General features: G+C 35.6%; 1 protein-coding gene across 1 annotated transcript; it reads left to right on the top strand.

Moving 5' to 3' along the window:
• Positions 1-537,891: 537,891 nt before the first annotated feature.
• Positions 537,892-1,148,314, top strand: GPC5 (glypican 5). The gene is made up of 9 exons (XM_088051284.1): positions 537,892-538,107; positions 539,797-539,884; positions 570,684-570,845; positions 656,291-656,985; positions 674,086-674,219; positions 678,106-678,231; positions 754,892-755,012; positions 871,246-871,408; positions 1,148,157-1,148,314. The coding sequence occupies exons 1-9, from the start codon at positions 537,892-537,894 to the stop codon at positions 1,148,312-1,148,314; spliced, it is 1,863 nt and encodes a 620-aa protein (XP_087907410.1).
• Positions 1,148,315-1,153,433: the final 5,119 nt, after the last annotated feature.

Here is a 1,153,433-nt window from a genome sequence, read left to right as displayed (position 1 = left end):
AAATTAAATTAAATGGACACTACCATAAGTGTTTAAACATTTAAAATACTAAATAATTGCATATATTTGTATTTGTTTTCCGTATATTTTCATTTCTTTTTGTTTTACCTGTCACATTTTTCCAATGATCAGTACTAATAACCATATTTTTGTGTTCTAATCAGAACTAGAAGTTAACCAAAATAACTTTTTTGTTAAGTGATAAGGATTCTTAATAAAAAAAGATAAATTTGAGCGCATTGGTTGCATATATTTTAGTGGTTTTTTGAAAAAAATATTTTAAAATTTAAAGGACTTGCATGAGTCTGTTTTTCAACTATTTTTCATTAATTCTGGCACATGTTTACCTTTCAGGATGTGATCTTTTACATCTTCCTGTGCTAATTTTTAGTCATGAAAAAAAATGGGGAAGACAACAGAGTGGGGAAAAACCAAATCTTTGTCCATTTTTTTTCCTGCTCATTGAAATAAATTGCAACTAGACACATGAAAAATTCAGATAAAATGAGGCATTTTACAGAGAGGATGTTATTTTTTTTTTTCTTCATAAAGAGAGGTTTGTTGTTCTTTCTCTTTCTTCAGAAAGAGAGGTACTAAAAAAGAGAATTATGGTCTTGGGTGATTTCTGATCTTCAAGCGAAGACACCATCTATGCCTCAGTAATTTAAAAACCATAACTTGATAATCACAAATCAAAAGTGAGATACAGAGTTGTTAAGATGTATGATATTGTAATTGCTAAGTTTCACCAAACAAGTGTAAAGTTTCAGAAAAAAAAATTAATTATATATTTTCCTTAAAAAATAAATTACATGGAAAATGTGATCTAAAGTAACCAGGTGTAATTCACCAAAGAAAGATGTGTGTCATATACAAAAAGGGTTATAAGTTCAATTATTGCATTGTATTTTTATATTATGATTACAAGAGAATTTATGGAGCTACCTAAAATTATTTTTACACTTACAAGAGCTGCGCAGCTGAACTTGTTGTTTCTTATATCCATGGGGAAGATTTTGGTAGCAGGAATAGTGAGTGTTCCACAACATGAAACAGAGATACTTGATTGGGTCAACAAAGCAAACGTGCTTCCATTGGAAAGGTTCTGTAACCAGGCGAATTAACCCTGTTCTTCTACAATTTCCTGTACAGGATAATTAGAGCTCATTCACGGCTAGCCTAGATATCTGTGCTCCTCATGATTCAGAGGAGAAATGTTAATTAATGTAACTGTGTTTTAAAATGTGTGGTGATTTAGCTAATTAAAGGACTTCCAGTATCTATACCTTTGAAAATCAGCTCTTAAATCAAAAAAGAATATTATACCATTGTCCAGAAAGTATTTTATGAGTTTTTATAGCTCTTACAATAGAATGTTTTTACATGTAACTTGTTGAATATACTTACATTGTATTTTAAAATGTCTGAAACTCCTAAGGTTTCCATAAAGTGTTCAATGTATTTAATTCCAAGCTATAAATGTATTATAATTGCTATACTTAAGCTTAAGGGAAATCTTGAACACAGCCATTAAGATAGCACTGTCATAGGTTTGGTAAGCGTTCAAGACCAAAAAACAGCCCAAAAATAGAGTTGCATTCAGCCTGTGTATTTTGAATGCTATATTTCAGCTTTGAGAAAAGGTTATAAAGAAGATTCCAGGCACCCAGGAACCCTGGGAAAAAACCTGCCTTGCTAAGCAGTGAAAGGATGACAGCAGTTGTTTTGTTTTCTTTGATCTCTGTAGTCATGAAACAAATATGTTTTTTACTTCCAAAATATTATGTGAAGAAACAACTTATTAAATAACTCACTGAATTGAGAAAGAAATGTTCTCTCCTCTCCTTTGTTCTCCTTCCTCACCACAGTGGGGTCATCACAGAGTATCTTTTCCTCTTCTATAAGCAGTTGAGATCTGACAGGCCAACAGAAAACAGTACAAAGGAAATTATAATGATCATAAAGAAAAACAACTTCCTAGACCTGACAAGTAGAAATTCAGCACTTAGTGAAAAAAAAGCAAAACAATTACTCTGACTGGCCAAAGCACGCAACCTTGAGGACTCCAAACAGACTAAAATGTCATAGGACAGAGTGCATACTCAGACACTTTGGAATAATGTAATTCACATCTTGTTCCCTGCTTTGAGACATACAGCTCAAGAATGCAGCTGTGCTGTCTCCTAGTGAGCCACTGTCCAAAAGCACACTAAAAGAATGACAAAATTGAGTATCTCATAATAGTTCTCTAAAGGTCCATATGCTTCACAAGATACCATCCTGTACTCTTTCTTACGGTTCTTGGCCATCTTACCTCTCTAAAAATGTTTCCAAAAATGCAAATAAAATGTCACCAGCTTAGGTTCCAAGTGATCCTAAATGTTCATGATGTTCTTTCCACAAATGGAAGCTAAAAAAAAAACCAAAAAAATCTTTCTAGATAGGTAGAAAAGACTACACTGACTACATTGATATAATCAGTAATTTCTCTCTTTTGATTTTCATCCTCCTTATTCACATTCCTGAAGAAAAAATCTGACTTTTTTTTCTTTTTTAATTAAGAAAAAAAAGTAAACTGGGGAAGGAAATAGAGTAGGGGTATAGTTGATTATTGGTGAAAAGAGATGTGGAGAAGGGGAGTGATTTTCAATTTTATAGGGAAAGAAGCATCTTGGACCTAAAGGAAAAAAAAAAAAAGAGGCTGGAGTAAACAGAATTTCTCCCTTCTGAACTCCGGTAGTAGTTACGTCAAAGTGGTAACTGTTCCATTTTCATATTCTTCAAATTCCTTTGCCTAAATTGTCTGTCAACATTCACTTTTAAGTTTTAATTATAACAAATGTGAATTCATCTTTGTAAGTAAGACACATTCTAAGTTTATGCATATAGAACTATAATATTCAAATTAAATTTTAAAGGAATCTTACCTTCCTGCATAAATCCAGATTAAATGATAAATCAGCTTAATCTACTCAACAAGTATATTTTTCTCTTTAACCTGCACTTGGAAACACACAGTTTTTAGATCTTCAATGAATCTCATAATTTTGTTTCCAATAGACCTACCATCTAACTTACTCTAAATGTGGAGGTGAAGATTTTGCAAAGAAATCTTTCATCCAGAAAAATTAGGGCCAAATGAAGAGTGTATAGTGATGTTTGAGATTAGGCAATGCAAATTTCCTAAATTTTAATGTAGGTAAACCAGTTTCTATTCTGTGCTGTTTACTTCTAGAAACAACAGAAAAAAATAGTGATTGGTGTGATTGTGGACTGCAGATATTTCACCTTTATTTCTCAACTGACTCTGACTCTGCTCCCCACAATGAATGGCTATGTCATCCAGGGCCAGATTATTGAGGAATTAAACAATTTACACCATAGGGTGTGATGCATCTCAACTCTGTTCTTTTTGCTCACTTCACAGTCACTCCTTCCCTTAGGAGAGTAATTACTTTTATTGTTTCTCTCTGTCTTCTTTCCCCTCAACATCCTCTACATGACACTGGTACTAATGACCTTTTACATCACAGGCAGTCTACTTGACATGTGCTGCCCTGGAGGAACTGACCTGAGCCTGGATAGGTAAAAACCTAGAGACATTTTTCACAACTTACATTGACTTCTGTCCATTTCTCTTAAAAGTGTCACCTCTCCTAATACAAAAAATATTACCCTTAACATACAAACAATGCATTATCTCACTCATGGCATTATTCTGGGTTCTGAGTATCACATTTTAAGATGCCTAATTCTTCCTGCTTACAATATAAAGATTTTGAATTCTCCATCCAGATCTGAGACTTCTACCCATCAAAATGAAACAGAAATTTTTACAATGGTCAGAAATACTTTCAAACCTGGGAGGGTTTGAGAATCTCCTTCCTAATTTAAGAGTTAAAGGTAAAAAGACAGAATGTTATCTTACATAAAATGCAAATGTTGTTTAGTGTACAAAACAAAACCACAAAGGAATTTCATATATGCAAAAGTGAGAAAAAGAGATGTTGCAAGGATTAACAGAGGGATTATTTGAAAACAACAACCAGAGTCTGAGAAAGCTTAAAAAATAATATGAAAACTTTTATCAACTACTGTAAGTTTATCTATTAAATGCTGTATTAAAAAAAATGTAAAGACAATCGACAAATGGCAATGACTTATAAATTCTGCTTATGAAAATAAAATTTAGAATATAAAAACAACCAAAAAATATCACTTCATCCATATTGAAAATGTTTGTATGTTTACATAATATTTAGTTACTGGCGCTGTATTTTTATTCTTTCTATTATGGGGACTAAATTCCATTTTTGTATCAGAAGGGGAAAACAGATGATATAAATACTTAAGAACAAAGTACAGCATCAGAAAAACATGCCAAAATCAAATCAACAGAAAGGCACATAAACACTTGAAGGCAGATTGTTTCTCTTATGAATTGAATCTCACAGACAAGAAAAAACCTTCACAAAATAATTAAACATCAGCCAAATGCTCTGCTTTTCTCAAGACTGATGTCGAACAACACTACAGTTATGAATAGTCTGCTGAAGGCCACACTTTGATTCCAGCAGGCTTCTCCCACTTCTGTTAGCCTCATGCCCCACAACATAAATGGCTTTTGCTGTCCCCACTCTGAGTCTACAGGGCTGTTGTGTCTGTCTGCTTGGTGGGGACCCTGAGCCAGCAGCAGCTCCTAATGGCTAGTGACAGTCACAGGAGCGTGGGGAAAGAAAACTATTTTCAAGGACTTTCAACAGTCTCCAAACAGCCAAGGCCACTCCAAAGCTCCAAGAGAGATGTGGAGGCCTGCCCTGTCCCTGCTACCACAGGTGTTTAGCACTTGCTATACTTGGTGATCAGAATCACGTGATAAACTGCAGAACTACATCATAAAATAGTTATGCATCTCTGAACAACTCTTACCTGTAAATAATCATGGGATTTGTTATCACAAACATTCTTAGATGTTTTGTACCTCCCATGAGAAACAGGGGCTACACTGAAATTTGTTTCTTATCCTCTGAAATCTGACACTGGTGCTGTCAGAAAGAAGTCATTCACTTCTAAAGGCATAACACTGTTACAGACTGTTATTTCTACTCATAGAAAAGAATAAAATTAATGTCCTGACATCTGATTTTATAAAGGCTCAGTTTTTTGTGAGGTTATGGTGCCTTTCTGTGCCCCTTATTTCTCCTAATAATTAAGATCCCTTGCTTTGAAAATGCAGAGGGGAAAAAAAAAAACCAGGGCAAGAGAGCTGCAAGGATACAGAAATTGATGCCATGGCTTGTGAAATGAATTCTCCTTTCAACACCTCTTCAGGATGAACTGCTCACATACAATATGAGCCAAAAAGCCCACAGAGATTGTGATGCCAGATCAAATAATCTCCTTGCTTCAGAACCTTAGCTGAATACTGCTATTTTTATCTGGTGCTGACATGCTAGAAATGGGAGTGGGGGGCTGGGGGAGAGGGGTGAAGTGTTCTTTAGATTCAGCCATTAGATTTATGAATAAGATTTTTTTTTCTTTCCTTGGATTAGGTATCTGATGTTGGCAATTTCTAAGATATGTGTGTCCTAAGTAAACTCTTGTCATGAATATAACCTGTTATGACTGATACCTTTATTTTCAGTATCATCTGACAAACCTACAACCAGTATGATGAAATAAGAGCTCACTCTAGCAATAGTTAGAGGAACATATTTTTGTTCATATGGTGAAAAAGACTGGAGATTCACTATGTCCATTCCAAGAACTTCCTTTTAATTTTATGGTAAAATACTTAGACCTAAATTCTTGAAGACACTAAGGGCGATGACAACACTTACCAGTCGAGTGTCTAAGGGGCAGGCTAATGACCCAGACTTCAGCTAAGGACTTAAATTCTCCTTGCAATATAAGGGAAGCATATGAAATAAATAAAGGTATAAATTAATAAAATCTCAGCATAATGACGAAACAAAGAGTGCAATAAAGTGGAAAGAGAAATCTGTAATCATTACAAATATAGATCACAACTAGCAATTTGATTTTCACATGCATTCACACTGCATGATTTTTGATACTTCATTTGGTCACTTCTGTTAGGAATAGAATTTGCCATGCAGGCAATACAAATCTGTCTGACAATTTAGGTAAATTAAGTTCCCCATCCAAACATAACACACAAAGAGTCTTACATGCTTTTTTGGCTCTTGATGTGAAATACTGACGGAATTCTCAAAGCAGGTGGGAAGTTCGCTTGTGAAACCCCAAGGTTAAGAGTAGAGGGAAGAAGCATGACAGGCTGTATTCCTAGGCATTAAAGTCAATTTATGTATCTAAATTTTAGTTTCAGAAGACCACTTTGTTTTCCCGTGTTCTAAGAGAGGGCTTTCAATTTTCCCAGATTTCTAGTGAGTTTAGCTAGTCAACTGAACTGTATGCTTAAATATGCAAGAAAACATTCTTTTGAAGACAGGAAAGTCTTCAAAAGTATTCAAGTTATTAGGATATAAAATAAGTCTCTGCATTTGTGAGTTGTACAGTAGGTGATTAGGATTTTATTCTAATATAGTTTATAGAAGTATTTTTACTTCAATATTCTATTGCAAGCGTAGGAGGTCTAACAAGAGATGTACTAGATACACTTGAAATAATTTCATGGGCTTCTACCTACAATTCTCACACATAGTAAGTAAGAGCTCTGAAAAGAAGGCTTAGGCAATAGACAGTTATGAAGCAGGTCACCCACCCAGTAGGACAGTGTGGTCCCTTTCCTTCCCTCTCAACCTGCCCTTTATTTCCCTTAACTCTGCTCAAGGGATAACCCTCAGTGGCAGCCCTAGTGAGTGTGTCTTGTCATAATGGCTGCATCCAGATCAAAGTAAATTCAGGAGAGACTGCTATAAGTGCAGTATCCATGGGCTAATTTGGACAATGCACTCATCCAGTTGTGGTGCTGGTTGAGATCTGACTCAAACCAAGTTTAGAACAAACTAATATTTGTAGTCAGCATGCAAATATGGCAATAAAGTCATTGTCTTACTTCATACATATTGAACAGCCAAGGGCCCATTGAGGTCCCCTGCACAGTAGGATCTTTCCTTGAGAAGTCATGCATCCCAAGGTTAGTCCTTGAGGTTGAGAAGATCCTTATCATGTCACTCAGTAAGTAAATTTGGAATAAGTACACTGACATTTTGAAATTTAGCTAAGTGATTATAGGGGTCAATTGTGCACACATTATCCTTCAGACATAAAGCATTGAACAAATCTGGGACTAAATATGCATCCAGATGCACCCAAACTCACCTCTGAGAAGGATAGAATATAGAATATAATGTGTGCTTTTGTGAGTCTCATGGCTCAACAGGCTCCCTGAAAATTTTGCCTGACCGTGTCCTCTATGCAGTAAATAACCTAGTGCATTTGGCCATTATCACCAACACTTTACTATCAAACTTTTTTTAATTGCTGCTTTATATCAATAAACATGTTGCAACTTCTCTGGAGTCACTTCATGAACAGCACTGCTACTTTTGTAACAATTACTTTGTAAGCTGGAGAGAAAGAAAGACAAAAAGAGTGCTGGTTGCTCTTCCAATGCAAAAACTGATGTGTCAAACTTCAGAATTAGAGGATGACTGGAAAAGAAACTTCAGTCTTCTGTGTATTCCCCCCTTGATGTGTCAGAATACATAAATTCTCTCAGTATCTTTGTATTGGTACTGTACAAGTAATGAGTAATTGCTGTTTCAAGCTGTAGCCTCTGCTTTTCTGAGCATGCCTGCAAGAAATTTTCAGTACTCTAGAGATCTGACCTCCTGATTTAATAATTCTGGTTCAGCCCTTCTGAGGCTGAATCTTGTCCAAGAGCTCCAAAATGTTTGTGGGTAGATCAGTTTCATTTCTTATATGGCTTCATACACAAAATTATGAAGGAATATAAAAGGTAAAGAATGTAATAGATAAGTGATAGGTGTAAGAACATCAATAATCTTTAAATTAGGGATTTAGATATCAAAAGAAGGAAGGAGAAGGAACACATAATTTAAAAAAAGTATCACACATTTTAGATAAAACTGATTGCATTTCACACTGGGCAGATTTGTGACCCTCTAGTTTCTGAATTATTTACTTAAGATATAATTATTGTAGCAAGCTCTGTATACTATTTAAAACATCACTTGTCTTAATTAAGCTATTCACATTCAACCTGCCATCTGTACTCCAGTCCCCATCAGTTCCATCTGTGTGGAAGCATCAGATATCTCAGGAGCTTTCTCTGTAGAAGCACTGGTTTAACTCTCAGAGGAGCACCCATATTTATAGAAACAATCTCCCATCCAATAAACTATTTTACATATTCCATAGATAATTTGCTACTGTCTGTGGAAATAGACACAGCTTGAGACAAAAATGGGCTTCACAACAAAATATTTAAAATAAATTTTCTGTCCTGTACTTCAATTACAGACTTTCCTCCTCCTGCTGACAAGATATGTCACAATGCCCTTACTTCATAGTGAGATGGATCTTCAGAATTCTTGGCAGGTCACACAGTCTACTCTGTCATGAAAACATAAAGCTGTGGCTGCAACCAAAGATGTTAAGTGCTGTCCCTCAAAGGGGAGAAATAGCCACCATATTATTTACAGAAATACCGTCTTGTGTGTTGCCCTCAGAATCACTGAATACTTTCTACATAAACTACCCTGTTTACTTTTCCCAGAATATGATATAAAGTTGAATACAGACAGCCTCAGAGGCTACATTCTTTCCTACTCAGTCCTGGATTTGTGAGTTGGTCAGATCTGTTCAGGGTTAAATTATTCTTCATCTTCTTTTCATCAGTCCTTGAGAGTAGCCTGATAGACATTACTATTTTTTTTTTTACACTGGAAGTAGCTAAAAGGCAACAGGTTATGCATGCAATTCTTAATTGTTTGTCTCTTTTAAAATGTGCTGAAAGGCATATTTAATTGCTAAAGAAGTCTGATACTTGAACACCACAAAGCACATATGGCAAACAGTACACAGCAGAAAGTATGTTTGATTTGTGATGCTGATTAAATTGATATAGAAAGCCTGCTGGGATCCCTTCCAGCCTGTGAGATGTACCTGACATCATGCTGTGGTTGTTATACTTCATTTGCTGTGATAAGTTTAGTTTTCAAATGACAGTAAGAAGAAATACTGGAGCGAGGGAACACACAAAATAATAAATTCAATTATTTTAAAGGCAGATTCACTGCATCTAGCATTTGCAGCCGAGATCAGTGCTCAGTCTAAGAATGCTTAGTTAGTAGAATTCAGCTTCCTGGTCTTTCTAGATTATTTGAGGCTTGATCATGGCATTCTACCACAACACCTTTGACAAGTCACACTTGGAGAATTGGATACAGGAGGGATTATAAATGTAAAGTGGAAGAAATAGTACAGAAGAAAACAGAACCGTGCAGAAAGAACAGTTTATTGGATTCTTCCCTCTGACATATTCTGAATCAATAAATACATCAAAGTAAGGCATCAACTAAACCAGTCTGTTTGACAAGATCACAGTTTTTAAAGTTGATGTTTTATTGTGTTGCTTCCATATTGTCTGGCATTCAGCTGAGAGTTAAAATCAGTGCTTCTGCAGAGAAAGCCCCCAAAATGTCTAATGCTTCTGCACAGAAGGAACTGGTAAGGAAAGACTTCAGTATAGATGGCATGTTGCAACCTCCAGACCCTTCTTGTGGAGACAAATACCTGCAAAAGGCGTGCACAGGTTGATGATCTGTTGATGAAAACCAAGACCAAGACCCACTATCAGTGTCAGAAGGGAGAGTTGGTTTGTGGAATGTTACAGGAATTTGTTTCTGACAAAACAATTGGCCCTAATAATATCCACCCAAAGGTATTAACAGAGCTGGCTGATGTCACTGTTTTTCCCAATATTTGAGAACTTGTGGAGCTCTTTAAGAGAAGTAGTGGAGATCAAGAGACTTCCTAGAAGAGTGGATGTAGCTGGTTGACCGCTGGCTTAGATGGTCAACAAGGCTAATGTCTGCCTTATCTTACAAGAAAGGCATGAAGGAGGGTTCAAGAAATTATAGGCTCATTGCTCTTACTTCAGTTCCTGTGAAAGTGATGGAACAAATCCTCCTGTGAGCTATCACATGTCAAATGAAGCACATGACTGGGAAAACTAGCTTGGACTAACTGACAGCAAATTGTTCTTGACAAAGCTAACCACCTTTTATGATAAAGTAACCCACTCAGTTGATATAGGGCAACTGGTGGACATTGCCTACTGTATCTTCTCCAAGGCTTTTGATACTGTAATCCAGAGACTTCTAGAGAAACTGATGTATTTGAGTTTAGATAAGTGGTCTGTGGGGTGAGTGGGGACATGGCTGACAGGCAGCACCCTGAGGTGGTGGCAAACCGCTCCTATTCAAACCAGCAGCCTGTCATATGTGGGGTCCCCCAGAGACTAAAACTGGACACAACACTGTCCATTATCTTCATAAGTGACCTGGATAATGGGATCAAGCATATCCTTTTGGAGTTTGTGGATGATGCATAAATGAGTGGGAAGTGGGCACTTCGGAAGGCAGAGCCACCCTGCAGGAAGACCTGAATAGACCTGAAAAGTGGGCTAACAAAAGCCTTGTGAGGGTCAACAAGTGTAAGGCCTCACACCCAAAAAAGCTATCCAAAATTGTAGCACAGGCTGGGATCTACCGAGTTCTGGAACAGCTCTGTGGAAAGAGATCTGGATGGTTCCAATGGGTATCAAGCTCAATATGAGCAAAGAGTGTGCAGCTGCTGTGGCAAAGAAAGGCACCAGGGTGCTGGGGTGCATCAACAACAGCATCACTAGCAGAGATAAAAAAAGCTATTATTCCCCTCAGTGATTGTCAGGTCATATGTGAAATTCTGTGCTCAGTTTTGGTCCCTTCAATAAAACAGGTGAGAACAGGCTGAAGTCCATAGAAGCTTCACAAAGTTGATCAAACAACCTGCAATATGAGGAAAAGCTCAAAGAACTGGGTTTGTTCAGCCTTGAGAAAAGAAAGCTTAGGAGAGTCTGTATCATTATGCACCCCTATTTACAGGGTGGCTACAAAAAAGATGGAGACATCTTTTTCTCAGGAAGCAACCTGGAAATGGGTACAAGTTACTTGTGGTGAGATTTTGATTGGACAAAAGCTCACAATTTTTTTACAGTGAGAACAATCATCCGTTGGGCTAATCCCCCCAGGGAGATTAATGTAGATTCTGCAAGAATAAGATTTTTTAAGATTCATCTGGACAGATTGCTGCCCTCTTGTCTAGACCATGTTATTGCCAGGAAAATTTGGACCAGATGGTGCATGAGGTCCTTTCCAACCTGATATTTTATTATTCTATGGTAGAGATATTGGGGTGCATTTCTGATGACATTAGATATTATGCTTAAACTATTGATCTCTAGATCTCACTGACTGCATTTGGAGCTTATATATACACATAGCTGGTATGATTATGCCTACAGTTACTCTTCAGTATTCAGTGTCTACAGCCTAAAATCACATACTTCTTGAACTTAAATACAGTTGCCTGAAGACATCTTAGATTCTATCAGCCATCTATGACACTGAAACAGATGGCTGTCAGATATGATGTGACCAGTGGGAAAGCCAGACACTTCTGCAGTAGCAGTTAGAGGCCAGGTGACCCTAAAAACATCTCAAATTTCTTTAAATAGCTAAGTTTAATCAGCCATGAATCAAGGGCAATGTGTGTGTTTGTGAATGACTAACAGTGGGAACAGTTGGGTAACTGATGAATATTGTGTAACAGTTCTAATTATATGCATATAGATGAGTAAAGCCTAGGTACATAAAACATTTTCAGTCTCATTATTTACAGACAGCCTAGACTTAGAGGAACTTTGCAATATTTTTTAGTAAGAGCTATCTCTCTCTGACTCTGCACACCAATTATACTCTTGCAGTACTGACCTCAAAGAAACCATCGTTCTGTTCATATCTGTGAGTTATAGTCTCACGAGAAGGAAGAAGAAAAACTGAGGAACTCTTATTCCTAAACGCATACATGATGTGTATGTTAAGTAGAGAAATATTCTGCCAAACTTTACTGTGTTAGAGTGAACCCAACAGCTCTTTAAATGACAGAAATGTACAACTGGCAGGTGAATACCACATCACAGGACTGCCTGCTGCAATATTAAATTCTGATGAATCCAGGTTATATCCTATTACTAGAATATATGTACTGTTATCATTTATTTTCTTCTTAAATCTTTAATATTTCAAAACTTTAAGCAAAAGAGCTTATTTAAGGCAACTTGACAGGTAATTTTCTACAATTTGCATCACTAAAATCATATGATATCCTGAGCTGGAAGAGACGTATAGGGATCATTGAGTCCAAGGCCCTGATCTTTGCAGGACTACCTAAAATCAGACCATATGACTAATACACCTAGATGCTCCTTGAACTCTGACACACCATGACCACTTCCTTTGGGGAGCCTGTTCCAGTGCCCCACCACCATTTCAGGGAAGAGGCTTTTTCCTAATGTCCAGTCTGAGCTACCCTGACACAGCTCACCAGAGAGGAGATCAACTCTCTGCTCCACTGCCTGTCTTAGAAAAGTTTTAGACGGTGATGAGGTCACTCCTCAGCCTTCTCCTCACCAAGCTAAACAAGTCAAGGGACTTCAGTTGTTACTTATGTCTTGCCCTCAGGACCTGTCACCATCTTGGCTGCCCTCCTCTGGACACACTATGAGACAATGTCCTTCTTATTTTGAGACGCCCAAAACTGCACACAATACACAATGTCAGGCCATACCAGCACAGAGGAGAGCAACTGGTGATGCTGTGCTTCATGTATACCAGGACACAGTTCACCCTTTTAGTTGCCAGGGCACAGTGTTGGTAAACTTGCCATCAACTCAATCGCACAGATCGTTTTCTGTGGGGCTCTTCTCAAGCTCATCATCCCTCAGTTTATATTTATAACTAGGATTACCCCATCCTAGGTGGGGAATCATAGCTGGTATAAAAGTTTGGATTGGAAGGTCATCTAGTCCAATCCCGCTGCAATGAGCAGAATCTGGTACTTGCATTTGTTAAAGTTCGTATGATTGGTGAATTTACAGCTCTCAGGTCTACTCAGATCTCTCTGTGAGGCCTCTGTATCCTTGAGGGAATCCATCACTCCTTCTTAGTTTAGTTTCATAAGCAAATTTCCTTCCTGTACTTTTGATTCCTACACCTAGCTCAATTATAAAAACATTAGAGTACTGGCCTGTCCTGGTTTAGGGCAAATTTGGGAAGAAACATCTGAATCGGGTCCCTCTAAAAAGCAAATTCAAGTGACCCCTCCCCCATCTGGTTCAGGAAAAAAGATTTCCTTGGAGAAAAGTGGGAAAAACTGTTTATTTAACAAGCAAAGTATTCACAAGAATAAAGAAATGTATAATATTACATAACAAAACTTCCCACTGTCATGAAGAGATGGCAAAATTCAGACAGTCCTTTTCGTGAGGGGTTGCTTGGCTCGCTCATTCTCTTATCAGTCCCACCAATGCTGGAAAATGCCACATCCTGGGCCCAGGTGAGCTCCCAGTTTTTTTCTGGGTTTTCAGTCCAGTGCAGGTTTGAACAGTTCCAAGGGAAAAAAAACAAAACAGTCTGGGGAACTTCTCTACCTCAGCTAGCTAAAAACTAACTAACAAAAAAGGAGAGCTCTGTCCTGCTGTCTGTCCGTGCTGCAGAGAGCGCAGGCTGGAGCAGCCTGCGGGGCAGCGAGTGCCGCTTGTGAAAACAAACTGCGGCTTCTTCTTTCCTCCTTTGCTCTCAGAACCAGTCTTAGAGGTGCAGAACTCAACATCCAGCATAAACAGAACAACTGGGGACACAAACTTCATAAAGTCACCCTAGGATATGGCCCAAGACAATAACCAATAACCTCTTCGTCCATGAGTTCTCTGATCATAAACAAATCTGAGAGGGTTCCTTTACTCATTGTCTTCCTTAATCATGCTCCATAAAGTTATCTTTGACATGCTTTAGGAGTTTCCTGAAGCTGTTTTCTTTATGATACCCCTAGGTGATATCTGGGAAGTTAAAATCACCCATAAGGACAAGGTAGATGATCTAGAGATATTCCTTAATTCCTTGACAAAATATTCAGAGCTAATTAAACAGAATAAAACCATGATACTTTTGAGATATTATTTGCAAAACTGCATTTATACTGTGTTAATATTGTCACAGACATTACAGATTACAAGAAAATGTTTGTAGTTCAGACTTTACAAGAATATTTTTATGTGAAAACAAGTGTGAGTCTCCCTTTCCTAGGACAGTTAGATTTAGGTAATATATAATTTATATTGACATCTCTGATCAAACTTTATATTCAAACAGTAATAACACCACACTAAATTGGACCAATTATCTATTTAATTAATGGTTATTGTGATCTTCATCACTGATTTTGTATTATTTTTTTCACTTTATTCACTGACTCCTTCCCACCAGAATTTTCCCTGGGTTTTTGTCAAAGGTGGCTTTTATACGCTTTTTTTCTTTTCTTTTCTTTTCTTTTCTTTTCTTTTCTTTTCTTTTCTTTTCTTTTCTTTTCTTTTCTTTTCTTTTCTTTTCTTTTCTTTTCTTTTCTTTTCTTTTCTTTTCTTTTCTTTTCTTTTCTTTTCTTTTCTTTTCTTTTCTTTTCTTTTCTTTTCTTTTCTTTTCTTATTTTTTTATTTTTTTATTTGGGGGGTAGTTTTAAAACTCTTCCTAGCCTGTTCTTAAAAGTGATAAACAAGTAAGGCAAAAGTTGGTAACAGGTCAGATAAAAAATGGACCATCTGAAAAGGCAGCAGTTAACAATCACAGTCCTAGTCATCTTAATCTTATTTTATATTAGTTTTGATGACTTAAAAAACCTCTCTTTTTCATGTATTTAACTTCAGCAATTCAAAAGGGTCTTATTTGCAATTTTGTCCAAAGATCTCTGTACCAGAACAATTTTGATTCAAAAAGATCAGTACTTGACCACTAATTCTTTGCAAAACTACATTTTACTTGTTCTGCTACCTTCTGTGATTTTAATTATTCGGTACAATAGAAATACAAAATAGTTAACACAACTTTGGGCAAGAGGCATATCAGAACACAGAGCAATAGAAAAGAGAAAAACAAAGCAAGACAAAGAACCCTTCAGTTGTAAAACCCTGCGAGTAGTAGTGGGAAAATGGAAAACATGTCTCACACTAGAGACACAGATATAGATATAGATATAGATATAGATATAGATATAGATATAGATATAGATATAGATATAGATATAGATATAGATAGATGATATAGATTTAGATATGCACACACCTATGTATATGTATAAAATTAAAATTCTACAGCTCTTTAAAGAAGTTTGTATCTGTACAGCTGTTCTTTTGCTAATTTTGGAAAAACACTTTTGGTTTTACATTTCTACTTATGACCACTGCATAACCTTAGGAATTAATTACGTTGTAGCACTGAAAATTGTATCAAAATATTTGTTATTTCTCTTTTCTCATCTTATTAATTTTTTTCAAAAGTTTTCAGTGTTTCTGAGGAAGGCATTATTAACATGACTTATTAGCTGAAAACTTAAAATAAAAAGATTTTCAATATTTTGTCTTCATGTTTATGTAGTCACTTAAAATATTCCTAATGAGGTCAACAAAAAATAGTCTCCAGGCACTCTAAGCTGCTACTTTCTGGACTCTCAGTCGTAATTGCCAGGTAATTTGCATTTGACCTGTACCTCCAAGTCAGAATGTTAATGCGTTTTGCAAGGTGAATTCAAACCTGTCATTAATTAGGGTGCCAAACAGGAAGAGTTATATTTTATCTGGAATATAACCTCAGCATTTCTGAATAATGGAATTAATGTGCAGGATCATAAAATATGCATTGGTAAGCACTTCCTCCATTATAGAATAATAATGAATTGATGTTTGAAAAATTGAAGAATTTCTGTTGCATCAACTCTTGGTTTTTACTTTTACTTTGGAAAGAGATGTACATATATATAAATGTGACTATACAAATAGCTACATATTACAAACATGCTAGGAACAAAAAAAAAATGCAGATGGACTGAAATTCTGTTGTCTCAGAATGATAATTTTTATTTTCCGTAATTCATGTTCATCCCTCATTCATGTGTATCCAAAAATATCAGTGCCTGGAATTGCAACAGAAAGTAGTAAAAAAATGTTTGCCCAAAAAGTCAAAAAGAAATTGAATGACATTTTAGTACCTAAGGAATTTAATTCATTTATTTTTAAGTATATTGCTATGTATCCATTGCATAGCTTGACAACAAATTTACAAAAAAATTAAGAGCATAAATTATCATAACTAATCAAATGCCTGCAACTCATGGGCCTACAATTTAAGTGTAATCCAGTAACTGGGTAATCCATTTTTTCAAGATCCTGCCATCTGTCTAGACTTTCACTCAGGGTCTTTCTTCCAGTGATTATCAGGTCCATGCAGGATTTATGAATAGTTAAGTCTCCACTTAACTAAGTACTTTTTTTTACTCTGCATCCTGACCCAATACAGAACTTAACTGGTGATTTTCCCTTACTTTAAAGAATTTATCCTGTCATTATTTGTAAAGTAATTGTCATACCCCAAAGTAAAAGATGGGTTTAGTCAGCATAAATTGTTTCTGGGAAAGGATGGTGTTTTGTCCAGAAATTTTCTGTTAAATGGATTTATGTGTTTTGTGAATACTGCTATTTTTTTAGGATTTAAAGGAAATAGCTAAACAAGAAAATTAATTAACAAATACCAACATAAAGTTCCTCTTGCTTGGCAGCCCTGTAAAGCTCAATTTTTTTCAATGTACACATAGGTTTTTTTATTGTTTGACTGATCAAAAATGGCTTCGCTGGGCCACTGCCACATGCAACAACACTATAAGGAGAAAGAGATCTTATAAACTAGCAGAGGGAGTCGTAAAATTTGGCACACATAGATGGGAGAGAGCGTTGTAGACCTACAACATGAAGCAAGGGGTTGTCCCAGTCTAAAGTGGAGTTTGGGGTTTTTTTAAGAGATGTATCATATCACTGAAATATGACTTTTTTTTCCATTTCCATTTTTTTTCCTCTGGCTTCCTTCCTTTGAAGTCTTTGACTGATAGTTCCCTTGTAGAACCATCTTTGTCCTTCCCAGGACCTGTGGAAGGTTGAGGAACTCCATTCAGGAACGATGATTAAAATAGAAGTTTAAGAACCAATAGGTCCCCTGTAAAGAAATAATATAGCCTTCTCCTCTGACAGCAGATCATCCCCATGCAGCCACTGCAGTCATAGAGATGGGTTGAATCTCCCCCTTTCAAAGATGCAGTTAACCTTAAAAGGTATAAACTCTTTGGGAATACATTTGAGCATTTTTGTCTTCCAGTGTTTCTAAGGATTTCAAATATGTCCTGTTATCCTAAATTTGACTGTCTCTAAAATAAATAAAATCCATTTTAAATTACAGAAATTTATTTTAAAAACAAAAGAGATAATAAAACCCTTTAAAAGGTTTAATATAAATAGATCCAATGCTTTTGGGGCATAGTCTTTAGTAACACTGTAAAGACCTTGAAAAACATGAAAAAGAAGAAACAGCTAACAATTACACTTCTTTTTGACAACACTGTAATCTCAACTAATTTTACCAGTGAAGTATCACTACTCTACAAATGCCCCCCTTCCAAAGTCTCTTGACTTTGACCTTAATGCTTCATATATTGGATCAAAGACTCATTGTATTAACAAGTCCTTTGAGGAAAGATCAGCTTCTAAAAATATCTATTTTTAGGTCGACATTCTATTAAATGAGTTTACATCAAATACTGGCATTTCATAGAGATAGAATTTGGTACTTGTAATAGCTAATTCTCTGAGATATTTTCGTTTTAATTTTCATGTAATTTTGTATAGATGGGAAAAAAGGAAATAATTTCCCTGAAATTATTTTATTTGTTTTCCTAAACTATTGAATTAGATTGCTGAATTAAAGTGTGAATTCCAGCTGTTCCAAATATCTTCTTTTTTCTCATGAGTTCTTTACATAAAGTATATTCAGATCCCTTTTTAGATAGTCTGTGGAATTCATCCATTAACTGAAAAAATATTAAGTTCAGAATTCTGAAGTGGAAAGGGCAGGGGAGCTGGACCAGGAGCCAAAAGTCTTAAATGAGGAACAAATTATTAGTTTTCTAGTTCGGGAGATTTTCAAGTTCAATTTATATTATATAATCCTATATAGGTCTGAATATTAAAAGCGTGTTATGTCTCCATGTATAACTGACTCAGCACGAGTCACTGATTTTTAATCATATGTATTTCTAAGGCTTCTTATCTGCCTAAGGAATGATGGCTTCTAAATGAAGTTGAGATTGTCACGGTTGATTTCCCTGAACTCAAAGGTAAATTTTTCCCAGCTATCTATCAAAGATTATATATTGAAAAGTGGTTATTACATACAAAGGGGAAATACGCCATTAGCTTCTATACAGCACAGTGCAACACATGCATGTGGTGTTGTGTGGTTTTGTCCCTCAAAGTCTAACCTCCCACATCAAGATACAACCATTTTCTTTTTGAATTAGTAGTTTGAGCCAGAAATAGCAATCAAATTATTATGGTAACTGAAGCAGTGACAACACTGAAAAGGAACAGATAATTTTTTCCATCTGTTCATCAGGATATTAATACAAGTAAGAGCATCATAGCACATGGATATTTCACAGCTCAAATTTATTAATTGGACACATAAACAAACCTGCCATTCTAAAGAATTTTGGTATGTATAATCTATTGGTCTTCAACCTTAAACTGAAGTGACTAAATACATTTATATGAATACAAATTCCATGGAAATTTCCTTTAGAAATATGTATGCAAAATATGTAAGAACAAAGTAAATATCTAGGAGCTGATTATTACTTTTTCCCTGGTACTATATGAAGCATTAAAGGCTGAACTACCACTGTGCTCACTGTCTTTGTGACTCTCTGATGTAGTAAAAATCTCAGGTGTCTTAAGAGAAAGATCATGTATATGATAGTCCAGAATGTAAATCTGGCTGCAGAGCATTAAACTTCTGTTGTTGTCATCTAGTGGACTTAGAGATGACTGCTAGAACATTCAAACCATCACTGCACTGATATACAGAGCAAAGAATTAAAATGATACCTTATTTTCTTGACACACATAATATTTCAATGAACAGAAGCTGAGCACAAAAGAGAATTTGGTCTTCCGTATAAAATAAATTTGCAACACTATGCATTGTATATTAATAGTTTTATTTTTCCCTCAGATCCTAGAGTTAATGTAATCAGACACAGCTACCAAAAAATCATCTGTGGATAGAAAGTTTTGATTTGTTTAGATGCAGCATTCCTAAAACATTTCCTCAAAGGCTGCAGCAGAGTAACTAGTCTGCTTGACATTACTAATTCTGTCGTTTACCACAAGAGAGAGTATAAATTTCAGCTGGAAGAGATTGCAACCAATGTTTTTATCCATGCCATGCCTTTAGGAAATTGAGGAAAATTGTTCATGCCAGAAGGCTCAAGGCTTGTTTTTCACATCATATAGTCAGTGTTATTTGGCTGAATATCTGTTTTGTTGGATTTGAAGGGAGCCTAAGTAACTAATTTAAGGACCCACTGTCTAGTATAGATTAAAACAAATGCCCTCCAAATGTTGAAAAGCTATCACAGCTGTGTTGTCCCTAGTCAGCCAAGGTTTATTTAATGTAAAAAATAGAAATGTCTATTACAGCTAAATAGCCAATGCAGAGAAACAGACAGTCTCAAGAAAGCATTTATCAAATTTTTAAGGAAAAGTACTGTAGGAGTAAAAAAGTTCCAAACTGGAGTACCTATTTCTCACCATTGGCAATGAAAAGACCAAACAGAGGGTAGCTCTTATCTGGATCTTTAATGTCTGAAAGTCTAAATTAGAGCAGATAATTAAACCTTGCTCAGAGATGCCAGAGATTCTTTTAAGTTTCTGGTGTAATACTACATGATGCTGAAACTTCTTTTCTGCATTTGCTTCCTTCCTGCTCTATAGTCACATGAAAATTTCATATTTTTCTGCTAGAAACATTTCAAAAAGCCTCAGTCTAGAAAAGAATTGATATTATTAAATTTGAGATCTAGGGAGATTTATACAAATTTATAAGGCAACAATTATAATTTTTTATTAAAGCAACCAGAAGTAGGAAATAGCAAATGCAAAATATTATTGTGGTCTCAAATTCATTTCCAGAGGTTTTCATGAATGCTAAAACCTAAGGTTGATGCAAACAGGCATTGTATCACATGGAAGGGGGAGATTTTCTCAACCCCTAGCATGAAGAGATTTCTTCAACCATTTAATGTTTGATTTGTCTGCCAACACCCCAGGAAAACCAAGACCCTTGTGCCTGACCACTCTGTCAAGTGTCCTACTATGGGGACACTTCACTGAACAGTCCTAGTTAATTGGGGGATTGTTTGAGTGATTTGTTCAGGGACACACACCAGCAGCATAAGGGAAACTCCTCAATGGGTCTTCCCACTGTATTTGAATATATCACCAAGGATTGTCAGCAATAGTATCTGATGGCAGAAACATATTCAAAGCAATACACAGACAAGCACTAATACCCAGTGAAAGTGCTCAGCATGGATAAAGTGTGGTTCTTATCCAATAGGTGTCTCTAGGGGGGGAAAAGACAGGTTCAGCCCATCAACTGAACCCAGCCCTTACAATGGAGCCTTTAATTTTTCCACATTTTCAACTTACTTTTATACTATTTCTTTATGTTTAGGTGGACCTTGAGTCACTCTAGCCATGCATACCTTTTTTGCCAATTGGTATAAAATTCTCTCGTTTCAGTTTTAAAGATAGGGTCAAAAACATGCATTGGGCATGCCCAGTGAGGTGTGGTCATGCCTTGCATGTGGGTAACTTTGGGATAAATTGCATTAATATTAGAATTAAGTTATGTGAACCAAGTTCATCTCAAGAGAGTAATTCCACCACAATTGCCACCTCAGAAGCAGAAAATCTTCTTTCTCTCCTGGTTAACAGGTGCTATGCAGTTCATCTGCTGAAGAGTACCTTTGACTTCCACTCCTTGAAAGGTTTTCAACAGAGCCTGGCCAAGGTATCCCCACTCTTCTCCAGCATTTGTTTCATCCCCCTTGGCAGGTGCTCATAGTTGCACATCATGTGTATGAAGAATCACCATGGAATAGGCTTTGAGCATGGCAACCGTGTTCCATCCAGGGAGTAACAACTTCATTTCTCTCTATAATTCCTGGACCACTGGAATCTTCTGTTAGGGAATGCTTATTTTACCCCCAACCATTTTTCCACACAGACATTAGACAAATTCTTGAAAGAAGATTTTATTAAACAAAAAGATAGGAGATTAGTTCCAGTTCAACCAAGTCTTAAAATCCACATTGCTTAATTTATCAGAAATATATATCATCTGTAGCATCAATATTCTAAGAACACCTCTTACTCTCATGAACTTCAGCTTTAATACACTGCACACTGCATCACTCAATACAATATAAATATTGTATCAATGGCAATCATAATTAAGAGAAAGGAATAACCTCTAGGACATTTTGATATTTCAGATTGTGGGTTGCATTTGGCTAGCTGCCAGAGCCCTACAAAGCTGGCTTCTCTCTACCCTTCTTCAGTAAGATGGTGAGGAAAATGAGATGCAAAATTCATTTATCAAGATAAAGAAACAGTGTTTACTCATCAATTGTCATCACAGGCAAACAAGAGTTGACTTAAGGAGAAGTAATTTAATTTAGTGCCACTTAAAAACGTAGAAGGATGGTAAGGAAAAAAAAACCAAAACACCAAAACTCAAAACTATTTTGCTTTTCAGCTGCCCTTCTTCACTCATTTAGTTTCCTACACTTTTTCTCCCTACTGTGTGGCAAAGAGTGATGGCAGATAGTTAATAATATTAAATAGTTAATAATATTTCTTCTGTGATGCTCCTTCATTCTCACACTTTTCTCTGCTCTGTGGGGCCTGTCCCATGGGTTATAGTTCTTTCAAGTTCTGCTCCATCATGGAGCCCTTTACCCCTCCTCCTGCTCCTTCTCTGACATTGGTGATCGCAGGGTTTTGCACTTTACTCTCTCACAACCACTGCATACTGGTTATTACTTTTTTTTAAGCATGCTTGGTGGGTTCAGCCATGTCCTGAGGTATGTCCATTGGAGCTGACTGGAGCCTGCTGTGTCCAATTTGGGGCAGCTCTGACGCCTCCTTGCAGAGGCCATCCCTGCAGCTCACTAACTACCAAAATCTTGATGCCTATACCCAATAAACAGCTTTATAAAAGACACTAAGAAATCTTGTTTCAGTTAAAGAGAACATGCTGGGGTTATTTTATTGGCATAACTAGCATTACAACACTAGTATTCATCTTTTAAAGTGTTACTTTTTGGGGCTCTATACCTGAAAAACACAGTGATCAATCTGGCAGTCACAGAGGATCTCTCCAGATATATGTCTAATATCTTCAAAAGGCAATCAGTTGGCTGCATACTGTAGGTGTAATAGAAATGCTTATTGTGTGGTGGATAGAAAATGGTGAGCAGCAGAGACTGAAACCAATTTAGCAAATGAGCTATATTTGAAGCCTGGCTGGCTGTCATTCAAGTCATTGATTCTTCAGAAGGAAACTTCAATCAATATGGCTAATGGAGAAAGTGCAATTACCTAAAGCAGAGTTTTCACATTTCTAATCTCTCCTGCATAGAAATGGTGCAAGTTTGAGCTATGCAGGCAAAAATTCTTCTCTTAAGGAAGCAATAGATGGATAATATTCAGGACTGGTGGCATTTGAGGTTAACATTACTTTTATCTATCTCTATATAATATTGTCTGCTGGTGCATTATAACCAAAATAAAGAAGACATATTTATTTGTGCCCTGACTTTTGTTTTCCATTTTACTCTGAAAAGAAAGAAGGAGTAGTATAAGGCATGGGAACGATTTCTTCCAATGCCAGCTATCTTAAAATAATTGGTACCTCTTTTAAGCAAGCCATCCATTGGTTAGACTTGGTAACCTTAAAGGTTCTTTCCAACCTAAATGAGTCTATGGTTCAGTGATCTAGTTTCCTTCTACAGCTAGTGGAAGGGAACAATGTTTTCTGAATTCTTCCTGTTAGAAGAGACTGGCAGTCTAAAATAGGTAGTATGGCTAGCTTTCACAGTGTCTCTTCACCCTTTTATATGTTGACTCAGGTTCCAGAGAGACTACTGGAGTGTAAATGCACTGTGAAGTTTGACAGCCTATTTAAAATGTGGTACTAAAATCTTGTCATTTATCTACTTAATTTCTTTTAGACAGAATATCAAGAAAAACTAATGCTTCTTTAAAGTGAAATAATTTTAACCCTCTTCAAATTTAGTTTCATTTCATTTTCTTTCTCTCAATTCTACAAGGTTTAAGCAGTACTCATTAAAAATTTGCTTTTTTTTTTCCTATAATATTCCTTATCAGTGATGTATCAGTTCATATAATCTTGCTGGATTTCAGTACAGCTTTCAATACTGTCTTTCACAGAATCCTGGACAAAATGTCCAGCCCACAGCTGTATAAACACATCATATAACGGGTGAGCAAGTGGCTCATGCATTGGGCACAAGATTTAGTGAATGGGGTGACCTTATATTGGTGACCTGTCACTATGGGGGTTCCACAGGGCTCCACCCTCAGCCTTGTGGTCTTCAACACCTTCATAAATGAGTTGGATGCAGGACTGGAAGGGATACTAAGGAAGTTTGCAGATGATAAAAATTGGAAGGAGCTGTTTAGTCCCTGGAAGAGGGGGAGACCCTGCAGAGAGACCTTGACAAACTAGAATGCTGGACAATCACTAGCTGTATGAAGTTCAACAAGGGCAAGTGCCAGATTCCGGACCTGGGATGGAGTAATCTTGGATGTATGTACACACTGGGGAATGCTCAAAAGCACACTAGAGATGCTGAAAAGCAGTGTCAGGGAAAGGGATATGGGGTTTTGGGTTGACAGCATATTGGAGAGATCACAGTGAGCTCTGGTAGCCAGGAGGTCCAGCTGTGTCCTGGGGTGCATCAGGCACAGCATCACCAGCTGGGCAAGGGCTGGGATTGTCCAGCTCTGCTCTGCACTGAGGCGAGCTCACCTTGGGTCTTGAGTGCATTTTTGGGTGCCACAATATGAGAAAGATGTTAGGCTAGCAGAGAATGCTTGAAGGAAGGCTCCAAAGATGGTGAAGGGCCTGGAGGGGAAGCTGTATGAGGAGAAGCTGAGATCACTTGGTCTGTTCAGACTGGAGAAGAGGAGACTGAGGGGAGATCTCTTTGTAGCTACATCTTTCTCACAAGAGGAAGAAGAGGGGCAGGCACTCTTCTCTCAGGTGACCAGTGGCAGGGACCTGACAGAACGGCCTGAAGCTGTGTCAGGGGAGGTTTAGGTTGGATATTACAAAAAGGTTCTTCACCCAGAGGATGGTTGGGCACTGGAACAGGCTCCCCAGGGCAATGGTCACAGCACCAGACTAGCAGAGTTCAAACAGCATTTGGACAACACCCTCAGGCATGTAGTGTGATTCTTCTGATGATCCTGTGCAGGGTCAGTGGTTTGACTTGATCCTTGTGGAATCTTCTAACTCAAGATATTGTATGATTCTCTGGTTCTATGACTCTGATATTTCAGGTAGAAGCTCATAAATCTGAGCAAGTTGTTATATTATGAGAAGTGTCATTCAGACATGTATGGATTTAGATGAACTTACACGGGTAAGTAAAAGCATCAAAAGACTGCAATATTAAAACAAAGCTACTCCTCAGGCAATAATTTTGCCTGATAAATGGTGCCTTGGGGCTAGTTTATACAGATTACTTATATTTTGTACTTTCAGGCTTATTTGTGGGGATATGACAAAGTAGATTCATGGGGAGATTTGGATGCTACTAGAGTATTTTAAATTTTACAAAATTTGAGCCCAAAATTTTAACTATGAAAGACAGAAATTTTCTCTCCATTCAGAATCTTTTCTCCTTGCAGTCCAAAACTTCTCCAGAACTCTCGTTTATCAATATGAAGAGAAATTTATTCAGTCTCACAAGTTATTCTTCACAGAGAAAACATAGGTTTCTCTAAGAGACCTTCTCTTAGGCTGAAGCTGTGGGATGAAAAAAAAAAATAATTGTATTTATATACACACCCTTCTTTAGTCTGGGTAGGGGCAGTCTGTTTTCCTTCTTTCTGGGACAGGCCTTCCATGAGACGTCTTTTCTGTTTTCCTGGAGAAAAAAAAAGAACATTAATAGAAATTTCATTTGATTTTTATTGCTTGACATGTTTAGTAGTTATTAAACTAATCAAAGATAGTGTTATTAATTTATTTCTTTTAGTGCTTTCAGCAAAGAAAGAAATTAAAATGCAAATATATATGTATATTTATATATTGACCTGTATTTTAATGTCCCTGGATTCAGCTGTAGTTACTGGTGCTACAACTGTGTCAGGACAAGATATTATGCTAAATAAACTTCTAGACTTGGCAAGTTGTTTGTTCTTAGTTGTCTTTATTATTCCTAAAATGTTTCTCAAACTATGCATATATATATGTTAGCATATCATATATATATATATTGCATATAAAATCTCAGTACCAGAAGCTCAAGACAAAATTAACCTACCCTGCTATTCTGACTCTGACAGTATGATATGATTGGAGAAAATGTAGAAAACCACAACAAATAAATTGTAATTCTTTCCTCAGGATCCTCCAGAATCCTCTTCTCTCTTCATTAATAGACAGATTAGGACTTAAAACAGATTTTACGTCTGTATATTCTAATATACCAGCTTCTATTGGTTCAGTCTTCCTTGAATATTTCTAGACATTTTCTACATACTTTTTTTTCCCTCAGCAGTGAGTTGTACAATTTAAACACAAAGGAAAAAAAAAATATATGAATAAAGATCAGCTGGAGCAAGAAAAATATTCTTCAAACAGTCTAAAGATCAAAAAGTCTGTGGTGACACTCTTAAGTGGTCTGGACAAAAGTATTTCTTAGAAATGTCACATAAAAAAACTACTGCATTAATCAGAGAAAGAAAGCATACCCTAAGGCAGAAGGACTTGTTCCATAAAAATTTTATTCTCTCTCATAAAATATTTAAAATACACTTGAAGAATAATATTTAGGGTTAGTCACTAAAGAAAAATGAAATTACTACTTAGGCATATGTGATTAATAATTTAGACCTGATATTCAGGATGAGACTAGAGTTAAAAGTTTGATATAAACCACAAATATTTACAATAGTGTTCATCACTTTCTGTTTGTACTCTTCAATTGTTTTTAACAGGTAGTATTGTCAGCAAAGGAAAAGTAAATTATTTTTTTGATACAGATTTGAAATGGCATGTTTAAAATATCATTGTAGCAATTAAGAAAGCTCTTAGACACACCTTATATTAATTATCAATGGATGCCTAATAAAATTAGTGAGCTATTTCCAAGTTATCATGAAAAAAACAAGGGTCTTCAAAGGTGGATGGGTCAGATGTATGAATTATAATTTTATTTTAAATGAAATGGTGTTGCAAGACATTTGGGATATGAAAACAGCTTTCATAATGGACCAATATGAAGTAATTTTTTTTGTCATATGAAATGATATCACCTATTTTGACTGTGTGTGCATAATTAATATTTGTGATCTGACATAGTCTCTGCATTTACCTGGCTTCACCTACCATTTAACTTTTGAATATGTATTAATAATGAATATTCAGTCTTTCCATGCTAAATTAAAAATGCACTGATATAACAATTCTAGTTCACATCTACTGGAGTCAGGGATATTTTAATACTAAAAATTAATCACATGTCAATAAAAATAGTTTTTAAAATGTGTTACTATTGTGCCCAGCACCTTGAATTCACTGCTCCAGAAATGCCTGGTAACTGTTTGCCAGTGATTTGTAGTTAGTTCAAGTAACCTTATTTCCTTTTCTTTTTTCCTTTATCTTGCATAATCAGTTCCATCTCTAAGTATCACAAACCAGACTCTATTATTTAAAATTTATATATATATATATATATATATATATATGTATAAAAATTTATATTTATTTATTTATATTTATTTTTATATATATATATAAATTATTTTTAATTTTATAACTGTGAATAAAAAATTGTTATACCTTTTTCTGTAAGTAATTTTCTTAAAGAAAACTCTGACATACCCCCAGCCCCCAGAAACTTTGTTATATTATGAATGTTGTCCTTAAAAACTGGGCTCCTAGATATTAGAAATGTCAGTCCATGAAACATTTCACATGTTTTTTACAGATTTTTTTGTCATTTTGTTAACTGGAAGATATTTATTCAAGTTTCTGTTTATTACTTTGTGGAGTAAGTTATAATCCAAAATAAAGCATGAACTGAAAACATGCATTAAAATTAAAAATTAATATTTTATATTTTTTAAAAAAATGAGATGTGTAAGTATAATCTGAATATTTGTCAACTATACTTTATATGAAACGTTACATAAAGAACTTATGAAAAAAGAGCATTTTCTCTAGGAATTTTTTCCTTTAAAAACATACAGAACCAGCTTTGAATTCCACATGCAAATGCATCAAAATGCAAAGCTCTTATTTTAATATTAAAGATCATTCCTGTATCTCTTTGGCAAGACAATCTTTTCCTCTGGTTCCTAAGCTGAATTATTTCTTTTTTCTGAATTCTTGAACTATCTCCTCAGTCCTTGAGTCTGCCCTCAGTCCTTGAGTCTGCTCATAATTTCCATTATTTTCTTAACTCGAAAACAGCTTCAACATTCTTTAATTCGGTTTTCACTGCACCTCTCTCACACAGATGAGTAGTTTAGCAAAGACTGGAAGCATTTATTCTATTATTATGTCTGATATCCAGCAAGAAACCCTGATCAAGAGTCAGGCTGCAAGTATTCTAGACACAGTGAAAAAACCACACCGAAATAGCTAGAGTCCTTACCCTGGAGATATTCAAACTGTGTACTGTCAGTCATTACCTTCTTCCCAGTGTAGGAGAAATAGATTTTCCATCTCTAGTGAAAAAAATACAGCAAAAATCTTTGCCTTCATAGAAGCTAGTGATTTATTCTAGTTGGATAATTAGTCCCAAGAGTCATGATCAGAAATTGAAAAAATTCCTGTGTCATATAAGTGTATTAATTTAGGAAACTTGCAGTAGTTGTAAAAAATTACCTGTCTTCTCATATAAGTTGCTTTCCCACTCTTTACCTCAATGACTGATGACAATTAAAAATAACCTAAACTAATCTTTATTCCTACTTTATTTGTCTTTAAATAAAAAGAAGGCAGGTCTTGTCATATGCATTCAGTATCAAAAATTCCTTTTAATTTAATCAAAAACTCTAATTTGGACCTGGAAAACTTACAGAAAATCCTTGCATGAAGGGTTTGAGGTCCTTATGGGAAAGGAAATGGCAAATAATTGCATCTTGAGCATTTATTATTTACTAGACCATTATAAGCATAACAAACTGAGAAAAAGGGCCAGACCTGTCCTTTTGCATGTGAGTGCCTAAGCCAGAACTTCATGAGTAATTTATAGGCATACCCTAAACTTTCCTTTTTGGTTAAAATTATTGCATCATTAGAAAATTGCTGCACTGGAGAAAAAGGGTTCTGCTTTCCTGATTTATTTCTGGTCTAAGTTACTCCTGGATACTTGATTGCTCAGTGGCTGGGTTTGTGCATCCATTTATCTGGAATGATTCTTTTTAATGAAATTCTGTTGTCCTGAGATGTGGAGGATTCATCATTAAAACCTATAAACACCGTCTTGATCTCAGGAAAGTATTCTAACTCTTTATCTCCTATACAAAAAAAGATCACTGTCACTACAACCAAAATGCAGTCTGAAAAAAAAATTAAAAGTGTCATACAGAGGACAGCTGTCTTCCCACAAATTCTAGAACATAGCAGATCTTATGCAAGAAAGAATTTAATATACTCTTAGTCCACAGTTCCTCTATGCATAGGTACTGAAGCAAGATACAGACAGCTGACTGAAGACCTAGTCAAGACTCCTGGAGACACAGCAAAGGGGTATTTAGATTCCTAAGCCTGCATGTAAATTAACTTTACACATCAATAACTGATTGCACATCACAAAAAAGAGGAAAAATAGAAGTAACTTTTAAAGAATTCCTTTGAGATTCAGCCACAATTGAAAACACCAGCAACCAACTGCTGCTGCATTTATGTATGCTGGAGATTGTGTAAATGCTGTATTCACAGAAAATCAAGAATATTAACTGAGAAAATAAAGCAAAAATTACCTGAAGTTCACTTTCTATTGCAGTGTCTCTTTTATAGACTCAGATTGTGAAATGGCTAATCAGAGCATGACAATGTGACAAATTGTATAAAATTTTATGGCTTGGTTTGAGAAAATTTTCAACTTCAGACCTACGCAAGGTTTTCAAACATTGAGCATTTATCTTACGATTTTTTGCAAGGTAGTGAGTTTAATGATTGAAATGGTTGAGCTATTCAAATTCAGTTAAGACATGGATGCTGTAGTACTCTGTGACTTCATTATGAAAGAAAAAAACCAACAAAATAAATTTTATTTTTCTTTCCATGCTGTGATACCACTTCAGAAAAAAAATTAAAACTGAGAAAAAGTTACATGTGAGACTTGAAAAAACATCTACCATAGCGTAATTCTGCTGGCAGGTACACATACCTTCTTTCTGTGAAAACTTTCAAGTTAAGAAAGTGGTGTATTTTCATAAGACACTTTCTGTGCAAAGACAAAAAAAATAGGAAAAGCTTTTTCAACAGTAGTGTTTAAGTTCCCTTTCTACAGAAATGAGCATGCTTTCTTGCTTTTTGTTATCTGATATCTGTAAATCTTGTGCAAAGAGCAGTTTTAAAACAGCAGTATCGTCATCTAATAAAACTCAGGACTCTATTTTTTTTTTAATCAGTAAAAGTCTCAGCTCTTTAAGCTACTTTAATTGAATTGATTTACCAGGCCCATTTTTTGTCTAACACTATAGAATGTGTCCTATATGCCTTTAGTTCCTTTTGTTATTTTCTCCTTTGAATTATCAATAAAAAATCATGCCTTCTTTCTCCTTCTACTTATTTTACAAAATATTTTTACATATTTCTATCTAGAACTGTTTGGCACATTTATTTTGATGACTTATTCACTTTTTGGTCTTTCTGACTACATGGACACTGTATTTTTTAAGGTCAAGAAAGGATTAGAAATAAATTTTATTTTCATTTTAGCATTAAAACTTCTTACTTAAACCATATATGTTAGTTTTCCGTTGTTGAAAACAGACAAATGAAGGACTGTTTCTTTGTAACTATCAGTGACAGCAAAATCAACCCCTTAAATGAAAGTGACTGAATTGATTAAAATATCAGAAGGTGATACACAGAGCCTTACACTTCTAAACTGCAGTTAATATGGCCCTAAATGCATTTGAATCTCTGTGCTTAAGTTATATTGCTCTCAGTCACATATTTCATTACAACTGAAAATTTCTGATAAAACTAAATTCTTCTTACGACTAGTGATAAGCCCATAAATCCAAGCTCTCCTACTGATAATGGTGGAAGGTTACTATTTTATCCTTCTTTATGATTAACCTTTTTTTCTTTAAAACTAAAGGTATGTCTCCAGAGACTGGAGGACAGCTGTGATAACAGAATGGAGGGGAAGAGTGTTTCACTTTTGATTCTGCAATAGCTTGTGTCTAGTGCTCAAACGTGCAAGTTGCAGTATCTGATATTCCACCCTAGCAGGAGACTCTACTGCTTCTCAAAGGTCTCTTTGATACTGACAGGGAACCATTGCCACAGTTCAGTTCAATAGCAGCCATGATATAGTGGGAACAATTTCAGTGATTGTTAACATATGAATATCTCTAGAAGTTAGCAATGGTTTATGTAATATCAGCTGTTAAACAATGAAGACCTAAACAATATTAATTAGAGACTAATAAATTTCACCTATCCCTAATTGAAAATGCTTTATCCTATGTTCAATTAAAGACCTGTAATGATGACATATAATTTCCACATTATCTCACTGTTCTTCTGTTAGCAAATTATTCACAGATAAGCTGTGATAACAGTGCAAGATTAAACTGTTTTGGAAAGGAATTAAGCTGAAGTTTTGTCTGTCTATAAATGTTTGTGCCTTCCTGTTATATCACCTGAAGCTACATTAGAAGTAAGAATGAGGCCAAAAAACTGTGTGATCTTGACACAAATAACCTACCAGTTGAAACATATTTTTTAGCTTTCCATAGTTGCTTATCTTATGTTTTTGTAAACTAAATAAACAAACAAACAAAAATTGTAATAGCACTGTTGTTGAAAGGACTGCATAATATATCCCTGCTTAATGGGTGTTCATAATATTTTGCTGACAATCATCAGTGAAGAGTAAAGCTTCATAACATCCACATCAATATCTTACCATTTGTTCTCCCCGTGTCTGATCATTAAAGACAACAGAAAAGCAGCAAGGGTGCAGTGGTTTGGTTTGCGGGTTTTGTAGCTGTTTTATTCAGCTTTCAGTCACAAATATCAAGAGTCTGTGATCAAAAACTTATTAACTTTCTTGGTTTGTGATTAAAGTGCTCTTTCATGTGGCAATATTCCCTTATGCCTGTCACTGCTGTTGTATTTATATACTACAGAAAAATTATTAAAATTCATGTCTAAGTGCTTTAACTTTGGTAAGTCTGACCTGGAAAACTACAGTGTAAGATTAAGTTTTCTCTTGCCATCTTTGTCTTGCTGCTTGAACAATTGATATTTTCTTCCTTTCTCATATGACTTTGCTGTCAACATTATTCCTCCTGAGAAAGTCCTCTATAAAAATAAGCAAAAAATATATTCAAAGAGTAGGTCAGAACTTTTGCGTCTATCAGAATCTTTTCTTCAGTCTCTCCTCATTCTCATTGTTCTACAATGATGGGGTTTTTTTTTTGTGTGGAAGAAAGCTTTGTTCGTCTCATCACAGTTGAAGTCAATTTGTCTTAATGTTTGTTTTTGTTAACAGTTTTCTCTAGAAGACTAGCTTTAGTATATACATGAAAACCTGAGTGGAGGTCTTCTTTTAGATTTTAGAGCCCTCAAATTTCATGCATGTTAGACAGAAATGCAGAGGCCAAAACTTTTCAACAAATGATAGCTTGCAGTGCAGAAATCCTTTATATCCTTCTAAATATAAGTGGCTGAGAATGCAAAGATCTCATTCTTATAAAAGTTAATTGTACTTGCCCTGAACCTCTGGGAAGTGTGATGTACATGTTCAAGTACATTTTTAAGAATACAAAGACACATTTTATTGGCATTTACAGCTATTATAAATTTGATAGATGAAATTTTATTAAGCCAACAGCATTCATTTGTACACATGCATTTGACAGTTTCAAGTTTCCATGTACTTCCCTCCTTATGTTTTTTCAGATGTTATTTTTCAGAAGTAAGGTGTAATTTTTTAGTTATCTTTTCTACTGGCTCTGATCAGGAAGGAGTTAACTTTCTTTACAGCAGACCATATAGTGCTGTGTTTCGGATCTTTGGAATATTGCTAACACATCAGTGTTTTGGTCGCTGATAAAGAACTCCTGTAGTGTCAAAGTTTTCATTTTCCCTCCCTGCAACTCTGTTTCCTGAGTGAACAGACGGAGGGTGTGTTTTCATTTCAGCCAGGACAGAGATGATTTTCTCACAATTACCATGAAGGGAGAGGAACCTGGAGGCGTGTGGGCATATATAGGGTGTCATTCTCTACCATGTCCCTTTCTCACCAGAAGAGGTTGGCAGGAAGGGAAGGGACTGCTTGGACTTTTATTTCCAGCTGGTTTTAAACCACAACACGACAATCTAGAAGCTGGTAGAGGAGACAGATGGGACAGTTGACACAAATGGGACAAAGCAACAGTCCCTATCACAAGATGTGATATTTAGCAATAAAAACTGTATATAAAGGAAGGTCGTTGTCTTCCAAAGGGGAAATTACTTAGAGTGTCTGGGCATCACTTTGCTTGTGGGAGGAGCTGAGCGATTTTTAGGGATTTTTTTGTATTACTCGTTTGGTTTTTGTGGGTTTTTTTCCTTCTTCCCTCCACTTAGTAATCTGTATTTATCTTGATCCATAAGCTTTTCTGCTTTTGCTTTTTCTATTCTCTCCACCACCTCTCCATCATCCTGATAGTGAGGAGAGAGAGCAAGAAGTTGTGTGACTGCTCAGTTGCTGACTGTGGTCAACTCAGCCAACTTCCAAAATCAGTTTGTTCATTCAGTGGTTGATAGGTTAGTTGAATCTCTGCTCTTTAGCGCTGTAATTATTATATGAAACCCCTCCATTCTTGTCCCCCTAGGGAGATGTGTCTGCCCTACACAGACCACGGGGTTGGGGGTTGGATTCTGTAATATATTCAGCATGAACTTGTGTATTTAGATAAAGGAGGCTCAATCTTGCGGGACATGGTCCTGGGTTTATAGTACGTGAATTGCCCGGGGCAAGAGAGAGAAAGAGGTGTCTTGGGTGCTCTCTCTTAAACTAGGGGGAGGAGGAGGTGAGGAAATACAGCCAATGGGATAGGGAGAAAGGAAGGGAAGCCAGGAAGGGACTAACATTATACAAAACCGAGGGTGAGTTTATCCTCAGGGACATACCATATATCTTAATGCACTGCAACACTTTAGGAACTGATTTCAAAGGCTGCCATCACTACCCAAAGAATGCACTGAAAATTGATTTAATCAAAATAATTGAAATTAAAAAAAAAGTAAAAATACAGAGAAGTGAGAGAAGAAATAAAACAACCCCATAGTTATGATTTAGTCTGTCTATAGTGTTGATGCCAGAAACAGAATTTGGGTAATTTAACGATTTTTTTTGCTCTTAACAAAAAAAGATAAAATCAAGATATCAAGTAATTTTAAAACAGAGCAAAGAGTTTCTGTAACACTCCCAGTATTTCTTAAGGGTTCTGTCTTTTCTCCATGAAGAAATTACTTTGTTGATAAACTAAACTAGTTTGTGTCTCAAAAGGAACATCAGTGTCTGCATTCAAGCCAGAGATATCCAGAGGTCCCATTCATCCAAGCCATTCTATGATTCTATTATATAATTAAAATAGAAGATACAGATAAATTTTTAGCATAAAGATCTTAACATTTATCACAATATTATAATGTATTTCCATGACATTTATTCAAAGTTTTGTCTTTTAAATACATTTACTGAGACAACCTGCAGCTTTGGAATTTGGAACTATTACTAAACTAGCTGAGAACAGGAATTGAGAATTCAGATTTAAGGTGTTAAAAATTTTCTTAAGTGACTCTAAGTTTTTTAAATATTTGGGGATGATCTTAAGAAGCATGACAATGCAGGTTAAAGAATTAATAGCTATTTAGTGTCATACGGTTATTATAAGCACATATATATTACTTATATCCTGACTGACTCCATAATGTGCTTAATATTCTGGCTGCTCTGCTGAAGTCATATATATGTCTGCAGTGTTGAGGTCCAATTAAAATAAAGGACCTCATGACACAAACATGAAAAATGCCTGAAGTTAGCTGATCACATTTAGAATTAACAAAGTGATACAACTTCTAAATTAATCTATTAAATGTAAAGCATCTGCTTGTGTTGGGCTGAGCCATTCAGTAACAGATTTGCTTCCATTCATCTTTGTCAAAGTGAGCTGCTTTTGCTTGCAGACCTTAGAGAGCTACCCCCATTTTTCCAGCTGTGGTAACATTAGTGATTTAACCAGGATCCAGGTAACTCTTTACCTAGAGCCTTTTGTTTTCTCCTCAGGATTCAGCTTTTTTCCGAAGCTATTTTTAATTCAAACAGCTGTTTAGTCACAAAAAGAGCAGTGTCAGGCACAGAATAACAAGCTGTGCATAGAGACAGAAGCTCAGCCACAGCACCAGGCTAACTTGCCTTCAAGGCTTTCCAGTTGGAGCTGACAAGCACCTGGCTAGTGACAGGCTGGTCTGTAACACTGCATGAGCTCGCTTGTTTCTGTTTGCAAATTGCCATGTAAACATGGGTAAAGTAAAACACAGCAAATTGTTGCTGCATCTTGTCTGTCAGATTCAGTCTCTCTGTGGATTTGCTGTGCTGATAAGTAAACCCAAGCTTTTAAGATTCTTACAAAACAGATAATTGCTCAGTCCTAAAACACTCTTCCCCCTCTTCTTCAAAATGGCAGCACCCTCAGATATCAGAATTCCAAACCCAAAAATTACATTTGCTTTCGTAATTGCTAAAACTTCAGTCATAATACTATTTCATTTTAGATGGTACAAAGATACATGGGAATGGATTCAAATTAAAAGAGAATAGGTTTAGATTAGATATTAGGAAAAAAATCTTTGCTGTTTAAGTAGTGAGGCACTGGAACAGGTTGCCTGAGAAGTTCTGTATGTCCCATCCCCGGAGGTCTTCAAGGCCAGACTGGATGAAGCTCTCAGCAACCTGGTCTAGTACAAGGCATCTCTTCCCATGGCAGGAGAGCTGGAATGAGATGTTGTTTAAAGTCCCTTCCAACCCAAACCATTCTATGATTTTATAAGACAAAACCTCCCTGTTTGCAATTTCTGGTTTTCTGTGATACATAGAAATGTTAAGTCCTATATGTCACTCGCGATTCTGGTCCTGATTCAGTGAAGTTCCTAAATATACAAATTTTGTGCTTTACCCAAATTAGGTATTTGTATAATTTTTGATATTTTCTATATGCATTATAGAGCAGAAGTGCAACTAACAGTTGTACAGAAAAGAGTGCTCATGGGCAGCAGCATTCATGATGTGAAGCTCACATACAGGTGGCAAAGCTATGCTTTCCTATCCTTACCCTACTCCACCCCTTGCTGAAAATTAATGTAGCTTGAATTGTTTCCTATAAGAGACTAAATTCCTTCAAACTGTTTCTGAAACGTAGTCTTTGCTAATTGTTCTTCATCTAAATACCCTACTTTAAGTACCAGCTTGTGCAATTAATTGTTTACCACAGCAAGTAAAGATAAGGATTTTGCCTCAAGCAGGTCATGGAGAAGAAAAGCTTAAATAAATTTAATTTCTAAAGAGGAAAGTAACTTACTTTTACAACTTCTGTTGCAGATAAAGACACAATCATGACAAAAAACAGTAAATACCTCTGAATACAAGAAACAGAATTTCAAGCATGAGCCTTGACATTTATCACAGTATTAAAATATATTTTCATCTAATTTATTTAAACTTCTGTCTTAGAAAGACACTCATCAAAACACCTTTCAATACTGAATAGAGGCATTTTTGTGTGCTGTGAGCTTCAGATATAGCTGACAGAAAAGTCATGAACCAATAGAGTTTTTGAATTCCTACGTATTCATGAAACCGCGCAAATACTTGAAAACTATACACTGAAGTTAATAAAGAGTAAATTAACACCAACATCATGTATCTGTGATACATATCGTATTTATTCAGATAGTAGTTACTGCAAAATAAATAATAAGTATGTAAAATCCTGACAAAGAATAAGTCTCCTCTGGGAAGAGCGTGAAGCTAAACATAATTTATAAAAATTGCTCTTTTCTCTCCCTGTTCTAGAAAAAAGGCGAGGTAACTAGATTGTATTCTCCAGTTATTTAGAAAAGTTGTATTTGGGATTATGAGAAAGATCATGATAAAAAGATTTGTCAGACACTTTCCTATAACTCAGTGAGAAACAGAAAGTAGCACAGCACTTGTTTATACATTTTCTTTCTCTCTGCATGTCATTTTTTCATGGAACATTAATTTTCCTATCTTGGTTTTTATTTAGACTACCCACCTGGCAATGCATAAATTTATGCTTTTAGCTGAATGTCACATTAACACTACACTAAACAAGTTTTAGAGTTTTATGCTTTAGCAGTTTTTCACACAGTTTAATACTAATATTCCAAATGTTGCCATGTTCTGCTCCATAATTCTTAGTCTTCATATGTGCAGGTGTGTCCACTAGAAACAAGCACCTTGTCTCAGTCACTGACCTCTTCATTCTGCTTTTTGTTCTGGCTACACTGGGGTGCATGAAACCTTGAATTCACATAAGGACTTTATACAGAATTGTCTATCATCCTCAAAGGAAGATAAAAGCAAATTTTACCTAGGTGAATTATTCTTAAATCTACCATACATTGTAAGGTTAATTCATTCATTTTTTTTCCTACCCAATGTTCATTAGTTTTTCCTATCATTAGCATATTTAGGTGATAATGCTTTTAGGCTTATTAGAAATCGGTACTTGTATTCCTTCTGTGTGCAGCTGGGTTCATTTTGATATTCAAAGCAACAAATTATGTTAATTTCTTCAGTAACTTATCCCACTCAAATTCATTTTACTGTTCCGTGTTCTTAACAGCAGGAGTGTGATCGCTCAGTTAGCAGAGGCCAGGAAACAGTAGTGTTATTTGAGTGCAAATGGTAATTCCTTTTTCCTGTTTTATTTAATTTCATTTGGTTTGGATTTGTGGCTAAAGGCAAGCAACATTCTATTTTACTTACCAAGAAACCAGCTGATATATAGAAATAACCGTTTTTGAAAATATTTAACGTCTTTTGTTTGCTGTAAACAAAGCAGTTGACACTAAGGATGCTATTGATACTTATATTGCATCGCCTTCAAAAGTGGGCATATTGTACCCATGCAAACACCCACTGAACTAACTAAGGTCATGCCATTAAAATTGACAACATTGAATTCATTTTTTATTGTATCTCTCTTTCCTTTTAAGTGTTCCATCATTACCAATACATTTGATATTCCCTGTGTAACAATGATCATTACTAATTCATTCAGAACTGTCATGGAAATTTCCACCAAAATCTCACCATAATTCCTATTTATGAAAACATTTAAGCCCTATCCTTAGATAAGGACATCTGATGTTATCTATGAATTGGAGTTAAACAGGTTAGCTACAAAATGTCAATTGTTTTGTGATTTCTGAAAAAATGACAGACACCAAAATCTTCAGACTACAACCATGAAGTAATAGAAGTGTGATTTTTCTGCAGTCTTCCAGATTTTTCATACTTTAACTGAGATAGATAATTTTTTAGTCTTTGATTGTAATAATTTCTGGTTTTATAGGAGACAAAAAGAGACCAGTACATTTATATTTACAACACAGGCAATGATAATTTTTAAATTTGTTTGTATTATATTTGTGTAATAATAAGCTGGAACTGGTAAATTGAAATGTATGGAGTTGCAGTGAAGATTTTTTACCACATTTCCTGATTTCTGTTGTTGGCAGGAAGGATTATATCATTCACTGTAACCTTGGATTGGATTTTATTAGTATTTTATTCAGTAGGCTCTTATTTTGTAAATAGCTGCACTGTTAAGAACATCTGGCCTTAAACAGATCCAAAATTACATCATAGAATGTGAAACCACATTTCAGATTAAAAAACTGAGCCTTTATAGCACAGCCCTAGAGCAGCTACTATGAAGAAAATCTTTTCCAGCCAAAACCATCACAGTAAGTACAATAAGTAAGTTGTACAATAATGGTTCTTTTCTATGGTAATTTGTGGTCCAAACAGGCTGACATTATTTTGCACTGGTTCAACATATGTGTGCTATGCTATCACTGAAAATAACTTACACATTAGTGAAAATGCACGTTCGAATATGTTGAGTGATAAAAGATGGTCGAACCTGTGAATTACACATCCTGGGCAAGGCTCCCGTGTATGCAGGTATGCAGGTATGGATAAAAGTGATCTTAACACTTCCAAGTATGTAAAAACTCCAGCTGCTATTCTTGAAATATTTCTCTTTCCAGTACCATGTTTTTTGCTAGCCCCAGGCATCTCAACAGACACCAGATATTAAATGAAGATGCCTGAATTTTACTCTTAGAGTGGCATTTATTTGCAAAGAGATAGGTATCTAATGTAATTCAGTTTCTGTAAGATATTCCTCCTGGCCTTGAGCAGTAGCAAGATGACAGTGGGTCATCTCATATATTCTGTGTCATTTTCATAGCCTCGTGTTCTTGTCTCAGATATTCTGGGGCATCTGCCTGTATTTAAGTAACTTCATAGAGGTCTAGATTTCCACGGACAAAACTAAAATTATGAAGGTGAATTTGAATAACTCGCCCCCATTAAACTCTCACCTATATGCTCCTGTATTTAGATACCTGCAACCTGAAGCTGACCTGTGCTATTGAGTCTGGATTTAAAATTATTCAATTCTGGTTTTTTCATTGATTTGAGCTGTATTTGAAAAATACAAGTGACGTTATTTCTGAGTCTAGGACTTAGTAGTTTAGATCCTATTCAGTGGTACCCAGCTCTTTTAAAAGCACCTCTTTATGATTTTGGACTCCCTTTTGGCAAGCTAGGTAAGTATGTGAAATAATCAAGTAGGGTAAAATCTCTAATATTGGTACTTCTTAAATAAACTCCAGTAATCCAAAGGATAATAAGTATACTTATTAGAAGAGTATAATAAACTCTTCTTAAATAAACTCTAGTAATCCAAAGCCACCATGGGTTAATCTTGTCACTGTAACAGAAGACAGAAGACAGATACCTGATTCTGTGACAGCTCATTGTTCCAAAATGCTCTCCAAACCTTTTGTGGCAGCATTGCTTTGCATCAAATCCAAAAGCAATCAGCTGTGACACCATGTAGGTATATTTGCTTTTTGTAAGGAGAAAAGGGAAGAAGGTACAGATCTCCTGATCCCAGAATTAATCACTGGATGTGCAGTAACCTTTGGAAACCCTTTGGTTCAGAGTATTGACAGGTTCTTTCTCTGTCACAAGAAGACCAGTTTGAGTAAGCAAGACAGACCTTGCTATTCCAGCTGACATGGATCTCATAAAATCCATTCTCACCGGACTTACTGGTATGGTATTTTTTAATTTTATTTACCATTCTCATTTCAGGTAATTTATTTTTTCTCTTCCCCAATGCCACCATTGTGTTTGTATGAGTGTATATGCTCTACAGCTTCTTGGAAGAGGAAATTGTCTTCTAGCTCCTTAGTCTCGATATATCATATTTCTTTTCTTTGAAAAGTCTAGGGGCATATACTAAGGCAAAGTGAATCCAATTACTGCCACAACCTGCTCATTTTTTTTCTTGCCTACATGCATCTTCAAAACATTATGCATGTATTTCAGGCATTTGTAATTTATTAGAATAGCACTATTATTTGTAGTACCAGTCTGAACTTGTCTTTGAATTTGTAACAGGAGGGCAGCTGTTAGGAGTAAATAGATTTTTACATTGTATTAGATTTATTTTTTTGCCTTCAGTGATAGAGTCTTTTGTCCTTAGAACCTAGTTTAAGACAGCTACAGTATTCTTCACAAAAAAAAAAAATTATTAGGAATACAATTAATTTGTATGTTAGAACACCAGAAAATACATTTGGCAATTAATATCTAATTTTTTATTGCATCACATACATTAATCAAAAATCATTGTAATGATCTCTAGTTATGAAAATGCTGTAACCACATTTAATTTATTTGACACTTTGAGATCATTACTTAAAAAAATTAACTAGAAGTCTGTTGCCTAAATATTCTTTATTTCTTTATTTGTTTTTATTTAATATTTCTTTATAGTAGGAATGAAAACATTCTTTCTTCCCTGCTCTTCAGGAAATTTTTGTGTGTTTTTGACATTTTTCAGTCATATTATCATGACTTCTCCACAATTCCGTTCTATTAAAGTCACTTTGTTCTTGCAATTTATTTAGTACAAACTTTTTTCCATGTCAGCTGTTATTAATGAAAAGACCAGCTCTAATTTCAGTTCCAAATTTCTAGATGCTTGTCATTTTTAAGAAGCAGTTTCCATTTCCTTGATAAACCTTCAATATTTGTTCCAAGATTAAGGTTTTCAGTATTTTGAGTAAAATCAATATTGCTGTTTTGATTGCATTATTTATTACATATATAGGATATGTAATAAATACCTAGAGAAATATATGACTAAAGAGTCAGTATGTATCTAGCTATAATTACTGAAAAGAGGCTTTGGTAACTTTTCCTAACAAATCTTTTGTATAGTTCAAGGCAAAGGGACCTATCAATGTTATTTTAATTATCTAAATACCATGATATCTAAAGAAAACATGCCCAGTATTTTCTTCCTTTTAAATACTTTATATCAATTTTGAATACAGTAAGAAGATGATTTACAACCAAAATATGTGTTGTCTGAATATAATTTAGTATTGAAAGAGTATTTTTTTTCTTATTGAGTGCTGTAAAATTTTCAACATGAAAAGAAATATATGATCACATTAAAAAATAACAAAAAAAATTCAACCAAACAAACATTTAAAAAATTCTCTGGAAATATTCTAAATAACTTTATTTTGAAACATCCTTTCCAACTCAAACTGTGATGTCAGTGTTGTATGTGAACAAAATGGTTAAATGACTGAAATCAAGAGAACATTTCAATCATACATACTCATTTCTTGGAAGAATTAAGTTAAAAAGATTTTTTTTTCCTCTATTTTATTAACTGTGAAGCAGGCCTTTAGCTGAGATGAAAGAATCAGATACGTGCCATGAAATTAAAACAGCATAGTTAGAAACCAAAAAATCCCAACCAACCTATCAACCTTTTTCACATTAAGACGTAGGTTGTGGCATTCATTCTTATTTACAGTTAGTTGCCAAAAGAAACCAATGATCCACGTGAAGGTCATGTTGAAATAAGGTGCTTGAACTGGCATCATAGATTTTTTTAAGTTAATGATTTTTTAGAGAATAAACCAGGTGCTGTTTTATATTAGCCTTGTAGAGAAAATTAGCAAAATTCTGATAAAGTTTAGCTTTCAATGCAATATGTAAAATAACCCCCTTCAGGGAAACAAAGGCAGAGCTACGAGCCTGTTTCAAGAGTGAATAATTTTTCAATATTCTAGGCTAGATACATGGGCAAAGTAATATTAAAACTCAGTAGTGTGTTATTAAAAAAAAAGAAAAGAAAAAAGAAAGTATGATAAATAAGGGAAAGTTTTCAAGTTTTATAGAATTCAATCTTATTTACATGCAAAAATTTATAGGAAAATTACTATTTCAAGTCAGCTTTTATTGGGCATAGTTAACTTGGATATTCAAGCTCATGGCCACTAAAAATTTCAGGATTTTTTATTTTTTTTAATAACATTGGAAAAATAAACCAGCACATATTTTTGGCTGTAGTAAGAAGTGTATTCTTGACAATAACTATTTTGTAGTTAAATTTATTGTTTCACAGTTGTTTATTTTATGTTTTATTAATATAAGAAGAAAAACTATCCTATTGCAAACAGTGTAAGCCACTAAGCAATAGGTAATCTTAACATTTTGGACATTAATTTCTTTTTTCTTGAGAGATGATCTAATTTGCTTAGCTGAATATGAGATTACAACACGTGATACTGCAGCCCTTTCTCTGTTTTATAATTGTCTAACAAAACCCTTCAGAAAATAAAATATTAAAAACTTCAAAGCATTAGGGTGGATTGAAATGGATTTGAATGTTAATCAAGCTGATCTCAAAAGATACATTTTTTTTTTCCCATTTCTTAATATCAAGATAATAAAAGATCTTTCAGTGTCTAAAAATTGGATATTCAGCTGTTTTACACTTGAAGTTTTGTATTATGTGATGAAGTATCTATAGTGGATTGAACTTGGTTGGCTGCCACCTGCCCACCAAACACCTTTATAACTCCCTCTACATAAACAGGACAAAAGTCTTAAGGATTACAATAAGGAATGGAATGTCTGTAGTGATAGTACAAGAAGTAATGGGTACAAATTGAAAGAGGGGACATATTTTTAGAATAACAGGAAGAAATTCATTACTGTGAGGGTGCTGAGATATTCAAATGGTTGCCCAGGGAGGTTGTGGATGCCCCCAACACTGGTAGTGTTCAAGGCCAGGTTGGATAACGCCTTGAGCAACCAGGTCTAGTAGAGTGTGTCCTTGTCACTAGAAAACATAATTCTTCACCTCAGAAACACAGATCTCTTGTAGACTCTCAAAGAAGAAACAGCATTTGTAATATCTGGAAGATAGAACTTAGTCTTAAATAAGAAATAAAATTTAAAATAAATTACGTCTTCCTCTTTTTCTGCACTTTATAACTTACAACACTTGTTTCCTTATATCTTTATATTGTGACATGGTTTTGGTAATGCTGCAGACATTTAACATGCATTGGATGTAACAGTCTCTATTGTTACAAAGCAGAAACTGCAAACCACAACAAAACCATTAATGCAAAGTCTGGATCAAGTGGCAACAATAAATCATCTTCAAAAACATTTTTGTCATTTCTGTTCTTCAGTTTTCATTAAGGCCATTGAAATTTTAAGTACAATCTTTTGCAAGTGATATTTGTCTTTTGCCAAGTTTTGGCTTTTGAAGGTGATCAGACTTCCTGGAAATGCTAAACTGTGCTATAGCTGAATTGACTGTTTTTTGAATATGAATGGAAATCACAGACTTTATACACTTATTAGATTCTCCTTTGCTTAGATATGGAATATGATTGAAAAGTTTAATTTGCTCAGTTTCTTTACTTTATCATTAGATAAGAATGTAAATTGTAATGGAGTTTTCCATGGGAAGACCTAAACAGTGTCATAATAATAGTGAATGTACTGCACTTTTTCATGAGCAAATCGATTATCATGGACTCATTGATTCAGAGAAAGGTTTGGATTGGAAGACACTTTAAAGGTCATCCAGTTCCAACGCCTTTGCCATGAGAGGGAAGACTTACACTAGACCAAGTTACACAAAGCCCCATCCAGCCTGATCTTGAACACTTCCACGGATGGGGCATCCACAACTTCTACAGGAAACTTCTTCCAGTGCCTCTCCACGTTCATCATAATGTATTTCTTCCTTATATCTAATATAAACTACTCTCAGTTTAGAGCCATTCCCCCTTGTTCTTTCACTACATACCCTTGTAAAAAAACCCTCTCCAGCCTTCTTTTATGTACTGGAAGGGTGCTTCTCCTCTCCAGCTTGAGTAACTTTCTCCATAGTAGAGGCATTTCCAACCTGTGATCAAATTCGTGGCCCTCTTCTAGACTCATTCCAACAGGTCAATGCCTTGCTTGCATAGGGGGCTCAAGATTTGGATGCAGCATTCCATAATGCAAGTCTACTTTGGAGAAGTTTAAGCAACATCTTTTAGTAAAGGACGCATAGTGTATGGTGGTTCTCATTATGAACCGAACACTTATGAAGAGAATACCCATAGTGTAACTATGACAATAGAATATTTTTTCTGAACATAACTGTGTTTTCAGTCAGTGCATTGCTTTCAGCTGGGAGAAGAGCTGGAAAATGCAGCAATAGTGACACGTCACTTGTAAGACTGAACAAAAAAGAAGTGTTGATATAAGGGAACTTGGTGCCTGTTTGAGGTTTTTTCTTGACTTCATGAAAGTTAGAGACAAAAACAAACAAAAATGTGTTTGAATATTTTGTGTAGTATATTTAAATTCATTGAAAGAAAAACTGTGACATAATTAGTACATAGAGAGAATGCTGATTTTGAACACATTTATGACATCTTTTTCCCAATATACTTGTTTCTCAGACTTGCTTTTGATAAATATTGTAAAAATTTAGCTATATATTGATTCATTAAGTATTACTATTTTAATGAGTTTTGTTATTTTTGAGTTTTTGTAAAATTTTTTCACGAGAAACTTCCTCAGCCTATACACATATTTTCCTTATTCATTCATTGTAGAAAGCGGGATGACTGAAACCAAATGTGTAAGGAAGAATAAAAAGGAAAAAAACTTACTATATAATTTGCTTCCAAAAAAACAAAACAAAAAAAAAAAACAACAAAAAATAGAAGCCTGATTATTAAATACTTGATTGCAGTTTTAAACTTTCCAATAACATGCACGGAACATTCTCAATTATACACATATTATTGTATCTAGCAATATCACTAATTATTTGTGAAGAAAAAATTCTATCAGAAATCATGACTGAAATATTGAAATTCAAGAATCCTGTTTATGAAACTGGAAAAAATTAAAAGAGAAAAATGTCTTTTTGCTCTTTCCTACTCTGAGAAATTGTCATAATTATATTCCTGTTGAAGGAGACAGGTTTTGGTCATCATAAATACTTGAAAAACTCTTCATGGTAACTTCCTGCATTTTCAAGATACATTTAAGTTTTCAGTTACTTTCCAAATATCTGGGCAGTTAAGATAAATGTCTAAATCTTAGTTGTTAAAAATTATAATTCATTATTTTTCTCTGATGATAATATGCTATTAGTTTGGCATAGGTATATAGAAATTTCACAATCCAAACACTTAAAATGGGAACTTAACATACATCCTTCCATATAGATATATATTATTTAATTATGTTTTCACTTGTCAAGTATTTGTCAAATTTTAATGGTTTATAGCTAACACATTTTCTTATATCTGTTAAACAGTTATTACAAATCAGAAACTCAGTAAATTCTTCATCTTTTCAGAGAATGATGAGTTCAAAGAGATGAGATATTCTAGAATTTAATAAATGCCACCCCTTCTCTAATTTTTTAGGGACCTATACAGTATTCTGAAAGAAACTGTCCTCCCCTATATTCCAAAGGAGAGAAAATAATACCTAGATAATTGACATAATTTTCCATTCCTGTCAGGGACTTTTCAGAAAATTGAACAAGTGAAATAATTCATAATTAAAGGTCAAATGCTATATGATATCTAAGGTCTCTAACTGCCTCAGACAATTCCATTTCATTTTCAGGTTTCATCCCAATTTTTTGTGTATGTGATTTAACAAGAATAGCAGTATCCCTGTAGTAAGGTTTTTCTTGGATGATATTTTAAAAAATCTCATTCTAAAATATGACAGGAAAAATGTCATCAAAGATTAGATGTCAAATTTCTCTTAGTGGTTACACAAAATATATTGTCTCACTCCAGTTCTATTTAAATCAATCAATAATAGATCATATATCAGCAAATATAAAGATGTGTATTTTTCATTTTTGTTTTCCTATATGCAAATTAAATATTTGGCCCAAAAAGCCAGTGTTGCTTTCTACTCTTCTTCATTAATCTCAAATAGCTTTTACTCATATTTTACTTGTGTTACCACTCTTAAAATATTCTGAACTCCGGATTTAAAGAGTTGGCTTGCAGCACCCTTTATGTCAATTATTGAATATGGGTTTCCATGGAACCAGGAATGGAAGATTCATAAACTCAAATGAACAGACAAAGGTCTGGATTCAGTTCAAATCACTAGCCTATTACAGAAAAATTGGCTGCTGCTCCCATAGTGCTGAATTCATCGACATCAGTGCTCAGTACAATCGATGTGTCTTAAGTAGAGTCGAGGTCAGTCTCTCAAAGGAAGATAAGTGATTTTTGTCTTCCAAATGACACATCTGGGAATGCTTGGACACCCGGAGTATGGTGCTTTGTAAGACTTAAAGGTCAAATTGGAGGTAACTAGAAAATGTAACTGATGGTAGGCAGTGCTTGAATCGCTGGTTGAGGCTGAGCCGAGTTTTGGGTTGATTAGCAGCCATTTCAGCAGACAAGACTTGGCTAATTGTTAGCACTTCACTTTCAAATCCAAGACACTAGCACAATTATCTGGTCTATGAGGCCTTCTGCTCTGCACTGATGAGGTCACACCCAGATTCACAGAGACGATTAAGTGAAGGCTAAGGGTGTTGGTACTGTTTAACATAGAGAAGAGAGGACTTGGAGGAGTGAGATCTCATTGATATATATAAATACCTGAATTATCTTTGTTAAGGGTCTGGCCGATGAGTCAGCAAGTTTGCAGATGACACTAAACTGTGAGGAGTGGCTGAATACGATTCCTGAAAAGGTCAAATGAATCAGAAATGTATGCTATATCCTCTTTCACATATCTTCAGGACCTTTGCTGGTAAGAGCCATACCTTGATAGTCACAGGGACAATTATGTGATATAGGAATCCCAGCAAAGGCTCCTGTTCACTGAGAATAAGTTCACATGGTTTAGACAATGCTGTTGGTGAAGGATTTATTTATCTGTTAAAGAGTAATCTTCATTGCAAAGCTGGTATTGTGCTAACACTAATCAGCTTAAACAACATGTGCATGTCCAAGATGAAATTGAAATGTATCTCAAAATTAGAAAATAAACAGTTCCGAGTAGAAAGTAAGAGCCGTTAATAGCACAACAGTTCATATATTAATGGCTGGTTATTTGCAAATCTGGAATGTGAAGTCACTTAAAAAGAAATAAAACTCCCAATAGAGCTACAAACTGTAACTTTATGTTTAATAAACACCTATAATCAAGGTAAGAGAGGGATATGAGTTGTGATGGAAGACAGAACATAGGAGACTCTCCAAACAATATCTGTTCAATCCTAGCCACTAATGTCAAACGGAACATTAAAAATTTGAAAGCAAAAACTATTGAAGTACGAGGAATTATACCTACAGCTGAGCATTTGCTAGGATGCACTTAGAATTATTTGACTTGTAGTCTTTTGTTTCCCGTTGTTAGCTAATTGCTGACCTTCCCTCTGGTTAAATTACCCTTTTTACCTTTCCGTTAAGACTGTCTAGCTTTCTGGACAACACCATGCATCTAGATGAAACTAATACAGAAAAACATAGACTCCCATCTATGATCAAAGTCAAATCCTGTTTTTGAGAATATTAAATGTCATATTTCAGGATAAATTTAGAAAAACTCATGTCTGGAATATATTTGTTGCCAAGGTGAAAAGATGGTAAACACACATCTCTTTTTTGTAAGGAACATCCCTGATTTCTGAGGGAACCAATTTCTCAGCCTTTGTTGGAGCAGCACATTAATCATTTGATTAATGAATTAATGAGTAGCAAAATTTTATTACATATTTTTGAGCTAAGAATTCAAATTGATGAAACTAATTCTTTAACAAAAAAGCTAACCATAATTCTCCAAAAGCAGAGTCAAACATAAATGTTTTTCTTTCTTTTGTTCTTCATGCCATCCATGCTTCCAATACATATCCAATAGCAAAAGTTAGTTAAGAAAATGTTTTAGAGTACTAAGATGATCAGAACTCAGGATGTGGTACACAAAACTATTTTTGACATTAGAACTTCAGAATCATCATGAAAAGTTCTCAAAATAACTTGCTTAGTTTAACATAGCAGGCAAAAATAGAAAAAAAAATAGTAACCCAGTCTACTCACCCTCAGTGCCACATAACTGAGCTACCCTTCAGTATGCCATAAATATGTACTTGTAAATCAGTGTCAGTTAGTTGCACTATTAGCAGATATTTTTAATCTGGCTCACTGAGTGGGGTTACTGAAGCATATGACTAGAAATATTTTCATCAGATTTACTCCCATATGCCACTAATTTCTTCAGTCTACAAGCACGTCACATAGTTTCTGGTTATGCTGATTTATCCATTTTTGCTAAAATTCTATCCATGTGTCTAGTGGCATTACACACTGAAGTGAAAATATTTCTTCTAGAGACATTCCTGGCTTAATGTACCAAAAAACATACTAAATTTTCATAACACTAGCACTTCATGAATATTATGAAAACTAATTAATTATAGCTCATAGATTAGTTTTATTTCTTAAAAGTGATTATTATTCTTATCTTCTCCTGGTTAAGGACTCCCTTACAAAATAGCCAATTACTTCAGTTAAATCTCAAGGTAAAAATCTCACTTTAAATTATAATATTTTTTGAGAATTTTAATTAGTAAATACCAATATAATTTGTATAAAATATAGGAATTAGGAAAGCAATCAAACTGCAAATGAAAGGGTTTAGTCTCCACCAGTATTTCTGCATTAGTATGCCAAGACTTTAAAAATAATATACCCATGTCTTACATGAATTTAACAATATAAAATATTTACACAAGGGGAATTAATAAATATTTACTTATTTGTGGTTCAGACAAGATAAAGGAGCAGAACAACTAATGAACTGCTTTACTTAATAATACAGTGCATTTTTCAGACAAAGAGAAATCACACAGTAAAAGCCCTCCAGTTTGTCTTCAGACAAACAGATATATAAATGAGGTGAATAAATTTAGAATTGAAACAAACATTATAGAAATTTCTGCAGTGATATTCAAGAATAAATTTGATAGTGACAAGCACCAGCTTTCAGTCAACCAGGTATTGTTAACATGATACCACAGAGGACAAGGACGGGGACTCTCTGAGTTCTGTGCTTATGTGGATGATGCTCCTGTTTCAAACACATTTCCTGAAGAACTTTTGAGAATTTTTTAAGCAGCATGTGTCTGAGGTTTTCAATAATAAAAAAAGACAATTATGTTCCCATGAAGAAATTAACATTTGTTTATGTATGACAGTTTTAGACCTAGTTCAAAGAGGAGAAGAAGACAAATAAATGTAATGTTAGAACCTCTTAGAGTTTTAACTACAATTAAAAAGAAATAGTTGAAAATTTGTTAAGGAATAGGATTAACTTCTGACTTTACCCCACAATATAAGTAGTAAACTGAGAAAAGAAGGACAGGCTCTTAGATGAGGTTTGTTCTTCCAATCACACATTAACTTTCCCAAGGGAAAAGAGCTGATGTTTCAGGTACAGTTCCTTTCACTAATCATGCATTTTGAGAAGGTGGGGACATAAATAATCTTTTTTCTCAGCATGCTACAATCCATTGAATCAAAACCTGAACTACTACCATGCACTCCCATTAAGACTTTTCTAAGTTTTTTTTCTTGAAGAGTAGCAAAAGAAGTATTCTCTTCTCATTACCAGCGGTCAATTGATTAAGCCACTTTCCTAGATTTAGGAGAAATGAGTCACTTTTACTTAATAAGAATCTACCTGGATAGAATACAGAACACTGGTTAAAAATCCATGAAAATGTGAATAGATGCTGCCATCTCTCTGGTTGCACCTCTGCATTTGACTGTTTGTTCATGATAGTCTAATTTATGATAATCTAATTTATGATAGTGCCTTGAGTGAGAGAGAAGCTATCACTTTCATAACAGTTTCTGAGAATATAGTAAAAGGTAGTTAGTACAAATATGGATAATGTGACATTCCACTTGCCATGTGGCACTTGTAAAACCTTTATTTTTTCTTATTGAGAAAGAGAGGAAATAATATTGTCTCACCTGTGCTAATATGATATTGTGTCAAGTTGTAGTTGCTTAGGATGGTGAGATCCTTTATTTCAACATTAAAGAAAATCCTCATCTTTAAAAGGCAGAAATGCAGAATTGCCTCTTGGATACTAGATATTAAGGCACTATTTAAAACATTCTTGATAATACAGTATGGTTTTACATTCAGTTGTATTTTAAAGTATGTAACTGACAGAACTCTAACTTGGAGTACTAAGGAAATACCTTCTGTAAAGCACTTCTATTGCAAACTCGGATCTATGAATATGAATTGCTTGATGCCAAATTTTAGGTTTAATATGTTTCTCTTTTTCTCTGTTAAAACAAATCATACTTTTGGTGGGTTTGTTCATTTATGAAAGAAAAAAATTAATGACAGGAAAAGGAAAGTAAATGAACAGATTTTTAAGCAGTTGTATGGTTTAGGTTTATTTTTTCTCCTGATTCCAACACATGGACAAACTGCTGTCAGCAAGTGCCAAGCTGCCTGATCATGGGTCTGACTAGCTGTTACATTTTTCGTCTGACATGGTAGGCATCTTCTTGCATCAACTTCAGATGTCAGCAGCAATGAGGACCCTTGCTTTTTCTGGAACTATAAAGTTGGAAAAGACCATCTGTTCAGCCTTCTGTTATCTGAACTCCTCCCTAGAAATAGTTTTCAAGAATATATTAAGATCTGCAAAGAAAGAGATAAAGTGTAAGATGTTGGTAAGAAAATTTTAACCCTTTCCTTTCACTGCACGAAATTTATGTTTTGTTAGAGATGCTTCAGCAATGAAAACTAAAAGGAAATTTTTGTAGTTCACAGCAATTTGGTTTATGGCATTGAATTATTCAGCAATAAAATTTTACCTTATAATAAAATGTTTTCTGTACAGTTTTAAATGTTATTGTGATATGTCCAATAGTTAAGAGACTTTTGATATTCTGTTCCCATATGAAGTTTGGAAAGTATATATTCAGCAGTAATCTGTGCCAGAATAAGAAGTCTACTAGAACACTCCCAAAATAGCATGAAATAGCATGAATATATATTTCATATAGATGAAATATAGTTTATGTAGAGTTTTATTTGGAATAAGGAATGAATATGAATTTAATTAAAATTACTCTGTACAAAGCATTTTCTTTTCCTTCTTAAAAAAAAAGATCTACTCTACAACTGCTTAAAGTTAAGCATATATACACAGTTTTTTATTCACACTTCGTGGGCTGTATTCCTTGTTACCAAATTCAGCAATGACAGCACAACATAGAAGTTTTCTAGCAGTGTACAGAACACTGGGGTCCCAATTATGGATGGTGCCAAAAACGAAGTTAATTTTGAAAGCCAGCAAGAGTTCTATTTAGTAAGAGTTGCAATTAGTATAAAAACAACTTTATTTTAATTTTCATTATTTATACAGACAGAAATCTGATACCTATCTTGTTTCAAAAGCTTCACATCAAACAAAAATGAAGTCTGTGGGAACATTTCCATTGTCTTGAACTGCGGATCAGGATTTCCCTTCATTAGCCACTCACTGCTTGGGAAGCATGAAATATCATAGGCTGTATAACTATCAGGTTTTTCAATATGTTCATACTGCAATGCTTTCTAACACTGACACTTTTTTCCTCTTTTCTTTCTTATGAAAGCTCTTATTACTTGGAAAAAGAGAAAAAAGTGTAATTGCATTTTCCATAGAACAGAATTAGTTTGAAATGCACTGTCACAACCATTCATCTTGTAAACATTATGCTCATGTGATAGAAGCTTTTAAAAAATCATACAACAGCTCAGTGTTATATGGAGCATCTACTGCTTTCCTTTGTTCTTCAAACTCAAACAAGGCAGCTGGAAATGTTTTTATGGTTTCATTAAGAAGACATGTGACTGGTAGTGTGCCAGCACAGTTTTATTCTCATTTGTCGACAGATTATTAGAAGCTATAATCAAAAAAAAACCCCACATTTTTTTCAGTTCCTGGCTTTTTATACTACTTTAATACAGCTTTGCAAAGCACACCTTGTAAACTTTATTAAAAAAGCTACAAATGACAATTTGAAAGTAATCCCTATTTAGTTTCCCAAATAAGGTCATAAACAAGTTTAATGACTTGAAAAAATGAAGATTTTTGAGTGATTTTAATTCCAGTATTATCATCTTTCTGAAAAAAATTACCCATAAAACCCCCTCAATTAGCTTCAACATTGAAATTAATATGAAGCTAGGCTTTCATTAAGAAAAGAGCAGATATTAATTTAGAAATTAGACTTTATTTATAATTAGCTAAATCATATAGAACAATAAAACCCCGTTATTATTGTTATTGGTTTTTTTATTTTATTAAAAGCTTCTCAGAACCCAAGAGGCCTCTTTCTAACTCTCTAGTCCCAGATTGAACAAATGGAACCCAAACAAAATTTTCCCAGAATCTTTTTAAACCCAAACACTTGGATGAAACCCAAACACTTGGACACCCTTGCATGTTTCCCTTCAGTAGAGCAATGTAAGGATGGAAGTCAGATTCTTAACTCCACCACCTCTGGGCTATGCAGGATGAGGGATAACCATTTATTATTTTTTAAGGGTTTCTTTATGAGAGTTCAAGCCCACTGTGATCTGATAAGAAGCAAAACCTGTATGTGGCCCTTAAAGTTTGATTCTATATTCTGAAACTTCATTGGATGCTCAGGAATCTGCAGTCTTACTGACAGTCATGGGAGAAAATGCCTGTCTCTGCTGGCCTGTCTGGACTGTTACTCCACTGATCCCACATGCAAACAATATGGGTACAGGTACAGCTAATAAAAAGCGCTTCATTTTACTTGTGCAACTACATACATTTTTCTGCTTCTCTTAGGCTGGAATTCTCAATATTTATACTCAATATTCTCCTCCAAAGCTTAGCATAATTGATCTGCCCCATGATGACATCTCTCTTCTTTATCTTCTCTGTTTTGGGAAAAAATTTAGATCTTTCAATAAAGAAGATGCATTTCTATTGCTGTGTAAAGATCTAGGTTTCTAAGCTGGGAATCAGCATTAGTATTTACCTTTTTGGTATCTGTTGCACTATATTTCTCTTCAAGAAGCTGTGAAATTCTCTTTCCTCTCTGCAGTGGCTGTTACATACTCTTCAATGAGGGAATGCATCATTTCCTGAATTTTACTTTTTATTTCATGCTACACATTAAAATATGCAAAAAAAAAAAAATAAATAGATATCATATGTAGAGGGCTTTTTTTTTTCTTTATTGACTGTAGACAGTCCAGATATAAGAGAAATCAAACACTTTTAAATGTAATGACTTGCACATGAAAAATTCTCAACATGTTTCAAATAAACTCAAGGGATGTTCATAATATATATACCTCATTGCAGATACACCTATTGATCATTTAATTTTGTAAAAATAGTCAAATAAGATATATGATCAAAATAATGGAGTACATTGTGAATTCTGAATCATCAGAATGCATTTTCTATGTTCTTTATACAATAACATTTGAAATAGGAAATTTTTCTTACCAACTACTTTGAACACCTAGAGATAATATGCAAGTGATGGTGGCTATGGGTATGGATTTTGAAAAGGCAATGAGGTCAAAATAGATCCATTTTTTCGTTTGGGAAGGCGTCAAGTACATCTAATTTTGGATGTGCAAAGGTCTCTGTTATTCAAGCAGAAGGATTTCAGAGACCATACTTCTGGCTATCATGTTCCTTTTCTTGAATTTGGTTAAATATGTTGCAATCAAAGTTGATCAAATCTAATAATTCTTCCTTGTTATAGAATCACTCCATTTGATGACTATATCACTCTCAGTCTCACAGCCTGAAGTCTTCTGCCAGTCAGTTACGTGCTAAGGAAACATTTCAAAAACTGTTGTCAAAATTATGAAGAAAAATAACACACAATTTCACCATGTAAAGGAGAAAATAATCTATCTCTTGGAGGAATTTACTATCTCAACATGTTTAGCAAACTTTTAATTAAAGAGTAAGATTTATTATCTTTGCAAACAAAACAATGAGTGCAGTGGGGTCTAACAATTATCTTATCAGTTTTAATTATCCCAGTGCCTCACACTTATCTTTTCCTGTCACTGACATATCATTCTTGAATTATACAGATCAACAGAAATGGTATGCCTTTTTATACTGTTGTTACTCTCAGCTACAGCCAACGTTTGTTTCCTTGGTAATAAGTATCTTTACACTACCAACATTTTTTCCTAAAAGTATGTTCCTAATTTTTCTTTAAATTCAAAATCCCAGCTAACTTTCCCCAAATACTGTAAAATTTATTCCATTAAATTGGTCCTAGGCTTTATTTTGACTTAAATGAGATTAAATTTTTAAAGAGCTTTCTGTTTCACTGGAACAGTTTGAACTTGTGAAGTAAATACCTTGAGTCACAAAAACCCACTGCATTCCATTGCAGGCACATAAATAAAACTAAACTAAATAAAACTACTAAACCTCAACCATGTGAAGTCTGGCCTGTCTGGCCTCCATCTCCAGAGACCTTCAGTTTTCTTTCTCCTTGGAGATATCATATTTGATAGAATGAACATAAAAATGAAATTTAATTATCGTTTTGAACAAGTTTTACAAAAACAAAAATTTACTGTGTTTGCAGGTTTTTATGAGAGGATGGCTTGCTGTCCCCAAAATGTGTAGTAGTGACAGGAAGAAACTGTCTAGTTTGTGTATTTGTAGTCGCAAAATACAATGTTTTTCTGTTCAGAGATGGCTTTTCAGCGCTGGCATTTAGCCCGGGACATGGTGGCGAATTTACCAGGGAACTGGAAGGTCGCTGGGGAGTGTTCGGATTAGCAGCCAATAAAAAATAAGACCATCAATGCTTTTTAGAAGAGAAACTTAATATGGACAGAAGACAGTAAAAAAGGTAACTGTTGCTTTAGGCAAGAACTGTGTGCTTCTCCAATCTTCCATTTTGTTGTTTAATTTAGCAAATGAAAAAACAAAAAGAAAATATATAAACCTTACTTTATTTCTGGAAAAAAAAATATATTAATTATATAAGCCCATTTGACAGGTATTTATTACTTTAAATGTCAAGACTCAGATCAGGAATTTTCAAGGAAAAGAGGGAATAGAAACCTGTAAGATGTTGCACAGGAGAAATGACATCAACAGTATGTTTTCTGCATTCTGAATACAAACTTAAAATGTCTACAATGGTAATGTCTACTACAATGTCGAATGGGCAAAATGATTATGAGGATTACAGCTTTATCCTGACATTACTATCATATTGTTTCCTGATGTATAATCCTTTAGAGGTCTGTAACATTTTAGTGTCAGAAATGTGACTTAATTCTTCTGTTTTCACCTGCGATATTATGTCTGATGTGTCACTGAATCAGTGCTTTTAGTGATACTTCATGCAGAAACATCAGAATGAATAATATAATCAATACCACTCCAGGTGAGTGTTCATCCATAGACAAGAGTATTGGGTTTTACTTTGTGTTCAGTCTTCAGCTGTTTATTGACTTGCTTTAAGGTTTAGTGGGAAGTCAGTGACTTAGGGAATACATAAAAAACACAGCTGTGATGGTACACTTTTCCTATGCCTGTGGAAAGACTGAAAAAGAAACGTGAGTATGTGGAAGCTTTTAACTGCTTTTTAGAAAGTATATCCCATAATGAGGCATGTTGTAAAATAAGCCACATGCAAATTGTTACACTTACGAAACAAACCTAGTTACTATTACATATTGAAACCAAGTTCAGACAATTTAGTTACAATCTGATATTCATAATTGTATGTCTTTTAATAAGCCCAGGATGTCTGAGATCAGGAAGAGTTTGACAAGTTGTTGGCAAATGTGAAGTAAGCCCAGAATAGTGCAGGATATTTATTGTAACTGCTTCATGCCTGGATTAAAAAATTGCAGTTATTATGGAATAAGAAGCAAGCTCTGTGTAAAATTATGGCCAAAAATTTGATGTTTTAAAATTGAATGTCATTGTTTACAGTGGTATGATATACAGTTTAGGAAATTGTATTCGTTGGCCTTCCTCTTTAGAAAGAGAACATGTAATAAGAGTGGTGGAAATTTGCCACTTGTAATGGCAGTATAAAAGATTTTGTTGAGTCTTTTTTTAATCTGATCTGTGTTTGCAGACTCTGTTTAGATACCTCAACTTTTGTGTAGTGATAATACAGGAATGGTAATTTTGTAATTATAGTCATCAGTGTCCCACGTGTCAGTAACCACATTTATATAATTATGGCAGAGCACATAGAAAATGACATGCTGTTTTCCATAAAAAAATAATTTTGGGTACGTCATAGAGCATTTTTGTTTTAATTACATGTGTTTTTCTACCATATGTCTTCCTTTTCTTCCTTCATTGAAATAATCTTATGTACTATTTTTCTTTTCTGCAGTCTTATGGTTACAACTTGAATAGTTCCATCTGATTTGGTGGGACTGATGAGTTCAAATCGTAAATGTGGAACATAAACTTTCAACATAAGGCAAAAGCCATTATTTCTGTAAGATAACAAAAAGAGAGCATGCAATACTTGGCATCCCAGATCTGCATGTATTTCCTTTTTCCACTTGTCAAGTAGTCAGTGAGAACCAATTAAGGCCAGTATTTCTTCAGGGTAAAAAAAATATTTTTTTGCTCAACTACTCAAAAGTGATATAACTCTCCATTTTCACTTGTCTTTCTGCTCTTGCTGTTTTATATTTCAAATTCCCTTATAACTCAGTCTTCTCTTTACCTGTTTTGTTTTTGTTTTTTGAAGTTTTTTTAATTTTGCTTTTGAGTGTTTTTTACCAAGGAAAAGTACCAAATTTTAATCTTAATTCTTATTACTTTATTTCTGTTATTTCACTAAATTTTATATAATTTATTCTAATATATACACACAGAAATAGAAGCTTAAAATGCTACAGTGAGAACATAGTTGTAAAAAAAGATAAGATGACTGTGCATCTTTTTGTAGAAGATCTGTCACTTAGAGTGATTGTACATCTTGTGTTTTAAGGACAAAATTCTTATTTAATTCATTTGTCACAGTAAGGGAAAACTTCAATCAATCAATCCTTCACATGGCAGCACTAAGATTGTAACAGATTATTAAATCCAGCTCTTATTTTATAGTATTCAGCTAAAAAGAGGGTTTGTTAATAAGAAATGCAAGGTAAAATACATTTTTTTGTTTTTTTGGACAAGACCCAATAGCATATCTTTAAGAAAGAGCATTTAAGTTAAATATTTTTCCAGCTGAAATGTGACATTAGTCTAAACTTTTGTATTTCCTACCTGCAACCTTAAAATAATGAAAGAGAATGAGAAGAAAAAAAAATCCAGAAAAATTACAATGGAGGTGCACTTCTTTCCTGGAGATATTGGGTGAGTAGTGAAGGCATCTTTTTTCATTGACTATAGGTTCATTTTTCATAGCTAACAACTCTTTTATGAGGGCTATAAGGAAAGTGCATTCCAGTCTCACTAATTTATAAATAGAGAACTCAGTTCTTACAGAGATTCGCTGCTTGTGGTGTGCTCTTAGCTACTGAAGAGATGAAGGTGAGCTTCAGAGACGTGTGTAGAACTAGACAAGGTGGTTCTTTTGAGCTTAGATACAGGCCAGCATGACTTTCAAAAGAGAACTAAAGAGGAAGACACCTGCAAAAAAAGAAGAACCACTGTGCTAGTATTACTTTCAGAACTTTTACTAAAATTTTTTGATGGATGAAGAACATAAGATGGAGGTAAGAATCTAGAAATTGCTGAGCGCATAACATTATTACACACTCCTCTGGTATTTCTTCAAAATGGAACATGAACTGTCTTTGATGAAAGCTATGACAAACACTATTATCTCATCTCAATAAATGGTAGTATGAATTTCTTTAAAACCTTTTGTACTGGAAGATTTGAAATTCTTTTAAAATCTTGTAAAAAATTTCCTCAGAAAGAAAGGAAATAGCAAGAAAGAGATCTGAATTCTAAGAGAAATGTAGGTAGAATCATCCCATATTTGTCATATAAAGTTGAAATTTAAAATGAAAAAAATCATAAATCTCACCATAGCTATCTGTCAGGGTGTAGTTTGCACCCTGAATTCAATTGATCAAAGTGTAGCCATAATGATCATGAACATAATAATTATAATTATATCACCAAAAGCTATCTACTTTAATTTGTTAAAATTTTATTTTCACTTCTTTAAAAAAATAAAACTGGCTTTAGCATTAGATTTCTCTGGAAGATTTCATAAGCTGCATTTACTACACTTGTACCGATTCCCTCATGTTACAGAAACAGTGTCAAATAAACATTCTGTAGAAGTTCAGCACTGGTTAAGTGGTCTTCCTCTGACCAAAGATTCCCTGTAAAACTATCAACAACCTGAAGAGCACAGCTTATGCTGAATATTTATGCTAAGGGACTTGCCCTAAAATTGGCAACGGTTATCACCTCAGCTCCTTTTTAACAAGTACTTTGAAGTAAAGACAGTGAGTAATTAGAAAACAAAAGCAGAACAAACACAGGGAGAAAAGAACTGTAAGGATACTATGAATGCTAATAAACCATAAAAGAATCATTTGGATATGTAAAAATGTCTTTTTTACTTAATACAAGTAACCATCAGGTAACAACTGGTAGTTGTAATATCATAACAGTTTTTTGAGAAAAATGAGATGGCAAATTGTATAATCTTTTTTTTATGATTATCACAACATTATTTGTTCAATAATTTAAATTCCATTGGCATGAAAACATAGAGTTTTTATTTGCTCATATCAAATTCTGATGTGAATTTTAACAAATACAAATCCTGTAACTCAGTAAACTTCTGGATCTTCATGCTCTCATTTAGAAAAATTTCTTGACATAAAATCTTATAGGTAAAAGAATATCCATATTTGAAATGAAAGAAAACTTGAATATAGAGATTTAAAGCACCCATTTTGGTGTCCCACAGTGTAAAAAAAAAGTATGTTAGTCTGTTTAAGACTTTTCTGTGTCTAAAGTGAGATTCTTTATTTGTATTGAGATTAAAAGAATTTGGACCAAGAATTTGCAGTTACTGTTAAATTCTCACTTTCATAATTTCAGGGTTTTGGTGTTAAAAAATCTGTTAGAGCATGCAAATAAGGGAGAAAGCTGAAAAATGTATTCATCTATAGAATCATAGAATAATTTAGGTTGGAAGTGACTTGCAGAGGTCATCAAGTGCAAAATCCTGCTCATAGCAGGTTGAACTAGACCAGGTTGTTTGAGGACCTTTCTGGTCAAGCCTTTAACACCTGTGAGGTTGCACTATCTTTTAAATTACTTGCTGTAGTGTTTTACCATCCCCACAGTGATTTTCTTTTCCCCCTTAATCATGATTTCCCAAATTCTGACTTCTGTCCATTGTCTTTCATCCTATCACTATGTACTCTCACGAAGAAGAGTTTCGGTCCATTTCTTTATATACTTACACTAGGGAATTGAAGAAAATACTGAATTGTCTCTTTAATTTTTCCTCTTAAGGCTCAACAAACCCAGGCCTCTCAGTTTGTCCTCATGATAAGCCTGCAGTTCCCAACATCTTCTTTCTTTCTTTTTCTGAAATTAAACTGAAATGGTAATTGAGATCCTTCTGTCATCAGGTAACTAAACACCAAGGACTTTTGGAGAGGACAGAGGCCTCAAAGCATCATCAGCCACCTTCTATAGCATCCCTTGTAGTCTCTCTGGACTCAAGCACATTCAGTTATAAGTGCTCCCTAACCCTATCTTCCTTCACTGTGGCAATATTTCATTCCCAATAAACACAATTGTGTCAAAAAAAGGCCTGAGAGCAAGTTTTATGGAAAAAAGAAAGGCAAAGAAGTCATCAAGTATGTTGGATTCTTTGATACTAGGTTTCCCGCCCTGTTGAACAGTAGGCCTCAATATTTTTTAGATTTTCTTTTTCTGCCAGTGCTTTTTCTGCCAAGTTCTTTCAATTGTCTTTTCTGTAGTTCCAGCTTCAGCTAATGGCTGGATTCTTGAGAGTCTTTCCCAACATCTTGTTCGTTAACCTGCTTCCTCACAGTTATCTCTGTCTTTTCCTCAAGTCATTTTAAAGTCCTTCTCACTAGAATTAGAGAGCTTGCTAGCAAAAACGCTCTTTTCCCGGTTTTTCAGATGGACAATGTAGAAGTTCTCATTCTTGAGAAATAATGAAGCCCTATGACATCACCTGCGCAGCAAAATGTTGAGCTACATGGTACACGGTGCATGCAGTCTTAAATAGCTGAGTCCTTCTCTCTCACTGGAAGGACTGATGAGAACATTGTCTTGACCTCTACACCCAGAGCTAACCACTTCAGTTTCTTTTTCTTTTTCTCTTTCTCTTTTTCTTTTTCTTCTTCTTTTTCTCTTTCTCTTTTTCTTTTCTCTTTTCTATTTTTTTCTTTCCTCTGTTTCTGTCTATCTGACATTTTTTGTTTGACGGGTTTTTTTGACAATGGGGGTCAACAGCAGCCCTTTTCACTCATCAAAGCAAATTTTTATTATTCACAGACTCATAGAGAAGGCTTAATTAGTAAATCTAAGCAGATACTTTTTCAGAAATATGATGAATCTCAAATTGGAACTATGTATTCATAGTTTCACAGGTATTTAGAACTATGTTTGAAATTTAGGGTTGCAAATATAAAATGACAATAAAAAGGAGATAAAACTTTTTCAGGAATATATTTCACCTAAAAACTTTGCTGTGATTTGTTAAAAGAAGACACCAGTTTTCTGTAAGGATTCAAAAGATGATTTTTTAAGGTTTTGATTTTCTTCTTTTAGTATCATTTTTTCTCTCTGTTTCATGAGGAAATTAATGAATTTAAAATCATGGAAAACAATTTTATCTCCTCTTTATTACTCTGAGTCTTGCATGTCTAGAACTGCTAGCATTAACTCTTCAACTTGCCTTAGAATTCTGACCTATTCTGCTTTTTATTACATGGAGAAAAAGCCCCAAGCTTTCATCCAGTGTATATTTTGAATCATAACAGTAGTTTGTGATCTAGCAATAAGTGACAAATTTCAGCAATATATATTCAAAATTTTAATAGGTATTTTTATTTCTGTGAGTGGGGAAGATAAAATATGGTAATAGGAAAACGTCTAGATTAAATTAGAATTTAATGAATAGCATTGGTTTAGCTCCAGTTATAAGGCCAGGTTCAGCTTGCATAACTTCATGAATAGCCTGAGACAAGAAATTTTTACCTGATTCTTAACCACATGTTCATATTGGCTCTGAAAGGAAGGGTATGTATTATGTTGATGGCTCTCTGCACTTGTTTTCAGAGGCAGAAGGAAACAAAATCCAGGCTATGTGAATAATTAGGAAAAAATAGGCAGCTTTATGATAGTTTTATTTTTTACCTCAGTCCCACACAGTCTTTCACATTGATTTCTTACATTCTTATCCTGAAGCAGAAAAGACCATGCTCAAAAATCTTATCAGCCTAACAATGTGAAAGGGATTCTGTACAAACAAACATATAAAAACACAAAAGGAAGGAAGAATCATAGGGTGGCAGCAGCCTCACAGAATGACAGGTAACCCATTATCAAAATAATTAATTTGAAGTAATACAGGGACAGAATACTTTTTTAATGGTACCAAAATTTGACTTACTTGCAAACTTGTTTTCTTTCTGCTTTCCTCTATCTACACTTACACTCTTGATAAGGAGTCCTTCTGGTAGACTTTGATAAGTTGAACCATATGGAGTTGCCATTTTCCTGTATGATCAGAGAATGATAGAAGGGTTTGAATAGAAGGCACATTTAAAGGTAATCTAGTCCAAGCTCTCTGCAATAAAAAGGGACATCTTCAACTAGATCAGGTTGCTCAGAGCACTGTTCAATCAGACCTTGAATGTTTTCAGACACAAAGTGTCTACCCCCTCTTCAGGTAACCTGTTCCAGGGTTTTACCCATCTCATTGTTTCATGATCATTTTCTGATGTAGAAATGTGGAAGAAGAGTTCCTATATGTTTTCAGACTGGTTTTTAGAAAAATATTTGCTTCTCAACTTGAATCCAACATGTCAAATCTCACAAACAAGAGCACAATATAAAGGGAAATATGCTGTACCACTTGATAGATCAAATACGGAGGTCCCTTTATTCTCAATAATTAAGCAACATTGGGATGCAATTGTCTCATCCTGTTAGTTAGACTGTTCAAATAAAGCAAATTATCCCACTGTCCAATGGCTAAATTGGGGGTACTGATTTTGGAGAACATCTAGACAACTTAGCTATAAAGCCATATAATGTAGAAGTGTTGAATTATACAAAATGGATTCACACTCTGATATAATATTTTAAAGTGTTTTCAAAAGAGAAATCAAACTTTGGAGTAATATACATCAGCATCTTAACTTGCAACACTGTGCTTCCACAACATGGATATTATTCATAACATAAAAATCTTTAAAAAAATTTAATACTGTGTTGATTACCCCCAAATGAATGTTTGCTAGTGACTCAGAGCATAGATGTTACTTATAGTCAGTATTATGTCAATAAATTATGGTAATATTCTTTTCACACTAATTCTTTTCAACTATTTGTGTAAATTTTAGGGAAATAATTTTAAATAAAATGGCACTTTTCCTGACAATTCAGAAGGCTAGCCAGCAACATAATTAGCTGATTAATTATTGTTTTCTTTGTGAAAGAAGTCACCTTTGAGATGAATTTGCTCAAACATGAAAAGCTGTATATTTGACATACACTTTTGTTCCCTGCTGGTGGAGTGCCAAGGAATCTATTTTGGTCTTGTTTCACCAGCCTACTTTAATCACTATGAAAATCACTCAAAGGATCAACCAATGCCTAGCTGACATAGGACAAATGCCTTGAAACTTTACATAGAAAATTACAGCTGAAACACTACGAATAATATGGTTTTATATTCCTTGTGTTGCTGTAATATTTATGATTATCTCCTTATTCTCTTTTCCCCATCTAAAACTTAATTCTTTTCTTCACTGTCTTTGATGGTTTTATGGTATCTTCTTCATGTTGATTATCCCTCTCTCTCTCTCTCCCCCTCTCTCTGGGAGAAAGGAGTAATCTGTACGTCTCATCCAGGTAGTAAAAGAGTTCAAGTCTTGGAAAGCTGCAGATGTTCATGCTGTCAGGTTTCAGTCCAGCGGCAGAAACTACAAACCAAGCCAGGCCGGCCGGCTCCGTTTCTCTTCCCCCCCCCCCGCCCCTCGGCCTTGTCCGGCCTGGAGATGGCGGAGGAGGCCGAGACAGAGCCTTCTATATCTCTTCAGAAGCCGGAAACCAAAGAAATCAAGAGAGCCCTGGCTTTACATCTTAAGGTGGTGTTCACAAGTTGATCTCACTTCTCAATGGTCAAAACTGCTGTAAATTCTTAGAAATGACTAATAATTGGTCACAAGAAAAGACTCCCATCAGCCTTTCGCAGCTTCAACTTCCTCCCAGCTCCCGAAGCTATCTTAAAGGTAAAGTTACCTCATGACAATTTCCATGTCATATTCCTCACTTAATCTCCAGGTCAAGGTGCCTTTGGTTAAAGTACTAACAAGATCAAACTAAACTGGTAAAGTATATATTTTTAAAATTTATATTTAATTTTAATCAATTTTGAAGTTCCTGGTATTAGGTAATCTTTTTTCTCTTGTCAATCAAATACACATCCTCACACACACACAAAAAAACCCCAAGCAAACATGAAAACCCAGAACAAAACACCAAAATTCCCCCAACCCAACTCTTTTCTACCCAATGCCTCATGAATCTTTGAACACATAAAGACTTATACATTATGAATTTATGCATGTATTACATCTATATTGATACTCTGGCCTAATGTCAGGACCAGTGACAAAATCTCTCTTCAGCAACAGTCTGTAGCTTGTTCATAGCAGCAATTTTATTAAGAGATAAAGTATCCTACTCTGGTGGAAGCTAAGTAAAGCCTGAGTATATTTTATGAATATATATCATCCACAATAAAAGCTTGAAGCGTAACAAATCAGTCACTAATTAGTCTAGAGTGGAATAGATTATTTACAATCAAAATATCAGAGCAAGCTCATCTAAATATATTTTCAGCCTTACTGATAAGAAGAGCTGAGTTTCATGAGATCTCATAGGAAAGTCCAGGTCTGTTCCTTGCACAGCATAATAGATTTAGACAATGTTTACCTCAAAATCTGCAAACTGTAGTGGTCACTCATCCCATGCTGGGGCACACCTTAATTAATGAGCAAAAAGGATTTTCTTAATCAGCATTAGAAAATAATAATTTAATTTTGATAAAATTAAAATAAAATATTTTTTTTTTTTTTATTCAGACTTTCATAGAAGAATGTTCTATAAAAGATCCAGCAAGATCAAAGCATTTTCCCTCTCCTATAACATCTGCGTGGGATTATATGGTAGGAAAAATCCTAAAGTGCTTCATTGGATTCTAACCTAGTACAATAAGATTCTACATCAATAAATGCCTGTCATATAGACCAAAATTTTCCTGCATCTCTTTTTTTATTTCTCTGCTACTAGGATGTAAAATTATTGTGTAGTTTCCCAGGCTACATTTACAGTTACCTTCTTGACATTCTTCAGTGATCTGGAGGGATTGGATCCTCAGGTAGCCTGTGTTGGTCACCAGGAAATACACCGAGTTTGCAATCGTGGCAGGCAGGACAAAGAGCAAGGGATGCCGAAGAAAGCCTTCAACTTGATAAAAGCGCTTAGTCGTATTAAAGGTTCATTCTAAGGTCAGATCTTGAAATTGTTGTGCCAAGAACTCTCAGTAACTTTGTTACCGAGATAATTTATTGCTCTGCTCACAAAATTTAGAATGACTATGAACAGGCTATATTGAGAAAGAAATGTAGACATAAAATGGGGAGAAAAGTCTTCCATCTGAAAACATCCCCAAATTTAGTTATCACAGGACTTAATCTGATCTGTTTGGCAGGAAATTACTTATTTTCACCCAACTTCTCAATGAGAAAGACAGTATTATCCAGACTTTCTTGATTGCTCTGAGCAGGAGTGTGCATCTGTCTTCTTTCACCTCCAGCTCATAAAAAGGATGGGATGGACAGCTTCTATATTTTTATGCATTAATTTATTTCAATAGAACAAGAGTTCAGGTGACCTCATTTCTCCTTCGATTAACTTATCAGCGTGGCATTTTTTCTTATGACACTTTTAATCTATGTCATTTGTTCATTTGTGACTATAAATAAGATTATCTTAAAATAATGCTTCTTGACTTTCAGCATGGCCATTAAATACCCACTTCACACACCGAGAAACTCAATAAAACTTTGCATTGTTATATTTAGGGCATTGAGCTGCTAACAAATCAATTTCTAAAAGAACAGCAATATAATTTCTTTACATACATATGTTTTCATTATCAGATTTCCCTCTTAGGTCAGTGAGAGAACTATATTTTGTTTATGTTCTACTTTTAATATTCCTTTTACATATATATATAAATTATGATCCAATAAATTTTTACATGAAATTCTAGATTTATCTAAATAATTTTATTAAAATATTGATTTGGCTATTTGAAATCTCAAACACTTCAGTACTTTTAATATATGAGCTATTTTAAAATCTTAGTGAAAAGAAGCAGTCATATAGCTCCCACTTTCAAAATCTATGTTTAGCAAGTCAAGAAATGGGGCTTTTGGGGGCTTTTAGTTCCTGTTTTGGTTGAATGAAACTCCTCTAATACAAACACTCTAATGTTAATAGGGAACTTTCCAAACATTTTACTTTGGTTTTCCCCCTTAAGACATTTATAAATAGCAAATACTACATATTGAAAAACGTATTCTATTGTTATCAATGAAATCTTGGTAGGGGAAAAAAACCCTGTTTAATAGTGTATAGAGACAAAAAATCCCCAAGAAGTCTCAGAGAAAAATCAGGAACTGTATCTTGAAAATGCAGTAAAAAGAAGTATTTTCTCATTTTTACATGTGAAAAGAATATAATGTTATACTAAGGTCTATCATAGGAATTCTGTTTTCCACCTGTCAATATTGAATATCATTACATGCAAGAAAATATGAAGCATAAGATATTGACATTTTTTATGTGTGATAAATTTTAATTCTTTACTGTGCAATTGGATGGAATGTTTTTGATGCAGCATGAAAGATAAAGCAGTAGTTGTCAAAAGTTTAAATTGTACAAGTCTGCAACACCTCAAATGTCTGTTGTAAGACCCATTAGATATAGTGTTTCCTTAAGGCTTAAACAAATGTTAGGTTATGTTGTTTGCTGGCCAGAAAGAACGTTTTATCGACCAGTTAGAAAAGCGACTGATGAGATCACATGAGTTATGAAGCATCATGAAGCATTGTGTGGAGCCCTTGACCGTTAGTGACACTAAAAGAGCATAAATAAATAAATAAAATCAGACAGAAAATAAAATAAATCCAGCAAGAGGAAATAGCATTGTTCCAACAGTCAACCACCAAAATAAAGCAAGACAAGTCTTGGAAACAAATCAAAACTGATGTAGGAAAAATGAGAAACATAAATACATTGAATGAAACATTCATAAGTTTGTTTGAACACACAAGGGAGCCCTGTGAGGTTTATAATTCATTTCAGTGAGGGTAGAATTAAAATTAGAGACAGGCTTTTAGATGTACTAAGACATTCCATTTGCTAACTGCCAGAACTTAAGCACCATACTGATGTTAAAAGTAACTGCTCTCCTTTCCTGTCTGAGCTTCCTTTAGAAACTTAGAGGCAACATCTTTCCTGCTTTAGACATCTGAGATGAATAGACAAGTATCAGAGTAGTTACCAGAAGCGTTGCCTAGGTTTCTTTTACAGTAAATAAAGTAGTAAAATAAAGTAAGTAAAATAAAAACAAACAATCAACCAACCAAATGAAGAAACAAACAAAATCAACCAAAAAAACCCGACAAAACAAAGAAAAAACCCAAAACCAATCAACAAGCCAAACAAAAAAAACCCGCCAAAAACCCCAACTGTCAAGCATTTGGAGAGTAGTCAAGATACAGTAATCAGACATCCAAGAGATACAGTTAAGTCTGAGCTTACACTTCTCTGAAGTATGTGGTCTAACTAAAGGTGACACACTGGGCATCTCCACCCTTCCACTCTTAAAATTTCACTCAAAAGATATGTAGACACACCAGTGTAGTTGAGTCTTTTCAAAATTATTACATTTAGGAGTAACGGAGTGAAGCTGACCCTGAAAAAGTAGAGAAGAGAGGGGTTGATTTAGTGCTGATTTTTTTACCTACTTCTACTTGAAGCAGTGATTAAATATTTAACAGGCAATAAATTGTTTGTTTTGCCCAAATTAGTTTATTTTTTTCCCTAGATAATAATTAATAGCAATCTTCTTGTGTTTATATCCACCTTTGCTTTACCATTCTTGTTCTTACTATTTTCTACCCCAATCCTGTTGAAAGATAAGAGTGAGCAAGTGGTTGCATAGAAACTCAGATTTCATCAAGGCTAACCCATCATAAACAAGTATAAAAATACCATTGTTGTTTTTCACAGATATATTCATTGAAAAGCAGGAAAAATATATTTAATAATTTATTTTTATCTTCTCCCTTACAAACAGATTATCTCTGAGTTTATTCAGTTCATTAACAGATTGTGGCAAAGAAATGACAGATTTAATTTTGTTACTTTCCCTCATTTTCATAGTATTTTTTTCAATTTAACACCTCTTATTTTTAATACATTTAATTGAACTTAAATATTTACAAAACAAATCAGGTGATTTAAGACATGGAAAAACAATTTGTTTCTCTTTAGAGCTAATGTTTTACAGTTACAGCAAATACCTTACTCTTAACCCATCCAAAAAACCCCAAGTAAACTTCACATTTTTTTCCACTATCTATATGCCTGCCACTTAGTCAATACCTTTTTCTAAAAGATTTCAGAATTCATAAGAACAGTCTTGTTGAACATGTGGAATTTAGTAAATAATATGAATGTCATATGTTGATTAATATACTATGCACAAAATTAATTTACTTTTTCTGTTGAGCAACGTTGTCCTTTATTAGCAGTGAGCAGTCAGAGCAAAAAAAACCACAGTTACTTGTTTAAAGTGTACAATGTTGTAAATTATATTAGATTCAGCTCTTTTGTTTCACATTGGGGCAGAAATATGAAAAGATAGTGACTACATTAAACAGTTTCGGTTTGAATTAATCGAGGAGTCCTTCAGTATATCATAGTCTAATGAATATTTGGTATACCTCAGCGGTCTAAAGAGTGAACAATATGTCTCAGTTATGTTGTAAAGAGAAAAACAGTAATCCAGACAGACTTTTTCCCTAAAACTTGATTTTATGTTGTCTTTTCACTTAGCCACCACAGCTAAATTTTAAAATTATCTTCTATATTAAAGGTATCTTAAATATAAGTACATGCATCTAGATATGCATTATAATTTTTTAAAGGTTGTCTATGAAGGTCAAAAGTAACATACAGGATACCCAAGAGAGGGGAAAAAATCAAGCTGTGAAAAGCATAAAGTTTTATATGCATACAGATTCCAATATATGCTATCTTCAGGCAAAGTTATGGAGAGGAAATCAGATAAGCAACTCACTACCCTACTATAGACCTTTTGATTAGGATCATATTAAGATAAACCTAAGATGGTTTTACAGTTATTTGAGTTAGGTTTGCTCCCATCTGTCCAGTTCCACAGGTAGAGAATCTGGATATTGTTTGAATGTTCACGTCAGCATATCTGACAGGATATATCTTGGGTCCTGTAAATAACTTCATAAGAAGGAAACTGTTCACTTCTCCATTTAAAAGCATTTTATTTCCTAAAAGTCTCTTTCTAAAATAATCAATGGTCAGGTGGGGCAGTATGGAATCCTCTGAGCTTCTGTTTTTCCCTAGTTTTCCTATATACTACTTGAACTTGCCAAAAGCAGCTGTCTTGTCCACAAGATCTACCACACCTCATGTGTACAGACCAGAAAAGAAGATGTGAAAATTTCCTGAAAAAGCTTTTGCTTTCTTGGGTATGTCAGGGTAAATAGCAGCCTTTTAGTTGACATTTATTTTTTGCAGCACATTTTTTGTTCATTGAAAGAGAAAAAATTGATACAATATGGCTATGATGACCAACCATAACGCAAACCCAAACATACATTTGGAAAAGACAAAGTTTACAGTTCTCATCAATTAGAAATGGGCTTATACTAAATAGATAACTTAATCCTCAGAACCTAATTTATCTAGCTGTAATGTAGATGACTTGAAAATACTTCCATTAGTCTCTTTTTCAAGAATTATATGCAAGGAAAATGTATGAAACTGAAGTGAGTCAGTACTACACTCCTAAACAGGTCAGGTTCTCAAATTGTGCTACATAATTTCTTCTCTTTCATGTTATCTATTCTTCAGGCATTTATTTTATTCTGTGAGCTTTGCCTCACCTTTTCCTTGATCACTGTAGCAATAAAAAATTGTTTTCCTCTCACACTAGAAAATGAGTAGTATTTGGATATTAGATGAGAAGAAAGTTCTAATGAATGTTTGCTGAGAGCTCCTGTCCTACTCTTTGCAGAAAGTGGGTTAATTACTTCCACTTATGCTGGATTCCTTACCAGGTGAAAGCAAGCTGTGTCCACATTCCTACATTTTGGGAATAGAGCTAACACTTCCTTTCTCCATGGTGCCTTGCTTTGCTTCCCATCCATATTGCTGATGAAGTACATCCAGGACAGCAGCTGGCACTTTTATTCAGGGCTTACTAATTTCTCATCAACCACCACTTCCCATTTTTTATTTTTTTTTTGCACAGGCCATATCACACCACTCTAAGGGAGATTAGCTTCTGTTCCACCTGTTTACCCCTTGAGACCACACCTCAGTGTTCAATCGACCCCTACAGCTCTCACCTCCCAGCATTTCAGCAACCACTTGACCAATCCTTCCTCTCTTTGCAGTTTGTGAGAGACTGGAAAGATTGATATCTTGTGACATTTTGTGTGTGAGGAAAGGATCAGGTTGTTCTGGTGAGGAAGTGTCCTGCTCCACACCCTCATCCCTAGAGCCTGTATCCCAGCGCAACAATTCCAGAGGTAATGCTCCTCACCTGTCCCAGGAGCTCCTATCCCAGCTCCTGAGCGGCCAAATGACCAGAAATCCCACCTGGGGGAAGGGCTGAGGGGTATTTAGGTCTGAGCATGAGATAAGTATACGTTTTGATCCTTTCTACCCTGGGGATTTCTCTTAGCCTAACACTGCTGGAACCCAGGATTTGGTAGCTACATGTGTCCTTAGCTGTATATTTGCTGACTTTTTTCTTCTTTGAATTACTTCTTGGGATTTTTGAGTAACTTAAAATCAAATGGGCTTAAAGTTTGCCAAATTAATGCTTTGAGAAATGTTTTATGTTGAGTGAGTTTTCCAAAGCTGATTTTCTAAAGTTGCCAGCAAAGCCTTTTTTGTTGCTTTGATCTCTAGAGAATATCTTGGTGTTTCTCCTGTGCCTCTTACTCAGAGTATGTAAACAGCCATAAGCCCTGTTAGAAGTCTCATTGAGTTTTTTTGGGTCTTACGTGTAATGCCAGCAGGATACAGGAGCAGGGGCTGAGGTATCACTGAAGCCTCTCACACTCCATGGCAGGAGCTATACTCCCACAGCCACATGCCTTGGTCAGCCTTGGATACAGCCCTATTTGCCTTCTCCTCTCCTCACTCTGCTTTAGTAACTGGGATTAAGCTGCTTATGCTGGAAGGCAATAAAGCCCCCTCATCATCACTGGAGGAGGAAGAAGACTGTGCATCCCCACACAAGACCTCTGGTTCTCAGTGGGAACATTTCAATTTGGGTTTTTTTTCCAATTACCCTTCTCTTCCTCCAGTTTCTGTACTTTTTTTCCGTGAAAAAACAGCATAAAAAGGAAAAAAGGAACAAGTCAACAACCATGCCTCCTATTAGGGAATCAGGGAGTTTTTATTTCTTATCCTATCCTTACTTTGTTGCCTAAACATTTTGCCAAGTCTCATCCCCACACATTCATAATTTAGAATTTGGGCTTTAACAACAAACCTGACCAAAGCCTGCCACAAGGACATCCCTTGCTGCACCAAGCCTTTATTGAGGGCAGTTCTGCAGTTGAGGGCAGTAACTGCTGCAGTTACAAATCACTGTCCTTAACACCCACAGAACTCCTATTACAGTTTGCCCTAAGATATTGGTATCCCATTGCTGATGGTAAAATTCACTACTGATTTAAAAGATTTAAAGGAACTTTTTTTGACCGAGATGTCACAGGGAGTAAGGTTAGGTGAATCTGCCTTGGTCGTCCCATCCATACAGCGCTGGTTGCTGGGTTGTGAGATTTTCTGTACGTTTCTGTGAGGTAGTAGGATTGCCTACTCTGCAATGTTCTTGATCACTTTTGGGTCCATGTTCTTACTATTATTATTGTTATTAGGTAAAAGTGGAAATGTGTTTCCTACACTTTATTTTTGTATCCTAGGGGGTGATTCTTTCGGCTGAGCTTTAAATCTCAAATAGTCTTTAGTTCAAAAGAATTGGGGTTACTTACTAAATGCACCATCTGTAAGTAGAGAGCTACAACACATTGCTTTCCCCTGAGCATAGTTTGGATTCTTATTTGCTGAATTTGAAAGTGCTTCCCTTATAACCCTCTGGCTGACTGTAGCTAATGAAACAAACTAGGAAAATAAAAAAGCTCTTTTTTTATGCTAGAATTTTGCTGCAGCTGTGAGAGGTATCATCTGGTTAATGATACTAACTGAACTACAGCATTTTAAAAATCAGGGTGAAAAGTGTATTGTTCAAGCCTGCACATTCTTACTGCTGAAATATCCAACTTTTCAGATGCCACATCTTGCAGTACTTATCAGTTAATAAAAATTGTTAATGTATATAAAGATAGAACTAGAAATGGGAAATAAACCGAGGTAATCAATGACAGAATTAAAAGAACAGAAACTAAGTGGAAACAAAATGAAAACAAAGTGATAAATATATAATAAAAACCCTGTCTGAATATAATTGGATTTGATGGACAGTTGGATTGTTACTATATTTCAATAATAAATATTTAAATATTTTTTCTGTATTATATTGATTTATATGTAAAATGTGCTAACATAAATATTCAAGACTCTCTTTCCTTTAACCTAGATTTATCATTTTCAGCTGCTGAGGGAGAAATTACTCTTTCCTCAGTTATTCGGCTGTAGTCAGTTTGAGAGAAATCAAGAATATCTGTTACAATTATGTCACTGTTAACAATCAGCTGGGTACAACTGTAACATATTTCTAAAAGTACTAAACTATAATACAGAAAAGTAATTTAATTTTTTTTCTATTCTGATCAAATAATGAGATCTTATAAAATAAATTTTATGTAATAAATATTTTCTAAATATTATCAATCGCATGTATTGTAGTAACACAGAGGTTTAAAAATCCCTTACACTTAGTAGTCCCAAAGGTAAATTTTTTTGTTCACTTCTAGAAGCATATGCCTTACCTTTTTTTCAAAAGCTTATTTTTGGAATAATGGCTAACCTACTTAATAAAAGCTGTATATTATACATATAAAATCATGACATGGGTAACACATTCCTTTAAATAATTCTCTTCAAAATTATTAGATTAGGAATGAAGTGCAGTAAACCAGGATACATGACTAACACCTAAAGTTCTAGAGAGTTAATTTTATTTTTTCTGAATACATTTCCTTATTTCAAAGATGTTAATAATGATTATAGTCATATTTGAAAAGCAAACAAAATGTTATAAAAAATATGCACAATATAGTGTACATAAAAGTAATGGCTTTTGTAATATTTGAAAACCAAACTGTTAGCAATAAATAAAAAAAATACATAATTTAGTGTATATGGAAGTGTGATATTGCTATCATCATCAGAGTAACAAATCAGACAGCTTCCTTCCTTAGTCTAAAACTGAGCTACATGTTTCAGTGATGAAAAATTATGTTGAATTTATTACAAAATTGAATGTGCTCTGTGGTATTCTTTGATTGTGCTTCATTGTGCAGTTGTAATGAAATTTAATTATGACAATAATTCAATTGCTGGTAAATTCTTAGATGACAGCAGGTCAGCTAGAAGGAATTGGAAATTTTCAATTCAGCAGTTGCATAGTTAAATCAAGTTTAAAAGAGAAACAAAGAGGGACTGATGAAATAATTAGTAAATTGAAGCATAAATATTACTTACAGAATAAATTTATTTTCTGGAATAAATTAGCATTTTCTTACAAATATAATAATTTGGCCTAGACATTGTATTTTAAATTTTTTTGTATAAGATTAATATCAGTCTTATTTTTGCCCTGGGTATTGTTTTACCCTGGGTGCTGTTTGGAAACCTGTGAAAAGTGCCTACAGCACTTTGAACCAATTACAGAACTGCCCCAGCTGGGGAAGAGAATTTGCTCTGTTTCACAGATGAGACTTAATGTAGGATGCTAATGGCTACAGAGAAACTAACTTGATTTATAATCCCCAATTAAATCTCCCTCTGTAGCAGTTAATTAACAGCAAGGCAACTGCAAATTATTCTCATTCTAACTTATAGAAATCATACACAGAATAAAAAAAACAATAATTATTTAAAAAACTGTACATGGGATATACTGTTGGATTACATTGTACAGTTTTATGGAAAGAAAGAACTTATTTAAGATGAATTTTATGTTGTCCTGAAAATAATTGGTGAATTTACAGGTGTATAGGAATATACCTATTGATAATTCTGTGTGATTTTTAGTTTCTAGATATGAATTCTGAAGCATACATGCATTGTTGGACCCATCCATTCTATTACAATGCTACAGATTTTTATAAAACAAACAAGCAAATAAGAGTTTACAAATATTATTTTAAAATAAGGTTTTTAGTAAAAAGTCCAAAAGTTTCCCAGTAAACTTGCACAATTTTGGGAGATCCCTATATGCTTAATAACAGCAGCTTTTAGTCTGGACTACATTACTATTTTGGGTATTTGTAATGAATACTGAATATTATTATTGAAGTTTAGGACAAAGCCATTCTCTTAAATTCAGGCTATTGTCTCCCTTTATACATATACACAAAAGGAAAGTATTCAGTGATGAATTGCACATTTGACTTAAATATCTGCCCTTTTAATATTATCTCTTCCTTATCACTTCAGCTCAGACTATCACTGGTATCTGGAAAACAGGCTAATCTAATGATTTATGTTAAATACCTGCTCTAAAATAATGAAACTCTTGATGATAAAATGAAATGGTAGACAAGTTTTGTGATACATAGACTTTTCCACCATAGTTTATTATGTATTTTTCTTACAATTGAAGAAAGCACTTTTGTAATGAAATATTTCTTTGCCACCTAATTGTTAGTGGATGTTTATTTGGTCTTTTTTTAATGTTGTATGACTTCAAATAAGATATAGTTTTACAGCAATTAATAAATCTATGAAATCATAAAAAAATAGATATAACTAATTAGAACAATATATTTGATCAAAAGTTAAGTCTGTTAGATGAAACTGGATTAAATACAACACACATTTAACAAAGATAGATCGTGTCCAGTTTAACTACTACATTCTTAGAATAATTGATTTATTTTGCAGTAGTAAAATGTTCTTGATCTAATCTTTGTAGACATTGATAAAGACCTTGGTACACTGCCACATTACTAGGAAAGCTGTGGAATGTAAAGATTTTTTTTTAAAAAAAAAGTAAATTGCTCAAAGAGGAAGATGCAGTTGATAATGATGAAAGGTGACCACAAGTTTCTTTGTTCAGGAAGAGGTTCCTCAACAGCCTTATTTAATATTTTCACCTATGATTTTTAGTAAAATAAGGCTTTAAAAGTTATTAAAATTGCTGGCAGACAATAAGGAAGCAGTAATACTTTGGATGATTGGAATGATATTGAGAATCTAATTTATTAAGTGGGATTGCGTTTTTATCCAGAAATGTAGGTCACACACTTTGGCATCAAAAGAAGTGCTTCTGATACCATATGGAACCTCTTCATTTAAGAAAGAGAAGAAAAATTGAAGAATGTAGTTATATGTGTAAATATTGCAGGGGATGCCTATAGGTAATGGTATGACATGGTTGGGAAAACAGCGAAGACATCCTCAGAGTGTATCAGGTAAGAAATCTATACTGAACAGAGTTTTAGCCATCAATCTAGCCAACCCTACTGGTCTGTTCACCAAAGAATAGAAAATTGTTGTATTCTTAGAAATCGCTGTGCACTTGTGTGTCAGGAAAATCTGTGAAAATGAAGTTCCCTCCATGAAGCATTGAGATATAGCAAGATCCATGTATGTACGTAATTTGCAATAGTTTTTATTTGCATCAGCTAGCATATAAAATAAAAATCAATGGATATCTTTGATTAAGAGTATTTATGGGAAATAATTATGTTCTGAGGCTTTGTGGAAGTTACAGTATCTATATCATATCTAAGACCTTATTAAGATTTACAATCATTTAGTGGTTTAGTGGTCAAGAGCACTTGATTTTTTTTTTTTATCAGTTTAATGACTGAATGTAACACAATGGCTTTTCAATGTATTGGGGCATTTTACATAATTTTTTTCTTGTAACAATCAAATTTTTTTCAGATGACCTTTAAAGGAGCCAACTTTCTTTTTAGAGACTTTTTCTGCCTCCTGTGGTTGAGAAGTCCCTCATTTAGTATAACTACGATTATCAAGCAAATTCAATTTTTTTCCTTGATTAAATGAATAGAAATTATATAGAAATACAGAGAATAATTCATTATCGTTGTTAATTGGAACATCATAGAAAGTGAACTGTTTAGAACCCATTTCTGTTCTAGTCTTTGAATTCTGATTCCTTTTTCTCTATAGCTCTTCCTATTCTTAACTTATTATAGCATGCATTTTGATTTTCTTCATTATAGACAGTAACAAAATCTTACAGTTTTGTAGACAATTGATAGATGACATAAAACATTTCCTATTATAGATAAATGTTGTATATTTTAGCACATTTACATGTATAAATATATTATATTTCTCTGCCTCTAAATAACACCTTCCCTTGTGACATTGTAAGATTCTTCTTTACCCAAGGCATTGCAATCTGTGTCTTCTCCTATCTTATTTATGGTGTGAAAATCTTCAGAATTGAGGTAATATGTCAGGTTTGACCCATTAAAATTTACCATATACAGTAATTGTTTCTGTAGCAAAATTCCAATCTTCCTTCCTCAGGCATCCCTTTAAATTTTCTTCTTAGTCTACATCTTCCTAGATTATTTTACCCTGTAATACAACTAGCATTACCTGGAGCTAAAAAAATCAGTGATTCCCAATCTATGATGAAATACATAATTTTGAAATTGTTTGCTTTTTACTATGTGTATTCATAGATGAGTAAGTAAGATTTGGTTGTAAGAAATATATATTTATAAAAAATGGGCAATAATAAAATCTATCCTCTGATGTTTGTACATGAAATTATAGGTGGTGTCATTTCCAGACTGCTTATTTGTTCATTTTGTCACAGCTTGGACCTCAAATGCAGTTTAATATGGAGCCTGAAGCTTATTTGCTTTTGAGTTCTTTGAATTGCCAGTAATGTTTCAGAGACGAAACTCCCTATAAAACCCAATTTGGCTGCATTATTTGATTTTTAGTGATTTCTTAGGGGTTTTTTTAAATTATTATTTCAATAGAGAACAACTGTGATTTCCAACATCTGGAAATAGTTGCTTGTTTAGTTTTGTACCTGGTGCACATTCCCTGCCTCCTTGGAGATGCCTACACTCCATGCCAATGGAAGGATGCAACTCAGTGGTGCAATCTTGTCTCAGATTATTTTGTGAGAAAGAAATGGAGAAAAACTCATCGCGGAGGATCTGCTTCATTTTGTTTCATCTGTGTCTCTGTCCCTTACCCCAGAGCTATGTCACAGCCCTGCCCTTAGCCAGCCACATCTCTGCTGATCCTGACCTTGGTCTCCACTTTCTACCTTGACTTCTGAAATGAGCAGCCATAAAATTGTTCTAGTTAGATGGGAAAAGTTACTGAGGATAAAGAAAAATACTGACAGCTTTCTCAGGATGCTGGGCTGCCTTGGGGATTCCCCTGCCCTCCCAGAGGGGCTGTAAACCCCTGCCACTTCCCTTATAGAACATGCAGGTCTTGCTGCTCCTAAACCATTTAGTTTGGTTATATTTGGTTAAGAATTGCTCTCATGCTAAATGAATATTGCAGCGGGAAGGATGAAATAATGTAGTTTAAGAATTTATCATTGCCTTCCAGGCATATCAATATAAATGAACTGGGTACCCCAAGACTTTCCTGTACTGTTATTGTTATTTTGCATGTGGGTTGATTATAACTGCTATTAAATAATCACATTCACAATGTATAACTTAAAAGTAGTTAACAAACAGGTCATAAAATAATTCTTTCATTAAATTGTTTTTCAAAATCAACAACTATTAAGTGATTAACATTGAGTCAGCTGCATCTAATAGTGGTTGATTTCTAGGAGAGATACAGGATGCTTCTTTCAATTAATCAGCTCAAGCTATTGGGTCTTTTCTTACATTTTGTTTCATTACTTTTTATATTTAAATTTCATTGATCATTTCTTATTAGATGAATAATTTTTATTATACTGAAATTGAAATGGTAGATAACTTGTCCTCTGAGTTAAATGCAAATAATCTGATCTATGCTTTTGTCATCCTTCAACTTAATTGCTAGGCTAAAGGTTTCTGCTAGTTGGCAGGTTTAATAGTGAATGTCCTGCCAGCTCTCATTTTTCAGCACACTGCCTGTGTTTTCAGCTCTGCAAAGTGAAAGGGTTGTTTTTTTTAAATTAGTTCATGCTGAAAAAAAATAAAAATCACAACTTCCTATTGTCTGTTGCTGACTTCCTTCCTGACCCTCCAATAAAAAATAATTTCCTTGTAAAACCTGATATAACCAACTGGATTTGGATGATTAGAAAATTTACTGAAGGAGTAAAACAATAGAAGAGCAAAAAACTCAATGGACTAAAGAGAAAGTTTTCACTTTTCTTTTTACAACCTGTTACCTTTTCATAAGTGATAGCCACTGATGTACTTTTTTTTTTTTTTTTGTGAAATGTGACCCCCCCCACCCAAACATAAAAATTCTGTTATACTGCCACAGGGGAATAGTACCTGCCTAAGACCAAATCTCAATGCATCATATAGTTACCTTAAAGACTCATTAATATAAATAAGATGTAAAAATTATATTTATATATAACTCATTTTCATTTTCATAAGTGTTCTAGTGCCATGGTGAATTTTTCTTGACTGGCTCAGACTGCACTTCCTCTATATTGATGGCTGATGTTACAAATCACCTGGTGCTGCCATGTTTCTCAGCAATGGAAATTACTGCCAGCAGACATCACAGTTATATTTGCCATGTATTCTTTATTCTTTCATGTCAAAATGAGAATCTATTCCCCATGGCCACTTTCATATCATTTTTCATGAAGAGAAAGAATACTTGCATTTGTTCTAATGTTCTTTTAAAATAATTGGTCTGGAATTGCAGCTTATGAACCAATTTTCAAATTCCAGTAAGTATATGAGATGAACAGGTCTTTTTGAGGCCAAACGCATTTATCACATCAGTGGTTTAATACAAAATCCTTTAGTCTTCTGGCTGATCACTTAGTCTGCAAGAGGATGTGCTGATGGAAGCAGCAGAAGGAGAAGCTGAAATGTGGTCATGAAGCAAAGACATTTATATCACTATGCATGTCAGATATGTGGGGGGGTAGGGGGAAAGGTGCCATAATGTGATTCTATAAATAGTGCGGAGAGTGGAATAATAGACACTACACTCCAATGCCCTGCTGACAGAAATTATATGGGAAGCTGGGACAGACGGTAACTTTTACATAAGATAGATTAACCAAGGGAGATAAGAATGAATTTTCATAAACGTAATGTTTCTCTCAAGGCATGAAAGAGAACTGGAAAATAACCAGTCTGCAGAAAGGAGAAATAGAAGTCACAAAGAGGTAATGAATGAAAGAGAATGCCACTTTTACTTTGAAAAACAGGAAAAAAAAATACATTATTTAAATATTCAAGGAAGAGAAAGAATAAAAATTATGTTCTCCGAGTCTTAAACTGAATAAATTTCACCCAGACTACACAAATAATACTATATGATACCAAAGTTACAGGTTTTACATATTTAAAGTGGCAAAATAAATCAGCCTCACCTCTGCACCTCATTAGATCATTGAACAGCTCCTCCTCAAAGACATGTCTAAACATGGGAGGCAGGGAGGTTTTCTGTAACAAAGTGGAGAAACTAACAGGATAAAGACTCCGAGCCTCTTTGTATTGCATAATTCTACGGACTCATGTCAGAAATCCCATACAGCAAAAACATGGGTAAGCCTTTAGTTTGTGACATGTAGTAATCAACTTTTTTTTATTGCATCAGAGCTGGTTAAATAAAAAAAGGCGTGATTACATCCCCTGCTGGAAATATATGAAATTTGACCTAACACGATTTCCATGTGGGTACTAAAGCGAATAGGCTAGACTAGAGGAATTTTCCATTATACTATCTTTGAAGAATGCAGTAAGTATAGAATATCCTAGGAATTAAAGGAAAAAAAACCACTTACAGAAAGGACCTAGACCAAATTTTCAACACTATACTTGTAAAAACAATAGTAGCATTTGGCTTGCAAAGTTGTAATTTTTAATAAATAAAACCACAGGAATTCAGACTTTATAAAACACACCCCAAAATCTATTTCTTGAACCAACATCTCTGTCATTTAAATGTATTTAAACAACTTGTGAAACTTATTTTGAAAAGATTTCTCAAACCAAGCATAGCTAAAATCTGATTAAAAATTGAAATGCAGTTGAGTGACAAAATACTATACTCAGTATATATTCCACTGAACATAGAAGCTTTATGTAGCTCCAGCAAAGAGAGAGATACATTTACCTATGACATGGGTTTAAGGCCATATCCTACATTTCCCAACCCTCCTATAGAGTTGGGCTGTATAGACACATGTCCAAAGAGATTTTTAGAGACTATAAATAAAGCAAACAAATGGAAACACAATTCTTTATTATTAATTATGCTTTTATTATAATTAATGATAAAAATTCATAAATAATACAGGGAAGAGAAACACACTGTTGTTTGGTGGGATGTCCAATACTGCTTTTAGACATGGAAGTATTGTATTGCTGATTGTAATGTGTTTCATCTCAAGTGATAGTATTGAGTTCTCCTAAATAGATTCACAGTGGCAATATTCAATATAGAGTATCTCTCTTTGTATTTTGATTGTCATGCATTCCAAACATCTGAAAATAATTGCTCTGAAGTATGGCAAAAATAACATTTTATTATCAATACTGCCAAAAGTAAGCCTTGAAGCCTAAATATTTTTCTAAATTTTAATTCTGTCATTAAATTGACAAAATAGTAATGTGATTTAAAATATTGATGAATATTGTGGTTTCATACATCTATGATTTTAATCAGTGTGTTATGTTTTTTATATCTGTATTCTCATACAAAGCTGGTAGTTCACTTGAAAAGGAATTATGGCCTGGTGTAATCACAAGGTTTTAAGATTTGAATCCCTGAAAAGCATTGACTTTAAGAAAATCTTTTAATTTGTGCGATATAGATACATTGCAACTCTGAAGGTCCTTCTCTAGTTTAAGTCTGAATTTGAAAACCATAGTCTATGTTAAGTTCCTGAACAGACATTAACATCTCCTACTAATTATCCCTTAGATAAAGCAAATAAATGCTACAGGTGTAGATCTTATGTTACTCTACTTAATAATTTCTATTCTTAGGTCTATGCCTACCCTGCAAGAGGAACAGACACTTTTTAGAGAAAAAATGGTCCTTTTCTCATTAAGTGAATAGACCAAAAAAGGTAAAAATATTCATGATAGAAAAAATGGCATGAAGCATTGCAGAGGAAGTGTGGGATAAATTCTTGTGCAGTTGGAACAGAAGTCCCTGCAATATAAAAAAGTAAGGGGAGAAAATTTATTTTAGAATGCATTTAACTTCTATGTGATTTAGAAGCTTTGGTTTTCACCAGTCTATTAATTTCCTTAAAGTGCTGCTATTGTGATTACTCATTTTTGATCGATAGAAGTATCATGCTTTACACAAGTAATTTTCATCCATTATGTTTATTTCCAGAAAAAAACAGTAAAATATTATGCTTCCAGTATTAATAATATTACCTAATTTATTTTAGTGGCACTTTTATGCAAATGCATCTGTGTAAATAAAATGACCATATCACCCAAAGTAGGAAAACTATTCTCTTTTTTAATCCCCAATGTCTACAGAGTACTGCCATCTCAAAATTGTTGGTAATTTCTCTCTTGATAAGTTAATGCTGGCTGATTTTCATGGTAACATCCTGTTTAACAGTGACCAGCTCTGCATTTGCACTTCCTTCTCTTGGCATTTGCTTGAGTGAAAAGAGATAAAGGTCTTACCTCAGAGTTTTATGGATGCAAAACTGCTGCTCTGGTATTTAAGTACTTGAAAGACTGTTTTGCCACAAATTATTTAATTCTATGTCTCTTCCCTGGACTAAATTATTTTTTAAAATTCAAATAATGTAAAGTAACTCCCTAATTCCACTCTTTTATCTCCCCCCAATATTGTTTTAAGTAGCCTTAATGTATTGCACCATTTTGGAGGCTGTTATATTATTTTTCCATATAAATTCTCTACAAATCTGTCATTTATCTGAGCAGTGCTACACACCTCAGAAATATTTTAGTATTGTGAAAATCAGAACGGAGTTTTTTTATCCAATTGCTTTTTGCTCACAGAAACTGCTGTAGTTCTCTCTACAGACTGAAACCTTTATAAGAGATCAGTGTCAAAAATATAACAAGCTCAGCTAACATTCTACCTTCAAATGTCACAGTAATTTACAGACAAATATATAGACCTGTTTAAGAGTTTCCTTCTTCAATCTTGTCATGGGCTTAATGACATAAGAACAATGGACAATCTTCCAAAATGTATAAAATTTATTACAACATTCTCTTAAATCTCTAAAAGCAAAATCAAATCAATATTACATAGCATATAAAGTTCCATCACCCATGTCTCAGCTATATCTGAAGTAATCACAATTAACTTTTTCTATTGTTTCTAACACAGATATTTTAGAAACGTCAGATTCATTTAAATGTATGCCCTGGAGGGAAAAGGGGTTAATTTGCTCTATAAGGGTCTCTGTCTTCCCATTACCTATAAAGTAGTCTGACAGTCTCATTCTCTCTCTACAAAGTGAGACCAATGAGTCATTTGTTTACATGATACTCATCCGTCAAAACTTCTGGCAAGACAAAAATGTTATTTGGCTTTAGTCAAACAAATTATGCAATTAATAGTAATTAATAGTCCTGCCATGGCTTACATCCTTCTTTTAAACAAAATAATGCCTTTGAAATCACTTGGTGTGAACAGGAGTTGTCATGCTACCTTCCTTTTTCCTGCTCAGTCATTTGTTACGGTATGCTTAAAAGGATGCATTAAAGGCTGCAAACAAATTTGGCTCCCTTGTAAGTTATGGGCAATTATCAAAGGAACTGAACAGGAAGATGCTGAACAAAAAGGGGAGAGAACCTCACTTGGAGTTTCTTGTGTGGTTCTGTTGCAAAAAGACTTTTTACCCTTGTGAGCTGTAATTCAGTGATGTGACATCAAGGCTTTTAGTCCCACAAGTCACTGACTCATCATAACAGCTGTTTGCCAAGCTGCTGTCATGAATCTGACTGTGGGAAGTTACTGGCAAAGAATTTATAACTCATTTGGAAAAATTTCAGCCCCACACCTTTTCATTATATTACTGGATGAACTCTTATTTCCTTGGTGTAAACACAGAATTAGACTTGCTGGCTCAGGCTTCTAATTTGCTGAACTGATGTAAAACAACAGCTATGTGTTACTGACCACTTGTTTGCTTTGATTGTTGGCTTTTTTTCCTCTCTTTAAATCAGAAGGAAAGATGAAACTCCATGTTATGATCAGAGAAAATATATATTAGTTATATTAGCGTAATATATGCTAATATAGCATAAGCATATTAACGTAGGAGTGACTGTAACAGGATTGATGTGATTTTATAACTATGCTGTTGAAACAGTCCAAGAAATATTTGTCAATTCCAAATTTGGACAGGTGGTGAGAAAAGATAACTGATGATGTTTAAAAAAGACAGGATCAGAAAGATCTCCCTGAATGAAAATTAGCTATTTAAGTATATTGCTTTCTATTTATCTTGAGGAATGAAAAAGTAGATTATATTGTATCATCTGCACTGCTGTGTCCTCCCCATATGCAGTTTGCTTTATTGGTGTTCAGGGTGTATTTTCAACTCGCATTCAGCCTGATATCTACTGTAATCCCTAGGTCCTTTTCAAGAAGGACATTGTTCATCCAGTTAATTTTCATTTTTTCCCTGTACCATGCACATAGTCCTTGTTTTCTTGATTCTTATGATAATGTAACATCTCCGAAAATATATGTCTGCTCTATGTCTCACTTGAGTGTCTTTGCCCTTAGCTATGTGTTTTTCCTCTTTTCAGCATAGTATCATATTTAATCTTAAAAAAAAAATAAATATGGACACAATTATAGTAGTTATAAAATATATAGTTATAATAATTGACAGTAATAGTAAATATTCTGATCAATTCTCTGTCTACACTTTGCCACTAGTATCATACTGCAGATTTCTCCTAGTCATAATTAATATTGCTTTGGTGGACTGGATGACTTTAATCCCAAAGTTAATGTCAGTGCTATCTGTATTGCCCATTTGTTGCTTCATCTATGAGACAATAGCCTCCAAGTAAAATATTTCATTCTCATCTTTCTTTCCTGATGAATTACTTCTTCCATTGACTATCTCCATTCCAATAAAGGAAAAGATCTTTCTAATATCCTTACATAATTTTTAAAAATTTCTTCCTTGAACTAAAATCCAAATTCTCCAACAAGTTTCAAATTTTTCTTTTTTTCACTTATAAGATTAAAACATGTTTCAGATTTTAGCATTGTGAATAGTAACAGAAATACTCTTTAGATGTATTCTCTAAAGTCAGTATAGATGAGGCAATGGCTAATTAGCAGGCACTGTTTCATGTAGGTAGTCCACTTTTTTCAGATAAACATAAACTACATGTCATAATAATACCTGAAAAATATTATCCTAAATTAATTAACTTTCAACTAGCCATGAACTGAATGGGCATGAGAGTCTGCAGCTGCTGCCTTTTTCCTGTTTTCCAGTATAGATGTAGGCACTGAAATCAGCCTGTCTCAGTAACAGACAAATGCAAAAAGGTCTTTTAGCAGAAGTCTGCAGAATTGCTGTTGTACCTGACCCTACTTAACACTAGTTGCAGAGTGCTTCCAATGGCCTGTAATAATCTAAATGTCTGAAGTACAAATGAGTCAAACCACAAGCCAGTATTCTCCACAAAATAGGTGACTCAGAAATGAGGCCTGAAGTTTGCCAAAGCAGAAAGTTTGCGACCTGACATGATGATCCTTGGGAGTGAGCTGTGCCTCACAGATGTCAGAAAAATTGCCCAAGAGTCTTTGTAGATATGGGAATTCCATCTTGATCCCAAATTTGATTTTACAATTGAGCTGATCCTCAGGACATGGTGACTAAATGCTTTAAAGATGCTTTGCAGCAGGCTGCAGTTCAGACTTATAGCTGTCAATGACCTTTATTTGCTGAGTACCCGTGCCAGCTATGGCTTTAACCTGCAGTACAGGGATTCCTTAACCTGTTACCAGAAAGAAGGTACTTCTTTGCTTTAATGTGATGTAATGTTTTTCTCATGTGTTCTCACCCGTGGTTCCTATTATAAATTGTAACTGTGAGGCTGTTCTCTGAGAGGTGACTAAAGTTAAAAACATTGTTTAAACACACTTGTCATTTGTCAGTGATTAACACTGGATTTACCAACATAAGTAAAGGATGTCTCTTTTAATGATTTCTTTAATATCTTTCTGATCATTCAGACTTGTTAAGAAGCTTTATTCTATTTTTTTTAGCTAAACTGTTGAAAATCAGTGTCTTGGAAGAAGAGTTTATTGTACTTTTAATGAAGTTTGCAAGGGAAAAATTGTGATCACCCATGTTTAGTTACCATGACTTTATATAACGATTTCATCATAGAAGTAACTGTGCTTTAAGGAAGATGTTTTAAATCCTCTGAGGAGATTGGTTAAGGAGAGGAAAGAAGTAGGAAACCAGCCAACTTCATTCCTCAGAGAAAAGCTAAACCCTTCAACAGGATGATAAAGGCATATAAAAGACTGTAGGTCTGTTAGAAGCATCAGGTGGGAATAAATGAGGTTACAAAAGACATGGTTTTGCAAAGAAACTATTTTTTTTACACATGGAGTGGAGATGATCTATGGGCATCTCATTGTAAATGCACACATTTCTTCAGCATCCTATGGTCATTTGCTATCAGTGAAAGAGATTCAGGCACTCATCCTGTACAGTTTCACAGTAAGCAGAAAAAAAAATCCAGCTCAGATAACTCACGTCATGAGTGTGAAATATGACCTACATTGTAGACACTCCAAAAGCTTCAACTTCAAGTGTCAAACTTGCTGGAAAATAATTTTTAAAAACACATGTTTTCATAGTCAATTTATAAGATAACTATTATTTTTTTGTATGTGAAAGAGTTCAAAGAAAGCTTGTTGATTTCAAACAAATTTTTCTGTGTTTTGCTCCATAACATTGAGCTTTCATAGGTTTTTTTGCTTTTCATTAGAGAATGAATCTGTAGCTAGAAGCTGATTTAGAGCTGGTTTTTAAAGACTAGATTTGGTTTTACATGGATGATTTTACCTTTTTTCCTGTGCTTTGTGAGTTAACCCTGCTTATAACCTGGCATAATCTCAATTACATCCTGAAAGGCAAACAGATACTATGCTGCTTCTGAAGCATTTTAAATAGCTTAGCTACCTTTTAAGGGTTCAGATGCATCAGGAGAGAAATAAAGTAAGAGAATTTGTGGTGAGTAGATAATGACTATGTTTTGGTGTAAGCCGGTTTTCATGCTGTCCTGGAAACATTATGACTTAAGTACTTTCATAATGGAAATTTGAAAGTTCATGAACTCTGCTATTGTAAATGTAGAGAGAGTCTAGAGGCCTTTAAAGTTAGGCCTGCCAATGAACAGGGAATTTCAAGGCAGAATGAAGTATTTTTTAACTAAGGAACCCCAAACCTTTCAAATGTAAGCACACAAATAATATGGTGAGAGTCTGAACTATGTCTCCTATAGTAAAATACTACACCAGTAAATGAAACCATATTAACTTAGTTGAGGCTATTTTAAAATTCATTTATTAGTAAATCAGAGGCTATGAGGTGTTATATTTCTACCAAAAAACAAAAACAAACCAAAAAAACTGTGGAGAGAAGAAAAAACAGACTGTATTGTAATTTTAACCAGGCAACATGAATTTTTTTTATGTCAAAGAAACAATATTAGCTATTTTTTGTAGCAACATTATAGAATGTTTTATTTATGTTAACATAAGTAAAAGTAAAATTTCCTTTCAAATTGAATCCTTACAGTAGTATAAAATAGAGTGCAAAACTAAACAGAAGGATTTGAAATAAAAAAACACCAGAGTCCTTCACACTTCAACTGTTTTTGTCATAGAATTGTGTCTGCTTTGTTCTACAAGTTCTAGGTAACTAAAATTGCAAAATTATTAAAATACTAAGATTGTGGGGGGTTTTCTGATAAATTTTCTTTCTAAAAATAATTTTAAGATAAAACTATGTTTTCCACCACCTACATCATGGCACTCTAAAACAAGGTCAGCTTTTCTCCTCTCTTCCAAAAAAGCAAACGTTTACAGTCTCCTTTATTGACTCACTTCCAAGCTTATAATCTTTGTTTGCTACTAAAACAAGACAACTGTGTTTTTCTGAAAGACTCACACTGTGAGCAGGTGTTGATCCTGCTGGGGAAAGAATTAAATATGATTTATGACAGTCAGGCATACGAGCTGTTTTTACTTTATCTTGTTGATAGAAGGCAATAGCAACTTTCCTTACAAGGAATCCTAACAACTGGTTTGATAGCCCTCAAGGAGAAATTCTTTGGATCAATCAAATATCAGAACTTTATTTCCATGGATTTAATGTTGTACAAGAGTTTGTTACCCAGGGTGAGATCTGCTAAAGTAGTCTGTGTAAAGAATCTCTTGGGAACAACTCGTGGGAAATGGTAGGTATAGTCTGGGTATGGAAAGGAGAATATAGGTAGAGGAATTTAGCTGCACATTACACAGGAGTGAGCTTAAGGCAACTTCAGGTTAAGATAGCTGTAGCAGTCTTTGCCTTCTGATTAATTTTCTTTGACTGAAGGACCCAAATTTTGTTCAGCATCCAACCTTGTGGACAGACTTATTCTTAGCAGAGAGGTCTCAGGTATGCTACATTCTACAACTGACACAGCTTCACTTAGCATTCGGTACACCTGTCTTGGTTTCTGCATTGTGTAGAGCTTAGATGAAAGTAAGTTGACTGCTCTTTGAAATGTTTAGTAGAGGATTTAATACACAGTGATCTTATTCTGATGTCAGCTCAGTTTTTTAGTTGCTCTCAAAATTTTCTTGGATGCTTTGAACCTTCTGATTGAGTAAATCTTGGCTGTAATAGCCAGGCTTTTGCATGCTATATATAAATATTTTATTATGTAAAAGAAACCCAAACCACAAATTAAGGAAGTAGCACATAGATATTTCCAAATTTTAACTATATCATTTACCAGAGCTATGAAACAGAAACTCTTGTTATGAACTTGTAGAAGTTTACTGTCATGTGTGAAATGGAGTCTGCTTCTGCATTAACCCTTATGTTCCTCTGAGTGTACTAAAATATCTCATAAACTTGGTTTACAAGAGACAGTATGGAACTTGTCAACTTGTTTATGGTGAAAGGTGCAGTTTCTGAGGAATAAGGTGACAGCAAAAGATCTACACAGAAAGCTGATAAATTTGACCTTTGCCTCATTAATATTCTTGAAGTGAATATATAGTAAGGTCCCTTGAATAGCATTATATTTTAAATTGATACAATAAAGTGATTACAAGGAGAAAACAATTTAGACATTTCTTGACTGGTGATTTTAAATTCTCAGTCTTGTGTTTCAATAAAATGGACTTCTGCTGTGTCCTTGAAATAGGAATTTCCTAATGAAATAAAGAAAAAAGATACACCAGTATGGTAGTTTCGCTCCTGCTGAGAAAAATAATATTTATCTCAGCTAAACAAGATAGATTTGGATTTTTTTTCATGTTAAAACATTCATTATAGTATGTTAATATTCTTTGTTAATATATTATTTATTTATAATAGTTCTTTTAGCATAATTATAAATTGTCTTATACTTCATTTAATTTAGCCAATAATTACAAGCCTGCTTCCTAATAAAAAATTGCTCTAATTTTTTTTTTTTATTATATGTCACAACTGTCAATTGTAATGTAAAATATATAGCAAAATATATCAGTGATTCTTTGGATAAAACATGACTGCATGATTAATGTATAAAAAGTGCATAGCATAGACCATAAAATAAATGTTGTATCTGCTATACATAACTGAACAAGAAAAATCTATTTATATTTTCATATCTATTTTTTAGAATTAAAGCACTTAAATTCAACCGTATGTCAACATACACATACACACAGTCACATACATATACATATACATATACATATACATATACATATACATATACATATACATATATTACTTTGCCTGAACATAATGAACTAAATTTTTTCATTCATATTTCCATTTATTGTCTTAGGACAAGTAAAAGAACAACCAAAACTTTCTTTTGCTAGTTCTAAAAGTTGCACAGATGTTATCCAGAGAGGTTTATAAGAGAGTTCCTCTCTAGCAAGACATTTCTTTGCTTAAAGCTTTACTTAGGCTTCTACATCTCTTCTAGTAATTCCCTTTTGTTTGCTCACTTTTAGCCTTATTCCCTTCAGTCTGCAATTACATTTAAAGTACTGTTACTTTTGAAGAATCATATGTGAACTGAGATGAAGTTTATCTTAACACAAATGTTGGCATTTTCAATTTAAAATTATTTGGCCAAATGAGGTACCATTTCAGTTTCAGGATACCAGTTAAATAGTTAGTGCTTATATTGCTCAGCACTTGTATAAGTTTTTGTGCCTGTTTGTAGGTGTACTTACCTAGGAAATGGATGTAAATATTCTTGCTCAGTTGAAAAAGCTCTGGAAAACCTAATTTCCTCCCACTCTTCAGGGAATGTTGGAAAATTTATCTTTAGTGTAATGAATTTAAGAGGATTAAACTATGCTATTCTATTATTATTACTTTGTTTGCAATGCACTGTAGGTTTAGGACTCTCTTCAGCACATAGACTCTGCAAGGCAATGAATAGTATTGCGCAGGTGTCAATTTTCATCCTCTGACAAGCCTCTAACCAGTGTGTTGTCTTTAAAAACATATACCAAATAAAGGGAATTTGAGTTCATACTTGGCAAGAAATTGATGGTTGGCATATATTCTGTATGAATTCTCTTCATTTTAGAAGGCTGAACATATAGCTCCTGATGGCATAGGGGAATTTATTTCACTCCATCTGCAGGATTTGCTATGACTTGTTTTGTTAGTGTATTTTCTTATTTTTGGCAATTTAATGTGGAAATTTAAAAGTTCTAAATATAAATTTTTGCCTCGAACTTATCCTACTGCCTCAATTTTTAATATTATATTTATTCTCAAAATCTTTGATTTTCAAAAAAATTTTGTTATTGATTAAATCTAATAGAATAAATTTGTTTCCAAATTTTCTAAGAGATATCTTGATTGTTACTTTTACGTTATATTTTAGTGTTGCTGCCCTGTCAGAAATCTCTAGGACACTGCATCCAGGTATGAAAATGAACTAAGGAAAATTTTAATTTTATGTAAGTACAAAAAAAACTTTTTTCAACCAATGTATTTGATTCACAATAAAAAAAAAAATAAGAATTTATGGAATTCACTTTTTTTGGTACAAAAGAGATATGTAGTTTATCTGTCATTTTTAAAGTAAATTAAAAAAGAGAAAAAAGTATAGGAGATATGTATATATGTAGTCTCACCGCAGAAATACATATTCTCATTTCAATGGAGTAAGTTTTAAAGCTGAAAAAACATTATAGCTGATGCATCTTTTGTGAAATTTTTAGGCTTCTTGATATTTTAGTATTCCAGGAAACTGAGATGATTTTTATATATACATACATACATGACATATGGATACTCTCACACAGTTCATCAGATGTATATACAACTGTCATAAATAACATCTGTAGACTGTAAAGCTATTAAAGTCTTTAAAGAGCACAACTCTTTAATGTCACTAATATAATTACAAGGACTAGTAGAAATTAGCTATTTGGTCTCATTTCCCCTTAAACCAAGTCACCTGGTATATAGGATTTTCTTTTCTCTTTTGTTTTATAGGACATATGGAGAGCATTCTCACCATTTGGTACTTTGACTCTACCACTCAAAAGTAGCCAGAGAAGATGAGGCAGTTCAGTATCTGTAGAAATGCTTTGACTGGCAAGATATGACTGCTGCTAATAGTTGTGCATAAAATACAATTGTTTAAACCTACTACAGTCCTCCCAGTGATAATGGGGTTCAGTAGATGCATCTCCTGAGGCTCTTAACTATCTGATTTCATAGTGATTAATATAATGAATTTCTGAAGTCTTTAACAACATTACCCACTGAGATTTTTTTATTAAGTAGACCCATTTTATGCTCTGGTCTATTTTGATTCATATTAGGCTGTTGTTTTGGGGTTTTGTTTTCTTGGTTTTTTGTGTTTGTTTGGTTGGTTTTTTCTTTTTTTTAAAATCTAAAACAAGAAATCAGCAGTGCTAGGAAAACAATGTCTATCTTATATTCAAGTATATTTTCCCATGTCTCTTAAAATCTTGTGAGGAAAAAAAAAAGTACGAGATGGGATCAAAGGGATCAGAACAAAACTTCTCTCAAAATTCAGCTAGTTATTAGGTAGCAGAGTACAGTGATATACCCTAATTGTCCCAAATCCTGAATTCACTGCTATAGAGGAATACTATAGGGTCTTTAGAAGAAGGACATTTTAGAAAATAGCAGAATAACATAGCAAAGAGTTACAGATGTTTACAGTTGGAAGGCTTGCTGAAAATAATGCCTCTTTTTGAAAAAGCATTCCCGTGGGAACTTGCTTCACTGCTGTTTAACCATAAAATTAACATCTCATCACATCATTTGGAAGTGTTATAGCATATACACTTTACTGCTGTCTCCCATTTCCAGATGGAGTATGGCTGTGAACAGTTATTACTGGAAGACATATAATGATGTCTTGAAAGAAATTTAATGAAAGTTCAAGCTGAGTAGATGGCTAATGTTGTTGACTATATGGTGCTAGACGTGAAATATGCATTAGCTTAATTATTATGTATACTAAGCCTTAATAGATTCAGTTTGATGCTATCTGTATTCTACTTTATGTGGAAAATCAAATGAAAATGCATAGTTTGAACTCTATAATGCATGACACTTCATTTTCACTAACATAACGCAGTTTCAGTAATCTTTAAGGATTTTGTAATTATTTATAAAAGAAACACAGAAAATGCTATCCAAAATGAATATGCATAGGCAGATCATGAGGCTTGTTCTGGAGGAACTCAGGAAGACAGAAAAGTCGACAAACATCTTGGGGGACATTTTTCAACTACTAGGAAAATAATCAGTACTTTGTCAGTACTGCTGAGAAATGGAAAGAAAAGCAAACAGTTTGTCAGGAATATCAGATAATGTTTCATTGTATAAACCAGTATCTTCAGCCTTATGTCAGGAATAAACTGAGCTGATAAACATGGAAGTAATCTCTAGATTAAGAACATGTAGAAACCTATATTATTCACATTGGAGAGGGAGGAAATTAAAAACAACTATTTCATTGTATCTTTAGGACTGGAACAAGGAACAGTGAATGAAATTGAGGATGGCAAACTCAAGAAAAAAAATAGGAAATTTTTTCTCTTTTTTTTATGCTGTCATTTCTGTCTCATAACTTAAACAGTGGTCAATATCGTATGTTTGTCATCCTCTGAACACTATGTATATACAGAATTCCTCACTAATCTCAGGAAAATAATCTGAAATAATCTCACTTGTATCATATACACTACATTTACATAGGTGTGTTTTTTTGGTTTTTTTTTTTCAAAGAACCTTAATGCCACTAATAATCTGCTTTATGCAGATACATAGAAATGGGGAAAATTAATCCCAGAGAGGCTTTGGAGCAAAGAAATTTTAAAAGCTGGGCATATTTTACCTTATCACCCATTGTACCTTTCAGCACTGAAACAGAAAATGTCTTTTAAAAATACAGAAAAATAACAGTAGAATTAAGTTACAGACATAAAACCCCAGATTCCTTCACATGAATTCAGTAATTTATATGATTTATTAATTAGATAATGATTGATCAAGATTCACATTGAACTCAATGGAAAGAGATAAGCATTCCCAATGTCATTTTATAATGGTGGATGTTTCCCTCTGACTTCATTAATATCTGAAGGAAAGCTGCAAAATACAGTTAAGTTTTCAAAATTAATTTGAGTGAACTCAGACTTTAGATTTTTCTGACAAATCTGGCCTATTCTTTTTCAGTAAGCCTGATTACTGACACATTTTACACTTCAGTGGTTTAAAGCAAAACACAGTGTGGGGTTTTTTCACTTTTTTTCCATCCTTGATGAATGTTACAGCAGATTTCCAAATCTCCTAGATACCTATATATCAAACCGCACAGATAAGGGAAATATCATTCCAATGTGTAATTTACTTCCTAATGAGCAGAATTTTTGCATTAGTACAGGAAATTATGTAGAAATGTTTCCTTCAATTGTCTTGAAAGTTATCTTAAGAGTACAGAACTGGGGCAGCTACAAAGCATGATTAAATCAGATCATCGAATAGAATACAACTTCTGTTCACTTTTTTGAACTACTTTGGCACATTGCTTACTATTTTGTTTTTTAATTTTTTTTAGATGAGGGTTGTGTGAAAAAAAGGTGCTATTTGGAGCTAAGTTTACATGAGAGTCTTGTGAGGCTGTAAGCACCAGTAAAAAAAAAAGTATAGTCTCTCATCTCAAGCTGTACGAGAAGACAAGTTTTGTAGAATAAACAGACCTTAAAATTACTTCATATTTGTTTATGCAAATCAGATAGAGAAGTCTTCCTTGAAAGTTTTGACAAATTTGTAATTGTTTAACACTTTCAATCAGAAGAATAGAGTAAGTACAATAATGCTTTACACCCACTCTTTGAATAGTGGTATTTAAATAGTAGTATAAATAAATGTTTGTGTTTCCTTATATGCTTCTATTTGATTAGTAAATTGGTCCTTTGTTTAAAAAAAATCGAGAGGAGAAAATGTATTTAAATATACTATAGTTCGGGGTTTTTTTCTGTTGAGGGATTTTTTTCCTTAGATTTTCTGAAAATAATAATTGCGCTGTTAGTACCAAGGGACGATGTTATTGGCATGGTAAAATAATACACATGCATGGAACTTATGCAATTCAGTCCTTTCTTTTTTGTTGTTTGTTTGTTTTTTCACTTCTTCTAGTGGCTTTGTACCAATTGCAGACTTCTCTTGCATTTCAAATCTTCAAGTGCAGAATCCTGGTGGAAATACATGCTATACTAGTTTAAGTCTTTTTTGCCTTGCTTTTGTCAGAAATGTATTTGGGCTTATTTCAGCTGTACTTTTAGAAGTATAATATATTACAATAGGACATTGAAAATTTTATTAAAGATGGGTCTTTCTGGATGTCATTCCTAATATGCCTCACCCTGACTCTCTGACAGAGGTCACTTTTCAATAGAAGGCAAGTATGTCAGCTTTTAAAAGCAAATGCACAGAGAAGATAATCTTAATAAAATAGTTACATTCTAAGGTTCAGTGAATATCAACTGGTGTCTTATATAGTTGTTTTACCAGGGAGTATAAATAAAAGATGCAAATGAAATGTAGGTAAAATTTGCACAGTTTGTGATATATTGTAATTGTACTTCCATTTGAGCTGGATTCTGAGGAAAACAGTGTATTAGATTCTAGAAAATTAATGTTATTTAAAAAAAATGAAAGTAACTGAAGAGAACAACACTGCATTATGAAAGGATGATTCTCAAATTTATATGAAAGTGATATGTTACTACAGTTTTCAGTTTGAAGAAACTAGCACTCCATATAGCAATATACTTCACTGAAGCAAAATTACTACATATTAAAGCATTCTGTTTCTTTTTTTAAAAAAAATAAGTCCCTTCATAAAGTTAGTTACTTCCAAGTAGTTGTTAAATTACTGGCTATTTAACCCTAGGGGTTATTTCAAGTCCTGCTAGGTATAGTTCATCTAGATTACTGAGAATTGGCATCAATAATCAATTTTCTAGGCTCTTTCACTTTCTTTTACAGTTTTTTCACTTTTTTTTTTCCCCTTCTTGGAGTGATTTTTTTTAGAGCATTATGACTTTATAATAGTGTTGTCTATTGAGAAAATTGTATTTGTGAAAATATTTGAGATGAATACTGGTGGGATTTTATATATAAAGAACTCATCACAGAGTCTTTAGTGAGGGCAGAAAAGTTGTATTTATTAGCTGTAGTTGCTGGATATCACAACTTCCAAGTCTTCTTCTCTGGCATTCTTTTTTAATTTGGATCACAGCATCTTGTCTGTGAGTATACTGCTCTCTCTAAATACTTAATAAAGAGTACCAACATTGTCAATAAAGGGTTTTTCTCAGTATGTACCAGCTGCCACGAGATCCTTTTTGGTTCTTGGAAGTATTTTTATGTTGCTTCCAAGTCTAAATGCAAGTAGTTCTGAAAATACTATGCACAGTGTTGCAAGTTTCAAATGGTAGAATCCTTTTCCAGGGAAGAAGTCAGTTTGATGGGTTTTTCACTCTGTCAGTTGTCTCTGCATCTTATTGTTTTCCCTGCTTTATATATAATTTTATTAATTCATTAGAAATGCCATGTTCAGGCAGTTGTCTCATAATCCATTTGGTCCAGGTTATCTTAGATAAAACTGGTCTCTCTTCTTGTAAAAGGAAGGGAGGTAACTTATTTTGACTAGAATAACAATTTTCTAACAATGACAAATCAAAGCATAATAAGTAAATAAGTAAATGAACAAATAAATAAGCAGGCAAACCCCAAAGTGCAAATAACCAGCTAAATCGGCATTCTCTAAGCTTTTTCTAGGGAAATGTTCTAATAAAACACAGCTCACATCAGGATTACCTGTAACCTATAGGAGTGACCAAAGCACATAGTCCTTGCTACATCACCTTAACTTCTCTCTTCTTTGCAAGAGACAGCGTGCACTTTTTTTTTTTCTTATGTACAAAGAGGATCATTAAAATAAATACAGAAGTGAGGAAAGGGAAACATGGAAATACCACTGATACAGACAATTTTAGTGTTGGAACATGAGGCTGCTGTAGGCTGTTTTAGCTTGCAGTGAACTTTTAATAAAGCATAATTAAATAGTAGTAGTGGTGGTAGTGATCAACTGTGAAATGGGCTATTTGAATTTTAAAAAAAACAAACAACAAGAAACCAATTCTTTCTACCTGGGTTCTGGAGCAGATGGTTGCTTCTAGAATGGATAAGGGATTTTAAGGTGATCTCATAGTTTTTATATCTCCTCTTAAGAACCCCCAAAATTATGTGCAATAGTTCCAGTTTGAAGGTTTTTTTCATTAAAAAGGAAAAATGGGAATATGAAAATAACTGAACTTAATAAATTAATTGTACAATCATTTTGTACAGAGGGGATTACACTGTGTGCTTTAAATTGAAACAATAATTTTTCTGCTTTTTGTTGTGGTATAAAAGTAGATTTATCTCTTGTTTAGAATCTGCATTGTCTACACCATTGATCATTGCCTTTACTGTCTTCTTTTTCATAGAAAATAAGGAGAGAACAGAAATATATAAACATGCAAATTGTGAATAAGTTTCTTATGTTTATATTGGCATTAAATTATATCTTACTACTTATATGAAATTATTTTATTCTGCTCAGAAACATTTTACACAATAAGACAAACTCATGGACACTTCAAGAATCTGGTTTAGTTATTAGTAGAGGGAGAGGAAGAGGTGAGAGGAAAATGTCACAGATGTGGAATACATTGTCTCTAAAGTTAAAATTTGGGGGTCTTTTTTCAGAATTAAAAAGATAAGTCAGATATTAAAAAAATAAGTCTTTTTATCTCTGCCTCAGTCAAGTCATACTAAAAGCACATTAAATTGAAAACTGAGATTGCTAAGGTGATTCATATGCTAAATAGTCAAATTGAAGATCCCCAGCAGAATCCTTCTATGTTTAAAAGAAGCATGCTTTTATGTGTGGATGTGACATATTTTTAATGTACTTTCATGTAATACTTTAATTCTAACAAATGTGTAATATCTAACACTACTTTTATTCTAATGCTTTTTCTTGTGTTTCAAGTCTTCATCTCATATCTAATAACTTCAGGCAAAATCCCTGTATCAGTTCAGAGAAGCTCCTATCAAAATCTTCAATTAATTTTTTTTTTCAAATCACTTTTATTCAAACAAAATTTGTAATCCCTTATCTGACTGTTTTCAAAAGTGAAAAACAAAAAGAGGGCACAAAGTAATAGTTAAAGGCCCAGTGATATCTGAGGTATCCTTCAGTGTCAGATACTTAGTGAAGACCTAACGGATAGGAAACCAAACCTATAAGAGTCTGTTGAGGTCTTGGGGAGGCAGCTGAACAACAGATGGGAGGCTTAGGGATCTAATGGCATTGAATTGAGTCAATTCAGTTATGTGTAAATAAACACTTGGTACATGTAGAAAATGTCAGTAGCTTCACTGTAGTAGCCCTGAAAATGTTAAAGAAAATTAAAGAGGTTTTTTAAGTACAACATGCTTTCAGTTCCCCCTCTGTACAGCCTCAGTAAATTAAGATCTTATCACTGTGTGCATTCTTTTTAAATATAAATGTAATTTCAGTTCATGTATTATATCTTTCATACATATGATCCCTGTACTTATGTAAAATAAGTGAGTAGGGAGCTGCTCTGTTCTCAGAATAAACCACCTATATTAATATGCAGAATGAATATCTAACAATTAAATAGAACCAGAACAATACTAAATTGATTCTTGATGTAATTCTGAGAATCATTCTGGTTTTTGATGTATTATATCATTATAATATATATAATGCATATTATATCTTTATATGCATATTTATAATATTATATATTGTATCTTTATTATATTCTGGAAAACAAAAATATTCTAGTAACTCAAAGTGCATATGGAATAAGTTTCCTTTACTTCCTTTAAAACATTACAAGAATGTATTGCCAGAAAGATGTCAGTGGAACTGTGGAGACTTTCAAATAAATTTTGAGGAGAATCTGTGTTATGGGACAAACAAATTTCTGCTATAAGGGTACTTTGAATGAAAAATCTGGTGGAATGGGCACACTGTTGAGTAAGTAGTAAATCATCAGGACTAGGTAGTAGTCATGTACTGAAGGTGTGATGGTAATGCCATTAAAAGCAAACCATATTGAAGCAGATATACAATTTCTTATGCAACTTATGGGCCCTTGCATATTGTATTACCACTCATGTGATTTTTTTATTTTAGATTTACTTCACATTTTGTTTGTCATAAAACATAAGGCATTAGTGACCTTCTTACATGCGTAATAGGAGCTGTCAGTACATATGTGATACACATTCAGCAACCCTTCATTTTACCTATGCAGTTTTAAACAAAATAAAAAGCATAAATCCTAGTATAGTTTTCATCCCAGTTCCCTCCATTCTTAGAAATTTTACCACAAATTCTGTTGATCACCACCCCTATTCTCAGCTGTTATTCTCTAATCAGTGTTTCTAAGCAGTCTTTTTCTTTCTGGAAGGATAAAAATAGGTGAACATAAACCACATTATCAACCAAAAATCTTACCTGAGTAGAATAACATTAGGGAACTGATATTACTTACTATTTCTTTTTGCAAGAATTTTTATGGCACAGTAATATGACATTCTTCCCTTTCAAGTCAACTAAGAATTAATATTAAGATATTTTCTGGATCATTAAATACAGCTGTACCATATACATCCAAGGAATGGACATGCAGTTTGATTTTGGACCCAAGGGACAGCAAAACATATTTTAACTATAATTTATCATTCATCAGGTACCTTATGCTCATTAATCAGGATTTACTGCCTAGTCAAAACATAAAACTATGTATATAAAGCTGTTGCAAGATACCTTCAGGTTCCATGCTTTTCCTCTTGAAATAATTAAATATTTTTTTTTCCTGATGATCATGACAGATAACTTTTTTTCTGCATTGTTGTACATTTTTATTCTGTCAAATGGATAAAATATTATTCTAGTCAGTGTTAGAGATAGCATGACAAAACAATTCAGTATTTTTACAGATAAAGAACAAGAATTAAAATAGCAATGTTTGAACAAAACTGTAAACCAAGACTGTTGTTTCAATATCTCATTCCTTTTTCAGTCAATGTCATTGCAGGAATTCCATTAGGCATTTTTCTTTCCTGAAATTGCTTGAGTAAGTTAGTTCTATTTAAAATCTGTAAGAAATATGCTGATTTTTAACACTTTTGCTGCTTAGCACTAAGTGGTTTTGATTTTTAAAAGTAAAAATTGGCAAGTGAGTCACACATATGTCCTGACTGCATGCAAATTGACTTTGAAAGAAGGATATTATGCCTTCAGAGAAAGTAGAAAGTTTCTCAGAATGTTTTGAGGATTTTTTTTTTTCAGAAAGATCTCTATTACCTCCATTTTGGTTAGGAAAAATTCTGATTAGTGTCCCTCTGCACACCATCTGATCATTTCAATAAGTTAATGAAGACCTTCTGACACCATATAGTTGTTCATTCTTCCAGAAATGCTGCCATTGTTGGTGTTGAGTGAAAATTACAGATAAATATAGATATAAACCAAAATAATTCTCCCTAAATGGTGTGCAACTGAAAGAGTACACTCTTTATATATCATTGTGTGCCAGAAGAGTGCATTTGTAGAGTCTGTTTATATTCAAAATATGTAATATATACTTAAATAGTTTTACATCCCCATTTTTATGGTAACCTGATTCCAGTATTAATTTTACATGAAAGATTGCACACAGTTCCCAGGGAAATATTTTGGAAAATAAATATTTTGCACTCATGGGAAGAACTGAACAGAGAATATTGAAGATAACTTGGTAGGCCACCTCATAGAATCACTGGAATCCTGCCTGCATTGTTCATAGCTTCTCATTAGTATGTGGTCTGAAGAGTTGTAGGGACACTGGCTTCTTGGTGTAAATGGGGAGGTGGGTGTATCATTTTCCACAGAACATTCAACTATTTACAGTTTTGAGTTAGAAAAGCAACAGAATGAAAGAAAGTTTAGGGTGAAGTCCAATGTCAAAATCCTTTATGAAACAAAGTTACTATGACTATTTGCCAAAACATTCTCATGTGAAACTACTCATTTCACTTTCTCAGTATCTCTACAAAACTACTCAGAATGTCCCTTCTCCTTGCGGGGTCTGTTAGGCATATGAAGTTATCAATGCTCTTAAACCTTTCAAATAGCATGGATATGATGATGGCCACCACACATAAGTCCTTTGAGAACATGAGTATTTAGCTGGTCAGAACAGAGATAGATTAATACATGCTAAGCAAAGAAGAGAAACATAAATACTGAGAAGCTGCTTATGAGGGAAATCCAACATATTTTCTATTGGCTAAGGCAATGGTGCAATAGGGAAAAATACTGATAATTAATTGGCTAGTTCATAATAAGCCTATACAGATGGTCACATGAACACCTAAAATGAGGGGATGTGATCCCAGATGTGCTGTTGTGATGAAACAATAAAGAACTGTCTTCTCCAAACAGCTTAATTAAAACTGAAACCTTGAAAATAGATCATAAAAATCTCAAATTTCTTCTAGATTTTCTGAGGCAAAGCACTACACATTTTGAAACTGATTCATACGAAAAGCAGAATTTTTACCTTCAGTTGAAAAAAGGAACTTTGATAATACATTTGGAGAGTCTACTGAAAAATACCAAGACGGTGAAATTTTTTTTCATTTAAGTGTTTCAAGACTCAGTGTTTATTTGAGCTCACAGCACACACAATTAGAAGTATGCAGTTTAAAATTCTATAAGTCTTTGTATACACTAATCAGAGTCTGGATAACCAGATTGTTGATCAACAATCAACAAAAATCCCATGCCAAAGCATCCAAACCCCACTAGATAGGAGATAAAACCTCTTATTCAGCCTATTACATTTCTTAATATATTTTTTCTTACCAGCACCAGTAAAAGACACCATTCTATTTATTTTTCAGGTGAGTAAGAGAAGCACCACTTCTTCAGTCACAAAAGAAGTTTTTGCATGTTTTGTCCTTGTTGAGTAAAGTCAACTTTAAAATTATCAGAATCTTCGATACCAGCCAAGTTTCATTCCCTGCACAATTGAAGAGAAGAATTTAGTTCCTCTTGTACATGCACAAGTCCAGCATGATGGTGACCTAAACCAGGTAATAATCAAAAACTAAGTCCAGGAAGAATGAGCATAAGTTATTTAAAGAAAAGGAGAAAGTTGCTGGCTCTTTGGTTTAACCATTTTGCCCTAAGGTTAAAAGTAAAGTAGTCCTGAGCTCTAGTCTTTGTTACCAGAGGAAGTCACAGAGTATATACTGAAGAGTGTGTTCACACAAAGTAAAATCTTTGGAGTCCATTCAAGAGTCTCTGGCAGGCATGACTGAGTTTAGAATTTGTCAGTAAACTTCACTTTTGTGCAGAATTTTCCAACTATCAGTAATATAGTTCCAGCATATATTATACACCCCTTTCTCTGACTTCATTTTTAACATGTTATTAAAAACTTTTGATGATGGGCATAATTTACTGCTTCAATTTCCAGAGAACATGAAGAAATGCTGCAGTAGTATTCTTTCCCTTTTGTATTACATTATTTGCCTCCATTTCACTTGATGAATATCATGACTCGGAAAAAACCTATTTTCCTTCTCCGTAAGAAGATAGATTCTGTCTAAGAGATTTAACTCAAAACAGATATGTTTACCATTATAGAAATAATACAAGAGGATTTATGTTTTTCGTGCTCTGTGGAATAAGCAGTCTTGCTGAAGTAAAAAATCTGAACAGTCCTGAGAACCATTTTTATAAACCACTCCTTTTTGTGCTAAGCGAAAATGTCTAAATGTTTCATAATTGCATAAGAAGTTAATGCACTCGGGGGAGTAAAACCACAACCCCAAAAACCCACTGAAAATGGTTTCACTTGCTGTATAAGTACTATTTTAAAAGACATGTATTTTAAAAGATAAATTTATTGCCTCTGTGCAGTTCCACAAAAAATTAACTAAATAAATGCAAAACATCTTTAGCTCTTTTGGTGTTTCTGCATCTCTTAGACAACCAAACACAACAGTCTCAGCCTTCAGACTTCATACATATATTTTTTTTCTCTTTTAAATAAGATAAATCAATCATCAAAAAGTAAACCTTGTTTCCTTCTGTAGGGAGTGTTTCATAAACATGGAGATTGAATAAAGTCTTGTCAAGACAGGACTGTATGACACAGATATTTTAAGGAATACATAACATTTACACAAAATTGTTCCCATGTTGCCATCAAATGGCCACTTGTATCATTTTTTACATCACTTAAAAGCAGGTGAAAAGCAACACTGTGAACATACTTTGTAGATTAATTTATCATTATGTCCTGTGATTTAGCTGTTATAATTTCCCTATGGAAATAAGAAAACCGCAAATTAAACAATGTGCACGTAGATGGTTTTTTTTCTTCCAAGCAGACAATTTTTTATTAATAGCCACTCATGATGTTATTTTGCATAATTTGTATTCTGAATAGTCCAGGAGTGAAAGAAGAAATTAATGAAGAGGCGACTTCTGTTTTCATACTGAATGGCACTGCCAGAACACATTTCAGGAGCAAAATAAAATAACAGTGAAATTGGGTGTGCAACTTTCCTGAGAGACTACCAGGAGAGAATGTGATACTGTGCCAGTAATTCCCTTAAGTAAGCAGGTTAACTTCTATTTTACAGTCTTATTTCATTAATGACCACTTTTCCAAAGTCAAGAAAAAAGGCAGTTGATTTTTTTAATGTTGTTTCTGTAGTTCATATAATTAGGAGTTACAGAATCTTAACATTCAATATATAGTGAAGAGAAACATTGTTATAGGGGGCAGGAAAAAGCCCCACAATACCAAAATCAAATTTACTCATATACAAGGACAAATTTTAAAGAGACAGAAACAGATACTTATAATGCTGCTTAATAATTTCATTTTAAATTATTTATATGCTGTTCTCTTGTGTTTCTTATGGTAGCATTACAAGTCTTACCAATATTTTCCAAGGCTTCTGAGAAAAATCGAAAAATATACTATATTATAATAAATAATTTCAAGTTAAAATCAACTGGGGTGTTTTATTTGTTTATTGTGAGTTTTATCCAAAATATATTTAAAAATTAGGTGAATTTCATGCAGACATCAAAGGACACAAAAATAGATATAGATAGATATATATGTCTAGGGTGTCTGGAGAAGAGGAAATTTTTATTTATTACCTAGCTTGAGAAGAGAAGGTCTATAGAAAAGAAGTCCTGGGATGCATGACTTCAGAGAAGATCCCCGATTTAACATGTTGTCAACACAAATGAAGTAGCCTTGGGATCATTTCAGGAAAACATTATGCAACGATAGATTTAATATTGCTGGAGGAATTTAGAGTTCTCCAAGTTACCCATGCATTTTGTGATGAGATGTTCTCACCTGCAAATATCAAACAAGAAGCATTGGTAGTTGGTACCTCTGCAAAATGGAAGCATCCCGTCATCCATTCAGCATAATTCATGTACATCCAGAATTGTAAAAATGTCACTGATTTCTGAATATAAAATGCAAATCTTTTTAAAAACATGACTCAAGAAGGTCCATAAACATACATAGCCATATATTTATAAATAAAAATAGAAGTACAGCTGAAAAAGCAAACACTCTAAAGCTCAAGAAGATTGCTTCTCTTCTGCTCTCGTGTTTTATTCATTTGAAGCATAGTCACATATCAGTGACAGTATGGCTAACTTAATTTAATCTTTGATTGTGGAATCAGCTGCATTTTGTGAGCAAGATATTCGCAATAAAACAGGCTATGGTGCTTTGCCAAAGCAGAGTGTCTGATTTCTTACATTTAGAAGAGACAAATATAAGCCTCAGTTCTCATTTGGACCATGAGAATTATTAAGCTTTTTCACTTATTATTTGATCTAGCACATTCTTCCATCACTACAGAATGCAATATTCTAAAAGCAGTACCCATCGTTCACATGAACTTACACAGGACTACAGTATGCTTCAAGAAAAAGAAGATGCTTCCCTGCTGTGGAAATGAAAGGGTTTCTTTCCATCTCTCTGTTGTGCTTCTAAACTGAAGAAAAGCAAATATTAAACTGATCATTTAAACTAAGATAAGCACTATTCAACAGACTCTTCACTAAAGTTAGTAAGAAAACTGCACGTTTTTTTACTGTACTCTATGTTGGAAGACCAGTAAACATAGGCTTAGAAAATAGTAAGTGTTTGTCCTCTCTTCGCTGGCATTTTAAAAACATGTCTTAAACAAGATTTAAAAACCTCTCTCTGGAAAATCTACCCTGTGGGCTGTGCTGCCCACAATGTCACAAAACCCTTTCTTGCTTTAAGATAGCAAAAGGGCAACTTAAGCAAAACCATTGTAAAGCTTGGCAAATTTTTGCTTTCTCATACATGAAATTTGAAATAAAAATTGTTAAACAGACATCTGTCATGCTGTTTGTAAGGATATAGAAATTTGATTGGAAAAAAATACCTTCCCTCATGCTTTTTTCCAGTATCCTGTGTTATTAACATATCAGAATGATTTAAAAGAAAAAAAAGTCTTGTTCATTTTTTTCACAGTATATGTTGCTTTTTCTTACATTGTTTTCTACATGCACTTTTCATACAAACTAATAAGAGGTTTTGCCACCAATTTTCAGAAAACTGATCTGGTATGGTTTGCAAATTCATTGTTTATAGAATTTAAAATAGATTGCATTTTTTGAACTGGAATTCCTAAAATGAAATCGCAGTAATCCGTGCTGTCATAAAAAACATCTCAAGACTTAAAAAGGTAGGAAAATAAAAAGAAAAAGGTCTCAGAGAATTTCAGCTGAAATCTCTTTAAGATGGATGCTCAGATAGATTCTGCATTTTGATGTGCCATGTTTCTGAAATCTGACTAAAGAACACGAAGATATAAATTATATCTATATATATGCACATGAGCTAACTTTAAGGGACGGTAGCAGAAATAACTAGAATGTATATCAGAGCCCAAAATGAGAGCCATCTGAATTTTCTACTTATTTGTTTTGGTGTTCTTTTCTTTTTTTTTCTTTTTTTTTTTCTTTAAACATGGATTATTACAAAACCAAAGAAAAGCAAATCAGAGTTCATGCAAATGTGCATCTAAGTTGGAGTTTAAACAGCCTTCTATCTACTGGGAGATCTTCTATAGAGGATGAAAATAACTACTTTTATCCCATTTTCTCAAAGAGATAAGGCTGATGCCATCATCCTCCATGCAATCTGCCTGCCCTTACCTGCAGTACCCATTAGCAAACTTGACTAAAGCAAGGCTCTATGGTTATATTCTTTGTAAAAATGAGAAAGAAGTTAAAAATGAGAAGAAAGAGTGCACATGAGTGCACATAAAATGACTGATCAAATGAAAAGCTTTAGAATGAGGTCATGTGTTAGAAATCAGAGAATCCAAAGAGGAAAAAAGACTTCACAAATGGTACAAGTTCAGTAGAGCTGTGCACAGTATTAAGGAACAAAACCAGCCAATGACAGAGCCAGAATTAGACTTCATTGGGTTGAAAACCTAAGAAGACAACTTTTGAAAGTCAGTGTTAAGTTCTTACTCACTAGAGTGGTGAAAAAATAAACCCATTCCACCCTCTGAAAAAATTTTATCGTTGATAGAAATAATTACTTACCTTATTAAAAAAATGTTTAAAATATTTATAATTTTAGTACTCCTTTGCAGAAAATTGTCTTCAAATTATTTTTGATCTTCCAAAATCTGGAATTACAAAAATGGAGTGTAAAATTTAATATCAGTTTTTACTTTTTTTTCACCCTGATTTTAGGATATGGTCATGACAGGATGAATGGATGGAGTTGTTCTGAAATTACTAATCAAATATTATTTGAATTACCTTTTTTTCTGCCTTCTATACTCACACTTATCAGAAAAAAATTATGAGAGGGTCAGTATTTTTTTAATTCACCCTCATCCTGGCAAGGTAATGATCACATGTGCAATGCAAGTTCTTCTGACTTTACAAACATGCAATTTTTTGCATACCTGCAATCTAAGTTGGAATTTAAAACTTTGTAGAGGTTGTCAAACAGACAGTTACGGTTATGAAATTTACACACCCAAATTGTACTTGCTGTTCCTCTCGAGGTCTTCAAAGACAGCTATTTATTTTCCCTGATTCTACAAAAGAGTTAAATATTTCCCATTCTAATTTGTTTTGGAGCTGGATTTGGTGATGCCACACATACTGTTCATAGTGCAAGAGGAAAACAAGTCACAGAAATATGCTGGGGGATGTATTTCATAAATCAAAGGATGTTAGATTCTGCTGGGAACAGATCTCACTATTCCCAAGGGAAGAGATGCCGCTGGATATTATTAATTCATAGGTCTAGTTTTAAAATGTTGAAGAAGACAAATTTATTTAAGTCTTTCTGATTTAAACATCCAGTTCTTTCTTATATCTGACCCAAAAAAATTCACTCTTGGAGACAAATAATAGGAAATGTACAAACTAATCTCCATAGTGATATTTAGCTGTCAAAATAATGTTATTCCCGAGTCATTCCTCTCTCTAGGTAATCAAAGTTTAGAATGTTATGATTTATGTTGTTTTCCTTTGCCTCATTTTGCCCCAATTAAAATGTAATAAGACTGTTATGTCTTATCGTCTCAAAGATTAGTTTTTTATACCTTTTCCATTTTTCTTAAATATTTTTTTCTTTATTAAATGATTCATGATCATCCTACGTGATCTTTTTGTTTATGGAAAATACCTTGACTTTGTTTCATAAGTAGGTAAAAGGGAAAAATTCCTCTGTTACCTCATGCCTGAACACAATGGTCACTGTTTGATAGGAACAGGGAAAATGCTAAAAAAGGAAAGCTATGTCACTGGTTCATCTGCTGTTTACCTGTTTAGACTGACGATATTATGCTACTGCACCTCAAATTGGTTGTGCTCAGTGTGTTCTGTGCTTAGTCCCCCTTGAAAGTATCTGGTGAAATTTCAGAATCTGTAGATTGTTGTTTCCAACAATGAGTGAGATTCTCACTACATACATGTACGTCTTTCTCACTATACACATAGCATAAATATGAAAAAAAAAAAATACAAAATAAGGTAAAGCTCTAAGCAGAGGTATACAAATTTATTTTATTTTAGATTTGAGAACAGATACTTTACTTCATAGTTTACATACCTTTCAGAAAAACTGCTGACATCTTACTTCTAGTATCAAAAGGCATAGGTTAATCAATCTTAAGATATTTACAAATAAAATATTACTTCAAAATTTGTGTGCTAGTTGCTTAAAAGTTGCTTGGAAGATATTTTCATAGGATAATTTTTGTTCACTCTTAAATAGGAAACCAAGGTTAGATAAGTTATCCTTTGGAACTGCTTTTGTGTTAAGGCCATCTAAGGTGACCACTTCAGATTTAAATACTTAACCTTTGTACACCTAATATTAAACTAGATTATTTCCTTCCTTAGACTACAAGGATAGAATAAAAAATGCCAGAAAATTAATGCAGGGTAGCATTTAAAAATGCAGTGATAAATAATCTTAATATACGTTATTTTATGCTATTTATGCACTATTATATGCTATTTATACACTATTTTATGCTGTTTTAACTTCAGCAAAATACATAGCAAGTACATTTATGTGTTCCTCAGTATACTAATAGCTACTGTGATCTCCTGATTTAATGGGGGCAGGAGAATAAGCACTACTGATAGTGTGATTCCAGTAGCTAGGGCTTTATTTTTTCACCAATTGGAAGACCAAAAATTAAAGATTAAACAGTTATTCACTTTAGGTGCCCACAGAGTATTGCTTGTTACACTGTGAAAAATGTCACAAACATGAGTGTGTTCCACAACTCTGAAAATTATAGGAATTGTTTTCTCACAGACATGTTAAATCATAAAATTATGAGAAATAGCGAATTGGAATGAAGGTAATTGGTAATATATGGCCATTTTCTATGTCTCCATTCTCCATATTTTAAATTTTCAAGTATTGCATTAGTTGCAAATGAAGACAAATTTTATAATTATACAATCCTTGATTCAATATTTCTGTGTTTGTTTGGCTGGGGTTTTTTGCCTAGAATTACAGAACTTTAAAATTTCCTTCATGTGAGTTATTCTCTTCAGAGTCTTGAGACTTATATCTTAGAAGAAACCAAATTGGACTGTGAAAATCCTTATTTCCACTGGGATTTTTATTTTTAGAATTTTTTTTGCTTTCCCTCCATCTGCCTTTGAGCAATTTTCTGTGCTTCAAGCATGAACAAGCAATATTAATCCAATTCCTAGTTTCCGTAAGGCACATTAAGTTAGATGAAATGCACCTCAGATCACCTCTTTAGGAACTATGCCTTTGTTTAACTGTTTCATCTTCTCACTGCCATCAAATCTTTTCAAAACCAAGAGCTGTATGCTATGAAAAATATTAATGTGTCTGAAGTGGATGTGGAGATGAGAAGGAAAAACAAACATGTAGGCATCATATTGTTTTGTTTTTTTGGCAAGGAAGGTTCTACTCTGATTTTCAAACTAGCAATCAGTCAAAACCATCACATTTTAGGACTGTAATTCAGTCACTGTTCAATTTACTCACCAGGTAAGGTACAACAGCAGTACAGTTAGTACTTGCTTTCAAAAAACACTTCAAAGACTATGAAGAAAAAAAGACAAACAATCAGTTTCTCCTTTCCCCTTTCCTACCTTTCAGTCAGCTGCAGCAGAAAGAAATAAGAGTGTTGGCCTTTTTCTCCTGCCCATTCATAGAGCAAGGTTCTGTACTCAGGAGGAGAATCAAGGTTGACCAAATAATTTCTTACTTTACCTTGTTCCTCTTAACTTTCTGTTACAATCTTGTTCCTTTGATATTTTGCATTAAGTTTTATTTACAGGTAGCAAATACTGTGTAAAAATAGCTTCAGATGCTCTATTCTAAACGAAAGTAACCCTTCAACATAGTTGTTTTTCTTAGCTGCTACTAATTATTTCTTATTGCTGTATATTAATATTTATAGATATTTACATGTTTTATATACATCTATATGCTGTATATATATAGATTATATATATATATATACTGTTTTAGACTTATAAATTCAAAACAGAAGGGACTAATCTGTAGGTCATTACAACAGAGCAGTTGTTGTGGTACTACTGTTTATCACTTTTGTTTCATTTTTGCTATTAAGCTGAATACTCTTTCTTATTATTTCCATCTTTAAATCACAATGTGTTTAATGTGTTACTAGGTTTTGCACATATGTGGGGAAAAAGCCAAACAAAGCCACAACAATATCTAATTGGAAAAAGCCCAAGATCCAATATCAGTCTGTTATCTGGATATAGCTTTCCATATGCAGAGATTCTCTTCCCTTTCTCTCCTGGAAAAATAATATGCAGAAAGATACCCTTACAAAAGGAATTGCACTGGGGTTTTTATTTGTTTGCTTGCTTCTTCTTTTCCTTACCAGTTCCCCTAAGGACAATTTCATGTCTTTCTGTTCCCATCCTATATGACTCTTCCTGCAGAAAGTTGCAATAATAAACGGGAATAATTATCTGTAGATCAAAGAGTTTTTCTGCTGATATCTCTTCACTGAGATATCAAGCAGTTTTATTGCTAATTTTAAATAATTTGATATGATTTTTAACAGTAAAAACAGGTCATTTGTTTAGCATATACAAAATGGAACTTCTCATGTAGCAGGAACAGATTGCCCTGTAGGACCAGGGCAGCGATTGTTCCTCTGTACTCAGCACTGGTGAGGGCTGAATACCGTTCTGGGCCCTTCACTAGGGGGAAGACATTGAGGTGCTGGAGTATGTCCAGTGAAAGGCAATGAAATTGGTGGAGATACTAGAGAACAAACCTTATGAGGAGCTACTGAGGTAACAGGGTTGTTTAACACAAAGAAAAGGAGGCTCAGGGGGACCTTATCATTCTCTACAACCACCCAAAAAGAGGTTGTAGCAAAGGTGTGGGTTGTGGGTTGGTCTCTTCTGCCAAGTAACAAACAATAGAACAAGAGGAAATGGCCTCATGTTACACCAGGGGAGGTTTAGATTCGATATCAGAAAAAATTCTTCACTGCAACGGGTGCAAAGCACTGGAACAGGCTGCCCAGAGAAGTGGTTGAGTCACCATGCCAGGAAATAATTAATAGAAGTGTAGATGTGGCACTTAGAAGCATGGTTTATTTGTGTCAGTGGGATGTTTATGGTTGGACTCAATGATCTTAAGGGTCTTTTCCAATCTAATTCCAATCCAATTATTTCCAACCTATATGCTAGCCAGGATTTTTAATTAAATACTCACATGAGTTTCTTTCATAATTTTATTTTCTTACATGCAAATAATAGAAAATATTTATAAAAGATATTTAAATATTTTTTCCTATTATCACAGTGCATTTCTTCAAAATGCTGATGCTAAAATCTCTGCACTTTAAATACCAGAGAATATGAATATTCTTTAAATATTCTTTAAATATTCTGCCCTTTGTGATAAATATAACATTGGATAAAAATTCGTGAAAGAGAATAAAGAATTATATGTTATATTTGTAATACTGTAAAGATGCAAAATGTAAAATAATCCAGAGATACCTTCCCTGGGCAGTAACGACCGGCAGCAACGCTTATCAACACAAAATAAAAAGCAGGACACAAGCAATCAAACCAGACAATGAGAGTGGCTCCGTCGAGATATCCATCTCCTCCGCACCCAAACTGGCCACTCCATTCTGGGAAATGCAATCGGAGGACACTCAGAGCCTCTCACATGTGAAAGGACTCTGCTCCACTGACCATTGACTCAGCTCAACGGATCTGGGAAGTCTATTCAAACTCTTTTGTTGGATGGTGCTTACTCCGGATTTTGCCCCAGGATACGAAAACCCCTATAAGAACCCCGGACTGCAGTGCCTACTTCGTGGATTTGGGTAAATCTGTACCTCTGGGTATAGACGTCTCCCTGTCCACCCAGCGCTGCGCTGATTTATTTTATTGTGTTTTTTTCTCTCGTTGTTTGTGATTGAAATTGTTTTATAATAAATCGCTTTTTATATTAACCCTATTTTGCCATTGCATTTATAACACCTTTAAATACCAGAGAAATGAAAATTCTCAGTTTTTAAGAATTGCAGTAAAAGAAACACAGACAAAAAAAGTATTCATGTTTTTCTTTTTTACAAGAATCTAATTATATTTCTACCACAATATTCAATGAACTAGGGTATGGTTTAATTTTTTTAGTGGAATTTTCAGTAAATTGATGGTACAAACATTAGAAAACCTATCTTCATCATACATTTTACAGATACTATTTTCTGCACCCTAATTATTTCAATATTATTTCAAAAATAAAAACATATAAGAGAACAGTTTAAGAAGAACTGTTTGTTTCCAGAAATCAAATTCTATACTCTTGTCATGGTTCCATGAGAAAAGAGTGCCAATATATGTGTAACCAAACTCTGTATTCTACATTCCTCTACATCATTCCTGGCGAACTGTTAATGGTGTGTCATTTGAAACAGCCCCTCATTGCATACTCAGATCCTGCATGGCAATGTTTCCTCACTTTCACAACGACCCAGCCATAATAACTCCCTCCAGGGGAGCACCAAAACAGTTACACCCATCCTCAGGGACAAATGGGCCATCGTGAACTGAATAAATAGGCAGCTAAAACCACCAGGAACTCCAAAAATATCCTATAACTCGTAGGAATTGATAATTCCATGATGAAACTCCCTGCCCTGGTGGAAGCACCACCTGAATCTGACCACTGTTAATGGACATCCAGACAAGAACCAGGCTTTTCCACAGGGCAAACACTTTCAACAAGGTCACAATCATTACTTCAATGGGACTGCAAACACCAGGTGTCAGGTGTTTGCACCTTGACTTTGTTGATTTAAGCCAGTGTTTCTGTACTATTGCTTTTATTGTAATTTTCCTAAAAAAGTTATGAGTAAGTGCATCCCTCAAATACAAAGGCAGCTTCTGGGCTGTATAGTAAAGAGTCAATTTTTCTCTCTGGATCAAATGTCATGATCAGCCTGCAGTACTAGAATATCTTATTTTAAAGAATTAATCTTCCCAACATTCATGTACAGAAAATATAAATTAGACATACCCCATTCTGATGTTTTCTCTGTCTCCTCTGATAGCCAAAGGAAAAGCTATTTTTACATTATCAAACAGTATTGCTCAGTAGATTAGAGTTGGGCATCCAACACCCACATCATCTGCCTTCTGGAGGAGAGGCAAAGGACTCCTTAGGACTACCTCCAGCAAGACAGTGGACTGTACTGGTTGAAGAGATTCTAATTCGAACTCCTGTAACACATCTTGCACTTCAGTTTTATATGAGAGACATTTTGTCAGCTTTACTCTGTGAATCACAGCATAGTGGAAGGGCATAAATAGGAGATTAATTTTTAAAATGCATTTCTGAAATAAGCTAACGTGCTAATGTGAATGCAATTGGTGTCAACCAAACCATGGTTTCAGGTAAATGATTGATTCAGGACCCACTAGGCACAAAAAGTGGAATTTCATTTTAAAGCAACTTCAATATTGTGCTGAAGAAACCATAAGGGAATTAACATGCCTACTTTTTTACCTGATTTTCATAGTTTCAATTTGAGAAGTGTTCCAAATGCTGGCAGAATATTTTTATAATAGAAAATTAGAGGTATACATGATATTGTGCTAATGATACCTATTCAGAAATTGACAGGGTTTTTCCACATAATTTTAAGTTTAATGTTAATAATACAGTGTTTAATTCTATGCATACAAATGGTTAATTTAGTAATAAAAGAGAAGGAAGAAGGCAATAATTTAAACTGCTGAGAATGGAATTGGCTTCTGTGTTCATGGTATTATGATATCTTGTCAAGCCACAAAATGTCAGGTTTTGGTAGCTGTGAATCAAGAGTATTAAAAAAAAAAAACAACTTTGAATGTACATCTCAGAGAATAAGCAAAAACTCACCAGTGGGTAACTTACTGGAGTTTGGAAGAACAGACAGGGATTAAGTTCTAAATTTTTTTTTTCTTATTGTATTATCCATTACTAGAGTATTTCAGCTACCTATACTTCCCTCCATGTGGTTGGTTTCAGATCTATACAAGTCAGTGTCAGAGCTCCCACTGGAGAGTTAGAATCAGCTTAATAAAGAATAGAAACACTTTTTGAGAAATTCTACCTCTATGAGTAATTGCAATGTTTGATGATTTTCTGCAGTTATTTGATAGATATGAGATGTTTGCATCAATTTGAACTCAGAAAATATATTTTTGAAATAATAGAAGATTATATCTGATCTGTACATCTTACTGCTAAAAAAAGAGTACATCAAATTCACTCTGGCACAGAAGATTTCATACATTCTAAGACCAACAACAGTCAACTAGGTGAACAATACCTTATCGCTAAATATGAACTGTTTCCTGTTTTAATTCTAAAAAGCTAGAAGAGTTTTCTGTAGTCAAAACCATATTGCATTCAATTAACAAAAATTATCCAGCAGGAACAATAAAAATTGGTATATAATTTTTCATTTGCATTAACTTCTATTTTATAGAATTAGTTAATTAATAGTCTATTATATATATTATAAAGCATATACAAGTATACGCCTTAATTTTTTTTTATATATATGGCAATCGCATAATCCTTATGTTAAGCACTTGGTAAAATGTCTGCACTATTTTCTGTATTAAATATTTCTCTGAAAAGCTAAAAATTGTAATACTATTGTCTCTGGGTAGGGACTGAAACTTTGAAAAAATTACTGACAATTATGAACTTTAAGGATATTTTGTTGTTGCTTTTCACCTACGATAAACTAATTTTTGATATGCATTAATACTTTCATGGTTCTGTACAAGACTAGAGGAGGTTGATTTTTTTGTTTGCTTTCAGAGCAGCAGATACCACTAAATGCAACTGTTAATAATCATTCCCATGTCTTCAAACATCTAACAGCATCACAACCAAATCACTCTGTGACATAAAATTAAACATTTTTAAGTGGTCAGGATTACTGTCAGGGATGGATACCAAGTTCTGTTCGACACAAACACACTCCTGTGCTCATGTCTCTTCTGGATTAAAAAAATCCCAACACTATCCAATCCAGTTGTGACTAGCAGCGTGACTCAGAGGACTAGGACACTCACTGGTCCAACTGGTCTAGGTGTCAAAGTCCTAGCTGCCAGACTGGCTTAATGTTTAATGATTCTACCTTGGACTCAGTCCTCAGCCTTTGGTACAGTGTTACAATTATATGTTTCTTTTAACCTCTGTAGGATTATTTTTCTTTGTTTCAATTTTCCATTTATTGCTTTGAAAGCAACTATTGCAACAAACAAAATTGCTTTCAAATAACTTTTCTTTGCATTGCTTTTAATTTTCCCTTATTGCTTTCAAAGCAAGATGTGTTATATAAGCTGGCACAGGCCTCTTTGATGAGTTTAGCCAAAGCCAAGCTGTCTGACCTTCTCTACATCCAAGGTCAATTAATGGTCACTGCTTGGGTCATTATCACCTTCTGGCCTCCTGCCTTAAATGCCTTACAAGGACATAAAGCCCTTTAGAGTTTACGTCTATTTCTCTTGTTTCTTTTCAGGAAAGGAATCATTTCTTTGCTTTGAGTTTTCAGTAAGTTTCCCACATAAGAATTATGTGAGCTTTTATTGTTTTCCCAGAGCGTGCAATATTCATCTATTGAGATGGAGCTGGGCAGACATGGACAAGATCTTACATACCTGAGTGGTTCTTTTGGGTGGGTTTCACATCAGAATATATTAATGGTTATTCTGATAGAAAATACTTTCAAACACTTGCAGAAAATAGATTTTGATGAAAAAGGCAAATGAATATAGAAATAATTAATATATTATTAATATATTAATATAATATAATATTAGAATATAAGAATAATATATAAGAAGAATAATATATAATATAAGAATATAAGAAATACTACTGTCTTTGTATTTCAGTCAAAAAAGTTCTGCAAACTCAATCATTAACTGATTAAAATTTATAAAAAACTAACACTCCAAATCCAACATTTCCCCTCAAAAACCCTACCTTTTTGCTGATTCTTGTCTAATGAATAAGCTCTTTGAGAACACACTGTCTTAAAAATTGGATTGCTTGTGTGGACAATAATTACTTTCTTTTATGTTCATCATAGTATCAAAGGATAATTCAAACTGGGACATGAGGACTTTAGAGTCCAGGCACCTGGTCCAAGTATGGCCATTTGAGAGGTCAGACCAAAATGCTCAAGGCTTTGTCCATGCTGGACTTGAAGATCTATATAGAGACTGCAGAACTTCTCAGGGAAACATGGTCCAGTCTCCTAAATGGGATAACACTTTTCTCCTTATAGCCAGTCTGAACTTCTCTGGTTCATTACATTGAATTAATTGAATATATTGAATATATTGAATTAATTGAATAATTAGTCTCAGACCCATTATTCAATGTCCATACCATTTTGCTGACCATTTGCTGAATTTTCCTATTTTTTGATGTCTTTTTTTTTATTATGAACCCCAAAGTGGATATAGGAGCTAGATGAGGAGTGCTGAGTAAAGGGGGACAATCGCTTCCCTTGATCTACTGATTGTGTCCCCATAAACACATCTCAGGATCCTGCTGGCCATCTTTGCTGTCTGGGCATACTGCTGGCTGATGTTCAGCTTTTGTCCACTCCCCAGCTGTCATTTCTCAACTTCTACCACTGCTCAGGGAATTTTTCATCCCAAAGGCAGGGCTTTGCTTTTGTCCTTGTTGAATTTATGGATGCCCTTGTAAGCTCATTCCCCAGACTTTTCTGTTACTCTCATGATAGTGCTATCCTCAAGAATATCTATTGGTTTCTGTGATTATTAATTTGAATCTGCCGTTCTGTTATATATGACTTAATACCAATATTCTTTGAAATGAGGCACTGTGCTTGTAAAATTTAAGTAAAGGTTTTTGACTCTGTTGAACGTACATATCTTGATCTGTCCTAAAAAGATATTTATCATTTGTTTTACATCATCCTTACCACTGACCTCCAGAACCTGGATTTTTTCACTTTTAGTTCTCTCTGTGCACTCTGCAACTTAGCTCAGAGATTCCTGTTATGATTACTTCTTCATGGTACAGCTTGTCACAGTTTCCAAGAAGAGCAAGAAGGAAGACCTTGATTATTAACAGTCCTGTCAGTCTCACTTCAGTCTCTGATAAAATTTTGGAAATGGTTATTTTGGGAGTTATTAAAAACCACTTGCGAGACACTGCAGTCATTGGTCATAGCCAGCATGGATTAACAAGAGTTAACCATTAAGTTGGTTCTGCTTAATCAACCTAATTCCCTTTTAAAATAAGATCCTTCAACTACTTAACCAAGGCAAGCCAGATGTGGAATTTTTTAATTTTTTTTTTTAATTTTAGCAAAACATTTGATACTGTCTCTCATATTCTCTTCAGGACTGATGTCCAACATACAGCTAGACATATCCCTAATACATTTGATGAGCAATTGGCTAATACATCTGGATCTTACATTGGGATAGTGGCTGTCATAAGTGGGGTGCTGCAAGGTTTAATTTATAAGCCCAGACGTCTTCAATATTTTTATAAATATTCTGGATGTAGGAATTGCATGTTAGTTTTGCCAGCAATATAAAATTAGGAGGTGCAATGAACTCCCGCAAGGGTAGAGGCTTTTCAGAGAGATCTGGATAGACTACACATCTTCAATCACCAACTATCTGAAACTGAATAAGAAAAAGTGACAGATGCTACACTTAAATTGTATAATCCTTGTTGTACTTATAAATGGGAAGATGAGAACTTGGAAAGAATCTCTCTGGAAGCAGACCTGGGAGTTTGGGTTTATTTTAGGTACTCCTGCATGGAGCAGAGAGTTGTGTTTGATGATCCCTACTGATCCCTTCCAATTTGAGATATTAGATGGTTCTATGAATCTTTGACTTTTGTATCATTGAATTAAGTATCTATTGTTTCTGTGCTTACAGCTATGGAGTTTGTTTCTCTGAGACTCCCATTCAAAGTTTCCCTGTCTTGACATCAGCACATTTGTCAGATACACTTGTGGTTTAGTTTCAAGATCATTAAAAGATTATATAAAATAATTTCCTTAGTCAGTCAGTTGTGGAACTTTGTTCCTCAAATGATCACTTCCTATAACTAGGAAAACTTATATTTCTCTAGAGTGTTTCTTATGTATCGTGTTAATCGAGAGTGCTGAATAGAGCATATTTGTAATAAACTTCTGAACAGTTACTTGAAATATCTTTTCAGAAATTCAGGAGTGAATGGTACTGCAAATGAAAAATATGAGTAGAGTGCAAATACCATATTAAAAACAATCCCATTACTTGGAACATATTCTTTTGTTTGTTTCTGTGTACAATATTCAGCATAGATTTTTATAGTCAGGCAATTATTAATAACTTTAAAATAGCACCAGCAATTTATTTTGCATATTGTTTCATGATAACATTTTAAAGTACTAAAAGCCAAATATTTTAGGATCCATGAAATCATGAAGTCTAGAAAACTTCCTTATTAATACTAGTAGTAATAAAAAGCTGCAAATTTTGATGAATTGTTCCTGCATTGAAGAGGCATCTATTTAAATTTGCACTGAGTGCAGCCATGCTTTAGCTGTCATAACCAGTTTGTTACCCACGTTCAGTAGATACTTCCTTTTACACTGTTCTCAAAAAATACCAGCTCAGATTCATTGAGATAAATGGAAATTATTTTGTTGAAATTTTTCTCTTAATTAAATAATTTATAATAAAGACACTATATGTTCTATGAGGGATTAAAATGAAAAAATAAAGTATAATGTATGATGCTGACTCAAAGACAAGCTACCATAACAAATTGAGAAAGGCATCCAGTGATAAGCCCCAATAATCAATCTTAAGTATTTTGGTGGTCTGTTAATACAACTTGTGGTAGTGCCTGTGATCAAATGGCATTTAGCTTTTCTTGGCAGTCTTTCATTAGTCCTTTGTTACCTTTTAAAAAGTGCCAATCTAAGATTCGCCATCTTATTTTGAAAAACAGATGTAATGGCTGTTTTAATGCACCCATGATCTGGGAGATGTAAAAGCAGAGATCAAATTTGTAAGAGATGCCCTTTTTCCAATGAAATATATTGTGTCATGACTTCCTCTGGGATATGCAGATTTACTGTTATCTTAAAACTCTTCCTGGGAGCTGGACAGAAAAGTCAAATACAGCTTGACCTTTACCAACTTGTGAACACTTTCCATGGGGTACTTGAGTCAGTTAATAAATTATTTAAACCACTCTGGGAAGTACTATGGATGCATTTGCTGCGCTCCTCTACTGTCTTTAGCTCACCATTGAACTTGAGCTCCAGACATAACAGATTAAGGTAATATAGGCCTCCCAGCTATGACTTCTGTCTTCTGTGTGTCTACATGATTGATAGGAAAGGTATTGAAAGTTAGGCACATTAAATGTCTTTACACCTGTGTCTCTGAGACAGAAGAAGATACTGATTATAAGCCTCTGATTTCCTAGGCAGCTGCTCTAACAGTAAGGGATTCTTGCAAAGGGAGTAACACCATTTCTTCTATAGTCAGAGATTCCTAAACTTCTTTCCAGCTGAACATAATTTGCAATGTACTTTACAGAACCAGGTGAAGACATGATTATACAAACACTCAATAAACTGTAGCCATAATGGCTAGTTAGCCATTCTATGATTCTAACCCCCTGGTTAGATTATTGTCATGCAGGAAACTGGCAGAAAAGTAGCTTTTTAATAAAGAATATGTTAGGGCTTTTTTTAATCTAAATGTGTGTTATTCCAAATTATTCAGGCACTTTTAAGTTTGAAGGAAGCAGAAAAGTACTGAGGGTTGACTGGGCATGTCAAGCATGGAAGATAAATAGAAGGAATTAGTTCTGCATATCACCTTGAGAACCAAGAGAGTGGCTGATGGAAAGGGTTTAAAGGTCAGAGTACAGCACATGTAAACAGACTTCTTTGTGGTGAAAAGTCAGCTCTGGTCAAGTCTTGTTACACTGTGACTTTATTTATTTGTTATAGATGTTGAGTAATTTATGTCCTAAAATTATATTTGATTATGAAGGCAATATTTACCAAGGAACTTGGAGGACTGACAGACATAAGCAACAAATGAAAAATCTGGCAATCAGCGAAATGTAAATAAGCACAAATATTAAGGAATTTCTCAAGAAACATCTACAAAAAATGAAATCTTTTGGGATGCTACAGAAGAAAATGTCTTAAAATATGTTTTTGTGTATACAGATATAAATGTATACACATAAGTATACATTTCCAACTGATACACTACTATGGCTCAAGTAATAAAATAAAGCAGGAAATTATAAATGCTATAGAACTACATTTTGATTTGAAATATTAAACTACCTCTACAGGCTACTGCTTTAAAATACATAATGCTCAAACACTCAAGGAGTAAATGGAAGAAATATATGAAAAATAACTTCCTATATATACCCTATATAACATCCTATATAACATCCATGTTGTCACATATCATGAAAATATTAGTCTTCTTTATTTTGAAATCTTTTGTTCTTGAGGAAGGAGACAGAAACTAAGTTGTGGGAAAGGCTTATAAACAAAGTGAAGCTCCTTAAAGCTATGTGCATTACTTAAATGACTACTTGTACATTTGAAATTACTGAAGAAAATATTTTTAAAAATAGATGAATAGCTTTAATTTGCTGTTTTGGAAGAAGTACTGATGTGAAGTGTCTGTGAAATAAAACACCAGAATCTTCAGCTATAGATTTTCTTCATTAGAATTTCAATATAGGGAAGAGATCCTATTAGATACGACATTTACTTCTGTCTATAATTCTAATTTTTTCTTAATTGAATCAGCTTATAGAAAGTAGTTTTAAAAAATGCAAGAAAGAGAAGAAAAAGAGGAAATCCAGAGATTTTTTTTCATTGCTCTTGTTGCAGATATTTTTAAGAAGTTATACTCTTAGCCTCATGTAATCAAAAGAATATTAATACGGCTTAAAAGATATGAATGGTACAATATTTTTAATAAAGCAGTTTCTAACGATGGAAAAATTATCCTAATAAGATACTTTCTTCAGTTAATAAGTATGAATAAGTACTCTGATGTGCTCACATATTTTAACGACCCCTAGCATTTATTTGTGGTGAACCACAATACGTAATTCTACCTCTTCAGCTACTTAGGTATATTGTCCACAATTCAAGTTTCAGTCACACTTCATCTTTATTAATAAAGCAATCTAAATATTTAGTCATATAGGCTAAAGAAAAAAATCTAGAGTTCTTCCACAGTCAGTGAAGAATTAGGTTTTTAAAAGGCTGTTTCATCCTAAGGTTTTTATTCAGTTATCTTAAGAGGTAAAATATCTTCTTCATGTTCAACTCTCTCTACTGAATGGAAAGGTGGAATTAAATGGTTGCATTTGCATGCCTCAAAGAGATAAAGATGAATTGCATCCTTAACCTCTTGGACTCTAACAAATGGTTCTCATCTGTTTGTTTCAAATAATTTTTGTACTGTATACTTTGTATTACCTCCAAACTCATAAATTTAAGGTAATTTTTTAACAGGTTGAGCAGTATTTGCATAAATAATAGAATATTATTATTTACTATGTGTATTACTGCTCCTTTCTACTTTTCTCCATCTGTACTTTTTCCATTGTACTTATTCCTATTTTCACTAGTATTTATGAATAACTCCATTATTAGCTATTTAATTATATCATTAAGAATTGAATGAGACAATATTCTGTTGCCTAATCTAGCAGATTTTAATGGCATTAATTTAAGGTTTATTAACTAGTGTTTTTACAACATTATAGACAGATTCTTCCTTATCTTGGTACATGAACAATAAAACATCTTATTTTGTGGTTATTTTGTGTCTACAGGAGTTAATTATGAAAATGTTATGAGTATAGCAAACATAATGCTTATTTTAGGATTTCCCATATCATCTGTTAACAACTCATCAGGTAATCATCACTGAGTTATACAATATGTAAAGGAATTTTACAATTCCATTACTTTTCTCTGGAGAAAAAGATAAATTCTTACTGTTACCAAGGCAGACCAAACTACATGAAATGGTGTAAAATCACTGAGCTATCATGATGTAACTAATTCTATATCCTATATGTGGTGTTCAAGATTTTATTAAAATGAGACTGAGTTGTTACAGAGCAGATATAGCTTGAAAATTAGTGATGAGCATATAGGTGCTTGCAGATTTATCTTGTTCTTGATTCTATGAATAAAATCAGTGTCACATACAGTACAAGATACTCTTTTTAATGCACATGGTTTCCAATTCAGTAAATGCTGTTAATTAAAATGTAAGTGTTCATTGTGCACAGTGTATAAAAGGGAGAAAGGAACTTATTAACTTGAACTATTACATCTGAGGTAATAGGCCTTTGAATCCTTAAGCAGCTTTTATCTGATCAAAGCACATTTCTAGTATATTGTTTTCTGTATCCAGAGACTGAGTCTTATAAGAACCCCAGAAGTATTTTTTCCCTAAAAGTACAACCCAATAATGATTCTAGGTCTTGGTTTAACTTTGCCAAAGAGATGTTTTCTTCTTTAAGAAAAAAATATTAGTATGGACTTTTTCTTCATCCAATATCAATGCCTGAAACCTGGTTATTTTCCATGTGCTGAACTTCTCATCAGCTAATTTAGGTTGACATTCAGTAATGGTTGTATGCAGATGTGAAATACAGTCAAAATTTAGTTAGCTCCAGTCACTCATTCTTTCCAGTAGCTGGATCTACACCTTACTCTCTTCTGGTAGCAGGATTTAAACCTTCAAACTCCCTGGCCACTCAGCTGTCTTCTTCTACCTGCTGGCTTGTGTGACTGTGAATTGTCTAGTAGCTCATATGCCCAGGCTGAAAATGGAGAGGTCACACCTGTAGATGATAGAATTAGTTTATTACAAAGCCGAGTTAGACTATGGTGATAAGGTGTGAGGCTTAGTCCAGCAAGGAGTTAGGAAGTCAGCTATGCAATGAGAATAGTTCATAAAATTGTACAAAATAGTGCAAAAAAAGTAAAATCTAAACAAATCAGTATTGTCAAAATTCTACACTTGCCCTTTTGTCTATTACAGCAATACTGACACTTACCATAGAGATTAATGGACAAAAGGCTCATCATTATCAGAGCCAAAATATATATAGAAAGTCTTTTAAGTATCAACTCAAATTCTTTTGTGTTATGCTTCTTCTTCCTAAGTCATTTTGAGTGCTAAATGTAATGGAAACAGTTTCTTGTAAGCCATAAACTGGTGATTGTCACTGAGTTCTCAGCATCTTGGTTTGCTCAAAGGGGAGAATGTAGGGCCAGGGAAGGTCCCCATCCCTTAATCTTAGGTACATGTGGGCTTGTAATTATGCACTCAGTGATTATGGTCTGCTTAGCTCTCTGAGGTTCACAGCTAAACTCTGAAAGTCCAGAATTTTCCTGGGATTCTGTAGTGCAAAGCCTTTAGTTTTTATTAATAAATTAAGAAAAATTACCTGATTTAGTGGGTGATAGTGTTTGGTTTTCTTTTAAGAAGTTTGCCATCAGAATATTAACTTTATATAACTCATGAAGGACAGAATGGCCTAGGTGAGAAATCTATAGACCTTAAAAACTTTAAAATCTTTATAGAAGTTTTTTTTCACCTTTTTAAAAGTAAAAAATATTCTGTGTTGAGAAAAGTACTTGGGAATATACATCATTGTCCATAGTTCCGAGAAGTCAAATCCCTCTGGTAGTAAAGCCCTCAGGATTTGGCAGGTTAGCACAGCTGATATACAGGGCACTGTTAAGAGTTCAGTTTAACAGTGGGAGAATTGTATGATTCAACCTGAGAAGAGATGGAGGCAAAAAGACTGATATTTGAGAAGTATAATCAGAGAAACTGGGAAGTGGGAAGAATTGCAGCCAGACCATAACTGTGATCTCTCTAAAGTTTAAGAATCTTTTGTGTACAGAAAATCACACAGACTGACAGGTCCTCAGGGATTAATGTACCAAATTAAATTTGCCTTTTTTTAAACAAAAATATTTCAGCCCTTTCTTCAAGTCTGGACATCTAAATGTCAGCATGGTGCTAAATGTTCTCTTCATATTACAAAGTGAATTGGAGCTCTTTAAAGGAGCTGCTAGACTTTTAGTTTGGTTTGACAGAATAATTATATCCTTAAATGAACTAATAGGACTTTAACTAAATTTGATTCTGAGTGGTTACTCGTTAGTTCACAGCCCCCAGCTACCCAAGGCACATTTTTACGATTTAGCAATTAATTCATTAGTATCAGTACTATTCTTGCATCATCTTTCAAAGAAATTCTCATTCCATTTACACAAAATCACAAAATAAAGGTTACTTAGATTTGCAAGCAATGAAACAAGAGCACACTGTGCCATTCACCTATTCAGGTCCCTGGTGCAGCACAATTTACTGTATTTCATTATTTGATCCTGCTCATATTAGAGAATTTATTTTATGGGGAAAAAACTCCAAAAGCACATGAAACACCTCCCTTTTTTTTTTTTTTTTTTTTGATTACCATGATGTCAGATGCACTACAGACCTTCTTGGATTCCTAATATGACCAACAAAAACAGAAGCTACCCTCATTTTGATTTTTATTTTCTTCTTCAGTGTTTAAACTCTCTGCTGAGAGCTCTCAAAAATTTTGCTTCTCCTAGAAGGTGCCTTCTGTTTAGTGATCATTCTTGCTTAACATTTGTGCAAGCGACAAGATTTGCTTTGCTTCTGCTTCTAGCTGATAGTGCATGACAAATGAGAACTTCACAAATCTTTTGCTTAAAGACTTTTTGGGAAATATCTACTGTTCTCCTCTTCCTTCTGTCATCTACACTCAATCTTCCCTAAGCTAAAACAAAGCAATGTTTCCCAGGTATGTGTTTTTATTCATATACATTTCATTTAAGATTTATATATTATTATGAACTTATATTAGACACAATTTTTTGTTATCTTCTGCTTTTCCCACAGAACTTTGAGATGCGTGGGGCAAGCTTTTTTCATGATATTTTTGTAATTTAAGGTCAGAATAATTTTATAGAAAAAAATTAAAAAGTGATTTTCTCCCATTTTGAATGACTATGTAAAACATGATTTCACAGATTACATGATAACAGTTGATTATTTCATTTTAAATTTTAATGCAATGATGAACTAATCCACTAATCCTTACTGAAGGCAATGGTAGGAACCTTCACTGCTACATCAGAACAGCAGTTCAGCTGGCACTCACAATATATCAGAAACATATACTCCTACAAACAAATACAATGATTTACTGATTTCTGAATCTTCAAATGCCTAGCACTGGTACTTCTATTTATATCAAAATTAATTATAGAGTACAAATCTTAATTATTTGAATAGGAACTCTTAATCCAGCACAATATTATGCATAACGTTTATAGAACATTCTAACTGGATAATTTTCTGAAGAATTCCACATTATGTTCAAGAATATTTAAATGCCAGAAAAAGTAAGGCATGTGAAAAGCTCCCTGCAATACTGACAAAAATAAAATGCAACATTTTATGGTGAATTTTCAAGGAAATGTTCTGCATTTGATTATTTTGGGTTTCAAAAATCTCATTGAAGTTATCTGCTACTGAGAAAGGAAAGATTGGCACAGAATCAATAAATATTCAGAGAATGTAAAGACTTCAACAGTATTCTATAAAGAAAACATTTGGGCTGCTTAGCATTTGCATGCTTTGAATATCCATTTAAAACAGGGAATTAGAATCAAAATGCAGTTTTAAAAACTTACACCTTTTCTGGGGTTCTAGGGTTTGACTGTTGAGATAGTGGGTACTCAGCTCATTGGTAAATAAGATCTCAGGAAAGAAGAGGGTCTTTGCCTGTAAGATCCTCATTGTGAGAGATGCCAGAAATCAGTAGCATGACATTTTCAGCCTCCAGTATCTCCAGGCATAATTTGCAGAAAATAGACTGTCCCAAACTACTACATTTAACACAGCCTACCTTAAACAAGGGGGACACAATGCAGCATATCATCATTCTATGGGATGCAGGTGTAGACAGGGAAAGGAAAAGAAAGGGAAGGGTCAGACACGTATATCAGTCTTATGTCTGACTTATTCACTGACATGGTGGTTTTGGGGTGCTGGTTAAGGCTGTGTTATGTTCAGCCTGAGGTAGGGATTTAGATCAATAAAGTTGAGCTTATGTAAGGTTGCCTCGCCTAATATTCATAACAATTTAGCAGCTCCTAGGATGAGAATTCTTATACAAACTTAATGTCTGCAGCCTATTTTTATTGCATTTCGTCTGGTCAATTTCATCTGAATTACTAATTCATGCAAATAATAGAACTTTAGAATGTAAAGTTCCAGTATCCATTTTGATTCTACAGTTTAGAGGACAGCATCCGTAATTTAGCTTTATACAGGTAACAAGATAGCTGATATTAGTTTTTTCTCTAAAGGCTTCATTGAGAAGAAAAGTATTACTCCTTTTAAATCCACATAAATAATCTGTATAAGGATTACTCACCTAAGATATGGAAAAGTGGTAAAGAAATGAGGACTGCTTATACAGAAATTTGAAAAAGACCTAATGTATCATCAAATCCCTGACTTCACTGCAATATAGACTTCTCCCTTGAGATCTGGGGTACAGTGCTTCTATTATATATCCATATAGCTACGGATGAAGTTGCAAAACAATCCTTAAGTTCCTATACTGTGTGCCTTACCAGTTGTGAATATGGTCTCTCCAGAATTGCCATGCCAGAGCAGGCAGAATCCTAAAAGAAGGCTGTAAGCCCATTGAAAGCCCATGCTGGAGCAGATTCCTGGTAGGGACCTGAAGTTCTGTGGAGAGAGGATCCCTTGCTGGAGCAGGTTTCGTGGTAAGACTTGTAACCCTGTGGGGAACCCATGCTGGAGCAGGCTAGCAGACTGTTCTTGAAGGACTGCACCTCATAAAAGAGTGATGCATATTGGAGCAGTTCATGGAGAACTGCTGGCTGTAGATTGGACTCACATTGAACAGGTTTGTGGAAGACTGTCTCCTGTGGAAGGATCCCCACTCTCGAGCAGGGGAATGACTCTTCTCCCTGGGGAGCAGCAGGAACAAGAAGTGATGGACTGACCATAACCCCCATTTCCTGTTTCTCTGTGCTGCTAGGAAAGAGGAGGTAGAGTTTGAGAAGGAGGAAGGAGCAAAGGGAAGATGTTTTTAAGGCTTATTTTGCTTCTCATTATCCTGCTCTAATTTTGTTAGTGATTAATTCAATTAATATCCCAAATTTAAGTCTGCTTTGCCCATGATAGTATTTGGTGAGTGATCTCTCCCTGTCCTTGTCTCAGCCCATGAACCCTTTGCTACATTTTCTCTCCCCTGTACATTTGTAGAGATGAGTGAGGGGCTTTGGTGGGTGCTGAGCATCTAGGCAGGATACTCCCACTACACATGACATAATATTTTTGAATCATTACATTAATATAATTTGACATTCCAAAAGCACTTTCTTTTAGCAAAACAGTGATAACAAAAATACCACAGAATTAAAGGCAGATAGTATGTCCTCTTAGAAAATTCTTGTTTAAAAAAAGATTTGTTAAAAAAATATTTGAATCCTATTCTTACACAACACTGTAAGTTAAAAAAAACCTTTGAAACAGTTATTTGACAACTTGTTTTCTAAAATACTAGATTTTACAATATTACCCCCTACTACTCCAGTTACACACCATTTCATAGATTAGTAGAAACCAAAAGTAGTTACAATCAAAATAAAACACCTTCTCCTGACTAAGCTGATGTTATTGACATTTCACTGCCACTGGATTAAATCAGTTCATAACCATTGTCATTAGATTAATTCTGTTCTTAAAGAGATGTCCCAACAAAAATTGCACTTGAATTATTAAATGGCTTTCTTTTCTCTTTCTCCATTGGAAATGCACACCACACGATGCAGATATAGAATCTGTAAAACTTAAAATAACCTGTGCAACTTTAAGAATGCTGTCACATGAAGTGTTACAGAATTTTATTCAAATTTTGGTGGGATTTCCTTGGACTTGTCTGCCAGAGGGTCTGTGAGTTACAAAGATCTTTTACCCCCATTATCCATCCTGTGATGAATCCACAGACAACATTCAATACTCTAAACTGTGTTTGCATATGTAAGGCTTATCAGTTCAAACAGGACTTCAACACTGAATATATTTTTGAGGTCATAACCTTATCATATTCTGAATATTACCAAACCAAAAGATATGAACGCTTTATCTCTTTTGAAGATGACTTAGCACAAAAAATGATTCATGGCCATATAAGTAAAATATGTAAAACAAGGTGGACAAGAATCGTTTGTTCACAGGAATTGTTCTCTGTGTTTAAACACAATAGTAAGGAAACATCAGAAGGAGGCATAAGATGGGACAAAGAACACAGTTTTTTTTCCCTCACACATACAAGGTGTAGTTAGACAAGGGAAGTTCTTTCACAGAAGTTTACATTATTCAAAGAAATGTTGTGTTACCTTATGAAAAAGAAAAGAGTTTTGGGTTACATCTGCAATTATCCAAATTAAAAATTTTTGAAGGATGAAGATTATTAGAGTATGTGCTTTCCCCTTCCTTATACCCTTTATGATAGATTGACATTTGGCTTCTATCAGAGGTAAGATGTTGATCTAACCCAGTACTTTTGACCTTATGTTCAAGAAGAAAAGTACAGGCCAAGAACTGGAAATATCCCAGATATTATTATGATCTGAAGACCTCTGCAGAGTGTTAGAGGAGAACACTTGCTGAACAGGCTAGGGGTCTGACTGTCAATGAAAGCAAGAGCTATGAAATTTTAGGTTTTACATAAAATGAGTTTCAGGAGATTTCTCTAAACAGAAATGGCTTAAAATTTACTTCCTTCATATAGGGCAAAAATAAATGAAGTATTAAAATACTATATTACTGTATAAAGATTTTATTTGAAAATGTATTATTTCTGACTGAAGATTGAATTGAATGAAAGCTCTCTAAAAAAAACATTTGACATATATACTATCAAAATTAATTTTCTCCATGTACTTCAGAAAAAAGCTAATCTAAATCTAATTCTAGTTTTCATGCTTGTATCTTCTGGAGTTTCAGTTTTGTTTTTTTTTAAATCTACAAAGATTGATTCAGCATTTTCTGAAAACTTGTAATCACGAGTGTGCTTTTCAGTCCTGGAAAATTCCTCTTATGTGAAAAAATCTTTTTAAGATTGGAATTAATTACCCATTTTAAGATTTGAAAATTCTTCCTGTTATTCCATGTTATTGTTCCATTTCTCTTTCTATACTGGGAACTGAAGTTCCTGAGACAAGTTTCAATTCTCTAAGAATGAAAGAAATTATTTATTTTTATTAAGAAATTATTTCTTTTCTGCAAAATACAGTTCAACAGAAATAAAAACTTATCTATAATCTAAATTATATTTGAACTGGACATTACTATTATATCTGTCATTTGATTAAATAGTAAAATTTTATCTAGCAGACAGTCTGAATTTCATTTTCTCCATCCCTCCTTCTATCCCTATTTACCTTCCTGCCTTCCTCCTGCCCACCCTCCCTTCCTTTTGCTGTACATCCCCCAATTCCATCCTTAGCTCTTTTCTGGAGAACCAAACAGCTGATATTGGTAGGAATAATTGTGAGTCTGTGTAAAAAAAATACTTTTTAGGAATTCTTAATATCATGGTCCCTCTTCTTTTTCAGTTCAGTCAAAGCAAAAAAAAAGTTTCAAGTGCTAGGGACATTTATCAAGACAATCTGAAGCTGATGTATTTTTATATCCTTTTCTGTTTGAGCTCAGCCAAGGAATAGGATTTGCTCTGAAAATAGTAAAGCCCAATAAATCAAGCTAGACTCTTTTTCAATGTATTTCAGTATTTAATCCACTATCACCAAGCTTATACACCATTAAATTTTCTCCCCATTGACTGTTCCAACAGGAGAATTTGCACAAAGCACAGAGCATAAATTTTATATTATTGATATTCTCCAGAAGATTATAAGTCCAATGTTTTGCAACCTGATAAAAAAATGGAGTTCACAGAGAAAATGTTTCCTGCAAAGAATACAAAAACTACCAATGTAATAATTGTAAGCACCAAAATAATTATTATAATTGTTTCATAATTTAAAAGCCATCATTAGAAAATCTGAGGGTGTATTCATGTATTCATGTGAGAGATAGAAATTCATTGTTGTTTTCAACAACACGGGGAAAAATAATAAATTTTCATGAACAAATATATAAATATATATAAACTATATATATATATATATATATATATAAAACAAAATAGGTACAACTTTGAAAAGGCTTTGGCATCTTTGCAGGACATAAAGCTGAATCCAAGAGACCATTTACAAAAAAATTCTAATATACTGTGATAGAACTGATCACAAAACTTTTTTATGAAAACTGTATTTTAAAACACTGTTACTAGCAGTCCCAACTAATGGTACCATGCACAGTTTGGCTTGAAAAGGTGTAAAGGGTCCTGAGAAGTGGTTACAATTAGATTGACCATATGCTGCCATCCATTAAAAACAGCCAAACCTATGTCCCAGACAGCAACCTGCATCAACCCATACATGCAGAATTGTGAAGTCACAACTAATTAACTGCAGGATTTTTCTGTTGTCTTTGTTATTTATGATATATCTCTCATAGGATGCAATGATTCTCATGCTCATGAGGAACAGAAGTGTATTTTCATGCATTCTTTTAATTTGTGTCAGAACAAGACTTCTAATTTTATTTTTTATTTTATTTTTTTTCACAAGCAGCTGTTTCTTTGCATTCCATGAGGAAAGAAGCTAAACTCAGGAACAATCAGATTATAGAATGTTTCACATTTTAATTTGCTTCTTTCATGATCCTGAAGCCCAAAATGTTAACTAGACTTTAGCTTCTGTTGCTAAGGCAATGGGGGAAAAAATCAGTGATGTTCAATTTGGTGTCCTAATAAAAATACCCTTGGGCCTTCCAGTAAATTTATTATGGTTTTGAGACAGCTACACGTTGCAACTGATGTTAAGAGAGTTCTAGTAAAAATCTTATAAAAAGTAGTTTACACCAGGGATACATGTAGATGCCCATCTTGTTTGTTCTATTTTATGCAATGGTACATTTTTTAATATTTAAACACATAGTTGGACTGGTTCCTTAAAAGCTTTTAAAACTTGTCTTCTGTTATTTTTACTGTTACAGTGTAAGTGCATTACTGTCTTCCACTACTCAAATATAAGATTTACTCATGATGAATATTTTGATCTTTCAAAAGACAAATCCCCTGTATTATTGTTCTCCCTAAGGTTTAAAATTCTGTATAGTCACTATATATTTTTTCTCAGTAGTTAAAATGGGTAGTGCAGTTATGTTAGTATTTAAGTAAAGTATCCTGTTTTTTGACAGAAATAATTAGCATGTCAATGTGATAATTAATAATTAAAATTCAAATTGTCATATTTAATGCCTTGCATGTATTTGTAATTGTCATTGACTCTTTCAGGACCTTAATTTTAATTAAAAATAAACAATGAAAGTATGTAGTGTTTTCAGATAAAATATTAATTAGTTTGTTGTGAATTACAATGTCCAGTGGGAAATAAGGAATTTGCTAAGCTGCCTTAATTGCTCTACAAAATGTCTGTAAAAAAATTAAGCTTCATGAAAGTCATTCCAGTTATTTGGCAAAAACCAGCACTACTGGTTTATTCAGTGCAGCAATTTTTAGCAGTCTAGCAAAAAGTAATGGGATCATTAAAACTAAATTCTCCTCCCCTGTCTGAACAATAGAGCACTTTTTATCTATTCTGCTCTTCTTCCTTGCAGAGAGCTCTTATTGCTGGCAGTGGTGTTTTTACACATGCAGGAAGATCAGAGTGGCCCTGTGAATCTGTTCTCTTCACATGAAAGAGGAAAATTTAGACAGAAGATTCTAACAAAAGATGAGGACTGCATTTTTCTTTTAGACACTGAATGGAATGCCAGCTGATACCTGTTGGAATTCACATAAAGATCGAGAATAAACAGCTGGGACTATATGTCCTTAATTTCCATGACAAAAAAAAATTCATTTTTGTCTCTCTCGCAGGTTTTTAACATAGCCCAGTGTTGTAATAACTTAAGGGTTGCCTGATTCTACTTTTCCTAGATGCTTTGTGATGCCATGCCCTTGGCTCAGCTTATTACCATGAAAAACGAAGCCAGGCTGGACCCCAGGACAGAAAATACTGTCCTAATTTCTCAGACAATGTGACTGTGTCTAAACTTATATCTATGAGACATTTCTCTGATCAAGGGACACCACTGACAAACTTCAAAACGTATGAGACATGGAAGCACATATTTATCTGAATTTTTTAAATTGCAGTCAGTAAAGATATTGGGAGTTATTCATGCAAGATAACTGGGTGTCTAATTGAAGTGTTCAGAATTTCTCTCATATACTCTGCTCCAGTTTGGTGTAAGCACTCAGTATGAGGTCTGTCATAATATGGTGTTCAAAATATCTCACTTTCCTGTAATTCAGAACATGTGCTTCTTTTATTCAGAATATACAGACTGGTTTTCTGTGGGACAGAATTAGGTCTTCTCTCTGGTGTCCATCCAACCTGAAATATTTTTTACTATTTCTGTTATTTACAGTTTTCTCTATTGACTTTTTAATACGCTTGCCATGACAATTATTTGTTTCACCATTTTTTCTCTCTCTCTCAAACCCCCTCAAAACTCCAAAAACTATAACCACCATAAACCTCATCTAAGCCACAAAAAAAAAAAAAATACACAAAAAGGCAGTCCTCTGAAAAAGCATAGACATATTTATAGATTTTAATCTTACAGAGATTAATATAAAGTAATTCACATTAACAGAAAATGCATGAAAGGAGGAACAGAATTTCAGCATAGGATGATGTCTCTAGCATTCTCTATGCAAATCAGAAGGAAAATCCATACACTTACAATTATTTCCTATATATTCTCTCAAAAAAAGTAGAGTTTGCATGGACATATTTCAAACAAGTGTCTATTTAAGTGAGCTGGAATGTCAGTTTAAAATATTTGCAAAGACAAGGCTTGCTGATATGTAATTTTAGTTGCATTGATGGCCAATGTTTCAGCAATTGGATCCCACTCCTTAACTCATATTGAGCTACTTAAGTAGAAAATTTTAATCTTCTCCTTGAATCCGGATTCCATCCATGAAGTGTGATACCATCATCACTCTGTTACTTAATGGATACTTAGAAGGCTGGATGAAAATTCTGACTAATGAATCTAAGCAGCAAGTTATATAGACAAGGTGAATGAAATATGACTTTTTTTCTTTGCTTCTCCCTTTTTTATGGCAATCCTGAAATAGAGTGTGATCATATAATTAAGGACTATATTATAAAGCATGTGCACAAGAACCCTGAACTAACATTTCATCTGACATTAATGCTAGTATTTCCTACTTGTACATGCTTAACAATTTGCCACTCTCAGAGAATCTGAGTAAGTGCACTAAGATATATGAAGCAATTCTGTGGATCATGACAAAGCCATTTGGATCTTCCCTTATTGAATTCAATTCACAGCTAGGTCCCAAAGGCCAGATACCTAACCAAAGACCCAAAGCAGCTTACCTGGGATAAGGACACATAGATAATATGTATACACAATAATTTGTTGACAGTGCAAATAAAACATTAAGAATCTGACCATGTCATTAGGAATACAGTTGTTACAATACTAACACATACCGTCTCCAGTAGTTTATCACTGCTACTTCCCAATAATAATAATTTAAACTTGTATGTGCAAGCTTTGCAGTTTATGTCCCCATTTCTGCTATTTTACCCTTGTGCTGCTCTGAGTCTTGGTGTTGGAAGGGTTGCAGCAAATTTTCAATATGACAAATTCTTTATCAAGGGACTTAGAATACTAACAGTGGAGAATTCTACCTGCCCCTAGGATTCAGCGAGGACTACTTTAAGACATTTTCAAATACACAGTATGCCTTCCTCTTTCTTCATATACGATCTTTTTTTCTTCTTTTTCATCCCCATAACCTCTTCACCCGTCACTTTAAGTTGTTTTCCTTTGATGGCAAATAACTGGTGATCCATGACCTGCACGAAGCCCTGGGCTTCCTGGCTTCATCCTGTGCCTGCATTTTAAAGATTGCTGTCATGTATTATATTCTGTTGTCATATATCATTCTGCACTGAGTGACTACTGGATAGTACTATGAGTGAAAGTTATGGTGATAATGGTTTAACAAAACTGAACAAAGCTAAAAAACAACAAAAATAAATAATTTAACAGTCATCTGTATGTGGTACTGTTGCTGCTAACTAATCTAAAGCAAAAGCTCTGGCAGATCAAGACATGTCCATACAAAACAAGCCTCACAAATCCTAGTCCCAAGCCCATGCAGTGTTAATGAAAAGCCTGAGGTCTGTTACTGGGAATGGAAGTACAATAATTACAGATCTACAATGTTACGGTGTACATTGGTGCCACATTTCCATTTAAAGATTAAACTTTTTTTCCAAGGAAAGGTCCTTTTAGAAATTGTACTTCTACTTAAAGAAGCAAACATTTTATCAGAGAAATGACAGAATTGCATTTATTTGACAATTTTGTTTTGAAAAATCTTTAAAGAAATTGAAAACAAACAAAAATCCAGCAAATGGAGACTTCGCTGTTCAAGTGTAACTACTACAGAAAATTCATGGTTTATCCCAGACAATACTGCAATGATTTGCCCAATTACATTTACTGAAAGCTCTCAAAAATAATTTATTTAGATATCTGGATTGGGGAAGGAGAGAGGGAGTGATGATAAGAACTAAACTTATATTTGCAGGGTTTATGAAATTTGTCAGAGTCTCAAAACTTAATGTGACTTTAAATAATTCAGCAAATTCCAGACATTTCAGATTATCAAGAAGAAGTATTTTTCTTAATTCTGGTGGAGGGGGCTTTACTTTTGCACAGTATAAAGTTTTTACCACACTGTATAAAATTGCATTTGAAAGAGGTTTTATTATCTGGGTATCTGTTTTGATAAGTATTTTCAACAGCTATGTAACTACAGTGGATAAATGCACAATGCAAATAGCTCTTTAATGATGTGTTATTAGGTCTTCATTCGAAAATTTTTGCAGTGATAGTGTTTTAGTAATGTTCTGGTTTAGGGCAAATTTTGGAGGTAACTTCCAAAGGGGTCCCACTAGAGGACAGATAGGTCCCTCTAGAAGCAGAAAAATGTATATTGCCTTCCTTGTATAACTTGTCTCATTGATGGTCTAATGCTTTCTGAAAATTCCCCATGCTTTATTTTAAGAAAAACAAACTAAAAACTAAAACAACAAACAGAAGAAGAAAAAAAACCCAAAAGAAACCACACCAGAAAAACCACCAACAGAGAAATGACAGTCTCTTACAGCTATAGCTAGTCTGTATATAAAAGTTCAGTGGTATCACAAATTTATTTATCCTGAAAGAGGAAGTAGTTGGTTGAGGTTGAGATTTCTTGATCCTTAGAGATCCTTAGAGACACAACTGGACAAGGCATAATTATCCTTCTGTAACTAGACCTGCTCTGGGAGGGAAGTTGGACTAACTGATCATCTAGATCCCCTGAGGTCTGTTTAAAACAGACATTTTATGCTGAGCATAGGTTTCTAGTGTGATATAGGATCATTAAGGTTGGAAAAGATCTCCAAGATCAACAAGTTCAACCTTAATATGAGAACTTCTGAGTTATTCAAGACATCCACACACAGAGAGTAGACATGGTAAATCGCTTCCAGGAAACATAAATCATTCTGTAGTGTAAACAAACAAAAGAAGGCTTTACAATGGAGGCAGAAACTTAGTGTTTTCTGACGTTGAGATTTCAGTAAAAAAAATTGTAAGTTTTTGGGAAGCTATGTGTGGGGAAATTTCAATTTGCCAATCTGTAACTCCAGATAATAATTATGCTTTGGGTGATAATATATCTTCTCCAAATGTTGTGCTTTCTGCTTAAGATGGCAGCATTCATCCTTTAAAGAGCAGATGACACAGATTTATTCTTCTCAGGATCCCACAGAGAAAAACTAATATTTTTTAAGACCCTAAACTAATAGATAGAAGTAAACAGAACATCTTGTTAATATATTCTAGATATTCTGATGAACCCTCACACAACTATATTTTTAATCTATATAAGTACTACAGTAAGATATTATTATGTAATAACTATGTAAGCCACTAAACTAAGTAAACCACTTCAGTAAGATATTCTCAGAAGGTTGTGTATTTCAGTATTACTATCCACCAAATTGGTCTATCATGGCTAAAAGCAGCAGAAAGTAAAACGTCAAACCTACATGATCAAGCCTTTGTCTTGGAGGAAAGACAAGTACTAAATGACCCAGAACTGCACTTAGGAGAAGCCAGTAGTACCTCACAAGCAGAACAAGGACAATAAAAAAGAAAATAAATTTTTAAATATCAATATTGAAATCTACCCACTGTTTTTCTGGGTTTCTCTTAAGGGATATGTTTTGGTTTTTTTGCTGTAATAATCTGCTTAGCTGCTTTTTAAAGAAAGTTTTGTGGTGTTTACTTTTATTCTTCATACTTAACAGTCTCAGTATATCTGAAATATTTAGATGCCATCATATCACCTCTTAAGAACATAAGGTAACACTTTCTCCTCAGTCACACTTTCTGTAGAAACCCTCATGTTATCCCTCATTCAGCAAAATGCAGTGACTCTGGGGAACCTCTAAGCTGTGACAATAAAACACAGCTAAAGGGGAGATTAAGCAGAATATCTTTTTTGCCTTGGATATAAAAATCCTCTCACAATCTGAACAGAAACCAGTGCTAGAGCCCAGGGACATATAAATGCATTATATACACCTGCCTGGAGACCAGCACCTTATACCTGGTATGTTTCTTTCTATTATAGGTACCTCTTTACCAGAAAGGTAATCAATACTTGGAAATATTTCAGAAGGTGTGTGAAGAATTGACACATGGGCATAAGTCTTAAATAAATTAAATATATAATGTTTGTCTTGAAGATTTTTAAGAGAAATAAATAGTGGTACTGAAGACAATGAAAATATCTTTACCATGTGAAAAGAAATTAAAAATAAATAAATTGATAAATTTTAAAAGTTGTCATATAAAAGATTTTTCATAGTGAGATATAAAATAGCTTTGCAAGAGAACTAGAGAAAATGTCAGTGCCTTGCACACTTTAAATATCAAAATAAAAATTATATTGTCAAGCATCCTGCTTTTGCAGGGATTTGCATCCAAAAAATGCAGCATCTGTCTGCAAAAGCTTTTTATAAATCTGTAGTCCCATTTGCACTCCCATTTAAAATAGCCTTAGCACTAGATTCAGCTGTACATCTATTTTTCAAATATTTTATTATGCTAAATGTGTATTTCATGGCTCTGCTTATAACTTACAGCAGATGGGAAAGATTTTTTTTCTCTGGCCTTCATACACAATATTTTTCACTTTCACATGAAACATTAGGTAGCAATCACAGAAAAAGACAGTGTGCATAGCAGAATGCATCGGTTTTTTCACTGTTGTTCAAATCTGGAATTTTCCTTATTGTTGTCTTACTCAAGTACTCAGTGTTTACATGATTTTGGCACCAGAAGAAATTCTCAACACATTAATTTTTGAGAAAGTGCTAGGGATTATTATTCTTTCTCCTTTGGCACAGAGACCATCAAATTTCATACTGCTGAAAGTAAAATAGTTGCAACACACTTGATGTTTCTTGCTCCCTTTTCCTAAAACTTTACAGTTGTGTTAGTTTTTGTTCCACTGTATATATATATATTTTTTTTTTTTCCTCCATTTCAGACACTGCAAAGTACTTTGTGAGCTATAGTTTGTGAGTTTTTACAGTTGATACTTTACACACACTTCAGATAAAATTTTGGGTGCTTGGGTGTATGTGGTTACAATGGACAAAATTCAGTGAAAAGTTGACACCTTATTCTATTTGAAAATACCTTCTGACCAAATGATTATTTTTATTTTTCAGTGCAATAGTTCTGCAAGCTTTTACTAAATACTCTTTGTCTGGAGCTCTCTAAGATTTTTTTTTGCTTTGTTTCTTTTCCCTTAACATTCCCTCCACTCGAGCACATGGATCTATGCACAAATCTCTGATTCCATTTATTTAAATGTTTCCAATTTTAAAAAGCCCAAAACATATAAGCCTGTCATTGCTTCATTTTGGATTTTCTCACATAAGTATTTGAGATACTGGCTTTGTCACATCTCTATAATTATTCTTCCTTTTCCATCTTCTTTGATAGTTTTCAATCTGGTTTCCAACCTACCAGCTATGAACACTTCTCAATTCCTTCATATAATATAGTTTTCCTTTTGGTTGCCATACATTTTGTTAATTTTCTTTGGGCTTTTTTTTTTCCCATTACATTTAATTTTATTTGTGACACAATTCTAAAATATACTTATGTTGATGATTTTCTTTCCTGTTTCTGCTTCAGTCTATTAAGCTATCCCTGCATGCAGATGGCTGTGTCATTGCTTGTGTTTCAGTAGTTCGACTTTAGGACCAAATTTCTTGAGCAAGGAAGGACAACATCTAGAAGTTTTTCCTAGACTAGTTATCCAATCAGCTGAGCTGAAACCATACTCCCAACATGGGCAAGGGATGGACCAGAGGGAAAAGTAACTTACAAAGTGTCTCAGGGCACCATGTTGTTCAGAGAGCTGAACTATCAAGTGACATCGGGGAAGAGACACATTTTACCTTGGAGCTTCTCTTGGAGGAGAGTCAAATCCAGCTACCTGAGTCAAGGCTGACACAGCTCCATGTTCCCTGCACCAACAATAATTAACTTGAGCCGGCATTCCCAGCAGGCACACACAAACTCACATCTACAGTAGATGTGCACACATAAACACATCCAGCCGCAAAGATCACACAAAGCACTCACATGAACACAGTATCAGTGGTCTCAACTTGTGCCTGTTTTCTATCAGGTATCCATTAGTACAAGATTTATCCGTATGTGCAGCATGGATTGCCTCCACAAGCTGGAATCAGACACTAGTTATCACATGGACATATGAGAGTACCTGAGACCACAATCCCACTCCAGATCCCCTTTGCTAACACACATGTGCACTAAGAACCTACATACACACACACACACCCCTGTGCTGACATACCATAGTTTCCTCAGGAGTTGTCCTTGAACCATGGTCCATGCAGCAGGTGGTCCTAGATCTTTATTCTCCCCATCTGCCTCCCCCTAAATGCAAACATGCACAGACTCCATAGTCCCTCCAGCAGCTGGCTTTGGTCCCATACACGGCCAGCTCTTCCTGTAGTCCTGCTCTTAGAAACATCTCTCCATCTCCTAGGCCACTTCACCAGCTGGCCGGGTAGTCTAACTTGATCTAGCTAGTGATCACACTGTTGGCAAATCTTTAAACATCAACCTCTTCCAGTTTTTTGGAAGAGGTACCATCATATAGATATGATGATTGACATTTTTCAACATTACAGCTCTCAGCACTTTAAGTTTATAAGATCAGTTATTGTCATTTTCCACACTGAACAGTTTCCATTTCTCTTTCTACCTTTTTTATTTCTTTCTTGAAAGTGTTTCAGAGATAGGACATAAAAATTAGATATGGGAGTCTAAGGCAAAAAATGAGACTAAAGATTTAGCTATATACATAAGAACTAATCTGACATTCACCAAATTAAAAAAAAAAAAAAATAACACTTTGCAAAACAAGCTCAAACACCATGCATTTTTTTTTCTTCTCCATTCTGTATTTCTTTTGTTTTCTTCTTTGCTAACATGAAAAGAAGTAAACTGTAGGCCTTACTTTACCAAAGCCATATACAGAATACAGTTCTTTAGATATTATGAACAATATCTAAGCATTCTTTTATGTTCTGAGTTTTAAACTGGATAAATTTTCTCAGCCCATAGAAGTGAATTCATTCCACAAAAATTAAAGAAAGCAAGAATGTAAGACATGTAAGAATGGTTTTTAAAACCATAGTTTTGAATATATTAAGACTTAAGTAAACTGATAAGATGTTATAAAGAAGAATTTCTGGAAAGTAAAAGGTATTCTTTAGACTTTGCTTTATAACAATGGAAGCCAGCTAAGACAATTTAATTTCTGAAAAAATAAATTAATACATGGAAAGCGTGTGCCATAATTTTAACTGGCTTCTGCAGCCTTTATGTTCATTTCTTGGTTTCCAAGTGTAAGAGATAAAACAGAAGAAATATTAAAGGAGACATTCACCCTACTGAAATGGATACTGAAAAAAAGGGGAAGAAGGTGCGGGAAGGGAAGGTGCGGGAAGGTGCGGGAAGGTGCGGGAAGGTGCGGGAAGGTGCGGGAAGGGAAGGTGCGGGAAGGTGCGGGAAGGTGCGGGAAGGGAAGGGAAGGGAAGGGAAGGGAAGGGAAGGGAAGGGAAGGGAAGGGAAGGGAAGGGAAGGGAAGGGAAGGGAAGGGAAGGGAAGGGAAGGGAAGGGAAGGGAAGGGAAGGGAAGGGAAGGGAAGGGAAGGGAAGGGAAGGGAAGGGAAGGGAAGGGAAGGGAAGGGAAGGGAAGGGGAGGGAAGGGAGGGGAAGGGAAGGGAAGGGAAGGGATAGAAAAATTACTTGCAAAGTATAAGATGTCACCATTAAATCTTTTGATAACAATTTTATAAATATAAAAAGAGAAAGTAGGGTTATTTCCACATTTCTAAAAGCAACTTCTATGACTTTTCACTATTTTAGAGCCTAAAAATTAAAACATGTTTTTCATAGGTAATTTCTTGTCTACAGTAAGAACCAGGCAAAACCAGAACACCTCAATTTCTTATTAGATCTATATAGTGAATGTGTATCTATTTTCACTAATGTAAAATTTGAAGTATAGTCTATAACTTTTCTGGAGATTAAAAGCTGCACAATTGGCATACTGTCCTATAAATCTACCTTCAGTAATAGTGCTAAAGAAAGTTTCTGTAAAGATTATAGTCTTTTCTCACAAGCCAGCATGCATTAACATGTGTTAAAATGTGAATAAAAAGTAAAAAAAATATGCTCCAGCAGCATGAATTCCTTCATCATAAGACGATAAGGCCAAAAAAGATTTCTCTTTCACCATGGATATTACACTCATTCTAGAAAACTTAGTTATATTTCTAATTTTTCTTCCAAAAAAAAATTAGAATTTAATTAATATGGGGTTTATATCTGCAGCTATCAGCTTCATCATGTTAGTTTGGGGTTTTTATGTTTATATTTATCATTGAATTTCAGAAAATCAGAGATGATTCTGAATTAGAATGGGCCCATAAACATCACCAAAATACAACTCCTGCCCCTACACAGCACAATCCCCAAAAGTCACACCATGTGCCTGAGAGAAGTACCCAAACTCTTCTTGAACCCTGTCAGACTGATGCTGTGACCACTTCCCTGGGGAGCCTGTTCCAGTGCCCAGCCACCCTTTGAGTGAAAAATCTTTTCCTAGTATCCAACCTATACCACCCCTGACAGAGCTTCCTGACAGGCCATTCTCTCAGGTCCTGTCACTGGTGACCACAGAGAAAAGATCAGTGCCTGCCCCTCCATTTCCCCTCAGAAGGAAGCTGGAGATTGCAATTAGGTCTCCCCTCAGCCTCTTTTCCAGGCTTAACAGACCAAGTGACCTCAGCCAGTTCTCATTTGGCTTCCCTTCAAGGCCCTGCATCATCTTTGTTTTTCCTCCTTTGAACACTCTCAAATAGTTACATGTATATTTTGGCACCCAAAACTGCCCCCAGCACTTGAGGTGAGGCTGTCCCTGTGCAGAGCAGAGCAGGACAATCCCCTCCCTTGCCTGGCTGGCCATGCTGTGCCTGATGCCCCCCTGGACAGGGTTGGCCCTCCTGACTGCCAGGGTACTGCTGGCTCATGTTCAATTTGCCATCAACCAGGACCCACAGGTTCTGTTTCCAAAGCACTGAATGTTCCACTGTAATGTGGACTGTTACCAAAATGTAAGAAATTGGGAGATCTTAGAAAAGTAATAGTGGCAAAGGATTGCCATAGAGGTTGGAAATTTGTAAACAGAATTATAGCTTAGGACGTTCAGGCATTGGAGGAAGATCCAGACACAGTAGTTGTAAATCTGTAGCATAGTGCTTTGATATTCCTTTTAATAGTGTAACAGAAGATATAAAGAAGGACATGGTTTATATAAAGATATAAAGCTGTGTTTATTTACTCCAATTTTATTTTAAAATTACTTATATTTTGTCTTTAATAGGATTAATATAAACTCCTAACAAACTCTTCTATTAACTGATTTTGGGGAATCTTTCCTTGGAATGATGAAATAATTCTTCAAGCTTAATAAATAAAAAAGTATTCAAACATTGACATAAAAGGCATTGACATGCTATGGGGGAAAAAAGGATTTGTATGATTGTCTATACACTGAGAAGTTCAAAAATATTTTTTTCTCGTGAAAATTCTTTCATTATATTTCTGAAGCAATATGTGTTTTCAGAAGATACCTTTTTGCACATTGTGTTGATGCATAAATATATGAAACCTCTCTTTCTGATACAATCTTATCTGAAATTCTTTGAGATGACATAACAGCACTAGTTTGAACCCATAGAAATAGCAAACAGCTTCCAGCAAGTGCAAAGCAGTAAGCTGATTATTATAATCATGTCTTAGGGTTTCAGGAGAAGCTATGCAGTCTGTTGTCTGATATGATGTCTTTTGAAACACTTGCTACTTAGACCGGCCCATCCACATAACATGTGAACAACTATGACTGTCCATCACATCACATTATTAACTATTGTGTTCTATTAGTATTGTTCAATCACATCAGATTATCGCTGCGTTACACCATGATGATATTAAGGCTTTTAACATACTGCTAAGAAATAACATTTTTTAAAGAATAAAGCACAGCAAATAAATGTTTCTTGAGCTTGCCATAAGAACCAGTACTGGAAATATATCCACATTTTTTTATTATTATTATTTTATTTACTTTTTTTTTTTTCTTTTTCATTGACTTTATTGTATATGTAAGCAGGATCTGAAATCTTTTGGGGTTAGAATATATTTTTGTTTTAGAAATAGCAAGTAGATAAATATTTCCTTTAGCCTCATAGATTGTGGAAAACTTATTGAGGAATACTGCAGCAGAACCAGTTCCCACTTTCTTAAAAGGGACTTTGCAAAGTTCTTTGCAAAGATAAATACTAAAACATTAGGTGAAAAAAAACCCAATCCAAAAAAAAAAAAACCCCAAAACATAAAAAGAGCATAATAGGTACAACATTCAAAGAATGAGGTATCTATGGAAATATACAGATATAGAGGGGGAAAATGCCCCCTCCCCCCAAAAACAAAAAATCCAAAAAACCCCAAACACTGTCAAGAACAAATCCAGGAAATTGATACAGAATCAACATTCATTAAGAACTGAAGCATCTCTTACTTTTCAAAAATAAATTGATGAAAATTCTAAAACTTAAAAGAGAAATTTCTATAAATATTTTATTATCTTGCATATATAATAGAGAATGGTGTTTTCCTACAATGACAAATTTGACAAATTTGAAAAAATATAGTGCTGTGTGTTAAATCTGAATTTTTTCCTAAAGTAATTTTTTCAGAACTGTCATCAACTCTAATAAATCCTCTGGATTCTATGAAAGTCTATAAAGTATCTCACTGAAGTCTTGTTCATGGATATGTTAAAGAGTTTTCAGTATCACTGAAACGCTTTGCATTTTGAAAATGTTGACTCATAGATTAGGCAGAAGAACTCACACAAAATGCACAAAGAATTTAAATATAAGGAAAAGTTACATTTGATGAAGATTCAATGGAAAATTGTCCAGGACCTGTTTTTTCAATCATTTTATCATTCTGTCTCCCACAAGTTCCACTTGCAGACAGATGAGAGAAATGAAGTGCATTCATCATACAGGTAATTCTTTCACTATTTTGATGCTCACAAATGTGAAGAATTTCATTCAAAGCACTGCATCCCTCTCGGAAACAGAAAAGAAACACTATTTTCCATATTTCCACTTAGTTATACCTTGCTCACAGAATCCTGTGTTATTTTTAAGACAGGTTATGGTGATTCTTAATTCACATTTTAAAAACCCCAAAACAACAAACAAAACAAAACCAAAAAACCAAAACCATCTTCATTAAACTGAAAGTTTCTGTTCATTTCAGATTCAGTAAAACAACACTTTAGATGAGGTTAATAATCAACTTTCAGTCTTTGAAAGGAAACAAGTTCCTTTATATGACAGAAATTTTTTTGTATGACATAATGGGTTTAGAAAATAATGTAATTGCACAGTTCTTGTTCTTTGTGAGTACCAGTCTCAGTCCGGATCTGGAGACCAGAGAAAGCGACACCAGTAAATTTGAACACTTCTTGGCTGCTTTTTGCTTCCTAATAACAGACCCATAATTTAGAAAATACCCACTAATTACATAATGCTGATCAAAGATTCTTAGTTATTTTCTTCTTTCCTTTAATCAGTTTGGCTGCATAGGAATAGTCCTATGACTCATGTTTTACCTAGAGAAATCCAAAAGAACACTGAGAAGAAATGTAGTCTAGAGAAAACTAATAAAGGATAAGATTTACCTTACCCAACTTCGTCTCTAAGTCCCATTCTGGACAGACAGTTCCAGTGGGTTCCAACTGGACAAATCTTATGACATAGCTGAATGCTGTGGCTGACATAGTGGCACCTCTGGGAAAATGTATTTGAGAAAGGGAAAAATGCTGCCCCAGGAGGGAAAGGTGAGTGAAAAATTTAAATGCAAACAAACAGAAAGAAACCAACAAACAGCCTGAAAGAAATAGCTCTTCAGACATCAAGGTGAGAATTGAAGTTAGGGACGGAAGTGCTAGTGTTGGCCATGGAGAGGGCCGCATTAGCATGGATGTCCACACTGCAGACCATGTAGGTTCCCACACTAAAGCAGGTGGATGCTTCCTAAAGGAATTGTGGATGAAGGAGAAGACACTTGCTTGGGCAGGAAAAAAAAGTATTGGGAGGAAGGAGAAGTAGTTGAAATGTTGTGAACTGACCACAACACTATTTCACATCAGCCCTGTGCTGTTCAGGCTAAGGATAGGTAGAGAAGTCAGCAGGGAAGGTTTAAAACTGAGTTGGAGGAAAAAGGGATGGGTTTGGGAAAAGTGTTTAAATTCTTTTATTTCTTTCTCACAATCCAACTAATTTATTTAATTTATTTGGCAATAAATTGAATTTATTTTCCCCAAGTCAACTGTTTTGCCTATTACAGTAATTGGTAAGTGATCTCAATGTCTGTGTCTTGACCCTTAGGATTTTACATTTATTTTCTCTCTCTGTCCTGTTGTGGAGAGAGGGTGAGAAAGCAGCTGGGTAGCAGTATGGAAGCCAGACAAGGTCAACCCAGCACTGTTATTCAAAGAATTTTTTGTTCGTACCTCTTCATCAAGTAAGCTCTAAATATTGTTATCTTACAGAGAGCTGGTTTTAGATAAAAGTTTAATGTTTTAGTTAAAGAATAATAAATAAATGTCCTTCAAACACCTTTGAAGAGTTTATGGCAAAATAAACCAATTTTCTCTTAATTTACCTTTTTATTGATAATCCTATTTCTCAGTTCGATCTAGTTTTTATGTCTTTTATATAGACTATTGTTGTGATTTCTGGGAGAGATGTTGTGATCTCTGGGGGAGATGGGTGTTTCTTTGTTTATGTTGTTTGGGTCTTGGTGTGTTTTGTTTATTCATTTGTTTTCTCCTGTCAGCTCTCTTCTTGACATGTAGACTTCTATAACCCTATAAGTTATAAGTATATAATAACCCTCAAAGTTATCTTCCTAAAAATTGCATTAATTCCTCATCAAACCAATTTTCTGCAATATTTAATTGATAGAGCTGTTTTAGTTTAGTTTTTTTTTTTTTCCATTTGTGCTACTTTTGTCTGAGGTATGTAGATTTAATTTTTTTCACAACAGCTAGCATAAGGCAATGTTATGGATTTGTGCTGAAAACAGTGTTAATAATGCAAAGATGTTTTTCTTAGTGCTGAGCAGCACTTACACAGAGACAAGGCACTTTCTGTGTCTCACATGGCCTCACCAGTGGAGAGGCTGGGGGTGCACAGAAAACTGGGAGGCAACACAGCTGGAACAGCTGACCCCCGACTGACCAAAGGGATATTTCACACTGTATGGTATTGTGCTCAGCATATAAAGCTAGGGAAGAAGAGGGAAGATCTTTGGAGTGATGGTGAGTGATGGTGTTTGTCTTCCCAACCGTTACGTGTTATACATCCCTGCTTTTCTGGAGATAGCAAAATACCTGCCTGCCTACAGTGATAAAATAAAAGGCAATCAGCTGAAAACTGTAGGTCATTTTCACTGTGAGAGAAGGATGATCTGTCTTAACTTGGTATCAGCTTTGAACTTTGAAGTGCTGGTCACAAGGCAGAGCCAGGCCATTATCAGAGTTGAAATCAATTTTATCTCTAAAATATACTTCGTAAAATCATGGTAGAACTGAAACTATTTACCACAGAAACAGGCCTGGAAGAACACATGTGTGAAGTTAAAACAATCTGAGAAATTATGATCTGGAGAGTCATTGGTACATGATAGTGATCTTACTGTTCTGCAGAAGAAATTATGAATTCAGTCACAATTTTTACATTTCCAATACCATCTATATATCATCTATCAGTGAACGGCTACACAGTGTTTACTGGTGCTGATTATTTTCTATTCTGTTTGTTTGATTGTTTTTTCTTTAATTTTAATGTTTTCCCTGTAATTGCATACCTCTTACTTAAAGCACTTAAAAAGAACAAGTACTTAAAAAAACCCCAACCTATCAATATATGGATCCCTAGTGGTAGAAAGCATATTAATAAAGGTGTGAGCAGATGTCAAGCTAAAGTGGAATGGTTAATCATGCTAATTGCTCATTTACCTAATTTCTACAAAAATATATCTTAACATGAATATCACTCATGACTCTGCACATTTCTGGCAGAAGTTCAGGTAGTCTTGAATTTCCATATTAAACTTACGAACCTATGCCAGACTCCCCTCCACTTTTATTTTTTTCTAACACAAAAAGAGCAAAAGGGTGATAAATTGACAGTGATGTTCTTCACCTTAGTTTTATCCTAATTCCTCTCCTGTTGTATCCAGCAACCCTGCAATTCTCTAAACACAGTCATGCAAGTGTAAACCGTTGCTGAATGAATATGGATTTACTCAAATAAACCTATATTGATTTAATATAAGGTTCTACAAGAAAAAAATGCAGTCAAGAAATGATAGGAAAAACTGATGTTAATAAATAAGAATAGAAGGACAATTTACATGTTTTTATGCTTCTACAACTTCATTACATACACCTTTAACTATCCCTGTGTTTCCTTAAATGCTAATCGTACTTCTACAGAGATAGCCTTTATAAATTGTCTTGTTATTTTATAATAAAGGTTGATTTTTATATTAAATTTACTGTGAGATTTCTGTTGGGTTTTGTTGTTACTGTCACTAGTACAGCATGTTGACCTTCGTAGAAGTGAAGGAACAGGGACATGAACAAAAGAATCATAAATGAATACTGGCATTGTGCAGCACTGATGTGGAAACTGGAAAAAAGCAAGTAAAATGTCTGCTCTCAACTCTTATTTCTGCTAGAGATGCCTGATGTTCTATAAACTTTTTTGATTTACATGGAATCTCATTTTGATCAATGTCATTAGGCTTATGTTCAGTAGTCCATGGCAGAAGCCATGAGGTAGGAAGTACTCTTTCATTTTATTAATAACAATAATAACAAAAGAATAGTATTTCTGGTCTTCTTCCATTCATGGCTAGAAATTCTGCAATAACAGCCTTTCTATCAAGTATTTTATCATTTCTGGATCTTGGTTGCAGATATAATCCTTAACAGGAAATTAAAAGCAAAGGCAAAGAATTAAGAATCTCCAGACTGCCCAGTGATTCAGAATAAATTTAAACCTTGGTTCAATCTTAATTTACCCTGTCTCCTTCTATTATATCCAGTATTTAAAAGAAACTTTATTGCATCCTTTCAATATTTAAATATTACAGTAGAGTCATTCAGGAAAGGATTAATTTCTTTTATCTTGAGTAGCCTCAGAGGTAGTCATCTTGGTTGTGTCTTCAGTCAATGGAAAAAGCTAGAAACCAAGAAGATATTGATCTTATTCTATGTTCTGGGTCACTCTCTAATCTAATTTATGATTGATCTAAATTAGATGAGCTGAATCTTGGATCATTGTTTGCTGTTACATGCAGTTAACATTTAGCTATATGTAAGTCTGCAATCTCAGACTTTGAAAACTAATTTCTTATTTTTTTCTTATGCATCTACATTCAAGAATTTAGCTTGGGTGTTCAGGATTCTGGAATCCATCCTAAGATTTTCTAGGGTTTTGAATAAAATTGTACTCTAGAACATGAATGGGTAACTATATCTGAAAATCTCTCCTCTAAAATTCTGACTTGAAAGCTCTTTCTATGATGTCAGCATAAGCACAACAGTTAAAGGTTGTGTGGTCATTGAGATGCACATACCCCATAAAAAGACAACAGATACCTCTTAAAATAAATTATTTTTTACAAAAACTTAAGGACAGCCATTACAAATGCTGTTTTGCATCATTGTCAGAGTCGAAGGAAATAGTTATTCAAAGTAAAAGCATAAGAATAACAAATACGGCAAGCTGACTTGCAAAAAACCCCACTTCTACCACAGCAAGTAAAATGCCACCAGTCCTGCAAAAGAACTTGTACCGGTCTTAGCAGCTGCCAAGCAATGTACTTGTCCTGAAGTGAGTTAGACACTCTTGATACTCTGTGGTCTTCACTATGTCTCCTTTATCTCACAAGGGTGTTTGCAATTGCATCACAGAGATGTTTCTGAAGATGACAAGGATTTGGGTTCTAAAGGCTATGTATAGTTTCTGGACATAAAAAGGGAAATTTCGGTAGGAAGTTGGAAGTATTTCACATTTTTTTTTTATTGTGTAAACAGGTCATTAGTCTAAGCCAGGTATAGCTGGATCTGATGAGGAGAGATATGCACTTTTAAAAGCCCTGCATAGGCATTTGAGACAAATAGGGTAACTATCTTCCTGTTAACCACTAAGTCACTAGATCTTCCTGTTCACATTGGAATTTTTTCTTTACATGTATTTAAAAGTACAGTGTTTTATTTAGGTACTTATTTTCAAATATCATTATAAAAATACCATGTAGAAATACATAGGAATATCTTTGGCAGTGGTAGTATTACATGTTGTAAAAAAAAAAATAAAATTAAAATCTTAGTTACTAAGGTAGCATATATGTAGAGTGAATACCATTCTGTGGGAATCCTGACTCCTGTGAGAGGAAGGCCCTTGGTCAGCTCATGGGCCTGGTTGGTTTTGTATAAAGGGAAAGTAGGTCTGATTTTCTTATGAGTATAATCCTGAACGCTGACTGTTCAAAATGGAAAAACTCTGATTTAATTTTCTTTCCATAAGAATCATAAGATACAAAGCATTGAATCTGTCTTGTCCCAACACAGATTCAAGCTAGAGACATAGTATCTGTCTATCTAGATGTGGAATCTGGACAACCATCAGGATTCCCCTGAGGTCTTGAAAGTATACATTAAGATTTTAATACTTCAATGACAAGTACTCAAATTCTACTACTTTGGCTATTTAAATTACCTAAGAGACATAGAAGTTGAAATTGTTGGGCATTAACTGCATATACACATCATCACTAAAAAAGAATCAAATTAATTAAAAAGAAAAAAGGCTTGGAAATATCTTTCTATTATAACTTGGAATCTAAAGGTGTTCTAATTCCTTGCTAATAGGTTCCATAAATAAGACTAGTGCTTTATCATTTCAGGGTTAAAATTGCCTAGGAAAGGACACTATGCATACAAAATTAAAATGGCCTGACTGAATTAAAATATAATGCAAGAGAGAGCCCTGCTGGCCAAGCTTAATAAATACAATTCCTATTTTAGTAGCCTAAATAAATAATTTACCTTAAAATAAATAGGTGAAAGGCACATTCTGGAATATTTGCCTTCAATTTAAATGGTTCACTGAGAAATCCAAAAACATATTACTCCGTGTAGCTGCTTCATTACCCCATTGCCCCTGGTAGTGGTGCTGTGATGTAACATCCTCCTTAGTGGAATAAATGGGCTATGAAATGTTTTACCACAAGAAAGCAGGGAAGCCCCCTCACTCCCTTCTTCTGGGTGCTCTAAAAATGTGAGAATAAATATGAATTTCTAAGTTGCTAATCACTCTGTATTGCATACCCAGGAAGTTTTAGTTAAACAGAAGCAAGAATTATGCAGAAAAAAAAAAATAGAAGGATGAAAAGGAAATCCTTTTCTGCTTCATATGGGCAGGAAGGAATATAAAAATATTTATGCAGCTTAACTAAACATCTGAACTATAGCTTTCTGAAATATACTTCTGTCATGTGTGGGTGGTGGTGGGGGTTGCAGGTGTTTCAGCAGATTTTACATGTACTTAAATTTTTCTGTATAAAAGCAAGTAAAATTCCGCTACAGTTGGATTTATATAAAGCTGTATTAAGCAGACCAGCATCAGCTCAAAATGAAGGTCAGCATAAGCAGTATACAATGCTGGAAAGACTTAATTACTGGAAGAAAAGAAGAAACCAAAAAAAAATTATTGTCTCAATTTACTTTATAGTTTAGCAGATATATTAATCTCAGTCGTCAGCTTACGAACCAATCCCTACAAGAGAAAAAATTGAGACTGGAGTAGAAGCAAAATTATTTCTTTATGCCTGTATATTTTTTTAGAGAAAATTTTTCCTAACCTTCCATTCAAAGCATCAGTGATAGCCCAGTGAAAAGCAGGTGCAGCACTAAATATTTTTTATATGGAATATTAATTTCCTAAACTAACTCATTCAGTAGTTTAATCTAGGTATCTCATGCAATACAAGGCACTGTAAGAAATCCACAGTACCTGCATGTGGTTGGCAGACTTGACACAGAACCTACAGCAGACCCACCACCATCTGGAGCACCAGGTGGAGGTCATAGAAAATACGTTACAGCCTCCCAAATGGCACTAAAAATCTTTGATTAAGGTTTAAGATACCTGTGCACAAAGGTGTCTAAGCTCTTGTTACAATTCAGGGGGGAGCTAAGGGAAGAATCAGTTACCTAAATGTAAACAACCCCATTAAAGTTGCCTCAGGGAAACCTGTCTGGCCTGTGACTTAGTTTGTTGGATGAGGATCTCCCTGGATCATACCTGTTTGCCTTCTGTAGATATCCTAGACAGCCTGCAACACCTCAAATAACTACGTTATTTGAAGTCTAGAAGTCTACACTAGACTAGAAGTCCACTAGAAGTCTACACGTAGGGAAGAGGACCAAGCTCCCACTCAGTACTGACAGTAAAGACGAGAGTGCAATCTAGCTCTTCAGGCAAGACACATTTACATCTGGATTGGAGAATATCTCTGAGAATAAACAACTATATTGGCTGAATTGCCCCTAATTATAATCTAATTTAGATGAGTTAAGTGGCTGGTTAAGTAACCTTTTGCTGTTTGTTCATTAGGATAAAAAATTAAAAGTTCATACTGATTGTAGTTCTTTGCTGGGAAAATGTAAGACAAGAGGTGTACAAGGCAATTCTTTGAAATGTTCATTTTGCAAAAAGATTAAGTAAACCAGACAGAATAAAAATAAAAATATAAATTAAATTAATTTCACTTATGGTTTACAGATGCAGACCTCTAGTTGTTTTTAATGGATGAGTTGGGTCCTGCTAAGACTATACATTTTAGATGTATATGACTTTGTACATAAAACAAGGAATCTAGAGTGTGAATAAAGATGAACACATACTTGAGGGCAAAACAGGAAATGTGGCCTGTACAGCCACTCTATACATCTTGTACCACAAACCCAAATAACAGGTTATGTGATGCTATGGCAAAAATTTAAATAGGAGATTAACTGTGGTCCTAAACAACATATACAGGAGCTAAAAAATATCATTAGTATTTACAAATACACTCACTAGAAGTACATAAAACCACCTTCTGTATTTTAGCAAGCTATCATTGGATGCAATCCAATTACTCACTGCACAGATGCTGTGCAGGTACACAGTGCACCCATGACAACTGCGTTGCCACTGTTGCTGACAGGCTGTGTATTCATAAATTCATGGGAAAAATGCTGGCATTTTCATCTCTTCTTTTCATCCTTCTTCATTTCTGTATCTTTTGAAATAATGTGACCTAAAAAAGAGAAGAGCAAATGGATTATGTATTTTTAATATATAAAATGGCATAATGATGTTCTAACTAGCAATTCCCAATGTCCAGTTTCTTATTTGATTTTTATTATGCAATGAGCTAATATTTTCACAAAAGTATCCACAGTAAATTCAAGGTCTTTCTTTTCAGTTACAGTGGTCAATTCTGAGCCCACTGTTACTTTATAAGAGATATAAATAAAGTAACAGGAAATTCAAAAGCTAGGTCAGATCATGTCATTAATACAAAGCTTATTTCTACATATGAATGAACACCTAAGGAAGACCCAACTTAAAGCTTCTCAGCTGTGTAAGCAAAAGTGAATTTACAATAGGCTGGATAGATGAGAAGTGTTACATGAAATTTGAGTTATGGTAAGGTGAAAGTGAGAAGCATCCATCCCTGCAACCACTTCAGGATGGAGAGCCTAATTCTCACTAGAGCTGTTCATCCTTCTGCTGTGCAGGCAGGAGAATACTGACAGCCATCAAAGTCCAATGTATTGGTTTTCCCCACCCTGATATATTACTATAGCTTAGTAGCAGGAACTTCCATCTGCTTCCTCCTTTTTGTCTGCTTTATTCTCAGTCTCTTCCAACTGCTTCAAGCACTTGCAGCCACCACCAGCTGAGCACACCTTCTGTGCAGGAGCAGCATGACTGCACACCAAATGAAAAGCATGGCCAGTGACCCACAGGGCTGGCTGGCTGAGGGAGTACTTTGAGCTCACTCACCAGTTGATCCCTAAAAGTAGTGGGAAAAGGAACTTGTGCAGGCAGGACAAGAAGGTATTGCAGCTTGCCATATAACTTCAAGATACAAATGAAGTGCACTGTAATACCCAAGGTGGGACTGACAAGCTGAATAGGATAGAGCAAATCAGTCCCACATCTACCACAAATAAGTAAATCCATGGTTAAGTGAGATTTAATCAAATGTTATGCAAAACTTTTGGGAAGTTCAGGGTTCACTCCAGTTCTCAACCCTTAGTGCTATTCTTTGGTGATATCAGACCTAGAAATTATTTTTTGATTGCTTGTTTTGTGTGCTTTTCTTCACACTCCTAAATCATCTATCACTTCCTATAGAATCCTTCATGTTATACAACACTGAATACTTCTACACATTTTGAGCATACCCAGCAGTCAGCCATCACATCATGCTCCCCAGAGCATGCTGCAGCTTACAGAATTACAGCTGACCTTATTCAAATAGATTCAGTGTTCCTTGCTTGTCATGTTTATGACCAGGTCAATCTTGATGCCACTTTTGTGATCTGAATGATAACATTTCCCACTGACTACAGTGCATCTGCTTTTTATCACATGCTCTTAAAACTTCTTGGAATCTCTACCTGCATCAGCATTGCCTTCAAACTAGATATGTGGAATAATTTATTTTTTTTTTTTATGATAAGGGTGGTGAAACACTGGATCAAGTTTCCCACAGAGGTTGTAGATGCCAAATGCTGGAAACATTCAAGGTCAGGTTGGACAGGGCTCTGAGGAACGTATTCTAGTTGCAAATGGCTCCGCTCATTGCAGGGTGGGGGGAGAATTAGATGACTTTTAAAGGTCACTTCCAACTCATCTGTTATGATACTGAGATGCCTTGTATGAGGGGAGAGTCCTTCATGGCCTAAGTGTTGTACCTGATCATCATTGCTTTGTCCAAGATAAAATACTTTCTTTTCATTTAGACATCTTACTGGAAAATCTCAAATGAAAAATTAATTCCTTTCCTTCTAACTAGCGTAGCTCATTAATCAATATGTCGAGGCCATTAAGTTTAAATGGAACTTTTGAAGAATACCCAAAAGTATGTTGTCCTAATTAAATGAGTTGCTCAAAGCTTGACTCCAAGAATCATCTCGTGATTTAATGGGAAAGATGGGGAAAATATAAAGGTATGTCCATATACTGTGCAAAAAGAAGTTCTGGGTGGGAAAGGAGGCAAGTTTTGTGGTTTTGCTATCTTCTAGTCCAGCTTAATATCTCTTTCAGGTTACCCCAGTCTTTGAAGAATTTTTTCCTTTACATATTCAACTGAAATCCATAGAAGCAAGAGACTCAACAGAGTGACAAATTGTTTCTAGTTCATTAAAAATTTTGATAAAATATTCTCATTATTTTCCAGTTCCTATCAACTCACTGTTATACAGGCATGAATATTTTAGAAAATTGAGGAAATCACTGAAAAAAACCATAAAGCTCAGTAAAGAAAGAGAAAGCATGTAACTTCTTTGAATGTCCCCATCTTGTAGTCAGTCAGGTATCTAGTGAACACTTCTGAGATAACAACCAATGTAATTTCATTGTTAGTGCACACGAAGGTGTTATTTCTTAACAATTGCATGTCCCTTACTCTTTTTTTTTCTTTTATATCATTCAGTAGTAATTTTTCTGCTTCAAGAATTTGTGTCTGAATTATCTTCAATATTGTATGAAAACTTGCTTCTTAAATTTGTTATTTTCTCGTTCCTGTTCAGGTTTGATGTTTCTTTTCATCATACATGCCTATGCATTTTAGTGGGGCAGTCAAGTGTTCTGACACCGATGAATAATTTAGCATTCTCAATATACCTCTCCTGCATAATTCTGAAGCCTGCTTTTTGCATCGCTGTACAGCCTTCTCTGTTTCTGTCATACCTTTTTGCTTCATAAAATACAAAGTGCGTAGCAGAAAATTCAGCCCCGTAAATCTGACTTTTTGCCATAGTAGAGCCCCAGGCATTGTGGGAGCTCTGTTCTCTACATCCTGTCCTCCCCCTTTGGGCCCCAGGAGGAGAAATGGAGAGTGTGAGGGGAGAGATACAACCCCAGAACTCCATGCAAGGCCTGTCTGAGGAGTCCATGCTCAGCATGGGCGTGCTGCTCCTCAAGGACCTGCAAGCATCACAGGTCAGCTGTGACTCAGATCCCTGCATGAGTAATGCTGTAAATCAACCAAACGGTTATTGAAGATACACAGGCATAATGAAAATTTTCTGGAAAGCCTAAATGTTCTTTTAGATAAATATAGATGACTGTCTACAATGAAAAATCAGACTATTTTAGCAACACAAGGGAGATATAGGCAGTAGAGAACAGGAAAAAAGACTTTACTTTAAAATAAAAAAAAAAACTAAACAGAGATTTAAGTTATAATTCCAATGCCCTCAATTCTTTGAGGAAAGGAAAGGAGAGGAGAGAGGAAAGGAGAGGAGAGAGGAAAGGAGAGGAGAGAGGAAAGGAGAGGGAGAGGGACAGGGAGAGAGATTAAAAAGAAAGCCACAAATTCTGGTCTCACATGCTTGTAAACAAATCCCTGTGAAGTCAATGAAAACTATGAAAAGATACAGACACAGAGCTTGGGACCTTGCTGTTTTATGGCATAGTTGTGAAAACTGGGAATTAAATATTTTAAATATAGAACTTCTGTGTTATTCCCTACATGTGTCTCACTGAACCTTAATGGAGCCTTCCAGCTGATCAGGAATAGTCACTCAGTACTAAGTGGGAGTATCTGAGTTACCTGCTCAGGGCTGGATTCTATACTGTGGGATCTTGAGATCAAGGCTTAGCAAATCACAAATGATGCTGGGCACCTGTGAAAGGAGAAAGCACACCTGGGGTGCTTAAAAATGAGGAATGGTATTCGTATTTTCTAGTTTAGGTCATTTGAATGTCTGAGTGAATGAATGAATGAATCTCAGTCTTCTTGTCTGAATTACCAAATAGATGTAGGTAAGAATCTTCCAGAAGTAATTAATCTTGTTTTTCTCAGAAACTGGTTATAGGATAGAATATTGAAGATAATCTGTCTCATTTCTTTGACCTAGAGGGAACATACTTTATAGATGTGAGTATATATATATATATATATATATGTCCACATTAGCTACCATAAAAATGGCATTTTTATATGAGAGATTGTCTCATGGAAACATAGAAACAATAGTTTTGGTTAGAGAGGACATTTAAAGGTCACCTAGTCCAATCTCCCTGCAGTGTGCAAGGATATCTTCTAATCCAGGGTGCTTAGAGGTCTGTCCAACAAGACTTTGAATGTTTCTAGGGATGGGACATCTCCCACTTCTCTGGGAAACCTGTTCCAGTATTTTACCTCAGTACAAAAATTTTCTTCCTTATTTCTAGTCTGAATCCATCCTTTCCTAGTTTAAATCCATTACTTCTGTAAAATGTCCCTCTCTGGCTTTCTTTTAGATCCCCTCTAGACACTGGAATACTGTTTGAAGGTCTCTGTAGTCTTCTCTTCTTCAGTCTCAACTACCCCAAGTCTCTCAGCCTGTCTTCGTAAGAGAGGTGTTCTAGCCCTCTGATCATCCTCATGGTTGCACTTGAGTAGGTACCTGTTCTTCTTGTGCTGCACACTCCAGATCTGAATGGAGAATTCCAGGTGGGGTTTCAGAGGAGCAGAGTAGGGAGAGGATCATCTCTCTCGACCTTCTGGCCATGCTGCTTTTCACTCAGCCCAGGATACAATTGCTTTCCCAGGCTTCACGTGCACATCATTGGGCCATATGGAGTTTTTCAATGACTGGTTCTCCCAAGTACTTCCACTCAGTGTTTCTCTCGATCTGTTCATCCCCCATCCCATATTGGGAACAGGAGTTAACCCACCCCAGGTGCACTTGGCCCCACTGAATTTCATAAGGTTGCCAGGGGCCCAGTTCTTGAGTTTGTCCAGGTCCCTCTGGAAGATACCACATCTGTTTAACAACAGTACCATTCAGCTTTTGTCATCTGGTGGTACATTCAATCCCACTCATTCCATCCTGCTCTTAATTTGGGTATTCACACAAAAAACTTCGCCTTACAAGACTGTGATTCCACAGGCAATAATACTGGTGTTAAGTTCAGGAATGTGCACACAACCCTTTAAGATGACAGTGTTTTTGCATACCATGGACCTGCTATCTGATAATTGTATCTTGGCCAGCATACCCCCTTTTACAGTGTGTAGTCATCCTTGTGTCATTACAACTGTACACACAGGAGCTTGCCTGCAACAAGGGTAGAACCTCTGGTTTTCATTTAAACAAATACATGCAGAAACAGTTTGGTGAGAGGTACCTTAATAGCTGTTGCAGTCAGCAACCTCAGGATCTCATCCAGAGAAGCCGCAGGGTTCTGGGGACTAGCATCAAACACCAACGAGATGGGCTACTGTCCATGAAACCATTTATTCAGCATGGCAACAAACTCAGGTCCAGAACAGAGAGCCCCGAACAAAGGCTGAACAGGGGTTTTTTGAGGGACAGAACTCCCAAGGGTCTCCACCCTTGAGGGTGGAGTTCAGGGTCAGGGACCACTAGAAACACAGCAAGGGAGAAACCCCCCCCCCCAGGGACTCAAACCCAATCAGAGCACCTGGGCCGCCCTTCACAAGGGGTTTAGGGTGGGACTATGTAACTCTTTTGCCTCCCCCGAGGCACGTCGCCACAAATAGCACCAAACTGATACCATGTCTCGCATAATTTTTGCCTCTTGCCTGATCCACAGCTGTAGAATGAGATGATGACTAGCAGCAGTGGTGTAACATGGCAATAAGTGAGGTTGTAACACAGTTACATAACACTTTATCACTTTAGAGAATATGGTTAATAGATTGTTCATAAATTTTCAGCTTTACTGTAGCTACCAACACCATTAAGCTGTGTAGATTATTCAGATTCTCTCAGCTGCTTGTCTTTCTTTTTCTTCAGGATCTTGAGCATCCACTGCATCGTAAGTCTGTACCTCAGCTACATTCAGAAAACTTTTCTTTACTGTCAGTATGTTTAAATCAGCAGAGACCAATAAACCTTCACAGCCACTAAAATTACGTTTTATCTAAATAAGCACAGGTAATCAAGCTGCCTCTTATCTAATGAAACCTTGTCCAGAATATTGACCTTTTAAATGGTAGTAGCACTTCAATTTTTTCACTCAGTGTAGTGGCTGCTTTTGCTTTGAAACACTGTTTTTGATCTCTTTACAACCAATGTATCTAGCAGCTTCCCTCCAGTTGTCATTCAGAGAAGTGTTCTGGTTTTTTGGTCTTAAATTCAATGAACCAAATTTTTCATGCTATAAAATAAAAACTCTAGAAATATTTGCTACAGATTATTTTGCTGAGCACATAGAGAAGTAAAAGATGCTTAATGTCATGTTTTATAGCTGGTGCCTTTATAGCCTATGCTTTTTTATAATATGCAACGTTTACTGTTGCACTTTTCTACTTCAATATCCAGCAAAGAAATTAACTGAAAATATTACAGACATACCATAGTTGATGAGAACAATAAAGCAGTGAACTGTGTAAGTAATTTCTGAGCTGTGAAGAGATTTAGCTGTAACTTTTGAAGGTTTTGTTTGCTTGTTTGCCTGCTTTAAATTGAAGAACCATTAGTATACCCAGACAGAGCATCTATGTTGATCATTAAAATAAATCAAAATTTTTAAAACACATTTTAGCACTAATGTTCTCCATACAATAACTTTGCATAGGATTATATATATCATATAACCAGGCTTTTCTGGCATTTCTGCACTTCTGCTTCTATTTTGTTCTGCCATTTGGCCTCATTCACAGAAGGGAAAAACTACTTCACTGCACATAGCAAGACATCTGCATAAAGGAAATTTTCTTTCTAATATTGGATATAAGACTAAAGTACTTGAATATCATAAAACAGGGAACTATTCTGGCTCAGCTGTATTTTTCATTTAATGAAAAATTTTCTACAGTGTTCCTTTGCTTCCCATTTTTGGGGCAAACCTCCAGAAAAGGATCTGTAAGTGCATCCTTACATTTAGGTTTCCTTTACGAGTCCTCTGACACTAACAAAAAGATCTTTGCATAATCACATAAATGCCCACAAGTGATTGCATGACCATAATCCCCTTTGACAGTAATCTTCTTTCACATTAATACTTGCTTAAGTATATTCTTGTCTTACTTTAATAAACTATGTGTGTAAACAAATTATCTGCTTGCAAAGAAGTGATTTTCAAATTTTGTTTAATGTGATGATTATTATTTTACTCTCTGTGGACATTATTATTGTTTCTCCATAATCAGACTCACTTGTGTCTTTTGTGATTACTGACATTTTAAACAGACACAATAAAAGTTTTTTTGTTTCACTGATTTTATGTATGTAATTTGCATTGGATCATTTGATACATTTTAAAAATTTGATATATTTAAAAAAAATGTAACAAGTTGTTTAAAAAACCACAGGCGCTCCAGAAATGTTATCAGCAAACACTAGCAATTTCTACAGGAATATGTGTAGATAAGGGATCTTCTCTCTACACCTACCTGCCAGTTTTACTTTTTAATCCAAGAATCTTTGCTGGTTTAGTTACAGAATCATATGATGATGTATTAAGTGACATAATTCAATACCTCTACTTGGAAGAACTGCTTTCCTTTTAAGACATGGTGCAGAAGAAGTCACAGTGACATTTCTAGATGACTAACATATATAAACATGTTCAGAATACGGTTTTATCTTACTACAAGGAATCCAAGACTGATAGGGAAATTTGGCTCCAGTCTCTCTCTGCACCATGAACAAGTGGAGATCTGCTCTCTAACTCAGTTGTTTCATAACTAGTGCTTCTTTAGAAGGAAGCTTTAATCTGTCTGTATTTTTAAGTCTCTGATTTGAAGTTTTTACAGTTCGCTAATTTTTATTGTCTTACCCTCATACCCTTTCTATCCCAGTAATCAAAGAGCAGATTTCAGAATTGTACTTTTCCTAAAATTTTTTATTAAGTTTTCCAAAACTTCCCAGCTCTTAATACTACCTCTAGCTATTTCTAATATTAATTTTTCATAGCTCTACAGATTTTGGAGGACTTTCTTTAAATAGAGACATCCATGTCTAAAACCATGCTTTCTTCACACAAGAGTAGCCAGAGGATATATATTCACACCTAGGCAATGATGAGGTTTTAGTTGACCTTAAATAAAATTAGTCCAGGTAACTGGTTTATTTGAAAATGTTAATAATTGAGCATCACTTGCAATGACATTACACAAGGCACAAAAATGAGACCTCTTGTATTTACTGGCTTCCTTAAAGATTTTTTTAAATCCATGGTTAAATGAAGCTTTTATTACTTATTTATCTGTCCATCTGTTTATCATCTGTTTCACAGCATTTTTTTTTAAATGACTGATCTATTTCTGTAACATTTGAGAAGAGTGAAACTCTCTAAGACTATTTATTTTGTGTTTCATCAGCCAGGTCTCTGAGAAAGGCTTAAGCTCATCAATTTTCTGTTCTGTTTGGCCTGTTAGCAGCCAAAAAATAACAAATGGATCAACATGTACCCCTTCTTATGTAACTGGTAATTAAGAAGTGAATGAGTGAGTCTGAGTGATCCTTGGAAGTACATGCAAGGTCAGAGAGAAAAAATGTAGGGAAGGGTGGGAAGTACTTCAAGGGAAAATACAGATACAGGATGCATGTCAGGGGATCTGCATTTGTTCTGTCATTGAAGCATAGTTCAGCAAGCTATAGGAAATCAAGCTGCACCTTTTTCACTGCTCAGAAAACAATTTCATCAGTCTTGTTAGAAATAAATGCTAGAGAAACTGTTCATCCTGTTCCTTGTCTGATTTGCCAGTCTACAATGACCTCTGCCAGAGTACCATTGTGTGCCTTGTTCCATACTGCATTTATATTGATTTCCACTCACAGCACCCCTGCTCATTTCTAAGTTCTCTATAAAGCCTATGTCCCTTTCTTCACTTTCCAGACAAGGCTAACTGAAGGCATTCATTCCTATGGAATAAACAATAACTGAATTACACTGTGTCCTGGAAAATAAGAGGTATTTTGATTTTGCTTCTTTCTATCTTGATTGTAATCTCTTATACTAAGAACATTCACTCATTTAGTCCTTGTTTATGTGACACTAAGTAATTAGAGGCACAATATATTTAAGTGACAACAACAGCCGGCTCTAGTTAAAAGGGAATGATCATAAAAGCACTGCTGTATGTTGCATTTAAAATTCTGTAAAATATAGCAATCTTTAAAACAATTCATTTTTAAAATATGTGCCCAATGGCACTCTTTCAATATCATTTATTACATTAGACTGTTCGTGAGTGGTATTGCTTAATCAAGAAGAAAACCACTGTACAGGATTATGAGCTTCACTATATCCCCATTGGAACATGCATGTTAAAGAAAGGAGCAATTTAAAGAAAAGGGGATTTTATTTAATGACATGGCAGAAAGTTAATAAGCTGTAGTTAAAATATAAATGCCTGTTTCTGTATTAATATAGAAGCCTCACTACCTCACATGTTATATTACTACTAATTCCCATACTTCAGTGAAAGAATGTTTTTTGTTGTTTTTAATCTTGTCACTGTAATGAGCCCATTTCTTTTATGTTATTTCACCCTACAGACAACACTGCTGCGGGAGTATAGCAGTGAGTAGGAGGTTTCAGTAAATAGGTCACAGCAATTATCTCACAACTTTCCTTTCAATCTCCTATGACTTTAGGACATTAGGTGTAGACATGGTGATGAAAATATCTTTGTCCAGCTCAGCAACATGCTGTGAGAGGCAGTTTGTGGAATAAGTTCCTGAAAAAGGCAGCAGCATGAGAAAGTGTAAAAATATAACATGAGGGACAGAAAGAAAATGTCTTTGACATTAAAGCAGTATGAAAGGGTAAGACCTGATTTTCTTTGCAGTTGCTACTCTAAATCAAGGAAAATAGTATAAAAGCTGTAGAGTTAACATTAGTTTCTCTGAGAAGATATGCAAAGCTTAAGCTTTCAAACACATCTGCTCTTTTTTCTAGAGCAATAAAATACAAAATAAACCATGTGATGAGGCAAAAGATAGTTCTGGAAGCAAAGGCACAAAAATTAATTATTCTTTAAGATTTGACCTTATTGGTAATGCATTTAATAAGTTGATTGCTAGTGAAAATTGCAGGTCAGTGTACAGTGTGAACACTGGAATCAGTTATCTTTTACTTTTTTAATTATTGAAACAGACACCTGTGAATTGTGACACATAAAAAGATGTTTTAGAATTAAAAATTAAAGAATTATGTTTGCTTTTTTCATAACTGCGATGAGAGCTGCAAGTTAATGATTTTTTATGGACAGAAATAAGCATTGAGCAATTAAATCAACAACTGAAACTGATCAATCAGCCAAGTTCCAGTGTTATCTATATATGAAACCTGTAAAGAATTCTGAAACCTCAGACATTACATTTATGACACCTAAACCATTAGAAATAGCTGTATCTCTTTCACTGTCTTGATATACATGTAGTTAAATGTGCTTGGGTTGCTGTGATTTTTTTGGGGGGAGGGGGACTTATTTTTTCTTTGTTTAGCAATCTTGGTGAAGAGATAAATATATAAAACAAAACTGAAGGCTTTTGTTGGGCAGCTCTCTGTGATCTGCAACTGATAATTTCACCTATTTCCAAAAATATCAATAAAAAAGAACCGGTTAAAATTCAAAACACCAAAACAAAATCAAAGGGAAAGAATGAAGAAAAAACATTCACCATATTTTAAATGATTAAGGAACAAAAAAAATGGCTTACCCTAAGGCTTGATATTTGTATTTGACATGCTTATTGTTCAAAATTTTATTAACCTATTTCAGGTCCCCCCATTCAATTTAAATATATATATATACATATTATTGGTTTTTCAATATACTTTCTGAAAAAAACCTCCTGGTCTGATTGGAAAAATTTGAGAATATACCTAAAACTCTCTTATCTCAGTATGAACTGCCTCATGTCTCACTGTTAAAGAGCACAAATTCTAAAAATTTGGTATTCTGTAATTTTTTGCTATTTTTTACCTGTTTTGAATGCTAGCTCAAGTTGTCATTAGACATATTCTTGCTGAGCAAATGTAGCTGCAACAAATAAACTTGGAATGACTATCCCATTAAAGCTGTTGCAATTTGTTAATTGAGTTTTAAGATCTAATCTTTACTTGGGTTGTTATTTTTATTTTTAAAAAGACAATTCAAAAAACATTAGTTGTGCAAAGTTATGACAGCCACATAAAAGACATGTTATCTTTGGGAAGGCCTGGGGACTTTGGAGCTTGAAGTCCAAGTCTGTTATCTGGTAACTGCATACTGAAGTGCTGACTGAAAGTATGAGATTGTCCTGATCAATTGATCTATTGATTGATTAAAAAAAAAACAAACAGGAAAATATAGATGAAAAGTACAGGACTCATGAAGATTTAAATCCAGCTGTACAGGCAGTATGAATAACCTGTGTGGTGAGATGAATGAATTGCCTTCTCTAATAATGACTGTTCATATTTATACATATTCTTTACACTGGATATCAGTGTGCAAAGAAAAGAATTTAGACAATAATATTCTTCTGGAACATACAGCCAAAACTAGGCATCTTTAGGACATTATTCTTGCTTGTGTGATTGTTTATTTGTTTATATGTTGCCTATCAACATATAACAGTGCTTTTCAACTGTTTATTAAAGGAAGACTCATGCTATAAGTAAAGAAGTAGAGCAGCAACAGGTATTAAATTCTTATTGCATTGGAGCACTATCTATTTACCTATGCATCCATTATTCCTGTCTGATGTCAAAATCCCAAAACTTTTGAGACCTTACAAACATAAAAAATAAAAAATGCCAGTCTCATGACTTTAAGTGTTTGGTGCTGACTAATACCCTATCAAAGATCTACAAACTGGGTTTTTAGGTCCTTTTCCCCCTGTGGGCTAAATAACACCCCACCAAGATCAAAAGTGCCTTTGAAATCCTACATTTAAAGACAAGGCATAAATGTGTTAGATGATCTAGGGCACAATAATGAGCATGAAGAGAAAAAAAAAAGTAGTACATTTCTCCCCATCTGGTGCATCAGATGTACTAATACACTGCTGAAATGTGGATGAAACCTTGGAATAAAGTGATAGTATATTCTGTAAGTCTTTCAATAGTGCAATGTAAACATGATTATAAATACCACGAATATTGCAGACAACCAATTATAGACAACAGGGATAGAGTCCCATCTCAGAGGTGTAAGTATTTTTATGCTGTGTCATGTCATGTTCTGAATGGATATCCTTTATTTTCACAAACTAAATGAGGATGACTATTAGACTTCTTGGTATTTTTCTCTAGAATGAGGCTGTAGCTGCCCAGGAAAGGATTCATTATCACTGTGCCATTTCAGCAGAATATTGGCCAAAGATTATTTAAAACCTCCTCATTTAACCTCCTCATTTAACCTCCTCTGTGAGATATCTTGGATGGCTAAGACCTATGCTTATGTGTCTCAGAAGTCTAACTCAAAGTGATATCCTTTTTTTTCCATAATAGATTATCTGTCAGGAAGCAGAAGACTTGTATTCAAGGTCCAGCTCAGAAACAAGGGGCTTAAACCAGCATCTAACATACTCAAAGGAAACAACTGTAAGCAGAGAAGGCATGTGGATAGCAAGTTTCCTCTCTTTGTTGAAAGCTGGGACACTGTCTAGCAGAGGGAAGAGAAAGCTCAAGGGAGTCTTTATCACTCTACAACTCCCTGAAAAGAGGTTGTAGCCAGGTGGGGTTTGGCCTCTTTTGCCAGGTGACCAGCAACAGGACAAGAGGACATAGCCTCAAACTGCACCAGGGAAGGTCCAGGTGGAATATCAGAAGGAATTTTTTCACTGAAATGGTTTTCAGATATTGGAATAAACATCACTGAGAGATGTTGGAGTCACCATCCCTGGAGGCATCCGAGAGACGACTAGATGTGGTACTTAGTGTTCTGATGTGGCTGATAAATATGATCCATCAAAGGTAGGACCAGATGATCTTGGAGATGTTTTCCAACCGTAGTGAGCCGTGATTCTAGCTCGGCAAGCTCCTAGGTCAGGAAGATCTATATCTCACTGAGAAATTATTAAAAAAGAAGGATTACTCAATTTCTACTAATAACTGCATTTTAAGAAAAATGGCTCTAGACATATTCTGCCTTCTGGAAAAACATACATTTTATCACCATTAATTTTCATATATATGTGTGTATATATATTTATATATATATGTGTGTGTGTGTGTGTGTGTGTGTGTGTGTGTGTATATGTATATGTATGTATATATGTATATATACACACACACACATAGCTTAGAACACAGAAAAAAATATTGTTCTAAGCCTCTAAAATACCAGTATTTTAACATTAGATGATCTAATGAGTGTCCAACAAAAGCCTTAGACCATTTCAGAATTTTTCATTATATCACAGACAAATAAGATTAAGGACTGGTGTTCTAGTGCAAGTTCAGTAACATTCACTAGTAGGAGATGAGAAATGAATAGCCATGTAGTAACTTGTTGGTGAGTTTTGCTGTTGGTGAGTGTTAGCTAAGAGATATTATTCTGCTTTTATTTATCAGATATTGTAGTACTGACAGCCACAGTTCTCTTGCTTTGACCAGGTAGAGCCAAACCGCAGGATTCTTAAGACTTTACATTTTTAAACACTTATGTCTTGAAAGATTAATATTATTTTCATGATCAAGTTCATTTTTGCCTTTAGCATGATGCGATTTGATGAGTCAGCATTCAGTGTCTGACTTAAATTAATGATTAACACTATATAAAATTTGTTGAATGTGTTAACTTTTCAGTTATAATTGGAATTAATAAAAATTAACAGTCCTATTTGCTATAAATCAAAATTACCATACAGAAAAACATACATCCAGCTATTTTTTTTTTTTTTTGATGAATTAACTATATTTTTATGGAAAACTGTTTCACAGTAGAAACATAACTGCATAATGTGATAAGAAAGATTGTAAAATTGCACAGCAATGACTTACAACAGTTTTCAAAATTACTTGTCCTTATGAAAGTCAAACCCATAATGTAATATACAGAATGTAATAAGAAATAATATGATTGGCCTTAAACCATTTTTATACCTTTAATTTAAAGTAATGCATATTATAGTCTTAGTAAAATAGTTAAAGAAGTCTCTTAAATACAATAAAATGTTACCCTGCATGTGCAAAAAGAAAACACTGGTCAGCATAAGGCTTGCAGAATTAAAAAAATAAAAACAAGCAAGCAAACAAGAGGCAAAACCCCACAACAGCAAATTACCTAAAATATTGTAAGTACAGAAACAATTAATGTCAGTAAACATATACTTGTAAGATTTTAATTTCCAGTTGTTCAAAATTATTGATTATATAAATTCTACTTGTTTTTCTGTTTGTTTCATATTTTTCACAGTGAGCAAATACTGAAAATTTGGCCTCATCTTCACAGTAGGTCAAGCAAGGACATTATCTTATAGATGTGTCATAATGACGAATTAATTAAAACTTGAGAAGTGTTCATATTATGCTAATGAACTCTGCTGCCAAAGCTAAAAATAAACAATTTCAGAAATAGCCATTTAAAAATCTTTAGAGTGGCAATTATTTAATTACAGGGCACCTTTGAAGAAATGAACGATAATGCAAGTGACTGTAAGTATTTCTCCAGTTATGCAACTTCAAAACAGCAGCTAAAAACAGCATTCGAAGTGTAGAGCTTTAGGTGACATAGATCAAGGCAGTTCCGTGGAGTTAAGTTCAGTGACAACTGTTTGTGATAATTATGCATTAACTTTTAATTGTTTACTTGCAGTAACTGTGTTTGACATTTGAGATGTCACTCAGCTTTCTGTTAAATTTATCATTAAAAATATCATGAAAGTGTCATGGACTAAGCTCTTAATATATTGTTACACATAAAAGCTCTGACATTAACTTCAGAAAGGTCCCAGTAGGGCTGAAAGTGTAAAATGCATTAAATAAGCACAATGCTCAGATATTATGATAATCCAGTCCTAATGGATTATTGATGATGTTTTACACTGTTAATTTCTATTTGCTGCAGAAGGGACCAAAATGATGACCTGCACTGTCCTTAACTAAAAGTATTTAGGCCAGATTGTAAGAAAAAACTTGGTTGTATTTAACTGCTTCAATACAGCTTTTGTGATTATGAAGACAGCTGGTAACTGTCTACCTAAATTCAGCAGATTCTTTGCTTTTTGATCTGAATTTTTTCTCTAGAGCTTTTGTAGCAGTAGATATAACTTCCCCTATCAGAGTAGTCAGATTATTTACTCTTGAAACAAGACCCACTGGAATTAGAAAATAGGCTGACAATATCTTAATGTCCTGAGGGACACAGCTGACAAGCAATGCTCTAAAACCACTCTGAATTTACAGACTTCACAGAGATGTCAAAACCAAGAAAAAGACAAGAGTTTAAGCCTCTTTCATATAAGAAACTAGAGGTAGAGGTGCTCTCTTTTTGTATAATATCCTACCAAATAGCTTGGGTTGATTTAGGTACACACGGTTCAGACAGGTTTTCAGCGCTTAAGCTCTTGGCCCAGCCTTCTGACCTGGTCAGAAGTGAAAAGGTGCTCTGTTCTAGTGAAATTGAGCTGCAGTAAATAGAAGACATGGCCAGGAGAAAGAGGAAACCCTCATATACAGTGCCGACATTTCCACACTTACTGTGTTGCTTCTTGCACAATGTTTGACAATGAGCTTTAAACACAATTGAATCGATACTTTTGTATTGCAGCAGTATTTTCCTCTATTAGTGAGCTATAAAAACCAGAGATGTCGAAAGGAACCAGGCAGATAATAAATTCACAAGTTAAAGCTCAGACAACTGAGCCATTTATGCAATTCCAAACAAACCAGCACATTTCTACACCATGGAAATATAACAGTTCTTTGTAATGTAGATAGATAGGATCAAAACAAAGTGTATTGGAATTCTTGAAGCTGCTAGAAGAGTCATTACAAATTTCCGAATTATTTGAACTGTTAGTGAAATTAAGGATTCCATTCCAGAGAGAAAAGAGGATTTATGTTTCACACCTTTCAATTGCTAAGCTCTAGTTATTACTACAGTAGATTCCTGGCCTTCCAGTGTCAAAAGAAAACTGAGATAAACTGTCTGTAATAGAAACTAATAGTCCCTGAGACTCATTAGGAAACATCTGTTAAATAAATGTATTGAACTCAAAGATTTTACTCCAGTTTTTAGAATGCATGTCAGAGAAGAACAGAGATAGGGTATTTTGAGTGATAGGAATTATGCCTGTTGATTACTCGTTTTTTAGGGGTGATTGCATTTTCTTGGGGTCAGCAAGCAAACAGTGTAGAACTGATAATGTATGTATCTCTCAATAACTGTTTTTTTTTATTTTCAACAATTTCAAAAAATTGTCAAAACATGAAATAGTTATTTAAGGTTTGCCACTTGGCTAATAGACTGTCTGTCTCAACCACAGTTAATACAACATCATAAAAATGAGGCAGGCAGGCAGGCAGGCAGGAAGGAAGGAAGGGGCGGAAGGAAGGGGCGGAAGGAAGGGGCGGAAGGGGCGGAAGGGGCGGAAGGAGGGAAGGAGGGGGGGGAAGGGGGGGAAGGGGGGGAGGGGGCGGAAGGAAGGAAGGGGGGGAAGGAAGGAAGGGGCGGAAGGAAGGAAGGAAGGGGCGGAAGGGGCGGAAGGGGCGGAAGGAAGGAAGGAAGGGGCGGAAGGAAGGGGCGGAAGGAAGGGGCGGAAGGGGCGGAAGGGGCGGAAGGGGCGGAAGGAAGGAAGGGGCGGAAGGAAGGAAGGGGCGAAAGGAAGGAAGGAAGGGGCGGAAGGAAGGAAGGGGCGGAAGGAAGGAAGGAAGGGGCGGAAGGAAGGGGCGGAAGGAAGGGGCGGAAGGGGCGGAAGGGGCGGAAGGGGCGAAAGGGGCGGAAGGAAGGAAGGGGCGGAAGGGGAGGAAGGAAGGAAGGAAGGGGCCGAGGGAAGGGGCGGAAGGAAGGTACGAAGGAAGGGGCGGAAGGGGCGGAAGGGGCGGAAGGGGGGGAAGGGGCGGAAGGAAGGGGCGGAAGGAAGGAAGGGGCGGAAGGAAGGAAGGGGCGGAAGGAAGGAAGGAAGGGGCGGAAGGGGCGGAAGGGGCGGAAGGAAGGAAGGGGCGGAAGGAAGGAAGGGGGGGAAGGAAGGAAGAAAGGGGCGAAAGGAAGGTGCGGAAGGAAGGGCGGAAGGAAGGGGGGGAAGGAAGGGGCGGAAGGAAGGGGCGGAAGGGGCGGAAGGGGCGGAAGGGGCGGAAGGAAGGGAGGGAGGGAGGGAGGGAGGGAGGGAGGGAGGGAGGGAGGGAGGGAGGGAGGGAGGGAGGAAGGGAGGTCGGTTTTAAAAAAATAAAGTCAACTTCAAAGACCTTAATTTGACTTACCTGCTAGAAAAATGCTGAGACTGCCCTGTCAGCATTGATAACTATCTGGGATTCCCCAGATGTGTAACTTTTCTTTTGCAAGCTGACTCAGCTTGAAATGGAAACTGAAATGACTTTTGAGGATCACAATAATGGCATTGAAGTCTGAGGGTGTCTTCACCTAATGCCCAATATTTCATTGTTTAGAGTAAAGAAATAAAGAGGAATATGGTATCTTCTCTACCTTTACCACATCTATATTCTTTAATCTGTATGTAAAGAGGGTAGTATTTTGTTGTTTTATATGTAATCTTGTTATGATAATAATAAAAGATGTAATTGAAAAGGGAGTAAAAGTAATATGTCATTATAACCATTAAATACATGATAATATCATAATCAGTTTCTTTATATGCCATAAAGAAAAGTTTTTTTAATTTAAATTATTTTACTTGTAATATATTAAACCTTATTTATTCTTCTTACTCCAAAAAGAGCAAAATCTTTAAATGAACTGCAGATCTCAAAATGACCCTCACTTCAAATGGCAGTTACAGTTAACTCTTCTCTTTCTTGTGTATCATCTATGACTAATGTACTTGCCATAAATGCATATTTTTAATCTGAATATCAGATTAAGTGAATTCTTTGATCCTGGGATTGAAGAAAAAAATTCTGTTTTCTTCTTACTGATTATGACAAAAATTCAAGGAGATTTTTTTCCACTTTTGCTAGAAAAGAATCCTGTGAAAATGGCTTAACTCTTCTTTTTTGAATTTAGGAAAAAATCGGAATTTATCATGATAAATAGCTCAATACACAAAAATTCAGCCTTACTGAGACAACAATCCAAATAATTCTGCTTTCTAGGAATAATTTATCTATTTCCCCCTCATGCTCAAATATTTGTCATATTGAAATGAAATAAGATTAAGAGAATTGGAGAGAAAAGACAATACATTGAACATAATAGACAGCAAACTGAAGAGAGATGGAAAACTATGGGAAATGGTAGACTCTTTTAGGGAGAAAAAACTCTTGTAAACTGAAGACTCATCTCTCCAGTTATATTTCCCAAAACCCTTTCAGGATCTCAGTCTTTCTCCTTCTCCTACCCCTAAAGTCTAAATATTAATACTATTTTGATGATAAATTTGTTTGATGTTCCAAACACAATAACAAAATGAAGTGGTGCAACTCAATTTTGTCTATGTTCCTTAGAAGTCTTGAGTTCATTATGCTTTCTGTATTCACATACAATCTACCTTAATATTCAACAATGTCTCATACGTGTCTCATTAAACCTCTCTTTTGCACACCAAATTTCAGAGAAGGTATGAACTGACTTATGGAAAAAAAAAGAATTAAGTTGGACAGGACGCTCTCAATACTTTCACTCAGTATTTTTACTTGGTATATTCACTCATTTTACTTTTTCTTTAGAAATGTTAAAGATTCCATAGCTCAAACATTCCTGGTTATATACTGAGATCCATTGTGTTTAAATGACCAATTTTGTGTCAAACCCAGAGAATCTTACAGTGCATTCTCGCTCTCACTGTGCTGTGTGTGCATTTTATGGGCAAAAATAGAGTTTCATATCTACTTTTGCCTGCATTCAGAACATTCTTTAGTGTCTTGGTCAGTGTGGTCTTGTATTTTCCCTGAAGAACTTGGACACTACAACTAGACCTGAAAATACAGAAGGATCTCATCTCCTTTAGAACTGAATCATCAAAACAAATAAACACAAACCCCCAGAATAATAATAAATCTTTTCTGGCTTGAAATAATTAAACAATCCTTTCAAAATCTTCTCATTTCGGTTTCTTGCCACAATATCTGATTTCTGTACAAATATAGGGAAAATTAAAATAAAGTGTTAATAAGATCTTTAGAGAAAGACCCTAAAACAACCTTCCCTGTCTAATTAATTATATTCTCTATTAAAGTCTGTAATGGATTTGTGCAACCTGAACAGAGAAATTGCAAAATTCAGGAATGAGCATATCTGCCTGAATGAATTTGAGTCAAGGAAGTTCTTAGTCCCTTAAAAACCTGACAGTGCTGTGTGGTTGTTTCTTAATTAGTAGTTCAGCCTTGATAGTGAAGATACATAAGAAATTATATTTAGATTCAAAAGCTGCCATTTATTCCGACTGTATGTTAGACATTGCAGTTTTCATTGTAAGTGTTTTTGGTAACAGTTTTGTTGAAATAAACACTGCTGAAAAAAATAATTGAAACATGAAATAACAGAAAGAACATTGGTGACTAATGTTTCAAGGTCTCTCAAATTGAGAAACTAAGCAATATGCAGCACTGGGGATGGCCTTCCAAAGTGGGAGATAATTCATAACCCAGTAGGCAGGAATGCTAGCCCTTTCTTCCTAGCCCTGCTGGAAAATCATCCTCCTTGCAGGACATTTGCAAATGAATTCACTCTGTCTTTGAAAATATACACTTGAGCAGAGTATGAATGCTGAGCAAATTATTTGGTAGTTGGAATAAAAAATGTCTCAAACATAGCTGAAGACTCCACAAAAGTGTTGTTAAAATGAAAAAGAAGCAGTTTGTAAAAATAAAAACCTTAAATGACAGAAGTCCTCTAAAGATCTAGTGTTTTAAATTCCTCCAACAGTCACACCATTTGTCTCAAGTATATCAGAGAAACAGAGATGTTGAAGGCGTTTTAGAATTTAAATTGAGATTTTTCAGCTAGTATCTATGTGCCACAAATATAGTCAATGTTTCAGATTATGTTTTCATACTTCTTCAGTTTGGAAGAAGAAAGTGCACAAACTATCTTTCTGATAATTTTCATAGAATTTTTAAGCCTTTCCTAGCATGAATATCTTTCTCATAAAAATTTGTTCACACATAACCATTTTTTTTCAGTTCAAATACAGTATCTGCACCTTATGTTGCTTTCCAGATTTATAGATGTTAGACATTGCTAACTAATAGCACTAGATGTAATGGAAAATAAGTAAATTTGCTCTTAAAGATGGTCAAACATAAAAGTTTTTGTGACTTTAAAGTTCCATATTACACCCCCATGTTTCAAGCTGAAACAAATTTGTAAATCTGAACATTCAGGAATCTATTTAATTTAGTAACTTAAGTCTATTTAATTGTCAGTCCACTATATTACCTTAAAAAAATTTTTGTACAAGATTTCCTCTGGTAAAAGACAAATGTTTAATGCAGTTAGGGTATATTTTCAGCTTGATTAACACATCTCATAATCCTTAAACCAAATTAGTCTAGAGTACCTAAAGTTCTGCCTCTAGATATTCCCCATAAGCCTTCAATTGCTTTATAGCTGGGGCAAGGCTGTTAACAAGCTTTTATGTTTGAAGTGTAAATTAAGGAGAATTTCAGAGTCAATGTCCAAAGTAGTGTCAATGTTCTGCCTCCTGCAAATGCTGAGTACTTGACAAACCTTAGTTTTTCACAGAAATACTAAGTCAGGCACCTGGAGTTTGATTTTGTACAAGGCTACATATATTGGAGTGTTGAGTGAGCTTTGAAAGTGGTCTGCTACCTTATTTTTGAAGTTATTTGGGCATAAAAAAAACAGGCTGTGATCCAAATTTAAGCTTCTTGCTCCTGAGGTTATTTATACATTTAATCATAGGATCATAAAAACAGGGCAGGATAGGATTACCGAAGGTCAGCCATTTTCTGTCAGGATCAACTCTAATAAAAAAATCAAATCTAGTCACTCTTGACAGGTATTTACTGAAGATATGTTTAAAAACCTCTAGTTATGTAAATTCATCAGCTATGAAGGCAATGTATAATTTAGAAATCGTTTCAATTTGTTCCAAAGTACCGGAAATAGTGCCAGTGTACTTGAGCTTTTGGTCCTCAGCTGATCTGCTCTGAGTTTCTGAGGTCTATTCTAGAATGCAGTTCTTTTAGGAGGAGAGAAAACCAAGCCTCTCCCTTCATATACATATGAAGCTTATGTATAACTATGGTTCACAAGTCATTTCCCTGCATAAACCTCTCTAGTGTACACTGGTCATGCCAAGTCATCCTCTTCCAGGCCATGATTGTTTGCTGGCACTTTGGTATCTTGGCTTAGAAACAAAATGTTGTATGTGTGAGACAACTAAAACAATATAATTATGTTAGCTACATTATGAAGAATGTAGCCTTAAAAGAATAATACTTTGTTCTTTTGAACAAAACTATTGTAAAGTGTTTCAGCTAAAAGAAAGCCTTAGAGGACTAAGAAAGCAGACACATCTGTTATAAAATCTTTTGAGCTACTCCAAACTGAGTCTAGGGAGAAGGGATGAAGTTAAAACTATGTGATTCGTCCTATCCATCTAAAAGGACAGCATCCCATTGGGGCATTTCTTTGCCTTTTTAATCACTACACAGAATTAAACTCTCCCTTCCCACTTGATGAGATCTCCCATAGTCGGGCCATGAGCAGGAGCAAACAGGGGCGATACATCTGATGGATGGATCTCTGAACAAATAGGTACAAACTTAGATGTACTGAGATTATACACTAAGTAGTGTGTCATGGACAATACCAAATGCTAGATATAAATACCTGGGTTTCTGTGGGTCTTCTAGAAGGGAAACAGGGACTTCTCCCTGAAGCATGTTATTAGAACATTGAAGTGTAACCACTATAATTTAATACTTATTATTCTGTAATTCTTTTAAATTTTAAACCCAGTATTATGACAGCTAGTTCATTATCATCTTCTATGGTTGAAAAAAATTAGGATGTATATTAAAACTGTTAACTTTTTTCACTTTGGTCACATTTTCCCTAAACTCTATTACTCCAGCTCTGTACAATTCTAAGTCCTGATAAGAGTTGTGTTACAAACCTTCCAGCTTAAAGAGAGACATCACTGCAGTACAGACTGAAGAAAATTAGGTCCCCTGAGTCTTTGTCTCTTCATTATCCATACTGCTTAATTTTTAATTTACTCACAAGCTCTCTTCTCACAAAAAAATTATAGTTCCCTCTAAGACAAACTTGGATGTAATTCTGCTGTGTAGTTCACACCAGAGGCTACTTCCAAAAGGAAATTTCAAAGTCTACGTGATACTGACTTTTGCCTGCTGTAGGTAATGCTACGCTTCATAAATTGTGCAGCCTGTAACATCCCCATTAACACTGTCATGTCCTATCACAAGACACACTATATAGATTTTGAATTGAATGCTATAAATACACCATTATATTTAACTAAATTAAATTCCTCATATTGTTAGATAAACTTTATACTGGGTCAAAATCCCATTATGCACATATAAGAAAAGCAAGTAATTAGGTCCTAGGGCTGAAAACACACTACATGGAGGGGAAAGTGGACTACCCAAGTTCTAGGCAGTGCAAATATCATCACTCTGCTGTTGAGGGTCGGTCTCCCCGGAAAAATACAGGCATGAGCAATCCTGCAGCACTAAACTTTAAAGCAAGAAGCTGCTCCCTGGAGATCTCTTCAGTAGCATAGATTAATCTAGTAGATCCAGGATGCCTGCACTTATATTGCTTGTATTTCAACTATTCTGTAGAATCCACACATGACAATAATAGTTTGCATATAATAATGATAATAATTTACACAACATAAATATATATAGCAATAGTAGTAGGTCTTTTGGATTGTAAGTTTATATTTTTTCCTAATAGATAGGGTCTATGCTCATCATAAAACAATCAACAAAACACTATAATAACTTTTGTTTCTTACCTTGATGTAAGCATCTTCAAAATTTGTGGAGTATTCATTGGGCTTTCCACAGGCCAGTCTTGCCTTCTACTTCATGATAAAGTGAAGAAGAAACCATTACCCAGAGAATAACCCCTCAACATGACAGTACTCTAACTTTACAATGAGAAAAATGAAAAAAATTATGAATCAGACTAAGTTTCAGGACAAAGCTAAGCTAACAGAGGTCATAGATCAAATCTATTTATCTTTCCACTTTAATACAACTCCACAAACTTCAGAGAGGAAGTGCAAAGTTGCTGTCCAACGAGGAGTATCATGTATAATGAAATTTATAACATTTAATATGTTTGTTCCACAACAGAATTTCAAAGATCTAGAAAGGCAAAGAGGCAAAAAGAAACCATGCACAAACACTAAGCCAACGGTTCACATCAGACAAAACTGTTCATATTACAAAGACTTTCGGGTTTAAATAAAGTTTAAATAATAATGTATGAACAATAAAATTCAGCTATTAGTTGTGTTAGTAGCCTAGTATATGAAAGACTGGAGGAAGGTGTCAGGGACTGAAAAATTAATTTCTTGAGACATCTTGGGATGCATGGAATATCTGGTAAGGGCAGGTCAGGCCTTTTGGTCTTCCCTCCAGGCCCACATTGTCTGTCTATCATGGCAGGCTGGAGGTGGCCCCCCAGTGTTGCCTAATCCAGCCCCTGAGTGGCCAAGTGTCAGAAGTCCCACCTGGGACAAAGTCCCATGATGGGCCAGGGATTTAAGAAGGCTGACCATGAAGCAAGCTTATTTTCATCTTGGAGTTTTTTTTATCTGTTGCTAGAACCCAGGATTTTGTAGCTATGCGTAATCTTTCTACATATTTCCTTTCTTGCTTGCTTGCTTGCTTGCTTGCTTGCTTTCTTGCTTTCTTGCTTGCTTTCTTGCTTGCTTTCTTGCTTTCTTTTTCTTGCTTTCTTTCTTTCTTGCTTGCTTTCTTGCTTGCTTTCTTGCTTTCTTGCTTGCTTGCTTTCTTTCTCTCTTTCTCTCGTTCTCTCTTTCTCTCTCTCTTTCTCTTTCTCCCTTTCTTTCTCCCTTTCTTCTTCTTCTCCTTTTAACTCTCTTTTCATATAACATCATGTTGAGTGGGTTTAAAGGTTACTAAGTTGAATGGGCTAAGTCTATGATGTGATTAGTGTTTTATGTTGTGCTAAATCTTTTGCCAAAATTCCTTGATTTTTTTTATGGTTTCCCAGTAAACTTTTGTGTGATTTTCACCTCTTGCAAATATCTGGTTGGTATTCCTCCCATGTGTCTACCCAGAGCAAAAGAACCTTGGTTTAGCCCCATATGTGAAGTTTCCAGGGCGTTACAGAAGGTGATAGTGTCTCTTTGGAAACATCCTTAAGATGCCATTGATGGTAGCTTCCCCTAGATAAAAAGATGAGCCAAGAAAGATTTACAGTAGTTGCAAAATCTGTTTGTACTGTTTCTTATGTATACCTTTTTCATAAATATTACACTTAATACTACATTGGCCTTCTAAATATTACAGTGGGAATTTTTTTTTTTTTTTTTTTTTTTTAATCCTTATACTAACCTTTATGTTCCTATTCTGTTTTTATCACAGTTTCTAGTACTGGATGTCTTTAGGTTTATATGGAAAATCTTAGAATAAAGATCACAGTCTACTGTATTCCAGGATGAAAGATCAATGGGCTTTCTGAAGGCAAGTTAAAATATCAGAAAGGATGTATTCAGGATAATGAGAAATTTCTGCCACAGTTCATATTTACTGATATTTGCAATTTGAGCCTGATGCTGAAAGTCATATGCACACCAATAATCTTTATTTTGTGTGTTATCCATCAGCTTCAATATCAGTAGATACTGAAGCTTTAGTTTTATTCATCTCTATAAAGACTAAGGAATCAGCTTTATAAACCTAATGGTAAGTCACAGAAAATATCACTACTTCTTGGCCAGAGGTGCTCAGAAAGCTGCACGTGAAGATTTTTGGAAGTGTGATTCAGAACTGTGAGGCAGCTCCACATACACACTGAGATGTCTGTGATCTAGGTGTCTTGCTGAGCCAGATGCTTAAATCCCCATTGGAGATAACAGAGAGCTAGTGGGTGGATGTAGTCATTCAAAGTTAGAGAACTACCCAGTAGACCAAATCCATGTATTTATCTCAGAATTAACTGAATAGCTCTCTGGCCTCCATTTGATTGTAGTTACAAACCAAATAAAATATGAAGCACAATATTGGTTTTAAGAGAGGATGAGAGGAGGTACCTAGTGTATTTTCCTCAATAATCATGGAATAAAATAACGTACTATTTCTACATTACTGACATTCTTCTTTTGCTGCCAATATTCAGATCAAATATCTTCAGCAAAAGTGAAAGGTTTTTGCAAATACCTCCTCACTTGTTGCACTTCCTATTTAGGAAAGAAACCAGACAGAAGTAAAACATATTCAACCTTGGATCTATGCTACACAACCAATATTAATCTTATTTAACTTTGAAAATGTAATAAAGCAAAATGTCTGTGGGTGTCTCTTCCAAGTAGTAGGCAGTAGTTAGGCTGCCATCACCATTCATCTTTTCTTAATTACCTAGACTGTGGTTGCTTTGCATTTCAACATTTAATGTGGTTTTGCATAATTTTCACATAGTGCCAGCAAGGTCAGAGCAAATTCTTATTCTTTAGTACTCTGTGTCACAGACCAGACAATGTCTCAGGAGTTTCCTGCTCTTGCTGTATCAAGTCCTTCATCACTATTAGCTCACATGTGTTTCAGGAAACCTTCAGAGAACATGTGAGTGAAGAACTGGGAAACATAAAAAATAATACTAAAACGAAATTCCACTTGTTTATTTAAGAGAACTTTCAATTAGAATAAAGCTTTAAAGGTTGAGTGTTATGAAAGGTGAAGGACTTCCTGGTCCCTGGGTATTTCTGACTTCAATCCTTTTTTTAATGGGTACAATATAAGATTGGAAGAGTAAAGGTAGTGGAATCCTAATGCTGAACCAAAGAATGAAAAATTTTTTAAAAAAATCGAAGTCTGTTTTGTTAAATGGGAACAGTCTTAAATATATAAAATATGTATTTTTTTAAGATGCTTTCCTGAAAAGAAAATACATTACTTAAGGTTTATTGTCATTTCTATAGTGACAAATACTTGCATGGCTTGTTCTTAGATTTTTTTCATTTTTTTCCCTCACAGAGAGAAATGATTCATTACTTAGATAATGTCATGGAAATAATAATTTTGTGTGCTATCATTTTTGTTGGGTTTGGGTTTTTTTTGGGGGGAGGGGAGTTTGATGGGTTTTTTGGGGTGTTTGTTTGCTTGTTTGTTTCCTTTTTTGTCATGGAGTGGTTTTGTTATTTCCCCCCTTGCTCCTCACCCCCAGCATTTTGGTAATCACGGAGGAATGTTAATTGTGTATGACAGAGTACTGAATGAACTCTTGTATAAAGGGAGTATATAATTTCTTGTCCTTAGCAAGGAGATACAGCCGTGGTGCTGATACAGGTAATTAGCTGCCTCTTACAGCTGATATAAGGTGCATTCACTGATGCCTGGCTGCTCTGTGCTACATGAACAGACAGGTCCTATTTGAACAAGGCAGAAATGTTGTATTAATATACAGTATAAACAGTCTAGAATTCTACTCATATTTAACAGGGCAAATAGCTTTGTGTTTGAAGAGTTATTATAAGATCTGAGAAGCCAGAAGTCTTTTCCAGAGTGACTCCTGTTGAATTTGTCATATGAGCAGGCATAACTGATGTCCTTTATATTACTGAATACAAATGGTTTGACATTTTTTTTAATTTGTAGAAGGTAAATAAAAGTATTACTGGCAGTTAAATGTAATGTTTGCATCATATTTTTTATGTGTTGTAGCACCTGTGGAAGCACAATGTGTTAAAGGCTAGAAATCTGAAATTTGATAGGGACATTCCTTGGCCTGTGAAAACCTGTTTGAATTTGGCAAAGTGAGTTTGAAGCAATCCTCTCTATATGAAAACTGTATTTTCGTGGGCAACTGAATGATGACAAATGTAATGACCCATCAACATTTTATCTCCCTTATGCTACTGTATGAATACTCTTAGTGGAAGTTTTCAATTTGTGATTGTCCTGCTGCTATCAAACTGGAGCAGTAAAAGAAAACTATGTTAAGATAGAGGAATGTATAGTTTGCTTTCCAGATGGCAGAGAGACATGATGAAATTTTTCAAATGAGTGTTGTTATCCCAGAGTTAGCAGGTATTTATTATTGAGTAGTGCATTGATATGGCAATCATTTGATATGGCAATCAGAAGGTAATTTCTCATACTGTGAAAGTGGTATGGAAAATATAAGAGCTTTCTCTGGTGAAAGCAGCAGTCAGGCAGGACTGGAAATCCATCTGTACAATGTCCTGAGCAAATCAGAAGCATACAGAGACATATACAGAAGGAAAGCCATTTGTGCAGTCATAGTAGTGCCTATTGCAAAAGTATAATTCATAAATGTATTGTACCATCGCAGAAAAGCAATAGCACATCATTGTCTTCTTCAGATAAACCAGTACCTTCCATGAAAATACTTCAATATTGTTTGATTTGTTGGTTTTGTTGGTTCTTTTTTCCTAAGTTAATTAAATTCTATGAAATTAGCAAACAAGTAATATCAATCGATAAACTAAAGTATATCAGGCAAAGGAGAGAAGTAATTATACTCTGGATATTGTTCAGCAATCATATTGAGTTTTTAGTGGGTAGACAAACTGCTCTGGGTGCATGTGCAAATGAATATATTTGCTGTTTCATTCCATACAATGGAATGTATTTTATTTCATAGAATATTGCCTGCAGTTTCTTCAAATAACAGTATAGTAGAAATCAAGTAAAGACTAAGAGAGAATTAGAAGTGCTGTTAATAAAATACAGTCTAATATCAAAATATTCCTATTAAAAATAAAATTAAAAATAGGAAATAGTTTCTTTGGTTTTCTTATTACAGGACTGGAATATATAATTTTGCGGTCTGCTTACAGTTTGTTCTGACTTGATTACATGCCTATAAAATTACATTATTGGTTATGGATAAAATTTCAGCTGCCTCCACAAAGTTCTTATTAAAATCTGTGTCAATAGTAACAGCCATGTGTTTCATTCTACTTCATACTTCATATTTATATGTTTATATGATTATAAGAACACTTGAACAGGGCCTGCACAAGTGATTTTTAATCTCTAACTCTCATTATGCACTTCCCAGGCCAATTCACTAGACAGCCAATCAAATTTTTGTTCAGTGGAAAGCAGATTTTAATAATCTAATGCATCCAGACTTATACCCTCTGCATTATTATTCAGTCAGGTACAGGACAAAAGGACAGAACATCCTGCTAACAAATTATATCCCTTGCTCTGAGTAGTGGTATACTTGTATTTAAAAACTAAGCTTTCACAGTTCTTGCAAGAAGAATATATTTCTTACAGAATCCCCAGCTTTTATCATGTCTAAGTCTTTATGTGGATGTCATTTAAGTACAGCTATTCTATGTACAATCTTCAATTCTTATTTTTCTATTAGACAAGTGTTTTCTGAAAAATGTTAGAGGCATTTAAGAAGTGAAGCCTAGTTCCAAATATCTTCAAAAAACATGTATTTGATTGTTGTAAATGAATCTTCAGATACAATAAAGAAAAATACATGCATAGAAAGAGGTATAAGATATCCTTGATATCAAGATGAGGCTTAAAACCTGGGATGCTGGAAGAATATTGGGATGCAATGGAAGCTCCAAGAAAGAATGTTTTGAAGGCATATTTCTTTTTGTTTCCCTTTCCTTTTATGTATATACATTTTTGAGTACTGAGAGTTGCCTATGAGTGCTAAGTAAATACTGAGGAAACTGAAGGAGTGTGGAATTACTTAAAAAATCCTAAATGCTGAGTTGATGTTTTCTAGATAAAAAACTTTGTATAGAAGGGTACTTGAACTGTAATTGCTTCCTCAAAATTTTACTACTTGCATTTTATTTACAAGAATATTCAGAAATAATCCCCTAAAAAATACAAATTTCAAAGTTGCTGTCATTTGTTTCAGTAGTACTACTACTGAGCTAAGGAAGGAAGACCTTTTATACAAGTGTGTGTCATGAGAGCACATTCTTCTTATTTTATGACTTGCACAAAGTTAGACAGGAGTACAAATTCAGCAGCTTGTTTGTAGGCAAAACCAGACAACATGAAGTAGACATGGGACCATCCTTTCATAGAACAGTTTCCATTCATCCATGGCTCTGAGATTCTCTCCCCATATGACCATTTGCTCTCAGGGTTTAGCCTGAAACTGGAGATGGAGTTGTGTACTGAGCTTTAACACACAACGTGCAAGCTCTCTGATCTGGGCAAATGCCCAGTAGGCACCAAACCACAAACCCGTTTCCAGAAAAAAATGCATGCTCATTTTCAGCTGTTAATTAAGATGGAACTCATTTTGAGAGAGGCTCCTGCAAGTTGGATTTTCTGTCATATATCCAAACTTCACTCTGAATCAGTCAAAAGTTTTTAAAATCTTGTAACATAATATCATTGCTGTACCATTGGATTATTGTACAGGCTGTCACATGTGGGTGGCTGTCAACGAGCTGCATTTCATTACTTTACGCCTTAGATTTTCAGTGAGCCATTATGAGTCATTAAGTGATCAGAGTCATTTGTGCAGAACTGCAGCTTCTACACTTTTCATCTCACTGTCTATTTTTGCACATGGGATATGTTTCCATATTTGTGTTAAATATAAATCTATATAAATATATATATATACATTTATGTAAACACCTCACAGTAAGCCATTGAATATATTAATATAGACTAATGCAGAGTTTGTAATGGCAAGGAACTTCAATCTATGAGAAACAGGTGATAGTAAAAATTGTCTCTTGCCTTGCACGTAGAACTGATGACAGGGAACTGTGTTTTTTGACATAATTGCTTTGCTTTACTGATGCTAATGAATATAGTATAACTCAGCCATCCATATGGATTTTATGTAGTCCTGTAAGTGTCCTTGAGCATGGGAGTGAATCCTAGCTCTGCGTGAAAGCCAGGGAAGGCAGTCAATGTTGTAAATGCTCAGCACTTCATGCAGATCTCTGCAGAACTGAGCCAAAACTGAATATACCCCAGAGCACTGACAATAAAATTGCTCTGGTTCAAATGTATTTAGTCATGTCACCCTAAGGAGAAGTAACAGCCAAACACGTGAATATATGTGTATGTTTGTAAACTTTTGTAAAGCTGATGTTTAGAACAATGCTAAAACACTTTTGAAAAATCAGTACACGAAAAATACAGGAGTTCATATACTTTCATCAAATGGTACTGCTGAAAAAAAAAGGCTTTAAGTTAGACCTTGAAGTGTGTGAATAACTTACATAACCTTTTTTTCTAAGTCAAATGAACTAAAATCATTATGCTGTTGTTTAATTACCAAATGACAAGCATTTCAACTGCTAGGTACTGACCAGAAATTTATCCGTGAAGTAAATGTAAGGGCTAATTTATTTTCAAAACAGAATTAAATGTAAATTCCTTTTTCTAGACATGATCTATTTAATCCTGGCAAAAAAACTCCATTTTGTTAAGTTCCAGAGCATTACAGAAATGTAACATTTCCATCTTACATTTTAGCAGAGACTGGAAAGCAGTGTTCTAAACTCACTAACACATTTCTCTCTCCTGTCTTTATGAGAATGTCAGAATCAAAACTGGAGCAAGACAAAGACAGTATGAAGAAGACTGTTATGTGAATAGTAGTAGATGCTTTATTTGAAATATATAAGCACTTAAGCACAGGATATAGTGCTGAAATGTTGCTTCAAGGCTCATTCCTATTGACTATTTTTGCAGTCTAAAACATTTCCTTTTTAAAAAATAAAGGAAATTTTACATCAAAGTCAAGGTGACTGTTTACCAAGACACCTTTCTGGTTGCATTGTCATTGCAAGAGGAAATAGGATCTGTGTTCAGGATCCAGGACCCATCCTGCTGAGAATCTAAAGGTTTATCAATGTAAGCATCGGGCTGGAACACAAACAAATGAGGTTTATTTTGTCAGACTGGCCTCTCAGTATGTCTTGCACAAGGTTGTTTTTAGCTCCCTCCATCAGCTCTTAATCTTAGCAAAGCACTAGCAAAAATCCTTCATCAGGGTTAGGGGCAGGTATTTTATGCACACAGAAGTTAATCCCAAAACATCTATTCTAATACATTCTTCTGCCATCCTTATTCATTGTTGGAAATAGAGAAGCAATATACCATCAATAATAATTATTATGCTTAAGCTTTATTGGAACAGTACCAAAATTTCCAGATGATCTTCACTTTCTAAACAGCCCTACTGATTTCCCAGTGTACTGGAATAACATTTGTGCATGATTTATGTGCCAGATCTTCAGCTGGTCTAAAGCAATGCAATTTTACTAAATCCAGTGGATGTATGTTGTTGTACAACAGGGGACCTGAACACTGTTCTGTTCTTCAAAAAAAATCCCTAACTTATTATTGAGTTTATATGAAACCAATGAAACTACTTGCAGAACAAAGTGAACTGTGGGTGATATCAGCTGATCCAAAAAACAGAAAAACTCCTTAATAATTAATAAAAATATGTTTGTCTTACAAATGCTTTACAGATTCTCAATGCAAATACCCATATGACTACTTTTCTGTGGTATCTAGATTCATGTTATTTTAAATTAGAGAAAGCTTTGAATGTCACTTGAGGATGCAATTTAAAAAAATATTGCCAAGAAGAAAACTAGAAATGGCTCTTTATCTGGTGTTTATTTTCATAGAAATTCACAGCACCAATCAGTCACTGAACTTCACACTTACTTTAACCTAAGGCAGAAATGTAAAAAGATGAATAATATTTGCCACAAAACAAAATTTAAAACTCCTTACCAAACAGCACTCTGCCATAAGTAAGTGAATATCCTCCTAGAACATAATATTAATCCCTCAAGTAGAATCATTAATCACAGAATCATAGAATGGTTTGGGTTGAAAGTGACCTTAAAGATCATCTATTTCCAATCCCCTGTCCAGTGCCATGGGCACTGGAATAACATTTGTGCATGATTTATGTGCCAGATTATTGATGCTATCTCTGATGCAGGGAGCACGACGCCTGTGGAAATTACAGGCCACATAGCTTTCTCAGTCTTGCCTGGGAAAGTGGCCTGGGAAATCATAAGGAGGAATTAAAACAATCCTCAGAGACAGAAAACAGCCTTGCAGGTGCTGTTTGTCTGTTCCTTGTTTTCTTGCAAGAGAAAGTCAAGGGGTGGTGTACCCCACTGACCAATGATGGTGATGTGTTAGTTTACTAACCAATAAGAGTTTTCTTTTCTGTACTTTTCACGTATCAGTCTATAAAAAAGACCTGAGGAAATAAATCGGGAGAAACTCCTCCAGTTCGACTCCACGAGAGAGTTTGTGTCGTTCTTCTCGCCGTTCCCAATAAAGCGACACCAGATCTTCAGCTGGTCTAAAGCGATGCAATTTTACTAAATCCAGTGGATGTATGTTCCACTAAATCAGGTTGCTCAAAGACCCATCCGCCTGGCTATGATCACGTCCTGGGATGAAGCATCCACAGCTTCTCTGGGCAACCTGTCTCAGTGCCTCACCTCACAGTGAAGACCTTCTTCTTAAAATGCAATCTAAACCTATTGCTTTCTGTTTAAAGCCATTCCTACTTGTTTATCACCACATGCCCTGTAAAAAGTCCCTCTCCAGCTTTCTTATAGGCCCCCTTCAGGCACTGGAAGACTGATAAAATGTCCACCTGGAGTCTTCACCATGCTAAACAGCCTCCTCTCAATCTCAATTCATAGGAGAGGTGGCTCAGCCCTGTGATCATTTCCATGTCTTCTCTGGATACACTCCAGCAGGTCCAAGTCTTTCCTAAGTCATGGTCCCCAGAGCTGGATGCAGCACTCCAGGTGAGGTGTAACAGGAGCATAGGGTGAAAATTTCCTACTTCCACCTGCTAACCATGTTTCACACACTTTACAGACACGGATTGGAGAAAATCATCTTAACATATGTGCAATAAATTTTGGGTTATGACAGGTTTTTTAATTCCTAGTATTTTACTTATTTGAAAGTTTTCCTGTGTGTCATGAGGGTCAATATGTGTTGACCTTGGTAAGAGCATGAAAGTCACCAGGATAAAGCTATGTAAATCATTGTTGCTCTGACTTGGATCTAGAAAGAAAAGCTCTTGAAGCCACTGTATGTTACTCAATGCTGTCATTTACCTGTAGGGTTTCATCGTTCAGAATGAACATTCCCAGACCATTTCAATACAAACTATTTGATAGATGAACAACAATTTTTTTAACTGCTACATCTGAATCTATGAGAATATATTTGTCCCCCTCTTAAAGGTAAAAGATGGAGAAGCAAGCCCATGTCAAAGGAGGAAAATCACCACCCTGAAGTCCACAGTGTTTTGAAAATCTGTAGTATAATACATTAACTTTTACCTTCAATTAACTGCTAGTTCTAGTGTGCTTTATTGTCACTCAAGGTCAATACTTTAATTTAAAATTCATTAATTATAATTTCACCTCATCAAAAGTTATTACCTAATTATCATTTAATTGTCCATTACTGTTACCTAGCTTAAAAAGGCTGTTGAGTTGAAGCCTTTACGTAAAGTTGAATTTAATTATTTTTTTTAATACATTTTGTTTTCAAAGATTGTGACAACAATAGCTAATAAATGGTAAGCAAAAAAGTGTGGTAAGATAGGTTTATGGGGAGCCAAGCTCTGCCTCAAACTATTTTTTTATATCCCAGGACAGAAATTCTAATTTAAGCATCTAAAATATAGCTTAAGCTTTAGTCTTGAATGGATATGTAATAGTCAGATGAGACCCTCTCTGCAGAAAGCTGACGGATGAATTGGTACAGATGTGGTTTCATCTGTACTGCACCTTGGATGATTAGTGATAGAAAATGCAGATATATACCAGCCTAAAATCCATGATCTAGTATGTTGAACTTGTTTGGAGGGGGTTTTTCACCACACCTGACTCTATCTGTCACGATTGGAGTTAAAATGCCTATGGGAAACAGACTCCTTTTTTTCAGAGGGTTGGTCTGTCAGAGTTCTAATTTGTAATTCTTCTTTTGAGACTGTCAGAGGCCCTTTTTTCAGCTCAAAAGTTTAATTACTACATTTGCAAGGGTCATCACTCAGTCACTGCAGGGAAGATGAATAGTGCAGTACTATTAAATAAAGGATACTTTCTAGAGCTATTTTAAAAAGCAGTTATGACAAAAGTACCACTGTTCTTTAGGATGATAACTTGATGTCTCATCTAAATTTCTACTGTCACTTAGAACAAAATGACCTTCTGTCTATTCCATGGACTTAGCTTTTATAATGTTCTATAGCTCACAGATATTGCTAACTTCAGCTTTGCTGATTTCTGAAATTTTATAATAATAAATTAAATTGTGAATTTCTCAATGTTTTCACTACATCCAGCTAATTAGAGGGTAGAAATAGAATATTCAAAGACTTATTCGTACATAGATTCAAATCAAACATGATCTGTTGGGCAGGTTCAAAACCTTTTTGTGCTTTCCCTCTGTGGACATTTAGATGTTCAAAGAAACAATAGTACACATACAAAGGATTGTATTTCACCTCAAATATTTATCAGAAGTTCTCTTCTGGTGTTTTTCTTCCCTTGTCTAGCCAAAGAACAGCAATAGCAAAGAGTCATGTATATTTGTAACTAACCCAAATTCTCTCAATTCTAACAATAGCTGAGAACTTAAATTACTTATTTGTCAATTAGTTACAAAAGTCAAGAAATATTTATTTCTATATTGTTGTCACTTAACTTGTTTCTTTATTTAAAGTATTTATTTTGACAGTTTATCTTATCACTTAAACAAAGCAGCTACCTGAAAGATCAAACCATAGGAAACAACTTTGTGTCAGGTGTTTACTGAAAAATTCAGTGCTTACATTAGGCAATGATGATGTGTTTATTTCATGACCCCAAATCCATAAAACTTTTCCCCAACACCCGTACAAATAAGATAATCCATGCACATGCTATAAATTTTAACACAATCCCTCAATAAACTAAAATATCATGATTTTGTTAAACATAATATTTTCTTCATAAGCCATTTCTTCTTCATTTTCTCAGCTTCAAGGAATTTAGTCATTTTTGACTTCTTGATATATAATGTTTACACTCTTTAAATTAATCATTTTTAATTGATGATTATCTAAGGACTAAGACGTTCATTACAAATCATATAATATAATGGAAACTGTACTGTCACTGACAGTCATTTCTACCAACATCAGGAAAAAAAATTACTTTTTCCTGGAAATTTACCTTCAAAGAAACTGATTTAAAATGTATTAAATTTACATAATTTATATCTGGAAATTTAAAAATATCTGCAAAATAATACATTATATTGATTATTTGATAAAATTATTTACCTTTTAAAAATATTTATCCTCCCTGACCCCTCTTCCCCCTCCCTGTGGTGATTCACTGTGATCACTCTTCTAGGTAGTCTGTGAGAAACACAATTTTAAATTTTCATGTCTCTCACTCTCTCTTTCTTTCTTCTCAAAACCACTATGTTTCTCAATATTTTTAAAAACTGCTCTTGAATAATTATATGATCTGCATTTAATGAATATCACAGTGAATTCTTCTCTTAGTGTCGGACTACTTTTCTTTAATTAGTGCAGCTGTACCATCTTGGAGGAAGGATTTACAGAAAAAAGCACCCCAACACTTAATTATATTGGAAATACAACCAGTCATTTTAATGATGAAAAGAGTCTTAAATTCTACCTAAACAATCACAGTTTAAGCATCTATCTCTTAACTGTGATTTCATGACTTGTCGTTTTAAGTATACTCTGATATAGCCAATACCTAGAGTCAGTGCTAACAGGTTTTTCTGTTTGATTATGTTTACCCTGTGAATATTAGTGAAATTTTATGGTTCAGTTTAGCTTGATCCGTAAGTTAATGCAATCAAGTGTATAATTTTGTTACTTATATCACAAAGTATCGGCCCTCATTTAAAGCTGAACACAGCATATATATCTGAAAATTTGATTAGTTACTTCACTGCTTGCATTCTAGGATTTTAACAAAAACAGAGTTGTTGCATTTAATTGAAATTTGTTTAGGCTTCCTGTACAAGGGGACTTAGCTAGAAATACAAATAGTTTCTCTTCCAGTTAAAATATAACAAAACCAAACAACCCAAAACCTAAACCCACAGGATGCATAATCTCCTTGCAATGATGAAAGGCATAGACTAGAAGTCAAGTAAAAGACCAAGATTTTGTTAGGTATTTGATTAAGTTTGGTATTTCACAATCATTGGAGAGTGTATGTCAAGTAAAGGTAAAGATAAAAATACTTGTTGGCAATGTAGCTGGTTTGACACCTGTGTAGAAGCCCAATGAGAAGGAGTTGTCTTAAAGGGACGGTTGGAAAGGCTGATCATTTTAGAGAGTCTCTTTGTTTACCTATTTTAGGCTCAAATGAATGACAGTCATATTATACTTACTGTATCTCACATTCTCCTATTCCAAAACTTAATTCTTCTGCAGGTGGGAGCGTGGGAGGAACTTAATGATCCCTGGTAGTTTACTGGTAGTAAGCACAGAAGGAGCCACAAGAGACTAAGATGACATCCAAAATTATGTTTGTTTGGTTCTGTTTTTTTTTTTACAAAGAATGAAAATAAAAACAAGTAACTAAAATAAAATTGCTTCACTTCCTTTAATTTACCTTTGAGAGATAGTTGGAGAAACTGTAGAGACCACTTAAGATTCTTTCTGTAAGTTATCACATTTCCTTAGCAATGTACATGAAGACGAATTGAAATTATCAACTTTTAAAGACCCAGCTATAAGTTTGTAGAGGCAGAATTAGATACAGACAAAGGGATTCTTCAGAGCATTTTGTGTCTTTAGTTACTCCTGTAGAGATCTACATCATCCTGCAGGCCCTCATCCCCTGCAAAACATTTTCTCTCCAAATAATACATAATTTAGTAAAGTACTAAGTCAGAGGTGCTTCGTGATCCATCTTTGATATGAACATGGCAAGGGAGCCTTGGAATTCAGTTTGTGTAACAACCTACAATATTAGTAGTGAAAGATGCACATGATATGCGTTCTGTTGAATTATAGGTCACACATATCAAGAGCTAACATCCTTCTTCAGTTGAAATTTGGAGATATTTAAATTCAAAAGGGAAGGGATAAAAGAAAAGATATATAGAGTATCCAAAGTAAAATGGTAATACTAAACCAGGTTTTCACCAAGGCTCATCATACCTAAACTGTTTAAGTGAATTAAAAGAAATAGCTGCCATACTCTTGTCTCAGGAATCAGTGGGGAACAGACCTTGAAGAATAACTGCAATTAGACGCAAACAATGAAGGGGGAAACAAAGTTTGAAGTAAATAGATTATATTTCAAGGAGTCCACAGGACTAAATAAAAGAAAAACAGGGAAATTCCACTGGATTCTGATAATCTATGTTACATCATTGCAAGCTGTCTCTTCTGTCTGTTCCAAACAATTCTTCAAAGCCATTATTTAGGTATAGTTTAAGAGACAGTGGAGCCAAAATCCTTATCCAGAAGGCTGCATCAAATACACTGTCACTACCACCCCATGCAGGCTTTCAAATATATTTTTAAATGTACCCTGAAGCACTCCAAACCATTCTAAATGACATGCAACATACATCTGCAATTTCACATTAAAAGGAATTCTATCCTTTGGATGAAGAAAAAACCCTCTTTATTATTTCAGACTGTGAACACACAAAAGCAGGGTTTGCAGAACAGCACAGGGCTCAGAGGAGATTCAAGTGCTGCTCAACACAAAGATTTTAGATTGCTTTAGCTTCAGCTCTACTTGTCCTGGAACTTATGATAATTCACTATCTTTGTTTAAGTTCTCAAAGTACAAATATAATACAATACATAAATATAAAATACTACAAAAGATATGAGATACACATACAACAATAATAATAAAAAGTCCCTCAATAATACCTTGAGTTAGACATTTAATGATTTCTCCTTGGAAGCATGGTTAAATCTTTCTCGCTTCCTTTCATATATCTTCCCTGGAAATAAAGCAGGCTTCTGACAAAAGAGGCCATTTTTAAGGCTAGGTTAGCAGTAGGACACCCTTACAGCCTGGTTATTGTTCACTCAGAGAGGTAGAATAGGTAGGATTGCCATTGCTTAGTGACTGCCATGCTCACTAAGGCAAGTCTAATTTAAGGTGTCTGTAATGTGAATGCCTACTTCTCCCTTAGCCATTCTGGGCTGCAGAAGCAGACATTTCCAAGGAATAATGGATCCGTTCTGAGCATAGTCTTTAGAATAAGATGAAGTGCTCATTACCTTCTGTCCATGAAAAGTGAAACCCCACTCAGACACTGTAAAGCCAAAGGCTGAACATCTGAATCACAGTATGGACATTGGTTGGCAAAATGGTAAAAGTCTGCTCAGAACAGTTTTATAATTTTAGGTACTCAGGATCTGGCACCTTACATTTTTCCAGATAAAATTCTCCATTTAAAAACCCCCTAAACTAACCTGTACAGCCTAGGGAAGGTCAGCAAAATACATTCAACTCCTCTCAAACATTTTTGACAAACCTTTGTCTTATATTTACATATGACAGGAAAAAAGCAATAATCTGATAAGCCCATTCTCTTGTCATTTCTTTCAACACCATTGTAATATTTTCTTTCTTATCAAGTGAAATTATACTGAAATATAAATGGTTACATTTATTACAATCCTAGAAAATCCAAGAAATCTTCTGTCAACATTTACTGCATGAATACAAATTGAACCTATTTTCCACTACATCAGAAGGATAAGTTTTTATTAAGATAAATTTTAAAAGAGAAAAAAAGTGAAAATATACTCAAGCTATGATATAAAATCCCCACAGTCTTCTATACAGTTAGTGAAACTTTCCAGTGCATCATGTGAACACTATGGACATTATTTGTCTAATCTATCTGCCATTCCCACATCACTTTTGTTAGAAACATTAAAATAAATTAAGAATGTAGAGTATGTTAGGATAAGTATTTTGAAGGTTTTCCTACTTATTTTCATTTTATTTTGTTAATGAGAGTAATGAAAATCCAAAATATCTCAGAGAAATACTGTACCTTCTATGAAACAAATACAACTTATCAGGAAGGTATAGCTTGAAAAATGTTTTATTTACTTCTATTTGCTTGTATGAGACACAAGTAAAAATGTAGGTAAGAATGACTCTCACTTAGTTCAGGTACAGAAAACTTGAGTGGAAATAGCCAGTATATAATTAATGGATACATGGTATGTTATTGCACAGGTGGCACAGGTTATATTTTACATATAGCTTATTTGGTTTAATCTGAAGATGTTGCATACAGGATGTTTAAACCTTTCTTTAGCTTTCACTAAACCATTCTGGAAATTGTCTTCTTTGACAAAAGATGTCCTTTCAAGCTATGTTTCAAATAAAAACTGTTTCATTTTTTGTTTGAATACTAAGCTGCAGTCTCACAGAATTTAATGAGATCACTTCTGTGGGAAGGTACTACTCAGATCATGTACAGCCTGAAAATCTGGTTTTACAATTTGTGGTTCTTTATCCTAATGTATTTCGATAATAACCACAATCTACAAAAGGTGAATAACTGGAACTTTCCAGAGGATTAGTGATGAGTATTTTCCATTAAGTGCTTAATTTCAAGTATTGTGCCAACCTTGCACTACATCAAGTGCATCAAGTATCATTCAGTGTCTCTATGGATTACAGAAAATGAATTTTCTTGCTTTTCAGATCTGTAAGACATGGTAAGTATTTGAATAACCAACATCGTCTTCAGTTTTATCATAGTTGTTTCAGTGCAGAGGAGAATGTGGATGCCAAAACATGAAGAAGAAAAAGTGCATCTGTGATTTATAAAATTACCTCTCCACAGACTAATACATCGTTGATACCAAATAATTCCTGAAGTGTAGTAGCAGCATGAACTGTAGTGTTTAGTTGTAACTATCATCCTGCAGATACCAGAGAAAGAAAAAAGCTGTGTTTTTGGTGATTTCAGACATATAACAAAAGGGATAAAACTAATAATTTAAAAGACCTTCCAATCTCAAGCTGTTCTAAAACATAAGAAAGAAGAACAAGTTTAAGAAAGAGGAAAAAGTTGAGTAACTGTGAAATGTTATGAATTCTTTTGAATCTGTCTCACTGTAAGAAGCTTCTGAGAAATATGTTAATTAAAAAGTTAAGGAAAGACACTCTTTTATTCATTAAGTGACAATTGAGTATCTCTGTTTGTTAGGTATAAAGGCTTGTAACAGATTGCTTGCCATGTTGCTGTCCTCCTACTTCAAGGGCAGTTGCATTAAAGGATTCTAGCTCAGATTGTATTTTATGGTTTGCCTCAAACTGGGTGGCATTAAAATTCAAGTATTGTCACACTGTATCGGAGCATCCAGGGTCGGTTGTCCTAACCCTGACTGTAGCAAGTTCACAGACTTCATACTGAAAAGTTTCTGAAGGAAACTTCTGATGTGCTATACAGAGAGAAATGTTTCCTTATTTTTTCTCTAATTAGTGGCTGACCTATGATCTGAAGCTTGGAGGTTTTGTTTCCCTGTGTGCATGTGCTCGCACACAACTGTATGTATGTGTGCATGTGCGTATATGTAGATGTAGTATGATGGGATAAATGGTACCTTATTACCCCTCTAAATATTATTTTTTAATCAGATGGTAAGGGAGTAGCTGGATTGCTAAAAGAAGAAGGGAAGGGCAGAACTATGATTTTTTTCTCACACTGTCGTCTTTTCGCAAAGGGAACATGAGAAAGGCAAGTTGTTATTTCAGCTGTCTAGATAAGGCTACCTTAAGAAGGTCATCTGTGGAGACCATTGATACATGTACGTGACAGTAGTCAGAGCAAGGTGCAACCTGAGAAATAGAATAATTCGACTTAGTGCCAATAGTCTCAGCCTGTAGAAAACGTTGCTATCCCCTTTGCAAGTATGTAGTCTGTTGTTTTGGAATGCACTACATACAAGACATTAGTCAAGGCAGACTCTATACTTTGCTCTGTCAAAGCCCAGTGGTCACTGGAACAAAAGAAGTAGAGCAAAAAACTCACTTGACACACAATTTTGTTGTAAATGATATATTAGATTTATATTAAAAATATCAGCTAGATGTTTAATTAAGACCTCCTGATAGCTATTAAAGCCAAGAATGTAGTTTGGATAAATGAAGGGAAAGTATGTCTACAAAAGCTAAACAGTATAAAAATAGAAGTGCTGCTCAGAACCTTTTGAAAATACTTTCTTCTAGCAGATGGCTTAGTACATGTTTTGTGTCATGATAGTTCTACAAATTTTCACTTTCTTTTTTATAATTGTTTATCTTTCTTATCTAATAACTTCTCTTATCTATTAACATAGAAATGGATAATTTCTATAGTTTTCTTTGATTTATATAATCTTCATTCTTCTCATTCTCCATCTTTGTAACTGCTTAATTTCAGATAACTTTTACTGCATTTATTGCATCCCAGTATTTTATGGAAACAGTCTCACTATCTTCACTTTTTCTGTTGGATATACTTCATCTGGATCTTTTGACAATCACATTTCCTCTCAAATCTGATTTCTATTGCAATTAATAATGTGATCTACGTATCTTCTTCTTTATTTGCCACAAGAGATAAGTTGCCATCTTATAGCTGAAATTAATTTGATATTTGTCCGTGTCAGTGTATCCTTGCATGTTGCCATACTTCAGTATCTTCAAGGTCAGTTGCTGCTTCCTATATGATATTCCAGTCCTTCTCCATGTTAACATTTCCTCCCAACTTTGATGGTCTTTTTTCATACAGATTTGTTTATTGACAACAGTATGAGCCTCCCCTCCAGCTGAATTCCCCTGCACATTTAAATAAAAACCTAAAAATTTTCTGCAATGTAAGTATAAAACCTTATCTCATTATAAGCTAAAATGTTTATTTCTGAAATGCAAAGCATCTGACACACGTAATTAAAAATACTAAACATTTCAAAGCTGTTCTGATATATGAGTAGTCAAAGAGCTTAGAAGTCTTGTAAATTAATTTTTCACTATGATCATCTACATTTTTTTAAGGTTCTTCATTTTTAATCTCAGCAAGAAGTCTTGAATTTAATATACTTGAGATTCTCTTTGCAACTGTCTTTTCAAATGCAATAGCATCTGAACATGTCTTAACAAACATTTTTTAAGTCCTTGATTAAGCTTTCACTTGATAAGTTCAAAGACTTGTAGCATACAAAACCAAAACTCTATGTAAATATCATTCAGTCAGCCATATTCTTTACTCCCCTGTGACAGCTGTGAAATGAAATTCCTATTACCTTTTTCAGCTGGGTTGAACTGAGAAATCCCAAAAGACTGAAGCAAACACATATTTTACAGTATATGCATGATAAGCATTTTGCCTCCAGGATACCTGCCATTTGACTAAAAAATTTATTAGATTTGCATTCTGCATATATAATCATTATAATATCTCCTATCAATAAATTAAAATATAACAGTTATGATAGTAAAGGAGTAAAATACCGTTTCAAAGTCAGTTTATTTTCATATTTCTCTTGCCAAGAACTACTCATTAATTAATCTTGAGGAAAAAACCCTAAAGGCAAATAAATCTATAGACAGGACTGTGTGGGTTTTTTGGATTTGGGGTTTTTTTAAAAAAATTCATACTTGGTAATGTGCTTTCCCTGTACTCTGTGATAGCTTCCCCTATTCATAGCAGAAAATAAAATAAAATTGATGCTTGAATTACTGTATGCTCTACTGACAGTTTCCACAAGACAATGGACATCTTTGTTAAATTCCTACATGGACAATTCAATTTCTGGATGGTCTAGGCAGTTTTATTTCAAGTACTCACTTCTTTTACTATTGGCTGGAGTTTAATTTCCTTTTCTAAACAGTAAATTATCTTGGATACTAAAGACATGTTGCTAAGATTTAATGATATGAGATACATTACATGTCATCTCACTGGAGAGAAATAAAATGAAAACATAACTCACGGTTCCAGGTTGTGACCGAGTGACAAAGGCCCCTCTATGGTGCTCAGTGAGGCATTCTGGAGAATTAGCCTATCAAAATTCCAGTTACAGAAAAGAGTCCAGTATTACTCAGTTCTAAAGAGAAACATTTTAAAATCAAGAACTTAACTGATCCCTTTTTTAATACGTGAGTCCATTAGAATGCATTTGTTGATTTACCACCAAGTTGAAACAAAATTTTTTTTAAATATTCAATTTGGCAATATTTTTCAATATAAATATGCAAGTTTTGTTTGCACCTGTTTTCTCTGCAGCACTGAATATTTTGAAATAAAAGTCTTCATAAATGCTAGCAAATATGATCACTTATGGAAAGTGGAACATTTGGCGAGATGCTTTCTGACTGTACCATTCCAGAAAGGAAACTCCATGTCATATTTATGGTAGAATAAGGGAAATTAACTAGATTAAGTACAATAACAAAGAAAGTAGGAAACAAAAGATATGACATGAATGCTTTCTGTCTTTTGTCTAATTGTGGACTCCACTCACACGATTCTGTTACATTGCCTGACTTCTTCTCTGGGCTTCCCAGTGGCTGGGGCGAAGTTATCTGTGCCTGAGCAAGCCAGCCTGTGGCCCAGGGTCAGGGCACCAGGTGGAGGAACTACGGGAGGAGTTGAGCAGGCTGTGTAGCAACAGGAGCTTGGCAGAGTCTTCACAGACACCCAAGAACTTGAACAGCTCAGTGCAAAGAGAGTAAGGATAGCAAGAGGCTATGCTTGATCAAGCGGAAGAATGATACTCCGAGGATGGATGTTCTTGGAAGCTTTTGATTTCTTGCACCAGGAGACAAGTGGAGGGGAAAATTCCAGACAGGGCTGAATCTATCCTGCAAATTAACAGCTACTGGTACAGCTGATGGTGCAGGTATCACTTCAGAATGTATAAGCATGGATTCCTCTTAGAAGCATAAGGAGTGCTAGTGAGAGACAGGATATGCTTTTCACATTGAGGTAAAGGGAGCTTTGCTAATGGGATCAGGGCAAACTTTAAACTAAACATATGAGGGATCAGAGTGAGCAGTGAGGATAACAGTCAGAGGAGCTTGATATAGGAAATAAGTCAAGGCAAGGGACTGTGAGCAGACTCAAAATAACTTGATGAAGTCTCTGTATGACAGGTTCTTATGGAGACTTGAAATCTCCTGTAGGAAATCAACAAAACCAAGAAAACCCTGAATTGTCCTGAAACCAGCAAATCAGCACAATTAGGCTGTTGTCCCCACTGCAAAACCCACTAAGTTGATTAAGCAGAAAAAAAATACCTTAAATTTCCAGGATGCCCTATAAACTAAGACAGTTTATGATCTAAAAGGTGATTTCACTTGTGTGCCACTCCCTGGGTACAGTTCTGGGGATCCCCCAGCTGGTGAGGTAATGAAAATAAATTTTCTTGTTGCAATTCATCTGTGGTTTCAAGGTTTTTCCTGCAACCTGCCTGTGCCAGCTCACATACCTAGGAAGTTAAATACAGGATCATAGTAAGACATTTCAAGAAATATTTGAGAAAAGCTCTGCCAACAGGGTATGAAAAAACTCTTAAGTGCTTCAAAATCAGGAAATCTTCCAATGAGTGGGTGCAGTCACTAGATGAGGTGTAATAGGAATATCCTAGGAAGGTAAATCCAGACCAAAAGGATTACATTCTTTCTTTCACAATATTGTGGAATATTCTCATACTGAAGGCATTATTTATATGGATGAACCAGATGGATAATTCCAAATCAAATCTAGGTAGCAGGGGCTTTAGTATAAATTAATAGAATTAACTTGGATGAATGCCATTTACCTAAGTAAGGCACTGAAAGGACTAAAATATGAATGTCAACATCCTATCTATTTAAACCAGCCTCGGCAGAAAGGGAAAATTATTGCATTTAATAGCACATATTTGAAAAAGGGCTTTATCTGTGAAGGAGAAACTACAGGAGGTCAAACTGCATTTGATTAAAGATCAAATTCATAGACATATAACTATATGCAATGTATAAAGGGGTAAAAAACTACAAATATTTTGTGTCAGATATTCTTGCCTCAAACACCTATGGGAGCTTTTAAAGAAATCAAGTCGCGTATTTATCCATGTCATCTAGTCATAAAGCAGTCAAATTTCAAAAGCCTGACAATGGTCTTCATCTCCAAAGGCTTTTAAAGAAAAACAAAATGAGGCAAAGAGGAGGTTATGTAGAAAGATGATCACTCAGTACTTTATAGTAAATAGAAGGTTTGAACAAAAGGAAACTTTTCACTCTCAATGAAATTTACATATGTTGCTATTTGAGAACAGTGTGGCTCAGTATATTTGTAAATATTCTAGAAAACAATGAATAATAAGACCACTAAGTTTGCTGGTAATGTTGAGTTGGTCAAGATATATGATTAGAGAGAACTTTAAACAAAAATCCCACTATATTGACACAGTGCACAGTGAAAATGAAATCCAATGTCAGTGAATACAAAAAACAATGGAGGAAAATGTTCCAACTACACAGATAAAATATTGTCAGCCAAATGAATTAATATCACTTAAGGAAAGAGATAAATTTATTTAATGGGTGTCTAAATAAAAATATAAAATGAAAGATACGAAGGTCTTTCTTCATATTCAACATAATTAAATTGTAAAATTTAATTGTCTGTATAGAGAGCAAAACTATAATGGAATTAAAACAAGACCAGAAGCCACAGGGGGCAGATTTATTAGGGGACTTCAACAACAGTAAGTCCAAATGAAATCTATATGCAAAAAAATCCTTAGAACAATAATTTCCAAATGTAATGACAGTAGAAACATCATTCTTCACTTATTTTTATACTGTTCATCCTAAGCATATGCTAATAACCTTCGGATTTTATCAATTTTGCATTACAAGAGGAATAATCCATTTTAAGTTTTGAACAAGCTCATACATTGTCTCTATGAGATAGCTTTAACAAAATAATCTTGACTGATATTTTTTTATTTTTATTAATTTACATAAAATCATTTTTCGTTTCTGAGGTTGCCTGAAATTTATTCAATCTCTAAATTAACTTGATGAGAATTACCATTTAAAATTAGTTTAGAAACAAAATTTAGAACTTTCATTTAGCATATTGTAGGTAATCTTTTTAAATAGAAAAACTATTTTGTTGTTATTTTTCATTAATTTTCATTAAACAATAACAGAAAGCTAATTTTTAATCTTAGTCCCAGACTTCCCACTTTCCCAGTGTACCCCAGAGTGTATGTTTGCACAAATTGTATTCATCTATGCATGATTGGAAAGAATTTGTTTTAATAAATATTTATGTCTTCCTGTTTTAAATGGAAGATATATGGCCAAAACCATGACACCTAAAGACTCTACACACTGAAATACTAAAAGCTATTTCTGCTCATGCTGCTCAGAATCCTCAGTTAACAATTTATCTCTTTAAGTCAAGGAAAAGCAAAACATATAGCTTGTACCTAGAAGCAAAGAAAAACTGTTTTACATAATGCACAATTTTAATGCAAAATGAATTTTGAGGTGAATATTTTTTACATAGCTGTTCAGAACCACTCAATCACCTGGGAACATCAGAAGGTATTATTGAGCTCAACTCATCTTTCCATGTGAAATTCTGACTAAACTGTGTTTTATATATCTCAGTCTTTTTAGATTAAAATCAAATTATACCTCTAACAATGCTCATCATTATCTGCCTGTTCTGGAGTGTAAGAATTTATTTCTGTAGACTTTTAATGCATTTTGCCAGTAGGAACAAAAGCATCCAGAGATGTCCAAACAAATGCACTTATAAATCTCACAATTATTCCATTTTATGGCATTTCATCCTGTACTGCATGTATCAAACTCTTCTTGCCTCTGGTTTATATTAAGGATTGGTTAGGGGTTTTTTTGGTGGCTGAACCCAGTAGAGAGTTCACTGTTCATCCAAGCTAACTGTCCGCTGAATTTTCTCAACTTTCTCTCCAGTTCAGTTTTCCAATGGAAATTCCAAAAGCAAGCTGAATTTTACTCTCCTGAAATCCAGGGCTGTGGCTATACTATTGATTTTTCTCTCTTCCAGGATTTTAATCTCCCTAAACTCATGGTAATACTGCTGCCAAGGCTGCCTTCAGCCTTCATATCTGTAGTGGGATATTCTTTCTTTGTAACAGATCCAACAGAGTATCACAACTATTTGACCCATCAAGCAACAGCATAAAGGAATCAATATTTTAGAGGAATATGAACTTGCCTGTTGACATGAACTTGGCTGTACATCTGATGAGGTTCTAACCCAATATATTCTCATAGAACTTACTTTCTTAACCTGACTTGATCACATAGTTATATCAACCACAATACTGCTTTTAATCTCCTGTAAAAAGATCTATCTATAAAAAAAAAAAAAAAAAACCTTTTTAATATTATTATCTTTCAAATCATGTGTAAGTGTGTTTATGGGGACAAATCATGAGCTGGCTGACAGTGACTCTGAGACAGCTAAGTGATCCAGCTCACTTTAATGTCATACTTAGTTTAAAAGCTTCTTTTAAGGTAAATTGGCAAATATTTTTAGTCTACAGGAAAATATGTCCTAGTAAACTAGTCCAGATCAATCTCCAAATCTCCAGAACAATACTAAACTCAATTTTTTCTTATTGTTTTACTGTTTTAAATTATTTAAAAGGCTACTCCATTTACTAACCACTCCAAGGAAATTTAAAATCCCTCATTAAATTCTTCCACAATATTATCATTCTTATCACCTTGAACCAGACTCCCACTAGTCTGTCATGCAATCCCTTAAGGGTTATCTAATTTAATCATCTTTCAGAATTTTAGAATTATTTATATCAACTACACTACAGAAACTGTTGCTAAAATTATTCTCAACAGTAAATCTAAGTTCATCTTTTGTATAATTTAGTGGCTGGAGAGTAGAATTGCAAAAGTTGTGTTTTTCAGGACCTGCCTCAGATGTGTATCCAATTAAGATACTACTGTGCTCTGCAATTTATTTATTTGTTTGTTTGTTTGCTTGTTTGTTTGTTTGTTTATTTTATTTGTCACTTTATTTGGGTTTTAGCACTTATTTTACTCCACTGGAATTTACCTTATTCTTTTGTGGAAGATTTGGTCTTCTTATTACTGGTAATTCCCTGAAGAAATTATGCACACTCATCTAGATTGTTTATCACTGCTTAAATGGAAAGAGAGACCTCTGGGAAAAACAGGGTTCCTTCCCTTGCTTGAAAACTTTAAAATATTAAAGCTAATATGAAGTCAATTGCTACTTCTGACAATGCTCATTTTCTTTCAAGAGTTACCTTGTTTGATACAACTTTTTCAAGGGAAGGAAAAGAATTACAGATAGAAGAAAAGAAACACAGATGTAAAAAAGGAAAAGAATTACAGATTCTGTAACTTTGTTTTATACGTAGCTGAGACTGAAATTGCCTTTTAAAAAAGAAATATCTTTGACATCATAATTCCTTAAATGTGTCAATAAATGCAAATATATGCAAACCAAAAGAATAAAAATAATGACCTTCAAACACTTCAAACAGAGTATCAGTGATACATAAAATTAATAGATTTGCAATTTGACTGCTGTTTATATTTATATATGTGGTGAGAACATATGAGATTTTACAGCAAAATTTTGCCTCTGACAAAAAAATATTCTTATGTTCCTGGACTACTCCTGTAAGATTGCACATAACTACATATTTTTCAAGTACAAAACTAAGCTTTGATATACTTGCATCATTTTCAATGTAATTATGATTATCAATAATGTAATTCTGAATATTTTCACTCATATCCTGATGTAGAAGAACTTATTTTTTTTAAATGGGGGAAAAATGCAGATACATATGCAAAAAAAAGGACAGAAAAAATAAAACACATGCTGCTACTTTCACTGTAACATATAGATTACTTTTACCCCTTCTCACAATCTCTTTCCACCTTTTCTTTTCCACTCTCTCATAGGATTTAGGAAATAGCAAAAATAAATTTTAATAGCAATGAAAACAACTGTTTAATCAGCAATTTTCTTTCTTTTTTCCATTTCTTTGTAATACTTTTAAAATTATATAGTTATCAAATTTTATTAAATTAAATTCAGTCTTAGCATTTCTTAATTTTTGGTAAGTAGCTCTTTTCGTAGGAAGTTGAAGAAGGAATTTCTGGGTAGAGTAGATTTGTTTGAAGCTGGTGTCTTTATTTATTTAACTGTCCCATTTTGGATCACCTCCAAGTTCTAATCTCAAATATCCACTTATCTACAGCATGTCTTTACCAGGACTCTCTTTTAAGGGAAAAAAACCTTGAAATGTGACACCTTGGAAAAAAAAATATAAAAACTTAACTGCAGGAAATTATCTGGGGAAGCTTTAATAGCAAGATGACAGTGAATACATTGCATAAAGCACAGATGGTGAGAACTTACCCTGATGTCTTCATTGCCCACTCATTCACTTTGTTTGCCTAATTGCAGAATCAGAAGATAAAGCCCTGAGTCACATTTTGAAGAGAAGAATAGTGATTGTAAAAATAGTGTGACAGTTTTTATCTTTGTGTCAACCATCTGCATCTTCTGTACCATTATTCCACAATGTTTTTTAACAGATCAATATATGCATCAAATTCCTAACTGAAAGATTTTATAGGGATATTTTATATAAAATGTGCAAGCACATAGAACGTCTATGCATTTCTTTATATATTCATATTAAATATGAGTGTATATACACACATCCACTCACACACATGGATAGGGGGGCTTTTTAAGAAGCTTTCATCTAAATTTTCACAAATTTCTACCCATCTAGGCTTCAGTTTAAGGAATAGGACAAGGACTGTTATCCTATGGTTTTGGCTGAGGTAGAGTTAATTTTCTTCATTGTGGCTCATATGGGGCTGTGTTTTGGATTTGTGCTGGGAACAGTGTTGATCATACAGAGATGTCTTTGTTATTGCTGGGCAGGGCTTGCACAGAGCCAAGGACTTCTCTGCTTTTCGTATTGCCATGGTGACAAGGATGTTGGGGAAATTGGGAGGAGACGCAGCCAGAAGAGATGACCCCAGCTAACACATGTCCATATGACATCATGCCCAGTATATAAATCTGGAAGAATTATATGAAATATAGTAGTGAAATATATAGTGAAGAAAGAAAAAAGAGAGGGGGGGACATTTGGACTGATTCTGTTCAGCTTCCCAAGTCACAGTTACCCATGATGGAGCCCTGCTCTCCTGGAGATGGCTGAGCACCTGCCTGCCCATGGGAACCAGAGAATTAATTCCTTGGTTTTGCTTTTCTGGCATGTAGCTCTTTCCTTACCTATTAAGCTGGTTTTATCTCATTCCCACAAGTTCTCTTGCTTTTACCCTTCTGATTTGCTCTCTGAGCCCATTGCGGGGGACGGAGCAAGTGGCTGTGGCTGAGGTTAAGCCATGGCATGTCTTTAAAAAACTAAACTTATATGTTCTACTCTTCCCAGAACCTGTCAGTGCTAAGGGGAGATAGGAGAATTACTGCAAATAACTGAAAAACATTGAATATTCAGGGAAGGTATGTGATTTTTTTACAAAAAAACTCCTTTCATTCACAGAAGAATCTGATATTTGTATGACACTGAAGATTCCATAAACACAAGTGCACACAAATAAATCAGACTATTTTAAGTTATGGTCTTGGAAAGGACTTAAAAACATGATGACAAATATGTTTGATCACTTCACATGCTGGCTTAGGAATATTCTGAATGATGAATACTAGAGGAATCAAATTACTCTGCATTTCTCAGAAATAGTGATCAAGCTACTTCCCTTCTCTCCTAATATTTACTTTCCTTCCCAAGCTATAGGTGGATGTATAACAAATAGTACAAACCTTTTTGTTAAATATGTTGTGTATTTTCTGAAAGGACTCCTCTATACTATTCATTCTTTAACTCAGGTCCTCAGACTCATACACAGAACACAGACACATGGATGCATATGTACCTATGCACATTGTTTGTCCTTAATGACATAATCAATATGTACATTAAAAAGCATCTATAATATTTTTTTTTTAAACTTATAAAATGGACAATATAGACAGACTTCTTTCAGATTCTGGGATATAATAAGGAACTGATTTTCTAAATTTATAGTTGATATTCATCTTTATTTGGGTATTTTATCTTTAAACCTCTAGCTAAATTACAAATTTAATGTGAACAAAGAGCTGGAAATACTTTCAAAAAAGGAGCAGTTAGCCTTTATATCAATAACATATAGAAAAGATTCATTTTCTGAAAGTATCTTGCAGAGGAACAGAAGGTGATGGGATGACTAGCTTGGATGAAGACCCCTGCTCTGTAGATAAATTTACTGTGCCACATGAGTTTCAGCCCATTTCTCCTGAGTACATTAACAGAATTTACAAAGGCAACTTAACTAGTGAAATTTTCAGCCTGATGTATAATAATTATATGCAGAAATCTTCTTTGAGTGGTGTATCTTCATGTAATATTACATTGTCATAAGTAACTGAAGAACTGCAAGGGAATTGCAAATAACAAATTATTTTCCACATGGCCTAATATGTTCAAGAGCAAAGTGCTGGCAATTAATTGTTGTTCATTTAGTTGACACACATTAAGAAAAATAATAACATGGATAGCTACATCTTTACTGTGTACAAGTTTACTCTTTTACTCTAGCTGCCTTAATTTTTTTTTTCTTTTTAATTTGTTTGTTTGTTTTTGTGGTTACTTAGCCATTTAGATAATATTCCCTTCAGCAGATCAGAGAATAGATGGCTGGCTGAAAGTTTCTCAAGTCTGATATGTAATGTGACAGCAGTATTAAAGTTATTTCTTGAGTTACTCAGTTAAATTCCCATAATAAAACAAAATTGCTCATAATGGAAAAAAAAAAAATTAGGACATATAGTCAGTATGATCTTAGGAAGATAAATATATTGACCAGTAAATGAATTACAATACATTCATAATTTTCCACAGTGACCTGGATTCATTCCATCCTCATTTTCAAAACTTCATTGAGGGAGGAAAGTGAATTTCTGTTATACTTTCTCAGTTTAACAATCCTTGAGTGCCAAAGCTAGATGATTCCCAGATGAAACAATACAGGGAAATGCAGTTCAGGAGAGCACCCAGTGTACTGCAACCCCTATGCAGAATTTAGCCATGGGAGCACTATATTTAGCATGCATCACAATTCCTAAAAATAGTATGGCTTGGACTGCTGGTCCTCACATCAACTCTTTCACTCTCTGGGTCCACTCTAGTGGTGCTCCTAATGTAACATAACATAACGTAACTATTTGCTAACGTATGCACAGCCTCTCCTCAGAGTTTTGAAGACAGTCCTCTCTTCCCACTGGAGTTAGCTGGGAAGGGTGGCTGCCTTCAGAGTTTTTTCCTATCTTGGTAAGATCTGTTACCCTTCAAGTGGTTGCACTCATTATGGGCAGGTGGGCTGAGGTTATGTGTCAGTTATAAGTGCTTCAAGTGAAATGTCTTGTAGACGCGTCTGTTTCCTCACATAGACCCGCGTCCTGCGAGACCCTTTCTTAAAATGAAATCACCTACTCACATCCTTTGACCTTAAAGTTTCACAAGCACATTCTGCAATGTTTCTGCAAACAGCTCAGTATTAAGAAAATTGGTATTAGTGTCAGAGAAATGTACTACCCTACCAAGTAGAAAACCTATATAGGCTGACCATTACAATTATATTTTACAAACTAATCCAATTTTTATATTTCTTCAAGAGTAAATAGCACCAAATAGCAACATTATCAGTATTTTTCTTCAATAAATTAATTGAAAGTGGAAGGAAAATACTTGGCAAGAATTTGAAGTAATCTGCAATTAAAATATTGCATGAATATTAAAAAAATTAAATTATCAGTGATGTTAAAAAAATAGAATGAAAATTAAAATAATTTCTCTGTGTGATTAAACTTCAGTATAAACTAATATAAGTTATCAGAACTGATCAATAAATGAGCCTGCTTTGTTTAGCCAAGCCTTCATTTTTTATGTTAATACTTTCTGAAATGCTTAAGGTGCAAGTAACAAGAAATTAATGGAGACAGGTTTTTGTTGAGTCATTTGGGATTTTTTGTCTTGGGTCATATTTTTTGGGGTGTATGTGTTTTGTTGTTTGGGTTTTCTTTCATCTGAAAGGATTTATTTTATTTTTTGAAAGCATATTTTATTTTTTACAGGCTCTAGATGAAACTCTTAGAACAAAAAACTAGGGTAGGAAATCATCCAAATCTTATACAGATTGTATAGAGTTCTTATATAAAAATATTAAATGCATAGTCAAAATATCATTTTTGTTATGCTGTACAATTCTCTGCACAAATATCACCTGAATATTAATTTTTCTCACTCATAATGTTACTTATGCAAGTGAACTTTCAAATATTATATATTCAACTGGGAATGCCTCTGAAAGTACAACTCTCATAGTCTCTCCAGCCAATACGATCTTTGCTACTTTCCTTGGATTTCATTTTTATCTATAATTCATTAATTCGTGAAGGTCAAAAGTCCTTCAGCTAGTATGAAAAACTCAAGAGTTTAAAATCCCACAGCAGAAAAACGAAAAAAAAAAATACTTAAATATCTTTAACTTTCAATTTCTTCTGCCTTTTAGAAGGTTGATCAGTCCCTATGTGACAGTAATAATAATGATGACTTCTTGAAGAGTAGATGTCCTCAATTATGCAGTATAAATTGAAGGTAAAAACAAAAGTCTATTAGTATGCATCCTTGTATTTCTTTGCTCCTTCACAGTTTCCTCATAACAATGCACTTTCTCCTCTACTTATTACAAAGTACTATTCCCTTAACTACTCCAGAGTCTTTCTAATAGTAATACATTAATCTCAAAAGCACCTGGATTGTGGTATTTGAATAGCTGAAGGGAATTTTTATTTCCCTTTAGTTTTTTTGTCCTAAACAAAAACAGGATAATAAATTAAAAATGTGAATGTCACAAGTATTGAAAAATTATTCAAAAGCATCACCTGGAGTAAAACAAAAATTGCCATCTGCATGCGATTTGAAAACCTTGTTCTTTTGTTATAATGTATTTGGTTTTGGTTTTTTTTTTAATTTTAGGTAATTGTGATTAAAACATAGTAGTAATTATAATTTAGCAATATTGATAAATTTCTGGACACATCCATGCAACAAACTCATTCCTATCTATTGTTCAGTCATGGTCCAGTGTAAAATGGGGAACCAATCTCCAGTAAGAGAATTTGGATGCTAAAGCCATGAGAAAAGAAGCACAGAACTCAGTTTTATATAGTCTCAAATTAATTTATAAGCGATATGAGTCCAAGAGCTGGTTAGTGATTTCTATGTTTTGAAGTGCACAGAGTTCACATTAGTGAAAAATTATGGCTTCATCCCCCTGGGTCAATTTCACACCTCTATAAGGGATACAGAGTATCCCCATATTTAGAGCTAATAAGCATTTGTTAGTTCATAAGTACAGCTCCAAAACAACACAAATATAAAGCTGTTAGCAGTAGTCTGACAACTTCCTTCCTTCCTTCCTTCCTTCCTTCCGCCACTTCCTTCCTTCCGCCACTTCCTTCTTTCCTTCCTTCCTTCCTTCCGCCACTTCCTTCCTTCCTTCCTTCCTTCCTTCCTTCCGCCACTTCCGCCACTTCCGCCACTTCCGCCACTTCCGCCACTTCCGCCACTTCCGCCACTTCCGCCACTTCCTTCCGCCACTTCCTTCCTTCCTTCCTTCCTTCCTTCCTTCCTTCCTTCCTTCCTTCCTTCCTTCCTTCCTTCCGCCACTTCCTTCCTTCCTTCCTCCCTTCCTTCCTTCCTTCCTTCCTTCCTTCCTTCCTTCCTTCCTTCCTTCCTTCCTTCCTTCCTTCCTTCCTTCCTTCCTTCCTTCCTTCCTTCCTTCCTTCCTTCCTTCCTTCCTTCCTTCCTTCCGCCACTTCCTTCCGCCACTTCCTTCCGCCACTTCCTTCCGCCACTTCCTTCCGCCACTTCCTTCCTTCTGCCACTTCCTTCCTTCCTTCCGCCACTTCCTTCCGCCCCTTCCTTCCTTCCTTCCTTCCGCCACTTCCTTCTGCCACTTCCTTCCGCCACTTCCTTCCGCCACTTCCTTCCGCCACTTCCTTCCGCCACTTCCTTCCTTCCTTCCTTCCTTCCGCCACTTCCTTCCTTCCTTCCTTCCTTCCTTCCTTCCTTCCTTCCTTCCTTCCGCCACTTCCTTCCGCCACTTCCTTCCGCCACTTCCTTCCGCCACTTCCTTCCGCCACTTCCTTCCGCCACTTCCTTCCTTCCGCCACTTCCTTCCGCCACTTCCTTCCTTCCGCCACTTCCTTCCTTCCTTCCGCCACTTCCTTCCTTCCTTCCGCCACTTCCGCCACTTCCTTCCGCCACTTCCGCCACTTCCTTCCGCCACTTCCGCCACTTCCTTCCGCCACTTCCTTCCTTCCTTCCTTCCTTCCTTCCTTCCTTCCTTCCTTCCTTCCTTCCTTCCTTCCTTCCTTCCTTCCTTCCTTCCTTCCTTCCGCCACTTCCTTCCTTCCGCCACTTCCTTCCTTCCGCCACTTCCTTCCTTCCTTCCGCCACTTCCTTCCTTCCGCCACTTCCTTCCTTCCTTCCTTCCTTCCTTCCTTCCTTCCTTCCTTCCTTCCTTCCTTCCTTCCTTCCGCCACTTCCTTCCGCCACTTCCTTCCTTCCGCCACTTCCTTCCTTCCTTCCTTCCTTCCTTCCGCCACTTCCTTCCTTCCTTCCGCCACTTCCTTCCTTCCTTCCTTCCTTCCTTCCTTCCTTCCTTCCTTCCTTCCTTCCTTCCTTCCTTCCGCCACTTCCTTCCTTCCTTCCTTCCTTCCTTCCTTCCGCCACTTCCTTCCGCCACTTCCGCCACTTCCGCCACTTCCGCCACTTCCGCCACTTCCGCCACTTCCTTCCGCCACTTCCTTCCTTCCGCCACTTCCTTCCTTCCGCCACTTCCTTCCTTCCTTCCGCCACTTCCTTCCGCCACTTCCTTCTGCCACTTCCTTCCGCCACTTCCTTCCGCCACTTCCTTCCGCCACTTCCTTCCGCCACTTCCTTCCGCCACTTCCTTCCGCCACTTCCTTCCTTCCGCCACTTCCTTCCTTCCTTCCTTCCGCCACTTCCTTCCTTCCTTCCTTCCTTCCTTCCTTCCTTCCTTCCTTCCTTCCTTCCTTCCTTCCTTCCTTCCTTCCTTCCTTCCTTCCTTCCTTCCTTCCTTCCTTCCTTCCTTCCTTCCTTCCTTCCGCCACTTCCTTCCTTCCTTCCTTCCGCCACTTCCTTCCTTCCTTCCTTCCTTCCTTCCTTCCTTCCTTCCGCCACTTCCTTCCTTCCTTCCTTCCTTCCGCCACTTCCTTCCTTCCTTCCTTCCGCCACTTCCTTCCTTCCTTCCTTCCGCCACTTCCTTCCTTCCTTCCTTCCTTCCTTCCTTCCTTCCTTCCTTCCTTCCTTCCTTCCTTCCTTCCTTCCTTCCTTCCTTCCTTCCTTCCTTCCTTCCTTCCGCCACTTCCTTCCGCCACTTCCTTCCTTCCTTCCTTCCTTCCTTCCGCCACTTCCTTCCTTCCGCCACTTCCTTCCTTCCGCCACTTCCTTCCTTCCGCCACTTCCTTCCTTCCGCCACTTCCTTCCTTCCTTCCTTCCTTCCTTCCTTCCTTCCTTCCTTCCTTCCTTCCTTCCTTCCTTCCTTCCGCCACTTCCTTCCTTCCGCCACTTCCTTCCTTCCGCCACTTCCTTCCGCCACTTCCTTCCTTCCTTCCTTCCTTCCTTCCTTCCTTCCTTCCTTCCTTCCTTCCTTCCTTCCTTCCTTCCTTCCGCCACTTCCTTCCTTCCTTCCTTCCGCCACTTCCTTCCTTCCTTCCTTCCGCCACTTCCTTCCTTCCTTCCTTCCTTCCTTCCTTCCTTCCTTCCTTCCTTCCTTCCGCCACTTCCTTCCTTCCTTCCTTCCTTCCTTCCTTCCTTCCTTCCTTCCTTCCTTCCTTCCTTCCTTCCGCCACTTCCTTCCTTCCGCCACTTCCGCCACTTCCTTCCGCCACTTCCTTCCTTCCGCCACTTCCTTCCTTCCGCCACTTCCGCCACTTCCTTCCTTCCTTCCTTCCTTCCTTCCTTCCTTCCGCCACTTCCTTCCTTCCGCCACTTCCGCCACTTCCTTCCGCCACTTCCGCCACTTCCTTCCGCCACTTCCGCCACTTCCTTCCGCCACTTCCTTCCGCCACTTCCTTCCTTCCTTCCTTCCTTCCTTCCTTCCTTCCTTCCTTCCTTCCGCCACTTCCTTCCTTCCGCCACTTCCTTCCTTCCGCCACTTCCTTCCTTCCTTCCTTCCTTCCTTCCTTCCTTCCTTCCTTCCTTCCTTCCTTCCTTCCTTCCTTCCTTCCTTCCGCCACTTCCTTCCTTCCTTCCTTCCTTCCTTCCTTCCTTCCTTCCTTCCTTCCTTCCTTCCTTCCTTCCTTCCTTCCTTCCTTCCTTCCTTCCTTCCTTCCTTCCTTCCTTCCTTCCTTCCTTCCTTCCTTCCTTCCTTCCTTCCTTCCTTCCTTCCTTCCTTCCTTCCTTCCTTCCTTCCTTCCTTCCTTCCTTCCTTCCTTCCTTCCTTCCTTCCTTCCTTCCTTCCTTCCTTCCTTCCCTCCTTCCTTCCGCCACTTCCTTCCGCCACTTCCTTCCTTCCTTCCTTCCTTCCTTCCTTCCTTCCTTCCTTCCTTCCTTCCTTCCTTCCTTCCTTCCTTCCTTCCTTCCTTCCTTCCTTCCTTCCTTCCTTCCTTCCTTCCTTCCTTCCTTCCTTCCTTCCTTCCTTCCGCCACTTCCTTCCTTCCGCCACTTCCTTCCTTCCGCCACTTCCTTCCTTCCGCCACTTCCTTCCTTCCGCCACTTCCGCCACTTCCTTCCGCCACTTCCGCCACTTCCTTCCGCCACTTCCGCCACTTCCTTCCGCCACTTCCTTCCTTCCTTCCTTCCTTCCTTCCTTCCTTCCGCCACTTCCTTCCTTCCTTCCTTCCTTCCTTCCTTCCGCCACTTCCTTCCTTCCTTCCTTCCTTCCTTCCTTCCGCCACTTCCTTCCTTCCTTCCTTCCTTCCTTCCTTCCTTCCTTCCTTCCTTCCTTCCTTCCTTCCTTCCTTCCTTCCTTCCTTCCTTCCTTCCTTCCTTCCTTCCTTCCTTCCTTCCTTCCTTCCTTCCGCCACTTCCTTCCGCCACTTCCTTCCGCCACTTCCTTCCTTCCTTCCGCCACTTCCTTCCTTCCGCCACTTCCTTCCTTCCGCCACTTCCTTCCGCCACTTCCTTCCTTCCTTCCTTCCTTCCTTCCTTCCTTCCTTCCTTCCTTCCTTCCTTCCTTCCTTCCTTCCTTCCTTCCTTCCTTCCTTCCTTCCTTCCTTCCTTCCTTCCTCCCTTCCTCCCTTCCTCCCTTCCTCCCTTCCTTCCCCACAGAGCTGAGTAGGCACACTCTAGGTCTCATTTACCTGAGCAGGTTGTACACCTTTAGAATAGAAAACGATGACTGATCTAGGCCAAAATTCAGTACATAAGGCTTAAACAGGGAGTGAGTCCAATGAAGGCCACAAAGGGAATCAGGGGACTGAGGCATCTTTCATTTGAGAATAGATGGAAAGGGCTGTGACTGTTCAGTTTGAAGAAGAGAGAAAAACAGAAAGACAGTCTCTTCTCAATGGTGCCCTGAGACAGTCTGTGTAAATTAAAACACATGCTATTCTGTCTGAACATAAGAAAACATTTGCTTGCTGTAAGGGTGGGTGAACCCTGGAACAGGTTTCTTAGGGAAGTTCTGGTGTCTATCTGTGGTGGTATCTAAAACCTGACTGAACAATGTCCTGGGAAATTTTCTTGTAGATGAAGATACCCTTTTTTTGGGTAGAGAGTGGCTGAAACCATCCCCAGAGGTGTTTTGTGACTCCAGCCGTTCTGTTATTCAGTGATTTGGCTTTTCAGCTTTCCTTTTCAGCCACCCCACTACTTGCCTCAATGCTCTTTTCCTCATCTCAAGCAGGTAGCGTAAGCTTGGTGGACACACATGCATGTCACCTCTAATGAGCTCACACTTCTGAGTGAGATTAAAATAACACTCTGGGATGAGTGGGTCACTATTTATATGGTCCACATTATCTGCCTGGGTTTTTGCATTTGCAGCTGTGGAGCAGGTCAGCTTCATGAGGAGGGGTGCGCTAGAATTATTTCTATGCTAAACAGTTTTTTCTGATCACTTGTTAACATAAAATCAAGTATCTTAAAAACTTCCTGTTAGGCTAGGCAACACATCTGGGAAAAGATTCATCTTTTCTTAAACACAGAGTTCTTAGAGTTAGATAATCAAGTTTTGGTCGTTCTCGTAGGTTGACTTTAAAGTGAATGAATGCAGTTAGTTCTGTAGGGTAAAAATTGTGAATCTCAGGATCGTACATCAAAGTAATGGTTTTGACTTAACATTGTGAACAAGCTATACATAAATATCTTGCACTGCATTTTTTAAACTCTGATAGGAAATTATTCTTGTTCTCACCCAAATGAGGCTGCATAATCACAAAAAAAAAAAAGGAAGTAACACTAAATAATATTTAAAGAAAATTTTTGTTTTTTACCAGAGTTAAAATATGAATACATCTATCAGTATTAGCCATTATTTGGTTATAAATTCACAAGTAAGTTTCTTCTCTGTGTCATCTTTATTCATAATTTTGTTTGGTTATTTTCTGTTTGTCTTTTTTTTAAATTGGATTTTACTTTTCGTTGTTTTTTGGGGGTGTTGGTTGGTTGATTGGTTGATTGGTTGGGCTTTTTCAGGCATGTTGAAATGCCACTACTGAAAAATCTGAATCTTGATTTAAGGAAATTACTTATTCAAGTAGCTTCACTTGTTTGAAATTCTGTAGGTTAAGAAAAAAATAGTTATATGGGTAATGAGTTCAAGATATGTCATGAAACAGGGATGAGGTGAAGTGAGTACTGAAAATAATTAAATTTCCACTGTTATGTTTGGTATGGAGTAGTAGTAAAGCAATTAAAACCTAGAATCAAATTGCCTTACTTAGGCCTTACCATCACCTTAATTGATATTTAATCATATTTAATCATAGATGAATTATGAAGTATTGCCTTTTGAAGGTTAAGCAAAACAAAATCTGTCCAATTAGTTCAAGTGTATTAATTTTTTTATCAGGAAATCTTAGAAAGAAGACAATTATCTGAACAGTACTGTGTTACTGTTAAAAAAAGTAAAAGCCAAGAAAAGAAACACTGTTGCAATGACTGTATCTATCTATAAGTAACATAAATCTTTATTGCCTTTAGGATTTTTTGCTAAATAGGAAGTTAAAGAAAGTTCCAAGTAAAACACTGAATTGAAATACATTGACAAGGTTTGTTTCAACAACCAGAGCCCTGGCTCCCCAATCCCAAATACATACTACTTACAAATTAAACAGATATACTTCTTTCACAGCATGAAGTCCAATATTCAGACATGAGCAGTGCTTATCTGCTTCAAAATATGAAGCACAATGTTCTTTTTATTAGACAAAAAAACTACCTACAATTAACCAATTGGAAATGTAATTTTAATATTCATGTAGAGATGGGTAGACATACATACGGAGTACTGTCAAAAGTTAACATGCTTATTCAGGTAGTGGATACTTGACTTTTTTTGCCTTCTTTAGACTGAGGAATCAGGAATGCTACTAGTTTCTAAAACAGGTGTGTGAATTTTTGTCACCTGCAACTATTTGGATAAATTATACTTTAATTTTTAAAAACTAAATTTTAAAGTTCACATCCAGTGGAGCTTTTACTACAATGTGTACAAGTAAATCAGGCAAAAAAGCAATAAGCTCTCACATGACCTTTTTAACTGAAAAGCCATTTCTCTTTTTGTTTTTTCTTCTATTTATGAACCTTTCATCCTTTTCTACATGTGGTCTCACTTCAGTAGGATGACTTTTAGTTTTTAAACACACATCTAGACCTACCACAATGAACCAAACATTTATAGGAGACTGGAAAGACAAAATGAAACAAGAACAAGATAATTTGAAAAGAAAAAAAAAAAAAAAGAAATAAAAAAGCCACTGCTATATTAAGCACTGTCTAAAGGTAGATAACAATCAGACTGAACTGTATTTACAGTGGCAAACGTGAGAGATATACAGGCCACTGCTTCATTTTCTCTCACATCCAATTCTTCTCGTAAATTAGTTTCATTAGAAGAGATGCACTACTAGGGAAATCAAAGATGTAAAAGGACTGCTAGGTCACCTCATTTGAAGAGAGTGTATGCATGTTAAACACAAGCAGTGCCTGATTAATTCTAGCACCTGTATTTTCATCTATTACATTTTACAAAAATTCACAAGTATGGATGTTTCTTATGGAGAGGGAAAAAAATGTCACTCTGGTATTTATTTTTCTTCTGTTAATATTTCTTTTACCACAATAGAAAACCCCTTTTTTTCCTCTTCTTCAAGATTCCAGCTCTTCAGAGAGCAATGGTGGAAAGACCTCCTTCTCCTTTTTAAGTGTTCTATGGCTTGTCTCAGACTTTTGTGTGGTTCATCCCCCATCTCTATTTTTATCACTTTCATGAAGAATTAGAATAACCAGTTTAATTTTGAAAGTGCTAAATGTTCCCATTTGAAATCTAATTGCAGTCCATCTGGCCTTAGTTAAAGCAACTGCTAAATCGAAGATATTAAGTAGAACATAATTACATATTACGTTTCAAAATTTGAAAATTAGAAAGTAACTTGATTGAACAAACTGTATTGCAACACTATATATCACAGAGAATATGCATTTATTCCAAAACTAACTGCTAACTAGGATAATTTATATAATCATTATCATGTGCTTCCTCTCTTTGAATTTTTCTCTTTGACATTTTTACATTAAGACATCATTAAGTTTTGTATTTTAATGTAATTTTTTTCATTTAAATTACCCACAGATACTCATTATGGTTATGAGTATGCATGGCTTTTGGCACTAATATATCTCTGAAAACACATTGTTTATAATTCCAGATCCTCAGTTTTATAATTTAAAATCTTAACTCCTCTCTGAAAACTGGACTAATATGGTTTGTTTGTCTTCAGCAAAACTATTTTGGTTTAGAGAAGCTGGGGAATTTTGCTCTTTCTTATTGCTCCTTCCATTCTCATAGCCTTCAATTCAGTCAAATATGTATTTCCTATACCTGCTCTAGAGCTTACCATTTTCCTTTCCAGCTGTGAATGAGTATGGATATGTTCTAACATCAACACGTGTGACATGACGTTGACATTGCATGCTTTTCCTTTTCATTACTACTGATACCAGCTTTTCCCTTCTGCACCCCTCCAGTTGTGTCTTCAGTTGTCCTGTCCTTTGTTGTCTCTTGCCAGTGCAGACTGTTGCTTGGTTTAAACTTCCTCTTTCTCATCATTAACTGCTGTCATCTTACTTCTTCGGTCCTTTTTGCATGCAAGACTGCATGCTTGGCCCTTGCTCATCCTTCTGCTGGCCATCTTTTTTCCCACTTTTAAACAGTGGGAACTGGGGACAAGAAACAATGGAACCAGTCAGGTTTTCTCTCATGCAAAAAGCTACAACACTCTAGGCACTGATCACAGCAGACTGATAATAGGAGACCATGACCACACCTGACATACTGTTCTATTTTCATTAAGAAATTCCAGATAAGTGAATTTTCACAGTCACAGTATTTTTAATAATATTAAGGTCTAATCCTCACACATATCTCTACAGTTTGGAATTTAATGCCCAACTGTGTCTGCAGTGATACTTATATCAGTTAAACAACAAAAGAAAAAGGAAAAAATTATTTAGGGACATTCAAGCTTGTTGTTATCACTTTAAAGAAATGAAGCAAATACATATGAGAAACTGCACCACTCCCTGAAGCAGTGTGCCTTAAATATATCCCATAAAACTGAAAACATCACCAAATCTCTTCATACTACATCAAGTTTAACAAATTGTATGTTTACCAAAGGATCTGAAGACATGGCAATTCACAAATACATATTTCACATAAACTAGTTTGTAAGAGAATTTCTCAATAGTAGGTGCTCTTTATTTTCCTTTCTCTAGCAGAGGGGTTGACTAGAACAAGTATATGCAATATTTAATGTTTAAAGAGTGCTAGGAATGTCTATTTCTTTTTTGTAAAATGAATTTTTTCATCTTGAAAATAAAACAGTATGTTCACCGTTTGACTTAGCATAAGGCATTAACTGCTAATCTGATAACATACATAAAAGTCAAGGATTGATAAAGTATCTCATAAAGTATATGGATATCAGCATAATGAAAGAAGCATACATAGTATAATATTTTCATCAGAATTTTTAGGAAGAACACTACAGACATGAAGTGACCAATGATATGAAATAAGGGTACTTAAGGCATCAGGAGTATAAATGCTTGGCTTTGGTGGACTGCTGATGAATTTAATGTTATGCTTCTGCTGTCAAAGAGAGAAAAGCCCTAAAGCCTGCTTAGCTATGCATAATGATCCGCTTTTGACTGCAAATTTTTGCTGTTACTGAGGAAATCTGTGGTTCCAGAATCACATTTCAACATGGAGTTTTTCTTTTTGTTATAAAAAACAGATATTCTTCAAAGGAGTACCATTTATTTTAAGTTGCACATACTGGGATGCGTTGGATTTGGCTGGGGTAGAGTTAAGACTGGGCGTGAGCTGGAGGCTGGGAGGAAACAGCCGGAACAGATTTCCCCAACTGACCAAAGGGAAATTCTGTATCTGCTGTGTCATGCTCAGTATATAAAGCTGGGAGATGAAGGAAGAAAGGTGGACATTTGGAGTTTGTCTCCTCAAGAATCCATTGTGCATAACGGAGCTCTGCCTTCCTGGGAATTGCTGAATAACTGTCTGCTAAAGAGAAGTGGTGAATTAATTCCTTATTTTGGTTTTTTTGCATGCATAGCTCTCATCTTTATCTCTGACCATGAATTTTCTCACTTTTAATCTCCAGAATCTCCACCTAATCCCATGGGTGAAATAATGAGTGATCTGCTGCATGGATCTTAGTTGCAAGCTCAGCTTAAACCACTACAAAAGGGGTTGAACCAGGTTTTCTGCTTTCTTCAAGACAGCAATTGCTCAATTTTTGCAGTATCTCCTTGCAGACATTTTTCTATTTGTTTCCACTGAATGACATGTAATTACTTCCAGCAAAGTTTCGATAAAAGTTTGAGACACCTAAAATTATTGGGTTTTTATATGGAGTCACAGGTTAGAAATATATCAAGATCAGGAATGTGTCTGTTGACAGGTAGGTATCTGAATTTGAAGATCCAATTACACATGGAAACTAACAGCTCAGATACTTACCTAAAGATGGGTTTGTGCTATTTGACATCACAGACTCATAGAATGATTTGAGTTGTGAGACCTTAAACATAATGTAGTTCTAACCTGCCCTGCTATGGCCAGGGACACCTTCCATTGGTTGCCAGAGTGGGCCTAGAAAAGATACTTTGGCAGATATTCCTGAGAAATGATCATGCTCTCCTGCAATGGCAAACAGAATCTGAGCCTGCACAGATTAAACACACATTTTAAAAACACATATCATAATTTATGCACTATTTATTCAAATGGAGACTGCCAAAATGGGAAAAACAAGTGTTTTCCTTTGAGCTTTTAAACTGTTTAGGAAAAAAAAACAAACTAAGAGCTCCAAACCAGTCAGCTTCTTAATTCAAGTCAGAATTAAAATATGGAGATTTAATACTGCCTTTTTTATTTTCCTATATCAGAAAGCAAAAGCAAAAATGAATCCCAAACCAATGAAAAATGAAAGTTCAGAGATATTAAATATAAAGATATACAATAGAATGAAAGAATGAGTTCTCAGCAAGTGTCTTACTTATAAACGTCTCTTTTTTTATTTTTTTATTAAAGGATAAAAGAAAAATCAGACAGAAATTATGCAGTCACACACTAGCTTATTTCATTCTAATGTAGCTGTGGACAAAAGACAAAGGAGTATGCCTGATAAGACCACTGAATACAACAGTAAATCCTAAATAGAAACTAGGCCACATGAAATAGGAACCTTTGAGGAAAATATTTTGTGGAATGGTTTAAATGTCTCTCAAGCCTCTTTAATTACAAGAATGAGCAAGTGATGGAAGAGCCATCCCTGTTTCATGGTTGCAGCATGAATGGGGCGAATTGCCACTCTATCAATGGATATTCTTTTTTACCCTAGCTTCCTGAAAGTTGAGTATGTTTAGCTACTAGAATGTATAGGTTTTAAAATATTAAAGTACTGCTAGGATATTTTAGGAGTGGAGCCAAAATAGAGAATTTGTTAATACCTTTCTTGATCTATTTTTTTTCCTCCTTACTGCATAAAGAAATCACACTCAGAATAAAACTACTGGAGAGAAAGACATTTAGCCTTCATTACCACCTCATCAGTTCAGTCAGAAGGAAAACAAACATGATAATGTGGGGTGTTAGTTTTCCTCTCCTTTGCAATTAATACAAATGTGTCTTTTTAAAATCTCGATTGCCTAGGGTATTCCAATCAGAATTAACATTAGGCAAAATTACTTAATGCAACTTGAAAATGAAAGACAGAAAACACTGTTAAAAAGAAGTAGCAGAGCTTGTTCACAAAGAGTATTGGAAAGAGATTGCATGTGAAAAAGAGGGAAATTTTGTCACAATAAATATGTTCTCCAAATTTGCCTAAATTAGCTTTCAGTTCTTATACTTACTCCAATAGTAATTCAGATTTATCTTCAACTTGACTGTAATTGAGAACAGCAGGGCAAAGTCCCCTAATGCAAACAAAACCAACCATGGAAAGAGCACTCAAGAAAATCTCCTAATAAGTAGCACAGAGCATTCAGGGGTAAAGAAGTGATATCTAGTGCATTTTCCTGCACTCACCAATTCAAAGTGCTACATTTATACCACTCCCTAAGTGGGTAGAAACTATTATGTCTGAGCATTTGGTTACCTAAGATGATGCCAAAACCAAGTTTAGAGTTAACTTAAAAATCAATAAAATATCAGTGTGAGTAAATTATAGAGCTGATGTGCTTAAGCTGTGTCTCTCCTCTTTGCAGACACTGTTGCTGATGATCGGTATCAGCTTCACACTTGTGTGAATGACTGAGGAGCTCCCCTAGGAAAGCATATTACCATCCAAATGTTTTAGCCAACAAAGAGAAAAACCAGCAAATAGGAAAGGAATTTTATATATGGCTATGCAAAGTATATTTCCTTGAATACCCATATCTTGCATAGATTGATTATGAATGTTTGGGATGAACAAAATCTCTCCCAGAAGTACAGTCCTCATGTAGATATTCACAGGAGAAAATTGTGGACTGAATCAACAGAAAGGCAGAGGCTTAGTAGTGATCTTCTCTCTGTTTAGGCAGAATAAAAACAAAAATTAAATGTAGAAAAACAATAATTAAATGAGAATTTATTTACTTGGAAAAAGAAAGAAGGTACAACTAGGGAGAAAATATTAACCAAATCTTTCAGTAAAGGTGCAATGAACCTTTGCTACCTAAAGATTTTTAGTCAAATTTGGTTCCAAACATCAATGGTACAGATAAAGGAAATATAAAACACGCTTCCTATATTGTCACTTAGTGAGAGAGCGTTGAAGCACAGAATGCTCATTTTGAATGACTAGACAACAGGAACAAAGATATTTCTTTCCTATTTGAGGCTAGATAGTGTAAGAAAAAAATGTAATTTGAAATACAAGCAAGTTTCAATCAAATTCTATTTTCATCCACATTAAGAAAATTGTTTGAGGGAAAAAATATATAATTTTCATTATGAAATTGAGCTCTTCATCTCAGATGTGGCTAGCTCTTCAAACGTGACTAAAAGAAGATGGACAAGGGACAACCAATGCTAATAATTCATATTTTGAGTTATTTCTGAACTATGTAATTAATGGTTTAACGAAGGAATTTATCAGCATCATTCAGATGTGCTGCTTGATGTGCCCTACCAAATTTTGCATAACGTTCAGCTGCTAGTCCAGAAAGCACAGATTTTCCTTTAAGTCTTATGCTTTGCCTCCCAATCCAGTTCAAGTATCTCTTATATTGTGTATCAATGGCACTAGACAGTGCTCAAGAAGGTGAATAAATCCCCAAGTGTTTTTGCTACCAATTAGGGACAGAAAGGCATGGACAACCAAGATTATTATGGCTGACATGTACAATCATTATTAGAATAAAAGCACTTTAAGTGCTTCAGAAAGTAGAAAACTGACCTTTTCACAAATGATAAGTCTCATGGCAGAAGAGCCTCTATCGTTGCGCAGAGTGCTTCTGTAAGTCAGCATTTTAATTACCTGAATGATTTACATTTCCAGTTTACTTGCCTGCTCTCAACAGCCAACTCATCTTTCATCTTATGTGTGCAATCACAAGCAGTGTGAAATGTTATTAAAATGCTTAGGCATAATTGATAGAGTCAAGTTCCCAGCATGCTTAAATTACTTTAATCAGGACATTCTTTCTAAATTTATTTTTAAAATCCTGCCCTAAAGGTTTTCTAAAGCCTGGCCTCCAAACCCAAGATAGTTGCGGTTTCTTATGAAAGACACTGCCTAATTCTATCAACCAATGTAAGAAACTAGTGCAGAAAAAGAATCTCAGTACAGAGGCAGGGAATACAATGCAAAAGAAACATCTGGGTAGGAGGAGAGAAAATTATACTCTTGCAAGAAAGCAAATGCAGAACTAAACTCTGTGCAATATCCCTATTTTATTGCAACTGAGGAAGTTGGGATAAGTGCCTCCTTAGTAGTGATTCTAGAGAAGTAATCCTGCTTTACCTTTTGCATAAATGTCCCTTTCCAGTCAAATGTAGAACTGGAACACAGACTTTTCTGATTACCTAAGGATGAAGATGGAAAATAATCTTAGCTTTCTTCAACTACTTAAAAACTATTTTCCCTAATATTAATTAAAATAAAGCTGATTTTTCTTCCAAGGTGATGCTTATTTTATGGGTGTATAAAGTGGCCATATAACTAAAGGCTTTAATCTTCACACCTTGTTCTGAGAAGCCTTTTTCTTTTAGGCAAAACTAAGCTCCTGTTCCAAACAGCTTAATTTCTAATTACTCCATCCTGAGTAAGAGGCTGCTTTATTCTTATCAGCAGAATTTTATTAAAAGAGAATATGCAATCTTCAGCAGACAAGATACATTATCTGAACTCTACCTTCATCACCTAATCAATGTCAATTTATAGAAAATTGTGCATCTCTAAGGTACTGAGTTTTCTGTTGAAAAGACTATATTGCAAAGGGATGACACCTACATCATCAAGAGCAGAATGTTATTAGAATTATAAGCTGCCAGGCACCACAAAAAACATTGCTGGCTGAAGCTATAACATTTGTCATGTGAAGTCACACAATGTAACAGGATCTAGTGATATGATTAAAGGATAACCGTAGTCCTGTCCCTTTTTAAGCAAAATAATTCAATTCCTAGGTAGGCAAATGAGGCTAAATAGCTAATAACCTATGTCCTGAGATTATTGCAAGGAAATATAGTTCGTGACTGTCTTCAATTCTTATGAATAAGCACCAAAAATTGGTTTGATAATTGATATTTGAAACTATTTCTGAGCTTAAATTATGTATTTAGAATTTTCTTTTGAATTACCCACTCTTAAAATAGTCAGTCATCTTGTTAAACTTATAAACACTTATTTTAGTAGAATCAGTGTTTATAACATTACTTTAAGAAAAGGGAATTCAGTCTCTCTTCACTGAACAATTCTGGTTATAAAGGGGTCAGATTATCCATCTGTGTGTCATCTCTTCAAGCTGATACCTTCTCACCTTTTTTTTTCGTGAAGGGCACAGTTTTCTTGAAATTAATTACACTAGTAGTGCCGTGCTTCTCATAGGTAATTGCTTACTTCATATATTGCAACATAAAACCTTAAACCATAAGGCTGATTCTCTCCCTCTTATATAAAATATAAATATATAAGATATAAATTTTGCCTCATGTTCTGTTCTTACCATTGTAGAGACAGTATTTGATGTGCTAATAATACAGACAGCAGACACCAAGGGCCTTGTTGGGAACAGCTTCTATATTTTACTGAGAAAATAAACTCCTCAACTTCTACTGTCAGTATCTCTCATTCTGGGAATGACTTAATCACAGGAACTCAGACTGAAGTACTAACACTTTGGTGGCAAAACTGTAACTTCAGTGAATCTAGGAATTTATCTTCTTTTACTTATTTTTGCTTTCCAAATGATATTCTTAAAAATCAGATAATTCAGGGTATAGTGCAAGGAACATTATATACAAGGGACTGTTGTTAATGGGAAGCCTTAAGGGGAATAACATGGATGGGGGTGTCTAGGGCATGGGAAAAAGCCTGGAAGGGCAGTTGTATATGCTGTTTTATCCTAAAACCAGCAAAAATGTCCCTGGCTTGTTTATTTACTAGTAGAGACATAGCCTGGAATTAGCTTTAATTCTTGGTTCTCCAGATTTAAGATATTACTACTGCCAAAGGTTTTTGCAATGCATTTTGTTATCTACTTAGAAAAACATATAATTAAAGCAATAAATTTAATTATTATGCTCTCTAGACCAGCTAACATTCCATTCTGAAAAAAATCTAAGTTTTTTCACTATGTTAAGGTCTCCCATTTTCAAGAATTTTCTCAGGTCAATTTACCCCTACTTGCAGATTTTCTTCTCATTTCTGTTGTTGCTTAACCCTAGCTGGCAACTGAGCACCACACAGTTACTCACTCCCTCCCTTCTAGTAGTATGAAGGACAGAATTGAAGGTAAAAATGTGAGAACTTGCATGCTGAGATAAAAGGCAGTTTGATATTTAAAAGCAAAATCCATGCGGTCAGGTGGAGCAAAACAATTGGTTTATTATTGGGGGATTTTTTGTGATGAGTAAACTAAAAACATTAATAATCAAACGTGAGATATATATGTTTTTTTTCCTCTATTAAGTATTTTTATTTGTTTTTAATTATGCAGGTACTAAACCTATCTCTATAAGTGTACAAACTTATAAACTTATAGGCTCCAAGCAAAAAAGATACAAGATAAACAAACATAAATTACATCATAATTACTTAGTGCATCTAAATTATTAGGATACAACCACATCAGTACGGTCCAGTTCTAAACATAACATGCATCCTGTTTGTGCTATTGCTTGTGAGAACAGGTATAGCTAAAAGACAGAAACTGCAAATATTGTGGGATTTGGTTTATTTCAGTTGTTTTTAACTAGTGTGTGAACAAGTTTATAATAAAGTCTTAACCAATAATCCCTTTAATCAGCTGAGAATAGCAACAGGTGTAAATTTTTTTTGTAATTTTCCAACAACTTGCCACTACTTTGCTTTTAAGTGACATAAAATGTTATTACAATTTATGCCTGCAGTCTGCTTCTTGGTATTCCTCAGTGTTTAATATCCCTGTTTTCTCTAATAGGTCTCCTTCCATATAAAGGTTTTTTTCTTTTTTTTTTTGTTCTCAAATGCACTGTATCTTTTGGTCCAATTCCTGTGCTTCTATTTTTTCTGACATTTTCTCTTCAGCTAAATAATTGCTTTACTGTGAGTCTTATCAGGCATTAAAGAAGAAAGAGAAGGTTTTATTTCTGGAGATAAATATTTAGTTTTCTTTGTAATCTAATAGCTCCCTATTACATGGATTTTTCATGATTTGATCACAACTAGCCAAATCCAATAGTGACTCTGAGGAAAAGACCTATAATTACATATAAGCTGATATGTTATGGAATACATAGAATTCTAAAGCATTATTGTTGTCCTCAAGGCACTGTTATTGAAGGTGAGTTGCATCTGTAACTGTAAAATAAATATGCAATTATTACACTAGTTAATGCAACTTGCCATATAAGTTCTCCTTCTTAAAATTATCAGTGTGAAATGGAATGATTTTTGTTTAGAGCAGAAAGGCATGAAGGCTATCCAAGGATAGCTTAACTATCACAGGAAGTTTATTTCAGGTTAATTGAATCTAACTCTTTTTGACCTCGATTTTCGCCAGGTGAAGATTCTTTCTGGTATTAAGACACCTAAATCCAATTATCTACCTGTGGGTCAGGAATTTTTTCCTTGGGAAAAAAATAAAATAAAAAAAAATTAAAGATGTTTCTGCTCTTAAGGGAGAAATATGAGGTCTTCTGGAAGAAAATGTCTATCCACAGAATCTCAGGTATGAGAAAAGAGTCTATTTATATAAAAATTCAATACGTATTACTACTGCCAAGTATCCTACACCTCCTACTTTGTGATCACAGTGTCTAATAATTTTCCCAGATTAGCTCTATGAATAAAGAACCCATTTTTTAAAAATAGTTTTCTTTTGTACTTTTCAAAATGTAGCATGTATATCTTCTTTCATCATGAGTAATTACACATTCAGAAGCAAGTATGGCTCTAATATTTTAATGGAAAAACTTGAGGATATTCACTTAACTGCTACTTTGCAGATCCCTGTTTTAGGTAAAAAAAACCTGCAGAAACATAGTACATTAAAAGTTCAGGTACTCATACATATCTAAAGTAGCATGGCAGCATTAATACTTATTTATGTATATTTATCATTTTTGTGCATAAACAAATACTCCAACTCTCTTGGTCAAAGCCAAGTAAGAAAAGTAAGAAAAAAGTTACATGCTCTAAATATATCCAATGGCTGGCTGCTTAAAGATCTCTTAGAGGATATGGATGAAGTAATTCCTTTCTCCTCTGGGGAAGGAACATGAACCACCTGTCATCACTAAAAACAGATAAAAAAGGCTGTCTGGGATGACAGAGGTAAGAATATTCTCAATTCCATGCAGCTGAACAGAAATATTTGAATTCTATGTTGCTGGAATAACTCACTGTACTCTATACAACTGCACCTTGGATAATGGACTGCTGAGTTACAGGATATATTTCAGTTACTTTAAAAACTAAATTATTTCTAATAATTTGGTACTGCAGGAAATGGAAGCTGGAAAGTTCCCTAATCACAAGCCCATATAGGGACACTACATGCACTGTCTGCTCAGCAGAGGCAAATTACAGCCCAGGTATTGATGTTGTGAAGAGAAGTACAGTCCTGGACTCACAGTAGAAGCCCCAGGAGCTGGGGATACACAGTGTGGAGGAAGGCACAGGATGGTGGGCAACAGGGACAAGGTTGGCACTGGACATCCCATCTTGTGTAAGAAACACAGTCATGATAGGTAAAGGAAATAAAGCACAGGATCTGAGCTAGTTTTTGCCATGAGAGAACAACAGAAAAGGCTCTGGCATACATAAAATACACCACATTGTATTGTAAAATTGCATGTAGCTTGCAGACCAAGAACAAGGTTTAAATTTTATCAAATCTATAAAAAAACAAAAACCACAAAGTGGAATCCTGAAAGGTAGAAAGGGAAATAGCTGATGAAAACATTATGCTCCTTTCAAGCAAAGAGGGATGTTGATGACTCCCCACATACACACCAAAGAGATTGCATTGGTCCTAACACCCAGAGAGACAGTGGAAGAGTGACCATGGCAAGAATGCTGGATACTGGGATAGTGTGTGTTGCACTGCACTGTCTTTTTTTCACTGTGTTTGGTAAAGACACTGCCTATGTTCTTTGAATAAGAAGTGCAGACAATTGGACCCACAGTAGGGTTCGGTGGTTTTAAAGGTCTTTTTCAAACTCAGAGATGCTATGATTCTGGAATTTGAACAGAACTAATCAACAAAAAGTATTTTGAGAAAAGGGGATACTCATTGCAAATTTAGTTTTAAGCATATTGCTGATTTTTCAATTTTATTTTCTCCTAGTAAGGGGGAAAATACTGTGGAAAATGTATTCAGGTAGGCATCATACTTAACAATGGAAAGAGATGGCATTTGAAAGCAAATAGAAAATATCCCTTTCATTTATATGCTGGTATTTTACAGAGTTGTATTTCTCTTGAAACTAGATTGATTGCATAGACTTCAGATATTAGAGTTTCTCTTTAAAGGAAATGAACAAATGATTTATCTATGCCATGTACAGAAAACAGTTCTGAACCTTTTTAGAAATCATATTTTCGAAGTGTTAAAGCAATTGCTAGAAAAAGAAAGAATTTACATCCCATGGATCAGTTTATGCTATCAAAACCATAATATTTAACATTCTCATCTGAAAGCCATGGTTTCTTTAGATAAAGGACTTTTTCTATCACCAGAATTACACATAGTTCTAATTTAGACTTTGAAGAACTCTCATGTTGCTCTCTCTTTTTGGGTGGGTATTAGGTACCATATGATTTTTCTTTAAAAAATGCAGTCTGAAGGATTCTATTTTCTCCTGAAAAACTAATGTGGAGTCTGAGACAATAAGGAAGTAAGTAAAGAAGTTGTGGAAATAACTTCAGTCATCCACCATTCTGTGTCAGTAACATTTCAGTTGATACTGGAAAAAATATAGAATGCTACAAAGTATTAAAACTAACAGGAAATAAGAGTACAAGCTGGTAGTTACTTCCAGCAGAGTTCAATACCTTAATCATACTCAATAATATTTTGTTTTGAAGATAACATCGATGGAAGAAAAATAACTAATTATTTGAGATAATTGCTGCCCAGCATGTGTAAAGCTTCCACAATTTGGACCTGCATATTTATTCAGAACTTAAAGAATATGTCAGTTCTATAAATATTTAATTAAATTTATCACATTAGTGATAAAGTATTTTGAAACTTGGAAAAGTTATCATGGGGACTGAACTTCTGAAAAGAAGGTATTACACTGTGTCTGATTTAATAAGTAATGCTTATCTTACTGGTAAAAAAATGGAATAATGAGACTCTTCCAACGGGGTTTGATTATCTGGACAAAATAAGTATGCTATTTGCAGACATCACTTTGATTAATTCTGCAAGTACATGTCTTTGGGAAGGAGTTAGTTCATTGTGGAGACTAATTTTTTTTTTTTTTTTTCTTTTGGACAGTGCTTGACACAGAGCAGAATTCAGGTTGCTGAAGCCTTTGAGTGCTATCCTGTATGTTTTCGTGGTTTCTCGGGAGCAGGAATGACACCCTTTTCTACATAGCCCAAGATATTTTTTTTTTTACTAAGTCCTTTGAGTTTCAATCTGTTTGCCTTATCTATAGTGTTCTGTCATTGCTTCTGTGATTCTGTGAATGCTCCAGTTTCAATCCACCACAGCTCCATCCATTGTTAGAAGCAGGGAAACTTTGGCCACTCTAAGAATGTAGAGTAAGTAGCCATTTAAGAGATAGTGTAGAAATATGAATCATCTATGTGTGGCCTAAAAGACTCACCACCTTTTCTCCCAAGGATCTTATCAAATACCATTCTAATGAAATTCTAAATGAATTCTAATTCTAATTTTATTCTAATGAAAGGCATGGGAAAAAAAAAAAAAAAAAAAAAAGAAGACAAAATTTTTGTTCCTGGGAGAAAATGACCTGCATCCATGCCTCCTAAAATATCTCCCCAAACAGAAGGATCATGTCTTTATCTACTAACATGTCTTTGGCATGTTACTGGTAGGTCAATATTGCAGGCTTCCTTTTGTTCTGTGCCACATCTGCCAGCCCCACAAGGATATTTTTAATTGCTTCTTCGTATGATTTCAATAGCTGAATCTAATTCCTGGTCTCCACAGGGACCCTGACATTTTAATAATAGTTTGCATGAAGTTACATATGCAGTGGAGTTTGGTTCTAGATCTGGAACAGAAAAAATATCTGTGACTGAAGACATTACAATCTCTTCTACCACATATTGTACTGAGAAGAGAAAATGTCTGTGGTCTGATGAAACCATTGTTAGGCTTGCAAGATACATACTTTTGCATATTAAAAAATCATAGCTATTCTTCTATGTCCTAACATAGAATATAAAAACAGAGTCCAGAGATGTGAAAATCTGCTATTACTAGGCAAAAAAATCCCCATATATTACAAAAGGTATGTGTACTTTTGATAAATGTAAGATAACTTGGAACACCAGGAAAAAAAGTGACATTTTTCTATCTTATTCAGAGTCCTGGGATTCTGAATTCAACCCTTTGATATTTAACTAACTTGCAGGGCACATGCTTTTTGGAAAACAGTGTATGGATTCTGTATAAAAGGCAATCCAATATTTGGATTTTATTTCCAATACTACTTCAGTTAACATTTACAAAGGTTTAGCCTCTAGGAAATATTTAGCACATTATTTAGTATGGAATTTTTTTTTTTTTTTAAACACTGGTCAAAATCATATACTCATTTTTGAAGATTCAGGTTCTAAATCCCCATTTTTTTAGTGTCAAATACAGTAATTCTTTTAGACATGTTATATGCTTCAATGTAAGCATTCAACTAAATATTTAGTGTAGTAAAAGTTCAACATTTAGTAATCATAGGAGTAAATCCCACTTCTGGTTTTTTTCTACCCCATTTTTATTCTTTTAAATACAGGAAATCTGCCTCTTTTATTGAAAAAAGTCTTAGTCAAACACATGCAAAATTTCTTTTACATGTATTTGCTGATGTGTTTCTTACTAAGTATTTTAAGTGCCTAATAGACAGTTTCTTATGGTCTTTTTCTCTTTTATTGCAGAAGGCAACTATACATTGCAAAACTCATTATACAGGTCTTTAAAAAAGTAATTAACATTTTTACTTCTCTACGGCAATTATAGTATATTTTTCTGTCATATGCATGTCCTGCATGTATAAGTCATATTAAACATCTCTGTTGTATTTCTGAGTTGGGATTGCTTTAATGAATGTTCACAATCAGGTTTTTATTGAAATCATTCCCTCCTTTGGCTATTTTAGGAGGAATTCATTTCATAATAATGGCATTAAACTTAGAATAATCTGTATATATTTTATGACTGATCTATCCAGTATTTTCAAGTCATTTGTGCCTACTGTATAATTTAAACTACAAAAAACTCCAAAAACCAGAGGCTCTTTTAATATTATTTTTAAAAATATAAAAGGTTTTATATAGCTCCAAAAAGCAATGCAATTAGCTAGTTAGAGTTGACTTACAGTTAAAAAATGTGAAAATGGCATCTAATTAATACTCTTCAGTATTTCAGATATATTATAAAGGCATTCAGATACATTAATAATCACCGTGAGCTTTAAATATATATGGAAAATCAGACAATTTTTAAAAGGAAGGTCTTGAAAGTCCTACATTAATATTAAGATAACTAGGAAAAAATCCCCAAAACCAGCAAAAAAACCCATCTTCACTGCATCATTAAAATGACATATAAAGACTCAAAAATCAAGGAAGAGACATTTATTGCCATAACTGAGAGAACTTGATAAAAAATATTTAGCAAAAAAAAAATTAAATAAACTGGAATTTTAATTGGAATATCTTGAATTTCACTTAGAAAATAACCATGATTGCAGTTGTGGGAGCATCGGTATACTTTACTGAATTATACAATGCAATGTGATACAATGGAATAACACAGCTCTAGGAGTAAAGCAGTAGGTAAAGAGAAGAAAACAGAGAAACATGGAGTCAGGAGGAGAATATAGGGTGGAAGATGATAATGGAGATAGATATGAATACAGAGGTCTAAGGGTCTCAGATTTCCTAAGAATATGCAAAACAGAGGCTAGTCAAAAAAATTAATTAGTAGGAAGAAAATGTACACGTGAAGCATCTGGTATTTTTGCACAGCTGCTCCAGGGTCCTTTTGCTGATTAGAAGAAAAACACAAACAGCAGGTAGGTTGTTTCAATTTTGACTACATTGCCACTGAAAAAATGGGAACATGTTTTTCTCCATTACCTAGCATCATTTATAGTTTGCTTCCACAGCTGGTGACTGAGAATTATTTCTGTACTGTTTCTCTCAGCTTCCCTCTGATCTTTTATGATTTGTATTCTACTATCCTACTCTCTTGGATGCATCAAGAAATGCCATATTGAAACAAAGGACAAAATTAATACTAGCAAGGTGAGTAATATCACTTGTTCACAGAAACTCATGAAAACCACCCCATTCTCCCTTGGCTTTGTTGTATTGTTTTGAAAAAAAATATTTTCTTTTTTATAGGACAGGATGTCTCATTACATACGACATGCACTTCTCTGCCTTTCAGCACTACATGGATGAGTGGCTAAATAATCCATTCTGCAACTTAAAATTGGTTACTTTCCTCTCACACCCTTCTGGTTTCTTGCAAAGGACACGTTAGGATCTTTTGGAGGTGGAACTTTTGTCTGTCTCTTGAATGGATCTGATCCATGTAGAATAATCAGAACAAATTAGCTAAATAACAATTTAGCATTACCTTAGGTTAAATGTGAGAAGCCATATAAATTAAATATGCAAAGGGTTTTTTTAATTCTCAGTGTCTTCAACTGAGAGACCTAGACAGTCATTTAGTAGCTGAGCAAGATGATACAGCATGTAAAAGTACCTAATATGTACTAACTTGTTAGAGGTTATTTTGCCCATTTCTGTACAAGGTATAAGAAGTAATGCAAGCTGAAAAGACAAGATTATTTTCTTATTCTGACTTTATTTGAGCATTACAGCAGTGATTACACACAGAAATTAATGCATTTTTATGTGCAGCTCTGTAGCTTGCTAAGTTCAAGCACATGATAAAATGGAGACAGAAGTCATACTGAGTCACTTCACCATAAAAATGTGTCATGATACTGGAGTAACTTTGAAGATACTGACTCATCGAGAATTAAGTGGCAACCATAAGCCCACATTTCCCAGTATTTATAATGTTCAGTAGCATCTCTGTTTGTTGATTTGTTCTTATGATGAAAGCTTCATAGAAGGATTATTTATTGCCTCTGTGTTCTGCGCTGTTATCCTCTTTGCTCTTCAAACCTTGCCAGGCCAATTAATATTCCTTATCGCTGAAGAGGGTAGTTCTTTTTATCCCTGAATAAATGTAGTTTTACAGCAGCTCCCAACACACCAATTATTCCAGAATACCAGTATGATTCCATTATATTATGGATAAGTGCAGACTTTGCTCTACTTATCAAACTCAAGACTCTCAGAATATGTTATATAAAGCATTAATATTTCTGCCTCCATTTTTCTAGCTTATCCTTTTTGAGAAAAATGATTTGTCGACATGGCTGAAGGCAAATATCTTAAATCTAAATATCTATTGTAATGATTTTTTTGTTTTTCACAAGTGATTGTAATTTTCTATTTACACTTAATTGTGTGGTGGTGAAAAGTAATTACCTAAGTAATTCAAATCATGCACAGGAATGGATACCCAGCTTCACACAGGTGATGTTCAACCCAGTGACCTGGATTTTCAGTGGATGTCACATGGGTCTTCTAAATCTGTTCTAAAATAGATGTGTATTAATATTTCATTGCTGCCTTTCTTCTCTAACCACTTCAGCTATATTATAAAGCTCCAGTGTAGTGCTCCGTATGGCACCATATTAGATTAAAAACGTACCCCATTTCTCCAGGTCCTACGACTCTGAACACCTTCTCTAACACCAAAATATCTTGTCTCCTGTCAGAAGTGATGAGAACTGAGATTGCTTAGCACTTTCACACAGCAGTAATACTGAGTACGGAAAAAAACTGAAAATTAGATTATATTTTGATACCTTTTAAAATATTTGAACCAATAATTCAGTTTGTGAATTGATAGAAAATGGAGATAAAATGCCCTTCTGAGATGGGCACAGCAGTTCATTTTATAGAATCTGTCATGTGGGGATTTTAGGCACCATTTTATTAGTCTTATTTGTACTCTTCTCAGAAGGTTGCTTTAGAGCATTACTTAGAAATAGCAGAGCATTCACCTTAAAATGAGAACATCTCAAGTGAAAACCATACTTAACTTGTGTATGAAAACAGTCTGATCTACAATTTTCTCATTGTGAAAGTTCATATAACTTATGTAATTAATTATTAAAATTCACATTTTTCAGAAATCTTAGAAAACATTTTTTATTCATTGAGGTATAATTCAATATATATTTCAGTGCTGTTTCTTATAAAACAAATCACTGAAAAAGGTCAGACTAAGATTCACTGCCCATTTTTCTAGTTCAAAAATATTTCAAAGTAATTTACTCTTGTGACTTTTTGCTTACCCCTAAGTTTTAGATATAATTAACTATCTTAAAAAAAAAAATAAAATAAATCCTTTCAGGTTATTTCCTAAGTTTTGTCACTTGTAATGACCAGATAAGAGGATGATAGACCTGGCTGTGCAGTAAAATGCATTTAGTTTTGAGAGTTCTCTGGTTTATGCAAAAACATTTTGAGACCACAGTTCTATATATTTAAAACAGCATTTAAAATAAACAAAACAAAGAAACAAACAAGAGAAAACACTACAGAAAACAGACTTGTTTACATATATCTTTCTTCACATCATCGTAATTTTACTCATTAAGTTTCTCTGTGTGTGTGTGTCTTGATGGAAACTGCAGAAAGAAGCTTTCCTCATAAAAGTCATAAAACATAGGATCCATCTCCATGAATTTTAGCATATAAATTCAGGCCACTAAGTATACTGATTCATCATATATTGATGAATACATATTGATTTATAATAAATGGAGAGACCTCTGTCCTTCCATTTGCAAAATGAAAGGAATTCCTTTTTCCTTGATTGTCTTTCTCACTCCATTTAATAAAGTGGGCTATTTGATATTACCTCATGAGAAGAAAAAAATAATTTTAAAAACAAAGCATTAACCTTGCTTTTGTTTTGTCATTAAAGGTTTTTTAGAATTTCCTTCTGAAATAAACAATTTGACAGATTGTCTTTCTTTATGTGCATTTATATTTTGTTATCTTTTTTGAAAGTATGTCATGAAGACTACTCAGAGCCTTGACAGACCAAGTTAAAAATAAAATCATAATGTTTTCACACATTTTCTTTATCTGTAGCTGATTTGATGTATATGTCTCTGTGTAATATATGAACAATTTCAAACATATATATTCACTTTTGGCCTCTCTCTTTCTCCTGAAATAACTTGTATTCTATTTATTTGAAACTGTTCCAGAGATATCTACAGGATTTCTGATAGTACATCTAAATCAGAGAGAGTCACCCTTTATAATTTTGATCTTGAATGTGGAACAACTTGTTTTACAGCAGAACATTTCTCTGACTTCTATCATGTCTTTATAATGCTATAAATTACAATGTGGGTTTGTTTTTTAATTTTTGTGTTCTTGCTCAAGACACATATCTAAAGGTTCATGCTGCAGAATGGCAGCAACAGTGTGAGCTTTTTATTCAGAAGGAAGTCTCAATGCCACTTAAAAACATGTGGATGTTAAAAAAAAGGAAACTTCTGTCAGTAGCCATAAATAGAATTCTAGATATCTTGCTCTGTATCACAGCTGCATTGTTGTATTCCATGGTTAGGGGCAGAGGTTCATGTGGGTCACATTGCAGACTGGCATAAAGAAGTAGCCAAAATCTTCATGGTTCAGGCTGGAGCAGAGAAGAATGACTTAAATAAAGAGAGGACAGTTAAAATCATTGATGGGGCTAGGGGTTTGCTTTGAAATTTGAAGAGGATGCTCTTTTTGGAAAACTTGTATGTTATGAAATCATATAAGTAGGAGGGGAAGAGAGATGAAAGTGACAAACTGGGAAAACAAAGCTTTTCCAGTATCTTCCATTAAAGAAACAGAACACAGGCAGAATTCTATTTCAATGTCATCATGTACTTAAGATTCCTGGTAGTGTTTTGCATTTTCTGTATTTTCTAAATTCTCAACATTGTCACTGAGTGGTCGGAATTAGGAGACATTCAAATATTTAATTGAATTAATTGTTTAAGAATGAAAATACAGCAGCAACATATATGATTAGGTGGTGTTTTGCAAGGAAGAAAATGCATTATGTCCCAGTGAGGATATTAAAGGCTGAATCATGGTCTAGTTTAATGGCAGTCTGTATTGTTTCCATGGCTGTTAAATTCTTTTTTGAGGAGTCTCAGTTTTAGAGATGAGCTGACTTTTCAGAAAGTAAATAATCTATTTGGAATACATGTGGTAGATTTTTTCAATTTCTTGTTCTTTGAAGACAAAAATCAGGACAGAGGGAAGAAGTTCCAAGTAGATGAGAATGCCTGTGCAGAAAGATAAATACCTTAACTATGTTTTGAGTCATACTTCGAAGGAAAACCATATGGGATGAATCAAAATTTTTGAGAAAACTGAGTACATAGGGACTGCACTTTATGTAGTCCTTCTTAGTCATTTACCAGTGTTGTTGCCTTTTAAAATGTTGTCAGGTACTTAGATCTTTGTTCTGGGCTAAAATGGCTAATCCTAACTGGCCTGAAGTTTAATAGTTCAACATTAGGTCTCAGAATAAAATATCATGTACACAATGCTTCATTTTACAGATGTACATATATATCCAGTGTATACAAATAAAGTATGTAAAGCAGAAATATTTCAGAAATTTATTGAAAAAAGGGGGGAAAAAAAACAATGACTACAGGAGAAATGCCTGTGTCAAAAATATAACTATATGACCTGGAAAGGGCAATCAGATTTTATTAATTTGTGGCAATTAGGCATAACCTGTGATAATGAGAAATTTTAATCAGAAACTGAATTTGTTTGTTAATTATGAATCATCAGATTTTTTTTATATTTCAACGAAAGCTTTTACATTGTCTTCCATTTGCAAGACTAATGTTAAATACTGTACAGGTTAATAACTGTCAAGTATGCTCTATATTAAGCAATACTGAATAGAAATTGTTTTTATATTCAGAACAGAAATCAGCTACATTGTTTATAGCCTTCTTTTTGCTCTTACATGCCTACATGGTACTCAGAGTAGCCATTATAATGCCTTTTGCATTTGTGAGGGTAAGAAAATAAATATCTTATAATGCCATAATGCAGAGTAAAGTGACCTTGTCTACAGACACATGAAATGGAAAATGCTGGAATAGGCAGCAGGCAGGCTTTTTTCTCGGACTGGTTGCTGCTTGAATACTGTTAACACCCAGTAATTTAATTCTGACAAGTGCTACCGTCATCCTTAGGGTGGAAGTTAGAGTGTAACTGCAGTAGCGAGAAAACTTACTGATATGTAGAAAACTTCTTGTTACTCTTTTGTCTTTTCTCTCTTCCATTATGAACCAAGAAGTTATTTTAAAAGTGTGCAGGTTCCCAGCTTTTATGCAAAGGTCCTTTGACAGGTCCTGTCACAGTTCAGAACTATCTCAAGTTCCCACAGCAGCAATCTACACCAGACTTGTCTCTTCATACAATTGATTGTAGTAGCGAGAAACGTGTGAATGTGAAACAGCAAACATTGGAATAGATTTTTTTCTATATAAAAAAGAGGCCAAGTGCTCACGTGAAAGAGAAATAATTATATTTTTTTCATCTACTATTAAAAATATATGACAACTAAAAGTTGATAGTAATCTCTCTACACAGGAGTCCAAATTTCATAGCTGTAGTCTGTATTTTACCCATTGTTGCCCATGCAAAGGGGGAGTGAGTAATAAGTAGTGTTCTCACAAGTAAAGTCACTCGATAGGTTCATTCAAGAACACAAAAAATAGAATCATATGGTTAATGCATAAAATCATTTTGGGGCAAAGTTAAATTGTATAGATAATTTAACTGTGCTTCTCTATGCCTTAATATTTTTTTTAATTTTTAAGCACTCTTTTGAATAGTTTAGTTTGTGGATGATTGTAATATATTCCAATAAGAGACTACAGAGAGAGCTAATAGATTTTTTTTATTTTTTTTAAATAAATTTTTCATATTGTTTGATACAGGCTTTTATATTTAAATCTTCTGGAGTAAAGATTTTCTTTTTCAGGATTTTTTTTTTTTTACTTTCTGTATTTCCACTTAGAACACAGACAATTGCAGACATTTGGTTTAGTTTCTTTTTCCTCCAGAGCTTTTTTTGTTTTGTTTATCTCTACCCATTATTTCTTCACTTGAAAATGTTTTTACTCCTGTGGGCTTCTGTAACAACAAGCCTAGAGCCTGGATGTAGAACACTTAACCTCTGATACTGACCTTTCACACACAGGATGAAATTCTTGTAAGAACTCTTTTCTAACTGGAATTGTCAGTCAGGCAGAGTTATAATTTATGCTGAAAAAAAAAAAAAAGGAAAAAATCAGTCTACTTTTTTTTTCTTGACTAAAGCAGGCTGCTGTGTTTATCTCAGTGGGATTTAATACCACTGAGATTGCAAGTCTTAAAATTTGTGCACCACATACCAAGAGACCACTTAGGGAATAATTTTCTTTTTAAAAAATTAAAAGCTATATCTAGAATGTAATCAAAGGATGGATCCATTTAAGAATTGTAAGGTCTTGCTCTTACTGGACATACATGATAAACATGGAAGCTATTTGCAATCAGACAAATGGTTATATGTCTGCTACTATAATAATACAGCTTAAACATCTCTGTATTGATTGTATAGCCTATTCACTAAATAAAATATGGGGGTTTGTGGCTGAGTCTGGGAAGGGAATACTTCTTTCTCCTCAGCTGTAGGGAATAGAATCCCTGTAAATAAAACAGAACAAGTTTTATTCTGTGAAAAAGGTCAGGGTTCAGATTTTGTGCCTGAGGCTCTTTCTTCTAGGCCAAGGTGACCTCACCCAGACTACATATAGGAGAAAATTTCTAGCCTTTCCTGAACTCAGTAATTTATCTTTGTGCTGGCAGCCTGCTGTCCAGCACAAGCCTGAACTGTACTTCCCCACAGTTAAGAACACCCACAACCACAGGCACGTGGCTTGGGATGAATGCTCTGACTTTTCTAGGTTTTACATCAGGTATTATTGATCAGACTGTGAATGGACCCCACCCTCCTAACAAAGCACAGCTGCTAGTAGCAGAGCACTGGTTCATGTTAATGTTTATTCAACATCTGAGGGAAAAAAAAAGATAATAAACTTCAAAAAGATTCACACAGCAGGGAGGAAGCCTTGAGTAATGTTGCTGTGATTCCCTCTGCAATGAAAGGATTTTCTCCTTCAGGGAAATTTGGTAGTACATCACAGAGGATTAAGACACAGCCTTTACTAAAGTCCATTTCTAAAATTTGCTTCCTAGTATGATGTACTAGGCTATAATATGCTATGAAAAAAACACTGTTAAAATAATCCTCAACACTGATTTCCTTTGGTAACTGAGAATAAGGCAGTGCAAGATAGCTGCTGCTGCCAAATGAAAAATATTGCTCAGAAATATGGCCTCTTTTAAAGGAATATTTAGGGTCTTGGCATTGACATTATCATCCATGGCTGAGAAAAGAGCACCATATTTTCCAAATGCAGTGAACAGACCCTTCAGGTAAGGATCACTGGGTAACAGCAGGATAAGGAATCACAAAACACTGCAGGTTTCAAACCAAGGGGTGTCTTGGGAAGCATTTGAAAGATCATTTCTCTGTCAAAGAGAAGCTTATTATTTTCTCCACAATGTTATTCCATCTTTAAAGTTAATATATATTAGCTTTACTTTTAGGTGAGACATTTAAATTGTCTTAGAAGAACTTTTCCCAAACAAAATTACTACTATTCTGAAAAGAACTTTTCCCAAACAAAATTACTACTATTCTGAAAAGAGTACAGAATTCTAAATAGACAATAAGGTAGAATGTCACATTTTCTTACCCGCTTTGAAATATATTTGGGTCCTTGAAAAATGTAAGAGTTTCAAAGAGCCAAAACCCGTATCTTTTTGGTGGATATGTCACAGCTTTGCTTGCAACTAATGAGAACAATGAAATGAAGATTATTATAAACAGCCACACTGAGAAGTTTAAACACAGTTTGAACATTACTGACATGACTCTATGACTCATTTTATAATGTAGTGCCCAAGGCTGTTTAATTAAATTCTCAAGTGGCAGTAGTAGTGTTCTCCAATGATATCAAAATAATTGCTGCCAATCTAAATTAGTTTAAAATCTGAGAGTCAATCAAAAAATCTTGTCAGGGAGGTCAAGATTGAAAAATGCAATTTTGTTTGCAAGATACGTCACAGTTCTGAATCTTCCCTTAAAGCAAATACATACTTTTCTTTCTTAATTGGCTATGTGAATAGTATTTTTACCTTTTTGTTTGTTTGTTGAGGGTGAAGGGAGGTGATGGTGGTGTTTTGAACATATGTAGATTAAGATTCCCAGGAGCAACTGATAAGAAAAGTAGGCAACCAAGATTGCATCATATAAATATAGGAAACAACAGACACAAAAGACATGGACTGGTGTTTTACCAATTATAAAATTTTAACATTTAAAGACAGATAAACTTTGAAAAAGGGATAGTCTTAAAGATAACCAGGAAAGGCTAAATTAAAACATAATTATCATATTACAACTTTTGCTTACTCGGTAGACAAAAAAAAAATCTACATTATCCATATGCCAGCTGAATGCTTATTTCCAGCCTACAAGGTGTAATATTAGCACCTCCTTCAATTTTGTAAAATATGTTTTGTATATTTGTATATATGCTGTGTTACAAATGTGTTTGGTTTAAAATCTACTTTTCTACATGTTCCCATAGACAAGACTTAGCCTGTCCACCAGCTAGAGACTTTAGAAACTCACCAGCACTTTGAATATCAATCAACAATTGAGTGAGTTTTGAAAATCTGCATTTTTGATTTTTCACCTACAGTGGCAATTAGGTGCTTTATCCATCTACTGTTGGAGGTCTTGTTCCTTATACTTATCCATTAATTTGTACTAAAGTCCTTTTTAATATTACAATTTAATTTCATGATCAGTCAAATGCTGTGAATAGATCATCTATGTTTAAATATGTATATGGATATATTTCTTCTCCAAGAGGCACTAAATGCTAATGTTACTTCGACAACCAATATATAAGGAGCACTAAATATCTCTGGCCCTTAAGGTGACTGCAAAAAGAAAGTCTTATTTTGAATCACAGTCTCTCTTTTTGTCCCCAGCCTTTGTTTCTTTTTTGAGTGTTATTTTCAGGTACAATATTTACTCTTCACAATCTAACAACATGTTGTGATCTCTGCATAATAGTATGATAAAGTGCATTGCAGATTCTGATTTATTTAAGAAAACTCAAGATCGCTTTAGCGAGCTATTGCTGTGACTTTGCTACTCCTGTTCTGCCTTAAAATTACTCAAGAAAGATTTTGTGGTCCATTATGCTAAATCAATAGCTTTTAAAATGTGAGTTAACAATCCACACACTGTATTTTCTTCTCCAAGCAGGACCAGTATATCCAAATATCCCATCATAGACCTCCTCAGATTTGGATTCCCACAGATTTCAATATTATTATTCATTATCTGTTTTAAACTGCTTAGTAGAATTGTTCTTGCCATGCTCAGCTTGAGAGAATAATACACTTTCATACTGTGTAAAACCTTTCCGTATAATAGCTGAAAAGATTTTTTTCTTGTGAGGAATATGAAGAATTTTGGGTTGATTGCCAGTGAAATGCAGAAAATACACACATATAGCCATTTGCTTTTTAGGGGGCTGGAGTCAGGGGATTAAGCATCTGTGAAATCAATTGCATGCTTGGTATCTCTACAATGTATCATTCATTGCCCTTGATTCTTCTGTTTCATTAGATTTCCGGATTTTTCACCTCATAGTAGGGATATGAAGCATTTCAACAGCAGTAGGAAAAAGATTTAGTATCTGCATTATTTTGAATTCACTCTCTAAATTGATTCAAGTTAGAATAATTTCAACATAGTCAAATCAAAGTACTTTAAAATTCTCCCAAGGGGTGAGGGGGCAGGAAGGAGGGTGGTGTAGGAGAGTGAGAGGGGGAGGAAAGTAAAATGTGAACATCCAAAGAAAATTTTCTGAATGAGTTCTGAGTCAGAATCCAACACCTAAATCCAAATTCTACATCAAACAGTGGTATATAACTTTCTTCAGCCAAGTATTGATGCTGAGTAGAAAAGTTTACCTAGATCCTTGTTAGCAGGAACTTAATTATTATTGTTTTTCTCTTCAGGGTTCATCTCAAAATGGAAGCTTCTGCTTGAAATAAAGAAATGAAGAAATCACATATGTGAGTCTGAGACTACTTACCATAAATAATCCAAATTCATATCCTTATATAAGTTCTATCTCTCCAGCAAAATACAGGAAAATTATTTCTATTTAGTAGAAAAATATAATTAAAACATATTTAAATTTTAAGCATAATAACACTTTCATATCCCTATATCTTTGAAAATCTTAAAAATTAGTAAATCAATAATGGATAATGAGTATATGCTTAGGATTTTGAATCTGCAATATATCCTAGTCAGGTAGCTAAACACCAGGCCATTAAAGTTTATTCTTTATTTAAAAAATAAGCTTTTATACAAACTTTTAGTTGTCATCCATATTTTAAAAGAAATATAGTATAACTCCCTCTTTCATATAATGTAGTAACATTTGTGTGACCTTTCTTTCTGGGTTACATTATATAATGCATTTTAAAATATTATTTTCCAGCTAAATGGAATAACACCAGATATATAGGGTACTAAACTGTTTAGAGAATTCCTTACTACCCCTTAGAGGATGAGAGAGCAGGTGGTTGGCAATTCTGGTCCCTTTATAATTCTGCTTTATTCCACAGTATTACTGCACTAGACTTTCATTTTTTTACCCCACTACTGCCAACTTCTCCATTCTTTAAAAAGAAGAATGTGCAATATGTACCTGTGTTATCCTCTATTTGCACAGTAATTTACTACTAGTCCCTGACATGTATTCGCTTCCTGTTATGGATGCATTTGTTTAGTTTCTAGGAAACAGTTTTCATTTCTTTTAGTCTTCTACAATGATGACAGTATTGTTTTTGCTCTTTAAACTATTTTTAGTCAAGCTTCTGTTTTTAAAGCTCTTTTCTTACTTGTAAGTCACCTGTTTATGGAATAAAGGATAATACAGTATGAATGCTTTGATTTGTTAGGGAGCAATGCAGTGAAACAAAGGATTACATTTCAAAGTCATGTTCTCTTTTACATTTTTCTGTGCAGTCTTTCACTATCTTTATATTTATATAGCAATCAGTTGATTGAACTCCCCTAGGTTTTCTACTGCAACTCAAGGACTTTGAAAATCAGAGATACATGAGATGATTCTTCTCATCTGACTATATACACATAAAACCTAGGGAGCTTAGAGAAATACTTTAAACTGTGCAAATCACTCTAGGTTTTCCATTTAATCTTCTGAGAAGGAAAAGGCTTCTGTGCAGAAGTATCATCCTGGACATTTATTTTTGGGATGAAACCAAAATAAACCCATTTAGAGGTATGCTTTTTCTCCCCATGCCAAGAAGACAATCTGGCATCTCTAGCTCAAAAGCAAATGTCTAACAGGGTATCTCAAGGAACTGAATTACTTTTCAAGTTATTAAAGCTTTATGCCTGTGATTTTTAATTCTTTGGCTTATTTTTTTTAAGCTTTAGTTAAATTTTAGATAAAATGTTTGTAGCTGCAGTTGATACATATTATGTGCTTCTAAGGGTTCCATATGTAGCCTTTGAGACTAAAACTGTTTAAAAATGTCAGAACATCTTAATTAACAGTTTCATTTTTAAAAGCCCGTTCAAAAGAAAAAAAAATTGAAAGATTGGTATATTTCTCTTTTTGTTTTCAATTAATTACTTAATCTGTCATTAAAAAAACTATTTTTTGATGTCCAGTTTTCTTTGGTTCTAATTGGCATTTTTAATATGTTCTTTAGAAGCATGAAATGCATGAAATAATAACACATATAACTTGATAAAAGCAGAATCTGATTGAAGGATGATTAGTGAAGATCCAGTTGTTGATCTATGTCTGAAAAGTACTTTCTGTACACCCATGTATTTGATGCACACCCTTGTAATCCTTGTACCAAGGAATCAGAATGTTAAGCACAATAATTTAGGTGACTGATACCAGTCTAACTGTAGATCTTCATTAATTTATCCTAGATACCCTTAATCAATTATTCTTGATCTGCTTTTGGATCTCATCACCTCTCCACTATCCTTTGCAATAGGATGGCATGGTGAAATTATGTAAACTGTTTATTTTGCTCACTGTCTTTTCCTGGTTTTCCTGAAGTTTCTGAAGGAGAAATTTAATCCCAGTCAGAATGGCCTTTTCATTAAAAAAAAAAAAAATTAAAAAAATAAAAAAGTAAAATCAGGATATGTCTTTAAAGCAGCTTTCTTTGCGTTTCAGAACTGTGTCAAGAAAAACAAGGTTAAGTGGATGGTATATAACAGAAGTAACAAATTGCTGAGTTATGGGAGAAAGTGAGGTGGATGAAAAAAAGAAGGGACCAAAAAATAATACAAAATTTAAGGCTAATAATGGCTACCATATTAATCAGTTAACTATAGATTAGAACACAAATAAAATTATTAGCCAATGAATAAATGTTTGTGTATCTTGATTAAGATGTTTCATTACTATGTATAATTAATTGGCTTTTTCTTACATGAGATTTCTTTTTTGTGCCATAAGGATTCAGACTTACACATTGCCTATCATTTTTTTCAGTGTGTTGCTTGGAGAGGATAATAATTCTCTTGTGTTTAAGAACGGGTTCATTTTAGCGTGTTTTTTAAAGGGAAGAAATATACAGTGAGACTTACGAGAAGTACTGAATGTGTGGGCAGCAAATTAGGAATGAAAGACCTAGAATTGGCTCTTTAATCAACAAACTAAGACTAACATTTTAAGATAAAAGTGATATCTTCTGACTCGCTGTCTGACTGGTGATATTCAAACTCATTATTCAACAAAGAAAGTACAAAGAACATTAATATCTAAGGTGTTTTAATTTATATGTCATAAATAATTTCAACAAGTCCTTGAGTTATTTTTTTAGTCATAATACTTTCATCTATGTCCATTAAATCTATAAGAAAGCAAGAACTCACCATACTTGCTTGAGTAGTTTCACTGACTTCATGACTTCTAATATAAGGAAATTGAAAAACTCAGCAAACTTAAGGGCTAAACTCTTTATTTAGGCAATTTGCCAGAGATGACTAATTTATATCCTGTCCACAGGAAACAGGGTGGAAATGTAAGTAAAGGAATAGCAGAGGTAAAAATTTTAAATACTATGTTATAAGTGAACACCTGCCTGTAAATTAAAAGTGTTTAAAGATTCAGATTCAATTTTCCTCTTCTGTTATGAAAAAATGTTTCTTTATGCCTGAGTATAAAGTTGAGAAAACAAGAGCAGTTCTATATTGCTTTACAACTGAAAATATGTGTGTGTATATATATAAATACAGTGAAAAACAAAGAAAAAAACCTGATTACTGTGACAAGAGTGCTTAGAAAACAGACAAGCCAGATTGCCTTTAGACTTCAAAAACTGTCTACTAAATTCATTCATTAACAGCACACTTCATGACAGTGCTTACTTATTGCACATTAACAATCAATATTTTTTAAAGTTTATTACATTGTCTTCAAAAAAGCCTCAACACAAAGTGCACAACGTGTCTTCAATAGCTTAATTCTGAATTACCTGTGTGAGTGCAACTCTATACTGAGATGCCTCTGCTGGATGTTGTTTGTTGTCATCTTTGGTGAGAATAAGGTGACCAGCCTTGAGAGCTATTGACAGGATGAGTCAGATGTGTATTGTTTTATCTTGTTTCTTCTGCAGTTTTCCTCACTTGTGCCTGCTGTCTTCATGGTATTTGCTGCTACCGTTCCCCATCCTACCCTCAGGAGGGAAATCATCTCCTCCCGATGCTGCTTTGAGGGTGAAGGATATCTTTCAAGTTATCATGGTAGACTTGGTTGGAAGTCCTGTGGCTTTGTAGACCCTTGTGATTATATTGTCCTCTGCAACTTTGTCTTACTTGGATGCCTCTTATATGCAACTTCTCTTTTCCCCTTTGGTGGTCACAACATTTTCATATTAGGTAAATTGCTGAATTGTCTGGCTCACAGTGTCATGTCCTGACAATGCTACAAAAATGCTTACATTCTGTTCTTGCTTACATTGTTTCAGTGTGCTTATATTCAAGTTAAAATTAATTGCATGGTGATCAACACATTTATAATTCCTAGATGTCACAGTCTTCTATTTTGGTTCCAAGTAGCTGTAAAACACTCTATGCCTGCTGTGGAACATACAGCCTTCTTAAACAAAAGAGCACCCTCTGCATTCTAGCTATCCAAGCTGCATAAAGCTTTTCTGGAGAATGAGTTCCAGACAGTATCTCTCTAAACAGGGTTGTTAGAAACCTCCAGCTTCTGGTCTTCCATGTTTAGCAAGAACTATTGTCTTGGTTTAGAACACAGGTATCTGATAGGGAGGGCAGGAGCCCCTCTCAGAACAAAAATGTAGGCACCCCCCTCCCCTAATTATTATAATTCTGAAATAAAAGAGCTCTCAGGCAGAGATCTGGGGATAGGAATAACAGTTCTTTACTAGTATAACAGGCAAACAAACAACAATAACTACAGCAATAACAAGAACACAGAACCAGGGACCCCGTGACAGCTTTCTCGGCTGAGACGGATGGAGGAGAGGCTTTGTTTTCACAAACCCCTCGGGCAGTCAGTCCCGGTGCTCCTGCAGGGCTCCGAGGAACAGTCGGCTGGAAACAGCAGGGATGAGCTGAGATCCTGGGCTGGTGGATGAGGTGTATCAGCAGGGATGAGCTGAGATCCTGGGCCGGTGGATGAGGTGTATCAGCAGGGATGAGCTGAGATCCTGGGCTGGTGGATGAGGTGTATCAGCAGCTCTGTGGCGGTGCCTGGCACTGCCACACGTCCCGGCAGGACAGGGGGTGCGAGGCCACCAACAAAGAGGGGAGAAGGAGAAGCAGCAGCTCCGTCTGGGTGATGGCGAAATTCCCTTCTCTCCACCGCAGCAGCTCCGAGAGAGCGTGTCCTGCTCTCCAGCCCAAGGAACCAGCCAGCCCCAGCTGCCCCCCGCTCTCACCCTCTCCTGCTCCCCTTCCCCCCGAGCCCAGCCAAATACCCTGTGCTTCTCAAGCACACAACAAGTACCAGCAGTCAGGTTTTCCCCACAACTAATGAGCAAAAAATTACATAGGTGAGAAGGAACAAAAGGAAGGACACCCAACCCCCAACAACTATTTATACCTACTTCTTCTTTACAAAGATTGTTTCTAGGATTTTGTCTAGACCATAGTGTAAATTTGGCGGAACAAACATACTGATCAGATGTGTACAGTTCAGATGTGCTGAGGACTTTTGTGCCTTTTTTTTCTTGCCACAAAACCTTAAATCTTGCTGGGTTGCTAAAATAAATCATCTTTGTCTATGCTATTTGGAACTGCCTCCTGTTCCTCCTAAATAAAAAGCTGATTATAACATTAGGGACACTTCAGCATTGAAAGCCACGGAGATTAATGTCTGCACTGAAAAGCCTTGGCTAAGAAAAGGTAAGTGCTGAATGAAAGAGATGTGGCTGTTTGCAAAGAGAAAGAGATTTAAATGGAACTCAGAAGAACTGGAAGTACACATTAACTGTGATGGAACAGAATACTACTGACAATTTTTCTTTTAGTTCTTTTGGCACACAAAATCCATAAATCCTAATCAGAAAGCCACGTTTTATAGGTTGCCTATCCACAGTAAGTAGGTGCAAAGTGGCAACATCAGCTAAACTCTTTCCTTTATAATTTAATGGAAAAAGACATGGAATTCCATCTTGTAAGTCATCTGTAGAACCTTTTATATAACCGAGTTTTGTCCATATTATCAATTGCAACTAAATCAAGTGTTTGTCTTTTTTTTTTTTTTTTCTCGTTTAATAAAGAATTGCAAAATTATTCTGATTTCTCCAAACATGCTGGAGAATTATTTAAGTGTTTGCAATCAGTGTTATGTTTTTGGTATCTGATGACCACTTACATTTAGTTGTTTCCACTTCTATCTTCTTTGTCGCATTTAGGTGGAAAATAAATAATCAAAAGTGCATGAAAAATGCTGTATCCACAATAGGAAGTAATTTTGCAGCAAAGGACAGGTTTTCCATCTCAAAATACCACTGGTAAAGTGCCTACATTGACAATATACGAAGTATTTTGTAAACAATATGGCTTTTATTTCCTCCAGGTTAGTTTTACTCAGTTCCACTGGATAAATGTCCCCACAATGTTGCTGATATGAAGATGTCCAAAAGAAGAAATCATTGGTTCAAACACTTAAATCTGCCCCAGCACTGTAAGTGGGGCCAATCTGAGACCAGAGCTCCTGTTGTGGTTAACTTCAAAAAATAATCAAATACTTGTTAATGAATATCCCTTTCAAACTGAATCAATGCTCAGGGATAGCCAGAGGATTCACTCTGAAACCTCCTTACTGCTCTTGGCAAACACACTAAAGTGGGCACAGACATTTAACAGAAATCTGCACTTTTATTTTAAAAACTTTTGTCTACAAATGTAAGGTAGTGCACTTAAAAATATAACAAACCATGTTAACACATATTAAAAAAGCCCAATCATTCCTCCAAACACACATTATTTATAGGAATAATATTCTTAAGGAGCAAAGGGATGTGAAAGTGTTTGAAGAAAAAAAAAATGTGCAATTGAAACAAATATTTACAAATAATCTTTTTTCAACTTTCCATCAGCTTTCTGTTCATATTTACTATTGTTCGGTTCAGTTTTCAGTTGTTGTTTTTTTTTAATAAGTGTAATGTTATTGCTTTTGACATACAAATGGCTAATTTAACTTCTGATAGTTTAAAGCAAGTTCATACCTTTCTTCTTTTTTATTTCTTTTTTTTTATTTTATGGTAGTTTCTTTTATCTAGGAAATTATTGGGGCTATCTTAAGACTCCTGCTTAACTTTGTCTGCTTTGACCTATGATGATTAGTACACATATCAGTCACTTAGTCAAACGTTGTAACTCTGCCCTGAAAGATTAAGTGAATTTCCACTGTAGAATACATTTCTCTTCAACTAGAGACAGGTTTTATTGTGCTAAAGACACAGATGCACATTTCATTATGCAGTTTCTCAATACTACTAATAAAATGACATTAGAAAGGCATCAATTACTTAAATATAGCACAGAACATACAGAGTACATTTACAACAGAACTAATTTTGTCCCTCCTAAATTGCTTTTTGGATCTGAATTAGCTTTTTATATAAGTAGCAATACAGTAGAATTATTACAATGGTAATCTATAAATAATAAATCATGCTGCAGCACCAAATAAATCCTTAAATGCAAAATTTTATTCAATAAAAATAGAGGAAAAGTTTTGTTTCCATGGTTTTCTTAAAAAATTAATGTAAAAAGTAATGTACATTATAGTGACAGGGATAATGCAACTATTAAAGCTATAGATGCACTTGAAAAAATAGTTAAAATGTAAGCTTTCTGAAAGTATGTGTAAAATGCTTTACTGTATTTAGTTATATTCTTTTCATTGTTTCCTTTTTTTTATTGGTTTCATCCTTTTATTTTTTTTTTTTTTTCTTGCTCCACAAGATTTATATTACTGGAATGATCTTCTGATATGTAATATTATGTTCATGAGGTATTTCAACTTAAGACTAGAAAATATTACGTTGCTAGTAATTTTAATGCCTCTGCAAATGATGATGATTTAATCTAAACCCATGTATTTTTAGGAAAAAAAAATATGCTTTAGAAAAAAATAGACCTTTAAATACTTATATCTAGGATTCTTCCTGTGCTGAATTGTGTTATGACTCTAGCATTCCTACTGTCCTTTCCATGTGCTGACACCACTAACTTGCTGCCTCTAAATGTGAGGGGAAACCTACCAAATCGTTTCACTGAAGATTTGAATGTAAAGCACATGATCTCAAAGGAATGGAGCTGTTTCATGACAAAACGTCATATTTCCTCTGGAAGAAAATAAGATTAAATAAATACACTCTTATGTCTTCCTCTGTGCAGTGTAAGGCCGTTTAAAGATAATCAAAATTAACATTTACCTGTAATTCTGTAATAAATCCACTGAAGACTCTTTTGTTGGAAGCGGGTTGTTTTGGGGTTTTTAACCAGTTCTTCTGATAATGACACTGAGGAATCATTCTTCCACTGGTTTTTGCCAGTGTCATGCTAGGTTTAACCTTGTTTAACCTTTTGTCATATTTTATTGCATCAGCCCAGCTGCTACTTCCTGCCAGGTTGTACTGTTGTAGGTGTAAATCCATCTTCATACTGTTAGGGAAATGCATCCCACCTAACTGAAGCCATGCAAAATGTTGACAGTCAGTTTAAACTCTCATCAAAGTCATTGCTGAAAGAGGGAATGAACTAAGCATCTATAATTCAGGCTGCTTAGCAATATATATCTCTGATGGAAGACAGGAGTCAGCCTTTGGAATAACATTCTCTGCAGTCTATCAAGGGAACCAAGATGATCATATCAGATAAAATTCCCAGCTTTTACAAGATTAAAATAAATGAGTTGGATTTGACTCTATTCTAAAGCAATCATAACTTTCTCTATTTCTTGTTCTACTTCTTCCTATGCCTCTTCATTCTTTATTGTTTTCATTCTTAAATCTCTCTCTGCCCTTTTGCTGCCTCAGTCTCTTCCCTTCATCAGCTTTCTCAATTTTCACCATTCAAACAGATGATTAACAAATGCTGGTTTTTCTTTCCAGCACAATGTCTTCCTTCTCTGACCCTTGAAAAGTTTTCCAACTGCCATAACAGCTAGTTCAGTTTTTCCTTGTAATTTCATAATATGAAATAATTTTGATAATCTATTTATTGCAATTCTATAGTTCTTCCTTCTAGAATGCATTTAGTTCTTCATTACATTGCCATTGAAACTGAAAAACGTTATGTGTTTCTGGTCTCAGGAGCTCTTCAATTTGACTTAGTGACCTGAATAAAATTTTAATATACTGAAGATAAGTATGCAAAAACTATATGTTTGTTGAATGGCATTTTCTCCGCAACATTTTTAGAATAAATGGTGGCATAAATGTGTTGACAGCAGCTAATCTCAGAGGATGAAGTATGCATTCCTAATAAGCTCTTTACTCATGTTAAAGGAGAGTGAATGACAGGCAGTGCAAGATCCTATCTAAAAGGCAAAATACATTGCAGTGCATAATAATGCACATAACTGGTCTGCTCACTTATGAGCTGTGGATAAATGCAAGAAATCACTACAATAATATGCCTGAAGACAGAACACTCATTCTCGTTGTGTGGGTGAGTGTGCTGTAGAGATCAATTAGATCACGTAACTCCTGCAGACAATAAGAATAGCAGTAATAAAACCTAAAGCAAAGAACATATTGCACAGTGTGCTGACAAGGTCAAATTGATAGTAATGATGTGTGGTGGCAGCACTGCAATAAGGTTGTCTTATACTCTATGCATCTGATATTGGCTTTCATTACCAATATCCTGGAGTACAGTCAGAAGCTTACTAAAATGATAGTGATTACCCAAAGGGCAAAAGCAAATAAGACAGGCATTCCAGTTCTTGTGCACCCTGCAAAATGCATGAAGGCAGAAAAAATTGTACCTCATGCTAGATCTACAATGCATGCTACCACTGGGATCAAATTGAGTTTATACTGCTTTTTGTCCATTTTTGAGCTGATGTGGTGCTTTAAAGCATGAATGTGTTTAGTGAATTTATTAAGCTAGACTGTTGGAGACCATGATAGCTCTCTTCAGTACAAGTCTTCAAGTATGTAGACTAAATCAGCCTATAAGACATACCATACACAAGATGTACTGTTGTTCTGGAAGCCTCATGTTAATGCTGGATAAGCACTTAAAAACTTGGGTTTGGGCCTGGTTCAAATAAACCCCAAATACTTGGATGAGTGTCTAGTATTTTTGCAATACAGCATCTTCGTAGCTTTTTAAAAAACAAAACCAAACCAAAACTAATCCTATGCTTCACATGAGGTAAAATGCCTTCTACCACTCCCTGAAATTCTTCTCCCCTTACAAAAGAAGTAATTTAAACACAAGGAGCTTTAGTCTCTACTGAATAAGACATGCTCATAGACAGAAAGGTTAATGAAAAACAGTGTCCTTTGGAATGGTATATCAAACATTTCAAAGAAATGCATCTGGAAAGTTACTTCTGGTCATATCTGATGTCGTCACAGCTCATGCAAAATGTGAGTGGCTGAATAAAATTAAGCAGACAATTTTTCCATGAGGTATTTCTCTGGCTCATTTAATCATTTAGGTGAATAGTAGGTTTTGTGATGTGGTCATGTGAAATATTCTTGTCCACAGGAAAAAACAACAACAAAAAAAATTTAACCCTGAAAATATTGAGGTGATATTCAAAGCAGAGGTGAACACTCAGAAAATAGGAATTTGTGAGCTTGACTGCTCTTGACTTTCCTTCTCATTTCAACATTAAAATTGCAGAAAATAACAGCTGTTCTTTCCCTAATGCATGACATTTTCTGGGTGTTATGATTCTTCTCTCTTGTGGTGTTAACTATTCAAGGAACCAAGGTTGGCATAACAGGACTTCAGTGAAGTATGTTAGTCAGGCCTACCCACATACTCTGGATCTGTTTGTGCACTTGACACTGCTTTGAATTTTTGCCTGACACAGTTGAGAGGATTTTTGTGGCTGTGACTTCTTGTACAACTGTGTCATGCTGGGGGAAAAACATCTGTGAGGAAAGGATTGGGTGTTAACTATGATTCAGACATGGTGGACGTGGGTGGGAACAGCAAGGGAACAGTGCCCCTGCCATTTGGATTGCCCAGATGAGTCAACACAGGTGCTCAGTTATTGCAGAAGGAAACTCATAGGATCACAGGATGGCTTGGGTGGGAAGGCACCACCTTCAAGATCATCTAGTTCCAACTCCCCTGCCATTTAAAAAGGTTGTTGACAGACCCATCCAACCTGGCCCTGAACACTTCCTGTGCCTGTTCCAGTGCCTCACCAGACTCACAGTAAAGAATTCCTTTTTCATATTTAATCTAGGTATTAACCTCTTACAGTTTAAGGCCATGAACTGTTCTACTGCCACTATATGCCCCTGTAAAAAGCCCCTCTCTGGCTTTCTTGCAGTCCAGTTTTTGTGTGTTTCAAACACTAATTTAATGTTTTAAATATAGGCTTCTGTGTAGCAGATGCATTATTCATACAGACTAGAGGCTTCTGGAGAGCTGGTCTTTAAATCATGGCAGGCATATGCCACTCCACCCTTAACAGCCTCTTACTATGCAGCACTGCCATGGCTGTAGCTAATGCCATCTCCTGCGATCATACTCCTAGTTCCTTGTTCCTGTCAATCTCCTGTCCCTCACTTCCTTCAAAAAATCATTTTTTTAAAATGTGTTGGCCCTCTCTTCTGTCATTACTCAACTGAAGAATTGTATTATGTTTGGAGAATCATTACTGGGTATAAACACTCAGGAAAACGATCTCATTGTCATTATGTTACATGTTTTGCCTTAAACATGTTTGATATGCTTTCTGAATACTGATTGAGTTTTTAATTTATATTATACACTTTTTCCTCCCAAAAGCTGAATTTCTCACAGGACTTCTTGGGGGAAAAAAAATATAATCTTAGAAAATGTCACAGTAACTTGTCCTTGTAAATAACTACCTAAGAATTCACTTTCATGCTTGCAAATGTTCAGAAAAGTGATATAAGTTAATAACCCTTCTGAAAAACTATCCAAACTCATAAGCACCTAAAAACAGCTTTTAAAAAAAAATCTTAGCATCAATTTTTCAATTTCTTTTTAACCTATGCATGACTTTTGCAAAAAATTACATGTACTGAACTTCAGTTACTTGACATAATATTTTCTTTCTTTTCATTATATTCTTCCTTTTCAGATTAACTCTAAACAGCTTACATTACATTACTTACATAGATACAACATTTTGGAAGTTTGCTAATATCAGTTTATTGTTAACAGAAAATTATCCTAATGCCTTCTGTTACATGCATTATGCATCTTTGATCAAACAAAGAGCCTAAAGATTTGTTGGTGCTTCAGTTATTCCATACACTCTCCTTGTAACAGCAGGTATGATTATGACTAATGCAGCCTGCATCAGGATGACTTCCCTAATATGCTGAGATTAAAAAGGAAAAACAAAAACACATTCATTATGTTGCAGCTCTGAGTTTTTGTGCTGAATAGGAAAACATATACGTGTAAGCAGTATTACAATGGTTGTAATTACTTCTGCAGTAAGAAATGTATTACAATTTACTGCTCTTTATCAGCTGGAAAACCCTTCCTTTTGAAACACTGCATGTGCTTTCATAAAGAACAGAACAAGAGAGACTCCTGCTGGTTCCACCTCTGCAGAAATTAACACGTTTTCACTAACTTTCTTTCTTTCCTATTCTTTATGTCCTTACATTACTCTTTTCTTCCATGGTACCAAAAGGCTCTGAAGCTGAGTGAATGCACTGGACAGTCCTGCAGCTCAGAAGAGTGGACTATTTTTTGGTTTTTTTTAATTTCTGAGACAAATAAGTAGAAGGAAGAAGGACAGAAATTAAGGATACTCACATACAATCATATATAGTAGTTTATGTGGTTCTATTATGTCTATAGCAAATTATGAACAGACTTATTCAGTATGTGCTGCTCTTAGTGGAGAAAATTATTATTTGGTGCAAACATTTATGTATGTACATATCTCTTATACAATATAAACAAATCAAACCATCAAGATCACAATTCACAAAATTGTTTCATTAAGCTTAGTTCCATTCTCAAGCAAAATTTTAAATTATTGTGACAAAGTATTATGAGTATTTATCACATACTGTTGTTTTCCTCACAGGATGTTTGCTTTGTTCTGTGCACAGGAGGATAACCACTGCTTACAGAAGGCAGAAATTGCAACTGAGTGATCCCTCACCCTCCTCCTGCAATATGTCCCTACATACTACATAAACCTGTACTGGAAGGAAGTTTGAACTTTAATTTTTATAGTGCTCACCTCTGTATCTAAGGGTTAGATATTTAAAAGGATTTAAGGGCTGGGCAGACAAAGGTGTTTAATATCCAAGTCCCAGCTGAGGTAGTGAGAACAACACACTGTGCAGAAATACTGGTGTGTCTTTGAGGACTACAGCTCAGGATTGTGAGTGTCCACTAGCATAGCCTATACTGCACCACAGGGACTGCACAAAGATGTCTATGAATGCTTCAAACCCAGGCTGGTATTTTGAAATAAAGGAGAAAAGTCCCATTAAAAGATAATAGCTGCACTCCACAAAATACTGAAAGTGACAGCCCACCTGAGCCACCTCACAAGGATAAATGACTTCAGCAAATCTTGCTTTTGGAGGTAGTAACTGTTTCTGTCCATTGCTGGTTTTTGTACACTAGAAGGAGATACTTTAATTCCAAAATTAACATTGTCAAACCTTTTGCCCTTCAACTCTAGAAGTACCAACCTTTACTGGTAATAATTTTTTTGGGTGCTTAAGTATCTGCATCAAATTATGGTATTTTGTCAACAATGAACAGGCCTTTCCCAATCTCTGCAACCACTGGAATTTAATATTAAGGGTTTTCCCTCTTATGTCATCTAGGATTAAGAATGGATTTTCTCTGAGACGGTTAACCTTACAGAAAATATAAATGGAAAAACAGTAACATTTTCTTTTATTGAATAAATTAGCAGCTATAAACTCTTCTGGGAAATGGAACATTCTTATTAGAAATCCTTCTCTTTAAGGGGACTTGAATGCACCTATTAAGAGCCCTCCTGGCTCTCACTGGTTTCAGATTACAGTTGCCAAGATGAGACATTTTGGAAATAAATTTTATGTACTTTATCTTGAAAAATGTTCATGTACTTCATTAAAGCAAAGGGAGAAATGTCAGTAATTTTTCCAGTATCAGAGCACATATTTAGAAAAGATTTTAAGATAGAATCCTTTTTTCAGAATTTTTCAAAAACTTTCATGAGTCTGAGTCATCCTCTCTCCCTCCCTGTCTCTCTCACTTCCCCCCCACCCTTTATCTTTGATGTCTTTCCTACCTTCTTCTAGGAATAATAAAGTACTTCACTAACACATGAAGTGCAAGAAGGCAGCAGTGAAAAAGGAAAGGTGATACAAAACCATGCAATTAGAGTTGGCACTGAAGTGCAATGTAAATGGCATGGTGTAATAAGCACAGCACAAGGCATGCTGCTGTCAGGTGAGGAAAGGCCCAGGCAGTCCTGAGGTCACAGGCTTTAGCTCAACATGATGTATTCCAGCTGGGAGATGGGAAAGCACCCCCAGGCTCCTCTGCTGGGGGCTTAGAGCACATGCCTCCTGTCAGAATGTACCTGCCACATCAGACCCTTCCTGGAGAGGAAGCTGCAAGCCTAGAGAGAAGCTCAAGGCAGGTGGTCCAGCTCCCCAGAGGGAGAGCAGCCCACGACACTGCACCACACACGGCCCAGCTGAGGCTAACCTGCTCACTTCTGCCATCATGGAGGGTACCAAAGCAGGGGAGGATAAATAGGAAGAGCCTACCACTATAGACATAGTCTGTACAAGGGAAAGAAGCTTTGTCTCTCCTGCAGCTCATTTATCTGAAGTGACAGGAGGCCAATTTTGTTTCAAGATGCTGTTGCTGATTGCGTTTAATCTGTATCAGTGAGCCAGATACAGAATATAGTTTTGCTTTGTGGGTACAACTGCATGACAACTTGCTACAATATATGCTTTCTGGATAACTATTGGTTGTTCTATTATTCATTATCATCAACTTTTTTAGCAATCAGTTAAAGTGCTAACTCACACTGCATCTGTGGGCTAGACTAATTTTCAGCTACTCAATACCAGTAAATTATTTAAAGCACCATGGAGGACTTGTGTTTTCTTATTGCTTGACAATTTGCAATACACGAGCCAAGGACTGAGTAAGGCTGGGAACTTCCACAGCAAAAGTGGATGATTGCAAGCATTTTCCTCTGAAGTTTGAAACAGCAGGGTATAAGGGTACTTGCAGTAGACAGCTGTCACCTGCTCAAGTACATTTATGTTGCCTCGCTCTGGTGACACTGGAGGTGTAAATAGATTCAGAGAACTCATGTTTTTATTTAGGTTTTTGATAGTGTGCTATTTAAAGCTTCAGCTTAGCCTTCAAAGCAGAGATGAATTTAAATTATTTTACTGCCTAAAGACTTAGGTGGGACATTGATGTGTTAAGTTGAAAACACAGATCCAGGCTGGAAGAGAGATTCTTGTTGCTCTAAGAAGTCAGGGGCAGGGACAGGACAGTAGCAGGACAGAAACTCTCTTTGGTTCCTTTCACATCATTAAAATAGGACATGAAGAGAGATTCCAGGTATAGTTATTTCACTCTTCATTTCATAGAGGCAGTTTAATCTCTTCTATACTACGATGGAAAGGTTTTAGTGATATCAATATTACCATAGCTACTTCAGAATTTGAAGCAGTAAAGTGATACTCTATGAGGATGTAGCAAGGAGCATGCTCGACTTTTCTGAGCCAGGTGTTAATTCAGAGATAAGCAGAATTTACCTGTAAGTAAAAAATCATTAATCTTAAAGTTTCAAAATCTCTGCTTACCCTTACTCAACCCATGAAGTTTTCTGCAGCTGGGAAATGTAAACAGGTTCATTAGAAAAAAAAAAATAAAAATCATGAAACTAAGCTGATTTGCAAAGTTTATTAATATTGTATTTTTAAATTTATCACCACATTTGCAAACAGATGGTCTTGTAATGCTTTTTTACTTTTGCATGGTTGAGATAACAGCAAGAACTATTACCAGTTGCTATAGCTGTCTAAATGTAAATATAAAGCAGAGCTAGGTCTCATATAAATGGGAACTATTGTTTGTGACCCAGAAACTTTTAAAAATATACCCAAAAACATAAATATTTTTCTATTTCTGTTGTTAGGCCTGATCTTGAAGTTGTTATTCAGAGCAAAAAGATCCTTTTCTCTACTCAGACTGGATGTAGCCAATATCTAGTATGATGCTGAGTGTGTTTATTAATCTTTGTCTTCCTCTGCATTATCACTTTGGACTCATTAAAACTAGCAATCTGGCTGTTATTTAGATAATAAATGTTATTGCCAAAGAAAATGCAATGATGTATTTATTTCTTTGTTTGACCCAGAGGGATTGGCACAAGTTTTCAAATTAATGGTTTTAAAATAAGTTATAGCATCCCTTAGGTCACCATAAACTTAACACTCCTTTGTTTATGTTGAGAATATAACAATTGCAGATTTTTTTGCTGATGAGCATCATGTTGTATAATAAATATATGGAAGTGCTGGTGGAGCACACTTTCTCTTCAGCATATTTGCATGCAGAGGACATTCCCTAAACATACTCATTAAACTTTTTTAAGAAAGAAAAAAAATGCAAGTTGATTCAAGATTAAATGATTTTGTAATAATTTTGATTTACAATTTCTGAACAAAAAATAATAGTTCAAACCAATGGTTTTAGTGCAGATGAATAATACATAATTATTAAAAAAATTAGATTGTCCTGCCTCCGATAATAACATATTTGTCCAAAAATAGTACAACTGACACTGTTAGGGCAACTTGCAGGGAACAGAACTATTAAGCTGACTCAGTGATATAATCTAATCCAAATGTATTTTGCTTAAGTGATGGTCTTCAAATATTTTTATCCTGAAGCAAATATTCAAACTACATAAAGAATTTATTTTTAATCATTACTTCTCATTCTGATCACCAAATACTGCATATTTCATTCATGCATGGAAATCTTAGTGATATTGATGTGTTTTATATTTAGGAGGGTCTGTATTACCTTTTGCATCTGCATACCCACAACAAATCTTCTCAAATAAACCTGTAGTGATGTCTTATTATCTATCTATCTATCTATCTATCTATCTATCTATCTATCTATCTATCTATCTATCTATCTATCTATCTATCTATCTATCTATCTATCTATCTATCTATCTATTTATCTATCTATCTATCTATCTGTCTGTCTGTCTGTCTATCTGTCTATCTATCTATTATTATTATCTGTTACATTTAAAACACAGCATTAGGGATTCTGAAGGCAGTAAGAGAAGACGAAATCCGTGAACTTTGATAAAACTCAGACTTCACAAAAGCAGAAATAGGCTTGAATTTGGTTTTTGAAGAGTCATCACAAACTAAATGCTAGGTTTCAGTATGTGAGTGTAAGGGCACAAAAACAATAATAAAAAAAATAATAGTTATGGTTTCAGAGTGATTGTTTCTAATTTTAAACTTAAATTTTGTTTGAAAGAAAAAAAAAACCTTTTTGTATGAGGAAAAAAAAGAAAAAAAGAAAAAACCTCACAAACCTAAAACCCAGATTTTCTTTTTATTATTTGCCTGATTTGTTCAGTGTAACTTATAAAACTAGGAGATTAAAAAAAAAAGGAAACAAAATAGAAAGAAGAAGCTTTTTTTTTTTGGTGCTCATTACACTGTATTTGTGTGCAGAGTGTTTAAAAAGGCTGCTTGCATCCTGTTTCAGGCAAAGAGCTGTTTGATAAATGAGTTTAATACACTGATGTTTACCTCAGAGAAGATTCTGTCTATATTTCAGAGAGTTTTTTGTGCATAAACTCTGTTTACCACATTTTCTAATATATAATGTGGTCAGCATTTGTACTGTGGAAAAAACTAAAACATTTCCCATTAGTCTTTACAAAGAATCATTTATTAATTACAGAAACTAAATGTAACTAAAATAAATGCAGCTAAAGACTTCATGCATTGAGAAATACCATTAAACTTTTATTTATAGGTTGTTTCAGGAAACTGATGTACATATATATGCAGATGACAGCACATCCTGGCCACCAACATATTAATCCAGTTCTCATTTCACAGGAAACCTGAGTAAGTGGGGGTTGGTTTGTTTTATGAGGGTTTAGTTTGGTTTGTGGTGGTTTAATTTTGTGGTGTTTTTTTAAATAATATAAGGCCAAATTCCTTCAAAGAAAGAACTTTTTATTACAGAGAAGCTACTGTTTTTCTGATGTGCATGCTATAATTTCAAGGGATGGTCTAATGACATTGACATCTGAGAGTGATTGAATGAATGAGCAGACTTGGAATTTGTCCAAATCATGTTTCTCCAGAATTACCTATCACATCCAATACTAGTGCCATCCATTATACTCTACTTCATTGCATCTTCACACCACAGTTTGCAACAGAAATATGTTCCACAGAATCTGCATTTTGTGATTTTCCTTTACTAAAGACATTACTGTTTTATACAGTTTCTGATCATATATACTGAGTGTAAAGTCCATCACATCTTACTCCATGTTTTTCAGTTTTTCTGCAGTGGTTTAGTCATGGCTATGAAAAAATAATAATAATAATAAAAAAGCCATATTACCAGTAATTCTTACGTAAAAATTAAGAAGCATATTGCAACAAAATCAGAATATTAACATGCATGCCTTTATGCAAGCTAACATGTGACAGATGTTGTTTTTGAAATTAATGTTAAGTGGACTATAGAATTAGAGATTATAAAAAGAACTGGACATTGTATATATTTATATACTTAAAACTTTATAAAACATTAAAAAATACATTTGTAAAACATAGATGACTTAGTGTACTTATTTTTAGGAGCTCTGTGATTTAATATTTTAATAGTTGTTGGCTTTCATGCATTTCAATCAATAGCATATTCAATATTTTTTCAATAATGAACATTTTTTTTTAATTGTCTATACATTAAGAAATTCATTGATATAAGACTGACTGTGGTTTAAATAGTAATGGAGTTTAATATTGAAAAGTATAACTTTATTGATGCTTTTATTGACAGATTTATTAAATCATGGTGTGTGATTCTTGGGCTGTCCTGTGGAAGGCCAGGAGCTGGACTTGGTTATCCTGATGGCTCCCTTACAACTCCATGTACTCTGACTCCATGAAGCTGTGAGAAAGACAAGGCACAGTGTGCTCACACAGTGACTGACTCAGTCCCCACGGGCAAAGAGAGGGTCACAAGTGATGCCATGGCTCTGCTGGACTGCCAGGGATGCCAAGCTGGGTCGTCTGGCAGCAACAATCAGTGACACAAATGATGCTTGAAGGTGAATAAGAGCCACACCAGCCCTTTGCTCCATTGATGGCACTGTGGTTTGATACAGGCAGGACCTTTATGGATAATATGGGAGGCATCCTGCCTACACTGCTGACATTTGCCAAAGGACAGGGGGCAGGGTGCCAAGAATGAGTACAAGCTCATTCTTGGAGGAGAATACATTCAGAGCAGCCCTGAGGAGAAGGACTTGGAAGTCTTGGTGGGTGAAAAACTTGACGTGAGCCTTCAATGTGCACTTGGAGCCCAGAAAGACAAATCATCTAGGTGGCACCAGAGGAAGTGTGACCCACAGGTCAAGGGCAGCAGTTCTCCACATCTACACCTCTCCTGTGAGATATCACCTGGTATCCTTCTGGTGCCTAAAGAGATTCTGCGAGAGAGCTGGACTGGAACTTTTCACAAGATCGTGTAGTGATAGGATGGGGGTGGCGAGGCACTGGAACAGGTTGCCCAGAGATGTTGTGGATGTCCCATCCCTGGAAGTGTTCAAGGTCAGGCTGAATGGGGCTTTGAGCATCCTGGTCTAGTGGAAGGTGTTTCTTTCAGTGGCAGGAAGGCTGGAACTATGTTTTTTTAAGTCCTTTCTAAACCTCTAATTCTCTGATTAATTGAATAACCTAGCACATGTTAGAATCTTTGATCTTAATTTTATAGAAATGTTTAACAGCAACAAATTGCTAGTTGATTATGTAAGAAAAACTTCAAGAGGCAAAAAATAGTCAGGTATCAATATTAAAAAATTAACCTAATTTTCTGGTAACTGAAAATTACTATGTTCAATTCAGAAACTATGAATCCACAATACTGTAGGAAATTATTCACATTAAAAGTTTTCCTGTTTAGAAGTAGGATTGCAAGGAATTTGATCTCCTGTGATACATTTAATAGCTTGATCCTGAAAATGCAGAATTCAGTAATTCCACTAAATGTAATGAAAATGCAAATATAAGTTACTTGCCTGAATATATGATCTCTGAATTGGCTCTGAACATCTCAATTTTCAGAGAAGAGTGTGTTCATTTATGTATTTGACATGTTCTAATCGGGGACATGCTACTAAATCTCTGTGAATCCCATTGAAAATTGAGATGTGGAAAATAAGGTATTTAAAGCTTTTATTCATAATACTACCATAGTTATTATGATGAGTAAATGGCTTAAGCTATTGGACCTTTTCTATGAATAGATATAATGCTACTTTGTCCCTTAGTTGGCATGAGCCTTCAATGTGCACTTAGAGCCTAGAACGACAATCATCTCCTAGGTGAAAGAGGAGAGGAAAAATTACTTGTCTGAGGTTTTTTAAAGAATAAGTTATTATGTTTACCAGGAATATGTTTTCACATAGTGCAAATGATTCTGTACTGAAAGTACCTCTTTTATTTATTTCTTGATTCATACAGGGCACAAAATTTGGCATATTTTGAGATAGTTCACCATCTTTCATTATAAATCTATAAACTTTGAAGACAAATACTATGATAATGGCAAATCAATAGTCTTCTAAAGATAAGACAAAGAATTCCTGTGGACTTCTTCACTAGTCTATGACTCCTGTGAATAAATAATTAGTATTAGTATTTAGTACTCTTAGTAATTAATACTAATATTACTAATTACTAATACTTAGTAATACTAATACTATTAGTAATTAGTATTGAGGAACTGGAAGAGGGAGGGTTATATATATTTTTTTTATATTTGGAATTAAGCTCTTACAGGGCTGCCTACCAAATTGCTCAGTTCAACTCATAAAATATTCTGCTGGACATTTTATCATATTGCTTTAAATTCCTTTTTCTGGTATCAGATTAATTTATTTTGAAACCTCTCAATAATAATGATTCTATAGCAGCTGATGTAATTTTCTGCCATAAATACTACCTAGTTTTAAACACTCTTGGTGACTCATATGTATTGGATATTGGGCCACAAGCCTCAACAGAAATGAAGTTACTACTGTTTATTCATGCAGGTCTGGTAAAGAAAATTACAATCCTCAAAAGCATAGAATATATAAATGCTGTAGTAAAATTTTCAGATATATTGTCTGCATTTCAACTTTTATTCCTTATTCTATTTTCATTACTTCCGTTTGGTTAATGCAGCCCTATCGATGTTGCTTCAAAAATCTCATCTGTTGTTTACATTGTCTCAAGAAGATTACATTTATTTTTATTTCATTTATGTGTCTTTATTCCCTTCCTTCAAATATTTATTTACTCACTATTTATTCCCTTGAAGTATCCTACATATTTTCATCTTTCTGTTGAATGACATAGGTCAAATTAAACTTACTCTAGAAATATTAATTTTCCTCTGACAGCAATACATTGGCCTTGGGTGAGTCACTGAAGTACAGGTTCCAACTGTAGTTCTATTATTTATTTAAAATTAACTTCACCCCACATGTCTTTCCAAATCAAAAACAAAAATTCCATGGTAGTAAACCTTGATGAAGATGCACAGGAAGACAGTGCTTCTTCATACTCTTTTCCCTTGCATTTTTAATAATTCAGCTCTGTAGCTGACTTCATCTCTTGACACTACTGTTTTAGTCAATAGGTAGACTACAAGAATGCTTCTGGGAATATTAGAAAATACTGCTAAAACGCAGATTTTTAACTCAGTAACATGAATATTCAATACAGAACCGCAATCCCAAGAGTTTACTTACTAGTTTAGTCAGTGATTTGCAGGACTTGCATAACCAAAAAAATTAATTTAGCTCTGAGTTATTTATTTTCCCTGGATAAAAAAGGTGGAGTAGACTGGTCATCACAGGAAACAAGGGTAATCCAAGAGTTCCTGACTGTGTTATACTAATTTATTGAGACAAAACCTGTCCTCATCACAACTTAAATATGTATTATATATACACTTATTTGTGAGAACATAGAAGGGAACATTAGATTTATGATTTTCTGGAATTTTCTCCTGAATTTCATAACAATAAAATAAATTTAAATAAATATAAATAAATAAATAAATAAATAAATAAATAAATAAATTAATTAATTAATTAATTAATTAATTTGAAAATGGGAGAAATAGGATCTCAATCTCTGCAAAACACTCACCACAGGAAGTAGTTCACTAGATAGGTTACCAGGTGGTTTTTATATTTGCAAAACCAAAGAGACAGAAAATTTGTTTTTTTTCTAGAAAAGGAGCTGCAAAGGAGAGAATTTACCTTGGAAAAGAATTTATTTTGGACAAGGCCCTCAAGATCAGGGCTACAATATATTGAACATTTTTATATTTTCAGAAGACTGTGGGATCTTAAAAATCATGTACTTAGAGTGTCAGTGGAGACAACATATAATGATTCAGTTGGATTTATTTGAATGTGTTTATGCAGTTCTGTTTTCAGAGGCATTACTGATTAAAAATGTGCATTTATCTCTAAGAGATATTTCTTTTGCTGCTCTTTAGTATTAATAAATTAATTATTACTTTATTGTGATTATATACATACACCTATATAATACATACATGATTATATGTACATATAAATGTACATATATAATACATACATGATTATTACCTTATCATGTATATATTCAAATGTGTAAGTAAAGTAGCCACATGAAGACATGAATCATTTGTCACAAAAATGATCCTAGAAAAGATAAAATGTTAAAAAGAAGCTTTGAGAAATACGTATGTGAGGAGACAAATGAAAAAAAATTCCTTTGTAACCTACTCTGTTTAGTTCTGAAACACTGTAGAAAGTTTTCTATCCAGTTGGTAAGCTATCCACATTCCAAAAGTGACCATATTTTTCAAGGGAAAAACACCTTCAGGTAGTTATTGTGCTAAACAAATCTGTCAGTAAGGCTCTCACTTCTTTATTAATTAGAATTCTGTTATGTCAAAAAGAAAGACTGTAATGTTCCAGAGAAATTTTTGTGACAGAAAATTGACTATAACACAAAACATGTATTGCAGGACCTAAGAAGATTTATTTTCAGATGGCTTGAGGAATTAGGAGCTACATATAAGTTGCTTAACCACTGCATGTCCCATGAGCATATGGTGGGTTGAAATGGCGTCTGCTATTTTTAAGAAAAAAGAATGATTTGCATGCGCGTAAGCATTAACAGTAAAGAGAGGAAATTAACACAAGAAATGTATAACTTGGCAGCAAAATTAAATGCCTTGATTATTATGATTAATTCTGATGTTAGAAATATTCCATTCACCAAAATTCAAAACCAGGAATATTGTATAGGAATTTTTTCAGCATGGATTAATTTTAGCTGGCTCTTTGACAGCACAAAATGCTTTCACTATATCCCTGGACACTTTCCATAGGCTTATTTCTGCATTTGCTTTCCAGCGTACACTTTCCAACTTCGACCTACCCACTGAGGCAAGGACCATGTCCATTCCTCTCTTGTACTCTGACTACCCTCACCCATCATAGGTGTCCACATGACATTCTCATGTATATCTTTCATCCATGCTTCAATGCCAGTACTACAGTCCCACTAAAATAATAATAATACCAAGAAAAAAAAAATAATTGGAGGACTGAATAATAAAAGAAAAGCATCCTATAATTTATGCTACTATGATCAAACTTCCACCATCTGTGCCATTCAATAGAACAACTTTGATAGTCCAACTGAAATAAAAGCAGTTTAACTGAAAAAACTTTGTAGCTTTTTTCTAAAAAATCCTTTTTCTCTTCGATTCTGCTGCATTTCTTCTATATTTTTTTCTTTCTCTTCCTGGATTTCTCAGCCTCCTTTGGAATGAATTCTTTTGGAATCCTCCCTCGTGGGGAGCCCTGCTTATCTCAGTTCTTATGATTTGAAGAAAACTCCTGAGCTCATTAGAATCTTGTTTCTCGTGTTTATTAGAAGGTCATCACAAAACTTGACAGGTCTCTCCAGGCTGGTTACACAAGGTTAATCTTTGCAATCTGTTACATTTCTTTCTTCTGATGATACAAACAAGGCCTTGTGGCACACTTCGTGTCTGATGCACAAAATGACCCCGAACTACGCAGTTCTTTTATCTTTATACCTATTTTTACCCAATTAACAGTAGACACGTATATTATTTTTCTTAATGACCTAATGACCCATCACCTCTGTGCTGCACTGCGGCATTCTCTATCCAATCACTTACTATTACCCAAAAACCTCTAGGAGAAGAACATGAAGAAGAAAGAAGAAGGGACAAGAGACAACACCCTAAATCCTCCATCTTGTCTCCTGTTCTCTAAACTAACTTTTTCGCCCAACAACTTAAGAAAACTTTCTAATCTACATACACTTTAAGTTTTTTTTATCTAACTTTAACAGTTGTTTTCATGTATCACCATGAAAACATGCCCATAAATTTCATGTTACATGAAATTCAGTGTTTTTCTGGATCTTAGAACTAAGTACGAGAAACAAGGGCACATACTCTGTATCCCAGATGCCAACACCATGCCAATACTACAGTCCCACTAAAATAATAATACCAAGAAAAAAAAAATAATTGGAGGACTAAGTAAAAAAAGAAAAGCATCCTATAATTTATGCTACTGTGATCAAACTTCCACCATCTGTGCCATTCAGTAGAACAACTTTGATAGTCCAACTGAAATAAAAACAGTTTAACTGAAAAAACTTTTTCTAAATTCTTTTACTGAAATGCAAACTTTTAAATTTTAAAATTACCAACTAAACAATTTAATAAATAAACAGGACTCTTTCACGTAACCTGAATATCACTTCACCCCCCAGAAAATGCCTAAAATATAGTCTACGTTACTTTAACTTTCCAACAAACTTATTTAATGTTCATTATCTTTTCTGTTCTGCTTTTAAAATCCCAAGCCACTTGATTCATCATAAAATAAATTTTTGAAGCAAGAGAGGAAACAAAGTAGGCAAGAACTTTATTTAACACTGGATAATTTTTTTAAGAAAGTTTTATATTGCTTGTTAAAGTAAGATGAGAAGTTTTCTATTAACTAGGCTGGGAAGCCTTAGGGGCCAGTGAAAGCTTTTTAATTGCATATTTAATTAGAAATGTGTTAGAGAGCTGGTGTTCAGCTTTTCTGAAGCTCATGGCTCCTGACAAAATGTCTGCTTTTAAGCCATTTTGTCTCTTGAAATGTTTTCTAAAAAGTGGGTTAAACAGAAGAAGCTTTAATTTTGCCTATTTTCACTTCAAAGGGATTTTACTGTTTTATCAATCCTACTGTAAAACCAAGGTGAAATGACATCTTCAAAAGTAAGCATTTTCAGGTAAAATAAATCTCCTAAAAGAGCAAACTTTAAAGATTCTAACAATTTGTTTCTCTGCCTAGCCCACCAGAATGATGGAAGATGACAGAAGGAAAGAAGAGGAGGATTATGTCCGGCTACTACAGTGCATTTTGCAGAAGCAAACCAACAGCCAGTAGCCAGTGTCTGGAGGTGAAGCGAAATAAATTCATAAATATTATCTTTATATCCTGGGTAGAATGATGTTGACAGCGCTGCCTGCAGTTGTCAGGATGCACAGCATTTGCTCTATAGCTGGACAAAATATGACAAGCCCAGTATGTCTTATGCCCCGTGCCTGGTCACAGCGTCTTTTCCAAAAAAGTTTTCTGACAGAAGTTTGCTTGGAATTTAGGTTGCCTCAAAAGTTCTACCTTCCCCTGAGGTAATTTAATGGATAAAAGAGGGCAGCCCCAACAAAAGCTGACAGCACTTCAACCCTTAGCATTGCAGGTATGAATACACATTAGTTATGGCTGGATAAAAATGCTTCTGAAACAAAGGCTATACCAGTAAAGTAAGCTGCTGACTTTTTAATGAAACACAGTATTTGAATAAGCATAGTCTCTTAGAGACAGAATGGAATGCTTTTTTTGTTGTTTTACATGACAAGCCCTGTTTTTTAAATAATTTGCATTAAATAGAAAAGTTAGAAATACACTGAAATTCCTTGATTAAAGCTGTGATCTTGTACAATAAAGGGTAAATATATGCTGAGAAACAACTCAGTAATTAAATACCATGTATTTAGACATAGACAGTACATCTAAATGAATAGACTGTAGAAATGCCTTTTGATACACACAAAAGAGAAATTTACCAAACTCGACATAATATATAAATGGCCATGGAAGTGCTAATGCATTGCTGTCCTTATATCACCTTCACTCAACAGCACAGCCAGAGATTTGGGCCTCCCTAGATTATCCTACTCACATAACTTAATTTATGCCTTTCATGGTTAGTAAAATACAGCAAGTACCTTGTACAGACCCTGTATAAAGACCAGAATTGGAATTTTCCTATTTTTTGACTGACTTGGATCCATATGTCATGGTAGTCCATGTATTTGATGACAGAACATGGCAAATGTACTTGAAGAGTAGAAATAAAGTTTTCTAGAAGTAACTTGATTTGAAGAAATACACTTGAATATCACCCAAGACTAGCTCTTATGAGGCACTGTCATTTAATTTCTCTCATCCATGATTAATTATCGTTATCCAAAATGTGATCTGTTTAGAATTACTTCAACTTTACACTTAAATGCTCAAAGACTGACCTTTGACTGTAATAATATTTCCAATTTTCTCCTGCTCTGCAACCTCACTTTTTTTCATTTCATATTTTATTCATTAATTTATTTATTAATTCATTTATTTATTTATAAATGGGGGAACTCTTTAGTATCTGTTCACACACTCATTCCAGTAGCATAGGCTAAGCAAATGCTTCAGACTTGGGTATGGAAAAGAGAAGAGTAATTCTGGTTAACAAATATGTTCATGCAATAACCAGAAGTGACATCACTATTATTATTAGGTGCAAAAACAATACTTACAATTTAATCATTACCTATTCAAATGAAAGTTACAGATTTGACACAGTTTTATGAAATTAAAGGAGGGTGAGTTTATTCACACCTTTTGTTATGAAACCAGTGTTGAATACATTGATTAATTTGCCCTCTGTTCTTAAGATTAATACAGACATAATTTGGTCTTGTCACTTGCTAGACAAATCTGTAACTCAAAGGTGTCAGGTGAGATGAGTGTCATTATCATCAGTACTCCAACAATGATCAGCTCTGTGTTTCCACATCAAAACTAAGTAGAGCTGATTCTTTAGTAACTCTGTGTTTGGCATAGACAGAGAGAGGAAGCTGGCTTCTTTAGCCTAAATCCTGTTAAATACTGATGTGGTCTGGCAAGAAATATTCTTTGAAGTCATGGCTGCATCTTCTGTTGAAAACACCTGCCAAAGTAATTCCAAGGTTAGGGACAATCCTAAACTCTTATTGTTGATATTGGGTGCACAGACAGCCACAACAGCTGAGAAAAACCTGAATGCCTAGTGGGCAAGAGTGACTCGGTTTTTGCCATAATATCTTTCTTTCCTCTCTCAAGTTCCCAGGCAATGCTAAGCTTCTCTAATGCAGTCTGTGTTAGATGACCCCTCTAATTATGTTTGCATATGTGGGGATCATTATATACTAGATATCACACAAAGACAAATTGAAAGAAGGCTCAGGTGATTATGTTTGGCTTAGAGTTTTCTGAGAGAAAGAAATTTGTCTTAGCGGCCCTTCAATCCAGGGACATCCAGTGCTTCTACTGAAAACCCATTTGCAAAAATCCCAAAAGACTGAAAAGGCAAGTGCAATAAAGCTGAAGCTATCATTTGTCACTACCATTTTCTTTAAAAGCTGTAGTGAATTAGTTATCCTGCAAAAAAAGGAAAAAAATCCATTGGGTATTTTGTGTACCACAGCAGCAGATTTAAGAATTAAACTCAGTGTTTTTATCTCAAATATTTTTAATCTAGATTGACATTTTAGAGATTAACAATGGAGAATGAGATACAGTTGAAAGCACTATGAATAAATGATAATGTTTTACTCATTTCATATTAGTTCCACATTCTTAAGCTTTTTAGTAACCAAATTAGTTAACACGTCTCTGCAGATACGTTTAATTCATAAAACTTAAAATAAGAAATGTCTTAAATGAAGCAGGGCTGAAAAGCAGTCTGGCTACTTGCCATATTGGTTTGAAATACTGACGTACTTTATCCAGTGTTGTAACATTCCCTTTCACCAGTAACAATTGAAAAAAATGGTGTCCTTACTGAAAAGCATTCTTCTTTCAAATACACACTTATTTATTTCCAAGATAAAAACTCATAACTGGTGGAGAAAAAAACAACCTAAGGGATTGTAACATGTCATTTAAGGCTTCTCAGATGAAGTAATTCTCTTTCGTTTAGAAAGAAATACTGTTCCTATCTTGGATGAAATCCTCAGGCAAAGTCTGTGAAATACTTTCCATGGTTTGTTCATCAGGTTTAAGAAAATCCCATTTACATATGTTGGCATAACCCCTTCAATTTATCAAACAGTCTGAAACCATTGTTTTCTTCTTTAAGTTTTTCCAAACTGTTCTGGATAAATTTAGGTTTCTTTATTTTATTTATATTTCCTTTTTTTTTTTTTTTTTCTTTTTTCTTGCTGTCTGTGAAGAGAGATGAAGAGTTGTGATTTCCAATTTTTTTTTATTTTTTTTTTTCCTGTACCCATAAGACCACTCCAGAGTTTCTGGAGCACATTTCTACTTTTAAGAAGTTTTGAGGAAGAGATAGTTTGTTTGAATGCTTGCTTATTACTCAAGGAATGATTTATTAGCAACAGCAAATAAAAGACACTAAGGGCTTAGCAGGTTTGTAGCTGGATGGAGTCTACAGAGAATTACAGGACATCAAAAAAAGTGCAAAGAGAACTAAAAAATAGATATGGAAGGCAGGAAAGTCTGAAAGGCTTCAGAATAGGAGATGAAGCAGTGTAAAATGTCACTACACTGCATTTGTGAACAATGGTTTTGACTTTCAATGACAATTTCTGTATTTTTCCTTTATTTTATTTTGTTTTTTGACAGCACAGAACTTTTGCCTCACAAAGAGAAAGGCAGTCTGCTTCATTGAATCTGAGAGAACTCAGCAAGATTAGGAAGGCTTTCCTTTTCCAAGAACAGATGATAGTCTACAATGAAGCAAGGCACCCGCTCCTACCTAATAGTGCCTCTACCTTCCCGTTTTGCACAGACTGACAGCTTGTGATATGTAAGGCAGCAGTATTTCCACCATCAAGAGATCAGCAGGAGTCCTGCAAGATAGATACTATCAATCAGTTGATCATGAGTCAGTAAGTGCCAGGGATATCTCTTTGCACAAAGGCCAGCTCTGCTTTCTTGCAAAACAGCTCCAGGAGTCAACAGGAGCTCAGTGGCATTCCTCTTACCCATTACAGAGTTCATTGGAATTGCTGGAGAAATAACAGCAAGGTGAGCACGTATGTCTGTGTGTGTGCATGTCTGTGTGTGCAGGTAGCTCTATGCAGAGATCTGTGCTTCAGGTATCTTGAGATGGCTGGTTGGGATTTTTTCCAGTTAGCTTCCTTGAGATCAAAACAGCTGTGTTATGATCCAAGTGGCCTCTTTAACCATATCCCCTATGTCTCAAAATCACCTCTGAATTCAGGAGATATTTGCTAGCAGGAAATCTGAGGAGCCAGTGATTTGCTTTTCTTTGTCAGTGTGCAGTTTATCAGTGTTGGATTCTTACAGTGTTGGATTGAGACAAGAAGATGCAAATACATGAGTTTTCATTAATTTTGCATCTTGCCTGTTTTAAAAGAGAAACTACCTAATGCACAATAGACAATTTACAAAATGTAAATAGTTTATTAAGTTTGGCTGCAACATTTATGGTTCGAATAAGGTATTACTGTTTTGCCATATTAATTTCTTCCATCTCTCCCTCTGGAGGTCTTGTATTTTATAATGATGTCTCTAAATTTCAAATTCATTAATTTTTTTCATCTATAGAGTCCCATTTTCACGATCCAGTCTCATGGATTATCAGTCAGCAATTTATAGTCAGCAATTATGTTCTTTGCCTAGTGGATAATTTGTATAAATAGATTGCTTTAAATTATAAATATATATATTTAGGTAGGAGCTAGGACTCTCTAATAGTTTGGTGTTGTTTTTCTTTTTATTTCCTGGTGTGTTATTTAAACCCTAGAAAACTAATTTTAAAACTTAGGAAAATGTTGGCTAAATACACAGAGACTGATACTTGAGGTAGCATTCTAGTGCTTCATTTATCTACTATAGTTCGAAAATGAATGAGAATTGCACTTACATATAAAATATGGAAGACAAATATCATATGAATTGATTACTTTAATCCAAATCTTAATCTTTTAAGATGATTTTATTGCTCTTTCACTTGCTAATTCTCTCTCCTAGTTTGTCTTATCATGCCATTCCAAAGAATTAAATCAAAATTATCCCCAAACTGTAAATGCTAATTATTTCTTTGAGTGCAAAGTGTTTCTGGAGGGTTTCTTGATGAAGAAGCAGATGCTTGTTATGAAAAATAAATACTGTCTATTCTTGTAGGAAATTCGGAAACAACATCTAAAGCCTTGGGATATCTTTTTCCTGAGCAGCCAAGAACTGCCACAGAAAATCTGTGCCCCCTTGATTTGCCCCAAAGTAAGAAGAGACAACACAAAGGAACCGTGACCCTAAAACACATTTGTTATGGAAGTATTTGAGCCTTAAAATGTACCTGAAAGGGAAACACCCTTTCCTCCTGTGACTGAAATTTCAAGATAACTGATGCCCAAGCATCTTATCAGGACAAAGGATATTACAAAAGGACACATCAAATTAATAATCTTCATTTTAGTAGCACTACACAGGGTACTGAATCACACTATGAAACATTACACTTCAGGACTTTGATCCTGCCTAGGACTCCACACAGAGAGTAAGAAAAAAGTATAATTGTACTTGAAAAGGAATAAAAGTGATTGCTTATGCAAATCAAGCCTTTAAAATTTCCTACTGTGACAAGCCTAGAAGCTGTGATATATTTAGGAGCAAATTAATAGTGACATGGTCTTCAGACTCATCTGAATGCACAGTGGGAAGCAACATCAATCACTTTTCTTACTTCTTTTCACTCTCTCAGTTGATTCCAAAACATGCATCTAATCCATTTATATTATAATTAATTCTGGCCTTCCCTTAAATGTTACCCTTTTCTACTTGATGTCCTCTGACTTCCACAAATGTATATTAAGATGCATCAGAGAATAATATTTTGATTGCAAAAGAGACCACAGGTATCTTCATAGAGTCCCATGAACAAGTCTATGGGAAAGAATATTTGTGATGTTACCTTAGATAAATCCTAGTATCACAGAATGATAAAATAGGTTGAAAGAGACATTAAAGATCATCTAGATTAAATCACCTATTGTTGGAAGGGACACCACGCATGAGATCAGACTGCTCAATGACCCATCCAACCTGTTCTTGAGCACTTCCAGGGATGTGACATCAACAGCTTCTCTGAGCAATCTAGTCCGGTGCTTCATCACTCTCACAGTGATGAAGTTCTTCCAATATCCAGCCAAAATCTACTTTCATTCATTTTAATCCACTGTCTCTTGTCCTGTTACTAGAGGAGTTTGTAAAATGTCTTTCTCCATCTTTCTTATATGCCCCCATTAAATACTGAAAGACTTTAGAGAAATCCAGGTAGATGACATTTGTGCTTCTTCCCCTGTCTGATTCGATGGACGAGGGAAAAGGAAAGGGAATATAATCTTGTTCCTCATATTATTTCTGTGTTGGGAGGTAGATCTATGAATTCTATAAATTAGAATTGGGTAGTACCTTGCAGCCCAACAAAGAACTTATGCCTAATTAATAGAGATAGCAAATTAATTGTGCAGGAAGTTTGTGTGTTTGGGATTTTTATTTATTTAATTAATTGGCATATCAGCTAACAAGTCACAGAAGAAGCACCAAATCTTAGAAGTTTAAGCTTATCCATCAAGACCTATTAGATACTCTCTACACTGTCATAGTTTTCCTCATCTGAACAGCTGAACAGCTTTTACATTCTCAGCATCACTGTGGTCTGCTTCTAACTAAAGGACTAAAGTCTCTCCTCATTTTCTCTGCTGATGAGAAGAGTACTCAGGGAATGAAAATGTGTAGATTTCAACGTTATCAAGACTGATAGGATAAAAAGCTTCAACACTACCAACTGCTGTATTTCTGAATGGTATTTCTGTGCAGAAATTTACTTCAGAGACCTAAAAGGAGGTTCTCTACTCAGTGGATCCCAAACAAACTCAGACAGAAGATATTTGTCTAGATATCCACTTAGCTCTATCAAAGTTTTCAGCAGAAGCTTTCTCCAATGTCAAAAAAGGCTGCAAAGGTCATTGGGAGGGTGGGAGTAGTTTACTCATCTAAAATCACACAGAATTTAAATCTAGATGCTCAAAAGCTATTTTAGTCTTAATCATCAATGCAAAGATGCTTTAAAATCACTGAAAGTTACTTGCAAAATTATGAGAAATTACATAATTGCTTAGATGTTTAGACTACTCACCAAATCTACTGATAAATCTTAGTTCTCTGGAACTAAGAACGCTATTACAGGGTTTTGGGATGTATTCTTTATTAAATCTCTGAATAAAATTCACCTGTTTTGAAATATTCTTTTAAGAACTTTTGGATTAAAATATTTATTTGGTTTCTGTGTCCCTAATCCATATTAAAAACATTTTTCTGTACTCTTTTTAAAAGATATGCAAAATTAAAGGATTTCTATTTACTGTACCATTCATAGTGTATAAATCCTGAGTAAAATGTTATTGTTCTTATTGACTTGTATTTTGATTTAAAGCTTAAGGCATACGCTGGTAATTATTTCATTATATCAAGTGCAATGTCAAAGCATTTTCTAAGTTGAAATGTGAATATTATGCAAAACCCATATTAACCTTTATTAAAATTCAGCTATGTTAACAGCAGTATTTGGACACTCTCTAAGAATTTCACTTCTAATCAGGGCTTAATGTATTCAGAAAGACTGGTCTGCAGTGCATGCATTCAAGACTATTGTACTATGGATTCAATCATCTTTTGTATGTCCAGAAGAGATGAAATTCAATAAAACAGGATAATACTTTCCTAATCTAGAATGGGTTGTCATTTAAAAACCAAAAGGTAAATAAAATTCAGACTTAATGAATTCCACGATTATTTTCGATGTTCCTCAACAAATACAAAGTTACTGTAGAGTATTCAATATTTAAAGATGCTGGTTGTTTGGTGCAAGTGTCTGAGAAACCTCACTCCCTACCCCAAAGTCCATCATGAAAGATGCTTAGAACCTTGAAGAAGCAAGCCAAAAACAATTACCTAATATAAAATTTGTCAGACTGCCTACCAGGGATGATGGGGAGTAAGATTTATTTTTATGCTGTGGAAAGTGTGTTTTGTGCTTTGCAGACAGAATCAAGAAAAACTATTTGCCCTGAGGATCTTGCAGACTCCTTACAAAAAGCTTTCAGTGTTGCCCCTTCTGTGTAAGCCCTGAAGAGCAAAGATCTTTGAACATTAGAGAAGAGAAAATATATAAACTATGTCTTCAAAAAGGTCAAGAACAGAAGTTGATATTGTAAATGCTAGAAACCCCTCCTGTTCCATGCTGGTAAAGGAAATTGAACACAGAGGGCAAGAAATATAGAATCTGATATAAATCACAGAAAGATAAATAAAAATACCCCATTGATTTCTCTGAGCTTTGTAAAAAGGCTACAGTTACCTGTTTAATCAGTGTGTAATTTTTCTATTAGTGCCTCTGGGAAACTGGAAGTAGTTCCACATCTATCAGTAGACAACTTCTTCTGACTGATGAATTTTTTTCTCAGTGCTTCAGAAGTAAAACAGAATAATTCTGTCATCTGTCTTTACAAAATAACGTTTGGTGTCTTTACCATCTTTCCAAAAGAAATGGGAAGCTCTTAAAGAGACAAGAATATAGAGGTTTTCACATAAATTTCTTTAATTTACATTGCTAATGCCTAAGAAGACAACTTCAACATTCCTGAACACATATGAAAATATACTCACATTTTGTCTATATTAAGAAAGGTTAATACCTGTGAAACTGCTGAGTATTTTACTTTGCTCTAGTACATCTATTTAAAAAAAGCAAGGGCTCTTCTGAACTTTGAATTTTTGAATTAAATCTTTTATACTTCTATATTTTACTTCTATACTTTTCCACAGTTACATCATCATATATTTTTTACCATACATACTTTATTATATTTTTAAAATACTGTTCTATCTATCAGTTTCTTCACTATTTGGCCTGAGTAAAAGATGTCTAAGATTAGGTATACAAGGTATGTCTCCTCGCAGTTTGATACTGCCACATTTGAGAGGGAAAAGTAGAGACAACTCACATTATTTCAATCTGGATGTAATTTTCATCACAACAGTCTGAACAATTAGAGAAAGGATGTCTCCTTTTACCCCTTCTGAATCTGAAATTAATAAATTTAAATACTTCTATTGTTTTCCCCTAAATAAAACCTCAACAGTTAAGTTCTATATCCTTGTAAATATCTCGTGATCAATACTTTTTGATTCAGTGTAGGAACAAAAAAAATGGTGTGAAACTTAAAGCTAAAATTCAAGGGGAAATATTTTACATCTAGATTCATATTGTTCTTCCACTAAACAGTGTTCAGGACAAAGAGAGGGAGTACCTGATTTCTATCTTAAGGCACATTATGTCAGATCACAAAGCTTATGGCATTGTCCTGTACCTCTCTTTTGTTCCTTTTAACCTTTTGAAGCTGAAGAACTGACATTCAGTTTTACATTAGAAGAAAGTAATGGAGAATGGCTGATTCCAATAGCCTTGAATATTTTATCCTGCTACTCTGCAATACTCAGATGTTAATAATGATGGTAAGGAGTTACCAATCAGTTAAGTAGAAGAAAAGAAATCCTCAAGCCATAAGAACTTTCCTACAGGAGAGATTTTACATCATTATTTTTGAAATATGACCTTCTCAGCAGGTCATAATTTTGCTTCAAATTAAAACTAATATACTGTCAAAAGCAGTCTCTCAGTTACTGAGCATAGCAATTGCATTCCATGGACAAAAAGGGAGCTTACAAAATAATGTTGGAAACTTTATACCACAATGAAATTCAGATATCCTTGAATCCTAAATAATAATAAATATCACCTATGCACTAGCAATGAATATTAAATGCATATTCATTTTGCTTTAAGACTTGAAAATAAGATGTAAAATTAAATAAAATAGAATTTTCGCATATTAGGAACATTTTTTACTCTTCTGCCTACTTCTATAAATTAGTAGAATAAATAGTGAAATAAAAGCATCCATACTGTTCATAGGCTAGCAGTTATTTGCCGCTATAAAGTTATTTGCTTTGTTCCTTTTGGCAGATGATTTAACTTATATTGTGTTACATTTATGGCATTAAGCTAAATCCTGAATCATAAGTTAATTGGGGCCTTACAAGAAGAAAAGGGAAGACAATACAACGGGAAGAAAAGTGGGATATTCTAGAGGTTGTGACTGAATCTCCCATCTTCAGTGATAGTGGATTTTTAGAGTAGAAGAAAAACAGCTCAGGGTAATGAAAAGAACTCTTCATGATTCTGCAGTGATGGATTACTCCAGAGTGAGTGAGTAAACATTTCTGAGAGGTGAACAAACTACTTTCCATCCTCTTTATTTCATCTTGTATGATTTGGTTCTTTTCTCTAGGAAGAGAACACTTCTGTAAGTATTCTTGAACATAGGTAATCATATCTTCAATCTGTGAGGACGACCTCATGTTCATCTTGCAAAAAACGTACTCATATGAGTACATGACACACCTAACGGCATTCATCCAGCTTCCGAGGCATTTATCCCACACACAGTCACACAAACTGCACACCGAAATTATATTTTGAACAAATGCATATAGCTTTTGCCTGCAGCCCCCAGAGGCATAGCCTTAGACTAAAAAAGATACATGGAAAAGACCAAAACCTTCCTGGCTGGCTGAGCCTTAACTGCTAGGCACTATAGATCAGTGTATCTGCTCTCTTGCTCTCATTTTTATAATATTATACTTGTATCTTTATGATTACTCACCAAAGAAAAAAGGCATAAGACCATTTTTTAGTGCACAAGACGAGTCTTTTAACTGCCAAGGGGTTTTCTTGGAGGATGTTAAAAAGTGACATGAGGGTAGAATCAAGCTGTTACTCTTCCCAGGAGAATATTTTTACCAAGAATCACACAGCAGTATCTCATCTATCTTTGTTTTGCATTGACAGCCACTGCAGCTGCTGGGCACTGAACTCAGTGCTGCCTGCTGTGCATACATCTATGAATATTAGTTCCAGAAAGATTATTTTGAAACAAATTTCCTGATTTCCTCCACTTACTATGCTACGTATCACAGAAATGGTTTATTCTTTAAAAAAAATCAAGAAAACATTCCAGAAGAATGTCTAATTTGGTACTGTACTCAGCACTGGTGAGGTCACACTCTGAATCCTGTGTCCAGTTCCAGGCCCCTCACTTCAATAATGACATTGAGGTGCCGGAACAAGTCCAGAGAAGGGCTGGTGACTGGTCTGCAAGAGTAAGTCTGATGAGGAACAGCTGTGGGAGCTGCAGGTGTTAAGTCTGGAGAAGAGGAGGCTCAGGGGATCTGTTATCACCCTTGTCAGTTTCCAGAAAGGAGGTGGTAGCAAGGTGGGGGGCAGCTTCTTGTCCCAGGAAATTACCAACTGAACAAGAGGACATAGCCTCAAGCTGCACCAGGAGGGTATCAGGCTGGACATCAGGAAGATTTTTGTCACTGAATGTGTAGTTAAGCATTGGAATGGGTTGCTGTGGAAAGTGGTAGAAGAGCCACGATCCTAGGAAGCGTTCAAGAAACAATTAGATGTAGCACTTGGTGCTCAAGTTTAGTTGACATGTTGGTGTTTGGTCAAAGACCAAGACCTTGGAGGCCTTTTCCAATTTTAATTATTCTATGACTCTATGGTCAATTTTTATAAGGGTAACAGTCAGTAGCAAATTGCAGCATCTGAAGTCACTGTAGAAGTAGTTTGTGCTATCTAAGGATAAATTCGTACTACATAGTATTCTGAGGCATGCTGAACCAGGCTGTGAGGTGACTCTGGCTTTAGATGGCACAATCAGACCTTGGCAGAAATTTTTGGAAGCTGAATTATCTGCACCACCTATGCTTGACTGCCAACCAAGAGCAGGAGCAAGAGCAGCACCCAAAAGCACCTGGCACTAAATCTCTGTGAGATTGCACTCACAGAGAAGTGCCTTTACACCAGCTGCGGTGTACCCCAATGAGAGCTGTGGTCCAATGGGGCAAGAGCCACCGCTCCTCTATGACACAGTCGGCTGAGAAATGAAAACGGAGGATATGAGTAAAAGGTTCACTGTCACAGTGCAAGGAAGCCACCTGAAGAGCTTCTAGGCTATTTCAATATACACACATAAATGTGTGTATATTAAACACACATGTATAAATAGCTGTGTAAATATATATAAATTTATACATATATATGTGTGTGTGTATATGTATATGTACATATAGTATTTATTTATATATATAAAATATTTGGAAAGATAAATAAAGAATGAAAAGTTGGCTGATTATATAGAGTTATTCAAGGAAGTAAGAACACACCAGATTATGAAGGATGCTATATTGTAAGACACCAAGATAGAAGATGAAGTTGACTGAAGATTATTACAAAACATAGCACACACATAGAAATTATTCCACCTTCATATGTTGAAATCTGAGCTTGTAAATGACCATCAGTACTCAGAATCAAGACAGAGTCTCATAAAAATACCATCTCAGTGCTTGGCAGAAGTCAAAAAACCCCAACTGAAGTGTAAAGAATTATTAGGAAGGAATTGAGGAATATATATTCATTACACAAATATGAATATATACATTACAGCACTGTGAAGTTCTTCTCCACTCAGCCATGAAAAGGATACAGGAGAACCCCAAGTGTTTCAAAAGGATACAAATGCTAATCTAACCAAAGGGTTAAATATATAACCCTTTGGTGAATAATAATATATAAAAATGTGCAGAGTGAGAGTTTTTAAGAGCATAAACAAGAACAAATTGTTCTCTGACTTTTCCCATGTAAATTCTAGGATGATGGAATGAAGTGTGTGTGAGTACTATATAAAATATTAAATTGTCTAGACAAAAATGCTTTTTTATATTTTGAGTTCCTTACTGAACAGAGACTTTAGTCCTTCCTATATTGAGCCTCATTTGCTTAGAAAAAAGGGTAATTTACCCATGAAAATATAAGTTGAGATTTTTTATTAAATTAATGCATTAAGGAAAAGCATATATATTGCAGGTTTCTTTAGCAATCATCAAATTTTAGTATTGAGATAATTTTGGCTCCTGATATCAGAGACAACATATTATTTAAGCCCACAAACGACAAGGTTCTGAAAGGGCCTGCATTACATCATGTCCCTTAAATGAAAAAGGATATCAATGCATATAGTCCTGAAATGGTGCAGAAAGTCTGGTAGTCATCACTGGGTATATTTATACCTGCCAATTTATTTTTTATTTAATATTAATAATTTTCGGTGTATACAATACTGTAGAATACTGTGCCCTTAATGACATCCACAGTAGTCTTCACATTTGTGGAGCAAATAAAATAACCCTTTTTTTTAAAAAAAAAGTATTGTTTTCCTAGTTGAGACCTCAGATCCAGCAGCACAGCTATTCCAAAATATTTAACCATACCTAGGCTTACATTTCAATGCTCAATCAGTTTGAAAAACTAAGTCTGTACTGTGACTCTCTAGACTTCTTAAAAATATGATCTCTTGGGAAGCTCAGATTCTTCAGGTAATCAAAATTCTGCTTATCTTTATGTCTAAAGGTACCCTGAAATTGACAGTAATGATTTACTGCTTTCTAGCTCAAGCCTGTCTTTCACAAGAATCCCCAAAGATTTTTATTCCTTCTTTTAATTTTTTACTTTTTTCACTTTGAAGGTCAGAGGTTTGGAAGGACCACAGGCAAGAGGGTGGCAAAAGAATACATTTATTGGACAAGCACCATAAAAACCCCCCAAAACTTAACTACTATTTTCCTGAAGAAGGAGGCCAGAAAAGTTATCAACACCCTTTAAATAAGGATTTAGTGCTTAGGACATTCATCCAGTACAAGAACTTGTACTTGATTTATTTCTCTTCTCTGTGAGGAGACTTAAAACCAGGGTTTCTATTTTTGTGCTTTACATTTCAAATACTTAATCAGCCCTCGAAGCTGAAAGCAAACTCCAGATGGCCCAGAGGAAAGTCGTAAGCACTAAATTACAGCCCTTGTTCTCTCGCTTTTTCTGTATCCTATCTTGTCTTCTCCAACACAGTCCAGAGCTGCTTTAGACCAAGTAGCAAAACTTCCTACAGTGCAGATGGAGCTCCTCACACTCTCATGCCTCAGCCTAATCCAGAGTTACCTGGCTCCATAAGTCCATCCCACTGCTCCAAATGTAAAAAAATGGCAGGACCCAAGACCTACAGTCATTGGGCAGTGCAGTGTTTCAATACTCACCTGTCTTAGACTAAGAGAGTCTTAAGATATTCCTCTTGCATAAACTATTTTAGCTTAAACTGTGAAAAAACTATTGCAACAGTCAGGGAACTAATATTTAAATATTAAAAATTTTTCAAGCTGCCTTTCTCATGATCTTTGTTTTTTATGTGAAGTGGCCTACTGAAAAGTAGTTCTGGTTAAGGTTTTCTTTATTGACCTTTCAATGTCCTAAAAAATGCACATGGTTCCAGAATACTCATCAGGTCCTCTGCTACACAAACAAATGTAATTTAATTACCTTATTTTGTAGTCTAAGATTAAAGGTTAGTGACAATAAATGTCAATATAAAAGAACATTTAGATACTTAACAAACATGTAAGTTAATTAACTATTAGTTCCCTTCTTAAGAAATTGCTTCTCAAAATCTGTTACCAACAGTTAACAGCTGGTATATTAGCTAATGGGGAGAAACATTTCCAAGGACAAAGATAATACAAAAACAGGAGCTAACTTTAGTAGAGATTATTTATTTATATATTTATTTTCAGAAATCTGCTGATATTGTACAAGGTAGCTCATATTCTAAAATATGTAAAATAAAAGAATTTGGCAGCAAGCAATATTGCAATATATCTGTTAGAATAATTAAAATTTTTGGTTACAAAGGTACAAATCATTTTATTAAATTTAAGATGATCTCTTGTTGCAAATGTTACTATTTAAATTTATTGCATAATCTTGCACATTAATCTGATTCCAATAAGAATATTCTACTCTTTCACACACACAGAAAAATTGTTTTCTTGAATAACAAATGATATTAGTAATAATGCAGACATAGTCAAAAAGGTAAACTTATTATCACTGTATGTTTTATCAAATGGAAAATGAAGTTAACTAGAATTTGGTATCCTGAATCCACAGTTTGGTGCATCTTAGTGATTATAAAAAAGTGCATTTTAAAAATTATTTCATAAGAATCTGTTTTCAGTGTTCACATGAAAAAGATGATAAAATGGAAGTAAACACTGATGTTCTCTTTAAAATTTGTTTATGATTTTGCTTTTCAATTTTAACATTTTTTATTTAAGAAATAAAATAAATATAATTGAATTATAATTATTTGTAGTGGTTTAGATTTGTCAATTCCATTTCCCGGCCAATGCACCAAATAAATGTTGTGGGTTTAAAGCAGTAACTAAAAAAATCACTAGAAAACTTACTTATTTCTAATCCATATCTATGAGATATGGATTAGAACAAGAGCAAAACAGGCTTAAAACATAAAAGGAATAAAAGAAAGTTTATTAACAAAACTACAAGATAAATAAATGCCAAAAAATAGAGATATTAAAAAAGTTCTCATCCTATGACATTAAAGAAGTAAAATAAAGTACGGTTTTGGTTTGTTTAAGAATGCACACATTCATATAAAAAAATAAATAAAGCTTCAATTACCATTTTACTTCATCTTTTAAAAAGGGGAGAAGAATTTTCAAATGTGAAAAGTCTAAGAAGCAATTTGAAAGTAGTCTTGTTTTCCCAAAGTGAACAACTACAGCTTTTGAGAAATAATGTCTTGTTTTGCATGTTTTTATCTACAGGGTGGAAACAAAATGATAGCAATCCCTAGAAGATTTATTTCAGGTTTATAATATGGCTGCATAATTTTGTTATGTCCAAGAAACTTAATAGAGTTACAACAACCTTGGAACTGACATTTTGTTTTCATCAGTGTTTGGATTTTCCAGGGGAAAAAAAAATTAAAGGATAGCAAATACTATTATATTAACAATAAATATTTGATCTGTATATTTTTGGATCATACACCTGTATAGTTTTAGACAGAATACCCAAAGTACACGTGAACATACTGATTTCATTATATAACATCATATATGCTTTATTTCATAGAATAGAAATACGGAATGGTTCAGGTTGGAAGGGCCCTTAAAGATCATCAAGTTCCAACCCCCTGTCGTGGACAGGGACACCTTCCACCAGACCAGGTTGCTCAAAGGCCAAAGGAATCTGACCTTGAACACTTCCATGGATGGAACATCCACCAATTCTTTGGACAACCTGTTCCAATGTCTCACACACCTCGCACTAAAGAATTTCTTCCTGTCATCTAATCTAAACCTACTCTGTTTCTTTTTATTCATTGGAAGTCTGATTATGGAATGACAGTATAACATTTAAGTTTCACCAGAAGTGTTTGTGGTTTGCAGTTATTGTTTTTAAAAAATTTAGAATGACAAGCATCATACTATCAATAATACTATAATAAATATAATTCAATCAGGCTATATTCATAAATTCAAGTGAATGTGATAGGTAGAATGCTGAGTCAAAGCAGCTTGAGACTAAATAAACCAAAAAATTCCTTAATAAAGCAAAGAATAGAAATATTTCCGTGTCTTAATTTTTGTTTCCAACACAGATTTAAAAATCAGTTTTATTTTCTTTCGCAGCGTGTCCTGAAACACAATACAGATTTTCAGTATTGCTTGTAAAATATTTTCATGGTGTATCTCCATAATCATAACCCCAAAAAAATGAAAACATTGTGATGGAGAGAGAAGGTCTAGGTGACTCAATTTATTCTAGATTTCACAACTGATGATTTTTTTTTTATTATTTTCAAATCACAATTGGTTTTTTTTTTCTGGTACGTTTCTTGACATAAGCAAATTACAAAAGAATGCCTTAAAAATAAAAGTCTGGATACATTGATTAGTTCTAGAAATAAATATAAGATGCTCAAAATTAAATCTGACAAAAATGAATTAAGTATTTCACCCTGTTCATATCTTAACATCTTTGAAAGCAGCAGAAATTGTGATAAGCACTAAAGCCTAGGGAGAAGAAGGAGAAAGGGTGGAACATTCTGAGAGATGACATTTGTCATCCCAAGTAACTGTTATTCATGATGAAGCCCAGCTTTTTGGGAGAACACTTGCCTGCCCATGGCAATGGTGGATGAATTCCTTGCTTTGTTTTGTGCATGTAGTTTTTGTTTTACCTGATAAGCTGTCTTTATCTCAACCCACAAGTTTTCTTACTTTTACCCTTCTGATTTTCTCCCCATCCCATTTTCTCCCCATCCCACCAGGGGAGAGTGAGTGGGCAGCTGTGTGGGGCTGAGTTGCCTACTGGGGTTAAATGATGAAATTCCCTCTCTTTGAGAATGTGAAGTATTTTCATAGATTATCTTCTTTAGAATTGATTTAGACAAAATAGAAGAAAAATAAATGCAATATTAATAGATATGCAAGATACAAAGGCAAATATTTCTTAGGACAGTATTCACTACTGTATAAAACATACCAAGTTACAAATTGCTTTACTATTTAGTGATGAAAAATTCAGAGAAACAATCCCAAGGTTAGTATTCCATAAACAACATGACTGCCAATTTAACAGAGTGCTGTGATGACTCCTAGCTCCATTGGCTGTTAGTAAAAATTCTAATTTCCCTTCAGAGATAATTAAGAAGATAATTTCATATTCCATTGAAATTAAATTGGAGACCATGTGAAAAGACCTGAGAATAAGGAAGTTTATTTTATTGGATTTTATCTTTATAATGGAAATTTTTTATCTGTTCTCACTCAATAGTAATACATTGAACTTGTATTAACTATTAGCATCTTGGAATATTGTATTATAGGATCTATATGTATGAGGTCATCTATATGTGCAAAGGAAAACAACAACAACAAAAAAATATAAGAATTATTTTTCCAAGAAGGGTAAATTAGGATTTTGAACTCCAGATGGTAATATTCACTGGGTTAGATGTTAATTTCTCTACTATATGGTCTTACGAGTAATCATAATACAATTTAGTCCTATTTTCTGTAAATTTTCTAATTTTTTCTCTGGATATCTCTATAACTTTGACAACAAAATTGCAGTGATTATTTGGAACCAAAAAAATATCCTTTGCACAGATGGAATCAGCATTGTTTTATTTGTTTTCAAACTCCTAGCAGTGAAGAGTTTCATCTATGTATTTTGAGTGTGCAATTTGAATTTAATGCTTTGAACAGGCCATTTCAGGGTTAGAGCTGAACAACTTAATAGAAATTAAAGGATTTGGGTATATTCACTTTAGTTTAGTTGTAATTCTACTCAAATGTGCAAAACAATGCCCGGCTGTATTTGAGGTTTTGTGTTGGGTTTTTTTTTAAACATCTGCATTTTCTTTCTCCATCTCCACTGTTTTACCTCAATAAACAGAGTATATCTGTGGGTTAGATCTTTTGCCATTAAACAATACAGCCAGCAAAGCCTACCTCAATTTCAACATAGATTAAAATTATATCATCCCTTATATCCATTATATCATCTCTTTCTAAATAAGAATTAATGATATCCATCCTGTGAGAGGAATGTTACATCGGGGTCTTTTTACTCAGCATGGTGTAGAACTAAGCAGCTATGTCTCAATATGCACAAAAAGGTTGAAATGAATATCATTCATTCAAAGATTATGTTGGTATTACCTCTAATATCTGCAATAACACCCCAAAAGTTGGAGAATGAGTTATAAATAGAAATGATCCATTTGGAACTTATGGTCACACCAAAAAAAAAAGAAAAAATTGTTTTCTGCTTCAGAAAGTGAAAATTTGATGCCTTTAATGAGAAATACAGATCAGGATATCTTTCACACTTCTACCAATGCCAAAAGTATAGCTGTGCATAGGCACATCCTGTGGTAATAACTCACATTGAGAGAGGTACCTAGAACATTGTGTTCCATTTTGGGGGCCTCACTGCAAGAAAACATTGAGTGAGTCCAGAGAAGGATGACAAAGCTGACAAAGGGTCTAGATAAAAAGTTTTATGAGGAGCAGGTTAGGGATCTGGAATTATTTATCCTGGAGAAAAGATTCTGGAAAGAAGGGAAGACCTCATTGCTCTTTATAAATAACTGAAAGGTGGTTGTAGCAAGATAGGAGGTTTGTGTCCTTTTCCAGGTGAGTTGAGATGAGATGAGATGAGATGAGATGAGATGAGATGAGATGAGATGAGATGAGATGATGAGATGATAAGAAATGGTCTCAAGTTATTCCAGGTCTAGATTGATATGTTGAGAAAAAGTCTTCACTGAAAGTATGGCAAAGCATTGGATCAGGCTTTCCAGAGAAGTGGTGGAATAAACAAACCTGAAAATGTTCAAAAATCATAGATGTGATGCTTAGAGATATGGTTTAGTGATGGACCAGACAGTGCTAAGTTTATGGTTTTATTTAATGAACTTAAAGGTCTTTTCCAATCTAAATTATTCTGTTATTCCCTTTTCTGAGCTATGCTGAAAGTGAAAAAATGCAAACATGGATGTCCACTTGAAAAGCATTTTTCATAGTGGGGAAAGGCACTAATTTCTGAATTACATACCCTGAATGTTTTTTTTTATATTTTTTTAATTTTTTTTTTATGAGAATTGTTTTTTAATGTCATGTCTGGGCATTCCTCAAGCTGATCAGAGCTATGATTTCATCCTCTGAGAGCAGAAAAGACTTCCGACTCTGGTATTTCTTGGATTATCAGAAAAAGTAATACAGTGTTATTATCAGTATTTTCTCAGGTTTAGCTTTTAGGAAGTTTATATATAATTTGACCATGTTTATGAGTTTGCACCTTAATGACAAGCCTTGTTTTCTAATTATGAGTGGGGACAAGGTCAATGCCATCACCACTGACAGCTCTTTACAGTTTTGCAATTCACCAGTGTAGGATTTTACAAAAAACATTATTTTTCTGAAGTGGAAATAATTCCAGTATTTCAATGAACAGTAGTATATGTAAATTCTACTACTTTTGCATAACTTATGTTTACATTTTATCTTCTGTTCCTAACATGAGAGAAATTGCAACAGAACAAGAAGAATAACAGAGAACATTATCTCATAAATATCATTACATTTTTATCTTCTCTCTGCTGTATAAAAGACAGTTGCAAAGTTATTTAATGACATATATGTAGAAATAGTACAATAAAAAAATCAGTCTGATGGTTATAAAGTTAACAAAGTAATTTTAAACTGACATAAAAAAATTCCTTGTTTATTCTCCAGCAACAATCAAAGTATTGAATATCAACTGCAGTGAACTGATATGAAACTGAAATTGATAAGTAGCACCATTTTAATAGAATACTTTTATAATCTGCTTTCTGAATGCACTAAGGGCTCAGAAAAATAGAAATTTATGAGGATGCCTAAATAGTACCTACTGACACACACCCTACAGAGTCAATTAGCACAATAGTATGCCATTTTTTTCAGAACAGGTTAGAAGATTGACAAGATAATATATATTTAAATATAAAATTCCAAATAAAAAATTACTGAGAAAAATGTTTAGGACTTAATATCTGAGATAGGGGAATAGAATGGTTAAGCATGCTTTGAAAATGTCTTTATCATTTCAATTCTGCGGTCGTCTCAGAAGTATTGAAATCTGTTCTAACATTTTCAATTCTTTCTGGTTTTTTGCTTCAACTTAAGCATACCTGTTACTTCCTAACTCTTGTTTTGGTCTCTATTTTTCTTATTACAGTAATTTATCTTCTTTTTATTTTTGAGAGCAGTCATGTCAGTTTTTACCAGTTTTTCATCCTGAGCTAGATACTTTAAAAGTATTAAATTCTATGCGTAGTTACTTTTAACATCAGTAGTGGTGTGGAGATTGATTTATGCCATTTTAAAGCACACATATAATTAATTTGATGCACTCCAATTAGCTGTGTAGGAGTGCAGTGTCACTTGTGCTCGCTTGATTGTGTCACTTGTGTCAATGTTTTCAAGCTTAAGGGCATTAAGAAGTCTTTGTCTACTATAAAAGGTTTTAAACACCTTCTACCATAATAAATGAGTCTTTCTACCTGCCTTTGGTATGAATGTTTACTATTGGTGTCAAGGGTGACATCTACACCTGTCTTCAAATCACAGGGCCAAGGCCACAGCTCCATTTCATATAGCCGGGGGAAGCTGCTGGCCTTTGAGGCACCTCATAGTCAGACCAAAGTGCTGTGACCTGTCACTCACTCAGGACTAGTGTGTGTTGGAGAACAGAGTTTATTCTTTTTAGCTGATGCAATGAGGGCTTGTCTGGTTGGCTCATTTTCTTCTGCCAAAAGTCTATGCAGCTAAAAATAATTCCAAATTCATGGAACTACTTTGAATTTTTGTTCCTTGTTGTTTTAACAGTAACAAAAGCATTAATTTTTCTCTTTCTTGCCTTGTATTCTTTAATTTCTAAGCTGTATGGAGAAGGACACTCATTCTCATTATGTAAGACAAACCCCAATGCCTGCATAGTACTGACAAGTGCAAGATCTACATGCTTGCACTCTGTTAGTTAAAAAGTACAGAGACTGAGAGAGGCTGGTCTGTGTGTCCTGTGTGCTAACACTGAAGGCTAGGTTTTTGGTTATACCACAGTAATTTGGAAGGAGTTTCATTCTTTCAGTGAAAACCTTTTTATACTGTTTTCTTCTGTTTGCATTGCAAATTAGAACTTACTGACAAGCAGTGTGAGAAATTCAATTAATATATTATATGGATTGAATAAAATCCTGTCGTTTCTAAGAGTATTTAGTAGCTGATGTTCTGCAAGAGACAAGAAACAATGGCTCATAATAGAAAAGTAAGAGAAAAAGAATTAATGCAAACAAAAGGCTTTCTATGGGTGTAGAATTAGTGCTTAGAAGCAGTGATTCTTCAGAATCTTCTGATGCAGTATGATGAGGCCAAAGTGTCATTTCATCCACTGATTTCATAGTCACTATGAGGCTCTGCAAATCTCTGTCCTAGGCAACATTTTGCGATTGTCCTAAGACGTGATCTGGACCAGCTTGCTCTGTTTATGATCCCATTCTCAGTTTTTTGAGCTTTTAAAATTTATCTATATATTTATATTTATTTATTTATTTATTTATTTATTTATTTATTTATTTATTTTAGTGACTGCAAGGACTTGAACAAAAACAATCTTATTTCTTTCTAATCGTATTGGTAGTAACAGAATTTTTACGTAATATTAAGTGAAATATGTTGGGGACTCAGATAAGAGAAGACAGACCTCTAGGTGGTCCCCTTAAATTTGTTTTGTATCATAGCTAGAAGCAAGAAGATAAAAGCCCTCATCATCCACCCATGTTCTCAGAATAAATACTTCTAAATACATTGGGAGACAAAAAATATGTATTGGTAGAATTGGTAAAAATGCAGTGTATAAGAAAAGGAAAAAATAAGATTCTGACAAGCTTGAAACTTGCACATCATATTGTGTGGAGATTCACACAAGTAGCCTAACAATTGTATACTAAACTTGCACAGGTGAAGATATTAAATGCAACTTAATCTGAGAAGTCCTAGTCTTGAAAGCATACAGAAAAGGCAGTGTAAAAACTTAGAATACTTGTACAAACCTCGTTTTTCAGTTAATTTGTATTTGTTTGGCTTTTGTTTAGTAATATAAAACACGTGTAAATACCTGAGGATAATTACATTGTTCATTGTTATTTTCCTGCCTTGCTGCACTTTTTAACTCTTCTTCTGAACTTCATTCTTGACCCTAAGGAGAGCTCTGAAACCTAGATGCATATTATCTTTGGGAACTCTCACATAGGAATCAATTGATATAACAACTTTAGAATTAGGTCCTTGGTTTCTGTCGAAGTACTGGGAAGGATGTCTGTAACAGGCACCTACCAAGACATCCACCCTGCTGTCCTTCCCCCTATCTTCACCCACAGGTACTCAACCTTGTTGTCATCTTCATTGTCATTATCATTTATTTCAATACAATGAAAATGTGTGCCTAAGATGCCACTTTAAATTGCAGTCTCCTTTATTAGTCTTCTTTATTCTTTATTTAATACTATAATATTAGTACTATTTATTCCCCCTGTCTTTGTGAATATTCAGATTTCATTGCTCAATTCATGCTGGCCTTTTTGGCCAATGAACAATTAAAGCTGTCAGAGGTTTCCAGAGTAGTAAAAAACCACAATAGTCACTCATATTCAAGACAAGCACTCAACTAACATTCCGAATTTGATTTGTTTTGAGGCTGAAGGTAATGCAAAGAAGAAAAGTTTGTATTATAGCAACAACCACATGAATCTTAACGTGTATGCACGTCTTCTAAAAATCATATACTGTGCAAATTCTACAATATAATAAGAGCTAGATAACCTTAAAATGCTGAAGTTTACCTTTCTCATCTCTTAGGGCATTATTTCCCAAGGAAATTATTACATAGAAGATGTATATTTATAAGGTTCTGAATTCATTTATCAGAATTTAAATATGAGCACAATGTAGTAATTCCACATAATGCTAAATTACTTTTTAAAACAATCTCTATGTGACTACACTATAATGATGTTTAAATTTTTAATTGCTAATAAGAGTGTCTTAAGGAGGTATAAATACAGGGACATAAATTGGTTGGCTGAATAAAATCACCTGCAGATATTTTTCTACATTTGCTCACTACCAAATCAGGAAACACATTTAAGTCAAAATTCCAGTAAAACCAGCAAATCCTCCTTCACAATTTAGAAAACTTATTGTAAGCAGTGAAACATATCACCCAATTTGATATTGGTTTTGAAAGCATATTGATACATATAGACAAACTACACACATCCTCATGGCAATACACCTATGTTAGTCTCTGCAAACAGAGAAAATTGACTGAAAGGAAAGCATTCAGTAATTCAGGCACAGAAATCACTACCAAGTAGCAACTGGAAATTATGTGTTTGTTTGGAAACTGCTGAGAATACTGCTTTGTTTCAACTGAAGAGAAAAATAAAGTACTCAGTGAAATAGCAAGACCTTTTTCTTCTTAGGTGTGATTGATCTTGCTTTGAAGAAACAGCATCAGGGAACACTAAGTACAGTTCTTCAGCCTCAAAAATATCTCCCACAAATATTAGAAGACATCCTAAGATTAGCTAGATAACATTAGACAATTCAGATGGAGTTATTAGGCTACGGGTGCATAGATTTAAACTCAGATTAACAGTAATGAAATATGCCTACTAAGAATAATGGTCCTTTCAGAAAAGAGTACATCTAATCAACTGTGTTATGCACCACTGAGTTTTTGTTCAAGGGGCTTGCTGTTTAATAGCTGTTTGGTGGCATTTGGAACTGGATGCAGTTATTAAACAATGTAAAAAGCTAATTTGTTTCTTGGCAGGAGGAGTTAGCCCTTTTGCTCTCACTCAAATTCAGATAAAATGACCCACAAGTAAAATAACTGCAGAGAAGGAAGGGATATGCATGTGATAATGAAGAAACTGACAGCCTATTATTTGCAATCCTGCAATCTTCTGCTGGAAAATTAAATTGAAAAGAAATGTAGATGTATTCCCGAGTACTCTGAATCTGAAATAACTCTGAACAAAATATGGAGAATGGAGAAAAAATAAAGAATATTTTCTGTAATAAATGTTTGTTTTGCTTATTTTTCATTTGTCTAATGACTGTATACTACAATGTAGCACATGATAGTACATCCTAAGATATTGTAATAGCATAAAAACTATAGAATGGCAAGATGTCCCTGGCCTGGCACTTTTATTCAAGAAAACCCTTCCTGAAATTAGTTTAGAATTATAAAAAAACAGTATTCATAAGAAGCATGCAACTGGTTCATTAATGAGTCCTTTCCACAGTTATGAGGGTTTTTTTAATTTTTGCTTGTTTTCACAGTATCAGGGAAATCCAACATACAGATGCAATGTAATCAAAAAAACAATTAGCTTTTGCTATAGATTCAGAAATAATGGAATCATTTCCAGTAGCTTCTTTATAAAATATCAGCAGAAATATAATTACTGCAGACGTCTATGGAGATCTGCTCACCTAGACTCTAAGGTGGTGTACAAAGACAATTTAGAAAGTTAGGCTAAGCATTCCATAACTGCCATGCCACAGTCATTTATTGCACCCATTTTTGGGAAATTTGAGATCCATATGACCAAACAGGGACAGATAAACAAGCAAATGCACATCATTCTAATGTGGATATGAGCACACAGCGTCTATTAATTTATATTGTGTATAAAAAATTGAAAATACCTAGCTCAGATTTTGCTATCCACATCCTGTTAGATGACTTCCAGACACAATGATTGAGTACATCTGATCCTGCTGTAGGCCAGGTCAAAGATGGAGAGTTGAAGTTGCCTCTGAAAACTCTCATATTTGATTTTGTTTTTTGAAATACATTAACAAAATTCATGGAATAGTAAATCTGTTTTTCTATCTGTGTATACTTAATTAAAGTGAGTCCATCTGATCTCTCTGTGTATGCCAGCCAGTTTAAAGCCCATACTGACAGGATCAATCTGTCTTTATTGTAGATCCCCTGAGAGTACAGGACTGAAATTATGTGGAAGGGTTCAGGGCTCTATTGTTGTATAAATGTGGATGGTCATAGAAGCTTCAGTTAAACTCCAAACAAGTTAATCATTCAGACACTGAGGTTTGCCCCTTGTTTCTAGGTATATATTTGCAAACTAAATGGGGACAGTTTGATTCTAGCACTGGTATGAAATTTTTATACTATTAAATTATTAGCATTGTCCTTGATCCTGTTTTAGCCTGTCCTAACTTGCAGTCTTGAACAAATGCTCTGGGGTAAGACAAACTCTGCACATAACAGTTTATTCTCAGTAGATAATTTGCTTATGTCCACCCTGTTTGATCCACATGGAAACAAGATGTGCCATGCAACTTGTTTTCAAGGTCAGAGAACCACTTCTAATCTACATTTTTTAATTAGTATAGGTGTATTCTGTATGAATAACATAGTACCTGGTTAACTTTGGATCTTTTCAACTACTTCTCTCAAAAGGCAATATGGACAAGACTGTATCAATTTATACTGTATCCTGTGTAGTCCTCTACCACTATCCCAGGAGTCATTACGCTATGGCTCAGCTTTCCCTTCCTGCAGACGCTCCAGACTAACATACTCCCACAACTGTACTTACATATGCCCTGGAACAAACCCATAGCCAAGTATCATGAAGACATTCAGACTTGGGCTCAGAGTTAGAGGATAGCTACAAGCCTTTGTTTTGCATAACTGTCTACTCATGCTCAGTTACCATTCTTCTACCTTGAATTGTTTCAAAGGTATGGTCTGCCACCTCAGTATGCTTCCCAATTATTGTGATGAGCACCACAAAGGATTTGAGTCAGTGATTCTTTTCCCCCATATTTCAGGACTCATATTTTAACTTTATTTTTCCTCCGAAATGTAAATGAGCACTCAAAATATCAAGATTACATAAAATTAAAAGTTTCAGAAAAATTCTATTCAACAATATCATTCATTTCCATTTCATGTTTTTTGGAATTAAGGAAAAATTAGTATGAGATAGGGAATATTTCAGTCTTGAAGGAACTGCATGGAGAAATTCCATGCATCCATTTCCTTTCATGTGTCACACACTTTAGTCACAGTGTATCTAAGATACTATGGCATTATGCATGTATTCTCATCTGCATAAATCCATATGAACCCATATGGGAAATAAATTCAGTGTGATAATCTTCTACTGTTATTAGTTTAGTTGATAGGGTTTACAGCATGGTATTTTCTTCCCAACTTTTTAAATGGATATCTCCAAGTAAAATTCTGTCTGAGACAGATGTGGCACAAAGGAGGTGATTCCACAAGATGGCTTTTAGCAATCACCAATTAAGTCCTGATAGCAAAAAATGGAAGAACTGCAGACTCACAAAGGTCTGAATTAATTTCTGTCAATGCCTCAGACATTTTTTAATGAAAAACTGAAGTTGAAAAACCCGTTGAGGAACAAGAGCTTATGGGATTTATTTACAAGCATGTTTTAGAGGCAGATATTAGAAAGTCTGGGCTAGTTTGAAAGGACTCTTAAAGCATCCCATGTAGATAAGGGAAAACAGCATCCATTCTGTGGCACAAAATCATTTCACATATATCCTATTCTAAATTTTCTCAGTCCTTTTCAGTCTTATATAGTGCTTTGAGAAAATGTTTGGAATATTGTAAGATGAAAGGGGTAGAATGGTAAATAGTTCACATCTTTTAGTTGTTCTGTTCTTACGGGAAATACAATTTATGTCATTGTAAAGTATTCAACTCAAGACTTATACATACAAGATTTACCATACAATAAAGCATGGCATTACTAAACATATCACTTCCATTTCAATACAAAAGGAATTAAACATAATTAACCTGGAGAATACTTTTCTCACATTTTCAGCAAACTTTTCCTGAAATATGTTTTCTCTAGAATTTCCATCTGAGTTTCTGTTCTTTATGAAGTACAAACAGTGAATAAACAGTTTTAGCCACTTCAGATTCTAAGGAATATTAAATTTTATATCACTTTACATAGAAAATCTGTTATTTTTAAAAACACTAAAAACTCGGAAAATAGTTTCAAATTCTTGAAGGAAACAATATTAATATGAAATCCTCTGAATGCTTCAGAATATTTACAACAGTAAATTCCTTTCATAATTATTTCAAAGTATCAAGAGAGATTTTGACAGTGAATTATGTTGTTTGTCATACTGCTACTTATCACAACAAATGAAGTTAAATTTGGAGAAAGTCAAACACAACCTTTTTATTCTCATCAACCTGTCACTTGCTGCAGTACCTACCATAGTTTTATTTTAGCACTGTTCTGTGAATTCACATAATGTGCTAATTAAGATGTTAAGTGGGTTAGGCAATGTTAAGATTCTGATATGTTTAGTAAGAATTCAATGTCAACAAAATGCAAAAGGATTTATAATAATTTTTAACTGTCACTTCTAATATTTTATTATTTCTGTTTAGGGATGTTTCTGCCAAACTACAATTTCAAATGCAAGAGAATGTATTATCTGATGAAAGTCACGTTAATTTAACAGATTACTTGAAGAAGAAATTTGGCACAAGATATTTATGCTGAATTCTGGGTACACTCAGCAGTCACTCTCTTAGGGATTTGATCTATGTTTTTTCCCAGAAATGAAATAAATAAATGAGCTTTCTGAAGAACTTAATTAGAATCCACCTGGAAAGAGAGAATTTTTTTCCTCTAAAACAATATTTCAGCCTTTCTTATCAGGCGGCAGCTAACACTCCCAGTTAAAAATACTGGTCCTGGATCTACTTCAGTCAAAGTTATATTTTCATACCAAGCACAGTCCAGTAGCAATCCTATTATAACTCTATTTTTCTTTTCTGGGTCATGCCCAAAATTAACCACAGACATGGCATCTTAGGGCGCCGACACTGAATCCCATACACATAGTATTTAACTGTCAGCTCACTGTCAGGATCACTTTGTAATGTCTTAAAGAGCTCTCTTCAAAATAAATGTGCTGCAGAAAAGCCCAGTCCTCAGCAGTGTGGGTGGAAACACACTTGTCCTTTGGGTTTGGGGTAAGCACCAATCCCCCTTTTTTTAGCAATATCATCATAACTGGAGGATTCTGCCACCCCTGAGACATACATAGTGTCACGGTATTCCAGTACATATCTCCCCCACCCTAAGGGAAGACTCAAAAGTATTTTTTTTCACTTGGCTTTATATCATGAGCAATTTTTTATTTTATAGAGACAGTTGAAAATAGGATTTTTTTCTGGTGGCAAGTTACAGCTAGAATCTAGACTGAAAAAACAAAGATGTTGGAACACAGTACAAAGTCTAGGTGAACTAGGTCAAGAAGCTTAGATTTTTTTTCTTTCATCAGGTCTTCAGTAATTTCCTGCTTCTTTGTGAATATTTTTTTTTTCATAATGTAAAATTATTGATATTTTCTGTTTGTTTTTCAAGACAAGTCTATCTTATTAATGACTGTATAGCACAAGTATTCTCTTTTCAAATTTTCCTGAATTAAGGTGAAACTGTTAGCAAAGTAATAGACCATAATTTTTTTAAAAAGTGTTTGAATCTTCAGTCTCACAGTTTTGACAGTCCTGTTATCAGGATTTAAGTGATGGCTGCTAGAAGCCAAAATACTTGATTTAGAATAATGTAGATTAAGTAATAATAGAAGCCAGGAATACGTAGAATGCTGTTTTAAATAAGTCTTCAGAATTCAAAGGCACCTAAAAAGTTGTTGCTAATGGATTATTTTTTTCATACTGAAAACAATTTCACACCTGTTCACTTGTCTTGAGATGATGTCATATTTTGATAGTGTTCTTTCCCAAATTAATTTTGCCCTCATATCTGCTTCCCCTTTATTCCAATGAAATCACATTGGATATTGATTAATAAAAGCCACTAAGGAATTTATATTCTAAATAAATGACTTGTTTGTGGGAGCTTTTACCAAGACAAAACGTTAAACCATTTTAAATTTGTCAGACTCAAGGGGTAAACCTAATATTGTGTTCCATTTTAGGTGACTGGTCATGTAATAGGTTCCCTATCACTGTAATTAAGCATTTTTAAATTGTTCATAGAAATAATCTACTTGAGGATTTCACTTTCAGTTTGTAGTCATGGTGCTGAAAATTACTGAAATGCAATAGACTAAGAGGTTGGCAGGAGTAAGGATAAATCTTTGCTCAGGCATCTTTTAGAAAAGACAAAATTGCATGATTCTCTGAACAATTAAGTAAAACAACCATACAGGATAAAAGGTTTTAATTTCTATTACATAAATATACTTATTATTGTATCTATCCTACATTCTAAAAGATGGTTATGAGACTCATTATTCCTGGAAGAGCTTTTAAACAGGAAAAATTAATGACTTTTACAAACAACATTCACTTTTCTACATTCCTGTCCATCACCCTCTTTTAAAATGGTGAAAGTAAGTAAACTATATTTTGCAATTTTTTTTGCCCTGTAAGGTGTTCTGCTACATCTAGAAAGCTGTTTCAGGGAGCTGTCAATATGAGTGTGTTCTACTTTCACACAGACTGGGCAGAAAAGCTATATCCACAGAAGGAGAAGATACTAATAATGTATGTAAGAGAACCTGAGAGGATACATAGGCAAAATTCTCAGAGATTATAGAAGTAATTTTACATTTATGCTACAGAAAAGCTTATTTAATTATTACAGTTGTTTGTTTTTCTTTGTTCAGTATTTATACTGGAGCAAGTGTAGTGACAGGCATGTTATGTACAGATCATGTTATTTTACTTACAATACTTTTTCCTTTAGTAGAAGTCCTCTGTAGTATCGGTATAGTAACATACTACATTCATTTAATCTAAACTGATATTTTTGATGAAAATTTATTTAAGATTTCCTTAATATATTAGCTCATTGAGTCTTTTTTTAAGGTGAATATTTCCTTCTTTAAAAAAAAAAATACATAAAGACAAAATAAGAACTGGCAATGTAGGAAGACCTCTGCCTACTGAAAGAACAGAAAAAAATATATGTAATGCTTTAATCTGTCATGATGTTTCTTTCCAGACCGCTTCTTCCTACATGTAATTGAACACGCTAAGCAAAACCACCTTCACGAAGCATAGGTGTCCCAAAAAGAAAAAAAACATGGGGATGAAATGATTCTTGTCTTTATTCATATACTACAGATCAAATTAATTAATTAAGAATTAATTTTGGGTTGTCCAATAACCTAATCACAGTGGTCCCTCCTGATTTGTTGGGTTAGGAGTACACAAAAGTAAAGCTGTTTAACAGATGTCCTGGCTTTGTATAAAAGAAACTATCCACCATATATTTCTAACAATGTCAAGAAAATCTGGGAAATGTCTGGGCCATATGTTTGATGTTGCATATCAGGCAAGAATTGACTTTCTAGATAGAAATGTTCAAACCAAGAGCCTTAGCAATGTCCTTTTCATTTGCTTTACTTGCTCTGTGTTCAGTATACAATAAGCACACCAGGGGATTGAGAGCTGATGTCATGTGAGAGGCAGTAATAGCTCTCATTACATCTCATTACATCTGCCACTGCAAGTAAAAATGCAGATTCAGCTGACAAACCATCTAAATTTGGCTGAAGGATGGAAAACAACTTGGCGGATCAGAAATCAAAAATACTACAAACCTTTGTTTAGTTACTCCATCTTTACACAAGTACTGAGCTGAATTCAGGAAACTACATTGCAGAAAATCATAAAATAGCAAGTCAGGCCTATATATTTTGAGAAAAGAATAAAATCTCTTAAAATATACACATAATCAAAGACAGGTGAATGTTTCACAGAAATTCAACTTCTTTTTTTTTTTAATTGCCTTTGCCACTGTCATGTCAAGTAATTTATTTTTTTTAAAGCAGTTTGTAGAATAGCAGTTTCAAAGACCTACTGGGAAGAGTCAGGCTGATGGACAGTCATTATAAAGACCCTTATTTCAGCTTGGCAAAAAGGTAATTACATGGCTTCCAAATGTTCCCAAATGAACAAAATGGACTCAGGTGAATGAAGCCCACCTTATTTTAGGGCAATATTATATCCATTTAAATGGAGACTACTGATTTTTCATACTGAGAAGTCTATAGACTTTCACTATATATCTACACTCTGACTATCTCATATTCAGTAATTTGTTGTCCTGAATGTCCAAGAATGGTGCTTAAGGGGTTAAGGGATGACAGAGCTACTTCTCTCTCTGAGAGAAATATTTCTTAATTCATGCATAGAATATTAACATGTCTTTCATTTCTGTCTGCCCTTCTTTACACCTAGCAAAGAGAATGCATTAACACAAAGCATGCCAATTTACAGATGGTATTATTTAAAATGACCAGAAGGACTAAACACATGTAAACTATGTGTCAGGTTTTAACTGTAAGCAAAAACCATCCTACAACATGGCCAGGAAACCATCCCATCTCAGACATCCAGAGAAGGGAGGAACCCTGAAAAGTGAGCAGCTTAAGAGACAGATGAAGTTGTGGAAACAACACAAATGGAAAGGCCTTAGACATGCCTTAGACATTGGTAGTGTTGTGTCACTATGTTTGAAAGATATTCCTGTTAAAAATCAAGCTATAGCATAAGAGTATGTTAATGGTGCACAGAAATCTAAACCACCTAAGACTATCTAAGAGTGGTAAGGAAGGTTGAACCTATAGAAAAAGATTCTTTTATTGACACAAAATTTTCAAGAGGCAAAGAGTTCAACAGTTTTTCTGTAAGGGTCCTTCAAACAAAGGGGAAATAGAATAAACTGTGAGCATACCTCCCATGTAATGGGAGATGGCACTTATTTTCCAATTTATTTTCCAATTCTGTGCATATTCTTTTCAATAAAATATAATAATAATTTTTATTCTTAACTACATAGAAAATCTAGCACATATTTTGGGGTTTTTCAGAGGGGCTGGAGGAGTGCAGAGTTGACAGAGCCATGGCTAGAAGACACAGGACCACTGTAAGAGGTGGGCAGTGATAGCTGCTGGTGGAAGAAGGACCTTCTGGTAGAAGAAACAATGCACATGTGTACAACTGGCAAAAATTAGTCTTGGTAAAAGGTTTTCAACACATTAAAATGTAAATGAAGGTCACTGCAGGAAGGGCAAGTCAACTAGATGGTTGATTACTAGGAGAAAGATTACAAAACCATTAATATTATATACTAAGGATTAATTATTATTACCCATCTTATTTATTTGTACCCTTATTAGTTTTTTTATATCCCTTGAAAAAATAATTATTTTTTAAAATTTAATTCATGCCTACACATGGAAAACTTAGATACTGAGTCCCAAAAGCTTAATAAAATTATCCCAGGTCTGCTTGAGATTTTTTTTAGAAGGAAGCCCTTAAATATCATTTCAGCTTTTGTTGCTGTCTGTCAGTTTTTGCCAGGAGGATTACACAATCTTTTTTAGAAAAACGATTATATCAAATTACAAAATTAATCCAATTATCAGATTGATAATATTATTTTTTTAATTAATCCTTAGGCTCCATAGGAAAAATTTGGATTGTAGTAGCTCTGCTTAGATATCAGTCCTCAGAATAAAAAAGTATTTTAGGAAAGTTCCAGCCACATGACAGATGGAACATGAACAGAGTCACTTAAAAGTTATAGTGAGTTCTGCTACTAGGGTGTAAAGGTAGCCTGCCTGAATTATGTGTTGATAGGGTCAGAAAACTACTTTATTCCCCACACTGAACTTTCCTACAAAGGACTTAATATTAATAAAATTAGCATTAATTAAGATCAATAATTTAATAATAATTAATATTAAATTAATATTAATTAAAGTAAAACATCATTTAAAGAAATAATATATCTGCTGCTAAACACACAGAGACAGTATTGCATACAAATGTGGAACACTGTTCAACAATTCCTGTTGAAATGTTTGAAATGTTTGAAAAAACTGTTCTGAATAGTGGTCACAGAAGAGAGAGTTTCAACCTAGTTGAGAGCCGATAGCTTAGAACTTAAGTTAATATTTTTAAGATTCCAGGATTAAATGCTGAAGAACCACTTGATAGGTTAGAGGTTACTTGCTTGTGATTGTTTAACCATAGATGTTGCTGAAGCTATCAAAGGCTTCTAATAAGGCAGAAAAATCAGTCTGTATCAGGTATGGTGATATTAAGAGGTTAGAGAGTAGAAATCATTTCAAAAAGAAAAATACAACACACAAAAAAACCAAAAAAAACCCAAACAAACAAACCAAGGATCAAAAACTGTTTTTTAAGAAGAGATTGAATTTCTCCTTGCAATTTTTAAGATGATGGTTTCATTCATTTCTCTAACTGATAGTCCTTCAAAAGCTGCTTAAGAAAATTGGAGGTCACTTTTCCTACCTTAATAATTTTCCAGAAGAATATCTCATAATTAAAAAGAAGTCTTAGCATTTCAGATATTTTGGGTAAGAAATTGCATATTTGAAAAATAAATATGAATATAAATACAATTATAAATATATATATATATATATATATATAAAATCAATAAATGCTCTCAGTGGATGTTTTGTTTCCTTGAAAGCCCTAGTTCAAAATTCAAGACTCAAAATAATTTTTAGAAGACAAATTTAAAAAAATATGTAACTGGAGGAATACACCAGTTATGCTCCAAATAAAGAGAGAGTATATATATATATACTTATATATAGATATGGTAAATCAGTATTAAAAGCTTTTTTCATCTAAAATTATATTTTGAGGGTTTAATATTTATATACTTTTATGCTTCAAAGGAACAGATTCATGTCTGCTACATCTCTTTTAAAAATTTATCTGCAGTCCTCACATTATGGTTCTCATTAAGTGTTTTTTCAGGTCTCAAAACTTTACTTGAAATTAAATCTTCATATTTCTCTTCCAGTACTTTTTATCAAGCATCATTATGACTTTGATCCATGAAGCATAATAAACTTAATATTCCCAAAAGGGGAAATGTAAAATATGAATCTAAATTGCTAGCATGATGAATATCTATGAATATATAAACATTTAAAACTACAATGATGTTATAGGGAAAAATATATTTCCCTAGAGTTTATGTTCAAATAAGGAAGACTGGACAAAAGAGTTATCTCACAGAAAAGATAGGAATTGTGAACAGCATTTGAATTAAATAGTTTCCCTAATCTACAGGAACCTAATAAAGCCTCTTGATGAAGCCAAATGCCAAGACAATCTCTTCTGTGCAAAGTCTGTAAGAAGTTTAGACTGGAAATAAGTGAAAGGATCTTCTTTCCTTTAGGAAGAATCCCTGTCCTTTTCATACAGCTATCCTCCTGTGCACATTTTAGTGGGCAGCTTTTGTCTTATCATTTTCTCCAGACCTCCATGACTTTAGAGGTCAAGCTGAAACACTTGCTAAATTAATTAGTACCATACAAAAATGTTCCGGTCATAGCAAGTAGTAGCGTAACACTCACCATTTAACGTAATATTTGGGGTAAAAAGTAAAGAGCATCCTTTCCTTCTCTACCCCATCTCTGCTTCTAGCTCTTTGTTCTCATCCTTCTGTGCTTAATGTAGCTCTAGCTAAAAGGATTTTTGTGCATATTTACCTCTCCCCATAGATTCTTTTCACTCTACTTTCATTGACACATAATCTGGAGCTGCCTGATATACTTGTTTTTTAATTCATCTAAGTAAAGAGCAGCCTGGGTTTCTATCAGCACACCAAGTCCAAGATGAATCCTTATAAAACTGGGAAATAAGTTTTCAAAATTTTCTTACATTCTCAAAGACATGCTTGATCCTACTGAAATGAAAAATAATAAAAAAACCACAATTTAAATTGCTTTAATTTGGATACAAGATTTATTTAAGATACAGTCAGAAATTATTTGCATCACTGAATTTTAAAAATCATGCCTCTGACACTTGTGACTTAAATTACTTTTACCAGTCTGAAAATTCTTGCTTCAACAAGTATTTTCTATTGTTACTTATGGATGCTAGCTTTGGAGCAGGCTGCAGGCCCCATGGCCTCTCAGTCCTGCCTGAGAAGCTGGCCTGGGAAATTCATAGGAGGATTTCAAAACAATCCTCAGAGACAGAAAACAACTGCCAGGTGCTGTTTGTCTGTCCTCTTGTTTTCCTTGCAAGAGAAAGTCAGGGGGTGTTGTGCCCCACTGACCAATGATGGTGATGTGGTGATTACTAACCAATAAGAGTTTCCTTTCTGTACTTTCCACGTATCTGTCTATAAAACAGGCCTGAAGCAAAAACTAGAGAATTCTCCTGTTCTGACTCTTTTGAGAGTCTATGTCGTTCTTTTTGCTGTTCCTAATTAGAACGACAGTTACTTACTGTAATCTTTGGGAAGTTTTAATTCCTTCCCCCTATGCTACTACCTAGCATGGTATTTTGCAGGTACTTCATATGATGGTTAATTCATACATAGTTTCAAAGTAAAACACAACCATAAATCGTAGAGTCACAGAATATTCTGGTTTGGAAGGGACTCAAAAGGATCATCAAGTCCAGCTCCCCAAAAATCAGACAATGTGCCTGATGGCATTGTCCAAATGCTTCTTGAGCTCTATCAGGCTGGTGCTGTGATCACTTCCCTGGGGATCCTGTTCCAGTGCCCAGCCACCCTCTGGGGGAAGAACCTTTCCCTAATATCCAACCCAAACATCTGACACAGCTTCAGTCCATTCCCTTGCATCCTATCACTGCTCACCAGGGAGAAGAGATCAGTGCCTGCCCCTCCTTGTCCTTCAAGAGGAAGTTGTAAGCTGCAACGAGATCTCCCCTCAGTCTCCTTTTCTCCAAGAGGAAGGATCCAAGCGACCTCAGATGCTCCTTGTAAGGTTAAATGCATGAAGAAAATAGGTGGCTGACATGTCAAAACTGATATAAGTTCTATCCATTAAAAATGCAAGTCAGTAAACATTAAGAGGCAATCTAACACTTTTACATTATTAAACTATTTTGCATATTTATACATAGGCATGATTTGCATGCAAGATGAATGTGGACTAATATACATGTAGCAGAGGCACAGCTACTGACCCAGAGTGGAAATTAATGAGAAATGCTGTAAAGTTCCCTTTCTAGCGACAGTTCTTTCCTGAGGGGTGACAGACACTCATTCCACATGATAGAAAATGTTGTGATAATGCATGATCCCCAAAAAATCCAGGCCTGTCTACTTCTGGTCCTGCTTGGCTAATTTATTACAAAATTCTTTAAAAAGCTAACAAGAAACAGTCATTTTGATTTAATAACTATGATTTTTTTAATCTTCTTTATGACAAAGTTTAGAAACAGAAACAACCCTAAGTCCTTTACTAGAATTACAGCTAGTCTCAATGAATTTATAAAGAGAAAAATAGAACACAATTTGAAAAAAAACAAAAAAAAACCAAACCCATAAATTTAAAAGGAACCTTAGAAAGAATATATTTAGCGCATCAATAAGAGTACATGGGTACTGACAATTGTCATTATGTAAAACTGATTTTTTCTTCTGATTTTTCTTCTCATATGCCTGTAAATGTAGCTTTAAAAATTCTTAATATTCAATCAAGTAATGTATTTGGGAAATTTATAAAAATCAAATACTTTTAAAAACTTTAAAACAATTATGAAAATTGTCAAAAATTATTGAACTTAATTCTGCGAAGTTAACTAGCTTTGAGATGCCTTTACGTATGAAAAGCAGATGTTGAAAGTATCCAGGTAACCTGTATCAGATATTAAAGAAAATTTCATACATAATCACATATGTAATGCCAAACTTATTGAGAACGATTACAGAACTTCTAGTGCTAAAAACCTTCAGATATCTTTTTTTATCTCCGGATTTTTAATTGATTTATAAGTGTCAAGAGTAGTAATTATTAGTTGCTAAGCATAGTGAGTCACGTGCAGAAATCAGTTTTTTTACATCTCTAGCCACTCATTCAGGGCAGGGGATGGTTGTGTATGTCTGGCTGTTAAGTTTACAGAAATATTTCACACCTTGGGTAAAGTGGGGTAGGTGGGGTTATTAGTTTTCATATTATGTAATGGAACAAGACCGCTTTTACTAGGCTTAATGATTGCTCTTTTTAGGATTCTTTTAACCATAATGACTTTTTGGTTCAGTAAGATGTGTTTCACTAAAAGAGCCTGTGTCCTATAATTTTTATCAAACCTGTCATTCTCTTGTCAGACAGGCACAAACAGTCCTCCATAAATTACATCTTAAGTCACTATGTTTTATTTAGAGCTTATAGTTCTATACACACTTCCATGTAATTTAAGGGCAACTGAATCTATTAAACTGAAAAGTCTTCACAAAATTATGAGGATTTTCTTTATTATTCTTCCCAGGCAGTTTTTAAAGAACTTCAGTAGAATTTTTGTTGGGTTTTTTTTAATTTATTTTTCCCCCTCTTGGTTTTTTTTTCTCTCCTGAAAGAACAGAACTCTCTTACTGTAGAAGGCACAAAGTAAACAGCAGCTTATTGCATTAGATATCGCTTCTACCTGGAAATGACAATTACATTTGCTCAGGAGAGGTGGAGAGGATTGCTGGAATATTATGAACAGTCATGTAAGAGTTATCATAGTCAGGACAAAATAACCTGTCATTTTCCTTAATTCAATTTTGTTACCACCAGCTGTTCAGTAGAACCTACAGACTGGGCCTTAGGGATATCATTTTCACCTGTGATATTTTTATTCCAGGTGATTTGTAGCAATCATTTAAACTCACTTCTCTTATGTCAGACAGTGGATTATAAAAAGCACTTTGTTGCTTTCATATTGGAATAGTTGTGATATCTATTGGTAATATTTATTTTTCTCCTTTTTCTCCTTTTTCTCAGAAAACTTACACCTGTGTTCACAATCTTTCATAGGCAGAGCAGGGTTCTGAACGCTGCCTTTCCTGTTCAATTAATGGCACAGAACTCAATAGCTGTACCTATGTGTGATCTCAGCATCTACATGTGTGCTATTAGTGGAGACCACCAATGCACCCAATGTAGTCCAGCCTCATAACAGACACATCTCTAAGCTCCTCTGAGCTGGATTCCCAGCCTCATAAGGAGATATATTTTAGATATTGTAGGCAAGACTCAGTTCTCAAAAAATTGATTTCTTACACATTTTGCGTACCTTATCGCATCCTATCTGGTCTCCAGCTGCCACCAAGAAAGCCACAGGTCTTCCCCAAGTTCTGTATTTTATCTTTCAAATGTCTGCAGGTGCCTCAGAACTATTAGGGCATCAATAATGATACTAGACAGATATGCTTAGACAGGTGAATCCCTCATGAAGCTATCTGGATATGAACTCTATTATTCTGGCTGAAAATCTCATTCCCATGCTCACACTGTTTTCAAAGAGATATTAGAGCATAAGGAGTCAAGCCATACTTTTTCCAAGCACAGGCTGACAACACCTGTGTTCTGATGACAGATAGTAGTGAAGGCTTATGGAAAACTACAGGAAAAAACTATATGATGGAGAGGGTACTGAAGTACTACTGGTAGAGCTCATCTTAATCTTCTTTACAAGACATTTTTAAGGTGCAGATAAGTCAAATGTCTCTGACAGTGACTGTAGTGATCCAGAATTAATGTCTGGGCTTGGGTTAGAAAATACCTTGAAGTGCATTCCTGCCTTTCATTCATATGCTGCTCTAACTGTAGACAAAAGAACAGCAGAAACAAAGATTACGGATTTGGGTTTGTTTAGGGTATTCTTTTCTTTTTGTTTTTATTCCAAAAAAAAACAAAAACAAAAAACCAAAAAACTTCATCAGGTATTTGCCACTCCTGAATAACATATCAATTAGCTCATCTCTGAACTTCTATAAAAATGTGGATAAAAATGATCAAATTTTACGATAAATATATGGAAATTAAATTTTACCATTATGCATCTATAAAATTAAGGTAAAATCTACTACAAATTCTTACAATTTTTGACAATTAGTGGAGGTCGGTCTTAAAAAAATCCAGAAGTTCAACAACAGATCTAATCATAGATTTTTGCATATATCACTCCTGAAAAAAGGAGTAGTTATTCACCCAGTACTTACAGGTGAGATTTTCTTTTCTTGTTTCAAACAAATAATCAGAACATATATGAGCACAACAAGCATAATTTATTTCCTCATGAGAAAGGACTACAAGTCTGCAGATAATCCCTTTTCTTAATTCAGGCTGGTATCAAGACTTCACAAATGATGTAAAACTTATTTGGCCTCTTAGAGACTATCAGCTAAAATATCAGCTAAAGAAATTTCTTTCTTCTCCTTGCCTCAGGGGAACCCAGCCCAGTTTTAAACACAATTGCAGTAAAAAACACCAGCTACAACACAAAATATTTTATCTTTAAACATGTATAAATTCAGGTTCCTTTTATTTGTTTCTGCTCTGGCTTGTAGGGAAAAAACTACTCTTTTTTCCTAGAAAACCATTTATGATTAAACATGGGAAATACTTATGAAGGACTAAAGACTTTTTAATTTGAACATGGTTTCACCATAGAAAAAGATAAGGACAAATTTTTAACGTAAGTGCTCACCTAAATAGGGAATCAAGAAATGAACATCAGTTTAGTCAGAGACCTGTCTGAACTCTTGATCCAGTAACTGTGTCTGGGCTTCAAAATCACAATTTTAAAAGTTTCAATGGTTGTTATAGAGCCATCAAGCCACCCTAATCACATCTACTTAAAGAATTAGTAAATTTGTAAGAGTGTGAGTTGAGATTCCTATAATATTCTCACTACCACTACTGATTTTCTATAGCAGGAGAACAATCATCTTCCTTCTCTTATGGAGAATCTCTCCTTTTTATGAAGCACTTTAGCCAACCTCTCAAAAAATTTAATTTTGTTTCAATATAGTACCCTCATTTTTCACTCAGAAAATGAATCAATACAATCCTGCCTTCACCACTGTAAACTGGGGAGAGGGGTCTTGTTCTTTAATCACTTCTAGCCCAAAGTGCTTGACAGCGATCCATTTTATCTTTTTGCTTAGTATTAACTACTCTAACAGAAAATATGCCTTTTTGCTACACTTTTTTCAGAACCTTCTCTCTGAGAGGAAGCATTATCAGTTAAAAGTGTAATTCCCAGTAACACAGATAGCACTAAAATCCCTGTAGCAGTATATAGTGTTAAATGGATTCAAGTTCCAACAAATCCTTTGCCTTCATTTTGGCCTTGGTCTTGTAAGGGTATCTCCCTAGCCTGAAAGTGAGCAAAGCAACTTTTAAGTAATTACAGAAATACAATGAAGGGTTTATCGCATCCTGTGAATCTATATAAAGTTGTCATGCCTGTCAATGAGGGGAGGGGAGGGGGGAAGAAAGACAGAAAGACAGACAGAAAGAAAGAAAGACAGAAAGAAAGACAGAAAGACAGAAAGACAGAAAGAAAGACAGAAAGAAAGACAGAAAGAAAGACAGAAAGACAGAAAGAAAGAAAGAAAGAAAGAAAGAAAGAAAGAAAGAAAGAAAGAAAGAAAGAAAGAAAGAAAGAAAGAAAGAAAGAAAGAAAGAACATTTTTTATTTTTCATTTTAATTTCTGTACTAATCTTTCCCACTTGTAGATTGTTTAAATTTTTAAGAGTCTGCAGCTTAATATTACTTTTTATGTTCCAATCCAAATTGGCATCTGTTGTCTTTTTATCTCTCTTCAGACTTCTCTGGGTTACATTTCAGCGTTTTCTATAATCAAAGCTGAAATCTCCTGGAAAATGTTGCAATGCATTCTATTAAAAACCAGTGACAATTAAATATTAGTGTTTGGAGATTCCTGCTTTGCCAAAAGCATTTGGATAAACATGATTTCTTTCCCTTCTAAGTTTTCACTTGTTCTTGCTTTTCCATATGCACTTGTCTGCTCTTTCTCTAGCTTGTAGAACTATACACCTCACCACCAGGATTAGGGTTGCTTTTTAGTTCTTCAGTATTTGTCCCATAGAGATACTGGCTCCACAGCAGGGTAAGACACAGATCCTTGCAGACTCTGCACCTTAGCTTCTGTCGAAGAAAATTTGAACACATTTTCCAGAAGATTACAATCATATGTTAAAAAAGACACTTCATTTTTTTTTTCAGGCTACTCTGTAAGTTGCTTGAAATATACCATGATATATTGACCCTGTGTCCTTGTCTTCTTCCTGGACATTATTTTACCCTTTTCTCTCTAGATGACTGTAAAAGATACCAGTTTAGCTGTCAAGAATTTCTATATTTTTTTCTTTTAGATCCAGCCTATTTTTACTATTCTGACTCACTCTTCCCTTTCTGTCTCACCTCTAATAATTTTATTTTTGGAGGGCTTTCCATAATATTGCCTTTTCCAGAAACATTAAAAGCAGCTCACATAAACAAAGATACAGTAAGACCTTTTAAGGCATTGATAAAACTTAATAGAGGATATTTTACGTATTTAAAAAACTCTTTTAAAGTAAAAATACAGTATTCATGATGTGAAAAAGTTTTGAAATCTGACTTCCATCTGCACAACAGATACCCATGTGAAATCTTCATCAGTGGGTGATTTCCCTGGGTTCCAGACCAGTCAATACATCTTCACTGTTGCCAAGGAAGAAAGTGTAGTAACAATAAACTTTCTGATGGCCGAACACTGATAAGAAAGGTAAAGAGCAAAAGAACAAAATAGTCAAAATGAATGAATTTGAACAAATTTTCACTCTTCAAACAGAATTAATTCTAGAAGATCAAGTACAAAGCAATAATATTTAAGAACAGGTAATCCCAGCTAATGGAGTTTATATTCTGGAAATACCTAAATTAGCCATACAATAAACTGTTAGGTCAATGCCATACCCACATGATTAAATGTCATTTTAAAGCACGGAGAAAGAGCACTGATTTTATCATTATATGCATCACTGATGTGATAGTACAGAAAAAGTCTTCTGAGGTTGCCATTTTTTGATAAATATCAGTCATTCTCTCTAGCTTCTTAGTAACTGGGAATTAATAAGAAATTTCCTTGTATAGTTCCAATGCATCTGTGACCAGAAAAAAATGCTAAAGCTTTTGCTCAGAAGTGGAAAACATAATAGTGAATATACCAAACCAAAAGGGAAGCACAAGCAACTACTTGTTTGATTATATAATGAACAGGAGAAACCCTGGGTTTTTTGTGTGGGCAAATGCATAGTCCTTTTTATTGTACATATATGGTAAAGGAGACTTTAATGGTTCCAAGCTTCTTTTGGGAGAGCAGTGAGATATCTCTATGGATGTTCTGAGTCAACTCCTCTGATACTGAATATTATGAGAAACCATAGAAATTTAGCCTGAGGAATTATCAAGAGGGCAAGGCAGACAACCTTCAAAATAATCCCCTGACAGCTCTTCACATCAAAGAGTATGAAATTAGACCATGAAGTTCTGAGTCATAGAATCACAGAATCACAGAATAAGCTGAGTTGGAAGGGACCTTCAAGAATTATTGAAGTCCAGCTCCTGGCCCTGCACAGCAACTTCTCCAGGAATCACTCCATGTGCCTGAGAGCATTGTCCAAATCCTTCTTGAGCTCTGTCAGGCTTTGTGCCATAACCATTTCCCTGGGGACCCTGTTCCAGTGCCCAATCACCCTCTGGGTAAAGAATTTTCTTTTAATATCTAGTCTAAACCTCCCCTGACACAGCTTCAGGCCATTCCCTCAAGTCCTGTCACTGGTCACCAGAGAAGAGATCAGTGTCTGTCCTTCCTTTTCCTCTCAAGAGGAAGCTGGAGATTGCAATGAGGTTTCCACTCAGCCTCCTTTTTTCCAGTCTGAACAGACCAAGTGACCTCAGCCTCTTGTCATACAACTTTTCCTCAAGGCCCTTCACCATGTTTGCTGCCCTCCTTTGGATGCTCTCTAATAGTTTAATGTCTTTCTTATGTTGTGACACCCAAAACTGCACACAGAGCTCAAGGTGAGGCTGCCCCAGCTCAGAGTAGAACAGGATAATCCCCTTTCCTTGCCCGGCTGGTGATGCTGTGCCTGATGCCCCCCAGGACAGGGTTGGCTCTCCTGGATGCTGGGACACTGCTGCTTCACACTCAACTTTCCATTGACCAGGACTCCCAGGTCCCTTTCAGCATCACTTCTTTCCAGTGTCTCATTCCTCAGTGTGTACAACCAGGGTTGCTCCATCCCAGGTTCAGAATCTGGCACTTTCCCTTGTTGTACTTCATATGGTTGGTGACTGCCCTGTCTTCCAATTTGCCAAGGTCTCTCTGCAGGATGGTGTGAATACTTACTGAGAGTGAGGACTTAATCATGTTTTGCCTGTGCTGAGTTTGGATTGTTGGGTGGAGGGAATTAAAAATATACAGTGTTTCAGTCTACTTTAATCTACTCCTTTCATGACAAGTTTTCCATCTTTTCTCTATATTCTCTGAAGTATCTCCAACTAAGACATATTATCTACATGTTTCTATACTTCCAGGTGCATATTGTTTTAATATTAGTTTGATCTTTGTATTTCTTTCTCATTTACATATTGCACTGTGATTTTTACTCTTAGTTTACCATATTTTTGTTAATCTAGTTTGTCTATTAGCCTGAATGCTTTACATACTTGCTCCCATTCTTGTCACCTTCCATTTCTCTTGCTTTCACCATCTCTCTAACATGTCAGCTCTTGTTCTATGCAAAACAAAATAAAACAATGATTGTATTATGTGCCCAGGAAACATGTTAATATGTTTTTTCTTTAAGTAATTTTGCACAGAACTTTGGTGTTTTTCAAAAATGTAGAAAACTTCGTATTTCTAAGAGAAGTCAGCATATGATCATGTGGGAAGAACTTATCTACTACCTGTAAAGATGGAGTTGTCTGTAGCCACTATTATGGGTGAACAATGGAAGATGAAAAATGCACTTATTCCTGTTCTTTATTGCCACAACATCACAAGCAGATATAAGGCCCACAAGTCAGACAACAATTCTGGACATATCTGTTTGATGTATGTGTAAAAAATGGAAATTGGAAGTTAGAGGTAATAACTAGCAGTTTTAGTGCAAAAGTGGCATTGTAAGAAGAATATCACGGATGAACAAAAATCAACATTTATAACTCACCTCACAGTCACCTGCATACAAAGCTGAACTATCCTCCTTGTTTGTGTCCCATTCAGCATTACACGAAGAGGAAGCAGAGCAGGGACCTGCTTAGAGGAATCCTACAGGATAGGGCTCTAGAAGTCCAAGAGACTTGATCAATATTTAAGCACCAGTTCCTCCAGGTTCAATCCCATGATGATGAAATCAGGAAAAGGTGGTGAGATGAGCATGGACCACCAGCAAATATCAAAAAGAAGAAAGAAATTTATGGGATGTGGAAAAAGGGACAGGCCCCATGGGAGTACTATAGGAACATCATCAAGGTATGCAGAAATGCAATGGAGAAGGTCATGGCCCACTTGGAATTGACTCTGGCAAAGGACACCAAGGGAAACAAGAAAGGTTTCTACAAGACAATCATCACTATAAGATTAGGGAAAATGTGGGGCTGCTGCTGAAGCACATGGGTGACCAGGACAGAAAAGGAGGACACATAGAAGGCAGAAGTATTGAATGTGATCTTTGTCTCAGTCTTTACTGCTGAGTTCAGCCCTCAGGAGTCCCAGATCTCAGAAGTAAGGGAAGAAGGTTGGAGAAAGGAACCCCTTGGTCATAGGGGGTTGGGTTACAGGTTAGCTGGGCAGACTAAGCATCCATAAATCCATGGGCCCTGATGGGATGCTCCCATGGCTGCTGAAGGACCTGAGGGCTGACCTACTAGAGAACAGCTCTCCAGAGGAAATCCTGTGAGTCTTGGTGAGTGACAAGTTGGCAACTAGCCAGAAGTGTGGCCTTGTGGCCAGGAGAGCCTGGGATAAATTAGAAAGAGTGTGGCTGGCAAGTCCAGGGAGATGATCTTGCTCCTATACTCAGCTCAGCCCGAATGAGGCCATTTCTAGAGTGCTGTGTCCAGTTCTGGGCTCCTCAGTACAAGGGAGACAAAGGAGGTATGGGAGAGGATCCACTGGAGACTATAAAGATGATGAGAGGTCTGGAACATCTCTTAGGAGGAGAGACTGAGGGAGCTCGGCTTGTTTATTCTAAAGAAGAGAAGACTGAGAGGGGATCTTATCAATCACATAAATATCTCAAAGGGGTGTTCCAAGAACATTCTTTTCAATGATGCCCAGAGACAGGATGAGGAGCAATTGCCACAATCTCAAACAGAAGAAGTTTCACCTCAACACAAGGAAGAACTTCTTTACAAGGAGGATGGCAAAGCATTGGAACAGGCTGCCCAGGGAGGGAATAGAGTCTCCTTCCCTGGACATTCAAAACCCACCTGAGCACTGTGCACCCTGCTCTAGAAGACCCTGCCTTGGCAGAGGGGGCTTAAGTGTGTGAGGTCCAGAAGTGCCTTCCAACCCTAACAACTCTGTGCTCATGTGATTCTGTTAATATCCTAATTCAGAAGTTTAAACATTAATTTTACCTTTTGTTTTGGGCGTGTGCTCAATCCCTTTTGAAATTAGCAGCACATTAGAATTTGGTTACTGTGTTTTGTTTAATAAAGATGAATTTAAGAATGTGTATAAAAGATGTGAGTAAACTGAAGTCCAAGACTGATTCAACAATTCTCTTAGTGTTTGAAGAGTTTCACTATTAAAAATGGTAGACATTATTCTGATAATGGTAGACTGTGCGCATGTCCCAATTGTCTCTATGTAAAGTCAAAAATAAAAAAAATCATCTGAATGCTCTGAAGTGAAAAACTGTCAAAGCAGAAGAGATTGGGCAAAGGGAAAATAAAAAAAAAATATTGAAATAGAAGCAAAGGGAGACTGTAAAAGGAAACTGCAATGACAAGGCTGCCACTACATAAATCAGTGGAGACTGACTGAGATCTATGACATAACTGTATATAAGGAAAATACAGAATAAAAATGTATTTTTTCATAGAACTATTTTTTCCTTCCTTTTGTTTTTTCCTTTTTTTTCCCTTATTTTTTGACTACACAAGTTCATATTACTCTCTTAAAGTGGGAAGTGTGGCTTACTCTCTGACAGACTAAGAAAAATTTAAAGAAAATATTTTATAACTTTCCATCTGAAAATATGGAACATCCCTAAGTTTGAACAACATGCAAAAGCTGGGTTCCCAAGTTAAATACATTTGGAAAGGCATTGAAGTATTGTTCCTGAATACTTGTGTGACTTGCACATGTACCTCAGTATTGCTGAGTTTAAATTTGAGACCCTGATTAAATGTAATTCCCAGTTTTGCATGTATCAAGTGAGTATGATGTTTCAAATTATTACTACTGCTTTCAAAAGCGCTAATAATTATGAGGGATTTTTCCAACTTTCCTGCTGTAAACCAAAACTGAGAAATAGAGGGAATAAAACTTTCTTTAAAATCAAGAAAAACAACAAAAACCAAAAATAAAGAAAATAAAATCCCTCAATGTCATGATTTTTCTCTTCCCCTCCTATAAGTTTGATTTCTGAAAATACTCTGGCAAAATTTCTCTAGTAGAATTACTGAGAGACGATGAATTTTGGTGGGAAGCTTTTTTTGCAAGAATTCAATTTTAAACAAATATAGTCAAATTTAGTAAAAAAAAAAGGGATCATAGTTAAATATCTATGAGCACTGTCACATATGTCAGAAACTATTTATCTTCCCATCATAACTATGAAACAAAACCTAAGCTTTGAATCATGACAATCAATGGAAAAGAGGTAAAACACCAAGTGCGTAATCAATCCCCAAAGTTATGCTGTGACTTTAGATGTGTTACATAAGGAGAAAGGACCTGGAAAGTAATTAAATTTATTACTTCTTGTGAATTCTTAGTGCAAATCGGCTCTAAACCTTTCTCTAGATGCGGGCTATACCTTTATTCTGGTTTTCATTTAGGTTAGGTTTGGTTTGGTTTGGTTTTTTCCTAGTTGGTTAACACATACATCAGGTACAATTTTGAATGTTTCAGCTAATTAGAAATGCCTAAGGATACAACCTAAAATAAGAAAATGTGCACTGTGGGGCAAAGATGCCTGGTTTTACTGCCCTTCTAACTGTATGTTTTATATATTTGCGAAAGTAGCTTAAAACTGCAGCAGTAGAACTGTGATAATAAAAACTTTAGGGCTTACAAAATGTCATAAAAAGCTCATGGACTATTTCTAGAAAAGTCATGAATTATTTATGAAGCAACTTTCAGAACTAGCTTTTCTGTTCTGCTTCCATTTATATGTCTCAGGGTCATCAATTTCAGTTTACTTTACATATGAAAGATAATCTTTCATGTTTTCACTAGAAAGTAATAAAATTTGGACAAAGTTTCAAATAAAAAGACAGCCATTTATGATATATGAGTAAGATATGGTTATTAATTAAACATAGACATTTAAAAAGAACAAACTTTTAAGTGTCCACAGCTTCAAGACAGCTTAAATTTTGTGAGAGTTTAAATGATTCATCCCTGTTTCATCTGAAAATTAAAGTTGAATAAACAACTTGCAGCTAATATTTTTTTCTTAGCAAAATAATACTCTTATTTGAAAATTCAGTACAATTTTTTGGGTTCTACAGTGGGTTGATCTTGGTGGGATTCCAGGTGTCCACCAAGCTTCTCTATCTCTCCTCCTCCTCAGTAGGACAAAGGAGAAAAAAATCCTTCAGACAAACACAGCTTAATGAAGAAAATAAAAAGCAGTGCTGAGAAGCAAAAGAGAAAGAGACTAATTCTCTTTTTCTCCAGTCACTTCCTGGCTGGGTGTCAATATGCATAGAAGTTGCTCCAGAACACAGATATCTTAATGACAAATGCCTTGCTGAAAAATGCCCATTCCACTCCTTCTTTCTGTTAATGTTTCATGCTGGGCACGATGCTGTCTGGTAAGGAGCACCTCTCTGGTCAGCTTGGGTCAGTTGTTCCAGCTGTGCTCCCTCTCAGCCCTGCTCACCCTCAGCCTTCAGGCCACTGGAGGGCAAGTTAGAAGAGACAGCACTGATGTTGTTATGTGCAACACTGCTCAGCAGTTGCCAAAACACTGGAGTGTTACCAACATTGTTCTAGTTACAAACACAAAGCACAGCAGAATAAGGGCTGCTACGAGGAAAGTTAATTCCTTCCCAAACAGGCTCAATACAGTTTCCTGGTAAGAGAAATAAAAGATTGCGTTCTAGCAACCTCCACCATATCAGCACATGAATAAAAAGGGCAAAGTTTCTGTGGACTAAAATGCTACTACCTCACATACTGATGGACAGATCAACCACACTCCATCCTCACAGCCTAGAAATATCTTCAAAAATATTTATTCTTCTCTATCAGAACTTTGGCACCAACAAGTGCAGAGACATTTCCATCAGACACAGACCAAAGAGTGAAAACTGATCTAGAAGGTGTATTCATCACTGAAATGTTAACATTTGCATGTATGAGGCAGTTTTCAAGTTGTGGCTTTGAACCATCTCAGGGAAGTTAATGAAGGAGGACAATGGAACCCTGAATTGGAGGAGAAACTCCCTCTTAGTGTTTGTGAACTGAAAGGGAAAACTGGTCAACTTTGTAGTGGGAGGGGTAGGAGGGTTTTTATTTGCATTTTTTGTGCAGACAGTGTATCTCAGATCATCTGTCTAGATTCCCCTTTACAGAACATGGGGAGCAATTGCAACTTCTACAGCACAACTCATCTCACTTTGGGGAGATCAGCTAAATTTGATCAGATGAACTATGCAACAGATGCTCATATTTCTCTCAGTTGAACAGAAATGGAGCTATGGGCAGAAATATCAACTGTAGATTCAAGCCGAGTAAGATGAATCCTGCCTGGAGTCTTTGCCTCCAGAATATTCACAAACTCATAAGTTGTCTTTTAAGATTGGATCAAAATTCTCAACTAATAATCGTCAGCAATTGTAGAAATTGTAGCATTTTGTAATGAATCATCAGTTGCTGACTACTGTTGAGTCACTGCACATATAAACAACATACTGTTTACCACTTCTGGAAAGACCAATTCTTGATATCTATTCAAATAATAAAAAACTTTGGTAACAAAACAATGAAGATAAATCACTGACTAATCCAAATTTTATGGGGTAAAACTCCTGGTGTGAGTTGGCTAAGCTAATATCATTGGCCAAAATATTTTTTAGGACTCAAATCATTTTCACCTATCTGTCACAACAAGAAAATATCAGATTATACAGCACTGAACAAAATGTAGAAAGAAGCTGAATTTTCTAGCTTAAACATTCTCTGCTTTGATGATGCAGTTTTTGCCATCATCTAGCTAGGTATTCTAAAGCTTTTATCAGAAATGGAGGGGTAAAGAGAGGAGAGAAGGAGGGAGAAGCAGTGAGAAGTTAAAAACGTATTGCTAAGCTTAATGTAGTCACCTTTCCTGCTTACCACAGGATAGAATTTCTCCAACTAAATATGTATTCTTTAACATAAATAATAAATAATTATTTTCTTCTTAACACAAAAAGCAAACTAGACCTGGAATGAATCAAAGACTATCACATGTTGAAAGGGAACTGCTTCTTGCAGTGGGGCTGCTCTCCAGCCTGTCATTCCCCAGTTTGTAGGTACAACCAGGATTACTCTGACCAAGGTGCAGAATCTGGCATTTTCTCTTGTTAAATTTCAGGTGGTCATAGAATAATAGAATCATAGAATCACAGAATCAAAGAATGGTTTGGGCTGGAAGGGAACTTAAAAGTCATCTAATTCCAACCACCCTGCTATGGGTAGGGATGTCGTCCACTAGATTATATCATTGCTCAACTCCCTAGTCTATCCTGATCTCTCTGTAAGGCTTCTTTACCCTTGAGGGAATCCATAGCTCCTCCTAATTTAGTATCATCAGCAATCTTCCTTAATATGCATTTGACTCCAGCCTCCAGATCATTTACAAAGGAAAGAAAAATAAAAAGGAATGAAATGAATGATAATAAAAAATTTCTTGGTAAGTGTTATTTTTTAAATGCTGTGAAAATCAAAAGTTTTATTCTTTCAGTTGAAGAAAACAAAACAATGAAGTTAATTTTTTTTTACGGCTGGTGTCAATTTAATTTAATAAATTATTAAATAAATAATTTTATTTAATTTAATTTGATTTAATAGCATCAAGTTAATTTCTTCAGTTATTTCTGCAGTAATTTGACTATATATACTATTTCAAATCAAAAGTAAGCCTTTACTAATACTCTTTTTTTAATACTGTGAAGGATGTTGTAGTGGTTTAGATTCACCAATTTTTTGTTTCCTGGCCAACGCACCAAATAATGTGGTGGATTTCAGTGCTGGCCAAAAATCACCAGTGTACTTACTCATTCCTTGCTCTGAGATATGGATAAGAGGAAGGCCAAAACAGATTCAAACCTTAAAAGGTATAAAGAAACTTTATTAATAGTACTAAAATAATAAGGAGAATCAGAATAAAACCTTCAAAACACTTTTCCTTCCCCTGCCCCACTTCTTTCCTTTCCCGACTGACAACATATAGACAGAACCTGTTAAATCAGTTACTAACTATACAATAGTCTTTCATCAGTTCTTGTAGGGACAGGAGTTTTCTCTTGCCATGCCATGGAGACTTCTCCACAAGAAACAGTTCTCTCATGGCTTTTCATTTCCATGAATAGCAGCTGCCCGGGGAAAAGTTTTGCAATCATAAATTCCTCCCATTTTCACACCCCTCCTACAGCTGTGTCCATGGGCCATGAACTCATGGGGTATTATTTTAAGGATGAGTTGTCCAAAGGCCAAGATGATCCATCTCTGTGATCATCTTTATCTCTGTGAACAGAGGTTTGCTTCTTCTTTCCCTGGGTTCAAAGAGTCTTCATCACTCTCATCTGTCTCTGTTCAAGCTTCTCATGGGATCACAGCTAATCCAACATCTGCTTGGCTTCATCAATGGATGCCTCTGCTCACATCTACAGTTTGAACACTCCATTCCCCCCATACTTTTTCATTAATTAAAGGGGATATTTTAATGTATCATTGTACATGTCCATGGCCTTATCAAAATAGTTTTCAGCCCAACACTAATTCTCATTCACCTTCTGTCTAGGGTTTGACTCTTCCTTTACTGACCTCAGTGTCTTCACGTTGTCCTCTACGTGTCCTCACTTTGTCCTTTTCTCTCACCCGAGGGGAGAATCGTGGTCTGCAGGTCTCATCTGTGCATTTAAAGGGTTAAATTTTGCCAAGCCTGAAGAAGGTCATGGGCAGTGGCCATGGCAGTCATGGTGTTGGATTTCAGGCTGCACTGGGCCCTTCCCTCTGCCTGTAGCCGCTGGGAGGGAGGGGGTGCTGGTCCTGGGGCCCGGCAGACCCCGACTCAGTGAGGGCAGGGATGGGGGGGTTTAGTCAGCAAGATGTCAGCAGCCATGGCCCAGCCCAGCCTGGGGCCGGGGGTCTGCAGCCTCCATCCCCTGCCCGGGAGCTGCTGGGGTCCAGCTTGGCCTCCCCCACGCCAGGCAGGCCATGAGGGACCAGGGCCGGCCTCACCAGGGCTCCGCTACCTTCTGAGGTCAGAAGCAAAGACAGTGATTTCCCAGGCCTTGCTGTTTTTACAATGTGGATCTCACAGAGGTGGATACAACTTCTAAATGGTTCAATCAGTTGTCTAACTCAGAGCTAGCCAGCTATTGTTTATTCCTAGGCACAGAGGAAGCTCCCAGCAGCTTCTCTCAGAAAAATCACTTCTGTGGGTGATTTCTTACTTCCCCAAATGACAATCTATGCAAAACCAGCACAAATGTGACAAAGGTTCTGTTTCTGACTGAGGTTACCTTCCTATATTGAAGTCTTTACTCCTGAAATGAGAGAATCAAGTGCCATACAGAGAAGGTAAGTCTCTTCTCCAGGAACTTAGTCCAGCATGAGCATTCAGTTCTCAAGAAAAAAAAAAAAAAAAAAAAAGCTGAAAAAATTGCTTGAACCGTGCAGTAAAACTTCTTTCTTTTACTCTTTGAAATGATTTTTCCACTTGGAAGCTTTTAGGTAAGCAAAAAACTTCCAGAAATAGCATCACTGTAAGTAATAACTTACTTATATACCCACAAGAAGAGTTAACTACCATACTGCTAAATGATGATGCCTGCTATAATGACAGTTTCAAAGAACATTTCAAATAGTGTTAAACTGCAAGTTCAGGAAGTGTCCTTCCAGCCTGATGCATAAAAGCTATTGTCTGGTCAAAGACATAGAATACTGCATGCACATACTACAGTATTCCATGGGTCTTTATTAAAGTATTGATCCACCTCCTTCATAGATAATAGGTAGAAATACATCCAAAATTTAGTATGGAGATACAAACATGATAATAATGAACTGAGTTACATTTTGTTTTTATATCTCCGTTCAGAATTGGGGTGACTGTGATGTTAAATTGTACCCCCATTCATCTGCCTAGCCCAGAAATAGGTTTTGTATCTCTAAAACTTCATCTGAGACTAAAAGTGAGTGGAGAAGAACCACTGAGTCTATTATCAGAAACTGTACTTGCTCCCCCACATCCCAGGACAGAGTTTTGGCTACAGCACAGAGAGATAACGAGAGAGAGAGAGAGATCGCCTTTGAAGCAGAGAGGTCTTCCTGGACTGTTTTCTTTCCCTTTTCTTGGAATGGTTTGAACCTGCTCTGGACTGGGGACTTGGAGGAGCACTGGGAGCTTGCACCCATGGACTACCAGGGGCCTAGGCTGGGCAGCGGCATTTTCCAGCGCCAGAGGGACTGATAACAGAACGAACATCCACAGGAAAGAGACCCTCTGAATTTTGTCATCTCATCAGAGCAGTGAGAGGTTTTGTAATTTGGTATTGTTCATTTTTGTGCTGGGTAGTACTTTGCCTGTTAAATAAACAGGTTTTTTCCACTTCTCTCAGAAAAATCTCTTTCCAAAGTGGTTGAGGTGGCGAAGGGGACACATGGGTGTGCTTCCTGGAGGGGGCCCCATTGGAGGTTTTCTCCCAAATTTTCCCTAAACCAGGACAAAATTGCAAACTGTTTTTATCCTTCCACACTGATGAATTACTAGAGCATACTACAACAAATACAACTAGAAAAATTCTAGAAGATGATCTATTTAACTTGTTTTCACATTTTAATTCCCTTTCAGGGTATGGAAACCTTAATATCAGGTGATAAGTCTACACCGTTTTGAAGTTCATATAATACAAGGTCTGTAAACTGTACTTTGGTCTAATGCTCTATTTGATGTCCACTGCAACTACAGAGTCTGAAATCCATAAACTGCACAGGTTTGCTCTGTAATGCTGCAACACCCTGCAATTACTTCAGACTGTTTCATCAATGACTGCACATCAGTTCTTCACAATACTTCTTTTTTAAATCCTGGCAGGCACATGGAAGTTTGTTTTCAATATAGCAGTTTAGGCTGCAGACATTTTCCAAAAATCTGCATATTCAATCACTATTTCTTCACTCTTAGATATGCTGCCAAAATATGTCTAAGACATCACTATAGAATTCTAATGACACTGTCAACCTGTTGTATATAACTGACAGTTTTAACCTTTATGTTTTGAAAAACGTTCAATAGTTTTTCCCATAACACTTCCCCAAAATAACTTGTTTTATATTTATGGATGATGGGCTTCAACCAGCCTCCTGCATGCCAGGTTATTCAAAGCTGCAATATAACACACAGTTAAATAGACAATTATATGACATAGATTTCACCATCTGGCAAAGGAGAATGATGTGTTTTAGATGCTCTAAAATTATTTTTCATCCAAGAATATTTCATTAGATAGCTGTTTATACAGCCATGACACTCTTCATTATATGGAAGTGTGTCAAAATAATAGTAAAGTTCAAGCCACACATGCTTTCCTCACATCTATATAGCTATGTACAAAGATATTTGGTGATGATTTCAAAATACTTAATCTTTGTGGCAACTTAGTCCTATGAATACTCTAGCTACATTTAAATAACAAGGAGCTGAAATATGTAAGTTCAAGTTACAGGGAAAGCTTACAAGGGTGCAGCACAATTTCATATTCAGAGTAGTGATTAATATGTAGACCTCGGGTAGGAGATGATCCAGACATCCTTGTACAATTTCTTTAATACATGCCAGCTCTTCACTAACTCAGAATTTTTTCTACTGGACTTCACTCTCTTTACTTGTCTTCTGGTATCGTTCTTAGTTGGTAAGAATTAAAAAGGTAAGATGGTTTGAAATTTTTGTTAAGTCAGGGTTCTTGGGTCACATAAATAAAGTAACCTCTTGAATTTCAACAGAGCAGTATCAGTTTAGTTCTGTCACTCACTTACTGAAGGACTGTATCTATTTACAAGCTTATTTTAATTTGCATTACCATAAACAAGGCTTTGCTTAGAAATCCAAAACTAGAAACATGTTCTCAGTGTTTTTTATTAGCCTTACATGCTTTACTACAGTATGCTTTGGGGAATTACAGACTGCAAAATTAGAATATGATAAATTGCTGGAAATATTTTTAAGTGGTTTTAGATTAAAACACATTGGTATACAAGAAAAACAGTGATACCAAAGAATCCAGGGATAGTTCTCAAAAAAAATGCACATTAACAAAGAGATACCTGTTAGGAGTGGACAAAATGAAACTTGTCACTTTCAAAGGGTCTAGTGAAAACCTCAGTCAGTGAGTGTTCATGTCCTCTTATAGGTAACTTTTCCTTAAATCTGGATGACAGTTCTTAAAAACTGTGAAAAACTTTTTTAAAGGTGAATTTTTTAAAAAGAATACCTTGATCTAGTCTCTTACTTCATAAGAACCTGTTTTAAGCTCTACAATAAAGAAAGCCAACAGATTAGTGAAGTTACCCTGCTGCTCCCTTGTCTTGACACTGCCAGAAGGTAGCTCTTCTCTCACTAACTTTGCAACATACTTCTAACTCTGACTAACCAGAGAGGAGGCTGAAACAAAACAATAAAAAAGGAACCTTATAATGGGGGAAGGAAGGTAAGCTTCAGGCAAAAAGGCTTGAGTGGACAGTTGCTTTTGTTTCAGGAACCTGGTGTTCTGGTGAGCCATTGGTGCTTGAACAGCTCATGACTGACTGTGCACAGGAGAAGCCAAGTCATTTGAACTATGAGTTGACCATCTAAAGAGGAATTCTGAACACAGATATGCTCAACTGCTTGAGAGCAGTGCAGGGATCCCTTCAGCTCACCAAATCTGTACACTGTAAACAAATCGTACGGAAAGCATGCAAACATGCAATGGATTCTTATTGACACCTCTAACCTTGTCAATTTTTTCAGCTGGCAGATGGATTAAGCCAATCGGTGTATTTTACTGGAGCCAAATACTGTGGGGGCAAGAGCAGGTAACTGAATATATAAAATCAATCCTTACTGGAATTGTTGAATTATCAGGATAATAACCTACACTAACATTTCTGTGTCAAATTATGTGGTAAGTGAAAAGTGAAAGCAGGTATATTTCAATTTTATCCCCTTTCTGCCAGCATGCATATCTTATTTCTGCTAAACAATCTATAGAATATTTTCTGGTTGTCTACAGAAAGCTTAAGATATTTTTATGTATCATTAAATAATCTAACAACCTATTTCCACATGTAATGGGGAGATCATATGGGCTCAGTTAAAACTCATATTATTACCTACTTCAGCTCTTCCAGGTATTAGGACTGAATCTGTTATCCTTTTGGCTTTTTTTTCATCAGGCATTTGACATGCTCAAGTGTATGAATGTAATCAGCTAGATGCTGGTCATTTTTTGACAGGACATGAATAGTATTTTCTTAACTAAAGAAGCTACAGTTAGAAGTCATAGACTGTGCTTTAAACACAGGATAGTATGGTTTCAGCTGCACTATTTTACACTATTTTAGTTTAGACTAATTGTTTTTCTGTAGTCTGGAACCTTTAAAAAGAAAGTTCTCATTTCCCATGCAGAGGTAACTAGCAAGAGTTTCAGTATTCGGTCCTCAAACCAAAATTATATTTCAAACTGTGAGTTTTTGCTAATAGACTTGTCAAAATTTATGTGATGCAGAATAAGAGAAGATATTGTGTACAAACCTGAATTCCTTCTTCTGGCAAAAGGTCTTATGAACCTAATGAAAATATCTGAGGGAAAAATGCAGTGATGGACTTTTTTAGCTAGAATATCATGGATTGATAAATATAAATCACAAAACTATTATTCACAGCATGTCTACTTTCTATTGATAGAACTAATCTCATTTGGGCAGGAGGGTGGGGCTGGAAGAGGGTAGAGCAATGGCCTAGCTTCATATTTGTGAGCAAGCCAGAACCTGTCCAGAGCTTGCTTTCTTTGGCTGAAGCATGGCTTTGCCTAGTAACTACTGTTATTAGAGTGTGTTTCTTCACTCACTTTCAACTATTTTATCCAGCTCAGCACAAGCTTTAAGACCCTAGAGGGCCCTAAAACTTCTAAAATCTTTTGCAAAAATAAATGCCTCAAACCAAACAACACCTCAACAAGGTAAGTTATTTGAAGTTGGTTTCTCTCAAAGAGAATTTCAGCTCTTAAGGTGAGCCAACATTTTAGAAACATCTTATATATCCATCATCAAATTCAAACTAATAAGTTCTCTAACATATCTGTAAAACCAGGATAAATTAACTCCTGTTTCTGATCTTCTGATCTCAGAGACTTTCAAATATTTTTCTTGACATTTGTTTCACCTTTTTTCATTTTGCTGAAATATGATTTTTTTTTTTTTTGCTTACCTAGAATAGACACAATTGTTTTCATAGTGTATGTTTCAGAATCAGTTCCTATTAGTGTGGGTTTTGTTTTTTCTCAGCATCATTGAAAACGTCAGAATTTATTTGGGATAATATTAGTCAACTAATGCTTCAAGAGCATAAAAGGGAAAAAGCAGTTCTTTTTGTTGATGAATTTTCTTCCTCCTGAGGAGGAAATTAAGTAGAAATATTTAGGGAGGAAATTTGTTCTGTCTTTTTCATGGTGATATAAGGATACAAAGCAATATTACTGAAAATAAGAAATATATTCCGCCTGAAATGCAAGCACAGGATAATCTGAACTACAAGAAAGCATTGAAGAACATTTTTCTGCACAGGAGGTCAAAGAGACAAAGGCACTGCATGCTTTAACAGATCCATGCAAGAAAACCCCTCATCCGTTCCTTTGTGAAGAAGCCATCACCTTCAGTGTATATACAGGCAATCAGATGTAATTCAGGAAGTGGAAAGCTTATTTTTCTCTGGCAAAGCAACTCTGTCATACAAGAGTAATGGTTTTATTCTTCTAAAGTCAAAGAGGACTCAGCCTTGCTCAGATAATAATGAAATGCTTTTTTTAACCCACTCTATTTACTTTGGCAAAGGCAATTAACATTTTCCAAACGTGGACTGCCTCATCATAGGTCAAAGAAGGTCCACACATATAAGACAACATCTTTGCAAAGACTGGAATAATCTCATCCACCTAGCTGAAAGAAGATTTTGAAATTAATGTCTTCATTCATATTAATTTTAATGTGTTTTAGTAAATAGGGTTTCATTTTTGTTTTGTGGAAAGCTGAATTAAGAAAAATGATATATTTTAAACAAAAGGAAAAAATTAAAAGCTTGCATTTCTCTTCCTCAAAGTAGAATAACCTACCCTTCAATCACATTTGTAGGTTTATAAAAAGTGTTCTGGATAATTCCAAGAAAAAACATGTTTTGTAAGATATCAGTATTGCACTAAAATACAGAAAAGTAAAGCAAGTGAGCCCCCTTGTGTCCTGATCCTCATCTAATAAATCTGCCATTCAGAGGTTCTAATAAAATACCTTGGTAATAATTACATTTTCTGTAAACAAGTATGACAGATAGTAAACAATCTTAAATGCTCAAAAAAATCAATATATAGATTTTTGGCATAAGTTAGCGTATCTTGGATTTAATCATGGATTAAATACAAATATATGGTTTTCTTCAGTCTCTAAAACTGAGAGTGCTATCTCAGATAATTCATGGTCTAAAAAGTCTCATTGATTTTTTTAACTGAAAATGAAATTGATCATTCGACTTTCAGAATATTTTTATGACAAATATAGTAATTTCTAGTTGTATTTTTAAACTGCGTTCTTGAGTTTGTATGCTGAAATATCGCTTGTTAAAAATTTCCAAATATAAATTTCTGACTTTTGTAGAAAAAATTGTGCATGAAATTTTTCTGATGCCATAATAGTCATGGTCACTAAAAAAAAAATCCTCTTTAAAAAGTACTTATTAACTAAAAAAAATAAAAAATATAGAATTATATGACAACCAGTGTGATAAAGCTGACTGTCTAACAAAACTGCTCTATTTTTTGTTTTGGGGGTATGGTTTTGGGTTTTGTTTGTTTGTTTGTCTGTTTGTTTGCTTGTTTTAATGTAACTGAAGAGAGTTTGCTGTAGAGAAACAGATAATCCATAAGCACTCAGACAACCTTGGGCAGAAAGCAAGATCTCTGGAAGAGAATGAAGGGAAAGAGAGAGGAAAAAGATTAGAAAAAGACTGTCAGGCCCTCAAGATGAATTCATATGCAAAAAGGAAGGGAATTAATGACTTTACAAGATGAGGAACTGGCTTATACATAAAGAAGCAACTATCATCCTATCTCACTTAGGAGGAAAATTATAAAAGCCTGGTGGCAGTGAGAGATCAATGACTTAGCAGCGCTAGTTAAAGATACAGCTGCTCTAGATTCCTCAGCAATGTGATTTTCTCATGAGGGAATAGGGGCACAAGGGGAATCAGCCACTCTGCTCTTAGCTAAAATGGTTTTTCTCCACTTGTCTTTTCTCTGTGGTTTTGCTATAATTAATTCTCTACAGACACAGGTACAGCAAGCCAGAGGTGATAGATACCTTTTGTAAAGCACAGGTCTCTTCTCACGAAGGTTCCACTTAGCATTAACTATCCCCTCCACACAACTGGAAAAATTTGGGGTATTTTCAAAAGTAAAACACTCTAATAATTCATGGGGCACTAGTAAAAGAAACAAGCAAATACCCCAATATTTGGTTCCCAAAGCAATCATGCCTTAGGACTCTTTTTCATATTTATATAAACATTCTGATGAGAAGCTTGGCTGATGTAGCCACACACACCTATACAAAGAAACATACATATCTCAAACAGGCAGATCAGCTGTTGTATCATGTTATCACCAAAGTACCCAAATTGCACCTGTAATCATCTTATAACTCAGTAGAAAAAGCTTGGAAGTGTAAGGCTAGATGAAAACAGAAAGAATGACCTCTGGATTAAGACATAAACTGAAGTTGCTACTCTGGGAGAAGGGGGAATTTCTTCAAAATTGTTTTCAAGAGATTTTTCTTCATTAATGCCAGGAGCTATGCCAGGCTGAGGTTGCAGTCCTTGTAAGCACCCTGGCTGTGCCCAGCTGTGGACTTGGTGACACCAGCTCTATGGTGGATCTTCTGCTCTTGCAATTCTCAGAACCTCATTATGGCATCAGCAAAACACCTCTCCTGTGAGACAGGGACTTATCACTAGTCCAATTAATATATTAAAGGTCTGAGAGTCCACAAAATCTAATTATTACAGAAAGGCTCATTAATCATCTTGCATCTTTTAAAGAGAAAATCCTTAGATTCTACCATTTTTTCCTTAGTACTGCGCTTCCTAGTCCAGTACTTCTTGGGGGCATTTTATGCTGACCATTTCAGCCTTCCTCAGGCAGGCCAAGGGTCCCTGCAATGAGTGAGGCAAATGCAGAGAGTATAGTCTCATGACCACGGTTCAGTTTGGGACTCTGAAGGTACATTTCTTTTCCCTCCCTGCCTCTTCCCTTGGGGTACCCCTTGGGGGAGTGCAGTAAGTGCTCCTTCACCCAGTGACACAGCAGGCAGATTTTCTCCCTGTTTGTCTAATGGCAAGAGATTGTTTGTCCTCCTTAAACTTCAGATGTTTTTATGCATGATATGCATACCTTTGTTCCTAAGAGTCACTCCTTGCTTTTTTTCCTGTAACTCATGTCCTCAGGACTACAGTTGCATTTGTACGTGTGTGACCATACTGGATCAGCCCAATAAACTTTCTCCATAAGTGACCCCTTGAGAACTCCTATGAAGAGCAATATCTAGACAAACATATAATGCAGTTCCCACTACTCTGGCAGTCTAAGATTGTTTTCAGCTTCTGAACACCATCCATGGATAGAGGATTGTCTTAGACCTGTTTTATCTTCTTTATAGTGACCAACATTTGATCAGCCCTTGAATACTTGTCTTGAATCTTGAAAGCTTGAATTTGCAATTCCCCTTGGCAGTGTTCCACAGGCTGTGGACAGGTACTATCCTTCAATGTTTTTCTAGTTCTTGTCTAGAAAAGACAAATTATCTTTTACCCAGACTCTTCATGATGCTCATTTTTCAGTACTTTGCCACATGCTTCCAAAACTGGGTCAGACTTTAAAATATTTAAGTAGATAGAAACTCTAGATATTTAGAAATTGTTGTGCATGTAAATGATGCCACAGAAATCCCTCCAGATGACTTACTGTATCTTGATATGTCTAAACACTTATAAAAATCTGCCCAAAATTGGGAAAAACTATGAAAAGCAAAAACATACCTCACTTCTAATAGCAGTACATCCTGCTTTAAGCTATTATAATGAAAAGGACTTGCATCAGGCTGACTGATTTCACAATGTGACTGAATGGTTACTAGGATCAGAAAGACAATTCTCAGAGAATAATGACAATATTTCTGAGCTTCCTTTAACTGTGGAGGCATGTTGTGTCCCCATATAATTTATGTTACTTGATTTGAACCTGAAATAGAATCATGAACACTAGGTTATACTATGCCTTGGCCCTCATCCCCTGTCCTTCCAATTATAAGTTACCCAGGAATTCTAATGACTGTGGGGCCATTACAAAATACAACTGATAGTGTTGTTTTGGGGATTAAGTGTTGTTTCCTTTTTTTTTAATTTAGTCTGGTTAAATATTTAGAGCTACACATTGCCAATGCTGTGCCAAGGCAGAAAATCTAATGAAACTTTCTTTTCAGGAGTTTTAATGGTTCTGCAGCCAGCATGTAACACTCCCAGAGGCATCACATGTCTAGAATCTGTCTTTTATTGTTTTATAGTACTTTGTATGCCCTTTTTATGACTTTAAATTAAGAATGATCTGATATGACCATTCCTTGTTTCCACAAGGAGTATAATGTCCCAAATACTACATTTTAAGTTCCATGCACGTTACCTGCACAAGTCTCATTAACCTTTCTTACTGGTAATTTTTTTTGTTCTCCACTTTTAAGCTTCTAATACCATGACAAAATACTAATATTATTGCTAGTAACAGACTTTAGTAATTGTCACAGAATTTCACATTACCTAAATAATTGTGCACTCTGGTAGGCCATCTGAACTGCATTATTCTCTGTATCACATAGATAGCTAAACCAAATTTTTAAAATCTCTTTCAGGGAAACATTATATAGAGAATACAACTGTTTATTTTCCTTAATTAGTTTTACAATCTTAATTGCACTACATTTTGAAATAAAATAATATATACAAGCTGATAACGTGTCAGTCATTAAGAATGTTTATAACCAAGTAGAGCAAATCCTATGCTATTTTATTTTATCAGAAATTAAATTGACAGGGTTTTTTTAAAGCAGTCACTAATTAAGCAGTGATAATATTTTCTCTCCCCTCTTTCCTCTTCTCCATAAGATAAGCAGTTCTTACTGGCCAAGGCATTTGACCTTTATTCACTATGTTCTGTCCTAAATAACAGAAACAATAGAAACTAAAACAGAAGCTAAAGACATCTGTAATGGATGAATGAATTGATGGACATTTAGGCATGCAGAAAACCTGTTGGATCCTTGTGTTCAAAGAATATGAGCAATAGCACAATGTCTAGATGACAGCCACTGACAAGCAGATTATGCAGGGGTCAATAGTGAGGCCTGTTTTTTTGACATCTTTATCAGTAAACTGAACCATGATAGCAGTGCAACTGCAAAAGAACTCTCTTGGGCACTAAACTGGGTGGAGTGACTGATAAAATACGTGGTAAAGTATCAATTCAGAATGATCTCAGAAAGTAGAGGGCTGGATCAATGGGAACATCACAAGATTTAAGAATGATGGAATCACAGAATCATGTGTTTTGGAAGGGATCTCTTGAGATTATCCAGTCCAGCTCCCCAGTTCAGTCAGAGTCAGACTGAGTATGTTTTCTGAGAGTCCTCCTTCTCCAGGCTCAACAGCACCAGCTTTCAGGCTCTTCTCATATGAAAGATGTTCCAGTTCCTTACCACAAAGACTTTATGCTGGACTAACTTCAGTAAGTCTATGTCTTTCTCATACTCAGCAGTTCAGAACTGAACATGGTACTCCAGTACTTAGTAGAAAGTGCTCAGTAGAAAAAGATTGCCCCTTAGTAGAAAAGGATTGCCTCTCCTGAACTGATGGTAGCACTCTTCTTAATGCAGTCCAGGACACTTTTGACCTTTTTTGCTATAAGAATGGATTTCTGCTGTCTACCAGAACCCTAAAGTTCTCTGAAGGGCTGAGAAATGCTTTCCAGACACCTGGCACTCTGACAATCCTGGCGTCTGAAGTTATTCAACCCAGGAAAAGAACTTTGCTTTTCCCTTTGCTGAACTTCATAAGATTCCTCTCATCCCATTTCTCCAGCCTGTCTAAGCTCCTCTGCATGTCAACACAGCCATGCTTCAGCTATTCTTCAGAGGTTTGTGTAATCTGTGAGAACTTGCTGAGGTCTTGCTCTGTGTCAGCATCCTGATCATTAAGGAATTGAAGCATTGTTGTCAGTATCAACCCCTAGGCTATACTACTAGTCACTTGCCTCCAGCTGGACTTCATGATTCTGATCAATACTAAGTAGATCTGGTTATTTTCCAATGGACCTCTGTGTACTTATGTAACTCAAGTTGTCTGCTTATATTTGAGGGTGTTGTGGGAAACAGTGAAAAATGTTTTACCAGTCAAGATAAACTTCATCCAAAGCTGAATTTGATCTACATTCAAGAGGCCTTTGTTTTTTTCCAAAAGACACATGTTCCATTCTCCTTAGAATTCTGGTTCTTTTATTGCCTTAAGTTTCTCAAACAAAAGTCAAGGAACTTCGATCAGTAGGTAATGGAGAAACTTTTGAACAAGACATTCTCTTATCTACAAAAGTTTATCAGAATTTGAATATTGGTATTACAATAGAAAAGTATATGCACCACATCTTAAGGAAAAAATAGACCTTTACTGTTATTTATATTTGTGAACTTATCAGCAATTCAGGGTGTTTACAATCACATTTATATAAAAGAAGAATACAAGTACACTTCTTTCTCTTCCTGTTCATCCAGATATAGGTAACTTTCCAAAGGTCCAGCTCACTAAATTTCAGCAGTGACCCCCAAATTCTGTCTTCAGTTCAGGAATATGCATGGGATGAGATTCCTCTGTAGACAGGAGCTAAACTGATTCCTGCAGATGCTGTATGCAGTGTGTAACTCATGTAGAATTCACAGTTGCAGGATGTGAACTCTAAAAGTATGTTTGAGTTCAAGTAAGGACAAATAGACAAATTAATGTAAGAAAAAGGCAAGTAGATAGAGACAATGGGAAAAATGGAATATCTTGCTCAAGAAAGCAAGAAAACTCTGGCTTCTACAAATTGAAAAGTTCTATGATGTGTAGGATCAGTCTGTACATCTTCTGTTGGTTAAAATATTTCTCTAAAAATCCACTACCATCTCCAGTAATATCGCTAATGCTTTGTATTTTAATCTTACCTACATCATGGTTTATTGTTGTTATGTTTAATAGAAGAAAATAAAAAAAGAAGGGACAAGAGCAGTTCAGTAGGAGTACTCAAATACTACAGGTTAAGAATGTATATAAACAATGCATGCAATATGAGCCTTTCTCATGTTTAAAGCAAAAATATTTATTTGTTCAAAAGCTAATATAAGTGAAAAATTTTGTAATATCAAAATTCTCCATCATAGATAGATGGTACTTCCTTTTATTTACTTTTTTTAACATGGAAGTATTTCATTTGACTTTAAATTAATATGGTTGTTACTGCAGCTCAAATCAGAAATTGATTATATCACCTCTGTTCAAAGTAAAAGTGTTTTCAAAGGACTAGTTCCACAGATGGCTGAACTCAGAGTGGTTTGTACTGCTGTCTTGTAGAAATTTTGAAAATAATCATTATTTCTTATTAGTATTTTGTGACAACATTTTACACTGCCTTCAAAATAAAAACTTTGGTTGTCAGGAAGTGATTTGATTTCATTTTCCAATTCTTGTCCACATAATATTCCAATAGAATAGTCCTCTTTTGAAAAAAAAAAGTCTCCATTTTTATACTGTGAAGTGCAAGATCATATGCTAATTAAGGGCATATATTCTGTTATTTAAAGAGAAAACTAAGAATGATCAATGTATTATGTTCTGTCAGCCATTAGCTGATACCTGAAATCAGCACACATCTGTATGGATTGATAAAAGAAGTTAAATCATTAAGCTGCAAGCAATACAAGGCTGCTTATAAAAAGATTGATAAATCAATGAAAAATAAAACTTGAATGTGAAAAGACAAGGAAAAAAAAACTATATTCTTTCCTACCTTACCAGTGGTAGTGTTAGTAAAGGTAATGAATATGTTTGTTATTTACAGTTAAGCCTACTTATGTCATTTCAACTTGTTAAAATGGTAATGTTTTTAATATTCCTTACTGATGGTAATACTTACGCAGAAAGAATAATAGTAGTCTATTCAAACTTTGATTCAAAGTATTATTAGTGAGAAATAATTAGGCTGGTTACGCCTTTTTTGTCTCAATGATTTCTTTATACTTTGATGTAACAGCTACTTTCATCATAATTATTATCATTGCAAATTTTCATTATTCATAAACTATGAAATAATAAGAAGGCTTCATTATACCGCCAATGCAAAATTGTTCACTTTAGTTACCAATCCATAAGTGAATCAATCTTGGAGAATTCAAACTTCATGATAGATATTCCTACACAGAATATGAAAACCAAAGTAGCATTTGTTGTGTTGTCTTTCTATTATTTGTATTTTATTCAAAAATAATAAAATGCAGGAATATTTTTGTAAAACAAAGCAGATTTATATTTATACATAATTCAGTGTTCTTTTTAATGGTCAGTTTCAACAAAAAAATAGCTCAGCATTTATGATAAGTAAAGCTTAAGGAGTATATTTTCTGCCAATTAGAGTGGTCATCAGAAGCATATGCTTCATGACTAAAGTTAATAAAAAAAGTAATTCTTAAAAATACTCCAGTAATAGCTGAGCTTTCTAACTCTATATGGGAACCTCCACATCTAAATTTATGTGTGAATAAACATGAAATAAACTAGACTTAAAGGATAATGTCTGGGAGATACTAGTCCATTTTAGTCCTGAAATCAGGTGTTCACTATAGTTACTCTTTGTTCTAATGGTGGGTGATGGGAAATAAAATTATAATTAAGCAAATACTGATACACAGTCTACTTACTTGAACTTACACTGTTTAACATTCTTTAATTCTCTCTAACATTTCCAGGTGTGAAGTATGTTTTTGGTTGAAAATGAATGCATTTGGGCTCCTGTCTCTTAGAATTAGTTTTTATTGTATTCTAGGATGCAGCTCACTACTCTACAAGTGTAACTTATATGGTTTTCCTTGACCTAGTAGGTCACCCATATTTTCTCCTAAGAGTCAAAACATGAGAAAGAAATTGAAAGACAATGTGAAATGGAATGTTACATGGGATTTTCATCTTAAGTATTTTTCGTTTAGTCTCAATGAGAGACACAAACTGCATTTCTTACTAAACAGATTCTAAATAAAAAAAAAAAATTATTTGAGAAAGAGCCCTCAATGGAGAAAATATAAGAACACCTGTTTGTCATGTGAATTCTTCATCTACTAAGTTAGGAACAGAATTTTTTTTCTGTTCTCACTTCATGGTACATTCAATTCTGAATGTTCATCTACAGAATAATCATGGGGAGTCCTCAGTCTTGATGATCTTTTCAGCCTAAACACGGAGAGTACAAGCATAACCTTAAATTCTCCTTTTTCCCCATACTCAGGAGAAAGGAGCAATTTAACCAGACCTTGCACTTCATGCTCACATTGATACTGGAGAATGAAAGGAATTGATGTATACACTGTTTTTTTTCAAAGTGGAGAGCAAATGGTTCCTTTCTCTGAAAGAGTGGTTATTAAATGTCCCTGATCATAAAAAGATTCAAGGTAAATTTTCCCAAGTAATTTAAGTGCCTAACCTTTCAGGAGAGGTAGGATTTCAAGGAAACCTGCATACTTAGCATTTTTTCTTGACTACCTCTACTCAACCTAATATCCAGTATGCACTTTGGACAGGAAACTCTCCTTATATGCTGAATAACATACACACAGGCAACAGCATCTAGATTTTGGATTTCAGCTTTGAGGTGTAGAAAATGAAGCACCAATTTGTCTTGATGATATCAACTTTCCATTTTGGATGGCCAGTTATAACTTTTTAGCCAAATTTATATGAATACATTAAAGAAAACAAAGTTTACAGCTGCTGCAATTTTATTTATGATTTTTATCAAATCAGTGAATGAAATTGGGGGAAAAAAAAAAGAAAACAAAATGACATCTTAAGTTAAGATTTTTCACTTCTAGTTGCCTAATCACTTAGTGCAGTAAATTATGTAAATAATTTCCCCTGAAACAGACATACTGGTTTTCAATTTAAATGACATAAAGTGAAACAGCTTTATATTATTCAAAATGCTGTCTCTTTTTTTTTCTTATTTATTTGGAATAAATTTTGTTAGAGGAAAAAACCACAATAGTCTGTGTCTCAGCAGTTTTCTTTTGCTTTTGAGCATTTCTAGTTTCTAGCAGTTAAATAAGCAAAGTCAAAATTATTTATGTTTCTGAGTCTCACATAATTATTCTGTAACAGTTAATTGATCTATTTCTTGAGGGGAAAAGGTGCAAAGAATCAAAAATAAAATAAATGAAAGCAAACAAAAAAAAACCCTTTCTGTTGGGTTATTTTAATAGAGTAATTCTAGGAAATTCTATCCCTTTTTCTTTACTTGACTTTATTGTGTTTGCCCCATATGTCACCTTTTCAAAATAAAGGGAAATATTTTCTTCCCCATTTGCTCGGTCTGCTAGGAGAATAGCCAAAGCTTTTTTTTTCAAGTTTAACAGTGTAACTTATACAGTCTTGGCGTAAGGCTTTGATTCTTTGTTTGATTCTTTGTCAGTTGTTTTCTGCATTGTTTAATGTCACTAGGAAAAAAAGAGGAAACTTTAATCACCCACTGAGATAGATTTCTATCCAGCTGGATCTCAGATTGACCAGAGGCATTGCCTATCAAAGACAAGCAAAAAAATATTGTCCTGGAACTGTCAAAAATCTTCACATTTACAATCGAACCTTAAGGGAGAAACCTTTTTCTCTCTGTTTTTAAAAATGTTTTCCTCTGGCCTTTCTTGTTAATATATGTTCTCTGATCATAGTTGACTTTGAAAATTGATCCATAAGAAAAAGGAAAAGATTCCTTTTTCAGTAGGCTAGGAGCAGTTTGCTGTAACCCAGTTTACACTTTTACCATTGAAGAAATTGCTGGGAGAAAAATGTAAGTTTGTAATTTGGGTATTCTGCTCCCAAATTGCAAACTTACATTTAGATCATTTAGAAAGAAAGCTCATGCAATGGTGTGATACAATACCAGCTGATAATGAACGAACAGAAATTTCTTGTTGGATGTATACTATGTGGTATGATGGAGACAGAAAAATAAAACAGATGACAGCCCCGTCTTGATTTAGCACTGCTGATGGCAAACATGAAGCACATTTTCCTGTTTTGGATTCCCCAGTATAAGAAAAGTATGGAACTACCAGAGAAAGTCCATTGAAAAGCCATAAAGCTTACTAAGGGACTGAAAACACCTCCTGGTGTGTTGGGATGCTTCAGCATGGAGAAGGATCAGGAGGAATGCCATCAATGTGTACAAATACCTGAGGAAAGAGGCAGGCTCTTTGCAGTGATGCCCAGTAACAGCACCAGAGGCAATGGGAACAAACTCAAAACCAGGAATTTCCATATGAACATCAGAAATCACTTTTTCACTGAGATGGTGACTGAGCACTGGAGCAGATGGCCCACAGAGGTTCTGGAGTCTCCATCCTTGGAGATATTCAAAAGCTGTCTGGACATGGTCCTGGGCAATCACCTCTAAGTATGTGCTTCTGTGCATTGATATTTACCTCTCTTACACCACCACCAGCACTTAGATGGAACTGACCCAGCTGAAACATAGCCCACCAAAAAAGGAAAAGCAAAAACCAAAACCAAAACAAAAGAATAAAAAATTATTAAAAAAAAAAAAAAGAACAAAGGTTTTTGGGTTTTTTCTGCTGTATCTGATTCAGCTATCATGCAGCCACAGAAATATCAGTGCCGAAAGAAAGAGACCAGGGCTAAAAGAGAAGAGGAAAGCACCAGCTCTTGGCAGCATGGGTGGTAACCAGCTGTGAGACAACACAGCTAGCTTTTTTGTAGCCACAGTGGGACCTACCAGGAAGCCCTATCCTTTAGCACCCAGCTACTCCTGTTGTAAGTGTGCTGTACAATGAGCATGTAATAAGCCAGGAACAGAGAATAAAACCATCCATAACCATATGAAAGAGTTTTATTACATTCCCAGACCCTAAAGTATTGTAGAGTCGGACGTAGAGACATCCCAGTACATACAGTCAGCTTCATTTAGCAAGGGTTATTAGTTCTGCCTCAGTCCCAGCTTTGCAGGGCTCAGAAAGCTTCTTGCAGAGCAACTCAACTGTTTCTCCTAAGCTCCAGAGTCAGAAGGGCTCATTACTTGGGACACTGGAAAAGTACACAGAGATAGTTCTTGCCTGGCACTGTGACTGACCTAGGAAGCTTTATCAAGACTTGGTGCTCTGGAGACCTAGGCCAAGAGCAGCTGACACTGAACCAGAGCTAATAAACTGTGCAACTTTGAAACTGCTGGTGCATTTGGATATGTTTCTGCCATCCTCCTCCACACTTATTGCAGGAGCACAGTGGAGCGGTATCAGTGCCTTTTAGACCTGAGCTATCTGTGGAAGTAATAAACTTCTGAGACATAATATATGTATAATGCAGCTCTGCAGGAGGACATCTAACTCCCCCAAGAGCTTACCTATTGTTTGTTAACTGTTAGATAACACAAAGAAGATGAGCTGTCACCCAGAGTTTTTTTGACACCATGGGGTTAACACTGGTGTGGCATCTTCCAGATGTCAATAAACATCTCATTATTGAATGAGATTTGACCAGGTAAGCTGCATTTCTGACAAACAACCATTCACTTTACAACTGTAAAAGTCACATCAGACTTCCACAAAGCAGAAGGCTTCTATATATTTTCCTGGAAATGTGTGGATTTTCTTCCACATGTGGGAATGCCTATTTCACAGTTATTTCCCAAGGGATTAAGTGAAGGAACCAGTGTACATTATTGTCATTTCAGTGGTAAGTTACATTTGATTCCTAATCAATAGAATTTCTTTTGCTAGCTTTAATATAGGTACCGTGATATACTACACTATTTTATGTTATACAGTAATGTAATAGTAATAGTAATAACGTAATAGTAATAGTAGTTACTTCAACTTTATACTGTGTAGTAAGAAATTATGATCCAAATCTTTCATCCATTATCTTTCATCTGTTCATTTGTCTTAATAAATACCTTATATTTTATAAATATGCTATTTGCCATCATTAAAACCTGTGCGACAAAGTTTCAAACTTAAACCATTGATAGTCTGAGGCTAAGATAGATCCAGCCTCCCCTAGACTTTACCCTCTGTTAAGAGTTTTAGAAAGCAAAGGATTATCCTTGGCATGTCACGATTCAGTGGCAGTTTATTATTAAATTCTGTTCAAAGCTCCTACTCCACCAATGACAGGCTCCCTTCTAAAATAGGCCTTTATCATGCCTGTCCTGGAGTGTTTCTTTCCATGTTACCCACATTACCATTAGCTTTCTCCCAGAGCAAGAAAAATAGGCAGATAGAACAACAGTTAAAAGAAGGAAGAAGTTTCAGGAGAAGAAGTAAGGAAAAAAAATGTAGCAAAAGAAGTTGAGCTGCCAAATAATTGTATGCTGAGTGAGAAACTCTGAAACTGGCATCTGACAGAAGCACGAATATGCTAAAAGACCTTACTGGATGAATCTGAGAGAAGCTAATCCCATATAATTCCAATATTTCCACTAATGCAAAAAGTCCTGATAAGGCGATAATGTAATTAACAGCTATTATTAATTTCATGCCTTATTTTTATTTTGTCTAAATACTTTTTATTAGAAGTTACTTACTTACCTCATATAATCCTCTTTTCTTGGTTCTCAGAGGCTTGGTTTTTTCACTTTGGTTTCCCCTAATCTTTCTAATTACTTTTCAACTGTCTTCGGTTTTATCTTAGAAATACTCAGCTGTGGGCATTTTAACTTTTTACTTTTTTATTCTATATTTTCCAATACCAATTTATTTTTTCTATTCTTTCTCTCCAGACACTTTTTCTGTTGATATGTCACATCTTTTGTCGTAGCCTTTCTTCAATCTCTAGCTTAGAATGTATTTTCTCCTACTCCTTTTCATTTTTGAAAAGATTCAGGAATGAACTAGAATGACTAGAGAAAAGAATTTAGCAGTACAGATGAAAGAACTAGGTGTGAAAGCTGACACAGACCTCTAAAGTTAGACAGTTCCCCTAAAACCAGGAGACAAAAGTATATCTCAGCATTCACTGTGCTGCATTAAAAAAAAAATTAATAAAATAATTAAAAATCCTATGATCCTATTTATGTGTAGGTCCTTAAGAACTGAAAGCAGCAACCTCCCTAGACTAGCCAGTAAGAGAGTATGAACAAAAAGAAGTTATGTGAAAATGTCCATACCGCCAGGGTTTTTTTCCACTGCTCCTGAAACAGAGTGACAGCCAGACTCCTTAGAGTATGTCAGTGTTGTATCTGAAGAAGTATTATCTTCTCTTCTGCACTCAGGATTTGTCACCACAGAAGTCAGCTGATATGCACTAGCATGTAGCCAAGGTAAGCAAAAAAGTGATCTAAATTTCAAGAGTTTAATTCAAGCAGAAGTGACTTAAGGTAAACCCAAATTTCAGATGGAAAATGTATCAAGCATGTAAGTGAAAGCAAATGGGAGTGACCTTTGCATTCAAATATCTCAGAGGCATTTTTTGAGGAGCTAGTAGCCCTGCCAAAAATGTTCCCGCTGCTCTCTATGAGTTTTTAAGACAGACGAAATAAGAGTCAGTCTGTCAAATACATAGAAAAAGACTACAAGAAACAAGTTTATTCTGTATATATGAGTTTGTATGAAAAAGAAATCTGGTATTTGAGAATCCTTTGACCTAGAAGACAAAAGCAGAGAAAAATTCTGTGGCCACATATCAATAATGAGCTTCCTTGTCTCTGAGAGGAGTTGCTTCTATCTTAAACTTTGGAGTTGGTTCCATCAGCAGGGTGGAAGTAGTTGGTGAGTGGTGCATCCATAGAACTATTTACTGAGAGAGGATATGAACAACTAATGCAACAGGAAGACTAGGTACATGACCATGCACTGGATTACACAGCACGAGATCGGACTTCTGGGGTGATAGAAAATATCACTGGATGGGAGCACACACGGATCAAGAACTCAGGGCACTGCTGGAGAACCATTTCATTCCAGGAAGATGCTTTTCTAGGGAAATAACTTCCAGATAGCATCAAATAATGCATCCCCAGTAGAATACATTGTCTGCCATTAGGTTATTGTAAACTTCTGATTTTAGGTATCAAGCAAAGAAGCAAGCCTAACTTAAAATTTCTAAATAAAAATTCCTTGTCCTGCATAAATATTTGATTAAACTGGGTTTGTTATATAATTGTCCATTTTCAAATACTGTGCAGTAAAACAACTAAATAAGAATCAACAGTAAGTTCAGATAACAAGCATCGTTTCTATTTTATTAACGATAACAAAAATATAAGGAAGTAGGAATATATAGATAACAAAAATTATAGCCCATAGTCTAGATACCTGAACCAATTGAAAATAAGTTCAAAGGAAAAAAAAAAAATACCTATAGTAATTAATTTACACTGTTATGGTCAAGTTAGATAAAGTTCTCCGCCAGGCTAAAACAGTGCCAGTGAGACTTACAAGGTGCTTAAGATGATGTGAAATAATGTCAGGGTCAATGGTATCTGGAGAAGATGTTAAATTGAGTAAAATGAGCCATGAAAGGACAGTGTTAACAGCCTGAAGATGAAGAACATGGCAAGTGTTTTCAAGGGCAATGTTGACAGAGCATTCCCATTTTAAATTAGCACTATTGTCAGGAGATAGTAGATATGGAAGAGAATCTGTTTTGCGATTTTTTTTTCTTTGAGCACCTCTGCAGGAAGAATAATCAGTTCTCCTCTGATAAGTCTTGAAATTATTAAATAGCTTATAACACTTAAATTTCAAAAGTGAATGTGCCTGTAACTATAATCTCTAAGGTATTACCCCCACTAATAGGAAAATAAAAATTAAAAAATTGCAAAATAAAGATAGATAAAATAGTGATAAAAAACTGTAATATTACATAGTAGAAATATTTTCTGCTAAATATAAAATAATAAATAAAGTAGAAAAACCTTTCTCCATTCTTGAAATAGCTTAAAATAAATATTACTGAGTGCTGTTTCAAGGGGAAAAAAAAGTTTTGTGTTAGAAATGTAAAAGGTGTCATAGAAAATACATGGTTTAGCACTAACACCTTTTCTGAGTGGTGAAAAATTTATATGTGTTACAATCTATGTTCTCATAGAAAAGAAAATATTAAAATCTGGTGTGTAGGTTTTACTTGTCACTGTTGACAGCAACATGAATGATGTTTTCACAAAAAAACCACAATAACTACCAAGATTCTTACACAGTAGTTGGTGAGAATTTCCTTGGTTTCCATTGATTTAGACACTAAAAATCATTAGTGACTTTGAAAATCCTTATCATTATCTTTATTTGGATAATTGAAAATAAATATCTAGAAAAAATGTCATCCAGAACTCAATCAACACACTTAAGTCAGAAAACCTCAGTTTTTTTTTAGTTACATTCTCACAGTGTTTTGAAGAAAATGCAGGGTTGAATTTATTTTGAAATAAAGCAAATTACAGTTCCTTGAAAGAATGTTTTAATATTAGTGTCATAGTAACCAAATCTTAGTCAAAACACCAGAAAAATTAGAAAATATTGTATGAGACAGTTGATAGTAGTAGAACAAAAATAGATATTTTAAGGATTCATACTCAGTAATCTGAAAATAAAGAGAGTGCTGGGGAATGGGGGAGTTGTGGTAATTTTTAACGTTTTTATCTACCTTTCTGCCTCTGCATGCTTTTTCCCTACTCCAGCATGGGCTCTCCACAAACCACTGTTCTTTCAGGGTACGTCCTCCTGCTCCAGTCTGGAGTCATCCCCATGCTGCACTGTGCTCCTGTTCATGGGTTGCAGCGGCATACCTACTCCACAGAAGTCCCACAGAGAAATCCCTGCTTCTCCATTTGTTTATGGGTAAGGATACAATCACTATGTTTGTACTCTTTTTTATATTGTTATTTCACACCCATATGCCAATTTGAGGCTTTTTATTTTTTTCCATAGCCTACTTATTTGGTATGAAGGTAATGTGCACGTAAACCCAAAGCAAGAAGCACTGACACTGAAATGAAGAAAATTAAATCTTTATAATTCTGTTAGCACATATGAAGGGAAACCCTGAGGAAGCAAGGACCTTCAGTTCCTTCTCCTGTGGTATCTACAAACAATGGAAATAAAAACAATAACCTTTGAAATTTAGTGTAAATAACTATTTGACATAATAATAGATTTATATTATATTATACACTTTCCACACATAAGTGCTTTATATAACTCATACCTTGGGACATAATAAGTATGCTTTTGCCAGATAAATAGCAGTGTTTGCTTTCATTAATGATGACAGGGTTCAGAGGACACTCATACATTGTTTAGACAATAACAGTGTTTAATGTAGTTATCACTGAATTCTCAGTCTTGCAAACTTTTATTCAAATACTTAATTTTTCTAGTGAAAAGCATGTTTTTATACCAAACTGGCTGCATGATAAGGCCTGCCATACCAATTTTAACATACAATAAATAAAAATTAGTAAAGAATACGTATGGTTAGTTACTGGACTTTCTCTGAATCCTTAACAAGTAACTGTGAGATTAGAACAAGTGTATGTATTTTCTCCAGCAGCAATGTTCTTTGTGAGAAAACTTAATAATATTTTTGCTTCATAAAGTTTTAATAATTGTAATTTTATTATTTTATTATCTTTCTTTCTTTAATGTCAGGATAATTTTATAGATTGTCATGCTTTTTGTTCTTTTTAATTAAAGTACATCTCAGCTGATATTCTCAGTGTCTTCTAGAAAACCAGTAGACTAAGAAAAACATCTGGGTTTATAATAGAAATGTTGACAAATCATTAAATAAAAAGATGCTGTTGGGAATCTCTATTTTTCTTTTAGACTTCCTCAGTCCTTTGACAAGGAGCTTAACAATAGGAAATAAATCTAAAATGCATTAATTTATATTTGAATAGAGAATTTGATATCAAGACTGAAAAGGAAACAAATTAAACCAAAAGATAAAATCACATCATGGCAACGGGTTTTCTGTCCTTTCTACTTTTATTGCATATATTGAGATACAAAATACCTCGGGAGGCAGAAATTTATTATCCAAACCTTCCCTGAATCATGAAGAGCCAGTAAAGATCTAATACTAGAACAGAATGATTAGAAGTCAGAAAGGTCTGAAGAATTTTGTTATTTCCTATTGGTTGCAGTCTCCCTGACTATCCCTTTCTTGATAATTTTTGAGTATAATTTTGAACACTGATTCATAAAGCAATGATTTGCCTTACTTTTTGCTGTGCTTACACTTGTGGTCTTCCAGCTCAATAGTGCATCCCCACTCAAGGTCTGTGTCACCCGTTACTATTCAATATTATACATCATATACATAATTATCTGTATAAATAATATACAATATAATATAAAATTATTCCCAGATAAAGCTCAAGTTGGAGTTCCTGACTGTGTGCATGCTAAATGCACGAAGCACTAAATTTTCCTGTGTAGCTGTATGAAATATCAGACCACAAGACAGAACAAAGTTTTAATAATTAATTAATTAAGAACAAAAACCAGCTAAGTAGTAGGAATAGGATGTAAGCATTCTACCAAGAATTTATTTAATTCTATTGCATGTATAAAAGGAAACCTTGAAAACCGTGCTAGTGTGCAATTTGAAGGCATCATCTCTATTACTGGAAAAGAGGGTGCTATGATTTTTTGACTGAGTCAATAGAATTTCACTGACCTGAGGGATCATCATCTCATTCATCTGAACGCTTTGAAAAAACAATGTATTTACCAAATGAGTTTTTCTTCCTACATAATGATGACAGCAGGATTATAATTTTACACACATGGGAGCTGTATTACAGTTTATACCTTTCTTGCAAACATGCATACCCTTTACCATTATTCATCTTAAATTTAGTAATTATTTAAAGTCCAAACTCCTGAAATTTGAAGTCAAGTTAAAATCTTCTATATTCATTTATTTATTTATAATGTAATTTTGCAAAAGAAATCCTAAGAAGAAAAAGAGCTTCCATGTTTCCCAGTATCAACAACTGAAAGAAGAAATATCAGAAATTGAGTGCTTCTTATATTCTTGCAATTTGATATTTTCAGTCTTATTGTGTAATGTATCTCGATGACAAAATTAAAACATTTTGGAAAAGCAAAAATTATGGCCATGAGTTATCAGAATATTTTTAATTTTTGGGGGGTTTTTTTTAGCATAGTTTGGTGTGTGCAGTATAAATTTCACCTGATTCGTATGTATTACTGGGCATTGTTGGCATTACTCTTTAATTAATCTTGGTTCTATCCTTAAAATACATTAGAAATTAAAGATTTCCTCTGATTCTTTAATGAAGGTTTGATTTTAATTATATTCACTTACTATGTAAATTAGGTCTAAATTACTCCGTTTATTAATAACATATCTGGATATGCAAAATAAATGTCATTTAAATTTCATTAAACATGCTTGCAGTTTTGAGCTTTTCAGAAATGCATATTTAATTATGTCACAAATTAACAGATTGCTTTACTTGGTACAACAATGTTTCTTGTTAGCTGATTTAAACGTTTACAAATGTGGTACAGATGTGGACACTTTTCTTCTCTCACAACTAATAGGAGAAAAAATCTATGAAGTTAATTTTCATTTCAAAATGCAAATTAGGCTACACTGATTTCCCCATTGAATTGCAATCTGTAATCATATTAAATTTATACTATGTTCCTTCATGCTTTTCTGAACTATATTTTCTGATGCAAACTTGTTTCTAATGTGTGAATCAACAGTTTCTAACAATGTTTCTAATTATTTTGACTTTTAATTATCAAATATTTAGGATTTAACTTTTTCAGACCTTCAGAACGTTTGAGTTGCATTTCAAGAATTGAAAATAAGGGCAGATTATGAGTCAATGATGCAATACATACAATTCAAAATGAAAAGTTAACAAATGTAATCTTCTGTTTCCTTATTGCAATAAAGGAAAGATGAGGGGGTAGTAAATCTTCCTATTTCTATTGTAGTTTCTTTTTAAAAATCTGAACCCCGTTGATAAATATGAAGTATAACTTCCAGCTATATTCCCATTTTCAAAAACCAGAAAAGATGGTCAGAGATGTTAAGAAATTTGTTTAATGCTTTTAGGGAAACTAGTGGCAGAACAGGAAATAAAATCCTTAAGTTCTTTAACTGTTAGGTTATACAAATATTTGGCTAAAACAGGAAAACTTCCCTCTGGTATATGCAGACAAGGCTGCCCTTTACATATTTGAATCTGTACCAGAAATAAACCTTGATATTTTGTATATTTTTTTTTAAGCTTTATTCTGTCTATAATGGGGAAGGTCTTAATCCTGCAAAGATTTTCACAAGGTTTTACACTGCATGAAGTACTGCAGGGAAGTCACTGGAGCAGCTCACAAAGAGTAAAGCTCAGCATATGTAAATTTTCTATAAACAAAGCCATTGTTTCTGTATCCCAATCTTCTATGTGCTGCAAACTGTTTCTATGTTGCTTTTTAAAAAAATATTTCCAGAAATTAGTTATATTATAGCGAAATGATAATTAATATTAAATAATTTCATTTAATTAGAAATGGAAATTAGGTGTCTGTTATACATATCTGCCTTAAATCAAATGAGTTCATCCTGATAAGTAGTATTAGACCACATGACTAAGGAAGGCAGAATCAGGAGACAAAATGAAATTCTGCTGAAATTTTATTTCCACTTTCAAAACAATTGGAAGAAGCCTTACAAAGCCTTTATATCTCCATTACTAATATCAGTGTAGAACTGATAAGAATTATTCAGCTATTATTATAGAGCAGGGAAGTGGCAGATAAAGCAGCTTTTCTCCTATCTCACAAAGTATGTTCCAGACCTCAAATCCTCTCATTTCTAAAAACTCTCTTGTTCCCTGATGTATATATGTGATTCTGTATAGATAAAGGGCATGTCTGCCTAAAGCTCAGAGTGTCAAACAGATATTTAGTCTGCCTGCTTTTCCAGCTAAGTTGACCCTGGTAATTCCCCATTTTAGCTAGAAATTAATTATGTCACCCAGGCATGATCAGACTTACTTGTTCTGAGGAGATTGACCCCTGCCTCTTGAAGAGAACAGTGCTGAAACTCTGGGCAATCACCTATTTTGTGAATTGCGTTTTGGAAAAATAGTCTCATGGTAGAAGTCTGCAACGTGGGAAAACCCAAGTTTTCCAGCTAAGTTTCAGAGTGAAGACACAGCATAATGGTGACCTGGAAATGCCAACAGCACTCCCCTGAATGCAATTTATATCAGATGAACAGTGAATTAAAGAAAAATATTTTGAGGAGTCATGATTTATCTGTGTACTAGTTCTATCTTTTTTCCTTTTTCTTACCTTTTTTTTTTTTTTTTTTTTTTATATATATATTTGGATACAGCAAGGCTTTGATTCAGTGTCAGATAAAAAACCAGCCCAGAATAGAATTTTTTGGTTTCCAGAAGGAATGCTTCAAAGACCTAGATCATTATGTGGTGGAGGGGACATAGTCCTGCTTTTATGTTGCTTTATTACATTGCTCTCTTTGGTGTCCCTCTTCAGAACAGGACTCATTCCCTACATGCCTACATGACCATTCTGCAGTATCAATTTCCCAGCAGTCAATGCAGATTGGATGACTAAGGAACAATTATTCTCTGCTTTTAGATGTACCTTCTCCCTTCCTTGGATTTTACAGGGGATTAAGGTGGGATTTTTTCAGGTATTGAATCACCACCATTTGGGAACACATCCAACATTTTAGTTAGATGCTAAACTTTAGTTAGTAATCAAGGACAATGATTACTTTCACTAGTCATGTAAAATTGGATTCCAAGACTTCTTGCAGCTACAGCAATATAGATCTTATTCTGTGCTTACAGCAGAAGATATACAGGTTTAACTCAAATTAGATTTTAAATAGAATCTTGCAGTAATTACAGCAGGAAAAATTGCTGCTGCACTTAAGTGCTTAAGTACTGCTGTATTTAAGCAACTAAAGAGTAATTGGGAGATCTATAAAAGGACAGAAGAGAATCAGAACTACTGGAGTAGTTTTTTCAGATCTTTAGTTTTCACATTATTAAATGAAGTAAAACTAAACTTCAAAGGGTTGCCCAATTAATTAATTAATGTTTAAAATTAATGTCATTTTAGAATTATCTTTGTAATATTTAATTTTTCCTGTTCTTCTATGTTTTTAGCTACTATTTTAACTATTAACTGCATCACACTGAAAATTCTTGGTGGAAAATTCCTATGTAGAAATAATCTAAATGTCAATAACCTATATTTCTATCTTTATATCTGTTTCGTGTGGTTGATATTGTTATGAATTTTAGCTGCCAGATGACAACATGCTCAGAAATAGCTGCTATACTTTTCAAACTGGAGATTTACATTAATAAGTCATTGCTTAACATCTTTCTCTTTCATTTTTGTTCTTGTCAGTTCTATTGTCATTAGGGAAATTTCAGATTAAAAAAATAAGAAACAAATCTAAACAAATGTATCTATCTTAAAAAGTGTGAAATGACTCCACCTAAAAATTCTATACAAGAATTTCAAAGGAAATCAGGGTGGTTTATTTAGATTTTAGCACATTGAAAACTTATTTTTGAACAATCAAACTGGATAAAACTTCTAAGAAATTCAAGGAGCCATGACTTAATGTACAGTTTTAGATTCTACACCTAAAAGTAAATTTCAAGCCACCAGTTAGAAAAAGTGTTGTGGCACAGCTCATTATTAAGCAGGTTGTCAGGTCCTAATACTAGTAATTTTTTACAGATGTTAGTTTTGAAATATGTAATGTCAAAGCTGATTTTTTTATTATTATGATAATTATTTTCAAAAATGTGTGGCTATTGTTCCTGTGAAATTTTCATCAGTTATTTTCTGTTTTACTTTTTGTAGTGTAAGCTGTTTTACTTATTTCTTAAAGGTGAGCTCGGAAAGATGTTCCACGTACAGGAGATGCTGGTGGCAGCCAGCTGCAATCCAGGAGAGCTCAAAGGCCTTCACTTAGGACCACTGTTTATAAGGTCACAAGATAATTGTCTTTAGTCATCTGTCAATTTCCATCCTGGCTGTAACCCAAGATGGTAATTGCTGGAATTTTTCAAAAGTCTAGTAGCAATAATACTGTTCCTCTCTGGCTATGACTCAGTAAAGCAATGTTCCAGGGCTATCAGGGGATGACTGATTCTGTCTCATCCCCTTCCTTGGTTAAGCAACAGAGGCTCCTGGTACACAGAGTGTTTCTGATAATCTCAAGGGGAAGAGAATCACCTGGGAGTCATTTATCAAAGCCAAGACTAACGAGAATTTCTGACACTGTACAACAGTCTGTATTGGGTGAGGTGGGGATGCACCACCAAAGTGCTTTAAATTACATTTTTTTGGACAGGATATCAACATAATTATATTCCATTGGGAACTGATAATCAGAATCGACACAACTGAAATGCCCTCTGTAGAATAAAAGACAGTTACTGTTTTCACTTCTGAAATTAATCTTCAGTGTTAGACCCATAATGGCACATGCCCTAAATCACTGACACAGATCCTCTCCACAGACTTACCATTTTCAAGTGTTAGATGAGAGCAGGATGAGAATAGATTTCCTTAAAAGGATGGCATAGACATCATGTCTTCTGGATACGAGAATATCAGTTCTGGAAGGACAAAGCTGTGACCTAATAACAACATTAGAAGGAATCAGGGAGGAAAACTCATTTATAAAATATGGCTCAAAATGGGTAACCCCAAAAGGGAGTCTGTAGGACAGATCTTTGGCTTTGTAATTTCATTCATAACAGTCACACAATAAGAGTACAAGAAATCTGTGTGCCTTGAATTACCAGTTCATGTAATTACTCTTACACAGGTCCCAGAAACTATGGCATAAGGGAAAACAACAGAGTCTGAACCAGGAGCTGAATGCAGTTGACTCCACTTGTTCTACAGGAGTAGGATATAAAAGGACCTTAACTGACCCCTCAAAAGAATATCAATAATTTAAAATGTATGTTTAGATGGAGGGGATGGGCGGTTTTGTTTATTCACTTGTATGTTTGTTTTTGTGTCCAGTTCTGCCCTAGTTACTGCTCTAGCACTTTGAGCACTTTTGTTGCAAGTAGTTTGGTCCAAAGATTTTTCATTTACACATGTAGATTCACAGCTAATTGGAAGTGGTCACTTATTACTTCCCCAGCACAGCAGCAAGTTTTACAACCACACCAGGAATACCATTGTCCAATATTACTGGGTGTCCAAGCTACATTCTTCATTTCCTTTACAACATTTATTTCCACTCCTTAGTGTTTTTCTCTTCATTCTAACAGAAGAGCTCAGTTATCTCAAGGAACTGGTGCTGGAATATAGAATCATTTGTTTTCAAATGGCCTTCTTCTGTTCAGTGATCTGTGTGAAAATAACCAGTGGCGGAAATTCAATTCCTGCAGCACAATTGCTCCACAAAAAGTGCAACTATCATCAATTTTATCAGAGGGATTAGGCAAACCCTTAGAGACAGTGTTAACACTGAGATATCTTTCTGTCAAGCACCTTGCATTCTTTCTTCTTTGTGTTACTCTCTAAATACATAAAGCACTACAGCCATGAATGCTGCCAATTTGTCAAACTACAAAAGCAGTACAATACCTTTCTAATTATTATATATCTGATATTAATTATCAGATAACCCCTAATCAACATTTCCATGCAAGGAACTGAGAAAGAACATAGAATGCCACACAGTCCACTTCTTTGTTTTTGTTACTAGAATTACTTTAGTATTATTTCTTGGGACATCAGCTGTTCCAAAGATCTAACCCAGACCCCTCCTCCAGTGCCAGTTATGTCCTCAGGAGCAGTGCAGCTGCTCCATCCCTTGGTGGCACTTGAACAGGCTGTTTCAATAGGCTGTTGTTCCAGCAGGTGGTTTTCAGCTTCCTCCAAGACACTGGGCCCTGCTACTGGAGTTGCTCAGTCACCTACTCTGAGAGGTTTTTTTGATATCATTGTCCAAAGACCTTCTCCACACATTTGGCTGCTTAGCAACGTGATTCTTTGGAAGAGTCTGAAGCCTTCTATAACTCCGTGCCATATCCATCAACTTGCATGTGGATTCCTTGGATATCTTAGATATTTTAAATATCATTCAAAATAACCAGTTTTAAGTAGATAGCCTCTCAAATGACTCCTCATTTTCATTTGAAGATTTTGTGAAAGTTGTTTTTATTTGGTGCGTTCTTTTCTTATGTCTCTGCTTTTATGTTAAAGTGAGTTTTTTGCTGTGGGGTTCAACTTGGTTTTGTTCCTAAACATGAAACAAAAGCTCTTGAAGGTCTGGATAAGAATGGATACTGTTCTGATAATATAATGTCAAAATTCCAGCAGTAATCCTTGTCTTTACATTTTTCTTTACACTTAGTTTTTAATTGGTCCACACAACTCCTGAAGGCTTGTATTACCTAATCTAAAAATGTATTAACAGTTCAAAGTATATTTTCTTTCACTGATGAAATATGTATCTTGAAGGCAGTTTATCTTATACAGGCTTAAAGATTTGTAGATTTTTGTTGATAGGTTGCAGAGCATAAAACATGCATGAAAAACTACTGCAACGTGACTTCTGAACTATTCTGTCAAAACACTTTATCACTCAGCTACTGGGACTTGTTTTGCTGCAGTGAATTAGTGCCTCTTTTCTCTCTTCATCTTAGTCTCTTGATGTGAAAGGGTGAATGTTGCCTCTCTAGTTATCACCAAAGAAAGGATAGAAAGCCTAGCACACAGTGTGAGACACATCAGGGTGACAAGTGCTATTTCAGCATCATTAAAAGGAGGTAATTTTCAGTTGTTGAAGTGCAGAGTAGAACAATTCAGTAGCTGGATAGCACAAGATAACCACATGCATTTGACTTGTGTTCTTGCCAATTTCTGACCTTAGTAGCTGTGTTTCATAGACACAGTCATCTAGATATCATTCATTACCTATCTATCTAACATGAGCTGGGGGGCAGGGGATGTTATTATTTTTTTCATGATTCACAGGCAGACATTATTTTCCATGCTTCTGTGAATCTAAATGAAAGTCAGATATCAGAAACTACATTGTCCAAGGTTAATTTATCTTAAATATTTTTCTCATTTATGCTACTGCAAACTAAGTACTGTTACACTATTGAATATAAAGTATTTTGGGTTTTGTAGCATGATTACAAGAAAGTACATGAGTTAATAGGGTTGGAAAAATACAGCAAGAATATTACAAGTCCTTCTGACAGAATTATCTACCTTCTGTGATTCCAATTTTTAGGAACTTTGAAGAACCCAGGAAGAATGTAATAACTTCTCTCTGTGTAGAAGTCTTGGAGATCCAAATCTATAATAACTTTCTTTGTGAAATTCTCATTGAAGTCAATGTAGTTTTGAACCCTTATCAAAAGCAAGATTAAACTTCATTGCCTCTCAATATTTTCTATTTTATAATAATTTCCTTTATATTTATTCAACAGAAGTACTGAAAGTACTGAATTTAGACATTATAAGGAAAAGACAAGTTAAAATGTTTGGTACCTGCAAACGTTTGGTAAATGCAAATATCTTTACATCTAAGTATCAGGACCCTTGCTTAGATGCCTAGAAATAGTCAGAAGAGTTGCTCAGAGCACTTCCCACAAACTGAAGCATTACAGCTATGGTGGGATGAGAGATTTAGGGAGCACACCTTGACACCACTTGGTAACAAGGAGTCATGTCCTTGGATTTACACCTGTCAGGGAAGAAAAACACTCCCAATGTCAGCACAGGAGATATTTTAAACACAGTTGTTTCCATTTACAAGGAAATATTTCAAACCTTTAATGTGATCAAAATTATGGGAATGCTACTTAACCCCTGTATCATTGTTTTCTCAAATAGAAGGCAGTGTTTTAGAAATCTGCTGCCTCCAATGCTATTACACTCTATTATGTGACCTCAACAGGACATGTTAACATAATAACTCTTCCAGTAACCTAGAAAGACCACATATTGAAATTTTTTTGTGGAAAATCTATAACTAAAATGCTCCATGAATTGATTTATATTGCCTCCTAACACCCTATAAATTGATTAGGCTAGGTTATTTGTTCCTTCCTTACTGTGGTGCATTAAGCAACTTCTATTTAGGATTAGTTATGGTTTTTTCTTCCTCTTCTGGGAGGAGGGATATTTTAACTGATTTTTTAAAGCTTCATAGGAAGGCTCAGTGTACACCTTTAACAAGGTCACACATGTGGACCTTAGAAGTGATAAGTGTCCTCATAGCTGTCCTCACCCTTGATTATTAGCACAGGTCATGTCATACTTTTAGCCCATGAAGACTAGCATATTCTAGATTAAGAAAGGGGCAAGTTTGGGGCTATATGTTAGATCTAATTCTAACAAACATTTGAATTCCCTCCCTTATTTGGGGAGGGAAAGAAGATGTGTGCATGATGTATGTGTGTGAGTTGAATGGATATGTGCTTGCAATGCCATTTGGCCCCATAATCAAAGATCATTTCCTAGATCATTTAACTAGAATAAATTTAAATTTTGAGCACCACATTATACATTATAAAATATAAATTTATTCATCTTAAAAGGGAAGAGAGTTGTGGCATAATTTGTGATAAATTTCTATTCAAAATCATTTATAATGAAAGACAATGAGCAGAAAGATCTAAACTGCACCAGTGGTATTATTCCTAAAAAAAAGCTATTAAATCATTTTGTCTCTTTGTTCTCTTAGGCATTTGTTTGCAAACAGAGGCTGATTTCTATGAATGTATTCACAATACATTTACCGAAGAGCTGAAATGCACAAGACACTTAATGCACACAATATATTTACTGAGCAGGTGAAATAGTACAATTTATGTCATGATTAGCATATTTTAACACATATGACTGCTGATTTGTATTAAAAATAGTCAAGTATGCACTACAATGAAAAGAATATCTGAATTACAGAGGAATTTCTTTGTAGCAATGGTTTAGTGCTTTTCTAATTTAACAAAATGCTGGTACAAATGCAAATGTACTGATTATTGTATTATGTACTGTGTATTATGGGGTGTTCTGTGAAAGCCATGCCCTTCTGCCCACCAGTGAAACCTGTGCTCCTGTGATCCTGTTTCCAGTTTATGATGAATTTGAGGTATCACTGCTTTCAGAATTTAGGGGGTGATTTAAAAATTTATTGTAGAATAAATAAAGACATTTTCTGACTATATCCTTTTGTGATAATCTCTTTCCGCTCTAATTGTCATTAAACTTGAAGTAAAAAATGCTGGGTTGAACTCAAAAAAGGGAATTGAACATGAAAGGATGACAGTTTCTCATTTTTACTTCATAAAACTGATATTTGATGCCTCATTCTCTAAGGAGCTATGCTTGTACATCTTCAGCTAAAATATTGCTGACTATTTAAAAAAAATATTTTTTGAGTCAGCTTTAATTTTAATCCACTAATTGGCATGAATCAATTGAAAGGTATGGGCTTTTTCACAGCATATCTTAGCCAAAGCACATTCTTAGTAAATCTGTTTATGTTGCATTTCCCTGTAATGAAAACATTGCAAAAAAATGGGATAAAAGCTGACATATTTTAGGTTATTTACTATAAAATTCTGTATGATTTGATACCAAGACTATTTTTCACAAATTTTATGGATACATTTAGAAAATAGATTTAAAGTAAAATGCCTATTACTAATATAATAGTAGAGGAATGTTTATTCCTGTTCTAAACAGAATGCTGTTTTACAAACCATTGCTTGCCTAGCAAATAAAATTACCCCTGTATTACTTTCTCAATATTTCAAATAATTTTCTGGGATGGTTTCACTAAGTAGGGAATTTTACAGCAAGGAGTACCTCCAGTCGGTATACATAGGAAGAGAATCACTGTTTTCAGGGCCTGAATTTCCGCAACTCATTTGCATTTAAGCTGATGAGCAAGTTCAGCAGGGATTTAGGACCAAGGGGATTAACTATGACTGCTAATATGCATCTTCCTGCTAAACTTTGTTTACTTTTCTACGAGGTTTGTTAAGAAGCCTGAGTCTGCACTAATCCTTCTGTATCTACTTTTGACAATCCTTGACAGGGAAAGGATGAATATGAACATTATAATTGGTGTCACCTGCACCATCCCCCTCCATTGATAACGATCTGTTGCTTCTCTTCTACACTGTAGGGGAAATTGCTGAAAAACTTGAGTATATACTAAGGAAGTTAAATGCTTTATAACCTGCATCATTTTTCTGGTTTAGACACCAGATTGTTCTGGCTATTTTTCTAGTTTGATAAGATTTGTAAATTAAGGTATTTTTAATAAGACTGCAACAAATTTAAGAAGGACTGTAGATTTTGACTGAAAAAGACAAAAATAAAAAATAATTTAGCAAGTCTTTCCAAACTGTGAGCTATTATATTATCTGTATCCAGGAAGAATTTTTATCTTCCTTACGTATACTGTTTTCAAAGCAAATTCTTCACTCTGTTTTCCTAGAAAGCATTTTCTTTATATGTAAAAAAGTATACAGAAAAAGACAATACATTTTTTCTTGAATATAAAAAATGTACATATCTTTTCATTTGTTGTGACAATTTTTTACCAATAGAAAAATTTTGCAAGTAGATATTACACAATAAAAGTGAGGCAGAAGATAAAATGAGGGCTCTCCAAAAGAGATGCTGGGACAGAATGTAATGAGAAAGGCTTGTCTTCCGTAGGAAATAGGAGTAGTAACAGTTTTGAGATGTATTATATTTTACACTGAACTATGAATTAGAGAAAGTATCACTCTGCTCAAGGAAAACCCACAGAGATCCAAGGAAGTACCAAGGCTGAATAAAGTTTGAACCATAAAACCAACATATTTCTCTCCAGAATAGGCAATCTGGGAAACAGACTACTACAGAGACTAAATAAATGTTAATAAGTTATATATTAGGGGAAAAAAAACTGTGGATCCAGAATATCTATGCATGTGTCCGCATGAGTAGGATGTGAGAATTTCTGTAAAGATCTGAAGCCTTGACAAGTCTTTATAAAACTACATCAAACAACAGAGTGTAGAATCAAAAGGAATTCAGACAATTCCAAATTCAGTTATTTTCCTGCAGACAGGATGCCATATGGCCAATTCCATAACATAACCTACTTTATTTTTAAAGCTGTTAACTTTCCCAATTTTTGCCCTTCCAGCACTGTGTTTGAAAGGCTTTTCTAAAAACTTATTCTTTTTACTATTATAGATGTCTTTTTTATCATCTAACATTTGTTGTCATGTTTAGTTGATTGGGTTAATTCACAGGCAAATCAATCAGAAATGAAATGGCAATAGATGAAACAGTGATAGATAAATGTTTTAAAACCCTCATCAATTTCACAGTTAATGTAACACATTTGAAGTAGGAGACCAAGGAGGTGATAGGAAGTAAGGTGTCAACTGCTGGTTGGTTTTACGTGTGGAGAAAGCCCAAGAACTTGACCTGGGCTTACATGATGGTGGCTTAAGCTGCCTTTGGTGGCTTAAACTAAAAATCTCATTTATAAAGAAAATAAATAGGTAAAACAAAAGGTAGAGGGAAGAAATGGCTTCAGACATGAACCTAACACTTCATCTATGGCTCAGTATGAGGCAGATCCCTTGTACCTATGAGACAAGCCCCCAAGGCATGGCTTGCACAAACATTTATAAAAATATTCATAGACCCTCACCTGTGCTTCACAAGTTACACAGCAACTCACAAAGCTGTTGACAGATGCATTTAATCTAGCAGAGTATCAAAAAATCCAATATTCATCCATTTGTGGATTCCACAAGTAGTTGACGGGTGTCCCTGTTAGAGCAACACTTTTACCCCTTCTTTCTAAGAAAACTGAAAGAATGTTCAGGGCTAATCATATATTCTATCCATATATATCTTGTACAGAATAAATTTGTTAATTGTTTTAGGAATTCAAATGGATGTGTTTATGTTGGTGCTCATACACTTCTTTTTTTTACTCCTAGACCAAGCAAAATATTAAACAAATTACTAAATACTTACAATAACTTCAGGTCTTAGTTGGATCATATTAGGAACATTAAGATTATGGTGATGGGAGGGGAGAGCTGGTCCAAACAGAGCTCTGACAATGGTATGAACTATGATCTAAATCACGGTTTCATTTTCCCTTTTGTTTCTCCTGCGGATTTTTATATATTATTCCTTACTTTTTGGCATGTGTACCTCAAATCAAATTTTATTGCTCTATTAAATTAATACTGGATTTCATCTTTGGAAAATATTCAATCTTTACATTACTTTTTCTTAGTTGCCTCTTATAAGCACTTCACCTCTTTACTACCATTCCCACATTCATCAATAAACATGGAAACTGCATCCTCAGTATTTCTGCTGTGTTCTCAGAAACTCAACAAACCTTTTTATCTTTTTGTGCAAGTCTCCCCATTATTTGTGTATTACAATTATGAAAAATGAACAAACAGGTGTCTGCGCCTTCAGAAAGCAAAAACAAAACCATAAAAACCCAGAAACACTATTCACCAGTATTCTCTAATGAGGATTTAAGTTCTCATTTTTAATGGGACAAGAGATGCATACAAAGATGAAATGCATGATAAATAGGTAACAATTAACCTTTTTAATCTAAGAAAAATTTATTATATATCTTAAAGTACAACAAATTTCTCGAATCATCCACAAAAAGTTACTTTTAATTTATTCAGTAGGATGCCATGGTTAATAAAAACAAAATTATTTTTTAATATCCTACAGCTTTGAGATATGCCTGAAGCCTTCATACAGATATTCACCTGATAATATAAAGTTCATGGTTTATTCAACCACAGCAGCTGTTGTAAACCCTAGGTTGTCATTTATTTTTCAGCTCTAGAAAAAGATTTATAATCTGATTTTAAATGCAACAGATATTTAGCCCTCAGATCCATAGCAGAAAAAATCACATTGATACTACTAGATCCAGAAAAAGAGGGGGGGAAATATTGTCACAATAATAAATAAACAAAATGAAATTGACTTTATTCCTTTTTTTCTTTTTAATCACCCCTTCTGAAATCTTCAGTAAAAAGATGAAAAAAAAAAATTTAAAAATACATTGAGATATTACCAAGAGAATTTATTTTATTTATTGTTGCAAGGTACTGATGAATATATTTAATGAGGATTTTCTTTGTTCCTCTAACAAATTGAGAGATTTGGTCAAAAGCACAGCGATTTAGAATGCATATTGACATTCATCACAAAAATATGAGTATTTCCATATTTAAAATATATTTTTCATGTTTTGATTAAGAATTAAACCTCCATCATCTTCTCTGATGTATTCGGAAAATTGTAAACATACTTTAAGGAGTAAAAAACACTCTCTAAAAACTGTTTCAAGAGGACAGACTTTCTTAAATGCAGTAGGACAAACTGAACAGGAGAAAAAAAGATGCCTTTTCTGAAATAATGAATGTTTGGACATGACTAATGTTATAGATAATAGTTTGGAACCAACAACAAAGGTAGCATACTATGAGCAGTCATTACAGAACTCATGTAAATCCATCACTGCACTGCACAACACATATATTATCATTTTTTGGAGTCTTGGCACTATGGTGTTAAAAGATCAGATATGCCAATTTAAAAATATTAAAAGCCCTCATATATTTATTAACCAATTTATTGCATTAAGACATTCTGATGAGTCTAAGTATGTGAAAATGATAACAGGCACTGACGATTCCTTTTCACAAGAGGCCTCCTGACAGACTAGCAAACAGATGGAAACAGCAGGACTCTTACACACTGCTCTTTACATTACACATGTGGAAGCTGCCATCCCAGTGACACTAAAGTAGGGCCATCTTCCAACTCCCCAGAGTCCTGCCCATGTCCCAGCCCAGCCTTAAACTGATCATGTCCCCAAGGAGGTGACCAAAACTCAGGGCTGCGACTGCCCCAGTGTACCCTGGCTTCTTTGCTCCTCCCTGGGGAGTGGGACAGGCCCTGGTTCCTGCCCTGATACCCCACAGGGACACCTCAATGTTCCCAATACCCAGAAAGAAGTCAGCATACAAGGCACCTGATAGACTAATAATTACTTTGACAGGAGGCTATCTGTATTTTAAACTACAGATTTTAATTACAGGATTCATAAACCTCCAAACCAAAACTGAGTCCAGAGTCTTTACGTTTGTATTTAAAAAGGGAAAATGCCTAGAAAGTCATCATATAAAAAATTACCCAAAATATGCTTTTTGCTTACATGGATACACTACTGTAGCAAAGTTGCATGAACACTAACTGGCACATTTTGTTTGGGTTCAGGAGCAAAAAAAACATGCATAAAATATCAGTATTTTCACATGAACAAGAAAAACATGCTTAAATATCCTTTCCATATCTACTACATGCTACAAATGTATACTTTTTATTCCTAATCACTCACTCTAAGCTAAACCTCAGATCCATCCAATTGAGTGACTCACCTGTTGCTTCAGGCCAACAGAAATTTAGCGCACACCAAAACCCACTCTTCAGATGTGCACAGTCACACTTAATCATCTTCCTGTGCATTCCTAGAAGTGCTGTGGTTTAATTAATATTCACTGTCTGAATATGTTTGGCTGCTGTGAAAAAGTAGCTCAATAAACAAAGTTACTAGATTTTTATTAATTTTCAAGAGGTAGAAGTTCAATAAGTTGAAAGAGTAGTGCACAGCATTCATCATAATTTCTCACCATGACTCCAAATTGGATGCTTGCATTTAAACTTTTAAAAAGCTATTTAAGACCTCTGGGTAAACAGTCCACTTTCCAAAGTCACTAAAGATTCTAATGACATTGCAGTAGTATGAAATTCAGATCGCTATCCTGGGAGCTTGGACACAGATATACAAGAAAAAGTCATAGAATGCACTCATTAAAAACTAGACTGTGACCTTCCTTTAACAGTTTGAAATAAATATTTTCAGAAAGTTATTGTACTATTTTATCAGCCATGAATGAATTAAGCACTCAGGTTCTGACTCCTCAGGTCAGTCAATGACGAAACTTATGACCATTTTAGCTACAGTTTTTTCTTCATCCAAGTAATAAATATATATTAAACTTGCTGATTAAGACAAGAATGTAACACCATTAGATTCACTCATTGGCTTCAGCTACTTCACAAGGGTTTGCAACAAAATTACTTTTTCACCCTCATTTGGATAAATTAAGCAGATTGTTTTACTGTCTACCTATATAAAGCAGGTTTCTTTGTGTCTAGAAATTCTTATAATTCTTTACAGAATCTACATGTATTTTCAGTCATTTTCACATGTGCAGCCACTATATATTCACCAAGAGCAGCGGTGGTGATAATGACACCTTCCTATGCTTTTTCTCCATTATCTATTTGCACATTTATGTGGTTTAGAGCACCTGAACAAGACATCTTTTTGAAGGATTTATTGACAATGTTCACAACCCAAGAAACATCTTTCTGTTTTGTAAATTTGATCACCATTTTTAGACAGGATCTTAAAAATTGTAGGCAACTTTCTACATTAAATCTCACCTTTAGAAGACTGGATTAAGTAGACCTAATTTCAGCCTCACTCTGAACCTCTGAATGAAGCCACTAGATGAGTTACAGGGAACTGAGATATACTACAGAGGAAGCACAAGTACTCATCTAAGCATATAGCAGGAAGTAGTACATTTTTGCTCTATGAAATAGAGCAAATATATAATAAGTCATGTTCCAAAGATCAGTTTGGCAAAAACATTAGGGTTGGGCTACATCCCATATCCTTACGTCAGAGAAGTCTGTGTTTGATAGTTACCTATTCTGTGTTCTCCTGTACAGAATAACAAAAGAAGCAACGATCAAATCAGCCACACTCTTCAGTAAAAAGATGCTAAGATTCACTTTCTGATTGATTGTACTCTTATCATCCTCCCAAAACAGCTGGCTTTAGAGGTTCTTCACGTCTGAAATCAATATAAAAGCTTAGTGCACATAAGTATTAGCTCTTATCTCCTGCTTTCCTGGCTGATTATATGAGAGTATTGTCAAGGCATCTTTTCTAGTGTCTTAATCAGCACATATGTGCAGCTGATTTTAGTGCTATCTTTGCCATTTTTTAACTTGGGATGGCTGTTCTTGTTCTCCTTTTTTCACATGTTTTTCTAACTCATTCTGAGTTGTCCTCTATTGCACACATGATTTCTCATTTTCTGATGAGTAAAGGCATACACCTTTTATATACATTTATGTATATTTTATATACATTTTATATCACTTTCCTTCCTGATTTTTTTAAATATCAAAAAATGTTTCAAGATCCTAGTTCTTTTTTTTTTTATTCCTTTGGATCTACAGATTCACTAATATTTTTGGAGCAGGATGGTAACCAACAACAACAACAATAATTTATTTTTTTTTCCAGAATTGTCATTTCCTGACCAGAAGTTATTAACAAATGCAAAGAAAATTTAAAAACTAAGCTGGCCTTTACATATCCATGATGGCTTTTTCCCTGAAGCACCAATGTATTTTTGCTGTAGTGGATTTAAATTGATTAATTTCTATGTCATGATATATGTTAATGAGGACATAATTCTGTTCTTTGACATCTCTAAGTTCTCACTGTCTTTTCCAAATTTGAAGTCTTTTCTTGTTATCAGTAGGTTTTCTTACTTTTTGCTGTCCTTTTGTTCTGTATGACCACCACTATCAGACACAGGAGAAACTTCTGGCATCTTCTCAGAAAAGCCACCCTTTTACCAAAACCTTACCATCAAGATCCAATACCCTCTGTAGGAAAAACAGACAGATTAACTAGAATGTTAACTTAGGTCTATCATTTAAATGTCTGAATTTAGATTTGCTAACATTTGGTCAACACAATAACTTTTATATGAAAATTGCAATGATAATAGAATTGCTGGTGGCAAAACCAAATAATACTGATATTTTCTTCTAAATTGCATGAAGGAAAATGTACATTGTCGTTGCATAGAAATTCACTTTCATAATTTTTATTAAAAATATACTATTAGAATAATGATTCTCATAACCTGTAATAAACTATACTTAACAATTAAACTTGCCATAATTTTTTTTAAATCTTTCTGGAAAATTTAATATTCTGGTTCCTTGCATCCTCCTCCTACAATTTTCCATGCCTAGGATTAACTCACCACCAATCTCTCTTCCTAGGTGAAGTAAGTAGTTCTTTCTAGGGTGAAAAGAAAGCATAATACAAAGGACAAGATACTCGAGAATTGACTCAAGAAGAGGAACGGATGTGGAACAAAACTACAGCATCTGTATCCTTTCACCTCCCAGTATCCTACAGAACACTGTAGCCTGAAAAGCCCGCACATATCCCTTGTGCCAGATTTTTGCAAGTTCATTGCATGCCTTCAGTTTCGTATTATATCAACTTAATTCTGATAGGCTAAAAGATACTCATATTTTTTCAAGCACTTTTAAAAGATAAAAAGCATCTACACATTAAGAATTGTAACCTAAGGCCAGAAGGGTTAAAAGAAGCCCCAGGACCAAACACTGTGTACACAGATATGACAAATCTCTGCTAGACTGTGTTAGCCCTGCAGGGTAGGTTGCACTAAACCAATCACTTCCTGGTAGTGAAATCAGGATTGCCTCAAGTCGTATCCAAGTTCCTTCTTCCCTTAGGAAATCAAATTATATAAACACTAAATGGCAAAGAAGCCAACCAAGTATTGCCTTCTGTTATCACTACATTGAATCGAGCAACAGTGACTTTCACAAAAGTCAAAAAGTGCTGGCCATGACTAATGAGCAGGAGGGAGGATACACACTCCTCCAGGTAAGACACAATAGAAAAAATCTTAATATTAGTAAATTTAATTCCTTTAGACTTTGCAAATCCACCTAAACTCCAGATTATAGACATTGTAGACGTCGTATTTGGTCAGCTAAATGCATCTTCAGATTTCATTCCCTATGTTGACTAGGAATTTTATTTACTTGCATTCATTTGGGCATTTAGTGCCTGTTCATACAGTCTGAAGAAAAAAAGATGCAGAGATATGTCTGGGAAATACAAAATAGTACCAACAGAAGACATGGCTGTTCTGAATATAAGGTAAGAGAACAGTCAGGAGGATCTCCTGGGGCCCATCACAGGGTATTGGATGCCTGTGTTTGGGCAAGTTAATTAAGTCACTGACTTCCATTCACTACAAGACCTTAGATTTATAATTTGAATATAAATACTTGTGTATAATCTTCTTAATTTGGAGCCAAATCCCACTCTGGGCATCTGTACTCTGAAGTCCTTTTGAAATCTTTCATGCTTGTTGCATTTGCATAAGCCTAGATGCCTAGACTAATTTCAGACATCTAAGGTATCCAGGATATCCACACAACACCAGCAAATAGAGTGCCTGAACAAAGTCAATCAGTTTTTGGGATGCAGATAAACAAGGATGAGCAAAATAGCATCACAAACTTTATTGCATCCATTAGCAGAAAAAGATCTTACAAAAAGTGCCATAGGAACTATACTAATAACACCTGGCAGGATTCACCTGAGCTTTGGGCTGTTATGTTCAGTCAATGAATATAATACCAGGCGACTGTCATATATCTGTAACATTTCTTTATAACAATGACACTATGCTAATTGAATTCTAATTGACTAAATTATAAGCTATATGCCTAATACCCCTCTGGGAGTTCTATTCAATACAACTTCTTTTTATTTTCTTCCTGGAATTGTAAAAAAATTATTTTGCATATGTTATTTATTCAGCTGCAGGTATCACATTACGGTAGGTTGAATTTCAGTAACACACTACATTATTTCTATGTGATCTTTATGTACCTCAAAGGGATGCTGTAAAACATAATTAATGTGTTTGAATTATTTGGAAAATTTTAAATTGAAACCAGTGGAGAAAACTAAAAAACTTAAGACACAATTGAGAAAAATTATTGAATCATAGAATATCCTGAGTTGGAAGGGACCAACAAGGGTCATAAAGTCCTGATTCTGGTCCTGCAAAGGACACCCCAAGAGTAACACCATGTGTCTGAGACCGTTGTCTAAATGAACTCTGTCAGGCTGGTGCTGTGACCCCTTCCTTGGGGAGCCTGTTCCAGTACCCAACCATCCTCTAAGTGAAGAATTTTTTTTTAATATCCAACCTAAACCTCCCCTGACACAATTTCAGGCCATTCCCTCAGGTCCTGTCATTGGACACAACAGAGAATAGAACATTGTTTGCCCCTCTGCTCTCCCTCATGAGGAAGCTGTAGGCTACTCTTATTCAGGCTGAGCAAACCAACATCAGGGGAAATGGTCTTTAGGTGCATCAGGGGAGGTTCAGATTAGATACTGGAAAAATAATAACTTGCTGAAAGTGTGTTTAGGTATCAGAATAAGTTCCCAAGGGAGGTGGTGGAGTCACCAACTCCAAAAGCATTCAAGAAGTGTCTGGATGCAGCACTTGAGGATATGGCTTAGGGATGACTATGGTGGTGCTGGGTTGACGGTTGCACTAGAGGATCTTGAAGGAGTCTTCCAAACTTGATGATTCTGTGATAAGACATAAGACTAGCATAAATACAGTAGAGTTGATTGGTCCTATTGTAAATAAATAGTCTTACCCTAAATATTTGTAACTATCCTAGCAGACACTTGTGAAATAAAAAAATAATATTTTCATTCCATTAGAATTAAATGCAGAAAAAACATTCTCAGTTTAAACAGAGGATGTCCATAGGATGATTTCCATCAGATTAAGCAGACTGGTTTTAAGAAACTAGTGTAAATTCCATTTGCAACAAAGGCCCATGGTATACTACTTCTTAGTAAGAGTGTTATGCTTTTGGCCATGTGCTTATGTAACTGACAATACTAATAAATAACAAAACTTTTCAATACTAACAAATAATTATTTTTTAAATTAAAATTTAAGTTTCAAAATTTGAACTTTAGCAATATTTAATACAAATGGTGGAGAGGTGATAACATTACCAGGCTAAAATAAGACTGTCAAAATCAACACAAGATAATGAGCAGTGAGGGATTTAAGTGTATAACTACAAAGCCTCAACTCCTTGTGAGGTTTCAGAATATATAATCCTTAAGAACAAGAATGAAGTGAGATAACATTGTGGTAAAAAATTTCATTTTTCCCTGACTATTCAAATTACAGGAAGAAATCCTTTTTCTTGTAATCCCTTATAATCAGGGGAGATCTCATTGCTTTTTACAGCTACTCCGCAGGAGGTTATAGCCAGGTGGAGGCTGATCTCTTCTACCATGCCTGCAGTGAGAGGTCTGGAAGAAATGGCCTTAAACTGAGCCAGGGGATATTCAGATTAGATAGTAGAAAAAATATATTTTAATGTAATGGTGGTCAGGCATTAGAATAGATGGCCCAGGGAGTTGATGGAGTCACTATCCCTGGAGGTGTTCAAAAGATGTCTGGACACAGATGATGTCACTTAGCGAGTTAGGAGTTGATGTGTGGACTTGATTTTAAAGTCTCTTCCAATCTTGATGCCATGATTCTAAGTGAAAGTAATAGAAGAAAACAATGGGAACTCTCACAGGAAAAATGAAATTGTCTCATATAACTTGATCTAGTCCTCTCTGTGTATTCAGCCTTTACAGAAAGAAGAAAACATCTCATTGCTGTAAAATCTCTGAAGGAAAATCAAAATTAAGCACAATCAATACTTGATTATGTAACTGCTTTCATTAAAAATTTCACAGATACTATGTATTACAAGTATATATATTTACAAATAATTAATATAGAAGAAAATTTGTGCTACCATGGAGACATTAATAACATCAAGTATTTCCTAAATACTTCACATCACTGAATTAAAAATGTACTGTTTTATTTTAGGGTCATTTATTATTTAAACAAAAAACAACCAAACAAAAAGAAACCAAAAAACACAAAACAAACCAGAAAACAAAACACAGCCTTCTTGATTTAAACTTACTGGTACTCTCAAAAGGAAATTCACTTTTCCCTAACCATCTTGGAAGCCATTCATGTAACTGACAAAGTTATTGCTAGATTGTTGTAGCTAGCTCTAAGACAACTTCTTTCACAGTCATCTTAAAAGCAGGTTTCCATGGCTTCCATTTCCTCAAAAATGAAAGCAGCAAGTCAAATAGCATTCAAAGACCACTCTCTCTCAAAAATAATTGCTAACATGGAAAATTACTTTGAGTACTTCTAAACTTCATACTGTCAATAAATCCACAAGTTTTCTCACATTTAAGTTTATATTTATTGCTTTTTTTTCCTCTGTAGGCTTACACGAAATGTCAAGAAAAATCAATGTGACAAAATCAACTTGAATGTAAAGATGAACAATTTCCATTGCCATAAAAAAAGCCATGAATACATACATACTTGAGAGGAGATTTTGGCTCACTGGATATAAAAAAAACTCCAACATTATGAATTTTCATGGACAATGAAAATAAAGCAGTAGCAGCTCACTCTTTTTCCATATTCTACTCATTAAGGTGATATGCTAAATTAGAGTGCAGGACCGTGATGAAATTAGCATTTCCCAGTAAATACCTTAAACAATTCCCTAAGCATCTGTTGCTTCTCTGCGCTAGATATCTAAAGAACATAAGCATTTTGTCTGAAACAGTGAAGTAATTTTATTATTTGTATGGCCAAGTACTCAGAAGTCAAGAAGTGAAGTCTGTTTACTGTGTCACTGACTCCATATGAGAATGGCTGAAATGGAAGAGTGCATTGGCAGATGTTATTATACAGGATTGATGAGGGAATTCAGAGGAAAGAAAGGACCGTTCAATTGCATTTAGAAGGCAAAGAGCATAGAACATTGCCCATGAAGCTAGTCAGAATGGTTCAGATGAAAAAGTTGTCTGCTATGTATTACTTCTGCTCATAATAGATGCATTCTGCTATGGCATGTATTTTTAGTACTCCCAGACACAACACAAATAACATAACTTTAAGATGTGCCTTAATTTCTGTACAACTCTGACATTTCATCTACCTGTTTGAAATATTTAAGTATGGATCTGTTTACAGAGCTTCAGTGTCCTTTTCCACAATATTATTCTTCTGCTCTATAATTAACCTTTTGTTTAGCAATAGCAATTAAAATTAAATTAGCATGCTGAACTATATATTTCATGCTAAGCCTACAGCTGTTGACTTCATTTTAATTTTAATATAGGCAAGGTTCTGAAATAGATTTTCCTCCATATCATCTTATTAAAATAATTATAGGCATCTTTTAACAGGTACAATCTTAATGAACATAAGCTAACTTTAATTTTAACATCTGATCTTGCCACTAATATATTACAGATGCTATGCCTGACCAGGAAACATCAAATATTTAAGGAATTATATGGAATACAATTTTAATTACATCCTACATACTGTTATGGTATTAATTGATTCTGTTTATTAAAATCTGTTAAATAAGCTGTTTGGCCTTTTTCAAATCCCTTATGATTTCTTGTTGTTCTTTGTTTTTCACTTACAGCCTTCTTGATACTTACCTTTTCCACAGAACTCTTTGTATGTTGGTTATTAAAGCTCTCCCATAACAATCCAGCACATTTATCTGCTGAGAATTCTGTTCTGCTGGATTAGATAATAGTTCTTATCTCTTACAGAAGTCTTTGGCTCAAATTTATTTCATTTTATGTCACCTCAGATATGATTCACAGCTTCTTCCCACCAGAGTAATTTGTTTCTACACACATGTTTTTATCCCATTCTACTCTTGTGACTATAATATCTGATTTGAATGAGCCCATTAATCTATATTCAACTTCTTAAAATATAAATTTATGTTCCATCCACAGGTGGATATTATAATCTCTTCAAACATTGGTCTGGCTGTCATATAGTAGGAAACAAAGAAATACATGGGTTTCCTGCCAATTCCAAGGTAAATATTCCTTAAATGGAACTTTCTTCTGTTGTGCAATAATGTTGTCTGCCTTTCAGTTCTACAAGTCTATCCAAATCATCCCCCAGTTAGTTACTTTATTCTTCTTGCCATGATAAATTGCTTATATTTCAGCTTCTTGCTTAGTCGAACCTTCATTAAGAAAAGCTTAGATTAGACCTCAACTACTGACTTAAAGCATGGAATTAAACTGTAAGAAATAGATTTTGAGAGGGTGGCCCATCTCACACTGGAAATCTGGAATAGGTCATTTTCTATTTCTCCCATTCAATACAAAGGAACAATACATATTACCTTAATTACCTGAAAGAATTCTGCTTTGGCTACTTTCACAGCAGCATTTATCTGCAAGAAATGTCTCCACTGTGTAATAGGTTGACCATTGCCAGCTGTGAAGCATCCATTCTTGCTTGCTGTCTTCTCCCCATAAATCCAATGGAATGGGAGAGGGGTAGGAACCTACCTATTTTGCAATAGTCAAAACCTATGTGTTACAACACTTTAAGTCAGAAATCCAAAACATAGCACCACAATGACTACTCAAAAAAACACAAACAAACAAACAAACAAGCAAAACAAACACATAAACAAAACAAAAAATTTTTGGCTTATATCTTCAGTCACTATAGTCTGACCTGTAAAGAGTGGAGGGAAATATTGCCCTATGAAATTAATTTCTGTGTCTGGGAAGAAAGAAATGAACAGCTTTTGTCTTAACTATTTCATGTTGTATACCCTCTTACACGCAGATCATCTTTGCTTGTGCACTTTCTCCTGCTAGTAAAAACTGGATTTAAACAGAGTAGCTAGCTAGTTTTCTCATCTCCTCGACTCTTCTTTCCACCAAACATTACAAAGGTAGGAATAACCAGCCAGATGTCATACTGAAAGCCAAGCAAGTCTTTATTACTTCAAATATAAACAGCCATTATAGACTTCCTTTTTAACTGAATGTGTTTTCCATATAAACAGAGCTAAAACTTAGGTATAATTTTATAATTTAGTTATAAATATTAGAAATTAAACGAAGACATAAGAGATTACTATATTTTAAACTTTTTGTGCATGTGCTTTCTCTCTCTCACTCTCTATTATGTACGTTCCTATCAAGGTGCTAACTAAAGTACCTCTTCTTCAGAAAATAAATCCAAAGCACTCAAAAACTCTATTTTTTCCACATTTTTATTTTTGAGAACAAATATACCCTACTTTGGAGGTAGTAGTGCTAATTGCATGAAATCAAACTGAGCTCTGTAATTTCTTTTTCTAGTTCTTCAAATCCTTAATGGTCCTCATGACCAGCCAAAACAAAACAAAACAAAACAACACAAACTAGGAAATAAAAATGCCTTTCCAGAAGGTTTTCCATCTCTGTGAAAATTTCATATCTACCTTCTTTGGTTCTAAGTTACCCTGTTTTTCTTAAAATCATTTCAATATCTATATTACTACCTGCCTTATTTTTAGACATTTCATTGTCTAGTGCAGTGTAGTTTGTTCTGATACAACCAGAATAATAAAAAAGTTAATTGCTTAAGAAAGGAAAAGAAGACCCTGCATGCAGTAGGCATGGATTTCACCTGCCTTATACTCAAGCTATTCACCCTCTCTAATCACTGGGAAGAGGTAAATATGTTCAAAGAATAATTCACCTGTCCTATCTTAGCTTTTTTTACTCCCAAAGGATGACAATTTCTCTCTTTTGAATGTAAAGGTTGATTGGAATGACCAAATAACTTTTAGACAGTTGGTCAGAACAGAGAGCTCTTGGGCTTAAGAGTACACCTTCCAGTATGCTCAATCTGTTCTCAGAATTCATACCCTTTAGAACAGGACTGTGATGGTGTCATGAGGTGACTTTGCCTTTAAGGTAGTTGTGAGAGCTAAGGAAGTTCAAGTTGCTGGGGGCTGAAAGGAGTCTCTTCTCCTGACCAATTATTGGTCATTACTGGGAATTGACAGCAATTTTAACCATTGAAAAGGGAGATCAACTTGTGAACCCTACCTTAAGATGTAAAGTCGGGGGACTTAGGCTCTCTTTGTTTCCTGGCTGTGAAGGGCGGCAGAGCTCCAGGCCTCCCGTTCCCTGCCCAGGCCATGCGGCCGGGCGGGGACTGGGCTGGGCCCAGCGTCTCCCAGCTGGGAGATGCGGGCCCTGCGGAAGGTTTTCCCCGGGCTCTGGCCGGGCCGGGCTGAGCCGATCTCTGGCTCGGCTGCAGGTTTTTGCTGTAACTAAATTCACTAGAAACTGCCGAGTGAAGAAGGAGAGAGGTTCTGGACCTGCAGCGGGCTGGGGCGGCAACTACACTCTCCAGAGCAGCCGTGAGGAACTTTCCATCACAGACTGCTCCAGCTCCTACACCGGCCGAGGCCACAGAACTACCTACAACAGCCTGGGCAAGATTTTAACTCTTTCATTTCCCAGATGAGACTTGCGGATTAATCTTTTTATCCAGAGAGAAAAAAAGAAAGTGATCAACATGAAAAGAGACTTTATAAACTACCAGTGACAGGAAAGAAAAGAAGCTTCAGAAAAGGTACAGAATAAGGAGATGCTTTAATTTAGCTGAAATATCTTTCTGTTAAAACTATGGAGATGGACAATGAAGTCCTGAAAAGAACTCCTTTAATTCATGATAGAGTATACAGGGAGAAATGGAGTGTTCAAAGTGTAAATTTTGAGTAAAAAGTAGAGTAATTGTGATACAGTGAAGTGCTAGAAGATTTTGAAGCCTTGGGGGGCAATGAGAAAACTGCTTTCTAGTGAAGCTCACAGAAACAGATGAAGAAGACTTTTTGCCTTTAAATAACTCATCCTTAAAATGCCATCCCTAGACTCATGGCCCATACACACCTCAGTGATGTGAAAATGGGAGGAGTAGGCTCTGATAACAGCAGTTCTGAGAAACTAACATCAGAGCAATGGAAAACTAACAAAAATAGTTTTCTTGTGAGGAACTCCATAAATTAACAGGAAGAAACTTCTGTTTCTCTACAAAGACTGGTGAAAAGACTGTAGCAAGAATTGGGGCTGTTTTACCCACCAAAGTTCCAAAGTTTTTGTCTCTGTTGTCATGTGAACAAGGGAATAGTGGGTAGATAAGAGATGAAAAGGGTTTTCTGGAAGTTTATTCTGGTGTTCTTATTATTGTAGTTTGTCAATAAACTTTCTTTATTCCTTTTAAGTTTTATGCCTGTTTTGCTCTTGTTCTAATCCATATCTCACAGCAAAAAATAAGTAATTTTTTTGTTAGTTACTGGTTTAAAACCACAACAGATGGATATCTCAACTCCTTCTTCTAAAGGGTGACTCATTTCTTCCAAACACTGCAGGAACATAGAAAATTTTAATTCTATGCCTTATTCTTTCCCCTTCATTTATTTATTTATACATTTATTTATTTATCACAGAAAGATACATACATAGTGATCTTTGAGTAAATATATAATCTACCATTAAAACAAGAAATTGAACCTGGAAATCACACTATAATTACTTAACGAAAAGTAAAATTATCTTGCCAATATGAATCTGAATAGATTTACAAAATAATCTTGTAATGACATAACAGGGTGCTCTACTGGATAAGGTAGGTTCAACCAACCATACTCCAACCAGGAAACTGGATTGCAGGTTCTGGAACTGTAAGTCCAAGTGCTTCTTTAACTGCGGCACATTTTGTTCTAAACAGATCACTAGTCCAGAACAAAGCACAAATCTGAATGTGAAAAAGACTGTGCTGGATGCTTCTGTACTCATTCCTATTGCTTGAGTCTCCACTTGGCTCTTTTCACTGTGTCATCAAAAGCCTGTTTTATTAGTGTCTGAGAAATCAGGACAGATCTGAGTTGGCAGACAAGGCTTGCAAAGGAAAGGGATGTAGATATTACAGTAGAAGCAGACCTATTATGCTGCACTAGTTGTAAAATGTTTTTGGCACACTAAGATTCTCATATTAAAAATCTCTCTGCTTTGCACCAATAAATGTTTACATGGTCAGTCTAGCTAGCAGGCTTGGCATGAAGCAGTTTTGGATCAGAAAGATATGTACAGAAAGATACTTAAATCTCATGCAAGTCCTCATATGGACCCAGACAGCAGATATTTTTTTTAATATTTAACACATAGAGGCAACTTGATTATGTCTTCATTGACTAGCAGTTTATCCATTTTCATCTAAAGCACACATCAGAAAGTCTGATTCCTTTTGAAGACAAGCACAATAACCATTCTGCCAAATCTTGAGTGACAGCCAAGCTGGCCAGGATCAGTTTCTGAGCAGTTTTTCCTAATAAAAAAAACAAAATAATTTAAAACGACTGAAGCCTCCACCTAGACATCCAGGAAATTTCCAACAAGATTATGAAGTCATGTTAATATAGAAAAACTATTTGGGAATTACAGCTCACAAATAAAACACTTAAAGAAACTGGTCCAGTTCCTGGTTGAGCATGTTTTTGAAAAGCCTACCCTCCCTCAGACAGACCATTACTTTCTAGACATCACAGGATTTACACATAAGTCGCTGAAAATAATGAACATACACCTTCAAATACTTCATGCTACCACTTTTGGTTAATCAATTTGTTAATACATATTAGATGGCATCCTTAAGCTAAACTGATGACTACAGAGATTAACTATTATTTAGAATTCTGCAGTGATCCTGTAGCTCCAGTGACTCAATAAAATTATTCATTATTTAAATTAGAATGACAAACTAAAGTCAGTCTAGGATACCAAGAGCTGTAAAGACTAGGAGGACAAAATCCTATTGTTGTCCAGTTCTCATCATCCTGGTACATTAATGCCAGTAACAGATAACTCTGCATAGATTGCCAGATTTATACCAGCTAAGATTTTTTATTTCCTTTTTCTGCCTTCACTGGTATGGGTTGGTGGTTTGGATAGATTTGAGGTCACTACCTACTTGTGCCTTGTTTACTTTCTGAAGATGAGCTGCACAGTACAATGAAATTATGCTGATAGATAGAAAAGTGACACCAGGAAGCCCTTGGGGGACTTCTTTGTCATGTCACCCAGATTTAATTAGTCAAAACTAGAAGATGGGGAAAAAAATAAAGCTTAGCTGACATTGATTGCCATTAATGTATTTCTAAAGACTATAATTCCCTGTGACATGGTACTGAAAATATAAGAAGTCATCTTATACTTGATTATAAATCAATTTTAGGAAAAAAAATATCTTTTTCTATGTAATTAACTGAATAATGAAAAATAATCACTTCCAGAGTGAAAGTGTTTTTGCAGCTCTCTCAGGCTCTTTTTGTTTTGCGCTATACAATACCATTTTTTCCTTTTTTTTTATGATCTATGTGCTATACACAATATCTACAGAAAAAGTTGTTTGACTGATTTTCTTTTTCACTCATGTGGAAAAAAGATGACACTAAGAACTTTGTTCCAGTTCAAAACGTTTGAATTTTTGGTTTCATGTAACAGCCTGATTAAATTCAACCATTAGCACTGAAATTCAGGATAGATAATTTTTTTGTAATTATAGCTATACACAAAAAGAATAAAATAAAATCCTTATACAGCCATGGCCTCGTAGCTGACTATGCTATTCAGGGAGAAGATCCTAAAAGTACATTTGATTCTCTGAAAGATGTCTAGGGTTCAGTAGTAACAAAAAATTCAGCTGAATAATAAAATTTATTAGGAAAAAATTACAGATAGCAAAGGAAAGAAATGCAACTGCAAATTAATATTGTATATGGATCTATAAGCTTTTTACAGGTCTTTGTACAGTTCTTTTCTCCTTTTGTTTGAAAATGGATGTAATTAAATAAATCTTCAGAGAGGAGGAAAGGTATCATCAACAAGGATCTGAAGGAACTTGGAACTAAGGATCTACAAATTTGAAATGCAAAAAAGCAGAGCATGAAAGAGAGAGAGAGAAAGAGAGGATATTGAATATGTGAAGTCATGAACATCACAAAGAAGATGAACAGAGTGTCTGTCCATTGTGTTCATTTTTCAAAAACTAGAGGTACATTTCACCTGGCTTTTCAACATTTCTACATCATGATCTCATGCAGAATTTAAGAAAAAAAAAAAAGAAAAAGTACAAGGAAAATGGACTTAATTTATAACTTTTATACTCTAGTCAGCAGTAAATTTCACAATAGTGTTACTGGCCTAGTAAATAATGAAATTGTCATATGTGAAAACTGTACCTCTTGAGTTCATTCAAACACCTCTGAAAGTCTGACCTCTTTGTAGGAGCCGAGGAAATCCAGATCAGAGATTTCAAAAAGTGCAGGGAATATGAAGATCTCATACATTAGAATTAAGTTTTGGTAAGAACTCTCTGCAAGATCTTTCTTCTATATAATCTCTTCCTCCATTTCAGAAGGAAATCACATTGTTCTCTTTCTGTCAAACATTGTGAACATAACAAATTTTCATATTACATGATTTGATGTAAGGTGCCAGAAAGCTAGGACATACTAGAGGAATACAGTATAGGAAGGACACTCTGAAAGATTAAATTCTGGAAGATATCTCCTAGTATTTTAAGTGTTTTTCCTGCAAAAGCTATTTTTCCTTTTACTATTCCTTCATAAGCAGTACTAAGTGTCATGATTATGGCTCCCAGCTCAGTCTTCCATGCTCCTGAGCCAGATACTGAGAGAATTCAGGTTACTTACATCACAATAATGTAACAGTTTAATTTTCCAATGCTAAAATAGCATTTCAAGAATATGATATGTTTCATGTTATATGAATAGTGTAAGAGCCATGAAGCCTTTTAAGAACTACTACATTTCATTTAAGTTTTTTCAATGTAGAAGAATTAATGAAATAAAACTAACTCATTTAAGTCATTAAACTGAATGGTTTCTGTCCATAAGCTATAGTAGTTGCTGGATGGATAATGCAGTAACAGCCATTCTCATGGTTTCAAAACAGTGAAACGTTCTCCAGAAGGACTCTATTAGAGGAACTCCCTTATCACATTCAAGCACTAGGGAGTTTTACTTGTCAGAGTAAATTGTCTGTTCTGTCTATCCCATGGATTTTACACATAAATAATAAATTTTTTTAAAAGCCAAATGGACATTTAATATAATATTGTTATAAAACATATCCTTCTCAGTTTTCAACATAACTTTTTTTTTAATTCTTATGAGGATTGGTCCTTGTAGCTAAGTTAGATATTACTCTTTTACTTAGATATTCCCTTCACTGCCTTACAGCTTTTTCTAAAGACACTGACTGAATTATTATGAATTGTATGTAAAGGTGTGTAAAATCATTTACAAAATGTGGTGCATCAACTTTATTAAAAATTATACCTGTATGCTCACAGGAGTTTGTCCTTTTCTGTCTCTCTGCTATCTAGAAAATAATTTCTGTTATTTTTAAAATCTATGTGAGCTTAGTGGATTTGTAATCAGATAATACTGGCTTGAAATTTGCTAAAGTAGGTGGCCATGTTGTAAGCTTTCCTTGCAAATTTTGCTGGTACTTGTCCATTCAGAGTGGCAGCCCCAGAAGCTTGTTTGTGTGTTCAGATTCCAGGCTGTCCTCCCTATTTAAAAAGGAAAGCAAGTCAGAGATTTAGACATGTGCATAGCACAGACTCCTTTTGATTTGATGTACTTTTTGAAGCTAAATATGTAATTGGGAGGAATGAGCCGTGTGTTAGTTTAATTAAATTTATTGATCAGTCCTGTAGGCTATGTTATGCAGTTTTGAAGTTCTGCATGTGGGTAAATTTTCTTAGTGACTGAATGAAGAAATGCTATTTTACTGTTCTTTCCCACATTCTTCTTAGATTTAAACAATTTAGGCTGGTAACTTCAGTTTTGGATAATCCAAGGGTTTGTTTCTTCTGACAAATAAACTATGATCAAACCTGGAATACTGATCAGACCCACAGAGCATTTACAAACTGGATTAGTCCATTGGTCTGTTACAAGATGCTCAAATGTCTCTTCTGTATCCAAGCAGGGCATATTCAGGAGTAAATTCATCCCACTCATTGTTTCAGAAAAAAATGGCTTGCAGAAATCTGATCCAGTGTTGATTGCCTCTACCCTCAGCAGATCTCCAATAATACTCAAAAATGTTTTGTTGTTGCAAACAGCATGTTTGTCTTAATGCCACTGCCAGATAGAGCTGTTTAGTAATTGAATCCCTTCTTGAGTTCAAGCATGGATTTCAACTCACTTAAATTTAGGTTACTATGTTTCTATCATACTCTGCAAAAATCTGTTAAGTACAATAGATAGAATTTGGGCAGATTTATTATACACTTAGATGCACTACTTTTATCTGATATTTTGTTATCTGAATATCCCTCTAGAGTCATGATTGTATTGTTATGGGGATTATTTCCATTTCCTAAACATGGGAGTCTAACACTCTACAAAATACTTGAAGCTTTTCAAATCACCTGCCTGACGGCAACTGACATAATGTGGGACCTGTAGGAAACTAGTGCCTGCAGGTGGGCACAGCTCAGTGGTGCTCAGAGGCAGGGAGAGCAGGGCTCCAGCATCACTGGGACAGGAGCTGATGGCCCCAGGAGGGAGTGACATGGAAAAAAATCTAGAAAACAGTTGTATGATCCTGGTATCAAGATAAGAGATTATCACATCTACTGATCAGTGAAAAGTCAAAGAGATTTGCTAAAGAAAATTTAGACATGCCTAGACTCAGATGATAAAATTTTAAGATGCATGTAGCCAAGACTTCCTACACATTTATTTTTCAAAATAATTAAAAGCACTAAAAACATTCAGACACACCTAAAAGTATATTCCAGACAAATCTACCAGGAAGCTCTGTTATATTAATCAGTATCTTACTCAATGACAGACCCACAGTATCAGTGGTTTTGTATTAAAACATTATCCAAATTCTTAACACACCCTTGAAGTACTGAAAAAATTATTGTGGTACAGCCCCCAAAAAATTTTTGTTCATATACCCACAGGCAATGTAGAGTTAAGCAAGAAGCAGTGAATTGCAAATATTACTGAAATATCCATTATGCAGATCTAAAGATAATTTAGAGAATACATCAAATTAATTTGAAAAGATGCAGAAGGAATTTCCGAAACACATATGAAGGGATTCACTTAATTCTAGATTCAACACTTAAGTGCTAGCATATGGCTTAAAAATTTGTGTGACATATACAAGTGCTGACTGTCTGAGATGAAGTAATTTTTTATTCTTCATTAATTTCAAACAGCTTGAATTCCTCAGCAGAAGGGGGACAATAAAAATCACTTTTTACATGTCATTGGTAAAAGGCAGTCCAGAAATAACACTGGTATGGTGATGGTGGTGGCCACCTCACAAACAAGAGAGACAAGACAGAGAAGTGTAATGCCTTCTTTGTTTTGTTCTTCAACACTTATGAAGGAATAAAGGGCTCTCAGTGCCCTGAGCTGAAGGACCAGAATGACAAACTCCCAAGTGCTCCCTGAAGTTGTGCAGGAACTGCTTCTCAAGCTGGATTCCTGTAAGTTAAGGGTCCTGGTAGGATTCATGCAAGAGTATATCCAACAAGCTGGCTGATGTCATTTTGAAGCCTCTCTATGACTTCTGAACAGCCTTGGGAATCTGAAGAGGTTCCAGTTGACTGGAAGCTGCCTAACATTGTCCCAGTTTTCAAGAATGGGAAGGATGATGCTGGAAACTAAAGGCCTGTCTGTCTCATTTCAGTTTCTGGTAAAATGATGGAGACAATTTTTCTGAGAGTTATTGTAAAAAACCTGAACAACAACACAGTCATCAGAGCATCTTCATGATGGGAAAATCCTGCTTGTTGAGCTTAATTTTCTTTTCACAACAAAGTAACCCACCCAGTTGATAAGAGAAACCATTTGATGTAATCTTTTAGGATTTCAATAAAGCTTTCCTTCTCTCACAGTATCCTTCTGTCAAAATGTCCAGTAAACAGCTGCATAAACACATCATGTGCTGGGTGAGAAACTGGTTTGCAAGTTGGACTGAAGGTGTCACAGTGAATGGGATGATACCTGACTGGTGACCTGTCACTAGTGGGGCTCCACACCTTCGTAAATTATTTGGATGTAGGACTTGGAGAAACACTAAGTTTACGGATGGCACTAAAATCTGAAGAATTGTGAACTCCTTTGCCTTGAAGGCAAAGAAGCCCTGCAGAGACATCAAGACAAATTAGATGGCTGGGCAATCATCAACCCTATGAAGTTTAAGAAAGGAAATCTCCACGTACTGCACTTGGGACAGAGCACCATCAGAGCACCGTTGGATGTATGCACAGACTAGTTAACGGGCTCTGGAGAGCAGTGCCACAAAGAACAGCCTGGGGTTCCTGGGTGTTGACAAGTCAAATATGACTCAGCAATTCTCTGGCAGGCAGGAGGGCAACGGTGTCCTGGGGGACATCAGGCACAGCATTGCCAGCCGTGCAAGGGAGGGGACTGTCCCAATCTGCTATGCACTGGGGCAGCCTCACCTCAAGTATTTTGTGCAGTTCAAGACACCACAATATAAAAAAGACAATAAGGTATTAAGCAATATCCAAAGGACGGCCAAAAAAAAGGGGTGAAAGTCCTCGAAGGAAAGTTGTATGATGAGTGGCTGAGGTCACTTGGTCTGCTCAGCCTGGGGAAGAGGCAACTGAGGGGAAACCTCATTGAAGTCTACAACTTCCTTCTGAGGAGAAAAGGAGGGACAGACACTGGTCTCTGTGGTGAGCAGTGAAAGGATCCAAGAGAATGGCCTGAAGTTGTGACAGGGGAGGTTTAGGTCAGATATTAGAAAAAGGTTTTTCACCCAGAGGGTGGTTGGGCACTGGAACAGGCTCCCCAAGGCAGTGGTCACAGCACCAGCCTGACAGAGTTCAACAAGTGTTTGGACAATGCTCCCAGACACATGGTGTGACTCCTGGAGATGGTTCTATGCAGGGCCGAGTTGGACTTTGATGATCCTTGCATTTCCCTCCTAATTCAGATAGTTTATGATTCTTTGAGTTACAACTTAACATTCCTTTTACCTTTCAGTGTGTACATGAAGAGTTTGTCACTATCCAAAAAATAGATACCATTAAAAATTATAACTTTTTTCACGCCCAGCCGTATTGTGGTGGTAGTGAGTTAGCTGCTAGCTAGACAAAAAGAAAACTGAGAAAGCTTACTTTAAAAATTTGAACTTTAGAATTATTGACTTCAATATGAACTATTATAGAAGCCATCATTACTGTAGCTTATTTCTAGCTACAGTGCTATGACTTTTCTTTTGTAAAATATTAGTCTAAATCTTAAAATTGAACATTTTCTGCCCCTTTTTCTGGTTGGGTTCGTACAGTTCCTATTAATTTTTTTCTACTGGTTCTAGTACACCTTATGTGGATATAAGACTGTATGTGTAATACTTTTTTTCTTTTTATTCACTATTGCTCCTTTATGTTATTTGAAGTCATTCTGACCTCTCAAAAAAGACTCAGAAAGCAGAACTTGAAGAACTTATTATAAGTAATGTCTATTTGAGGAAAAAAAAAAGAACATGTCATTTTGGCAGAAGCAGTGTGTATTTCTGAAGCACTATGTATTTCTGTTAATGTGTCACAGCAAGAGAACAGTCTCTTCTCAGGGATAACAGGGGAAGGGAACTGTATTTTGCCTTAGAGCTTTCTTTTCTGTTGATCTGTTAAAAATGCACAGGTTCATAAATATGTAAGATTATATATATTTGCAGGAATGAACCTTCAAAAAATACAGCTATAGTGCTTCCTTTAGGACTTACTCAATGAGTTAGAAACTATTTCAAAGAATTATTCTAACTGAGCTCCAGTTTTTGCCCAGGTGAGGACAAGTGTGTGGGATCTAAATATGTGGTTATTAGACTCAATCGGAATCTGCCCTTTCCTATTATTAACTCTTCATTTCAGTGAAATCATCAAATATAACCTCAACTTTTTTTCCTAAAATTAATGTTATATTATTAAATCTCATGTTTTTGTAAAAAGGAAAAGTAAATAAAGCAACAACCTTCACTTAGACCTTGGGTGCACTATGGGTATTTCATATAGTCTTGCCTTCCTCCTGTGTCTTTCTTTCATCAACTTAAATGTAGTCCTGTGACTTTATCAGATTGCCAAGCGATATATTTTTATACCCCAGAAAAATTCTTCTCAGAAACAGCATGAAGTTTAGCTGAGAGAGGTTCAGAGTCTATTACCTTTTTGACAAAGCCTTTTTTGATCTGCTTAAACTCACTCCTCTAAGTCTCTGTCCTAAGAGTAAGGTCTGCAACTAAAAAACCATTTGCTGAAATTATTAACTCTCACTTCTGCCTGCCTGTAAATCTTTTTATGGCACTAGCATTGATCAACATGTCAATAAGTATTTTTCCCTACTATCATTTGTACTCTAGTTGCTAATAATGGTATGTGAAAAGACATTACAGAACAGAAGTGGATTCTTTCATATCTAGTCATATGAGATTTCTCATCAGTTTGAACCCCAAATATATGAGGAGTGAAACCTTACGTAGAAATCATTCAGCTGGACAGTACAGTGTGTCATTTTTAGTAGCATTTTTAGTTGGCACACATTAACAACTGTGAGTGGGATAGGTGGGGTGTGGTCTAGCATAGATACAAGATACTAGCACAGACACAAATAAATTCAAAAATTTTCTGGATCTAAACACAGCTAAATCTTTTTTTGTTTTCTTTTCCTATAAAAGTGTGGATAAATTTTACACTCATGTCTTGAATCTGACCTCTGAAATTGATTCTTGAAATCTGAGTGGAGCTTAACAGGGATCTTGCTCTAACCTGGCTTCTTTTTCATAAGCTAATAGAAAAAAAATCAATACAGTAGTTGTTTGCCCTGCTTTTGCAGGATTTAAAATATATTTCTTTCAGGACATTTATGTATTTCCAGGTGATAGTTTTTTCAGTGATGACATTTTAGAGATATGAGGGTCTCTCAAAAGGTAGACTGGAGTTGTAGATCTGAAATTCACTGTCACAAAAATAGTTTGGCAACTGTCTCTGGTCTTGACCAACATCTAAGAAGACATTTAAACTAATATATTTTATATCTTGTAACTATTTAATACAATCCATTTATAGATTTAAGTATACAAAGTATGTTAATATGATAAGCAGTCCTCTCTTCCACACCTTGATAATACACAGTATTCAAGTTATATTAGAAATTTGTTGTAGTCCAGTCAATTATCAGGACTATTAACAACAATTTTTATCTGTGATCAGATTGGGAGTTAGACCTACTTTCAAAAGGCTAACTGACATTTACAGTGGAGTGATAATGTCACTTCTGAAAGATAAGAAGTGGCAGTGAATAATCTCTCAAGAAAGCTGCCAGAGCTTATATTCAGGCTTAGCTGTAGAAAGGAATTTTTAATGTGTACACCATACTACATGAATTTTCAAATCTAGACAATATTCAACAAAACTGTACATGAGACAATTTTTTTTTCTATTTTTTTAATACAGATGAAGCAGCAGTTTTAAGGAGCTGATAAGATACAGATTAATCTAGAACTAAGATCAAGGTGAATTTAGAATTTAATTCTAAACCCTTGGTGCACCAAGTGTAGAACAAAATACTGCTTAATTTCTGTTCAAGTTTATCTGATGAAAAGAGTAATTTCAGACTAAAAAGGGCAAAAAAATTATTCCTTGCATTCCCTAATGTAGAAAATAAAAATCTTAGAGAACAAATTGCAAACTATCTTTACAGGGCACAGTGACCCAGAAATCACTGAATGTCACTCTATTTTCTTCTCTTAATCACCATGGACCACTTTGTGCAGAGGCAATGTAGCAGAATCTTCTCATTTGCCAGTGCCTGATCTTAAACACAGGTTTTTAAATGCATTTCTGGACTCTGCAGAATATACCTAAACATCAAAATCTCCCAGGGATTTTGTAAACCAGGTGAAAATCAACCAGCTTTTTAAATGTTTCCTTAAAGAGGAACTGTATTTGTGGGAATGTCTATCTTTACTTTTAAACTGTCAGTTTGGGCAGTTTATTATACTGTATGATATTAAAGTGGACTGGTTTCCTGATACATAACACTGTCATTCCTTCCATAGTGTCAAAAAAAAATCACTGAGCATAATAGATCTTTTGAATTCCGCTAACACCCTCAACATTTCCCTTAAGTTTGAGTTTTTTTAAATTCAGAACAAAATTTCCTAGTCGGCAGCAAACAGCCAACACCTGGCCTAACACCAAATTGCTAGTCTGGCTGTGAATTAAATCATGCTAACAGGTTCCTTCCTATGCCCACAACAAAGATATCTTCAGATTCAGCACATTCTCTTTGAGGTTTCTTCGTGACCTTCTGCCTCCATTAGGTTTCAGTGCTTTCAGAAATATCATCACCACTGCAGTTACATATGTTGTGGTCTGCCATTTGTCTGCATCCACAAAGATAATTTTCATATCCTATTTCCTATTTACATGACATCTTAAAATATTCATTAGGTTTTGTACTGTCTTGCAGGAAAAACTTCCTGAATATGTCATGTAACTAGAACTGGAAATGCTCCCTCTGCAGCTGAATTTATGCTATTGAGAGAACTGTGGCTATAAGTTTTTGACTTACTAACAACTTTGAAGTCCCCTGTAAGAGCATTTATGTAGAGATGTGCCACAATATGAACATGAAAAAGACCAAGTTCAAGAAAACACAAACATTTTACTACAATATGTTTGTTAGAATGTGATTATTTTCTTTTGCATCATCATTACTTAATGTGTTATTGCACAGGTATGTGAGTTCATGAAATTCCATAGGTTCTTTATTTAATTAAATTATTTTGGTGCACCTACTGGAACAAATAGACAAATAGACTTATGATTGTATACATTTTAAGTATGAAATGCTCTCCATGCAAATGGAGTAAAACCCAATTGACTAAAGAGATGCTGATAAATCATCATGCACAGTGAAATGGGTTATTCAGCTCTCTGTGGGAGGTAATCTTAGAATACTGCTCCATGTTAAAGCAAAGCTTTTTCAGATACAGGAACTTGCATAGCCCTTAGTGACAGCAAAACCCCATTAAAGTTCTCTGTCTAAGGTAATTTCTTTTCACTAATGAAGTGAAAATTTCACTAATTGGGTGATTTCACCCCCAATCAACTGGGACATTTCTAAAAGGTTTGAAGAAAAAGAAATTAAGATTTCAAACCAGATACAGTACTTGTACTAAGTAAGCAATTTTAATGTCTGGACTACAGTGATGCTAGCTTCACAATAGTTTTAAAATTAAGTTTTTTGGATCTTTCAGAAATTAATCTCCGAATTTTTCTTTTGTGACATCTGAAGGATTTTTTTATGACAAGTTCCAACTTCTTGTAAGGCATAGATGATTTGCAGAATATTCATATAGAATTGATGAAATAAATTAGCTGTCTACAGGACAGAAAAAATATAAAGCTTTAAAATATTTTCACAAATGTTCCATAACAATCAGAAAAAAACATGGAAAAAAAGACAAGCATATTGGTGGTTTTTAATTTTACTTAAAGCAGATGATTAGTGGATGCTTTTTAAAAGAAAAAGACATGAAAAAAACACTGTTACAACAACTACAACACTGATAAATTATAAAATCTACATGAAAAGCAGTCATATCATAGATATTAGTGTCAGAATAGGAACACAAACATAGGTGCAAATTTTAGCTTTTTAAATTCTTGGTCAGAAAGTCTAGTCTGGGATACATTTCAGTTCCAGTCTGAGACAGACAAAGTCAAGTATTTTTAGTCACATATACTTAATACTCCCCACACTTGGAGTCTTCACTCAAGCAGATTTTTAGGCAGGTTTTTTTGTTTGTTTTTTGGGGTTTTTTTTGTAGATTGTAGGTATAGAATTTGATTTGTTCCTATCTACATAATTCCTTACAGGGTATGGGTACAGATCTGAGTACAGAAACATGGTATATTTTGTATCACAGAAACCAATACCACTGGCTCCAGAAGTCTCCAGCTCAAATTCAGAGTGTCTGCTAAGCTAAAGGTGGATACAGGTAAAATTGTGCAATGAGCACACATAGAAGCTTACACACATGCCTTGGTTTTACAGATTTATGGAAATTTTTGTAAATCTATTCTCTCAGTGAAGTTAAAGGTGACACTGGAGGGAAACAACTTGATCTGCTTCCTTCATAATCTGGAAACATGTTCCAAATGTTTTTCACCAATGCACAGAATTTGCTGCCACTTTAAAACATATTTTAAAGCAAACAAAATAATTTAAGGAAATAGCACTGAACAAAAATACTTACCAAGCTGCTACTCATGCATACCTACAACTCCTTTGCACTAGTGAAACAGAAGATTTCATCCAGCTTTTACTGTATTACACCTTAATATGCCCTCTCACCTTCCTAAAACATTATTAAAAGTGCCTGCCAGCAGATCCATCTCTTTCAGACTGAAGCACACTCATCCTGAACAAGCCAGCTGATTGATTATGGTGATCTGCCACTGACTGAGAGTAGTTGCTACCTCTCAAGTCATTATTTTTTATTTACAGTGCTGTTTGAATTTTATTTTTGCATTCTTTATTAGCCACAAATTGATTCTTCAAGTTAAAAAGAGAAGAAAAAAAAAAGGAAATAAGGGGCAGAGCATGAGTTAAGAAACATCTTCTGTTTCTCTGTATAGAATATATGGAAGGAAATGCATGCATGGTGCAACAGTAATTGTAGTATTCTTGTTTAGGCATTCATCGAATTCAAGGAACATCAGTCTTCAAGCTACCTAAAATATTACATAGAAAAGTGGAACATGCAAACTGAAAACTAGTCAGTGATGGGTCTGGGAGCCTGTAGCTCACTCCAGCTGACATGTCCTGGTAAGGGAATGCACAGATCTTCCAGCGTCATCCTCCACATTCCCTGCAGCTCTGCCTACAGTGTGCACTGATAAACACAGTGCGTTACACAGATTATGGATAGAGCTTCTAGGGGCTATTGCTGTGAGAGCATTCACAATACAATTCTAAAACTATATCCACATGTTCATTAGGAAGAAAAAAAAAGAATATTTGTTGGCAATCAGAATGAGACCTAAAGGTATTCTGTCCCTGAAGGAACACTACAGGAACATGGAGAGGGATTCTTCACAAGCTCATGTAATAGGACAAGAGGGATTGTCTTCAAACTGAGAGTGGTTAGATTTAGGTTAGATATTAGGGAAAAAAATCCTTACTTTGAGGGTGATGAGGCACTGGAACAGGTTTCCCAAAGAAGTTGTAGATGCCCCATAATAAAGACAAAATCTCTTTAAGCATTTCAGTTCCAAGGATATACTTTAAAATCAATGGAAAAAGATATCCATAAAATCTAGAGAGGAACTCTTCAGGGAATTCAAAACTGCATTCAAAATTTTCTGACTCTTTCATTTTTCAAGTTAAAATTTGGTTTGATATACGAAAAAAATTTAGAGGGTTTGGGATTTTTTTCCCCCTTGGTAGCTTTAAAAAATTGTGAAAGGGAAATTTTCTGCCTTGTAGCATTGGACCAAAAATTCTGTTTACTAGTATTTGTCCAAATAGAGTTGATCTTATGAAACTGTGTGAATATTTACAATATCATTCAACTTTTCAGCAATTTTTCAAATGCCATCTAATAATCAAATACTATCTAATAATCAAAACTTTGGAGCTCTGTATTAAAGTGCTGGGGAAATGAACTCAATAAAACAATATGGCATTATGCAGTTCTTTTTCAATTTTTGTCATCAGTTTCCACACAATGTTACATTTTATAAATCTCATCCAAACAGATCTCCAAGCAAAGAAGCTGTAGTAAATGGAAATCACTGTAAGTCCAATGGATTTCACATTGACACAAGACATAAAGGAAAAAAAATGTATCTGCAGAATCCTGCCTTATTTTGAGACATAATCCAGCTGTCTCTGAAAAGTGGCAATTTTTCCTTAATCTTCTGAGTCTTTAGAAGAAAATTGATTATGCCTTTGGTATTTATAATATTCATAGCATGCTGGTACCTAGGACTCAAATTTTCATAAATGCATTAAATCTATTTTCCCTCAATCATTTTTAAAACCAGGGGAAGTACCCACAAAATTAGATGTAGTTTCTTATAAGGATGTCAAAGTCTTAGCATTTTACAAGTTAAAAGCACTGAGAAGTGTGGGTTGGTAGTAGTAGGTTTGTTTCCAATTATTATTCTGTAAATAAAATGTGATGGTCTTATAATTAAACAGACAAAATAAATATACTATTCAAAATCTAGGAACAAGAAAATGAAGTATAAAATTATGATCTTTCTAAACTAGTTATTACCTACAACCAATGTGAGCTTGACATGAACAAATTATCTTAAACAATATTTAATTCAATTAACTTATGTCCTCTGGTGTATTTCCTATTACACTGTAGAAATATCATTCTGCTAGACATGCTATTTACTGTTCAAGATTTGGGTAACTCAAACAATGAATTCTCAAAAGAAAATTATATCGTTCTTTTATGGGTATTAACTTTCTAGCATTTGTTTGATCTCTCCAATCATCACTACTTCTACCAAAGAAGCAAAATGATGGTTAAGAGTGGAGCACACATAGACATGAGCAGGGGCATAAAATAAAGACAGAAAGCACTTTGGCATTTAAATTTTCCACTGTGATTTGATATTTGGCTCAGAAAATCTAGGCCAGTACTTCTTCATGGTATACATTTTTATTTCCATGTTAACTAAATGTCCTGAACAAATTTGCTACTAAATGCTAATTCCATAGTGATGGCTCCATAACTTACTTATACCAGTATACACAAATTTAAACTCCCTGCTTTCTCCTGAATAGCTCCTGATTTTTCCATGAAAATGCATTGCCAGTGTAGTTCATTTTTCTTAACCCATAAATAAGACTCCAGTCTGGGAGTTCAGCATGCACTACTTAATTTCAGCCTAAGCCAAATGCTACACATACAATATCTAGATAAATTTCACATTCTTCTTAAATGTTTTGTTAAGTTTAGACCCCTAACTAAAATTTTTTTAAAAAAAAAGTTATAATGTGATCATAGTGTAATTTAAATCCTCAAATCCCTAGCTAAAGCTTCAGGCATCTAATTCTGTATTAAAAGCAGCCCTGACCCATCCAGTCTTTTTCTGTTCTTCCAACCCACAGTCTTCATATATATCTATTTTGTAAGAGTTGTTGCTCACCACAAATTGAATGTGCTTTTAAGTTTCCTTGAGAAGCTCCATCCGGATTCTGCTGAATCCATCCTGCTGTACACAGTGTTTGAAATGCTTTACCACTTCAAAGGACTACTGTTTTAGTCACCCATTTCCAAGAGCTTGCCACAGCTGTCAGGCATTCAAGCTTAGTGGGAGAGCTGATGGACAGCTCTGCACAGATGGGACACCTGACACCAGCTGATCCAAGGGATATCCCATGACATCATGTTCAGCATATAAAAGCAGATGAAGAAGGAAGGGGGAATAATGGAATTTGTCTTCCAAAGCATCCCTTGTGTGTGATGGAGCCCTGTTTTCCTGGGGCTACCTAAACACCTGACTACCCATGGGAAGTGAATTCCTTTTTTTGCTTTGCTTGTGTGTATGGCTTTTGCTTTGCCTATTAAATTGTCTATATCTCAAATAATGATTTTTCTCTTCTACTTTTTGGATTCTCTTCTCTGTCCCACCACAAGCAGTGAGTGAGGTACTGTGTCAGGCTTAATTGCCAGCTGGGGTTGAACCAGGACATTCCTTTTGTGTACAAGTGATTATTTATTAAGTTAAAGTAACTGTAATGAAGTACAAGACTGCTACTTTCACTGAGAGTGTGGGATATGCTCCTGTGTGAAAGACTGCATCTAGATTTCTGCCCCCTCTCCCAAGACTTGTTGATGGAGTCTGTGAAGTGTTTAGGAATGGACAATTCAGAAGGTCCTTCTTGCTAAACAGGCAGGAGAGTGGCAAGGGAGGCCTTAGAGGCTCCAGAAAAAATGGAGCCCTCTGTAAGGACAATTTATTGTATGTTTCAGAATGCACACCTACTCTGTTACAGTTTAAGATAAATGTTTTCTAAAAAAACCCATCAATTATTTATGTCTGATATTAAATTATATCAGAAAGAAAGTTAAGGTGTTTGGCAGGAAAAAATTACCCTTCACCATGCCAGAAACTGCAGTGATGTCTTATACGTTCCAGAAAGGAGAATCAGAAAGGGATGACACAAGATGCTTCTGTTTTGCAGCAAGAGCTGAGATCTTGCTGGATTCTTTTTTCTGCTTCAGAGAGCTGTCACACAACAAATGTTCTTTTAGGTGCCCAGCAGACCAGCAGACATTGCCACATGGATATTAGTAAACTAAGCTGAAGAAAGTGCCAATCTCTGTCCCTGAGGCAAAGTGACACAGCAGAGCCACCCCCTCACAGCATAGCACTTGGCTAGATATCTTTTTCAGGCCTGATGTAGTACATTTCTGGCAAGGAGACCTGGTTGTTATTTTTATCTATTTTTATCAGTTCAAAATCTCTGAAGAAAAATCTACAGCTGACTCTGAGATTACATGACACATGCACTGAAGATCTGCAGTGTATCATAAAAAATATATGGGGAGTTTGAGGATTCAAAGTCTGCTTGGATAGTGCTAGGGAATTAAACAGAGCAGAGAGACCCAAATATGGAGCAGTGCTGTCCATTATGCCTTTTGGGAGTGTTTCTTGGCATCTCCTCTCATCAGTTTGTATTCAGACAAAATTTGAATGAACCCCTTGGCACAGGCAAAACTGTACCAGTGATGATACTAAGAATTCAGTAGCCAAAACAATCACAGGTTGGTGCAGAAGGCTATCCCTTGGGCATATCTTTTTGTGGTGGTGTTCTTTATTTTTGTTCCTGTTTTGGTTTGGTTTTTCTTAAAACAAACACTGTCAGCAAGGGTTTAGTTAAAATCACAACAAAAAACTGATGAGAGCTGTCCTATTTCAACTAGAAAGGAAAATAGATTTCTTATGCCAAAGCAAATACAATTCTTACTCCTCTAGTAAAGCTTTCAAGCTAAGCCAGAGACTTACTACTATTCACCAGACATAGCCAGAAGGACAGATTGGACACATAGAGGCAGCTACTGCAAGCATCAGTGTGCTGGCCTTCTCTCACAGTGTGTAAATCCGTAGTTGTTTCAATAAAAAGAGGTCCCACAGGTCTAAGGTATTCTCTCCCCTCCCTCTCTTGATGGTACCCTCAATATTACACTCTTCTTTGTACACTCCATGTGTGATCAGTTTGGTCAGGATCACAGATTCAATATTACCCTCTAGTTTTGGTAAATTTAGCCATAGAAATCCTTGCAGCAGTAAAACAAAAGAAAGGTGCAAAAGTTTTTCAGGGAGACTTTAAGTTTCACTTGGATTTAGGGTGACTGTGGGGATTAACTGGACGTGCTCTCCACTACAAACCAAATAAACAGAACTGAATATATATTTTTTCCACATTCTAATGTGCAGTGCTTGAAAAGACAACAGATCACCTGAGTTTCCAAAGCTGTTTAGGACTGGCACAACAAATTCAAACTAAGCTCTTCAAATACAGTTCTAACATATATTGATTCATGACATGCGAAGCTGACAACTGTAATAGAAAGTACTTTTGATTTTAGTTGTCCTGTTAGGTACTTTGGAAAATAGGAGATTTGTTGATGCACAGTATCATTACTAGCTTTTTACCCCCTTACAAGTTCATCTTCATATTTTAAATCTTAATGTACAATTTCTGGGGATTCTAAAAGCATTCTTTATCACTAATCAGGTCTTTATGTATCACCAAATGCTTTCCTTCTACAGTAACTGTCCTTGAAATTTGAAAAATTAAGTCTGTGCAGCAGCCTAGCTTAAAGTAGTATGCAACATTTTTTCCTTTTCATTTAGCATTCCCAGAAGACTTCTCATTATTAACTTCTTGCCTCTTCTTAGAATGTCTTCCTCTAACATATATCCACTTTATCTCGGCTTGCTTTTTAACATAAGGGAGTAGCACATATTACAATAAGTTTGGCTCTATTAACTAGGACAGCTTCCTATTCAGCTCAGCAGCAACACACTTCTTTTGGTTTATTCTTTACATTTCTCTCGTTCTCCAATAAGTTTTAACAGTTGTTTTCTTTTATATATACAGTTCCTCTAGACTGGATTTCTTTGAAATTCTTTGTATTTTTTTCCTCCTCTGACAAGGAACTATCCATTTTATTTTCATTTCCACTTACTTCATTAAACACAACTAGTGTTGGCATTTAAAGCACTAGCTTACAGCAACAATTAATTACAATCAGTCAAGCTGCTTTGCCAAAGGACAGGAATTGCTCAGTTTAACCAGAGGAATAGACAACGAGGGCAACTGGTACTGCATAAGCAGGTCATCTGTTCTAGTGCTTGAGATCATTTGTATTAAATCAGACTTTTATCATTTTGGAACAAGCTGTTTTAGGGTCTGGAGAGAAAGGCATATGAGGAGCAGCCAGGCATCTGGTGTTGTTTAGCCTGAAGAAAAGGGAGGTGTGGGGAAACCTTATCACTCTCTACAACTACCTGAACAGAGGCCGTAGCAAGGTGGGAGTTTACCTCCCAAGCAACAAATGTCAAGACAAATGAGGAAATAGCCTCAAGATGCATCAGGGCAGGTTCAGGTTTTTCACTGAAAGTGTGGTTAGGCCTTGGAACAGGCTGGTCAGGGAGTTGGTGGAGTCACCATCCCCGGAAAATTTCCAAGAAATGACCAGACTCAGTATTTAACACTATGGTTTAGTTGATATGGGGGTGTTTGAAGAAAGCTTTGACTTGATGATCCTGGAGGTCTTCTCCAAACTTAAAGATTCTATATTTCTATTTGGCCTTCCACTGTTTCTGCTATTTCTGCCTCAAAGAAGATGAAACTATTACACTTCTCAGTACTCCTACTATCCTTACCAATAGTTAAGTGCTTAGAAGTACATCAGGTGTTCCAAAAGTCAAAAAAGTAATTTCCATTTAATAAGTACTGACATGAACTTTTTTTTTCTCACAGAAGCTATACATACTCTCTTTCAAAACATCCCTACACCTCACATTCTTCATTCTTTACCATCCTAGACTACTCATGAAGATGTTGAATCCTGATCAGGTTCCATTTCCTCTATTCAGCTTTCATATCTATTGACAAAAGTGACTTCTTAACACTGCACAAATAAACTCCTCCCTCACTCCCCAAAAAAGCAGTGAATTTCTGAATGCCAAAACTGCTCTGTAACTCAGTAACAAGAGTGTGAAAACTTTCCTTTTATCTAGGACTATGCTTTTGTTGTTTCTTGCTGCTCCCAATCTGCTGCTGTTTTGCTCCACTGATCTCCAAGGCTTAGATTTAGAATTCCTTTCTTGATGCAAAGGACACCTAAATGCAATGTAATTAAGCACAATATAGAGAGCTAAAGCCAGGATCTGGAAGGCAGTGATTTGATCTATATTTGACTCAGGTCTATTCATGTTCCTTATTTCCACACATTTCATTGAAAAGTTAAAATCAAACTTGATGGATTGGTTTTCCTCCTTAAGCAGGAGGGTTTAAAGAAATTAATTCCTGATGTCCCCTCCAACTTCAACTATTCTGTGATTCTGTGATACACATGGTTTTTGACTACAGGTTTATGTGGCTTGACTATATTAAAAAGAAACAAAATTGTCTTAAAGAAAAAACAAGTCAGTGAAAAACAATGCTCTGGATGAAACTGGATAAGAAACTGAGAGGTCTAGACTTCCAAAGCAACAATATCTCAGAATAAATTTCTCAAGTAGAAATGGATTCTAGCCTGGCTTCCACTCTTTTGCCAAATAACCAATGAGACAGAATTTTTAGCTTTTGAGTGAGGTTTCTGCTGAGCACACAAACTTCCTATTACAAGTGGCCTCTGTATTGGAAAGCTTTCTTAAAGTGACTGGTTTCTTCCAAAATCTATTTCTAAGCTTTATGGGAATTTGAACTCTTATCCATCCAGTCCAGTCAATACCAGTGGGGTGTCCCAGAAAGCTTCAAAATGTGTTGTTCAACTGCAGTACATTATAAGAAAAGTCCAGCAAAACACATTTAAGCTAATGCTTGTGTGGAAAAGGACAAGAGTTCAAACTGTAATCAATATAATATGGCTAGTGTGTTTTTTTAAATCATTTATAGGAGAGGTTGCTCCTCCAGCTGGTTCCTCTTTCATTTTTCCAATAAAATTTTGCCTAAACTGGAAATCAGAAATAAGTTAAATTCATTGTTAGCAAAACATAACTCAGGAACTGTGAAAATGCTGATAATTTCTGTGTCATTCCTACAATGTCTGTAAAATAAAATAATAAAAGCTGAAGAACTTTAAATGCTTTAGTAATGGGTCGTGGGTTTTTTACACCAATAAAATGGTTTCAGATAAAAAAATAGAATTATGTTTTTGGTTTTTTAAAACTATTTTAGTTATGCTTTTTCTACTATATATAGAGATAGACTAGGTTTATTCTATCCTTTTTTAACCAGATTGCTTCATTTCAGTGTTTCTTCAGAGTACAAGAAAGATATATTGTATTATGTTCAGGAAAAATACATTCAGTCTTTTAAGATAAGTGGCTTATATGTGGAAAAAAAGAGCAGGATTAAAGAAAAAAAACAAGGACAAGGAAAGGGAACGCATACTAAGTGGCCTTCCATGACACAAGCGATAGAAGAAATTTCCAAAACCTGCACGTCAGAGGAGTAATAAAGCAAATGAGTGAACAACAGCAGAGTACATAAATGTCATGAGTACATGAGTACAAATACAGAGAAATTAATGAAATATTCCTTTAGAAGACATTGAATTGTAAGTGCTCTTCATATTTGTATTTATCTCTGAAGAGATCTTACTGGAAAGGCAAACAGTGGGGAAAAGGGAGGATAATATAAGAACTTGGGCTGTTACAAAAACCATTGAAGTGGTTAGGAGAAAAGTCTGTATAGGAAAAAAAATGTGAGGTTGACCCTCTTTAGTGGTGGCAAAATTCTGAAAATTTTGAAGTTGAAATAACTCTAAACCTTATTCAGGGCTATTATTTACAACCACCATAAAGTTACAGAGAAGACTTCTGAATTATGAAATGTTTCAAAGTATTTAGATTCATTTTTGAACAAACATTTATGCTGACATATATGGTGACTATTATAAAGGCTCAAAATAAGATTATAATCTACAGAGACATACAAAATGCATGAAATACATACCTGCAGACAAATCGCATTTCTAGGAGTCCCCTTTAAAAAGAGTAGATTCCATTTTGTGGGTAACAGGGATGTGATATCCTAGAGCAGATACAGACTATTTGTCCTTAGATTACTAAGGACCAGTTCCCTGATTAATTTGATCTCAGGCCTCAAGCATGCAAAATAAGGAAGAGAGAGGGTGACTGATTGCTTACCCTCTCTCCATACACCCGACACCATTTGAAGAAGACAAACTTGGGTATGTCCATTCTTATGTCCTCCACACTAATGCCTACTGGTCTGTCCTTTATCATCCTGTCAATGCTGGGAAAGAAAGTCATACAAGTTTTCAACTGGAAATATCTCCAGCATCATCAGATTTATAAGGGGCATTTCATGCATGTGAGGGCATACTGACTATCTACAGTGATAAGTGGTAAAAGAGCAAGGGATGATCCTAAGCAAAGTGACATCATATGATTTGTACCTATATTGCTGAGATTTAGATCCCTGTGGATCTAAATCTAAGGTAAGTGTTATTTTGGAGAGAGCCAGCCCAGCCCAAATCCAGGGAGCAAACTGACATTTAAGCAGTGAAGGTAGTCATGGCTTCATTCCCTGATCATTCTTTGTCTAATAACATATACATACTCCTTGAAAGGCAAACCATTTGCTTTGTAACGTTTCATGTAACTGAAAGACGCTTGTAAACAACCTTCCTAATGGTTCAACTGTGCTGTATCAGAGTGCTGTTCTCTCCTCTTAAAATCATAGTTCCACAACAGCTGTTTTTCCTAGGAATAAACCCTGTGCTTGTCCTTCATTTCAATGTACAACAGTTTACAAGTCCATTATTTTCAGGCCTGTATCACATCAATGAATTTTTAACTAGCAGAAGAGGAAGCCAGAGGATTTATATTTTAAGATACTGAAACTTTAATTTGGTTCAAACTAGAGGAAGCTGAGGAACTGGATCCCTATACTACACCCATCAGAGCTGGGTAGTAAATTATGCTGTGGTATAGAATTAATTGCTTTTAAAAATTCAAATGTCAATATGTAACTGGAATATAAAACTGTCCTACCTGATAGAAAGAAAAAAATCATAGAAACAGGCTTTCTTTTATGAGTTTCATCTGGATTTTAAAATGGACACAAAAGTTCTGAATTGGACAGCACTAAAGTAATCTTCTAGCATAACATCCTTATCTGAGGAAATAAAGTGCACTACGCTGTAAAGACATTGTCAGGCTTAATAAGATTACCTGATTAATAATTTAAGAAACAGTTTTATTTATGTATTTATTTATTTATTCACAGAAAAAGGCTTTTTAAATTTTGTCTGTAATTCATCAATACCATTGACATAGCTATAATTCAAGCTCAAATATTTTACCCAACAAAACATTTTCTCTGAGCTAATATATATTCCTCCATGCAGTGCAAAGGAGAGTTGCCTCCATTCCTTTCAGGTTCAGTTCTCTATGTCACATGATTAATGTTCTAAACTATTGACCAAGACTCAGAATCTTGCTTTATAAATTCAGCTTGACTTTTTTAACATAATGCTGTTTATATTCCAAGTGCTCAATAACAAAAGAGATGATGACCCTTCTTTAAAACAATAAAAGCTTAGAGATTTCTTTTTCATGAGATATAACTGAATCTGTAGCCACACTTACTCATTTCCTTGAAATAAAGCTTCAATTTTGTTAACAACAATCATCCCATGATCTTCAGATAGATTATTCTTTTCTATAAAAGTATCCATGAGATTAAATATTTTTGGGGATTGAGTCTGTTTTTTGACAATTACTTTCCTTTTCTTTTTGTTTTACTCTTTGTTTAGTTCTGGCAACTAGTCCAATGTTTGAACAGGTATCTTTTCTGATCTGTTTTGTATTTCCTCACAACAAATATACATATATACAAAAGCAAGGTTCTAACTAGAAAGAAATTTGAATTTCACAATGTCTAAAAACTATCATGGATTTTTCTACCTGCCCATATAAAATATGAAAGAAAAGCAATTAAATTACATCTCCATTCCAGATGAAAGTTGGGGGAGGGGAAAACAATGTCATACACATTATTAAATAGATTTCATCACTGCAGATTTAATGAAAGATGCACCACACTGAACTCTAGCATTTCATTATTTACAAAAAGTTCCACATGCTTACATGAGGAAAATCAATGAGACTTAGCCAATAATGCTGCAGCTTTAAAAAGTCTAGAGGAACAAAATTACTTTTGTTCACTTCAGACATATATACATAACAATGGCTTTTATCAGTATTGTATTAATCTGTGCTTAAAAAGAATTCATTTCCCAAAGTGATAAGAACAGTGATGGTTTCCTATCAAGAATGAAAACATAATTAAATGAGAGAGAAAACACATATTACTAAAAATATAACATTTTTTGGCTGCAAAGCAGCTTTCTTGAACAGAAAACTCGGTTAAGGATATCTGTGGGATAGGGGCTGAATTTGTTGCATCTGTTGAGATGCATCTCTTTTACCTGTTTTTATAAAAATGAGTGTGTAGAGCACACAGGTAGAACTTGTCTGTGTTGTTCTGTACAAATATTGGTACACAGAATACTTGGTAAAATTCTTATTTTAAAGAAAACAAGCTGAGAGACTTGAAATTCCTCTTGTGCTCTATGCTTTAGGTAGATTCTTCTGTAGTAGATGAGAAGGCCATATTAAGTCCACAGGGAGAAGTTTTTAGGATGATAGAAAAAGCTGTTAAAATTTTAGGTCATACCATAGAAACAATGTACAACTAAAATGTTGATTATTAACAGAAGAGATCATCAAAGAGCTGAATAAGACCATCATTAATAACATTAATGGAAAGATATTTTATCTCTTTGTCTCTGTATATAAATTATTGGAGTGCTTTGACACACGCTAGGAATTAAACTTCAAACAAGCCATTCCCCTTCCCCCCATGCCCTCTGGTGAGTGAGGGACAGAGGCAGAGACCATGGGTTGAAAAAAACATTTACTGAAATGCTGTAGAATAATGCACAGACCAAACATATCGACAACAAAAGTATACAAAAAAAAGGTGCTTTACACAAAATAGTTGTTCAGCTTCTTGACTCAGTTCCCAGAGTCAGGGACAATGAAAAACAGTGATGGACAGACCTCTGGAAAGCTGGATCATCTGCACTGCACAGCGCTGCCTGCTTCTGGACCATCCTGCTGCTCTGGTTTGATTGAGATGTGGAAATCAAATATGCAGGGTAGTTCCTGTAGTGGCCACTAAGTCATGTAATACATATGGCAATTCATCCCCAGAGAAATAGATCCTCTCCTATAACTCCCATAAATTGATCTTCTATAACTTGAGAATGATGCAGTATAAGAAATTTAAATCCAGAGGACAGGAAGCTAGACCTACTTTTGAATAAACTAAAGAGATTGACAAAGAGGTTTAGCACTTCTAAATCTTATCTTGTCATAAATTAATCAATATTATTAGGATTATTCTTAATATAACTTTTTAAGAACACTAGATTACTCAATGTCTTCACCTATGGGGCTCATTGGGTAAAACTTGTGTCCAGACAAGTGTGTAAGATTGCATTCTTCTTCAGCAAGCTTCTTTTATTGTTAATTATATGGAAAATTTGGGTCCTTAAATGTTGACAGCTGAGGTGAAACAAGTAATTAATACTAATTACTAGGCATGATTTACACCTACCAGTAAAGTCTTCCTACTTACCCGCTACTTTGTACATTAGACTGGCAACTTTTCTGCTTCTCTGTATTTAGGAATTAAAAGTCGCTTTCATTTTATATGATCTTATTCCTTGGCTAAAGTTTTATGCCTGTAAATTTTACCCCTTTTTTCAGACCCCTGATTTATTTCTTACACTTGAGAAAACAACTGTCTTCACAAACTGAGGAAAACTGCAAAAAGTTGTCAGGACATTCCTTCCTTCTTTGGGAACTTGGTAAGCAACCATATTCCATTGAACTGATTCTCTCAAAATTACAGTATGATTTACAGGAATAAATCAATTGTAAATTCTTAAATAATGCTAAAGCTTCTTCCTCAAACTAACAAGGGAAGCCAACATAGCAAAATACCCTCATTTGATCTGTAGCTTCTACACCCATACCATCCTCTACATTCCTGTTTCTGTATATTATTCAGTGAACTCATGACTTTTTCCTCATTGTCACCTGTTTTCTTCTCTCATCTAGTTTTAGATTGACTATTAGGAAGAAATTCCTTACTGTGACACACTGGAAGAGATTTCCCAGAGGAGTTGTAGATGCCTTATTCTTGAAAGTGTTCAAGGAGATATTGGATGGAAATCTGATCAATGTGGTCTGGTGGAAGGCAGGGAAGCTGGAACTAGATGGTCTCTAAGGCTCCTTCCAACCCAAGCCATTTTATAATTCTATAGAAATGTCTTTTTGTAACACTTCTAGCAAAGGTTTGGGAAGGGTGAAACTGAGTATGTTCTTTACTGGATCCGGGTTTTGAAATTTTGCTTTAATATGAAGATATCTATTCTTCCACCTTTTTTTTTTCTTTCTCATTTATATCAAAAAGTTCTTTGAGGCATAAGCAGTTTCTCTAAAAAAACTCAAAGCCCAGTGAGAATCACAACATCTGCCAGGGCTTATACGTGCTGTTATACACCATTTAGTTAACACTAATTGTAACCAGTCCACAAGGCTCAGTCATTGATTGATGAAATTAATGGTCAGTTTCTGGCTGATACTAACTGAAGCAGTAGGATTCACATATATCTATCCAACTACAAAACTAATGAATCACAGGTCACAGCTGCATTGCTACTACATGCTTAACAAAAATGTATTGTTAACAGGGCAACCAGGCAATGTAAGGGATGGCTGCGTTTTATTACCCACCTCTTTTTTGAAGAACAGCCAAGGCACTCGAAGGGCAGTAAATTGGCCTGTCTCCTCCTTACAACAAATCTTTTTTTTGTCAATGGTACTTGAAGATAGCCTGCTGTTGTGGTTTAGGCCCAGCTGGCAACTAAGCACTACAGAGCCATTCGCTCACTGCCCCACCAACAGCACTGGGGAGAGAATCAGAAGAGTTAAAGGGAAAAAGCTTGTGGGCTAAGGCAGTTTAATAGGGAAAGCAAAACTCCTGCATGCAAGCAAAGCAAAACAGGAAATTCATTCACCATTTCCCTTGGCAGGCAGGTAGGTGTTCAGCCATCTCCAGGAGAGCTGGGCTCCATCATGTGTGACAGTTACTTGAGAAGAAAAATGCCATTACTCAGTGCCAAATGCCAGGCTTTATATGCTGAACATGATGCCATAAAGTTTAGGAGATCCCTTTGGTCAGATGCAGCTACATGTCCCAGCTGTGTCCCACCCCACCAACGCCTTGGTGGAATACAAGAGAAAGAGAAAAGGCCTTGATACTGTGTAAGCACTGCTCAGCAGTTACAAAAACATCATTAAAAACAATATTACAGTGTTGTCAACACTGTTTTCAGCACAAATCCAAAAGATAATTCCATACTAGTTACTGTGAAGGAAATTTACCCCAAACAATGTTAGCACACCCACTGAGCTGATTTCCTGCATCTTGTCTCTGCTGTCTCTGTCTGCACAGAGTACTGGACATAATTTTGCTGGGGTCAGCTCTCCACTTCTGCAGAGATGGCCAATGGCAGTGCACTTAACTAAAACACTTACTTTTGCTTCAGTCTTTTTAATCTTCTTCTCTCTTTCTTATGAATTGATAAACATCAAGACATGCCTATAGAGATTCCGAGCACTGGTCTAGAAGGATTCACTTCCATATTTTTAAAGGTAAGTGACTCTTCTGCACTAACTTTCTTATGAAGTAGCATATGTACAAATCTTTCTTGAATAAGACAGCTCCCACTTCTTGAAAAGGTGATGTGGCATCACAGTGTTGTTTAGTCAAGTATAATAAAGAGTTACCAGCATTGTCTGTTGAATTTTTGTCAGGTATTCTTGAAATTTTTCTGTGGAACTTAAGTCTTTCAGTAAAGTGTCATTAAATTAAAAAAAAAAAAGAAAAAAAAAAAAAAAGAAAAAAAAAGAGTTTTGAATACATTTCAAAGTTTTGTTTTCAAACTCCAGTGAATACAATTAAGGAAGTAAATTATTCTGCCCAGCTATATGCCTCCTGAGGATGAACAATTGGTGAAACTGATTATTCAGTGAATTTCACTTTTGTTTTACCTGCAAAAAGATTCCTGGTCTTTCCAGAGGCAGTCTTGCTGGATTGAGCAAGAAGCATGTACACTATAATTTTTCACTACATTATAATAAAGTGAACTTTTTCTAAATGTCACAGTTTAAATTTCATGGGGCATAAAATCTACTTTTGAAATGAAAATTAAAGCTCTTTCCCAAATAAAAAGTCTAATCTTATAGTCAAAAACACTTCATATTTCCTGACATTATTAACTTTGGAGGGCTGCCTGTAAGATGATAAAACTATCTGACATATTAAAACTGAATTTCCTTTGTAGAATTACAGTACAGAATATTTTAAATATATAAGGTTCTAAGACTAATATAAATGTGAATTTAGTAGTATTTTCATTTACTAATAGTAAATCTAAATACCCTTCATTTTAACATGCTAATGGTAGCACAAATACTAACATATTACTTCTGAAGAAAACTATTTTTGGACTAAAAATTATGCTTAATGTCAAAAAATTATAACACTGCAGTAATCTCAAGGAAGCTCAACATTAAATGTACTCACTTGCTATTGAAGTTGTAATACATGCTGTATTTTCTGTTTGAAAAGGCAAACAAAGATTTATATCACATTCTAAACAGTTGTAATAGCACTCACACTTTATAACAATCCATAATTATTTTATTCATTATTGTGATGCTTAAAGTAAGGGTTTTTACAGTGCTTTTAAGAAGAAACATGTAAACAGAAGATTTTCAAATGTCCTTAGCTTGGAATTTCTAAAACCCAAACTAGAAGGGAAAAATAAAATAGAAACCCATAAAACACTTACAAAAAAACACCTTGTAATACCTTTTTGGAGGTTATTAGGTCCTGATAAAAATTCTTTTTTAAAAAAACCTGGTTTTATTTTAGTTTGGTTTTTGAACACTAGACTTTGTCTTATTCCCATTTCAACAGTCTGTGTTATAAGCAGAACAGTAGATAGATAGATGTATAAAAATAAAGTTTACTTTTTATGTCAGTGTAGCTTTCTCCCCTATGTAGAGCAAATACTGAAGACTTTGATCCTGTGTTGTTTAATACCTTACTTTGGCATAAAGTTCAGCCTTACATTCGAGGATAAAACATCTTGAGAAAACAAGCATGAAATATCAATTATGTTCACATCTTCTTTATAGTAGAAAAGTGTGGAAAAGTTACCAACTTTTCTCATAGATATATAGGTATCAATAAAATGTTCTTTCAGATGTTTAATTGGAAAGGAAAAATAAGTCTGATGGTTTAGACACTGAAATTTTGAAAACCCCATTTTAATTTCTGAATTCAGAACTCCTCTCTACTCACATATTTCTTAATTTTATCATCATCTAATCTCAGGTTAATTTTATCACTCTTTCAAGAACTGGGCCTAGATCAGTTCCTTCACACTCCAGCTGAAAGATCTGTGTTTTCCCTGACCCTTTAAACTTGCAAATCTTCTGTTTCCCTTTTTTTGCAGGTAGTATATAATCTTCCACAGATTTGTCCAGGATAAAGCTGTGCTCAGACCAATCGGGTGGCACAAGGTGCAGGGCTCAAAAAAGCTGCTGCAAACCGAAGTGGTTTTTATCTCAGCTGTATCTCTTGCCTTGGGTGTAATGGGATCCATCCCATTAAGTGTTGCAAGTCCTCTGTGAAAACTTGCTCAGTTTCATTTTCCTCTGGGGCTAGGGGCAGATGACACGTGCTAGCCCCAATGCCAGCACCGTGACACTCCACAGGAGGAAGTGCACGGTGGCACAGAGAGCACGGACTGGGATTCCCCTTGTACCCCCAAAGCCATGGAGGTGGGTGTGCTGTGCCATGGGCTGAGCATGAAAAGCAGAGAGCTGGTTGGTCCTGCCACCCCTTTTCTCCTGTGATTTCATGCATGAAGTGATTTGTGAAACTTTATTCTGTAGCTGTTTGCTTTGACCCTCCTTTGCATTATGAAATTGAAAGACAGATGTTTAGTGCTGAAAAAACAAGTTCACTTACAGCACTGCTGAGTCCCCATACTTCCATGCACCTGGGGTGCTGATCTCAGTGCTGTCAAGTGCCCAAAGTTCACAGAAACAGGCCTGTGGCAGCACAGGCTGAGAATAAAAAGGAGGAAAAAAGAGAAAGTAGCAATGCTCTTTAACCTTCATCAGGGTAATTTTGGGGTGTCGCAACAGAGACCTTTTAAATATCCTCCCTGAGCTAGTACTGTCATGATAACTTGAGTAATTTATATTGTTCTTGTTTTGTATAATGCTGTTCTCTTAAATTTCAAGTGTGTTGGGTGCAGGGATGTACAGGCACACACACACACTTACCACAAAATATATTTTTTTGACATCTCCCCTAGATAAAAAGCACTTGAGTCATTGCCTCTTGCAGACACCCAATTGCAATTGCCAGCTATAAAAGAGAAGTAGTGGTCTCTCAGTGAGAGTTCCAGATCTCATTACAATAAAAAAAAAAAATTAAGAAACAAACAAAACAAACAAGCAAACAAACAAACAAACATAACAAAAAACACCACCAAAAAACAAGACCAAAAAAAACCCCACAGCATAAAATCATCTTTATCAGCTGTTTAAACTGTACTATATTTGACATTATTTGGGCAAGGAATGTTCACATGATCCATTGTACCGTCTGAAGCTTCTTTTGTCTTTAGGTACCAAAATCTTGAAGCACTCAAGGACAAGTTTAAGCATAATTAACTTCAGGCTAGAAAAAGTTGCATTCACATCTGAAGCCAGAGGCTCCTTTACTTGGAGAAAGGCACAATCCTAGACAATTCAAGGGACCTATCTTAAACACTCCTTAGGAATGAATCACCCTTAGGAGGTGCATAACTTTCTTATTTGGCTGGCAAAGCAGTCTAGGCTGACTAGATCATATTTCAGCGTCTGAATTTCAGACGTTTAACAGAGGACAAAGGAAGCCAAATCCATTTGTCTGTGGGTTTGTCACTATGAGTTGTTACAATAGAAACACCTAAGTTTCCTGCAGTTAACAATTTTAGAGACAAGGGTTATCATCCATTAAAGAAAAACATTTTGTCCAACATCCTTCAAGATTTCTTATGTGAATTTGAGATTTGAAGCCTGCTATATGTGCAGACACCAGATGTCCTTTTCAGCTGCCAGATAAGGTAATAAAAGACAGCAAGGCATAGGGAAAGCCATTATACCTACCTGAATGCTGCAAACCTTCAGGAAATGTAAAGTTGTTGCTACTGCAATACATGCCAAAAATGCATGTGGCGTGCCACAGCATATCTATAAAGAGCAGTAGCCAAAAAATGTTTTGAAGATGTCAGATCAAGGAAAGTACATTCACTCCTGTTTTATTGGGAGCATTTTCAAATTACAGTGCTGTCTCACTGTCATGAGCATAAAGCTGTGACTTCCTTTAGTTTTCTATATCACTTCATCCAGATTTTCTAAAAATGCGTATGAGACAAATGTTTTCAGAGACTAGCCCTATCACAGAAGATCCAACTGAGCTTGCATGCAGGCTAAAGCAAGATCTCATTTGAGCAGCACTGACTTTTATCACATTTATTATCTGTTGTCTTTTCTGTTGCAGTCAATATGGTGAATGTCTATGCAAATGAAACATTTTCAGTGCTGAGCGGAGATGTATATCCTGCAGGAGGCCACTGTACAAGTCTTACTCACCTGATACAGACTGCAGCATTTTGCTTTTGAAATATGAGGTGTCTCCCAACCTGCAACTTTCCCAGACCATGCTGAATAAGGCAGTAAAATTAAAGCAAACCATGTTCTACCAGAGTTTAGAAAATTTAAATTCAATCTTGAGAATAATAGATTATTTCTAACTTGATGTAAGAATAATTATTAAAACTCCCAATCATTTGTTTTCAGGGGCACGGTGGAAATGAAAAGGGGAAAAAAAAAGGAGACAGATGTTGCAAAAGAAGCAAATTAAAAGATCAAACTTGAAGTTTCTTTAAATCTTCTGAGAGGAGTTTCTATGGAACTGAGAAAGGAAATACTCCTTGATTTATGATTTGCAGGATGTGGTTCCATTTCCTCTCTTATATTATGAGGAGCCAGAAAGACATCTTCTGTGATCAGTCTGTGATGAGGGATTTTGCTTGCATTAGGCATGACTTGTATCTAAAATCCTAAATTATTACTGTTTCATACTGTGCTTCTGAATATGTTACCATAAAGATATTAGTATTCAAGGTTAAATCACTTTTTCCCTATTCTAAAGTCACTAACTTGCCAAATAACCACACTGAGTTAGATCCTCCACAGGCTCACTCAGTTCCAATAAGTTCATATTGTGTCACTCAATTATAGGATAAGAACTTTTCGAGGTGGGGTTTTTTTGACAATATTTCTTGGGGTTTTTTCTATCATCTGATTGATGGTTTAACTGCTGAAACTGTTTGATATTGTACTAATGGATTTTTACAGCTAATGAAACTAAAGACAAATGACTGAATTTATGTATTTTAAAATGAATAAATTAGAAAACAAATTAAGAATTATCCTCTGTTTTCTGGAACAACACCAAAAAGACAGAATTAAAGCTCTACTAAAGCCAGAATGATTTGCACTTTTGAAATCATGGCATTAGTCAAATAAAACAGGAATTAATCTTGTACTACCTAAAAGTATTCATCTCCTAATCAAATCACACCAACAGCTTCTTATGTTTTACATCTGTTTATACTGAAAGTGAGGCATAATCTGTTGCTGTGTGTTTTTGTAAAGCCTGGCAAAATGAGGCTGTGAGCTCAGCTGGGGACTCCAAATGTTCTTGAAATATTTTTCAACATACCATTGATCATAATCATTGATAACAGTAATAACAGCAAATAATTGATGCCAGTGGGATCTCTATACTCAGTAAAGCATTACAAAACATTCTTATAATTTATGATTACAATTCTAACAAGGATAGTTATAGCTCATAATGATAATATTAATGGCAACTAATTTCATATTAAGCAAAATGGTATCTCTTAATGCCTCTGTTATAGAAGGTCTAGAAATATTTTTGCTGAAACCTAAAATAAAACTTCTTTTAAACTTCAAGGAGTTGGATGCCTAAGGTTTTTTGTATGCTAAAGTCTTCAACAGCTGCTTTAAATTAAATATCAAGAGTTTAAGGGTCTCCTTAACACTAATACCATAATTTACATGGTAACTGAGGGAAATAAGCTGTCACCTAAAGACCTTTATAAAACATCATTACAGAATTCCAAACTGAAGAATACTCTGCAGGCATCCACGTGTATCTCTTCTGACTTGTATTTTACAACCAACTTCATCTCATGCCAACAGCAAGAGGAGGCAGCTTCTCTCCTCCACTGGGATTTCACTTAAGTGTTCCTTCTTTCTTGAATAAAACCCATAATTTAGAATAACTATATGGAAATTCTAACTTTATATGTATGCCAAAAGCCCAGAAAGACTTTCAGTTCCTAGACAGAGTGATGCTTCTGACAAGCTGTGAATGTCCCAGCCTCGAAAGTGTTTAAAGCCAGGTTGACTGGAGCTCTGGAAACCTGGTCTAGTGGAAGGTGTCCCTGCCCACAGCAGGGTGTTTGGAACTAGAGGATCTTTAAGGTCCCTTCCAACCCAAACCAGTCCATGATACTATGATTCTATGATACTATGATCAGTGATGATGAGTTTTATGTCAATTCATCAGCTAAGAGCAGGGTTAAAAAAAAAAATTGTTTCCCTTCATTCCCTTCTCTGATTTTTCTCATTTATTTCTTATTATTATAGTTCTTATTATTTATCTTATTTAGGTAGGTCAAATTTGGCTCTTAGTGAAGACAGTTTATTGAACTAAAGCTTTAGTATATCCACTTTTAAATAAATAGGTATTTAAAATTAAAAATTTATATATAGACAAATAAATATAAAAGGTTTTTTAAACACTCTCCCTAAATCCTTTGTGAATCTTAACTGTGATTTTGATAATCAAAACCTGATTTCTGAAGACAGTGAAAAACATCAGAAAGGCCAGTCAATGGCAACCGGTGACAAAAGAGATGTAGCCTCTTTCTAGCCCAGATCTTTCATCCTGTTTCCTTTCCCACCACTAACACTCTAACTCAAAATATACAGAATGATCCCAGAGCAATACCAGGGCTGGAGCTTTGTCTCATCTTTGTCAGAAAAAAGGTCTGGCTTTAGGACCACAGCTTTTCTAGCATTCCCTCTCAGTGGTTCATTGCCCACATTTTATTTGTCACTGGAACAGCTTACATCAGGACAGGAAAAAAAAATCCCCATCTCATCCTTGCAGTACCTTACATTTCTATGATAGTCTGAAAAATGTGAGAAGCCAACCAATCTATGCATCCACTACTCAATTTTCAGAACAGCAACATTCTCTTGGCAATTCTGAAACTCTTCCCTGTCCTATCCCAACTTCTTCCCAATTGTTCCCACAGCACTGGAAAGAATTACCTGTAAAGCCAATCTTAATTTTTAATTTTTTTAATATAACTGTCTTTCATTGTTTTTAACAACTTCTAGATGAGCACAGCTTCATTTTCATTATGAATTTAAATAGTAATGTGTCTTTCTGCATGAGCCTGTATCATTCAGGCTCATGGTGAGGTCCTGGATTACATGTGCCTTTTAGGTCATGTCTACTATTGAATTAATTTGACACTTGCACATGTAAGAGCAAGCTGACAGTGAACTGCTGTGAACTGCAGAAGCAAGGAGCTGAGCAATTTGGGCTCACCCTTCCCTTAAATGTAAATCAAGGATCATTTCTAGCTGCAACTTAGACACAAACACAGTCTGCTGAATTGACTACACTCAGTAGCCATCCACTCAGTGTAAATGTCCTACCCAGCAGAACAGCAGTGCATAATATGCCTCACAAAGAAAGAAAAAAAAACAAAAACACAACAAACGACCCAAAACAAAGTATAAAAAAGCCTCAAAAACCTATGTAAACATCTGAAGTCTTTTCCAAGACCAAATTCAGAATAATAGCTCAGGATGTTTTCAGATTCACCAGATAATTATCTTTTTGCTTAAAGGATGACCATGAACAAAATACATTCAAGAATTTAATACAGTGAGCAGAATTTAATTAGTCTGACTCTGATAATCAAAGCACCAAAGCAGATGAACTAAGTCTACAGGAATCTGTGTTTAATTTTAAATAAATTGCATAATTCCAATTTATTTTCACAATCTCACATTAGTTCAGGCAGTAACAATTTAATACATCAATACAGATTGAGACACAGTTAAATATAAGGCCTAAATGGAGTCAGACAAAAAAAAAAAAAAAAGAAAAATAAACCATTGCAATCCAAAGCAAAAAAGCAGAATGCAGATTTGAATAATGCACAACAGTTTGAATAAAGCAGCATAATATTAATATGTATTTAAATAAGAGGAGTAGATCAAATTCTTTCTCTTTGAGGACAAGATTAATGCATTTGTATTTGATCTGGTTGACTGTCAGAAATTTTATGTCTGTGAGGCAACCAAAATCACGAGACATTTCTTTAAATGTCATTACAGCTTTTGGCCCATATTTTGATTCATCATTACTGCTAATTACTAATGGCTGAGGACTATGTTCTGTTAACTAAGTAACAAACTGGATTATGTTTGAGGTTTTAATAAAGATAGAATTCATAATTCAAAAAGAAATAAGGTGTTTCTTCTGCCCTTTCTTATGACAAATCTGAGGTCAGCTTCTTACAAGTCTCATAAATTAATCTGAGATGGATATCTAGACAACAATTATTATTTATTATTTTAATTACTTTTTAAGGCAATTTTATGGTTTATAAGAAAGGATCCAGCTACTTCATTATTGTTCATGGCAATGTTTTCCTTGTGAAACCCCAACATCCAGTAAAAAGTCAGCAAAGTCATCAATAAACAGAGGTGAGACACAACATCTCAGCCTAAGTGTATATACTGATGTAGGCTCTGAGAATGATTTTGATTTTACAGTAGTGCATATAATGGAAGAACTGGGGTTGTGATTCTTAGATTCCATGATAATACAAACAACTATCTGAAGAAAAACAGAAAACAAAAAATCGGATTCCATTGTTCTATTTTTTTATGAGGGGTAAACAAGACTTTTGCATCTTTTGTTCATTAGCTAAAGAAACAAAATTAAACTGAGATTCCAGACTCTGAATGGCAGTCTAATGGGAATAAGGCAAGCAAATGATCACAGAATTTGCTATTCCTCTTTACTTGGTGTTGCAAAACATTGGTAATTGGATACAAGTACATTTGACTAATATTAGCCATGATCAAACATCAGATCAAATGGAATCATCTGTAATGTCAGTCGGAAGAAGAGTGAAGAGTGAAGAGTGGAATCTGTCAAGGGAGACATAATCTGCTCTTTATTTTTAATGCAGTTAGAGTAAAATCCAGAAGAGGTTTGGATAGGATCCGACATCACCACTTAAACAGATTTCATTCTCGATGGCAAGGGTTCCCATCTATTCCATTCACAGTAGCAATTTTTATAGAAATTAGTCAGCCGGTTACCTACAGCAGAATTTATCATGCACACAGGTTCCAGTAAATAGCTTGATTCCCAGAAACAGTAGTCACGAAAACATGTATCACCCTTGGCTAATCTGTCAATACAACCATCTGATTAACAAGGACAGAGGGAACAATGAAGAAGAAAAAAAAAAAAAGAAAAAGAAGAGAGACAAAATGGGATGCATATCGAGATAATACACTTGCTTCCTAAAGAACTTTAAATAATTCTTTTAAGAGTACTGGCATAGTATGTCTGCAACAATTAATGAGGTATAAATTGTACAGAGAAGAGTATAGTAGTTCCTTCCAATTCCCACTGTAACTCTACTGATTTCATTGCAAACCTATTAAATAAGCATCCACCATTTCTACATTCATACATATGAGTTAAAATTTCTATAAATAGGCTCTCGTGAGACAATGATGCTTTACCCTTTTGCAAAATGTACAGAAAATACCTCTAACAAAAAACTAAAAGCCCAACTATAGGAACTAAAGAATCATCAGATCACTCTAATTACAGGCCATATTTCTCAGAGTCTGCCCTCTCTAACACATATCACTGTGTGCCTGTGCATTGCTTTAATTGCCTGAAAAAAAAGCCTCTCACACACACTTGCCTCCTTGGGGGAAGCTGACAGCAGAAATATGCAGTGGCTGTTAATTATTCAATGCACTTACCAGAAGACACTCAGGTATTATGACGATAAGCACAGTGTAAGAGCACACATATAAAATAATAGAACAGCCCACACTGTAAAAGTCTGACAAGCTGGAATGAATTAGAAGCTGGAGCAGACAGCAAATGTTAATAATTCCACTAGGAAAATGATTTTTAACAGATTTTGAAAACTTATGTCCATGCTTCCTTTCTATCATTCATATTAGCACTAACCCATATTGCTTTTCAGGCAGACTGATTTTCCCATGGTCTTTCAGAGTACTTAAGTACTATGCACCTCTCTGAGGTCATCTGTGGCTCAAGAAGACACATATGATGTCTGCCATGCCTTCAACAGCCACCACTGAAAATACCTGTGCAATATTTTAATTTGGTCTTAAAAATTCTACAACTATTCTAAAAATTATACAATCTATTCTAATCAAAAGAGGCTCTGGATTGTTGCATAAAGCCACTAGATGAAACTGAAACAGCTCCAGACAACGTATTGTTTATGAGATCCAGCAAAACTCTTGCTATATTTATGAAAACAACTATTTTTTAAAGAAACATTTTTGCTCACTCTTAACTGCAGGAAAATGAAAACATGAGAAATGAACAAGTTTGACTCCAAGGTTAATGCAGCAGAAATCATTTCATTCCAATCCATTCTTTTTCTAACCTGTGATTTAATTATTATTACTAATATTTAAGGGATTGTGAGAGTTCAGTGGTACTTAAAACAAAATTTATTACGACGGAATAACATTTTTAACATGCAGGTGTTCCTAAACACTAATACGGATTTTTAGAAAATAGAATAATATTCTAGTTTAGATATTTACAAAATTGCAAAGACATATGTAGTCTACATCTGCCACCTACTGTAAGAATAAAATACTGCAGGTCTCCTACCTGAACCAAAATAGAAAAATTATTGTCTTACAATTTTTTTTTAAATGGCAAATAAAAAATTAATTTAAAAATTAGAACCAAATATTAAAAAATAAATAATTACTGATTAAAAAGGGATGAAACAATACGTGTACTATATCAATATATAAATCTATGGTTTGGAAAACATATTTTTTGTTTGCTGTAATTTTAAAAATGGGGATTCAAACAGCGTGAAGAAAATGAACCTATAATTTTAGAGTGTTTGGCACCACTGGGAGATTGTGTATGAGTAATACCTATAAGCATCATAGTGAAGTATGAATGTTGGACTTTCTTCAGTGTTTGCATACTATTTTTAATATATAAATAAAATTTCCAGCTTTAAAATCTCTTTAATATATGCAGAAACGCTGTAAAAAAATAACTCTAGGTTGTGGTATGATTTTGTTATTCGGCAATATATCTATAGGGTGGACATCTATATATATGTCTGCATTTAAGCACTGATTTCCCTATCAGTTATACCCTTTTTAACTTTCTCCATAGACCTATGTTGAATTAGTACAATTGTATATATGCATGTCTATAGGCTTTGAGGCCATGGATCTTTTTCTGACTGCCCTATTTAGCAGCAGAGGCCAAATTTGCATGAACTGACTGCAGTGGTGCACAGTCATCAACTTTTACCTAATCAGGCCAGTAATAACATCACCTGGGAAAAGAGATGGTGTCAAAGAGATAGCAGAAGTAGAGCTGTATTAGTAGAGCTTTCTTTAGAGCATAGGCAAAAATTCAGTGTTTACCTGGGCAGATTTGGGCACATTCCTTATGCACCCCCATCAATGGACCCAGATCCTGAACAGCAAAGAAGCTTGTTCAGCCGTTCACAGATTCACAGAATGTTCTGAGCTGTAAGGGACACACAAAAATCATCAAATCCAACACTCAAGTCAGCTTCTCCTTATGACTACTTACCCTCAGCTTTGGGAAAAACCAAGATGGTTTCCTTAGGCTTCAAAGACCAGTGTTTAGAATCTCGTATGATGAAGACAATTAAAACAACAACAACAACAACAAAATTAAAACAAAATCAAGTCAACAAGACTGTGACAAACCTTCACAGAAGCATTACTTCACTCAAAGGCAGACATCTTCATCTTACCTCTCAAAAGAAATCTGAGTGCTACCCTTTAACAGACTAATGCCTGAAGAAAACCATCTGCTAGCTGAATAAACTTTAAGCCACATTACATATGTCAGATGTCAGAATACTTTTATTTTAATCACAAAATATCCTTCTAATCTATTTCTACCTTGGAAGATAATATTTTTCATTTTCAAGGCATCCACCTAAATTTATTCAGCATTTCTTATGCCCACAATACCTACAACTTTTATATCATTCTTTCTGTACAAGGATGTCTCGTGAATGAAACCCCTACCTTCTAAAAAACAATGCTATTGAGAAAGTGGAACTTTCACAGAATGTGTCTCATTTGAAATATGTCAACTGTTTTAGGACTATATATATATATATATAGAATATATATATTTTTATGTAAGCATTGAAGTTCACATTCCTTTTTTCGATTTTTTTTTTTTTTAATATTGCTCAGAAATGCTTTTAAACTGTGAAGATCAATGTCCCACTTGGGGGGATTACATCAAGCAAAATTTAGTCTGCTCTTTTTCTCTTCTGTTCTTGGTTATCTTTCAGTTCTCACACTCCAAGTCCAACTATCACACTGGTCTCTTTCACTAAAGTACCAGAATGGACAGAATTATTTTCTTTATTTGCTTATGTTTTCCTGGGAAGGAAATAGACATTGGGGATTTTGTTTTTGTTAAAACTTCTGGAAACAAGGCTGTCTTCAGATGGGCATTTCATCCTTCAGCGTGGTTGTTTTCCACCTGGACCAGGGAGGTGCTGCTGTTTATTTCTGGCTCAGATAACCACCTTCTTCTCTTTCATGGAGACTGGGGAATAGGTGAGTGGAGGATGATATACATCATACAGCACCTGGGTTCAAAATGTAGTCTCAGGCCAGGCAGCTCATTTCTGTCCCACATGCTGCTTCTTCTTGGTGTAGAACTAGAGCTTCCACTTGCTGTAGAAATCAAGCTCTCTTGCACACCTCTGAATTCTGTTCTGCTGAGAAAAAATATATGAAGAAAAAAAAAAAAAAAGAGCATACTAATGGAAAAAGGCCTGTCTTTTGCTGAAATACCAAATATGAGCAGAGTGTCAGAATTAATTCTGTTTGACAAGAATCCCTCCCAAACATGACAGGAAGCTACATTATCCAAATAATGAGGATTCCAGCTGAGGTAAGTCGGGGAAATGCACGGACTAGTTTATGCAAATACAATGCCTCATTTAACATCTAGGATATACAGACAAGTTCAAGAAGGCCCAGTGTTAATAAAAGCACATTAGAAGATTTTAAGAATAGTCAAAATCCAATCACATTTTGCAATAGACATACCTGTCCTAGAAATTCAGTATGGTCTCTAGGGGATTTACTGTACATTTCTGAACAGCGGAGCAAGTACAGCATGGTTTACAGAGATTTGCTGCTATAAAAATGCAGAAGGCAGTGACCTGTATAACTGCATATAATGCTGCTATCCAAGCTTTGCTTTAAGAGGAATTTCTTTCTTTCACCCTACACCCCTCCCTCTGCAGAAGGGGATTGGAATCTCAGATAGCATCAGTCATCTTAATGCCTCATTGTTAACCACCTGTGTGTTTCAGGTGCTAGACACCACTTTCAACAGAAAACTACTGTGCCAGAAGATGTATCATCTAATAACCTTTATTTTTCTTATTTCTTCCTTATCAGGTTTTCCTTATTAGGAGTTAATTTCTATCCTCTCTTTCCATTTTAGAAGAGCCCTTCCTTAATCACTGTGCGACACCGAGTGGCATTGGAACTTCAATACTTGTGGAGAGGATTGCTCTCAAAATCACGGCTGAATGCAGTCAAAACGCCCTGGGTCATGGTGGGGGAGTGCCTTGCTCTGCTCACATTTCAAGTGAAGCGTGCAGATAGGAGAAACTACGTATGCCCAAACTTTTTTAATCTCTTCATATACACAGAGACTGAAAAGACATTTGTCAATTTAAAGCAAGTTCCTCTTATTTTAAGTAACTGAGAACACTGTGCATCTCTTTTCTTCCTCAAACAATAAACCCAGAAAAAAAAAAATGCTTAAAATTGCAAGACTAGATAAAGTAACTGTTTTTTTCATTTACCACTATGAAGGACTCTTATAGCACATCTTGGTCTGGATACCACCCACTATTTGTTTTATTTTTTCAGTACACACAGTGAGCACACAAACACCATTTCTCTTCCACAGTTGCAGTATCCCCCTCAGGCAAATAAGGTAGATTGCAGTAGCTTGCTCAGCCCACTGCTAAGTTTCTTAGTAATTGAAGTTAAGCACAAAAAAGCAGGAACAAGTGGACTATTCCTTATTAAAAGCAGTGTAGTAGATAGGAAAGTTGTTTCCGTTTTCTATCTTCCAAATATTGATCCAAGGCTTGCCATCTCTACTTCTGACACAGAACTCAAATTTGTATGCTGTGTGCATGTATAAACCTTACTACTAGTTTTACCACAGAGACCTATTCTTGCTCAAAAAAGGGCTGAATTTGGCCCAGTAATTTGCTGCACTTGATAGCAGATGATTTTTAGGGTAACGGGTGACCTTCTAGACACCTCTGTCTTTGGAGCCTTTCTTTAAAACTGAACATTAAACAAATTTGTACTGCAAGACAAAAATATGTTATAAATAAATTATATTAAATAATATATATATTTCTGAAGTCTCAGTCCCAGGCTGGTTTGTGGTTTAAATATGTCAGTTAAATGAACCTACAACTGAGGAAACCATGAGAAAAGGATCAACCTGCGGAGTGTCATGGTGTCAAAAAGACACTACATTATAAAAAGACTCTTTGCTAACAAATTATCAGGTCTCAGGGTTACCACTGGAGAATGCAGCAAAGCCAGAGACCCTTTGAAAACAAAAATGTCCATTGTTACAATCACAAAGAATGGACTAATTCCCTCACTTTCTTTTCTCTAATCCCTGATCTGGGAAACTTATTGCTTCTAGTTACAAGGGCAGTATAGCAGAATCATTCACCTTATGTTGCACTATGAGGCAATAAGAAAAAAAAAAAAAAGGTCATAATCTGGGCTCTTCAACTGATTTACAATACTTATTTTTAAAACAAGCTACATAGCTGGTTTCTCAGGACTCTCTAGAATCCCTATCAGTATTTTATCAGATTTCAGATTAAATTGATTATCCCAAACAAAACACAAATATGAATCACATTTTGCTACTGAAAACTAAATTAATTAATTAATTAATTAATAACGTTGCTTTGTGCCACTCCTGTGAAGAGAAATAATTATTGAGTCAGTGAATCTGTCTCCTTTGGGATCCCCTCTTCCCCAGGGACTGCATGGACGGTACACACCTACTGCAATTATTCTTAGACTGAAAAAGAACCCCTTTTACTGTTGAGATGGCCTTATGGGGAAGTACCCATCTGATTATACACCCGCATTTTAGAACATGAAGACTCTCAAGGAGAAGGGAATACATCAAAAACTTTTAGACTCTTCATCTGTGGTTTGCTACATGTGTTAATAAAGGTCTGCCTGGCTGTTAACTGAGAAAATTACCTAGAAAATTCACAGCATAGGAAAAAAAATGCATTTTACTTAGTGTAGGGCAGGTGGTCCTGAATTCCTGTGTGTTTCATAGTGCTCTCATCCATAAAATGCGGGCTCCAGGTGCTACCTACTGGGAACCAAGGCCGTGTGAAAAGTGATCCTGCACTTATCAGCCAGCAGAGGGAGCAGCATAAGTAAGGGACTGTCAAATAGAGAACAGGAAATTTGCATTTTTATTTTTTTAGGAACAGCACTGAAAAGTTATTAAAATCACTTTTGAAAACTAATTAGTTCCTTCTAATAGTCTTGTCTTCTCTGTGCACGTTTCTGGTAAGCGTGCAACTTCACGTCAGGAGTTCTGCTCTGGCATATGCTTATTTCAATGAAAATATAGACTAGAGGTGACAGATTCCACAGTAGATATGAGCCCACGTTGTAATGGTGTATTAAAAAGAGATAGCTAGTCCAGCACAGTCCTTTACATGTTTTAAAACATAGGTGTTTCTACTCTAAAGATAAGGATTACGGCATGAAACGTAACTAGTAGTACAAAAAATGAGCAGAAAGATGATGTGCCTTGACAGGTAAGTCTGTGTAAAGTCTTTTGCTTCAGAATGAGTATTTCCAAAAGCCTAAAACTTTCATTACTGATTAAAAGTCAATGATGCAATCCCCACAAGGACTGTTGTCTCTCAGCAAAGGTGCAAAATGCAACACAAAAAAAATTATTATTATTGTTGTTGTTGTTATGTTATTATTATTCTTTATTTGTTTTGTTGGGATTTTTTGTTTTGTTTTATTTTACTGTGCAACTGCTACACATAGATCAAATCAGCAAGGGGGTAAAACACATGCAGCCTACAGCAATGTCTAGCTATCTTAAAGGAAGTAATATTTTTTGTACAGAACTGCAGCTGTGCAGCCTTCCCCTGCACTGAAAACTGTCCCTTGTGTGCATTATGCTCTGCTGTACCAACACAAAGGACAGGGTTTGTCTCACCTAACCTGGGCTGCCAACAGCATGAATTGTTCACTGCAGGTGCTGTGAAAATCCAAGGAGACAAATAGGCAATTCTAGAGCAAAATCCTTGTCATTTATTTCAGACCTGCAAATTAGGATAAGATGAGCTGCACCCTAGAAAGGGGCTCAGAGTGATTAGAGCACATGTAGAAGTCTGGATTTGAGAAATGGACACCACCTATGCTGTCTGCTCCTGAGGGCCCATTGTCTCCACATATTAGGCAGGCAAAGAGCAGAAGCTGAAGCACTGGCAAACTATCACAGTGCTCTTATGGCTCATTGCACTACTCACTAGAAAATCTGGCTTTGGGGGGATTTTTTTGTGGGGTTAAGAGAGGCCCATAGTGCCTCTCTTAATTTTAATTAAAATACTCTAAATTCAATGAGCAAATTCATCGCCACCTAAAAGTAAAGAAATAAAAAACCTAATAAGTCAGTATGATCTCCAAAACTCTAGACCTACACTCTAAAGCTGTCTTTATGCTTCATCAAAGAGCCTCTGACTAGAATTTTGCTCCAAACTGGCTCATTTCCTGATACAACTGTAGAGAAAGATTACAAAACTGGTCACAATTTGTACTGTCATTACCCCTCTGCAACCAGCACATTAAGGTTGCAATTTACCTGCTATTGTGAGACTCAGAACATTTCAGCCACTATTTTAGCAAACTACCTTAATCACAAAAGTGATGGAATGATAACAAAGAAAAAAGTTTGGGATTTGGGGATTCTAATGGTCATTTTGAACTCAAACTGAACCACAGTAATGTTAGAGTGAGTGGAAGAATGGTATCTGTTCCTGTGATTGCAAAATATAAGAGTTGTATTCTATTTTTAAGGGTTTTTTTAAGGATGAGAAGCTATATTTGATGTTAATGTTGAGGTAATAGTTTCATTGGTTTGTTGGTTAAAATTACCTGAGGCATCCAGGCATTCCTATTTTCCCTTCAGATTCTCTGAAGGGAATAGAATAGCAAGCAGCATCTTGCGTTATTTGCTGACTGCTTCTGGTTTTTTGTTTGTTTTTTTTCTATTTGTTTTAGAAGTTTATTTTATTTCAGATAGTTTATTCTTGCCTAATAAACTGTTCCAATAGCATTGGCCTGTTGCTATAGGACTGGTTTGTTATGATAATATCAAGGAAAACAACACTCATCTAAGAGCAAACCCTAATGTTGTGTTCTAACTGTATAGTCATACACAGTATTTTTAACTACACCGAAAATACATCTCTTTGCATGCACTATTTCACTTTTAATGCTCCTATGTTCATGACTTTGAGTATGCAGAAGATAGAGGAGTTTTGGTGCAGTTCTGAGAAAAGAGATCCTGTCAAAATTCTTAATGATATGGGCACATCCCATATGGCAATCAAATTATTTTCTCAGGATGCTTGTTTCTAACACTGCTTATCAATAGTATTCCAAAGCTGCACATTGGCACAAAATAGGTTAATTATAGATAAAGTCTCTACAAAAGCAGCTCATATTCTAAGATTCTACTCATAAGGGAATTTTAACAGGTAGTTAACTTCAGGCACAGTTCCTATAATTTCATGGGGACTATTTGAGCATTTGAAGCAATGTACCTCCTTCAGTACCCTGGTAAAGTGGGACCTAAATGAATAAAAGGCCATTAGGCAACTGAATATACCAAGGTCTATTATATGTTCTTACAGAACTGGTTTTGGAGAAGGCAAATATTCTGCTCTCATTAAGATCAGTTTAGTGGGTGTTGCATCCACAGTATAAATGGAATTTTATAGCTCTTCTAAAAATTCTGGAATTGAAGTTTTGCTCTAAGGATAGCAAAATCCATCCATTGACTTTTCATGAGGAAAATTAAATTTGCAACAGTCTATGTTCTTAAATAGGCATGTAAGGACATTTTAGTATTAATGTACTGCACAGTCATATCTGTATGCATATCAGACAGATTTAACTTTACCAGAAACAGTTACTTATTTAAATTAGGGCAGTTGCAATTTAAACACACATCTACAGACTAATGCCACTAGGGCTTTCCTTGGACAAAAGCTCAATACTGAGTAATTTCCTCACACAATGCACCATGTGCACTGACATAGCACACTCATACAGTCCAGGAGTTCATATATAATCTCTGTAAATTTTTTTGAATAATAACAATCCCACTGTTAACATGAATTATTTTGGTCCTGTTTAAGTATCAGAAAATCCTCACTGTAAGCATCAAAGAGTTAAGTTAGGTATTCGTGGCTTCAAAATCCTGTAATCCTCCTGTTTGAGCTCTTTACCCGGGTCCTGCAGACACATGTCAAGCGACCCATCATAGTCAGCTCTCATTGCTGTTACCTAAAAGGATTCCCTGCTGCAGAACAGTCCTGTGCTGCAATAGGAATGGCAGGATACTGAAAACAGACTCTTTTATAACAACAGGAGCTTCATTTATAGTGCACACATACTGCAAGAGTAGTCCTGGGTTTCCTACCAGCATGCCTGAGCTTAATTACACCTGCTGTAGTCCTGAACCACCAGGCAAAAGCCTGGAGTAGTACTTCAGTGCCTTGCTGAATTCAAAGAATAGCTGAGATGGAGCCTGCAGACAACTAATGTGCTCCAAGAACAATGCAATAGTCTTTTCATGGGGCGAACTGAGGGATTTCAAAGGAGCTGCCACAGAGACTACACATTGTTGAGAAGCCAAAGGTACTGTTTTGTGTACTGCTCTTCCCTCTAACACTTGCACTTGGAGCTAAGCTCTTCAAAATGAAATGAGATAAGTGTCCTGGATTAAATTTTAACATCAGGAGTTCATTTGTTTGTTTTTCAGCTACTGGATTGCGGGTTTTTTTCAATGTATACATCCATCATTTTTCTACCTTGTAAAAAAATATCTTTCTAGTTTTTCTTCTTTCTGCAGGTTCTAATGTTTTCTTCATCTTTTTCATGTTCACTGCTGCTGCCTGGCGCAAGTGAAAATTTGGGTCAGCATTCTGGTTTACCCTCCACAGGTGTTTCTGCAGTCTGAAACTTCTGCTTCTTTTGCAGTCCACCTTTCTTGTAATGCAAGGGTAGAAAATCTGGCTCCTAGGCAACTCCTGACTCTCAAGACATTCAAGGCACAAGACCTGCTACTGTCACAAGTGATAACTTGTTTGAGAAGGGCAGGACTCTTCATGAGCCAAGGAGCCTCAGCTGGCTTTGGAGAGGAGAGCATCCCTTTCTTCATGTATTCATTGCCATCTCTGGTGTCCCTCCAGCTACATTCAGCACCCAGAAAGTGTTTTAAGGCTCTCATCCAAATAAAAATAATTATTTTCCAACTAATATTTGGGAAAGCTCTAAAATCCTGCTTTACTGTGCCCTTGTTTTTAACTGCCTCAATCATATTCCAGGATAGGTATTTTTTCTGCTAGATCAGATAAACAATTCAGCTGCACTTACATACACTGATAAACTTCTCAGTTCTTTGTCCTGGTAAAATCCTTGTTCTACATGAAATTTCATTTTATCTGTTGACTGAAATCTCTCTTCTACTGAATAAAATAACTGTTAAAAATGCACTAAAATAGAAATACAGACCATAGTGAAAGTCACTGACAAGTTGCACACAATTTCTGTTTTCATATATTTTAGGCAAACTGTAAGGTAGTCCAGCCTGTACATGACACATCTTCAGGACACAAAATGGAGAGAGCATATTAAATCATTTTTCAAGGGTTTTTTTGGGACAGCAGACTAATAAAAGTAATATATTCTACAGAAGAAGCAAAGAAGGTGCTAGGGGGAACTTCAAACTGGGATTTAAAAACCTAGGGATAAGGAACTTTGTGGTTAGCTTACCCTAACTTGAAATAGCTTCAAAGAATAAACATGTCTTTATGAATAATATAATATTCAACCATGTTTGACCCCACCATAAAAACTTATGCCAGGATTTCCCTTTGGATAAAAGGTAAACACATCATATTTTCAAGTTACCTTTCCCAGAAATTCAAACAGACGCTGTGTTACAACCTCACTGGGAAGGCATCAGTCTGTGCATCTGAAATACTGTTAAACAAAAACACTCAAGGCAAGAAGCTTGAGAAGTGGTGCTTCCATCACCTGAACTGCTTAACTCTTAACTACAGAGGTCAGGTTTAAACCCTGCCAAGTAGCATTCCCTGGGGCAGTGCCTACACAGAGTTCAGGGCACACCACATGCCATCTGCCGTTCCTAATATGTGGTCTGGATTAGACTGCATCAGACTTGGTTCCCTTCACACACTGCATCTCAACCAGGCTTGCAGAGCCTGAAGCGTCCCTGCTGACCCTTGTGACACATCCCAGACCTTGCAAAAGATATTCTCAGACTTGTACTATGAATTTACCAACCCAGTGAACTGCCCTCATATTGTTTCAGACACTTTGAAATAAAAAACAAAAAGGAAAAAAAAAACCAAAACAAAACAAACAAAACTCCTATAAAATTATGACTATTTTCAAAGAACAAAAAAAAGCATAGCATTAAGCCCAGAAGAAATCCAAAGCCAAGTGAGGTTTGGTTTCAGCCAAGATGTAATACTTGGCCTTAAGACCAGAGGAAGGTTTCTTACCATCTTTTATTTAGCACTAAAGAAGTAGTCTTTGCATCCTCCTATCCTATCATCTTCACAAGATTGGCCAGTAGCAGATGTTAAGGGGAAATATGTATGAAAATGTTCCACAGGCACATCTTCCCAAATTCTAGAAGCCCTCTGGTTTAGGATTTCCAGGTTCAGATCTTGACTCCAGAACACTGTGCTTGATAGATGATTTTGTTCAGCACTATTATTTGGACTAACACACACTTTTGATTATCAGAATGCCTACAACATTTCCAGATGAGCCCTACAACTTAATGTTCTGTCTCTGTAAAGAAAAAAAACCCCAAACTTCCTGATGTTTTAAAATTTACAGTGCAATTGTTTCATTGGTTGACACCTTGAATTTCTTTTCACTAAAAAGAGTTTACCTACAAAGCTCCTTCTCTCTGAAACTCTTCCATATCTTGGCCCACACTGCCTTATGTTTCTATTCTTCCATAATTATCTTGTGGGCCTTTCTTGTCCTACTTAAATCCTCTGGACTTTACTGCATACATTAATCAAGATGTTGATTATGGTTTTTTTATGTGTGTATATATATAGATATATAAAACATATATACATTATATGTAGTGGATACACCATATCAAAATCATTTCCTTTCTTAATAGGTCTAACATTTCCTAATATTGCACTGCATTTTGACCTATTGAGCACTGTTATCATCAACTGAGTTGATGTTGCCAGAGAACTATCACAAGGTCTCCAGTACTTCTTCTAGGGAGTCATGAATAAATTACAGCTTAATTATATACATATAGAAATCTTATCAATAGATCATCACCTGGTTTTTTCCATCCGTTTTTAATAACCCATAAAAAAACTAATAATTTGTTTTAAAAGAATATTAAAGTACAAGAATTTATATACTTGTCTGAAAAATATTGATTTTCCTCATGTTACCACCTTCATTGAATAAATTTTACTTATCTACAAGAATAAAAAACTTTTGTTCTTTAAGTAGTTCAACTTCTAATTCTTTCAAATCTATGATCCTATGTTGTGTTGATGCCTTAAGGCTGATTCTGCACTACTTGCAAATTATAAATCAAGAGCAGAATAACGCAGATAATATGACTGATATCAACTCAATATACAAGCTTCTACTTATACAATATAATAGTGGTTATGGATAAGCACAATTCCCTATCATTAACAGCAGAGCTGCAGCTGCACCTATTTATTCCTCTGTATTACTCATAATAAAACAGTAGCATTTTCTGCCTCCTTTGCACCCATGCAAATGACTTCGTAAGCAACAAGACAACGATGAAGCAGCCTTTCGTCAACTCACTCTATTTTAACACCTCCGAGGCTGTATAAGACAAGATTTTTGTCCATTACTTTTACAAAGACAGTAATATATATAATAATAAATACATATTTATTTAAAAAAGATTGTTTGAAGAAAAGATTTTAATCTTGAACAGGTAAGAACACGGAAGGAACTTTCTGTCGTGTAATCAGCCTCCCCTGGCTACTACTTGAATTTCATCAAATAAACATTGCTGCAAAAATACTACTTCAACAGCAAAGAAATAACAAAAATTCCATGTGGCAACCATTTCCCAAACAGAGGATCAAAGAAGTCTCTGTGGACCTATACAGTACATTCCTGACAGAATATAATATGTATTTAAAGCAAATGAAAAGAGAGAGCATCCAACTTCTATTAAAAAAAATTCATAATATATTTAATTACTCATTAAACCTTTTCCTTATCAAACTCTACAATTTTCTACTCTAAAACTATAGTTCATATGTAAAATAAAAGGAAACTTTTTGTAAACTGTAATTTAAATATAATTTTATTTCTCTGCTACTGAATTACACTCCATCGAGCAATAACCGTCTTTACCGTATCTTTACTTAATGAGTCATTTTTCATATTATTCAAGTGCTTTCAGGGCTTTGGTATTGTGTTTCTGGAGTTTGATTTTATTCATTTCTAATATAACCATTTTACAGAGTCTCCAAAGAATAAGTTAGAAACGAGTTGGCACAATAATATAAAAACGGCACAATAACGGTAAAGAGCTGATTTTTGGAGAGGGCCACTCTGTGAGATTTGAACGTTATCATTATCCCTATGGGGCAATTCAATTTGGAACTTCTGAAGTTAGTTATACACTTTATAAGGCATTCTAAAGATGAGAAGAAAGACTACTTGGAGCTTTAAGAAAATGTTGCTGGCATTTAAATGAATGACTACCCACACCTTTGCATTTATTTGTTTCAGCATGTTATCCTTGCATAAACAGGACTACTAATTTCTTCTTAAGAGTAGGTAAGTACTGAATAATATTTTTAGAAAAATCAGAGAAACAGCTTATGATTTTCTAGGTGACTTTATTGGATCTCAAGATATAAAGGATCTAGGCAAAAAGAGTGGGTTTTAGTTCAGTCTTTCCCCACTCCTTGTAATATACAAATGAGCTATTGTCAACTGGAACAACTACCTGCTCTTGCAATACAATGCAAGAGTATGTATGCCTCCTGGTATGTTTTCTTAACATTCAAAAGACTATTAAAAAAGGGATCAGAGAATACTGAAATTCCAGTGCTGAGGCCAACCTAGATGCGCCCAGTGAAGGCTAGTTTTTATTTTAGTTCACAAACTGAGGAAAAATACACTGTTTGTCCTTGATGAAGAGAAGGTGCTGCATACCTGAGTACACCATTCACTGCCTTGCCAGTAGAGCAGAGCCTAGGAGGCTCCCAGACAGGCTACACATGCAGAATTGTAGGATCTCCACTTCCATTTCTGGATCAGAAGCTGTTTTATGGTTTGGTATGGGTTATATGATATTCATAGGTTCATACCATTTGGATAATGAGAATGGTTGCAATGGATTCCAATTCCCATTTTCTACTGACCTTATGGCATCCTTTTTCTTGCTGTTTTAAACACTGTAAATTTGTGTCATGGATTGATGCTGGCCAGATGTCAGGCACCCACAAGTTGCTCACTGACTCCTCTCTATATCCGGACAGAGGAGAGGAAATTTAACAAAGGGTTCATGGGTTGAGATGAGGACAGAGAGAGATCACCCATCAAATACCATCATGGGCAAAACAGCCTCAGCTTAGAGATATGAAGGGAATTTCTTACTTAAAAAAACAGAGGGGAATAATAAGAAGTAAAATAAGCCCTTTAAAAAAACACCCTACCCCCACCCCTCCCTCCTTCCCAGCTTTACCTCCTACCCCAGAGGTGCAAGGACATAGGGAGTGGGGTTACGGTCAGTTCATCACCCAAGGCTTCTCCCACTGCTCAGATAGAGTCATTCCCCTGCTGCACCATGAGGTCCCTCCCACGGGAGACAGTTCTCCATTAACTTCTCTGATGTGGCTCCATCTCACTAGCAGCAGCTCTGGGCAGCCTGCAGAATATGGGTCTAACCCATGGGCAACAGTCCTCCCAAAACTGCTACCATGTGGGTCATTCTTCCACTGGGTGCAGTCCTCCAAGGGCAGGCTGCTCCAACCTGGGAGCAGGGCCCCTCTCTCCACAGGTCACCCACGGGGTCACAGCCTCCTCCAGCCATCTCCCAGCTTCAGCACAGGCACCTCCACAGGCTGAAGATGGATCTCTGCATCCCTTGCACCTCCACGGGCTGCAGGGGCACAGCTGCCTCACCATGGGCTGCACCACGGGCTGCAGGGGAATCTCAGCTCTGGCACCTGGAGCACCTCCTGCCCTCCTTCTGCACTGACCTTGGGGTCTGCAGAGCTGTTCCCATCACATGTTCTTACCCCACCCTTCTCTGACTGCAATTAGAACAATCCCCTACTTTCTGTTTTGATATCACAGGGGCATTACCACCATTTCTAAGTGGCCCATCCTTGGCCAGCAGTGGGTCCATCTTTAGAGCCACCAGGGACTGGCTCTGCTGGACACTGAGGAACCTTCTGGCAATTTCTTACAGCCCTGTAACACTCCCACTACCAAACCATGGCCATGCAAACCCAATACAATTTGACTAAATCAAAATCATGACAATGATTTTGGGCTGCATGAAGGTTATAATATTCATAAAAGGATATTTTCAGTCCAAGGATGTTTAAAACCCTGACAATACAACACTCACCACTGTTTTCATTACCCACAACAACTTACAACAGAGTTTGTCTGGAAAACAAAGAAAAAAAAATTCTTCACAGCAGTTTTCTCTATGAATTAGAGACAGCTACTCTGAGATCTATCCAGTGTGAAGCTCCCATGCTATGTTCTGCATGCCTGGAGCTTTCCAATCAGTAGAAAGCTAGCAGAGAATTTGTCACAGTCTTGTGCTATTAGGCTAAACTAAAGACCCTACACCAATATACACTTAAATATTTCATAGAAAAAATTATACAATTTCTTCATAACATAACAGAGGCAGTTTATTGCCACCAGTGTTCATCTTCCTGTTCCTTCTGAAGACATTTGTGCAACAACCTTTAGGAGTGGAAAATCATGTGCAACCTGGAGAAATGCAGGGTCAAATCTAAGATCAGGAAGAAGTGGCCTTTAGTTAGCTGCTACCTGATTATGTAAAAACAGACACAACATTCTTAGATGGTGAAATAAGTACTACTTTTCACAGTCTTTCCCCAGGTGAAATGGTTAAATTATCAGACTCCCTGTGTGAAGATCTAGTATTTACATAGCGGCATCAGGTTTTCAAGGCATAGATTAACAGCAGAAAAAAACCTGCCCAGACATAATTACCATGTTAAAAGACAGCAGGTAGCAAGCTTTTGGAAGCCTTTTTACTTAGAACACAGCAGAGGGTAAAATTAATTTCTCAATTATCTTAAGTCAACCTGCTATAGCACACTTCTGAGTCACAGGTACACTTATCAACAGCATCAATTTTTCACCCGATTTCTCCATTTTTTCAGTCCCAAAAAAGTTAGCTAGACCTACTGGTGAGCATTAATCACAGTTAATATTGTGCACTTTTTCAAAGTATACTTTTTCAAAGCCAAATGTTATTAGTCAGAAGTAGGAGTGAGAAAATGCATCAAGAGGAATTTTTTGTTATTCCATTTCCCACCTCCTACTCATCTCTCCTCCTAATTCCCCCTCTCACTCTTCCCCTTCTCTTCTTCCTGGAAAGAATCACCTATAAAATTCCACAAGTTCTTAATTAAATAGAACTAGGTTGATGGAAATTATAAAAAAATCTAATATGATTTACTGACATTTTTAAGATAATATACCTACTAATGTATTTAGGCATTTCTAAAGATGGTCAGTTTTTTCAGAACAAAACCCCACATCCCACAAGGTAAGATGACTGACATAATATTCAGTATGTTGTAGGCTTATTCAGCAATTTGTTCATCGAAACAGATTAATTTAGTGTTCTTTACAAGTTCATTAGTATGCTCAAATGAGTAAGCACTTGGCAAACTGAAGTGTTGAACCACATAGTAATCACCTTGCAATATCTAAAAAAGTGAAAACATCTGAAAATCTAAATTTGTCACACCCTGTTTTAGAGAAGCAGAGTTATAAAGAGAATAAGTCATCTGGCTCTAGCAATACCTATCTGCGGAGAACTCTCATTCAGACCACTGGCAGTTAGATAACAGTACAAGCCACAAAAAGAAAAATAGAAACAAACAAATCAAAGTATTTCTGGAGGCACTCACAGGCTATTAAAGCTAAGATTTGCCAATGTTAGCTCTGATAAAAAATCTCAAACTGCCTTGCATAACCATCACATTAAAGACTTCTGATTTCCTTGTAATTAATAATGAAGTTTCCATTAACATCTGAAACAAAAAGACAGAAAAAGAGGAAAGATGTACCTCTGGAAGGAATTAAACACTTCTGAAGATCATTAGAGTTGATGTCAAGCTTTTTATTGGAAACACTGAGACTGAACTTTCAACTAAGGAAGCTCAGCATTTGGATTTGGGCTTTATTAATTAAATCTGTAACTGAACAAAAATAATAGCAGCAATGAAGAAAATGTAGAGCTCAAAAACAGATTGTCTGTGGCAGAAATGGCACAAACACTCTGTGTATTCATTTGGAAATGTAGGGAAGTAGAATATCAATAAATTCAGTCATGATACTGAACTTAAATAGGTGGACTCCTGATTTCACTGTAATTCTATATCTACACCTGAGCACCTTTGTGTGCTACAGGTCCAGGGACATGACCCTGTGTGATCTATGGCTTTCATGGCTTATAACTACAGGTGCAGCTCTAAAGTACCCATTGTGGGGCGGCACAGATGTGTATCCAAGTAGCTTGACATAGGCTCACCCAGGCCTTTCCTAGAATTTGCTGCTCTCAGTGTTTTCTATGTTTATGCCTAGATCTGACACCGGAAGACTCAGAATTGCAATGAGAACTGCAAATGATTCCAGCTTTGAGAAGCAACTCTTCCGCCAGTTTTTTCCGTTTGTCTTAGCTGAGAGAGTAAAAATGCTGACATTCCTTTAGCTTACCTTTAGCATAATATGGAAATTCTGCCATCCTTCAATAAAACACTTTGAGATCTAAAAACTCCAACAACTATAGAAATGCATAATTGTGTTATGCAGGTTGTTCACGTGCATGAATGTCAGAGGTATCAATAAGGACACAGAAGGCACACAGCACTAAAAGCAGCATGTTTGCAATTGCAGCCCATGAGCCTTTCTCACTGTATGCCTTAAATTTCAACAGTCATGAAAATGATAATGGGAGACCAACAGTCTTTCACCAGAATAGAGATATTAAATAAAGATATTAAATACTTAACCTTTTTTAGTTTGAGAAATTTTGATGTGAGAATCTTCACATTTAATAATTGCATGGCTACTGATACAAAATTAAAAGCCCTACTACTGTTGTTTCTGTAGAATTCTCCCATACATAAATATGTGGATGTACACACACCCCATAGAGACAATCTTGTTACAGTACCAAACTCTATTTAAAAAAAAAAATAATAAACAAATAGGAGTTATAAAATAAAAATTAATTTTCATTCTTCAGAGCATATAATAATAATGAGATTAGAAGAAAAACTTCTTCCCCTAGACACACTGTACCTGCTGACTGAAAGATTTCCTGTGTCAGGTATCTGGGATGGGCAAGACCCATCCTTAAAAAGGGTAGAAAGGTGTTGTGAGAGGCCTCAAGGAGTTTCAGATAAGCATTATTAAAGGAAAGGCATGGCTTATGGTAAGCCATGTGTATGAATTTTGACCCCCCGTGTTGGGGGATGGGCAGTGTGAGACCGGGATGAAGTTACCCCAGCCCAAACCCCTTGTGAAGGGCGGCCCAGGTGTTCTGATTGGGTTTGAGTCCCTTGGGTTTTCTCCCTTGCTGTGTTTCTAGTGGTCCCTGACCCTGAACTCCACCCTCAAGGGTGGAGACCCTTGGGAGTTCTGTCCCTCAAAAAACCCCTGTTCAGCCTTTGTTCGGGGCTCTCTGTTCTGGACCTGAGTTTGTTGCCATGCTGAATAAATGGTTTCATGGACAGTAGCCCATCTCGTTGGTGTTTGATGCTAGTCCCCAGAACCCTGTGGCTTCCCTGGACGTGATCCTGCAGACTGCAACAGAAAGGAGCACCTTGGGAACTGCTGACCTGTCAGCCTCACCTCTGTGTCTGGAAAGATCGTGGAACAGATCCCCTTAGAAGTTGTGCTAAGGCAAATGGAGAACAGGGAGGTAACTCCAGGCAGACAGCATGGCTCCTTCAGGTACAAGAGTGTGTGGACTAGCTGGTGTTTAAAACATCCTTGTCCAACTCAAACGATTCTATGATTCTAGTAATGATTATGTCAATCAATGTTACACTTTCCATGATCCTGATTCCATGTATGAGTAAGGAAGATCTAAATATTGGTGGCTTTGAGGAAGTAACTTACCAGCTTTTTTTTTTTCCCACACATACCAAAGAGCAATTATTTACAGTAGAGAAGCAGTCTTGTCAAATAACCTCATTCGGAATACCAGATTTCTTTCCCTTTCCCTCTCCTTTCTTTTTTCCAGAGAGACTGGAGAGGAGGTATCTAGTTTATACTAAAAGGGAGAAATATTACTTCCTTGCACAATTAATCCCATAATCATTGTTAGGGTTCTCAAGATTAAACAGAAGAATTAAGGTAATAAACCATGTAAATGGGCATTTTAGAAGTAAAACATTTTCAAAATCAGATAAGAGACTGGAAATTAAATGAAATTTAGAATTGCTATCAAATATAATAAAAGACAGGTGTTTAGCAACTAAAAAGGATGATCATTGTAACTGGGGCAGCTGAAAATGGTAAGAGAACAGGTGTTCCTTAATAGTACTTCCATATTAGTTCAATTTTAACAAATAATGCTTGATTTTCATTTGCTTCCCTGAAAATACTGCACTACTGCTAACTCATAAAAAAATTGGAAGCTAGTGATAATACTTTTGTCAGCAGTTTCATAATACTATAGAATTGCACAATAAAAATAATTGTGTATTGGTTTTAAACATCAGTTAGGTGGCTATTGCATAGTTATTTGGTAGACTTACTGAACATCAAATAATTCTTCTCAACTACAATTTCTAAAAAAAACATCAGATGATGAAGGAAACAAACAAAAAATTATTTTGGAGAAACATTTGTTGACTAAATGAATGTGCTTTCCTCCCTCATTGTTTCTGATCCTAGCATGTTCTAATGATAAAATATTTCACTGAATATTAGTCTTACTTTCCAGAAGACATTTTAATGACCAGGTATTTTACATTATTTATTTAATATTTATATCCAATTCATGAAATATTTAGAATAATTATATTTGCAATCTAGCAATTCATAGCACTAAATTCATAAGAATGATTCACATTTTTATCAGGGTAATTTTAGAGAGATTTTCTGGTGACCAATGCTGGCATTACGCACATGCAAACATACAACAGAATAAGGTTAGATTTTTTAAATTTAGCTTTTTGTTTTTGCAAATGTCATTTCACACACAGCTTGAGTGAAGAGGCATTTTCTATATTCTTGACTGAATACCCTACCACCAAAGAATCTGACAGCAAGCTGAAGAGAAAGATTTCCCATTTCTGTAGATTTATGTCTATATCCAGAAGTTATACTGTAGATAATGTATTATACATCACAGAGATATGTCAAAACCCACTTTCAAAAATATGTGAAATATAATGATGAAAAATACACATGAAATAAAATATTTACCTCAAACTTATCTGTACTTGATGCAAAATTATCTTCCTTTTTTTCCCCTCCTTTTCCTAATCTAACTCCCCTCTGCCTTCAGTGTCACTGCCTAGTCGGCTTTTAAAAAGCATGAGAACTGAGTGGCAAGATTACACAGTCTGAAAAAAGGCCTGTGCTTTTCTGTGATAACATGACCTAACACCTGAATATTAAATGAAAAACTACAGACATCAGCTGTTGAGTCCATTGGTTGCTCCAAAGAAATGCTCCAGGTGGGATCACAACAACCATTTATTGAGTTTTCTGTGAGCTGGCCAAAAGTATATCATTTTCACATTGTTCATAATGTTGTTCACAAACTTAAGAGAATTGTCAGCAAACTGTATCTGAATTTGTCATTTATTTATTTATTTATTTTTTTATGCAATTATATATATTTATAAATTTATATTATTATTTATATTATTTATTTATAATTTATATCTTTATATATTATGCAATTTTATATTTTTATGCAATTATAATTTGTTGTAGATGAGTTAATTTGAAGGCAAAAAATACTAATCATTTTAGAAAATATACTAGAGCAGACATGTTCAGAAGTAAAATATCCATATTGAGTCTTAGCCTGCTGAAATGAGATTTCTGTCTTCAGTGTTGTTACTAAGATCTAATACAGTTCTTATGTGCCTAAAATTCAGAGATTACAAAGCACAGCTTTTTGATGCCTCAGGGGTGATTTAGTCTTATAGTCTACATAGAAGAAAATATTGGGACAAAGGAAATTATTCTTGTGTCTATGTTGAACTCTTGTTTTTTAATTTCCTGAAATGGGATTGAAAGTTTCATTCTGAAAAAAACCAGAACTGACTGATGCGGAGTCAAAAAATGGTATCAAACCAGCTTCTAATCAGCTTCTAATGTCACCTTTTGAATGGAAGATAAAAGACAATGATAAGATAATGGAAGAAAGGGAAATGTCAGAGAAAGGTGTGAATAATATAAAGCAACAGATAAATTTGTCTAATAACTGAGGTAAAACTTTAAAGTGGCATGGCTTTCTCAGTCTGCTTAGACAAATGTGGTCAAACAAACTGCATATTAAAATTAAGATATATTTTTGCTTTCAATAATTGAATTCACTAATAACTGTTTGGAGAAAAAATCTTTTCAAAGCAAAGCAACTTTATACTGTTTTCAACATTATTAGCAATGTAATTTGGCACTTAATTTAAACATATAGAATGGGCACAAATTGTTCCAACTGTAGAAAAAGATTTTTGGTGTGAGGTGCAACTTGGTACTGAGATTAAATTACTCTGTTGTCTAAGATTTCCATTTTAATAATGCAATTTAAAAAGAGTGATTAATACATTTTAGTGGTTCTAAACTAAGTATAAAGGACAAAACCAGCATATTCACATGACCATTTCCCATGTGTTTGGCATTCTGTCCATATAATTAATGCCTCATTGAATTTAAAAGGCCTTTAGTGCAGTAACTCCAGTGTACTTCACAGTCATTAAAAACCCCAACACTTTGTGACACCATACAAACCAACAAACATCCTGAGATGCTGGTCTTTGATTTTACTGGTTTTGTACCAGTGACCTAAATGGGGAAAAAATTTTACATTTGCAAGTTTCCACACAATTTGTGCCTATTCAAACTAAGCATCTATCACAGAATCAGGAATTAGTGTGGGTTCTTCACAAATTATTTTAAGGCACTTTACAGTCTGAATGAGAATGAGGTCTTTTAGCAACTGTATTTCAGCATGGTGATTTAAATGTTTTAATGATTTCATACTGTTTCTTTCTCTGTCCTCAGTGCATACAAAAAAGTGAGTCTATGCCAGAATAATATTTATTTTGCTTCACCAGGAGCCATTCACTTAACAGCAGGAGAGATACCTATATGAGGTATTTGGAACAAAAGTTACCTCTAGGGTTATGCTTTGTATGGGGAATATCTTAATTAAGTTACATTGCAATATTGAAACTTGAGAATGAGGTCGTAGCCTGCTGTAGCATGAAAGCCTTTAATTTGCACACTTCTGTTGTATTGAATAATCAAGGAAAGTTTAATTGAGCACTCTAGAGCCCTGGGTGTTCAGGGTTTCTATGCACTTATATTGTGCTGTCTGTGCTGTGGTTTAACTCCACATAGTTATTTAGAAGCTCATTTAAGGCAATTAAAAACTACAGCTGGGTTTTTTTTGGACTGGCTGTGCTCAACCTAGTTGGGTAATTAGACTCAAATGGATATCTTGCACCCACTTCAGCCTCAGAGCTGTGTGTGAAGCAGAAAAACATTTTTTTTTCTCAGAGTTTTTGCTGTTACAGAGAACAAACAAATATGTGCAATTTACAATAGGCTCATAAAATTATTTCTTTATTGCTAATAACAACTTGCACTAAGGTGACATTTTTAAAAGAATCCAAGGTAGCTTATATTCAAAATATTTTGGCAGCTCTTGGGATTTCTTAGTATTGGCTTAAATCTCATTTAAGATTCTTTGAAAACCTTACTAGCCTCAGACCTCAATAACTTGAAATGTTTGCTGGGGCTCATAAAGCCACCTAAATGCCATTTATGTGTCAGCAGTTGCTAAAAAGTAGGTCCTCAGGAGCCTGCCTCAGCTGCCAGGCATCCTCAGGGCTCTGGATTGCTTATGCAAACAGCTTCTGCAAAGCAGGTAGGCTGGCAGCTGAGCCTCTGCTTCCAGACATGCCCACAAATCCCCCAGCAACATCCTGTTCAGGGCCACCGAGAGTACCTCACAGCTGTGTCCTACAGGGAGTTACAAATGACACACTGTCCTACCTGCTCTGCTCTGCGCTGGGAGGCACAAAGAGAGAGGCACTGCAGGGACATCTGTGCTACTCAGCACACAAGGGAGCCAGCTCAAGCACCGAGCCTTTCTGCACAGAAACTGCCGCTGCATTTATTTCCTGCACATGTTTTGGACCATCCCAGTTCTCCCCCTTAAGGATGAATCTGCAACATAGAGCCAGCCTGGAGGCAATCAGCATTACACAACTTGTCAATTTTTGACACGATGATCACCGGCCTTAGGCAGTGAGACCCTTTCCATTGTACTGAGCTTCCTCCAAAATGCAGCCAGGGTGGACAGCTAGGCATTCAGAGGTTTAATTCTCAGCTAGACCTGAAGAGATGTAGAACACCTTCAGCATACAAATACAGCATATTTTAAGGCAGAAATTCCTTTCTGAAAGTAGTGGGGAGTAAGTCCTACAAGAAGGAAAACAAAAAAAACCCAAAAAACTGATTCTGCAGTCTTGTAGTGTGCCCTTAAGAAAGATCAGCTGAAGCACAGAAGAGTTTAAGTCATATTCCCCAGATACCACATATTCTGTATGAAGTGGTATAAATTCATCCATGAAGTTACACGAGGAATATGCTGCCTCAAAATACCCCACAGCCTGGCAAATAAAGATCAGCTTTAGAAAGCTGGAGTTGGAAGTCAAGAACCTACTCCAAATAAGTCAAAATAAAGGCTGAAAAGCAATTTTCTGAACTCCAAACATGGACATCTTAAATTCCATTGTGCTGCTTCATTGTGGAAAAACCTGAGGAAATGATTCTCCTCTTTAATATTTTCTGTTAATTAACTTATACATCCTGCTTCTCAGTATAATGACCCCTACTAAAATCGTCCTCAGAATCTGATTTTCCCCATGCGTGCTTATAGACATGTGTGTCTCTGACCCTTTCAAAGGCAGAAAACCTGCTTGCAGCAATTAAACACATTTCCATGCCTAACTACAAGTACTGGAAATACTATGGGTATCTATTTCCCCATCTGGATTTACACTACACATTTCACAGTGTCGGTTATCCTGCACAAACTGTTGCAGCAATGTCACTATACTGCTCCTTGATTTGAGCTCCTTTATATCTTTCCATAGTGTTGTTACAAGGTAGACAGAAATTTATAAAAATAAAGCATCTGTGTCCTTAGCAAATTCAGGCTTCTATCTTCAGTTTTCAGAAGAGCATATATTTAGATCTAGTAAAAGATGTAGATGCCTATGCATAGCTAAAAATAGAGTCAAGTATTCGAAGAGATTGCAAGGATAAATATGGTAAGAGCAAGAAAAAAGTTTACTTCTAACTGCAGATTTGATATGTTCTGAAGACAAACATATATTGGGGGAACTAGAAGAAAGAACAAGGTAGCTGCAACAGTAGGACAGAAAGAGAGAACTTACTCATAGAATCCACGAGAGGAGACATGAGAATACCCACATCTTTTTTCCTTTTCCTGTGAAGGACTTGTAGTTGTGACTTCCATAATGAATTGCATCAGAAGGAATATTGGGTATTAAAGCTGACTTTTTCTATTGAAGAGGTTTAGACTTTCTGCTCCATTTAGTTATTCTTCATGATGCCAAACTCTGAAAGTAGAGAGCTGCAACTAATAATCCTATTATGCAAGATAATATATGAGTAGGAAATGTCTCCAGTAAGGAAACTATAAAGGTAAAAATATTTTTCTTTAAAATAGTTTTCAGTGATTTCAAAGAAATATAAAGAAGCTGTGTTCTCTCAAAGGCACAGCATTAGACCAATTTAATAGTAGTGTAACTACAAATGCAGTTTTGTTTACTTCATACTTTTTCTTCTTTTACATTAAGAGATGGTTGTGAGTTGTATCAGTTTTGCACTGTTTTTCTTCCTCACAGGAAATATAGAAAAGTTCTGGTTATAGTCTTCATTTTCATGTTAACGAGTTAAAATAATTCTGAAGGGAGATTAAAAAGGATATTTATGCATCTGCATGCACATTCACTGTGACCTACTTAGTTATGTTAATAGGGCAGAAGGTTGCAATAAAACTGAGGCAGATCTAAAATACTCACAAACTGTCATCAGCAAAAAAGTCATAAAAAATTCAGTTTTGGGTGCTTATGTACAGTTGTGGAAGTGTAACTACAAGTACACAACCTCTTGGATTTAGACATAACCAAAGAGAAGACAATAAGAAATGAAAATTTCTTAAATTTCTTAAAATTATGAAAAATTATCATGAAGGGAAATTTGACCTTCAGACCAGCAGATTTTTTTCATTCAGAAGAACAATGTGCATTTTTTAATTGGCTTGTGACTCCTTTCCAATTTCCCGAAATTATGTTGATTGAGACAGTTAAGAGTATAATCAAGTTTGCAATAGTAGCTGATAAATTACTTGTGTTATTGTTATATAGCATTAGGATTAAATTCTTAATTAAATAGACTCAGTTAAAAAACAGTTCTATATGCCTCTGTGTTCCACCAGTGAAAAAACAGATTTACCAAATGTGTTCAATGAAGGAGAACTTGTGTTGAAAAATGTAGTTCAACACTTGATTGATACTTCCCACAGTTTTAATTTTAAGGTCTTTAAATTGGACAGGGAAAAACTTTAGAAGATTCAAAGTTTCTTTACCTCCAATTTAGTTTTCTTCTCAGTTGTTCCTTTGTCCTACATGGTTTAACATATTAATATTTTATTCCTGCTTGCTTTAGGCCTGTACTGAGAAACAAGCTGCCCATTACATAAATCTGAACTTTTTTTCATATTTAAGAAATGCAAGCACTCTATGTATTCATGTTTTTATACTGGTTCAGAATCCATTATTTAGTACAGCATGAGGAAACAGGATTGATAGGCTAAAAAAGAAGGAGAAAGAAAGTGTAAGCCTTCCAATTTCATAAAATAAATCATTTGAAAATCATAGTTCCATCAAAGCAACTGACCTGATCAGGACAGCAATCAAAAAATTTTAACTTACATACAATGGGTGCTAGGTAGAAACAAAAAAAAAAGAATGAAAAATCAGATGCCGACATAACAACAATCTTTTGCTTTCCTACTCTTCATGTGGTCCTACAGTGAAGTTAAACCCCACTCCAGCCTTAGCCTTATCACATCCAGTGGTCTGAGTTCACATCCTCACCTTCCCTGTCAGTAGTGTTAACATCAACTGGAAAATGCATAATTGTTACAGTGACTTCAAAAGGTTTAAACTTTCACATAAGAGTTCAGCACCAATGTAATTTCATGGTTTTTGAAAGAGTTGCAGAATGAAATCTTATGACCTGCTCTGTGCAAGAGGTCAGCCTAGCTGGCCTTGGAATTTATTATTTCTAGGATCCTTCTTATCAGGATACATTTGAGACATCATGTAAGGCACAGAGGTCAAAACTGTTTTGATCACAGCTTTTCTTTCCTTGGGTAAGAAGAATACTCTCAGATGTCATGAGTCAAATCCTATAGAAGCACAAGATATTTCCAGACATTTTCACCAGAAATCGAAAAGAGCAAAAAGTCCTTCGTGTATCTTAAAGAGCTTTTGCTTTACAGACCCTAGGGAGCAGAAGGCCAGGGAACAGTCGCTTCACAGTGTCATGAGTATATCCACAGATACATCCACTGTGGCAGGAGATAACTTATTCATACACAACCCTTTGTGAAGGCAGTGCTGCCTGAGCTCTGAGCAGATCTGCAGTTATTCTTCTCATTTTTCAGAGGAGAGGTGGGTCAGCTCCAGTCCTGAAGTCTGTATTAGCTGCAACTTTATAAACCCACCCTTTCTGGATTGATAGCAGCCTCATTGTTGTCAGGTTTTTGTAATCATCTCAGAATAACCCTGCACTGTCACTGAACTCACATCTGCCTTACACCTGCCCTCTGAACACTGTGTCACACTTCAGGCTGCAGAATAACAAGGATGTCCTAAAAGGCCATATCATCAACATCTGCTTCTAACTACTTTTTTCCACCTAGAGAATATTTTAGTGAACATTAGCTAACAGAGAGAGTAGTTGTAATGCACCCTCCCTCATCAAATGCAAATGTAAGAAAATTCATGATTAAAAACCTGCTGAATTAGATCAGTAATTATAGCAAGTTATAATTATTTAACTGGAAGAAGGGCATATAACCAGGAGCCACGTGTAAGACAGAAATGAAGGTCTGGTTGAATATACCGAACTCCTAGATGCAAATCTCACATAATTGTGAAAAAGTGGGGCAAAACACATAAATATTGGGTGAAATCCGTACTTACGCAGAGGTAGTACAGTCTCACAGCTGCAGACTTACTTTTGTTAAGATGAAAGAATTCTGCAGGCCATAAGGGAAATAATGGGGCAAATACATGAAAAAAATAGATGCAAATATCTAGAGGTGTCTGAAACTCCTTAATTGAATAAGAGTTGAAAGTAGGAAAATTAGAAAAGAAATTTCTACTTAAATGTGCTATAGTTAGGGGTTGTGCCAAAGAAGGAGATTATAATGCAATCTGCACATTTTGAAATATACAGGAAAATGTGTACATTTTAAAACCACTCCCCAGTCATGACTGTAATTCCTGTTCTGTGCTTTGGTGTAGCATTAATAATTACTAAGAAAGTCATAACCCAAGAGAGATTATTTAATAAGCACATATTCAGTTAGTAGAGTCTGTTGGAAATTAACAAGAAAAAGATCAGTCTTTGGGAAATGGCAAAATACAGGGCTTGCTGTGTTTTCTTCAGATGAGTAGTCATCAGGGTTTAAGATCTGAAATGGCACACATATGGCTGTGTGAATATACAATTTTCTTTGACAGAGCTAGAGAATCCAATAACATTGCAACATCAGGAACAATTGTTCAGACAGAAACAAACAAAAGCAGGTAGTGACAAAAAGGCTAAAATTTTAAATATAAATGTGGAAGTCCTAAAAGAAATGTAGGAAGGATGATTAGAGTGACAGCAAAGCATTTAAATCCTTTCATTCTCATAATTTCCTCAGGTGCTTCCTTCAGCTTCATCTGAACAATTCAGTATTTTATCTAGAAAAATTTCCTGATTTTTCCCTACTCTAATTAGAGAACATTTTTAGAGGACTTTGTTAGCTCATCTATATATGTCAGCATCTGGTCTTCTTGGGCAATTGATGACAGCTGAACCAAAGTGTCTACCCAGAAACACCAAACAATTAAGTTTTAAATGTCTTTGCTATTTTCTCCCCAAAATACAAACATTGTCCTGGTGATCCTGGGAAATTTGGGACTGATTTCACCATCCTAAATTGTAGATTTCTACACTGTTCAAATTATTATCCTGCTTCAAATGCCTGTTTGGTCACATGTTGCTGCAAAGGGAAGATGAGAAATTAGATCAGTGTGTTGGAGGTATGGAAGAACAGGAAAACAGTGAAGGGCCAGGTCATGTATCCTGCAGCCATGAGGTGTGGTACCTCTGTGACACATGCAAACTGACTGGTTCCAAGGGCATGAAAACCTCACTTGGATTGTTCTATTTATCCATGTATGGGTTTTTGCCTATTAAAACAATTCTGAAAATGAGTAAAATATTAACAATCTCTTATCTTGCTTAGCAAGCTGCTCTCTGCACACTGGTCCTAAATTAAGTTACTCCTCTGAATCTTTCAGTGCTTCCTGTCCTCTCTGTGTTCCTCCATTTTCTTTTCGACAGGCAACCATATTGGATTGGTTACAGTTGCAGTTCAACTAGAAATACAGAAGAGAAGAATATCTCATAAAAATCCCAGATCATCCCTATAACAAAACTTGGACAAATTTTTTATTTACAGATATTATAGCCGATATCATCCAATTTTTACCTCTTCTGCAAGATTTTGAGGTATTTTCCAGGTTTTATACAAGCAATGGGAACAGAGAATGCGTATCTAGTTATTTTATGTGTAGATGTCAAAATTTTAGCAGTGGCAGGCTGGCAGGGTTGGCCTCTGTGAAATGAGAGCAGGGACAGACCAATGCCAGAACAGCTGGCTGCAAAATGGACCCACCACACGACACTGTTGAGCTCATCAGCCAAGCCCGTGGTGCCTGCGTGATGATATATTTAAGAAAGGGCAAAAACACAGGAGGAGGAGGAGGTGCTGCAGGCACAGGAGCAGAAACTCCCATGCAGCCCATGAATGACCCTTGCTGGAACAGGTATTTCTCTGTAGCCAGTTGAGGATCTCATTCTGGAGCAGGTGGATGGGTATCTCTGAAGGAAGTTATAGGTTATGAGGAGAGTCCACACAGGAACAGAGGGAAAGTGTGATGAGGGAGGACGAGTAGTACAACTTCCATTTGCCAACAACCCCCCCCCTCCCCCCCCGCCCCCGTTTCACCCCCAGTCTTCTCTGGAAGGGATGGAGAAGTTTGGGATGAAGTTGAGCTTGGGAAGACAGAGTGGAGGAAAATTGTTGGTTTAAGGTTTGTCTTTTTTTCTCACTCCCTGAATCTATTCTAATTATCAGTAAATATTTTTTTGCCCACAGTACCAGTTGGCAAATGTTCTCCCTGTCTTAACTTGACCCGTGAACTTTCTTGTCCTATTTTCTTCCACTGCTCCACTGAGGAGAGTAAGGGAATGTCTGGGTGGGAGTGTAGCCCTTAGCCAAGGTCAGCCTACCACAGTTGTCTGAGGTGGTAGGCATGACTCAGGCCTCCCTACCCCAGTCTCTGTTATGGACAACAGTGAGACTTCAGCAAAATTGGTTTTCAGCAATCTCTCTGTTGTCTTCTCCATTTTTCCATTTGCCACGCTTGTTTTTGCAGCAGTCCTAGCACTTCTCCTCACTATATTCTCAAAGGGGTTTTCCACTTTCTACGATTCTCTGTATATAATTGAGTTGAGTGGTAATACTCAACATAATTTTGAAAAGACGATGATTAGATGAGGTTCAAAGATACATTTTCTCTACATTGTTTAAAATGGAATAGAGCAGAGCATAATGCAGAGCATAGTGCAAAGGGAGAATAAGGGTAAATAGTGTTTATTGAGGAAATCTTCCATTTGGAAGAGCAAATGCATGCTTGCATGGCATTAATCTATATTTGTGATTCATGGACCATAAAATGTTTAGCTTTGATGTTCTAATACATACTTTACTGAACCACAGAAAAATGTCTAAGAAAGCAAAGGTGATAAAAAGATGATTAATAAAGCAAAGATGATAAATAAATATTATTTTGCATAATATTGTATAGACTGTATTTTTGTCACCACAAATATACCAAAATATTGTGAAAACAGTACATTGTAATTCCTTTGATTTAGAGTGTCAATAACCTGATTTATTGAGTGCATCTAATGCAGGTCTCCTACCAACTATTACTGCAATTATTTATAGATTAAGACTCCCTAAAGGTACACAATATGATAAACTACAATAAATCCTCTAAAATGTATGGTCTGAAGATATCCCACTAAACTACAGATAATGATTTATGGTCTGTTGGTAAGAGACGCAATTTAATTGCACTTTGAAATATTCCTAAAGCAGCAATCATCATGTCACAGAGTACCTGCAAAATTCCAAACCCTAATTTATTTTCATGACAGCGTTCCTCTAATTTGTCTGTGGTAATCTTTCACTCTGAAGGCTTATCCACAAATGAAATATCAAAAAAATTATGCTCAGCTGTCATCTTTACCATGCCATTTTGTCTAAATTTTGTCAGAATGTGAAAACAGGGAGGTGATCTGGACTCTTATGGAGCTAATCCTAATTTCCTTCATACTTACCAAGATACAGTTAGTTTAGAAAATTATGCCTAGGAATTTATGGGTAGATACAAAGATAGAAGCTATATGTATTTCAGTAAAAAAAAAAAAAATTTTTAGCCCTGTGGCCAAATTCCAACCTGCTTTCCTGTATTTTGTCACCTCCGGAGCTGTAACGCTTTTAACGGAATTAAAGTGTACATCAACATACATTTGGCTGGAGTGGAAGCTATTTTTCTCAGTTTCATCAGGAGAAACAAAATCAAACACACACCCCCCAAAAAAACAACTAACCAAGCTAAAGAACCAAAACACCTCAGCCAACAGGAAATTAGGTACTCCAAGAAATTCCCATCCCCTTATAGCAAAATCTAAATTTGCAAATTCATTATTTCAGTCTCTCCTCTTCAAGCAGATTCACTGGCTCTCTTGCTGCTCCCTGTGCTTCTCTTGCTGTTGTTTGTGGTGGAGTCTCTGATGCATTTTATTTATGATTTGGAAGTGCCCCAGAGATTTTCCCTTTATCTTATAGCTGCCCTTTGATCTTTCTCTCACAAGAATACCTCCCCAGCTGGTGCTGCAGGTCAAAGCTGTGAGTATGTCTGGATACACTCCCCTCTGGTATCCACATAGAGGTTACTCTTGGCTGTCCTAGAGGCATGTAAGTCACACCACTGCAATTCAAACAGGAGCCTAAGGGCAAATCTTAGTTTAAAATTCAGTAATTGTGAATCGGAACGAAATGATTACTCATTCCTATATTCATGTCACATGCCTCCAAAAATCTCTGCTCATGGGCACACACCATAAAGTTAGAACACATGATTAACAAACCTGATAGGCCTGCAATCAGAAAGTATGGGGGAAGACAGGAAATCTTATCTAGAGGGCAGTAAAAACCTGTGGAAGAAAAGTCGAAGGAATTCATTGAAAGCAATGGTACTGTGTGTCTGGGCACTGCAAAGCAGTGCACATGGCTCTCAGGGAGACACTGAACCTATGCATACACTTTGAGTCCAGGACCAACTTAATCACATGTCTCAAAGGAAAGAATTAGTCCCTTTCATTAAAACCAATGACAACTATGAGTGATTTGCTTTTTAAACTGTTCAAATTGTATGTAAAGAACCGGTGGAAATGCAGAGATCTTTACTATACAGACACATGCTTATAACAGTTTACACAAGCATATTTCCAATAAATTCCAGAGACAATTTATATTGTATTTCTCATTATGTTCAACAGCTCTGCTGCAAAGGTTTTAAAGTTATTTTATGTGTAAAGTTTTTGTAATCAAAGATAAGCAAAATGCCTCTTGGCAAAGCTTAATGCTTATGTGCCACCTAAGAATTTTGAGTGAAACTTTTGCATGATTTGTTACTGCTCTATCACCAGGAAGCTTTGAGTCATGAAACAGAACCACTGAAAAACTGAGGACAGAAAAGGCCTCTAAGACTTCAACTATTAATTGATCACTTTTATGTCTACCACTAAACCACTTGCCTAAGTGCCACATCTACATATCTTTTAGATACTTCCAATGGCTGTGACTCTACCACATCCCTAGGCAGCCTGTTCCAATACTCAATAACCCTAGCATGTGAACCCTTCAGTGAAGAAATTTTTCCTAATATCCAATCTACACCTCTGCTCTCACAACTTGAGGCCATTTCCTCATCCTGTCACTTGTTACCTGGCAGAAGAGACTGACCCCATCTCAACAGGTAGTTGTAGAGAACCATAGGACTTCTTCTGAGCCTCCTTTTCTACAGGCTAAGAAACCCCAGCTTCCTCAGCTGGTCCTAATAGGACTTGTGCTCTAGACCAGAAGCTGCCTTCACATTTATCTGAGCCATGGGCTGACTCAGCTGGACCTTGCAGGTGAGAAGAGTGGAGAAATAATCCTCCTTCTGTATTCTACAGTGTTTTGGGCACTGAACTGGCCCATAGTGAGCTGCACAGGAATAGCAATGATTAAGCACAGAGAATTTTACCATTTTATGCATATTCAATACTGCTGAGTATTCAAGATAGTCTAGATATTAAATAAGATGTTTGAGAACCTAACTTTTGCACATAAATTGCCTAATTTTCTTAGTGAGTCTTCCTCTTATTAATTATTTGTGATACTGTCCAAAGACCTGGTCTTACTTCATGTGTGTTTCCCTACACAGAGAGAGAAAGCAAGTTCATGTTCTCAGATGTATTAAACAAATGGCTTTCTTATTATCCTTTTATGGATGAGCTACCATCATAACCCTTAGAAGGAACAATTAAAACAGTTCGAGGCGAGGGAGGTTTGTTGCAAGAGAATATATCACTGAAAAGTGTCTTGTAATGTAATATTAAGCTCTAAAATTTATGGCTGTTTTCTTCCTTCTGGTGTTTTTCAATACGCTTTTATTACAGGCTCTAAATTACACTCTCACAGAAAAGGTCTTTCTTTAAACTTTTAGGTCAGAATTGTTCAGATCTTTTCACACTGAATCAAACAGTCTTAAGCTGGCACAATCCTTGGCAGGCTTGTAAATCTTTCAAAAGATCTTATCCAATTACCCTTCATGGTCCACAGGCTTCAACAGTGTGATTGTTTCCTACCACGTGAGGAATTAAGTGCTCATAAAAGGTTAGGAACCAATACAGTTGGAAAGTAAGCCAGCACATTTTTCTGCAGTTCAGATACCATGGTTGTACCTTCAGAGACAGTGTAGAGATCTATAAAGATCTATAAAGAAATTCAGTCATGGTCAAGAACACTGACAGTTTTAAGTGCAGAACTCAAAGTAAGTAAGGCCAGAAATTTTTAGTTTATTTTTATCTCTGACTAAGAACATCAGGAGAAACCCGAGGCTGACCATCAGGGTTTTGCAGCCAGAGTTATTGAGGATCAGAAACCCTCTACACTTCAACTGAGAAAGAGATATTAGAATCCCATGAGGAGGTCCAAGTGGTCTCAGAAGTTATTGGGAAGAGGCCTGTCTCCTCTTGGCACTGTGATTGCCATGCTACGCTGGGTGTTCGAAGGAAACATCTCCTCAACACATGGCACCCAGTGCTGCACTAGGTAGCACTGATTACACAATGAGCCCAAATGGGCAAACCCAATTCCCCGGGAAGAGATTATGGACTAGCCAGAAGAAAGAAATTTTGGTGTACTGCATGAGAAAGTGACTTGTGCCCAAGAAGCCCCACCAAATAATGAGTTATCAGAAAATGAAAAGTGCTATTCTCTATCTACTAATGGATCCTGCTGTGTGGTAGGAAACCATCGGAGGTGAAAAGCTGCTGTGTGGAGTGCCACACAATGAGTTTTTGGGGCTGCTGAAGAAAAAAGAAAGTCAAGCCAATCTACTCAAGGGAAAGCCATGCAACTAGCCCCAGAGATTGCTGAATGAGAAAAGTGGCCTATAGTCTATCTCTACACTGACTCCTGGATGGTGGCTGCAGCTCTGTGGGAGTGGCTGCAGCACTGGAAGAGCAATTGGAACACAGGGACAAACCTCTCTGGGCCGCTGCATTGTGGCAGAACACCACTGCACAGGTAGAAAATGACTCTGAAGGTCCCACAAACGTGCCCAAACTCTGACGTTCACATGTCCAAAAGTCATGTCACTGAAAAACATCAAAATAGGTAGATAAGGCTGTCAAAATTGAAACAGCTCAGGTGGACTTGGACTGGGAGTGGAAGTGAGCTATTTATAGCCCCTCAGACCCGTGAAATACCAGGACATCTAGGAAGAGATGCAACATACAGGTGAGCTTGTGATAGAGGGGTAGAACTGACCGTGGAGGCTATCAAAGAGGTCATTCATGAATTTGAAACATGCTGCAAACAAGCCACACGAGTAAAATCTCCTTTGAATCTCAGATATAAAATCTAAGGAAAGGAGGAGGAAGAGGTAGTGTCATTCATTATTTGCAATGCTTGCCTTCCAGAGGAATTGCTATAGGTGTTGAAGCCCTGCTTCCTGAGAAGTGGCTTGCTGATAGGAAGTAGAGAATAAAGTTTTTATTTTCCTCTGCTTGTAAGGATGGAAACTTTCACATTTGCTCTTGTAAACTGCCTTATCTCAATCTGTGAGTCATTTTCCACCTTATTTTCTCTCCCCAGTCCAGCTGGGAAGGGGAATGATAGAGCAGCTTGGGCACCTGGCATCCAGCCAAGGTTAACCCATAACATCTAAGGTCTTAAATCTTGTCCAGGACCACAAAATAGACCTCATTTTATCTGTACCTATCATAAAGCTTAGTCTTTGTTATATGTAATATACTTTCTTCAGGAAAAGTGACAAGAGGTCACAGACTTCCTAGTGTTTTTAAATATGAAAAGGATTACAGTGAGGAGTGATCTGAAGAAAGCACTTTTTTTTATTTTATAGACTTATGTAACATCTCTATTAACTAAGGGAATATAAAAAATAAATATTTACTATGGTATTTGTTAACATCAGAAAGAATTTTGGATGTCAGCAGTTTTAACCTGCAGTATTTATTCCACTGACCTATAAACTGAAACTACCAGGATCTTGCAGAAATGGAAGAAAAACACTAAATCAGTTTCACATGTAGCATAAAAAATATTATTTCATCTCACTCTCTTGGCCAGTATTACTAGAAAAATGCTCGTCCAAAAACATTACATGTAAATAAAATCACAGTTAAGAACAAATGAGAAAATGTATGCTGTATCTTTGAGGGAGAGCTTAAACAATTATTTTCTTTGTAATGAAAAAAAAAGGATATCGTAGTGAGAGAAATCCAGCTGCATCTTGAACCTGTGTTAGTGACCTGTAACTAAGCTCTGACATACTGTAATTTCAAATTTATATAGATACACACATATTAAAATATACATATTCATTTTGTTCGGTACATGTATGTTTATTTATATTAAATTTTCTCTTTTTTTCCACTTCACAGTCAAAAGGACTGTTGTTTCTCAGCTGAAGAGTTATATAGCAATCACATGATATTCCAAGACCATTTTTGTTCCTCCAAGACCTTTCTGTGTCTGATTTTCAATTGTAATTTTATAATTACTCATTTATATTGATACAAGACATCAGGATCTCAAAATGTGAAACTTCACACTATGGAACTAACTGAAAAGCAATCAACATGAGTAGAATTAGCTCCTTGCTAGTTCATTTATTTCAAACACATTGCTATTCTGAACAGGGAAATTAAGTTAAAGGAAAATTTCCTATGCAGCTTTTAAAAAGCTTTCAGTTCAACAGATTGTGCTTCATTGTATTGCTACCTCAACAAAACTTGTACTTATTTCAAACAAAAGTGTAAAATGGAGGGAGGAAATAAAAGCTCAATATGATCCCAAAGTCTATAATTAGAGGGTTTATATACACATAAGAAAAACATGGTTAGTCATTCAGAGAAAAAATATTTAGGTGGCCTGGGTTTCTGCAGAATTCAACCTTTCTGGGACTTTCATGTTTATAGATAAAAAAATATTCCACTTAAAGACACTTTGTCCAGTTCAGATTCTGGCGAGCTTGTCAATGTCACGTAACCCCAAACTAAATTGCATTTGTAAACTCATCTGTCAAATAAATAAAAGATCACACCTTGTTCTACAGCAAGAAATTGCTTATTATTTAAAAGGAACTTTCCAGATCTAGTGGGAGACTAGTGCTGCATTCTGAAGAGAGGAAAGTTTATTACTAATTCTGTTGCTCAGGGTTATTCCACAAAATTAAAAATTACAACACAGAGCTAGAATTAAGCAGACAAGTTTTTTTTCTATGTTTTATTTACCAGTGCTATACTTTACAATTTGAGTACCCACATAAGTTGTTGACAATTGTACAGGGTATTTTTTGTGTATGGTGTTTAACCATAGCCTTGGAGCTTTTATCCTAGCAGATGTACAGGAAAAAAATGGAACAAATAAAGTTGCATGGGAGCACTCAATACAGATAATAAATTTTGATAGTCATCAGCTACGTGAGGTATCTAAAATTTCTGTATTGAACTGCACTTCATTGAAATCACTTGCATAAATATTTCACCTCAACTGGTAATGCCTATTAGAGAAGGATCAATAATTTTATGTACAATAAATGTAATCAAAGTCTTATAAAAACTGGTGTTTGTTAAAGAAAAAGAAAATTACAAAAATATATCACTTTATGAATTCAGAAAGAAACATAACTTTAAAGATGAAGCAAATGCAAAAATACTGCTCTAAAAAAGTATATTGGTGCTTTTGTACCTCCTCTATCTTTTTTAGTAAAAAAAACTAAAAAAAACCCAAAATCAATACTAGCTGAGTTCCATAAAAATTTCCCCAACATTTTCTAGGGTTTGATTTTTTTTTAAGATTATTTGAATAATGATTGTTATTAGAAAATATTTGAGACCAGGTAAGGGTCCAACAAGGGAAACATCACCCCTACTCTTAAAAAGGTGAGAAAGTACAAGTAACTGCACACTTGTTAGCATCCCATCTCCCCTTGGGAAGATCATAGAGCAGAATCTCATGGAAACAATCTTGAGACACATAGGAGACATAGAGGCGGAATGACTTTTCTAAGGCCAAATGTAAAAGAGTCTCCCAGAAAAAAACATCAGAATGTAGTGAACAACTGAATATTCTAGCCTATCATTTTGATACTCATAATTTCAGGCTCTAATTCAACAGATTCAACTTAATATGAAGACCTCAAGAGTAAAGAAAACTTTTGTTTATACCTTGTATATACAGTCATTGTATAACACTTTTCTGGAATAAAAAAGGAAGGCTTTTTCAAATCTTCCTCAAATCACTAAAATGTGATGTGAAGATCATGGCACCATTCCAAAGATTATAGTACTATGTTGGAGTTATTACAGTCATTAAGATGGAACATGTCTGCTCTTACTATTAGCTTTTGCTAACACTTGAACCATTTAGAGTCTGTTTTTTCATTCTATTGTGTGTTGACAAACATTACTGATGAAAATGTATAAACTGCCAGTTCAAGCTATACACAGTAATGTCATGAGTAATGCTTCAAACCTTGAAGGATTAGTCATTATGAAGAGGGCAGGTGAAAAACAAAAGGCATATCTATCCAAGCAAATGAGAATTATTGCAGTTCCCAGTATAATTCAGAAAGGTTTTTGAGCCTGTTGAACTTGTGAATAGCCACTTACAGCTCTAGAGGCATTCAGTGATGGGTTGGGTTTTTGGAAGATCCATTTGCATGATCCCTGGCTGAGGGAAACAGCAGATTCGGTCATTCCTGAACTATTTCTGCAGTGTGAACATTCACTTTGAAAACAGAGACAATCAGGGTTTTCCCCAGAGACTTTCCCCAGAAGAGGTACAAACCATTTTTATTCACACCTTCTGCAATTTCAAACTGAGCTTTTATCATTTTTTATTGTCAAGTTTGAATTAAATTTAAGATGAAAAAGTGCATTCCATATTTTGCCAAAATTATGACTGACTTCAGTAATTAATTGGTTGATTTTTTATTTTCTCATTTCATCTGTCTTTTTGATTTATTAAACTGTGACTAGTAAAAAAATAGAATAAAATTTATAAAATGTCAAAAGCTTTTAAATAAGGTAATTCAGGTAAGCTCAAAAGAATTCATTTATTTAATTCTTAGTACTTCAGAGAAGATAGGGTAATTTATTTTTTTTAACTTCAAAGTGTCCAGTTCCTGTGAAGTTGTTATTCTATTCCTCATGCTTGTCGATATATATCATTTAGATTTCCCAGGGTTCACGTGAGTAAAGAATGATCTTCACTTCTGCCTCAGAATCACTCTATGGTTGAAGCTGGACAAAACCTCTGGAGGCCATCCAATTTAATCCTCCTGCTCAAAGCAGGGCAGCTAGAGCAGGACTATATTCAGTTGAGTTTTTAATATCTCCAAGGATAGAGGCTCCACAGAATTTATGAACAATCTGCTCCAGGGTCTCATGGTCCTCACAGTGAAAATTTTTTCTTATGTTTAAATGGAGTGTGATGACTTTCACTAATGCTCACTGTGAGTTAACTGACATTGTCACATTCTGACCAAGCCCCTCTCACTTGTTCAGCAGGATGGAGAGAAAATAATATTTTAAATCTTATGGGATCAGGTAAGGACAGGGAAATCCCACACCTTTACAATTACCATCACCAGCTGTACAACCAGTTCAATGTTAAGGATCCATCTACTCATCCACAATCCTTTTCCCTTCACCAGAAAGGTTAAGAATTCCAAAAATTGCAATAAGAGATAAAGCACCAGTAAAATGAAGGCAGCAGGTATTCTAATTTGAGTGACAAAGCTTTAAGTCTCATTTTAAGTAGAAAGGCTTTTGAACTCAGCTGCTGTAAATCAGAATCTACCCCATGAACTAATAAAGAAAGCAAACTAGAATTTCTATTTTCCTCTATTCTCAGTTCTTTGTTCTATTTTTTTTTCCTTGGACTGTAAACTTCTTATTGATTTTTTCACTATCTGCAAAACTCATTCAATAAGCTTATCACCAAGCATGGCCCTAAAAGATGCTCAAAGCGAAAGTGTGATATCTATTCTCCTTCAGTAATGACTAAATTCTCCTTAGTTACAGAGAAGCCCTCATGGAAAAGAAATAAAACTCTAGCAAAAAGTTAGAAGATGGAGACAAGCATCATGTTTACCAGCATTGAGCACATAGGAAGATCTGGTCAAAGGACAAAGGAAATGATTTACTGGGATGCATCCTTGAAGACAATAGTTTGATAGTTAAGCTTCACTGCTTCTCCCATATGTTCAAAATCTGAAAATGTAGGAGTGGGGAGATTCTTTATGTCATGAGATATGCTTTGAGTCATCCCTTTATAACCTAAAACAGAAAAAGCAATGAGAGGCCAAGATTTTCTTGCAGGAATCCTCTAGGATCATGTTGTAGAAGAGATGATGTACTAGCTTCTGTGGAAAGATTCTACCAAAAAAAAAACCCCTCGAAACAACTCACAGTCCCATAATCCTGCGAGGATCCATGGGTCTTTTTGCCTCCACACAGACACTCATAATCTCTGTGTGATATTCTGTGATTTAGACTTCTTTTGTCCTTTCTACATAGAGCAGTCCCAATCTATATACTTTCAGTGTATCACTGTATATTTCAAACTTTATAAAGATAGTCTTCCAAAAACCATGGTATCTTAAAATATTGTTATAAATATAACATTAAAAGTAACAAGATGTCAAAGTCTATCTCTTTGAACACTTTTATATATTTGACAACATCACAGAAAATGAGTGATCTGTGTTACTTGAAAATTGCCTCAGCTTATCTCTTTGAAAATATGTTATTTGATTGAAAGGAGTTATACAAAAATAAACAAACCAGAAATAAATCATATCAGACAGAAAAACCCAGAAGCCCAAGAAACCTTAAGAGATGAAAAGGGTGAAAATTACTTATTTGTGCTTTACTATTAGGGCAAATATCTCTGAGATGTATACATTTGAGTATAGCCTCATCTCACTGGTGGTACTCATTTGGGTGAGTGTCGCTCTATTAGGAACGGTGAGAAGAGCGACACAGACTCTCTCAGGAGTCAATCAGGAGAATTTCTCTCAGTTTATTACTTCAGGTCTTTTTTATAGACTGATACGTGAAAAGTACAGAAAAGAAACTCTTATTGGTTAGTAAACTAACACATCACCATCATTGGTCAGTGGGGTACACCACCCCTCGACTTTCTCTTGCCAGAAAACAAGGAACAGACAAACAGCACCTGCAAGGCTGTTTTCTGTCTCTGAGGATTGTTTTAATTCCTCCCCATGATTTCCCAGGCCACTTTCTCAGGCAAGACTGAGAAAGCTATGCGGCCTGCAATTTCCATAGGCACCATGCTCTCTGTTTCACAGTTAGCATCCATAGGTGAGTAAATGGTGCACCTATTTAGAATTAACTAATCTGAATCACTTTTAATCAGTTCACAGGGTTCAGGAAAGAGATGTCTTAAAGATGATAATTATCATTAGCAGGGAGATAGGGCATTATGTGAGAAGATGGAGTAGGGAAATGATATCTGGCATTCTTTCTATGTAACCCTGACAGAAGAGCAAAATTATTTGGTTTGCACAGATATGCTCCAGATTCAACTCATCTATAAAATGTACAGGAGAAGATTTGAAACTTGGGAGAAGATTTGAAACTTCGAAGTAGGGTTCAGGGGTTGTAGGGACTGTTCATACACTAAGCTTTCCTGTACATCATTACATGAAAAAATGTCTTATTTGTTTATGTTTCTGAAAAGTATTAGAACTCTAAGAATTTATTCTTTGGTACACTTGAAAAAGAGGTCTCTCATGTATAGAAAAGCTTTCTATGCAGTTCTTTTTAGATATCTCTTACTGTTTCTAGCTTCTGTGTTCAACAAAGCACTGATTCAGCAGCAAGCCTTTTAGAAGTAAACTCTGGAATTTGTCTGTGTAGGATTTTTTACAAGATTAATTCTGGCTTCTTTTAGTGATCATTCCTTTGGTTTCTCAAACCTGTCTTTAACTACAGATACTCTGAAAAAATGTTTCTCATTTATTTCCAGAAGTTGGAAGGAGAAGTGACATTTTTAATATTTGAGAGTTTAAAGAGTTAAATTATTTATTTATTTTGCGATACCTTTCATTTTTTACTTTTGTATACAAACAGTTTAGACTTACTTACATATACGAACAAACATATTAAAAAAAAGAAAATACATTCATTCTTAGCCTGGACATAAAATTATAGTTGTGAGGCTTTCAGGCAGGGTTTTCTACAGAATAATAATGGCATTTTTTGGTAATATTCTACTGATATACTTCAATATCAGAGACAACAATTATTTAAAAATACTGCAATAAGTTCTGCCTTGATGCTGTAGAGACAAAGCCACACACAGAAGGCTAACAATGCAGAGCTCAGAAGTACCTCTGTTTAGGTAGTCATTACAATACCTCCAACTGGCTTTCACAACTTCAAAGGAAAAACTGGTCAATTATTTCCTTATGAGTGGACATGGAAATCTAAAGAGTTATAGATATGCAACCCCTCCATTCCAGTAGTGAGCCAAGATGGACAACTTTATTGCCAAAGGAAGAGTGATTCAGCTATGCAGTCAGTAGCACAGAAGATTTAGAGCTTGATGTTAACTTTCTGATGTCCAGAAGCACTAGCTGAATGGCATAAACTTTTCATAAGAATAATTTTAAATATCTTTGGAGAAAAAAAAATAAAAAAGGCTTTTTTCCTGTCTAGCAAGGTAAATGCTGGCCTATTTTATAATAGGAATTTGCAGCTCTCAAGTGTCCAAGGATGTTCATACATGAATAAGGATTTGTAGAGTATGAGTTAAACAATTAAAAAAAAAAAGTCAATATTTTTATAATCTTAAAATTTTCTAATAATTATGCTCTGAGTACATAATAATGATTTATAATGCTCTACTGTCTAAAATCTCTCTAAGGAATTATGAAAGAACAAGTCTGTTATGTCAGGAACAGTCAAATTTAATACAAAATACTGTTACTACTTCAGAGAACTTTCCACTACGAAGATTGAATCAACAATTTTTAATCCACCTGTCTCAATAATTCTGTTGAAAACCTAGTTAGAGGAGCTATGCACTTAGCAGAATTACACCAGCTGAGCTAAATTATCCTGTGGCATGCCAATCATTTTCTCCCAACAAAGAAATAACCCATGGCTGAAATGTCACCTGTGATCCAGGAAACGGCTATCAAAAAATGAGGCACTGAATATAATACATGACAGAGGATAGAAGAAATTATCCAAGGAAGGATACCTTAGGAAACACAGATGAATGTCACCAGAGATCACCACCTCCACCCGTACTACTGAACTTTCCTGTTTAACCAATTTTAGCCTTGGATAACTTTTCATGTTTCCTGCTGGACTTAAAAGAGATCCAGCTGATCTTAAAAGACAAATTTGAATTTTTTGGTTATTTGAAAGTACTAAAGTGCAATGGTTGCATTGGGTTTAAGGCAGCTGAAAACTTTGTTTTCACTGACCATTTCAGTAGGACACATTTCACATTAAGTACTTTAAAATTCATCAGAAACAAAAGGATAATAATATGAGTTACTTCTTTATATGATCTTTTCCAGATTACTTGAGATATTCCCTGAATAGTACAAGAAAATAGTCACTAAATAATATATCCTCTTTCTCAGGACAAACCAGTATCACTTCTCAGATTACCTGATATTAATTATCTCTCCTAATTTTCTGTACATAATTAACAGAGTGGCATAGAACACGGTAATAAAACATGGTAATAACATTTTACTTCCCTTGGATTTTTTACTTAACTCTATGATTTTACTTAGATAAGCTGGAAACCTCTCAGATTCACGGGAATAAATAAATCCCATGATTTTTAAGAAGGTTATAAGTCACATGCAGATTTCATTTAGATTGACAGGGGTTTTTTCATTGACCTTAAAGCAAAACAGAATCTACAGAGGTATAAATTATGCAGATTTGCAAAATGGGACAGACACTTCTAACACACATTAAATAGCATTGTCTTGGAGAAATTCTTCAGAATTAGAGTGTATATAGTCTGGGAATGCATTTGCTTTTCCAGAGAGAAGCAGTGGCAAAGACAGTTCATGCATAGCCAATTATTTAAATCTAGGTTGACTCCTTGCTCATTATTCTTCCGATAGTCTACCTTTAATTCCATTTATCTGAATATTTCAATGGCCTTTAAACATTTTGAATAACCAGAAATAGGTTTCATGCATTTCAGGGATTTTCAGTCCACAAGTAATGACTGGACACAGCTTTGATCTTTCCTTAACTGTAGATCACTAATTTTCATCTACTTACTTCCAGTCTTAATAATCTGCCTTCATTATATCACCTCCTCGGAAGTTCATTCTAGTATTCCTCTACTCTTGCTAGGAAAATCTTCTGCTCATCTTTTCCTTTGGATTTTCCCCGTTATCTACAAAACGGTATTTCAGACCATGGGCTATCTTGCTTCATGTGCCTGGGTGAGGAGTGCCAAGCACAGTACCCACGGTCAGCACTGCTGCAAGTCTACTATCACCAATAATAAAAGGTAAAGCTGTGCCTGAGTGTGTGGGCTACTTCCAAGAGGAGCTCTGCAGTCTCTCTGAGGGTTAACTGAAGCCGGAGGAACCCAATTTAGCTCAATAAAATCGTGGGTGTGCTCATTTCCTGGTGCTGAGCATCCTCACTTGGGCTATTTCTCTGAACACAAGGCTACGTTTGGGGTGCATTGTGATCAGAGCAGCTCTGGAGAGGTCAAACACCCCGCTGCAGTGTCAGACTTTGAAACTGGAAAGTGCAAAGGAAGCCGCAGGGAGTCAGGCCTCTCCTGCAGCGCTGGTGGCAAAATGGCCTTGGCTCTGTTCGTGCTGTCCTTTGATTATTGTGCCTTTTGTTCTCCTGTGAGTGGGCCTAGTCCTACCCACCTTCCCAGGGAAAACTAGCCTGATTTCCAAGAATGTTTTTTGCTTTTCAGGACCAACAGGTTTGGGCACAGTTTTTCTTAGTGGAGTGAAAAAAGGGGATCTTGATCTGTTTTCTGTACCAAAATGTAGTCTCATTTTATTTTCCTTGAGGATACTTTAGGACAGTACTTAAGCAAAAGGTAGAATTATCAAAAACTAATCAAAATTGTTTGGATAATGTGTAAATTCATTACTTTCAGAGAATGTATATATGAAATAGAATACATACTGACATGTTAGGAAAGCTCTTTATTTACCTTAATGACCCATGAATATATCTGTGTGGTATTTGAAATAATTTTAATTTTTAAATTTTAAATAATTGGCATTAACTGGAGTTTTCTGTTACCTTTGTAAAAACTCACACTAAACACTCTTGATGTGACAAGCCCTACAGTACCTTTAATCTTGTATTTTAGAAAGGGTAGCCCTACAGCAAACTAAGAATGTGAAAAAGGGTAAAACCTACTAGCATGGATTATTAAATGGCAGTGATGTACAAAGCCTGTTGAAAAATTACTGTTGATTTGCTAAAAAACTTGAAGACTTTTACTACTTACAGTGAATTTCCAAAAAAGTTTATATTTCTCACAGGGGAAAAAATGCACAGAGGGAAGGGGAAGTTATCTTAAAGTAGATTTGAACCTGGTTTATGTAAAAAAAGAGACAGTTTGCTTTGTGCCTGGAAATTAAGCACCAGTACGGTAGGTTTTGTATTCATAAATGTAAAGCAAAGAGATTGATGCTAACAGTAATGTAATTCAGAAGAGGCAGCATTAATAAAAATAAGAATTAAAAAATGGAAATGTATTCTATCTAAACTCATTAATAATATGTTTTTCTTTAAGAAATCTCCCTTAAAAAATATTAAGAGAATAATTCACATCTCTAACTGGGCAGAACTCTATAAGGAAAACAAGGAAGAAATACAAATGGAAATTCATAGCTCATGTGTGGATGGAGTGCCAGAGGATAAATAGCATATTTGGGGATTCTTTTGGCCCTGGAACCTCTCTAGCATGCAGGAATAAGCAGGGGATGGGACACCCAAGGAAGTCAACAATGTCCCAGCCTTTTTGTCTTTGCTACCCCAATGGAAAATTTTCAAAGGCAGTCACCATTGCAAATCCTAATTCCAAATCAGTTTGAGGGGTTCACACTGTAGGGACCCCAAGAATGAGAGGCTTTAATCTGAGTCATAAGTGAGCCAACAGCAATATAGAGAGAAATGAATAATTGCACCAGAAAAATACATTTGCTACATTTTTTCAGCTGCCAAACTCTTAAAAATTGTCATTGCTTCTGACCTGAAGTAAAGGTATCTTGAAAGAGAACTTGATCTCAGAATAGTATAGAAAAACCCAATTAGCAAAATATAAGCAACCTGTTCTTACATGAAAATTTGAAAGCAAAACTTCTGTGTGTCCGTTCATCACATGTGCCCCTTTTACCAAATGAGAGAAGTAAGCGTTTTCAGGAGGGGATACATGTTATTTTAAGACAGATGTGTGAGAGAGATGTACTGCATTTTAGAGGTGACATTTTTCTCTCCGTTGATCACCAAGGTGACCTAGCGTGAACTAGATCAGGTTTTGATGTCTGTTTTGTAGATAAGTGGAGAAAAAAATGATTCTCAAGCTGGGTTTTTGCCATTTCTTTCTGAAAAAAATGTTCTGATCCCTCCAATCACAGAGGAGTTATGAGAAATATTTTTTTCTTCAAGACTAATATATCCCTTTCCTGGAAATATTTTTAAATGTCCATTTGCTCTTTGAGAATCAAATCACATAAATTGCAAAAAAATATTTAAAATAAATTAAATATTCAAAAATAATTGAGAATAAACAGATTTCACCAAAACAAATTTTTCTCAGCAATATTAAAAAGCCTCTCCCTGTCTTTTTGCCATGAGCATACTAACAGCTTTGAAAGACCAGCTATGACAGACCTAAGATATTGTATCTGCTTCCCTCATTCATTTGAGAAAACATAAAGAATACTTATCATGATGTTGTGCCTTCATAAAAAAAAAAAAATCTATATAAAAATGGAAAGTCATATTGAATAGGTAATTCATTTATAGCTATCACTATTCACTAAAATAATCCATTTTTAAATTAAAGTATGATTTACAAAACAAGGAAATGTAAAATATATGTGCTACATAGACATTTTCTTTTCTCTGAACATATTTACTAAAATGATGGTGAAAGAGATCCAAGAGTTTGGGGTTTTTTCCACATAATCTCCTGGAAAGGCAGCTGTGGAAACTAAGTTAATAACCTCAAGTGAGTTGTGCTTATTAGCATAAAGTGTTGGGTTTGGCTGGGATAGGGTTAATTTTCTTCCCAGTAGCTGGTATGGGGCCGTGTTTTGGTGTCATGCTGAACACAGTGCTGATAGCTCAAGGAGGTTTTAATTATTTCTAAGCAGTGGTTACGCAGTTTCCTGGCCTTTTCTGCCTCTCATCCCACTCCACCAGGCTGGAGGGCAAGAGGATTTGTGAGGTGACACATCTGTGACAGCTGACCACAGCTGAGCAAAGAGCGCACAGCCCATGGCTCAGCATTTAAACTGGGGGGAATGAGCTTTGCTTTGCCTGTGTACACAGTTTCTGCTTTACCTATTAAACTGTCTTTGTTTCAACCCACGAGTTTTCTCATGTTTACTCTTTCTGTTCTCCTCTCCACCCCATTGGGCAGGGGGAGTCAGCAAAGAGGTGCGTGGGGTTTAGTTGCCAGCCGAGGTTAAACCACAGCATGAGGTTGAGTGGCTCTGTGTGGAAAACAGTGATTCTGACCATGTTTTAGTTTTAGCCCCTCTTGATTCCACCATCTTGCTCCATACCAGGGTGAAATGAAAACAAGGTCCAGAGCACAATCCACATCCATCTTACTGCTTGTCTGAGACTTTCTTTTGAGATCCTGGGACCAGTGCTAGCACAAGCTACAGCAAGGGAAAGCATCTAGTTAGATGCATCTAACATAAGAAGTTACAGTGGTTTTAGGCTGTCTTTTTCAAAACTGCTTTCTAGCAACAGTCTCACAGGCACTTCAAACTCAAGTGAACAAAACAGCTGCTGTTGGTAAACACAGTATAAACATACACAGAGGGGATCACAAAGACCTTTTCTGACACAGCTTTACACTTAAGACAGATGTGTACTATGACAAAGCAAACAACAAAAACCAAACCAACAAACAAGCAAAAAGAACCCATTTCACAAAATTTGTCTCCTGGAAAACCTGAATGTTTCATCTAAGGCACCAGACCTTACCCATTTTCTATATGGTGATCATTTCTGTCCGCATTTGATGTCTCCATGTCAAAGTGCTAGTGATGACAATGGAAAATCTTTATAGACAGTATTTGAAATTTATGGTACAAGGGTCCAGTGATGCAAACTGTCACAGCTATAGGGTAAAAAAAAAAAAAGTATTCATAACAACTGAAGAGCTGCATCAAAAAAATATTTTGTCTTTCTTTAAAATGGCTTGATAGCATGGATGAGCCCTGTATTTCCTTAAATTTCTGAATAAATAGGTTTTCCTCTCTCTATGAACCGTCTCATATTTGAACAGTCCTTAAGGAAGAGTACCTTAAGGATCCTACCCAGACTCAAATCCATGTGCTATGTCTCCAACAGCAGTTTTTGGGCTTTAACTACTAAATAATTTTTTCTGATTAAATTATTTAGTTAATTTAGAAAAACAAAGGGTGCAGCTAGTTCCTTTTGTATTTCTTGATTTAGAAGATTCATTTTATTGTATTTAGTGCAGAAGAATACTTCTATTCTGACAAGTGAAATATCCTGAGGGAAAAAAAATGTGAAGTGCTTCATTTTCACTAACAGAATGCCTATGGCATCCCCCTAACCAAGATACTGCTTTTCTAAAACAGAAAGAAAATATGGGAAAAAAAGCACAGTCCAAAAAGCACGGTCTTTTAAATAGAATTTTGACAAATAACATATGCAGGAGAACCCTTAGCCTGCTTAAAGAAAGGTAGAATTTAAAACTATAAAATAGGAGACTCTATAACAGAAAGGAAGGACCTTGATAATTCTTTCTTTCTTTCACCACAAGTTATTCTACCTTTTTCTTTGTCAGAGGTTGAATAGAAGCATATGATGCAAACAATGAAATAGGCTGTCTTCCTCTTCCTAGAATAATCAAATTTAATTATAATGTTAGTATTGAATTTCAAATTTTAGAATATAGACATAAAAGTGATGATTTTTGAAAGCAAACCTATTTTGTAAATTTGTCTGATTCTAAATTAGCCACTTAAAATGACTGTTTAAGGGTCACTTAAACAGAACTTAAAAACTTCCAAAGAAACACAGAATGAGGTTGAAAGGGACATCTGGTGGTCAGCTTGTCAAACCCACTGCTTAAACAGGGCCACATAGAGTCTGATGTCCAGGACCACATCCAGATGAATTTTTCATGTCTCCAGGGACAGAGGCTCCACAACCTCCCTGTGCAACCTGTGGCATTGCTCAGTTACCCTCAAAGGAAAAAAAAAGCCACCTCCTTATGTTCAGAGGGAACCTCCTGTGTTTCGGTTCGTGCCCATTGCCTCTGGTCCGGTCAGTGGGCACCACTGAGCACAGCCTGTCTCTGTTCTCTACACACCCTCTCTGAAGGTGTTTATACAGCCTTTGATGAGATTCCCATGTGCTTTCTCTTCTCCAAGGTAAACAGCCCCAACTCGCTCTGCCTTGCTTCATTGGTGAGGTGCTTCAGTTCCTTCATTGCAGTCTATTTTCTCTCTGCTTATTCTTTAAAAATTCTAAGTTTATTAGCACAGACACACACAATGGGGACACCACACTTAGACACACGTGTTGACATGACCATCCCTCTTAAAACAGCATTGACTTTGCTATATTCTGGAAGTATTCATTTCCGCTTTATCCTTCAGACCTATTAACACATTTAACAGAGAAAGATTTACTGGAATCTTTGGCATACATAATGGACAGCTGTTTTGAAATGTACTACCTTTTCCTGGCTCTAGGGGATTTGCGTTCTGAATGTTTCCAAAATGTGATGTTTTCATACAATTCCCTTCTGATCACCACAAAGAATACTCAAAGGCTTTCTGCCAAAATACTAGTTTGTTCTGCATCAGTGGATGATGTGGGCCCTTCCTGAAACCTCACAGGCTGAGCCTTAGACAAAACAAAGCCAAGTAGCTTAACATGACCACTCACCTCTCCAGAAGTTCCACTGTAATAACCTGGTAGAGAAGACAGTGTGAACCCTGCTACCAGTATTACAATATCTTTGGACTTTACAGCCTGTATAAGGCAGAAAGAAGCAACATACAAGTCCAATACAAAACCTTTTTGGATTAAAATTTAAAATAAAGACCTGACAGATTAATATTATTAACATATTAGAAGAAAATTAATTGCAATCAAAGAACTTCAGAGATACACAGGAATTAGTTTACCAGTAATTTGTTATTCAATTTAATAATATTCAATAATATTTCAAAATATTTTTAAAAACTAAGGATATTAAAACTCAATTACACTGAGATCTAAAAATTAAAATTCTGGCTCTTATTTTTTTTAAATGGCTATTTTGTTTGCATTATAAAAAAACGGATGAGGTGGTGATGGTCTTTTGCCTTATGCCTCATTATGCAGCTAAGGTGCGCATAAATCTGCACAATTTGATGCTCAGCCTGGCCTTGCCCTGATTACTTAAATAAAGTTTTATTAGGGAAACTATAATAATAAAGACTAAGCTGAAGCCCTGAAGCAGTCCTGCCGTGTATGACATTAAAGGAAGAAAACCTCAGGGATTTTTTTTCATGTCTGGCTTCTTTTAGCCTTGTATTAAAAGTGAAAAAACAAAAAAACAAACAAACAAAAAAAAGTGATAAAACACTAATGCTTAGAATAAGAAATAAACGAATGTATAGAAATACACAATGCCTTAAAGTTTCCAGCAGTGCTGCAAAAGTACTGCCATGTGAACATTGCCATCTAATGGTTTATTTGAGATTAGTAGCTAGAACAATTTAGCAGCATTCCCATGTTCTGGCAGAGTGAATATCTAAGCAATATTAGGAACACTAACAAAATATTTATTAGTAGAATCATGCACTGTCATAATTTAGAGAAATTACATTTTTATGTTATTTTTATTAGGTTTGACATTGTTCTTATTTTAATGTATAATATTTAGAGTTGATTGCAACATGTAACTATCATAAATATTTGTTTTAAAAGCATTCTGCAACAATTTCAGTATTGAAATCATAAAAATAAAAATATCTTTTGATACCATATATTAAAATATTTTTAACTTAAAAATCAAGAAATAAAAGGTCAGAATGGAAAATAAAGGTGATACTGACAAAGCATAAAAACAGAGGGAAACCTCTGAACTGGAGTTTTTTGCCATTCTTAGCTAAATGCAAAAGTGAACCACAAGAACTGAAGAACTCTAATTTCTCTAGTCCTTTTCAACTCTGGCTTCTTATTCTATCTTCCTTTAGTGGTGTACATATTAGGGTGGTTTTACTTCATGATTTTACTTTAAATTGATTTTGGCTATGCAGCAATATTTTCAGTGTAGTGATCTTCATGGAATTTAATATTAAAAAATAACCTTTATATATAGCAAGAATTCTACACAGGGAATATGTCTCTCGTGTACTAAGATGGCTTAGAATAAATAGAACAAGAAGTTCCTGTGGAGCTTTAAACCACCATATAGAATCCAGTATTCCTGTCACAGTATTCTATAAAAATCTATAGGGATGACAACATACTCTTAAACCATACAGAACTTTTTTCTGCAGGGGAAAAGGAAAAAACCAACTGTAGTCACAAAAAAAAGAAAAAAAAAAGAAAAAGAAAAGAAAAAAAACCTACAAGGATGATTGCTGTAATAAAGCTACAGGCCATGTTTTATTAAACTATAAACACAACCTTCACCCACAAAACAAGCTAACTGTCTTTAGCCTACTCACCAAATAGATACATTTCCAGGTGTTCCAGACGTGTAAGATATCACTTACAGCTTCTAATTATTAAAATTCCAAGCTATAACCAGTTCAGGTAATGCAGAAAAAATCTCATAATTATGTGTACTTGATGCTACTGATACCTATGTTGCAATATCTCAAGGAACTTTAACAGCAGTTAATGAAGTGTAATTAAGGATGACCTTGCTCTTGAGGACTTGAGCTGTGCATACATTCTAGTGCAAACTTCCATCATAACATTGCCACTTATAGACCTCGAGTGCTCTGCCCTCCCTAAAATGGAGAATTGCCACTAATGTTAGAGAAATAAGAAAAAATATAAAAACAAAATAAAAAAAAATTAGAAGTGGTTCATATCTGCCATAGAAATGAGGGTCTCGAAGATATTTGAAGGGACCAGAAATTGTGAAAGCAGATCATTCTCTATATTTACTGTGCAAAAATTCAGTGAAGCACATAACACAGTCTCACAGTGTTACACCGCTCTCAAACTTAGAATAACATTTCTCATACTAATAAAGCTGGTTTTTTTCTTCCAATTAAACTAGTGTCATACACTTTTTCTCTGTATAACTGATCATTTCCTAAAAATTCCATCTTAACTATCTTTAAGATCAAACAGTGCAGAGCAGGTTTTCCCCTGACTGCTTCATGCTTTCCAAACCTTTTAGTATATTTTATTTTTGTCCTGTGAATTCTGTCTAAACCATTTATGTCTTCTTTAACACCTGGTGCTGAAAGTGGAACGAGTACTCTGTGTGAAGCCTCTCCCGCTCTGGTCAGAGTGCGACAATGAATTCCTCCCCATGGCTCATGTGCAGTGTTGCTGCTAATGCACTTCAGAGTGAGAATTGAGTGTTTAGTGGCACACAGCATGAACAGTTCAGTTTTGTGTTCAAGCATGATTTCAAAATTACTTTCACCAGACCTGTTGCCTATCCAGGTTTTCCTCAGGCTGAGGGCTCCCCACCAGGCAGTGGGACAGGGGCTGGCCAGCCAAGGGTCACTACAGCCCCCTGCCAAGAGCATGACAACTTAGGGCACTGGGGCAGCCCCTGGCACTGGGCACATCCCTGGGGCTGGGGACAAGCCAGGACATCAGGTCAGCAAGATAGGGTCAGGATCAGCAGGAACAAGGCCAGTCAGAGGCATGATAGCTCAGGCCTGAGCAATTCTTAAGGGTAGGAAGCAGGAGCATCCCCACTTCTCCCTAATTTCTCTCAGCTCTTTCTCCTCCCACACTTCTGCAGCAGCTGGTTCAGGGCCACAGACCCAGGGAGTATCAGAGGTGTGCCAGTGCAGGCTGCCAGCAACTCCTGGGTCACAGGAAGAGCAGCCAGGCCCAGGACCATGTCACTTCTAATCCCACTGTATGAGACTTGCATGGCCAAGCTTTAGTAGCAGGGGACTACAGGGGTGGTTTCTGTGAGAAGCTGCCAGAAGTTTCCCTCCATGTCCAGCAGAGCCAATCTCTGACAGCTCCAAAGATGGACTCACTGCTGGCCAAGGCTGGGCCAATCAGAAATAATGGTAATGCCTCCGTGATAACATAGTTAAGCGTAATATTTAAGCATAATTATTGTGCAGATGTAACTGTGGCCAAAGACAAATGGAGTGAGAATATGCAAAAGGAACAACTCTGCAGACCACAAGGTCAGTGCAGAAGGAGGGCAGGAGGTGCTCCAGGTGCCTGAGCTGAGATTCCCCTGCAGCCCGTGGTGCAGCCCATGGTGAGGCAGCTGTGCCCCTGCAGCCCATGGAGGTCCATGGGGATACAGAAATTCATCTGCAGCCCCTGGAGGAGCCCATGTTGGAGCAGGTGGTGCCTGAGAGGAGGCTGTGAAGCTGTGAGAAACCTGTGCTGGAGCAGAGTCCTGGCAGGGACCTGCAGACCCATGGAGAGAGGAGCCCTCACTGGAGCAGTTTCCCTGGTAGGACTTGTGAATGTATGGGGGATCCATACTTGGAGCAGCCTGTCCTTGAAGGTCTGCACCCCATGACCCACTCTGGAAGAGTGACCCACACTGGAGCAGTTCACAGAGAGTTGCTGCTCGTGAAATGGACTCATGCTGGAGAAGTTCATGGAGAACTGTCTTCTATGGGAGGGACCCCACAGTAGAGCAGTGGAAGGACTCATCGCTGAGCAATGGGAAAAACGGCATGTGATGAACTGACCATAACCTCCATTCCCTGTCTCTCTGCACTGCTGAGGGAGGAGGTAGGGCTGGAAAGAAGGGAGGGATCGGGGGAAGGTGTTTTTAAGGGCTTATTTTACTTCTCATTATCCTGCTCTGATTTTATTAGTAAGAAATTCAATTCATGTCTCTGATTCTAGCCTGTTCCACCCATGACAGTAATCAGTGAGTGATCTCTCTCTGTCCTTATCTCAAGTCATGAATCTGTCATATTTTCTTTCCCCTGTCCAGCTGCAGAGAGGAGTGAGAGAGCAGAGTTGGTGGGTGCCTGGCATCCAGCCAGGGTGAACACAATAAACCCACCTAAAACTAACTCCCACTTTGACCAGAAGTAACCAAAACCTCTTTTCTGTTGATGGCTTTGTGACCATGTTGTGCCCAAACTTCATGTTAATTTCCTTACTGTAATAAAATTTTGATTCATCACCACCACTTGCTTTTTCTGTTGAGCAGAAAAAAACAAGCTTAAGAGACTTGTTAGGTTGAATAGGGCATTTCTTCTTTGCTCGCCACTGAACAAGGGGGTTATGGTCACAAAGACAGAGGTCACCCTAGTTTGCAGACAGGAGTTCACAGAATTTTGACCAGTTTATCAGGCACCAGCTGCCCAGAGGTGATGGCTTGGCAGGCAGCTTTAGCATCCTGTTGGGAATTAGTCTGAGCAGCAGTTCTGTGGCAGGTATGCAGGCAGATGGATTTCAAGGTAAAAAGCTGTCCTGAAGTAAGTGTTGCTAAGATTTGGGAGTGACTCAGGTGGGTGAGTCGTTTTGCCATCACCATCTCATGAGTAAAGGAAATAAACCATAATGACTCATTTTGAAAACCCAGGCACTGGGCAATGACTGCATAGCTTATGATTTCATCCTTGTCAATTATAGAGAAAATACAAAGCTTGAATTCAAAATTTCTTTTTAAATAGTAGTAGGTCACTGAAGGTGAGTCAGTTAAATGATCAGTAATTCTGATACATGAGAAGCAAAATCTGTTGGTTTGATGCCCAGATCCTTTACTCAAAATCTTATGATCCCCCATGCTTTCCCACTAATCTCCACTGCTTTTTCTGGCATTCCCTGTGACCTCTCTAACCTTTACTCATCATTTTGAAACGTGTGCATCCTTTATCCCTTCCACCTGTATCAGCTCTATATCAAGGCTTTTTCCACTTCCCCCTCTTTATTCTCATGGGATTTTAATTAATCTCCGCTTCGAAAGCACCATTTGCCCTTTCCCGTACCACTCACACAAGCGGACGTTCTGAAGTCATAAGCCCTGGAAGTTGCATGCGTTTATCAATAAATATTTCATGTGAATTCTTGTTCAGAATGGGAAAATAAAAGCGAGTGTTTCAGACGCCTCTCCGGGGCTGTCTCACCCGCAGCAGAACGCCCTGCAGTGGAGCGGTGCCTGGATTGATGCTGCCATCTAGCGCCGTCGGGAAAACTAAAATCCCTGACCTACTTTAGAGCCTTTTAGCTCTTTCCGTGGCTCAATTACCTCAGAGCAGACAGCCAGCCAAGCGTGTAAGGAGATAGCTCCGAAACTGACATTTAACGTTATATTCTAACGTTAAATTCATGTGATGAATTTAGATTTTGTGCCAGATAGTGCACTTATTAGAAGTATTTGGGGGGTTTTCTCCCATAAATAGATATATAGTAACAAACCAAAAAATAACATAAAATAAATCAACAGTTTGTTATTTAACAAGAATAAGAGCGTTTATTCAAATGCTTTGTAGATATTTCATTTTCTCAAATATCTTTCCCAGCATCAGTTTATATGAAAAAGGATTTTTTCTTATATTCTAAAAAGAAATGGAATTATAGAGAAGTGCCATTGACTTCAGGGGATGAAGACCAGACATATCTCAAAAGCTATAAAATAATTTCAAAGATATAGTTTTATTTTAGAATAAATCTAAAGCATGAGTGTTCAAGCATTTTCAGGGTAAGAAATCTGTCCTAACAATTCATGAATCATATTCCTTTTCTCCCAGGATAACTTCATTTGTGTCTAGACTCAAAGACAGGATACTGAGCAAATCTCTCTCAGAAGTTTTTCAATGGCATCTGCTTTTCTCCATTGATTTTACAGACTGTTAGCTTTAAGAGGACTGGATCCTAAAACTTGAAATGCCTTCCTCCAAGAGAATCCCTGCTGGATTTTTTTCCATCAGTGAGAGACTGTGGCATAGATTAAGAGCATTTGTTCTACCAACCAGTCTTGCACTGCCTGGAAGTATTTTGTGTCGGTGCATGGGATGGCAGGCAGATAGTTTGGGGGACTTAAGAGGGATAGAAGTGCTAAACTTCTTGGGTGTGAACTGGGTCAAAGATAATAAAAAAAATTACAACTCTGAACAAATATGAAAGCCTGAGCAGAATCTATTCATTATCATTCTAAAGAGGTTATAATTTGTTCATTCCAAAACCTACTCATCACTAAGAATAGTATTGTTCTTCTTCCTATATTTCTGTGACAAATTCCCTAGAAATTCAGTCTTTTCTCCAACAGTGGTATTAGTAAACAACATAGATAGTTCCAGTGCAGATACTTGTAAAATCATTTTCCCAAGTTCACAAACCTGGAATGGAAAGGGGATCTGTTTTCTAAAAGCATTGTTCTCATACACTTCTGTAAAATAAATGGAATTGGTCTACAGACTTACACCATGCTTTAACTTAGCTATAAGCCTAACTATTTTAGATATTTTTATACCTAGTCACAATACTGTGAATCATTATCACTGTGCTAAGCAGCTCCTACAAAATAACAAGGGTAAAGTAGTTCAGTGCATTTAATAACTAAGCTTTCATTCAGATACAATGTTTTATTCCTTCCTTCTTGACAACCATCAAAATAAAACTCGCATTAGGAGAAGTTCACAGAAAAGGGGATGGTGAAATGGCTGTATCTATGCTTAACTCTACCATTTTCTTCACAGTGATGAGAGGCAGCTGCCAAATGAGAAAATTGTTTCAGGCTCAAACAGAGGACTGGATGAAAGGGGATGAAAACTCAATTCTGTAAAATCTAGTAAAATATTTGATGCTATCCCATATTGAAAAGCTTATATTTACACAAGAACACTGAGATTAGTAGATGAATTAATAAACTAGTTGAGTTTAGTAAATTACTTACTAAATGTGAAGAGGGCAACAGGTTATGCAAAAGGGGAAGTTTCAACATCCAGATTGAAAACAGGGCAAAAATACGTTATTCCAGATCATCAATTTTATATAAAATTTTGGTTGTAAGAGCATCACACTAAAAGCTGGGAGCTGTAGATGTATTTTGAATATGGAGTAATGGGGATGTTCAATACTGGAACTAGTATTAAAGACTGGATTAGTGAAATGGGAAGTGTAGAAGTGAAAAAAAGGTAGATTGCATCCAAAGACCCATACAAGAAAGTTATACTCTTAACTGAAAATTTAGCAGCCTTAAAATGAAAGCAGACAAAACCCAGTTTTTTTTCTCCCACGCTATGAGTTGCCACCATAGTAGAGCCAAAGCAAATCTAATCCTTTCCAGCTAACAAACTGTTAGTTCTGTTGTCCTGCTGAGAATTTGAGGAACTGTGAATAACTCTCTGATGAGCCTGTTGAAGGGTTGTTCATAAAATAAATTTCAAATAGACATAGAGGAGATCATGTGGTCTTAAGAAGAAAAGGAAAGAAGCCCAAAAGACCAGACATGCATAGTTTATTGAAACCAAAATAAAAGGATATAATTAATGGTCCCTTATTTCTCCTACTGGGAATAAAGTGAACAACTTTTTCTAAGTGTAAACTTAACTTAGTGTCATTTCTTGATTAAAATTAGATATATACTGTTTATTCTGCTTTGCTATCTTCCAGTGAGGAGAGAATTCAAGGGGAGAAGGAGTAAAAGACAGGTGGTTTTGGTCCAATGGAATGATCCCTAAGTAATCATTCCACCCAGCATGACTTTAAACCTACTTGAGGTTTCTATAAAGCTATTTTTCATACTGTACTACTAGGATCTTGGGGCTTTCACTCTCCAGCTATGCCTACCATGAGTTGAATCACAGTGTAAATGTCTAATTATATCAACTAATGTCACACATTCAGACTGCAGATCTCTCACTAGTCACCTAAGGCTCCCTTCAGAGCCAACAGGAGAAAAGTGGGACATAGGGGCACACTTTATCTGCCTCATCATAAATTTGTGCTGCAGCATCAGTTAAATAGCATCCCAGAAGCTCATACCGAATTATTAGCTGAGAAATGGAGTTCTAAAACACAGCAAGCAAGATTAATCTCTCTCTATCTTTCTAAAATACACATATTAAAGCACAGGCTGTGCATGGTATCCACACTCCTCAGATACCATGGACTCAGGAGGAAATGAAAGCCACTCTGTGACAGAGATAAAGACAGTACTCAGAACAGCTGTGGTCTGGGTTATTTATTTAATATATATTTTAGTCAGAGCTGCACATGCTAGAAGCAATTCTCACAGATTTTTTTTTTTTTTGAAAAATAGCTCCAGAATGAATGCAAGGACTGAAATTATTTAGGGAGTCCTTTTATTATCATACACTATCATCATGAGAATACAACTGGAATCAATTTCTGTGAGTCAGCAAATCCAAAGCAACAAATGTAGCTCTGCATACACTTTGGGATCACATTATGCCTTTTACAGTTTTTGTTTACCATTTGGCATCCTGAAGCATCATCAAAAATCAACGGCCTTCACTATTCACTGTGTAGGGCTCTGAAATGCTGCTGAGCACTATGATGAGCAAGAATGAATACTACCCAATTAACTTCATTTATAGAAACATTCTGTCCCTGAAAGTCCATTACCTACAGACTACAGGTTTAATATTTTCCTTCTTTTGCACACAGATTGCAAAGGGATGAACATTTTTCTGTTTGTACCTGTGATTACAAATTAATTTAACTTCCTTTTGTTAGTTGAATGTAAACAACAATGCTAAACTCTGTGGGGTGACAGACAAGAATATAAGTGACAATTTTCCTCTATTATTAACTGTTGTTTCATTGATTCTAAGGTGAATAATAAAATTACACTGGATAATATAGTCAGTTAATATTATAAGAACTATGTATAACTAATAATTGTCACTTCTATAGCATATAGTATGTGGGTCACAGGAACTCTCATTTCTTGTTGGGTTTCATTTTCTGAATTCAATACAGAACAAAATAATCACAATTATCACTGTGAAATCAGTGTATACAACTACATACTCTTGTAGATAAAAGAGATTAAGTGCATATATCTCCATTATCTATTTCAGGGTATTTTGGGTGCCAGCAAAGCCAGATTTTCTGGTACTTTGTTTTTATTTTGAGTAGCATTTGAATTTGCTTTAGGCAATTTATTTTCCTAAGTTAATTTCCTGTAATATCCAATGAAGCTCAGAAAGAGAAGACATGGGTTTCTGAACACAGAGACTACCCAAGTCACCTGTGATATATTTAATTGAATAAAATCCCGCAACTTAATAAATAAGGCAGCTATCCTTAAAATTATACTCCTTGGATTTCAAAAATCTTATTGCCTTTTATTAAATTAACTGGATTAAGATATAATGCTTTACATAGACACAAAATATGACATACATCTGAGGAGATTATAACAGCTGAAACAAAAAAAAATCTTAAGCATCAAGGTTTTCATTATTTTTGGAAACACGATTTTCTGATAGTGACAGTGCACCTAAGAGGTCAGCCATCAAAAAAAGCCATGTTCTTGTAAGATACAGTAGTGCTGTTGTAGAGCAGTATATCTCCATATGCTAAGTGATCCAGGCATGTAATTCCTCTGAGATCAGTAATAAAGTCCTTGTTTATGTCAGCTGAGGAGTTGATTTAATATATGAAAATAATAAATGAAAATATTTAATTATCATCTTCTAGTTGTCTAGTTAACAATGGCCTCATATCTTTTTTTTTTTTTTTAAACCCAGCAATTTTTTTTCCTTTCATTTCATGAGATGAATGCTGTAGATTTTTTAAAAAGAACACTTGTGGAAGAGCAGAATGCATCACACAGGACAATGCTCTTTTTAAATTCCCTAAAATCAGCAGCTCCTTTGTTCCAACAAACCTAAAGACCAACTGTGCTTCTGATACCAACGCAAATGTATTTATATGAACATTTCTCCAGATTTCCTATTATTCTACTATGTTGCTTGTTTTTTTGAGATTTTTAAGAAAGATAACTTAGAAAAATTCTGAGTTTGGGCATTTTCTTCACCATAAAGTATTTGCTGATTAATCAGAAGAAATTCAGGGAAAACTCTCAACTTTTATCTTGAAATTAAATTATTAAAAAATAAATTATTTAAGATTTTTGTATACGTAAAATAAAAACCCTAGGAACTTACATTTTTGTGTTCTGAACTGACTACTAAAGCTATTGATAATATCTTGGATCCTGTAAGTTTTCTCACATCTACTTTACATTTGGGTATTATGCTAATTAATAAAATTGTATTTGTTGTAAAATATAATGTCTTATCTTACTTCCATCATTATTCTGTTGCTTTTGCATGATTGTCCCAAACGGGAAAGGAAGGGAAGGGAAAGGGAAAGGGAAAGGGAAAGGGAAAGGGAAAGGGAAAGGGAAAGGGAAAGGGAAAGGGAAAGGGAAAGGGAAAGGGAAAGGGAAAGGGAAAGGGAAAGGGAAAGGGAAAGGGAAAGGGAAAGGAAAGAACAAAATAAACTCTGGATCAAGCCAGTCAGTTACAGTCATATTTCATTAGAGAGCTGAGCTAAATTCTAAGAATATTCTGCTTTGATCTCCTCTCTTGTCCATGTTACCCTGCCTAAAAACTTCATAGGTAGGAACAAATACAAGTTATGCCTGATCAAAAAATACAGGCCATGAGTTTACATGATTAGAAGCCACTTGGGTGGGCTTATTTGGCACTTGGTTGGGAAAAGAGAAAATACTTGCTTTTCTCGGCTTTTTTTCTGTTATTTACAACTTGGAACAGCTGGAAAGTATGTTTAACACAATCAACTACAACTCTCCAATTTAACAATTAAATTATAGTACCAGCTTCCACTTGTGAAAATGTGATTTTAAAGTCCTCTGAGATAAAACATGAAAATGAATCAGTAGATGGATACACTTAATATTTTAGGCCCCAACGCAAAAATACCTTTTTTTTATTTTAACTAGGATTTTCATGAAATGAAGACTTAGGAACAAAATAAAATTCAGTTATCTCAGCACTGTTAACACAAAGTGTCAGCTTAGAACAGACATGGCCAAATTCATAAAAACTTCACATTTTGTCTCATGTCATTTACTCCACAGAGGCCTGGACCATTGTTTCAGCAGCTCTTAATAGTGTAACTTCCCTGGTCTGCAGTTTAAAAAGGATAACTTAAAAAGAACATGTGTTTCTTTTAATTCTTCCAGGACTTTAAAACAACCGCAGGGACTTTGCTCTTGGTACAGAGACCAAGCACAGAACACTTCAGCTCCAAAGGGAGTTGTGTCAGAAAGTTGTGAGAATGCCAGGATATCATGGAAATTGTTCTGTGACCTTCACAACAGTGGAGACAAGTAACAGCTACTGCAATTAAGAAGTCCAGCAGAAGCAAAGTGACAGAAGTCAAACTGTGTATCCCTTTTGATCTCTGTAAAGTCCTGATGCAGAGATAGTAAGAATGTAGACCAAATTCTGTCACTGTGATGTTGAGTTTCAGAAGAAATTCACAATATACGTACCTGCAAGGTAATAAAGACTTCGTGTCACAGTGCCAGCATCAGCTCTGACTTAAAGGTAACTATTTATCATTATCTTCTGTGTGATGCATTATGAAAATGATGTTTTCATGAAAAAGTATTTGTACATTGATAAGTCTCTGCATCTCTGGTTTTTTTTTAGTTGTACTCTAAATGAATATTAAGGGTATAATATTTATTTTTAAAACAATATGCAAATTATGTTTTGTTAAAAATTGTGACTTAGAAAAACTCAGACAAGTCAGGAGAACACAAAAAAAAAATATGAAAGAGATGCAAATTCCAAGCAGCTATTTCAACATCTACCTAAGAAATGATTTTCACTTATTCTGATAATTAGGGGCTTCTTAATTGCGAAAAAGTTTAGCTGAAACTTTTCCTTTTTTTCCCAGTTCTGTTTAAACTGAATCCTGGAATCACTTTGTCTTATTTTTTTTTTTTCTTTAACCAAATTTTTGATGTTTTCTCTACTCCAAATCTTAGTTGGTTTTTTTTGTTACATGCAAATAATCAAATCTATCTAGAAGCATTAGTCCTATTTACTATCCACATGATGAATGGAAAGTTAGGCTCTCTCTAAACCACTCAGTAGTGAGTATTACTCAGTTATGTATCAAATCTAGTATCTCTACTACTATCTCAGCCTAACCCTGAGATCCCAGAGCTCAGGGTCTCTGCAGGTAGTGCCTGAATTGTAGTTGTAGAGCTGCCACGGATGATAACCTAGAGTCTTGCTCTGAAAAAACAGATTTCACCAGTGCTGATCCAGAATTTAATGGCGGCGGGGGAGGGCCGGGGGGGGGGGGGTGAGGGGGGTGGCGAGGGGTTTGGAAATCCACCGAAACTCTCTCTAAATGGCATAAATTCTGAAGTTGTGCCACTGATGCCCTGGGTTGCCCTGCTGGACCCTGTGTGTTTTCCCTCTGTCCCGGTAGGTGGCAGCCTCAAGAGGCTCTGGTTTGTAATGATCATCTTTCCAGGCTCAGTAGGGAGTTTCATTGTTACATAAAATATTGTTCAAATACCCAAACGTAAACGACTTTTGAAGACATCCACTTAAGCTGAACAAATTCATGAATACTCAGCTTCAGGTTACTGTTAATTATTTAACACAGTAACTTCCCAAGACAATTTTTTACATCTGGTGGATTTCTGGCATATGTCCACTTCACAAATCCTGTTCTAAAGACACAGTCTGTACTACATCTCACACAACATATTCAGTCTTACCCCTAAAATAACTAAATGTACTTTCAGCACTTCGTTAAGGGCTTTCAATCTCATGTGTAGACAGACAGGCCTTAAATGACACTGAAAGAATAAAAACTATGGCTTCTCTCTTAGCTGGAAAAAATGAATAGTAAAAAGAGGGTTTTTTCCCTATTTCTAAATCAATTTTTCAAAGCTTATTCAGGATAAAAATTCCTGAAAAGAAGACACACTCTGAACTGTAAAAAAAAAAAAAATGAAAAGGATTAATAAATTTGCTTCTTGCAAAGACTGTGTGTCTGAAAAAGTGTTAATTCAGCACTCCCATGCTCCCACTCCCAGCCTGCAACAAGTATCTGATAAACAGTTTTTAAACGGAGGATTTTGTAAGTTGTGACTGTGCCCAAACTCCCATTACTGCTAATGGAAGCTACCTACACTCTCTCTGGATATCTTTTGATGTTTTTTTTAATTTCCTTGAAAAGTACATTATCTAAAGCACTTAGCACTGTGGAAGCTAATAGCAAGCACAATTTAAACAGAGAAGCTGTTTAGTACAGCTGAACTAGTAATGTGTAAAGCAGATCTTAGTTTGACACATGCTTGACATGATTCTATGTTTCCAACATATTTTCTCTTTTTTTTTCTGTGATGTTAAACATTTTAATTTACACTGAATGTATAAATCCTGCAAAAAAGCAAAATTACCACAAGAAATAGCTTATTTCTCAGTTTGGAGAAGGACTAAGATTTATGGCCATGCATGTTTCCTGATGCTGATTTTAAAATTGTTAAATTCCACCAACAGCAGAAATTTTTAACATTATCAGTAAAAGAAGAGCCTGACCCTGTTTGTTCAAGCAGAAAAGCCTCATCCTTCCAGCCTCAGCTAAGGAGCTCTATCCACATGGGGAATCTCCTCTTAGCTAAACAGGGCATTACATAAAAATCTTCATGCACCTTGTGCTATACTTTCTTCAGCTAAGTTGCATGACTAGAAGTAGACCAAACCCCTGTGCTAGTAACAATCTGACAGGTTTTACTTGATCTTTTTATTTTATCCCAGGGAGAACAGTTTTGCATGATCTCTATGTGCCTCTAGACATACAAGGAGAGGAGACGCACTACTACATCACCTACAAGCAACTGTGCCTTCAAGACAACATATTTTCAGGTTAATACACTCATTTAACATGTGTGTCCATGTCCCTTGTTCTAGTACACAATTGTACCTCTGATCTCATTTTCTGCATGTAGGAGTCAGCAATGCCTCCTCCCAAGCCCTTGCATGGCTCAGCAGAGGTGGTAGGCTCTTACTACCCGTCTCTCTGGCCTCTTTCCATGTAATTCTTTAAAAAACCATCACACAAGCTGGGCTGACAAGGTTATTTTCCCCCAAAAAACAATGCATCTGTCTTTAAAGAAGCATGATGATGGATCTGTAAATGAGTGGAAAAAAAGAAGCACAGGGAGAAAAGACTGTTCATTCAGAAGATTTGGACGCTTTTCCATAACATGCAAGAACATGCTTTGGTTCAAAGTGCAAAAATTGAGTGTGTATTGTTTACCATAAATTATTTTCAAGTGATATTCTAGAAAACTGTTCCTTTGCATCTTAACCCAAATGTAAATAGATAATGTCAAGATATGCAAAGCTATTTACAAAGATAACTTCCCAGATGAGCTGTTGTTGCTGCTGGGAATGAACCAGTGTCAGATGGTTTTGTTTCGTTTTGTTGTTGCTGTTGGGAACAAAGAAACTTATTTCAGGTATCTCTTTAATATTACTCTGCTTATTTTTAAAGGAAGCTTACAGATTCTCCTTTCTTCAAAGAGGATAAACAAGAGGAGGCTACCTCTTTATTCATAAATCCAAGTCCGGTTTTTGGTCAGCTCTGAGCCTCTCCTTATCTCTCTCTTGGCTTCCTCCTGAAGCAATGCTCCCATTACTTCCCTCACTGTAGAGCTGTTTTCAGACCTGTGTAAATATGCTTGCTCATGGCTATGGATATGTGAGCACATGCATTGCTTTGTTCATTTTAACTCAAGTACAGTAGTGATCATCTCCATTTATGCAAAAAAAATATCTTCAGTCACTTGGGCCAGCTAATGTTCAATGCTTACCTATGACTGGGCACAAGTCTCCTAACACCTCAGGCACAAATTAAAAAAGGTGCTTACCTGCACTTTGAAACAGCTTGAACAAGACAGAAATTAAAAAGTTATTATCTGCATGGGCCTGGCAGCAGCACCATTTAAAATTATGATTTCAGGTCAGAAGGAGTTTGTTACATCATTTACCTCTCACTTAGTGTCTTCATCATCTATGCAGAATTAGTCACTTTCTAAGGTGATGTGTTTGTTGTCTAAACTGGACACTATCTGAGGGACACCTCACCTAGCCTGTTCTTGTTTTCCTCAGGTTTTTTTTCATAACCTACTGTGATGGTTTTGTCTCCATTCTACTCTCAAGTCCATGTACCCACACAGCAGTCACTGGCCTTTAACTCTGGGAACATGAGCTGACTTCAGGATGTTTCTCTTAGAACAGCTGCGCTGGAGCCATCTTTACAATGCCTTTAAATGCTTATGTCTTCTGAGAAAGGATGTCTCTCCATGGAATGGTGTCCTGAGCTGTAGATTGAAGTGGATTGAGACATGGATCATCAAGGTAGAAAAGGCAATTACTGCTACTAGAGTTGAAACAAGCAAATCAATCAATTAATAATAATAATAATAATAATAATAATAATAATAGTAGTAGTAGTAGTAGTATTAGTAGCAGTAGCAACTAGAGCATCAGTTATTACGTTGATAGCTGACTATAGCATAAGGTCATTTACTTTTCAGGGCCTATTATATTTTTCTATTGTTTTAGCAATGCTCAGTCTTGGTTTCAGAGTTAAACTATTTCCTTGACAATGTTCCAGGCCTAGCCCTCTATATCTTATGATATTGGTTTTGATTCAACATCAAAGGATCTGAAAATAATTCAGTCTTCAGGCAATCTTGTTGGTTGTTTAACTCAAATATAAACTACCTACCTACCAAAAAAAAATCTCCCTTCTAGATACTAAAGCTCCTGTAGTGGTGGGGGGGTAGGGGAGATGACCAGAAAAATATTTACAACAAATAATTCTTTAGAAATCAATTTTTAAAATTAATATAAAAATTAGTCTGAGTTGTTCATTTAAGAATACCTAAGTTAGGAATGAGAGAGCAGCAGACATATTTATTTTTTTTATATTCAGATATCCTCTTTGGTATGTCCATGAAAGCCACTTTCAAGACCTTGTTTCAGACTTTAGTTCCTCTTGTTCTATTGCTCTACAGCTGAGAACTGTGCAAAATGGATTAGAAGACATGGATGAGAATTTCTTGGTGTTTAGAAGCAGCAGTTTGGCAGTGAAATAAAAAAGAAGCAGGTTTTTAACAAGTAATGAAGACAGAGATGGTAATCATCAAGTTTTTTAGCCCTTGAGTTTTGCTGTGATGCATGTATCTTGCATGTGCTTCTGTATTGATTTTCCATTCTCACTTTTATAATCTACCCACAGGTAATACTGTATTTCCTGGGACACCCTTGGCTTCAAAAGTTTTATAAAGAAAGTTCTCCATCCTGTCAGTGATGGGACCATCCAAAATGTCTTTGCTATATCAAGTGACAAGAGCATTTCTTTACTGGAAGACAAATTCATAGCAATAGACACCTGTAGTTCTATGACCACAGCTGATGTTTGTATATTATCTCTCACACTACTCTTTCAGGAAAATCTGACGGAAGATGAGCACTTTTATCCTTCAAAGAAGCTTTGTCATTTAATTCTGGGAACTTAAAATAACTAATAGATTACTGTGAGGGTCAAGGAAACCCTTCACATAAAGGTATGAGCCTGTTTTTCAAATACCATTTTCCTGATGGATTTCCTCTGAAATTCACATCTTTTTGACTGTTCTGATCTGCAAGTTCTCATAATTTTAATTTCTTTTTACTCCATATTGTTACTTACAATATATTTTCCCTCTCTTTCAGAACCTGGCACTATTATTGGAGGACAAGCAAGTTCACAGAAAATGGGACAAAGCCAGTCAGATTAAAAGATATAAATAGCTATTTAGCGGAATGTCTAGCAGTCAACACTGAATCTGTAATAAGCATAGCATTCAAGTCACTAAAGACTGTTGTATCAGTACAGAAAATTTTGGTGTGTAAACATACCATCATTTAATCCAACTGTCAATAATGAAATCCTTTCCTTATCTGGGAACTGGAATTGTCCTATGGATAAAATTGTGATTAAGACTATCCCAGTATATCTCTTGCCATGTCAATTATTTTCCCTATTCTTGCATATACCATTATATGTATAGACAAAGAAAGGCTCATTTTTCATTCTGTAAAATGAGAGAATGAATACTTTCTAATCCCATATGGTACTGGGAATTAGGCCTACTTCTCTAACTTGAAAATCATGGATTCTAGTAGGAGTAAGAAAAATTATTTTACATACAGTAAAAGTAGCCTATGTAAATGAAGTCTTTAAGTTTGCTGTCACCAGACTTCTACTGATGACGTGTAGGTTTATATTTATGTATTTATGTATGTATTTATTTTTTTATGTGTATATGTGTAATGTGTCTCTCCATAAGATATATACAGATGCCACAAAGCAGTGAAAAAAAATCCAGCATCATATTGATTTCTCAGTCTTTTTACAATGTACTTGTTGAGTTTGTTTTTAATAAATTCAGCTACTTTTTGTGAACTGAGACCTGTAATTTATAGTAGTTTCATGTGCTGTTGAAAAATACCATTAATTTAGTTACTGTAACTGTCAGATGCTATATTAATCTAGAATGCCCATTATCCAAGCTGTATTAGTTAATTTTACATAGATAAACTAAATATGCTGTTTCTTCCTTTCCTAATAGCTAAATATGCAGGATGTATGGGTTACTGACTATTTATAGAAATGAGCAGTGCAGGACAGGTTTGTGCAGTCTTGCTTCATTTTACGAACACTTAATAAACCACACGTTTCTTAAAAGCTGCCAGCTAGTTAGTTGTGAAGAGTCCACTCTTGACACTCGTACAAGAAACTGTTCTCTTCATATATTGAGAATGCATTGCTCTATGTCCCATTGAGGACTTGTAAACAGAAGGGAAAAGAATTAAAAGAATTTCTAAATTTTACTTGTTAGACATTTTTTTTCTTTTGACAAATAGTGAAATCCTTAATTTTTTAAGGTACTTTGAAAAGGAATATTTTTTTAATAAATTCTGAGATTTACAGAAAAATATTTCAACTGAACAAAAAATAAAAGTTCTTGTTGAAAGAATGTCAATACACAACTTTTTTGTTTTCTTTAATAGGAGGAAGTTGTGATTTCTTTTTATCTAATATATATGTAGAAAATTCTTATTTATCCACCATTGTCTGATTCTGAACATACAACACAGGATGCAACAGGAATGCAGAATTGGATACCATCCACAGTCCCTATATCATCATTGCTAACTACCTTATTTATGAAAACAAACAAACACCCATCTTAAACTCCTTTCATCACTTTTTTAAAATAAATTAGATTTATGATATTCCCCCACCTTTCAAGACTTTGAAATATACTCTTGTTTGTATGTTTATAGGACATATATATTCAGATAACTAGCCTGTAACTGATATAATGTATTCATTTACTCCAGACTAATCAAAGGTCTGCAAGTATACACCAGCAGTGGTTTGGAGCATAACAATAGTAAACTATAATCTTCATAAAACAGGAAAAGAGAATCATGATTCTTTAATATCCATGAAGCTTCTTTGAGAATGTCTCTGAAAAGTCCCTTCTGTGAGTTCAGGTAACTGCCCATGCCTCAGTTCCTTCAGCATTACAAATCAAACTATAGTTGCTGCCATGCTATGCTCAGCAGCAAGTTTAAAAGTCCAGATTCTCATTTTCATCTTAACTACTGTATTGAATTTTTATTCAATGCCTAAATACCTATTCAGAGTTAGTAAGAGTCTTGCTTCTGATCCAATGAGATGTCAGTTGTCTGTAGTTTAGTTGAACTGAAACCCTCTGTTCTCCTGAAGACAACGGCCAGCAGTAATCAGATCCAGTGGTAAGTGATCTTCTGGCTGTGATTGACATGCCTCTCACCACATCCTTTAGTGTTTCCAGGTTATAAAATTATTTGGTTTTGAGGTTCAGTTATGAAATTAAAGCAACAGTCTTCATTTGTGTTTACTTGGTTTAGTTGGAGGGGCTAGTTAAGCTAGTTAGATATGCAGTTAACTAAGGCTGAGACTTGTTAATATCTTCAGAATTAAAATGCTCAAAAGGCTTATGAATATGTAAACATATGTAAATATATAAACATTTATGTATATAGAGTTCAAAAGCAATCGAATGATCATTGTAGTGCCAATGGAAGCACACATGCTCCACAAGACCACTCAAGTGTACTTAATTTTTTAAGGACAATAGAGAACCAATTATTGATTTTTTTCAACTAGTTCTAGTTACAACAATTAGGCATGAGAACATGCAAGAGATAAAGGTCTTCAAGGACAGGAAGGGGAGTACACCCTGATCTCACTGGCAAGGAAACATGGTAGAAATTAAGAGTCAACTATAATAAAAGAAAATCAGAAGCTCTAATTATTTAATGAATGGGAAATTTTCAGCTATTGAAAACTGATGAAAAAATACCAAATTGGAAATGAGCTGATTTGTTCCATTGTAGTCCATAAACATAACAGCTAAAGGTTTCCATAGAGTCATTAACTCATAAATGTACAAACTATTCAGCGAAGTACACGCTACTCAGTCAACAGTTGCAAATGCTTCAGATACATAATACTGGCAAATTACTATTGCTATGGAAACCTTAATCTGCATTCTCCATTTATTTTTATTTTAGGTTTACAATGCAAATAGCCAACAATACCATTTTCTATTGCACTTTCTCTCCACCACCCGCCATTTAACTTAAAAGGAAAACAAAAACTGTACTTCAAGGTTTACCACAGCAAAGTATGCAAGTACTTTTTTTTGGTGTCAGTTCACAGAATATTTGGGTTTTTCTTCTATGCTACTTCAAACCTGCCTCTTAAAATGCATGTATTTCTCCCACTTAAAACTAAAAATATTTAGAATAAATATTCTGAAAAATTGCAGATAATGTGCAGTAGCTCCACCAATACATGGCAAACCCAAATGTTCAAACTCAATATGTGCATTCAGTGTAAATTGCAGTTACACCCCGATGATCCCAGGAATTTTTTTTTATTTTTTTTTTTATATTTTTTTTTTTTTTTTTGTGTAGTGCACAGGTTGCCTTGCCATGCACTGGAAGCTCAGCTTTTCCAATATGGATTTAACAGTTATGAAGAGAAGCCTCTGTGTGCTGCATACACGGTACCATATACTGAACTAATGCCTTCTGTAACATCACGATTTCTTGGACATCATTTTATAAAGTGTTCAACACTATTTCCATCTGGGACTACTCACAGGACACATTCTAGATTAGCTTATGCCAAGCACTGTTGCACACATGTAAATCAAAATCTATCAAATTATGTCAATGCTGAGACAAACCTCAGGACCAATTTCTGACTCCCATTTCATTAATTAGGACACATCCCTTACGCCTGCTAAAATCTGAGAATAACTTAAGACGGTAAAACTTAACCACACAAATTGCTATATGCATCAGGAAAAAATCTGGAAAAAATCAGGAAATAAAATCAGTTGTCTCTGGTCCATGTTTCCAGCACTTCTGGTTTTGGCCTCAGGATAAACAAAGGTTTATTGAGTGTCTCTGGCTTGGTCAGTGGTATCTTTTGCTTCACAGCACACTGGTTTCATTTCTTTCATGTTAACTAATCGTTAATTAATGAAGAACAAGTAAATCTAAAACCATTAGAGAGTGCCAACATAATGAAATAAAACCTAGAAGTCTTATTACACTAGTAAGAAAAGGATTTTCTCTTAAATCTGAAATACCTTAACTGTAAAACTCTCATTTTACTCTGACATTTTGTTTTCCAAGAACAAATAAATCTACAATTTGTGAAAGAGAAATGAGAGTATTTTTCAGCTCTTCTGCTTTCTTTATTCTCATTGAAATTCACAGAAAGAATTCAGTTCCACCTAACTGCCTTCTACTTCTTCTAATCATTTCACAAGTTTCCTTAACCTGGAATATCACAAACAGGAAATGCCTTGCCACTCTCTGCTAAATGTGTTTTGGTATCTGGAGGCAATGATGTTGGCAGATAATACATCAGTGCAGATGGCAGTTGGTGTTCAATGTAAACCACAGGTCAATGTGCCACACTGTTAGTAGCCATAATAAATTATTAAGAGGAACTACCTATGACACTTTCAGGATGTGTGTTAGCCCTACATGGAATGTTTTCATCACAATTCATAAATATCTTCTTAATTGCATGCAAAGTGACACAATTGTGCAATAATCTATAGCTGTTCAGGATTTAACCAGAAATTATTGAAGGAACAGAAAAAAAAAAAAGTCTTTCTGGTTTTTGCCACTTTAACCTTTCAGGCTGAAATACTTGACTTAGGCAATTCATTTTAACTGCTAAAAGGAGTTCTTGACCGAAATGTGAAATGTACAACCTATCTCTTAATTTTTGCATGAAAACAAATTAAATGTAAATTGATAAAACAATTCTCATATTTCATCTAAAAATTTTATCTTCCAAGGCTGCCATTCCATTTCTTTTTGAATCAAAATGTTTTTTTAGTAACAGGAAAAGACAGTCCTAGGTCTTAAATTGTTATTATAAAATAATTGCTTTCTTTGAGCAATAGCAAACACTCAGTAGGTTCCTAGACTCTAAATAGCTCAATTTTACCATTAATCCAATGCAAACCAGCTGCTGTTCACCTAAATGAAAAGGTTTTCCAGATACGTATGCTTGCGCAGTCTATACAGCATTTGATCTCTATGATCCCATGTGTGTACTGTAATCCAGTCTGTGTGGATTACTTTTGTTGTGAGGGACATCATTAATCTGATTGACTCAAGGGAATAAGACTGTAACCTCTTCAACAGATTTTAGCATCAGCTAAATATTGTCTAAATATTTTTTTGTAACCATTTGTAATGGATAGAGAAGTTTCAACAGTTTGGATTAGTTAAAAAACTCTGTTGAACTACTTAAATGGTTGTTCATTATTACAGACATTTGTACTTCAGTTATATTCTGAGATATAGCCTTTCCTCATAGGGCAAGTAATGCACTTGCAACCAGCCTGGTGGCCATCCTTTAGGTTGCCCCAGCTTGATGAAGTCTTTCTTGCTTTGGGAGAGGAACTGTATGCAGTAGTCTGTATATGGCCTGAAAAATGGAAGACTAAGGGTGATATTCAGCCTCCTGGCTACAGTCACTTCAGGTCACTCTACTCACATCTGTTTAGACATCTATCAGTGCCAGATATCTCTGATTTTCCCAGAGACCAAAGGAAGGAAAGTCCTTTTGTCACAGGAGCACCTTCTAGCTTGCCAGATACCGTCCTTTTACCTCCTTTAGAAGATAGGTGCAACCTATCTCCCTTCATCGGACAATTTTTCCAATCTTCACAACCTTCCAATTATCACTACTCAATGATATATGAATATAAAATATCCCAGTTTTGTTGCAGAGCAACAAAACTCCCAGGAAATCGTGTCTGGCTGGCAGATGGGTGCCTCCATATCCTGCAGGAGGGAATCTCTGATCTCTGTCACCCATCACTTCCTTCTGGAGTTCATGCTCACAGAGTACTTTGAAAACTAATCAGCACATCAAAATTTCTGAGTACATATACATCTACATCTACATCTACATCTACATCTACATCTACATCTACATCTACATCTACATCTACATATACATATACATATACATATACCTTTTTTTTTAAATACTTAAACCATGGCTTATATGTTTTGTTTTTGAAAATTATTTTCAAAATCATGTTGATCTACACTGATCATGAGAAAAGTTAGATCAAAACTAGGAGCCCTTCTAAAATTCAGCTCTATGCGTGCAAGTCTCTTCTTATTTATTTGAGTAAAATAGATAGCAATTATTTCACAGAAATGACACTTACAATTTTTGTTGAAAAATTGTAACTAGTTTTCACTTCAGTGATTTCACAGTAAAAAATCTCATATCCCTGCTCTTTGGCAATGCCTATGTGCTCATGTTTCTCCACATGTTTCAGCAAGTCATATTGAACCCACAATGACTAGCTTTTCAGATTTCTCTCCTGTCATATTACTGATACCTTTCACTAAAAAAAACTGTCAGACTCATAACTTCAGTGTACCAGTTTTACTTTCTGTTGTCCCCAACTGGTGTTGAAAAGTTTGACTTCAAAGGTCTGTAGAATCAGCTGGAATTCTCATTTGGTGAACATGGCATCAATCAAATACAAACACTTTATCTGCATGGATAAAGTAGATATTTGTCCTGATAAGATCTGTGACACAATTCATCAAAGGAATTTATCCACAGATACTGATATTGAATGAAAGATATCTAATTGTGTGCATTGTACTAATTCACATTTTGCAAAAATATAATCAAATGTAAATGTTGGATATTAACTATTAGGTTTTATTTAAACTTTTCCCTTCTTCCCTCTTTTTCCCTTATTGTTGTAGCATCTCTCCATAACCATAATACCTCTTAATAAACACAAATTTGTTTTCCCTGCTTAATCAATATATATTCTCATGCTAAATAAAATTTTCTAAATTTCTAGGATTTTTCTTTATTTAAATTGTAGGGTTTTCAAAATATCAATTTCATTTATTGATCTGTCTCAAAAATAGTATGACATATATTTAAATTGGAACGAAAGTGACTGTTCCTAGAGAAACTAATCTTGGCTCCATAACAAAGCAATCCTACTAGGAAACAAAATAAGAAAAATAAAGCGGGAAAAAGCCAAACAAAACAAAATGTATTAAAAAAACCCTTTACTAATTTCAGAACATTTAAGATTTATTACATATATTACATTTCTTCTTGGTGACTGCCTCAGAAATATTAAAACCACATATAACCAAAAAAGTTGACAGATTAAGAATTATTCTGTAAACAACCAACCCTCTGATACTTAAATTTTTCCTTCTTCTTAGCTTTCTCAAGCCACCATCACAGACTTATCGTCTGGAGCATCTTCTAATCAATATACAGTGAGCTAATTATTTATTTTTTTTCCCCCGATTAAAATTGTCATATCACTCCTGGAATTTCTACAGGCAGCCACAGTTCTAATATCATACTATAATACAAAACTGCAGAGTTTATATGGTCCAGTTTCTTATTATGTTTCTTCATTTCATATTCTATTTAATGCTTGCTCTTCAGGTTAAAAATATAGTCTTAAGACTTATTACAGTTTTACAGATATCATTGTAAATATAATTGTAAATTACATCACAAAATAAGAGAAAGGTTCAAAAAGGAAATATGTTTAAGAATTACCTAAAAGATTCTACATTCCATTAAACAGTTTATCATCTAAATGGGTAAATTTCACAAGCTAAGTAATGGACTTCCAATTTTAAAACTTTCCAATTCATAACTGTCACAGCTACTGCTAGTTATTTGTTGCATGCACAAGTTTATCCAGATGCTTATATGGACTCTGAATTGATTCTGCATACAGCATAAACAGCATGCTTCTTGGGCATTTTCCTGGAAATCATTATAACTTCTTTGCATCTCCTGACTTTATTATGCTGGACCTATAAATGTGAGCAAAATTTGCCCTTAGTTTAATTTTATTCAGATCTGAAGTACAGATTTGAAAAGGATGATGACAGAGAAACCACAAATCTTCCAGAAACGTATGGAATAAGGCTGAGCCTTGCCTTCAGTGATTTCAGTCTTTTGTGGCTCACAGAGACAAAAGACTCACACAATGACTACAGCTAGTGACTGATTGAAGTCCCAAACACATTGTGTTCTCCAACAGACATAAACATATTCTGTGTTTCTACTTGTTCTAAGGGTAATAAAGACAATAGGGACTGCTCATGTAGGTTAATGTTAGAATTTGCAGTTTCTTAGCTCTCTTTCTCATTGCATTAACCCTAACATCATATTCTCTTTCTTTACAGGACTATTTTTCCTGTTTATTATTGTAGCATTCAACTTGAAAATATGGTGTGTTTGGGTTTGTTTGCATACACTCTAAAACTCTAAATTTTGTCATTGGGCTTTGGATTGCATCTTTTTCTCCCAGTCCCAACTAAATTTGGTGTCATACACAGTACCCTGATTTTCTAAAATATCCCTGTTTAATCAGTAAAAGAAAGATACAATGTCAGAAAAAGAGTGCATTTTTAACTGAAGGGGTTTTGTTCCCTAGTCCACGAGATGGGCTTAAACAAATAAACAGAAAGAAGAACTTGTGCTGAAGAGCCTTTTCAATTTGCTTCAGTTTAGCTAAAGTGGCAGATGGCAGCCATCTCTGTTCTTCTCCCAGTTCTGCTCTCTGCATGTCTTCTCTCTGCTGTTCAAAGGAACTCCACACTCTATACAAATTTCAGAAAAAGGAATATTAAGGTGGTAGCTGAAAGAAGTGCTTTCATGAAAAGCAGGAAGCTGCTTTGTGGAGAAAAAACAAGCTCGTTGTTGACAGAACAGGACGGGGCAAAGCAGTGTGGGTTTGAGTGGCAACAGAATGCACCAGGATTTGAGTATCACCCTAAAGCACTTACTAATAGTGACTAAGCCTAAATTACAATACTGAAACAAAAATGGAGGCAAAGGTTTTTGAGTTTTTACTACATTAAGAACAATTTCTCATATCACATGGTATTTTGTTGAACAGGAAATTCAGTTTGTGCACTTCCCAGCACCAATTGTATATTAATATTTTGCAAATGCTCATTTGGTTTTAAAAAATAATCAGTTCCCTGTGATTGTTTAGTTCAGTTTAATTAGCATAATAAATCCAAATTAATGGCATACATTCTGGTATGAATATCTAGGGGTTTGGCATACAAATTTCTCAGAATTTAAGTAAAACCAGATAATTCTCTAGCTATATTTTTTTTTTCAATTTTTAAAACACATTTTTCATCTATAACTATATACATTTTCAATAGGTAACTTCCACATTTAAATTTCTAACAAATTTATCCACTGTAAAATAATGAAGGACTCTATTTCCTACTGTCACTTCACTTACTAGCAGTTTGCTTCTGGCATATCTAAGGTTTGAATATCATTCAGATGCCACTTTGCTGGGTGCTGTGCATATGCAATAATAAGACATCCTGAACTATCAGACTTTCACTAAACACAGAAAATAGAAGAATGGTAAGTTATTGCCTTTAGATTAAAAAATAAAATGGCTAAATACCTATGCAAAATGAATTTGAAAAAGGTTATGATTTTTAATTACTTTGAGTTTTTATAATTTAGAAAGAATATTGCTTAAAAGGGAATTTTTCCTTTCCATGTTACCTTTCACTTAAAAAAATTTAAATTGAAAAACAGAATCAAAACACTTAATCTCTTCCTTTTTCCTCCCTGAAAATTAAAAGGAAAAGTTTAATGATAAAAGAGAAGTGAAAGACAGGATAAGAATGAGAAATGGAAGGTAAAAGACGGATGCAAAAGGAATTTTTTTAATCAATTTTCTAGAAGATAGGAAGGTAAAAGCATGGAAAGAACATTTAAAATCTTCAGTTTGACACTAGTTGCTTTTAGCTTCCTCTCTAAGATAAACAATCATGAGAAGCAGGGAATCAGTAAAAAGAGAAGCCCTGAAATCCTAAAAATAAGTTATGATTTTGAAAGTACGTACATATCTCTGTTTCAAACCACTTTTTTTTTTTTTTTCACCATTTAAAGCAAAAATGAATTCAGGGTCAAAGTGTTGACTAGAATATTTTAGTGGGATTTAGCTTTCTCACTAAGTTTATGCAGCTACACTCCTCCAATACCATTTATCGTTGCAGCTGATCAGGAGATACATACTTGAAGGAACACATAGAACTGCTTTACCACCCATCAATTAGAAGAGTTAGAGAAAAAAACAATACCAAAAAAAAACCAGGTTTATTTGTCCCTTTATGTACTTTTCTCCACATGAAATGTCCTAATCACATTAAGAGAGGGATGAAATAAACAAATTCTAAAATATAAAAGCTTTTTTTAAAAAAATTTTTAAAGAAGATAAGCATGTGTCTCAAATATTTTTGTCTATAGTTTTATCCATAAGGAAAATTCCCCCTTTATTTTATCAGCTGAATCTTAAGTTTCATGTGGGGTTTTTTTTTGGTTTTTTTTTTTAGGTAAAGAAAATATTTTTGTGACTTTACCTCTAAATGTCAACAAATTAAAACAACCACTTTTACTTAGAATCTCAAATCTCATTTTACCTAGCACTCCAGTGTCTTGTGGCTAAAGCAGTGTGTTGCAAGACAACGGCTTATATTCACAGATTCACAGAATATTCTGAGTTGGAATGAATCCACAAGGATCATTGAGTTCAACTCTTAAGGAAATACCTATGGGATTGAACCCAAAACCTTGGTGTTTCCTTCCTAATTTGCCCTAAACTAAGACAAGTACCATGCTCTATTCTGTCTGTGGGTCTTTCTCAATGCCTTCCACAGGTAGGTAATTTTCTTAGTTTGTAATACATTTAGCTCCAGCAAATACTGGCACAGTGCTCCATCTGAATTTCTGTCTTACGGAAACGCCTTCTAACAACAAAATTTACTTCCACATTTGGAAGATGTCCTGTGTTTTGAATGCTGGCTCCTATTTTTCAATTTTCTATTCCACAAAGTAATGTATTTCTCACATCTATCTGTACCTCTCACATCTATCCTGCATATATGGCAAAAGTTATGTCCACAAGCTTCAGAATCATTTCCATTGTCTCTGAGAGCAAACATCAAGTTGCCCATAGGGTTGCAGGGTTGGCTTCTGAAATATATCAAGGATTGAAAGCTTTTTCCTTCTCAAAGGGAAACTTCTGCTTTTCATTTCCATCTGCACTAGCCCACACTCCTACAGCTTACTTAAAACAAGTGCTGGTGATAATTTGTTCACAAGATAAACTGATTTACCTCATTAAAATGGCAAAAAAACCCCTAAGTTAGCAGAAGATTAGAAAGTAAAACAACAACCAAAAACCAAGAAGGGTTGCAGGGAGGGCTTAGTAAGGTTAAAGATACAAAATGTTAAAGCCAGTACCAGAAAGGAGTAAATAATTCAGCTGATAGCAGGAATAAGTACAGGAAGGAAGCAAAGAAAAGATTACTCAAATGAGCTTATAAAAAGGTAATTTTTTTCATTTCTTTTTCCTTTTTCTGTTACTGATAGCCAGTAATTTGGCACAAATGTAAAGAGAAATCAAAACAAATTAAACTGAGCAGGCATTGTCAACTCATATTTAACTTTGAAGTCTGTTGCTTCTACAACAGACTTAAGAAGGGATTGTATGTTTTTTCCAACTATAAAGGCTATTCTAAGAAAAGATATTGCATCTACATACGTATCATATCTTTTCTCAGTACAACAGACTGCTTGATTTGTTGATTATGATCCTAAGGTTGCCTGTAATATGCCAATGTATAGATACCAATCAATGTATAGATAAGATATTAAAAATTGTTAAGTTTTGTTGATGGTGCCAGTTTCAGTTAAAGGCAGTAAGACAATAGCAACTATGCTCTCCTTAGCAGAGACAAAGCCTCTGTCAGAGACAGGTCCTCTGTCAGAGAATTAGGAACTGTGACAGTTTGCAGAGGCTAACAAGTGCTTAGATCTTCTATGAAAAGTCGCATCTTGTGTCACCAGTGTGTTAGAAAGCTCCATGCTGATTGCCAGTTGCTAAAGCTTTTGTACAGAAACTTCAATCCTATCTAAATTGTAAGAGAGATCTGGAGATGACTAATGAAAAATGTGTGTAAAAAGGTTGAATATGCAACTGAGGTAATGGGGTACTTTATAAATGGGGAGTTAGCTGGGAGTCTACAATTAAAACAAGTGCCTCAAATAATTGCAGAAGTCCTGGCTAACTGACAAGACCTGAAAATTCAGCTCCTTAGAAGAAAACTGTTAATACTTTTCTATGGTAGTGTATGACAAAAACTGGGACTTGGTGTCAGGCAAAAGAAACTGATGGCTCTAATCTCTTTGTCAGGAAGCCTCACTGAAGAGAAATAGTGACAGCCGCAATCACCCCTGAAATGAACTGTTTTAACCAACTATTCCACTTACCTCTATTGCCAAATTCATTTGACATATAGTCTGTTCAAGAAAGGTCACAGAGAAGACTGTGCTAGTGATGAATCCCACTGCTTTCCCACTACGTCATAAGGCCAAAAATGTTCCTAGGTCTCAACTATTGAGATGCCAAAGGTCGTTCTTTGGAAAATCATATTGGAGAATCACTGAATTGTTAGGGTTGGAAGGGACATCTAGAGATCATCTATGTGTTTTATAAATGATTTCCCAAATCATGAATTCAGAAGAAAAGAAGAAAGTCTGTTGATCTAGGAAAACACACAAAAAGTCTTCTATGGCCCAGAGAGAGTGAAAGAAACAGAGTTTTCAGCATGCTTTTTTGCGAGAAAAGCAAGAAGCGCCACTCCATTTGATTTGGTCCATTTTATCCACGCTGTTTCAAAACTGAAAAATTCATTGGTATAATCTCAAAACTGCATTACAGAGCAACTGCTCAGTTGAGCAAAAGATACATGCTGGGGCCAGTGTTAAACAGAAACTGAGCCCATCATGGTTATAAGATAGTTTGGGTGACAGCTGTAGTCTTTCTTTTTGCCAAATTAATTGTTTGTTCTTGTACATCTACTTCGCATCTGCCAAACCTATTTTAAAAATACCAAATATTTGAATTTTCAGTGCTTTCCCTTAGAGACCATTCCAAAGCCTAATAAATTTAGCTTTCAAGATGTAAAAGACTAATTCTGAGTATTTTCACTTTCTTATGTACAGTTCTGCCTACATTCACTCTCAAGCCTAAATTAGCTATTTTCTTATCCTGAAAATTTGTTTCAGAGTTTTGCTATTCTAGCATTGCAAGTTTTAAATGATACATGAATAACCTACATCAGGGACCAACTGGAAGTACTAAAGTTTGAACTACTGACTGTTTCTAAATATTGAATAATCTTGAGAGAATGAGAGGAAACACATTTTCTTTCAAAGGCCTCTGCAGAGAGAGCCCTCTTAGCATGTGCCAGATTACATCTCTGACATCCCTCTGGGTGAGCCTCAACACTGTTTAACTTCCTTCCAGAACAGTACATAGCTTGATGTAAATGTTTACCTTTTTATTTTTAATCAAATTGCATGCGTTTTTTTTCCATGAATTTCACTACAGTGTTTTTTCCTAGTGCATTATATTTAATATATGCTGAGAGTGCTTTGGAAATGAAGTCTAGTCAACTGAATGTATTGTTATTTCATATTTTATTTCTCTCAATCTGAAAATAATAGCCAAAAATTATACATATATTCAATATGATGTTCTGTAAATCAATCTTCCAGTCATCCTTTAGTCCTAACAATACCCAGAACAATTTTTCTTTTTTGTGTTTGCTGTATTCTAAATAATTTTGATCATTCACTTTGTGATTGACTGCTCTGCCTTTTATTATTTGGCACCATTACTGCCTACTCATAATCTGGCATTATGACTTCAGACTTAGCTGGCTGAATGGATTCTTTTTTTTAGTATACATATTGGAAAAGTAAACAAATTATTCTGTCATATGATACATTCAACAAGTCAGAAAAAAGATCATCAGGAAGTAAAAGTATTGATTTATGCTAATTTCTCTTTTGCCTTAATGATTACAATCAGATTACAATCTGAATTAATAATAAAAATAGAGGCTACCTGAAGCATAGTAGACATATAGTGCTGTGTCACTTCCAGCTCTTTGAAGCTTCAGGAGTATGAGAAGGTTCAAATTTCTGAATTGATAGCAGCTAATAAATTAATATACTTCAGCTGGTCATCTTGATCCATTTTTAGAAATTAGGGTCTGTTATGAAGTCCAGTTTTGGGTTATCCAGTAGGAACTGATTCAAGTTCAGAGGATACAAGGAGGTTCTATTAGAGGCAGCAGCTGCCTCTGGTCGTTGTTGGTTCACCATCAAACTTCTCCTTGCTTAAAAGCAATAATATCCTTTCTGTGGGTAGTGAGATATCTGTTCTCATACTTTAGTTCAGCAAATTAAAGTTAGTAAATGCATTTTTAACTACTCAAAATATTCCTATTACATTAAAACTTTCAAGTATTTCTGTCTTGTTCTAAATGCAGAGAATGTTGTCTTACCACTCTGCTGTGCCTGAATTTGTATCTTCACAAATCTGTGAGTATTTAAATCTAAATCAGTATTTAGTTTAACTAGAGGTAACCAAATATGTTCCTGTAAAATAGGATGTCCCAGTACCCTGTTAAAAATAGTAATTTAAACACTTGCCAGTAACTGATATTAAGGTTAACCACCTCCTCAGGAATTGCATAAAGCTTGAGGATGATTGATATAACCAAACCCAATTTGAGTAAAGTAATTTAACATGCAGCAGATGATATTCACAGATGGGATTTCCCACTTGTGTCACTTTGGGGAAAGAGTTAGTGTTATTAAAAAAAATCAATCATACCATTTTTTACATACTTACTATAGGAACTCCCCTAAAGAACACTGAAACTGCCAAGATTTTTGTTTCAACACATTTAATCAATGCTTCTTGAGATAGAGGCAACCTTTCTGAAGAAATCAGAATTTAATCCAACTTAATTTATACCTTTTATTTTTTTAGATAGTAATTTTTCTAAACTAGAGACAAGCATTGAAAACATATTGATTTAGTTGCCTTCTTTGATTACTTTTTTCAACCAACCTGTTCACCCTTGTCACACGCTAACGAGCAACTGTTCCACTTAAACTCTTAGCAGATCATCTATAAGTAAAATTAACAACTAAAATTACATAGTTTAGAGAAAATGTATTCAAAACACAAACTCACATTTTATTCTAGGTGTATAAGTTAGTATAAGGAAAAGGATAAAACTCATGGACTTCCAGTGTTCTTATGTTAAGGGTGTGACTGGAAATATGAACCGAGAATTTGTATGATGAAACCCAAAATACAAAAGCAATAAATTTTTATTGTTCTTATTTAAATAAAAACAACCGTTTATGTAAGTAGCAACAGAAGATCAGGATCCCAGTGTTCACAGTATTCAACAAATACAGGAGAAAATACATAGCCCCATTTCCCAGAAGCCAGAATAAGAGCACACCTCATAATTTTGAGTATTTACAGTTTTATCAAGAATACTGTTTGTTTGGGGTTTTTTGTTTTTGAAACCACATATGTAAGACAAGGACATTGAATATAACATCATAATATATCCTAACAAAAAGAAGCACATACATCCCTTCTTGCCTGAGAGCTGAAACCTACATGTTCCCAAAAAATTACAATCTAGGACTTGTTCACACTGTAGGTTATGCATCCCCCAGGCTTCCCATAAAAATGTTCCAGAGAAAATGGTTAAGATTTACCTTTAAAATAATCTACATTTTTTTCAGCAATAGTTGGTTTGGTTTTGTTTTTTAAATCATTAGCACACCCCAATTTTCAATTGTAATAGTGAAACAGGTGAAAACTACCACAGAAGCAGATCATTCATTAATTCTTGGCAACCACTCTTTTGTTCATATTCCAGATAAGGTTACACTACTATGCCCAATTTGACTTTAAAATCCTGCTGCAGAGTTGTATTTTCCTTCTATCTGAGGTAGACTGAAATACTGAAACTGCTTTACATTATAAGTTATGCAATCACTCTTTAAGCATCTGAAGAACTTTATTATACCACCTTATGAACTCTAGAGTTTGCTTTTCCATGCCTTTCACTGCTTTGTACAGCAGGATAAGTCTTTGAATTTTTCAGTGACAGGATATATGGAGTTTGATTTGCAACTGAATTTCCCAGTTTTGTGACAAATGAGGTTTCACTGAAATCAATGAGATCAAACTAGCTCTTTGCTGGCACAGTGCCATTTGGAACAAGGACGTATAGACAATAGTTGCCCTGTTTTTAGCTACGCTCACCTCTGAGGGGAAGCAATGAGGGTGAATTGAGTACCCCCAGCAGACGAAATTCAGAACTTAAACTGAAAATGGGGTGTGTTATATTTTACACACTTGACTATAAACTGCACCCTCTCAGGTACAAGTGCAATTCTTCTTAGCACAGAAGGTCAGCTTTTGGGGAGGAAAAATTTGGGTTAGACCCAACTCAGATAAATCCATGTACATATTTGAGCAACTATCCTAGCTGTTATAACTAACTCTAGAACTCAAATTAAATCTCTCCCAGTCTGATTCTCTTGCAAAAAGCCAAGGGACTTCTTTTATAAAACCATAATATACAAATTATCCTTCTTTTCAATGATCAAAGCAGAAATCTATCAAGTTAAAATTTGGTGTGTGGAGTGTGTAATTGGAAGATAACTATTGTTATATATATATATAATGTCTATAAATATTAATTATATCTCATTGAACATTACTGTGTTTCAGGTAAAAAATGGAGGGAAAATAAAAAAGACTTAAGTACAAAAGAAAAAGGAATGAAAGTTATAATTAAACACAACAGAATGAGAATGAATTAGCAAATGTTCTCAGTGTACTGTCTTCATAGCAAGAAGAGAAGACATGTTCATTTGAGCGAGGAGTTCATTTTGCAGCCCAAAGGGTGTTAGGCATATTCAGTAACCTTTCTGCGCAATGGCGTTGAAACTGGCACCAGTAATAGACAGTAAAGCACTGTGCCATTGCAGCTGGGTAGGAATCCAAGTGCTAGCTTTTTGAAAACCTAACAAAGATTCTTTTGGAGTCTTTACATTTCCATGTAACTGAATTAAAGTACTGACACATTCCAGTTTATCTGTCACCCTTTCTGCCAGTGGAGAAGCTTTAACAGTAATGGATATTGCATTTTCCCTGGGTATTTACTTAGAAAACATTAACATTCTCACTAATTTTGGGTTTCAATAACTACTATATCAACAAAATATGTTACAATAAAGAACTTTAAAAAAATCAAAATCCACTATGAAATTCTGTGTGTACTATGCCTATAAGGAACCAATAATATTAGAAAATTTCCCCTCTCTTTAGCTATGTCATAAAGAATTTATTGTAAACAATTGAAAAATTGTTATTCTGATAATTTTTCCCAAGATAGGGAAAAAGGATCATAAAAGATTGTTTAATAAATAAATTGGGGAAAAGATGAGCATTAAGGACAAGATTGCAACACCCTTACTCACTCTGAATAGTAATGTTGATCATAACTGGTTCCACTGTTGTCAAAGGGATTGCCTACAAAAAGAGCCCAGTTTTTATATGAGAAAGAAAAATCTAGATCTAGGAAAGTAATAAGATTATGTGATTGAAAAATAGACACAGATAAATATCATGGTGACATTTACTGTTTTCTACAAGCTGAATCATGAAAAGCTCCTTCTGCAGGCAATCAAGAAATACTGTGAACAAAAAAGATATTCAGAGAAAAGAATATGTGTCATATATTTGCCAAAGACAACACACACACTCAATTTTGTTTTGTTACATCACAAAAAGAGAGTGCAAGTATAACTACTGGGGGGCTGGAACCCAAAAACTAGACACATGCTCTCAATATTTTAGGCACAGAAACAATACCTAGGGGGTTTTTCCCATTTTGTATTTCCCCAGGCATTTTTCCTGAATCACTAATTCACTTTGGTCCAGCAGAACTTGCTTCAATTTTGTTAAAACCACTCCCATCAGTGACAATTTTGCTATCCCTTCTGTGAGCTAAATAGCCATAAACAAATCACAAAACATAAATTGTTTCCATTCAGAAAAGAAACTGATGAGTCACTTATTTGGTGTAACTTTATTTTTTGCTTGTAAGGTGTGTATATAGTAATCATACCTAGAGCTGCAAAGTCGGAACAATTTGCATTTCACATAAATGCTCAAATTTCTTCAGCTTTTACTGAGTGACAGATACATAATCACAGAATTTATGTCATGCTTTTTTACTTGCTTCTTTTTGAGAAGATTTTCTCTTTCTGAAGGTGTAGTTCAGTGACAGATATGAGCCACCTGTTGCTACAGGAGGTGGCTATGGACACCAAGCCCATCTCCTCATTTTCTGCCTCCATACCCAGCTGTGTAGGTCACATTCCTCTTCTACTACGTCTCTGGCTCTTCCTGGAAATGCCCTTTGCATTAATTTCAACCTCTGAAAGACCTGAAAACTAAGCTTTTCTTTATCATGTTAATTTTCTGTTAATTTATCAAACAATCTGTTCAGCATGTCTGAAAAGTGCTAGAGTGGATGTTGAGGGGGACCACTGGGATGGGCATGGGAGGAGCAGAACTACCTCAGTATTTAGGTGGCAGTTGGATATTGCATTAGCCATTTTGTTGATCTGTACCTACACATGCAGCATTTCACTAAAACAAGATTCACGATCTCTGCAACAGCTTTATTTACATTTCTGTCAGATAACCTCACATTTGTGTCCATTTAGGGTACTGACATGCAGGTATGTTTAAGCTGTGGACTCCTTTGTTTTATTATTGGGAGGTAATTATAAGGGATTCTAAAAGGCCCTTAAAATTAAAATTAGCCTTTTAAATGAAGAATAAAGACTTCATTCACATGCCTCATTCAGTGCCTATTAATATATCCAAAATTTGCTGTGTTTTGACTGATGAGGCCAATATGTAGGCATATGCTACATACTTTTGTTGATAACAGCCCAACACCAACACAAAAGGGATTAAAATAATTTAAATAGTAAACCCTAAAAGCATGGAAAGAAATATGCAATGCCAAAAATTGGATAACAGCAGAGACACAAAATGGTATTTGGTGGCAGTACAAAGGATGATTTGCAGGATTCCCTACTTGACCACAATAGGAGTTATAGTGCCTCTCCCAATTACTTCCACTGGGAATATTTTATCTCTGACCATGTTTTACAACCTATTCTGGATTTGGATGTAGTCCCTTGTCTTTTATTCATTTTTGGACCATATTATTCCCTCCTTGCTGTTGTTACATTCTTTGAGTGCTATTGTTTTTCTTCTTCTGCCAGCTTTAGCTCTTGCTTGATGTTAAAATTTCACTGTTTGTTTCTTTCTATTTAGCAATAAAATACAGCATTTAGTTACTGTATTTGTGCCAGGCATAGGTGGAGAAAGCTAGCTGCAGGCTGCTTTTTTGTTCCCTGAACTCCTGACAAACTGAGGGTTCATCTGCATGCCTTTGAGCTGTCTGCTGTTATGCCATTATGTATGAAACACAAATAGAATTTGGCACATTAATCCATTGCTTATACTGTGTCTGGTTCTTTTAGTGTTTTTACTGATTTACCTTGTCATGAACAGGGTAACATTCTAAGAATAAAGTAGATCTCAATAACCAGAAAGCCAGCATTTTTCTTGGGGTTTGTTGTTGTTTTTGTTTAACATTCTGCATTTTGTTTTCCTTCTTTTCTACCTATTTAAAGCAGAAAGAATAGCTGGACTTGCTACTAGCACTGCTCACTTCTCATTTAATAGGTAATATCTTTTGTCACATAAATTTAGCAATGGGGGCACCGTATTAAGGCTACACAACATGTTGACTACAGTCAAACATAGCAGGAATGCAAGTTCCCTATTCACAAAATAAAACAGGGTTTAACTTAAAATTACTTCTGCCCTGAGAGATTTATACTTCTCTTAAGTGGATATTCAAGCAGATTTGAACTGTATTCTTAACTGGGCACTTCCCTCAGAGTTAGCTGTGGCAGTCTGTATTTACTACTGCTGAAGACAAAACGTGTCTTTGCTGGTTCCTTTGTTAATCAAAGTAAAACCTTTTTTTACAATTATGTGCCCAGATCTCTGTAAAGAAAAACTCATTCTTGACATATGGAAGATGAAGTTTGCTTCAAAATAATCACATCAGGTAGTTTCTGTTCTATACCAAGAGAAAAACATTCCATTTTCTGTTAATTTAATTAGTTTCCATGATGCACTGAGTTTCAGCAATTCTGAATTTGTTTTTATTCTTACAGATTGATTGATACTTACATATTTGGCAGAATAATTTGGCAGAATGTTATCCAAGTAACATACACAGATCTCTGGAACACACTTCATGTAGAACTAACTTTTATAAAGTTCAGTCTGTGGATTTCAAAGTATTTCCTAAATATTAGTTAATTGTGTCTCTTTAAATCTCTGAGAAAAATTAATCCCATTTCACAGATGAAGAAACTTGGGCCCAGATTACAAAAAATTTACAGAAACATATTTAAGTATTCTGACAATTAAAATAGGGGACTTAGAGTCATCAGATTTTTCTTCCCTCCAGCAAGCAATAAAGCAGCAACTGATAGCGACGCAATGAAAAGAAACTGAACTATTCCAATAAGTTTTATTTACTGTCTCCGTCTTATGTCAGAATAATTTGTAAGTTATTATCTGGCTCTTACTACAGGAAACAGAATCCCTCAGCAAAATCGGTCTTAAAAAATATCAGAAGTTGTAACATTTTCCATCACTCCTTCTAGGCAATCCTAATGATCTGTCATATATAATTACCCTAGAAAAGTAAGAGTTGATTATTAATCAACATCAGTAGACAAAAGCCCAAATAGCAAAGCAGAGGAAAAGCTTGCTCTCTGACTCAATGAGTTTGGAGTTTTTTTCTTTAAAATAGAAATACACCATCAGAATGTTTGACTGATTTATCTTTCTTTTAAATGTGCAAAAGGACATTATTCTGAAAGTTTTAACTTTTTTTTTTTTTCCCCCACAGGGAGTTTTAGTAATATGATGAAATGAACACACTGGCTGTGTGAAACTTTGAACTATGCTAGTACAGACTAAGGACACAGCTGAATCTAAACTAAATTGCCTCTGCTGATGACAAGGTCATCCTTCCCTTACTCCAACTGTCCTCCTTGTGAGTACACAAGGACTCAGGCATTGAGACAGCTCTGGGGCCAACACAAGCTCATTCTGTGTAGTGAGACGTCCCTGCAAGAATAGCTCCCTGATTTGGCAATGGTCTCGCAAACACTCATACCACTGAAAGCAAGGCGGTGGAAATTGGTGCAGACTGGGGAGGGCAGCACCACTTCTAGAGGAGCAAGGCATCATTTTCTCATGAAATATATTAGAGGAAAACATTTACAATTCAATTTGATACTTGCACAAAGCAAACTTTGATTTAAGCATCCAGGGTAGAAACAGTTAGTAGGATTTGGGCCATCCTGTACCCTATCTGTTTTTCTGGGTAGGGATAACTGTATACAAACCTCTGGCTCAGCTGTGACCACTGTTACCCTAGACCTGAGATTTCATAAAGGCTCTTGGCAAAAATCAAAGGCAAGGCAGTCCCCTTACAGGCTCAGTGACTGGGTCAAGTGAACCTGAATGGAAAGTGAAGGAAGGACCCTTTCTGAACTGATATTGCAGAAAGCTGTCCAGAATTTTTAGAATTGGTATGAATCCATGGATTAAATCCATAGTACAGGTCACACTCCTAACAGCAGCCACCTTTCAAAGCATCTGCTCCTCAAAAGCTTTGTGGAATTTTGCTAATTCCTGTGATTTTATCCACATGCTGGTATTGTGCATAATGCTGTAGAACCCCTCCTACATTATTCTTAAATTAATTGAAAATGTCCCATACTTTCTATAAAATGGAAAAAATCCCTCATTAAGTATAGATACAACATTATATCTTTAAAATACATATAAGAAAATATGTATTTCAAGAATGATACATTCCCTGTTATGTCAGAGGTGAAACAAGAAGAACCAGTTCTTCAAAGGGAATGTACAGGATGAAACTATCAAAAAGAATTTTTTCAAGGGGAAAAAAGATGATTCTTAGTGTATAACTGTATGATAACTATTCTAGCACTAATATAAACAACCATATTTCTTAAGGAATAATTTACAGAAGTAATTTCTCCTCTGAATATGGAGAAAAATAATCAATTCTTTATAAATCAATTAAATTTTCTTCCAACCCTCTGCAGCAAAGTTATATCACTGTTATCTTCCTTGCCCTTTTTCATATTTACTATCCCTCTCTAAAACAAGTAATAAGTGAGCTGACAATGCTGGTTTATAGCATTTTACATTGAAAATTAGCACAGGTGGAAACAAGTTTAGAAGCTTCAAGACAGCACAGTATTATTTTCACATTCAATTTCACAGAAATTTGCATATGGAAGTAACTAACAAATTTAGTTGTCTTAGTGCAAATCCCAGTTTAGAATAGGTTAGCAAACATATATCATGTACCAGTACCATTCTAAGTAAAATAAGGTGACTTCATTTAATGTGGTAGACATTAAAACAATATTGCAGGCCAGATCTTTCTCAACTGAAACTGCAGTAACTCTATTGCAACGTCATTACAGCAATGAAAAATCCTCATATGTAGAGATCTTATAGGTTTTGTTTGGTTTTTTTTTTGAGATCACATACTAAGTCAGGCCAGGACTGTTCAGGACAGATATTGGGTGAGATTCAATTTAACGTAAATTTTTAAATTTACCTAAAACCAGTCAATAGAGAGAAAGGGATGCTGTCTGGCCAAACCTGTCATAAATTTTTAATCTAGGGTGCAATTAATTACTTTTTGGATATGCCTGTTTTTTTACAGTAAAGGATCAAAGAACTCTGAAGTGACAGTTCCAACAAAGGATGACTTCCTCTTAGAAATCTAGTTTAACCAGATGAATTCTAAACATTACTACTATGCAGCCACCTCTGATCTATAGTTACTTTTTATATGATACGTATTTTTATACTTCTCAATTAACAGTTTTTGGCATAACTCCCTGATCTAAGAATATAAATGACAAAGATGGTAGTAAAGACAGTTTGATGCTTTTGTTACACATCTCACTAATTCCAGAGACAAAGGTGACATGGTCTCAGTACTGATGGGAGAAGCATGAGACTGGTAAATTATCCTAGAGGGCTCATCTAGCAGCTGGAGATCACCAAAGTGCTCTACCTTAAATGTGCATCCTTTCCTCAGTGTCAAAGGAAAGGTTTTATTAAGGAGTATGGCGATGTTCACTTCCTTACCAACAGGAACAAGAGCTGGTTGACTGACTCTTAAAGGGAAATATGGTATTTCTAATGCATTACAGTAAACATTTAAGGAGTTTAATAAAGAAATATTGCATGAAGCATATTTGGACTGCTGACCAAACACCAATACCCTCTGCAGAAGATGCAACAATGTCACACTCTGCCTCTTTCCATAACACATCCAGGACTTTACCATATAGCTCAGCTCCGGCATTGCCTGAACTTCAAGTACTTTGTGGCTGGACACTACAAAGCTCCAGAAGTCTGAGTACACCACTGTAGTGTGATATTCTGAATTCCAGAAATTGCCACCATTCAAAATGCGAATTTTGCATTCCAAGTAGCTAAGAGCTACTGTAAACTTGAGCTTACAGCTCAGCCCCTCCACTAGTCTTTCAACCTTCAAGGTTTTATCTCAAAGAAACTAGCTAGCAAACTCCTCTACTGCACTCTTAACTCTCACATATCGGCAGCTTTTATCTGTTTGGAAGAGTGAAATCAAGTAGCATTTTTTCTACTGTCTTCTTTGCTTGAGTCATCTTAAAATCTGTAGTACAACCGTGAGCTCATTTTCATCCTTTAGCCATCTCAAAGGAAATGCCCACAGTTTTTCCACTATCAGTGTTCACCAAAGCCCAGATGTCTTGATCTGTGCCTTCCCTTTCCATATTTATTAGCATCAGGTATCCCCGCATTTCTCCTAATCAGATCCAGAAGGTCAAAAATACCAGTTCAGCACTTCCTTTTTAAGAGGGTAAGTATAGAGTGCTAAGAAATCTATCCTTAAACCCACAGAGTTACCCTGAGATGAACTGTATGACTAACTGACAAACATTTGCAGACGTGTTGCCATAAAATTGCCATTTCTGCCCCTCCCATTTTTTCTTACGGCCACATTTCACAGCTGTTTGAGCTACCCAGCTGCAGAGCTTATCTTCAGTATACTCAAGATCATATCACCAGATCATCTCTTCACTTAACTAAAGTTAAGAGAAAAATACTTCTTTTGTGTAATTCCTCAGGAATCCACACTGGAATTTTCAGGGGAAGATACCATGAGTAAACCTTCTGGGCTGGTTTACTGATCTGTCAGATTCTGATGAAATGAAAGGTTATAGTCTTCCAATAAAGTACAAGTATTTATTTTTATAGAGAAAAAAGTCAAACTCATGTATAGAAGCAAGGATATCTCAAGCGTGTTATATGGTTGATATAGTGTCTCAATTCATATATTTTTTCAGTAGGCGCACACAGTATTTTCTAAAAGGGTATATAAAAATATATGAACTCCAGATGTGCATGACACCCCTGAGTTTCTGTTTAATGCTTTCAAGAAAATACAGTCTTTTTATTCTGGTATACTAGAACAGAAAAATATTAAGCCAGGTTTAAAATGTATGAACAGGGGCAAATACAAGTTTTTGACTGAGATGCCTGGAAAAACGTCTATTTTAACACTCTGCTTTTATCAGCTGGTGTATGAAAGATACTACCTATCCTGACTGATTAGTTCTCCCGATATTTTTTAATCATCACTTCTACAACAGCATCTTTACCTCTAATATATTATTAATAATTTTCCATATAAGTATTGCTCATTGTTTCATAAAATTATGTTTGCTATACTGTATTTTAATTTATGATGAAATAAAAAAAAATAATGAGTCAATATGCAACTTCAAAGTCTTGATATGGAAAAGTAAAAGTCACATTTCCTACAGTAATTTATGTGAAAAATACTAATATATTTGGGAAATCCTTTTACAGATTATCTTGATGTAAAAGACCATGTGACCATTAGTTATAGGCAAGTATTTATGCACTGAATATAGCATAATTGATTATTTTTTGTTCAACTCATTTACTTCTTCCAATTGTATAGGATTTTCTTAATTATATATAATGTTACACTTAAAAACCCTCAAAAAAATTCAAGTGAAAAGAGTGAGTAATTTCACTTTAAATACCTTCTGGAGACTGCCAAATTCAATGTGTAAACCTTCTGCAAACAGATTGATAATATTTCTTGCAATATATTGCCATCTAGAGGAAAAAATGTATGTTGCTACAAAATAAATATGAGGGTTTAGGTGCTATTTATAATTTCAACGTTTTAGTATGGAAAACACACACTGTGTTTTTTAGGCAAACTGATGTGTCATATTCACAAAATCAGCTGGATATAAACACATAAGTACAAAACATGCAATAAGACGTAAGTATGCAGCTGTTAAATACTGTATGTGATCCAATCACACACACATATACATGTATAAATATGTATAATACATATATGAATATGTGTGTATGTATATAAGCCAAACAAATATTATTGGAAATTTCAGCCTGTCACAACAAATAAAACAGTTTCTAAATAAAATTCACTTTGTGCATCCCAAACCTGTAACTGAATTTCTAATTAAGGCTAAGTAGCACTCTTTTCAGCTAGTGACACCAAAAATATTAAATTTACTGATTAGATTAATAGAAATAATTGAGATGCACTGCAGGGTAGCTCTGTAGCTACGAAGTTGATTGTACCTAGAAATAAATGGGATATATGAGTATAATACAAATAACTGAAGGTATTAGGTCTGAGTTCTCTCATGTAATATATAATAAAAAATATACTGTATACATTACTGAAGCAGTTTAGACATTGAATACATTTGGACTGTCAAGGTCTCAAAACTAAATTAGGCACTAAATACTGCTGAATCAAGACCTCTATTTTCAACTGTCATTCTTACCTTAAATATGACTACGGATATTTTAAATATGAACTAATGATAAAAAATATTTTGTTACACATACAAATCCTTTTTATTAAAGGTTTCTAGCTATGTTTCAAATATTGAAATAGTAAAAAAGAAATATGCTCAAGTACACAAGTGAGGGAAATAGAAAATGGAGTTTAAAACCATTTAACCCAGCATGAGGTCAATTAGTGTAACCAAATTCACATATAGCAAACTCCATTGCAGGTAATCCTTATCTCAGACTCCTCAAGTGCAGTTAAATATGGACTGATCTGTACATGCAAGGCAGTGACCTTAGGTTTTTCAAAATGTGACAAAAAATATGAATATTAATTACCTTAAAGAATCAAGATCGTGAATTCCTCCTTTAGAAGAAAAAGAAAAATGCAGACATTGCCATTTGAGGTTCCACAAGGGGAAGTGCAAAGTCCTACACCTGAGAAGGAACAACCCTAGGCACCAAAGAAAGGCTGGAGGCCACCTGGATGGAAAAGAGCTGAGTGTCCTGCTGGACACCAAATTGAACATGAGGCAGAGATGTGCCACTGTGGCAAAGAAGGTTATGGGTGTGCAGGGGTGCATTAAGGGCAGTGTTACCAGGCCAAGGAAGGTGCTGCTTCTCCTCCACACAGCACTGGTGAGCACACACATGGAGTGCCACATCCAGCTCTGGGCTCCTCACTACGAGAGATACATTGACATGCTGGAGTGAGTTCAGCAAACAGCCACAAAATTCATGAAGGACTGGAGAATCTTATTAGGAAAAGCTGAGAGAGCTGGGACTGTTTGGTGTGGAGAAGTCTCAGGGGATAACTCACCAGTGTGTACAAATACATGAAGGAAGGGTGCAAAGAAAACAGAGCCAGGCTCTTTTCAGTCCTTCCCAGTGACAGGACCAGAGGCAACGTGCACAAATTCAAATACAGGAGTTTCCCTCAGAACAGCAGGAAACACTTTTTCACTGTGATTATGACCAAGGACTGGCACAGATTGCTCAGAGAGGCAGTAGAGTCTCCATCCTTAGAGTTATTTTAGGAAGCCTGTCTGGACATGCCTGATAAACCTGCCATAGGTGGCACTGTTTGAACAAACAGGTTGGACCAGCTGGCATCCAGGGGCTCTGTCCAACCTCAGCCATTCTGTGATTCTGCGATGTGAATACATATTGCTGGTATTCAGGCACTCCAAGATGGGAAATATATATACTGATAAGAAGTTCAGATAGTGGGGGGAACTCCATCCTGCACTCCTATTTTATTATTGTTTTTGTCCCTCAGAGGAGTTGGAAGGGCAGAATTCACCGATTTTCACTTCTGGTTTCTTTCTGAGACGTATTCCATACTTGTATACTCTATATTTACTAAATTCTTTTTTCACTGAAGCAAAGCAATGCAAGCATATAACTTTATATTTTGTCAGGAAATAAAGGAAATCATGCATTCACGGCAAGAAGTTCATTGGAGGTCATTTTTCTCACAGAACTGATGTCTTATAGACTACTTCCTTGCATTTGAAACTGACTTGAAAATAAAAAATAAGGCCACAAAGAAGTGTGGGTCTGGTTATTTTAGCAGGAGACTAAGTGAACAAAATTTTAATTAAAACACTTAGACGCTTTCAAAATAAAGGGAAAGAAAAACTTGCCTCTGTTGGCATGAGTGCTGCATTTGGAATTTGGATGGCCTCTGGAAATCAAATTACTTCAGTTGTGTTTTGTTTGCTTTTCCTAAAGCTGTTATTTTTGCAACATAATCAGTAGCAATTTAGGTAATAATATGACAATAGTACCTGTGACAAAGACTTAATTAAATCTGTCAGTGTCTGTATTATACAATAATGTTAGCAAAATTTAAAAGAATTATATTAATACTCAAATTTTACTCTGTTTTCACTTTTACTTGGGAGTCAGATAAATCAAATCTCGTGTTTAGTTATCTAAAAATATATTAAATGTGACATTTAGTGGGAGTTTCACTGAAAAAAAACTTGAAGCTAATAAAAAATATATTGCAAGAAAATGTCTTAAAGAAAATGACAAATGAAACTGGAAAACTAGTTTTTTAGACAATATGCACAGACTTACTGGCTGGTGATTAATATTGTATTTTAATACAAGCCAGCAGTCTATGACACAAAAGACACAATTTCTCTGAAATCAATTGCTCTAATTATCAAATTTTGTATATATTTATATATATTAGATATAGCTTCATTACAATTCTATGGACACGAATAACCACAGCACCTACCTAAACTAGAAGACAAGAAAGTGAACTTTCATAAATGCTTGATAATAGTTTGTTATCTTGCTTACATATGCTTTGGCATTGCTGGGAGCCAGCTTAAATATGCCATGATAGATTTGAAAATACTGGAATTGCCAGATTTTTTTTTTCCAGAATTTTGTCACCCTGTTTAGAAATTAGGGTGATTTACAGTCAGTTCCTACTGCACCTACCATCAATACATTGAGATTTGTTAAAAGCAATATAGAATTTGTTTTGATTGCTATAATTTGTACAATTGAAGAGAAACATGAAAAAATAACTGGTTTACACTCTAATACTGAGTGAATCTAATATCAAAGATTGGCTAATCCATTACTTTAATACCACCATTTTTTCATAAAAAACAAACCACAGCCATTAAAAGCATCATTTTGCCAAGTTTAAATAATCATTCCTTACAAAGCACATTCTGACAGTCAAACCCTAGGCTTTCAGAAGTTACTTTTGGCTGTAGTGATGTGGCTGTTCAGTCCTGAAACTGAGATGCTGTAACAGGATCCAACTGAAACAGATAAGGAATGAATTCTGAAAATCAGGGTCCTATCTACAGGCAAGCAATCACTTACATGGAAAAGATGACGAAAAGCAAAAAGCTTGAAAAACTAGTATGTAGACAACATGTACATTCCTGAAAGCAAAGATGCATATAGGGGTGCAGCCTGTTGCAGAAGCACATGGAGAGTAAGTGCAAATTCAAACCTCATCTCTGAACCTGCATCACTTTACAAAGTCTCCTAAGGTACTTCTTACTTCCCCATCAGTTATTTTAGTGATTTGGAAAAAATAAGAGAACTAGCATGTTTTATATGTATTTTTAAAAAGCAAACTCAGTATATTCCATATATTTCTTATTTTGTCCTGCCAAATCTAGGATAGGATAGAGGCAATGTGTTCTGTTTTTAAATTAATGCCAACTATTATAATAATTAGTCATCTGATAATGAATAACTAGCTATAATAGAGGGTGTTAGTAAAAGAAGTGACAGCCAAGAACATCGAATATTTTTCTAAGAAAAACTTACTTTCCAAGAGTCCCAAATAACTCATGATGTGTTATTCTCTCATAGGCCTTTATTTCACTACATGCAATTTTCCCCTTGCAGCTGGTCCTGCACAGTCTTCCTTCTAGTGCTTCATGGCAACCTATGTTTTGTTTCTTGGCTTCTTTTCTGCATTATTTCTATACTGCCACCTTCCTTTGTGCTGGCATTCTTCCTCTGGTACTGTATTTGATGTAAAATTCTATCTGCACTGCAGCCATCACCATGCATCAGCAATTAGGGATTGTCTGTTTCTAACTTACTGGAGTCAATTGACCATAGTAGTCACTTTTCCTAGTAGAAAACCAATTTCCTACTCCTTTGAATTTGGAAAAAAAAAAAAAAAAAGTGTAAGTTTAATCTGAAACCTTGTTTTAGTTCAATTGAAGACACTGCAGAAGTATCTGCTCTAGTAAAGGCACACAGGAGAGATCCTGCCTCTTCCCCTGATATTACAATCATGTTTCAAACAAACCCAAACCTCAAAGCCGTGTTATTGACTGGAGGTAACACTGAAGCCCATTTTCCAGCTGCATTTTAGTATTTTGCCACCACCTGTCATTACAAGCATGAGCATGGATCTCTTCAGAAAAAATCTGAATTTCATATTCAACATGGAAGGGCAAAAGAGCAGTATCTTCTAGAGAGACAAATTATTAAAAATTGCTGGGTTTTTTTTGTATTTTATTTAATACAATATTATTTTACTTGCAATATTTAAATTAATAAAGAAAAGCTGTTTTCAATACTAGAACTGAGTTCATCCTTATTGTTACTTCCAAGTTAATTGGCATTTCTATGCACCATGAGAACTGCAGGTGACTGAGATCATCTTGAGAGAAAGAAAACATTGGACTAAATTATCTCTCTTTAATTGTCACATATAAAAAATATCTGATTAAAGGAGACTATATCAGAAATATCAGCTAATATTTTAAATTAAGTTTGAACACTTCATGGAAGCTCTTTACTCCTTAAAGAAAATTTAAATTGGCAGTTTTAACAATTAAATCTAATAATGTCTTCTTTGGCCATTGCTAGAGTATCTGAGTATTTCCAAGGAAAAATCAGTAAATAGTATGGTAAATTAAATAATTAATATTTCTTTTAGTGTTAAGGTAGCCAAAACCAGTGAAAAATATTATCCTGTAAATTTTATAAACTAAAGCCACCACAGACTACTATCCAGTGCCCGGATTCCCTTTGCTGGGCAAGTGTTGGTGAGCACATTTCAGTAGCTTTTGTCTTTACTCCTTTTTGGTCAAGGCTGAAGTCAGGACATGCCAGAATGAGCTCATGTTTTCACACTGCAGGTGTGAAGAGACACAGTCCTTCATTATTGTGGTTCTGTGTGTCTGTGTAATTTATACAAATTCATGGAAGGAAATAAAGAAGTGTTCTGGTATCTGGGGTTTAGGTTTTTTCAGGTAGATTCCAAATTGTCAGAATTCTGGAGTTTTAGTAGTATTAATATTTTATACATTTGTACATACTGCATAGCATGCACAGCTTAAAAAGAACATGCAATCTGAAGAACTTTGTATGTACCCGTAATAGAGTAGAGGATATAGATCTTTCTTGTTTGATACACTTCCTGCATGTTCTTCAAAAAACCCTTTTTTATTTTTTTTTTCCTGAGAGAAATGAGCCAAACCAAAGTCAACTTTTAAACTTAGGAAGTTCTAGAGTTTGGAGGTAGCTGCTATCCTATAAGATTGCTGTTGCAACAGTTACACTTCCAAATAGAATTGGAAAGTTTCAGAGAAATTACAAAGATCCCAATTTGTAACAGAATATTTCCACTTCACCAAATAATCTACCTTTCTAACATTATTTATTTATTTGTTTGTTTGTTTATTATTATTATTAGTGTTATTATTGTTGTTGTTATTATTATTATTAGTCCTAAGAGCAGTAACACAAACTTTTACAAAATTTAAGTTTAATAAAAATCTAGGAGAGAAGAAGCAGAAGGGGAGCTGTTTCCCAAATGAAACACTACTGTGCATGGTTCCTGGGCATTCTTCCTTCCCAAGTCAAACTTGAAAGTCCTTTTTTTACTCAGGCTCTCAAATCATTCCAGGTCTGCCTGAAAAAAGAAGAATCTACTTCCAAAATTACCAAAGAGATGAAGATGCCAGATTCTCACTGCTATATACCTGGTGTGTGTCTCTCTGTATGTGTAGGATGTTCTAAATGGCAGGACACACATTATGCCACTACTTACCAAAGCATTAGCACTTACTATTATCTTGAGCATGTTCAGATCAAGAGTCAGAACCCACCCCCTTTTTTCTTCTGGTTTCCTGTTATTGTTGCTGCAGCTGTATATTTCTTCTTCCATTTTACTTTTTGCCTTCAATAAAGAGCTAAGCTGTGACTCTCGCCTTAAAATTGTGTCAAAATTGTGAACATTGGTATTGAATCACTTTGCTACCTGAAGATTGTTATCAAAGTGACTGCTTCTTCTTAGGAAAAGAGGTAAGAATATATCTATTCTACCTACATCATGTTTAGATTCTTGAAGTTCCAGGCATCTCTCTTGGATTTGACAAATAGAATTTGAAGTGACTGATGAAAAAATAAGGTGATGATAAAATATTTGATCCTTCTTAAAGAATTTAAAACATCTTTCCTCAAAGTTTTTAACCACAACAGGTTAAAGCTTCCTTCTCCTCTGGATTTTTTTTCACCTTACTGTAGCACTAGAGACATGTGGGGAAGTTGCTAATATTCACAGGAGATTGCTCTCATTTCCACTGTATTTACTGACAATTTTTCTGGAAGATAAAAATTGTTAGTTTTAAAGCAAACAAAACATGTGTTTGCAATCTTTTGCTTGCTACACAGTTTTTCAAGCAAGATGGTTACATTTCCTTTTAGACTGTTCTGTTCTAACATAATCTTGATAATTCCACATTCTTCAGTTTATAATACAGATGTGTAAAATGGTCAACAACTGAAAAATCAGTATTTTTTTCTTTCCCAGAATAATTGGAAATACATGTCTCATTTTTCATGGCTAAAGCATCCATTTGCAAGCACACACCCATGCACAAATACACACATATATTATTCAGATGAGAACATATTTAACATTTAAACTTTAATCACTGTACGAAAAGATTTCTGTTGTACTTTTCCTTGCCTTTTTTTTGGGGGGGAGGGAAGGGGAGGCATTGGTTGGTTGGTTTGATTTGGTTCAGTTCTTTTGGTTTGGTCCTGGTTAGTTCTTTGTTGGTAATTTTTTTTTCTTTAATACCTTCTTTTAATATCATCATATATAGAGCTTTTTACTAATCTCAGATTAAGTAATTTGCTGTGGAATAAAATACTCAAGTTTCATGACTGGTTGAAAATAATTTCAAAAGGAGTTGAGTAGTACTTTTTTGGGAAAAAGCATTACTATGTATTTCCTAAGTGATCAGGAACGTGGGATTTAGAAATGCAGTAACATTTGGAGTCTAAAGTAAAAAACACACCACCTCCTGTTTGGTTACAGCTGAGCACTCAAAATCATTTTTTTATCATTCTTTCAACAGCTATGATTTTGCTTCACTTCCAGATTATTCATCCAAGGGGAAAAATACAACCCTTTTTACACTTGGTCTCCTATTTCAAATGCTACCTTCCTCTAAAGCAGACAAAACCATTGCAATCACAATCCCTCTTCTCATTTTACATTAGCCTGGGTCACATTAACAAGCACAATGTGAGAAGGAATCTTTTTTTTTTTTGGTAAGATTTATTACAATATTCTGAAATTCATATTCCATGAATGTGAACATCAAGTCCAGTTCATGATATGAGGCTGTTCTGTATACTACCTCTGCAGCTGATAGATACTTTGTTAGGTGCATAACAGGTGGTTCCTATAGCTGATGTGGGAAAAGCTGACTGAATTAAGAATACTGAGCCATGAGAGGATCTGAACAGGTTGTGCTCTGGCAGGCAGATGCCTCTGGATCATGTTGAAACTGCCCAGAGTAGGCTCTGAATTTTCTCTTTTGCAGGATAAGAAGGGCAGTCAGCTAAACCTAGCAACCTGATTCTTAGCACATGAATTAGAAGCCTGTATTCTGAATATAACTGGTAGTAAAAAACTAACACAACTGGTTCTCAAAGAGGCTTTGGTTGAAATTTATCACCCACTATAACATATAAAAAACATATAAAAAAATGCGTGTGGATTGCTAACATCAGAAACTGGGACGACCGAGACATCTTTCTCCTTTCCTCACAAGCCATTTTTCCTAAATGTTTTTCTTCTACCTGCTGCTACATGAAATACTCATCAGAGTTAAAAACATTAATCCTAACTCTTTAGTAGTCTATCAATGAAGAAAACTCTACAGCTTCCTCCTAAGACATCTCTGTGATCCTACAAGGACGAATTTGGTGTTTTCATTCTCTCTGCTTACTGTAAGCCTCAATGTCTCTGCAGAAGGATGGAGTCACTGTACAGTGAGTTTCCTGAGGAAGGTCAGGAGGTGATGTTGGGAGAGAAATGTGACTGAAATAGGTCCTGACCCCCGGGCTTCACAGCACCTCTCTTTGTTCAGGAGGCAAAATCATCTTCCCAAGGTGCAGTGTGGGAAAAGCAGAAGCACTGGTGTAGAGGATGCTCATTATTACAGGATTTATCTGGGAAGAGAGGGGCCTGAGATGCTGGCAGTACCCTTCATAGGGGATTGCAAGCAGTAACTTTGTTTTCCTGGAAGGTGCCTTAAGAGCAAGTATGGCAAGGCTGCTGGGTCACCCCACAAGAAACAGTACTCAAAAGAGAAAGCCAGAGAAGAGGAGCTTTGTTCTCCTGTCTCTGTGGGAAAGCAGAAGCCCTGGGGTCTGCTCACTCTAACTGAAAGGAGCAAGTAGGTTGTGACTGGCAACAGAGACAGGATAAGTGGCAGCAATGGTATGTGGCTGAGAAATGTGAGCCAGGGGGCTCAGGGAGCATAGAGCAGATTGTGGTGGTTATTACACAGCTCCAGGGGCTGGAGTGAGAGGGTGAGTTTTGGCTTCCCCGAGTTCCCAGGCTGTGATGGAGTATTGCTTCCCACAGCAAAAGGGTGATAAGAGAAGCTGTGCCCCCACAGACAGTTAAAGCTTTTCCTTCCCCATCCTGAAGCTTGAGAAAGATCTATAAGCTCTTTCACACCACATCAGCAGCTTGCATAGGAATTAAACAAATCATGAAGATCCTTTACTCCAGTTGTTCTCAAGGGTTTATCAAAACAAGGGGGAACCATAACCCCAATCAGAAAGTACACACAAACTAGATTCCAACCAAAGTTATAAATCTTGTTTACTTTTTTGAAAACTACCTTTTCCCCTAAATTGCATACATAGATTTCTGGATTAAAAAAAGATTTAAATAACTTTATGTAGTAGGGCAAATCTGTGACTTCCCTATTACAGAGGAATAAGATATCATAAAACACCTCCTACTCGCCGGCTGGAAGAAGAAGAATACGTGAGGCAATTTTCCCTTTTCCCATGCATGTGGGCAGAGGGTGGGCTGGCAAGGGGAAAAAATAGGAGAAAGACTGATTGATACACTACTGAAAAGGCAAAATAGACTAAACAGGACTGAAAAAACCACTATTAGCCCAGTGGTAAAGACAGACCAGTTTGCCTAGTGAATAACAGCAAGAACAGAAGTGGTCTAGTGGATATTTCTTATCAGACGGCTATCAGAAGATTTACTTAAAACTTGAGTTTCTTAAATAAAATTTTAAAAATCTTCTATTTATCATTAATTAATATATATTATTATATAAAGAATTATAAATTAGTTTAAAATTGTTTATCCAGCCACTCCAAAAAGAAAAATTTTAAGAACTGAAGTAATATACCACAAGAACAAAATTACTGCAACACACTTCCTTAAAAATCATTTTGGTTTCCAAAATTAATGTTCATTTGAGTAGAGTACTATACTGTAACACCGACGTTAGGCAGGATTTGTGCTGACTGATTGATGCCATCTGTTCGCAACTCGGATGTTACTTTCTCTAGCTTTCAAAAAGGGAAAACAAAAAGAAAAACTAGCTCTTCCCATTCTCAGTTAAGGTATTTAGTGAATTAATTGAATTTTCAACATTTACTGCACTGTTTGTTTTTAAAAAAAAAAAAAGAAAAAGAGAAAAAGGGGGAGAAAAGAATAGCACTGGTACCATAACATTCAGTCACAGTTTAGGAAAAAGGACTCTGCAAGTTATCCGGGCTTTAAAGAGAAGGAAGCATTGTAATTAGCAAGTGTTTTTCTAACAGCTAGAAATGTACATCCACTCTGTAGATTTGTTGGAACATAAACTGCTTTTTTCTGCCGACATCTGGTATCCATCAGGAGAAAAAGGGGACCTAGCAACCAAACTTTACATGTAGCATCTTAAAGAGGCAGCACAATGGATCACTCCCTTCCTTAAGTAACGGGGAACCCTTTTCCTGAAACAAACGGAATGAGCAGAGCTGGGTGTATGGGGAGTGCCAACCAACTCAGGTATCAACCCGCGACGGGTTACCAATCTGCTGTCAGCAGTGTGAGCCTGGGATTATTGACACTCACAATATGCAGGCAAAATTCCTTCCCGGCTTAATTCCTTTGATTTCATCTGATTCCCCCGACTTCCTTAGAACCCGTTCTCCTGCGGAAAGCCCGGTGCCCTCGCAGCCTGTCCCTCAGCGGGATCGGGAGCCGCTCCTCCCCGCACCCGGGCAGGGCAGGGCAGGGCAGGGCAGGGCAGGGCAGGGCAGGGCAGGGCAGGGCAGGGCAGGGCAGGGCAGGGTAGGTGGGTCCCGCCGGCTGCCCCTCACGGCCCCGGGGAGGAGCCGGCCGGGCGTCCCGGCCCTCTCCCGCTGCCGGGGCCGCGCGGGCCCGTCCCGCGGCCGCTGGGGGGCAGCCCGGCGCGCGGCGGGGGCGGCGGGAGGCGCTCGCTCGGTGCCAGCGGCTCCGTCAGGGCCGAGGGCGGGGGTGTCCCGGGAGGAGGCGAGCCGAGTGGAGCTGCGTGGAGCGGGAACCGGGCGGCGACTCCCGGCCCCCTTTCTTCGGCAAGTGGCAGCCGGGGGAGGCCGAGAGCGAGAACAGCGCCTGCCTGTGCCGGTGCCTGTGCTTGTGCCGGTGCCCGTGCCTGTGCCGCTGTGCGGGCGACAAAGAGCCTGCACTCAGAGGTGACTTGGCCGCTACTGCGGCCGCAGAAACGCCTTGTCCCGGTTGGGTCACGGGCAGAAAGCTCCCAGGAGTGGCGGGGCTGGCGGCGACTTGCTGCGGGGAAGGTCTGCAGCCGCTATGACACCAAACTGCTCCAGGCAGTGGGCCCGGGGCTGGCCTCAAGGAAGCACCAGGCAGAGGCCGTGGCGCGGACCCAGAGCATCCTGGCACCGGCCGATCGCGTACAAGAAGGGTGCCCAAGAGGAAAATTACAGTGCCGCTCTTCTGGACACTGGGAGCTGGCAAATTTCAGGGAATGTTGGGGCCCCCCACTTACAGGAGAAACTGGTCCGGTAATGGGCGTCTAAGAAAGTCGGTGCCCAAAACATACCCTAGAACGATGGGGTGGGGGAACTGAGCTTTGGTGGTCCTGGGAATAGAAGGCTAATGAAGGGCTTAGTGATTGCTTCTAACTACTTGAAGGGCTCCTATGAAGGTGACAGTAGTGCCAGATGATGTAGCAGAAGTACCACATGTGTAGTCCTGGGAGGTTCAGGAGGGTTGTTCAAGACGGAATTATCAGGACTGTTCTTGGAGCACTTCAGACATCTCCCCTGACCTAGGAGTGGGGTAACACTCCTTCATGTAGGAGACTGAACTCTCACGACCTCCAGAAACCTTCCAACCATTCTTTAGCGACTCAGTGATTTGTATGCTTGTCAACTTTGACATCTCTGTGTCTCTACAGAAATTAATATCCAGAAAAGGAGAAAAATGTAGTGTAACTTACCAATAAAGTTTTGTGTTTATGTTGTAAAAATGCTATACTGCTACACATGGTTTATTATTTTTGCACATTATTTCTGTATGTCCCAGCATCTGTAACTGCCTTTATAGTTAGGTGAATGAGATCAAGAATTCATTTGTTTCTATTATGGAGGAAAATTCATTAGGGACAAACCTTATGTCCTGGTTTAAACCATTTGGTTAAACTATGATACCTTAATATAGGAATTTTCAGCTTACAGACATCCCTATCCTGCAAGTACTTATGAAATAAATTAGTTGACCCATTTTGAATCTCTTGGCTCACTAGGTGTGGGTAGTTTGAAAGCACTTTATATATTACTAATAGAAAAAAACTGCCTCAGACATCAGGTGCTGCTGTTAGGAGACAATAATTCTGTGAAGCAGGTGTTGTGTTGTGTTATGCCTCGTCGTTGTGTGTAGATCTCTGGCTAGATACTGGGAGTAATCAAATGATAAATCTGAATCTAAACAACAGTGATTTTTTTTCCCTCAGTACCTCAAAGCAGCAGCATTACCAATGACAACTGTATCTATTAATTCCTGACTACAGTCTAATTTATCAAGATACCATAAAAACAAAATTAATTTAATTTGTGATAATACACTTGACTATATTCAAATGGCTTCCTCCAGAAGCAGACATGAGTCTTAAACAACAAAAATTTAATCTAGAAAATTCCAATGTAGTCCCAACATGTGTGGGTTTTCACACTTTTCTATTTATTTTTTTTTAAGCAAAATTTACTTTCATTTTCCTCAGAAAATGTAACTTTAGTTAAAAGTAGAAATTTGAAGCCTACAATGAGAAATACCTAACTGTAGTATTTAACAAGGAGGGCAAGACTAAGCAGCTGAAATCTCCTGACATTTTTGCAAACAGTATTTAACAGTGATAGCTAAGAAATTAGGGGTTTTAAATAATTTTCTTGATTTATAAATAATCAGTATATTTCAATACATTAAAAGAGTATTCCAGGTTTCCTGCTTTTTATCCAAGAAAAAAGATGCTGTTTTGTAGGATCCAGAAGTATGACATCTGATCTGAAAAGTTATCTCTTTATGGTTCAGGAGTCATGGACTAAATGTACATTTCAATGTATTAAAAAAAAAAAATCTTATAATTAAATTTTCAACTCTATATATTTTTTCTTATTCTTCAAGCATCTCATTTATATAAGTGACCTAACATAGTTCACAATATTTCTTTCTTCAACAAAATATCTGCTGAAATTTTTTGGGGGGTTAATCTCTCTGTGTCAGTTGGGATGACCGGAATTAAAAATGAACTCATATTACACTGGATCTCATAGTAAATAATATTTGCCATTGCATTGTACATCATATCTGTGCTCTGAGCCCTCAGCTGGCTTCTGTAAGGAGTGCTGTGGCTCTGGTGGTTAACTTCATCCGCAGAAAACCATGAATGTCAAGTTTTCCTTAGGAAGTAGATGCTATCTGCACAAGCCCCTTTTTCAAAATGTAAGATAACTAAGCAAGAAACAAGTACTAACACCCTTCTAAGAGATGAAGAATGGCCTCAGGGAATTCCTTTCCCATGGACATTCTCAATCCTCTCTGAAGGCAAAGTGGTCATAGGGAAAAAGAGGTAAGTTTGAATGACGTTTTTCTTCACCCTTATGACCTTACTACTGTTCTACAGCCTGTACTGAAGCACAAAAAAATGCACTAAGGTCTTCACATACTCACAGAATGGTTGAGGTTGGAAGGGACCACTGGAGGTCATTAAGCTGAACCTCCCTGCTAAATAATTTTAGTCAAGATTGCATTCAGATGTCTTCTGAGTGTCTCTGGGTAAGGAGACTCCACAACATCTCTGAGCAGCCTGTTCTTGCACTCAGTCTACTGCACAGTAGAGAAGTTCTTCCTCATATTCAGGTGGATTCTCTGCATCAGACTCTGCCTGTTGCCTCTTGTCCTATTGTTTGGCAGCACCAAGCTAAACATGAGAAAGGGAATGTAGGAAAATGTTATCAAATATTTTACAAGATAAAGGCCAAATTTTATGTTTTCTGACATAAAAAAAGATGAAAGTTTTCAAGTTTTTTTAGTGTTGTGACAATACATAGTGATAATAGATGGAATAACTAGTACTGTTTGTGCATGGATTTGTTTTATCAGACCTCTGGTGTGCATATGCATTTGCATGCAGGCACAAGTAGACTTACAAAGGTTTCTGCTAACAGCTATATAGTGTTACACCTAAAAAATATGAGAAGTGCCAGTAGAGTGAACTGTCCCCAGAGATGTTGGATTTGTTGCAGAAGAAGCTGGGATTGTTTGTTTGGAATTTTTTGTCCAGAAAAAAGACCATAAATGAGTTAACACTTATATAGAGGGAATGGTAAGGAGATGAGGGCTCAGAAGTAAATTAGGGAAGTATGCCATTTTATACAGAAGCAGATGTATCTTTTGAAATCTAATTAAATTTGAGATTTACACTATCATCCAAAACCAAATTTAAATAATATTTAATGGTTTATATTAATTGGTTTTGGTTTTGTTTTTTTTCTAGCTTCTCAAAATGGTAAGGAAACAGGAATGATAAAATCTACACATAATTTTTATAATGGAATTATAATGGAGTTGGGCACTTCTGGAATTAGTCTTAAACTGGTGCTTTTAATGACATTTGGACACTGAGAACACTTTCCCAATTACACCAAATGGCAATTATTGCTATTAATAGTGTTGGATTCTACATTTTTTCTATGAGGGTGTGTTTTTGAGGAAAGGCCATAAACAGAGGGGCTTTGTTTTAGAAATGCCTCAATGGTTACTTAAAAATTGCAAGATCCAATCACACCTTAATCTTTGAACAGCCTCATGATAATCAAAGGGTTATTCTTCATATTTAAGAAGGTGCCAAAGGCCTTATGTTTAAAGGTTCACAAATTAGTTAAACGAATACCTTAGTAAACTGTATTGGTTTACTAAAAGACTATATAAACAATACACACATAAAAATGGAAAGAAGTAGCTTTAATACAAGTATAATGTTAGATCTCTTCAGAACATAAAAAAAAAAAAAATTAAAATAGTAGAAATAATTTGAAAGACTACGAAAGGCATGAAAATGGTGTTTATGAAAATGACCCAAACAGTCCTTATTCATTATGTGGACAAAATTTTAATTAAGGAGGGGATTTTAGAAAAAGACATATTTGGACAAATTATTTCAGATAAATTTAAAAATATATTGGTAACTGTATAAATAAAACAGAGTTAATACTCCCACTTCATCTCAGCTGCATAGAGAACATGATTATACTCCATATATTCTAATGCATTACTTTGGAAACAGCTGGAAATAGTACCAGCTCCCATTGCTTTTTAAAATTAAAACTGGAAGGCAAACTATTCTTTCTATGAATAGGTTACATTCCATGTGAGATTAATATCTACATTAAAAAATTCAGGTTTCATTTGAAACCTTCCTATAGGTGTCTATTTTTTTACACTTAAAACTTTCAGGTATAGAAAATCAAAGAACCTTCATTCCACAGGGATTTTTAGGGTAAATTCCTCTCAGCAGATTGTGGACATTAGTCATGTAAACAATTGTTCCTGAACCAGTTATCTTAGACTCTCCTTGGAGAGAACTTTTAGGATACAATTAATCTGACCAGCTTAAGGTTTCTTTAGCAATTTTTGTTAAATTACACCAAAGAATCACCTGCTTCTTTCCACCGACTGTGTGAGAAAGGACTGGGACACATCCTACCCTTTGCAACTGAGCTGTCCTTTAGAGCTTTGCCTTGCATTTAAATATAATCAGCAGAGTAGATTCTATCTGCATTCCTAAAAAACTAGATTTATTGGATTATAGATTTTGACTTGTAACTGTTTCAACATAATTTGATCACTCAGAGCCTGAATAACTATGAAAATACACCAGAATCAGTTTTCTCTACAGTACCTTGGATTACTGAATATTAGCCTTTCTTTTTCTACTTGGCTTTTTCGGATTTTTCTTTCCCTGATTTTCACAAGTTGTTTTGAAATATTTACAGATATGGTAAAGTTGTTTCTATGGGTGTCTCAAACTGAAATTTTCATTACTTTGGAAGAACCAATATATACATAAAAACCAAAATTTATACAAAAATTGCTGAACAGTAAAATCCATGTATGTAGATAAAACTGTTCTATACAGACAAGCATTTGAGACTGTGTTGTACTAAATATTGAGTTTGGGAAGGACTTAGTATAACAAGAGCATGTTCCAAAGCTGCGTTTAGCTGGGGCTCTTCTGCATGGAAGATGCCTTCACTACCTCGGAAAACATACATAAAAATCCAGTACAACAGTCACAGTCTGTAATTTTAAGATTTATCTCATCTGTATCACTCACAGATATATCAGTTTACATAATTTTACCTTATATTTTGTTGTCAAAGCTAAAAAATATGAGCAAAATTATCTCAGACCAGTAAAGTGAAAACAAGTTACATATATTTATAAGAGCTGGTGTGAACAGTCAGCATCAACTTGTACATATCAAGGAAATACAATTCCTTATAGAAGCCTGAAAAATTAAAAAGAAAAAAAAAAAACAACCAAAAAACCTGAGAATTTAAAATACAACAGAAGATTTTATTTTGTGTAAATGTGAAGTTGTATTATGGCATTTAGGTCACCAAAACCTAAAACCCTCAAAACCCATAGTAAAGCACTCATTGCCTTAATAACAGAAAAAAGCAGTGCTTAATGTAATCTGACTTTCTAATGCAACTAATTTTAAACAGATTGTTTAGACCTACTTCCATGCTTTTACAGTAGTATGGAGGGTATAGAGAAATCTTCAACAAAGTAAATCTAACTTTACAAATTAAAAATTCATCTCTGATGGATAAGGGAAACAGGGGAATTTGGACTAAATGATCATTATAGGTCCCTTCCAATTGGACTACTCTCTTTTCTGTTCTAACATTATTCCCCTTTCTACTTCCTCTCACAACTCTTTCTACATCTGATGTTCTAAATACATTGTCTTGGTCTGCTCTTCTGTTTTATCCATTTTATATCAGAATTATTTCAACAAAATCTGAAGCCCAAGCTTCAGTTTCCACACACAGGTAAGCCTTCATCTTTTGAAGGATTTTCTCTGGTCCTTCAAATTTTTAGGAGACTTGCTAATCATGTTCAGCTGTCCCCTAAACAGAATGAGAAGCTATTTCAGTGTTTCAGTCTTTCATGCTGTTAATATTTTCCCTGGTGGAAAATCCTGCAATATTGGGTGATTATAGACTGGAATCTACTATAGAGCTAGTTACAGCAGATGTGGAGTGATTAATCAGATGTAAATTTGAAACAATTATTATTACATAACTAGATATAATATAATATAATATAATATAATATAATATAATATAATATAATATAATATAATATAATATAATATAATATAATATAATATAATATAATATAATATAATATAATATAATATAATATAATATAATATAATATAATATAAATTATATAGTATTATATTAATTTATTAATATCTATCTCTTCTTTGGGCTGAACCTTTAATCTCCCACCATTTCAGCTCCAAAATTTTCAGTAGCCCTGTGACCTTCAAGTGACATCTTTATCAAAATATTGCTAAGGGAAATTTTAAAAAAAACTATTATTTAATTTACTAGCTTTCTTCTTTTTAAAAAGTAAAAGTATAGAACTGACAAAGTATGTGCAGTAACTGTTGCTGTGTCTGTTTGGAAAAGTAATTTCATTTTGGCTGACTTTGCACCCACTTACTTCATTTACCCTAAAATTTCTGTCTGTCTTAAACAAATGGTTCTCCAGAAACCAAAAACTGCATGGCTCAGTTTTACTCCACTTCAGACTCCTTGAAATTTGCACAGTGGCACTAGTAAATAGTTTTGGCTTAGGAATTGACAGCCCAATATCATATTTATCTGTGAAGGTCGCTTGAACTCATTAGAGAAAATATTGTGTATAGTACATTAGAGACAAAACTTTGCCAACTAAAACTGAATTTTGGTTGATTTATTTGTTAGCTATTCTTTTCCAATGAGTAAAAGAATGATCCCAGATATTATAGATTGAAAAATCTATTGAATTCTTATATAGATATTGAAAAAGATAAAATAATGTTTTGTGAGTTAGAATCTCAGCCTTCAAATAGCACTGACAGTGGCAGGTCCTCTGGACCAGATTCTTTAGAAATCCATGAAGAGCTACATCTCTTCATTCTTGGTTTCCACACAAAACTGGAAAACTGCACTACTGAAAAAATTGTGCTAAAAAATATAGATCCACTCTCCAGCATGTCTGTACTTCTATGTGTTCCACTACTTTACTGAAGTACAGAAATGGATGAATGCAGCCACTTGTGAATACTTAAAATATTCTAGGTATTCTGTAACATACAATAGCTAAGGCTAGTGATATGTTGTATGCCACTAACCAAAGTGATTAATTATTCTGAATATGTTAAGAACATAGCTTTCTATAAAGCAGTGTATTTATTATGTAGGGCTTTTCCTTAATACCACTACTTAACAGAGGAGGTCTTTTTTTTATATGTTCTAAGTAGGACTTTCTACATAACTGCACTTCTGTTCTTTTTTTGGAGGTTGGTTTTGGTTTTATAATGGAAATAGTGACTCTATATTAAAGGTTGCTGTTTCCCTCTATTTTCTTCTAGCAAGCCTTTGGAGGAAGGAGATGGAGGAAAAAAACAGGCTTGGAAGGAAGCCTAAAATATACAGGGGGGAAGTGAACGGTATTGATATTTTTCTTTCTTTTTAGCACAGCTTCCCAACTCCTAGTATGGACAACTTCTATTATATGACAGATACAAATTCTTTAAAAACCTAAGAGAACTAAGGAACCAGAATTTTAAAAAATGCTCTCCCCTCAGTCATGCCTGGATCCTGCTGTTATGTTTCTAGTACTAATAACAGGATGAGGGCATATATTTTCAAGCACCACCAGCAAATGGTCTCCTGTAAAAGGTGATTTGCTAGCACACAAGCTTCTCTGCTTTCAGTCCTTCAAGAGGCTCTGGCAGAGAGTGTTTAGATGCTGTCTAGGAAATACCACTGGACAGAGACTTTGCTGGACAGTAAGCAAGAGGTCATCTTATGTGTGAATGAGAAATTATTTTACCTTTGTGGGTGTGTTTGCTGCTGACATCAGGATCAGTAGACCAGCCTTTATCCTTTTCTTTCATTCATATAGCTGTAACCTCAGGGTTTGCCCTAGATGATTGGCAGCCAGAAGATAACCAAATAAAAAATCATTTATTTAATGGGAGTGTCATTGGTTTAATGGGCCTATGACCTGTTTGTTATTCTGCTAAAGTTTGCAGAAAAGCTTAAAGGAGGAAACAAGATTGTCCTAGCAAAGTAGGATAAACTGCCCAGTGAAATAATTGGAAAAAATAATTAGAAAGTTAGAAAAGGCAAAAATAAGTCAGAGAGGAATTTAAAATATGCCTTTAAATAACTCCTTGAAGTCTGCTCATGGTTAATCATAAGGATTTCCTAGTGTATATGTTAGCCATAGAGACTGAGGAAACAATTCAGCTGCAGCCCATCCCTGAGTACTGCCTTTTTGGAATCAGTTCCAAGCTTTCCCAGGAACAGGAAAACACTACCATTTCTCCCAAGCCTCCACAGTGCTGCATCCTTGAGCAATTTTATTTCCATCTGGTACAAATGCATCCTCTCTTTCTTCTTTATTTTTCCTTTGTCTTCTGCTGTTACTCTCAGTTTGACGTATCTGCTGTTCAGAACAAATCCATCAAGCAGACCTCATTGTTCTTTCAGGTAGCTTGTTTGATTCCTAGTGTATTATTTATTTGCATGTTTCTTCTACCTTAAATGATCTTCTAGTTAAACGGTTTGCAAAACTCATATAATGTTTAATGGATATTCTTAAAGAAGTATTTTTATATATGTGTGCATGTAGGTATGTGCATATACACATCCCCCCCCCCAAAAAAATTGCCATTCCTAAACTTCTGTTTAAATCTTCACAGCATAAAGTACGATGATGGTGTGCCAAGCAAAGGGTCTTACTGAATACACCAAAGCTTCTCTACTCATCCAAACAGCTATAATTGCTGTCATCCAACTAGAAAGCAGCTGGATCATACACCTGGATCCACTAGCTGGAAAACATTCCTAGACTCCTCAATTCAGACAAGTTTTTAATAATACAAATTATATTAACAGTATAGGTGAAAAATCAGACATGTTAGAATCGGACATGTTTTGCCTTCTCATATATCTTTTGTAATTTTTTTGTAATTTTCTGCTACTGCGGTAACAGATGATAAGAAATTACAGTATAAACATTAATTAATTTTAATAGTAAATACTAAAACTTAACAACTCTAGGGTTGTTAAGGTTCTTCAACGAGAACAAGAACTAATGAAATCTGAAAAAAGAAATCTGCTCATCTTTATTAGACACCTAAATGCCTAGAGTTTGTTGAAGCTATATTTCTAAATCAAGTAGTTAAGTTTCCTGGATATTCAATAATTAGACTTTGTTTCTCAAGAGGGTGATTTTGTCTCATTCAGTTTAATAAGCAAAGTTAAGCTAATTGGATTTCCTTACGGTACCTTCAAAAAAACCTAGTCTTCATCATCGACTGTATAAGGAACTCAGATATTGTGAGAACAGTTCAGTAGCTTCCAGGATGGGATTAATCATACCTGATTTAAACCGTTTAAAATCAGATTGTCTAGTCTAACCTTTTTGCATACATTTCAACTGCCATCAATAGCAAAGGCCTTTTCTAGCACAATTCATCTTATCCTCTGGAGATGTCTCCACTGATCATGGATACCCTATTGTGAAATAAAAAATCATCAGGGAATGAGCTCAAACACTGGATAAATACTTAAGATACTTAATTCTTTGCTGTCTGGAAGTGCCTCAGATTTACAACTTATTTTCTCCTAGCCAAAGCCACCATATAATATGTGGATGCAACTATAGGTATTAAAATTGTTAAGTGAGCACCAGAACCAATGAAAATCTGAAGCTGCACTCTGTCTGTCTTTATCAGACACCTTACACCAAGATTTTGTATGGTTGTAGAAGCAGACCTTCTCAAAAAATACCTAAGTTTCCTAGAGAATGAACAGTGCTATTAGCACTAGTTCTTAGCCATGTTTCACTCAGCACTAGAGACATAGCCAATACAACTAGCCTGGGTAAGTAACTCTCAGATGGCAGTGTTGGTAAGGTAACTCTTACCTAAGCTATAGGTGGGAACGAGATATCCAAGTCACGTAAATTGAATTCTTGTACTGACAAGTTTGTAGCAGGCAGTGCATTGCTAGCCCTACTAAAGCTGCTAATTTGGTTTGCTTTGTTTTCACAGCTCTTTCCCCTCTGCAGTCCCTGGCCTTTATGATGGACTGAATTCATGCTGAAGATTTTCTTTTATGTATATTAATAGAGCCTTCTCTTCCCAAGTACCAATTTTTATGAAAACTTCAAGACCTTACATATCTTTGGCACTCTCAGCTCTCTGTCAGAAGTAACTGATCAAGCAGAAAGTGACTGAAATTAAGTTAACAGCATATACATACCATACCCACTCAGCCAGTGTTGCCACAGGAGTCTTGTTTCCTTAGGGGATCATCTGAAGATGTTTTACTAATGATCAATAAAGGCAAATACAATGCAATGTACTGTCCCTGGTTTGAGGGCAAAAATTTGAGATATTTGTTAAAAAATAAGTGGCCTTTCCATATGCCTTCAACTTTTATGAGAATGAATGCACAGTCGGCCTGAAAATAATTTATCATTGTGTGTCGTGCTAGCTTACTTACTTATACCAATATTTTTATAAACCAGGTTTATTAGTAAATAATAAGAAAAAATATTTGAATAAGAAAGCATTTTAAGCATACAGAAAGGCATCAGACATCATGTAATAAATTTTTCCAAAAACTATCATCATCCACTTCCATCCTTAAAGTCACAGGACTGATCAGTCTGAAGGTTTTCTACATATATTCTCTTAGGCTGACTGTTTGCAAACAAATACAAGTCAGAGCCCAACAGGGTGATAATAGACTCAAATAGCAGTGTATTTTTCCCAAGAGTTGCAGGAAATGAAAGCTTGGTAAGTATAGTTGTTTCATGTATCAAAAACCACACAAAAGCTCTGAAATTTGCTTTTCTTCTAGCTTACCATGCTGTGAGATTACTGACTCAATCTTTGAGACCTTTTAACTTCAGCTAGTGTCATTTATACCATTTCATAAGACCAAAGGCCAAAAGTGTTGTAACCAGCTGGAAGCAGCAATACCCTAATATAAACAGAAAGGAAAAGAATATTTTTGTTTTCGCTCCTTCCCATAAAACTTCTGTCTAAACCAATTCATTTTAAATTCTCTTACCTTCAATTTCATGGTTTCTTCTATGTTGTCCTTTAAGTCTTGAAGAAAATAATATATATCACTAAAATACTTCTGTAAAACAGCCTTTTATTCCTTCTGGCAGAAATCCATATTATAATCAAATTTAAAATAAGATGCACACCAATTTTAAATTTGGTCTTTAAACTGGACAGCTGGGAAATTTTCTGTTTGGACTGCATTATCTGTCTAATTGAACTCCTTTCTGAGCAATGCAGATTGTGGTGAAAGGTGCCCTCTAGCAAGATGGCATTTCTAATTGATTCATTTGAACTGTAACATTATTGCTGCCTTTCATTTGATTGTGTCATTGTGAGTACATTATGATGTCTGCGATCTTTAGGGAAGGTGGATCACCTCCCTAAATTTAGAATGTTATGAATTATGGGCTAAAAAACTGTTGTTTGCATACAACCAACCAACTGAATTTCTTCCTGACATGGTCTGTTACTACAAAGACATTAGAGATGCTATTTTAAGTCACATGTGCAAGCTGCCTGGAGACTATAATCAGATTGACTAATCAGGTGGCATGGCAAATTTGGCCTGTCATATGGTACATTGAATTCACTGTCTTTGTATTCAACTCTAATATATTTTACTTACTGAGAAAATAAAATCTCCTTTCTCTTCACTTCTGTTTAAACTCAACTCATCCAGAAAAGTGGGTATACAGTTGCACTAGACTAGTCAGTTATGTGTAAGCATCAGATATAGAGTAAAACCTCAGGGTTTTATTCAGTATAATAACTAGGGGCTCTTGCAAGCATTATTATATTGCATCTGCTCTTGTTTCAGAGTCTTGATTAAAGACAGAATGAAGTCTGTGTTGCTAATGCTTTGTCAGTTTGTGGCTCATTTGGTAGTTCTTCCTTTCCAAAATATTGCTTGCATATTTTGTAGTCCATGATTATGCAGAAACAAAACCACAGATGTTTGTATTACTGAGGTTTCCCTCTTCTAACTGCATACTCTCTTAAGCACATCCCGTGAAAAATCCATGTCTTATTCATTTCATAATCACATTAGAGATGTTCTAGAAGCATCATTTTATGGGTTTTTTTGTGATTCTCCTCAATCTCTTTGTCTTCCATTCTTCATTTTTTTCTTTCCTGCATGTCTCCTATCTCATTGGCATGCCTGACTTCTGGCAACACTATCAAGATATCCATCCACTTCTGTTGTTGTGCTTCATATTCATTAAACAATCACTGAAGAGATTTTCCCGTGGCCAAACCTCGGCTGGATGTTCTTCACAAGGTCAAACTAGTTCCCAGTGGCACAGTCATACCAATGGTAGAAACTTCGGAACAAAAAAAATATTTGTTGTCTTTCTCCCAAAATACAATACCAAGACGTGAAATTTGGTTTGCCTTACATCTAATCAAAATATTTCTATAGAGAAAGAGGGTTGGGAAGGATAACCAACAGGAGGATTTGATTAAGATCTGACTGTAGGTGTTTAAATCATAGCTGGCCTATACTATTCATCTAGGCTTCTGTAGAAGCTACTGTAGAAAAATAGAAATTTAAGGATGATGCCAGTTGTTCTTAGCAGACAGGAGTCAATCTTTTGAAAGACCATGCATCATTGTCCATAAAGGGAGCTAACTTATAATTCCAATGCATCTGCTTCAAGATCCAGTGGAGGAAAGGTTAGCTATTCAGGACAACTTCTATACAAACCTTGGAAAAAAAGTAACGGGAAGGGATTTCAAATTACAATGACAATACAAAGGAAGCTTGTTTTATCAATTTCAGAACTCTTGTGTCTCTTACTGAGTTAGGAAAGCATATTTCATTATTTCTAGAAACTGGCTGAAGTGGGAGCAATGATAGAGCAACTGCCATGCTGACAAGAGGCTGTTGCATTATTCAAGGAGCTTTAGATAATACTGGGTGTGTTTAATCACACTTTTCTCATTATTTTTTGTTTGCTAAAGACATAGATGTAAACTCTTAAAAATTGACATAAATACTGTTGCTCCATATAAATAGTGCTGTTGTCTCCATTAAGGCACCGCTTTCTCTTCAGTTTCAAAATAATATTAAAATACATTTTGCTTTCCCCAGCCATGAGAGCATAGTTGAAAACAAGAATTGAAAGGAATGAAAGGACAATCTTGTTGGTACCACAACTACTCTCATCTGATATTAAGACTGCAGGTTGGTAACAATGATAATTATAAAGAAAATATCTTCTTTTTATGAAAGTCAGGTTCTAAACCACTGTATTTTTTAAAAAAAACAATTACTAGCAAGTTATGTCTAATCATATCATCATGATCATTCAGTTACAAAGCTACATATTTCCTTGCTTTAAGTGGACTTTCTTGCTCACATCAAAGTTCTCCACAACTGATCAAAAAATGAACAATGGTAAGGCACCAGAAAGTAATTATTTCTGCCTCTTCTCTGTTTCTAGAAACATGCCTTGAACCTCTTTATATTCTTTCTAGAGAAACATCCTTTCTGAGTAGTCCCAGACTGAAACTGCAGGTATACTTTGACACAATTCAAGATTCTTCTTTGAACTTCTAAAGTTATACCATTTTCTCACTTCTGTTTGAAGCTCTTCAAAATTCTGTTTGCAGACAAAAATACACCAACATAGCAGTAATAACCCTTTTGTTTCAAACTAATAATGGTGTTGTTCCAAACTCTAGAGCCAGAAAACCTGAAGAAAGATTCAGTGAGATGGGAATGTAGACACTAAGGAACTTGGAAGTTAGATCATGTTTATACAAAGTTTAGATCAAGAATAGTGTGTGTATGTGAAAACATAGAAGACTGTTGTTCAACATGTGTCTGGGAGGAGCTTGATGATCCATCAGTTATTGTGAATATCACATGCAATGTTAACCTTTGGGGTAACAAAGGGTGATCAAAGGTATTTGTGGGTTGCAAGGCTGAAAGCTATTTTTTTGAATTAGATCTTGGAGGCTGATGTGCAGATATATGCTATTTTGAGTGGAAAATGAAATAAAACATTTGATAGCACATAGTAAATACAACTCAGGTAGTTTTAGGAAATTGCAATACCTAAGCTTGAGCTAGTCAGAGTAGACTTCATTTATATGTAGAAGAAAGAAAAGGGCACTTTTAGGAATTTATTATGGACTTGAGTATGTAAAAAGTCCATTTTAGAAGGAACTGTTTCCTACAGTGTAAAAAAGGAAGGCCAGATGACTACATCAAGTGTGGAGTCCTACAGTTTACAGATGTGTATTTACTAAGCAACTGTTTGCATTTACTAGCAACATTGTTGGACATGACTTCATCTATGGCCAAAAAAGGTCTTGACTTATATTGGCTGACCACCCCTCAATAACTAAACACTGAAATTATTTCTCAGTTAGTGACTGATAAGGAAATCAGTTGGAATTCACATTAACTCTTTTGCTGTTTTTTAGTTCAGGAAACATGTAATAGAGTTTTTGTTTTGCTTTTTTTTTTTTTTTTTTAAATCTAGTTTGTGGTATGAACATGCGTAGAGATTCCATATTAAAAAAACAACATATTCAGCATGTTTACATAAAATAAATTCATAAGAATATTAGAAGGTAGACATAAACCCAACAGATTTTAGAGAAAACTTAAGGTAAGTTCTAAATAGGGTAGAAAAACATCAGGAGAAAAATACTGAAATTTATAATAAAGGAAACAACCAAAGGAACCATTCTGTACAAAACTACAGACTACACTGTTTCCCAATTTGTTTGTGCAGGAGCATTAAAAATAGGCAGAATAGGAGTCATTGAGTATTCAAGATCCACATCCTAACTTTATGGGGCAAACCTTAATGTCTTCTTCTCTATTAAATGTGTGAAACAATTTTGAATATACTAAGCCAGGCTCCTTTGATGTTGATCAGTTTGACCTAGAGTCCTGTGAATGAGTTACATGATCTTCTACACTGAGGGGACATTTTGACAACAGAGGTGGAGGTGTGTCATACCAGCACCATTCAGTTATGTAACAGTTTTCTCCTTTTTCCTTCCTTTTTTATTTTTTTTTCTCTCCAGAAAGCTGAGAATTAGATTCTTATTAAACATCAGAACACAAGTCTCTCACTCTGTCTAGTCTCTCACCACTGACTAGTGGTGTAGTAACTTTGCACTAGCAAAAGCACCCACCCAGAATAACAGAAGTCATGCTCACAATTACTGCTGTTAAATATATCATCTATCCATGCATGTGTTCTTCTGGCAGGTAGTTGTGGAGACACTTTGAATTTCAGATGGCAATACACAAAATGGGTGACTGAAGAATTCAGAATTTTCAGGTTTCAGAACTTCAGGAACAAAAATACATCTAGCAGCAAAAAATGAAGATGCATTTTTACATTTCACCTTTATCTCTGATGGTGCTTGCAACAACTATATTTTATTATGTCTTGTTCCAAGCCGATAAAGACAGGATATCCTTTCTGTGAAGCTTGGCCCTGAGAGGCCCCACATTGTCTTTTGTACCAAACTAAAATGTAACATGCCAAAAGCTAACAATAACATAGTACATGATACACATAACCAACTGGACACTAACCATGCTAACACTGCAGGAAAATGGTCATTATTAAGAGCCCTCTAGAATTAGACTGTAACTTGGAGAGGTTAAGCCCTGGTGTACTGAGGCTGTGCAGTCTCACATGCTCTGAAGCTTTAAGTTCTAATTTATTTAATTCTTCCACTTACTCATCCACAGGTAGTGACTCTCCCACTTTTCCTTTCAGCTTCTCTTGAACAAATATCAAGACAAGACAAAACATGCTTTCTAAGTGCTATTTGAGAAGCTGAATGTTAAATATGGACAAGAATTTGGTTTGCCATCATTTTTTACTAAGTACTTTAATAATGATCCCATTGTATTATATAAGGTAAATATAGACCCTTGTTTGTATATCTAAACTTATATTTAAAATCAAAGAAAATTCATTAAATCACAATCAAACAGTGTCAGGCAACGATAAAAACAGACCAGACACACAATCACCTATTTAGTTTCTACTTGTGCTTTTGAAAATGAGAAAGTCTAGAATAAACAAAATAGACTTTTATTATATTTTAAGAAACATGGAAACACTTATGCTTTGAGAGCATTTTCCCCCTGTCATCTGCATAGACTCTTTCACTTCATTTCACTTTTATGTGGCCTTTACATTCTATATTTATAAATATGAATAAATAAACTCCATATTCTCAGGATATAGCAAAGCATTTGCTAGATCTTCTTCACCAATGTTAGCATTGTTTTCTGATTAATGTCAGTTAATAGCACATTCCCCTCCATAAATAAACAGAAGCAGTTACAGGCATGACATAAATTTTCTTCCTATTTGCGCTTGCTGATGCTTAGGTGTTGTAATATTGATACATAAACTGTGTGTTCTATTTCATCCATACAAAAATGAAACAATTTCTAAACATTCCTGGAGTCATCCAACAGCAACTTAGAGAACTGCATACATTTTCATATCGTTTCAGTATTTAGGCATCTATGTTATGCCTTCAGTTTCTCAGGTTTTCCTAGCTGAATATGTGAATCTTGCTGTTTGCCTTTGATTTTCACTGGATATCTTTACACAGTCACAGTGTCTGGGTGCCAGTCAGGATACCCATATTGCTAGAACTAATTTTGCAGCAAAGGTTAGCACTGCAAGGATTTTTATGTAACACCCACTATCTAATGGAATACAATACATGAGACATTTTTCCAGTTTCTATCCATTTCCAGCTAGGTGTGTACGTATAAACACAGAGTATTCAAGCAGGATGTCCAGCATATCTGGGAAACTCGGTCCTGAATGGTAGTTTGCCTTATCATAAGCAGCAGCCATCTATTTTTTTCCATTTTCTGGATTTAAAAGTTTTGAACTATTGTCAAATTGGATATGCACATCTGTCTATTAAATAATCATTTGTAAGAAATGAGATATCAATAGTAAAGAAAAGAGAAAAACTCACAAAGATGAAACATCAGTAAAAACTTAAAATTGTACTGAAACCAAATTTTTTTTAAAAAAAATCAAAACACAGAATCAAAATATAGCCCCACTGAACCAAACCAAAACACTCGAAGCGTTTAAAGTATATAAGAAACAATGCATTTTTCTTATTTACAATCACTTTTACAGCATCCAGGGCTTCATGTTTTACTCTGCATTTAGGAAGATGAAAACTTTTTTTTAAAGAAAGTTGAACTATCATGTGATTGAAGAGGCACCTAAAAATATCTCACAAAATTTGTTTATATTTGATCAGACATGGAATCACATAATGAGATAGAACAATATACAAGGTTGGAATTCAACTCTACTTAGCAAACAATTCATAACTGGTGAACAGTTAATTTTCAAAATTATGAATTGAGAATACAGTAAATTTGGAGAAAAGCCCTGAGTAAGCTCATACAGCAACTTACATACATTTCAAGGAAGTAGATAAATTAGAGATTATTGTATGAAAGAATATGTAGGAACAAGCAAATCTTACGTGTGGGAAATTAAAATAGATATATTTTAAAATTTAGCATTGAAAATCTTGAGAAGTGCAGATTTGTTTACAATAAAATATTTAAGGATTTCAATAAACAAAATCAAGATACCAGGAAAAGTAGTGGCATCAACAAGAAAGGCTAAATAATGGAGATAACGGATACATTTTATTAATGTAATGAAAGATTACAAAAGTAAAAGGACTATAATATATAATTCTGTTTACTGACTTTTAAGGTCAGGAACTTGGTTTTAACCTCCATGTTTGCAATTAATTTTATCACTTATTTGTTCTGCAGAAGACTTCTTGTAAAACAATGGGGAAACAGATGCTGGCTTTGAACTCAAGCAGAGTATCAAGCCAGAAAGTGAAAAAAAAAAAAGGCTGTGTCTAAAAGTCAAAACATTTGAATAACAAGACAAAAATACATTTAATTATTTGAATATTAACTTCATTACAAAAATTTGTATATGTGAAAAGAAAAAATCATTAACACTTTCTAGGCTATAATGATGCTCAATAGAACACTCATAATATGATGCCTGATGTCCTTAAATCTAAGCATATATGTGCATACTCACACACAGAATTTCCCAAATATACTGTACTTTGGGATTTGTTTTCCATAAAGCTACAGCATGGTCATTTGAAAAATATCCAGCAAGTTTCTTTTTTTTTTTCAGAGAAGAGTAGTAAAGCTTAATATCCTAGTGGATGCAAAAGTCTGTGTTCATTGTTAATTTTTTTCTATCTATTTGTGTTAAGAGACCCATAAATGCTGCCATTCGGGATCATTTGATGCATCTAGCTCAGTCTATTTGCCTGGTTAGTTAACGGCAGATGTTATTACATCTTGTAACAGATGTTGTATTTACTGTAAAGCACAAGTGGTACTGAAGAAATCTTAAAACCAGAAAGAGAAGGTAGAATCCACCTTTCCCAAAGATAACTTCTTGAGATCAACAGGTCTGAACAACAGCACATGGCAATAAGAACATTTAGCTCTCTGTTGTGGATGTCTGTGTCTGTTGCTCAATTCTGACCTGACATTCTAATCTTGGTTTCATATTTGGTCACCTCTGCTGTTTAAATCATGTTGTCCTGTAGTGGGGGATTTTTGACAGGATCATCTAATCTCATTGTTGTACTACCTTCTTACCAGAATCAGGGACTTCAAAATGTAATGAAACTCACTGCAAAGTCCAGTTAATTAAGTTTAGGTCTGGGTTTTTTGGTGTTTGGGGGTTTTTGTTGCTATTTTCTTTGTTACTTTCATATGTATAAACACAAATAATTAAATGCTGCTTTAAAAAAAAATATGGGAAAAAAGCCCTGTAATTAAGTGGGAAATTTCTGGAAGACAGATTTCAACAGTTTTCCAAAGAGCTGTCTCCTCTTTTCTCTTCTCCCCTCAAATCAGCAAGTATACATTTGTACTGTAGTAATGAGGAGTTAATTTACAGCTTCTTCATTCCTTATTTGGAGAAATCCATATGAAGAGGGGAAACTATTTTTGTTCTAGGAACATATGGAAAGAAACAGGGGAATTCACATCTTACATTATCCATAATCTTCAAAATCAGAATAAAGACAAAGATATTAAAGATGGACTAACTGAACACCTTTGTGTATTTTAAAAGTATGATTAAATATCATCACATTTCTCCCTCTGTTCTATTTCTCATTATTATCACCTCTATAACATTCTTATTCTCTTCTGTTGTCTATGAAAGTTGATTCCTCAATTTGATAGAGCATAAGGTCTTGGGTTGTAATTCACTTTACATTGTCAGTACCAGTTTGACTACACCCTCTTCTATTCTGCAAGGAATTTGTTTTTATCTTCAGTCTTGCATTTGTTGGATCAAGTTGCTAGCTACCATAAGGTGTCAAAGTCTACTAAAATTATGATACTGATAAATCTGTCTCATGTTTACTGGCCAGAAAAAGCTATTGAGAAGAGTCAATGATACGTTAAATATTTTCCTTAGATACTGGGCTGCGGAAAAAGACAGAGTAGAGCAAAGTAGTGCACCTTCTTTTTTTTCCTTTTAGTAAAGCACTATCTTAAAATGGTTTAGATTACAAATTTTAAAAAAAATAATAATTTGTACATATTGTACAAGTTATTATTTATATTGTTTATGCATATTCACAAGAATTTGAGCCTGAGGTTCTCATTTTAGAGGTCCTAGAAAACTTCTTCCCCATTGTGATAAAAAGTAAACCTTTTTGTAGGCACCACAAGTACATTGCAACACCCCAAAATATCAAATTCATCCAATATAAAATGTTAGAGTTTAAGTTCAGATTACTTTTAAGCTATTAATATTGCTTGTCTGCTGATCAGATAATTACTGAAGGGAAGCTGACTGGTGTAAATGCCCAAAGCTGAAATTGCTTTGTAAAAATAAAAGGTATGGATAATTCCCTGTGCTGCATTCATCAGAGAAAAATGATATAATATTTAAGGAAATATTAATCTGTCTAACACAAGCATCACTGCAGATTTTTTGTCATGAATACCAGTTGACCAATAACATATGCATATGTGCATTATGAAAATAAATTTGTATGTTTCTTTTTGTTTTGACATTACAGCAAAACTTCATTTTCAGTCTTAGAAACTGAAAGACACAAGAAAGCATGCTGCTAATATCAGTTTGAAAATATAGCTATACAATAAATATTCTAAGTACATTTCTGAAATTCATAATAACAAAGTAAAATGTCATGGTCAAAATGTTGCACTCATATTTCTGATTTGTTCTTATTTGAGCACATAGGGAGGCAATGAGTGTATTAAAACCCCAGCAGGAGCAATCAGGGCATTTTGCATCTTGCAAGTTATTGGTGCTCAGCAGTTTTAGGGGAAACAAGAAAAGCACTTTGCAAGTGCATCCACAGGGTACTACACTGCAGCATGGTGCTGTGGTACCTAAAGTAGCTTCGTTTGTGTACCAGAAACGTGCTCATTATGCTTGGGCTAATTATAGCCTGAGAAGTCTTCTAGAGGGAAGAACCTAGAGAGTGATGCAGATGGAAAAAGAGATGATGGAATAAAATAAAATGAGAAAATATTTTGAAGATAAGTAGAGAAAGTATACATGTGAGGCTTTTCTTAAAAATGTTTTCACTAAAACACTTTTTATCTTACAAGGTGGAACAAGATTTGCTTGTTTTGATTAATTTTCTTTTTTTTTCTTTAAAAAAAAAGAAAAAAGAAAGAAGGCTAAGATATTTTTTGGACAATCAGCATTTCATCAGAGCTAAAAATAGAGATTATAATATTGTTTGCTCATGTGGGGAAATGGTGCAGCTGAGGTCAAAAATAGCTTTATCATTGCTCCAAAAGGAAAGCGACTAAGCTTAATTAATGTGTAATTCTACAAAACATTTTTAAACATATATCTAACAGTCATAACTGCTATGTCTCTTAATGATTACAACAAATTGTTACAGAAGAATGAGATATTTTTATTTGTTTCTCTTAATAAAATTTCTATTTTACCTCTTCATTTGTCTTGTATTTGTTCCATTCCAATCATAATGTTAGGTCAAAATATTACAAATTATTTGACATATGAACCAACTTATTTAGTGTATTTTTAATTTTTAGTGTATCATTCCACGACAAAAAATTTGATTTCTTCACTGTTCAATGTTTATGTTGTTTTTTTTCATTTCAATAAATCTGAGGCCATGTTCCATTGATTGAACTTAACATTACTGTCAGGTTTGTTTTCATTGTAAAAATGACCAATCAACTAACTGAAACTGCAATAGCTTGTTTATTTTCAAAACTATTATATGTTTATTTTCACACACACACCTGTACAACACTGATAATTCAACACTATTGGCTTCAATTTTTAACTTGTCAGTTAAGATTAAGTGTTATAATATGTTGTTGTGCAACTTCACATTCAAACTCCTGTGTACCATAAGCAAAATTTTTAATTTGTACACTATGTAACTTCATACACATGCTTTCTTTCATTTAAGAAAATCTATCACTTAAATTATATGTATTTAATTTATCCTAAACAAAAAGATGAAGATAGCAAATGCTAACCCAAATTGATTTGTTGTTTTTTCTTTAAATCCTAATGTAGTGGCTTCTGAACATTGAAATAGTATGAAACTATGCTGTTTGTTTATGTACCTGAAGAAATAAGGAGCTTTTTACAATTAAACTAATTTAAAAGCTCTATTGATGACAGAAACAAAACTGAGAAAACTATACCACAATCTTTCATCGACACTTTTTTTCCCCCCTTATGTTTAATGAATAAGGACTAATCAAACAGACTTTTTTAATCAGTAGACTAGATATGACATGGATTAAATGAAGGAGCAGATCCACTGAATAAGCAGAGTCTATTTCTACAAGCATACTTCACACTTTAAATACACTTGATCAACTTCAATCCTATTGTAACAAGAACTCCTTAAATGAATTTATTTAATTAGAAAAAACTAGGGGCACTCTCATTGTCTTTACAGATATGCATAATATTTAAAAGCAAAAGTTAAGTTTATATAAAAAAGATATTACTTCCCAGAGAATTTGAAGGAGTCTCTTAATGCAGTTAATATATTTGAATAAACAGTTATTTTTAAAATTAATGTCTACTGTAACTTAATAAAAAGTTATCTGTCCTCTAAATATGGTAGTTGTGATACCATATTTTTATTTTGTCAGATTCTCCAGAACAGCATTTGTCCATTACATTTTTATATCCATATTTTCATTCACTCATTACATTCATAATCTAATTGCTTCTATATTTTGCTATCTTCAGATAAATATATGAGATTTTAAAAAGTGTGAATTTATTTTGTTTTTAAAAGCCAGTATTAATTTTTTTTCAAATTTACTCTGCTAATAAACACTGTATGTTAAGGGCATGAAAGTGACTTGTAGTATATGAAAGCTCACCAAATGTGGCATTTGTTCTGCTGTAGTTCAATATTTTAAGTTCCATGCTACATTTTAGCCCAGCTCTAGAACACACTATATTCAGTTAAGACAAATCTCTGTTCATGAGAGAATCTAGATTAATTTATTAGAATCTAGAAGTAGTTGCAGACAGTACTGCAAAAACATAGCTGAGATATGCACAACTGCAAAAGATTTAAGAAGCTGATAAAAAGGTGATGGAATTTGTCTAAACATAGTTGAAAACACAACTTTATTTGTATCTGATATGTATGTACCTCTCTGTACAAGTAGACTGCATGTCTAAACTATGTGCCACAGATGTTGGTCAAACCAGTTAATCAAAGGTGCTGACACTGAACAATTTTTTCTTCCTTTTCCCCACTCTGTTACTACTGTTACTACTCTGCTACTGACCACATCGCTCTTGTCCAAGTCTCCATTTCTAGAAGAAATTGTATTTTCTTTCCTACTGATAAAACATGAATTGTAGAATTACAGACACAAGGAATGGTGGGTTTTGTAGTCAGCACAGTGACAGCATCTATTATATTATCTCACTTCTAAACCTCTCAGTAGCCTCCCTACCATTTTGAGTAGGAGAAAAAAACCACAATGAATAATCGCAAAATTCAGCTAAATGTCATCTACTCTATACTTACTGTGCACTGCAGCCTAGTCAGAAATACCTTCCAAGCAACAGAGCACTCTCCATCAGTCAGGTGAACCTACTGATACAGACATCCTCTTGCTAGTAACATCTAGTGAAAATTACCATTAGAATAATGGAAATATTTTTTGTTCATTGCTTGCAGACATCTAAAATGGGAGGTAAGCAATCTGGAAATTCCTCTTAAGAAATGTCCTATCATTTTTCTGGAACCAGTGTATTCAACCCAGCTTGCAACTGTTGAAAATTCTCACAGGTGGCTGACCTGACAAAGGATTTTAATCAGTGTGCACATTGATGTCACCAAGAACCGCTAGTCTCACTGATGCAAAGCTACAAGTACTGTATTAGTAGACTAGGGCAGGTCGAATGCTTATGACATCATTACCATTTTTATTAGTGGATAAATGCATCAACACGTATGTTTATTTTCATACAGTATTTCCAGTACAGCGTCACAATGAAGGGTAGAGTCACTGTGCTCTTCTCTATATACATATGAACAGCCATATCCTTGAATTCAGTGACTTTTCTCACTAATAAGAAAAAGTGCTTTTCAAAAGTCTACACACAGCTAGCCTACCTGCCCAGATAATGTTGGGAAAAAATGAAACTACTATATTTTCCTGTAATAAACTAAGTGGTTTGAGGTAAAGCTACATTAAAGGGAGAGAAAATACCTTTAGTTTTTTCCTACCTTGAATATTGTCTTAAAATTATTTAAAATGAGAAGAATATGTATATCCTTTTCATCTATATTTTTTTCACAGTTCCTCACCTCAGAAGAAGGGATGGATGTTTGCTCCACAGAGCTTTGTAAGAGCTGCGGATGGCACTGGAGAGAAAAAGAAGGACTGAATGTTTGCAGAAGTGCTAAAGAAAGGCGCATGATGGAGAGCAGGCAGCTCACAGAGGCTGGAGAGCTTCATTCTCCCTTGGGATGAGGACACGTCCCGTGTACCCAGATGCAGATACACTACTAACGAGGGCTTGTCAAAGGATGTCTGATGTGTAACACTAACTGTTGATAGAGATGCTGACAGTAAATGGAAGTATAATGTTTATTACTATACATTGTCCATAAAAGTTTATTTCTCAAGCATCTCAGTCCAATGTGCATCCCAAATATTCAGGACTCTGACTGGACAGCAGGGTTATGTTTGGTCAAAAAAGCTGCCAAAAGCTTCAAAATACATTAGCATCTGCTCCTCTGAGGTATTACATATATCCTGGTGCTGGGGTGGTCCTTTACACACTGACTTATTTCAGAGTCAAAGGCCACCAATGGAGCAGAAGACCTAAAGTACAATTTATCATCAGTACTTCAGATTCTGGGGAGAGCCAGAGGTATAAATTTCTTAAATACAAATATCAAAAGTTTACAGATATTATTCTGAAGAACATCTATAATATCTACAGGTGTTACTGTAAAATTCAAAAGGTCCCACTCTGCCTTGGTATTCAGCTCACACTCTCACATGAACATAAAAAGCCTCTCAAATTCCCATTTTTTTCACCACTCATAATTCCTTCTTCAATACTAATTCTCTCTCTTTCTTAGTCCATTAATCGCCATATTCCCAAATCCCTGCAGCACGTATGCTGCCCCAGTCCTCCCATCTACCACAGTCATCCTGTTCCACTACTTCATTGTTAATCTTCATTCATATGTGAAGGTATATCACATAATTATTTGCATTAATGTGCCAGAATTCATTCCTACACAACTGTTGAAAAACTCTCCCATCAAGTGTGGAGAAGGGATTTTGAGGAAGGCTACAACAACCACTTTGCTTTATCTCTCCTGGCATATTCATTTATTTAGCCTCAATAAAACACTGTAAGGCTTTAAACTACGCTCTTAGTAATTCTGAATGCTTGCAAAGTAAAACAAGAAGTATCTGCTTTTTGCATGGATGCCAAGGGAACAGAAGATAAGAATTATATCTATCAGTACCTAGAAAGGCTGAAGCATGGACTGACTTATCGAACATTTATAAAAACCATGTCCGAGCACAACTTCATGCTGGCGAGATCCTGTCCCAATTGCTCTCAACCTTTTCTCTACCATCTTTTCAGAGTCTGTTCTTAGGCATCTTTTTCTTACTTTCCAAATCTCTTCTTACCACGCTCCCACCTGTGCTTTTCCCCTCCCTCTCCCCCCACAATATTTTTAGATCCAGTTTGGTCTGAAGTAAATCCTGTGGCTTCTCCTGTTTTCCAGCTGTTCAGTGTTTTTCACACTACCTCCCTTGAGACTGTATAGAACACAGGTAAGATACTTTTCTCTCAGGAATTGAGAAAACGAAAGGTAGTGAATAGGTTGAAACAGTAAGTAAGAGAGAAAGTTTCAACAGCCAAGAAAGATTGTGAGACAGAGGACAGAACAGTTGAAGATGAAGCAGCAGATCTTCAGTCTTTCTCTCCCCAGCAACATTTGCTTCCTATAGCCAAGTCTGGATCACAGTAACAGAAACATCTCTCCAAACTACTTCATAGTAGCCCAACATCCTACTGGAGAATATTTCCAGTTTCTTGTTATCATTCTTGAGAAACCTAAGGCAGACCTTACAACAAAACTTGTCTACAATAAAACCCCACAGCAGCAGAGGCTTTTGGCCAGCTCGAGAGAGGGATGTAAGGGTCTTCCTGCGTGTTCCCAGCCACTCCAGCCTTGGAGTGCACACAACTTGAGCTGCAGAGGACAGAGGTAAGGGAGACATCGCTGCAAATGCAACACTCTCCAGTTATAAACATTCCCTTTTTTCATGCTGCATCAGCTCCTAAATTTTCATCTCTCTGCAGATGCTGAAAAATACCCACAAATTAGAGACTTCCATACCTCAAATGAAGCTAACATATAAAGGGGAACATTTTTACAAGTGAAATGAATAGCTAGTCTGTGCAAACACTGATCTCCAGATAGGATAACATCATAAACACTGGGAAATAAAATTAATGGTTGAATGATAGCAGTACTATGCTCCCAAGAATAATAATCAGATATAGATGTTTAACTGCCTGTGACTGAGGACTCCTGTATCTTGTTATAACTCACCTCCCTACAGAGTATATGCCTCCTTCTAAATATAAATATTTGAAATTATGATTCATGTGTATTTGAGTATGATAAAATGAGAAGGAATTTTAAAGGCTTGATTTAAAAAAATGGTATGACTGAAAAGGATAAGCAAATCCTAAAAACAAAGACACCTCTTTGCACCATTATGTTTGCTGTTTGGACAATTTTATGTAGTGGTTTTGAAACTGTATGTGGAATAGCAAAAATTACCTCTGAAAAAATCAGTAATTCCAAAATGTTTTACTTTAGACGAGTTTTTTTAACTAGTTCATGCATTAGCAGTGATAAGTAAATATAAAAACGTATTGGAGAGTTGTTAATCCTGTTTCCTCCTTTCTGACTGAAATCAACAAAATCTGTCATCTCTGTTACAGATAAACAGTTTGTAACACTTTGAAATAATTACTTTTTTTTTTTAAAAGGGAAATTTTTAAACTTGGGAGTAAAATACCAAACTGTAGCACCTTCTCTTGGTCTGTCACTACTCGTTTATTTTCTTTATAAATAAAAGACCCTAAAAGCACCAAAAATAATGTTACAAATACTTTTTAATAAATCTCATTCTAACAAAGAGCATAAGGACAAGGAGCTGACATCACTAGTGTACATCTCACTAGATAATGCTGTTTGTTTAACAGACTTAGAAAAGTTTTATTTTTCCTTCAGGTAATTTTTCTTTTCTTTTTAGAAATAGCTTGATAAAGTACCAAATTCCTAAGATTTCTTAGCAGTGTGTACTGCATAACATACACATTACCTGTGATCTTGAGTGATGTATAAAGTAAACTTATTTCATATTCTTTTTTAAACAGAACTGACTGGCCTTTGTTAAGGTGCCAGTCTTTGCTTTGAACATAATTTCTGTACCTTATTACATCAGATTCCTAATCAGCTACACAGGAATAGTAATTGCCATGTCACACTATTGTGAAGGTAAGTATTATGATATGATGTTCTCACCTACTGTAGCAAAGAAAAGTAAGATGGGCAGTGCTTTATAAAGGACAAGTGGATAAGTTCATACATGTTAAAGGCCAGTGACCTTAGAGCCTTAATTTCTGATACAAAACAGTATTTACTGTTTTAAAAATTTTCCATTAAAGGGAATTTAGAGTTGTGTCACTTTTTCCTCTTTAGGAAAGCAGTTCTCAATTTAGTGGATTCTACTCCAGTTACATTTAAATTATCTGTAGGAGAAACCACTAGAGCTATGAAACATAGAACATGAAACAGTGACACACTTGCTCGTGGATGACCTGTGCACACAATGGCTTTATGAAGACCATTCCACTGGTTTCAGTAGGAGACAGATTGGGTCCTATGAGCACAACCATTTGAGTCAGTGAAATACTACATTTCTCTTCATCAATAGTCTGTTTCTTCTAGGTGTGGGGAGAACACAAGACACTTATGTCCTGAATGCACTATCCTCTCTCAATAAAGTCACTGAAAAAAAATGCAAATGAATAGTTACTGGAAAAAAAAAAAAAAAAAAAGGTCTAGTCTTCTTCCTCATTTATGCTTTTGTTGGCTCTTTTCAGCCAGTGGAAAGTTTGGTGTGCTGTGATGTTATGTTCCCTATCACTTCATTTACTCTAGGTTCTGAGGAGAATACCTGCCTAGCTTTGCAAAAGCCATTTGGAATCTTTGGATATAAGACAAGGGTTGAAACTTTACCTGTTCAGTCAGTGGGACTATTGCCACTAACTTTGGCAAGGCATGGAGTTCATCCAAAGCAGTAAGAACAAAAATACCCTTCTATTTGCATCTTACTGCATTTTGTTGGCCTTTTTGCCAAAGGTTAGAGGATTACAGAGAAAAAAAAAATAATTAAAATTACAGAAATGGTTTTGGGGGTGTGGAGAGGTAAACAGGGCTAAAGGAGCTTTGGCTGCAAGGAAAAACAACTTCAGTATTACTAAAATAAAATGTAAAAACCAATAGCACTTTCCCTTACTGTGGTTTCAAAAAGCAGCTGTGGTTCTGAAAAGGTCATTTATCAACACAGAATTGTAAAGTATTTTTTGTGAACATCAGTAAATACATATTTAAGAGAAAAAAATGAAACTCAAACTACAAGGTGTGGATGAGAAAAAACTTACAATCTACTTGTATGACATTTGACATGACATTATATATGAATACTAAAAGAAACCCCAAACACAACTCTTGTTTTTTACATTCCAAAGATTCGTAAAAAAAGTAAAAGATACTGTTGTAGGTTTATTGAAATGTATTTACAAGCACAGAACTACTGGTGTCCTATTTTGAAAAGCTACAAAACAAGATAAACTGAGGTAAACTTTTTCTGGTATGTGCTGAATGTTACTAAACTAATTTGTAAAAACAAATACGCTAGTTTGCAAAAATCACTGGACAACAACGTAATACGACAGTAAATAAACCGTCCAAGTGCTTTAGAAATTGCAAATTCAGGCTACAGTTTTTCTGGTGTTTTATTCAGAAGCAAAGTGATTTTTCTGTTTCTAATGACGTAAAAAACTACAGATCTGTAAATGCTGATCTATCAAATATCACTATTGTGCAAAACAATGTAATATAATATCAATAACTAAAGGCACTTTCACCTTCTAAAATACAGGATTTATCTAGTCCGTAAAATAAGCATCTATGTAATGGAAACGTATGTTCATTTCCAACTATCATTTTCTATCAGAGTCCAGAAAACTGAGGTGAAGACAAACAGGAAAACCTAGTCACACACCTCACTTACGCACTTTGCCCCCTCATCTACGCAGCTTTGTGGCAATGAAGGTCCTGGCGCTTTCTGCCGGCCCCGGCCGCGGGTCCCTGAGGGCCCTCGGGGCAGCCGCAGCCGATGGTGGCTCCGAGCGGGATTCAGCTCCTGGGGCTCGCCAGCAGAGAACCTGCCCAAGACGGCGGGTGACACCGGCGAGAGCCCAGCGCAGCCTCCGGAATTCGCACCTGGGGTCCGTCTGTCGCGGGTGGGACCCCCATCCGAGACCGCCGGACCGGGATGCTGCTGATGCTGCTCGCCTCCCCACACCTCTCCCACTCGCACCCTCCGAATCAGGTTTCCTATCTTGCCATTCCGCCACATCCAAGCGCAGGAGTTTCCTCCGGACAAGTGCAGCCACATGCGGCACCACCCCCTCCATCCCAGAGCTCCGCGTGGGGCCGGGGACGCGGCTGGGGCGGGACGGGCGCGGCGCTCCCGCTTTCCCAACCGCGCTCAACTTCGCGGGGCGGGCCCAGCCCTGCACGCACCCCACGGCCGGGCCTCCCCGGGCCCTCCCGTGACCGCGGGGCCACCATGTGCATCTCCCACCCCGTGCCTTCCTCCCTCCCTCCTTCCCTCCCCTTCCCCACCGCCTGCGCAGGCAGGATGCGCGCGGCACCGCCATCCCCCGGCGGGAGCCCTGCGCGGTGCGGTGCGGTGGGCACCCCGCTCCCCCGCCGCGGCCCGGCCCCAGCGGAACCGCGGAGACAAAGTTTGCGGCAGCGGCGGTGGTGCCCGTGCAGCGCGGGGCAGGCCGGGCGGGCGGCGAGCTCGGTGCATGCCTGGTGCGTGGATGAATCGCAGCAGGCGGCGGCGGGCGGGGGCGGGGGCCGCGGCCGGCGATTGGGCGGCGCGGCGCTCGGAAGCACTTTGTTTTCTATTCTAATGAGGGCGGAGCGGGGCTTGTGGATATTTACGTTGAGGCGGGAGCCGCCGCCCTTCATTCACCCACATGGTCCCCGAGCCCGCCCGCTGCTGCCGCCGGGACCTGCCTTCGCGCCACTTCGCTTCCCCCCCCCCTTCCCCCCCCCCCCCTCAGCCTCTACCCCCTCATCCGCCCCGCCGGGGAGCGGCGCGGAGTGGCTCCCCTCGACTGGGCCGGCCACGCCGCGCCGGGGCCGCAAGAGAAGGGAGGAGGAGGGAAGATGGTGGCGGCGGCCGCTGGCTGGTGAGTGTCGCTGCCGCGCGCGTGTCGCTGACAGGAAACCTGTTGTGAGGCGGCGGCGGCCGCCCGGCTCGGGGGGCGAGCCCGGGGAGGCAGCGCGGCGGCGGCGGGGGGCGGGCGGGCGACTCAGAGGCGGCGGCGACGGTAGCTGGTGGGGCCGCTGCGAGTGGCCGGGGCGGTAGGAGGGGGTGTGGGTGGGCGGCGGGGGGAGCCAGGAGAAGGGCGCATGGCGCGGCGCCTCCCGAGCTCGCACACGGGGCGGGAGGGGCTGGAATGAGGGAGATTTGAAAAAGCGTGCGCGCCGCTCGCCGCTGCAGTGAGTCCCGCCGCCCCCTTCCCGTCCCCCCCCCCCCCCCTCCTCCCGCTGCGCTCCGGGCCCGGGGCACCTCGCCGGGCCATGGTGGCGCGGGGAGCGGCCGAGCCCCCGGGACGGGCAGGGCAGGGCGGCGTGCGCGGCACAATGGCAGCGGCGGACGGGGGTGGGCGCGGGCGGGGATTCTACCCCCGCGGGCCGCGGGGGGAAGGCCCGTCCGGGAAAGTTTGCGCCGTGCCCGGCGCGGCTGCGGGGGGAGCTGGCGGCGCCAGAACAAAGCCGCACGTGGGGCAGAGGCCGCGGCGGCGGCGCGGGGGCTCCGCTCGCCGCCCACGCCCAGCTCTGGAACGGCAGCAGCGGTAAAAGAGGCGGCGGGTGGGGAGGGACGGGGGGCAGGGCGCGGGTCGGGGGGGGGCTCTCGGGGAGTTCCCGGCGGAGGCGCTTTGTGCTCCGTCGCCCCCCGGGGGGGGGGGCGCGGGGCCCCGGGGAGGGGGCCGCGCCGCGGGCTCCGAGCGCGCCCCGGGCCCCCCCGCATGGGCTTTTGTTCGCAGGAGGGGCGGGGGCGGCGGACCCGTCTCTTCCCCCTCCCCTCCCCCCCCCCCCCCCCTAGTTCTCCGCCGCGGTGCGGGCCCTCCCGCTTCTCCGGGGCAGGCGGACGGGGGATAGCGGGCGCGCCCCGCGCCGCCGCTCGGGAGCCGCGAGCTTCATTACGAAATCGGCGCGGCGGCGGCAGCTGCGGGCCCTCGGCGGCGCCATGTTGCTGGGAAGGGGGAGGAGGCGGGGGACATGGCGGCGGCTGCGTGCTGAGGCCGATTGTTCCCTGTTAGGCCCGGAGCCGCGTGTGGGCAGCGGCGGCCCGGGGAGCCGCCTCCCCTCCCCACGCCGCAGCCCTTTCCCAGTCCGGGTGGCCCTCGGGCGCGGGCGGGCACGACCCTTTTGCGTCCGCCAGGGCTGCGGGGCTCGGCGGGGCCCGGGCGGGCGCGCGGGGGGGGCGTCACGCCGTAGCCGGGCTGTGACCTCCGCGCTGCCGGCGGCGGCGCCCCCTGGCGGCCGGCTCTGTGTTCTCGGCGAGCACGTGCTGCGGGGAGCGGGCCCGGCCCCGCAGCCGCCCCGGCCCGGCCCGGGCCCAGGGCTCGCAGCCGGCAGCGTGGGAGGGGTCCCGCCTAGGCGCACAGGGGATCCGCTTACCGGGAAATAGCGTGAGCGGTGTGGTGTGTCGTACGGGGCGGTTCATGGCCGCCCGAGGGGGTACGGAGCGTTTCGCGCCCTCCCCGGAGGGGTGGAGTGGGGATGGGGAGCGCTGGGTTTGGGAAGTTACTCGGTGACTTTGTTCACTCCTCAGCAACAAAAAGCAAGTAACTCGGTGGTTTTTTTCGCAGTATCCACACGTGCAGCTGGATGTAATGAAGCTTTCTGTGGATGTTGCAGCAGTGTGTTTGCAGTGGAAGTTCGTTTCAGTGGATGATGGTAAGTTTTTACTTTTTAATTATTTTCTAATTATAAAGGCAGAAGCAGTTCTTCTGAGGCTCAGGCTCTGACTTCAGTTAGGGCCACTGAATTCCAAACAGTTCCTTGAGATTGGATGCATGTGTTGCAGTTCACAATTTGACTCATTTAAAGTAGAATAATGCAAGTTTCCAAAGCAATCATTTGGTTGACTAAAGCAGTTGGATAGTGAGGAAGTTTTAAAAATCTTTAGATTTGATATCTTGGATTTTTCTTTTTTTCTTTTAGTAAAGCTCCTTTCTTTTAGTCAGTCCAACATAAGCTAGTTTTATTGTAGTTTTAAAGTACTATGCTAAATTAGCTGTAAGTATCAGGTAAGATCCATTATATTTACATGTTCCTTCAAGTTTATATGCCTTATTTCAGAAGGACTAACATAAGTTTTCAAATTTTGAATATAATACTGTCCTACATTACTGAACCTCAGGTCTGTAATAAGGTGTAATATGGTTGTGGGTAGTATATTTTACAGCCATCATTAGAACCTGCATTTTGTTGCTAGATAGACCAATCTAAATGCCATGGTAGGAATTGTAATTTGAGACAGGATATCTGTGGCAGTAGCAGCAAGTATTCTAACTGGACAGCAAAGTGAGTAATTGGGAAACTTAGAAAGGTACCTGCCACGTCATAAGGTGGTTTCTGGACTTCAGAAAGCTGATGGCAGGATATGTTCAATCTAATTTTAAAATCTCTGTTTTTTTGGAATTGGATGTAAACTTTTTAATTGAAGAGAGTTGGTGGGAGCTCTTAACCAGATTCGGGTTTGTCTTGGAGGAGTTGGTTATTTTTAACTCTTCAAGTTGTTGTGGCATTCTGAAAACAGTGTGGGAGAAGCATTTGTTTAATTTTCACATTTGGGTCTTCTACTGTGAGTCAGCATTGATTTTGATACTCTTTAGTATTGCATATGAGTGTCCTGGACTGGGCTGATGGGCTGCTTCAGTTGATTCTGAAGGAGGTCTTTAGCCCAGAAACATGAATATTTGTTCCAAAGCTTGTAATTCGAAACCTGATCGAATACTCACTTTGTTCTTTTCTTTCAGCAGGTACAAGGTAGACAACATATCTTGAATTTCTAAAAAAACGCTGTTTGCGTCAGAGTAATGTCAAAGTGCTTACAGTGCAGGTAGTGATATATAGAACCTACTGCAGTGAAGGCACTTGTAGCATTATGTTGACAACTGCCTCAGGAGATCTTGCAGGACTTCAGAGAATGGAAAGGTACAGTGTGGTGGTGTCGAGTGCTTTTTGTACTAAGGTGCATCTAGTGCAGATAGTGAAGTAGATTAGCATCTACTGCCCTAAGTGCTCCTTCTGGCATAAGAAGTTATGTCTTCATCCAGTCACTCAGGTTAAGACTGTAGATGTTCCAGTAGTTTTCTGCTTTGCAGACTTCTGTTAGTTTTGCATAGTTGCACTACAAGAAGAGAGTGGTTGTGCAAATCTATGCAAAGCTGATGGTGGCCTGTTACAATCTACATCGTGGACTTTGAATGCTTTCTGCTGGTTATGGGATATTTTGTGGCCTTCCTTATTTTAACAGCAGTCTAGTGAATGACAGCTCTTGTAGCACTAAAGTGCTTATAGTGCAGGTAGTGTTCACTAATCTACTGCATTATAAGCACTTAAAGTACTGCTAGCTGTAGAACTACATAATAAGTATGTCTTAGAATTTATTTGTTATTGAACACTGTTCTCTGGTTAGTTTTGCAGGTTTGCATCCAGCTGTATGATACTCTGCTGTGCAAATCCATGCAAAACTGACTGTGGCAGTGACAAGTCAGTCAGTGAGTGTGGAAAAATTATACCCCTTTCTACACAGGTTGGGATCAGTTGCAATGCTGTGTGTGTCTGTGGTATTGCACTTGTCCCGGCCTGTTGAGGTTGGTGGGGATAGAGGCTGAAACACCCTTGTAGCTTTAAGGAATTACTCCTTCACTGATCCATGAAACTTTAAATTTCTGAGTTTTGTTTTGTTTTTTTTAAATGTCATGTAATTCTCTGTGTAACCAGACTTGGATTTATTTGTATTTGGCTTCTTGTTTGTATGTATTGGATTTGTTGCTGACAGTATGTATTCACTGAAATTCTTTAATGTGTTTATTTTTTCCTTAAAGCTTATATCATTACTTTTCTATTAAACTAAGGTGGATGCTTGTTTACAGTTTCTTTATGAATTTCTTGGGAAGAAATGGGTCTTGAGTACCAAAAATCTGGATGAAAGTTCAAACTTGTTCCGCATAAGCTTGCTTTGCAAATTCAAATTATATTAAGGATTCAGCAGCTTCCTTTTTTAATGCTTCTTACAATATTGAAACGCTACGTTTTCTAAATGGTAATGGGGGTGCATTTTTAGCCTTAGTTCTCTATCTAGAATTTGTCAAATTAAAGAGTAACAAATGAGGTTACAGGCAGAGCCTTAATCATTCATCACCTATGGAATCTTTAATACGTGTCCACTTACTGTGGAGTTTCTGCATTGATGAGTGTAACAGTGGTCAGCTTGTAACCTTTTTAGTGAATCACTTAGCGTGTGACAGAAAGCAAAGAAATAAAACATCTCTTGAGCTTCCTGAAGAACTTAATCTGAAGGAAAAGTCAACCAAATAACTGCTTCAAAGAGGCTGAGATTGGTTGTTTGGGAAAGTTGTGGTAACCGGCTCTATAAGGAGGAATCGCTAAAATCTGGAAGTGGAGCATTCAACACACCTTGCATTGTTGGATGAGCTGCACAGTAGTAAACTACGCTTAATAGCTTAAATGTTGATGGTTTTAGTTCTAAAACAGGCTTCTGGAGGACTAAATAAATTCAGATTACTCTCTTAGCTGCTTTAAGCCACCAGACCCTATATAGTAGTTTAAAGTAGAATAGAGTTCCTTTGTGATGGGAAAATATGGGTCAATGCTGCCCTTGCTCTTCTTACTTCAAATTCAAATGGAATATGAAGCTAAATGGGTCGTTCCTAAAGAGTGTTGAACACAGTATTGCAATACTATCTTGCCATATTACTCTGTCCTCTAGCAGGAAGTTGAAAATACATAGATGGCTTTGGCATCCTTCTTTCTGAAGTAATCAAGCCATGTTTGGCTTGTGCATGCTGCTCAGTTACTACTGCTTTTGCTGTCTCTGTTCAGGAAGTATTGCTTAGATAGGTTTCTTGCCCCAAATACTCTTTTCCAAGCTTAGAATTTTTTTCTTAGTCTTGCTGATTAGAGGAAGCTTGTGTCTATGGAGTCAGCAGATGAGGTGTGTGTCTTGTCCCGATTTCTGGATGCTCAGTTTCTGCAGTAGTCTGCTGGTGATGGCAGGTTTAACTCTTTAAAGTGTAAAAGCAGTATTCTCAAAAGTTAAAATGCAGGAAATGTTTTAATATGTGATCATGTTTATACTGATCATGTTTATACCATGTAAGTATGAAGTTTTGAAATGCCTGAAGATGTGTATTAGTTGGACAGTGAAGCCTTGCAAAATCAAGTGCTTGCCACAAGCAGGTTTTATGTCAGTGGAGTTTTATCTATTGAGTGTGTTGCAGTGTACCTGCTTTTAATACTTTCATGTGAAAATTGAAAACTCTGTGGCATATTTTGTGTTGGCATCATAAATTCTTTTAATGCCTGGACTCCAAAAAAAATTTTAATGTGATGCAGGTATGAGAAACGATTTTGTAACTTATGCAGCATCTTCAAGATGCAGTAAACTCTTCTTTAGTCAATAAGCAGTTGTAGCATGGCCTTTCTAATGCTAGGCTTATTTTCATGCTCTCAATACAGCATTGGCTTATTGGTCGTAGAACTTAAGTTTCAAGTTAGTCATACGCTCTTTTTGGAAAACACCTAATATTTTAATACTCAGATTATACTTTTCCACTTTAACTTTGTATTCTCATTGTTATGTAATAAGTAAATCCAGTCCTGTCTTACATTAAGTTCTGTGTAAACTGGGCTTTTTCAGTCTCCTGAATGTTTATCACCAGCTCTATACATTGGTTTCAGTGTAGCTGAGACACTGCAGTAGTTGACAGGAGACTGTAGGGAGAGAAGTGATGCTGCTAAGTTCAGCTGGTTTTACTGAATTAAGTTGATCCTTGTCTCTGATCTTCACAAAGATGTGACTAGAGAGTAGTGGTTAGATGGCTGAAAAAGTGCCAGTTGAAAAATCCTGCAGAAATCCCAAGAGGCATTTTCATGCAGGTGTATTCCACCTTTCTGTTAAAAGTATCACAGGTACATGGGGTGTGTATTTCTACTTGCTTTGATACAGGTACTTGTTTCTACAGTGAACTGCTGTGAATTAGTCTGAGCAATACAAACTTCAAGGAGATTGGTTTAATGAAGATAAACCTGCATGGATTTTTAGGAATTGTCTAAAGTGAAGATACTTTTTTGAAGTGTATTATGCAGGAAGAGCATAGATTACACTGTCTTTCTAAACAAAAAGTAAAAAAAATTCCAAGCAGTAGTAACACTTCCTGTAGTCCTAGTATAGCACAATTACCCCTAAAAGAAAAACCTTAGCCATAGAAAAATCTGTATACTTGGTATTTATTTGAAAGCATACTGGGAAATGAAACATTTTTTCACTAATTTGTCACTGGCTGATACGGAAAAAAACCAGGTCAGTTCTTTAGAATTGACTTGTGCTGACATTTGAAATTGACTAGTGAGATGACTGTCGGGCACAGACGTTTTGAGCTTTTTCATAGATATTAAATGAACAGGACAAGAAAGGAGGTGGTTGCAGAGTTGGAGTTCTCTGACATAGATGACTTTCTACCATAGAAAATGCAGTGTGCTATGTTCTGCAGTACATCACTCGTATTTGTGTAGTTCATAAGTGGTGTTGTGTACAAAGTCTTGCTAAAGACTCAGCTTGCTTTAAATCTGTGATCATTGGCATTCATTTCCATACCACTTTTCCTTATCGTCCCCCAATCATATAATTGGTTCCCTGAAGCCTTTAGTCTGTCTGGTTCTGATAGCTTTATATGAATAGGTTAATGGCATTCAGTATATGAAACACAGAAGCGTCATGGATCCAGAACAGAAAGGAGTGGACTGCATCATGTTGCGACTCTTCATAGAAGCCTTGCTATGAAATCTACAGTTCTCTGAAGAGCCAGTTTCTGGTAAATTTCTTCCCTGCTCCCATTTTTGGGTGATGTCTAAAGGAAAAGATGTTGGAGGAAAATACAAATGTGCTGTTAGAATTCTCCATTTACTACATCTATTCTAATGGGTATCTGCTGTGCTTGTGTTTCTTGTATCTGTGTAACATCTATCTTTAATGATATAGCAAGAGAAGCGTCAAAGCAGGTACCTGTCAGTGTGATGCATGGGAATTGTCTGGAATCTGAGATTACGCATGCGTTCCCACCCTGCCACTGTTGAATGCGACAGGTTCTGAAACTCGGAAGGCAGTCTGGAACAGGACAAACAAAAATTTTTGCGTACATTCATTCCAATAGAGTTAATACATGGCTGTTTAATACAGCCAGTTGGGTTCTTGGTGGGAGGAGAACTGACTAATAGGTGGAGACTGAGTTATAAAATGAAACTTATTCTGGATTTTTTCACTGCTGTAAGGAAGACAAAACTACAAAAGCCATTGTAGCGTTTCATTCTTGCTGTTAAACAAAACTTAATTTTGCCTAGTTCCTCTTTTAAATGGGTGAGCAATTCTGTGAATTTTGGGCTCAGGTGTTCAAGAGTTTTTGGTGTCACTGGGGTGTTTTTTTCATTACGTTTAACTTGCTGGGATGACAACGTGTAATTCTAGTCTTAAATGCCCAAACACAGAATGCTCGAATAAAAAAATTTAATACTAAAAATTATTTCAGACTCTGAGAGTGAGTCAGATTATTCGCATTGGTAACAAACTACAGGTAAAGCTGTAAATGCAAATAGTTGTGACTTAGGTAGCCTTCTGTGGCATTCTATGGCACTGGGAGATTAGCACTTGAAGGACTGATTCTTCCGAGCATTATGAATTTGTACCAGGTTCAGATATCCACTGTAGCTGAGGGAGGCAATCTCCCTAGTTAAAGGAAAAAATGGCTTTTACATGTGGCCAACATGCTTTGCATGGAACAATTTTTGCACAAGTTTTGTAAACAGGAAGCTGAGACTTTGAACTGAAGAAATGCTCACTTGGATGATTGGTGTTTTGGTAGTATCTGCAATTCAGACAAGTTTTGGTTACTGTTGGCTTACCCAGCCAATTAATGCTAATTACCAATGTATAGCTTGAATTAATGGGGCAAAGTTTGGAAAGGAAAAAAAGCAGTCTGTGATGAATGCTTAAGTGCTATACAAATAATCTATATTGTAGTTAGTGCAAAATACATCTCTGGTGATTTTGGTTGATTTAAAAGTGTGTTTGGAGGAATCTGACTGACAGGTGTGTGTTAGTTTACCTGAGTGGTCATGTCCCACTCTTAGTGGAAAAATGTAGGCCTATTTCCTCTTGGAAATAGTGTGATGCTCCCTGGGATGTGGAAGGTAATCAAGGATGCATGTAAAGATGGGGAAGATGAAAAAACTGAATGGATGGTGAAAGAGTAAAAAGTTCAGTTAAAGCACAAGATTAGTATAACTTGGATTACTTAATCTCTGTTTTGTATACTTTATATGCTGCTGTGACTGACAAGAATGTTAGAGCAACTGTCCTGCTGTGGGGCATGTCAGCAGTTGGGACAGAAATGATCAAGAATTTAACAATTGATAAGATGCACAATAAGAAATCCCTTGGGTGATATGTTATGGAATCTTTAAAAGATTCCAGATATGCACATCTTTTAAGTGCATTTATGGCAGTCCTTTTTTCCTGCTGCGGAACAAATTGACTAGCTCCTGTTTATTGTACACAATGCAGAGATAAAGCTGATTCTACTGTTCAAGAGGACTGGCATTTTTCTATTTACTTCTGTAATTCTTTATCTGTCCTCTCTGCAGAGATGTAAAACACAAACACTTAGGAAGTACTAAGTCAATAGTTAGTTGTTTTGATATATGTGTATCATTTTATTTTCTCACTCCACACTACTCTGGCAAAGGACCATGTTTTATGTGGGAAATAACACTGTACTTCCTTAATATTACTGTATTAGTTTAAAATAAAAGATACTTATGTTAAACCCTGTAAAACTGAGTTCAAGTTTGTTTTACTTTTTTTAACTTTCCTAATAGTTTTCCAAAGACCAAAAAATCTGTCTTGAAAAACTTTGATGTATCTCATTTTCCACAGACAAACTTGAGAACTTAGTACTATTAATTTTTCTAATTTGATAAAACATTGACATAAAAGGTTTCATAATGAAACAAGGATGTCTTAGCAACAACTTTCTTAACTGCAGATAAGAGTATTGGTGTGTGTGATAAGCTCTGCTAATAGGGTTTTAATTTAGGTAAAATCTCCTTCATTACCTAGCAAAACGTTTTGAAAAATAGGTTGGTTGAACAGTAATTGATACCTAGATTTTGTGAATGGAATTACTCTATATGGGGTGAAGGTGTTTGGTTATGCTATAGTAAATAATTTTTGGTAGAATGTAATTTAATGAGTGAGATACTACAGTTTTGGGATGCAGTTTCATGCATCAGTGTTATTACATGAAGCATAAAAGCAAATCATTACTATATATCTGTGTGTTTATCAAAATAACTGCTGCACTGCAAGTCACGAATCTCTTTGAAATTATATTATGGTTATGTTCTCAAGGCTTGTGGAGGATTTTGTGTTAAGAAGTGATCCCTTTCAGGCATCACAGGGAAATGTTGCAATATGACACTGCACGGGGTGGATAACTTCCATGAGCAAGTTGTGCCCTCTGAACTGCTCTATTTGTAATTCAGTTCTAGTCTGAAGGTCCTAAGGTGGTTTTCATTGTTCTGTATGTCACCAAATTGTGCTCCTTGTATTTGTCCCACTTCCTAGAACAGCTTTAGCTCTGATCTTGCATTAACAGATGCTTCTAAAAGTATTGGACTGGATTTCTGTGCAGGTGAGTATGCTGTAAGAACTGATTAGGTGTTGGAAAGCCCAAATATGCTTACTTACATGATTTATGAGAATAAATGTAGAGTATTTTGTGGTTGCTTGATTAACAATCCTACCAGGATTTTTTGGAGTATTTTTCAATGGTCAGACAAGAAGCTTGGAATACCTCAGACTTAGGGGGAAAATGGAATTAGAGATGCTAAAAAAAAATCTGGCTCAGTCACTCTCCTCCTCACCTCTGGGTGGCTGGGGGGAGTATTTGGGGAAGTAGTTCTTTACAGTTTTTCCCATTCATGTTTCTTGATTAGTAGAAACTCACTGATCTGATCCCATGTTAAATCCAAATGCTTGAGTTAAGAGTAGAGCCTGGCAGGCAGCATTTAAGAGGCTGCTCTAGCAGTAAAGTGAAAGGAGGTTTTGCTCAGGGAGATGGCATGAGCAGTCTGGGTTATCCACGGAGATCAGTGCAAACAAAAGTGAGCATGTTCTTTGTCTGGCCGGGTCTGAGTCAGCTCCTGTTTAAAGCTGTATTCTGAATGAGGATGATTCTTTTTACCTTTATTTCCTAGCAACTCACATCCAAGGATTGTATGGATCACTTTGACAACAGATGTTCAGTTGTTGGTACCTACTATTCAAAGTTATTTTTGTCCGTTTTGAAGGTTTGTTTATTAAATTCAGCCAGTAATTAAACAGCCAGTAAAAAGATGCAGTTACACATGAATTCAAATATGTACTGCACTTGAAATTTTGAAAGAAAACCAGCATATTTTCATGTGACTAACGTGTTTCTAAATGGGAAGTTGAGGTGGATAGAGATGGATTAAAACACGGGTAGGATGGGCAAGGGAGAAAAATAATTCCTGGAAAAGAAACTTAATCTGTTGGGGAGACTAGAAGTGTGATCTCTCCAAGAAAGCCTAGAAAGTCTAAGGTAAACTGCTTGGAGTGACAAATAGTGTTTTGCCATTTTTGGATTCATAATTCTGCAATTGTTGTATTTATTGCAGACTTAAGCTTCATTCTAAGAGTGAAATACGTTTTCCTGCTTTTTGTTTGGTGGATTTGGTTTGAGGTTTTGGGTCTTTATTTCAGAGGGGTGGAAGGGGTTTGTTTTCCAGAGAAGAGAGGTAAAAAGCCTGCTGAACTTTGCTGACTGGTAGACTAGTCTCAGTTGTCTCAATTCTAACACAGATCTTGGGTGTGTCAAAGAGTATTTTGACTTTCCTGAGGTAGTCCATTCTGCTTTGGTGATGTGTTTTACATAGAGAGGCTTAGTTTTGAGGGGAAGGGTTTTTTTGGCATTTATAAGAGAAAATTTGGGAGTGTTAGTTTTGAACTATTCCATTAATAGGGTAAGTGAAGTGTTCCTCTTCATTTTAACATGAGTTTCTTGATTACAGAGAATATAATCTTTATAGGTCACTACTTCAAACTGGTGGTTTTCAAATTATTTTTTTCTTTTTTTGTAAAAATCAAAAACTTTTATATTAATTTTCACAGTGAGAATGAAGAGTGGTTAAAAAAGGAATCAGAGCTTTGGAGAATCCCTTTTGCAGTATTTTGTAATGAAGTATTCAAAGACTGTCCTGGATTCCATCTGAAGACGATGGTACTCTTGTATTAACACTACTTTCTCTTCCTCCACAAATCATCAAGTTGTGTCCTGGCAACATACTCCAGTATATCAAAAAGCGAAAGCCTTTTTGCACTGGTTGGATGTCTCTCTGGGTTACTTTGATGTAGTAGTTGTCAAAATAGCATGTCTGGACTCAACCTGGAATTTGAGCTCTATCCTTTATCTACTGAGAAAATTCCCATCCAAACTTAAGCAGCGTCATTTGCCTTGGCAGACATACTTCATGCTCTGACATACGAGTAGTTACTTGGGAAAAAGTTTGTGGGAGCTGCCAACAGCATTGTACGTACCGTGATATCCAGTATTTACAGCTGGGAGCCACATTTTCGGTATCTGGAACCACATGGAGTAAAGCTTCAAAATTATTTGCTCCGTCTGTGGATGTGTAGTTCTACTTGCGAAGTGCCTCTCTAGTACTAAATTAAGAGCTCCGTCTAAAATGTATCGATATGTAGGCCTGTTCCCCCTTGGGGATAGGAAAGCTATAGGATGTTAGGGATCATCTACTTCTAGAAATCTGCTGATTTTCTAGGACATTGAAATTAGGTTACATTCTACCTTACATTCTTTTATAAGAAGTGTGGGGAGCCAACAAGAATGTGTGTTTTTACAGACATAGCAGAAGCAAAGTAACTGTTTAAAATTCAAGGAAAATTTAAGGGATATGGTATATTTATAAAACATGAACTATGTATTTCAAAGTTCTGCTAGCAATGAACTGAGCTTTCCTTCTGTACCCTGAAGGGAACCTTGGCCAAAGAATCTAAAGAACAAATAGGTAAAATTAGTTTACTAATCATCTTCTAGGGAATTCTAATAAAACAGTGGAACAAAACCTAGATCACAATTTTATAAAAATATGCAGGTGTATGTCTTGCTTGTCTGTGTGGCTGCTCAGAAGCATTCCTTGGGATTAAGTGGTCCTTGGTGGTGTGGTAAAATCAGCTCCTTGCTTGAGCGTAAGATCTTTTAAATTGTCCTGCATTCTAAAGTTGCTTTGAGCGCCTTGTTTATGGGTGTCTGGTTTTGGTGTGACAGTGGCGCTGCTGAGGGATACCTCTGGTGCAGGTTGCTGGGCTTGAAAGCTCCACATTGAGATGTGAGTTGAGCTCCAAGTGAGAGCCCAAGACAAGAGGGTGGGAGCTGCCAACCTTTGGGATGAAGGTGGGTGGTGCCAGCGAGGTGAATGGACACTGAGAGACACAGCAGGAGCTGGGAATTGCTGGCTGTTCGGATAATGAAGAAGATGAAGACGGGCATCCCAGCAAGGTGGATGGACACAGAGAAGGGGGCAGGAGCATGGGGAGGCTGAGGGGATAAAAGCCATGGGGTTCTTTAGGAAGGGGTTCCTTCTCAGAGGCACCAGCTTGGACTGTGTGGTACTGCTCCAGGAATAAATAAATAAATTTCTGGAATGAGGCATCTGAGACTCTGCTGTGGGAAACTTGGTCTGACTGTGAGTGGGGTGAGCGGGGAGCCAAGCAGGGCTCCCATCAGGTCACTGGAGCTGCATGCTTGGGAAGGGGCTGTGGTCCCAGCAGTGGAAGTCTGGCCTTGGGGAGTGTGACTGGGAGGGAGCCCATGAATGGTCAGTGTGGGAAATTTTACCAGCACTTGATGCCACAACTTGAGCTGGTGTGCAGTGTGCTCTAGAGACCAGTGCTGCTTCCATAGGGCAGCAACACCACCATGTGTTTGACTGGCAAGGCAAGTGGTCTTTCATGTGGTAGCTGTAACTTGTAGAAGTGGTGCATTAATCAGTAATTGAATCTCCTGTATCATTTGTACACCCTGTCAGAGCTGCAGCTCTCTGCTTCACTAATCTTTTCACTAACTAGAGATTTATCTCTATTTTACTCACTGGGAACATCCTCATCTATTGGCTTTTTATGGTCCCAACAAAATCAAATTCCCTGGCCCCAAATTCCCTGGTGTCTGTGGTGTGCTGCTGGTTGGTAAGTGGGAATTTGCACATACATGGTAAGGATATAGACATGTATAATTGTGATTCATCTGATTGGTCTGTTTTAGTATCGGGGTTATGTTTGTCTTTTGCTAAGAGTTCTCAGGCTCCTTTTTTAAGATCTGCCAGCAAGTCTGAAATGCAGTATTTTTATCAGTCTTCCTAAACTTTGTTTAAAAGTTTTCTAGTCCACTCTATGTATAGAGATAATTAACCTTCTGTAGCATTATTTAGGAATACTACAATGTTAGAATTTTACAAAGTACTGTGGATTCCAGGGAACATCTTGGGGAAACTTTGAGTAAAACTACAGATATTTGTAGTTTCTCTGATTTCCTCTGACTTGCTTTAACCCTTCCCTAAGTGTAAAAGTCAAAAAAAGCAACTATGCTCCCAAATGATGTTTCCTCTTTGTTCTTGAGGGGCCTAAGAAATAGGTTATAGACAAACTAGGGGCCTAAGAAATAGGTTATAGACAAACTAGATGCTTTTTTTTTTTTACTTTATTCAAACTTCAGGAATTGTTCTTTCTTCACAGCTGCTTCTTGTTTCCCTATTCTATAGTTCTCTTTTGCCATATATATGTGTTTCTGTACAGGTACATATATTTATTGTGTATATAAACATATGTGTGGGGGAATGCTACTAATAAATGAAAGCTGGTAAATATTTACATCCACAAAATGTAAGGCAAAGAACAAGTAAAATTACTTGCTGCTTAATATCTACTAAAAATGATCAGGAAATGGAGAAGGAACCACTAGTTTGACACATCATCAACTTGCATGTGTATTTCTGTATTCTCACTGGTGGTGTCTGTGAAACTAAGTTCTTCCAGGAAAACTTGTTTGGAAGAGAAAGAAAGTTTGGTGGGGGTTGGTTGGTTTGGTTTTCCTGCTCTTTTTGAAATCCTGAAATACTGGCAGGGTGAGCTTTTCTGCCTTAGCTAGACTGCAAACATGGGAGGATGCCAAAATACTTTGGGAATTGTGAGGAGTGCCATTGGACAAAATGGGGGAAGGATGTGGATGGAATCCCTTAATGGATGATGAAAGAAAGCGTGAGCAGTTCTTCAAGCAGTTCTGAAGTCACAGGTGGTTGGAAGCACATGAAGGCAAAGCATTGTATTTTTTCCTAGGGATCTGCTATTGCAGTTGGGATACTGAGTGAACAATTATACTTTGCCACAGCCCTTTCTACATGCTCATGCAGGAGTCTCCACCAAGGAATTGGGTGGTTATGCAATATTAACAGATCTTGGATGGCTTAAATATCTGAAGGAAGTTTTGTGTCATGAAACTTCTTGTAGTTGATTTAGTAAGACAGTTCTTGCTGTGGAGTCTGCCTCAGTATATATATTTTCTTATGTGCATGAGCTATTATTTTATAGTAATGAGTGCAACATTCTGTTAAGATAAAGTAAAACTGATCTAAATTCTGGGTTTCTCATAGTTGAACTGTGCAGTTGACTTAACCTTGTAGCTTTCTTGTTCTGTCTTCTACCTGGAGACTGCAGTGCTGTAATATAAATTCATCTTGTTCCAAGATGCCTTGTGAACTGAAATTAGCACTATATACTGTTGCCTACTGGTTAAAATTCTCTAACTTTGTTGTGCTGATTTTTCAGGTGTCCCTTCTCTTCTGCTGATTGAATTCAGGTAAAAATAGAATAGTTCTGTTGGAAGGGACTTACAACAATCATCTAATCTAACTGCTTCGATCACTTCAAAGAAATAAAGTATGTTCCTCAGGACATTGTCCCAGTGCGTCTTAAACATTGTCAGGCTCAAAGGATTGACCACCTCTTTAGGAAGCCTGTTTCAAGGTTTGACCACCTTCTCAGTAAACAAATGCTTCCTGATGTCCAGTGTGAACCTTCCCTGGTGCAGCTCTGAACTGTTCCCACATGTACTATGACTGATCTTGGAAGAGATCAGCACCCCTCTCTTCACTTCTCCTCAGGAAGCCGTAGAGAACAATGTGGTTGTTCCTCAGTCTCCTTTCCAAACTAGTTAACATCAAAATCCTCAGTCACTCCTCATAGGACATCCATTCCAGCCTTTCCACCATCCTGGTGGCTCTCCTCTGGACACATACAAGGACCTCAATATCCTTCTTAAATTATGGACCAGTACTGCATACAGTAGTCAAGGTGAGGTCACACCAATGCTGAATACAGAGGCATAATCCCCTCTCTTGACAGGGTGGTGATGCTGCATTTGATGCACCCCAGGATGTGGTTTGATCTCTTGGATGCTGGGACACTCTTGGATGACTTGGCACTGATCCTGCTGCCAACCAGCAACACCAGACCCCTTTCTGCAGGGCTGCTCTAAGCCACTCCTCTCCCAGTTTGTCCTGCATGCAGAATTTAGTATTTGGACTTGTTAAATTTCACCTCCTTGATGATTATCTAATGCTCCCATCTATCTAGATTCTTCTGCAAGGTCTCTTGCTTCTGTATGGAGTCAAATAGCACCTTCCCGTTTGGTGTTATCAGCAAACTTGCAAATAGTGTTTTCAACTCCACAGAATGTCAGAGCTTGGGACAACTGAGACATTTGGCTGCCTCTACTACTGAGTAGTAGTAGAGCTCCATGACAGAAATTTATTTATAAATAAAGTAGGTACTGTAAGGAAATGAAATAGAGGGAATTAAAACATGAATTTGAAGTGAAAAGTTCAAGATAAAAACATCAAGGTTTAAAACCACAAGTTCAAGGTAAAAAACATCAAGGCTTAGCAGAAACATAGGTGTTCTTTTAAGAGTGCTCTGAGGTAACTTCATTTTGCACATAATAATTACCTTTAAGTATTTTAAAATTTTGGATATAACTGTTTGCAGTAACAAATGTATAAAACCCATTATGAAAGGCTTGTATGAACTTATGACCTAATCTGCAAGGAAATGAATCTGCTGCATAGTTTTATGTAACTGTCTTATTTGAGTGTCCAAATGAAAGGAGAACTTGGAAGAGCTTCTATGGTATTAGATAAATGTCATATCTTTAGAGATGGCAACATAATAATTTGAGATAGGTATCCTTTTTATGAAATACAATGTTTTCATCATTTTAATGGGATGAATATAATTTTATGTCTTAAGTAATGAAGGAAACTCAGTAGTCCCAAAACTTAACATGATGTGCTATATTTACTATTCTGGAATAGAAGTTAGGTAGCTGTTGCCATGTTTGAACAGTTGGTGGCTCCAATGCTTTGCAGCTACCACAATGCATACTGCTGGAACAAGTTAGTTCGAGTCTAGCTGTACTGAACTAGTTAGAAGTGTAAAAGGAAAATTGGAATCAGGAACTTAGTAAATAGCCAAGCACTTGCATTTTAAGCCACTAGGTAAATACCTCCTTTTTACTTCTTAGATAAGCATAAGCTCCACTAATGCTGTCTAGCTTAAGATAAATTATAAAGGGGCTCCTTTACAAAGTGCCAGTTCATAATCAGTAGCAATATTATTAAAAACAGCATAGCTGGCAGCATCCCTGCTCTATATTGCAGGATCATACAGGTAGACAGATGACAGCTATCCTGACCAAGAAAAAGAAGGGAGAGAATAATCAATCCATTTCTGGAAAAGCGGCAGAGATGACCATGTAGACAGTCTTTAAACTGAGACTTGCTCAAGTGCTTATGTACCTAAAAGGGAGAAGTACTTTTGTTTGGGTGTGGAAATAAAGGATTTAGTGGGCACTAATGCTTGATAAAGCAAGATGGCAACTTATAAACAGAAGAGCAGGTGCTACTTTTAGCTGTCTTTTTAGTCATTGCAGGAGCATTTAATAAACAAAAAACTCAAAGGGGATGAAAAGGGTGAAAAATGTCGGTCCTGGAAGTGTGGAGGAAGTCTTAAATAAATGTGTAGACATGAGACTAGAAACTTCTGGTGGTTACTTTTTCCAGCTTTTTGACCCCCAAAAATATGACTGGAGAGATGGAACAGTACTTCACAGGTTTTCCATGTTCTGGAGAAAAGGAAAATGTAGGATTTATTTTTGTTCACCAGTGCTGGAAAACTACAGTTGGTCTATTTTTTATGAAATATTTGTATTATGCCATCCTGAACTTCTATAGGTAGTCTGTTACTGTTTTCCTTTCTGCCTTCTTTTTCATCTGGATTGTTATTAACATGCTTTGTTCTTGAAACTTCTGTAGTTTATGGTAGAAACTGCACTGCAGGAGAATCACAGGGAATGCAGACTTGCAGGTACAGCATGGCCCTCCAAATCAGAGTGATGTAAAGAGTAGTTTGAGAAGACACAGTGAATGAAATCACATAGTGACCCAAAGTTACATGCAAGTGCAGTCTAGGTGTAGCATTTTTTTTCTGTATGGTTGAATATTATGTGCTGTTTGAGGCTGAAAAAGAAGGGGGTAGAGGATTTGAGGAGTCTTTTTAATGTGCAAACTTACTAAGACATGTCATTTTTATTTCCTTCTGTTTCTGGAGGAGATGAACAAAAATAGCCCTCCTGATCAGAATTTGTATGTCCATTTGGATTGTTGTATAGCATTATACTATCCTAGCAATATTTCATCAAACAACGTATACTAGCAAGGTGAAGGGAAAAAAAAGTATCAGTTCAATACCTAGCCTCACTTTTATTTTCTTCTTGAATTAACATCTTTGAACTAATTTCTTTGTTATAGTCATCTAAGAGTTGTACTTGAAGACAAGACTGGAATATAGAAATACAATATTTACTGGAGAACTCCCTTAGCATTTCTTCTAAGCCTATAAAAATTCTTTCCAAGTGTATTCTGTGATCACTTTTTCCTAGTTTTAATAATTTTTATTATTTTAACATTAATTGTTGGTAAGTTTTATTGAAACCCGGTAGTACTAAGATTGAATTTACATGCTGGTATTATCTACACAGTACTCCGGAACAGCTAGTGGACAACAGCAGACTAAGACCTTGAAGTACTTGTATGCTGCACTGACTAATTCTTGTTCCTACAGTGGACTCCAAAGTAGCAAATTACATGTAATATATAGCTTCCATGAAATATATGTTAATGCTATTGAGAAGATGGGAAAAACACACCAATCTGAGACCCTCATCTAGGACTAGTCGGCTCATTAATGGGGATCAGTTTAGTTTGTTTGTGGAAGATTTTGTGTCTTCAAGAAAAATAATGAGGTCTTATGTGTGGCAGTACGATGAAGTAGGAAAATTTGTGGTGTCTATGTATCTCCTTAACCACACTATTTTTTTTCTTTAATGAGGTCATTTGCCTTACTTTTTCCAGATACTGGTTTCATTTTGCTGTTTAATACAAAATGAGAAACCAACTTGAGGCATGCTTCAAAAGTAGTTCAGGGATGGCAGTATTCATAAAACCTTGTGTGGTGAATGGCTTTGATACATTATTTCCACTTGAAGATTTCTCCTATAACAGGCATTTTTGGATAACAGAAGAAAAGTACCTATTAACAAATAACTAGACATTATAGCTGTTAACTTCATTACACAATGTCTTTTTTTTAAAAAAAAATAAGAGACTGGAAATTGACTTCACATTGTGAATTTCATTATCAAGTTAATAAAGTTTTTGTGTGCTGATGGAAGTTGTGTCCTGATAAATATACACTGGTCCACAAAAAAACACAATATGTGGTTCGGCAGGAGGTTCAACAGCATTTGAATAGAAAGCTGTGGTGGTATTTTGTTTATTTATAATGCAGGAAAAGATCAGTGCTAGCATTTTTAGATTAAATTCTTGGTCATGCGTAGAAAGGGTATCCCACTTGGTAGATTAGTGTTCTGGTTTTCCCCAGTCCAGCTGCTACAACTACTACAGTGCATGTTAAGGTAGTATTAGAGATTCCTTGCGTAGCCTTTCCCCTTAAAAAATACATTAATATCTTGCACGTTCACTTGGGAGAGGTGGGAAAGTTTGGATCTGTGTCAAACAGAGAGACAGCCAGTCACTTGAATCTTCAATCTGTGATTGGCATTAAAGAAAATGAAGGTGACTGCATTAATTTTCTTTGATACTTAGGTACATAAGCTGTAACAGAGTTACTGTGTTTTGATCTTAATGTGAGACCTTGAATGAATTCTTCACCTTAGTGTGTCAGTTCAGGGGGGACCTAATGCTCCGGTAGGTCACCTGTTCAACACTGGCAACTGTAGCTCCTAGTAATTTAAAAATACAAGGCTGAGAGTTGTTACTAATGGTAATTTAAACCTTTACTGACTTGCAGGACTGCCTAGGTCTGTCCTGATTTTTAAAATGAAAAGAAAATAAGAGATTAAGAGTGTTCACCCCAGAATATCTAAGGAAGTCTCCATGGAAACAGTGTACCTAGCAGTAAGGAGAAGTACTTTTGAAAGTAAATGGCTGACTGCTGAGCTATGTTTGAAGTATAAATTATTAAATGAATAAAACCTTTATGAAAATAGATGTGCAATTACCTTCTGGATACAGTACTCTGAAGTGAGTACTGGAATTTGGAATTAATGTGAAGAATGGAAGCTGTGCTTGTGTAGGCAGGATCCCAGGGCTGCACTTCTGCACCCTTTTCACTTTCACCTTAAGTGGGAGGTCAGCACTGCAGCGCTCAGAGGCGGCTGTGGTGGTGTATGATGGGGCGAGGACCTTTCCTCCCACCCTGTGTCCCCTAGACGAGGGTGCACCCGCGGGAGCGGGGCAGTTCCCGGGAGCAGCGGCAGCAGGCAGGCACAGCACTCCCTCGGGTCCGCCTGGTGACGGCAGCTGGCTGATTTCCCTGGGAAGATGGAGAGCGTGTAGGGAGTTATGGAGAGGCTGGGACCTGGGAGAGCAGGGATGCTGGGACCGTAATGCGCGGGGGAAGCCTCAAGTGAAGTTAATGGAAGAATAGCATTCGCTGCGTGCTTGGAGTGGGAGGAGCAATGCTGGTGGTCTGTGATTGTTGAAGATGTCCCTGCTCAACATAGGGGAATTGGACTAGAGGACGCTTAAAGGTCCCTCCCAAACCTCATTATGATTGTAATGTACTCCTCTATGGTCTGCATCTGCTTCCCCAGTGTTCTCTCTCTCATCTGTCCTTACCTGAGTTCTCAGCTGACAACTCTTTGTCGTTGCAAGCATGAAACAATGATACAGTTTTCTCATTAAGGGTTCAGAAAGATTCTTAGTTAAAATTCATTTTTTTTTCTCTTCTTTTAAAAAAATCAAGGTATGCCAACCAACATTTATGAGACTTTATCTCAAAATCAGTTAAAACATTTGCAAGACTAGTATCAGCTCTTTCAGCTCTACTTTTAATGAACCAGTAGATGAATTAAGAGTTGTGTGTGAAGTTTTACAGGCCTCACTAAGTTTATGGTATCGCCAGTTAAGTGTGTTATTGTTATGTGTTGTTATGAATACAAACACTGTGTATCTTTTAGTCCTATTTTACTAACTTTATTTTCCCAGCCTAATATAAGAGAACTGGTTGGTGGTTTTGGTTTTTTGGTTGTGTTTTTTGTTTTTTTTTAATTTTATTTTTATTTTTTCTTACTATCTATAGAATCATTATAATAGTTGTCTATAACTGAAGAAAAAGTGGGTGATTTGTTGTGTGGTTTTTCTTTTGTTGTTGTTCCTCCCCATGCTGTTGCTATAACTTCAAGAAGTCCTATTTCAGTGCTATGATCCCTACTCTGTTCAAAGCTATATAAAAATCAAAAGGATGGTATCAAAACCAAGAAATTACAGAGAGCATATATTAGATCAGAAATAGAATTTGACACTGGAAGATGATGTGAACATACCAGTCAGCAAAGACACTAGTCTGTCTTCTTAATCAATAAAGAACTTCCTTTACTGTGGTATGTATAAAAATAATAGTCAAAATACTTGTTCTTCTAAATCAGTCTTCAAATCTTTTTTTACTATGAGGCAGCTTAATAGATGCTTGAACTACTTTCAGATACATACATGAGACAAAGCAGCATGAAAGTATGTGATCACTTCAGAACTTGAAGATGGAGACACGTGCTGTAGTCCTTTGGAAACAGGAACTCCCCTTTGCGTCCTGAGATGGGACCGCTTAGAAGGATATGCAATCAAAGCCAAGCAACTTGTGTTTGACACGATAAGGAGTATGAGAAAAGTGAACGTGGTCAAAGCAACAGGTTGGAAAGGGTTATTTTTGTAGTAACTCTCTGAAGGGATGAAAACAGGAAAGGTGGCACAGCCATATAAAGTGTTTTCAGTTGTTAAAACATGACAGTCCAAAGGAGAATGTCATTTGTGTAGATGAGAAGGAAACGTAGCTGTGTAGCAAAAATACTACTAACCTTCATTTTAGCTTCCTGTGATTTAGAGGGATAAATTGAAGATCCTCCTCTGGCATTGCATGAGTGTTTCAGGTAATGGAGTAGTATTCTTTGTGAATAAAGAAAAGAGGCAAAGGGAGAATTTGTAGAAGGGGTGTTCCTAAGTCATCTTAAGCTAGATATCCATGATGAGCCATCAGGTGTGTATGCTAAGGGTTTGGCCAAGAAGATGCAAGTCTTAATGTTCTCTCATAAACTTCATATATATGTATATATATTCTCATGTTAAAATGAGAGGAGTTCCTTTCTTCTGAAAACCTGCTCCATCACAGGCATCTTACAGGGTCACATCCTCCTTCAGGCATCCACTTGCTCTAGCATGAGGTTCTCCATGGACTGCAGGCGCATCTCTTCTCCATCGTGGACTCATTCACAGGTCACAGTCCTTTCAACTCAAATTCAGAACTAGAACTGAAGATCCAGCCTGCCCAGTACAGCAGCACAGGAACAGCAGCCCCACTCTGGCCACCTGCCATCCCATGGAGACGCATCTGGATGGCTCTTATCAAAGCATTCCCAGGCATGATACAGTAAGGTGACAAGCAGTGCAGAACTAGAGCTAGCAGCAAAAGCAAAATGTGCCCACAAAAAAGCACTAGATCCAAAATATGGTCACAAAAAGTGAGTTCCACGGTAAGAGACAGGAGCCTCCTCATTACTAGCTAAACAGCACTAGCAAATATAAATTCAGTCCAGTATATCCCAGAAAAATTAATTCATGAAACCTGTTAGCTAAAATACACATTTTAAGACCCAAATCAAGGAAGCGTGGAAGCATAAAACCTGAAATTAAATTCAATCTCCTAATGAAGTCAAAAATAATTACTTCCTTCACACTTCCTATGCTAAAGTTATTAACAAAAAATAAAAATCAAAAAAACAACTCTCCAAATCCCCAGACAAACAAAAACCGACTTCACCTTTTGGACTAAACTAAAATCTTTCTCATTGTGTAAGATCTAGCCAAAACATGTACATTCAATTTCTTACCAAGAACTTCCCTTTTCCCTTAAACTGTAGAGTTGGAGGATAGAGGTTTCTCTGAATTGCTGTTAGTAGAGGACATGAGAAAGTTTGAAGCAAAGGGGTTCTAGAGATTTCCCAACATCATCTGTTGCTGTAGGCAAACTTCCGTGTGGTTGTGTGGTAAAGGATAAATCTATAAGTAGGAGCAATTACATGTTTTTCTTGCAAGAATTTTTCCCTGAATATAGTACTTTATTTTCGTAAGCTTACTGTGAGTGCTGCACATCTTGTAATTGGTGTTGAGGATGGAATTTCATCATTTCCAGAATTTGCTCTATCACCTTTAAGCTGCTGAATAAGATCCTGTGTTCTCTGACTCCCATGTTCAGGTTGTTTTACCCAGTGATATTTTTAAATACTTTAAAAAGAGTATTTTACTGAATGATAAGAGGTTCACCGACAACTAGCTTCCACACAAGACATTGCAATTTATTTATTTATTTTAATAGAAACAAAATCTTTTTATTTGTAGCATTCTCTCCCCCCCCCTTTTCTTCATGGGGGGCCTAAAATGTCTTTTGCTGTAGTGTGCTTTATCAATAAGACTGAAAACTGTCATCTGTGTTCACTCTTTATCATCATCTTTTTAACAATGTATAAGAACAGTAGAACGAATTCTGTTAGAGGACATTTCATATAATCTATGTTGGAGCTTGCTGATTGCTGACAGAAGGAAGTTGCCAAGTTCAGGAGTATGGATGATTCAGAAATACTAGTCCTCTCCCCTTCTTATGAACTGTCAGTAGACTGGATAATGACGTTGTTTTATTGCTTTGCTCAGTAGTGGCTGATCTCTAGTGCCTATTTTAATAACTTGTGTTTCGGTTTGTTAACTGTGTTCAAATGAATGTGTAGAATAATCCACACTTAGAACTGGTTTTGCAGTCTTCTGTTGAAATTGCTGACACGGATTAAAGATTTCTTTTAAATTGAAAGCCTTATGTTTTACAGTACTGAATGACCATTTGCAGCTTAAAAGCACATTAAGAAAAATTTCTTGCTGTAAGGGGTAAGGTGTGACATTTAAAATTTGTGCATAGAGAAGATTCTTGATTTTGGCATCAAGAAATCTGTTCTAAAAATACCGTGATGCCTCCTAGCTGCCTCCTTGCCTGCTCGTACAGTTCCCATCGGACTTCAGCTTATAGACATTACAGGGACTTGTAAATTGGTCCCGTGTCACGTTTGCCTCAGGAAACAGAACCTTTTGAAGATGCCTTGAGGACTGCCGATTTCTTGGAAACTTTTTTCAGAAAAACAAAAGTTTGCCATTTCAAGCCAAACTGAATGGCGTACCTTACTGACAGTGTTAAGCCTGTTGCTAGCAGTTCCCCACAGCGCTACGTTTTTTTCTTTTTTTTTTTTTTTTGCGTGTTTTTAGCTCGAAATTGCTCCCCTACTATGCCATCGCCTCCTTCGCCTCAGGGTTTCTCCTCCGCAGTTCGCACTCCCAGGTGTAGGTGGTGGGAGGGGTTCTCCTCTTGTCCCCAGCCCCGACCCGGGGGATGGCAGCGCCCTCCCGCTGCCGCCCTGGGCGTGAGGGCCCCTCCTCGGGCGGGGGCCGGGCCGGGCCGGGGGAGGCTCCCGGGGGGGGAGGCGGGCGGTGCTTCCCCCGCGGCGGTGGCTCGGGGCGCCTCGGCCGCGCTCCCTGCGGCAGCTGGCGGCGGTCGCGGGCCATGGGGGTGAAGAGCTTCCGCCTCAGCGTCCTGACCCTCGGCGTCCTGCTCCTGGCCGCCGCCTCGCAGAGTGCGGGGCCGCCGCCGAGCTGCGAGGCGGTCCGGAAAGTTTTCCAGCTGCGGCGGCCCGGCCCGCTCGGCGGCGTCCCGGAGCCCCCGCGGGCAGGTAAGGCAGGGTTGCCGGGGCAGCAAGCTCCGGGAGCGGCGGGGCCGCCGGGTTTGAATTTGGTGCCGCCGCCGGCGATGGGTGGGTGGTGCTGGCGGCGGGGCTGGGCCCCGCGGGCACGTCGGGTCCCCCGCTTCTCCGTAGCGACATCCCGACTGGCCCCCTACTCAAGAGAGAAAAAGCTGTTGTGGGGCTGTGGGCTCTGGAGCACCCCGACACCTGCCTAAAACCCCCTCGAGCCCGCCCACCTCCACTCCGTATCGCGCGGAGCAGAGCGACCTTCAGCTGGGGCCGTCCCGCTTCCAGGCGGCCGTGGGCAGGCACAGGTCCATGGGAGCCTGGGGCTGGGGACAGCCGCCGAGCCGCGACTGGCGCTGCTGGAGTTACTCTGCCGTGAGATGGGGATGACTTACACCGCGGCAAGTGGCCGGGCTGCGCATCTTCCCTGCTGGATGTCTGCCTGTCACTGGAATGTCATGGAATAAAATTGCCGGGAAAGTAGAGTCTTAATGGCAATTTAAGTATATCTAGCATCTGTATCAGCAATGTTTTTTTTTTTTTTTAAAGTAGATACTGAATGACGCTGCAATGCACGCATATAGTAAGGTGTACGATTTTAGGTTTGAGGTTTTTCCAGGTTTGTGAGAACCTTAGCTGAACTCCGAGAACTAAAATGCAAGTATTTTAGTGATCAGCAATGTAGGATGAGAAAACAACTTTTTTTTTTTTTTACATGTCTGTAAAGTGTGTTCATGTTTGGATGACAAGTTAACTAGTAAATGTGAGTCAGTACTTTTTTTTTTGACAAAAAATGCAACAAAAGCTGAATTAATGTCCCCCTCACTTTAAAATATCAATAGCTAGCCTCGTTATTTTTTTTTAAGATAATTTATGTGTTTTTTATTAACTATACAAGTTAAGACATACTAGGTTTATTTTAAAGGAATCCCTCCAAAATACAGCTTTTAATGACTCTAGCTTTAAATGTGACAGACAATGCTTAGAACAGTCAATATTTCAGTGCATAGTTCACAAATTAGAGTACTATATTTATTACTAGTACGTTTATCAACATGCAGTGTTTGTGCATTGTCCTAACCTAAAGATTTTATAATTCTCTTCGATAAAAAGGAAATAAACACTTAAGCTGAAAAGCCTGATGAGACAGGTACCGTGCAAAGGAAGTAGTCTGGAAAGTGAAATCTGAATTACAGCCCTGTCGGCAATGTAGTTTTTTTGTGTTGATTATTTGTGTGAATAATCTCAGTATGAACGGGATGGTATCACTTTATCTATGTCTATATCTCATTCCATAGCCTAGTGTAATTTTTATACTTTGTCTGTCATTGTCATTTATTTTGATTACTATACCATTCATTTGTGTACTAGGGATAGGGAGGAAATATGTTGACTCAAGGAACTAGACTACCTTACATATGTTTCATATGTTTCTTCAGCTCTGCTCCTCCGATTTCCTCCTTTCCCCTATAATATTTTTTTATACCTCCACTCACTTTCTTCTTTTGATTTTAACTTTTCTGCATTTCCTGGTTGAAGGAAAAGCCATATTTGAATTGTAAGAATATAAAAGAATTCCTTTCTCTGCTGCTGCCCTTGCAAACGGTGGGCAGCAGGAGGTGTGGTACAGCTGCGTGGTCAGCAGCCTTTCACTCTTTGAAGGAATTACATTTCTGTGGGCAGCCAGAGTTCTTGTTCTGAATAGCACTGATCTCAGATATCATGGAACAAATAATTGCAAACAGTAAAATCTATCCAGAATTGACAGTGACAAGAAAACAGGGATTAAATGAGTATTTCAGAAGGTTTAGGTGTGATTAAAGGTGTTCGTAGGCTCAAAGCATGATGTGAAATGTCACTTTTTGCTACTGATCCTCCATATTAAGCCTTCTTTTGAGGCAAAATGTAAAAATTATTTTCAATTTTTTTCTGATAACACTAAAAATGTGTTTGTGTATAAGACACACACATGCACCCATGCAACACACACACGTTTTTTTGTAGCTGTCCACTTATGAAAAGAGGTGTCCAAGCTGCTTTTATAAAGTTTAAATTTGTTGCTGAAATGTGGGCATCTGGGAGAATTTTAATTTTCTTAGTGTTTCCATAATGTTCTCAATGGGGCTGACAGATGCAGTAACTCTGGGAAACATATCTTTCTGGTAGCGCAGTGTGTGGTGGGTGGGATACCTTTGGCGTCTCAGGTGCTCCTTGTGGGCAGCCATAGTGGACAGCCAGTGCACTTGGAGCATCTTGGAGCTACTCCATTATTAAATGTTGGTGTCGTCTTCATGATAAGCTGCATAAATGCCTCTTCTGCATTGCCTCTGTGTCTTTATTTTAGTGGTACCTTAGACATAACTTGTTTAAGAGCACTTTCATTTAAATGTCTTAAGCTGAGTCTTTGGGTTGGAGTAGGATCACCAGCTGAAGAAGAGCAGGAATGCTGGTTGATGTATGTTTTTGTATACAGTGGAAGTCAATGAAATTACAGGGCTTATATTTGCCTTGCTCTCATTGCATGTACAAAAAAAAGGGCTGTATCATTAACATTTTTCCTCATCTTAGTAGGAATAAAAAAAGTAGTCTTACATAAATAAATCATGCAAATTCTAGTTCTGGAGATTGTCATGTGTCTGTATTTTGAATATGTATTAGCTCAAAAACCTTTGCATTATTTTATATAGGTAGTTTTGTGGCTGTTGTATAAAGGTTGTATATCTTTAAGGGAGAAAAAAAAATACCTCTGTCATCCTATGCAAAAATGACATATATATATTTACATGAAGGTGATCTTGAAGGATATGGTAACTACAAATTAGAGTTTGCATTATTGTTCACATAGTACAGGATGTAATAGTGTTGAAAATGGCAGTTAATAATCAAGATAAATTAATATATTTACCAATCCCAAGATACTTATTGCTACCCCTAGCAATCACGACATTTGACTAGCTGTTCTTGGTGTTTTGTAAATGTGATTTGGGAACTATAGTGCAGACTTATGCTCAGTTCCATCACATGCTATATTGGAACATTTATTGCATTCATGCTGATTTTAAATGTTAGTTGCAAAAATACTTTGTTTTTTTTTTTTTCCTGTCTGGTTTTGTGCTACAAGTACATTTTTGGTGGGACTGTACAGAATAACCTCAGTAATTAAAAATCCTAAGACACTTCTTTGCTGTATGAAGAATGAAATAAATATGAAAAGTACTCAAAGATTAGGTTTGGACTTCTTTATTTTATTCTGGATAATCAATATGACATGGATTATTTGAAAAGAAGATTGTTGTCTGCAAAATACTTTTTTTACATGTTTTTATTTCTTGTGTTCAAGATATTGTATAACCTTTCTGGTATTGTAACCTAAGCAACTTTCTTGAAGACTTCCACTCTTTTACCCTATATGCTAGTAAATCTAGAGCTTTTAGCTAATTTCAGCAGCTTATTTTTTTTTTTTTTTCAGACAGATTAAATGGGAGCTCAGAGCTCTTCTTCTGTTATCTTGGTTGCAAGTAATATTTTTCTGGTTCCTTTTTCTCAGAACGCGTAGAACAGGAAATTGTGGATCCCCAGTCCCTGAAAATGTTCAAGACCAAGCTTGATGGAGCTTTGAACAACCTGGTCTAATGAAAGATGTCCCTTCTCATGGCAGAGGGTTGGAACTAGGTATTCTGTAAGGTCTTTCCAACCCAAACTGTTCTATGATATGATTTTAGCAAGAGCAGAGTGGGACGGCTGGTAAGCCATTCACTCTTGCCTTCTTAACAGAGAGTCTCTGGTAGTTACTCCAGTGAACAAACCTTCAGGCTTCTGTTTGCACCAAAAAGCTGAATTCTGTGGCTTATTGAAAAATGTTACATTTGCTGTCACTTTAGAATCAAACAATTCCCAGTAAACTCAGGGTAAAAAGGAGATTTTTTTTTCAGCAGTTTGTTTTTTGGTTGGTTTCTGTTTGTTTGCTTTTTTGGTTTTGGGTTGTTTTTTTTTCCAGGGATCAATCTTAGGCTTCTTTTCAGCAAATGTTGGGAGATCATGTATGCAATTATGAGAACAAGAAGCATAAAAGAGAGTGAAGACTGTGATTAGTATAAATTTTATTGTGAAGGCTTTTTGGTAGAGAATCATTATGAATATGAAATTGAATAAATGAGAAAAACCATGATGGAAGGATGAGATAATGTCAGAAAAAGTTGGTCTGTGGTACTGTTGTTAATTCAAATTAAAATATTCTTCCTAATTCCCCTTAAAGTAACAATAGAAGTCAGTTTAAAATCTAGCAGGTTACTTTAATGCAATTCCAAGATCATATTGGAATTTTAATTTGGGTTTCCAGTATAATTTACATTCAGGTAATTTGGATCTTGGTTCTACCTCAAGTCAAATTAATTATTTTTTTCTGTTTGTTGTATGGAGGCAGGGACACTTCTAATTACTCTATTTGTTTAAGAGACATTCAGAGCTCTGGAAAATGATTTAGTCAGAGACAGAAAGTGAATTGTTCTGTCAAATCAGTTACTGATGTTCATCGTATCACATCTGTTTTTGAAAGGACTGTCACCAACAACATAATTTTGTGTGTGTGTGTGAACATTTCACCTCTAGATCCACAGAATGATTACCGTGAAAAAAATTTGACAATATTTGGAGATTAAAAGCAACAAAAAATTTGGCTCAGCTGTATAGCAATTCCCCTATCTCAGTCTCCTATCTTTCAACTTCTCTAGGAAGTCATCAGTGCTCAGGAGTCTTAGGACTTAGCTAGCTGGGTTGGCCTGAAAGGTGGTGCAGCTCAAGAAGACAGAGTAGTGCCTCCTGAATCTCATGCTGAGTGGAACAGACAGGGTCATGCCTACATTGCTTAAGACTGGTGTCCTGCAGAAGGAATGGACTGTCTTCACTCCATGGGATTGTCTCTTGAATCTCCTTGAGGACCAATATGATGTTTTTGTGATGCTAAGACACTGTGGGTTCCCCTGCCCCGAAATTCAGGCAGTCTCAGAAATAAGAGGGCTTTTGGACAGGAAAATGTGTTTTATTCTGTGAGCTGTAGTGTGGGTGTTTGGAGGGATGGCTTCACCTTGCTGGGGTGCTTCTTAGTAGGCAGGAAGATGAGCTTGGAGTGTATAAGGAAGGAGCCAAACTTGTACTGCAGTGCTCTCTGGAGTGTCGTTTGAAAGCAGTAGATAGAATGCACCATCTCTTGAAGTGCGGGTGAGAGAAATACTAGCGCCTGCTGAATAGAACCACAGAAAGAAAGGAGGTGATAGTTCAACAGTATCGGCAGTCAGGGCCAGGTGCTTGAGGCTGATCCTCATCTTCTTTTACTGAGCAAAGCTCAAGTACTTTACAACACTCACAGTGATAGCAAGTAATGCTAAATCTGGAGTGGTGCTTGTAACAAAAATAAGTTAATAAATGTTAAACGATAAGCATGAGAAGGACTTACGTCTGATACAGGTTCTAAATCCATTTTGAAATAAACCACTGATTTGACAATTGCTTTCAAGCCATATGGCATTTCAGTGCTGGCTTCTGGAAGACTGTTTGTCAATCTTAAATCTGTTTTGGGATTTTTCAGACCCTGGATTTGATCTCTTGGAAGTCTAAATAGGCAGAAATTTGCCACAGATCTGGTATTTTCACTTCCTGGCAGTTTATGTCCTCATCTTGTCAGCATTTGTTTAGCTCAAGGTACTGAAAATACAGATTTATACAGCTGAGACCACAAATAAAAGTTTGAAATCAGTTCCAGATAGGTAGACTTACATCTCATAAAAAATTATCTTTTCTTCCCAAACTGTCTTTCCTAGACTCATCTAGATTATTTTCAGTTCTAAAATCTTTCATATAGTGTAATTGTTTACTTCAATGTATTTTTATTACAGGCTAAGGCATTTCACTTCTAGCTGTCTTGTAATCTTGTCTCAAAGTGGATCACAGTGTAGGGCCATTAGAATTTGGTACTGAAAATAGCCAGTATGCCTTTTTGGAGTAAAAAGTGTTTTCTCCCTCTATTTCAAAATTGGTTATTGATAAAACAGTTCTTGTGGAAGATGGAAAGTTTTTTAGATGTGAAAACTCAGAAAAGTTGTGTGGATTTTTTAATATTGCATGTACTGAAATGGAAGGACCTGTTGCACTTTCTGTTCTACGTGTCTTCTGAAACACTATGTGTAAGAACTGCTCCTTGTTCTGCAGTTCTCTAAAAATCAACTACAAAACCACTGTGAGTTTTGACAAATAATTCAATTTTTAGTCAGTTGGGTTCTTTGTATGTTGTATTTGGTTACTTTCTTCTGGCCAATGAAAGCAGCTGTGTTTAATGACCTTGGAACAAAAGTAGGTAAATAAAATGTACTTTATATGTACATGATTAGCAGTCTTAAAACTATGAAACAAAATTCTGTTAGGGTTGGGAATGAGATCCATGTTAAAAATGGTGCTTAAAAAATATTTTCCATAAAATCAAGGGAATAAAGTAATACTGAAGAGTCAACTGAAGCCATACACAAATATGCATTATTATTTTAGGGTTTTGCTAAAAGTGTGTCTTCTTGAAGCTATAATTAAGTCTGTAAAGCCTTGATAAAGTTTCAAATTAGCTTCTGCTTTACAGGAGGCAAAGGTTTGAAAGCTAAGCAGTGCCTAACAATTGTTTAAAATACTAAGAAAAGTTTGGGTAATAGAGCTAATTTTTAGGTTATTTCATTTTAATATTAGACAAGTATTATTAATGTCTGTGCCTGTGTACACAGGGAACTGTATGCGAGCAGTTACCCTGTATATTATTTGTTAATAATTAAAATGTAATGTAAAATAATTAAAATGTAGAAGTTGAAAGGTCATGCAGATGAAAATAAGTTTATCACTATGTGTCCATGAAGTCTTGTCATATCTGTCAGTGAAATAGCATATTTGAGAGCAAAGTTTGGATTGGATATTAAATTTTGTATTAATATAATTTAAATTCTCATATTTATTTTTTCATGATACGTTTGTCCTTTATATTAGAAAACATTGCTTAGATACAGCATTAGAAAAAAAAAAAAAGATTTTGAATACCACATGATAACAGGGAAGATGAATAATGCTTTTTATGCTTGATTATGCTCCAGTTGTAAAGTTATAAAAGTACTGAAGTTTTCCTCTGGGATTTCAGCATGCCCAAAATTTAAAAATATTACTCCTTTGTAGAAATGTCTCCCAACCTGTTAGGGAGGTAGGGAGTTGGTGTCATGGATTCATGGGAATGTTTGACATTAGAGAAAGACACAGTTAGGGAGATTAGAGTGGAATTTAGGGCTTCTCCATTTAGAAGTTAATATGTGTTCATTATGAACCTGTCAGGAATGGGCTTCCACTGGTGAGTTTATAATGTTTGGAAGTAGTTAGCTTTTTCTATTCCAAGGTTTACAGAAGCATATCTAGCCATGAGCTGCTCCAGCAGTTCAGTATTCTAGAGGATCATAGAATCACAGAACAGTTTGTGTTGGAGGAGACTTCTAAAGGTCATCTAGGTCTTCTAAATGAGCAATGCAATGAGCAGGGACATCTTCAACTAGATCAGGTTGCCCAGAGCCCCATCTAGCCACATCCTGAGTGTTCCCAGGGGCAGGACATCTACCCCCTGTGATGTACAGTGCATATTTAGTACATTTTACCAGTAGTTAGCAATATTCACAGCTGCAACAAGATTACAGTGTCAGGGAAATTATATTATGTGACTTTCATTAATTGTAGTAAGTGTTCTCTTCCCACAGAATTTTAATTAGTATCCCCTTCTGTTGAAATGTTTTAAAGTTAAAGCTTTGGGTATTTCTTTTATGTGTCAATACCCATGTGGAAAAAAAAAAGAAAAAAAAGGTAGTTGTTTTCTACGCGTTTGTGTTTTGCATGCTTCTGTTTTAGATTAATCAATGTTACTGCCTTTTCCTTAGGTGTTGATCTCCAGGTTTGTACTTCTAAAAATCCAACATGCTGTACCAAAAGGATGGAAGAAAGGTATCAGACTGCAGCAAAGCAAGATATGCAGCAAGTGCTTCAAACATCAAGTGCTACATTAAAATTTTTAATATCTCGTAATGCAGCTGCTTTTCAAGGTAAAGCTTTCTGCTTTTTGTTTCCAAACTTATTCATACTTTTCTTGATTTTCATCTTTGATTATTTATGATGTAGTAAAAGTTATCTATTAATTTTTAGCTTCTTCCTATGCTTTTATGCTTTCAAATAAGGAGTACTAAATAGTGCAAGTGATTAGAAACTGTGTTACTTTTGGAATTTTTGGCTTTTAAAAATTATATTTGAAAAACTAAGATAAAGTAAGAAAAAGTAAGATATCATTCTAGTAAGATGCTTTAATTTTAATTGCAAACCTGTAGCTTTACATTCCTCTTTAACTTCTTTAACTTGGGCCATACAAAAATTCAAAATTAATCCCTGGAGTGCTACAAAAGAGAGATTTTTGTTATACCACTATTTCCATCCTCTATATTCTTTGTCTTTCTCTAGTAGACATTCTTCGGTAGTTTGTTTTTGAGATTTTGAGGTTCTTTTTTGAGACCCAATATTAAAGACTTTCGAGTTTCTAAATATAATTTAAAAAAAAATTGCAAGTTGAGCAATAGTTGTTTTAATAAACAACAGGAGGTTACCTGATAAATAATTGGACTCGTGATGGGATTTCCCTTTTTGTGACTACACTTCATGTACTATTAATTCCCTTTGGATTTAATTAGGCATAAGTTAATGCAGAAATTGGTTAAGGAGCTGAGAAGATTTGAAAATAGTAGAAAAAGGAGGTTGTATATGGTAGAAAGAGATAGAGAGTTCACATGTGTTGAGAACAAAGCCCTAAAGCCTTGTCATTTATCTCCTAATATGTACTTACTAACCTTTTTGCCCACTTGATTGGAAAGGATAACATGGTAGCTTCATATGGGCTTAGGAAGTTGTCCTTCTGGCAGCTCTCTTGTTTTTAACCTGTGATGCTGAAATAATTAGCAGAATGGGGTCCTAAAATGCAAAGTTGACTTTGGAATCCTAAGGCCTCCCCTTTCTTTTTTTTAAATTTAAGCTGTCTAATGCTAAAAACAAGCTGAAGTTGTGAATTGCTCTCCAGCTTTTGGGAATTTTGCCATTTAGCCTGCCTAATACAGCTGTCAAAGGGTGTTACAATCAGGCAACCATTGGTAAAATGCACAAAGAAATCTTTCCATCTCTCTTCTGCCTTTGTTCTTCCTTTCAGCTTCTGTGCATTATATTTTTCTTGGTACCATAGGAGTTAATCTAGAGTTAAATTTGGTCTGCTGTCTTTGGTCCATCACTTGCATTTAAACAAATACGTTTCAAAGCATATACTTAAAAGATAAATCTATTTTATACACCTTATACACTTGACATATTTTCAGAGTACATATTTTAGTCTTTAGTAGTTCTGTCTTTTTTTTCCTTTTACAGAAAGAAGTACAACAGAGAGAATGTTGCATGGATTCTGGTATTATTTAGATTTAAAACCTTGTTTAACCTTGAAGTAATTATTCATGGAAAAACATGCTATTGAACATATCACTAATTTTTGAAGAACTGAAACCATTGCTAACTAAAATTAAAGCTAAATGATTTCAGATTCAGAAACAATAGTAAGATGTTGCTGATGTTTTATCAGCTTGGAATTCTAGGAACATAATAAGACATTGTATCTGATCTGAATTCAGTTTTGACCCTGCTTTGAGCAGGACTTTTGGTCTGGAGACCTCTTTGAGGTCCTTTACAATCTGAATTACAGTATGGCAGGGTGCCATAATGTCAAATGTTTAGACGTTCTTTTATGTTTAGATGAGGCTGGGCTGGGCAGCTGGGAATGAGTGTGATTATCTCTTCTGCTACTTTGGCGACTAGACAGACATCTCAGGAGTTGTGCAGAAAACATGAATGGGAATTGTTGGAGTGTGTAGAGAGGGGAGAAGATGTCATGGATTTTGTCACTGCTGTCACCTGCCTCTTCTCAAAGTATGTTGAGGCTGGCCTTAAAGGGACTAGATCCCAACAGAACAAATAGCTTATGTTTTATCTCAGTTTCTTACATATTCAGTAGAGTGAAGTAGGCAGTTAAAATAAGTGATCTGTATCTGACTCTGGAGGTGTTCAGAAGTGTGTTTTCATTCAGCATTAAATACAGTCTAGAGATCTCAAGTCTTCAGGGTGTCTAACTACCAGGGACTTTATGGTGACCGTTTTGGTGAAATGAAGCAGCTGTCTGCCCATCTGTCTATCAACTTGTTATGTGTGTGAATATGTCTTTGTATGAGAGTAAATTCATCTATATATATTGACATATCTCTGTCACCTTTTAATGTTTGTGAAATTTCTGTGGCTCTCTATTGTGGTTAAGTGTTGCCTCCTGACAGTAACTATTGGCAATTTTCAAATGTTGCAAAAATTTAATGTCTCTTAGGACGTGTCTAACTGCATGGTGCATATTGCTCCAGTTGTGTACTGGGTCCTACTGAGTACTCCTACAGTTTTTCCTTATATTTGGGGTGTTTCAGAATGTGTGTTTTCTTTTTTGTTGTGAATCTATTTATTTTTAATAGTGTTGAGGAATGGTAAGGGAACAGATGGATGGGTGACAATTAGTTAATTAGTTAAATAAGTTAAATAAGATTTAGAAGTCTGTTAAGTGGGAGATACATTATGGAGAGCAATAAATCATTTTTCCCTTGATAAAAGTGACTATAGAACTTAAGCTGTATGATAATTTAGTTTCAAGACAGTCATTTTCTTAGAATAATGTTATTGCACATTTCTGATTTTTAGTATTTCTTATCTTAATATTTGAGGAAGAGATTGTTGCTGCTGTACAGGGATTGCTATAATATCTCTATCCTAGTAACCATAAACCCAAATCCTTTTTAAACCATTTACATACTGTAAATGCCTCTCAATATGTACACACTCATTTTGTACAGTTCTTAGATGTTACTCAAAATTCACGCTGACCTTTGTCTATACCTTAATTTATTAATTTATTTACCTTAATCTATTTCTTAATCAAAAGATTAAGAAATGCCACCAGGGTTACAGTGTAGTCACGTTGCAGTGCTGTGTTTTGTTTAGAGAAAAAAAGAAATCCCTACAATTTCTAAAATTTGGAGAGGAATTGAATAGACATCTAAAAATCTGGTGATCTGTGGTAGATGGAGCGCAACAGAACATCAGATCTTGTGTCACTTTACTGTTTTTCCACAAGAGAGCTCATAACTCTTTAAAAAGTGGCCACGTATGACATGGAACAAGGTAACAGCTTATCCGGTTGAAAGGGAAATTTCGAGATTAGAATTTTGTTGTGGAGTCCAAATCAAATAGACTTTTTTTTGTGCTATTATATTTGGCAACTCTAGTACTGTAGTTTATAAATATATACCTTTATAAATATGGAAGGATCAATCATTTCTGGATTGGGCTGCCTGTCACAGAAACAGTGGACTTGGCAAGTGTGTGTCTGTATGCAATAGGTAATAAACCGCACTCTTCAATAGAGCATTACCTGACACTTTCTACTGTGTAGGAAAAATTTAATGCCTTTGCCGTGTAAGTTCTGAAGTATATTGAATCAGGCTTTCTTGATGCAGTTTCACATTTTTCTGTGAGATTATTGCTACACAGTAGATCAATTTCTACATTATCCTAGAGCAGAATTAAATGAAGTCACATTGTTGCACTGTATTGTTTGAGATCGCAGTACAATTATTACATTTAAATAGTATAATGTTTTAGTCAGTAGCTAAAATAAATTGTGTGAATTAGAAAATGTGTTGAAATCTTCTGAGCTGCTTTCTCTGGTAAGCCATAAGAAATAATGGAATTTCTGTTCGTCTTTGTGAAAGTAAATGTGCCCTGGCACTGATTCAATTGCTTTCCATTTGTGACGTTTTCTGAAGAATGATTTGAAGATCAGAAAACTTCCAGCTAGAACTGCTATATCTCTCATGGTTTCAAATGATATGTTGCCCTTCAGATCATTTGCAGTATGAACTGCTTTGATGTTCCAACATTTTCTTCCTTTTCATCTCCATAATCCTTTATATTTTAAGTGTGATATAAATAAGCCTAAATCTAAATACTGGTGAATCCCAACTTCTTTTAATTAAATGAAACTTAAGAGTTCTATTAAAAGACAAAAATGTGGACAGGTTGAGAGACTTCATTTGTCACTCTGTTATATTGGGGGATGAAGGTCTCAAAAATACCTGTGGTTCACCAGAGTTATGTTCCTCTTTCTTGGTTGCTCTGCAGCCCTTTCCCACAGCTATGATCATGTTCCCCTCTGGACTGAGGAAGCAGGGAATTTTAATAGCAAAGAAGAATTGTTACACCCACTGGTTGGTCTAAGGAACAAAGCTGTTACACAGACTTCATTAACTTCAGAAAACACCTATTCATATGGTATGTTGAATCCTTTATAATTAAAAAGCAGGATAAACATTATGCTAGTAAAACTTAGATTTGGGCCCAGTATGTCTGTCTATACATGAAACACAGCATTAAGGGACTGCTGTAAGAGCAGAAATCTGGAGATTTAAATTAATACCTAAAATTTCATTATTAATCCTGAGTTTTATTTCTGTATTGCAAGCAAGTCTTTTATCATTCCAAAGGGATTTGGTTCTACTCTGTCTCATTCTTATCTTTAGATACTTCTTTGCCTATATGTGTGCTGTGTCTATCACAGCACACATAGAGGTCGGTCAGTCTGTCCATCCATCCATCCATCCATCCATCTATCTATCTGGATGGGCTTCTGTAACAGTTTTCACCACATCAGTCTTCTCTTAAATTGTTCTTTTCAAGTGTGCACTTGTGCTCCTGGATTCTAGTCTCAGCCTGTTTATTTACCATCAATTATTTCTCCCAGTTACAATAATGTCTGAGTTACAGTTAAGCTGATGTTGATGCACTGTTCAGTCTCATACTTGGTGAGTACTATGATTTATTTTTTTTTTTCATATTTTTGTTAGTGCCCAGCTAAGTACTGTTTTAGTTTATATTTCTATAACACAGTGATCTGTACAGACATATGCTGATTTAGATTTTTTTCATGCTTTATGTAGTTCTTACGCATTTGAAAAAAGAAGTGAAGTACAAATTTAAAGCATCATTCCCTTGGGAGCAGTGGCCTTAGAAAATTTGCATTTTCATGTATGCCTGCTTCCTGCTTATTCTGAGAACATTGGGAAGCTGATAGCTGACAAAATACAGGAGTCTGAAAGACTGAACTCCAGCAGAGAAGGTAGTATAAAGTTAATGGTTTTGAATGAATGTTTAGTATTATTTCAAAGGTAGAATTGCCTGCAGCCTTTTAGATTTCCAAGATTTTCAAATACGCATGGAAGTTTTCACTTACTATTTTTATTCTGTGTTAAGAAAAAGAAAAAACCCAAAAAGTTAGCAAGTCAAGTCTTGTTGAAAGACAGAACTCAAAATAGTACTGACACAATGGAGGCAAAGTGTGAAAGAACTGTTGTTCAATAGGAACAAATGCAAAGTGCTCCATTTAGCTGGGGAGGAACAGTGGAAGACATAATAGTATGGGGGATATCTTGCAATGGATTTTTTTTTCTGTAGGAGAAATCCTATGAATAACGATGGATCAAAAGATGACAGAAGTCAGCAGTTTCATACTGTTGTCAGGCAGGCAACAATTTTAAGATTCTTAAACAGAAAGACAGCAGAAATCTGTGAATTGAAACTTATATTTTGCCTTGGTAAGCTGGAGAACATCGTTCAGTTTTGGGTAGTGTACTTGAAAGACACAGACCAGTTGGAAAGAAGAGAGAAAAAATATGCTCTGAAATCTACATATAAAAAAACTACACATGAGAAAGTGCTTATCTGTACTCCTTTATAGTAAATAAAGCCCCAATGGTGTTGTACTGCAGCAATGAAAATATAGGCTCAATATTAGCAAATATTTTCCAGTGACAACATTAAAATGCTTTTGGTTAAAAATTTTGGGGATTCTATGTCTTAGAAACAAGCTGGACAAGAAAACAGTTGCCAAGAATTATGTTGTAAATAAGACTAATCTGCTTTCAGGCCAGGGGTTAAACTGGACTGCTCAACAGAATTTTATTTGCCTTAGGACAGGTTTAAAATGTGATTTAAAAGGAAAAGCTAAGTGATTAGAATGTTTTAACTAGTTTTAAGATTAATCTGTGACTGTTATGTCCCAGCAAAAAGGGTTTGTTCATTAATCTCTCTCCAAGAAGATTACAGAGTTATTTATTGTAGCATAATGGGATGGATTGCTTCAGTCATAAAGACTCTTGCAGAATGGGTTTAAATTTAGAGTATTAGGCATCAATATTAAAAGAACACGTATTTGTTCATAACTTGGTACACGTATTTTTTTTTCATTGCTAGTCCTACAGTGGAACTATTGTGTATAGAACTAACAGATCTGTACACTGGCACTTCAACAGATACTTTTGCTATTATGAGCTACATATTCTACATGGGAAATTCAAAGAATTGTGCAGTTTTTTACAGTAAAGACAGTTTTACTTTTAACTTTTCTTTTTTCAAATTGCATTTCGGTGAACCTGACATACTGCTTAGAAGTGGAATCATGTACTGCATTTCAATAGCTTTGTGAGAGGTAAGACCAGTTGGCTTTCCCAGCAGAAACGTTACCTCGTCTTACATGGAATTTTTAAAGATAGGTATGTTTACATCTAGAGTGGGTAAATCTGATTGTATTTTAAGTGACTTTTTAAATTAGAAAACAATCATGTCAAAACAGCAAAAAGGAAAAGTGAGGGAGGGTAAAATTGTATCAAATTGGAATTAATCAAACATTAAAATACATTATTACAAAATTCAGAAAACCAAGCACTGACTTTTCCTGTAAAAAATTATACCTGTACTTGAAGTAGATGAAGTATAAAAAAGAGAGAATTAAGCCAGGTAATATGCAAAAAAGGACTGTACTGTACACATAAACCTGAGAGGAGAATTTTGCTCCTGTGGACACAAAACCCCAAGGTTATTGCTGAAGACCTAAGGACTTAGCAAATGTCACTGGAAACCTATGATTAGACAACTGAGCTGAGCCCAGTGTCACCATTGACTGTAATGACAGCTTGGATACATAGCGATATTTCATGTGTTTAGATACGTACACTGAGGTGTATCTGGTGAAGCTGGGCCCCAGTGAGTCTATTCTGCACACCAACGTAGCCCTCAGAAGTTCCCTACTCTCTGAAACCTTACAGCCACCCTATCTAACAGTGCAAGGGTGTGAGCACAATTTGGGAACAAAAGCAGGTTATTGAGCAGTAAGCTCACACTTGAGTTTCCAACCTATCAGCTGCTTGGAGGTGATTGCTTTTATCCTGATGCAAATGAAAGCCAGTTTATTGCCTGGAGCTTCCCTCCTGCTCAGAGGTAGAAATGTGCAAGAAGGTTCTGTAAACGCGTTGCCAAATCTGTTGTTCATGCTCTTGCTTATCATGTGGCTATTTGCAAAATAAGAGGTGAATATCTACTTTTCTTTTTGTTCTTCTTGAATTAAGCAGAAAGGTACGTGTGTCATGTAGTGAAGTAGGTGACAGTGATTTTAACGGTGATTATGAAAAAAACGTATTAATACAAAATGTGTCATGAGCCAATGTCAGTAGTTCTACTTTGATTCTTTAAAAGAGCTATTGATACAAGTAATATCCAATTTTAAAAAGCTACAAATTTCATTTTGCATTAAAGGCTTGAACTTAGGTCCGTGCAAACTAGAGAAGTGCCATGATAGAGATCTGCTGATCCTTGAGTTCTGGAAGAGAACATTTTGTATTCAGTATTTCAGTGCATTTGAAATGCATATGCATTGCAGGTCAATACAGCATACTACAGATCTGCTGTAGATCAGCTGCATAGCCATTCAGTACTTGTACAGTAGCCATTTATGTAAGGGTTTTCGATAGTGTCTAAAAAAACCAGCAGAATTTACTGAGGAGAGTTGGCTGTTTTCTGGGTTATTTATTTTGTTGTGTGTAACTCTCCCCTGTTCTAGCTGTCTTCATCTGTATACCTACTTAATATCCACTGTGATAGAAGCAAAGTGAAAAGTTAGCCCTGTAGTTTGGTGGTTAGGGTACTTGTGTGCTACAAAGCAAGGCTACTGCTCCAGTGAGTAGTTTTAATTATCTGTACAATTTATAAATATAGTCTGCACTTGCAGGCCTGAATCACTTTAGAACAAGTGTTTTTCAAGTTATGTAGGAGCTCTGAGCTGGATATACTTTCAGTGTCCAGATCTCATCTATTTTATTACTCTTTTCAGTGACTCCTCTAAGGTCACTAGACTTTTAAAAAAATAAATTATTTTCTGATTGGGAGAAAATTATCTAACTTCTCTTAAGAACGATGAGATATGTATCTAAATTCCAGTGGACATTTCCCTCCACTACTACCACTGTGACAGCCATGGGCTGGCTGCTTTTGAAAACAGACCTGTGCAAAGTATGGCAAAGATGTTCTGCAGGGCCTGGCTTGCTATATGGCTGAAAAGATTTCTTTCAAGTCAAGTTAATGTGTTATTTTTAAACTGAAGCATACCAATCTTTGTTCCCTACTTGTGTAAAATACATTATGGATATGTAAATATATTTGTTTATTTATTGTTAGGCATCTGAAAATAATTAAATATTTGAAGTATTCCTTGTTCTTTATGTTGTGCCTGTAAGGCCTTTTGAGTTTTGTTCAGTGGAGTAATGTAGTTACAATTTACAAGGTTTGTACATGTACAGAGAAGGACTAGAAATTTGAAGTTATAAAATGGCTTTCCTTTGTGTTTCCATTATGTCCTAACAGTTTGAAACTGAAATAGTTTTCAAGCTAATTTTATTTGTTTTGCCTAACACAATTTTAATGTTATGTTATTTTAAACAAATTGCTGGTAAGGTAAAATGCCAGATTATCTCCAGTGAGTAGTTTTTTTCACTCCAGATCTGTAACTTAAAAGTTGCAGGCCAGAATCCTATAAGCAAAGTAAGGCCTAGTTCAACCATATTAAAATTCCGTGTACATTTTAATTTAATTTTGGCTCTGTGACCATGTTATACTGAAGCTATTACCTGGCTCAGTGGTCCCACAGACAATTTCCCTTTCTCATTCCGATTTTATTGTAAATGATTGTCAGCATAGTACAGGAAACTGCAAATTCAATTTTGATCAGTCCCATGAGAGACTTGATTCTTCATGGGCTTACTCTTGTTGTTTTGAAAATAAATTGAAATAGCCATCTAATTTAAGGGTTTCCTTCAGAGTAGAGGATTAAAATCTGTGATTTGTTTTATACAAAGTCTTTTTCTTTATTGTGTTATTAGGTAGAAGCTAATATTTAAGGAAATTTTGTAGTGATTACTCCCATGGGAAAGATTTAGTTCTTAATTTAATATTTCCATTTTATATTTAATGGTTTATTAAAGTGGCTTTTTTTTTTCCCTTTCTTTTACACCTGGGGATCATAAACCTGCTGTTTTCTTTTAAAGACAATGTTTCTAGAGTACTTATTATAATTCAGGATTTAAAGATTGCTCTTCCTCCACTCCCTGCGCTTTGTCCTTACTGTGAGGCAGATTAATGACCCCTTTGGTTTAAAGAACTTTGATTTTGCTTCCTCTTTCAGTGCTGTTACTGTGGTACAAACTAGCCCAGAACATGGAGAATGCAATAGTGAGAAGTTAGAAGGGCACCATGAAGAGAAGAAAAGGTAACTGCCTAAGAACAGAATGGTTTAATGGTTTAATGACATAGTTCAGTGTGACCCTCCTAGAGTTCATTGGGATGAGATTCAGGGCTTGATTCAGCTGCACAACAGGCATCTATCTAGTACTGTTTTAGCTGTCATAGGTGTCCTTTCTGGACTCCTGGACTAACAGTACAGCAAGATACTGATCCCATAGAGGATATCCTGCAAAACCTTGAGAAAAGGAAATTACACTATTCTGGGCAAAAGATTCAAGTTCACTGTTTCAGAATGTAGAAGTCAACAATGCAGTGTCTACATGTGAGGCAGGGGCATTTAGTCCCATCATGTTCAAAGGAAATGAGATCAAGTATGTCTGTTTTAAATGGAGTCAACTCCAATGATTACTCCTTTTTGCTTACATGTACTGTATATAAGGTACATGTATATTCTGAAAGTAAGGGGCTAACTTATATTGAGGCTCTAGACAATGTCACTGCCACAGAAGAGTCACTGGAGCCTATGGAAAGAAGATTAAAAAATTTGCAGTTCAAATTGCTGCTTTTCAGGAACATCCCAGTTAAGATGCAGGACAGGAAAGGTAGCAGGGTGAAAAGAAAAATAATCATGATCGCAGCTTTGTTTTTGCTTCACTAGCTGAAATAGTTCTTTGATACCTGGCTTCCCTCCCTGCAGTTGCTATGGTTCCTAATGCAACTGGAACAGAATCACACTGTTAAAAAGATTTGGCAAGATGCACAAAGGTGCAAGCTTTTTGCATATTTTCTTAAAACTCCACACCTCTTATAAAACAAATCAAGAACACTTACACTAGTGACAAAAATAATTAAAAATATCTTCAGAAAATATCTCATCATTAGCTTTTGTCTGTGCACTCATCACAGAAGTAGATTAAAGAAACCAAATAAAAAAATCTGAGTTGAATAAATCCTAAAAAGCCAATCTTTAGAGAAATAATAACAGAAGTATAAAATTAGGACATTAATCAGAAAGAAGAGGAAAGGGTAAAAAGGTGTGTCTTTTTAATTTCTTCATTTCCCTAGAACTTTACAGTCTCAGTTCCCCTCCTGCCCAGTGTATAACTAAATGCAACAGTACTTTCTTGAGAAGACCATCACCTAAACTGATGGTAAGTTTCAGAAAGGAAGGTGAAAATCAAAGGCAGTATTAAGAATTAATCAACTGATTTTTTTCAGGGAATCCAGAAAGTCTCTTTTCTGCTTCTCAAATGAGGACACTACTCTCCTTACGTAATCTAAAGAAAAAAAGTTTCAGTTTTATTTAGGAGTCTATGACTCCTCTTCTTTGTGTTATCTAGCTTTAAATTTCAGTGAAACATAGTACAGCTAGAAGCTGCAGCTGTAGTAGAAAGAGCAGTGCCCTAACTTGGCTCATTTACATGAAAGTAACTTCTGTGACACTGAAAGAAATCCAGTCTTGGCGTCTTCTTACTGTTCATGTTGAGAATTCAGAACAAGTGATAGTTTCTAACTTAACACACCTGGAAATGTAAAACCTCATACAGTGTGAGAACTGTGTTGCAGTATTTTCAAACTTAAAAATGAAAATTCTGAAGACCAAGAAAGCTCTATTTAATGTTCTAGGAAAAGTAAGCCAGAAAAATATTCTGAAGAGAGCATGTCAAGCTTAATTCAATGTTTAAGTTGTTTCTCAAAAAAAACAAACTTCTAACTTACTTCTGTTCCCATAATGATACAGGGAAAGGTGGTATTGGTTACTCATGACTCAAAAGTTTTAGAGTGTGGACAAATTGTGGGGAAAAATGTGCTGGTTTGTTCTACAACTCTGTTTTCCTATTTTCTTTTGTTCCTTTACTATTTAACCTTCAGAAGTTGACACTACCTATTTAATATGGAGATTCAGTGTTATTTGCATTCTTTTGCTATCCCTTGGGTCCACATTGAGAGAGTGAATACTCAGCATACGAACCTGGTGAGCTACTAATTAAATCCACAGTGGTGAATGCATCTTCTAGGCAGGGTGATCTCTGGCCATGAGGAGGTACTCAGCTGGTTGAGATGCATTTCCAGTATCTAGGCAATATCTAGGCCAGTGCTTCCCCATTTGGTTAATGTACATGGGCCAGGTGGACCAAGCCATACATTTTAATAGTCAAGTTGATTAGCCATTGAAACAGGTTATTTGGGGATGATAGAATATCAACCCAATCTCAAGTTCTTTAGGTCAGGTTTAGCATCCATCAGCTTTTGAAGATGCACTGCAATCATATGCCAGCCACTGCCCTGTTTTGTAAATAACTATTTTGCAGGCCCAAGGTGTGTTACAGCAGTCAGATCTACAATCCTGTTCCAGTCTTAAAAATGGTGAGTGTGAATGTAAGAAAGCATTCATCATAGTACAGTCTGGCACTGGAATGATTCTTTGGCAGATGTATAGTGTCAATTTAATTAGAAAACTGAATGCAGTCTTCTCCACACACTTCCCCCCATGTTTCTTCCTTACGAAGAAATTTAAGGGAAGACCACTAAGTTATTCAGTCTCTCCAAAAAGCTTTGCAACTAAGTGGGATTTAGCATTATATATGTATCACAAAATTCTATTTTACTTTCTTATTTAGACCATGTCTATCACATCAAGTGTTTATGGTTGATTTGGATACTCGTTGCATGCTTTACAATTTTTTACAGACCTGAGGATCTATGTGGTTTTGTATCCTAATTAAATACTTTCTGAATGGTTTGGGTTAGGAGTATCAAGTCACGTTACCTATTTAGGTACTGAAGTCATTTTTTTTAACATCACAGACTTGTACACTGCTGACATTATTGCTCTGTGCAGTCAGCTTTTGTATGGTTATTCATTAAGGCTTTTTTAAAAATCAGATAATGGCCAAAATTTCTTCCTTTTATTTCGCACTCTTCTCCATGATTCATACTGTCTAACTGAATTTGTCTCAGGCTTTTAAGAAAGTAGTAAAACCTGAGAACTATCGATGGGACTTAAAACTATCAAGTTTTAAAACAAAAATCAAGACTTCAAAGATTTTGGCAAAGCTTTTATTACTTGATCACAGATGGAGAAAGGTTGTGCATGACAACTATTTTTTACAAAACTGAGATACTTTGAGCATCTTGACATCTTATAACACTGCTGTTTTACCATGAAGAAACAATTTCTGCCTGTTTCTGCCCCAAGTCATCTTCCCTTTATAAAATGAAATCTGTTAGCACTATGAAGGGAAAGAATATTAGGAGCAAGAAACCAGAGTTATAAGAACAGTATAGTGCTACATAGCCTTATATAGATGTAAGAAAATTAATCTAAAGAAACAATTCTTGTTCTCCATGCTGTCTGAAATAAGTTCTACTCCAGGAACTTTTCTTTGAAAGAGTTTTTTCTGGTGTCCACTCCCAGATTTATTCCAACACCAGTATCTAGTTGCCCTTTGAACATCGAGGCCTGTTCTAATCTACTTGTTGTTACTACCCTAGTAAGGTTATGCCTTGGAGCACCTCTGAGGAATGCATTAAGTGAAAGCACTTTCACTTGTGATTTGTATTTTTCTCTTGTCACTTTCATGAATTTTCAAAAATTAGATGTAGCAACTTCTTCCAGGTATTTACTTTGTGAGACCACAGAAGCCAGAATCTTTCCTAACACTTTTATTATGCTACTTTTGCTGTGAGACTTTGTGTTTGTTTCCCTTCCTTTCTGTTCAGGGAGGGAAAAGGTGTCTACCTAGAAATGGACAGTAGGGGGACTTGGACTCTGTTCTCTTTTGTATTTATGTGTTTTAATTTGAACAGCTGGTGGATTCAAAACATAGGGTGCTTCAAACACTGACAAGACATCCTTGTTTTGTGTCCCCATAGCAGGACCTAAATCCCTAGTTCTTTCTGCCTTTATCTCTGAGTTTTTGATGATAATGGGAGAGATAGATTTCTGCTCTCTTTCCCACCCTGAGAATTTTACATCCCCAGTTAGAGGGTGGCCGGCTGACTTTTCACAGGACTAGTGAGAGGTACTTGCTTACACATGGCTTATTAATCCCAAGGAGAAGCCCAATATGTCTTTTTCCAGATTTCAAGAAAATAATTTGAGATTTGGAAAAATGTTCAGGTTGTTGTTTGGTGGTTTAGATCAATATTTATGTATGTATACTTTAATAATCTATTTAATTTTCCTCTTGAGTGATGTGTACAAGGAGTTCATCCACTTTTGCTGGATTTTAATACGTCTTAAAGAAAACTGTCAATGCTTTATGTGTTAGGTATTTTAACAGCGTGGACATCAGATCTATTCTGCTGCTGCTTTTTTTTCTGTCTATGTACAGCACAGATATCATATTATTCCTTGCCTGAGGAGGCCACAGACAACTGGCTTGTCCAAGGACAAAGCCAGGGCCTAAAATACAGAGGAGCTTGAACACTGAGCTAAAAAGTGATTGAAAGGCTTATTGTGAAGCTGGAGGGAGAAATGTGCTCTTCAGAGAAGAATTTTAAACTTTATTCCCAAATACTGTGCTAGAGAACTCTAGCATATCTGACTTCAGGAGAATGCTGCAGTATGTGTACAGACCTTTTGTTTTAGAATCTTTCCTCTGTATCTGTGGATAAGGTTTTGTTGTTTTGTTGGTTTTTTTTTCTTTCTTTCTTGCTTTCTTTTTTGGTCTGTCTGTATGATCTTTAGATCAATTTCACAATTATTGCAATTTTATTGCAATTTTGTTGCAATTTCACAATTATATTGCAATTTGCAATATAATATATTCCAAAAATAAACCCCATTATTTTGCCAAGGAAACACAGGTAGTAGTAATTCACATGTTAGAATCCCTGATAATGCCTTTGATAGATACACCAAATTCCTCAGCAGAATAAATGTGGTGAAACAGAAACATATTCAGTCATAGATAACAATTCATAGCCAGCTCATAGAGCAGGAAGAGTTCTGGTTCTTTTTTAGTGTACTTTTCCTTCTTTACATCAAATTTTAACTTGCATTCATCATTCTCTTGCTCATTCATATACATTTCCTGTCTTATTTATCTGATGTTCCTTCTTATGCTCATAACTTTTGATTCTTTATCTTGGCTATTTATAGTTAGCACTTTCATTTGAGATTAAAATCAGTAATACTAAAAAAAAAAAAAAAGCTGTTCTGTTCCTGTGTATTACACAAATTAAGCTTTTTTTTTTCAGTCAGTTTCCTAAGCACAAACATTAATACTATCTGTATTCAATGACCTGAAACCTCTTTCCTGGCCTCAGGGATTCTTCTGAAGCACAGTTCTCCTGTGAATCCTGTGGTGCTATGTCTTTCTATCACAGGTGCTCTGGGGTCCTTCTGTTGCACTGTATATTTATGGTTATTCAAGTTGCTTTTAAGCAGATCTTATTAATATTAGCATTGACAGCAGTTGAACTGCTGGACAATAGCATTTTTAACACTGCTGCTTAGGAATTAGCTGAATACAATGAGATTGGGAGAATAAGCTACTTTTTACTCAGGAGGCATGAAAAGTTTAGTATATATATAGTATATAAAGTTTAGTATATATCTGTAGTTTACTGGGATGCATGCAGAAATCTGGCTTTCCAAGGAAGGACATAGTTGATATATGATATATATGATATAGTTGCCTCTTAGGAAGAGATCTACACCTGTTAGGGTCTTTACTGAAGTTACAGTTGTTTTGCTGTGTAACGCTTTCAGCAGCCCCATAATGATTAGAAAATACCTTGATTCCTCTGAAGAGAGAATTGACGTCTGTGGTAGAATTACACAGATAAGCTAATGCCAAGTCATATATTTTTTGAAATTTTCCTTTTTCTATTTCAGATATTGTTTCTCATTAAAATACCTACGAGTCAGATTGAAATCATGTTTGGGGGAATGTTGGATAATGCTTTAATATGGATTAAGATTTGAACATTCATTCTGTTTGTTCTACCATATGTAGAGCTAGAATCACATGCTCCCACTTTTCAGTGGAAGCTGGGGCTGTTGCTGAGGGAGCTGGGGATATTTAGCCTGGAGAAAACAAGGCTCAGGAGTGACTCTACAACTACTTGGGAGAAGGTTGTAGCAAGGTTGGGGTTGGCCTTTTCTCCCAGGCAACCAGCAAATGGACAAGAGGAAATGGCCTCAACCTCTGCCTGGGGAGATTCAGGTGGGACATGGAGAGGAATTCATCAGGAGGAATTTCTTAACTGAAAGGATTGCTAGATGTTGGAATGGACTGCCCAGGGACGTAGTGGAGTTACCACCCCTGGAGGTGTTTAAGAAATGACTGGAGGTACGGTCTAGTTGACAAGGTCGTGTTCAGTCAGTAGTTGGACTCAATGATTTCAGATGTCTTTTCCAGCCTAATGGATTCTGTGGTTCTTTCAATGTTTAGTGTTAAGGTAGCAGAAGCTCTAAATAATCTGATAATATTTGTTGTTTCAATGTACTTTTTTTTCTACCTAGACACCGTTTGTTTCATTGATTGGGTTCTTCTGATGGCAGTACTTACGGTTACTGCGTCCTTTCCCAAAAAAACTTAGAAGTCAAACAGCATTTTCTTAGGTGTCTCTGAAACCCTTTAAAAAAAAAGAGCTCTCTTTTTAGACAGTGTGAGTATTTCAGTCAAAACTAACTTGATCAAACATAACAGATGATGGAGATTTTAACTTCACTTTCAAAAGACAGCTTTGTTGATAATGTGAAACTTAAGCAATTAGTTTGCTTTCCAGACTTCTCAGCTGTTATTCACAAGGAAAGTATTGTGAGAATTCTACTCTTGCCTTTGACCCTTTCCTTCACACTTATAAATACATGAAAGTGAAAACCAGTGTTTTCTGGTCTTGATAAATTTTTCACTTAAAGCTCTCTTAAGAATAGCCATGAAGGATTGCATGTAATGGTTTATAAATACAGTTACTCTTATACTTCTCTTTCAAGAAGAATAAAGAGAACCATTGTGGTTACATTTGCTTCAAAAGTTAAAATTCTTTGTGTTGAATGTCTGCAGTATCAGTCTGAAGGAAGGTAGTTGAAAAAAACATTTTATAGCTAAAGAATTTTCCATACTGTAGCTCAGAACCTACCTACAGTAATTCATCAATTTTCAATTTATGTTGTCTTTTCTGGTACAGTAAAAGCAGGAGGTTTTGCAACATACACTAATGTGTTCAAGTTATATAGTTTTTGTGGGTTTTTTTTTTTTTACACATTCTTAAAGAAAATATAGGTGTTTTTCCCACCTTCTCATTCATACATTGAATATGTGAAGACCTTGAACTTCAGTGTTACCGCTGAAGATCAATAGATCACGCGGACACAGGTTGAGGTGTGGTGCAAGAAAGAGCAGAGTTTATTTTTCCTCCCAGGATTTATAGGCTTCTTACCATGGCCAGGGATTGGATGGTCAGGATAACACTTCCTCACTGCACTGGCCATGAGAAATGCCCATCAGAAGACGTGTAACAGAAAGAATGTACACATATCTATGTTTACAGTCACTGTCCTGGGAAAGTCCTTAGAAAACTATGTTAGCAAGCTCAGAAGCTGAGTTTTCAGGGCGACACTCCAGGATTTATATTTTTCATCTGAGAGGTGGCAAGTGAAAAGTACTACTCACTGAGATTAGTTTTATAACATGGTGATTTGGCATTGAGTTACTCAAGACAGCTGAGTGGTGGAGTCACTGAGATAATTAATTCATCTGTTGAGGATCTGCTGAAAGACTTTGCCAAGACACGGCATCTGATTTTGCCACTGAAAGGTACCTATTTCTTACTGTTGATCACTCATATTTAGTGATTATAAGTTTTAGAAATTCTGCTGGAAGTTCTGTCCTAAATTAGGCAGTTTAGCGCTCAGTGTTGGCTGTGGAGAGAAAGGATGGTGAGGTGCACCAGTCATGACTCCTGGTGGTATCTTTCTCTATTAACAAGAGAAAACGCCTTGAGCCGTGAGACTCCTTGCTGCCTGTGCTTAAGTGGAGTGCATTTGAGCAGCTCGATTAAATCCACAAAGAGACCAAAACCCATCTTCCTTCCATGTAATTTTGACAGCTATATTGGGAGCCTAGCTTTCTTGAGTTCTCCTGTAGTCAACAGTGAGAGAAAGGTACTTACAGAGGAAAATTAGCCTGCTTCTTCATCTCCCACATCAGTGCCCCAGTTGCTCCCTCAAGTTAGACAATGTCAACTGAGGTATCAAGTCACATCAATTTCAGTAGGAATTGGGTTGCCATTATGAATTTGAGTATTAAAAAGTACACTGTTTTAAGTATTTTGTTTTCTAACATCTGTATTCAAGCTTCTCTGCAAATAGAGGTTCAGTGAATTCAGTTAAGAATCTGCTTCTCTCTGTTGGGTTTGTGGGGCACCCTGTAATCCTGATTTCCTTATTTAATGTAGGTTCCTGAATTAAAGTCAATATGAGTTTTTAAAGCATGGCTTTTATTTTCACGTTCCGTGCTTGCATATCTCCTTACCTTTTAAGTATCTGTGGTACTGGAAGGATAAAATTTATTTTAAGGTTTATGAACCAGCTGTATGTTGTAGATCACTTCATCTTCATTGATTTGTATCAGAAATATTTATGCTGAAGAATAGTATTTTGTTCAAACAGAGTGGGCAATTTCTTTGTCTGGCAATTTCTCAGTTAAGTGCCAGTTTTCATCATGGGTATTTCTAAAGCTCTTTCTTACTTTTCTCTTTATTTATTTTTAGCATCAATATGAACTTTTAAGTTATTCATGTTCCTTCCTTGCTGACTTTTTGACAGTATGTGCTTTGTAGTAGCCCAACCACTTTTGTGGCTTCTTAGTGAAGTACAGTGGGAAACTAACATTGGATAATTTTTCCTGCTGTATTATGTTTAAGTTGGATACTTTCCCTGATCTGCTTCATGGAGCAGCTGCACAAACAGTTGTGTGTCTGTCTGGTGCTGCAGCCAGAGACTTGTGAAACCATAGCCTAAGTCATGGTGCTTTTGAGCTACCTCCAGTGCTTATAATTATAAAGGCAGCTATGATTACATGTCTGCCATAACTTCTGTTTTTGTAGTCTTTCTTATTAGAGTAGGTACTCACATTCATCCCAATGTTGTAGTTATTAACCCCATCTGTTTTACTGTAAATCAAATGGGCTACTTAAAGTTCAGGGAAGGGAAGCAGTAGGGCAGTTTTCTAACTTCCAGTGCTTTGTATAACCAATGCTAAAATGTGTTATTTAATGAAAAGGTTGACATAGTTTGGCTGTAGTATAGTGTAATTCCTGTTTACTTGATTATTTATAATCAAGTAAATGCATCAGAACAATGTTTTACTTCATACAGATTTTTTTGCAGATTCTTTGCATGAGTTCTGTACAGCACAGACTAAAAAATATAGTGGTATTTAATTAATACACAAACTTCTCTCAAGACAATGGACAGAAACAGTTCTAGTACAAAATGGGACAGCTACACAAATGATATCTATAATTTACTGTAGAATTTCTGAACTGAACTCAAATTCAGCAGAACTTAATCTGGGAATAAATGTTAAGGTGCATTGGAGTTAAAGCAATGGAAGATATAAATAATAACTTAATAAAAATATTTCTTCTATCCTGTGAAGTTGCATCCATCTGAAAAAAAATGTAGTTTTGAAGCTTAGCATCTCTCTCAGCTAAGAGGTATGGTTTAGCCAAAATATTAGTATTTAAGGTGATAATTAATAATTCAGAAGACAGTTATGAATCAAAAGAAGAGGGAATATATTTCTGTACTCTTGTATCTGACCAGCAAATTCTCAGAAATAAGAATTAATCTATAAGTAATATTTATTTAGAAATTAGCTCAAATACCATCAATTCTTTCTCTTTTTTGCATTTTTCTTTCAAGTCTTTCCCATCCAATTCTTGCTTCACATATACTCCACATTTTCTGGGGACTTCTGGACAGAGTAAACTTGTTAAGTTTATTCACTTTTTGCACTATGATCTGAAAGAGTTATTGTATTTTAATTTTATCATTGAAGAAGTATACATATATTGTTCTTAGTCAAGTGGGACTTCCTCTCAGCAGATTCGTCATGTGGCACTCTGACTCTGCTAGGTTTTAGTGTAATTGTTTTCAAAAGATTTCTTTTCAAAAGTGTTTCTTATCAATGAGGAGTGTGAAACACGTCTTTTTTTTTCTGGGGAGCAAGTATTACGCAAAAGTAGTGTAAGGATTTTAGAAGTGAAGGAAGAAAAGAGGCAAATGTCTGTATTAACTGTGGTTACAAACATTCATGTTGATCCAGATGTGGCAGGTACTTCTGGAAGTCTTGTCGTAACCAAGCTTCTGCCGCTTGCAGATGCACGAGCTGTCAGTGATTTGCAAACAAAGTGCAGCAAAGTAATAAAATGGGAAATCAGCAAGCTATTAAACAAAAGGAATCCTAATTCATCTAGCAAGTGTAGAGGTAGACATGTGGGAGAAGTCTCACTCTCATATGGTCACAGAGATGGGACATCATGCCATGGCCATGCCTTCAGTAACTAGTTACTCTCACTCAGGGTGACAATACTAAGATCTTGGGCTCATATTCATATTTCCTAGCTTTAATATGGGCTGCATCTATACTGATAAATAGCACATTGCCTGGGAGGAAGATTGAAACTATTCATTCGTGTTGCCCGAGTATTAGTGTTTTCTCAGATAGTGTTTGACTTGTGCCATGTTGTGCTTCTTAAAATGTTTATCACAGAAATAAATCCCTAAATGCCATTTGGATGAGACTGTGGTATCTTTGGCTGTATTTATCCTGCGATGACCTCAGACATTTTTGTCATGACACATATTCTGTTATATGCTGTGGAAAGGTGCTGCAACTGACTGTGACACACCTTCAGACACTTTTGAATTGATATGAAAAAGGAAATGGAAACTAGGTGCTGATGGCATAAGGTTCACCAGCTACTTGGTGGGCCAGACCTGTGCTTCAAAGGTGCTACACACCACCCAAAGCTGACCTGATCTTCAGCATGTCTCTCTTAATGGTACAGTCTGAAGGGGCTTTTGTTTTCATTTAGGCACTCAATCCCAATTTAATATGAGGTTATCTCTGAGTTATTTTATATCTGAACATGCTGAGCTTTATGAAGAGCTTTCAGAGTATATAAAAAGTGCAAGATTGAGTGATATTAGTACATTTTTAATGTCTGTAATGTATAAGAGCTTTCTGGTTCACTGTATAGGTCTGTACTTGAGGTATCAGCTGAAGAGGAAAAAGTATCTTGCCATGAATATAATTTTCTTAGAATTGCTTGTACACTATGGCAATGAGTATGATAGAACACATGACACATTTCTTTTTTACTTACTGCATTTTGTGGCTGACATATTTTAAAGTATTCCCTTAAATATTTTTGTGTTAGGTCAGAGCAGTCTGGTCTCTTGCAGTTACTGCATGCTTTACTTTTCCACTTACCATCACACCTGAACAGATGCATTCTGTTGTTTACATCTGTTACAGTTTTTTGTCCCTAGTTGGTTAACTCACTTTTATTAATGCACATTAAAAATGTGGAATCCGGAATACTAACCTTTTATGTCTTTGTAGTGTTCAAATTCACTCACACTGCAGAAATTAATTTTAGAGTTGTCTTTAAAATCATACATGATTCTTATAATAGTTAAAAATACACAGAATCTCTTTGTCTTTTGAAATTTTATGGATTAAAATACATATCTAGCAAATAAATGAACATAAGAAAAAAGCAACATTAAAAAACATTATGTGATGGATTAAATGTAATAACCTTAAGGAAGCAAATTTCCATTTTCTTGTAACACCCGCAGGTGTTAATTCAGTTGTAGTTTTATGTACAAGTTCTGGACTGTGAACTGGAAAGGATGGATGTGCTAAATGAGGTCAAGCCTGCAAGACTGAGGTATTTCTCTTGTGCCCACTACTGTTTCTACAGAAGTCCAGATACTCTACGACACACAACATTATTTCCTGTGTCAGTTTGGGTGTCTTGCTCCACTGCAGTATTAATGCATAACTCTGTGATGTGTGGCTGGTTTGTACGTTCTGATTACTGGGGGAAAGTTTGGAATAATCACCATCACTTTCACTATCTGTATGTGAAAAAAAGTATATTATTCTTTCACAGATCTGTTCATTTAATTCCTTACTTGTAGTTTTTGACAGTTGAAGCCCTGTCCATGCTGAGACAAAATATCTCAGTAGTATGTATCAGTAGATCATCTAGTCAAGCATTATGTTTTTACATCTATATAGAGTTTAATAAATAAAATTTGGCTAAAATTATTTTCCAGAGAGGTATCTGATTTTGTTTTGAAGCTGTAAGGAGGAAGATACGGAGCCATTGTTTTCTTTGATAATTTGATTCAGTAGGTAATTACACTGCAAATGAACATACTTTCTGTTAAAGAGCCCTTTAATATCCAGCATTTTCTCCATATGAATGCAATTATATAATTCTCAATAATTGTTTCACTAAGCTAATCAACCCACTAAGTACTTTACTGTAAAACATTTTACCTAATTGTGAAATAGTTTCACTGATGGAAATTATGTATCAGTTGTGTATATGAATCACCATGGCACTGTATACAGAGGTTAAATTTTCTGCATACTTCTTCTGCATTCTTAATAATACATATTTGTATTGGGATTTTTCCTGAATCTGCCTGTGATATTCGTTACCATATCTTATACTGCAGCTTTTCCTTCCATGATTAGCCAAGTGTGATGAGGAGTGACTGGCACTTCTTCCTCCACAGTGTCATCTATGGTGTTATTGTCATGAAGACTTAAAGCTTTCACCTGCTGCTCAGTAGAGCTTTTGGAGAGCTTGTAAGGAGCAATATCTGTAGTGTACAGATAACGTTACTCTGATCCTGAAAATATACAAGGTAGTGCTGACACTAATAAAAAGTTTAAGATGTAAAGCTGAAAACTCAACCCAGCTAAGTTACATGCAAGTAAAATAAATTATCACAAGTCCAATAAACTGCTTTTTTTTTTTCCCCTATAACCAAGAAGCATTAAGCCCCCTGAAAACACAGCAAATCTAGAGTTTAGGAAAGACTTGGTTGTAAGCCTTGTGCATTCTGCATGGATACAAGATGGAATGATAGAATGATAATCCTTTCATTGCTAATTAGGCAATATTTCCCATCATCCATTCCTGAAAAGAGAAATGAAGTGCTTTTGTAATCCAGACATCTTCTTCCAATGCCAAGAGAATGAGGAGAATTTCCTGGGATTTTTCCCACCATTTCCAACATACTGGAAAAAGAGTTAGCAGAAAAATGAGACCCCTTTTTTTTTTTTTTCCTTAGTGTATGTGAGGAAAGAGGAGGGCCTCCATGTCCCACATCAGGTGAAGAGAAGAATGCAGAGAATCTTCAAGATTTCTTAGGCTTAAAATATGTAACAACAAATTATGGCACCTCTGGTGTATAAAAGACATTTTGGTGTCCATATTCCTGGAATGTTCAGCAAAGATGTTAGCTGAGAGGTAAAGAAGCACAGTTGGGTTTTTACTTTTCATGTGAAGAGTATACAGATGAAGGAGAAATCAAACTGGAAGCCAAGAATTTCAAAATATGGACAAATATGGAGTGCAAGGAAAGGCTGCTCTTCTGAGAGGCTACACAGGCAGTTGAAAACTTAGATAGAAGCCTGGTCATGTGGTATCTATGTGGGCTCACATCTGTAGGCAAAACGAGCTTACATCACTACAGGCTTAGATCACTTAAGAGTTCTGTGTGGACATGTCCTCTCACTCAGATTACTTCCTCCCAGTTCTAGTCATGTACCTTGTGAGGTTAAACACAGTGGCCTTGTTCACTCAAGGGAGAGAGTTAGAATGGGCCTTTAGGGCTATGGGAACTTGACTATTCCGTGTTCTGAGGCTGGAATAATCAAATAGCATGTTAGAGAGACTTTTCAAAATTATATGAGAAATGGATCTTTGTGATGTATGACAGTGTGTGAGAGAAACTGCAAATAAAAAATGGCTGGATTTCTTAGATAGTTAAGCAGGAGTTATGGGAGAAATGGCTGAAAGTCACAGAGGATGGGAGGGGGGAGCACTGAAGATTGTTAGAGGTGCAGAGTCTTGCCAGGCTGGCAGTACATACCAGTTGCAACTACTTGGTAATGGTATCACATGTTCTGAATTTGAGTATGAATGTGGCAAAATAGGTACCAAAGGGGAAAAGCTAGAGATGGGTTGTGTGAGAGGAGATTGGGTAGAGACAAGGAGACCCAAGAGTGGTGAAAAGGAGAGCACAGGAATGACAGAAGGGATAAGATGCTGTTCAGGCTGTGTGATGGACGGTGGCCAAGAGCACCTGTCAGGTTACAGCAGACAGGGCAGGACAGTAGACTACACCCCTTGTCCTGACCATATCATAAATCAAACTTTTATGTCACAGGGGATTGGCTAAGGGAAGCATCCTGTGTTTAATCATTATTTCTCACAGATCTTTCTTAATGTTTGCTGTCTATTTATTGATAATTTATTTCTGCAAATTTGGTACAATGAATTCTGTTGTATTCAATGACTGAAAGATGTCTGCCTCTGTGAACAATTACACATCTACTGGTCTTGCATGGTAATGCCGAAACCATTCCTTTTTAGATCCCCATTACAAGTTTTTCTCCAAAGAATGTATTCTATCTGCATCTTCTATATTCATCTAATTCCTATTCATTTGCACTTTGTTTTACTGAAATGCATGTGTAGACTTTGCCCTTAACTATTGCTCATCTGCTTGTCTTTTATCAGTGTGAATAAAAGACTTATTGATACATCAGAGTAAATTAAGAAGCCTTTCTTTTGTAGGGGCATATTAATGTCTTCTATTTATTAATTTACAAAGCTATTCTAATTCCTTTGGGAAAATAAGATTTTTTTATTTTCATTACAGTCTTTCTAGATCCCTTTATCTTCTGACAGCTTAAATCTCTAAGGAGAATGTTGTATAAACAGAGTCATATTTGCCTTTTAAACAATCTCATGGTCATTTCCTTCTGGAGTTTTTGATATTCTGTATTTGTTTGTCATATGCAAGATGATTTAGAAACAATTTGGATCATAAGCTAATTAGTATCTCTGGTAATACAGTTGTTTGGGGTTTTTTTATGCCTGTATGTGTGTTTTAAAAATTTATTCTAAATTTTTAGATCATTTATGGTAACATAAATGCTTGTACCCCAAGAGTCCTATTAACACACACACAAAAAAGAGTTTTGTAAGGATGATACCTTAAATTGTGTATGTATGTGTTTTCCTTTGCATGACTGGAAAGAATTTTTGAAGTATTCATAATCATGGACTATTTATCTTTACAAAGGTTAATGAACACTAGTTAACAACTAAAAAAAAAAATGCTTCCTTGGCATTTGGTGTCTTTTTCTTTCTTCTGAAATACTTCATATGTTAAAAGTAGCTGTGGTTTGGCTGTCCATGGAGATTCAGTCCACTTCTCAGTTAACAGAAATTTCAGAGAATAGCTAATAATTACTAAAGCCATTCAGGAGGGAAGAATAATCAAATGTTACACAGGATATGTATGTATGTATGTGCAAGAAGGTCTTACTTAGACTTGGGTACACATATATCCTGTCTGTGTATTGTGTTGACTTTGACTGCAGAGTTTTGTCAGTTGATAAAGTTTTCTTACAATCATACACACAAATCCCAACTCTTTACCTTAGATTTTTTTTTCCTTAAGATAGATCTATCAGTGATTCAGCAGATTTCTATTTCTGTTTCTTTCAGCCCATGATTATTAAACCAAGTATGTGTTAGCTCAAAATTTTATTGCTTGGGGATCATGTCAGTTGTTTTCACAGAGGATTAATTCTTCATTACATTTCTTTTAAAACATTTTTTCTTGAGATGATAGTTCTGTTTACATAGTCAAATAAAACAGTACTTAAAGATGAACTTGTAAAAGAGTGGCAATTGGGACTTGTTACCTCAAAATTCATCAATGTTTTTCCTTTTTTTATTGGTTAATAGGCATTAGAAAAGATACTATGTGTGTTCCTATATATAACAGGAGATAGAACTGGTGCTGCATGTTAATAAAAATGTGCTCAATGAGGTATGACAAGTTAAATTTATTACAATATTTTCCAATTGCTGTGAGAATGAATCTAGACTGAGAGGATTTCTGAAACTCATGATAGTGTGACCAAATAGCTTTTAAGATGAGAGAGAAGTAGAGTAGCTTTCCAGAAAACATTGCAGAGAAATGAGGATGGTGTGAAGGTAGAAGATTGTAGCTGTAAATAATACAAAATTTGATAAAAAAGTGTGAGGATTTTCAGGTGTTGAATCAGAATAAAGGAGAACTTTGTTTTCCTTTTAATCAAGAGGGGTTTGAAGAGCTACGAGGAAATCAATCCAGAACTGCAAACTGTTGTTGATTTCTCTGTTCATACTTGTCTTCTGTTGGAAATCCACTGCAATAGTTTTCAGTGATTTATTTACAGGATATTCCTGTTCCATAAAGTTTCCTGATATTACCAGTCAATGAAAATGTGATCAAGTACTAATATGTATCCTAGAACTGCATATAATATTATGTGAGAAACAGTTTTCCATACCTTTGTACTGACTAAAGTACCATGATTTTTCTGAGAAATCTACAACTGCAAGTCTGTTAATATAAAAGATGGAGAAAACATGGAAATTTCAAATATCCTAGGTTTCAAAGTGTAAAATACCATTTTATTTATAGATTGATTTGCGATTTCAACCTTCTGGTTTGAAAAGAAGTTAATCTGTTCTTTTAATATTGGAGCATAGGTTTTAGATGCCCTGAGGGAATTCTTTAAGGACAACTCATGAAACCAGCCTTGCATCAAACAGTTTAGGGAGTTATCAGTGCAGTGCAGAACTCTTTCAAGAAACAAGCACTTCACATTAAAGTGTAAAGAGAATCCTGGATATTTTCATAGAAATGCTTAATGCTGTGCTACTACAGTGAGTAGCATATAGCACTGTGCTTCTACATTTTAATGTGTTATTGCTTCCCTATATGCTTGGATTTTGGTTTGTTTCTTTGTTTTTGTTTCCATTTTTTTTTTAGTTATGAAGTTTTTACAAATAAATAGAAGAAGAATGTATGTTCTTGAATTGTTGTAAAGTTTTATATAATTGCATGAAGGGTTCATATAAGAACATGTTGTCTGCAATTTTATTATATATTTTTATTGCAAAACAAAACATAATAAGTGAAGAAGCCCATTAATTTGTTACTTGGAAAGGATTATTTATTCTAAGGTGACAGCTCAGTTTTGTCAGCAGGGCAGCTTTATGGGAAGGATTACATGCTAGATACTTTGCACATCTTGATCTGAGCAGTATCCTTTAAAACTCATAAAATTCTTCCCTTGGCAAAGCAGCAGAGTGTAATTATTCTATTCAGCCTCTACACCACCAGAGAGGGGAGCATTAAAACAAAGGTTTTGGTTTTTCCCCCCCCTCTGTAAAAAAGCACTTTCCAGAGCATAAAGTCAAGGGGCTCTCCACCAACATCTTTGTATGACTGTCTTAGGATGGAAAAACACTTTTTCCATCCTAAGACACTTTTGCAAAAAGGGAAAGACAGAAATATTCCCCTTTTTTGGTGCATCATACTGTCCACAGCCCTTTCAGTTATGTTAGAAAAAGAAAGGAGCCAGCCATGCTATTACAAAATTAAATGAAATCAAGTAGCCATTTTTGTTAGTCTGGGAAGAAGTATTAATATTTTCCTCTAACTTACACACTCGTGAGATTGATGCTGAAAAGCAGATTTCATTTTCTTTCTGTTCAAGTGTGATTACGCTTGCTATATGCTAATTGGGAAAGTTCAGTATAATTTAAGATTAAACTATGTTTAAAACAGGAGGTAATAAAGTAAATATTTATGATTTTAAAATTTATGTAGTTTTTGGAGGATACGTTATAGAAATTTACAATTAAATTTCTCTTCTTCAAAGTTGCTGTATTCACCAAGGAATCATTTCATGAATTCACATGGAAGTCAATCCTGTGTACACTTACCAAAATTTACACTAAATATGTTTCGCTAAAGATTTTAAAACCAGAACATGGTAGTGATAGATCATGTTAAAAGATTTATTTGCAAGCATTGTGTGGCATGTTGACCAAGAATGTCCTATATTAATATATTCTTTAACAGAGGTACTTTGAAGTTCACTCAAAAACATTCAAAGGATTGTTGTGGTGAATGATGTATTCTATTGCATTTATATGCTGATTTGCAGTGTTGTAAGTGCTCATAACTGTTAAGCCAGATATTATTGTGAACTAACAAAATTCTGTCTGGTAAAAAAAGTCTGTCAAAGCATGACTTCCTTTATTATGTTCCTGGTCAGTACATGCTTATTAATGGAGAAAAAGCTAAGATGGCACATTAGAACGCATTTGGATTGTTAATCTCATGCTTTGATATATTTGTCCTTACTTCCCTATGTATTATTCACTAAAGGAATTATATTCTATCCCTACTGACTATATCCTACGTATATCCTATGAATAATTTTCTTGGGTAAGAGTACACACATACTTTTTTCTCTTAGTGGTCAGTAATGACCTGTTTCCTTTTGGAAATTATTTTTGTTATTTTATTTAAGGTCAGCCCTATGTTTTAAGCTGTATATTTCTCTGAAATGAGAATTAGAAGTTATAATGTACTGTCTTCAAAATAAGAAATGCTCAGTCACCACAGCTGACAAATTTTTATGTCTTTATACATTAAAACCTATGATTTGCCTTGAAAAAGAAATCTAACAATTTGAATATCTAAGTTTCTTACTTTCTAGAACACATGGAGTTAACACTACATTGCTTTTTCCCTGAAAAAAAGATGGAGGTTTTGCACACTTCTACAGTTACCACTAGTGATATTTTAGGACTTAATCAGTTTAATTCTGAATTTAAGAATCTGATTTTTGGTTATGGAAAGTTAAGACAAATAGTTCTGGCGAGTAGATATACTTAATAAGGAATTCTGACTAAGGCTCAGAAACTCCACAGAAGATTGGAACTCTAAAATAATTTTGTGTTCAGCATTTTCCAGCATTTACTGAAGATAAGTTATGTCTTTCAGTTTGAACAGCAGCAGAGCTTATCTAGTCAGCCTTACTAAAAGATTAAATTAATATTTAATAAATCATTGTACAGCTCAGAGGTTTACACCTAGCCCCATTTGTGTGGGGTCTTAAGTCACTTACTGCTATTCCTGTGAATCAGCTGTCTGAAGTCCAGGACTAAACTTTCAAATATTTTCTGGTCTTAGTTAAGGGTAGTAAAGCATATTCTCTGCGTTCATCAGCACTGTATGTTTGTTAATGGCTTTCCACTTGTCACTCTTGGCCTGTGGAAGGGTCAAGCTCCAGCTAAGAACTTCAGGTCTGTGAAAATACAAGCTATGTTTTTACTAATTCACCAGTAGCAGAGTATCCAGGCAAATGCCTGTGTTCTGGAATTGACCATTCCTATGATTGACAACTATGTCAGAATGTAATTGCTTGTTAGTCATCCAGCATAATATCAAAAACTTCTTGAGTATACTTCTGCAGTCATTATGGTTCAAGAACACCCACTGCTGGAAGCTGGCATGCTGGTTTAGAGAGGATATGGGTCATTCCACACAAATTGTCTTCCATGACAAAGTGCATAGCCATGTTTAATTCATTAATAGAGATGAAGCATAAGTGTTACAGATACCTGTAGATTAAAGTTCTCAAAATTATGTTTTTGCCTCTTCCATCAATCTGTTCATAGTCTGCTTTTAATAAAACACTATTATACCAGCACATAATAATTAGAATTCTTGAAAAGTTTAGCTACTAATATTGGCATTTGGGGATTATTGGTTTTTTTTTGTTTTTTTTTAACCACAGAAAGTTTGAAGCTGTGTTTTAGTATTGTGCTGAAGTGAAGTTTCTTTTTGCCTGTGGTATCTAAAGCAAAGAGCTTTTATGTGGGGTTTTTATCAGAAGCTGCATCTGATTAGGAATTGTGTTAATGCGAATTTAAGATTAGGTCTTTTCTTTTTTGCCTTTGCTCTCTTGACTCGCTGTGGTAGAAGCTGAGTACAATGATGAAATGCTCTAGTTCTAATCTTCCCAGTAAGAATCAAATGATCAAGCTGCTACCAAGCAACCTGTTGGTCAATTGAATAAGTCTCCTAGACTTTGCAAAAGAATGTGCTGAGGAAATGTGAAGGTTTCACAAAGCCATTTAATAGCAAACTGCTTGCAGAGCAGTTCATTATTGTTTGATGGAATCACTGCTGAAGTATAGGAATCATATGCTTTGTATTTCATAAAGGCTTTTAAAACAATCCTCAATCCAAAGGTGAGCCTGACATTGTTCAGAAAAGATTAAGGAAATAGCATGTGATAAACCATAGCTCAGATTTTCAGTAATTTCAGTGGAATCCTACCATAAAAGTGATTAAGTCTTAAACTTAATCCTAATGAAAAAGTAGTTCATTTGCAATGGCACTACTTTATATCTGCTTCAGAAGTGAAGAACAAGTTATGGCTGAGAAAAATAGGGGAACAATCGGCTTGTTTTTTCTGGTAAGTTCTTGGAAGCCTGGTGTATTATATTTATTCAGTTAACATATATATAAATATTAAACTATTTATAATGATATAATTATTTGTCAGAACAGAATGATGACTTAGGTGATTCTTGAGGCTCTTCAGAGGGTAGGATCTGTGTAATGGTAAATTTACCTTGCAGATTGTATTCCAGTCATAGAGCTGGAAGAACAAAAAACTTGTACGCAGTGAGAATGAGGAAGAAGAATTGTTAGAAGTCCTTTGATTTTCTGTCACTTCTACAGTGTGTATAAAAAGAAAGCAAGTAGCAGCTGTCGTTAGTCTTCTATACTTTAGCTTATATAGGTCTGTAATGTTTTCTTTTGTGCATATTCTCTTCTCCATTTAAAGTAGCTGAAGGACTGGACATGACTCAAGTAGGATAAAGCTACACATCTGATTTATAGTTAAAGGATGTGATCTCTGAATGAGAATAAAGAAAAGGATGAAACAGAAAGTGTTTGCACTCACATAGGGGAATGTTAATAGATTCTCCAGGTACATAATAGCAAGAACATATACTTCATATACTTCTTAAAAATTATTAGGTACTTTTATAGCCTGTAGGGCTTTGATAATGTGGCTTTTCTGTTTATTAGCTTCTCTGTAACATAGTTGAGGGTATATAAATATTGTGTGATTGCAGCATCCCGATACTTTATCAGAACTCACTTGTTTTAATATTTCAGTATCATTCACAATTAATATTGAAGCATAATACTCAGCAAATATAGTCTAGCCAGTTAGAATAAAGGTAACCAAATAGGATGAAGTTCATAAAGCTATATTTATACTCATAAATCGATCTTAATTATCTAAGTTAAAAAAAGGGGACAAAGAGATTTTTATAGAGATTATTTCAATGAGATATGTTCACACTACCAAAAGAACCCAACTCTGCTGATTAAGCAAATAAAATTTTGCCAATGATAAAAAAAAAGAAAATAAAATTGTTTCTTTAACTTAAAAGGAGACTTGAAGGAAAAAAAGTATGAATAAAATCAGTTTAATTGGGTACTGTGACCTAGACCTTAAGTGCTTATCAATACTACATGCTGAAAGAGTGATGACTTAAAATGTGTTGCTTGTTTTCTTTGTACTCAAGATACTGAAGCGATGTGTTACTGTCATCTGCACAGAGTAATCTCTACCCAATTGATCTGTTGTTTTATTTCTGTATGTCTTTGACAGTGGTTGAAGCAGTGGTTTCTGTCACTGTTAAACACTACAGAGAAAACATGGAACTTGTCAGGAGAGACTATCAGGTACCTGAATTATACATTTCACTTCTTAGCTTTGAACCCCCAATTTATTTGTCAGCTTTGTGGTTAGTATCAAAATTTGGACACAGCCAGTATAAGATATATGTGATTCCTTGTATTGTCAGTTAAATTTCTGGAATTGGTATTTGAGATTACCAATTTGTATGTATTTCATCAAAACATGTTTATTGTATACGCACATAAAATCTCCTATAGGTTACCAATATTAAATGCAATTTCTAAGAGATTATTTCTGAAGTTATTTCATCACACTTTGCTTGTAGTGGTGTTTTTTTGTGTGGATGGCTGGGGTTTTTTTCTGTTTGTTTTGGTGGTATTTTTTTCCCCCATCCTGTGGTCTTGCTAAGAATCATTTCTCTGTTTAAAACAATTTAAAGAGGAACACTCAAAAGTGAGTTCTCTCCCTTTGCTTTAACCAATCCCTTTCCACCAATAAGGAGAAACAAAATATGAGTAGATATAAGTAAACAAAGAACAATTTGCTAACAAGTGAAACTGCAACAGGAAAAAATAACAGTTTATAATCCCTAGATATAAAATTCCTAAATCTCACAATCTGCCCGAAGAGAGACACCCAAAATGGCGGAAATTCCCTTTCCAAGATGGCGCCCACCACGGGCAGTGGCAGCGTGTGTGGGGAGACAGGGAAAATGGCACCAGACCCTCCCCCCGAGATGGTGACCCTTGCAGGTCCCCGTGCTATCTGGGTAACAAAGGGAAGGGATAGCAGCAAACCCTCTTGGGAATATGGGAGATTACAGAAGAGTTCAAGTGGCAGAAGTGCTGGCATGTGTGGGATCAGCGCTGCTGCCTACTGAGGCTGTCCTCCTGCCGCCCGCAGGGCTCTGCCGGTGCTGGTGAGGCTGTGCTTGAGTTGGATCTGGGAAAAAAATGGTCTGTCGGTGCCAACACAGGGTGAACTGGCCCCAGGGACTGGCTGTAATAGAAAACATTCTGGGTTACCCACCATAGAGCCTTGACCTGCAAGAAGCATAGTTTCAGTTCATGTTCCGGCTTCATTCATATAATTTTAAGGAATTTCCTGATTTTTATTGCAATCTTATGCCAAATTATAGCAGAAAACAAGAAGCATAAAAAAAGATGAAATACAGGCAGACATCTGTCTGTTTTTGAGAGCATTGAGATACAATTCCTTTGAACAGTGTATAAGCATACAGATATGAATTTGGATATATGTAAAAGATCTTGGAAACATTTTGATATTACTGAAGGATCTATTGATCTAAAGACAGTATACAGAGAGCTTTTAAAAGCCGGTGGTAACCTAATGTTAATAACTTCAATATTATATTATATAATTACATTATATTAATATAATTAATAATATTATATAATATCAAATTACACCTAATAATTTTTGCATTGATACAGTTTTTTTTATCTTTACCATATCTTATAAAGAGATTTCCATTCTTGAATTTAAATATTCAAATTATAAAGGATTTGTGGTATTTTTTAGGTACATTACATCAGTAATTAGTGTCCTTAGTCTTGGCAAAGGTGTACCTTATTTCTCTTACTGCATAGTGTAGTAAGAGTTTTCATTCACTCAGTCTTGTTTTCAGTCACTTACTGCCAGACATCTCTTACCCATGCAGGTGGGAGCAAGACATTTCCAGGAAAATTTTTGCAGGCCCTTTTGAAGATTGTGTACTTTTACCACCATTTTCAGGGGTTTGGCATTCGTTACATGTGTATATGCATAAAGAAATAAACGGTTGTTACTGCAGTGGTGATGAGTGTGCTTGGTCTGTAATGAGTTACCGTGACAACTTACTGCAAACATCCTTGACCCTCGTATCTGAGGATTTCAGGAGGCATAGCAGTCACTATTCATGTGCAGCTAAATCTGTAAAAATATGGAAAACTCTATGGAAATGTATTAGTCATTATTATGTCATTTATTGACTTCCTGATTTGGGCTGAACTTCTTAAATTTCTTGCTATAAAGTGTAGATTATAGAACTGATTTGATGTTGTTCTTTTCTGAATGGTTTCTAACTTTTCTGCATTCTTTTCGAAAAGATGGTACAGGATTTTAACACTGGTTTCACTGGGTTTATGTATGGGTGCATCAATTCTGACATGTGTAGTGGTTCAGATTTGCTAATTTTGTTTCCTGGCCAACGCACCAAATAAATGTCGTGGTTTTAAAGCAGTAAGTAAAAAAATTACTAGAAAACTTACTTATTTCTTGCTATGAGATATGGATTAGAACAAGAGCAAAACAGGCTTAAAACTTAAAAGGAATAAAGAAAGTTTATTAACAAAACTACAAGAGTAAGAACACCAGAATAAACTTCCAGAAAACTCCTTTAATCCTGCACCACCCAACTATTTCCTTGTTCACATGACAACATAGAGACAAAAAACTTTGGAACTTTGGTGTTTAAACAGCCCCCAGTTCCTGCTAGAATCTTTTCATCAGTCTCTGTAGAGAAACAGAAGTCTTCTTCTGCTAATCTATGGAGTTTCTCACAAGAAAGCTATTTCTGTTATAGCTTTCTATTTTTCTGATGCCAGCTGCGCAGAAATCTGTCATCAGATTTTCTCCTCCCATTTCACATCACTCTGAGGTGTGTATGGGTCAATGAGTCTAGGGATGTCATTTTTAAGGATGAGTTATTCAAAGGCAAAAGTTCTCTTCATCTGTCTCTGTGAGCTTCCCTGGAAAACAGAAGTTTTCTCTTTGCCTCAAGCGGCCCCAAATCTTCAACTATTACTTCTCCCCTTCTGTTCCAGCACCTGACTCTATCATAATTACTCCACCTTTTGCTCAAAATCCAAACTTTGAACACTCCATTCCTCCCCATATACTCTGTCATGAATTAAAGGAGTGTTTTCAGGACACTATTGTCCATCTCCATAGCTTTAACAGAAAAATATTTCAGCTTATAAAGCATCTCCTTATTCTCTATCTCTTCTGAAGTTTAATTCTTTTCTTTACTGTCTCTAATAGTTTATAAAGTCTCTTTACATGTTGATTACTCTCTCTTTCTCTGGAAAAAAGGATTAATCTGCAAGTCTCATCTGGGTAATGAAAAGGTTAAAATCTTGCCCAGGCTTTGTAGATGGTTCTGTGAACTCTGCCGGAGCAGCAGCTGGAGTTGTCTGCGATGGAAGATTCTTCATGGCTGCTCTGGAGAGTGTGGTCACTGTCTCAGCCCGCCACAGGTCAAGAGCTTTTTTCTTTCTTTACTCGGCAGTCTCTGGTGAATTCAGTCACAACAAAAACTGCAGCCGAGCCAGGGACCGGCCTGGCCCGGCCAGAGCCCGGGGCAAGCCCCGCAGGCCCCATCTCCCGGCCGGGAGCTGCGGCAGGCCCAGCCCAGCCCCTGCCCCACGGGGCCGCATGGCCTGGGCAGGGGACGGGAACCAGCTAAAGCTCTGTTACCTTTCACAGCCAGGAAACAGAGACAAAGAAATTCCCAGGCTTAGGTCTTAAGGTGGTGTTCACAGGTTGATCTCACTTTTCAATGGTTAAAACTGCTGTCAATTCTTAGAAATGGCCAGCTGTTGGTTAGGAGACAAACTCCCATCAGCCTCCAGCGGTTTTAACTTCTTTAGGTGTTTCTCTGTGTTTTCATAAATGCCAATCTATCACAACATGCTATAATCCGAAGAACTGAGTTATGCTTTATAAAAGCACTGTCAGAAAAGCAATTTGAACTCAGTTCTCCATGCCAATATTTCCAGGTCCCTCAGTATCAGATTATTTAAAGATACTGCACTACCAGTCTTATATTCCTTTGAACTCTGCATTTGGCAGCTATATTGCATCTCTGTGCAAATATCTGCTTATTACTGAAAGATCTAGATTTAGCTGTATGATTGGCCTTACCACACCATTATTTATATTCCCGCCAATTTTATCATGCAAATTGTATCAGCAAATATTTTATTTTCTGTTCTATTAAATGCAGTTAGTCACAGCACAGGATATTAGAGAATCTAGTTAATTTTAGTGACCCAGGAGGAGCATTTACTTAATATTTACTTCAGGTGCTTGTTCTTGTCTTAGTTTTTAATTCAAAGGTTTTAAATTCTCATCTCATTTACTTTTCTGAGCTGAAAGCTCTTGTGATCTCATTATAAAGTAGCAATCTTGCCAAGACCACCTATCTTCCACAAAATCACACTTCTTGGAACTAACTGTGATTTTACTCCTATTAAGAACATTTTGTTTTCCCAAGAAAGCATTATATTGCCTATAATCAATATCAGATTAGTGAAACAATATCCAGTTAGCATGTGTAGTACTTATGAGCTCTTTATATTATTCTTCTTTTTCTTTTATAACTATTATTACAATATACATGTTTTTTGAATAATTTGGAAATTCTGCATGATCAAATATTTTTGGAAGATCCAAATTATTTGTTCTAGATGTAATTTGTAATAGACTTGGATGAACACTATGTTGTTTTATTCATTTAATAAAATTGAATACTTTCTTGTCATTCCAGTTATCATGCAGAATAAAATGTCTTTCTCATTTACTATTTCTGTGACAGAATTTTCCTTTTCCTATCAGTTTTACTGAAGGCTGTCAATAATCTTCCTTAAGTTGTGATTGTAAACCCATTTGGCGCTGCTCTCATAGGGAGGTTAACCTCTCATAATGGATCTGGGTTATTTTGCATTTTGGAAATCGGAACTTTGTCCGAATTTAGGTATCAAAACTTTGGAGATGTGTGTCTGAGCTAAGTGCCTAGGTAGCATTTAAAGTCAGTGGAGAGAGAGACACACAGAGTAACGTGTTCATACTTTAGGAGCAGATGGATAATGCTTTAGACAGCCAGGTTCTGCATATCAATTCTACAAGTATAGACTAATAGGATTAGTTAGGTGCAAATATTTTAAATCAGGTCAGATGAATTTTAATGTCTCTCGTAGTTTTCATGTAGATATATATATATATATATATATATTTATGAAAGGCTCTTTGACCTACAGAATCATCAGAACTTTGCAGTAGTCAACCCATTTAACCTGTTAAAGAATGGAATGAATTGTCTTCTGGATTTATCTCTTTATTTCTTGTCAAGTGATGTCGTGGTTTTAAACCAATAACTAAGAAAATTACTTATTTCTTGCTGTGAGATATGGATTAGAACAAGAGCAAAACAGGCATAAAACTTAAAAGGGAAAAAAAAAAAGAAAGTTTATTGACAAACTACAATAAGAACACCAGAATAAACTTCCAGAAAAACCTTTTCATCCCCTGTCTACCCACTATTCCCTTGTTCACATGACAAAAGAGACAAAACCTTTGGAACTTTGATGGTTAAAACAGTCCCAATTCTTGCTACAGTCTTTTCACCAGTCTTTATAGAGAAACAGAAGTTTCTTCCTGTTAATTTATGGAGTTTCTCACAAGAAAAACTATTTTTGTTATAGTTTTCCATTGCTCTAATGTTAGCTGCCCAGAGCTGCTGTTATTAGAGCCCACTCCTCCCATTTTCACATCACTCTCAAGTGTGTATGGGCCATGAGTCTAGGGATGGGATTTTTAAGGATAAGATATTCAAAGGCAAAAAAGTCTTCTTCATCTGTTTCCGTGAGCTTCACCAGAAAACAGTTTTCTCATTGCCTCTCAAGGCTTCAAATCTTCCAGCACTTCACTGTACCATAATTACTTTTTTACTCAAAATTTACACTTTGAACACTCTATTCCTCCCTATATACTGTCATGAATTAAAGGAGTGTTTTCAAGACCTTATTGTCCATTTCCATAGTTTTAACAGAAAGATATTTCAGCTTAATTAAAGCATCTTCTTAATTCTCTACCTTTTCTGAAGCTTCTTTTCTTTCCTGTCACTAGTAGTTTATAAAGTCTCTTTTCATGTTGATCACTCTCTTTTCTCTGTCTGGATAAAAAGATTAATCCGCAAGTCTCATCTGGGAAATGAAAGAGTTAAAATCTTGCCCAGGCTGTTGTAGGTAGTTCTGTGGCCTCGGCCGGTGCAGGAGCTGGAGCCGTCTGCGATGGAAAGTTCCTCATAGCTGCTCTGGAGAGTGCAGTCGCCGCGCCCAGCCCGCTGCAGGCCCAGAGCCCCTCTCCTTCTTCACTCAGCAGTCTCCAGTGAATCCAGCCACAGCAAAAGACCTGCAGCCAAGCCAGAGATCGGCTCGGCCCGGCCCGGCCGGAGCCCGGAGAAAACCCCCTCCACAGGGCCCGCATCTCCCGGCCGGGAGACGCTGGGCCCAGCCCAGTCCCCGCCCGGCCGCATGGCCTGGGCAGGGAGCGGGAAGCCTGGAGCTCTGCCGCCCTTCCCAGCCAGGAAACAAAGAGAGCCAAGAGAGCTCTGGTTTTACACTTTAAGGTAGGGTTCACAAGTTGATCCCACTTTTCAATGGCCTAAACTGCTGTCAATTCTCAGCAATGACCGATAATTGGTCAGGAGAAAAGACGCCAGGCAGATCCCAGCAACTTAAACTTTCTTAAAGGTAAAGTAACTCCATGACAAGTGAATGCGTAGAATCTATTTAAATTAAAACAATTTTATTTAAAGCAACTGTATTAAACTTAGTGAGATGAAAAACTCATAATGTGCAGCTGATTTTCATCAAGGATGGACACAGTTTGAGTATTTTTTGCTTAAGACAGAGCTAATTCAAATGCCTGCTGTGAAGATGGTTCTTGAATGGAAACCTAAACATGTAACTCTGTTCAACTAAAATTTGTCTAGTGGTAAAATATCGCACACAACACTACACTAAGATCCAGAGGTATCAGAATGAAGAAAACTAAGTTAACAGCGTGATTCTACTGTAGTTCATGTTATGGAGTTGCAAGGGATACCATTCTCCTTGCTAATGGTTAAGATTGAAGGCTGTTTTTTTCTGTAATCAAATACCTTTTTTTACACTCTGCTTACTTTAAAATACTCAAAGGCAAAGTCATCTGAGAGGGCAGAAGCTGTCAGAACATCATTGCAAGTAGCTGTATAAGAAACTTTGATCTGCTGTGGTTGAAAGATAATTACATGTTTGCCACAGAGAGGAGAGCCACAGTTCTGCATATCCAGCAATATATGAAAATACATTCAGAAGATTTAGCAGATATTACATAAGATTTGCTAGCAAAATACAGAAAGTAAGAGGCCATTTTAGAGGCCTCTACTGTACCCTGTCTGACCACTAGCTGTGCCTTCAGAAAGGGCCTTACAGGCTCACGTCACACCTGCCAGTCTCACATGTAATTCACTCCTAAAACTGCTTCTCTTGTCACTCAATGCTTTAGAGAATCAAACATAACCTCTTGGGTTGTGTTATTAGAGATCCATTTTCCATTGCCCAGGACAGAATCAAATCCAACTGAAATAAAATAAAGGCAGAGGCTGGCATGTAAATACACCAAAATCTGTTACTCTGTATAGGATGTAAATTATCACCTCTTTTAAGGACTTTGGGAAAGATTCTGTATTATGGTGTGAAGTGGGAAAATATGAACAGCATAGTAGGAGTATGCAGCAGCTGTGAAACTTGACCATTGTGCACCTAAGTGTTATTCAGCTTGCTATTTTACTTAATTCAGACTTGAGATATGTTGATTGCAATGGACAGGACAAAGGGCAATGGTTTTAAATTAAAAGAGGGCAGTTTTAAATTAGATTTAGGAAAAAAATATTTACTCAGATGATGATGCAGCACTGAATCAGGTTTCCCAGAGAAGTTTCAGATACTCCACTTCTGAAAATGTTCAGGGCCAGGCTGGATGTGGTCCTGAGTGACTTGATCTAGTGAATGGCATCCCTGCACATGGCAAGGAGTATGGAACCAGATTAAATTAAATTAATTTAATTTTTTAAGGTCCCTTCCAGCCCTAACTTTTCAGTGATCTACAATTATGTGTCTAAGATTAAAAAAAATAATAAAAAATGGAGTGTCACTAAATAGTACTGTTACTTTATCTTATGGAAGTTGCTTATAATTTCTAGATTTTTATGATATGAGGTCAAAGAATTTACAGTTTTTAACAGTTCACACTCTGTTTTCTAGGTAAATATTGACGTTTTGGAGCTGAGGTAAATTGTTGAAGCATCAGTTACAGTGTAACTTAATTTGTTTGCTCTTGAGCATCTTCCTCAAGCAGATTTGCTCTCCCAGAATTTGAATCATACTCTTTGGAGTCAGTTAAGAGTTGAAAGTGAAATCATTAAAGCAATCCAAAATTAACAATTCAAGCTGCAGCCTCATTTTATCTTAATGGAGACTGTGTAGCAATAGCATATGTTTGTTTTAGCATATGGCTTAGCAATAGCATACGATTTTTTAAAAGATAACTTGAAGAATGAAAAATCATCACATCTTGTATCACTGTGTGGCTCTTCTGTTCATGTTCTCCAAAGTCCATCACTAACAGATCTTCAAATAAAGAAATAGATAAGGGTGTTAGTAAGTGGTTTTATCTTTATACTTTCAAACAGATGTGTTCCATTGTTATGAAAAGTTAGTGCTATTCAGAAAACTGTGGACAAGTTATTTAGGCACCACATAAGAAGATAAATAGTAATTTATCAGAACGATGACTCCCTTAGGCATAATTAGTGTTGAGATCACAGTAAATCAGTTGCTGTCAGTTACTGACAAAGGTAATTGCTCTCAACTGTAAGCTCAGGGGAAAGATTTATTGTATATACCTGCTCTTGAACTTCTTAGTGTTGAAGAGACTGCATGCTTATTATCTTAAGAAACATTAAGGACTCTGTCTTCACCTGGCAGCTCTTTAAAAGCAGAAATGACAGTAAAATTTTGGCTTAGGACTTGGCTCATGAAGTTCTCTAGAAAAACAGGTTGTGTTAAGAAGCATACATATGTGGACAATAACATTGAGACTGCTTCTTACTTTGCAAGAATTATTTAACGAAGTTATTTTTTATTTCATGTTGGTGGTCTTATTTTTGTTGTAAATTAAAGTTTTTCAGTGCAGTATGAAAGAAAACAAATACAAGGATTTAGCCTGTAGAAAAGTTTTCAAATGAATTAAAAATCAAGTAATTAAGGGAATTTGTGCAATTTCATGTCACACTTACCTGACTACAGTTCGTTCTTGAGCAGCAAAAACAAATTTTGAAACCAATAAGATTTTTTATTTAGAGGAAAATTAGAGGAAAATAGTGACATCTTATAGTGCTTTGATGTTAGAAGAATTTATTGTATGAAATATCTGGGAAGGTCTTTGATCCACTTTCAAAAAAATCCGAAGAGAGTTAGGAGCACTGAATGTCGCCCAAATATTAGTGCTCTCATTTCCTTCCCCTGAGCTTTTTCTTCTTTGTTCCAGATGGTTTCTAATTTTTGAGAGGGGAGTTTTAGGAAATTCAAATAAAACAAAAACTCTGCACGTAGCAGATGACTAAAATGAAGAAAAAAGAGTCCCTAGGAATCTTTTTTTTCTTACTCCTCATTGCTTTATACATTGTGATTGCTGAAAAAAAGAAGGAAAGCAAGAAAGGCTTCAACTCAAAGTAGCAAAATGTTAGATTTGAAAGGTGGAGATGTAATCCACATTTGGTGGAAACATACAGTTGAAATTAGTTCAAATGTACTTCATTATTTTGATCCTCAGAACTTTCAGTGGCTGTACAAATACTTAATCTTCAGTTGGGCTGTAAAGCCTCTCTCTGTGATTTTAAATTAAGCTGTATCTTTAAAATTTCCTTGATGTTCAGGATAACACATGCATTGGTTTGGATTTTGATATCTTATTTGGCTTTGGAGTAATTATTTATGAATACAATCATCTCAAGCATGAATTTAAATTTTGTTTAATTAGAAATAGAAATCTGTTTATATAGTGATCTTTTTTATTATTTTAAGTGATTACCTTGGGATAGCATTAGTTTGTCATGGAGTTTTTAATCTTCATTATAAACATATTGTTTCGCTAAACTTTGAGAAAAAGCAAAATTTCTAAGATATTTCCCTGATTTTTTTGAGATTGTTATGAGTGAATAGGAGTTAATTCAGATGTGTGGAAGATGTTCTATTTGCTTTTGAAGAAAAAGTTAAATCTACGTACATTAGATTCTTTCTTCAGCTGAAAAAACACAGTCTTGTCTGTTCCGGTTCCAGAAAGATTAATTTTCCTTTGGTTTGCTTAGGAGTTGTCACCTATTTCTAGTACCAGAATTATTATAGAAAATTTAGGTAATACCTGTTACTCTGCAGGTACCTGCTGTAGATGCTGCAAGTTTCTGGGGCTTCCCTAGGGGTCTTAGGTGGGATTTGGATGCTCATCATCTACCTAAAGGTGTACTGAAATGCCATTCTAGGAAGAAGGAAAGTGTAAAACTCTCAGAAATAAGCAAATGCAGTGGATTGTAGTTAAATGGCAAAAGAGCTTCCAGAGCAGAGAGGATCCTGCATGAATAGGCACTCACAAAGTTAGGCAGACTCAGAAAGTAGAGAAATGTGATATGTTCTGAATTATTTTTGGTTACCCTGTTGAAACATAAAGGAGATTTACATAAACTAGTTCCCATATTTATTATCTATCATGCAGTCAAATAAGTAAATTCATTTAAAAAGTAAGTGATCCGTTTCATGACTGGCCACTTGGCTACTGTGAGAGGTAGTTAGTATTCATGGCCATCCTTTTAGTAAGTAACAACTTTTTAGTTTCCACAGACAACTGTACCATAGAGAACAACATCCCTCAGACTCTTTTTCTTGCCTTTACTTTTCCTTTGCAGTTCCTTTATTTGCCATATACTGAAAATGTATCTAGAAACAAACAAATTTTATTACCAAGCAAACTGATGAAAAAATATCCTCTAATGAGAATAAGCTACAACTTTCCTTTTTTTGTTACTCAGACTGATCTGCAGTTCATTACCTAAAGTTAAGTGTAAGAGAGAAAACTCCTGCTTATATTTTAAGGATCTCTGTAAAGAATTTCAGTTCCTTACAGGCTTTCACCTGTATACTTCTAACAGATTTTGATGATAATTCTTGTTATATTCAATCAGATCCATATATTGTTTAGTGACACTATTCACTTTTTATTTTTCAGTATGCAACATGTGATTACACAGTATTTATTTTTTTATGTTACACAAAGTATACTTCAAAAGTCCATGAAGACAAAACTGTTCCAATTTGCTTCACTGTAAAAATAATGGATTAGACTGCAATACAAATCCTATTGTCAGAGTTTGCTACAAGCTTGTTGGTGATTAATAACCATAATATTTTTATAACGCATTCTTTCTGACCTCAGGTTCCAGTGAAGCTAAAGGGCATCGGATGTTGTGAATAAGGCCATCGAAAGACATTAATACAAAGTTTCCTTAATCTTAGAACCTGAAAATATCTGCTTGAATTCTGTAGCATGTTGTGTAGGTTTTCAATGAAAGCAGCTTTTAAGAAATTGGCTGATTTTGCTCCCTGCAGTGGCTTTTCTTCAGCCAGTGGGAAATTATTTTGAAAGGATTTAGATGGTGCAGGAATAATTGGTTTAGTAAGAAAAAAATAAGTCAAAAGTTGAAGTCAAGCACTTTTCTACTACGTTCATATATATCTTCTTACATCAACTGTTATTTAAAAGGAAAGTATTATACCTTCTTTAATTCTCTTTCCTGCTAACTTAATGGCAGCAGAACAAAATAAAATGGATGACACTGCAGTTGGTTTCTCAGTTATTACAGAATAATGGTTTTACCGATGCACATTCTATAGTATTTTCATGATCATCAATTTCACAGTAAGGAATAACTTCTCATTTTAATTTCTCCTATTATTCAAAAAATGAAAAGTACATAATTATTTACATTTTACAGAAAATTGGTCTTGACATTTGTTTTAAAACTGAAGAAACCCTGCTTATGATTAAAATGTAATAGAATAGTGACTTTAAAATACAATGTACTAATGGGGCAGAGAGAGATTGCATTGGTATAAATGCTTGAAGTTGCCTTAAATACACAGATGAATCTGCTACCATACAGAAATTTCTGCAATACCAGATTGTTTTCTTTAATAACATTGACTAGTAGGAGTCTGAAATACAACATTGTTTATTTGGGTCTTGGGCACTTACAGTGTTCCCAAATCCTAGTCAACAGTTCAGTCTGTCTCCCTTCCAACATTCAGTGTCTTGACAAATTCATTAGGCACTTTCGGATTTTGGCTGGTAATCACTTGTTAGCACAAATTTAGTCTGTAACTGAAGAAATGTCTGTTCTAGGGAAAGGAAAGCACATGCCTTACTTCACAGATGAGTTTTTCAGACGGCCTGAATCAACCTCACACATGCAGGCCCTACTCATAGGGAATTTCATTCATCCCAGTATCTGCTGAAGGGACAATGCAGCAGGACGTAGGAAATCTAGAAGTTTCCTCAAGAGGACTGATGACCAATTCCTGACACAAGTGATACAGACATGCGTAACTAGACTTCATACTCAGGACCGAAGAAGGGCTCATTGGGGATGGGATGACAAGACAACCTTGGCTGCAGTGACCATGACATAGTGAAATTCAAGATCCAAAGAGGAGAAAGCAGGGCAAAAAGCAAGATCACAAGTATGGACTTCAGGAGAGGAGACTGGCTTCTTCAGGGATCTTCTTGAAAGTCCTGTGGGATGAGGTCCCTGAGGGCAGAGGGGCCAAAAAAGCTAGTTGATATTCAAGGATCAAGTTTAAGAGGTGTCCATCCCACTGGTCAGGAATATAGGAAAAAGAGGCTAAGAGTAGTAAGTCAGATTTAAGAAGGAAGTATCCAGAATGTGAAATCACAGACACGTGACTCATGGGGAGTACAGAATTGCTGTCCAGTCTTACAGGGATGAAATTAGCGAAGCCAAAGTCCACTCGAAGTTGAAACTATGGAAGAATGTCAGAGACAACAGTAAAGGAGACTATGAGTATATAAACAACCAAATGCTAACTAAGGAAAACCTGTACTTGCTGCTGAATGAGCAGTGGTCATGGTGACAAAAGACATGGAATATGCTGAGGTATTCAATTCCTTCTTCTTATTCTTTACTAATAAGACCAGTATCCTGTTTTGGCTGCTCCTCTCAGCATAGATAAGACCAAACCTGGTCCAGTAGGGGCTCTTTAGTACAAGAGAGACATGGATATATTGGGGAGACTGCAGCAAAATGCCACAAGGACAATTAAGAGATTGGAGCGTCTTTCATACGAGGACAGGCTGAGAGATCTGAGCCTGGAAGTAGAAGGCTCAGGGGGATCTTACCAATGTCTGTAAATATCCAAAGGGAGGGTGCGAAGAGACGGGGGTTAGGCTCTTTTCAGTGGTGTCCAGTGACAGGAAAAGTGGAAATGGGCGCATACTGAAATACAGAAGATTCCCTCTGAAAAATCAGGAAACACTGTATTGTGTTGGGTGTCCAAAAATTGACACAGGCTGCCCAGAGAGGTTGTGGAGTGTCCATCCTTGGAGAATATGAAAGTCATCTGAACATGGTCTTGGACAACCGACTTGAGGTGGCCCTGCTTGCGCAGGGGAATCAGGCCTGCTGAACTCAAGAGGTCTCTTCCAACTTCAACCATTCTGTGATTGTGTGATATGAGGCAATTTTTAACTGGGTCTCACCATGGCTGCCTGTTTCTCCAGCTTAAGGCAGAGACATATGAATTATTTCAATTCCAACTGGAGAAACAGAGAAGTTAATTATGATCAATACTATAAGCTGTTTCAATTTATTTTCTTTACATCCTAGAAGAGATCTCTCATCCCTGGTGTAGATTATACTGGAGATAAGTAGTTTCAATATGTTTTTTTTGTTGTTGTTTCCATCTGGCTCTTTTACATGCGACCTAATGTAGTATAGGTAAGTAAAAAGCTGTTTTCAGTGTGAGTGCACTATTTTGTTTGGAAAGGGAGGTAAGGTTCTGTTCCTAGAAATGACATTATTTTCAGAGTACATGCATTCAGAGAGCAAAGATGCAAACCCAGTTCCATGCTGGAACATCTGGATTATGTTTTTCATGCAGATTTCTATTTAATGGGATAGCAATAATTTTGACAAGAGGTGAAATAATAAATTAAATTTTAGATTTCTTGAGGTAAATGGAGATGAGTTATATTTGTTGCTAGTTTTGGAATGTCTGTGTGACATCTTTTAGGCATTTCTTTGTATTAAGTAATAGTAAACAAAATAATCAAATGACCAAATTTGAAAGAGATCAACAATTATACTGTGGGTTTATGGCTATATATTGGGATCTCTTTAGACTCAGTCTTGTGGATGTCTAAGTTGTAAAAGGAGAGCGGTGTGAGTTGAGAGCTGCAAATTTGAAGTATTTCCTGGTAGGGCTCTGCAGTCTCACGCTTAGTTAAAGCTCTTCAAAGAATTATATCTCTATATATATATATTTCTTACTATATGTCAGTTACGATGGCTAAACAGCTAGAGGTAATGAGGGAGTATGTATTACCTTATATGATTTTGGAAGTGTTTAAAAGAGGATGCAGTACAGAAATTAAATAATACTTGGGGTTTGCAGAGTGGCACACGAAGCATTTAACTGTGTCTTTAAATCCATTCCTAAGCAGCAATATACACAAGGCCGTATTTAAATGATCAGTTGTGTTGAAATTTTAATCCTGTGTCTTAGTTTAGGGCAAATTAGGAAGGAAAACTCCAAATGGGGATTTCCCCAGGGAAATGCCCCTCCCCACTAACTGGTCCGGGAAAAGAAAAAATTCCTTAGAGAGAAGTGGAAAAAGCTGTTTATTTAACAGAAATTGAGTAATATTAAATAATAAAACCTCTTGCTGTTCGATGGGATGGCAAATCTAGGAGGAAAAAAAGTCCTTTTCATGTGGTGTAGCTCGGCTCGCTCAGGTTCTTATCAGTCCCTCCGGCGCTGGAAAGTGCCGAGGCCCAGGCCCCGGTGGGCCACAGGCGTGAGTTCCCGGGGTTTGGCTGGGTGTTCAGTCCAGAGCAGGCTTGCACAGATCCAAGAAAATTGGGAAAAAAACAAACAAAGGTCCAGGGAACTCCTCTGCCTCAGCTAGCTAGAACTAACTAAAAGCCAGAGAGAAGCTCTGTCCCGCTGTCTGTCTGTGCTGCAGACACCACTGTCCAGGAGCGGGATGTGTGGGAGTGATGTTTTTCGTTAACACAAACTGCGGGCTTCTTCTTCCCCCTCTCTTGCTCTCAAAGCCAGTCTTAAAGGTGCAGAACTTAATATATAACATAAACCAGACGATTGGGGATACCAGTATCATAAAGTCACCCCAGGACATCCTGCCAAGTCAATGAACGTAGCAGGCTCGTCTAAGAGTTAATGGAAGCAAGACAGGTAGTAAAGCTAATACACCTGAACAGTTTCTGGAGGTTTCCAGGTGCAGCTCGTAGTGTTGGCAGTGTTCAGCTCTCTATAAAGACTGCAAGGATGGTTGGAATCCCTTTATATGGCATCTCTCAACCATTTTTGAGTGAGATTGTTCAAGACAAACAAAGTAAGAGGACTGATTTTTTAATCTGTTGTCAATCAAATGGGTGGGCTTTTATCACTAGCTGAAGTCCAGCGTAGCAGTACTTAAATGAGCAGCTACAGAGAATACAGAGACTCTCCATAAAAAGCCACATGGAGGTGACATGAGGAAATGGCTCCAAATGGCATTTGGAGCACTTTCATCTCAGTACAAGAAATAAAGTTTTTACAGTGAGTAAATGCACATTTTACAGATGAGTACCCATCATTGGAGGGTTTCACAATTCATTTGGATAGGTTGCTTGATAATCTGATCTAGGCTTCCTTTCCAACAAATGGCTGAACCACTTTTCTCTTTCAAGATCCCTTCCAGCCTGGGCTGTTCTAGGATGGTGTGTATTATTATTTTCTTTTTTTCTCTGTTCTTTTATTTAACCTTATCCAAGTCACCATCTTAAGCAGAGTGGACCAAATTAAAAGTTACTGTATTATCGAACAAAACATGGTATTTTCACCATTATTTGAAATATATACAGTACCTTCCAGGATGATAAATGGTACAGCTTCAGTGGTTTCTTTCCTGATGCTGAAATGAAGAAACTCCCATTTTTCTTTTCTAAAGCATTGTCTCTTTGAGGGAACTGAAAAAAGCATTGTTAAATATTGTGAAGAAAAACATTTATTATATGTTTTCATATTTGAATTTTTAAGTCTAAGATGAGTTTACCTACCTTAATTGCCTTATGGCAATATAGAATACATAATATGTATTTTCACATCCCTTACACTAGGTGAAACAGATGGTGATGTTCTAAAAATATATTGTTAGACACAATTTTATGTGGTTTTGCTCTTGACATTTTTGAAGTGTCTGGAAGTTTAGATGTTGAGCATCATATATATTTACGTGAATTAGAAACCTTATTTTTCCTGTATATATGATTGAATTTATTTAATTTATGATAAAAGATAAAGGTCTATTTTCCCTTCCTCTCCCAGAAAATCATAAGCAGGTAAGAAATCACTTTGTTATGTTGTTACTTTTAACTTAAAATGGATTTTGTTTACTAAATTATTTTTATCATTTTCATGAGAAATAATTAATATATAATAAACATAAACTGCAAATGAGAATTGCAAAATTCAAAATTGAAACGATTGCCAAAAAGAAAAAAAAAAGAGCAAGAGCATTCAAAATATGGATTGTTTGTAGCTAGATTTCATTCCAGTCTGAGTGGAAAAAGTTACTGTGTTGATAACCTGAAAATTATTTTTTTGTCAACATTCAGAAAAGAAATCATGAGGCCAGAGGCAGACATCAGTTTCTGCCTGTTGTGTGCTTGGACATTTTACATGAATCTGTGGATAGAACGTAAATGAGAGTTTAAGTTTTCTCCCTTTCACTTACTGTCCTTGCAACAAATTAAAAGTCAGGGTTCCTTTTTCTTGCTCTCTGTTGGAACAAGAATTGATGCGTTTCTGCCTTTGTCTCCAATGACAAAGGGACTGTTGATGGATTGTCTGAAGCAGTATGATGTGTGTTAGGGCTGCAGAGGGTTGTTAGGTGTGCAGGTCCAACCACTCTTGAAGCTGAGTCTGTGTCACAGGGGCACACGGATGAGATGGCACGCGCACACACCGAGGACACCGACACGGCTGATCACACAAGCTGCCTGAGGAGGTCACCAGCAGAGCGTGGAGCACTTGGTGCTCTCCAAGTTTGCAAGCACATGAACATTTGTGAGATCCCTGGGGTACCAGCTGCTTTACAGAGCTGGCACCTCTGCCTGGATCCTGATCCCTCTTAGCTGCCCCACGAGCTGCTGGTGCAGCTGGGTGCTCACTGCAAACACGGCACTCACACACTCTTCCCACAGATACCCCACAGGAAATACCAGCATGGACTTTCTGCCTGTCTGAGACTTCTGCCAGGACATGAGGCCCCTACACAAACACTCATGCTACCCCATTAGCCAGCACCAGGCACACAGGCTGTGACCCAAGTCCCATTCCAGCCACCAACTCTGAGCCCCTCACTCACCCCAGTACCTCAAGCTTATTTTTATATGTACACCATTTACAGTGGCTGTAGGATAAAAACCCCTACTGCCTCTGTCCAACACTGATTAGCAGTGCAGTTGTGATGTTTATACCCCTTTCTGCCTACCTCCCTGTTTTCTCCTGCTCCCCATTCCCCTGCTCATTGCCCACCACTTCACAAAGTCCAACCAAACCCTTCCAAAATGCAGGACCCCCAGGTTTTCTATCCTCATCTCTTGAAAAGTACAGTTCTTTGATAACCTGTCAATTACTGTGACTGACCAGTTTGGTTTCTGGTTATTGTTTGCTAATATTAATTGGCCTGGACTTATTTCTCTCTGTTTTTTGTCTCCCTTCCTTTCCTTGTCCTCACAACTGGAAAAATATTGTCACTCTCCTCCTTATCAGCTATTCCACTGACACTTTGTTGTTAACATGACTACCCTTACTATGTATTGTTCGTGTCTTTATGGCTTCTTTGGCCAGAAACTCTCAGAAGGAGCAGGCAGTTGTTTCATGTACCCTGGAAAGAACATCCACCTGAGATGGAGTATTTGTGTTTAAATTATATCAAGTTGAACATCTAGATTAGAATTGTCTTACTTGCTTGGAAAACAGTGTTAAATATTGGCATTAAAGCAAAATTATATCTAACTAGCCTCACTTTGCAAGAGATGTAGGTAGTTGCAGTGGAGAGTCAATAATGAGGATTCTTTCAGACTTTTGGCAGGAGAAAGATATAATTTAATTTGACCTTACGTTACATAGGAGTGTAAGAGGGAAACAGCTGTGTTCTTGTTTCAGGACACTTCTGACCTAGAATATGTGAATATCCTATGTATGGCTATACAGAAAACTGCCAGGACAAGTGAGGAATGTGTTAGAGTGTCTAAAGCTCTAAGAGTAAGCAGTGATGGAAAATAAATTTTCATAAGCTAGTTATGACTAAAATTGCTACTGAATCACATTGAAGTACATTTTTCTCCCATGCTACTGGTGCTGTGCAGAGACATAACAAGGAAAGTCTAAATCATAAAAAGTTCAGTGTAAGTAAATGAGAAAAAGAAGCAGAGATCAAGTAGAAAATTTATTTTCTTTAAGTCCCACAGGTGATCAGTGGCAGATGAAAGAACAAAGGCAGTCTTTTTCTGAATTTTCATCTAGAGTCCATTAGTTATATTTCACTACATATAGGGTATTATTGTTATTCCACTCCACTTCTTATGTTCTTAATGAATGATGCAATATAATATGAAATGCAGCAGAAATTCCCCCCAGCAATATTGGGTCATTTGCTTCTTTTGAAATTTTGTTGCATACATTATAAAAGTAATGTTTTAATAGCAGCATAGTTTGGTGTTTTGCTTGTCTTTGTGGTGGGGTTTTTACTAATCTTGCCTGTCGCAGCTTGGATTATACCTGTCATGCTTCATGTAGATCAGCAAAGACATTCTTGTAGTATTGTAGAATCCCTAAGCATTTCTTTGCACCTTTTCAACTGCATTAGGCTGGTTTTTTTAGTTCTTTTGTTCTTCAGATTTTCTATTGAGCATGGAATTCCTTGAGTAAGCAAAGATTTTTGTGTAATACCCAGGGGTAGTAAGAAAATTCACATCATTGTGGTTAACCGTGAGAATTTCCAGTAATGATTTGTGACTATGTCTTTTAGAAAAAAGCCTTATTTTGAAAATGTTGATGATAGTAACTTTTAAAGAGTTAGCTTATTATCAGGTTGTTCCTTTACATCCTAATGCAGCAATGTGTCACTGCAGGGGAACTTGTATGGGTGCCCAGTCCTGTAACTTGCAAGACATCAGATGTTTACCTTCTAAAACTTCAGAGCTATAGAAAGTCAGAATATTTATGGTTAGTACAAAACTATATATAACAAAACATTTTTAAACCAGGTATAAATAGCTAGATTGTAAGGTAACTGACTGTTTTAGACTGTTCTAGGCTGTTTGAATTTGACAAACAAGAGGAGTGTACTGTGACCATGAAAGCAGTTGGCTGTTATCTCTTTTAGAGAGTTATTTTTAATACATAAGTAAATTGCTGAAGATAAAACTCTACAGAGTTTTCATTACAGAAATATGAAGGAGGACTGGAATCAGTTTTCAGTTACTGGTAATATTTTGGGTGTTTGTGTGACAAAATATCCCTCCTTTGCTGTTAACTTGTCATCAGCCATTTATCAGTCATAGTTTTGGTGTGATTGGTCATGGACCAATCTGTACTGGCTGCAGCTACATGCATTTGTGAATTCCTTGAACTCAGATGTGGTGCTTGGTCCTATCAGTCTGACACAAGCACACCCTGAAGTGTGGGCAGATCCTCTGCCATAATTTGTCTGGAAAGAGCATTGGCTTGGGACTGTGGGAGTAAATCAGCCTGAGTCAAACTTTGAATGATTCAGACCATTGGAAACACTTTATTTTGAGGTGGTTTTATTTTACCTGCTTTTCTAGAAAGAATGATGCTTTGTACTTCTGTTTCATGAAGGAAAGTGGAAGAGTATGGCTAATATTCTCTATGGCAATGTAAGATTTCTACCTACCTATCTCATCTCTTGTTTATATTCTTAATTCTGTCTTTGTTTTCATATACCAACAGAAAATCTCTCAACCCTCATGCTATTATTTCTGTGTCTGTTTTTTGTATCATCTTCACACCTTTTGAATCCTGTCTAATTGCCATCCTTAGCGCATTCTTTCAGTGTCAATCCTATATTGCTGCCACAGCTGCGTAGCAGTTTATTGGTTAGAGATGTTACTTCAGTGTTTTTTTCTTATGTAGTACATTAAGTTGTATCTTACCTCTAAAATTATCTCATGACTTTGAAGAAAATTTTAAATCAAATTAAATAAAACATAGATTTTATATCAGAAATGATGATCAAAAACATGTCCTTAATGCCCGCACTGTAAAAGAGAAAATATGGCTTTGAAGCCCTAGAAAGAGGACGCAGGATACAGTGAGTCCTCACATCTTCACAAGCCATTGCAAAGGCACTGCAGCTCCTGGGCATTACTGACTGGGGATAATCTGTCTCAATAGAACAGATTTAGCACGATAATTCTGCACACCAAGAAGTGTCCATGAATAATGGTGTATATTTAGGTAGTTCTCACCTCTTACAGGTTAAAGTCCTAGCAGAAACAAAGTATATTAACATTCCAGAGTCTGTTTGAATCTGAGAATGATGCTCTGCATGTGAAATAATCTGTATAAGAATGATGATAAGATTATTAAATATAGCACAAAGCTAGGCTTTAAAAGAAAAAAGGGTCAGGTAATTCACATCTATATACTAGAACACCAAAGAGGTGTATAGTAAATTCTTGTATGAATCAGTATCAAAGCTCTAAGCTGGTTTCAATTAATATTTTGTTGTAATAATAAATAAAATCAGCCCTAGAGTTAAGCATATTAGCTAAGTGCAGCAGAGAAAAAAAAAATCCCAAGTCAGTCAACAAATTATTTTTATTAGCAGTATTTTTTCCTTTTAAAGATTATTACTTGGCATGGGCAGTCAGTCTTGGTGGGAAGTATTCCTACTTACCTTAAAGCACAGACTGGAGTTAGCACTGATGCCAGCAATCATGTATTTATTTCTTTTTACATGATATATAAGTTCTATGAACGAAGACAAAACTTGCTTGCCTCTTTTCATTATTAATTTTATAATTGTAACTTTAGGTGGATGAAAATACTGAATTGTTAATTTTTTTAAATTTTTTTTTTCCTTTTTTTCCTATTGAAAAAACCCCTGTGTCTCATAGTACACTTGTGGATACTGTGGGATCATTGAGACTTTATAATGACATTATCTGGTTCTGACATATTAATGTGGGCTTAGAATAGATGTTAATTTGCTATCTTTTTTATTAAGTGTCACTGCTTAGAAGAGGTTAACTATGAAATGCTAGATTCTCTCAAGTCAACTTTCTAGTCCAAATTTAAGGCCAAGATTTCATGCCACACCAGCATGATTCCCTAATTTTTTAAATCAGGTGGGCTTTATCTATCAATTAGAAGGGGACAGATACTATCAATTGTATTTTCCACAGTGATGTTATGATAGTCATGTTCACAGGAAATAGAATTTGTATTTCTGGTGGGATTATGTTTTAGTAGAGCTGTTATTTCTGAAGCTAAATGTGAAACATTTATATACCTTTTTCTGCACATGAAATCTCGTAATTTTTTTGCCATTCTGTTCAAACTTTATATGAGAGTATACAAAATTTTTTTGCATTAGATGTGTGCAATTATCAGGGCAAAGTGAGAGTCAGCTTCTTCCTACTGCCCTTCCGGTTCAGTGTTGCAGGTTTTTGTCAAACAGAAAATAATGATTTTATTGTGTTGCAAGCTACTGTAATTATCTCTTAAAAATGGAAGAAGAAAGTTTTCATATCTTACATGAAGAGATGTGTACTGTGCCCAGGGTTCCAGTTGAAATAATATACTTCAAAGAAGAACTGCTGTGTAAACTACATCTTAATTCCTGTAATTAACATACATTTAAACCTGCAGAGTTGAAATCTGCATTAAGTTCATATTGCTTTTCATCACTTAAATATGTTATTGTACTTGTAGGTTTTTAAAATCACTGTAATTCTGTGATTTTTTTTTTGTCAGAAGATTCTGCTCATTTATTTATAGCTTGTTGAAGAATGGATCCATAATTGGATCAAAAAAGAAACTACATTAACTGAAAGTTGATCAAAAGTGAACAAAACTTTGTTTCAGTGTCACATTTCAGCCCATCTTACTGTTTTTATAGTTCCACAGTCTCTTCTCAGAGGCCTTTTCAACCATCTATATTTGGTGCTCTCAGCCCCCCAGTCTGCAGCTATTTCCGCAAGCACCTTTCTGAGTGGCCATCAAGTAGATAACGACCAATAAAGCAATTACTGCGTGTGCAATCTTTCTTTTATTTAATCGGTAAACATGAGACTGTGCATGAGAAAGAAGCGAAGTGGTGTTTGCTTACTTATGAGTCATTTCTTGGGGTATGTTTGAATGGACTTCGGGTCATTTATAATTCAGGGAAAAGGTAAGGATAGCAAAACATAAAGAACAGATTAGTGGCACCTGGAGCAGTTACAGTCAATACAATTATTACGAAAACATGAAGGGAAAATGGAGGACTAGAGAGAAAGTAAACTTATTAATAAATAACATAGATTAAATTAATGATTAATGACTCTTAAGCAGCCAAGTGCTTAAGTGATTAAAAAAACCAAAATCAATCTTGGGGGGAAAGAAAAAAAAGAAGGAGGAAGGTCATAAGCAAACACAATCATCTTGGCACATCAGGATCTATTCCAAACCTCAGGAGAGACACAGCTATGCAATCTGGGTGAAAAACAGGTATTGGATCAGGAGGCTGAGATCCACATCTGACCGTGACTTGCTTTTTTTTCTAAAATCATGCTCATGCTCATGTTTATCTGCCAGAGCACACTATTTCAGCTGTGCAGTGGGGAATGGCAGCTGATGAGGCACTGCTGGCTCTGCAGGGCTGGCTGCTCGATGCCTGGCTTTGGTTGATCAGGCAAACTCCTCACACTGCTTTTCTCTCTTACAGCCTTCATTATGGCCTGGCCCTTAGTAAATAGCATCTGGACTTAAACCAAGTTAGACAGAAATTTGCAAACTGTAAAAATGTGAATAGACCAAGTGAAGTTAAACATGGTTTATTACAACTGTAATTTATTCTAAAGAAGAAGGAAAATTGAGAAAAGGTGCGTAGGCACTGAGGATTAAGAAAGAAAGTTGAGGTGGAACTGATCTTCAATAACTGAAGGGGACAGGAGGGAAATGATCCTTATAAATTCTGTCAGTCTAAATTAAATCTTTTATGATGAGAAGAAAACCCTTAGAAACAAGTTGTAAATTGAAGTGTAGGAGCAGTTAGTTTAGCAAAAAAACCCAACCCTGTGGAGTAAGTAAAATGATATTTTAATTATTTAATCACATCATCATAATGGTATTAGTGTCAGTGATTAAAAAAGAAAGAATAGGGGAATAGATCTGATATATGTAGATGTCCTTATCCTTTTTGGATGTAATCTGGGATATTGGTAATTGTCTGCTGCACCCTAACAGTCTACAATGTACAAAATAATCAGAAGGCATCACTCACCCTGTGATCACTGCACTCAAAGCAGTTCTCTCTTGATACAAGCTAGATTTGCATCCATGTATGTATATATACTTACAATACATCTGCATATAGATTAGCATTGCATATTTGTAGTGTTCATCTTTTTCTGCATGTGTAATACATGTATTTTTGGGGTTTTTTCCCACTTCAGTTATTTCTCAGGCTGCACAGTTGGAATGGGACAAAATAATAATAATAATAATAATAATAATAATAATAATAATAATAATAATAACAATTAGAAGTAAATAACCTATTAATCTACTAAGGAAGAGCACAGGGTAAGACAAATTACTTTATTTTAAATTTACTTTTATTTTACATATTTAATATTTAAGTTAGAGTATGCTAGGTTATAAACAATTCGGTGGGTCTGAGAGAGGTTAATTTGGAAAGCAAAGGAGAAAGAGAACCCTAGAAAAACTTCACAATAAAATCTCAAACACAGCAAAAAGTGAGAACAGTTTTACTGGAATTGTGCATCTTTTTCAACATTAATATCTGTACAGTTATGTCAGATAGTTTGGTGCTTTAATAAGCTCAAATCTACATTTATTTCTATAATACTTTCATTAATATTGAAAAATATTTATTGAAATGGACACCAGTTTTCTAGGAAGTAATGCTGAAGGATATTTCTTGCAGGTTTCACTAATGTTGAGGAGTATTTCTATGATAAATATCCAGGAAATTCAAGTATATGTTTGAATTTACCAGAAATGCTTACCATGCCAAGTTTTAAAAGAATACACTGTTTTCTTATTAAGTTTTCTTATTAAGGCAGCCAAGTGCATGACACAGTGGGGAAATCACTAGATACAGTCACTAGCCAGTCACTTATGGGTCAGTTCTACAGCATGACTTACAGGGATTTTCTTTCTCTTTCATCTTTGAATTGCAAAGGCAAAAGGAGAAATCATACCTGTTGCCAAGTCTGTAGTTGTTTCATCTTTAACACATTCCAGGTATTCTCTTCTTTCCATTCTGTGGGAAGTGCTCTTGAAAACCAACAGCAGTGCACTTGTTGATAAAGCCATCAATATTACCAGCTTAACCTCACTTCAGAGTACAACAAGGTATATTTGCTAGGCACACTGTTATACATATGTATCAAATGACTGAAAACCCTTCTGGCACTTACTACCTTTCTTGATTACTATCAGTTTGCTGCATGTATAGTTCCTTCTGAATTTTATTCATGGGCTCAGGGTCATTACCTTAAGCAGTGTGCATTCATGGTAATTTAAAAATCAAAGTAGACATAAGGCATCAGAAATTAAAATAAATAGCAATTGTGTCTAATGTATTTAAAATATTTTTTAAAATTTCTGCAGTGAGATAATTAGTTATTAAAAATGCACTGAGAAGTAACTTGAGAAGGAATATGTCAATTGATGTCCATACTGCTTTTAAACACGTCTGCTCTTGACTTGGATGGGTGCAGTTTCCACTGAATAAAATTTTTTATGGGTAGCTGGGCCTAGAGAGTGTTTGTGAGTGGAGTTAGACACAGCTGATGGCCAGTTGTCAGTGGGATTCCCCACAGCTCAGTATTGGGGCCAAGCCTGTTTCATGTCTTTATCTGTGTTGTGGAGGAGGGGATCAAGTGCACCCTCAGTCAGTTTGTAGATGACACCAGGTTTGACAGGAGTGTTGATCTGCTGGGTGTGGGAAGGCTCTGCAAAGTGTTGGGGATAGTGGGCTGAGGCCAGTGGCTTGAGGTGGAGTAGTATGAAGTGCTGGATCCTGCACATTGGTCACAACCCCAAGCAGCACCACAGGCTGGGGACAGAGTGCCTGAAAAGCTGTCCCACAGAAAAGGACCTGCAGGTGCTGTTTGACAGTGGCTGAACTTGGGCCACTTGCCCAGGTGGCCAAGAAGGCCAGTGATAGCCTGGCCTGTATCAGCAATAGTGGGGCCAGCAGGAGCAGGGCAGGGATTGTCCCCTTACAGTCAGCACTGGTGAGGCCACACTTCCAATCCTGTGTTCAGTTCTGGGCCCTTTCCTTTCACTGTAGGAAAGGCATTGAGGTGCTGGAGCAAGTCCAGAGATAGGTGATGAAAGTGGTGAAAGGTCTGGAGCACAAGTCCTGTGAGGAGGACAGCTGAAGGAGGTTGAGCTGTTCTGCCTGAAGAAGAGGAGACAGCTGGAAGACCTTATCACTCTCAACAGCTATCTGAAAGGAGGCTGTAGCCAGGTGGGGGTTGGCCTCTTCTTCCAAGTAAGAAATTATAGAAGGAGAGAAAAGAGCCTCAGATTGCATAAGAGGGGGGGGGGGGGTTTAAATTGGATATCAGGAAAAAATTCTGCATGGAAAGGGTTGTTAAACAGTGGAACAGACTGCCCAGGGAAGAGGTAGAATCACCGTCCCTGTAGGTATTTAGAAGACATGTAGATGCGGCACTCAGGGACATGGCAGTGTGAGGTGAATGGTTGGACTCAAAGAAACTAAGGCCCCTTTCCAATTGAAATTCTGATTCTATGATTTTCTTTTTCCCTCTGAATAAAAATACATAAACCCCAGTGGTCCCTGAAAACAAGCATTTTAAAATAAATTTAATCATATTCCTGTTAACAAATTAAAAAATGTAATTTATGCTAAATAGATCTCCATTTTAAAATGTAGTAAGTAAGCTGATTGTTTCTGAGCTACATAAGTGATGTTTTTTTCTAAAATAACCCAGAGAAACTAATAAAAGTTTCAGATTAATGGCTGTCCTCTATTTCAGTGTGAAACCAAAAATCTAATTTATAATAATGTTTTGAGTTTACTGTAAAACTGTTAAACTTCATTAACTTATTACAGCTACTTACTATATATTACTCAGAGCTGTTGTGTACAAAAAATATCAGTGTGTCAGCAGATTTGTTTTATTTGTTGCTTGTTATTGTAATTTAAAATGAAAAATTGAAGAATCTATTTTGTATCACTTCAATTCCTGCTTATATGCAGTTTGCTAAAATCTGTTCTCTATCAGATATTTTTATGATTCAGATGTGGGGCCAGAGGACACTATAATTTTGCAATCAACATCAGAAGGCAAATCTTTAGAAATTATGTTGTTAAAATTGACATGATGAGTTACAGTACTCACTGAAAGGTAATGTATTTTTAATATGTAATTTTATAACTGAACTTTATCTGTAGAGATTGCTCTGCAGGGAAAAAAAATAAAATTATTTGCCTTGCTAATTCAAGAAATGAACAATTCTGAGTTTATGCATGATGCATGTGCTGTATAAATTTCCTGTGATCTCAGTTTCAGATAAACACTTCATAAAACATATAGAAGTTCAAGGGATCCATTTGTGCACTGAAAGATAAAGTAAGCTTCCTTTTACTTGCCTAAACATCTGTGTCTTTCTAGATCTAATACTGACCTAAATTTTTTCTGATAAAAGCTGTATTGGCCAAAGTAGCTAGAAGATGTCAAAACCCATGTAAGCTAAAGCCAAATTTAAGCAATTTTATTTTCTTAATCAAAATCCCTTTTTTTACATTTCAGCTTTTCAGCACATAATTTGGGTTGTATTTTTGAAAGTGTGAGATATAGGTGAAAATATGAGAGCACTTGCTTATGTGTATTTGAATTTTATCAATACCGGAATTCAGATTCTCTATCTGAAGCGCTACCTAAGTAATATGTAGCAGATGTAAGAGACAAATACATATTGAATACATGTTGAAGAAAAAAGGGTGAAACAATAGCATAGCCTGGAAAGAAAAACAGCTAATGATGACACGGCATAAACAATGGAGGTACTTAAATTTTTTCTTTAAAAAATAGCTACCCAGTGGACCTGAGAAGTACATTCACTTGCAGAAGCAAAGAGACTGATCCTATACTTGGAATTTATTCTAAATTATTTAGTAATTTTGCATCTTTAAAGCTCCAAATCATGCAATCACTTCATGCAAAGAACTCCACTCAGTTAATGGTATTAATCAAGAGTTTTCAGGATTGGGACCCTAATCAGCATTTTCTTGCTTTCTCACTTTTGCAGCATATGTGCAGCTAATTGGTGTTTTGACTGAGTCAACATATGAATGGTAACACCAATGAATCAAAGGAAATTGTTCTCATTAGAATGTGGAGCTAGAGAAGTACTGCTTTCCAGAATAAATATTATCCTCAAAAAATATTCTCATTAAAACAAATTGCCCTTTGCAGCATAATAAAGTTTGTGTAAAGAGAAACATCTGGCAGAAACATATAACCTACTGTAGTGTAACATTTGGAATGAATTAATTTATTTTACTGTCATAAACTGCTTTTAGAGCTTCTACATATTTTATCCAGATTTAAATGTATCAGTGTGTTGGGTTACATTATTTTATATATTCAACTTGTAATTCCTCTAAAATGATTTTTTTCTGCACATAAGAACCCCTGGAAAATGGGATATGTTGTAGTTAAAGAAACTTCAGGCAAGGTTTTAGACATAGTGTACAGTAGCACATTTCATCACTAAGTATTTTGCAAGGTTTCCAGCATCTGGAGGCACTAAGGTGCAGGTGTCCCAGTGTTGACAAGAAAATTTGCCTTACAGTAGGCAATAGGAAAAATCATGCTCAGGAGCTTAATCTAGAGTTTCTTCATTGTATCTTCTATGTTCACAATATAAGTAGTTCCCACTCCTTTTATGGTCTATGGAAAAAAGGAGCCATGGTGCAGATTACTCCACTGGAACAGTATTGAATGCCTCTGTAAAACCAAAATCTAGAATTTGTATCTGAAATACACACCTACAATGAAGATGTCTGTCTTTCCTTAGATTAATTGTACCACGATTATTCTACCACTGGTAGTTTGATGAAAAGTTGAGATAAAAAAGTGATTTTTTACATTTTTGTGAAATGTGCTCAGAATGGTCACACATTTTTTGTCATGTGCTTGTAGTTGCTGGACACTTAAAATTCAGTTCATACAGATCACTCAGTTTGTACAGATCTGGTAAAGGTACCAGAACATAAGCAGAATAGATTTCCAAAGTGCTTATACGCAGTAACAGTATGGAATTTAAATAATGTACAATAGAGATTTGCTTTGGGTAGCAAAGAATTAATTGAATGTTTATTTTCTCACAGTTGTTCTCTTATCAGGCTGCTCTGAGTTCAGTAGCCAGCCATGCAAGAAAATGAATAAGCATGACATTGATAAGGCAGCTGTGGTATAAGAATTTAAAGGTAAAAGAATCATACATGTAGTTGTAAAGTAATAATGTTGCTCAAGAGCATGCCAGTGGATTAAATCCTATTATACATATACCTACATATGTATAATGTTATTTTTTTCCTTTGATGACCATAAAAACTAGTTCAATGCATGCAATTTTGTACTCTTTGCACTCTAGAAATTATTTTGAAATATGTTCCTGGAAGCAAATTTGGTCTTCTGACAGTATTTCTCTTATGTATACATGCTGCATATTCAATGTATACAGATAGATACAGGACCTAAAAGCAGTTTTATTGTCTAGTCCAAAGTCTGTTGAGTCAGCAGAATTCCAGCAATTTGTATTTGTATACAGCCCTCTTCACCTGTGTTTTTGATCTGAGTGTCTAGCATATACAAACCTTGCTCAAATCATTCTTCCTAGAAACATGAGTAATTTCTTTAGGAATTTTGCAGGTTTTGAGGGGGTTTTTTTGTTTTTTTTTTCCAGGTTCCATGATATAATTGGACCTTAATCATAGAATCTTGCAATTGTTAGGGGTGGAGGAGACCTCAAAGATCATCTAGTCCAGCCATTAGACTAATGTTGCCAGGTCTGTCACTAAACTATGTCCCTAAGCAATCATCCCAATCATCTTTCCACTCCCCATCATAGAAGACCTAAGGAGCACTTTGGAGTCACTGAAGTAGTGTGAATACTTTGTTGTGGACATCCTTGGTAACAGTAAATGCCTATAGGAGTATATGGCTTTATGTTCAAGCATTTTTTGTTGGCTAATCAAACTACATGAATATGAAAAACTTTGAGGTGAATAAATATTCTGTTTTTTCAGTAATTGGTTTGTTTTAGAGCTAATTTTGTGATGCTTTGAATATTACTTCCGAAGCAAATCAAGGTATTTGAGGCATTTAAAAAGTAGTGATGTTCTTAATAATTTATTGGATTATATTTATTGTTAGTATACTTGTTATGTCTTGGCATCAAGAACATGACTGCATGAAACAGAATTGAGGAAAGAAGAATACATATTTAAAAGATCTTTCAATATGAAACCCACCTCCCCCCAAATATGGTATTGAAAATTCTGTTTGAAAATATCACCTATGCTTAATGACTTGCTGATTGTAGAGAAGTTCTAGAAATGCACTTTTGCGAATTCAAGATGTTTCCTTTAAAATGACTGATATATAACAATAATTTCAGATGAGAGACTATATAATCTTGTGTTTTTGTTTGTTTTATTTAAATACACTGTAAGTAATAAATAGGATATGTCTGGTATGATGATTTATCTAAATATTGCAGCAGGCTTTCATGAAGAATTCTGATAACTGCTTTGGTGTTTTCTGATGAGTGAGGGATAGGTGTAGAGCTCTTAACCTCACAAAGGAGTTGCCACTCCTCGCTAAACCGCTTGCATACACAACTGATTCCACGAACCACTGCAGAGCAGTAGTTCCAAATGACAGTGATACAACAAGCAGCACTGTGTTATTAGCTAATGAGGGAAATTTCAGTCCAATACTTCAGTATCAAATGCATGATGGAGCACTGGCTGCTGCTGTTGGAATGCAAAGCAGAGCAGCTTCTGATGCAAAATGGGCCTACCATCACTGGCTTTTCTGGGCAATATCTAAAAGTTGTGCTGTACTCCTAAGGTCTTGCAGGGATTAATTTATTGGCTATGGGAGTGAAAATGAACTGTGTTAATGTGACAAAGAGCAAAGGGAAAGTTTTACAAATTGGCCTTTGTAATATAAATTGTAGGTATACAAGTCTGAAGGTGATGACTTGTTTTTGCAAGGTTGCCTTCCATGTTTAATCAAGACCTAGGAGACACTCACAGGCATGCAATTATAGATAATAACTTGTTCTATGTTTGCATCAAAATAGGAGAGTAATAATATATTTGGCTTAAGAAAAAAAATGTCAACCTTGACCATGTACTCAGACTGCAAGAATCTTAGTGATATTTAATTTTTATGATAACCACAAAAAACAACCTATTTAATTCTACCACGAATTCAACCACTTTTTAGATACATAGCTTGACTACCAATGTACATGTATGGTTCTGAATAACATTTTAATCAGAGGTTTTATAATGCAAAGGGCTGTGATTCAGCTCATCTAATTATAGATGTTTTCAGCATAGTTTTCTACAGCTTGGGTAATAATTTTTGCAGTTGGGGAAGGAACTGCAGGTCAAGACTGATCTATTCCATATTAGTTGTACATTTTAGAGTGGGAGGATTCATACAGGAGTATGTTTCACTACATTTCTCTATAAGGAGAGGCTGTACAGCTTACTTGTATCTTGATGTTTACACTGATGATGTAAAGGGACAGAAGTATTCCTCATAAGTTAAAAATTCAAGATAGAAGCTTTTGAAATTGAGGCATCCTTCTGGGACTGACATTCAGAATTCTATGTGAGGTAAAGCTATCATATTCCCTATTAAAAACCATAAAAAGTTAAAAGAATGTGGAAAGGAGGTAAAAGCATGCACAGCATGCTTGAGGACTTGCTGTGTATCTGATCGCTCAAGATCAGGTTATAGATGTTTAGAGGGATGAAGAAGTATTTAAAACTCATTACTGTCCTGACTCAAAGCCTTTCACATGCCAAATCATAGTTCTTCTGCCCAGAACTGAATTAGTGCCACAGCTGCACTAGAACCTTGAAGATTTCTCAGTGCAGAGATTCATTAAGTCTCCTGTAAGTCTTCCTCTTCTGCTAGCTCTAAAGCCTACGTTTCTGTAAGTCAAACTCTTTGTAATTTCCTTTCTCAGACCACCCCAAATTCCATGTCTGAGACTCCAGCTCTAAGTACAGTCTCCCAAACCTTATCCACACCAAGTTCTACAGCATGTTTTGTCCTGAGACCTTATTTCTTGTGAACTAGTGTAATACATCACAGGGCTTCCCCATTCCTCCAAATACACGCCCTGCCTGTGCTGACTGCTCGCCCCAGGACCCTCAGCAGGGCTGCTCAGCTGCTCCTGACCCTTGTCCTGCCAGCACCCATATCTGTACCCCGTGGCATTGCTCACAGCTGCTGTACTCCCCCATTAGTGCAACTACTGGCAGAAATCATCTCCAGATTAGGTTTTTCCAGCTGAAATTCTGGGACAGGTAAGCAATACAGAGCCACTAAAGAGAGGGAGAAAAGCATCTGGGTGAAACATGGCTCAATCACCCCCAATAATAAATAGTTACTTTCACATGAAAATGTGAATTATCTTCACATGAAAATGACATGGGTAAGAAAGAAGATCAAACATTAACAGTCAAAAGATCTTCCATTTCTTTACTCAAATGTTACTCACACTCACTTAACTGATCCTTCTGTACTTAAAAATATTAACCACTTCATTGTCAGCTGAACAAGTATTTAATCTTTTTTTTTTTTTAATTTCAAATTTTAACACAGTCCCTTGCAACTTCATGAGATCTCGTTCCGTTACAGAAAACTGCTTTTCAGTATTTTGGTAGGTGGTGCAGTTTCACTGGAAAATTCTGATCCAGTGGCAGTTCACGCATTCCACTGATATATTCTGATTGAGGAAAACCTTTCATCATAAAAATCAGTAATTTTCCTTTTTGAGTTAACCTTTTTCTGGTTTCATTTTCTACAGGCCTACCTACATTCTCTTGGGTCTTTGAGCCTTGGATCTTTTGACATTTTTTCCCCTCTTTAGCGCTGATCTGTCTTCCAGGCTCCTTCCTATCCTCTGGTTATCCATGCTGAAATGTTCATTTATCAAGCATCCTGGCTATCAGAAAGCTGAGCTCAGGTAGACCCTTGATTTTGTATTTCTTGGGCTATTTACTTGGTCACCTGTTGACCTCAACTTCTCATCTCTTGCCTTTGCATCCAACAGTCAGCATTTTCTTACAGCATCTCAATTCCCATCTTAACATGATTTTGCCGAACACACTTCTCTCCTGATTTGTCACGATGGTACCGAGTATTGTAACCAGCTCAAGAATTCAGAAAACTATGAAGTCTGGGGAATGCCAAGACAGAATCTCTCAAAATGTTTTGGGCTGGAAACAGCAAGGGACAAAACTAAACACCTTTTGTCTAACTTGTGTTTTAAACTCTCACTGATGTTTGCTCTGCAGTTTCATAAGGCAATCTGTTCTAGACCATAGCTATCACTTCTAATAAGCTTTTCTTTATGCCTAAATTCATCTCCCTTTCCAAAGTTAAAGCTTATTACTACTTGCACTATCCACAATAGACATAAAGAATATTTTATCTGTTCCTCTCTGCCATTACATTCTGTCGTGCCATTCCTGTTTTAGTCTGGATTTAACTTGTATGTTTCATTAGAAGTCATATTTAAATCATCATCTCAGTTGATTTTTTTTTGTTATTGTGCCCTCTATTTCTTCTAGACAATCCAGGTACTTTGGGGACTCTAGTTCCAAAATCAAATTTAATATTGCAGGGAAATGAATCTTAAAGCCAGCTACAGCAGAAAGATTATTTACATGTTTTACAGATTATGTTCTCTGTTTTTTTAATGCACTAATTGTCCAGTCTCTTCCTTTCCTATGTGGCATAGAAGACTCCTGTTCAACTTCATGTGCATGAAAGCCCCCAGATGTTTTATTTCTTGCAGGCAGTTATTCTAGAGTCTGGATTTGTGCCATTGACTGCTTCTGCCTGAGTGAAGTATTTTTCACTTCTCTTTGGGGAAATTAATTCTGGTTTTGCAGAACATGCATCCAATATGTTCTGGTCATTTTGAATTTTAGTTCTGTCAGCAAAAATGCTTGCTGCTAGCTTCAGCTTGGCAATACCTTTGTATTTCAGAACTTCACATTTATTAAAACGATGCCAATGTTGCATATTAGGGAAAATACTGATTAGGCTAACAGTAGATTCCCAGGAATCACAAATTGGTATATTCTTCTTTATTAGGGAATCATTTTCATCTCTTTTAGTATATTGTTTAACAGGGAACCATTTTCATCTCTCTGAATATAGCTGTCAACTGGTTTTGATAATTAAGAGTAACTTAATTGAGACCATTTTAAGTCAGCTTGTGGGAACTCAGAGATCATTATGTATCAGAAGCTTCACTAAAGCTTGCTTTTCCTATTAAACAAGTAAAATGTTGTTTTACTCCCCCTTTGCCCCCCACAGAAATTTGCTTTCAAAAATTGTTTCACTCTAACTCATCATCTCTTCTGCTGACACCTGCAGTTTTTTGTTTGCTGATATATCCCAGTGTTTTTCTTGAAATGAGGAGTAGTCTGACTGATACATAGTTTTGATTTGATACAGAGTTTTCCAGCTTTTTTCTCCTTTCCCTTTTTCAAGGATAGATAAGTGACTTGTTTGGTTTTTTCAGTCTTCCAGAATCCCATTCATCATCCATGAGGTTTTGAAATGCCTCTGAAATTGCTTCAGCAAATTCTCTGTACTCCCTGAATTTCATAATTTCTGAATGATTTAAAGCCAACTAACTAGTGGGTGTATTCTCTACCTGCTTCCTTTCTTCTATCTTAAATGCATTGTTATTTGTCTTATTTACGTTATCTTCTTGATTACATCTAACTCTATTAGTGAAGACTGAAGCAGTAAATGCACTAAATGTTAAAAGTTTTCTTATTGCCATGACTTGATAGCTTTTTTCCCTCTTGAATAGTGGACCATCTTTCCTTTTTCTTCCCCTTGCAGTTAATGTTCTTACTGATCTTTTTCTTCATTTACCTTGCATGTTTCTTGCTAGTTGTTTCACATTTTGTGCCTTCACTTTTCTCAGTGTGTGCTTCCATCTGTCTTCTTTTGTAAGGTCTGTGTCTTCTTGCTTTCTGTTTTGTGTAACAAATTATTATCAGTCCATCCAGAGAGATTGATGAATAGTCTGCATTTCGCTACATTACTTTCCCAAAAGAGATTTGGTATGTTGGAGATTGGAATTATCTCTGATTTTATTTTTCAGGCACTATTTCTTAGATGTATGTAAGTTATCTTTAACTGTTCAGTCTTCGTGGTTTGTCATTAGTGCAATAAGCCCCCACCTTTCTTTCCTCATTGTTATATAATAGAACAAGCAATCAGTAATAGAAAACATGGTAGTCACATATGACAAGTCATATATTTTTATGTATTTTTGGAATATGTATACAAAGATGCAATATTAATGATATTTCAGAAAAACTTCCTGTCTTCATTTAGTCATAAGTGTAGATAGAATATTTATGTCTCTTGACGTATAAAACATGCTGATCAAATAATATACAATCCTCATAGTGTCCTTCTATACAAGTAAGTAAATTATCCTAACATTGCAAAATAATAGAGTGGGATGAGAGGAAATGGCTTCACATTTTTCACATTTTGCCAGAAGAGGTATAGATTTGGTATTATGAAAAATTTATTCACCAAAAAGGTTGTCCAGCACTGGAACAGGCTGCCCAGGGAAGGGTTGTGTTATCAGCCCTGGAGGTTTTTAAAAGACATGTAGATGTGGTACTTGGGGCTGTGGTTTAGTGGTGGACACTGCAGTTCTGGGTTAATGCTTGTGCTTTCTGGTCTAAGAGGCGTCTTCTAACCAAAGGAATTACGAGACTTCCCCAGATCTTCACAGATAGTCAGCATCTCATGGTTTCGAGGATACTGGAACTTGAGTCTTCATGATTCTCAGTGCTATTCAAACTGCCCTACATTATTGTGGGCAATACTAAATTTTTTACTTCTATTTCCGTATCTTCAGTTCTCAGTCCTAAGTAACATAACATACATTTCAGTCTGTCATCTCAGAAGACAGTTTCCCACTATAGCCTAATTACATTGCACTACTATGAAACAGATTCCATACAATACCCTATCATATGAGCATGTATGATGATAGTATCCATTAGTTTTGTATAGAGTCTGCCAGTATTTCTGTTACTGAAACACACACAACTCAGAAGAAGGCCTTTACTTGAAAATGGAGCCATTTTTGCATGATGTAGAAGCTGGTCAAGTTTTTTTTACAAAATACTATGCTGTTAGCACCTATCCAAGAATATATTAGATCTGGTCTTAGATATCTTTTAATGACATAAGCAGTCTAACCTGTTCACTCAATTAAATACACCCATTTCAAAGTGCTATTTAATTGCTCACTATGGCTGTAACTATGACTGACAAGTGATTAGTACACTGTGCTATTTATTATCTCACAGTAAGAAAACTAGAATTTTTGTTCAGATTTTAGCACTTGACACTCAAGGAAGCAGAGCTTGTAAGTCTGCAAGTCATCTTTAAAACATTAGATCAAGAAACTAAGTCTAAAGAAGCAATTAAACACCAAACAAGGTAGTTAAGCACCAGCCTCAATGGGCTTCTACATTAAGATCTGACGCACAAATTGCAGTGTGAGGTGTGACAGGCTGATGAAGCATAATATTCTATATCAACTTATAAACAGGCAGACACTCCTAATACAAGTGAGTGAATAGGTTTAGTGTGTCCAGCTGATAACTGTCTTTCATGTGATGCCAGGAAGAAGTCAAATTCTATTGAACAGCAATATTCTTAGATGATTCATTCACAGACTTCTCTTGGATGGCAAATTCCAGAAGCTGGAGAAAACTTCATTGTCTACCTTCAGAACCGTAATCTGAAAACATACCATTTAGCTGGTACCTAACTCTACAGGTGATGCAGTTTCTAAATTCCCAAAGATGCTCAAAAACTGTACTTCCATAAATATGTAGGAACATTTCAATTTCTAATGTTTCAGCTTTTAACTTAACTGTGGTGGTGGCATGCAAAATTATAGGTCCCCATGCCAAAATCTCTTGGATCCTGGTTCTCACAGAGAACCTCGGTTGATCTCGGCATGAAACACTGTAACAGCCCTGGCTTTCCTTAGAGACTTCCAAGGAACTGATAGTCTTGCTTTGTGTACTGATCTATAACACTGAACAGAGTATAAAAAAATCTGTCTGCGCTTGCTTTCTCTCTGAAGGAATTAAATAAGTTTATTTCATAATTTCTAATGCATTCAGCATGAAAATGTAAGCTGAAACTCAAGCAGCTTTAAGCACTTTTCACACTCTCTTCTCCAAAGTAGATTTCTTTCCTGCTTTCTAAATAATAGAACAAAACTGTTCTCACTATTAAGCCAAATAATTTATTTCCTTCAGATAAGTGTGCTTAACACATTATTTGAAAATGCAGTATGTTTTCTTTGTCAGCATTTGATCCAGCTCTGACTAGCTCTGGTTTTTCCTATTTGATTAGCTCTGACTAGCTCTGTTTTTTCCTTCCTGGGAAGAAGTAATCATTGAGTTCCATAAATGCACATGAATGAATTTCCTGTGTGTTTCACAGTCAAGGATCAGACGTAGTACAGCACAACAAAAAAGATCAAGGACCAGTAACATCAATAAACAATGACTTCTTATCACTATGACCAGTATGAGATTCTAAGCTCAGTCTCCCTACTGACCTTTGAGATCAAATATCAACAAATAATTGTGTGATAAAACAGAAATAGGTGATCCCACACACCATTGTTTTTCTCAGTGGAACTTAGAAACTGTTACTGGGTAATTTCTCTTCCGGTCTGAAAACTATTGTCTGTGGAGCATTAGTGGAACTAGGCCATTTATTCTGTCCCATGCTATATTGGAAGCCACTTTGGGACACAGATGCCACAACCTTCACTGTACTTAAAAATTAACAATATATTATGTTGTGTGTTATTTTCAACTGATACTCAGAAGGAAATCTCAGAATATTTTTAGGACTTTAGCTTTTAAAAAATAAATAATATTCCTGAAGTGAGATAGAAGTGGTTATCAGAAAAGGATGTGCTCTGAAGAATTGTGTGAGCAGTTTTCTCCACCTTCCTCTGATGGGAGAAGACTCTGCTGGCCCAAGTGTTGGTAAAACTCATAGTTCTCTTCAGATTCTGGCTAAGTTAGGAAGACCAGAGAACATCAGTGTACAAAGAGGTTTTCTTTCACCTCCAACATGTTTGGATGTTGCTTAGAAATCTTTCTGAAGAGCTGACTCAACTTCATATAAAAGCATTCTTAAAAATTGAAGTGTTATTATTTAATAATCAGTGGATTCCTACTTTCACGTCTCGCTCTCCTGCATGTTTTGATCATAGACCTTCTTAGGGAAATGAAATTTATTTTCTGGAACAGGAAATTGCTGCATACTTGGATTTTATCCTAAATTCAGGAAATTAGCTGGTCTTGCAGCCAGACCCAGGGAAAAAAATAAATCTGGAATCTTAATGTGTATGGAGATCCAGGTATTTAGAACTTTATGTTAGGTGGATCTTTGGAAATAAAGATTTAGTTCAGAAAGTTGTTTCAAGTGGGACTGCAGTGGAAATAGTAGTATGCTAGTAAAGGTGCCTTAAAGTCAGCACAGTACTGACTTTTCACTGCAGTATTGCTTTTCTATGGGAACTATTCTATGGGAGAATATCTATTTCTATGGGATGAATAAAATATAATTTCAATATAATACAATATTCTTTAGGAAAAAATATATTGAAGTAGCACTGTGCTGCATCCTTATTGTAGAAATGGAAAATGAATATTAAATTCTTAAATGGATGGTTACTGACCTGTATGTCAAGCAACACACATTTATTGATATTAAAAACAAATATATTACTGGTAGAAATGAAGATATTTTAACAACTAAAGGTTCCCAAACAGTAAAGAATCCTGTAGTAAAATACTTTTAGTTTTTATTTCCTCTCCCACCTAAGTGTATTAATTCATAGAAATTATCTTTGTGGCAGTTAAAAACCCATGAGCTAGGTAAACTCAGTACTAAATCCACCTAGAGCTAAACCAAATTGAATTTGCAGACTCGAATTATGGGATTATTCTTCTCTAATTTTAATCACATATAAAGTAGCTAAAAGAGTGTCTATTCAATTGCCTCATTTAGGTTCAGCCTAGATCATTAAGAAAGGAATTCCAGAGTTCAACTTATTCCATCATAAAGTGGATGGTTGCCATAATCAGGATGAATTGTGTGAGTGGGAACTATGACTTACAGAGTTAAAACATCTTTTTAATTAATCAGTAACCTTAGATTTGCCATGGGGATAAAATATCAGGAGGTGCCTATCTGATTATCTAGTGATTATCCAAATAGTTGGGGTAGGTGAAGTGTTTGACATCTGTATGGCTCAAGTAAGGTGAAATGAATTCTGCTTTAAACTTTGAAAAAATGATGTTTTGGCAGTAATTGTCTCATTATTTTGATACTACAAATTGCAATATTATTATTAATATAAATATATTATTCACTTAATTTTTCTCCCATCCCAGAAGAACACTGTTAAGGAACAATACAGCTGCATTGTTGTCTCAACTTCCTGTATAAATTAAGCCATACAGTAGTACTTATTTGTTTACTTATTTATTATTGAAAGGTATTGATTTGATGAGATTGTAGCAGCAAGTTATAAATGATGCATAAACTGCATCAACAGATAAAAGACAGAATAAAGCCAGGACTTTGCAATTTTAAAATTGTGTTATTATTTATTGTGGGTTTAGAAAAGCTAAAACCAGTAAAGCCCAAGAAGCAGGGAACATTCTACTTGAAATGGAAAAAAAATTCTTTATTATATAGATTTTTTTGGGGTCTTTTTTCATTACTCTTCTGAGTCCTTTTTTGTATGTGCCATCTATAAAGACATATGACTGTAATATGAGTGCTCACAGACCTGTGTCTGCTCAGTGGAATGGTTTATGGTATGGTGCATTTTTCCACAAAAAATATCTATGGGTGTCATCTTTGCTCATGTAGATGAAAGTTTTTTAAGCCCCATATTTTCAGTTGATGCACAATGACTCTTAACATGGTACTTCTTTTTTTCATGCTTCCTAAATGACCCATTACTATGACTCATGCTGTACAGAAAGACAATTAATTTATGCACATGGAACCAAACCATGCAGAAAAGTGTCAGGTCAAAAAAAAATTTGAAAAATCCTCATGGTAGGAACAAGTCAAAGAAATAGTTGTTTAAAAAATGTTCTGATACTCAGCTTCACATAGGTAGTGCTCACTGAAGCTTCAGAAGCACACTTCTGAAGTGCTTTTCCTTCTACACATGCTCTGTTTTTGAGCCTCCTACTATGCAACTAGTCTCATCTTTATTTTAGAGCAGCATTAAGATATTTTAAGGTATATTGATTTGCATTATCTGCTAGCTAAAGAGAAAAGGATGTCTTCTTTGCTGTTCACTCTGAGTCAAATGACAAGTTTCTGAGGGCAATTTCTCATCTTCAAGAAGGAGAGTCCTTCATCAGCAGTCATACTGGTTTGAGGAGTCTTCTTGAACCACTGAGAGCAATACATAAAGAGTCTCAGGAAAGAGCAGAATGATCCTGTATCTCTGCTGTAAATGATGTCCCACTAAGACCCACTAATAAATAGAGAAAGGAAATTACTTCTTAGAACATTCCTGTAATACTAAATATGCACAAAGTACCCATATGAACTTCCAGTTGCAGAAGAGAATAGCAGGGCACTTGAAAGAGTCTCAAGAGACTTAGACGATCCCTGCTGTTCACCTTCCTCTTCTTTTCACAGTAAAAGTTTGCTAACTTGGAAATATGATAATTCCTGCATGCATGGGATTGGAGAGGGGAGTTTTTTATTGCTTTAAAGACAGATGATTTTCATGGTTATGGAGAAAGGTTTTACATCTTTTGTATATCCTGTGTTCAAGAGCTGGAATTATCGCTTGTCCCACAGAATTAAAGTAGGACTAATTTCCATGGCTTTCTTTTAAACATACTACTGGAACTGAGATGAAAATTTTCTCTCCTTGTATGGTCACAGCAGATCAGTGCTCTTTGTTTTCCTTCTCCTATGCCATTTGTCATAGACTTCAGTATAGAACTGGATTTGGCCGGGAATTAAAAGGCATTTGGTAAATGGAGTGGAGAATGGGGATGCTTCTTCCAGTGTTCAATGGCACATGATTTGTATTGCTTTTTTCTCCTGCAGCTCTTCTATCTGTTTGATCTCTATTAGTAGAGGGTGAGGGAGCCCTGTGATGAGTTCTGGAACTGCAGATAACATTCAGAAGTGAGACAAAAGGTACACATGAGGAAGAAAACACTACAGCATTGCCCTCAACATTACAGGAGGAAGATGCCCAGTACTGAACGTTTGCTGCGTCAGCATTGCTAACTGCACAGGTCTCAAACTGTATCAGACTGCAGGCCAAATAATACTGTGTGTCTCATGTCCACACCACTTAGGGCTTCTTTCTACAGCAGGATGACCACATCCTTTTCATGTACTGCTTGGCTGTGTGTGCACTCTTGATTTTGCAAGATGTTTTTTTTAATGCATTTTTTTAGTCTGCAGTAATAGGAATGATGCACTGTGCCCACCAAAATAAACCCAGTACTTTGCTGTATCCTGTGGGGTGTCAGAAGGATAAAGGGAATGGGAAGCTTTAAGGAGCAATATTAGAAGAGTGTGGAGAGTGTTGAAGCTTACACAGCTTCAGCTATACTGTTTTTTCAGAGTGGTCCCTATAGTAAGCCTGTCTGTAGAACCACACAGGTGTTCTTGGAAAGCACTAGTAGGAGTGATTTGAAACAAATCTGGGAGTAAGCTATTAATTATATGTCCAGTGGTAAATATGTATAAATAAAAGAAGATGCATACACATTTATTTCCTGTGACTGTTGGGTCAACATTAAACTAAGTGACATCAAAAAGAAATGGAACGTGATGTCCAACTTGCAGAGGCATATTGTTCATCATCTGTACAGGTTGTATATTTTCTTTGAGTTCATTACTTTCACCAGAAATTTATTCTATGATACAGATTTCATTCATGCAGTGGAACTTGGATTACTACATAACTTAAACTTTTTTATCTACTTGAAAGGAAATAATCTCTGAGCAAATAAACCTCTGGAGCAAACAGAGTTGGATCTAATTTTCTACACCAAGAGTTCAGATACAGCTCTTCCAAGACAACAATATGGAAGTTATAAGTAAATTTGTAACTGAGATAACCAAGATAAACATGTGAAATAACAAAACTAATGATAGTTGGTATAATAGAGTGGATTGATGAGCTTGTCACCATCAGCTCCCTCTATATAAAATGGAGAGAGGCACTTTTTTGGCATGATTCATGCCCACATAAATATTTTTGCATTATTCATTTTCCCATAAACACCTAAAATGTGTCAGATGAATCATACCTTAAACATCCCATAAGTTTCTGCTGTTGAGAAGAAGAGAATATGGTATTTAGCTGAGGTGGTAGCTGAGGTGAATCACTACCCTGTATGTGTGATAAACAGATGTGATCTTTATCTGCTGTCTTGAGGATTTTGAGTTTGGCATTGTCATTATTTAGTGACTGTCAACTACTTTCATCAGTATTGACATGCTTGCATTCAAAGATATAGATGAACTGGACAATATAACATTGAAAGCTCTATAATGAACATTTTACTTCGTATTACAGAGGTAAAATGTGTTTTAATAGATGATATCACAATATATGATATTACAGGGGCAGAAATCAGGTTCTCATGCAGAGCCATTAAAAAAAGCAGGAAAGGCATGAGGAAGATATTCCCACATGTCCTGTTGGGATCCCCTAGAAACAGTTAGTTTCATCTATCACCCATGTTGATCAGCCTATTATCAGGCAAAGGACCCCTCTGTACAGCTGTGGAGCAGCATTTGTAAGACGTAAGCATGTTCACTTCAGAATTGTTTTCCACGTGGTTTTCATTGATTGGTTTCTTTTGTCAAAATACACATTCTAAAGTGCCCTAGTACTTGTCTTTGGATTTCTAGAGGTAGGAAAAGACTGAAAAGGGTGAATGTTTTATTTTTTGTTAAACAGAAAAGGAGGAAACATTTTAAACTTCTTAGCCTAATTTCAATTATTGGGAATAAAAAGCTGAATTATTTAGAGACCAAAAACAAGAACATACCAAACAATGAAACTGTATTTACTGGTAACAAGTTGGGTTAAACTAATCTAATTTCCCTGTAGGGAAATTGATCCAAAATGTAGGCATCTGAGAAGCAGAGGTGTTAAGTCAACTGGCTTTCCTAAGTTTCTTTATGATCTTCAGTGTGGCATTCACCTAAGTAAGTTGGGAACAATCTTGATTAAATTACCACTAAACAGATACTGAAGTTTTTGTAAATATTAATTTGATTAGTTAGCAAGTGTTCATAGTGAGAATAGAAAAAGACACTTTATATGTGTTTTTTGACCAGGTACAGACACCATTTTCACCACTGTGTTGAATGGTGAAATAATCAGTGTGCTCTCAACAAGGGCAAGCAAGCAAGAACTATTTCATAGGCTGGAAAATAGGAGCATATATGGATTCTGAACTGAGGCAGGAATAAGACTGAGCTGAAGACTGAAGGACTGGCTCAGCACAGTTCTGTTGAAATGCTGTATAAAGCTTAGTGTTTCCCACTGTAAACATGACTTAGAGAAGCCATGCAATTCTGAAATAGTTTAGCAAAACATTTTTGAAGCAGCTAATCAGGCAGAGCTGAATTTGGAACTCCTAAACATCCATGTTTTCCACTTAAGCACATAATTTGGGTGATTTAGACTTCCTTTTGGTAGTATTTAGAATTAGGTTCAACTACATAGGGGTGAAATGTGCCCCCTTATGACTGAAGGAAGATTGTTCATTTTAATAAAAAAGAAAAAAGATTTTCAACAGTTTTCAGGAGTAAGATTCATCTCCCAGTTCCTCTGAACTAATCACCCTCTTTCTCTGTATAAATAGAGGAGAAAAGTAGCATGATTCATCTTATTTCCATGTGGACATCTAAACTAGGTCAGATGAATCATGCCATCGTCCTCTCTACTGGTAGCTGAGTTGTAGACAAATCAGATTTGGAGGTGCATTTGGTCTTTAGAGATGTCTTCTGTCATTTGCAGAGGATGTAATCTGAAATAACTAAGAGGAGGAAGAAGAATAGAATTTGTTCTTACTGGTAAAAGCAAATGGCAAAGCACTGGAGTTATTTTCTTGAAGGTTGTGGCTTCTCTGTTAATGTGCATATTTTAAGGGTAGTGTAGATGAAGATGTTAAAATATAAGGTCATAAATCTAATTGAACCTGCCTGGAGTTTAACAGATGGATTAGAGCACACCCCAAGTGCCTTCTAGCCCTGTGTTTCTACATGGTTTCATTCTTTAGTGATAGATCTTCCGGTCCTGTGTAATCTAGGATACATAAATGGGGGGAGTGAGGAGGTGATGATCCAGTTTTGGGTGATGCCAGAAATGCATACCCCTTGTCACGTTGCATGATGGGGCAAATCACGTGATGGGGTAGAAATTACTGTGGGCTTGTAGTTTGGCAGAGATATATTTCCATCAGCTAATATCTCCAGCTCCTCCATGGAAAGCATCATGTGCCTCAAGAATGTGTGAGTCAGCAGTGCTGCAACAGCACTTGAAGAACAGGGCTTAGCAGAGCATCTGTAAACAGTGGCAGAGTGAAAGCAAGTAAAGCTGTACTGTAGAAGTAGGTAATGTACTGATTATACTCATAATCGTTCTGAAGCAAAAAAAAAAAAGCAGCATTTGAAAAGGCAAATTATCTTTTGTGTATTTGAAAAGAACTTGGTGAACTCTAAAGAGCATTAAGATATAAATTTTAAGAGAATAATTTAATTATATTCAGCCCATACTCAACCCATATTTATGTAATTACACAGTAAAACATTGATATGCATTTGAATCTAACATCAGTTGTTCTCTTGTCCATTGAATGAGCTCTGACTAAACATTAATAGTCATAAAAAGGCAGAATGCAGAACAAAACCAGAAAATAATAGGTGGGATAATGATCTCATAAAAAATGTATAAATGTATTGGTATTTAAGAGGAGGATGTAAAAAAAATTCAGAGTAGTCTACTTCCTGCAAACATGTGTAGACTATAGAAAGAAGTCTAGACTAAATAAAGAAATCCAGGGTTTGACTTCTTCCCTGTTGCTGTGAAGTCAGAGAGCTGGACTGAAAAACCAGATAGGAGATCCTCTGTTCTGCTGCCTCAGCAGAGGCAGGGGCTTGGAGATCCATGGCCTGCAGGAGAAGGAAGGGGTCTCAGTGGGACCTAAACAATTCTTTTATTCATTCATTCTAGGTGCCAAAGCTTCTAGCAACTATGGGTCATTTAACATGTATTATTTAATCCTTATTTCCTAAAGAATGTGTCAGAAGTTGGTGTAGAAATCAATTGTACAAAAATCAGGACTCATACTGGATAAGGAAGGATGAATCAAAGTAGAGTGAACTCTTTCAATCCATATCAATATTTTATTTTAAGATGTTATCATCGAAAGCAGCTACACAGAATAATCTGTACATTTGTCATTTTAGAAGCAATTTCTCTTTTATGGGATTTCCCTGGAGTACAAATACCTTCTGAATTTCACTTAACTTAGATAAGTTTATATTCTGAAACTGAATGTCCTTTTCTAACCAGTTTAGAGAACTGGAGTTTTATATTTTTGACAGGTACTGTTTTCTGCTTGTAATTGTGGAAGAGAACATTTGGATGCCTGGTTATCTACTTCCTCCCTTTGAGTTTATATCTTGTCAAGTGAGAAATGATACATTTACTTACCTGTCTGAAACTTGGAATTGCATACTTCATTCCTTTATCTTGCATGTGCCAACATACGTACTGAAATACATGGCATAGACCAAAATGCTTTTAGTATCATCTGTGTTAAGCAGAATTTTGCACGTATCACTGACAGTGGTGAGGCCACTAATATACTAGAGCTATACAGAGGAACATGCAGTTTTTTCTTGTTGATATACAATATTTACAGAGGAACACGGAACAAACTTCAATACAGTATAGATGGAGTCATAAAATTCATTGTTCCTTAATCTTCCATGAAAAACATGGATGTTTGTTTAAGATATGCAGCCTTAAAGACTTTTTTTCATTTTTTTTCTTTTTTTCTCAGTAAATGTGAAGTTAAGCAAAGTGAGTTGAAAGATAATAAATGCATCTAATCCCTTACCAAGCTCTGGAGGATCTTTGAAACTCATTACAGGTAGTAATATGTCAAGTAAACAATCTTCTTGAATTCCTTTGACTGCCTGATCTGATAATTTTTAGTGTGGAATTCCTCAGACTATCAGATGCAGGAATTCACCAAACCTCAAACAACACTTAGAAAAAAGCTGTGAGATTAAATATTCAGTGATACAAAATGAATATATTTACTTGCTTGACGTGCAAGAAATGTTGATCTGTAGTGTTGCATCTTCCAGAACCTGATTAACATTTCACTTTAATTTGTATTTAAAAAACCAGCTTACTGAAGATGAGTGAGTATTGTCACCGTAAAACTGGGATAATTGGAAAAAATAAATAGAAAGTCAGATTTTAAACTTCTAAATAGAAAGACAAAAGCTTCATCTGATGTCAGTCATCATCATAGCTTTATGGAAATCTTCCTGAGGTTGTTTTTTCTTTTTAAGTGTAATTTGTCTGTGATTCCCTAATAATTAATTCTTATAAAGTCAGTATATATAGATATAATGCTCCAGAAGCTCCTTGGAACCAGCCATGCATTTCATTCTAAGAAAAGCAGATTACAGCTGTGAAGAGGGAAAAAAAGATTTGCATAAATGCATAAGAAGTTTTTAATTTATCTATCATTAAGACCACTTTATAGAAGCATGATCATCTCAGCTCTTTATTTGTATAAATTGTAGTTCTGAATTATGTTTAAGGACACTTCCCTTTAATACCAGTTCCCTACAAAAATCTTAGAGCTTCAGTGTCACATCCTTTTATAGTACAAGGGAGAGGAACAAGCACTTCCAGTGTGCGTTTCATTTCAACCTAAAGTCAGAGAGATGAATCATGCCTTAGAAGTGCTTCTTAACTCACATATGTATGGTTTGAAATTATGTGAAATGAATTTATCCTTCTAATCAATTAATTTTCTGACCCGCCTACTTCAATATCATTCTGCTATAAATTCTGAATAATATCCTTTTCATACATTTGAGATGACTTGCTGTCCTTATTTATTATGGCAAATTTTTAAAAATGGTTATCTTAAATCAGTATCAATTTAATGTCCTTTGGCAAACCATGCATAGCATTTTGCATCAAAATATTTTCAAACAATTTTGTTAAAGGATACCAGTTTTAAAGCTCTGATTCCCTGGAGTGCTCTGCTTGCAACTCTGAGCATATTTTGTTCCATGGTAGTAAGCAATATATTCAGAATTTAAAAATATTTTCCTCTGGGAAAGTATTGCCTGGAGAGCAATGGAAAATCAGAGAGAACATAAGCAGAATTCAAGGGGGAAAAAAATGGTGTGGTCAAACTCTGTTAATTGCTAGTTATTTCTACTCCTGGCACCATAGAAAACAATCTGCTCATGTTGCTTCCAAAATGACAACATGAGTGGTTCTATAGTCATCACTATTAAAAGGATAACACCACACTGAAAAGAAAAGGGAAGAACAGTTTTGAGAGAAAAGTGGAATCACTGCTTATAACTAGATAAAATGATAACCTTGCATTATTCATCTTTTCTTTCATTCATATGACAGACATTCAATATTAAAATATAATGTGTCAGGGTAAGATTAAGTACTTTACATTCCAGTTATAACTTAGGAGTATGTTAAATAGCAAATTCAAAGGCTAGATATTTTAAAATCAACAGCAGTAAGTTTCACTGAAAAGTTAAAAAAAATCTTTTATATTTTATAAAATTTATAATTGTGATGATATCCATTAAGTCATAAAAATGAACTGAACTCCAAAGAACTGGATAAAAAATAAAGTTATTCCAACATTTCATTAAAAAACTAAACAACAAAAATAAAAAACCAAAATAAAACAAAAACAAACCAACAACCCCCCTCCCCAAAAACCAAACCAAAAAACCCCCACAAACAAACAAAAACTCACAAAAAAACCCCAAGCAAATGACAAGATTGGGATCATTGTGTCAAATCACCTGAGCTTGAGACCTCTTGCGTTACAGGGCTGTTTCTCAAATGCATATCTGAGAAGATGGAGAAGGAAAGGAGAACACACCTAAATTTGTTGATTTAGAAAGCAAATTCTACATAGCAAAACAATTTGTGTCAGGATTAGTAAGCAAACATTAACGCTGTGTGATGATATTAAGTAGATTATAAAACAAGAATGAGAAGTACACTTTCCAATTCAGACTAGTGAAAAAATATAGCATGTAAATGAGTGAAATTCATCTCACCTGGCTTTAAGACATATTTTCTACATTCTATGTATTGGTTAACTTGGGAATGAGTTTCTTATGAGTCCTCACAATTTCATTGGGAGGAAAAAAGAACACACCTTACTTATCAATTTGAGACAATTTGCTATTTCATTTCAAAGTGCAACAGTTCTTTTTAGTGTAAGTAATGCTTATAGCCTGAATTATGTATGATTCTGTATGCTTGCTAATTCTTATTAATATTCCAACTAAAGCTGTCCTATGCCAACTTCCTCATGTCCTGATGCTAAAAAGACCACAAAAAACCCCAGCATAAACCGCAACTAAAAAAAAAAAAAAAAAAAAGACAGTATGACTAAGCCAAACTCAAAATCACAGGATATGTAGGAAACTCCTTAAGTATAATGAAAAATATGCAACTGAACACAGAACAACTTAGGCCATGGTCAACCAATTCTAATTCAAGTCTCTTGAATGTTTCTGTTTTTTTCAAAGACAGCTAAAATAAATTCAAGACCAAACAAGACCTGGAAAATTCTAGTCTGTTATGAATACTTCGAGCTATAAAAGCCTGAGGTGCTTCGCCATCCTTTGGCAACACCAAGTTGATTATACTCCAGGCTTAATCTGTTATACCTGTTTTCTTGCTGACTTCATTGGTGAGTCTGCAATGTAGGAAATGGATTAATTTGAAATATGTTTTAATGAAGAGCAGTTTCAGTGTGTCTCAAATCTGTTTGACTGGCACTTACCCTATTGATCTCTCTCCCATATAACCTTCACAGGTAATGCCCTAATGAGTTAATTCTGTATAATTCGTTTATATGTCTTGAAGACATGATTCTTCCAGCTCATTTTTCTGATATGGTAAATGATTGAGGGATTTTGCATTATATCTGTCACTTTGTTATTAGGAACAAATACACCTATACATATTTCTCTGTGTGATGTATTTTAAACAAAGATACTATGAATGTAATGCTGTGTGGATTACTTTCTTCTCCACTATTTTTATTTTCATACCTTTTGAATGCCTTTTGCTTACCTGGCTTTAACTTGCACCTGAGACATTCATTGTGACTCTAGAAGGACAACATATGCAAAGTACATTTGATTGTACTATAAATCTTTAGAAGAAGGGAGTATGATGCTTCTGGTTTATTTGTGCTTCCCATAAACAGAAGGAAAACTTTACAAGATAGCCAAACATCAATGGCAACTGGCAATACTTTCCCATAGGAGTTTTCAAATCATCATAAATTTATAACATTGCTAGGTTTTCCAGGTTTGCTTAGATTTAGTTATTGATTGCTGTATATTATGGGCTGATCCTTAAGATACTCCAGGCTCATCAGTTTTGGATCTCCTCTGGACTGTGAAAGGCAGTCTTGCTAAATACAATGTCATAAATCAAAGATGGATTTTAACCTGTCTGGTTATAATTTATTGAGTTCTATATGTTACCCTAAGTGTGAATTAATTTCTAATATGTAATTTAGGCTGGTGAATTATTGCCAAATTATACAACTTCACAACTTGTTGGATGACTGCTAATACTGGAGTCTAATAATTTATTAGACTTACCTCTGCATTAAGTACCATATGTGTTTCAAAACGTAGTGCTCAGCATTTAGAACCATGCATTTTCTCATTTAGCAGATTTATAGAACATCTATGTAAAGAAATGTATAACAACAATATATTATATATTATGAAAATATAGTTGTTATACAACAGCATGGTTCCACAGAAATTTATTTCAAATTAATTTTCTAGGGTACCTATGGTATAAAGACACTTGGCCAAAGCTATTAAGGATGAGAATTGCAGGGCTGGTTTAAAATCAAATTCAAATTCTACTTCATTCTGTGCAATATTGCCATTAAATCTGATTAATGTCCAGGAATAAAAAAACTGGATTTCTTTTTTGTTCTCTTTGTTCTAATAAACAAGGGATGTGTATGCTTCTCATTTTTATTTTAAACCCATTTATCCACTGGACTAATAGATATCTTGAAACTTCTTTACAATTTAGAACTACCCATGGCTCTCAAGAACTGAAAAGTTAAAGGAAGGGAAGAGAGCAAATCTTTTAAACAACGACCTGATAGCTGTTTTACATCTCTTTGTAATCACTTTGTTAAACACACTATCGAAAAATAATGTATATATGTACTGGTATGAAGTATCAGCTGAAAAAATGCTATACATAAAACAAACAAGTTCTAATTTACAAGTTTCCTAGCCTCATGTTTTGTTCTTACTAAAATCAGGAAGAGAAATATTATTGTTCTTTCAAAAAATTAATTGTTTAAAATATTGACAACCCTGAAATTTGATTTAGGAGTGTACAAATAATAGTTTTAACTGTTACCAAAGAAAAACAAAATTGATGTGTGATCTGTGGAAAAACACTAGACATTATTAATAGTAGGGTTATACAAAGTATAGGATATTGTATAGCAGTTAATATGAAGATTTCATAAATCATGGAGACGCTGACCCTGAAGATTAAAAAATAATTTGATAACAATAAAAAGAGCTTGTCTCGTTCATCTTATACTTAAAATGTATATGTAACAGATTTATACTGATTGAAAACTCATCACATCTCTTATGTTGCTGAGTAATTAATGCTGATTATGTTAGTCTCAGCCCATAGATTTAAAAGATAAACACACTGCTACAGCTTGCAGTATTGAACCAGTATAACTTGATTTGTCACTGAAGTATCAGAATGTGTTGTAAATGACATATATTGCCATCATAAGGTGTTCACAGGAGCTCTTCAATATTGAAAGTAAACATAGGTCTGATTTGCTGTCTGTCAGCAAATTTGCTGAGAGCAAAACAAATATCTGAAATAGCCATGGTTATAAAGTAGAAAATGAGCCAGTAGGGAAAAAAAAAAAAAAAAATTAAAAAATTCTGTAAGAAATCATAAAATGACAATTAAGCAGTATGAGGCAGAATTGTAAATACAAGTGGCCAATATCTTCACATCCTATTTAGAAAGGCAGAAATATTATGTAACTGATTATTGTACTCATTCATCTGGTGGTTGCTAAGGCACTAGGAATGTAGTTCAATACTGAAGATTTGTTATTGTTTATACCACATTGTAAAATCTATTGATTGTCCATATGCAGCATGATTTATTCTTTCAACTAATATTTGTGCACTTGGTAATAGGATACTGCAGCCATGGATTTTAACAGACATTTTAGATCATAGACTTCGTGGTTTCCATCTAGGAAAAATAATAATAAAAAAACTTGAACATTCTTCACATTTTATTATTTTAAACCATCTAAACCAAGAATCAGTTTTACTTAATTTTTTTGTCTTTGCTCTTCTGGGCTGCACCATGATTTTGTATGAAGAGTTGTCAAGTCTGTGATAACTACATATCTAGAATTTAGTTCAGTGGTCTCAGGACAGCCACCTAGTACCATTTTAAATGTAAAATGTTTATCAAGAGCCTACAGATATAAGACCTGCAGAACACACATGCCCTTTCGGACAGGCAAATAAAAATGGTATCTACCATTAAAAATGCTATCAAATACTCTTAGACAACTAAAGTTTCCATAGTAGGACTGCATGCTCTTTGCATTCCTTATTTCCCCCAATAAAAATGAGATGTATTATAATTACATATTTATTAATTTAGGGCTGTAATTTAGTTTCCCATGTACCTGTGCCTCCATGGGAGCTGCATGTCTAAACTGCCTGTACAGCTGGTGGAGATGTCATCCTTGGTTCAGGTGCATTAAAGTGGGCATCTTGATCAATTTAATCTGACCTGTCTGACTTGTTGTGCCACATTTGCTGCTCCAGAAGGGAATGGGTCTCCCATAGCTCAGGTATGAGGTGTGAGGCACTGGTGGTGTTGGGAGCTGCAAAGCTTCTCAGCTGGCACTTCTGCCTGTTAACTCACAGGATAAGCCCAAGAGGCTTTTCTGTGTTGAGTGGGTCTCCTTTGGTGGAAACATAGCTTTGTGAAGGGTACTGACTTCAGGAGTATGACTTTTGAAACAAATTAATCCCTTTGCTGAATCACTATGATATCTGGCATCTATGAATGATTATAGTGAAATTAATGTATGGAGAGGCTCACATGTGTATGTGACAGTGACATAGCAACAAAAAAAATCCAAAAACACACAAGTGGGACGCACTTTCTGACTCTTTACTGTGAGCTGTCAGCACTTTTTTTCCTACTTATGTGGATGCTGGAAGAATAGAAAAGAGAACAGCAAATTCAATTTAAGAGACATGAAATACGAAACTAAGATTTACAGAGGAAGTCCTATAGCAGAGGAATGATTGTTATTTATCTCATTTTTATTGGCGAGAGACTGAATGCAAAATATATGTGATCTTTTCAAAAAGCGTGCAATTTCAAGCTCTCTGCAATCATCAAGAATCCTTTCACTGGCCTGAACAAACTTTTTATTATTATATAAGGCACTTAAGCATAGGTATTTATTAAAGATGTGATAGCCAATCTTGTCTTTTTTACATTTATGCTAGTTTTCCTACTATACATTTCAGTCAATGACTGACCAGCAGACTTCAGATTGCTTCAGAAATTGCTTGACATAGTTTGACACTTTGATTCCGTCTGTATTTAACATCAATGTTTAGACAGTATTAACTGTATTTCATGCTTTTCCTTAATTTATTTTTACAGTCTTACTTAAAAATAAACATGAAAAAATACATGGATACTTGTAAAGCTTGAAGTCACTAACTAAATTGTAGCCATTTAGTGTATAAAATGGTTTAATATTTTTAATATGTCTGTCTGTGTTTCTATTCTCAACTCTAAGCTAAGTTTCTTTTTGATCCATATATTGCTTCATTGCCTTCCTTAAAATGCAACCTTCTCAGGCAGATCTAGGGAATTCCTCAATGTACACACTCTTCTTCTGCTTTGAAAACTGATGTTTTCTCTTACCTGCAAATCATAGGCCAAGTCAGGAAAGGATGTTTTTCCAGTATACTTAAACTGCTTTATTAAACACTGCTCAGTGTATTTAAGGATTACCACCTAAAACATGAAATGCAAGTTTTGTCCATTCAGGCTTTATTCATTACACAGTTCTTGAGGCTTAGCAAGGGATTATCCATCAGTTCCTGAGGAAAGCAGTTCTTGACCATACCAATTGACAGGCCAAACAGCACTGTTTAAAATCATGTTCTCACGTGTGTTTGGAACATCTGCTTCCTCTGGAAGACACAAAATAAAAACTGATCTTTAAGAGTTGAGTTTTAATAGAATTGTTGTTTATATTTTTTAATGTTACTTTTTCCAATCTATTTAGGATGGTAAGAGGAATGACTTGGAGTTAGTGAGAGCATTCAGCTGCTTATTGCAACTTGCAGAATGAGCTGTGAGATGAGAGAATGTGTTTATATACATAGACAGGTACAATAGGACTTTGCTGTATTTTGTAACTTAATAACTCAGCTTACAATTATTTCCTGTCATATTTTTTTTTTGTGTTTAATGTAATCAGCAAAGAAAACATGGATTATTAATTGTGTTGTAACATTACTTGTAAGCTGCTTCCCTATATAGAAAAGACAGTTGTAGTTTGTGAGAAGTTTGTCTCCTCAAAAATTCTAATGCAAAAGTTTGGGATATATGTAAATTGTCCTAATGTAACTGTTTGATGTTCTTACTCTAATTTCTTACTTTTTTAAACCTTAAAAATAATGATTGATTGATTGATTGACTTATTGATTGATTGATTGATTGACTGATTTATTGCAGAAACCTTTGAAATGCTTATCAGACTGGCTGAGAATTACACAAGCACACTTTTCTGCAGTGCATATAGAAACATGGCTGCTGAGGCTACTGTGCATGTGCAGGAGTTTTTCACAGATGTTGGACTCTTCTTATTTGGCACAGACATCAGCACAGAGGAATTTGTGAATAGATTTTTTGACACCCTGTTTCCAGTAGTCTACAACCATGTGATTAACCCTGGTCCGACTGACATTTCACTGGAATATGCGGAGTGCCTGCGAGCGGCAAGAAGAGACATCAGGCCTTTTGGCAACATCCCCAAAAAGGCCATAGGACAAATGGGAAGATCACTCTTACCCAGCCGGACTTTCTTGCAGGCTCTGAATTTGGGGATCGAAGTGATCAATACAACGGATCACCTGCGCTTCTCCAAAGACTGCAGCAGAGCTTTGCTGAGAATGCAGTACTGCCCACACTGCCAGGGGCTGACGCTGACCAAGCCCTGCATGGGCTACTGCCTCAACATCATCCGAGGCTGCCTGGCTGACGTAGCAGAAGTTGATCTCCACTGGCGGGAGTATATCCAGTCCCTGGAGGAGCTCTCCAGAACCCTGAGTGGAGCACACGGCATTGAGCACGTGCTGCTGAACTTCCATTCCCTTGTTCATGATGCTCTGGTACAGGCTCGGATCAACGGGCCAGAATTATCTGAGCAGGTAAGACACTGGTTTTATCCACACTTGGGGTAAACTTGACAGTAGGAGAAGTATCACTGATAGCTGCTATTTCTCCAGCCATTTTTATGGTGAGGAATACATTTGTATGTGAGTTCAGCCTTATTTGACTAAGCAATTTCTGGGAGCACAAAAAGTACTTTTCACGAACATAAGTAAGTTGTTTAATTGTTATCTTAAGTGCACATTATGATAAATGTCAACAATCCTTATTTTAGATACCAGTGCCGCACCTTGAACCTATGACTTTGCATATATTATTTCCATAATTTTGTATGTTCAGAGGAAGCAGCACAGTACATTTGTAACATGAAGTAAGTCCTTCCTTACACTTAAAAGGAAAAAAAAAAGTTGTGTGAGAGCTCTCTTAGCTGTGAATGTGTGAAGTGAAGAATTTTAGGATACTGCATGGAAAGTGGAAACTATTTAACTACACTGTAGGGAAAAATGCTAGTATATATGCTAATTTATGAGGGTAAATACCAAAATCTGAATTTTCCTTGTATATATTTAATCCACAATTTTTCTCTGTATTCTTACATGCAGACTTCACTGACAGTGGCATATTCTGTATTAAGTGCTGGATCAGATAGCTTGGTTTGGGGAGATGCCTTTAGTTTTACAGTACATCCTAAGGAGGGTGTCCCTGTGCTGTGACGTCAGCTGAGATGCAGGAGCACTCCTAGGACTGCCTCAATATGTGATTAGCTGAAGTTAAAGCAGTGTCTTCTGGTAAGCAGCTGACATGACCTCTGACAAAAAACAACTTGGCCTAATACAATAAATAGAGGTTTCTTCATTTCTTTCTAAGACTCAGAGTCTGATATAATGGGTTCTTCATGCTGCTGTAGTCAGTGAATAATAGGGTTAATTTCTACAAATTTCCCACTTTATCACGTTATACCAGCCGGCTTCCTGAGCCATAATATCCTGCTGCTCAACTTCCTTGAGAAAAGCTGTCATTTTTTTGGAAAGGGGTTTTTCACTAACAGTTTGACTCAAAGTGGCTCACTGATGTCTCTCTAATTACCAAATTATTTCAGATCTACTGCTACCTTTTAGGGAAATACGCTGTTGCTCCTTTGATTTCTGTGGGATCTTCTTTGCCTACCATTTTCAGGAACAAGCTAGAACAAGCAAGTAAATGTTCAAGGGAAGGACTTGTGTTTCCTACTTCATCCTGGGTCATTTAATTTGAAAAGTTTTAGACTTGGATTTCCAACAGTGAATTGTCATTGCCCCAGACTTAAAAATCTCTCAGCACACTCATGTTTTCAAAATGAAAATTTTTACAGTTCAAAATAGTGTATTTCACTGAATTTTAGTAAAAAATAGTCAGTGAAGAGCCCTCCGCTCAGTGTTTTTGCTTAATGAAAATTCCATATAGATCCAAAATAAAGGGCTTTATTTTGATTTTCCTGAAAACTCCATGCCTTCCTTCTCCCTGTTCTTCATTCAATGTAAGGAGTACTAAAATTTCTTATGTAATGATATTTGTTGCCAGTGTGTTTGTTCAAAGATCATGTGCTTACTAATGTTGAGTTATAATCATCAGATAGAGAAGCATTTCCCAGCTTCAAAATCCACATCATTCATTTTTGACTCCAACTGCACCAGAGCTACGTATCTCTTTCACCTAATTTCTCTCTTATAATTGACCGGTCCTTTCTCTCTTTGAACACTAATTTGGTCAAATAAGATAATAATGCAATGATCCCTTGAAACATGGTGATCTAGTCAGTATATTTAATATTTTCCCATTTATTAGGTATCAAGACTTAATTCTGAAATGTAGTAAATACAGTCTTACAGCTTTAAGAGGCAGAGGACAGGAATTTCATTGAAATTGTCTCATTAATATTTATTTTAACTTCAGAGTGACTCATGAACTGTTTCAGGTTTTGATAAGCAATTAATGCATCAGTGACTCTAACAGACAGAAAAGATGATTATGAGCAAGCAAATAATGGTTTGTTAGGCACGCAGCAGTCTCTGCTGTTTTAAAAGAGAATTTCATTACATTTTGTGAGTTTTAAAGAAGCAAACAGAAAAAAAAAATCTAAATGTTTGGAAGGATCATATATAATTATGCAAGTGTTAGTGTGAGAATCTACAGAGTATCCTGCTTAATGATACATGTAGTTGTGCAGTCTTTTTATTCATTCATGGTTATGTTTGTGTAAATAACCATATGTAAAGAATTTTTTCTAACACTTTGCAGGAGTATTTAAATCTGATGTATATTCATGCTCTGAGTTCTGTGTGGCTGGAAAGAACATTAATGCCTATATAGCACGGCTTCCTTTTACAAAACTCTTTTTTTCTAGTAATTTACAGTTTGTTCCCTTTTATGCTGGGTCAGCAGAGCAGTGCCACTTTGTGTCCATCTGGAATTTATCTTTCTCTTTCTTCTTACTGTTTCAAAATCTCCTTCAATTCCTGCCTCCCACAGCTCTGCTGACTGACAAATAAGTGCAGCACCTGTTCATCATCTCAATACCTGTGCATTATTTGTTGCTATTCTGCAGAATCTAGTGGAGTTGTGTGGGTTGTGCAACTATTCACGAATTTATGTATTTTCACACCTACATATTGTCATACATTTAATGCCACTTCTGTTCCTGAAATCTATACATGCCCATATATTGCACAGTGCATAAGGTACCTTATGCTTTTTAGCTGGAACAGAAATTTTTTAGCCAACATTTGTGTGAATGCTCGTACAGATATAGTGTAAGAGAGGTTGAAGAGAGCTGCACCATATAAAATGAGAACAGTGTGCATTATTAGGATAACCTGAAGAAGGTGGTATGTAGCGCATGTAGCACAGCTAAAAGTGCCCGTTGTTACAGATAACCTTGCAGACTCATCATGTGCTTCTTTTGTGCTCGGCCCAAGTTGCCACATGCTGGTCTCTGAGCTTGTGTATAGCCAAGGAAATCCCGCTGGAGGGTACTGTACAGCCTGATGAATGCACAAGAACTTTATGACACATTTAAGCCTTAAGTACATGTAAAAAACCCCAAACCAAACCAAAGCACCACAAAAAACCAAAAAAAAACCAAAAAACCCATGGAAATTTGCTTAGAAGTTACAATAAATTGTTTCAGGTCACCCCCATTCTGTTATCAATGTTAAGACAGGAGGACAAAGAGAAATTTTAGCAAGATTTAAAAAGTTTTGCTGTGGATGGAGCCTACTATCCCCAGCATAAGAGCATTTTCCACTCCCTTTATGTATGGATTAATGTCACAGCCCCAGGCCACGGAGGAGCAGCCTCCTGTGTCACAGTGTGATTCAACAGCAGTTTAAGCCAGTCTCACCCTGGATTGTCCAAGTCCTGTTCTGGCACCAGCCTCAGCTCTCTGCTCCCACCCCTTTGCCTCCGTGCATGCTACCCTGGCAGCTGAAAGTCAAGCTGTTTGAGGGAGTGTCTGTGCTCTCAGCCAGTTTTGTTTTGCTGTTTGAAGACTTGTGCTTCCATGCATTGGGTAACCCTCAAGTGAGAGGTTCACTGGAGTGGGACAAACAGAGGTCCTGAGAGTAGGGGAAATGGGTCTGAGGTCAGTCAAAAGATGAAGGAAAAGGGGGAAGAAAAGAAGAGAAAGCTAAAATTCTCAGGGCTTTATAGTTAAATCTTCCCTGCAAACTTTGCATATGGGTTTTGTTCTTGACTCCCAAAAGATCAATGGTGTCTGAGTTTAATATTGAATAAAAGAGATGAAAAGAATATTGATTAGTTGTTCATTGGCTATTCTGAGCACTGAAGATTTTGGGATCTGAAGGAAAATTAAGTATGTGACCGTGATGCTAAAAGATACATATGCATATAAAATGTGGGAATCAGAAACACAAAATAAAAAAAATAAGATCACACAAATTCTGGCATTTCCTTATTTTGAAAGTGAGGAATCTGTGCTACAGGTTTTGTAAAATTCTTGCATGTACTTTTATATGTAATGTAAGCCTACAAAAATTCAGAATGGGATTTTCAAAAGCACAGTGTCTTCACTGTGCTCTGAGAGTTCTCAAAACAGTTGGAGACAACAAAATTATAAAAATTGTGGAAGCTCTCAAGTCCTTTAATCTCAGTCTAATCCTGAAAGAATATCTAATTTATGTGTCTTCTGAAAAATAGGCATAATTATATTCTATTAAGAGATACTTTTGTCTTGTTTTTTTTTTTTAATCAGCTGTCTAATACTGGAAAGAAAGCAAGATCTTTCTCGTGGCATAGAATGCTAGCAGAAAAAAGAATTTAATAAACTTTATTTAAAGGTTTATTTTTCTTCCTGGAATTGACTAGGTATAAAAAGCTAGAATTGCTGTAATAAAGTGATGTCTTCAAAGAGAGTAAGAAGGATGATACAGGCAAATACAGGTTAGTCAACCTTACCTCCATCCATTGAAAGGTGATAGAGTCTAATCCTGGAAACTATATTCCAAACAAAGGGAGAAAATGTTGATTTGGAGTAATGATTAATGTACTTGACACCCTTAATAGTAGAGCCATATTGATAGGTTATGGGTAGAGCAATGGATGATGTCTACCTCACCTTTACCAAAGCCTTTGTTGTTGTCTCCTACAACATGTTCAAATATAAACTGTCAAAATGCACAGTGAGGAAGACTGAAAAATGGATGGGTGGCTGGGCCCAAAGGATTGTCACCAGTAGCACAAAGTACAGCTGGAGACCAGTCATTGGTGCTCTGACCCCCGGCTGTTGATACTGGGGCAGATACTCTTTAATGTCTTCATTAATGGACGGGGTAATAGTACAGCTTACCCTCAGCAAGTTTGCAGATAGTACAAAACTGGGAGGAGTAGCTGACACACCAAATGGTTGTGCCATTCAGAGGGACCTTGGCAGGCTAAAGAATTGACCTGAGAGGAATCTGATGAAGTTCAACAAAGGGAAATGAAAAGTCCTTTACCTGGGGAGGAATAGCCCCATGCATCAACAGCTGCTGGAGGCTGACTGACTGGGAAGAAAGGGCATGAGGCTCCTGGAGAACACCAAGTTGAATATGAGAAATGCAGTAAAGAAGTCCAACAGCCTCCTGGGTTTCATTAGGAAAAGCACTGCCAGCAGTTTGAGGGAGGTGATCCATTTCTTCTCAGTGAGACCTCCTCTGAAGTGCTCTGTCTGGTTCTGGGCTGCCCAGTATGAGAAAGTTATGGAGTGACTGGAGTCCAGCCACAAAGATGCATATGAGACTGGAGCATCTCCTATATATGGAGAGGCTGAGGAAGATGGGGTTGTTAAGCCTGGAGAAGAAAAGGCTCAGGGGGAATATTATGAATGTGTATAAATACATGGTATCAGCCACTGAAGAGGAAAAAGCCAAGCTGTTTTCAGCCTTGCTCACTGACTAGGCAAGAGGCAATGGGCATGAAATTGTACAAAATGGGCTGTCCATAGAGGTTTTAGAGTTTCCATCTTTGGAAATACTCAAAACCCAACTAGACATGAACCTGGACAACCAGCTGTATCTGACCCTGATTGCATTAGGGATGTTGGACTATGCAGTCTCAAAAAATCTCTCCTAAATAAATATGATTCTTTGAAATTGTTTGGAAGGTGGTTGCATCAGAGGAATATTCTTAACTGAGGAGCTAACCATCTTCTACTCGGTAACTGTGGTGGGATAGGACCCACATAGAGGGATCATGGACAGGGCAAGAACGTACCCTGTTTGTGGTGTGTTAGTGAAGGATGTGGGCACAGGCTTCATCTCATGGCTGGTGAACATTACATGTAAGCGTGTTGCTAAAACATCTTTCACAAGTCTGTATGCACTATCTATTTATTTCATAGATCTTTGGTCAAAGCAAAAGAATGAATTGCTCTTTATACAATCTCTAAGCATGGATAAAATTCCCCACAACAGGATGATAATTTTGAGACTAATGAAGTGATAGCCTGGAGGTTCTCAAAGGAAGTGGTAGCCAAGCTACTACTCAACAGTAGTACTTCTGTGCTTAACAAAAGTGGAGGTATTGGTGATAAGCTATGGAGGGAAAATGAGTTTTGGTTTAGAGATTGGACAGATACTACCTAATTCTGACATTGTGGGAAAATTATATTATTTCTGTCACCAAACTATCTATCTGGACTTCTCCTTGTACTCCTTTAACTTTCAGAGAGTGTATGTTCCCATTACCAATTTGTAAAAGACAACCCCTTCATACTTTGAAGAAAGACCAAAAAAACTCCAAACCCCTATCTTTTTCAGCAAAGCAGGTTTTGGAATAAAATTGTGGAATTCTGCCTGAAGCTTTTGGCATATGACTGTGCCATCATAACTTTGCTGAATTTAAATTACTTGATACATTGATTCATTGATGAATTTAAATTACTTCACAAAATCGATAGAAACTCAGTTGTGAAAACTGCTGAACAATAATTGGATTTAAAGTCTAATACAGCTGTGTTCAAAAAGAAGGTTCCTGCTTCAGCTAACACAGAGTTGAAGACCATCACCTTCCCGTTCTCTCCATTCATTTATGCATCCAGCCATATCTGTAAAAAAACTGTACTACTTGTATGGTACAGCATAGCATATTTATATAATGGCATATTTTTATAATGCCATACATATGTCATTTTTTTAATGCAACATGAAGTAAGTCTATTGCAGTCATGACCTCCGTCAAATTCCCATTTTTGTAGTGTTGTATTTCACTTCCCCGTTGTTTCATCATGGAAAAGCTTCTTGCATCTATCAAAAAGTTTTCTTCTGGAGCTAAGTTGGGTTTTGTTCATCAGAAAAGAGAATGGAGAACTTTGAAAACAAAGTGAAAATCACCAAATAAAGTGTTTATGGCTTGTTTCTAACTAATGAAAAGTTGTTTTTGTTAAATAGTAGGCTTTATTCCTACCTGAAGATACTTAGCAATTGGACAGCTCTTCCCATCTCTTTTTGTTTGATCCATCCTTTCTATATATTTCAGTACCTTTCATTTACTAAGGTCTGAAGTGTTACCCTCTTTTCTGGTATTTGTACCACACACTACATATTACTACAAGTTCCTATGTTGGTTTTTTTTTGTGGCTGAAATCAGTGTTTATTCAATAACAGGAAGATGCCTGCTACATTTAACATAAAAATCGTGGTAATCACAAGTCAGAACATTTTGTTGTTGGAATGGCAGTTGTATGCCATGTTGCTGGATCATCCTCAAAATTGGTGTCCTTTTACACTGCCATTGTTTTACTTTTTTCTAATGTGTAGGAATAGGGCTTGAAATCATGCACAGAATATTGGCAGAAGCAATAATATTTGCATAGCTATGTGCACATTGTGGAGAAAATGGGTGTTAGGGTTATGATCTGGTCCTTCGATATAGCAAGGCATTGTACTCAAATGCAAATTGGAAAGACAAAATGTATAGACATTTCTGGACAAACACTTGATACTATCCTGTTTGTCTTTTATGTTAAGATTTATGTTACACTGGGAGATGTGTGGCAAACACTGGAAGCACTTGTTTCCGTCAACATTTTAAGCATAGTAGCAGAACATGAAACCATGAAACCACAACTATCGAAACAAAATCAGTTGCTATCTTCCTCAGCTTTTCAGAATTTAAATATATGTTATCTCAGCTTTTGGTACCACTTTCAAGGTAGATCCTTTCCTATTCCACTTCTTTTTCCGCCAATTTTCTTTTCATTTGTGAAAATGATAGAGGAGATATTTCTCACTGTTGGTGAGAAGATGTTCAAATCCAGTGTCAAGTTCACATCTCACACTTTCCTGAAAAGTGTTTTTTAAAATTCATTTGTCAAATTGTCCAGATTCCTCCCTTGTGACTCCCACAGTGGAGTTACTTGTATGGGCTGAAGTTTGCACTGGCATTACAGACTGACAATAATCCCCAGTCCCTGAGCCCCCTGCAGTACTTAGGGACTGAGGGGCAACAGAAGAGCTAGAAATGAAGGAATGAGATTTACCTTGAGATGGAGGAGATAGGAAAAGGGTGTTTCTAGTCTGAATTTTGTGTCCCACTGTTGTAGTCTATTTTTATTTGCTATATATTTAGTCTTCCCCAAACTAAGGCCATGACATTAACTGGTGAATGATCTTGTGTTAATCTCAACCCACAAGCTTTTTCTTCTTATTTTTGTCCCCTGATTCTTTAGAGGAGGGGGAGTGAGAGAGCAGCTGGGTGGGCCTTTGGCTCTTAGCCAAGTCCACACCACCACAGTTATCAACACACACGCATGCCTTTGGCAAGCAGTGCTGAGTAGTACAGGTTTACATGAGATATGTTCAATCTAGAATGCCAAGTAAATAATGTAGGAATATATCATAGCGCGCATTATGCATTTGTATTTAATGTGTTTCGAATGGTTCAATTTTGCTGCTTTTCTTTTTTAAGATAGAGGTCTGTTATGTCAGGAAGGCATAGGATCTTTAATATACCTTCCCTTTTCTTTTTTTTTTTTTTTTTTTTTATATAATAGAAGATTAGGTGAAATTTGGGCAAAATGCACAGATCTGAAATGGCTTTTCTCTTTCCAGTGACTGCATGGGGACTCAGAGGTCTGAAAAATGCAGAGTAAGCAGTCTGGGCTGCCATCATGGACTGGGTTTAGGTGATATGTTAGATCTAACTCTGCTTGGCACAGTGGCAGGTTTGTCTCATTGTGCCTACTGGGCTCTTGGACTGAAGGTGAGGAAGGTTCTCTGGGGGACTGAAAACTCTGTGATCTGATTCTTCATATTTGCAAAAAGAGAAGGAAGGAGACTTCTCACTCCTTCCCCAAAGCTGAGTAGAAGGCATGAACAAGTGTGAAGAATACTAACAATCCTTTCTGTAAGCTGTGTATGTGTTTTTTCTCTGCTCTTCATTTTTCATTGTGAAACAGAGTAACTTCACAAAGAGAGGGGTACTGAGCTGAGCAGACTTTGGTATCTTAGCTGGCTTTTAAATCACTACCAACCCTATATAATGAAAAACATTTTTAAGCATAAATCCAGAGATTTTGAAGCAAATGAGCTTTTTGGACTGTTTTGGTTCATACTTGAACATGTATGAATTAGTGACCATCTTGAACATTGCTGAAAATCTTCAAAGAAAACTGGTTTTCCCAGCTTCGAAGAAGAGAGTGAGGAAGTACTGTAACACTTACTATACAGATACAGAAAGCAGAAACACTGATCTTGTAAGCTGCAGTTTGAGATGGGGAAGAAACACATAGGTTCTCTGAAATACTAACTATATAGTGGGCTTTTCCTCCTTTTTTTCAGATGTTTTTTGATTCTTATTATCATGAAAAGGTGACCCTCCAGTTATAGAGAGTTATTGACAGTGTCTAATGCTAAATGAAATAATGCATTATGACTGTTAATTTAAGTGGACATGATTTTATTAACTTTCTTTAGTTATGGAATTTTGCTAACAAAACTGCTCTGCTCTTCACAATTTTGCAACATAAATTCCAGCCTGCAAGAAGGTGTAAATACATTGTGCAGATATGCTGATGGAGCCACCTTGGTTTGCTTTCACTAGTTCGTCACGTATTGTAAATTGAAATACGTTTTTTGTTTTGAGTTATGTGCCTGATAAAGGTTATGGAGCCCCAGTTCTGCTTTCATTGATAATCACACTTCTAATGAATTTCTTTTGGTTTACACAGATGACCCTCGATAGTCTTAGACCTAGATTTAAAGAACAATTCTGCCTGTGTCCTACAAGACAGTACAATATTATCCCTCTATGTTAGAGCTGTATTTACTGGGCACACAGAATAAAGAGTAATGAAGTATATTTGGACCACAAGAAAGCATAAATAAATCATTCAAACTACACACAAGCAGTTGATCTTTGGGAAGGGCTACTGTCGGTTTTATATAATTTCTTTCTGGAGGAGAACCACAGAGTGAAGTTTTCAATGAACATAAATGAAACACCTTGGCATCCGCTGAAGCAGTCTTGGATTGGGAGAGCTGGCAGCCTCTCATAAGAAGCAGTTTTTGTTGAACTGCCTTTGAAGAGTTTGAACTGGCAGTGCTGTGTTCTGGCTACAGGGTAACTTGGCTGAGAACATTCGGATTTCCCCTGACATTAAGTCATTTAAAGTAAAAAAAAAGAAAAATCATTTCCTTCCCTCCCAGCTCCATTCAGGGGGAGAAAGTATTTTTACTGCCAGACTTGCTGAGTGTTAGTCCCTCATGAATGGAACAGCAGAATTAAAACCATTTATAATTTTAGTAATTAAAGACCAGAAGACACAAATTAAAAGTATATTAAGTACCTCGTATTTAGTGGGCTCTTAGATTTCTTTTTGTAATCCCAAACATGCAAAATTATGAAGGAAAGCAGAGATAATTAAACACTGACAAGATATGAGAACAGTCTCAGGACTTTCAAGAACTTGGACAGGATTACTGATTTTGGTAAATGTAGTAGGAGGAGGAGGATATGAGTCTCAACCATGTGAAAGTTGGGGACTGTGACTTCTAGAATCCAACAGCTTGAACAGCAGTCTTTTACAAAACCTTATGAAAAAAATCTGATTATCAAAAGCTGGTTTCCAAACTCTTTGCATTTTTGTCTCTTTCCTTGGTCTTGGATGAAGATTTTGTTGACTCACGGAATGGTTTGCATTGCAAGGAGCTTTAAAGATCATCTAGTTCCACCCCCTTGCAATGGACAGGGACTCTTTCCAATAGACCAGATGTTCAAGGTCCCATCCAGCCTGGCCTTGAATACTTCCAGGTATGGGGCATTTCCCCATGGCTGTGGTGCTGCATAGTGCCAAACCAAGTGGAATTATTAGTTCAGTATCTCCAAGTTGTACTTCAATTTATATATCACAGAAAATTACTTTCCTTTTATTTCCAACATATAATCCTTCAATTTTATTCCTGAGGAGGCTACCACTGCCTTGCTGGTGGGTGTACATTCTGTACATCTGCAGCTTACTTTTACTCAATACCACCTGGTTGGGTTTGAGCTTGAAACCCTTCCAACTCTAGTCTCTTGAAAAATTATAACTGCGCATTTTCATGTATCACCTGAAATTTCAGTTTAAATTGTGAATAAAATTTCTTTGAAAATATCATTAGCTGGCAAGTCTATTTAAGATTTGTCTTTCAGGGGATTCTAAATTGTTTAGTAATTTGAGCAAGCATTCTAAGTGTCATCTTTGCTCTCTAATTCTCTAGGCTTTTGTTCACAATGTTTTCCTCTTCACTTGTCATGGACTTCTGCAAATTCTCTAAAATGCTTAAGTGTAGGTATGAATTTTGTAATTTTCCACTGTAACTCCAGAACTTGCTTATTTCTCTATGTCTGAGACATATTGTTAGAGTCAAGTAGTCACAAATAAAGAAGACAAAATTTGCAAAGAAGGCAAAGAAAATAACACAATTTGTTCACGGTTTTCCTGAGTAGCACACCAGTCTCACCAGTACTTCACCAGTCTCTCCTCACATTAATGATTAAATTTTAATGATTAAATGTTTTTCCTGTTCTGAATGGAAAAACAGACAATTATTACCTCATGCAAGGTTTTCAAAACCTTGGAACTTGTCTCGATAGGGAATACTTTAATTTCCCTTGCCATGTGCACCCTCTCATATATCAAAATGCATTTTTCTTTTAAATAGAAGTTTGAGATTAAATGAGCAACTGTTCCAAGAAAGAAAAAAACCAAAACAACAAAACCAAAACCCCCCAAAGCAATAAAAGGCTGCTGAAGTGCTTGGGAATACTGAAATACTGATGCTCCCTCTCGTGGTTTAGCTGAAACAAAACAAACTAAGGAAGCCATAACAGTTTAATACATTGTTTCCCTTGATCAATACCTTTGGTAGTTTGATTAGAAATCTGGTGCTGGAAATGCCGGTGGCTCACCAAGAATATGTTTCTAAAAGAAAGTATTCCTTGGGTATTTCTAGAAAGAAAAAAATTTAAAAAAAGTTAAACACAATTTCATTTGTAACAAATGTATTTGCAACCAGCCTGATATTTCATTCTGGCTTTGTTTTAGGGTTATTAGATTTCAGCTGTCTATTAGCTCATGAGTGTTTGAGGGGTTTTAACTGTAAGGACTATGGGAAGTTTACAGTCTGACAACTAGAACTGAAAGCCACCAGACTAATCACTAACTAAAACTTGTATTAAATAAAAATCAGACTATGGCATAGGTAGTCACTTAGACTGTACTGTGCATCAAGGAACAGGGGAGAAGACGCCTCTCTGGGTCCAAAACCTCTTGGTCTTTTACTCAGATCTGGCTGGGTATCAGAATCAGGAGTCTGAAAGCTGTCTTTTCCTTTATTTAAAGATTTCCTTTGACTCTTCCATGTTTGTTTTGGTAAGTTTAGGAAACAATGTAAATTTTTGATACATATATGTATATATCTTTAGGATTTCCTAGCGATAAATTGAGTATATGTCAGGTTTTAACTAGATTGATCCAGTCTCTCAGATCTGCAAGGCATCGGTGTGGTTATGGTCCATGCAGGCATTAAGACTTGAGTCTACTGAGACTTGGTAAATCTAGTTTGAAGTGCATCACAGGACTGTGCATTGTTTGCTTACATCATTTGATGTAAAATAATTTCAATAGAAATGCTGAAGTCAGAAAGAACCATTTGCATAGTGGGAAGAAGAGCAAAAGGCACAAACCAAAACTGAAACAAAGAATGTGTCACATTTCTCATACTGAGTGTCTGAACTTAGAGGATAGTGTCTGACCATTATTGATATGATGCTCCCATCATTTTGCACTCCTTTTTAAATACAAAGGTTTATAATGATCCAGTTTTCCAAACTGTGAGTAATCAGATAGATATTCTAAGGAATCACACCAAGCAAAATCAAACTGTCGTAAAGTTCACGTGTGGCACTAATTGCAATTTAACTGCATGGTTATTACAAGAGCTTTTAATTAACTCAGTCATCATACTGTGGCATACAAATCGTGCATAATAGCAGCATGCTGACTATAATGACAATAGGTTTGTCTGAACTGTGAAAATCAGGAGTTTTATAATTTTCTGAGGTTTCTTTTTATGCCCTTAAATATTGTGTGGTATTTAAGAACATTTCAAAAAAGAGGAAAAAAAAGAAAGAAAAAATCCCAGCAAGTTTCTGAGGCTTGCCTGTTTTAAAATTTTGTGGAAGTCTTTTATTCTTCCTGAAATTCAGTAGGAGGTATCTCAATGAACTGTTTTTCTGATGATTTTTCAGTTTCACTTTTTTTTCTTCATCCCCTTTGAGGATCATTTTACACACTGTTTTTGAACACAAGAAGAATGCTGTTTGTGGAAACATTCAGAGGAAATCCCATTCCAGTGAAGCTGAAAGACAGTAAGAATACATTCTGATGAGATACTGCTGCAAAATGGTCATTTATTAGTTCAGGAGGGTAGTGAGAGCATTGCTCTTCTCTCAAAGTTACGATTCCAGTCTCTCAAGACTGGCAGTGATAGCACTGAATGATTTCTCAATTGGAAGGTTAACTTTGCATTCCAAAGACTAAGAATTAAGAAACAATATAGCTAATGGATATAGTTGCAGTCCGTCAGAAAATGCAAGAAATACAATTAGGTGGTGTTAGGCTCACCACATGTACTTCTTCCTGTAGATATAAAGAATGCGTTAAAAATTAATACAAAGCAGACATTATTATGGAAGCTGTATTTATCTGGTTTTTAGAGTTTCACCAGCCCTGTACTGGGAAATGAAATACTGGCATATTTGAGTTATAAATTATTTGGCTCACAGACAGAACAAGCACCTGAAGGCAAGACAACAGTACATGACATTTGCATGTGCACAAGTTTACTGCAGAAGCCAGGTGATAGATAATGAAGACTGGGCTAGTGAGGGAGGCAAAAGTAAATTTTCATGCACATAAAGTTAATGACATAAAAGTGACAGACACTACAGAACAGTTAAAAATCCCCAGGCTGGGTTCAGCTGGGTGAGCAAAATGAGCATGATGTACCAAACACAGAAAGAAGAACCAACACTGCACAAAGCCAGTGGTCCCAGAGGTTTAAATATCACAGATATGAGAAAGGTAACAGAGATGCTGACATCACCACTGTAAAATGCTGAAGTAGCTCGTCCTTCAGAATCTGTGTCTGAAAAAATGACTGCTAAAGAGCTGATTTTGTACTGCTGCTGTGATCAACACAGCTGATTTCTCAGTAGTATGATTACTGTCACGCATATCTTTGTGAGAATGGCAGAGGTGTATGTGGTGCTTTTTTGTAATGGTTTTTATTAGAATTTTCAGAATTTCCCAACACTGGGGAAAAAATCAGTTCTTAAAAAGACATTTCAGATAATTACTGGTTTTTATTTTATTTTTATATTTAAAGTTTACCTAGCATTAATTTTTAAGAAAGTTTTTGTATTGGAAACTAATGTTTGTATTTACATGTATCAGTGAATGCAAATTTCCAAGTATTGCAAATGCATTTCTTGAGACATTGACTCAAAGTGAACAGAGGAAGGCTGTTAGACAGTATTTTGAAACAACTGTTTATGTACAGCACATATAAAACAAGTACCATCCATATTCCAAGTCACTATGACCTCAAAAAAATTAATTTTTGTTCATTTTAATCAGATAAAAATATGATGAGACTTTATTGCACATTCAAGAAATACGGATAGATGTGGATTCTCTTGTTTTCCTAGTGAACATGAATATGTGTATGAGTTTTTTTCAGTTTATTATAGGTGGAACCAATTTTTTTTTTTTCCCTTTTTTTCCCTTGAAGGACTGGTAGTCATCTGCTCAGGGGCTCCATTAGCCAGCAAGTCATTTCCACCCTGTTTCTCCTCTCCCCACAGGCTCTCACCCTGCAGTCAGGCTCTGCAAGTGCCTGGACAGCAAAGGTGCCTTGTTCAGATGTGCAAGGCACCTGAGACCTACAACACCCTATACACCTGACCCAGGCCTGTCCTGAGACAGAGCCTGCTTCCCAAACATCTGGATCTGACTCTCACTCTCTTATTTTTATTCTTGGTAAAACAAAGAGTAGCAGAAGAGTGTATGGGAAACTGGAACTGAGGCTGCTTGAACAATCAGTTGCTTTGTCATAAAAGCTGATCATAAGCATAATGCTCCCTGTGTCACATCAGTGAGCATAAAAGAATATGATAAAAGTGAGACAAGTAAAATGATGGAAACATTTTGTGTCTCTGGTATATAAATCTCCATTATATTTGCATAGAGTGGCTGATGGGATATGCTGCTGCAGAGGCTGGAACTGAAGGAACAAACTTGCATAAGGATGCATGAAGCGTAGAAAAAGTGTAGAAACTTAGAAGGGGGGAAATGTGGAGTCCAGTTAAGCTGGTGGAATATGACTTAATATGTTCTGAAGAAGTAATGGGGGCAATAGTATGAGGGAGGTTTGAAACTGAGTTTGAGGACAAGAAGGAATGTGGTAAGATGCTGTCCAAGGAATCACTGCCTCTAAGAAGAAACTGTGAAATGAATGCCTCAAGTGATGTTCAAAGTGTAATCCCTTAAAGGACATTAGTCATATGTCCAGAGATCATTGTCTTGCAGGTAAATTCCTGTGTTTCATTTGAAGGGGGACTAAAGTATAACTTGGCTGCCTGAGTTGTGACTTGTGAACCACGGCCTAAAAGGACTATTCATTTTCAACTTTACCTTCAATTTCAAATCATAAGGTGAACACTATTTCTTATGTAGTAATAATGCTGATTATTTCTTCTTTTCTCTGCCCTAAGCAAGTGCATTCAATGAGTCTTTCATTATCACCACGTACAACATGCTTGACAGAAAACTCATTAAAATTAGGTGTGTTTATTCTATTTTAAATTTTAAATGTATTTCTTAACTAGCTCTAAAGGAGTTCTTGCTTGGAAAGATGGTCCCTACAACTTGCACTTCTTTCTTTAGTGCATGATGATAACTTGAAAATGAGATTTATTTGCTGTCTCTGTTCTTAAATGTGGGGATATAAAAAGCAATAGGAAACAGTAATTCTTGTTGTGTAGCATACATGCTCTTTCCTTCACATGGTAGCATTTTGAATATGTTTCTGCTTCAAAATTGGATGCCTGCCTTAGATGCCACATTGATCTCCTGTCTTCCTTTTTCTGTCTGAAAGTTGACTCCCTACTGACTACCAAGTTTTCATAAATCACATACAGTATTAGTTTTTCACCAGTGCTTGCTTACACAAATGCATGCTGTTCAGTCTGCTTAATATATCTTGTCAGATGTGATTACAAGCATAACTATCTCTTATTTAATAAATGTGTGTATATATATATATATATATATATATATATATATATATATATATATATATATATTCCTAATTATTTTTATTCAATGACTAGGAAGAGTAATGAGCTAAGAATGTGGATTGATATCCTATGTCATACAAAATGCTCAGTATCACATTTTACGAAGAAAATGAGATTTCATGTGAATTTTTATCTATTGACATCTAGATCAGAAAGCCAGACATAAAATTCCTTGATATTTTCAACATCTGTGTTCCAATATCATTAAACTTACATCTTGGGTCGTTACCTTAACATCTTTCATGTTGTAATGCAAGTTTCCACCATGCTGTTTACTATATCTTTGTGTAACTGGGCTGAACATACCATAATAATTCATCAACCCTGAAAGAAGGCACAAAGTTCAATGCATATTATAAATGTGATTGGGATACATTACAGAAGAAATGGAAATATGCGGCTGTTCACAACACATCATATTCTCTGAGGTTACCGATACTGTCTATATAAAAAAAAATATTACTTCCTTATGGGTAAGAAAAAAAAAGCCACAATCAATAAAATACGTGGTGATTTTCTTCTACACTTGGTATGCCTTAAAAAGGGATGCTTTTACTGTTTTTTTTTCTACTGTAAAATGACTAATTATGTGTTTGCTGCATTCATTATGGATACAGTATTACATAGTATGATAATTATGCTCTTCATCTTTCTTTCTTTCTTTCTTGTTAAAATGTAGTGAAACTGAATTGAGAGATGCATAACAATTGTTGCTTACATGTGTTCTTTCCTTCTTCTTTTGGCTTTTTTTTTTCTTTTAGGTGAATAAGATATGTGGTCCTCCTGTAAGGAAGCCTAAACAGTCTCCAGGTTGCTCCTTTGATCAGAACAAAGATAATCAAGGCTTGAAGATGTTCTCCAGAGACAGTGAAGAAACACTCGCCAACAGAAGAAAGTAAGACATTAGTTTTACAGCCAGAAAGAAAGAATAAAGTAAGCCATTAATTTTACAAGGGAGTAGATTATGCTCAGTGCAATGGCATGCATTACTAGAGAATAAAGTCTCCAAAGGAAGAAACATTTTAGCAACACAGTCTACTCTGTTACATGTTGGAGAGGGTAATTTCATGGCTAGATTTTGTTTTCAGAAGTAATGGACATAAAACCACGGTCATTTGATGTGGTTTAAAATATTTAGGAGGGTGGATAACATTGATAGAATGAGTGTTAGCACTATGTGTAATTTTTTGAATTACATTTAACTTTACATATCAGCAGGCATTATTAAATCTGACAAAAAGTGACTGTAGCTTTTTACAGAAAACTGTTTGTACAAGCTGATAAGACAAAAAATTAATTACTTTTCTTACGTACCTTTCTTCTATAAAGAAAGAGACAAGTAAGCATTTGGGACTAAATCTTGAAAGCCTTGTTCAAGCAAGAGCTGATGAATTTTTTTCTCTGGCTCTTTTGCTGGTATTATGAATTGAAGTGACTGCAGAGGCCTGGAGATTTAATTTAAACCTGGCTCAGCATTGCAGGGTGAACTTTGTGTAACTGTGTGAGTTAGATGTTTGAGCTGCCATTACACTCTCTGGAGAGGAGAACTGCCCACACATCCGCAAACATCCAGTGCCACTCAGAAATACCCTGGGGTATCCCAATGGATTTTCTCCTGCCGAGAAGGATGCAGGTGTCCCATAAGTTGTATCACAGAGTTCAAGCCTGACAGAGCTGAAGAAGTGTTTGGAACGTACTCTCAGAGACATGATGAGACTGTTGAGGATGGTCCTGTGCAGGGCTAAGAGTTGGACTTGAAGATCCTTGTGAGTCTCTTCCAAATCAGCAGATTCTGTGATTCTGTGATTGCCTCCATCTTTCTGCAGATATTTTAGGTAGTTGAAGGAATCTCAAAGGCCAGTCTATGTTTAGACAAGCTAATGAGGTTTTTAATGACTGTAAGGCATTAGGAGTGTTGCAGTTAAGATTAAAGGCTCCATTATGAAAATAAAGCACGAAGTTAAAATCAGAAATTTCATTTCTGTCATAATGTTTGCTAAAATACAGAGGAGTTTTCTTTGTCCTCTTTTTTCCTCTCATTTCACTTTGTAGTGCGGAAGGAAACTGAAGTGAGAGCACTGCAAGGAATAATTGCTCACTCCTGATATCTGGAGAAGAAAAAGTGCCTCTGAGCTTCAAGGCAAACTATTCTCAGTTCAAGGACCTTCAGTTAATAAGTAGTAGAGAAAAAAATCACAATCTAAAATACAAATGCAGAATTTTGAAAACATTTGTGGTAACAGAAAGATATGCAAAAAAGAAGTTTTCTTTAGCCAGCAGGGAAGTTTTTTCAGGGAATACCCATTAAACAGGTGCATGTTTCTCAGTTACATGTAGCTAAGCAGATTCTTGATGTTTTCTGATTGGTAACCCTCTGCAAAACACAATACCATATTCTAAAATCTCACTTAAATCAGGACTGTTCCATGTTTCAAAGCACAGAACACTGGATATTCCTATCTGATATCATCTGCAGTTGCTACCTCCTGGATCACCTCCTTCCTTATTAGTCACAACCACTTTATATTTCACTTTATATTCCCATAGCAACTGTAAGAACCTCACATGTAAGTATGACTTCAGCAAGTGCTTGCAGCTTGCTCTTAATGAAGTGCTCTTCTCTAACTCCACCTTTATTACCTCCTTTGGTGCTTCTGTTTTCCAAATGCATGTCCAGATGGAAGTTTACATTTTAAAGTACATGTTGGGCTGCTGCTACCTGTACTTCTCCTGAAATATTTTTACCATTGGACCTAAGCTGGCATTTTCTGATAGTGTTTAGTACAAGAAGCAGAAGAAATTGCTTTGTTCTTTTGATGCCAAAAAATTGTTAGATGAATTTTAAAAAATCCAAGCAAACCCTTCCATCGCAACATACAAACTTGATAATATGTAATGCTTTTTTTTTCTCCAGACCTTCATACTGCAGATACCTTCTAGTGCAGAGGATGAAATTGTAAAATAAACAAATAAATAAATAAAAGAACATTTCTGAATAAACAGATAAAAAGTGTCTTCAACTTCCACTGACTGTAATTGCACATTTGTGCTCAGCTGCCTATAATTACATGCTATCTGGTCTAGAGGATGATCATGTGGAAATTGACATTCATACCATTTGCCCTTCTAACTGCTTTGGTCAGACATCAACAGGGACTAAAATCAGTTATTACTTCTCTATTAAATTTAGTTTTGCCTCAGGATGTATTTGCTAATAAACTGAATGGCCTTTCTGTTAGAATGCCGTTTGTGACAAGATATTATGACAGCTATATTTATTTATTTTTATTTCTTCTTCAGAAGAAATTCCAACTGTTCATTTTGAGAGGTCTCTCTAAACAGTATTTTTCACCCAGAATGTTGACAGAAAGCATAGACAAAATCAAAATCAATCCGCTCAGTGGCATTTGGAGGGAAACTGCAAACCCACTGTGCACACTGGATTAAATTTTGGGTGTGGGGAAATAAAGTATATAACTATTCATGTCTAGAAGAGTGTGCATGAATCATATTTAAAACCTAATGCACATAGGCAATTATATGATGCATAGTCAAAATTGACCCTACACGATATTTTTCAGACCTGCAGTTTTAGAATTAGTAGGGCACTCACATCACATTTAACAGACAGAGTAAATCAAAACCACTGTAGTTTTTCTAAAATCTTTGCCCTATTACATGAAAGAACGTATGGCTTTTTAAATGATTGAGTGTATAAATCACTGATGTTTTATCTGGTTTAATTTGAAGTAAACAATACTGAAAAATCAAATTCCCTATAGCATTTTAGTCCTATGGTGACTAAATATAGGGAATTGTATATACTATTTCTGTAATTTTTTAAGAACTCCAGACACTATAAAAGTTAACATAAAGTGGAGCTTGTTGGGTTACAGGGCAATGAGTACAGTATTTGGTGTGGCTTTTCTTTGTGCCTGCAGGTCATAGATAACTCAGTAATGTGTCATGTTCCATTCCAGAATGAATAAGTATTGTAATTTTTCTCAGTAGGAAAGGGTCTCCCAGGATGAGATTTTCAAAACAAAAATAAACAATTTATATTAACTATCACAATTCTGTTAAGAACATACCAACTAAAAAGTAATTCATTTGTTTTGAATTAAGTACAAAACCTTATCATTACCTCAGGGTATCTTGAAAATTATTTAAAATAACAATACATAATTTATAACCTGCCAGCACAGCACATGGTAGAACTGATACAATCCTTCAGACAGTTATTTAAATCTTTACTAAATACTTAACACCTACATCTAAAACCCATTTTACCTAAATCTTGAGTTGTTTCATAACTTAAAAAAATATTTTTGTAGTATTTGTAAAGATATGTGGGAGACTTCTTGTCAACACTTTTGAAAAACAGGAGACATTCATATGTACTTCTTTTTTTATTTGCTGTTCTTTTTGGAAACATTTTTTTGTCTGTTTGTCCAGCTATAATATTGCAAACTGTATCACTGCAATGCAAGAAAATTTTAAGTTGAAAGAAAATAGTTCCTGTTCCAAAGCATATGTGAAGCAGGGTTGTTGTTTTGTTTTTTTTTTATTTGATGTAAATTGGGAGTATCAGCTTTGTAAACTAATGAAGCATATCTAAAATAATCAAACTCATCTATTGACAGATCAATTTAAACTATCCTGGAACCACTGGAGTGTAATGGAATAAACACATTCCTTATCTTTTAGAAATGCACAGCAGCAAGACCAGCCTAATGTTGTTGGTTGGCACTGACAATTACTTCTCGTGTTCCCATGTGCAGAGAATTTATCAGCCACCTCCGTCTCTACAGAGCCTTTTACGGCAGCCTGGCGGATCAGCTGTGCGGGAATGAGCTGGCAGCTGCCGATGGACTCCCGTGTTGGAATGGAGAAGATGTCGTAAGAAGGTAGCTTTCTGCCTCACTTTTGTCTTTTTTCTCTTGCAAGTCACGTTTTGCTAAAACAGCTTCTAGTCGAGTCGGGTAAGGTGTTTCCCTGTGTGTGTCTCAAGATTAGTTTGAAAAATAAATAAATAAGCACGAGTTCCCTTCTCTCAGGCGTCACCTCTACACAGTCAAGAAAATCTCCCTGCGTCTCTGTTTAGGAAAAAGAAAAAAAAATTCCAATGTTCTTCAGACATTTTTCCTTCAAATTTGCAACACCTAAACATGCGCTGGAAAAGAAGCTTGATTGGCATTTACAAAATACAGTTGGACAAAAAGAATATGTATTTTTGTTTGAGTTGGTCTTCATAAAGTGCTCCTTTTAATGCAGTGTGTGGTAATGGACTCAAGCTTAAAACCTTCTCTGGCTGTGAAGTATGAAATAATCTCTTAATATATATATATGTTTTCCCATGAGAGAATTGGAAGTTAAACGTGAAGATAAAACATTTTAAAAGTGAAACACATATTTTTTTAATATATGCAGCAACTTGGGAGACATCATTCAGCAGCAGTGGCAAAGAAGAGATAATAAACTGCTACAGTCCTAGATGAGTGTCTGTGGAGTCGATATATTACACAGCTTATAAAACACTAACATTTTTTGATGGCATAAAGATTTTCAGAGAGCTGATCTCTGTTTTTGCTTTATTGCTTTGATCACTAAAACAAGTATTTCTCTGAGCAGGAAATCCTTTTCTTCCTGGTGACAAAGAGCAAAATATTGAAAAGTTCATTGCAGTTAATTGTAATATAAGTCATGATGTTAATGTGGTGTGTATTAGTAGGTAGTATCAATGGTCATGTCAAAGAAGGCTGTGAGGAAAGTTAGTAAAGTGTGAGATAGCAAATAGAGCAGTGGACAATATGCACCTTTAGGTATCTGTAAAAAGTTAGGTAGGAGCTGTCATTTGTTGATTGATACCTAAGGGAACTTAATGGACATCTTTTTAGCAAACAGCTGCAGGCCCACTTTTCTTTATCTTCTTGGGCAGTCCTGTGCTTTGGCAGCACCAAAGTCCAGTGAGTGGTTGATTCCCTTGACAGTCTCACAACCTTTGTCCCAGAATTTCAACAGTCTTCTGAAGATGCCATGTTCCTTCTTTAGGTAACTGTATTTGAGATTTAATCTCAACTGTACCTCCTTGGTTTTGTTTTTCTGACCAATCCCTGGTTCACTTAAAGTATTCCTAGCAAATATTTCAGTAACAATATAAAGTGAGGGTCTTGTAATTATAGATTTCCCAAGAACAAGGTTATTCTATTATTGCTTTTGGCTGCTTATATACTTACTAATAATATATTAGATATTTTCAAACCTATATTATATTATAGTGTAGTATGTATTATACTGTATCTATTATTATGTTATATGATTATACTATTACTTTGTTTATACTATTATACTGTACTGTTTGATTTTGATTGATTAGACACTAAGCTCCTGATAAAACAAACATTCTCTAAATTTTCTAAATTAATAGTGTTCTTTAAAAGTAATTTAATATATATTCTAATAAATATATATACACATATGCTTATATAAATATATAATACAATATATTGCATACAATATACATACAGTATGCTTATTATTGGATCCACCCAAGGATATAATGGGTGACAAAAGCACTGTATCTTAAAAGAAAGAAATAACACTTTGGTATTAGTTTAACTTAAAAATTTCCTTATCAAAAATATGTTGTCTTTGTATGTATATATAAAGTATGTATATTTTTGTATTTTTGGTCAGCAAATGTCAATGTCATCTTTCTGAAAAAGCTGAGTTGTAGATAATAGAAGTACAGAATGATGATTAAAACCAGAAGATCAGGAAACTCTGAATTGCTCTAGATTATCAAATGGAGATGAGACCTTCAGATTAGTTCCTACATCTCAAGACCTCTGATTGTACACTAAATATATTGTGGTACATAATCTCCTGCTTCAGTATCTTTATGAAGGCACTCAGATCTGTCCTCTTCCACCCCTTCACTTTGCCTTCTTATTCAGTCAAAATGCCCTTTGTTCAATTGTATTTGTTTATGTTCTTTTGTCACTGAAGGGGAAAAAGCTGTCCTTCACTTTGACCAAGATAAGGGTTTTTTTACAACTAGTATTATTATTACAGAAGTGATGACCTAGGGAGAAGTGTCTATTATTGGCTTTTATAATAGCTGGGATGCATAGCAAGCATTTAAAATATATTCTGCTTAAACATTAGCAAGAGTTTTCCAGTGACAAGGACAAAAATCAATAGTTTTGTTGTCCAGCATCTACATAAAGAAGGATTTTGACGAATAGGCTAAGCAGGCACTGAGAAATGATGCAGCCAAAGATGATTTTTCTTAGCGATATGGAGATAAATTGGATAACTTCTTAAAATCTCCTTTATCCCTATGATTCTGAATCTAGGATTATCTAAATCCTGTGTTGCTCAACTTCTATTGTCATGATCCCAGGATACTGTGACATTTTAGAAGCAATAATGACTGAGCATCATTGCTTTTCTCTCTAAATACTGAAGAACCTGTACACTCACTCTCTTTACTCTTTTTTTTCTCTCCTCATCCTGCCTTCTCACTAGCATAATAATATATAACAATAGTATAATAATAAATAACAATATTGATGAACTCATCAGTGCATGTCACCAGTGTTTCTGGCACTGATGGGGAAAAGTCTACATTGTTCAAATTAGTTAAAGACAAATAGATTTTATCTGTTTTGAGATTCTTCATTCTTTCCATCTGTTTTTGCCTTCTGTTTCAAAAACATGTGCCATAGCTAGGTGCTGATGACTGAAATTTGGGCTTGACATGAGAAAACAATATAATGAGCTGTGTGTTGTTGGTGTATCAGGACCCAAGGAGATTGCTTAGACTGCTTGCTGTATCTGTTTCAAGCTGCAAGTAGAAAAAAGCCCTGGAGACAGAAGACATGAATGGGGAAAAAAAAATACTTGCAGTTCTTAATTTTTCTTTTTTGTGCATCTTTCTAAAGGAAGCATTTCAAGGGTTTTAACACTTACAATATTGGATATCAGTTAAATCTTGTAACCTTTGCCTTCTCTAATGCTATCCAAGAGATTATCAAGCCTGGATGGGAAAAGGTCAGAAAATGAAGACGGCTGTTATTGAAACGAGAGCTTACTTAGCAGTTTACATTTCATATGCTTCAGCTGTTCCATTTTTGGTTTAAGCCTTTTTTATTTTTTTTTTCCCATATCACAATGCCATCGAAATATGGCCCTTGATTCTGCAATTATAGGAATTGTTCTGGATCTAGCATTTTACACAGTAGTCTCATGCCTTCATCAAAACCTCAGAATTCCCACGTTCCTGCATTCCGGCCTGACAGGATCAGTAGTAGCCAGGACTTGAGGCAGCAATACCATTCTCATGAGGTCTGTGTTACTGCAGCATGAGGGACAGGACATCTCAGAGGAATCTTCAGCCTCTCTACTGCTGTCTTACCCAATTGTGTGACTGCAGTGGTCTAGCATCAAATTGAAATTCAAACTTGGCTTTCAAAGCCACAGCCAAGTGTTGTGATGAAGTACCTGGAATTTAGTGTTACAGGATTCATTAGGTTCAATGAAAATGAGGAACTGAAATTAATAAGTTATGCACTACCAAAGCATATGAGTTTGGAATTTCAGTGGCATCTTAGCATTAAAGCTAAAATAACGGGAGCTATGCAAATAGACTGAGATTGTTCCACTTCACAAACATAAAGAGATTTAACTGACATTTATACAGCTTTGGTTGTCCAGAGAGCTGGGCTAGAATGTGAAGAGAAATAAATTAAAAATACACAGAGGAGAGCATAGTATGTCCTGTACTTTTTGAGACCAGAGACTTAACTGAAATAAAAATAGATATGAGTGAAAAAATAGTAATATTTTGTGTGTTGAAGGATTCAGAAGTAATGGAGATTATTGAAAACAGCTAATCAAGTTTTGAAGGAAGTTTCATAAAAAGCACATATCTGAAGTATCCAAATTAAGAGAAATTAAACAGCATGATTGATTTTAATTGCTGAGCAAATTGTTAAAAAGTAATTATAATAAGCATCTCTCATCAAATAAATGCTTAGCTTTAGCACAGCTCTTAGGCTGGGGAAATTTTCTCTTTTGATTCTTAAACATTCTGAAACTACTACAGTCTGTTGCTGTTCTTACCCAACAAAAGAAGATAAATGGTGATATAATGGAAATCAATAAATTGGTTTCAGTTTCCTTCTATTTGAACTAATCATCACTTTTAAAATAAGGAAGAATGTAAAATGCCATCAAAGGTACCACTTGACACCTATGCAAAAGATGTGCCTGAGCAACTTAAAATGTAGGAACAGCCCATTATGGCTTTTACTGCTTTGCCTAGTAGGCTGCTGCAAACAAAGGCCAGCAACAGATCATAGAGAAAAAACAACTGTAAGCTTGTACTTCCCCAAAATATGCAAATTTTCAAATTCCTGACCCAGAACTGTGGACATTCAATCTTCCCTTGAACTCAAAAATCTTCACACCACTAGCTTTCCACAAGAGAGACAGAAGTTTTCAGATACCAAAGCACTGAGTCAACATAGAAAAGACATGAACTGGCATAAGATCCCATGGTTTATAATAATTGTGGGATTTGTTTCCTGTTTTGCCATGAGTTATAATAATAGAAGTCATTCCTGCTTTAATATTGATAATAGCTGTTTTCGGTATATGCTTAGATGAATCTCATCTTGCTTCAGGATGGAATGGATTTAATTACATAAAATCAGCAAAATATGTATTGCATTTGATAACCTCAAAATAAGTGTTCTACTTTTCCTTTTGTTTGCTTGAGTAAATGTATAATTTTCTGTAGTGTTTGCCCTAGAATCATTGCACTTGTTTGTCATGCACAACAGAGGCTCTAATAGAAGGGTTCTGACAGTGGGTGAATTAATTTCTATTAGGCTGGTAATAATTTACAAATTGTATTGACTTTTAAAATTAAAAACATGATTACCACCATGTTAAATAAACTGTAGCATTTACAAAGTCACAGAAGACTGTTCAAAGGTAGGTGTGAGAAAGAACAGTAACAAAGAATATTCCAAGTTTGAATTATTGCATCATCATGCCTTCATTTTGGAAGGTCTTTCATTTTACACAGTCATGGAAAAATAGGCCACACAATTTAATATAAGTGATCTGATGACTCTTAAAGGTTTTCCAAGTGAATTCAGGACTACTTTACCACACTTTATAGCATGAAAGAATGGAGGCAGTAAAAAGAAAAATCTAATGTCTCCTTTTTGTATAAAGGTTCATATTAAAACCAAGGAAAATTCATGCAGGAGATTTTGATGCATGATTCAAAAATAAACTTTGCATAGAAAAATACCTGTGAATCATAGTAGATTATACTAGACAGAAAGTTTGTGCCCAATTGAAGTTCTTATAAAAGAAATACGCTCTTTTTGAATTCAACTTAGATATACAGGTTGTCTTTCAAATAGTAAGTTTAGCGATATTTTACAGTGAGGCTTCTTTTACACATTGATACTCTGAAACATTTCATAATTCTAAACCCATGTTATTTATCATTTCTAGCCATGGCAATTTGATACAGCAGCCCTCACTGAATTACTTAAACAATATTTTGGGTTGTGAAATCTTGTCTGTGAGGTCTTCTTTCACTGTAGTGCCCACAGCAGTTTTCTATAAACTCTTCCAACTTTACAAGTCCAGAGAAGAAACTTCAGTGTAATGATGTTCAGCACTGCAGCATTTGCAGATGTTCCTTTCAACCTTTGTATTATTATGTAACATCTACTGAAGACTTTTTCTCTTGACAGCTATAGGTCAGATTTTCATTGAGCATCATGCACTGACTGTGAAAATGTGAAACGGTGAAAGCTATTGAAACTTAGATTGTGCTGAGGGTTTTGCTTTTTACAGATTTTTACAGATGATGTAGATACTCAAGCAGGGTGCCTTTAAAGGTCTGAAAATTAAATCTGGAAGTCTTATGTGAAAACCACTAATTTTTCCTATTAGTCTTATCTGGAAAGTTTGCAGAAAGTTCTTCTTTATATAAGAAAACTTACCTTTATGTAGTCCTATTTTGATGAATATTCTGTAGATTTTTAAGTGTACAGATTGATTTTTATTGTCATTTATATAATACAGGCGGTAAAAAATTGGTATTCGTGTAGTTTTATTAATGCATTCAAAAATTAGTTCAGTTATTATTTTTTCTAGAAAGAAATGTTATTCTTTCCAGTTGTATCAAATTTTTCTTGCTGCTTTTGTAGTCAAAAGAATCATTAGATCCTCTCTGATGAAGTAAAACTAATCTGCCATTTAGAACTGTGAGTCTGCGAGCATGTACTTCAAAATATCATTTTGTCCTTCTTAATAAAAGTTGTGGTTTCTTATCTTCTTTAGCAGCTCAGCTTCTACTTGTATTTCTTAAGAATTATATGATTGGAAGCACAAATTGGCTTATATTCATTAAAATTACTATTTTGTTCTGTTTCCATTGTAATACAGCATTTCTAGGTTCAAAGTTTTTTAGCACTAGTCCACATGTGGGCTCTCAGCAAAATCAAGCTACATTAATGAAGACTGTGAATTTAGAAATCAGTAATATTAGCTCATTCTTTTTTTTCTCAGTTCACTGAATAACCCAAACTGAAATCACTTTAATTCAGAAGGAATTTTAATTTTTAAAGTGTAGTATCCCACACAGAAATTTAATGAGGCAACCCAGTTAATGCCTACCTGCTATGAGTGCTTCTGTGACAACTCTCTCTGAAAAAAGCCTGAAGCAAACCCCAGTGAAAAGGACATAGGTACACACATTCATGCCATGCTGCAGCCTTAGTAAATGATCCAGTCAAGCACTGATGTGAATAGTCACATCCAAATCAGAAAGGTTTTCATGTTATGTAGCACCAAAGATATCAAAAGTTATTCTAAAGAACAGATCAAAGCAGCTGAACTGAGTTACTCCATTCATGCAACAGGAGACTGTACAGATTCTTCCTAAAAACATGCTTTATACCTATTAGACAGAGGAAGGTAATAAGAAGCATAAAAGCCAGTCCAATCTCACAATGAGTTGTCTTTCTTTCAGAATAAACAAGATATCTCTGCTACCAGCAAGACCTTCCTTCAAACTTTTGGTAATCTTTATGCATATTTGAGAAAATCTCTTGGATGGAGGGGTTGGATTCTAGTGTACTGCTGTGTCATAAGATGTAGCTTCTCCTCCTAAGTCTGAGGAGTGAATCTCAGTCATGTTAATCACATTCATATCTTGTGTTGATAAGAGCTTGCCATGTTGAAACTCGTGTTATTCTTGATCTTATATACTCCAGGTATTTGTGTGGCTTGTTTTTCAAATGAGAATTTTTTACCAGTTAGTTCAAGAGCTGATAACTAGGCTCTGCTCCCTCTCTGTAATTCTAATTGCTTAGTAAAGGAGTATATTTATAGTGAAAAAGAATTGAGTCAAATAGCCAGAAGTTGTTTATTTGCCTTGACACCTGTGAGGAATTTAAAATTATAATTAATTTAGCTCATGTTTCAGTCAATATAGTTAATTATTTTGTATTCATATGTTGACAATGCCATATATTTGAGTGCACAAGGAAGTGTCCAACAATTTGAATGTATAACTTCATTTTTTGGAGTGAGATTCAAGTGACCTCTATAGCTATGCAAACATAGGCATCTGATTTGGACTTCTTGTGTCTGTGCAGTCAATGGAGAGAGACGCATCCTACTTAGTGCTAGTGGACTGGCTGTTTCTAGCTACTGTAATCACTTGGGAGCGTGCAGCAGAGAGTGGTTACATAGCTTAGATCATCTGAATCTTGTCCTCAAGAACATAGAAGTCTGATGGTGAAACGTTTGTACCCTGAGGAAAGATTGTCACAGTTTAACCCCAGCCAGCAGCCGAGTTCCACACAGCCACCTGCTCATCATCCCAATAGCAGGATTGGGGAGAGAATCAGAAGGGTAAAAGCTAGAGAACTCAGGCATAAAGACAGGTTAGTAGAGAAAGCAAAAGTCACACACACAAGCAAAGCAAAACAAGGAATTAGTTCACTGTCTTCCTTGGGCAGGCAGGTGTTCAGCCATCTCCAGGAGAGCAGAGCCCCATCTCATTTAACAGTGATTTGGAAGGCAAAACACCATCACTCCAAACACCCCCCTTCCTCCTTCTTCCCTCCCTCCACTCTATATACTGAGCATGATGTCCTATGGTCAGTAACTAACCCTTTGGTTAGTTTGGGTCCCCTGTCCTGGCTGTGTCTCCTCCCAACTTCCCATGCACCCCCAACTTCCTTGCCATCATGGCAGTACGGAAAGCAGAAAAGGATTTGACTCTGTGTGAGCCCTGCTCAGCAATAACAAACACATCCCTGTATTATCAACCCTGTGTAGCACAAATCCCAAACATGGCTCCATACTTGCCACTGTGAAGAAAATTTGCTCTACCCCAGTTAAAATCCAATGGGTTAAATAACAAACATATAGAGACAATTCAGAGCATATTTCACAGCTACCAAATGGAAAGTACAGAAAGGGGTCACTTCTACCCTGTGCCTCAGGAAGCTGTAGTTACAAGTGCACCACTGTGCACCACCCTTAGCTATTATCAGAAAGCAAAAACTCCTCAAGTTTTCTGGACTCCAGCTAGAGCTCATTGATCTGGTGTTCCCTGCTTCCTTTCAGATTCCTCTAGGCTCTGAATTCCTCTGTAGAGAGCGCCTGTGTGGCAGATGCTTCAACAGTGCCATTGGAACAGTTCACAGTGGTCGATGCAGCACACACAATGAGTCAAGCAGATGCTCGTGACAAGAAAAACTCTTGTCTCAGCTGTGTACACAAATTGTACTGGAATACATGAAGAGAAGCCATATGCAAAAAATCCTACAGTTGTTCAGATGAGTGGTTTTCTCTAATAATTGCATCGATCCCCAAAATGTTTTAACTGTTTGGGATTCATACTGCGTTTTTTTCCCCCCTTTTTCCAGAACTATTAAATAGACCTTGAATAGAATAGATTATCATTTCAGAGAGAACGAAATCTTTCTCTAGGTACAGAGCAGCTTATGTCCTAGAAAAACATCTCCTGATAAATAGGCACTGTATCAAGTTAGTTTTTCTCATTTATATGTGAGTTTGAAATTATTCTGAGCTTATGTATTTTAACTTGTGTGGATGTAATACTCCGTCACCTTCACCTTTCTGATGGCAATTAAGAGATACAAATACATAGTGTAATTATGTTCTAGGGAATTTTTTTTCAGAGAAAATATATACTGTATTTTAAAGAAATCAGAGACACAGTCATTGTGGGGATTTTTTAACCTTATTTGTGTCTTACATTTTCTTGCTACTAGTTCAAATGAGTTTAAAAATCATTCTTACAAAAAATTGCAGAACTGTAGCCACAATGCATGTGCAAAACCACTTATGAGAAGTCAGCATTACGTTCCAGCACATCTAATGCTAACTTTAGTTTACATTTCGTTACATTATTATGATCAACGGGGGGAGTGGGCTATATTAATACTTGTTGAACTGCACCAAGTCTGATTAGCCCATAATCAATTACCCATGTTCAGAGCTGCATTTTCTTTTTCCCCCCACATATTCATAGCATTGCAAAGTCAAACAGCAACAGGAGAAAAATCCCTTGTTTTGGTGGTCCTGCGGACAGAGCTGTTCTGTCTTTTGCTGTATCCTACGTTGCCACCCAGTGGAGAAGACTGTAACTTCTCCTGGTCACCATCCCAAAAGTGAGAAGCCTTACCATGGGATCATAGATTGTCCTGAGTTGGAAGAGACCCATGGAGTCCAACTCCTGATCCTGTGCAGGACACTCCAAGAATCACACCATGTGCCCAGTAGTGTTGTCCAAACACTCCTTGATCTCTGGCAGGCTGGTGATGAGATCACTTCTTACCCACTGCACAGTAGCCCTTTATTCTGCAAGCAAATCCATGGGTTGGTCTTTTTGGGGAAACATTGATATTTTTGTTGTTGTTTTCACTTTTTCTGGTATTTGCCCCTTCTCTCTATATATTTGCTGAGTTTGACCAGTATGAAAATGTCATATAACATGGAACAACAGTGCAGTTCCATTTACATTCATGTAAAAACTGATCAATGTGGCAGTGGATCAGAGCTGTGATTTGCAACAGTGCTTTATATTTTAGGGGAAAAAAAGATACCTTGCTTTCACATTCCTTTAAGTTAAGCTATGTGCTGTTAAAATCTCTTCTAACACAAACATCTTTTGGCCTTAGGTATGTTTTTACAAGCAGCTCACAACTTTGAGGAAAGAAAAACAAACCACCCAAACTACAAACCTGTTTTTCACTTCATATTACTGAATCTTCTGACTCATTCTGTACTTATTTAATCTAAGTGTTTTCAATTTCTGTACAAAGCTAATATAGGCAAGTTTTGGCAGCCACTGGTATATGAGTATCATAAGGAAATAATCTGAGTATTTAGCAAAAGGAGGACAAAAGAGAAGGTTGAATTACCGCACAGGAAAAAAAAAATGGAAGGGCACTGATGACTGATGGAGGTCATGTGGATGGAAGACAGTGACTAGTAGCTTCCACATCAGAAGCAATCCCTGAATAGCCATCACTTGGCCTTGGTCCACATCCCCAACAGTGTCCAGAGGAGACCAATTAGAAATGAAGAAAGATATCTGGTAATTCCTTTGTCTTTGGAAGTCTGTTGTAGGCCATTGCTGTGACAAAAGCCAACTTACCAAACAAACAAAGAGTCCTTCCTTTATTTACAAAGATTCAAAGCAACGGAAACTCAGTGTCTTCAATTGTCCTTCATATTTTCAGCTGAAAAGAAAGAAGCCTCCTTATCTAGTCTGATACCTGGTATCTCTCAATTTTTCAGTTTCTTCCCCCAAAGACTTTATCGGGAGTGGGAAGGAGAGGAGGGCAGGGCTGATTTTGCCCACAAATGCTCCTGAAGGGTGTTAAAACTTATTGTGAGATATTATGCTTCTTTAAAGCCCTCTTAACATCAGCATTCTGCTTTTATCAATCTTGTCTTACCAACTTTGATGAAACCAGGTTGTAGCAGGTAAGGCAGAGACTTGGGAGGATATAAAACCTATGTCTCTGTATTTTTCTCATTGTCTGCAGTGTGAATGAAGAAAGCCAAAACACATGCTAGTACTTATAATTTTCAAGGTAAAAATATGCATGAACTGCTGCAGTTCAGGATTCCAATGGGAAAAAGAAAGATAATATTTTTTCACCTTGTGTGTAGAATTTCTATTGTTAGTCATGTCTCAGAAACACAGAAAAGCTTGCATTAGGAAGGGACCTGTGGAATTGCTTGTACAAGTTCTGTAAAAAGTCAAGGCCATAGATTAGGATATCAGGACACTGTTAGGATGAGTAGCATTTTAAGGGGCAGGTATTTTGCTAATTTTTATAGCAGCCTATTCCAATGTTCATCTGTTCAGATGCTTTTTCTTTTCATATATCTTCACAGCCTTTCCCATGAGCAACTTGTGTATGTTAGCTCTTGTTCTGTCAGTGTGCATCCTTGTGAAAAGATTATACCCTCCTTCTCTGTACCTATAATTTAGGTATTTTTTTAAATTGTATGGGGAGATCCCCTCTCAGCCTTGTCTGTCCCAGGCTGAATGAGAACAATTCATTCATCCTCTCTTTATATGTCAGGTTTTCCAGTTCTTTTAATATCTTGGTGTCATCTTAATGGATTTACTTTTCTTTTCAGGTCTATAAAGACCCATATGTTGTCATGACATTTGCAATTATGGTTTTGGTTTGTGTTATGTCCTTTCTTTCTTCCCTTCAATGCTCTGTCTGGAGTGTAAGTTGGGAAAGGTAACAAAAGCACACTCTGAAATCCACTGCTCACCCTTAAAATGACCTCTGTCATGCTTTGGATATAGATCTGAGTATTTTTCTAAGATCAGTCATTTTATTATTCTATTTTATTTAATTTCCAGAACTAGTTACATCATTATTCAGCTTTCAGACTATTTTTATTCTTACATATTCTTGAAGATTGTATAATCAAAGGTGTGTAAATTGTGGTTAGATATTATTAATGTTTGATATACAGATGTAAATAACAAATGATTAATAGAAAAATAAACATTGAACAGCTAAGATGTGGGAGAATTCTCAGACTAGAAAAAGAATCCTACCCATTTTAAATCCTGAGTATATGTGCAGGAACTGGAGACAGATTCATTCCTCCTAAATGATGGATCTTTTTATTGTCTTTCTACTTGAAGAATCAGATACAAATGCATCTACAGTAGCATTTTAATTTTGATCAGGAGTGTGCTTTTGACATAAATCTCTCAGTCATCTCTAGTTACTTCAGTTGTGGAACAGTCTTGGGCCAAATAAACAGGATTCCTTTTAGATGAAACTAAATGGTAAGGTGTACCTGAAGATCACTTCTAACACACCCTGATTACTGATGGGATTAAAACAGATCTAATCAAGTATTCTCTCCCCCACAGATATCTGTAGTGTAGATGTTAGCCCCTAAGCATCAAGTTCTGACAGAAAAAAAAATAATCTGTAAATCTGGGGTTACATAATTTAGCTACTTGCTAATATTGGACACAACTTGGTTTGTTATGGCTCACCACAGGGAGCTGTGCATGTATTTGGGAGGAAGGTAGACTGGTAGACCAGTGTACCTGTGTACAAAACCTGCTAAACCTGGGTGCATGAGGTGAATAGTCTGTATTTCATTTAAAAAAAAAAAAAAAGGAGGGTCAACATGTGATATATTTGTATTCAGCCTATATTGCCTGTTCATTATTCTAAGCCTAATTATTTTGATGGATTATATAAAAATTAACACACTTTTTTTAAAAAAAAGAACCTTGTTGACACTTGTATAGAGAAGGGAATTGTTAAATTATGTGCTTGATATAAGGGCTTGTGATTGTTTGAAATAATCATGTTTATAGCAACACAAACCTCTAATGAGGCATGATGAACTGGGACAACTACTTCAATGGAGAAAAATAAAGTGAAACACACTTTCTCCAAACAGAGTACATGCTCTGTTGTTTCAGTGGGACAATCATCATGTACAAAGCAGTGTATTGGGATGTTTTTCAGCCTTAATTGCCCTGTCAGTTACAATTAGAGGTGTTAATGTAACTGTGAAATGCTACAAATTACTTGTGGCTTTTGCTCCTTATGCATTCTCAGCTTGTCTTGCACAAAAGGATATCAGAATGACTGAGATCTCTTGCTGAGCCTGTTATTAACGTTTCCTTGTTCTGCTCCCTGGATACAGTTATTCACTCAGTGTGGGTTCAGTATTATGGGTGTAAAGATGCCTGCAGCAGAATGGAACCTTTAAACGTACAGGGAAAAAACCTTTATGTATTAGGCATTTCTTCTGAAATAGCTGAAGCTATAACAGCAATTTTTATAGCTGTACTGATTAAAAAAATTACAGTTTTTACAACCAAAGTTGTTATTGGTATGAAATCATATAATTTTCAAGATCTTACAGGTGCTTAGTGATTTATAGGGTTTTGACATTATTTTTCTTTTATACTTGAGGAGCAGATGTATTTCAAAATCCTGCCAATGTGATCATCTAGAACAAAGAGATCATTAGAAATTACCCAGAAATTTTTGACTCTTGGAGGAAACATGAACTTGAAAGGGGAGGTCTGAGGACTATATTTGCTAGTCCTCTCATTCCATTAAGCAGTATCAAAAGCTTATCTGGTCCAACACTAATAAATAAACCAAAGGGGACAAATCAAATGGACAATGTGATACTGTACTCTGATAAACAGAGAAAAAGAAGAAATGCAGAGGATTCACAGAAGAGTGGCCAAATGCTCTTGGTAGGTTAGATTTTATTTTCTTCCACTACTGAAAACTACTGAGTGCAGCAGTCATTCAGTGAACTAATAGACTTACTTCATCTTGTTTTGAAACAGCTGCTTTGCATTTCTGCAGTCTTAGAGATTGCATTGCTTTTTGAAAGGGCAAATGTCTCTGACAGTGGATTAAACTCCCTAGTGTTTACTTCAGAGCTGGAAAAAACCTCACACTGAAGGATGGTTTTATCCTATTGCCTGAATCTTGGAACACTGAATAAATTGTACACAGCCAGGGACGCTTCAGTTTCATGACTGAAATGATGGATGACTAGGTAAAGTGACATATGTGTTCAGATTTGAAATATATATACTGCTTAGTGAAAGAACTTAAAATATAACTCATCATTATTGTTTGTTTATTTGGATTAAAAACTGATTACTGAAGCCCATTATTTATAAGGTAACATTTTAAATGGGATTAATCCAGATTAAATAGTTTCTCCTTAATGTTTTTCGTTCTTTTATCTGTGCAGTATAAGCATTCTGGTAAAATAAATGTAAATTTTAAACACTGTAAAGCCTGCCTATGTTTTTGAGGGGAGATGTCAGTATTTGAAAATATTTTGAAAATAGGAGAAAAGTCTTTAAAGTCTTTATCAGTCTTCAAAGACATGAGTGTTTTTCAAAACGGCTTTTTTAATTCTCTTAGAAATTTTGAATTTTTGAGGGCAAACGTGTTTTGTATGTTAGGGAAGTTTTTAACTTATACCATTTTCCTCAGCAAAACAAATGAGCAATTGGCTGAAGTTATGCAGTGATTAAGAACTGTAATAATCGTTTATAACAATTGTTTAAGCCATGAAAAACAATGATAAAATTGGAAACTACTAAGACTTTATTTTTTGCATAATGACAAGTATAGGTTCTTTTAGAAATGTAATGACCCTGACTTATGCACCTGTATTCTCTGTGTGTGTGCGTGCTGACATGTTCCCAAAGGAACATTCTGTAAACTGAAAGTATTAATGTGTTCTCCAAGCAGACTAAAAATATTGTATCACCAGTATGTGACATAGTATGTAAATGAAATCAAACATGATTCTTACCAACAAAAACTTAATTAGATAGCTATGTCAGTCCCATATATGTGTGAATATGTGTATGAACTTGGAAAATTAAAGACCAAGTAGCAAATTTGTCAGATCTACAACATGTAATAATTGAAATTGCCTAATATTGTAACTTTTTATATCATAGCAGTTTGATTTTCAGTACTTCTTAGCCCTAGAAAGTGTATAGAAAGAGGGTTTGACTGCAACAGTACCACTATCAGCACAAATACAGATTATGAAATATTTTTCTTGCTGAAGGGAAATGTTTCTCAAATTGGAATTTCTGCATGCCTGGCCTAGGGAGAAAAAGCTGAACCTTTTTCTGTCAAAAATATCTTTGGGATGAAGTTTTCGTGTTTGCTACTTTACATTTCTAGTCCAGCCAAGGAAGTGGATTTAGAGACTAAAAAAATACATTTTAATGCTGCCACAACGTGGTGGATTATGTGCTTAAGTTCCTGGTCTGCAAACGCTGGGAATAATGGAGCATGGTTTTAACCTGGGCTTTAGGCATCTGACTTTGGGCTTTTTCATAGGCTAATCTCCTAAACAGCAGCCAGAACTGGACAGACTGCAAGAAGGTGATTGGGAAGCCCTGAGTTAAGCTTCTCTAAGGAGCTCTTTTGGAGAAGCAGCCACCTTTCTCCCATAATAACATAGGAAGCCTTGCTCAAATCCCTCTGATTGATCTTTCTTGCAGGCTTCCTTTCCCTTGACTTTGTCATCTGCTTAACTCAGACAAGAAAAAGGCATTTTGGAAGGTAAATGCAGTCAGAGAAGTATTGCTGAAATCAAAGGAACTACTTATGTGTGTAACCACACACACACACACACACACACAAAAGTACTTGCAAAGCTGGGGTGTTAGATAATGAAGTTTTTGAGGAATATGCTCTCTGTTTGGCAGAGTTATTTGTTAAATAAATAGTAACCAGACAGCACTATTTTTCTAATCAATAACTGTAGTATTTCTTTTCATGTTTGTGTTTAGATAAAAATGTATTTATGTCGAAGCTGTTGCAAAGACTGACTGAGACTTTAAAAGTGGCATAGTCACTCAAATATTTCACATGTGCTTTTCACCGAGGGATGACAAGTTTTATTTTTGTATAAAGGGTCTTAAGATAAACAGAATCTATGCGGCTGTATTTCATAGATACGGCTGATTTTTTAAAGAAATTTCAAATATATTTTCACATCAACATGCAGAAACATAAAGACATGAATTCTTTTTATTTAATACTACATGTTCAGATACTGGACAGTTACACTTGACCCATTTCTGATATCTAGAGAAGAAGGTGATTAACTGCAGGCTTTGCTCCCCTACTTCATTGTAGCTATCTAGAAACAAGCTATAAAAAGGCCTATTCAAGGGAAAGAAAGAAGGTCAGGCTCTCAATCAGACTGTAAGAGTTGGGATTACTGTCAAAATGGATTTTTTTTTTTTATAAAATAATAACTTTTTCTGTAATAGTTTTATTCTGTTATTAATATAAAATTAGCATAGGTTTTGTACAAGTTTTTTTTTTTCCTCATTTGGATCTGTAATTCCTATTAACTATTAACTATTAATATAACTATTAACCTGCTGACAGAAAGAGCAGAGTAAGCTGTGGAAGACCAATGGCACCCTGAAATAGAACGGAAGATGCAGCATTGGTGGTGTCTGGGTTTTGGGTATTTGTGTAGGATCCCTAATGGCTCATGGAGTGGAGAATACACTAAAATTGTTAAATTATCTCGACATAGCATAGAAAATATCTGAAAAAGAAAATAATAGGGAAAACTCCAATTAGCAATTGTAGGTAGACAGAAATAAATGTCGTGTCCTTAGTGGGTGAACTGGTTAGGTAGCAGGTCTCCAAGGAAAGGTGAGGAAGCTGTGCTGCATCACAGTCAGAATATATTCGAAGAGAGATGTGCTGTTGAGAAAGAGGAAAGCATGTGTCACAGGATGCTAAACAGTTGTGTATCTTCAACTTTAACAGGACAAAGAAAGGGTCAGCCAGAATAGCATGGTTTGCCAAGGTAAGCAGGGCATGGAAAGAAAAGGTTCCTGCTGAGAGCTTGAGACACAGTGTTCATAAAGCAGTGATGGATGGTGGCACACTCACAGAGTTTGGGGTCTGTTTAGTTGTTAGTTCTTTTGTGTCATTTTGTTATGATATTGGCACCATAATGCTGAGCAGTGTTGCAATAAAAACAGAAAACAGATCAGGATTACCATGGGAAAGATACAGAGAGAAATAACACTGGTCAGAAATAAATCATGAGAGTTATGTCTGAGAAAATAATTTGTCATTTATGAAGGCATCACATATCTCAGGTCCATCTAATTTATTCTGGCAACACTCCATTTACTCCACATTAAATTAAGTGTCTCCATAATGGTATTAATAGGTAAGGGCATTCTCTGTCTGCAAAGGCAGAAATCTTCTCTGAGTTCTCTGATATGTCTAACAGTAAAGGTGCAAATTGTGGTATTTTGTTAATCAGTTATTATTACATAGGCATTTGCAAAGGACAGAAAATTCTTTATCTGATTTAGGACAAAAATTGTAGTTACTTCTTCACATTTCCTTAGGAAAAGAAACAGCAAGCAGGAATCCTCCACTGTCAGTGATTCCTGATGAACAGGACACAAAGTCCTTTGAAGTCAGCCATGGCTCAGGGATTTTACAGCCGCGTACCAGATGAGTATGCTGGGGTTGTCACACGGTCATAGGATGGTTGCAGGTGCATCTGGAGAACATTCAGTCTAGCTCTCTGCTCAGAGCAGGGTCACCTAGGGCTGGTTTCTCAGGGCTCTATTCTGTCCCACATTTTCCTTAGGCTTTCTTTTGCTTATGATGTTCCTGTAGAAACTTCCCTTATTATCCTTTGTGACTCTCTCCAGATTTAACTCCAGGTGGGTTTTGACTTGCCTCCATCCTTGTACCCTATCTCTATATTTGTCCTTGGTGCCTTGACCCTACTTCTACCTCCTACAGATTTCCTTTTGTATTTGAGGGTAGTCAGATGCTACTTGTTCATCCATGTAGGCCTCCTGTCTCCTTTGCTTGATTTCCTGCACAAAAAAGTGGACTGTTCGCAAGCTTGGATAAGATGAACCATCTTTTTTGGACCTGTTTTTTCCCCAGAACCATCTCCCATGACAATTGTCCAAGCAGATATATGAACTGACTGAAGTCTACTCTCTCCTCCTTTCTCCCCTGTTATGCAGGACTCATGAGAATAATAGAAAATATTTTTAAAGCTACTTTGAGGTCTTTAAGGTATCATACCTGGGAGGTGAGCTTCAGACATTACTACACAGCTTGCAGAATGTTGAGTCTGTGTCCTGTTCTTGTGCCACCATCTACCTGGCTTTTAAATTGTATCTATTTACCTTATGTCCATTTCTGGTTTTGAACAGTGTGTCTGTATGGAAGAAACCATTTTCCTTTAGCCTGTGTGTGGTTCTACTAAATTAAAAAAACTCTTCCAGGACATATCTTACCTGCTTAAAGGAGTGCATTGCAGAAGGTTCCTAGCTGAGCTGGCACGTCCACCTGTCTTGTGTTGCAATGCAAGATGTAACCAAAAGTATGTATCCTCTTACCATCTGTTAAAACCAGATGTGGCAGTGTTCTTTATCCCTTCCATGACCGATCCTTCCTCCAGGGGGATCTCTTCTGTTAATGGGCCATTGAGTCTCACTGCATGACTGATAAAATTACATCATCCCATTGGGAGATGCTGTACCCAGAGGGAGGAGCCAAACATTCCTACCTGGATATAATCTGAGCCGTAGAACACTGCAGTCAGCCTTTCTCCACTGAATTCCCAGAGGAAGACCAGACCCATCTACAGCACCACTGGGCCTTCAGAGGAAAACTATGCCCTTCGACATGATAATTGCTTCAACAGAACCACATCTGTCACTCCAGGAGTGACACCAGGCAGCCACCACTTAATTGGACTGCTAACAACACCCTGACCAATAGGGTGCCAGGTTGTATTCTGACTCTCTCAGTGGTGGTTTTTTTGTACTACTGCATTTTATTTCAATTTTCCTAGTAAAGATCTGTTATTCCTATTCCCATATCTTTGCCTGAAACCCCTTAATTCAAGGTTATAATAATTAGGGAGGGCAGACATTTTTTTCCATTTCAAGGGAGGTTTCTGCCTTCCTTAGCAGACACCTGTTTTTTTAAACCAAGACACCATCCTGCACTGTGTGGAAGTGCCATTCCCTGGCACCACTGTAGATGAATATTAAGTAACACCAATGTTCTTTCTGCTGTTGCATTTGAAGATCCTGGTTTTTGTGCCTGGTACATTTGGTAGCTCACTGTGATTATGTAATCAAGTTCACTTGATAGGGAAAAGAATTTTTGTTAAGTACATAAACGTAATCTTGGGAAAAATGTAAATAGTATGAATTCAATGATACAGAGCTCTGTCACTTAATTTCTAACTCCTTCTACTGTACTTACCTGTGACAATCTCTGGTACAAATTATCAGACACGTGGTGAAGGCAAACTGGGTACACTAAAGTAATGTTTGCCTTTCCATTGTCAAATCATATTTATGTGGCATGAGCTGGTTGAATTTATCTAAAATGTACCTATTTGCCCATCTGCCAAAGCTGTTTTAGAGCATTTAAAGATTCTTCTTTTTGTTTTTGATTAAATATCCATTTCAGGACTCAAATATCATTAAATTATCACAAGCTGTTTAATTACAATGCACATTTGATTCACAAAAGGGTTTATTTCTTCTTTGTTGTATTGAAAGACTTGTCATAAAGTCAAGATTCAATTTTTTAAAAACCATAACCTCCATATTTTTTAATCTGTGAAGGAGACTTGGAAGTGATAAATCCACAAGTTAGAATTCTTTTCCTTAGGAAGCTAAGTGTCTCTTTAAAATCATGTAGTTTTTGCTCTTGCTGTCATAGAGAACATGAGTTTTCCTCAGCACCTTTGTTAGAAAGTAGATGGCATACATATGATGAATTTGAGTTTTCAAATTACAGTTGGTAAAAATATTAAAAGATGAAGGATCTTTGAAGGCAGATAAAATAAACACAAAAATTAAGAAATTTAAATATCAGTGTTCTTGGGAAAGTAATACTAAGTGTAGTAACTGCTATGAAGATTGAATTAAACTTTAGAAGGGGTTCTAAGTATTTTCCATGTAGTTGCAGGAAGCTTATAGAGTAGTAAAGTGTTACCTGATAAACTGCTAGCAATGGAAAATTATGCCCAAATCACATATTTGAGAATATAATATTGAAGATGGTGATTTGTTAAACTGTGGTCAAAAGCTTTTACACAAAAAATCTGAGATACTAAAATGTGCTCAAAAGATTCCTATTATAATACTTGTTTGAGATCTTCAGGTTTTGAAATTTTCATATTCATTTGTTTAGTCCAGATTTTTCATTAATTTAATCTTTTTGGGGATATAGTCCACTACAGTACTCTTTGTATTTTGCTATTATTATTTAAATTTAAGCTCTAAGTTTTTCTTCATTCTAGAAGGTATTATCAATCACTAATTACAAAAGCCAGACAAGCCAATCTTGAGTGATAAGATTCAGTTCTTAAATTCATTTTCCTTATCTTCCTCCCATTCATCATGCCAACTGAATCTATTCCCTTACCTAGATAAAAATAAATTTCAATACATACTAATATTTCCTGACCATATCCACAAAATACTGATTATAAAATCAAATAAAAAAAGGATAATAATAAAAGGAAAAATGAAATAAAATACCAGCAAATTATCAATCTCTACAATGTTCTTTTATTCAAGTGTATATGAATATTTGGAATGTATATAAACTGTTGTGAAACAGTTGCCTGCTTATAACTGAAATAGCAAAGTGTTTAAATTTAATTATTTGTGCATAAAAGCCACTACTTATGCATTTATACCTGTATGTAAATTATTTACATATTATTTATGATTTAGCTTGTAACTGTGAAACGTACAGAGTGGGGACCTACACTGGGTTCCATAAATTTTTGTACAAACTGTGGTTTAAACCCATCAATTGAGCAAAAAGGTTAATAAAAATGCCTCCCAGATTCCCGTATCAGCTGTTTTCTCCCTCCCTGGCAATGTCATAAAACCCCAGTGCACCTACTAATGTTGTGCAGCAGTCACAAGAGCTGTCTTTATATCAACCTACAAGAACTCAGGCTCACCTCCCTGAAGTTTTTTGTAGTACAGCTGGACACGGCATCACCTAAGTTTATCCAAATGATGTTCACATGAAGAACCTTTAATTAACTCTCCTTAACTTTGCTGAATAACTTACCAGACACTACTTGTTTAGAGAAAAAAATGGTACAAATCCATTGATTGACCAAGTAGAAGCAGAATGGTTATATTTATACATATGGTCCAACACCACTGATTGGCTTCCAAGTTTGTTGGAGGAGGATGATGTGTTCAACAGGATGGGCATGCCCTGATTAAAGCCCAAGCCAGTCAGAGCAGCCCAGTGCCTGATGATCTGGTTGGTGAATCAGCTGTGGTCAAGCCTAGCTCCAGTCATTGGATGGAAGTGTGCTGAAGAAAAGGCACTGTTTGAGTTTGAATAGAGCACAGGTTCTATGGCAAAATATTAGAGTGGGATTTAGTGAAAAAACAGAACTATTACTACGTTTTAGCAGGCAGGAAAATTTGTGCATATGAAGATTTTTCAATACTGCTCAGTTAGGGGGACAAAAGATTAAAGACACTATAAGACAAATTATTAAAAGGACAAATGTATAGAACGAGGGAAGAAAAGGAAAGGAAATTCATTTGAATAAAGCCCAGAAAGTCAGCATCTGTGTTGGAGACCATTGCAAATTTTCTTAAATGTAGCATCCTTTCATGGTTGTAACTAGCCTGCTGCGTCTGAAACAAGGGGTCACATCCATATTTTTAAAACTACAGAAAACTCTGTAGTAATTAATTCAACTTGTCAACCTCTCATGGAGTTAAACATACATAAGCTTTCTATAACTGTTTCCCAGGGAGTATCAGAGAAAAAAGAAATGCAGGAAATTCAGAGACTGTTGAGCAATTTTCATAACTAAACAGTCAGTGATAACTACAATGTGCAGCCAACCAAATATTTACCCTTTTCGTTAAATATTTGTATGAGATACTATTTCATAATTACTGTTCTCTTTCTTTCTGTTCAAAGATTCCTATAAAATAGAAAGAAATGGCCCGGTATATATTTAAGTACTCATTTGATACATGAGATCTTTCTTATTAGGCAGGTCAGTGAAAGTACAATTGTGTATTACCTTGAAAAATGAGGGAGTTTCTTTCCTTTCTGACTTAAGTCCTATTAATTTCCTTATCAGTTTGCATCTTTCAGAAGTAGCCTTTTGACAGTCATCTCAGCATTTAAAATGCCTGTCTGCTCTGTGTGGTGGCATCAGCTTTTGCCCTAGACCTTCATGAATCATTGAAAAATGACCGTTCAATCAATTCTTAAAAATATATATTGTCAGAAGATTTTAAGAACCTTGTTAGTGGTTCTGACTATTTTACCTAAACATATTTAGAACACATTCCATACAGTAATTTAAGATATTTTAGTTAAATGTAATTGTTCTGTGGTTTTGCAGAGACTGGTTTTTCCCAAAAGGTGTAGAACACCTTTTTTTTTCCATAACATAGTCAATTTTTATATGTCTGTTTTTTTCTGGAAGTCTTTCCCTAAGCATAAATTCTTGAGTTTTATTATAAGAGTAATAATTTTTGCTTGGTTTATTTTTTCTACTTGTATTATTTTTTACTTGTAACCTTAAGGATACCACCATATGAATATTAATTTTGGGAAGACACTACAGTTGTGGGAGATAAGGGAAATGGTGACACTGAGCAAATGATGTGCAGCTGTCCCAGTGAAACTGGGTCTGACTCCAGCCCTGAATAATACATTACATCTTAGGTGGGTTTGTTCTGATTTGAAGCAGTCTTTGATGATGTCAGAGAAAGTTTGATAGGAGGGAAAAGGGATTGATGCATTCCAGAAGTTAAAAAATTAATTTAATTTTTTGTGGCTCATTTATAATCACTTTCCTACAGTATCCTCTGATGTTTCTTTTGTATCTGAAGGAGCATGCTAATGAACGTGCTGTAAGCTACACTGGAATTCCCCAGTGTGCAATATCAGAAGAATCACCCTTTTTCCTTTCTGCTTATAATGCACTGAATTCACAAGAGAGTTAGGAGAGGGTACTCAGAATCCGTCTGTGCTTGCACCAGTGTTAGCTCCAAGGGGCCTTTATTAGTAACATAGTGCACTCACGCATTTAAAAGACTGGTTTACCATTGATCAGATGTTATTTTTTTTTATATGTCTTCAAGCAATTCTGTATATTGATATGGCACCTGTCAGTCTGATATTCAAATACTAAACAATATTGAACGCTGTTAGGCCACAGTATAAGTAGCACTTTTATATCTTCTTCTGTCATGAGAAACAGGGAAGTGTTGTGTCTGCAGTTTGCTTAGTTGCACTTTTTAAGATAGCAGCATTGCTCTTAGGGATGCAAGCTGGCTTGAGGTTGTTAAAGAATGTAGAGTCAGGCCATTCTCAAAGAGTATTTTGTGGATAAAGATGTGACATAACTGGCCTTTCAGTGACCACTGGGATTTCTAGGCACTCCCTTGACCCAGGAAAGGAGCTCACTAGCTTTCTTAGAAAAGTTGCATTTTGCTATGTTATCCGCTAAAATCTGGCAGCATGGCATCAGAAGTATGGCAAATAAATCTCCTCAGTGAGTGTTCAGTGTCATCCCAGTAAAGGAAGTTAGGTATCATCAGTGAGGTTTGTGGAAATTTCATTATAGGAATGCCTGAAAACTGATCAATTTCATGTTTCCTTGCAGTTGATTTCTATCCAAATAGCAAGGAAAACAAATCTATGCAAAAAGAAAAAAAAAAAAGTGCATTAAACCCCATGTCTGTTAAACAGTCTCAAATTGGAAGGGTGGTTCTGGGTTTTAAATGTCCTCTTGTTACTGAAATCTCATCTTAAAATTAAAAATGTATACCAAAATAGATCAGAACATTCCATTAGACACAGATAAGAACATACCATTAGAGCACTTAATGGTATTTTTAGTAAAATGTTAAACTGCTGTGGAATGTTGAGGGCAGCTGTTCTGGTACTTTTGTACCTGCAGAAGGCACAGATAAATGGACTAGCAAAATGTGCCTTAGGGCAGCCTAAAAATTTATAAATGGCATATTAAAATCTTGTTGGGAGGCCAAAATAATTATTGATACTCAAATGAGGCATTGCTCAAAAATTCATGTTACGTTTTCAGTGTCCAACCTGTGTTGATCAGTGCTGATAGGACGGTATCTACTTCATAGGAAACTGATGAAATCATGCATGTATGTGATAAGAAACATTAATTTAGGCATACTTTCTTCTGTAGATAATGTAATTCTCAGCATTAGAAGTAACTGTATGATTTGTCCTTATATAAGGTCCCTCCTTTGTCCAATTTACAGAAATTTTATGTACTTACTGTAATATATAAAATAGCTCAGGTGACTTAAGGTATAGAAAATAAAAGTTTTATTTTAGAGTTCGTTAAGTTCTTGCTTTGAGGGAATCGGGGGAAATAAAGGCTATGTGTATCCTTTGCCCTACATTTTGAAGTCTGAAAAATTCAATTTTCAATTGAAAACAGAAAGTACAATAAAGAATACTAGCTAATTCCAAGTCAAATTAATTTCCAGATCATCACTTTAAATCCACATTCTGCCTATGAAAATGGAGAATTCAGTAGTTTTTCAACAATTTGATGGAAAAAAGCCAGGATTGAAAAGAAATACTGGAAAGAGATTTTGAAACCTGAAGATAAGTAAAAGAAATGCACTAAGTGAGTAGTGGAAAAAAGTCAGGTTTTCATTTGCCTATACTCACAGAGACTGAATTTCAGCAACTTCTGATACCTTCAGCTCCCAATAAAGTCAGTAAAAGTTTCTTATAATTGTAGTACAGCACTGCAAACAGGACCTTCCAATTTTGGTGGTGAAGTTCTGGAAATACAGGTTTTATCCTTAAGCAGATAATTTTAAAGTCAACTGAAGTTAAACCTCTGAGAGGGTTGGAAGTCAAATAAATGCACAGCAGGGAACAAATTACAGAGACTGAGAAGAATCTGAAGTAACAAAGAAAATAAGATCCTAAAGATGTTTCAAAAAAAAGGGAGGAAAAGGAAGATCACAAAGATGACAGGAAGTCCAAATAAACCACTGTATGTCATGCAATAAAACTGAAATTTAGAGCTGAAACTTCTAACAGTTAAATGTCTGAGACAGGAGAGTAACACCAGGAAATAAGCATAAAGGAGAAAAGGTAACCTGGCAAACAGATCAAACATTAATTTACCTCTGAGTGACATACTTGATGCTATTTGGAAAAACATACTTCTCTACATTTACTAGAAGACAGAAAATAAATCTTCCTATTTGATCCAATGCATCCCTCCTCTGGCCTTAGTTGTATCCTCAGGCATATACAGGCATCTCAGCCTTGCTAATTCTGCTGAAAATACTTTTACTACTCAAGCAAGGCTGTCATTTCTATCCCCCTGCCAGCTGGCCCTCTGCTGATATATTGAAATAACCTGTCATCTGAATGACAGCTGGCAGTAAGAGGACTTCTGGTGATGGAGTTGATTACTAAGCCTCATTGACAGAAGTAAGTGTTTTTGCTCAGTCTTTCTTCAGCCTTCCTTCCAGGCAGAAGAATAAAGATAAATATTCATTGACAGACTTTGAGTTTAATGAGAATACTCAGCCATGTGGATTTATTTTTTTCCTTCTTTTCTCTATTTTAATTGGTATGATTCTCTGCCACAGTTTCTTAATGCTTTAAAGGTGATTCCTTTCTCTCAAGCTGTTTTTATCTTATAATAATATATTTACGTGCTATACTATATGTCACTATAATGCAGTTAAAGTTACTTGGATTTTTTTCTTTTTCTCTGAAACATAGATACAAAGCCTGAACTGATATTATTTTATGCTTTCAGACAAGAATAAATGTTTCCTTATTCATAGTATAATACTGGATATATTCACAGCCTTTGAAGGCAAGAAGTGACAATGGAAGATAAAAGGAAATTATATGCTCTTTGCCACTAAAGATGCTCTCAAAAACATGCAAGCAGAGAGCATATTAAGAAGGATATGGGTGCAATTATCAGTGGAACTTATGGCACTCTTTTCAAAGATTTCAGCAGCTGATCATAGATAAATAAACCCCCAAATACACAGATAATAATAATTTGAAACTCATCAAAGCTGTGTGTTCCCTTGGCACACTGGCAAGCATTGCATCAAAAAAAAATCCAAGCAAAAACTGATGTATAATTTTCAGGACTTTCTTCTTCTAAAGAAATGTCCAATACATTCCTTTTTAAAACTAGTTCTCATTGTCTCACATTCTTCTCCTTCAAAAAAATAGTTAATTCTTTCTTTTAACAATAGTAGATTTGTTAAAAACCTTTCTAAAACTAAAGCATTCAAGCAAATTCTTTGAAATGAGACAGGTGGGAGAGACCTCTACACCCTTAAAATCAGGATGGTAAGGGAGTCAGACCACAGATAGCAAGGACCGTGCTGCAATGCAGAGGATAAACACTTCTTAAGAAGGCTTAACTCCAAGGAAGTCTGTGGCATCATATAAAGTGAAGTGAGGTGTCTATTTTCATACAGCACATACTGTGAAGACTGAAATTTTCTCAGCTATTTTTTAAAATTAAAATAAAAGTTTGGACACATGAGTTAAATTAACATGAATTTATCTTTTAAAGATCTTGGATGTTTTTCTGGGTATTCACCATGTAATCATAGAAAGATCAGAAGGAGTGATGACAATTTGTTATAGTGCTCCTGCTAACAGCTTTTGGGGATTGATAATAACAGCTACACCCAAAATACCCAAAGCTTTCCAAGAATTATCAAACTCACTTAAAAAAACCCAATGTAATTTCTCACTATCTCTCTCATATACTATTACTTCAGATGCTTGATGACTGGAAGGAGTCAAGCATCTGAAGTAATTGTATATTTTATTGTTAATTTAATAGTATATTGTAAATTAATTGTAATTTTATTTAATTGTATAACTTTAAAAGGGACATTTGAAACTCTAAGTCAGGACCAGTCTTTAATTAATTTTAATCACAGAACTAAGTGTGAATAAAAAGGTATCTTCACAACATCAGTGCACTTACATTTGTGTGTTGTAAAAATATTGTCCTTAGTATCAAAGACCTTTATCATAAAATCACAGAATCGTGGAATGGTGGAGATGGGAAGGGAGATTAGAGGTAATCTAGGTCCAACCCTATCTGCCATGGGCAGGGACACCTCTCATTAGAACAGGCTGACCAATAAATGTGGCAGGAACTAGAATTTACAAGAGAGGATATATGGTTAGAGAAGTCTTGGTCTTATAAGTGTGCATTAAATCATTGTACAGCCTTTTGCAAGTCACTTTGCCTTTCTCTGATTCCCCACAAAAGGGTAGCATCACTTACCTAGCTGCCTTATGGGGGTATAATGAATATAAATTAAATAATGCTTGTAAAGTATTCTGATAAATTATCATTGCTGTGTTAGTTATCATGAGGATAATCAATACTGGGTGAGCAAAATTCTACAGAGCATTGTCAATTGATATGAGAAAAGACAGGATAAAATTTGTCATTGGATTCTTAACTTCGTACACCCTTGTCAGACTTCTCAGGCAGACTCAGGATAACGTGTGATATTTCTTATCTAGACATAGCAAGCTGAATAAGGAACAGATTGTCAGCCTAATATATGTATCACAGTAGCCCCAGGGCAGAGCAAACCTTTATGGTCAATTTATGAATGCCTGAAAAGTTTAGCTAGGAATAAAATAATGCAAACTGGCAACCTTAACTGTATTGTAATTTCCCAATTTTAAATGTTTCTTGTTAGAATGAATCAGTTTGGCGATGGTAGCACAGAATTGATTGTATTCTTAAACTCTCAGAATAGTCATCACTTTTGCAGTTAACACTGAATGAACTTTTAATGTGTTCATTCTAATAGTTCATTTCAATAAGTACTTGTATTGAATGAACAATAGATCTGTATTGTCTCCAGTCACCCTCAGGGAATGTTAAATCTAGATCTCTGGTCCAGCTTTAAATTAAACAAGCTTGTGCACACACACAGACACTACAGCAAATAACCTGAATGGTTTTACCTTTAGGAGTCTCAAAGAAATAACTCAGCATAAGAGTATAATTGTGTGTAAGTGAATTTAATGATCAATGACATGTAATTCAAAGTAATGTATTTATCTCACTTAGTAGATTGTTCCAGTGGAAAAAGAAATTATGGCTACAGTGTTTCAGATATACAGTGTTTCTGTCTTGTCAGAGCATGAATTTGCTTAAAAAATGGAAAGCTGTTCTGTTAGGCAGATGTACTTTTCATCTTTGTCAATACTATATAAATTGTATTTATTTTTTTTATTTATTTTGATGTTTTATATGGAAGCCATTAATCTACAGGATATAACAAAGGTGTTAAGCTTCCTGAAATTAATATTGGGAAAAAAAATTAAGTCAAGCCCATTAGTAGATTGCATTAGCCTCTAATCTTTTCTTCTGGAAGGGGAGGCCATGGACAAAGCTGTTGATACCTAACTGAGAATGACGGCACATAGCAGCTGGAAAGTTGCTTCAGTATATTCTCACATTGGCCACACCGTGGAGCTACAGCTAAATGAGTCAGAAACTTTGAAGCGCCCTACCAGGTCAACTGAAACAGCAAACATATAATTGAGACAAAGCATTAGTTAATCTGCAGTGTGTGCAAATGCATTTTAATTTTTTTATGTTTTTTTTTTTCCCTTAAAAATAATATGCTAGTAGGAAGGCCTTCTACTTTTTTTCACGACTGAGATAAAACATTCTCTGGAAAAATAAGATACATTTCAACTTTACTCCTGATCCATGCAGCTGTAGTTTGAAACTAAGGCATGTTAGCATAAGGAAGTGGTAATGGAGTACCATAAGACATATTCCTTATTGCCTTCAGTCTGTGCCCAGAGAAAGAGAATTAACAGTCTGTGCCTTAATTGCTATAGTTACTGAAATTGCAGTTGCTGTTCTTACTCAAACATTTTGTCATATTTTTAAGAGGTTTTAGTATCTTCCTGGATTATGTTTTAACTGGTCTTCCAGGTTTGTTTGCTCTTTCTTGTTATCTTTACCGCTTTCCAGTGTGTGTGCCTTGCTGATTTTCATAGGGTGTACTTAGAGCTTTAAACAACTTTCAATAAACTTTCAATAAAATAAGAAACTTCAATAAATTTTCATTAAATAAGCCAGTCAACCTGAGAGGCCCTGGCTCAGTGTCCAGATTATTGGCTGAAGTGGTAAAAGCTTGGAGAAATTCTTGTCTTTAAAGAAATGTCAGGTGTTTGTTTTCAGAAGGTTCTGGGGTTTGATCTGGGGGTGAATAAACGATTCTGACTTAACAGACAGGCTTTCTGAAGTATTTGCCTTGAAATGTCACTTCTGCCCAGTCTGACTGCTTCACAGTAGCCTGTTGTCTAAGCAAGTCCAGTTTGGCTTGTAGTGGATGATTTTGTAGAGATCCCAAAGTACTCAGGTTATGAATTTTCTGTTGAAATAAAGAACTTGGACTTGGGTTTGGTTTTTTGGGTGGGGTTTTTTTCCCTTTTTTTTTTTTTTTTAATTTGCTTAGTGTTTTTTCCTCACTCATAAGGCTTCATAGCTACTTTTTGCCTTTTCTTTTTTTTTTTCCTCTGTCTTTTTCAAATATCAGAAGTGAGCAATGTGGTTAAAATTTGTGAAAACAAAGGGGGGAGCTCTTGCTGCGCTGACAGGTGCTGCAGAGAGACTGCCACAGGAAGGTTTCTGCTGCTTGTTTAAACCACACATCAGAAAGGGGAGATTTTCTAGAGGGCTTTGGAGTGATCCTCTGGCCACTTCTTCTCTAACCTTTGCCTTGCCCATGCAACTGCAGGTGAAGTTACTAAATGATTTGTGCTTGAAGCAACATTTTAGAGCAAATCAAGGCATGCCATGCAGGACTGATTTTTTTCTCTCTTGATTCCTTTCTGTACCTGCAACTTTATGTAAATACCATATAAAGTGTACATTCATATGTAGAACTGAAAGCATTTGATTTGATATTTTTTGTGATTTGTCATTTTCTTTTTTGATGCACAGTATTAGTATCAGAAAGCTTGACTCATGTTTGAGTATAGCTTTTTCTATACAAACTTAATATATAAAATACAGCTTCTGTTTCTTAAGTATACTTGTCTTGATTGTTAGGTTAATATAATAAAAATTTTCAACTCTCAATAATTTAAAGATGGTCATGACAAAGCAATCCACAGGTACATGGAAATTCATATTATTTTAGTATATTTTTTTCTGAGCAGTACAAGGAAATTTTGAATGTACAACACAGTACATATCCAAGTGTGGCATCTAATTTCTTTTGGGTCTGCAGGGTGAAAATATAGCTCTCATTTTAAAGACTAGACTATGGAAAAGCTAACTATTTGCAGTTCAAAAGATATTTACACTGCAGGAGCACAGAATGCCATCCATGTTTGTATGTTTACTCTTAAGTCCTGACAGGTTGTTAAATGTTTGATTTTAGAGGTATTTCTTCTGCCCTTAGGAAAAAAAAAAAAACAACAACCACCTAACACTTTTCCTTCTCTTCTAGCTCCTTTAATAGAAACAACCTTCTGAGTATTGGGAAAGACTTTTTTATCTTAAAATACATACATTGTATTTTTAACTTTCACTTTGAGTTTTCTCCAGAAAAAGGCCCTCTTTTTTTGCTGTTACTGGTGTTTTTCTTTTTTACTTAGGTGCTTCTATTCTGATTACACTGACAGCTCTGTCACTTTCTGCAGCTCCAAGAAGAGCCTTGTACCTTTGAAATTGCCATTACCTTTTGTCTAGCTGCCAAGATTTCTGCCACTGTAGTGTCCTGATGCAATAGTAGTACCTTGTACTGCCAGCCCAGAGACTCCAGATTATGGGGAGTGAAGCTCCAGAATGGAGCGAAGGTATCAACATGCTTGTTTTCTAAATATATTTTCACTTTCTGATTGGTTACAGGGACTTCTGGTAGAGCAGGGACTCAGCCTGCTGCCGGTATGGAGTTAGCCAAGAAAAAAAACCACCCCAAAGCCGTCTGGATTTAGCAGTTTTCTTCAGCAGATTGAGACCAAAGGTGAAAGGAAAGAGAAAAGGAATGGAGTGATGCCTAATAATGGTGATGGTCCCTGTGTGTAGCATTGAATCAGATACATATTTAATGCCTTCTTGAAATGGATGAATTAGAAACAACAGTATTGTTGTTATAGATATCTATACCTGTGTTACATTTTGAAAAGGACTGTTTCACCTGGAGAAGAGATGACTGAGAGGGAATCTTGTCAATGTTAAATATCGTAAGGCTGGGCAAGAGTATGGGGCCAGACTTTCTAGTGGTGCCCAGCAACAGGACAAGAGGCAACTGGCATAAACTGAAACACAGAAAGTTTCAGCAGAATATGACAAAAAAACTTCTTTACTTTGATGGTGACAGAACACTGGAACCAGCTGCCCATTGAGGTTCTGGAGTTCCCTTCCCTGGAGATAATAAAAATCTGGCTTCTGGCTGCAAAAAAGTCCCCACTACAGCCAAATTCCTGTCAGGATTTCAGTCATCCAAGTATAAATGAGCTGTAGACATGTTTGTGGTTACACTAAGTGGTAGCATTATGTTAGATAGTTATTTGCTAAAAAGCATCACATGGAGGTTTCCCCCACCTACTGCTATTAAACATGACTTGCTTCAGAGTACTTTGTCATTCAGGGGATGTGCAACCACTGTTTTGAGGAGGGCTGTGTCCATTCTTGCAAAGCTGAGGAATGATGCATGCAGTCCTTGTGCCTTCATCTGTATGTTGTAAGAAATAATGATATTGGTAATAATTGCCCTGCATATGGCATATTCAGTGGGAACTCAGGGAAATTAGTCTTATTAAGGATACTACTAGTGAATTCACTTTTATTTTTCTGTATTTTTTAATGCTTATTATATTTTTATTTTAGAAGGTCCTCTCCCAAAAATTGCCAATCCAGAGTTTGTGTATCTCCCTTTTCAAAATACAAGAAAAAGCAGGTACAAACCAAACTGGATCAAGCCAGCAGCTTTTTGCTTCCCTTCCAGCCAGATGGTACTCGTTAGCAGTGGACTGACTTAAAAAATTTCCCATAGCATTCCCTTTTTTTTCTAATAGAAATTCCACCCAATGTAGGCTTGAGAAGATGGACTGTGCAGCTTTTATGAAATATTATGGAGTGTATTAGATCCAGAAATAAGGTGATCACTTCAAAGGGAAAGAGTTCACATGTGTGAAGCTACCTTGGCAGCCATTCCTTTTACATATACAGGAATTCTTTTGCACCCATTGCTCATCATAGCAGCGCTGCTTGAATTGCAGAGAAGAAGAGGCTGCAAAATGAGTTACAAGACATTAGTGAATTTATAGATCTAAAATAAAATTATATGCTCTGACCAGAGTCTGGATAATTGATGTCTAAATACCCTTATAGAAGCCAACATGACCTTCTACTGCTAATAATTTCTTTTTTTATTTATTCACGGTGACTACTCATTTGGTATTTAAAATTCAGAAACAAATAAGTTAAAGTTATTGTTATGTGCTGTACCAGTCTATTAGTGCTATCCAGAAACTACACTTACATAAACAGAAGTTCCCCATTAGAATGGGGTGAGCTGGTATCCATTCCCAAAAGTCCTGCTTTCCTGTTGGCAGTTTCCAGTGGGGTCTGACAGGAGAAGGTAGTTAAGCAAAACTATTTTTGGAAGTTTTTTACTAGGGTTTTTGTGAAATAAAGAGTGCCTGGCCAAGCAGAACTTCTGGTCACATGAACAACCATTTTAATATGCTTTTATATGTGTATATGTGTGTATTTCTTTTTTATATGTGTGTATAAAATAACTAATGCTCAGGAATGTATCAAGGCATTGGAAGAATATCATCTGTCCTGTTAGGTTATTAGAACAGCCCCTGGAAGAGTTTTGATTTATATCAACTGGCACTTCCCCAAGTAATTCCCAGTCATAATTTGGGAGTTTGAAGGTTCTAGGCACTGTTCCCAATAAGCAATATGCTGCTATCACCCTGTTTTGAAGGCTGGGAGATCTCACTAGCATAGGCAAGGGCTGCTTCACACCTGTTTATCTTGGTGTCAGGAAATGTTCACAGCACACAAATGTCAATTTAATATAATACAGATAGATCATCTATACTGGAGAATGAATTGAAATATTCAGGACTCTGTGTGTTGGATGCTCACCGTTTCAAAGTAATTATCTTTCCTTCAATTTTCCATCTCCCAAAATCACACTGTCTTTGCTTGAGAGTTTAGGATTTGATTTTCTTGTGTTTTCATTAAAGCAAATGATTACAGTGTATCCTAAATTGAATACACCTAAACAGATGCATTCTGAATTAGATTCTAAATTGAGATGTGGCAACACCATGTGGTAACAGCATCTGTGGTGTCAGTATTAGGAAACTCAAAATCTTTTTTGTCTTTTTATTAGTGAGACTGGACAAGCAATTGCATAACAAACTGATGTTGTATGTTTAGCATAATGAACTCCTTTTCAGTTCTGAAGTTTTGAACCCATCTCTTCAGCTTCTGAGCTGTAGCTATAAAAGCAAAGTAACTGTCCACATCTCTACTTCGCTTTGGAAAATGCCAAGATTGTTATCCTATGGTATGTTCCTGGATATTCTTTGGGAATGATCAGGCAAGGGGGCAAGAGGATGGGCAATGTGCCCTTTTGTCTTACCTTGCAAGCATCTGCAATTCAGACAAATACCAAACTATACTTGAGAACTTATAAGTGTTTGTGGCTTGAGCAGTCAAGTATTTTTAGGTGGTCATTTATCCATTAACTGATTTGCTTCCCAGAGTTTCAATAAGAGAAAGACAATATTGTTGCACTCAACAAATGCAAATAAAAGCAATGAGAAATGAAAAAGTTTTTCCAAAACTATTGAGCTGTGCTACACCTGCCAACATGCTGTTCTTGTGCACATCAGAGGTTTTGCTACCACAAACGCAGAAACTCTTCTCCTCCCCTCTGGTTGAGAGGTGCAAGCCTGGCCTCAGCAAAGCACCTTCTGCTTTTGCAAGTTTAAGTTTGTTTAAGTCATTAACCTTTAACATTTTGGTCACTCACGTATGGGTGCTCAGCGCAAACTGTGCAATAGATGTACACAGCTGACCCTTAAATTTTTTGTTCTATTCATTAATCAGATATTGAGTTCCAGCTTCAGTTTCCTGGGTCTCTTTTCCCCCTAAATCCTTTCTTCACCATATTTAATAGACTAGACAGATTATTTGTAACTTTGCCTAAACTTGATGCTGCAGTGACCTCTATATCCAGGTGAGATGGTTTCGATTTAGTAATAAACAGGTAGACTTTTCCTTCTTTTGCTGCATCTGCATTTGTAATAGTTTCCTGCCTCCAAACAATATTACAGTGTTACAGATGTTACACAAATTGGTCACCCTCTGGATGACCAGATCTCCTAGTCTGTCTTTTGGGGACCAAACGATTAGACTTTCCTCTGGCTGTTCAGTGGTAATTTCCATATCTAGGTTGTGGTCTTCAGCACAGAAGAAACCCAGGTGTTTCAACAGGTCTGAAATAGCCAAAATATACGCACCAAAATACCTTAAATTCCTGCTAACCTGCTTCCAGTCTTTTGCTCACAATCCAAAAGACATAGGCTGCTCATATTTTGCTTCAGTTTTTCAGTTGTTAAATCTTAGGGTGACTTTTGTTTTGGTAGCAGTTACAGTGGAACTTTTGCTTTGGAATCGTCTGTTTATAACACTGAGCCAGTAAGAATTTTCCTGGTGGTATTGACATATCATCTAAATGGCTCCAGGCAAATGCACTTTTGCATTTTTATTGCAAAGGAACTTAAACAGAGGTTCAAAGTGAAATTTATGTTTAAAGTTCAGATCTTCAAGATCTCCAAGATTACGCAAAGTGATTTCCCTGACTAAACACACCAGACAGACTCAGTGTCATGTCACCATTTTGGCCTTTTCTTGCTGTGAGTGAGATTCTAACTCCTCAACTAGGTCAAGGCAACCCTTCCGCCTTTTTGGAGAAACAATGTAAAAAAGGCTTTGGCTTTGGAACCACTTTGGGAAGCCAACACAAGAAGCCTAGGGTTGGAGCAGGTGACTTTGATCACGTACCCATTTTTGTCAGCAGCAACTGTGCTGTATTATTCCTTTCATAACCTTAATAAGTTCTACTTAAAGTTGATTAGTCCTTATTCCTGTTTCTCATGTTTGTGATTTACTAATGGTACCTTCATTTACGTTCATTTACTTTTTTCATTATTCAGCTTATCTTTTCCTTCTACTTAAGTAATTCTCTTTTTCTAAAGAGAGAACTCTAAATCTTGTTATTATTTATAGAAGTATATTTACTCCTTTCATCATTGTTGCTGAGATTTAAAAAATTAAATCTTTCTTGGTGTATATTTCGATCTGGCAGTATTACTCCTCACTTCATCATCCTCCAGCTATACTCCACCATTCTGATGACTCATCTTTCCTAACTTTGGCACTATACATATATTTTTCCACAGAAAGACTTTTCATAATGGTATTTTTTTTTCTCCTTTCTAATCAGTTTTTCTTTTTCTTTCTTCATGATCCCCTTGTCTAATTTTATTGTCTTCAACTATTCTGGTTTTTCTTTTGTTTTCAGATGAGTTCTCAGCTTCATGCATCTTAAATCCAAGAATATTTTCAATTTCAGTATTCTCTATTCCTGTTTCCTTCTTTCTCTCCTTTATTCCTTTTGCTTCCTCCGCCCCACCTTTTTATTTTTTTCACAGTTGCTGGTTTGCTTCTGTTGTGTTTCATGTTAACTCCAGTTTGGTTAATACCATTCTTCCTAATAGCACACATACATGTGTTTAAATACATAGTTTATCCATCTAGGCAAACAGTTACTGAGCTTTTATACTTACCAGGGTTGCGCCAAGTAGTGGTATCAAACACAGGATCTAACTCTTAACCTGTTTGAGGTATCTGACATGATGGAAAGTTCATCTGAGCTTTAGATGTTCCTAAAATTTCAGTAGAAATCTTCTAGTCAAAGTGTTGGCTCAGTTCTTGGCTGTTCTTACTATTCTCTTAATTTAAAAGAAAAATTTAAGTAAACAGGGATATTTTTTTTTAATATATTTTCATATGTCTGCAATGCAAAATGTCTAAAAATATAATCTTTATCTAGAGTGTCGTTCTAATTGGGAACAGTGAAAAGAACGACACAGACTCTCAAGGGAGTCAGAACAGAAGAATCTCTTAGTTTATTGCTTCAGGCCTGTTTTATAGGCAGATACGTGGAAAGTACAGAAAGGAAACTCTTTTTGGTTAGTAAACTGCTACATCACCATCATTGGTCAGTGGGGCTCACCACCTCCTGACTTTCTCCTGCAAGGAAAACAAGGAATAGCAAACAACACCTGCAAGGCTGTTTTGTGTCCCTGAGGATTGTTTTAATTCCTTCTCATGTTTTTCCCAGACTACTTTCTCAGGCAAGCCTGAGGAACTATGCGGCCTGTAATTTGTACAGGCACTCTGGTTCAGATTTAACATCCATACTAGAGTTTTCCTTTCTTTGTAACTACAAGGTATGTATATGTGGATTTCTGCTTTGAGGAGTTAGCTGTATCCTTTACTGTTAAATCCAACCAGAATGGAACAAAACATTTAATGAAATTATGATAGTCCAGGTGATAAGAATTGTAAATTTTTTATTCTTCTAGTTTTTAACTTCACAGTATGTACCAAGAAACCAGATGTCCTGTAGAGTTGCCTAGCTAGGAGTGTAGGAGCAGGACTTAGCCTTTCCCTTCCTTGAACTTCAAGGGATTCCTGCTGTCCCGTTTCTTCAATTAATCCATCAGGGATGCCTCTGAATTGTAGCCCAATTCCAGCCTATTGATTTCTTTTCCACAATTTGACATCACCCACCAACTTGATGAAAGTGTGTTTCCTTCATTTGTAAAAGTTGTTAATAAAGCCATTAAACAGTATCAGCCCCAGCTCTTGACTCCATTGAAGTGGTTTTCAATTAAATGTTGTTCTAATGATCACAACTCTCTAAAATTAGTGATCCAGCCAATTTTACAACTACTTTACAGTCCATTTACCCAAGCTATAACTTATCAGCCTGGCAATAAGAATATTATGCCAGGCTGAAGTAGGTTGTAAGGCACACTTTGTTCTCCCCTCACCCACAGAGCCACCAGGACAGGTGATGTTCCCAGAAGGGTCCGGCACTTTGCCTTTCTTGTATCTGTGCTGTCTGTTCTCAGGGCTGCTTTCCTTTCTCCTGTGTCAACCCATTCAGAAAATAAAAGTCTGTGAGTATAATGAACTTCAAAATCTTTGAAAGCATATCATGATGGATGATCAAGACTGTCAATAACTTGTTATTTACAAGAATTTATGTAAGAATGTACTGCAGTTACATTCATGCTTTCAGGTTTCTGATAATCTCAGATCCTCCTTCTTGCATCAGACCTTGTACAGGAGGCAGTACATCTTCAGTGCCAATTCCACTAGAAATGCAAATAAAGCATAGCTGTTGGAAATGAACTAGTGACATCCTGGATTCAGGATGTTATTTTCAGAAATAGAGAGTTGCAGTTTTTGCAGTATAAACTATATATCGAACAAAATTTTAGTGACAGGTGAGATAGTGGAATTCCCTAGGGGATGTAATGAAAGCTAAGAGAAAGGGAAAATATAAAAGGCCGTAAACCAAAATCCAAATCAGATTGGACTACACTTGTTTAATTCCAAATCAAGAAAAGTAGAAGACAAACCTCGCAAAGGTTTGGATGATCTGTAAATGTAAAAGCAATGCGGGGCTGTGCCTGACTGTATGAATTACACCTCTAGTATTTTCCTGGAATTTCTCAGGAAAAACAGTAGCAGAACAGTTTACCTCTTATAAGACTTTACTCAGTCTGTCCAAATCAAACAAAATATATCATCTGGGCACAAGAGAACAGTTTGTCTTGTGCAGCAAAATTTGGGGAAATAATTTGGTTTGCAGAGGAAGGGGTCATGTGTGTGGAGGGGGTGTGTATGTGTGTGGTGTGACGGTGCTATTAAAAGAAAAACTGTTTCAGGGCTTAATTCCGTTTCTGTCAAATTGGTGAGAGCCTTTTATTTGATCTCAGTCACAGAGGAACTGATCTCCAGTGGTTAAACTATTAGTATTCCAGTCTTAGTCAGTGAAATAAACATATTAATTAATATCCAGGAGATAACCTTCATAGGTTAAACTAGATGCATTTAGAAATGCTTTTACTAGTGTCTGTAGATGGCATCAGTGTACTATATGCAAGGCAAACATAATTATGATGATAAATCTTTCTTTCCTGACTTCTGTTACCAAGTAATCAACCTGGACAGTTGAGCAAGGTCTCCAACATCTAGGATAGCAATCTTCTGAAACAGAATACAAGGAAACAGGAAAAACAATGCCTTCTTTCTTTTGCTACAGATAAGCATGGACTCCCTCCATATTGTTGGAGTCAGCATTTTTCATAACCGTTGTCTAGCAGGCACTCATAGAGACATTCAAGTTCAACATTTATTGATTTTTCTCCTGTTGGGTTATAATAGAAAATTCTTCCTGGACTCTGATTTACAAAAGCAGATGTTCTAAACTAGGATATATGTAAATATGTTTATACAATCTAAGGAGAGAAGAAAAGCTGTTTGTGCTCTTCCTACCCTCCCAAAAGTAAATTTCTTTTGCAACAAGTAAAATATTAGTGAAGAATATTTTTAAATGAAGCGTTTAACAGTAGAGATTATGCTTAGGTAGAGCCTATATTGCCTGCCTCTAAGCAGGTTCCAGGCATCAATCTTTTTCAGCAGCAGCTGAGAAATCTCCTCTGCAGCACAGAGTATATTTTACCATCAAGTGGGAACTAGTGACCTGTCAGGATCTGCACTTTTGACCTGCATTGCATCAAAAAAAGGGTTTTCAAGCTTTAAACTAGGCTGAAACATGACACTTAACCTCTTAAGGGCATTGAACACAGGACCTATAAAATTGTGACTTAAAAAATATACACAAATGTGCAGCTTATCTTAAATAAATCTCACAGTATGGAAACTATGAGATAGACAGATTAGGTTTTCTTAAGCAGAGGCCAGAAACTGCAAAATACTGGAATAAATAGTCAGTCTTTTTATATTAATTAGATTATTTGGAGAGTCTTAAGCAATTCTGTAATACTTTCAGAGGAGGGTCCACAATGTTGTCATGGAAGTGTTCAAGGCTAGATTGGGTGGGGCTTTGAGCAACCTGGTGTAGTGGAAGGTGACCCTGCCCATGGCAGGGGTGTTGGAACTTAAGGTCCCTTCCAACCCAAATCTTTCTATCATTTTGTGATGGCCAGGATGACTGGGATCCCTGTATGCTCTGAGCTGCATAAAAGATTTTACTAAATCTTTTGAAGACATTCAGTAAATCCATTGTCATATTTAAGATGAATTCTAAGATTAGATACCTGTAATTGTGTTAAACTCTTATGTTTAGGCAACTTAAACAAACTCCAACTAACCAGATACAATTATGTAGACCTAGAAGAGGTCTGCTGAACCTCAGCTGCCCTCTGCTATCAAAAGCAAAATCACACAATCACTCCTGCATGTTTAGTAAGCTTTGTGCTGCAAGTAGTTTGGCTGTGTAATCTCTTCACTCTCTTGAAAAGCTATTTTTTTTAATTTCCTCATTCACGTTTTTTCCAGGAATTTGTCTTGGCATATCAAAATATGCAAAAACGCAGTATTACTAATGCACATTTCAGTGATAAGAAACACTGATAGTTTTGGATTTTCCTGTCTCCTGTGCCTTTAGGGGTTTTTTCTCAGCTTTTTTTTTTTTTAATTAATTTCCTTTGCAGATATGTACTTCATTATCACTTTTCAGTAATAAATACTCAATGTTGTAATATCACTTAGTTCTAAACATGGCTTCAGTCATTGTTAGTAGGTTAAGGTGACATTTTTGCTGTTTCAGGTGGTGATTTATAAAATAGTTCCCTCAAGTAATAAAGCCATAACCTTTCCTAGGTTTACATGTTCTAAGTGACCTAGGTTGTGTCCATTCCTTTTTCTACACAGGACTGAACAACATTATTTAGTTCCAGATTTTCCTGTTTATACTTTCATGTAGTTTTTACCACTCTGAAATGTCTGAATAGCCAGGGCAACTTTATTCTGCTCTTCCTTTTCCCTCGCCTGGCAGTTAACATAAATGACTATAATTTTTCAGTAGAAGGTAAATTAATTCCATATAGTCATTGTTTGTTAAATGAATTGAAGCAGTGCGGACTTTATTTTTGGGTTTTTTTTTTCATCGTACCATGCAGATGCTTTAGAATTTTGAAAAACAAATACCACACCACTTTCTCTTGAGTACTGTAAATACACCTTCTCGGTGTAGTGTCAACAAATGCCCAGTGGCTTATACAGAACACCAGCTGTGTTATATAAATTTGTAATAAGCAATTTGGGAACAGAGATTGGTGCAATCTTAAAGAAAAAAATCCCCATATGATGTCTGTGCACACTTTAGCATAATGGAAACCATCAGAGTATTCTGGGCACAAGTTTCATAATATTAGAAGAAAAAAATTACAAAATGTGGGTCTATTTATTTTCCATTCTGCTTTTACATTTTGTCACAGTCTTAACCTGCTTGCACTACCAAAATACTGTTGTCCAAGAGCCTGATTTTTTTCAATACACTCAGGATTTTAAGAATGTCACTATTCCAGAGAAAGAGGGCCTTCAGTCACACCTGCCAGCCTGAAAAGCTCGTAGGGGATTTATCAGTACATCCACATTTTCCATGAAGCACTTTCTCAGCTTTCTATTTAAAGGCTTTATTCAAATCACATACTTCATCTCTGTATCCTCAGATAGAGGGCTGTTTTCACAGGAAAGTAGCCAAGGTCATAGGTTTTATTTTCCTTGCTGATGAAGAGTATGGAACACCCTCGATGCAACAAGCTGGGTTAGTTAATGCCTTGGTTTAACCCCAGCCAGGATCCATGCCCCACACAGCCACTTGCTCACTCCCTCACCAGCAGGATCGAAGAGAGGATAGGAAGAGCAAAAGCTGGAGAACTCATGGGTTGAGGTAAAGGCATTTTCATGGGGAAAGCAAAAGCCACACACAGAAACAAAGCAAAAACAAGGAATCAATTCACTGCTTCTCATGGGCAAGGGGGGGTGTTCAGCCATCCCAGGAGAGCAGGGCCCTACTTAATGGTGACTTGGGAAGACAAACACCATCACTCCAAATGTCCCCCACTTCCTTCTCCTTCTCCCTGCTTTATATACTGAACGTGATGTCCCATGGTCTGAAATGTTCCTCTGGTCAGATTGTGTCACCTGTCCCGGCTGTGTCTCCTCCCAACTTCTCATACACCCCCAACTTCCTTGCCAGCATATCAGTACAAAAAGATGTTGTCTCTGTGTAAGCACTGCTCAGCAATAATGAAAACATCTCTACAACCCTATGTTCAGCACAAATCCAAAGCACAGCCCTTCACAAAACCCAGCCATGGTGAAGAAATCTACCTCAGCCCAAACCGGCACAGCCAAGTAGAAAGAACTTGCACAGCCAAATAAAGAGAATTTGCTATAGGTGGACTTGGTTCCCTTTTGGTGTAAACTGGCAGTGTGGGTTTACAGCCCCAGAAAATGCCTCAAGTATGCCCCAAGTACTGCCATATTCTCTCAAATGTACTTCCAGATTGCTAGTGATCCAGTAAGATTATTAACATAGCTGCACTAAATGGGGTCTCTGAATCTTGTCTAATTTTACCCCAGTCATTCATCCTGCAAAAATCATTTTCTTAGACCATCCTTTGTCTTGGTGACCCTTCATCAGTCTTCCACCTTTATGTCAGGTACACTTACTCCCTCACATCTCAAATACTTTTATTCATTAGTGCTGATGTTCAATTTTATTGCAAAACTGAATATGCTGATTACAGCAGAATACGAAAATACTTAAATAAAGCATAATTGTCAAGTTGCTTGGAAAAAAAAAAAATACAAGGTCTGTAAATATGTCTATGGTTGGTCTTTTTCTGTGGCCATACCAATACCTTACTGATGGCAATATCTGTGCTGCATCTTGATTAAACCCTGTGAGAGAAGCCAGTGCACCAACTCCATCAAAAAAGGAAACATGGGGATGTTACCCAGGTAAGCACAACACTGCCGTCAATTGCTTGAGTGATCTGAGTAGCCAGGGCCCTGGATTCACTGTAGTGTGGGTACAACCTCCTGTAATACCTGTGGGACTCTAAGAAAGCTTGGCTGTTGGATTGAGATGCAGTCTCAGAGTGGAAACAAGGAGTATTTGAATTAGGATTTAAGGTATATATATGCATATCATTCGCTGCTTAGAGCTGCAGCAGTTCTGCTGCTATACACTCTCTTCCTGGTCGTGAGGAAGTCAAGGGGAAATGGCATTAAATGTTGTTGGTGTCTTCATTGTCATGCTTTAAAATCTCTATTCATGTTGACTTCAATGTATTTTGGCTGTTTTCTTTAGCTCTGTCTCCAGCATTTTGCTGTATTGCCTATGTGAGTATGCATGGCTCATAAAAACTGTGAGTGGATCTGAAAAGTGAATAGTGTGACTATTTGAGTCTTTGTCATTAGCAGTGAATAGACCATCTTGGACCACAGAAAATAGGTTTTGTGTTTAAGCAGTTGTTTCAATAAGGCTTTGAAATGGGTTAAAATTTTATCATAGCAACAGCAGGACAAATCCTATTTTTTCATCTGTTAGTGTCAAGTGGCATTTTTTTTTCTGTTTTCTGACTGGTTTTGCTTTGATATGTGGAAATAGGTCAAGCAGTATGAAAATAATGCTGAGCAGATGGTGTCACAATGATTTAGTAAAAAAGAAAAAAATTCACACGTTCACATTTGCATGGCAGTATCCGTACTATATAATGGATTTTCCCTCTGCTTCGAGTTGACATTAAAAAAACATTTGGGACAGAAGTGACAAAAGAGATCTGGATAAATCTCATGGCACATGTTTCAGCTCTTTCATGCTTTTCCACAGTTTTGAAAAAAAGAGCCAATGGAAAGCCTCACTAAAATATAAAAGCATCTAAGTGGATTAAATTAGCAAATTTTCTATTGAGAAGCTACTGATCCTACTACTGTATAACTTTTCAGAAGTCTTCAAGCAGCTTCTTTTAGGCATTCCTGGTCACTTTTCAAACTAAAAGTTAGGGTTGTGTGCCACTCTTGGTTTTGCGTGCCTTCTAATTTTGTTTTTACAAAACTTTGTGTTCTATCCTTTGCTGTCTTCGTTCAATGATAAGGTCTCTACGGAATGAGAAATAGCCACGAATGCGTGGGTGGGTTCTTTGATTAGAAAGGAGACCAAGCTTCAGGCCTATCAGCAACCAAAGCTGAATTCACTATTCACATTTTTTTATTTATTTATGTTGGCATTTTTTCCTATAACCTCTGTAGCTCATGTGATTATTCTTAAAACTCAGCATCATCTTCCAAAAATAAATTAAATTTTTCCTCAGCCTTGAAATATAGAGCCCAATTGATTTAATAAAACAGAATGAGGTAGCAATAATCCAAAAAAGTTTCTTAGGTGCAGTGAAGAGGACTTGATGTGTTGGTATGATGTATTACCAAGCTGTCGGATTTTCTTGTATATTTGCTGAAGGCCAGTGTCAAGTGCAATAAAATCTGTGTTAATTCTAGGTACTGATGAAAAGTTATCTTGTTATATTTTGAAAAGAAAGGAAGCTTTATGGTATTCCTGTCAGAAATGCGCTCATCCTTTGAACATCTTCCCTGGCATGAACAGCTTTTTAATTTAATTGGCAGATCAAACTGCACATTTACCAGTGGAAAAGGTTACTGTACATCATGTAAATTAAAGGCCACCTAGCAACATCTTTAAGAATGAAGCTTGGTACTAAGTTTATATAGGATTTCAAAAATTAATTATTTTAGCTGACATTAATGATTCAGTTATACATAAATTATGCATTAAGATGGAACTGCAGAACAGGGAGAGAGCAACTCTTCAATTTTGGTTGAATGTAAATTACATTTACACTCATTGAAAGTCCCCTTAACCCTGCCAGTAACATTTAAATGGCCGTCAGTATAAATGAGAAACAGACTCACCATGGAATCTTGTCATAAGAAAGTAAAAGCTTTGCTTTTTTTTTTTATTTTTAATTTTTACATGAGCAAGCAGCTAAATGTACAAAATTTGTTAATTGTTCAGTGACTGTTTTACTTTCACATACTTAAGATATTTAAAATATAACCTTTAAATACTGTCTTGCACTGACAACTAAGTATTTTCATTTCCCTTTCTCTCTTAATTTATGTTTTCTAATATTATTACAGAGTGAGTATTTTTAATATTGTTATGGAAAGAGTATTTTAAGACAGTCTTTCTCTTTTAGGAACCTCCCTGTATACTATAACACACTCTGAAAGCATTATTTAGGAACCAAGAAGGCCAAATTGAGTAGTACAGTGCTGCATTCTAATATGTAATGATGGAGTTAGAACTTAATTTGTAGCCCATCGAGTGTTTATTGAAATCTGTCAGAAGTTATATTTTGGTTGGTTGGTTTTGTTTCATTTTAATGTGAGAGAAGGCATCTTTTTGTTATTGAAAAAATTGAAGCAATTTGAAGCCTAGTTTTTCCCAAGTTTGTATCCTAGGGATCACAAAGTTTTGTTTCTTTTTTCAATTATAAGAATTTATAGATCGTTGAAAGAATGACTACATTGTGAGGACCTTTCAGTGTAGGACAAAGTTTACTAAAAAATGTTTTTATTTCTTACACCAGTTGAAGAGAAGGAGTGTGTCTCTTGAGTCACAGAATTCACGTTAATAGTTGCAGTCTACATATCTTAATGGAGTAAATATGTTAATTTAGAACAGACTGAAATGTTCCTTAAAATTCTTATCAGAGTTTTAAATAAATGAGAATATGCTGAACTGATAACAATTTTAAATGGCTTTCCTAGGACACTATAGTTTTGTCAACTCTTCCATTTTATGTGACTCAGAAGATTTAATATTCAAAGTGCTCTGTACCACATTTTACAAATCATTAGTTTCACAGATGAACAAGTAAAAACATCATTCAAAATTTGTGTTTGTGGGCAAAAATTGTATGTTCTGTTAAACCAAATTACACACCTGAAAAACCAGACATATTTGGAGGATACAGATATGAAAGAGTTGGTCAAGTACTTTTTCTCCTTCAAAGAAAAGCCATGGCTGATACCTATTCAGTTGTCTTGGTCTTCACCTCACTATCACCATAATATAGGAAATAATGATAGAATTTTTTCAAGAGTGTTCGCTGCCCAACTGGTAAAAATATCCTAATTATTATTACAGAGAGAAAATAAAGTACTCAGTGGTAAATCTCCAGTGATCTCTCATTATTTAAAACACATATTTTAATAGGCTGGGTTTTTTAAGAATTGCCTGTCTTGTGAAGTCGTTGGAAATACTCAGGAGTACCAATATTTGTTCTTCAAAGTGCCAATATAATTCATGATATTTTGCTTATTTATTAGATAATTGTCTATCTATTTATCAGTCTGTCTATGCATCTAAAATAAAAGCTGGATATTCATTCCACAAATATTTTCTGTCAGATTCCAAATAAGATTATTTTCTTCTTTTAATTAAAAGTTCATTCCATGTTTTGTCTTCTTTCTGGTCCTCAGAATAAAGCCTTTCTTCTGTCAAATGTGATGAGTGCTTTTTTATTTTAGTTTTTGGTCTTGTGGGAATATTTTCAAATATTTGAAGTCAAAGGCAACAACAACTGTGAGTTAAATAAATGCAGGTATTTAAAGTAGGTGCAGACATCAAGCTTCTTTTAAGTAGAATCCACACAGTTTATTTGTACCCTGGCTACTTCACAAAGAAAAAAAAATGAGCTACAAGGAACTCGTCTGCCAGCTAAAGAATGGAACGATATTTCAGGTTTTCAGTGTAGGAGGAATGCTATGTTTGTGCAATGTGGTTACGCATATAAAATTATCCATTAAGGTAAAAATGAAAAAAAATATGGATGGAGCTTCTCAGAAAAACAGATGAATTAAGATAGTCTCTGACAGGATTGTTTCTACACTTCTGATAATAAAAATAGATTCTTAGTGCAGGGTTGGAAAATACGTGGGTTCTTTAAAAAATCACAGATTAGGGTGTAGAATTCAATGAATCTTGTCATAAGTTGAATGCAAACCACATATAACCATGCCGTGCAACAGGAGAAGTGAAGATGGGGTTCTGCAACAGTAAGCATAGTAAGCAAAGAGAAATGTGTTCTGTTTAGCAGAGTGGACTTTGGAATTAAAGTGGAAAATTCAATGTATACATTATAGTTTACTCTACATGTCATGGAATTTGATTCATTAATGTTGCCCAAATGCTTTTGAATTCTGCATCTGAAACATAGATGTGGTGCTTAAGCAGTGTGTTTACTCATGCCTAAATTAGAAGCCTGTGCTCACCTTTTTTATTTTCCCAGAAAGTGAAGTGCCTCTGACAGCCTTCAAAAAGTAATCCAGAGGGCCTGGGGTGGGAGATTTCTTCTCCTGATTGTGTGTAACAGAGCCTGGTGGAATCTGCAGGACAGTGCCAGGTTTCTTTCTCTCAGTGAGGAGCCAAGCAGCACTAGACCTACAGAACATTACTAATGATGAGCTTAAGAGAGCTTTAGCATTTGACCCTGAATTATGAGCAATATGCTTATATTTCATCAAAAAATTTAACTGATAATTTCTATATCAGGCCACTGGATACCTATGGTACCTTACGGAGAAGGATATACAAATGGGAGCTGAAATGGGAGATGTTAAACTCTGGCATTATCAAGGTAAACAGCATGAGCTATGCCAGGTGTTGTTACTCAAGGCTGGGAAATATTTATACTTATGGGCAATTTAATTGATCAGCTGGAAAATGAGAGATTTACATATGAGCATAATATAGAATCCTTTGTTGAACTGATTAAAAAATACATAGATATGTATTAGATTACTTGGTTTGAGATTTCCTGTCATCTTTCTTTGTTTTTTGTTACACAGTAGTATGCTTATTATCCTCCAGATGGCCCTAAATAAGGAAGCTTGTGAGTGGGATTCTATTTGATATGACATTTAATTTTCATACCTATATACATGTGTTTATTCAGTTTGACTCTTCTTCTTAAGGACAATAAGGTTATATTTTAGACAGAAGGTATTTTCATCCATATAAAAATTATGATGATACAACTGACTGAAAGTTCTGAAAAAAATGTGTATTTTTTTTATAAGCACAGAAATGCAAAACGGTTGCAAAGCAAAGGTCAGTAGTAGAATGTCTGCTTAAGAATATAATAAAGAAAAAAAATAAGTCCAGGAGATCATGCAACAACAATAGGAATGTAAAGAAAACCTGAGGGAATGGGTTAAAAATGGATCATCTAGGCAGGAAGCAACTGTTGTGCTCTATGACCATATTTCTTTCCCATGTGGTCAGAAATTCAGAAGGAGTTCCAAAGGCTGCTCAGTATCTCATGTAATGAATAGGTCAAAGGACAGAAGGAGCCTTTTCAATTCTGCACCTCATTGTAGTCATTGCACCATCAAAGACTTCTGATGAAACATGGAAAGTTTCAATTGTTCTGTAAAGACTGAAAAAGGTCTCTGCAGGCATTTCAAATGAATAGACCTGGGGGAAATAGTGAGTCTGCTAAAGAGAAGATTGCAAACTCAAAATCCTTGCTAAGGAACAATTCAAAACACAATTTGACCCTGCAGGATATAAATACTCTCTTTTCGGTTCCTTTTCCTACCTGGCTAATTATGTATCACCTTGCAATTTGACATGGCAGAAGCAAAAATCTATTGTGATTTTCTAAAATGAATATGAAGATAATATGAATGTGAAGCAAGTCTGTGTCCTTCTTTATCTAATATAATGATATTGTGTTCCTTTTTCCCAGACATCAAAAAGATATGACCAGTGTACAGAGAATTCAATTTAGTTTTAACTAATTGGATTTGATAACAAACTTTTGTGTTGAAAGATAAAAGAGATTCTCTTCAATGTATTGAAAGGAATGTAAAGTCAATGAAAGTAAGAAATGAAACATATTCCCATTGAGAGAGATATCCTGTTATAATTTATAAAAAAATGAAGAAATTGCATTAAGTAAGATCCTGTTAACTAGGGTCAAAATAGTAGGGAAAAAACTGCTTTAAAAAGTGTTCTTAAGTTCTCTTAATGGAAAATACACAAAATTTTATGGTAGGCCTATGCTGTTCCTTTTTCTTTCTTTGCTTTTCCTTTTAAACATAATTTTGTGTTTTGACATTTAAAATAATTTATTTCAAGATAATTTATTTCAGTGTAGGTAAATAAGAAAAAAAATCTTTCAAATTGCATTTTTGACTTTGTACAATTCACTGTGGTCTTGTCTGTAATACAAATGGCCTTTCAGATTTCTGCTGGATCACTAAATACAGAATAAAAGATGAGATAAAGGTCAAATACCTGCATAGCCAGCAGAGCACATGTGATTTCTTTTGAGTACCTTAAGTGAAAGCATGTAGTAAGTGTCATCAGGGTAAAGAAATCCTGTAGAGTTGATTTGCAAATAAGTCATTTTTGGATATGGATATGGATATGGATACTACCTTTAGTTTTGGCAGTGTCCCAGATGGTTCTTTTGGTTCTTAAAAATTCTATTGTCAGTTGGATTAATTTTGTTAAACTTCCAATGAAAAGCAGATGTATCCATAATGTGCCCAGTTATCAACTCCTTAAATAGCTCTATAAGTTGACATAATAGCCAAGAATACCAGATGACTGTTCTCTTGAAGCTGTTTTTCTATGAGGAAAAGATGACACAATGGGAAGACTTTTCTTTCCCAAATGAGGCTTCCAAACTTGAATGTGGGTCTAGAGGATTGTTCGGTAGCTATGGCTCTTGCATAGTGAAGAGGATAATACAGACTTTTTGAATTGTACTGGTTGGCACTATGGTAATTGGACAAAAAAAGGTCAGGATTTTAAAATAAAATCTTTTGAATTTCTGTACCATTCCTAAAAGTTCCTTCTGCCATGTTTCCTGTTTGAAGTTTAACTACAGATAATGTTGCCACACTGTCATTGGCAACTTGTATTACTTCAGAGTGGCAAAAACCAATGCCAAATTAGCCTCCATACAGTGTTCAGTACTAAACTGGCTACCAGATTGGAAATTATTGTGGAAATTACCAAACAAGCATTATGGAAACTAAATTCTTAAAGGCTGGCACTCTTTTTCAAAAATGTTTGTCAACTGATGAGTCTGCAAAATTCAGATTATTGCCCTTATTCTGTAAAGTGGCAAAATAACAGAAGGAGAAGCAGCTGGAAGAGGAGGAACAACAGCAGGAGGGAACATAAAAACACCAGTTTGGGGGTGATTTACACCCTGCTTGCTGGCTCCAACATACTACTAATTGCAGGGGGGACTTGAAAGGAGAACATGAGCATGAGAAGAGCAATGGGAAGTATTAAACCATGACCATATGTACAAATGTTTTGAACTGACAGGTGATACAAAGCCATATTTTTATAATGACCCTCTTGGGTTCCTGTTCTTAGCCATATCTTTTTGCAATGTATCTGAACTGTTCTTAGCTTGGTAAGGTTGGGATATATGCAAATGAAACCTTACTGTAATTAGAAGTCAATTATCTGAGGCAAAGAAATCTCAATAACTCATGATTAATTTTGTGACTTGAAGAGACTCTATTTACTTTTTTCACATATTAAGTCTGGAAAATGAGTTTTCTTTGCTTGTAGGATGTGCTGTTCTTTTGGCTTAACAGCAAAAATAAGTGATTTGCAGAGTAGTAGAATTTATTTTGGATGTGAAGGTACTTTTTCTAACCTAACCTAACCTAACCTAACCTAACCTAACCTAACCTAACCTAACCTAACCTAACCTAACCTAACCTAACCTAACCTCTGTTTTAGTTCATTTGTATTTAAGCCTATAATGCAGAACAAGGTGGAGATTGTAGTAAGACCTTTCTACCTTGGTGGAGTAATACTGAAATATAATGAAGGCAGGTGTTCTCAGCATTTGCTTTTGAGGACACTGCTATCTGGGAGAGCTGTGAAAATGTGTTTAAGTCTGTAGTGATGTTCACTTCTTCTTGGGTTTGTCATCTTCACAGAAGAACCTGCTTTAAAAAGCTTAACATCAAGGTCACCCAGGCTTTATATGAGCTTGGTCTCAGCATTGGTATAAACTCTAAGGATTTTGTGTCTGAAGCTGATGTCAGAATTGTACTGCTCAGACCATGCACTCAGCCTATCTGCAGTGTCCAGGATACTGCAAAAATCTGTAGTGCCAAAAATTGGTTCCTGCTTGGGGATTTTAACAATTCTTATGATGATAATAATAGGTAATTGATATTGTATATGCTATCCTTTCTCTTGCTTTTTTCTTTATTTCTTTATGAAATACAGTGTCCATTTTGTACTAATTTTTATCCAATTTAAATTTCACCCAGATGTCTACCCAAAACCACACCGCTTAGGCCAGCCTCAGGGGCACTCCAGAACAATGAAGATGTATGAGCTTCTCAAACTCTGCTGGTCCTTGAGTGCTCCTAAGAAAAATTCAGCTATGCTTACTAATTTAGTTGTGTCATACAGCCCTCCACTTCTGGAGTGTGTAAGGTGCTAAGGGGGAGGCTGCTAGGAGGAGGAGGTGGAGAAAAAAGATGAGAAGAAAGATAGGAAGATTTTTTGGACTCTGTAAGGAAAAAGGACAGGACCCCACATGTGTTGGAGAAAGCATATCAGGTGTTTGGAAGAAAAATTCTATAGCAAGAAGTCAGCTTAGCTAACTGGAAAAGGCTGGCAGAATATTTGTTCACATGGCCTGAAGCCAAATTATTTTCTGGCACACCACTGAGGATAGCATTTAATGGTCCTTTAGATAACATGTAAATGTAATTTATTTATTACAAACATAATAAATTTTAAAAAAAGAGACTGGAAAGCAGAGATATGCAAACACATAAAATGTGAGCTTTTTCTATCTTGAGGTATTTATCTGAAGCTAGTAAAAAAGAAAAAAATTAAATTAAGATAGAAGGGCATGGGAGTATCTGCCTTTTTTGGCAGCCAGTGCTTCTAACAAGGAATGCAGAGGCAGCAGGTGAGAAATGAACCAGATGCACTCAGCAGTAGATCCATGCTTGGACACTAGCAATTTCTGTCACCTTATTTATGACTTTAGAGACAGAGGTGGAGCATGAACTATCTGGAGCACTCTGGAAGATATACTAAAAAAAAACCAAACAACTGAAAAACAAACATCAACAAAAACCAAAACCAAAAACTAACCAAGAAACAGTCCCCATCAAGTCTGTTCCCAGACACTGAAGAAAGTTCTTACAAAGTCTTCTCTCCAGACTCAGGTGAGCAAGGAATCATTCTTCATAAGCTGCAGAACAGAGGAGTTCCTGTGGATATGGGCTGTAGGCATGGCACAAGTGATGGAGGAATGGGAAGGAATATGCAGATTTTACTGTGAAAATCTGAAATTATTAAGGATCAACTAAATAACAGCTCCTGATGGTTCAGAAAGCATTCCATCCATGCAAAACCTGTTTTTTGTTTGAAACTAAAACACAGAGAAAAAAAATACAAATCATGGGGTTGTTGCTCTTCTTGCTCAGACTTTTCTGACTCAGGCATAGAGGCGTGAGTGCCTTAGCACCACACAGACTTTATCAAACAAATAACCTGCCTCAGATCTAGGGTTGCTTCTTTACCAAGAAACCCTAACTGGATATTGTTATATTATTTTATTATATATATCATGTGTTCATACTTCAGCTAAATATATTCAAATATAGCTGCTTGGCTCTGCAGGAGTTAATGCACTGTGTAGAAATTTGTTTCATGTTTATTTCCATGGTTTGAAACTGTGAACATAGCATTCACAGTGTGTCCCATGAGCACAGAATAAGCTACTGTACAGCTCAGACATAATCTGCATTTTTTTCACAGCAACAACTGATAGAGAAGGCTATTTTTGCTTGAGAATTTAACTGAGATGTGTCTCTGAGCAAGAGGAGTGGATTTTTTTTCCCTTGCTGACTTGAAGTTAATTACTGGCATAGCAGCATGCATGAATTGACTGTGACAGCCAATAATGCCTTCAACATCTAATGAATGAATAGAAGAGTTTAGTTTTGTACGTTGTTAAAGGGCATTACATGGCATTTAAGCACGTTTTCATAAGACAGAATTTTCCTTGAAATATTAGTTTTCTTTTATGCTTTAAAATGTCTGCACTCTTCAGCTGACAGTACATTATGGATTTCTTTACATTAAACATTTTATGTTATATGAGTATTATAATCTTCTGAAATACATTTCAAGTGGTCAGTATTTAGCTGATCCATGTTGGAGTCAAGCACATTAAGTCATTCAGAGGCCTGTACCGTAGAGAGCTGTTTCTAGGTCATAGAATTTTATTGTCTACAATCACGAAATGTGGTGTGGTTGGCAAACCCTGCATTGGTTTTTGAAATTACTGTGCTACCAGTATGTTCCAATCAATGAGAACCTCTGAGCCATGAACTTTATTGATTTGTATTCTCCTGGGTAACATGAATGGCCTTCTTTAAGTCTTCCATTTTCGCTATCAAGATTTTTTTTTTTTTCTGAAAACACAGCTTAGAAGAATGACAGGTTTATTTATGCATTTTCTTTGTCACCCAACTCTTGCAGAGCCTGAAACAAAAGCAAGTGCTGCAATAGGAATAGAAATCAAACAGTAACCAAACTTTTGATTTTGAAACCTTTGGTTAGGACACTTCTGCAGTAGTTTCTGACTTCTGGAAATATGTAACGTCACATTCAACCTGTTCCACCCTTTTTGAAATGATTACTTTTTCATTGGAATTTAATATAATGTTTTCATTACTTTGAACCAAAGAAGTGAAAAAACAAAATTCTAGTCATCCTATTTTGGTCTTTTATTAAAGATGTTTGAGTAGCAGATTTCAACTTCATAGCTCAGATCTTGTCAATAATACCAAAGAGAACCATGAATGTCTGTGGAATGAGTAACTTAGTGTTTTGTACACATGATTCAGTGAAGCTTCCTTCTCCATTTGCTAAACATACAATATTGAAGTAACAGCCCTGTAAGGAGTAAACTATAACCAGAAATACCATCTGTATTGTTTATGTATCAGAGTGATTGGAAGTGTCTTTAAATAAATATTTGGTTCATGCCAAGCAGGAAAGAAGCAGAAAAGAAGGTAATAGAATGGCTTACTTTTTATTTTTTTAATTATTTTTTTTCCATTGAGAAAGATCTCATAGCTGCTAAAACTTAATTATTTTAGATATTTTCAGTCCTGGAATCTGCCTGATAAGGAATTACTGGAAGAGAAATTGAGTGAATTAGCTTCCAGAGTGCCATGCTTCACAGATCTGTGTGTATGCAACTGTGCTGCTTCAGAGGTTCACATTGATTCATTTAGAAAAAATCTGCAGATAGCTACACACATAAAGAGATGTATCCAGCAGGACTTGGTGAAGGTCACAGAAAGTTTGTGACAGAGCAGGGAATTAAACTAGCCATTTCCCTTGATTCCAGATCAGGTCTGTAATCACGAGCTGCCTTTGCTTCCAGGAATCAAGGCATTCCCTGCCTCTGACAGAGATTTTCTGCATCACAAGTTGGTTGATAAATTTGGCGCTGGTATACAGAATTTATGTGCACATGTAAGAAGCTGTGAGTATCAAAATTCCTACCTCAACACCAGCAGTCATCAAAAAATTTAACAGGGAACCAAAAATTCTGCAGAATTATATATATATTATAATATATATATTTTATATATATATATTATAATATAGGCAGAATTATCGTGGGCAATTTCAAGTTGAACTACGTGATTATCTCATGTCAAATCCAAACACTGATCATTAAATTAGGTTTTCTTCTCACTAAATCCCCTACAGGCCCTTTCTGGAGGCATGTTCTCAACACACCTAGCATACACTTTCAGGATGAGATCTACACCTAATTTAATGATAGCCAGTTTTATTTTTAAGAAAGGGGGTAACTGCCACTTGCTGTTAATTAATTCTCTTAAGTAATTATTCCATTGCTCAGCATTGCAAAAAAATCCCATTTCTAGTTTGGGAATAAAACAGTACTGTGCCCATTTACTGCTATAGTTTAGTATAACTTCTTTAAGGAAAGTTCAGTCTTACTTTATTTTTGCTTTATATAGGAGAACAAAGACTCAGATTGCATTGAATTATTTAAGGTGCTTTAAGTGATCGACTGAAAAGAATTGTGAGAGTGATTTTAAGTCTGAAAATTACTTGCTACAAGATGTGTAAGGCAGTTTATATATGTAAGTTTTTAAATTATCTGTAAACTGTAGAGTTGATGTAATGCCACAGATAGATGTTTTTCTGTAGACTTTGGATAAGAGATTTAAAATTTTCCTCAATTATGCCAAGCTTTTTCAAGTCCATTTTCCAGTTCAGATGATTCCTGTTCTCATTTTCATGTCTGTCTTTGGTTTTTGAGCTTTTATACCTATCAGCTTTGCTTCCATTGCTCTTAAAGTTTCTATGTTAATTTTGTTCTAAAGTTAAAATTTAAAATATAAAATTATCTATTCTCTAGTCTCATTATTATTTTACTTATATGATTCTCATTTCAAATTACTATTATGAATATTTTCATTTGGAAACATAAATCTACCTAGAAAAGTTTTTACATGTACTTCTCTGTCTTTGAACATTTTTTTCCCAGAAGTTTATTTAAGCAAGAATGTTTTGTTTCTGTATCTGTTTTCCTACCTAATACACCTGTAGGTGGACCAAGTGCAGTCTTTAGAAAGATGAATACACAGAGCCAAGTTTCTTCAAACCTTGCAAGTGGCTCAGCCAAGCGAGTTGAGTTCTCCTAGATCTTCATTATCTGAAAGCTCACAGAAGTGGAGTGGTGTTTGTGTGAGGTAACATATGGTGTTGGCATGAACTAGGGTGATTGTACTGACAGCAGATAAAATTAAAAATTCAGGAACCTGGGCCAATCAGTTCACTGTCTGTAAATTACATGATACTGTGATGATTTTTTCCCTTGCATAATATATGGTTGCACTTTCTCTTCTCTGTTGAATCTTCCTATGAGAATCAGTTATTTTGACAGACAGAAGTGATTGCTGAAGTGCAACTCCTGTACTGATAGTACTGTCTCTCTTTTTTATCATAACATACAGAACACTTGCATTTTCTTTAATGTGACTAATACAGTTACATATTCTAGAGGGTATACATGGGCCATCATTTGCTCACAGAACTACGTGGAAAATGTCTATTACTTGGTAAAGGGTAAGGCCCAGGTGTGAAACAGACATTTTTCCTTACTTAACTCTTTTTCTTTTTCTCCTTACTGACAGATAATCACTCACAGAACATCCTAAGCTCCCCAACAATGCCAGTGTACCCAGTATAGAGGGAGACATCCATTTGGAAAAATGCTGCTCAAAATGGAATTATGCTATATTATTTCCTAAATTACGATCCTATATTGATTAAACCCAGCTATGTGTAGTCCCTGAAATCCTATTAGGCACCATGCTACTTGAAATCCAGTGACCTGAATCCTGAACAAATAATTTGTCCCTTATTCATCACATCTTAATTAAAAGACTTGCCTGTCTCCTAAACAAGGAGTCTTTGTCCTACTGCCTCCTGTGTTCAGTGGTGTCAGAGTCCAGTACTGTCTGGTTTTTTTAGGTATTTCATACAAGGAGAGCTTAATGCTTAACATCAAATTTACTTTTGTAAAGATAGTTGGCATTGCATGTGATTTTGACATAAGAAAGTAATACTGCAATATTCTGAGATCACAACAAAAGGTGACAGAGGGATTGAAATATACAGCTGTGCCACGACACAAATGTGATTCCCATCCCTGTATCCTCACCAACATGTCATGACACCGGGTGTCCCCAATTGCTGTGAAGGAGCATGTGGGTAAAAGCCAATTGAAGCCCATTTCTCTGTTTTAAGTTCCTTTTATTAACTGTGCAGCCTTCCTAACTTTTGCTGGGTCGGTCTATTGTATGGTGGTCTGGCTAGCTCAGGAGGCATTGCTGTCTCCAAATTATTGTGGGGATCGCTGTTTGCAGCCTGCAGACACACTGGTACAATGCATATCTGCCAGAAAGGTCACTCTCCTGTCCCTGCCAGTTTTCTCTGCAGTGACTGGTGACCACTCCTTACCTTCTTCCTTGAGCTTATCTTTCTTGCCTTCCTCCTATGAGTCTTCCATTGTGGTGGTGTGTTGGTTGTCACACTTGGAGAGGCTGAGGCTCTTAAAAAGCTGAATCAGACATGGGATAATTTTCCCTTTGAAGTTGCCCCTGTCTCTCCTCTACAGAGGGACTCAGCAACTGAGCAAACAGTATTGGCACTTTTAGACAATTACTGCAGCAGAACTAACCCAGGCCAATCTAGATACCCCCAGATAATGTCCTCCCGCTGGAGAGCTGTCTAATAGCTGCTAAAGCCATTTTTATAAAGCAGGTCAAGTCTTCTTTTCCTCTACATTACAATCATATGACCACTTTATTACACACTTTATTCTGCTAAAAGTACATTATAGCAGGCTATCCCAAGAAATGATGTGTAAAATTCTACTTTGGGGATTTGATCAACTGCCATATTTTTAGTTTGTTGGACATATATGCCTATTCATGAATATATACATATGCATTCCCCAGGTATGGACATGTGGGTGCTGAACAATTTGTGTGGATGCTAGATGATGAAAATATCATAGAATTATATCACAAGATGCATTGCTACGCTGTAAGAAGTGTGTCAGCAGCATAGGGAATTTTCATATCTCACTGCATTGAAAAAGATGCATATTCTATTTCGTACTTTTCCTTGATTATTCACTTAAACAATAATGAAAATCTGCTGGCACTTTTTGTGTGCCTGCTAAGTATGAAGAAGCTGACTGGTGTGAACTCAAATAATTTTGCTCCAAACATAAGGAGCTCTAGTCAATTGCATGTTGTTAATATAAAATCCACAAGTGTTATAATAAGCAGAAAAAGATTGTTGATTGTTTATTCTGTTCTTCCATACCACATTTCAAAATGTGGTGTGTGCAAAATATGCATTTCGAAATTTTTACTTCCTGCTTATGTAAGAACAAAAATTCTTGTGCTGTTTATTCCCTCTATCCAAATGTATATAACAGCAGGAAAACGACCTCTTTGTATGTATTGGAGGTGACAGCATGATTAGAATTAATATTAATGAAATTCTTAACTGATTCTGATTAGGTTAAATAGAACTACAAACTTTTACTGCATACGTCTTTTTATCAATCACTAAAATTTTTGTAAAATGTCACACATTTCACATTGCAGAAGTATGAAGTCATGAGTAAACATTATTTTGTTTGAAGTTGTTATCTTCCATAGAAAACAGTACACAGCAACAGACAAAAATCTTCCCAAATTCTGTAATTCATGCTTATACATAAATTCTTGTTTTCTGAAATGATATGGCTTGACAAAATGGGTTGTCATGATGGTATAATTTCTCATAACCACCAACATAATACTTTATCTCATGCAAAACTTTCATTTTCCAAACATTTTTAAATCATAGAAGTATGAAATTACGGAATTGCATTCACATTAGTTACACAGGTAGCTTTTCAAGTTTATTTGAAGTGTTGTCTGATACAAGTACACGATTATTTTAACATATCTGGCTTCCTAAGTGCCCACGTGTGAAATAGTCCAGATATCAAGTCTACACTTCTAATGAATAACCATTTTTATCGTTGTACCTCATTCCCAGTTAACATTTTTGTCCCTCTGGGCACAAAAACCACTGCATGGATTATCCTGATATCAAGTAAACATTTTCTAGTTTCCTAGATCTCACTGGGACTTCATTTTTCCTTCTTGCATTTCTGTGTAGTTGGCAGTCTTAATATTCCAACAGAGGACTCGATATATGACATATTTATTCAATCATTAGTCACAGATGCTTTCAGAGATTTTGCCATTCAACACCTGGCTGTGCAAAGTGGGATCATTTCGGGAAGTGCTGGGAATCTGACTTACTGCAAGTCACAGCAAATCTTCCTGGCCTATTGCAGACAAGCCTATGCTCACTCTGTGTGTGCTAGGAGCTGGCTAAAGGCCAGCCAGCTTCAGTCTGAAAGCTGTGTATCACTCTCAGCACAGTGCTGTGCTCTCATTAGGATTACTAAGGTAGCTTGAGCTCACATTCCTCAGATCAGGATTGGCTGGCATCTATCCAACTTGGGTAATAGAATCCGTCAAAACCCTGAGCTTTTGAGAAAAATTCTGAAAATTGGAGAAGTTTTCATATGAAGGTTACACAAACACATAAAAAGCTGAAAACCCAACAAAAACAAAGCAAGAAATCCAAGGGCTAAATTTATATCTGATTTATGTCCAATTGTTATTTCAATGCAGTCACAATCTAAATAATAGTAAAAAAAACCTGTCTAATTCAATACAGTCATTAGAAACAATAATATTAATTTTAGTGTTAGTTTACAACTATGGCTAAGCATGTTCGATTTTCCCCAGTGCAGTTCAGGGATTTATAATACTGAATTTTGTTTAATAAGGCACGATGCTTGTAATGTGCTTTTTGCAATACCCAGAGTAACTAGAATGACCTGTTTGGAGCAGGTACACACACTGCAGGGGATTTGCACAGGTCTGAAGCAGCAGCTGTTGGCCAGCTGTGGTACCTGACAGCATCTCAAGCAGGACATATATAGCTGAGGGAGAGAAAGAGTCCTTCTGGACTCTGTCAGTCTTCTAATGAAAGAAAAAGGAAGTGCTGAAGTGAAATGAACTAAAAGCTTTTCAGAAAGAGTTCAGCTGTTTAGAAAATCAGCCCCTGGCCCAGTGTGCATCCAAGTTTATGATCCATGCTCTTTGCAAGATAGATCTGTAAGTGTAACTTTAAAAACTGAGAACATCTCAAAACTCTCCTGTGCCTTCTTGATTTTATTTTGCTCAGGTCTGTGGTGAGCTGTTTCTGGCTGTACTCCAGATGCCCACCAAACCTTCACTATCACTCCCCTCCTCTGCTGGACAGGGGAGAGAAAATATAATGAAAGGTTCCTGAGTTAAGAGATTTTGATGATTTAGTGAAATATGTCTTCTGGTACTATTTATTGATCACTGTCTGTGATTAATAGTTAATCAGAATGAGGCACAAACTAGAAAGAAAAAAAAGTTAAATTCATTAAGCTGATGTTATCCTTATGAACAAAGTGACAACCCCCTCCTAATCTACAGTTAACTATATATATAAAGTTATATATTATTACATCATATATTATATATTATAAAAATACATGATCTATTCCTGAAATTCAGTATAGAACTTAATTTATTTCAAACATATTTAGAAATTATATAAAAATATTTATATAAAATAAAATCTATTGAATATTACAGATGAGAAACATTTTTAAAATCTTCATAACTTTTTTTTTCCCCCCAGTGTTTGAGTGTATTACATCCAGTATTGGCACTTTTAGACAATTACAAAAGAAAAAAAAAAAAGTAAAATAAATAAATAAAATACATATATAGTTCCTCAAAGAAGATAAAAGAAAGAAAGATAGGACACCTCCCTTACTTGGTAATAGATTTTGTTTACATTTCCAAAAATAAAATAAAAACCAAGGGAAAAGGCAAAGTTAGTATAACCATGCCTGAGAAGAAAATCATGGCCATAAATCTAAATTTTATTGGAGAGTCAATTTTTACCTGAATATTTGGTAAATAATTGATGTAATTAATATCTTTTTCTCTGGGAACAAAGAAGCTTCTGTTGATATTCAGATTTCTGTCATCTCATAAGAGTTTTAAAATTACACCACTGCTTTTCTCCTGAGGAAAAAAATTTAACTTCATTCCTGTGGTGCACTAACCAGTAGCTTTAATTTATTTCCTTTTTTTTTTTTTTTTTTTTTTAATAAACTAGTGAAATTCCGGATAAGTAGTGGAATAATTGTCACAGCTTGAGAACTGAGAAATCTGAGTTCACTTCCGTGCTTTATTCTGACTTCAATTTATTTCTTCAAAATAATCTTTTTTTAAAGCTATGTTTAGTTTTCAAACTTTGTTGAAGGCAGTTAGACTGTTTGAAGTCACTGATAACAAACCCTATTTGCCTCCATTAAGGATTGGTAGAGCTTTTGGAAACAGTTGAGCTGGCAGATGCATAGCAGAATGTCTAAAGGACTCTGAAACTGTTTCTTACTCTGAACAATGGCTTTGAATTCATACAGTTTAATGACAATTGCCAAAATTAATCTAAAGTTGGAGTTGCAGGGCAAGATATGTACATGCCTTTGTGGTGAGCAGCACACTCATTTGATAATATTGGGGGCTGTTTAGAAAGCACTTGCTATGTCTTTTGGCTTATAATATTGCTGCCATATTTTAAAAGCACTCCAATAAATAAAAAAAACCCAAACAAATCACGGCACTTTTTTATTTCAATATTTTTCTAAGGTGTCCAGAACAGTGATATTACAAAAATAATCCTATCTGCAGTTGAGGTCTGCATTTTCACCATCTTCCTGGACAGAGACCTCTTTGAATAGACTCACTGAAAGTTCAGGACCTTAAATTGAAAATTCCTTTGAATGAAGAGCATAAGATTGTGTCTTGATTAAGTCAGAGAATATAGATTGCATTAATACTGTTCTCTGTGAATGGTGCCAGCTAAAAAAAAATGCTCAGTGTTATTTGGTGACTCAGTCCTATTCTGAAAACAAAGTAGTAAGATCAATGACCTGAATAATGAGTATTTCTGGGATGTGTCCTGAATATTTTGACCCAAGCTTTTTTCCTTGACTTGACTTTCATTTTGTTCCTTCTGCATTGATTGAAAAGAAATATCCTAATGAAAAATACATCCTAGTGCTCACTCAAAATTAAGTAGGAAGAGGCCAAAAAAGTTGAAATAGACTCTGTATTATTCACAATATTTGGCATATTAGAATTTTTCATTAGTGTGTGTAGAGCTCAGCAGTTCAGGAGAAATTGCTGTTTCCAAGCAGAGTGTTTACAGCAGACTCATGGCAGTATGGGATTGCCAGCATCAAATCCCAAATGGGAAGTCCACAACTTTTCCCAAAGCTATTCCAGTGCTTCACGGGACTTGTGATAAACTTTCCCTAATAATTTGTGTTTTAGGCTTTCAGCTCCTTCATAGTGAAGCATCTTTTGTACAATTAGTCAAATCAGGCCTTATGCTGTAGGAAAGGTGCTTAAGGAAAAAGAAAAAAAAAAATTTTTTCATTTGTAAATTAATATTTTTTTAATGGTCAGAGTACTGTTGTTTCAACAGTTATTTTACTGACAGACTACAGTCTCCTAAGGAAAATATAAAATCTGGGGAGGAAATCCCACAGTCCGAAGTATGGCCTTAACATTTTGATACTAAGGGCCACATATACAATAGTTCTAACTCCCAGAGTGGAGACATAATTGTCAGTAACACTGATTTAAAATAAAAAAAGCACAATCCCCTGTACATCAGAAGTTTTCATGGCTATTCATGCTGCTTCATCTATTTATTGCTTAACTTTATATAGCACTTCCTCTATCTTACCTGCTTGCCAAGTTTTGTTTCATCCCTGGCTATTAAAGCCTATCCCAGGGATAAGAATGTGGAACAGCTGAATTCCAGCTCAAGCATCAGCCTCTTTGGGCTTCACAATTTGAAGGATTTGGCTGTTTTATATGCAATAAGCTATCTGTTAATTGTTATCAGAGCATGTGTAATGGATTAGGATGCATTAAAAAAAAACCAAGCAAGCACCAAACCAAAACACCACAATAACAAAAACACTAGGAAAGTTTTCTGTTTCCTTTAATTCAGCAGTTAGAAACATACTACCAGGGTTGGGAGTAGATTCATTTCTAGTGACTGAAGGTTCAGGGCTGCTGCTCATCTCAAAATCCATTAGGATACAGGCCATTGCAGGCATCACAAACACAGCTCTTAGTCTGTCCCACTTCTATTTCTTTATCTTGTATGGAATAATTTGAGATTCATTAGCTGAAAAAATGTTTAAGGAATGACCATGGGCCTAGTGATTAGGATGGTTTGCTAGGAACTAGATCTTAGTTCCTGCTGTCATACATATTTCATCATTTTATCCAGGAGCTGTAAAAGAAAGACTATGTACTTTCATGAAAAGATATGAGAACTTTTTATCTTTCTTCATTTCCTCCCCAGCTATTTGCAACGAACTACAGTCCTTTTCCTCTCTGATCAAATTAGTCTATTGGTGAATGGCCTACTGAGGTGACTAACAGAGAGGAGAATTTCCTGTTACCAGCTCTTTCTTGTGTTACAGCATGAAATAAATCTGAGGCACATCAATCACTTGAATCATTATGTTTAATCCTAGTTGACAATGAAGCCACTGAATGGATAGAATTAATAAAAAACAACCCACTGAAGAGAAATATTTTTAAGGTGACTTGAAATTTGTGTGTTGATAAACAGGAAATGATGTTTAGCTCAAGAAACATACTAATTTCTGTGACTGTGCTGGTTGCTGTGAATCCTTCTTTAAAGCTGCTTTCTGTCTCCAGAAATTTTGCGTAAGAAATTAGTCTGTGGTTTTCCTGACATCAGCCAATGACCTAAAACTCATGACTAAAATGTCACTGTAACACTTGTGGTGTGTAAGACCTAGCTTCCAGTTGCCTGTTCACTGTTAAATCAGGAATACGTAGAGACACGAGTGAAACCCTACATTCCCAATCCCATGATACTGAAGCATATTTTTATCTCTCAGTGAAATTCCTCACTGTTACAATGCTTTTAAAATCCAGCCATTTTTTCATAAGCATTCTGACCATTTCATGATACAGAACAGGGATACTTGAGTTTGGCTTAGTATGTAGATCATAGCAGAAATGTCTGTAAGCATACATGCATACAAATACGTAACTATCTGGAGAAATTGTATATATTTTTGCAACATGAGGTTCAGACATGCATTATTTGCTGTAGGGTACTGTTTTCCTGAGGAATGTTTTTTGACATTTCAACTGCCCTTTCTTTTCTTCCTTTGACAGTGTTTCCCATACAGAAGATAGCCTGCTTGACTTATATTATCCTTGAACCCCTGGTTGCCTACTTGACATTAATTTCTGTAACCAAGGCAATATCACAAGTGAAGTTAAAAATAAAATCTCTGAGAATAGCCTTATCTAGATTGATTCTCTCTTCAGACTGCATACTAAGCAGTCACACAGAGCTTCCAAACTTATAATAGATGATAGAATTCTTCTCCTTTTGATCCCAAAGGAAGAAAGTGGAACCCTTCTTTTCCTTGCTTCCAGCATTTCATTACAATCTATATAACTTTCTTACAAGTTTTGTCCTTCAGTTTGCCTGGTTCTGCTGAGTATTTCAGTGAATTAAATACTTTGGGCTTCTTTAGAAACAAAAGAGAAGATAAATCTTGTGATTATCTGTCCTGTTTTCTAGAATGCACTGAACTGTGTGTTCCAGAAAAAAATGCCAAGTTCTTTAACATTTTCTTGATGCTCAGGTATACAGTTCCCATTACTGAAGTAGATGTATATATCATAATATTTAGTTTTTGTTTTTTCATAGAGTCTTCCATGATACAAGTAAGTAAGAATTCTGATGACTTTAGAATGGAAAACTGAAAAACAGAGGGAATAATAGGCTTGTTTCAGGAAGCTTACCACTTCAGCAAGGAGTACCCCAAGGCTAATGCAATCTAATTTGAGTTTAGTTATTTAAAATTTCAGTATTGTGTCTAGACTGGGTGTCTAGGAGGCATGTCCAATGGCGAGGACAAGTCATCATTTCATCCTACACTATTGCTTTATTTCCCACAGGAGGGACTTCTTTTTTCTTTCTCTTTCTATACTCTGTAGACAATAGATGCTTAGGCAGTAGATGCCCAATTTTTAAATAGCTAAAATAAGAAAGTGGAGTATGTTTGCTAATAATTTTATAATATTACTTCTTGTGGGGGAGAGGACATTCTCAGGCTAAAATTGTGTGATATTTGTCTAAAGGCTGTATTTTGATAAGATTTGATTGAACGGGAATTACTGCCACATTTTTATTGTAATTTTAGCACAGTGGGGCCAAACAAAGTACAATTACAGTGATTCATATGACAACAAAACTGAACCAAGGACCTGGAAATATGATCTTTGTAAAATTTTGTTAAAGTATTTTTACTACTATGGTCCTATGAACCTTTTCCCACTGAAGAGAAAATAAATGTATTTAAATCCACTCATTTATATCTAAAAGAATGCAATAACTAAATGCGATAAGTAAAATTTGTAAAAAGTCACAAGAAGGGGTGGTTGGGAAGAAAGGGGAACGCAAAAGTTTATTAACACTCTTAAACCTCCAATACAATCCCTGTCTTTAAACAGTTAAACATTCGCTATGTCAGCTTTCCTAGCTCATATATTTATTGATTTCACCCACAAAAGATAAAAATGAGTTAATCTTTTTAAAGAAACATTAAAAGATAGCTCCACATGAATGCAAGAATCATTGGGCTGAAATGTTGCAGACAACACTGAAAGATCCTTGAATGTGTTTTTATCCCTGCTTATGCCTCCTGTACCATGGTATGCTTTGTATATGGTGTTTACATTATTCCTATTCTGTTAGATATTAAAAATGTGCATCTAAAACAAGCTTTTTTTTTTGTCTGAAAATATTGGAAATGAAGGACGCAAGTCTTAATAGGCCAGTCCAGATAACTGCGTAATGACTTCCCAGAATATTCTTCAGCCTTCTCCAGAAGTTTGTTACTTGGAACAGAATTACAGTTCATTATTCTGCTATTAATGGCTTCTGAAACTGAAGTTCTTTGTGCATGTGCCACTGTCTTTGAGTACAGCTTTAAATAATATCCATATGCTTTGTGACTTGCCCTGAAATACTTTAAAGATATCCATCATAGTTCTCATGGAGGGTGAAAAGCATCAAAGGTTAAGGCAACTGTACTTGTCTTTGGTGTAAGGTTAGTTAAGCACCAGTACAAAATGAAAAGTTACTTTAATGTAATTGCTAAAATATGACATGATACAAAATGCTTAATTTCCCATGAAGATTAAATAACAGTAGCACATAACTGGCATTATAATGTAATGCTTGTTTCTATTATTTAATAAAATACAGCATGCTGTAAAACTTCTGATACATAACCGTATTTGTTCTTCATATGAGCTATTCACATCACTCTGGGAACAGGCAATGTAGGTAGTTTGCAAATCGGGGAATGCAAATGCTTCCAGCAAAGGTGCTGTGAATAATAAAGTTATGAAATCAAAAAAAGTTCGGGGTTAACTGCTGAACAAACTTCTAGTTGCTGAGAAAAATTTTCTCCAATCCAAACTGTGGAGTAGTCCAGAGGACTGATTTTCCTTCTACACAGATATATGTATATGATGTAAATGCACTGGACTAAGTGTAAAATTGTTTTGAATGAAGAGGCAATTACATCCAATATCTCATCAGGAAAATGTTATATTCTCCAAGACTTGGTAGTATTGAAAATGGGAACAGATTACACTGAAGTGTTTTGTCTGGGGGGGAAAAACCCCAAACCAACAAAATCAAAAAAAACCAAACAAACAATGACCTGTTCCCCCTGTTCCCCCTCCCAATTACTATTAAGTACATAGGTTTCAAAAAACATTTAAGATAATTTATCTTATTTTTTTAAGTTAAAAAGTGTCATCTGTTGTTGTGATAGATTGGCATTTAAGAAAACAAAGAGAAACACCTAAGGAAGCTAAAGCCGCTGGAGGCTGATGGGAGTTTGTCTCCTAACCAACAGCTGGCCATTTCTAAAAATTGACAGCAGTTTTAACCATTGAAAAGTGAGATCAACCTGTGAACACCACCTTCAGACCTAAGCCTGGGAATTTCTTTGTCTCTGTTTCCTGGCTGTGAAAGGTAACAGAGCTTTAGCTGGTTCCCGTCCCCTGCCCAGGCCATGCGGCCCCGTGGGGCAGGGGCTGGGCTGGGCCTGCCGCAGCTCCCGGCCGGGAGATGGGGCCTGCGGGGCTTGCCCCGGGCTCTGGCCGGGCCAGGCCGGTCCCTGGCTCGGCTGCAGTTTTTGTTGTGACTGAATTCACCAGAGACTGCCGAGTAAAGAAAGAAAAAAGCTCTTGACCTGTGGCGGGCTGAGACAGTGACCACGCTCTCCAGAGCAGCCATGAAGAATCTTCCATCACAGACAACTCCAGCTGCTGCTCCAGCAGAGATCACAGAACCATCTACAAAGCCTGGGCAAGATTTTAACCTTTTCATTACCCAGATGAGACTTGCAGATTAATCCTTTTTTCCAGAGAAAGAAAACGAGAGTAATCAACATGTAAAGAGACTTTATAAACTATTAGAGACAGTAAAGAAAAGAATTAAACTTCAGAAGAGATAGAGAATAAGGAGATGCTTTATAAGCTGAAATATCTTTCTGTTAAAGCTATGGAGATGGACAATAGTGTCCTGAAAACACTCCTTTAATTCATGACAGAGTATATGGGGAGGAATAGAGTGTTCAAAGTATGGATTTTGAGCAAAAGGTGGAGTAATTGTGATACAGTGAGGTGCTGGAACAGGGAGGAGAGAAGTAATAGTTGAAGATTTGGGGCTTTTGTAGAGGCAAAGAGAAAACTTCTGTTTCCAGAAGAAGCTCACAGAGACAGATGAAGAGAACTTTTGCCTTTGAATAACTCATCCTTAAAAATGACATCCCTAGACTCATTGACCCATACACACCTCAGAGTGATGTGAAATGGGAGGAGAGAACTGATAGCAGATTTCGGGGCAGCTGGCATCAGAAAAATAGAAAGCTATAACGGAAATAGTTTTCTTGTGAGAAACTCCATAGATTAGCAGAAGAAGACTTCTGTTTCTCTACAGAGACTGATGAAAAGATTCTAGCAGGAACTGGAGACTGTTTAAACACCAAAGTTCCAAAGTTTGTTGTCTCTATGTTGTCATGTAAACAAAAGAATGGTTGGGTAGTGGGAGAAAAAAGGGTTTTTCTGGAAGTTTTATTCTGGTGTTCTTATTCTTGAAGTTTTGTTAATAAACTTTCTTTATTCCTTTTAAGTTTTAAGCCTGTTTTGCTCTTGTTCTAATCCATATCTCACAGCAAAAAATAAGTAAGTTTTCTATTAATTTTTTAGTTACTGCTTTAAAACCATGACAGTTGTATATGCGTCACTGAGTCCTAGTTTGAAACATTCATCCACATTTAGGTAAATTAGGAAGACAAAATTACTCCCAAGCCACAGAGATGACTTGGGCTTATAATCACTTACAGTGATTTATTAATAATCCACCAATATGTTGCTGACTCTGGGTGCACTTGGACAACAGAGGACAGCTTTTTCACAATATGGGATTTAATTCTTTATAATAAACAAGAAAAAAATTATCAGGTGACTCATGTCAGTGAATTTACTGAAATAGCACTTCACTCTTACCATTGCACAGTGACTTAGGTTGATTCCTTCATATGACCTTTATTTGCTGAATGACCTTTTTTTCTTTTATCAATAGCCATATTTAAGTTAATTATCTGTTTAATAGTCCTTCACTAGAACTTTACTCTCATTTTGTGCTAATTTTCCATAAATTACCTCAGAAAAAACCCCAGACCGTTCAATAACAAAGAACAGATTGTGAAAGTGCACTTTAGACGTAATTTGTAATGGTGTACTTCTTACGGGGCTGTGAGATAAATACTGACTGTGGCGGGTAACAGTCCTAAAATTTTCAGGTGCATTCCAGGTCCCTAGAGGACCCTTTTGTCTCTGCATTGAAGCGTTATGTTGGACAAAATATGGCATATCATATTTCTGGCTTCAAGGTTTGGTGTCCTACATAATGCCACAGTTGCATGACCCTTTCATTATTTCCAAGCAGAAATACTTTAGTATCCTGTAGGGGAAGCAGGCTTCTCAATTTTACACTAATTAGGCTTGACAGCTTTGCATTTCCAAGTTGCTTGAATTGTTTTTCCAAGGTAATTCCTTTTGTTTTGCCAGCTATTTTCTGTAAACATTTATGTGCTTGTTTATGGTAATTAATATCTCTCATTTCCTTGCTCCATTAAATGAAGGTACAGTAGAATTATTACGGTTGTTAAAAGATTTCCAGAATACTACAAGAAGAAGGAGATACTGTTGTCCTCATTTATCTAGATTTAGTGCTCTTGCATATGTCTGCTGTTTAGCTATTTTCTAATGTAATAAGAATTTATTTTCTCAATTTTAAACATGTGACTTACCCTAGGCACCTAGTTTAAATGAAATATCTCTCTCAAAGCTCTTCTTTTCCCTTTGACAGATCTTGCAATTAGTAGCACACATTTATTTGTTAAGGTGCATTACAGACATGTTTTATCATGCTTTTTGGGGCATTCATTTTGCATCACATATAAGAATAGCATCTCTGTCCAGAAAATAACAACATACTGTAGGGATAGGTACAGATAGGTAGCTATTATGGTGATTACCGTTAATTGACAAGAAGACTAATTTCCATGGCATCTTTCGAGTGAGAGTCCTTCAAAAGTTCTGCAATTTTTGAAACAGTATAAAATTTGCTGTGCTAGAAGAAAGCTTTTAAAAATGAATTTTCAATATGTAGGTTACAGCATTTTTTTTCTGAAGAAGAAAATTTAGCTTTTAGTAGAAGTTACATTATTTGCAAAAAAGGATAGTCTGACTTGACAGACATATATCCTGTAGAGGATTTCAGAGGCATAGGGAAACAATCCTTCTAAATACATGTTCTACACATAGAAGCTGGAGACAAGTTGGTGCTTTTGAAAGTCTCAAGAGGGAGACCTGTCTAAGGAAGCCTTCAGGACATCATTATCACTTCTTATGGCTTATTAAAAACTTATTTTTAGTAGACACAGCCAACATTAAAACTATGACCAATTGGCTCCCAATCACATATAGAATCCTCTCAAAAATGTTAGTATTCAAACAGAGACTGTTGTGCAATGTTGGAGTTTATGAGCTTTAGAAGAGCTCAAAGATGTTTTGTAGGATTAGAACATAATGGAAATTATTGATGATAAAAGGTTTTGTACTGTACAAAAAAACTGGACTCGGCCATACTTGGAAATTCATTGAAAGAAATACTCTGAAAGACTCTATACTTTAGTACATACTTCAGTGTTACTTGTTTTATTCATGTGAACATAACTATGTTAAAATGAAGTATCTGTTGTAAAACAAGTAATTCAATAACGTGTCACTTAGTCTTCAAATGTAGAAAAGTCTGAAGGCTGATTTGCTATTTTTTGTTTTCCTTTAACAAGGCAGATCTGGTCAATGATAAAGAAAATTATCTGATATAATTTTATTTAATTTTATTTTTATTTTATTGAGTTTTTTAATCATTAATATGTGTTGAAAATGTTTAGGGCAAATAGGATCTGTCCTAGAATTACTACAAGTACTGTCTCTGATAGCTAGGTGTAAGATATTTTTTACAAACTTTCTGTTTGTAAGCTAATTAGCTAAAAAGCTAATTTTTCGATCTCTACTTTTAAAACACTACATAAGACTAAAAAATAGCCAGCACATCTGTCTAAGTTTCAAGAGGTTTTTACTGTTTCAGTGATTCTTTTATTTGTTCATCTTTGCTAATTAAAATACTCACAACTGAACACTCTTACTCATTTGTTGCTGTATATGTTTATCTTTTACTAGTATTCAGGTAATTGTTCATTTCTCAATTAACATTACCCAAAATTTTGAAATGCCCAGCCGTGATGAAGATGCTAGCAATAGCAGGTGTAAGCCAGTAATTATCAGCAGTCATAAAGCAAGCAAGCTGAGAAGGAGTTATTAAAAATCATATCCCATGTCTGAAATAAAATGTAGTGGGCACACTGTGCTATTTTACTGTTCTTAAACACAGTGAGACTATATAAATACAGGTGCTTGCTTGAAACTTGTAAGTGCCAACAACCCAAGTTCTGAAGTAATTTTGAATTCAATTAACGTGAGAAGCTGAACAAAACAAATCCCTTAACAAGACCAGTACATGAAGGCTTACTTTTAAAAACTAGAGGATACAAAAAAGAAAATCCATTTCATGAAGGAGAGAGCATTCTACAAAAGTTGCAGCTTGGTTACTGTATCAATAGCAGTTAGAGGAGATGAAAACAGTAAATAAAGATATAAATAATATATACATATTAATATATAATAAATAAATTATATATATGATAAATAAATACAGTAAATAAATATTTTAAAAGTTATTTGGTTTCTTGAGCATTATATTCTCATCATCTGGATCTTCCCAAAGAACGTGGTGGAAGCAAACCCTTATTTTAAAACTAGTTCCCTAGCATTTCACTGCTTAATTCAAGCAGACAGATGAAAACCAGCATTGCATCATTTACACCAAATTGGTTTCAAATGCAGAAAATTAGGTGGATTGAGAGAAACTTCTCCACTGTTACCAGATGAGGAATTTGTTTTCTATTTACTGTCATGGAGATTTCTCTAATGCAGTAAGATCTCATTTGAGATGAAATATCACAAATGAAGATGAGAATCCTAGTGCCACAAAGTGATTAACAAAATGAGCTTTATCAGGCAGTGTCAGTACAGCTGCAGCACAGCAGCTATGGCCCCACTGAACATTCTACAGCTGTGTGACTACCTGGCACACACCAGCATTTCAGGGGTAAGGCAGTGTATGCCAGGGTAAGCCTTTCACAGCCAGAATAGTTGTCTCAGTTTCATGACCTTGCAACTTGACAACTTACTGCACAGATTCCTGATAGAGGCAATTGACCAAAGCACTGAAAAGCACAAGAATCACACTGAATCAAGGATGGAAGAGACCTTTAAGATCATCTAGTCTCACTATCAAACTAGCAGCATTATCATCATAAACCATATCCCCCAGTGACACATCCAGACTCCTCTCAAACACTTCCAGCGTTGATGACTCCACCACCTCCCTGAGCAACTTACTCCCAAGACTAACCACTCTTTCAGTGATTTTTTTCATATCTGATCTGAATCTCTCTTGGCACATCTTAAGGCCATTTCCTCTTGCTCTTTCACATGGCAGAAGAAACTCTCACTACAGCTTCCTATCAGGTAGTTGTAGAGAGCAATGAGGTTCCCTCCAAGTCTCCTCGAGACTAAACAATCTGTTTCCCCAGCAGCTCCTTATAGGATTTGTTTTCTAAACCCTTCATAAGCCTTGCTGCCCTTTCCAGGACATGTTCCAGCACCTCAATGTCCTTTTTAATGTGACCGCCCAAAACTGAGCATAGGATTTGATGTGAGGCCTCACCAGTGCAGAGTACAGAGGGACAGTCAGTGCTTGGACACCTGGGCACAAGCTGGCTGATGTTCAGCTGTGCATCAACCAGCATCCCTCAGCTCCTTTCTGCTGATCACCTCTCAAGCCACTCTTCCTTGAGCCTATGGTGCTGCATGAGGTTGCTGTGAACCAAGTGCAGGACTCAGGAGTTGGCCTGACCGAACCTTATGGCATTGTCCTCAGCCCACTGTTTGAATCTTTCCATATCTCTCTGTGGAGCCTTCCTACCCTCCAGCAGATCAACACCTCCACCTGATTTGGTGTCATCTGTGAACTGACTGAGGCTGTACTTCAGCTGCTTCTCCCAACCATCGATAAAGACGTTCAACAGGAACATCTTAAGGCCATTATACTGAATCCTGAATACTGAATCCTGGGGAACACCACTGGTGACCAGAAGAAGGCAGTGACAGGTGGTGATGGTAGCAATTGAAAGAGATACATCAGGATGGGTTGACCAGCTAAAATTGCTAAAGTATAGAATATCACCATGTCTCTTGGGAGAGGCTTGACTTCAAGTACACTTAGGAATGTTCTGGACAATAGCTTTTCTGTCATAGTACAACTTTCATTTAATTGCCCACTTGAAAGATGGTCAAAGTGCCAAAAAATAGCTCGAAAAGGAAAATCATAATCTGTTGTTGACTGTAAAAATGATGTATTAGTTGTCATCACAAAATAATACAGATTATTTTGTGCTGGAGGGACATACATGTACAGATATTCCTGAAGTGCCACATCCAAGCTGGCTGAATCATACAAGAATTGGTGTATTTATTACTTCTAATAGTTTTTCCAACTGCATGTACCAAGAATTTTGTGATAGCAAATAAAGCATGATTTTCTCTTTTATCAGAGATCTTGAGAGAATCAAAAGTAAACCCCACCAATTGTATTCATAACTACAATAAAGAGTAATAGGTAATTTACATGAATATTCATATATTGAGCTCAGAAAATGGGCACCTTGTTATTCATCACTTTAAAACATGTTTATAAACTACAAATATATTGGTTCTTGGGTTTTTTTCCTAATGCTGATGAAAATGAATAGTACTTGGGGACCAAGTCTGCCTATTAAAGTGATGTGATACATTACCATGTTTGTACAGAAATGAGCACAGATGGTGGGTCTATTATTTCTCTAGCAAGAAATTAGTCATTTTTTTTCCCCAGGATTCAAATCTGAGCAACACTTGCTTAAGTCAGACTACCTCTGTGGGGATCCTTAAAATATTTTTCCCATTACTTGTACATTAGGAGTTAGAGAAACAGAAAGTGATTAATGCCATATTAAAACTTTAAAATGAATGAAGTCTCTCAAACCAAGAATCTAAGATTTTCATATTTTCCCCACCCCCAAATAAAGGGAAACAAATTTTGCATATAAATGTGAGTCTACAGGGATGAAGCTTTGTGTACCATGCTGATTCCCAATAGCCTGTTTAGCTTTGACAGATCATTTCATTTACATTAGAGTATTTGAAGATGTTAGATTTATAGACATTTTTTAATTAATCACAATTATGTGGAGTATGAAACAACTTATAAGTAATTTATAAATTTTTGTAAGCAAAAGATACCATTTCAAGCAAAGTGTAGATTAAACAAAAATATGTTGACTTTCATTACTTACTTTTATTAGAAGAATCAATAAAACAATATTTCATAAGGTTTTGTCAATGCCTTATTATGCACCTGAAGAAAGAAAAAAGGTTTTCAATCTGCCTTATGACTTGCCAGAGCATATAATTACAACAAACTCAAAATTAAATGAGAATTTTTAATGTCAATTGGTCAAAGCTGGACCATCTTGCAGTGAAAGCAAATTTAATATGGGTTAGGATTTCCAATAACAATAAAAATGCAAATGTATGTATTAATTTACTTCAATACATTGATTGTACTCACATTTGGGCATTCATTACATACTGTCTCTGCCACTTTCTTCCTCACACTCTTCCCTTGCTCCAGCACAGAGTCCATCCCATGGGAGTCAGTTGTCCATGAACTTTTCTAATGTGGGTCTTTCTTACAGGCTGCAGTTCTTCACAAACTTCTCCAGCATGGGTCTTTTCCACAGGGTGGAGTACATCGGGAGCAGGCTGCTCCAGTGTGGGTCCTTCCAAGTGTCACCTGCCAGCAAACCTGCTCCAGCATAGACTTCTCCCTCCATGGGTCTGCAGGGCTGTTTCTCTCATATTATCAATTCATCTCGTCCACCTCCTCTTGCTCAGCAGTTTTTTCTCCATTTTAAATCACAGGAGTACTGTCACCATCACTGTTGGGCTTGGGCTTGGCCAGCAGTGGGTCTGTCTTGGAGCTGGCTGGCATTGGCTCTGCTGGACATGGGGAAAACTTCTGGCATCTTGTCCCAGAAGCCACTCCTGCAGCCTTCCCTGGGCTTTGCTTTTGCCAAGCAAACCAAATACATTTTAGGCAAAATATTCGTCCAAATCAAATTCCATTTAAATTAATCTTAATTTTTGAAATTCAGCTCTTCATTTTCCATATGTGATGGTTGCTCCTCATATGTTCCTGGGGGAGAATTCACATCCAGAACCTGAAGGATCAATTTCAAGACTGAAGTCTTGGAATACAAAATTAAAAACTCTCAAAGGAGTAAAAACTTTGCAAAGCTTGAATAATAACACATCACTTCAAAAGTATGAGGATTTTTTTGAGAGAAATATCAACTCCTTTAAGAGTCAAGGTGGGAGTGTGGTAAATATCTTGTAAATTTGATTACCAGAAAACTTCGGAAAGTGTAGTGATTATACCAATACTGGGTCCATAGAGTGAGTTGGTGTGTAAGGATTGGTATTTTCTCTATTGACATAAACTTGTATGTTAATTGGGATCTTCAACTGTGCAAGACTTCTGATTTCATTGTAGAAGTAGCTGAAAAAGAAATTATAGTCTTGAATGAGTCATTGCCAAATAATTCCCAGGTGTGTTAAACTAATAAAATTGTAGTCTAGGGAAGTTCCAGCTTCTGCATGATTTATTTCTTCCTGCATTGTTAGAGAAATGAGTATCATTGAATTAAAAAAAAACAAACAGAAAGGGTATTCTTTTTCATAGCTATGCAGTTCACAGGCAAATGTGCAATAGTTGGGTTTGCAGCATTTGAAAAAAAGGTGTTAATTGAAGAATTCTGAGTGACAGAAAGTGAGAACACGGATTTTGCATGCTGTGAAGCAGAACAGGACCACTGGATAGAAAGGATAGACATAACCTTCAAGATTTTTTATAGTGTTATGGAGTGAAGAGGAATTTTGGTGTTGCATTGAACTAGTGTGTTATTTTTTCTGGTCACTGCTGTATTGTTCAGCTGGAATTATTTATTTATTTATTTACATATTTTGTTTTATACAAATGACTGCCAAAGAATTTTTTTGAAGGTTTTTATATTTAATTTTAATTTTTTTCACACTTAGAATTACCAGAAGATTTGTTGACCCAGCCCAAATTGCTGCATTAACAATGGCTCAAGACTAGCAGGCAGACTGTGGGTTTTGTCCACACCCTTATACAAAGTTTTTCCCCATCACTTCAAGCTGGAAAATGGCTCCATTGCTACAAGACAGCACAGAAAGTTGTCTGCTGTAAACCAAAATAACACCTTTTCAATTATATGAGCCATTCATTTATTCAGTATGTACACTTCCTCAGGAATATCCTAAATCTCATTTAGGGTGATATTTAAGTAAAGATCAAGGACAAAATATCGTTGTTATGTGGCAACCTTGTTTTATTGAACTGCATTCATTGTTTAGCATATATACAAGCTTTTCTGTAGAGTTAAGAGGACCTGTAATGATTTTGATGAAAGAAATTCTGCAAAATTTGAATATGCTGTGTTGTCTGCGCTTACATGTGGATGCAGCAGGCAGGAATTAGACATTTCTGATAATGTTATTTCATTTCTTTTTCATGCAGCAAAACATCTGGCAAAGTACTTTTGAGACAGAGACATATAGAGTTATCCTATTATAGAGTATGCTGAAAAAATATAGCATATGGAGAGTATTTGCATAATGTACAATATCTGTAATGAGAAGGTAGATACTCAGTTTTTCTTGCATAACTTGAGTATTACATATAGTATGGTAAGTTGAATGAAGAATTGCTTCTTAATAAGCTACAGAATCCTGCTCAGTGGTTAGTTTATTTACTGTATTTTGAATTTTGTTGTATTATAAAAAATGTTCTACTTACTCAAGGAGTTACTTTTAAAATCAGCTTGTATCTTTTTTTTCCTTTTTCTTTTTATATATCTATATGTCTAGTACATTTTGGCCTATTCTTGCTTATATAATTTATGTAATGCTAAATAATTTATGCACAATGTGGCTGTTACCTTTCAATAAATATTCTGTCTGCGCATGCACTCATACAAACACTAGAAAACTTCAGGTTTATTTCTGAACTTACAGCGTGTATGGGATCTGGAGTTTGTTTTAAAAACCTGAAATGTCACACATTTAGGCAATCATCATGCCATTGTATTTAGCAAAATCAAAATGGAGCACAGTCTTTTTGCACACACACAAAAGGACATGCACAGGGCTGAATTTTTCATGCTACAAAATGCAGATAACTTTGCTTATTAAAGTTTGCAGTAAACTTAAAGTGCTAATAAATAACAGAACTTTGCGGAATGTAGTAATTATATTTTGTTGTGTTCCTTTTTTTGTGAAAAATATGTGCACAAAATTAATGCATCTCATTAAAGAGGTATGCTGGTGCCATGAGAGATAATACAAATTAGAAGATGACTCTCTGAGAGTAGAGTAAGTTACTAAACCATTTTTATGTGTGTTTCTGTATTAAACTAGCTATACGCACCGTGTGGTTGGCACTGGAATCAAAGCTCAGTCTGCAAATCCAGAAGTAAAAGTGAAGGGAACAGATCCTGTAATAAGTCAAATTATTGACAAGCTGAAACATGTTATTCAGGTAAGATGCTTCTTCCTGTGGATACAGTATAGTTCTTACTACCACTCTAGTAATGAAAGTATTAATTTACTGCACCATGAAGGTTAATTCAAGTTTCTGCTGAGTGCACATCTACAGCAAAACACTAGTTGCTCTCTGTCTCACTTCAGTTATTAAAAATGATTTAGTTAAAAGGCTTGCATATGGCAGATAAGTGTAGGAAGTGAGGCTCTGGCAGCTGGGCCATCTGTACCTGCAAGTACCGCAGCTCGGCATTGCAGTAAGCATGCAGAAGCACAAACAATATGATTTAGGGACATTAACTGGGTGCATATGTTTAAATAACAATAAAACTTAATTTCCCTCTTCCCTCTTTACTAAATCTGGGTTCTTTCTTATATTGCTGTGAGGCTTTTTGTTTAGATGCCAGACAGAAAAACTAGGAAGTTTGAATGAAAATCACGTGCCTATTGTTTGTTACCTGATGTACATGTCTGTGAATTAGTAAATTTAAGGCTTACAAGGAAGTCAATTGCAATATGGTTCTGTACAATCATAATACTGTAATAAATTTACAGGATTACAGGTATCTCTAGTTACATGCCCATTTATATGAACAGATAGCCAGAACTAGAGGACAAAAACATAATGCCTGTGGAAGACAACAGTTATTTTGCTCTGTATTCAGCTCTGTATTTCAGTTTAAAAATACAAGTTTTCACTCTGATCTGAAGGCTCGGTGACCAGAAAGGTTCTACAGGTGTTTCTTGTCAGTGACCCATTTAATCCAGTATCCTCTCTGCACTGGTAAAAAGAGAAGCTACTTAGGAAGACCACGAAGATCCTCCCTTTTATTGTCTTCCCTTCTCTACCCCATTCCCCAAACAAGAAAATTAGAGATATTGTCTTCTCCTTGCCTAGTGCATTTAGATCCATCTAAGGACTTGCTTTAATTCTTTTTTCACATCTTCTTGACAGCTTTTAAATACAATTTCCCTTATGGTTTCTGGAGTTGAAATATTACTGATAGCTTCACAGTAAACCCTTTTGGTTCTTATATCTCTAATTGTGAACAATAACTCTTCTCTGACAACAAAACAAAGACTGATGAAATAGAAAAAAGAAAAACAAAACCAGAAAAATTTCTTTTCCATCAGTAGTGTTGTTTTCTCGAAGAAGTGCCATTAGTTTTGAAGTTCAAAGGCAATCATTATTCTTTCCTTCCTAAAAGAAATATCTTTTTTATCCCTCCAGCCTCAGCATCATGCTTTTGTCTCTTCTTTATTAAAACAGCATCTACAATGGTGGGAAAATCAATGCAATTTTCCTTACAAGAGATGCCATGATTTAATTAATAACTACAAAATACTTTACAAAGATAAACTTTGCAAATATTACTTGATAAGTTCCAAAGTCTTTCATTTATCAAGAATGCTTTCCTCCCTTTATATTAAAACTGTCTGTATAGTTTATTGTGTTGGTTTCCTCTAGAGACTTGAAGTTGTGTTGTTTTCTCCTTGAGTGAGTACCTAAAAGAGTGGAATAGAATATTTCCATTATAAAGTATTTCATTTTGAGAGCTTGCTTGCCCTTGTCCCTAAAGACTTGAGTGGATCTTGGGGAAAAGGACATATAATTTACATACTGAAATGCTTACTAACCTCCAAGTATATTTTCTTAATGTGGGATAGTTTCTTTCCTTGTAGCTCTGAGTATGAAAATAGGGTCAAGGGATAAAGAGAGCATAAAAATCCTTAGAGACCTGACATATAACTTTTTTTTCCCCAGGAAAAAAAAAAAAAGGGTTGTAGAAGCTGGAAAAAAAGCTTCTTCACCATTTACTGCTTGGAGATGGAAGATGAGGAGTGTAAATTAGAAATTCAAATACAAAAGATCACCTTTTTGTCCTGTGTGGTATGAAAAATGATGAATCACATATTAAGCTTACAATGGGCAGAAAATAAGGGGAGCTTAATGGATTGTGGTGATGCCTCAGAGACAGAGTCATACTTAAACCTAACACACTATACAAGCTGTATTACTGAACTTCAAAATTTTAAGTGGCTAACTTAGTAGGAACAAAACATATTGGTCAAGTTTTACAAAACTAATTCCTGAAATTTACAAAACTATATACTTTAATTCATCTTCAGAGTGAAAATAGCAAAAGGGCAGAGATTTTTGAGATCCCTTTCTGCTCATATTTAATGTTAATTTAGGAAAACAGATCAATACCATTCTATCATGCGTACAGAAGAGGACAGATTTCTTAGCATCTCCTCTATTTTTTCCTGTTGGATATACAAAGGCATAAAAGTCCCAAGCAAAGAATTAGCTTTAAAATATGTAAACATACAGTGTTTAAACTCTGTTTTCTAGGTGCTTTCCTCTTAAAAATTTAAACACTTGAAATCAATCCCTGGTTGCATAAGTGACAGTACCTCCTTTCATCAGGCAGTGGTTTCTGGGCAGTTCTGCTTTGTGAGAGAGGCACAGTAATACTCCTTTTTCTGTAAATAGTGGATTTACAAAAAAATCAATAGAACTTTTTGATTCTGTTAGACCCCAATGGCTGTAATCTGTGCCCTGGACTCTGCAGGTTCGTATTCACAACAGAAAAGTGCAGTTAGAGGAACTTAAATGAGATCTGCTGAACCAGTCATTGCTGAATATGGCTTGAAAAAGTCACCTTCTTCTGTACAACTCCTTACTTGTATAGACTGGTATATTGGAGAGTTTTAAATTATGAACTCTTCTTCATTCATTTATCTTCAGGCAGGAAAATTATGGGTTCAGTGCATATCATTTTATGTACTGCAGCCTGCAGCTATCACTCTAATAGGTAATCAAGATAAGCAAAGTCAGTTTCATATGGCATTAATAGTAATGGGAATTATTCTCCTTTCTTCCCCAATCATTTAAACCCATGATTAATTCATCATTCCTGCAAGTTCAAATACTAAGGTTATGAAGTAAGTGTGATATTTTGGAGTTGTGATTACAGGTAATGGGACCTTGGTCTTTTCAGTGTGTTTCTTCTTTCAGAAGAGAATCTCAAAAAGATACTGCTTCTGAAAGTAATAGACATTACTTGGAGCTTGTATTTACAGGTTAAATAAAGTCTTACTCATTTCAGGAAATCTTGCCATAGCAGAAGATACTCCTATGTCTGCTGTCTAAATTAGGCAGACCAAATCTCACTCTGGAGATCTCCAGAGGCACCTACCATTAGTGACTATACTGGAAATTTAAATGCTTCTATCAAGATAAATTATTTCCGATTTCTAGGTGCAGTAAAAGGCATGTCTGAACTTATTTGGAAAAGATACCATTTTGCACTGCTATACCACTAGAGTGCTGGCTGATATGCATAAAATAATATTTACCTTCTCCACAAAGGGCTGCAGACTGTCCCTAATGGAATTGATGCTTATGTTCCTTAAAGGTGTAAATGCCAGTACTTCATATGACATTAAATGCTGGTGACAGTCTAATTTTTCCTTCATAACTTGTCATTACTATTGCATGGTGAGCACTGTTTCACCATGCTGCCATTTTCCCATTTACCTATCTCAAAAAGGTTGCAAAAATAGTGAGATGAGACTTTGTTTTGACACTGATTTGGCATGCTAACAGCTAAATTTTCCATCTGCATTTTTTAAAGCTTTTATCCATGTACCACAGCACAGTCGAGTTAATATGTGTTTTTGTAAGAGCTGTTCAAGTATGGATTGGAAATGGGGATGGAATATATTACCTGAATCCTCAGCTGCTCATACAGAGACCCATGTTTTGAAATCATTCATGCACAAGGTGTGGCACTTGCAGTTGTGCCTACTTACTGTAGTGTTACGATAACCACCTAAAGCCTCTCTGCCTCTTACAGTAGTGCCAACAGCTGTATATATGTCACAAATTAAACATTTTGATGACTTCTTCAATGACTGAAATGCAGTTTGTTGTCATGGAATGAGAGAATTCTCAAGAGTACAGCATTAGGCAGGTGCAGTTTGACACACTCTTCAGTAACATGCTCTTGGAGACTCCCTTTCTAAATTTTTCTTTCTCTTCTTAAATGCTTTTGATATGGTTGATATGGTGTAACCTGCAGTTTATACCTTTCAATAATGGGTAAGTGGGAAGCAAAATTTCAGTGCACTTTATGCAGCAGCCATTTAATATTCACTGGTATTAGAATTGCTTTCAGCCGCGTTTGCTCCTAAACTGACTATTTATTTTTTGTTGCTCTAGGAAAGCCTTCCTCACAAGTTTATTTTGTATTTCATATTACAAATGCATATCTAAATGTTAATTTTGCCTTAGGTTTTGTTTTTACTGTTTGTTTGTTTGTTTGTTTTTACACTTGGTTTCATCCAAAGTTAGAACAAACCTACAGGTAAAGAACAGCTCAGTGTGTTGATTGCGTTAATTTTTTTTTTCCCAGTGATTTGTAGGTACTGCTCCTTTTTTTTAAATTTATTTCTGGAAGTAATACAATGCTCCTGTCCTTTTGAAAGCAAACCCTTGGACAAATTCTGCTTTTGGCAAGGCATGACAGTAGAGTACTAGTGATACAGGGATATCAGGATATTCCTACTTGACAGGGAAGTCTATTTCATATTGTTGTGTGAGCTGTTTCAGTCTTTTATCCCCTCTATGGAGAGCTGCCTCTGACTGCTGGCTGGTGCCAACAGTATGGTAAGTGCTTGATTATTACCACTGCATGTAAAATATTGGCTGAATTCCTGTAAAAATATTAAGCAGTTAGAAATGAGGTGGGAAATTATTTTCTGAGTTTCATACTCCTCCCTTTAAAATATACTTCAACTTCCAGCCTCAAAAGTACACAAAAGAGTGCAGGATTGCTGATGCTTTGTATCTATTGAGAGTGAACAGTTTTTCTTCACAGTTCTCTGATGATAGTGAAGGTATAAACCCTTCTTGTCGCTCACAAAGGTAGTCTTTCTGTATTAGTAAGTCAAACACTAAAAGTTATATGAACATTCTGAGATGACTGTATGTCTTGGAAAATTAAGGTTAAACTCAAACCTAAATATTTGTAGGTTTACAGGTAGAAGGCAGGAAAAAACAAAAGCGATTAGGAGGGTATGCAGTTTAGCTGATGCATCTACCGCTGTGGGATTCTTAGGAGGTAAATTGAGAAAAACAGTCACCAGCCACATAGTCCTTCTGATCAGTAATTTACTTAAAATGCCAGCAGCAGTTTCCCTATCTTACTTTGTTTTTCACTAACTAGATTACCAGAATTATTAAGGGCTAATCAAAGTCCTGTTCATTTAAAAAAAATATTTTTGTGAAGTATCTTCTTTTAAATAGGATTTATGCCTAAATGGCAAGAGTATACATTGCACACAGCTTTCTGAAATTGTTTGTTGTACAAATTTGTATAAAACTCTTAATAATGGGCTAATTTAAACAAATCCTTAACATTTGATTTTTTGTTATTTTTCTCCTTGCATTTCTTATAAAGCTTTGCACAGTGCACAGTGAGAAAACCTTTTTCTTGATGCAGCAGGGAGATACTGTCAATTCTTATCCATTTTGTGAAGAGAACAGTGGCAGAGAAAATAAATCAGCCTTTTCTTGCTACTTAGGTGGACAGTGACACTAACTGAAGTATTCATTATGGTGCAGATCCTATCTACAAAAGTCTATTTTGCACCTAAATTGTTTGCTGTTATAGCTGGTAAAAATTGCTTGTGTTAGGTTTTTTAACCAAACAGGACCATTGTTTTACCTTCTCATTTTTAAGTACAATATTAAGGGGACTTTTGAGATTTTGGGAGAGCCTGGGGTAGCTCCACCTGCTCTTCATAGAGACCACCACACCCCATACATTGTTATAATACATACTTCTGAATCAATATTCTTATTTCATTGATAATAGAGGAATATTCTCCAACTGACATGCTTGGAACAATGTGTTTGGTAAAAAGGGAAGAGAAATGTAGAGCAGTATCAAATAAGGCTTTAGAATATTTAAGTTAAGCAGGATATCAACTCTAGTCAGAAGTGAAAATCAAATAGGGGCTCTAACTTATGAAATCTGACACACATCACAGAGCCTTCCCATCGTTACCTTAATTGACAGCCTCTTAAGAGCAGATGTTCAGCAACTACAGAAATAATATCATATCAGGATGGAAAGTATCAACAAAAGTTTGAGAAGACACTGTTCCTGTTAGTACTAATTAATGACAGATATGATCTGTCAACATCTCAGTAACATTAAGAGAATACTTTGTATTCAAGCAAATACATTAAAAAGGAAGAAGAAGAGTGGGACAGTAACTGGACTTAACAGTAGGTACCAGTAAGATGTAAGTGCCATTTATGTGGTGTTGTAGTGGTCTTCTCATTACCATGGAAATTCCTGCTGACATATCAAGGGAATTAGCAGGATGCCTGTGCTGTGTGTCCATTTGTGTTTGGTGCTGGCTGAGCACTGTGTCCCACCTTGATTTACTGCCTGTGGATTGTGTACAGGAGCAGAGACTATTCAAATTTAGCAGCAGTTCCAAAAATGTTGATGGGAATGCTTTACCTTTTGTCAGTCCAAGTGTCACAGCTGAGGAGAATGCTACTGGGGGGTTGAGGATTGGACTTGAAGACCTTTAAAGGTCCCTCCCAAGCTGAACTATTCTATGATTCCATTGACTCCATGACTATGCTGTGTGAACTCCTACGCTGTTAACTCCAGGTAATAAACATGGGAAGAGCTGTCATCAATACTATGGACATGAAAAGATGTCATCAACAATTATAAAACAGAAAGCACAAAGAAAAGAGGTTCCTTTATCTTCAGTGATAATAAGACCATTTCTTAGAATATGTACAAAGTATGTCACTATGCAAAACTGTGATATCTGAAACAAAACACGTACCACAGAAGCACAAAACAAATTTAAAAAAAAAAAAAAAAGCAGAAGCATTTAAATGGTTAACTGTTAAGGGAAAAAAAATGCTGGTCACAGACTTTCTGGCCTGAAAAGTAATGCATCCTTTTTGAGCATGTTGAATGTTTCCTATTTGAGACAAGCTATTTCCTTTTGGTCTCAGTCCTGGGAAATCCTCGGAGGCAGTGACCTGTGGAGAGCAATACAGAGCAAGTCATTTGCTGCAAGCATCATCATAATTTGTTCTCCTTGCCAGTTTGTAAAATAAGCAATGTGTTCTGTAGGCACAAGAAATACCAGTCTGGAAAGCAATCTGTTGCTCTGAAATCTTATAAACAGAAATCTGATGTTATCTATGAGGGCTGTGTGTTGCCTAAGGAACTCATCTGCTTGCTGGAAGTTTAGGAAATTGTGGAAAGCAGCAGCATAGTATGGAGCATTCAACTGCTTTTGAACCCCGTGGGTCTGAAATTCATGTGGATAACACAAACAGTATTTGAAACTGTACCGTATAGTTTAAGGTCACAAATTTTGCTCAGCACAACCCTGGTTTTGTCTTGAGAGAGTCAGTCAGCAAGCAGTTGAAGAATCAGTAGCAAAGGTGAAATATTTAATTTGCATGAAGTCTCAGCAAAGCTCTTCAGGACTGTGGAAGTGTCAGAAACAAGCTGTGCATGTGCTGTGCATTTTTTTTTAAAGCAGTTTTTGTTTCAAGAGAGAATACAGAAAAATACAAATATATCCTGGCAGACTATGATTATGTGCTAAGTTTGTGGGTAGGTTTCTTATCTTTTCTCCAGTACAGAAACATTACACTGCTCTGTATTTAACTGATAGATTTAAAATACAGAAACCAAAAGAAACATGATAAATATGCTGATTCTATATTCCTTCTAAAACAAGCATGTAATAAAAAATACATTCACAGAAGAAAACTTGTCAAGATAGAAAAAAGAATAACTTTGATAGTAACCCAATTGAATAGACATTTATATATTTCTTTACAAAACAGATTAGCTATTACTTTGGAAAAATATTTTTCAAATTTCGTCTTTAAAAAAACAAACCAATCTTAATATACTTTATTAAACAGATTGTGAAGTCTAAGTTAAGTTCTTTAATGTGTTCATTTCTTTAAATGACTTTTCAAAACCTTACATCTTAAAAGTAAATATTATTTGTTTGTTTGCTTAAAACCAGCATACTTACCAGTTCCTTAATGCTGTGTTTTGGCCTTTTTAACACTTGTCTGTGTCTGATAAGCTCCATCTTTAAGAGCAGACAGAAGAAAGCTTTGAAAATCAAAACATTCTTCTTCCAAGCACCCACCCTAACTTGTTTGCTAAGCTCCATCCTTGTTGCTCATACTTTGTAGAGAAAATGGAGACACCTCTTTCTCCTTCCTACTCTGGAACCAGTGGTAATAGTAGCAAATGCTGTTCTGGTAGTGGGACACTGGTGGGACACCTCTGCTTCCTCTTTTCCCTGCACGTTTCTTTTTTCTCTCAGTGAGTCATTCAGCTTGATCTATGGACTTCCTCACTGCAATGATAGAACTAGTCCTATCAGGTAGTACTAAACAACTGTAAGATAAAAAACCCCAAGCAACTGTATCTTTAAAGAGAATCCTAAACCAATCCTGGATCTGTAAATTCCTAAATAAAATATACAGACCCCATTTTTTCATGTATGATAATGTACTGATTAGAAACTTCTCTTCTTGTAACTTGCTTGTCACTTCAGTTGAGCAAAATAATTAAAAGTAATCACTATCCTCGTCTAGTTTACTTGACATGTGATTACTGTATAAATCTCATAGGTACACTGGCCAATAGTCCAGGCTGTGCAAATGATAAAAAGAAATTTTGTGATAGAAGTACTGTAAGCTAACTTCAGATGAAAGTGTTTTCCTTTATTTTCTGCCTGTTAATGGGATGTATATTTGCAGTGAATACAGAATTGTCCTATTCTTCTTCTATAATCCTCTAAGTATTCTGCCAGGTCCAGTTTCCCCTTGTCATCTTCTTATTTCTGCTTCCTGACCCTCCCCAGTTCTTCTTCCTCTTTCAAATAATCACATGGTTTTAATCTCATTCCATAAAATACTTCCCTGTCATATTTGATATCTCTTTTAACAGATATCTGACCTTCTGTCTCTGTTGGTATGCAGGTCTGGAAAAATGACAACCTAGCTCAAAAGCAAGAATGTTGTTTCCCAGTCAGTCAGGACTATAACTGAAAAAATTAATTTTAAATGTCTGAATTAAGGTCTTACTGTTAGCTACTAACTAGTAATGCAGGAAAGTAGGAGAGAAGTGTATCATAGCCTCTGTGAAAACTTTTGTCTTGATTGTGATGAAAGATAGGGAGGCATTTTAAAGTGTGAATAATGAATGACTATGATAAAAACACAGTGATAAGATTGAAAGAGGCTGCAAAACCCCAATTCTGTTACCTTGAACTGTAATTTCCTTCTTAATGCAGCTGCCTTGCCCTAACTCTACCTTACAACAGAACTGTTTACTCAGGTCTATGCTTCCTTATTGATGCACACAGATCTGGGCAAACAAAAAACTGTAGCATAATATGTCAGTAAATTTACCAACATTTTTAGTGAGAATATGCAAACTTCTCTGCCAGACCTGTACCACAGTAAGGCTACTGTTTATAAAACTATCCATCATTAATTTCTTTATTTCTTCATCTTCTGATTTAACACCCTTGTCATACAGAAAAATGTAACAATCTGCTTTCCAAGTAGGTCTCATACAGATTTTGAAGAATCAGGTAGCATCATAACCATGGAGCATGGCATTCAATAGTTGCTTGGAAATTCTTCGGGAAGAGTTTTTATTTATTGTAATAATTTAATCCATTTCATCTGTTTTTTTTCCACTTTCTGTTTGACTGTTGTTCTCTTCTATCATTTCATTCATTAGAAGTCCTCCTCTAAAGCTCTGTACCTCCATGCCACAGTACAGCATTACATACCTAGTACATATTTTGTCACAGCTGTCAGATTTTCCCCATTCTCCTGTTTAAGAACTCTTTTACAACCTATTTGAAACCTTGTTTGAAGAGCCAGACGTCTGATTCCTTTACAGTCCAGCTGCAATTAGTTCCTTCTGTAACAGCTCTCTTAATTTCTAGTGTCTACTGTTCTTAATTAATCAGATTCTTTTTTTTTCCTTGCACTTTTTCTTCAATTTTAGATTAATATTGTTCTTCTACTTCTGGTTTCGTAGCCATATAGGATTCTGAAAGTATGTCATTAAATGCTACTGTGGAGGGCTTGGTCTTTAATTTTTTTTTCCTAGCAGCTTAAATGTTGTCTCCAGAGCTTTTCTGATTGATTTTGTATGAACCTACATGTACCCTTAATACCTTTTCTTATCCAAAAAATTATTACGTATCTTATCTGCATAACTCACAAGATTCACCATAGCCAGGTAAGGTACTGTGATTTCTTTAGTTACTACATGTAACAGGAGTGCATTTGTTATTGCTTTTATTGCTTATACTGGCATTCTACGCAGATCCTTCAAGAAACCACTTGTTTGATTTTCTTCCAGCCCTTTTAAGGAAGTCTTGTATGAGGAATGTGCTAAGATCAGAGTGTAAAGTTAGGATTTAGCTGTTGAAGTGTGGACATACCCATTTAGGTGCTTCTTAGAACATAATCATAATCTGTAATAATCAAGGAACGGACTTGTCTCCTTATGCAATCTCAGACCCCTGGGTTGGTCAGATTTGAGTGTATTTTTCTGCTGGATAACCGTAGTTAAACACTGCAGGTGTTGTAAAGAGACACTTGTATTTTTGGTGTAAGTAAAATTAAATCTCATAAAACAGTGAGCTTGATATATTGTGGGGGCTTATATGTGAACAGGTCAATTCATAAAACATCAGTTTTAAGAAAATTGTTTTCATGCACATGAGTAAAAAGATGTGTATCTTCCTATCTAGGAGGAAATCTCTTCAGTTAGAAACTTCTGTGTGACAGAAGTTTTATCAAGAAATAATGGTGAATGAAAACATAGCAAGTAATAAAATAGTTTGGGGGAATTCTGAGGAAGCATTTATTTGAAAGTTCTAAAAGAGAAAAAGCATTGGTTTAAAATGAAACTTCTAACTGAAAAAATCTTTTAATGCCATATGCTTTTCATTCCTGCTTATGCTTCCTATTTAATTCAATTTCTAATATTTCCTAAAACTTTTTTTTCCAACAGGAAGGAAAAAAACCCTAGAAATAAATTACAGAAACAAAAAATAAGAGAAAATGTTAATAATTGAAATATAGGAACAAATAAGAAGCTATGAATATTTAAACTCTGTTTTATTTTTTATTTGATATTTGTGTAATAGTCTCTTTTTTTTTCCCCTCAGACATTCTTTTGATTTTTGATTCCATATTCAGTTTAAAATTGAAATTTTTTAATTTAAAAAAAATTATATAATATGGAGAACTATATGTTCATTAGATTATTTCAAGGAAATTTTGCTTAAGACATTTCCTATTATAGATCAACGGGGAATGTGCACCCCAAGATTGTACTCTTTTCTTCTGTACTTCTATATTTTACAGGAATGGGTGGCTTAGATAAAGACTTAATTTTATAAAATTCTTTTATTTTTGATGCTGCTCAACTTCTTTTCCCCTTCTTGTTCTCTCTCTTTTGTTTGCCAATACATTTAAAATAATAATGTTTCAAGCACTTCAATGATTATTTTTGAGTCTTGCCTTTATTGCTTTCTAAGTTGTATGACAGTTCATTATTCAGGCTGTGAAATATGCAAGTTCCTTCAGGATAGGAAAACAGTATATTGGTATTGTTTGTATTTTTAGAAAAATGCAGAGTAACATGAATATCTATTACTACCTTGATAGTGAAAGCAAAATTGTAGCCTGGGTTCAAACCTTGAGTCATTTAAATCTTAAATCCTCTAAATTGGTTGTTTTCTCTGCAGGAAAAGGGAAAAGACACCTCCAGAGTCACTTCAGGCTTGAGATTGTGTGACTCATATTCTAGAATGTCTCATTTTTTCTATTTTGGCATTCTAGAATAACCACACTCCAAACTGAGGTACCTTTCTCAGATACATTTGGCCAAAGATACAGAATTTGTTTCATTGTGGGCTACTCTGAATTCTGTTTGCATTTCTTCATGTGGACCAAAGGCAGCTGTCTTTCAAGAATAGATTGACTGCCACACAAAAATCCTGTATGTTTCTAAAACCTATTAGAAGTTCCCCAGATGTGAAAACTTTATTAAAACCCCCTGATAAGCTAATTTCTTGGGAGTAATTTGAGTGATCATAATTAAGTCAGGATATATTTTCATGACACAAAATTTTAGCAGAAATGCCAATCTTCAGGATTTCCATCTGACAAACATCTCAGTGCTCTTTTCCTTATTTTTTTCAGAGTTTTCTATAGGTGGTTTGGGGTGATTTGGAGGATTGCTTTCACCCAGCTTTGACCTGTTTGCAGTATAAAATTAGGGATATGAGAGCAATTCTGCTAAGGTAATGATTTTGAGTACAAGATGTATCTGAATTGTAGAAACTCAAGTTTAAGTATCAAAAAAAACAGAGGAAAAATAATATAACAAAGTGAGGATCCAAGTCAAAATTGATAAGCAAAAGTATAGAGTCCTAGTGAAAATAAGAAACTCCATGGAAAGGCATTAGAAAGTGCAGGGATTACATTGAATTTCCAGATGTCATGCTGATTTAAACTCATGAACAAGAGTAAAATAAATAGTAACAAAAATCTTCAGCAAGAAAAGCTAAAAGCCTCTTTGAGAGAACTGAGCTTCTGTTCATCTGTTTAACTAACAAAGGTGAAAATTATTATGGAATCTAAAAGGTGGTGAATGAGAATGAGGTTTTGGAAATAAAATGTAGATGATCATGTTCAAGTAAAAAATTTGAAGTCTCAGTTCATGCTTCTATATACCAAAAGATGGACCACACAAGCATGAATCAATTTAGGAGAAAATGAGGAGGAAAGGAGAAAGCAGAAAATGTGCTAAGAGACAACATGTGTTTACAGAGAGCCTGTGACAGAGCAATATAATATCTTGTCAATATACCATTCAAACATCATGTAGTAGAATCTTTGCTTGAAGAAGTATTGTAGAAAAATCTCTGTGTGTCAGTAAAATGGTTGCTAAAATGTTATATGAATTAAGTTTGACCTAGTTGGAAGTATAAGGATTCTAGATTTTGTGGTTATGAAATTAAGTTAAAAAGAAAAAAATATAGGAAGTAAAAAAGTGTAACCACATATGTTTAAAGAGCAGTTATTAGGCTGCAGAAAGATTACTAGGATAGTTCCTCAGAGGTTGGCATTGCAGCCAGTACTAAATGATCTTGGCTTAAAAATGCAGTGTTTTACAAATTTGGAAATGACAAGATTTGGCAATCTGAAGAAAAGTCAGATAATATAGAAATGATTGAGGACCACAACAATAGAACAAAATACAAAAATGTGAAGTGAAAGCTTTTCCTAAACAGGCTTCCTGTTAAAATCAATAAATTCTATGAGGTTGACACACATCAGCTGGAGGCAAATTAGGACACCCAAGTCTGGTAACTGATAAATGAATTTGAGCCACCTACATATCCCAGAAATTTGGATTCATAGAAGTTTTATTACTTTTTTCACAGCTGTGAGTCCAGAAACATATTCTTATCACACATCATCTTCTTCTCAATTATTTTCTATACAGTGTTTAAATATGGTGACATAAGCACTCAGGGAAGGGTGGAATGTACCTGGGTTTTATTGTTTTGGTGTATAAAAAGCTATTGCAAGTTCTTCTTGAATTACAAACTAAATAAAAATGAAATTTGATATTTATTCTACAAATTCTAGATGCTAGTTCTGTAGAGTTTTATTTTTAAACCTTCTTCTATAAAAGCTCGAATAATGGTATTAACATAGTAGTATATTTCAGTGTGATGGATGAATCTTTGGATAAATGTATTAACTGTTTATTTCATTAATCCAGTTGCACTATGGTATGATATTCCACATATTCTGATTTCTTTTCAAATTCTATATTAAATTTTAGTGCTTCATATTATCACAAGGAAAAGATGGTAGTGAGAATTTATATTTTCATTTCCTTGTGCTTGAAAATAAGAGATTAAAAATCTATTACCTGCTTTTTCAGTATTAGCAATGAAAAAAAATTTTGGATATTTTTTTAAAAAATGAGGACTGTATTATTTTGATGAACTTTTAATGGGCCAAGTAGATAATGGCTGTGACTTAGATTACTATAAGTAATTACTGAAATTACTATAGTAGTATCTTCCACTTTCTGAATGCTTCTGAGATGCACTAATCATCAGTGCATCAACTGATGAAGTGATTTTATTTCAGAGTTTATTTCCTTGACAGGATCAATAATCCTACTATTAGTAAACTCAGTAGAACTAAAAGGCTCTGAGTATTCCCAAACTCCACATACTTCACTAAAATATATTAAATTTTTTATTAACATTGAATAATCTGCTGGCTCTTTAATAGTTGTAGATTAATTTAAACTATTTTCTGCTCTATTAATATTTCTACATCTAATTTCACAATTACATAATTTAAAAAGGTAGAAGCAAAACATAAGGAACTTCTCTCTACATTGAACTTTCCATAGGAAATAATTGCAATCAAAAATAATTTATGGAAGTGTTTTGAGAACATTTCCTTGCTTTTGCTATCCTGATGGCCATGAACATTTTAGACTGTAGAAGGGGTGAAATTTGAGCCATGTTTTTTGTAAAACTCTTTAAGCAACGTGAGCCTTTGCAAAACAAAAAGAAAAAAAATTGATCTTGGTTTTATGCCATGTTCAAGTAAGCCAATATATTAAAAATCCTCTTTTTTTTTTTTTATTGTAGAAATAAAGTTACTCTCTCTCAGAAAAATGAAAAAAACCCTCTTGAAGTCTTAAGATACTTTCCAACACTTAATTGTTTGGTTAAGCAGTTTTGAGATAAGAAAAGGTAGAAACAGCCTTTGAAAAAGATGTTTAAATATTTATCACTTGTGTCTTTTTCATTCATATCAGACTTGATCAAAGGTCTTCCTCTCCCCTATTTTAGAAAGTTTAATAATAAGGAAAAGGGTTGACTATGGTATTTACTTCCATTATTGGCATATGACATATGTCATTCAGGTATTGTTTTATTTTTCTATGTATTATGATTTATGTAAATCTGGATTTATTTTTTTTTAAAGAAAGCTTGTATAATGCTACTAATTAATTTACCTTTACAGAAAAATATTTCAATGACAATTCTGAAATAATAGTTTTGACTTATGAGTTACTCAACTTTTGGAAATTAATTCAATTATTATTATGAATACTATAATGAAAAATTTTAGTAGCATTCTTTGTTTTGATTTAGTGTCATTTTTTCCTTAGGCATTGATTTACACTATGTAAGTAGTATAAATCTAAGTATCTGCATTTATAAGTGTTAATTATTCTTGCCAAAAAGATTTTTTAGTATTTGTATTTTTATGGTCTTTTTTCAAACTGCTGATGAAATTTTTGTTTAAAAAATGTTGAAACTTCATTCAGAAATCCCTTTGCCACTGACAGTTACCAAGATAGTGGTTTGGAAAATTAACATAACATTAACATAAAATGGCTGGTTTTGCAGTCTACTTTTAAAAATACCTCTGAATCTAAAATTAAAAAAAAAAAAAAAGAGAAAATAAAAACTTTTTCTTCTTTAATTTTTTAATTTGCTTTTGCTAAGTGTTGATCAACTTGCACATACTGTTATCTCTGTTAGAATGGGAATTTTTCAGATGGATCTGTATAATCACACCTCCTTTATCCTATTTTTTCTTAAGAAAAATGCTTTTTATTTCACTTTAATAAAGTCATTATTATAAAATAAAATTAATATAATTATTTGTTTTATCAATAAAATTTTGATTATGAATCTATTATTTGTGAAAAGGACAGTATGTCCTGTTTATCAAAATTAATTGTCTAGTGAACAAATTCAGCATTTCTCTTTAATTTCTATTTCAATGGGAGTTTGATTTAATGTGTATTCAGTAAGACAACATAATGCATGTGTTAGGAAGAAACAATAAAGGACAGTTTTCTTAAGAAGATCTGGAAGATGGGAAATTATGCATTCCTAATTGTTTGTGAAATTTGTTTATTGTCTGTTAAGGTTTTCTTTCTTCTGCCATAAATTTTAATTTAAGCTTGATTCTTTAAGTGCTATAAATTAGCTTAAATGTATATGGCGTTTACTGCAAAATGCTTTACACTAACACATCTTTCTCCTTCTCTTGGTTTGTTTGTTATTCTGAGGTACTCTTAAGAATATTAAATCTTGTACTGTGAATTCTGTCTTTATGCAGTTTGAATTTCTGTTGGGGATTTCTGTATGGATGGTATTAAAATCTGGAAAACAATTACTCCATTAACATAAAGTAAATGATGACAATGTCGATTAGAAAAAAGATAAGCCTTTATTTTTCTCCCCTGCTACATATTTAAGGTGGGCATATAGATGCTAGTGAGACTGTATTAGATCGGTCTCAAGAAGAGTTATGAGAAATGAAAACTACAACCCAACAGCTAAAAATGGGCTCTTACATACCACAGCCATCCTGTGAATAGTGCTGCAACTGCACAGCAATATACACAATCCAAGAAAAACTCAGCTTGATAGTGCTGGAGCCTGGAGATACATTATCACAGAATCACGGTCTGGCTGAGGAGGGTGGATTGTACGACCCAACCTCTCTGCTCAAGCAGGGCACCCAGAGTGAATTGCCCAGGACCATGTCCTAACTATTTTGGAATACTTCTAAGATGGAGACTCCACAGCCACACTTCAGGCTGTTCCTCCCAGGAACAAAGTGCTTCCTGATGTTGAGAGGGAACTTCGTCTGTTTCAAAGTGTGCCCATGGGCTGCCCCTGGGCACCATCGAGAATAGCCTGGCTCTCTATTCTTTATCCCTTGAGCCTTCTTTAGGCTAAACAGCCTCAGCTCTAATAGCCTCTTCTTACACAAAATACAGTCCAGTCACTCCATTGCCTTAGTGACCCTTCACTGGATTCTCTCACCTTCCCTGACCTGCTGGCGACACTTGTAAAGTAGCTCAGAGGACCACTGGTGGTCTTTGCCATAGAGGCACACCACTGGCTCATGTTCAGCTTGCTGTCCACCAGTTCCCTCAGGTCCTTTTCTGCCAAGCTGCTTTCCAGCTGTGTGGTCCCCAGCCTGTACTTGTGCCTGGAGTTATTCCTCTCCAGGTTCAGGAATTTTTTGTGTTTTTTTATGACTGTAACTATGATACGCACTTGGGAGCAGTGTGTTGCTGTGAATTCATGGCTTCATACAGGCATGTGTTGGCAACATGTTTAATTGAACTCTATTGTTGGAAATGTATCTGTGCACTTGGACAATAAATAACATGTACTTGAAGACAAAATGTAACTCATTCAAAATGTATATAAAAATACTTGGGAAATAGTAAATATAGATACTGTGCCTTCAAAGAGAAAGGTATTTAGATCAATCTTCAATCTTTTAAACTCCAAAACTCTTCATAAAAATTGCAATTCTAACTCTCCAGTCCATTGCCCTCCTGTCTCTCCCAAGTTGAAGAAAACAAAAATATCCAATTTCCAGTGCACTAGTAATAGAAAATATTGAGAAGTGTCCTCCAGAGGTGTTTAGTATAACAGTTGTCTCTGCAATATGCTATCTGACACGAAGAGGCAAAAAAAATGCATTAGTAAGTGTTTATAGCACAGTTCTGTCCTAGAAATATCCAAATGAAATTAAATTGCTATCTTAAAAAATCCTTTAGTACAGTGACCACAGAGAGCAGTCTGTTGCTGTATTAGCAAGAAAAAAATAGAGTAAAATGAACAGTAGAAAATAAGTAAGAAAGTGAAGCTATTATCAAAAGAAAGTGTTCAGCCTGAAAAATCATTAATTCAATACTTCATGCTCTCAAATTTTCATAAAATGTACATCTATTTCAGCAAAAGAAGAGAATTCAATTCCTGTCATGCCATTTTTCTATTATTTTTAGCACTGTTTTTTATGGTTTTTTGATATTTCTGAAGGCACTCAAAATGTATGTCTCATTTTACATAAGCTGTTAATGGGAAGCCAAGCGGTGGTGAATACTGAGGAGGTACCCAAACTAACCAAGCTATCAGCATCAGTAGCAGCTTGCAGAGTAGTCTGAAAGGATAAGGTCATGATGTTCCCTAAAAAAAGTAAAGCCTACTGTCTATGGAGTACTGCACAGCATAAAGTCATGGGAAACAGAGGTGAGAGAATACTGAGAGGTGGGAAAAGGAATGTCTGTCCAAACAGCATTTGCCAGCTAGTCAGCCTTACTCTTCAATTTAAAGTTTGGAAGATCCTTTAGACTTTGAAAGACTTTTTCCTCAGCTGATGCCTCCCAATAGTTTGCCAAAACAGCAGAGATCTGCTCTCTGCAAGAGCTTTGTTAGACCCTTAATTAATTCCTCTGACTTACCTGCCTGCACTCTATAACTTTTGCATTTCCACCCATAATGCAGTCTATACATGTTTTTTTTCCAACTGGTTTAGCTGACTGGAACAAGTCAGTGTATAAAATACACTGGCAGTGCAGAATAAAGCAAACTATAGTCTTCATAGAGTTCTTGGGGTTTTTTTGGGAAAGAAGTTACAATAATTTTATTTTTGGTAATACCTTGTATTCCAGTGCATTTAGAAAAAAAGAATGCTCTACCATTTGTCATAGTGTTTTGTAACAGTAGTGTCTTTAGTGCTACCTTGTAAAACCCAGATATAGTGAAGCTTTTTAAAAGTCAACTCTTTAAATATCTCTTCTTTTTCTTTTATAAGCATCTGGAAATGATTCTCTTGTTTTAACTCAATCTGCCGTAAAGAGGCTATTTATGGTGACAAATACAAATGACAGTAAATTTGGCATTTATCTGCCATATTCAAGGGAAAAAGGAGCCATTTTCATTTTCACATGTGTGATTGCCTGCAGGAATAGGTCCTTCCAGGGTGTGAAGAGCTACACTCAGTTCTCTTTGCCTTTTTATGTAGTTTTCTTATGGTATTATAGTGAGCCGCTTACTATTTACAACTTTTTCCTCTTTGAGACACAGGAAGCAGGGAAGAGTTGTCTGGAAAAGTCTCATACCATTGTTTGTTCTTGCTTATGAATCTGACTGCATATTGATCTTGTTTCACTAGACTGTACTATTATCTTTATACCTAGCTGACCTGGACCACAGCAGTCAACATAAACAACTGGCTTACTCCCATGCCTAATCATGACCTTATTAACAGAATGTGGTAGAGAAAACTTGTCGTAACCATAAAGCAATGCATAAAAGCAAAGAACATACTTGTTGCACTCATCACAAACAGCTGAATAATTATATTAATTCATCTTTCTTACTTTGTGTCTAAACTTACTAGAGTATGCATACACTGATTGTTTTCAGAGTGTGGTATAGGCTGTTTGCCAGGATCAAGTTTTCTGTTCAGATGCTATGATGTTACAGTATCACTACTCAAGATTTTGAAGTAATATTTACTAGTATTTTTTTAAACTATATTGTCTTTAAAAAGAATAATTTCTAAAATGGACTAAATGATCATCATCAGTTAAATGAGTTCCAGGAAACAGATGAAATATCAATTTGTAAGCTTTGAGTTCATGAGTCATTACAATATGTGCTATTATTAACAAGATCTTATGATACAAACCTATTCCTTGATTGTTATATTATCTTTCATTTGAATTAATTGTCTCATAGATAATTATGGGGGAAAATACATGATAATATATACAAGCATTAAAAAAAAAATCTAGTTAATGGCTGTTTCTGTATAGGTTTTCTTATCAATTTCTTTCTTTTAGCAAGTTATATAAATGTATACACTTACACACATGCATACACAAAGCATCTTTATGCCTAATCACTGAAATATCCTGTATTCTCTGTCTGGTAGTGTGGCTAGAGAAAAATAGCTATGGTGGAATTGTCCTCTGCTTCCGGGTAGCAGATAACAGGGGCCTCTTTTGTCTTGTTAGGGAAAAGAAATGAGCGTTGTTTGGAAATTTTATTTGTGGTTCTGTCCTGTAAGAGATCCAGTCCAATGGCATGAAGGTGAATTAGTTTACAGAAATTTTGGCACAAAACTGGTATCTACGCCTGTAGTCCAACATTTCCTGAATAATTGTTTTCAGTAAGAGAAAAAGCCGAAAAACTACTTGTTCAGCTCACTATCCAATAACTTCCATTTCAATCACAGCTTTACTTAACAATTCTAATAATATTTTGGCCCTTGCTGAGATAGCATTTATCTACATAGGGAAAAAAACCAGAAACTCAAAGTCTAGTAGGGAACCTTATGTGGTGATTCTTGTCAATCTGGTCCTGTGTACAGTGAAAGTGTTTCACTTGCTGAATGCCTGTCGCAAATACCTCAATTCATTTCTTTATTGCCTTCTAAACAATTTTTTCACTTGATGAGAGTTAATTTCTGCAATAGTTCTCTTTTCTGAGCTGCTCTGTCTGAAATGGAAAACGTGATCATTTCTGCTTGTTTACTTTATAGGTTCCTGCAGACTTTCTCACATTAGATTTGATTGCTGCATTTAATTTCAAGAAGGCTTTAATTCTTTAAAGACGGCTTCACTTTTCAGTCACTCCTAGTTACAGACATTTAATTATTCACCTCAGAGCAAACAGTCCATCAGGTTTTTAACAACAGAACAATGACACACAGAAATGGAAATCCATATTATGAAAGAGGCCCTAAATCAACCCTTACTGATTAATTTCCCCTTTATTCACAAAGCCTAAGTCATTCTGACTGAATCAATCAAAAAGCTATTACCTTCATACTTGCAAGTGTTACTTTCGAAATCAATGAAAACTGAATTTATTTTTAAGATGCAATATATTACTAAAATAAAAGTTCCCATTTACTTAAGCTAGATATTTATCAAAAACTGTTGCAGTTGGTAAAATCTTCTGGTTTGACCCAAATATTTTTTGGTGTTTTTTAATTTTCAACTTTGTCTACATTTTCCAGTTTCATTTACTTCAATGGCTAGATTGCTCTTAATTTTGTGAAAGTATTTTTATTGGTTCTGTACCTGAAGGCTCTCAGGCAGCACTGATATTCAGTAACAGGGATATGTCAGCAGTAGGTTTGGCTGCAATCACCACAAAATCATGGAGTTCAGTATCCTGAATGAAGTAAGGAAGGACAGTACAGCATACAAACCTCGGGGCAGCAACCAAGAGAATTAAGAAAGTTGGCTGATGTCCTTGCAAGGCTGCTCTCTGTCATCTTTGGGACGTCATGGGGACCTGGGCAGTACATGGTGACTGGAAAGACATGAAAGCCTGAAGGTCAACCCAAGGAACTACAGGCTCATCTTTACCTCATTCCCTGGGAAAATCTTGCAGTTGTCTTACCAGAAGTAAATAATGTCTCACCACCCTACTGTGATAAAATGACATTACCAAAACCTCAGAAATCACTTTGTGCAGTTGTACACACTTTGGTGCTTCTTATTTTTTATATACAGAGTCTTATGTGTATCTGAGCAATCTTATGAATCAGCTAACAACTTTCAACTAGAAAACAAGCTGAGATCTTAAACAGTGAAATTCCTTCCAGCATCATAAACCCAAGTTTTTTGTTTTCAAATAAACATAGCCAACATCCTTGCCTATAATATATTCAGTATAATTCTATTATATCAAATTTTATTATAGATATCATTAAAATATCAATATAATAGGATTATATTTAATTAAAATTATAATGACTATCTGCTTTTATTGCAAGAGAGTGAGGAAGGGAAACTATGAGTAAACAGTCTCTGTCTTATTCTGATAGAATCACTTGTAGGGGAAGAGAGGTAAATTCTTGGGACCAAAGGAGCAAACTCTTGCAGAAACTGAATTTAAGCTACTCATGAATGGATTTATTAGTGTTGTCATCCTCTGCTTCCTCCTAGCACATATCAACATGATTCTCATGCTACACAGAACTTGAACATGGCTGTTTCTTCTGCTGCAGGTGTTCAGAAATTAAACTTCTAGATTTGCTAGAAGTTTAATTTGTATGTCCCTAGTGGTATTACTCCAGTGAGGATGGCAGCTTTTCTTCCCTATCCAGAAACTATTTTACTGGAACTTATTCCACTGAAAGGAAACTGTATGTTCCTATGTTCACATTCACATTCATATTCAAGGCAACAGAAGCTCAGGCAGCATTTGACTCACATTTTGAAGATATTTTAATTTGTATTTTTAAATAGAAAGCATCAAATTTAGTGCATTTAGTCATGCTTATTTTGGAAAACTACCTTTTAAACTCAAACTATAAGATCCCTCCGATCTTCCTAGAAGACTTCCTATCAGATATTCAATTTCATTGCAATTTACTCTTATCAGAATCCAGTTGGGGTTTTGGATTCGAAGAGGCACAAATTAACAAGAAATAGACACTTCAGTAACATTACTGCTATCCTTTTTTTTTTTCCTATGGCAAATTCTGAGAAAAAACCAAGAAGCTGATTTTCCATATAAATTGCTTAGTGCTTTTTTGGTAAATTAAAACATGAATGATTTATACATTTTTTTTCTTTCTACATCTATTTTGGGGGGGAGTGGGTTTGGTGGGGTTTTTTTTGGTTTGTTTTGGTTTTGGGGTTTTTTTTGTTTTGTTTAGTGTACTGTCTTAGCACCAATATTGTTGTAGGTTTCAAAACTTAGTAGTAATTCCCTCTCAAGAAAGAATGCCTTTTCTTATTTTTTTCACACAAATCTACCTCCTAAATTTCTTGTACCTCTAGTTCTTTTGTCTTTCACAGTTTCTTGTTTATTATGACTGCTACATTTTTTTCTGTCAGCATTTTCCAACATGTAGAGGAAATACAGAAAGTGATATGATGCAATTATAAAGAGATAAGCATGTATGTAATATATGGTGCAAAATAAGGACTGCCTTTGAGAAGAGTGGTTTTTTTTCCTATTTGTGTGCCTGCCTATTGCTGTGGAAAACTTTTAATCCAAGGAAAAATAGAGATGGACTGTATTAAATTTAATTCAACTCTAGTTCTTTTTAAAGGCAAGATCATAGCAGAGATTCTCCTAAGAAAAACAAACTAGCCATCTCCTAAGAAAAATAAACTAGTCACTGAAGTTTATTTTATAAAGTAGACAAAATGCTGTCATATCTATTTTCATTCCCATCCCAATGCTGTGTTGGTTAACTTTAGTTTGTACAATACTAACTAAATCTTGGTATGGCTTCGTGATGCTGCCTGAGCAGACTGTTCATCTGTATGCAATCCTTTTTTTCCTTTAGGAAACATTATTTTAATATTAATAATATACTAGTTTGATCAATACAATGTCACATTTACTACATATAAGCCAGTTTCAAATTTATTTTAAGAGCCAGCTAAGTCTTGGCTTCTCTATTTATTAAAAAAAAAAAAAAAAGGTCTTGGACAGACGACAGCTTTGGTCCCTTCTATGAGGAATAGTGTCTGACTGTCTTGGATCTTACAGGATATATACACATGCTTGTGCAGTAGAATTATGGAATATGCAACAATTAGATGAATTCTTAGATAGTCGTAAGTATCATTGAATTAGCAGTAGCAAAACCATTAATTCAATTTGTACATATGGGATTTTAGCCAAAGTAAATAAATCAGTGTTTTAATTCACTTGGGTTCAAATTTATTTAGACTTGTCATATTTAACAAAAGAAAATCACCAGCCATAAAGGAGCAGTCAGGCATGATATTAAACAGCTGAGCATGTCAAAATGATCAGCATGTAGTTGTGAAGTTTCATTCAGTACATCACTGCTCTACAGTGACTGTTATTGTGTTTGATTTGTACACGCTTTAGATAAATTAATGTTGGGTGTGGAAGGCAACCTTTACTTAGCTTCTGTCCCTTGAGCTAAGGCATTGTTTGGACAACATTCTCAGGCATATGGTGTGACTCTTGGAGATGGTCCTGTGAGGGGCCAGGAGTTGGACTCAATGATCTTGATGGGTCCCTTCCATCCAGCTTGTTCTTTGATTCTTTGATTTTATTAATAGTTCCCCTGTTTCCTCAAAGGCACACTGATGTAAAGATCCTTTTTTTTCTTCCTGTTTTTATTTATTGATGTCTATGGCCAGAAAAAGAAGGTATTTCCAACCAGTTTTTTTGCTTGTTTTATTTGCTTCTCTTCTGGATTTTCCAACAAACTAAAAGTCTTGCATGTGTTGCACATGCATGTGCAAATCAAATTGAACACTTTATTCTACACAGCTGAATAAAAAATAATTCAGTTCTAGGTCATTTGTTGCTAATCCTTTTTGATCTCAGTGCCCTATTAAAACCTTGACATTTGAGTTTTCATAAGCAGGCAACTATTATTAGTAAGTTACTTCATGAATGGTAAATGGCTTCACTACAGTTCCAAACCATGTATTTTCCTGTCAATACTCTTTGCAGCATGTTGTGCTCTGCCTCATCAGAAGAAAGGAGAACAGCTTATGTATTATTAATAAGCAACTCATTTATAGATAGAAAGTTGGTAATCTTTGAATATTAATTGGAAGAATTCTGAAGGAATGATTATAAAAGAGACACAGAAAGAAGATTCCTTCCTCTAAGTGTTGAATAGCATTTTATTTTTCGACTATAAATTATTTACATGGAGTTGCTGCTTAGAAGCAGGAGTCTTTTATCTTTCAGTCCTTGTTTTAAACCTGATCAGCAAAATGACATCTATCCTCACATTTCCCCTAGAGCCTGACAGTCATGAAAGCACAGCCATTTTTAGGCAGATGTTTGCTGCTGATAAAATGCATTAAAGCATGGACCATTAGCTGAACTGTTTTGTAAGTCATCAAAGATTCAGATTGTTTAACAAACTGGTATCTATGCAGAAAACAAAAGACAGAGAAGGCCTGTGTAATGCTGCAGTAGTTCTTATTGACTATCTTTAAGATCAACAAGAAGTGCTACATTGGGTAGAGTATGAACAGAATGACAATGGGGCCTGTTTCAAAACAAGCTTGAAACTGAATGAAATACATCATTTATTAAAGTAATAGATCCCCTCACTATGGCTCCCAAATATGCTGAAGCAGACTTTTTTTTCTGCCTACTCACATCAATTACTATCATATTTAAATGCATTAAAAGGTAACTTAAGCTTTGCATAGAAACATATCCTAAAACTATAATGCGATGCTTATGTGTGTGGGGTACATGCAGTTTACAACTACACAGGTAGAGTGAGACCTAAAGATAAATATTACAAATGGAAAGATGAATAGTAATAGCTAAATAGCTGAATGGAGGCGAAACAAAAGAGAACAAAACAAAAAATAACCCAAACCAAACAAAAAAACAAAACCAAAAAAAAGCAAAGGAAGTGGGAAAGAGTAAAGATGAGTAGAAGTGGAAAATATTCACTGAAAAGCAGATAAAAAGTGTGGCAAAATGGAACAATAGGTCTAGGAGGAAGAAAAGGAATACTAGTAAATATTTAATGGAGAAAGACAAGCAAGAAGAAAAAAAATGGTAAAAATAGAAGACAATATATGCCCAAGAAATAAATAAAAAGACATGAAGAAAAGAAACAAACAATGGAGTGAATTTGATTGAAAAGAGAGACAAGGAAAGCAAGAAAGAAATAATGTTATTCTGTGTGCATGTATCTAGAGATGAGAAATTTCCTAGTTTCATGCATGGTATGTATATATACACATACATGTCATTTTATGGTATGAATTATGACTGTATATAGTTAAAGTTTTTAATGTCACAGAATCACAGAATGGGTAAGGCTAGAAGGCAGCTTAGAGGGTCATCTGGTCTAACCTCCCTGCTCAAGCAGGGTCATCCTAGAGCACATGTCACAAGATTGTGATCCAGACTGTTCTAGAATGTCTTTGGTGAAGGAGACTCCTCAATCTGCCAGGACAATCTGTTCAAATGTGTGGTCACCCACAGAGTAAAGAAGTTCTTCCTCATGTTCAGGTAGAACATCCTGTGCATCAGTTTTTGCTCATTGCCTCTTGTCCCATTACTTGTCAACACCAAGCAGAGCCCAGAAATACCATCTTGACACCCTCCCTTCATATACTTATTGATGAGGTGGTCCCCTCAGAGATCTCTTCTTGAGGCTAAACAGCCCAGCTCCCTCAGCCTTTCCTTGTAAAAAAGATCCTCCAGTCCATTACCCAGTTCAACCATCTCTATTGCCATTCACTGGCAATATCTTCTAGGATCCTCTTCTAGGATCTCCATATTTCTCTTGTACTAAGGAACCCAGAACTGGACATGGTACTTCATATGTGGCATCACTAAGGCTGAGTAGTCTCTTGATCTACTGGAAAAGCTTTTCCTAATGCACCCCAGGACATCATTGTCCTGCTTGGCCACAAAGACACACTGCTGGCTCATGGACAGCTTGTCCACCAGGACCTCCAGGTCCTTCTCTGCAGAGCTGCTGTCCAGCAGGCCAGCCCCCAGCCTATGCTGGTGCATGGGGTTATTCTTCCCCAGGTGTAGGAATCTGTATTTACATCTGTTGAATTTCAGGTGGTTCTCCTCTGCCCATCTCTGCTGCCCATGGAGGTCCTTCTGAAGGGCTGCACAGCCCTCTGGGGTATTGTCCACTCCTCCTCCCAGCTTTGTGTCAGTCATCAGTATGAGAGAACTTGCTGAAGAGGCTCTGTCCCTTCATCCAAGTGATTGATCTGTGAGTTAAACAATACTGGACTCACTATGGAACCTCGAGGAACACCATTTTTGACAGGCCTCCAATTAGATTCTGTGCCACTGATTACAGCCCTCTGGGATCTGCCGTTCAGCCAGTCCACCTCACTCCACCTCACTGTCCGCTGCCCATTCTGTCCATACTTCCTCAGTTCATCAATGAGGATATTGTCAGAGACAGTGTTGGAAGCCTTTTTTGAGTGAGATAGTTAATACCCACTGCTCTTCCTACATCCATCCAGTTTTCTTATCGTAGAAGGCAATTAAGTTGGTCAAGCACAATTTACCTGTAGTGAATTCGTGCTGACTCTTCCTATTCTGCTCCTTTCATCCATGTGGATAGAGATGAGGCTGACTGGAATTTAGTTACCTGAGGCCTCCTTCTTGCCCTTTTTGAAGACTCCTCATACAATGTCCTCATGCAATTGCATAATAGAGCTTATAGATAAACCTGTTCTGCCAAATGTTTTGAAAGATCAGGGTATTTTCATGTCCTGACATTTTATATTTGTGAACTTCAAGTATAGTTCCAAGTAGTTTCCATGAGTGTAACTGTAAAAATGTAACTGGTTAGGAGATTTAAAGAAAAAAAAATCTTGGACAAAGGATCAATAAATCTTTGCAGTTGTAATTTAGTGAGGGTATTGTGGTAGCCATGCTAAGCTCAGCAATACCAAATCAAAATTTTCTCTTTCTTCCTCTAAGCTTTGGATTGTAGCCTATGAATGGTAAATAATATATGTCAGCTCTGAACTTACTCTTCTCTTATCTTTTAACACTGTGTAGTTTTTCTTCCTTTGCTACTGGAGTCCATTATTGCAGATAAGGGAATAGATGTATTACATTGGTTAAACATTCATTAATGTAGACAGCACTAATTAAAAACACTTTGAAATTTACTGCTACTTCAGCAGGAATGAAATGGGACCCCTTATACTAGTGCTATGAAGACTTTATTTACCTTAATGGAAAAATATTTTTGAAAAGATATACTTAGCAGGTTGCTTTGTTCTAACTTAGAGGCAAAAGCAATTAAATTTTGTGTAAACATTAGAAGAAAAGCTGAGGCAGGTATGAGGATGGGAATAAAGTTCTGTTTGTGTTTGGAGAATCATGTTGTCCTTTCCTTTATCTGGACTATCCCCACTGTTCCAAATGTGTAAATTTAATTGAAAGCTATGTTCCACTTCTCTTTACATATTTTTTTACCCTTCTTACTATGTTAAAGTCTCTTCAAGCTATCTCCATCTGCTGCCTCAATGTCTTTCCTCAGTTAAAAACTATTTTTTACCCTTCACATCACTCCAGTCCATAAAAGTTTATCAGTCACACCGTCCATTTAAAGACATCTGATGTGTTAGCTGATTTTCTCTTAGATCCCAGATTTCTCTGGGATCTGACAAGGTTTTCACCAATGTAAAAGAAAAAGTCCCGTTAACCTCTCATAGAAATATCCATTCTAAATAATTTTGTTAATCAGTGATTAAGTGGTTGGGGAAAGTTTCCTATGTGTTTTTAAGGATTCTTAGTCTAATTTTTTGCTTGCAAATAATTTTCTAACTCAAATAAGTGGTCTCACTAGACACTAGCTAGTTTTTTTATAGAAAGTGTCTGAAGGAAGTGCAGAGAGGGGCTTTCTGTCTACAATGTTGGTCTTCTGGAAAATTTCTAAAGAAAATGAAATAAAAAGAGAATCAGATGCAGAATAATGTGGTTTCAAATGCAGTTAATAAAAGCTGTCTTGGAGCAGATAATATGTGTGAGTATGTGACAACATTAATTTAATTTATGTAGAAAAAACCTAAACCAAGCAATCCCTCCCTAAACCTTATACAAGTTTTAGTATGTTTTCCTACAGATTTCAAGATCAGTGACTGAGTATTTCATTGTGCAGTTGACATGGGCTGTACACTAGAGGCGATATATCAGAAATTAATTGTCACTTTGCAAGTAAATGAGATAACAGTCAGGCTTGCACAAAAATTACACTGTCTCAAAAAAATAAATGATTCCTTGGAAAGCATAAATGAACTGATAACCAGGCAGCTAGACATTAGTGGAAAGAAGCAAGCTCCTTGAAACATCTCTACACCCTGAGAGAATTTTAATAAGATATTACAAACTTCAGTAACAGAAAACCAAGCACCAAAAGAATGGAATCTGTCAGAGTGATCATCTAGCTGTGTCTAGAGAAAAACTGTGGATTTCTCACAATATTTCTTGTCCCCTATTTTAAATATATAATTTCAAAGCAAGTAAGTTGCTTAACTGTACCAGAACAAGAATAAGTTTCCATACACTGAAGATTTTATTAGTATGGCATAAACTCGGGAGATTTTCTTATAGCAGATGTGTCAGAAAAAAAATATAATTTCTATGTCAGATAAAAGAAAACTTACTTTGATTAACATTTGCAATGCCATCTTGCAAACTGGCTTAGAAATCAGTATGATTCCATGACTGTTGAAACTATTATGGGCCAGATTCAGCCTCACTGAGGCTGAATATGAAGCCCTTTCCTGATTTGATAGAAGCTGTAAAACTTTCTATAGAGCTAGTTAACTGAAACAATAGAAGCCTTGCCCTCAACCCCAGGTTGGTATCACTTCCCAGAATAAACACATAGGCAGGCATTTATGGAAGAAAATTGTGTTTGAGCATTTATTTGCAGGGAAAAAAAAAAAACAAACAACAACAACAAAAAAAAGGAAGGACAGAAGAAAAGGAGAGAAAAGTTAAGAAGACTGCAATGTAGAGAAAGCTAGAGGAGAAAAAATTTGACCAAGTGTGGCCTGAAAGAGACTTATTGGGTTTTTTGTAAATGAACTAATTTGCATAGGGACTGTTTGACCCCATACAGCCCCAATGTTTGGGTAAGCAAGTAGCCAAAAAAAACAGTACTGATAACAACCATAAGATTCAGTTTCCATGGAGACGATGCATATGCTTGTACCTTGCTAAACAAAAATGAAGCAGAAAATGGTGGATGAAAAACTCAAATATGTCCGAGAAAATTTAAAATAAGGTTTAAAGTTAGCTGAGAACTCAAAAAAGGAATTAAAATAAGGTCTATATATTTTTCTAGAAGGTGGCAATAACTCCAGACAAACTCATTCTTCATGCAATTAAAAAACCCCCACATTTCCTCCTTCTTTTCTGCTGTGTCTTTCTTCAGAAGTTGTCTAAATCATAGAGTCATAGAATCATAGTATGGTTTGGTGTGGACCTTAAAGATCAACTCCCCTGCTGAGGTTAAGGACACCTTCCACTACACTAGGTTGCTAGAGTCCATCCAACCTTGCCTTAAACACTTCCAGGGATGAGGAACCCACAAGTTTCTGGGCAACCTCTTCCAGTGCCTCACTCCTCTCACAGTAAAGAATTTCTTCCTAATATCCACTATCAATCTAAACCTACTGTCTTTCAGATTAAACCATTTCCCTTGGCCTGTCACTGCATGCTCATGTAAATTCTCTCTAAATGAAACCAAGGTTGTTAGAAACAAGTGCATGCCAGCTACTCCCAGCAGGTGGATCACTATTTTATTTAAAGTAAAACCAGTGGCATAGGAAATGAATGTGCCAGGCTGTGCATTTGAGTGCCTGAGCAACTAGCACAGTCTTTAATTGCCAGTAATTTAGGAATGGTAATCTGTTGCACAAGAATAGATGAAGCCTGGGGGAGAAATTATTCCTATCAGTCCAATCTTGGCTTTGTAGTAGGTAACATAGAGTCAGAGATGAAATCTTCATTGAAGCATCAGTTATAAAATTCTAGTCACTTCAGGAAACTCATTGCTTCACCAATGTCAGCCAGGAAACCAGGGTATTTCCTGGTATATATATTCTGTGTCAGTGAGAAATCACTGTGAGAACAAATCCTAGAGGTGAATGTCAATAAGGAAGTCCATTTTAGGATGAAAAATTGAGTCAGACCAAATACATAGGTAAGATTTACTGTGAAGCAATTTGTTATCTTCATAGTCACAAACAGAAGGACTTGGTCAAACCCCAAAACTTTAGAGAAGAACATGGAATGTTTGAAGTAAGTTATATTGATAAAAATCAAAACTTATAAAATGAGAATTTTGTGTTCCATGAAGAAAGTTTTTAGTGTTGGAGCTTACCCTAATAAAACAGACCAAGATATCTCATCCACATACATGTTCACAATATATGGTCTGGATCTAACCATAAGTTTTAAGTTCCCTGCCAAATGATGGCCATCAGAAAAAAAAAACCCTCAGTTGGAAAATCTTAGTCTCTTATGCAGCCTGGTACTAATGGGGACTTGCTAACTGTAGACAGCTAACTCAAAATGAATATACATCTTAAGATAAAAAAACAAAAAAAAAAAATCCCCAAACCATTAAGAGTGTGGTAAACTTTTTGTTGCAGAGTGAACCAGCAAGGAATGCAGTGATGAGTGAAGAAGATGGAAGCTAATGGCTGAGAATGTTACAGATACAGCTCTGATGTCAGTATACAAGCGGGGGATTCAGAAGCCACTTATATTGTGATAAGGGAAAGTAGTGCATTTAATCCGTAGAGTAGAGGAAGTAGGTGTTAGTCCAAATGGTAAGATAAGCAGTTCATTGAACTGAAAATTCAGTAATTTAGCTGGTATTTTAAAGAGAATTTCACAAGAGGCAGGATCATTGCAAGTACAAGTTCTGCTCAGTTAGCAGAACTTAATGACAGTTTCACACTGTAACCCCCAACTCCCCAAAACAGCTCCCCCCTTCCCCTCCAAAAAAAAAAAATTGGAGAAGGGAAGCAAAGGGGCAACCTTGGTGCTTACAGAATAACTCCTCTTTTGTTCATAAAGGCTAAGAAGCAATAAAAGTAGGGTGTTTTTTGAAGATGTAAAATGTTGCTGACACTGGTTCAAGTATGTGTACTGCAGAAAGAAGCGATTAAGGCATCACAAACAGTATCATCCATTTTTAGTCAGCATAAAGAATGATTGATGAAGTTTTGCACATACCTTAAGGTGTCTAAAAACCTCGGATGCTTTTGCAGTAAATTCCACTGTAACAGTCCACAGTGCACAAATTATCAGTAAATAAATAAATAATGACATAAATAAAAGAAAATATGTGATTATTCATTTATGTGTCTGTTTAGCTTGTAAATAGGGTCTTTATGCTAAACTTCTATTTTCTCCAACACATTCTTAACATATTCATAATTCTTTTATCTTGGTGGTGCTCAGCACCACAATCTTGCCTGAATATACACCCAGCAACCTTTTAGAATTAACACTACAGTATGATGGTAAATGTCTTAGTATGAGTAGAAAGACACCTGTTTATGATTTTTCAACAAAATGAAATTTCCAAATTCTTTGTAAAATTTTCTCCTTCATTTGTATGATCAAAATAAAAAATAATTAGAAAAAACTTATTAAGCTCTATTTTTTTGTTAATTTATAGATAAATATAGCATAAAAAAGTATCATTTTGGATACACAAGTGCAAAAACTTTGATTATTCATTCTAATTCTATGTTGCAGGCTAAAGTGAGACACAAAGCCAGCAATTAAAAAACTCAAAAATATAAAAAAATAAATTGGCTACTTAGTTTGGTTTCATTGTCATACATAAGTGAAAGACAAGTTACATTAATACTGAAAAAAAAAATAAGACTTCTGAAATTAAGTTCTAATAATCTAAGTGCTTATTATATTTTTTTTAATATTAGATATTGTTAAATCTAATAATGAGGAAGTTTTAATGGGTGTTTGCAAAAGCAGGCTAATTGAATCCTGTTTTTCTGTTTTTAAATCAATACTCAAAGTACACCTAAAGCTAGACACTCAAAGTTATAAAATTTACAATTGAAAATTGACTTTTTAAAATCCTCTAAATAAAAATTTGCTATCATACGAATTTCTACCCATCACATAGTTCTTTACTTACCAAAGCTTCCCAGCTGTAAAAGATTGATGGCTGCCTCATTAAGCATGTACAATATAATTCTCAAATATAAATAGCTAAAATCCCATTTCTGTTTGTTCCAAATCACACTGCAAATATTTGGTGTAAAAGTAGTAGAAATAGCTGGTGTACTTGATGGAATAAAAATGCATAATTTTTGGTGCGGCTTTATGTCAGTCTTGTCTATGGCTGTGACTACTTAATCACCTATATTTGATATTTCTGCATCACAATTACAACATTAATGTGCTAAAAGAATGCTCAGACTAAGTGTGAATAGTGTGAATAGTATCACTGCTTTTGATATCTAAGGCTGTATCAAATAGTGTTAGTTAAAAAGTTTATACTGTAGACTATTGTTTGTGACTGTAATCTGAATAAGTGGGTTTTTTCCTTGCCTCCCAAACCCTGATATGATGATGATACTTGATAATGTAAGAAGTTTATATGTCCCCAGTTCTTTTGCTCTAAATGATGGGGAGAAATATGAGGGGAAGTCTGGGTGTGCCATTGTTCTGATCTCACTTTTGACACCAAAATAACGTGATACACTGAAATAATGTTAGGATCCAACTATTAAAAGATGCCTTTGCCCAAATTAAAGTGCAAATGAGACCGTTAGTATGGATTTTATGTAAAAACAAATATGAGGTTGAGACAGACAGAAACAGAAAGAGAGTGGGGAAGAAGAGAAAGAGGTTGAGTGAGAAATATTAAGCAAAAGATATCATCACCACATGGGTTCCTGCAGCTTCCTGGTGGCCCTTCTTTACCCTGGTCTGCTCAGTGATGGGGGCCCCTGAGTGTTCTACTTGAGGTACTGCTCTTACACAGTCCAAGTCCCAGCATCCACAAGATGTGTGTGCCATTCCCATAATTTGGGATGGCATGTGTGTAAGCAGTTGCTTTTCTCACAGTTTGCCATGGCTGGAATTTTTGTCTGGGTAAGTTACCTAAATCTGCTTCATCAGGCCTGGCACCCTCCCGTTGTTTCCGTCTGTGCTTTTCTCACAGGATGCACGGTCGTATTTTGTCTGGTGCGCTAATTCCAAACCTTTCACCTTTGTGTAGGCCTGAAATTAATGCCTTCCTCTTTTACATCTGTGCCTGTTGTGGTGGTTTATCTTATGGGAGCTTCCTTCTTTGACAGTGAGCTGAGACATTTTAACTGCATTCTTTAAGTCCTGACAGCCGTGGAATTCACCTCCTTCGCAATTCAGACACTGAGACGGAGAAGCTCAGTTCAATTACTCAAAGACACATTTCTCTGTAATGGCTTTGCCTGTCTCAGGCACCTGTATGTGGCTGGCAAATATGGCATAGGACCCACAGCTGTCATAGGAGCACAGCTGAAAGCCCTGCAGGATAGTCTTTGCTATCTCAGACAACGCTAAATCAATACCTGCGGTCAAGTGAACTGAGCCTCTTGTCAGCACACCAATAGCGTCTAGAGAACCAGCAGATCAAATGTCAGTGTTTGGTTTTAGAGTGGCACAAATAGCTCTGTAGACTCTATTGACTGTATTTAGTGGATCTTCACTGACTGTGGTGATAGTTTAGATTCCTGTCTCAGAGATAAATACATGCATGTGGCACTGGTGTTTTTAGCCACATCAGAATTCTTGCATAAGTGAATTTTCTCATGTAGAAAATGGAATGAGAAAGAATATTGCTTTATCCATGGAACTCATTGGTTTCTCATGTCAGTTTTCATTTTCTGCTCCATGCTGTAGCACAAGCAGGGCTTCTGGCACACAAAATCTTTTTGTTTAAATTAAGCATATTGAAAAAAATCTCATTTGTGATCTGGGAATGTGAATGATTCTGTGGCAAGAAGCTGGAAAATGCGGGTCAAATATTTGCTTCTATCTCCTCCCTTTTACTTTCCCTAGGAAACACAATAAAATTTGATGTGTACTGACTTGCAGCTGAGTTGATTTTGTTTGGGTTTTTGTTTGTTCTTAAAATGATGCAGTGGCCCACTCAATAATATATCCAACTACCACTCCCAATGAGAGCTGATTTAAATTAATCTTAAGAAGCTGCAAAAAGGTGAGTTATTAAGACATTAGCCTTAAAACTTATGTCCTTATGCTACAAATAATCTGTGAGTGGAAATGAATTGCAATGTTTTCACTAGCTAAGGTTGTTTTATTCATTGCTTGTAGCAGAAAACTCCTAAACCATGCAGTGACATGCATTGGTTTCAGTACTATTTAAGAAACCTAAAATTCAGGTCAGAGTCTCACTTTTATGTAAAAAAAAAAACCTAAAAAAAAAAAAAACTTGCATATAATTATGTTTTTTGAGTAGGCCATTCCCACAGAAACCATGGTCATGCCTTTGCAAGCAGTATTCCTGGAAAATGTTTAGCAGTCTGAGATTACAATAAGTGGAGGCACATTTATTGCCATCCTTGAAAGGTTAAACAAAAGTGTGTACAGTAGAGACAGGAAACACTATTTTTCATTTAAATGTGTCCTTGAGGAGACCAATACTACAATGCAGAGCTGAAGCCAATATTTTAAAGGAGTGTGGAAACGTACAGAAGATACAGTGAAAGCTATTATGTTTAGAAAAGATAACTCTCAGTCAGAACTTGCTATGTAAGCATATTTAGTCTGCAAGTTAAAGCAAAGAAATATGGAGGATGATTTGGGAATTATTTTCCTGCTTTATAATAATTTTCAGAAGTAAAATCTAGAAATTCAGCTTTAATCTGAAATTTATGAAAAATAATGCTGGAAGAAAGCAGTAACACATGTTTCAGGAGAAAATAATTTTTACTAATAAAGGTGGTTGACTAGTGCAATAATACAAAGATTACCTCTTCATACTGTGAGATCAGGAAGCCATGAATAAATGACATTTTGTGTTGTATGCTTCATTCCCACCATTGTGGGTTTATTCCAAGTGGATCATTCTTAAAAGCCTGGTTAAATAATTTTTTTTTTTTTAACTTCAAAGCTATGCATTTGGCTGCTATGGCTATTGATTGTTAAAACTGTAGAAATATGTTGTGCAATAACTCATCCAAAGAGATATGCCCCATCTCTGTTTTACTGGAGTTTCCTTTCCTTGCATTTCAGTTCTCTCAGCAGTGTTGGCTCATTATCCAAGAACCATAATTATCTTATTGCTAAATCCTCTCGATTTCTCGATTTTTAAGAGGTATTTTGAGGTCTGTGGTTCTTGAGTTGGGGCTTTCTAAATGAAGTGCAGTAACTAAAAATACAGGGTCTCCTGAAAGGTTAATTTAAAAGCGTAAGCAGTGCGACTTAGAAAGAGAGCTGTCTGAATTTGTTTGGTGTTATTTTCTTTCCAAAATATTTTTACAATTGTTTGTCATACTTAATGTAAAATATAAACCACTCCTCCCTATGCCACTCACCCTCCACCCTCTGAAATCCTATCACAGCACTTTCCAAAACATTGGCAGGACCTCTGAAAACTTTGTTTTTTTAATTCTCCTCCTGGCAATTTCAATGTCCAGTATTCCTTGTCTATAGTTACCATAACAAGTAAACTTTTACTTTTCCTGTTTCACCTTTTGTACTTTCAAGTAATATTTGTAAAACTAACTAGTATTCCTCCCCTACTTACTTCATAGCTATTGTATTTGTAATTACTCACCTATTTTGTTTAGCAGTGAAAAAAAAAGGAAAACCTCTCAATAACCACTTTTGACAAATCCCACCTTTCTAACATTCCCTTCCCTCTGGCATCGCAGTTTTGTCACACACTCAGTTTCTCTTCTATGTACTACATGAGCTTGCACTTTATGCTCAGACAAGTGGACTAGAACTGAGTGTCATTCAAAACTACTGGTCCCCCAAGTTCTCCTTGTTAGTCTAAAAAATGCACAAAAATGGTGGTTTGAGAAATATGTGGAAAAAAAAAAGTTGAAAAAACATAAAAATAGTTAGATACTGATAAAAATACTTTCAAAAATAATTTAAAGTAGGTATAGCTGTGTTTGCTCCAGGGGGCACTGAGAACATGAAAACGTAAATTTTAGAAATGGATATGGAAAATCCAAGGAGCAGGCAACTTCATAAGACACCACCTGTGTATTCAGCAAGCATGAAAGATTCAATTTGATCATATCAAAAGGCACAATGTGGGTGATACATAAGGTATGCCCTTGGGAGTTCATTCTGTGTGACTACAAGGGAACAGTTTTTCATTAAGGTTTTTCATATCCACACCTAACTGCACTCTACAACAAAAACAATAGCTGTGTTCTGACACAGAGTTAGAAATTTCATGTTGTTAAAATTCTCAGATCAAACCATTTCATTTTCCTAATGGTTCTCCTGCTTTAAAGAAAAAAAAACCAACAAAAAACTAAGGAAAGAGGTAAATAAAAGGGAAAATCTTTATTTTTGGTGTCTGTCACCCGTTCAAAGACTGTAAAGACAACTCTTTGTAATTTCTCATTTATTCAGCATATCAACTGAATTATTATAATATAACCAAACTGTAAAGGTGTTTGCAACAATAAAAGATTCTCTTTTTTTTTTTTTTTTTTTCCCCTGGGATATGCTACTTTTTTATTTCTGCGTTTGTTTTTCAAAAAGAAGCAATTTTCTTGGGAAAAAAAAAGAAAGAAAAAATTCCTAAAGAAATCTTTATTTTTCCGTCACAGCTATCAGTTACAGAATCGTAGAATTGTTTAGGTTAGAAAAGACCTTTCATATCGAGTCCAACTGTTAACCCGCACTGCCAAGTCCACCACTAAACCATATCCCTAAGTGCCACATCTACATAACTTTTAAATACATCCAGAGACAGTAAGTCAACCACTTCCCTAAGCAGTTCTAGTTCCAGTGCTTGACCTCCCTTTCCATGAAAAAATTATTTTTAATATCAAATCTAAACCTCCCGTGACCCAACTTGAGGTGATTTGTTCTTGTTCTATTGCTTGTTACCTGAGAAAAGGGACTGACCCCCACCTCAGTACAACCTCCTGACAGGTAGTTGTAGAAGGTGATGAGGTCCCAACTGAACCTTAATTTCTTCAGACTAAACAACTTCAGTTCCCTCAGTCACAGCATCACCAGTGCTGAGTAGAGGGGGATGATCACTGCCCTTGTCCTGCTGGCCACACTGCTGCTAATACAGGCCAGGATGCCACTGGCCTTCTTGACCACCTGGACACACACTGTTTCTTGTTCAGTGTCTGTTGGCCAGCACCCCCAGGTCCTCTTCCGCCAGGCAGCTTTTCAACCACTCTTCTGCCAGCCTGTAGCACTGCATGGGGTTGTTACAACCCTACTGCAAGACCCGGCACTTCACCTTGTTGAACTTCGTACCATTGCCCTCAGCCCATAGATCCAGCCAGTCCAGAACCTTCCACAAGACTTTCTGTCCTTTAGCAGATCAACTTGGTGGTGTCTGCAAACTGACTGAAGGTGCTTTCAATCCCCTTGTCCAGATTGCTGGTAAAGCTAATTAACAGGGCTGTCCCAAGTACTGAGGCCTGGGGAACACCCCTTGTGACTGACAACTGGTTGTAACTCTATTCACCATCATTCAAGTTTCTTCAGGAGAATTCTGTGGGGAATGGTGCCACATGTTTTACTAAAGTCCACAAAGACAATATCCACAGCCTTTTCCTCATCCACTGAGCAGGTTATCTTGTCATAGAAGGGACCAGGTTATTCAAGTACGACCTGCCTTTCGTAAACCCACACTGAGTTTATGAAAGGTTTAGTGGTTGAACTTAATCTCTTCAAACCAAAAAATCTCTTAAAATCAAAAAATGATTCCATATTTCTGTAATCACATTCAGGTTCTTAGAATTGTGTGCACCTAAGTGGTGCAGCAGGTCACTGATAATTTTATCTTGGATTATGGGGTCTTCCGCTTTCATCCCTGTCTTCCAGGTCAGAGGGCTGGGTATCTAGAGAGCAGTTGGTCTTAGTATTAAAGACTGAGGCAAAAAAGGCATTAACTACCTCAGCCTTTTCCTCCTTTGTCATTGTTTCCCCCACATTCAACACAGGCTGGGGATTATCCTTAGCCCTCCCTTTGTTGCTAATGTATTTGTAAAAACATTTTTTATTGTCTTTTAGGGCTATAGCCAGAAAAAGTCCTCGTAGGGCTAGGGTACTTTTGACAAAGAAAGAGAAAGGACAGTTTCATGTCTCTTTTTGTTTTGCATAAAATTTTCCCAAGTTTTCATTGCTTAATCAAATTTAGTTTACAGTTAACTAGCTACAACAGAATCCCAAAAGAATAGAACCTGTGGTACTATTAGGTTAAATTCTCCAGGCAATGGATATTCTTAGAGCTAGAATATTAATCAAAAACTAAAACTATGCCTTTTTTTTGTCTTCTTTATTGTTTTTGTCATGGTTGACTTTACCTAATTTCTTTGTTCTTTCATTGATCCATGGCTTTGAGTTTCCCCTTGGCATCATGGAGTGAATGTATGCCCAAAGAGTCAAACTAAAAGGAAAACACCATTTTCTTTTGATATTACTACATTTCATTTATATATTCTTGCTGTCTTAATTATGTAGTTAGCTTAATCGTGTGGTTTCAGGCTGCAGTACATAAACGCAGAGGGATCATAAATTATTAAAATCAATGCATCTCAATACTCTATACAAGCAATAAATTTTTGTACATTTTTTTATTAAAAATATGAAATGACTGGAAAACAGTTAAATTTCTTTATGCTACACAGCAGATTTAATGGAAATAGTCTTGTTGATTTCGCTAAGACCATGGCCATTGGGAATATATGAGCATACAGACTGTGTTTGTGTAATATGTATTGTGAACCTAATAGAAAATTTATTGTATATTATACCATCTGTCAGTTCTTATTTATCCTTGCATGTATTACAGGGAAATTATTCCCTCCCCTGCTAAAAGCATGGGGAATTTTTAGTTGTAAAATAAGTCAGATTTTTTAAAGTAAATCAAACCAGAGTACCACAGTGCTTTATTTTAAATTACAGTGATTTCATAAGCATCCCTTGGTGATCTAGCACAAAATACATATCTAAAATTTTCCCTTCTTATTCACTATGTTGCAATATAAAAAGAAAAGTAAACACAGTAATTGCTTTTGACTGATGTGCTTTCATTTTTTATATATTATTTGATAGGCTGACTTGTGGCATATGGGTCAAGCAAACCTTAGGAGATTTAAGCTTTCCAGTGGCTAATGGGGACGTACATGGAATCTGGAGAGGGACCTGGAGATGGACCTTTTAAGAGAACAAGCTGGGATCAACTTAAATTGAAAGAGGTTAGGTTTAGGATATTAGGAAGTAATTCTTTACTGTAAGGGTGGTGAGGCACTGAAACAGGTTCCTCAAAGAACCTGTGGATGACCCATCTCTGCAGGTTTTCAAGGCCAAGCTGCATGAGGCCCTGAGCAACCTGGTCTGGTGTAAGGTGTCCCTGCCCATGGCAGAGGAGTTGGAACTAGATGATCTTTGAGGTCCTTTCCAACCCAAACCATTCTATGGTTCTATGATTATGACATGCAGATAAACTGTACCACAAAACTCAGTGTGGCTATGCCAGGTCAGACTAGAAGATCTGTGAAATCCCATGTCCCTATCTCCAATATTACCTAAAACAAATGCCTAAAGAAGAGCATTTCCTTAATACATTCAGTGGCAGGGTCATTTTTACATATTCAATAACCATTAGATTCTGTCAACTGGTCATGTTTTCCTGCTAGATCTATGTAGCATTCACAGCGCTATATATCAATTAGTTTTACAATTCCATGCCTTATTCCACACACCCCCTTTTCTTGTTATGAAATTGGCTTCAGTTCAGTTATTTGATGTTCTGTTTCTTCCTTTTGAAAAGATGAACATGAACTATTGTCTGTTTCAATCCACCATATCTAAGGCAGTCATTTTATGAATCTCTGTAGTAGCATCTGCCTTGATGCTATATATTTTGTTTATTAAAAATGCCTTCTTAATCAATTGCTCATAGTACAAAATCCTTTGTTTACTTCTCATCAAATATATTTCCTTGTTTTGGTGGTTTCCTTTTTTTTTTTTTCAGATAAGAATGAGCCAAACTGCACACAGGTCTAAATGTGAATGTGACTTGTGAATTTTGATGTTGTGAGCAATGTTCTATAACACTCTTTGTGGTTCCTCTTTTTTATAGATTCTTAATAATTTCTAGCATTTATAATGTATTTCTGAGGTATTCTATTTATTGCTTTAGTATTTGGTGGAAATGGCTGTCATAAGCCCAATGTCCTTAACTGGTAATGATCATATTAAACCCTTTTGTCCTAGATGTTGTTAGAATTCTTTGTCTTCCACAATGTGAAACAATTCATATTTGTTTGTATTAAATTCCATGAGTTATTTTATTGGCCACAGCTGGGCCTTGACTTTATTACTCTGAGTAACTTTATAACATGAACAATCCCTTATCTTTCACTCCCATGCTCTTTTCAAGGCATGTATGCATAGACATTGAAAAACATAACCATAATTTGTGTTGGCAGGGTTCTCCAGAGGTCAATTCATTCAGCTGCTTTCTCACAGTAGGTTTCATTAGACCTGATAGCTCAGAGTAACAGCTAGGAGAGTCTTGAGTACTTACAAGGACAGAGATACCACAAGCTCTCCATGCAATCTGAGCCAGTATTTAAATGTCCTCACAGCAATTTTAGTTGTATCTAATAAAAACTTAGTGGATTTTAACTTCTGTCCATGGCCTCTTGACCTATCTCCAGGCACCTTGAAGAAGAGTCTGGTTGCATTGCCTCTGAATCCTCTGATCAGATAGCTGTAAACAGTAAAGTCTTCCCTGGGCCTTCCTTTCGTCTGAAGTCTCCCATGGAGTGTCAAGTAATCCAATTCCCTGTCTGTGTTGGTGGCCAGGGACACCTGACTGCTGAGCCAGTACATCCATGTCCTTCCAGTTCTGGGGAGCAGAAAACTGGAAGCAGCACTCTAGGTGTAGTCTTAGAAGTGCCAAAAAAAGTGAAGTATTATTTTACTACTCTACATATTAAAATGAACTGTATTTATACTCTGATAAGGTTGTCCTTAAAGATTAGCAAGCTCTTCCAGGTTTTTTGCTTTCTGGGACAGTTTCTCTAATGATTCTACTGAGAACACCCCTGAAAGGGCTAAAAACTTCTCTTTTGGTGTCCAGGTTTGTAATTCTGCTGTTCTGTCTTTTTCATTCCTCTCAGTAACCTAAATTCCACGGTCTCTTGCCTGGCACAGCCAAGGTTGATATTTATCTTGATCACTCAAATCAGGTTTTCCTTGTTTGTGGTTATCAGGCCCAGAAAAACATCTTCCCCATTCAGTTCATTGGTTTCCTGCATCAGTAATTTGTCTTACATGCATTACAAAAGCTTCTTGGATTGCTTCCACCCAGTCATATTGTCCTTGTAGCAGATATTATGGTTGTTAAAAGTCATCCATGAGTATCAAGGACTGTGTCTGTGAGGCTTTCTCCAGCTGTCCGAACTAGGCAACTTTGACCATCCCCACATATCCTGTTGTTGCCTATCACTGTCACTGGATCCCAGGGAGAAGAGATGAACACTTCCCTCTCTGTTTTCTCTCCTCAAGTAGCTATAGAGAGCAATGAGGTCACCCCTCAGCCTCTTTTTCTCCAAACTAGGCAAGCCTGGAGCTGCTCTTCAGGGGACATGTCTTCCAGCCCTTTTGGCAGCTTTGCTGCTGTGCTCTGGATACATCTTGAGTGTTCTTAAATTGTGGGGCCCAGAATTATGCACGGTACTCCAGATGAGGCTGCACCAAAATTGAATAGAGGGTCATAACCACCTCTTCTGACTGTCTGGTTGAGCTGTGTTTGATGTACTCTGGCATGAGGTTAAAACACCCTTCTTGGCTATTTAATTCCTTTAGATCCAGCCCATGCCTGCTTACTTCTTCTTCAAAGATGGTTGCATAGTCACAAAAGCCAGAGTTCTGCTTGCGACGTGACCTCACAGTTGGGTGCTCACCAATGAATTTAATCCATCTCTGTTTGAGCATCTCCCTCCTCAGTGAGAAGTTTGAGGACAGCAGCAGCTAGACCCACATCTTTCCACCTGTAGATGCTCTTGATGCTGCAGGTTACTGCTGGCAGTATGATTGGTGCCTGTGTAAGGAAGAGGTAACTTTCCATAGGCTGAGAAGCCTTGCACAAGTGCTGCAAGGAGCTTCACTAATCTTGGCCCTAACCAAAAAATCTCCCAAGTCATGGGATCCGGTTAGAATACTGGTGCCTCTGTCACCTCTGCAGAAGGGAGCCACAATAACTACTGCATACCTTTTCTTTTTCATGAAGACATGACCTATGACTTTGCAGAAATCACACTGCCTTTTCCCATAGCAAAAATACCACAATTCAGGAAGAGGCCTCAAAATATCCAGATGAATTGTATGTGAGTAAAAGTGGTGAAAATAAGAGGACTTTGCCTTTTTTAAGGTGTCTGACATGTAAATAAAGCTTGTGATTATTTTTAATTGATTTTTTTCAGAAATGTTCCTCAGTAATAAAAGTAATCTATAATATATCAGGACTAACTACATCAAATAAGGAAAAGAACTGATGATAACCTACCATAAAATACCTAGTTTTAAGTGAATTCTGGAAACATTTTCTAGTTCTATTTCTGCTATCCAAATAATATACTCTATATTTGAGAGATATATTGAGACAGAAATGTGTCTCTTATTGATATTTTAAAGACTGTAAGAACAAAGAAAAAAGAAATTCAGAAAAGTGGCAAAAATCCCAGTGATGCATAGGTAGAACATTGTACTCTCTAATTTGATTATCTTTCTAATACTCATGTATTGGCTGTAATGGAAACATTTATAGCACCCCTATTTCAAATTACCAAGTAAGTACTACTAAAGAAGCATGTCAAAACAAATATTTGGATGCTACTTGGAGAACTCTGATTATGTTATTCTAAAAAGCTTGAATTAAATCAGTTTGGGATAATATGTAGCTGTCCAGTTCCCTAATAGTAGTCATGTTTTATTAACTAAGCTCTATAGAACTCAAAATGTGTCCTAATTTCCTCTCCTTTGTATTTGTATGGGAATTAAGATGAATGATATAGAACTTCTATTTATGGTGAGTGGATAAATTGCATTATGTGAGCTATAGTAGCTTTACCTACGAGTAAGAATAAAAGAGAAGAAGAATGGAAAAGAGAATTATTAGGATGGAATTAGTCAGTATTTTAAATGCAAATAACAAGCAATAATATAGTCTTTACCATTATATAAATTAACATTTGAAACAAGAAAATCATGGTTAGTTTTAACAAATTTAAATGATTGACTCTGAAATGACTGCTGTACAACCTTCGAGTATGTCAATCAGTGAGAAACAAGAACCATGCTTGTTCTAACTTAGTACATTATTGTCTGTGTTTGTATGTTAATGTGTGGAGGATAAGATTCACATGTAAAGTATATAGGTACCTTCCCTTCCACCTCAAATTCTTAAACCTGATCATTAGGTTTAAGAATTCATAGAAGAAATGTGCATTTAAAACCATAAGATGAAAAAAAAAATATGTCTCAATGTTTTCCACTGTTTTGGAGAAATTCTTCACTTAAATTGTGGATTTAGGATAAAAATGATCCATATAGTCTCTTTCATACAAGCAGTCATCCTGTGTAGCCAATTTGCTCTGAATTAAAGTAATATTTTCTTTTGAAAATAAAATCTTTCACTAAAATCCAGCTAAGGGCTTTGTGTTGGAATTCATAGCAGGAAAACAGTGTCCTCTGGGAGACTCGGTGAATATGACTGTTCAAAGACAGGTCTGAAAATGAGCAAGAGTCCATAGTGAGTGAGACAGAGGGTTTCAGGAGAAGAAATATTGTTCTTTGGTGTTGAAAGTACAGAACAGAATTCCTGTATTAAGGAGATGTCTACTTGTCCATTTCATGGACTCTTATTTTAATTTTTAATAGATGATTATAATAGCAGTAGGAAACTGAATTACATGAGTGTGGCAGCCTTAATTCTTTTTGATTGTGCAACTGTAACATTTAAGTAAGGTTTATAATGTATCATTTTGTATGCAATACCAACTCTAAGAACAGGTGGAACACCTGACTACTTGCTCCAGAAAAGAGCTAGGTAGTAAAAATGCAGATTCCTGTATGTGGAATATTTATTTAATTTTGCAATCTCTCTTTACTGAGAGAATTAATGAATTAGCAAGAATGATGAGCTAAATTATTTTATCTTTTTTCAATAGAGTCTGGAAATCTGCTGGAAAAAAAAATAGCATAAAAATGTCTTTGGTTACAAAATTGCAACTTCAAGTTCATTGTGCATAATATATAATAGAAAACACAAGCTTTACATGAAAGTATGGACACAAATTATGTGGAGGCCCAGAGCAAGCTGTAATTTTCTAGTGAACTTTTTGAAATTAAAAACCATTGTTTCCAAAATGAAGTTCTCAGATTTGAGATTTCGGTTTTACTGTCTGTTTTATTTATGTTAAAATATCTATTATTGAAGACAGTTATTATTTTATAGAAAGCCAAAGCAAATGTTTGGGGATCATAATAATGGAATACAAGACTTTCAGTGTACTTTGTACCGTAGAATAACTTGCTGCATAGTGATGGAGGTGCCCTTGGTAAGAGTGTGTTGTGTCTGAGATATTAGACTATTGGAATTCAATCCTTATTCCATCCACGGATTAATGTTTTTTTAAATAGGCCTCATCTCGCTAATAAAAAAATTATTGTTTTAATGTGCTGAGCCTATCCATTACAAGTATAACATTTATTACAGAATATTAAATGGATTTAAATATAATTAACTGAAAGTGAGTTTGATAATTAAGATAAGTTTAAATTCAAGTTACATTTTACAAGTAGATTGAGTTCAGCACTAAAAAGCAACCCATTTTCAAGGTTTTTTACTTAATTTTTTATTAACATCACACTAGACTGCAAAGCTCTCTATTTTGTCTCTGCTTAGTGAAGCCATTTGAGTTTCTTCAGAATTGAATATGATCCAAAAAATTTAATGGAAAAATATTTATGTGATAATAAAGTCACAGTACATAACAGTCATGTCAGGCAGAGACATCATCATTTTCTATCAAGGCGTGTTCAGCATTGCATGTTCATAAACACGAACTAAAGTGCAGTAAGCTGTAATAAAACATGCTTGGTTAAAATACTCTCAGTAGAGAATTCAATCAATCAGCTCTTATCTCTTCTGAGAGTAAGTTCATTCCCAAACAGCATGACTGTGTATACAGAATGTTTTCTGAAGTGGTGATTGTGAAATGCAGGATGGCTGCTGTAATTGCCTCATTGTTCAGCCTATGTCACAAAATTATGCTCATCATGCACCATAGGTGCTTCTGTGCGTATCATGTGCGCACAACACTGGGCTTCATTCTTTCCTTTGACATGTGACATTGAGTATATTTCTGTTCTGGTACTCTTAGAGCTGTTCAGATAGGGGACTAGCAATATATTGCATAAAGGCAGACTGATGAAACTTTTCTTTTATGAAAAAGTCGTGAAATAGCACAAGAACACTATGGCTGGAAGCACTGCCAAAATGGTAATAGGTGTGTTTGGGCTTAAGGCCAGGTTAGTGATTTTGTGATGCTATTTCATATCAGTTTGTCCCTTTGATTTTCTCAGAAAAGGAAGGTATACAGGCAGTATCCGGCTGTGCTTTGGGAATTTCTAGCAGCTACAGCAGTGTCTGGAGAATTATCATTGGGTGCTGTAAATCTGAAGACTTGTCACTGCACAAGTTAGTGCTGGAGCGAGCTGCCTTCAGGTAGCTTTGGAATCTGTGGGAGCATAAACCTACCTTATAGCTATTTATTCCCTCTGCCATGCCAAGTGGAATAAGTCACTTTTGCTTTTCTGGTCCCTACCATATCATTCTGTACATCGTGGCACAATAGAAGCAAGGTTACATGGTGTGCAGCAGATGAGAATGTAGCAAACAAGTGAGGCAATACTGCCTGTTGTCCCAGTTATTGAGGAGAACAGTCCAGAGGGGGATTATTCAGAGTATTTTCCGGTGCATGTATTTTGGAAGTTCTGGTCTTTTATGCTTAAGGTTTTGCTGTGTGTCATTTGTGGAGTGCAGGAAAAGACTAGATATTCCTATGGCACACTGTGGATTTAAAATCCTTCCTGCATTCTCACACTTTCTTTCTAGTGTCATTTATTCAGGATAGACTCAGCTCAGGCATAAGCAGACAGAGCTGTACAACTGTGGCATTGCTTAGGGCAGGTGATTGGACACCATGATAGCAAGAGCTTATGAAATATAAGGTTTTCAGCCTCAGCTTTTGCCATGTTTGATGCCTTGCCTTACCTTTCTAAGCAAAACCAGAGCAACTTGTCCACTAAGTTTAGCAGCTCATTTTGTGACACAGAATCGTATATTTTATGGCAAAGACTTGAAATTGGGTGTACACGCTCTGGAGAATGTGTCTCTTCAGCCATTTATTTCTACTGATACAAATATGTGTAAAGAAGTTGGTTATGTTCCTTAGTATTTAGATTACTTGAACTACTGAAATACTATAATATTATCAGTAGTTCTTCATACAGAAGAGATGCATGTTAGGCAATGCTGATAAAGAAAATACATCTTCTCATGAGCTGTTTCACTGACTTACTGATAGTCATTTCTCAACTACACCTGAGAGTTCTGTCAACATTTCACCTCACTTTCCTTTCTGTAACGGCCTCATGGTGTTTTTTTCCATGCACTCTTTGTTTTTCTGTCCAACACAAGGAGAAAATGAAGGCTCCTTCTTTTATAATCAAGTTGTTTATGGGTTTGAAGATAGAGGCAAAAGTAATCAATAAAACAAATGTGTTTAAATCTCTTTTTTGCCCTTTTATGACTTGACTCCCTGCTATTTCTCACTTCTACCTGAAATCAATGATACATTTCCTATTGATTTGCTATAACAGGGAAAAGATCTAGCTGCCTGTTAACAAAGTGTAGCATATTGAAACTCAGTGAGGTGAAAGCATTGGTTAAAGAGATGCTATCAAAAACTCTATTTTCCTGTAAGACTTTTTAAAGGAAAATAATTTTATTGTCATAGTTACGTGCTTGTATAATAGTTTTAATTTTTTTTTTTTAAAAAAATCATGTTGTTGAATTTAGAAGCAGCTCTTGGGGAAAAGGTCTTACCAGAGTTTGATTTGAGCTCAATGATGTTAGTTACGTTTTTCCTGTGGACTTGAATGGTTTCAGATCCATCAGATTTATGGACTTTCTAGAGATTATTAAGAATCTTGTGAAAACCAGAAAAACTATATGAAGAGGGTGGTACTTTTAAAATATCAATCTTGATTTCCCAAAATTGGAACAGTCCCAGGTGAACACTCACTGCCAGCCCCAGTGTATCTAAGAGTCCTCCATCAGGTGGGCCTATAGTCAAATGGCAATGACATGATTAAGTAGTGTCTAGTTGAAAGGTGTAACTATTTGCCTTACAGAGAAACAACTGAGGTTAAGCTTGCATTATTAAAAAATAGTATACTTATTGAAAAGTAAAAAGGGAATAATTAGTGGATAAAGTGGTTGAGCACAATGTGCAGTGAATAAAATATTACATTACTTAACATAAATATTGCAGGGCTTAGTTGGGCTGATTTTTCACTTTTATCAATAAAGGAACTGGCAAATTAATAGTCTACAATACCACTATTAATTTCTGAACATTTGTTTGCATTCTTTTTAAAAAAGTTAAAAACTGCCTTAAAAAGTATAGACGTTTTATGAATTCTTTTACATTCTATTAAAAGTGCCTACCGTTTTCCAGTAAACTGGAAAATGTTCCTAAGCTGCCAATGAAGATTTGTATGTCCTTGTAGCACAGTGCTCTTCACCATTTATTTAAAAGTAATGAGACTTCCTTTGATAATTTATATTTGTTATTGCATGACCACCTCTTAGTCTTTGTCCACACTCAAATACAATCAAGAAATTGTCCACAAGTATTTATCATTTATTAAATTTCTCATTTTTATGGCTCTGTGATGTTTTTTATCCCCATCATTGTTCTACTGAGCTTTCCCCCACACCTCTGCATAGAACAAAACAAAACAAAACAACCAAACAAACAAACAAAAAGGGGAAGAAAATAATGGTTTGGGCTTTTTTAGGTGTGAAGAATAAAATATTGTACCTTCATTTTTAATGCCTTTCATTTTGTTTCGTATACTGTTTCATATGCTGTGCTTTTAAAAAAGGAAAAAATATTTAATAATAATTGCAAGTTTGAATTCTTGTCTGTTTAATGGTGACAAAATAGCATAATATGACTTTCTGTATGTATAATTCTTACCATATTTTAAAATTGATATAGTTTTTAAGAAACTACTATGTGGATTTTGTATAATCACAACATTTTAGATGCAGGAATCTGAATCAAACTGTATAATTTTATTTTGTCTTTGGTAACATTCACAACATACAAAGGCTGAACTGACACTGCCAAATTTGTCTGTAAATCACCTTTTTTCAATAACGTCTATCAAATAAAATCTCCCAAATAGCTCAGTGTATAAGATTATGGAGAAAAATTAGAATACACTGATACAGTCACTAGTATTTTAATTATCCTCTTTGTAAATCTGATATAAAAGAACACTTCAACGAACCACCTGTCTGTTTCTTCAAAATGTGATATTCTTAAGAACAGACTTTGGGTCTCTGCCTTGACCCAGATTATTGATGAGCACAATATTGAACAGATCAGTCCTTCAAGTGTTATTTCAAACTTCACTTTTGTATTGATGCTGATTAATAAAATCCCCACACTGTCAATGGCACCATATAAAATGGCAACCAGAGGTATTGATTTTGCATAAAAATGGTCTCCTTTCCTGCTTGCTTAGCTGTCGTAATAAATAATTGTTTGGGGTTTTTTATTTGTAAAACAAGTATCTTTTTAGATAGTGCTGGGAATGCTGCTTTAAATTGCAAATATGCGCATGTTTGCACAAACAAACAAAATGTTTGCACTCTAAAATAATTCTGTAATACATGTTAAATCCCAAAGTTAGCTATATAATTAAATCTCTTTACCCACAGAATATATTATTAAGTGCACAGAATACAAACTAATGCAAAATATATTTTCGGGAATTTTTATCCCATAGCTTTAAATGTCCAAAAATCAAATTGTGGAGCAGCACATGTTGACTTCTATAACAAATGGAAGAAATGGGAAACTTTTTTGAGAGTGATAGAATTTAAGTCTTAAAGATATGAAATACCACCTGCAGACTCATATTTCTTTCCATTGTTTACAGACACTGGGAATGAAAGTTGAAAGAGTTAAGTTAGCATGAATGACAATGTGGTTAATCACTTGTATTGTCTATTAATTTTCTTTTTTTGTTTTGCTTTCTTGGTTGTGTTTTTTTTGTTTGTTTGTTTATTGTTTTGTTGGCATAGTTTGGTAATTACAAAAGCAAATAAGAGAACATAGATATTAAACATCAAAGTGATTACCTGACTGAGATGGAAAGGATTTGTTACCATGGAAAATCTTTTACTTAAATCTTCTGTCAAGTCTGTTGGGGTATCTTTTTGAGTTTTTTTTTTAAAGCTACTTGTTTGGTGAGTAAAAGCAACTTGTCCTAGAAGGAACTTCTGACTACTTCTGATTGCTTTCTGATTGCTGGATAGGCTTTGAGGTGAGAAATCTAGATCCTGTCTGTCAAAAGCAGGAATTTATTTATCTCTCATAAAAGTTTGGAGTGAAAAGAGCGAAAGATGGGGGAGAAAATGAAAGGAAAACAAAAAGATAAGGAAGTTATTTTAAGAGAATAAGTTAACAGGTTCTCAAAAAAACCAAATGAAAAACTAAGTGACACAGAGTGGGCTATGTTTAATATGCATTTCTGTTGCCCTAGAGGCAATTGCAATTGATTTTAAGCTAGTGAATGATATGGAAAGAACTCTATTTTCCTTAATCTGACTTCATGCTAAAGAAATATAGGCATAGCAGAGGGATAGGAATGAGATGAGTAGAGAGAATAATGTGTGGCTATGTGAGGCTGAACCTCGAGTTCTGTGCTCAGTTTTGGGCCATCCGCTTCAGAAAGGACACTGAGGTTCTGCAGCATGTCCAAAGAAAGGCTACAAAGCTGATGAAGGGTCGGAAAAAGTCCTATGAGGAGTGGTAGAGGGAGCTGGGGTTGCTTAGCCTGGAGAAAAGGCAGCCTATAGAGAGGACCTCATTTTCTCTACAACTTGCTGTCAGGCTTTAGGCAGCTGAGGTCTGGTCTTTTCTGCCCCTTCCCAGATGAAAGCATGAGAGGAAATGACCTGAAGATTTACAATGGGAAATTTTGATTTGATATTAGAATTATTTTTTTTTAATTTGTGAGAGTCTTAGGCATTGGAATAAATTGCCCAGGTATGTGGTGGAGTCTGGAAATGTTCAAGAGACATCTGGACATGGATTTAGGGATATGGTTAGGGTTATGGTGATGCTAAGCTGACCATTCAGCTCTGTATCTTGAAGACAGCCCCAGGCTATGCTCATGAAAACAAAACCTGAAAATCTAAGAATTGGCACTTCTTTTTTGCATTTATGGAATAAAAAAGCACTGTGCAGGACATGTAGAAGGCACTGAATAGCTTGCAGATGGGTAGGTTTATATGGTAGGTAAGGTATCAAGCCATGGATAATTCCTGGTCCTGGAGAGTTGTAGTCATAGATAAGTTTAGCAATGCTTAGTATGGGAACAGTTTGTAACAACTGAGCTGCAAAAAGAGAGATGTGTCTGTAGAGGTTCTATAGGGAAAATACAGGTAAAGCCAAAGAAGCTAAAAATCTGTGCAAGCCAAAATGAAAATGAGTATTTATTTAAGCGGGTTTAATAAAGAAATAGTGAAGTCCTAAACCTAGTACTTCAACTGGAGGGAGTTGTTTTTTGCACATGAGGTTGTGGACAAACCACAGGAGTACTAACGAGACTACACAGATTTATATTTAAATGTAAATGCTTTTCTTCAGTGTTGAATGAGTTGAAAAACTGGACTTGTTTTCTATTTAAGAGGAATATGAAGTTGTGAAAGATGTGCCATGTGAGATTAATGTTCAACATGTTAGACTTAGAACTTGCTTGGAACTGTAACCCCATGATGCCTTACTTTTTTTCCCCACAAAATTCTTGGTCAAAATATTGAGGTGTGGGCTGTAGGGGGGGAAATTGCACCATGCCACAGCTTAATATACTGTTCAGTAGACTTATTTTGCCAATTATTTTATGGAAGATTGTAAAAGTTTTATCTCCGTTTTATCTAAAAATAGAAAAAAAAGAAAAGAAAACCAACTGCATGTACACAATATGAACAAGCCTTTCTGCTTTTATAAATAGCTGTTGGTGGTAAAGGGAAAATTGAAAAGATTATCTATCCTGCTGTTATGAGTAAGTGTATTCTCATAAAGGACCTTCACAGATCAGTTTCTCAATTCTATTAAGAAAAAAGTTTCAATTTCCTTTTGAGGCAAGCTGATCCATTATGCAAGATGCTTTACCACTTGTTCATTGTGAAACAAATTACAGTATTCTACATGAGATCTTCAGGAATAAAAATCACCTTTTGCAATGTAACTTATAGCAGGTTTTTGCAGGTTTATGTCATATTAGTACATTTGTCCTCATGCAATTCACAGATTCTAGATATGAAACAATGCTTTGTGATTTCTAAATATTCACTTTAAAAAAAATGAACTGAACCCAAAACTTACTCTGAGAAAAAGCATATAATGGCAAAGAACACTTAGTTGATCTATACATAATTTTCTTTTTCCCTTGAAGCTTTTTTGGTCACATTTGTCTAAATGAGAGAAATTTGGTATGTACTTGAATGAAGCTACAGGAAGGCATATAGTGAGGGATATATGGATATGCTGGATAGTCAACATATATTTATTTCTCTAGAGCTGATACTCTTTCTCCTTATTTTGTAATAAATTTTGCACACTTTGTTGTCTACATTCCCCATAGTTCTAGGTTATCTAGATGCTTTGTTATAATCAAGAAGATTTTCACTTCAATGCACAATCTTTATTTCTTGTTCCTACTTCACTTAGTCCTGGGCAAGGAATTCCAAAAACCACTGCAGTATTAAATCTCTAGGAAGTAAATAATGTCTGGCATCTACAAAAATCTTAAAGTTTTATTTTTCTAGCAGCAAATGGTGAAATTATAGATTTGTCATGTTTGCACTTTATTTTTTTTTTATGAAAGAAAATAGAAAAAAAAAGGAAGCAGAGGCCCCAAAACACCTTTCTCCCCTAAGAAAGAAAAAACATCTCCACCTTAAGATCACATAAGAATTTTTTCCTGACTCTCAACAGACAGCTAAACCAGTTTTCTCACTGAGATATCAGCACACGAAATTTTAATATCTTACTGCTTTGTTTGAATAGATGATTCAGATATTTTAAAATTACAGAAGAATGATTTAATGTCAGCTTTTTAATATTGTGTCATGCAAGACTGAAATGAAAGGTAAATTGGTTAATAAATACTTCTAAAACAGGAGTGTTTTATTCCAGGAAAACCTAATTTTATGAGTAATTTTCTTTGCCTTGAGTGATAATTATGCATATAATATATACATCCTTATAAATGATAATACATGCACATATAAACATGAGTGGATATTACAATATATATGTCTATCATTCTTGTCTGAGAAGACACATATATGTGTATATATATATATATATATGTGTGTGTGTGTGTGTGTATATATATACACTGTGCTAAATTTGCAGTGATTTCACTGCCATCTGTTAAGTATTTATAGATCATATCACATATACTTTTTTCTTGTGTTTATTTGGGTTTTGCTTGGGTATTTTGGATGAGATGTGCATTGTTTTTTGGTTTTTTGGGGTTTTTTTTTAATGAAATTGAAGTGGACCTAGCAGTACTTACTTACCTTGGTCCACCAATTCCAATTTCAAAATGCTGGGGAGAACATTCGCTGGTCCAAATTCCCCAGGCCTTACACTGTAGTCTACCATTAACTGAAATATCAACACCAGTCATCTAAACTGTTCCTTGATCCATAGTTTCAATGTCCTTGTTATATGGATTAGCTTGCATATATATTCTGACTTGTCTACTGTAGACTTTCAGTTTGCAACATAGTGAACCTCAAACCCCAAATTTTATTATTTTAAAAGTAGTATCTCGACTGCATTTAAAATATTTATCAGGTATCATCTGAAATAATTTTCTTTGCTGATGTGATAGAAAGCGTTTTCACTGACAGTGAGATATTTCACCTGGCTTTTCTCCAAATACAGAAATACTCTTATACTACTTTGACATGCTCTATTATGACTGATTGATGAATTGGCCATCTGTGTCAAATTCATATCACATATCTGTGTTAGAGTATTTTCTTCCCAGTGTCAGGTACTACTTATTAGCTTTAATATTGGCCTTAGAACTTTAATGAATATGTTTGGTTTTCTTTAGCAATTTAGTGTATTTCCCAGCTGACAACGTATACACATGGCTGTCAGCTTCTTCATTTTTCCATTGGTGATATATGTTGGTGGTGGTTCCTTGTCATTAAGACTAAACAGAATGCAGCCTCTGTAAAAGTGTTCATTGCACATTTCTCTGGTCGTGTTTTCCCAGCAGAAATCCTGGAGAGCAAATGTTTGTTTCTCTTGATGGTTTGAAATCTCTTACCCGACCTCCACAAAGGCAGAGCATTGGAATGCATGGGTAACTGATATGCCAAAGGACCCTACAGAATAGCTGGGTTTAGGATCAGTGTTTAAAGTATGTGTTTAAAGAGCACAGCAGCAATTCACCTTCCCCAGTCTAGTCAGATATTGCTGTTCCACATTTTTGTACTTTTCAGTTGTAATGCCCTGATAATTTTTGTAGAAACTGGTAAGATAAAATCAGACATTGTTATCATTACTTATTAAATTTTAAACTGTTCTGGCTGTGGAAAGTGTAGCCAATCAATAGTGAAATATAAAGAAAAATTAATCATGATCTCATAGCTAATGATAAATTGTATTTCTGACAAATGTGTATATTCCCAAGAGTCTGCGCACAGTTTTAAAGAGAGTGGATAAAATTACTTACTCCAGATAGCACTTAATTCCATCAGAAAAAGGACAAATGTACACAGAAGGTTTCTTCTACTCATTGGTGATAACACATATCATCGTTTTGCTTTCTGTTTTTGACTTGCTCATTTTTCTGAAAAATACTGTTAAAAAACTCTTATGTTAGACTTCTGAAAATACTGAAAGTATTTTTTGGGACTTAAATGTCATGGAACACAATGAAGCCATTCTGTATACATACACAAGCATATATTTTTATATGTAAAAAATTTAAAGTCCATGTAGTAAGTAGAATCATAAATATTAACGTTATGATTCAATTTAATTTAATTTAATTTAATTTAATTTAATTTAATTGATTGTTCAATATTTCTGATTAAGAAAAAGGAAAAATTCAGGGTCTAGTCATGTTAACCCTTTGTGCATAATGTGAAATAAAGGAAAGTCTAGTATGAGGGTTTGAGAAATGAGCAGATGTTCTAGAAGTTAAGAATAGCAGACAGTTATTACTGCTTTATTTGAGTGTTTATCCCATTGATTAGCAATCAATTCCTGCAATTTGCTTAGGTGTATTATTTTCAACAAGTAATATACCAGGTGTATTTTTTATATTATTAGTACAATAACCTGAGAGCCTTATATTGTGCAAGAATTAGGTTGCTATTGTTGTTTCTGGTTGAAATCATAGTGTGCCATAAATGGTGGTGAACAAAGTAGTTTGAAGCAGGTTAGCAAACAAAATGGGAAATGGACAGGACAAAGTAAGGAACTTTAATTTTTTTTTTTTTTAAATATTACTAGCTGCATTTCAGACAATGTAAAGCACATTGTCTAAAAAAGAGAAAGGCCAGAAATAGCAGTGGGTATAAAACTGAGAGGAAATAGTTTTTAATGTATTTTCTTGTAAATGAAGTCTTATGTTCTTCACAGTGATGTCTTGCATTGGGATTGGTCTGGTTAACTTAGTATAAAACATCCAGCGTCAACTGAGATTTCCTGCTGGCTTCCATCTCGTCCTACAATAGGTTGCAAATTTCATTTTCTTCCTATGTCATGACTTTCATCTCAATTTGTGTGTCTTAGATACCCTGGCACTTCTTAAATAGTATGGGACACTTAATTTAGATAGTTAAGCCCAAACCATTAGACTCAACAACATTACTGTTTTATGCTTTTATAGGTATATTTTATAAAATAATTTATTCTAACAATGCCAAGAAAAATGTCATCAAGACCATGGACCAGCACATTACATAGAAAGAATATAGAAAGCCTGATAGAAAAGGGTCCTGGTAGACACCAAATTATACATAAATTAGCAATGTGTCCTTCTTGCAAAGATGGTATCCTGGTGTCCAGTGATATCCTTGGCCATGTAACAATGAGTATTACCAGCAGGCTGAGGGTTGTGATTCTTTCCCTCTGCTCAGAAGTGAGGCCACCCCTGGAGTCCTGTGCCCAGTTCTGGGCTTCCCAATACAAGAGAGACATGCATTTATAGTAGCTGAAGGCTAGTTTAGCCAAGATGCTGAAAAACACTATTTCCTTGAAGTATGCATTTTATTCTTCACATTCTTTCCAGTGTAGTTTAGATAAATGTAAAGCAGCATTTTAATTCAAAGCAATTAAAATTTTATTTATATGTACACACACACACACACACACATATATATATACAAACACACAGAACAAACTAGCACAGGATTTTTTTTCCATGTCAGTATATTTTGCTGAATCCACAAGTCACTTCAACAGTATCCATAAATTCCAACTGTTAGCCCCAGTCACAACAGCACAACTACTGTGCAGCACCACTCTATACATAAAGACTCTCTGCCATACTTCTGCTCAGTCAGTACCACAAGAATCTGCTCACTCTGTTTTCCCTTATCCCTTTTTCAGCCATAGTTCATCTGCTTTTGTCAGGGCCAGTTCTGCTTGCAGGTCTAAAAAGTGAGAAGGGCATCTTCTTTTCCTGAAGTGAACAGCAAAATCTCTGCAGTTTTTTTTCCAAGGTCTCTGAGTAAGATGATAAAGCTGTTAGCAAAGCACTGTGCAAAGTCCTGGAAGAAGTAGTACTCTAGGTCCCCAGATCAGAGTTGGTAATATCTTTCTTCCTAATACTGACAGCTAATAGCATGCAAAGTAGCTCCAGTCAGCAAAGCTTATACATTAAAAAATAAGTCACAGATAGATCCAGGATGACATTTTTAGGCTATAAATTTAGATATATAAATTTCTTTTCTCTATAAATTTATTTAGATTTATTTTTGAAGGAGCTTGTTCCAATAGGAATTTTGGGGCCAAGGAATGATGAGAAATTAAGTCAGTAAATGTATGTGTATCTACCTCAAACACATGTATTGGATCAGAAAGGTAGAGAAAGTTGTACTGCCCAGAAGTTTAATCATTTAGCTAGATAACATGAAAATCAACATCTCCCTTCCAGATGAGGAAGGGAACACCAAAAAGAAAGGAAAGAGCTCAATGACTTTGTGACTGGGATATTTTCCCAAAGATAGAAAATGCTGAGTTTGGTTCAAACGAAATAGGTTGTATCAAACAGAGGATTTTGAAAGCAAAGATTAATTTCCTTGTGGTTTAGAAGTGGAGTTCTGAGCTGATGCTGCAACTCCTAAATCTGATGTCATTGTACCTTAAGCAAAATATATATCCTGTGAATACTTAGGTGCCTCAGAATAAGATCTATTATATGCAGCACAGAGACTAAAGTGCCTCAAACTACCTACAGCAGAATATGTACACTGACAGTACTGTGGTTTCAGTCTAGTCTTTCTCACAGCCTAGGCAACCATATTTATGGGTTTTAAGTCTGCTCTGGAGTTAATGCTTATCCTTTCTTTCAAGTCAAGACAGCGAAATGGTCCTTTCTTTCGTCTAAAAGACAACTCAGCCTCTGCGGAGGTCTCCTATGGGGAGATGTAGGCAAAGTAATTATTAATCCTTTGGTTTGCAAAACACTTTGCAACCTGCAAAGATGAAGAGGTATATTTAGCCTATCTGCAATTTAATCATATGCATTTCAATAGAATTAGTCATATTTGCATACTCTAGCATGCAAACTCAAGAAAGTGACTATGCTTCTACAGTTATAAATATTAATTCTTTTGTCCAGACAAATATGTATTCTTTCAGAGCTAGCAGCTAGCAGTTAAAAAATAATTCACAAAGCTTCTCTATGCCTTGATTCCTAGATTTTTTTTTTAATACTTCATGAAAGAGAAAATCCTGAAATGGAAGGGTCTTGAGAATACTCTTTGTATGCTGTACAGCTATGTTTGCAACAAGTTGGTATCATAACTTCCTGAAAAGTAATTATACTGTATGTGAACTAACAAAAATTCATGATGCCTCAGCATTTTTTTTTCAGGCTTTTCTGCAGTAACTGACAAGCAGTGTGGGAAGAAAGATCCCTAAACAAAAGTAAATGCATATATGCCTGACCAGAAAATGAATGATGATGGATGTCAGTACACAGCTGTAACTATAACTGATATATGCTATGACTGGCAATAAGAATTTCACTTTTCTGATATAAACCAGTTAACTCACTGACATTTCACAAGAATGAACATTGTATATGAATAATAGTTTTTCATAAATCTTGTCTGTGTTCTGCTAAGTAGCCATTGGATAACTTCCAGCCATCTGGCTGGCATGTCTGCTCCCATGAAGGCACAATTCAGCATGATTGTGTGAGAATTACTACTCAAGAATTAATGTAATTAAAGTATTAAATACTTTGTATATTGCAGAGGGAGGGATGTTTGGGAGCTTTTAAGAAAACAAATACCTTTCTGTGAACAAAAAGATGCTTTGGGATCCAAGAAACTTACCAAGCCTTTCTGTTTTCCTTTGGATTTTTGGAATCCCGTGGATGTTCTTCAAATGTTCTTTTTTCCAAGTTCATAATTGTGGAAGAGCTGATTAGATAAATAGCATTAAAGATGGTTTGCAGTATTCTCACTATGTACTAGGGTTAGGTATTAAAGTAATGTGAGTTCTTCTAATTGTATTAAAGCAGTCTAGTATTTTAAAACTACCTGGGTGCCAGTTGGAGCTTAGCCTAATGCAGCAGGATATGTAATTTGCAGACAACATCAAGACTACTCTTAAAAAAAAAAACCCAAAACATTAAAATGCTACTAACTTGGTTTGTTGAAACCATTAGAATTATTGACTTGAAATACAGTGAAGGAGCATTGCCCCTCAGTATTGCAATTGCTAAGGAAAATGTCCCTCTATGTTAATAGAGGGTAAAGAAAAAGGTGTGCTTTGCAGTTTGCTTTCTCAATTGGTGTGCTTTGATTTTTGCTAGCATATCTAGTTCTTTCACTAAAAATAACTAAAAAATGCTTTCCTAGTGCATTTTAATCCTAAATTCTGAACCTATCTTTTAAAAAGAAAAAAAAAAGACACTTACAGAAATGGAATGTTTTATTAATAAACACGACACAAAAGAATAATTATTCTTTTTGGTCTTGTTTACTAATAAAACAAAGCTTTGTTAAGCCTTGAGGGTTCTGTTTCTAGGCACTGCAAGAAACCTAAGCTTGGCAACAGCTGGAGTGGGAGTCTGGAATAAAAGATATGACATCACTAAGTCAAAGACAATTCTTGGCCAATCAAAAGTGTTGTAATTCTCGCTCTCTCTCTGTACTACAGCCAGTACAGTCCTCATTCTTCTCCATATTTCTCATAGGCATAGAAATGAAAAATTTGGACTGTATTTGTTTCTGCCTTGATTCAATGAAAAGTGCTCCAGTGAGACAGTGTTTAGTCTGATCATCTGTGTTAGGAAACTCTTTTCAGCAGTAGAACGTACCTTGATTGTAATCTATTGCTTTGAGGCTTTGTTTCATATAAATATCTGGATTAGCACTTTAACTGCTTTATTGCCTTTCTATTCAAAGAATGACAAGTAGCTGAGGTTGGAAGGAGTCACTGGAATTATCTAAGATGACATGCCTGGTCAAAGCAGAGCCAACTAGAATAGGTTGCCCAGAATTTTGTTCATTTGGATTTAAAATACCTGCAAGGATACTTCGAACCTTTCTGGGCAACCTCCTCTAGCCTTTGATCACTGTCACTATGAAATGTTTTTTACTTACACTTAGATGGAAGCTACTGAATTTCACTTTGTGCCTATTGCCCCTCATCTGTCCCTGGGTGGCACCAAGAAATGTCAGGCAACATCTTTTTTACTCATCCCTAATTAGGTATCTGCATACTTTGCTAAGTTGAGGCTGAGAAAAATATGTTTAACACACAGTAAAAATTTTTCTGTGCTTTCAAAGCTATAAGGATTGCTGAGGTAAAAACAATTTTATAAGCTCATGTGGGCAACATATTTGATCACTTTACCAAGCCTCATAAAAAAAATTAAATAAATACAGAAGATGTAAGTTAAAATTAATTTTTCTATAATATCTTCAATATTATATTCAATGTATTTAAATACATTAATATTTTTTAAAAGTAAAACTACTCAATCTTTTTGAAGTTTTAAAAAATATTTTTTTTTTGTTTTTTTCTGATATTAATTTCTCCTCTTCATTATAGTTTTAAGAATTTTGAACATAGAAAGATTCAATTACTACATTCTCTCTACTCCATTACAGAAAAAATATACAAAAATATTAGAATCTGAATCCCTTTTTGATTTATTAAAGTGAAATCACACTGTGATCCTCACATTCCTGTAAATCAGAAGAAAAAGACAAAGTCAACCAAAGTTTGGATTTTTGTATACCAGTATGGAAACATATTACAACTGTAATTTATCTGGGGTTTTTTAGTGTTTTTTTCTGGGTTTGAGGGTGGCTTTTTTTCAGATAATGCTCTTTTATGGTTCCATTTATTGGAACTTTTTTCCCTCACAAGTACTACTTTATGAGACTGTTTCAATATTCTGACAAGGCTGCTGCTATAAATTTCTATTTTAATTTTTTATACTTGCAAAAGATTTCATTCAAAAATAACTTCAACTTCAAAACACTTAACCTTTATCCATATTGCTTCTGGAAATTTCTGGTGGGTGATGACAGGTCTACAAAGTACAGTATCTATAGGTAAGAAATATAAGTAGGAAAGATATGCACCTTGAATGGGAGCTGTTGAATCAGCTCTGTAGGTGATACAGTAGATCTCTGCACACTGACTTAAAGCTAGCTGTATGAGAATCTGTTGAAGATTAGCTAGTTTAAATTGTAATAAATTTTGTGTAGCGTATATATTTGCAGTTCTGAAGAAATCCCATCTCTGTCCATCTTCTCTACTAGGCTCAAACACAGCCTCTTTGTATTCTATATTGCTGTTGTATCTTACATATCATGTAGCATCAATTAAAGATCATCCACAAACACTTTCAATTAGGTCTAACTTATGTTAACTGCGATAAGCAGTTAAGTAATGCCCACTGTTAGTGCTGGCAAGAACTTGAGACACAATTCATCCCAGTTAGTATTATAACATATAGTATTACTATTATATAACATTTAAGTAGTTATGTTAAATGTCAGTCATCCAAGTTGTCTTTACAATAGCTGTTTCTCTTCACTAACTACAAAATGAGCCTTTTTCAGGTATAGATAACTTTTAGGTCTCACAATTCCCATTTTCAGATGCCCTTTAATCTTAAGAAACAATTCAGCAAGGTGTTCATCCAGAACCCAATATTTAGGTTTCTAAGGAAACAGCTGGATTTTTTTGTTTTTTGATGTCATCCAAACCCACAAAATCAACCTTTCCATTTTAAATTCCATTGATTCCCCTCATATTTTTAAAGCATATGTTTGATATAATTCCATTTTTTGTATGTTAGGTGCTGACTGATTTCTAAAATCACCCAATATTTTCTCAGACCATTTCTCCAAATAATTACTTCTTAAGTTGACTGTTTACACACTGCTCTCTCCTAAATACACCATCTTTCTAAAAAAACAAACATAATAACATCCTAATTTGTCCTTTATACACATGCACACATTTGTCATAACCTACAAAAAAGAAGAGTATGAACATGAGCTTTCATGAGTCCACTGTGACGAGCACTCACTCGCCCTGTGCCATTACTTGTACATACTCTTTCTCCTCAGTTGCTGAAGTCTTAAGAGGGAAATATTTAAGGCATTTTTCTTCTCTGCATAGAGGTATTGGAAGCTTCTGTATAAAAGCTTTAATGCCATCCCAGAAGATCATTTACTGTATCCTCCTGGGCATGATTCACATTGTAGTATTCAACAAGGACCTTCTCTAATTCTACAGTAGAGCCATATTTTTGCATATAAAAAAAAGTGGCATGCGTTTAAAAAATTTGAGGCTGAAAATGTCTAGGCTCGTGTTGCATTGAAAGTGCATGATTTGGTACTGAATTCTTACCTTACTTCATAAGATATAACCTTATACCTTGTGCATTAATTATGAATTTGCTGCAACAGAAGTTAGTGTCTTTATTTGATATCTGTGCGCGTAAAAGGTACAACTGCGCACATTAGCATTTTATTTCCTCTAAATGTCTACTAATTAAAGATCCCTGAGGATTTTGTGTAGTTTGTAAGTGAAAGCTGGAGCCATTTTGCCTTCTCTGTGTCTGTTCTCCACACCAGATTTCAATTAAACATCTCCCCTATGGTTTCCTTCATCTGTAAAAACAATGTACCAAGTGAAAGGCAACCAGCATCTGAAATGGGTGCATGTTGGTTAGGTGGATACATATGCTTGAGTGTAGCCAAGGTTTCATTCCTCACCTTTGCCTCCAGTGAAAATAAATCCCCTCTGTTTATTCCACTCACTGAATCATGCAGAAAAGCATTTTTTCTGTTGATTAAAACAGTTAGATCTTTCTTCTTTGAGTGTTGGAAGGTCATGGACAATTTTTTTTTTCTTTTGTATTTTTCATATGCTTTTTAAATCAACAGAAAAAAGTGAAATGCATTTTCAGTGTGGAAGTACAGCACTTTCACAGATTAGCCTCTTACATCTTCAGATGCTGAAACAGAAGTTAAAGCTGTGAAATGAAAATTGATCAAGAAAAGATGTATTTGTTTTAATTTAAGAAACCTGTATTATGTGACAAGAAATTACCTTTTTTTTTTTTTTTTTAGGTAAGAAAGCTTATTCACCTAAAAAATAATCTGATTCAGCCAATAAGAAATAAAATTAAAACTTTTTGCATGATCAGGCTTATGTCTGTATGAACTATATGAACATGTGTGATTGCAGTGTAGCACTGGCAATCACGTGAGCCACAATGGGATAGCCAATTGTTTATTATTTTGTTTTGTGCTCTGGTGGCATGATTATTCTATACAGAATTTTGAAGTTTGAGTTCAAATGCTCTGTATGCATGTACAAGTGCAGAATTGTGTGCATAAATATATAAAAAGAAAAAAAAAGAGGAAATTAATGTAAACCATGGGTCATAACATGTTAGTGAGTTTAAGGATAGCTTGCAGAAACATGTAGTGAATATGATAAGGGTGGAAACACATGCTCTGAGTGGAAAAAGAGAATTATATTAAAAGCCCATTTTTATACTGAAAGAACAAGGTAAATTTATAACATTGAAGCAATATTTTTCAAAAACATAAATTAGGTGCCATAGGGGACTGTACAGATGCTGAGACTGGGCAAAAACTTGAAATACTGAAATCATATATAGAAAATGGAAAAAAAATAAATTCCTGGTTTGAATTTTTAAAAATTAATTTGGTTTGACTTAAAAAAAAAAAGTCAATAAAAGGATCTTGGCATATTTTAAGAGATTGGTCTCCCTACTGAAGAAGGTTATTATGTTACACATGCCCAATACTGGATTTAGGTGCTAAGGTACAGTGGTGACGTTTTCTTTCAAAAAGTAGTCAGAATGGCTTGAACAGTGCCTGTTTCCCAGATTCTCAAAGATGACATGGTATCTGAAGCCTGTTGAGGCAAAGTACCAGGAACCAAAGGCTAGGAACAAATTTTTGTTCTGCTGATTGATCACTGCATGTTGTTCAATGGATACTTTACAGTGTGGAGTCTTAGTGTCCCCAAACTTTCCTTAGACACGACTGCTATTTTTTGGATATCATAATCTTCAGATTATGATAACAAATTATTCTAGTATCAAATTTATATTTGGTTTAAAGAGAAGGAAAAGACTCCATCACTGTTCAGTGGCTTTTTTTGTTATTTTGCTGCAGAGCCAGATAACCCAGTGTCAGGAAATCTAGTTTCCTTACCAGTCTTGACATCTGTGTGTCTGATGGAGATATATCAGTGTGTTTACTAACCATTCTTGAGTAAGGGGTGCTTGAGCTCTTTCTTCACCTCACGTCTAGTGGATTAAAGGATCTCATGTAGAGCCTTTTGCAGCTTTTGTGATCTTTTCTACAGCACAGTTCAGAGCTTAATGTAACCAGCTGTAGCATTAACTCTCCCTTTTCCCTCCATGTGAGTACCTTTCAATATTGTGTTCTTTCCTCATTAGCAGTATCTGTGACAACTTCCTGGATTTTATACATTTTAATCATCCTTGGTGGCTGAGGTAGATGGTAGCTATCAGCATTTGATACATCTCCAAAGCACATTCTGTGTGTTTCCAGGAATGGAATGAGACTCAGACAAATTATGTATGTCCTCCATAAATGTATAAGAAAGTGGCACAAATTCACCTGGTTATATATCTTATTTCTAAAAAAAATAAAAATAAATAAATAAACCCCAAAGCACAAGTGCAACAAATAATCAGTTTTGAATACTACTGTGGGCATTTTGAAATGCTGTCTAACAGGAAAGGAGTTATTGTCAAAAATTACATCCTGTACCATGCAATATATACTAGAAATGCATTGGGAAGTAGGGAAACATTAATCTAGAATGTAGATGGAGATCTACATAGTCACAGAATTGTCATCATGAGGTGTCATCTGAAATGTGGACAGCTCACTGGTAAGAGGGGAGATATGAAAAATACATGATTTCAACTAGGTTGCCTACTACATGCTTCCAGTGAGAAATTATGTGTGACTTTTACCTCTAATCTTGACAAATCTCCATCCAAACAAATTGACACGTTAAATCCCATATTTGAAGCCTCCACTTGTCTTTATGGCACTTTGGAAGGCTGCTACATGCAATTAAGGTGCAAATTTTAAGCCTGAATTTTCTTGCCTTTTCAGTTTTGAAAAAATTACTTTGCAACATAGTTATTTTGGAAAAAAAAACAAAACTAGCTCCATTTGCCATTTCCTTGAAACCACCTCAGATTAGCAATGCTGGATTCTCTGTCTGCTTTTAGCCTCTCATGCAGTGAGCTACATATGTCACAAATAGATGGTAGGCCCTCTCCACATGCTTATAAAACTCTGCTAAATGATTTTATAAGTTAATGAGCCAGCTGTGAAGCAGAGGAATAGTTATAGAGAAGAATAGTTATAGAGAGGAAACCTGGTTTGAGTTGAGATTTATGGCGGGGAAGCAGGTCTCCAGAACAGTAGTGTGAGGAAAGGAATCTGTGCAGCTGAGTGGCTGTAATCACATTGCAGGACTGAGAACAAACACACTGTATCAGGTGAAACAAAGGCCACAGATGCTCTTGCTCCCTTTTCACTCAGGACAGTCTGTACCTAGAAGTTATCAGGGCCTCATATGACTTTAGTCATCAAATCACAGCAGATCTTAGAAACCTGAACAAGGCCTCTAAACTGTCAAGAGGTAAACACTCTTTGAACAGGTTTTTTGACAAAAAAATAAGTAAAAGTGCTGAAATGGAGCAGTATGGTTCATCTCGTTTTCCATTTTTCCATCTTACAAAAAATGATCCAGACACATGATGTACTTTTGTTGCCAGCTTCCTTTTTTCTGTCCTTAACACACCAAGCTGTCATTTATACAATGGGAAACAAAAACATCCCCAGCTGTGGAAAGAGAGGAACCCTAAAGAAAGGAGGGGGTGTGATGTTGTACAAAGGGTAGTGTTATCAGTGAAAAACTTGCAAATTAATTCAAGAAAAATTGAAAATTAGAAGGCAGTTAAGTATTCATTATTTAAATTTTAAAATGCCTGATGATTTGTAAGACTTATTTTGATAATCTGCAATTTATAATGATCATTTTCTTATCATTTACATTGGCAATATTGATTGCAATCTGCAGTTTTAGTCTGAAGGATTAACATTTGCCAAAGTTCTTAGCACTAGAAAACCATCATATAAAATCAAACACAAAGTATAAGAGATAATAAGGACAAAACTCACTTTAATTTTATTTGCGTAGTGTAATCCACATACTTAAACAGAAAAATTTGTTTGCTTTGTGCACTGCAGTGAATACTGTTTATGATGATGGCATATTTGCCTTCTGTCTTGATAATTTTTCCTATCCAGCTAAATGACAATTGCAAGCTTACACTGTGTTTGTGCTGCCATTCTGGAGAACCTCAACTGTCTGCGGGAGTGGAATGACAGAGCCCTGACAAGGGGAAATACACAGTCCTTTGCCTGGCAAAGAGTAACCCCATACATTAGTGCATGCTGGGGGAAGGCCATATGAAAAACAGATAGATATGAAAAGAACACAGGGTTCTTATGTTAAAAAGGGGGAGATCTCATCAACCCTTAGTGCCAGGAAATATCCTTGACCCTTAATATTCAATTGGTCAGCCCTGCAGAAAAGCCTTGTGTCCAGCCAGTCTGTCAGAGGTCCTTCACTGAACAGTCCTTCTGGGTCAGAGTTTGACTTAGGGACATACATGACCCCACACATCACTTCCTGACCCCTCAGGGGGTCCTCCAACTTTGTTCAAGTATATCACCTTGATATACTTGACGGTGACGGACGGTGTCACCACTGACGGTGGTGCCAGCACCCCTGAAGGACTCACACTAAAAGTTTACAGAATAACACTCTTTGTTATAAAAGTGTGAGAGGTTAAGGTTTGAGGATTGTTGGTGAAAAGACAAATTCATTCTGACTGCAAAGACATATTCAAAGCAATACAGAAAAACTCTAATCCCCAATAAAAGTGTTCAGCATTGCTGCAGTCAGCAACCTCAGGATCTGGTCCAGAAAAGCAGCAGGATTCTTGGGACCAGCATCAAACACCAACGAGACGGGCTCCCGTTCATGAAACCATTTATTCAGCATGGGAACAAAGTCAGGTCCAGAACAGAGAGCCCTGAACAGAGGCAGAGCCAGGGTTTTTGAGGGACAGAACTCTCAAGGGTCCCCACCTTTGAGGGTGGAGTTCAGGGTCAGGGACCACTAGAAGCACACCAAGGGAGAAACCCCCAGGGACTCAAACCCAATCAGAGCACCTGGGCCGCCCTTCACAAGGGGTTTGGGCTGGGACAATGTAACTCTTTGTCTCCCCTTAGGCCTGCCACACAGCATGCGCAGAATATGGCTCTTACCCAGTAGGTATCCATATGGGGGAGAGGACAGGTTCAGCCCATTGACTGATCCCAGCGGTTATGATGGAGTCTGCCCTAACTTTTTCTCCATTCTTGACTTACTTTCATATTAATTCTTAGTTTTTAGGTGGAGCTTGACTGACTCTAGTCATGCATACCTTTGTTACTGATTGGTATAAAATTCCCTTGCTTCACTTTTAAAGACAGAGTGAAAAACAATAAAGAGGGCATTCCAAGTGAAATGTGGTCGTACCTTGGAGCATGAAACTTTGGGATGAAGGTTTGCATGTATTAAAAGTAGGCTAAAATGAACAAAATTTACCTGAGAAGAATGATTTTCAGCACAGTTTTTGACTCAGCAGTAAGTCATCTATCTCTCCTGGTGGACAGGTGCTATGCAGTTTCTCTGCTGCAAAGTGTGTTTGAGTTCCCATCCCTGCAAGGATTTCAATAGATCCTTGGCCACAGTGTTTCTACTTTGCTCTGCCCTCCATTCCATTTCCCTTAGCATCTGCTTATGATTGCATGGGGGATCATAGTGGAACATGCCAACTGCATTCCATCCAGAGAGCAACAGCTGTATTTTATCCTATAATTTCCATAGAATGAAAAATTCTGTTATGATGTGAATATAACTTCTCAGCTGTCTCTGCCAGCTGGGGGGCATAGGAGTTTCCCTCTTTAAATCAGGAGATGCTTTTGGTCCTGGGAAACCCAGTGTAGGTCACCTGCTTGAGCAGAGAGTTGAACTCCAGTGCTTCCTTTTAACCACAGCCATTCAATGATTCTGTGATTCTTCAGCAGTATTTTCTCCTAGTAATTTCCTAATAATTCCATCATCCTGTTTGTCTTCTTAAGTTCAAGAATCAATCTATCCATAATTACTCTTCACTTTTCTGTGTGTTACAAGCTGACTTTGGAGCAGCTTGTTTTTATATTTTTTTGTTTAGTATTTTTCAACACATTAGACATTTAATTTCCTTGCTCAGTCACCATCTTCAACATATCTGAAATTCTTCATGGTAAGTGGATTGGCCTTGACTAGTTGATGAAGAGTTGAAGAAATATGTGACTACTGAATATTTTAATACTTGATATTTTGCCATTTCTTGGCTTATTATACTTAAACACACAATATTTTAAAAGTTATACATCCTTCCTATGTTAATCAAATTAACCAATTCCAATTTTCAATACATTTTTCAAACTATGATAATATTCTTTGTGGTTTTTCAATGAAAATTTGATGTATTTCCAAATTTTAAAGGTTACATACACATGCTTCTAATCCTATATTAAGTTTTAAAAAAATGAATTGCCCTTCTGTTTGCTAAAAATTATTTTTATAACATATGAGTGTAGTATACATTATTGAAAAGAAAATGTACATAGAAAGATAATTTTTAACCATTAATAACAACACTAAAAAATACTAAATGGCCTTCTTTCTCTATACATGTTTAACCAAAGAACAGTTGCATTATTTAACCATAATTAAAAAACAAATCTTGAAGAAAGTTGTGCTTTTTTTTAGAAGTAAATATGGAATTTTAAAAAGCCCAGACATCCTTGTACCTGAAAGAAGAAAAATTCAGTTTATCTTCCAGGTGCAAAGAGAGAATCATCTGAATCTTAGATGTCTTGGCAATACACACTTGCTCTACCTTTGGATATTAAGAATTAATCACTGCTGGTTTTCTGTTTGTTTGTTGTTGGATTTTTTTCCCTTTCATAGTTGGATAATAGTTCCAAATTGCTAATGAGATCTGCCACTATCTAATTAAAAGCAACACAGTTAAATAAATTCTTCATTCTGGTTTTGATTTCTCTTCCAAGTGCTCAGAAAATTTATTCCCAGCAATTGCAATTAAGAGAAATTCTATGGAATAATAAACTGGGGCAAGTGATGTTTGTTTGTTTGTTTATTCTGATATAGTCATTATTTGAGCAAATTATGAGAGAAAGAGATAAACTAATGAGGTAAACAGCTCTCAGAGTAATTTGGGTAATCCCTAAACATAGTTTTATTTTATGAAGTAATATTTTTACACAAATTAAAAAAAAAAAAATCTTTCATTTTCCCCCTGTAAAGCAAGAAAATATACAGTCACTAGTGAAAGATTGCTAATGAAGACATGTTCAGCCCAATGCAGTTGTTAAAACTATAACTTTATGGTAATTTTTTGCAAAGTACAAACCATCACCTGGTATTGCCACCTCCATTGTGTGCTTGGTTTTGGAATATTGTGGGGTTTTGTGCCTGCTCTGTGGTCCACTGCAAATTTTATGTGGTAACCATTTATGGTGAACCCATTGTTCTCTGCCTTCCCTCACCCAATTCAATTAATGAACTGATGAGATGTCTCAGCAAGATACAAGAATGGCCTTTTTTCCTTAAAACTGCACAATGGATTTACCTGAAAAAACCTAAACTAATATTTGTCTCTAGGGAGGTAATTGCTTATATACATAGAGAACAAAATTATACAACTTCTAATGAATCATGAGCATCAAAGACTCAACACCAATGTGTCTATTATCTGCAGAGCTAGGCCTTTATGCTAAGAAGTTAAGGTTTAATGGTTGAATACTTTTTTGGAATCCAGGAAACATGAATTACCAATGTTGAAATTCTCATAGACATTGAAGACCCTAAATGTAATTTAGATCAGTCTAAACACATAAATCCGGGCTATTCTGATAGGAATCCTTGCAACAGGTATGTCTTAAGAACCCAGACCACACAAAAAGATGTCACTTTAGATAGATCTTTCTTCCGATTTTCTTTGTGGGTGATTTCTATGGCACAGAAAAATTTTGCTGATTTCCAGTCTCTGCAGTATCCTGAGAATCTAATGCCTGATGAGGAAGAAGTCATGGAATTCAGTACACTAATGCTTAAGGCTCTTTATGGATCAGTCCTTTAGGTGAGGTTGATTGATCTTTCACATATTCTTACTGATAGGAGTACTCCACCACATCATAATCTAATAAATGTTTAGCTGGTAACAGAATATCATGAGGTCTAAATTCAGGATTTCTGAAATATGGACAATAGAGGTTTTTTCCTATAATTTTTTCCTTGCACATATTTTATGCTCTTTGAGGCATGACTTGTGCAGAGTATGGATTTTGTTTTTGTATGTCTGTAACATAAGAGAGTTCCAGTTCTGGTATGTAAAGTCTACCTTTGAAAAAACATTTGAATTTAAAATCTGACTTAGACTCTTTCATCTCATTGTATCTTTGGTATTTATTGCAATGACTGAGTGCTAAGTGGTAACTTGAAATTTCTGCATTACACTTGTAATTGAGTTTGTGATTAAAAGAATCTGAAAATATCATCAAACTTACCACACAGACTCTAAGTTATCATTATTAAAAATAGTTATTATACATGGTGTCATTTTGTAGAATAAGCCTTTTAAATGCCACTGCTTGAAAGGGACACAGATGTAATTATAAGTGTGCATGTGTTTGGGTTGTTTGTTCATTTTTTTAAAATTTTTTTTAATTATTATTTGTTGCTTGTTTTTTTTTTTTTTACTAGACTGGAACTTAAATACAAAGAAGCAAAGCACTCAGTTATGTGCAGATCTTCAGCATGTCATTTTACTTACCACATTTTTGCCCTTATAAAAAAGGGTTTAAGAGAAGAAAAAAAGGCTTCTGCTATAAATTCTACTTATATTTCAAGGCCTCTAGAAGAAACGTGCTGTGTAGAAGAGGTCTCTTCAGAAAACTGGAATAGCCTGAGGTCAAAACTATCATTGTTAGAAGATTTGGTATGATTCATTGACATTTCAATGAGATAGATGTGTAGAACTATCATTGTCTTTGAGTTTACAAAGACTACAACAACTCATAAAAAAATCTACACCAAAAGGAATAAAGTTTCCAATTTTGAGAGCAGAAAACAGACCTTGCACATTGTATAAATGTTATTAAAAAAACCCAAATAACTCTGTGTTCTCTCTGGTCTTGAAGAGGGGTAGAAGGGAATACTTCCTTTCCCAGACTCATTTACCTTCAGGAATTGATAATGGTGATTCAGGTTTGTTCACAGCAACATGCTTTAGTTCATTTGCAGCAAATACTGAGTTCAAATCCTGAAGATATTTATTTTATTTTTATTAAGACTGTGTATTTCTCTGTCTCAGTTTCATTTCAGGTGATTTCAGTAAATTGAAAACATGAAAATCTTAAAGAAAACTATAATTCTACTCTTTACTCATAAAAATCAGTTTAATTTTTCTTTAAAACAATGGTTATAAGCACAATTTTGCTGATGATCCACAGTTGCAGCATGCTGAACAGAGTGATGGCCAAAACCATTCTTCCATAATTGCAGAAACAAATAGATGTAGCCTATATCCAAAATGTCTATCCTATAGCCTATAACCTAAATGTCTGAAAAGCACATCATTGACTTTCACTGGAACTGAAACTCCCATAGTCTGATTTTGAAAAATCCATGTAATATCTAGTTTTCATAAGTTTGTAAAAATTATTAATTTTGAAGTAAAATGGAAAAACCATTTAGTGGCTGTCAATATTTTGATCTGCTCTTTTTTGCATTGCATCAGTACTGTTTCTTTTTTTTTTTTTTTTTTTTTCTCTAGTCAAAAAGCACATGCCCTTTCTGAGGACTAGTTATTTCTTCAGTGTTTACAGAATTAAAATCTTGAAGGGCTATTTATTCTGGAAAGACCTCTGTATTTGAAAATTTGCCAGGGTTGCTTGGTGATCTCTTTGTGTACTCATTCTGAAAGCTCCCATATGCTATGTTTATTTCTTCCTTATAAGCAGATTTCATTTGTGCAAAAAGCTCCTGCATGTTAATGGGACACAATATTTTTTGAATTTTTTAACACTGTAAGATTTTGATAGTCTCTTTAGTGTATGGACTTGGAAAAATCTCTCTAACAGCTGAGTATAAATGTGAAGCTTTTGCCTCCAAATAAATGCAATCCTTTTAATTTTGAGATATCTCTTTGATATATTTTATACAATATTTGCTAATTGATTAATTAAAACTGCTGAGACTGGGTCCCAGCTGTCTTTAGCTAAGGGGTTGTTGTAGATGGCTGCTTCACAGCACAAATTGTTTTTAAGGGAAATGTTTTGTCTGGATTTATTTGTTGTTAGCTGTCATTTAAAGAAAGAAAAAAATGTTTTGTGACCTAACAAGCAAACTGAGTTTTTTTATGGCTGTTTCTTTTTGTAGCTTTGATTTTCCAAAACGAGAATTTAATCAAGACACATTTAATCAAGGCAGGAAAATTTTACAACAGAAATACCTGAAAGTTTTCTTCCAACTTATACCTGGAGTATGAGGCTTACTTGGCCTATGAAATATCCTACAGGCTGGCTTTTACCTCCATTGCCTTCTATGTGATGGTCTCTGACTATTTTCCCTCTTAAAGCAGATGTGAAGCCCGTGGCAATTACAAGTACCAGCATGTGGTAATCTAAACTGAACTTTTAACCACTAAGAAGCCTGTAAGAGTAAAGCACAGAACTGTAGTGAAGTTACAAAATAGTAAGGAGACAAGAGTGAGAATGCAGAAGCTTAGCTGTGACATTTCTCTCTGGCCCCCAGCACACCAGTTGCTGCTCTATAATGTCATCCTGCATTTAGCTTCTTTGTGATTAAGGAATTTTACATTTTTCATATTTATAGGCTGATACTGTAGAACAGATTTGAAGTCTATGGGTTATAGGATGTCAGTTCAAATTATGCTATAAGTGACTTGTTTCATAGTGAAAAGTCACATCCTCAATTGCTAGGTACGTCTCTAGGTTTTCTTTTTTTTCCTACTCATTGAAAAGAAAGTTATAATATTGGTCTGAAGTTTGGCATGACAAAAATAGAAATTATCTAAAACAATAATAATGAAAAAACTTCATTACTAATAGTTAGTAATCAAATAAATGCTATATAGTATTTAGCAGTTTAGCCTAATTTTCCTATTGTTAAGTGTAGGTGTGCCATCAGACTTTTAAATGCCAATTATATCCCTTTATTTCCTTTCGTGCAGACTCAATGAAGTAAACAGAATCTGCCTATTAAATTATGAGGATTTAACTAAAAATGTTAATTTTAAATAAATGTATCAGTTAACTTCTGTAATGCACTTTCATATATCACAATTAAATTAAAGTGTTTTCCAAATAAAGCTTAGCTGATATGAATACCTGCAATTACTTCAATAGAAAGACTGTGATTCCCCAATGATTTGTTATAATAGCTTAATTACCATTCCTATTCACACTGAAATATGTGCACTATTTTTTTCATTATGAAAAGATCTATGGTAAAAATAATTTTTTGCATACTAACATAGATTGAAACTGGGTTACAACTAAAATAATTCAACATCACTCTCTTATAATTTCATTTTCACTTTTCCATAGGTGACAATGCAAAATATGTGGTTTGATGTTTCCATGAACTTTTACACTAAGACTTTGTGGTGGTAGAAGGTGAATTAAAAAGTGAGAAGTGGAAGGAAGTAATCTCTCATGAAAAGTTTGGTTTAATTTCTTTTGACAAATTTTAATGGGCCAATTATATTACACAAAAAACTGAAAGTCAGAACAGATGTTTTGACCTGGTTCTGGCCAGGACAGGGTGAATTTTTTCAGCAGCCTGAGGGAGCATGAGGTTATTCTATACCATCTACATCATTGACAAGGACAGGGAAAAGGAACTGTCTTCCCTGGAGGAGTGGTTCATCCTAGTCCAAGAAAACATGGTAAAACAAGCTGTCTGATATTGTCTATTACCAGGAGTTTGTGGGTTTTTTACCTTCTGTCATTAGTATTTTTCCTGCTACTGTTTGCTTTCTTATCTCACTGTGGTTTCCAGTAAATTGATCTTAACCCATGATCTTTGCTTTTTGTGCCTCCAATTCTCAACTCCATCCCTGTGCAGTGGGAAAGGGGGAGGGTAAAACAGGTAAGGGAGAGAAATCATTGTGTGGTTTTGGAGTCTCAGTGGGGCACTGAATTGTGGAGAATCATTCCTAAGCCCTGATGCAAGTGTATCTTTTCTGTATGTACTCATTTAAAGCACTACAGGTATTTCATATGTGAAGTCTATTCCATTCCCTGTTAATAGCTAAAATTCCAAAAATGGAATCTTTTTGGCATCAACAGAAACCTTAGTACTATTACCTGCATGCTATTTGCTCAATCTTTGACTATACAGCTGTGATCATTATTTCTGTATGAAAATATAGGCTAAGAATTCGTCATGTGGATCACAGAGTTCTGATGCCTTCAGCCCACAGCCATGCAACAGATGTCTGAGTTGGGAGATCTCACAGAACCTTCATTCCACTCTTCATGGGACCATAATACCATGTCAGAAGTAAATGTTTTCTTCCCAAAAACTCTGCTGAGAGTAGCACTGTTAAATCATTAAAAACAAAAAGACATAATCCCTAACCTCTGGAAGTGGACTGGGTTTCTTATAACTGACTGAAAGTCTCTGTTAACTAAGGAAATGCACTTCTTACATCTTCTGATGCTTGTCTTCCTTTTTGGTAACTAAAGAGTAGAAATCATTCAGCTTTATGTTATACTGCATGTTCTGGTGAAAACTTTTCTAGCTAATTTTACTATTTTTAACAAAATCTCTTAATTTCTAACAATTTTAACAAAATTGTGTGGACCATTTCAGTTTGTTCACATAAATAGATTTCAAAGAGCTCAGTGCACTCTTCCAGGTTGTTTTGTTCAGCAGTTTTTAAAGCATTTTCACTCTAAATTGACTTTATCTTCAAATTACACACACCCCATTGTGTTAAAACTGTTATTCAGTTATCATATTTCGTTTCACAAGTACAGAGATCTAACTCAAAGAAGATTCTAACTAAGGACTTGTCTCATTGGACTGGTCTGTCCAGCAGAACATGCACTGAATTCAGATGGGAGCTGCACGTGAAGTGTTCAAAGGCAAGGCCTGGTGATAGACATTCCACCACGAAATATATACTTGGAAGGATGCAAAACCTTGTTTTTTTGTTAGTATCTTGGATGAAAAAATACTTGAGAGAATTTCTGGGACAAATCACTTGAGTGAGAGATTTCAGAGCTTTTGGGTTACATTTTGCAACAAAAGAAATTCCTGAAGTTATTTATTTTTAGCATTAAAATGCAGGAAGGATGGTAGTATTCTAAACATCTTGATGCTGCTGTTATGAGTCCAGTGCTCAAAGCAAAGGCAGTTAACTGATAAAAGGTTGTTTGGCTTCCACCATCTTTTTCAGATATCTTTTTAGTAGATCTTAGAGATTTTTCAATGCCCATAACAATCTCTATTATTTAGTCATCAAAATAAGCATTGCATTTGAGCTTGTTAGTATCATGGTGATTTCAGAATAATCAAATACTGTATAATTTTCTATGGACTGAACAGATTTTCACACTTGAAGCTTATATTTGGCTCTTCCTTTGGCTTGCAATGAGATGCTGATGCCTAACCACATTTTCCTACACCTCTTGGATATGTAGCCTAACTAATTACTCTTTAAAAATTTATTACTAGTACACCTCTTATCCCACTTTTCATTGAGCTGTCACATTTTAAGTTGTTATCAACTGAAATGGCTACTGAAAGAGACAGCTTTTCCTCTTCCCTGTCCTGCACAGCTGGATGATTTTTATCTGGAGGCATGTTAACATGACCACGTGGTGAACAGGATCAGGCAACTAACACAAGTCAAACCTGACATATTTGGAGGATTTCTCTTAGCAGTAGTTAATTTTCAGATTCAGCTCCCTGCCTGGCCACACAAGCTCTGTGCAGGAAAAAAACTGGGAAAGTCGCAGACATGTCAGAGTCAAGATGGCAATTTTTAGTAGTCGTGCAAGATGATGATGATTGAAGTGCTTGTGATACTGGTATCAGCACAAAGATTCACAGGGTCTGTATTAATATCACTTTCTTTCCTCTTCCATTTTACTGAATAGACAATTGAATCAATTTGTGTTGGAGCACAGTGAGCTGCAAAATCAACAAATAGGTAAAATACACAGCTGAAAGCAGAGAGGAAGTGTTGGTGTGGGACCACAGCTTTTTAGATATTCTTTCTTTCATCAGAGCAAGCCAAGAGCTCAGGTGTGTCTTGCACCTTTCTTATTTTGAGTCTTGAAGGAAAGAGAAAAACAGATACTAGTTATAAAATGAAAAATAAACTTGGTGTCACATATACAATTGAACCTGTAAACTTCATCCAGTGCTGTATAAGAACAGCCATAAACCTTTAAGCTACTCAATAGAGAACAAAACAGTCCCATCTGAACTAAGATTTAAAAGTTCAGTAATCATAACAGATATAATTAGTACAACTCTCTATAAAGAGCACATAACAATCCCTTAAAGAGTTATCTTAAAACTTCAGCATTTTCATTTCATAGAAAGGCCAGTATCTTTATTTCAAGCAAAGGTGAATGATGATTTTGTACCTGTAAGTATTATATTGAAATATTGTCTTTCTGTATGACTTTTGACTACATATATTTACAGACACTAGATGCAAACAAGTAAAAAATACATCTATTAGTGATATTTAGGTTCCAGTGCAGATGTTTTGTCAACTTTGTAAAGAATAAAGGAAGTGATTTATCAGTTCCTTGCTACAGCTTCAACAATTTTGACATGATGAATTTTTACATACTGTGTCTGTTTAAGACTTTTACTGGATTCATACATACAGATTACATAGAGGATCTTGGTGAAGAGAAACTTCTTTGAGGGTGTTGTTTTTCTGAGAAATGGGTGATAAATTCTAATTACATAAAGCAGAGTAGACTGTAATGTGTAGACTCTGTGATCATAATCACCATCCCAATCATGGGCTTTTGCATATTTGAGATTAAAACTGGTCAGGTTTTAGTGTAAAAAATACAGTAATTCAGTTTTGAAAATGTCATGTCAAATCATCTCTGGCAATGATTAAACACCATTTTCTTTCTTTAACCAGAAACAGAATTACAATATTTATCCTAGACAGCATCATTTGAAACTCCACTTAAAGAAAAAAATCCCAAAAGCTAGCAATGTGTTCAGAAGAGCTAGCTATATTGGGAGAGAAATTAGGAGAAAAATGTGACAGAAAAGGAAAGGTAAAGCTGTATAGGATTATGCATTTGTTTTTTATTTTTCTTCTGGTAAGTCTTACATCTCAGGGACTTTGTGCAGTCAGACTTAGCTGAAGTTGAGGCTTATTCACCAACCTTTTCAGATTGGTGATTTTCAGGTTAAGTGGCCAAAGGTTTAAGAATAACTACCTAAATTGGATCATTTTCTGCTTTACTTTTTGATGTGGGGATCAAGTCATTCACCCTAAAATGAATTAATTTTTTCCCCCTTGCTTCAGTCTGGACTAGTTCTTTGATTTCTACATTGTGGGCACAGAGGAGAATTTTACTGAACAGTGCCTTGACAAGGAGCGAGTACTGAAGTCGAGGGAGGACCAAGGCACTGGTTTCTACTGGTGAATTCTAATGTTTCCCCAGGCTTCATGACTATTTCCTGGCATCTGAAAAGCTCAGCCCTGGTCGCCACTGTCCAAGGGACAAGGTGTTTCAATTCAAATCCATAGAGATTTAAGGGTGCAGGAAGAAAAACCCTCTGAAAATTGCTATCTGGTATAGCTAAGTAGATTTGCTATATCAACTTTTGCCAGGCCTTTGACTGTAAAATCATTGCCAAAGCCCTACCAAATCCTGTAAACAATGAATGAATGCATGAAGTTTTGCAGGACATCCAGGGGCAAGACAGACAGGCAGACACTATCACCTCATTTGGGCATCAGACTGATGTCTGCAGCAGGTAGGCAGACTGCACCTTCTTTGCCCTTCCCTTCCCTTAATTTTTTCTCTGTCAGACTGGCTGATCCTGCAAGTCAACAACAGATTAATTAGTGCCTTCATTTTAAGATACACTGTCCTTTTAGAATGGTTTATTGTGAATCAGTTTGCATTTGGATACTACGTGCTGTGCTGTCTTTTCTTCTCTGGAAAATAGCATGGCTCATCTCTTTCTCTCCCTACAGTTATACTTCCCTCCATGGATGGGCAGTCTTCTGGGAAGCTGTGAGCCCTTAGGGCTCAACATTCATATATTTCATGGGATATTAATTTGTTTCCCTTCCTGAGTACTAGGGAGATGGCAGCAGCTGCCCCAGCCTTTATTAAGTTGAGCTAGGTATTTTGAACTCCTGTACATGGTGTGGTTCTCCAGACTTCTCTCAGAAATAAAGCAAGGTGCAATAAACCCTCATGGTTTCAGGGATGCAGGTTTCTAAACTGTCCCTAGAAGTCCTTTGGCATCAAGTCATTTGCCTGAAGGTATATATCCGTCTTTATCCTCACAGGGTTCAGTAGTGGCTGAAAATTGCAAGTATCCAGACAAGGATATATGGCTCAAAATAGCAAGAGGTTAATATTCACAGCACACACTGGAAGTCTAGTCACACGGAGACTGATGGTTTTTGAGGGAGATGGAAGCAGACAAATCTCTGTTGGAAGACCTAAATGCTGAAGGAAACCAGAAATCTTGAATCTCATTGTAGATTGAGTGCATAAGTACCCTAATGAGAGTTGAGGAGTTCAGACTGGACAAAGCTGTCTGATGCTGAGGAAGTGGTTCATCCAAACCATAGAAGTCTGGGGTCATGAAGAACAATTTTTTTTAGCCTTTGATTACCACCAGGTTCATATTGAATTAGGAACTTACATCCGACAGTTTGCTACAGAGGGGGGAATTTTCTCACTAGTCAGGTGTTCTTGGAATGCTGAAGAATATGTTTTGGCACCTAGGAAAGGACCTTGAATGATGCTATTCCTAATTTCAAGCCTTGAAACTGATATTCTTCTCAGGATAGTTGCACAAGATAAGATCCTGTATGTAGGTACAGATATCCCTTGTGCCAAATCTCCTGTCAAGAACAGAGGGAATTCCTGACAGGAAGGGTAGTGCTCTGCTGTGCGAAAGGGAAGCTCTGTCTCTTGGGGTAGGCCTGGGATACCTCTGTCATGGGTTAGGAGATGGATGTGTGGTAGGACACAGGCTGTGGGATGCTAGACATCAAGCTCTAGCATGTTTTGGGAAGATAATACTGTGGTTGAATAATGAATAATGTGGATTCTAGATGGAGCTCAGATGTGGTTTTAAAAGAAAAAGAAGAAGCTAAGTATTTCAAAAGTAAAAAGTAGGGCTTTGTATAAGTCTTGGTTATGGCCTGAAATTGTCTAATATTTGTTCTGGTTGCCATAGTCATTTTCCATTTATGTGGTCCAGAGTAGTTTTTCTGCAGGAGGCTTTTGATTACACATCCGCAGGAAATACTGTAACTTTTCTCAAGAACACAGAGGGAAGACAAAAAATGAAAAAAATCAGATTTGCCTCTGCAAACTCATACTGTTTTATCTGATTGGGACCTACTAATGTCAAGTATACACTATTTATTTTTGGGAATATAGTTTTTAAAACCTTGTTGTGATATAGAGAACAACCTGTATTAATAGCAAAAAGTTACTTGCTTCAAGCATAAATCATTTTAAGATCATTATTTTTTCTTTACAAACAGTTTTTGCTCTTTTATGTTGCCTTAAAATGATTACATGGTGTGTTATTTTTAATCAGATCTGCAGTTTCATTTTCCTTTGTTTTGAGAGGATGCAATCAAACATATAATAGACAGTGTCACATTCGCATTAATGATGATCTAGCAAATTGAGGCATTTTACTCTGTAGTTCTGTTGTGTTTTGTGGTTGAGCAGTGAAGTCTTATTTGAATTGATAATAATTTCAGAGCTTTCTTCAGGATTTATGTGTTTGCCGGTAATCTTGACTTGATGAATTGATAATCAATGGTTAAAACAAATATCCTGAGCACTAAGATTATTTAAAGCTACTTGTATATCTCTATTCATTTAATTTTATGTACAGCGAACTGATGAGAAAGGTGTGCACAGATCATCAGAAAAAACTATTTTTATGAGAATGAGTAAGAGGAACTGAGAGAGGTGAACATGAATTTAATTTACTGAATAAAAATCCTGGGAGAAAATCTGTTCCTCTGCAGTTATGGTAATGTGAATGGGAGTTATTTACATATATTAGGAGGCCTGTTTTCCCCAGAGATCATACACCTTGTATCAGTTTCTGCTTAAATAGGCATCTTAGAGTAGTTCTTTCTCCTTACACAGATATGGGAAGGCAGAGAGGAAAATTAATTTCAGATGGCTTTAAGCAAATGTTAGAAAGGTTAACATTCACAGACTTCTAAATATCTTTTGGGCAGCTGACATTTTCAAATACTAAGCTTTTTCCTTTAGCTGAATTACAGTGCTGGGCAGAAAGCAATGGATGTGTGAAATGAAATATGCCATTCAAATACTGAAAAGAAGGGGAAAACGGCATGTAACTATTACAGAGAATAAAAGGTAAAATTGAAAGCCTCTGCTACAAGCTGAGTGTTCTGTTTGAGGCATTTCACATGGACTTGATATATTTTATGTATGAGAAATGCTTGGAAACTTTTTTCTCTCCTAAAATACCTCCAAAAGTAATCTATTTCCAGATAAAGAAATTGGCTATTCAAATGAGAGAAAGATGTGGTTTAAAATTCCACAAAACCACATTGCAAGATGAACTTGAACAGCAGGCATCGTTACTAACTCGACTAACATGTCTGGGTACCACTTTGGATTCAAGAGGGAGCCAATCTGTTAACTTCTTTTGCTTTAGAACTGAATTGCCTGTAGTGTGCATCCCTATAGTATGGAATCTGAGTATGCATTACCAACATGCATTCAAGTGTGTAAGACGCATAAATATTGTTGCTGGAATTTAAAATAAATATATATATATATATATATATATATATTTCTTACAGTACAGACACTTGCCCATCCTTGACCTAGTTTAATACAACATGATAAATATTTTCCCAGTAGCAGTGCAGCAAAATATTTTGAATAAATCTATTTGTACCATGATCCATGATTCCAGTTACCTTTGCAACACAAAACAGGTTTTGCCTAGAGAAATATGACTATCCAAATGTTATCTCCAGTAAGATGGATTTGCTAATCAGATGTGAACATCTTTTCAGCCTCTTAAGAAACTAAAGCCTGTGCTGTGGTGGTATGTTTACCAATGCTCCTAATAACTTCTGTGCTTTTTACCCTTCTTCATCCACATTTAACAAAGGAATTGATGTCACACAGCAGTGGGGCACTGCAGTGATTTTGACTAAATTATCCGTGTACCAGAAGGGGAGAAAGGGATCTAGTACTACTAGAGGAATGTGCTGCTAGGGGAAAATGAAAGGATTTTAAGGAGGATTTTGTGATGAAAGTCTGCTAAATTATGACAAGCAAACGATAGGGGTGTTGGGAGAATCTGTCATTATTGTTGAATAGGGAACTGCCAGAGGAGAACTGAAGAATTCCTGTGGGGTTGTTTTAAGGATAGGATGGAGGTGAGATCTTGTTTTATTTCAATAAAAATAGACAGAGGAAACATATGGGAAGATGGACATATGTGACAAACCAGGTTTAGCCATCGTTTTATGATTTGTGGGACAATTCAGTAATCTTTAATTCATAAGACAGTTATAATAACAACAGTGGTGATGTCATGGAATCAGAGAGTGACTTGGGTTAAAAGGGACATTAAAGATCATCCAGTTCAACCCCAGTGCCAGTGGACACCTTCCACTAGGTTGCTCAATATTGAAAGCAGCAGACAAAATAAAGGTGAATTTCTCTTCTACATTCATGAATTGGGCTGTAATTATAGGTGTCAAATCTAACACACGGCATTTCATTAGGACCATAACATAAACTCAACTTGGCATTTTATTTCAGGAATGATTAAACCTCATTTTAAACACCACTGCATAAAAACACAGCCTTTGGGGCAGGTACACATAACAAGTACACATGCTGAGTATCTTCTCAGCCATAATTACAAGGCTGCCAAAGTGGCCTTTTTATGTGTTTACTCACTTTGTTCATTAATTTCTTTGCTGAGCAGTAAAAGCAGTTTTAACAGGAGATTGAGGAGTGCCATACACATAGGATGTGGTATCACAGTCACAGCCTAAGAGTGGCTGGGTTCTTTGGCTACTGATCCAAAAGAATGGTTCTGGTTCCTGGTGATGGAATCATTAAACTATGGAAAAAAAGATGGTATCTTATTCATAATCCTGCTTTTCTCTGCACATTTTCTCTATGAGCTGCACCTTCTGCCAATGGATATCTCCATGTTTAGTATCAAAGACACGTCATTATTATTGTGAGCAATGTAGGAGCCCTGTTACCCAAGCCAGCATTGATTCTGCTGGAGGCATAGAGACCTTTGCTGACTTTGACTTTGTATGTATTTTCCAGAGCTCGATTCCCATTAAAATCAGATAAACACACTGAGAAGAATTTTGTTTTCTATAAATTTAAAAATCCTTCCAATTATTTTTTATAGGAACCTGTTTAAACTTAAGATTATGAGACCAGACACAACTTCTTTCCTTCCTTGTTATATGTATCAAAATGAAAGATGAATCATGGTGCCTATAGATGTGAGTAAAATATAATTAATAGTTATCAAGGCTTAATTAATTCATACATCCCTTCTTTTTATGGCTAATTGTGATTCAGCATTTGTGTGTTGACTACTTAGAGATTAAAACATCCAGGTTTTGGCTGTGATTTGACAGTATGTCAGCTAGTATTTCCTCTTCACACTTTCTTTTCAACACTGCTAACTGAAAGGACAAGATCTGATAAATATATATTTAAAAAAATAAATTAATTTCACATACAAGGTGAAGAATACTGTCTGTATGAAACCTGAGAAATACTTTAAACCCCATATCTTCTAAGTTATCTAAATACATAACTCATAGCACTAGATTTAAACATACACTTAAATATTTTGTTGAATTATGCTCTAAATATAACTGAACATATGTCTAGTTCTTGGGAGCAGGAGCATTAAAGAGTGACAGCAGGCTAGACTTAGAAATTGCATGCTGTCAGAACAGCATAGCTCAATGAAAACAATATACAAGTAACACCAAAGCAGGGTTGTGTGACAAAAGCCTCTGTGGATGTTGTTGGGGACTGAAAAGAAGTCAGTAAAAAGACTGCAGTCCTATGCCAAATATAGACCTACTAGAGCTGAACTATTAATAATAAAATGACCAAGATGAAAGTTGTTATCAATAATATACACTTTAGTGAAATTAACCAAAGTTAATTTTCAACATCAAAATTTCTCATTTTGTACTGCAATAAAAAGAAATCCTTTCATGGGATTCCCCTGTTCACCTTCCTGTTTGTGCTCTGCTCATCTCAGAGAAGTCTGGAACCTCAGTCTACATTCTACCTAAGCACTGTAATCACCAGCTCATTAGCTATCACAGGGTTTAAGTTCTACAGTGAAATCTGAATAACTTCATTGTTTTAATTATTTTAGTAGTGATTTTGTCCCAGTAGCTAAGGTTTTTTATGAGTTTGGCATTAAGTCTTACATATGGGTTATAAAATTCAAGGATATGAATGTGCTTGTGGGAGGGGGCTCTAACTTGGAGCATGGTGTCTGCAGTATAAGGGCAAGGAATGGTCAACTTTTCTTTCAGTCCAAAAGTTGCATGTTTTTATTTTTTTAATTTTCCTGCCCCTTTTCCTTTTGCAGATCTAATTGTCTGCTTGGATTTCCTAACTGCAGGGATCTTACTGCTTCAAAGTCCTCTACATTCACACCTGTACTTTGTCAGACCTATTCTACTCATCTGTATTACTTGAAAAAGTATCAGGAGACATGGGTCTGGACTTTTCCATACTCATTTCTAAAATTCCTTCTGAGATCAGTGAGAATTGATGTGGAATAAGCAGCATTGGAGAGGAAATTACTTTAGCTCTGCACTTGCTTTAAAGTTCTTTCAAAGTTGCTGTAACTATGCTGAGATTATGGAAATTGGATCCATGATCACTTACACTGAAAAGAATGCACTGTCACTGCATATATGAGATCAGTTAGTGATTGTAAAGTACATCCTGCAGAGTTTTAGGACCAGATTTACTAGTTTTTATACTTTGGGTTCAGCATATATCTGTCTTGTTCAGCCTTTCATAAGGCTTTTTTTCTGTGCCATAACCACTAAATGTGCTTATAGCTTAGCAAGATACTATCAATTTTAAAATCTTTCCCAGCATTTTACTGCTACCTTTGCCAATGGCATTGCAAAAATGCTGAAATTTTATGAGTCTAAGGGAACAAGAGTTCTCTTTGGGATAAGTTTTTATTTCTTGAAATATATAATGCATCAAATTAACAAAGTCTTGTCTGACAAGAATTCTCTGTATGAGGTTGGTAAGGAATTGGCATACAGTGAATGTACTCTTTTATTTAATTTTGAGATACTAGAGAGAGCCCAAAGAAGGGCCATGAGGATAGTGAAGGCATTGAGGGGAAGCCCTGTGAGGAACGGCTGAAGTCACTTGGTCTGTTCAGCCTGGAAGAGACTGAAGGGAGGCCTCAGTCTCCAACTTCCTTGTGAGGAAAGTGGAGGGACAGGTACCAACTTCACTCTCGTGACCAGTGAAAGGATTCAAGAAAATGGCATCAATCTTAGTGAAAGGAGGTTTAGGCTGGGTATCAGGAAAAGGTTCTTCACCGGAGGGCACTGGAACAGACTCCCCAGGGAAGTGGTCACAGCACCAGCCTGACAGAGTTCAAGAATAATTTGGACAATGCTCTCAGGCACATGGTGTGACTTTTGGGGTGTCCTGTGCAGGGCGAGGATTTGCCTTGATAATCCTAATGTATCCCCTCCAAATCAGCATATTCTATGATTCTATCACTCTGTGATTCTATGATAATTTTTCTTTCCATTATAATTTGTACTTTTACACTTTGTCATTCAAAATTGCTCTCATGCTTGTAGGTGGGTTGTGAATGGCACTGATTACTGGGATATAATATTAAGATCATAATGTAATATATAATGTGAGGATGCCTGGAATGTCTTGATGTCTTAGACACTTCAATCTGACACAAAATATATATTCCCAGAATGCTCTGTGTAAGAGGAAAAAAGAATAGAATATTTTAATTTCCTGAGTGGGAATGTTAAACTTTTTTGCTTTAGAACATATATTGTTAGGTGGCTATACTAGCTTCCATTCAAATCATAAGTCATAGATAATGTTAGAGGTAATTTGTATTTTGATCTAATTTCTGCTTGGGGATAAGCTAGAGAACCTTCTTATTCTGGTTGTGGTGTAATATGCTGACTTCATTTTACAGTGGGCAGATCCATGATTTTTCAAGTTATAATGGAAAGATATTTTTATGCATTCAGATGTAATTAGAAGGTCTATTTTAACTATCGACAAAGAAATTGTCCTTGCCTTAAAGCTGTAGGGAAATATCTCATATGGTCACATATTTTGACTGACTGTCCCTTGTACCAAAAACCCTCTTAAAATTTCAGAATTTTGTAAGCACTTCTGGGTTTTATCTTAGAGTTTAAATCGTTCTGGTATATGAAGTGCAAGCACTCTCTTTAGTTACTCACCTTCACAGTATTATGATTTTTATTTTTTCTGTGAGCTTGTCCATGTTTGACACCAGGCTTATGTGTTTAGTGATTACATGTGACAGCAATTCACTAATTTTTCTTTGGGTGTTTGAACACTGCTCATAGTTGGAATTTCTGCCTTTATTGGTTTCCAGTAGGTGGCATCAATGCCTAATAAAGCTCTGTGAACCTTTTCTAGTCGGAGTGGTTTTGTATTTCATTCAAGACAAAATGTTATTTCAGCACCAACCCATATCACTAATTTAAAAAAATCAAGCATTCCACTTGAATTGTGACTTCTCAACTTAATTTTTATTTCTCTTCCTTTTAGATTCCAACAGTTTTTTGAATAACAAAATTCTTTGAGAAAACCTTTTAATCCATATGGAGTTTTAAAACCAGATCTGCCCATTCTCAAATAATGGTCTTGCTTTCACTTCACCATTTCTAGATGTTTCACGGCTATTAAACACTAAATTTAATGGCAAAATTAAAGCAAACAACGGAGCTAAACATTTGTAATTTCAAATTCAAAATTAGAGGTATGGAAGGAATAAATTACACTAGTTCATTAGATTGGCTAGAGATTTTGATTATTTCTTCTTTGGTCCAGATGAACTTTTAATCAATAATATAGTCACAGTTGTAACCCACTACCATCACAGGCATGTTACTAGTGTATGGTGCACACATATTCTCTGGACACTTCCACTTCTTTCTCCTGATGTCTGTGATGTTGGGTTGCTGATTCCACAGATGATTAGTCAATCTAATTCAACTAAGCTTTCGCTTGTTTTTTGAAATGTCTGTTAGTCATTGATGCCAAAAGATATGTATAGAAATGGTAGATGCCAGTCCCTCTATGAAATTTTTCTGGAATTCACTAATGGTTTTAGAAAATTTTAGGGGTTTTCTGGCAGGCAATGAAACAACACAATCTCATTTTTTTTCTTCCAGGACAAAAAAATTTCAAGCTCTTCAATCCTTGGGAGAAAATTGGCATATGCAATGAGAACAAACACTTGCAAACTAATAGTTTCAGTATTCTGGATTGGACAGGTCCTGATTCTCAGGAACAGTATCCTGATTAAATTATGAAATTCTAGGAAATGAAAATTTATGGCACCACCGATTTAGAAATCTTTTATAAAAGCTAATGCTTAGGCCACCCTACAAACTTCCTAATGCACGTAAACCTTGAAATGTTATTACAGGAAACAGATCCGTATGATTCCACTGCCTGTGTGGAGAAGCTCACCTTAGCTACAGGCTATATCCCTTAGATAATAGAGATATCAGTGATTAACAATTGCCTCTGTGGAGTTCTTAAACCTAAATTCCTAACACTTAACAATCTCAGAGTAATAAGTGACTGTCTGGAGGTGCTGACCTCTGGCTGTGGGATTACATACCTTCCCAGATATGATTACAGCTATCAGTAACAAGGATGTGGCTGGAAGTTAAATGGATGGATAGGGTATCCAGTTTGAAGGAATGGTAGGAAAAGGTGATTACATGGTGTTATATTCCTAGTTGGGGACTGTAAAATGAAGGCTTGTTTAGGTTCATAGTGCAGTTAAAGAGTGCAGGGCATGAATACTATGGTTTCCTTACGTGTGGGAAATGGAACTGTTCTGGGACTCATGTGCTCTGAATTGCCCAGCACCATGAGCTGTGAGCACCAGGGTTACACAGGAAGACTGTAGTTTTTACTGTAGGCTCGTAATATACAGAAAAACTTAGAAGTATACATTAGAACTATTTAATCTAGCAAGCCTTGTTTTTATAGCTTTTCTGATTGCTTCATGGTTTGGCATCTGAAATTTTTGACATGCTGATGTTTAATCCTTGCAGTTTTCTAACAAAGCAGAACAAGCCAAATGATTGTAAAAACTGCTGGTTACTTTATAAATGCCATTCTGAGCCAAAATGTTTCAACTGTTACTCATGAAATAAGAGGAATTTCTCAAAAACTGTGATAATAATAACCCTATCTATTTCATGTCCTGAATCCAGACTAATGCAGCAAACGTGTCATGGCGAGTTAGATTTGGAACACAACATGAAGTAAATGCTTCAAAGAGTGTTATTACTCCTACATGCATATTCCCATATACAGTGTACTGTGAAGCTACCTTGTATACTATGAGCACTTAGGAGATAAACTACTGATAAATAATGAAAATCCATCCTCAAGTATGTTCAAAGTCTTGAGTGTAATTAGGAATAGGGATGACATTGGTTATCTCTCTTGGTCAGAGACAAGGTAAAATAAGGATGTAGAAAGGAAAAAGAAAATGAACACCAGATACTGAACTATAAATGTAATGCAGTAGCTAGCAGAAGAGACATAGTAATTCTGTCTAGTGCTCCTACGTGACAGTGATTCCATCTGAAAATCAGTCAAATGGGAAAATGTAAAGTGAATATGGTAATGCAGAGATTGATTACATTGTTCAGAGCAAAAATAGGTGAGAGAACCTCACCGAATAATCTGCTGGCTTTTTCTCCTCCCTTTCCTCTAGCTGAAATGGAGTTTGATTTCCATTTCGTATTCTATATTTTATTTTTATTTTTAAGTTTTGTTCAAGGGAAGCAGTAAGAAACCTTTTTTCATTCAGAAGCTCAGAAGCTGTGATCCTGCTGGGGAAAGGTTCCAAAGCTCAGCTTCTGCTCCCTTGGAGCACTGGCTGATTGATTGCTCAAAGTATCTGTATAATGGTGTTAGTCTTCTGGTAGTACAGCAGACTAAATCAATTAAAATTCACAGGAGTGCTATCTGTTGCACAAGGCAGTTTTATACTTAAAGTGAATTAACAGACCAGATCTGCTCCTCCATGTCTTTGAAGGTACTGGTAGTAAAATAATAATATTTTAGAAAGAAAAAGCTACTTTATTTGATACAGGAAATGTTACAGTGGATCTAAATATCTAAAATATTAGGTAGTGGATCATTTGAGATTTCTTAAGAATTAGACTTAGTGATCTTCTAATAGTGATCAACACGATTATATGAACCTTTCTATTGACCTATACTTCACAGTATTGAAGAACCCCAAGGATCAAGTAGAATCAGAGACATATTGTCAGAAGTTCTGTTTTTTGATCATACGGATTACTTGAAGCTTAAAATAAGATGTATATAGAAATAAAATCCTGATGTATGGTTGCTTGGCAGATCCCTGAACAAAATCCCCATATCAGGAAGATTAAATTTGGAATCTGCCAGTGAAATATGGAAACTATTCTCTCCTAAAATTGCCTATATATGCTGTTTCAAGCAGGGTATCTGGAAGAAGTATGTACGTTGTTAAAGTAAATGCACGCTCAGTGGCATGTAGAAGGCTGTAAGTATAAGTGTGCTCCACAGAATCCTAGTCTGAGTGTATTGTTACTGTGCACGAACAGCAGTAGCATCACCCACATTGCTTCAGAATCCTGTGTCTAAAAGCAGAATAAAATTAAGGCAATGACTGTGTTTATATGCTGTAAAAAGTTTTTCCTTCATCTGTGGCATGATGTCAACATCACATACCATCCCTTTTCATTCCCAAGGAGAGAGGCAGTATGGCTGGTGTTAATGCTTGAGTCCAGGAAATCGGAAGTGCTCCCACATTACATAGTCTTAATAAAAGTCTGCAGACTGTGTTCAGGAGATAAGATAACATAATTAAAACTGTTTTGTTCCCTTCAGCTTGCTTACCTGATAAAGAATAGGTCAAAATTCTATAAGTTATTGAAAAATAAAGATTTACAATGTTCTACTGCTGAGAGAGCACATCATTCCACTTCTTAAAGACAAGCATATATACGACATGGAGAAAGTCTACCCTCTTTGCATATAAACAAGCATCTGAAACACCTAGTTGGAATGCCTCCTTAAGTAGCTGTCATTCAATAATCATAACTTTGTCAGTGGTTTCTGACATTGCTTGTTCTTGTTGTGGCTGCAGCAGTTTCAAGAGGAGGACATGCCTCAGAGCCTTCTCCGATACTTAACACTTCCATTTCACGGAGTTTACTTCTCCATTCTTTGATGTCAGAAGTGTGTGCTTTCCATCAGTAGTGAAGGGATGAGTGACAGTCGTTCAGCTTTCCTCCATCCCCCTGAGAAGCTCCTCAGCAATCTGTCCTAAATGGAACCACCAGGTGCCCTGGTCCCTGGAGCCAGCCAGGGCTCCTCCTCAGCAAATGGCCAAGCAGGGAATCTGACAAGATGACTCAGGCCACACTTCCCATATGTCACTTCTTCATTGTCTGGTCACCAGTATTACAAGATGGTGTGTCCATGTCTTTCTGTTCCCTACATTGCCCTCTAGCTGCTCCACCACTGGGTAGATCCTTTAGTGGAAATTTGCCTGCTCAATTTGAGACAGAGTGACTGATATTTCCAAACCTCAAAGGTGAAGTATCAACTCTTCATGCCTGATATGGTTTTCACAAGGTAATTCCTCTCTGAATAACTTCCATCTGTTGCTTTTTTTGCCTCCAGCTTCTGTTTGCTAATTGGTTCCCTTTTTGGGAAGCATCAGGTGATGGGTTGCCATATTTGCGTCTTTTATGTTCATCCCTGGTCTTAGTTTTTTACTTGGTCTCAGCTTGTAGGTGAGGAGCCAAAAAATATTTCTCTTTGCAGTTGCTGCTATCTTCTTTTTTTCAGATTAAAAATTTAAAAATCCCCAACCTCACAAACCCAAGCCCCATAACAGTTAGCTTAGAATGAGAACCACACCTGATCTAGATAATATTTGTCATGATTACAGAACTCAATTTTCATATGAATGGATCTACCTCAAAATTTTTGGTATACCTTCTATCAGCTCATTTAACACTTGATACAGTGTTATATTTCTAAAGGACAGAATACTCTCCCAACTGTAGTGGCAGGTCTCAGCATAAAGACTTTGCCATATTTTTTTCTTTCACTATCTGTGTGAGACAGTTTGGATTTAAAAGCTTCTGCCATTTTGTTTTGCCAGATGCCAGCAGGGGTTTTTAATAAATCAACTTTGCAAATGAGTTTGTTCTTCAACTTTCCAGGAGGGGACTTTGGTGGCTGCAGCATCCTTTTCCTGCTTATGTGACTGGTGGCATAATACTAGTGTGTTTGCTTTGCTGCCAGCAAGATGCTCAGTGATGTGTGGCTCTTTAATGTTTTGTTTGGATAAAGTGGTGTGTTTTCTCTAAGTTACAGTTCCTGAATCTATGTGTCCTATATTAATCTCATAAACCGTTATGCAGCATTATGCAATGGAAGAGAAAGAATTTAACTCTATGCTTAAACATATGAAGTTTAAATGTTCACAGTTTTGGATATAGTTAATGTTTTAAAGCTTTACTGTGTTCCATGGAAGTTAATTTTTATAAAGTTTTATATGACACTTTGATATTGTCCAGAAACTGATGCCAGAATAATTTCCCTTGAGACAGATCCTTTTTTTCTTTTTTTTTTTTATATCATAATCTTTTTCTCTTTTCAGAGTTTACATATCCCATAGGGGAAACGTTTAATGAGGGTTTTGCTTGCATTTCTGTTTTGATCACACTATATGAGACTGTTCAAGGTGTATGTTCATGATACCTAGGAGGGAGCTTGTTATACCATAGCTGCTAGCACAAATCCAGAAACATTTTTCTTTTCCTGTAGTCTAAAAATCAGTGGTGATTGAAAGATAAATGTCAAATTCATTTATTGAACTAATTTACAGAGCTCTCATTACTGAAAGCCACTACAGGTATAATGCATAAAGTAATCCAGTCTTTCAGCCAGATCCAGTAGCACAGCTCATGACACAGAACATTTCTGTGCCATCTGATAGTGAAGTAAATCAGATAAACTGCTCATTAATCAATTATTTCAAACTGAAATTATTTAAAGCATGACATGACTCTAAAAGTAGCATTTTTATATGTCAGTGGAGGCCAGTTCATATATTTAATCAGAAAATAGGAAAGAAATAAATTCAGAGTAGATTGTATTCTCTAGGGTGGTTTTGCACACAATTTATCTTAATGCTTAAATAATGTAATTTTCAAATCCCTTTTATTTGATTTTTGTATTTTAGTACCTTTCATATTTTTAATGTTTGTGAGTCTTTGAGAAAAATGGTAGGACGACTATTTGTAAATAGCTTAAGTGTTTTTCTTGATCTTACTACATTATAAAATTTACAGGATCTATTATCTCACTTTAAATACGTTATTTGCCTTATATGCTATAAATGAATGGAATATTATTAAAAATAATTGTGTAAACAAGGCCTTTTTTATATTATCTTTCCGCTTTCTTGGAATTAAAAAAATGATTAAATGGTTGCACCTCTTTCAAGAAGTTGCATTTAAACAGTTTATATGCTCCTATATCATCAATGGCTGTAAGTCTGTGGAGTTAAATAGGGAGGGGTTAATAGGAATTTGCACTTACCAAGAACAAGGTTCACAATATTTAGGCTATTCTTTGCTCAAGCTGATTTTTCAGTGATATAAAGGGTTTAAATGCTCATTTCATCCTGCAAGTACTTGAATTGTCTCACTGACTTTGATGGAAACGTTCAAGAAGCTAAGCATGTAGAAAGGTGTTTTGCTACAGTAGGGCATGTAGTCCACCTGCTTAAATCAAAACCTTTGAAAAATCCTACTGAGTTACTGTTTTCTTCTGGACTTGTTCCCTTTTCTGCCTGGAAGGATTTTGCCTTTAGTCAAGTTGTAACTACAGCAAATGTCACGGTAGGCAATTTCTTCCTTTAAGTGAAGGACTCAAGATGTAAGTAAAACTTCTGTGCAGAGTTCTGCATGAGTTAATAACTGCATTTGTACCTAAATTCTGTATGGCCCAAGTTCTATTAAGAATTAAAGCTCACAGCACAAATGAATTTTAATGGGAGCATTTTACCTCAGATGGCCATTTCACTGCATGGTTTCTGTCAAAATGAAATTGGGTCATATGTCTTTTTCATAAAAAGCTATTAAGCACAAAAACTTTTAGTTTTAGGTGGTTATTTCTTTCCTCAGTGTAAATGGGTTCTTGGTGCTACACAGAAATTTGGCTGTCTTTCTGTGACTGAGGACCCCATTATGCATCATCAAAGCAATGGAAGCTTGGTTGTGGAATCTGGATTAATATTCGTGGTTTTGGGAAAAGGCAGGTGGGGCTTTTTTACTCTTTCTCCTTTCTTTCCTTCCCTTTTTTTCTTTCCTTCTTTCCTTCTTTCCTTCTTGCTTTCAGTCACATTCTTCCTCTTTTTCTCTCTTTCCATTAATCACATTTCTAGTCCCTCTGACAACTACCACTCTAACATTACTGACAAGATATTTGTAAGTGAAGATATTTTAATTTATAAATGACATACATATTTTAACAAAAGCATAACTATGTTTCCTGTTTTGCATGTCAGGCACCACCACCCAGGAGTAGACCTGTTTGGAAGGTCTATCTGAACTTAAAACATCATCCTGAATGCAGCAAGTTCTGTCTGCATTTTTGATATTACAACCAATATCAGAGGTTATCCTATACAGAATTTTTGGTCATCCCTTACAGATATTATATAAGTTGATATATGGCTGCAAAAGTTTTATGTCCAAATGGGGTTTTTTTACTGTATTTAATGTATGTATGTCAAGATAGTGACCAACAGCAAAACAGAGAATGCCAAAAATAAGGATTTTAATATTTTTACCCATTTTGCTAGATTTTAGTCTGGTTGAAGCGCTGTATTATACTTAGGAATAATAACATATACTTCTGAATCATCTGTAGTGTGCGTGGTCATGCAGCCAAATAGTTGAATCATCCAAAGGAGGTAGTTTGCAAAAGGAGTGCATGAACCTCCCAGTCCAGGGGAATGCAGGAGTTCTTTTTTCCTTCATTTTTGCATAACGTTAAATAATGACATGTATGTGAAAAATAAAACTATATAAAATAAAACTACTATTTTTTTAGTATGTAATCAGAAATTTGTTAGAATAACATCAGTGGATCTAACTCTGTTGAACAACTGTAAACAACTTAACCCCTACCCAGCTTCTTCTGGTATTTAATCCAGACTTTGTGTGCAATGTAGGTGTCTGAAGAGACATTAATAATTCATAACGTTTTCTTGAAAACATTTCTCCTAATTAATGTAGTTGTGACTGTTGTACAATAGGATTTATTGTTTTTTTAAAACTTCAGTTTAAAAGCTGAAGGTGGGCAAATTAATATGAAGGCAATTGCGGAGTATTCAAATTAAGTAATTCCCAAGACCTGGCCTTTTGTTTCAGTTTTCTCACCATATAAAGTCTCCAGTGTAAATTCACAAATATTGTGGTTAAGCATCTCAAGGCATATTACTGAAAGACATCTGTGTCTGGTCTAATCTGTCTTCATCCCTCCCACTCAGCTTTAGTTCTTAATCCAAATGCTCAAAAGCTATTTCAAATACAAATGTTCCTACTGAGCTACTTCTGTGTAAATGTTTGCCTTGTATTCGTGTCCCCATGAGCTTATAATTCATATGTCTGAAGCTCAGTAAGGTGCTTATGCTCAATGATATCTATGTCATTAGATGTTGTATGTATTTGGAAAAACAAAGTACAGTAAGTCTGTTTGTATCCCCAGGGTAAAAACCAGAATGTGATGTTAGTCAGAAACAGGCTATCTTTACTGACAAATCCAAAATATAAAAATATATTCAAATATAGCATCATACTTACTCTAGCCTAGATCAGAGAAGTTCATCTACCTTTTAAAGTTTCTTTTATTTTTTTTCTTCACCACAAACTAATACAATATTAACTTATCTTATGTAAAGGGTATTCTGTTATGTTGACTCCTCCCAAATGGCTATTTCTTCAGTGTCAAATGATTAAGAGCACCAGAAAAGTCCTTTCCATTTAGATTAGTGGTCCATGGAGTTCAGTACTCTTGCTTTTACAGCAGGACTAGGAGATACCGTTTAGGGAGAATGTGATCCTGGTAATAATCTGTGCTCTATTTCCGTTGTACTGTGCCTGCACTCACAATAGTTATTAAAATTCTTAGAAGACATTCCTGTCTCTTCCTTTTGATGTGGTCTTGTTGCCCATTAGAACCTTCCACCTGTCCCTTTTATACTATATAGGAATTATATATAATCAGTTACAGTATATATGGTATATATAGTTATAGTATATATCTATCTATATATATATATGTGTGTGTGTGTCTCTAGCTTTGTATTTCAGGCAAGAGTATACAGTCCCAAATGATTTTCGTTGTACTGAGAGATTTAATTTGAAAGTACCATATTCCTTAGCAGTTTCCACAAGAATTTTTGTAACTAGAATTCTGATTACATTTTCCTTCAGAAATCCTTTCTAAAGAATGTTTTTTTCCTTAGGCACTGCATATGATGCCTGCTGAGTACAAGAAACTGTAAGGGAATTCTGATGTCATATGTAAACCCTAACAGGGTGTGCAGTCATCTCAGGTCAGTTTTGCAAAATAAGAAGTAGCAGCTGTGTTCTCTACACAAGCTATTCATGATCTGAATAGGCTCTCTTTCACATGGATGGCCTCTAAATGACTTGTACTCAAGACATGTACTGCATTGTCCTGATTTATAATCAATGCTTTCTGTGAGGACTGTAAAACACAGCAAATATATGTGTAAATGCTATTTTCATGAATGAATTTTTTACATTAAAAAAACCAATCTTTCTCCAATACATCATTCAAGATTGCTTCACTCGAGGGAGAGCTTTGTTTAGGTAGTTCTGTGATTCAGCTACATTTGGCTCCTCAGGTCTCTGTAGACCTTCAGCAGTGCCTCAGGCAGGCTTTACAGCACCAGGCACCACCATGCAGTCACATGCCACAATCAGAAAAGTTGCCCCATGTATTTGCTTTTTAATGCATAGGCCCCACATATCTGATGGGCTGGCCCAGCTTCCTCATGCTATTCTGGACAAAGAAGTTAAAAAACTCCCATGAAAGAATTTCTGTGCCTTAGAGCCAGAGCTTGCTTAAAGCAATATGAAGCTCACACGAAGGTTTGGTTCTTTGTCCTCAGCTAATAAGCATTGCCAAGGTCATAGACATATATCTCAGATAATTTTTTAATCAGTTGGGAGATTCTTTCTCTATTTGCTTTCATGTGCCCTGTGAAACGACAGGCTTCAGCACAAGCTCAGGTGGTCTGTCTTTTTAGTCACAGTAACATGGTGGGAAGGAAGGGAAATAATTGCAGCTGAGATGTTAGTAAGGCAAGCTATCACAGTTAGCCACATGATACTGCAGTGCTTCAGAATGGGTCAGTTCTTACTGGGGCAAAAAAACAGTTCTGTCAGCCTTGACAAGCACCCTGTGCCCTCTTCTAATGCCTTGGGCCTTAAACAGTCCTTCTAACTGGATATTCCTGAAGTGCAGATGAACCAGGAAATAGTAAAAGTAGCAGAGACGGAGGTTAAGCTTGAAATTTGTATCTGCACTAAACCAAATATTTTTTTTGCCAGGTTTGTTTTCCAGGTTGTTTTTCCAGAATGTGCCTGAGTGATCAGATAGTTGGTTCAGTCATCAGCGTATGAACCTTGTGTGTTCACTTTGAGCTGTGCATATATCATAAGACAATCTGGTTTCTTTGTCTCCTGTGCTCCCTTGAGCACCAGAAGATATAGAAAAAAACTATGTCTTGGAATGTAATTCAGAATATGCAGATCTGAGACAGTAACTATGGAGCTGACATGTTGTTTGCCCCTTTCCCTCTGGACTCAGGGGGGAAACTGCCATTGGAACATATGTTTAACCTCTAAATAATCTTTTCAGTAGCAAAATCACCAGTTGTCCATACTTTTTCCTTAAATATAGCAGATGGTTTAAAGGTCCTGTCATTAGCTTCACTGATAAAAAATAATAGAAAAATACATTCTACTCTGCTGATTTCTTTGTCTTCATGCCTGTAGGCAATAATGGCTGATTGGGAAATATTTCACTGAGAACAATATGAATCATGAATTCCAAGTTGAGTTGTGCTGTGGCTTACCTGGAGCCAAACAATGAATTCAAAAGAGAAAAAAATTATTTGAAAGTGAACTCTGGCATTTCCTTGTGTTCTGCATGAAAAATTTCACATAACTCAATTCTGAAATTTTGTCTGAGGAGGTTGTTGCACATTTTTAATGTAATTTGTGTCCCTTTGTGATTCTTCTCATATTATTGATTTTTATTTCTGACAATAACTTTTAGTCTGACCTCTGCATAGGAAATTGTTCATGTGCTTTTACAGAGACTAGATTTAAAACAATTATGCTCTTCTACTTAAAACTTTCACTTTGTTGGACTATACCTATTTCACACTTTTAGAGTTTGATTCACAAACCTCAGTAACCAGAGTTAAGTCTTCTGATCAATTTTTAAAAAGTTTTGTATTAAGCTTTTTGCTTTTAATTTTTTTTAGGAATAGAACCTCAATGAGGCTAATTATTGCAATAAAGAGTATCAACATTTTGAGTTGCTGTCCAAATTTAACATGTGCCCTTTTCTATGAATTTGAGGTTGGAAACAGTGTTATTCTGGGTTTCAACAGCTATGTGACAACTACTGAACATCTCAGTGATCTGTTTGTCAATATTGCTTTTATAATAAGGGGTTCCATACACAAAGTATTCAACCTGCTAGATTGGATGGCTGTACCCACACTAGGAAGTTGCATGGAGACAACTGAAGTCTTCACTTTAGACCAACTACAGTAGAGGATATTCTACAGGATATTCTGCAGCATTCTGGGGTAAGTAGGGATGATTATGGTTGAGAACTGAACAATGGCCACAGCTTGTTTATTAAATGATATGGACACCTTTGTGTGGTCTTCAGAATGCAAGTAAATTGCACAAGTAAAACTTTGAAAGATCCTGACTTGAGAGAAAATTCCAAAACTCAAAAGTGAATTAAGCATCAAGACAACACCTATTCCCAGTCCTCCAAGCATTCTTTGCGAGGCCATACAATTTTTTCAGGTTTTATTTGTTTTAGCAAAATGCAATTTATAGTTTCCATGGCTGTCTTTGAAAGTGTTCTGCTTATTATTCAGCATTAAAAATGAGTCATATTGCTCAGCATTAAAACAAGTCCTCAGTGTGTAGACTACTTAATATACCATTGGTACAGATAAAATTCAGCTTTGTCGATATGTGGTGAATTTTCTTTTAAATTAAGAAAGGGAAATAATTCAAGTGCTTAGTATCAGTGTTCAGATACTAGCTTTTCATAGCATTCTGTACATGTTTTCATTGTCTATACTTTCTCTTTTTGTCTCATATAGAAATGTAATAATTCATTTACATGGCCTGCCTTAAAAACAGAGAAAATGCAGTAGTTCTGAATTAAGCTGCAGCCTTTAATATTTTCCCATGATTTCCTGGAAGAAGCAAATTATTCCTGTACTTTTTTGTCATTGTTTTTGAATCTCTCAGCATGCTGATTGTTTTGCAGAAAGACTTTCAATAGAGTGTGAGTCAGGTTCAGGAAAAATGAGATTATGCTGTATTTTTCAGCTGTGAAGTTAAAGATTTTGTTGAAATCTAAGAGTTGCTTGATGTTAATGTATTTCATTTGTGTTTTGGGGGTTTATGAACTGTGAAAGTGCCTGGCAGGAATGCAGCCAGCTGTTTTTTATTCTGTTTTGCTTCTCAAGAGCTTTTTCTGCTATTAAATCAGACTTCTGGAATAAACAGTATCTCAAAGGAGTGTTTGCAAGGGTTAAGCCAAGGTTCTCTATACGTTTTGGTCCAGTAGCATGTCATACTAATATGTTTGGCCTAATTTTTAAAATCTTCATGTTACAGGAAGAAAAATTGGGATAGCAGGGTAGTAATTTGCCAGAGATATTACCAAAGCAAATTGATGGTGCATTAAAGCTAGATAACTGCATAGAAATAATAGAATAAAATTAAAATATATACTCTTTTAGATACTGGAGCATTTGGCCTTGAAGAAGTACTATCTCCATAGAAAGAATTATTCCACTGATGTACTTGGCTGCTGTTAGCATTTTTTTTTTCTTTTTTTTTTTTGGTGTTTTGTTTATTGTTCTCTTCAAGTTTAGTGTTCTTTTCAGTTTTGTTGGTTTTTTTGTTGTGTTCTTGTTTGTTTGTTTGTTTGGCTTTTTTGGGTGTTTTTGGTGATGATGATGGCTTACTGATTCTGAGCTAATATGCTAGACCCATTTCTGTTAATTCATTCACGTCCAGGGATATTTTGTAGTTCCAGCTGACAAAAACCAGTTCTGACATCACTCTGCAACTTTGTGAATGTAAGTAGTGGTTGTTTATCTATCTAGTGTGCTTGACAGTAAATGTACCTAATTTGTGCCTTTCCTTCAATAGTCTGCATCTACTACAAACTCTGAAGGTATTGGAGGGCAAATGTTACTGCTTTTAGAGCATTCTCAAGCAATCATTTAATGAAGCAACCAAACAAAATGCCATGTAATCTGCTAATATCAGCATTTACAATGTAATTAAGTGTTTGAAAATGAATGTCTTGTAGTTTTATGTCTAATTAGTTTCTGCTGATTATCACAAAACACTGAAGACTGTAATAACTAAACAGAATAATTGAGTAATTGAAAATTAGGCCTCAGCATTGAAACTGTATAGGTGAAATTATGTTCTCTTGGATCATATATTGCTCTGAATTCTCTTGATAGAAAATATATCTGCTGTAATAGCTGGCCCTCATTTCAACAGTCCTAACTTAATGCTGCTTGTAAGCTGTGAATCAGAGAAAAGTGATCTGGTAAAAGAGACAGTGACTCAATGAAATAATAGAAGTATCTAGAGAGTGAAAACAGGTGAGTTTTATTACTGAGCATAAATTTTATCTCAAAATACGGTGAGCTACTGTGAGCTGCATTTTTTGCCACATTTCTGATTATCCTCTTGGAGCTGAGTATTTGAATGAGTTTTATTTGTGTACTTTACCGTGGGTATCCTCACTGTCTTCTATGAGTATTAATTGGAGAGTAAAGGCTTTTTGTTTAAATGCAGTAAAATATGGCAAAACTAATATTACTTTCCTCCAAATTATGCCTGTTTTTGCAAGTCAAGGGAAAAAATCAGGAAATTTGTATTAACAAGTCATACAATCTATGATTTTTTTTCAGGTTAAAAAAACCTATGAAAAAGTTAATTTCAGATAAGTAAGGCTGAAATGTAGGCAGGAACACAAACATGTCTCTGGGACCCATGTAGTATAAGTAATCTACTCTGCTGACATTTACATTTTAATTAGTTAGGTAATGGGTCTTCTCAAAATGACTTATCAAATAAATTATTAATTCTATATCTTATTTGGCCAGAGAGTAACCCAATTTTGTGTTGATTTAGTGATACGTACCAAATAGTGCATAGTGTAGATTTGGTTTTTGAAGTAGGAAGACAATGGTGGGAACGTATTCTAAAGGAATAAAAAGAAGCTTTTAGAACTCTAGCATTCATTTATGCTGTAGTACAGCAGGAGTGATGGTTTATATCAAAACTGGTTTAAAGCAATAGAAGTATGCTGAAGGGTATCAGGGACAAGCCAACATACAGCCTTTGATATATGACAGAATTGTCAACAGTTTGCATGAAGTTTTCACAAATACAGTTTTGGATATGCATATTTTCTTGAGGTTCATGTCTGGAGCCTTTGCTTATTATTGGGGGAAAAAAAAAGGGTGATAAATATGTGTGATTTTGAATTTCAGCATCAAGTATTGAAAAGTAATTGCTCTGTGGAATGAAGGCCAAGCCAGGAGCAGGATCATGTGGCTCACAGGGAATAGCCATTTTTCAATCGTGTTGGCTTTGTACTGCCATCTTTTATTCACCAATATACACAGAGCTCTAACAGAATGTGGAATTTGCACAGCCTACTGACTGGATTGGGATATCTGCTGTGATCACAGCCATTCTTTAGGATTCTGTTCAAATTCCTTAAAGGGTAAATAAGCCTCCTCTAATCCCCCCCCCAAAAAAAAATCCCTAAAACTCCAAAAACCAGAAGGTGAGACTCTAAATTAAAATTTCCAAAAGGAAGCTTTCTGTGTGTGCAAAGTTGTCTTACCCAGAAGAACTTTGTGACATCCATAAAATTTTGCTTTTGCAGATACAGAAATATGATGTCTCTCTGTGCAGCTGTCCTGGAAAGCCCGTTTTAGTAATCATTTTCAAATATTTCTGAACACACATGGATCAAGACTGAGGTATCCTTAAAAAAAAAATTAATTCCTTATGTTAGGGCTTGTCAAATCTACTGCAGCATCATGTCCTCAGGCTGAGTCAGTAGCAAGGCTGAGCACATATTCCCAATATGCAAATGTGTATAAATACACAGCAGGGCTGTATATGCAACATATCAACACAGCCCAAGCAACACTTTGAGATGGAGCCAAATAGAATACAGGGCAGGCTGTGCAGGTCATATATGGAGCATAGACAGTTAAGTGTACAGATGAGACTCTGTTTAAAATTGTCTGGCCCTTTTCATCTCTTTGCCCCTTTATTTTCCCATGCTTGTTCCTCCTCAGAACGTCTTGATCTCTACCTTTCCCCATCTTTGGTTCTGCCTCTAAGCATCTCATATTAAGTTTTGTACAATCTCAAAATGCTCTTTCCCTGCATCCTAGAAGTGTAACATTTCCCAGGAAATAATTCCTTCAGTATTTGAAGTGATCCATGGAAATCCTTCCCCATAGATTATGGAAGACATGTAAACCCCATCCCATCAGTTGAAGCTTTTATGGAAATGCTGGGACAGGGTCTCATCTCTATCTGGCCTATTTTGGTTCCCCCCCAGCCTTTTTGTTTGTGTCGTCCTTCATATTGGCAGAGATGATAATTTAATCACTTATTCTAAACTGTACAATCTTTAAACATTGATCTAGGAGAAGAAGCTGCTGCTTTTTTCCTTCTTTCCCCTGAAATAATAGTTTGATGATTGAAGTACAAGTTGAGAAATCCTAGTTCAGCTTATTCCAGAGAGAGTGCCTTTACATCAAAACTACAGGATCTTTGAAGATGAAGAACTTTATTCTTCAGTTAATATAGCTTTCAGGTTTCTAACTAAGAGGTTACAAATCTCTGATTTCTCTTTAGCACTTTGTGTCCATAAAATATTAATAGTTCATTCTTCACTGATATATTTTTTGTAAGAATATCTTGAGAACATGTCTTTTTAATGAAACTAGACTATAGTATAAAACTTAGGGTAATAAGAGAAAATATGGATATGATTCACTGTGAACAGGGTGTGGGCTTCAGCCTGAGTCTCTCATTTTTTTGCAAGAATACTTTAATAAATAAGTTATTATATGAAAGAAAATAAGTGATATCTGTTCTTATTTTGACAGAGTTTTAACATTGGGTGAGGCATGTAAATTCTTGATTTCTAAGCCATATCTTCTTTCCTAAGGCTGTGTTTGTACAAATAATCACTGCCTCTTGGGGATATTTACCTCCAGGGGGGGCATGTCCCATCCCTGGAAATGTTCAAGTCCAGGTTGGATAGTGTTCTGAGCAACTGGCTCTGGTGAAAGGTGTCATTGTCAATGGTAGGAGGATTGGAACTAACTGATCTGTAGGGTCCCTCCCAGCCCAAACCATTCCTTGATTCCATGATTCCATGATTAGAGGGGTAATTTTTCTCCCAGGTTGGAGCACAAAAGCTGGCAGCCCCCAGTATTGTACTGTAGTGTACCAGCTCACATTAGAGCTGCTTTGCTTTCTTTGCAATTTATAGAGCAGTATATCCCAGCCCTGCCTGCAAAAGACCACTACAGTAAAACAAAAAAATCAAATTTTATTATATGTGATGGATTGAAGCTCTGTTATTACAAACACAACTGTATTTTACTAACATTTTTACTATGCATACCAAATCGATTGTGTGTAAAAATATTGACTTGAACAGCTTCTAGGATTGTAGCTTATTACATGTTCAATTTTTGAAGGAGGTAAAGAGAAACGGGAACACTGAACTCTAGAAAGTAAACCTCAGACTTAATATTTACTTATATTATGTCTCATATTTTCTCAGAAGCATTCTATATTTTCTTGCATTAATACTTGATCTTATAGTGATTCTCATTTCTACGTTAATTTACACTACAAAACCATGCAGAAATGAACATATTGCAATAACGAAATATGTGTCAGGTTAAGTACAATATCTAAATTTTACTAGCATTTGAAAAAAAAAATTCTGACTCCATCTGTCATATTATCTCTGGAGAAGTTAGGACATGCACATATATAATTAGATTATGAGAAATTGAAAATACCCAAAGTGCCTTGCAAAGAGTGTATGACGTTTATGTTTGACTTTAACCATGATGGTTAAAGTTTGGCTTTTTTTTAAAATTTTGTATGAAATATGTTAATGATAGAAATTCAAACTTCTAATAAAATGAAAAATGCATAACTGCATTGGATAGGAGTTTTCAGTATTTCCACAATTAGATGCTCTGTATGAGAGAAAATAAAATACAATAAATATGGCTCATGTCAAAGGAATTCAAGATATTTTTGTATTCCATAAAAGCCTTAGAATGCTGACTCATCTGTTTCTGAAGTTTGGCTGTTAGCATACTTTGTGTGAAATATTTTTGATACAAGGAAAAGAATTGAAAGCTTACAGTCACTGTGCTAAAAAACGCATAAAACTTGCCTTAAAAGTCTTGTATTAAGTGTAAGGAAAATGAATTTAAGAAATAGCTTTATCATTTACTCTCAAAATTTTTAAAATAGTTTTTCTCTACCTTTGAGACAGTAGGAAGACTGACATCAAATGGCTGACATTTATTTTCTTCCCTTCCTTGCTGATTTATCCCTTCACCAGACTTTCAAGGAAGAAAATATCCCACTCTCTTGAAAGGACTTTGTATCCTACCACTTCATGGATACAGTTTTTGAAGTTAAATGCTAAAGTTTCTAACTTTCACTTTGTTGTTTAAAAAGGCTGTCTCTTCCCTCCATTTTCTGAAGAAAAGTAGTTTGTGCCAGAATGAGCTTTTAGTGCAAAAATCCAGGCAGAAAAAAAATTAATCTTCTTTGGAATATGTAGCACCATATAATGCTCTTCCAAAATCAGTAATGCATATGTCCCTGCATCCTTGCATGATTTATTTTAGGATGAGGTCTGGCTTTTGAAGGTGCTTGTTTCTTTCCATTGACTCTAAAAGCTCTAGTGACTTTAAAAAGTAACTTAAATAGCCTGGAGGTGTTTAAGTTGAATAGAAATGTCCTACAGTGGGGAAAAAAAGGGGTTTTTTGTTTGTTTGTTTGTTCATGTTTTTTTGGTAGGTTGGTTGGCTGGTGGGTTGAGATATTTTGCAAAACTGCATCTCAGCAAAGAATCTGACTTTTAACTTCAATAAATATCTTAAAATAACTTTAGGCTGAGATGAGTTACCCACTGGACTTTTCTGTCATTCTACACAGACAGATGCCTAAGTTTAGATTTCAAAAACTACAAGAAGCGACTCCCACCCTAACAGTTGAAAAGATGCGTAAGCAGTTTTTCTGACTTGTGGGATTCCTCAGTCTTCACCTTATTCATTAGTTTAGGCCTACCCTTGGACATCTCTGAAGAGTTCAGATAATGTGTTTCATATATGGTAGTTCTTGTAAATGTTGCCTATTTTCTACTTGTTTTGAGTGTTTTGTTAATAACCAACTTTTTCACTACATGTGATTTAAACAAGGATTTCTGAAGAAATAAGAGTAAATAAGAGGAACATTCATTAGATTCACATTAATGAATATTATTGCTGGATTGAGCCTGTTTTTATCCACTGTTTGTGGAGATTTTAAGGTTTCTATTGATACCTTCCATGTAGCAATGAGAGAAGATGGGTGATTACGAATAAGCAGCAGAATGTCAATATTTAATAACTGTGAGCACATGTGCTAACACAATACAATGTACTGATGAAAAAGTACCCTGATTTCCACAGTAATCAAAACTGTCTGTAATCTATACAATATTCATTTCACTTTAAAAAGAAAATGGTCCTTTTATGTCTTCAGATAACCTAAACAATAAAATAGTTATTAAATTGGAGATCCTGAGTTTGCATGTGGACATAAAAGGATTCAGAAAAGACAGGCTAATATACCTGTAACTTTTGTGTGTGCTAGCTATAGGAATATGTGTGACTTTATAAATATTTATACATGGTTCAAAGCCATCTGTCAACAATTAAAATATATGTCACGTTTAATAACATAGTCTGCATAGATTAAGATTACTATAATTAGACTATTGCGCACATATTACAGCTGCAAAATGCATGAGCCAGGCTTTCTCAGGAATTTCAAAGAAGGCTTCTTCTATTTTATGATATTCTCCATGGTATTTGATTGCATCTGAATAAGTAATGCAGCAGAGAAATAGCATAGGCAGCTACTTGAACTTGAAGCTAGCTTTTTTGAGAAAAGTTGTAATCTTATCACACAAACATCCAATGGGATCTAAAGAATTGTTCTACCAAATCTTTCTGAGAAGACTGATTGTAAATGGTCCACTTCTTTATGCACCAAGAAAGCTGTTCTCAAGTAATGTACATGTCCTCTCCTCCACCACTTCCATATTTCGAGGATGCCTTAATTCTCTTGAAGATTTTGAAAAACAGGCATGATGCATTTTGACAAGACTAGGCAATGGGAACTATTTTAAGAATAGTTTGGAGGCAAAGAGGATTTAAAAACACAGTCCTTCATATATGATGTCCCAATTTATGCAAAGCAGCCTTACTACACAAATATAACCAGAGAAGGATAGTTATACAAAAATCACAAAAATAGATGACAGCTCAAGAATGGGGACAAGGGGCAAGTTGTGAGGCAGGAAGGCCTTGTTTTAACCTCATTAAGAATTCACTTGCCTTCTGGAGAGTGCTGGCACACAATCTCAGAGACTGGAAAACTTTCAGTGAAAGACTTAAGTGTGGCATAAATGATGTACTAGAGTTTATATTGGCATTCTGTCTGAAGGATATATTCTGAAAATAGAAAGAGTATATATTGGACCTTAAGAAAAACTTGGTAAATAATGCAGGAGATTCTGGATCTATACTTTTTCTCTGGTTTGTTTTGTGGCAATCTCTTATAGGATGGGGCTAAACAAAGTCACAGATAAGGACTGGAGGTACGCTTTTATGATTGATACTTGTTCTCACTAATGTATGGAGATTCCTGGCTATTAGTTATATTAAGGTTCTCCATAATGTCTTTTGTACTGCAGGGGGGAGGAGGGAGGGGAGATGGGACATGACAATATTTTTGCACAGAGAATCCCTTCCCACAAAAACTGTTCTATAGACAACATTGCTATGGTCTCTTATGAGAGAAATTAATACTGAAGGATTTTGTTTCATAATGAGTTCTGCATTAAATTTTATAGGTGTCTACTGTCATTTCATATTCTAGGTCAATTTAGAATACTCTGATTTAAGGAAAAAGTACATAGGCAGCTGATGAAGACGGAAATGTATTTTTAATGTTTCAATTTTTTGAGTATATGGGACCATTTTTCACTTGCATTATCTACAGAGTAATAGCTAATGCAAAAGTAAAGTCCTCCTATTTTATTTTTGCATTTAACTTGCTTTCAAATGTTGCTAGGAGCATACTGGTTTTATGAAGTTACACAATATTGGCCTTGCTGTCAGCTTAGTCTTCATGAATTTTACACAGCAGCTGTTCCTCACTTGCTAGAAATGTCACCAAGTAAAAGACTAAAGTAGCTTTATCATGCTGCTGGTGGATAAGGGAAAGCAGTGTGTCAGTCAGCACTGCTGGTGGGTCACCTCCACTGACTATCTACTGAATTCCATTCTCTGAAATCAGTTCTCTGGATAAATCACCAATTTATCTATTCACGATAGGGTAGCAATAGAAATGTAACTCTAACAGTATAGTCACAATTTTGCTCATGATGGCATCACAGATTATTTCAATGCAGCTTTTTCTATAATGTCTTCTGAATGGCCCTCCAGAAGAAATGTCAATTAGCATATTCTTATAAAGTGAAAAGCGTTCCAGGAGGTCCTTCTTGTAAATGGCTTATTATTGTGCCCTTTCACTTGCAGAACTGTGAAGTATAAGAAGAAATCAAAACCTGAAACAGCCTGTCTGCGATTTTCTATCATGATGTTTAATTTACTTCAGCTGTAATGTCAGACTTCTGTTTCCACTGATGAGAGAAAAATAGGGTTTACAGATTATTAACTCTTAAGTTAAAAACTGTGTCAAAGAAGTAAAACAAAGTTCTGCTTTTATAGACATAAGCTCCAAATTGACTGGAAACATACAGGTGTACAACTGATGTAGTATGGACAATTTGCTATAGAACCCATTTCTAGCTTATTTTTCACTAGCAATTTAATATAAACATGTTGAAGCATGGAATAAACTTTATTCTTAAAAAAATAAAATTGAACATTTATATTTTGTTAATGTCATGATGTTTATTTATAAGTAACAGCTAGACTAATAACAGATTGACGTTGCTATCAGTAGAAATCAGTGCATGATAATGAGTTAATGATCGTGTACTCATGTCCATATATAGGAATCTTGCAGGCTGGTGAATTCTCTTCTGTTGCACAGCTTTATTGGTATGCATTGGTTTGTTATTTTATTTGAGAAATTGTCCTGTATAATGATAGTCATGAGATTATTGAAACTGGCTGTAATTCTGTTTAATTCTCCACAGGATTTTCCTAGTTCTAGTTGTTAACACTGAAAATGTTTGGTTTGAAACTTTGAGAAAATTTAGCTCTTAAGTCTTAATCAGCATTTTCACAAATAATTGGATCTTTTTCTTGCTATTTATATAGTGAGAGAAAATACAGAGAAACAGTGAATTTTATATCTATAGCATCTAGATAAATGGTAGGAATCCCACTGTGCTTTTTACCAGTTTGTCTTGTTGTGCTAAGAGCTGTGTTGTTACCAAACAAACAAAAATTGCACTGCCTGGCTAAAAGAATTAAGAATCCTCTTGGAAAACTTTTTCTTGCTATTTCTTTTCTATAAATATTTTTGGACTCCAGCCTCTGCTTAGCTGAATAACTCCCAGCTTTAACTAGGATTATGGTTCAATTGCATGTGCTCAGATGCCTGGAACAATTCCAGTTGCTTGGTGTTCCTTGGCCTCCAGCTGTTGCTCGAGAAGCAAATTCTTATGCAAATTCTCTGTCACTCCTCTCTCACTGTGTTGTGCCCCAGATATTCTAGGTCATATCAAAAAGCACAAGCCAATCATGTCCACAAAACAGAATCGAACTTCTAACATGCAAATTACTACTGAGGACCTTAGACACTTCACTTACAGAAAAACATGAAAATTTTTTGACAATCAAAAAGCTCAACCCCACCAAAAATCTTGGCTCTGTTTGTTCAAGTAAGTTTTCTCTGATCACAGTATGCCGTGTTATTTAAATAAATCCTTTTTCTTATTTTTTGTTAGACATCATTAATCATTCATTAAAGCACTTGATATTAAGCTGTCTAGTGATACACATATACTGTCCTGGAAAGACAGAATTTCAGTCTACTATTAGGACCAAAGAAAACTGTCTAATACATGAAATATATATCTATCTATATCAACCCTTGCCAAGGAAGAAAGGTCCAAAAATTCAGATAAGGATGAGGTAAAAAAAAAAATTATCTTCATATTATCTGAAAAATTATTTGTAATATCTAGTGGAGGGGGTTATAACCAATAACATTCACATAAGTGAATAGAAGGAAACAGATGAATGGAAAAGAACAGTGACAGAAAAATACAAGCATATGCATGGATGGATGAAACTAGCAAAGAATATTAGTCTCTAAACATTAATCATATAAAATATGACTTTGTCTTGTTATTTCAACTACTAGGCAGAAATAAGAGTACATGCTATTGTTCTGGGGTTTAATTTTGCTCTCATTTGTTATCTTAGAAACGTCTAACTCATTTACTTAATTTTCTGAGGATGATTTAAACCTGCAGTGGAATGTTAGCAAGACATGCATTTTTACAGATGGAAATATGTAAATATTTTTTAAACAAATCAAGTTGATAGTGTGCATAACTGTGGTGGCAGGGATTGCACCAAGGGATAAGAGCCAAGCTTTTGCTCCTGTATTCACTCTGAACCAGTAACAAATGGAAAGAAGAGAAATCACTCATGAAAGAATTCAAGTGAGAACCTGAGTTGTTGGGTTTCAGCTGTAAAATGCACTCCCAGATATAAAGCAAGATTTCTATACATAAAAAATTAGGAAAAGGGTATTTGTGAATGGACAAGTCCGTTTAGAAGCTGTATCTATATTGCTAAATAAAAAGAGGATAAAGGGTGAGAGAGAATGCACTGCTCCACATCCCCAGTGCTTACAAATGACCTCTTAATAAGTGAGAACTGGTTGACAAAAAGTTACAAAGACTGAGAAATTCAGTAACTATCACTATACCTTATTGCTCAGTTCTCTTTTATTTGGCACTGTAGACATCCCAAAAAATCTGCATCTGTTGTATTAAATAAAAATGTTCAGGGATTGCAAGTGTCCTACTTCCTACAGCAGAATAACCATATCCAGGCTGCCTACTTTGAACAGTCTGTAGGCTCAGACTTGAGCTAAGGCTCAAATTGGGGTCAAGCATTTTTGTGGAGAGTGCTAGTTAGGTCAATTCAACTTTGTGATGGTCAGGAAGCATGCTAAGGATGGAACAAAATGCACACTGTGTGCTTGTGCTTGAACCCATAGTCTCACTGTGAGGAATTGTATCTTCAATGGAAATTGCTAGTCATTGCTACCTAATTTAGCAATTAGCTTTCTTTGAAAATTTTGTTCTCTTGCTAAGTGATTTTGAATGCTACATAAATAACTGCTGAGAAGAAATGTCTGGATTTTGAAGTAGTCATGTAATAGTAAGCTGGGGTGATTCTTATTTCCATTATTCAGGCAGCAACTGATTTGATCCTGAGGTAGTAAAGGTATATCAAGGAAGCACAAAGGGTAGGTTAAAGCTGTGTTGTGCAGTGCTGGCTCTCAGCCACCTTTCTAATTTTTGCAGTTCAGTAAGCAGAATGAATGTCTATTTCTTTCTTTGTTCAGCTGAGTTAGCTTAGACTCGAGAGAAATATTGTGTTACTTCCATCAGAATTTCAGGCTACTGGTGATTTTATGGAGAAGAATGTGTTTTCAAACTTGAAACACAGTTTTAGCCCTGGCTCTAGGCAGAAAACAGTGGATTTGACATAGCACTGTATGTATTGCTTGTACTTTGTGTATCATCCTAAGGATATAAAGGCTATAGCTGATTAGAAATCTCATTTTCTTTTTGAAAATATATTAAAAAATAAAAAAAGGCAGCTGACATACTTCACACAAAGCTACAGCTTTCTATTCAAAAAAATTACCACAGGGCGCTATCATAAGGGACAATGAATTGCCATACCAGTGATCTAAATACCAGTTTCCAATATAAACTGGACTTCTAATTTGGAATGAGCATTTTTGTTAAGGAAATGAAACCCTGCATGACATTCTGGCCTACAGATATATGAATATTTTTTTTTAGACATCACCAAAGGAAGTGCTTATTTCTAAGTATTTGGGTACGTAATGCTAAGCAGAGGTAAAAAAGCTAGCAGTTTATTCCTCCCATTTGAAAGAGTTCAAGGTAGTAATATTTGTAGAAATAGTTCTTCTGGATTTGACTTGATTAGCTAAGTTGGATTCTCTGCTGGGCTCCTTTAAGATTCCCTCCAGAAGTACTTATGGTGAGCACATAAATGAAAGAGAGAAAATACTGTGACTGAGCTTAGTTCACAATGAACTGCAATAGAGCATCAATATATTTTCATTGAAATACAATACAATAACATTTATAGAAAATCCATATTTCCCATGAAAGTTTGTGATGTAGAATAAATGAATAGGATACTAGATTTTTGTATCACATCAGTTTCAATCGTATAAACATAAATTTTATTGCCTTTCAGTGTTCATCATTCATTAGACATTGTCCGTGTTTCAGCAGGGATAGAGTTAATTTTCTTCCTAGCAGCTGGTATTATGCTGTGTTTTGGATTGAGGGCAAGAATGATGTTAATAACACAGTAACATTTTAATTGTTGTTGAGCAGTGCTTACTCAGTCAAGGACTTTTTGTCTTCTCTTTCTGCCCTGCCAGTGAGCAGGCTGGAGAAAGAAGATGGGAGGGGACGCAGATATGACAGCTGACCCCAAATGACCCAGGAGCTATCCCATACCATACAGAATCACACTCAGCTTATAAACTGGGAAGAGCTGGCCAGGGGATGGTGGCCCATGGCTCAGGTCATCAGTTGGTGGGTGGTGAGAAATTGTGTTGTACATTGCTTGTTTTGTACATTCTTTCATCACCATTACTATTATTATTTGGTATTCCTTTTATGTCCTACTACACTCTTTTTATCCCAGCCCATGAGTTTTTACCATTTTTCTGCTTCTCTCCCTCATCCCACTGAGGGGGAGTGAGTGAATGGCTGTCTGGTGTTCCTGCCAAGTTAAACAACAGATATTAAATCACTTGTAACTTCCTGCAAGCAGAAAAATACAAAATAGAGTACACTCTTGCCATTTCAGACTTACTTATATGAATTAATACATTTTGGAGAGGCAGAAGGGACCATTTTAGTTTTTTACTTTAACTTCATACATACTGTGTCCTTGAACCTCTGAAGTATTTTGTGCTTTAGGACCAAAACCTATTTGAACCAGAAAAAAACAAAACAAACAAAACCCCAAAATACCCCAAACCAACCAAAACAAAATCCTCTTACCACACTGTTGATAATTATTGCTTATTATTGAAAAATTATTTTTATATAGACCAACTTGAATATTTTTTTAAATATACGATTCTGGTAGTATAAATTTTTTTATTCACTTTGAATGTTTAAATAAAAAAAAATCTTGATTTATTTGCTTTTTCATATGCTTTGGACTGCTGAAATCTGTTAAATCTGTTAAATCTGTATTTGCCATATAGGCACCTACAAGGCTTATAAGGCTGGTTAAATAAATTCTTGAGATCAAGGGGTTTTTTTGAGTGTACTAAAGGATGAGCTCTCTGGTTAAAACCAAAGGATTTTTGGTTCCATTTTAATCACTGTAATGGAATTCACTTCAGGGCCATCCTTTCTGAACAGAGGCAATGAGAATGGGATTTAGGAGTAATATAACACCCCTAATCTGACTTAGTATTCCTATTTCTGTCCCCAGAGATATCCCATTAAAATCTTTGGCTAGAACACTGCTCTGGGTAATTCATATTCTGCTAGCTACCCAGGACACCCACAATTAATTTACAAAACAGAATATTTTGTCTTTTAATATGCATGTAATACAATACTTAGACTTGCAAATTTACTTTTGTCTGTATTTTATTATAGTATGTGTTTTAAAATTGACTCAGTTGCCTCACTTGCCAGATAAGATTTTCTTAGTTTGTCACTTCTTTTTGTTATTTAGTAGTTCTCCAGTTCTCGTGGCAGTAAAAGATTTATCATTAACACTTTTTTTTTTCATTTTGCTTTCCAGATCATTGATAAAAGTCTTAAATAATCTTGAAAGATTACAAGGCCCTATAGGACTGTACAATAATCATACATCCTTAGGGATAATTTTCCTAATTTAGACTCTGAGATTTGTTGAGAAGCTTTAAGTACCCTCATAAGGTGCCTCTGTAGCTGCTGCAAGCAGTTCATTTTCATACTGAAATGTTACAGGGCAGGGAGTCATATATTTACAGAACCCTGGAAGTACTTTAATACAACAGTGTAACTTCTGAAATTCAAATATTTTCATTCTAAAAGGTGAAATTTCACTAAATTTATTAATGGTACTTTTTGGTATTATAGCCTAGTTCAGAATTGCTTTTGGGTCAAAGAAAGCATTCCATTAAGCCATCAATGAAAGTCCTGAGAGGTATTTTGGCAGCTGAGCACTAAAAGATCTAAAGGTGAGGACAAACTTCCCCAGCCTTTGTAGCTGAAGACTCCCGAGGACCTTTCAGCTGATTTACACTGAAATCACTCCCCCTTGCACGTGTACCACAGTAGTGGTGCACAAATTTTCTGGGAAAATAAAAGGCCACCAGCAGAGGACATGCTTTTGATGCCAAAGTCTTCTTTCAATAAACTTCCATCAAGTCTAAGAAGCAGCAAATCTGGAATATTGGTGTATTTACTGCAGTCTCAGAACAGTGGTGAACTAACCTTTGCCATAACTCATTCAAATTAACAAGGTTGCCATTTATATTTGCTGCCTCTTTCATTGAAGTTGAAAGACAATAATGTGTGGTTAAACTCATGGGGTTTTTGAGACAAAAAATTTGATAGGATGGAAAAACTTTTAGACAAAATAAAAAGAAAAGGGATTATTTTACACTATGACCCAGCAGGAAAACAGTCACTGTACTTTTTTGAGGGGCAGATAGTATACAGCTCTCTCAGTAACCCTCCTCATTCAGCTGAAAGAACCACTAAGTATATACAACAAAATGTTCCAGTTATAACATGTACTTATTTTCCTTTTAAAGAATAGCTTTGTAAAAAGCGCAGCAGAAGAGAAAAATTCTTTTAAACAACTTTTATCTTTATTTATAATGTGAATCAATTTAGCTTTGAAGAACTACATGGATTTCTGTTTAATAAAGAATTTATACTAGATCCAAGTCTTGCTTAGTAGAGAACCAGCACTGAGAGTTTTGAACTTATATGGAGACAATATTTCTTCTTGTACAATTAAGGAGATTGAAGAGAATAACAAAGTCCAAATTACAAATGAGCTTACACATTATTTAATCTCTACTTTTTCAAGTACAGTGAAAAGTTTGGAAAAATAAAAAAACTTTTTCAATATTGAACCTACCTTTAAAGCAATTAAGTGGGATCATTTGTATTTTTAGGTTTCTAGTCAATAATGCATAATAATAAAACAAGTGAGAAAAAGAGAGGAAAGAGAAATAACTAAGTTGAGCTGGAATTTAAAGAAACAACAAAATATAAAACCTTATTGAGTCAATATATTTCTAGGACTCAGACAGAGATATAGGGGAGGATGCATGCTCTCAGGCTGAAAAAATGTGTGTGTATATATATACACATATATATATATTAACGCACACACACATAGGTATATATATACACACACCAGATATATATGGTATATATGTATGTGGTATACTGTAGAAAATTTGGCAACACATTTTGTTTGACAAGCAAGACAGAAAAACTGTCTGCTGGAAGTTTCTGCCCACATCTATGACACAGATCTCAGGGATAGAGTACCTTGTCATATGACTGGCCCTGGGAATGTGTCACAATATGAATTGGGGAGAAAAATAAGTGTGCTCTTTAACTGAGGGTAGTTCATTAAACAGTCTGTGTTTTGTTTCAATAAATACTATTTTGTAGAAGTATGGCATGGATTACACAATGAGCAGGGAACAGAGCACCAGTACCAAGGAGCTTTGTTTCCTAGATAGTTTGTCTTTCATGTAGCATATAAATGCCTAATAAAACCTTTGAATTAAAAGTGCTGCATAAATTAGTTCTGCTAATTCAGTGGTGAGTGGCATTCTCCTGTTCTTACACAGAGGAGCAAGTGGATTTTATAGAAGCATTGAGATTTATCTGAATGATCTCATTGTAGTAGTGATTAAAATATTTTCTGTTGGGCACTGTATAGCACCTAACAGATCTAGTCGTCTGGGAAGTGACTCCATAATCTAAAAATAAACTCAGTTTATAGGTTGAAAACCCAGTATTTTGTTAAACAACAAAGGAAACACATTTTTGAAGGTATAAAATGAGTCTGTTTCTAACTAAATAGTATCTTCTTTAAGGAGAAAGTACTATCTGATTAATAAATTCAGGAATCTGAGACAGTGAGGTTTTGGCCAATGTAAAGAAGTCTTCCTAGATTGAAGCATAGGTAATGCACAAACCTGTACAAACTGGTATTTTGGATGAGATGAACTTATAAGAATTTATAAGAGATTCATTTGTGAGAACCTGGGTTTTTATAGGTTATGATCTTTATATTTATCTGACAGGTAAACAACTGAATCTGAATGGGGTAGAGGGCACACTGTGTATATATGACAGTTGTACCACCTAGTATTTAAAAACTGTATGACAGCACTTGTACATTTGAAAAATGAGAGAGATTAACATTATTCAGGTGATTGCATAGCACTGCTCAACAGAGTGGAGAAATGTGTTAGACAGATCTCTACTGTTTTCTTATAAACCATGCAGATATCATTGGCCATCTCTACAGTGAAAAATAAAAAGGATCCAGAGAAAGATCTTATTTACTGGAACAAAATCACCTACACTGCTTAGGCCAGTATCAGCTATCCCTTTGTTTTACCTCACTTTTATTAGTTCTACCAAAGTAATGCCTGGATGTCATTTGGAAGTAGCCCTGTCCATGCTAGCCCTGCTTCTGACTGTACTAGTTTGGTCTGCTGTTCCTTGGTCAAGCATTTGATATCATCCCAACACATATTTTTTTCTTCAGCTTCGAGCAGATTTCCATATGACACACCCACAGCAGCCAAGAATGTCTTGGATTCACCAATATAGAGCTGCAACACAGCTCTCATACTAGTTCAGATATTTCAAATGTGAAAAATTCACATAAAATTATTAATTTATATTAAGTCTCTCTAGATACCACATGGGTCTTTAAAAGATTCAGGTCCATCTGTTAAGTAACACAGATGCTGTCTGCTCTAAGTGGGCCTATAAGAAAGGGGAAACAAACATGCAAACAAACATTTTAGTGGGGTCTGTTGTGGTAGAAATAAGAAAAACGACTTTAAACTGAAGGAGGCTTGACTTACACCACATATAAGGAAGAAGTTTTTTGTAATGAGGGTGGTGTGATGCTGGAACAGGTTTCCCAGGAAGGTGGTGGATGACCCAGCCTTAGAAATATTCAAAATCAGGTTGTGTGGGGCTTTGAGCAACCTGGTCTAGTGGAACATGTCTCTGCTCATTGCAGGGGAATTTGGACTAGATGGCCTTTAAAGGTCCCTTCCAACCCAAACTTTTTCATGATTCTATGTGCTTATCTGTTCCACTTGGCCTCAGGGACAGAAATTGGTGCCTTATTTTCTTTTTTCTTTTCTATTTTGTGGGGTTTTAGTTAAAACTAAACTATACATCTCCAAATACCACTCTTTTAAATCTATCTGTAAGTCAGGGTTAAAAGAAAAAATTAAAAATTAAAAAATCCGAATTCTCATCCTGTTGATCCTGAAATTTCCTTTTCAAATTGGGTAATTACTAAGGACATATATGAAATTTTGGGTAATCACTGAAGCTCTCCAAATATACTGCTAACTTGCATACTATATCTTGTCTTCAGCTGTTGCAGGGCAAATCATTTCCAAAACAGGACAAATGGGATCTCCAACAAGCAGGCAGTGGTGGAGGTGTAGATGAAGAAATCAGTGGTGATTGTGATGATGAAGATGGTTGCGGAGGATCTGGAAGTGGAGAATTCAAAAGAGTCCTGAAAATTACAGACCGTAAGCCCATGATTCTGTTTCCTTCATGCATTTAAACAGTGAATTGACATATTTTCCACTAACACATACCGCTGAATTATCTTGGAAAAGATGTGAAAAGTTTTCTGCTTAGTGTTTCCAATATTTGCAGGAATAGGCCTGCAATTATAGGATTTCTGTGAGCATGGCATCAATATGAGTATCAGTTTCATCATAACACATATATACTTTGCATAATACAGAGTTAACACATTATTTTTAGTCAAATAATAGGTATAGAGTGGCATGTCCCTCAGAGTTACTACAAAAGAAATTTGGCAGTTAAAAAGAGAAATTCTACTAATTTTTGATGGAATGGTGGCAAACCATGAGGTTTAGTGCAGGTAGCTGCATTTCATGGAGAGCTATCGGAACCAATGTACTAAAGCACTCAAAATAATGCCGCTGCTGTTTCTTATGCATCTTTCCACTTTTGTTACAGTTCTGTTTTTATGTAGTTTGGGGTTTTGTTGTGTTGCATTTTATTTTTGTTTTGTTTATTCTCTGAAACATATTTGTAATAATTTTCATTAAAAATCCTGTGGTTGTGCACTTGAATGGCATAGAACTCCAACCATAAGGAAAATAAGTTACTACTTCTCTGAATCTGGACATTTTTCAGCATGTCTTATTTCTCTTCACAGTGTAGTAATATCAGCAGAGATGGTGGCAATAGATGAATTTTTTCATCTAAACTCCATTTCTACATTTTGTAATTTTTTTCTGCATTTTGCATTATCTATATTCACTGAATTTGAGGGTCCTGCATGTTTTCAGGCTTAGATGTGAACCCCAGATCCTTTTTGACTTGACAGTAAAGAGGAAATTTAAAAATTGTAGAGAACCTTTAGTTTTCCATTTCTTTTTGAACTGCTGGAAAAATGTGACAGAACATTCTGGGGCATGCCTTAACAAGTCAGTTTGGAATCACCCTAAGATCCTCTTGCACTGACACTTAGTCTAGATATTTTCAAGTCCTACTAAAAGTCTAGGTGGGATTTTGAGTGACATCCAAAAAAGTTTGGACACTTAATTCCTTAGAGTGCCCTTGGAGGTTTAACTTTGGAGAAAGAAGCTAGGAGTTCAAATATTTAAAACCAGATGTTCTTTGTAATACTGTATATATCTTATATCTGAAAATGACACACTGTGGTATTGAAGGACTGTAAAATAGTTTTAGAATGTGACTAGAGCTATTATGAAAGTATTAAATGACAAAAGAATTTCAAGAAAAGTGTATTTTATTTCACTCTCTTCTACTGCATTAAAATTTTCTTCATATTGATATATTTAGTGCAATCTTTTCAAAATGTCAAAATTATAATTAGCCTTCATATTCTCTTTATACTACATCTTCTAAATTGCTAGAATTATAAGCTATGTGTTAGACATAGTAAAATTTGCATGTAATTCTGTTTCATTTGAACTTTTTCTAAGATATTATAGAACAAAAATATGAATCCATACTGTTCGGTATTTTGACTTGTGCATAAATCTTGAGCTGCTAGTATCTTCCATGAGCTGTTATGATTTCATGGATTTATTCTGGCATGCATTTCCTTTCTGGAATTCAACTTAAAAGTTGTCTTTAATGTGTCCCAGAAAGTCCTATTTTGTTCTCAGGAGTCAGATAGGGACAACCCAACAGAACAGCTAAAACATTCCATTTAGTAGAATTTTGTTACAATGTAGGTTAAGAAAATATTTTTTTCAGAAATCACTTGTGTCTTTAAGTATATGTTAAAGTGTATGTTTAAGATAGATGAAACAGGTGTTTGAAAAATTCTTCTATTGCATCACTGTGATATATAAGTAAGACTCCAGGAATTTAAATTTAGATTTAAAATGGAAAACAATATATTTTAGTAAGAAAATAAAATTATCTTCCTGAGATTTAAGATTTTATGTGAGGAACTAGAATTAAAAAAAATAAACATAATAAGGATTCAGGCTTATCTTTTTAATATCTGTATTTTACATATATTTATGCAACATATATAATTTTGTGTAATTTTCTTAGCTTTGGGTGATTGGTATCAATTAAAAGCTAAGATTTTAAGCTCCTCATTTTTAAACTGAAGAGTTAGATTCACTATGATGATATTGCTTACAGCTCCTTCAAAAGTATGTCTGAATTTCAGGTAAGCCTACAAGTTGACCACAGTATGTTTGATCCTCAGCATTAGCTTCTCTATGGAGTTATACAGTTAATGTCAGTTTTCCTTACCAAGAAAACTTTCTGCATTCTTTTACTTCTGGACAACTTTGCTTTTTCTTGTAACCAGCCAGGAAAGAAAGAGGGATTGCTCCATATTTTTATCTATAGTAGAGTCTAGAAGTCCCAGCCATAGCCCAGGCTCTCTTTTTAGTAGCTTCTGCAGATATTTTTACCAAGGAGATAATCCTGTGTGCAACAAACTAATGATCTTAATAAGCTATTAAAATATGATACAGAACCAGACCCTTTTTTTTCATTGCCATGTATAAAAATCCACCTTTTTTTGATGCCATGTCATTGCCTTTTGGACATGTGTCTGATATGCAGACCCAGAAAGAACAAAGAAGAGAGGGGATGTACTTTTGCCAGAACAAACTTGTACACATTTTATGTGTACACATAGCCTGTGAAGTGAAAGATTACTTGTTTCCACACTCAGTGCTAGAGATGTAAGAGTTGATTTCATTTGGTGCTGAAGACTGACAAATGTGTGGTGACAGCCTTTAGTCTTTAGAAGGCCATTGAAGAGATCTGGTATTTGTAGCACAGAAGCAATAGCATTGCAAAAATGTTTGAAATGCGTTATATTTTGGAAAAAAATATTTTTCCTATCAAACAGTAAACCATTACATTATATTCAAGGTTTCAAAATGCTACAATTGTGCTGACTGGTTTGCTCTTTCATAAATAGTTTTAAAATATGGTAAATCAGTGCAGTTATTTGAAGAAATGATACTAGAAAGGATAGTGTACTTTAAATGTATAAAATAAACAGTAGTATAAAGTCTTGACACTTCATTTGCTAGTTTTATTCTCCTCTAACCTGGGAGCTCCCACAGGACTATTTCATGAGTCACAATGAATTACCTCTTTGAAACCCCCTGCAGAATGCAGCAGTAATAACAACAAATACTTATCACCTACATATTGATTTGCATCTGTTTTCAAATAGCTCTGTGAGGAAGGGCTAATCCAAATATCACTCCACTGAGGTTCTCAGTAGCATCTATCAAAATTCTCATAATACTTCTGGCAACACCACTGATTCTCAGAAAAGTGCTCAACCACTAGTTTGTCTTTCTTTGCTCATTTTAACATGCAACACACGTTTCTTTACTGCAACCAGAGATCTCCTAGTTCAGGGCTCAAATACGCAGAAATATTGAGGATATCTTTGTGCTTAAGATATATATGGGCAAACCTTGTCTCCCACTTTTTAAATTTTTTTTTTAATCTCATCTGATAGTCATCCTCTTTGAAGAAAGAAGTCTCCAAAATGTTTCATTTCTCAGGCTTCCTAATCTGTAGATTATTATTTCCTTGTTCAAATCATGCTGTAGAGGTAAAATACCTTGGAAAAGGCTTTATGTTGTGATCTTTATATAAATAAACCTGTCCACCTCTTGCCTGACATTATACTGCATTCTCAAGTCTCAAACATACTTTCTCCTCTTTCTGCTCCTTCACCCACTTCAGTATAGTTACTTTTCTTATTGTTAAATCTGATTCTGGTGGCATATTCTGGGTCCAAAACTATTTAAAGCTGGCAATAAAATCTCCATTATGATGTTTGCCATCTGTTAAATTCTTTTAAACTCTCATCTACATTCTGTTGCCTCAGTAAAGTAAGACATCCCTTATGTCTGAGTAGGATTTCAGGTTTTATTTACACACAAGAGTATTCTTCCTAATTCCTGAATGTGAGGTGTTATTCAGGTGTCTTTGGAAGGGCTACATGACTTCATTGTTCATAGTTCACTCACTTCAGAACATCTCAATTCCATTAAAAATTAATAAGAAAAATAAAAGTTCTTGCTGTGAATGCCACCCTTGGTCTAAATATTGCACTGATTTTTAACAATAACATTCTAGTAGGCTATTTTTAATTGAGAGGCTAGGGGGATCTCACCCTTCCTTTTCATATAAAGATTATCATAATCTGGGCTCTTTTTTCTCATATCCTTGTCTTTTGTTGAGCTGAAAATCATTTGAAGAGAAAGATTTATTGCAATTAGTACATTCCCATGAAAAACTTGCATTTCCAGAATTAGTATTCACTTTCAGCAAGAAGATATATATTGTCAAGGTATATGAAGTTCAAAGATTTTTCTGTGTGCATGATGAAGTGTTGGCATAAAAACACATGATGATATAAATTATTGAAACATAAACAAAGCCAAAGGATAAAAAAGTTCCAATGACTTCCGTTGAAAGAAAAAAAAATTCCCCAAACCACTTTTGAATTCCTAAGCAGAAACCTTCACCAACCAAAGGTAAAGTTGCCAGATGTATAACAACATGAAGCGCTGTGGTAGGTTGACAGGTGCCACCAAACTGCACAGCACTGTAGGGGCTGCTATGGGAAAATGAACTCCAGCTCAGCCAGAACCAATTCAAGCAGTGAAAGAAAAACCAAAACGATTCCATTTAAAATGCCTTGTAGAAACTGAGAAAAGTTACATTACAACTTTCTTATGCACTATTTTGCAAAATGGTGTGACCTGCATAATAATACTATGCATTGGAAAAAAAATAAAATATTATATTTCATTTTTTGGTTGTTTTCTATTTAAAGAGTATCTTTTCTCTCTCTTAACACATTTTCTTGTGAGTCAACATTTGTACTTCTTGAGTGATGAATTTAACCTGAGTAATGGATTGAAACTGTACTGTCGGGTTGGATTGTTAATTCAAAGACAAATAAGGGGAAGGATTATGTAAAATTTCCTGAAGGAATTTTCACAGAGATAAAGTCAGATAATGTAAAATATCATATTTTACAACAGTATGTTTTTTGCCTCGTATTAACATGTTACATCCACATGAAGATTTTTATGACAGCAGCTATCAAACATAAACAAAGAAGCACAATTGCTCTTCAAAGGTTTTAAGTTATAAAGTTCAATGAGCACACCCACTGATCTAAAACAGCATATCAGAGTAATGCAATTATTACAAACAATCTGCATTAATAACATGGGGTTATATTTTGCTGGGAATTACCTTATAATAATACCACTAATTCTGAAGTTACCAGAAATCTGGAGCCTTTTACTACATGTATTATGTCATTGAATGAATGTATAAATATTTTCACTCACAGTTACCAGTAAAGAAACAAACTTCTGGCAGAGTACTGATGTGTATTGCTTTCTCATCCATTCTTTTATATTTCCTGAGGAAAATTTATAAGATAATAGGTGTCTTCGCTACTTATCAGCGTAAAGAATGTCCTAAATGTTTTTTTTATTTCCACAGCAGTAGAATGAAAAGTAGCCAGTGCCACTCTTATGAAAGTGCTATTGTACAGCACCTGCCTGTTGAACAAGTTTTATTATTTCCTAGTTTTTAAAAACTTCCAAAAAACCCTTCCTGCCTGCTGCTTTATGCCTCCCAAACTTGAGCACAGAGGATATTCTTCAGCATGTCCTTCTCTGCTCTGGATCCTCCAGTGTAGACTGTAGCTCTTCAAGAGCTCCTTTTTGGAATAATCAGAGAAACACAGAATATGGTATTGTGTGGTCAAGGTATAATGCAGGTTGTGTATCATCTGAACTGGTATGCTATACATCAGAATAAAGCTGTTATCTTGGTGGAGATACACATTTTATGTGGTAATGGATTAATAAAAGAGTAATTTATCAGCCTGGAGAACACTAAGGCTCCAATTAACTCCTCTCCATGGATTTATGCATTTCCTTCTAACTTTTCACCAGCACGGACATCCTTCAGGATATTTCCTTGTATAGACAGAGGGAAAAAACCCCCAAATTCTTGTGATTGGTCTTCCAGATGTGTAAACACTTTAAAGCTTTCAATCAACAAGTTACACACTGAATGAAGAACTAATTCACCATTTCCTTATTTCATCGAAATTTTATGCCAAAAACCACAGAAACAATTACAGAGGTACAGAAAGCTGAGTACAGATACAGTCCTTGCTCAAATTGACCTGACAGTGAATGTCAAGTTTCCTACTGTGGACTATAAGATTTAATTTTGAATGGTATTCTTAAGAAAGGTGGAGAGTAAAAACACCTTCTGTGTGGAAGTTTTTGCCCTACATAGAGAAAGCCTGTATTCCCTCTTTAGAAAAGGGGTGGATTGTTTTGTGAGTTCCCTCATTTCTCACTCCTTTACAAGAATCTTTCAAACATGTCTCAAAGAAAAAAACACCAGCTATAAACAGAAATTTTAGATGGGGATTACAAGCACACTTTTCTTGATAGATCCGTAAGGCAAAAAAAAAGCCGACATTCAATTGTATCAAATGTGTTGGGAACAATCACTAAATGCCAGTTCTTCTAGCTAAGCAAGAAACAGTTATCCTTATCCATTCCACAAACACAGAATAAAATGTGAGTATAAATGCAAATGGTTTATGTGGATACCATAGAAGTTGTGTTATTTACTAATCCTATCCCCTCAAATGAGCCAGTGGAAAACCAGTTCAGGCTAGTCCTTCAAAAAGCAGCATACTATCCCAAGTACATTGTTTCCTACCTTTACCTATTGTAAGTGTCTCTCTCTGGTGCAAAGACTGTTTAGTTATTTGGATAGAGTAAGAGATAATAATCAGGCTAAGTGTCTACAGCTATGGTTAAAGCCATTCAGCTGGCATATAGAACAAAACCAGAATAACCATTTCCCTGATGTCTGACCTGAACTAAGGTCCTTTATTTCCCCCCTAAAAATACTTTAAAAGTTTCATGATTCATCCCATTAACAGAGAACTTAGAAAATTTCATCAAGGAACAATTCTTAAAAAATAACTGTACCATCATATTTTTTTTTTTTTTTTGGTACAAGATATTAAAACTACTTATCTATTCCATATTAGATTATGGACTATTTATTTTTGCATGTGCATCTGATATATGCAAAATCAAGGCAAAATACACTTCTAGTTTATGCAAAGTACGGTTAACTGGAAAATAATAAGGCTAATATGTTAGGTTTGAAATTAGTTCTGATTGACTTCTTTCTGAGTAGGCATAATTTCACTGACCTCATATGAGTTTGTATTTTCCAGAGAGACCATATAGTAAGTTTAGTTGGAGTTACAAAGTTCTAATTGTATTTTTAAAGGCATTACCTTATAATATTACCACTGCTTCTGAAGTTACCAGAAAACTGGAGCCTTTTAATGCATGTCTTATTTCATTGAACCAATTATATATAAAAAAAATTCTAATTAGTCATTGATTATAATTCAATAAATAAATATTTGTTATTTGTTAATGTGTTCTTTTAAATGTGTTTCATAATAATGTATTAAGGATCCAAAGAGAAATTTTTTTTATAACTCTTGATCACTGCATTCAAACCACATTTACTGTTTTATCAAATACTTTCATTTATTCAGTGGACAAGAATTTATATTGTTTTCCTTTATACAAAATAAAAATGAGCAGGTGTTTTCCTGCAAAGATAGATTCCTTTTAATTAATTGTATTTTAAATCAATCTATTTCTCTAAGTGGTGATGTCTAATCCTCAAAGACCTGAGAGCTTTTTCTTCAAAGAAACCCTCAAAAGTCAATGTATTTTTAAAACCAGACCTAAATAGCCGCTTTCATCTCCAGTTACCCTTATGACTGATTTTATCTTTCTGTAAATAGAAAGGAGATCTTTCTACAAGAAATTCTTCATAATTTTGAAGTTTTCTTTTCAAATCTGTCCATGTTTTAAATCTGTCCATGTTTCAAGTTTTTTTGGAGCAGCATCTCACTGTTGATGTTCCATTTCCCATACTGCCTGTGATAGCTTTTATTATCCACTGTAAATGATTCTTTTAGTCTTCCAGTTCTACTCTACTGACCAAACACTTTAAAATGAGTTGCCTTTTTTTTTGTGTGTGTGTGTGGAAGTGAACTGGTTTTATTTCTTTCAGTGAGAGAAAATATAAAGCTAACCTCTATGTAGTTTGAAAATATGATCATATTCTAGTAACAATTCCTTTAAATGATCAGATTAGCTACTTCAAGTTTACAGTAAAAATGCTACCTGATACCATCCAAAATCTAAACATGAGTATTGGAGAACTCCTAGAGCCTACTGTGTATTTCTTTTTTTTTCCTTAGAATGCAATCCTACTTTAATAACGAGACACAGATACAGGACTTTTCTTCATGAGCTAAGAAATATAGCCTTCTTTTATAGTCACTGTAAAGAAATAAACTCCTATCACTGAAAATGAGTAAACACATGAGGGCACAGTTCATTAGGCCTACACAAAGCATGACAAGTATGTCTTGCAATCCTTGTAGGATTGTAAAAGGACAAGCTCCAGTAACTTAAATACAGATATCTGAAGTTAGTTAGAAAATGCCTTCCCAAAGTTAAGTTCTTTTGCATTCACTCTGGTTCTGATTTAATACCGATTTTTATTTTTAGATAAGGGTTAAATATCTCTCAATGTACTTCACAGCCTTATTGTCTATATCACCAATGACTTCTTGCCATAAAAAATAGAGGGAGCACTTGCAAATACAACTAATAAGACCTGCAGACAGAATTCATGCTGTCTCAAAGCCCTAGTTTGCTGGGACAAGAAATCATTCCTATTTTTCATCATTTGTGATGGAGAAAATAGCTACTGGTGAAAAAAGAATTGGGAACGTCTGTAAATCCCAAGGTATGTTTTGTTATCAAACTGTCTGGGAACCTTTTTGACCTGTTTCTCCTTTTAGATTTTGAACACAAAACTAAATGTAAAACTATAACAACCCAAAACTTTCATAGCCATTACATGAATAAGGAATTATTTCACTGAATCAAAAAGGAATTGTAAAACACTTTTTAAATCTACTTATGAAAGAATCTGTCCTTTTTCAAAGTTGTGAATCATATCAGACTGTTATCTTTCTATTTCTTAAAGAGACTGTAACCATGATAAATGTCACACTTTGATTTACTCAAAGGTGATTTATAGTCAAAGGTAGCTCTTTGGCCTGTCATGCATCTCCAGTCTTTATTATTTTCTTTTAGAAAATCAAAGTGTGTGTGATCTCCCAAGAGTTCCCTTTGCAACCTGTGCAGAGACTTAAATTGGATTAGTTTCATATTTACATCTTCCACTATTAATGATTATAACTCCAGTGCTTTGGCTAATCTGCTTCTCAGTAATTCATGCTCAAACCATTTGCTAACTTTTAAGTAAAAGAGAATCAATTAATTTTTGTTTGTTACAGAAACTTAATGCTATCTTTCTTTTTTTTTCCCCCCAAGAAACAATATGTAAGGGAGATACAAGCTTAAGAAAGATCTAGATCTTAAAATCTGCAAAACTTGTGTGAATATGTATATATATATAAATATATATATATATACTTATATAAATCATCATGAGTTCCCTAAAAAAGAGTGCAACTATTCAAAATACTCAGTTATGACCTCTATTCTGCAAAATAATATATCTGGAAGGCAGAAAATGGACATTCCTTTTTCTTATTATATTTAAAAGGGAAGTGGTTAGATATAATTCCAATCTGGTATAAGATTGTGATGTCTCATTTTTACAATTAATCCAATAATAGGCACTAGTGCTGATTTTAAGTTTCTGGAACAAAATGTATGGAAAAGATTTTTGCAAGACAAAAACTGGAGCAGACTAGTGGAGGGATGGGACTCTGCTGCTTAGATATGCTGTCATTTTAGCATGTTTCTGTATGTCATCACTGGTTTATTTTAAGTATATGAACTCTGTTTCCAGAGTTCAGGAGCTAGCTCAGATTTATTAAACCTTATACTTTTGATACCTACATTTAGATAAATTTAGCTGGACATAAATTCCAGTTGTTGGGTTTTCAAAGGTTGGCTAACTAGAACAACTTTCCCAGATATTGGCCAGTAGCAGTGAGGTTAGACATGCTTAACTTGAGTTATTTTCCTTACTTAGAGCCCCATTAAGCAGACACTTCTCAAGGCCAGTAGATGTGCTTGAGGAAGGGAAAATCTCCTGCTTCATTGTGATATACCCAGTTTCAGAAAGAGAGGGTTATGCTACAGCTCAATAGACACAGACCTCATCAAAGCATCCTTCGTGGAACCATGTAGTCACTAACATTTTTTATGTCAAGCCCATTACGTCTCTGAAACATGGATCTTTTCTCCCGTTTGGATTCCTTTCTCAAGTTCATGCTGCCTGCAGTCATCCCCAGGTGAATGCTTTTACAGCACAAGCTGAATTTAGGGCCTCCTGAGTAGCTGCTACATTTCTCATACAGGCATATGATCTGGACTTGTTATAAACACGGAGAGACCATAAGGAAAGTTAGGTCAGATTTCTAGAAAGGACTGGAAACCCTTGTTTTTATTTTATTATCACTAATGGCCCAAGGATTATGCACATAAGTCAATCAATGTCATTTTAATTCAGGGCCAAAATGCCTCTGAGACCTACCCTGGAGAATCAGAAAGGTGTCCTTGAGAGCAGGGATAGGATGAAATAAAATATCTAAGGATGAGAAACCACCAAAGAGAGGATTTTTTTCGGAAAATGTTTGATTGAGATGTCCGAATGAGAACAAGTCTGAATAGAGAAGGATGTAAGAGAGAAATGCAGAAATGTGTTTGTACATTACCTTTACAATGTCTCTTCCACCTTTTTTCATTTTTTTCCACAATGTTTGTAATCTTAAATAGAAATGCTCATAAATGTAAGTTGCCATCTCTGAAGCCAAAGAGTGGATCCTGTGACCAGCTTTGGGACATTGGAAACACAGTTTATGGCACTTGCACAGCTGATAGTGATGTAGAAAATATAATACTCTTAAGAGAATCTTATGGATTGTTACAGTGACATTTGGAAAATATGTCAGTTGCTAGAGTGGAGACAGCTAGCTGTAAAAAAAACGATTTCTGAAATGTCAGGGAGCAAAACCAGAATGTGGGAGTTATTCTAAAAGGAAGCAGCTACGTATGAGCTAAATAGCTACAAAATAATAATTTAGTACATACTGTGTTGTTGCCTTGCATATATAAACAAAGTCACCAGAAAAAAAAAAAGAAAAAAAGAAAAAAAAAGGGACTATTATTTCCTAATAAAATTGTTCAGCAAAAGCTAGTTATAGACAAAAATATTGATCATATATTGTGACCTGCAGAAGACCCTGAGATTTATTAAAAAATTTATTATTTCTTAAGGGTTTGCTAATTAAAAGTGCACATCAGGGATTTTCTTTTCAGTAGCTGAAATAGGTTTGTTTCCAAGTTGCAATTTGCTTATCTCTGGTAGTTCCAAGACCTAGGCACATAAGACACCTGGGCACTCCTCAAATCTAGCAAACTGAGAGTACAGACTATCATTTGCAAATTAATTTAGCTGAGAAGATGGTCTCTGCTGCCCACCTTACCCATCCTCTGGAGCTGTATCTCTTCTAGCCACTATAGCTGAACCACAGATGTTGCTATTTAATGCAGACCAAAACTTCAAGGCAAACTGAATGTCCTGCTGCTATATAGTAATACAGATGTGCATTTAAATCTCTATTACTGCTATATTCACAGCTCCTTTGCCTCATTCTGACACGGAGTGTTGAAGGGGTAATAAGGAGAGGGCATTGATTGCAGCCAGTTCATGACAGTTCTCCTCACATTTTCTTCCCTGTGCCAGCGTGGGTCCTCTTCAAAAGCTGCAGCTTCCTTCAGGGCACATCCAACATGAAGCCCTCCTCAGGCTGCAGTGTGGTAATCAGCTCCTCTCCAGATGCTGCAGGGGAATCTCTGCTGTGGTGCCTGGACCACCTCTTCCCTCTCCTTTTTCTCTCACCTTGGTGTTCAGGAGGTTGTTTCAGTTTCTCTCATTTCCACCACCCTCACCTCCTCCTTCTCAGTTATAAGCAGAATTTTGCTATTTTTAAAATACATTTTCCCTGAGGCACCACAGTCCTGACTGGTGGGGCTAAGCACCACTAAGTGCCCTGTGATGGATCTGCTGAATCGTGCTGAAAATGCCTGTGTCACCCATGAGACATCCAAGCCTCTCCTCACAGATGCTGCCCCTACAGCCCCCACTGCCAGCACTGGGCACATAAACCCAGTGCAATTGCACACTGGGCACTGGTGTGTCAGATAACGCAGGGAAGTTCTGTCTTTATCAAGAGGGAATCACTTTTGGAAGTAGGGCCAAAGGGCCAGGCCGAGTTTAATGAGCCAGCTCTCTGGCCAGTCCTGTGGACTCAGCTCAGAGTCTACTGCTGCACACACCCCCAATGGTTTGGCCTGCCGAGGGAAAAATATCTTGTTTTTTCTACAGCTCTCTCTGCAATAAGTTACCAAGTGTTTGCTTGCAGATCTGCTTATGTACACTCAGAAGTTCAGCGGCTCCTGCTTCTGTACCATGTATTTTGATAGATTCAGGATCAGGTCCTTTGAGACAGTCACTAACTACCAAAATCCCAGTAGCTTTACTTTGTGAAAAATGGCCCTGGGATTGATTGGGTTAACAGTGTTAACAGTTTCCACAAAAAAAAGGAAAAAATCAACAGATAGTAGAAAAAAATGTAACTTCTCACGGCCTGTGTTCAGAAACTCTGTGCCCTTTCAGGCTCTCACAAGTAGACTGAGAAGTTGCTGCTTCTGCTTCCCAAGATCCACGTCTTATTTGAATGCACTGAGCAAGATGTGTGATGCATAATGACATAGAATATATAATAGAAAAGGAAAATATAATATATAATTAAAAAGATTGTGATTAAAAGCTGTGAGCTCAGTAATATTTTTATGAAGTTATAAAGTAGTTTTTCTTGTAAAATTTCAAATATAATATTCAGTTAATTAACAACTCTCATCATCCTCAAATCCATAAACATTAATTTATTTTACTGTGTAGCAATTTCTAAGAAATGTAAGTCATAAAATGTAAAAGAAAGTGTTTAGATATGGATTCAAAAAGAGAACAATCAGATTTTATTTCTCTTCTAGTTAGTGCTGTCTATTGCCTTTTTTCTTCCTTTTTTATAGCTCCTTTTTCTAATTAACTACCATTTGTCATTTTTTGTCAACTGACATATAATTAGAAGTCATTATGTAGGATACTAATAGCCTTAGAAACAGTTGCCTCACTCATAAACTCTTGTGTCCAAATGGCCACTTAGCAAAGAAGTGGATTTTAATTTCTCACCATTCGTTACTATTTCAATTGCTCTAAACAGAATAATTGAAGAATAGCAGGTGGCTTTTATTTCAGTTCTTTAGTCTTGTTTCATACCTTACCTTTTTAAATAGCAGTGTTCTTTCACAGCAACAAGGCAATTAATTCTTCAGTATGCCAGAAGATGCCACTGTAGCACTCGCTTACAAACAGTAAAGACTGATGACAGGGTAGAAGGACATGAATATTATCAGATACAGCACCTGATTTATTGCCCCTGAGAAGGTATTACTGTGAGTATCCTAAAAGTACAGGGTCTTAATCTGCTGAGAGAATGAGATTCTGCAACTTTTATTTATTTTTTTAAAAAAATAAATAAAAACAACTACATATTGAGAAGTAAAGGAAATAGTTATTTTATGGCATAATTTCATAAACTGCAATCCTAGTCCTGTATTTGCTTCCTTGGATATTTATGTGCTGCAGCAGTATACCAAACACTAATATGAGTACATGTTCTTTCTCCAAAGGATTTTTCTAGAAAGGATTTTCCTGCTGTTTAATATACCATATAAATCACTTTGAAAAAATAGTGCTCTTAAGCTGCTATTTCATTTTCTTTTGTATCTAGTTAATCGCAGAGAGGTTTGAGATCATCTGTCTACTTCAGCGGTTTGTGTTTTTTTCTTATACTTTAAAAATTCTCATAGTGAGCTAGCCCATCGCTAGTTTTAGAAACTAGGTTTTCCCCCAGGTGATAAGGAAACAGGGCAGCCAGAAAATATTTCCCCAAAGGGTCTACATAAAAGGATGCTTTATTTTATTTTGATTTATTTTATTTTAGGAACAATTTGAACATCAACAATTTTACCTCTTGAAAGCTATGCTACTTGCTGGTGAGGGAAGAAGAGGAAGGAAGGTTTCTATGCGACTCTATGATGGCCAAAAAAGGTCCAAATTGATAATCTATAAAGAATTACAATAGGAAGAAGCATTTTAAAAGCACTTCCTTTGAACAAGCTCTCAATTAATTAATTGTTTGTCCTCAGGGTGCCTACATAAGAAAGCAAGCAAAGTGTGTGTGCACTTCAGTTTTCCAATGGGACACTGCAATCCACTGTCAAATATGTCATCAAATGGACAATCAGAATGCTGTTGTGGAATTTAAGTTGTGAAGGTTCTTCTGCCACAAAAAGTGGAAAAATTACTAACAACCACTGCATAATGCTAATTCTATGCCATGCATTTTCAATATTCTCTTTTTTTTCAATTGAAATTTAAAGACCTCATATATTGAGATCAAGCAGGTTTATCAGCTAGAATTTAGAATTTTTCAGTCCTTGTGACTGTCCACCAGAGAGGTATTACCTTATTTACTATAGGTCTTTGAGCCTGACCCTTCAGCAAGTTGTTGTGCGGATGTCTAGCTATATGCTGGACATTTTATTCACAAAAATGCTGTGAGAGATGGCATCAAAAGCTTTTCTAAAATCCCCAAAAACCATGTTTACTGCCTTCCCTTTGTCTCCTGGTCAAAAGTGGTTTGTTTCCACATCCAGCACGTCTGTTCAGCCTGCTCATTCTACTCAGTAGCTCCACTGTTAGTAATCATCATTTTAATGAAACAACAGAATTTGTCATCAGAATTCATAAATTACCATACAGACTAAAACCTGGTCTCTGTGCTGTGGCCTTGAAAGGCACATTGAGCTCCACCAGGTGGTGGGGAAAATTGGGATGTCTTTTACACTGCAATTTAAGCCTTCTCACCGATCTTCAGGAAGCACTAGCTGATTGGTCTGTCCTTTCAAATTTCTCAGGAAGTATGTAGAGAGGAGTGAGAAAGGATATTTAGTCAAGCAACAGATTACTGAAGAGCTGATTTCTATGAGGCAAAACCAACAGCTCACATAACTGCCTATTGTTTTTTTGATTAAACATCTATAGAAAGTTTTTGCTGAAACAATCAAATGACTTGAATACACCTATGAAATTGGTGTAATAATAACATATGGTCAGTCCTATGGATTGAGCATTAGTGTTCCTACTGGACCCATGAGTAAAATGTTATATAGTAATTACACATTGAGACTTTTTGTTTTGCTTAGTATCACTGTAGAACTTTCTTCATTACTTCTCCATAGCATCTCACCTTTGCATATTTTTGTTTTGTGAATACCAAAATATACCCTGAAGCTGAGCACTTATATTTTTAACTTATAATTGCATAATTAAAAAGTGAAAATGCATGTTAAATGCATCAGCAGAGTGCATTTTTGGCAAAGAAGGTAAAGTATATAAAATATGTATCCCATCTGTTGTAGAGTCTTTTCATCAGTAATTACAATGATTTTATCTGAAAAACAGGATTTATTCTACTCTAAATACAGCTAAAAATAACTGTGAATAAAAGTATATTTGGAATTAAATAGAATCCACATAAAACCTAATTTTGATCTTAGCAGAAACCAACTTAATTTCTACCACAGTCCCTGGGTTTCGTGTTTACTCATGTTCCCATGAATTATTCAGACTCACCAAATATTAGGTGGGAGGCAGAGCACAGTGTGGCTGAGGCATTTAGTATGCAATAGAGAATTTTTTGATGATTCATAGGTAGGGCCAGTGATAGAGGCAGTGAATATTATGTCACTGTGCACATCAGTGTTGCAACAAGAAACTGCTTATTCCTGTTTTGCTTCATTGAATTAATCTTTATCTATAAAAAAGCATGATGGATCTAAAATCATTTGTGAGGAAGCATTTAGTCACAGCTGTGCCCACATCTCTTTTTGGAAAACATCACTGGTAAACATTATGATAAAATGTTGGAAGTAATTGAAATTAAAGTCTTTGATGGACCACTTCTGAATATTCCTTTTTATGAAATAATGTAAATTTCACTGTTTAGTGAGTTGACTGTGCCTGGATGTCATGTGCCCACCAAAGTCACTCTATTATTTCTGTCCTCATCAGGACAGGAGAGAGAAAATAAAAGTTTTGTAGGTTGAGATAAGGACAGGGATAGGTCACTCACTGATTACCATCAGGGACAAAATGAACTTGACTCGGAGATACTATTAAAATTAAATACCAAAGAAATCAGAATAGGGTAATTAGAAATGAACCTAACCTTTAAAACTCCATCTTTAAACAACCTTTAAAACACCAACACTCTTCCCTTCTTCCCGGGCTCAACGTCATTCTTTATTTTTTCTTCCTCTCCTTTCACCAGCAATGCAGGGGACCAGGAATCGGGGTTGTGATCAATTCATCACATGTCTCTGCACTCCTTCCTCCCCAGAGGAAGGATTCCTCACAGACTTCCCCTGCTCCCCTCCATGCATGAAGTCTCTTCCATGGGGTGTATTCCTTCAGGAACAGGCTGCTCCAGCATGGATCACCCATGGAATCACAAGTCCTGCCAGTAAACCTTCTCCAACAGGAGCTCCTTTTTCCATGGGCCACAGGTCCTGCCATCACCATCACCTCCCTTAGGTATCCATCTGTTCCAGCGTGGGGTCTTCCACATGCTGCCAGGGGATATCTGTTCCACCATGGACTTGCACAGGCTGCAGGGGCACAGCCCGGCTCACAGGCTCTGCACAAATGGGTGTAGCAGGGGAATCTCCGTGCCAGCACACAGAGCCCATCCTCCTGCACTGACTGCTCCTCTCAGATATTCTCCTTCTTCTCTCTGGCTGCCATTGCAGTGGGGTTTTTTCACCATTTTAAAATAGCATTATCCTGGAGGTGCTACCCCTGTCACCGATGGGCTCTGCCTTGGCTGCCTTGGAACCAGCTCACACTGTCTCTGCCAGACAGTGGGAGAAGCTTCTGGCACCTTCTTACAGTAATCACCCCTGTAGGCCCCCTGCTACCAAACCCCAGTGATGCAAATTCAACATATACTAATATTTTATTAAAATACAGCAGAAATACAAAGCAGAAAGCAAGAGAACATAAATGCACCTTTAGTTAAATTTTATTTTGCATTATTTTGATAATCAGCTAAACCAGTAGTTTTCATACAGGACTGAAGTGTGGTCAATTAACATCTTTTATTAAGGTTGTGGGAGGCAATATTTCACGGCATCATGTATGGAAGCATGCTGCTTTTTCAGACTGTGATTTTTCTCTTTTTTGTAGTTGTTTGTTTTAAAAAGTTCAATATTGACCAAGAATGCCTTTTTCCTTTGAATTTTCCTTTGCATTGAAAGATATCCTGTAAATGCATTCTTAGATTGTGTACAGTTTTTTTAATCCAATAATTAAGTCAATATTTAAAACTGTAAATATCAATTATTTAGATGAATAGTATATTTAGCATGCTAGAAAATTTACCAATTAGTAGGTTATGTAATCCTCAATCTTGAGAATGGCCATTCTCATATTAAAAGATTAAAGACAAATATATTCTCTAATTATCTATTCTTGCATGCAATAGGAATCCTTTTTTTTCTTCTCACAGAAAACTTACAAACATTAGCATGTTAATTTTCCTTATATCATCTGTGATTCATTTCTACTGTGAGCTAAGTATTTAGTGAGTCTTTCTTCAGGTTTGTGTATACTTTCACAAGGAATAGAAACTGACACTGAAATAACACTTTTTTTTTTTTTTAAATTAATGGCAGTACGCCTCATTATTTTCCTGAGTACAGTAAGAAGCAAATGGCAGATTTGTTTGTTTTGTCCATAATTCAGAACATCTGTCTTGAAAGTGCTCTGTCCCTTGGTTCTTTTTTCTAAAGTATATTAGCAGCATTTTTCCTCACCATATCATTTGCTTTCTACTATCTTCTCTGACTGTTCCTGGCACAGAAAATTTCAGTTTCACCCATTTATCTGAAGCCAACTACTAGCTCTCCTTTGGTCTGGGCATAATCTCAGTGCTGTCATTTTATGCACAAGGAATCTCTCATGCTGCTTTAACAAGGTTTCACTGAATATACATTGCTAAAATTAACAGCTCAAAAATTGGACTTTGAATAGGTTTGAATTTCCTCTTGATTATTTTAATGCATTTAGTTTCCTTTTATTCCACTTTTATTGTTACAATAATTTAAAATTTTCAAATTTCCTCCACAACAATGTGCAACGCTAAAAATATATTTAAAGGCCATCTTCCTGTACTTCCATGACTCATGAAGCTCTGCCTTTACAAGAACAGCAAATATCCAGAAACTGATCATTTGAGACAGCTGACACAACTTTAGCTACCTTAATCCTTCCAACAGACTTTGGGAGCAGAGAGAAGTACAGCCTTGGTCATAACCATTACTTTATCTATTCCTATTCCCAAGTTTACTTTTAGAGTCAGTGAGAGTAAGGGCAAGAAAGGAGGAAGGGGATATTACATACTGTGGTATTACCATGCATTTGTATGTGAGCAAGAACCCTCTAAGCCAAAGATACTATCTCCAGCTTTTGTAAATATCGGTATAAAAAGTTATTATATTGATCATATTGTTGAATTCAGCGAATAAAGAACACAGATATCTGCTCTCTTCCTTCTCTTAACCTATATGAGCAGAAACCAGTTTTCTGCCAAGAAGTTTAAGAACTGAAGGAACAGCTAATGGATTTCTGCTCCTTTTTTCATACTTTCCTGTGACAATGAAGAATCAAAAAGTACTCAGAGGCTGGAGACTGGTTTTATAAAAATGATCAGATCTTGTATTTTTCTTTCATGCATATGTAGCTGAGCCATACAATATGTAGAATGAAAATTGTTGGCTTGTTTGGTCTGAGTACCCTTTCCTTTGCAAAAAGCAATCAAATTATTTTTTTACTACATTTAATATCAAATATTGTTTCCTCCACTAAATTAATTTCAACTCCCAGGCTCTTGTCCTTTAATTATGAGGCCCAGTAAAATATAAATCAATAAACTACTGAAGATTTAATTTAATAAACTGTATTGGAATTATTTTATTCTTTACATTAAAATTAATGTCCTATTTATTGTAGTGCTTTTGCAGCATATATGCAATAGCATACATTGGCTAACATCATACATTCTTTTTGCTTTATACAGCTTAGATAAACACACAGTATGATACCTTATAATAAAAGTTAGACAATGCCTTTCTTACATGAACTAGATCCAGACTGAACAGGAATGTATTTTTTAAGAGAAGACAGTCAAAGACTGAAAACAAGAGTGGCCTTTTCATACTTTAAAATTATATTAATTATCTTAGGCATACGCTCTCTGATGAAACTATATAAGAGAAAAACAATGAAAAAAATAGATAAAATATTATTCTATTTTACTAGCTCATTATTGAAAGCTTTTGCTTATTCTTTTGTCTTCTACTAAGTTTCCTGTATCATGGTTATCATCACAGGGTGAAAAATAACCTTAAGTTACATGGCATAGTCTGACACATCATGTTTGCTTTTCCCTTCTCTCCTCATGGATGAACTATGTGTGTACACTGGAATTTTTAATTCTCTGCAAACCAAGGTCAAAGAATTGTGTCTCACATCTGAAGTGTGAGAAGCTGTGCTTCTGATGCCCTTTATCCAGCTTGGCTGAGGATGTCAGTAAGAGTGATGCTACTGAGGGGCCAGACTAGAACTGCATATTTTCTTCTAACAGCTCTCCCCTGCACAGAATTAAACAGGTTATCTGTTGTGCTGGATTGGGCTGGGACAGAATCAATTTTCTTCAGAGAGGTGCTATATTTTGGATTTGTGACCAAGCCTATATTAATAACACAGCAATGTATCAGCTATCAAGCGTCAAGGCCTTTCCTGCCATTCACAGTGTTCCATCACCCCGGGGGCTGAGGATGCACAGAGGAGGAGCCACAGCTGGAACAGCTGATACCAAGTGACCAAAGGAATATCCCACATCTCTATGGGGCCATGCTGAGCAATGACAGCTGTGGAGGGGGGAAGAGGCAGGAAGTGGAGGGGACTTTCAGAGTGATGGTGTTTGTCTTCCGACTCTTGCATGGATTCCTGCTTTCCTGGAGATGGCTCAACACCTGCCTGCCCATGGGAAGTGGTGAATGAGTTTTGCTTTGCATGTGTGCCTGGCTTTCATGCTTTCTGTTTAATTGTCTTCATCTCAATCCATGAGTTTTCTCACTTTTACCCTTCTGATTCTCTCCATTGCCCCACTGGGGAGGGATGAACTAGAATCTATGTGGGGCTGTGTCTGGTGGACAGGGTTAGGCCACACACTCGTAAAAAAATTTGTCTACTCCCTAAGTGAATACATTGATCTTATCTTATTTTCCACATATATATTTAATTTGAAAGCTTGAAGACTGATAGGAATGAATATATGGTTTGTAACTTTGATCTGTGTTGTCATTAAGGAGAACTTTTCAGTGGAATTGTGCTTAGTGCAGTTTTCTTAATTGAAAATAAAATTATACTTATCCACAATGTATGTATGCAGTGCTTAAAATAAAAAAGTTTAAGGAATGCTAAGCCTGCTATCCATCACCTTTTCACATTACTCTGTAAATCTCAATATATAGTTTAACATCAAAAGAGAAGATACCTAGATACTTTTAAACTCCTGCAAAATGGAAAAGTGATTAGAGAAAAAACTGCATTCGGATGAAAGCATTAGAACTAAGAAAGGGAAAAATGGATACGAGGAAGTACTATGGCCACACTGCTATTTCAGAGAAATGACTGTTCCTGCTGGTGAGTTTCCTATTCAAAACCAAACCAAACCAAATCCCTCAAATGCAGTGTGGTATGACATTGTCTAACATACATAATTAAAGAAATACAGTCTTGAATAATGTATTTTAGATTTATTTTTATCTTTTCTGATAAGATCTGTAGAGATTTTCAATTCTTCCCAAGTGTTAAATTTCATTGCCTGCAAAATTAAGAGCTGATCTTTCTTTGGTGAATAATTGAAATAAAATGTCTGCAAAGGAAAATGCAGAAACAGAAGATGTTAAATTAGTAAGCAGTGGATTTTTTTTTTTTAACCAAATCAATGTACATCTTTTCTTTTAGTGACATTTATAAGCCATAATTGAGTTTTAGGAGCTTGACATATTACCACTTCGCATCTGAGTTTTAGCAGGTATTTTTTAGAGTAGGCTGTAAGCCTAAGATACAAGACAGTATAACTTGTTTTGAACTTAGACTAATTTCAGAAACATCATTCCTCTAGCACATCATCTGTTATAAATTGAGAAGAAATCTTCCAGGTGGATCTGCTACCAATAAGGAATGGTTCCAAAGAAGAGCAATTCCAGCTTTTTAGGAGAAATCTTTGCTTTTTCTAGAGAATGCAATAACTTTTCATTATCTGGTCTCTAAGCCTTTCCTGTTTTATTTATTGTTTTATTTGTTTGGGCTCTTTCTGTCCATTTATGTAACACAGAATGTGCAACAACTCACTTGTACAAGTGCTTCAGGGTTGTGAAAAACATCCTGGTCAGAGCACAGGCGTTTTCTACTAGTAAATCACTTTATGGATCTCATCATCTCACCTGTAATTCCAGTATCGATGTTGGCTCTTCAGAGACTATTGTGCATGCACACATGAATACAACCAACTAGAAATTAAATAATGTACTTCCTTCTCTGTAACTCCTTTTTTTTTATTTCAAGTACAGTAAAGCACTGCCAACCTTGTACTCCCATGGTATTAAATCACATTTCCTACTTTAAATTTCAATAAATCACCTAATGCTTCAAAGTCTTGCATTACTTTTCTTACTCTGCCTTATCCTTAATAAATAGTTGTCTGTTTTCTAGGCTTTTACTCCTATATCTCCCTTTTCTGTAGCATTCTTTCCTATATTCCAGATTACTCTTAAAAAAAATAGCCCTTATTCTTAAACCCAATTGAAAGACTTCTCCTGTATCTGTTCCCATTTTTTTTATCTTGGTTTTGTGGTGACTGTTGTGATTTTAGCATTCTAGCATTTTTATTTTGCTAAAGCATGTTGATTTAGAGAATCATAGGAAGGAAGTAAGCCTTTTCTAATTAATGAGAACTAACGTCTAAAGGAATAGAGCCACTCCTAAAAAACATTTTGTCTTCAAATTTTTTGTGATTAGATAAATTCAATTTTATATATTTTTATAATTCTTAAAGGCACATATGGTAAAATTTAGTAACAGTATTTTATTTCTGTAATTTCTGAAAATTTAATATAGAGCATTGTTGTACCTGCCTATATGCTGTATAATTAAAATATAGGAAGACCCTCCACAAAATGTATTTGGTAATAAATACTAAGTGAGTGTAAATAAGCCTTTTTCCCTATACCAGAATTTAGGATTAATACCTTGAATATTTAAAAATTGTCTGATTGAATACATATATTTATGATGGCAAAATCACCTTGTCCATCACCAAACCTAAAGAGTATTAGACAGATCAGTCTGAGAGCAACAGAAATCTCCAAAATGTGAGTTTATCTTATTTTTGTGTATTCCAACATGGCTCTATCCTTACAAAACCTTTTAAACCTATCCATATCCCAGAGAAAGGTCTTCAAACAAATGAAGTTATTGATGTCCTGAAGTAAATCTCAGTGTACACAGTGCCACTAACACATTTTTTCTGAAGTATCAAGTTCCAGAGAGAAAAGACACATGTTAACTATATCAAGGAGTATAAAAACCTTATTTTTAGAAAGCAAGATTTACTTGAGCTTGGATAATCTGAAAGGACATATATTTATATGGGTATGAAATATATTATTTGAAAAGAAACATCCTTAATTTTCAAAACTGTAATCAAACTTAATAGTCCTATTGTACATTATAATTTGAAGAGCATAATATATTCAACCTTTATTTCTTTTTCTTTCCATTTTTAATTGAATATAAGAACTGCATCAGTATAAAACTAAAAATAAAATAATCGTTAAATTATCTTTTTATAAAAGATAAAAACAAATGCATTAAAATCTACAAATAAATATAAATTTAAGTATATTTTTATTTATCTATCAGAAATAAAAACCCACAAATGAGGAAATTTTAATATTTTAATTTGTAGGTTTTTTCTTGTTTTAAGGTGCTGGGGATTATCACATCATAGAAATTAAATGTGACAAAAAATACTCTTTTTAGTTCAAAAGTTTATAACTCAATGATTTCTTTTCAAATCTAGTGACAGTGATTAAGATAAAAAAATTGTAATTTTATTTAGGAAATGGTATTTTTTTAATATTTGTTTCCATTTTGCCATGAGTTTAGCATAATGTCTATTGGCTAAAGGTGCTAATCCAAAAGGATGGACTGCATAATAGCAGACTCAGAAGTATATGTCAAATTGAAGTCAGTGAAAGAATTTAGTATTTTCAGTTGCAAAGTTTGTTATAGGTAGATTTCTTGTTGTTTGGATCCATGCTGATCTGTAGGTTTGGTAGACTTGAGGACCTTGATATAACCTGCATTTTGCAAACATTTAAAAACTAAATTAATTTTGACTTCTTCTAAGGTTGCAATGAACTCATGTAATTTAAATATGAATGAGATGGAGCATTTGCTATAAAGTATTTTGCAGGCTGAAAGGGAAGATCTTAATTTAATATGCTACATTTAATATCTAAAAATTTACAGCTTGTAAAATTCATTTCTTCCCTTCTTTCGATCCTTTAAAAGGGAAAATGAATGGGTTATTCAATCAGTGGTGCTATAATTGTCTCAGATTCTATTACAGAGAATTTTCTATTTGCTGCTTAATCTCTGTCAGGATTCTTTTCTAAATCCTTGTCTTTGAACAAACTGGTTACATTTTTTATTATATTTACACAAGTCTTTAAGCACCATTAACTTACAAAGAAACCAAAATAATGCAAATATATTTGAAAATCTACTTTTCATGTAAAAGAAATATTTCTGAATTAAATAAAAGTAAATCCTTCCTAGAACCATTTTCTGGCTCTTGAGTAGTTCAGTATTTGTCACTGTATTATAATAGTCTTAGTGATGTTTTTTCCTGGTTTTAGTTGCTGTTCTTTCTGCTGATAAGGAGTGGGTTGCCTAGAAGTTGAAATAAGAAAAAGTCATTTTTCTGACTAGATAGTCATGTAGACTTGCATAGATATGTTTAAAGAAACCAGTTTCATATATTGTAATTGCCTTGAACCCTGAGCCTTCTTGCCCTCCTTCTATTTCCTCTGTCCTGTGGGAGAGTGAGTGAGAGTCTCGGAAGGGATTTGGCTGTTGCTGAGGTCAGCCCAGCACACATACATTGTCAGATAATTGCACTTATTCACCCAGTTATAAGCGCTACAGAATACCTAAAGCCCATTCCAATGACATTTCCATTATTTTTTTTTGTCCATCAATTTCTATGTAGCTCGTGTGTCATTTGTCCCACAAGAAAAATTCTGACATGTTTTGCATGACAATGACACATTATTGCATGATTTTTCTTGTTATAATAATGAACCCTGAATTCTTATTAAAGAGTGACTTAAGATCCTACCTAATGTTATTCTATGGCTTTGGCTACAGGGAAAGGATAATTTTATTGCAGCTTTTATTTTTCTTACTAAATAAATAAGTCATGTGTTATATCACTCTACAATGTAACTCTCTGTAGCCCCTGTAAGGTATGCTGTCATGAATGCCTACTGTATAGAGAAAGATCTTTTCCCTGTGTTGTAAAAATAATGTCCAAAGTTGCAAGGCACCATACTATAAAAATTCCTAAGTTTTATGCTCAGAAAAAATTGATGTTTTTCCACTCATCAGCACTTTTATTAATCCTTTTCTCAAATATATAAATGAAATGCAGTGTCCAAATTTTATTATATGTTTATAAATAATCAACTTTCAGTTCAAGTGTAAAAGAAAATATGAGAGAAATACAGATTTTTAATTCTTTTTTCTTGTTCAGACAATGAATATAAGTGATATAAAGTGGGATTTGTCTCAATTTAAAGGTTAATTCCTAAATCTAGAGTACTCTAGGTTCACTTTGATATTCTATCAAGAAAACTGGATAATTACAAATAAAGTTTTCTTGATCAAAAACTATGGAATTAATACAACCTGGATTAATTTTTCCCAATATGTAGCTATTTTTCTATGATGACAAGAGAGAAACTCTAGATCACTCAGAAAATGGAAGGATATTTTCCCATTATAATCTGGCTCCATGGATAAACCTGATTTACAAAAAAAATATCTTACGCATTTTAATAAACTAGGATTCTTGTAGACTACATCCTCGGAGATAATTGTGCACCAACACATGATTTGTTTTTTCAAAAAAGGAATAAAATTTCTTTATGAAAACTTTTATGTAAATTATTAAGCACTGTATAGTAAAATAATAGAAAACACTGGAAATAATATATTTTAACTTCTGTCGAACCAAAGGGATTAAGAAAACCTTAACATGCAAAAGAGTTGAGTTCAACTGATAAGCAGATTATGGATATGTAACATAGAAATTAATTTTTTGTAAAGAAATGGGAGAATTCTACTTCCAAATATGTGTGATGAGGTTAGCAATACATAACAATACACACAAAAGCTTTTTGCTTACAATTTTTGGTTGGTTTGGCACTATTTTTTTGTCAAAGAAATTGTTGTGAAAACTACCTGCATGTAAAGCACTGTCTACTGGTTCATAACAACCTATGCTTTTCCACCAAAGAAAATTCTCATATTTAAAAAATAGTGACTATAATAACTTGCATGCAATGCATTACATAATTATGCATAAAAGATTTCAGTCTTCTTTTTTGAAAAATAGCTATGTTTGTATTTACTTTATCAAACTCTGATAGTGGGGATGCTGGCCAAGTTTTCATTACTAACATCTGAGAAGCCCTTTGAGAACTCAGTGTTTATATAAATTTTCTTAGCAACACTGGAGAGCTGAATCTCAAGTACATTCATGAGGAAAATTCTAAGAACATAACTAAACAGATGGAAAGTTATTAATATCTTGAGACTGTTTAATGTAGTATAATAATGGCTCTGTGTTATTTTCTTCATACTTTTGGTATAATTTTTCATTTCTAGTCTCACAGGATAAACATATATGCTTTCTGTCTGTTCCAGTAAGAACAATTATTGCAAGAACTAATAAATCTCATCTGCTTGGTTTCATTTTTTATCCTGGACAATGCCAGTCCCAGCTCAGAACTCAAAGTACTCACATAATTGATTACAAAAGAGATTTCTAACTTAAGCAGGAAACAGTTTTTGCTGCTTTGCAAGGATAAACTAGGTATTAATATTACAAATGTAGAAGAATGTTTTACAGCCTCTAAGGGACTCCTACAGATTTGACCAGTCAATTATCTGCAGACTTTTAACTGTCTAAAACAGCTCCTCAAAAAAACCCAGCTGTCTCATCTTAAGAGTGAGGATGCCCAATTGAGGCTGTGAAAAGAAACATACCTTCTATGAGTAACATGAGTTAATTCAACTATGAAAGAAATAAACTCTTAAAATGTGTTTATTTTTACACAGTATTTAATTTATTGTTGTGTATTTTTTAACGAAGTTTCTGTTGAATACAAACCTTAGCCTCTGGTAAAATATTTCTACTTACATTGGCATGATGAACTTACAGCATCTCAAAAATGTTTGCATTAACTTTTGCAAAGCAGCAATATGCAATTTTTCATTTTTGAAATTGCTTTCCTATTAAAATATCTATTTAAAAGCAAAATAACAGACAATGCAATGAGATTGGGAGACTAAGAACATTACTAGGTATCAATTGAGTATTAGTCAGGTTTCTTTAGCCTTTGCTCTGTAACCAGCAATTGAGTTCTTTGTTTAGAATCAGAATGGGTCTTTGGACAGAAGATTTATTTTTATTGCATTTGCAAAGGCTTGCTACATTGTATCTTTCTAGATTGGTGCTATTCTCTCTTTCATAAACCAAGTATTTTTCTAAGTCCTGGCACTTAGGTAAGTATTCTGTTTTTAAGTGAGGTGCTGATGTAGGCACTGGTCTTCTCTCTGGTGACCAATGACAGGACCCAAGAGAATGGCCTGAAGCTCTGTCAGGGGAGGTTTAGGTTGGATATCAGGGAAAAGGTTCTATGTGGCTGGGCACTGGAACAGGCTCCCCAGGTCAGTGGTTACAACACCAGCCTGACAGAGTTCAAGTGTTTGGCCAATGCTCTCAGGCACATGGTGTTATTCTTGGGAGTTTTCTCTTCTGGGCCAGGAGCTAGACTTCAATGATCCTTTTGAGTCCCTTCCAACTCAGGATATTCTATGATTCCAACATAAGTGTTTTTTCAAGTGGATTGGAAAGCCCATTCATTCCCATAGAGGCCTATAGTAGATACAATTATTCCTAGAATCACTAGTGCTCTGTAGAAAAGTGAAGAAACAGTATGGAGCATCAGACATTTAGCTTGTTGTCTCTTTAGTGCAGTGCATTACCTTCTGTATTCCTCTTTTAGGATTAGTTCTGTTCTGGTGCCTCTCATTGTGTCTTGATCCAGCTATGCTTTGCGATGATATTGTGAACCACTTTAATGTGCTTGTGCCTTGCTTACGTACTCTTGCTGTGCTCCAGCAGCTTTGGTCTCCATGTTCATTCTTTCGTTTTGTAGCCAAATGCACCTGCTGCCAAGAGTTCTCATAACTGTCTTGTTGTGCTGTCATCTTTCCTACTACTTGTGTTGACTGCTATAACTCTTCAGTAGAGAAGGGAATATTTAATGTTAGAGTACCCTGACACTTCTGAGGCACAACACAGATCAGGTTTCTAAACTAGATTTTTCTTGCTTTTTTCAGGGTTACTATTTAAGCACTGAACAACAAAGTGAACTATTTTCTTTGCATTTAGTTACTATCACCTACACACTGTAACACTAATAATGATAAGTAGTCAGACAGTAATAAGATTTCTTTCAGCCCCAAAAATATTTGTTGTAATCAGAGAAGATAATTGAGGGTGAAGTAGCAATCATTAATCTAGGATTTCTAAACTGTCTGAAGACCTCCAGCTGCTGTGAGAAAATGGAAGAGTTCTTTTGCTGGAGTAGTCCTTTTTCTGCAGAAACTCTGCTGAGATGAAAAATTTGGCAATTTCCCTTATTCGGGAATTAGTTTAATACTAAACACATAGCCCTGCTGGTACCTTGTGGAGATGTGCCCTGTACTCGGTATGGTTGCTTTGTATCGCTCAAAGGCTCAATACTTTACAAAACTATATCTCTCCTATCCCTTATAAGTTGTGTGATTAGATTATCTTTTAATGCTGTTTTTCTTTTTCTTGAATTGTTTGTGAATTGATTTGCATACTATCAGATGCAGGTAGATACTGTGCTGTGAAGAGACTGACCTTTGGCAATATACAGCAAAAATGATGGAAATTAAATTACCTTTTCCTTTCTCAGTCTTATAAATCTAATGTTATTAGTAGCTAAGGAAATGACATGCACTAAAAAAATATGACTTTTATCCTGCTAGTGTCCTTTTAACTTTGTATTTTGCAACTTTTTTTTTTTGTTGGTTTTTTGGGGATTTTTTGGTTTTATTTTGTCTGTATTCATAGCAGAAATTAAGTCTTCTGAGCTTTCTTTTGGGTGATTTTTTTAACATTGAGTTTAATGCAGTAATTCAATGCAAACTTATAAAATAGCCTGAAAATAAAATATTGCTCTAAGCAATGACCCCTCTTCAATATTTGTGAGGTGCTTGCAATATTCTTTGTTCTTATACAATGAATAAATAAATTGAAAGGATCCAGTTTATAATTTTGAAGCCCCATATTTCTTTGGGGACAGTGCAATGTAAATCTCATTGAGGATGCAATGACTGTTGTGATATGACATGCCAATAGAAATCAATGTCCTCCTTACAGAATATGGGACTTAAAGCTGTGGGAAAAACACCTTGGACTTGATATGAAATCCTGCAGCAGCACAGGCCTGTGGTAGCATATACTTAAATAAAAGCCACAGACTCCCTGAAGTTTCATAATTACAGGAGGACAGAGGTGCTTCGCTTTGGAAGAAACTCCCTGATGCAAGTGTTTACAACAAAGTTCCTGTGCATTTTGCTTTGGTGGGTTGTGTTATTTGCAACAGATCTCTTAACAGAGACTTTAGGAGAGTGCAAAATAGGATCAGATCCATTATCTTCCCTCCTGCCCAGTGGAAGCCTTCTAGTGAAGTTAAAGCATCCACTCCTTGGACTGAGTGTTTCAGGCCATATTTAAGTCCTTTTAAGGTAATTATTCACTTTATTTATATTGAGTTCTCATCTCTGTTATGCTATATGATACACTTATTCTGCCATACAGGATGAAGCTTTAGCAGCTCTGTGAGGATCAATAAGGAAAAGCAATAGTATTAGTTCTGAAAAACCATTATTCCTTCTGTAAAGCATTACATCTTTAGCTCTACCTTTTATTATGATATAATAATAACATTGTTATTCCCTTTTATTTGATGGTTGATATGATAGGGACTTAAAGTTCTAATGGTCAGCTTTGAAAACATACCTTGTAGACATGGACATGCTTTTAAAGACTAAAAGTCATTGGAGATTTGCTGACAAGGAGTTGTGGACATATTTAGAAGACTATGGATAATTTAAAACACTTCTGACAATTTTGAAATAGCATCAGTCTGACATGATGAACCTATTTTCATTCAAAACCAGGACAACCATAAAAAAGCACACTGAATCTTTATGTATTTATTAGTTTCCAAAGTGTAAAATAGTTTTTAGACTAGCATGCTCATCTAAACTCCTTTTCTTTCAAAATCCGACGCTGAATGAATATATTTTCCTTGATAGTTGAATTTCTTTTTTTATGATTTCTCTTTTCTAAGCTGAGCTTCAGACTGAAGAACATGTTTACCGTAGAGTTACGAACCTGTGAAACCAATGGCTACAGTAAAACTGCTGATACAATGTTAACTACAGCAGCATGAACAACTTAATAGTTATTTTATTCACAGTGAGAATACTTTAAAGGACTTCCTAAGACATTTGTAAAGGTGGCAGACAGAGGACTACGGGCCAAAATTATGAACTTAATGGTCTCGTAAACTGGAGCAATACCTTTGTTTAAGCTATGACCTTCCTTCTGCTGTTTCCTGATAATTACTTCTCCTAATTGTTAACCTTCTTGTATATTTTGACCATAAGTAAATTGTTATTCTGTATAATGAGAATTCTTCGAATTCTTTACATCTGCTTGCTTGGTAAGAATACCACAACATATATGTCTGTGGTTCTTGCCTTTACAGGACATGAGAAAAAAAACTTACAGATGGTAACTTGAATAACTTATAGCACATTATTATGTTAATTGATTTTTCGATCCAAAACAATTATTCTAAGGACAAATTAAACTAAAATTAGAGAGGAAAGAAAAATGAGAACAGTGTCAGAACAGTTCTGGAGGGAACTGTATGGTCAGTAAGGTGTTTGAATTGGGGAAGGAAAAGAAAATGAACAGAAATTAATCATGATGGGTGGGAGATTTTGGATACCCCATTAATCAGTCTTGGAAGTAAAATTAGAACTAATGTCTTTTATGTTTTTCCATATATTTATTCCTGAAATCATTGGGTCTGGGAAACATCTTTTATGACAGATGATTTGAGCTTGTTGTGACACATATGACTAATTACAAGACTGATATAAAGAAAAACTTCCTTACTGTTTCTCTCTACGTATTTCAATATACAGTCCCAGGGACAATGATTATCAAAGTAACACAGAGACACAGATATGTAGAAAAATATACACATAAGATATAATCATTTCAAATCTGCTTAGTCACTCTCCTCACAAGTTTTGAAATTGGAGTTTCTCCACAAATTTACATAATTTCTCCAAAGATATCTTTTGCCTTACTCATCCTTCCCCTTGCCAGGATTTTAATTTTATTACTGATATATTAGTATGTTAAAGTACAATTTAGGCCTCTTTGACCTTATTTGCAATTCATTAACCTATGCAAAATTATTTTAGGTATAGTTTGCTTAATTTGAAAAAAAAAAAAGCAATTTTTTTGAAAAAAAAAAAAGTCAGAAACTCTCACAGGTTTATTATGAGTAAATATATACATCTGTGGCATAACTATCAGCTCTTCTCTGAATTTTTACGTCAGAAATAGGTTCATTTACCCTAAAATCATTCATCTGTTTAGCTGGTGTGGCAAACTTTTACTGATGCAATCAGGACCACCATATGTGTAGGCATAATGTGAATAACTTTTCAGGGGCAAGATGGATCTAGACTGAGGTAACAATAATCCTGTCCCTATTTTGATGGGTTTCTCCAAAGGAAGGAGAGCAAAGTGATTCTGGTCCAAAAAGTCATACCCTGTCTGCATGAACAGCTAAACACATGGGAGAATTGGTGAATGGTTGATCACAGATTCTCAGCCTTGTATGACTTTTATAAATCCTTTCACCAGATTTTTGATACAGCCAATTTTTCCATCTCATTTTGAGTAGAAGAGCTTGAACCAAGACCTTGCCTCTGTGTCTGCCCCATTTGAGCTCCTCAGTACTGGAGAACTGAACTTGTCAGTATCACCTATTGGGCAGGCTTGGGAGAAGAAGAGCTGGCTTTTGTGACGAAGTGGTTCCTCAGGAGAGGATGAGAGAATGGTATGTCTTGCAGATGCAGGAGGAGGTGAAATGATTCCTGGGAACAGGGCTGCCTGGGGAAAGAACTCCCACAGCCTGGGGCCTGCCTAATACCTGTGAAACTTCTCATAGCCACATGACATCTCACTTGCCTTGAGCAACGCTTAACCTAAAATAGGAAGCACATTCAGTACAACCTACATGGGATGGCAGAGCCCTTAGAAAGGAGATGCAAAAATAAAGAAGCAAGAGAAACAAACAGAGAAAAATGAATACTAGAGACAGAGGCCTAGAGAAAGAACATAAATGATGAGCAATGAGAATAAAACTAATAAATGCAAAGGCTATCAGAAGAAAGGAACAGGTGTCTAAAGAAGGTCAGAGATCCAAGCAGATGTGAAAATTCAATTTGCATTTTGAAAAAAAATGCTTTGTCTGTTTGAAACCCTGGTTTCTACATGCTGATGAGGAAATTGCCAGCTCAAGATTGTGTTTTTATGATAATGACTGATTTGCATGCAGTAACAGTGGTCCTGAACACATACCAGGTGGCATACACTTGTGATTAGAAGCAATATTTTACCTATATTACTGCTGGATGATGCTTAACTCTTGGGCTTTTCTGAACATTTTCTTGTGCAAGCAAAAATGACTTCTTACATTGTGTTCTATATTTCTATTATACAAATCTCCTTCGGTTAGATGTAAATATTTTGATTTTGTTTTTTTTTTTTTTAAAAACAACAACCTGGCCCAAGGTGAATTAAGGAAATTCAAGTTAAACCAAAAGTGATTTGATGTTAACTTTTCCTACTTAGTTAGTTTTGTGCTTCTTCAATGTCATTGTATTTATTGAAGAAACACCTACCTTTAAGCATGATGACAGTCTCCTTGCTCCTCACAGGTAGAGATTCCACTTCTGCAGTCACATCACTGGACCAAGTGATACAGTGGTTCCAGAAATGCTGCCATTCAACACTATCTCCCATTTGAAAGTGGACTAATATGTTTTTATGGATTATGTTTTACATGTTACTGTAGAAACCCTTAAGAGTCTTAAGCATTAATAGGCTAATTTAAACAGCAACAACAAAAAAATCCCAAACCAAAACAAAAGCAGTAACATAAATGAAAAGTAAGTAAGAGAAGACAAGAATTAGAGAACTTTAAGTCCTTTAGATCCTTGCCATTAGCAGATCTCTCAGGTTGCAAGGTGTGTCTTTCTATATCTTTTAATTATATGAATGATCTCAGGATGACAATTTTGTAGATTATTTATAGTTTCAAAGGTCTCCTGAGTGCTTTTGATGCACACTTACTACGTTACATTTATTCTCAAAAAAAAAAAATCTTACAGAAAACATTTTGATTAGTTTTTGAATACTGCAACATTTTGGTAAGAAAATGTACAGCAAAAGCAGTTAAGATAGAAGGATAATATTTACAGTGGATGTGGTATCAAGTATTGCATTTACTATTTCTCAATCAACGCATTTTATTAAGCAAACTCACTTTTTCTAGAGTCTCAAAGGTCTCATTTTCAGTGCAGAATGGGGAGTTATATTTTATTTTCATGAAATAAATCACAATATAATTTCTCAGTTTCTATTTTTCCCATCCCATAGGCTATAGTTTTGTATTCTCATGTCTCTCTCTCCATCATAAAAAACGGAACAAAAAACTCCAAATGAAAACAAGCAACAAAAAAACCCAGCCTTTCTGTAAATGGGTTTACTTTGTGAGCTGATAATTTTAATATATTCAAGTAATAGAAATAATAATTATTTCTCAGATTTAAAAATAAACAGCAATACCTTTGTCAAAGACCAAGTTGAAAATAACAAATTAGACACAAGTAAAATCTGTAGTTCCACATCATCCTGCTGTCTGTCCTCATGTTAATGAAGAAATGTTTCTTACAGGATATATTAAATTATAAATCCCATTTGTCTTGAATAATTTTAGTAGTGTAATTCCTACCCCTTCTCTTCAGGGATCATTGCATAGCACAGGAAATCTCCTAGGACCTAATTCTGCCAGTCTTACCCTGAACTGTCATTTAATCCACCATAATCCCATGGAAATAATTTTAGGGATTTGTAGAGGAAGGTGCTAGTCAAATTGAAAGATCTGTCCTATACAAACAAGTTATGATTGCTGTTTTTAACCTTCTAAAATAACTTTACTTCCAATATGTACTCTTAATTCAGAATGTGTTATGGGAAGAGGAGGAAGATAGTTTATTAACTTTGATTATCTACAAATATCCATAGTTTTCACTTTTGTAAATCACAGGTAAACTAGCTGATGTAGTAATTTTTCTTATAAATCACTGATCTTCCTTGTTTATTGATTAGCCAGATGTTTTACTTTTCTGATTAAGGTTTATTTTTCTGTGTGTGGAAATCTGAAGGAAAAGTAATTATCTCAGTCATTTCCAAAACAGAGAAAAAATAAGGGATTTTTTTCCCACTTTTTGTTCTATAAAAAAATGTCTGTGAAGAATTTCCACAATTTGAAGCAATTCATGTGTTGATTATCAGCAAATTCTGTGTGTGTCAACCCATCCAGATCTGACCTATTTGAAACACTAAACCCTTAAAACTTACTGAGTCCCTAAGTGCTAAATTTCAACACAGTAGCACAATTTTCCTAGCGGTGTACTGTTAATATGTATGTAAGTGCAAAGCTAATTCTCTGCACAGAGCATGGTGCAACTTGAGTAGAAATACTTACAATTTCTTTTCTAGGGGAATGCTTGTTGGATTTGAAGCAGGTCACCAGAACAGGAGGCAAGATAAGATAATTATACTTGCATTTCTCACTTTTACTACTCATTAAATGCTCGTCTGATTTCATTTGACAAAGTAGGCAAGATATAGTCTCCTATTTTATAAATGCAGAGGCATGTCTCATTTTTTATCCACATTACTTCTGAAATTAAGATACTCATTCAGAATACTTTAGAGGATCTGTTGATTATATTTCTTTTCAAAGCCAAATAAAGCTCATTGACAAAATTCTGCTTTCTAGCAAAGTTTCTAGTTTTGAAGCATCAGTATATTTACCTATAATGTACACAGCGAAAGATATCCTCAAGTCATGACCCTATTTCACCAGGGGACTTTCTGAAGGAAACAAATGTGTTAAATACTCATTTAATTCTGCTGACATTTTTGTTCCAAAACCCAGACAATCTACTTTCTTCTTTCAGGCTTGAGTCCTTGCTCCTAGTTTTCCTGATCACAGTGTGTAATTACTTTTAAATTACTACAGTGATTTCCTTCAAGAACACCTGGTGGATGATACCTCATATTTGTCCCTGTAAGGATGAATAAATAGGAGGTATTCCCCTGTAGGGGACATGTGGGCAGAATTACACTTTACCTATATGTGCATTCCTGTTCTGCACTCCTCCAGTATAAGATATTTTCCCAGATGTCCCCATAGAACTTATTATCTCTGTCCATCTTAAACACAAAGCAGAGATTTCAAGTTTTCTTAGATAGAAAACTTGCTTGGAAACCATAGGTATTTGCATTTTAAATAGTTATTTCATTTTAATTTTACTTCAATATCTAGTCCATTATATATAATCTCTCATTTCAGAGGTTTTCTTGTCAAAGCCTTAATAGCCATGAATCAAATACTACATTATTTCCTCACACAAATAACAACTGAAGTCATCAGTGGAAGATAAAGCAGCAGAATGAAAAGAAAGATTGGAAGGACAGCAAGTTAGAAGGTTAAAAATAACCATGGGAAACAGCATAGCTACCTGTGACAAATTACTAGAATGGAGCTTGGAATCTGGCCTTCTCATTCCACAAAATTAAGAAAGCTTGGCAAGAATTTTTAGCTGCAGAACTGGAAAAAAGTTAAAGGTGGTCCTGTGCTTTTATTTTGAAAGAGTGCTAAAACACAGAAATACTGGCTTTACCTGTCTTTTTTCTTACTATGAACTGTATTTTTCCATTTCATCATTTTTCAGCCATAAATAGCTTCAAAATAGTTTTTCATTATATTAAATCAATTTAAATTAAATAATGTGTGCTCTTTTGAGGAAATTTATTTAATTATACATGGTTTTAAAATATGAATTACTTGTTGCCCCATATTTTAAAGAAGTAACTAGCATTGGCCATAGATAGATGATTTCATATTCCTACTTTCTTTCCCAGGAAATCCAGAATTCAGGCAGATCCTGCAGCCTTCCCCCAAACACAGGGAGACATAAAATTAACCCACTTGTTCGTTGATCAAACTGGATTAAATAAAAAGGAAAAAAAAGTGTTTCTGGATTACTTATCGTGGGCCCAGCAAATAACCTGCTTGACTGCTGTCATCCAGACTTAGTTCAATAAAAACTTACCTCTGTGGTTTTGTTACAAGTGATAATAAATGATCCAAGAGTGTAAGAAGGACAGATTTGTAGGTAGATATAAATTCTTTGGATCTGTTTTGTAAAATATGAATTACTTTACATGTGACTGATATAGAAATTACTGACTTCTGACATACTGTGTTTCCAGTGTAGCTGTTAGATTTGCAGAAGCTAATACGTAGCCAGACATTGATACTATCTTGCTTGGTGATGACAGAAAGTTTCCTCCTTCAAATATCCATGGTAAAATTGGGTCCATCTTAATACAAGCTGGGGATTTGTTTTGTCTGGAGTGTGAGTGCCTGTCTTGCACTCACACTTGAAGGAGCAAACTGAGGTCAATGTGCTGCACATGGGAGTCTAGTGAAGACTTTATTTTACTTAATGATTCATTGTGCTTGTGTTGGATCAGCATCTATCCAGAAATCATATGAATATTACAATTCCTGTCAGAGAACTAGGCCAGTGGCTGCCATTGTTTATTCTATTTCAGTTCTGACATGGCCTGGGAATTTTCTGAGTCTCCCTCTGCTGAAGATACATAAGAAAATCATGTTTTGTTTGAAGCAAAGGGGAGATGAATAAAGCTTCTAAGTGTCACTGGGAGGAGCTAAATAAGATAAATATATAATAATAATTTGTATATTAGAAATAGAAGATAATTTTTAAAAAGTAACACTTGCATGATTACTTAATCAATTAAAGTGTTTGTTAATAGTGGGATTCATTCAGTAACAGGGTGAGCTGTCCCTCATGCTGTAATGAAAAGAAAATTAAATTAAACTATTTCCATTTTTACATCCAAAGAGTGCCCAGAAGCAAACAAGTTTCAATGTAGTTATTAGCTCCTTCCTGATCCAGTTACTTCCTTTATACTGTATTGCATTTAGAAACAAATTAAAATAATTTAATTGAGATTTTCAAAGTCAAGCACCTGGAAGTTAGGGAATAATAGAGGTGAGCCTTAATTTTTGTTCTATGTGCTTGAATGAGCTTGAATGTACTAGGATCCTGTGGTAATGCTCATAAGCTCAGAACTTAACTACCCTGTGCCGCAAGCTTTTATAATGTAGAATTTCAGGGCAATTTCTTAACACTTACTCCTTCAGGAAAATAGTAAACCTTTCCTATGTGTAATTTAAGAGTCTTGTCCTACAGACCACATCGCTTTCACATATATAACAGCAATATTACATCAGCCATTTAAGTACCTGAACCGAGGGATTATGCTAGAAGCCACAGAAAGATGGTCAGAAGAAAGTTTCAGTTTGTCCTAAGTTTCTTTTTCTCTGCCCTGAGATTTAAATGATCTCCAGCTTCCCAAAATCTGGATACAAACTGGCTGTGATCTATGGCATTTAGAAAGAGCACATTGTTCCTTTTATGCCTTGCTACTCCCTTTAGGTTTCTAGTTTATTAGGCATAGATACCATTGTTTTATTGGAAATACAAATTGAATCCCTAAATGATGTATTTGGCAGTGCTCGAAATACAGGTACCTTTTTCTATTAGTACAGGGACTAGGGGAAAATATGGCAATTTAACTGTTTGCAACTTGGAAGAATTTTAAAACATCATGGAGAAAATGGCTTCTCTGTAATAGACAATCTCCATGCAAAACACAGAAGACTTTCATACTAGAGCTATGAGGTTAAGATCTAAGTACAAGGTTTGTGGTTAGTGTCCCAAGAAACTTTGCAGTAAACTGAGAAAAATGTTACTGGGTTCTTATTTTCTGCTTTCTAGAAAGAAATGGGAAAATGAGCTTCATCTGTAGGATGAAAAGGAGAGGAAAAAAAGGCATCACTTCTAAAAATAGTATTAAAAAAGAAAAGAAACATTTTTTGATTTAAGTCCTGTTGGTAGATATACCTGACAATATTCCTTTAATTTCTGTGGAGTGCTTCTTAAAAGTAGAATTCTTAGTTTGTACAAACTGTGACAATTTTAGATTGTTTCTTGGCTCTCACCTTATTTACCTACATTAAATATATGCTTTGGGAAGGAAAGGGCAGGAGTGCTGTCACTACATGTCTGTACGTATTTCACTCAGATATCTAAATTAACAACCCCGATTTATTGCAATGTTAATGAGGCTTTCATGCGATTTCAGCTGTAACTCATCATTAGCTTTTTTTTTGGTGTCTCTCTCATCCTGTGAATCTCTGTTCTGCCCCAGCTACCTCTGCTGCCCCTGCATCAGGTCTGTTCTAGCATGGGCACTTGAGCAGCTGTGCAGAAATCAAGACTGGGAAACTTACTTGTCTGAAATTACAGCCATTCAAATAAAGCATTCAAATAATTTTTTTGTCTATGCAATCACACAGCTTTTCCAGGTGAATGCAGGGTATTCACCCAGCTAAACAGACAAGAGTAAAGGGCAGTTATTCAAATAACCACTGAATGTAAGCCTATGTTTTTGGGGCACCTGGTGTACATCTAGAGAATTCCGATTTCCTAGCTTTGTAAAGTCAAAATGTGCCAATAATATGCTCAGACTTTCTTTATTAGCACTAATTTATTATATATCTAATTGATCTTGATATTACTTCTAGAGGTTCAGTAAAAATAGATATGTTTCCACACAGAAATTTTGAATTATTCAGTAACTCAGAACATGGTGTAATGCTTAATGCTTAATTTCAGTAGTTAAAATATGGTGTTTTGTCTTCTTAAACTAAGATCAGCATTTTGTTTAGTGTTACATATACATTTTTAAACTCATTAAACCCTGATCTGTTAAATGTTCAGAAAATGCTAATTTACAAAATCTCTGGTTAGAAGAAGCTATTTCCCACTGCATTTCAAATCTATTACATTATTTTTCATTATTGATTTTTAAATTAATTAATCTTAATTAAAGAAGATTTGGTACACTAATTCTTATCTTTTCATTACATGGCAATGCTAAAATTTTCAGTGTCTGGTATATAGTTTATTCACCATGATAATGCTATCATGTGAAGATTCCTTTTCTGTAAGGATGTTTTACTGAATAGTCTGTTAAATTGTCTTGCTTCCATTTAGTTAATTTGCATTGAGAATCTTCAAAACTTATTACTTTTGATTTTTCATGGTACTTCTATACCAATGCAGCCAGCATAACAAATATAATTACCCCTGAGCTTTCAGCATTCTAATTCCTGTACTCAAATTTTATGATTACTTTTAAAAAAAATAAAAAAGAATAGCATTTCAATGATTTTTTAAGCAGCATAGAAATTTATGTCAACAATAAGTATTATGAGGAATGATAATAAGGTGTATCTTACCTTCCTCATTCATGTTTGAATTACCTTGCTGTTATTAACCAAAATGACACTGTACAAAGAAACAAAAATAACGAAGAAAATATTGCCTTTTATGCTGGAAAATAAATTGAAATTATCAGTTCAGAATGCTAAATGTCATTAACAGTTTATTACTATTTACCTGTAAGAATGAGATTAGAATATTTATGAAACCAGACAGAATTGAAGCTGTGTTTTGTTTTAGGAATTGTTGCATTCTGAACAGATAAACGTCAGCCAAATCATTGAAAATCTAATCTAGTTGTTAGAAATATCCATTTCAAATGCATGTCCTTGTATGTATTTCGATGCTTTGTTGAGCAACTTTCTATAACTTCCAGGATATAAAAAACTTGAAATCAGTATTTAAAACATTGCAAATAAAAGTGTAGAGCAACAGAAAAGGAAACAGATAAAGAGAAGGTAGTTTAGTATGGTTGTTACTATAATTTCCCATATGCTTATTTCCATAATGATTTCATGTTTTTCCGGTTATAGTGGTGTTTGAAAAAAAAAAAAATCAAAAAAAGATAGGGTGGAGCCCCAGCATTTTCTAGATTGTAGTCCTGACATTCCAGTTGGCCCTATGTAACCAAACTTCATTCAAAGAATAGCTGCTCAGGAAGTGGACTTTAGTTTTGAAATGATGCATTCTTTTCTGGAGCTTCTTTGGCAGTATGAAACTGCATCTTTCAAAAACAATCTGGTTCTGTTGATGCAGCAAGCTAATAAAAGCAAATAAAAGTTCTGTTTATGAAGGCATATGGCAACCCTTATTTTTGTAAGATAACAAAACTTGCTAGGAGGTTCATATATAAATAAAAACTTAACTCAAGGAAAATATGAACAGTTGAGAAGAAATAAAACATGGACTAGCTTAGATTTATAAAATTTGATAAAATATTATCTATATTGAAAATGTGGAAATGGGAACAATTTCCCTTCCTCTCTTCATGATTCAGACACATTTATATGTTCCTGAATAAATGATCAGTACATATTTCTAATAACCACTCATGTATTAATAAAACAGATATGATATGCAAGTTGAAATAAGAATTTATTTTCCATGGCACAAAATCTTTTTGCACATTACAGTTAAGTTAGTGAGATGTACCAGGACTTGGATACTGGAAAATAGAACCTAAATAAGCAAAAGCTAGAGAAGAGGCTGCTGAGACTAAATGCTTCAAAATCTTGGTGCATATTTCTATCCACCTGTGTCATGGTGATTATTTTGTTTAAAGAATGAGCAAACCTGCATAGTGCATTGTGCATATGGCCACCATTAAATGATATCTTCACTACTATGATTTCATAGCCTTTTCTGTTCCAGTGTTGCAGGCTGCCTTGTTACCAGATGCCAGTGGATATTTAGGTCCATAGGAGCAGGCCAGATGAATAAGGTAGGCTAGTTCAATTACAGGATTGCCATCTGTATTTAAAAGTTTATGTATATAGGATAAAAAATATGGAAAATTACAGAATTATAAGGGAACAGTGACAAAAGGGGTGAAAATAAATGGGTAATGGGTAGAATTTAAAAATAATTTCTACTCCAAATATTTTCTTTGTTTTAAATACACACTTATTATAAAGATTATTCTAATTAATTTCTTTGTAACAGTCACAGGTCTGGTTTACAATATTTTGAAAACAAATTCAAATTTTCTTATTTTTATAGTTGAATAGCACACTGAAGAGAGGGATTTATTCATACATTATTAGGTTATTGATATTGCAAAATTAGTAGAGGGCATAATGGAAGGAAGAGTATCAATCATATATTTTATCCAGCATCTTCTTTACACATGCATTTTATCTAAGTCAGTTTGTCTATTACTTCTTTTAACAGGGATTTTATTATAGCATCTTGAATGGGAGTTTACTGGGGGCACTTGTTCTAAAATCAAAAGGCAAAGATTATAATGCAATTAGAATTCATGGACTGCAAGAAATTAAAAAGAGATTTGTTCTTTGCTTTAAAACAGAAGTAATCTCTTTTATACTGGAAGAGTCTGAAGTGGCTCATGTTCTTTGGAGTTGAAAGCTCATTGAATTCATTGTCAATTCAGCTTCACAGTATCCAGCTACCAAAGCCAGGCATTCAGCATGAGTCCAGTGGCAGAGGAACACAAATGGTTTCCTTTTCAGTGTAGCCCCTATCACTCACAGGCTTTTTCAAGTTACCAGATATATGCAGTAAATTGTTCTAACATCTCCTGGATCTTAATTATTCTTTTATAACATGAACTTAGGGGCCAACAACTTAACTGAAATGAACTGAAATGAAAATAATATGAATCATGACATCATAATACACATAGCTACAGGGATATTGGATAAGTGAGGATGCAAAAGAGAGCTTTGCCCTGTGCCTACCTATTGCTTATCTCTTTGCAAAGCAGTAGGTAATGCTGTCATATTGGTATATGTGACAGCTCCAGGTATTTTGAGAATCCTTTCCATACTTACACAACCATAGTTAAGACTTTGCTTCAGAGTAAGCCACAGAACTGCAAGTAACCGCTACAGGAGGCCTAAATTGACAGGACTGAGCAAACCACATCCCACATCCTCTACTCTTTGGAGTACACTAGAATTCCTTGTCTTTACCTTACCTAGTCTGGTACAGACTCCTTAACTCATGTAACCCAGTGCAGACATCTATTGAAGGGTGAACTGGACTCCAGAAATCTCTGTTTCTGTTCACAGAACTGTCACAAAGATATGTAATATATCACGGAGATAATGTAATATGGCCACAGTTGCTCAGATTAACCATTTTCAAAGAAATTACATAAAAAAAAGTAGATCGCTCTTCCACTTTTAATCAAAATTGAGAGAGCAAAAGGAGCAGTTTAGACATAAAATAAAGAGAAAAGATTTTAACTCAAATGAGGGCTGTAAGTAACTGAGGGAAGAAACCTGAGCGTTATATATGATACAGACAAGCAGCAACATTACCAAGTGCCTTGTGGTCTAGACCTTAATGGAAACACAAAATGAGTTTGCAGATACTGTCTTCTTTCTACCTGAGGGGCAATTTGTGAGGGAAGGATCTATAAGCAAAAAAGGAGTCTGAGGAAAAGGGATGAGAATTCTTTTGGATTCATGAAAGTAAGAGGAAACAAATCTGAGGAGTCGAATTTCAGATCTAACAAAGTCACTGACAACATTCTCATTTACTTCATTAGGAGTCAGGATGAACAGAAATATGAATAGAATATGAATAAAGGAAGATTTCTCCAGTTTTGTGATGCAGCATCTTATGTTTATGTACAGGCTGTCTTTCATAGGGAAGGGCTTTAGAAAATTAATATGATAAATAGAATTCATGTTTCTCTGAAGTGCAAGTGCATCAAAGATGAAAGGTTTAAACTTTTCAACACAGGAATCCAGCAATACATTACTGTTTACTACAGAAAACACAAAGTTGTTTTAATGACATATTTTAAGAACAGTAGAAATGTCCTAAATAAACTCAAGTGATCATCTTTGAAAGTCTGCTCTTGAAACAGTTCATGAGATAATGCTATAATTTACATTGCTGTAACAGCAGATTCAAAGAGAAAGGAGTCTACTGAATGTCAACATGTCTTCCTTTATCATTTTTTTCCTTCAAAAGATGTGATTCCACTTTATTTATTTATTTATTTATTTATTTATTTATTTATAGTTTAGAATCAATTAGTACCTGGAGCTCCTAGAGCCAGTAAGAAAATAGAGTTGTGCCATTTTTATTTTTTTTTTACTGGTGCTGTTTACTTTATTCATATCTATAAAATTATACATTTATAATTCAAGCTGGATGTGTCCAGGCATGTATGTTCCAAAAATACAGGTTGTTTTTTTTCTCTCTACATGGAGAAAAAGATCCTCATTTTTTTTGTTGGAAGTTTTCCAACTGATGTATGGTATGAAAAAATCCCCAAAACTATAGAGTGAGGTATGTCAGTTGTTTCCTTGCTTCCCTTCCTTTTCACTTAAAAACAAATTAAATATACAAATTACAGAACATGAAGTTCATATGAACAAGCCCTTGATGATCTGGGATATGAAGCCATTTACAAAAGTAATCTGTGAGTTTTGAGAAACAACAAAAAAATTAATAAAAAAAAAACCTGCTATGTAGTAACTAGTGCACCCTAAAAAATTATTTTAAATGGTGGCTATAATAATAATTAAATATCTGTGGTTGATATTTTATCATATAGATAATATAACTTGATTCCTAATGAATCAATATGTTGCTGTTAACCATTATTTGCCATATATAACTATGCCTTTATTAAATATAGAAGTCACCCAAACTTGATTAAATGCATTATATTTTGTGAAGGAAAAATTGATTTTAAAATACACTTGGAAAAGGGCACAACAGCATAGCTTTCAGTGGCTTCACACAACTATAAACCAGCTGACTTGCATATTGGAAAGTATGAAGTCATGCTGAGGAGGGGACATGTTTGATTTCAAAGATCTTATGCAATACCTGGTTATAAAGTTAACTCCAACCAAAATAAAATGGAAAGTTTTGACTATGTAAGACTCATTACCTGAGAAAACTGGTTATAATTTTTTAATCTATTATTATATATCTATTGTCTGCAATATAGAACATCTATATTTTAAATAAACTATATTTTTTTTTAACTTATAGGCATAAATAAGAATTTTAGAGAATTATTCATCTGACATATTTAGCATCTTATGAGAAAGACAAAATTTAAACCAGTTATTGGGAGCAAGGATCTAAAATTCATACATGTGTGATGTGGGGCAGATTACGTCTACCCTTAATTGTTATCATGCAAAGCACCACTGCTTGCTGTTTAGTATTCTTGCAAAATGTGCTGTGTATTATCACTGTTGCATTAAATATTCTAGCAAAGTATGATTTTGTTATTAAGCTCCATGATCTCTCCTGATTTAATCAAAAGTTAGTAGATTCCTTATCTTACTGATTTTTTTAATTTACTGTTACTACTTATCGGTACCTTTAGATTAAAAAAATATATTTTCTCTACTTAGTTGCTGCTAGAAAAGCTATTTGTGATTACACTTATACTTACAGATACATCTATTATGTTTTCTGAAATGTTGAATATAGTTGTTCGAGAAAAGTTGCAAAGCCATAAGTGGCTTGTATTCAGTGTTAGCTATTTGGTTAAAAAGGAAATGTTGTGATTGGTCTTGTACCCCAGCCAATGTTGCAGAAAAGCTCCTGAAGATGTTGGCTGTAAAACTTAAGAAGTTTTTGAACATCCACATTCTTCCACTCAAAGAACTGTTAAAATTCAAAGAAAACAGTTAAAGAACTGAAAAAGCTAAAAAGGCAACCAACTGAGCACAATGGTAGATAGAACACTTCTGACAAATACTTCTTAAGAAAATAGTACCAATGAGATTTTAGTTATGTAAATTCTTTATTTAGCTATATTTTACTCTAAATATAATTATATAAGAATTACATATTCAAACTAGGAGCTCTTTCGTAAGTGAAGACATAATTTTGTTTCTCTTTTCTATAAAACTATATAATTACTGCATTCCTTTTCTTCAGTGAGAGATAGTTTAATCTTAAAAGTTGTATTTAAATTAAAACATTTAAACTATTCTAAGGAAGATTTTTAATGACTTCTGATTTTCTGACTACCTTTAAGAAAATAGATGTAATGGATATTTTTCAGAAGCTGTTAATTGGAAATATGTTTTTTCCTGCATTTAAATATTTGAAGGTGAATCAAATTTTCTGAAGGAAGAAATAGCAAAAATGGCAAGTGACAAATAACAAAAAATAACAAAAAAATTCTTCAATAAAGTCAGAAATATTTGCATCATATGCAACCCACATAGGCATTCATAACCATTTTACTGAATATAATTTTTTAAAAATTGTATTTGACAGGATGTTGTGAATTCCAAATGTATGTTTATACAGATTATGCCAGAATGACACTTTTAAATATTAATTAGCTGTTCAAACATGTTGCATATCAAAGCACATCTGGTCTGTGACAAAATGTGAAAAGAAATGGCACATCAGCTTTTAAGATACATTGATAGGGTCACATAGATCAGCTTGTTCTTATCTCCACTCAGAGAGTTTCATCAGCATCTCACTTTTTATGACATAATTTGCATTTTAGGAGACACTATAGCGTATGCTGACATGCCAAAATTTTCTCAACAAAAAGTTGTTATCTGAGTGGTGAACTAGAGCTTCAGGACTGGAATATCTGGAGCTTTTAGTTCCTGTCCCCAGGGGCTTTAAACTTGTATCCTCATGAGAGTCTGACAGTTCTCAGGAGTACACAGGCACAATGTCTTTCTCTTAAAGACGTTTTTGTGCCATTGCACAGCCAGCAACTTGAGGTGCAAGGGGCAAAACTCAAATCAAGGAACAGAAGTCCTGGTAATCCTGGTATCCTGCTGGATAATATAACTGTTCCTGGGGAGATGGGATAGCTATGGTTTTGTTTCTGTTCCCATGATGACTTTTTAGTGTGTTGACCCTGGCTGGAGGCCAAGCACCCACCAAAGCCATTCTATCATTCCCCTAAGCAGCTGAACAGGGGAGATAAAATATAATGAAGGGTTCATCAGCTTCTCAGGACAGAGAGAGGTCACTCACCAAATACCATCATGGGCAAACCAGGTAAAATTAGAGCTATTAACTGAATTTATTACTAACAAAATCAGAGCATGATAATGAGAAATAAAATAAACCTTATAAACACCTTTCCCCTTTCTTCTTCCTGGCTCTATCTTCTTCCCCAGTGCAGAGAGACAGACAAGCAATAGGAGTTGTGGTCAGTTCATGACCTGAGGCTTCCCCTGCTGATCAGATAGAGGAGTCCTCCCCCTCCTGCACTGTGGGGTCCCTCCCATAAGCAACAGCTCTGCACACTGCTGCAGAGTTTGTAAGTTTGTGAGTCCATCCCACAAGTCCTTCCAAAACTGCTGCAGCATGGGTCACTCTTCCATGGGGTGCAGTCCTTCAGGCACAGCCTGCTCCTGTGTGGGTCCCTTCACAGGGTCACAAGTCCTACCAGGACCTGCTCCAGAGTGGGCTCCTCTCTCCATGGGCTGCAGGTCCCTGCCAGGACCCTGCTCCAGCACAGGGCTCCCACGGGGTCACAGCCTCCTCTGGGGCACCACCTGCTCTGGTGTAGGTCTCCTCCAGGGGCTGCAGGCAGATATTTGCATCCCCATGGACCTCCATGGGCTGCAGGGGCACAGCTGCCTCACCATGGGCTGCACCACGGGCTGCAGGGGAATCTCAGCTCTGGCACTTGGAGCACCTTCCTGCCCTCCTTCTGCACTGACCTTGGTGTCTGCAGAGCTGTTCCCATCACATGTTCTCATTCTGCTATTCTCTGGCCACAATTACATCTGCACAATGATTTTTTTCCTTCTTCTTCTTCTTAACTATGTTATCACGGAGGCATTACCATTATTTCTGATTGGCCCAGCCTTGGCCAGCAGTGAGTCCATCTTTGGAGCTGTCAGAGATTGGCTCTGCTGGACATGGGGGAAACTTCTGGCAGCTTCTCACAAAAACCACCCCTGTAGCCCCTCCATTACCAAAGGTTGTCCATGCAAACCCAATACAGTCTTGTTCATCCAAAAGCTCCTGAATGCAGTGCATAAAATTGCATGTTAGACACCTTTGTTGTAGATCAGATGAGCCACGTACTTGTTGTTGGAGAGGTGCCCTTTTCAACCCTAGTCCACTTAATTTTACATAAATCTCTTTCCAGTTTAAGGTCATGATAAGTAGGTCCCCTAGAACCATATAATTTCCCTTAATTATTTAATTTCCTTAGATCTGGAGTTGTTTTCAGGACAGGTAAAAATTTTAAATTTAATCAGACTGTCATGTAAAATGGAATTGCTATTTTACAGTGATTTTTCAACTCTGGAAGTTCTCATAATCTGTGAAACTGGAAAATGCATGAAACAGGTAAAGAACTATCTAGAATAGTACTGCTGCTGTGTAAATACTTTGGGGAAAAGTGGCAAATGATAAAGCAGGTTTTGAGATAATATCCTCCAAGATGATTTGATACAAGCAGATAAATTTCAGACAATGTCTTTATTATCTAAGAGTCAAAATTTGGTGCTCAGATACTTGAAAATAAAAAGCCAACTTACCTTTTAATAAATATTTATTTTTAAATGAGATTATTCAACATGAAGCGTTAAGAAATTGATATAAATTAACACAAAGTTTTTCTGATCATTCATTGGGATTATAAAAATTCCCTTGTGACAATAGCTAGAAGTAGAGAAGCAAGAGTGTTATTGACATGGACAAAAATGAAAGACTACTTTCTTTTATAAAATTCAGCAATACTAGCACATAGCAGAAAAACTTCTGATTATCCTGCTAGTTAGGTACTGCATTAATAACCTGTCCAACAGTAAATAATAGAGATTTTGAATTAGTCTATATTTTATGTGATTTTAGTAAATTTTAGGTATCATATTAAGGTCTGTGCCAAAGTTTTATTAGATCAGATTTGCGTTATCACTTAAATGCATTTTTCTGCTTCGTAAGTGCATCAAAGTTCTTCCACAAATCTGTGAAAACATTTTGTAAATACTTGGAAATAAATGGATACTTTCCATTTTTTTGAAGAAATAATTCCTAAAATCTCTGAAAATGCTGTTCTTAATATATTTCCATTATTGTACCTCCCTTCCTCTTTTCTGTAGTATTCCAATTTTCTTTTCAACAAATTTAAAGCGAGATTAGCCAGAATTCATGTTTTATGAAAGGAATATCAGTGATTGGTCAAGTGACTGATTGAGCTGTGCCCCAAGTAAATCTCCAGATGGTAGGCATTTGCAATGAAGTAACCAAATGTAGGGCCTTTATTCATTTGTCCCAAGCTAATCAGCTAGTGCCCACATGTCTGCATGTGGGGCTGAACTGGGTTCTGGGGATCCCCTGACCTAACTCACCTACACCTATTTATGTCATGGTCCAGTTGCTGTAATTAATGGTGTTTAATTCATTCTGAGATTCAATTTTCTTCCCCTTTTGCTGTTCCAGAAGGACACAGGCCTCTCACAAGACTTCTGCAATATATGCCAATGCCAATGGAGGTTTTGGATACTCCTGACTTCTCAAAGGGTGTATGGCAGGCTTCTAAACTTTTGTCTGAGTTGGTGGAGATCAAGGGTTTAGTCCACTCTCCAGCCCGGAATGGGCTTTGCCACTAAAGGCACTACCATAGGCTAAATGTTGAAGCCCATTCCTGCTGTCATCTTTCAAAAAAAAATTCAGTCTGTGCAGTGAACAAGCAGTAAATCTGAGGAGTTACCCTTGGGGCAACAATTTCCCTACAAGAATGCATTTTCTATTTCCTGAGAGCTTTCTCTTGCATTTTACCATCTCATGCCTGAACTTTTAGCTGACACTAGAGGCAAAGGAGAGCACTTTAGATCTGGGAACAGGCTGTTGACCACTGAGAAGTGCATATGGTCTGCATGTCATTCAGATGAAGGATTATAAAAGAAGTACATACACTACACACTCTGCCATGTGGAGTGAAAGGCATTGCCTAAGATGATCACAACTAATTTACATTTTTCTTCCTTGGGCCTGCCTTTCTGCCACAGCTGAATTTTTCCCTTAAGCATCCCATTCCATCATTCTTTCTGTTTCTCAGAAGTGCTGCATTGAGTAGTGAAAAATAGTAGTCCAATGTATCTAAAAGGTTTTGACACAGGCAATATGTTTTAAGGGGGTATAAGGTAATAATACAAATGCTTCTTCCAATAAGCATTAAAAAGCTGATTGGAACAATAGCAATTTCTCAGTTCAGATGAAAAAGGTGAAATCTTTGAGATGTAGTAATGAGAAAGTAATTAGTTACTCAATAGCCCAGTAATTTTATTAATTCTTTATCTGTTGTGCCACATATGCTTACAAATGCAAAGAGAAAGTAATATTCAGACTAAGAAGACACAATTATGATAATAAAATAAGTCCTATTTGGGGAATTTTATTTCTGACTATTAGAAAATTGAACACACTTCCTCAACACAGTGGAGTATAAAAGACACTTTTAATTCTGTGGTCACTATGCTCAGTAACAGCAAATTACTCCTAGTACTTTTTTGAAAACAGATGTAGATGTAGATATGTAGATATGTAGAAATGTAGAAATGTAGAAATGTAGAAATGTAGAAATGTAGAAATGTGGAAATGTAGAAATGTAGAAATGTAGAATAATTTTACTTTCTTTTTTTCTCTTTTAGTGAATAAGTTTCCTCTTTTAAAGAGGAAGTTATTCTTAGGGCACTTCCTTAATGGCTGCAAATTGCAGTTACAATATGACACTCAGATGATTAATATATTAATATATATATTAATATATTATTGAATGTTTTGGAATGGGTGTTCCTGGTGAGAAAAGTGAAAGGAAGCCTTATTTACACCGGGAAGAGCTTCAGAGCTAGTTTCCCTGCTAGGAAACTGAAGAACACCATAAGTTTCTCTAAGGCATTAGTATTTTTTTTCTTCTACCACAAGGAATAATATTTTGAGGGAAAATACAAACTTTAAAATAATTTTTTTAGACTTAATATGATGAATGTTCCAAAAACAGTCTAGGTACTTTGGGAACAAAAGTATTTGCTATTCAGATTATTTGCTATCTATCTTGGGGTTAATGATTTGTTGCTTAATTTTTATTTTTTTTTTTACTCCCTTAGATGCTTGGTTTGAAGAATTATGGCTGAAATATATTTTTTTTTCTTCTCTTTTCTTCTCCTCAAGAACCAACTTGTAATATATCACAGCTGTCATTGTAATGAGAGAAAACATCATGATGCAGCAGAAGTTAGTCAAGTCAATTATATAGAAAATGCAGTGAAATTATTTTGATAGGAATGCACCTGCTGAGGCTCCCTGCTAGGCTAGTCCACAATTAGATACTGTGTAAAAAGTTATTAAAAAGTTCATTTAGACAATTTATCTCTCAAGTGTGTCTTGGAAATATTTCCCTGAAGAAAGGGTCAAGACTCCCACCTGTGAACTATGTAGCCTTGGTCCACAGGTCTATGAAAAACATGAAAGAAGGAGGATTTCTTAAAAAAGAAAAAAAATTTAAAAAAAAGAAAAAGGAGAAAAAAGGAATATCACTGATGAGCATTCCACTGATTTTGGGTTGCATTGGTAGTAATAACACAATAAAAAAAGGCAAAAGAAGTTTACTATAGAAAATGACCCAGAAAAATGAGTGAAGGCAAATTCTGCTTTCTCTGAAGAGCCATACTGCTAGCATTTTGGAGTCAGCTTCTCCACTACAGGACTACGAGGAGGAATAATACATTTCCCTTTGTGAATGGCCTTTTGATGCATCTCTCACTGTTCCTAGTTGGTTGTGTTAGCGTTCAGGAACACACATAATCACGAATGATTATATGAAGGTGCTTTATTTAAAGAGCTCTGGGTGTCAGGGGTACACATATCCAAATCTGACCCAATTTGGTTTTTGAGTTGAACATATTTTATACTCTATCGTTATGCAACTTACATATTAATTATTAAACTTACATTGTTCTATTGTATGCATTGTTTTTACCCAAGCATGAATTTCTCGTGATCCCCCCTTAGCCCCCTAACATTGTTCCTCATGTTCTCTAAACAATAATTATATCTAATCACATCTAACAATTGTATCATTTATCATATACTGACTACACAGGTACAGCTTGACCTGGTCTTTAGCAAGCACAAGGCCTAACATTTCCCAGGGCCTATTTTTCCCAGGGTTTTCCAAACCTAACTTTCTTTCTAAGTCCCCGAATTTTTTAAGATTTTAAGACCTTTTACTATCAGTTGTGTCACATCAGCAACTGAGGCAACAACTTATTGAGCTAACATGAAACAAAAGCTTACCATAAAAATTTTCATACTTGCAATTAGTTTATCACACTTTGCCCGTTCACCTCCGAGAAAGGTAATAAATCAGTTCTGGAGCTTACATGCTCATGACTGCAAGAATCATTACTCTGTGATTTTATATTTTTTTTATATAGCTTCCTTTGCTTGCAAGTTATGACAGCTTTGTGCCATTTTTTCCTAAACAAGACTGATTGCTATAACAACAGAACACATTCTTAAGTTCATATTTTGAGTTTAAAAACTGCTGATTGTTTTATCTATGTTTTATAAAAAGGCCCTGTTTCTTTAGTGGTTCTCAGGAGTGTGAAAAAGACACAGAATAATATTCTCTAGTATGGTAAACTGCATGTTTTAAACGAATTTTAATATTGCCACTGTAAAATCTGATTTGCTCCTTTGGGAGTTGTCTTAAATTTTCAAGAGTATTTATCCGCGAAGGAAATAACAGGAAAAAAAAAGATATTTTCTTGGTGTTGAAGAATGACAATTCACTTCTTAAAGCTGGACAGCAGATGGCCAGCCTGCCATTGGCATTATTGCTCTACAAATGATGTATAAAGATCTAGCAAAAGATATCTACACAGAGCTTTTAAGTAACCAAAGGTTCTTATAGAAGACTTTCTACATAACATTTTTTCATTAAGTATATTGAATAAATGAATTAAAATATTTTTATGTATAGTAAAATCTTAGGTATACACTTAGCAAAAATATTCTTTGTAAGTTGTTTATGTAAGAGTAATTTTAATGTGATACCCAAAAGGAAGACAGTATGTTGTCTGCAGAAACTGTATGGTATTCAGAGAAGCCAAGAAAAAAATGTCTTGAACTGATCTATTTAGAGAATTCAACTATGTGAGCAGAAGATGGAGCCTGGGTTCATAGAGTCTGCTCTGAAAGGCTTCTCAGAAGAATTTTGGTTCAAATTCAAAGCAAACATGGCAAGTATTTGAACGCCATCTTTTTTTTTTTTCCCCTCAGCTGTTGGCACAAAATGAGCCTGCAAAAACTAATGAACTTCAGAGATTTTTGTCTTTGGGGGCTACAATTATATAAGAAAGTGTCATAATTTCTGGCATCTTAGAATGCCTATTATGTGATGAATTTCAAGCATTATCTGAGATTTGCAGTTCATTTCTATCTGCAGAATTTGAGGGTGTCCCATTTTCAAACACACATTTTATCAAATATTTTAGTTTACAATTGAAAATGAGAAATATCCATCATTTAGCCTTGTTTTGTAACAAACATGAAGGTGTACATAACTGAAGAAGATTCAGGAATGCTAATGATAGGCCAAAAAGACTTTTTCACATAGAAAAAATAGAGTATCACAGAATAATAGATTCATAGAATCATTTAAGCTGGAAAATATCTTTAAGATCTTAATTCAACCATTAACCCATCAGTGCCAAGCCCACCACCGCACCCTGTCCACAAGGTGCCACATCTATCCATTTTTTAAATACTTTGAGGGAAGGTGACTCCACCACTTCTCTGGGCAGCATGTTCCAATGTTTTGGTGAAGAAATTTTTTCTTGTATTCAAGTAAACCTCTCCTGTTGCAGCTTGAGGCCATTTTCCATCTTGCTCTATCTCATGCTGTTGTGTATAAGTATAGAAGACATTTGAGTAACTGTTTGTCATAAACAGACCTCAAAATTATTCTTTCACAATGATGAAGCAGACTCAAACTGGCCAGCGAAAATAATTATGTAGATACTATTAATGATTAAATCATAGTTTCAATAATATGAATAAATCAATTAGACTTCATGGCTTTTTATAGCACAATATATGCCCTTGTGGTCATGAATAATTGATGAAGCAACAACAACCATGACAAAAACAACAAACAAAGATAAAAAATCCCATAATATATGTTGGTTAATTCCTGGAAAGGTTAAGAACATCAGATTTTCAAATATCATGACCTGACTTTAATGACCCAGTAACAGGCTGACATTTGCAGTACCTTTTTTATGTAATAACACATCACATGCAAAGATCAGCAAGTGCAATGTAACCGCTTATCTCAAAGGAGAAAAATAAGTAATAATGGTACAAGAGAGGTTAATAACAGGTACTGGTCCAGCCTGGCTTTTATCAGTCTCTTTAGAAAATGAACTGGGAATTGCTGTCAACTTGATTGGAAAACGGAGAGGAGAAATAGATACATATGGGAGACATCAGTCAGAGTGGAGAAGACTGGTCTGTGTGAAGGTTGTTTGCAAGGTTACCTGGTCTGATGCAATGGAAAGCTGGAATTTGCATCTCAAAGCTTTGTTCCTTTCTCAACATAGTGTCACATAAATTGTTCGCCCTGGGGTTTTAATTTCACAGATGTCTAAGCTCATTTAGAAATTAAAGTGCAATAATCTGTGATCCACACTGTATCTCATCATTCTGTTTTTTTCTCAGCAAATGCTACATGGTGATTGTTTTGTTTACACATCAGAACTGTACTCAAAGTTATAGGCTTGGGGTTTGGGGTGTTTTGGTTTAATATATCTGTGCTTTTATGTGAAGGTTAGAACATTATATATTTTTTCTCTAATATTTCTGCTTTATTTTGCGGGAAATGTCAGATTTCCTTTTTTTTTTCATGGTTTATAATCTGTGTGGTTTTTACAATCCCTAATGAGTATAGCTGGATGACAGATGCTTTATAAAGGTTTTAATTATCTCCTTTTTTTTTTTTGTTAACAAGGATATTATCCTCTAAGGTATTGGCTCTCAGTTAAAGAAAAAAATGTGTTTTACTGTTCGGTAGACTTTTCAACAGTTTAATTGTACTTTGAATCTTAGTAGGATAGTGTATTATTGATATACTGAAGGAAATTATGTGATTAATTTTCATTTTACATTATGTTTTTAGATTTCAATAAAAAATATGTACGTGCTTATTCCAGATTGTGATTGGCAGGATTAAAGACAGAAATAAGCAAGCAATTCATCAGCAAAACTTTCATGAGCAAATATTAGCATGTAAGGATACAACTGCAATCTCCCCACATTAGGAGCATAATTAAAAAAAGAAATTAACAATATTTTAAATAGATATATCCAAGGAAATAAGGTTCTTTGGAAATTTATTTTGAAAGTCTCTTGATTTTGCCTTTGCAGATCATGTTCAGCAGTTCTAGAGTGCTGGAAACTGTCCTGCCAAACATGAGCCTTTCTTAGTTAAAGCTACTTTGAGCAACTCTCTTTCAGCTCTGGCACCACTTCATGGAGCAGACATGACCTTTCCCAGTAATCTGGTCTTCCATTCAGACTTCATAAACTGAAATTACATCCCAAAACATAATACAGGTCGTGGAACTCCATTACAGCTCAGTTGGCATGCTTCAGATCCTGAAGAGTTTCCTGTCTCACAGAGTTCCACAAACAGACCTGATAAATGTACCGCTCCAGCTCACCCTCTAATGTGTCCCTAGACACCAAAGGCCCTTTGCATCTTTTAATATGGCCTTAAAAATAGTAGAAAACCAAAAATTACAGCATTATCTATAAACATCCTAATTAGCACTTTTAAACTCTATCTGTTTGACTTAATTTCAATTTCCTTTCTTTCTCCTGTCTATATTGTTTGTTGATAGCTGGCCAGACAATCTTGTTAGATCAATGGAATTGCAATAAACTACAATACAAATTCAAAGCAGCAGTGAAGAGCTTTGTATTTACTACTGATTTACAGTTAAATTTAAAAAGGTAAGGGTAGGGTGAAAAAGAAAAAGGGATGTTCTGAGTGAATTTTTATAGCCTTGTTATTGCTAGTAAATGTGTACACCATTCTTTCATATCTGCAACTACAGTTTGCTTAATAGAACCTTCCCTAAGAAAGAAAAATGGGTATTATTTATGCCACTTACAGTATGACTATTATGAAATGCTCCATATCAAGGCAAAATTAAGCCAGATTATTCAGACACCCCATGATTTCCCTAGTATAAAGACCTGGAAGCTGTGCAGTTTCAGTTGCTACAGCATAGCTGCAGGCAGGGTAGGAGAGGAGTAACAGAAGCACTCCATACATTTTGTGGTTGGTGTTTCTCAAAGCAGCATCTGATTACCACTGAGAGTGGTATTCATCTCACTTGAGTCCAGTCATCTGTATCTCACCTAATTACCCTTGAATATCTTTGCTAAGGAAAGGAATAAGCATTGCTAGGGCACATCTTATGCTCATATAGATGTCTGGGGCTAATTTAAAGTCTTTAAAGGTATCTGAGATGCTTTAAGGCATCCAGAACTTGGGGTTTGGCTGAGGTTTAAAACTGGTCTCCTGACACTTCCAAAAAGCCCCCAACCTCAAATATTATAGGTTCTGTGACAGAATTTTTCCCTTCTGGCACATCAGTGAAAGACCATGTGGGATATCCTAGCCCAAATTTCAATAGATTTGTTTAGGTAATTTAACTGGGTCCCTGGAACTGAGCTGAATAATTTCCTTATTGAGTAAATAATTTCCTACTTCTCTCCATTGTCTGTGGAAGGCACCTTTGGAGTCAGCTTGGATGTGTATTTCATGCCATGAATCACCCTGGGGAGGTGCAAAATAACACTACTGGACTTAGAGTTAACCTGGAGTATGCAACTCCTCAGTTACAGTCCTTGTATTCCTCAGAGTTACCTTTGCATTTCTCCCTGGAAGCTGATCAGGACTATAAGATCATCAGGGGCTGGACGACAACAGGAACCTGAACAGGACCAAGTACTTGAAAACTTCTGTATGGAGTTTTATAAAGTGGTGATGAGGTGGTTCAGCAGGATAGTGACAGAGTAGGGCTAGAAAATGGTAATCTTATTCAATGTGAAAAATAATACATGAGGCCACACCCTGTTAAAACTGTTTTAAAGGCTTTATTTTGAGCACCTCAGTTTTCCCTTGACTGTACTGAGAATTATAAGACTCCTCAGAGCACAGTACTGTGTTAAAAAAGCTTTTAACAAAATTTGGAGCAATGGCTCCTGGAAGATATAGTGTTCTGAACTGCTATTAGAAATAGTGAAAGAAGATGGTGTCTCGGTGCTGTGAGAAATGAGCTTAACTTACCACAGGATCCTCCTACAAACTGAAGAATTATTCTGTTTTCTTTCAGAAGATTAATTGCATTTGAAGACAGGAGGCTCTCTGGGCATTAAATGAAATATTGAGTACCATTTCTGTATTCTTTGGGTACTTATACTGACTACAACAGTAAAAATCTACTGTAAACTGAATAATTCATTCTCTACTCACCATGGGCAGGCAGGTGTTCAGCCGTCTCCAGGAAAGCCTAGCTTCATCACGCATCATGGTGACTTGGAAAAGCAAACACTATCACTCAAAACATTCCCTTTTTTCTTCTTATCCCATCTTTATATGGTAAGCATGACACAACACTGTGTTAGATATTTTTTTCATCAGCTGGGGTCAGCTGCCCCAGCTGTGTCCCCTCTCAGTGTCCCCACACACCCACAGACTGCTCACAGGTGGGGTTGGGGTGAGGAGCAGAAAAGGCTGACTCTGTGCAAGCACTGCTCAGCAGCAGCTAAAACATCTCCAAGTTATCAGCACTGTTTGCAACACAAATCTGAAGCAGCCCCATACCAGTTACTATGAAGAAAACTAGCTCTGTCCCATCCAAAACCAACCAATGCAAAACAGAAAGATGATATCACATATATAGCACAGCACAGTCCTGATAATGTGCTGCTGTTCATTTTGGCAGGACCAGATAAAGATACAGTGCAGCATGTTGGAAACATACGTATTCATGTATTTTATTAAGCAAATGAATAAGCAGAAATTGCTGTGCCAGAAATGGACACGCTAGGACGCAGGGGTTAAATGAGACCAGATTACTGGGGTAGTATTTATCTATAATATACTAGGATAGTCTATGTCTGTAATATAAAACTTGCATAAACTACCAAAGATTTTCTCTTTACAGGGAAGAATTCCTGTATCAGACTGTGTTTCAGACTGGATATGTACAGTGTGTATATGTTCTTCCATATGTACAGGATATATGTGCATGTGTCAGCTCTTGTTTCCACACACAAGATCCCACCTAGAACCTAACAGCATGACAAGTTTATCCCAGTTTGTTAACAGAAGTTTTCTATGAGTAAGAACAACAACCATCAAAGGCATTAATTATAATTACCTCCATTGCTTATCCTTTACTTCTCCAGATTTAAATTAACAAAAATCACAAAAACTTTCTACTTTGTACTTTTCAAGTACATTATGCAAGTTGACAATATTCCCTTCTTTCCTTTTCACACACTTTAATAGAGGTCTCTGCAAAGATACATTTTAAATGATGCCTACCAGCACTTCAAAGCCATCTCTTGCATGGTAGACCTAAGTTTAGCTTAATCAATGTTTGATGTAATGAAAATCTCTTGACAGAAGTTGATATGCTTAGAAATAAGTCTCTGATGCTTCATTATATATTCACAGAAAGGTGAAATTTGTAGTGATTATGCACACCTCTGAAATGTGTCTCATTGGATTAGCAGCTATAATTAGCATTCACTTTTATGAAAGTCAGCTTAATAATATTACTTTCCCTACCACAGGTAATATTCTTCTTGGTAATAATATTTTAATTCCATGGGTAAAAATAAAGAAAATACTATTATTGTGCAGAATAGCATGAATTTTATTTAATTTATCTCTATTTTTTAAAACCTAGATTTTCTATCTACCTGAATCTTTTGCTGATCTAAATTAACTGTAGATATAAACACACATTTCTCCCAACAAAACACTTCAAATGCTGAGGAAGCCAGGCTTCCTCATAAGCAGGGAATCAGCTGGGGACACTGGGGGCAGTCAAAGGCTACCTTTTATTCCATTCACAGTGCATAAATTTTGTAGTGCAAATTTGTCCACCACCTCTACTGGTAGACTGGTAGTAAGAGATTTTTTTCATTTGTCTTTGTATGAAGTCCAATCTGAGATAGTAATTTGTATGTTTCAAAATGTGATTTTACAGAAGCCCTGTAGAACTATGCTAAAAATACTTTATGTGATGCAGCCAGCACAATGCTGTTCTCCACCACTGCCTTATCTTAATGGTTTGTAGTCATCTTGCAGTTAACCAACCCAAGATATATTTCCTTTTTTTTTCTCTTCAGTCCCTAGGTATTTCAGTCAGTCTATACCTTTGGTGATTTTCATCCAATTGCTGTTCGTCATACATCAGAAACATCCAGTTATTCCTGTGAGAAATTCCAGTTGTTCTCTATAGTGATGAGAATGTCATCAGTAGACCTCATGAACATGGTCCTGGTCTTTGTGCCAAGGTCATTTAATCAAAAATGATAAATGTCTTCAATAGTAAGAATGATTGCTGGGAAACTTAACAAAACAATTCCCTGTAAGCAAAGATTTGCATCTGTATGGAACCCAGTTGTCTTCTTGATGTGTAATCTACCTGTTTAGACAGAGCAAATGAAATGAAGAGGAAAACTGGTAATGCTCATATTTCCAATAAATCAGCAATAATAGATTTTTAATTTACTCTCACTAAAGAATGAAAATCTGAGGCTGTAGTTAAATTACCCTTTAAAGAATAATTTTCAGCATCATAACTTCATTGTGTCGCAGAGAGAAGGTGAAAACACAGAGAAGTCCTGGGGGCTGTATGTACTGTACACATTTCTACCTGTGTTGTTCAAGTGCAATGGAGAACCAGATCAGATACACAGCACTTAATTTCTATCACATATATGTTGGGCTTTTGCTGAGTTTAAAAAAAGGAAATATTAGCTACACTCATTTCAATGTGAAGATAACTTGCTGTCTTTTTCTAGGATTCCCATCAAACAAGTTTTTATTCAAACCTACACATGCTTCATGCTTTATAAACTTTTTGATTCCTATTAGACCCTATACCAAAGTGTTTCCTTAAGTAAGATGATTGCACCTATTACTGTGGAATTCCTACATTAATCTCAGTTTTGTGGCATTTTCCTGAAAACTCTATTAGAACAGGTGTTTGGTCTAGTCCCTTTATAGGCTTTCATCTTCTAGAAAATCTCATACCTAATACAATGCTATAAAATCGTATCAACAATTAATCTGTTATAAAAATCAGCTAATATCTGTCATACACAGGTATGACAGTGCCCTGAACCACTGGTAGGAGCTGCAGTGTTCCTTATAAATCTTCGTGAGGCTGAACAAAGACACCAGACCATGTGTCAGGGAAATCTTGTTTTATTTTACAGATACCAAAACTTTGACAACCAACTCACTATTTAGACTGAAAAGGTGGTGGCTAACAAACCTGTAAATTCATACAATAGGCTTCTACAAGGGACAGAGAGCAAGCCCTTCATTTTGTCCAGTACACTCAAGAAGTTCTCAGCTCCCACCAAAAACTCCTCACAGGTCTGGCTCACAAGCCACAACACACCATTACACAAGCAGTGTACTCCCACTGCCACAGCAGAGTTTAATATGGACTGTGCAGCAGAATGTAATAGTTGTGCTTTGCTCAGGAAAACCAAGGGAATAGAATAGCACCAGTCCTTAGATCCTGCATTGGTGCTGCTGCATGGATGATCTGGGGCAAACAATGAGATGAAGAAAGTAAAAGAGAGAAGAAAGAGACGCAAGAGATGAAAAACAGCAAGGAAACACAGTTACAATCTGCATCTTTTTATAGTTAACCTAGTGCACGCTTCTTACGTAAATTAGACTTTTCACTTGTTATGTGTATCACGCACAGCCAGCCCTTCTCCAGGAAGTGAGTTGGGAGGGTGGGACTGAGCGCCAGTCTTGAAGAGCAGAAAGCTGGCTCAGACATGGGACCCTCAGTTTTGATCACCTCTCCTGTAGCAATACTCAGAATGTTTGGGACAAATCATGCTGAAGTGTGGTCCTCTACAGTAAGTTACTGCATATTTACAAGGGTGTGTGAAATAAATAACATATGACAGAAAGCAAGCTATTTGTGTGATTGTTTACAATAATTGTTGGGCCCTTTTTTTCATATAAAGGCCAGAGGATTTTTGACTTTCCATAGTCTTTGCAAGATTTTAAGTGCCATTTGTCTCAATGAACTTCTTATTTATCTTCTTTATTATGTCCTGTGCTATTCTGTTTGCAAGTCACACCATTGCACTATTTTTTGCCTAAAAAAATTATAAATCTCTGTTTAATATAAGTTGCCAAATCTCTAGTACATAAGTGGTTCAAAGTCTGCACAAAAAAAAAAGCAGTCTTGAAAGAGTAAAGCTTTAATTGAAACATTATGAAATAATATTTAGGAAGTGTTTATCACTTTAGCTGAAACTCTAAAAACGCCTGGGCTCTGTGAAAAATAAAACGATTTATGGAGTGCTTAATCATACTGAATTGGGAAATAGTTCTCTATCCCTTCTCTGTAAGGCATTTCTGGACCCCCTGCAACACCAACATTCACCAAGGTGCATTTAGATTGCGCATTAAAGCTTCTGTATGGAAAAGCTCAGCTCTTATGGTCTCTGTGAACAGCTTGTGTTGCTCATCTCATTAGAGGCAAACAACTCTGAGATGGCCAAGCTGTGAAAACACTGGTATTTCACTATCAGGCACAGAGGATTAGTTTCAGATTATTGTTTAAAGCAGAGTTAAAGTGGGATCAGAATTTCAGTGCCTGATTCATGCTATCACTTGTTTAATTGTAATGCCTTCTTAATACGCAACTGTAGCTTAATATAATACACTAGATAATTGGATGACCATGTCATGTAACAGTTTCTTTATGCACTGCCTATGTTCAATCATTTAAAATAACTGAGCTGCTGGAAATGTATTCAGTATATACTCACATTTATCTCAGTACAGTAAAAAGAAGATAAAGCAATCCTTGTGTAAATCTGTCTGGTATTTTTCATTTCCAGAATTCAAAATGTCCTGTTTTCTACATTTCTGGGGAATCTTTTTAGCATATTAATATGCAATTTTTTTTCTGTCTTTAAGACTTAACCTTTTGTTTTGTGTCAAATGTTATTTATTTCATATAATCTTATTGGTATGCAATAACTTGATGGCATGGCAAATGATATTAGCTGCCCTTTATAACAATTTATTTCTAAATACCCCTGTAGTAGAGATGATTATATGATTTCATGTTCTCCCGGTATTTATTTAGAAGTGGCAGAAAACATACTTCTATCAGGCACTGTTGTCTATTGAGGACACTTGTCCTGCATGACTTCAAAGGATCATTGCACTTGAAAATCAGGCAATGCCTAAACCAGTATAGGATAAGAATATACGTAAGGTTTGGGATTTTTAAATTTTATGTACAGCTTATTCATTAATGTCTATGAAGACTTTTTTTCCTATTAAAATATACAATGACATTTACAGGAAGCATGGATTGAATGCCCTCCTTTTATTTTTTTTCATTTTACTGTTGCTTTCTGGTACAGAAGAAGTTATGGTGAAATTGACTTTCTGTCAGCTTAATAACTATTAATGTATTGGATGCAGTGAAGCATCACCCTAGATGATCCATCTTTAAAGGTAAAGTTGTTTTGCAGGAAGGTCACAATTTATTTATTCTCAATTCATTCTTTCATCTTTGAAGAGGAATCATTATGTAAACATTGAGCACATTTGCGAATTCATAGCAAAAATTTGTGCGTTCTCTGCTTAGAAGAATAAACTCATGAAATTCATAAAGCTTTTAGCAATATGAGACAATTTTAAAAAAAATTCTGTAATGACTGGTACTTTTTTCAACACAGAGACATTTTTTCAACATGGCATGTTTTAATTCAATTAAATGAGTCTATGGAGACATTTAATGATGTGCTTATTTAATTCTATTCTTTAACAATTATATTTAGTATCTCTAGATTTTCCCAAAGTAAAAGGGGTCTGAAATCTAACTTGGATCAACATTATTCAGTTGGCAATATAATAATACTTCCAGACATATGCAATTACAAATTCTCAACATTTTGGACCAGTTTCAGAAGCAAAACCTTTATTAGGCCTTCAAACTGATTGTAAGCCAAATGCATTCCAGGTTCCAAAAGGCAAGGCTCATCACAGTTTGCAGTCTCCCTAGGTCTGATATAATCTAAGTGATAGAAGAAGAAAAAGGACTGAGACAGAAGGCTTTTGTGATATGTTTTGTAATTTAATTTTTCAAGTACCTTCATTAATCCATATCATAATTTGTCCAAATTAAATTAATCCAGAAAGGTAGAAACAAACTTCAGGCTGGAATATAACAGCACTGTTGTCTTTGGCTGGCAGCCTTTAAATAAAATTTCCTGCAAGCTTCTATTACAAAATTGCCATTATTGTTTAAATTTCTTGTTTTGAGTTAATAATAATTAATCATAATTAGTGTTCCAGGACAAATGCAAGGATATGTCAAATTGTTTGAGAAGGGTGAAAAGTCTGATTTGTTCTTGCTGAGATGAGTTGAGCTATTTATATTCATTTACTGGGTTTAGGCAAAAATTATAAGATGTCTTAACATCTTTCAACAGAAAACATGGCAATATTCCTTTCTATTTTCTGCAGACTGAATGCAGTAATCCCACTTCTCTGGTTTCAAATCGAGCTCAGTTTTCAAGTGCAGCTGTTTATCATAAAATGCTTGTTAATGGGCAGCTGATACTGCCCAGAGGATGACAAGATTATTGAAAAGTGTGTTGCAAGAGAAAACAAAGTTTTCAAATAAAACTTGTTATTTTGCTGTAGAATTCTGTAAGTTAAAACTTTTTTTTTTCCATAATTTCCAGAACATTTTAGAATACCTTGGTTTAAGACAGTTGAGATCTTTCTTTAATTTCTTATGCTATAAAATAGTTAGTATTTAATAATTTTCTTTAATAAATAGTTTCAAATCCCTGTGTTTTAAGCAATCAGGACCTTCCAACAGTTTAGAGATGTATTATCACTACCACAGGAAATCCAGGGTAGTAGCCATCAGCAATTGCCTTAGGAAGATTCACTCTATATTTGTGCCTCACACCTCTCTTTCTCAGTGCTATGTGCTACTCTGCACCAAGGTCAAACAGTAGAAGATTGCTTTCACTCCCACATGCAAACTGGAAGGGTGCAGCAGCTGCAGGGTTGCCTGTGCCTTTGGAAGTTGTTAGAATAATATCGACAATATCCAACACAGAGCAATGAGCTGCAGAAACAAAGCTATTAGAAATTGAGAGGATGGTGACAGGTGACAGCATCTCTCCAGAGACCTGATTCAGCAGATAATATATAACCCTTATTCCTTGCCTGGGTGTAAGCATTTGAGCCTTTTCAGAGGAGGATAGTAATGTTTTATTTTAAAACCGCCTCAAAAGAGTAGATGAGACCAAAGGTACTGGAAGCACTCTTGTTTTCTCAGCAGGTGCTGGAGACGTGATAACGGAAGTCCAAAAGCTGCCTCTTCCAACACTCAGGAGAGTGTGCTAGCCTCACTCTTTTGCCCTTCCTATTCTGTCTTCAGTAGTTTTAACTAGACTTTGCTCCCATGACTAAGAAACTTGGGATTTTCCAGCTAGAACTAAGTTTCCCAGGTATTCCCAGGAAGTTCATTATTGCAATGTTTATACTGACCACTGTGGTTTTCTGTAAGAAATAGCAGTGCACTGCTACCAAGAGTTGAAGTTGCAAATGTTTCATAAAGCCTCGATTTTCATGTTGTACTTAGAGCTTATTAATTTTGAAGGGACATGATTTAATAACTTAATACTTTTACCTTTGGTGTTTCTTTTTCTTAGTTACTACACTAAGAATAAATGGTTTATAGCAATTTAGTTATGTAGACTTTTTCCTGTAAGCATTGCTCACCAAACTTTTTCATTTTTCAGCACATGAAAAAGATATTTTAAAAGATTTGGTTATGATGTCTTATTTTGACTGGTTCAAACCTAGTTACTGACTCCCTCTATGTGTATTTAGACTGCAAAATAAGAGAGGGAAGACACATGGCAATGTTCCATTTAGCAATGAAAATTTGGTAGTGGTTCAATTTCCCCTTGATCAATCAAATCCATCTATCTAGGTTTTAATACTTCATACAATATAACCATTTGTGATACCACATTACAAATGATGTATTATTTTTCATTCCTATATAATGTATCTTCTCATTTATGGCCTTAGTACAGTTTATGGGTTTTTTCTTCAACACTTGTGCTAACTTTGAAAAATGTAAGAGCTTAACTGTCTTCATTCTCTTCTTATATTGAGACAGTATTTTTAACCATTGTTTCAATATGTTAAACCTTATTATAGTTTTCTTTACTCATCAGAACCCTTCATTTAGTAAGATGTGACATCCATAACCTGTTTGTTTCTTCTTGCAGATAGCTTTACCTTGCCAGAAAGAGCAAGTTTGTAATGATGTCCCAGAAATTCAACCAAAATCCTTATATTTTGGACATCGGTGAAATAGGAGCTTCATACTGAACAGTTGGGGAAGAACAAGGAAGAAGAACATTTCTCATTTGTTAACTTAAAGACAAAAAATATCAAACACAAAGGAAAAAAAAAAAGGTGTGTTTATGTGAGATAAACACAGCATACTGAGCTAAATAATGTTTGAACAAATAAACCAGTTTAAAGGGAATACAAAGTAAAATGTTAAAACAAAATCTGGAGTACTGAAACATTTATAAACAGTTTCATTTTTCTTTCTATAAAAGTTCCTATAAAGGAAGCATATAGAAGTTGAAGTACAGGGTTTCCTCAATGTTAAAATATTTTTGAGCATAAATTCCCATTCAGTCTGAACTCGAAATATTTTCAGTTTGCCATCTAAATGGCTGATAAGTTTTTCTTCTCAAAGCCTTTCCTCCTATTTTAGTGTCTAATTGACTTTTATTTTATGTACTAAGTAACGAAATAGCACATTAAATGATGGGAAAAGAATGTCCAAACTTCTTACATCATAATTTCCTTTGCAAGAGGTGCAGTTCCTGTGTGAGTTAAGACCAAATACATACTAAATAAATCAAAGACCTAATTTCCTTAGGCGGAACTGCAATATAACCATTAATAGTACTCTAGAATTGTCACTGTAAACAAATGAGTTTCTCTTTTCATGTACCATTCTTTCTACATCTTTATAGATGTCATAGCAATTATCGGTGTCCTGAATACAGCTATTAAACATTCTCCTTGTTTTTTCACATTTTTGAAATCTCAGAAAAATTTATAAATCTGAAGTGCTTGTTTGGCCTTAAAATAATGACTTTCAGATGTTCAGAACATATCTACTTTAAAAATGAGATGTTAGGGATTACCCTTTCTAAGATTAATTACCATGTATAAAACGTGATCCTTGCTGCCCATCAACATTCTGCTGTCCATCCCAGAGAACCACATAGGTTTATTTTACTTAATCTGCCGATTTTTCTCACTTCAATTTGAGTTACAGTTCTTTTGTAGGTGGAAATATTAAAAGTTAATTCCAATGTAATTAGCTGTACTCTTCATCAGAAAAGTGTTTCTCCAAGGCAAGACTGCATAGAGTAAATAAACTTGATTACACCTGGATTAGAGACAGGATGATTTAGACTTTTTCTTGCTGAGAGTCAAAGCAATTCCTTCCAGGTATGAGGGAAGACCGATATCTCATGGTATTATTTTCTGTCTCCAGACTGTTATCAGGAACAGAGCTTTGAAGACCTTCTAATACAGTCAAGAATTTAGCAAGTTCATATTTTTATCTAAGAAGTGCTATCAAAGATGAAAAAAACAAATACATAAATTGAACATTCAAATACTTAAATATGAGCATTTACTAAATATTTTGTAATATGGCACATTTGATTTACCTTAATTTCTGTAGACATGCTTTCAGGAAGACTGATAAATTTTGTGTATGTGGTTTTTCTAGCTAATTTTCCTCCTTTAGAATTTCCTCCATATTACTACTAAACCACATTGCATGTGTCAGCTTGGTTATTGAAAGGAATGTGGAAACTTACCCTTTACTTGAATAAAGGGTACATTTTCCCTCTCATAAGCATTTTGTTAGGACTGTAATGAGTAACGGCTTGAGTGCTGTAAGAGGCTTTTTCTTATATGTTGACCCTTGGCACACATGAAACCACATTGTCTTGAATCCCTCTTTAATCAGAGGAAAGGCCTTCTCATGAAGTCATTCACCAAATAGTGGTATGTGATCAGCAGCCAGATTAGCCTGAAGTCAGTGCTCTGGTTTCTTTAGAGACTGCCACTCACGCATGCACACACACGAACCCCAAGCCCCAAACCAGCCAAAACTAATTTCAAGTGTTGAAGCTAAAGTGAAAAACTGAAGTTGTGGCAAGCTTTTTCTACTTGTTAATACAGGAGGGAAGGACAAAACCTGGTTCCCTTAAATCTTGCATGACCTGCACACTGGGTAACTAAATTTCCATTTGGGTCCCAGCCACCACTTCATTCTACTTACTTGTCTAGCAGCACCTAACCCTTTAAGCATCTACCAGAAGGCATCTACCAGAAGGCATCTACCTCACTTCCCCAGAAGTGTCCTGATAACCAACTTTCAAGCACTACCAGGGAGAGCAGATGTAACCTGAACAATTTCAGTCCAGAACAGATGAGTGTCCCCAGTGGATCACCAAAATATCTGCTACAGTAATTACAGCAGTGATAGCATGAGAAGAGTCCAAGCCTTGAGTTGTATGGGTCTTGGGCCTGTTTAAAGTATTGCTTATCTCACTAACTCTCTTGGCTTTGTTTTATTTGAATTGGAATTCTCTTTGAACACTGTCCCATGTTAAGTGATTTGAGTTACAATCAAGTCTCTGCAGCTGGACAGATCTGCATGCTCAAAGTGTGTGGATATGTAAGGATATCTGTTTTGTGAGGCAACTTGTGAATGGGTTGATCAGTATCAACCACATGAAATAATAAATTGGGCAGCCAGATACACAAATGAAGTACCAGGACATAGCAGAGACACTGGAAAAGTCCTGAGCTCTCAGATCACTGACTGGTAGGCCTTAGAGAGAGTCAACCAAAGCCTTGAGGATGTCCAACCACAACTTTTTGACTGGTGAAAAGCAGTCTCATAAAAACCTGTCCTGGGATATGGGAAGGGGTTTGTTAGATTGAACAAATGTTTGCAATGGAATGCTTATGGGAAAGGCCAAAGGCAAGGTAAATGACAGGTCAAGGTGGACCATGGACAATGAATATGGGAGGAGAGGGGAGGGGATAAAGGTATCCACGTGCATGTAAACAAACGGCTGATTGATGCTGTTTTCTGGCCAAGACCTTGGCCTGATCACCACAATTTGTCTTCCTATTGAACTCTCTAAGCTTTTGCCCATGTGTGATAGTAGAAAACTTCAAGCCAGAGTAGATGTTAAGTAGTCTAAGAGGTCTGGCCTGTTACCATAACTGAATCATGTAAGCAGTGAAGCACACAGTATGACTCTTGAGTCAGAAATCATTATCTCTTCAGAATGGTCTTGATATTTATTGGTTGGAAGAAGGAGTCTCAAAATAGTTTCTAAAGCTGAGAAGTAATCAAAAGAATTTTTTTTTATGTGTGCCTTAATTCTCTACTTCACTGAAGTCTCATTTACCCCATTTCAATATCTGAAAGAGGATCAGACCTCACATGTATAGAACTGTTTCACAAGACTATCAGTTCCTTTTCTACTCCTTCTGATTCCTTTCATTTTGTAATATCAAACTCCATGTAATATGCTGGTTGTGAAAAATGTTAAATGAAATTTCAATCTTATATTCAACATATTGCATGTAACCAGAAAAATGGAGTTCCAAGGAGTGTCATCACAGCCCTCATGGTACAGAGATAGATGCACAAGGGACGACAGAGAAGAGTTTTCTTGAAAAGGAGGCTCACTTAGATTTATGCTCTGAATTTGCAATTGCAAGTCTCTGAAACTCACTCCTATAATCAGATAGGTATGTTCTCTGACTCCTCTCTTTTTCATTGAAAAGGCAGCCTTTTGGTCCTTACATTGACAAAATGCTGTGTAGTAACTGTGGATAAGTAGTTTTTCAAGAGCCTAAATCAATTGGAAACTTCTGCTTTAGGTTAGTGTGGAGTGGATGGGAGTTGCCTCTATTTCCCATTGAAGCCAAATTTCTTTGCATACACGAAGTTCAGACTCACAACATCCTGGAGAAAGCCTCATGTGCCAGCCTCATGTTTCTGCAGCTAGGAATTAGGACTTCTAGCTGTTCCCTACAAGACAATGTTTTCATCACTATTCCTTTGTGCATTTTCTGTAATTTGAATGTTAAAGAAGAGATTAGTTTATAAACCTCTAAAATCATTCAGTCATTAGTTTAGGACCATGATCCCAGTTAACATTTTTGGATAATCATAGACTCATAAAATTTTAATGGAAAAAAAACCCAACCCCATAGAGCAAAGAAAACAATTTAGACGTTGCAATAATATCAGCTCTGTCTGAATGAATGATGATAACTCATTAATATCCAGTATAATTCAGCATAATACTAGGCTAAAGAATGCAGCACAATCTTAAGATGAACTCCAGAAGGGATAAATACGTGTGATATATTATCAAGAACAGCAAGAAAAAGTTAACAAGTTAAAAATAGTGCAAAGAGACAGGCAATAAGTAATTTTCTAAGCTTTCCAATTAGAGATAGCTTGCAGAGTAACACTTCTTACTTTACTTCTACAGCTTGTCCCAACAGCCAAAATAAAATGCCTAGGGAAACATGTAAACATGAAAAAAGTATAGCTCTGAAGAATTCTCTTTGCTCTGTAATTCTTTTTTATTTTGGTAACCACAGGGTCTTTTGACTTATGCCTCAATGAATATTTTAAAAATTTTTGGGCTAAAAAGGACCCATCAACCACATTTTGGTTTTTAGAATGGTGATCTTGACTTGAAAAGAATTATTTTGAGATCATGCAACTGTACAGGGAAAAATATAAATTATCTTCTTTTGATTTGGAAATACCTGATGAACATCAGTGGCTGGATGCAGCCACAAAGATGATGGAAAGCTTGTCAGCGATCTCCTGTTAATAATGCTAAACATTCTAAGGAAGAGTGGGAGACTTCAGGTCTATTTACCTCTTTCATCTCTGGTCCTGTAGCAGATCCCCTGGTTCTTTAGTGTCCCTGTTACAGGCACCACTAGTAGAAGCAACACTGAAAATTCTGCTCAAGTCTAGGGGGTCATCATGCACGTTGCATCTGTCTGCTAATAACACTCATTTCATTGGCTGATAGCACTTAATTGTCTCTGTTCCTGAGTATCCTGCTAAGTTCTCACAGGTCATGCAACCATAGAATGGTCAAGGTTGTAAAAGACCTCCAAGATAATCAAGTTCAACCACTGAAACTCCTACATTCTTAAGACTAATCATAAGACTAAGTAGAACTCAGTCTTTAGGAAAGTTCAGCTCACTGCTCCCATTAACCTCTTTCTGGACCTGGAAACAGGACTTCTGTCAGCCCCTGATTAATCCTTCCCAGCTGGGCTTCCTTCCTATCAACATAAAGTACATTACCACTGCTAAATCCAGTCCAAACCCTTTTTTCAGGGTTCCTGGAGGGTGGGTTTGGGGAATTTTTTGGTAACAGGAATGGTTCAAACCATACCATTCTCTGCAGTCAGTCATTTTGGGTACTATTTGATATAATATAAAATATTGATATACATGGATTATTTTTCAGTGCCTGTGGAAAGAGAATAAATATATTTTGTAACCTGTACTATTCCGCTACATGAAAAATGGCATTTATCTCAGGTACGCAGGGCTACTCGAAGGACTGGGAAAAGGATCACTGAGATAATAACAACACACAGTTATATGTGGGCGGACCTTTTCTGCTAGTTTCATAAAAAGATGAAACTAGCAGAAAGTCTTTGTCTTTGCCAATAGTCTTTGTTCAAGGGAGTACAACAACTACAAGAAGAAAAGCAGATTCAGAGTGATTTTTTATGTAGAATACTTTCGCAAATTTGTTAGAGCTAGTTCTGGGAGTGTCTGTTGAGATTTAGCAAGAGCATTCACTGTGTGCCGCATTCCATTTAGTGCATGTGAAGGAAAAATTGCAAAGTTGTGCATTGACTTCCAGTGGAATGAGCAAGCTTCTTACAATGATGAGGATTTAACAGAGTGCTGAGATCATGCTTTTTTTACCAAAAGTTAGGATGCATTTTTCTTCTGTTTGTTGTGACTATAGAGGAAAGTAGGAAAGAGATACCAAAAATGTTTAGGAAGCTGAATACATACCAAGTATTTGTTACAGTTACTTGTTCCTAGACAGGCACCTACTTTCAAATAAAAAGTATATTATGTGCAATTTAGTTATCCACTAGAAAGAATGGGGGAGTGGAGGGGGTAAGTAGTAAAAGGACTGTACATAGTATATATATATATGTATAGTACTATATATTTATAGTGTATATATATATATATACACACACTATATATTTATAGTATATATATATGTATATAGTGTATATATGTATATATATGTATATAATATGATATATTTATAGTGTGTGTGTGTATGTGTGTATATATATAGTCTGTATTTTGAAATCCATAAACCAAATTTCTGAAAATAGGACAATACTTTGGTACAAGGACTTCAGAGTGATTTATTTATTTATTTATTTATTTATTTATTTATTTATTTATTGTGTGCTCTCTGAAATAATACTTCAATCATAGAATTGTAGAATATGATGTGTTGGAAGGGACCGATCAGGATGATTGAATTCAACTCCTAGTCCTGTGCAAGGAACCCCAAGAATCACACCATGTGCCTGAGTTAACCAAATGCTTCTTGAACTCGGACAGGCTGTTGCTTTGATGACTTCACTGAGGAACTCATTCCACTGCCCAGCCACTCTCTGCATGAAAACCTTCTCCTAGTATCCAGCCCTAACCTCTCTTGACTAAGCTTTAGGCCATTTCTTGGAGTTCATTGGTCATGAGAGTGAATAGATCAGTACCTGCCCCTCCACTTCCCCTTGTGAAGATGTTGAAGACCACAATGAGGTCTTTCCTCAGTCTTCTCCAGGCTGAACAGACCAAGTGACCTTAGTCACTCCTCGTTCAGCTTTCCCTCCAGATCCTTCACCATCCTCATGGTCCTCCTTTGGACACTGTCTGTAGCTTAATGTCTTTTGTTTTATATTGTGGGACCCAAAACTGCCCCCAGCACTTGAGGTGAGGGTGCCCCAGTGTAGAGTAGTGGGACAATCCCCTCCCTTGCCTGGCTGGCCATGCTGTGCCTGATGCCCCAAAGGACACAGTTGGCCATCCTGGCTGTCAGGGCTCTGCTGACATTTGTCTTGCCATCAACCAGCCCTCCATGTCCATTTCCATAATAATGCTTTCCAGCCTCCATTCCCTGGTCTATACACACAACCAGGGTTGTTGTATTCCAGGTGGAGAATCAAAGGAATGAAACTGGAGGAGACAAAATGTTTGCAAAAAACGTTCAATGAATTTTTAGTTCTAAACTGAAATAGTAAAGTATAATTCATAGTAACACCAGACTACAACTTCAAAGGAAATTCATCTTTCTAGAACAAACCAGATTATTAACAGTATAATTCTACATTGATTGTCATAGAATAGATTGATAGATGACATTAATGTCAAATAGGAAACTTGAACACACCTAAATAAAACATACAAGTAAACAGTTTATCTACAATTCATGGAGTTAGTTTTCTGCATTTGAGCAGTCCTTGAATCTTCAGGTGTAAAATAATTAATTATTATTTCAGTTTTGATCCATCTTGCATACAGTACCTTATCATATAGAAACCACATATGTTATGAATGTGGGAAGTTTCTCAGTGAGAAAACACCAGGGATCTTTCTGTAATGTTTATTTTAAGGAGACTAGAATAAATGGTTCTCTTGGGTAAATAGCATCACTATATTTTCACAGATGAATTCAAGTGTGCAGTCAAGTAGTAGGCACTGTTATGAGTTCACATATGAAGATGAGCAGATGCATGATAATCTGCTCATCTGTTTCCAACAGAAAAAATATTATTTATTTACAGAACATCTAAAATTGGAATAGGAGATCTTTTGGACTGTTGTGGTTTAGGAGAAATAGACTCCTTGGGTGATCCAAGAGGCCAGTAATGGGAGAACATGCTGCTAGTATATGGAGGGCTCTTCATGAAATCCAGTCCAGGTCAGCAGTAGTTAAGTATGAAAATTTATATAATAGGAAAATGTTATTTAAACTTCACTTCTAGAACTGTAGTATAAAAAATACTTCTTTAGGAGCTCTTACAAAATGAGTGAATAGTCTGCCCTTTTATTCACAGATGATTGAGAGTCATGAGCCATCCAACCTTTTTTCTGTGCCCGACAGCAACCGCTCTTTTGACCCTTTTGAAGTACTACTTTGTATTGGAGCCAGTATTGTGTGGCTTGGTGAAATTTGTAGAGAAAAACACTTTATTTCCAAGAACAGTATTATAAATATATGAGGAGTTTTAATGAAGTCTAGATCCAGTCTTGGTTATTACTATTATTATTTTTTTATTTTTTTATGTTGGAGTGCACTAGGTGCACTAGGTGCACTCCTAGAATGTCTCCTCCAGTTCAGTTCCATCCTGACTTGAAGTGAAGTAAAAGGGCTTTGAAAAAAAACCCAAAACTAATAGTAATCTTTCTTTCAGGTATCTGGAATATCATCTCACCCTTCATCTAACAGTGAAAGAGTGAGATGGAAAAACTAATCAGATATGCTGGATATCAGAACCCTTCTGCTAACCCTTAACTGGGACGATTAGGAGAACTGTCTAATTTCTGACAAAATCTAGTTCTAAAAATGGACAGACCTGAATGAAAGGAAGATTTACAAATGCATTTTGTGATATAAACACTCATCTTTACAGAAATCTTGATGGACTGAAATAGAGCTGGCTGTAACAAGAAGATCAGCTGGGTAGAGAGAAATAAATTAATGTAAACAGAATTTTTTCCACTGCTAGACTACACTGTTTAGTCACAGAATAGTTGAAGCTGGAAGGGACCTATGGAGGTCAGTTGGACCAACCCCCTTGCTGAGGCAGTCAGCTGTCCAGGACCATGTCCAAACAGCTCTTGAATATATCTAGGCATGAGGACTCCACAACATCCCTGTGCCAGTGTCACCTCCACAGTGGAAAAGTGTTTCCTGATCAGAGGGAGCATCCTGTGTTTGAGTTTGTGCCCAATTAATTGTCAACAACTTCATCATAGAAGGTAATCAGATTGGTTTCCAGGATTAGTTGCTTGATCACCTCCCCAGGGATTAAGGTAGGCCTTAGCAACCTGTAATTCTTACTAACATAATTTCTGTGAAATTAGGAAATTAGTGAGTTTTTGTCTTAATTTTTTTTTTTTCTGTTGCATAATGGACAGTGGACGAAAACCCAGCAATCAACCTTAGGGACTTGATATAGCTGGAAATTGAAGTCAAGGCATCCAGATTTGCAGGCTCTTATATAACTGGCCAAGTTTTCTTGAGGTGCTACTATTCTCAGGAAAATAAATAAGTGTTACATAGGTAATGCTGAACAAGTTAATCGCCTTAGTGCAGATGTCTAATGAAAGAATTCAATTTTTAAAATGTCCCTACATGAAAAATCCATCATTTTGTGAACTAATTAAGCATATTAAGTTATTGCAAAATATCACTTCCTAAGCAGATTTTTAAGGGGGGGTTAAATTTGAAATTAAAATAGTATTCTGTGATTAATTTTAGAACCCACTGTACACTGATCTCTTGATATATCGATAGATATACATGAAAATAGATAGATAGATAGATAGATAGATAGATAGATAGATAGATAGATAGATAGATAGATAGATAGATAGAAAAGCATTTTTAATGTCATCTCCCTTTGCCATTTTACTTATAACTCTTGTAGGTTACTGTTAGTCTTTAAAAGTAGGCCTCTAAATTTTCCAATATTATACTTCTCAAGTACATTTTTAGTTTAGTCTAAATAAAGTAAAAATCAACAAGTTGGTAAAATATAACATTTCGTGTCTCTAAACTGGATAATATAGAACTAGCTGGGAGAAAACGTTCCATAGCATACAGCTCACTGATGTTCAGTAACATACAGGATATATTCTGAGTTTATTGAGTTAGGAGATAAAACTTGTAAGTCATTGCAACAGAGGGAATATTTTTATTCATCTTGTTGGAATCTGATCAGCAGAATATCTGCCAGATATTGAAAGAATTGTTTTTAAAATAGGAATAAAACACTCTCTAATCCTTAAGGTGCTGTAAAAAGAGTTCTGAGTGCATCTGTTAATGTTCTGGGCACATAATGCAAAGGGAATTACTTTTTTTCTAATACATAATAAAAAAGAGAAAAGAAATAGAATGAAATTGAGAAGAAGCAGGTGAGATAATAAAATCAAGACACACAAAATTATTTCCTTATCTCCTGGGAAAGCACTGGGACCCCAAAGAATAGCACTCTTATTTTACAACAACTGCATTTTGATTCCATGTGTATTTTACATACGCATTTGCAAAATCAGAAACAGCTTCAAAATTCTGTCCTTTGGTAATCTGTGATCTACAGTAGATTTAAAAATATATTGGTAAATGAGAAAAAGCATACCAAGAACTTGTTTATTACCTGAAAGTTAAATATTTGTTGGAACTTACTGCTCTTAAGAGCAGTTTTTCTAAACCTGGAAATGAATTGTCTGATGCCTGTATTTTTGGGCCTTTTTTTTTTTCTCTCAGTGTAGTGGTTGTTGTATTTGTATTGTATTAACAACTGGGAGTAGTTACTACTTTGTTCCCAGTGGATACTGAAAGTCTCTCCAATCTATTTGGAAGTTCCCTATCACGACAGGACAGGAAATTGACCTTATTTTCTGTCCTCCAACAACAAATGTAATGCAAGAAAAAGTGTCATGGGAGGTATGATCCCATAAGTCAGATATGCCCAGCTGTAACTGGGGGTTGTTGATGTACTACTTTAACAGTTCATGGTGTTGTAATTACAAAGAGTAAGTACTATTTTTTAACAATTCATTTGTTACAGAAATATACCAAAATTATACTAACAAAAATACGTACCACATACATATTCAAAGCAAAGCTAAAACAATTTGGGCAATAGCCAGCTCTAATTGTCTTGAAGGCTGCAAGCAATGAGAGGACTCCATTTGGACCCCATAAGGCTGCAGCATCTGAAGGCTGCCATATTTTCTACTTGGCTTCTAACACTGAAGTCACAGCGATGGAAAAAGTCACATTTCTTTTTCCTGCTGGTTAACCACCTGTAATTCATATCTTTAAACTTACCTAGCAGTTCTTAACTTTTTTAAGTACAAAATAGTACAAAACACTCTTTAAATGTTTTCTGTCCTTATATAACTCCCGTAAAATTTTACATTAGAAGTAATTAATAGATTTTATTTTTGCAAGCTCTACTTTTTTGGCTTACATATGAAGGATTGCATAAGAATACATTTGTTTATTTCAGAAAAATTATGGTCTGGTAGGAAACTTGCTCTTATTTCCACCTCCTCCTGGATCTGATGAAAAGGGCAAAGTGTTGAAATAGCATCCAGACATCTCTTGCCAATTGATGCTTTAGTAACACTTTGATCAATGTGTCTGCTTCCTCATCCAGGAGCCATAGGGGGTAGGAAATTGATAATTGGTGATGCAGTTCAAAAGATCACATGAAGCTGTCAGGAAAATGAGCACTTCTGTTTTATTGCTGCTGTGAGATTTGCTTAAGACATACCTTCTCAAACTAAATTGCAAAAGGTTTTGGTTTTGCTACTTTTTTTTTTTTTTCTGTTTTCAAATAGAACTCTTTTTCTCTATTGTTTCTCTGGTGGATCTGCTGTGTGATCAGCTGGGCACCTCCCTGACAGTGAAGCACCATGGATACATATTAATCCATAAAGCTTAATTTACAGGCATTTCCTTAGAAGTGCTGTTGATGCTTTATTTGTTATTTACACAACATGGCTGCTTTAGTTATAAACAATTAATGTTGTAACTGCTCAAGTGCTGCACATACTCATTGTAGTTATTTCATTCTGTTAGATCTCAAATTTTCCTTTAACAATGATTTTCATAAGTAAGCCCTAAGTAGACTAATATTTAATTGCTGCACTGTTTACTCTTGATGTTATTTTCTACTAACTGGAATTATAAAGAGTTAATAAATCTTTCATTAACTAGAATTATTTTTCATTAATAAAAACTCACTTTATATAAAAGCTTACAATTTTGGAATTTCTTTTTGCATTACACTCAGCTGCCTATTTGAAGAGATGAGATTAGCTAATGTGATTTAAATATCACTCTTGGTTATGTTAACTTATTGGACATTTTTTAGTTTTTTGGTTTTTTTTGTTTTGGTTTTCTAAACTCTGAAGAAGCAAAAGAAAATTAGTTAAAATTTCTTAGAGACTGAGAGGTGATGGAAGGTGCTTTAATGCCAATCATTGTCTTAAATTATCTAGTTCACAGGGTAACCTCTTAATGTTCAGGTCACAGTTCAAAATACGGTTAAACTGGGACTTGACAGTGAGTGCATGTGTATGTGTGTAAAAGTACTTAAATATGAGTCATACAATGAAAAACTTTATATGCCTACACCTCCGCCTACACCTGCACCTGGACCTAGACCTAGGCCTATTTTACCCTAGAAAATGGCATTATTTTGGTTTATTTAAAATGGTTTATTTTTCAGAGTTCTATTTAAAATTATTATAAGAAATTTAATGTTCATTAAGTAACTGAAAGGTAGCATCAATCCAAATTGATGCAAGTTGGAGTACTGCACCACTGATGATGCTTACTTTTCCTCAATGACAAAGGAGAAAAGCACAGATAGTTACTGACTTGAGGATGAAGAAAACCAATCTATGACAAGAACACTTTACTGTTGGTACTTCCAATAGAAACACAGAATTCCAACCTGGGTTGGAAGTGACCCACAAGGACCACTGAGTCCATCTCTTAGCCCTGCATAGAACATCCCCCTGAGTCACACCATGTGCCTGAGAGCATTGGCCAAACACTTCCTGAACTCTGTCAGGCTGATGCTGTGACCACTGCCCTGGGGAGCCTGTTCCAGTGCCCAACCACCCTCTGGGTGAAGAAGCTTTTTCTATATTCAGCCTAAACCTCTCTTGACTCAGCTTCATGCTATTTCCTCCAGTCCTGTCACTGATCACGGCTAAATATCAGCTGGGCAATCTGGAAGACAAAGCAATCCCCTAGGTGTTAAGTGCATAGCAGCATGATTTTGTATACCCGTATTTCAAAATTACTTGGAGACAGTCACTGGTTTTAGCTCTTTCACATCATGAAACACCACCTTAGAAGTGAGGCATGGAAATCCCCAGTGGCTTTGTCTACAGAGCAAACCTAGATGTTCATTTTAGAACAGATAGTTATATTCGGACATAAATGCTGTGCTGTGCTGCCCAGCTATTTCAGTGTGTTCTTCCTTGAGTTATGTTGTACTCTTACACTTGGATGGCAATCAGTAGAATTGCTTTCACTGTCTGGATCCTTTCACAGTTATATGGGCTTGCTTGGCAGTCATAGGGACAAAATAGACCCTTTCAGAGGGTGATTAATCCTCCCAATTATTTTAGATGTTTATCTTCAGATTGGATGAATCACACTCTGAAGGTGTATCTTTGTCTTTTTATAAAATTTAAAAAGCCTGATGATGGGTTTAAAGTAGGTTTATATTTCAGCAACTAAATATGTTTGGGATCAATTCCAATGAAGGCAAAATTAGCCCAGATAGTAGTAATTATATCTAAAATCTGTTTGCAACCTTGTTGCTACATGCAGATGGAAAGATTACTTGGGTCACCACATGTCAGCCAGAAGTCAAAATGAACCCTGCAGACTATAGAATGCAAAAGGATGTGAATGTTGAAATAATTCATACCTATCAATAAATGTTGGCTTTAGAGTTCTAGTGATGATGAAAACATACAGATTTTCCAACTTCACCAGCTGAAAATAATTTATTTCATTCAATAACTGATTAAAAGTCCTTTCTAATAAGCATAAACTTAAAAAAATATTATCTTTAGTTGCAATTTCTATTGTACCACAGATACTTATAACAATACTGTCTGATTCCTTTAGATTTCGAACTTCTCAGCTTTTCACAACAGTTTTATACCCAGTTCTAAAAAATTATAGTCAGCCATTATTTTCTTGAGGCATGTAAAAAAATAGCAAGCTTTAGTTATGACCCTGGCCTCTTCATTGCTGTATTTGTATACCTTTGATTATTTTTTTTTTTTTTTGTGTGTGTGAATTTTTTTTGGACCACTTCTCATGTGAATTGCATGATTTTTTTACTTTTAAATTTATATAAGAATATTTGTATCTCCACAGTTCTCTCTGTGGCAGTGAGAAATTTGAAATATATTGAGACTTTTAAAATACACAATTAAATGTATTATGGTTATGTTGTTATACTGAATATACCTTTATCATATTTAAAAGTGATGCTTTGAAAAAAAGTCATGTTTGCTAACCCAGAATGTTTTGTCAAGTGAACATTCATCACATTTGCTACAGATGCACACCCAAGAGTGTGGTCACAAAGATGTTAGATAGATGGTGAGCTGGAACCACACTGCAACCTTCACCAGGAAATTAAGGTACAAACCCATGGCATTTAAAAACAAAGAATAAAGAATATTGATTTTAAAATAATTCCTGGGTTTTGAGGGAGTGCTTGCCAAGAAATCAAATGTATATGGCACACAGAAGGGACAGAAATGTGAGCTATATACTGACAGCAGTAATTGTGTGAATTATATAGGCAAGCATATATTACAGATAGACTTGTTTATACTGGGATCCTGCTGACTTAAGAATAGTCTCCTTCAGCTGGAAACTCTTCCCACTCTGTGTACAAGGAACATAAATAAAAGGCAAGCATAATCACTTTTTGACAGCTACCTTTATCTAAGGTAACTCCTACCAAATATAAGAAACATATGAGGTTTCCTAAAGGTAAAGAAAGCTGTAAATGCGTTCACCTATCACTCAGTTACATAGTGACTTTTCCTTCCCCCACTATTCTCGCTCAGTTTTTAAATCCCCTAGAATGTTTCAAACTAAGTGTTGATTAATAACTCTGCAAAGTGTGTGTTGATTTTTTTTTCCTCTCATCACCCCTCGACATTGTGCAGCATAGATTTGCCCAGAAAGCTCTTGTCACTCATATTTAACCAGACAAATAAAAGCAAGATAACTTGGAGTAGTGTCATGAAAATCCCATGCCCAGAGTCAAAAAAAAGCACCATGAGACAAGGGTAGAGATGGTGCTAGATAAACTGGTTGTTTCCTTAACATTTCTTATTCTCATGTCTGTTTATTTTTAACAGCTTTTTTGAATATAGTACTCAAGGTATTAGAACCAAAAGGAATAAAAGAAGATTGTGGTTTTCTTTTTTTTTTAATTCCAATTTTTTTTTGTCTGGAGAACAAAATACTTGGGTACTATTTGTCAATCTAGCCATTACCTACCTTCCTTCCTTCCTTCCTTCCTTCCTTCCTTCCTTCCTTCCTTCCTTCCTTCCTTCCTTCCTTCCTTCCTTCCTTCCTTCCTTCCTTCCTTCCTTCCTTGTTTCCTTGTTTACTTGCTACCTGCCTGCCTGCCTTCCTGCCTGCCTGCCTTCCTGCCTGCCTTCCTTCCTGCCTGCCTTCCTTCCTGCCTTCCTTCCTTCCTTCCTACCTTCCTGCCTGCCTTCCTTCCTTCCGGCCTTCCTGCCTTCCTTCCTGCCTTCCTTCCTGCCTGCCTTCCTTCCTGCCTTCCTGCCTGCCTTCCTGCCTTCCTGCCTTCCTTCCTTCCTTCCTGCCTTCCTGCCTGCCTGCCTTCCTGCCTGCCTTCCTTCCTTCCTTCCTTCCTTCCTTCCTGCCTGCCTTCCTGCCTGCCTTCCTTCCTTCCTTCCTTCCTTCCTGCCTGCCTGCCTTCCTGCCTGCCTTCCTTCCTTCCTTCCTTCCTTCCTGCCTGCCTGCCTTCCTGCCTGCCTTCCTTCCTTCCTTCCTTCCTTCCTGCCTTCCTTCCTTCCTGCCTGCCTGCCTTCCTGCCTGCCTGCCTTCCTTCCTGCCTTCCTTCCTGCCTTCCTGCCTGCCTTCCTTCCTTCCTTCCTGCCTTCCTTCCTGCCTTCCTTCCTGCCTTCCTGCCTTCCTGCCTTCCTGCCTTCCTGCCTGCCTGCCTGCCTTCCTGCCTTCCTTCCTTCCTTCCTTCCTGCCTTCCTGCCTGCCTGCCTTCCTTCCTGCCTTCCTTCCTGCCTTCCTTCCTGCCTTCCTTCCTGCCTGCCTTCCTTCCTGCCTTCCTTCCTGCCTTCCTTCCTGCCTTCCTTCCTGCCTTCCTTCCTGCCTGCCTTCCTTCCTTCCTTCCTTCCTGCCTGGCCTGCCTGCCTTCCCGCCTTCCTTCCTCCCTCCCTCCCTCCCTCCATTTTTCTTGCTTTTGCTCTTCTGATTCTCTTCCCCATCCTGTTGGACATAAGAGGACTCAACAAGCTGCTGGCCAGGGTCAACCCACCCCACTCTGCTATAGTCAATGAAAATCAACAATTTAAGGTGGGATTTAGTTACCTGGATGTGCCCTTGAGATGCCCTAAAGTATCTTACCTGGACCCTGCTACTTCTCTAGAGGAGTATGCCATGCCTCTGCTGTCATGTTTGTCACATCCTGCTCTCCTTACACATCCCCCCTCTTCCTGTGATGCAGGGGTTTGTTTTTTTTTTTTTTGTTTTGTTTTTTTGTTTTTGTTTTTTTGTGGCACCTAAGAAAATACTGACAGGTGTGCAGAGCACAATTTGGAGAGCTAGTACTTCATCCCTAAAGTAGATCACCTGAGCATGGAGTCTTTGGAGTCCTTTGAGCCAATGAGCCTGGATACCGTGGTACAGTGCCAGACCTCAGATATGAAAAAGAAGCTATGGTGACAGTCAAGCATGGCAAATTACACAGTGTGTCTCTATTAAAGCAATGGAATAGATCCCCAGTGCCCTTTGACTGTGATATATGCACAGATAATTAGTGTATGGTCAACCTCCAGGCACTTAGATGTTGAATGCACAGAATTGAAGCTAACCTTGTACATACCATTCATCTAGGATGAAGAACTGGCTATGGATTGCTTTTCATTATTTAATACTAGTTTTAAGGAAAGAACATCTAGAATTAACTATGAGGTTTGAAAACGACTTTGCTAAGGCCTCTGCAAGGAGAAACTCATAGCACTCTTTTTTCATTGTGTGCTGATATATGACAATATATACAGTATAATAAATTGGGGGAAAAAAACCTGCAGAGGATGACATGATAACTATGCATATTTTATCTACATAATCTATGTCTGTTCTCTGGGCCACAGAGTGATATTAAATTAATACATTAGAATTTACTACTAGGATTCATAATGGAAGACTATTCAAAGCATCTGCCCTTTGTTTAACGGTGCATTGAAATCTTTTACTTTAATTCAGATGAACAAAATAAAATCTCTTTAAAAAGGCAGATGAGAAGCATTGACATTGGTAATAGGTGAAGGGGATAAATGGGAAAGTAAAATTTACTGGAGTGCTTCTCTTTTTCCTAGAGAAAGTCCATGCTTAATGTATAGGTAGGAGTATATAAAAACAGGAAATTTTACGAGAGAATTTGAGGGAGCAGGCAGAGGAAATAAGCTAATTTATTTATTAAAAGACCACAATATCACAGGTGAATAAAGAAGTGTGTACAAGGGTGGTCATGGCAGAATTAACTCATATCTTCATAACAAATAAACTAAATAGAGATGAGACAGTAGGAATCTAAAATTTTTATTCACATAGTACTCCAATCTGTACATGAGTAGTATGATATTTATAACCCAGAGTCCCTTTAACTTTCTAAGATCTAAAAGCATCCAGACCTAGTTAAGATATGAGAATGTAATTCATTAAATAATATACCAGAGAAGATAAAATAAAAATTACATTATTTTTTTTAAAAAAGGCATGTGATTTTTACTCAGAGTACCCAGAATGGAGGAGGGAGATTTTTACGGGTGATGTGAAGCAAATAAAACGTTAAAGCTCAGATGAAAGGTGAAAAAGTATGATATAGTAGACAACAGAAACAAAAGTAAACTGCAAAGCACACGACTGTGAGGAGAATATACAGGGAAACTGAAATTACAGAAGGGTTTTCTTTAGTGAAAATCAAAACCTAGGAAGTCAATAATTGCATGTACACCGGAGTGGATTAGGCAAGCAAATTACCATGTTGATGAGTTGTTAAAACAGAATCAAGAGCACAGATGACAGTGCTTATGTCTCTGTTATTACCCAAGTGACTAAATAGGTGGGATTCCAGACAACCTTCCCTGAGGATTCATACAGAGTATCTTCATGGACTCAAGTTTGACGTGCTCGAATGCAGGTAAAATGCTGTTTTCTTAGTCTTTTTAGTCAAGTGATATCAGAAGGCATTAACTCTTGAGCTGGATATCATAGAGAAAAATGTGATTTGTCTTCAAGATAAAGAAACAAGCCAAAAACAAATTGGCACTGAACCAAGTCTGGTTGTTTGGAATGCCTTCTTTTTGCTAGACGCAAAAAAATTTATCAGCATTTTTCCTTGAAGGAAAATTAAGTAGCATTCATTATATTTTTCCTTGGAAATATAATTACTGACTTTATTCTAGAATATAGATTTCATCTGTGGAAGGACAAAATATGTATTATTAAAAACACTTTAATTAGCTAACTTGTAGTACTCTACGGTCTGTAATTCCATGCTCAGTACTCAGAGCTTTTTGACCTTTGAAAATGTAGCTTATAATATTTCTCAAAACCTCTTGCAGTAATTCAAACATTTTTGTGTCGTTTGTTTCTTTGCTGTGTCCATGTGTGCACTGGTAAATGTTAAAGTGTCTTGCTATAAGGATAGCACTCAGATTTCACTCTCTGAAGTGTGTGAACAGATAGACGCAGCATTATACTGCTACTACTGACATTTCGATTCAGAGCCAAGGCCACCAACACTTTCAGCCCCTGCTGTTCTGTTAAATATTTGTCAGTGAAACAGACTGAGGATTGCTTTTCATATTTCTTGTACATGCTGAGCTACACCAAAGGCAAAATGTCAGGTAAAAACCAGTGCATACCCTTTTTCTGATAGCAAAACTCTTAGCTTGCATATAGAGACTGTGGCCTTTCAAGAATATGCTATCGCCATGTGCACTATGATCCTTTAATTGAAAATCAGTGTAGGTAGATAATTGTGCAGATTAGAGATAGACCCACAATGTGTGCCAATTATGCACGAAAAAAATTGAGACTTTGTATGACAAGGGGAATAAAATCAGGCTGATATAATTGTAGCAGAGACAAACTTTCCAGATAACTCCCACATGAAATTAGGACTTGTAACTTTTAAGTGACGCAGTGGGGGCTGGTTTATTGCTAATGCTTTTGAATAGGCCCTGCAGGGCTTGTTCACTTTTAGTTTCTTGGTAAGTACTTTGAACATAAATGGAGCTTAAATGAACTGGCATGATAGACTCTAATTTCTGTAACACCTGTAAAATTTTCACTATAGTCATCCCCTGCTCTGTCTCATCCTCTTGATAGTCTTGTGTGTGACAGTCTAAAATTCGGAGACAGGATTTATTTGTTTATTTGTTTAAAAATCTGGAGGAAGTGGAGAACAGGAGTTTCAGAAAGCAAGTTATTTAGAAGTAGTAACCTGCTCAGTGGACTGATAGCCTTCCAGCGAACAGTTTTGCTTTCACCAGCATACAGCTTTTCACCTAATCACAAAAACTATTATCAGTGCCATCAGCCATAAAAATTAAGTACAGATAAGTCTGTCTTAATGATTTATGGCACTGATGGCATTTGCGGTTTGTGACAGGACTGGTATTGAAGTGGTTAGGCATAAGCTATGATTTTAATTTTCTTTGATTTTGAGATATTTTAATTCTTTTCTTGATAAATAATTTCTCTCCATCATCCATGCAAAGAAATAACTATGGTGTTTTTTCCTCCTCAGTCTTATGGCAAGAAGACAGATTTTAAATGTCTGCTCTGTCAAGGAAGGATTGAGTGAGAAGCAATCTGAGAGTCTCACTGTGACAATTGGGAAAGCAGCTGTGTGTGAGATAGGGTTTGGGGGAAATGGAAAAACCCAGAGGTTTGTTATATTTCTCTTTGGCACAGTTAGAATGTGTAGTTCTCTGCATAGATGGGGAAAGAAAGCATTTTCCCCTTAACTTATGCTGTAATTTTGGGGATAAAGCTGGAGAATTTTCAGATGCCAAGGAATATAAATTTTGGAATTTTCTGAATGTTCCTTTATCATTAACCATAGAGAACCTCCAATCCACATTGCTTCATGCAGCTTTGAGGAAAGTCCTCTCCTGTTCTTCAAACTTCTTTAGAGTGCCTATGATATAGTAATGTACCTTTCTTTCAGTGTTTCTGCTTTGCTAAAGCAGGAAGGAGGCCATAGACAGAGGAAACACACTTTAAATTTATTGCTTAATATGGTAACTTCATAGTTCTTAATAATATGAAGTGCATGATGTCAGTTGCTGACATAAACAGCCTCTGTAGCTGGAAACTAATACAACAATGATTGAAATATTACAAATAATGAGTAATGTGTTGAAGAAAAAACATATGCTTAAAATGATGTTATTTTCCACATTAAAAACCTTTTGAAAATTAAAAAAAATTGTGTGCTGGTCTAAACCAGTTAAAATCTGGTATCACACTGTAATATTTGAAAGTTAACTAAATGTGAATATGAATGTGATATGAATCACAGTGGAAGAATTTAAGAATAATGGGTTTGTATAACAGTGTTTTATTTTGTTTTAGAATACTTTGCTTTCATTTTATGAACTTATAAACTGCAACTGTTAAACAAACCTGTGATTAAAACATATTTTCCAGAGGACCATGATAGCTATCAGGTCCCCTTCACATAAATTGTTTATCACTCATTTCCTTCAGAGGTAGTTGTTTAAAACAAATAGACACAATGAATTATTGCCTAGCAGGGAAAAAATTTGTCATATGGTGCACCACACTGTTTTGTACACAGGCATTCATTTAAACAGACATTATAAGATTTTAATGTGTCTTCTGAGAACCAAAGTGATACATGTTCATAGGTAGTATCAAAATAGCTGCACATTTTTCTAAAACCGGATTATCATATCACTAAGCATTGAACTGCACATTTTTAGGTATTTCTGATTACTTCACAAACAGTCTCTAGGATTTGATCTCCTTGTTTGCAGAATCCAAGGAATAAAACTTTTCCAAATTAAGGGCAATTACAACTGTGGGACATATAGATGAGAAAAAAAGCACTCAAAGCCTCTGCTTATAATAATTTTCAATATAGTCCCAGCGTGTGATGGCTTAGAAGCTGTTTCACCCCAAACCACTCCCATTCTACTCTCAGTGTTTGTTTCTAATACACACATTGGTGCGTTGCCATAATAACACCAATTTTAAAGGACCTACCTTTCATACTGATGTTCATGTGGCTGTGGTGCAACAGGACCTTTTTCAGGATGCAAAGTCTAAACAGAAACAAAATAAATACCAATGCATAAAAAGGAACCTCACATAATGTGGTTTAGACTGTCATTCTTTAATCAGAATAATGGAATTTTTCTCTTTAGAAGAACCTCAGGAGCTCTCCAGTCCAATCTGCTCAAAGCACTGCCATCCCCAATGTCACACAAGGGTGGTCAGTCTTTCCCCTTGACATTAAGAGGAATGCAAAAGGTCCAGATCTCTCTGCAGTCAATAAAGAAAGTTAGGCCAATTAGTTAGTTGTCCAAGATTTGGTGAGATGAACCTCAAATATTGTCTCAGTACCAATTATTGGTTTAAACAATCATTGGAGTAGCTTTCATACTTTAAATTCAGGTAGTACTTTACAAAACATTCATCTGCTAAGGTAAAAACTACTTCTATAGCTCTATGGAATCTTAAAAACATATTTACCATTTAACTTTTTGTCTATACACAAAAAAAAAAAAAGTTGATTTCTTTGAATAATTTGTTAATGCTGTAAAAAAAACCACTTGAAGAACTCATTGATAGCTTTCCCATTCACTTTTAAGATAATTTGAAAATTATATAAAAAATTTTGCTGGTTTATTGAGCCACATTACATCTCAGAGTGTTCTGTTTTATTCTGTATCATTCTGTTCAATCTCATCAAATAGCAGTGGTGTTCAAAGTTATCATGATGTATAGTAGAATTGCTGTAATCTCTGAGGAAAAATCATGGAGATGAAAAATTAACTTTCCACTTGCCTACCATAACCAATCAAATTTTAACTAAAATTGTTTTAAATTAATTGACTTCAGTAATATCTTTCAAAGCTCATGTATCTGTGTCATAGATATTTGAACTAAAGAGGGTCTTGTAATGTAGTCACAAACTGTACTTTCCAAATACAGAGCAAGCTCTATTTTTACCATCTTCTTTTCTACTGCCACAGGTAGAAAGAAGCATTTCTGTGAAGAAGCTTATTAGTCTGAATGCAGTGAAAAATATCCTGTGGGAAATTGTTTCTGAACTGTAGCACATCCATTGTCAGGAATCATACATTCACAATTTATCTTTGATAAATAAATATTTACTTCATTCAGATAAGTAGGTCTGTCAACCTGCAATTCTTAGGACTAGCACTTCTGAAAATTGGCTTATGCATACACAAGTTCACTGAAGACTCTTTGTTCTTTTTTCCCCATTATGTTATTGAAAATAGCAATGTTTGACATATTTGTGCACAGAGATTTTTATGTTACCTGGCACTATAAAGGAGCTGAAACATCTCTTGCTAGAATCTAGTCTCAGCTTTGCTCACATTGTGAAAGGGGAAGAATGAATAGAAAAGCCATTTTTACAAAAATAAGGGCAAGAAAGACAGTTCATATTTTTAGTACCTTGAGGAGTCTGAGTATTCAAATAACACCAGAACATTTTTTAGCTGAAATAAATACAGCCATATCACTTTTATATAAAAATAAACATTTATATTTATATGTTGAGAGAGTATACTACATGAGGGAAAAATAACAGAAGTATTCAAGGCAAGCATCCTGTTTACCAAGTGATGCTAACTCAAATGGGATTTTTCAATGTTTTGACCTATATCAAGTTTTGTTTACATGAGACGGGACTGAAAGGTGGGTCAAAAAGTGAGAGGTCTTGCTCTGATGTTTATTTTCTTTGCATACTCTGCTGAATTTTCATTTCCTGGAATGTGCTTTTAATGCATTTTTGACAAACGTTTTCTGGTTGGTAGGCTCTTTGGGGATGGATGTAAGATGTAGAGATACACATTTTCTTCTTCTCCACCAAAACTGCTTGAATCACAAAATGTTACTTTGTGTCTACTGGATGTGTTAACTGCCAGTGTGAGGTATCCAATACAGTTTAATAGAAAATATCCCACTTTTAACCTTCATGGTGAAACCAGAACATGCCTTATAGAAATATTTATGTTATCACAGTATGCCACATAGACATATATTTTTTACCTTCTCCAAGCCAACGAATTCATCTGCAAATGAAACAAAATTCATCTGCAAATAACTTCTGCCCATTCTAAATATGTCTTTATTTTTTTAAGATCAATATACAAGTATGAGGAAGCACTCAAAGAATCCATGGCTATAGCACAAAAGAAATGTTGGTGTTTTTATTCCTTGATCCATACATAGAAGCTTGGAGGGGGTCCCAAATGAGATGTGAAGAACAGCAGAGATTTTGTTTCAAATTGGAAAATGTCAGTGGAAGACGCTGCACAACAGACTGACAAATGAGCTGCAGCAAATTACCAGGACCACATGCTAATCACCTAGCATTTTCAAGCATTTAATTGAAAAAAATAGATGTGGACACTTTTGCTTGAAACGATCCTGGCAGTTGCCAAGGTACTTCCACAAAAGTGGCAAATGCCAATTTTTAAAGGGAACTTCAAAAGAAATCCTGAGGGGGTAAAAAAACCCCAAAAACCTGATGAGTTTGTTAAGAAAGTTGTAGAGTATCACTTCTCCTAATAGTCTACATACCTCTAATAGAACAGTTTGTGTTTCTATCTTTTCAGCGGTTCAGCCTTTGTCACCACGAATATAAATACAAATGGTATAGTGACCAAACCCAGCCTTTGCCTCACTCCTTTATCCTCATTCCACATATTAAGGATATCAACACTTCTGTCAAAGGACTATCCCTCCAAAAAGAAAATGTGAAACAAAACCACAACAGTTAGAAAATTGATAAAATGGATAACAATGTAAGAAACACAAGAAACAGAATTTCAGGAATCTCCATGTAACTTCATAAGTTGATGGACAGGAAGCTGACCTGTGACAAGGTCAAGATTCACCTCAGTCTCAGGGATATTAAAACCTAAGAGAATCTTAACAAAAATCTGCTTCCTGTACTCACAGCTGGTTTAATACAGGAAATGTTTTTCAAGAGTTCAATATATATCTCTTTCATTCAGTCTAAATCGATGAAAAAAGAGCACCTTAAGATCATAGGACCATAACAACAAAGAGCCTGGACATTTCTAAATAAGGCTCCCTAATGATTTGCAACTCAGCTAAAAAAAGCTTCGATACAAAATTCAAGGATGATCTCAACAAAGAGATTCTGCTTACTATAGACACTGTAGCTGATAACTGTGTTTTATAGGCAGACAAAGGGATTTTTAAGAAGAACATAGAAACTTATATTTATTTATTTCTGCATAGATGCTTTTGTAAAGAGAAATACTATCCATGGTATTGTCAAGACTGGAATTTTGCTGAGGTTCAGCTGATAATTAAGGCAGTTAAAAACTGACTTTCCACATGTACTGTGTTCTGTTCTACACCCTTCACAAAAAGACATTGAGGTGCTAGAGGGAATCCAGAGTCGGGGAACAAATCTGGTGGAAGGGCTACAGCACAAGTCTTATGAGGAGCAATAGAAGAGCTGGTAATTTTTAGGCCAGAGGAAAGAAGCCTGAGGGGAGACTTCACAGGTCTCCTGAAAAGTGGTTGTAGTGAGGTGGGTATCAATCTCTTTTCCCAAGGGAAAGGATGAGAGAAAATGGCATCAGGTTCGCCAGAGGAAGTTTAGATTAGATATTAAAAAAATTTCGTTTCAGAAAGTGTTCATTGGAAGAGACATCCCAGGAAAGTGGTGGAGTCACCATCCCTTGAAGTGTGACTCACATCCCAACTTTGTGCTTCTTTCTTTGCGGCTTGAAAGTACTTTTTTACCTTCTGATCAAAGTGATGTGTTTGTAAATAGAGAAGTTCCTACTTAAGGAAATGAAATAAAGTGTAATGCTGATTTTTCTTACATAGAAAAAAGGCAAAGTATTAGTTCAAAGTCTGAGATTCATTTTTGTAAAAACAAGTATTGTAGACATGAAGAATAATCTTCAACTGGCCAAGTGTATCTCTGCACAAAGTAGTCTTTTACCTATGAGCTGACCATATGGACAGTTTTTACAGGCAAAAAAAAAGAAACAGATTCTATGGGGCATGATTCACCTTCTAAAGCAGACTAAAAACTGACAGTAGATGTATGAGAGGTATCTTAATCAAGCTTATTACAGGAAATTGCCTAATACACTTTAATACTGTAAGATAACTACAATTAAATTACTGTAATTGCTGAAGAATACGTCAAACTTCTTGCCAAGAGCTATTAGACTTCAAATGATCTTAAATTTAGCCACAGTCCAGTTGTTTAAAGGGTTGAAAGAGCCATTCAGCCTACTCAGTCTCTCCTAAATTTTTTTCCGAGGCAGTTTTTAGAGCTTACTCTATGCCAAACTGTATTCAAAGGGCTCCTTCTGCATCCCTAATTATCAATTAACAAAAATTATTACCAACTATTATCAAAACAAATTATCCATTTGTTTTTTGGGGTGCAATAGCACCTGTTCAGCTAGGTAGAATAGTAAATAATTTTTGTTCCCCAGGATAATTAGAATCCAAAATTGTTCAAGGTCAAGCCATAGAATCATAGATCATCTCAAGGTGGAAGGAACCCATGAGGATCATTGTGTCCAGCTCACTTCTCCAGATGTTCCTTGAACTTTGACAGATTTGGTGCCATGACCACTTCCCTGAGAAGCCTGTTCAAGAGACCAATCACCCTCTCAATGATAAACCTTTTCCTAATGTCCAGTTTGAACTTTCTCTGATGTAGCTTCATTCCATTTCCTTGTGTTCTATCCCTGATCACCAGAGAGGAGCTCAGCACCTCCTGCTCTGCTGCCCTCCTAACAGCAAGTCATAGGCACCCCAGGACAGCTAAGCTCATCCTTCAGCCTTTCTTCTCCAAGGTGAACAAACCAGCTGAGCCTCATAACTTTTCCCCTAGAGACCTTTCACATTTTGTTTGCCCTCCTCTGGACACACCTTGCTGTCCTTCTCACATTGTGTCACACAGAATTGCACACAGAACTTGAGATGAAGCCACACCAGTGCAGGCCAGAGTGGGACAATGGCTGGTTTGGGATGCCATGTGTGATGCACCCCAGGACATAATTAGCCCTTTGGCTTTCTTCCTCATTAATTGTTGTGCCACACAGACCAATGAGGATATTACTGGGATTTTTTGAGGTGCTAAATGCAGTCTAGATTCATACGAATGATCCTCTCATGAAGCATGCAGATCTTCACTTCTGCCGTAGATATCAATTGCTTACCTGCTTCCTCTTTCTAAATGCATTGCTAATCAGGTATCTCTGTGACTATATTGCTGCAAGCTATAAAACATTACAGAATGTTTCTAAAGAGAAAAGTCTTCTTCAGTTCTTTTCAATTCAGATTTTCTTTTCTCATATCAGTATGTCAAGTTCATGTTATCTCACTGTATTTTCTCTTTCTTGTCTGGCCCTGAATACTTCTATCTATCAGAATCCTGCATCAGTCTTTGTGCTGATTATTCTTTCTGGTGTAACAAGGATGCACTGTAATTATAGGTGGCTGTAAAAAAAAACTTAAACACTGTGGAAGGAGCTAAGCAGTCATCACAGAGTGTTTGTGACAAAGAAAAATATGGGCAAATAAATAGGTAATCCTGATTTAATTAACTTGTGTAGAGGAGAAAAAGGATTATTAAGTGTCAGGCAACTGGAGTGGTAAACTGGAATTTCAAAATTATGCTTACCACTAACATAACTTCATGTTTTCTGTCAGAGACACTTGGTGCTACTGTATTTTTATAGGTATGTCTATTTTCTTAACTGATGCATTAGTAAACATTTTTTTTTTTTTTAGTTATAGCTGTCACCATCTCATAACCTATCTGGCTCAAAAAAGTTCTTGCTTAGTTGTAAAACTTCTTCTGATTAACTGTATAAAAATGAGTATAGTTCTGTCTAGGCTGGAACAGAAGTTTAAGTTTTGTGTGGCATGTTTTATAGAATACTTGAAAAAAACAATTTAGGACCAGAAATCTTCTATTTTCCTTGGGAGAGGAAAATCTGTTGTTTTTCTACCTCTTTCTATCCTAATATGCAGCTCCTACTTTTCATGCAGTGCACAATCCTGTACTCCTTGTACAGTAAGATATTTCCAAACAGTACAAGATTTTTGTCTGAGAGAGGGCCATCGTTCGGGGGCTCACAGAATTCACAAGCTGTTTGACATTGTCTTATAATAATTAAATTACACTGTTGACTTTTTTAATAAACACAATCAATCTCTTTCAAAATGTAATGGGTTTGGTGTGGGGGAGGGGTTACAAGGTGAATATGCTTCCATTTCTTGATTAATTGGTGTCATTACTGGTTAACTGCCCTTAATAAATATCTATTTAAATACTTCATTTTGGAGCCAGACTATCTTGTATTTTTTATACACCATCCTAATTCCTGTTTCACAGGAATTCTTCACAGTTTTGTAGCTTGGTTTCTTCACAGTATTGTAGCTGACATTTGCACATTATTTTAAATTGACTGTCTTTAGCACAAAAGTAATTTTTGGAGGCTATGTTAAAAATTAATCTGTATTTTAAACCCAGAGTGTTTGTGCATGATGATCCCTAGAGAACTGACTCATTTTTTCTTGAGGTACTATTTGGAAACAATCTATACATATCTGTACATTCCTTGTACTTCTGAATCCTTTGGGAAAGTGTTTATTTTAATTAAGAGTACCTATCTCTCAGTAACCATAGTTCAGGCAACTTATCTCCTCAGTCATCTTAGTCATAAATCTAGAACTAGTGAGAATTATCTGGATATGAAACCTAATGAAATATAATTATTATTCTATGGAATTCAATGCCTGGCTGAAATATGTAAATGTTTTGTCAGCATTTCAGAGTATTCACACTTCTTCCAAAGCTGCCAGATGTATGAAAGCCTATCTATTCATGAGCATTGTATAGAGTTTGATCTTAGCTTAATGCTGAATCTTTAATGATTTTTCTCTGCGCAGTGGTCAAATGCTGTGAGATTTTTTTGACACCTTTCTCTCCAAAAAGTCTAAGTTGTAACATGATTTTAGGGACCAATACTGAATCTCTTTTGAAAAGTAATCACTGGTGAAAATAACCTCTTCTGCAGGGATTTGAATACCTGAGCAACACTTCTAAGTCAAAAAGCACAGATTGAGGAACTCAGAAAGGATGCTAGGAATCTCTGTGGGAAGAAAAACCTTCTCTATTATACTAAAATTTTTGGAAAATAGACTACCACTGATAAGAAAGCCTAAGGTTTTGGAAAGAGTAGGAATACAGATGGGATTTTGATGGGCATAGACTTACAAACATATGAGATGATTAGGTTTATAAAACCAGGTGAAGAGCATTAGAACATTCAAGTTAGTACACAATGAACCAGTGAAAGGAGAGAATGAGAGACTGAAATTCTCAGGAGGATCCTGTCTTGTTCACAAAATATGTGACCATTTGCATTATTATATAGTGTAATTTATGCTAACTTCTAACTGTTCATTACAGGAAATGTCTATGATTGTTCCAGTCAGAGAAAAAGATGAAAAAGAAGGAATCAAAAATCTAAATTATTTTAATATTAAAGCAACTGTTTGTATCAGCTAAAATGAAATAGTTTCTTACTCAGCTTTAAACATGGGATGACCTAAAGACTATGTAAGCTTGTGTTTTTCTCCATAATACCCCTGGGCTATGTCAATCTTTTCTTCATATTCTTCTAGTCATATAAATATATAGGTACATTGTACTGTGGAAAGAAACACACATTGTCAATCCCTGTCATCTGACTATCTTTTATTATAGAAACATGATTGTAAATGCAGAGAGATGTGTATATATATATATATACTATGTGTATATATATAGACATATACATATATTTGGTTTACATCAAGAGATATAGAAATATTATATATATTAAAATATATCAAATATATAGGTAGAATATCTATATCTATCTATATTCATATTATATTTTATTATATATTATATTATATATTATTTATATATTATATATTCATCTATATGAATACATACTTGGTATGTATTTCTAGATGAAACAATGCATGTTTATATTTTCTAATCAACATCTTGAGAATGAGGTCACAAATAAACCAACTACTTAAAAGCAAGTATCATCCAAGCAACATGATATATTTTTTCAGCCAATTCGTTGCTGCATACATTTTGTGCTGAAGTTTAACACAAAGGACAGGGGACACTGCAAACCCATCGAACAAAAATGGCAACGTTGTGCTGAAATGCACTAAAGGATAGTTATGCATATAAATTGTTGTCATTAATTCAGTTTCTGAAATCGATACAATTGCTCCCTCCTGAAACACTAGAGGTCAAGGGAATTGTATTTACTAAAATAAATTGAAGACAATTTTCTTTTCCTATCAGGGAAAAACTTCTATTAGCCTAACACAAAGCCAAGGGGAGCAATAGCTTTCCTTGATAGGGAAACATCCTGATAGCCAATGTGAGACTTGCAGAACTTAAGCTGTTATAAGCTTCCTCAGCTGTATATTACTTACATTTTTATACAGGCTGGTAAAGTATTATTTTTATTCCAAATAAAATCTTCTACAAATGTCTGAAAGGTCTTAGAGTTGTCTTCTGGTCATTTAGGTACTGTGTACACTCAGCTGTTCTTCCTACATGTTCTTTTGACAACTTACTACTTCTGGAAAATACCCCAATGTATATATTCTGGAAATATGCTGTGGCCTGAAAGACCAGCAAACAGGAACATTCAGGAGCTATTTCTGTGCTAGGGATGTAAAGCGGCTGTTATTTTTTTAAGTCCTCGTTCTTTTCAAAATTGTATTTTACTTCTATTTTAGAATATCTCTTCTGATACCAGAAAGTATTTCACTATCTTCTCCTTTTTTCTCAGTTCCCAAGGAACTAATAAAATTTTATGTCATGATCCTAGAAACTTTGTATTTTTTTTCCTATAACAATGAAATTATTTTCAGTGCAAACATATTATGTTCCATGATTATTTCAAGATACTCTCATCCCACAATAATTAATATACTTAGATACAAATAAAAGAAAATAACTTATTTCTTTAAATGGATAATATACTTTACATGTTAAATACATGTTATACTTTATTAATCTTTTCTTCCAAGACCCTCAGTTTCTCTCATGCATCATATAGTATAACATCTATCTGTTTTCATATCAATTTACAACTCAAGATTTCTGATCCAAACAGGGAAAGAGGAAATCCTTATTTAATCCCTGTAAAGGTTACAATTCCATGGCTTCTGAAGGGAATTTGTGTTTGACTGTTATGACTTTGTCCTAGTGGAATGCTACCTGTTCTGGAAAACAAAACAAAGCAACCACAACTCCACACCTCACGCTGCAAAATATCTTCAAGTCAAGGGTCTTCAGTTATAGTCTTCTGATGTTGCTTTGGCTGTTATTTATACAAAGTTTCAGTATTATTTTTTTGTAAATAAGAAGTAAAAACACTAGGTGGGAAGAGCTCTTGAATAAATCATTCCAAATTAATAAATCTCAGATGAGTAAATCCTTCTGGCAATCAGACATAAAATTCAGCTGCTCTTGTTACTTTTTATTACTGATAGCATGGAAGCCAAATGCATGAGGAGATTGCGCTCTAAAAATTACATTGAAAGAAGTTAACATATTTGTTTTAAACTGAAGAAGCCTAAAGCAACATAAATTCCAGAATCTGAGCCTGGATTTTCATGTGGGATTTTTGCGCTCAGTGCCCAGAGCCTGGCCATAGCAATGTAGAAATTAAAGTACTAAAACAAAGATTGCCTTCTCTAGATGTCTGAGCAGTTGGAGATCAACGCTGCAACCCAGAATCCCACCACCCTCCCAGGTTTCTGCTGCCAGACCACATTTTCCTACTGCCACAAAAATTAACAGCTGATTTTTAGCTCTTGCTAAAAATAGTGTCCTGCTTCAGTGCTGAGGGAGAAGTTGGTCAAGAGATAATGCCTCAGTAGGAAGTCACATTTTTCATGTCTTAAAAAAAAAAAAATTGTTTAACTTAATAAGACTTCTTCCTTTTCCATTATTTGTTTGCGAAGTGCAGCTGGACCAGATGATCTCCAGAGGCCTCTTCCAATATCAACCAATCTGTGATTCCATGTTTTTTTTAGGCTATAGATCTGTTAAAGCAGGTTCATATTTGCCTATTCAGGACATAAAAATAAAAACCAAACCTTGTAATTCAGGCTTGACATTGTCACTACGGGCTTGTTGTGGGCACTCCACACACTTTAATCTGACGATAATGTTTCATTTCTTTGGTCCATCTTTTTCTTTCTGCAACAAGTTGACATGAAAACGACTGAACAGTATTATATCAAACAAAAATTATACAATTTTGCACCAAGGCACCTCATTGGATCTACATGACCTACAATCATTTAGGGCTAGATTCTTCTCCAGATTATAAGTACCTATGCAATGCACCCTAAAGCATGAGTGAAAGTAGAAGTTATTTGGTTGATTCTAAAGAGAACACCTAGGGTTTTTTTCATCTCAACACCACTGAGTATGTATTGCTGCATAAATATCCAATTACCCTAAAAAAAGATTAGACAGCTAGTTCACAGGAAAACCTTGCACATATATACTTAAACATAGGAGGTGAAAATATGGGACCAAATTACTCCTGTTGGATGTATAGGCAATAGGAAGGAATATTTTAAGAGAAAAACCTGCTTTATCCTGAACAAGGTAGCCGCTATGTGTCAGAAAAATGCAGGTCAAGAATTTGCATTCTCTGTAGGGAACTAGTCCAGGTACAAACATCCTCTGAAAATATACAAAAAGCTGAATGGCTGTTATTTGATAATTGGACCAAAAGACATATAACTGGTAAACTACAAGGAAGCACATACTGTACAAAATATCCTTGGCTAATGCTTGAAGCACAATATTATTACCAGGCAAAGGAAAAACAAGCAAGCAAACAAAACACCTGCAGTGTATAATAACCATTCAATTTCTGAAATAAAAGCACCTCAGGGTAAATATTTAAAACACAAATAACTTCTCAAGCTATTGTTCAGGGATGTAACATGTCAAACATTCACAATTAAAGAAAGTAAAATCTGAAAGTAATTTACATGTGTTATTTTTGATAGGTGCTAACAACAGGGACTTAGTCTTTTCTTTCAGAGTAATTTTTTGGATGCTATTTCAGCTCCTTTCTTTTAAAATATCTAAAGTGAGTACTCATTACTATAAACCTATTTGCTGTACCCAAGGTCAAATCTAGAAACAGGTCTTTGCAAGATTATTCTTAATGTTTGAAAATCTCTCCTCCTTGTGCAATCCAAACAAATGTCTATATTGGTCTTCATACCGGCCAATTTTCATATTTCCTAAATGTCTATTTCTTCATTCAGTCTTTCCTGTTGCTTTCTTCCTTCTGCCATGGTCTTCCTTTGGTCAGTACCCTATGTGCTTCAGGATTCTCCACTTCTCATTTATGCAATTTTCTTCTTCGTCTGACTTGGGTGGCTTGCATTTGATATATGCCGTGTAATATGGAAATCAGTGCCCTTGTATTCCTACCTGAAATATGTCTCAGCTCTCCACCAAGGAGCTGATGTTAGATATGGAAACAATGGCAATAAAGTTTAGAGGAATAAATGTATAGAAATGAAAATTACCAGTGCTAACACAGAAATAAAACTAAAGAATTGCAATGCACTAAATTCAGTTTTCTCAACAAAAGTGAATTGTATCTTACTGACTATTCTGACACAAGTGACATTTGAAACCAAAAAAATATTTGAATAGGTCAGTTTTAAAATCTGTAGTATTATCACATGTCTGAAGAATAGAAAATGCTTAAAGAGCCAGAAAAATTATCCAGGCAATCTCACTAGGCTATCCTCCATAACATCTAGATTACATTAGGAAGAAAAGAGTAAAATACTGCATTGATTTACAAATAAAAATAATGCCAGAATAATCTAATTTTACATCTATATCATTATGTATCACATATATATAGCTAACATATCTATATCAATCTCAGCTGAGGCTCTAAAACAAGAAAATGCAGCAAACTTTATCATCTGGATTCCAGCAATATGATATATTGGTGCACGTGAGAGTTCATATCTCAAGGTGGAAAAATGGGGATTAATTAAAATATTATGAAACTGTTCAAGAGCTGAAAATAATAGTGATACCAACTGGTCCATCAGGAGAAATACAGAGCTGAAATGTTAACAGTGGAGTTTCATAAAATTACCTTTGAGACTAAGCTTACACAATTTCTCAGTAAGAATTTAAATACAATATACAGGAAAACTCTGCGGAAATTTCTGCCTAAGTTGGAAGCACTATTTATATCTAAGACAATAAGAATATTACTCTCCTTGAGGACTGGAGCAGTGACAATTTCATGAAACTTAATGATGTTAAACACTGGACTGAGACATATCTACAAGGAACGTGTTTTGCTATAAACTGAGACTTTTTCATCAGGAAATGAAAAAATCAGAAAAATATTTGGTATGAAGATCAATCAAAGTGCAATCTGAAAGTTATTAGAAGAAAAAAATTGCATTAAAATCTTGTATTTCTATTAAATATTGTAATACAAGGCATTGTACTCATATCATCTAGGGTCCTGTGTGTACTCCTGTTCATTTTTATTTAAAAAAGTTTAATTTCAAAATGAAGAGATGCAGAAATAGCTTTTAAAAGAATCTGGATAATGAAGAAAATTTTATTTTATGAGAGTACATGAATTTAATTTACCTATTGTACCAAAATTGGGGTTAGGAGAAGAAATATAGTTACATCACAAAGACACCAGGGGAAGAAGCACTGGGGAGAGAGGAGGATGTTAAGCTAAAGGGTTGTGTTGAATGAGAACAAGCATGTGTCACTGACCAAGAATAAATTTAGTCTGGAATTTTAGGAGATACTTTTCAGTGATGTGTAAGCAAAATTCCAGTATATTCTTGCAGTAGAAGCAGAAGCAACTGGAAATCTAATTCATTTCCATGTAACGCCTGACAGATTTTTGATGGGTGTAACACAAAGGAACTGTATTCAGCAATCTGTGAGATCATTTAAAAGCTTATGATCATGACAAACATATAGAAAAAATACACCTTTCAATTACATTTTATGTATTTCATTAGATCTGTAGCATAATACATATTGATGTTAAGAGCACCACGATGACTTCATCACAGTTCAGATACTGGAAGATAAAACCTTTGCTGAGTGTAATGTTAAGTTTCAAACCAAATAATGACCATTTTAATATTTTATAAAAGCTTCTCTGATTTCTTATTCTCAGAAGACTGTAAACCTTAATATTTATTTTATAGCATTCCAGTATGTCTGCAGCCCTTGCCTTGCCACCATTTAAATTAACATAGATTGCTCTAAAATATTCTTAATACATGCTGTTTACAGGAATTAAGCTTTTTAATGAAAGGCTAATTTTAAAATAAGTAAGATTACTGTCATGAGCTATGTGTACTGACTTTCCTAGATAAACTGCCAAAGTTGTTTGGAGGTTGCATTAAAAACCTATATTGTTAGCAAACTCTGAATGAAAAATAACTACATGTGTGCTATGCATAGGAAAAATAATCTGGTATTTATTACTCTGTAGGCTGATGAAACTGGGGAGGATAAACGAAAGTTTTGAATAAAATATCATTTAGCAGAAAAGTATTCAAAGCAAATCTCTACTAATATTAACCTGCTCGATCACAAATTATTCTGGAAATAAATAGTTAAAATAATTAACCAGCTCACTCAAAATTTTCAATATAGAACTCAACATTTCTAAGTGTTTTTTGCTACTTCTTTGCTTCCTTACTTAAAATGATAGCTTAGTTTCATATGAAAAAAATTAAAAATATCCAGGATCATTTACTTGCTTTTATCAAACCAAAATTGCCTATTTCTATTGATGAAGGGGTTATTTGAAGATACAAATTCTGCAAATCCTTACTGCTTGACATTCATGAAATTCATCCTACCTAAATTTTGACACTTAAGTTACAGGAGCCAGTCTCCTTCTGTGCTGTCCTTATTTGACAAAAAGCTTGCTTAAAGATAGAATTACCTTACTCATTCCTTCTTTTGACAATTTAGTGGCAAAAAAATGAATGGGGGAAAGTCAGACGCTAGGTGTTGACTCAGCAGAGAGCTAAAGTAAATCCCAAAATGCTTTACCAAGTAAGATACAAATGCCTTAAGTTATTTAGAACCCTAAGTGCCCTTGAAATCCCTGGGAACTGCAGTCACCTTCTTTTATGGAGTTCTACCTTATGACAGATAGTGCAAAGAGATAAAATACTTTAACAGAAGGCTGAATTGCCTTAAAATTATGTGGCTCCCAAATGTAACAGATCTATAAAGCTCCTTAACATAAATGGCTTAAGAGAGCTGGTGAATGAACATCTTCTACATGAAAAATTAAGGCTGCAGGTATACCAGGGCAGATGCTGTGTATTGCTTGAAGGTATCTAGATAACAGAAAAATAAGTCTTAGAAGATGCAAACTTCAAAGCTGAAAACATAGATTTTAAAATAATTGCAGTAAATTAAGTTGGGAGTTGTTTTTGTTCAGTTGGTTTTGGTTCAGGGTTTCTTTTGTAGTCAACATGAATATAATTTTTTAAAAAATACAGGGTTTGGTAAATTTACTCATAAATCTTTATCCAAGAGGCTAGGAATCTGTTAATCACAACTTAACAAACTCATTTAATAATTTACTTGGAAATTATTCAGAAAGTATAACAGAAGTACAAATACTGTTTGTCAAAGCAGTTTAGAGGTGTGCATTCATGGCACATATAGTATGTACAGTGATAGTTGAAAACATCTGGCTTTTATCAGACACCTTATTATTTTTAAGTGTATTTGAGAAGTAGGTAGTTTACTCACTGGTTCCTAAGAGCTGGTGAATCAAAGGAAAAAAGTCAAAGTGATAAACAGCATTAATTACACTTTATAATTATATATATAGTTATTAATAATAAGTAACACAGACACCAAATGTTTAAACAGGCATAAGTTTATCAAATATGTAGAGAGCATAGAAATAAACCACAAATTTCCTATAAAAAATCTTGAAAGTTGATCAAAAATAAAATTAAGTATATCTAAATGCTTATATAACAACACTAGATATAGTGTTCCATATAGTATATATACACCAGCAATACCATAGTAAAGAAAATATCCAACACCCAGATGACCATTCAAAATTTTGGTCAAAAAAAATTCAAAAAAAGCTTTTTCCCCCAAAAAAGTATTTTTCTTTTATTGGTTGAAAGGCAGCACTGTAGCCACATGTAGTAGACTAAAAACAAGTCAGTTTTACAACATAAGATGTCAAGGTGAAATACATGCCACCACTTCTTATAATGCCTGTGAGCACTGGACGTGTTTTTCAGGGTCACAGTTATGCTCAGATTTGCTTTCAAGAGAGAAAAATATCCTCTTTATATTTTTACCTGTTGTTTCTCTCACCGGAGTATCTCAGTATCTGCACAGAATAAGGTTAAAGAGGTGATACTGACTACTGATGGATAATTTTTGTTTATGTTTTTCAGTTTTGGGAGTCCAATGTGCTGAGTGCTCTACACCACTGAAAATAAACTGCTCAAGGGATTGTCATAGACATTTGGTTATTCCTGTGGCAATGTCCCAAAAATGCCAGACAGGACTGATGCTCTCCTGCCTTAGGCTGTGGGCAGGTTACTACAGTTCTGTCAAAACAATTTAATTTCATCTCCTGATTACTGATGTTCCTGAAAGCACAGTTGCCAAGGGTGGGTTTCTTACTGGTCTATTGCTTTGCAAATAAAATGCATTTATTTAAATTACTTTGGTAGTGCTCTGATAATTTTAGATATACTGTCTGAACTACAACTCCAGTCCTGTTGATACTATTCTAAAAACTGTTTTCTATCTAGAATTACTGATAAGTTTTAGGAGGTTCCAGTCTAAATTTGAGGTGTAAACCATATCTTCTAGGATGACTTGCATCTTAATACAGTGAAGTGTCTCCACAATCTGAGCTGTCTTTCGGTATTGCCTGACAGATGGACCCAAGTGATGAATTACAAAGTATTTTTTTATTCTCACAGAAAGATAATGAAATTTAAACCCGGTGGTTCTCACTAATGTCCTCTCTCTAAAGGACATTCTTTAAAGGTAAAGTATTATTTGAATTATTATTTAAACTATTTTTTAGTTTTGTTGAAATAGATAACTATGAAATTATCTACATTATATGATACATACAATTTGGAGGTCAATCTTTCTTAAAGCTAACTTGGGATGTGCTGTAATCTTTTGGAGTGAATGAAAATAACGTTCTTGACTAATAAACAGAAGAATTAATTAAAGCATTGTACACACTGTATAAAAATTTTGAAATAGCTAAAAAGTACCTTTCCTTTTTCTCTAAAATAAAGTGCTTTTCTGCAACCAAGCAGTATAATTTAAAAAAAAAGTATTTCTATTCAGTACGAATGAGGATTTTTTTTTTTGGATCAGACATATCTATTTTTACAGGTATGGATAGAGTTAATCTGTCCCACTTTAGGCCCCTTAAAGTATCAAAACTATAGTCTTCAAAAGTATTTTTATTTTCTCAACCAAAGATACAGTCATTTCAAGAGTAAATTTCATTCCAAGGGAGATAAAATGAATAAAGGAAAGAAGATTCTTCTCCATGGCCTGTAAAATTGGACATTATCAATATATTCAAACTTAAACATCTTATTACTAGATATATAATGATGCATAATTATTAATATATAATTATATACATGATTATATGTGTATGAGTACGTATATTATTAACATATAATTTATTGGAAATTCCTAATAGATAAAAATTTAATTCTTTCAGTAAAAATAATATAAACTTTAAATAGGAAAGAAAATAACATAAGGGTATATTGTAGGCATGCTTTCTTAAGTTCTTTTCCTAATAAAGACTTTGTTTAAATAGTCTCACCACATAGATCTTTGGATCAAATGCTATCACAAGAGGATAGGTATAAAAGGCTTTGAAAGTAAGAGTATCTGTGGCTATATCTACTAAAATGCCCTCTTCCCTCTGTATTAGAAATCATACCATGATACACACACTCCAAATAGTCAGCTATATTTGGTTAACATCACTCATCAATGCTGAAAGCATTTTTACTTAACTTACATCTGACGTGGGATTCCTTTATACCAAAAAAACCATATTGCTCTTTGTTTCAAGTTGTGGTAACTTTTGATGGGCTGTAAATATGGTCACATAATTATCACTTCATGTTGTAGAGTGTTGCTTGAAATGACAACCATAAAGGGAGTCTTCAAGGAAGGTCATAAGGTTAGTTAGTCTTACTAGGAAGGTGCTGGGCTGGGACTTTGAGTTTTTTGGTTCAGTTCCAGTCTGATGCATCCTTGACTGTGTGGTCTTTGGCCACAACTGTAGAAACAGAGATGATACTTTTCTGTCACCATTGGATTTTGTAACAATAAATGGACTAATGTTTGGGAAACATGGAAATAATGCATTGATGGTGGTCATGCAAAGTAATAAATAGAATGTCAGTTTGTTAGAAAATGATTCAGCTCTAATCAAAATAAATACCTACATGAAAACCAGGAAGCAAAAATTTCAAAATGTTTAGTGTGTGGTCCAAAGAATATAGACAGCATAGAAAGACTTAATTTGGTTTTATATTGCTATCACAGATTATATAGTTATTATAATCCTTTGTTCTATCTACAACAGAAAAAAAGAGCTGCATTCTTTTGTATAACAGTGATGTTAATAATCAAGTTTCTTAACTGACCTAACTATTTCAGCACAGGAATGGAAATTTGGTATCTCTTTAAAGAGCCAAAAGCAAAAGATCCTTAAAAGAATTAAAATGTTTCTTCATGTTATGCATATTTTATACATAAAACTGCAGGGGATACTTGTTTAAGCTTGTTGCCACAAAAGGCAGTGAACAGAGGGAAAGGACGGAACATTTAAGAGGGGGAAAATATTTTATGCAAAATGTGTATAACTGAGCCACATTTTAGCAAAGCTGTACTTCTAACATAATGATGCTTACTATGCATTTCAATTAAAGTCGTCCCTTTCACATGACAAAGGCCTGAATGAAAACAGAGAGAAATTACCCCATGTTTCTGTATAAGCAAAAATAACAAACTTCTCTCAAAGAAAATACAGGCAATTATCTTGTCTGTGAACATCAGAAATGATGAAGCCTATTTCCTACAATTCTGCATCTTGTGGTTGATTGACTTCCATTGTTGGCTGAAGAATTTTGATGTGTCTCTGGCTGTGTCTAGATGACATCTGATCCAGCAGCCAAGAAGGCCTCAAAGGCTGCAGGCCTGGGTTCATCATTAGCCTCTGTCAGGGCTATGTGCTTCCTTCACACTGTCATCTGCACAGATTAAATCTTCTTATGCATCTCAAAGTTCCATCTCCCATGGCCAGGGAATCAAAATTCCAGGGTTCTGTGCTAGTGTGCATCAGAGATCAACTGAGCTGTATCTAAGGTATGAACCTTTATGAAGAAGGTATTTGTGCATTCTTCAACTTTTCTATCAGAGAGGCTCTTCTTACTTTCTCCGTTTCCTACATTTACAAAACACAGACATGATACCTTTTTTGAAACCTTTTCAGCATTTTTTCTTGACACTAGTATTGGAATTAAAAATTTACTGAGGACAGCAGGAGGGTTTTACACACACAGACACATACACTCACAGCATAACTGCACGTACCTAATTTCTGTATGACACCAATTTTCAAAAGTGGGTGAAAAAAACTGAATGTATATCATTGTAGTCAAATACTTGCCTTCTTTTTTATACTATTCCTGATTTTTTGGGGTAAAAAAACTTCACATATGGGTCTAACCAAAAAACTCCATGTTGCTTCATCTAGAAAACTGGTCATACAACTGAGCAATACAAATAAATGGAGCACAGTGGACCATGCAAATGCTGGTATCTTACTGATCAAGAAAAGTATTGGTATGTAGTTATCTGTGTCAGACAAAGTTCCTGCAGGAAGTATAGAGTCTAGAGACAGATTTTACTTACACTTATTTTAAAACATAAATTCAAAAAATCATCTACTGTGAAATTGTTCAGATTAAATTCTTCAATGTCCCATTGATAGATAAAATTGATTTTAGGCTTTGTATCACAAAGACAACAAAAGAAACACTTGATCATGTTTAAATTAGAGATGCTTATGATATTGACTGGAGTGGTGGAGTTCATGTTGTGGATATTTACTCAATTTCACCATTTATTACTTAGATGCAGATTTCTCTATTTACAAAAAGAGCTGTGATTTCTAAATCAAATACTCAGTTAAATAGTAGTGAACACTTCTGGGAAAGACAAGTGCTAAAGTAATGCAATTCCATGAAAGATGGATAGAGTGTTTGCAAGCACTTGTTAATGTTGAAACTATAGAAGTCTCATATGCTTGTAATAGAGACCTACCAATGTGTCAAGAATTTTCTGCTGCTTGATCATTTCCTAGGAGTATTCCTTGTGTTAAGACACTTATTTATTTGTTTATTTATTTATTTAGTATGTTAGTTAGTTAGTTATCAAGAATTCTCAAGAAGGTAGACAAATGAAATTACATCAAATAAAATATCAAAATATAAGCCTTCCTTCCCATTGTATTCTAACTCTAGAAATTATTACTGATAAATACTTGTAAATGCTTGTAGACAAAAGGAAATAAAGAGTAAGCTCTCTGAGAAGCTGGACATCTGGAATAACAAATAAGAATTCTGCTGGTTTGGCTCTAGTATTTAAATCCTCTCTGGTAAATGCAGTCAGGTTTTATTACTGTCAAAGGAAGGTTTTGAGGAAGTACTTGAGTCTACAACCAGGATTTGGTCCACATAATCTAAAGCAGAATAACAGCGGAGTTTAAAAGTGAGATGTGAAAAGTATTCTTCACTCTCCTAATCTAACACACACTGCCAAATTCAAATTAATTTTAGTATAAAGTGAGTTAGTAAAATGCCTAACACATTAAACATTGTGCTAAAGTGGTTTAACACTATTTTCAGTTTTAATGCTGTTCTTTCTGCTAGGGGAGCAAGAGTTAAAGTCTAAAGCAGGAAAGCTATCTTATTTCTGCTCAGAAAACCATTAAGGCCCTTTCCCCACAAAGGAAGAAAGAGAAAATAAAAATTTGTTAATTCCCATGAAAATAAGGACTGGGCAATATATTGTCACAGCCCAGTTCTTACCAGATTTTAGTGGGGTTAACTCTGAGATGAGACAGGGAATGTGTTTGCATAGGTCATGATGGATTAACTTCTCTCAAAGGTCAGTGCAAAAGCTGAGTTAGGGAAAGTGTGATAAATTGAAACCTAACTGATTTGATAGAAAGTCCCTATGATGATACTGTTTGTTGCCAAGATTAAGAAGAATGTGCTGAGGACATATATTTTAAGGGAAATTCTTCACCTAGAATTACAATCTGTTACTGTCCAGCTTCTTTTGCATGGCTTCCCTAAAGAATTCACACATCATGTGTGGTACTAAGACCAATAAAACAGAAAGATGAAATGAAATAGAAAGACCAGAAAATGTAACCCAATACAGAATCTGTATTATACATATTATATAAAGAGATACAAGATACAAGAATCTAGGATTAGACTCAATGCAAGCTTGTATGGATGTTATCTAAAGCTGAAAATAACACCATGCTTTTCTATGCTTCCAAATGTCAGATTAAGATGCCCAGATTTAGGTGTATACATGCAAACCAGGTGTCACAATCAATGGAAGTCTTCAATTTAATGAATTTAATTTACCCTCGGCTGGGGTATCTTATTGCATCTGAGATATCCTGAGGTAGTCTATTAGACCTTAAGGTGAGCTTAAGTAACCTCCTGTCTTCACCTCAAGAAATCAAAGAAAGGCCCATACATCCTCAGCAAAACCTGTAGCCTTAAGTGGATATCTTGAAAATTCACAGATATTTCGGATATTGTTATATTTAAACATCAGCCTTTCACATAGAACAGGAATATGTCAAGAAATAAGTTTAGGGTCTGAATCATCAGGTTTTCTGCTCAAATGCATTACACATTTCTTATGCTGAGGATGCCTAATGCAGATTGACAGGATCAGGTTCCAGAAAATGTTGCAGTTCCTGCTTTTCATTCTTCATAAAGGTGGAAAGAGAAAAGGAAAGCTTTCTGCTTCAGCATGGTCTTCAGTATGTAGATAGCTGGGTCTCCTGATTCCTACCACTATGTCCTGACCTCCAACAGATCATGGTGCACTCCCCATCCATCCACTTTAGGATATAATACATAATGAAACATTATGGTAGCCAAAGAGATTCAATATTGCTGAAGGAACTCATCTGGCACTTATTCCAGATATGGCAATTTATATTGCTAATTATGACAGGTTAAAACACCCTTTCTGCCTTGCTCTTTGAAAGAAAATGTCCACAGCTACAGGAATCTGTTGCTGATGTGTATTAGGCACTACGAAGAGACAGAGGAAGAAAAACATCTAAGGTGATATTCATTGACTAAATTTATACAACAGGTATCTGCAACTAAGTCAGTTACCTGAAGTTGTCTTTGCTGTCAGTAGGAAGAAATGTATTGGTCTAAAGCATAGTTCATCACCTGGTAAAATATACATACATATATATATATTAAAGATGATGATAGGTAAGTCATTCCCAAAATAAGATCCAGTCCATCTAACATTAGAAATTTAAGTCAAGGGAATAAATCCTCCCTCTGGAAGCATTAAAGGGAAGCCATTAAACTAAGTGTGCAAGCAATGAATAATTGGCTTCAACAGTCTTAGGCCCCTTAGTCAAGGAACAAGTTAGGCAATATTGCTCTCCCCATTGATACATCTAAATTGAATCCATTTAGATGGGAAATAAATAGTGAGATTTTTAAATTGGGACAACTTAGGACATGTTCATAAGCATAACTCCAACATTCTTAGAGAATTTAGTGAAACAGTAGATAGAGGGTTTTTCTTGCAAAAATTGTTTTGGATACAGTTTTGGACTCAATTCTTATTGAGGCTTTTATTAGCTGTGCCTAATGCAATACACTAGAGCAGGAGCTTACTGACTACTGCAGGATTCTAGGTGACTGCCTAAAATATGACATCTTGATTTCAGGTATTGACATCCTTGACTGGCTGTATTTCCAATATAAGGAAAGTGATATGAAAAGTATCAGTCACTGAGGAAAAAAATATGAGACTATTACATACAAGTGAAAACAGGATGCTCACATAAAGCACAGCTTTACCTATAAATTTTATTATCTTATCAAGTAGGGTGTTTTGTCCTCTGAAAATATGAATAAGGGTATCAGCTTCTTCCTCTGGCAGTTACCCAGGAGTTTGATAATAGAACACTGACTTTTTATATATAAGGTCCTTTTGGACTGTTTCTTCAAAGGCTCAGCTTCTTGTAAAGGTACCAGGACTTGCAATAAATTACTGTTGCCAAGCCAGCCTCTTTCTATGATGGTGTGCCTTATATGTGTACACTTGCACAATAAGCTGAACCACACAAATTTCCTCTGTCTACCGTATTTTAATAACTCTTATGAACTGGAGCTCCAGTGTAGGTATGAGGCTCTTTGTTGCCACAGGTTGGATATTCCTGTAAGACAATATGAACAACTGATGATCAATTAATATTTACTTGGTTGTATATTTTGCCACCTCCAACCTATTTGCAGAACACTAAAACCAATCTTGACTTGCATAATTGTATTCTGCAAATTGTGCATTTTGTTTTCCAAAAATGCCCAACACTGTCTTACAAAAGTGAGGAAAGAGTCCATTTCCCCAACTCACAAGTGTATTAAAATGATAGATTGAACTCTCTTTGTTTTTGTTTCATGTTTGCAAATTTTTTCTCCAAATAATTCTGCAGTGAGGAGACTCTTTATAGTAGCTGATCTCTTCTATAAAGGGGCCTAGATATTAGATTCACCCATTTTTCTCTTAATTCTCAGTATGGACCTCTGAGCTGATAAATTAATTTTTCCTAGATGTTGACTGGCAATTCCTTGTGCACCCTTGAGGATATAGCCTTTGTGGTGACACAAATGAAAATTGCAAGCTTCCAGAACAGCCAGACCTAAACATCTGTCCAAGCAATACAGGAAATGATCCATCTCCTCTTTTTTCTAGTAGTTCTGGGTAAATTCCTGTGCAGAATTTTACTTCTAACACCTGGAGTGCATTTGTAACAATAGATATGGCTCTGTTCCAACAGTACAAATACATCATCCTAGAGTTCATGCAGCTAAATGTAAATGCTTCTGATAATAAAAATGTATCCACATTTTTATTGGAACCATTTGTGTATACAACATTCAATTCTGTTGATGTTGAGATTAACTATACTGTTATTTAGTGCCTTGGAAATGTTTTCTTTCACACTGTGTAATAACCTTTTGGTTGATTTGGCCCCAATGGAAGATTTAGCCCTAAGTGTATACTTGGAAAAAATAACATCTGTTCCTGTAAAAATAAATTTGAGAAAAGGCAATTAAATAACAGAACATTTGTGACTGTGTTAAATCCATGAGGAATTCCTGATAGGATCAGGACCTTTGTGACATAACATTATGGTGATATATATAGTCTTTAACCAGGAATTTCATGAAGACTTAGAGTATGTGTCTCAATAAAGAGGAAACATTTCAAAGTAACATTCATCTGAACAATTATAATGTTTATTTAGAGAAACAAGGAAGAATTGAACTAACACTCAGCAGAAAGAAAGATTATTATTCATCTTCACAGAAATGATGATTTACAAAGAACATCACATCCTCCTGACAAATGAACTCAGGAGTGGGTGTCTGACTTGCTAAGGAACTGATTCATTCCTTTTAAAAATATGCAAAACTTTGAAAATACTTTAGCTTCTAAGCTTACTTATATAATTAAAGCACCTATGAAATTGAAATTCCTACCAAGAAATGGAATAGGTGATCATTTTTGTCTCATATGGAATTTGTACTTGTATTCAATCGTAAGAGGAGATAAATTTTAGTGTACCATGAAGAACTCTGATCCCATCACCGAACATGAAATTCATATAAAATATTGCTTTTTAGACTATAGTTCAATCTACTAGATTTCTTATCCCAACTTAGATTTCAACAAAACAGATTCTCTAACAGTAGTGCTTACTGTGATCTCAATTTTGCAGCATATTACACCCAAGATTAGTTTCAAGCATATAGCCATTCATGCTGCCTATAAACACACCAATGTGTGTATGTCAGATAAAAACCTGAATGAGTTCAGTGGGACAGGTTTTTAGTTAAGATCTGGAACAATATGTTTGCATATAATATATATTGCAGGTATATTTATGTTCTAAAATATATGTCCTGAGCTAAAATTTTTTCCAGATAGTTGAAAATAAAAGCATATTCTAGAATCACAGCTATTGAACATCTCTTTCCCATCTCTGCCATTTGATTCCCTCCTGTTTATGAGTAATAGAAGATTAGATGGGCCTAAAAAGTTTAAATTTCTAAATTGAAAGTTAGATTTTTTGCTTCAAGAAAGTGTTCAAATTGTGGGGTAGGAGATGAGGTTTAAGTGTAGGTCACTAGTACACTTACATTTAGGTCTTGGTGTATGGGCATGCCTTCTCTAGGTCTTACATCTTTTGTGCTGCCTGTGAATATCTGAGACATAATATATCACTTCAAACTACTAGGTACCTATGATTAACTGGCTGAAATAAGCTCACTATTACACAGGTGCCTACAGTGTAGACATGTAAATTAAAGCAAGACAAATCATGCCCAGAGTTACAGAAAACTTAGAAGACAATGAGAAACAAGCACCTCAAATTGGTTGTGGGTGATCTCAAGCAAGAGTCTTCTGTGTGGCATATGCTTATCCTACTTAGATGTTTATATGATGTATAACATTAATGTCCAGATGATACAGAAAACAGTATTCAGAGCAAGAGTCACTCCTGAAGCAGGCAAAATAAAGCTGTGCTTCCATGAGTCAATAAGCAGTTGAGGCTCTTGTTCCTTCTCTCTTTCCTTGTACCTGTGTTCTTCCACTTCCTTCTGCTTTTGCAGTTTCACCTTTTTCCTCCATGCCAAATACATGCAGCCACTGCCAGGGTTTGCTCAAAATTACTAATTTAGCTGAAAAAAAATCGAGTTTTGATTTTCCACTTTAGTTTTCAATTGACTTAGAGGGCTAAGAAAATGCACAAACCAAAAGAGGTCAGATACAGTGGCTGAAGAGGAAAAGGAAAAGGAAAAGGAAAAGGAAAAGGAAAAGGAAAAGGAAAAGGAAAAGGAAAAGGAAAAGGAAAAGGAAAAGGAAAAGGAAAAGGAAAAGGAAAAGGAAAAGGAAAAGGAAAAGGAAAAGGAAAAGGAAAAGGAAAAGGAAAAGGAAAAGGAAAAGGAAAAGGAAAAGGAAAAAAAGAAGGGAGCAGAATGGGAGAGAGAAGGAGAAAAACTAGAAATAAGGAAGAAGATGGGTTCAGGAGGAAGGATCAGTGCTTCCTCTTTTGTCATCAATAACTCATGTACCTTGATCTTATGCACATGAAATCAGAGCCTTTTTTCAACCTATTTTGTGAAACTTAGTATTCATTGGCAAAGTAGATTTTTTTTACAACTCATTGAGGAAAAATTAATTAGTCACTACATTACAGGAGATGTTATCTAATCTGATAAAGAGATATCCCTAAGTGAGTGAAAGAATGCTTACTTTAATTAAGAAGAATAAGAAAACTGTCTCGAATAAGGAGGAAATAAAAGTTTCAGGTAGAAAAATTAAATTCGTCTGGACCCTTGGAGGATTTCAAAAGTGAGATTGGTTACCACAATTCATCAAGAAAATCTAATCTATAGTTAATTCAAAAAGTGTTAGTGCAGAAAGAGGGAATGCCTCAAAGCCATGAATACTGGCAGAAAGTCAGATGGATAAAGGTGAAACAGAGTGCCTTTTATATATGTTTGTAACACTCTGATGTGTTTTAAATGTTGTGGATAATATCTTTATTTACTTGTGATATTAATTTAGTTTTAATTTAGATAATTTTACTGCAATTACATAACAGCATTTCCAATTCAAGAATCTGAACAATCTACCAATGATTCTTCTTCGACATTTTACCAGGTAACTGCAGTAAAAATTACTTAAACAAATAACGTATAAGTAACTTTAGCAGAGTTTCCACACAACTCAAAGAGTTCTCAAAGAGAATCCCCCTATTTCTCTTGCAAGCAACAAATCTGGAGGGTCAGAAAACCAGCAATAACTAGGAAAACAGAGTGGCATCAAGGAGATTTTTGGCTTAACATTTGAAAGCAAAGGGTCTGCTAGCAGTTTGCTTCAGACTTTATTTTTCTTTCTCAAATTCAGGGAAGAAATGGAACATAGGATTTGGAAATATTGGGATGAAGATTAACTTGAAGGAACAAATTGTCTTTCAGCTTATTGCTCAATATTTATTAAACTGCAGTGTAGATGCTGTCTTGAACTCTGAAGAGAGATCTTCCAATTCTCAGGCAACTGTCACCTTGATTTTGCTATGAAAGCCTATAAATTGTACCAAATTCCCAGGAACAGCACTATACCCATTTTGAGGGAGGCCAACAATCTTAAGATCATTATCCTTTTTCATTAACTGCAGCAAGAAATATATGCCAAGGACTTTATTACAAAGATTTGTGTACCCTACATGGATTTCAGGATACCTAGCACATCTTTTACTTATTGAAACAATTTTCTGTTGCAAGTATAGAATGATATTCAAGATTTGTTCAGTGTACCAAGCCAATGTTATCTAAGAATTCCAGGCTGAAAACCAAAGATGATGTTTGCACAATTCTGACACTCAGGAACCTTTCAAAAAAGAAAATAATTTCTTCTGGGTATAAAATTTCCACGTATTCTGGTATTAAATCCTGGTGGAACTACACATCATCACAAATTCTGTTACTCCTTCCTGTAAATGAAAGTCAGCTGCAGTTCAGCCTAAGTTCTCCAATGTAAAAATGTATTGTCCTGTACTTCTCCGGTGTAAAAGTGTTATTTGTCTTGCTGATTTGGAAGAGAAACAAAACTGGAAACAATCAAAAGAAAGCAGCATTAGGGTTCTCCTTAAAGAGAGGATGAAAGAACACACCTGTGAACAAATTTGTGACACGTGTTAGTACCATCACTTAGAATACTATTGAACACATACTGATGCAAAGAAAAAGAATTATCAAATAGCAATATATACAGTGTAGAAAAGGTTTTATTATTACTGCTCAAATATTTTTTCACATCAATGGCAACATGTTCAAAGAATAAGATAATGCTTATTAATTGACTTAGAAGAAAATTGATTTAATATTCAGAAAATTTCTTTCAAGTACTATATGCACTCTAAATAAATACTTGAAATACTTTCTGGCAATTCTGTATCTAACCATTACTTATAAAATTTATTTTACATATATAAAGAAAATATTTTCAGGGTTTGGGTTATTTGGATTTTTTAGGAGAAACTAACATCCATAATTAGAACTATAATTTAATTTTATTCAATGAAGGAGGTCAAAACTGAAATAATTTCCATCTGTTAGGGAAGTAGTGGTATGTTTATTTATATTTCTTTTTATCCTTTAATATTTTTATTTTATTAATTTTCTGGTGTAATTTTTCACCAATTGTAGGTTTTATACTGCTCCAAAGGTCAATGTTTTTACAAGTTATAGGTCAGCCCAATATATTAAAATGACATAAGTTTGTCTGCTATATCATAAAAATAATTGCTTATCTCTTGGTTGAAAAACCTTATATCAATGGATACCTCCATTCCTCAAGACTCCATTCAGAAGCTAAAAGGGTGAGTTCAAATACTTTTGTAGTTTCACAATTCAGGTAATTATATTTCAGATCAGCTAATGAGTTTTAGCATTTTTTTAACATGCTTGTTTGGTGTGTGTTTGATTTTTTCCCCCATATTGTGACTCCAAATAAGTTTCTGATGTATTTTAACTTTTTTTGAATCTAAAAACATGAAAGTATATAGTGCTTCTCAAAAGGCTGAAATTAAAAAGAACCAGTCTGTGTTCTCAGCTTGATCTTTGGACTGTTTATCCTTTTCATTCTAAACAGTCACTTGATAGAAAGCAGGAGTAACTGAAAGCAAAAAGAATTTAGCTTAATGCTGTGATTTTTTTCTAGATGTATCATTTAAATAATATGCCATTAATCCTGTGTTTCCACAGCAGCCTAAACTAATGAAAACACTGGCTGCTGTAGTCCCATCCTCTGCTGCATCTCACATTCATGTGTTCCACCTCCCTTCTTGACCTGGCTTTGAGGTTTGCTGGGCCATTCATTTACCTATGTTGTGTTCAGTGACACAAAAAGCCCACAATTTGGGTCTCAGAAGGAGCCAATCACAACTGAATCGAATCCCAGAAAAGATGTATCCACTCATGCCTGAGATTTTGGTTAGCGCAAAATAACAACAGCTGCAGCTATAGACTCATAGTCTGCATCTGGCTCTTCCTGGTTGCTCTTCTCTTTGCTCTTTCCTCCTCTTGAATTTTTGACTCTGTGGGGATCTAATGTCTGTTTAAAAGGACTCTGTCATTATAGAGGCTTATCTGAATCTCCCAAACTGTGGTAAGAGCTTAGTCTAAGAAACTAAATGGTGATTTATATAGCAGGATATGAAACGTTGGTGAGCAGACTAGTTCATTTCATTCAAAGGAGATAGCTTGCTGTATCACTGATATTTATTTTACCTTTTTTTTTTTTGTGACACACCATAACAACCATAAAAGCTGACTGAGCTGCTCATGTTAATGAAATGGCAAAAGAAGTGCACATATACAGTTATTTAAAACCATACACACAAACACACACATATACATTTGTTTTTATATATAAATACCTATATACACATAAAGATATACATTAGTACAGTGGACAGTTGTTGTCTCAATACTCATTGCATCTGAACTGTGCCTGAACTGTGTCTGCAGTGTTTGAGGACAAAGAAAGTAACTTCTCACACTGTGTTGGGTTTGCCTTTGAAATAAAAGCACAGAACTATTGACAAAAGGCTCACCTAACAGCAGAGCTGAGATTAGGTGCTGTGGGTTATTGTCTTCCTCTAGTCTCAAAGCTATGTGAAATGTCAGTTAATTGAAAATGGTAATTGTTCCACACAACAACATCAAGTGTTTCATTCCAGGAAATGTGCTGCTCTTAAATTAATAGCCATTGATCCAGAGGTATTTCATGATCCCTCTCCATCGTTTTCTCAAATTATCCAGCTATCAGTCCTTGGGAGAAAACCTATTTCACCATTTTTATTGACCATTCTTTACTGAGTGACCTGGCTTCCTGTTCAGATAGACTAAAATAGGTCTATCCATCTGAATGTTTGTCAGGCACACTGAGACACCTAACTTTCAAAACACCTACTACTTTCTACTATAAATACTCAGAATGAAAAACGTTAAGTAATACTACAAAGCCGTTACATGGTTATTACTGATTGATACAATGAAATATACTTTCATGCTGGGAAACAGCTTTTGTGACAATAACAATAGTTCCTTTCAATAGTACATTTCAGTAAAATTTAAATTCCAGTTTGATTTCTTAGGAAGGAATGCAGGTTATTTTGGTTTCTTTGTTTGCTGAAGGAATATATTTTTCTTACAACCTCTTTGAATAACAAATAACAATATGTCTTCATTATTGCACAGAGAACAATTGCAAAGGCCGTTGCATTACTTAGCTGTTCCTTTGAAAGCTTAATAGAGAAATTATGTGGTGCAAAGGTGTTTCATTGAGGAGACAGTTTGCCCTCCTTATGTTGTCATTAAAAAAAAAATCAAAATATACCATTTAGATAAGCACTTGAAAACATTTATTGAGATGCAACTCATAATGCTTTTTGTGTTTGCAGCTCAGTAAAATATTGCCTAGTAAATTTAATATTTAATTTCAAAATAAACTGTAAATTGTATCAATTAATAATTTTTGGAAGACAAGAGTAATTTTTTCAAAACTATCATTTACATTTTAACTTGAAAGAGTTTCACCAATTGTATCTTAATAAACTGTTGTCTATTCGTTCATAATGTTTAGATTCCAAAGTAAAATTTACATATAAAGAATGATGACACAAGTGTACAGAAATATAAAGTTTTAAAATAAATGTGTATTAATATGAGTTGTGCACTGGCCTAGAAAATGTTTCCTTTAATCTCAGGAGAAAATACTCTACATTTCTCTCTTCAAGGGATTTTTCTTACAATGGGATGCAATTTAATGTAAACTGAAACAGTTGCCAGCAGGAAAGAAAAAGAAGTCTTGTGTAATATGAGACACTTTTCTATTGTTTCAAAAATAATAGGCTGGTTGCAAAGAGTTTCTCCGTGTGATCTTAAGTTGCTGTATTTTTGTCTTCTTTTATTTATTAATAGACAGTTTTATATTAGAAATGGAAAGGGGAAATCTGATTAAAGTTTCTAGGACAGCTACGGTATAAAATCAGTTGAAATTACATTTCCACATAACATACATAATGAATTTGGATGTTATATACCAGTTTTAATGCTCAATCTGGTTTATAGTTAATAGAATCAAAAGGTATGTGAGCCAGGGAATATTTCACGAAAAAATTTTCAGCAGCTCAGAGGGAGTGGAAAAGATCCTTAGGCATATGGGGCTGAGTAAATAAAAGTGAAAATTACTTAAAGGAGTCAAAAGAACTAACTATAGAAGGTAAGCATGTTTTTTGCATGATTTATACATGTGACAGTGAACACATTCACAGATTACATCCCATCTCTTTCCATTTTATACATACATTCTCTTTCAGTGAATTTCAGCTGCAGAGTTGGAAAGGAAGTGTGAATCTGAAATAACTGAATAAATTATTTGGTGTTTATACAAAGAACGGTAGTTTTGGTCACAGAGGCAAAAGTTTCTCTTCAAAATATTTTTTTTTTTTTTAGATTCAGTGATTTGTCTCCCTCCTCTATTTCAAAATCTAAGATTGACCATTGTTTCATTTTTTGTTTTCTGGTTAAAAAACCCCAAGGAACAAGGGTCATTTGAAATTATTGAATCTTCAACATCCTCCCTCATGTGCCACTCTAAGTTCACGTTATTCTGAAAGGTTACCTGTTTTTTGAGAGCTTTTGGAAATTTGAACCACTTGGGCAAATTTGTACAGCATAGATACTCAATTTGAAATATCTGAAAATATTTGAATATGTAAGCATAGCTGTAAGTGTATTGCTGTCATTAATAAGCCTTGAAGATCACAGCCATTTCCAGCCTTTGGAGCTTTATCTCTTTAAAGCTTATATTAGCAGCTAAAGGCTGTCTTTCTGAAAGTGATTTCACATTAAAATATCATAAAAATAACATTAATTATAGAGATGAGGATTACAGATGTAGATAACAGCTGAACATTGAAAGTGCTAAGCAGATCTGCAAGATAGCAGTAATGACTTAATTAAAACAAAATGCATCTGTATCTGAGCACAGCAATAAAGGAAAAAGAGGCAATCCACAGTAACAAAAACATGAGCGATTCAGCTGAAGTATTTAAGAGTAGCGTGTAATAGATTGGCTCAGGTAAGTCTAATTTATGCCAACCTTAAACATTAGCATTCTAATGGCTGCCAGAAATTTAGAATATGTTATCTTTTGAGTGCCAGGTAGTTTAGAGGGTAACTACCAATTACCTATAAACTGAGTCATATCAGAGGTGACTTTATGTTTTATATCCTCCCATGGCCAAGCTGGCTCTGATACCTTTGCAACAGACTCTGTTAATTCTGCTTCCTGACCTAAAGGGAAGCTGTCCTTTCCTGCTTATCAAACGGACTGAAATGGCCTCAACAGGGAATAAATTTGGAGCCAAGAAGCAGAGTAACATCGAGGCCTGTTCACACCAGGTGATATTCTGTCTGGTGCATATGATCCACACTTGGCCCACACAAAGCTTGTTTCCAGTCCAGGCCTGGTTTTAAGAAACTCTTATATGCCATATTCTGCACATTCTGAAAATTCAACCATTTGTAGTCTAGATGCAATAATATTAGTGGTTTTAAAAATACATTAAATACCTGTGACAAAGCTTAAAGGGAGCTGTATTTTCTCTCACTAGTGTGAAGGGGACAAAATATGTTCCCTTGTATTAACTTTTTCTACATATTCTTTAGATGGAAAAGGCCACAGAAAAAAATCTCACTGGAGATACAAACAGAACTATTTGTTATAATAATCACAACTACCATTTTTACCACTCTGCTTCTGTCACAAACTGAGACTTGATCAAGAAAGTGCTTAATATAAACCCATCTTCTTTTTTGAAAAATTGGAGAGCAATTGCATTCTTTTAACCATACAGTATCTTCCCCTTAATGACGAAGAGGAGCAATAGCCTGACTGAATCATGGCAGCAGAAGGCTTTGGCTGCATTAGTACACACTGTATTCTGTCTGTGAGCAAATTAATTATCTATTTCATGTTTTGTATTGATGCTGGTCAAGTAGAATTGATATACTGTAGGAACATCCAAAATGGCTGATTCTGCATAGATAATGTTTTCATGCAAAAAGTAAGATAATCACTTAAAATCATAGAAATTAAGTGGAATTTACATCCCTTTGATGGGACTCTACAGACGGTTAATGATAAGAGACTAGAAAAGGGAGCTTTAATTTGCATGTTGTGTGCACATTCCATTTCTCCAAGAATTAGTAGACTTATATTGAATATTATTAATAACATAGAAATCTGTATTGACTAAGGGCTTTTTTTTTTTTTTTAAGTGAAATGACTACACACTATAGTGTGTAGATCCAACTCACAAATTTTCACTATAATGATCTAATACTTTTCCTTCCCTCAAATATTTATCTTCACTGGAGAAAAAAAAATTCCTTTGCTTATATATGTGTTTGCCTATTCAGGATCTCATGTTCTGAAACTATTAAAAATAATCTTAATGTGGGAAATAGTTAATTGCCTGTGCTAAAGTTAATGCAATTTTCTTTGCTATAAAAAAATTGTTATAAAAAATTCACTATTTTATTTGAAAGGCTTTCTGAAAAATGTAAGTTTAAAATTACAGAAAATGTTTTCATGTAAATAAGGAGTTACTTTATCTAACAAAATAAAATATCTGACAAAATAAAAAATTAAAAATTTACTTTTAGTTTATTAATTTTCATAAAGTTTGATCTTGCAGTCATTGTCTAGACTCATACACAGTTACTTTTAAATTCAGAGAAAAGCTATGTATGACTAGGTGAATATAAAGGAAGTTTAGACCACTAGCTAGTGGAAAAAGAGCAGATGCTGCCTAGACAGCTAGGTCTGCATTTAGATAAATAAAAGAGCAAGTTTTAAAGAAATATGAAAACTGAAAATATTATTTTGTCTGCTGTCTGTAGATGAATGAGAAGGAAACCAGCTGTGTTGAACATGTGCCAAAAATAATGAGAATTTATGGTAGCACCCATCAATTTGGAGAGAGACTGAATATGCAAAATACGCATTTCCACTGTCAATGAGAGCTCCCTTTCTGAAAGGCACCTACCCTTAAGTAAACTTTAGTTTTCCATCAGTCTTTCTTCTTCAGCATAATTACTTTTTTAAGGTATCTGAACTGCATGGTCTTTTTCATACTAAATAGAAAGGTCCAATTTTCCTGCTTTTTTTATATTGAGAGTATCATTTTATTAAGAGAATGAGGTTTTTGGTGCAGTATACTCTGAGAGAATATCAATCAAGTCCCATTCAATGGCTACTTCAGAGCTACTTCATTTTCAAAATATCACTGAGGCATAAGTTAATTAAATTACATCAATTTAAGTCAGTGATGGAAGAAGTATTATTTGATATAAATAGCTGTAAGTTTTTACTGAAATCCCAACTAGGAAAAAAAAAGGTATGGTGATATATCACCAATTTAATTAACAGTCTTTTTATGAGTCATGGGGGTAGACATATCAAAAGTAAGTTAGCTGTTCCTGGGCAGGTAAGCAGGATCATTGTTGTTTCTTCTTTCTGTGCCTGTAGGGCAGAACTCAGTCAGACAGTAAAATTTAATGATGGTCTGATATTAATTGTGCATACACTCATGGGTCACGGTAAAGAGTTTGTCAGAGGCAGCAGCTTGCTGCAGGGGTTTCATGTCACATGATTCATAGTAAATGACTTGGAGCTCCCAAGTATCTACAAGTAAAAATAATTCTGCTCTCTGCAAGTGCCCTCCAGAGCAGAATGGCTATCTGTCAGCACAAGAAACTGGGTAGCAATTGACTCCAGTTAGCACCATCTATGAGACATTTCTCAAGGATAAAAAAGTGATAATGGCCAACTTTGTCATTAGAAACCATGTTCTTAGCACTGGCTTAATTTTTAATATTTTCCCTTACCAGCAATATAGAAAAAAAATAGCTTCTCTCTTTATAATGGGTAACGTAAAATTGCAAAAGCCCCCATACTCCAGACTTTAAACACAGTAGCAATTTTTTAACCTTCCTTGGATGTGTTTTCAAAGACAGGAGCTCTCTTCCTTTTCCCATTTATTCCCTTAATTGGAACTGGAAGGTTTTCCTTCACATTATACCATGCACATCATACCCAAAGCAAATGATGGGGTGGGGGACAGTGGAGATTTTACATCAGTGATGTTGCTATGCACGTTTGAAAATTCAATCTTTTGAAATTTTACAGTTGACCTAAAACCTTCATGACAACTGTCATGCTTCTAAAATTTCTAATGCAACTTCTTGCTCCCAGTTCTACTTAGAATTGAGAAAAGAAGTAACACAGAGCTGAAAAAAATGGTAGAAAGAGTTCTAGTACTTTGAAAAATATCAAGAGTACTTTATTTTTTTAACAGGAACCATAAAACATACTCTTACCTCACATTATCTATCTTTTCAGCCCAGCACAGAATCCAGAAGAATTTACTGTGTAAGGTCTCAATTTCTAATTTATTATTTTAAATTTAACAGAAACTCACAAGCATACAATTATTTTGAAATCATAACTTTCTATTCAGAAACAACACTACTAAGTTTAAAAACGTGTCAAATGCTAGGTGGGTTTTCAGCGTGAAAATTTCTAAAACACATTAATGGTTAACCAGATTTCAGAATCTGCCACTCTTAGACAGATAAGGACAACTCATGGTACAGCCCATCACTCACCTCTGTCATCCCAACACTGGCAAAGGGAAATACAGTAGATCTGCAGCATCTTTGGCACTGTCTGCAAAAGCACCACAAACTGGCCAAGGGCCATGATTGTCCTGCTCCACTCTACGCTGCTGCACCCTCATGTAGTGTCCTGTGTGCAGCTTTGGGCAATGCAATACAAGAAGGATATAAAGTCTGTTCATATATATATATATGTGTGTGTGTGATTCATATATATATATATGAACATATATATATATATATATATATATATATATATTGATATGATATGAACACATATGCTGATATCGCGTATCAACATATGATTCCGGTCTGTTCAGCCCAGAAAAGAGGAGGCTAAAGGGAATTCATTGTCTACAGCATCCTCACGAGGGGAGGGGCAGACGCTGATCTCTTCTCTCTGGTGACCAGTGACAGGACCTGAGGGAATGGCCTGAAGTTGTGTCAAGGATGGTTTAAGTGGAATATCAGGAAAAAAGTTCTTCACCCAGAGGGTGGTGGGCACTGGAATAGGCTCCCCAAGGAAGGGGTCACAGCACCAGCCTGACAGAGTCCAAGAAGCGTTTGGACACTGCTCTCAGGCACAATGGTATGATTCTTGGGGCTGTCCTGTGCAGGGCCAGGAGTTGGACTGATGATTCTTGTTTGTCCCTTCCAGAGCAGAATACACTATAATGCTATGACAATGTAATAAACCTCTATAGCAAAACTGTGTGTCACATTTGCAGTGAACTAACATGTCAGAATCTCTGAATAGCATAAATTTCCTTCTCTGTCTCCGCACCATGTCCTTTCACTAGAGATTATTTGGAACCTGCTTGCCTCGTTTCCAGTGGAAACAAGACATCCTCTGACATCTAGAAATCTGGCAGATCTCTTCCCAAAAATCAAGGGGTAAAGTTGACATTCTTCTAAGATGGGGAGTATACTGAGTGACTAAATTGAGACTCTCAAATTTAAGTGTCAGAATTTTAATGCCTCTGCATGTGCTCAGTCACAAGATTTGCAAATGTAAGCTCCAGTCAATGGGAAAAAAAAAACCCAAAACACCAGAAGAGGTTTTGGAAGTTTAAATTAAGTGCCCTGAATTGTTCTGGCTCTCCTGAGAAATGTTTTAGCAGTTAGTGTAATAAGAATAAAAAGAAAGGTTACTGACAACAGGAAGCTTCCTACCTCTGTCTGGCAAGGAAAAACTCATGGTGAATGTTGTACCACAAAGCTCTTTCAAGCAGAGCAAACAGATTCATGCTTTCCTTTTAATGTGAAGGCATGAACTGGTGCTACTCCTTGTACAGCACATGTAATTTAGGAAAGTTTCTTCTTTCAGCTGCCTCAATAGCTAATTGGAAGTGATAAACAACTCCAGAGATTTTAGGTCTACTAAATTATTCCCTTGAGGGGTGACTGGCTAGGGAGAAAAAGCTTGGCAATTAAGACTGTGAATCAGACACTTCAGTTAAGAAGATTGAACACAAGCTAAAGAGATTTAAAGAAAAAAAGGATAAAACATAACAGCAAAGAGAAGGTATTAATACTGTATATGGAAATATACACATGATCTGGATTCTTTTTCACCCTAGTGGAAAAAAAAAATCCAAATACAAGCAAAATGCATATTTTAGAGATCCTTCAGGCTGCCAAAACTTTTGGAATGGTTTAGAATTTTTGAAAAAAATTTGAAAAAATTTTGAATTTTTTAATCTGATTTGTAAAATTTTTGTTACTGGGTATTTCAGCCGTTCTTTACTGTGACTGTGGATAGGGTCATACAGACTGTGAAATCAGTTGCAAAAGGTTTATGGTCTGAGGAATAGAGGAAAAGTAAATAAGTACTGCTTGGTCTTTGCTAGTGAAGTTGATGACATGAAACATGTTCCTTACAGATTTTGACACATTTTGTATATGCAAATATATATATTTATATAGATACACACATATATAAATTTAAGAAAGTGTCTTTCTCAATTTGAAACCAAATGTGACCTTTAAAAAAAAGAGGGGAGGTAGGAAAAATGATTAATGTTCTTAATTAATATGTAGAACAGGCAAGCTGGAAAGGTTACAAGTTAAATCATTTTTCTGCCTGTAAATGCAGATACTTCCTCACACAGTTGGTTATGCAGCACTAATGCAGGAATATTTGCAAATATTTTCACAAATCCTATTCAAAAGCCACAAAATGCCAACACATACTGTTGGTCAGTAAACAGTCTGGAAGACACAGAGAGCAATGTGCAATTACAAGTCCAGGAAAGCATCAGAAGGCTGCTGTTAGGAGTGAGAGGACGCAGAACAGAGCCAAGGAACTGCAGAAAAATTATTTATTAATGTATAAGAGATCTGCGGATAAAAATCTTGACAAAGTCTTCTTTCACAGTTTCTGCATGCTAACGTTCTACTGACAGTCTGTTGCTATTAGAGTTTTTGCTCTCTGTAAACTGTTGGAAGTTGTATGAAGGTAAAAACCTTCTTTATTCAATGAACCACTTTAAGTACTTTCTGATAAGAACAATTAAATGAAATGAACTAATATATTTTGACTGGATCTTCTTTTGTTCTAACACTGTGGTGTTTATAGACAAGCTTTGCAGATGTGCTCATAATCTAATATCAAAACAGAAGCAAAAAGTTGTATAGACCATCTGTTCCATAGAAATGCATATAAAAGTAGTTGTTGCTACATCAGAATCTTGAGAAGTGTATGACAATTTCAGAAATATTCTGAAGAAGAGAAGCAGAAAATAATTTTTAAGGCACATTGTAGACTCTGTGATCTCATAGTCCTCTTGGCACACACAATACGGCAAAGATTTAAAGACACTTCTGTAAATTGTCTTTAAGATTGCATGCATTTGAATAATGTAATTTGGAAGATACTGACTATGCAACTTTCTCCACCCTAGCTTATCTAGATCTTCCATTAAAAAACAGATTATTTTAATTATGAGTTCACTCTGCTTGTATAGTTCTAGCTACAACTGTAGTTCAGTGTACCTGAATTTAGCAGTCAGGTGAGAAGCAGATCTTTGCAGAAGATAAAACACAGTCTGAGTCCTGTGTTTAACCTATGAATTTTTTCAGAAGTCTTGCAGGCAGTTTCACTCTAGAAAATGTGGTTCTATGGTCACATACTCTATTATTTACAAGGAATTAGAAAAACAAATTTAAGACCTCTATGGGTGTGGCAAAATCAGTCGGCAAAGAGATACTGACTGGGAACAGGTGTTAATTGTTAGGAAAAATAAAGACAGAAATCAGAAGGCACTGTAATCTAAATGTCTAATTACAGACTTTTGTAGTCAACTGATCTGTTCACAATTTTGATCAGGTGTGATGCATCCTTACCAACAACACCCCTTTGAGTGGTCAGACTGCTATTTCATCTCTGCACATTTGCCTAAAACAACCTGACTAGTCTGTGACGATGCAGAGCGACACAGAGTCCCCACACAGGTGCAAAGGAGAGCCACTTTATTGCAAAAGCAGCCTTTTTAAGCAGTTTGGCAGTTATCAGTTTACATAGTTTTAAGGCGAAACAAGCCCAGGTCAACCAACCACCACACATCACGAATTGGGGATGCGGTAGTCACACAGCACATCCCTTGCATCGCTCTACCCCTTTTCCAGCTGAGTCACTCTCCCATAGTTCCCTTCTACTTAGCCTAAGTAGCAGGCCTGAGCCATGATTTTACAAGGCTAACAAGGCTCTTATTTTATAAGACTTTACCTATATGCAACACTAGTCTGACTAATAAACCTAATAAAATTTGAGTAGAAAACCTACGTGTTCAGTTTATTTCCCTAGCTTCCTAAAATTTGTGTTCCATTTCTCTAGTGATGAATTTTTTTCCAGATGACCAAAGTAATGTGAATTCTTCATTGGATCAAGTTTTCCCTGCATATAAAAGGGGCAAATAAATATTCACAGGAAATGTATGATGTTATGAAACTCTTCTCTCTTCTGAGTATCAAAATGAGAGAACAGTAAACTTGATATTCCTACCTGATAACAGTTTTAACTTCACAGTTACTGGCGAGTTTGAGAGCCAAGCTTCAAACTCTCAATTTCTAGAGATACATGTCATGAAATAACATGCAGATGGACAGAATAATTTGGTTTTTGGATGTCCTGACAAGGAACTTACATTGCTATGATGGTGGAACCAGTTCACCTCATAACCATTTGAAGAAGAAATAAGACAGTTGAAACATTATACTCGTACTACCTACTTACACTCCATTAATTGTTGTATTAAGTGTTCTTAAGAACATTAAAGTGTGAACTTAATGAATACATGGCTGCATTATAGAAATCAGTTATTTGAAAAAGTATTGAATGAGGAATAACATTTTCTACTATTATTTCTCTTTACATAAGCAAACACTGAAGACTCAAATGTCATTCACGGAGACACTCCAGAGGGAAAAAAATTATTTCTGTAGTTGAAAGAAAGTTGCAGTACCGAAAAGAGTTTTTTCTTAGATATTTTATGTATTATGGCTTAAAACAACGGTTTACTGACTGTTGCATAGTATCTTTGAAATGACAATTTAATAAAAACATTTTTCAGACTGTGAGCAATGCTTGCAACTTAATTCTGAGAGCCTAGAAAACTATCCATTATAATTAATTTAAGCAATTTTCTAATTAGCTAACAGAAGTGGAACAGATTTCAGTTGATGTGAGATATTTATTTAATAGAATAAATACTTACTGTTTTAAAAATTTTTTAGCCATTGCAGATGTGACTTGCTCTAAGAGGTTCATCCTGTCCTTAAGCACCCAGAGGTCTGGTTGCAATGCTTATACAAAAACTTTCAGAAGAAAAGAAATCTATGATGTCCCTCTATTATGACGACAAGTAGAAATAATATTCTTCTCACTTAAGTAAGCTTATACATGTTTTTACAGTTTATGAAGGATTTATTATGCTTGGCTGAACTTACATGGATAAAGTAGGAATCACCCTGAATTTTATCTGAAACCTGAACTGAATTTTCTGTCTTTCTTTCTTAGATTGACTCACAGTAGAGTATCTACTCTGCACATATAATTAGAAGTCTATAACATATACTTAGGAGTCTATAGTTGTCATGAATCTATAATATTGTTGTGATCTATACTCATTTTGGAATGTATGCCTTTATGCTTCCTATCATTACATTTCTTAACTGGATAATCAGAAGATTTGCTGCTTGAGATCTGGTGGTTCAAGTTTGCTGATACCATGGTGAAAAGAAATATTGTATAAGCCCTCAGAGGGTATATATATGTATAAGGGATCACCCTTATAGGGGTATAGGAATTTCCTAGGTATATAGGAAATGCCAGAATATATGTCTTTCAATTCTGGATCTGTATATGTGTTTATATCCTGGGGCCCAAACAACTGAAAATCCCTTGAATGCTGGCAGATTTCACCTCTATTTTGCATTTTGCTAAACAGATTGGGAGCAAACTCCCTGTACTTCCTTCCTGAAAGTGGCACAGAGGAAGAATCTAATAATAATCACATAAATGAATAGCATTTCTGCTTAAAACATTACCCAGACAGCACTATGCACAAACAATAAACTGGTCTAACTGACTGCAGATGGCAATTTAAAAAATGAATGCATTATTAAGTAGAATTGTCTTCCCTTCTAAAACTGAATAAGGAGGTCACTGAATTAGTTTTTTAATGATGTCTGTGGCAGGTATTTCCAACAGAGAGCTAGTAATATCATCAAAACCAAATATTAATATTTAAGACTTTAGCTTAAATCACAGTCTGGCTTTTGTCCTTTTTTTAAAAAGTAGGGATCTGTTTCTTGTATCCTATTTTTAAGCAATTGGTAGAAAGATTAGTCCCTGAAACTATAGGACCCACTACCATTTACACCTTCTTTTCAGCAGGGAAAGTTTAAGGTAGGAATTTTACAATTCAGTGAATCATGTATGTTTTTAATTTGTTTTTTTTCAGCTTCTTACAGAGTTCTTGTTTCCTCCACCATTCTCAGAAAGTCACTTCAGGGTACTCCAGGAAATACATCTCCACTGCTGCCCTGATTGATTAGGAATTAAACATCATCATTTTAAGAAATTCTGTACTAGGAAGATAGTCTTTACTATGAGGGTGGAGGGGTACAGGAACAGATTGCCCAGAGAGGTTGTGGGTACCCCATTCCTTGGAGTGCTCAAGACTGGGTTGAATGGGTCTTTGACAAACCTGTTCTAGTGGATGGTTCATGGCAGAGGGTGTTGGAATGGACTGCCAGGGAGGTGGTGGAAACACCATCCTTGGAGTTGTGTAAGAAAGACAGGATGTGGCACTCAGTGTCATGGTCTAGTTGAGAAGATGGAGTTCAGTCATAGGTTCAACTCAACTGTCTCAAGGGTGTTTTCCAGCCTAACCCTGTGGTTCTGTGAACTGAATGGTCTTTAAGGTCCCTTCCAACACAAGCCATTCTATGATTCTATGATCATTAAGATCTTGGATATTACCCTGCGAGAAAAAGCAAGGACTATGCCCACTGTGCCCTTCCAGAATCCCTCAGGAATTCTGTGGTCCACATCGTCTTTCACAGAGTGATTTTGAATACTGTGCTTGTGCTTTACATCACTTTTAATGTAAACACAATATGCTCTGAATTTCTTCTCTGCCAATTGCAGCCTGTACACTGTGTCAGTTTTGCTGTTCACCTTGTGTCAAGACTTAGCTGATGGGTCAGAAACATCAGCCAATTTTTCTTTCAGCTGATCATCCAGCTTGGTATTTGAGTAGAATGACTTTTAGGCAAATATTTTTAAATTAATTTTCAGCCTATTTTCTATGCCTAAAGGTACTTTATTAGAACATGTGCTTACTTCAGAGTTCCTTTTTGTGCCTTTAAATCTCATGCTGAAAATAAATCTCATACTGAATATAAGCTGCCTCTTTTAGAATCATGAGCCACATAGGAAAGGGCTTGTTTCAGGGCTCAGCTCATGGATGAATAGATTAATGCTGAGCAAATAGGGCTAAGCTTTTAAATAATTTTTATCAATTGGAACCTCATTACCTTTTTTGAAGATGCAAGATTTGTTTCAGAATTCTGATTTATTTGTTGTTTTTGTTCCTGATTGAACAAACATTACTTATCTATATTCACCTTTATATGTGTGTGTTTGTTCCTACTGACTGTTCCCATGTTCCATATCTGGGACATGTTCTCTCACATTAAAGCCTATATGAAATTTTAATAAAAGAGTAAATGTGTCTGATGCATATATCATGCATTACATACTTTTATATAGACTTACCTGTTTTGTATCCCGTGACTAGGAGGCATGGGACTTCATGATGAGTTCTATAACAAACAGAACTAACTGGATATTTTCTGAGACAGCTTTCAGCAGAAAATCTATTTGCTGAGCCCAAAATGTTTTCATTCCTGCATCTTATTACCATATTTACTGCTATGGATTTTATAATAATCCTCTGAAGTCATTCTTCTCTATATTCTTGCCTAGCTACCCTAGATCATAGACACAATATCTTTTTATTTTAGGCTTGGATGATGCCTGGTTACAAGTTTCTGGTCTGTGCAATCCCAAAATTTTGAATATGTGACCAGATCTAGGCAGACTAGCTAGAAAAATAATTTTGGGTAAGTATGCCAGATGAGCTGCTGAAAAGATGGCAGAAATAAATATATCTAATACAGCCAGGAATACCTGAGTACTTTTTATCATGGAGATGAGAACTTAAAGAACTTGACAGACTTAACCTTGTCTCTGGGTTCTGTCACAGAGAGTTTGGACATCAAGAAATTTCTCTCATTTTCATCACATTGTGGAAGGTGTTGTGTATGGTCCCTGTAAGAGTATATATTTACACAATAAGGAAACTGGACATGAATTATGTGGAAAATGCATTGGACAAGTGAAGTCTAATGCCCCAATCAATCAGTGTTAGACCTGAGTATAACAATGTAGGTATGATTATGACAAGAAATCACTGAAAAGGTAGGAGGAAAGTACCAAGAACTTTGTTTTGACCTAGAAGTTCTGTATATAATGCAATTCTTGCAGTGAAGAAGCAGAATGCCTTCACTAAATTGAGAAAGTTTAGAGGATGGACAGCTCTTCGTAAAAACAGATTAACAGGGCAGGAGCAAACATCTTTGAGTTATCAGGATTGCCTTGACAATTGAAAAGAACAAATCACACACAGTGAATTTGAAATTGCTTTCCTAATGTTCTTTATCAAATATACCTGTTTATCTCCAGGCTGTAGGAATTAACATCACACTACTTAATAGCAAAGGCTGACCTGTTGATTTATTTGAGGGATTAAGGCCAGTGTTACTGTGACTTTTGCCATAAAAGGAGGAGCAGGAAGGGTAGAAGAAAGACTTGCCACCCTCAAAGTCAAAACAAAATAATCTTAAAGATACTGTAGTCATTGTCATAATAGCTTCTATCGTCCAAGTTTAAAGGATAAAAATTGTCTTTCCAGGATTGGCAGTCCATTAAGAATTCATGACTTGCTCACTTCTCTAATTTTGACTGACACATTTTCTAGTTTGTTTTCTGAAGGGTGGTTTATTTAGAAAAACTTTCAAAGTATGAAGAAGTGAAAACTTGGTCTCATACATGTGGCCTCAACAAAAATTCCTAATTATGTCTGATCAGGAAAAATATTTTTGATTAAGTAGTAAGAAAATGAAGCCCAGGGGTTGATGTATAAAAAAATACTGTACCGACATATAGTATTTTGGAACCTGGAATGGGATCCAGGAAAACAGATACATTTCTCAAAATCTTTTCCCAGGAAGACTCATTTTAACTAGGTAACTCTGGCACCTCATGACATGTTACCACAGAGAGGCAGAGGCATGACCCATGGTCTCCATCCACACTATGAGGAGATATAAGGTACATCCAACCCAAAAATAGGTAAATATATTACGTCAAGCCTATGCCTGCATATAGATCCATCAGACTGGCCTTAATAAGTCACTGTTGTGACTATCACCTGTGAGAGTACAGCTGCAAGCCATTTGCAGACTGAAAATAGCTTGTCTTCCACCAGTTTGGGTGGCTGTCATGTTAACTCAGCTTGACTCATACTGACATACTTTTAATATAAATATAAATAAATATAATATATATAATAAATATAACTATAATCCTTTTAGATACTGACAGATGGTTCTCTGCATTCCCTGTGTGGCCACAGAGGAAGGATCAAAAGGTCGAGTCCCATGCCTTCTTTGACCCAAATCTGCAAATCCTACCTCTCAACCAGAATACAGACTGCGATGGATGTGCACTTCAGGTTGAAGCTGGGCCATATTGCACAACCAATAAGATCACAAAAGTCTGGACCAGCAAGGAAAAAAAAAAAGAAGAAAGCATAAATATTTCACTGGAGACATGCCTTGTAGGCTCAGCAGGAGCAAGAAAAAGTCCAATGTTGTGACTGTTTCTTTAAATCCATTTATGAATTTTATCTTGTGATTCTTTTGTGCAAACAATATAAGTAATTTGACACAGTAGAAATTGAATCACCTGAAAAAAACTCAAACAAAATGTAGTTGAAGGCATCTGGATCACATTTTTAGTGTTAAATTTCGCATAAGTTGCACTTCATGATCATAACACAATATTGAATATAGCCCTAAAATTCTTCTGAATAATAGTGGGCTCAGAAATTATTTTAAAGTTATTTATGACTTCTGAGTACTATTCCCTTTTTCTTTCCTCCCAACACCACATATGCTTCTTAATTAGGGCTCTTCTTTCTAGAAATTACAAACTCAATTTTGTTTGGCCTAGAATTTTGATTTTTAAGGGAAAAGGTAATATCCAAAGTTATTACTCAGTAACACACACAGAAGTGGTAATTTGATGCTAATGACTTTTTTTTTGATAAAAATTCTTGTCATTCCTTGAAAGTTACTATACTACTTTTGGTACGTATAATTTAAAGGCCTCTAGTCTCCAAAGATTTATTATCATGATTAATTTTAAACATCTGCTTAAGTCATTGGTTTTTATGAGGCTACTTGTGCTCAAAGTTAAGCATGTGAATATTTTATGTAAGAACAAGGCTGTGATTTGCTACAGCCTAGCAGGGTTAAATAAAAAATAAATTTTAAAAAGTTTAAAATAGAACAGTTGCAGCAGCTACATTACATGAGCCCCAGTAAAATATGCTACTGCAATATATGAAATACTTTAAAATAATATTACTCTTTTAGAAGAGCAAAAGCCATATTTTCTCTATTTAAAAAATCAAATAAGAAATTAAAATGTAAATATAAATATGCTAAGATAATGTATATATAGAAATGGGGCTGGTCTGGGAACTCAAGAATTTCTCCAACATTATTTGGGTCAAAATAGGGTTTGTTGTTCTATATATAGATAAACACACCCACATACATGCCTGTCATAAAAGTCAATATTTTGTTTACTTTTATATCCTGTTTTTTATTATTATACTTATTGTGGGCTAAGCCCCATAGTCAGCTAAGCCCTGCACAGTCACTCACTCACTGCCCTGCAGTGGGATGAAGGAGAGAATCAGAAAGATAAAAGTGAGGGGATTCATGGATTGAGGTAAAGACAACTTAATAGGTAAGGCAAAAGTTGCACTCCAGAAAGCCCAGAAGAGGGCAAGTTAAATATCTGGAAGAAATTCTTTAGTGCAAAAACAGATGACTGAACGTGCTGGTTATGTGCACAGGCACAGCCCTGACATACTGGCAGTCCAATTTTCTCGTTATACAGCAATTATTACTTTCATTCCATAAATTTTGCTAGAGGGTCAGCTTGTATACAAATAGCAGTTTCTTTTCAAAAAGACTGGTTTTTTTTTAATGCACAGGAGATAAAAATCTTATCCCCATGTAAATAGATTCATTCTCTTTTGCGAAAGCTGAGGTATTTAAGCATTAATGTCTTTCAAGCCTTTCTTAACACCATTTTTCCCTGTTTCTTAATAGGCATGGGAAATCTACTCCCAGGTGAAATAATGGAGTACATTATTATAATGCAACTAGAGTTACAGCAGTTGCAGGGATATCCTTCTGCTTTATTGAGTTAATCTTTATCAACTCCAGGAAGGTCATTCCTGACAGATTTTGTCAGATCTGTTCTTAAGGGCTGCCAATCTTGAGTCTCTACAATTTAGTTCAGTAACCTGTTTAGTTCTTAGAAGTACTTCTAATAGAAAATCTTTCTCAAAGTCTAGTCTAAAGTTTTCCTGCTTTATTTTAAGTCTGATAATTTTTGACTTTTCTATTATGGACATTGAGAGCAGAATATTTTACATACATTAAGGCAGCTATCATGTCTTCAGTTTTCTCTTCAGGCTACAACTCCTCTTATGAAAACTCTCTTACTAAGCCATAGGAGTGAGAGCTCTGTCATTTTCATGGGTTTTTTTCCTGGATTTTCTCAAAATGTACCATATATTGGTTCTGCAAATATCATGATCATTTTATCTTTACAATAGAGGATATGTATTTTGAGAATTGAAAGCAGATTTCTAAAAGGTTAAATTGCTAAATGAAAATTGAGTGAAAAAAGAACTATGGATTTTTCACATGGGAAATCATCATAAAACATATGGATAAATATAATTTTAATTTTGTGGGTTCTGCCAAATATAGCTTTGGTTTTTATTCACTATGGCAGAAATTCAGGGAACATCATCCCTGTATTCACGGATTCAGCAAAATTATGTAATCATGTACATCAAAAGTAATGTGGGAAAGTTTATATTTCATTAAGGAAGTGGACTGAAGAACTGGTTCATAAAAAAAAAAAAAGGCCAAGGGCTCCTGGGTACAATGCACTAATGTATTCCATGCCCATTGGTTTCTTTCCTTATCTTGGCCACCCTTGCTAGGGCAAAATTTGTACTTTCTGATTTTTAATTTTTGATCATTCTCCCACAGCCAGTTTCTTGTTGTCCTTTGTGATTTAGAATTGAGGTATAGATGGAAGGAAAGCTAGAGGAAAAGATTTGCATTGACCCCTTTTCCTGCTCGTTTTTTTCCATTGTTTGGGGTCACAAAGCAGCAGCACCTTACACAACAATCATATCATGCATATAGTTTGTTGCATGAAACCCTTACCGAATATTTGTTCTTCAGCTAAGGACATTTCTATTTTATACTGTGTCATATATTTTTTAATCTACACATCTGAAACTGACCAAAGAATGATTTTTGCTCTGATCCAACATCACAGCTCTTTATTGTAATGTTATATATTTTTGTTTTTATGATGATTAATTTCGTATCATTGATTTTTCCACTGCAAAAATCAGAATCTATGGCTATTACATTTCTTTACATCTTAATGGTTTCCCTTCTGTCACTAAATCCTTTTCTTCATTCTTTGTTATTTTTTGTCTTTTCTCTACCAATTGATCATGTTTTGTAGTTTCCGTTTCTTCCATTACCTCTTCTCTGTTTTGTTTCACAGATAAAGGAAAATAAAGACACAGAAAATTATTTCCACTTTTTGCTTGGGCTGTTGTGTTTATGTAAGTCTCTTGCTGTTCTTAGTCTTCATCTGTCTATTTTTCTAGTATGTTTCTAGGACTGTGGCTCTTCTTTGTTTGCTGATGCTGCTAATGTTTATAACAACATTCCTGAAGTTTTACTTCTCTTATTGAAGCTCCTGTATTAGGAAAAAACCACACTAATAAAAATCTTACATTTGTACTGCCCCTTCCATCTGCTATGCCACTGATCAGATCTATTCATATGGCACTTAGAAAAGGCAATGTCAAAATGCATAAAATTCAGCAGGAACCGGCAATAATTAGGTTAATATTGTTTATTCCTGTGATTACAGTACTTTTCTTGTCAGGCTGTCAGTGGTGGGATAACTTATTGTTCATGTTTCCAGACTCTCTGCTAATATGACTTTGAGCAACTGAAAGATTATTTTGTTAATCTATAAAATTAGAAGGCAACATGTGCTCTTTATGGCTTTTAATAATTAGCCACAGCCACTAAAATGTCCTTCATTTTACCTAAAAGTTTGTCCTTGAACAAATCCTAGGCCTCTTCTGTTCTCATTGTGCTTTGTGATGATCTTTGCCTTTTCATTGATTCAGCACTTACCTTTGAGCCTTACTTTTCAAATATGTTGAATTTGCCTTTTATCAGCTTAAAAATGTGAATCTCATGCATATTTACATTGCAAGCTGTGACAGCTCTGGAAGAGGTCAGTTGTGTCAACTGCTCTATACATCCACAAGAAACTCTATTATCTCTTGAACAGACACAGATTTATAATGTGTAAAACTAAGCATATTTTTCTGATAATATTACCTTATTTTGAAACTCATAGTTTGGGGGTTTAGTAAGTTTTAAATAAGAATGGTCTTAAATTAATACTGTAAAAGAAGAAAAGTTTGAATGGAAAAAATCTTTCTTCCATTGTAGTTTTGTGGCTGTCACCAAGGAACAGTTTTAGTTTTAAAATTATGGCTGTGACTTCCTTTTCATTTTAATATTTTTTTAAAAAAAAATTATGGGATAATGAAGAGGACAAAAAAAAACCCCAAATAACAACCAAAAAACAATGACCAAAAAAGTCTGTTGAATCAGATTTTTCATAGGCTAGAACCTGATTCAAAATTGTTCTTTGCAGTACAAGAACACAAAATATTTGCATTTCATTGTTTTTAATTTTATCTCCTCTTTTTTGTAGCTGGTCTTGGTCTGTCAACTCACAAATATACATTTATGATTATCAACACTGGGGTAAATTATTGGTGAAACTGAGTTTTGTCTTGAATTGGATTTAAAACTCATGGGAAGAGTCAGAATAAAGGAAAAATTACACAAATATGGGAGGTGAACTCAACCCCGACCTTCAACATTTTAGAGTAGGAGTTGCAGGAAAGACGAAATATGAGGCTAGGACAGCTGTAGCCTAAGAAAAGAAGAAACAAGGCAAAGGTTCACAAAAATACATAACAAAACTAACCTCTCGTGGGAAGTTTTTTATTTTTAGAGAAATCCTAACTTATCTATACATATGTTCTTATGCGAAATTTTAAAGTACTTCCTGCACAGTTTCCTTTGCTGCCGTTTTGCTGGTTCCTATGATCACTCTGAGTGTTATTGGTCACCTTCTCTGATATAAGCACTTTTATCTCTTCTACAGTTCCAAGATACTCTTTTTACATTGCCAAGGTATTTATGATGTTACAAAACAAGTTATACAACAATATTTTTGGAGCTTTATGTTGCTCTGAAAATGACAGGCTGAATTTATACAGGAGACAAACAACCAATGAAAAAAGAAAACCCAGCTCTTCCCAATGCTGAAAAAATATTTAGAAAGTAGAACTAATGGTAATTTGTCATTTATGACAAATTCTGGCAAACATTTTAAAACCTATTGTATAATTTTAAATTCTTCACATAAGTTAGCAATGAAAAACTGAAGTTACCATCTTCAGAAATGATTAAGGGAGATATTTCAATGCAAAAATACAGAAAATGAAAGAAGGCAGCACATGACATTTTTACACTGAGTTAGAACAGACTTGTGACAACTTCATGAAATATTTTGATAGAAGGAAGAACACTTTTATCAAAATGTTTCATTTCTTGAGCTCTTATTAATACATGCCTCAGTCTCTTGTTAGACTATGGAACATATAGTTCCATAATCTAGTACAGCAAAATTCAGACAGGATTTCTGTGAAGAGTCACATGTAATGTCAATTATTTTATGTAAGATTAATGTTTGGGGAATTGACCTTCATTTAAATATTAGAAAATAGTCACTACTGTAGAAAAGAAATTGTCATTCTTCTTCAAAAGGAGATGGTTGAAAGGACAGCATAAGAATATCAGCAGATACTGTTTCTTGTGTCACAGAATATACATATTTCCAGTGTTATGTCTTCCATTTCTTCAGCCAAGAAAAAAGAGAGGTGAAAGAAGGGATTTTACCCAAGTTTTAGACTAACAAGTTACTGTGTTCTGAAATACATTTTTTCAGATTTCATTTGGGACCTTTTTATTGCAGGAGAAGCTAGGAAAAAAGTTAGCTAGAGCTGAATGTAAGCGTTCCATCCAGGACTCTTCACTGCACTGGGCCACTTCTTCTGCCTCCATTCATATTCTCTGAATTTTATCAGAGATTCTTATAGCAGCAGGGAAAACATTCAAACTGATAAAAAAAATCCAGCAAGAAATACTAGTCCTCTTACATGTCTACCCAAGGCATCATCCTGTCACATTCTGATCTTTTTGGTTCGCTTTAATTAACAAAAGGTAACCAGACCTGTGTTTTGTTTCATTGCTATTAAACCATAGGGCATAGGGTTTAGTGTGCATAGGAAGAAAACTGATGTACTTGAAATAAACCAAGAAAAAGTTGTTCCAAATATCCTCCATAATTGTGTATATTTCAGAAAAAAAAAGGTATTTGCACACATTTACAGACTCATTGGAGCAACTTTTAACACTTTTCAGTACTGAGTAGCATTGCCCTTGGTAAACAGTGTCAGTGAAAAAAAATTACTGAAATAAAGATGGCTTTCATTATCTGTAAGTATAAAAATGTGGTCCTTACACATCTGTCACTCGTTCTTAAACTGCTTGGTATCCTTAATTAGCACCAAAAAAAAAAAAAAAGATTAAACTTTAACCTTGTTTTGTAGACTTTTCATTTTTAAGAAAGTAACTCTAAATGGTCAGAATGGCTGTTGTTGCCAATCACATGCACACTGCATCACAAAAACAACAGAAACATGAGCCAGCTGCAGATTAGGAAAGGCAGCTACTTGAAAGTCACTTCTTTACTTCTTCAGCCCTTATGCACTCTTCCACTAAACTGCATGCTTTAGGGGGAAAAAGTAATTTGTTTTGTTTGTGTGTTAGGAAGAAAGTGGAAATGGTATTGAAAATTCCATAGATATCCAGTAAGGGCTTCATTTGGCCACTCTATCTTTTCTCTCTGTTTCTTTCTATATTTTTCATTTGTAATTTTAATTTTCAGGGCACTTTGTAAAGAATAATTCAGTTTGACTTATTCCTCTGTTGGAGTTTCCACACGAGGACTGCAGTGAATGTTGCTCTTTGTAGCCCAGGCTCTATCACAAAACAGAGGAGTTTTAATTCTTTGTGTCTGTGTGTCAATTGAAACAATTTATTTGAAGATATTGAGAGTCAAAGAAAAAGCTAAAAAGGGGCTAATAAAAGTCAATATCTTCCCTGTGAGCAGTGTCAATCAGTTTGAGTGAAACAGACTCCCTGCTTGTTAAATAAGAAAATTACTTTGTGCCACAAATGACCTGGAGAATTCTTGGGTGTCCTCATTATCAAGAAATACCTGGTGTTTTGGTCTAGCATTATCTATTTAATTGGAAATGGTTTATTTGTATTTAGTTATCTGTTTCAGACAATTTAGATGAAAATATAATTGTATTAAATTATGTCAAACTGAAAGATAAGTAGCAGTTCCCATGACAAAAAGTGCTATGATATGCTTGGAATTATTGGGCATTGAAACAGCTTGATAAATTGATAGTATGTAGTGGATATTTAATCAACTTGGTATAGGTTTGAAATTTTCATAATACTTTTGTAATACTTTTTGTGATACTCCTATTCAGAAAGAGGTTCCTTAATCTCTCTTATCTGACTCATATTTTAGTGGTAATCGCCGTAGTAAAAAATAAATAGGAAAATGTAAATTTGCTTGAAAGGTCTTTTTCATTTTGGTGGTAAAAACATTCAGCTTGTACATTGAATGCAGCTTTCTTGACAGTATTCATCAAGTCACTGTGAGACCTTAAAACAGTAGAAATATTATTTTTTAAATAAATGTATTCTTCTTATAATAAATTATATTAATGAGTCATTTGTGTTTAGGCAAGTAATTTACATCTAGGTACCTAAGAAAATTCTTATTTTTTTAATGTAACAGGCTTATTATATACTTAGCACATGATGCTACAGTGGGCTTCAATTAGCCCATTACATTAAACATATTAGCCCATAACATTAAATAGTTAAGGACTATTTTCTCTAAAATTTCATAACAGGCTTGTGTTATCTGGCTACTTTTTTATTTTTTTTTTATCTGGCTATTTTTTTATTTTTCTTTTAAGATCTAATTTCCAGTCTTTAGGCTTTTATTTTCTTCACTCTTTACTGATCAATTAAAACATACAATCTCTATGCTAAACAGTGTTAGAAACAGTTCCTCTGAGGCATCTAATGAGATTTTTGCTTGTTTTCAAGGCTATTTAGAATGCTTCTTATTCCTTGTTCACACCAATCTTCTTGAGGGAGATATGTTAAACACCCACACATTATTTTCTATCCCTACCATAAATGTTGTACAATACACACATTGCAATACACAGCTTGACTCTAATTTAGTCCCTGGCTGATGGAAAGTTCTAAAGATCATGTTTTTGCCTACAATCTCTTGAACAATTATCCTCTTCCACCATAGACAACTTCTCTGCTAAATACTTTCTTATTAATATGGGGTGGGAATAGAGAGCAATAAATGTCTGGCAAAAATTCCATATGGAAAGTTGATATAGGATAGCATGCCTGCCTTCAGTAATTAAAGAATTTTATATATGGACAATTGCAGACAAGATCAGAATTGTCAAAAATACTTGTGCTTGTTGGTGAGGTACAAAAAATATCTTCTTAGATGACTTAACATTTTATCTTCCCTTCTTGTGGTGGTGCATGAAGGATATTTTATTCTGGACTCTGTAATTACTCTTGTCTTCTACTGTGTTTCACCTGCACATTAATGACCTACACAAACTTTTTCTCTACAGACCAAAAGTAGTTTAAATATCTCCAACTTCAAAACACAGCTGAAAAGCATGGCATTCTTTACCCACAAGGCTCCAGCCACTCTTCTTAGGGCCACATCTATAAAGAGTAAAAGTAGATTAATTAAAAATTCCTATTTTCTCAAACACTTCTCATTTGAGGAATATTCCAAGGTGATGCTTATAGCTCATTTTTTCTCTCCACCATTCACAATGTCTCAGAAAGCACTCTATTCTTTCATTATTTTACTCACTGAGAAATATGGATGCAGTTTGCCACACAGGTGTTATAAGTTTTAATTTATGTGCTTTTCCATAGGTGATAACTGAAGATGGGGGTTGGTGCCCCTGTAAGTTAAATGAACATTTCCATTTTCTGATTGAGCTGAAATATCCTACAGTGGGTCCAACATCTGTAGAAAATGTGTTCAACCAGTCATTAATTAATTTAGTGTGTCTTGTGATAACATTACTCACGATGAGTTCATTTCTTATTGCTGCAATTGTTTTAAATGCTTCAATAAGATTTCCAGAGAAATTCAGTATTAATTCCAATATTAATTAAATGGATCCATGTTGCTGAGAATCCCCTGATACATCGAGTATTTCAGTACATTGGAAAACTTTGATGTCCTCATCAGACTGAACAAATGCTTTATTGTTCAGAAGAATAACCGCAGAAAAGGAAATAAAGAAGTCAGTGCAGAGCAAGCCTTGCTCTTTCCTATGTTCTATTTCAGATTCTCAGTTCTCAGAAGCAGGCATCATGTTCCTTTCCTGTGGTTACAAAAAGGTGGCCTTCATGGCTGAGTTAGAGAAGGAGAATGTAGTTCAGTGCTGTTGCTGTAAGATGTGCAAGCAGCACTGCTAGGAACCTTTCAGTGAAAATGGAAACGGCAGGATTGGCTCTTTTATTCAGTAAATTGTACAAGTGACTATTTTTTTTGCCATTATTAGATGCAAAACAGAGGAATTTTTTTTTCACGTTGTTGAATTATATGATAATACACCCCATGCTCTTCACAACCAGGAGAGAAGTTTACTGTCAGTCTAGAAAAAAACAGTCAAGACAGAATTAAATTTGAAATAACTCTTGTTTGCAAAATGGTGACCTGAGACTGAGTAGATAGCTAAGAAGGGGAAGGATGGGGAAGGAATATTTTGCACTGTTGTGTGTTATGGAAGCATTTCAAAGAACTATTAATATGCAAAACAAGAACTCTTTTATTCTATTTTTCTTTAGGGACAAGAAACAAAACCAAACCAATCAAATGAAATACTGTCACTCTGTGCAGAACTGTAAAGAGAAAAATTGCCTTTGCAATATGCTGTACCTACACTTCCAAAGAATTGAGATGTGCTTGAAAAGAAAAATCACTTTAAGGAGCTTTTTGTGGCTGTTTTACTAGCATGTCTCGAACATTCTTCCAAAGCAAGCCCCAAAGTATGGCACACCACTAAACCTAAATTTCTGGTTTAGTATTTATTATTGGATTTTTCAACTGTAATGCTTTCCTTCAGTACTTTAAATTAACTTTTGTAACAAGGGAATAATAATATGCTGCTTTGTTACATTGACTCCATCTCACAATATAAAATGATAACAAATTGAATATATAAAATTAAGTGACTCATTATTTTAGAAATTGAAGGATGACTCTGAAACCTGCCATAAAAAATAAGATACTTTTGTTCATTTCTTTTGTTTAGACTCTTGACATGCCTTTTAAAAGGATGAACAGCAGGATAATATTTACACCCTCTCTAGCTGAAGCCTGAGAATAAAATATGAATTATATCTTCAAAATATCTGAGTGTATTAGCACTCTCCACTTAAAGAAAATAAACTAAGTACTTGACTAAGGAGAGATGGTATCATGAGACATGATGAGGTCAGAAGACATGGAAATTCCAGGAACTAGAAATTAAGAAATTGATGGGAAATCAAGAAAACGTTCCAAGAGGAAAATCACAAATCTCTGAATGTATTTGAGATGCATGGGAGTAATGATGAAAATTTGAGAGTGACTGCAATGATGACAAATGCAGGTAGGTAGCAATATACCCTTATCAAGCTGATAAGAAATGGAAGAGTAAATATTGGAGGATGAGGGAAAGATTCTAGAAAAAAAAAAGTCAGAAAAATACAGTGATTTCTAAGCACAAAGTGCATTATCTAACACTGAAGAGAGTAGGAGATGGCAAATGGACTCAGGAGCCAAAAGTTCACAGAGAGATACCAAGCAAAAAGAATAAGAATTTAAAAGTACTTGTAGAGATTGCATGCTAAATAGCTGTTTGATTTTGGCTTGGTTGGGTTTTTTGGTTGGTTTATTGGTTGGGTTGGTTTCTTTCTTAAAGGGACATTTCTACAATCACAAAATTACAAAATGGTAAAGAATGTTGGCAAGGAATTGCTTGCTGCAACTTTAAATAGTAAGTCTACAAAAGGCATAGAGCGAAGCTTCTTCATCTGATTGAGTTTAAAGCCTCTCTTTTGCAACTATTATACTGTATTTCTCTTCTATATATCATTTAGAAACCATTGAATGACCCTGGGTGGTGTATTAAACTCTTACAAGTTTTATAAATCATGGAGGTGAATAAGGACTATATCATACAATATGAGAATGTGCAAGGATCTAAAAAACTTTTCAGGTAACAGGTTTAAAATAAACAACTGCAATAGTTTTTCCACTCATTTCAAGACTTCCTAGAATGTCAAAAATTGTTTCAACGAGTTCATGGAGAAGTGGTTTGTCTGTGGCCATCAGACATCACATTTCAGATAGATGTTCTAGCTGTAAAAGGCACATGCTGTAGTTTTCTGGAAGAGGAAAGAACAAGGTGAGCCCTGTGCACATTCTGTCTTATGTTCTTCCATACATACAAGTTATGGCCTGCAATTATTGGTGCTGTACTTTACTCTTCCTGCGCCTATGGTAATATCTGTATGATGGTATATACATTTCATCTTATAATTTTAGGTAGCCCAGAATCTGAGAAATAAGTTACTTTGGAAATACCCAATCTGGGATTTCCACATAATATTTTTCTGGTGCAACTCTCTTTTTTGTTGGGTTTTTTTTTTTTTTTTCTTACTATAGGAAGTTTTTCTCATTAATTTCTGATTCTGGTTTGGTTTGGGGTTTTTGTTTGTTTGTTTGTTGTGGTTTTTTATTTGTCTTTAATTTAAAAGAGCTCTGTTTTAACAGTTACTGATCTCATGTTTGAATGGTTTTTATTAATAGGCTTTTTTGGTTTGTCTGGAATGTCTCTGAATACATGAGTCTAGGAAGGAAATGCCTAATGTCTTGCACGAGTATTATCTGAACTCTCTAATAGGAGAGCTAAATCAGGTCAAGCTATAAAACACAGGCAGAAGAATATTTAATTAGGTAATATTCATAGTTCTAATATTAGAGGAATTTGTAGAATAGAGTTTCTATCATTCCTAGAAAGATTTAAAGGTATATTTGCAAATATTGCAAGGACTGTCAAATACTTAGTGCCAAAATAGACAACACATATTATTCCTGTCCTATGAGTTATCATTTAGTAATATAAATTTATAAAAAAAGTGTTTCTGGAGGAATAATGTTAAGGGTAATAATGAGTTTTTATCCAGATTCCTTATAAATATTCCTTCCAGCATAAATTTAGATGAACGGCTTTCTTAAAGTAACAACAACAAAAATAAAACAAAACCACACCCAAATTTTCTGGGTTTGTCTTCCCTTTATGGAAGATGTCTGTAATGTATGCAGATATAAACTTACGAATTTTTGAATTTTTGTATGATGAATTTTACTTCTTTTCCTACATTGTCCTTGGGAGCTAAAAGTCAGCTTTTTTTTTTTTTTTGGTGACATTATGTTTGTAAATATCTTGGGAGGTAACATATTTTCTGAATTCAAGAGAGTTTAAATATATGAAAAGAGAAAAATTATTTAAGCAGGGAAGAGATAAAACTTGCATTAACTTTCTTTTCACAATCACATGTTGAGGAATATTACAAGCTTCGGGCCGAATTATATTCATACTGGTTTTCCTTCATAACAATAACCAATAGGATACAAAATCCCTAGTAGGAGTATTGAATAGAGAGACTCTCTGGTATCTCAAGCTGAGGATTTGAATCATAAAGAGTTCAGGAATGTTTTTAAGTCCTGGTGCATTATGCTATTGGGAAATATGGAGTAAAGTTCTATCTATAGGTGTCTTTCAGCATTCCAGTCCTTCATTTTCAGGAAAAGGCACATACATGTGCATTTCCAGTGTTTAAACAAATAGTGCTGGCAACACCCCAAATGTCATTGTTTGCCTTCCTTGCACCTCCATCTGTCCATGTGTAAGGCAGGATCAGGATTCTGTATTCTGGGAAACAGCTCTGAGAAGTCAATAGACCTTGAAACACTCTGGTATCCTTTTAAAGCAATGGACTTCACAAGGTGCCTTCTCTGACCTGTAGAGAGTACTCTAAAGACAATAAAACTGGTTTAAAGAGGGCTTTAAAACAGATGCTTGGTCGGAAGTTTGGACTGGGTACCATGTTGTACAGCTTTGTATTGGGTGTGGGTGGCAAGGTTTTAGCAGTAGGTGGGCTACAGAGTAATCTCTGTGAGGCCAGGGGCTATCCTGTACCAGACTCAATTGTTTCCAGCTGGCTCCACAAAACACCCACTGCAGGACACAGTTGAGCCCATCATCCAAGTGTGTGGTGCCTCTGGAAACTCATTTAAGAAAAGGAAAAAATGTGAGACAAAGAGCAGTGTGATGGGGGTAAAGAAACAGAGAAACAGTGAAAATGTCAAGGTCAGAGAAGGAGCTGAGGAGGAGTGCTCCAGGCACCAAAGAGATTCCCCCACAGACAGTGGGGGAGAGCACAATGATGCAGGCTGTCCTACTTCAACCCATGAAGTACTGTGCTGGAGCAGATGTCCACAGAGTGACTAATGGGCAAGCATATGCCAGAACATATGGACATTTCCTGAAGCCCCTGGAAATACCCCTTACAAGCAGGGGAAAGGTGTGAGGAAGAAGGATGTGCAGAGATGTGCTGCTGACTGATCACAGTACCCCATTTCCTATCTCCCTGTGCCACATGAAACGGGAGTAGATATAGGAGTTGGGACTGAACAAGTGCAGCTGGATCTGGGAAATAGATGGGGGAAAGTTTTTTAAAATTTGCCTTTACTTCTCCCTACTGAAATCTATTTTAATTGCTAATAAATTTCATTAATTTCAAAAATAAGGTGAGAATTCACCTTTGGTAATATAGCAAATCCCACTCAACTCAAGGCCTGTTGGAGACTGTAATATGACATCTTGAATTGCTGTGCTCAATCTTTTTCCAGAGAGTTGGCACAAAGCAAGTGTGCCTAGATCATAGAATGATTTGGGTTGGAAAGGACCTTTAGAAATCATGTAGTCTGACTCATCTGCCATGGGCAGAGAGAACTTCTACAAGTTCAGGTTAGTCAAATCCTCATCCAACCTGATTGTGAACACATCCATTGATAGGGCACCCAGCTTTTCCAGTGTTCCACCACTCTAACTGCAAAAAATATCTTCTTTGTGTCCAATCTAAATTTGTTCTCTTTTCATTTAAAATCACTGAGCCTTGTCCTGTCCTGTCACTACAGGCCCTGGTATAAAATCTCTCTTTATCTTTCTTATAAGCCCCCTTTTAAGTGCTGGAGGGTTGCTATAAGGTCACCATGGAGTCTCCTCTTCTCCAGCCTAAACAACACCAATTCTCCCAGTCTTCCTCCAAAGCAGAAGTGTTCCAGCCTTCTGATAATTTTCATGGACTCTTCCTCAAGCCTATTTTGCTCATTTGTAAGTGATATTCATTTGTTTATCTTACAGACTATTTTCTCCCCCTGTCTTGTTGAGGACAAGGGTGTGAGGGAGCATCTGGTGTATCTGGTGTAGTGTATGACGTGTTTCTATGTATCAGGATATTAAAGCTAGCGAACTTCCAATGTTTTGTTCTTCCACACATTTCTATTTATTACGTTCAGATAGTATAGTTTGTAAGTACTGATGACTCATTTTACTATCTTCGTTCCAGACAAGTGGAAATCACAAAAAAAAAAAATATATATTTATATATATATATAAAAAAAAAAAATGGAAGGTAAAACGGACAACAATAAGAATGTTTAAGTTCCCATTGTAAGGTAAATTGTCAACATTTTTTCCTCTGAATAAGATTTATATATTTTTCTGAGACGACTTTCCAGATCCTTTTACCACCACCCTTGAAGTTAATACAGACTAGCATTACAGTTATGCCAGTAAAGGACTATCTTGATAAATCATCATGTTTTATTAAAAAGCATTTTATATCTGTCTTGGCTGCTGATTTCAGCCTATTGGACACTAGTAAGTCTATTCGTTGACATGCTATTTGAATTGTTATTCCTGGGCAACACCTATCATTTTGAAGAAAAGCCAGATCAGAGGTGAGATTTTTCTAGTTGCTGTGTGAAAAGCAACCACTTAAAATCAGATGGCTATTTTTGGCTACAGCTCACTCCTTGTTATTGTATGCTTTCTTTTAAGTGTGGTTAAATTACTACCCCTGGAATCTACAATAATGAGCAAAATGTTGTGAAATGCAGATTTTTTACATTATTAATCTCATCTAGCAGCTCTGTAACACATAAATCTTTGAATAACCTTCAATTCATACTATAACATGGATGTTAATGGTAGAAATTAGAGCTGAAAATAGCTATTTGGTTTTATATTTCATGTAGTCACCAGATTGTTCCCTAAAGAATATTTTCCAGTGCTCTGTCTCATCTAGACTTAAGTGTACTGAGCAATAAAGCTTCTACTACTTTCCTTTGGAGACTGTGTCACCATGTAATAGATTTCACTACTGGGATTCTTTACCCTATTCAATCGCAGTAAAATATTTCACCTTCTCTGAAACGGGAAAGAAGAAAAACATAGCAAAAGCAAAAATATTTATTGGCTAGAAGCTAGCAATAGGGCTCTCTAAAAACCTTACATCTCTAAAAAATCTCATTCTTTCTATTATGTTATTTTGATTTCCTGTGATATGAAACCTGCTGTTGCATTTTTAATCACATTTTCTTAAGGTAAAGACAAATCCTACCTGTTCCCTTTGGCTACCAGTTAGCTCTCATTTTGCATTTCTTATTTGTAGTTGCAAGATTGTCTTGCCCTAGAAAATGAAGTGCTGAAATAGGCACATAATTACCAAATTTCTTTAAGTCAGATTTACTAAAAACAGTGAAAATGGATTTAAGACAAATAAGAATATCAAGATGTCATCAGCTTTCTGAGGCATTATCTTCCTTATCCCCAACAAGGGAACAAACTTCCATAAGCAAGAGAACAAGTTGTTATTTTTCAAATTAATAGATCAGGGCAAGCATGAGGATAGTAGTTACATTACTAGGCCACTGGCTAGAAAATACCAAAATGACTGACAGATATACATACATTCCTAATGTGTTCCTGGCACACAGCATGCGGAATATTTTGACAAGTGCTTGGATTCAAGAAAATAGATATTCCAGGTTGTAAAATAGTCTAGGCACTGTCAAACAATATTATGTGAGGCTACATGAAGAGCACCAAGTAAGGTAAAGGGCAGCTGAGAAAGCAATAGAACTGTTTATGTGTAATAAGGCTTAACTAGCAAGTTAGAGTGTTACAGGGAAAAAATACATAGAAATTGCAAAAAAAGACACACACATATGAATGCACATGCACACCCTTCCATATGCAATCCTGGACAAGTGCAGGTTAAAAGAAAAAAGATCTTCTGCAACATGCAGACAGAGGGAGAGCTGCTTCTCTTGGAGCAGGCAGCAAAATACAGCTCCCTCACTACTTCAGTGATCTCATCAATTCTGCTGAAACAATTCCAAATAAATACTTCTTCCTCCATACCCCCATTCCAAATCCTGTCATTTTACACAATGTTTGGGCTTCTTGGCAGTTTCAGCCTTTAGCCTCTGCTGACGAGACTACAACGTGCACTGAGGGTGTTACTCTCACAGGCAGGTGCCTTATCCTGTTGCTCAGCTATAATTTTTTGCTTACTGCTTCTTTTCTCTAGTATGCTGAAAGGAACCTTTTCCCCATCATCAGTGTTATACTTCTTCAGTGACCAGTAATTAATTGACCATTTGGGGATTGTTTGCAGGTCTAGGTCCTCTGTTTTCCAATACATTTTCAAGGCACTTGCTATTATCCCATGCTTAAACTTGACATCATAACAAGAGACACCTGGTACCAAGCTCAAATTCACACAGCTGAGTCTGATAACAAGTTGGTAATGTGCTTCAAAGGTCAGGATGCTGTCTTTGCACTGTTGGTATAAGCTTTTGTTTGCATTTTTATTGGGCCACGGTACACTGTCAGTGTTCTGTAAAAAAGAATGTCTTTCTTCTTTGGCTATGTAGATGGGAAGAAGTGTGAGGGGGATAGAAAAATAAGTAATCAAGTCACCTTCACTGCTAGTGAGTGCATTCCTTGCAAATTTAAATAAACTATAATTTAAATAAATACATTATTATTTAAATAATAAATTTAAATAGATAAATTTAAATGGCTTTTCAACCTTTTTAATCAGGTCAAAATACTCTGGTTAAAAGATTTTTAACTCTGTTCTTAGAGAAGGCAGTTTCTTCAGGCTGAAGTTTTCTATTTTACACAAGTTTTATACCTTGTTTAAGAAATTAGGAAAAAGAAACAGGTGTTTCACAGATACATACAGTTTTAATTTTCAGCTTTAAAGAATGGAGACTTTAATTTTAGGATAATTTTGCAATTGAATGTAGATAAGACCATGGAATAGAAATATTCTGTGTCTTATGTATTTTCATAAATGTGATTTCTTTTTTTGTCTTGTTTGATGGTTTAAGTAGAAAAATTTAGAGCATCCTAAATAATTGTGTTTCAGCCTCGATATTTTGTAGCTATCAATCGAAATTCCTAGACATAACACTACATATGTCAGTGAAGTTACAACTAAGGTAAATGTGTGTGTTTTATTTTCTGCTTAACAATGATGTGGTCATGAGTTGATGCAATATATATCTATGGAATATAATTCCAAACTCATTACTTCCTCTTTGTATACAATCTATTTAATAAAAGTTTCTTATAGAAATTTGATTATAACTAGCTCTATAATCACTTTGACTCCTAACTTTGGCTCCTTCGGTGTGCTGCTAAATGCAGTCGGGATAATTCTGGCATATCAAATTACTTTTCTGTGGATATTTATATAATTTAAATAATATTTTAAAATGTCACATCTGTTGGAGAAATTGTTGTTACCTTCATGTTTGCATTCCCAATATACTTGGGTGTTTGTGACCACTCAATTCACTGAATGGCATTTATTTTTCAGTATGACCAAACTGCTAATATAAGGGGGAGATTTTTGGTGCAGGTTTTGTTTTGTTGTTTTGTTTTTGGTTGGTTGGTTTTTCGATTTTTTCTTTTTTTTTTTTTTTGGTATGGATCTGTTTCCCTGGACTTTTAGAGGACTTTAAAAAAAAAATTAGCCTGTCGTAAAAGGACACAAGTACTTGTCAATGAGGTAGGATATGGCTTATCTCTTTTATCTGAAGAAGGGAGTTATAATCTATACACTACAAAACACTGTGGATGGTGAAAGTTTAGTTGTGGCCTTGAATGCCTAACACTGCTCTCAAAACGAAAGAGAATTATTTAGCACGTTAATCCTGTAGTCATGCAGGACTGCTGTAAGATATAGTCTGAGCACACCATGCATACCAGATTTTAATGGTATTAGATGTGTTTAGGACATGGTTCTGTGGGAATGAGATTGGCCATGCTTTTTAGCAGAGTAAAATTATGTGCTATGCCTGCAGAGACACAATCTCTAGGATTTATGATTAGCATAAACTGTCATTATGACTGCTCAATTCTAGACTGTTCTGGCAAAATTGGATGTGTTGCATAACTAGGTTCCTGAAAAGTCTTTGGCGTAGAACTGCTAATTTTCTGACAGATTCAAAGCACCAAAACACTTTTAGGATATTTTGTTCCTGAGAATCTCTTACAGTAAGAAGGATTGAGACAGCGCTGACTGATGTCCTCTGGCTTTAAAAAAATACCTCTAGGCCTGCAAAATACATAGTATGTCCTCATGCCATATCTCCAGTTTTTCCTTCATGCCCTGTTTCACACAGTAAAACCTAACTAGCTTCATCACGCTTCTCCCAGAGCAACACAACACTTGGAGAGTGCACAGAAATATTATTATTATATTTGAAGCCTGCAAAAAACCTAGGAGAAGTGCTGGGTAATAGAGAAGTACCTAGTCCTAAGAAGGATGTTAAGAGGCTTTCTCCAAGGTTAAGGTTATGTACTGTCTACTTGTAGCATAGAAGATGTGCAGAAGCTGTAACCATTCAGAATGCTCTAGTGAGTGGCTCTGCATGCTGTGATCCTATTCAGTCTTGCTTCTTCAACCTCTAAGAAAGTCTTAAGAGCAGCAGCTCTCTAGAACTTAGAGTATATGTTTCATAATGCATAAAATTCATAAGCAGGAAATCTTGAGCCATCACTTATTAAAGCTCCCATGCAATTTTCTCATTAGTGTAAAAAAAAGCAACCAAAAGCAACAGAAACCTGATTCTTGTGGTTAAAGACCAAATCACGTGAATACTAAAGCACTGTGGATACCAAAATAATTTAATCATAGATATATGCAACTTTATTAATTAAACAATGCCCATGTTCCATGGGAGAGACAATGCAGCTGTGAAGTCATGCAGGTTAGTGCAGCAATCCTTTAAAGCCATGGGATGTGCATTTCTGGGGCTGGGCCACAAGGTCCGAGGTGCTGCAGTCATCCTCCCAAATGGTGCTTCAGGGTCATGCATTCCTATCAGAGTGTCACAGGATCTCCTTTTTCTGTGTCCCAGCTGGAATCTCTTCCTCTGGCTTCTATGAGTATTCTCCAGTGTCCTTATTTGTAGGGTTGGGTAGAAAATACGTCATTGATCAGTAGTCTGATTAAATTGCATTCTTTTCCCAGTTTACTGTCACTGTTGTCTACTTGTTCTGGACACTCTAGAAAACATCTGGACACTCCACCAACATGATGGTTGCTTTTATAGTTTGGCTGTCTATCTAGTTGAACTCACAAGGCAAATACTCTGTTGTTTGGAACAGATGGGTTGTTATATTTTGCTTGCTTCCACTACATAAAAGAGTTGGTTCACTGCTTTATGCTACTAGTTAGGCTAACTAGACTAAATTCATGAAACCTACCTTGGTGGAAGGGAAGAAGAGAGATTGTTTCTATATGAAAAATTTTTAAGACCTTTTATTTTTCTGAAGCAAATAAGTTTATGTCTTTCCATGAGTTTATTCCCACTCTGTCTTCTGCCCACAGCACATAGACAGTTCTCTCAATAAATGTAAAGATTTGCTGTAAAATGTATTTGTCCAATAAAAAATCACTGGATTTTTTGACATTTTTCTGACATTCAGAATCTTTCTATTTTGGAAAGTATTACTGAAGATACCACTGCATATTGCAGTGAGACATGTTCCCAGTTATATAACAGTACAGCTGTTAAAATACTTTATGATCAAATTTCAATAAAATTTTAAATTGAACAACTTTTAATGTTTAAAAAATTAAGCTTTACAACCCATGCTTCTTCACTAGTTCAAAAACACTTGAAATGTACTTCTTACTAGACTTTTATTATGCAAGACATTGCTTTGGACATTTTTCCACTTACCTGCATAGCACATCTAGCATGGAGGACTCATACCTTTGTGTCAAAAAGTTGGTGTACACTAACATTAAAAAAGTATAACATTTTATGAAATGGTATAAGACAGCATATCTTTCTCAGTGACTTAAATAATTGTCAAAATTAAGAAGAGTGCAGTGATATAAACTCATACATATTAGATTTGGAATATAAAATTGCTCACAGAGGTAGTATTAGTAATCTGCTAATTCTGAATAGCAGTTATCTAATACATTCTCTTTTAATCACAAGGAATTTAATTTAGTTGTGCAGGGAACTCAAATTCTTTTCATATGGTTTTTGCACAACTGTTGAATTTGCAATAGAAAAAATGAAACATTAATTTGATACGGTAAATGTCTCACAATTTTTTCCCATTTGCACTCTCTGATGCTCTTTTACTATATAAACTGTGACACTTCAGTGGGAAATGTTCTCCTTGTGCCATTTTATAAACCCAATAGCATTTTTATCAAATATAAACAGACCTTTAGATGATTAGTTCAAAATTTGAATGGTATCTCTTTTTTTTAATCTCACTTAAACACATTATGCTGGTGTCTTCTTTTTAGAGTTCAAGAGATGCAAATTTTATGGAAAAATATTTGAAGTTTGGGAAAAAAAAAACCAGTATGGTCTGTGTGTGAATTGTGAAAAATGGAGTGCCTATCAATCCCAAGCAGAAAAAATTTCTGCAAATAGACTTAATGTTCGATTTCATCCCAGTGGTATGAGGTATCCCATCTGGACTATTGGGAGTTCAGAAATCATAGCCATTAGTGTGAAATAGGTGGAACTAAAAACCAGTCCAAGCAGAGTTATGATTTAATCTTCCTGAAAGCTAGAAGAATTTTGTTCTTCATTTCTATACTTATATAAAATTTGACAGCTTTTCTTGCTAAATCAATGGGAATTGCAATACCAGGGCAAAAGTGAGATAGCTGGACTGAGCAGTAAATATTTTATTCCTTCAGTTTTTGTGAGAGTCCAATTACTGATTCTAAAAACAAAACAATAACAAAGCATTTTTTCTTCCCCAAACACTAGTTTTAATACATTTCAATGTTATTTCTATTCACAGACTGATTTTCAGAGAACAGTCACCTATGTTTTAAAAGTAAATGAACTTTTATTTCCTGAATGCATAAACCTAGATTTCTCCCAATTAGAATAGATTTCAACATTACTTTTTTAAAGAGTGAAGGTTCTGAATGCCTGAAAATAAGTGGAAGGGAAAAGTAATGAATTTAAGAATTTAGCTAAGAATTTAGAATTTAAGAATGAAGCTAAGAATTTAGCCTATAATATAAAATAAAAAAAAATAATAAAGGTAAAAGTTTTATCACAATAGTAGACATACATAAAATAAATGCCATTGAGGACGACCTGAACATACTTGATGTGACCAGACTTGAGTGGTGGGCCTCTTTAAACCTCATGGGGTTCAATAAGGCCAAGTGCAAGGTCCTGCTCCTGGCTTAGAGATTCACAAACATGAATAAAAAGCTGAGTGACGCTGGAATTGCCAGCAACCCTGAAGAGAAGGACTTGAGGGTATTGATGCATTGAAAACTGAGTATGAGGCAGAAAGGTGTGCTCACAGCCCAAAAGGCAAATCATATCAAAAGAAAAGAAGCCATCAGGTCAAGGGAGGGGATTCTCTTCTCCTACTCTGCTCTTCTGATGATCCACCTGAAGTACTGCATCCAGCTCTAGGCCCCTCAGGATAAGAAACACAAGGACCTGCTCAACTGGGTCTAGAGGAAGATAGGAGAAGTGATCAGGGGTTGGAGCACCTGGTCTATGAAGACGGACTGCAGGATTTATGTTCATTCAGCCTAGAGGAGAGACAGTGCTGAGGAGACCTCATCACAACCTTCCAGTACATTGAGGACACCTATGAGTAAGAGGGGGAGGGACTCTGGCATGGACCATAGTGATAGGAGAATGGGCAGTGATTTTGACCTGAATGAGGGCAAGTTTAAAATGGACAAAAAGAAGACATTATTTTACAATAAGGATGGTGGGACACTGGAACGGGCAAATGCTCTATCACTAGAAGTGTTTGGGATCAGGTTGCACTTGATTAACCTGAGCTAGTGGAAGATTTCCCTGCCTGTGACAGGAGGGTTGAAACTAGATGATCTTTAAGGTCCCTTCCAGCCCAAATAATTCTATGATTTTGTGATCTTGACATACTTCCATTGTAAAATGGCCCACACCTGGAAGCAGATGTAACATGGCAGTTTAGCCTGTCTCTTCCAGTTTCAAACAGGGATGTCAGGCAGCACTGGCTAAGTTACAAGAGGTGAATTCTCAGCTATCATTTTTCAGAAGCTCTGGGGCTGATGTCTGGTTTGGAAGCATGTCTGAACTTTAAATATGTGTGAACCATTTCTGACATAAATACTATCAAGGATGCCATTACCCACAAAGTCCACCATTTTTCAGGTAAAACAGAGAAATAGTGTTAGATATTGAGCTTTTGGAGAACCCAGTGAAATATCTCTATAATTTCAACATTGATCAGTACTGATACTCTCTGTCCTCACAAAGGTAATGCCACAAGTGGCAATCATGCCTCAAGATAGGATGATCTGTGCTATATTATACCTACTTTATCTTTTTTCTTCTGTCTTCTGTCCATCTATAAAAAACAGTAGGATACTTCCAAAACAGAATCAGAAATAGAAGAAAACAGATTGCATCTGTAAAAATTTACCATCACTTTGTTACAATATTTGCTGGAAATTTAGAATACTCAGGAAGAATAAAGAATATATTGTGATACAGATGAAGATATGTATTCCCTGTATTCATTCAAAGAGCAACAAATCTTTTAAAACTCAGAATGTTTTATCATTTAGTTCCTCATAAAATAATACATAAGGAAAATGGGAGAATGATTATTTCAGCACAAGCATGAGAAAATAAGTAACTTTTTCTGATGTTTTGATTTTGAGAGTCGGGGTTTTTTTTTCCCAAAATACTCAGCATTTAACTCCATAATGTCACATTCCATGGTGTAATTCAGATGCTTATCTTTCTTGTTAGTAAATATTTTTTGTTCCTTTTTTATGTTTCTAGGGTCTGAAAATTTTGAAACATTCTTTCATGCAAGGTTACACTGTGAAGAACTCAATAACATTCATGTGCAAAACTGGAACTTGACACATACTGGAATAAGTGTTTTCTCAGTATGTAATTTCATAGAATGTATCATTACTGCTGCTATTCCAAAGTGATCATGCCCTGCTCTGTTGGAATCTAAAACTCCCTTTAAACCCAACAGGCAGGAATGTCTTTTGACATTGTCCTTTGAGCATGTAGTCTGTATCATTTATCTTAGCTAAACATTTAGATAAAGATTTTAAGCAATTACAGTTCACTTCCATCTGTAGTTTAAGATGCCCAGTGATTTTTTTGGCAATTTTTGTGTGTGCTTTCTGAAGTTTCTTCCCCAGATCCTTCATTAGCTTCAGAAATCATAATGCGTGCTTTAGTTTAAATTGTATGGCATCTAATTTATTGTAGACTCTGTGAATATGGTACATAAACAGGTAGATTTTATAACCTTGAAATAAAAGTACATGTCATGCTGGGTTTTTCACTTGTCTTCTCTAACAGTTTCTATCATTTGCATGCAATTTGGGGATTTTAGTATAAACATTCAAACAACTTCCTGTTAAACTTTGTGTTGATAATGCCTGCCTGATAGGGTCTAAATTTTATTAGTGTAATCCTTCTGTTGAGTTTAGGATTGACCCTAAATTTCACATTCTATTTATTTTCTATCCCTGTTGATTCTATAAATAACATTAGAACCCCTGGAGCCATGTAAGATGTGAATTTTAGTTTTGTTAAAAATATGATAGATTTTATTTTTCTCATAGTGTAGAGAAATAAAATTAAGGACCAAATGCATTTTCATAATAGTAGATGGGTATGTCTGAGTACAAAAGTATACAATGTGTACTTTTTTTGTTCATTACACTTTAAAACTTTGCAGAAAATTAAGACTATAAAACAATTTAAGACACAAAATCTCTTCAACTTTCATGTTCTTCCCTATGATCTGTTTAAAAGAAATTCAATCCCATTGTGCTGCTGCTCACGCACCATTCAGGAGGTATATATTTTAAAAACACTTCTGTGTCTTCTTGGTGATGAAAATAGTTTGTCTGATTCTTGCAAAAAAGGTATTACCTACTGGATTGTATTAATTTATCTGCAGACATGTCAGACACTGAATATTTATAATGGATTTCAATACAGTTCCCTGAGGAAAAACTGCCTGGCAAAATATCATGCATCAGACTAAATATACATGTAAGGTAGATTTTCTATTCCTTAAAAAATCTACTCTGATACATAAAATTCCCTGGCTGTGAAGGATATGTCACAGATTTATCAACAAGACAGCTTGTTCCCTCATCTTTAGTCTTAGAATGTTCATTTAGATAATTCTAAGGTTTTAGTATTACTTTAATTCACCAGGCTGCTGACTAAGCTCACCAGCAAATCAGTTGAAATACATTGGGTTTAACCTTGTGCACCTTTTGAGAAAACGTTTGGTCAAACTCTTTTTTTCAATATACTTAGGGATAGTCTGGGCCACCACTGTGGGTTTTGGGTTGAGTTTTTTTTCCCATTAAGTTGTGAAAGTCTTTGTCCAACTGTTTGAATGAATTATCAAGAGAATGGTGATCAGATATATCATTCTTGTCTGTGTTTAATTTGAACAGGGAATAAGCTGCAACTCAACTGAGATGTGTTTTGAAATAGTTCCCTAAACATAAAACACTTCTGAAACAAGCCAGCAATTATCTGTGTGGATTAGAGACAAAGGAAAAAGGCTGGAGGGTAAGCAGGGGAATCTTGCCACTGTAGGGTCCCTGATTTAGGAGGACTAGGATGACCAAGAAGTACACAATAGGGCAGAACTCACTGACACCAATAAGACCAATGAGCTGCTTTCCACACTTCCTTTTTTGTCCTCACCTGTACTTTAAGCTATACCTCTCTGAGAGAGCGTTTGTTCCTCTGGGAGAAGACTGGTGTTGAAGATGTCCACATCACACTCTTGTTTTCTGGAGGCTGCAGGAATGATGTAATTTACAGGCCAATGGTTTTGGGGCAGACCTTTGTCCTTAAAAACCTTTAATCACAATGCTGCAGTATTTTTTGGCCAGGAAATATTTCCACATCTAGCTCCTGTTTTCCTGGCACTAAAGAAGGAGGGTGCTAAAGGGAGGCATTATATGTCATCTTCTCTGCCTTGCTCATGAAGGGGAACAACCTTCCTAAACCTGCCTGTTAACATCTTGATAGCTCCAAAAGCACTCTGGCCACATGGTTAGAAGTAATCATCTTAAGACTTGGTCCTGGGAGCTTCTGGTAGAACAAATATGCCATTTTGCTAATTAGCAAAATCCACAGTGATTAAATTTGTAGGTGTCTTTAACAATGAAAAAGTACAGTTTAGAGACTCGTTGAATTCTTGAATGTATTAGGGGTTTTTCTGAGTTTGAAATTATTTTTGCTCAAGTGAATCTCAAGACTACATGCACAGAATGAACTAAATTCACAGTGAGACTAAGAGCAACTATAGAACTCCCACATGGATATCTAAATTATTGAACACAAAGAAGAATGTTTTGCAACTTTGATTAGGGAATTGTTAATCAGGCCCATAATAGAATGTAGGTCAAAAACCAATTAAAATAGTCTGACTAGAATTTATGATTAAGCAACCATTAAAAACACTGAGTATTAAAAAAAAATAAGAGATGGAACAGTTCCATAAATATGAATTATTTTTTTGGGCTCTGGATACAATGTGACAGTTTGAGCATCAATAAAGCAGTTAAGTTAGCGATCAATTACTAACTTCAGGAACAGAGAAATTGTTTGGCTGATAAAAAGCATATTTAGCCTTTGACAAATACTTGGCTGTCACTATCATTTATTTGAAATACCACTGTAGCAACCCTAGCTCTGACTTTTTATTTTTTCATATCTTCCAAACAAATAAACTGTGTATGGTGTTTTTAGTCAGGGCTTTGAAGTTCAATCTGTTCTGGCAAGGAAGTGGTACTTCACAAATAGTAAAAATACAGTTCCTGCTGTTACTTACCCTGCAGAACCATTCTCTTATCAGAAAGTCTTGCAAAACAAATGAGCAGCTGGATCTCACTCGGTAAAGTTTTGTAAAACTGCAACATTGTGACAATAAAAGAACATAGCAACAACTCCAGCACTTCAAAGTGCACAAAAATTCCGAAGAAGAAATACGTAGTTCTCTGATTTTTAATCAACAAAATAAAGTGCTTGGCATACCTCTTCATCCCATCTTCATTTGCATCTCCAATAATAATAATTTCTTTCTATTAAGACATTGTTTCAAATAAAGTTTTGCCAGTCAAACCTGACTGTGTGTGAATAAAGCACTTAAAATTCTTTCTTTAAAATTTAGCAAACTCCATCCTTTTCATTTAAAAAGAAAAAAACAAACAAACCAAAATCTCTATTTTTTTTTTTATTCAAACTTTTTTTTGGGGGGGGAAAAAATCAAAGACAAAAGTAGTGTTTGATATTAGAAGAGTATTAAAGTAGGGATGTTATTTTAAATTACAAACTGAAATTGAATTTCAGAGTAATCCCCACTAAGAAATCCCAAATGGAAGAGAGACAATGAAGAGATTGTCATGTATGAACTGTATTCAGTTTAACGGGATTACTGATATTGATATGCTCATGTTCTGAAGGGAAGATTTCAGAGGGAAATAAGGAATAAAGTAGGTGTTGGAAGAATTTCAGGACACAATGTATGGCTCGTCTCTTTCAGTGCAGTATGTTTATTCTTTGATAAAAAGAACAATAAGGAAGGTTGAAAATGTTGTCCCCTCACAGATATATTTTGGCAGTAAATGTATGAAACTTCAGGAAAAGTTCTGTGTTTTAAAGAAATAAATATGCTAATAGGAAAAGAGATATTATGACATCAAAAGGGGAAGAAGTGTATGTCTTTTATGTTTTAAAAATAGTTTTGATGATAAGATATAATATTTCTGTTACTAATTTTTAATAGCTACCTGTATACATTTATTCTCCAAATAAAAACCTGAGATATTATGAATATACACATTCTTCAGTGAAATCGCTCAGGGACCAAACCAAACCTTCTGGAGAAGGTAGCTTCAAATGAACTTTTTGGGAAGAACTGATAGCAGAATTTTTGGACATTGCCCTACAAACATGTTCACAAGGTTTGAAATCAGTGCAGCACAAGTGTTTTAATTTGCACTATAAACAAAGAAAACAAGCATGATATAAATGGTCTGCTTTATCAAGAGTAGAGTAACCTGGAAGCTAAAGGAGGGGATTAACAGCATTTGAGCATACTGCTGGTGGATAAAGCACATGAGCTTTTTTATGGCCTTGAAGATAGAGGAAAAATGTCTTTGTTGTGTTCTCCATTCATAGCATCTAGCCCTGGACTGCCTCTGATGCCAAAAATTACGATTAACTTCTTTGTGCACTGTTTTTTAGTAAGGTAATGTGAATACTCTCTTGTAGCTCACCACAATGAGATTTTTCACAACATGAAACTGAGGGCAGAGTAGACATGTGAAGGATGTTCTGAACATGGCATGAGACATTGGAACAGCTGAAGACTGCTATAATAGTGTTGGAAGACTGGCAATGGTGACAGGATACCAGTTTTGACCAAAACCGACCATAGATGGTAATTTCTGCCAAATAGGTTCCCTTGAACTGTGCCTGAACATTGCCCAGAAGCATGACCAGAAGGACCAGGACTAAGCCAGGAACTTTGGCAGAGTCCCCGCTCGATGTTCCTCCTTCCTCTTTTATATATGACTACAGCATGACTAAGGGGCTGGGGCTAATCTCAGCTGATCCTTCAGGTTCCCCTTTTGATTAATGAAGAAAGAGTTAATAACTTCTACAATAGTGTTCTATTCTGAGTCTCTAGAATTGTCTGACTTTCTTCATTGAATGTAAGGAATAGTGTTTGTATATAATTTTCCACCTCTGTGAAGTGTCCTCAAGATGTATGTAAATTATAAATGTTAAAAACATTATGATATTGACAAAATTAATTTAAATTTTTCAAAAAAATCAGGTGGGAATAAGTAGATCTTATAATATACCCTGTTTTACCTCAAGGGAAGTAAGACCATATTTACATTTTTGGCTAATTCAACTGTTGCAACGAGCAGGCTAAATTTCAAGAAATATGTTTATTTTTATACCATGTTTCAAACCCCTTATCTATATTGTCAATACAACCATGATGCCTGGAACAATTCTGACTAGGAGATGCCCAAGTTACTAGACATGGTCATGAGTTTGGACATGACAATTCCAGAAATTTAAGTAAATCAAAGTGAAGCATGTAGAAAGAGAATATACTTCATGCAATGTGAGAGATGTCTGTGTATATCTAAGAAGCTCCTGGTATTTGGTTTCTTTTTCATAAACATTAAATAGGGATAAAGAGGCTTGAAAATAGCCAGTTTCCATTTCAATTTCCCCCTGTAGTGACTATGAACTTTCTTTCATATTCTTCCAGAGACACAGCTGGAAGTCATGTGGACACCCTAGAATCTAAAATTGCACTCAAAACCTATTGTTAGGCAACTGAACTCACTATTGGATTAATTTGATTTACAATTAGAATTTTATAGGAGATGCCAAAGAGACCACAGCAAGCACCAGCTCAGAAAATGAGCTATACATCTCCTTTGATCTTCCTTCACATACATAAGTTATCCAAGAGAAATGTTTTGGTTACAACCTCCTGGCCATATATGTAAATTTTCAAATGAGATTTTGGCTGCCTTTGCACATAGAATAAAATTAAAGCTGTCGAGTCACACAGAACTCCAATGTTTTTCATTTTAATATATTAACACAGAATCACATAATTGTTAAGACTGGAAGAGACCTCTGTAGATCATCCAGTCCAAAACCTCTGCCAAGGCAGGGTCACCTAGAGCAGGAGACACAGGAATGCATCCAGGTGGGTTTTGAATATCTCCAGAGAGGGAGACTTGGTAAGCCACAGAGGCTTGGCAGCTTGTTCCAGTGCTCTTCCTCCCTCAATCTAAAGAATATTTTTCCTCATTTGAGGTGAGACTTCTTGTGTTTTAATTCATAGCCATTGCTCCTCACCCTGTTGCTGGGCACCACTGAAAAGAGTCTGGCACCATCCTCCTGGCATGCACCTTTGAGATGTTTATGAACATAGATGAGATCCTGTCTCAGTTTTCTCTTCTCTAGACTAAACAGGCCAGCTCCCTCAGTCTCTCCTCATAAGAAAGATGCTCTGGATCCCTCATCATCTTTGGGGCCTCCAATGGACCCTCTCCTGTACTGAGGAGCCCAGAACTGGACAGAGCACTCCAGAGGTGGCCTCACTAGGGCTGGGCTGAGTATAGGAGCAGCATCATCTCCCTGGACTTGCTGGCCACACTCCTACCAATGTACCCCAGAACACCACTGGCCTTCCTGGCTAGAAGACCACACTGCCAAATAATTGCCAACTTGTCATCCTCCAAGACTCTCAGGTCCTTCTCAGCAGCACTGTTATCTAGGAGGCCAGCCCCCAACCTGTATGGGCACTTGGGGTTGTTCTTCCCCAGGTGCAGGACCCTACCCTTGCCCAGGATTTATCCCTGGAGAATGCAAATTACTACAAAACTTCAACTGGATCCTACTCCACTGATCACAACCCTCTGAGCTCTGCCACTTAGCCACATCTCAGTCCACCTCACTGTCCATCCATCTAACCCACACCTGAGCTTACCTATGAGGATGTTATGGGAGAGTGTCAAAAGCCTTGCTGAAATCAAAGCAGACAACATCCACTGCTCTGTCCTCACTGTCCCATCCTGCCGTTCCACCATAAAAAGCTCTAAGATTGGTCAGCCTGATTTCCCCTTGATGAATCCATGCTGGCTACTCCTGATGACCTTTTCTTCTACATGCATGGTGATGATCTCCAGAATGACCTGTTCAATCACATTTTCAAGGATGGGGGTGACACTGACTGCTCAATAGTTTTCTTTATCCTCCTTCTTGCCCTTTTTGGAGATGAGAGTAACATTGGTCTTCCTCCATTCATCAGGCCCTTCTCCCATTCTCCATGGTTTTTCAAAGATAATGGAGAGAGAGCTGCAGAGAAAAAGTATCTACCAGCAGCCATGGGTGCATCCCATCAGAGCCCATGGATTTATGGATGTTTAGTATGGATTCCCAGCTAACCTGTTACCCAATTCCCTATGACCAAGGGGAAATCTTCCTTTCTCCAGCCTTCTCCTCCTACGTCTGACATCTGGGACTCCTGAGGGCTGAGCTCAGCAGTTAAGACTGAGGCAAAGAAGGTACTCAGTAATTCTGCCCTCTTGTATCCTCTGTTACCAGGACATACATATGATTCAGCAGTGGCCCTGCATTTTCCTCCATCTTCCTTTTACTGCTGATGTTCTTGTAGAAATCCTTCTTGTTTTCCTTGATGTCCTCTGCCAGACTTTATTCCAAGTGGGCCTTGGCCTTCCTCATCATACCCCTGCATATTCTGACAGTGTTCCTATAGTCCTCCCACATGGCCTCTCCCTTTTCCCACATCCCATAAATTTTTTTCTTCTGTTTGAAGTTTACTAGAAGCTCCCTATTCATCCATGCATGTTTCCTGACTCCTTTGCTTGATCTCTTGATAGACTTGATACACTTGTCCTGAGCTTGGAGGAAATGGTGCCTAAATAATGACCAGCTCTCTTGGATTCTTTTCTCTTCTACAGCCCTAACACAGGGGATTCCTCTAAGTAGGTCCTTGAAGAGACCAAAGTCATGTCTCTGTAAATTTAGGTTTCTAGTCCTGCTTACCGCTTTGCTTCCTCCAAGCAGGATCCTGAGTTCCACCATCTCATGGACACAACAGCCAAAACTGTCTCAACCTTCATATCTTCAACCAGTCTCTCCTGGCTTGTTAGTGTATAAGATCCAGCAGCACACCTCTCCTCATTGGTGCCTTCACCATTTGCACCAAAAAGTTTTCTTTAATTATCTGCATAAAATTCCTGTGTTCCTTGCTGTTCTGCCAACAAATATGGGAGTGGTTGAAATCCCCCAGGAGAACCAGGGCCCATGAACATGAATCTATTTCCAGCTGTCCACAGAAAGCCTCATCAACTTCCTTCTCCTGATCAGGTGGACTACAGTGAAAACCCACAACAGTGTCACCCATATTAGCATATCCCTTAATTCTTACCCATAAGCTGTTATCTACTTTGTCTATGTCTGGATAGAGCTTGATGCATTCCAGCTGTTCCCTCCTATAAAGAGCCATCTCACCTCTCTGACATGTCCTTTTTAGAAAGTACATGGCCATCCATGACAGTATTCCAGTCACGTGAGCTATCCCACCATGTCTCTGCAATCACTGTGAGATTATGGCCCTGTGACCTCACATAGATTTCTAATTCTTATTTATTCCCCATGCAGCATGCATTTGTGTACAGGCATTTCAGACAGATAATGAAGCATGAAGGTCCCCTAGAAGGGGTGGAAGAGGAATAGCAAAAACGTTTTTGCTCCCTAAATTCTTTACTGTACCATTCTTCTGTGCCCTAATTTACTTAGTTTACTCTTATTACTATTACCTCCTTCAGCTTTCTCAACAACTGCATTTTTGTTGTTCGGTAGGTGTTTGAGTACTTCTGTTTTTACTAACTATTTCTAAAAGTCAGCTCAAAGTTTTGGTACAAAAGTTCTGGAATATATGTGTGGCTCTTTCGGAAATAATTATACTCCCTTTTGAAGGGATTGCTCCCATTTTAGACAGCATGGTCTGAATAGATAAATTGGTAGTGTGACCTCTAACTGTCAAGGTGTGCATAGGCTAAAGAGAACGTTGCAGGGAATAGATCATCTGATTCAGTGGGCCTGAATTTTTTCAATTCTCAGTAAAGATACATAGATCTGTTGGTTCACTGAATTATGCAGAAAAAATACAAAGCCAAGGTGTATGTAATTCAAATTCATATGTCTTCCATGAAGAAAGCAATGAGAAAATTTCTGATTCCTTACCACACATTTATTCTTAAAGAAAACAACCCCACACAATTATAACATAACCTTGAAAAATCAATAAGTATAATTTATTTTATATTAAAAATATAGGATATAATACCTACAGTTCTGTAGCAATAAATTAGATGCAGAAAATTTTGATGTAAGATTTTCTTATCAATAGCTATTTCTGCTTTAATTTTCAGAGATTGATGTTGCTATAGAGACACAACCACTCTTTGAAAGCAATTTAATTTGTAGATAATATACATATCTCTTCTGAAGTCTGCCTGTAGCAAGACTACATGACTACAGTCAGCTCCATCAGACGGTGCACACTGAATCTGCCTTATCCTGCCTGCTTCCTAACCTACAAACAGGGGAAGGAGAGGGGCCCTTTCACTTCCCAGGCCAGTATGCATGGTGGTGTCTACATTTACTAATGTAGAAAGGAAGGAGCTGAGCCGGAAAATTTTTCTTGTGCCTATGAGTGAACCCAGAGAAATATTGCCTATTACTCTTGCCTCATGTGCATGCTTAGAAAAATTAATATTTTTGGATGTAACATATGCACATGAACAAACACAAAAGGTCAAGTATACATCTGGCAAATGGAAGTAATGTAAATTTAGCAGCTTGGATCCATCTAAATAATATGTAACTTGGGGATACTTTGTTAAAAAAATATCCTTTCTCCTCAGTGTTATGCAAACTCCCAAGTCACAGTGTGGTACTATTCTACGGACTCTTACGCTTTGCATTTTCTAACTTAGAAAAGCAGATAGACACCTGTAAGGCTAGAAAAAAATTACAGAGGTATTAAATCAAAATTCTTTAGCAATGAAGCATACATAAGAACAAAGAAGGCTACCTACCTGCTTTAATGTCGTTATTCATACCTATCCTTTTTGTCTTACTGTACATAAAAGCAACATGCTGTAAAAGTAATGACTCTGATTCTGGTTGATGTATGGTATGCTCTATGTGTGCTTTAATAAAATACATGCTGTAGTAAGCTATAGTGCTACAAACATGCTGTGAACAGTTATGATCCATGCCTGAAGTTGATAAGGTCTGACACAAATACCATCTGTAGGCAGCCCATGTAGAATCAAGATTTTAACCATTTAAACAGGAGTAAGAATTTTTTCCTATTCTATTTGTAGCATTGCAGAGATAATGTTAAAATACAATTGCCTGTTACACAAGTATGCTCACATCTTCATCAATCTTGAGTCACTCCCCTTCTGTTATTTTTTTCTGGAATTGAAGTGCACATCCTTGCAGCATTGTTATGCTACCCCCACCTGAACATACACATATTTATACCTTTTTTTCCTCTGTGAAAATTTAAATAGCTGTACATAGTATCATGCATACCAACACGTGCCTATGAGCCATGGCACATGCATTTACAAGCCAGAAATGGAAAAGCTATTAAGAATTCACATCACCTTAGAAAAATTGTTGTGTAATACCAGAGATAAAAAAAAAAAATGTAAGCTGTTTTGTAGATGTAATTTTTCACACCATCCCACAGATTGCTTAACTAATAATTTTTACTTTTCAGTATATATTAAAAATCTGATAATTATTATAAAAATATTATAGTAATGCTTAGGACAAATAACTTGAAGCTCTCTTTTTTTTAAGTGCTGAAGATATGATAATCTGATTCTTGTTTTGTTTGGCATGTTTTTTTTTCAAGGAAGCTGCCACCAATTGCATATAATAACCATAGAATTTTATTTCTGTCTCCTGTATATTGTTTAAACTCATTCATTTTTTTAGAGTCAGCAGAGTGTGTCCCTGTCATAAAACCAGCTTTGGGCAGATATTTTGGGTGCTTTGGTGTTACCCATGTATGTTTAGATGCATGAATCCCACCTGTGTCATCAAAACTCTTGCCCTGTTTAGCCAGAAACGAAGAATGCCTGTGTCCAAAGAACCTCATAGGAGCCAGCTATAGAGTCTACCAATTTGCTAATTTGGAGAAAAGCACAGTTTTTCTTCACAAGGAATTGATCTTATGACTCTGAGCTTGTAGGCATATTTTATTTACTTTCAAGTGCTCTTCAATGATATATCTTATTGACTTGAAAGATTATGCCTGCCAAATTAATCTTTCTCTATTTCTGAAAGATTATCTTATAAAGTTTGTGGCTTTCATGGAAAACAGAGAGGAAAAGTATTTCAAGTCTTTCTCACAGGCTGCTTGTCCAGCCAGTACAAGAACAGCCTCTTTACGCATCTCGTGGTAGCCGGTGTCAAAGATCTAACTGAAGCCCAGGTAGTATCCACCACTCCCACCTCACTCTCCCCTGTCACTTCATCATACAAGTTTAAGTTGGTCAAGCATGACTTCAGCTTGGTGAATCCATGCTGACTACTCCTGATTATTTTCCTTTTTTTAATGTGCCTGGAAATTGTTTCCAGAATTAGCTACTCCATCATCTTCCCTGGGAACAAGGTGAGGCTTACCAGTCTGAGTTCCTTGAGTCCTCCTTCTGCCCTTCTTGAAGACAGGGGTTGATATTTAGTTTCCTCCAATCTTTGGGCAAAATTTTTGGATCTGGACCTAAATAAATGTACTCTGTATGGTCTTAATAGAATATGATTCTGAATGTAATATGCTCAGACACTAAAATAACACAAAGGTTAATATTTTGTAGGCATCATTTTATCATAGGTGAAAATTTTGTTTGGTGTGCTAATTTGCATTTCAATGATTCTCTTGTTACTAGGTTTCCAAATTATTATTATTATTATCTGCAGGTGGTTCTGTGTGTCCCCCAAATAAGAAATCCTGAAAATAAATATGCTTAGAAAGTGCTGTAGTGTCTTGCTGTCTATGAAAACTACACTTTATTTATTTATTTTTGTAATTAAAGCTGTATAAAGAACAAAGCTAATATATAGTCCTTGTGCAGTCCAAACCAAGACTTATTCTTTCAAATGTCTTCACATGTGTTTAGTAATACTTGCATGAGAATAAACATTTATCAAGTACTCTAGATTATATTTAAGGATAAATTAAAATTTTGCTTTTTGAAAAAGTAGATTCTGAAACAACCTTCTCATAAAACTAGCAGAAATAACAAAAGCAGTTGGTTTAAAAAGAGTCTAAATGCTTTCCAGATTGACTGATGGAATTGCAGGCCTATAAACTACAGAACTCCACCACTCAGGACACGTCCTTTGCTCTTATTTACTAGACTTGTGCACATATATGGTAAATGGATTTATCTTTGTCAGTGTTTGTGGGATCACAGATTTAATACTTGTTGGATAGTTCATCTTTGGGAAGCCTGCTCTCTAAACTTAACTAAATTAAAACATTTGTCCTTCCTTATATATGTAGGGATTCTCTCTCATTCATCTTGTAAAACACTTTTCAAACTAGCTCCAAAAAGAAAGTATATAAAAAGTTAACACAATACTTATTTTTAGCTTCACATTCCTATTAAAAAATGGCAATTTGACTGAATTTCATTGTGATTTGAAACCTGATAAATAATGAATAGTTCAAGTGATAATTACCTTATTTCAATATTTACAGAAAACTGGCACTTCATCATCATCAAAGCACATTGAGAATTGTCTTATTATCTATACAAGTGCCTGGTTTTTATAAATATTGAAATTTGGTAATTATCTCTGACTCTATTTCTTCCTTATCTACTTTTCAGAACTGAGCAAATAGAAACATCATTTAGTTATTTTTTCTAATATGTAACTGGTTTCTTTTTAATGAGAGTGCATATGTAAAGAAAGCTAATAGCAAAATAAGGTCAATGAAATGGAATGGAATATCTTTGAATAAGAGGCATCCAGAATAATGACTAAAGACCTTGTTATTCAAATATCTAGATTTAGCCTGAGTCCATTTCTAAAAGGCAAGACCTCTTCACTAAGAGACCTAACTAACAAAAGGAGTGATTGACATACATGCACTATAAAATGAAAGCCTTGTTTTTTTTTCTCTCTAGCACATATTGAGCCAGGTTGTGCAGAGCCATTCAGTGTGCTTTGCTGAGTCAAGCAAAAAGATGATATTTCCCCAGGTTGTTATCCCTTGTGAGTCCCTTCAGGACAGGTCAGACAGGACCTGACCAGACCTATCTCTATGTTGCAGTTGTGTTTTTCCTCTGTGTTGGTTTATGATCACACTGATCTGTACCTGAAAAGAATTAATCTGCAACAGAAATGTATAAAAGTCTGTTATACTCTCATCCTTCATAACAAAAACTCAAGTAATGGAATGTTATGAAAGAATTTTTGCACCGTCTTAAGGGAGCCACTTGTAACCTGAAAATAGGGCACAGGTTACTCCACACCAGTATTAGGTGTGGTTTGTTACAGCCCTTTTCAGTGTCCTAACTTCAAAATCTCTTTTTTTGTCCTTGTAGTTGGGCACACTGTGGAGTCTAGCTCTAGTCTGGAGGGATCTTTAGACACATCTGCACTCTATATAAATCAGGGCCTCTGAAGAGGCTCAAACACTGTCCACTGATTGTCCATATATCCCAATTATTTGCCCACTCCTCATCAGGTTTGTCTCAGGTTTGAACACTCCAGCACATCCTGTGGCAAAACATGTAGAGAATGTCCCTGAGAGTAATTTAGATTATTTGTTTATTTACAGCTTTATGTACTTATTACCCATATTCATTTTTGTTCCTCTTCAACTGGATGTACTGACCACTAAAATTTTTAATGAGATGATTAGATGAGACTCACATTATCTAGCCTGAGATGCTAAATAATTTTATTATCTTAACATAACTGAAGTAACCAGAAGTCCTTTTTTCAAAGAATATAGGTGGAATCAAAACAATATGTATGTAGATGTCAATGACATAATATGTATTTTGAGGGTGCATAAGACTAGTCTCACCCTTCCCTGTTTTCCTAGATTCTTCTTTTATACTTTTAGTCTCATTATGATATATACAGTTGTTACAGATGAACACTCTTCATCCTTAAAAGAATTCTTGATCATCTGCATTCTAGAGCTGTTCAGTTAACCTGTATTTCTCAAATTCTTCCATCCTAAAAAACTTTCACTTGAAATAAAAAGAAGTATCTGATTGTTTTTGCCACCTTTCACCACACAGATACCACAAAAAATCGGCAATGTTGTCACAGAGGTGCTAACTTTATGGCAGTTCAGCATGAAATTATGCCATAATTAAGACCACACAAAATAACAAGTGTTTAATTCCCTTCCTCCTGTGAGATTCAAGTACCTACAGACCTAGACAAGACAAATGTGCATTTTTGGCATTTATTGTATCTTTCTGTTGGAAAGAGCAATGTAGGTAAAAACCCCGTTATTCATAACTTAGCGATACATAGCCGGTCCAAGCTGTCTAAAGAGATAAAAAATTGTAGAATTATTTTCCCAAATCGCTGTCATAGTGAAAATAAATTCTAAGTCCTTATGCAAATCTTGTACTGGTGAAACTGGTAACAAAATTGTTTGGATATCCCTCTGCTGTCATTTAATTTCAAGTCTTCTACTGAGCAAAGGCTGAGAGGAAAGTTACTTCCCTGATTATTCAATATATTACAGAAGATAAATACTAATGTCAGTCCCTGTGCACTTTTCAGGAACAGGAAAGCTATGAAATCTCTGAATTTTCTTCAGTGGCCTTTGAGGCAGGAAGAATGAAATCAGGAAGACATAATTTTGACTTAATATATGATGAGCAAAATCAGAGGTGCAATTTATAAAAGGAAACTAGAAGTGAAGAACACAAAGGGTGCTCTTTCTATATGCAATTCCTGCTATTAAAAATTACTTAAATACATGAAACCAGTAATATGTCAGGTCTAGGACAGTTTAACAAGTAATAAGGCTGAAAATATCACCACTATAAAAAAGAATACATATTATATTTTTTGCAATACCTCTTTTTTATAAATAAAACTGTGATTTTTATTCTATAAAACAGCAGCACCTTTCTCAAATTATATGTAAAGCAATGAAGCCTTCCTTTTTTTCATTGCCTTGTTGTGCCCTTTATTTGACAGTACCAGAGACATGCATAAAACAGCCTCTAGAGAGGAAGTAGAAGATGGAAAATAGCATGAAAACCCAACTCAATGATGTCTTGCATACAACAAACATAGTAGCATATTCCCCTCTCTGCACTCCTGAAAGTTCCTTGCTCTTAATTCTGACATGCTCTTGTTGAGCAGTGGCAAAAGCTGCCCTGTCAGACAAGCGTCTCTGCAGAGCTTTGTGAGTGGTAAGTGAGGCCTCACAAACAGTGTCTCAACACTTCCAAGGGCTTGGGCAGAACAAAGATCTGTCTATCATCTATCTATCTATCTATCTATCTATCTATCTATCTATCTATCTATCTATCTATCTATCTATCTATCTATCTATCTATCTACCATGACAGGCAATCCTGTCACAGAAATATAGTCCTGAAGCATTTTTGCAGCATCCAGTCCCTGAAATTTGGCATCCACCTTAATCTACAAAAGACTTTTCCAGTCCTACTAATATACAATATCTATAGCAAAGTGTAAAAGCCATAAATTATAATGTGCCATAAAAAGAGACATGAACTTGTGGGTATATTCAGCAAAGTCACCTAATAAAAAGTGATATATCCCAGATTTCTATATGATTTTCCAAGGTTCTCAAGACAGCTTTATAAATGTTGTGGTTTTATTGCTTTGGCAAGTGAAGACTGTGTGTTCAAATAAAGAACATTGCAAACATTATGTGTTTTTATAAGGAATCAGAGGAAGTATGCCAAAGCATCTTACAAACATCAGAATCTCAAAATTTAGCCACATTATATGTATCCTTCAGGAATGGGAAATTGGACTCACACTATGAAAATGATGACAAAAATTATTTGTTTTCAAAGTAGAACCGCACTATCTTCCTTGTTACAAATAATGAGAAAAATGTGTTCTAAGTTTCACATTTAATATTTTTAAAATAAGGAGTATTAATTTCAAACTATTTTGCCATTTTTAAATGTTATACAAGAAACTGTCTTGATTTAACTGCAGAAGATAAAAGGCTTAAATCAGAAATATCTCAAAGTGTAATAAAGGCTTGTCTGTCAACGACTTAGGAGAAGTTAATACATTTATAAGCATGCATAACTTACAACAGGTTTAGATAAAGGAATAATTTTAACATATTAATTGCTGCTAATACATTATCTTTATTTAAAATATGCATGTTTCATTATAAGTGGCTTACTGAATTATGAGATGGCTTTTATATCTCTTTATTTCATTTTGAATGTGTTAAGGTTTATTGTAACCTGCCAGAAACTACCACAACTATCTGTACTTCACTTTCAGAAAATGTTGTTTTCATTACACATTGCTTTTAAGTATATTTAGAGTATTTACAATGAATTTTGAAATATGAAAATAAATTTTATGCTATCACATTGGGATTTTGTGTCAACCATAGGTGCCCTCTAGATGTTTAGAATTACAGTTTTTATGTGTTTGTCTATTTTTATATCTATTTGAAAATGTAATCCATTTGAAAATGTATATATGTTACTGATACTGTAACTGAAGTGTGAAGGACTGGGTGAAGGGCAGAGTCCAAAGGGTTGTAGTGAGTGGGGCTACATCTGGCCAGTGACCAGTCACCAATAGCATACCTCAGAGCTGAATCCTGGTGCCAGTCCTCCTTAATCAACAATCTGGATGCAGGACTTGAACATGCCACTAGGAAGTTTTCTGACAATACCAAACTGGGATCTGATGTTGTCACTCTTGAGGGCCAAAAGGTGTTGCAGAATGATCTGCATACATTGGAGCATTGGGATGAAATTTAACAAGTCCACTTGTTGGATTCTGTACCTAGGACAGAGTAATGCTGGGAACAAGTATAAACTGGGAGAGGAGTGGCTGGAAAGCAGCCCTGCAGAAAGGGATCTGGGGGTGCTGGTCAGCAGCAGGGTCAGCATGGGTCAGCCAAGTGTCCTGGCAGCCAGGAGGGCAAATCCCATCCTGGGGTGCATCAAAGGCAGCATCACCAGCCGGTCAAGAGAGGGGATTATGCCTCTCAATGTATTCAGCACTGGTGCAGCCCCACCCAGAGTGCTGTGTACAGTGCTGGGCCCCACAGTTTAAGAAAGATGTTGAGGTCCTTCAGTGTATCAAGAGAAGGGCAACAGGTCCGCTGAAAGGACTGAAGGTTGTGTCCTGTGAGGAGAGGCTGAGGACTTTGGGCTTGTCTAGTTTGGAGAAAAGGAGGCTGAGGGGCCACCTCTTTGCTCTCTACAGCTTCTTGGGGAGGTGCAGTGGAGAGGGAGGCGCTGATCTCCTTGGGATGTGACAATAAGATGTCTGGGAATAGTCAAACACTGGTACAGACATCCTACACAGTGTTTAAGAGACATTTGGCCAATGCCCTTAGTAGTATTCTTTAACTTGGTCAGCCCTGAAATGGTTAGGTAGTTGAACTTAAGGGTTGTTGTAGCTCCCTTTCAAATTGGAACTATTCCATTTATTCTGTGTCGTTCTAATTAGGAACGGCGAAAAGAACGACATAGACTCTCAAGGGAGTCAGAACACGAGAATCTCTTTTATTGCTTCAGGCCTGTTTTATAGACAGATATGTGGAAAGTACAGAAAGGAAACTCTTATTGGTTAGTAAACTTCTACATCACCATCATTGGTCAGTGGTGCACACCACCTCCTGACTTTCTCCTGCAAGGAAAACAAGAGGACAGACAAACAACACCTGGCAGTTGTTTTCTGTCTCTAAGGATTGTTTTGAAATCTTCTTATGAATTTCTCAGGCTAGCTCTCAGGCAGGATTGAGCTCTGTGTAGCTTGTAATAGCTACAGGCACTCTGGTTCAGATTTAGCATCCATAATTCTGTTATGTTATGCATTTTAAATGAATGAAAATATAGTTGATACTGCTGATGAAGTGTAAAGACTGACTACATCATCATCAGGGAAACACACAGGATGTGTTTAAGTTGCTTAAACATTTGGGATGTTTTCATACATGCTGCCAAGCCTCCAGTTGTGAGCCTAGAAGAATACAGTTCTGTTGTAGGTCTAGCATAATATCTGTCATATCTGAGAAAATGCTTCTGGGTATTTAAAATGGCATGATATTCTTTGGCTTACGTATCTGAATATCCTACTCATTCAATCATTCCCTTACTCCTTGTGGAGGTACTCCTTGAGTCTCTGTTGAATGTAGTGGTAATTTAGACACATATAGCTCATGTGTAAATATCTGCCCTTAATAGCAGGGCAGGTTGAACCTCATGTCCACTGCTTATCACTGAGTCATTCTCCTATGATTGAACTCTTTCATGTCACCAAGAGTTGAAGCCAGATGTTTGATTTCTTTGTCCCATGAATACGAGGTTGTCACTAGTTTCTCAAACACCTACAATACAATGTATTTGACTGAAGATTTGGCTGGGTAAGAGTGATTACCTATATTAGGCTACAAAATTTTATCCCCGAAACAATCCTACATGTATAAAGTGAATTGAAGATAACTCTAGGTGAAGCAGTTCACTCAAGACAGTTCAAAAGGGAGAGGAAAATGAGTTTTACCTTTTGTTTTCAACAAATGCCTCCATTGTCTTCATTCTTTGTTCATAGCTGTCTTGTTAGGTTTTGTAGATTTTAGCATCACAGTGGCAATTGATACTAGGACATCAAAAATGTTAACCAAAGATTAAGTTGGCACAAGATTTTTTTCTGACATGTACCAAAAATAGATGCTCAGAGAAAAAACCCAACAGCGTATGGTAGTACTTCTTCAAGCCTACAAGATTTCCTGAGGCAGAAAAGGTTTGTATGGATTTTTCTGACATGAATTTGTCTAGTCTTCCTACAAGCCCATTTACATTTTTATCATCCACAATACTCTGTGTCAAGGTGATACACACTCTATCTGTAACCATGTTTTGAACCTGACAGCTGACAGCTTCATTTGATGCCTACTAGTGCCTTTGCTGTCAAGGGGCAGAGAACAATAGATCAGTTCTCTACATACTCTATCATTTCCCCCTCAGTCATTTCTTCTTCAAGACTATTTATTTATTCCTTTTAAAGACACTGTTTCATGCTTCTCATATTCTTTGTTGTCCTTTTCTTAACCTTATCCAGTTCCTCTCTATCATTTTGTTTTCTGGGTACTTAGAGTACAGACAGTAAGCAAAATGCTTCATGCAGCTTTATAATAAGACTGTCCATTTTATTCTATGCTTCATTTCTAAAAACTCAGTAGTTATTGTTACTGAGATTCACCTAAGAGCTTAATGATTTTCTCTGGTATAACTTCAAGATAATTTCTTTGCTTGATAGAAATTGACTCAAAATTCAAAAGGGAAAATGATTTGTTGCCATGAGCATCACCTTATATTTACTTACACTGCCTGCATTTTGCTACCTTAGGGGTTTTCTTCCCTAAACCGCTAAGATGTTTTGTTGAGTCCTTCATAGTTGACCCTGGCCTTCTTTATCTCAAATGGCTTAGTATTAATTAGCAATATTTTCACTTCACTATTCACCCGTTTTCTAGGTCATTTATGCATATCTTGAATGATATGGTGCCCAATACAAAGTCTTATGCAATATTATTGACGTTCTCCACCCACAGTATAAACTGGCCATTTAGTGCCATTTTCTCATTCTCTTTTAGAACCATCTTTAAATATTAACCAAGACCTGTCAGTCTGTAGTTTGCCAAATAAATTTTTGTGATACACATAGTGAGCTGGATCAGCACTTGCTTGTTATAACCAGAAAGTTTGTTGTGACAACACGGGTAAAACTCTCTTAGAGGTATTTCCACCTCTAAGAAGTGAGACTAAGTGATAAAATATCTTCCTTGGCCCACAGCTCTGTGAAATTCTGAAGACAGCAGCCATCTGAGAATGAATAAGAATGTGAAGAGCCTGAACATGGGGGATTCTTTGACTGTGGCTACATTGTATTTATAAACTAACAAGCTCATAAAAGTATTACAACTAGTCCATTTTAATATTAAAATGCAGTAAAATCATACTGAATCCTCACATTTTCCCCACATGTCCCAGAAGGCTTTCACAGAATGAATACAAGAACAGCTATGAATCAAGTATAATTCTGGCTGTAATAAATAAGATCAACAAGCAGCCCTAAGGATAACTCCAGCACAGTAGTTTACCATCTTTTTTATTAGTTATATAAACAGCCTCAAGATATTTTGTCATGTGATATCCCCCTGGCATCTTTAAAAAACCTGAAACCTTTTAATCTGCCTGTAAAAGCTTGTAATGTGTAGCTCAGTTTTGCAGCCCTGTGCCTTATCTCCATGTACAGCAAAGGCTAATTTGTCCCCTTTAAGCCTTTCACTGCAACCTGATGCTCTCTTAATCACCCCCTGAAACTCTGCTCTGTTTATCCTCTTTTACAGAGACAGGTGCAAAGGATTTTATTAATGCAATACCTTCTTAAGTGGTTTAGTTTATCCCTTACTATTGATCCAATGGTTTAAATCCATTAAGAGGGTGCGAACGGACACTTTTATTCTTTGCTTAATAGAATCCATTCTAGAAAAAATAGGACATAGTATTCTGTCCTCTTCTACACCTTTTTTTTTTTTTTCTGTAAAAACTGAGACCAAAAGCAGATTACAGAACATCAAGCTGCTATGTATTTTGGTTGACATTTGTTTTTCTGTCTGTTAATCTCCAAGTAATTTATTCAGAATTTTACAATTTATATATAATATTTTTTGTAATAATATTAACATTCTAAATATGACTACATACTAAAAACCTGCTGAACTTTTCATACAGGCTATATGTTACACAAGACATGGGCATAATGGAGAGACTGCAGGGAAGGGCTACAAAGGTGATTAAAGGTCGGGAGCATCTCATTTGTGAGGAAAGTCGGAGACAGCTGGACTGATCACCCTGGAGAAGAGAAGGCTTAGGGAAAATGTCATCAATGCATACAAAAAGGGAGGGTGTGAAAATAACAGAGACAAGCTTTCTTCAGTGGTGCCCAGTGACAGGACCAGAGTCCTGGGCAGAAACAGAAACACAGGAGATCCCCTCTGAACACCAGGAAACAATTTTGATCCTGAGAGTGATTGATCAATCACTTGCACAGCATGCCTACATAGGTTGTGCATTCTCCATTTTTGGAGATCTTCAGAAGCATCCTGGGCATGGTCCTGGGCAACCATCTCTTAGTGGCCCAACCTGAGAATATGATTGGTCCAGATGACCCACAGAGGTCCCCTCCAACCTTAACCTTTTTTTAATTCTGTGAAAGAGTTAATGAAAATTCAGTCATGCAATCTAAACATGTAATTTATTTTTTTTTGAGCATTCTCAGAGATCCCATTCATTCAAGATAATACTAAATCAGTCTGAAGCCTTTGTGGTTTCCATGTGAGTTATGATATGTAGCAGAGTCAATCCAAATGTTTAGTGTGCTCTGTCCTGGAAAGAAATGCTAAGATAACTTCCTGCCATGAGCATTTTAGCAGCTAAAGTAAACAAGCATAGTAAGAGATGACATTAAACAAGACAGGTGTAATTTTTCTTTGACATTTTATTACCAATAAATAACAGTAATGAGGTTTTGAATACTATCTAACCCCTTCCATGCTTAGCCATGGAAAACACCAAGTCTTTATGACAATGGCAGTAGAACTAGAAAAGCACACTGTCTCCATTAACAAGACCTCAGGGATGCAGGCTGGTTCACCACCTCTCTTGATGACTTTTTAAGCAGTTCTTTACAGCATGACTGTCAAAGAATGAGGCATCTATATGTGTGAAGAAAGAGTGTTTAGAACAGTTCAGGCTATTCTAATAAAAAGTAATATTCAATTAACAGCCAAGAAAAATAGTGGTGTGCTACTTACACATTTAGTAGAGATATATGGGATGTGTGCTTGTTTTCACAACAGAGATAGAGCTATTAAAGCAAAACAGTCCACACCATCAGCAGTAGGGAAATAGTTTTACCATAAAATATCTACAGTTTGGAAGCTATCTATTTTTTTTTTTTATATGTAAATTTTCTCTTTGGAAGCAAAAATCTTGTTCTTTACCCAAGTTTCATATTTATCTAAGTTTTCTGTGAGTTTTAAAATTTTGCTTGCTCTAAAAGGAGTTTAACAGCCTCCAGGTTACATTACACAAAAAAACCCAAAATAAACCTCAGACTATTTCCACTGAAAGAGTAGTACTCCCTTCCTGTAAGACAAGAGGAAGTTTGCAGTCTCTTGCACTTTAGTACATGCTCTCAATGAGGTTATTATGCTGCTATTGGCTCTCCAACAGACTGAAACCTGGTTAAGTACGAAATGGTTTACTTTAGCTTGTGTGGTGGAACTAGATTTCTGACAGACAATATGGTGGTATTTTACATTCCTGCTGTCTTCAGGAGCTCTGTTATTTAAAATCCTCTCAACTTCTTGCAGTTTTACAGATGAAATAACCATATATTTATACACGTGTTCTCAATACTTGAGAATAGAATGGCCTTCAAGTACGAACAGAAGAAGCTGAATAAGATGGCAGAAAAAGGTTCTGCAGATATATTCTTCTTTCCCCTCTCCCCTTGTATCTTCTCACCTTGCAGTCTGGTTAATATCTGTGTGAGCTGACAAGAAACAAGTGACACATACCTGCTGCCATGCAGTCAGCACGTGCCAGCTGACTGCAGCTGGTGCCAGCTCTCACTGAAGGCAGAAGAAAGAATCCTTCCAGCCTATTTCTCCTTAAAGTATGGGGTTTCTGTCCTGTGAGGATTCAACTTTAAGCAAAGTCCAAAAAGTTCCAAAAGAATATTTTACAAAGACACTGCAAATCTAAGTCATTAATGCACACGGAATAAAATATGTGAAGGCTTATGCATGAAGGAGCGAGTGAAAAGGATTAGAGAGGAAGCACAGGTTGTTTTTCTTTCTCTCTCAATATCTTTATTTTAAGGTTTCTGCTTTTAACTCCTGCGTGATTTTTTTAGGTTGCTGACAAGGCAGCGCTGGTGCAACTGTATGAAGTCTTTTTTCACTAATGCAGGAACCAAACATTATTTCAGCTCTTTTTTACCAGATGTCAAGTGTACTTGGTTATGCTCCCAACTATTGGAATTGGAGGGGTTACTGTCTAGTGTAATTGCTGCCTTCCTCCATTCTGCTATTGCTGCCAGTTTCTACTGAGCCAAATCAATCCTGACAGCTGGCCAGATGCTTCTTGTGCCAGTCAGCAGGACTCTGGTCTCAAAAGAGCATCTGGTTATAAGGAAATTTTGCAGCAAACTATACAAGCAATCTTGTTTTCTAAAAATATCAACATAAACACAGAAGAAAAAGTATTCAGTAGCTTCACTAATACACTGTGTTTTTTAAACGTGGGGGTGAACACTCAGCTTTTTCACTACAGATTCTATTTATATCATATTAATGGAGACTAGTAAAAAGTTGTGGGTTTTTTGTGGATAAGCTATGTATGTCATATCTTTATTACAGTCTGTGCAGTCCACAGACTCAAGAGCAGCTGCCTAAAGTGTAAGCCAACAGCAGAGAACACATTTATCCTAGTATTTGTTTCATGAGATCACGAGTTATTATGATTTGGAAGGTCTTTGGGACATGGACTCTTCAGATACCTTAGACATTTTTTTCTACTACCATATAATTAGCAAATATTAGGAGGGTTTGGGCTTTTTATTGATCAGAGAAGTTAGAAAAGTACACTTTCTGTAGAAGACATCAGTTCAGTTTCTTTAGACAAACCTGAATTTGTTTTCTTACAGCTTATTTTCACTTTGCTCACAAAACCTTTTTAAGGGAATAATGAGGAATGCAGTATTTCCATATTTCCTTCAAGGTAGAGTGCTTCTGTATTTTTTAACACAGAAAGAATGCTGAGTACAGATAGGCTGTCTGGTTTTTCATGTAAGCATTTTCTTTGCTCAGTGGAAGCAGTTGACATTATGATCTAAAAATATGTCCGTTCATTCAAGGAGTGAAGAAGAGGGGATAAAAGTTCCATACAAGGCAAAGGCTATTTGTTCTTCCTCTGGTGTGGGTCCATATGCAGTAGAGTATGCTTTGGATGCCCCTGCATATGCTGAAACATACTCACATAAGTTTCTTGCAAAACTAGAAAGCACATACAGCTGGTTTCACCTACCAAGCCCCCACAGAAGCCTTCCAGTGCCACATACAATGGCTTGTTCTTTCTTTTTCTGTCATGAAAACAAGCTGATATTGTCTATATATATATTCCAGGACTTGAAGTCCATGTGCTGGATGTAGTTGTTTCTTCTTTGCTGAGGATATGTCTGTTGGGGAAAAAAAGATGCCACAAAGAGCATTTCTGGGGAAATTTGTTTATTGAATTAACAGGATACTTCTTTCAACAAAGGCATTTATAAATTGGAGCCTCCTTCCAGTGGAAGCCTCAGGTTTTCAGCTTTTCCTTCTTTTGGACTTATTTTGACAGTATAAAATATCCTTTAGAGTCATTATATTAAATTATACCTCTACTAAAGAAACTCACATATATGGTGCACTTGAGCTAAAAGCGGTGGCAAGAGAAAAGGGATGAAACAAGGAATTAAAACTACTGGCTTCTTATGGGACTTCTCACCCTCTCAGCCCTGAGTTATTTCAACTTCCTTTTTCTATATTCAAAAGGCAGTTAACATATGTCCCCATTTTTTTCCCCCTTTAGTCCCACAGCTTACACTGAGAACATATGTTGAGTTTTTTTTACTTTCTTTTGTGCTGTAAGTGCTGTCTGGTACTAACTTTTATATCACTATGTGATGGATTCCTCACAGTCATTGTTTTTTTTCCAGTTAATGGAATGTCCTGATTTGAAAAGTTTAAATATACCTTGCATTTGCATCACTTCATAAATAAGGGCACTGGAGTTAAATATCCTATTCACTTAACTTCACCTTTATTTCTTCATTTTCATTTTACAACTGAAAGCCTGGAAATTTTACATCTGTTTACCAATGACCACACACCATTTAACAGGATAATACCAGCCAAATGAATCTCTCTTAAGTGTAATGCTGTTACATATGTCAGAACTGAGCAGCAGTTATTATTGCCCTTAGTTTAAAGGTAGTGAAATTAACTCCTGGGGATAAATTCCTTTAAAGCACCAGTTAGTATGTATCTATTTTCTTTGCCATTGTTAGTGCAATCCACTGTGACCAGTGACCAGCAATTCAGAAGAGCTAAACATTGGCCCAACATTTCTACCTATGGTGCTGGGACACAGTAATTAAGCTCTTTGCATTTCCTCTCCTTTTTGGCAAAGTGATTTGAGCTTTTATTAAAAAAAAAAAAAGGTCCATGTGAGCTATGAATCCTGATTCTGAAGTTAGCAAGAGATATTTTTAGTTAAACATTTTGCCCACAACCCTTTTTCTTGCTTGTTTCTTCAATTCCCCACCTCTGTGCTACTCTTTATGTGGGTTTCCTGCACAGGATTAATCCACTTACCTATTTTAGATCTGGGTCAGCAGCATCCAGAGCAGAACCAGCTGATTGAAAAGTCTTGTATTGCTGCTATAGAGACCCAGGAAAGGAAAAAATACTGATTTTTTGATGCCACTCAGAATTGAAGTAAGATCTATGTAAATAGGCTAAAAGGTAAACCGACACAGTAAAAAAAGAGCACCTGCAGGACTTGATCCTGCACATGAGGAGCTTGGGAAATATGGATGCATTGCTAGAAATGTCATGCCAATACCTGAGAAAGCAAAGTGTTTGGGAGGACAGCTTGTAGTCTTGAAGAAATCCAGGGGATTCTGAGTGAGATGATGAACAGAAAGTTTCAGTTCTGTTGTAACTAGCCAAGTGAGTATGACTGACACAGCTTTCCGTTTTCTTAACCAGTTTCCAACCTCTCCTTATGACCTCAACTAATCACAGCCATTTTGCACAGTGAGTTCATTCAGGTGCCTGAGCTTTCTGTAGGTATTTGTGCCTCTCTTTTCCCCAGGACCATCTGATTCTGGTGGAGCATCAAGCTTTCTCCCACACCTTGTTCCGCCATCTGGCCTGAGCATGGAGGCAGGTTTCTCTGCTGATTCTCTATGAATGTTTTGGACAGAAACAGACTGGCCTGCTAATTTTCTTTCTGCTTGTACCTTTGCCTGCTTTCTAGAAGTTCAGTAATGATCTCTGCTCCACATAGCATTGTCAACATTCTCAGCAGAGCGTTGCTGGGGACTGTATCATCTGTAACAGCTGTGCACTTTTAGCATTTGCATAAAGCTTTCTGCCTATGGATCTCATGCATATTTTTGCATGAGAAAACAATGTGACATGACTTATAGAAAGAACTAGAAAAAATATCTGAAAAAAATCACAGAAAACACCACCAAACCTCAGGTTTCCTTTTTTTGCTGGGCAAAGGGCTTTCCTGGAGACCATAAACTGAAGTGTAATACGCTCTTGCTCTTAATATGTCTTGACAGAAGTTACTATGTATAATGCAAAACTTAACTTTTGCATCGTAGTGCTCATTTCCTTTAAAGTGAGGCTCACTTAGAAAATCAAATTACTTCAACTCGACTACCAGCTGAATGACAGGTAAAAATATAGAAATGTTGAAACAAGCATGTTCACCAACTGTAAGTTTTATTTTAGTTTTTTTCAAAGGCCAATTCAAATTGTGCTCAGTGGGGTGTCATGATCTTCATTTGTGTACCCTTGCTGTGAGTTACTACTCATAAGAGAATTTAAAATGAAAGAACAATAAAGGTATTTTGGTTGATAGATATTTAAAAGTAGCTGTCTATCCAATTTTCAAGGGAAATATTTCTGAAATGCATGATTTAATACAGAAAACATTTTTGTGTGTGTTAAATGATTTTTATATTCTCTCCTTATATGATTTCATGAGCCTTATGCTATATATACAGTCATTCATTATCTCCTAATACTGATTTTGATTTTTCCTGAAGATGAAAGAAATCATGCAAAAAATGTTGAAAATATAGCTAAAACATAGATGAATAGGCAGGACCTAAATGAGTATAAAAAATTTCTTAAAATAAATACATGTTTTTCATCAGTTTCTGTGTTTAATAAACTTATAAAATTTAATCATGTGGTATACAGAATTAATTCATTACAGTCCATCTTAATTTGGTATGAACCATTTTGCATTAGCATAAAATCTTTGAGTTTTTTAATCTCAAAATTAAATTTCACTTTAAAATGAATTAAGATTTGTCAGCCAAAGAAAAAGCTATAAGAGAATAAAAGTGCATAATTCATAGTTTCACCTCTAATGTAAACAAAATATTCCATTGAGTTTAATTTTGATTGACTGCCACAGATAAGGAGGTTTGGCTTTCTTATTTTTGATAAGTGAGGGAAAGATCATGCCAGGCAGAGAGAGGTTTGCTGAAGAAGATCCAGATTCTTGGTATTGTACCTCTGTTCTCTGTGTCCTGATGGTTTATGACTATCTCTCATCTTTTTTTTTTTAATTGAAGACTCTTTGGATGTGACTTCTCAGGAAGGTATTGCATTGTAGAACTGAAATAAAAAATTCAGCACTGAAGCTGTCAAAATCACAATCTGTTATTATGATTATGTAGTCACATTCCTGGAGTGACTTGTTAAGAACCAAAATCTCCATAAATAGGAGGATCTAGCAGAGCACAGTAATGTAAATCTGCCTTGTCAAATGATCAACACAGAGAAACAGGCATTTCCAAAATGTGGTTCCCTTATGTATGGCTGCCATGGGTCTACCAAGAGCAGAGTAAGAACAGGAGCACATCTGACACAGGGCTGTGCCAGGCTCTTCACCACACCTGCAGAAGTCCATCTATGGAGCTGGAGACAAGGCTTCAGCTTCTCTGATGGAGACAGAAGCCACAAACCTCTCCTAATGCCAAACTGATGTGGTGACAGCATTGATTTGGGAAGAAGAGGCTGGGTGCTTGAATTTCCCAGAGGGATGCTGCAACCACTAACTGGTCAGCAGCTAGCTGTGGACAGTAAAGTATTTAAAAGGGACACTTAGATCAGTGGTCAGACAGTATTTACTCAACAGCACTTATAGGCCAAGCTGTGTGTCTTCCTATGATACTATATCTGTTCTAGACCAAAGCTTATTTCTATTTTTCTACTTTTTTTTGTGAGGTATGTAAGGAAAAATAGCATGAGCCCAGCTCGTTAAAACAAATTCAAAAGCAGGAGAGCTTTGAATTTTATGTTTATTTTAACAAATGCTTTCAGACATGTTTCTCTCAATTACCTCTTTCATACAAATCAAGCAAGTGCATTTCCAATTCATATTCAGATATGTTAACACATCAGATCTAATCATGATTCATCTCATCAGAGAACAGAAATATTCCATGAGACCTACCTAATCTATACAAAATAACTCATAAACTTGCTGAAATTCCCACAAATGATAGAATCATATTCTAATTGTATTCTGTGTAATGATTTCTGATAATTTATATCTTTAAAAAGTTGCAAATGATTCATATAGCAAAATGGTGATGCTTGCTGAGTATGTTTTGTGAGTTACTCATCTGTGCTAACTTAATATGCCATTTGATTAGTCATGTGTTCACAGACTGTTAAATTAAGAATTTAATTGTTAGGAAAAAGAAACTTAGCAAATCATACATTTTTAATACAATGTGTTGCTACTTTTTTTTTTCTGTAAGTGCATTTTGCTTTCAAGAGCCAAATGTTACAATTTTCCAGAGATTGTTGATTTTTGTATGATTCATTTCACCTAACTTTAGATGTCTAGATTGCCTAAGCTTTACAGTTAACTGAAAGGGCAATTCCAAAGCATCCAAGGTATTTTACTTCTCTTATGGGTACTTCTCAAGATGATCTGGATTTCCATGTACTTTTCTCTACACTTCAATTCATTTTGATATGTAGATGCAGTTTAAGTGCATTCCTGTGAAATTAATTAAAGAATTTACCCCCCCCCCCCGTTCTGCAAAAAGGCTTCTTGCTTTTTTCTGCAAAAAGCTGGTTGTTTGAGGCTGCAAGAGTAGGATAATGTCCATGCTGTGTTTGACTCTGATTTTCTTTTCCAAAACCCACAATGGATAAGATAAACTTATTTTCCTTGTGCTCTTTTCTAGTGTAGTTCATCTATATTCAAATGTATGTTCAGTTTTCATACTCCTCCAATACATAAGTATGGCTTTCATAAAGCTTATAGAGAAGCTGGGTCATTCAGGATTGCCACGTGGGAGGACAGATGTATGTTCCAAAAGGCTACATATATTCATCCCTAAATCATAGGAGGGAGAGAACTTCAGCAAATTATGTGAGAGAAAAAAGCAGTCTTTCATTCCTTAATGTAGGCTTGATCTAAAGCCTTATGATGCTATTGAATCTTTTAATATGAGTTTAATGACAATCCAGATATAATTGAAGAAAACTCATTGAACTGGAACTCAGCTTCTATTTTCCTGCACAGCAAGAGCTTACAAAGAAGATGAAAGGCTTCAAGTAGAAATTTATCTTAACTAAAAGCATTGCTTTCCCTTATTAGTGTTTAGTCCTCATTTTATTTGTTATAGCCTTTTCTACTATAATTGAAAAACTAATGAACATTAAGAAATGAATATAAGTGATTGACTCATTTTCTCATAGAAAAGGGATGGAGCTTTCCTTTGAGCATCTCTGTCTTTGTAAACTGAGTGCTGTAACTGCTGAGTTTCTTACAGTTGTTGAAATAACCCTGATCTTCGAATTGCGGCAAATCAGCATCCAAGCAATTGGAACTCCTTGCTCTTGTTTGTTGGTACAGTATCTATTTACTGTGAGTTCAATTAAGAGACTAAATTAGGGAAGACGAGATCCAATTTCCTGTTTTTCAAAAGTTTAATGTATTTCAATACTGTAAGGGTAACTGGCAACCTTTAATTCCAAAACATGTTTTCCAAAGGTTCTGCTGCTGCACACCAACTGTAGATAGATTTATGTTCCAATTTGATACAGAGACAGAGGTTGATTTTTTATAAACATAATTAAAGAAAGTGTTCACTAAGGTTTGTAAATTCATAGACACTTTGCAGTATATAAATTTATTTTGTCAACAGTAGCTAACCTAAATTATCCAGCAATATTATATAGAATAGGGTCTGTTGACCCACAACGGACTTTGATTTTATGAAAAGTGCAGCAATGGCTCTCATGAGGTTTTATAAGGTAGTCATTATGCTTTTTAGCATCAAAACATTTTTTTGGATATGATTTTTCCATAGTGAACCTACAATAGCTATATACCGATCTACATCCATTTCTAGTAAAAGGAACAACAAAATAGTACATTACTCTAAGTTTATGCAGACATATTCTTGGTTCTGTAAATGAAGTTATATCAGTATAAATCTAGTTTATCACAAGCATGAATTATGTTTGCATTTTTAATTTAGATCTTATGGGATAGTATTCATAGTTGAAAATACATTCTTCCCTATTAATGGTAAGATGCTGTGTATATGTATTGAACTGATTTTAGTTATATCTAACAATACTTAACAGTCTCTGAATACTCTTTAAAATTCTGATTATCTGCTTGTTTTAAATTTTAATATTTCACATCACTAGACTTACTTTATATACTCATTATATTGAGATAGTAATTGTTCGTGCTGAGAAGTATATGAAAAGATTAATGGGTTGTGACTCAGTACCTGCTGAGGCTTCAAGCAAAATAATTTATGCATTCTTAACACACTTAACTTTGAATTTACTCCCCAGCAAAAACTATTACTAAGGTGAAAGCATTCATTGACTTGTAATGGTAATAATGCTATCTGGATGTATGAGTAATAATATGCATATTATTGTTATTGAGGATGAGATAAAGGCAGCAAAAAATCAAAGTATGTTGAGGCTAACCATAAAGGTCAATGGGAAAGAGACATTGTACAAATACATCAGTGGTGAAAGAATTACTGAGGAGAAAGTAGATCTATTAAAAGAATAAAGTAGTGCAGGCAATTAAATAAATGGTAAAATTTGCTGCCATGTTATTTTTATTCAAAAAATTTGCTTCAGAAAAGAAGAAATATGAGTAATTAGCAAGGAAAAATTTCCTGTAAAGGTGATATTGAACATGTGCAAATCAGTCAGCTGAGATGCTGTGCTGCCCAAAATGTTAATGTTTCTGTTTAAGAGGTGGAAGAGATTTTCAAAGCTGTGAAGGACAAGTGGTGTCCTACTCTCTGCAAGTCAAGTGACAGTCAAGAGCCTCGTGACTGCATGCTTTGCTATGGTCACTAAATGCGACACCAGTTGTCTTTTCAACCTAGAGAAGAAGAGGTGCAAGAAGGTCTCATCACAGTTTCAAGTACTTAAAGGGCAGCTACAAAGATGACTTCACCAGAAGCCCTAGGGAGTAGGCAAGGAGCACGGGTACAAGAGAGATTTTTCTTGATATAGTATGGAAATTTTTTACACTAACAACAATCAATCACTGGAACAACCTCCCTAGGGGTGTGGTGAAGTCCTCATCACTGGAGGTTTTCAAGACATGACTAGAGAGTATGTTAGATAATCCCAACTGAGCCCCCTTTTCCATGGAGGGCTGGACCTGATGGTTTTCCAAGGTCTCTTCAGAGAGAAAGCTATTCTGTAGTTTTATGAATTTATTTCTGAGGAATCAAGGACAATGAGGAGCAACAGCAAAAAACTAAAGTACATCCAACATCTTACCACTGATTGCAGTGCCTGCAGTGGGTACCCACATCTTGGTCTCAAGAGAATATTTACCTGTCTCCCCCATGCCTTGTGGTAGCTGTATGTATGTATTACATTTACAGTCCTGTTCTGGATGAAATCTAGCTGGGAATCTCTCTGAGGGGAGAAGAATTGGTACACAAATCAACTCAAATCACACCCAAAGGCTTCATTCTGAATCGATCCAGAAACTAACACAACCCCCTAGGTACATTAATGATGTATTGTCTTCTTATTCTCATGCTTTTCACAAATGCACCACCAAAAGGGCTGCCCCAGTAGTCAGAGTGTGCAGCCAAATGACCCTGCTGAGAACAAGACCATTGCCTGTTCTGAAAAACATGATCTCATTCCACAGTTCACATTCCTGCAGGTCTTTGGAGTGTGAGCTTTCAGAAAGAATCTATAAAAAGACTTAAAAAGATACAAAGGATTCTGAGGGAGAAAATATAAAGTAATTTTGGCTATTTAACTTAGGAGAAGTAAAAAAACTGGGTAGACAGAAGTTTCACACAGGAGGTACATTTTGGGTCATATGGCATTCTTTGGTGTTTGCCCCTTTCTCCTGGTGGTAAAATAATAGCTGGTAAGGAGCAATCTAACTGAGGCAAGGGGATCGTAACTCAGGTGTTCTATAACATGCATCTCTTCCATTTCTGCTTTCTGAGTGTTGCTTTCAGGAAACCTGGGAGTGTGTTATATATGAGGCACGCACAGTTAGCCTGACACATTGGGATTCACTTGCCTGTGAGCTGCACAGATGGCCAGAACACATACAGTATGCTTTACATGTTCTGGATGCATTGCACTGATTGCATATGCTCAGCAGTTTGCTATTCAAAACATTTAAACACTTGGCCACTGATCAAAGTTGCAGCTACTGCTCAGGCCAGGTCACTGATGTTGGAGAATCAACATTCTGATGGAGATTCTGGAGTAGTGCTGGAGAAGTGCTCTTCTCTCACTGGTCTTAAAGAAAGGGTTAAACCAGCTTTTCCCTCATAAGTAGCGTGACGTGGTTGTGAGCAGTAAGAACCTGTGGAATCCACCACTTCAAGTCCTAAGGGGCTGGAGGGGAGGCAAAGTGTGTTTGAAGAATCAAAAGAGAGTATGTTTGAAGAATCAAAACAAATTTGCATGTGAGCCATTGTCAGATGGACTCACAGAAACAGAGAATGGGTCAGGTTGGAAGTGACCACCATGAGAAAAATGATCCAACATCTCTGCTCAAGCAGGGTCATCCTAGAAGACATATCACAGGATTGCATTCAGGCAATACTTGAATAACTCCACTGAGGGAGACTCCACAACCTCTCTGGATAGTCTGTTCCAGAGCATGGCCATTCACACAGTAAAGATGTTCTTCCTCATCTTCAGGTGGAACATCCTGTGCATCAGTTTCTGCCTGTTGCCTTTTGTCCTGCTGTTTGGCTCCACTGAGAAGGACCTGGCTCCATCCTCTCTGCACCCATGCTTTAGATATTTAGAGAAAGGACCTCTCTGAGTTGCTTCTTCACCAGGCTAAACAGTCTCAGCTCCCTCAGCCTTTCCTTGTAAGAGACATTCTCCAGACCCTTGACCAACTTAGCCCTCTGCTGGACCTGCTCCAGGAACTCCATGTCTCTCTTGTGCTGTGGAGCCCAGAACTCTTTTCACTTTATTTTACATATTAAACACTGACATTACTGTATCTGCATCTCCCCAGGAAAGTGCAAGAGGACACTCAAAGTGACATTCTAGAGGTTGGTACCTCTCTCAGCAACCACAAGAGTACTCTAAGACAACTTTAGACCCCAAACATCATTCCCTTAGCTAAGTACTGAAAGTAATGAGGGTGAATCTGATAAGATATGAATAAAAAAATCCTTTGTAGTTACAGTAGAAAAATTTAATTTTTAGAAAAAAGAAATATGGAACAAAGAAAAGGTCTTTTATTCTCTGTTTATAGGAATAAACAGAGAATATTCCAAGTGCAAGCACATGGATGCCTCTTTATGATGCTCTGAAATTCTTAGAAATGGCCTCAGTTGGCATGACTTATTGAGGTGAATCATTGCTACCCTGAAGAACTTTGGGGGTTAATGTAGTGTAAAATAATGAATGCTATTCATCAGTTGACTCGATAAATTTTGTTCTGATTTATTTATAGCAAATAAAAAATTAAGATTAAAATACTTAACACTGTAATTGAACTCAAGTCCTTTTCAAAATCCCTGTGAGAAAAGCACTATTTTATCTATTGTGATATAATCTTTTATTATATCTGTGCTCCACTTCACAGTTCTTTATTAGCTCCCTGTACAACTATTTACTGTTTAGAATTACTTTAGGTGCTTTTCTGAATAAAAGTATCCTGGCTCTAGTGAAAAGAGGAAAAAAACCTCATAGAAGGTTGTCATGTATGTAAGGCACTTTAAAGAAAGGTAGTGAGGTAACCAAAATATCAAATATATTGTTATGAATATAATTGAAATCAAGTATTTAAATATTCCTAAATTAATGATGAATAAAACTCCTAAAACTAGGAAATTAAGGTAAATAATATTGCAAAATTGCTTTTATTACATGTGATAGTCCCAACTTTGAGTTCATTAGCATTTTAATATTAAACCTTTATTTCAATAATTATTGTTTTCCTTCCTAATTCTAAAGAACAGTGTTGATTTTAAAGACTGGTGATTAAAGGAATTATGACGTTTGTCATAAGGGCTAATTCTTCAACTGTTCCTGTAATTACAAGAATGAAGGCTTGGCCATGACAATTTTCATAAAGGTCATACTAATTCTCTGCCTAAGAGTACTGCTTTACTGGATAGCTTCATTTATGGTTTTTGAAACAACCATTGTTTGAAAAGTCACTGCTTTGTCTCTCCCTCTCTGACATATTATGCAAAATGCTTGCAAAGGGCAAATTAAAGAACTTCTTCAAAAAAGCTAAATATACAATAGAAGTGGATTTTTATTTTGCCTTGTTCTGAGGAAGATTTTGCCTCCCCTAGCACTTATTTGAAAGGTGACCAGCAGTCCTAACAAGATATGGGATTCCCGTGCTCTACCCTAGACATCATATTTAATACTTTACAGTTATTATTCTTCATTTAAAGAAACAAAATAATTTGGGGTTTTGAGCATCTTCATTTGCTGAATCACTTATCCTAAGCTAGCTTGATCAGGTACATTTTTTAACAGTTCTCTCCTTCTAATCAACTCCCTGGGTGGGAATGCTCCAGGGCTGAGTTCTCATGGGCTTACCAGCAGTTCTAGCTTTTACCCACATGTAGAGGAACAATAAAATTATCTACATATTTGCTTTCTTTGTGTGATGACGATTATAATTTGAAATCTAAGATGATTCATCATATCTGGGATTCAATCCTTCATGGATCTGTGCATGTCTTAAAAACTTACCTTTCCTTCAAGGTTTTTTGGCTGTGGTTCTTAGGGTGTTTGACATCTGATAGGGAACACTTAGCTTTATACAGACGGGAAAAGAAGGCTGCATATGATAATATCCCATAGGACAGTTCTTAATTACCATCTATATTTTTATGTCTTTACTGACTATATATAAATCCCTTTGCATAGATAAATCTATTAGAAGGTGACCTGCTAAGTTTTTAATTAAAAAAAAATTAAGTTCTGCAGTTCCCCCACTGTCCCCTTTTTATGATCATCAGGTAAGGGAAAATAATGCATCAGGGATTCATAGTATCATAATTATCTTTTAGTTGCAAAATTAACACCTGAATTGTCTGAAAGCCAGAGTTCCTTAGAAAAGATAAATGAATGACTACATAAATAAGTCAATTTAAGACCAACATGAGGAAATTGGATATAAAATCATATCTATATATTTAAGCACCAAAATTGTCAATTAGTCTATCTGTACGGAAGTATATTTTGATATGAACACTTTCAACATCTGAGATGAAAAAATTAATGAAATCTGAATTCTTTTGTGGGGTCTTACTCAAAATTTCAGAAAACAAACAGTGGAAAATTTTTTATTGACATCATTAAAATTTGATCTGTCTTTACAATGTATTTTTATTATTTACATGGTTGAAAATGTTTTCTATGCATTTATTATTCTTTAAGAAATAAAACAGAGCTTTTGGAACATAGAACAGAAAACAGATTTTTTTCAACTGGGATGTAAAGACAAATCTGCACTTATTTACTATATCCCTGTATTTGTGTATATGGCATTTATTTTTGTGCAGTCTTTCAGCTGAAGAGAAAGACTTAAAAACAGTCCCATTTGAATCTTCATCATACCAAAGAATAGAATACTTGAACCTTCTTAAGAGAAGAGACACCTGTAGCACAGGTTTTGCCACTTGTAGATCAGCTCTCAACATGACCATACTTTGCTTCTTATCCTCCTAGGACACATGGATTATGCCTCTTTAATACCTGATAAAACATCTTAGAGACCTGTCTTTAGTGACCTCAACTAGTCAGGCCAGTTGAACACAAGAATTGAAGCAGATGCTGAAAACTGGTTTGAAATACTTTTGCTTACTTGTCATGTAGACAGCAAGCATTTCTCATAGCTCAGTAGAAAAGGGAACACTTTTGGTATTTAACACCTATTTTATTTTATTTTATTTTATTTTATTTTATTTTATTTTATTTTCCTTATGGCTCCCTGTATTTTGGCTCTTTGCCAGTGAAACATTAAAATCTCTTTCTCTATTTTTTTTTCCCCATGCATACTGCATGAAACCAAGCTTATGTCCAGCCAAATAAGCCAAGACAGGGTTTCAAGTTACCAGAATTTGGGTGGAATCTTCCATTTTATTTGGCAAATAATATGCAAGTGGAAGTTGGGGTGACAGAGAGCAGCTGGCTCTGTGTGTGCATATGTTTTATGAGAGAGGAAAGGGAGGTGTCCAAGTAGCTGGACCCTGGCTTGCTTCCATGGCAAAGCATGAGGTAAATCTGGTACTGTCCAATTGATTTGCTCAAGGTGTTTGCTGGAAATGGCTGCTGTCTTACCTATATATTGCATAGTGTGAACCTTGTATATTTGTCAGAAAGATTATTCTGGTTTTCCACAGTGCAGCATGAGTTCTTTCCAAAAACATTTGTCCTAGGTCTCCCAACCTGATGGTGTCACCAAACTTTCGGCTGTGGGCTCTCACTAATTTTGTTTTGCATTAAGTAATAAATATTATTCCAAAACAGATGTTTGAATAGGGCTGGTAAAAAAATAATCCACATTAAAATGTTGGAAGTGTGTAACTAAAATCCTTTTAGTCAGGAAAGTGATCAGATAAAAAATCAGGAGTAATATAGGCATAATATGACTCTCTTTTTGGATCCAAAGTGATGGAGACCAAATTCAACTAATGCTCTCATTCTTCCATTTGCTTTCTTAATATTTTTCAAAGAATTTACCTTAAACACACAAGAGATGAGGAGACCTCTCTTGAATGTTGTGCAAATTAGCCAGGGGTTGGATATATATTAGTAGGTTTCTGTACAGGAAATTCCCTAGTTGTGAATTTGTCTAATGGAAGAAGTGATGGCTGAAAAAAAGAAAAATGAAAAAAGGAAAAAGAAGAACCATGACTTGGGTAAGGACTTGAAAGAAACAAATGCAGAAGAAAGAAATAAAATGGCTTCACGTGTCTAGCTTCTCCAGATGCCAATTAAAAATGCTTTTAATATACATAAATAAATATACAGTACATAAATAAAATACAGTTATCTGTAACAATTGAAAGTACAGTTCTAGAAAAGTTTAAGATGATTTAAAGTGGTAGTGCTGCAATTGCTTCTTTCGTCCTGTACTTTTTCCTACGTTTCTGACTCTGCTTTGCAGTCTTGGACACTCTTTTCTCCTTAGTTGTGGTTATTTCAGAGAACTAATCCAGAAGGAAGCCGATCTCTGTGTGGCAAAAGAACACACCGAGAAAGGCCAGAATGATATGGAAAGGAGGAAGATCATCTTAGAATAACCTAATGAATTAAATTATGGTTTAGCTTTAATGAAATACCCAGGATTAATTACTGACACATATTGTCTTTAGGAAGGCTTGTCATCCAGAATACATTAAACTTTAAAGAGCAACTGTAAACATCATGTGGAGAAAAATCCCACATGGTCGTTAAAAAAAACAAAACATGTTTTTTCACCATTTTATTGACTTTTCTTAATAGAAAAGATGAAAAAATTGTAAGCAAGATTTAGATATTCCCCTCCACTAGAAAATTGGTGGAGGAATTGAAATTAGGAAGAATCATTCAGTTCTAAAACTGTCATTAACCATAATTTTTATATTATTAATAAAGACATTTTTTAAAATAAAACACCAAGGGAAAAACTTACAAAGCAACCTACACTACAGAGACCATCGCATTGATTATTAATTATTATAACTGCTATTATTTTTTCATTTAGAGAGTTTGTTTAATAAAAATAAGTCATCTCAGTTCTGTGCATTAACATATTTATGTTATGTGAACAGCTTGCACCCATTTCTTACTAGTAGAAATGTAATACAGCATTGAGTATTTAAAGCATTCAGTGAAAACTAGTCATGGAGTTGAATTAAGTTATTCTGGATATATACTGATATAATGGATTGCCAATGAACACAAAGAGCTTGGAATTCAGCCACTAAAATCCATCTGCAAAGCATTAATTTAGTTCCTAAAGGGGAAACCTGGGAACTCCTACCAAGAGGGAGTCAGATGATTCTGTGTGAATGAGGGCAACTGAGAAATGATTGATTGTGCTGTCCTTGAAAGGAAGGACTTACAGCTCTATTATACATCTTTGAGATGGCAAGAATTAAAGAGTTTTTCTTGGGACTAAAATTTGAATATTTCTTTAGTTGCAGTTGCATGCAGGGAACCACTGGCAAACTCAGATAGTTTAGATGTTTGTAAGCAAAAGACTTGCCAATTCTATCTGCTCTTTTCCTGTTCCTATTCCTTTGGTTATCTGAGTACCTTCAGGGCTGCTTCTCTTCTGAATTTTCCCTGCTGCTGTGCTCAAGGCACCTTGAAGTGTACCTCAGGCAGGGGTTCAGTGCCAGCTGCCTGGTAAATTCCCAGCAGGAGTTATTCGGGATGGTGACGTGCATATTAGAAAGTACAGCTTGTGCAGAACCCTAATTAATTTCTCTTAAGACTATGAAAATTGGCATGTACTAAGCCATTAACTTAGGAGAAGTCAGTAATTTCACCTTATTGGAATCTCCAGGCATTCATTGTTTGCATGGCAATGAAAAGTGTCTATTTTTCCCTTTAGATCTTTCCTTCGGCCTCTAAGATTTAGTATTTCATCTAGGCTCCATCAACACCCTCAGAAAATGATTCAGTAAAAAACAAAGTAAATCATATGCTGAGTAAATATTTTGTTCAATAGACTTCAGGCAGGTCTGTCAAGAAAACATACTAAACTCCTCTGACACAGAGTTTTAGCTACCCAAAAAACTCATCAGCGGAAGAGCAGTTACAACTTCTCATCAAATATGTTCTGATACAATCAAATTCAGATTTGCAGATGAATATTCCACCTTGTTGCTACTGGAAGTATGAAGCATTAGTCATCAAGACTAAATCAGAGGGAAAAGTGAATAGATTCTGTAAGTCAGAATATTCACAGATTTTACAAATTATCATCTGCATTTTGAGAGAATGATAAGGTTTTATTAACAATAAATTATCTTGAGCTGTTATTAAATAGTTATCTTGGGCACAACACTGATAATGCCATATGTTATTTTTTTTGTGTTTCTCATTCTCAGGTTTTTTTTAATTAAGGGTGCATGGGTGAAAGGAGTGAAGTCTCATTAATTTAATTAATGGATTGAAAAGGCCACATGACCATGAATTAACATGAATTACTCTATGGGGACAACATTATTTTTTGGAGAAAGATACATTGCACTGACTTCTAGTCACCTAAGTAAAATGAGCAGAGATAATCAACAACCTGGACTCACTCATTAAGAGATCAGGAAATTAAAAAAAAAACCCTTTGAAACAATTCTTATGAATTTCTTTTAAAGTTGCATCTTCAGTGTAGCAAAGTTTGAAAAAAATCAAAAACAAAATTAATTTTGGTTATCATTTATTATTCACCAAGGTACTTGCAAAGGAAAAAAAAATGTTTTTATTTGGGCTAAGAGAACAGAATTCAAGATATATGTGAGACTTTTTATTTTACTTTTTCTGCCAATGAAATGGGACACTTGATGAGAGCTTTTCTGTTCTTTAAGTTTCTCATCTGAGAAATTAGGATGTTCACTCCTAGCAGGTTTTTAAAGTCCATATTAATGAAATACGTGGTATATGGAAAAATGAACACTATTTAGCTTGCTAAGGGATTCTAAAGGAAACAGTTTAATTTTTAAGATATGCACTTGAAGGATATTCAGAAACTCCAAGACTATTCTTTCCAGTGCACTAGTTTATACCAGCATTTGAACACCAAAATAAAAGCTAGTTTTATTTAGCATTTTTTTCTAAGATTGGGACATTTTGTCAAAATGTGTCTGCAGAAAAACAATAATTGTAACAGATGAATATATACTAAGCAGTAAAGTGGATATTTAAAATGCTCAATTAAAAATAAGGTATTTCTACAGCTAATCAGCAGTAAGCTATAATGATATTTAGGATGTAAAAGGTTCTGAAGGACAAGTTATATATTTTTCTTTTCTTTGTTTGTTTTCTTAAATAGTTCTATGGGATTTAAAATGTTCTGGGTTTTTTTTATGTGTGACATTTGTCATGGATTTTTAGAGGGGTGAATGAATACACTGTTATCTAAATATTTGGGCATCAGAGCTTCTTATGAATCTGGTCCCTTATTACAACACGATAACATGTCTGCAGTAATACAAATGAAACAGACATGAGATTTACATAGACGTAATAAAAATACCTTGGTCTTGTCCCAGCAACAAAGAGAAGCTATATATCTAAGTACAAAAGAATCCAAAAGAATGATTCTTCTCGGTTTCCCTTATGACTTGAAGCACTTCCAATCTTAGAATCACCTACTATTAGAATGCTTATTGGTCTTAATGCAAGTATGTGTTGGAGATTTTTTCATTTACAAATGCTGCCAGAGTCACAAGTGAACCACTTACAGATGTGTACAACTGAAGTGAAATCTGCATCTGAAAACCACTCAGCAAGTGTATTTATGAAAGAATGCTCTTGCTCAGCTACTGGTAGTGTTTTATGTGCAAAGAACTATTGCACCAGTCTGGTGACATTTTCTGTGCCTTGTGATTTTTTTCTAAGTATAGTTCAAGGTACGGTGTTTTACTCATAAAACCTTTTACCTTTTGACTCCTAAGTATCTTAAAGACCTGCTCTGTCTCTTTGCTTTATATCAGTAGTGGGGATCAACTGAGATTATTTAAAGTGACAGCCTCTACATTTAGTTTAAATGTCATGGGGCAGGTGACACGTTCCTCTTAGAGCAAAGCCTTAGATTTCTACAATTCACTTCTCCTGTTGTTACATCAGAATTCATTTTTGGCAGACTTCATTCACAAGCTGTATTCAGATAGAGCATGTTGCTTAGAAAGATTTCTAATTGGCTGGGGAATTCTTTTCAGTCATTTGCCATTCTCACTGTCAATCCATATTGTTATGAGATGTGCCTTCAAGAAGTCTTACTGTATTTGTACCTACATATTTTTTTCCCATCCAGTAGGAAAAAGAGCATCTATACTGGGAAGTTTCCAGGACAGCAAGAATAGCCTCCTGAGTAGGAGCATATTTTGAGACCTCTGCTGAATGAAAAAAAAAAAAAAAGCAGTAAGAAGTATTTTGTAATTTTAAATGTATACAGTAACTCAAAATATTCTCTGCAGTGGGCACAGAGAATGCCTTACAAAAATGAACCCATAGCTTCTATTTTGATCAGACTTTCTTATCTATAATACATTTTCGCCTCTCTTACACCTTCCATTAGGCTCTGGAATATACGAAGCTCACCAGCATGTGAAATATTCTTCATGATACACATTGAGCTATTTTAGTTACACTCTTTTAACTTTCAGCTGAAATACAGGAAGCAGGCAGGGTGCAAAGAAAGAAATTCTCTATGCAGCCCATCTCTTACCACTGTCTGCTGTGTCTATTGGGTTGACAGTCCAAATCCTACTAAAGTAAATGAGGATGATGTGATCAAAACCTCACTGATTTAAAAGTTTATCTCTGACTGAATTTCTGACCTGCCGTTTAGGAGGAGCATGACTACATGCTTTGTGAGTAAGTCATTTAAAGAAAGAGCAACTATCTTCTCTGTTCACTTGTGTAAGTCAATTTAGTTTCACTGGATGTGATTTAACATAATGAATCCCAACGCAAACTCAAGTCAAGTTTATTAATATTAATTCACCCCAAGTAATTTCTACCTTGCACTTAGAAGGCTTCAACACTGTAACTCCTCAAAAGTTAAATGGGAGCAAAGTTGAGCTGGGCCAAAACTGATGTTTATAAATCTGTCTGAAATTCTAGGCAGTCATTGGAAATGCATAATAGTAGAGAGTGCTCAATAATTTTTAAGATTATTTTGTTTGGTTAATATTTTAGTTATTTCCATTGCTTTTGACATAATTCATTTTATCACTCCATTTTAACTTGTTATCTACATTTTAAACAAATTCTTATGGATTCAAAAAAGAAAAAAATGTAGAATTTCTTCAAAATTCCTGGCAAATTAACCTGGGTCTTCCTTCTTAAGTCTCTTCTACACTCCAATAATCAGTTTTCTTTTCTGTTTTTCCAGTGGTTCTTGAATAGATTGTTAGGTAGCATAAGAGAAGGAACAGCAGGGAAAGAAACTATAATAATTTTACTTGTGCTGGTGACCTAAAATTATGGAGACTAAAATCAGGAAGGTTGAAGGATTGTTTGAAAAATAAGTTTATATATCTATATGTGTGCATACATACATATGTGCATATACTCTCAAAAGAATCCAGAAAATATATTTTCTAACCTTTTAAAAGAAAAAGTATATATACTATATTAAAAGTACATTTTAATGTTAAAATTTTTAATTCATTATGTATCATACACATAATGTAAACTGCAGCTGATAAAAGATACAGTTACATTGTCTAATGACTACATTTTGAATCACAAATCAATTTTCCAGTGGAAAAACATTGATTAGTTTTTTTAAATACCCAGCATAGCACAAAGTTATAGATTTTTGGATTATAGAGCTGGATGGATTAGATAGAACTGAAACTGTGCCACAATAATGCATATGAGATTCAAAAACAGTTACAGGAAGATCTGCCTGTATTTCTCATCTGAAAGATAATAGAAGGTTTACTGGAAAGTTGTAACACAATCACAATACTCCAGTGGTTATAAAGCTTTTCCTGGTTTCCCCTTTGAATATTTCTTATGCATAGTCCAGTTTTCCTTATGTTCCTCAACTAAAGTAAATCTTATCTGATTTTTTTTTTCTTTTGAATTTGGAAATAGATATAGACAGTAAATATAACTCATGGGATCTTTTGTTAGTCTAAATAAACTAAATTATTTTAGTTCTCATTCATACATACAGTCTTCTAGATCATCCAAATTGTCTTTCTTTGTATCTATACCAACCTAAAGATGTATTTGGCTACACCAAGTAGTTCTCTGTGTATTAGTGTAGCTGAAAAGTGCATAAAAGCACTACCTACAGCACTAAGCTTTTCACTTGATGTAATAACATTTCATTCTGCAGCCAATGGAGACAAATAATCCAAATAAGTTCTAAATCACTCAAAATGCATGCATCTCTACTGTGGAAGAAGAGAGAATGCTAAAGCAAATGAAGTCATAAATTAGGCATATTGTGATCTTTAGAAAAATAGGAAATTTAGGAGATGAGTACTTTGACTACTGAAACTGATTCTCAGGCCTACCCAGGCAAGGTTTCTCAAAACCAAGTTTTTAGCACCAAAAGCACCTTGCTCCTATATTATGATACAAATAGTGTCTTCTATACAAAAAAATAGTAAAAAAATTCACTGTCCATCTTTCAAGATTAATTTTGTTGTTTCCCACCCAGCCTCGTGTTGGTTTGATTTTTAAAAAAAAATAAATAAATAAAGACTCATGCAACATTTTAAATATATTCTTACTCTAAACAGTAAGGTAGGATAAGGACTTTCTTAAAATGAAGGAAAAGGAAACATTAATGAAAAATGTAAAATCTAACCTAACCTCTTTCTATGTCAGAATTTCTGTTTTCCTTTAGAAAAGAAAGTGTTGAATGAAACTGGTTCTATATCAAGCTTAGTGCTAAAAGTTGATTCCCAAGATAACATAATTTCATTTATTATCTAAACTGCAACAATATTTTTAAGCTGTTGTCTTCTTAGAATCCATTCTAATATAAATTATTTTATTCTAATTAGCCCAACCAGAGAAGTAAGAAGTGTAGTATTTAACTATTTTGCTTTAGAGTAGAATAAAGCCCACAGGATTTGTCACAAAATAAATTCCCAGATTTCATAGTTTATAATAGTGTAGGTAAACTTACAAAGAAATTCTTTTGGAGACCTCCAAAGCAGTTCCAGCTCTAAATCATTAGACTTACTGTAGTGAAGGACATTTCATTCATCATATTTTGTAAAACAGAAAATTATCCAACCCGTGCTAGCTCAGCAGCATTCTGGTGACAATCACTAATGGGTTGATTCTAGCTCAGAAACTTGTTGACTTCTAGAAGATAAATGAGTCTTCAAAAGGGGAAAAAATGAGCATCAGTGACACTCCCTAAATCAACCTGGTTGTCTGACCTATTCAACACAACAGGTACTGTTCTTCAAATTTACTGTCCACTGCCACCTCCCATAGCAGAAAGCATCAGGAAATTATAATGAAGTGTATTTTAGGGCAAAATTCTTAGCTGTGCCAGTGGGATTCGTTAGCAGTAACATGAAAATCAGATAATTGCAATGGGTTTAAAACTGTGGGAGAAAAGCTAGCATTGAATCTCAAGGTTGTTGGAACTTGCTGATGATAAGAATTCTGTGAGAACTTTATTATTTCCAAGTAGCTACTGAAAAGTCTGTTCTAAGTAATATGGAAAAAAACAAAAATAAAACCAAAACCACCTCCCCAACAACAACAACAAAACCCCAAAAATAAAACAAAACAACAACGAAAACAAAAATAGTGTAATTTCATATTTGGCAAAAGTGACAAGACAGCCTGGTTGACATACATTTAGTGTCATAAAAACCCTGGGCCATCTGAAGGACTTACCATCCAAGCTGCTCATAGACATGCACTTCCTATGCCCTTGTGGCAGAGACAGCCAACCTGCAGATGGAAATGCAATCTCACAGCAGCCTACACACACTTGCACCAGGTTCGGTCCCTCCTACAGGCTTTTCTACTTCCCAGAAAGAAGAGGTACCATCACAAGCCATCATACTTTCTGATTTCCCAGTTCAGTCAGATGCCAACAAATGTTAAACATCCAAGGTCTCTCTCATTCTGGGGTACAAGGAATTATAAACATTTTACTCAAGATAAATAGACACAATAGGCACATACCTATAGATCCAATATGGAAATATTGATCTCAAGCTGCTTTCCCAAAGTTGGGTATTAAATCTATGTCAGAATCAAGAATAAAAGGATTGAAGTCTTGACATATTTTTAAACAGTGGCAATGATCAATCATCTTTAATAACATTACTATTAGTATTTTATAATAGATCTCCTCAGTTCAGTCTTGGGGCTTGGTTTTAGATTATGTATGACATAGTATCTAAAATCATTATGGAAAAAGGAAGAGGCAGTATACATAGACATAAAGTGAATTACGGGTCTGGAAATCTTCCCAAAGCCAATATGGTAATGCCAAGGTTGTCAAAACCTGATGATGAGATATTTAGAAATCTTTCATCTTATATTTCCATGCTAGCATTAGTGAATTCATTCTAAGTATCCAGGGAATCCATAAACACATGTGATACAATTTTGTATATCATAAGAGTGAGAAAGTGTAGCTACTGCATTAAATTAATTTTGAAAGCATGTTTTTGTACATTTTCTAGGTGTTACCAAGCACAACCTTGAATGTCAGTATCTTAGAAATCATTAATTGCACCCTATGCTAAATTATCATCTAATGTCAAGGAAAAAAAAATAAATCAGATTGTATGAATTATTCATCACCTTCAATTCAATATGTACACTCTTCTAGCCGAGTGTTAAGCACTTTTCAATAATATCATAGAAGGTGAACACTTTCCTGATAACAGAATACCAGAAACTGCCCTGACCTTTATAAAATACAGGTCCCAAAGAATCAAGAATATATACTTCAGGAGAAAAAGCCAAACTTAGGACTAAAGATAATAACTTTGTTAGTACTGTCATATATGTATTTGCATAATGTTTCAGATCAAATCCACTCACATGGGATTAAGATTCTCAAAAATAATGTCCAAAATCTTTTAATATATGTGTCTGCACTATCGCAACAGTTTCTACTTTTGTGTTTTCAGTTAAGGTACAGAGCCTGTTTGCCATATGCCCATTAGTAGACTAACCTCTTTCTTCTGGAGGTATTCCTAGAGCAATTGTTCCTACTGCCCTGGTTTGGTAGGACTTTGCCTCTGCTGAAGGTACATATGTTGCGGGAGAATGGTGAGTTGGGCTGCTGATTTTTATATCTGTACATTCTTACAGTAGCTATATTTCCCCAAAGTTAAATATTTGGTGTCAATTAATGAAGGTGCTATTTGGGCAAAACATTATTGTCATGTGATTGCACTATAAGCTTTCACATTTCATACTGAACAGTTCAGAAGCTCCTTTGCCTATCCAAATAAACTCAGGTCTCGCAAATCTTACTTTCTGGACTGATCATTTAGAATGAAGGAAAGTTAAAAAGGAAGGAAAAGTTTAAAAAAAAATGGAAGAAAAATTAAAAAAAACAACCACAGCACAAAAGAGAAAAAGAAAAGACACAGCAAGAGAATGCTGTGAAAATCCAATTACTGTGTGAAAAGTGGAATTTAAAAATACCATGACTTGATGACCTGAAAAGCCTATGGTGGCCTGATGACCTGAAATTTGAAATTTCCTATCCAAAATAAGATTATGAAACTTGCTTTCTTAAACATTTTTTTTTAACTTATTTTAGTTGATGTATAGTATTAGTGTATAGGAAAAGCATCAATTTGTCCTCAATTCACCGCAGTAAACATTATTCCACAGAAGCTGCCTTACATACTGTTTAGAAAGTGACTAACCTCCAGCTGGCCTATGAGTCTGCCAGCTAGGAGGAAAAACTATAGAGAAGTAGAAGGATACAGCAACAACTTTATGAAGTACAGCAAGAATCTTTAGTCCAGGAGAAAGTAGAACTGTCTCATTAACACTTGTGTTCTCTCTGTGTCATTCTACACATTACTCTTGCTCTGAAACTTTTTTCCTACTAGTTTCTAGCTCTCTGTTAATTCTAAATTAGTTTATTAAAAAGTTGATTGTAAATGTCAACTTTTGACAGAGTGTGATAGAGTTCTTCCTTTGCATTTCCAGATACCATGTCCAGCACATGATATTTGCATAATACAAAATAGTGAAACACTCTTGTGATCCTGAAATTTAAAACATTATCTTCAAACAAGTTACGACTAGGGAAGAAATCAAGAGGTTCCCTAAATCATCACTGCCACAAAAATCTCAAAGATCATCTATTCCCGAATAGAGGAGGTATATGTAAAGAAATAATTTTTTCTTAGGTTTGTTTTTTTTCTCCACTTAAAGCATTGGCACAAATCTATGGTATCTTCAGTTTCCTCATGGATGCATTCACTTATGCTGTTAGGTAAAAGAGACCCAGGGAGTGAAATTGAGGATTGTATGTTCAATTGATCTTGCTGTTTAACTGATAGCTTCCTCTATATTTAGTTTGGGCCACTCTGACCTAGATTTCAGAAAAAAATATTTGGTTTAGAAGATATTAGGTCTAAGTAGTTTAGGTAGAGGTAGTAGTACAGATGTGTCAAGTCTGTTGTGCTTGACTCCAAGGTCAAAAACTCATATCTGCCTCCTTTTCTATTTAGTAGGACGGACAGAATCTGTCCAGATTCCTAAGCACAGCTGCGTCTTGAGAACATCAGTCTGAAGGCTGGGTGATCCCAGTCATCTATTCATCTCACAAACAGTACTTACTGAGGAATCTTGCCTGAAGACAGACCTATGGTCAAAAGATAACTATCTCTAATTTAGTGTCTAAAACGAGATGGAAAAAAAATAATTCCAAAATGTATTTATACTCAAAATTTAGAGGTAGGGCTTGAGCTTCAGAGAAGATTCCTCTGCAAGGGAGAGAGGAAAAGAGTCAAATTGGATAGCCCTTTAAAACATAAAAAAAAAAAAAAAGTTATAGAAAAACAAAAAATGAAGTAATACAAAATTATGATAATGAAATGTCACTTACTTCTATTTTATGATAATTTTTTCATTGTCTTCTTAATGGAACTCTAATTTGTGAAATGCTTCCTTAAGATTTTTTAATGAATCAAACAGGCTCATAAAATGAAGGACTGTCATTCAGACAGTAACCAGGTATTGCATGATGTATTCTAGCAAGTTAATGAATCTGTTTTAGGCAATCATGTAAGACCAGGGTTATGCAGCATAAACTGATAGCACATCTGCTATGGTTTATATCTATACTGATAAATATTTATCTAGAGTAAATTCTGGTACACGCTGAAACTTGAACTGTGTGGAAGTAGAGATCTATGTTAAAAGAAAAGTGCCAGAAAGTACATTAATGAGTGAATTTATAGCTGGTTTTTTGCTTCAAAATGTCAAGTGTTTAAAACAGCAGGCATATGTGAAACAAAAACATTATGGCATTTCATATATCCTGAAAATAGAAACATCACGTACACTGGTCTTTACATGATAATACAGCAGTTCTGTCTGTCCAGGTAGAATTTTTGTACAAAAGTGTAATAAAAGCATTAAGTTAAAAAGGAATCTGAACATCTAGAATCATGGAAATTGAGTGCATTACCTATTATTATGCAAGAATGGTTCAGAATGGTAGAGAGTATCTTCTTGTGCAATATTGAAAATAATTACCAGTATCTTCATAATGTGTGTTTTCTCTATAGAAAACTTACAGATAGGAGTTCAAAGAGATTTGAAGCAGCTGTCCATATGTATCTGGTAAAATCTGAGATGCTCCAGGGAAGGTGAGACAGGTTTATCAGCTGTGACACAGGATCTGTATGAGAACCTGCTTATGAGAGGATCATCTAAAGCTGGGCACACACCACTGCTGTTAATCACACCTTTAACCACCACCTCTATGTGGGTTCCTGAATGGAGCCCAGGGTTAAGACATTAAATAGCAATACAATAAGAAAAAGCAAAACGTAATGGAGTGAAAGTTATTTTTCTGAATATAAGTATCTTGTGCATTTTTACATGTTGAGAGTTGTCCCACCTAGTTTCCCTCTCTAGAAAACTGTAGATCTCCTGTGGCTTCCAGCTCGGGAATTAGTAGATATGTAAACAGCTCCCTCAGATGTCCCAAGTTAGTGGACACCTATGCCTGCACAACTGAATGCAGTCCCTAAAATCATATTCATAGTATAATTTTATGCCAAATTGTCTCTGGTGGATCTTATTTCCACTCCTTCTGTTTTTTCGGGTGGTCAATTACTTATCTGTGTTAATGAGGTCTTTTCTGAACCGAGACATCTCTCCAAGAACTGGAAGTGATGCATAAGTATCCCAGCCACTAAAAAGATGTTAAATCTTTCTGTAATTCAAGAATAAAAATAGTTGCACCAGAGACAACAAGAGTTAGAAAAGTGATAAAAAAAGAGCACCAAAATTACTTAGAGAGATTTTCTATTTCATTTTCCAAAGGATTTCTCATCAGTATGCTGATAAGAAAAAGACACAGATGTGTGTTTCCCATATCAAATAGTGCTTGTTATTCTGTTCTTGAGGCTGCCCCAGCAACCAATGACCTGTGTGAGAACCTGTGCTGACAAGCTCCACAGGTATCCAAGCTTAATGTAGCTCTGGAGTGCTTTTAATAGATAAGCATAGTCTATCTGTTCTGGCAAAGAAAAATAGGGCAAGCAATCAGACAACCACCTTCCATAACCTGAGTGGAATATTTAACACAAGTCAAGGGTAAAGAAAACAATCTTCCCAGAACAATGCCTTGAAATGCCATTGAACAAAAGAACATCTGTGTTTATATACATTTGTATATATATATATATATATATGTATGCATGTATATATGTATATGCTTATAATGGGAGTGAGAGATTGCTCCTTTCTTTGCTTAAGTATATGATTTGACAAAACAGAAGCCCTTTCTCCATAATAGTCTAGATACTCCACCTAGTAAAATGGTTAGGAGATATTGTATAAAACCAGAACAACATAATGACAAAAAAAGTGTTGACCCAAACGAAAATGAAGTTTTCTTTACTCATTCTAGTTGTCTAGAAATGAAAATTCTTATGCTGCTGCATAAGATAGCTCACAGAAAAAACCCATAAGGTTTTATTTTTCTAACACATTTTCCTTTTTATTGAGTTTTATTCCCTTTTTATTGCCAATAAAATCTACAGTAAGATGATTCTGGTGTAATACTGTGTATTGCAAATTCCCTCCTACTGAATTGCTTTTTTCTTTTAGTTGATTTATACACATAGACAACTGAAAATAGAGTACAACAGATTTTTAAAATTTTTTAGGCGACATTATTATATTTTTTTTAAACCCTAAATTTTAAAGACTTATCTATTAATCTTTATTTGCTATGTACATTTTAAGCATGTTTCTATAGGGAATAAAGTCTGTAATCACTAATTTGAAAGAACAGAAAACAGCTTATTAGCTTATTGGTTAGAGAAGCTCTAATCACGTTTGAAGTACAAGACATCCTGAAAGTTAGAAAAAAGATCCCCTTTGAGCACTGGAGCTGGAGTACCTGTGTGTTGATAAGACAGAGAGAGGCAAGGAGTTTTTGGATGTTTCCATTCTCTCCGAATGGTCATCTCATGTGACATGGTCCATATCTTACAAACATCAGTATGAATGTAAGTTGAATAATTCTGTGGAGGTAGATACTCCCACCTCGTCAAGCTTTTGAAGTGTTACTAAAGGAAAATGGTGTAGGGAAAAGAAAAAAGAAAAAGAATGAATAAGCAGAGAAAAAAAAAAACATACAGGAAAGAAGAATTAAGTCAGAGTCTGACTGAAACGAGGAAAAACTTATGATCTAGGGGAAGACTGCCTAAAGGTTCATTCCTGATCCCAAATGTATAAAAATCAGGAAATTTGAAAGTCAGCAAAAGGTTCTAATGTTTCCTTGTAAGGTGAGGGCCACTTAGGTCTTCAGAGATGTAAAGATTAGACACTTGACATGGTTTTTAATGAAATCTGGAATTATTTGCATAATCATCACTTTCAAGACGTATATACTTATGTAAAATATTAGCTGTTAAAAAAAATTATAACAGTAGCATGAAGGCTGACAGCACTGTGCAAGTTTGTAAAAAAAAAAAAGAAAAAAATGGAAAATCTATTGTGTGAGTTGGGAGCATCCCTTTGCTGCTGTAATATGGAAATCAAGTGGCATAGGAGAGTATTCCTTAAAGTTATTTACTGACACTTAGGAAGCTATCATAAAAAAAAAAAACACAGTTCGCTATCATGATCAGAGATATAAGGAAAAAAGGTTGGAAATAGAACTTTATTAAAGAATTAGTGTTTTTTCAAATTCAAATATCACTTTTCTCTCACGTTTTGTAACCTACGCAATATTTTAAGCACCTTTTCAGTGTTGCCATTGGTGAAACATATTCTAAGATGAAAAAACAAGGTTAGGTGAAACATTGATATATAAAATTGAGTCTGAAGCCTTCATTTGTTAAAGAAAAAACAAAAAACCTGTTTCATGCAATTATCTTAATTGTCTCATTAAAATGCTGGTAAAATTCCACTCTGTTGAAATCAGATAGAGTTTGCCATTTTTTTACATGGTGCCAGCATATCATTTACAGATTCAACATCCACTCTATTTCAGATAGAGAGTGTTGGCTCAACTTTTCCCTTTACTCTCTGTCCCATCTCCCAGAGATTGCTGCTCTCATAAAAGAAGGGGAAGATGATCCTGAACTACTGTAGTTCACTGTCTACTACTGTAGACACAAGATAATATTTCATGCTGTGATCATATATTCAGATTATCCTTGTTTACCTTCAGGTTTTTGAAGTGGGCTAAAGAACTTTATCTATCTCCAAAGACATTCTAACACAACAAAAATTCCATATCACCATATGAGATAGAAGAAAAATGAAACAGGGACTATAGCTTACAAAAAAAAAAAAAAAAAAAAAAGATATAAAGAAAAAGGAGAGTAGGAATCTAGGGGGGGAAAAAATGGTGAAAGTATTCAAAATAAAGAGATAAGTAAAGAAATAATTCAGACATTGAAACAATTACATTTTTAAAGGAAAAATAAAAACCCAGACCACAAACATAGTCTCTTATTTGTCTCAAACTGTAACTCTGAGAGGCATCTAGACACTCAGACACCACTCTGTGTTCTCCAAAACATGTTGGTACACAAATTTTTCTAAACCAAAATCCAACAGTAAAAACATTCTCATTTTCTTTCTCTGACATATATTTCAAGCCCAGAGGTCCTGAAATGTAATCATTGCTCTCTGGTGAGACTTTCAAGGACTTGTCCTGTCTTGTTACTCACTCATCAGTGGGAACAAGCTAGTATGGTCTGGAGCAAACCCCATGAGGCTTTTGTGCTGTGTTGCAGAAGAGCATTTAAAACAGAGTGTATATTCTCTGGATAAATGTACTAAGAAATTACTGTTGGTAGAAAGCCTGAAACATTTCAAGAGCTCATTTGCTTACAAGCACAGCGTCCGCAGGAGTGATGGGGAGTTTATGCAGTTGGCTGCAAGGGGAGGGAAAGGTGCCACCAGTTTGCTCGATGAAAGGTTTTTACACAGCCAGCTTATTTCCACTGCATGTGCAGCCAGGCTCTCTATCTCCCTGCCTGGAGCTGGCTTAGCTTTAAGCCTTGTTACTTATTATTTTTTCCTGTAACAGTTTAATCTTAGGTTGTCCAGAGGTCAATCCAATGTGGATGTTCTTGAGATAGGGCTGTAAAGCATATGGAGGAAACAATACACTGCTTCATGACTATGGAAAGCACAGTGTACTTTCTTCCTCTTATTCTTCCTTTAAGCTTTAATGATGGTGAGGAAGTTAGATTGGTAAAAACTACACATTAGGCTTCTCCTTGGGGAAAGAAGTGAAAAAGTGAGATTTTACGCATGAACAATGGGATTCAACTAAAACGAATTTTTTTCCTGACTTACCCAGAAGTCATGAACTTTTAATAATGTGTTCTTAAGGATTTAAGATTCTCAATGTAAAAAATGTGTGTAATTAGTAAACCCCCATAATATATGGGAAAAAAAAATAAAAAAAGGTGTGGTTTTGCTAGATGATTCTGTAGATTATGTGTAAAACAAAAAGTTTATCACATATTGTCACTCTATATGAGTTTCAAGACATTGATGTATTCTGTGGGGCAGAACTGATCCTGGATTTACAACCTCTTTTGACACATCTTTCCTTAATAAACAGGCAACTTTGTTCTGACACAATGAAAAAAAGGTCATTGTCTCACTACAATTTTTTCTTTCAACTGCAATGTATAACACCTTCAAATTATTTTTTCAAGTTTTTTCTCTGCTGGATCTCACTTGAACAAATATTGTCATTCTTCTTGCTGACATTGGTTTTCCTTTCGATAAAACACAACTCATCCTGCTTTTCATTGTGAAACCAATATAAAGCACATTTTGCTACCATTGCACCTTGATATTTGAAATTTCACATTCCAAGTCACATTGTATAAGCTCATTATGATTAGAAACAGGAAAATCTATTTTTTTTTTTCTTTAAAGGAACTACCCAAAAACTGGTTAAATCACATGCACTGCCCAATTGCTTCATTCTCAACCATAATACTCTCTTGTCAATAAATTCCTTGCAAACAACTAAGTTACTCACTTGGAATAAATGATTGGTTGACCTCTGATAGCTGTGGAAGACAAATGTATCAACACAAAGATATCACTTGTGCTTCAGGAAGTCCCTATAGTTCAGATTGTTTAAAGCTGATAAAATAGACTGAAAAAAAACTATCACACTTTCAATTTTTTTTTCCTAAACATCATCTATAAACTGTTATCAGTTGGATGATAATGAGCTTTGGTTCCTGTAGCACACTACATGAACTTTGGTCTGACCCATGTAATTAATATTTTTTGCTGAGCGATTTTTTCTGTTTTCAAGCTTCTGTTCCTTTATTATTTAATATTCCTTAATGTAGTACCAGTTGGAAGGAAGAGGGGGTCTGGTAAAGAATTTAGAACTGGTCAAGAAGCAATAAATTCAAGGTTTCTATGGTATCATATAAAGACTAAGAAATACAAACTGAAACTGCACATATTCAAATGTACTCTGAACAATGAAAGTTGTATTGGCCACACAGAGGAATCTGGTGCTATTTGAGACATCCTGGACACCACACAGGGGTGGCAGATATGGTACAGGGGTGACCTGTGTCCTGCAGTTGAAAACAAGAGTCTAGGAGTATTGCCCAGGGTGGCCCAAAGAGTTCTAGGCACCTTTGGTTAGGCAAAGCAATTGAATCTGTTGGTACAGCATCTCCTCTTGCTCATTTATCTATATGAACTTGGAGTTAGCTCTGCAATCTGCCACTATGTAGTTTCTACTTGAGCCACATCTTGCAAATTCTGATGTTTTTCTTTAGTTTTTAAAGCTTCCTTGATTTACTCTACTCTATCTGCAACTTCACCTCACTTGTATATATTTCTATTATCACATCCACAGGTTGTTTCAACAGGAACAGTGTATCTTGCAGTTTTATTCTTCATGACAAGTGCAATACCTGGAAGTCCTCAGAGCAGATTCCTGTGGGCATTTCAAACAAGGACCATCTTTGCTGAAGATGTGGGTTCTTGTTAGAGGAAGCTGCACTGATCATGGAATCAATAAATTTTCATTGACTATTTTTGCATTTGTTAATAGATGATAACTCTGAAATTAAGCTGCTCAGCACAATTTTAGAGACTTCTGATAGCCTCAGATATTTCTGTACTGAGTAAGGTACTTGCAATTCATGTATCTTTACAGATAGGAACTTCAGAATATTGTGAAAATTTTTTATATAACTGAATTTATTCCCCTGAAGAGAGTGAACTACATTATAAATCTGATATTCAGGATTCTGGATCACATTTTACTTTCATGTTAAATTTCCCCATGGTTTCCTTTACTACTTTATTGGGTTTAATTGTCCTTTTGCTCAGCTCAAAACACCATGAGCTTTACGACAGACAGCATCTTTTAGTGACAGTGTTGTTTTGTTTTGCTTGAATAAAAGCTGGCATTTATGCTCTATTAAAGGAAGAAGACCAGAGGATAAAAAGAGGTTTTGTTTGCTTGTTTGTTTTGCTTCCATTTGCCAGAGTCCATTCCAGGATGCAAAATACAGAACACAGTGGTAGAGACTGCACTAACTCTATGTGGTGCATTATGAAAAACTTTTTATCACATTGGGAAATAAAGGCAGAAAATTGTGTCACAGTTTATTGGACATAAAACAGTCAGCCATCTCACTGTGATTGAAGGAATACGGTTTATAAGTGCAGGTTCTTCCAGGTCTGTGTGTCATGATCTCTGCTGGAATGCCTTGAGCTCCAGGAAGGCTGACACCCTTTTGTACCTCTCCTGTGGACTAAGGGAAAATATTGCATCATGAGCCAATTGCCTTTTCCTTTTACCTCCTTTTATAGAATCTTTTCTTTCAGCAAACAAGCAATAATACCTTGCACTAGGACACTGCAATTTGAAATGTCTGCTGCACAAGCAAGCAAACACAGAGGAGTATGTACTGTTTACTCACCCTCTACTGCTCATTTATATGTAAGGTCAAAGATGAATCAGACTTGGGCTTTTAAATCCTGTTTTTTAATGTCAGCTTACTTAATTCTTGGTTGAAAGAGAAGCCAAATTTTAGGACTTATCACAGCATAAAATGAAGTTAACCTCCAGTGCTATTCCCCATAAAACTCTGATAAGCACATTTTAATAGTTCACAGTCAGCTAGAGTAAGATAGTCACAGAGAGTTTTTCTCAAAAAATTAATGTTCCCTGTAAATCAATAGCATTGAAAATACCAAAGAAGATGCATATATGGAATTCAATAGTTATGCTTTAAAAGTAGGTACAGCCCACTTTGAGAAAGGGTTAGCCACAAAGTTTATTGGTGTTTTTATTTGCATTCCACTGCTTTTATTGGTCAGCTATAGAGCACCACTGCATGCTGCTAAGTGTTTAAAGAGTGAACAGCTGTATAGATTTACATCTTTCTCAAGGAATCTGCCATTCTTCTGAGGCATTATTGTCTAAAAATTCTACTTTCTAGCTATTATTATTCTGCAAAAAAAAAGATGGCTCTTCTCAAAACTTTTTAAAAGCTTTTCTAGAGAATTTTACAAGTCATAAATGTAACTGCCTACTCCATATTTGATTCAAAATAATGTTAAAAAACAGCATCAACTCATTGTCTGAGTTTCAGTCTTTTTGATGGAGAATATACATGAAGAGTGTGTTACACTTTTTCTTTTTGCTAGATTTGAATTAATAATTATCTGATTATTCAGGAGCTTGCAAATAACTGGAATATCTTGCCTTTTGGGGAAAACAGTAGTTCATGGACTAGGAGTTTTCATTTTATTAATTTAAGTTATTAGTGTGATAAGATTATCCTTTTTCTTTTAGTCATTCCAAGTTTTGTTATGCATGTACCATGCTACTTCTTCAGAAATAAATGAGGGCTTTGCAAGCCACTCAGCTGTAAAATTTCTCTTGAGACACAGTTTGGCTTCCAAAGACTGTGTTAGCACAGGCACTTGTATTCAAATTAAAATACAGCAGTAGCTTTGGTTTCTAATGACTAATGACAAACTAAAAAACTAAATAGACAGCAGAGGGAACATAAAGTAACCTGACAATATAGTATATGATAACCATGCATTAGGTTCTCACAAACTTCAGCATGAAAACAATTCCCATTAAAACATCCTTCTGATGTAAGTACTTCGTGTCACATGCAAGTTAGGTACTTATTGTAATGAAAAGTGAGATGGTCCTGATTATACAACCTTGAGAACTAAGGAGATAGCAAATATCAAGTTCTTTATGTCTGGATATAGAGCTGCTATCCCTAGAAGAGGTTTTATATATGATCTTGTTCTCAGTAACAGTACTTGTGAAATATGAGGCAAAAAAATTGGAGTGTATGCTCCCCCCTGAGCTTAATTATTTTTGGTCATGAATGTGTAATATTGCCCAAGCTGTTGTAACATTATAGAAGAGTAAAGATAAAGGATTAACTACATAAAGTATCACCTTCAAATAATTGGGTTTTGGTGTTGAAGATATATTGATTTTCTTCTTAATACTTCAGTTCTTTTTTTTTTTTTCAAATGATAACATTTCTCCACACAATTTGTTAGACATATTATTCTTGTCTTATATTTTACATAGTGTTTTTGGTTTGCTAGTGCCCTATCAGTACAAGAGATTCAATTACAGAAATATTGCATGCATAGCTGAACCAAGAGTATATTAACTATAGAATATCTTAACCAGCTTCATATTGTAACATTTAAAAGAGCTTAAAAAAATAAACCTTTTCCTATTAGAGGAGCATCATCAATGATGTATGAAAAAGAAATTTGGTGTGTAAAAAAGGTTCATAACACAAACAGGTTTTATGGTAGTACATAAAGTTGGAACATAAGCATAAATGCAAGATGGTGCAAAACCCCAAGAGCGTGAAAGTACATTACCTTTTATTTTAAAAACAAGTAATTCTAGTTTGTTGGGAAAAAACCATCATCCATGCTTACACTGTATAGCAGAGTGCAGTGCAAGAGCAGCTGAGCTAACACAGACCTGACTGAATTTGTTAGGCTCGGTGTTACAGGGCAGACTTAGCAGCAAGCACCTTACATGTGTGCTGGCTGTACCAGGATGTAGCTGCGTCCTGGTAAATACACTGAATCCAATATTCCCTGGGCACCACACCAGCCTGCTGCAATGTCAGTGGGTATGTTGCATGTACAGCTCACATTTCAATGAAAACTGGCTCACAGAACAACAGTTTGATTTTATATTCCCACTCCAGGGTGTCTTTCTCTACTTTTGCCAGTTAAGACTGTAACCAGATTGGTCCAAATTGAAATGTCACATGAAACTATTGCACCAAGCCTCAGTGCAAAATTACTGTAAGCTTAGATGTAAGTTTAGTCCTTGAGGAACTGTTTGTCCCAAAGGGGCATATTTTGTAAGTTTTTTTCTACCAAATAAGGGGGCAGTTTTAGGCACTTTCCTAGGAATTTTCACCTGTGAAGTAGATAATAGATAATAAAATTTAGTCTCTAAAATCAGTTCATCAAATACAAGGCCAATTCTCTACTGCAGTTCTGTTGAAGAAGTATTCCAAAATAAAACATTTATAAAATACAAGCATGGATTAACTATCTGGAGTTTCATTTGCATATGTTTCGTTTTATATATCCATGTATTTATTTATAGAATCAAACATATATAGAAAAAATCCTAAAATGGAAAAATGGGGAAATGGAGCATAATTAATGTTGAAGTAAAACAGTGTTTGTATTATAAACATAACAGAATTGAGTCAGTGAAATAGGGGAATTAGTTGGTAGATTTAAAACAGAAGCAAAAGTAAAGCTCCCTGTTCTGGTTTCTGCCTGTAATAAGTACAGTGAAAGCAATTTTGAATTAAGATGTTTTTCCAGTTTAAATTCAGGAATAAAGGAAGATCCATCAGTTGTTCTTACAAAGCAAGAAAGATGACATTTGTCTCCCCATTGCTGGACTGCAGTGCTCCTGTATGTACCACCTGCTGGTTAACAACGTGAGAGGACTCATTCTTTCTGAAAAAAACCCCAGCTTTTTGTTAAAATAACCAGCACTGAAAATACAAGGAGCTTCTCTCTATATTTGCAGTCTGCTTTCTGTTGTGTTTGCTACAAAATCATTGCTGCTATAATTTGGGAGGCATCCAGTGGGCAGGCTCTAATTGTCTGCTCTCTGCAAATCCTGTCATCCACCAAAGAAGTAGAGGTCATTACATCCGATCTCTACCATGCATCCTGGTATCTTTCCGAAAAGGAGAACCTTTTGCAGCCAAAGCACTTTGGTATTTTTTCTTTGTGCTCATAAAGAGGGCTAGTAAAGCCTTTTACTGAGGGCTCCTGTTACATGTGGCCAGCAGTGTGAGGCTGTGCAATACTCTGAGTCTCAGCACTGGCATGGATGTTGGAGGATGTCCTAATGCTCTATAGCTGGCCTCAGATCTGCTAGATATGCTTTCAGACCCGGGAACTGGGATGAGAAGGCAGATTAAAATCAATTGTGCCCAAAAATTACAACAAGGGATGATGATCAAGCAAGGAAAAGCATAAAACAGCAAGGCTTAGATTGACACTGAACAGAGCCACCTTTCACTCCTCTCAGGCCTTCCAGGGAGCTGGATCTGCCCAGAGTTGTGGCAAAACAGATGAACCAAAAGTGGTCTCTTTATCATCAGCATCATGTCCCTCCCCTGAAACCTCTTCCACAAAGAAAGAATGAACTGGTGGGTGGAGCTTTGGTCCAACCCTACCATGGCCACCATTGAATTATTTGCTGAATGCAGAAATGAGAATACAAAAGTTTCTACAGGAGGACCACTCAGTTCATAACCTTGTCCATCTACTCCAGTAACTATGTCTTGAAAGGGTCCCCTATGCAAAGTTTAGCCAACTGTGAAGGACCAGAATGTACAGTGGTGTTTGCCTGCATGAAACTGTCTTCACTTTTGATGATCTGAAGCAGTACAATGTTGTTTCTTAATATTCAATAGTGGATAATGTGCTTTTCTTTAATGAGTTTAATAATTACTTATTGATGTAATGATGGGTGCAATGGTTTAGTTAGGAATATATATATATATATATATTTAAAAGTCCACCATCATGTCAAAAATCACGTTGACCCCATTTCCTCTGCTCAATAAGGACTTCCAATTTAATTTCTCATGTAGGTGATTTCATTTCACATTATTCTTCAGTTCCCTCTTTCAATGAATTCTAATATATTTAATTTCTCTTTTCACAGAAATCATTTTATAGATAAAACTTGTTTATTTTCTCTGTCTCTACAAGTACTACTGTACTCTTTTCTCAAGGAGGAATCAGAAACCATATATTCAACATTCAACACACTATTTTATAAGGGTATTTAATCTGTTTCTATGTTTATTATCCAGTAGTTCTTAAATTTCCTTTTTTTAAACAATGAACATGAAATCAAAATGTTTGTACAACTACCTTTGGTAAATCATAGTTCCCAGCCCTCTGTGGCGGTAACTGGTTAGAATCTGTTGTTGTATATAGTTTGGTTTGTTTTCCCACCTGTGCTAATTTGCACTAATCAACACTGAATTTCATTTGCCACTTTATTACATAGTCAGTCAATATTTTGATGCCCTTCTGCATGTCTTTACAGTGTTTTTTTACTTTTGTAATCCTGAATAATTTAAAATTAATTATCAGCAAATTTTATTCTCCCTATTTACTTTGTCTTTCAGATAATTAAAGAGTATGCTGACCATACATACATACTAGGAGAAAGGGATCTTATTTGAGTGCCTACTATTGGGAAAAAGACTGCTTATTTCCTGGTTTTTTTTCCAAATTTTTTTATCTGCTGTGACTGATATAATTAGAGGTTTTCTGTTTGGTTTGGTTTTCTGTTTTGTTTTGTTTGGGTTTTTATTATCCTTTCTAGGATACCCTGAAATTTAAAATGTATGGTGCTAATATTTGTTTTTATGATTTTTTAGGCAAGACCTCCTTCTGGAAATCTTTGTTGACTTATCCCTCTTCAAACATAGTTTTCATTGTGATTTTTATAATACCTTATATTCTGGGATAATGCTGATTTTTCTATGCAGTGTCCTGCTGTTACAGCAAAATTTCAATACATCTGAACCTTCAGTTCTCCAGGTAAAATGTTGGACAACAGTAGTTGATAATTATGTGGCACTCAAGGCTTTAATCCAGTATGTCTCAACTGGTTTAAAATATATGTATTAAATCATACGGTTTCAAGACTAATATTTTCTAAGGTAATGAGGCTATCCTCTAAGTATAGGTATTTTTTTAAAAATTTTCTTATCAAATTTGAAGGGTGTTAGAGGTCACTTAAGGTAGAGATCCACTGGTACAAATATTGAATACAAGATTGTTTGAAGCTTTGATTTGCTTACTGAAAAAAATAGTTCTTGAACACCATTAATAGGTCTTGTTAGCCATTCATCTAAAAGAACATTACTACTAATTTCTCTTTATTTGTACTATTTGTCTCATAACCTGAAGTGGTGGAATGTGTTCAATGTTTACACTGCAGAATGCATTTGAGTAGATAGAATCAGTGTACTTCTCTTCAAAGTGAATGATAAACTGTGCTTGATAAAGTCATGTTTGTTTTATAAATACCACAGTACTGGGAAAAATTATTATCTCATTTTGGAAGGAACAAGCTAAGAGGGATGGAATATTCTGTTTTCATATAAATAGCAAATAATGGAGAAAAGAATATATCTTAGGAAAACAAACACATCTCTGAATTGTAAGAACACCAGACTGGGTGGCTGGGAAGGTTGCATAGCCTCCATCATTAGGCAAGTCTCACAGAAAAATGATTTAAAGATAGCTGAGTGTAGCACATGGATAGAAGTTTAGCTATATGAGTACTTGCATTTCCTACTAATTTTTTTCTGATTCTAACGTAACTTTTAGTCACCCTCTCAGTAAGCTCAACTTTTTATGTTAAAAGTAGAATTATCACCTTAATATAAACAACGTAGCCTTTTAAGAGGAGACCATGTACATGCCACTACTTCTTCTTTTATCAGTAATCATGGCAGACTTCCTATTTGTTTTGAAGTTTAATTTTTTAGCATTTTTTAAAACTGCATATACTAAGCTTTCAGAAACACTTGTTCTGTGCATGTATTAAGCAAAAAACAAGTGTCTTGTCACACAGCTGGAAATTCATGGACTCATTTTAGTTTTGCACATTTTGCAGTATTTGCTCACAGTAATAGACTGTGAATTCCTGAACTGTTTCCACAGAAAAGGCAATACAAAATCTGTTTCAAGTGATTTTGGTGAGGGCTGAGTTGTCACTCAAAAAAAAATGTTTACCAAAGTGAAATCCTTACTTGAATGTGAAGTCCAGAAGTTACTTTGCATTTCTCCCTACTAGTTTCATTCTAGTATTCCCTTGCCAAGAGTGGAATTCTGTTCAGATACCTAAATTAATTTTACTTAAATGGATACCTATATTAATTTACTTAGATGGATATATCAGCCAGCACTTGGGATGTTGCAGGGTTTCTAAGGTATCTACATAAGCCTGGCAAAAATTACATAAGTCACAGGAATTCTGCACCCTTTGAAAGGAGCAGCTGAAAACCCAGTATGGATATCTTAAGGCATCTCAAAGCATCAAATATTTGTGGTTAGACATCAATTATCCCACGACAACTGAGACATGCCTTTTTAGGTCTTCATTTTACCACAAGGTAAACAAGAGTCAAATGCTGATTTCCACAGCTGATAGAAAATCACTCGCTGAGTTTTGCTTTTCTTGCTTCACACTACCACTCTGCGTATGCTGACAGTTTTTGCTTTGTTGATAGTGCTTTTGTATTTTTTACCAAAAAAAATAAAAATCTTGTTTTCTGCCACTAATATTCTTCCTTCTTGACTTTTCTTTATTTGAGTCCAGGTGCGGTTTAGCACAGAAGCTCTTAAGCATCCAAATATCCACAGTCATTTGCAAGGTGCAATCCACTTTCACAGAATGTCTGTGGTGATTTGCTTGTTAATTATAAGCAGCCATAAACAAACTCATAATCCCTATAACTAGCCCATGCACTAAGAGTTTACAGGACTTCTCACTTTCTCAGGGCACAAACAGAAATGCTTTTACACTTCTGGATGAAATAGTTTATGAATATATCCTTCACAACTGCTTTTTACCAGCCTTGCAGCTGAGACACCATAACTGATCATGTTAATTTCCAGTCCATTTTTGTGCAAAGTGAAATAGATTAGTTTAATTTAACACTGAAGCTTTTTTAAGCAGATTTACTCCTTTGCATTGAAATGGAGGATGTTTTTCCAGTGAAGCAGCTGTGACTCAAATCGTTATTGTTACTTGGAAAGCATTAAAACTAAGAAAAGAGGAGACATTTGGATAAACAGTACCCTTCAAACTGAGATTTAGTCAAAAAGTAATGAAAGTTTTGTTTTAGCAAAAAAACGCCTCTGATTTCTTATATTGTTTGCCACACACACTGCATTGGGCAAAACACATTCTGTTTGACTGAGTAAATTGTTCATTTTATTAAGCCAAAAACTATGATTTTCTCTCTGAAGCTCTCCTAGCCCCAGCATTTCCTTTACAACACTGACATTTGAAAAGTCACAGAATAATTACATCAGAATGTTTTTTTAGAACTGTAAAAACTTGACAGTAGGTGTCCTGAACAACTAGCCATCAATTGCCTTGAAAACATGTAGCAGAAAAAATAAATCCTCTGGACAGACGCCTATCACTACGGTTCCACATTTCTCATCTTTTTCCTTTCCCTCTGACTTGTTTGAATCATGTTTCCTATGTTGAGGATATATATTCTGTTGCTAAACTTCCCCGTCTATGATCAAGGTGGTAAAGGGAACTGTTTTCCCTGCTTGTTTTCTTCCTGGCCTGTTTCACAGGTTCAGTGACTTCCCTTTGCAAAGTGAAATTGAAATCTTTTCTGTTCAGAAGGCATCAAGTGCTGTATATATTCTTCATCTTCATAAAGCGTCACTGTACCTTCATAGGTTTGTATTCAGAAACATGAGCACACACACCTTGGCAGCAGAGGCAGCACTATTGGACTGGATCTATGTAACAAGTAACATGTATGGTTAATGCATTGACTAATTTACATTGTGAAGTACTGCAGACTCCAGTGTGAGCATCTCTCACACACCATAGATACTCCGTCTGTTTTTCACAAAAAACCCTAACACCATCAAAATAATCCAGTCCTTAACAGTTAGCAGCTCCCAGATGAAGTCAAACAGCTGACCCTGAAGGTAAAAAGGGCAGGTGTGACAAGTGCAGAAAATACTTGGATGTTCTTGCAGCTACAGCCAGGTGCTTCATGGCCACGATTAATTAGGTTGGGAGGGCTGCTCGATTGCTCTCTGAGGGACATCAGCAGTCATAAGAATGCATTATATCCAGTTGCTTGAAGCCTAGCAGGCTATGTCCTGCTCTCAGATGTATGTGTTTTGCCATCTGGACTAAGACAATGCAACATACCTGGGCATCAAACCATCAGCCTGTAGGAAACACCACCTGCTTCACAATTTATGGCACATCCTGATGCCAAATGAGTCGGCAACTGCAAACACTCCCAATTCTCTCACGTATCTTTGCTTTCTCAGAATACTCAAATATGATGGAGGTGAGTTATGTAGTCAGGAGCTCCCAGAGCTCTGGGAGAGACACCACACCTGGTGAGTTGGCTTTTTGAGACCCCACTCTGATTGTGCATAAAGCCAAAGTGACAACATCATCTTTGTAGATGCACAGTTATGGGCTTTAGTCTATATTATTTAGTCTATTAGTGGTCTGAGAGTATTTCTGAGAAGCTAGGAATTTTACAAGAGTACTGGGTCCAGGAAGCTGTGATCTACATACTTATATGGTGTGTATAGGCTGAGGATCTTGACCATTTCTTTCTCTGAAATTTTATTTCTCAATTTGATTTTTATATGAAGAAAAGAAATTATCTCAAGTTCACAAGAACTACCTAACAAGGAAATAATAGCAGGAAAAATGAGTGGTTAAGGTGATCTAAACACTGATTTAATCATGATATGGATCAACTAAATGAAAAAGGATTGTTGGAGACCCCTTACCTTCCACCATCATTTTTTCCACTTTTCTAAGTCCTTGGAATAGACTGAGACCAAGCCTATTAAAATGCTAGCGTTTTGGTGGTTTGGGGTTTTTTTTAGGTTTTTTTAATGAAATTACTTTGAACACTGCTGGGGTTTGCCTATTCATAATCCTTGGCACATAAATTACAAGACAATATATATAAAATATATATAAAATATATATTTTAATATATTAAAATATAAGGAAAACAAATACCTTCCTTTGAAGTTTGCTTCAGTGACCTCAGGAATGGCAAGCAAAAGGTTTTCCTGAACACAGCTATTTTCCTCCCCTAATCTAGTTTTTCTGACTTCTAGGTTGCATCCACTTTGTGCTAGTCCAAGAATGAAAAAAAAAACTGTCTCTAAAATCAAGCATCCACTTTTGATACACCTTTGAATAAAAGCATCCTAACCATTGTATTCTGTTTTTCAGGCTGGTAAAAGATTCTGTGATGGAGCTTTGATCTTGAAATTTTACTTTCCCAATTTGTCTGTCTTCTTTCATTCTAAAATCAAATGCAGTTATCAGAGAAGTCCAAGGCTTCTTTTCATCTTGGAGATAGAAAAGAGCTCAATCTGCATCTAAAAGCATGCTCAAGCCATACAGTTTGTTCCCATTATAGGGACAGATACTGAATTATGCAACAAGTTCCCAGTGAGCAATTACATTTTAATCATGGTAAAGATTTTTTCTGCAAAGACACTTGTATAGATGATTTATTTCAAAAGATAGGAATTGTGCCCATATAGCTTAACTGGGAAAATGTTCAACTTCCCCAGACAAATTTCCTGGCAGAAAAATTGTTTGAGGAGACCAGTAACTAATATTTAAAACCACCTTTCTTTTTTTAATTTCCTTTTTTTATTTTTTATTTTACAGTAAGTCTTTAACATAACCTGACCTATGGCAGAAAAGTCTTAGTCTGCAGCTCCATTTGGTCACTCATAGCTTGTTTTCTTGGATTAGAAACTCCATGAATTATTTTTACTTTCCATAAATGGATTGTGGTGTTTACAGTACTTGCCTTCTGTGCTGCTAAATTAAATAACCATATAGTACTTCAAAGAATGGCTGAAAATAGAAATATATTGTAGAGGAATGTTCCAGTGCATTTACTATCAAAATGAAAGTCTTACTGTGGGCAAATAAATGTGATATTGTTCAGAATTTGAGATATGCTTATCATCATGCATTAAATATAAATTAAAATATATGAGAAGTTATGTAAAAATTATAAAAGTAAATATTTAAATTCAAAATACTTTCAAGATGCTTATAAAGTTCAAGCTGCGCTGCCACAGTACCAGAAATATTTGGCATATTCAACCAAAGCAGGAAAACATAAAAGCAATGAGTGCATCAAAAGAGAGATGAGAATCCTTCCTTTGCTGGTCTTTCTTCCAAAAATTTGAGCATAGTTTATAATTGGCATTTGTGTTCCGCTCATAAACAGAAATGCTCACATTCAGTAGCTTGCACAGTCACTGAAATTCAAAAGATATTTTTGGTTTTGATTGGAAAAAAATGTCAGACTGTGCTAAGAAACATGCCAAATGAACCAGCCCTTTTTACAGAACATGCTTTTCTAGCAAGTATAATCAAGCTTGCCTCTGACTGTTTAATCTGTCTGTGGCATTTTCACCAGCAGAAAGGAGAAAGCTGTAAAATGGCAAATGCCAGCTCCTTATGGATTTACAGGACACACTCAGAAATTTCAGCTACACTCAGGAAACCACTGTCTGGTGAATGCTGTTCATGGGCTTCAGAATTCTGCCAGGTTGCTGCAGCATGCACTTGCCTGAGATTCCAGATCAATTTCTATTAAGTTCTTTTTAACTAGCACAGGCTGTGTAACTAGTCGCCTGAATCCATGTGTAAGGCTATTTCAACAAACAAATACTTGAACAGAGAGACAGATGCTTAGCATGGATCAGTGCTATGCACTGCATAACCATGCAGTTTCCATCACAAGAGGAGGATTCAGGACTTACATTTTACAACTGGTAACCAATTTTATTGAACTCTGTAAGATGTAAATGGATGAAGGAATTTTATAACCTGGACTGCAGGTTGACTTCTGATCTTCTCTTGATGCTGAATATTTGTAGTGGTTTTCTACAAGGAAAAAAAAAAAAAATTGAAATAAAAGCTGTGATAGTTGCAATGCCGAGCTGTAAACAAAACACACTTGGGACATTGGGGAAATCACCAAATCACTTAGCATAGCTTCTTCCAATTCTTTTGTATCCTGGAAGAGGTAGTTTGAAAGTGCAACACAATAGATATTATTTCAGCATTTCATTCTAGAATAATTAATTTCAGTATATAATATTCAGTAATAACCTGGATGTAATCACTTATAGGTGTACAGTGACTTCAGGATGAGATACTTTTAGCAGCACATGTTCACTTTGGTCCTTTCAAATATTATTGTCCATCTGTTAGCTGAAGTCTTTACATTTTCTTGATCTTTGAAAAGTTTCAATATCTTCAAGCAATACACAGGAGTAAAGATAATTCTTTCAGCAATCTATATTATCCACACTCAAAATTTTAATTTGTAAATAAATTAAATAATTTTGACCAAACCCTAGTTGCTGACACTAGTCCAAGAATTATTTTTTTTCAAATACACAGCCTGATGATAAACCAAGTGTAATTTAACAACTCAGAAATGAGATGGCAGTCTACACAAAGACCTCACATCTATTTATGTCACTTCTTGTCTATTTAAAGAAAATTTTGTGATTTTTGTGCCACATTCTCTATTTTTGAATGTTTGATATTGTCAATATGAAGCTGCAATAAAGCGGTGATAGAAGATTTTTTTGATGAGATCCATAACTTTTGGTGTGCCAAATAAAAATAAGAAAAATTAAAAAAACACACATTATTAGCTAGAATTGTAAAAAAAAGTTAGGGAATTGAGATTAATGGACTCAGATATGTTAGCAGGGTTTGTTATGAACAGGAATATTGCAAGTCTAAATAGTATTTTTTCTCAGGTTTGCTAAAAATACTCATACTTATTTTTTTCTCTTTTTTTTGTCTCTTTAAAAATCCGTTTTGTCTGTATTTTTTTCCTTTCCTCCTCTACAGTCAACTTCATCTTCTTCTTAGATCCTCCATCTTTGACCCGTAAGCTCACACTACCATGACAATTTTCCTTCCTAGTTCTTGACAGAAAAAGCTATTCCTTCACTTAATACAAATATATGAGCATACCTATTGTACTCAGTCAGTGTTAGCTCAAAACTTTGAAGAGAGAAAGTGATATGTAAAGGCTTAATGTGCCATTCAATACAGACTCCATTCAAATAATGCACCAACTGTATTTATAGAACAATTCAAAGGTGCTTGGATCCCTGAAATAACAGAAGCATGTTTCATTTTCCACCATCCCGATTAGAATATGTTATATTATTATAGGTAGACTATTTTACTTCACTGGAATGGGAGGAAACCTCAAGAGTGAAGCCAACACAAAGCTTGGTATTACCATTAAGCTCTGATATCGTTTGTTTTGCTAATGACAACAGTAAACCTGCTTCTCATTATGCTTTCATAACATGAGAGTTAAAGATAAAATACTACCTGCTTTATGATTAATGGAGATTTTCCTGTTGAATATATAGGGGTAGGATTTCATCCCAAAGGTTTTGTTGTGGGCAATTACCTGGTTAATCTATGAAATACATTTTCATTACAATTGTGCTTCAGATTAGTAAATGTGAGGGCTACAATCAGAAGGACAACCCAGGAGGACAACCCTACCACATACAACAATGCTCTTACTTTATTATATGAATTATATTAATACTTTATTATATGAAGAGTATGAAGAGTATGAAGAGTATGAGCAGAAGCTAAAAATTTTGATCAGCATCCTTAGTTTTGCATTGTTTTCCATAGGTATTGTACTGTAGCCTAAGGAATGAAATATTTAAATAGATTTTCTTCTGAAATTTAAAGGTGAATAGTTATTATTTTCACCTTAGATTATTAATTTGTTTTGTCCTGTCAGCTTGTGAAGCCATAGTCACCTATCAGAAAACTTGCCCTTGCCATGGATTGCCTTTGGCCCCAAGTCCTGCTTTATTTATAACACTCCTGGCTAGTAAGCCCTTTAAAATTTTATTCACAGGCACACAACAAAGGCAACTGGGAAATCCCTTAGTCTCTTCCCCTAGTTTCATTGTGATCTCATAAATATATATCTAAGATATATTTGTATAGCATCTGGACTTTGATAGGAACTTCTCTGAATATGTACTTTTACTCAGCATTTTACCATTTCAATAGATAGCATCCCTTCACTTGCAAAGATTAGTTAGAATGAAGTCATAATGTCACTAGAAACAGCAGCTTTGATTAACACTTTACACTCATGAGAATAACTGTGTGGATTTAATTTAAGGCACACCCCCTCCCCCCAAACAGTTAAAACTCCAAGGTACATAATATTATACAGACATGTAAAACTGGTGTGGGAATAACTTGTAATAAGAGATAGAATAGCCATTAAAATTAATTTACTTAGAAAATTCCTTTGTGAATTTTCCTTTTTATGTAAAAATTAAGTGCCTTTACTCTTTGGTCACTACCTTAGAAAGGAACAGAACACAGCATAAATTTCTCAACCATTGTCAAGAAGCTCTTTGCTCAAGAAAAAATTGTAAGAACAAATTCAAAAACTGTATACAGAAAGATTGTGAAAATAAACATAGTCATGAAAAGCTGGTTTTGTTTCTCTCTTTCTTTTAATTGAAACCTATTTTCTCAGGTAATTTCCCAGTTAATTTTTCAGCTATTCATGCCCTGAAAATAATAGAAAGAAACCTGACAATTAATGGGTTCACTTTCCTTAGAATTCTGAAACATCAATTTCTCATTACTAGAAAGATTTTTAAAAAACACAGGCTTTTAAAAGCCTTTGTCAGATGACTTTCGCTAGGCCAGCATTTTGGCAGTCTGATGACACTGAATTATTTTCCAACACTGTGGGTACTGCTTGAAGGATTTTGAGATGCCTTATTTCTTGTATATTTTCCCTTTTTAATATTGCTGAGTTTGTGAGCAATTTGGATTTCAGAGCCACTCTAACTTCCAAAATCTGTTTCTAGGCTTTCATTACGAGATTAGCAAGAATTTACAGATTGCTAATGATGCAACGATGTATTGCAAATAATACTGAGGTACTGAATCATTGACTTTACAGAAACATATGTTTTCTGACACTCTTGTCATTTTCTTTCACTTAAAAAAAATAATCTATTCATCTCACCCAGAAATGGTTGTATTTTCTAGCAGAATATGGAGAAGGAATGCCGTGTTTCCCATTCTTGTTCAAAATCTCTTTCACCTGTTAATGGCAAAGGAAAATGCACAAAAGTACCTGGCACAAGGGCCAGGACCTGGTGCTGTCCTCCTGTAAATAACGTGTCAATAATAAGGTGACAGAATCAGGCTCCTTATTTATGATTTCCCACCCCTGCCAGACTGAAATGCTGCTTGTCTGGAATAAGGAAAGGCAAGCATTTGGGCTGTGCACAGACAGTTTAATGTACTCTCAGTGACCGTGAATACAAATCCTCCCAAGCTGAGAGAAGGTGGAGTAGAACACAATTTTCTGTGTCTAGAATGCTCACCTGAAGCAATTGGCCTAGGGATACTTCTAACAACTGATTTTTAATGGTGATGTTTGAAAAATAAGTAGTTTGAATTTCATCCTGTAGCTCTGAATTTATTTAGGCAAAGTAAATTTTTCCAAGCTGGTTGAACTTCAGCTGGGTGTAGTTCATGCTCCACACATACTGACAGCAACAGAATGTTGCTTTGCTTTATTCTTTGCTGAGAGGTGAGAAGCGTTGTCTCAGGGGCAGGATAAATGCAACTACAGCTCCTGAGCTGGGCCACGGTTCTTCAGCTCAAATTGCAGAGAGAGAGGCTCGTGTCCATCCTAACCAAGACAAATGTGTCTGAAGTCTGCCTGGACTACACTTGGCAGAATATGATACTCTTAATGTCACCTTTAGAGACTTGAGTTTGGATTCTTCCCTTTGTGGGAGATAATATATGACAGCTATGGCTTCATTTAAACTTTTAAAAATATGGGATTTGGGAAAGGATAAATGGGATTCATGTCAAATAGTGGGAATAATTTCACTCAGAAATCATGAGCGTTCATAAAGTTCCTCAACTTTAAAATGGGGAAAAGGTATTGAAATGGTTCAAATTTATCTACATGTGAAAAACTAGGTATGGCAACTGCCATCAGGCAGAATCAGATGGAGAATTATTGTTGCATTACAATTTTTTGTCATGATAGAAAGTGATGCGCTATGACCTCACAGAGTCTGCTTCTGATCCAGGACCATTCTAATTGGTCTAATTTTGGGGGAGAGTAATCTAATTCAAAGAGGAAGAAATTGGAGAGGAAATTGCAAATACTTTTAAGCTAAATGCTTTTAATAAAAGAACTTCAGAAAATTATTGTCTTAGTGAGCTGTAGAAATTGCTAATGTGGTTGAACCTAGTTTCAATTACAAATTTATAGCATTCACTCTTCTCTTAAAGGAAAATCAAAACCGGGAAAGCTTTGCAGAGGAAGTCAGGAAGGAAAGAATGATTATATATAATTTGATTATTTTTTTTTTGTTTCCTTCACTCATATTCAATAAACACTTGTTGCAATTATGATCAAGGTTTCATTTTTTTAATAACACCTTATAATGAAAGTATATAATGTATATATACATATACATATAATATATATGTATATATGCATTATGAATTATAAGATATATTTATATTGTAATGTAGACAATGGATACTGCAAGAGCAAAATCAGGCTCTGAGAAAATACATGTAATACCCACCTTTTCTAAAGACAGCATTTCTTTTACACAGTTGCTGCATTTAAAATAACACATGCATGCGTAAGTAACAATATTGTAGATATTAAATAAAAGATCATCATTTCTTTCTGCCTTTCTAAAGGTTTTCTAAAAGACTGCAGCAAATTTTGAGGTACTACAAATATTCTGACATCTGTAAAACTAATCTCACTGAGTTGTGTCATAAGTAGCAAATACTCATCATATTTAGTAGAACAGCACGCTTAACTAACAAAAAATTCACATAACCTTTTTCAAAACAGAAATGAGTCAAGCTTGTATACTTAGTATTTTTACTAAAGCATATATTTATAGTTAAAAACATCATTATTTTTATAAAGCTGCAGCAAAACCTTTGTATTACAAAGTTGGTGAACACAAATTCTTAAGTATTGTGCTGCACACATTCTTTAACACTCTAACTCTAAACACGTAATCAATAAAAACTCATTAAATACTCCCAAGCACCAGCAATGACAACAAAAACCCAGCAAAAATGGCCAGTCTAATCAGGGAAATCTGCATGTTTTAAACAGCCAGTTGAAGGTCCTGTCCATCAATGTCTATTTCAATTCTGAGGGCACCACTGACAAGCAGCTCTGTGCTTCACTAAGAGACACTGGTCTGTGAACTGATTTGGAGGTCACCTGTCATTTTGAAAACACGATCAATACAATCCCGAAACGGTCCTCAGATTCATTTAATAAGTGAGAAAGGAATAGGTCAGTGATGCCCCAGTGAGTTGCCTGTTATTTTCTGAAAGGCTTTATTTATTTTTTTTATCAGTGTACATCAAAATCCCTTTGTGCTTTTATAAGTAATGGAATTTGCGTATTTTCACACTGAGAAAATCCCTGAAGAAGACATATTAACATGTTCTTTAATAAAATATGGGTGAGATTTCCCATATTTTCATGTCCATGTGTTTTGTTCTAAAGTGAAAACAAGTCCTTTCAGTGATTGCTTAATGGTTTGTCAGTCTTACACCAGAGAAAATAACATGAAGTGAATAACAGGAGGCAAGAAGAACTTAAGTGGCATTTCTGATTTTATTTTTGAAACCACTTAAGTCTACAGGTAATAAATAGTAATAAAATATGGTAAAAATGGTAATAAAATAAGTAAGATGATAATAAAATAAAAAAGACAATGTCTTGCTTAACCAATTGCCATAACCATTATTTTCTGTTAAATGTACCTGATAAAAACAATACTTTTTTTCAGCTGGTTAATTTAACTTAAGCCCTTTGCATGAAAAAATTATTATTGCTGCTTTGTGACAGGAGAAGTTTGCACAGTGGCGATGAAAAGTGGTTTTCCACCTGTGATGTCTAACCATTAAATTGATTGCTCCACCTGTTTTTGTCTACAGGTGGAGATTTAAGAACTGCACATATTTTCTTGAAAACACAGAAACTGTTTGGCAGGGTACTGCAAAAAAAGTTTGAAAATAGCAGCAGAAACTAACCAAGTTTAATCAAGGGGCCATATCTCAGCAGAGACAGCACCCTTGAGCTGTATGTGTGATCCCAGGTGGGCACAACTGCGAGCCCTCACTTCCCACTGGCTCTGGGTGGCTCAGCAGGATTCAGACATAAGGATGTAAAGAACGAGGGAAGAAACCAAAAGAAGGTGGAGGCCAGACTGTTTGGCTCCAAAATGCAGTGTGCTCTGGACCACTGGAAGAGGCTCGAAGTAGACACAATGAGATTTCCCTTTTTCCTCGCCTTGTCCCTTTCAAAAATGAACGAAACAAACACGTATGCATGTCATCTTGGCAGATGCCAAAACACCTCACTCACAGGTACTTACTTACATCCTGTTTTCCATCTGGAACGCAGGTGTCTCCTCTGAAATCCAATGAGATTCCTCCTCAGCAACTTTTTAGTGAAGTCCAATCTTATACACATCCATCATCCCTCATCTCTTGTGGCATTTGGTCCCAGCCATTTGACCAGCCTTGAACTCTAGCTTTCTAGATGCTTTGCTGGGTTTCCTGCCATGTATCAAAGGTGGGAATTCATTGTAACATGTTGACAGAGTTCTGCTTGTTCTGCAGAGTTAGCAGTTTAATGCTCTGGAAGAAAAATGGCACACACAGTGTATTTGCCATCACTGCTGACTTCCCTGGCCTCTGTCCCTCAGACAGGTCTTCAATCCCAGAGCTGGATCAATTCACATGACCTCAGCACGGGCTTCGTCCTAGTGTTTTCCAAGGACTTTCACTCAGTATGCCTTGTGATGCAGTGCCTACAAGAGGCACTGGGCCCAGGGCATGACCATCTCAGTTGGTGAAAATGTCCCCTGAATGAGCAGGAGATTGCTGAAATAATTGCTAAGGGCTACAGGCTTTTTGATTCAGGACTACTTGCACACTGCCTTCTAAGCCACTTCAAGCTGCCTGGCACTGTATTGGAGGGATGAAAGATTTCAGGACTGGAACTTTTCTGCTGACTTCACTAGCTTTCTGTTCATCTTTTTTGGATTGCATCAACATGTGCTAGCTGCCTCAGGGTTTGCTTCAGATGTGTGTGTCCTGTGAAGGATAGCTCGGCATCCTTGTTACTCACTGGATTTTCTTCATATCCTGTAGAAGTTACTTTTCCTTTGAGGTTCATGTAATCCAGAGTTTCTCTGCTATGTAATATTACTGAGCATTTGTCCAAAATATGATCAAAGGCTGAGTCTTCAGTATAGTTGGGAATAAAGCAACACCTCTTCTTCATTGTTCTTTGGAGTGATCTTGAATCCATGCACATGTTTTGATGACCTGTGATGTTTCATACCCTTTCAAGGCTTCCAGGTACATTTTGGTAATTTTTAACACCTGAAGTAATTGTTCTTCTTAAGTTTCCCAGATAATCATCTACAAAGACAGCAGTAGGAGACATAGGATATTTCTCCTGGCCTATGTCTAACTCTTCTTGCTTGCAGCCTGCTCTTCTTTTAAAGACGTCCATTTAAGATGCAATTCAAATAAAAGAAAAAGGATTTTAAAAAAACCCAAAAAACATGAAGATTCACATTTACTGAAAATTACTTTCTTTTGAAAACTTTACTAGATCATCTATCTAAACACTCTTGCAAGAAATTCTGTTAGGGAAGCAGACTGTGGTTGCCTTCTAAGAAGAAAATGGTGTTCAGATCCCAAACTCCAGGCTTCTGTCATTTGCATAGGACATAAACAGTTACCTCATGGGGTAGTTTTGCCTTGCTACACCAGTTAGTTCCGAACCACAGACCAAGAAAAATGAGTCAGACTCATGGCCAAGGACTAACACACATTTTTGAATAAAAAGATAAACCAAAACCAGGCTTTGTATACTTGATACAGTGCAACTGTATCAGTAAACACATCTGGCAACCCAGACAGTGGCTAACTGGTCTCATTTAATACTGGGCCATATTGGAAGCAGGGGACTGTGTTGAAAACTCTTGTTCACGTGCAGCAATTCAGTGAGTAACTTTTGTTCCCTCCTTCAAGTTGTTTGTGTGTGTAAGTAAAAATTCACATATATTAACCTGCTCTTCCAGTAGGAAAAAATGAAAATCAAGCTAGTGGGGGTTTTTAAGGTTTCTTCTGAATCTACTGATGCTGGTAGTAATTTGGCTTTCACAAGGAGAAAAAAGAATTGAGTATGCAGACTGACAGTCCAAGTGAGATTTTTTTTTGTTCTCATAGCATTGGCAAAAATATATTGCCTCATGCTTGTAGATCCTCAGAAGTTTAGCAGCATTTTTTTTCTTTTTTTTCCTTTGTTTACTATATAGGCAAAGCTGAAAGCCATATTATTTTCTGAATAGATGAATTTCTTCCAGTTGTAGCGGGAAAGTCTCTTATCTTGAAAAGCCTTTATCTATTTCAAGAGCTGTTCATATCACTAAAGTAGGAATCTTTCTTCAGGTGACAAAAACGGACACATTCTGTTTGTTATAAGGAAAGGAATGTGATTTATATTCTCACCTTTTTGTACTTGTTACGTTCTCTACTGTTAAAGTGCAAGTATTTTAACTGTAGCTGTAAGCATTTGCTCTTTCTGTATAAAATAAAAACCTATAGACACACTTTCACCACAGAATCCTTCTAGTGTCAGTTAGTGGTTTCTCTAGATAAAAAGTCAGGAAAAAAGGAGTAACTGTTCCCTAAAGAAAGGCAATTGCAGGGAGCAACATAGCAATACCTCAACCTTGGACGTATCTATTTAAATGTGCTTGAGCCAGACAGAATTCTAAAGGTGCAATAAAGCTGTGCAACAACCAGAATAGCTGTTAAGGGAGGCACAAGAGAGGGGGAGAAGGAGAGAAAAATCCCCCAATGACAATTGTTGTGGGTTTCTCTGCTGCGGCAGTTCTTACCCACAACATTGGCATTTGAAAATATTCTGAAAGACACACTTGTGTAATGCACTTGCAGCCATCTCTACCTCTTTTTTCCCTTCCTTTTTCCAATATTCAAAACATACTGACAAATTACAGAGTTAGTAGTGATTTGTGATGAGCCAATAATCCTTTCTCAGAGCAGTTGCAAATCTATTCATTAATTCCTGATTCATGGAAGTAAACTCCTGCTCAAAATCTGAATACTTTATTCATAAGTAAAGTTAAATGAGATGGAGAGAAAATAATTTGGTTTGGTTATTAAAACTCCAGGTGGCATAGTGTGTTCATCTACAAATACATTTCAGAAGTTTGTCTCACAGTGCACTGTGTACTGTATGCATGAGAGAGATTGTTATCCTAAAAACAGCATGTGTCAATTTAGCATGGATTTCCTGGTGTGAAGCATCCTTATTATTGTTATGGAAAGTTGGAGGCTCCTCATCCAGCCATAGTCCTAGCTAGACTCATCCTTGCTTTTTCTGCATCTGGATGACACCTAGATCATATCTAAATGCATTGGTGCGTCACATCGCATACAGCCTTTTATCAGGCAGCTGCACCCAAGCTGCTGTCAGGAGCAGGCAACTTGAGCTTTCCCTCTTCTTAGTCATTCCTGAGGGACATCCAGTCTCATGGGCCAAAACTCCACCACAGAACTGGTCCAGCCAGGGACTGGTAGGGCATGTGTTCCCTGGGGGAGCCTAAGATACCCTTTGGCTTCAAGTGCTAAAAGAAATGCTCAGCTGGAGAAATTATGCCAGTGTTGCTGCTTTCTGCTGCCTAAATAGCATATAGCATGGAGGATCTGAATAGCTTCCTTGGAATAATAATATTTTCTAATAGTAGTGTTTCAGCTGGCATAATATAAACATAAATGCAAGAAAGCTTGTAGGGGAAATACCTATTATTATAATATTATGCCAGATGCTACCCTTGAGGAAAAGTATCCAGAAGACAGAAACTACCCTCAGTCTGTGGGGTTTAGTTATTTCACCGAATCCTAGGGAATCTGGACATACAAACAACATCATCTGTCTATTACATAAGATAAATATGAGTAATATGAGATTTAAATGCTTTTGTATTTTGTTTCGAGAAAGGTCAAAGGGTCTGGCAATTAAATACTGAAAATGAAAAAATATTTGTAGCTAGTAAGTAAGTATGTTTTTTAGGACCGTTTTAGGGGTTTTTTTCCACACTTTCAATACTGTGCTTGCTTCAATTCTGCATTTGACTCATTTAGTCTTTTTTAATCAAGTTGTACTTTGCATCTTCTGTGTGACATCCAGCACTATGTGTGCATTTCCCAACTTCCCAAAGCAATTTCCACTTTAAACATATTTCATGAACATTAATGTTATTTTACAAAAGTACTTTAATGTTTGTCTTTGATTTTCAAGGCAAGGTGGCTTTTGTTTATGTTTGTTTTGCAGGGTTTTTTTTTCTTCACTTCTTTTAAGCTCTAATGAGGCATCACCTTTTTTTATCTTCTTTTTTTTTGTTTTTTTTAATTGGAAAATTAATAGATTGGCAAGAGGATCACAAGTACTCATTTTATACATTTTCTAAAAAGCTTTGTGGTGCTGATTACTAATTATCCTGGGAGGGTTCCCTGCTTTTTTGGAACATCATTTGTGGGGTACCAAGAAACAAGTAATCTCGGCACAAGTAAAATGTGTTGCCAGATGATTGAAAATGCTTTCATTTGGGCTTCATCTGTTATGTGTAGAATATTTCTAGTGATCTGCTGAGTAACTTGCACCTCATTTAAAAGGAGCCAAAGAGGATGCTCATTTTGCTGGACTTCTCAGTTCTTTGTGAGCCTCTGCCACTTCCTCTGAGCACCATTAATGACATTCTGGCTGGGTATTTGAACTTACCCTTGACAAATATTTTTGACTAAGAAGATATTTCTAGGCTGCTTGTTACTTGCCAAACATAGCTATATAGAGAAGAAGAGCTACGTTCCTAAGTCTAGCAGCCTAAGGTGACTCATATACTTCCTGTATACAAATCAGTGCTTTGGACAGGAGGGGATGGGCTCCAGCATTCACCATCAGTCAGACAATGAAACAAAGCAGATGTTGGATGACACTCTGCATTTAGCCTGGCACTTTGGGGTAGCTATCTTGCTTTTAGCAAAATGAAATATAAATTCATAAATGGAATGGAAAAAAAGGAAATGAAAAAAAGAGTATCCCTGTGTGCATACCTGTGCATTTATTCCTAGGTTTCTGTAGATTATATAGAATAAGTCTTCCTGTGCATTTGAACCAGAGAGCTCATTTTCCTTTTCCATTTGTCCAGCCTTGTAATTTTGAAAAACAATGGTGTTATACATTATAAAATATATTTCAGACGAAAGTGTCTGAGTGAATGGTCAAAATATTGCAATATGGTGAGATTGCTTCAGGAAATATATATTCAGGTAAATTCTCCCAGATAATAATGTATAAACTATTGGGACTTTAATATCTGGTATTAATGTACCTGGAAATGTTATAGTTTAGGTTGAGTCAGCTTCTGTTGAAAGACATTTGTGGTAAGAGAATAAAGCATAAATCTATGCTATATGCTTTTGGGTTTTGTTTACCCATTTTGTAGCAATGTAAGAATCCCATGATTTCATTTGAGTGTATTTTTTTAGTTTTTAATGATAAGAAAAATAGGGATTCAGGTTCTAATAGTAATGCAAGTAGGAATAAGTAATGTGAGGACATGTGGAAAGCAAACTCCTAACAACAAAATAGACATGGTCATCCCTCATGAATATATACCTTAGGGCTGGGGACATAAAGGTCTGTCCTCATTGTGTGAAGATAAATCAGAAGAAATTCCAAATCAAGCAGTAACTAGTGCATTCATACCACTGCACTACAGGGATTTCACTTAGGATTGCGGTCACATTAGGTTCTTAGACAGGCAGTGAAGAAAGAAAAGGCACTCTTGCCTAAAAGCCTCTTTTATGACATCCTAATTTGCACTGTTGAGGCCTTTACTACTTCCCGTTAACTATAAATGAAGCCATGGGTGACTACATCGCTGCCTTAGTGATTCCTGTTATGTGCCACAAATAGGTGAAAGGAATCAGATCAAAGAAGTCAAGTACATGGAGCTGGTAGTGTGTTTTGAGATATCTGAGACTATGACGTATGTAGAGCACTTAGACATCACTTTTGGCAATCTCAAAAGGGAAGCAGTTCAGTCCATGCAATCATACAAGGTTTTGGCAAGTGCTTGAGAATAGAAGAGAGGCCAGGAGAGTAAGATGAAAGCATCACAAGGGTGATTTTATCCAGTGAGCACTGCAGTGCCAGAGCAAGTATTAAAATGGTGGAATTGATGTTAAAAAGTGAGAAAAAGCATCAAATACATCAAAATGCTGCAGAATATGGCTGAGCATCCAAGGAAATCTTTAGTATGTTTACTTCACTTAATTTCAAAGTGCGCAGAAGTTACAAATTTGGAGAGGACACACAGTTCATTGAGAGAAAACCAGAAGCAGTACAGCCACAGAAGGATCTCCTTTATAATTTCTGGCAGGAAGAAGATGAAGGGAACCTTCAGAGGAGATGCCAGAAATGACTGGCAAGGGATTGCTTGCTCCAACCTTTTAGCCCTGTTCGCAGTGATCAGGAAATGTAGATAGCAAGGACAGCTCTTCAACTCCCACACTCAGGAAATTATACTTAGGATACATCTTCCTCCATGAGTGGTATATTTATAGAATATTTCTTTTGTCAGTTTTATCAGTACAGTTGTAATACTACATTGTGTAAATCAATTAGTCAAAAAGCATTACTTGCAATATAACATACCTACTTCAATGTCATAAATTTGCTATGAATTAACAGCTCTAGGATACAATGTGTAATTAAGGATACTCTGAGTGGATTCCCCTTGAGACTGTGAAGAGTTAACTCCCTCTGTTGACTTTGGGCATGATTTCTTGGTTCATTTTTGTAGTATTAATTGGATTGGTATTTGTTTTTTATACTTTCAGAAATTTTGCTGTTTGCATTAAAGCAGGCAATATTTTCTCCCTCCCTGTATCGCCCACACTCCTCCACCTTTACTCCCAGCAAAAGACTGATTAAGAAAACATTCTTTATACGGAACATCGGTCTAAATCTTCTGCCTTTAGAGAATTATCCTCAAGAAAACAAGTAGAATACTTAAAAGTGTTCTGCATCAAATACATGAATCACCACTAAACCTGTTACATTTTTTTTAAAGTTCTGAGTCCACTCTTTCTCTTTTACCAACCTCTATTTCTATAATATGAACACAGGAAACAATAATTTTTTGGAACCATTGTTTTTCTGCTAGTTATATTCATTTAGCTGAATTCATTCATTCATTTTTCTGCTAGTTATATTCATTTAGCTGAATCCAAGACATATGCACTGTGAATAGCAGGAATCTTGCACCTAAACAAGATTGTTTTCGCTTTTGCTGGAAGCTTCAGATGTCAGATGTTTTAGCACTGTGCCTAGAAAGCTGCTCTCCATTTGCCATTGGTGTGGTCCTATACTTTTGCTGCTGCTGCTTCCAAGGGCAGAATGTATGGGTCTTCATGAGTGTCTTGGACTCTGAAGAATCAGGAATCAAGACTGAGCCCCTGGTAGCCCGTGGGCTGTGGATAGGAGTCCCAGGGGTGGCATGGTGTCCTCAGAGACAAGTGCCTACTTTCATTGCCATGAACATCCTTACTCTTCACAGCAGCTTCCCAGCCTGGCCAAACACTTCTCAAAATCAGTGTGATTCCTTTCTGTCACCCTTCACCACTGGCCACTCACTTGAACTCTACACCAGATCTGCTGCCACAGATTTGTACTTTGTTCCCAAGAAGAGCAGAAAAAAGCTTATTTGACCTTTGTTTTGGGGAAAGCAAAACTCAATTTTTTCTTGCGGTGCTGAAAAAAGTTTTTATTGACTTTAAAACTAAAAGTAATTGATCTGAATGTTGAATAATAACTTCAAGGTTTAGTTTAAATTAAACAGTTTTCATCAGACTAGACACAAGAGTAAAGGATGAAAGTTTTTTTTAAAAAAAAGATAGTTCATTTTGATTGAACAAAACATCTATAATTTATAAAATATTTGACTTGACAGGTTAAAATCTTTCTTGGGTGTTTCAGATGCCATTTGACTGGTTAATGATAAATACAAAGTGTCAAATTTTCCAAAAGTTCATTTGTTATTTAGCAGTATGTAAGCAGACTTCCCTGCAAGCTTCAGGAAAAGCTCATCACATTGTGAACAATTTCCTGGAGCAAAAAATACTATGTCTCTGAAGGAAAGTCACGGCTTCCAAAATGTATCTATGGTTTCACTTGTACAATATCCAACATTAATGATCCTAGATCAAATTAATCATTTTATACAATCTGACCAAACAATTCTTTGAAAGGTTCTGCTAGTGGGGAGGGGATTTCCTGGGACATAAATCCAAAGAAATCAATAGATGACAAATAATTTCAAAGGGGCAAACACTTCCTCTTAGAAGTCAGTCTAAAATCTATCTTTGGAAGGTTTTTTTTCTTTATTTTATGGGAGGAAGTATCAATTCCTTAGACAGTGCTAACCTGCATAGTTCTCTCTTATCTCAAAATTGTTCTGTGATTTTGAGAGACACGTTAAAAAAAAATGAAAATTCTAGTATACTAGGAGAACTAGCAATGAAATAATGATGGAACAAGTCTCAGAAAATTAAGCCTGATTCAGCTAAATTCAGCTAATAGCAGCCGTGAACTGTACTGGAGAGGTTTTTCTGTGTAATTGGGAGCAGAAGTCAAACCTCAATTGTGCAGCATCCTCACTGCTGGCAACACTTGAGACAATCCACCTGGCATCTTCCTGCCACATCTGCCTATAAGGAGATTAATCTGCTTTTTAAATGGAACACCACATCCATTCTGTTATTCCCGCCTTTGCTCGAGGAAACTTTACCATGGTATTAAGCTATCTGGATATCAAGACATCTGATTGGCAATAAACTGGTGTCCTTGCACTTTATGTTTACTTTGCTAATTAGAATTCTTTAGTGTTGGGGTATATAGAGAAAGCTAACAAGTTCAGTGATGACATCTATTGTCTTTTTCAATCTTTCCCCATTGACCATCATCTGCAAAATCTTTACTTTATTCTTCTTCCTTATCAGATGTTGTTTTAAAACAGTTTACTTCCTGCAAGCTTAAAATTATTTGGGTGAAAATAGTACAACTTCAGAGACTGGGTGCTCCTGGAGGTATAATGCTTATTTTATACTGCATTCTTGGAGCAGGTCTACATCATGTTAATAGAATCATAGAATCAAGTAGTTAAAATTGAAAGAAATGTTTAAAGATCATCTAATGCAAACCTTCCTTGCCATGGAAAGGGACATCTTTCAGCAGATAAGTCTGCTTAAAGTCTCATCCACTATGGCCTTGAATGCTTCCAGAGATGGAGCACCCACAACTTCTCTGGGCAATCTGTTACAGCTTTTCACCATTTTCATCCTAAAAAATCTCATCCTTATGTGAAATTTAAATCCACCCTCTTTGAGCTTAAAACCATATCTTCTTGTCCTACCTTGACACACTTTTTTGCAAGAAGTCCCTTTCCAGCCTTCTTGTTAGCCCCTTTTAGCTGTTGGAAGGCTGCTCTAAGGTCTCTCTGGAGGCTCCTCTACCTGAGGCTGCACAATCCCAACTCTCTCAGCCTGTCTGCACAGAAGATGTATTCCAACCCTCTGATTCCTTTGTGTGGCTCTTCTCTGAAATCATTCAAATGGGTCCATGGCTTTCTTCTGCTGGAGACCCCAGGGCTGTATGCAGTAAGAAGTCAAGTTTTAAAAAAAACCATTACTTTTGGTCCCGTTGCACTGCCTGTGTCTCATGTGACTCAATTAGCTATTTTGGTATGGATACTGAATTATGGGGTGGACTATTTAATACTCTGTCCTGAAATATGATCCAACACAACTGTACTACACCATCTGGCTTTGAAAATTCAAGCCTGGTTTTAGAAACTGCTGCCAAAACCACAGTGTGGTGCTATATAGTGCCACAGCTTCATTGTTTTTCTGCTATGGAACTTGGTTTCCCTGAACTATAGAGCAGAAGGAGGGCAGGCAGCTCACAGAGCTGCATTGCCTGTGATCCTTCGAGGTGAATGAGGCTCTGTGGAAGGAATGCACAGAAGTACCTGACCACTGAGTCGATGGATCTGGTTTCAGATCTTTACAGAGATTTCAGACATTTTCCAGTTTCTGAAGTGTCAGAAATAGAGCAAGGACTTGCATGGGAGAAGAAACTACTAGGGAAAACTCCTCACATTCTCAAAAAGGTTTTCAGAAAAAATGTAAGTGTTTCTGAATGATTATTTCCAAGTTATACTATCAAATGCTTCCAACCTTTGCAGCTGATTAGTGAAGTCCTAACAAAGATGAAATGAGAGCATTCTCCATTTTCTTGTAAATCTGTATCTCTAGCTCATTTTTATTATCTTACTTTTTCTTTTTTTTTTAATCAATACCAGGTGTTTTATAGTAATTTTGTATTTTTTATGGAGTATTAATTTTTCTCTACTAGTAAGAAGAATAAAAAACACTACATCATTAGCTGAATTCCTATAGGAGTCAGCACCCTATGATGTGTGAATTCTGAGCAGCAAAATGCATCCCATGAGCAGCAGAAAGACACATTCTTTCAGGTACCTTTGCCCCTGTCACTCACCTTGTTCAGATTCATGTTTCTTGCACTGTGAGACTGGGCTTCCTGGGGCAGGTATTGACCTATTCCTTGCAAAGCATCAGGAAGCCATTCATTGAAAATTAAGTGAAAGGAGCATTTTTTCCTTTCTTGTGGGATCAGTTTTACTTATGAGGAAACAAACAGAAAAGTATCTCTGTTCTTTAATCAAAAAACCAACTGTATTTCTGTGCTTGCCAGCTCTTAAATAGAAACAGATTGAAAACAAGAATAAAAATTAAATTGGTCTCCTCACATGTTGGTTTTTTTTTAACAGTGCCACAAAAGAAGACATTAATTTTGGTATTTTTACCAATATAGCTCTCAATATTTTTCTAAAATGTTGCTTATATTTAGTGTGGAGCTTGTCACATTTTTCATTACTGCAGAGGCAAGCCTAGCCTCCATTAAAAGTGTTGCAAATCCTGTGTTATCAGATAAGTCATCACCAGTTGCAAACTGCAACATTTTCATCCTGTTTTGTGGTGGCAGTTTTCCTCAGAAAGCTTTTTGAAGGCATTAAATTCTCATTTAGATATGCTTAGGCATGTAGGTAAGGAGTCTTACTTCGCCTGCCAGTATCCCTTCCCTCTCTGTGAAGTATTTGAAACTCTATCATAATAGCGTAGGACACAGCTCTGGGAAGATGCAGGTGACTTGAGCAGAGTGGGAGATATGGGGAAATGCACCAGTGGCACTGCTGAGGGTCAGCTCACTGTAGCATCTGCAGCTGGGAATGTAGTGCCAGGTTATATTCATGTGTCCTTTGATCCTTACCAAAGAGATATGGAAAAGACCAGAGAATCAAGGGAATAATCACCAGGCACAAATCAGGCTCTGTTCTTTCTGCCCCTTACTTTAATCCAACAGCAAAGAGCTTCCTTGTTCCTCTTCTGTGACAAAATTTGAGCAGGGGAAAAAAAAGCCCCAGCAGTCTCTCTGGAGCATAGCTTCATAAGTAATGATTCAGTTTTGCTCACTCCCTGTGGCTCTGCTCAGTCACCACCTAACTTTACAGCATCTTTTGTGTGCTCCTTAAAGATTATGATTTTTTTGGTTTGTTTTTTAAAGAAAAATTAATTGCAAAGCAGCTCCCATTCCTCTGTCACTAATCCCAGTGGTGGAAAAATAGATAAGCAAAAGCCTGAAGCACCCTCCTGCTCTTTCTTCCAGCTGCTTCTGAGCACTAACAAGCATTGCACCTAATGGACATCGAGTGCTATGACATTTGATGTCTTTGAATCTTCAGAAATATTAATATAGCTGGGGAAAATGACACATACAGCCTCACCACTGACAAAATATGGCATTGCACTCTATGAGAAAATAATTTAGAATTTAGTGTAATAAAAGGAAGTTGCTTCAGACCTTTAGTCAAAGATTCTGCAGTTAAATGATTTTATGGGAAGTCTGTCTTCTTAATTTTTACTTTTCTTAGTGTGTCTCTATTATAAGTGGAGCTTACCCCTGTGTGCTGATATCAACATAGTGTCAGTAGAAATTATTGGTCTTCTTTAGTCTCAGCACTCTGCACACCAAAATTTTTTCACTTCTAAGAAAAACACAGCTCATCAGTTGTATGACCCTGCACTTGCTTTTGTTAAATTTCCGAATTAAGTGAATTAAAGTGGTGTCAGCAGTCTGTACTGCTAAATTATTTTTAATTCAAAGAGACAGGAATTATTTTCTAATAATCTTTATCATAGCTAATAATAGTGAAACTTAGGATTCAATTAAATACCTCAAGAAAGCATGAATTTTCAGAAATACTGAACTCTACCACTCTGTAACTGGCAACAATATAGATATGGACAGAAACTGTAACTCTGCAATTAAACATCTGCATTTTAATGCATCTTGTGGATAGAGGGACAGCGCTGCTGCTGCTGCGCTGTCTTTGTTTCAGAAAGATTTTGGAAGTTATCACATGATAGTTTTATAAACAATAGAAATACTGTCCACGTTAAACAGCTGTAATAAGGACATGAATTCAGTGGAAAACTTTTAGTTTTAGTAGTGGAAAATTTTAGGAAAGAATTAACTATGACTCTTTGTCAGAGTGAAAAAACATTTGTTGTGGTATCACAAAAGTCTGTCCTGCAATAAAGCTCTGCAATATTTTTCATTCATGACAATGGAAGAAAGAAAATCTTCATTAAATTTTCAGATTCTATGAAGCTCTAGGTGTGCAAATACTTTGGGAGATAAGATTTTTACAAAAACAATTTATCTCCTTTAGTAATGTGCTTAAGAAGAACATAAGTCAGCAGAAGGAAAGGATTGCATGGCAGCAGGGAAATCCTGTGATACAAATACAAACCAGGAAATAATGTGTTTTGCAGAACCTGAGGGTTATTATGGACTATGAAATGAAAATTTGCCAACATTTTTTGCAGTTTTTTAAATAAATAGGTTCTTTGTTTGACCATACAATCCACAAAGCCACACAAACTTTTTAAAAATAGCTTTCACTTTCTTTACTTCCCTTCCAATTATATACTTTGAGCAGTCATCCAAAGAAATATAAAATAATTCACATTGGAAGGAAACTGTGGTTCAACCTTCTGCTCAGAGTCTCTGCAGTACTCTGCTTCTCACCAGCCTCCAGGTAAGGTGTGACCCATTAGCTCAGTCATCCAGGTATTGTTTTATCGACCTCTGTTTTCACCCTTCTGAGCCTGGTGAGGTGCAATTTTAGGAATGGACATGAGCCAAATGGGCATGGGAATGTTAGGAACCAATAAGCTCTAGAAAACAGGACCTAAGGCAAAATATTAAATATTTGAATTGCAGAGTCAGACAAGGAAAGCCTGGAAGTTTCTGTGAGAACAGCCTTCAAATGTGTTATGGAAGCCTACAGAGTAATTGTAATGGAATAAGTGTAATCAATTCAAAGGCCTTCAAGAAAAGGAAGGATTTCCACCTCCCTCACCTCCCTCTGCCCACACCCCCCACCCCTCCAAAGTATGTCAATAGATTTATTTTTCACAATTTTACTTTTGTACATTTTATTTGTTCAACATGCTCTCATACTCTAAGTGGTCTGCTCAGAACTGCTTTTGTGCAAAAGACAGCAGGGTACAAGTCCTTGTCTTTGTTTTTCTCTGGTGACAATAAACCAGTTTTTTGACAGATCTTTCATGCACTGTAAGAGTCAACAGCTATATGGTCATTTTTCCCAGAACCTCGTTTAACTTCTCTAATTCTTAGGCCACATTGCTGCCCATTGTATATTTTCTCTTTATTGGTACACCAATTTTTCTGATGGGCTGAAAAGGACTGATATATATGATATGCTGTAACCTTGTTGGCATCCTCCTGGAGCATCAGGTTCTTCACTGATAAGACATCTGTTATCAATACAGGCCACTCTTGCAACTCTGTGATGTGTGGATTCTTTTGTTCTTTTTCAAACACATATTTCCAGTCATACTTCACTCGTAACAACATCCAGATTTCTCTTAAAAAAATCTTTACAACAGGTAATAATAAAATTGCGTTTATACTCACTGAGCATAGGGCAAGAATTGATGGGCTTTATGTTTCAGCAGGAAGAGTTAAACATCAGGACAAACCCCAAAACTTTCTAAAAAGGCAGCCCTAATCTAGATTTCCAGTGATGTTGTATGACTCTATCACAGCTGGGTTTGTAAACCAGTCATTATGGGTTGACCCTGTCTAGAACCTAGAGCCCTCACCCAATTGCTCACTCATTCACCTTGCAGTGGGATAGAGGAAGGAGTCACAAGGGTAAAACTGGGAATAACTTGTGAGTTTTGTAAGTGAACGAAAATGAATGGGGAAGTAGGGGCACCTCAAAAAACAGCAAGTGATGCAAGGGCAATCACTCATCACCTCCCACCAGCAGACCAATATCGATTTGGTCTCTTGAGAAATAGCTACTTCAGAAATAGTCCCTGCCCTGCACCCACTGAGTTTTGCTGGTAAACACAATATCCAAATGTGTGAGGTATCCCTTTGGTCATCTGGGGTGAACTGACCCAGCTGTGTCCCTTACCAACCTCTTGGCCACCGTTAGCCCCCTCACTGCTGGGGACAGGGTGATAAACAGAGAAAGCATCGACCCATGCAGACACTGATCAGCAATATCTAAAACACTGGGGTGTGATCGACACGGTTTTGGTCATGAATCCAAATCATAGCAACATAGGGGCTGCCATGAAGTAAACTAACTTTATCTCAGCCAGATCCAGTGCACCACTTTACACAAATATACTCAAGAGATATTTTACATTTAGCTGGTTTTTTTCAGGGTGCAAAGACTGGAACAAACTAATAGCAACACATAAAATCACAGGTACAGCTTGGCACACATCCACACAGCTAAATCCTGTTGCACCCAAAAGAGATGGTCACCTTGCCCAAATTTATGGAAGATATTCCTGCCATGAGTTATCACTTGAGCTATGTTCAGGTATCATTTGGAACTGTAATGGCTGGCAAAGACCAAAATCATTAATGGGCCTTTTACTTAATTGTATGGACACATCTTCAGAATTTTGATTGAGTTGCTTTACTATAAATATAATGCATTGAGGTAAATATTTGTGTATTTTTAGCTCTTTTGATAAAAATTCAGTGTATTGAATATTATTTTTTTTTGTCAGAAGGAAGGTCTCTGCCTTGATATCGTGATAAATTAGCCAGCAGTGACATGTGGAATAAAACTGTGTTCTGGAAACAATTTTTCATTAACAAAAAAGAAAAAGGAGACAAAAATCCCTCAGCAAACAGCACTTTTTTTTGCTTATATGGGAGACAAAGTATAAGTAATTATATATGTCCCCCAAAAATAGTTTGTGCAGAAGCAAAGAGTTCCAGAATTCCTTCTAGTGGCATGTCTGTACCTCTGTGCATTCTGCAGGTAGTATTGACACGTATCTGGGAATTGTAGCAAGGAAGTCCCCTCCATGCATCTGATATGAGATGATAATTACACAACATTTTTTATGTGCAGGTTGTTGGGTTTTTTTTTGTGTAGTAATTTCCTGTAACTTTCAGAGGGGAATTAAATTTTAATCTCTTCTAAATATTTTATCTGTTGTGTCCATATATTTCTAGACAGTTCTATTTGAAGTTTCAGACTGGTGCTGTTTCTAAAATATCCTAAGTTCACATACTGAATAGGACATCAGTACAGCACATAGAAAAAAACAATATGCAGTATATTCACAAATAAAGCCTATCCTCCTTTAAAAAGTTAAATAAATATATTTTTAAATTGAGGATGTTTATAATATTTAAATTTTTCTGTTGCATAGCAAAGAACAATAAGTTTATCACACTCTGTAAATTTGGCATGTGCATATATACCATCAGTTTTCACTGATTAATCTCCAAAGTCTTTTTTCTTTGATTAACATCCAGATGTCTATGTAAACTAATATAAGACAGATTAATTAATGTAATTTCATGTGCAACTTTTTATATTTTGCCTATTTTTATTTTGCATAAAATAAAATCATATACTCTGCAAACCTATAAATTTCAGTTTTCTATTTACTTTGAAATTCATTTCCAGTTCACTTTAGGTCTGGTTCATCTGTTGACTTCTTAGGAAGAAAATGATTATGTACTGACTATGTGTCAGCTATGCCAATAATAAAAATAAATATTCAGATCAATGTTCCTTAAATTTAAATTTCCTGTTATTTTATTTGGGATTTGATATTGTCTAGAGGAAATCCCATTAAGTTATTTTTCTATTTTTTTTTAAATCTACTTTTCCATAATATGACTTTCACAAAGAAAGAAATATTAAGCCTCACTGAAAAGTATTGATTCTGTAAAGTGACACATGTTCCCTGTGGAACTAAAAGTGTACTTCACTAGTCCAACCATGCAATTTCTCATAGAAAATAATTGTTCCAGCAGTGTAAATGATATTCAACTTGAAAATCACTAAAATTCTCTCAGATTTTCAGTTTTTTCTTGCAATTTTTTACTTTTCATGGACTTGTAGACCTTGATGAATTAAAAACTGAGTGTAGTTTAAATAACTATTGGCAAAAGCAGAGGAAATAAGGATTGATCCTGTTGACATTTCTCCTTTAGGTACAGAAAGCCATAGAAACTATTGCATGTTGTTGAGAAATTTTGAAAGATAATTTATTAGAAAGCGAAATGAGCACACAATAGATTCCTTAGCATGGATTTAAATACAGTTTTCTTATAACTCACAGTCAATAATTCACGTTTCTTGAGAGAACATCTTGTGACTTACGAGAGTGTCATTAGTAGCAAGTTCAGAAATTACTTTTCAGTAAGTTTTCAAGTTCAGAATTATTTTTTAAGTAATTTCAGGTTTTTAAGACTTTAACTCATTATATGCATTTTAAATTTGTTGGACATGTACACATTTCTTTGCTACTATCAAATATGGCAGTGGTAATTGCAAAAATCTAAGTGTTCACAGACAATTGCAGTCTATTTAACAGATTAGTTATCAGATTTTTAGCTGTAACATACATATTAGTGCACAGAATTCAGTGTCTGTTTTAGCATTGTAATACATAACTGCATGAATTTATTTCATCTCCATTCCAGCTGTCATAGTGAATTAGGCAATTTAAGAGAGAAGAATAAAAATATGTTGTTTCCCCAAAGGTTTTGGGGTTTTATATTTCTACAGATAAAGCTGTTTTTTCTTGGTGCACACTTTTCTGAGAATCCATGCATTATTTAAAGGAAATGCTTTGTCTTTTTACTCCACTGTGATGCAACTGTTCCTAAATCTAGCTACATTTGTACAGGGAGAGGATTACAGTAAACAAAAAACTCCACTCAGTTACATCTGTATTCGTAAATTAAACTTGACAGGTCTGATTAGAAGATAAATATCAGGGAATTGTAAAGTCAGATGAGCAAACTCCTCCTCCTTTTCCTAGAATAAAGAGGTGTTAATTATCCCTCATGTTAGGAACAGCCTGTATTGTATTGTCTTGTTCAAAGGACTCCTAGGCTCTGTCTGGAAGTGTGGACCAAAACCATGCCATGGAGTGCTAACCATTAGTGAGGACAGAGAGCTGCACATCAGTGATCAGATCTGTGCTTTTGGTCTCTATAAATTTCTGCTACAGAGCTGGGGGGATAAGGTAAAGAAAGTGTGGGATACAAAGATTTCTAGATCAGCTAAAGAAAGTGAGATAAATACACAAAAGTTTTCAGTATAGAGGTAATTGATGATGCAGAATAGGGAAAATTATCTGTTTCAGATATTTAGACTTAGAAGTACCTTGATATTTGGCATGTGTTAGTATCTTCATGTAAAGTAGATCACACAATTCAAAGTACTACCTGAAACAAGCAAGATCTTTATTTTAAGAAACCTCCAGTTCTTCCAGATGGAAAAGTTTGTTTCATACAGCAGACATTAAAAACCTTTTCTTCTCTACTAATCTTGATTTCTTAATCAATTTTCCTTTCCTTTCCTTTCCTTTCCTTTCCTTTCCTTTCCTTTCCTTTCCTTTCCTTTCCTTTCCTTTCCTTTCCTTTCCTTTCCTTTCCTTTCCTTTCCTTTCCTTTCCTTTCCTTTCCTTTCCTTTCCTTTCCTTTCCTTTCCTTTCCTTTCCTTTCCTTTCCTTTCCTTTCCTTTCCTTTCCTTTCCTTTCCTTTCCTTTCCTTTCCTTTCCTTTCCTTTTCCCCTTAGCTCCTAACAGTATACAACATACTGTGCTCCCAGAGAATTACTTTATTTATCATCTGTCCCCATTGACAGATATGCAGCTGCTTAAGAAAAGGATTTACAAAAGCAACAAGACTGAAATGGTCATTGATCATTTCCTGGAATATTTTCCCTGTTCTTGTCAGTCTGCAACTCAGGGCTTTCTTGATTCAGAAGTAGTTGCTTTCAGTAGTTAGCAAAACATTAATACACTTTCATTTGGATGTCTCCATGCAGCTGCTTAGCTGTGAGCTACATGTCTATGCTTTAATTATAGGTAATGCACTGAAATATAGTTAATGAACTGTCTAGTCCAGACAGTCAATAGAACCTCAAGAGAGATTCAGTTCATGCTGAAGTAAACATCCGATGCATAAGCATGAAAGCCTGGTGTCACTTAAGTACCCAAGTTTATCTCACCAGCTCCAGTCACAAAAAAAAGGTGTCTTTCAGGCTTAACATTCAACCTGCAAGTTTCTCATGTGTCTGAAACAACACTCAATTTTGAAGTTAAAACAAATAAGCTGAGGCTTTTTATTTAATTGTTCCAGCTGGACTTTCCTGCAGTAGTTTTACCCAGCTGCTTCTTGAACTTAAGTAATTCATCAGGTCCACAGCATCCCATGGCATGTATGTTTTATGTGAGATTATATACTTCTTCTTTTGTTGCTGTTTTGTTTGTTTGCTAGGTTTTGTTCTTGTTTCTGTTACTTACTTCGTTTTGCATCTAAAACCTCTTTTTCATCAGGAAGATTGAACCTTTGCTTTATATTCAATTGATAATACTTATGTAGATTGACTTTTTGTCTAGTGATCTGTTCAGCTAGTAGGGCTGCAAAAGGATAACCACATCTAGTACATCCCAGACACGATTTTTTTATAAACTTTGAAACACATCTTGAAAAGTTCAATTACAACTTTCCATATAACTTAGTTGTCCAAGCACTCTACTTATTCAGTCTTGGTCAATTTCCAACTGCTTGATTTTTGAGGCTTTCTTGTCTTGCCAAATTCTAACCGTCTTGGGATCTTTTACTTTTTGTGAGACAGTCTTCTACATTGTCTCATGCACTGTCTACTGTCTGCCTCGAATGAAGTTACTTTCCTTTTAAACACACATTTAAGTGCTTTTCTGAAATGATGCCCAAATTGCTAGTCTTCTCAACCAATGTGTTTTCTTTGTCCAATCCTGTTCAATTGTTGCATTTTTTTCAATAAAACTTCATTACATTCACAAGTGTTCAAGATAGAAACACATTTTAAATTAAACTGAAAATCAATTCAAATTGAGTTTTGACTAAAAAATTAGGCATAGGTTAAACAAAAATTTTGGAAACAATGCATCTTTTTGTGGAAATTCAAACTAAGCAAAACATTTTGTTCTTCCTCTTAAAGAAGCATATATCTTGAAAATAAGAGATGGATTTTCCTGGAAAAGCAATATTCTGGAGAACAAAACTTAGTGAAATTAACTCAGGAAAAGCATTTATCACACTGATGAAGACTTGTTTTCAGGTAGTTAGAAAATTCAAAGCAAAAATTTGAACTTTAAAACCATGAAACCTGTTATGAAGGTGAAAAAGAGAGGTTAAAAATTCAGAAAATCACTCCTGCCAAGTTTTCTACAGATTTAGTAAGAATTTATGATGTCCTTTGGATGCCTATACCTCAAACTCCAAAAAAAAAATTTTTAGAATAGGCTATTTCAGTTGGAAGGGACCCATGTGGATCATCAGCACTTTTTTCTTCACTTCCCCTCCTCAGGAAGTTGTAGATAGCAATGGGGTCACTCCTCAACCTCCTTCTGTCCAAACTTGACAAGCCCAAACTTCTCAGCTGCCCCTCACAGGACACTCTTCCCAACTCTTTCACCAGTTTTGTTGACATCCTCTGGACACGTTCAAGGACCTTCATGTTCCTTTTAAATGGTGAGGCTCTGCACTGGCCAATACTGAATAGAGAGGGATGATCACTTCTTTTGACCATCTGGTCATGCTGTGTTTGATGCACCCCAGGATGTGGTTTTCCATCTTGGCTGCCAGAGCACATATTTTCTAAGTATCTGAAATATTGCAGTGAGCACAGAGACATTTCATTCATGCTCTTGCATATAGATTAAAAAAAAAACAAAACAAAACAAAACTGCAACCAATGCAAACCAAAAACAAAAAAAACCACAAACAAAAAACCCATAAAAAGAATAAAATACTTTTAAACTGAAAAGTACATTATAAAATTATGAAATTGTGTAACTTTTTGTTGCCTAAAGAAGAAATCAAATGAAACATAGAGAGTAAATATCATGTATATAAATATGTATATATGTATATAAAAATATACATATATACATGAACACCAATGCATGTATACATACATATTTATGTACATATAGATAAGTAGTTAGGTAGGTACAAAAAATCTCATTGCTAAGAGAGAGAAAGAGGATTCTTCTTATTAAATCTATGTAATTTTTTCATTCATCTTCCTCTTCTGCATAAAAATTTGGAGAATAATAAGGGCCCTTCACAAGAAGTACTCTTTCCCATGAAGAGGCAGACAGCCTTAGAAATGGATCTTTCTTGGCATTTTGAACTAAAACATTTCAGAAAATAATGTGTAACAAAGTGTAATGAGCAAGTCTCAAATGAGACATTCTCTTGACCAATGCTGAATAGATTTGTCACCTAATATTCTGCTTGTTGTAGCACTGAAATCAATATAAACACTTTCTTTCACATAAATGTCTAAACTTACCTGGAAAAATATAGTTCACTTTAACTGGAAATATTTTGCTTTAAATTTCCACATGTAAATCTGACTCTTCTGGATGAGTAGAATTGGGAATAAATGTGATTTTTATATGTCTAGGACAAGATTAAAAAACCAATAAATCATAGAAACTCTGTGCAGTTCTGAAATATAAAAATCTGTGTATAAAAACCTGTTTTCAGTTCCATTGTGAATTGTGATTGGCCATACTTTTGAAGAGTACCCTCAGTAAATGACCAGAGAAAGTTGGCTACAATAACTTGAAATATTTTATAAATAGTAGGGTTCCTCCATTCAAGGCTATGACTTGGGGCAGATTGAAAAGTATTTTAGACTTTCAGAATAGAAAATACTGATTTAAAAAATAATGTACATTTCCAAAACACTAACAATTTGAGCCACAGTGTATGTAAAAGATTAAATTAGGAGCTCTTCCAGTCTCCTATTTCTCCTGTAGCCTTTTATTTCATCTTCTAAATACTAATATTAAAGTAGAAAACTCACACAAACTTAGGGAAACTTTCATTCATTATAAGTCCACATTTCCTTCCATGAATGTTCTGTGTACTTTTCATTCTCACAAGAGATGAAGTTTTATTATTGAGAGTAGTACATCAAATCACACTAAATTTTTGAACACTTATTATTACTGTTCCATGAAGTTTTCCTTAGAGTATTGAAAAAGAAAATTTGTGCAGCATTATTTTTTTCAGTTCTCCATCTGGGATAATCTTTGTCTTTTTTTCATTCCTGTAGCATTAGAGAAGTGACAAAGTATGATTCCATCATTCTAAAGCCATGGAAAAGAATACTGTATTGAGTAACTCGCCTTGGTGCATGATAATGAAAGATGTTTTCCTGTTTCTAGTCTGGTATTGAGGGTCTAGTCTTGGGAATATCATCATATCTATCTACTGCTTCTCTGTAGTTTGTAGTTTTATTTTGTTGTTGTTTTAAATCTCTGCCATAAAATGTTTTTTTAATTATTCCATTACTCACATTTAATATCTGCTTTGTTTAAAATTTTATCAGTTTTTACTGGGATTTTTTCAGGTTATGAGCCAGCTTAGAGTTAGAAAAACTGTGAGAACAAGTCCCTGTAATTTCTTTATGAATGTTAAGATGTTGTGGTTATAGGAATCTGTTGCAGTGAGGTTTAGCTGCAACAGAATTGCTCATATTGACTGTTTTACCACTCTGCTCCTGAGGGAAATGCATTCATAAACTAGTTTCTTCTAAATGTGTTGATATTTCAGCCTATGACTTGTTTACAGGACAAGATGACCAGTTAGGAAGATGAAAAATTATTACCTCTCTATCTGGAAAAATATCACTCAGTGTGACAGGGGAAATGACAGTTGGCATACGAGAATTTACTTTTTTCTGTGTTAAGGAAGGTTTCATACCACTACTTTTGAAGAGCAATGTAAAACCCATAAACCAATTAAAAAAGACATGAAACACATTATTTAATTTTCTGAAATATATAATTCAAATATTTAATTCAATTTTATTTTAAATTTTACTTAGGAAATTAAGCATTCCTCAAGCTGTAATCAATATCAGAAACTAGGTGATTTAATTATGGAAGCATGATACCTATGATCATTTTTTGGGAAATCTAAATTTATCATCCCTATTACTTTCTGAAAAGTGTTTCAAGATTTTCCACATTGCCTTGGTTGTGATAAAAATAATTTCCATGGTAAATGCTATTGTTGAAAATACAATAGAAACTGTATCACTGGAGTTTTCATAATGGTTTAAAAGAAAAATAGAAATTGGAACAAAATCTTACAGATTAGAGCTCTGTAGAGGCTGATGGATGTTAATCTTCAAGTCTCTGTTTCATTTAGGGCAGATAATTGAACTTGGCTTCACCTCTTTTCAAATAATCTACCTATTTATATTCGTTCTGGCATTTATGGCCTTGCTGCATTTTTGTGGAAAAACAGCAACAAAAGCATAGAATCAAAGAACAAAGAATCATAGAATCATTTATGTTGGATAAACTATTAAACTCATTGGGTCCAGTTAACCCAGCACTGCCAAGTCGACCACTAAATCATGTCTTGTGGCAACATGCCTACACGTCCATTAAATACCCCCAGGGATGGTGGCTCAACCATTTCCCCGGACAACCTGTTCAATGCTTGACAACTTGTTCTGTGAAGAAATCTTTTCTGGTATCCAATCTCAAACACCTGGTGCAACTGGAGGCTATTTTCTCTTGTTCTAGCACTTATAACCCAGGAGGGGAGACTGACCTCCATCTCACTACAACTTCCTTTTAGGTAATCAGAGAATCATTTCATTTGGAAAAGTCCTCTAAGATCATCAAATCCAACCTTTGCATGACCACCATCTTGTCAGTGACACCATAGCACTATGTGCCGTGACCATTTCTTGGACATGGGATGGTGACTCCACCCCACCCTGGGCAGTTCATTCCAATGTTTAACAACTCTTTTTGTGAAGAAGTTCCTTCTGATGCTCAACCCTGAACCCCCCCCGATCCAGTTTAAGATTTATGTCTTCTTGTTCCATCACGAGTTAGGAGAAGAAGATGACCCCTGCCGGACTTCTTTTCAGGCAGCTGTAGAGAGAGATAAGGTCTCCCCTTCAACTCTGTTTCTTCAGGTTAAGCAACCCCAACTCCCTCAGGTGCTTGTTATAGGACTTGTGCTCCAGACCCTTCACCAGTTCTGTTGCCCTTCTCTGGACAAGCTCCAGCACCTCAATGTCCTTCTTGAAGTGAGAGATCCAAAACTGGACACAGGGCTTGAGGGGTGGCCCCACCGGTGCAGAGTACAGGGGAAGAATCACGGCCCTGCTCCTGCTGGCCACACTATTTTTCATACAAGCCAGGATGTCACCAGCCTTCTTGGCCACCTGGGCACACACTGGCCCCAAATTCAGTGGCTGTCAACCAACACTCCCAGGACCTTTTCTGCTGGGCCACTTCCCAGCCACTCTCTCCAAAACCTGTAACATTGAATTGCTTTGTTGTGACTCAGGGGCAGGGCCCAGCCCCTGGCCCATACAATTGGCCTTGGCCCCAAAACCTTTATATTTTTTCATAACAATGTAAAGAAAGAAAAAAATAAATCTGGAAGATTTTTTTAAACAATAGAATATTCTGGTGGTAGAGACTGCCTTACCTACTGTTTTGTCCATCTTGAGTGTTTAGCCAGATTTTTAAAGATATTTAGTGGCCTTAAGTCTGTTGTGTCTGTTGGGGAGATTTATTGCGTATTTTATAAACCTATTCTTAGATTTCTTTTCTCCTAAAGTAACAGACTCAGTTGGATAGCAATGAGCAATTATTCCTCCTCACTGAGTTTAGAAAAAGGCTCTTGTCCAATTTCTGCTGTTGGCAGACAGTGTCTAATCCATGCTTTCTGTCACTATTACAAGCATTCAAACTGGGTGCATTTTTTTCAGGCAGATCGGTGTCATTAATTGTCACCTTGCAATGGCACATAAGGAACTGTTACAAAAGGCACATAGCAGAAGGGGAGATTTATTCTTAGGGCTATAAAGGAACTTCCAAATTTCAAATCTGATCTGACATCTAAGTGTTTAGTAATCTTCATCCTCGGCATGCATTTCTGACAACCTAGTCGTATCAGTACTAATATAAATACAGTTTTCTTTAATGTCTGAGCATGTTTCATTATTAAAAATAAACTTTAATTTTTTATTAGCAATGAAAACTCTAGAAGCACCTTTGTGGTAAATTGTATATACAAGTGATTACTTATTTAGGATTGGTAATATTACTTATCCTTGCAATGGACAGCTTTAACTGAATTTGTGCAGAGAGAAAAAGAGTAGAATGTGAATTTGAACTTAAAAAATCCTCTTGGGTTAGATAATAGGGATTTGTCTGTATCCATAAACTAAATGTGCACAGGACTCTTAAATAGCACTAAAGCCATCTGGACAGAAAAAATTAAGCCCTTTTTCCCTCCAAGACAGGCTGACCAGACCCAAAACAACTATTTACTTGTATGTCTCTGCTTCATAATACCTTACAAACTGTGACTAGAAATGGGTTTGGAGACACCATTGGTCAAAGACCAGTCTGACAATTCAGAATTACAAATCTCCTTTCAGTAGCCTAAAACATTGCCTCACAGTGCTTTGTTAGAAATAAAGGTGTAATAATAATACAAAATAAAATATATAATATTAAAAGAAAAATAAAAAGTATTAAAAGAAAAGAATAAAAATTAGAAATTATTTCAGTAGAAGTGACTTTGATTATTACTTTTAATTTTTTTAACTGGTTGACTTTTCAGTCAGATATTAATGCTCTAACGTTTTTTGTTTTATGTTTGTTTTTGTTTTTGTTTTTTTTGGTCTTAAAAATAAGTTGAAATAAGTTGATGAAAGTGCTCCAGAACAAAAATATTTTTCCCTCATCTTTCATACAGGTACTTACAATTACTATCAGTGGGTCTTGAAGTAAGTCTTTAAGTCAGTCTGCAAAAACTGCTGTTTTGACTAAAAGATAAAATGAGAATGAAGTAAACAAATGCTCTAAAGCAGCTGTTATACAATTCCATTCTGTCTCCAATTCCAAAATACAAGTCTCCTTCCTACTTTTGGTTTTGGTACTTATTTAACTCAATGGTAACTGATTTTCATTTATCTCTCTTTTCAACAATTTATTGCAGTTTCAAAAATTAACTCCTTTTTAAAGTACTATTCTTTTAGTTTTCATCTTGTTCCCATTCTTTCACCTCTTCCTTTCTAGCTTCATGTCAAGGTCAATTTACCCCACCAGCTGATCTACTCCTTTTCGTCAGATTCCACTCTATCACTGTTTGCTCAGCTACTTCCTTTATTCACAAATGTGATTTTCCTGTCAGTCCCGCCATCCCCCTTGTCACTTTCTTCTTTTGAACTGAATGCCCTTTTTCAGATAGAGTTTCCAGTGCTCTCTGTATTTTATTTGTGTTCTAAGATCCTCCTTCCCCTTCCCTAGAATCATAGTCTTGGTAGAAGCAAATTCAACCAGTGAATTCCTTCTCAACAAATTATTTGTTTCCACTGCATTTGAACCAAATTTTGTTTATGTCACAAATTCAGGCTGATGCCACACTGTCACAAAGGGAAGGCCACCCCTGTTTTCTTTGATAGTGCTCTAAGAATAGCAATTTTGGAAAAAAGTATAGAGGAAAGTTTTGAACTTGTGCCCATGCTAAACAGGAAGCAAGGTCAGTTACCTGACTATAATGATGCAGGAGTTTAGTCATAACAAGGAGAACCAAAGAAGTGCTTTCTTCAGAAATATTAAAGAAGAAAATTACTTTTCTACTACATAAGCATACTCCAAACTATGTAACTGGACATAGTCAAAGATTTGCAGTGGTAAAATTAAAAAAAAAATCATAATTTCAAGTCATTAAATGTCCATTTCTTTAGTTAGTGAAACCCATTCATAACCAAACTTGACTAATGATTCCACAAAAGAAGATGTAAATGAAAAAGGTGCAAATGTTTGGGAATGAACACATATCTTTATGGATGTCTTTTTCACACATATTCAAATAATATTGTCTGAATATTTACAAATAAATGATTTAATTTGACTTCACTCTACAGTAAATACTCAGAGACTATGAGTATAAATAACCTAATTCTGGCAAGAATTAATCTTGTCGCCATTAATGATGAATCCAGAAAGCCTTAATTACAGAAGACATTGCCAACACCAGTGAATATCTGATGGCAAAAAATATTAAGCTCCTTTCAAGATATGCATTTCCATTCTGAAATTATTCAGGATACATGGTCTTATTTGATAAGTATTCAAGAAAGAAACTTTTACTCAGTTTTAATAAATATGTGAAATTTGATATCTCAATAAAAGCCTTTTGTTGAACCTGAAATGTCATGCACACTTAAAATCAGCATGATTCTAGTAAAATAGTGTGCAAGACAGTGGAAAGTGAAAAAAAAATTCACCCCCTGCAGAGATTAAATTTACAGGAAATATTGAAGAAAATACTATAAACACAGGTTTGACCTGTATGTAAAAGCAATTGGAGCAGAAATTAAACAAGATGCTCACTTTGCTCCTAATAGTCCTCCTAGCCACTGTTCTTGATGCACACGATATTTTTACATGCACTATAGAGGAAGAAAGGAGGAAGTAAATCTGTTACTGTAATAGATGTATCACAATGTACTTAAAAAGAAAAAAAAAAAGGAGAAACAGTTGTTTCTTGTACAGGTATAAAATTCAAAAGAATAATAAAACTATCAAAGAATGTGTAATGAAGTATAGATTAAAGAGCACAGTCTTGTCATTACAACATGTGTTCTGAACTTCCATGAAATAGGATGGTTTAAAACTAGACACGTCCCCATGAAAACAAGGAGATTGAAAAGACCTGCAGAAGAAATGTTCTTTTTATGTTCTGAAAGGTACAGCCTGCAGGAGATGAATGTAGCATTAATGTGCTGTAAGAATTGTAGAGCAGGACTCATGCACTAGCATCCATTATCCAGTTCTCTGCAACTGAAAGCCACTTTGAAGGTCATTATGACCAAGATGCGGGTCTTAACAGTTCTTGGAATTTTTTTTCTGGTAGAAACAGTCAGTGCTAATTCTGTTAAATATCAGTTTATTTTGATTAACACTAAAATGAAAGGGCTTCTTTCAAAAATCTCATTATTTTCCAGACTTTTTGGAAAGGATTAATTTCAGTTAGAGATGGAATGACCAGCCCCTGATTACTGTGCCTAAAACCATGTCTTCTTGTACTTCTATGCTAACTAGACATAATATAGCTGTCTAGGAAAAAAATCACTTAACGAGTAATGGTATTGGGAAAAAACCCAGATGTCAGTAACATATGTACATCATAATGTAATTTTTCATTCTATCATCATCACACACCACTTAGGAAGTGGCAACAAAACCTGAGTTTCTAACTAATATCAGTGAATAACTGTAACTGTGTGATGTGTGATTTATAGCAACCGATCATAAACTATAGACATGGAAAAATTATTTGCATACATTGCAATCCAAGACTGAGAAAATATGAGCTAAAAAGATATGAAAGAGAATGGTTTTGCTCTGTATGAAACATTAGATATCCAGTCTTCTTGTACATACCTCCAAATGAATGCAAGTGAATATCTTCAAATAATGAAACAATCTGAAAAATTAAGAAAAAGAGGAACCTACCTTACCTTTCAGGCAAACAGCATACTATTTTCTTTCTTGACTTTTCAAATGCAACATCAATCCCATTTATGAAAGACAAGTACAGCAGCCATCAGACAGTCACCAGAATTGCACATTCTCCCTGACAGATACTCGATCTGATAGACTTGGAAGAAATTTAGAAACATTTTACTTCTGATAAATGTTTATTTGGATATTCATCTGCATGAGACATGGCTTTGTTTCAACTTCAAGCTGTCATTCAAAGAAATTGATTTGTCCACAAGCAAAGAGCAAGCCTAATTTTAAACATGAATTTTGATCATGTCAAAGCACAGGAATATCTATGATATCTCTAAATATTGGTAAGCAGAGATGGACCATGCAGTGCCAAGATGACAACTCAAATTTTGATTGACACCACAGTGGAAGACAACAACAGTGGGGTTCTTCTACCTCTGTACTGATAGGTACATAACATCTGCCGAGGTATACAAGAGTGTCCAAGGTAAGAGGCCAGCAGGTACAGCACAGATCTCACAGAAAGTCACCATTCTTGGCTGACAGCAAGTAGCTAAGCAGGATACCTGGCAATGCCTGAAACAGTCCTTACTAAATGTACGTGGGCAACTGAATCACATATATGTGATTCACATTCAGGAGATGAGTGATTTTGCTATTCTGCCAGACAAAGTGGTTCCACAGTTGAGATGCACAGAGTATCAGAAAGGCCTTAGGAACTTGTTTATTCCCGAAGGGAATTCATCCCTTACCATCGTTTCTCCCATGAAGTGTCATTCTACTTGTCAGGAATTTTCTACAGTACTATGAGAAAGGCCTCCCACTGTAGCTCGCTAGTCTATGCATCAAGGCCTCTATTGCAAAAGCACAAATAATGTGGAAATCCATAATCTGTTTGGTTCTCTTCTGAACTTCATTCAGAATCCATTTCCCATCAACTCTACCATCATTCTTTCTAACCAGAACAAGCTGCTTGGAAAAATTAAGGTACTGCTTAGGAAATATCAGTACTCAATCAGAATATGGCAGAGAGTGTGTACAAGCACATGTTCCAGAAAAAAAAAAAAATCTAAAAAAACCCAAACAACCACAAAACCACCTAGCAACGATTTGCAGGGAAACAGTAGAGCTGGGGTAGATGTATAAATGTAAAGCATGTATCATGTTCAGGTTCAAAAGGATGAATCACCAAGAGGATTGCTTAAAAGCACTAAGTCTAGTATCTTTGTTCAGGAATTTCAAGTGTTGAAAGCTTCTGTTGCTGGAGAAGTCTGACAGAAAAGTTCATTCTGCTCTTTGGCATCAGGATATGAGATCAGCCGCACTGGTTGCAAGAACTTGAAATAATTTCTGAAGATTCTATTAATCTACAATATTTTCTAGCCATACCTGTTCCACTTGTCAATCTTATCACTCTTTCTGAGCTATTATTTCACTTTATTCAGCCCTAGATATGCTCACAAGAATGCACTTATTTGAATGAGGATTTCCTTATCAAGGTGCTTTGCTTTACTTCTGCATATGCTGACACTTCATTTCCTCTTCTTACATTGACTGGCCATCATGATTTTTTCCTAGTGTCTCTATAACTCTGACAGATGATAAAAAATTAATCCTCATGCACTGAGAAGAAATGCTTCAAGAGGTGTTTTGTCATCTGGATTCTTGGACCACCAGCAAAATCAACAGTAATCAGGAGCATTACTGGGCAGTGGAATTCAGAGATCAGTATTGATAAATTGTTTTAACAGTACTTATAGTTGCCTGAACCAAACTTTTCCAATACATTCAAGGGTACTGGGCTGGGAGTGCTGTGCTGGAAATGCAGGAATTACATGAATCATAAGAGAGATCTTTGGATGTTAGAGGCTAGAAATTATGCATATAATCCTGGGTTTTTTGTCGATGAACACATGTTCCAGCTGAAAAGCTTTAATTTATTATTTTTGCTATGTTACAGGGCCATCTTTTGGAAATTTGTCCACCTGCATTGTCTGCATTTTATTCACCAATTGTTTTGAAAACAGTGGCCTGTAGTCAAGGCTCCAAGGCAACTTTACTGTTTAGACTACTTTCACTACTGATTGTAAAGGTACTTTCAATGCTCAGGAAAAATTGAACCCATCATTTGGGATAATATTGAAGATCTGAAGCTCTGAGCCTTTTGGTTGTTCATCTGTCTCCAGTTTTCTGTACAGTTTTTGTAGTGTGGATGAAACCCTGTCCCCATTAAAAACCTGGCACAGACAGGAGGCTTGGCTGGGGCTATTCATGCTCTGACTGGGTAGCCAGCCCCCAGCAGCCTACTCTGAACCTGTACAGAGCAGCTTGGCAGCAAGCACACAGGTACCTTATCAGTTTTCATCTGCAAGTATTTGAAAGCCTATCTTCCTCAAGAAAAAACAAACAAACAAACAAGAAAACCCCCACAAACAAAACAACCAACCAACCAGCCAAAAGCCCAATGTCAAACCAAACAAAAACGTAGCACTTATTAAAGCTCAGAACCTATGACATTTCTGTTCTGTTTGAAGTGGGGTTTATATCCACTTTCATTCAGAATTGAAACAAATGGAAAAAAGCCTTACCCAAATATATTAATTTTTCAGACAGGTATATAATTTGCCTAATGTACATGTGTACTCCCAGAAGGCAAGTTATACATAGATTTACACAATTACCTGTATTAAATATTAGAAATCCCTCTTGCCCTGAGAATTTTCCTCCAGATGCTCTGACATAATTACATTCAGTTGAAAGTATCTGTAGTTGTACTGTTGGATAAATTGGTTTATTGCCTACTTTGAAATCATTGAATATTTTTCCTGTTTCTTCCTCTGTGTGAATCCTTAATTTTATAGTCCTTCTTGCCAGAAACAAATTGAAATAGATGTGCTGAACACATGGATATGAAGCCGTCTGCCCAGCTGTAATTGCTTCATGACAGTTTTGAATTCTTCCAGTTCTTCTCCCTTTGGGATGCTTTAGTGGTTTGGATAGCATTAGTAAGAGAGAGACAAAGTACTGTCTCGAGCTAGATATTATTAGTGCAGGCTTGATAAAATCTAAACATTTTTGAAACAATTGTTCTCTGAATAATTAAGTGGATTCTGAATACCTCCAAACAGTACTGATTTTTACTACACTTTACAGTTTTTAAAATATCACAAAAGACTTCCATTCCTGGAGAGAAGTCAACTTTCTACTGAAACTGGAAATATTGCAAGAGCAAAAGATATTCAGTGCAATGGTTATTTTTAATACATTTTTTTTCAATGTTGTTCATTCATAAATAATTTCATAAATGGTGCATATAAATAAAAGGTTTCTTAAAGTAACACTTTGGATTTTCTTTACATTTAACAGAAATAATAGGAATTTCTCTTGCTTATATTTCAATATGAAACAAAATGCAAGCAGTCTAAAATAAACAAATATCATCTGGTAATAATTCTTGTACATCCACTAGCCATTGTTGCACAAAAAAAGAATAATTTGACAAGGAACTACGAAATAAGTTCAATAGAGAATTTATTTTTTTTTAACTCTTTTGAAAAAACAAGGTTTCTGATTTATTAAGCAAGCTTTGCTAAAATTTCAGCATTTTCACATTTAATGTTTGGACATAGCCAGTATATCATTGACCTTGTAAATCCAGTCTTTCCATCACTGGTACATTCAAAAGTGGATATAATCCATTTTATAGCAGATTTAGTGGCACATGCTTTGCTTTCCTTGTTTTTCTGTGGATGCAGAGGGACCACTGGGCTAGAATTTCTGGGTTTTCAGTCTCCTTATTGTCATGCAAACATGTTTGGCCAGTATTTCCCTAAATAGCTGTACTGCTTCTCTGTGGGAAGAGTGTTGTAGAGGGTAGCCATAATTAAACCAATTAATGTGAACATGAGCAAATGGTTATCATGCTAACCTCTGCATCTTCTCAACATGTAACATCTCTAATATTAATATAAACCTTGATTTCATAGCCTTTTTTTCTTTTTTGTTTTTTTAATAAAGAAGGTGGTTGTTTCTTTCTCCTTCAAAGTATCTGGAAAAAAGCCTGAGAATTCTAAAATAATTAATTACATATTAGCATAGAGTCTTCTTAAGCCAAATGATCACCTCTAGTTGCATTTCAATTTAAGCCAAATGTTTCATAAAACCTGGGATAGGTTATAAATCATGGTTACGCTGGGACCACAGTATACTGGAAAAGATACTTAAAAAGTAGTTACAAATTGCATACCTTCTGCTATACAAGCTGAAATTGTGGTTTAGGAGATGCAGATTTGGGTAGCTGTGTTTTCTTCCTTCATAATCATTCTGCAGGGAAAAAATGCTGAGCACAGCCCAGCTGTAATTTTAATATTGTTATTGAACATTTAGACCATGAACTACTTTAAGATACTCCTTTAACAATAGACAGAAAGGTGTAGAACAGTGACACAATAGTCATGGAGGAAGGCTTCTCATATTTAATCATCTGTTTCTCAGGTTCTTATCACCAATAAAGAACCTGCAAAAATCACCTGTGCTCCCAGAGGTACAATATTCTTCCAGGGAAAGTATTTGCACAGAGGAGCGCTTTGAAAGATGTCTTCTGAATACAAAGCATGGGGAAGAGACAAGGTACAGAATTTCTAGTGCCTAGGTGGTGCTTGGGGACTTGGACAGTGCTGAGTGTAGTGCTTCAGGTAAGTGTCTGTCAGCATTCAGCTAGTAAAGCCTTATTTTCAGGAATTTATCTCTTTAGAAGTTATGAATTCATTTTGATGCAAAAATGCTCCTGACAAAACTGTCTGTTGTGATAAGAGACTTTGAAAGATGATTGTCACTTGTAAATTATAAAAGTTCAACAAAATATTGCAAAATATGTAAATGTAAGAAATTTATGATAAAAAATACATATTGAAAATGTTGGCATTACTTTCAATTCTGAAAAAGAAAAAAATATTTCAAAATAATCCCAGAGTTAAAAGTTACCTTCCTGACTCTGGTCAAGTCAAGTTCACCAGTTCAGGCAATCCTGTTTGTGAGCATTTATATCTGATTCCCTATAATTAGAGAGTTTTCAGTTGAAGAGATAATGTGAAAGTCTGGCTAATAAGTATTAATTCCAGTTCAAGAGGATTTCAATCTGCACATAGCTTATTAAGTCTATAGCTAAAAGGATTCCATTTTGATCATTTAGTCTGATTTTGTGCATAGTGCAGGCCATCGAATTTTAGTGTATTGAGATGTCCATACACAGCCCGGATGTGTCATCTGAAAATATGCTTGGAAATGGATAATTATTTATGTCTTTGTGTCTCCATTTTCCCATTTACAACTCCTTTCCATGTCAGACAAAAATCTGACTGAGACCGACTCACTGCCACTAACATGCTATTTTGGGTGGTGCAGTTTAAGTGTAAGACAAAATGAAGTTTTAAATAACTGAACAGTCAAAATAGAATGCATCTATAATATTTTATTCTTGAAGTTTCTATGTGTCAAATTAAATTTAAAAATCTCTTACTGATGGGTTTTAAAAGAATACCAAGGTTACAATTCACTAAATATAGAAGTAAAACAATGGGCTTTTTTACATTTAGAATTAAATCAGTCCTTAAAATTAGAATTTTATAACAATGTCTGATCATACTTCCTTTGGATGTTTATTGATATATGGTGTTAAATATATTAGCTATTCACTGTCTATTTTTAAATCAGACCACCTGTGTGGTGAAAATCTCCTTCATTGATGCTTCCACATTCCATATGCAGAGAATGTCACTAAAAATAGTTTGCATCTGGCAAGTTGATCACTGTGACAATAAAAAGTTTAAACAGCAAGATACCTCTCTGCTTTTAGTAACATCTGGGAATTTTTTTCACCCTGTGTACAGCATTCAATTTTTTCAAGCACTGTGAATGCAGCACCTTTCTTTATTTGCTCTGGAAAACTAACTACATTATTACTAAATTTATACTATTTAATGTGTCACAGAAAGCAGAAAACATCCTTGAGAGTGCAGAAAACTTACACAATTTGTTTAAAATACTCAGACTTTCAGACAATGTGTTACCTAGGAAAACTCATTTTAGAGTCATTTAGTACCTAATCTTTTAAGATAAAGTAATATTGTTAAGGTTTTTTTCCACCAAGCAAAATTTGTAACAAGGATGTAACTCCTGATTATGTTTTTAAAAACTGAGATTTTTTGTTTTATTTTGTTTACAATTTCATGCTTGATACTAGTGTGGTAAAACATTACCTGTAGAAGCCTGCATGGTCTTATCTCAATCCTTTATTTTTTTAATAGGTAATTTAAGGTTTGAACTAAGGAAAATGTTCCCACGGAAAAGGCTGGGAGTAATCAAGCAAGAGGCATGATATTATTTACAACACATTCACCTCTCTTTAATCTCAGTGAAAGATATGTCATACTACAAGTCAGACCTAGACTGAATATTTTAAAGGGAAGCTTGAGGAATGCACAGACTACAGCAAGGGATGATTGGATCAAGGGCAGGTGCACACTATAGTGACAATATCAGCATGTATTTGGTTAAACAGGCTATTGAAATCATCTTTTTTTATGCATAAATGTGAGGAATTACAGTGGTTTTCCTCAAATGGATAGGCATCTCCTTACAGGATTGTGTTATTTTGCCCATTTGGTGGAATCGTCAAGCTAGTGTAAGACTCTGTAAGCTCCTCCTCAGAGAGTGCCCTACCAGCTACTGGCACGTGCTTCCAAAGCCAGCAGGAATTCCCTGGGTCTGGCTTTGTAACTAGCAGCCTCTCTTCTCAAGCCTGTAATGCAGAGGGAGAGGCTGAGATGGCTGCCTGCACCATAAGGAATGGAGGCAGACTTCTGCTGTGTGAGGGGCACTGTACCTACTGCTCATCCAAACTGCGCTGCCTGTGCCCTGTTCAGAGGCACAAGTGGAACAAGAGCCTTATGGAGCATCAGGCAACCCTCTGGAAAGCAGATGAGATCTCAGGGTCTGAAGAAATCACACAAATTAAGAACTAATTTCAGACAGCTGCTACTGAGATTTAACCATGTTCCCTCTTCCAAGCCTTGATGGCCCTGACTGGCCTCACCTCTGGTTCCCACCCATGCCTTCTTGGCCCAAGAGCCCCATGGCAGCTCTGTTCTGTGCACCTAGACCTTCCCTGAGCTGTCCTGTAGATACAATCATTTCTAGTCCTTTCCTCTTAACGGCCCCAAGCCAAAGTTGAAGGAAACCTGTTCTCCAGTCCTGTTTCTGGCCTAATTTCCTGCTCTTGCTCCTGACTGGTATTCCTGGATGGACCTCAGTCTGATTCAATACCTCAATTTGCTTTAGTATGATTGAGCAGTACTCAGAAACTGGTTCAGTGACCAACCCAAGACTTCTCAGATGCTAAGGACCGCACCCCACAAGCCTGTGCTAGGGTCACACTCAGTGCCCAGGTAGACAGAGCAGTAAACCCTGGAAGAATTAATCCTGTCTTCCGCGTTTCTGCAGCTCTGCTCCCAAAATCAGAGCTGTTTATTGATATCTTCCTTGGCAAAGTGAGGAGACATCATCTATATCTGATGTCTGGGAGGGTGTTGCAATTTGATTCTTTTCTCCCTGCTGCAAACATTGAGAGTCACTGCTGCTCACCAATTCCCTGCCAACTGTGGAAACTACTGGAGTATGACTGGAGCGTGCTGAACGTGTCCTAGAACTCCTCCTGTGTGGAGGAGAAGCATGACATGATATATCCCATCCACAAAACTGAAGGAAAAGAGGGGGCACTTAGGAAGAAAGCACACCACAAGGGAAGAGATGTCATGATTACCACTTAAGCTTACATGACATTCTCAGACTTCTAGATTTATTGACTTATTAAAAACCTACAGTCAACATTTTCAGCAGTTTAACTCATCTGCTTATTCTGCTGAAGTATTTTTGGAGAATTTCCTTTGTTGTTTAGCTTACATTAGCTTTTGAATGTGTTCATTCATTCATTCTGTTCCAATCATACCTCTTTAATGATGTAATTATTTCCATTCTTTTATAACAAATATCTAGGTTGTATAAATTCAGCCTTGGTCTCCTTACAGTGGTTGTAGATGTTGATGATAGTAGCCTACTTTTCTTAATGTTTCCATTGCTGCTTTACCTTAAGTTGTAGTCAGATTTGCCAAAAGCTTTTAAATATATGTATATAATTGGTAAAATATAAAAAAAAACCAAAACAACACCTAACTTGGCTAAATCAACTTCCCAAAATCAAATGCTTTAGAGTAAACAAGGAATTATTTTAACACTTGAGTGTGTAAGAGAAGATCTAGGTATTAATTCAATTTTTTCAAGATGGAGGCTTTTTTTCCCTGTAGACTGAGCTCATATTTTTTTGCTTTAGCATCCAGGCACTCCAATTCTTCACGTTACACATATGCTAGATTTCTTTAGAGCTGCCATTTGGAGCCCCTTAACAGAGAAAGATCAAATTGCCCTGAGAAGATGCCTGACTTCAGAACTGTCTGTACTGCTAGAAATAGGTATAATTTGAACCAGGTTTTGCTTTCTCCATTGTGAACAACCACCCAAATTTATGCCATGACCTTTAATCTCTCCATTAAATCACAGATCCTTGGTGTCAGACTGAAAAACAAACTTGTGGTGGTCTGTAAAGCAGTCATCTCATTATTCAGCTGCCATTTTCTAGAAGAAGGTTATTCAAAAACAAAAGTAGTTTTAGGGCACAAGCAGCTTTCAAGCTTTAAACAGGCTCATATCCCACTGGAATTATTCCCCTCCCTACTAATTCCCAAGAAATGATACTTCTGCTAAGGTAGGCACATCAACTTAAAAAAACCTCTGGGTAACAAACCCTGGGATGTCACTGTCGCCCTGAAACCTAAAGCCTTCTGGTAATGTTTTCACAGTTTTAGTTACTTTCCCATGAAAATTCTATAAACATAAGTACTTTATCACATTCCTTCTAAGAAACTTCTTTTGATGGATGTTTTGCATGACCACTGTGCTTGGGAAGGTGGTAACCTAATTATCCAATCCCTGGTCATTATCGAGAATCTATAAATACTGGAGTCAGGAAAAAAAGTTTCTTCTTTCCTGTTCTGATACTGAGAGGTGTTCGTGTGAATCATTTTGTGTCCTTTATCAACATGTCACTTATTTTTCTCAGGTAATCTGGCATACATTTGTAGACTTGGGTGGAGGCTTCTGGCAAAACTTTCTCTGCTGCACTGTCTGTGGGATCTGAATCCAATCTTCCTTCTCCTCATCTAAAAGAAGAGAAAGGTGAATATGTTGCCTGCCAAGGTTGCTGTTATCATCTCCCCTTCTTTAGCCACATGCTGATGCTCCACGGGAAGCAGGAGTGGGTGGAGGAGGTGTTCTTAGTCTGTTGGTGTAGTGTATTTCTTCGGTTCCCATAACTCACCCATGCGTGGAAAAAGCATTTTTTGCACTTTGACATACCTTCTCACTGACAATGGCACAGCTCAACTTAAGTGCAAACCTATAGTGTCTTTAACTTACAGTCCGCACAGAATTACTTTAAATAGAGGTCACCTTTCTCTCTTCTCTTTTCAGCCCTCATCCATTATTTACTCGATTCTTTTTCTCTTGGATCAATATCTTCAGGCTAAAAACTTAAACTGTGAAAGTTCAGCTGTTTCTCATCTGTCTGTTTTCCTGTTCTCTTGGAAGAGCTGTGTTGTGACTAAAATCCTGTTTTGAAAATATATCAAAATTATCAAATTAACCAGGAAAAGCAGTTCTGGTTCTTTGTTTATATTTAGGTTAATTAAGTGAGGTAACATAGATGGGCACTCAGTTAGAAGAAAGGATCAAGCCTGACTCACGTACTTTTAAGAAGAAACTGTTGAAGTCATGCAGGTTTTCTTTTTATTTTGGCTTCCCATATGTCCACACTACCAATCTAGGAAAAAAATAAATAATCTTTTTCCCTCAATATTTCTTTTTCTCTTTCTGACATGTTATGTTTAGACTTGTTTTTACATTACTCGCATTGCTGCTAGCCCAGAGACTGATATCTTGCTTTTGTTGGTAACTTCTTTCTTCGAGGCAGTCAACCACAGACAGTCAATAGTCTTCCTAGGCTGTGGGAGCACAGGGTGATCAGCAGGTATTTTCTGTTCAGGAATGAATGCTTGGAAGCAAAACAGAAGCAGCACTACTCATGTGTTGCTGAATTGGAGTTGTATATCTGTGTGAAACCTACATATTTATATGAATTGGCAAGGCCAGCTTTCCTAGGGAGAGGTAAACTGCTGCAGATATCAGGTTGGTTCTTTGAATCACCCAGTGGTTATCTCTGAACTTAAAGACACATATTTTGATGTTTAACTATTTATGTTTAGTGACTGCAGATCAAAGATCTTGTACTTGTGGGATGCACTGAGATACAAGACTTCCTATGGCATTTCATAACACTAAACACTCTGAGGGATGCAGATCAATATTCATCAGTAAGTACCACTGAATTTATCACTGACATTCATCTTGCCTGAAAGAATTGATATGATCTGCCAGAAAGAGCTGTCTCAGAAATTAAATGAAAATCAGGAAAAATTTCTGTGAAAAATTGTGGTTTCTAAAGCTTCATAATCTAATTAGAAATGCATTTCTAAGAGGATATTGGAAAAATTATTCTTTTCAGTTCTATGCTTTTGATATATTTTCAACATAGTAGCTGAGTTAAAACTTGTGGAATCAAAAGTAAACTGAAAGAGGAAGAGAAAGCAGCAACTGAAGAGAATCTCTGTGTCACATTTTTATTTATAAGGAGACAAACTGTGCTTTTGTTTACTGTGAAGGGATGGAGACAATGACATCTACTTTCTTAACTGCTCCACATGTCCTTTTTTAGTCAGTAATCCAGTCTTTGATGTGGGATTGAGTCAGATATCAACAGCAGATTTTACATTTTCTTAGTCTGTTTCTGGGTGTATTACAATGTTATGGTTAGCTGACAGCTTAAATACTTTTCCAAATTATAACAGCATGGTTCTTCTTCCTCTTCCCAACACATACTAGATCCCACTGTGGGGTGGTTCTAAAAGTGAGCTCAAGCTTCAGTAAAACCAGCTCATCAAGAAAAATCACAGATCTGATCACTCACCTTTGGGAACAGGTTCACACGGGGGGGTGGTTCTAAAATGTGCCACTGCATGGCAACAGGTGAGTTTAATGTCTCCCACCTGCAGGCATGATAAGGAAATGACTATAAAAAGTTCTCCCTTAAATAGTTTTAAATAGTTTTAAATTGTAGAAATATGTCATTAAATTTGCCTTTCAGAAAAACTTGAGAACTACTTAATGTATCAGTATTTTGAGGATTAAGTTAATCTACAGATTATATTTCTTCTAACACAGAGTGGAATGACTGGAATGACTGGAATTCTAGGTAGACTGACCTGAATAAACTGCCAAGTCATTTGAACATCTTGGCAATGGAAATATTTTTAGTTCAGATTTATTTTCCAGAAAATAGTGATTTTTTTTCTGCTTTCATTTTAGCATCCAGACAAACAATAGAATAATGATCTGCTACAGTGAAATTGGACCATAAATCAAGGGAATCTGAATGATTAAAAAAAAAAAAAAATTGAAAAACATTTCATTTTTTGATGACCCTAACTGGTAACATTCTTCCTCAAACCAAGTTCACATATTAATTTCAGGAGTTTCAGTTCAAATTCATCTTTTTCTATTCTACTATATGGTAGTTTTGTGTATACTAGAATAGTTGATTATAAATCTTCTACAGCAATTTTTTAAAAAAAAATAATAATATGAAAGAATAATGGGTAAACTGTTTCAAAGGACAGTAATTTATATAGGACATCTGGACATCTGACTCACAGGAAGGAAACTAGTAGTAATCAGATGAAAATCCAGAGAATGAAGAATTTGCTTACTTTTACACAGACTGATTTATGGGACTTTAGCCTTATTTTAATTTTGTATTGATTAAAAAGCCTTTGCATAGGTTAATGATAAAGGTTAAAACTCCTTCAATAGTGAAAAGGATTGAAAAGATGGATTTCTTCATTTAAAATAGGCTTTATTGGCAATGCTGATTCTAGCACCCTAGAGCCTTGAAGTTATAATGAACATGTCTTATAATGAACATGGATTTAGAAACTATGGCCCAAGAAAGCAATAGGAATAGATCTAATGAAGGTTACTGTGGTTCTCTACTTCAGACATAGGTATTTTTGATCTCTGGAAAATAAACCCAAGTCTTTTTGACACCTAAGACTTGCTATTATAGCAATATAGTTCTAACATATATATTCTTTATGCTAAAACTGACCTACAAGTTAAAAAAGTACGTATTAGCTATCTCAACAAATGATGTTAGCACTTTCTGATTCTTAAGAACTTGAAACAAATGGAAATGTTTTAGTTTGTGACCATTTGTTTGTGCTACATTAACTCATAAAAGCTTTGTTTTCTCAATGGAAATACTGAGTTCATTAATGTATAATGTGAAACAAATGCCACTGTCAACTTTGGAAGAAAACTTTCAAATACTGGACTAGAGACTTAATGTCTGCTGCTCTTTTAGTTAAAATGACTTGCCAGACTTATGGTAAGATCACTGGTTACACTCTATTTCATGTTTATACAGATTTCAGAAAATATGCACAGTTAAACCTGATATGTTGGATTCATTTCCTAATATATTGTTAAACATGCAGAATTTTCTTAGCTAATAGCATTAGGCAGGTTTCTTAATTGACTTCTAACAATAACAGTAATACTAGTCCTTTGTTTGTTGTGAGATTACTTGCATCTTGATATTCCTTGTACAGTTAAAATTGCTATTTGTGTTGGTTTGTGTATTATTACAATGACTGTTAAGACATAAAAAGTAAAAAAAAAAAAAGAGAAAAGGATTTCAGATTAAATTATTTCCTCCAAAGAAATACCTATTACATATTACAGAAAATTTCTTCCATATTTATGCAGTTGGTTTGGCTTCTAAGTGAGCATGACCTCTCTTGTGACATCACCTTGTGGCATACAGCTCAGGTTCAGCTTTTTGGTACTCAGAGTTCTCTTTGGGATCTGATACAGGTTGCATGGGCTGTTTAGGAACAGCAATGAAAACTCAGTGACTGCATTTCACTGAAAGAAATGACTGGCTAGTTGCAGAGGTGAGACACATGAAGACAGTGAGAATTTGCTGCTAAGTTTTATATCACATTATAGAACCTTCCTATGATACTAAGCAACACTCCAGATTTAAGGGATTTCAGCGGCTGTTGACTACACTGTCAAGTAACTTAGCTTGTGAGTTATCTCCTGGTTTCAGCTCTTCTTACACACATTGCATGGACGTTTGTTCACTCCATGGCTGAGCATCAAGGAAAATTATTTCGGTCACTCCAAAATAAACTTCATGTTCTGTGGATAATTCATTCCAGGGACTGCTTCCAAGAGGCAACGCAAACCAGAAGGCTGAAGGCTTGGGTTTCTCTGCCCTGCAGAGTCCTTCAACAGCAAGCTTTTTATTTTCAAACACTTTCCCTTGCCTGGATATCATATCCCAGAGCTTGTAATGCATTCCTTCAACTTCATGTTATAAAAAACACCACCTGGTGGGTTGCAGCACAACCCTCATATTTATTTCGGACATTTTGAACTAAAAACTAACAAACAAAATGATAACTGGATCTCTGAGCCTGGGAGATCACTGTGTGTGGCTTAGAAGACATGCAAGGCATTGTACCATGCTGAGGAGGTTTGTTTAGCAGTTTCTCCTAGGTATTTGCTGTCCCTGTGCATAGCAGGCATAAGCCACTCAGCAGCACTTCTCCTGAAGGATCTCCTTCTGGGACACATATTTAACTATGGAAATGTAGCTGCAATGATGCTTTCTGTACTTTAACAGGAAACACTTTCATGAAGTACTGGCTTCTCATAAATGTTTGCACACATCAGATATTGGCTATTTTCATGGCAGTTTGCAGCCCTTGATCCTGCCCTTCAACATCAGATACTGAAACCAGAATTGATTAAAGGCAACGGTTTAGGTATAAAAGTGAAAATGTAGTACTACAGATGAAAAAAATATGAACTTGATCACTATTTCACTTTTTTATTATTTATTACTTATTTTCCTACCTAAAATTTCTAAAATTTAACCCATTTTCCACAGCTACATGATTCAACATTTAGTTTTAGTTTTCCATCAAAGATATAAAGCATGATGGTAGGGGCTAGATTGGAAAACACTCACTGGTCACTCAGTATTGGACCTGTTATGTAACTAAGTGTAGGGTTTGTCTGTTCAAATTCAGACAAAATATCCACATCTGAGTATTCCACCTTCATCTGCATTTCCTTATTTCTCTGCATTCACTGTAATACAAGCTGCTGTAACTAACTTTTATTCAGCTGTCTAAATAGAAGGGTCAAAAGTCACTAGAAATGCTCTAAGATGTCCAAGACATCTTTAAAGGGTTTTATAAGAATCAAGCTGCTTTTGGACAAGCAGCTGTATGCCAAATGTTTTACCTTTCTTCCCTATACCTAAAATGCCTGTGGGCAGCTATGTTTAACCAATGTTAATTGGTTAAACCAATGTTTAACCAAATGGACCCAAGGTGTAAATGTAGAGTCTACAGATACCAAGAACTGGAATAATTTGGTCCTTACAAACCATCTCCTATTATTTTCTTAAGCTCATCACTTTGGCAACATAATGGTACTTTTTCCTGAATTTGGGGTGGTGCTCACACTTGCTTAACATTTCTGACACAAACTGAACTGTGTAAACACAGCAAACAGATGAAATTTTGCTCTGCCAAAGTATGAACTTATGTGTGATTTTTAAAAAAGTGTACTGAATTGTTTTTAATGGTTTTATTTTAAGGGTTCTGGCCTTCCTCTTTAAAAGTGTTCTCATACAACTGAGAAAATGTAAGGACATTTTTAGCTTGTTGGGTTGTCTTTTCATTTTGTTTTTTTTGTTGATTTTGGTTTAGTTCCTTTTTGCATAAGGTAAAGGGGCTGTAAAAGACTTTATGAGAAACATTCAATCTACTTTATGAAGATAATCATTTTCCCTATTGTCCAAGACAAACATTAATCATTATATGCCATAAGTTGGAGGTCCCAATGGGCTGATTATTTTAATTGTTCACTATATTTATTTTCCTCCCAAACATCTGGCAACTGACACAGATAGACACAAATAGTGAAGCAGAGACATTACTGTTTTGTTAAAATTAATCAAATTTATATAAAAATTATACATATAATTATTGCATATATATATTCCAGATACAAACAATATATATATAAAATCAATATATTAATTTTTATTTTGACACAATGAGACTGCACCAAAATTAAGACTTTAGACCTAACAGAAAGACACAAGTTGATAGGAATAAACAGTGTCTTACATCATGCAATTTCGTTATCAGTGAAGGCTGTTTTCTGTGTAATTAATTGGTTTTCATTGATATGGCATTGATAGGGTTGCACTTACTTGCATGCTTATTTAATAGTAGGTTACATAATGAAAAAGTCTTATTTTTTCTAGATTAATAAATTTGAATACTCTTTTTTTTGTCATGAATCTTGTAGCAAATGTAGCTTCACTGAAAGACAAGTTTGAAGTATAAGAGGTTCACCTAAGTAAGCTGATTTATAATTCATATGTGGCAAACACATGTAAAATGCTGTATAATTTATTTTTATTTAATATTAAAATATAAAGATCCCCAAAGTCTCATTGGAAAAATGCTTGGAAATTGTGACATTTCTTTAGCCTTTGTGAATCAACTGGTAATTTCTCCTTCCTTAAATGAAACCTGTACAGAATAAAGGAAATATACACTTACTAGGTTCATTCAATTCTCAGCAGAAATATCTCATTTTTCTCACTATGTAGTCAAAGAATGGCAAAGAAAGGCAGGTTCATTCCTTCTGTACTATGTGTTAATGAAATCCAGTGGGGTTTTTTGATTGTTTGTTCGTGACTAGTGCTGAATTGTGAAGCTTTTAACATTTATAGAATGACAGAATTGTTGAGGTTGGGAGGAATCTCATCCATTGGGTGCTCTCATCCATTCCAATGATACTGCTCTTTTCCATTTCACCTGAACTGTGTAACTGAAAGGGAAAAATTTGCATTAAATCATAAAAACTTATTCCTGAAGAGAGTGAATACATACACTGCTCTATGTGTACTATAGAAAGGGTATATAGCATGTGTTTTCCTGTAGGGACATCTCCTAGGTTTTCCAAATATAGGTGGAGTCATAAAAATATGAAAGCAACCTCCAGAAATTAGTCCTTTTCCAGGTATCCTTCATGAATGAGTTTTCACACATCATTTCCTCCCCTCATTAAGACTTCATGGCCAACATTGCATGAACTTCACATGGAAGTTTTTGATATAATAATAATGATGATGATGATGATGATGATGATGATGATGATGATAATAATTATTATTATTATTATTATTATTATTATTATTATTATTATTATTATTATTATTATTATAGAGGTTTCTACTTCTCTGTCTAAGCACTGGATACTCATAAGTATTTTGTGACATATTTAAGAGTAATGGCTTAAATACACTAGCTGGAGAATGATCTCCATATACTCGGTGGTTTTTTTTTTCTCTCCTATAGCTACTGTTCTGTAGAGGAATATCTATAAATATTTTTTAAAGTAGCAAATGGAAGTTTTCATAGGAACCACTATCCATAAACTGAACTATTTCTGAGGTATTTAAGCAAAGCTTTGTGATTCACTTATCATGTGTATGTTTTGAAACATTTTAATGATGTTGAGTAGTTAGGAGTAAAACCTGGTGAAAAACTCCAGTGAAATAAAAGAAGGAGACAGCCATTAGAAGTTTAAAAAAATTCCAGATTACAAAATATTGTCCAATCAAATAAAATATTTTGGGAACTAATATGTCATTTTAATTTATGAAATGAAAATTCAATGTAATGCAAAGTAAATACTTATTTTTCTCCTTTTTTTTTTGTTAAAATAAATTAATGTTTCTTCATGACCCTTCTCATAAATTTAGGAACAAAACTTCATATAGTTATCAGTGTTTTACTCCACAGTTTGCACTTTAAAATATCCTGAAATTTCTATTATATATAATTTAAATAATTATTTTTCTTCTAAGAAGAATTTTGCCTGTAACTTCACAGTGCTGTCTTTTAAAAGAAATATTCCAATTTTTTTCCATCTAGAACATTGTCCCATCCTTTAAAAATAATTTTTTTCTTCATATTTAAGGCTCGTAGGAAAATCTGATTCCATAAAGGCTATATTCTGAAACTTCCAGAACATCATAAGAATATTGCACAAAGAGAAATCCAGTTCTTCGTCTTCTCTAAATCTTGTGTGGATTTGTGTCCTAGGTGATGTTGACTGAAGCTCATTTGGCACCTTCAGTTTTCCTTGAAAATCTATGTTAGTTCTGTGTTGTTCAGCCGACAGAAGATCATACAGGAAGGTGGTTAAGGTTAGACTTCTCTCACACAAACATTTTCTGGTTTGGTTTCAAAGGCCATTGTCAGAGGATTTAAAACCTTTAAAATTCTTAAAGTCCCAGCATGGCCCTTGGTAGGCAAGCATCTGCCCCAAAGTCATAGCCCATTTTTGTAATGTTTTGACAACCTCCATAGAAAACTTCCTTGTCAAATGAGAACCTCCCATGACTATAGGTTTGACTTTTCAAATCAGGGCTAAAGATTCTTGTTGAATACTGGAAGGAAATTGTATTGCAGCTGTAGGTATTCTGGAGAACGCAATAGATCAGCTGTCAAAGCTGCCAGTTCCATTACCTCTCACACATTTAAATATGTTTAGAACATTCTAAAAAGCTTTAGAAATACTCTGCAGCTATTATAATATAATGAGATGCTGTAATACTATTCACAACATTTGTGGCAATTATTTTATGATTATTTTTTTCTAAACCAGAGCAGGACAATACTTTAAATTGCTGCTGTTTACGCAGTTTGGGAGCTGATGCTGGGGACATGTCTGTGATACTTGTCAGCTTTGCTTTATGTAGACTTATGCAAACATGGTATTTGGATTTTAATTCCCAAGCTATTTATCTTCTGCTCTGCTGAAATAAATAAATAAATAAATAAATTTCATTGGAAAAAAATCCCTCTGAGTGTCAGACCAGACTTCTGAATTTTACCATTTTTCCAGTCAAAACGTTAGTTCTAATATGACTTTATTACTAAACTAGACATTTATCAGAGATAATTTGAAATGCTTGGAAAACTTAAGTGCTTTTTCTGTAACTAAGTCCATCTTCAGACATACGAGAAGGCTAAAACCAAACCAGTTTGCTTTATTTCTGGTGTGTTCTGCTAAAAATTATTGTATATCTCTCATTGTAAATATGCTGTGAACTATGAAAGTTAAATTCCTTTACAGGAAAGAATCGCTTCTGTAACAGATTATGATATATGAAAGATGGCATTTATGTTTAAATTCTGATTCATAATGGACAACAGAACCTACTAATTTAAATAAAAAAGATAGCTTAGGTGCAGGAATTAAATCTATAGTTACATTTATTAGAACTATCTAAAAAGACCCTAGCAACATAGCACAGTTCTGTTCAAAGAGGCTATTTTAAAGCAGTGTTTTCCTTTTCAGTGATTTTTTTCACCAGATGATATCTCTACATATTTTTTGGATTTCTTACCTCAATAAGTCAGTGTGGCATAGACTTATGAGGCTGAATAGGTGACAGGTTTGCTGTATGATTACACAAGTCCACCATTGTATTCCTTTAAGATCAGAGATTATACGTAATGATTTCTGACATTTTGATTGATCAAAGGAAAGTATATAGGTAGGTTTGAACTTTTTTTTTTTTTTTTTATCACTGCTTTCATGGGAACTTCCAAAGTCTGCAGTTTTCACTTGAGGCTAGAAAGAAAAAAATTCCCATCAAAAGAAATCTCTATTTTCTATAAAACTGTAAATTAAACTTTCACTAGAAATTACACCTGACTGTCCAGTCATTGAATATTATCTAGTCACATCGTCTTCAGATTCAAAACACATTCCGTGAACATTGGTTATTTCTTCAATTTTAAGATCAAAAAATATTTTTCATTTTTATATAAATCAGCTTTATCATTTATGTACTAACTTACATAATATCCAATATTTCACTGCTCTGATACTATATCTGTAAATACACTGGAAAAATCTAATTTGTTATACCTATAGCAGTTGCTGAACTGCTTTGCTGTGTAGGCAAGAGTTGAACTTTTCACTGTCTACTGAAATTAGTCTTTTTTAAATATGAGAAGACCTCACTAAAATGCTGAAGAAATTATTAAAGCAATTTTTTTTTTATTTTGGTTTTGCTCAAATCAAAAAGCTTCCCTGAAAAAAAACCCTCAATATACCTTCATAGTGATGATCCACTCAAAACACTTTCAGTGAAGTCATTGGTTGACTGATTTTTTTTACACAGGTTACTGAAAGTACATGATGAGGAAAAGTTGTATTCTCTCCCTCTCACCATCTGTTGTGTCACTCTTCTTTCTTGTATGTTCACTTGCATTGTGTTCATGCAGCTAATTTTCACAAATTCCAGCAAGAGAATGGGATTGATAAATCCACATGAAATAGCAGGGTACACTGCTTAGTACAGCAGCAAATAAGATTAATTCATTTTAGCAGGTTTTTTCAGAAAGCATCCAGCAGGTTCTTTCAGACAGCATGTTTGACTTTAGCTGACTCTTCCCTTAATGTTGTTTTTTTTTTTCAAGGCTGCAGGAAGGATATTTGAGTACCTAGAGCAGAAGTTCACAAAAAGCAGCTTTCAAGCTGCTTTTAGAGAAAAGAGTACTTTTAATGCAAGCACAAAAAAAAAAGTTGTTCTTTTAACAATGACTGTCCTCTGCAGCTTCTGTTAAACCAGCTTAACAAAGAAGATAACACCATGACTAAAATATTTATACTTTGCTATAGTCACTTTAAATAATAACAATAAAAAAAAGATTCACAAGTTTATTCATCTTTCCTAATGATACAGAAAGGAAAGAAGCACCTAAACAATGAATACTGATACAGAAACTCAGACTGTAAAATCAGTATATCAGCTCAGTAGAGCTGAGCTTCTTTCTAATGCTGCTGTTCCAGCAGTAGAGTTTACCTTCTGAATTATATATGTATTGACCTAATTACATAAATATTGACTGTGCTTTATATGAAGCTTTTTTCAGTCTCGGTATAATTACAATGTCAATATTTGTTGTACGCAATAACACTGAATTTAGACTTGTTAATTTTGATTGATAGTGGCATGCCACAAGTTATTATATGGGATAAGACAGTCTACGAGCATGTATAGCAGATACAAGCAGCTGACAATGCTACCAAAATTCAGTGTGTCTCCAAGACCTTCTGTTTCCAATGTTTAACCAGGCAGAGGAAATGTAATGCGTGATTACATCCTTGTTCCATAAGAGTACTGTTTTGAGGTAGAGAAATATTTATCCTGGTTAAAAAAAAAATACAAATATCCAGCTGGGAACTCAGTAAAAGGATTCCTGTTTAAAGTTAGCTTTAGAATTTTTCCTTATAATGTTGTAAAGTCTGTTTAAATTGTGCCAAAATGGTGGTTTTATATAGCAACAACTATTTTTTTCTGCATATCTTCCATGAGTTATACATTATTTTGCAATAATATTGGGACCCAGACACAAGAAATTTCACATTAAATTATTTCTTTTTTTCTTCAAATCCAAGAAAGATGTGAGCAGTGGAATTTTAGGTACTACTGGGACTTGCAAAACTGTTCACTTCAGTCTGCAAATGTTTGTTGAGATATATTTCTACAAGAACAACTTTGTTCAGAGCTGGCAGACCTCAGAAGGGCTTTCAACGATTAATAGCCATATAGTACAGTGCATATTTCTAGATGCAATTATAAAGCATTTGAATTTGGCAGTAACATGAGAACTAGAAACCAAACTGTGACGGTGTGTGCTGAGGATATTTAATTTTTTTCTAGCTATAATATGTTGCCAGTAGTGACAAGGAATGCATCATAATGTATTTTCTTATTTGTCTCAGCAGGGATGCCAGACAAGACGAACCTCAGTGACGTAAAGCAAATCCATCAAACCAACGATGGCAGCACTTTAGACACAACTGGAGCAGGATGTACAGCAACGGCTGATTATATGACATTTATGCTGATTAGTTTGGTAATACTGTTTCTCAGTCTTTGGTAACTGCTTATTTATGGCTTGATATATGTATCTCATTGTCATCTGTTTATCCCCACTCACAAGCCTGGAATAAGGGATCTGGTGAATACAGCAATATTTGTAGTATCTTGTATAAGATCAGGCAGTGATCTTAACCCTGAATATTAACAAAGAGTTTTGTGTGATATTTTACCTGTGGTTTTTTTAAACATCTGTGTAGTCATAAAAAGTCATGTTTTCTTTTTTAATATTTTATGTTGAAAATAAGTTGTCTATGATAATCTCTCTCTTAAAAGCAATTTGTAAAAAAAGAGAGTATTACCAAGTTTGAAACAGTCTCTGGAGATCATCTAGACCAGCCCTGTGCCCATAGTAGACTCACTTCTTGCAAGTTTCCTAAGACCAAGTTCGGTTGACATTAGAATGTCTCCAAGGAGGTAGACTTCACTGACTCTCTGTGCTAACTATTCTAGTGTGCTTCAACACTCCCAGCAGATGGTATCAGCCATCTTAGGTTGTGAGATATTTTTTAACAATTGTGTTTTGGTTTGTGCCTCTTTCCCATTGTGCCCACTGGGCCCCGTCACAGCACCATGGACAAGAGTTTGGCTCCATCTTCTTTGCTCCCTTTATTAGGTAATTATACATTTTCAAAAGATCCCACTCTGCATCTTCTCCAGCCAAACAGACCCAGCTGCCTCAGCCACTTCTTGTGTAAGATTTGCACCCATACCTTAAAAATCTTCATGGCCCTTTGCAGGAATCCATCTACTATGTCCATATCTTTCTTGTCATTGTCCTTGAGAGCCCAGACCTGAACATAGCACTGTAGATGTGTCCCACTAGTTCAGAACAGAGACGAAGGATCACCTCCTTTGACCTCCTGACATTTTTCCTGATTCATCCCAGAAGGCTGAAGGGAGCAGTTTGGCCACTTTTTCAGCTTTGTGTCCATTAGGACCACAAGGTCCTTCTCTGCAAAGCTGCTTTTCACCCAGCAGGCACCAACCTGTACAGGTGCATGGGGTTATTTGACCCCAGGAAGAAGATTTGGCATTTCCCTTTCTTGAACTTTCTGAGATTACTATCAAGCGAATTCTTCAGCCTGTCAGGGTCCCACTGAATTCAGAATTATTTTTTATAGTTGAGAAAAACCTGTATGTTAAATACTATATATGTATATTATAGCTGCATTTTCTCTAGGGATAACAGCAAGGTTAAGATCTAGTGTTGGTTAAGGTATCTTTATCTGGATTGCCACATAAAGATATTTTCATATGTGCTTTTTATGTCTAGGATGTAGTCATTGGATTCAATTGCTAAAATACCAACAATGAGTGCCTGTTGTGATGCTCAAAAAACCCCACCTGGTTTCCACTACTGTTCTGAATGGCCTCAGGTCCTTGGGCAAGTGACCGCAGCCCTGTATCAACAGTCAGTGAAGCCCAGTGCATTTTTCAGCTCATATAAAGACAGACACCCAAAAAAGCAACTCAGTTGCCCAAAAAAAACTGGTGTCACCTAACATTTCTTGGAGTATCCAAGACATCCTCAGGGAACTAGCATATATGATGTAGGACTTACAGGATGTTCCAGAGGCTTCCTTAAATGGGAACCATGGGGAGTGGCAGCTGGCAGCTAAGTGAGACACCCTTAACTCAGATTTGGACATTCACATGTGGGCCCATGAATCATACACCTCCATCAATCTTCCATCAATATTATTGGTACCTTAGATACCTGGTTGGAGTGGTGACACACGAATGCACACCTGAGCCACTCAAGTTCTAATGCTTCATAAAATGAGGCAACTAAAAGTGTACTGACGGTACATTAAGTATTACTGTTATAAAAATTTATTGTTTTGCCATGTCTAATTCCTGTGTCATTTTAACTTGGAAGCATTTAAGAATATTTTTTAGTTATTTCTCCTGTAAAGTCTTTTACAAGATGACAAAAACAGCCTGTACAGTATTATATGTATTCATATGGTAACTAGAACTATTTCTAGACTAAAAATGTTACTCTTACATAAGACTAATATAAAGAAACATACATAAACATTTTTATTCCCAAATGTATATGTTAGTCATTAACACACACAGTATAACATACAGTATAACAAATAGGTAAACAGATATAAAAGTTAGAAAAACAAGTGAACATTCCCATGAACAATTCCGTGCCCAGATAAACATCATTATTAGGCATGTGTGCCAGTGTGTGTATTTTGCTTGACCTCTTTTCTCCTTTGCAGATTTTGTAAATCAGTCTTTTAAATCCATTTGTTTTGTTTACTTGAAATTATGACATTGGTAATTCAGGGAATGAAAGTGTGAATTCATTCTTTTCCTTTGTAATGTCAGCTCACACTAGTGATTAATCCATTTCTGCAACTTTTTTCGAGCAATGGCCAGTATCAGTCACTTCAATGAAAATGGAATAAAGCTTTGAAAACGGGACACAGAAATGCAGAAAAAAATATCCACAATTATTCATAATTTTATTTATATCCTGAAACACTTTTTTTCCATTCCAAACGTTTGTTTGTTGTTCAATACCTTATAAAGACAGGTAGTCTAGGAATAATAGTTTATTCTATAGATTCTAGGAAACATAAGCTTCATTTTCAAATACTGATAGTAATTAGTCCTAAGACCTCCTCAGGTATATGCAAATTACTAGCCTGTAATAGTCCTTTCTTTTGGTTTTCTTGGGCTATTCCCATTATCTTCAACACTGTACTTACACAGAATAATTTCTAAGATTCCTTTTGGAGTGGAAAATTAGGTTTCTCCTTCCCAGACACACATGAACAAACTAGTAGCAATATGAATAATAGTGGCAGGTCTGGAGATTTCTCACTCACTACTCTGCCATGAGACCTCATTCACCCTCACCTTCATCTATCTCTAGGCATCACCACACACTCCACATCATTGCTCAGACTCATACATCTGCCAGGCTGCATCAAGGTTTTTTCATTAAATCTACCATGCTATGAAGAAATATTCTAGTTTCTTAAAGAACTATTATATAATCATTAAAACAGGTTAGAGCAAGGAGAAGGGAGGCAAGTCTCTGAAAATCTGTCCCAAGGTCACCTTGCAAGGGAGGTACCATTGCATGAAACTGTGGAAACCTGCAGAATGGTGTATAGCTCCATGTTTGGAAGGCAAGGGGGGAAAAAAAAGACCAAAAAGCCCAATGTTGCTCTGTTATGCTAAAGCATACAGAGGAATAGCACTGAACAGAAACATGAAGAATGATTTAGAGAAACCAAGATGAGAAATAAGAAAAAAAAGTTTAAGCTGGAGATTGTGCTAATGGAGTATAAAACCACCTGCATCCAAATAAAATGATAGACTGTACACAGCACGTATATGAGTCAATCTGGGCCAATTTCCTGGGCATGCAGAAGCTTTCCCAACATGAGGTCACATAGGCTGCACAGGGCTGCCTCTGATGACCTCAAAAATGACATGCAGGTCTTGGTTCTTCTGGTTGCTTTCATTTGTTTATACTGGGACATTTTTAACAGTCTAAATCTACCCAGTATTTCCCAGAACATTTGGTAAGTAAGATTTTGGCTTCATTTTGCCATCTTTTAAATAATCTTTTCATGTATTATAATTGTTATGGTCTAAAACAGGAATGCTTTACTCAAAGTGCACTTTTTCTCAGACAGACACTCACTCAAAGACTGATCATACTAAAATTGCAATATTAGAGTTGCATTCCTGGGCTTGGCACATTTTTTTTTTTTTTTTTTTTTAAATAGCAACCATAAAATAAGAGAGCTTTGTAAGGAATAATTTCTTAGAGGACAGCCTGATTACTTACAATAAAATTCCAGGGAAGGAATAATTCTAAAAAATACAACATTTCAGAAATCCATAATATTTTTATTTGGTAAAATCAGGATATTCCTCTTCTACCCTGAGATCCAGAGAGGTCCTATATGTAGCACACACCCCTTTGTTAGGGAAGCCTGCTGTCTCCCTGGGTACAGCCCTCAGATCATTGTCCCTTACTGGTTTTTTGGGAAGCCCAAGGTCAATCAAGATTGAGGTGCCACAGTGTATCCAGAGAAGTGCAAGAGACCTGGTGATAGATCTGTCTGATGGAGCTGGGATTGTTTATCCTAGAGGAAAGAAAGCTCAGAGGAGAACTTATAACACTACAAATACCAGAGAAGAGGTCGGATGAAGGTGGGGGTCGGCTTCTTCTCCCAGGCAACCAGTGGCAGAATGAGAGGACACAGCCTCAAGCTGTGCCAAGAAAGGTTTAGATTATATATCAGGAGTAATTTCTTCATAGAAAGGGTTGTTACACTTTGGAATGGACTGCCCAGTGAGGTGGTGGAATCACTATCTGCAGAGAAATTTAAAAGACATGTAGATGTGACACTTAGGGACACGGTTTAGTGACAGGCTTGGCAGTATTGGGTTAACATTTGGACTTGAGGACCTTAAAGTTCTTTTCCAGGCTAAATGATTCTATAATTCTTGACTCTCCATTTCCATTTTCTGTAGATGTACCTGTGTTTTTAAATGTACTTGTATCTCTTGGGGGAAAGGCACTGACTGGAGTACTTATTCTCATAACTAATGTCCTAGCACTTTAAATAAACAATTCAAGGTGACAACTTTTCCTATGTGTAGCTGGTGAAAGAGAAAAAGCAGCACCTGTTTCCATGGAAAGCAAATATCATTGTTCCTTTCATGACTAATAAAAGATGATGCATAATTACAGATATGTAAAAGGTTATCTTTTTATTCCTCTCTTTCTATAGATAGATACACATATAACTTCTTTACTACTCTGTACTTGTACATTTATATGCTAAAATAATATTCTTGTTCAGATTATTACTGGAATTACATTAACCTATTGAAGATTTCAGATTAACCTTATTATTTCCATACCATCTTCTCAGGATAATTAATTAAAACATGTAGTTGAAGCTATCTCTATTTATTTTCTTTTATATTCAGTTCTTCTCTGAAATAATTGCATAAGCATTAATCTTATTTAGAAAATGGTGCTTTTCTATGTGTTCTGAGTCACAGCTGATTATAATAAGAATTAAAATAAAAGTTGTTTCTAACTATATTATACTAAAAAAGCTAGTGACTCTAGA

The sequence above is a fragment of the Pseudopodoces humilis genome, chromosome 2, assembly GCF_049639895.1.
Source record: "Pseudopodoces humilis isolate 2021_Gansu_Grassland_sample_001 chromosome 2, ASM4963989v1, whole genome shotgun sequence".
Classification (NCBI taxonomy): domain Eukaryota; kingdom Metazoa; phylum Chordata; class Aves; order Passeriformes; family Paridae; genus Pseudopodoces; species Pseudopodoces humilis.
The sequence above is the reverse complement of the archived record's forward strand: the minus strand, read 5'-3'. Positions and strand labels throughout refer to the sequence as shown.

Excerpts from the sequence above, each read along its gene's own strand:
- GPC5 (XM_088051284.1), top strand. The coding sequence starts at position 537,892 with ATGGTCCCCGAGCCCGCCCGCTGCTGCCGCCGGGACCTGCCTTCGCGC. Across the intron at positions 674,220-678,105 it reads ACACTCGCCAACAGAAGAAA|AGAATTTATCAGCCACCTCC; the intron begins GTAAGACATTAG and ends TCCCATGTGCAG. Across the intron at positions 755,013-871,245 it reads AGCTGAAACATGTTATTCAG|CTGTTGCAGGGCAAATCATT; the intron begins GTAAGATGCTTC and ends TCTTGTCTTCAG.